Below are 1,153,433 nucleotides of genomic sequence, written 5' to 3' on the forward strand. Positions count from 1 at the left end.
CTCCAAAAAAAATTACCACATAAATAAACAAAATTACAAAAAAAAAATTACAAAAATTACCACAATTCCTCTGGAATTCACCCAGACTTGTCTCTAAGCAAGGATGTTTTCGATCACCTGGCAATCATATAACTCATTTAACCAAAACTCAGTTCAGAAGCATAACATAGAAATGAGATGTTCGGCAAACTTGTAGATAAGTGTTTTCCCTACAATTATCACCAAGGAAGCCATATCCTAAATCTCATATATGCGGCGTGAGAGCACTAGTACCACCTACTCATACTAAACGATCGAAAAATCCGATCGTTTAGTATAAATAGGTAGTACTAACACTTTTACTCCGTAAATATAAGAGTTATAATATGCCGTCCTTGGTAATAATTGTAGGAAAAACAATAATGTACAAGTTTGTCGAACATCACATTTTAATACAGTAGACGTTCGATAAGTGCAACATGTTTACGTTTCACTTACCGAATGAAATTCGCTAACTGCAACGACTGACAGCCGTCAAACAGTTGTCAAATGCTGTTGGACGCAGCCAGAATGCACTCAAAAACATCGCAATGCAGCTGTAGTGCATCCGAAAAACATCGCAACTCTGTTGACGTTTCGTTTTTGACAGATAGCGGTGCGATAACTGCAAAATTGATGCACTTAGCGGACTTGCAGTTAAAAAGCATTGCAGTTAAACCGTTTGCGCCGAGCGAACGTCTACTGTAATAGTAAACTTTTCAACTATTTTGGCAGTACAGCCTGGATTCGCTGGTTGGGTCACGATTGCGCCCCGATTAGCGAACCGTGTTCGTTCGTTGGGTCAACTGACAACTGATCAGAATGCTCAAGACACACGCAAGTGACAGAAAATACGTCACGAAACACTCACATTATTGCACAAACGTTCTGTATATGGGAGCTGCGATGCGACGGCGGTCAGACGTCAAACTCGTTTTGACATCGATTTTGACATTGACAGTGCTTTTTAGTTGGGTTTTGCCCCAACCAGTGAACATTCAACCATCGAGACAACCCATCTAGCGAGCCGCCAACGAACGAATCGGCACTGTACAAATCAAAAGACGATTGTTTTGATCATCGTTCAATGTAAGGAGGGAAACCAAAGAGAGCCTCTCTTCTGCAGATAGGACCTTTAGACATGTTTGGCCTGAAATAGATTTTTCCGTTTCCATAAAAAAATCCGCCAGTCTTCACCGCCCGAGGATCTCAAATTCTGCAAAACCGACGTCTGCTGTCAAAGTTGCTATAAATCCTGTTCAGTCGCAAAACATCAAGGAGAATACATTTTACTAAGGTGGCGCAGATAAACATTGCAAACCACTGGTTGTCTCTTCCATTCTTCTGGTGTTCTTATGGAACTGAAATGGTGACGTCACTATTTTAGTTGCATAAGAACACCAGAAGAGTGGAAGAGACAACCAGTGGTTTGCAATGTTTATCTGCGCCACCTTAGTAAAATGTATTCTCCTTGGCAAAACATCACCGATCGGACAGCCAGCTTGTCTGCGTTTGTCGTCTTTCGCTCTTCACGTCGTGTGTGTCGTACAAGAAAACTGCAGCAGGCAACAGCAGCATTAGCAAAGGTGTTCCTCTTGTTTATTGCGCGAGATCCGTGATCCGTGATTCCGTGACGCGTCGTTCCAAGACTCCGATTCCGATTAGGGCTGGAGCTTCTTCGTACTGACCCCGTAGTAATTCAGCTTCTAGAGCAGTGAAAATTTCCTGATCCAAATTTGGTGCTTCGTGAAAATATTCCACCCTCTCCTATGATCTGGTGAAAAGTGATTTTTGGTGTTGTAGATTATACAGATTTAGATTTCTTGCATTACTTAGATGAAGAATACCTTGTAGATCTAGGTTTCTGTGTGATTTGAGTGCCAAACGAAAAAGAGAAAAGGAAAAACGCTGAAAAGCTATTATTTTGGGATTTTTTCGTGAACATCGCAGTTCAGTAGTGTCCCAGTTTGGGTTTGTTTTTCTTTTGGTGCTTGCGAGCTCCGATCCTCCCATCAATCTCTCCTGTGAAAGCGTAAGGGTTTCCCCATACCCTGAAGAAAAGCACCGAAAATTGCCCGTAAGTGTCCCGAGCCCCCGTCGGATCTAGCACTAGATTCCACCACCACCAGCAACACCCGCAGCAGTAGGCGAAACCTCGAAATCACAGCTGCAATTATGGCGTCTCTGCTGGAGGAGGAGCAAAGCCTACGCGAGTGCGAGGCGTACATCCAGACGCACCGGATCCAGCGGGTGCTCAAGGATTGCATCGTGCAGCTGTGCGTGGCCCGGCCCGACAATCCCATCGCGTTCCTGCGGCAGTACTTCCAGAAGCTGGAAAGGGTAAGTGAGGGAATTTTGATGATTCTGATTCGGATGGGATACATGATACATGGCTAATCTCGTATAGTTTTGGATGACTGAGGGAGATGCAATCGCGCAGTGCTGCCAGATTGATTTGATCAAACTGGAATCTCGATCATCGAAGCATTTCTGAAATAATGTTGGGACCAGAGATGTCAGTGATTTTCTGTATCGTACAATTACTATATCAAAATATAAGAGAAAAAAATAAATCACTTTGGTTAGTGTGACGTCAAGTGAAACTAAAGCATATAGGGTCTATAAACAATATCCACTCTGGGTAGATGACAGTGCTAGATTTCTTGGAATGTTTGATCTCAAGAACTTTTTCTACCTGGAAATACTAAGTGAATTTATTAGTATATGTAGTTAGACTCATTTTTGACCATCTCAGACACTCCCTCGCTCTTCGTAGACTTTTGTTCATACACAATATTCGAGGTTTATGTGAAGCCTAGACTTTGGCCACACATTCAAAAAAATATCCAGAGATTCTTCCAGTGATCCTCCAAATTTCCATCCTAGAATTTATCAAGTGGCTCATTTAAAAATTCTTCTTTAGATTCTTACAGAATTACCTCTACATATCGCTCCAAAAATAACTTCCAGAGATTCCTCCAAGAATTTCTCTTGAGATTTCTCAAAAAAGCTGAGAGGATTGCTCTGAAATCCTTCTATAAATTCTCCAGGGCTGCCTTCAGTAATTTCTGCATAGATTTCACTTTTTTTTTTTGCTCTTCGAATGTCCACGTTTCGTGGAGCAAAGGTCGAGTATGCAGGAGGTATGCGGTAGAGATATCACGCCTGACAACATTGTTGAAAGGATGTGTATGGGGGCGGACAAGTGGGACTCCGTTACTTCCACGGTTTCTCGAATCGTACTTGAACTACAGAGTAAATGGCGAGCCGAACAACAGCTTGTTGAGTTGGCCCCCCTTCCCCATCCAGGAGCTTGAGTTCAACGGGTAGTCTAAGTACTAGCCAGGACCCGAGCCTCCAGGGGAGAGTGAACAATTTAAGGCGGTAGCTGGTGGAACGCTTACTATTAGAGTGTACTCATGTACGGTCCCCCCCTTCTCGAAGTCATCCCTAACGGGCGTACCGCGAAGGTAAGGAAAAGAGAGAATGAATTTTTAGTGGGTCGATCCCCACATCACCCGAGAAACCACCTCTTGGGTATCTGTTGCAGATTTTCTCATTCTATAAAAAAAAGAGATTCAATTAAGAAGTTGTTCAGGAGTTCCTGTAAAGATTTCACCATGAATTCCTGCAGCTTTTCATTTCGAGAAATTCTAGTTTAGATGCTTTTTGCCATACAAAATAAAATTATTTTACTCCTGCTGACAAACATTGAACGCACTCCCTGCGAGTAATCCATTCCTCTAGAAATTCATCCGGACTTGTCTCTAAGAATTGCGCTTCGAGAATTGTTCAAGGTGTTACTCTACATAGATATTCTCCCAGCAATTCTTTTAGATATCTCTTACGGCTTTTTCAAAAACACCTACAGAGTTTTTATTTCCAAGAATCCACTCCAAGATTTATCCGGAAATTGATCTATAAATACATTAAGGAGTTCTTCCCGGAACTCCTCTAGAGATTCCTGCATAATGTGCTCTAAGAGTTTCTCCAACAAGAGATGAACCAGCCTTGCTGCTGGTGTTTATTTTTTAATCAATCCATCATGAGCTCATCTATGAGTTCCTCCAGAGGTTTCTAGAAAAGTTTTATTTCAAAGATTCCTTCAGAGATTAGGAATCTATGGAAATATTCTCAAAGGAATCTATGACTGAAACCCTCAAATCTCTGGATAAATTCCAGAACAAGGTGTTTGCCTAATTTATGAGATAATCTCTACAGTAATTAGTAGATGAATCTCTAGATCAATTCCTGAATGAGTTATTGGAGAAATCTCAGAAGTATTACTGTATGAATCTCTGTAGATGAAATACTGGATAAATCTCGAAAAAAAAATCCTGGAGGTATCCTTGAAGAATTCCTTTAAGAATCGCAGGAGTGTTTCCTTAAAATCTTGAAGAATTTTTGTAAAAAAAAAAACTCCTAATGAATTTCGGAAGGTATCTCTGCATAAATTCTTAACGAAAACTCTGGAGCAATCACATGAGGTTTAATTGGAGGAATTCATAGGGAAACTTTCGAGAAACTTCTGCATAATCTGTAGAAATCTACGGATGAATCCATGTCCTTGGTGAGGGTGATGAGGTAAGGGCTCTTACCACGACTGTAAACATCTATAACCAGGACGAGATCATGAACGCGGAAGAACTTGTCACGACACTGTGGCACCAGTACGAGGTGTAGGTGGCCATCGCAGTCATTCGGCTACGGAAAGGCCCGGTAGGGACACAGATGGCTTTAGTTCAGCTACCTGTGGCTGACGTTAAGTCCGTTATAGTAGGAAATCTTAAGGTGTCCGTTGGGGTCACCCTCTCAAAAACATGTCATTTTTTAGGCTCATATTTCCGCCTATTTGCGTCCGATTTCAAAATCCTAGGTCTCATTCGAAAGATAATAAGTCAAAGTACCTTTGAACATGATTTAAGTGAAAATTTTTCAAAAATATTTGTATGTAAACTTAACCCAAAGTTGCCAAATTTTCTAAAAAAATGAATAGGGTATTGGTTCCCTTATTAAAGCATTCCCGTTTTTATCCTATGATAAAGCAAAGGATTGAAGCGTTGTTTGTTTTGTTTCATATTTTTGTATTTTTTGTTAGAAATGAGCACGCACGAAAACAAAAAGAACGGAATCAATCGGTGCCGTAATCGCTTGTTTTCGAATAGGATGAATATGGGAGCGTGAGATTACTGATGGCACACATACCCTATAAGCTTACGGCAGTATCGCTGGAAATTGGGTCGACCAAATTTTAAGATGAGAGCGGCAATATAACCTTTTTTCTATTAGCTTTCAACTGATTTTTATCGAACCTGGCTAAAAAATTTAGGAAAAAAGTTATTAAGTAAATTAACTCTTGATGTCATCGACCAAAAGTTTGGGGTCACTGTCGTAAAACATGTAAAACTGATTTGATGATATCTTCATCATCTATGGTCCACTGCACGAATTTACGCTGGCATGCTTACTCTTACAGAAAATTTGGCTTTTGAGAAGTGCCGACACCGCTCAAACGTCAAATTTCGTGTGAGAGTAAGCAGGCCAGTATAAATTCGTGCAATAATCCATAGTTCAATTTTAATTCTTTTTCGCACATTTAAAAGATAATTAACTAAATTTACGTTAGATGTCTTAAATTTAACGTATTCAACGATTTTAATGAATAAAAATGTTATGTAAAGTTAACACATTTCAACGCATTTAAAAAAATGAGGCACTTTTACGTTAAGTTTTATTATGTAAATTTTAACAAATATGTGTGGTTCAATGTCTATGCAGTAAGTACCATTCATTATGTTTCAAATAAGCCAAAAAGCAGTAAAATTTGAAGAAAGATGAACAAGATATCAACAAATCACTTATCCATGTTTTACGTTAGTGACCCCAAACTTTTGGTCGATGACATCAAGGATAAAGTTATTTAATAACTTTTTTTCTAGATTTTTTGGCCAAGTTCGGTAAAAAGGAGTTGAAAGCCAATAGAAAATAGGTTATATTACCGCTCTCACCTTAAAATTTGGTCGACTCAATTTCCAGCGACACTCCCGTAAGTTTATATTCATATTTTAGAAAATTTGGCAACTTTGGGTTAAGTTTACATACAAATGTTTTTGAAAAACTTTCACTTAAATAAATCATGTTCAAAGTTACTTTGACTTATTATCTTTCGAATGAGACCTAGGATTTTGAAATCGGACGCAAATTGGCGGAGATATGGGCCTAAAAAAATGAAAAATGTTTTTGAGGGAGTGACCCCAAACTTTTGATCGAGAGTGTACATGTCAATAGTTAGTTTTCTAAAAGAAAGCTGTCGGTAAACAGCTCAGGTCCTGGAATTCCTTTTTTGATTCTTGACCAAGTTTCTTCTTAGATTCTTTTAGGTGATTTCATAGAATCTTTATTTATCTATCTATATAAAAATGTGGTTACATACGTTGAACCGCGCATAACTTGCTACCGGAAGTTCCGGTTTGGGTTATCTTAGTTTTTTTCTGTTAGTTTTCGGTTTATGAGGCAAAAACATGGGAAAATGAGAATTTTTGAAAATTTATTTTTCTAACATTTTTAACCGAGACTTAGACTTGGCTAGGGACTTAAACGTCAAAAACGCAGTAGGCAGGACAAAGTTTGCCGGGGACAGCTAGTTCTTTTATATAATCTCTAATATTCCCTCAGAAAATCTTTGGATTTCTCCAAAGGCCTTTTTTATTCCAATAGAATAAACTACTCGAAAGAGTTTTTTTTTTCTGGTATTCGTCTAAGAATTTCTCCTGAAGTTTCTTCTGGGGTGTCATCTGGGAATTATACATACGCTACCTGCCAAAAACATGGAATTGTTGCCAGTGGCGATTCCCTAATTTCAATTCTACCTGTTCAACGAATGTGAATTTTCTCAACAAATTGGCTTGTAATTTGTGGAAAATGACGAGAATAGCCGTTTCCGTCCCTTTGCAGTTTGGATCTGATCCTGAATCCTACGTAATTGCAAGTTTTAGGGTCGTTGAACAGGTAAAAAGTGAGGTTACGAGACGCCACTGATCGTTGCAATACTCAGTATTGCAGCACCCAAAAAGTTTTGCATCATCCAAAATAAGGAGGAAAAATGTAGTAAATCTAGAACTAATTAAGTTGTGGATACGAGTTGCATTTTCAAAGAGAATTAGGGGTGTCATAAGTGAGTTGTGTCTCAAGGACCTGAAATAATCACATTTTAGGATGCTGCAATCTTCAGTATGAATGTTGCAATATGCGATTCCATATTTATGGCGGGTAGTGTGTGCCATCAATAATCTCACGCTCCTATATTCATCCTATGCGAAAACAATCGGTTACGGCACCGATTGATTCCGTTCTTTTTGTTTGCATGGGTGCTCACTTCTAAATAAAAATACAAAAATAAGAAACAAAACAAACAGCGCTTCAATCCTTTGTTTTTTCGTAGGATGAACATGGGAGCCACATGCTTAGTAAGGGAACCAATACCCTACCGTATGCGTGATAATGTTTGCACCATCGTTAAATAAAATTCCAGTTTTACTTGTGAAGACAATGTATTGGTTTTATTTGCAGGCATTTAAGCTATAACTCATATCATAGTAGGCTGTGAATAAAAAGTGTTGATTTTCTTAGTTTAACACTTGCATAATGACTAAGTGGCAATCTAGCTCGTGATTTGTCCACGTGCAAATGTCGAAAAGTATCCGTGGTAGTGTCAAAGTCAAGATTAACAATTTTTGAATTTATTTTTTTATTTTGACATTGCCTCATGGTGTAGACATTGACACACAAACAAAAGTTATAATAACTATTGATTCTGGAATTTGGTACGGATCGATAGTTTTTCGGAAATCGAAAAAATCGGAGGTTGCGTTCGGGCAAATTCAAGACTTTCTTATATGGCGCTACTCGTAGCTCCTGGATGCCATTGGTAATAATGTAACAGGGTGGCCACCGAACCGGGAAAAACGGGAAAACCGGGAAAAAGACGGGAATTCGGAACGACCGGGAAAAAAGCGGGAAAAAGCCGGGAATTTGGAATGATTACCGGGAAAAATGTTGCTAAGAGTAACTTGATGTGCATATTTGAATGTTTACACTTCATCGAAAATCTGCAAAATCAAAGCCAAACCAAAATACTCCTGGGATACTTCTACGAAATCCCAAGGAATTCGCCTGTGCAATCACTTGGAATTTCCTTAAAACAGAACTTGGGATTCTTCAAGAAGTTTCTTCTAGAATTCCTTTAGGTTTTTGCACCGCTTGATTATCTCTTGGAATTCGATGAGATTTTTTCGAGGAAAGAGTTTCTTACATCTGAGATTTTTTCAAAAGTTTCTTTTTGGATTAACCCGTGTCCTTTCTTAAATTTATTCTAGTTTTTTTTTTGTCAGGGAATCTTTCCGAAATTTCATCAGAAATCTTAATAGATTAGAAAATCATAACCACTAAACTGGGTTTTAATCAAGACAACCTATTGCAATTTATTCAAGAGTTCCTTTTAAGATTCATCAAGATTTTCCTTCCGCAATTGTAACAGGAGTTGCTCCAATCTTCAAAATTTCCTACGGGAGTTCTTCCCAGATTATTTTTTTGAAATCCCTCCAGAAATTTTTTTCTTTTCTTCCTGGAGCTTCCTCTGGTGATTCCCTAGAATTTTCTTCTGGAATTCCTCCAAAAGCTTTTTTTAGAAATCAATCGGGAGTTCTTTCTGGGATTCTTTACAGAGTTTCTTCTGGCATTTCTCCAGGATATCATTCTGTTACTCATCCATCTCCACGAGTTCCTTGCACGATTTCTGCAGGAGTGCCTTCTGAAACTTGGATTTTGAAAACTTCCAAGAGATTTTGCTGAATTTCATCTTTATTTTATATTTGCTTTTGGAATTTCTCCGGTGTTTCTTACTGCGTTTCCTTCAAGAGTTCTTCTTGGGCACCCTCCAGGAGTTTGTTCAAAGAAACCTCCAGGAGTTGCTTATGAAAGTTGCTTTTGGAGTTGCTCCAGGAGTTGCTTTTGGGCATCCTTCAGAAGCTCCCTCTGCAAATCACCCAGGAGTTCCTTCTGGATGATCTCCCAAAATTTCTTACTAAAACTTTACGATAGCTATTTCTGGAAATACTCCAGAATCCTAAAAATCAAACTACTGCGGGAGTTTTCTAATCGAGAACTCTTCCAAGAGTTCCTTGGGAAACCTTCAAGACATGTGGGAGATTCTTTTAGAAATCCTTCAGGAGTTCCAGGAGAAATCCCTAGATCGAATTCATGATCTCAGACCAAAAGTTCTATTCCCTAATTGCCAACAGACTGACTAAAATCCTAAATCCCCTAAAGGAACCTCTTCCAGAATAAATCCATTAACCCTCGATCGATCGCGCTGTTGTGTTTTGTACAACACGTTGAAAAAATCTCGCTTTTTGTGTTCAGTATTAGCGTGGTGCTGGCGGTGGTGGCCAACCGCGCAAGTTATGGACGGTTAAGGAATCTAGAGGAATCCACAAAAGATATACAAGGTGGAATCGCTAACAGAAGTTACTGAAGAAATCCAAGATAGTATTTTTGGAGTAATCGAAAGATGAAATCTCGGAAAAAACTTTGTAAGAATCTCCAGATGTAAGTTTTTGGGGGAATATTCAGTTGGACACTTGGTTGGACATCCTGGAGGAATCCCCGGAAACAACACCAATGAAGTTGCGTTAGGGCACCTACGCTAATGATTAAATTAAAAAAAAAATGATTCGATTATCCTCCATGTCCCGGATAATCGAGTGCGACCTTTGCTGATTTTATATGCACATCTTACCTATTATAGATCTGTCATAGTTAGCTACCACTTCTACACTTGTTTTTTTTTTAAGTACAAGAAAATAAGTAAAATAATGAGTGAGGGAAAGCTTGAATTATGCACTATGTGGAGCTGAATGAAAATATGTTGTAAGTAATTGTGTAACGCCTTTTATGTCATCATTGGTAGTTACTTCCATTCTTTCCATAGATGCATTACGTCAAAAATAATATTAAACTATAAATATCTAGTACATAGTATTCACAGGATTGCAAGTGCATTTTTACATGGTACTTATCATCCATATGATACGAAAATTGGACGTTACCTACTAAAAAGATGTGCATTTTAAAAACCGGGAAAATTTCAGAAATCGTACCGGGAAAACCGGGAAAAAGACGGGAATTTCAAAACTGATATTTAGTGGCCACCCTGATGTAAGTTTTTTTTCTATGGTCGAAGGATCATAAAAGCCACCGTAATTTTCCTTTTCGATATGCCATGCCGTTAAGTCGCTGATTTCGCGTTTCTACGCCATTTTTCTCATTGAGCGCATATAATTCACCCAAATCTTATTTTTGGTGGCAGCGATAGCTTTCTTAATCCATGTTAACCTTGAACGACCAGTGGACACCTTCGGGAATAGTTGCCTTTGCTTTTTTTCGGTCTAAGACTGTTTTACGGTTCTCATGAACACTCCTGAAATGTCTTTTTCAACATTTGCGCGTGGACAAGTTCCGACTACCGCTGCTATCCCTTCATGGTGCAAATTTTAAACTTAAGAAATCGGATTTTTTACCCGCAGCCTACTGTGAGATGAGTTAGAGCTTACGTGCATGCAATAAAAACCAAGACATTGTGTGTACAGGTGATATGGGTACCTTATTTGTACGATGGTGCAAACATTATCACGCATACGGTACTTAGGCACAATGTAAAAACTAGTGGTAAATTGGGCAACATAGGCTATTCTGTCTAAACATTGGTCTTTGTAGAGATGAAATTTGAATAAAGGGTTCAGCCTTGACAAACAAGCTGTCACGCAGCTCCAACTGAAAACCCATAAATTTTTATTACTAGGATTCCTGCTAAAACTTCTTTTGGAAATCTGCAGAGTTTCTTCAGGGAATCAGTTTCAGTTTTCCCTAAGAGAAAAAAACTGCAGAAAACCTCGAAGTTTCTAAGGGAATCCCCAAATGTATTTACTGAAAGAATTCACTACAGAAATTTCTGAAGATCTCCAGATTAACCTACAGATGAAGTTCCTGAAGCAATCTCCAGATGAAATTTCAGGAAAAATCCCACAAGGAGTTTCTGGACGCATCTCCAGGAGGAATTCTTTGAAAAATGTTCTTAAACATGGACATTCTGCTGGAATCCCAGAAGGATTTCCTCCATTGAATTGCTGAAGTAATTCACAAATGGAATGGTGAAGGAATCCTTAACAAGATCCTTAACCTTTCAGGACGTGCGCTTGTTTGATGGTAAAACTGCACCGCGCTAGCGCTGTAGACGACGAGCGAGGTTTTTTTTTGCGGTGTTGTACTTCTTAAAATGGCGCGTTAAATAGATTTTCTACAAAAAATCCTTTCTGGAGGAACCTCCACAAGGATTACCAAGAAACCCTGGCAGGAATTCCCGAAGGCTTACCCACATGGAATTTCTGGAAAAATCCTCTAGAAGAACGTAAGGTACACGGTTGATACGGCTCCCGAGACAAAATTTCAAATATTACTTCATCTGCCGTTATTACACAGGGTGAATACAAGAACCACCGCTAATCTGTTAAACCCAAAAAAAAGTTCAATAGAAGAAAACTAACCTACCAACCTAACCTAACAACTATGTAGGGTTGTTGTCCAACACTCTTGCTACATGTCCTGCCCACCGTATCCTTCCGGCTTTGGCCACCTTCTGGATGTTGAATTCGTCGTAGAATACGGCGAGCTCGTAGTTCATCCTTACACCGTTCTCCTGCACACCTCCGTAGATCGTTCTTAGCACGTGTCGCTCGAAAACTCCGAGTGTTTGCAGGTCCTCCTCGAGCATGGTCCATGTCTAATCTTTTTAGACCGGAGCTTCTTCTGGAGCCTATTATAGGCCTTACTTCCACTGATGCTACGGCTTCGGATTTCGAGACTCTCATTGATGTGAGCCGTCAATAAGGATCCGAGACAAATTCCTCCACCACCTCGAAGGTATCCCTGTTTATCGTGACACTACTTCCTGGACGGATCTGGTCGTGTTCGGCTCCGCCTACTTGCATGTACTTTGTTTTTGATGCATCCACCACCAGTCCGGCCTTTGCTGCTTCGCGTTTCAGGCGGGTGTACAGCTCTGCCACCGTTCCAAATATTCTGGCGATGATGTCAATGTTGTCTGCGAAGCACACAAATTGATCGGATTTTGTGAAAATGTTGAAGAGTAGGCATGATAGTTCGTCATCTTGTCGAAATCTGCAGCATGATTTGAATGAGCTGGATAGTTCATCCGAATCTCTTACTGCCCATCTTTGCTTTGAGTAGTTTGGTCCCAGGAAGTCCATGATTTTCCATAGCTCTGTGTGATCGTACTGTCATTATGTCGCCTTTAAGTCGATAAACAAGTGATGTGTTGCGACCTGGTATTCACGGCATTTTTGAAGGATTTGCCGTACGGAGAAGATTTGGTTCGTTATCGACCGGCCGTCAATGCAGCCGACTTGATAAATTCCCAAGAGCTCATTTGGTCTAGGTGACAGATGATGGAAAAGGATCTGGGATAGCACTTTGTAGGCACAGGTAGCAGTCAAAATGGCGGACGCTCGGAAGTTCTCACATTACAAAAGTTTGCAAACCCATGCTCTAGAGCAGTGATCCTCAGGCGCATTTTTCAACTGCTTGTATTGCAACGTCTGGATCGGTCTGTGAATCATTCAACACGTTATTCTTGATTATTTCGGGAGCAGAACAACTTTCGTAAGAAACATTGATAGGAATTCTGCGGCAACGTAGAGAACTGGACATCATGTGCGGCCCGCGGGCCGCACTTTGGTGACCACGGCTCTAGAGCAACCATGGGAAGAGATGGGTTAATTTATCGGACAGGCATAATCTTTCTTATTTATTTCAAGTAAAAGTTCATTTAGCAATCGAATACTATTGCGAAGCAATCTCCGTCGCAGTGAGGTTAGAGATAGTTACATTACTAGCCATATACCACTCAATATAAAATAGGTACAAGTAATGACCAACCTGAATACGACATGCGACCTTGATGTCCCAGTCCCTAACACCAAATCAATTCCTCATTCGTCATCCACTATCAATCAACTGAAATCACGACGCCACCGGAGGACGGTGCGAAGCAAAAAGGTGAACCAGAGTGTGGTGATTCTCACGTTTGTTTTATGAATAGCCCTCTTAGCATGATTTAGGTATCAATCTCCTTTTCTTCGCAGTAGATTCCTAGTCCCATATTCGCACCAGGTAAACATCTCACACCCATATTGGATGTAGCCGTCTGTGAAACACGTGAAATACGCCAATTCGTATCTGTGTTCTGTGTAATATAAATACAACGCACCTTCAAGTAAGAGGCATCACCAAACGCAGAAATCTCCTCTCAAGGTTGCGTACCAATTGGTGTAACACATTCTAACTGGGCTGTACTACGCGAATGGAAGTACCATCCAATATCAACATACCTATCGTCAATTAACACCCAGCAGCACCGAATGAAGTCAAATAATATTTATAGTTTCAATTAACTTTTGATCCGGGCGCGCAACGCAACCATTATTCGCCATATCAGTCAATCGGCTGGGCGATGATGTATTTTCCTCTCACTCTTGTTCTCTAGCTGCTGCTGCTAGATTGATGAAGAAATTGTACCGCCTTCGACATTGATGACTTGTTGCTGGAACGACTGTTTTTTTTTAATTTCTTTGCACGAACGTGCCCGCGTGGGCTTTGAAGTCTTCGACGATGGGTGGTGGTGCATTCTTCATTCGTCGCTGCGCTATCTATTCAGGTACGACGACGGGCGGGCGCGGTTGTTTCATGGTTGTTCCGCGGACCATGAAAGCAGAGACTGATAACGATTTCAGGTCGATGTCGGCGATGGATGGTGCTTTACTTGTTGTCAGCACCACCGGTACGGATGCAGCGCAGCACCCTCCAGGCACGGGGATCTAGAACCATATGCTGGTGGTAGACTGGTCCAAATTAGGGAAGTGCTTGTCATTTCACACAAATTCGTGCTTGACAGAAACTCGAGAACCAATAACAGTTTATTTTTAGCATTTTAAAAACATATAGGAAGTCATAATAGGGATTTCTCCAGAAGTTTCGCAAAGAGTTGTGTATGACTTTCTGCGGGAATTCCTTCAGTGAAAATCCTCCAAAGATTTACCCTATTTTTTCGGGACTTTTCTAGATATTTTTTTCCGATAAATCCTCCGGAAATTCCTATAAGCATTCTCTCAAACTATCTTTCAAAGATTTATTACAAAACTTTCTCTGGGATTTGCTTCAGATATTGCTCCAAGATTATTTTTTTTGAAAATCTTAAGTTTCTGTCAGAAAATTTTTCTGAGACATCGTTAACAATTCCTCCTGGGACTCCCTCAAAAAAATGTGAGATCCCTTCGGAAATTTTCTGCAAGAACTCCTACAGAAACTGTGTTGGAGGTTCTTCCACAATTTTTTCGAGGGATTTCTTGAGAAAATCTCCCATGGCTTTTATTATAATCTGGACTAATAATTTCTTAAGAAATATCTTCAATTTTTTCTCCAAAGATTTTTTGTTTTACAAATTTCTTTAAGAATTTCTTTAAAAAAACTTCCACAGATTTTTCAATAATTCTTTCATGGCCCCTCACTGAAATCTATCCTAGGATTCAAAAATCTTTAACGAGTTCCTGAAAAATCTCCGAGGGACTCCTATAGAAATTCTTTCAGGGACTCCTTTGGAAACTCCTCGTAGATTTACTTTAAAAATCATCCAGAAAATCCTAAAGGAATTCAGTCTGAAATTCTTTCACAAAATCTTCTAGAGATTCCTTTAGATTTTAGAATGTCCTCCAGACATTTCTACAAAACTACTTGAGAAAGTCTTGTACGGATAGCTTCAAAAATTGTTGCATGGATTCCTTTAGTAAATACTGCAAGAATTCCTTTCAAAAAATCTTGCGTAGATTATTCCACATCCTTCCTAAAAAAGTTTTTCAAAACATTCGTCTTAAAAACCTACCATAAACTTTCTCAAAAATATTGCATAGTTTTTTTTTCTAGAACATGATTCACGGATACATTGAGAATTAGAAATTCAGAATTCCTTAAAAAAATCCCAGAAGCTTTCTAAAGAATTTTCGCCAAGGATTGTTTTAGAAATTCTACAAAAGATTATTAAGGAAATTCCCAATATTTCTTCACATTCCATCAAGACATTTCTTTTCCAGAAATTGCATCAAGGGTTTCTTAAGAAAATTTTAGAAAATTCTCAAAGAAAATTCTACACTTTTCTTCAGAGATTCTTATCGGGATTCCCAGGAAAAGACCGATCTCGGAGTAATATTAGACCCGGAACTGACGTTTAAATCCCACTATGCTTCTGTAATCGCCAAGGCCAATCGACAATTGAAATTCATTTCGAAAATTGCTAGAGATTTCACTGATCCCCACTGTTGGAAGTATTTGTACTGCGCACTAGTTTGCCCTATTCTTAAGACTGCTGCTATTGTTTGGACGCCCAATGATGTTTCCTGGACACTGAAGATAGAAAGAATACAACGGAGGTTCATTCATCTAGCTCTTCACCATTTACCGTGGCGTGATCCGCAAAATCTTCCAGCATATGCTGCTCGTTGCCAATTGTTTAGAATATATACTCTACAGAAAAGACGTCAAGTTCAACAAGCGATGTTTGTGGCTAAACTGCTAAGGAATGAAGTAGACTGTCCTGTTCTTCTCTCGATGCTGAGCATGTCGAAGATGATAAGAACATTCACGTTGGTTGAGTATCTGTTTGAATTTGAAGAATCGTCGAAAAGCATAGCATAGCATAGCATAGCATAAATACTTGCACAAATCTTGGATGGAGTTGCAAAGTTGAATATTTCCATTGACATTGCTGATGTCGCTACTATCTACAATGTCATAGATTCACTCAGCTCCACACACCTGGCCAAGTCCTTGCAAGCATTTATAAATCCCTTCATCAACTTAGAAAGAGCCCAGAACTGAAGCATCTTCCAATAGATGAAAGGATGTTGAAAATAGCGAATTTTCAACTTATATGCAGTTATAAAGTAAATATACTGAAGTAGAATTATTTATCAATAAATAATATTGGAAAGATCTCACTAATTGTTGTGGGGTTTTTGTGGTTCAATGCCGATCATCTAGTTGTCTTGATTAATGTTCTTCTCTGTAAAGAACAACACAATACTCAGCAAATAACAACACAATACTGAACACTAAACACCCGCGCATCTATTGTTTTGATTTTCACTCGAGACAATAGCGAACGCGATCGATTATGCTGCCATACTCACCCCTACAAGAGCGATGCATGCACAGCAAAGAACAACACAATACTGAACACTAAAACACCAGCGCATCTATTGTTTTAATTTTTATTCGAGACAATAGCGAACGCGATCGATTATGCTGCCATACTCACCCCTACAGGAGCGATGCATGCACAGCAAAGAACAACACAATACTCCTGTTTGAATTTGAAGAATCGTCGAAAAGCTTTAAAAATAAGATTAATCTTTCGTCGTTATTGTAAATGTTATTGTCTTGAGTTAGGTTTTTTATTTGAGATTTTCAAGTCAGATGGATTATATGTAAATAAATAAATAGATAAATCAGAAATTCCGCCGGGTATTCCTCTATGTAGTTTCTCAGAAGTTACTCCAGGATTTCCTCCAAGCGTATCTCTAGTAGGAATTTCTCTATAGATTCCTGCAGATATTTATTAAAAAAATTGTCTAGGATTTTTATTAGGGGATTTCTCCAGGATTTTTTTTTTCAAAAATATCTTAAAAGGTATTGTTAGTTATTCCACCAGGAGTTTCCATGTGTTTTTTTTCAAGTTTTCCTTCTAGAAATTCTTCAGAAAATCCATCTATGGATTCTTAAAATATGCCTGTTTTTCAGGAATTCATTTCGAATTTTCTTTAGTTTTCTTTTAAATTCCTACTGAGAATTCTTCAGCGATACTTTCGGAAATATCTTTGGAGACTTCTTCAATATTCCTAGACATACTTCAGAAATTTCAGCAGATATTTGCTCTGTTTTTACCATGACAGCGCTGGAAATGATTTATCACACATCTTCTCAGTAATCTGCCGAAGCATTACAATGATCTTTTTTATGGAATTTGCTACAAATTTTGGAACTCAATCAGTTGAGTACTCGCCAAGATAGTACAGGGTGCGGCAGGAAAAAATGCGAAAAGTTCAAGGCACTATTACACGCTAAATATGGGATATATATGACTATTTTTTCATGACAGTGTATCAGTCAATGTCTATATTCTAGCACTGAAAAATAAAAATGAACACATTTTATGTTTAACATGTGATAATGTAGGCCTAATTAGCGGATATCAATAAACTGCGCGCCCAATGGTCATTAAACAAAATGACTATAACAGTAACAAAGTTAGCTCAAATTCGATGAACAATCAGACCACACTGATCCAGAGCCATGTAGTTTCACATAGCAGATGAAATAAGTACATATATTTGATGATATTGTAGAGAAAATCAAAAATTTTGTTTTATCAGATGCGAAATTTAGCGACCTGTGCGATTTTCTGCGGTTTGAAAATTCTGGTTGTCTTCATCTTCAGGCGCCGCCCTGTAAAGGTTAGTGACCAAAATGGGAAATTTTTTAATTAACTTTTCAGAAAACTAGCCTATTATAGATCATGGAACGTTGAAACATAGATTGGTTAATGTCAAATGGACGAAAATGAGGTTTGAAGTTGAAAAACACTTTCGCATTTTTTCCTGCCGCATACTGTATAAGGCATCCACCAAAAATATATTACAATTCTCGGTAAGGAAGTCATAAGAAAAGCTGAAAGAAGATTGTTAGAAAGCTTTGAGGAAAAATCTGGCGAATGGGCAGTTTGCATGCATCTCCCAAAAATGCTGTCATGGCTAAGGGATTAGCATTAGCATTAGCATTAAGCGAGTCGCACAAATTCGTAGGTGGTACAGTCCTAGACCGCTGTTATGAGGGTTGCCTCCTCCCCGTCCGAACCAAAGCACAAAGATTTGGGACTAATCTCTGACTCTTAGACAAGACTGACGCAAACCTCCAATGGTCGAGCACTGTCCTGGCCACGTCCTTGCGACTGCTGAGGGATGGGAAAGGATGGTTAGTTTTGGACACCTATGAAAAATGTAGACAGCTCTACCATCTCTCAGGCCTAGGTGTCACGGGAACTTGGGTATTGTTAGTGGAAGGGTAAACTCCAAAGGATACGCTTGTTAAACGTTCAGGCATACCATTGTTAGACTGCTTCGAATTAGTTGTTTGCCCAATTCATCCTGGTTTCCTCGTCATCTTGATGGCATTTGCTTTGATTTTTCGGTTGTTATTCTGAAAAATAAAACAATATTTACATCGTACGTCAAATAAGCAACATATTAGTGATACGCTCGCCACAGTTACATATTTTTACAATTTTATTTATATCATACGATAAATTTACCTGAATCCTGCTGAAATAAAATGTTAATTAGCAGTACATTGAAACAAAAATGCTACAAAACAAAAAAAAAACTGCATCAAACTTTGATCTTGAAATATTTATAAATTCGGTAAATATCAAGATCAAAATTTGATTTGGTAGATCTTACACCGCAACGAACCATTCTAAGGTGATCTACCCACGTTACGGAGAGAAATGCTGTCATGGCTAAGGGATCTGTAAAAAAATATCTCCATTTACTCCGCTTATCGTGAGATATTTATAAAAAACTAGCTGTCCCGGCAAACGTCGTACTGCCTGCCTACTGTGTTTTTGACATACACTCCATATGGACGTCCCCCGTGAAGTCACCTGTATGGGAGCCCCCCGTTCCAAAGACCGAAGAGGTCTCACACCAAGCTAAGAACCTTCCCCGGCCCCAACAGCACCCACATACAAAATTTCACACCGATCGGTCCAGTAGTTTCCAAACCCATAGCGGTCAGACAGACAGACAGACAGACAGACAGAAAATCATTTTTATATATATAGATAGAAGATGAAATCAGAAAGGGAAGTATGAGATTATGGTGAATATATAAAACTAAGTATGTCATGAGGTATGCTTATTGGCGCTATTATGGGTGCTCCACAAAACATTTTTTTTATATGAAGTCCTCCGCGTGTCAAAAGGCTGAAAACCCTAGCATTATATAAGTCATCATAATACAAACTGTACAAAACTAACGCAACAGTGTCAGGTAGTCGTCGGCCAAACCATAAGTAGGAAAACCGATATTATTGAGTTGTCCCAATAGCGTATCTGCTACGAGATTCCACAAAAGCGGTGACAAGACTCCCTCTCGGGGGCATCCACAAACACTCCACAATCGCTGCCTGATGCAATGTCGAGAAGAGATGTTGGTGACCATTTGGCGAATCCAACTGGAAATCATTGGAGATATACCATAACTCCGTGCGGCTTCCAATATGTCATCGAAAGGCACGTTGTCAAAGGCACCCTCGATTTCTAACAAAACACGCCATCAGGATTGCTTTTGAGCGAATGCCTTCTTGATATCGTAAACAACCTTGTGTAAAAGAGTCACATGGGACCTTGGTAAGCATGTTGGTTCACATGAAGAGGCATGTTGGCCAGATGAACATCACGGGTGTGATGATCCACAATGCGTTCTACTAAGCATTTCAGAAGAAAAGAGGTCAAACTGATAGGTCTGAAACTCTTTGCGTCTTCATACGACGCACGACCTAGTTTCGGAATGAACTTCACAGTAATGTCCCGTCAAGATTTGGGAATATACACTGTAGCAAAACGGCAAACAAGAAGTTTTTTCAAACCATGTTTGAAATAATCAAATCCCTTCTGAAGCAAAATAGGATAACTCCCATCGGCCCCAGGAGATTTGAAATGGGTAAAGCTTTTAAGTGCCCACTCAATCGATTCTATAGCTACAATACTCCGAGCCGAAGCCAGGGAATCATAACACTACAAGAAAATACATCAGGTTCATCTGACGATGTAATATCTTCACATCCAGGGAAGTGTGTGCTGAATAAGCATTCCAGAACTTCCTCATCAGAGAAGTCATATCGCCATTTGGCAAACAAAGTTCGTTCACTCGGAAATCCTTAGATTTCGCAAGGATTTTGTTTAACCGACTGACTTCATTCAAGCTGGAAACATTTGTACAAAGGTTTTTCCAGCCGGATTATTCAGTAGACCGGAGAACTTTCCTGTAGGCCTTGCGAGCCAACCTGAAAGCCTCCGAATCAGCCGAACGGCGTCAGTTTCAACTTTTTCTACATTGTTTCCTGAGTTTTGCCAGATCAGAGTTCCACCAAGAGGTTCCTCTTGTGATCTTCACAGACCGTAGGGGGTATGCTTCTTCAAAAGCTTCCATGATGAAGGTCGTTGTAGTATCAACGGCATCATCTAAATCACTTGGAGTGTCAATGGATGGTGAGTATCCATGAAATTTAGCCGCAACCAAATCTGTAAGAAGATCTCAGTTTGTTCACCGGGTATTCCTGAAACGCAATGTTTGCGAAGTAACATTAAAATGTTCAAAAAAGATGTAGCAATAGTCAGATAAAGATTCTTCATCTAACACGTGCCAATCGGTAAGCTCGTGACTAATTCTACTAGAGCAAAGCGCTATGTCTAACAGTTCCTCTCTAGCAGATACCATGAAGGTTGGGCGGTTGCCTATGTTAAGTAATGCAAGATCTGTACTACTTAAGTACTCCATCAAACTGGAGCCTCTCAAGTTAATGTCTGAGCTGCCCCAGATGATATGGTGATCATTAGCATCACTGCCAACAATTAGGCCTTTTGAAGTGCAATATGCGATGACTTGTTTGAAAGCATCTGTAGGGGATGGTTCATCATGCGGTAAATACACCGAACAATAGACGTATTTCCTTGTGAAGTTTCCAACAGATACATCGATTGTGATAGCACATACATCTCTGGTGGTTAGTTCAGAGATGAGTGTAGCAACTATTGCGTTGTTGACAAGCACACATGCTCGAGGCATGAGACGCGTGTTTGCCATTTCATGTTTACTGTACCTGTACTGTACTGGGCTGTACCATTCTGCATAAGTCTGCAAAGATTGCTGTTCTTTTAGCCTGAAGATTGATCTGAGCTATCCTAACTTTTCGCAATACCAGCACAACAAAGAACAACAGCAATAAAACCAGATCGGTATCGATTGGAAAACGCCAAAGGTGAGGATATACATAATGCACTGTGTAAATCGCATAATGCGAAACCATATTTAGCCTCAAGTTTGAAATATAAGAAGGGCAGCTGATTGTTTCGGAGAGACACGAGGAACACTGCACCAATGTTCCGGTTAACGCAGTAAGGGCAAAATACTGTGGAGGGCGCCCTGGTACTCCACAGGCTCCGTTAGCGGTAAGGTTTCTATTAGACCCCCAAACCTTTCATTCCTAGGCACGGTAAGCATAAAGCCGCATCACACCATGAATCAGAGGTCACCTGCTTAGTGAACTTGTGTATTAAAAAAAATGGATAAATACATCTGAGGTAAGAAATAGAATAAACTAATTTTCTTTCCACTGAAGGTTTCTTACAAAAATATTGGAAGGACATCTACTTTAAACATTGCTTTGCGATAACTTCCAATATATTTCTTCCTCCTATTTTTATGTTATGGCCCAATGTGCAGTGTTTTCAAGTGAGAAAACACACACGAAAAAATGCTGGAGATAAATTTCGAGTTTGAACTGATAAAACGTCTTCATTTCAGAGGCTACACGTGCCGTTGTTTGTTCAACAAAACGTGTTGTACCGGAAGAATTTCGAAACAAACAAGCCACAATCATATGCATTTGCTGGTGGGTTTGTTTATAAACCATTTATAAGTCCTACATTGGACTCAAAGTAGGAACATCTTTCGACGCGATGCAAGTAAAAAAACTAGTTACCTTCAGTTTACTCCTGATCAGTGCACTGTTCCTAATAGAAAATGTGGCTACCACAAATCGCCATTCATCGATATTCAAAAGCATAGATTCAACAGACGGCGAATGCCATCGGTATTTGATTGGACGAGATGGAAACTGTAGCGTTCGTTGCCGCGGTTTGCTGCACCGGTTTTGGACCGAACAGAGTAAGCTCAGTTACTCTGCGATCAAGCAATTCTACCAACCTGATCCAGAGGATAAATGTTACCTGGATCGAACCATAGAGTGCCTTAAAAGAGTTTCAGTGCTCGAAAACAATTGTGGACTTGTCGATCAGTACGTTCGCTGTTACAAGGACCAATATGGAGAAGAGGATACTACAGCCGCTCGATTCATTCCGTTCACCAGAGTGCAGCAAACTCGAATCCTGATGGAGTGTGCAGCAATCCTGGGAATACCGGAGGATTCCTTGATACAAGCAGCTATGAACACTAGTGAAATGCCACATGAAGCATGTCTCCTCAGGTGCTTCCTTATTCGACAAGGGCTGTATAGCGACGCTGGTGGTTTCGATTTGGAACGGCTCGAGGTACAATGTGGGGGCTACGGAAATGACTGGGACCCCGTCGCAGTGCGGAAATGTTTTGCCAATGTGACGAATGATGACCAGTGCTCAAAAGTGCAACGAATGACCAAAACCTGTCTCCCAGTATATTTAAAAGTGATGCCAAATCCAAACATTCGTACCAACAAGTTTATACCGGCTATAGTTGAATTTATGGGAATAGAAGTAGACACTAGAGTAGGCTCACTTGAAGCCCGTTTCGTGAACCAGGTTATTTCATCAAATGCACCAATATCTGTCGTAGGACATGTTCTTGGTGCTCATGCTAAAAGTAGATTGAAGACTAGTATTGCTATTGACCCTGAAAGAAGTTATATACCACAAATAACGGTTGTAGAGGACATTTTCCAACAAAATGAACAGGATAGTATTTTACTTTTACTGCAATAAGCGTATTTCCGTATGTGTTAATGATTGACTTCTATGTAATAACATAATTCAATATACTTCTGCTGATCTTGGGCATTAAAATCAATAAAATCGCTTTAAAATGACAACAATATCGAATATGTTGCAAAAATATGGTCCTTTGTAAAACTAAGCCTATCGTAATTTAAAACATTTAATTCGTGAATTATTGCATGTTTTAAACCATATTCCAAAGATGTATTTCTAAAAGAAAATATTTCAGAGAAAAAAAATTGGTTTCGGTTTAAATTACATTTTTGGCAGATTCTAAAAAGTATCAATCCCGCCAAAAGTGTGATGTTTCATCGTGCCTTAAAATGGCATTTCAAAAAGGCCTCATTTTCAAGCTATTTTCGATGATTTATCAAAAATTAACTAATTGCTCTAGAAACCTACTTTTTTTTAACACAAACTGCTGGCAACCACGAGGATGACACCATAAAATTTCTGATTCGATATTCGTAATATTTGGTGAGATGTTTCAGATATTTTTTTTACCCAATCTCTGACCCGTTGTCACTTCAACGACGGTACAGCCATTCCGTAGAAAATCGATATAGTGAAACTCCGAATGTTGTGTTATTTCGTGGATTTGTAGTTCCTCCAGATTCCTCCAGATGTTTGTTCTGAGTTTCCTTCAAAAGCTCCCTCTGAGGTAACATTTCTCCAGGATTCCCATCTGGTAATCCCGTTAAAAGTACTTCTGAAGACATTCCAAAAGGAATCCCATTTCCCGAAGGAACCTTTATAGAAATCTCAGAAAGAACTCCTGGAGGTATCACAATAATAATTTCTGGAGGATTGCTAGTACTCCTGGATGCATGCCAGATAGAACTTCTTTAGGAACTTCAAAAGAAAAAAAAAATCCTGGAAGAATCACAAAGAGAACTTCCGAAGGAATCCTGGCTATACTCCTGGGAAAATATCAATTGATTCACTCATATAAAATCATGTTGGAGTTTTCCAGAGGTCTTCTTTATTTAAGAGACTTTCAGCCCTTGACTGGTTCGTCTTTTTCCAGAGCAATTTCCCCGGAATCTCAAGAAACTCCTTGAAACTCCTAGAAGGTTTGTTTTTTTTTGTGAAAGAGATTTTCAGCCCAAGGCTGGTTCATCTTCGAGGATCCTAGAAGGCTCTTTACCCTCCCAAGATGTTAGGTTCCGTACAGTATAAAAAGAAGGAGTTTATTCCGGAAGAAACTTCAGTCGAAATACCGGAAGACACTACGGTTGAAATACCCAGACAGAGGAATCGTTGAAGGAACTCTTGTACGCAGTGGCTTAATTTCCCCAACAGGGGAGGAAAAAAAAAACTCTTGTATAAATTCCAGAAGCAACTTCTGGTCAATCTTGGAAAATCTTGGAGAAATCCCAGAAGGAACTCAACGAGGTATTCGTAAAGGAACTCCTGAGGAAATCCTCGAAGGAGCTTCTGGAGGAATGCAAGATAGACTATAAGAAACTCCTTGAGGAATCTCAGAAAGAACTTCTTGAAAAATCACAGAAAAAAACTTTTGAAGCAGCATCAGAAAGAACTGCTGGAGAAATTCTTCAATAAGGAAAGCCTAAGGAACTTCTTGACGAATCCAAGAAGAAATTTCTTACGAATTCCCAGATTTAATTTCTGGAGGAACACCAGAAGAAACTGCTAGAGTAATTTCAGCAGGAACTCCTGGAGGACCCTCGAAGGAACCTCTGGAGAGATCTTAGAAAGAACTTTTAGATCAATCTCTGAAGACTCTCCTGGAGGAATTCCAATGTTCAATGAATGTCTGAAGCAATTCATTAAGGATTACCTGGGCAACAGGCGAATTCGCTGGTATTTTTTACTAACTGGACTTCATCCAGTAGTCCATGGCTGTCTGTCTGCCTGTCTGACTACTGAACCGATCGGCGTGAAATTTGATATGTGGGTACTTTAGAGGCCGGGGATGGTTCTTAGCTCGATCTGAAACCCCTCCTATTTCTGGAAAGAGGGGCTACCATACACATGTATTTGCAGGGGACGTCCCTATGGAGCTGTGGCATTACGACGTTTGCCGGGATAGCTAGTACATATATAAATAAAAACAATAGTAAAATTAACGGCATTGTCATTCCATACGTATATAACGGTGTGTCTAAAACCGTTATTAACAAAATAAAATACCCATCTAAGCGGTACCCACCATTCGAAAGATATAGTATCCCTAGTATCCAGGTATCATCTCTAAAAATTTGGAAATGTTTCATCGAGGGAATTGATAGTTAGAGCGTTTTGAAATTTTAGGGCGATTTTCAATGAAATTCTCTTTGAACTATGAATATTCAATCGTGGTTGTATCACGATCGTGGCCATCAACCTGTTCCTCATAAATTCGGAATTCAACATTCGAAACGTATGGTATTCGAGTATTCTTACTGAAAATTTGAGAACATTTTAGCTACGAAATCAAAAGTTATCGTGAATTGAATTTATAATCCAAATCCATGGGTTGTTACAGTATTTATGGCAAATAAACAGTTACTATTTACTACAAATAACCGAAACCAATTCAAATGCCCGCTATTGTAGTCAATCACAGCATTCAACAGTTGGTTGAAATAGGATTCAGATGTCTGGAGCGTACGATATCTCTCCCATGTTTCTGAAAAAAAAATGGTGGGAACGCTCTCAGTAGCTTGCTCTCTGAACACACCAAGAGATTTTCCAGTATGTATCATCTCAGACCAGCAACTGGAACTGCAAAATATGAAACTTTGAGAAATTCGGCAAATTAAGGGTCTCCCATATCGTTCCAAGCCTAGCCTTCAACAAACTACTCTTTTGTGGTTTTGTTTTCTATTGGGTATTTTCATGATGTAAAATTTATAGTTTTACACTGTGTCTACTACCTGGAAAACCCTGGAAAACCGGGAATCCTCAGGGAATTTTATTTCACAGGGAAAACCTGAAATACTCAGAGAATATCTTGAGTACTTAGGAAAATTTTACTCTATGAAAAAAACATTGGGCCGTATGAATAAAAATCTGGTAGTAAAATCCATACAGAAATTTCGCTACAAGGATTTTTTTCCAGAAATTCCGTCAGGGTTTCTTTCTGGAACTTCTTTAGAAATACCTCTTGGAATGTCTCCCAGGATGTCTTATAAAATTCCTACCGCGTTTTTGACGGTATTTTTTATTTTCTTCCGTATTTCTTCCAGGATTCCTGAATTCCAATCTGGAATTCAGGAGTTTTTCACGGTGATGCTATTTCTTCCCGGAGTTCCTCTAGTGTTTTGCTCAAAGAAATCTTCGTAGGATTTCTACCAGAATTTATCCCGAATACTCTATGAGAATTTCTGTCGGGATAAATCGTGGAATTTATTTCGGCATTCTTCATGGAAATTTTACGCGATTCCTTCCGGAGTTCCTCTTGGGACTTCCTCAGAAGATCATCACATAATTTCTTTCAGAATTGCTAAGGGAGTTATTCCTATGGTTTCTACTAAAGTTCCTCCAAGGGTTTCTGAAGGAGTTTTCACGTATTTACTGCAAGAGTTCCTCAAGAGATTTCTTGCATTTTTTTCCTGTGATATCTTCAAACAACTGCTTTGGGCTTTCTTCGATATGTTCTTCCTGGTCTCCTACAGGAAGATCTTAAAAGTTTTCGCGAGGTTTGTTTTGAAGTTTTACCTGAGATTTCTCTCGGAGTATCTCGTGGAACTTCTCTCCGAAGATTACTTCCGATGTTGGTCTTGAAATGTCTTTCAGAATTTTTCTTAAATTACCCTGAACTGCTTCCTAAGATTTTTTTTCCAGAGTGCCGGATTTCTTGTGATCCACCTGATATTTTTTATATGTATTATCTGCATTATTTCCAAAATTCTTCCCGAAATCTTTACCAGAAATTGTCTCGAGATTCTGGATACTCCTTTAGGAGTTTCTCCCAAAGTTATTGCAGGGATTCTTCTACGGGTTTTCCTCAGAATGTCTCCTGAGATAACATACGAAATACTTTATAGAAAATTCCTGGAGAAATATTCGAGGGAATTCAAATAAAATCTTGCAAGAAACTCCGCAAAGTATTATGGAAGAAATCTCGACAGGAACTTCAGGAAAAACCGAGAAGAAATATTAAGGACATCCAAGGAGGAATTCTGAAAACCTCATGGAATCCTGAAAGCAACTACAGACGAAGTTCGACGAGAAAAACGGAGGAATGTCAGAAAACTATCGGTAAAAATCCCGACATAAACTATTGGCTATCCCGGAAAACCACTAAAAAGACACGGACACTGGCTTCAGCCGGCGGTTGTACCGATTGAACGAAACTTAACACAGAGTGGCTATGGATCAACCAATGACATTCTTGAAGAAACTTTGTATAGTTTTTGATGGATCTTCAGGAGGAATCCAACGAGAATCTCTGGAAGTACATCGGAGAACCTTTGCAAGAAATATCGGGACGTACTCAAACTACTACTACTATCTTGTGAAAGAATCCTGCGGAAAGCCAGGAAGAAACTTTGGATAAATTCCAGGAATTACGCTCAGAAATCTTGAAAGAATTTTTGAAGAGTAGGGGAACTTACGTATTTTTGGCAGTTTTGTTCTCTTCGTCATGGGGGGTTTTTGAAACCTGTTGAACTCAGAATTTGGCATCAAATCATTCCCAACCAAGCTGAATATGATCAAGTTACAGACAATTTAGGCGACATAAATCCCTCATGACGAAGAGAACAAACCTGCCGATGATACCCCAAGTCACTCTCTAGGGACAAGACAGATACAGCGAGAGTAACTCTGGTATAGAAGTGTTGCTCAGAATTCCTCTGGATAGCTCTGGATCACTCTGGTTTTCCCGATGTGTTGCCTGATACCAGTGAAAAATCGAAGTCTTGCCCGATTTCCCGCTTCGTAGAGACGTTTCTGAATGAATTCGAACAAAAAGAGTTACTCAGAATTGCTCAGAGTTGCTCCGGATTTCACAGTGTCTTGCCCCTAGGTCACCCTTTTTAATTTTTAGAAAATTTGGGTTATTTTTTTAATTATAAACTTTTAAAATTTCATCTGGAAAAACCTGGAAAACTCAGGGAATTTTATTTTGAGTTATGAGTAGACACCCTGTTTTACCCCAAAGAATGCTTGCGTTGTATGAAGAAGGAAAGAGTTCCAGATTTATCAGGTTAACCTCTTCCCTTAAAAAATGCTTAAGGACAAACGTCTTGAAATCCCGCTTCAACAGCGCATCAGAACTTCAAACGCACAAATCTCAAGAAGCAAGTTTCAAACAACATTGCATTTTACTATTCTGTTCTTGCTCACTTGTAAGAAGCTTAAAATAAAAAGATTAGGTGCACTGGTTTTGTTTACGGAGAGATTTGTGCCCTCGAAATCGTGAGTAGGTGCCAAAGTCGGCCATTGTGGCGGCCATTTTGGGATTCTAACAAGTCTGTCCTTAAAACACATTGTCGGTTATCACGATGATGTTCTTCTGGCTAACATGCCTAGTAGCGTGGTTCAAAAAATCGTTTTTGCTCCACACCGCTTATTCGACTCCTAACCAGATTATATGCCTCCTCCCAAAATTTGAGCTCATTTGGTTGAAAATTGAGACTGCACAAGCCCTTCAAAGTTTGTATGGGAATTACTATGGGAAAACGATGTTTTTCATTCAATCGACCGTAGCATTTCCCCAAGTGCCCTAGTGGGTTAGTCGACCCTTGGTAATCCTAGGCTACTCTATCAGCTACAACTTTGCAGAAGACCGCATTCAAATCGGACGCCTCATTAATTAGTTACCGATTTTTATCCAGAATCGAAATCTTTACTCATGATGGTTAAACTAATCGGTGGGCATCACTGCATTTTGCAGTGGAACATAGTAGCCATGATTTCAGTGTGCTATCTTTGGCGCCATATGCAGCAATGTTGCCTGCTGGGAAGCTGGGGGATCACTGTTAAAGTTTGCCCAGTTGGATACAAATCGATAACTAATTAATGAGGCATCCGATTTGAATGCGGCCTTCGGCAAAGTTGTAGCTGATAGAGTAGCCTAGGATTATCAAGGGTCGACTAACCCACTAGGGCACTTGGGGAAATGCTACGGTCGATTGAATGAAAAACATAATTTTCCCATAGTAATTCCCATACAAACTTTGAAGGGCTTGTGCAGTCTCAATTTTCAACCAAATGAGCTCAAATTTTGGGAGGAGGCATATAATCTGGTTAGGAATTGAATAAGCGGTGTGGAGCAAAAACGATTTTTTGAACCACGCTAATGCCTAGAGTAATGCGGGGCAAAAGTTTGCACGGGGCAAAAGTTCGCAGTGGGTCTTTTTCTGAACACGAGTTAAGAACCCAAACAAATTTGTATGGGTTCGACACATAATCAGGCCAGCTACTCGTCAACAAAAATTGGAACGATTTCGTTATGGTGTGGCAGAGTTATGCGAAAAATGTGTTTCTAGGTGTTTTGATAGAATTTTTGGACTTTTTGGAATAAGACAGAGGCGTCTCGTGACCCGTACAAGTGACTCTGGTTGGATTCGAACCCACGACTCCGTATTCGCCAGACCGGTGCTTTATCGAACTAAGCCACAGAACAGGTACTGATTCTGCGGAATAGAAAGCCAAACTGACTCCGAATCCACACCGTGAACACTCCTTTTTCACAAACCCATCCTTCTTTTCGGCTTAGATGCCAATCCACAGCACACTCGCGTTTTTCCGTTAGGTAGATTGAACTAGCACTTTTACGTCGTAAATGTAAGAGTTATGACGTCCTTGGTGATAATTGTAGGAAAAACACTACCCTACAAGCTTGCCGAACATCCCATTGTAGTAACAAACGAGTTATAGATAAAGGAATTTAACAGTTGCCTGGCGTGTGAAAGCATCCTTGGTAAGAATCCAAGGTAGACGAAAATGTCTTTACTAAATATCCTCGCCTATGTTGACGTTATTTCCTAGAAGATCGATTCTGTCTTGTTCGATTCCGCCTATTAGCATGTACTTTGTTTTTGACACATTTACCACCAGTCCAATCTTTGCAGCTTAATTTCGGCCGCAAAGCACTCACATTGACCGGATTTCGTGAAAACTGTACCCCAGTTGTTGAGCCCGGCTCGTCGCATTACACCTTCCAGAGCGACGTAGAAAAGTAGGCATGAGAGTTTGTCATCCTGTCGCAGATCCGGATAGTTCACTCGAATCCTTCGAATATCGCCTCGAAATCGATATTCGAAGTTGAAGCCTTGAAGTCGGAACCTGGTATTTGCAGAGGGTCTTCGCCGTACGGCGAAGATCTGGTTCGTTGTCGATTGACCGTCGATAAAGCTGGCTTGATAATTTTCCACGATAAAACTTTGCTGGCGACATTAAAAATTGTGATCACTTGGAAGCTCTCACATTCTAAATGTTGAGGCGACATCCAGCAGCTTCTCAGTTACTCTTGTTTGTACCGTGGCGATAGCCAGTAACTTTAAAACTTCGAAGCACTCTTCAGAATAATCTTCACATAAGCATAACGTGAATTAGCGTCTTACCATTTTTCTACCGAACAACCAGTCTAACACGCACCACCACCATAAACAAACTTGAATCGAAACAGGAAAAACGACAATCAATCGGTCGTTTGTTGGAGATGACGTTATCTTCCTGTCCGATAGGGGGTGGCCTAGCACCGTGCGGTTATGGGTACTGGGTACTGAGACACCGTTTACATGTACCGGCCGCCGCCGCCAATGGATTGCAACCAGGGAGGAAGATCGAGAAAACTTGCGCTTCTGTTTCATTTTAAAGAGGAAAACTGATTGAAATTCCTTCGATTGTTGACTTGCTGAGCTGCTGTTTGTGCTTGCTGTCAACGGTCGACGCGACGGGGAAGGTTTATGACGACGCACGGTGGGCACGGCGGGAGGAGCGAGATTTGCGCGCACTGCGGAGGCGGTGATATAAAAGTTGTTTTTCCCATATCGGATTCAAAGTTATTGTGGGAGAGGGCGAGGGGTGAGTTTAGTTGGATCAGCACCGGATGAAGCGTGGGCTTGCCACTCGATTTCTTTCCAGCGGGAATCACTAGTTGGATGTTTGTGTTACCTGGTTTCTATTTTCATTTGAAGTGTAGAATCGTATCTTCTGGTCGGTCTAGAGGAATAAGGGGCATACTTCAGAATGACGGCTATATTTAGTGCGATTGGCCGATAGTGCTTGGGATTTGAAGATAATAGAGATACGTTAACGAATGAGTCGCAGAAGGGTTTTGAAGAAGTGGTGATTGTTTAAAATCATTTGTTATTACAAATCAAGAGAGTTCGGTTTGATATCAGTTTTTTTTTATGAAACATTCCTCTTCCATAAAATATTTATACGAAGTCATGAACTCTGAGTCATATCATCGACGAATGACTCCATTCATGGAACCACCGAAAATAAATAAAAAAATCTCTTCGAATGCGCAAGCCCCGAAGTTCGGTTACAAAAAGGAAACAACTGTAAGAATGTAGCCTCGTATGAATCATTCAAGATTGTTGAATGAATGGGAGATAATTATGGGATTTCGTCTTAGGTCCCAGAAAATGAACGTGCATGTCACGCCGAAGGTGTTTGGGATCGATTCCTCAAACGATCCGTGTCTAGCATCTTTTTGTAATGAAATTTTCTTTATGTGTCCCTGAGCAAAGCCCATAAATTGGGTCTTTTTTAAAAGACAAGATGAGTGCGAATATATGGCATAAGAGATTGAGACATTTAGGCAGTGGAAATATGTTGAAACTGATTAAAAATAGCATGGTTGAGGGTATCGATCTTGCTGTGGGAAGTGTTGCCAACTTGAAGGATATTTGCGAAAGTTGCCTTGCGGGGAAGCAAGTAAGCAGCAAATTTAAAAATTTGCAGTTGCCCATATAGCCGAGGCGGTAAACGCATGGGTATTCAGCATGACCATGCTGTGGGTGACGGGTTCGATTCCCGGTTGGTCCAGGATCTTTTCGTAAAGGAAATTTCCTTGACTACCTTGGGCATAGAGTATCTTCGTGCCTGCCACACGATATACACATGCAAAATGGTCATTGGCAGAGGAAGCTCTCAGTTAATAACTGTGGAAGTGCTCATAGAACACTAAGCTGAGAAGCAGGTTTTGTCCCAGTGAGGACGTTACGCCAAGAAAAGGAGAGGAGCAGTTGCCCAGATCTAGTCGACCACTGGAACTTGTGCATTCTGATGTGTGTGGATTTATGGAAGAAGCAACATATGATAGATATCGATATTTCGTATTATTTATCGACGATTATACGCATTTTATCATGGTATATCTGCTAAAGTCGAAGAATGAAGTCTTTGAAAAGTTTAAATAATATGAAGCATTTAGCTCAGTACACTTCGGTCAGAAGTTGTCAAGATTTCGTTCAGATAATGGTGGTGAATATTACAACAATTTACTGTACCATATACACCACAACAAAATGATGTAAGTGAACGATTCAATAGAACGTTGATGGAAAAAGTTCGAGCAATGCTTCATGACAGAGGAATTTCCAAGGAAATGTGGGGCGAAGTCTTGCATGTAGCAAGATATCTTACAAACAGATCACCAACGACAGCAGTATTAGAAAACAAAACGCCTTTTGAGATGTGGTTTGGAAAGCTACCTAACTTGAGTAATCTCCGGATTTGTGGTATTACAGCTTATAAATTAATTCCAACAGAAAAGAGATTTAAGTTAGATTCCAAATATAAAGCGTATGGCATTCGTGGGCTACACGAATAATGGTTACAGAGTTTGGAACAGTCAAACAAAATCTGTTGAAATTGCCAGAAACGTTACTTTCGATGAAACACAGCCAACCAATAATGATTCGTCTCGTGATCCCAATGATAATGAGCTACTGTATCCTTCAATACAAGTACGGAAGAATTTAGGATGGAAAAGAGAGATCAAGACCAACAGGAGGAAGTGGAAACACCGGAGACCGGATAATCGCCTACCATAGAACCTGTTGAGGAAACAACGTACGACGCAGCGGAATCCGATAACGATGTGAATGAAGATGATGAATCTACGGAGCAGCTAGCAGAATTACGCTGGGGTACTTGTAATAGAAAGCCGCCTACGTTATTCCTTTATTCTGCGAATATGCAACAAGTAATCGATGAATGTGTCCCTCAGTCAATTAGTGAATTGAAAAAGCTGGAAGACTGGCAGCACTAGCAAGATGCAATCAATGATGAGCTGAAATCTCTAGATCAAAACAAAACTTGGGAAATGGTCAACTGTCCAAGTAATGTCAAACCAATACAGTCAAAGTGGGTCTTTGCAAAGAAAGACGATGGTCGATACAAAGCTAGACTGGTAGCCAAGGGTCACAAGCTCACAACGTCCTGGGTTTGATTATAATGAAACGTTCTGTGGCAAAGATGGAGAGCGTTCGTTTATTATTGGCTCTTGCAAATGAATATGAATTGCTTGTCCACCAGATGGATGTGAAAACCGCATTTTTGTATGGAGATCTAGATGAAGATATTTTTATGAAACTCCCAACAGATGAAACAGGGGTGTCACAAACAGTGCGTTTAAAGAAAATTCTGTACGGGTTGAAGCAAGCAAGCCGAAATTGGAACAAAAAGTTCGATGATGCAGTAAGGAAGTTTGATTTTTTCCATTGAAAAGTGATTGCTGTGTCTATAAATCGAAATCAAGAGGAATTATTTTATTACTGTATGTGGATGATATCCTGATTTTAGCCAAGAATCAACAGAATTTGGTTTGGATTAAATCGGAGCTCGGAAGGTTATTCTAAATGAAGGATATGAATGTGGTAAAACATTTCCTCGGAATGGAAATTCAATGAACTTTCGAAAATCAAAAATGGGAAATATCGCTATCACGATATGTCGAGAAAATCTTGAGACGTTTCGGCATGTCTCACTGTAAACCAGTGGGACGCCACTTGATCCAAAAGTCAAATGGTCAAAAATAAATCAAGGAGAAACTGGTCATCCCTACAAAGAACTGCTTGGGTGTTTGCAATATCTAACACTAACATCTCGCCCAGATATTAGCGTTGCGGTCAGTAAATATCAGATCAATGCGACAGATGTGCACTGGGTTGACTTGAAACGGATTCTTAGGTATCTAAGAGGAACTGTGGATACGAAGCTAATTTATGAGAAAAGATCCTATACACACACTGTCAAAGGATATGCGGATGCTGATTTTGCCAATGACCCTGATGAGCGAAGGTCGGTTTCGGGATATGCTTTCGAAATTTTTGGTAGTCTTGTTTCGTGGTCAACGAAAAGACAACAAACAGTTAGTTTGTCAACATCGGAAGCGGAATTAATTGCACTTTGTACAGCTGTAGCACAGGGTTTATGGCTCGTAGCCTTCAAGAATTGAATGTGGTCAGCATTACATTTGTAATTGTAATTGAATTTATTAATCATACGTGAACCATCTTGTACATTTATCAGGTCAAGGAAACTTCATTACATTACATTACATTACATTACATTTGTTATTATGGAAGATAACATTCCGTGTATTAGTATTGCCGAGGAGCCTCGCTCACACCAACGTATGAAGCATCTGGACATCACATACAGTAAAGACCCGATTTTGTCAGCCCCATTTTGCGGCAAACATTTTGTTCTCGTTATCTTACGATCAAACTTTAACCAATTTATTTATGTTGATCTTCAAATTACAGCTGCATTGCAGTATATGGAGGGATAAAAAGTTTTAAAAACTGTTAGGGTTTTTGAGGAGAGCAAAAAATGTGTTCCGAAAAGAGGCTGACAAAATCGGGTCACTTATGTACATGTTCATCTGGGATCACATCAAAGAAGGCAAATTGAAACAGCAATTCATCCGTTCTGAGGATCAGCCAGCTGATGCCTTCACCAAAGGTCTGCCAAAGGAAACTCATCACAGATTAAGTGGACGTCTCAACATCCGAATTGTGGGGAAGTGTTGAATCGCGATCGTTGCTGAGCTACTGCGATTACAAACAATGAAAATTTTCGAGTGTTCGTGTAGTTGCCAAATAATGTGCTTGCTATCGGGCCGTTATTGAAATCTAATTTTCTGAGTTTCTCAGCCGCCAAAATTCATAACGTGACTTGATAAACGTTTTTCCCAACTCTTGCTACCGATAACAATCCGAAGATATCGATTCAACCGTCATTGAAGCAATAAAATCTTGCTTAAATTACCCGTGGTTCTGCCGTTCAGCGCCCTAAATCGATAGTGCTTCATTGTCTTTGCCGCTCACCATGAACTGCAAAAAGTGCTCCGAAAACATTGACAAAGGTGCGATGTATACTGTATGTGAAGGCAAATGTGCTAGCCGATTCCACGCAGCGTGTGTCGGTGTTGATGAAGATCAGTGGAACGCACTAGCGAACAACGTTATTTGGCTGTGCGATTGTTGCATGGACGACTTTTGCAAATATCGTGATCGCCAAGAACCGAGTGCACATGATAGCACCGCTAATGCTGTTAGATCTGTGGACGAGGAGATTGCAGAACTGAAAAACAAAGTGAACACGATACTGGAGACTTTAGCGACTATCACCGGACCTACAATACCATCGTTCGAAAGAAGGGAACATTGTCATTCTACTCCCGTGACGTCGCCTTGTCTTCGCGGAGAAACGAATGCTGATGTGTGCGAATCAGATGATCCGCCGTCGCAGCTACACTCGCTTGGGAGCAATACATTTGATTTGTTTTTGACCAATGTTGATCCATTAGTGACCGAACACGAAATTAGTTCATTAGTATGTCGTTGTTTAGGCATAAACTCTACGGATAGCTTTGATGTAGGGTATCGCGCCACTTGGGCGATGGCTTCTATATTCGTCTGTTTTCCACTATAACTTAGTCAATTTTGAACCAATTGACTTGAAATGTTGTACACGGGTAGAAACTATAACAATCTCACCACATTCCAAAAGTTGTGTCAATTGGTTGAAATTTGACTGAGTTATAGTGGAAAACAGACGAATATAGAAGCCACCGCCCAAGTGGCGCGATTCCCTAATTAGGTTGGTTTCCAAACGAAGAGAGTGCTCAAAACTTGATTATATATCTTTTAAGCTAGTTTTAGATGAAAATTGCAGAGCGTTAGCAATGAACGATAAAACGTGGCCTAAAGGGGTCAAGTTCCGTGAATTCGTGAATCGGCATAATGAGACTTGGAAGCCTTAACTTATTGCGAATCTTGTGTTCTTGTTTTGAGAAGTTTTTGAATTCTACTGTTGAATGTTTATTTGGAAGTGCATTGGTTGATGTTGTAGTTAGATATTTTTGTTGTTTTCGTGTATATGTAATGTTCTATAGGTTGATGTCCTTATGATGTAATATGTTATGAATCTAGTTTTAAGTTTTCATTGAGCCCAATAAGGGCAGATGGAGAAATAAATAAATACAAATACAAATACAAATACAAAATTCGGATGGTGATTGATGAATTGACGTTTTACTGGACAAACGTCATCCTGGTTATACCCATTCTGAACTTGCATGCAATTCTTGCATCATGGAGGTGGAATGCTACAATTGTTGTTGCTAACCAACACCGAAGCGTATTGGTGGAAGTGATGCCAGGGTTACTGGGATACTCAAATAATATTATGATTAAATACTAAACATCGATAATGTAATATGACGAATTGTAATGACATGACTAGAGAAACCAATAGACGTTAATTCCCAAAAACCGTAGTAAACTGTGTTTTGAATTCTAACAGATAGCAGTACCAATTCATAGGAATCCTATTGAATTACCCGCCGTCATCTTGGAGCGGCTATTTTCTTTGATTCGTGCGAAGATTTCACTCTGGACGTTTTGAATATAGGTGAAGTGACACGTATTACAACATAATTGCGAAAGGTTAGACGAGTCAATTCATGTTCCTTTTGACCTCACTAGGAATATAGATTGGCAAAAGTATGCAGAAGCGGTAATTTTTGGGGTTTGGGTGATTGCACTCAGTTGTATCTTGAAAAAAAATTGATGCTTTCAAACTTTTCGTGAAATGGTGCCTCAGAGCTTTATTAAGAGTACGCTAAACTCGAAAGACAGCTGAAGAACCTGCTGAAAGCGAAAAAACGTAGTTATTGGCGACATTTCATTGAGGATCTCTCAAGAGAAACTTCAATGACAACGCTTTAAAGAGTGTCTCGCAACATGCGAAATTGCTCATCTTCGAGTGAGAGTGACGAATACTCGAACCGTTGGATATTCAACATCGCAAGGTCTGCCCAGTAGCGTGGGACACAAAAAGACATTTTACTCCTGTACAATTTTCGAGTTCCATTTTGGTCCCATATCAACTGTGCAAAATTTCAGATCGATCGGAGAAACTATATTTTAGCGCCAGCCATTTTAAGTTTTCATACGATTTAGTATGGGAAAAATCACTGTTTCAAAGAAAAATCGCTACAGGTTGCCCCTTAACCCCTAAAAATAAATCGATGAATGATTTCTGTTGGAAATTTTACGAGGAACCCACCCTCCGAAGACCGCAAAGCGATCTGAGGCATGTGGAAAAAGTTATTGACTGAAAACCGAATGGCATGCAAACGCTGGTTAACATGTAAGGAATAACAATAAATAATAAAATCTCGTTATTTTATCGATCGGGTGAGGCCTTATAACTTTTTCCACGAACGTCGCATCGATTTGCTGTCTTGGGAGGTCTGATTCCTAGTAAAGTATTCTACAGAAATCATTCGTCGACTTATTTTTAGGGATCTAGGGGTGACTCCTAGCGATTTTTCTTTGCGGGAGTAAAATTTCCCCATAGTAAATCGTATGAAAAACTAAGAATGGCGGGCGCTAAAATATAGTTTTTCCGATCGATCTGAAATTTTGCACAGTTGATATGGGACCAAAGTGGAACTCAAAAAGTATACAGGAACTTGAGTTTTTCCATTTTTTGTATTTTCCCATGTAAACCGTGTACCAGGCTACTGCCCAGACTTCGTTCCAGCTAGACCGCTCTTTTAGGAACTTTCCTCAAGAGACGGTTCTCTGGACAGACCATCCTCCATGCTGGAGTTCTCTATAGCTCTTCTTTCTTCAAACAATTCTTCTCCGGGACGCGATATGATTAAGTTCAATCTTCTTAAGAATCTCCCGGTAGAGTTCACGGTAGAGTCTGGGTATGCTGCGCAATTCAGATCTCATTGTGATCCACTAGCCTCTGCCCAGCAACTCCTATCCATACCTCTGCGTGGAACAGGCTGGAAACTACGAGCAACCTTAGGGAAGATCGGGTAACCAACCCCGGTGCGAACTTTGGTCGTAGGCTGACAGGGAAGGGAGGGGGCGTTGCTTCTGCAAACCTGAGCGTCTGTTCTCCAGGAGGAGCGGCTCACAACATCGTCTGTTCCCCATGTTAGTGGCGGCTGATCAACGTCCGAGTGCCAGGGAAGAACTATAACCTCAACTGTGCACTACGGTCCTCCGCAAAATAGGGGGTGGTGTCAGGCCCTAAGAACCAGCCGTAAAAAACCATTGTAACGGAAAATCAGCAACAGAATAATACGAACCGAGACCATCGGCAAAGATCCCAGCGAACAAAAAGGACTTGCGATTTGAAACTTGATTCGAGGAACTGCCGATCTCTCAACTTCATTGGGAGCACCCGCACTCCGGAAGCACTGATGATGGCAAGAACGCATTTTACGCGTAGCTCGAACGCGAGTACGGCCGCTGCCCAAGCCAAGAGATCATCATACAGTTGACTCTCTACATCTCGATATTGAAGGGACCATCGAGATAGGGAGAGATCGAATTCAAGATCCAATTTATAATGCACACTAGATTGAAAACCCGTCCGTAACTAGGAAAACCGTCAACAAACAGATGTCACTTTACCTTCCCAGAATGTTTTGCACCTAAGAAACGAGATCTAGTAACCAGTAAAAACGGGCATATCGACATATGGAGAGAAAATCCAGAACAAAAACCAACGAGATCGCATCGAGATAGAGAGATATCGAGATAAGGAGATATCGACATGTAGAAAGGTAAAATGTATGCAGATTGAAGGGACCGACCAAACCATCGAGATTGGGAGAGATATCGAGATGTAGAACATCGACATGTGGAGAGTCGCATTTTACGCGCATCTCGAACGCGAACACGACCGCTGGCGCTGCCCAAGCCACCCACGATGTCAAGATCAGCAAAGGAGATTTAAACGCTCAGGTAGGCCAGGAGGAGGAATTCAGACCGACGATTGGAAAGTTCAGCGCCCAAAAGCAGACGAACAAAAACGGCCTACGACACATTTATTTCGCCGCCTCAAAAAAAAAAAAAAAAAACATGGCCATACTTGGTAACTTTTTCCAACACAGTCTCCCTTATCGTTACACCTGAAGATCACCACAGAAGACGGAATCTCAAATCGACCACGTTCTGATTGACGGACGGCACTTTTCCGACATTATCGACGTCAGGACCTATCGTGGCGCCAACATCGACTCCGACCACTATCTGGTGATGGTTAAACTGCGCCCAAAACTCTCCGTCATCAACAATGTGCGGTACCGGCGACCGCCACGGTACAACCTAGAGCGACTAAAACGACCGGATGTCGCCTTAGCATACGCGCAGAATCTCGAGGCCGCGTTGCCAGACGAGGGCCAGCTTGATGAGGCCCCTCTAGAGGACTGCTGCAGTACAGTGAAAGCAGCCATCAACGACACAGCCGAGAGCACCATCGGGTACGTGGAACGGAATCGACGGAACGAATGGTTCGACGAATAGTGCAGAACGGATTTAGAGGAGACGAACGCAGCGCGGGCGGTAATGCTGCAGGAAGGGACCCGACAGAACGTGGAACGTTAAACAGAAGCGAAAACAGCAGACTCGCCTCTTTCGGTAAAAAAGACGCCTCCTGGAAGAAGCGGAGTGCGAAGAAATGGAAGTTCTACTAGATGCTCAACGCATACCGTAACGGCTTCGTGCCGCGAGTCGAAATGTGCAAAGATAAGGACGGATGCCTCTTGACAGACGGACGTGAGGTGATTGAAAGGTTGCACTTTGAGTATCTGAATGGCGTGGAGGATGTAGGCACGGGAGACCACGACAACAGAGGGAACGACGACGCCAGTGCAGCGGAGGACGGAATGAGCCAATTCTCATGCTGAGGGAAGTTGCCATTCATCAGCTCAAAACCAAAAAAGCAGCTGGTAAGGATGGTATCGCAGCTGAACTCATCTAGATGGGCCCAGAAAAGTTGGCTACCTGTCTGCACCGGTTGATAGTCAGGATCTGGGGAACCGAACAGCTACCGGAGTAGTGGAAGAAAGGGGTAATCTGCCCCATCCACAAGAAAGGCGACCATTTGGAATGGGAGAACTTCAGAGCGATCACTATTTTGAATGCTACCTACAATGTGCTATCCCAGATCATCTTCCGTCGTCTGTCACCTAAAACGAATGAGTTCGTGGGAGGTTATCAAGTTGACTTCATCGAAGGCCGGTCGACAACGGACCGGATCTTCACCGTATGGCAAATCTTCCAGAAATGCCGTGAATACCAAGTCCCAACGCATCACGTGTTCTACGACTTCAAAGCGGCATACGACAGTATCGAGCGCACTGAGCTATGGAAAATCATGGACGAAAACTTTCCTGGGAAGCTAACTAGACTGGTTGGATGGACGATGGACGGTGTTCAAAACTGCGTAAGAGTTTCGGGTGAACTATCCAGTTCATTTGAATCTCGACGGGGGCTACGACAAGGTGATGGATTTTCCTGCCTACTATTCAACATCGCCCTGGAAGGTGTTATGCGACGAGCCGGGCTCAACAGCCGGGGTACGATCTTCACGAAATCCGGCCAATTTGTCTGTTTTGCGGATGACATGGATATTATTGCTAGAACATTTGGAACGGTGGCAGAACTGTACACCCGCCTGAAACGTGAAGCAACAAAGGCCAGTCCGGCTAAGACAAAGTACATGCTGGTAAGTGGGACTGAGCGAGACAGGACAAGCCTTGGCAGCAATGTTACGATAGACGGGGATACTTTCGAGGTGGTAGAAGACTTCGTCTACCTCGGTTCCTTGCTAACGGCTGACAATAACGTGAGCCGTGGAATACGAAGGCGCATCATCAGTGGAAGTCGTACCTACTATGGGCTCCAGAAGAAACTGCGGTCAAAAAACATTCACCCCCGCACCAAATGTACCATGTACAAGACGTTAATAAGATCGGTGGTTCTCTACGGACACGAGACATGGACGATGCTCGAGGAGAACCTGCAAGCACTCGGAGTTTTCGAGCGACGGGTTCTAAGGACGATCTTCGGCGGCGTGCAGGAGAACGGTGTGTGGCGGAGAAGGATGAACCACGAGCTCGCTGCACTTTACGGCGAACCCAGCATCCAGAAAGTGGCCAAAGCCGGAAGGATACGATGGGCAGGGCATGTTGCAAGAATGCCGGACAAAAACCCTGTAAAGTTGGTGAAGCGTGACTTGGTGAGCATTGAGCGTTACCGAGGATGGAGAAATGCAGCCATGAACCGTGTATTTTGGAGAAATATTGTTGATTCAGTTTTCCAGAATTTGAATAATAAATAAATAAATGAAATGAAGTTACTCCATTTTACGGTGCTTCCTTTTCAATTAGATTGAACCCATTCTGCCTGCCGTGGTGCACAATTTCTATGAAACAAAATTGCAAGCTAAATCGCCGGCAGCCGTATCCTATCCACACACCGGAACCGTCCCCGATAGGTGAAGCGAGAAAAATGCAGATATTTTTTTCGTGCCTTTCGACATTTCCACCTCGAAGTAAAAATAGAGCAGATAAAACTGGGCGTCCGTCCTGTTGCTCCGGTGTAGCGTCCGCCGCCTACGCTCGACGCACGCCTGCAATGCTCCTGCGACTGCTGTCTTGATACCCACTCCCGGGCAGGCCCACACCACGCATTATCAGTTCATCGATATCGATTGAGATTATGTCCGCCTCTTCGTACTACCCGTTACTCGTCGTCCGTCGTGATCCGAAAGCGAAACCGAGCGAAACTCTTGTTCCATACCGTTCCTGGCGCAAAAAAAAAACGGAATTATCAATTCCAGTTTGACCCGAAATCAACCCACCTACTGAAACAGCCAGTCAGTGCCAGTGCCGGGCCGCCCGACCGGGAAGCTACCCCTTTCGGTGGGAATTGTTTGTTTCAATTTATAGACGGTTTGTTTACGTATTCATCGGCGTTTTTCGTAATCAGGGTCATTTGGTCGCTGCCTGCCTGCCTGCCTAGACATGGCTGATGATTGGAATGGATGGGTGACAAGGTGGAAGCACGTTTTGCACGTGAAGTGGAAGGGGGGGGGGGGGGGGGTGGGATGGAGCTTCGGGGAGTGGTAGGGCAGCTGATTTGAATCCCCTTTCCAGTAGGTTTAATTTGACGGACTAAAGCTTATCATTACAGTTGCTGGTGCAACGTACACTCCCGTTCAAAAGTTTGGGATCACCCCCTCAAAAACATGTCATTTTTTTAGGCCCATATCTCCGCCAATTTGCGTCCGATTTCAAAACCCTAGGTTTCATTCAAAAGATAATAAGTCAAAGAAACTTTGAACATGATTTAAAAGAAACTTTTTCAAAAAATTTTGTATGTAAACTTAACCCAAAGTTGCCAAATTTTCTAAAAAATGAATATAAACTTACGGCAGTGTCGCTGGAAGTTGGGTCGACCAAATTTTAAGATGAGAGCGGTAATATGACCCATTTTCTATTAGCTTTCAACTGCTTTTTACAGAACTTAGCTAAAAAATCTAGAAAAAAAGTTAATAAGTAAATTAATCCTTGATGTCATCGACCAAAAGTTTGGGGTCACTCCTCAAAATGCTGTACCGGCCAAAAGTTTGGGGTCACTATCGTAAAACATGGAAAAGTGATTTGTTGATATCTTTGTCATCTATAGTTCAATTTTAATTCTTCTTGGCTTATTTGAAACAAAATGAATGATACTTACTGCATAGACATTGAACCACACATATTTGTTGAAATTCACATACTAAAACTTAACGTAAAGTTGCCTCATTTTATGAAGCGTGGTAAAATGTGCTAACTTTACATAACATTTTTATGTACAAAAATCGTTGAATACGTTAAGTTGAAGACATCAAACGTAAATTTAGTTAATTATCTTTGAAATGAGCCAAAAATAATTAAAATTGAACTTTAGATGACGAAGATATCATCAAATCACTTTTCCATGTTTTACGAAAGTGACCCCAAACTTTTGGCCGATACATCATATTGAGGGGTGGCCCCAAACTTTTGGTCGATGACATCAAGGATTAATTTACTTAATAACTTTTTTTCTAGATTTTTTAGCTAAGTTCTGTAAAAAGCAGTTGAAAGCTAATAGAAAATGGGTCATATTACCGCTCTCATCTTAAAATTTGGTCGACCAAACTTCCAGCGACACTGCCGTAAGTTTATATTCATTTTTTAGAAAATTTGGCAACTTTGGGTTAAGTTTACAAACAAAATTTTTTGAAAAAGTTTCTTTTAAATCATGTTCAAAGTTTCTTTGACTTATTATCTTTTGAATGAAACCTAGCTGTTTTGAAATCGGACGCAAATTGGCGGAGGTATGGGCCTAAAAAAATGGCATGTTTTTGAGGGGGTGACCCCAAACTTTTGAACGGGAGTGTATAGCGTCTAGCTGTAGGGTTGGTACGATTATGGGGGTTTGCGAATGGGTTTTAATTCCGGTGATTTTAACGCTGCCGGTTGCAGTTTACGTTGATACTGTGCGCGATACATGCAGCAGGAGTGTGATTTTCGTAGGATTGCGAGTTCAAAGGGTAGAGCTAGAATATTGCAAATTCCTGCTGTTGCATTTGACTCAATGGATGGGTCAATGCAGTGTTCAGCGAAATATAATGTGGATCAAATGGGATTTCAGAGTCAGATAAAAAAGGTTTTTTTTTCGTTGAATCTATTGTACAACAAAGCCAAACAAAACATTGTGTCTGGGTGGCTAGAAACCATACTAATAACTATTCGCTAATGAAATGGAAGTGTATCTATCTACGCTACAAAAGAGGATAGTATGTCATTTCCGATCATCCTTGTGACATTGTGCCTATCGACAGATATGCTCCGTTCCGTCCATTACGCAGTCTTGTGGCGCGCACCATTGACAGTTGCATTAAACCTCCACATATCTTTTTCATCCATGCTTTCATGAACATTAGCAATCAGACCCTTATCGTGCTGCCGTTTTCCCGCTCTCTGATAAGTCGGGTTCTGGCCACTAGCATTCGATTCGACGGCATTCTGCTCGTTTGTCACTCGGCACTCTTCGTTATAATACAACCACTGTTTTATGGATACACTCACATAAACTATTGACACCGCCAGATTCGTTGGTCTCTCGTATCCTCTCGTCTAGCTCCTCAGGGGCTGTTCATAAACCACGTAGACCAAAATATGGCCATCTCAGACCCCCCCCCCCTCCCCCCTCGTAGACTTTTGTCCATACAAAAATTTTAAAATTTGTATGAAGCGTAGACTTTGGCCAGACCCCCCTCCCCCCAAAAAGTCTACGTGCTTTATGAACGGCCCCTCATGGTACTGTACAGCAATACCTTCGGATGACACGCGTTGCATATTGGAACGTTGCATAATGCATATTGATTCTGTTCTGTTGTTTATTGAACGGATAATGCTGGATAATGGACCCATTCAATGTTCGGACCACTGTAGGACTTCACATCTTACTTACTCAGTTGTTGATTGTCATTCCTTTGGCAGACAGAATGTCACAAGTCGCAGATCATTATCGTTGGTCACCAAGGCTTTTCGCTTCAATGACAGGTTAAAGAAACTTTTTCTATTGATCTGCGCATTTGCATCTCCGATGACTATTTTAGTATCTTGTTATAAGCAGTCTCCGTAGGTTCTCATAGAACTCATTCATCAAGTCATCTGACTTGTCGTTCGTTGGCGCATAGATGCTGATTAGGCTGTAGTTGAAGAATTTTCTCCACTTTCTCAACAGATTCGGTCCCTTATCGGCTTCCACCGAATAACTCGCTTCATCTACTTACCGATGACTAGGGTATCGGGATGCTTCGTTGGCATAGTCCCCTCATTCGGCCTATCTTAACGTTAACCAAAAACTCAAACAAACACGCATAACTGGAGATCGGAAAAGCTATGCGCCACACAACTGTAACATTTCGTTTCAATTTTAGCATTTTGGAGCATTAAAATTGAATGAAAATGTCACTTTGTTTAGCTTTTGTAGACGCCATGATTCTTCGGCTTAGTGGGTAGTCTATATACATGATCATAAATGGCCTGATTCTGGAACATTTCGAATTGACTTTTCGATAACTGAACATTTTATGCGACGGTCAAAGACGCTATTATGATCTTGTATATTTGTTTTCAAAGAAAAATAACTAGTTTACAAATTAAATGTGGGCCGAATATTGAGGACATTTTTTTCACTATGTACCCAAATCTTGGCCCATCATAAAGTGACGTCAACAACACCGAAAAAGTGACGTCAACCACATTGCTTGCGATTGAACCAGAAAGAACGAACGGGAAGAAAGATTTTGTGTGCGGTGACTGTTAAAATATAACACAAAAATGGAGTTGCATTGTTTTCGTTACTAAATTAAGAAAGAACTTTAGTTTAAGTTATTTCTTTATAGTTATGTGAAAATTTGGCTCCGAAAATGTAATTTGAAAGCAAGATTGGTGAACAAACAGTGATAATACTTCAGCAGAAATATTAAAAAATTATAGAATAAGTGGTTCTAGCGTTTGGAAAGCAATAGGCCAACGTTGTATCCACTGATAGGCCAATTTTTGTACCGTAGACCAACGTTGCATACCATCGCATCGAATCTTTTCAACGTAATTAAGTAAGTTCTTGAATATTTATGCTAGTTTACTTCCAATTGCAGAAACATGCACTGCCTAGAGTGCGTGATAGAGTGAAGACATCATTTATACTGTTATTAATTCACGAGTTATGGTCAAAATTGTCAAGGCGGCTGGCATATTAGGCCAAGGAACGGTACACATACCCTATGATGTCAATTTCAAGTTTTGTCTAGTAGCCGCTTTAGTAGATGTGGAGCTAGAATGAAGTGTTGTCGTTAAGATCCTCCTCCCGGAATTCGCGTTTTTTTCAGTTTTTAACCCAGTGTATCTTCTGGAGAGCTATATTCACGTCGACATTTTGCAGCTCACGAGATAGGAGCCCAATTCGTGCGAGTTTATAAACATGTTAACGCCCAAGGTGTCTCACAAGTTATATCTTAATATACAATTGTTATAAGCAGTCAAGTTTCAATAAAATAAACATGATTTCGAAAAATTGGAAGTATATGATGTAGTTCCAAAAAAAACTTCATGGGTCCTCATCTGATAACTTTTTTAAGGCTTTATTTCAGCACAATTTTTATACTCTCTTTGTATTCTGACCCGTATGAATGTAATGCAATTATGATGAGTGAAACAGAGGATAAGAATAAGAAAATGACTGTCCGATGACATCATGAAACCAGTAGAGATATCTAGGTGAATAAAAAGGCCTATTTCTTTCTGTTTCTATATTTTTCTTTAACTCTCCCACTCTCATTAGCTCTAACTCACGGTCTGTTTTTATACTTTTTCTTCTTTTGTCGGAATTATTCAGAGATTCTTCATAAACTACGTAACACTATTGAAGGAGGAAATGGGTCTACAACGCATCACATAAAATTTATATACAGAATTTTTTATACAGAAGATAAACCAAATCAGTCCTGACAGCAATCCCTGAAGGAACCTACAGGAATTCTGGATTAAATATCTGGAAGAATCATGAGAATAATACCGGCGGAAGGTCGGCAGGAAGCCCTGAAAGAATCACAGAAGAAATCCCGGGGGAAATTAGTGGAAAAATCTTGAAAAGAATCATTGAAAAAATCCCGGGAAGAATCTTCAGGAATTTCAGCGCTTGTCCCTAAAAGAATTCCCATTGAATTCTCTGACAGAAATGTTTAAAAGAATACCAGATGGAATTTCTGAAGGAATGCCGGTCAGAATTCCTGAAAGAATCCGTCCAAGATTTTCCAAAGCGATCCCGGCAGAAATCATTGAAGCTATTCCTGAAGCAATCCTGAAGAGAATACGATCTCTATCTTACGCTCTATCCTAATCTTCAACCCTACCATCCACCCTAACTCTCTTCATACCCTCTATCCTTCTACTCATCGAACTCGATCGATAAATACCCATATTGCATGGTAGCGTAACCCAAACTGCTTCGGAAAGGGGCTAGTGAACATTGCACCCTCGATGTTAGCTGTGTAGCCTGGCAGCAACGCACATCCTTATACGTTATTTTAGAAAGACACCAAGGTAATATGCTGGCGCATTGAAAGCTTCCCGGGTGCCTTTACCACTCCCTTTGTCCCTGAAGGCCTTGCCGACCTGGGTTATCCACCTGCTCCGAACCTCGCTGGGGACCCCTTTTCATCCACGGGCTCGGGTGTAGGCATTAGTGTTGACATCATCTACCTTCCAGTTTAAAGTACATACAATGGGGTCGATGGTCGACTTCGATCTTTTCCATTAAAGATACTTTTAGTATCGACATTGGCCAGATCAACATTTAACATGGCCGCCTCTAGCAGGATCTGCCACCGCTTCGTAAATTGGCTTCCCTATTCCACGGCCTAGGCATTGAAGTTACCCGCTATTACCGCCGGCTTTCGGTTTGTCAGCAGGGCCGTCATACAGTCCAACATTACGTAAACTACTCGACCGACCACCGCGGATGCGCGTAGCAGCTACTGAAGAGGACCCCTTTAACCTTGGCGACCACGAAGCCTTCGTAGGATGGAGACACCAACTCCTAGACTGTTTATTTACCCATTGTCCATATCACCGCCGTGAACAATTGCCGTTCCCGGCGGGTACTCGGTGTGGATCCGCTATGATGGCCTGACAGAGCAGTTGCTGGGTTCCGTTACAGTGCCGTGATTCAGGTTTAGCTGTGTTAACTGCACTGTGACTTGCAGGCTGAGGCTCTCTTGAAGGTCGGGTACCTTGGACCTCCTGTCGGGTGTTTGCTGTTCGCGGATGTCCCGGTCAAATCAAGCACTTGGGAAGGTTTGTGCAGCCTTACGGCCTTCGCATCCACGTCGCCTTCAAAGATTCGCGGCCCTACGACTTGTGTCCCGGTTAGAGACAATTGAGTAAACATCCGGTGGTTCGTGTATGCCCAACCGAAAGCTCGCATTCAGCTTACCTATTTTAACATACTTATCAGCGTCCGCCACATGTTGCTGAACCTTGGCCATCTGCGTATCTATCGGAGCATTGTTGCCGCTGTACCGTGACAAGCCCCATAATCTCGTCCAGGTTTTGGATCTTAGGAGTCGTTTCCGGATTGAAAGCCCTTACCAAGGACCTTTTTCGCCATACATTTGTAGGCAGCGCTCTTGCGGGTTCTATTACTCTGAGATCTACAACCTTGGTATCACTCCACATAGTCTTCAAGACCTCTGAGTACTTAGACTCGTCCGTCTTGATGGCCAGGGCGACACCATTCCCTCGCTTGGCATCTGTCTTCTTACCTCTCCTAGGTTTTTTTTAACCTTCCGTAGCTGGCCTTTTCCATCCCAGTTTCCCGGTACGCCTGATCAGGATTCAACGTGCTGACATTACTGCCGTTACGTTTATGTTAACGAAGTTAACAATCTTTTGACCTTGCTGGATTTGCTTTCAATTTTAATCATGCAGAGGCGCACAAAATGCGTTCCAGGAGGTTTCAGGGGATCCTACGGGCACTCCAGGGGAATTCTGAGGCTTTTCAGGGTTTCATGAGCGTTCCATTCGGTTTCAGGAGGTTTCAGGGGTGTTTCAGGAGGTTTCAAAGGGTACCATGAGGATTCCAGAGCTATTTCAAGGGGTTTCAGGAGCGTTTCAGGGGTCTTCAAGAGGTTTCATGAGCACTCCAGGGAGCTTCATGGGCACAGGTATGGGAACAATCACTTGCTATTTTCAAAGCTCAGAAGCATCCCGAGTAGATGGAAAAATCTAATGAATACAGTGGTAGACATTCGTTTAGCCGAGGCATATTTTTTCTATTTTATTCGCAACTGCAATAATTTTATGTTCTTTTTTTCATTTTTGGAGGATCTTCTAGGTAATTTGCATTAGTCAATGGGATGAAACAATTATTTTTTTATGGCCGTAAAATACAAGAAAAATAGAAAATTTGCCTAGACATTCGGTTATCCGAATTTTACATTTTTTAGAATTCCATAATAAAAACTATTAAAAACTTACGACATTTTATGCAATAATTTAAACATTTCCAACAATAGTTCTGTGCCATATTTTTAAAAACTTCTAGCTTACATTAGAGTGTTTACAGAAATCTGTTTACAAGTGTTTACAAAAATTTATCATCGTTTCTCCTTATCGAGAAATTTTTTTTGTAATATTTATTTGAATTTCACAAACAAATAAACTTGTAAGGTGAATTATCTTGCTAACACGTCATAAACTAAATGCCTCGGGGTATATCCTCGAAATACACTCACGAAATTACAAAAATTCTATTGAAAACCAATTTTTCATTCACCTCGGCTAAACGAATGTCTAGGCAAAAAATGACGTTTGAAGGGTTTTTAACCTCGTTTTTGTTTCAGTGTACATGTATCACCCTTTCATAAAACAGTACTAGATATACTATCACTGCCATAAAAAAGTTTTATCATAAAATTCTTTGTATGAGTTTCCTGGCGCTTTTTTTAAAAGGGGGTGATGCTTACCACTCAACTGTGCCTCACTGTATTGTGAATATAATGGGAATAAGAGCATGGCGTTTTCACAGGTCAGAAAAAGGCACATGGCATTTCACTAACATTGAGCCATCTCTATGAGTGTATGTGTTCCATTTCGTGCAGAAGAGCTAAGTTTGTTCTTATGTAGAAATTTGCAGATATTTCGACAAGAACAAAAACTGATATCATATCACTTTGAGCTATTCGTGCGATATTCATCAAATTTTTGTAGAGCACATCAAAATCACATCGAGCTATGACAACAACACTGTTTTTGATAACATGCTTCTGAGCTGAGAGAAAAGTGAGTGTAACTCTTTGCAAGTGAGTGTTCCTATCCCTGCATAAGGTTTATGGGCTTTCCATGGGGTTTCAGGGGGATATACAGGCGTACCAGGGTTGTTCCAAGGGGTTTCAGGGGGCGCTCCAGGGAGTTCCATAGGTGTTCCAGCGGGTATTATGAGTGTTCCTAATGAAGGACCTAGGAGGTCAGGAGCGCTGCAGAAGTATTTGAGGGATTTCAGGGTCGTTCCATGGTGTTTCGTGAGCGTTTCATGAGGTTTCATGAGGTTTTAAATGCGTTCTAGAAATCTTCCATGGGCCTTCAGGGGTATTCCAGGTTGTTCCTGAGAGTTTTAGGAGATTTCATAGGGCTTTAAAGGCGTTCCATGGGATTTCAGGGATGTTCCAGCGGGTCTAAAAGGTTTTCATGAGAGTTCCAGAGGTTTTCAAGGAGTTTCAGGGCGTTACATGGAGTTTCAGGGGTGTTCCAGGGAATTTCAGAGGTCCCATGGGCGTTCCATGGGGTTTCTGGGACGTTCTAGGGTGTACCAGCCGGTTTCAGGGGGTTTCAGAAGCGTTCTAAGTAGTTTCAAGGGGTTTCATGAGCATTCGAAGGAGTTGCTAGGGTGTTTAATAGAGTTTCAGGGATTCTCAGAGTCGTTCCAGGAAGGCTGTGGCGAGTTCAGGGGAGTCCCACGGAGTTTCAGTGTGTTACAGTGGTTTCAAGCGGGTTCTGGAGCGTTCCAGGGGATTTCAAATGGGTTTCATGGGCGCTCCAGCTTTGGGGTGTTCCAGAATTTCAGAATGAAGCATGTTCCATGGGGTTTCCAAGAAGTTCCAGGGTGTTTCAACGGATTTCAGGAGGTTTCAGGAGCGTTCCACGGGTTACACGGGGATATAACCCTGATATCTCTTGTAACCCTGAAACCCCTCTGAAAACCTGTGAACTTTCCTTAAAAGCCCTCTAAATTCTCCCCTGGAAACTCTTCTGAAACCCTTCTGAAACCTCCTGAAAATCCTTGAAACTTCAGTGAAACATTCCTGAAACTCCCTTAGAAGTTTTAAGGAACTCTCAGGACCTTTCTCCGAAACCCTTTTGAAACTCTCATGAAACTTAAAAATGAAAATGAAATAAATTTGTAACAGATAATTTATAATTTCGACAACCGGAGTGAACCGTTCGAGCCAGCCTAAGGAAGTGTTCAACATTTGGGTTTCAGACATCCGCTGTTAAAGCTCTATTTTTCATTAAAAAATGTAATATAATGACTGGATCTAGACGTATTTTCCTACTACCGTGGATTATGCCCGGAATAACAAAAAAAAAAACAAAACTTGCAGTACTAGCGGTTCAACAATTGGCGAATTACCCTATTATTTGATTTTTCACATTACGGCCATAAGCTTAACTTGGTCATAGATCTAGGGGGGCGTGGCCATTAGTATGGGACACGCTTGTATGGAAAAAATAGATCCTCGCTCCAGTCGACTTTTTAGATCCCATTTAGGTCCCATATGAACTGTACAAAATTTCAGCGCAATCGGTGAAACTATAATTTAGCGCAAGCGGTTCAAAGTTTACATAGAATTTACTATGGGAAAAGTTACACTTTCAAACAAAAAATCCCAGAGGTCGCCCCTTGTCTCCTTAATTCAAATCGATCAACGTTTCTTGTAAAAAAATCATTTATGAAACTTTTCTTCGAAGACCGCAAAACAGTTGGATGCTTGTGGAAAAAGTTATTGATTTATTATCGATTAGTGATCCAACGATCGGCTTTTTGTGTTGTTTTATCAGCAGCACTGCTGCTGCCGTTGCTGCATGGGGTGGCGGGTGGCATCACCACCCCCAGAAACAGCAGCAACTAAGGCAGCAGCTACAGTGCTGCTGATAAAACAAAACAAAAAGCCGTTCGTTGGATCACTAATCGGTAATAAATCAATAACTTTTTCCACAAGCATCCAATTGTTTTGCGGTCTTCGAAGAAAAGTTTCATAAATGATTTTTCTACAAGAAACGTTGATCGATTTGAATTAAGGAGACAAGGGGCGACCTCTGGGATTTTTTGTTTGAAAGTGTAACTTTTCCCATAGTAAATCCTATGTAAACTTTGAACCGCTTGCGCTAAATTATAGTTTCACCGATTGCGCTGAAATTTTGTACAGTTCATATGGGACCTAAATGGGATCGAAAAAGTCAACTGGAGCGAGAATTTGATGTTTGTCCCATACTAGTGGCCATGTCGATTTAGATTTTTTATTCTCCAGAACCAATCCAAAGATAACTATCGTCTGAATCTCGTTATTTTTTTTCAGAATGGAGTATTCTAGAGGGGACCAGGCCCCCCTGACCAAAGTTATTAAAATATGTGGTCAACTAAAAAATTCTCTAACATATCTGGTGTGTTTGAAAGATATTTCAGATTAAATGTATATTTATGTCCTCGTCCGAAGAGTGGTGAGACAAAAAGTGAAATAAGTATTTGTAATTGCCTAACCATAGATTGATAAAAAAAACTCATAAGCCAAACAAATTGCCAAACCCGGTGGTGCTCTTATCCGAAATAAGTTTATCGCAACTTTCTGATAATCAACTTTACATGTGCCGCATGACGCTCTTCGTATCGCAACTGATCGAAAGTGATAAAACCGTCAATTCGTCGGGCGTCATCTGCTTCCTAACCGCAGCACGTTCCAATTACATGATATCGATCCTACTGATAAGATTACTGCATTACTTTTGTTTCGTCTAGATTTAGGTATGTTACTTTTTAAACAGGTAACTGGTTAGCATACTGGTTACGGCATCTACAAATTCCTCTTGACTGGGATTACATTATCATTCAAATTTCAATTGCGTTTGCAGATATTTTCAATTTTAGTCGATATTCTCGAATCCTATAAGTGCCCACCCACCCCTACGATCTATCTTCATAGTCAAACATTGATAACGATAAAACCGCACGTTCCATAAACCACAACGAATCCACAGACAAACTGTCCCCGCTCCGTCAATGTTACTATTGCCAACAAATGAATGCAGCAGTCCCACATCGAACGTTAATCAGTGCTCACGTCAAACTTCATTCGAGTTTTGACGGACTCTAGTGTCCCGCAGCAACGCAGAACGAAGCCCCAATCCATCACCTGCCAATTAAAGAATCATCTTCCCCGCCCGACTGACCGCTAAATGATTCAAGTTTAATTAAGATAAATTGTCGCGTTGGTGGACAACCGGACGGACAGACAGGTGAAGAAGTCCCAGTTTTTTCCCTTCCAAGAGTTAACGGCGACAGTATGGGAAATCAACTGATTGCCCGCTGGAGATGGCGTGGTGAAACGACAAAATTGCATCCGTTGCATCAGGAGGAGCCAGGTACACAGGATACCGTTCCTTCTCCTCCGGAAGAAAACAAGAAGAAATTCACTCGACTGGGATCGATTTTTCGCGCCGCCAGCAGTGCCAGGAAATCGTGGCGAAAGACTCGCAATCAACGCAATCCCACCGGAAGCAATGGGGCTGGTGACGCAGGAGACGAGAGCTTTGGAGCTGCTGCAGCAGCTGCAGAAGAGGATTTGCTTCCGGATGGTGCAGACGATGGCATCTTTCGACGCAAGGTTCACCACTTCGAGAAGGATACCATTAAGGCTAATTGGATGAACGAAGGTGATATTGGATCCGAACCGGAAGGGAATCAGGTGAGACTGGTGCTGGTGGTTCCCACAGTCAGTGCAAGCGCTTGGCTGCCTGGTGGATGCTTCTTTCCTTTGCATGTACCCGTCTAATATGTTAATGCAAGGGAGATTAATCTAATTTGCCTGGGAAGCTTAGTTGGATTTTGTTTGATGGGTTTGAAGATCGATCGAGGGGAGGGTGATATATGTTGAAAAAGGGACGACGGTAAATGTAGGGCGATTCGATACCGATGTTAACTTATTCGGTGATGCCAGCTGAGACCTTTTCGTCGTGGGAAGCCAAATTGATTTTCTACATTAGATCAGGGGTTCTCAAACTTTTTCAGCCTGCGACCCACTTTTTATTTGCATAGAATATAGCGACCCACCAGCACGTAATTCCATAGCAGGTTGCGATTAACCTCCGTTACGTCTTAAAAATTAATGATAAGTTGGCAAGTTTCTAATATAAATTTAAACTTTCCGCTGCAATGTAATACTTCAGAAATCCTGATATTTTAGGGATTCTATCACACATTTCAAAGCAAAAGAAAACCTAAAAATTCATAAAAAAAATGCTGGTTATACCTACTGGCAAGTTTACGATTCTGCTGCATTTTAAGAATATCCTTTGAAAGGAATTTCAATCGTGTTTTACGTACATAAAGTTCGAGATGAATGAATCAGAATGGGCTAAAAATGCCCCCATTAATATTTTTTATTAGTGATTTCTGTAAAGGTTCTGATTTCGGAAGACCAAAGTTCGATAAAAATAAATATACATAGAATTTGGCAGCGAATACCTAAAAAAGTTATGTATTTTTCGCCTGATTTTCGAAAGTATGAATAGAAATTAGAAAAAACCTTATATCTAGAAAAAAAAATCCGAGGATTCTTATTGGTTAATCTGGTTAAAGCGCAACTGAATGAATTTTCTCATATATTGGTTTTTCATTTTCATCAAATGACGGATCGAAATTCTCTAAATAGGTTTTCATTCACATTTAGAGGAAGGTTCAAGGCTGAAATTCTGGGAAATTATTTTCTACCTTTCAAACTTTTCAGAAAATATCCTAAATATGCTATCAGTACCAATCATAATTTCTGAATGCAACAAACGAAAAGGAGTAATTTCATTGGTAGAATTTCTTTATAAATTCTTACAGAAGTTTTTTCCCGGATATCTTTGGAAATGTCTTCCACGAGGTCCTCCAATAAATTTTCCAGGTGTTTGTTCCAGAGCTCCAGAATCATTCAAATGTGCCGCGGAAGTTATTCCAGAGGTTGTATGACATTTGCCAGAAAGTCACTTGCCAGAATGCCACTTGCCAGAATCCGTTTGCCAGAATGGACCGTTTCCCAGAAAACCATTTGCCAGAATGCACCATTCGCCAGAAGACCATTCCCCAGAAAGGACATTCCCCAGAAAAAGTTGTATTTATCAGAATAAATGTTAATTTTATGTTTGGCTAGATTCTAGGCCAGATTGATAGCCTTGACATTGGCCCAACAAAATTCTTTTTGAACAGTATATGATGTTCGTTGATTCCAGGAATAGTTATAGCAATGACTGAAAATTTGAATCATATTCTAGTTAACAATCAGTAGCGATCTCACCTTATTGCGTATTAGCAAAAGTGTCATTTTTTTCATTTTTTTTTTTGATCTCTATGTAAAAGCTACAAAAGTAAACAAAACATCTTAGTTTATATTGTTCAATGAAGATTTGTTTAACATATTGTTGAGGTTGAACTGTTAAAAAACTAATCACGACATTTTCCTTCTTTTAAGCGGGGGCTGTTCTTGAAAGGAGTGCTAAGTATAAGGACCAGTAGTTATCTTTGAGTTACTAATATTTTGGTGTCGCCTAAGAGATGAACCAGCCTCGCGCTGAAAATCTCTCTAATACAGACACCTAAACCATTTTGGTATCAGGCTAAAAGCAAGAAGGTCCTCAGGCTGAGTGAACATATGACAATACGGTGATCAAGCAACATTTGTAACACAGTTTGTATTTTTAAGCTCCTTATATTGTTGATTCCATATGCGATTTTCACTTCTTATGGAAAAGGTTGTTCTTTTCATAACATTGTTGTTTGGTGGTCGAACTGCTAAATATCCCTTCTAACAATTTTTTTCTTTTCATCAAAGGTTGTTCTTTTGGGAATCGCTGTTTTGTGGCGATCAAACTACTAACTCTGTAGTAGATTCACCCTTCTTTTGATAATAGGCTGTTCTTTCAAATTACGCTGTTAAAGATTTGGCAAGCGACAAATATGTTAACATTCCCTTCTTTAAACAATGGGCCATTCTTACTAGTGAAACTGTCATTGGATTTTGAAGTGGCCAAACTGCTATCCTTCTCATACAGTATTGTTCCGATTTTATCACGCCCCTTTTCAAAAATGCTTTTCAATATTCTACAAAATCTATACGCATTTTCAATATTTTTAACGTTGCAAAATGCGTCTTCAACATTTGTCTTGAAGAAAAGGGGAGCCACTTGCTCTCAAATGTAACAGCAAATGAATGAGAAATGAAGGACCTACGCGCGGATGGCGTGATAAAATCGGAACATTACTGTATTTAAGAAATGTATCCTTCTTTTAATCAAAGGTTGTTCTTTCGAGTTGCTGTGGTGCAGTATCATCATCGTCTGCGGCCATAAAGTCTCAGGTCTTTTTGACGAAGCATTCCATGGCATAACGTCCAAACAAAAGGCACAAATTTTTGAACTATATTTTGTATTAAAATATGTCATATGGACCGGGGCAGTATAGTCCCGTACCTTCTAATTTAAATTTAATTAAAAGGTACGAAACTGATTACACTCATTCGAAGAGGGTATTCTGCTTAGAGGGTTCGAAAAGTCGGTACAAGATAGTCCCGGATGTTATGAATAGCCCTTGTGGTGGTCTTACAGCTAACTCCATAGTTTGTTTTCCTTTTTATAATAGGCCAACTAATTATTATTTTTTCTGATTTTTTTTACTTTTTTCTTAAAATTGGCAGATTTTTTGAAGTCTATTATCCGATCGGTCTAACAGGGTCTATCTATTCAGCCCAAAAATAATTCCGGCCTAATTTCTTTCTGCCTAATGACCCAGCATAGATATAACTATATCAAAGTTGATATGACAGAGGAACTTAGTTACATCATTTCCATGACAAATTTTACCTTCCTTTGAAATTTAGGCTGTTCTTCATATTTAATTCAATCTGAAACTTTTCCTTTTTCAATTAAAAGATGTTCTCTTTATAACAGTGCCTATATATCAATTGGCATAATGAATCGTAAAAATTTAACCAATGATTTTAATTTCTATAAAGTTAGGGCCCAGGCATTTGGGTCTCCAGTTAGCCTAGTGGTCAAGGCTATGGATCGCCAATCATGAGACGGCGGGTTCGATTCCCGTTCCAGTCAGTGAAATTTTCTCGACTCTCTGGATATACACTACCCGTCATAAGTACGGAGTCACAAAAAGTATTGCAACAATATTGCATCACCCTGACTCACCTCGATATCTCTAAAACCAGAACACCTACAAAAATGCCGTCTTCAGAAAAGTTGTTGCTTTTGGTCTTCTGAATAACTTTCCTGAAGACAGCATCTTTGTAAGTCCTCAGGTTTTGGAGATATCGAGTTGAGTCAGGGTGATGCAATATTATTGCAATACATTTTGTCAGTCCGTACGTATGACGGGTAGTGTAGTGTATCATTGTACTTGCCTATACATGCCTATACTTATATACAAATTCATGCAATGACAGGCAATGAAAGCCCTTCAATTAATAACTGTGGAAGTGCACAAGGAACACTAAATTGAAGCGAGGCAGGCCACTGTCCCAGTGGGGACGTAGAGCCATAAAGAAGAAGAAGAAGAAGAATAAGAAGAAGAAGAAGAAGAAGTTAGGGCCGTTCTTTCGAAACTGACAGAAAATAGGTATTTTCCTCCATCTTTTCGTAGAATACCAGAAGGATCACATAATGAGAAAACAATTTTATTTATTTTATTTTACTTCCCTTATATTTTATGATTTTATTCCAAAACATAACACATTCAACGGAAACAATTCATACAAATTCTGTTTCTGATAGAACAATAGCCGAGAAATAAGAGAAAATATTTAATTCTGGGGAATGGTCCATTCTGGCAAATGGTCCATTCTGGCGAATGGCTTTCTGGGGAATGGTCTATTCTGGCAAATGGTTTTCTGGCAAAAATCATTCTGGCAAATTGATTCTGGCAAATGGTTTTCTGGCAATTATCATACAATCATTCCAGAAACTCTTCCAGGATTTTTTGGCAAGAATTTCTCCAGCCAATTCTCCGGGAGTTCTTCCAGAAGTTCTTTAGGTTTTTTTTTTTCCAAAAAATCTTCCGAGAATTTCCTTTGGGTCAAAGTTCTCAAAAGTGCTGGTTTCTCGAAGAATTTTTTCCCGTACATTCTTCAATTCCTAAATGTTTCGAGAAGCTTCTAAACATTCTTCCAAAACTTGAATCATGTTTCTTGACACATCGTCAACATATCTGCACCAGATTTCAGGAAGCTGTTTGTTGTTGTCTTAGCGTTTATCAAAATTTGCCATAAACATTTTACTTAAAAATAGGGAAAGGGGATTGCCTATGGGAGGCACCGTTAAGTTGTTTAGAAGTTTCATTTTTGAATGAAGAATAATTTTCTTCCATACAAATTTTGATTAATTTGAAAATAGGCCTATCTGTCCAAAGATAAGTAAAGTAGTGGACAGAATTTGCCTTTTCTAGTTTTTCTTTAAAGTTTTTTTTTTCTTCGAATGAGTGTAATCAGTTTCGTACCTATTAATTCCGCCCTATGTTGCTTATCCTTTGACAGATACGCGTATTTCGACTACCACTTGTAAATTTTCCTCAGTGTCAGTTATCCAAGTGGATAACTGACACTGAGGAAGATTACAAGTGGTAGTCGAAATACGCGTATCTGTCAAAGGATAAGCAACATAGGGCGGAATTAAAAGGTACGAAACTGATTACACTCATTCGAAGAGGGTATTCTGCTTAGAGGGTTCGAAAAGTCGGTATAAGATTATTTTTTTAGTTTTTCTTTTGCAAAAGAGAATAGTGATTTTTTTTTTTAATTTTTACTGGTAATTCAATAATAAATTACTACTAAAACTTCCAAAGTGCTAGTGAAGTGATTCTTAAAAAAAGCTCTTTTATGGTTTTTTTTTTTAAATTCTATCGAGATTTCTTCGTGAGTTCTTTGAAAAGTATATTCTAGAGATTTTTTCAGAAATTTATGAACAAATTCTTGAAAAAGTTTCTCGTCCAGGAATCTCTCTGGGAATCAGACGTTCCACAAGTAGATCTCCCAGAAGTTCCTTGAAGAGTTATTACAGGATGCTGAACTTTCTTGAAGATGCAACCGTGATATGTTGATGTGGGATAATGGCTTCAAGTCTATTGTTATCAAATCGGATGTTTAAGCTTTAATTTATTGTACATAAAAGTGTTTCCGACAATTCTTCCCGCAATTTTGCTAGTAATTTTTCAGAGCGTTGTTCCAGGAATTCTTGCTGGAATTATTATCGAATGTCTTTCAGAAGCTCCTCTGGGAAATGTTCCTAGGTGTTCCAGAAGTTTCTCCAGAATGTCTTCCAGGAAACTTTCTCAGAAGTTCACCAAAATTCTTCCAGCAATATCGTTATGAATTTTACTCGAACTCCTCCTGCAATTTTCACAAAAGTTTCTCGAGTTATTCTTCTGGAAGTTCTTTCAGAAAACCTTAGATCGTAGAAAATGGATTTTAATACTTTCATTTATTCCACAAGCGGTCCTGATAATTTTTCCAGCAATCCTTCTAGTATTCTTTCAGAGCGTTGTTCCGGGAACTCTTGAAGGAATTGTTGTGGAATTTCTTCTAATAGATCCGCTTCCCAGGAATTTTTCCAAAAGTTCTTCCAGTAGTTTCTCCTGAACTTTTTCCGGATGTTCATCCGGCAATTTATATAGTAATTCCTTCGGAATTCCATGAAACTTTCTAAAATGTTCATCAAAATTCTTCTAGAAATATCACCAGGAAATTATACTGGAGCTCCTCCTAGGGTTTCTCTAGGAATTATTACTTTGAGAGTTCTTTCATAAACTCTTGTAGGAGTTCCTCTGAGTAGTTTTGAAAAGTTGCCTAAGGCCTACTCCAGAAATTCCACTCATAAACCTTTTGGGATTTCTTCCAAGCAATCGTTCAGTAAGTAGTAAGTAGTGAATAATCATTCAGTAATTCTTCCAAGTATTTCTCCAGGATATTCTCACAAGATTTCCTCCCATTTTTTATAAATTCTTTAAATTGATTAGGTTCGAACATATATTTTTTCTCAAAATTTCACCAAGGATTATTGCCTTGAACTCCTTGCAAAGTTCCTCCAGCAATTACTCCAAGGAGTTCTTCAGGAGGACCTCTAAGGTTTTCTCCATGGCCTCTTTCATAGATTTCTTTTCGTGATTTTACCCAATCCCTCCTAATATTTCGAAAACGAAATCTAATGATTCTCCGTATTCTTTCAGTAATGCAATTCCTGAAAGCATCCAGTATTTTTCCGATGATTTCTCCAACGGTTCTAAATACTTCAAAATTTCTAAATATTTTTTCAATTATTTTCCAAGGACTGTTCTACGAATTTCTTATGTATTTCTTCCACAAATTTTTCCTATAAGTGCAAGAAATTTGCAGTTGAATTTCTTTAAGTATCCCTTTAGAAATAATCAATTAATTCATTCAAAAATCCTCCCAAGGATTAATCCGAGAATGCTTCAAACATTTTTTTGAGGAATTCCAAAGAAATTTTTCCTACGAATTACAACATAATTTCCTACAGGAATTCCTTCACTTTTTCAAAGAAAATTCCTATTTGGATTCCTTCAGGAATTCTACCAAGCATCCCTAAATTGATTATTACAGAATTTCCTCCAGAAATTCCTCTAGGAATTTGTCCATGGATTCTTCTAGGATGTATTCAAATGACTCCTCTAAGCGTTCCTTCAAGGATTGTCCCACAGGAATTGCTGGGAATTATCCTAAAATACCTCCTAGAATATTATCACGATTTTTTTCCAGGAATTCTTCCAGAATCCCCCTAGAAAATTTTCAAAGTCTCTTTCTAAAATTCTCCAGGAATTTTAGAAAGTGTTTCTCTAAGATTTTTTCTAGGGTTTCTTCAAAAAAAATTCCAGAAAGTCTTTTAAGAATTACTCCAGATTTCCTAAGATTCTTAAAGCAACTCTTTAACAGTTTCTCTAGGAAATCATTTTTTTCCAAATTGGAAACCTTCCTTCAGGAACTCTTTCAAAGATTAGAAAACTTCGCAATTTCTTTATTCGGGAATTCTTACAGTATTCCCCCTGAAATTCTTCCAAAAAATCCTTTATGATTTTTCCAAGAATTCATCAAGGTTTATTCCAGAAATTGCTCCAAACTTCTTGGAGATTTCTCGGAGATTCCATTAGAGAAACACTTGGAAGAATTCTTGAGGGAACACTTAGAGGAAGCATTAAACTCGAAGTGTTCCCTCAACAGTTCTTGCAAGTAACTTCTGCAGAAAACCCTGGGAGAAATCCTTAGAGACTTAAAAAAAATCCAAAACAATCTTTGAACGGGATCCTTGTAAGAATTTCTGGATATAAATCTAGGATAGTATCCAAGAATTTTTTTGCAAGAATTCCTGAATTGCATTCGAAAATAGTGCCTAAAAATCCTTGAATTCCTGGAAAAAATCATAGGAAGAAATTCTAGAGACTTCTTCCATTGGAAGAAATACAATTACTTGAAGAACCCTTGCAAGAAGACCTGAAAGATTTCTGGGAGGAATCTAAAGCTCTTGGAGGAACCATTGGAAAAAAAATATTTAAAAAAATGTTTGGAGAATTTGCATTATACCTTTGAAGAATATTTGGATAAATCTTTTTAATATTTTCTGCAGGAATCCTCACAATAATTCTGGAACGAAACCTTGGAAAATTTCTAAATCTGCGGAGAAAATTTGGACGTAATCATCAAATCAATTTGGAATAATTCTTGAAATATTTGGATGAATTCGTTGAGAAATCGCTGGAAAATTTCAGTTTCTTTTGGAAATGCCTTCAAAAGTCCCTGGAATTATTGGTCTGAAGCAATTCTTAAAATGAATTCCTGGTGGAATCCCTAGACTGATCTCTAATAGGAATCTCTTGAAGATACTCTTGGCACAATCACTAGTTAGAAGCCTGGAGATATCTGCTGAAAGAACTCCTTGAGAAATCTCATGACAGAAATATTGGTGTATTTCCCAGAGGGATCCCAGAAGCAAGTCCTGGAGGGATGCCCAAACCGATCTTTTGAGGGATCCTGGGAGGACACATGTGAAATCACCAAAAATAAAATTCAGAAGAAATTTAAAAACGGAACTCATGACAAAATCTGCAAAGGGAAGAATTAAAAAAAAAACTGTTGGCCTCCAAAGACGAAATTTTTGGCGGAATCTCCAGAGGGAATTACTCCAAAAATCCATAGAGGGAACCACTGAAGTTATTGCTAGAAGGAACTGCTGGAGAAACCCCCAGAAACAACTTTTGTAGGTATCCCTAGATGAAAGGATGGAGGATGGGAACTCTCGGAGCAATCCCTGGAGGAATACCCAGAGAAATCTCATGGGAAAATCCCCAAAGGTAGCTTCTGGAGGAATGCCCAGTGAGAACTCCTGGACAAATCTTTAGAGGGAACTCTTGGAGGAATCCCCAGCGGGAACCCCTGAAGGAATCATCCGAGGAAGCCTTGAAGGAATCTCGAGGGAACTACTGAAGAAATCCTCAGAATGAACCACTAGGAAATCGCTAGAAGGATCTCCCCCAAGAATCTACAGAAAGAAATCCCGAAGAAATCTCTAGAAGTAACTTCTGGAAAACCTCTAGAAGGAACTCCTAGAGGAATTCCAATATGAGGAATTTGGTAGCGTAAGATTATCAATGACACGGTGACCCTTCTTCTTCTTCTTCTTTTTTTTTCTTCTTCTTATTTATGACTCGACGTTTTCGTTGGAACTTGACATGCCTCTCTTCAACTTAGTGTTCTTAGAGCACTTCCGCAGTTATTAAGGACAAACGTCTTGAAATCCCGTTTCAAAAGTGCATCAGAACTTCAAACGCACAAATCTCAAGAAGCAAGCTTCAAACAACAATGCATTTTATTATTTTGTTCTGGCTCACTTGTAATAAGCTTAAAATAAGATCGTAAGATGCGCTGGTGTTCTTTACGAAGAGATTTGTGCTCTCGCAATCGTGAGTAGGTGCCAAAGTCGGCCATTTTGGGATTTTAACAAGTCTGTCCTTAATTAAGGGGCTTTCTTTGCCTGCCATTGCGTGAATTTGTACATTGTGTGCCAAGTACAATGATACATTATGCCCAGAGAGTCGAGAAAATTTTCCCGGCCGGAACGGGAATCGAACCCGCCGTCTCCGGATTGGTGATCCATAGACTTGACCACTAGACTAACACGGTGACCCTATGATCGTTTAAAAAATTTCAAAATTCGGGGTCTCAAGAACATAAATATAAACTGTTACAAACATCGCAACGTTTTTCCACACTAAAGCGAAGTTAAATTCAGGGGGATGACGAAGGGCCAGAAACAGCATCCCAGCATTCGATTCAACATGGCGTCCAATGTTTTTGTTTTTATTGCTTTGTTCATGACAAAAATGCGCTTAAAACATCGAAACTACTTCTCTGCTACAATATAATATCGTGCAAAGTGATAAACAAAGAGAAACAATCATCAAAAGCACCAATTTCGCTTGAAATGTGTAATTTCCGAAATAAGCACTAGCAACACACGAGCCACACACCCGAAAATCAGGAGCAAGTTTGGGTAAACCGACCAGAAAGTGGGTACCAAATTTCAATCATCCTATGCTCCATGTCTTTATCCCTGCACATTTCATTTACACACACCGGATAAATCTGTTTCTTGATCTGCTTCTTCAAGGCGGCATTTGTCCTTCCGCTTTTGTTTGTATCGTTCCTCTTGCTGCCGGGTTCCATGCTGCAGCATGATGGCTTGCGCCGCCTTTGTCCGCTCTGCAATTGGTGTCGGTATACAATACATACAGGGTGTTAGGTTCATGAGTGCAAACTTTTTAAAGGGTGATAGAGGACCATAAATGGTGAAAAAAATCGTTCTACGCATATGGTCAAATCTCAACTGTTACGTAGTTATTGAACTCCCCATGTTTTTGACTCTTATTGCATTAACTGGCTATAACTTTAAAATGGTCAAACTTATCGCAGTTTTTTACCCTTATTTGAAAGATTATTGAATTTTCTATCAAATGGCATCTTTGAATCGACTGGTTCAGTTAAATAACTAAGTTTTCTAGAGCAAGATAGTTAAAAATAGTGTGCTTTAATTAGTTTATGTCAATTATCTTTGAAACATGCGTAATAAATTAAAATTCTTTCTTTGGCAAAGTTGTAGCCCCTGTTCCACTCTACAATTCGTGCTTTGACGCCAAACTTCTAACTCTTATCGTTTTCTTGCAATTTTGATTAAAATGTGCGGTACAGTGCGCAAAAAAGTGCTTACCATGACGATTGCAAATTTATGATCTGAAATGCGACGTTTAAATCGAAATTGCAAGAAAACGGTAAGAGATAGAAGTATGATGTCAAAGAACGAATTGTAGAGTGGAACAGGGGCCACTACTTTGTCAAAGAAAGAATTTTAATTTATTACGCATGTTTCAAAGATAATTGACATAAACAAATTGATTGATTTGTCTTTATTAAAGAGACTTTCAGAGTATAAACAAATTAAAACACACAACTATTAAACTATTTGGTCTAGAAAACTTAGTTATTTAACTAAACCAATCGGTTCAAAGATGCCATTTGATAGAAAATTTAATAATCTTTCGAATAAGGTTAAGAAAACTGCGATAACTTTGACCATTTCAAAGTTATAGCCAGTTAAGGCAATAAGAGTCAAAAACATGGGGAGTTCAATAACTACGTAAAGGATGAGATTTGACCATATGCGTAGAACAATTTTTTCACCATTTATGTTTCTCTATCACCCTTTTAAAAAGTTTGCACTCAGGAACCTAACACCCTGTATATGTATGTATTGCCCTTCTTCTTGTACATACAGAATTTACTTGTATGTTGGAAACATATTGAAAAAGTTGTAAAAAAGGCACCAAGTCTACCGGTAATTTGGCAAATTGAGAGGTTGACATGCGAGTAAAAAACGCTTTCTTGTGGGAATCAAACCCACGACTCCGTATTCGTTAGACCGACATACAAGTTGAAATTCTGCGGAATAGAAAGGCAAACTGACTTCGAGCCTATACCATGAGAACTAATTTTTCCGCATTTCGCTGAACCTGCTTATAAAGCTCAATATCTCAAGCCAACACTGTGATTATCGCACATCACGTTCACAATTGAGGCAATTCACTAGGCGCATAAAAGCCCTTTCATTTCATTCAATTTCATCCGAAGAATTTAATCCTTCATTAAAAGTATTCTCGGATTCATCTTGCTCAATTTATTCATCTCGGAAGTTTGTTTTATTGGTTTTAACTTTCACCGAACTTCTAGACAATTAAATTCACATTTCACCTCACCTCTCCCTTGCCTACTTCACTTCCATAAACGGAGCAATTAATTAAAATCCTACGCACAGGCCCATCTTGCCAGCCACAATCAATCAAAAAGCTTTCCTTCTAGGTTAAGGCAACAAGGCAGGCAGAGTGTTATTATAATTCCACTCAGAGTTTATTTGGGGTTGGAGAGCTAATCCCACTTGTTTTGAGAAAGGTGAAGGCAGAGGGTGATCGCTTCCTGAGTTCGTCATAATTGGATTAAATTATTCAGTGCCATAAATAAAGAATACAAAATACAAATTCTTTGGATTTTTTGTTGGTTATGACTGCCAATAAAAACAAACTTTTTAAATTGAATAGTTTATTTTTATTGAATGAAAAACTGGATTAATTTAGGTCCGTTTCCCTAGACGACAGTGATGAAGCAAATTTCATTAAATTCATATTTCTGATATCCTCATCATATCCCGGGAGGGACCTCGCCATGTGCTCGCTTTTTGCGTTTGGCATTTATTGAGTTCCCATGTTTGTGCAAGGATGAAAAGCAAGAACCCCGAAGGAATCCCCCCCGGTCCACATTTCCGCACTCAATAATTGAGAACATTTCTCGAAATGGAATGAAAATAACTGCCGGTGGGAAACTGAACACGCTGATGAAGACTACTATAACCAAGGTATGACGATGAGTTTACTCGGTCGGCTTGTGTGTTGGAAATCGGCCTAAGATAATTGCAATGGAAAATGCGGGAGCCAACCGGGACAATAACAACAATAGTAGTAACATCTGTTGCCAGAATCAATGCAAAACAACTGCAACAACGCAAAAGTTGCGAATCGAGCCCCAAAAGGTGCTTCTAGTAATTAATAATTAAATTCAGAAGCGCGTGCCCCTACTTTGAATCTACATGGCGCTATGAAAACAAAAAAAAAGGTCGAATACTTTCGATGGGGTTATGTGAATCGTCGACGCACTGCCTTCCAGTGAAATCTGTCCCAGGGCAGTTTTTAACGCGGCAGATACTTGAGCTTTGGGATAACAAAAAACGCGATAGGCAGCATGATGTTTGTCGAGACATCTAAATTTACTATATTTTGCAAAGCTGGTGGTGAGATTTTTTTTTTTTATCAAAATACGGAACTTTAAAAAAAGGATGTCCAAGACCAAGTTTAATTTTCTATCAACACGGGTAAAAATCCGGAACCCAAAACTGGCAAAACGCGTCATGATTGGGCGATAAATATGTGTTTTTATGTTATACAAATACACCATAAAAAATCGGCATGATATCATGACGAGTTTTGCCGTAACATAGCTTCGACGTTACGTTTTTTTATTATTTAGTGCTAATAATTATGAATTTGCGGCATGATATCATGCTGCATGTACTCTAGATCATGACGTAAATTTATGAAATCATAAGCCTTATTCATGGAACTTGTACTTATCGTTTATGATTTCGTTTTCGTTTTTCATCGGCAAAAAAGTCATAATCCATGCCGCATGTACTACAGAACCATGACGAAAATTCATAAAATCATAAGTCTCATTTATGATATTTGTACTTATCATTTATGATTTCGGTCCTATCGGCAAAAATATGGAAACTGCTTTCAATCAAATGGAAACTTGCTACAAATGTTAAACAAAATTTACTTTATAAAACGAATACCGTAACCACTTCTAGTTCCAATCACTTTTTGATACCCTTGTACCGACTTTTCGAACCCTCTAAGCAGAATACCCTCTTCGAATGAGTGTAATCAGTTTCGTACCTTTTAATTAATGACACTGAGGAAGATTACAAGTGGTAGGCGAAATACGCGTATCTGTCAAAGGATAAGCAATTAGGGCTGAATTAAAAGGTACGAAACTGATTACACTCATTCGAAGACTTTTTAATAGTTTTTAACTCCGGTAGCATAGTTTATGTTGAATGATGCGAAAGGAATTTTGATCCACATATCAGTGATTTGAATTAGGCGCCGCCTTCAATTCTGCATGCAAAACAAAAGCCCTTCCTCTCGCTGCAGAAGATCCTCCACGGAGTGCTTACTCCACAGTAATGTTCTGAAAAATTATAAGATAACTACCCTTTTTACTTTATACTTTATCTTACCACGAAACACAGCCAATCGGAATGGGTGTAGAGAAACAAATGACTATACAAGTTTGTGTAAAAAGCACAAATCTCGCACCCGTTTGTTTTGTGGCATTTCTTCATGCCGTTGTTTTATGGATTCATGACTCAGCGGCATAGTTCTATGACACAGCGGTATGGTTCTATGACTCAGCGTCATAATGTTTCATAAAGGTAAATAAGAAAAGGTTTGTCGTAACGTCTTCGGCAACCATGACTTTTTTTATGAAAATTGTAAAACATATTTATAATATTCGTCGTTTTCGTCATGACATTATGACTTGTAGTCATGATATCATGAAGTGGCATATTTTATGATTTTATGACTTTTTCGTCATGTTTTCGAACACGGAAGTTTTTCCTGGAAATTTGAGTTTTATCATTGCACTAGCTGTCCCGGCAAACTTTGTCTTGCCGTCTTGTGTCGGTTTGACAACTGTTGAGCTTAAAATAGCACCGCACTCTAGATTGGTTTTATTTCGATCATATTGATTTCCTTCCCAGCTCATAGAAAATCAGTTCTTATTCAATTTTGTTACTTTTCTAGTTGATTTTCGTAACTTTTTGTACATATAAACACAGCCACCATGAAAACGAATCGAACCGTGCAAGAGCCATCCTAATCGGTTCAGCCGTTTATGAGTTTTGTTGCCTCAAAGGGATTTCAAACTCATTTTTATATATATAGATATGGGTAACTCTCGCTGAGACCGGCCCACTATTTACACCTTGTCTTCAAAAATGTTTAAGGTGCCGATTTTCTGAAAGCCCTCGCTAAAAAAGTAAGGAAAATGCATTTGGTTACTCCAATTGATGGACCCCCCGTTAGTTACAGCCACAACAATTTTTGCAGACCCCTCGATTTTGGTCAAATGGTGCCTCACTTAAACCGTTATAACTCGAAAGTTTCTCCAAAAACCACCTCAAAACGAATTGTTGTTGAAAAGAGGAAAGATAGAGCTACTATTAACAATAATAAAAAGTTGGGTCGGCCATATTGATTTTGGCCGCCATCTTGGATTTTTATACCAAAACATTTTTTTCACCATGAGGGCAACCACCGATTTTCAAAATTTTTGCATCAATTGAAAGCTGAGGCATTTATACATAACATATCAAAAAATTAGAGATGTTTTTTTTTCCTATCAAAAGTTATCTGCAGTTTTGTAAATTTATCCACGTTTTCTCCATACATTTCCATGCGCACCGCCAACGACATGCAACAGCTTCCGAGTTTACGCCTGCATGTATACACTAAGACGCGTGCCGCAAAATTTCGTTTTTGACTGTTTCTCAATGATGCGGGCATTGCGTTTATAACTTTTTTAGTGTTTTGAAAAGCTTAAACCTTCAGCTTTCCATTAGTGGGTTCAGAATTTAAATTCGTGTTCGTAAACACTTTGAAATAACGCTGCATTTATGTAAACGGCCGGCACCGGGCCCAGTGCGCAAAAGTGGCATGATTTACAAAACGGCAGATAACTTTTGAAAGAAGAAAAAGACATATCTAAATTTTTGATATGTTATGTATAAATGCCCCAGCTTTCAATTGATGCAAAAATTTTGAAAATCGGTGGTTGCCCTCATGGTGAAAAAAAATGTTTTGGTATAAAAATCCAAGATGGCGGCCAAAATCAATATGGCCGACGCAACTTTTTATTATTGTTTATAGTAGCTCTATCTTTCCTCTTTTCAAAAACAATTCGTTTTGAGGTGGTTGTTGGAGAAACTTTCGAGTTATAACGGTTTAAATGAGCCACCATTTGACCAAAATCGAGGGGTCTGCAAAAAATATTGTGGCTGTAACTAACGGAGGGTCCATCAATTTGAGTAACCAATTGCATTTTTCTTACGTTTTGGGCGAGGACTTTCAGAAAATCGGTACCTTAAAGATGTTTGAAGACAAGGTGTAAATAGTGGGCCGGTCTCAGCGAGAATTACCCATATGAATTATTGAACATGATGTTTCTTTAAAGTATATAATTTATATTTAGTTTAATCATATTGGCACTGCCCCCACAAAATCTCACTTCACGTATAGAAATTTGAAACAACTTTATTCTTGTTATTAGGTAGTAGGGAGATCATCTCTCAATTAGATTTTTATCTTTAAAGAACATTGAACTGGCAAATGTATGTGATATGTTGTGGTGCTCATTGGAAAGAATGCAGGTATACCAAGTAACCAAATGCAAAGTTTGGATAAGAGTGTACGTTATGAGCTAAGCAGCTTGTTAGTAGTTGCGCTGTAGCTCCATTTTCTAATTATTTTGGAACTTGAAAGTTCACATAAGCAAGTCGGATAGCCCTCTAAGTAGCTTCTCAAAATGAATGGAAAAACATAAATGTACTTTTCAGATTCACCACAACCTCTTTTGCTTGTATTGCGTGAAACATGCCCGAACCTTATTTACATGACACACTCCTTTGAAGATTGGATCCGGGTCCTCCTGCTTGACAACTTGCTGCAATTTGCACTTCAAGTCATTGATTTGGTCTAGGGATTTGAAAGTTTCAATAAAGTTCCGAATAGCATCTCAAGCAGTTTTCATGCTGCTCAAGAGGCTAACATTGAGCCTTGCTGGAACTTATGTGCGAAGTTCCAGCAAGGCTCATTGTTAGCCTCTCAAACAGCTAGAATGTTCCATTCGTAACTTAATTTGACCTTGGTGGAACATGAAAGTGCATTTTGTCATGGGAAGCAGAACTTTTGGTTACTTGGGATGTTCAACTGCTTATAAAACTTATTACCATGTTTTCATTTGAAGAAATCAGTCTTGTGTTGTTGTTGGAGAAAATCTTTTATCTAGGAGGATCACCAAAACTGCGGAGTCAAAAAGTTCCTGCTGTTCGTGTTAATTTATGCCGAAAACTCTCGTAAATGTTTTGAAGAATTTCCACGGAGTTTCAAATAGTATTACAGGACTGTTCTTGTTCTTTCCCTAGTCAAACTTATTGTCAAATTGGTCATAGCTCAGGAACGGAGAAAAACCATATCTTGAAAATTTCACAGAATATAGCTTATGTAATTCCCTTCCAAAAATGTTTTTTATTAGAATTTTCCCGGAGTGCGAAAATAGTTTTTCCGACTTTTCCAACCGATTTTCCTCAACAGTGGAAAATTTTGTGGAAAACAATTTTCATTTTGTATTTTTTTTTCAATAGACCAGATCGGTGAAGTACTAGATTTGTAGTAATGAGCTGAATTTTAGTATGGTGAGAAGGTCAACTCTCCGTTTCTGCAGTGAAATGGTGCAAAACGCGTGGGTATTATGATTCCTTGCCTAATTTGATGCTGTTTGAACAAAACTTTGGAAAACAGTGTTGTTGTTTTCTCCATTTCTTGCAACATAAACAACATAGTTATCCAAAGTTTTGCTCAAACAGCATCAAATTAGGCAAGGAATCATAATACCCACGCTTTTTGCACCATTTCATTGCAGAAACGGAGAATTGACCTTCTCACCATACTAAAATTCAGCTCATTACTACAATTCTAGTACTACACCGAACGTGCCCCATTGCTGAGAAAATTTGCTTATGATTTCACAAAAAAAAAACATTGTGTCTACGATGCTTCGTTCTTGAGTTATGCTTTTTCAAAGTAGGTGGTGTCTGTGGAAAATGTTGGTTGTCCCCTGGAGTTTTCCGGAAAATTAGGCGACCCGGATTTTTTTCAATTTTGTTTTTGTTCAAATATATATGAGCCGTACCTGTGAAAAAAAAATCATTGAATAATTCTGAGAACCTTGGTATCAATTTGTACGATAATAAAAAATAATCCCCCAACTTCAACAACACAGTTACCCAAACTTTTTGTCAAACAGCATCAAATCAGGCAAGAAATCATAATTCCCACGCTGTTTGTACCATTTCATTGCAGAAATGAAGAATAGGACGCAATCAGTGAAGTACTAGATTGAAAGTAGTGAGCTGGATTTTTGTATGGTGAGATGATCAATTCTTCATTTCTGCAATGAAATGGTGCAAACAGCGTGGGTATTATGATTCGTAGCCTAATTTGATGCTGTTTGAGCAAAAGTTTGGGTAACTGTGTTGTTGAAGTTGCAAGAAATAAATCATACAACAACACAGTTCCCCAACTTTTGCTCAAACAGCATCAAATTAGGCGAGAAATCATAATACCCACGCTGTTTGCACCATTTCATTGCAGAAACGGAGAATTGATCATCTCACCATACACAAATCCAGCTCACTACTTTCAATCTAGTACTTCACTGACTGCTTCATATAGGACACGATCGGTGAAGTACTAGATTTGCAGTAATGAGCTGAATGTTTGTATGGTGAGAAGGTAAATTCTCCGTTTCTGCAATGAAATGGTGCAAAATGCGTGTGTATTATGATTTCTTGCCTAGTTTGATGTTGTTTGAGTAAAACTTTGGGAAACAGTGTTGTTGTTTTCTCCATTTCTTGCAATTTAAACAACACAGTTAACCATAGTTTTGCTCAAACAGCATCAAATTTGGCAAGGAATCATAATACCTACGCTTTTGCACCATTTCATTGCAGAAACGGAGAAATCAAACTTCTCACCATACAAAAATTCAGCCCATTACTACAAATCTAGTACTACACCGAACGTATCCCATTCCATACAGGAGCGATTTCGTCAGATTTCACAACGAAAGTTTTTTTCAGTAATTTTCAAGAAATTCAAGCAAAATAATTTCATGATTACCGTTAGTATATCCACCAGCATTTTTACCATTGTTGAAAGAAAAGTGGGATTGTTGTATACTCTTCCAAAATTGTAACTGGAATTATTCGGAATATTGAAACAAAACTTCATGGAATATGAGTGATATTATGCAGGAAAATATTTGGAAAATATTTATATGATTTTTACAACAAATTTTTTGTAACCGTTTCATATGTACTCTATTATTTTTTTCACATTAAAACTAATATAAAAAATATCGGTATTCTCTCTAAAACTACAACATAAACCAACATTTACAAAGAATTATTCCAATAATTATACCAGAAACTATTTTATTACTATTGCCAGAATACCCCTTCAACGGTATTCAAGTATTCTCCACCTATAGATACTTCAAGGAGATTCTCAAAAAATAGCTACAATAACTTTGATAGATGATAATACAGAATTTCAATTAGGAATCATATTTTTTTCCCCTTAAATTCTTTTTCATAAACTTCGTAAAGGTCTTAAGGACAAACGTCTTGAAATCCCACTTCAATAGTGCATCAGAACTTCAGACGCACAAATCTCAAGGAGCAAGCTTTAAACAACGGTTCATTTTATTATTCTGTTCTTGCTCACCTGTAATAAGCTTATAATAAAAAGCTCAGGTGCGCTGGTTTTGCTTTCGAAATCGTGAGTAGATGCCAAAGTCGGCCATTGTAGCGGCCATTTTGGGATTCTAACAAGTCTGTCCTCAAGGACTACTACGAAATTTTTGTATTCGAAAATGGCCAAGTATTTAGTCAGCAATTCTCTGGAAGTGATTTCCATGTCTTTTATAGGACCAATTCCGCAGTATAGCAAACATAAACTTCGATAATTGTGTTTTTTTTTTTCGTTTCTATAATAAGTTTTCAGTCATTTTTTCGCATTTTGTACGTTAGTTTTATTAACCCTCTAATACCCAAATTTTTGATTTTGATCTAAATATCATTTTCGGTCATTTAAAATCGATTTAAACATGTTTTGGAAGGTGATTCTTTGTAATTCTCGATTTTGTGAATTTCGCTTTTTGATTTTTGTAATTTTTATTTTTGAACATCCCCACACTTTTATATTTTTCCTGGAAGTCTTTTTAGGATACGGATTTTTTGAGGTGAAAACATTTTGAGATTTTATGATAATTGTTAAAATATTTCAATTTTAATTTTTTTTCTAGGAAAATTTTATTTTCCGTGTAATTTTAAGGAAATTAATTTTAGAGTGTATTCGACTCCCTCAAACTATTTTACTATGATAGAATAATTTGGGAAAAATTTAAAATATATTAATTGTGGCGATTCAATACAAAATAAACAAACAATGACTTCTGAATGGTGACTAAAACATCAATTTTTCAATGATTTAAAAAAAATGTAAATACGCTTTAAAAGGCACCATAAACCATTTTGAGATATACAGAACAGTCCTAAATATCAGCCAAAAATATAAAAATTTTGATTGTCCACGAAACAAAAATTACAAAATTGCTCAAACTGTACCCCGTCTGATCAATTTCGACCCTGGTTTACGGTACTTATTTGCATAGCTTTGGTAATTCCAAGCATCTTCATTGTTTTTGTTTTATAAATTATTTGAAAGTTGTTTCTGATGATTTGCCTATTTCATGTGTCCGTGGCAATATCATCGTCGCTCACTGTATCAGAAAGCTTCTGGTCACAAATGGAAGCTTCGTAAGTTTGAAATGTTGCAGAAGCCATTTCTCGCCGAAAGCTACCCTAACGAAAGCTATCGTTCTCGCATCTGCGAGTTCGATGTTGTATTTTTATCAATAAAGTACTCTCTACATCGGCACACAGCCGGAGCGTTGAATGCTCTTCATGCTTCTTTGTATTGCGGAAAATACAACAAACCAAACATAAACAAACAACTGCTAAGCTTTCTCTCCCTCTCGTGGGAAATAACACACCGAAACGCTTTCACAGAATCGTGTTGGTGTAGTATGGCAATTTTCCTACTCCCCTCAGGGTCAGTTTGTATAGCTGGGCTTCTCTCTCTTAGGTAGACATACAAATAGAAAAAAAATATCCTTGTGAAGGTCGTCACTCTTCCCGAGCTGTTTACTCTCGGAAAGCGATCTTGGTATTTTGCACAGATGTACGGTACTACATATACGGGGATGGTTAGCACGTGCTTGCCCGTTGCTCTCCGCTCTAATACCACATATATGTTAATATTTATATGGAGCAAGTTTGTGTTTGCAGCAGAATCAAACTGTTTTTACTTTCGTTCAGGACGATGGGAAATTCTAGAATACGGTTTAAAAAGGAACAATTTATTCCTGGTTAGTTCAGTAAATATGAAATTCAATAACATATTACGATAGTATTCCTCAAAGCTAATTTAATCTTTTTTTTACTTTCATTTCAGGTATGTATCTTCGACTGTAGTCCATATTTTCAACCGATCTTTGCATATGTACAGCCCACTATCCTCCATCAGCTCTGAGAGAACACCACTGCATTGTCGTATGTTGAGCTGGGTTAGTGTGTATGAGTGTAAGTAATCTTTACATTCCAAAGGATATCCCTTGCGGTAGGAAAAGGGTGTGCACGACAAAATTGCGTTTTTTTTTCTTACAAAACGGTTCAAGAGTCCATGTATCTCAAGCGATTTCGACATGACCATGAAGTACCAATAGCAGGCAAAAGCTAGATTTGCTGACAAGATGGATTTCTGGCAAGATCTCTGGGGTTGGTGAATTTTTCTAGACAGGTATTTGTCTGGATTTTTTTTTCGAAGTTCTTACCGAATTTCTTGCCAACTAATTGACACATTTTTGGGCGACGGATTTCTCTCAAACATTTTGGTAGCAATTGCTACTGTGTCTATTTTCAAATTCGCGTCTTCATTCTTGGTAGATTTTTACCTTGATATGTTTTTTCGAATTCCTTTTCAACTTCAAATTGGACGTGGCAATTTCCTTCTGATGTTCTTGGCATATTTTCTGCTAATTCATTGTATGATTCCTTTTGAAATCCTAGTTTCGAATAATGCTGCACAGTAGGGCTGGCCGTTTCAATACTTGTAGTGCATCCCCGATGTACTGCAAGCATTAAGGTGAAAGTCACTCGCGGTCACTTTCAAAACAAAGCAATTTGACTCGCATTTTCTGGAGCACTAATCCGAAAGCTTAGCAAACGCATTATTGGTTTGAAAATGCTACTTGGTGTTCACTGCGTGTAAGTAAGCAACGAGTAGCGTTTCCAGGTATTTGCCTAATGAATCTCCAGATTTGTGCTCGAGAAAAAATGAGAAAATAAAAGGCGGCCATCTTTGTACTTCAGCAACTTTGTCCTTAACCTTCCTTAGTCCCTAAAAAAAGTTACAAATAAGACCCTGGGATCATTTTTGACCCCAAACTTTGGACAGCTCGCAAAAATCAGTGGCTTGACCGATTTTGGATCTCTTTGGCTCAAATGAAAGGGACACAAGTCTAGTTTTCAAAACCACCGGAGAAATCCGGATTCGGTCGCTGTGGCCACCGGGAACCTGCTTCAACTGAAAAATGCCGCTTTTGAGACCCTAACTTTGGCAAGCTATAACTTTGCAACCAAACAAGTAATCAGGACCGTCCAAGGGTCGTTGGAAAGGTATTCACGTGGACTTTGATTATAGACATTAATATTGACTAATTATTGAGAACCGGTTCCGGAAATCCGGAACATCCGAAATTTTAGTTTTCATCATGGCTATGTGCTTGTAAATCCACAAATGTATTCCCTTTATGCATTTTATTGCATTACTTCTCTGCACGCTTCACTGAAATGAGACACATATTGTTTAAGATAAGATTTTCATATCTGTTGTTCTTGTGGCACACAAAGAGATCGATAGTTATCTTCTTCTTCTTCTTCTTCTTCGTCTTCTTCACGTACCATCCCTACTGGAAAAAATCCTGCTTCTCAGCATAAGTGTTTTATGTGCAGTTCTACTAGTATATACTGAAAGTTTTCTCTGCCAATCGTTAGTTTACATATGTATATCGTGTGGCAGGCACGAAGATACTATATGCGCATGGGAGTAAGAGTAATTTCCCTTACGAAAAGTTCCTAGGTCAACCGTAAATAGAGCCCGTCACCCTCAGCATGGCCATGCTAAATGCCTTTGGACCAGCTATGGTTATAGGGGCCCCAAATGAATAGTCATATTGGTTCCACATGGTCACCGGAGTGGCCACCGGATAAATCCATATTGTATTGCTCTCCGATTTTTACAACAAATGTAGGCTTCGACAGCTAAATTTAAATCATTTACATTTATAATTTGTAATGTTCTGGTATAAAAAGGAACAAATGATGATCTCAATCTTGTCTTGCGATTTTGACTGTGAAGATTACAAATTGGGTTGCAAACGTTGGAGCCAAGAAAATAAATTCGTAGGCCAATTTATTATGCAAGCCAGACCAAAGTTCGTTCAAAGATCAAAGATGATCTCGATCTTTCCAGGCCATGGTCACCAGAGAAACTGTTTTACAGCATAAGCAGACATTTAGCAGCTGACCTCATATTGTTTTTCACACATGAGGTGCAAAGTGTGAGAAACCAATCTGTCAATTGGTTCTTTGTGATCAAAGAATTGATTATAAAATGATTCCGTACCTTAGGAAATGAAGTTTTCAGTGCTTTAGAAATAGAAGTTATACTGAGAATTACTCCAAAAGCTTCATCAGGAATTTCTCCAGAAGATGCACTGAGATTTTTTGTAGGAGTCACACCGGGTATCTCTTCTTGAGGGATTCGCCGATAAATCATCTAAAATTTCCGCGGATAGTTTATCTAAGAGTTCCCCGGAGAATCTATTGAAGGAATTGTTGGGTCGATCTCCTTCGGAACTCATGGAAAATTTATTGCAAAAATTCCGAAGGAACTCTTGAAGGAATTTTCGGACGACCACCCGAAGAAATATCCTGAGAGACTACTTTACGAAATTCTAGAGATCTACTGAAGAACTTTCTGCTAGAAAGATTTTTAGTAGAAACCCTAGAAGAATTAGGGGTGGAACAATTCCTGTGGAAGTCCTTGAGGAATTCCCAACTAACATTTTTGCTGTACAGTACTTTTTCGATTATATCACGTATGAAAAAAATTTTCGCGTGATATATTGGAGAGTGATATAATTGAAACATCTTTTTTCCGAAGGCGTTTATCAATCAAAATACACTTGCACACGAAAAAATCAAACAAAAACGCACAAAATATCAAACCCGGTAAAGGAAGTCTAATATTCTTGTATGTAATTATTTTTGAATGTCTCTGTAAATAAGATCAAACAATGGAGGTATTATTTGTGCATCTACAGCAAAGTTTTTGAACTTTATGGAACAATGTTTCCATATGTTTCCAATCTTTACACAGCAAAATAAAGATAATTGCTTAAATTTATCGTCGAGTAGGGTCTGGGGCCATTTGGGCAGGAGCACTCATTTTGGGCACTTGCTGCTATAACTCACATTTTCTGAAGTGTTTCCAGAAGGTTTGGAATTTCTGGTTGAAAAATCAAAATTTGACATTTTTGTGATGTTGTCGCGTTACGCTTTGTTGTACAATTGTCACGAAGTTTGAATGTTCTGTCTTTAATTTCTGATCGTTCGATATGCTGGTTGGCATTAATTGAACAACATATCAACTTTTAAAAGCCGATAAATTTACAAAATGTTAGTTATCCCTTCGGAAGTGAAGTGAAACCGTGGGTCCCGACATGAACGAGCCCCGGGTTAAAAAGCACGTAAATAATAATTAAAATACAAAAAAATGGAACCAAAGTAAGATTCTAACGTAAAACGCCTTTTCTTCTTCTACTTCTTCTTTGTGACTCTACGTTCCCAATAAAACTTGGGCTGCCTCTCTTCAACATAGTGTTCTTTGAGTACAACTATAGTTATTAATTGAAGGGCTTTCTTTGCCTGCCATTGTATGAATTTGTATATTGTGGGGCATACACTATATGCATAGGAAAGTCTAGAAAAGTTCCTGACCGGAATTGGAATCGAACCCGCCGTCTCTGAATTGGCGATCCAAAACCTTATTCACAAAGGCTAACTGGAGACCTCTGATGGAAAACGTAATGCGTGGAATTGACGCATACAGACCGGACTCGATGCAGAGCAAAGCATGGGAATATGACTTTAGATAATCGAATCCTGTGTCCGGCCTGTCATCAATGGCACTATAATCGTATACTAATGTGCAAAATATCTTACTTATGACGATTCATGTATCCTATATAGTTTGGAATATGTACTTAGCAATATTTGTATCGATCATCATAGCGTGATATAATCGAAAAAAATAGCGTGCTAAAATCGAGTGTGATAAAATGGAGCGTGATTAAATAGAACCGTGACAAAATCGAAAAACCACTGTATAAGAGCTTAAAGAGCATTCGTCCAAAGGTGTTTGTTCTATAAGCTATAAGCTGCTATGCGGCTACGTTTGTTAGTATGGTTCCTGGTGGAACTGTTTTTGTTAGTTTTTTTTTTCAAATTAAAAAAAAATAATAAAATTATCTTTTGGTAGAATTGCTGGTGTAACGCCTGGTAATTTTTTACAGAATTTCCCGGTAAAGCTCCTTGATGATTTTCGATAGGAAATATTAGAGGGATTCCCGATGAAAATCCCAAAAAAAAAATCGAATAAAAGTCTTTGAAGAATTCCATGCAGAGCATCCATATAAACTTTAAACCAGAAACATTGGGCATTTAGTGGCACTCCTAGAGGATTTCTCGGTGAAACTCCTCTGAGTGTACCTACTATAAATTCTAGAGGAATATCCGGTGTAACTATTGTAAGTTAGAGTGGAATTTCAGGAGGAGCTAGAAGAATTCACGAAGCATCTGTGATGCAAAGCTCCTACAGTTAAGCACAGCACAACTCTTGAAAGCAGATGGATCTCTCAGAAAAATTTCCGGTTAAACTTCTTAACAAATTTACGGTGAAAATCTGAGAAAAATTAGAGCGGAACTCTAGATTTTCACACAAGAAAATGCGTCACGTAGCGGATTACGTAATAAATTTATGCTGCCTAGATTAATTTCCAAAGGAACTCCTAGTAGACTTTCCGCTGAATTTTCTGCGGAAATTTTAAAGCACTATATAGTGAAACTTGCAGAGAAATTCTCGATGGAATTCCTGCAGGAATGTATGGTGTAACTTCTAAAGTAATTACTTAGACTAATTCCTAGTGGAGTTCCTAGAGGATTTTCCAAAAGTATTTTGAAAAGAAATTTCCACAAGTATTCTCGGCGGTACTCCTGTTAGGAAAGTATCTCCTGTGAATTAAACTTTCAAAGGAATTCCTGACAGAATTTCTCTAGGGATTAAAAGTTTATCTAGTTAGCCTAGTGGAAATTTGCGGCCGAACACATAGAGAAGTATTTTGAGGAATTCTTGGGGAAATTCTCTTTGGAACTTTTAGAACATTTTCTGAAGAGAGTTTCGGTGGAACTTTGAGAAAAATTACCAGAAGAATTTCCGATAAAACTCTTGCCAGACTTCCCGATGGAACTTCGAGAAATAATCGATGCAACTCCTAAAGAAATTCTCTTTGGAACCCCTTGACGAATCCCTACGGGTTTCCTGGGATTTCCTAGAGGGATTCTTGCTGTAACTCCTAGTAGAATTTCTGGTCGAAGTCTTAGAGGAGTCCCAGTGAATGTACTGAAGGAATTTACGGTGTATTTGCTGAACGGATTCAAGGTGGATCAACTACTACTAATTCTGGATATTAGCGAAGGAGGTCACACAAGTATTCACAGAGGATTTTCGAGTGAACCTTCCTCTGTAACTGGAAGCACTTCCGTTGAAACTTTGAGCAGAATTGCCAGTGAAACTCTGACAGGAACTCCTAGAGAAATTCCCAGTGGATCTACCAAAGAAATAATTAATGGAAGTAGAAAAAAAAAACAATTAGTGGAACTCTTAGAGAAAGTCTATTTGGAACTCCTAAGAGAATTCGTAACGGAACTCCTAGAGGATTTTCCTGAGAAACTCGTAGAGGCATTTCCGTTGTAACTTCGGAAACAGTTCTTAGTTCAAAAAATTACTACTGGCGAGAGAATTCCCGGGGCGACCTCTAGACGTTATGGAGAAAATCCTTAGTTATATTTTCAATCTTTCGAGATATCCTCGATTGAGTAAAAAAAAATAGCACTCATATTTGCCAAGGTTCGTCAAATTACGAAAAGTTACAAAACTAAGTTTAGTAACCTTGTACTACAAAATAACTTTGATACTAAACTTCAGTTTGAATACAAATTTGCTTGTTATTGAAATGGTTTTCGATAAGTACTAAGCAATTTTATTGATGAAATGCGTATAGTGCTTAGCACCATTGATCTAGAGGAATCCTGCAGGAGCTCCTGCGGGCACTTCTAGACGAATAATAGGTGGAGCTTCGTGAGAGATTATTGTTTGAACTCTGTGAGGGAAATTCTGCCGGAATGCCAATGTGAAACTCCTATAGCAATAATCGTGGGAGCTCCCGAAGGATTTTTTTTATTTTCACCGAAGATGAAAAAGGCCGCTGGAATAGAGCAATTTTCAACAATCCTTCCTCCAACAGGTATGAAACCTCCTCATTTCTTCATCTTTATATTTTATAATTTGCAATAACAATCTTTGAGTTCATTTCCAATGATAGTGCACTCATTGATAGTTAGATTGCTGCATCTACAATAATTGTTGTTGTGAGAACACTAACAAAACATTACAAATCTATACATTTATTGGTAAAGAAACGTGATCATATTTGCAACACCAAAAGTAATTCCTAGTGGAAGTCCTGGTAAAATTCTAGGTGGAACTGCCTCATGAATTTCCGGTATTTTTATTTTGGAATCTCCAGTTTTTATGGAATCTCTCGAATACTATCATACACCCGGAACTAATAATGTTATGCTATGTTGTCGTTATTCTGCAGAATGACGTAAGTGACTATGACAATTTTGACTCCTTTTTAGTTATTCACCTAACAATCTATCGGTCATTGTTTTACTTTTCTTTCGTAGATGCAACCGAATGTGTGATAATGTTAGCACCATCGTACAAATTAGGTTCCCGTATCCCGTATCACACACAATATCTTGGTTTTCTTTGCATGCACGTAAGCTCTAACTCACATCATAGTCAGTGCTGAGATGTAATTTCGACATATCTAAATTCAACCACTTACAGCACATTTTAGAAGATGATCCCTAGAATATCGTATATTCTAACATGTGCGGCTAGACCAGTCCAGTGTGTTTGCAGGTGATACGGGAACCCTATTTGTACGATGGTGCAAACATTATCACGCATCGGTAGATAATGACAAAATCTTGCATCATAATCTGGCAGAAATAATATAGTTTTATTATTTTACGAGACATATACAAGAAAGTCCAAATTTTGAATAGCGCTCACGACAGTATGGTGAGCTTCCGAATGCCTACTTTTGTGACAGTAAATTGAAGTAACACAATTGGGGTTACTCCGGTGGTCGCTCTAGTGGCCTAAAAAGATCGAGATCATCATTTGTTCATTTCTATAACAGAACATTACAGTTACGATAAATAATAAAAATTGAGCCGTCAAAAGCCTACATTTTGTAATAATCTGAGAGTAATACAATATGGATTGCTCCGGTGGCCACTCCGGTGACCACGTGGAACCAATATGACTATTCATTTGGGCCCCTATAGACATAGCTGGCCCCAAAGGCATTTAGCTTGACCATGCTGAGGGTGGCGGGCTCGATTAACGGTTGGCCTAGGAACTTTTCGTAAGGGAAATTACTCTTAATCCCATGCGCATATAGTATCTTCGTGCCTGCCACACGATATACATATGTAAACTAACGATTGGCAGAGAAAACTTTCAGTATATACTAGTAGAACTGCACATAAAACACTTATGCTGAGAAGCAGGATTTTTTCCAGTAGGGATGGTACGCCAAGAAGAAGAAGAAGAAGAAGATGACTATCGATCTCTTTGTGTATCACAAGAACAAAAGATATGAAAATCCACGAAGGTTGCACCATGTGGCGCCGGGTTTTGGAGCGAAAGCTATACGAAGTTCATTGTCGTTACCTAATTGACCACCTTCCTAATTGAGTCCTGTAACCCGTTCCGCATTGACCAGACCTGCCCAGAACCCTTCAAAAATGGTCTTGAACAATATGTGTCTCATTTCAGTGAAGCGTGCAGAGAAGTAATGCAATAAAATGCATAAAAGGAATACATTTGTGGATTTACAAGCACATAGCCATGATGAAAACTAAAATTTCGGATGTTCCGGATTTCCGGAACCGGTTCTCAATAATTAGTCAATATTAATGTCTATAATCAAAGTCCACGTGAATACCTTTCCAACGACCCTTGGACGGTCCTGATTACTTGTTTGGTTGCAAAGTTATAGCTTGCCAAAGTTAGGGTCTCAAAAGCGGCATTTTTCAGTTGAAGCAGGTTCCCGGTGGCCACAGTGACCGAATCCGAATTTCTCCGAAGGTTTTGAAAACTAGACTTGTGCCCCTTTCATTTGAGCCAAAGAGATCCAAAATCGGTCAAGCCACTGATTTTTGCGAGCTGTCCAAAGTTTGGGGTCAAAAATGACCCCAGGGTCTTATTTGTAACCTTTTTTATGGGTGCGCCCCTAGGGGTCATTCAATGCTTTTAATTTTCGAGAATGGTTTATTTCCACGAAAAAATAATTGTCAGAAAATTTCAGATTGCTAGGATTCGTTAAACAAAAGCTACAGAGAATTGAAATTTGAAAAAAGACCCCAAGACCTTACTAAGGTTAATAATGACAAGAAAATAATAGAAGAAGTCGACTCTACTCTATCACTTTCCAGGATTCCTTGAATAGCTGTGTATGTAGGCTAGGATAGACTACATATTCTGAATGTACTTACCTTACTGATCAGGCTAAGGCCGGGGTGGCCTCTGCTGTATATAGTAGCCGTCTCCATTCCACTCGGTCCATGGCTGTTTGTCTCCAGTTCCGCACTCTGCGTAGGGTCCGCATATCGTCCTCTACTTGGTCGACCCATCTAGCTCGCTGCGCACCACGTCTTCTTGTACCGGTCGGATGACCCTCGAGAACCATTTTAGTCAGGTTGCTATCCGACATCCTGATGACGTGACCCGTCCACCGTAGTCTCCCGATTTTCGCGGTATGGACGATGGTTAGTTCTCTCAGCAGCTGATACAGCTCGTGGTTCATTCGCCTTCTCCAAGTCCCGTCTTTCATCTGCACTCCGCCGTAGATGGTACGCAACACCTTCCGTTCGAAAATTCCAAGGGCGCGTTGGTCCTCTGCACGTAGGGTCCATGTTTCGTGCCCATAGAGGACTACCGGTCTAAACAGCGTTTTGTAGATAGTTAACTTTGTGTTACGGCGAACTTTATTCGATCGTAGAGTTCTGCGGAGTCCAAAGTAAGCACGATTTCCTGCCACAATGTGCCTCTGAATTTCACTGCTGGTGTTGTTGTCGGCAGTCACCAGTGAGCCCAAGTACACGAATTCTTCAACCGCCTCGATTTCATCACCGTCGATATAAATTCGGAGTGGCGGGCGCGGTGATTCCTCCCTGGAGCCCATTGCCATCATGTACTTTGTTTTCGACACATTAATGACAAATCCGATTCGCCTGGCTTCACTCTTTATTCGGATGTACGTTTCCGCCATCGTCTCAAATTTACGACCAATAATATCAATATCATCAGCGAAACCAAGTAGCTGAACGGACTTCGTGAAAATCGTTCCACTCGTGTTTATCCCCGCTCTTCTAATTACACCCTCTAAAGCAATGTTGAACAGCAAGCACGAAAGACATCACCTTGCCGTAACCCTCTGCGAGATTCGAAGGGACTCGAGAGTGTCCCTGATACTCGAACTACGCACATTACTCGATCCATCGTCGCCTTGATCAATCGTATCAGTTTATCCGGGAATCCGTATTCGTGCATAATCTGCCATAGCTGTTCCCGATCGATTGTATCATCCGCCGATTTGAAATCGATGAACAAATGATGTGTAGGCACGTTGTATTCGCGGCATTTCTGCAACACCTGGCGGATGGCGAACATCTGGTCCGTTGTAGCGCGTTCACCCATGAATCCAGCCTGAAATTGCCCCACGAACTCTCTTGCAATCGGTGATAGACGGCGGCATAAAATTTGAAAGAGTATTTTATAGGCAGCGCTCAGTAGAGTGATCGCGTGGTAGTTCCCGCAATCCAACTTGTCGCCCTTTTTGTAGATGGGACACACGATACCTTTCATCCATTCCTCCGGTAATACTTCCTCCTCCCAAATCTTGGTAATGACCCAGTGTAGTGCTCTCACCAGTGCTTCTCCACCGTAATTTAGAAGCTCGCTTGGTAGTTGATCTGCTCCAGCGGCTTTGTTGTTTTTCAACCGGCCAGCCTCCTCCTCAATCTCTTGGAGGTCGGGGGCCGGAAGTCTTTCGTCCTGTGCACATACTCCCAGATCTGTTACCACGCCGCCTTCGGTACTTGCAACGTCGCCATTGAAGTGCTCATCGTAATGCTGCCGCCACCTCTCGACCACCTCACGCTCGCTCGTGAGAATATTCCCGTGATTATCTCGGCACATGCCGGCTTGTGGCACAAAGCCTCTGCGCGAGCGGTTCAGCTTCTCATAGAACTTTCGTGTGTCCTTAGCGCGGTACAGCTCTTCCATCGCTTCGCGAACTCTCGTTCTTCCTGCTGGCGCTTCTTCATCCGGAAGATTGAGTTCTGCCTGTTTCGTGCCTGAATGTATTCTAAGGATTTCGCATGTTTTGTGACATCTGACATGACCAGACGGTTGGCGGATTTTTGGGAGGATCCTTAGAAATTTTTGACGAGTTGCTCGAATGTTTCCTCCGAATTTCTTGAAGCATTGAACATGAATTACTCAGAATAAAATAACAGCTATACTTGGATGGTTTTTCGGCTTACAGTCTTATCATCGATCGGTGATTATCAGCGCCGACGTTTCGGTTCGGCTATTGGACCTTCCTTAGGGCTCGATACACAAATCGCCACAAACGAGCCCTGAGGAAGGTCCAATAGCCGGACCGAAACGTCGGCAATGATAATCAATTAATCAGTGCAATTCATAAGACTGTTAGCCATCCAATCCAACCATCCAAACCAAGCTATTATCCAGTCGAAAAAGTCATCATAAGAGATATAAATATGTATTTGAAGGTACTGCCATTTTGTCGTGAACACCCTTTACCATGTGCGTCATACCGTCCGACTGTATTTGTCAGCGTAAAAACTGACCGTGAAATTCACAGCACTCAGTGCCAATGTGGTATGTACACACCTGACTGAAGGCCGACAACTGCCGAATGCCGCATACCGGTGTGTTTATAGGGCGACAATCGATGCGGTAATGAAAGCTGCTTCTTTCAGGTAGATAGACAGTGGTAAATTGCATGGGAAGAACGTGGGTTGATGCGGCGCACATTTCCGGAGGATTCCCACCGAGACTGACACCGGCTGCTGAATGAAATCTGTGAGCAGGCGGCGTTCCGATTCAAGTTTAGCTCGCATTGTCGGGCGGTCCGTGAGTCAGTGTTAGTGTTTCCCAGCTAGGACGATGGGGATCCTGGTGGCGGTTCGACAGTTGGCAAACGCTGTGTAGCAAGGATTATTCTCACTTTCAGTATCAAATTAGAGCTTGCGTTTGTTGGTCGAGTGGTAGTCGCACTTCCCGGTTGGGTTTGCAAGAGGATTTTGAAAGATTTGTGATAAGAGTGTGTAGGGACCACCGTCGAAGAAGAGTGTTACACAATCGGAAGCTTAGGAGCAGCGAGAGTTGTGTTGACTGGCGTTAGTTTGGTGGTGCGTCGCACGGGCTATACATATTAATTCACGAAACAGATTGTTCGCAGTAACGTAAATATCCTGCCAAAGTTGTGTCGATATTGTGATGATGCGGCATACCCGTTTTGTGTCTATTAGACTTTGTGGCGTTTGCTTTCCCCAAAAAGTTATTATCTTTGTGGGGGTTTCCCATACAACATATCATCGGTTGTAGGTCAGGGCACCGGGGAGTAATAAAGACGTTCATTTGTACATAATGTTAACAAGGATCCACTGAACTAGAAGGGATGACCGCCATCGGTCTATACAAAACTTCCAAGCTCATAGATGTTCTCATCTCTTTATAAAGAATAACAAAGAGCATCAACTGTTTTAAATAACAGCAAAACAGAACGCAATTTATAATAAGTAGCATAACTCTATACACTACCCGTCATTAGTGTGAACTCACATAAGATTACTGCAATAATAATTTATCACCACAAAAATGTTAGCAACAGCTGGAATATCTCGAAATTTTAGGCATTATTAAAGCCGCGGTCTTCAGAAAAGTTCATGGTTAATTGAATTGTGAAGATTTTGAGATATTCTAGTAGAAGCTATTCTTGCTGTGATGATTAAGGTGGCACGGGACTCCGTGCATTTAAAACCTTCGGACTTCGGTCTGTTTTGCTCTGTGCACCGCAAACATGTTCTGGTTCATAATCAGCTCATACCTATGATGGGTAGTGTACACAAGCGTGAATCACCGACACGGATGCATTGGGTATCATGATAATCGAGATATAGAGCAATAAGGCAATCATGGTAACAAAAATTACGCTTCCCATTGCAATAATGCGGTTTGGTATTCCGTGTCCATTTTTTTTTTGTTATTGTGGCATCGTTCATGTGTGAATCGGGCAATATAATGTGATGGCAATCGAAAATTGCTCACTGATGTCGAAACGTGTTCGCTTCAGCGATATGTTTTGTTGATATTTAATCCTTGAGCTCATTTAATGAATTGATTATGTTGTCAATTGGAGCGTGAAATCCTTTTTTTTGTGGTTGAGTTTTGCTTTCAAAATATGTTTCATATGGTTGTTATGCACGTGTTCTAGAAGAAACATTCGACTCGCGTCAACGACTGCCCTCAGCGTTTACACGCTTTTGTTGTGTACGTACAACGAGGATGCTTTCTTGATGTGATCCCGAATAGGTGGAAAACTCTAACAACGATTAGCATAGTCCGTTATTACTAATTGAATTACTGAAGAACAAAAACTGATACTGATTTGATTTATCTCAATCAAATCAGTATCAGTTTTTGTTCTTCAGTAATTCAATCAAAAAATTAGAAACAATATCCAAATCAAGTATGGAGAAGTGCTCAATAATAACTAGTTCATATATTACAAGATCGAAACAATAAGGAGTGTATCGTAAAGTAGTTGAAAATGTTCACGACAGGTTTGAAAATGATTTGATTCGACTTTTAAGTAATTTTATCATTGGAGATACTGTATAAATCATTGGAAAAAGAAATGGCAGTGTACCGTAATCATTAAACTGGGACTTTAGAATGGATTACTCAGCACATGTTTTTGAAATTTTGCACAGCTTCTAAAAAAATGTGCGAAGATGTTCGAAAATTTTCGCGCAAATATATTCATCTCCAGAATACTCATGATATAGGCAATTTATTTTTTTCTTCAAGAAAAATTTCGACTGCAATTTACCGCAATAGGACGCAATAAGTGAAGTACTAGATTGAAAGTAGTGAGCTGGATTTTTGTATGGTGAGCTGATAAATTCTCCATTTCTGCAATGAAATGGTGCAAACAGCGTTGGTTATATGATTTCTTGACTAATTTGATGCTGTTTGAGCAAAAGTTTGGATAACTGTATTGTTGATGTTGCATGAAAAAAATAATACAACAACACAGTTACCCAAACTTTTGCTCAAACAGCATCAAATTAGTCAATAAATCATATAACCCACGCTGTTTGCACCATTTCATTGCAGAAATGAAGAATTGATCATCTCACCATACAAAAATCCAGCTCACTACTTTCAATCTGGTACTTCATTGATTGCGTCCTATTCTTAAAAATGAAAAACGGCCGTAAACCATGTTTACGCAAATAAAAAGTACATAAAGTTAAAATTCTAATTTTTTAAATTAGACATGTTTTTTATTTTATTGACGAAAAAGTTATACTAAACAACGAAATCTTATAACCTTTCAAAATATTTAAAACAAAGCGTTAAAGTTTGACAAAAAGTAGAAGTTTTTAGGGTCGACCATTTCGTAAATTTTGAAGATGTGGAGCGGACCTGGTGTGATGGTTAGAACACTTGACTTTCACGCCGAGGACCTGGGATCGAATCCCACTCCCGACAAACTCGCAAAATGTGAGTTCTTCCTTCGGAAGGGAAGTAAAGTGTGGGTCCCGAGGTGAACTAGCCTAAGGCTAAAAATCTCGTTAATACAGATAAAAAAAAATGAAGATTTTTCTTTCGAAAATGAAAATTTTGAAAGTCGGTGTTGATTGATATATTATGTGTACATAACCACTAACAAGAATCATTTTTTTTAGGATTTTTATTCAACATTTTTTCGCTACAAGTAATTGAAACGTTTAAAAATCTTTATAATTTTGCATTTAGTGAAAACTTTTATTTTGTGAGGTGTATTCATTCAACCATACTTCAAATAACCCTAAACATTTCCCAAATGTCTTCAATCTGTTCTAAATTTGACTATATTGTGTAGATTCCATAGAAGAACTGAAATGAAAAGACTAACCCAGCATGAACATTTTCAACTACACTCCTTATCAGGCCCGGATTTAAGGGGGGTGGGCAAAGGGTGCAAGTGCTCCGGGCCCTCCAATTAGGGGGGGCCCGAAAATCTTGAAGTACTATATATTTGTTTTCAACGAAACCCCACGAACGGCACTATAATAGACGTTTATATTTTATACATGTCCTGTGCTAGTTATAATTGGGTTCTTAAGGACAGACTTGTTAGAATCCCAATATGGCCGCCACAATGGCCGACTTTGGCGCCTACTCACGATTTTGAGGGCACAAATCTCTTCGTAAACAAAACCAGCGCACCTGAGCTTCTTATTTTAAGCATATTAAAAGTGAGCAAGAACAGAATAATAAAATGCACTGTTGTTTGAAGCTTGCTTCTTGAGATTTGTGCGTCTGAAGTTTTGATGCATTGTTGAACCGGGATGTCAAGACGTTTGTCCTTAAAGGAAACTCGGATTATAGATTGACAATTATCTAAATTTTCACTTGAGTATAAATCGAAAACCAAAATTTATGATTCATGGTCTAGTATTAGACAACTACACATTTTTCAGTGCAGTAACTTGAAATTACTACACAGAAGCGTTTCTATAGAGTACGAGAAAGATAAAGTTGAATCGAACGAATGTTGGAGTCTCTGAGGAAGGTCCCAAATGTGACTGAAACGTCGGACAAGATTAAACAGCAGCAATTGTATTTTCGGAACCAAAAACCTCCGCAATTTAATCAATAATTTTATAATGACTATACATACGTCTGTCGATGTATATTATATTTTTAAATATTTTTAAACAACTGTTCATCACCCATCTGTTAATTGCTGAGGACAGAGATGCTATTATGGGCAACAGAATATAATTATTCCTGGTGATATTTGGAAATTTGGAGCAGTTTTGGAAACTATGCCCAAAAACATCTCGGAACATTTCATTTTACATATCTTTATGTTGGGTTGTACAGAAGTTTTTGGTATTGCTAGCTACAGTTGCCTCTAAGAGACCTAGCTGTATTCAATCTGAATCATGGAATAGTCGTAAAATTTTGCAATTCCTAATAAAATTGCTTTACGTATTTAGGTTTTCAACTGAACGCTGAGTTCGAAATCTTGTATACATTTGGATAAAAAAAAACAATAATATTAATATTGTTTTTTTTTATCTGTATTAACGAGATTTTTAGCCCTAGGCTAGTTCATCTCGGGACCCACGCTTAACTTCCCTTCCGAAGGAAGAACTCACATTATGCGAGTTTGTCGGGAGTGGGATTCGATCCCAGGTCCTCGGCGTGATGGTCAAGTGTTTAATAATATTGTTTACGTTGTAAATCTGAGGTTTTTTTTTAAATTTTAGTCAAAACATAAAAAACGATTAATTTTTCATCTATTAAAGGAAAAACATATTGAAATCCCGCTTCAACAGTGCATCAGAACTTCAGACGCACAAATCTTAAGAATCTTCACTGCCCATAATCGCATTGTTGACGTAAGCGCCACTATAGTTTTCAACACACTTTTGAAATTTGAACAATGATTAATGAAAACTTTATGATTTTTTTCACGTTGATATCTAGCTAGTGATTAGATCTTGTGCTCTATTGAATAAAACTGGTCACAATTATGCACATTTGATAGATATTAGCTTGTGAGTGCTATCATTGTCAATGGTGGTTACGTCAACTATGCGATTATGGGCAGTTCAAACAACAGTGCATTTTATTATTCTGTTCTTGCTCACTTGTAATAAGCTTAATATAAGAAGATCAGGTGCGCTAGTTTTGTTATCGAAGAGATTTGTGCCCTCGAAATCGCGGGCCAAAGTCGGCCATTGTGGGGGTCATTTTGGGATTCTAACAAGTCTGTCCTTAAATAATTTGTCAAAATTATGAGGGATAGCAGCATTGAGAAAGCTTTTTTTCTTAAATACATCAGAATGATTTAATATTTGGCCTGAATATTTTCAACAACAATAATACAAAAAATAAAATTGAAAACAAATAAAAATTAGGTTATTTTAATGAACAAAACAGTTGCGTAATTGAAAAAATACGGATAATACACAGCATTTAAAAAAATGTAAATGTATTTCTCCAAAATGTTGTTTTTGGGGGCCCACTTTATAGGGTTTGCCCCGGGCCTCCCGAAGTCTAAATCCGGCACTGCTCCTTATCAGACAAGATTTGTCGACCTCTTTCCTTGAAAAATAAAAAAAAATAAATCTGCCAGCATCGAACCGTCGCACGCTGGCACGCTATGTCTGAACCAGCAGCTTGACCAGCAGATTATAAATATTGAATGTACATCGGGTTTCTTTCCACCAAACATCAGTAGTCAAGCTATATTTTCATTTGCAGAAGGTTTCAAAATATTCTATCGGTGGAAATTTCTCCATACTAAAATGAGAGTTACACGCAAATTTGTATGAAAAACAGCTAACAATGTGAAAAAATCAACATTTCCCCGTGAAATATTTTAAAAGTTTCCGCATATGATAATATAGGATTTATTCTGATATTCTGTGGAAAGAAACCCAGAGTACATTAAGTTTTTATAATCTGGCTAGTTCAGACATAGCGTGCGTCGACTTTAGGAATAGGGCACAAGGTATTTCACTAACATTTAGCCATCTCTATAAGTGTATGTGTTCCTTTTCGTTTAATTTTTTATAGAGAAATTTTCAGATATTTTGACAAGAACAAAGGCTTCATATCACTTTGAGTTATTCGTGCGATATTCATCAAATCTTTGAATAACACATCAAAATCACATCGAGATATGGCATCTAAATTGTTCGATTTGACATATGATTTAGATATTCTCGTCTACTCGGGACATGCACTCAGGATTCTATGACATTTCTCGGAAAATCATTTCCCGGAAACCCGTTTTCCGGAATCCCATTTTCCGAAATGGTACATTTCCCGGAATAATACATTTCCCGGAATGAAACATTTTCCGGAAATCTGGTATCGTTGAATTTTTCCCAGATTCAACAAATTTCAACCTTTTCAAGACGATGTACAATAACTGACTCATTTTCGTTTATAATGGCATTCATTGAAGAATTTATTACAGCGTTTTTTTTTTAATCTTCGAAAAAAAATCATTAAAAACGCTGGCAGTTATGATAATGGCAGTTTTACATATCACTACAGCTTGAGCACTACAGCAAGAGCAAACTTATGTGTCTCTGAAGGATTTTGGGCCGCTGAATCCGAATCCGGGCTCAGATTTGCTCTAACACGTCACAATTTTGAGCTATACCTCAATTTATAGGGCAAAATATGCGATTTTGGGCTTTTTTGACTGCAAACCATTAAGCAAGGAAATATTTTTTTTAAGCAATCAAAAGGTTAATTGGTCAATTTACATCTAAATCAACGACTCATGCAAAATATTTCGTTTTACCAAATCGAATTTGATAGTTTTAAGCGATTTATGTTAGGTACGATATTTCCCATACAAGTCACCCTCCAAAAGTTGCATGCAAGTTTTCATACTAACATAAAATGCTTAAATCCATCAAATTTGATTAGGTAAAACGAAATATTTTGCATGAGTCGTTAACTTAGATGTTAATTGACCAATTAACCTTTTGATTGCTTAAAAATAATATTTCCAAGCTTAATGGCTTGCAGTCAAAAAAGCCCAAAATCGCATATTTTGCCCTATAAATTGAGGTATAGCTCAAAATTTTGACGTGTTGGAGCAAATCTGAGCCCGGATTCGGATTCAGCGGCCCAAAATCCTTCGGAGACACATAAGTTTGCTCTTGAGACAAAAAAATGTTGCGCTGTGTTATTTAAGAAAGCAAAAATATCAATGACGATTCTGGCAGCTATAATTCCAAAAAATTCCATTTGTAATAATAGCTTAAACACAAAAGAAAGTAATGATATTCAATAAAAATGGTAGCAATTGTATTTTGCGCACATCTTGTTCCCGGTATAACAATAGGTTAACCGTACTATTTGCAAGCGTTATAGCTGGGTTACAGATTAGTTTTTCGACAACATCTCTGATATTTACAACATCGGTTGCAAATAACAAAGACGAAAGATAAAACGTTGAATTGATAAAAAAAAATCGAGAGACAAAATGTCGAAGTGTAAAAATGAGGCAGGTAAAACTTGAATGGCTCATTCTAAACCTTCAAAGAAGAGGACAACTAAAGCCAATGCAAGCCATAATTCAACTTTTCACCTATCTACTCATTCGATTAAACGATGAATGCATGTGAGATATAAATGCCCCCCAAGGATAACTGATGTTACGGTGTCATGCTGGATCATAAGGCAGAAAAAATATTTAAATCAATTGGGTTGCTAAATGATAAAAGTATTTCAATTTCTGTAGTTCAACCGAAAGAGTACATTTTTCTGAGTATAACACAACTTTATTGCGCTCCAATACTTTTGTTTTAATGGTGAAATAAACAAAACAATTTTAATTTCCGTGGACAGAATGACAGTTCAATCGATAAATTGACAATTCGCCCCGAAACAACAAAAAATCCCTATACAAACTTCGAATGCATTTTAAACATAATTCAATTGCATCAAAAAATGATGAAGTTTTGGATTTCGAATAATTTTTGGGTGGAGATTCAGATTACGCAATAACCTGGACACCATTGATAAAAGAAAACCAATCACAACTACGCCAAATTGTCATTAAAAATAAACCGATCGAAAACAGGCCTCGAAGGAACGCCTTTGGCTGAAAGAATGAAAAATATCAAAGAGTGAAATTGACTGTTTGGTAATTAAGCAACTATGAAACAGTCTTAGTTGAAGGAACAATATATTTTTTAAAGAAGAGAAAATATCAGATAAAGTAAGCAGTTACGCTAATCAAGAAGGGCAAATCTCCCAAAAGCAAAAGCAACTGCCAATAAACCACACGGTATCCAAACATTTTCTATAACAGTATTAGTCGAAACAACAGTCCATTTTCAAAAGAAGGAAAAACACTTGATGGAATTAGTAGATTGGCCGCCAATCAATTCTGTAATGTTACATCGTTAGAAAGCCTATAAATTGAAGGACAATTTTCTTATGCAGTAAGCTGCTAAATTGTCAATAAATTAAATAAATGGACCTAGAAGCACAATATTCGACCCAAAGAAGAAAAAAAATGGAAGAGTCACCAGTCTAAAAATGTCCATTTGGCCCAATTGTGCTAGCTCTACTATGCTAAGTGAGCTAAACCGTATATCAGAGTTTTTTTTTTATTCTTCAACCATTTAACCTAATTTACAGCTCTTTTGTCCACTAGGGCACTGCGTGAGCGATTCCAATTGGAGGCTGCAGTTACAGTTTTTGTACAGCACCTGAATGTAATCTATTCTAATTACACTAATTCTAATTCGAACTGGTAGCCTTTGCGCTGCTGTCACTTTTCTACCCTGTCCATGGTAGAATGATGAGCACGATGTTGCTGTGTGGCTCTTGTTCCACATTTCCAGTCCGATTGGGGGTCCATTATGAGTTGCCGTTAGCCGATATCCAAGTTTCCGGGTCCGTTAGAGCATATGCTCAGAAGAGGGTCAAGGTGCCAGCCGCTCTCGGGGGGAAGAGCAACTGACGAAAATTGCAAGTGCCGGGGCTGGGATCGAACCCATGACCATCCACTTCTGAAGCGAACGTGTAGCCACTACGCTACGGGCCCCGGCATATATATCAGAGTTCCAGTCCTAATTCTATAATCTTGAAAAATATTAAGAATATAGTTTTCAGACTACATCTACTTGAAATAGATCATGATCTGATAAAATCAATCGAAATAAGAAACAAAATATCCGATCATGTTTGAAGGCACAAAAACACCTTCTGATGAGATGTGGAGCGGATCTGGTTGGATGGTTAGAACACTTGACTATCACGCCGAGGACCTGGGATCGAATCCCACTCCCGACAAACTCACAATATGTGAGGTCTTCCTTCGAAAGGGAAGTAAAGCGTAGGTCCCGAGATGAACTAGCCCAGGGTTAAAAATCTCGTTAATACAGATAAAAAGAAAAAACCTTCTGAGATCTCAAGTTTTCCTAGAATTACCTTTCCGGTAAATATGGTATCCGGGAAATGTCTTTCCGGGAAATAGTATAGAACCGCACTCAGCGTTACCGCTTCTGGGGTTAAGCACGATGGAAATTTTGGTCAGGTGTGTTTAAACATGAGCATAGATGACCGCACAATTCGTAGTTGCTATTCCGTGATTGACCGGAATAGTCGAAATTACACAGAGAACCAGAGAACGATGATTGGGACTAGTCAACTACTCTCAATGTGCACAATTCGAGAACTCCAAGCCTAAGTCAGGTCAATAACGGTGCCGACCACGTCCCTACGGTCATCGAGGAAGGGAAGGAATGCTAGTAAAATTCACGTTGTTATGGAGACCGAGAATCTCTGCATCTCCACGATTGTCTCAGGAAGGTTTTTTTGTTAACCCTCTAATACCCAACACCGCCTTTAAACGGGGTATAGTTTGAGCATTTTTGTAATTTTTGTTTCGTGGTCAATCATTTTTTTTTATATTCTTGATTGATATTAAGGATTGTTCTGTATATCTCAAAATGATTTTTGGTGTCTTTTGAAGCGTATCTACATTTTTTTAAATCATTGAAAATATGATGTTTTAGTTACCTTTCAGAAGTCATTGTTTATTTTGTATTGAATCGCCACAATTAACATATTTTTTCCCTAATCATTCTATCCTAGTAAAAAAGTTTGAGGGCGTCGAATTCACTCTTAAATTATTTTTCTTATAATTACACGGAAAATAAAATTTTCCATGAAAAAAAAATAAAAGTAAAAATATTTCAACAATAATCATAAAATCTCAAAATATTTTCGTCTCAAAAAATCCGTATCTCAAATAGGCTTCCAGGAAAAATATAACAGTGTGGGGATGTTCAAAAATAAAAATAAGAAAAATAAAAAACCGAAATACACAAAATCGAGAATTAAAAAGAATCGTCTTTCAAAACATGTTGAAATAGATTTTAGAAGACGAAATATGATATTTAGATCAAAATCAAAAATTTTGGTATTAGAGTTTTTTTTTTGTTAGTAGGGTACGGTACATTGTTGATCTAGGAGTCACTTGTGGTTAGTCGAATAATCGATTTGATCGGACAATGTATCTATCTGCATTAACCTTCGCTCACAATCGATCTCTTGTCTATGCAAAAACGGTCCTAATTTAAAAAAAAATCGTCTCCACCCCACAAGAGGACAACAATCTTTAGCCCATTACACTCAACTACACCTGGTTGCATTTTGCGTGATGCCGTGAGGAATTACTAGACGAATTCCCGAAAAGATCCCAATAATAATTTCTGAAGGAAGCTTCGGAGGAACTCTTGAATGAATCCCTAGTAGAATTCGTAAAGAAACCCCTGCATTAATTCCTGAAGAAATCTCGTCAGTCCCCGCATCAATCACCGGAGAAATTCCGGGGATAATCCCCTAAAAATTCTCGAAGGAACATGCGGAGAAATTTATGGAAGAATTACATGAGGGATATACATATACAGCAATCCCAGGAGGAGTCCCAGCAAGAGTTCCTGGGGGAATTATAGCCGTAAAAATTGGAGGAATCCTAGACGGAAGTTTTTAAGGGCAGAATCCCAGGTGAAATTTTTGGAGGAATCTCCTCAAGAGAAATTCTAGCGAATTCTAGTACCCCCCGGGGGATAGGATAATTCGAACCAGATTTCAAAAGATTATTTTATCTGAATTCAAGGTGTTTGTGCAATATATAAGAAAAGGCATAGAACTTGCTGCGCCATCATTGATAAAGGCAATTTATTTAGGATATCATACTGTTTACCGATCAGAGCTAACTTTAGCTACAAAGGGGTCCACTATTGGCTAATTTACCCTACCTACTGTAGGTGCACATGAGGGTTTTGACACAATTTGAGCTACAATTCGCATTTGATAAACAAGTATTTTGCTAATTTTCTGGCATTTTTTGGTCTATTAGGCACTTAAAATGTCTTTTGCTTCTACTGTCCAACGCACAGTGGTTCCGTCATAGGTCATCATTCAAAAATAAATGACCAGAATGAAATTGTGATATCATTGCGGTAACATAAAGCTTAATGCTTTAAAATAACAAGGTTCAATCATTATTTTCATAAAATTAATGCCGAAACTTTCCCGCAGAGCTCAAGAAAGTATATGTTCTTGAGTAGACATTCCGATTGATTTTTGCCTTTCTCGTACACTAATTGTACCGGAAAGGCTATATGTTCACTCCAAAAATGACTTTTTGATAGAAGGCCCGGAGATTCGAGTCACATATAGCAATCAACTCAGCTCGTCGAGTTGAGGTGATGTCTGTGTGTGTGTATGTATGTATGTATGTGTGTATGTGTACAGACAAACTCACGTCACTTTTTGGCAGGTCATCTCAACCGATTTTAATGACCGATGGTTCATTCGACGGGGAATCTGGTCCCATTGTTTCCTATTGAAAATGGTTCGAATCGGTCCAGCCACACGGTGTCAAAATTTCGATTATTATCAAACATTCACGTACCTCGGATTTTTCTTCGAAAATGGTTAGTATTTGGGCTATATATTCATAATCGGAAAACTAGAAAATATTCCATCGGCGAAAATTTTTCCATACATTTTGTATGGGACGTTTTTTGGGCTAAAATGATAATTATTGATTTTTAGTATAGAAAATAACTAAAAACTCATCTAACTCAAATTTTCCCCGATAGAATATTTTCAAATTTTGCATTTATAAATTATAGCCGAAATTCTAACATTCTATGAAGAAAAATCCGAGGTACATGAAAGTTCGATAATAATCAAAATTTTGACACCGTGAGCCATTTAGGTGTTCCGGACAGGTATTATGACGCCAGCACCAAACCGAATAGCGACGTTTTGACTAGCGACACTTTTCGACTAGCGACACTTTTTTTCAGTACCGGGTGTGCGTTCAAGGATGCACCTTCATATGCATCACTTCCGATGTATGATGTAACAACTCAACATTAGCAAAAATATTTTTGTCAAAAAAAATGTATTTGACTTCCAACCAAATCCATAATACCCCCGGAAGGGGTCAGATATGAAAATGCAACAAACCCATGCATGCGACACACCAAACCAGGGCATTTTCGATAACCTGCTGAACAGTAACAGGGTGTCTACTACCTGGAAAAACCTGGAAAACGTGGAATTATCAGGGAATTTCATTTACCCTGGAAAAAAACCTGGAATTATCAGGGAATTCTGGAGTCAATCAGGGAATTTTTGCTGGAAAGGAATTTTTATTGAATCTAGTTTGAACTAGACCTATATAAATTCTGGTGAAATATGTATATAGAACCATTACTTGCATTTCTTTAATAACATTCTTCATAACTCAGGGAATTGATTTTGATAGATCTTCGAAGGGAGTTGGCGACCGAAGCTGGGAAGAAATTTCTAACAGTTCCTTAATGGCTTTACTTTGGAATAAACCTGAAATGCTTCGAGATATTTTTGGTTACTGCTGGATCTTAGAACATTTCTAGAAGGAAATTCCAAATTATTTAAAGCATTTGTTTAGAAAATTTGTCATGGAATATCTGATTCTTTTTTTCATGAATAAGTGCATTAGGACATTCTCTGAAGTAACTAGAGAAATTCTCCGTATACCTAATAATTGAAATCAGAAGCTAATAAAAAAAATCTGACAAAAATTATAGACAGTACTTCAACATTTCTAAAGGATCAATGGAATTCAGAAGTCCCGGAAATCTTAACATATCTCTACCAGAATATATAAAGAAGCTTTCAACAAACTTTCAAGAAAAACATCTAAAGAATGAGGATTTTGGTCAAAATAAGTCTAGTTTCTGGTGACATTCCCTTAAAATGCCTGACATAATTGTTTGAGTAATTTCTAATAGATTCTTTCGGTACAAACCGTGAGGATTTTTGGAAACTCACCTACATGCAAAAAAATCCGTTCCGATATATGTGAACTCCCAGTCACGGCAACGGGAACAAACGGGAACTATGTATAGCAACGATAACAACAATAAAAAATGTACACCGTGAACTAGATGTCACGGTTTCTAGAACGCCCATAATGACAGCTGGAACTAGTTCCAGTTCACGGTGTATATTTGCTTGTTCTCATATTTGCGTTTGTTTGTTCACGTTTATCAGAACGGTTTTCTGAGCGTGTAGGCAAATTTGTGCAGGACCTTCTGGAAGTGTTTCTAAGGAATCCCTCGAAGAGTATCGTGCAAATCTCTGGTCGTTCTCAAAATATTATTTTAACAAATCGCTTAAAAGGAATGGTTGATAAAACTTCTGGATAATAATGTGGCTGAACCCATGAGGAGCTTCGCAAAATGTTGAATTTTCTAGGAGTAGTTTAAAATAATAGTTTGGATGTTTTTTTTATATTTTAAAAATATAAATTTATGAAATTTAAAACACTAAGCGAATTCTTGAATGACATTTCTGTATAGACTTCGAATAATTTTTGGAATCGGATTTGCTAAAGATTTTTTCAAGAATATCGACAGTAAAAATCCCATGAAGTTTCTAATGAAATACTGCAAAATGTCCATTATTTCATTTTATAATTTTCTGTGAGATTCCCTGATGAGAATTGATTATATAATATGTTTCTACAACACATTATCATGTTATGCCATCATAAATTTATACAAAATATTTGTCGAAATTTCTTGAATAGGCTCACCTACATCTTAATAATAAATAAAAAAATCAAAAATTACCTATTAATAGACAAATGATTTCAACAGACTTTTGCTTTTAATTTAATTTGAAATCCTATAATTTTTATGTTTTCAATTGAAAACCGAATTAGCGACATTTGTTCTTTTATTTCCGCTGCTTTTGCCTTGCGTTAAACACAATGTCGGAAGTGGGGCGCTGTATAGAGTACCAGATTTACAATACAGCGCCCCACTTCTGACATTGTGTTTAACGTAAGGCAAAAGCAGCGGAAGTAAAAGAAAAAATGTCGCTAATGCGGTTTTGATCTGAAAATATAATATAACACATAGGGCAGTGATCGGTATTTTGGGCACTATTCGCTATAACTCAGTCAATTCCAAACCAATTGACTTGAAATTTTGTACACGCCTAGATACTATACAAATCTCATCGCGTTCCAAAATTTGTGTCAATTGGTTCAAAATTGGCTGTTTTAGCGGAAAAGTGCCCAAAATAGGAACCCTGCCGAGATGGTTCCACTTCCCTATCTCAAAAATCCTCCGAAAATTGTTTCTGCTGCCCCATTTCTGCCAGAAGTTCAACCAGAAATAAATCTACTAATGCCGCCACAAACTTCTTCTAACAAAATTCAGAAAATTCTTCACTGCCGTATGTATAGCAAATTTGGTGGTTCGTTCATTTTACTTCTGTTAGTAATTATTTCTGAACCTGGAAAAAAACCTGGAAAAATCAGGGATATTTATTTTCGTAAACGAGTTGACACCCTGAGTAAGCAGAAAAATATTCGCAGACTATATCTGAACCGGTAGTATTCCGGAACCGGTTCCGGGTGTCCCTCCGGAAGTGGCCAAATATAAAAATGAACCAAACCCATGTATGCGACACATCAAACTGCGGCTTTTTCGATATCCTGATGAACTGAAAGCGGTAAAAATAGTCTCTGGACATATCTGAACCGGTAGTGTTCCGGAACCAGTTCCGGGTGTCCCGCCGGAAGTGGCCAAATGTAAAAGTGAACCAAACCCATGTATGTGACACATCCAACTGCGGCTTTTACGATATCCTGATGAACGGAAAGCGGGAAAATTGTTTCAGACCATATCTGAATCGCTTGTGTTCCGAAAATGGTTCCGGGTGTCCCGCCGGAAGTGGCCAAATATAAAAGTAGGCTTTTCCGATAACCTCATGAACGGTAAGAAGGAAAACAGTCTCAGACCATATTTTCATCGGCAGTGTTCCAGAACCGGTTACGGGTGTTCCGCCGGAATTGGTCAAATGTAAAAATGAACCAAACCCATGCATGCGACATATCAAATAGCACCTTTTTGGAAAAGATAATGACCGGTTAGTAAGAATATAGTCTCAGGCCACATTTTGGTCAACTGGTAGTGTTTGGGAACCATCTCCGGGTGTCCCGCCGGAATTAGCCAATTGTACAAAATTTAAACTACCGGCAGTGTTCCAGAATTGGTTCCGGGTGTCCTGCAGAAAGTGGCCAAATTGAAAAATAGACGAAACCCGTGCATGCGTCATATCAAATAGCTGCTTTTTCGATAGCAAAATAAAAAGAAAATAGTCTCAGACCGTATTTGAGACAACCGGCAGTGTTCCGGATCAAGTTCCGGGTGTTCCACCGGAAGTTACCAAATTTAAAAGTAAACCAAACCCATGCGACACATCAAACCAAGGCGTTTTTGATAACCTGATGAACGGTTTGCAAGAAAATAGGCTCAGACCACAATAGTGACTACCGCTAGTGTTGTAGGACCGACGTTGGGTGGTTCGCCGGAAATACGAAAGTGAACAAGACCGGTGCAATAAAAGAGAACAAAATCTTGACAAAACTAATCATCAAAACACACCTTTTCAGATTTCTGAGATTGAACTGTACATACAGTAGGATGGTTCAACGTATTAAAATTCAATCGCAACAACTCCAAACAAAGTTTTTTCAATCCCCTTTTGCGTCTAAAATAACTGCGTAAAATTTTGATGCGACTGTAATGTAGTTGAAATTTGAATGAGATTGAGTATGGGGAATTTCACTTGCTGTGCATAAAAAACTTTGTCCAAGACCGCAAAGTGATCTGCCTCCAGTGATAGCGGAAGTAGTCATGCAGTCAACTAAGAGGTCTCATATTTTTTCAGCTCTGCCTATGCGTTGAACTCGGAATTTGTCAAGAATATGTGCCTTCAATAAGTTTAGCAAATCGATGATGGATTTGAGAAAACAAATCTTGCTTCCAGGAACACTTTGACTTCAGTCGATGAAAAGATCATTAGCATTAGCATTAGCATTAGGCGAGTCGCACAAATTCGTAGGTGGTACAGTCCTAGACCGCTGTTATGAGGGTTGTCTCCTTCCCGTCCGAACCAAAGCACAAAGATTTGGGACTAATCTCTGACTCTTAGACAAGACTGACGCAATCCTCCAATGGTCGAGCACTGTCCTGGCCACGTCCTTGCGACTGCTGAGGAATAGGTTAGTTTTGGACACCTATGAAAAATGTAGACAACTCTACGATCTCTCAGGCCTAGGTGTCACGGGAATTTGGGTGTTGTTAGTGGAAGGGTAAACTCCAAAGAATACGCTTGGTTAACGTTCAGGCACAATATTGTTAGACTGCTTCAAATCAGTTGGTTCCCTCGTCATCTTGTTGGCATTTGGTTGAATTACTAGATTCTTCGGTTGATAATCTGAAATATAAAATAATATTAACATCGTACGTTAAATAAGCTACATATTAGTGATACGCTCGCCACAGTTACATATTTTAAAATATTATTTATATCGTACGATATATTTACCTGAATCCTGCTGAAATAAAATGTTAATTACCAGTACATTGAAACACAAATACTACAAAACACAAGGAAAAGAGCATCAAACTTTGATCTTGGAATATTTAATAATACGGTAAATATCAAGATCAAAATTTGATTTGGTAGATCTTACACCGCAACGCACCATTCTAAGGTGATCTACCCACGTTACGGAGTTTCAGTCGATGAAAAGATCATGAGTACATATTCGACGAGAAAGGCATTACCACCACTAGGTGGATTAATCTGGTTTTCCTAATTTGAGTCGTATGCATTCATCACTGTATTGAAAAGTCTCAACCATTCGGCATGTATTTGGTTGATTGTATTTGATTCTTATATAGTTAAAATCGATGTTTATCACAAATTTAGATGCCATTTGTTATTATTTGATTTGAATAAGTATTACTGACTTAGATACTTTTTCCATAAAGAATAAAAAACAAATGTAAATTTCGAGACCGATGGCGATGGTACAGATAAATAGGCTAGTGGACTTCCGCTGCTATTCGTCATCAAACTTCATCACCCCTCCGTACAATCGCTAGCGTGCAGCGATCGACTTCCACTACTCGGAAGATGGCGGCACGACGATGGTTGTAAGTTTATCGCTTGACGGAAAATTAAACAGAAAACAGTTTCTTCCTGAGAAATTCGACCAGGAACTGAAATCTCTTAGAAGAAACGTTTTTTTTTCAATATGTTTTGATTGGCTGATTGTTTTCGGAATACTTTGTTCTGAACACTTTTCATACAGGAGATAGACAAAATGATCAGGACAGGCAAAATTTTCCCTTCTCAAAAAAATTTCAAATAGCTGTAACTTTTCGAAAAGTGCATCAAATATTCTCAAATTTTTACTGTAAGTTCATCAACTATTTGTGTATCAGTGGACAAAATTTGGAAAAGATCGAACTATTCTGCACGAAGTTATAGAGATTCTAAAAAAAAGGTATGATTATCCGATAGCCAACTTTGAGCTGTTATATCTCCAGATTCAATGATCCGAATGCAATGAAGTTTTGACCATTTATGACTTATATAATGAGCTTTGAAAAACTTTTGACATAACTTAAAATTCTTAACACGGAAGAAAGTTATAACGATTAGATTATTTTTCTAATAAAACACCAAATTTTCTTAAGTTTCAACATCGTTTCAAAGTTCAAGATACTAGTTATAGTTCATTTGAATTCCCTCTGATAGTCTTGAATACAGATATGTTTTGAAAGATAGTAACAACATAGGTGGCAATTCATTGAAAAAGTAATGGGATGCATATTAAAAATAGACCAATTTACTAAAAAATCATAAAATTAATGAAATTGTCATAACTTTTTCTCTTGTTAATAACTTCAAGTTGAGTCAAGCGTTTTTCAGAGCTCATTATATAAGTTATAAATGGACAAAATTTCATTGCATTCGGTTCATTGAATCCGGAGACATAACAGCTCAAAGTTGGCTAACGGATTATTCTACCTTTTTCTAAAATGCTTATAACTTCGTGCAGAATAGCCCGATCTTTTCGAAATTTTATCCACTAATACACAACTAGTTGATCAACTTACAGTGAAAATTTTAGAATATTTAATGCACTTTTCGAAAACTTACAGCTAATTGGACATGTTTTGAAAAATGAAAATTTTGCCTGTCCCGATCATTTTGTCTATCCCCTGTACTTTTATACCCTCCTATAGGGTAAAAACACTAGACTTCGCCCCCTAAAATTTTGCACTAATCTTCGCCACTTCATACATAAAAAATGGGATTTATATGGAGGGGGCGAACACTAGAGTAGTGGCGAAGTCTAGTGCTTTTACCCTATTTCTTATATTGTATGAAAAATTCCATATTTTCAAAATTAATTGAATGATGTAAATAATATCTTTCGAACAAGACAAAAAGATTTGAAATCGGGTTGCACCATTCTGAGAAAAACCACGAATAACTTTTCAAATTGAGTATATAGAACTTTGCTGTCTTTGGAAAAAAAATGCATATTAAATGCACTAAAACTGCTCGGAACAAAGTTAAAAAAAAGAATGTAGGGTACTGGTTCCCTTATTAGGCATGTGGCTCCCATTTTCATCCTACGAAAAACAAAGGATTGAAGCGCTGTTTGTTTTGTTTCTCATTTTTGTATTTTTTTTTAGAAGTGAGCACCCATGAAAACAAAAAGAACGGAATCAATCGGTGCCGTAATCGCTTGTTTTCAAATAGGATGAAAATGGGAGCGTGAGATTACTGATGGCACACGTACCATATAAAAAGTTACCGAAAGAAAACTTTTTTTTTTGGTGTCACCCTAATTTTTTTCTTTAAAAAATAATATCTCTGAAACCATAAGAGATAGCAATATGGTGTCTTGGGCAAAGTTAGTCAGAATTAAGTGTTTTTCAATTTTGTAGAACATTCTGTTTCTCTACATGGTAACAATGAAAAGTTGACATTTTGATCTTGAGAACCATTTGGACCACCCTAATTTTACATTATTGGAAAAAATATAGGGCATATAGCTAAAACTAATAATTTAGGTGTTATTAATTGTTTCCACTTGAATACAGCCCACGGACCATTGTGCACTGCCCTTTGTCTCTCACTTACTCTCAAATTTTTACTCTCCTGTTTTTACTTGGGGCACGTTCTGATGTGTTGGTCAGTTTTTTTTTCAATTCCCGTGAATGGGATTCGATCCCTCGATCCTTTCAATTTAAATTATATTACACTTTACATAGATCCGCGATGAATATAACTCTCAGTGTATTTTTTTCTTAAATTTCTTAACATATCCTCACACATATTCGAATTCCATATTATTTCAATCCAACAAATGGTTTTCAATTTATATCTTTTTTTTCAAGAAAAAAAAATTCTTTTCATACACACTTTTTAAAAGTTAGGATATGAAAAATGATTATTGTTGATGCAAAAGTAAATTATTCACGAAATCCAGTGCATGAACAAAATCTCATTCAACTTGAGAAATATCGAGTTTAAGATGGCATATTTGTTCGTGTTTTTGGCTGGTAAAGCTCAAATTAAAAATGTATATGCTCAGTGTACCAGTTATGGCTATAGTAGGGTATCGCGCCACTTGGGCGGTGGCTTCTATATTCGTCTGTTTTCCACTATAACTCAGTCAATTTTGAATCAATTGACTTAAAATGTTGTACACGGGTAGATACTATACCTATCTCACCACATTCCAAAAGTTGTGTCAATTGGTTCAAATTTAACTGAGTTATAGTGGAAAACAGACGAATATAGAAGCCACCGCCCAAGTGGCGCGATTCCCTACCTCAAATTCACCATAGTTGATTTTCAACCTTTAACGATGCAAATCATCAAGAAAAAATATGTGAACAATAGATCACATTCAAATTTCTCATTTTGCTGAAATTAAGATAGAAATAAATCATTTTCCTTAAAATTTCGGCTTCCTTGCACCCTGTTTCGCCATAGTGTACCAGTTATGGCAAATCCCATAAGGAATGTATGTAAATAGTGCGAAGTGGAACCAAAATTAAAAAGTATGTCCATAACTGGTACAGGGTTCCTATCATTGGCACACGCCGTAATAAATAAATTTTTCCTGTAAAGTATGAAAACAAATCTATCATTTGACATATCAACGACATTCGTCGGTCTTCTTCTTATTTTTGTAGAAGTATTTTTTCTTAGGTAGTGCGATACCTGGTACAGGCACCCTAAATATTCTGCAGGTTAAATTTCAATGAACAAAAGAAACAAATTTGCCTCATTCAAAAACATTGACCGAACTTCGGTGCATTTATCCAACATCAAAAAGAAATGGAAATTCTACGGAAAAGCAAGTGGTGGCTTCTTCAGTGCAAGCTAGAATCACCAAGAAAGAACATTTGCATAATAGAATCAGTCCGGGGGTGTTGCCTGGTTGTTGACGATCGGATGATTTATTCAAATTTCATGCTTTGCCACACTACTCTGTTCGTAGTAAACCCTGATGCGGTTTGTTCCTCGCGTTGCTGGCTGCATTGGCGTATCTATAATTTTTCCCTAGGGGGTGCCTAAGGGGTGCCAGAATCATCCGATTTGCAAAATTGTGGAACCCACCCTTTTAGATGAATGTTAAATGTTTATAATGTCGATTGGACTAATATTGTATTTTCGGTAAGTAAAAACTCAGTAATTCTAGCAAACTACCAAATCTCCACAAAATTAAGGTTAATATAGGATCTTTCCAAACCTCTGTGTTTCATTGCATGCAAACAATCATTTGCATGTATCATATTTCTATTATAACAACTTTCCAGAGCAATAGGAAGCAATCGGTGAAGTACTAGATTGAAAGTAGTGAGCTGGATTTGTGTATGGCGAGATGATCAGTTCTCCATTTCTGCAATGAAATGGTGCAAACAGCGTGGGTTATTTGATTTTTTGGCTAATTGTTTGAGCAAAAGTTTGGGTAACTGTGTTGTTGTATTATTTTTTCCTTGCAATTTCATCGGTAATTCCATTTGGAGTTTCAGTGACTTATTTTTCAATTTCATTGGCAAATCCTTCGGATTTTTTTTGGCGGAAGTTGCTTTGCTAAACGATTTAGTAATTTCTCAAGAGTATTTTTTTTTGTCTTTATTAAAGAGTCTTTCAGCCGGACGCTGGTTCACCTCTCATAGGCGTTTCCCTTTTAATCCTCTAATACACAAAATTTTGATTTTGATCTAAATATCATTTTTCGTCATCTAAAATCGGTTTAAACATGTTTTGAAAGATGATTCTTTTCAATTCTCGATGAATTTCGGTTTCTGATTTTTCTAATTTTTATTTTTGAACATCTCCACACTTTTATATTTTTTCTGGAAGCCTATTTGGGATACGGATTTTTTGAGACGAAAACATTTTGAAATTTTGTGATTAGTTGAAATATTTTTATTTGAATTTTTTTTCATGGAAAATTTTATTTTCCGTGTAATTTTAAGGAAAATAATTTTAGAGTGTACTTGACTCCCTTAATTTTTTTTACTATGATAGAATGATTTGGGAAATTTTTTAAATATGTTTATTGTAGCGATTCAATACAAAATAAACAATGACTTCTGAAAGGTGACTTGTACATCAATTTTTCAACGATTTAACCCTTTGGGGCCGGAGGGGTCATATATGACCCCAGCGATGAAACCGAGCATAACAAACGTGTTCGACACCAGCGAGGTTGCGTCGACAGCGGCGAAACAAATCGGCTCCAAAAGGTTAAAAAAAAGTAAATACGCTTTAAATGACACCAAAAACCGTTATTCAAAACAGTCTTAAATAGGGTATTGGTTCCCTTATTAAGCATGTGGCTCCCATTTTTATCCTACGAAAAACAAAGGATCGAAGCGCTGTTTGTTTTGTTTTGTTTTTTATATTTTTTGTCAGAAGTGAACACCCATGAAACCCATAAGAACGGAATCAATCGGTGCCGCAATCGCTTGTTTTCGAATAGGATGAATATGGGAGCTTGAGATTACTGATTGCCCACATACCCTAGCAACCAAAAATATAAAAAAAATGATTGTCCACGGAACAAAAATTTAAAAAAATGCTCAAAGTGCACCCCGTCTAAAGGCGGGGTTGGGTATTAGAGGGTTAATTATGTGAGCAATTCTTTTGTATTGTATTACTTCAATTTCTCTAGCAACTGATCCGGCAATTCTTTTGGGAATTCTTTCGGTAATATCTTTTGTTATTCATTCGGCAATGACTTTGGGAACTTTCTCGCAAATTTCTTTGGAAATTTCTTCGGTAATTCCTTCTGCATTTTCCCGGATTTTCTGCGGTACTATTTTTTTAATTTCTTTATCTTTGTCATTCAATATTTCGACAAATTCTTTGAGAAATCTCTCAACAATCCCTTTGAAAACTCATTTGGTAATTCTTTCATAATTCCAATACATAGTTCCTTTTGAAACTTATTAGAAAAATTCTTTGAGATTTATTCAGTAATAAGTTAAAAAATTTCTGTAACAGTTTCGAATACCTTTGGCAATTTCCATGTAACTTACTTCGAAAATTGCTTTGAAAATTTCATCAGGCAATTTTTTTTTTGAGAATTTGGTTATTACTTTGGAAATCTTCGGCAATTCTTTCCAGCATTTCTTTAAAAGTTGGTCGAAAATTCCTTCGAATTTATTTTTTTTATATTTTTTATGAATTCCTTAGATGATTTTTCCTGCAATTCATTTGAGAATTTCTCTGGCATGATCTTTAGGAAACAGTTTCTTAGAAAACTCCTCACGCAGTTCTTTGGGGAATTCTTCTCTTTCTGCATGTTCTTTTAAAATTCCTTCGCAAAATCCTTCGTAAATACTTGTAAACATTTCAATGGATAATTGTTCCTGCAACCACTATGCGATATTTTTCGCTAATTTGTTTTGGGATAGGATTCGGCCAATTGCTTTGAAAATCTTTTAATTTTTTCCAGAAATTCCTTTGGTAATTATTACAGATATTTAGAAACACTATTGAAAACTTAGTATTCTTATGAAAACTAAATTAACCTGAGTTTTCCTTTGAGAATCTCTTGGAGAATTCCTTTTCAAATTGATTAGGCAATTACATTAAAAAAAAAACGGATTTTTTTGGAAATCGCATTTTTTTGTAATTTTTTTCAGTCTAATTGAAAATTTTTGAATTTCTAAAGGAATTTTTCGAGAAATTAAAAAAAAAATGCAAAGAATGCTCGGAAAAATTCACCAATAAAGTTCCGTAAGACTTTCCTATGAATGTCCCAAAGCAATTGTGGAAAGAAACCCTAAAGTAGTTGTCTGAGGAATTTAATTTCCAAAGAAATGACCGAAAAAACTTGCTATGAAATTATCGAAGAAGATTTCAAAGATATTATCCAAACAAATTGCCGAAGGAATTCCTAAAGTAAGTGCTGAAAACTGAAGTTATTCACCAATAGATCGGCTTAGAAATTCTCGATGCTAATGGAATTCTCAAAGAAATTTCCGGAAAAAAATATTCTAGAAGAAATACAGACAAAATTTATAAACAAATTTCGGAAGAATAAAAATAAATATGAAGAATGTATAAATAATGATGCAAGGAAACACAATTAAACTGCCAAGGAGAATTGCAAAAGGAAATGCCAAAGGGAATTTCAGAGGAATCGTCGTTGAAATTTCAAAAGAAATTTCCAATGAAATTGCTGATCAATTTTCAACGGATCTACTACAGAAATTATAACTAAAATTAGCAACTAAAAAAAACAAACAGCCCGAAGAAATCCTCAAAGAAATTGTCAAACCAATATTAGAAGAATTAACACAGTAATTCACAAAGAAAACGACGAAGGAATTTCAAAGGAATTCCCGAAAATATTTCTTAATATATATTTGCAAAATTTCCAAAAGGAATTAACGAACAATTTTCAAAAGCACAAATAAATGTTCAAGCAATTTTCACAGGATTAATTGAATCACCTTCCAAATTAATTGCCGACAAAACTTTCAAAAGCATTATTGAAGGAAACAACGAATGAATTCTCATAAAAGTTTACAATGATTGATGTAATGGCCCACCCTATACCAAAAGAAATGCTGAGTTCGATTCGAAAAACAAAATTTTGAACTGAGCGTTCATCACCATCATTGATAATCCATCATATATCATGTTTCGTAAAAAATTAAGCATAAATATTTTTTATTTCATGCAGTAAAACAAGAGTTATATCGTTTTTAATCGAAAAACACACGATAATAACAGCAAGGAGATTATGTAGTTTGAAAATTACTGCTAGTTCTGATTTTTTAGTCAATTAAATGCTGCGATTGTCACGACGACTGTTAGGTTCGATTCAGTAATACCATATTACCGAGAATCGAATAATGTCTATTTCAAACCGATAATACAAAATTTCTGTACTATATATAACTTTGCGATTATTTTTTCAGTTCCTGCGATTCACACTTCTCACAATTGTTCTTGCATTTTTTGTGTTACGCAAATAATAAAACAAACGGATTGTCGCTATCAACGTTGTGTTCGATCGGAAAACACTATTATACGTAGTTTAATGAATTTTTTTTTAGTTTTCAAAGCCCCTTCTTCTTACAAATATTTCGGAATAGTGTTCTTATGGACGGTTGAATATTTTAAGGAATTACAAAATGCGTCCTAATAAAACCAACCAAGCGACTTTTAAGCAAATAGCTAACACCAGCAGATTTTGCACAGAGAAGTCACAAAAAAAAATCATTCGGAATCTACCGTGAATTGAGCCTTAATGCCTTCAGCAAGGCCAAGAATAGCTATGCATGTACCAGCTCAGCAATTTGGGCGAAAACGAGCATTAGTTTTCTGAGAAAAGACAAGTTTGCCTACCTTGATCAATTTTGTGTAACACCCGTAATACATTAGTGTAAATTAACCCGTAATCACTTTTTTTTAACCCGTAATCACTGTACATTGTTTGAAATCAAAATTTTATTGATAATCATACACCACACTTCATTTTTCCAGAAGATAATGTAACACTTATCGTTGCCCTAAACAAAATAAACAGCTAGGATAAATTGGCGCCACTTTGATGCCTAATTTACAAAGTCTGCTTATTGTTCGTACAGTTGAAGTATCAAAATCGTAAATCTGGTAATGGAGTAATCCCGGATGTAGCTTAAGTTTTGTTCAAATGCGTCATTAATAAATGCTTGAATTATCGTGTGAAGTTTTTAATTTTAGGAGACTGCGGAGGTAAAATTCTAGGAGGTGCCAAATTTATTGCAGGGGGTGCCAGGCACCCCTGGAACCCCTCCTAGCTACGCCAATGGCTGGCTGTAAGATTCCCAGTTCCGAAGGAGAGTGAAAGCTTTTCAAATTTGTATTTGAGTTTCCTGGAAAGCACGTTTCAACTTTTAAACATGCTACCGGAGGTTGATGTCTGTCTGATAGCATGGAAATTTGCTTAAGGCGACAATTTCCCCAGAGGTGTAAAAATTTCGTGGAAACTGTCGTTACTGATGTGAAGATTTCTTGGTGAGGAAGACTTGAACCGTATAAATTCGATTTGTGGTGTTTTGGGGAAGTTTTTACGATTTATTCTGATAACAGCATTTGTCTTTATAATACATGTACATATTAAAAAAACTAAAGCAGTTATTCGACTAATGATTAATTCATAATTGTCATCTGAAAAGCTTCCAAACAACTCCAAACAAATCTAATCCAACATTTCAATAGAAATGAAACAAATTAGCTGGAAGGCAATTAAAACTTTGTTCCCGCTTCTACTGAACTTGCAACAAATGAAATCATTTCAAATGCCATCACGCATGGATTCCGACGACTGGTCGATTCCGCATATCCCCATCCTCATGATACATGAGAATTCTCATTGAAAAGTTCCAGCTGGTGACTAGTTGAATGGAAAAAAAAGTTCTAATTGTATCAAAAACCATAGGCACCTGTCACAAGGTCAAACCCTGGCAATCAACCGACCAACCGTATCGCGAAAACATGCATGCCATCCCGCGTGTGGGAGGTGTAAAGAAAACTTGTTCCGAACCGGATGGACGAGTGAACAGAATCCGATACGCCCGATGATGGAGATCCTGACAAAAGGACCAATAGAAATGAACTTCAAGGTTGCTTGCTTGAAAGTTTCCATTATTGCTTTGAATTGCGTTACGGGATGGGTGGAGTTTCAATCCTGTCGTCTGGCAAATTGAAAATAAATTGGCTTATTTCCTTTTTGTATCCCTTGCAGTTGTACTACTATAATGGGAAAAAGTGTTTTGAATGGATTCGTATTGAAGATCCACCTTAACTGAATGGAATGTGGATCGCCATTCTGGGCAATTGCTCGCCATTAAGTTGACATGTTGCCTGATTTCTTTTGCTCCCTATTTTACTTAACTCTGTCTTTTGTCTGTACGATGTGATGCATTTTTTACAACAAAACCAACTCAAACCGCAAACGCAGGGCTGTTTCAACAGTTGCGGATTTCGCGATTTTCGCGGATTTGTCGCGGATTTATGTGTCACGACGCGGGTTCTGCGGATCCTTCAAACTTGGTCGCGATTTTCGCGGATTTGTCTGAATTTAGTCGCGCATTTCGTGAATGGCTATCTGTATGGCAGTCGCGTTTCAGCAAATATACCTAGTTGTAATTTATTTTGAAGCTCTTTTAAATTTCACCCAATCTTATTTCCTTCGCAGCTTCTGTTAAGCGTTTTCTTTTGGAGCCTCTATTTAGTTACTGTTTCAATAAATTTTTGCAAAACTTCAAAATAAATTGAAAATTACAACTTTTCCCATAAATCAAGTTTTTTAAATTGCATGATAGCAGATATCACGAAATTTGAAACGATCTTATGGCTTCGAAGAAAAAACAATATGAAGAGATAAGTGATTTCTCGAGATGGTATTTTCCGGAAATAATTGTCCTAATAAACATGAAAAAAATGGATGAAATTCTCTGCTAAGGCATCGCAGAGTTTTAGTTGTAGATTTTTTGTTCTGTAAGAATAGGCTTATTTGTGGGATATAGTGTAATATCAGGTATCAGGTATCAGGTATCAGTAGGTCGGCTCTAGAGGCACGTTCTCCTCCATTCGGGAAATTTGTGCCATCGCCATGAACACGAGCCTATCCATCATTTACCTGACGGAGAAGGGAAGGAAAAAGGATAGGACATGGGAAAGGACAGGTAAGGGAATAGGATCGTCATACTCGCAAAAGCGTACCACAATGGGTTCACATAGCGTCCTGAAAAGGACACTGTAATAACGCATAAGCGTGCCACAATGGGTTCGAACAGCGCCCTGAGAAGGGCACTGTGATAATGCATAAAGCGTAAAGAGAGCCTATAGCTCTTTACCACAGCGGGTCAAGAACAACAGAACATCCTGAAGATTCAGGTTTCTGAAGTCAGTTTCACTTAATAAGTGTTTCCCGAGTACTCGGAAACGCAACCCGGGTAGAGGTGAAGTACTGACGATCAAAACGTGATATTGGTTTGATTGATATAAGAGATAAAAGATCTCAAAATAATATCTGAAAAATGTTCCTGGAACATCTGAACAATATCAAAATGTGATATTTCAAGATCAAACGAATGGCTTGCTGCTATTGGTTAGATCTTACAAGATCTAAATATGATCTGATGATGATTTTCCAGGAGTAAATTTGTGATATTATTTTTAGATCTTTTATCTCTTATATCAATCAAACCAATATCACATTTTGATCTCAATATCATAATATGATATTATCGAGCTCTTTTCCTCTACCCGGGAATTGCGCAAAAGCTGGACAGTTACATATTAAATGATACGAAGTTCCATAATCGGATTCACAGCTATCACATGCAAATGAATCAGCTTGCTGAATATTCGCCATGTGATAACTGAGTCGGCAGTGGCCAGTCAATGCTTTGACCAGCATGCTGCAATTCTGCTTTGACAGATTTGTTAGATACTTTGCCACCCCTAGAGATGGCTCAGTACAATACAATTTTGTTTGACGACATGACTCCAAACTATTCCAGTATTGTTTGTGCTGAGTGGCAGCCCAGGTGTCAATCTGAAGCTTCACCCAACACTTGGATACCGGAATAGCTGGCTCAGGGCCAATGAAGTCATGTGATGCTCCAGTGCGAGCTAACTCATCAGCCAATTCATTTCCAGCGATGGAAGAATGGCCAGGTACCCATACAAGGTGAACAGCGTTTGCTGAATTCAGCTCCTCAATTTGAGTTCGACAAGCGATAACTATCTTCGACCTGGAGTTGGCCGAAGCAAGTGCTTTAATAGCAGCCTGGCTATCTGAACAGAAGTATATTACTTTGCCCATTACGTGCTGCTGAAGTGCTGATTGCACTCCGCACATAAGAGCAAAGATTTCGGCCTGAAAAACGGTGCAGTGTCTGCCAAGTGAATAAGACTGATACAGCCTTAGCTCACGAGAATAAACACCAGCACCTGCTCGACCTTCGAGAAGGGAGCCATCAGTGTAACATACGATGCCGTCTGAAATACTTCTCTCCAGATAACCAGATGTCCACTCTTCCCGGGAAGGGAATTTCGTGGAAAATGTCCTATATGGAAAATAACAAGCAATTGTAAGATCACTTGGAGCAAGGACAACTTTGTCCCAATGCACCAAAAGTGGAAACAACGAGGTGTGTGTTGAACTGCGGTTCACAGGAGTTTCCTCTAGTAAACCGAGTACCCATAGGCGGTAAGTGCAAGAAAGTGCTTCTTGTTTGAGATGAATGTGTAGTGGGGCAACGTCAAAGAGAACTTCGAGCGCTGCCGTGGGAGTTGAAGAGAACGCTCCAGACATCGCCATTAAGCACATCCTTTGGAGATGGCCTAACTTTGATTGGACCGTTCTCACTTCGCCCTTTTGCCACCACACAAGACATCCATAGGCCAATATTGGCCGAACAACAGTTGTGTAGATCCATTTGATATACTTGGGTTTTAGACCCCAAGTTGTACCAAAGGTTCGCCGGCATTGCCCGAAGGCCATACAAGCTTTCTTGATTCTGAACTCAACATGAGGTGTCCAGGAAAGCTTGGAATCAAGAATGACTCCAACGTACTTTACCTGTTCAGTCACATTGATTTCAGAATCAAAGAGACGTAAAGTTCGAACACCATTACGGTTTCGCTTTTCCGTGAAAAGAACAATAGATGTTTTACTCGGATTTACCGAAAGACCATATTGGCGACACCAACCCTCAACTACCTGAAGAGCGTTTTGCATCAGATCGAAAAGGGTGCTGATGCTTATACCGACTAACAATGTTAGGTAGTCGTCGGCAAAACCATAAGTAGGAAAACCGCTATCATTGAGTTGCCTCAATAGCGTATCTGCTACGAGATTCCATAAAAGTGGTGATAAGACTCCCCCTTGGGGGCATCCACAAACACTCAATTTCCTAATCGCCGCTTGACGCAATGTCGAGAAGAGATGTCGGTTTTTGAGCATTTGGTGAATCCAATTGGAAATCATTGGAGATATACCATGACCCCGTGCGGCTTCCAATATGGCATCGAAAGGCACGTTGTCAAAGGCACCCTCGATATCTAAGAAAACACCCAAGCAGGATTGCTTTTGAGCGAATGCCTTCTCGATATCGTAAACAACTTTGTGTAAAAGAGTCACAGTGGACTTTCCAGATTGGTAAGCATGTTGGTTCACATGAAGAGGCACATTGGCCAGATGAACATCACGGATGTGATGATCGACTATGCGTTCTAAGCATTTCAGAAGAAAAGAGGTCAAACTGATAGGTCTGAAGCTCTTTGCTTCTTCATACGACGCGCGACCCACTTTCGGAATAAACTTCACAGTAATATCTCGCCAGGATTTGGGAATATACCCTGTAGCAAAACTGCAAACAAGTAGTTGTTTCAAAACATGTTTGAAATGATCAAATCCCTTCTGAAGCAAAATAGGATAAATCCCATCTGCCCCAGGAGATTTGAAAGGAGCAAAGCTATTAAGTGCCCATTCAATCGAATCTAAAGTTATGATACTCCGAGCCGAAGCTAAAGAATCATAACTACAAGAAAAGACATCAGGTTCATCCGAAGATGTAATATCCACACATCCGGGGAAGTGTGTACTGAATAAACATTCTAAAACTTCCTCATCAGAGGAAGTGAAATCACCTTTTGGCAAACGAAGTTCGTTCACTTGAAAATCCTTAGATTTTGCAAGGATTTTGTTCAATCGACTGGCTTCACTCAGACTGGAAACATTTGTACAAAGGTTTTTCCAGCCGGATCGTTCAGCAGACCGAAGAGCTTTCTGGTAGGCCTTGCGAGCCGACCTGAAAGCCTCCGATCCAGCCGAACGTCGTCTGTTCCAACTCTTTCTACATTGTTTCCTGAGCTTCGCCAGATCGGAGTTCCACCAAGGGGTTCCTCTTGTGGTCTTCACAGACCGCAGAGGGCAGGCTTCTTCAAAAGCTTCCATGATGAAGGCCGTTGTAGTATCAACGGCATCATCTAAATCACTTGGAGTGTCAATTGATGGTGAGTATCCATGAAATTTGGCTGCAACCAAATCGGTAAAGAGATCCCAGTTGGTTGACCGGGGATTCCTGAAACGCAAAGTTTGCGAAGTAACATTCACATGTTAAACAAGATGTAACGATGGTCAGATAAAGATTCTTCATCTGACACATGCCAATTGGTCAGCTCATGACTTTCTGCTAGAGCAAAGCGTTATGTCTAACAGTTCCTCTCTAGCAGATACCATGAAGGTTGGGCGGTTGCCTATGTTAAGTAATCCAAGATCTGTACTACTCAAGTATTCCATCAAATTGGAGCCTCTCAAATTGATGTCTGAGCTGCCCCAGATTATATGGTGAGCATTAGCATCACTACCAATAATTAGCGGAAGGCCTTTTGAAGTGCAGTATGCAATGACTTGCTTGAAAGCATCCGTAGGGGATGGTTCATCATGCGGTAAATAAACCGAACAATAAACGTATTTCCTGTTGAGGTTTCCAACAGATACATCTATTGTGATAGCACATACATCTCTGGTAGTTAGTTCAGAGATGAGTGTAGCAACGATTGCGTTGTTGACAAGCACACATGCTCGAGGCATGACACGTGAGTTTGCCATTTCATTTTTACTGAAAGTAGCAAACACCGGATTCACAAGGTTTCCTAAATAGAAATTCCCCTTACGAAAGTAAGGTTCTTGGACTAACGCCACTTGGGCTGTACCATTTTGCATAAGTCTACAAAGATTGATCGTTGCTGTTCTTTTGTGCTGAAGATTGATCTGAGCTATCCTAACCGTAGCCACTACCCAAACTAGGCAAGATTAAACTCTTAACAATCACAGCACAAAAAAGAACAGTAACAATAAAGCCAGATCGGTATCGATTTGAGTGCGCCAAAGGCGAGGATGCACAGAATACACTGTGTAAAACGCATAATGCGAAACCATATAGGTGAAAACTTAAACTAATTAATAACATCTTCATAATCCCGCCCTTATTCAGCCTCAAGTATGAGATTGAAGAAGGGCAGCTGATTGTCTCGGAGAAACACAAGGTCCACCGCGCTATTGCTCCGGTTAGCACAGTAAGGGCAAATACTGTGGAGGGTGCCCTGGTACTCCACAGGCTCCGTTTGCGGTTAGGTTTTTATTAGACCCCCCCTAGCCATTCATTCCTAGGCACGGTAAGCGTAAAGCCGCATAACACCATGAATTAGGGGTCACCTGTTTAGTGGATTCCTACCACTGGAACAGGCGGTCCGTAGTGCTATTCTTAGCCAGTTGAACTAACCGCTACCGACACTACACAGCTATCTAGGCTGATCGGGAAAAGAAGTTAATATTGGTGATCAACTTCATACGGGCCCGAAAAGCCGAGTAAAATTTAGTCGCGCATTTCGTGAATGGCTATCTGTATGGCAGTCGCGTTTCAGCAAATATACCTAGTTGTAATTTATTTTGAAGCTCTTTTAAATTTCACCCAATCTTATTTCCTTCGCAGCTTCTGTTAAGCGTTTTCTTTTGGAGCCTCTATTTAGTTACTGTTTCAATAAATTTTTGCAAAACTTCAAAATAAATTGAAAATTACAACTTTTCCCATAAATCAAGTTTTTTTAATTGAATGATAGCAGATATCACGAAATTTGAAACGATCTTATGGCTTCGAAGAAAAAAACAATATGAAGAGATAAGTGATTTCTCGAGATGGTATTTTCCGGAAATAATTGTCCTAATAAACATGAAAAAATGGATGAAATTCTCTGCTAAGGCATCGCAGAGTTTCAGTTGTAGATTTTTTGTTCTGTAAGAATAGGCTTATTTGTGGGATATAGTGTAATATCAGACATTTAGACCCAAACCATTTTAAAAACATGGCTCTAAGACATTTCAATTTAAAATAAAATATGTTATATCGAACAGATCTTTTTGCGAAGTTGAACTCGTGCGATTTCGTTGAACTTCTTCGATTTCGTAAAAACAGAGACGATCTAGCTTTATTTTTCTATCTTCATTATTTAGACTTTTAGCCCGAGGCTGATTCGTCTTCAACTATAGCTTTACTTGTAGATTCTTCATGTCAGTTTATCGAATATTCGGAGAAACTATTGACAAATTTAATATCCAAATTATGTATATGATTTACTTATTTTCGTGTCTTTCTATATTCTATGGGGATTACAAAATATGTGTAAAACCGTTTAGATTTCGGGATTCAGTAATGAATATTTTTTCCCAAAACTTTTTATTTTAAATGCTGAAAGCATCCAAGCAACAGAGTATTTCCAAAAGTCACCTTTCATTTTTATTTCCTAAGAAGTTTATGATTAAAACCCACACTTCAATAAACGTAGTAGTAAGGGCCCCTGCAGCCGCAGCTGTAAAGGCGTGGTTATTCAGCATGATCATGCTAACGGTGACAGTTTCGATTCCCGTCCAGTCCAGGAACTTTTCGTAATGGAAATTTCGTTGATTAAGTTGGTCATAGATTATCTTCGTGCATTCACACGATGTACACCGACATTTGATTCTAACGACTCCTAAGCAAACTTTAGCTTAAGAAACTTAAGAAAGGGTACATCACAATAATTCTAAAATCTGGACGCAGTGATCTTCACCCGACAAACGAGAGAGATGGTTGTTCCTTAATCTTTGGAAATCTCAGTATAATCTCTGTAACATCACAAACAGAAATTGACAAAAAATAGGTCTTATTGAAAAATTGCTGTCGAAACCCAGAGATCTAAATTTTCAGTACATAGTTTGAAATGTCGTATAGGCTTTACACTTTACATTGCTGTCTTTGAGAACTTCAGAGGGTCAACGAAACTATTCTTAAAAACGAATTTCGCGGATGAAATATGGAAATTTTGTAACAGCCCTGCAAACGATGATTTTAAGAAAGGGCAATTCATAGTATTTTTATTGCAGCATTATTTGTGAATGAAATAATAAGAATAATAACAAAGACACGTGTTGTTACTGTTGAAGCGCTCGAAACAGCTGCATGTTGGATGAACATTTTCACGTGCGTAGTGTGCCGAAGCATTTCTTGGGAATTGACAAAATCTACTCGCACATCCATCAGCTAGTAGCGACCGTAGGGCCTTTAATAACGCATGATACCTACGTGAGATGATTACTGTTTTGCTGCCTGTAATCCATCATCAATTACCGTGGAGTTCTCCTGGATGAGAACACAGGGCTCATCACTAATCACAAAAAGTGCCAGAAATAGAACGTGATGAGCGTTTTAGACACACGTTAACTTTCTCTGCTAGCTGAAACAATTTTTCACATATTTGAAATTATCTGTTAAGTTTTTCATGGCAGTATAAAACTGATCATGTTGAAATTGTGTCCAAATAATGATCTCCTGTCAGCTTGCTGTGCAAACCTTTTACAGCAGCAAAAGATGCACAAATGAAGGCAGCAACCATATTGGTTCTGACCGACGACGTACATACAGTATCGGACAATAAAAATGCACCAAAGCCGTTTTCCCATACAAACTAGTCAACTTTGGATTCCCATATCTCAGTTATGTCTCAACCGATTGTTTTCATTTTTCTGTGACGAACTACAAAACATTTCAATTTCTAAAAACTATTGAAAAAGCTCAGTGATAACTATTGATACAAAAGTTACAGATAGGTTGAATTTTGAAAATAAAAATGCACCAAGACAAAAAATTGTGTAGCCTAAAATGCTGAAGTCAGATAGCTATGGTGTCTTCAGCAAATTTATTGGTCATCACACAAGAAACATATTTGCCGAAGACATCATAGTGATTTGACTTCAGCATTTATAATTTTCTTTCGTGTTAAGAATTTTAAGTTAAGTCAACGGTTTTTCATAGATCATTATATAAGTCATAAATGGTCAAAATTTCATTGCATTCGGTTCATTGTATCCGGAGATATAACAGCTCAAAGTTGGCTTTCGGATAATTTTACCTTTTCCAAGAATATTTATAACTTCGTGGAAAATGGCCCGATCTTTCCCAAATGTGAATCACTGATACACAACTAGTTGATGAACTTACAGCAAAAATTTAAGAATATTCGATCTAATCGTTCACTGGATATTTTTCAACTAAAGCGCAATTATGCACGGAAAAACAAATAAAAACAAAAATTTCAGCGGTAACCGTTCAACAATCGAGTGTAGAATTAGCATTTAAGTTAAAATACACGTTAATAAAAACTATAAAAATATAAATAACGTTCAACAATCTTTCCCAAATTTGAACCACTGATACACAACTAATTGATGAACTTACAGTAAAAATTTGAGAATATTTGATGCACTTTTCGAAAAGTTACAGCTAGTTGAACATTTTGTGAAAATTGAAAATTTTGCCTGTCCCGATCATTTTATCTATCCCCTGTATAACCCGACATAAACCTATCATTGACCTGTTTTTATTTTGGCCACCAAACCCAACATAGACTTAACAGTTATCCGATGGGGGTCTATCAGTGGTCCAACATTCGATCAAATTTGACCCGACATCCGATAATTTTTCATTCTGGTAGAATTTTTTTTCCGTGTTTTTCGTGTTTTGTGCCCAGCTAGTCATTTGAGTGACAATTCAATGACAAGCAATCGCTTCTCATTTGAAGAGAACTCTAGTTGACTGAAATCGTTTTAAAGATGACTAGAATCGAAAATGACTGAAAAGATTTGCTAGAAGTAAAAATTACTGAAGAAAAGAACGCCTTTGAAAGCCTCTGGAACACTCTTGGAAACCCCTGGGACCCCCTCAGCCCCCTGTAACACCCCTGGAACGCCCCTTAAACCCCTTGAAACCCCCTGGATCGCTCCTGAACCTCCCTGGAACGCCCTGAAATACTCCTGGGATCCCCTTAACTCTCTGAATCCCTCTGGAACACACCAGGAACGCCCTTGAAACCCCTTGAAAATCCCTGGAACGTTCCTGAAGCCCTCTGGAACACCTCTGGGACATCCATGGAACGCCTCTGAAATGCACGATTAGGTAAAGTGGATTGTGCGATATTTGCCAGAAAACCATTTGCCAGAAAATCATTCGCCAGAGTGACAAACGCCAGAAAACCATTTGCCAGAATACTATTTGCCCGAAAGTACCATTTGCCAGAATGTACCAATCCCCAGAATTCAATTTTAAATATTAAATTCTGGGGATTGGTACATTCTGGCAAATGGTACTTTCGGGCAATTATAAGTTTTCTCCATTTTCTAAGAAATAATTGAGACTAAAGATATGATTGTGAGAATTAGGTGGATATATTTCAGTCCATTAACATAAAAAATGTCGTCAGTTTCAATCTTTTACAATAATTCAATATGTTCACTGCTAGGATGATGTCTTGGTTTGTTTCGATAAAGGACGACTAGGGCTAGAACAACGAAAACCACTGGGAATGATTCACCGGTAGTGATTGAGCAAAGAGAAAATCGATGAAGAGAAATCGATCATTGCAGATACGCCTGTATGATACTAAGCGCGAGACTTCGATGTAACTAGGCTATAAGTGTATAGGTCCACAAACATATGGTATGGTGAAAACACTGCTGACCGAAGTCCATTAGGCCAAATGGTCAATGGGTTAGAATGATGATCAAGAACCGCAATTCAGTGATTATGGAAGAGGAATCGGAACGGTTTCTTAAATTTGTTCGGTTTTCCAATAATTAGCTGATACTTCTACAATATTAATATTACCTTATTGTTTTACCGTAATCATCAATTAATGTCAAAATCTAGTCTTACTAAAGGGCGAACACGATGAAATTGCCACACAGAAAATATTGTATAACTTTTGATTGCGTTCGTCAAAATAGCTAATTTTTTGACCATGAATAGTATATTATGTGTAGCTAATACCTCCTCCAAGGATTTCCTAAGGAATTTTCAACAAATTTTCTTCCTCCCGGAATTTCTTCCGAAGCTCTTCCTGTAATTTCTAGATTGAGTTTAAATAAGGGCGAAAGTAACATGAGAGAGTTCTCTTCATCGACTCTCTTTTCTGAATTTCTTCAAGAAATTTCCGAAATTTCCGTGAGCTTTCTTCTAGAGTTTCTCCCGGGATTTCTAAAGAAGCTTAAGCGGGGATATTTCCTAAAGGTTCTCACGGGATTTCTTTCAATGTTTCTTTTGAGGTTTCTCTTGAAGTTTCTCCCGGTTCTCTCAGAAGATTGCGTCCGGTGTTGGTCCTGGGATGTCTCTAAGAGTTTTTCTAAACTTTCTCCTAAGATTTTTCCGGCTTACTTTTTGGGATTTTTACAGGAGCTATTGCTGATATTTCTCTTGGGGTTCTTTCCGTGGAGTCTTTCAAAGCTTTTTTCCAGGATTTTTCTTTTAGTTGTTTTCAGGATTTCTTGTAATGATTCTCCTGTGATTTATTTTTTTTACAGATTTTCTTGTGATTATTCCCCAGAACTCTTCCCATAAACCTTAACAGAAATTGTCCCGAGATTCGGGATGCTCCTTCTGGTATTTCTTTAATAGTTGCTCCCGGAGTTCTTGCAGGGATTTTTATAGGAGCTTTTTTTTTTGTTCGAAATGTCCCCTGAGATAACTCACGAAATTCCTTGTAAGAAACTCCTGGAGAAATATTGGTAGGAATCGGTGAAATCTTGCGAGAAAATTCGCACGACCTATTGAAGAAATCACGAGAGGAACTTCGGAAGAAATCCTGGGAAAAACTGGAACATCTCTGAAAATGCTCTGGGAGTGAATCCGGGAGAAAGTATTAGAGAAATTGAAGGTGGAACTCTGAAGCCCTCTAAAAGAAATCCCGGGAGGAATTGCAAGTGAAATTCCGCGAGAAAACCCAAGAAAAATATCGGAACCTCTCTGGAAGAAACCCATAAAAGAACTTCTGCAAGAATCTCGCAAAAAAACCCGAGAGAAAGCTGTTGGAAAGCTATCCCGAAAAACCACTAAGGGAATTTCCTGAAGGAATTTTGATAAATCTTCGGAACTCTGGAAGTATATCGGGAAAACCTCTGAAAGAAATCTCGAGAGCAACTCTCAGAAATCTCGAAAGAACACCGACAAAATATCGGAAGGAACTATTTATGGAAGCAAACCTCTGGATGGAAACTTGGGAGCACTGGATAACTCCAGGAAAAAAATCTTTGATTCAAGAGAGAACTCGAATTCTCCCCATTCTGTGAGAAATTCAATTGCGGAAGAATTTAAAGTAGACACTGCGGTCTAACTCCAAGAAGGAATACGGAAAAGAATTCAAGGAAGAATTATGGAGAGAATTGCGAGAGAAATCCTCAAAGGAATTTCGCAACGAATTCTTGATAGATTTGCAATCAAATTTTTCAACAAATTTCTGAAGGAGTTCCTTTTAAGGTTTTAACCCGAACCCCCCCCCCCCCCCCCCCTCCTGCGCACGGCCTGCCACCTGCTTTAATTCAAAATTATTGATATACTGTCGTAATTTCCTGTTTTTCGTAGGATTTTCATTGAAATCTCAACATAACTACACCTCCAGAACAGAGAACAGACATGCGCGGTTTCAAAATTGTGTAAGGAATTAAACGGTCAAATGGTCTGTGGAGCCTGTGGACACCTGAATGTTTTTTTTTTCCCTGATCTTTACTGTGTTTGTATATCATTCCTTTTCAAAAGCAATTTTCGGTGGAAATGTTAAAGCTATTTCTTGCAATTGACCCAAAAGAACTCTGAGAAAAATCTAAAAATATTCCTGATTTTCTTGAAGAAATTTTGCAAAGAATTCTTCCTGCGATGTGGTGGAATTTCTTGGATAATCAATGTTGCGTATTTTCCAATAAAATTTTTACTTAATTTTTGAAGATATTTTTGTATAGTTTGAGAAATAATATATACACTATGGAGTTTGGGCCTACTTTTAAATTATATATAATAAAAAAAAATAATTCATAATTGCAAAACAAGCCCAAATTTAAAAACATCCTCAAAAATTAAGTAAATATTTTATGGGAAAATTAGCATCACTCACTATCAAAACTTAAATCAAAATCAAAATTTATCAAAAAAATGCACCATATCGCCATATTGAAATTGAGTTTAAAGCTTTCACAATTCCCCGCTAAAAAAACCTAGAAACCTCAGGAAACTTCATTTTGTTTTACGAAGAGGAAGGTAATATCAACCTGTGTGGAACACGGCCAGTAAACTATTTAATTTTGCACTTTATGAATACATTTTTTTTTCATTTATTTTTCAGGGGTGCAAAACCACCCTTAAAAGCTCAAAGTGTGTGGAAAAATTATGAAAATCTTGGAATAAAATAAAAAATGATCTTCCTGGAACTACAGAAATTATTACGCTAGAGCTATTTGATCGTAGAAAAAAAAATAATAGTGTTCGCATTTGACAAAGCTTAAACTTGCCCATAGCAAGAGTCTTACCACATTCTTAGAAAATTATTTGTTACGGGTACACTAGACTCTAATTTTCACCAAATCATTCTCGTACTTCTAGCTCTCAACATTTGTTAGTAAAATAATATGTAACTGCAAAGGTTAATTTAGAATTCTTGAATTTTTCATACAATTTATTCAAAGTCGGCCACAAAGTTTATTGTAAAGTCGGCCACTTTGAGGTGCTGGCCACAGTATTTTGTTCCAAAATTATGTTTCAGTACTTAAGAAAGATTCTAGTAAAATACAAAATTATCGGAAAGCCATCTTTAAACTGTTAATATAATAGGCTTCGGAAAACTTTTGACTGAATTTAAAATTGTTAACACCGAAAAAAAATATGGCGATTAGATTATTTTTCAAATTTAACACTAAAGCAAAAACTTCAACATCGTTTCAAAATTCAAGACGGTAATTATAGTTCATTTAAATTTCCTCAAGTTGAGTTGAATATAAATATGTTTTGAAAGGAAGTAACAAAATATCCGACAATAAACTGAAAAAGTTATAGGATGCATGCAAAAAGACCAATTAACTAAAAATTCATAAAATAAATTAAATTGTTGTTACTTTTTTTTCTTGCAAACAATTTAAGTTAAGTCATGATTGCTCAATATTTCACTTCATTCGGTTCCTTGAATTAGGAGATATAACAGCTCAAAGCTCGCTATAGGATCATTATGCCTTTTACTAGAATCTTTCTTACTTTATGTAGAATGGCTCGATCTTTTCCAAATTTGAAGCATTGATAGACAACTAGTTGTTCAACTTACAGTGAAAATTTCTGATTTTTTATGTACTTTTCGAAAAGTTACAGCTAGCTGACCATTTCTTGAAACGTGAAAATTTTGCATGTCTCGATCACTTTTGCTAACATACATTTTTTGTTATTTTTATTTGGGCGTATACAGTAGCAGGATTAACTACAAGTTAAATGGAGTTGATCAATCATGATACTCATTCGCCGTCAATTCTGCAGAAGTATGTAAGGGGCCGTCCATATTACCACGTGGACAGAAAAATCGTGTTTTTTGACCCCCTCCCCCCCTCCCCGTGGACGAGCGTGGACTTTTCACTGACCCCTACCCCCCTCCCCTAATGTCCACGTGGACTTCAGAAAAAATATTTCGATTTTTTTATTTAAAAAAAAACAATGATTTTCAAACTTTTAAAGTTATTTTTCTGAAAATGATACATTACGAATATTTTCGTATTACAAATTATCTACAAAGGCTACAATGGCTCTCTGAATGTTCAACCCTCGATTGTCTCATATTTTTAGGTGACTTTTATGATTTTATATACTATCTATTAACCCTCTAATAACCAGCCCCACCTTTAGACGGGGTATAGTTTGAGCATTTTTGTAATTTTTCTTGCCTGGAAAATCAAAACTTTTATATTTTTGGCTGATGTTTGGGACTGTTCTGTATATCTCACAGTGTTTTTTTGGTGTCTTTTAAAGCATATTACCTATTTTAAAAAATCATCGAAAACTTGATGTTTTGGTCACCTTTCAGATGCCATTGTTACTTTTGTATTCAATCGCCACAATAGGGTCCTAAAATTAAAGACAAAATCTCGCTTTTATTGAATAATACGATCGAGCATGATATTCTAATCGGAATTGTACTTTACTCGAACTTGAAAAACAAAGGAATAATGAGAAAATTCGAAATAAGTAAAATGGTAAATAGTTCTACTTTGACATTTGAGGTCAACCTTGTGTGACTGAGCTCGACATTTTTCGCACTGGGATTTCAAAAATGTTCCTATCTGACATACACGGTGAAAAAAAATCATTCAAAGTATGTGTTATAAGCTAGGGACGAGACAAAAGACTAAAAAAATAAAAATTATATATTTTTAACTACGGTTAATAAAAACGTCAAAAAATGAGTAAATATGTACTCTTGAACCATATATTGTGGTTTAAAACAAGAATCCCGATAGGACTTTAGGAGCCTATTAATGTATTTTAAATTTTTCCTCAATCATTCAATTAAAGTTAAAGAGTTTTAAGGGACTTCAATACAAACTAAAATTATTTTCCTAAAAGTTACACGGAAAATAAAATTTTCAATGAAAAAAAATTAAAATTAAAATATCAATTATCATAAAATCTCAAAATGTTTTCGTCTTAAAAAACGGTAGGGGAGACTGGGGAGACTTGATCCTTGATCCCTTTTTCTTAATTTTCCTGAAACTTTAAGAAAAAACACAAGACTAGATCCAATTTCCATACAAAATGACAGGTAAACAACTATTGCAAGTTAATACACAACAGAAAGCCTTTAAATCATTGTTAAAGTTTTCAAAACTGTGTTTTTATGGAGGCATGTCTTATGATGTATTTTTCAAAAATGGGTGACACTTGATCTCCCTTTGAGTACATAGTTTATTTAAAGGGAAAATAATTCCAGAGTCTTCCTATTCATTTTCTTTTCGAGTTTTCTTGTATTTTCGATGAATATGGAGTGTTTGAAGTTGTAAGATTTCCTTAAATTTTTGAATAGACTAGAATTCCAAGTAAATAGAGGCTTCCGAATAGAATTTTATTTTTCACATGTATAATGTGTGAGTAATCCTCGAGGGATCAAGTCTCTCCATGTCACTGTTGTGTATACTAAGCTGAATTAATTAAAATATGTTAACAACAGCCTTATTTGGATAAATAAGTTTGAAAGTATTTTATTTAAACTATGTGCTGTGAAATTTTGACACGATTTGGTTCAATTTTCACAAAGTTATTGAGATTTTTTGGAATCGCCTAAAAGATTTCTGAAGGATCGGAAACAAACCATCAGCCGTTAAAAAATAATGCAATGTACAATCGAAATAACTTGTAGCCAAAACATAGTCGTTTGTCCAGGAGTAGTTTTGGAAAAATTATGCTAGAAGAAAAATGTTTTTGATTCCGAGCAAATATGGGGGGAACAAGTCTCCCCAGGGATCAAGTCTCCTCAGTCTCCCCTATGTCAAATAGGCTTACAGGAAAATATAAAAGTGTAGCGATGTTCAAAAATAAAAATTAAAAAAAAATCAAAAACCAAAATTCACAAAATCGAGAATTAAAAAGAATCATCTTCCAAAACATGTTTAAATCGATTTAAGATGACGAAAAATGATATTTAGATCAAAATAAAAGAGTGGGTATTAGAGGGTTAAAGATTGTATTTTTTTAGATCATTGCCGAAAAATATTTATTACAGCAACATTTTGAAAGTACATAGTAGAGTTTAAAAGCTCACTCATAGTGATATGATTTTGAACTTAATGTTCTATAAAATATTTTATATCTCCGAGGAAATAACCTGCAAAATTTCTCGATTTAAAGTATATACAGAATTACAGATAGAATTAAAAATGATATAAACCTCTATAGTAATCCTTGCAGAATTTTACCGAAAATTTTAGACACTAGACAGTTTGAAATCCTGATAATTTTTCAAGAATGTTGTCATTATATTTCAAAATCAGTATTGTCCACGTGGACATTTGACAAACCCCCACCCCCCTCTCCGTGGACAAGCGTGGACTTTTCTCAGACCCCCTCCCCCCTCTAAGTTGTCCACGTGGTATATGGACGGCCCCTAACTACACAGATGACTCTGAGTGTTTACATGATATATAACACAAATTTACATGATATATCATGTAAACCATCATAACACAAAGTTGACGTGCACTCTTAGAAAAAATCATGTAAATTTAAGTTCACTTTGATGCACATAAAAGGAGCGGCCCGTTTGACCGAAATTTACGTCTTCTATTACAAATAAAGTCGAGCTAGCAATCGCTAGAGCCGAAGCAAGAGATAAAACATATGTAAGTAAAATAATGAACTGGATTTGAACTCTGGTCCGCTGATTGAGAGGCACGTACCATACCTCTCGGCTGTATAACCGAGTTGTGAGACCAAAGATAAATGTAAAACTGTTTCTTCTGTTTCTGACATCTTGTGCAACCAACTCGAACTTACATGATGGATGTAAAATTGAGTTAAATTTGTCATTCAGTCATGAAATGTTTACGTACGTTGATGGTTTACGTCACGTGTAAATCCCTAATTTTTTATGAGTGTGTAAAGCTCATTATTTTTATCTGTGTAGAAAAGATCGTATTCTAACCTCGATTCTAACATCATTTTTCGCAGTAGCAAAAATAGTGTATGCAACAAATTGCAAAATGATACTTGTTCCGGAAATCAAATTCATATATTGCTTTGTAATCATGATTCTTCCGAAAAGGTTCCAATATCATTTTACCATTTCAATCTTGTTCAATGAAAAAACACTACCTACTTCTATCAGCTGGATATACATGTCAAGTAGAAAGTCTCGACCTCGATCGTTTGTCAACGTTAGAGCATGGACCATTGCACTTGGATATGGTGGCAGATTATGCCATAAATGTGAAAACGCTTTCTTCTTCAAACATGTTATTTACATACAAAGTACCATACATATTATGCTGTTGTTTCCGAGTGAGACAACTGGCACTGTTCATGGAATGCAGGATAGGTGTTCACTACAACAAGATATGAACTCATAAATGTTGCTTGCGGTTTTTTCGTATTCTTGCTCATGCACAGCACTAGGTACAACAACAAAATTTCGTATATTTTGCATCTTATCTTTTTATTTTTGTGAACATAGTAAGTACAGTATGACCCATAAAAAATGCGATAGTTTTCAAAGTCATCGTTCCCCTTTTTCGAACTGATTAACCTTGCATGTATCTACAGGATAGTATAGTAGAGCCACTAATCTGATAATGGCAAAGGACCATAGACTGATTTCATGCACATACCTTTGGAAATATAACGTTAAACATATGGATGTCGAAATCGTCCACGCGCCAGAGGCCGTTTTTTAAGGATATAATTTTCTTTCAATTGCTTTCAATCACATTTAATCAAATTTTATTTTCAAAATAGTACTTTTATGGCTGGATAAGGTCTTCAGGAGTTCGTTGGTTCGTCGGACAAGAACGAAAAAAATATTAACTTATAAATTAAGAGACATTTTCTGAAAATTGAATTATTTGACAAATGATAATTTTTAGAAAATATTATGTTTTAAGCATGAAATTGTTTTTAAGTACTTAGTATTTGTACCTATCATAAAGGTAGGTTTATATGCCTTCATCGACAAAAAATTGTTTTGAAAAATGTTCAAACAGTGTCAAGTTTTTTATTAATTTATCTTAAATACGATTTTTAATATGTAGCACCTTTTTTAGTTTTTGTTTCCTATACATTTGAAATTATTTTTAAAATATTTTTCAAATATGGGTGTATTAAAGAGTACATATTTCTTCATGGTTTCCATGTGTTTAAAAGTTTTTATCTTAGTTCATTTTGCTCTGAAAATTAGAGGAAAACTTGATTTTATTTAGAAATTGTTAACAATTATAAGGTATCCCATATATGTAACCAATGAATATTTTGACAAAAATTTGAGAGATCCTGTATGACAATGACCTCCTTATTGTATCGTCATCCAAAAAAGTTTAATTCATTAGGATTATTTCATTAAAAATCATCAAATACCGCAAATACCATCATCAAAATGGAATGTCGCATTTTTTATGGGTCATACTGTAGCAATGTTACACCAAATGGTTTTATAATCATAGGAAGCAGCATTAGAAAAGTGACACTCGTGTAGTAGTGCGACCAACTTTTGCCGCTCGGATTGCTGTTATTGCTATTGGTCTATGCTGCTGGCTGGCGACATAGTAACTCCCAACTAAGTTGCGATGGTTGCTGCCTTCGAAACACCTACCACGGTTTGGTCTCCGTTTGCAATTTTGCTATGTACAAAAAAAAAGACGAGACAACAGCGTGGGACGTGGTTTTCAACTAAGTTTGTAAGTTTTATTTCCTAGGAAGAAGCTTCTTGTCAAGTCTTCTCGCCCAATAGGAAAGTTCTAGTGCCACGCCCTCTCATCGTCGGATCAAATGTCGCACATAAATCAACTTTGGAGGACAGCTTCTTTCTAGAATGGTATGAAGAGGTGTTTTTCGTATCGTTGGGAATTTGATTCTAGCATTCATCAATCATCATTTAAGACTGATGACTGAAAGGTAGATTACTGTCATAGGGAAACAGACATTATTCTTGTATTTCTTCCGCTTTCGAGAATGATTTTGTTGGAAAATTAACCGAGGAAAGTTTAACCACGTTCACTGCTGTTACTTTGCTTGTTTCACGCCAATGAGCATTTTGACAGCTCTTCATTGGAATCGCTTTTAACAGCCAGACGTAACGTCTAACTTAATGATGTATGTGCGAAAATCTCACATTGAAGTCACATAATCGTGAATTCTATTGAAAATCCGTCATGAAGAGATTGCCAACAACCATCTTTTGGCACTCCATATAATTATATATATAAAATATATATAAAATTATAATTTTTCATTGGCTCCAATTTAGAACTAACACCTATATTTACTATTATAGTAATAGGAGATGTTGAAGAAAATCATTCGACAACTACACTTGGAGTTGAATTCGACTACCAGGCTTCTTGGGTTCGCCGGGGTTACATTCCAAGGTTAAGCCTCCAACATCGGACAATTTTCCAAAGCAGAAAAAGCACTTTTTCCAAAATGATCAACATATCGAAGGAAATAAGAATGTCCTATAGTTCATTTTCTCAATTATGCCAATCAGACGTTGTGGCTATAACGGCCCCATATAAAGCGCGAGTCGATAATTATTGTGCCATTTTCAAACTAACGTAACTTTTTTCCTACTTCACCAAAATCAACCAAATTTTGTACAGTTTCTCCTTAGAGTCTATTGTTCACATAAATTGAAATTGAAATTCAAATAAAATGAATTGTTGCAGTTATCAGTGAGATTCCGCTCGATATAGAATAAATTTAGTTCACAGTTCTAAAAAAGATGTTGTACAATCACATGCTAAAATCTAAAATCATGGTATAGCGCCTTGGAACAATTGATGATTATACATTATCGGATCATCTTAATGTTCGTCAATACGTTTCAGGAACGGTTGTCAGTGAAACATAAGCTTGGAGCTGGGTGAAAACCAGGCACGATGCGCATAAACAAACCAGAGAGCTTTGATTATTTGTTGCAAGTGGAGCCTGAACATGTCCACATGGACATCCTAAATTTGAACCTATACCAAAAAGTTGAAATACATACATATACGAAACTACAGTAAAAATTTGGTTTCATTTCGTTAACTGTAGACAATTTGCGAATAACTTGAAGGTAGGGTGGCACAATAATTAACGACTCACCCTTTAAATAGTCTTATTGGTTCCGCATGCTTACCGGAGTGGCCACTTATTGTATTGCTCTCAGATTTTTAATAGAAAAGAACACTTTCGTCGACTTAATCTTCATCATTTATCTTTACTGTGATGTTTTTGGTATAAACATGAACAAGTGATGATCCCGATCTTTCCACGCCACCAGAGAAACCCGAATTGTGTTACATACTTCTACATTTTTCCTGCAACAGAAGTAGGCTTTCGGCAATTGATGCTTCTTGATTTGTGAAGCCTGTTATGGTTTGCATATAAAAACGAACAAATTATCATTATGCTCCACTGGAGGGATCACTGACCTCTTATGGATTTTCATGATTGTGGTGCAAAGTTTGAGAAATTCATCTATCATTTTGGTTTTTTGTGATCAAAAAAATTACCACTGAATAATTCCGTACTTTAGAAAATTGCAGGATGTGCTCCACAATCTGAAATTATCCTGGAGATCCACCAAGAATTACTCCAGAAGTAATGCTGAGAATTCCTCTAGAAGCTCCACCAGAAATTTCTCCAGAAGTTCCACCTGTAGGAGTCAAACCGGGAATCCCTCTAGGAGCTTCACCGGTAAATCCTCTAAAATTTCCGCAGGAAATTTTTCTAGGACTTTACCGGAGCAACTATTGAAGGTATTCCAGGTCGATCTCCAATAAGAAATCTCGAAACTGCTGGACAATTCATGAAAACAATGTCCCGAGGAACTCTTGAATTAATTTTAGGACGATCGCGTGTAGAAATTTCCTGAGGAACTACCTAACGAAATGCCGGAGAACTACTGAAGGGGTCTCCAGTTAGCCTAGTGATTAAGGCTATGGATCGCCAATCCGGAGACGGCGGGTTCGATTCCCGTTCCAGTCGGGAAAATTTTCTCGACTCCCTGGGCATAGTGTATCATTGTACTTGCCTCACAATATACACATTCATGCAATGGAAGGTAAAGAAAGCCCTTCAATTAACCCATTAACGCCCGAATTATGCCACAATCACAGTAGATGTCTGATTTTTTTCTGGAGGACCTCAACCCCATAAAAGAAAGTTATTGCAGTCATTTAAACGGAAATCTACGGTGAAATTTTCGTTTTAATACACAGTGGGGCATATGCACGTGAAACGTTGAAAAAATATATTTTTTTATTTTTTTTTTTTGCGCAGCTACCTTTTTTATGAGCGATGTAAATCTATTTTAGATGACTGATCATAGTTGATATTCTCCTAATAAAAAATGTTACAGTTTGAAATGTTCCAGAAATGGATTACATTAGTAATAACTAACACAATCTGCTAGTAGCTTATCAATTAATAGTGTTCAACAGTTTTTAGGCATTTCAATATGCATCATTCTAATAATTTCTATATATAAAGGGTTGATATTCGGCATTCTAGTAGTATATCCTGCCCACCTTAGCACTCCATTCGAAAACTCCAAATATTTGCAAGTGTTCTTTGAGCTTGGTTTATGTTTCATTTTAATAAAGGACCACCTTATGAGCGTTCTGCTCATTTCATTCTCCCGCGCAGAGCTATAGAAAATCATGGACTAAAACGGCTTTCCTGGGCGAGATGGTGGAGGAATTCGTCTACCTAGGATCCTTACTAACGGCTGACGTGAGCCGTGAAATTCGGAGGTGCATCATCAGCGGTAGTCGGGCTCCAGAAGAAACTGCGGTCGAAAAAGATTCACCCACGCACCAAATGCACCAAGTACAAAACACTAATACGACCGGTGGTCCTCTACGGACATGAGACATGGACCAAGCTCGAGGAGGACCTGCAAGCACTCAGAGTTTTCGAGCGACGCGTGCTAAGGACGATCTTCGGCGGCGTGCAGGAAAACGATGTGTGGCGGAGAAGGATGAAACAACGAGCTCGCTGCAATTTACGGCGAACCCAGAATTGAGAAGGTGGCCAAAGCCGGATGGATATGATGGGCAGGGCATGTTGCAAGAATGCCGGACAACAAGTCTGCAAAGTTGGTGTTCGCGACAGATCCGATTGGCACAAGAAGGCATGGAGCGCAGAGAGCACGATGGGCGGATCAGGTGGAGCGTGACTTGGCGAGCATCGGGCGTGACCGAGGATGGAGAACGGCAGCCACGAACCGTGTATTATGGAGAAATATTGTTGATTCAGTTTTATCTTGAACTTGTTGTTATACTTACTAAATAAATGAATTAAATGAATCAACATTAGGCTGTCCCAAAAAAAATCGATGTTCGAAAAGTCAAGGTGCTCAACCCTTAAATGAAAGATATGCATATTTGAAGCATTTTTGTAGAACATTTCGATTTTCTAAAAAATCATTTAGAGGTTCCGCTAGGGCGATTTTTGAAAAATGGCCTTTTTTCATGAAATGTCTCAAAAAAAATCCTTTTTTCGTAATATTTTTTCAACTTCTGATTTTTTTCAATATTTTTGTATTTTTCTATGGACCTCTAGGCATTCTTGAAGGGGATAAGTTTTTGAAATATTGTATTTATATTGACGGCAGAACCGTTTTTGTGCTGATAAAAGGACTATTTTTTGAGAATTTTTCATCTAAATTTGAGAAAAAAATACATGCACGATTTTTTATTTGCAATTTTGAAAGTTTTATCTGATAGTACTATTTGTATGCGTCATTTCTCTAAAAAAAGATTTAAAATATTTTGTCTAGAAGCTGAGATATTAGGATTTTAGTAAATGGACAGTAATTCAAATTTTTGCAAAACTTTGTATATTTGGAATATTGTAAGGTCTTTGTGACACTCCAATGTACGTACATATATTAAAAGCAGTTAGGCTTAAAAATACGGCTTTCCTTATTGGATGGTCAAGCTAGTTTAAACATGGATCTTTTATTCTGGGGTGATTGGTAGTAGATTCATGAAGAGCTTTTATCTGAATAATTACAACAATGCCGGGTAGCAACGCATTAATTTCGATATTATGTCGTGGAATTCTCGACAATTACACCCCTTTTCTGAAGTAGCAAAAACTATTCCATGCAGAGATAACATAATAGTGATGAAATCAATAAAAAAAACTAAGTTAAGTCAGGACTGATTTTAAAAAACTTAGAAAATAAGAGACAATAATGGCTTTTGAGGAAATATGCGATCTTATGATTGCTTAACGTTTATTTCTTTGATAAATTGAGCTAATATTTTGACACGAAATTGCAAACATGCTGAATTTTGCATATACGAAATACAAATCGTCTCTGATCACAAGCTTAGGCACGATAGGGCAATCAAAATGTGTCAAAGTGATCGGACAACGGCAGTCTTTTGATTTACACGTGTGTTGCTGTTCGATCAGTTTTGCACTTACGCCCACACATGTGATGTTTTGTATTTCTTATACGCAAAATTCTTCATCGTGTCGGTTTCGTATCAAAATTTGAATTTAATTCATCAAAGGATATATAGTTAAACCATCTCAAAGTTGACAATTTTGTATGACAATCGGCGTTTGTCCGATTAACTATGCACCCCCGTTGCCAAGTTTCATACCAAATTGTCTATTACATTCCAAGTTCAAGTCTTCAGTAAAAATCATGACTTAACTATAGTTTTTTATTGATATTATCAATGTTATATAATCTCTGCATGGAATGGTCGTTCCTATTTCAGAAAAAATGGGCGCAGTAGTCGGAAAATCCCCGACGTAATCTCGAACTAAATGCGTTGCTACCAGTAACCACGATATCCTTTGTAGTTATTCAGATAAAAGCTCTTCATGAATCTACTGCCAACCTGCCCAGAAAAAAAGATCCATGTTTAAACTAACTTGACCATCCAATAAGGAAAGCCGTATTTTTAAGCCCTTCTTCTAATATACGTACATTGGAGTGTCACAAAGACCTTACAATATTCCAAATATACAAAGTTTTGCAAAAATTTGAATTATTGTCCATTTACTAAAATCCTAATATCTCAGCTTCTAGACAAGATATTTTAAATTTTTTTTTAGAGGAATGACGCATACAAATAGTACAATCAGATCAAACTTTCAAAATTGCAAATAAAAAATCGTGCATGTATTTTTTTCTCAAATTTAGATGAAAAATTCTCAAAAAATAGTCCTTTTATCAGCACAATAACGGTTCTGCCGTCAATATAAATACAATATTTCAAAAACCTATCCCCTTCAAGAATGCCTAGAGGTCCATAGAAAAATACAAAAATATTGAAAAAATTCAGAAGTTGAAAAAATATTACGAAAAAATGATTTTTTTGAGACTTTTCATGGAAAAAGGCCATTTTTCAAAAATCGCCCTAGCGGAACCTCTAAATGATTTTTTAGAAAATCGAAATGTTCTACAAAAATGCTTCAAATATGCATATCTTTCATTTAAGGGTTGAGCACCTTGACTTTTTGAACATTGATTTTTTTTTGGGACAGTCTAATCAACATCTCATTCTCATCTATCTCAGCTTCTTCCGAAGCTCACAGTGGAATCGTTTTCCACTGATGATGCATGATCGTATTTTACGGATCACGTAATTTACAGCTGTGGTTATGTGGACCAAAGTCCTTTATGTATTCTCGAGATACACAAGTTCATAATTTCTATGAATCATTGAAGCCACCTAACGGGAAAACACAAACCAACCCATTCATCATCGGATAATAACTCTCCTGAACGAGCACGAAAAAGAGAGGAGAATGGAAGACGGTGCAACATGCTTCATTTTCCACGGTATTGGCAAAACTTACTAATCTGTAAATAGAACATTGTACATTAAAGTCTTCTGGCCTCTAACCAAATTGCTGGGCGCTAGTTGATCAAATTACGATCAATTTATCTATCTACAGCTATTTTGCATGATGCCGACCAATCAGTAGGTCGGCTCCAAAGGCACGTTCAACCCAAACGAATGTCTTTGAGATGAGAGTCACAATGAACATGAGTAAAGATAACAAATTGATAGCACATAGCACGTTATCGAAAATTACGTTATCATTAGTTCAAGTTGATAACTAATTATACTATACTATATTTTGTTCAGTATTATATTTAATGAAATGAGACGGCTGTTTGATACCTAGCTGATAATGTTATTAATCAGTAGCCATGCAGTTCTATTTCATCGTAAAAATTACTTTATCAATATTTGTTCAGAATTTGTATAGCCCATTTGCGCCACCTAGCGGACAAACCTACAATCAACTAGTTCAGTATCGGATAGCTATTGATGTCCTGATCGACCTTGTCGAAGACGAAATTTTGAAATTCTTCTATGTAGTCTGATTCTCGAGATACAGAAGTTCAGAATTTTTAGAGCCCATTTGCGCCACCTAGTAGACAAACCTACAATCAACTAGTTCACTATAGGATAGCTGTTGATGTTCTGATCGAGATTGCCGAAGACAGAATTCTTCTATGTAGTCGGATTCTCGAGATACAGAGGTTTAATTTTTTTGGACTCACTAGCGCCACCTAACGGTTAGGCCCAGAACCAACTAGTTCACTATCGGATAGCTGTTGATGTCCTGATCAACCTTGCCGAAGACAAAATTCTTCTATGTAGTTGGATTCTCTAGATAAAGAGGTTTAAATTTTTAAAGACTCACTAGCGCCACCTAACGGATAAACCTAGAACGACCCAGTTCACTATCGGATAGCTATTGATGTCCTGATCAACCTTGTCGAAAACGAAATTCTTCTATGTAATCGGATTCTCGAGATACAGAGGTTTAAATTTTTAAAGACTCACTAGCGCCACCTAACGGATAAATCTAGAACCAACTAGTTCACTATCGGATAGCTATTGATGTCCTGATCAACCTTGCTGAAGACGAAATTCTTCTATGTAGTCGGATTCTCAAGATACAGAGATTTATTTTTTAAGACTCACTAGCGCCACCTCACGGATAAACCTAGAACCAACTAGTTCACTGTCGGATAGCTCTTGATGTCCTGATCAACTTTGCCGAAGACAAAATATTTCTATGTACTCTGGTTGTTGAGAAACAGAAGTTAAGAATTTCTATGACTCGCTAGCGCCACCTAGTGGATAAACATAGAACCAACTAGTTTAGTATCGGTTAGCTCATGATGTCCTGATCGCCCTGGTCGAAGACGAGATTTTGAAATTCTTCTATGTAGTCTGAATCTCAAGATACAAAAACTCAGAATCTTTTGAGCCCACTTGCGCCACCTAGCGCACAAACCTACAATCAACTAGTTCACTATCGAATAGCTGTTGATGTCCTGATCAACTTTGCCGTAGACGAAATTCTTCTATGTAAGCGGATTCTCGAGATACAGAGGTTTAAATTTTTAGGACTCACTAGCGCCACCTAACAGATAAATCTGGAACCAACAAGTTCACTATCGGATAGCTTTTGATGTCCTGATCAACCTTGCCGAAGACAAAATTCCTCTATGTAATCGGATTCTCGAGATACAGAGGTTTAATTTTTTTAGGACTCACTAGCGCCACCTCACGGATAAACCTAGAACCAACTTGTTTAGTATCGGTTAGCTCATGATGTCCTGATCGACCTTGTCGAAGACGAGACATTGAAATTCTTCTATATAATCTGATTCTCAACATACAAAAACTCAGAATTTTTAGAGCCCACTTGCGCCACCTAGCGGACAAACCTACAATCAACTAGTTCACTATCGAATAGCTGTTGATGTCCTGATCAACTTTGCCGTACACGAAATTTTTCTATGTAGTCGGATTCTCGAGATACAGAGGTTTAATTTTTTTAGAACTCACTAGCGCCACCTAACGGATAAATCTAGAACCAACTAGTTCACTATCGGATAGCTATTGATGTCCTGATCAACCTTGCCGAAGACAAAATACTTCTATGTAATCGGATTCTCGAGATACAGAGGTTCATTTTTTAGGACTCACTAACGCCACCTAGCGGACGAACCTACAATCAACTAGTTCACCATCGGATAGCTATTGATGTCCTGATCAACCATGCCGAAGACAAAATTCTTCTATGTAGTCGGATTCTCGAGACATAGAGGTTTAAACTTTTTAGGACTCACTAGCGCCACCTAACGGATAAATCTAGAACCAACAAGTTCACTACCGGATAGCTATTGATGTTCTGATCAACCTTGCCGAAGACGAAATTCTTCTATGTAATCGGATTCTCAAGATACAGTGGTTTAATTTTTGTAGGATTCACTAACGCCATCTAGCGGACAAACCTACCATCAACTAGTTCACTATCGAATAGCTGTTGATGTCCTGATCAACTTTGCCGAAAACGAAATTCTTCTATGTAGTCTGATTCTCGAGATAAAGAGGTTTATTTTTTTAGAGCTCACTAGCGCCATCTAACGGATAAACCTAGAACCAACTAGTTCACTATCGGATAGCTCTTGATGTCCTGATCAACTTTGCTGAATATAATTTTTTTCTACGTAGTCTGATTCTCAAGATACGTGGGCGACAGTATTGGCAATGGCTGTTGACGAAACACCTGTCAAAGCACAATATTTCGTGATCACTAGTGCCACCTACTGGAGCGAATACGTACTAAATTGCGTACTATCGAAGAGTCCTTGATCTTCTCAACAACTTTGCTGAAGACACCAGTCTTCTAAAATGCTTCATTTCTCCGCAGTTATCGTAAAAGTTACTGATCTATAAATAGATCACTGGGCGTTCGAGACATCTGATCTATAAATAGATCACTGGGCGGAAATGGGTTAATCACTGTGGAAGTGCTCAAAGAACATTAAATTGAAGCGAGGCATGCCAAGTCCCAGTGGGGACGTAGAGCCATAAAGATAAAAGGAGAAGACTGAAGGAATTTCTGCTAGAGAGATTCGTGGTAGGAACCCCAGAAGAATTCACGGTGGAATTCCTAAGAGGATTTCTGTGGAAGTCCTTGAGGAATTCCTGGTGGAACTCCTATAGGAAATTGTGGTAGTGCTCATTTTCGGTGAAACTCCCTGAAGATATTGAAGAGAGAATCTAATGATGGAACTTCTTGAATAATCTCTAGCGGAACTGCTAGAGGATTTCCCGATGAAACTATACCCCGAGAAGTTCTAGAAAAAAAATTCCGCAGAAATTCCCTATAGAAATTCTCCGTCGTAGCCCTGAAGGAATTGTCGAAAGATCCCTTGGAGGAATTCACGAAGCATCTGTGCGGCGCAGCTTCTACAGGTTCACAGGGAAACTCCTAGAAGCCTACGGTGGAATCTACGGTGGAACTCTTAGAGACATTAGAGTATACCTCCTAGAAGGAATTCCCGATTAAACACTTGGAGGAACTTCTGGTGAAACTTTTAGAAAAGTTCCCGGTGGAACTCCTGCAATAATTTGCGGTAGATCTCCCAGAGAAATGCTAGGCACTACTGTGTGAATTTGCGGTGGTACATCTGAAAGAATTCACGGTTGAACTTCTAGAGAAATTGTCGTTGCAACTGTGGAAAATTTTCCGAATAAAATGCTAGGGGAACTTCTGCTGGAACTCTTAGGTTAGAGGAATTCTCGGTAGAACTTTCAGAAGAATTCCTGTTGAAAGTCCTGTAGAAATTTTCTTGAGGAACACTACGAGAAATCATTTGAGGAATTCTTGGAGAAATTCCCTTTGAAACTCCTAGAGGATTTATTGGCGATCTTCGAGAAGAATTTCCGGTGGAATTCCCACCAGAATTCCAACCGAACTTCCCCGTGGAAATTTGACAAATAATTGGTGTAACTCATAGAGAAATTCTCTTTGAAACTCCTAGACGAATCTCTAGTGGAACTCCTAGAGAGAGAGAGGAATTCAGAAATTCCCACGTTACGGTCCATGCGAAAATTTTTGGATTTTCACACATGAATGCATTGTGGAGGGAGGGTCAAAAAATTAAGATTTTAGCGTTACGTAATTAATGGATGTTGCCTAGAGCAATTTCCGGTGGGACTCCTAAAAGCCTTTTTGCTGAATTTCCTGCGGAAATACTAGCATGTGTGCTACAATATGTGCTGCAATGGATGACTTCAACTTGTTTCTTGCAGTTTGTATTTTCATTTTGATTTACCCGAAAAAATTAGTGCCAAGATCTGTAGCAAGAATTTCAGAAAGTTCAGAATATAAAAAATCAGCAAATCCAAACATTTGATTATTTTTACCGTTCTTCTGTTTTTTCGTTTTAGTTTCTTCAGTACAATTTCGCAGAATTAATCTAAACATTCACCGAAATCAGAACAGTTGACTAAGTGATTGCAATAAGACACCATACCATTCAGTCCAAAATGTTTTGAAAATCCGAACTGGTGGGTTACCAAATTCTTTACAATCAAATGTGGGTCGCAAGCTAGAAAAGTTTGAGAACCCCTTTTCTAGAACAATATTTGGTTAAACTTATAGAGGAATTCCCGGTGGAACTCCTGCGGGAATTTAGGGTGGAAATCCCAAAGCAATTACTGGTAAAAACTCTTGCGGAACTCATAAAATATTTTCCAACCGAACTTCAGAGAAACAATCGGTGGAACTGTTAAAGAAATTCTATTTGGAACTTCACATGAAATTTCTGGTAAAACTGCTTAAGGAATTCCGGTCGAACTCCTAAAGGAATTCCCGGGAGCTCCTAGAGTATTTCCCTAAGGAAAACTAGGAGAACTTGTTTCAAGAAATCTTCGAGAAATTCCCTTCGAAAATCCTAGAGGAATTTATGGAGAAATGTTGGGTGGAGAAAAATTCCCGGTTCAATTCCCACATGCATTCCTGCTGAACTTCCCCGTGTAATTTCGAGAAATAATTGGTGAAACTCATAGAATTTTTTTCTTTGGAACTCCTAGACGAATCCCTGGTGGAACTCCCAGAGAGATTCCTGCTGTAATTCCTTCTGTAATCTCCGGTGAAACTCCCTATAGGAATTCTCGGTGAAAGTCTTAGAGGAGTTCCCATCGGATCTTCTGGAGGAATTCACGGTGGAATTGCTAGAGGAATTCAAGATGAATCTCCTACAACAATAGCTGGATATTAGCGGAGGAGAATCAGTGAAACTCTCACAAAAAAATAGCTAGAGGGGAATGCTTCAAGAACAATTACCAGTGGATCTTCCAAAGGAATTGCTGGCGGAAGAATTTCCGGTGGAACTCCGAGAGGACTTTCTGATGATTCTTTTAGAGGAATTTTCGTTAGAATTACTAGAGGCATGCAGAAATTTGAGGTGCAACTCATACTAGAATTTCTGTTGTATGTAACTTCCTCTTTCGATCAGAACTAATATAATTACCGGGAAAATTCGTTGAGAATTTCTCGTTGAATTTCCTGGAGGAACTCCTGCGGGAGTTTTCTTTGGAACTCCTAATTCACGGCGGAACTTCAGCGGGAATTCCCAGTGAAATTTCTAGAGGAATGTCCGGTGGAACTGCTACAAGAATTTCCGGTGGAATATGCGGTAGAGTTCCCGTTGAAACTGTGAGAAGAATTTCCAGTGGAACTCCCATTCCTGGCGGAGCTCCTGTAAGGATTTCCACCGGAAATTTCGGTAAAAATGTCCCTTGTGGTGGTTTACCACAGATTCCTGTTTTAATTTTGGAATCTCCAGTTTTTCTTGAATATCTCGAATACTGTCATACTGTCATACCCGGAACTGGAAACTTTATGGTATGCTGCCGTTATTGTACAAAGTCACATAACTGACATTGACAATTTTGGCACATTTTTGGTTATTAGCCATCTATTCTATATCGGTCATTCTCTAACTTCTCTTTCGTAGAGGCCGGCGATCTTCGACAAAGTTGTTTGGCATATAGTCATCTACAAGAATACCAAAGCTATCGATCATTGAATGGTTTCAGCGCCACCTAGCGGCAAAAATCGAAAACTTAAGATTTCTGTATACATTTTGCCAAGTTTTCTCATACAAACTTCAAACTTCGTTGTGCACCCCCTTGGACTTAACTGATTTCGTTCAAATTTTGAACGCAGCTTTTAGGAGGCCAAAACAACTGATTCAGGAGGTAATACTTGGTATTTTTAGATTTTTTATTTCATATAAGTGTGGGCCACCCTGCTCTTTATATGCACGCTAATAAAACCGTTCCGGATTTCGTCAACCTCCAGTCACGAATTTTGGAACAAGCTGATTTTTCTTTTGCAAATATACACCGTGAATTAAAATCACGGTACCGAGAACTATGTTCAGCAAATCATGCGTAACGCCTGCGTTACGGAACGAAAATCACAAACATGTGGTTTACGTTCCGGTTATCGTGGTTCGGTTCAAAGAAACTAGAACTATGTTCACGGTTATGTTCTGGTTATTGAGATTATTTTCACAAAAGCAGGAACGTAGTTCATGGTCTGTTTTCAGTATGAGACCAGAGCAATTTTGTTTTCTTCATTTTTGCGACAATCAACAATTTAACACATCAACAGCATGTTATTTTGAGGGATAAATTACCTCTTCTATGATTGTTTCAATGCTTTTTAGCCTGCTCCGTCATAGGGAAGAGCCCATACCACAACAATAGTTCCATACAATCTCCAATCCCAACTGCAGCTAATCCAAAGAAGGCTCCAACAGGCACTTATTTGCACAGCTCTATCTTTTCTTTTAAAATTACAGACACAAGAATTGATTAATTATGAGCAAAAATACTTAATTTAAATCACTTCTCTGCACTATATACAGGACGAACCGATTTTGCTTTTTTTTTTACTCTGTTGCACTGCGCACATCGATGATTTTGACAGCGCGCATGATTTGTGTTCTGGATGTCAGGAACAAAATCACGTTTATCGTTGTGCGGGATCTCGCTATCGTGATTTGTGTTCCCAGTTTTTGAAAGCGTTACGAAGTGAGCTGTGGAATAGAGCAGCCGTGAATTGTGTTCTAGGATTTGGGATTATGCTTATGACAACGGGATCAATGTATCGCATTAACATGAACAAAATCACGAATTGGAGCATGTTTGAGGTTCTGCTTTACGTGATATTTTGTTCACGTATATTGGAACGGATTTTTCAGCGTGTGTGTATGAAGTAAGACCGTATAGTATTTTATGGTAATCACCCCAACATGCCAGTTCTGGTTATAATAAAATCATATCCTTTTATCACTTGTACTACTTTCACCTAATCCAGTCCTTGATGAAAATTTGCCACATATGGCCACAGTGTCTCACACGGGTACCCCCATCTGTGGTGGATACCCATTGTCGTAAATTATGTAGGGTACGTTCGGCGCCAGGCTGAAGATGAGGCCGACAGAGAGAGACAGAGAGCGAGGGAAATAAACCCATAACGACCTGTTAAACTTGCTTATTCCGAAGAAAGGTAGCCGGGCGGAAGGTTCACACCGACGTTCGGGCCAGGCCGGGCCGGGCTCGGATATTTGCTTTGCGTGTTCATAGAAGTGCCATTTGAATAATTCTCAGAACAACAACATTTGACTTCGTATTTTTCGTCTGTCCTTACCGCAGTCGTCCACGCGCGCGTCTTTGCGGAGAATACTAGCAGCGAGGTCGTCGTGTGACGTCCGTGCAACTACTTATTTGTTGTGCCAAAAAGGGACGAGACAGCACTACTGTGGTTGTTGGGACGGGTGCTACCCACGTCATACTAAGGTCGATTTTTTATACCTTCAATCTGGTCCCTGTTTCTGTCGCATATTAATCAAACTAATGTGGGTGAGAATGGAGTTCGTAGGTACCGTAAACCGGGGTCACATTGATCTCCGGGTCGAAATTGATCAGACGATTTTCAGTAAGATTGAGTATACTTTTAATAGTTTCTTCACATGTATCGTGCTGTAGGAATCGAGTACTAAACGGTATTTGTTGGTAAACTATTTAAAGTGTGCTTTATCTAACCGAAAAACGTCTGATCAATTTCGACCCGGAGATCAATTTGACCCCGGTTTACGGTACCCCCAGAAAAACCCGGTGAAAAATCAGCTCCTGGACAAGTGCGTTCATGGCGAAAACAGCGTCGTCGTGACTCGTGAGAGCTTTCTATTTCCTTCATGTTTTCGGTGGTGGTGCGTTTTTATTGAGAACGGAAGCACCTGGCGACAGCCACAGCGGACGACGTCAGCGACGGAAACGCCACCGATCGTCTTCAGGATTATGCATATTAGCGGTCACGATAGGAGGAAGCTAGGCATAATGTGGCACGGTGTCGCCGAGAATGAGAATCGCGTGGATAGGTGTGATTATTGCTTCGATTAGTCTATTTTCAACGATGCTAATGTGCTCGTTACCGTGTCGTTGTTGGTTGGTGGGTGGCTGTTTAACAGCTGATGCAAACGATGCAGATAATTCAACAGGGCGGAATTCGGGTGCTACATTTATCACGGTGCCGTCAACACTTTATTGTAACTCTTGATTTCGATCTTCATCATCGACATCCTATTTTATTTGATAAACTGAACTGAATGTATTAGGTACCTACTGAATAATTGTTTGGCGAGTTCGTTCTCAGAACAATGGCGATCTTGATATATTCATCGCAATATTCTTAGAACAATTTCAGAGAGGAAACACTTGGTGAATTTGTTGCTGTAAAATGCCTAACACATTTCAGGACGGTAGATTGTTGAAGAATTTCTTGTTGGAATTCACCTGAGACTTTTCATTCCTGAATACTTGACGATCTCTAGCTTTGATTTGGCGTTTTTGGTACATTCCTGGGGTGACCTTAGCTAATTCTACGGTGTAATAACTTTAAAAAAATATGATCAGACTTAAAGAAAACTTCTAGATTTGAAAGATTCTAGATGAACTTTTGGTTGATTAGAATAGCTATTGTAGCAGTTTTCAGCAGCATTTAAGATCAAAAATCTTGAGCAGTCAGGTTTTGGCGAAATTCCTGGAAGAATCTTATTAGGTTTTCCGAAATTCCACCTGCAGTATTTCTTGATAAAAATTTTAGAAATAATTTTGGACACCAAGAAGTTCCTATAACATCAAAGATGCTGAAATTGGTTGTCAACATGGTTGCTGTAGCAAGACGGTTGGATTAAGATGCTGCAAACGGGTTGTCTTGAATAAACCACGCAACCCCATCGAAAGTGCGTTGTGATGCGCCATACCCGAGCAGAGGTCAAGTACTGACGATCAAAACGTGCTAATGGTTTGATTGATATAAGAGGTAAAAGTACTGAAAATAATAGCAAAAAAATGTTCCTAGGTGTCTGACCAATAGCAAAATTTGCTATTTGAAGATGAATAGCAATTGAAGCAAATAGCTCGCTGCTATTGGTTAGCTCTCAAAAGTGCTTAATTTGTTATGATGATGTTGGTCGAGTAGTAAATTTTAGCTATTATTTCCAATACTTTTATCTCTTATATCAAACAAACCAATATCACTTTTTGATCTCCATATAAAAATATGCTTTTATTGAGTTTTTTTTTCTTCTGCTCGGGCACGCTTGGCATTGTTTCTCGTTGCTGTTCGTTCGTAGTTTGGATCGGAAGCGAATGCATGATTTGTGAACAGCAATAGGGAGCGATAGAAGGTCATGCATATTTTTTAAGTTTCTTGTTGAAATGAAATGCTAAATTTATTTTGAAAACGCATGTACAGTTAATAACGGATCGCATCGCCGGTTCATCGCTTGCGATGCGAATGGTGACGAATTAATAGGGGAAGGTAGGGTAATATCCATAAAGGCCATAAAGTAGGGTAAGTCTGTCCATAAAGTACGTAGACTCTGAGGGGGTGGGAGATATGGTTGGTCTGACCAAAGTCTACAGTCCGTACAAATTTTCAGGCGGATGGTAATTAATAGGTTGATTACATGTTTTATTATTATTATTATTTATTAAAGAGGTTTTAACTTGAGTCATTCGCCTCTGCAAAAACAAACTTAAAGTTAAGCTTAAATTTTATCTAACAACTGACATTTTTTCAAAAAGGTAATTAATTTTTCCTCGTTTGCTTCATCGTTGCTGAGAATGTTGCTGATGTCCGCGTCCAGCTGAGCTTCTATCCTTTCTGTTTCGTACTTACGACAGTTAGTGAGGATATGTATAACGGTTACCTCTTCTCCGCAAGCGTCACATATATTGCTGTCTCGGGAAAAGATGGTGCGATGAGAGATATTGGTATGCCCAATACGCAATCGGGTGATTGCTCGTCGTTCTTTGCTGCATTTCCTGTCCAGCCAGCGAATTGTTGTGCCTTTTACTCTACGCAGGAAGCTCTCGTTAGAATTTCGCCATTCGCCTTCCCAGCTTGATGTATTGCTTGACAATTTTCTTCGCGTCCATCGCCGGAATTGGTGTATTGAGTTCAGCGCCTAGGCGCCCCGTTGCAGCGAGTCGATCCGCTTTCTCGTTTCCTGCAATGCCCACATGTGCAGGTACCCAGCATAATGTGGAGTTTTTATCTCTCGCAAGAATTTCTATTTGCTGTATCCAGGGATGACTAGATGTACCGTGATCAACCGCCATCAAGCAGCTTGCTGAATCAGAATAAACCACTGTTGGACTGTTCTCTGGAACGAACTGTAGTGCCTTAACAATTGCATAGGCTTCCGCCGTGAAGATAGAACAGCCGTTAGGAAGTCTGCCGGAAACTTGCTCGTTATCGGTCGAGATGCCAAATCCTACCTGTTCATCAGCTACCGATCCATCAGTAAAGATTTTCGAGAAATCTTTGTACCTTCCGCAATTGATTTCTAAAAAGAGTTTTTTTGCCTTTTCAGGATATTCGCCGACTTTTATTCGATTTTTTAGCGTCCAGTCGATGTTTGCTCCAGGATCCGACCAAGGTTTGCTACCTGGACGGTGCTTTTTAGCAACAGAAGGAATAGGTAAACCCGCTAGCCAAAGTAAAGCCTTGCTTACTAGAACTTGAGTCCATAAGTAGCGGAACGGTAGTTCTCCACATTCGGCCATCATTGATTGAATGGGACTCGATCGGAAGGCCCCGGATATACTTCGGATTACAGCGTTGTATGCTGGTTCGAGAATTTTTACAACTGGCGCGCCTTCTCTGCTGACCAGGCCTATCCCGTGCGTCAGTTTTGGAATTGTCAGGCTCTTGTGAGATTGTATAACATTTCGCCGAAAACCATTTCGCGGAATTCCTTTTCGCGGTGTAACATTTCGTGGAATGACATTTGGCGGAATGTACCATTTCGCGGAATGCACCGTTTCGCCGAAAACCATTTGGCGGAAAGTACCGTTTCGCGGAAAAACGTTTATGAGAGAGAGTTGAGTGAAAAATGAAATGTTTCATATCAATATTTCAATTTTTGTAACAGTAAGCTTTGAAAGAACAGCCTATTTATGAAAGAAAGGAAATTCACTAACAATATAAATTTGACAGTTTTTATACAAAAAAAAAATATTTATGTAAGGGCAGAATTTTATCAAAAGAAGGAAAATTTGGCTATTAAAAATAACAGCATATGTTTGAAAGATGGAAAAACCTGAGAACCAATCTTATATCTATTATACAAGAATAAGCTAGCTATATATATCAAAACATAGAAGGAATGTTACTTGACTTGAGGGTTAAATTGTCACCCGGTTTACAAATAGCACCATTCTGATATATAATGCTTTCAATCAATAAGGGTGAAAGTGTGGAGGCTATGAATCAGGTTCAGATCCAGAATTATGATGCTGGGTCATTAGGCCGAAGGATATTAGGCTGAATGAACATTAGGTCGAATAATCATTGGGCTGAATAGATGTTAAACCAATTGGATAATATGCCTTGAAAGATCTGTCTATTATTAGACGCAGGAAATATCTTAGAGAAATTAGTTAGTTGCTGGGTCACCAAACAACACTGTAGCACTGCAACTTATAAATAAACAACCTTTTCTTAAAAGAAGGAACAATCTTAGATGTAGATATCAGTTTGTTAACCAGCAAGTGTTATTTGAAAGAACAGCCTATTGAAAGAAAAAGAACAAATCTCCTACAGAGTGAGCAGTGAGATCGCCAATAATTAGCATAACAATGCAACTCTTGAGGGAGCGGACCTGGTGGGATGGTTAGAACACTTGACTATCACGCCGAGGACCTCGGATCGAATCCTACTACCGACAAACTCACAAAATTTGCGTTCTTCCTTCGGAAGGGAAGTAAAGCGTGGGTCCCGAGATGAACTAGCCTAGGGCTAAAAATCTCGTTTATGCAGATAAAAAGAAAACAATGCAACTCGTATGAACATCGTTCGATTTGAAGAAGGATTGTTAGCGACGCATCTCCACGTTTGGCAACCTTGCCAATTAACGATCGTGGTACAATAGAATATAGGAAGAGTTTATGCGATAGCGCACATGCTTTTAGATGATCGATGGTCAGATTGTGAATTTAATACATTTCCTACCTAATATTTCCGATTCCAAAAGTCCATCAATTTGTTACCAATAGTGAGCGTTTTGGAAATACCGTGGTTCGGTGACTGGCTGTAGTGTGATATGCTGATTTTGATGAATTTGATATGATCATGAAATAGGTTAGCTAGATTGAATCGTTTATTGATTTGCAATACCCTAAAGATTATACTATGTCTCCATAGCAATCCCAGATGCTAGTATTGGACCACTAGTCAAGCCGTTAATTGGCAATTATAACAATCGGACTAAGTATGACATTTTTCCTCTTTAATTATACAATGCCTTATTATAATATCATAATCTTAACTTTAGCACGAGAGATCTGAATTACCAACCAATTGATCGAGGATAAATTCAGAATTAGGGTGAACCGAATTTGTAAGCTCGCTATAATATAAGAAATCGAATTGGAAATTGAATTAACGAAATATACTTTCAGCTTAAAGCGTGTTGCTATAAAGAATCGGTCTACTTTTCCTCGAACAAGGATCAAAACAGTAGGGTCAGCAACATAGCTACTAAAAAAAACTCGCTCAGATGAAGTTACCAGATTGATCGTCAGCCAACATTTTCAACAGTGTAACTTGAAAGAATAGCCTATTATCGAAAGAAGGTCAATTAGTTCGCCGCATACTGCGCAACACATGAACAGCTTTTGATAAAAAGAAGGTAAATGATGAAATATTTAGCAATTCGTTCGCCAAACAACAACGTTACTCGATAGAGCAGTCTGTTCTTAAAGATGGAACAATCTCTGAAGTTGCTTGCAATATAAGCGCTTGAAAATTCAATCTATGTGACAACGATGGCTTGTTGGTCAGTACGCCTAATGTGCATTCGCTTTTATTTCCATTCGACTTAATGTCACTCGGCCTAATGTCCTTTGGCCTGACATTCAGAATTCTTAAGAACAGTCAACGAAGCAAAGAAGGCAAACATTTTTTTTTTTCATAAAAGTATCAGATTTAGCAACAATCCATACAATCGTAGAGCTCAGGTGATTATGATTGCTCATTAATCGATGATGGAGCTAGTAAAGTTCAGCTGAGAAAATAATGTGTTGTTCGCTATGCAAAATATTAAATTCCGCGAAATGATATTTCGCGAAACAGTACATTCCGCGAAAAGTCATTCCGCGAAATGGTTTTCGGCGAAATGGTTCGTTCCGCGAAATGTTACACCGCGAAAAAAAATTCGGCGAAATGGTTTTAGGTGAAATGGTATACAACCGATGCCACTTTCTGTCGGGTCTCTCCAGCATGCTGTTTGAATGACAATCTGTTATCGATAGTTACCCCCAATAACTTTGCCGATTTAACTATTTCCAGCGGCTGATTGTGTATTTTTATACAGGGAACTTTACGGTGTTTCCGACGCTTACATATGTGGATTACCTTAGATTTTTCGGCTGACAGATCGAAACCAGTCCGTTTGGACCACTTTTCAACTACCTGGACCGCTTGTTGAAGTTTTTTTCTCACTGTTGTGGGTGCTTTACCGATGGACAGTAGGAGGATATCGTCAGCATATACGAACAAAATGATGCCCCTTGGGACAATGTTGAACACCTCGTGTGTGCTAACCAGGAACAAAGTAACGGATAATACGGAACCCTGAGGGACCCCGTTTGCTTGTGTGCGATAATCAGATGTTATGCCGCCCACGACTACCTTGAAAGATCGATCGGTTAGAAAACTTCTGATAAATCCTACTATGCTACCACGTATGCCCCACAAAATTAGGGTGTTGATTATAGGATACCTCCACGCGGTATCATAGGCCTTAGAAATATCCAACAGTGCTGTGATTACATGTAATTTGCGTGCTATCGCTTACATTTTGTGCGCTTCAAATTAGACAATCTTTTCAAATGTGGAAAGTTTACGTTTTCCACGTTTTTCATTTGAATATTTTAGTCATTCTTGGGCTTGATCGGCAACTATACGTCTTATTTGCTTGCTACTGAAACTTCATCTATATAATGAAATTACGTAACGGCGTTTTGCCTCGGGGGTGCGTACCCTTTCACAGTGTGGCTTCCACCGTTTGCCAGGGTTGCTATTGTCGCTGACAAGCAGGCACACGAAAAAAGCGACATCCTTTCACTGATAAGTGTGCATGCCACACAATTGACATAAAGTGTCATCCATTAAGTACGTCACGGTCGTAGGGGGGAGGGGGGTTTGTGAAAGTGTGACAAGCATTGTATTAAGTATAAGAAAAACCCGTACAAAGGGGGGAAGGGGGGTCGAATATTCCCAATTTAAGCGTGACGTACTTAATGGATGCTCCCTAAGCACAAGTCCAAATGTTACAGGACTTGTCAAGGGGCTTGTCCAAGGAATCAAGTTTCGTATAAATTTCGAAAACTTTTTCAAATAGTTGTATCAACATAGGAAATACATGTATTATAGCCTATTTGTTACATATTACTACCCAGGTAACCAATAAGCATATAAATAAGCCGTATATCAGTTTTATAACTGCACTCTACCTGCTTACTGTCATATGATAGCAGTTTGACTGCTAAACTGCCCTAAATTAGCAATTGAAATGCTGCTAAAAATCTGACAGCTGTTGCGTAGCATATCAAATGCATTTTAAGTTTTGGTTAACAAGCACCACAACTGCTACTTTTTTGCCATAGAACTGCTACGAGATGTTGAAAGCACAACACATTTCAATTTTCTAATTTATCTATCCCGACAGTAACAGCCGCTATCATTCGGATGTCCTTTCCTTTATTAGCAATGAAGTAAATCAATTCATAAGCAATTAAGTAAATCAATGGAAGAACAGATTTTCTAGACAAATTTGCCCTGGTTCGTTTCCTATAATTGATTTTAATTTCCAGCATGCGAGAACCCCAAAACGAAATGAAATAATTCCTGGTGTGAGGTTCAAGCCTAGGTTCAAGCCTTAAATAGACCTAAAATCAGCGCACATTACCTGATCGTCAATAGCTTATCCTGTAGCGCAGTTCAGCACCATCATCAACCCGTGGATCGAGGGAGTAAATCCCAATTTCGAAGAAATTAGCAAAAAATAAACAACTGTACATCCAGAATGTGCACAAGCTTCAAAAGTTGAACTAGGAGAGAGAGAAAAAATGAAAAGAGCAAGGGAAACACTGAATTGGGGGAAATGAGCAAGGGAAATATTTTTGTTTTTTGATAATTTGGGGGATAGGAGATACAAGCATTTATTCAGCCGTATATCGGGCCAAACCCTGCATTTAAGTAGCACTTGTGGCGCATATACGTCAGAACAGCATTTAATGACCTGCTGTAAAGGCGTATATAGTGCTAAATAAATGCCATTTTACTGCTTATTGGTTACCTGGGTAATAGTAAACTATCTTTTCTTCATTTTGATATTCGACGAGTACTTATCACTGAGCAGAAGTGTCGTTACAGCAATGATTTTTGTTTTGTCATAAAAGGACGATATATGGGTGGTGGTGATTGTATTTATAGACTAATAAAAATATCAAAGGCTACTTAATGAATTAGTTGATTAGGCCATTGGGTGAGTAGGCCAGTGACCTAATTTCTGGTTGGAATGAACTGCGCCTCAATTTCGAAATCTTCAATGTGTTCCCGCACCGAATCGATATGGTTGTGTAGTTTTTGATTCCTGGGATCCTTGGATATTTAGATACAACACTCGTTGTCCCTGGAGATGACTACAGACAAACCCAGCACCACTCCAAATTCCGTAGCAAAATCACCGCAATCCTGCTTCATATGCTACTTGACTCAGAGACACGTTCAGGATAGCAATACTTTTTTTTAAATTTATGTATCTGTAGACTTTTAGCCTGCTAGTTCATCTCGGGATCTACATTTTACATCCCTTTCGAAGGAAAAGCTCACATTTTGAACTCGACTCACACAATGAGTTTAGAGGTACTTGCTGGAGTACAGCCTCTGACAGACGGCTTTGCGGAGTTGTCGTTCCGGTTTCTCATGCGATGCGAGGTTGTAAATCCGTTGATCATAGAAAACTTCGAAAAGTTGCTCGAACAGAATCCTCAAACTCGTTTTATGAGTGTGTACTAAACTACTACTAACACATGACGCTGGAGGTAAGCCCATCTTCGGTTAACACCAATCGTGACAACTTCTCAGACTCTGTGGATTTTGATCTGTCCATGAAGGATGGAGTCTCCGGAATACCAGAATCTTTTCGTTCCGTGTGTATTCCTCAAATTTTTGCAAGTAAGTTCGGGCATGTTGGCGGGGACAGACAGTTCTTCACAGACGGTTCGAAAACCGATGATTCGACTGGTTTCGGTGTCTACAACGAATTTCATAGCGCCACCTACACGATTCAAAAGGCATGTTCGGTAAACATTGCTGAGCTAGCGGCTATATACTACACCTTAGAGTACATTCGTACTCTTCCACCTGAGCACTACTTCATTTTTACCGACAGTCTAAGCTCTCTGGAGGCTGTTCGGTCAATGAACGCTTAGAACGCTTCCTGAATGGAATACGCCAGGTCTTGAGTGCTTTGTCCAAATGCTCATACACCCTCATCATAGCTTGGGTCCCTTCACATTGCTCGATTCCGGGTAATAAGAAAGCGGACTCACTGGCTAAGGTGGGCGCTAGTGACGGCGATATTTACGAGCGTCAAATCGCCTTCGACAAATTCTTTGCATTGGCGTCAGGAGACCTTGATCAGCTGGCAATACATGTGGAGAGATGGATAGATGGTTGTACTCTATCATCCCACAGGTATCGAAGAAGCCATGGTTCAAAGATTTGGATTAGTACCGCAATTTCCTTCGGGTGATGTGTCAGCTGATGTCCAACCACTATTTGTTAAACGAGCATACCTTCCGTATTGGGCTCTCAGAAAGCAATCTCTGTATCTGTAGCGTGGCTTACCAGGATATTGATCGTGTCGTGAGGGGATGCGATGAGTATCGTGAGGTCAGATCTGAGCTGCATGAAATTCTCTAGGTCCAAAGAAAACAACAGAAATCCGTTAGAGAAGTGTTGGCAGACCCTGATTTGAAATACATGAATCTGATTTATTAATTTTGGAAACGTGTTGATGCTAGAGTTTGATGTAGTACGTCCCTTGTTTTCGTTGTCTGCCATTTGGTTTTGTTGTTCGCCCCTGTTTGTCGTCGTCCCCCCCCCCCCGCCTTCCGATTGTCCTTTTCTTGTCGTTGTCTACCGATTAAGTGCTTTCTTTTTCGTTCCGTTACAGTTCTGGACAATTTGTCCCATCAATGATTGTAGTATAAGTTAGCAAAAAATTTAAAAACCCATTAATTCCCCCATCCCATTTTTTTTTCTTTAGTCCTTAACCCTCTAATACCCAAATTTTAGATTTTGATCTAAATTTCATTTTTCGTGATTTTTTTTTAATTCTCGATTTCGACAATGATTTTTCATAAGGTCCTAACTGACTTAATCGATTTCTCTTCGTCGACTCTCTCTTTCGCTTATAACTTGACCAAATCAAACAAAATCATTATTCTTTTTGTTTCTATAGCATCATGTAGTCGTCTTCTTCGCATTTCAACCAAAATAACTTTGGAAAACTCAAAACACATTCTGTGATAACACAAAGAGAGGATCGATGAAGAGAACTCGAAAATGTCAGTTAGGCCCAAATGAAACATCAGTGTCGATTTCGTGAATTTCAGTTCTTGATTTTTCTAATTTTTATTTTTGAACATCCTTACAGTTTTATATTTTTCCTGGAAGCATATTTGAGGTACGGATTTTTTGAGATGAAAACATTTTGAGATTTTATGATTATTGTTGAAATATTTTTATTTTTTTTCGTAGAAAATTTTATTTTCCGTGTAATTTTAAGGAAAATAATTTAAGAGTGTATACGATTCCCCTAAACTATAAAACTAGGATAGAATGATTTGGGAAAAAATTAAAATATGTTAATTGTAGCGATTTAATACAAAATAAACAATGACTTCTAGAAGGTGACTAAAACATCAATTTTTCAATGATTAAAAAAAAATGTAAATACGCTTTGATATACACCAAAAACTATTTTGAGATATACAAAACAGTTCTAAGTATCAGCCAAAAATATAATAATTTTGATTTTCCAAGAAAAACAAATATTACAAAAATGCTCAAACTATACCCCGTCTAAAGGCGGGGTTGGGTATTAGAGGGTTAAGGACAGACTTGTTAGAATCCCAATATGGCCGCCACAATGGCCGACTTTGGGACCTACTCACGATTTAGAGGGCACAAATCTCTTTGTAAACAAAACCAGCGCAGCTGATCTTCTTTTTTTTAAGCTTATTATAAGTGAGCAAGAACTGAATAATAAAATGCACTATTGTTTGAAGCTTGCTTCTTGAGATTTGTGCGTCTAAAGTTCTGATGCACTGTTGAAGCGGGATTTCAAGACGTTTGTCCTTAACCTCGAAACAGCCGCGAAAACTTCGGCTTCTCAAACTAACATAGTATTAAGGCAATAATAAATTGTATAATGTAAAATCAATGTAAAAACAAATGATTTCGACTCAGTTATGCCCATGTGGCGCCCGAGCCTTCCAAATAAACGAATGAGTAAAAAAAAGTGTATTTGAGTAGATCATATAGATATGTTGGTGTGAGTGTAAGTGTTTTAGTATATTTAAACACCAACGTTGGGAGTGACGTAGCTAAGAGATTTTGTCACTCCATGGGTCTTTTGCCTCAGGGATGGGGCACAGGCATTAACTCTGTGTCCTGGCTAACAAGCCTAGGCTTAAGCGCCATTGCTCGCTCTCTGAAACGATAAGAAACATGTTATGTAGATGGGAAGGGATGATATCTATTTATCGAGATGACAGCGACTCACCAACGCCCTCGTAAATAGGAAGGAGATGGGATTTTTGTACGGGAATGGTCTGGAATTCAGTATGATTTGATTAAGTTATACGACTGGATTATTACGTTAACTTTTTCCTCATTAATAGTAAAACAAAACCGATTTATCAAATTTGATCGAATAGCCGAAAAAGGGCTTCTGCAAAAGTAACAGCCCACGTTTGAAATGACCAATACGTGTAAAAAAAATAAACCAACATGCTCTTTGCAGTAACCTCGGCGACATCATTACAATCATTACGGGATGATGTTAACATAGTAAAAGGAAGATGGGGTGATAATTGCATGAGCAATGTGTTGAAATAATATAGTTAAAATGCAATGATATATAAAACATGGAACATGCTCACCCCATTTTGTCACGATCTTCTTGCTTATTCGCTAGAAAATGATAAAAAAGGATTAAAACCACTTTGGTTGGGTTAAATTGATGGACCCCTTGCTTGTCAAGGGGCTGACAAGGTGGCAAAGGTGACGATTTCCCATCAAATTGCACCTAATTGATCGCGTCATATCTCGAAAATTCATGTTGTAACATGTACAAAACAAAACTTCACATTTTTATGAAGAGAAAGTATACACATATAATTTGAAGTAGGAAAAGTTTTGGATCTTGGATTTGGCCGCCATTTTGAATTTTATCATTAAATTGCGATTTTCGCTGTGTTCGCAACCACCGATTTTAAATCTGAACTTATGATTAGGAAGCTGAGAGTCTAAGCTGTTAAAAACATTCAAATATTTAAGTGTACATTGACCGCAACAATGAAATATCGATGAAAATGTGATCGAACCTCCCATTTCCCATTTGTTGGAATTCATTATAAGCGAGGGAGGCGGCGAGATTGAGATTATGTAAGTGTAATTAAGTAGATCATTTATTGGTGTGAGGGTGAGTGTTTTAGTAGGGTGGGGCGGGGCAAGATGGGTCAGTGCCATTTTCGGGCGCTCATGTTTAGATTATGTCAATAATTTTGTTAGATGACCAGCATGAATATACAAAAGTTTGGGGCATTGATCGAAAAATTATTCATTCTCATTGGAAATAAAAAATAAAATGGTTTTTAGCTAGGTTTTTAGTCATTTTTCTTATGCGATACATTCCATATAATCTCCATATAAACGGTCGCCGGGCAAAATGGGTCACCTACAATTTTGAACGTATTTTTGGAGCATTCAAAAATTATTTATTTTTTATTACAAGACTATCTCATAAATGACTTCAAGTCATTTCAAGCGGAATGAGCGCTCAAAATTATAACATAAAATTGTGATAATTTTTTAGTAAAAACAACGATTTTCAAGTCGCCTTAGGACCACTCAAATTGTAAAGTTTTTTTATATTCCAAATAAATTTATGAAATGTTTACTAGTAGCTCTTGTTTACTCAGTATGGATATGGAGCATATAATGCGGAACAAATCTCATATTTAAAAGGTGACCCACCTTGCCCGCACTTTTTTCACGGCGTAAAATCGATCACTTTTTAAAACTGCTTGTTTAACATCATATTTTGTATTTATTGAACTTTTTATCGACTTTATGCATAGCTAACTAGTGTATTAAAGAGTAGCGGACGAATACAAACCAATACGATTTGTATTTACAAAGTTATGGTGATCCATCCTTAGGTGACCCATCTTGCCCCGTCCCACCCTATATTCGAACACCAACGATGGGAGTGACGTAGCTAAGAAATTTTATGTCACTCTATGGGCCTTTTTACTTTAGGTATGGGGCACAGTTATTTTCACTGTGTCCTGGGCTAACAAAAAACTTCAATTGTGTCCATCTCTTCTACCCGTATAGTCGTGAATATACACATAGCATACAACAAGCGACGCAGTAAAGTGCCTTTTTTCAACGACCCACAATGCAGTGAACATTCACTGCAAACCATCAGTGACCGAATTCTGAATATGTCCGCTCCTCCATTTTGTCCGGCGGCTGGGTTTCGAAGAGGGTTCTATTCCATAGACACTAATGTTATCCTAATCAGTCTACTGATACCTATAGGTTTTATTCTGTTTTTTCGTGTTCTCCAATTCATCACGGTATTTCTCCAGAACACAAATAATTGGTAAACAATTCACGTTATTTCGATTGTCAAACCAAAACAATGCTAAGCATTACATTACAAACACATATTCCTTAGCTACCGAATGTACAAAGAATCTGAAAGGATCCACAGTTTTCATTAGCACCAATTAGCCGCAATTTTTCCGGGATAAGTCTTCCTTCCGGGAAACCATTAATAGACACTGTTCTGTTTCCGTTGCCACCACGACAACGCCAGCGCCAGCGGGGCGGGGTGGCTATAAATGTCACACCTTTTCATGGAGAGTCCACAACACACGCCAAATCTCTCTCTCTCTCTTCTTGGCGTAACGTCCTCATTGGGACAAAGCCTGCTTCTCAGCTTAGTGTTCTATGAGCACTTCCACAGTTATTAACTGAGAGCTTCCTCTGCCAATGACCATTTTGCATGCGTATATCGTGTGGCAGGCACGAAGATACTCTATGCCCAAGGAAGTCAAGGAAATTTCCTTTACGAAAAGATCCTGGACTGACCGGGAATCGAACCCGTCACCCTCCGCATGGTCATGCTGAATACCCGTGCGTTTACCGCCTCGGCTATATGGGCCCTAACACACGCCAAATATCCTCACCATAATTGGAGAAAGCGGTACTTTTCCGCTCCATCTATAATTATCCCTCTTCAACACGTGTCCGTACCTATAGTTTACTTGAAGCACCTTCGACTAGGAAACAGTTATGTACCTGGCATTAGCCTCTGTTTTTTATTGTATTGCTCCAAACGGTGTTTGCGACATCGATGGAATTTTCAATGGAAAGTTTCAATCACGTCCCGGAAATTGTATATCAATCAGGTGCCGGTGGGCAACGGCAGCTCCTTCACGCCGTAGAGCTTACTTTACGAGGAAATCAATGCTCCGTAAAACAGTAACGGATGTGAAAGATGAAAACGAACGGAACTTTTTGAATTGCGTTCCCGTCGCCTTATGGCTGTTTGCCGTGGACAAATCGCTCAATGACGAGATTCGTTTCATTAGAATGGGCTGAGAAAATTGAATTCATTCACTCTTTTGTACGTCGTAAACGAAAGCTACATGTTGCATCATCACTCTTTGGGCCGCTCCGCGGCGCGGCGGTTCTCTTCCCCGAAGGTTCCGTTCTGTATCGTACTTTCCATTTCCCAGAATGACAATTACGCCCGACTCCATCTGAAATGCTAATGAAGTTAGCCGGAAGCTACCACAGCGTCGAGATTTAGTGAGCTGAACTTCCGAAAATTAATTTTCACACAAAAGAGACTTCCTGAATAAAAAGTAAATCACCATTTCGGAGCAAAAAATAAAGGACACCATGCTGACGCTTCCGCTGGTAAGTGATATCTTTGCCCTTTCTGTCAGTTCCCCACCATTCCAGCAGCGCGTAGATCAAACTAAGTCCACTCTTCAAATTTACTTTCCTTTCAGTGCTGAAATCGATGCGATCTAATCTCCTAATTGTTTCTATATTCCTTGGAAAGTTAAAGCGGATTCGTTTTACTGGAAAATCCATTAACCTTTTTCCCACGTTGCTCCCACTAGTGAATACGTTAATTAATGAGTCATCTTTGTTTGCTTTTTCTCTTTCTAGGTAAGTTTATCTGCCATGGACTGACTGTGTATTAAGTTCCCGTCGTGGGTTTTACTTCAAGCAAAAAGTAAGTACGGGGGAAATCCGACAGGATGATGAACTCTTTGAGCAAGTTAGTGCTTCCTGTTGACTCGGACGTTAAAGTGTCTTAAATGACTTGTTTTAAATGTGTTTAAGATATCCTTCTAAGTGCTACAGTTTTTACTAAAGCCAGAATGTCAAATGTTAACTTAAATGTCCATGGGAGATCGAAGTTGAAAACACATAAGCATTCTTTGAGAAATAAATCACAAATATTCTCAAACACTGTTAGCGCATTATTGGCAGATTATTTCAGCTCCACGGGGACTGTTTTGGCGCCTTGCGTAGGTTTCCTTAGAATTTAAATTTAACACACCGCAAAAGCTTAGCACCCATCCAGTCAGACACCGAAAAGATGTGATTCCACCTTATTATTCAGCACCCACGGGGCGCTCGAGGCGGAAACCGAAGAAGGCAATATCATCTGCGGGTCTGCGGGATGATATATTTCAAATTTGATTTTGGAGGAAAATTCTTATTTACGCAGGGGTGGAAAATTGGAAAAATGATATCCACTGGCTGCTTGATGCGTTGCGTTGTATACCGCCCGCATCTTTTGCGTCATTATCAACTAAGCGCCAGAACAAGGGGATACTCTTGTGTAGACTGCTGCTATTTCCTAAATTTGCCACAGGGGAAATGTTGTCATATACTCAAGTATTGTTGCTCAATTTCATTTTTGATTTTTTTTCGAATGACTGGAAAATAAATAACTGATGTACAAATGAACGATTAATAAATTCTACCATTATTTCATCAGTCTACCATTATTGTATTATTGTCTATCATTATTTCATCGGCCATATCGATTTGAAAAACGAACGGGATTTTTTTCAGGAATTTGTATTGAGTTTCCCTTTAGGTAATGTCTCACGAATTCCATCAGAAACTTTTCCATGAATCTCTTTAGAAATGCTTCCTTCTAGAGGAACTTCCAGTAATATCACCAAGATTTTTTTTGGAAAACCTTTCCATACTTCAGAAATTTTGCCACAAATTATTTCAAAAAAATCTCCGGGGTTCAGACAACCATCCACGGATTCCAGACACTCCAGAAAGCGATTTTTTTTTAGAAAAAAAGGATTTTAGAATTCTCACATAAATTTCTCCATGAATTTCTTCTTTCTCAGCGGTTCTTTAAGAAATATCTTCCAACTTCCCTTTAGAAATTCTTCCAGAGATTTTTTTAAAAATTTCGCCAGAGATCTTCGTCTACCAATCTTCCTAAGGATTTATTTTGAGAGTCTTCTATGGATTCCTTTTAAAATGTCCCTATCGATAATAAGTTTTTTTTATAAATCTATATTTTAACTTAAAGCTTATTCTACACCGAAATGTCGAGCTTGGTGGTCTAGTGGCTACCGCTTCTGATTCGTATGCAGAAGGTCATGGGTTCAATCCCTGGCCCGTCCCTTTCATCCTACTTTGTATCTTTCTATCCACTTTCTCTCTCTCTCTTCTCTACATATACAACTCATGTATATTCATATGTTCATAGCCATCGCTAGAACCAGAAACGAATTGGAAAAAAAGTCGTTTCCCTCCCTTCCAATTTCCACTCACAGCACAGTGTACATAACGCCTACAAGTTATGCAACTAAAGCGTACTGTGCCGCTTGACCTTATTCACCTTATTCACCACACAATCTATCACCTTACGAACACTATAAATAACCCCCAATCCATGGATCGCATCACCGACCCAACGGTGACTCCCAGATCTCCCATCCTTTCCGTCTAACAAATACGCCAGTCCGTGCTGGTTGTGGGAATGCAGAGGTGCTCTCGGTCTTTAGTAGCAACAACCAGCATACTCTAACATTCCTTTCCCTTCCCAAATGACTATAAGGACGTGGCCGGCGCCGTTATTAATCAAAAATGTATGAGCTACTTAAATTGCACTTTGTGAATAAGTGGAGTGTCCCAGCCCTTATTCATTCGGATCTCAGTGCAATGATCAACTCAGATCAATCACGGAGGAGCAACCAAGGGCGTAGCCAAGAGGGGGCAGGGGGGGGCCGTGGCCCCCCCCTGACCGAGCAACTATATTCTAACTTAACCGAAAAACTTAGATGATCAGAGCTGTTTTTAACTAGTAAAAATAAAATTCTCCTGCATCCTCGTATTTTTTTTAATGTATGCAGGAATTCCTTCGGAAATTCTTGGAGGAATATTTTCGAAAATTCCTGAGGGTAATCCTTCGGAAATACCTGGAGGAATTCCATTGGAAATTCCTGAAGGAATTCCATCCAAAATTCCTGGCGGAATCCCTTCGCAAACTCCTGGAAGAATTCCATCGGAAATTCCTGAAGGAATCCCTTCGGAAATTTCTGGAAAAATTCCTTCGGAAAGTCCTGAAGGATTCATTCGGAAGTTCCTGGAGCAATTCCTTCGGAAATTCCTGGAGGAATTCCTTCGGAAAGTCCTGGAGGAATTCCTTCGGAAAGTCCTGGAGGAATTCCTTCAGAAAGTCGTGGAGGAATATTTTCGGAAATACTTTTTGTATTTTTTTGGAAATTCTTGCAGGAATTCCTTCGGAAATTCCTAGCGGCATTCCTGGAGGAATTCCTCCGAAAATTCCAGGAGGAATTCCTTCGGAAATTCCTGGAGGAATTCTTTCAGAAATTTCGGGAGGAATTCTTTCGGAAATTGCTGGACGAATTCCTTTGGAATTCCAGGAGGAATTCCATTAGGAATTTCCGGAGGAATTCTTTCGGAAATTCCGGGAGAAATTCTTTCGGAAATTGCTGGACGAATTTCATTAGAAATTCCAGGAGGAATTCCTTCCGAAATTCCTGCAATAATTTCTTCGGCAATTACTGAAGGAATTCCTTCGGAAATTGCTAGACGAATTCTTTTGGAAATTCCTGGAGGAATTCCTTCGAAAATTCCAGGAGGCATTCCTTCAGAAATTCCTGGAAAAATTTTTTGGGAAATTCTTTTTAGATTTTTTTTTTGGAAAATCCTGAAGGAATTCTTTCGGAAATTCCGAGAGGAATTGCTTCGGAAATTCCATTAGGAATTCCTTCAAAAAATGCCTGGAGGAATTCTTTCAGAAATTTCGGGAGGAATTCCTTCGGAAATTGCTGGACGAATGTCATTGGAAATTCTAGGAGGAATTCCTTCGGCAATTACTGGAGGAATTCTTCCGGAAATTGCTGGACGAATTCTTTTGGAAATTCCTGGAGGAATTCACTCGGAAATTCCAGAAGAAATTCCTTTAGGAATTCCTGGAGAAATTCTTTCAGAAATTCCTTTAGGAATTCCTGGAGAAATTCTTTCAGAAATTCCTGAAGGAATTCCATCGGAAATTGCTGGACGAATTCCATTGGAAATTCCTGGAGGAATTCCTTCCAAAATTCTTGGAGGAATCCTTTCGCAAAATCCTGGAAGAATTCCTTCGGAAATTTCTGGGGAAATTCCATCGGAAATTCCTGAAGGACTTCGTTCGGAAATTACTGGAGGAATTCCATCGAAAATTCCTTGGCGAGGTCCTTCGAAAAATCTTGGATGAATACTTTCGGAAATTTCTGGAGGAATTCTTTCAGAAATTCCGTGAGGAATTCCTTCGGAAATTTCTGGATGAATTCCTTTGGAGATTCCTGGAGGGATTCATTCGGAAATTCCTGGAGGAATTCATTCGGAAATTCCTGGAGGAATTCATTCGGAAATTCCAGAAGGAATTTCTTTAGGATTTCCTGGAGGAATTCTTTCGGAAATTCCGGGAGGAATTGCTTCGGAAATTCCTGAAGCAATTCCTTCAAAAAATCCTGGAGGAATTCCTTAAAAAATTCCAGAAGGAATTCCTTCCAAAATTCTTGGAGGAATCCCTTCGCAAATTCCTGGAAGAATTCCTTCGGAAATTCCTGAAGGAATTCCTTCGGAAATTCCTGAAGAAATTCGTTAAGAAATTCCTGAAGGAATTCCTTCGGAAATTTCTGGAGGAATTTCCTCGGAAATTCCTTGGGGAGTTCCTTCGAAAAATCTTGGATGAATACCTCCGGAAATTTCTGGAGGAATTCTTTCAGAAATCTATAGAGAAATTCCTGAGAAAATCCTTGGATGAATTCCTTAGGACATACCTGGAAAAAATCATTCTAAATTTCGTAGAGGAATGCTTTTCATGATTTCTGGAGGAATTCCTTCGGAAATTACTGGACGAATTACTTTGGAAATTCCAGGAGGAATTCCTTCGGAAATTGCTGGAATATTCTTTCGGAAATTCCTGGAGGAATTCCTTCAGAAATTCCTGGAGGTATTCCCTCGGAAATTCCTAGAGAATTTTTTTCGGAAAGTCTTTTTGGATTTTATTTTTGGAAATTCCAAGAGGAATTCCCCCGAAAACTCATGGAGGAGTTCCTTTACAAATTCCGTTAGGAATTCCTTCAAACATTCCTGGAGGATTTTTTTCGGAAATTCCGGGAGGAATTCCTTCGGAAATTGCTGGACGAATTCGTTTGAAGATTCATGGAGGAATTACTTTGGAAATTCCTGCAGGTATTCTTTCGAAAATTCTTAGGGGAATTTCTTCGGAAATTCCTGGAGAAATCCCTCCGGAATCTCTTGGATGCATTCCTTCTGAAATTAGTGGAGCAATTATTTCGGAAATTTCTGGAGGAATTCCTTCGGAAATTCTTGGAGGAATTTCTTTAAAAATTCTCGGAGGAATTCCATTGGAAAATCCTGGAGAAATTCCTTCGGAAATTCCTGGAGAAACTCTTTTGGAAATTCCTGAAGGATTTTTTTTTTGGAAATTTTCAGGAAGAATTCCTTCAGAAATTCCAGGAGAAATTCTGTCGGAAATTCCTGGAGAAATTCCTTTGGAAATTCCCAAAGGAATTTCTCCATGAATTTCCGATGTAATTCCACCAGGAATTTTGCGAAGGAATTCTTCAGGATTTTCCGAATGAAATCCTCCATGTATTTCCGAGAGAATTCCTCCAGGAATTTCCGTGGCAATTCCTCCAGGAATTTCCGAGGGAAATCCTCCAGGAACATCCGGAGAAATTCCTCCAGGAAATTTCGGAAAAATTCCTCCACAAATTTCTGGAGGAATTACTCTAGGAATTTCCGGAGGAATTCCTCCAGGAATGTCCGAAGAAATTCTTCCAGGAATTTTCAAAAGATTTCCTCCTGGAAGTTCTGAAGGAATTCCTTCATGAATGTCCGAAGAAATCCCTCCATGAATTTTCGAAGGAATTCCTCCATGAATTGCCGAACAAATTCCTCCAGGAATTTTGCCAAGGAATTTCTAAAGGATTTTCCGAAGGGATGCCTCCATGAATTTCCGAAGGAATTCCTCTAGAAATTTTAAAGGATGTCCTTCTGAAATTTCCGAAGGAATTTCTCCATGAATGTCCGAAGGAGTTCCTCCATGAATTTCCGAATGAATTCCTCCAAGAATTTTGCGAAGGAATTTCTAAAGAATTTTCCGAAGGAATTCCTACCTTCTGGAATTTTGCAAAGAAAATCCTAAAGCATTTTCCGAAGGAGTTCCTCCATGATTTTCCGAAGGAATTGCTCCAGAAATTTTCCGAAAGAATTCATTCCGAAGGAATTCCCACCTTCAGGAATTTTGCAAAGGGAATCCTAAAGCATTTTCCGAAGGAATTCCTCCATGAATTTCCGAAGGAATTGCTCCAGAAATTTTCCGAAAGAATTCATTCACGAATTTCTGAAGAAATTCCTCCACGAATTTTCAAAGGAATTCCTCCAGGAATTTCCGAAGGAATTCCTTCATAAATTTCCGAAGGAATTCCTTCAGCAATTTTCGAAGGAAATCTTCCAGCAATTTCCGAAGGAATTTCTCCTGGTATTTGCGAGGAAATTCCTGCAGTAATTTCCGGTGGAATTCCTCCAGGGATTTTCAAAGGAATTTCACATGGAATTTCCGAAGGAATTCCTTCATGAATGTCCGAAGGAATTCCAGCAGGAATTTTCGAAAGAATTTCTCCAGGAATTCCTTCACGAATTTCCGAAGGAATTCCTCCAGAAATTTCAGGAAGGAATTTCTCCAGGTATTTCCGAAGGAATTACTCCAGGAATTTTCGAAGAAATTTCTTCAGGAATTCCCGAAGGAAATATTCCACGAGTTCTCGAAGGAATTCCTTCAAGAATTTCCGAGGCAATTCCTCCAGGATTTTCCCGAAGAATTCCTCCATGAGTTTCCGGAGGAGTTTGTCCAGGAATTACCGTAAAGAATTCCTCCAGGAAATTTCAAAGGAATTTCTCCTGGAATTTTCAAAGGATTTTCTCCTGAATTTCCGAAGGAATTCCTCTACGAATTTCCAAAGAAATCCCTCCCGGAATTTCCAAAGAAATTTCTTATGGATTTGGCTTGAAATACCTCCAAAAGTTTCCGAATGAATTCCTCCAAAAATTTTTGACGGTTGTCCTCAATAAAATTCCTTAGAATTTTCTCACATAATCCCCAAACGAGTTTCTGAAGGAATGTTTGAAGAAGTTTCTCAAGTTTTCGTAGGAGTTCCGCAATACATTTTTGAAGGAATTTCTTGAGGAATTTCCGAAGAAACTTCTCAAGGATCTTTCGCTGGAATTCTTTGAGGAATTTCGTAAAGATTTATAAAAAAACCCGAAAAAAATCCTCAACGAACATATCAAACAATTTCTCACGAAATTTTCGAAGGTATTCCATAAGACATTTCAGACATATGTCAAAAAAAATCCAAACGAACTCCTTTAACAATTTCCGAATTTTCCTTATAAAGGCATTTTTAAAGGAATTCTTCGAAGAATTTCCGAATGAGTTCCTCTAGGAAATAAAAAATCACAAAAAGCATTTCTTCAGGAATTTCCGAAATATTTTTTCAAGGAAGTTCTGAAAGATTTTTAAAGAAATTCCTTATGGAATTTCAGAAGGGATATCTCATGAGACATTTTTTTCAATATTTTCGAAAGAATTGCTTCAGCAATTTGGGAAGGAATTCTCACAGAAATTTCCGTATGAATTCCTCCAAGAATTTTTGAAGGTATTCCTCAAGGAATTTTCGGAAGAATTCCTCACGAAAACTCCGAAGGAGTTCCTCAAGGAATATTCTAAATCTATTTCAAAGAAATTCCTCAAGGAATTCCCGAAAAATCTTCTAAAGGAAATCGTAGAAGAACTCTCGAAGGAATGTCTTATGGAATTTCTCAAGAAGCTTTAAAAATGAAGGAATTCCTCAAGAAATTTCTGAACAATTTGTCAAGGAATTCCCGGTGGAATTTCTCAAGGATTTTCGAAATAAATTCCTGATTTTTTTTAATTGATTCCTTTAAAAATTTCCGAATGCTTCCTCTAGCAACTTCCAAAGATATTCCTCCAGGAATTTCCAAAGGAATTCCTTTAGAAATTTTAAAAGATTTTTATCCGCTAATTCCGAAGGAATTCATTGAAGGATTTTTCGAAGAAATTTCTCCAAAAATTTCTTAGGGTATTCCTCAAGAAAAGGAATCTTAGTTTGATTGGATTTTTTGAAAGAATTCCCGGAGAAATTCTTAAAGTATTTTCTAGAGCTTCTCAAACGGATTTCTGGTGGAATAAAGTTTTCCGAAGGTAATTTCTGTTGGAATATCTACATTAAAATAATCTGGAAAAATATAAAAGAAATTTCTGGAGAAAATGCTGGATAAATTCAAATTTATGATGGCATTTGTTAAGAAATTCCCGAAGCAATATCTTGAGGAATTCCTCAGGATTATAATCATATATGATTCTTCCATTGAACCATTTCTGTTAATCACCCACATTTCATACTTCACTTTTATTTTTATTTAAATGATGAAGTATTTGAACTCCTTGTTACTGCAAAGTGGTTTTCAGTGTAAGGGTGCTCGCCCCCCCCTGGCCGAAAAGCTGGCTACGCCCTTGGCGAGCAACCATTGACATGTATTGTCAGATTTAATCGTATACCAGTGAAATAGACGTCAAAACTTGAAGTTTTCTTAGACAAAGTACGTTAAATTGACAAATTGAGAGATAATTTGTGAAAAAAATACCACTTGTTTTGGTGGGATTCGAACCATAGACGAATTTCGCCCTTTAACAAGTCATCCCATCATTGATTCCAACCGGGATTTCTCTTGGGATTTCTTGCAGGATTTTTCACGAATCATTGCCGAGATTGCATCAGGGATTCCTCCTGGATTCTTTCTGGGTTTTCTCCTGTTATTCGCCTAGGGTTTCCTTTTGGAATTCCCTTCGGGATTCCTTCCGGGATTCATTTCATCATTCCTGCTAGAATTACTCCCAGATTTCCTTCAGGAATTCTTCCCGGGATGTCATCATTAATTCTCCCTGGGAATTCTTCATTGATTTCTCCCAGATTTCCTTTTCTCTACAAAGATTCTTCCTTCGGGATTCCTCCTGAGATTCCTTTATTGTTTTTACAGGGATTCCATTCGGCATTATTCTAAGACTTTCTCTCGAGATTTATATAGAGATATCTATGGGATTCCCGTCTGTATTTTTTCAGAGGGATTTCTTTTGGAATTCTTTCAGAGATCTCTCTCAGGATTCTTTCACGGATTCCTCCAGGATATTCAAAGGTTTAAGTTCTTTCAGGTATTGTTCCAAGATTCGTTTAAGTATTCTATCAGAGATTTCTTCAGCTTTTCCCTGGGTTATTTCACGGGATTTTTCTAAGGAGTTCTCCCAGGCATCCTTTGTAGATGCCTTCCGCAATTCCTTAGGGCATGGTTTCCCAAAATGTGGGTCGTGACCCCCCAGGGGTTCGCCGGCCTTCAGAAGGAGCACAACAAATTTCTATGGTGGGTTGCGAAAAGTATGTCTGCTGGCCAAAGGAAGTCGGGCACCTGAAAGTTTGGGAACCTATGGGGAATCACTTTCACGATAAATTCGGTGAGTCCTCACTTTATTCTTCAATTGATTCTTCCTGGGTTACCTCTGCGATTCTCCCGGGATTTTTTATGAATTTATCCTGAGATCCCTTTATTGAATACCCCCGACATTATTTTCCTTATTCTTACAGGTATTCCTCCTCAGATTCATTTAGGCATTTTTCAGGGATTTCTGAGGAGAATCCTTCTGAAATTTTTTAAATAATTTCTCCAAGAATCTATGGAATTCATTGATTACTCTCGAAATTTCTTTCTAGATTTCTCCTGGGATTCCATCCCAAATTTCTCCAAAATGTTCTAAGGAACTTTTCTCGAGATTTTTTCAGGGATTACTCCTGGATTTTTCCACGGATTGCTCCTTCTTTAACTGGATCCGTCCAGATTCATCCGTCAATAGTGTGACGAGTCATGTATGAGGCATTGTATAATTTGCTAAGTACATGGGACAGGAGAATGTCACAAATTGAAAAAAAAAATGCAGCTTCAATTATGGATTCTCACTCGAAAAGATTCTGGACCGACCAATAACAAATTTGACTATTACCACGGTCTTACTGTAAAAAAAAAAGTTTGAATTAGATCAAATAAGAGTGGGAGCAGAAGAGAAAAATAAGTGAAATTTTGGAGATAGATAGTAAGTAAGCTGTAAAGAAATCGGACAGCCATTTTTTATTCTTTTTGATTAGATATCATCACTTACACTCATTTTTAGAGCTGTTTTGGATCAGAATGTAATGGTAGTATAAAAGTTTTGTTGAAATAGAACTCAAGAAAATTATCAGATGAGAACCTACCGTCGTGCGAGGCTTCTTTATACACTTTTTAATGGTTTTTAATGGGGCCCATATAGCCGAGGCGGTAAACGCACGGGTATTCAGCATGACCATGCTGAGGGTGACGGGTTCGATTCCCGGTCGGTCCAGGATCTTTTCGTAAAGGAAATTTCCTTGACTTCCTTGGGCATAGAGTATCTTCGTGCCTGCCACACGATATACACATGCAAAATGGTCATTGGCAGAGGAAGCTCTCAGTTAAAAACTGTGGAAGTGCTCTTAGAACACTAAGCTGAGAAGCAGGCTTTGTCCCAGTGAGGACGTTACGCCAAGAAGAGGAGAGGAGAGGAATGGTTTTTCAACTTTATGATATTATAACTCCCAGAGTAGTGAATGTATTTCCACAATTTTTACACATAATAATTGTGAGTATGTATGTAGGATGCATGCAAAATTTGAACTAAATCCATCCATAAACAAAAAAGTTGTCCATACATCAATCGGAGACATATCATATAGAACCAGAGGGGGGCTACTTTGGACATTCATAATTAAAACAAAACTGCAGTTCAAATTCCGGGTTTATTTAGAATACTACTTTGTACCAATACTATTGTATACCATATCATACATGATTTCAATAAATATATGCGTTTTTAGGTGGTTCTGTGCTACCTTTGGTATTATGAGCAGCGTGATATTTTAATATAGACTTAAAGGCTGTCTGGGGGCCATCATTACTTTATTTAGGTGAAACGGTCATTTATATTGTGTATCCATACAAATATTCGATTGTATATGCTACGTCGATACTTCTTGCACGAATTAAGCAACCCTTTGAAATTTATGAACTGCAGAAACAATGCTTACAGAGCAAATGTTCTGATACGTTATGTATATTTTTATGATTCATTCGATGTTTTTTCGCCTCCTGACAAGCAATGAAGAGCTTGTTTGAAAAACAATTTCAACCAAATGAAGGGGAAAATATTGCGTCACAATAGTCCCAAAGACATCAAACAGATTTGAACGATATTTTAAATTCAAAAAATCCATATTCAAAAGTGTCCAAAGTAGCCCCGTAGTTCAAAAGTAGCCCCGCACGACGGTACATCATGTTTTTTTCCGGAACTACACCATAAACTTTCAATTTTTTCGTTAAATCATGTTTATTTTATTTGAACTTGACAGTTGATTACAAATTTATTTGAATATTTAAATTGTGACACACCAAAGCCCAAGTTAACAGGTAAACAGAGCTCATGATAGAACTAACAGTGATCATTACAGTCAACGTTTCCCGCTGTTCCGAGTAATAGAACAAGCTTTAGACAAAATAATCCATTAAGTGTATGTACACAAGCTTTTAATAATATAAGTATTAGCGTCGAGTTTAGTATGTTCAATGAATATTTTAGAAATAAGAAACGTAATTTACTATAGTTCAATATTACAACAGTCTGTACGACTAAGTCGAAGACAAAGTAACATTTAGATGACCGATTAGTCTTCTAGAAGTTTTGAGAACCGTCATAAAATATAATCATTCAAGAAACGCGACGCGAGACAAGACATAACGCTTATGGTTATTACAATCGTCAAAATAATTGAAAAAAATACCTTCGACAGGTTTCGGGCTCTATGCAGCCCATCTACGGGACAATGTTCGACTGATTGCAATGTTATTCGTACACTGATCCGGGTCCGAGGAGAGAGAGTTGTTGCTGCATGTTACTGCAGATGGTTTCTGTTGGTGATATGAGATCGAGATGTTTTTTTTATCTTGCCTCGCATCCCGTTTCTTGAATGTCGTGTTTGTTCTTACGATAGTACTCTAATTACACCAATTGATAATAAAACCTACAAACTTTAATTTTGGCTTTATCATGGTTGTAAGAACCTCTTCTACTATACTTGACTTATTACTTGAGTTGTCACTCATCCAATATATCATCGTATATTATTTTTGTTTAAGCAAAACCTAGAAACCTAAGATTGAATGAATTGTTTAGTACCAGCTAATCAACTCTCTTAAATTATATTACGAGTTTATCGCAAAACCAAAAGATTACGAAATTCATAGAATTAAACCAGGCTCAGAAATAATCCAATTTTGGGTTCGTTTCGCTTCAAAAGTAATTGGGTGTACTCGCTCCCGTACGCACATATTGCACATCATCATCATCATACCTATGTACATACATATACGGGAATTTCGTACGCTCTCGTCTTGCGTTTTGGGTTCGGATCCCATCCACTTGTTTTCATTTACTTTAAAAGGCCGGCTCTGCGAGACGAACTGATTTGCATGAAGGATAAGAACCCGCCTTTTAGAGCAACCCACAATTACCCTCAAATTTAACATAATGGGACACGTTCGGTGTAGTACTAGATTTGTAGTAATGAGCTGAATTTTAGTATGGTGAGAAGGTCAATTCTCCGTTTCTGCAATGAAATGGTGCAAAAAGCGTGGGTATTATGATTCCTTGTCTAATTTGATGCTGTTTGAGCAAAACTTCGGGCAACAGTGTTGTTGTTTTCTCCATTTCTTGCAACATAAACAACATAGTTATCCGAAGTTTTGCTCAAACAGCATCAAATTAGGCAAGGAATCATAATACCCACGCTTTTTGCACCATTTTATTACAGAAACGGAGAATTGACCTTCTCACCATACTAAAATTCAGCTCATTACTACAAATCTAGTACTTCACCGATCTGTCCTATTGTGCACGCTAGGAGTTTTTCATTGAAATCATAAAAAGGCAGTTGATAGATAATAATAACAATTTAAGTATTTTTAACTAAGACTACACTGCATATTAGAGAAGTAATTTTTACCAAAAGTTGTGAGATATTAGCCATGGAAGAACAAAAATGATTAGCGTGACCGTTATTTCCCCCGTATTGTCGCTAGGACGAGATGGAATCTCGCGTTTTTTTTTTGTTCATGCTGATGGGTGATGGAAAGATGAAGGATACCACCACCCCACGAAAGGTTAAGTTTAATCGGCAAATAGAACCTCCGTCATGGTTGGGCTGGCAGCGGTATGTCACGGTGGCAATTTTGGTTATTGTTTCTTTTTGGTTTTGGCATTGATTGGCAGAGAGCGACCGAGGCACGTTTCGCATTGACTTTGCTGCAACGTCCTTTCTATGGGAACAAATTGAGCATAATAATGTTTATCGGAAAGTTTTTGCAAGTAAGCAAGTTGTTCGAACATTTTGCCTAGTAGTTGTGAGTGTGGAAACATAAAAGCATTTTTGTTAAACTCAAATCAAACATTAATTGATTACAGCTGAAGCGGTAAACGTGCCTGTATTCAGCAAGACCATTCTGAAGGCCTGTGTTAACTTTCCGGTCGGTTTGGACTCTTTTCGTAGGTAAATTTGCAAGGCTTGCTCTCAGTTAATAACTGTTCATCGAACACTGAGTATAGGAACAGGATCTACCTCAATTAAAATGCTATTTCAAGAAAAAGAAGACAAAAGAGAATTAATTGTTCACCATTTGCATGAACTTCATCAAATTGGCGGATTAGGTACGAACTAGGAAGTCCAAAAGTACTCTGAAACGCGGAATACATGCTATGCATACTAACCGTGAAGCACCATGCGTCTCCACGCATCCACTCCGTTTGAAATACATAAATTGGCCATTCATTCATCCACAATTTCCAAGATCGGCCAATTCGCACTTGCAACTGTTTTGTCCGACAACAATGACACCATATAGGGCATAAACGTTCTATATCCCACGACTTCTTCCTGGCGGCAGCTCTAACACCAACGCTCCATATCACTCTCATGCTGGTTAGGCAGACCAGAGAGGGTACTTGTGTATCTGTGCTCTGTTTTCTGTTATTATTTTTCCTCCATCAAACTCTTGATGGGGGTACTCTTCGCGTTGAGTGAGGAGCTCCCATGTTTTATATACCTACTTCTGTGCACTACTAGCCAAGATACACGTTCTCAGTCTCACTTATAGCACACGTCACGACGCGAGGTGACGCGACGCACTTGAACCGGGAGTGAGTGGTATATCATGGTATCCACTCCCAGCTAGTGCTGCTTGCTTGCTAGCTTGCTACTACTTCAGTGTTGCGATGTTTTCTTCGTGCTTTTTTTTTGCTGAACGTCATCGTATGATGTAGCTTTTTCGACGATGTAGTCGCTCACAATGTTGACTATAGTCATACATTATGGTTGTATTATATTTTGTAGCAAGCATGGTCTGAGCATAATATTAAAAGGATGTCGTTGGACAAGGCTAAGAATAGGTTTGAGAGTAGGGCGGTTGTACCAAGTATGACCGTAGTAATTTAGTAGTAGTAGTATTCAAATAACTTCTTCTTCTTCTTCTTTATGGATCGACGTTCACATTGGAACTTGGCCTGCCTCTCTTCAACTTAGGGTTCTTTTGAGCACTTCCAAAGTTATTAATTGAAGGGCTCTATTTGGTTGCCATTTCATGAATTTTTACGTTGTGTGGCAAGTACACTGGTAGACTATGTCTAGGGAATTGAGAAAATTTTCCCGGGAACCGAACCCACCGTTTCTGGATTGACGATCAATAGCCCTAACCACTAGACTAACTGGAGACCCCAACTAACTTAACTAACACAGCGCAACATTTTTTTGTCTCAAGAGCGAACTTATGTGTCTCCGAAGGATTTTGGGCCTCCTCTCTCTCCTCTTCTTGGCGTAACGTCCTCACTGGGACAAAGCCTGCTTCTCAGCTTAGTGTTCTATGAGCACTTCCACAGTTATTAACTGAGAGCTTCCTCTGCCAATGACCATTTTGCATGTGTATATCGTGTGGCAGGCACGAAGATACTCTATGCCCAAGGAAGTCAAGGAAATTTCCATTACGAAAAGATCCTGGACCGACCGGGAATCGAACCCGTCACCCTCAGCATGGTCATGCTGAATACCCGTGCGTTTACCGCCTCGGCTATAGGGGCCCTTTCAAACTATCAAATTCGATTTGGTAAAATGAAATATTTTGCATGAGTCGATAATTTAGATGTTAATTGACCGTTTAACCTTTTGATTGCATAAAAAAAATATTTCCTTGCTTAATGGCTTGCAGTCAAAAAAGCCCAAAATAGCATATTTTGCCCTATAAATTGAGGTATAGCTCAAAATTCTGACGTGTTAGAGCAAATCTGAGCCCGGATTCGGATTCAGCGGCGGTTTGCTCTTGAGACAGACGAAAAGTTATTTTTTGTTACGCTGTGTAATTTACTTATATTTAGCTGAGTGTGTCTTGATCAAAATCTCAACCAAATTCCCAGTCTGTCCAGAATCAAATTGTAATAAAAATTTCCTTGGCATCCTTTGGCATAGGGCGTTTTCGAGCCTACCACACGATATTCGATTGGCGAAGAAAGTTCTCTGTTGATGATAATTGTTGGACTTCTCATAATACTGAGAAGCATGTTCTGTGTCATTTGGTACGTTACATCAAGAGGAAGAAGACAGATATAAGAATATGAAGTTATATATACTTACTCCATGACTCGAAAAAGTAAATATTTACCCGATTTGTTTTATTTTCAATTGTTTAGAGATGAGTGTGAACATTCCATTAGATGGCCATCCATAAGGTACGTAGACTGCTAAAACACACCCCAATTTCTGAAAGAATGTCTGTGTGATACACCTACAGGCAGTGCTGAAAATTTCATTTCGTCATATCTAAATTCAACCACCTACAGCTCATTTTAGAAGCTAAACCTGAGAATATGGTATATGAAAAACTTGTGCGGCTAGTTCAGTTCTGCAAGAAAGTCACGGAAAAACGGCTTTCGCTAACGAACGGACTTCGTGAAGATCGTTCCACTCGTGTTTATCCCCGCTCTTCTTATTACACCCTTTTAAGCAATGCCTTGCCGTAACCCTCTGCGAGATTCGAAGGCACTCGAGAAGATACTCGAAGTACGCACATCACTCGATCCATCGTTGTCTTGATCAATCGTATCAGTTCATCTGGGAATCCGTGATCGTACATAATCTGCCATAGCTGTTCTCTATCGATTGTATCATACGCCGATCGATGAACAAGTCAGGCCTAACTTTACCAAACGCCGTATGTAACATATGTAATCAAAAAAGAGATTTTCACATGAGGCGCTGAATTTCGTTAAGGACTACTTGTATCACTTGTATCAACTTTGGGGATGATTTGCGAAAAAATTGACGGATTTTTTACGTTTCTGAAATGCTCATTGTGTGAATTGCTATGGAAACAGCGAACTTCACCTTCGATTTTCTCCGTTCGTGGATTTTGTTAGATACGGTGTTTAATAAAGTTAGGCTTGAAGTGATGTGTAGACACGTTGTATTCGCGGCATTTCTGCAACACTTGGCGGATGGCGAACATCTGGTCCGTTGTAGCGCGTTCACCCATTCCTCCCAAATCTTGGTAATGACCCAGTGTAGTACTCTCACCAGTGCTTCTCCACCGTATTTTAGAAACTAGCTCGGTAGTTGATCTGCCATAGTGGACACCCTGTCAATTTAGCATAAATTCTTTACTTCTGGAAAATGTAATCTTCTTAACAAAACTGAAATAATAAATATGAGCGGTTCAGTAAAAGTAAATGATTTATGTTTTTAGAGTTGGAGCTCTGGACGTTTGTTTCAGTTTCTAAATATTTTCGGAAAATTTTATTAACACATTAGAAAAATTATAAGCATGCAGTATAGTTTAAAACTTTTAAAATTGGCTTTAAGATGAAATTCAAAGATTTATCTAAATAAATAAAACTTTGTATCTTGAGAAGATGCATACGCCATCGTTATTTTTAAAGCTTAGAAATGACTGTGGTTAAGTTGAACTTTGAAGTTTGTGCAGAGCTCATCATAGGGACTGAAACATCATTGCCAACGTTTTGATGCTGTGGTTGGCTCGATGTGAGTCAATTTGTTTAAAATGCGTGATGAACACAGCCGAATATAGATTTGGATTTTGCAACCATAGTAGTTTCACTAAGATTGAAAAATGTGACTATTATTGATACGGTTGGGAACTAAATTTGATCGTACTTGCACCCCGATTGAAATGGTGATTGGATGGTACACTGTTTCTTCAATTTTTACACGATTTGCCCGACTGGAACGGGAATCGAACCGACCGTTTCCGGATTGGCGATCCAAAGCCTTAACCACTAGGCTAACTGGAGACCCCAGATTACAGATCTTATACGGAACAAAAAGTTTTTACATCTGAATCATAAATTATTCATATCCCTTTGGTAATTTGGAACTATAGTTGTCTGTTCCGAGGTACTGTAAAACGAGTTAACTTTCATAGCTTTTTTTTGCACGCAGTGAATATAGCAATCAACTCTTTGGTAGTGTATTTTTTTGGTTTTACTGTACATCAACATATTATTATGTGCTACGCATATTGAGTTCTCTTTTTGAGTTGTATCACAAATATACATTAACAAATTTTGGATACAACAGTTCTAACGACATGAAATTATAAGACATTGCATACATTTAGGCGTTTACTGATTTCCGTCCCTATTTTCAAAATTGATTCCAATTCGTAAAAACATGCTTCGTTTAGAGATTCTACAATAATTGATCTGCCGAGAATACGCCATTAATTGAAAAAAAAAATAGCTTAAACGTTGTTGTGGAGCAGATTGTTTGAAACCGACGTACCCCATGGCTTGCTTATAAATCCAGAACCGGTCATCCAACTTGACCAACCGGTGCATTCTATGAAACGGTAGTAATTTCCGGTGATTCTGTCGAATTTTTATCAAAATCGGCTAAAAATTAAAGAAAATAGAATTGAATGAACATTAGAATTTGAGTACGCGCGTTAGGACGTACAGGTTAATCCCGGTATTCCTTCTCCCTCGCGAAATTTACCTGGGATTTCTTTGATAATATCCCGATACCCGATAATATTCCGATATCCTGTGGAGAGGACCTGGTGTGATGGTTAGAACACTTGACTATCACGCCGAGGACCTGGGATCGAATCCCACTCCCGACAAACTCGCAAAATGTGAGTTCTTCCTTCGGAAGGGAAGTAAAGCGAGGGTCCCGAGATGAACTAGACTAGGGCTAAAAATCTCGTTAATACAGATAAAATAAAAAAAATAAATAAATCCGATATCCTAAACTAGTGCGACCAGCAAACTGGAAGAACCGGGAAAAAGCCAGGAATTCAGACATACTGAAAAAACTGGGAAATATACGAGAATTGAGGTTGCCATCGTGAAAATTTAGCATTTGATGGAATAATTTCGCATGGCTCTATAAATTGTTTATTACAAACTTCCCATGTAACCAGGGATGGGAACACTCACTTGGAAAGAGTTACATTCACTTGGCATTTTCTCAGTTCAGAAACATGCTATCAAAAAACAGTGTATGGAGCACTTTTACCTTGTGGTTTTATCTAAAACTTTGCCGAACACATCAAGGGTCGTACACGCATACCAAAGCCGTGAGAGGGCTAAGAAGACGAGTCTCCACGAGGTGAATGTAAATTACACTCACCTCGTGGAGAGTTGCCTTCAACGCTCTTTCACAACTTTGGTATGCGTGTGCGACCCTTACTTTGTTCGGGAAAGTTTGAGATTGAACCACAAGGTAAAAGTGCTCCATACACTGTTTTTTGATAGCATGCTTCTGAGATGAGAAAATAGCAAGTGAGTGTAACTCTTTCCAAGTGAGTGTTCCCATCCCTGCATGTAACTATTTGATGCTGTGTACAATCGTTTTCTCAGCTATTTTAACGCAGCCTTTATTTGAACAAAAGCTGAGAAAAAGAGGTACAATCCTGTATTCATCTCCTAAACATCTCTTTTTGGTGATTTTATTCAACCTTTAGCTGATTTGAAGTGCATTGACATTCTGATTTAAGGCTTAATATGCGCTGAATCAGTAATCAATAAAATTTATTTATTTTGATTAAAAATTAAAAAAAACACATTCGTACGCATTATTTGCCATTTAGATTTTTAGAAATGCATAAATTAATCTATGGAAAAGCTGGGAATTGAACTCAGACCTCCTGATTTATAGTCACTCGCCGTAGCACCTACACCACACACAATTGGGTTCTTTAGGGGTATCTAGATTATTTCATAATCGGAATCTCCGCCAGAATATTAGTCTAAATCCAAAATTTCATAATTTTTGGTGCCCGGAAACTATTTTTAAAATGCATTTAAAGTTTGTATGCGGAAATTAAAACTGTTTTGTTTATTTGCCCATAAAAAAACAAAGGTATTGAAACGCAATAAAATCACATTATACTCAGAAAAATGAGCTCTTTCTGTTGGGCTATAGAAAGTAGCAATATTTTAATCTAATCTAATCTGATCTAACACATACGCAGCCAGTACAAGAAAGCATCCTGGAAAATAATCGGGTTAGATTACACCCGATCATTTTTCTTGTCAGTATTGATGCTTGCAGCATATCGATGATATGACACAAGCGTCAAAGCGGCCAGGCCTACTGCGTAGCGTTTACCGCAAAGATGATTCTTTGAAATGATTCGATTTACATGAGCTCTTAAATGTTTCAAATCGGATCACTTCTCGAATCTACAGGGGAGGAAGGATGCGTGGACATACCGTACCAAACGCTCCGAGATTTGATAAATTATTTAGTTGTTCAAATGAATGTAATAATGGCACATTAAAAAGAAGTATGAAACGTTCTCACCAAGTTTAGATCGTCCGTGAACCCTTTCATTGAGATATGATATTTCTGACGTCCGTCCGGTGGCTTGATGTTGGCAACAGGGTTCCTTTCGAAGGCGACTTTTGGGTGACGTAGTGCCAAACGGCTCATCCAAGCCGAGTGATGAAAACACTTTTTTACTTCCACTGATAGCTTTTCAACACGAAAATAAAACCAAAACTAACAAAATTGAGCCCGGCACCAGAAGCAATTTTTATTATAAATCGCGCAGCATTTATTTCAATGTAATACATTGATATACGAATATTTCACATAACTCAACTTTTTCTCCTAACCGAGTGCGGCGGGCGGAACACCAACCCAACCATCGACGTCAAAAGAGTTCGCATCGTTAGGAAAATGTGACACGGGACTTTACAGGGATCTACTTTTCACTCGCGGAATAACTGCCCGGGTGGCGTAGTGCCGCACAGATCGCTAAAAGAATCGCGGAAAAACTTTTCACGAAAACACAAAAAATGCTTGACAAGCAAACGAAAACACAACCGTTGCTATAGAAAGTAGCAATATTTTATTCACTAAACAACCCAATTGTATACATATCTTCGAAAACGAGAACATTAGTTGTTGCGTCTGAAATATCAAGTACATAAGTTGAACTAAACCTGTATTGGACACGTTCTACCGTGACGTTACAACGTTTTGACGCCTTTTTTGTCAGATTTTTCACTATAACTCGTAAATTCGACCGTAAACTTTCAAGTATTTTTGCATATGTGCATATTGCCTTGTAAAATTTCCGATAAGTATGATCTGTTGGATAGTTAGTTTTCATTGGAAAAGTATTTAAAAAATGGGAATTTGTAACGTGACGTTACAACGTTGTAACGTCACGCTACTTATTCACATGTTTAACATGAAATTTTGCAAGGAATCCGAATATTTGCCGAATATGCAAAAATATGTGAGGGTTTACGGTCGAATTTACGAGTTATAGTGAAAAATCTGACAAAAAAGGCGTCAAAACATTGTAACGTCACGGTAGAATGTGTCATTGAGGCTGAAGAAGCTACGTGGATTTTACAAAAACATTGTTTTGGTCAGCTCTCAATTTTTTTTTTTTTTTGAATGAAAGTTGAACAACGGATGAATTATTCTGCATGTTGGTGTCTGTTCAAAAGCTGGTTACACAGATGAATAATATTATATTCAATTTGATATTCAGCCATCCATGTATTGCTGACTTAAGAGGTTGAACAAGCTGTACTTTAGACCAATATTCAACTAGCATTGTGTTCAGCCACTGGTTCCATTAACCAGCCAACGTTCAGCTAATACTCGCACTGTTCAGCATTCTTGTTACTTGGGTTATTTCTTTAAAAATCCTTCATGAGAAACCTATTAAGTCACTATTAACTAGGGCTAGATCACGCCCTAAACCGGTCGACGTAAAGGTGATTTTAATCTTTTGTTGACGATTGTAAGAACGATAAGTGTTATGTCTTGTCTCATTTCGCGTCTCGTGTGTGAACCTATTAAGTCCAGTGTGGGAAAAAACGGGAAATCAGAATCTGAAATTGGCTGGCCACCCTGCTAAACATTGCAGGAATCCCTAGATGAATTTTCAAATAAATAAATTTCTTGATACACAATTTCTTTTGACATAGGTAAAAATTTACTTCGTCGCATGCTCTAATATTCGTCTCCTCAAAATGAAAATAACAAATCCTTTCAGATATTCTTACTTACCTCTGCCGATGCCTCATTAGATGGAAGCAAAAAGATGTAGACTATCGATAAACACCTCCTTAAAAATTTCACGTTTCAATTTCACTGCACTTGCGACTTCACAATTTTTCTCGTTTTGCATTAGACGACGGCAGCCGCACCATAGCAGCAGCTAGTCGAGCTGATTTTCATCACCGTTCAATTCTCACTTCCCCAGATGCACTTGTTGAACCAACCTTGAATTCACACCTCACGAAAGCTCTGTAGCACTCCGAAGTTGGATTTTACTGCTGCAGAATGCAGCAAAAGCTGTTCAATTATTAAAAAAAATCACTTTTCCCCATCATCGGTAAAATGTAAACACAAACTTTCATCGTCTAGGGAGGATGCAAACAAAAGTGTGCGTGGATTTTCTGTATACGAAACATCGTATTTTACAATCACAGAGAATGATTTCCGCGTTGCACTGTGTTGGCGTATAATAATCTGGTGGCGGTGGGCAAACATTTTTTTTTTTGTCTATTAACGAAATTTTTAACCCTAGGCTAGCTCATCTCGGGACCCACGTTTTCATTTCCCTTCCGAAGGAAGAACCCACATTTTGTGAGTATGTCGGGAGTGGGATTCGATCCCAGGTCCTCGGCGTGATAGTAAAGTGTTCTAACCACCACACCAGGTCCGCTCCACACAAAAATATTAATTGAAATGTTTTGGTCCTTATTTTCAAGCTATATCTACCTTATTTTGAAAGCTTTCCGTTCAATCACCCTTTGAAAACATTATTTGATTTGCATTGCGAAGAATTAGATCGACCTTTGGAATAAACGCCTACGGTCAAATCATAATTTTAGACCATCCTATGTACCATAGTGTCACGTAGAAAGTGTGCCCGGAAATAAATTCAGGTTTCACCCGAAATAGACGTGGGCAAGACGGATACAGAATACGAGGGACAACTATTCAATTTTATTATTTTAAGGGAATTATAGCTTTTTCACAATATATTTTTTGCAATTTCTCATCGTAATAGGCTGTTTTACCTCACGCAAATCTGACAGGAAAAGGCCTACTTTCCCACATTAAATTAACAGTGCTGTAATGGTTCATTACAGCACTGATTTGCGTTGCGTAATGAACCATTACAGCACTGTTTTCAGTTTTGATCAACTTCTTGATGCTTTCTGGACGCCGTTTTGATTTTTTTTTTCAACTGCACAGTATAACCTGATATGATCATTTTTCTGCTCTCATTTTTGATGTTTTAATCGTTTTACGAATAGCAGCGTACCCTGAATTTTATGAATTGATTATACTTGAGCACCCCTGGGATATAATTCGGCATAGCTAGACGAAAACACAATAGTGCGAATCGAATGAAAATTGTCATTCTATTGTGGAGGTCATACAATTTGCAATGCCACAACATCAAAACTAGTTTTCTATTTGGTATCAGACCGGTCTTGTTGGGTGATAGAGCCAAAAAGAAGAAGGAGCGAAATCGCCTAATTGGCTCGTGGAATGTGAGTGAGTTTTATACAATGGTGCACAAAGATACATATGGCTGTGAAAAGTAGTTCGCCTTTTTGACCTGTGGGTATTTTACGTAACATAAAGCCCAACGGTAAATTTTAGCTGTCAGTGTTAATGATTACTTCATTTTTGAACTAAGTAGCCGTCGATCTTAAACTTCAAAAATCTTGTCGTTGGAACCTAGGTTGGAACAAAATCTGTCAGTGAGTACCTGCCAAAGATTAGTGCCGAGCCCTACTTGTTCAAACCGCACAGCATACAACCATAAACGTCGCCGTCGTCGTCGACCGTCGTAGCAGTAGTGTCGCGTTTCTTCTCCACCTAGCTGACTTGTATCGCTCTGAGACATTTTTCAGTGTCTTTCGCAGTCCGGCGCTACACTTTTCAGTCATTTGGCGCGATTCTTAGCGAGCGGTAATACCTACCTAGTGTGTTTTGTAACCGTCCCGGAGTGCACTCTCGCTCTCGGTCTCGGATGGTGTTTGGTTGGATAAAAAGTAAATCGTCACCCATGCGAAAGTGATTCAAATTTTCCGTGGCACCAACTGTTTGGAGTGTGCTATTTATCTGTATCGAGAAAAAATTGAAGAATCAACTTCGAACGCAATTGCGAGGGAGAACAAATTAGTAAATATTTATCTCTTCCTACCGCCTGGCTGGGGCAGAACTACCTACCACCCACTAATTTAAAAGTACCCCGGGGCTGCTGCCGACCGACCGACCGACCGACGTCGTTAATTTCGAATGGTAAATTGGCGGTGAAATTGGAACGAGCGGGTTTGGGCGGAGAATTATCCGTTTCGTCAAATTTACGCAGGTCCGGTGAAATACGGCGCGAAAAAGTTTTTGGAAGTGTATTACCCGCGGTCGTTGATGGAAGTTTTGCACCGTGATCTTCAAAATAGAAACATCGAGCGCGCGGGTAGCGTAGTGGTCAGTTAGAGCGTTTGGTGTGTGTTGGCATATGCTAGAAAAAGAAAGGAGCTACTTACGCTTCTTCTGTGGTATGTGGAGGAGAGCTACAATAATTGAATTAGTTTGTCAGTGCAGGTTGTTCCGTTGGCGTGCGAACAGCGTCGGTGGGTGAAATATTTCGAGAGCCCTTAAGATTTCCAGATTTCTTTGGATTATACACACTGTGAGAAGAGTGATTTTGTCGTCGTTTGGCGATCAACCGGTACGAGCAAAAGTCATCGTCCACTCCCGAGGGGTTTACCGTGAGTGAACCCTAAAAATAGATCCTCCACTTGAAAATTAAAATAAAGTCTTTATAGAAGTGTGGAACCAAGAAGAGCACCGTTGGCCCCGACGGTGGTCGGTCATTGGACAACGACAAATTCAAGTGCACTGTGAAAGTGACGGGAGTGAGCCAGAGACGGAATATATAAAGTTTGTTGTGAAGTGATTTTCATTTTTGCCAGAAGAAGGAGCACCATAACAATAAGTGGAACACAGCAGTGGTAGGACCGACCGGACGGAGGAACGTGCCTGCTAGAGCTGTAGTGTTGGGATACCGTGTCGGTGCAATGTTATCACCCCATTAAGCATAAATACTTCAGTCATACGGATGTTTGTTATATAGATGGTTGTCGTAAAAGTCAAACCTAGTAATGGTAATCTCGTCCCCGAGATATAAAAAGTATGGGTAATTGAGAGCAGTAAAATGAAAATGTGATAAGTGTCAGATTATTCACATTTGTTAGAAAAAAAACCTTAAAAAGCAATGAGAAATTCTTGAAGAACAATTGGAAAAAAATCTGTTGGAACTTTTCAAAACATTATGTGATTTCCCTCAAAGTATACTATATTACTGTTACTAAAAGATCACATCAAATCTGGAAGACTGTTCGGTACCCAGAAAAAAATTATGTACTACTGGCAAGATTCTTGTTCGGAATTTCTTACAGAGCTTCTCAAAAAAAAAAAAATCTTGCAATATAGGGTAAAAGCTCCCTTAGTGGAGGTAGTACCAATAGTGGTGGTAGTGGCAATTTAGCACTATTTTGGACCAAAAAGCATGCAAATGGCATTTTTAATAGATGCATCATACCTAATTACTATTATTAATTCAGTTTTGTGTTCAGGATTTGGCGAAAACCCTATTTTAAATAATTATTTTTTTTAACTTTTTTGCTCCTTTGCACCTATAGTGGTGTTAGTGTTCCTATAGTGGTGGATCCCATAAGAATTCAATGGGATGCGCCACTATAGGAACCAATGTTAAATTTTACCTCCATAATAGGAACCATGTACCTATAGTTGGTGCAAGTGATTTATTAGCAAAAACTGAAATATACAATGTTTTTTTATTTTTTCTTAGCAAATTTAAGTGAAAAACTATCGATTAACGTTTTCAGACTTTTTATTTTGTGGTATTATCAATTTTATTCAATTATTTTAGTACAAGGAGCTACTAATAGTACCACTATTGGTACATTTACCCTATTTATTTGACACTCCCATCGAATTCCTGATTAGATCCTTTGTAGATTTTGTGGAAAAATCTATGACGAATTGTTTGTTAAATTTTGCTTCAAACACTGTGTTCATCATCGCTAGCAAAAAATTCGTTTGATCGTTGGTAATGATGCTTGTTGGATTCCTAGAGAGTTTTTTATTGTGAAATTTCCATTTTCATCTGTTAATGAGTGCCTTATAAAATGGTGAGTGAAATTTTAAGGTCCTTGAAGTATTGCGCAAATCCTAGAGTGTTTCTTATTTGATTGTTTCTCAAATATCTAGCTTGTTATCAATCGTGGTATTTCATGTGAATTTATAACTAGATCTTAAGAGATTTCCACTTGACAAATTTATGTCCAAAATGGGTGACAAAATCTTAATGATATACTTGAAATCTTCGACAGATGTCTCCTGGAGTCTTGGACCTAGAACTTCTTAAATTTTGGATTTCTGGAGTCTTTCTCAAAGAGTCTGTCTAGAGTACAGTCGAGCGTTACGACAAATTATCCTGAAGTCTTCTCGCATGTTATAATAACTTTGAGCTTCAAATTATGAACGAAATGATAATTGACCTTAGCAAATGTGTAGGGGGATTAGGGGCATAATGGACACCCGGGGCGAAATGGACACCCCTGTTTTTGCCGAAACCATTTACTTTTATGTTAAACTTTTAATGCATAAGTGTAAAGGAACAAGTCATGGTCCTATTTTTCAAAAGTACCATTTATATTGCTCCAAAATAACCAAAATATCATTGAAATTGAAATATGTTTTTCATATGGTGAAATTCTTATAATTTCAAAGCAGCAGCAGATAAGGTATTATGAGTGTTAGAGTGTGTCCACCATAAAACTAGTGATTTGTTACCTTATCTACATGTATACGGAGATTTAGCAATGGATGAAGTATTTTATTTTTGATCAAAATTTACTAAAAATAGCAATTTTAATGTTGTAGTCGATTCGGGGCGAAATGAACACCTGCTATTACGAATGGATGTACGCGCATTGCATACTGTTAGGCGTTTTAGAGAGTTTGAAAAAAATCAATCCGATTATTTTTGCCTAAAATTTATTTAATTAACTATGATGTTATGTTAACTCGTCTAAGATGGAGTATTATATCTGTGGCATTGATCTCCGTAGGCATATTACTTAACTGATCGATGTCATCAAAGAATTAGCATAAAATATGTAGGGGTGTCAATTATGCCCCGATGGGTGTCCATTTGGCCCCGTACCTTTCCTGCCAGCCCTAAAAAACACACGATTTCAAATTCGATATTTCTTCACAATAAAGACATTTTACCTACTGTAAATGATTGAAAGACGTAGGAAACAAGCTAAAGTTTTAAACCAACTGATAACATGTTAAGTTTTTCATCGTTATATAGGCCTAACATACTCATTTTCTTAGAGTGTCCATTATGCCCCTAATCCCCCTACACGATTACGTTGTTCCAATCAAAAGTATTCATTGTTTGACAATCAAAAGTATTCAGTGCAGTGTGTTATACATGAGCTACTGGGAGTGGTGACGATAGTAATGGATAGCATACTCAACAAAACAGCTAGAACAGTCCGTAGAGGAATTCCTGAACCAGGAATACTCTGAACCAGGGGTTTTCAGATCACACACCGCGGAGCATTTGTTGCACTGCGAAATCATGACAAGTGCAACGTGGCACTTGCACTTGATAAAATCTGCTTTCATTTTAAAATTTATTTCCTGCTGAATGAATCTCAATCGAACGATTGAGAACAAGCGAGATCCAAGGCAAAAACATTCGAATCAGATTTAGAAACGTTCTCCTTGATTCCAGTAACGAAGCATCCTACAAGGAATCTACAAATGTTAATGTATCTTCTTTGCTAGCTTGGCTAAAAAATCTCAGAAGCAATACAACTAGAATTTCAGCAGTTTTGTCTAGGACTTTGGAAGGGATCTGCCATACATACATACATACATTTATTTGTTCAACATCATTAAGACAAGACATAATCAACAATAGTACGCCACAATACTCGGTTTGTGGCTGCCGCTCTCCATCCTCGGTCGCGCCCAATGCTCGCCAAGTCACGCTCCACCTGGTCCGCCCATCGTGCTCTCTGCGCTCCACGCCTTCTTGTGCCAACCGGATCCGTTGCAAACACCAGCTTTGCAGGGTTGTTGTCCGGCATTCTTGCAACATGCCCTGCCCAACGTATCCTTCCGGCTTTGGCCACCTTCTGGATGCTGGGTTCGCCGTAAAGTGCAGCGAGCTCGTGGTTCATTCTTCTCCGCCACACACCGTTCTCCTGCACACCGCCGAAGATCGTTCTTAGCACGCGTCGCTCGAAAACTCCGAGTGCTTGCAGGTCCTCCTCGAGCATGGTCCATGTCTCGTACCCGTAGAGGATCACCGGTCTTATCAGCGTTTTGTACATGGTGCATTTGGTGCGTGGGTGAATCTTTTTCGACCGCAGTTTCTTCTGGAGCCCGTAGTAGGCCCGACTGCCGCTGATGATGCGCCTCCGAATTTCTCGGCTCACGTTGTTGTCAGCCGTCAGTAAGGATCCGAGGTAGATGAATTCCTCCACCACCTCGAAAGTATCCCCGTCTATCGTAACATTACTACCCAGACGGATCCGGTCGTGTTCGGTTCCGCCTACCAGCATGTACTTTGTTTTTGAGGCATTCACCGCCAGTCCGACCTTTGCTGCTTCGCGTTTCAGGCGGGTGTACAGTTCTGCCACCGTTCCAAATGTTCTAGCGATAATGTCCATGTCGTCCGCAAAGCACACAAATTGACCGGATTTTGTGAAAATCGTTCCCCGGCTGTTGAGCCCGGCTCGTCGCATCACACCTTCCAGCGCGATGTTGAAGAGTAGACATGAGAGTCCGTCACCTTGTCGCAGTCCCCGGCGAGATACGAATGAACTGGATAGTTCACCCGAAACCCTTACGCAGTTTTGCACACCGTCCATCGTTGCTTTAATCAGTCTAGTCAGCTTCCCAGGAAAGCCGTTTTCGTCCATGATTCTCCATAGCTCTGCGCGGTCGATACTATCGTATGCCGCTTTGAAGTCGATGAACAGGTGGTGCGTTGGGACCTGGTATTCACGGCATTTCTGGAGGATTTGCCGTACGGTAAAGATCTGGTCCGTTGTCGACCGGCCGTCGATGAAGCCGGCTTGATAACTTCCCACGAACTCATTTGTTTTAGATGACAGACGACGGAAGATGATCTGGGATAGCACTTTGTAGGCAGCATTCAAAATAGTGATCGCCCTGAAGTTCTCACATTCCAAATGGTCGCCTTTCTTGTGAATGGGGCAGATTACCCCTTCCTTCCACTCCTCCGGTAGCTGTTCGGTTTCCCAGATCCTGATCTGCCAGGGATCTGCCAATGATCTCGATTTCAGTTTGCCAGAAATTCTATTGAAAATGTGTTTATGATTTTCAAAGGAACCTTCTTCCGATTTTCTAATGAGTTGGCTAGAGACATTGGGAAAAATGACCAAAAATCTTATCAGAAATATACAATATTTCTAAAATTGATGCTTTCAAGGATCTTATTGCCATGGATCTCTCCAAAAAATGAGCAATGGCAATTGGAAAACATACTAGACATCACCAAAGGCTCAACGAAGGATTTTGTAGAGATTCTTGGCAGGACTCCGGCAAAAAATAACATTTGGGGGAAGTTCAAGTACAAATCTGCTCAGGGTTTAACTCAGCATTCCAAAATATCTAGTACAAAAGTTTCTAGAAATATCCTCAGAAAATATTCACAATTGAACAACTATGATCTGAAAAGTGACGAAAAAAGCGACTGAGTGACATGATTATATCAGCGTGGAAAAAATAAACAATGACGAGTATATGCTGCTAGAAATTGGTTTGAAAAATTTGACAGCTTTTTTGACAAATTTAAAATTCGTTTCTTTGACAATCATGAGCAGGTGTACCGCAACGTAACTTATTCCCAAAAAGCGCACCGTGATCCTAAAGGCCTGAAAACCCCTGCTCTGGAGAAATCACTAATGAAATTCTTGGAGAAATCTCTGGAAAAAATAGATATTTAAAAATCACTTGAGGACATAGTACATAGAGAAAATCACCGACTTCGGTAATATTCTACCGAAATTTTAGCCACAAATAATTATTCGGTAACTACTTTCACCAAAACCAATGTAGAAAAAAAGGTAGTAAACTTCATCGAATTTCAAAATAATGCTGTTTGAGTTGTTAAATAGTTTGATGTAGTTTGCTTGTCTTATTTTTTGTAGTTTGTTGTCTTATTTTTTGTAAACAATATTTACTGAATGCTCAGCGATTGAGATTTTGATTAAATATTACTGAAGTCGGTGATTCTTTTTAAGTTTGTAGATAATCTCTTGACGAATACCTTAAATACCGATGGAATTTATGTATAATTATGAGGCATTTCTATAAAAAACCTTGTGGTATACCTTGAGAAATACCTGCACAAAAATCTCTCGCAGAATTCTTGAAGAAATCCTTGTGTAAATCTTTTGGATAATCCTACAGGAATTCCTGGAAAATCCCTGGCAAAATTTCTAGAAATCGCAAAGGAGAATACCTGGGAAAATCCATCGAGGAATTTCAAGATAAATCTCAGAAGGAAAGTTTTGAAAAATCACTGAAGAAATCATTCGAGTAATCCCTAGAAACGACATCCATGAAGAAATCCCTAGAGGATTTCCTGGAAAAAATCCTGGTGAAATATGTGGACTAATCACTAGAGAATTCCTGGAGCATTTCTGGAGGAATCGTAGCAGGCATTCCTGAAGGAATTCTATAAGGAATCAGGAGCCACAGGTGGAGTTCCAGAAGTAAAATCTGTTGAAGTGGAAGAATCTTTGGATAATCCCTGGAAAATTACAGGACAAATCAGGCCAAACATGTCTAAAGGTCCAATCTGCAGAAGAGAGGCTCTCTTTGGTTCCCCTCTCTTTCGTTAATATCTCAGCTGTTTATTTGTATCATCATTGTCTCCTTGCATTGAACGATGGTCAAAACAATCGTCTTTTGATCTGTACTGCAAAAATAGTTGAAAAGTGTACCATTACTTTGCAATAATTGAAAGAGAAAGTGAACAAAGAGAGCCTCTCAAATGCAGATAGAACCTATTGAAATGTTCGGCCTGAAATGTCAGAAATATGACAAATTGTTTTTTTTTTGTAAATGTATGAAGTTTAAAAATCTTTCAAAGTATCTTGCATGAATTACTTTTGAAATTCCTCCATTAAAAAACATCACAAGTGGAAGTAAAGCGTGGGTCCCGAGATGAACTAGCCTAAGGTTAAAAATCTCGTTAATACAGACAAAAAAAACATCCATTATTTTGAGCACAAATTCCTCTAGGGATTCTTTCAAACATTCGTTCAGAGATTCCTTCAGAAATTTCTTTAGGCATCTATTCAGAAATTTCTCCAGAGATTCTCTCAATAAAACTTCCAGCGATAGCTCGGAAACTATTCCACAGTTTTTCAGAAAATATTTCAAAAGTTTCCTCAAAAAATTGTACTGAGGTTTCTTTGGAAATTTTCCCAAGCATTTCCAGGGATTCTTCTAGAAAATATTTCAAAGATTTACCTTATTTTTTCGGGACTTATTTTATTTTCGGAAAAATCCTTCGGAAGTTCCTTTGAGCATTCTCTCAAACGATCTTTCATGAATTTATTCTGAAACTTTCTCCGGGGTTTGCTTTAGAAAATGTTCCAGACATTTTTTTTAAATCTGAATTTCTGTCGATTTTCTGGGACTTCTTTAAAAATTCCTTCAGGGACTCTTTTTAAAAAAATGTGAGATCCATCCGTGAATTTTCTGCAGAGATTCCTATAGAAACTGCCCTAGGGGTTCCTTCATTCTAAATTCGACAAATATTTTTTCACAAATATCTCTCGATTTTCCAGATTTTCTTAAAAATTTCTCCAACTTCCACAGATTGTTCGATAATAATTCTTTCCTGGACCATTGCTAAAATCAATCCTAGGATTAATTCAAAAAAAAATCCTTCACGAATTCCGGAAAAAAACCTCCCAGGTATTCCTAAAGAAATTCTTTTAGAGACTCCTTTGGAAACTCCTCGTAAATTTACCTTGAAAAATCATCCAGGAAATCTTTAAGAAATTCAGTCAGAAATTCTATCACAAAATCTTTTAGGGATTCCTTTAGACTTTAAAATGTCATCCAGAAATTTCTCCAAGAACTTCTTAAGTGAGTCTTGCACGCATAAGATTCAAATATGTTTCATGTATTCCTCTAGAAAATATTTCAAGAATTCTTTTTTTTTTATTCGTGAATTTTAACTTAAGGCTAATTCGTCATAAACCTTTCAATAATTCCTTTAAAAAATCTTGCATTGATTGTTCCAGATATTCATCTACCAGATTCTACCAGAAATTATTCAAAGCATTTATCTAGAAAATTTTCATGTACTTTCTCAAAAAAAAAACTCCATGGATTTTTTTTTTGTAGAAAAAGTTTCACGGATACTGCAGATTCTTTCATAGATTCGTATAAGGATTATCACGGAAAAGTTTGAAGGCATTTATGCAGAGATTTCTGTAGAAATTGACACAGAGATTTCATTAAAAATTCCACCGAGTATTTCTTAAAATCCTGGAGGAACTTGTAAGTAAATACAGAAATTTTGTTAGAGGTTCCCCCAGGCTTTCTTCCAAGCGTAACTCTAGGAATTTCTCTTCGGATTCCAGCAGGAATTCATTAAAAAAATAAGATATTTGTTTGGGGATTTTTCTAGGACTTTTTTCCAGAAATACAGTTTCTTACCGGTTTTGGCAACACCCGTTTTTGTCTACTCCCGATTTTGGCAACACCCGTTTTTGGCAACATTTTCATCCCGATTTTGACAACACCCGTTTTTGGCAACAATTTCTTACCGATTTTGGCAACACCCGATTTTGGCAACAATTTCTTACCGATTTTGGCAACAAAAAATTTTGACCAAACATTTTTACCGAAAAATCGTTTGTATTTGTAAATGTATTTATATTTTAGCCTAACTTTTCTTAAAAAAATCAAAATTCATTAAATTTTCAAAAATCGGCAATTTTACAAATAATGACGTAATTTATGAACGTCACCTACAGGGATCGTTTTATAGCTTGTAAATAGTCTATATTTATAATATAAGCCAAATTGACGCATAAAAATTGAAAATAATCCAAAAAAATTTTTTACCGATTTTGGCAACACCCCAATTTGGCAACATAAAATTCACCTCGTGTTGCCAAAATCGGTAAGAAACTGTATATCAAGAGATGTTGCTAGGTATTCCACCAGGGGTTTCCAGGTGTTTCTTCACGTATTCCTCCTGGAGTTTCTTCAGAAAATTGAAATTTGAATTGAATTTTGAAATATTTCTTGGAACCTTGACTAACGAGCTCTGGTTTTACCATGACAGCACTGCAGATAATGTATCACACATCCTGTCAGTAATCTGTCGAAACATTACAATGACGTTTTTTTTATGGAATTAGCTACAAATTTTGGAATTCAATTAGCTGAGTACTCGCCAAGATACTATAAGCATCTAGCAAAAGTATATTACTATCCTCGGTGAGGAAGTCATAAGAAATGTTGATAATAGTTTGTTGGAAAGCTTTAAGGAAAAATCTGACGAATGGACTGCCAAAAATGTTGTCATTGCTAAAGGATCTGTAGAAAAAATATCGTCAGAGAATGAAGATTTGCTCCAGCACGTCACAATTTCATTTTTGAGCTATACCTTCATTTATAGGGAAAATAATACGATTTTGGGCTTTTTAGACTGCAAGCCATTAAGCATGCATTTTTTTTAAGCAATCAAAAGGTAAATTGATTGATTGATTTGTCTTTATTAAAGAGACTTTCAGCCCTTGGCTGGTTCGTCTCTCCAAAAGGTAAATTGATCAATTAACATCTAAATTAACGACTCATGCACACTCCCTGGTCAAGTTCGCAGGGGTTGACGGTATTAAAGTGAAGGAGTTTCATTTTGATTATTGTAATGTAGTGTTCTTTAGTGAAACATATCACCTTTTTAACACTTTAATGCGCCTCCAACGGTTCATCACGAACCGGCTGCTGCAGATGGAGTGTGGCTGATCATATGCATCAGACATGCTCGATAAACACGGAGGAACCGCCGGGGTTCATTAAAGTCTATTCCCAACGAATAGTTCCAAGTCGGTTGGATTTTAGAAGGTTTTGATAACCGTTACAAATCCTAATGAAAGCATTATAGGATTTGTGACAGGTTTTGGAACCTTTTACAGCCAGCTGACTTCAAAATGTTGTTTGGGCTCTATTTCCCACGTTTCTCGGTTGATTTTGATTAGTAATTTATTGATGTCATATTCGTTTTTTCGAATTTTTACAATGTTAGTTGGTCATATTTTCTTTAAAGCAATTAAAATCGACCGAAGAACTAACCGTGGGAAGGAGATCAGCAGCACTTAATTGTGCTGATAGATTCGAAGCTAACGTGCGAACACTTAAACGCATTGTTGACGTCAATGCGTTCGATGTGACATTTTGGACAAAAACTGACTGCTTTTATTAACTGAACAACGTTACTTGTATATGACTAGGTTGACATTTCTACGCTACAATTGAGAAAATGACATGGTTTATCTAGGTAGGACCGTTAGGACAATTGAATTTGAATATTTTTCATAGTATTTGTAGTGGGATGAATACATAATAGACAAGCAATATTTATTATTTTAAAATTTTATTGCAATCAACTAATCAACTTGGCGTATTTTTGTTTATCTCTTAGATGGTATTATGACACCAACAGAAAAATATCAGAAGTTCAGTTACATGTTTCTGTGGGTTTTGGACCGATGATTATTTAAGGACACAAGAGATGAACACAGAGAAGTAGAAAACGATTAGCAAAATCAAGAAAACAATTTGACCCAGGATTGACTTTATTTTGACATACGGGGTTCGATTGATTCGATGAAAAAAAAAAACAAACATACGGAAACTGACTTAACGAGGATAAATACATAACGAACGGAATCAAACCACAAAATCAAACAAGAAGACAAACACAAATTGTGTGACGTACACTACATAGGCAAATCCTGACTGACTGACCAATTGAAAGCTTTCCAATCTTCTACCGTAACTTTCTGAGGCAGCTTGCAACAGTGTCTTAATGGATATCATTTTCCGCGTACGGCTGGCAAACTGCTTCTGAAAGATTACGTACTCTTTTCTATCTTCGGGTCTAGTGTAGAGGTTTCAACTCTATTCAGAGTGCAGCTAGAAACCTAGCAAAAAAAAAATTAACGACTCATGCACACTATTTCGTTTTAGCTTATCAAATTTGTTAGATTTAAGCATTTTATGTTAGTAACTAAATTTGCATGCAACTTTCGGAGGGTGACTTGTATGGGAAATATCGTACCTTACATAAATCGTTTAAAACTATAAAATTAGATTTTGTAAAACGAAATATTTTGCATGAGTCGTTAATGTACATGTTAGTTGACCAAATTTCATTTTGAATGCATAAAAAATATTCCCATGCTCACTAGCTTGAAATCAAAAAAGCCTAAAATCGCATATTTTGCCCTATAAATTGAGGAATAGCTCAAAATTGTGACGTACAGAAGCAAATCTGAGCCCAGATTTGGAATCAGGGGCCCAAAATCTGACAGAGACACATATGTTTGTTCTTGAGACAAAAAAAAATGTTGCGTAGTGCTATCAAGGAGTATTCCTGGGAAAACCTGTCAAAGGTATCTTGCAGAATTCCTGTCTTTACGGCAATATTAGGCAATAATTCTTCTTAAGAGATGTTTTTTTTGTCAGAGCTAACGAAGGGTTATGACCGAAATATTAATGGTAAAACAAGGTAACTGGTTTTGCGAAATCGCAAGAAATTTGTTCATATCTGAACGTACATCACAATAAACACAAGTTTGTCAATTGAAAATCCGAAAACACATATTAATTCAACTTTTAAGACCAACAAAGAGTTTGTTTTATATGTACCAGGATAAGTTTTTCCAGTCATTTTCATCCGCACTTTCCAAAACGAGTTACCTATACTATAGTTCTAGCATTAAGGGGGCGATATGTTTCTTTGCAAAAAGTTCTTAGGCACTTTTCACATACCCAAATGCCGTTTGACCGAATGTCATCTAGCCCAAAGGGTAATTTTGCGGAAACTCTGGGTAACATTCTAGCTGCCAATTCATATTATTATCAGAAATATTTACTTCTTAATAAGAGGCTATTCTTTCTAGTTTTACCATGATGGGATCAGTTAGCGTTAAAACTGCGAACATTTTTGTCAGAGATTTTTTCTTCTTTGAATCATAGGCTGTTCTTTCTAGTTATATTGATGTAGAGCAAGTGACATGGTCACCTAAATTCATCATTATTTTTTCGGCCAGACGGTGTTCGGCCAAATGATTCTTTCGGCCAATTAGCGTTCGGTGAAATAGCATTCAGCCAAATGACCCGGAATCTGCTATATTTGCATTCCCTAACTAAAATCACCAATTCAACAAACATCCGTAGGTCTCAAATATTTATGCCAACTGTCTGCTTCCCCTAGTGTCAGTAAAAGTGTAAAATTCACGCCGAAGGAAAAGTAAAATCCGAAACAAGATCATAACCATCTGCTGATTTCGTGTCACAACTAGTGCGAGGGACGAACAAACTTTTCAGTGACAAGCCGTTACTAACAGCCAGCGCAGCTGTTTCGGCCCGTTTCAAAAGGGTCTCCTTTCTCCGTCGCCGTCTACAGAAGTCAAAAGGGAACGCAACAACCCGAAAAATGAGCCAGGTTAGTAATGTCGTTCTTGTCTGGTCGCATTCACGCCAACACTAATGTGTACCTTGGATCCGCTCACGACGATGATGATGGAGATGGTGCTAATAATGATGATGACGACGGCCAGCGACGACGACGGTCGTGATGGTGATCTATTTGTTTGTAAATGAGAGTAAATTACTGTGTCTGATTGAGAGTCGGCACTTGACTGCGTGAATGGACCGTCGCCGGCAAACGTTGATTGATTATGATAGAAGGTACGGTACCTAGTAGTTTTCACCGACCGAGGTTTGATTGTGACGACGTGAATAATAGGCAGTTATGAGTGGATGACAGTACTGGACACAGTGGACGAGGTGATCACGCAACCCCCTCGAGTGGAATGTGTCACCAACATAGTTGCAGTTCACCCGGTCTCTCTAGTGCCGGTCTCTAGTGGAATCACATGGTTGTTTATGGTTTTGTTTATAATCAGAGGAAATTCAATGCGGTTCGGGGAGGGGTGGAATTGGTCGAGCTTTTTATAATTTTTAAGAGGAATTTGACAATGATTTCCACAGGTGAAGAGACCATTCTTGATTTTACGTACAGGGGATGGCCAAAATATTTGGGATAGGCAACTTTTTTTCTCTCACAAAAAATTCGGATTCGGATTCGGAGACCAGTGAACCGAATCGAATAAAATTTTGAACGTTTATCCACAATATATTAATGTTTGAAAATCATTTAAAATATGGGTACTTTTTAAACGTTGAAAAAAGTTATGATGAATTGACACTTTTTGGATGTTTTTCGAAAAAAAGCATTTTTTTACATTAATGTCATAGCATTTTGTTTTTGATATCCAAAGATTTTCTACTTCTGTTCATAAGATATCTATAAAAAGATATATAAGAGCCTATTTGGATTAAAGGAAGAACACATTTAGTAATTTTTGTGCAGTATAGTAAATTTTACTCATTTTCCTCTAAATGGGTGAAAATGTCAAACCATCATAACTTTTTTCAATGTTTAAAAAGTATCTATGTTCTGATGAATTTTCAAGCATTATTATATTGTTGATAATCGCTCAAAATATCATTCAATTCGGTTCACTGGTCTCCGAGATATGACAGTTCAAAAATTGATAGTCTTAAAAATAGTGTTTTACCAGATCAGTTATAACTTCGCGAAAGATTAACCAATCGAGCTCAAAATTGTACCACTGATGTACATATAATAGGTTAACAAACAGTCTAAATTTGAGAATATTCAATGCACTCTATGAAAAGTTACACCATGTGTAACTTTTTTGTGAGAGAAAAAATGTTGCCTATCCCAAACATTTTGGCCACCCCCTGTATGCTAAGCAAGCCAAGTAGAAATTATAGTTGCAAACCATAATTACAGCATCTCAGACTTGGCCATTTTGTATGAAAATCGGCCTTTTTCCAATCAATTATGCACCACAGTGTATTTCTGTAGTTTTGGTTCTCTACAGCATAGAAAGTCATCCAAACTGTTCTTGAGGTCAGATCCTAAAATCTACACGTGTAACGGTAACTTCTTTCATTATACAAAGTTACGATTTGTAATCTGTCATGTCAAGTAAATCTTCTGAAAGAGTGTATCAGAACAGTTGAGATATTCTAGAATCTAGATCATCCAAACTGTTCTTGAGTTCAGATCCTGGAGTCTACGGCTTCTTTCATTATGCAAAACTACGATTTGTATTCCATCATGTCCAGTAACTGCGCTGCCATAGTACCACTTCAAAGTGAGAGTGGGAGTGGATTTGCTGCTATTGATATTCTTCTTTGCGGTTTCGCACACGCGCAATCCCACTCTCACGCGTAACTATAACGGTACCCTAAGTTTTCTAGAAGTTCAATAAACAGTTTTAGATCAGTCAGGATATCGTAGGTCATCCAAACTGTTCTTGAGTTTACATCCTAAAGTCTACGCGTGTAACTTCTTTCGTTATACAAAGCTACGATTTGTAATCTATCATGTCCAGTAAGTCTTCTGAAAGTTCAAAAGACAGTATCAGATAAGTCGGGATATCCTAGGTCATCCAAATTGTTCTTGTGTTTAGATCCTAAGGTCTACGGGTGTAACGGTAATTTCTTTCATTATACAAAGCTACGATTTGTAACCTATTATGTCCAGGAAATCCTCTGAATGTTCAATGGACATCATAAGATCGACTGGGGTCATCCAAACTATTATGATGTTAACCGTTATGTGGCCGGCAAACTTTTTGCCTTTTTCTACACCGTGTATTTTAAATGGGTGCTGGGTACCCGGGTTCCCTGCCGGCACATAAGGGTTAAAAATCTAGTATCAACAGCAATTTAAGTTTCTGTTTTGGCTATATAGAGATATGTTTTATAATCTATTATACTTACCAGAGCTCACATAATACTATAAGAAACCATGCCCTAGCTTCGAAATATGAATTACTGAGTATCAGCAACTATTTTTGAACTTGCTGAACCATCCAGCAATTTTGACAGTTGATCAGCAACGTTGTGCTGAAATTCAGCAATTTCTTTCGCAGATTTTTTTTTTAATTGGAAACCTTTCAAAATTTTTGGTGTGTACACACTTTTCAGTAATATGGACAACATGCAATATGGAGTCTACAGCCGTAATATATTTTTTCCTGTTTTGAGTTACACAACATTACCAACCGTAATGATTGTGTCTATTTCATTTATTTAGCGTTAATAACAATTATATTAAAACTGAATCAACAAATCTTCACCACAACACTCGATTCGTGGCTACAGTCCTTATCCTCGGCCGCGTCCCACATTTGCCTTCAGATTTGTTCTCGATATATGGCTTCGTCATATCTTCACCTTACCTGGAAATTCTTGGTTGTAGGGAAGTTTAGTTAACCTGAAATATCTCAAAGGTATTTTGGAATGGCTCTGAGTTTTACAGAAGTTCATGAATCTGGACGGGTTACACTAGGTAATGTAACTGTTTATAGCACAAACGTTTCGAAGGTACAAAACAATGCATACTAGTCTTTGAAGAATATTAGTAAATATGGTTCATTATGTATCATTATTTAGTGTAACAGGCTAGCATTGCAAGTGCAGATATAAAGCCGTATACTTCATGAAAGATAGGATGACCTAAATTATCACATTTTTTTTATGAAGTGGCCCCTGAGAGTTAAGAGGTTCATGGATCCTATTTGGTTATGTAACGCAAATATCTATCTAAAATGAAATCACTCATGTTACAGTACTTATTTTTATAAAACTAAGCTCCATAACAGTACTTTGGTAAATACAGTGTAGAGCTGAAGCTATGGTCTCCGAAGTAGTTTAGTTTATCTGGAATATTTCAAAACTATCTTGGAATGACTCATGAAATGCCAGGGTGATTACAGTGTAATGGTACAGTTCACTGTGAGAATAGCTAATGTTACTGTCAAGAGTTAAACTTCAGGACAGTTTGGACGACCCGTAATGTCCCAACGGTTTATAATAATATATAGTAGACTTCAGGTTGGTCCAGTAACTGCGATTGATTATGCAACATTACTCGGTATATCAGATATGGATACTGTAGACCTGAAGTTCTGAACTCCAATATAGTTTTTCTTACCTGGAATATACCTATAGTATCTCTAAGAGGCATTTGAGATTTCACGAGCTTCACAGAACCTAGCAGATTATGCAATGCTATTATTTATGATGAAAATCATAAAGTTATTCTTTTAGGCTTGAAGGACTTGATTACAGGACAGTTTAGACAACCCTGAATGTCCCAAAGGTTTATAATAACATCAAGTAGACTTCAGATTAGTCCGATTCTCTGGGTTAATGTGCAACGCTAATCAGTTTAGCAGATATGGCTGTTGTTGCGAATGTGTTGACTATTTTCGACTGCTGAATTTTTACTCTCGGAGGATGGCTTGCCAGTCTTGACAAAAATAGAAATACTGCTATTTTATCTTGTCCGACGTTTCGGTCCGTTTGGGACCTTCTTCTGGGACTCGAATTTTACAGATTTTTCGTCCAGTGTGGTTCTGTGGAACGTGTAAATGTCGGTTCAGAGTTTTCCCTCGCCAAAACGGACGGTGTCGGTGTAAGCCTAACCGTGGAAAAGCTCTTGTTTAAGCAATGGTGCTAGATCAAGTGCCGGGTACCAGATTCCAGCTCAGCTTAAACAAGAGCTTTTCCACGGTTAGGTTTACACCGACATCGTCCGTTTTGGCGAGGGAAAACTCTGAACCGACATTTACACGTTCCACAGAACCACACTGGACGAAAAATCTGTAAAATTCGAGTCCCAGCCCAAGTAACAATTCCATCGCTGATTGGTTTTGTTTGATTTTTATTAATGTTTTATTACAGCAATAATTAAAACTCACAGTTTTATGACTGCTTTTATGAAAACCATTAATAAAATGTTTTATAGTAGGTATATTAGAAGATATCCATAGAGACAGATTTTAAGAGTAAACAAAACTTTCCGATATGTAAACCTTCTGGCAATCATTATTACCGCAATAAAACTGTTAAAACTCTCAACAGATGGCAATCCCTTCGATTAGTAACGACATCTTTTGGTGGAAAAGCAGAAACTACGACACTGCTAGGTTTATTGCGGTTATCATAAAAGTAAACTTGCTTTCGTTTTATTTTCGCTGATTATGGTCGTCGCCATATTGAAGAATTAGCTTACGTGAATGAAAAATAGTTAATTTTGCTTAAATTAGCAATGAATTGGTAGTTTGCAACCATTTTCATAACATGCTCACATAAATAAACTCTCCCTGCTGAGTTTTCTTGTGATTCGGGATAGTTTTACTAAATTCACAAATTGATTTATTTCATTCCAAGATGATAATATTCACTATTTTCGAAGCGCATTAATTTTATGATTCTGCAACCCTAATATTCACGGTAAATTCGAATGCGCATAAGCCTACCAGCGCAATAACTACTAAAATACTACTTTGATATAATCGCTTTCTTCTTACGAATGATGTATCCTCCTGAACTTTACGTGCCATCGAAGAAGCTTCTCTGCATCTTGAGCTGTCATAGTTTTTTTTGAAAAAAAAACAACAACAATCGTGAATGGGAAATATTTCAACTAGGTTTTAAAACGGGTTTATTGCTACTCATAATGCGGTTTGCAAAACCTCTCCGAGAGTGGTCCACTTAGCCGGAAGATACTCTTAAAGAGGTTATCAAGGGGTTTTGATGTATGATTCAGTTTTATTGCAAGTTTTATAAAATTGGTCATGAAGATCTCTTGTAGAGCCGAACAAAACTTAAAATGTTACTTGGGAGAAGAAACTACCAAACGGACCGAAACGTCGGACAAGATAAAATAGCAGTATTTTTATTTTTGTCAAGACTGGCAAGCCATCCTCCGAGAGTTACGAATGTAGACCTGTAGTTCTGAATTCCAAGGTAGTTTGGCTGACCTGGATATCTATAGTGTCTCTAAATGACATTTGAAATTTAAAGAGCTTGACAGATCCCAGCAGATTATGTAATGCTTTTAATTAACACATAGTTATTCTTGTAGATTTGAAGGACTTCATTATAGGAAAGTTTAGATAACCCTGAATGTCCCAAAGGTTTATAATAATACCACGTAGACTTCAGATTGGTCGAGTAACCGCAGTTGATTATGCAACGTTACTCAGATTGACAGATATGGCTATTGTTACGAGTGTAGACCTGTAGTTCTGAACTCCAAGGTAGTTTGGATGATCTAGAGTATCCCTATAGCTTCTAAAATGACATTGTAGAATTCAAGAATTTCACGGATTTCAGTAGATTATGTAATGCTGTTAGTTATGGCGAAAACACATAAAATTATTCTTGTAGCTTTGAAGGACTTCACTACATGACAGTTTGGAACACCTAGAACATCCCATAATATAAGACACCTTCTGTTATTCTCGACGAAGGTTAAATGAATACATATGATCGTAACCCAGAAATTATTTTTTTAGACCAACTGGTATGTCAATTAGTTCGTTTCTCCAAACTAGATAGTGTTCATGATGTTCTAGATTGTCAGGGAAGTCTCAAATACAAATATTCCTTCGTTTCCTTAATACTAATCCTCTAACAGGACTCAATTTTGGATTTCATCGTCTATTTTCGGCTTTTAACCCTCATCGAAATTTATAGTTTAACTATCTGTTTCGCTTTGCTATTAGCTTTTCAGCTTTTCAAATTTTTGTTAATTCATCTGTTTGTAATGGCCACTATGATACTCTACATTCACGATGTCGACCGAATTCCTCCTCTGAACGAAACGTGAGGCAGAGGATTCTATAAACGAACTGAATTTTCTTGTTCTGTAGTACCATCACTCATTCAGCTTTTATGGCCATCGTATTTTAATTAAAAGGCTATCAACATTCACGAGCCGCTAAATTAACGACGGAATTCCTTGACTGCCTCGTGCAACCTAAGCAAACATGCCATATCAGCAGGGTATCGTCTTCTCGAAGTTCTCCGCACGCTCCCCGACAAACGTCAGCCTCCAGCACACCACCACCCGCACGTGCCGTGTCCGGTTGTGCGGTGGTCAGTATTCGCCACAATGAAATTGTTGGTCCCGCACATCAATTTGTCAAAACTGTCGCCGACCGCCGCCGCCGTTTATTGATGTCGGTCGGTTGGTTGGCCGTTTTCGTTTCGCTCTTGGATGCGATATTGGCCGTTTCCTTCCAGTAATTCGGCCGTTCAGATCCAAAATTGGTCCGAACTGACCGACCGAAATTGATGGTAGATAAGGGAGCAAATACCACGGCGATAACGAAGAGCCGCATGAATAGATCGTTTCTAGTTGACAAATATAGCAACGCATCATTTGGACCATTTTCGGTACTATCAATATGGGTATACGTAATACCATACTGGTAGTTCGGCTGCTGAACTTGTGCGTTTCAGTGAGTACACCTTCGCGAAACGAAGTCAACAAACGATATATGCTGAACAGAAATCTATTTCTGTTGTACCAAAATTTCCGTTCACCTACCTCGCATAATTCAATGGGCGTAAATGAATTACGGCGAAACTGAAGCGAGGTTCAAATTCGCTGAGAAAAGCAAATCCGGTACACATCAACCAAGCTTATAATGTGCTCATACGTATACCTCATCGAAAGGATAGAGTTTCCATGTTATGCCACAAACCCGGAACACGGCTCCAGATAAAGCCACCTGTCAGTTTAGTGGTGGGTAGCTAATAAGTTGTCAGCGACCACCCACGACGCAGCGCCAGCCAGCAGGAATCATACGCCATAAATTATAACTGGCTTCCATATCGATTTAATCTACCTTAACAAAGAGTACACCGCCGCCGATAAACATCTCGATCGAAGGGAGAAGCTCGTTACGCGGAGCGTGGCGTCAACACAGGTCAATTTGTTTAATTGAATTATAGCAAACGGATCACCTACCGATAGGCGATGAGGCGCGAAGCAATTTACTACTGATGATGATGGTAATCATCATCGTCGTAGGTGTGGATGGTACTACTGCATTGCCAACATACGTCATACTGCCGTGAGCCGCATGTAATCTTATCGAAAATAGACATCTTATCGTTCTTCGAATACACGGTGGACGCGCGTCTGGCGGCAACAAATACGACACGAATTCGGTAGCTTTCTTACACGGGTTTCGGTCGCAAAATGTTACTATGACATTAATTATTGGCACCAAGGTGTAAAACACGAGCTGTGAATGCGTCACAAGAGATAGAGATGTTATCGCGATGCGAAATGTGCATATAATTAGGTAGATTAAAAAGCAAGTCATAATGATGGGATTTTGAAGAACCCACCGGCAATGCTTTTTTTTTGGAAAATGGTTGAAGAGCAGTTGTAGGCTTCTGCCTAGTTTGCGATCCTCTTCTGAAAATACCTGTAAACTGATCCATTTATCGTTCCTCATTAAATCATACAAATATTTCTACCAACCAGCAACACGCAGGGCGTCGATGAGATAATGTGGTTACATTGACGCGAGTGCACACAATACAATACGTAATATAATATCATATTTCTCCAATGATGATCGATGCATGGATTGATGATAAATGCCTACACGGTTCCGAGTAGCTTACGTTGGTATACCTACTTACTTACTTTCAGTCCTGAGCACCCATTGAAAGATCTCCATCCTGGAGTTGACCGTGTTTACATCCAATGATTTGGTCTTGTTGACGTTGATGGTAAGATTAGCCGTCATGGAGCGATCAGCTAGATCATCGAGCTTGCTCTGTATATCAAAGCGCCGCCGTTAAGCTAAGAGAGTAACGTCATCAGCCAGTTCGAAGTCATTAAGATGCTCCATAATAATGAGCTGCCACAGCAACCCACGATGGTTCACGATTAATTGCACCTACCAGGATCTCATCGATTACAATGAGGAACAGTAGTTGTGATAGGGTACATGCTTGCCCCACTCCAGCAAGGACCCGGATGGGATCGGACTAGACATCGTTGTACAGTACTCTGCACGAGAATGCCCTGTACTGTGCTTCGATGAGACCGATGATTTTCTCAAGGACACCCTTGCGCCTGAGAAATTGGGAACTTTTTCCAGTGATTGCGCTACCACAGTGCCGCGTCAACGAAAAAGTAAGAGTGCGCGTCTAAAGGATTTGTCGTTTTTTGCGGCTTCGCACACGCGCACTTGCACTCTCATGCGTAACTTTAACGGCGCCCTGACACGTTTTAATGTGATTTTGGATTGATGTAAATTAGGGTGGACTACCGTCAAGGCGCCATTCACCGTGTGCCTTCGAATATTTTTTCATTATTTCCATATTATGATTGAATGATATGACAATTTCCTTTCAATTTCACCAATACAACATTGTATTGGTGAAATTGAAGGGAAATTGTCATATCATTCAATCATAATATGGAAATAATGAAAAAATATTCGAAGGCACACGGTGAATGGAGCCCCCACGGTGAATGGCACCTTGACGGTAGATATAACCTTGATACTTTGCAAATATCCATCTGACACTTTCGAGACAACAGAAACTTCAACTAGAAACATTGAAAAAGATACAAAATAGACCCAAACCTAATTTTTTTTTTACAAATGAATGCAAAGCTTATTTTCTGAAGCAATATTGTACCAGTCGTATCTCACTCAAAGCTCTACATCTTCAGAGGAATCACATTTGGTAGCCATTTAAAAATTTTGCAGTTCTAAGGAAATTTCGTTGTTAATCAGGGTTGTATCACAGAAACAGAAATAAAACCTAGAACAAATTACAGTAACGTGTCTCTGCACTATAATATATCAGGCGGACAAAAATCGAAAAAGTGACCCTCACCGAATCTTTTTGTTATATTTTTTGTCGAAAGTAAGCATTCTAATTAAGAAAAGCCCAAAGTTTCAAGTCTCTAGCACATTGCGTTTCTGAGATACAGGGGGTGGCCAAAATGTTTGGGATAGACAACTTTTTTTACTCTCTCAAAAATGTTCAACATGCTGTAACTTTTCATAGAGTGCATCAAAAATTTTGATTGTTTGTCAACCTATTATATGTACATCACTGGTACAAATTTGGGCTCGATTGTTTAATCTTTCGCGAAGCTAGAACCGTTCTCGTAAAACATTATTTTTTAGACAACCAATTTTTAAACACTCTATCTCAGAAACCAGTGAACCGAATCGAATGGAATTTTGATCGTTCATCAACAATATATTGATACTTCATGCGACATTATAAAATGTAATATTTTCTCACGACAAATAAAGTTATACCGGTTTGACATTTTCACCCATATACAGGAAAGTAGTCAAATTTACAACACCGTACAAAAATTACTAAATGTGTTCTTCCTTCAATCCAAATAGGCTCTAATATATCTATTAACAGATATCTTGAGAACAGTAGTAAAATTTCTTTGGATATCAACACTAAAATTTAATGACATAGTTGTGACAAAATGACATTTTTTAGAGAAAAATCCAAAAAGTGTCAATCCATGATAACTTTTTTAAATGTTTAAAAAGTACCTATGTTTAAATAACTTGCGAAGCACTAATATATTGTTGACAAACATTCAAAATTTCATTCAATTTTGTGCAATGGTTTCTGAGATATGACAGTTCAAAAATCAGCTGTCTGAAAAATAGTGTTTTACGAATACGGTTCTAGCTTCGCGAAAGATTAACCAATCGGGCTTAAATTTGTACCAATGATGCGCATATAATAGGTTGACAAACAGTCAAAATTTGAGAATTTATTATGCACTCTTTAAAAAGTTGCAGCATGTTGAACTTTTTTGTGAAAGAAAAAAAAAGTTGCCTATCCCAAACATTTTGGCCACCCCCTGTATATGAAATATCAAGATTAGAAATTAACGAAAAATAGAACTTTTTGACGGATAAGCTCGGTTTATCTGAAACCAATTTTTGACCATTTTTTCATGAGAAACCCCTTAGTTTATAATACATTATTGAAAAGGTAACTAAAAAGCTTTAAGAAAAAAAAATAAAACACTAAGTTTCTATACAGAACTAAATTTAATTATAAAAAATCATTAAAAAAGGGGTTAAAACATTGAAACAACGCAAATATGAAATATTTTGATCAGCAACTTATTTTTGCGCTGAATTGCGAAAATACCAGCAGTTCTGAAGCATAATCGGGGTCTATTCTAGCAAGTTACAGTGAAAAAGTTTGCGCATAAGTTGCGCAACTTTGGAAGTTGGCTTTTCAAAAATAAGCCATTTTAGTACAATTTAATATTTTTTTTCAAATATAATAATAGCAATTGTATCGCTTTCATATTTTTTCCATGTAGTTTATGGACAGTCTATATATATCTATATATATAAAAATGAGTTTGAAGTTCCTTTGAGGCAACAAAACTTACGAACGGCTGAACCGATAAGCATGGCTCTTGCACGGTTCGATTCGAATTCATGTTGGCTGTGTTTATATGCCGAAAAAGTTAGGAAAATCAACTAGAAAAGTAAGAAAATTGACTGATTTTTTATGTGTTGGGAAGGAAATCAAGACGATCGAAATTAAATTAATCTAGAGTGCGGTGCAAGAATGACCTCTCAGTTGTCAAACAACCACATGTTGGCAAAACAAAGTTTGCCGGGCCAGCTAGTTCCATATAAAAATAAAAAAAATTAAAAATAATCTTGCGGTGCGCTGCCATTCAGAATGTTTCTGGCCACACTGCACCTTGACGACGCCGAAAACGCTGGCTGACGGCGTGACGAAAATCGTCGTCGTTATTCATTCGTGTTCGACCATCACATCAGTTAACAGCTTTCGTGTTTTCTTGCAATAAAAGATCAGTAAATCTAGTTGCATCGCTTTTATTCTCTTACCTTATTGGTGACCCCGACGATTAGGAACGATATTCTCAAAGAAATGGTAAGAAAAACACACTAATTAATACACTTTGGGCGCAATTGGCTGTGTGTCGGATTTTTATTGTCGTTTCATGACTACCTCTCGACTGCTGCACATCGCAATTTTGCCAAGGCGCCCATCCGGGACAACAAGATGGCGGAACAGAGTCTGAAAGACGAAATCACCCGATTGCAAGGCGAGCTGCAAGCGGCACGCGCGGCTGCTACCAACGTCAACGAGTTTGCAGCAGGCGGTGCTGCCGCTGTAAACACAACTGCCGGTGCTGCCAGCGGTGCGATAAACAAAATCGGAATCAAGATCGGACCTTTTTGGAAACGCGATCCAACGCTTTGGTTCGCACAACTCAAAGCACAGTTTGCGCTTGCGGGGATCTCCCGTGAAGATACGCGATACTATCACGTCTTAGCAGCTATCGATTCGGAAATTCTCGCCTGTTGCTCGGATATTATCCGCGATCCGCCTGCTGCCGGACAGTACACCGCAATCAAGGACCGGATCACCAAAGAATATAGTACGAGCGAACAAAACAGAATGCAGCAGCTGCTACGTGGATGTGAGTTGGGTGACAGCAAACCCTCACAACTTCTTCGAGAAATGCGAGACCTCGCTAGAGACGTCATCACCGACGACAAGATCATCAAGTCCTTGTGGATGCAGCAGCTTCCCGAAACTACGCAAGCCGTGCTCAAAGTGTCGAGCAAGGATTGTTTGGCCTCAAAACATTCCCCTGCAACAGCGACTACGGCGGCTTACTCAGCGAATTTTCTGATGTCACTAGGCCACGTCTACTCAAGCAAGAAGTGCGACACAACGTAAAACACACCATTAACGTTAAAGGTCCTCCATGTCACTCGAAATTCCGTAGGCTCCCCCCGCATAAGCTGGAAGCTTTGAGAAAAGAGCTTAAGTTATTCTTGGAACTCGGGTACATTCAACCTTCCAAAAGTCCGTATTCTAGCCCAGTTCATCTTGCAACAAAAACATTGCAAAACGGAGAAACGAAGTACAGACTCGTAGGTGACTATAAGAGGCTAAATGATACTACTACTGCAGATCGTTATCCCCTTCCACATATATACGACATTTGTCAGGCTATGCACGGTAAGAACATATTTTCCGTGATAGATCTCGAACGCGCGTATTATCAAATTCCCATGCACGAGAACGACATTGAAAAAACCGCCATAATCACGCCTCTGGGGTTGTTTGAGTTTCTCGTTATGCCACCCGGTCTCAAGAACTCGGGTCAAACATTCCAACGGTTTATCAACAATATTTTTTTCGATATGCCGTTCGTAGTGGGATATCTGGACGATTTGCTCATTGCCTCGTCCTCCGAGGAAGAGCATAAGCAGCATCTTCGGTTGGTTTTCGAAAGACTTCGTGAGAATGGACTCCAGATAAACGTCGACAAATGTTAGCTGGGAAGAACAACAGTTCGATTTGTGGGACAGCTTATCACTTCTTCCGGGTGCAGAACAGTTCCAGAAAAAGTCGCTGCTGTTGCTGACTACCCAAAACCGGACACCGTGCAAAAACTTCGACGCTTCCTAGCCCTCGTGAACTACTATCGACGATTTCTTCCACGTGCTGCCGAAATTCAGTTGCCGCTACGTAAGCTGATACCGTCGAACAAGAAAAATGACCGAACACCTATCGAATGGACCGCCGATGCCGATGTGGCCTTCAAGGAATGTAAACGGTGCCTGATGAAAGCCACGGCGCTGGATTACCACAGCCCTGACGCACAACTGTCACTGATGGTTGACGCATCCGATCTTGCTGCTGGAGCTGTGCTTCAGCAATGGTCTGGCAGCGATTGGAAACCACTGGGGTATTTTTCCGTCAAGTTTAGTGACCGCGAACGTCGATATTCCACCTACGACCGTGAATTACTAGCTGTCTACCTCGGTGTGAAACATTTTAAGGAGCTCATCGAAGGGCGCAACACTATTGTTTTTACGGACCACAAGCCTCTGACGTTTGCCTTCAAGCAAGATATGAACAAACCCACTCCACGCCAACAGCGGTTGCTGAGCTTTATTAGCGAGTATTCGACGGATTTGATCCATGTTTCAGGAGCGGATAACATCCCTGCTGACGTCCTATCCAGGGTCGAAGCCATAAGCCTTCCGCCTACAATCGACTATAGCGATTTGTCCCGGAAGCAAGAAAACGACGAACAGTTGCAGAACTGGCATAAAAGCAATCCGAATATTAAAAAGTTGAAATGCTCCCGACACGGTGTCGAACTCCTGTATCAAGTACAAGAAGGAAGAACTCGTCTGTGCATTCCACGATTCTACCAGAAAATTGTTTTCGACCAGATTCACCGTATGGCTCATTCGGGAACAAAAGCAACGCAAGCACAGATCTTGCAGCATTATGTCTGGCCCGGCATAAAAAAGACGTAACGAGCTGGGTGCGTGCTTGTATCGCGTGCCAAATTAACAAAGTTTCCAGATATACGAGATCAAAACCAGACGCAATCGAAATTCCCGATGAAAGATTCCGACACGTCCATATTGACATTGTCGGACCATTGCCGATATCAAATGGTATGCGATATATTCTGACGATGATTGACCGTTTCAGTAGATGGCCGGAAGCAGTTGCAATATCCGACATGACTGCCGAAACAGTAGCCAAGGCCTTCGTAGAAGTATGGGTGGCAAGATTTGGGACCCCAGAGCAACTAACTTCGGATCAAGGCCGTCAATTCGAGTCCCAACTAATGAAAGAGTTGGCTACATTATTAGGACTAGAACGTTTGCGGACAACGCCTTATCACCCACAAGCCAACGGTATGATCGAGTGTTGGCACCGACCACTCAAGGCGGCGCTGGAGTCCTACAAGTCTAGCTGGACGGATGCTCTTCCATTGGTGCTATTGGGACTAAGGACTGCGATACGCGACGGTACATCTGCATCGGAAATGCTGTACGGAACAACCGTTCGAATACCCGGAGCGTTGATTGAAAGACAATCGATTCGAGGATCATCAGACACGTTTGTGACCAATTTGCGTGAAAAGATGAGCACACTAGTACCACGTTCAGCTTCGAACAATGATACACAACGGTTGGTGTTTATTCCTAAAGATCTCAAAGATTGCACACACGTGTTTCTTAAAACCGATAAAGTCAGAGCAGCACTGGAACCTCCTTTCTCGGGTCTTTATGAGGTCATATCGAGAGCCGCGAAAACCTTCACCATCAAGGTTAAAAACAAACCGATAACAGTTTCGATCGACCGAGTGAAGCCGGGTTACTTCATCAAAGAACCTGTTTGTACCTCTGACAGAATTACCAAAAGTGGACATCACGTGCGGTTCCGGATTCAGTATTTTTTTTTTCTGGGAGGGGGAGTGATGCGGTGCGCTGCCATTCAGAATGTTTCTGGCCACACTGCACCTTGACGACGCCGACGACGCTGGCTGACGGCGTGACGAAAATCGTCGTCGTTATTCATTCGTGTTCGACCATCACATCAGTTAACAGCTTTCGTGTTTTCTTCCAATAAAAGATCAGTAAATCTAGTTGCATCGCTTTTATTCTCTTACCTTAATCTTTTGATTTGCATTCAAAGTACGGATCGATTTATTTATTTTTTAATCAATAAGTATATACGTCTTTTACAAAAGCTAGTCTCGAAATATTGAAAAAGCAAATTAACGAAATATTTCGATAGTATAGACCACAGAAAACGAAAATAAATGATACAAATATTTTCGTCCACCTGCTTGTATGGAAATCGCCCATAGTGCTCTGGAACACGGCTCCAGATAAAGTCACCTGTCAGTTTAGTGATGGGTAGCTAATAAGTTGTTACCACCCACGTAGGAATCATACGCCATAAATTGCCGGCCTTCTGATACCCTCGTGTAAAGTGTGCGCATAGTCTCCATTTTAGAATTCTATTCTACATCATATGCGACCGTGAGTTACCTGGGTGTAAGCGCCACGATTGGCCAGTCGACCAACTACCCAATATTTGAATCTATCGTTTAAAATGAGATCAATGGTCAGCTGGAAAAAAATCTCTTGCATATAAAAAGTCATGAATGATCCATGAAAAATTGTCGAAAACGATCCATAGAATAATTCATAAAAATAGGAAACGATTTCTAAAAAATAAAAAATAATCCATAGAAAATATGAAAACGATCTATAAAATATTTGTTAAAATATCACGTACTTATCGTGAGGCAATCGCGACGACCAGCTTACATCAAATCAATAACAATCCGGCATTGACAGATCGATGACGTACAACATGACATTTCCAATAATGCCCAACGTGATCCAATGGGAGCTTGCATATAATGTTGTACGTGAAACCCTACAAATGTTCTGGTGACATATTAGTTACTGCTACATATTTGAATTCAGTGTTGCGAGTAATTCACAGAATCATTATCTTCAAATCAAACCAAAACTGTGTTCAAGTTTAACAATATTAAAAATAATCCATAGAAATTTGAAAGATATTCCCTCAAATAAAGGAAGCGATCCAAACAATTTTGGAAACGGTCCATGCATTTTCTTAAATGATCCATAAAATAAGGAAAATGATCCATAAAAATACGGATCCAACCATGGTACTAAATGCCAGGATCGCAATCTAGCAGGACAAAATTAGTTACTCCGAAACGAAGTATTACCGGCACTTGATGTCTTCGACAAAGTTTTTTGTAATGATCAGGGGCATTAATTGCCAAGAAATTAGTAGTTCACAACTTATCCGCATAGGAGGTGCCACCATCTAACTTTTTAGTTCTACGTCCCAGAGACTTCGCGTCTTCGACAAACTTGTTTATTTTGACAAAATAAACAACTCTTTCTCAGACGTTACAATTCCACAGCTTTGAAGTTATTTTTAAAATAAATTTCAATAGTCAAAAATCATTTTTTGAACTAATTTTGGTGTTTTTACGTGAAACCATGTTCGGTGCATTACTCTTAACTGTAGCTCAAAAACAAAAAGACGTCCGTTTAAGCACTTCATACAATCATGACCAATTTTTATCTGCAAGACAGATGGTTGTTTCCACTACAGTCCAAAGTACTGTAAGGAAAATGATGAAATTTCGTTAGCAGTTATTATGAAACAAATACAGACGCTTTCTTGCAAAATTTCATCAATTTGAAAGCTATCAGTGTTGATGTGGGTGAATATTTTGCATAACTTTCGAATGCCCCTGTCAATTTGTATGGAATTTTCACAGAAGTTAGTTGATTATGTATATTTTGTCTGCAAAATTTCATAATTATTGGTATAGTAGTTTCAACAGTCCAATTAAAACGGTAAGGAGTGCTCATCAATTGCTGTCTAAAGGTCTGAAGTTACGGTTAGAGGCAATACATGTTTTGACTATAAAATTCTTTACAGTGCATCGATTTTTTTTCAAATAATATATGTTGAGAGGTTTGTGTTCAAAATTTCAGTCATTTCTTTTGTTAATTACAAAAATTACTGTACTGATAATCTAAATTAGGTGCTGTACAAAATTCATTTGCACACGCTCCTCAGTTGATTTACTACAATATGATTTTCATGAAATTTTACATGTTAAATGAACTCACATTAGGACGTTCCTATGTCAAATTTAAGCAATTTTATTCATTGCCAAGTGACAGCCGTATTTCTGTGTCCCGATTACTGCGGATACAGAACCAACCAGGAATACCTGAAATGCCGTCAAAATCAATACAGAGACTCAACTTTCTAAATTTTCAATTGTGCAAGCTCAGAAATGCTTCTAAAAAGAAATTACGAGTGGTGAAGCTCTTCAAAATTGAGCAACGTGAATATGCCTAATTTGGATGAATAGTATCGATATTGATACTATTTCATTAGGTTTGAGAGACCTTCGAGTTTGTCAGAAGTTGGAATACGATCCCACACATTTAAAATAAAGTACCGTATTCAGCTGTTATATTTTCGATAAAAGTTCAAATTATTGAATGTCCAGCACAATGTTATCGAAGTTCGGCAAAGTCTATCGAATCATCGGTAATGTTTACCGAACGTTCGGTAAAAATTAATCAAACTTTGGTAAAACTATGCTGAACTTCGGTAATACGAACTTTTACCGAAAATAGAACAGCCGAACAAGCAACCCTAAAATTAGTGTGCAGATAATCGGCGTGATAGTCATGTGCTCTAACTATCCCACCAGGTCCGCTGCACAATAGAATTCTGTAGGTCAAATGTTTGTTCTGAAATTTTTATTTGACAGGAATCATAATACTTCATTTTCCCGACTATAGGGTTTCACTAAATCTTGACCACACAGATAAAAATAATGAGATTTACACGTCATGTAAACTTCAGTTTAGTCATGTAAACTTAGTGTTATGATGGTTTACATGATATATCATGTAAATTTGTGTTATATGCCATGTAAACACACAGAGTCATGCTGAATTACATGACATATAATGGAAGTTTACATGATATTTTATGACTTTTACATGGTATGTCATGTAAACTTCCGTGATATCCCACGCTCCAATCATGTGCATCATATGTCATAGAATTTTACACTCTTTTTTCGATCTGTGAAGTCTCGCTCAATTTGATGTTCGTTTTAGAAGGCAAATGAATATACCTTGTTTTTTCATGATTTTATTTGATTTTATATTTTCATTGATATTTGTTTTTTTTTTCATTTACATTCTTTGTTATAGAAAAAAAGTAATGTCTAATGAATGTAATGAATTGTGTGGCAAGAAATGAGAGAATATATAATACTGACAGTTACAAGATGTGTAATAACCAAAATACCACTCTACTTACAGAAAGTCGGGGAAATTTCACTAAAAATTCAGTTGGGCTGGAAATTGGTTTCAGATTACTAAGCTAAGGAAACATTAAACAAGACCTTAGTTTAATGTTCCCTTAGCTTAGTAATTTGAACTAGACCTTAGCCTTTTCATTGTACAATGGGTCCAGAGACGCATTTACGAAGACGAAAATGTTTGTACCTTCCCGACTAGATAAAAAAATATATTTTTTTTACAGGTTGTGTTATTTTGTTACAATGATTTTTGTAATAACGATTGTTAAAAGATATGTACCGTTAGTAGTAAAAATAACAAAAATTCTAACGAAACTCATTCCAATCAAAACAAAAATGTAACAAGTTGAGATATAATCATAACACAATTATGCCAAATTTTGTTAGATTAAACTTGCGAAATCATAACAAAATAATAACAAGTTCTGTTATATATTTCAGAACGAATTTATTATAAATCTGTGCGGCTCCGTGGTCGTGCAGCTAGTGTCACCAAACTCGCATCGTGCTGAGGAGCGCGAATTCGATTGCCGCCGCAGCTGTCAGGAAAAGCTTTCGGCTGTGCCACTGGGCGTTGTATGATAGTCCGTTGTCTAGTGTCGTGCTTTCTTCAAAGAGCGAAAAAGCTCACTGGAAGCATTGACCGTATCCGTGTCTTAAAAAAAAATCTCTTGGCTCGAATGACCAAAATAACAAAACTTATCAATCTTTATCGCAACAACACAACAACTCTAAAAATTTCTGAAATAATTTTGTTGCAAAAAATATAACAAATATTGCATTAAACGTGTTTCGAAATTATGTTTATATTATGCATAATATAAAAAATTTTGTTCTACATCTCTTTGAATTAATGAAACAAGTTTTGTTATAATTTAATTTTGTTACTGAAATGATAACAAATATTAATATAATTTTGTTATGTATATGCACATGAAAAATCCTTGTAATAAAATTATATCAACTATTGTTATTTCTAACAATATTTGTCATAATTTTGTTATGATTTTGCTATGTGCTTCTGGTCGGGTTAACGTTATGTTTTAGATACATGATGTTTGGGAAAGTTTCATCATATTTTTCGACCTTTTTTCTCATTATTGTGGAATTTGGGTGGTTCCTCTAGTTTGGTTGATCAAAATATCTGTTTTTTAATTGTTTCATATAATTTTATATTGTTTACCAAATATTCTACAAAGTTTCAAAAGAACTTATTTGGAACAAGTTTGCCGAAGAAACCATTATTCTATCTCTCATGGTTCCTAACATATAATTTTTCAAAATAATCATTTTAGAGTGATCCATGAAATTCAGTTTTCTTGCAATAACTTTTAATTCATTCGTTTCTCGTGAAAACTTTGTTCCGAGCACTTTTAGAACTATTAACAACGCATACTTTTTTGAAAAAGCACAATGTTCCATCTCTCATAGTTAAAAATATATTGGTGTTTTGTGTGCGTACCTTTTTTATTTGAAGTTTTTTATTGAATTTCGAAAATACGATTCTTTTTTTTCATGGAAAAGCAATTGTAACTCTGAAAATCGATGAAATACAAATTTGCCGTCTTCGACAAAATTGTGAGTTTTTGCATGCTCCAAAAATTGCCCTCAAAAAAATGTAACGAAAAATCAGCACTTTATAAATACGGCTCTGGCTATATGTACCGATATTTTTTAATCTGTATATGTCCCGGTTAGATACTTTTACTTTATGAGAGCTGCCCTAACAAAGTGAGAACCTTAAAGACAGAAGTTTCAGTCAACAATTCTGGATAGTGCTCCTTGAACTTCAAGCTGAGAGGCAAGCCGTGCCTTTCTTGAGACTTTGCACGAAAGAGAAACTAATGAAGAGTACTGTGCATAGCAAAAAAGAAACAATTAAACAATACACACAAACACAAGCAAAAAAAGCAAGATTCTGTAAGGTCAGACACAAGCACGAACAAACCCTTGTCAATTAGAATGTTGTTAGGGAACCCATCCACCATACCATAGGAGGAAAGCAAAGCCACAAGATTCCAGGAAAATCGTGATGACCTTCCCAGATAAACATCTCAAGTAAAACCCCACTTCTTATAAGGACGCTCCTTTCAGCCTCTGCCGTGCACCGAAAGGGTTACATTGTATCATTCATTTTTGCCAACAACATTCAACCCCGGATGGATTCTGTTTGCGACCATCATCGATACGTTGTTGCTGCATATCTAATGGTTTGGCGCCTGACACTCGCACTGTGGGACACTCCCGCCAGAATAAACCTTACAATACACATCATCTCGCGGGCGGCAGCACATAGTGGGAATCGCTTTCACTTGATTCACCGACTATGGCGAAGTGAGCTCCTCGAGGGGATACGACAAAAAGCCATTAAAAATCCAGCTACTCGTGAATAATTTAGCCCTCGAGAACGGCTAGGTGGTGGCTAGAGCACCGGAATAAGGCCATTTCTTTGTACAATGATGGCTAAACGAAGATGGCGCGGCGAGTGGTGTGGAGCACTGATATTGCGAACTCAATATGTCACCACTCACCAACCATCATCATCGTCTTCGTCCTTCGTTCTAGATTGGTTGACTGTAAGGAGCAAGCCAATATCGCGACTACCACTAGCACCACATAGGTCCGATCCGAAGTGATTCCGGGTGGATTGTTGTGTGTTATCAGGAAGAAGCACCTCACCACCGCAAACCGAAGGAGTTGGAGTTAAGTGGTTTCGTTGCGATTTAGGATTTCTCTTCCGCACAGATGAATGATTGATTATGGTGACAATTGGACTCGAACTGTTTGCTTCCCATACGGATTCACATTTGTCAATGCCCAGTCAAGCATCATATGAGGAGCTTCGATTTTTATAACTATGGGAATGAAATCTAATCCATCAGTGGTTTTTTCAATGGCTCCTAATATGTTTGAGTACAAAAAATATCAGCTGAATGGAATCCTTGAGATTTTTAGTCTTAGACTTTTGTGAGTTGTGAAAATTATCACAGAAAAGATGGTCGCCGATGAAATTTCGTGGTATGTGTTGGCAGTATTCACATAAAATCCATGACATTTAAGTGCACTGCTTATAAACAAAGCCGAAGATTACTTCTTATTTAGTATGTAAAACAGCACGGTGCCTATATGCACTGCACACCCACTCATACTGCAAGCATTCAAGAGCAACATTTCTGCAGTTGATGGCAGAAAAGAAAAAAAAAATCTCCTCATGTTTGTCTGACGTCGTATGCAGCGCCACTCCATTGAAAACGAAATCCTTTTGTGAGCAAACTTTGAAAATATCTTTCTCGCTCTGCCGCCTGGCTGACTGCTCCAGTTTAATTCTACACTTCAGTACACAGTTTGATGCAGTTTAAATTAGCGCAGTGTTTGTGTGGGTACCAATGCATGCAAGCATGCACAATGCGCTGCACATGCTTCCCAAAACGGAAGCTCCCATTCAGTCAATTTAAGCTTCTGGGAACTGTCGAATGCCAAAGTTCAGTGAACACAATTTCCTCTGCCTGTTATGCGTCAGTGGACTGATTTCGATGTGATCGAAGCATTTTCTAATTTTAGATCGAGAAAGTTAGGAGAGGATTACTATTTTGAACTGTAATCAATACGGGATGTCGAGATTTGTTATGAAAAACTTCCATAAACGCATGAATCAATCTTTGTCGGTTTTCCTTGCGCTGCTGTCTGAAACGCACCCAGTCGCTGACAAAAGAGGAAACTCTGTCTCTTTCCGAACAGTTGTGCAAATATTTTTCTTTCAAATTACTTCCACTTCGAATCGAACAAGAGGGTACCACCAGTATGGGTGGTATCAGTTCTAAGTTTTGTTGAGAACACTAACAGTCTGGTTGGATCCCAATGCGGCGATGGTAGCGAACCGAACGTACTTCGTATAATCAACTGTTTGCCCTTGTGCAATATCAGATAAATGTTTGTTTAAGCAGATTACAGACAGTGGCTATCAATTTGTCTTTTGGAAGCACTTGCTTGGGAACCAGCTGCAGAACTGGGGCGTTACTGTCTACTGGAATTAATTACCCGGATAATGATGTCGAACAGAAGGGAGCATGACAGGAGGAGCATTGAAATGTTCGACAAGTACCGTAATCCGGGGTCAAATTGATCACTTTAAAACAACTTTTGCGGATAACATCAGTGCCAATTCAAATATTATTGCCAAAACAATTTCTGTAAAACCTGTACCCTGTAGATCTCCATGGAACCATGTGACAGAATTTTGTTCAACAAATTTAAATTTTAAGTTAAATAACTCCAAATATCAAAAAATTGGAAATGCCACTTTGGGGCGAAATTGATCAACAATTAAGCATCGGTTGGGAAGTAAAATTTCCTTCTCCGCTTAATTTTGCTTTTGTAAAACCGAATAACGCGTTTAAAATCTTACAACTACATAGTGAAATTAATACTTTAAATGCAAATTTGGCAGCACTGGTTTAACAGTTGATAGTGGTCTTTTACCTTTGGCATATTTTCTTAATATTTGCCTTCAAATACTTGCTGTTTGTGAATTTGTTGTAGTGCCGTCTTATTATGAGTTTGTCAGTGATCAAGTTCCGTTGAAGTGCAGTGATTTTTAAGAGTAAAAGCATCTTAAAACCAACAAATTGGTTTGACCCATTTATATCGTTAGATTCCATTGGATAGGTCCTTGCTTGTGAAGTGGCTTTCTGCTTTACCCGGTGAGCTGTGAACGTGGTCTGCTGTTGTTTGCTGTTGTTGTTGCTGCTCTGGTGCGAACGCTACCGTGCGTCATGGTGTGAAGTTTTTAGTACATCTTAGAGTACACACACTGGTGTCTAACATATTGTGGTTCTGTCAATCGCCAGTAGCTCTTTCTGCTGTATACGGCTGCCACCAAGTAATTCGTAGGCATGCGTTAGAAGCTTTGGTGTACCTTTTTTTTTCGATAGATTCAATTGAACACATTCGTATCACACCTCATAGTGTAGTTTCCGACAGTTGCGGATTTGGTCGCTTAAAGATAGAAAAAAGCTCTCGCCGTAGTTGCACAGTGTGGCTAGTAGCACTATCAGAAGCTCCAATGTGTGAATGATTGGTACACCACAGTTCCGTAGAAGCGAACCTAACCGAGCAATGACGTGTTCCATGTAACTTGTTTTTTTTTTTTTGTGGTCAGCAGATGAAATTTACTCTATCACTTTAATACCAAACATTCAGTTTGTTTTATTTTGTTTTATCTGTGTGTCTGTTTATCTGTATCTTGTGTTGTATATTTTTTTTGCATTATTTTCGTTGGAAAGTTCTTTCATAGGTGTTTCAGTTTTTGCCTGCAATGGATAGCAGTATGATTTGCACTGTTTGTAAGAAACAGGAATCTGATTACTCCAAAATCATTTCTTGCAAATATTGTTGTGTATCTGCCCACTTCACTTGTCGAAATATATCAAGAAAAGCGCTGGCCGCTTAAAAACTAATTCCTATTTTTGCTCTGATAGTTGCTCTAGTCATTTCAAACAAATTGCATCTAAGAATAGTATTGATTTATCGATAGTATCATCTGTTACGTCAGAATTGAAATCCGTGGTGTCTGTTGAAATGCTCAGCATGAGAGAAGAGATGAAGTCTTTAACTACAGCTATTGAAATGTCTCAAGAATTTTTGTCTTCAAAATTTGAGGAAATTCTTCGTGATTTTAGTTTACTCAAAAAGTAAAATATAATTCTGAAACAGGAGTTGGAAATGCTAAAACAGTCCCAAGTATCTCTCAAAACTACTTGCATTTCCAAGTCGATAATGCCCACAAAGAAAAAAGCCTTAACAATTTAGTATTTTTGGGTGTCCCACCCTTGCCCAATGAAAATGTCCACGATCTCGCAGTAAAAATTAGTTCAACGATAGGAGTTGAACTGAGTTCGGATGATTTGGTGTCAGCTACTAGAATAGGGTCAATTAAATCTGCCAATTCACTTCCACCAGTCAGAGTTGAATTTAAACGGAACTCAGTGAAAAAAGCATTGCTTGAGAAGAAAAAACAGTTTGGTGTTTTGTTATCAACTCAAGTCAATGAAAACTTAACAATAAACCGACAACCAACCAGAATAACTGTTAGGAATGAACTGACGCCGTATTCATTACAACTTTTGCGCGATGTGCGAGCCCTGCAAAAAGATCTAGGATGGATGTACGTTTGGGTAGGACGAGATGGATCTATATTGGTAAAGCATGAGGAGAGTTCTAAGACTGATACAATCAGATGTCATGACGACTTGAATAACTTTATTCGTCACTGCAGGGAAAAATCTCCAAATGCGAAAAATATGCACCAATGATTTTATTCATGTATTTGATTTCTGTAATTGGAGTTCTATTTTTAGTATTGTTATTTTTCAATGGCTAATTCACTGAATTACGTTCATCACAATATCGATGATTTCAATGACTGGTATACTGAAATTGAGGTTAACATGTTACGTATTTTACAGTGGAATGTTAGGGGTATCAACGATATGGATAAATTTGATAATGTCTTACAAACTTTGGAAATGTGTAAATGTTCTATTGATGTGATAGTTCTTGGTGAAACGTGGATAAATAATAGTAATTGTTCGTTATATAAAATTCCCGGATATGCTAGTTATTTTTTTTGTAGAAATCAGTCAAATGGTGGCCTTGCCATGTTAGTCAAGAATAGTTTGTCTCAAAGGGTAATTAAAAATGTTTGTCAGGAAGGGTTCCATCACATACACGTTGAGTTAGAGATTAGTGGTATGTATTATGATATTCATGGGTTGTACCGCCCGCCATCATATGACTTCGTCGATTTCAATGTTAAACTGGAAAATATAATTGAATCCTCCAATCGTAATCGGTGTTGTTTAATTGTTAGCGATGTTAATGTGCCTGTAAATAATGCTAGCAACAATGTTGTAGTTAGATATAAAACACTCCTAGAATCTTATGGTTTTGTATGTTCGAATACCTTCGTCACAAGACCGGTCAGCAACAATGTACTAGATCACGTGATTTCCAAATTAGACGACATTGGTAGGATAAGAAACGATACAATTGAAAATGACATTAGTGACCACTCAATAGTCATTACCTCTATGAATTTACCGTCAAAAAAACTAAATGTTCTACTAAAAAAAAGTATAATTAGTCGTCGTCTTCTTGAATCCGAATTTCAAAATTTCTTGAACAACATTGGTGATTTTGATGATGTAAACCACTGTTTAGAAGAAATTATCGAGAAATACAACACATTGCTTAATAGTTGCACCAGAACGGTTACCAAACACGCAAATGTTAAGAGTTCTTTCTGTCCCTGGATGTCATTTGATTTGTGGACTCTGATCAAATTGAAGAATAATTACCTCAAACGTGTGAAAAGGAACCCATCCGACAATCATCTGAAGGAAATGTTACAACACGTCTCAAGTAAAGTAGAAACAACAAAAAAGCGTTGTAAACAGCAGTATTACGAGTCACTTCTGAATAATACACCCCACAGCAAGTTTTGGAAAAACCTTAAAACAATTTTAGGAAACGTGTCAAACCAAAGCCAAATAGAACTTTCTTTTCAAGGTAGAATCATTTCTGATAATAGCGATATTTCTAACATTTTTAATAATTATTTCTCATCCGTTGGTCACGACTTGGCATCTAACATTTCTCGTAGCTCTAGCTTTCCTTCTTCGATTAGTCGTCGAGTTTCAGATTCAATATACTTGCGTCCTGCAACAACAAATGAAATTCTTTTGATTATAAGTGATCCAGAGAACAACAAAGCTTGTGGTCCCGACAACATACCAGCTAAAATAATAAAAAACAATGCAGTTACGTTTGCTCAACTTCTACAGAACATGTTCAACAGAATCATTGAAACCGGCATCTACCCCAATTGTCTAAAAGTTGTCAAAGTTATCCCTATATTTAAATCAGGTGACCCCAACGATGTCGGAAACTATCGTCCAATATCAACATTATCAGTGTTCAATAAAATTTTTGAGAAACTATTAGTTACAAGAATTTTGGATTTCTTACATAAGCATAATGTCTTCTACAAGTTCCAATATGGATTCAGGCAGGGTTGCAGTACATTGATTGCTATTACTGAACTAGTCGATAGTATTCTAAGTGAGCTTGATAGCAAAAAGATAGTTGGTGCCCTGTTCTTAGACCTGAAAAAAGCATTTGATACGCTTAACCATCAAATTCTTTTAGATAAGCTTGAAATGTATGGTATTCGTGGGATTGCAAACAGTATCGTTCGAAGTTATTTGGAGAACCGCAAACAATTTGTTTTTGTTAATGGCGTGCAAAGCTCTCAAAAACCCATTAACATAGGCGTCCCACAGGGTAGCTTATATAAACGACCTAGGAAATTTGCCGCTTCACGGAATCCCCAGATTGTTTGCAGACGATTCGGCACTATTTTACCCGGGCAGTAGTAGTGAAACAATCATGCGTCAGATGGAAGAAGATTTGCAAACTTTGTTAGCTTACTTTAATACTAATCTTCTATCGCTAAATCTATCTTAAACCAAACTTATGTTTTTTCATTCTCCTAGAAAGAAAATAGTTTACAGTAGCAATGTGAGAATAGGAACACATATTATCGAACGAGTGGATTACTTCAAATATTTAGGAATTTTATTAGATACTACGTTATCCTGGAAGAACCACATTAATCATGTGGAAAAGAAGGTAGCATCTTTGTGTGGCATTATGCGTCGTATTTCTACTTTTGTAACTAGAAAAGCCCTTTTGTCATTCTATTACGCCTATATTCATTCACAGTTCAACTATTTGGTTTCCGTTTGGGGAAGAGCATGCATTTCAAACTTAAAAAAACTACAGGTTCTGCAAAACAGATGTCTGAAAATAATGTTTAAACGTCCTTTGCTTTATCCTACTCTCATGCTGTATTCAGATCGTTCACACACTATTTTGCCTTTGGCATCTTTATGTGATTTACAAACTCATCAACTAGTTTTCGACGTTCTGCACAGTACTGTAATGCACCACAACATACAATTTCCTCTAGTAGCAAATGTTTATGGAATTAGGCAAGCAAACAACTTGCAAAGAGTGAGAGCAAGTACTAGTTTTGCTCAAAAACGTATAAGATTTATAGGCCCGTTAAACTTTAATCAGCTTCCTGTTGACCTGAAACAGTTAACAAATCGCAACACATTTAGGCTAAAATTGAAAATATATATGAAATGTCAACTTAGCGAAAACCAACTATGATCATGATATCATCTGTTAAACCAGCTTAAGTTAATTTACTAATAATATTATTGTTTGTAAATCCCTTAAAAGGAATATATATTCCACTGGGATATTACATTAGTTAATTCTTACTATCCTATTCATTCGTTGTTTAAAATTATTCCAAGCATACAATTTATTGTTCTACTTTCAATTGTGCTGTCCAGAGAGTATGCTTGGTAGTTGCGTCCACTACCAGGAAGCTCTATAGAGCTTTTTGGTGTGGAGAATAGTGGCGGATACAAAAAAAAAAATAATAATAAAAATAAAAAAAATATTATTATTATTTTTTAACTATCCAAAAAAAATCTAAAGGTCTTCTGAAAGTTTGTTGATAGTTAAAATCCTGGGATTTTTAAGGAATTTAGAAGTTAATCAAGAAAATGTTTGTATTATTTATTTATTTTTTTTTTGAATGAGTGTAATTGGTTTCGTACCTTTTAATTCCGCCCTATGTTGCTTATCCTTTTACAGATACGCGTATTTCGACTACCACTTGTAATCTTCCTCAGTGTCAGTTATCCACTGAAGAAGTCATCGCATTCACCCCGCTTATATACTAAAATAAAAGTACCTAGTATGTAGCTTATTTTGGTACCTACGTATTCCTATCACGTGCACTGCGCTTAGGGCAGAACATGTTTTCCAAGATGAACACCTGTTGACAAAGGATAACATTAGTATCCTGCGAAATGTATCTTCATCTTGGAAACTTGACGTAGCGGAAAGTTTAGAAATCCACAAAGAAAAATTTGTTCAGATAAACTTATATAAACTTATATATACATATATTTTCAGTTTTTATGGTTTTGTGTTTTCGGCAATTATCATGATCTTTTAAGCAAACCGTGCAAAATTTCTGGAATATTTTTTGGAGATCCTCAAGATGAATTTATGGCCAAAGCTTTTGATATCACAGTGCTATCCAACGCCTTTTTGGCTCTATTTTACAATTACGTTGAAACTCCGCGATTTATTTCGCGGCTTTTTGTGGATCTTTAGAACTTTCTGGCAAAATTTCATTGATATTTCTAGATGTTTGGAAAAAGTATCGAAGGACTTCCAGGAGAAGTCCATGAACGGATACGGTCTATGGACACGCTAAAAAAATCTTCACAAGTCTTGTTACGATAACAAATGGAACCTTACAAATGCTCTATTCTATTATTCGCTATTGGCTCCACTTTGGGCGCTAACAACATACAACACAAAACATGAAAGAGTTCAGTTACCCAGATTGATAACAAATGTGCATCAACATTTCAAAAGGCAACGGTTTACGTGTTTTTTTTTTTAATTATTGCCTGAAAAGAAAGTGGGAAATCTATTTGAGCCTTCGTTTCATGCGCATGTTTTACGTCAGAACGCTACAAATGCTCAAATGGCGTTCAGGAACTTATTTACACGAAAACTATAGCTTTTGCCACAAAACACTTTATTACATTGTTTTCTCCTTCAAAACATCAACCCAAATCAAATAAAAAATGTAATAATCTGCAGGTATTATTTTTGATGATTTTTTTTTTCGAAAGTTGGTACCGAATTAGGGTGACGATGGGTATTATCGACAGGTTTGTTCTCTTCGTCATGAAGGGTTTTTATCGATCATATTTCCTGAAACTTGGTCGTACAACAACTCAGCTTGAGTGGTAAGGATTTGGGGACACCGCTGAGTTGAACAGCTTTCAAGAAACCCCCCTTGACAAAGAGAACAAAACTCCCGAAATACACAATTTACCCTTATTTTTCATGTTTCCATGAAGTTATTTTTTATTAATAGTGCGAAACATCCGCAATAAATTCTGGTTCTGCATTTATCTAGGGGCTCTGTCAAAAGTTCTTTCAGGGGCTGCTCATTTTTTCACAGAAGCGTATCCATAAATTCAACTATTAATTCTCTAGTTTTGGTCAGAACAATACTACCTTTTTGACTCTGTATAGTGGTGGACATTCATCTAGTCGAGGCATGTTTTTTTTTCATTTATTTTTCGCAACTGTATTTTTTTTTTTGTTCTTTTGTTGGTGTTTAGATGATTTTCTAGGTAATTAGCTTTAGCTAATATCATAAAACAATGTTATTTATATTTCACAAGAAAAAATGATAACATGCCTAGAATTCGTTTAGCCGAATTGGGTTTTTAAATTAAAAAATGTTCATTATTTTTTTTATTCGCCAGAGCACCTTTTTTCTGAGCCTCAGTGGTTTTCTTTTCAGATTTAATGAAAATTATTTTGATACCTAAATTCAATTTCAATATCACCATTTGATAGCTAAGCAACTACTTGACAGCTCTGCCCAGTACAAAATAAGACGAGGGGCGATTCGTCAAATCGCTCCCATACAAACTTCATATTGATTTTTTAATAGGTTCCCGGGCACCAAAGTTCATGGAAATTTGAATTTTGGCCCAGTTTGGCATGCTGATTCAGAACATGGAATTATCTCAACATCCCTAAAGAAGCCAATTGTACAATTTTTAGAATTACATAAAAAAATATCAAATTTCAATATATTTCCCACACAATTATTTTGATGACCTACATTATAGATCGACTTTAAAATCATAAATTTGATTGTTTTGGAAGTGTTGCCATATTAATTTACATGTATCCAATATAAATACGTCAGGTTTCTAGATTCAAATTTTTGCAGTTGTTTGCATCTGAAGTGTTTTAAAAGATTATTATAAAAGTATCATAACGAGTACGGTATATACAGAAAGCATTTGTTTTGATGAAATACGAAGGTATCATTTGCATAAATCACGGCGCCTACAACTATGACGTCTTTATTACGAAAAAAAATAATGAAACACTACAAATGCATATTAGATATATGACATCTAGAGTGGAGCACTACAAATGCGTAATAAAATAGGACATTACAAGTGGACTATACAACACATAACATAAATTTTGCCCTGTTACCTTAATGAATAACAATTTCCGATCGTAGGATGACGAGGTTTCAAAAATGTTGTTGGTCCATCAGTCAATCCTGCTCTCGAACTCTGTCAGTTCTCACATCGATGAACTGAAAACGATCGCCGCAGTTATTCATTTTCGGCTAAAAATCAGGCACTGACACTGATATTTAGCAGGCCTGACTGCAATACACCAGGAACACAACAAAACTGTACGTAGGTTACAATTTCAAATCGAACAGAACATTCCATCATTGGATTTTCGATTTTGGCTAGTGCCGCCAAAACAAACAAAAAACTCAAAATCGATCAGAAAAGTTCCATCACTAGATTATTGATCTTGGATTAACTAAATAAATTCAATACAAAAGAAATGGAATCTTGCTTCACAACGTAGTTGTGCAGAACAGGCAAGCTTTCCATTACCATCAGCCGTTATGATCGCGGCGCAAAGTTCTCTATAACTAAACAATAACCTAGCCTTATATTACTGCTGTACATATTTACACTATTTACAATGCCCGCGTGGGATTTGCTGTTGGGTGCCATATTAGAATTAGGAATTACGAAAAAATAAATATTGAAACACTACAAATGCACATTAAAATATAACATATTGTAGTAGAACATTACAAATGTGTAATAGAATCGGACATCACACTTGGACGAAAAACAACACAGAACACACATTTTGCCCTAATAAAACTTGTAATATCTTCTAATAGCCCCTTCTAGACTTGATACTGGCTGAAATAAAATACATTGGACGCACATTTTGAGAAGTTCCACCTAAAGTGATCAAATTTCTGACATGGATTACTTGCTTTATAACGGCGCCGACATAGTGCCGCTTCAAAGTGAGAGTGGGAGTGCGCGTACAAAGGATTTTCGTGGATTTGCTGTTGTTGATATTCTTTTTTGCGGCTTCGCACACGCGCACTCTCACTCTCACGCGTAACTATAACGGCACCCTAATTTAGGCGTTCTTTTCAATAAATCATGTTGAAAAAAAATGTGGTTTTTAACCAAGACACATTTATAATATCTTTCTTCAGTTAGGAAGAATCGAAATAGGCCATTTTTACCACTTCATTCATTCTTCTCCCAGGTAACCAATAAGCATTTAAAGAACCCGTATTTCAGTTTTATAACTGCATTCTACCTGCTTACAGTTTAGCTGCATAACTGCCCCAAATCAGCTGGTTGAGTGTTGGATGGATCGATGAGCCCTTCAGTGGAGTGTCACGCAGGAAAGCACTGAAGAAACCGAAGGAAGAGACGAACCAGTCAAGGGCTGAAAGTCTCTATAATAAAGACAAATCAACATATCAATCATGAAACCGAAAGAACGGCATACGAGTACAAGCGATTGAAGAGAAGTGTCATATACGTTGCCAAGGACTTAGAAGGAACCGAACCTTCCCTACACTTGTCCCGAATCAATAAATATTGCTTTTAGTTGTTAGTTCAACCGTTTAACGGATTTTAATGAAAATATATAACGATGTCGGCAAACACTGAACAATCAGAAAATTTACGTTATGTACTCCAAATACCTTGTTGTTGTGAAATATTCGGTGAAACTGGCAACACTGAACAGAGCAAGACGAGGTGAGCCTGTGAATTTGAGCACTAAAATGTAAGTTATTATATGTAAATATTTAAAATTGTAATTATAAATGTGTGTTTGCAGCATTGAAGCTGCTCAACGAAGCTGCTATCAGTAGGTGTTTTTTCCATGGCAAAGAGATGTCCCCAACCCAACACTTGTCATTAAGTAGCACTGCATATACGGCATATTAGCATTTAATGACCTGTTGTAAAGGCGCATGTAGTGCTAAATAAATGCCATTTTAACTGCTTATTGGTTACCTGGGTACTTTAAAATAAGCAGGCAACAGATGTTTTCGATCACTTGGAAATCGTTTGTCTCATTTCGGCACCAACATTTCAAAAGGGCGCAACTGCATTTTGAAACAAACCACTCTTTCACATCTGTGGGTCATATTTTAAGTTTCCCACGAAATTCACAAACATTACTAGACAGAGAAATTGCTCTTCTTTCCTATACTGGCGGTGATTTGCATGGCGGCATTGAAATACGATCCACAGATGTGAAAGAGGGGTTTGTTTCAAAATGCAGTTACGCCCTGTTGAAATGTTGGTGCCGATTTGATCATAATTCAGTTCAGAAGCCCTATATTAGAATGTTGTATTCGGCAAAGTTGTAGATGAGTGTTTTTCTTACAATTATCACCAAGGATGCCATATTCTAACTCTAATATTTACGTCGCAAAAGTGCTAGTACCAGCTACTCATACTAAACGATCGAATTTTTCTATCGTTTAGTATGAGTAGGTGGTACTAGCGCTCCAGCGCCGTATATATAAAAGTTAGAATATGGCGTCCTTGGTGATAATTGTAGGAAAAACACTAATCTACAACTTTGCCGAACATCACATTTCAATATTAGATTTCTAAACTGAGTTGTGGACAAATGATTCATACCTTGATCCATACTCTACATGTGTACGAAAATCGATTTTAGAAAATATTGCTTCGTTATTTAATAAAAAAAATCAAAAACTTAAAAAATGAGGAAATGCTTCCAGTTTCGCCTTAAAACTATTTTTTTTAGTCTTTATGCAATAATTTAACTATTTCCATCACAAATTCTGTGCCATATTTTGAAACCAACTAATCTAGCTTATATTTGAGTGTTAACAATACATATTTTTCTTAAATCAATTCATTTATCATCGTTTCTCCATATATGGACACATTTTTGTAATATTTCTCTAAATTTCACACATAAATAAACTTTTAAGGTCAATTATTTTACTAACATGTCATGATCTAAAAGTCTTGAAGCATATGCTCAAAAAATGCCCATGAAATTGCTGTAATTCTATTGAAAACCAAATTTTCATTTATATTGGCTAAATAATGCTGATGCAAATATTTATTTTGTTTTGTGTTACCCCCCCCCCCCCCCCCCCCAAATATTGAAGGGGCGAAAAAAAAACATGGCGGCCTATGACTCCATTTTCAATTAATAAAATGTTGACAAGCAACTATTTTTCAATAGTTGAAAATAATTTTTCCAAAGGTTGATATTTTTTTCAATAGTTTTTTTGTTGTTTGTTCCTTATTTATTTTTGTCTCCCCCCTCGTATCCGATGAGAGATCTCGGACATAAAAGAAAAATAATATTTGTGTCGGTAAAAAATGACATTTGAAGTAGACGTGGGTAACTCACTCGCGAATCGACTCAAAGAATGGATTCGCGAAACTAAGTGAGTGAACCATGATTCTTTTTAAAAGAGCTACGGTTACGATTCGTTGATATTCAATACGAATCGAATGAGTTGCCGGAAAGAGCTAGCTTGACTGTGCTCACAGTCTTTGCCAATTGATATTTCGTTTATTCTTGTATTGTGTGGCCGGCACCAGTGATTCGATTTTTCGGTGAAATCAACGAAAATCTGTGAACCTTTTATTTTACTATCTCATGCAAAAACGTTTGTCGATGACGGGGTTCGTACCATGCAAGTAGATTTTATCGAAAACTGTGCAAAAATGTACGAAAAAGAGTCGACTCACATAAAAAAAAGAAATGTTTCTTCAAATCGCGGAATCGACTCTTTTTTGAGAGTGAATCGGAAGCTCCCAAAATTGAATCAGTTCTCCCATCTCTAATTTGAAGGGTTTTTACCCTCGTTTTTGCTTCGGTGTATATGCAAGTGTGATGTATCACCTTTTCATAAAACTATAAATATTATATATTTTAGAATTAGTATATTAGATTTACATCACTGCGATAAAATAGTTTTATGATAAAAACTAATAGTATGGGTTTCCTGACACTTTTTTGAAAATTTTTGGGCCTCAGCTAAACGAATGTCTACCGCTGCTGTGCATACACATGTTTGTATTCTCACCATACATAGTGTACAAAATGGTAATTTGAAAGAACCGATCTTTTGTCAATTGGGAAATGTTGCTTAATTATAATTTATACTCGTTATTGCATTTAAACTCAAGCTTATTTTAACCTGTTTATATTCAACCAAGTTTATTTGAACCTGCAATTATTATCAAAAACCTGAAAAATCAGGGTTTTTTGGTGAACAAAACTCTGATTTTTAATCTGACTCTCTACAATATTTCTTGGTGCTATAAGTATAGATAAGTGCACCATGGTGTAAGTTCTGAAAACCCAAGTGTCACAGTATCTCAAACGCATATCTTTCATCCTCAATCTAGTCGAGTCTACCCATTTACACAATAATTCAAACTATCCTGGAACGTGATAGATTCGACTACTTCTACCATTTTTCTTATCATTATTAATGTTTGAAACACATCGGAAGTATATTGGAAGCATTAAAACGGTCTGTGCCTACCACGTAGCGTAATTATTTCTACAATAAAGGTATTGAATGGGAACATTTTGGACCAACCGCTAAGGGTTTTTGAAAGTTGAACACGTGAAAGTCGGAGGGAGTGACGTAGCTAAGAAGGTTAACGTCACTCCTTGGTCTTTTGTCTCCAGGGATGGATCACAGGTATTCTGTTCATTCCGACAATTTTATTAGAGTTGTATGATCCAGGTAAAATTTTGTTAGTGATGCCTTCCATGATTAGGATATTTTATCTCGTAAATGTTAATGCCAGAAACTGTGTCAGTTATGTTAGTTAGTCAGTTAACGTTGTAGTTTCTGACAAGTGACAATAATAAATATTTAAACGTTCCCGTTGGCAAGAAAAGTATAAATTAATTAAGTGATTTGACTGTAATTGCAATATAAATATGATATGTATGCTGACCGAGGGTTGTACAGAAGACAGCTTCGACCAGTATAACGGAGCCATATGCCATAAGGAACGAAAATCTATAATAAAGAATGTTCTATCCAACGACCCAACCCGTGGTCGGCTTCGTTGGACAGGGACATAGATAATGCGCGCAGTGAAGCATATGTTTGTATACATATAAGCGTACGAGGTTAGTCATAAACAACGTGTATCCAATGTTTTCCTCATCCCGAACGGTAATCTTATCTTCCGATGATCGTTGCTGAATTTCGTCCGAAATGTATGGGTCGCAAAATTATGGGCTGTGGGTCGTGATTCTCGAACGACCCTCTATTGCGAAAAAAGGAAACAGCTGTTGGTTTTCTCAGTGGTGCCGTTATGACACCCACCCCCTCGTAACAGAGAAGCAGAAGCTCATGATTATAGTACATATGGACGTACGGCAATATATGCATATGTTGGTTGGTACACCGTTAGTGGGATTATGCATTAAATCATGAGTTCAGTTATTGCAGCAAACTGTAACACGACCACGCAATCCACCATCGGAGGTTGCACTATATAACCGTCCAGTGCAGGGTGGAAAGTATTTTTCTAAAATTTCCATTTAAAATGCAGATTTATTTATTTGGTTCACATTAATTCTACTGAAAATTTGAATAAAGAACAAAACTTTATGTGTAATTTATCTTATATGCTTATTATAACTGTATCTCACTCGAACAGGCGATAACTGAATATGGTCAGATTGACACTCTTGTGAGTTGTGAAAAAGGTGTTCACAGTTATTGATTTCGGTCTGGTTATAGCCGGTTAATGATGGGACAGTATTTTTCCAATTCATTAGACACAAAATTGATTAAACACTGAAAAGGAGGTTTATCTTGTGTCACAACACGTTGATGGCTTCACATATGGATGCGCAATGTTTTATCTGAAAGAAGTTATACATGTGTATAGAAAGCAAGTTATTATGTAAAAACAGATCATCCCTTTGAATCCCAGGAGAGACACGTTTGTGAAATTGAAATTATAAAACTAGCTCACCAATTCATTACTTGGTAAGGAGTTGTCTTTACACCTTTGTTTGTTCTCTATGATGTCATGATAGTTTCTACTCTTCGATTGCATCTGAGTTTCATTTTCCAAGTCAAGAATTTCCTCCCACAAGTTTTTTCTTCACAACAAGCTCCACTTTCACTACACCTAACTGCGTTGTGTTTCTCCCATTGGGGTATTTATCCTTTTCAACTTTCTGTAATAAAAAGCTGCCAACAAGCATAAATGCAGTCATTAATCTTTATTACCGGAATAATAGACTGAATCATTCTCCTCCTCGCTTCATAAGAGCGAAGTTTCTTCTCCAAGACAACATAATATACATGCAAACTAAGGTGGATTCTAAAAATATCTGTTTACAAGTGAAGTACATTCTGTCTCTGGGTATCGCTAGGTATACCTCCAGTAGAAACTTGTAAGCTTGTAACCGTTGTCGTGCTCAATGCATATAATTCAATTTGTCGCTTGTCCTTTACATCGTCTTGTCTACTGTTATATTGAATAGACTGCAACTAACTACACAGCTCTAGGACACCAGCTGACTGATGCACTTCCAATTTTCGAACAGCAGCACCGTTCATTGCATTCAACATTACACTCGAGCCGAATTCAATTACCCCCTCACACCATATTGAATTACATACCAGAAATGTCAACAACTGTTACTGTAACAGTGAAAATCAATCCTTTTGGTTCCGTGATGGACTTGACTCACAAAATGCAGCATTCCGATCGTTGCTCCGTCCGATGACCTAGGACCTAGGAGGACTCCGCTGCTATCTATAAATTTCATCCTTTTGTAACGAAATTTCATCGTCAATATTTACTCATCCAATTTACGCTCGATAATTTGTGGCTTTGCGGCTTCGCTTTCATCCTCTATTGAGCGTTGGTTGGTTGGATGGGTTGGCAATTCTGCGGATAACAGGGCACCGTATGGCACGTGTAACTACTGTGCTGTGTAGGTAGGTGGATTGTGTGAAGTGGATTGTGCAAGTCGCGTGTGCTGCTGTGATCCAGTTCTGACAACCGTCGGACACAAACCAGTCTGAGTCAATAAATTTTGTCCACCAGCTGGCAGGCCGTCTCCCGAGTGAGGGAGTGTAACTTTGGCAGGAGTTCTACTGAAATGGTTGCTTGAAAATCTGCAAATGAAAATGGATTGACCGGTCGTAGATGCTACTTCAGTATCGCCAGACCAGCTACACTCACACAAGGAACCAATGAGATAGTTGCTAGGGACGAACAGGCATCTTCAGAGAGTGAGTATTGATGATTTTCTATTCTTAGGCGAGAATGGCGTCTGTAACGTCAGGTTGCAATGTGAGGATGCGGAAGGGTGGGGTGTGGGTTTGGGGTTAGTGACGATTGCAATCGTTTGTTGCCAACAGACCGCGGAGTTCACTGAATCTGTAAATTTTGAATACTAATAATAAATCGAGTTCCCAAAAAGGCGGAAATCTTTCAATTCAATTTTGACTTATTGAACTGTTTTATTAAGGGCGGTATTCTTTTACCTAATCCTTATCCTACACAATTTTCAACGTTTAAACAATCTTTTATCATCTTTTCGTACCCTATAAGTACTACCACTTGCAGTCATCCTCAGTATCAGTTGTCCGAATTAAAAACAACTGTCAAAGGATAATCATTGAAGAACGGAATTACAAGGTAACGCCTTATAAACTCGCTGAAATCCTCTGATACATCCTGAAATGCCATAAAAAATCCCCTGATACCCCTTCGGACTCATCTAACCCATTTAACACCCTCTGAAACTCCCGAAAACGCCTCTCTGAAACCCACCAAAAATCCTCTGAAGCTTCCTGAAATGCCTTCGAAATCTCCCTTAAACTTCCTCTGATATCATATAACGCAACTGAGACCCTTCGAAACTCCCAAAAATGCTCCTGTGATGATTCCGGAACCGCCTGAAAATCTTCCGATAGTTTCTTAAATACAAACCCTTTGAAACCCAGCATAAATCTCTTAGCTACTCGCCCTTCTTAAACTTCTTCGCAACTTTGCAAATCCATATGAGTAATAAACTGAAGCCCTTTAGGTAAAAAATCTATTTAGGTAGTCCTGACTGATCACCTAAATGGAGGATTGGGTGCGTATATGTCTTGTAGCTCAAGGAATATCTTTTCTCGGTGCGTCTCACAGTGATACTATGGAAATGGCCGATATCACCTGGAGATACAACCTGAAAATCTTTGTTTAGATTTCGGAAAATCTCTCCAAATTCCTCTTTTTGTGGCAGAATATCATCGTGTTTTCCACGTAAACTACAAGGTTGGTATGCTTTATTCCATTTCACCTGACGTACAATCACAGGTCATTCTTCGAAAGTGGGCTTTTCGTCTGTTTCAAAACATGGTCGAACTACTTATCCCAGACATGCTCAGATTGTTTCATGCCGTACAACATCTTGTATAATGTGTATATGTTGTTCCGGATACCATCTCAAGTTCCTCATTGACTGAATAATCGTTAGCAGCAGTCGAAACGTTACTTGATGGGCTACTGGCGCAATAACTTCAAGATAATCTGTACAAAATTTTGGATTAAAGCCCTTTGTTACAAGATGGTCTTTATCTTTACTTTGCTACGTTAAATACCATCGTCTTTCAATGTTTGCACAAAATTCACTGCAGCCTTTCATATTTGATTTCAGATACGGTGGTAGATCCGTCAAACACCACGTACCATTCTCGGGTATCGACTTCATCTTATCGTCCATAGCTGCCTTCCATAGTTTTGCTTCAGGCGTACGTTTTCAGTTCATCTGATGACCTATTTATCATTTTTCGTGACTTTCTCGTAGAACTGGTCTAGTCGCACAAGTTTTCTGCTTCTGAAATGAGCTGTAGATTATTGAATCTAGGTACGTCGAAATGACATTTACAGAAATGGTTGTGAGTATACCAAGGCTGGCCATAATAGAGCTGGCCACCGACCATATTTTGCTCGGCGGTGGCCATCCTAAGGTTTCCCAGGAGCAACCTTGAAGGAACTGCAGGAGAAATCCATGAGAAATAAAACTACTAAAGGAATCCCTGAAGGATCTCCTGGAATAAACTCTGCAGGAACTGCTATATGAAAGTTTGAAGGAATCCCTGATGTTGCAGAACCTCTCTTAGAGAGATTCCAGCAGGACTTTCTGATGAACTTCTGGCAGAATTCCTAAAAGAACTTCAAGAGGAATCCGCGAAGAAACTCCTGAAGGAATCTTAGTAGCTAGTAGAAACTCCTTGACTAATCTCAGAGTGAACTACTGTAGGAATCCCTGAAAAGACTTCTGAAGAATCTCTGCATGCTCCTAGCGGTAACCTTGTATCATCCTGTAAGAATCTCTGAAGAAAGTCCTGGTCACATCCCTAAAGAAACTTCTGGAGAGACCTTTGAAGGAATCCCTGAAGGAATTCCAGGAGAAATGTCTGAAGAATCAACTACACGCATTCCTGAAACTTCTGGAGGAATCTCTGAAGAAACTCCTAGACTAATCCCGGTAGGAACCTCTGTAGGAATTTTTGAGCTACTTCTGAAGGAATCCCCTGAGGAACTCCTAGACTAATCTCCAAAGTACCTCCTGTAGGGATTCCTGAAGGAACTTCTGGAGAAATTCCTGAATCTTTCTGAAAGAATCTCTGAAGGGAACTTCTGTTGGAATAGTTAAAGAATCTTCTGAAGGCATCCTTAATGAAACACCTGGAGGCATCCCTAAATCCTTCTGGAACTACTGGGAAGATCCCTGACAAAGTTTCTGGAGACATCCCTGAAAAACTTCTAGAGCAATCCCTGGACTACTATGCTACAGGAATCCTTGAAGGAACTCCTGTATTAATCCCTGAATGAGCTCCTGTAGGAGTACCTGAAGAGAAATACCTAAAAGAACTCTTGATAGAATCTCTGAAAAATCTTCATGCGGCATCCTTAAGCAATTCCAAAAGAAAACCCCGAAGGAATTTCAGAAGGAATCCAAACAACAAGTTGATGCTTTATTTGCTTTCAAGAGGTTTTGAGAAAAACCGTAAAACCAAGATGTTTTTATTTCAAGCATAGCTTTATCAAACACCGTATCTAACCAAATCCCCGAATGGAGAAAATCAAAGGGAAAGTTCGCTGTTCCCTTAGCAACTCATGCATTGAGTTTATCGGAAACGTGAAAAATCCGGGTATTTTTCACAAATCATCGCCAAAGGTGAGCCATACAAGTAGTCCTTAACGAAATTTGAAAATCTCTTTTTTGTTTACATACGGTGTTTGGTGAAGTTAGGCTTGATTTATGCTTCATGATGGTGTTTATAACCTCTTATAATCTACTTGTCTTGAAAACGATACTTGGACGAAAAAATTTCAGGAGGAATCCCGTAAGGAACTCTAGGAGAGAACTTTCTGAAAGAATTCCTGGAAAAATCCTTTAAGGAACTTCTGCAGAAATTACAGAAAGAACTTCTCAGGTAATTCCTAAAGAAATTCCAAAAGAAATTGCTGAAAGAATTGAAAGGAATTCCTAGAGGGATCCTTGAAGAAATTCTAGGAAAGAAAAACAGAAGGAGCTCCTGTAAGTACGCTTGATGGAACTCTTGGAGAGATCCCTGAAGGATCTCCTGAACCTATCCCTGAAGGAACTCCTAGAGAGATTCCTGACGGAACGCCGGGAGAAAGTTTTGAATGGAATTCAAGAGGAAATCCTGAAGCAACTACTGGAAGAACCTCCAAAGGAACTCCTGGACCAATTCTGGAAAGAACTCCTATAGTAATTCCAGGAGAGATTCCATGAGGAACACGAGGGGAGAGCGATACCATAAGTAACTCGAATTTCTGGAAGTAATCAAATTTCTGAAAAGAAATAATCGCTGAAGGCATTTCTAGAGGGATCCTTGAGAAACCCAGAAAAAAACTCATGTAAATACCCTCGATGAAACTCTTGGAGATATGCCTGAAGGAACACCTAGAGAGATTCCTTACGGAACTCAGGTAGAATTTTCTAATTGGAATTCTAGAGGAATAGCTGAAGCAGGCCTGAAGGAATCTCCAAAGGAATTCCTGGACTAATTCCTGAAAGAACTCCTATAGGAATTCCTTGGGGGAAGAAATTCCAGTAGGGATCCCATAAGAAACTCGATTTCTTTAAAAGATTTCCAGGAAGAATCCTTTAAGTATCCTTTAATGTAATTTCTGAAAAAAATGCTGAAAAAAAAATGAAAGAAAGAGTCCCTGAAGGTATTCCTAGAGGGATCCGTTTGGAAATTCCAGGAGGAAACCCAGAAGGAAAAAACCCTTGATGGAACTCTCGGAGATATTCCTGAAGGAACTCTTGAAGCAATTCCCGAAGAACTTTTGAAGTGAAAAGATTCCAAAAGAAATTGCTAACAAAATTGAAAGAAAGAACCCTTAACGGCATTTCTAGAGGGATCCTTGAGGAAACCCAGAAAACCCTCCTGTAAAAACCCTTGTGGAACTCTTGGATATATGCCTGAAGGAACTCCTAGAGAAATCCCTGAAGGAACTCAGGGATAATTTTCTAATTGGAATACTAGAAGAATAGCTGAAGCAGGCCTGAAGGAATCTTCAAAGTAACTCCTGGACTAATTCCTGAAAGAACTCCTATAGGAATTCCTTGGGAGAAGAAATCCCAGTAGGGATCCCATAAGAAACTCGATTTCTTTAAAAGATTTCCAGGGAGAATCCTTTAAGTATCCTTTAATGTAATTTCTGAAAAAAAATGCTGAAAAAAATGAAAGAAAGAGTCCCTGAAGGTATTCCTAGAGGGATCCGTTTGGAAATTCCAGGAGGAAACCCAGAAGGAAAAACCCTTGATGGAACTCTCGGAGATGTTCTTGAAGGAACTCTTGAAGCTATTCCTGAAGGAACTCTTGAAGTGATTCCTGAAGGAACTCCTAGAGAGATTCCTGAAGGAACTCCTAGAGAGATTCCTGATGGAATTCAGGGAGAATGTTCTGATTGGACTTCTAGAGGAATAGCTGATCCTGGACGAATCTCCGAAGGAACTCCTGACTAATTCCTGAAAGAACTCCTATAGAAATTCCTGAGGGAACTTCAGAAGGAATCCCCGAAGGAACCCGAAAACTTATCTCTGAAGGACTTCTTCTTCTTCTTCTTTATGGCTTGACGTTCGCATTGGAACTTGGCCTGCCTCTTTCAACTTAGTGTTCATTTGAGCACTCCCACAGTTATTAATTGAAGGGCTTTCTTTGCCTGCCATTGCATGAATTTGTACATTGTGTGGCAAGTACAATGATACACTATGCCCAGGGAGTCGAGAAAATTTTCCTGACCGGAACGGGAATCGAACCCGCCGTCTCCGTATTGGCGATCCATAGCCTTAACCACTAGGCTAACTGGAGACCCCTAAGGACCCTCTGAAGGACCTTCTATGGAAATCCCTGAAGGACCTTCTTGTTGAATCACTGATAGATCCTAGAGGCATTAACGAAACTCCCTTAAAGAATATGTGAAGGAAACTCTTGGAGTTATCCCTGAAGATACTCCTATCGGAATTCCTGAAAGATCTTCTAACAAATCGATATTGAAACTCCTAGAGGCATCCCTGAATCCCTGAAGAAAGTACTGGAGGCAGGAGTTTCTGTAGAGATCTCTAAAGGAACTTCTGGTGGAATCCCTGAATTGGAATCTTCGAATCTTGGGAATTTTTGGAGGAATCTTTGATGGAATCATGTAGGAATCTTCAAAGAAACTCCTAGTGTAGAAATTCTTAGGATTTCTTTCGGATTACGATGTGTTTTTGGATAATCTTATGGTGAGGCTCTGCACGAATATGACTAGCATCTAAAATTACAAAAGTATCCGAATATGAATAATCGATTTTTTCTTTCGTTAATGATCATATTAGAGTAGTGGCGGCGCACAGGCCTTCTTTCAAGATGCTAAAGAGGCTAACAATGAGCCAAGTTGGAAATTTAGTGCGAAGCTCCGATAAAGTTCAGTGAGAATTTCGAACTGGAAGCTTAGTTTTAACGTTTGTACACATTGACGTTGCCTAACCAACAAACTTCGAATGTCAAGACAAGTCCATCAACGACAAGGTCTCATGTGGAGTATGTTATTATAGGTTTACAACTATCACTATCCGACTATCTTCCTCCACTCGGGTTTCTTCTTCGGAACTAGCGTGGCAAATTTGATAATTACCATTTCCGCCCTTTGCGCGCGCGTGTCATCGCCATGTCCGTTAATTAATGTGTTTCTTCCATTGTTTTGTCTCTTTTTCTTCCCACACCCACAGGAACAAGCCAAGCTGGATGCCAGCAAACAGGCTGCCAGTCCGGACGATTTGGACGACCTGAGCCCGATGCCACAGACGACGGTTCCGCCGGTGCGACGACGCGGCGGCATCTCGGCGGAACCGGTCAGCGAGGAGGACGCCACCAGCTACGTGAAGAAGGTCGTACCGAAGGACTACAAAACCATGGCGGCGCTGTCGAAGGCCATCGCCAAGAACGTGCTGTTTGCCCACCTGGACGAGAACGAACGGTCGGACATTTTCGATGCAATGTTTCCGTGCACTTTCCTGCCGGGCGAGTCGATTATACAGCAGGGCGACGAGGGCGACAATTTCTATGTGATCGATATCGGCGAAGTAGAGGTGAGTGTTGCGTTGGATACACCTTGGAGGACGTCTTTAACTACATACGTCACGCAAAAATGTACGTTTTTCGCATACCTTTTATGGCAAACTTTTTGTATGAAACCTATGTATGGGTTGTCACGCTTTACTGAACTCTCCTTCCCCTCTAAATGTGTCATAATCTATGGACATTCCCTTATTTGTGTTTCGAATGTTACAAAATATTTTGTTTGTAAGAATCCCTATGTTGTATAGTAACATGCTTTCAAATCAATGCGGTTTTCAAATAACCTCACATTGTACCGTAGTAAACAGAATTCAAAATTGTGCAGATCAAGGGAGAGAATTTATAGGGCCCATTTTAGCCACAGCTATAAAGGCGTGGGTACCCAACATCTCCATACTGGGAGTGACGGGTTCGATTCCTGATCGGTTCAGAAACTTTTCATAAAGGAAATTTCCTTGAGTGCCTTGGGCATAGAGTATCTTTGTGCCTGCCATCCCAAGTAACAATTTAAGTTTTGTTCTGCTCTATAAGAGATCGTCATGACCAATTTTATAAAACTTGCAATAATATAGATGTATTTATACATCAACACCTCTTGATAACGTCTTTAACAACATCTTCCGGCTAAGTGGATCACTCTTGGAGAGGTTTTCCACACTACAATAAGAGTAGCAATAAAACTGTTTTAAAATCTAGATGAAAGACCTAGAGTTATCGAAAATAAAACGAAAGCAAGTTGACGTTTATGATGACCGCAATAAACCTAGCAGTGTCGTAGTTTCTGCTTTTCCACCAACAGGTGTCGTTGCTAATCGACCGGATCGCCATCTGTTGAGAGTTTATACAGTTTTATTGTGGTAATAATGAATGCCAGAAAGTTTACATATCGGAGAGTTTTGTTGACTCTTAAAATCTGGCTTTATGGATATCTTCAAGTATTTTTTTTTTATTCCTGTTCGGGTTTGTCACTGCGACCAGTTTTTAGATCTATTGTGACATTACCCGTATCCTTAGTGTAGTGCATGTCGCATTACTCAATTGCCATTGAGGGGCAATAAAGTATCGATTTTGATACAGTTTTTGTTTGGTTTTCTTAGAAAACAAAACAAGAGTACTGATATTGGCCATGCATCGGAAACCTAGCATCACCCTTGTTTTACTGCTAAATTCTCCCCAGTAGGAAGTTTAGGACCCGGGTTTTAACATTAGCAGCAATATCATTCCAATAATGGAACATGTGTTCAGTAATAAGGATTCTAGTATGTTCCTTGCGTACTAGCACTTTCCAGTCTTCGAAGAGTTAGTACATACATGGATCCCTAACCCAATTTGATTTCCTTTGCATTGAGTTTAGCCTCAGATGGTGAGGTTTTTAACTATATGCAAAGTAAAGTTGGTAAACTCAGTTTTATTCAAAAACTGGAAGTCACCAAAACACCAGTAGTAAGGACTAAATACTATAATTCCTTGAATAACCAGAACACATATTCCAAAATTGAAAAATAGGACGACACTAGATTTCGGTTTGGTAGATCTATCACCGCAACGCAACCCAAAAAGGCGATCTACCCACGCTACGGGCTCCGTTAAAGATCGAGCATCTTTTAAACCCCCTCAACCATTCATCCCTCAGCACGGGTCGCCTGACACCTTGGATTGGGGTTACCTGTTTGGTGGACTTTTACCCCCGGAACAGGTGGTCCGTAGTGCTATTCTAAGCCGGCAGCTACACGGGCAATCTTCAAGTATACTACTTCTCAGCATACCGTTCTATGAACACTTCAACAGTTAATAACTGAGAGCTTCTTCTGCCAATAACCAATGGTCATTGACCATTTTGATTGTGTATATCGTATCCCAAGTAACAATTCCATTGCTGATTGGTTTTGTATGGTTTTTATTAGGGTTTTATTACAACAATAATTAAAACTAATAGTTTTATGACTACTTTTATGAAAAGCATTGATGAAATGTTTTATCTTCAAGTATACTATAAAACATTTCATCAATGCTTTTCATAAAAGTAGTCATAAAACTGTTAGTTTTAATTATTGTTGTAATAAAACCCTAATAAAAACCATACAAAACCAATCAGCAATGGAATTGTTACTTGGGATACGATATACACAATCAAAATGGTCAATGACCATTGGTTATTGACAGAAGAAGCTCTCAGTTATTAACTGTTGAAGTGTTCATAGAACGGTATGCTGAGAAGCAGTATTTGCCCCAGTGAGGATGTTACGCCAATAAGAGGAGAAAGGAGAGTGCTTGAGATTTTGAAAACATAAATATCAATCTTATTAATTTGACTGGAAAACCATGTTCTGAAGTTATTTTGTAGAAGTTCTTCACTCTTCTGTTCTCTTCCATCAAATCTTCAAAGAGCATTACTAAAAAAAAGTACGCTACATAGCTACAACCACTGATAATTTCTTTGCCGAAATATAAGACAACCCGAACATCAACAACTGCATAAATTTTCAGCCCCAAAACAGACGTGTGCCAATTTTCGATGATGTTTCGCAATAGCTCAACTCCGTCCGTCCCGTCAGTCGTTATGACCAGAGAGCGAGAGCAGCAAAGCACGTCATAAACACCCGGTTTATGAGGTGTGTGCATTGGCTTCCTCTGATTTTGGCTGCTCATCATTTGTGTTTATTTACCTCAATCAAATTAGTAAACTGACAGTGGAGGAGAAAAAAAACACACGAGGTGGGCCCTATCCTACTGCGCTGGTTGGCTGGGAAAATGCATGGGGTTTTTCGCACCACTGCTTTCCAGATGCCCTGATGAGATGCATTAATCTTCGGTTTCGCGATTGAGCGTGGAGGGGAATCGAGGTGTGTAAACATGTTGAAGGCCTAATTGATAGGTGCCTCCATTCATTAGATGAGGAATTTTTATTGTTTAGCAGTGAATGGATGGACATTTTTGGCGCAACATTTCTCAAATACAGTCTTTATGGAGGTTTATGATAGTCTTGTTAGAATTCAATCATCTATTCAGTTCGACATCAACATCAAATTCATGGTAACAATAAATCAACAATTTGCCGCCATAACCTTCGGTTTACAGCTGAAGCTCTCCAACGTCGCGTCGATCACGGCCACCACTAGGCGGATCGCGTCCATCCTAGTGCGTTCTTCGTACTCTCACGTCCCATGCCGTGTCTTCTTGTGAATCAATAACGAATATCAAATTTGCAGGGTTGTGTTCCGGAATTCTTGCAACACGCCCTGTCCACCAGACCCGTCCAGCTTAAACCACTTTCAGGATGTAGGCTTCACCGTAGAGTGCAGCGAGATCGTGGTTCACCCATCGCCACCGCACTGTTCCTCTGCACCAAAGATCGTTCTTAGTAGTTGTTACTTGAACACTCCAAGTCCTTGAAAGTCTTCCTCGAGCAAGATCCGTCTCTCGCAAATCGTCCTCCACTTGATCGACCCACCTAGGTCGCTGTGCACCACGTCTTCTTGTACCGGTCTGATGACTCGAGAACCATTTTAGCCGGGTTGCCATCCGACATCCTGATGACGTGATCCGCCCACCGTAGGTAGCCTCCCGGGGTCTCCAGTTAGCCTAGTGGTTAAGGCTATAGATTGCCAATCCGGAGACGGCAGGTTCGATTCCCGTTCCGGTCGGGAAAATTTTCTCGACTCCCTGGGCATAGTGTATCATTGTACTTGCCTCACAATATACAAATTCATGCAATGGCAGGCAAAGAAAGCCCTTCAATTAATAACTGTGGAAGTACTTAAAGAACACTAAGTTGAAGCGAGGCAGGCCAAGTCCCAGTTGGGACGTAGAGCCATAAAGAAGAAGAAGAAGAAGAAGAAGAAGGTAGCCTCCCGATTTTCGGGGTGTGGACGATGGTTGGTTCTCTCAGCAGTTGATGCAGATCGTGGTTCATTCGCCTTCTCCAAGTCCCGTCTTCCATCTGCTCTCCGCCGTAAATGGTACGCAGCACCTTCCGTTCGAAATCTCCAAGGGCGCGTTGGCCCTCTGCACGTAGAGTCCATGCTTCGTGCCCATAGAAGACTACTGGTCTAATCAGCGTATTGTAGATAGTTAACTTTGTGTGACGGCGAACTTTGTTCGACCGTAGAGTTCTGCGGAGTGGAGTCCAAAGTAAGTTCGATTTCCTGCCACAATGCGTCTCTGAATTTCTCTGCTGGTGTCGTTGTCGGCAGTCACCAGTGAGCCCAAATACACAAATTCTTCAACCGCATCGATTTCATCACCGTCGATATAAGTTCGGGGTGGCGGGCGCGGTGATTCCTCCCTGGTGCCCTTTGCCATCATGTACTGTCTTCGACATATTAATAACTGATCCGATTCGTCTGGCTCCACTCTTTAGTGGGATGTACGTTTCTGCCATCGTCTCAAATTTACGAGCTATAATATCAATATTATCAGCGAAACTAAGCAGTTGAACGGACTTCGTGAAAATCGGGGATGGAAACACTCACTTGTACTCAGATACACTCATACACTCATTTGCTATTCTCTCAGCTCAGAAGCCTGCAATAAAAAAACAGTGTATGGAGGAGTTTTACTTTGTAGTTTTATCTAAAACTTTGTCGAACAAAGTAAGGGTCGTACACGTATACCAAAATCGTGGCAGAGCTTTGAATGTGGCTCTCCATGGAATGACCAAAATTTTCATTCATCGTGTGGAGAGTCCCCTTCATTACTCTCTTACGGCTTCAATATGCATTTGCGACCCTTAGTCTATTCGGCGAACTTTTAGATAAAACTGCAAGGTAAAGTTCCTCTTTTTTTTTTACTTATTTTTACTTAAAATCATTCTTTATTTTTAATTTTTGTTTTGTTTGGGTGGGGGAATAGCTCCCGGATAGCCTGTTGATCTGATAGGCGGCAACGGACTTTGAACCGTTCGATAGACTCACTAAATCGGTCATTGAGGAGTTTGACTTCAGCCAGACGGTGGACCTCAGATGTTCGGGTCCGGTTGGGGTATTCATGATCATTCTGAGGAACTTATTTTGGACCCTTTGTAGTTTAAGATGATGGGTTTTTGCACAGCTCTTCCAGACCGGCATGCCATACTAAATTACAGGAAGGATGATTTGCTTATAGACAGCAAGTTTGTTCTTCAGCGACAGAGTCGACTTGCGGTTGATCAATGGGTACAACAGTCTCAGGAGGATGTTGCATTTTGTTACAGTTTTGTCGATCTGCTGCCTGAAGATCATCTTGCTGTCTAGTGTTAAGCCAAGGTAGTCGGTCGAATCGGACCACTCCACCGCTGATCCATTGAGCATGATTTTACAGTCCTCAGCCGGAACATGTCGTGGGGATTTTGGGAAGAGCATGACCTGGGTCTTCGCCGCATTGACACATATCTTCCAGCTAGTTAGGTAGCCTGTTAGAGCATTCAGGCCTCGTTGGAGTTTGGCTGTCAGCGTTCGAGTGACCCTGCCACTGTATATGACGGACGTGTCATCGGCGAACAGCGATAGAGTTCCGCGTTCTGGTAGTGGAGGCATGTCAGATGTGAACAAATTGAACAGCAGTGGGCCCAATATGCTGCCTTGAGGGACACCGGCAGGGATGTTCTGGGCATTAGAGTTGACTCCATTGATTGAAACCTGAAATGCTCTGTTCGACAGGTAATTTTTGATGATTTTGACAAGGAAGCTGGGAAGATTGTACCTTTGCAGCTTGTACACCAGGCCATCGTGCCAGACGTTGTCAAATGCTTTCTCAACGTCTAACAGCGCCATGACAGAAGATTTAGCTAACGACTTGTTCCGTTTGAGGACGTTGGTGACTCGAGACAGCTGGTAAACGGTTGATCGACCACGCCGAAAACCAAACTGTTCTTCGAGCAAGATGTTGTTTTGTTCGGCAGATGTTAGGAGCCGACTGTAAATAGCTTTTTCAAAAAGTTTTGATAACCCTGAGAGAAGGCTGATGGGGCGATAACTTTTTGGCGAGGATGGATCCTTCCCAGGTTTCTGGATGGGGATCACCTTTGCTAGCTTCCAAGATGATGAGAAAGTCATCTAACGGGCGTACCGCGAAGGTAAGGAAGAGAGAGAATGAGTTTTTAGTGGGTCGATCCCCACATCACCCGAGGAACCACCTCTTGGGTATCTGTTGCAGATTTTCTCATTCTATAAAAAAAAAAAAAGATGATGAGAAGTAGCTTAGGCGGAGACACTGATTGAAAATCAGTGCCAGATGTTGGTAGAACTGGAGACTCAAATGTTTGAGCTCCAAGTTCATGATGTTGTCGAAACCTGGGGCCTTCATATTTTTAGATGATTTGATATAGGCCGACAATTCGTCAGCTGTGATCTCCAACACCTCCGAAAAGTCGTTGGGGATCAGATGTAGGTTGTTTGCATGCTCAGTTACAGCTTCTTCTTCTTCTTCTTCTTCTTCTTTATGGCTCGACGTCCCCACTGGGACGTGGCCTGCCTCGCTTCAACTTATTGTTCTTTGAGCACTTCCACAGTTATTAATTGAAGGGCTTTCCTTGCCTGCCATTGCACGAATCTGTACATTGTGTGGCTCAGTTACAGCTGCTATTCATACGGACTAACTATGTCAAGACCAAGGTTGTGGGAACTGACGAAATGCCGACCTATTTCAGCAGCCTTCTCATCAGGGGTTACCAAGCGATCGACTGGACTATTGTTGTCAAGGGGAATCAGCGGTGGGATGGGCCTTGGCTTAGTTTTCAGGATTTTTGTAATTTTCCAGAAAGGTCTGGCACGGTCTGGAAGAGCGCGGATCTTGGAAGTAAAGTCTTTGTTTCTGAGGTCCACCATTCTGGACTGAATTGTCTTGGTCATACGGTTGACCTGGGTTTTTAAATCAGGCAGACCAGTACGCTAGCTCTGCCTGCGAGTGGTGTTACGGAGTCTTATGAGGTCTTTAGTGAGCCTATCTATGGTCAAAGTGTTACTTACCAGTGTCGATTCAGGAACACATCGCTCCCGGGCCTGGGAGATTGCCGCCTCAATAGAGTGCAGCTGTTGGTCCACGTCATCAGGAGTCTCTGGCCGCACCTGGTAGTCGATGCCGTCGTCAACACACCGCTGGAACCGGTCTCAGTTCACTCTGTGAAAGTTAAGCCGGGTCCGATCGTACCGACCAACCTAAGATCCAACTTCGGCCACCACCGGATAGTGGTCCGAGCTGAGCTCCAGCTGTGTGATCGGCTTGGAGATGTTGTCCATAAGCTGATGTAGAGGTCCAGCGTGGCGTGGGCCCCAGACCGGGTCAACCGGACCAAGGATGTTGTAGTGGCCCTCCTCCAGATCTTTGCTCCAGATGTTTCCATTTCGGTTGCTTCTAGTGTTGCCCCAGGCCTGGTGCTTGGCATTGAGGTCTCTTGCGATAATGAACCGCCCCTGCCGCCGAGTTAGCTTGATTATGTCTCTGCGGAGGTTGTTGGCTGCCTCTACCGTGTCGGCTTGAGTTGGGCAGTATGCCACGATGAGGGTGATGTCACCGGCAGAGGTAGTCATCTCCACTCCGACGGCTTCGATGGTCTTCAGTTGAAAGTTCGGCAGCAGGCGGCAATTCATGTTGTTTCGTAGAGCGATGGCTACTCCTCCCCCCCTGGAGCTCGTCCTGCCTAGTCTGATTATTCGGAAACCCGGTATGAACACGCTGACCTCTGGCTTGAGGTGGGTTTCCGTAATGAAAGCTATGTCGATCTCCTTTTCAACGAGGAAATCGTGCAGCTCAATGTTTTGTTCCTCAGTGAACAAGCATTCCAATTGACCAGACCCACTCTAGAAGCCATTTTAAATGACGAAAAGGCCCAGAGTGTAGATCTGGTCGAATCGGGGTTTGCAGCCACGAAGGCGGGCCACAAGGGAGCTGAAGATCGGAGCCAGCTGTTCCGGAGTGTAGAGGGGGGCATTGTCCTCCTGGAGGGGAGGTGCGTTGTTGGGTTGATGGCGTAGTCCTGGAGAAGGGATCTGCCACTGGTTGATGGGGGTAGCTTGGGGCGCCACGGACGCAGCAGCAGCTGCTAGGCGCTTGTGTGGTTGAAGCGGTGGGAGCACCGGGACCACACTGCGAGGTTTGGAAATTGGCGGGAAATTTTTGTTGTCGAGCGCCGGGGGCACTACCGTCTTCACCTTTGGTTGGTTTTTGGTGGAAGCTCGTCGCCGGATTTCCAAAAACTCCGCTCGCTTGGGGCAGTTCTTGGCTGTGGCCCGGTGCTGCTCGCCGGGGTAAAGGTCCTCCATACACTGTTTTTTGTTTGCAGGCTTCTGAGCTAGTGTAGTGTAGTAAGTGAGTGTGTCTGAGTACATGTGAGTGTTTTCATCAATGGTGAAAATCGTCCCACTCGTGTTTATCCCCGCTCTCCTTATTACACCCTCTAACGCAATGTTGAACAGTAAGCACGAAAGACCGTAACCGTAACCCTCTGCGAGATTCGAAGGGACTCGAGAGAGTCCCTGATACTCGAGCTACGCACATCACTTGATCCATCGTCGCTTTGTTTAATCGTATCAGTTTCGGGAATCCGTATTCGTGCATAATCTGCCATAGCTGTTTTCGATCGATTGTATCATACGCCGATTTGGCGAACATCTGGTCCGTTGTAGCGCGTTCACCCATGAATCCAGTCTGATATTACTCCATGAACTCTCTTGCAATCGGTGATAGACGGCGGCATAAAATTTGAGAGAGTACCTTGTAGGCAGCGCTCAGTAGTGTGATTGCGCGATAGTTCCTGCAATCCAACTTGTCGCCCTTTTTGTAGATGCAGGCTTTCCAAATGTACAGCCTTCTCGCAACAGCCCGCGCAAGGCTGAATCGATACTCTCTTATGTGTGCAGACCATCTCTCGTTACCGTGTGCAACACCATCAGTGAGAAATGTATCACCAACAGCACGCACACGCATGAGCGAAAGATGTATTGAAACAGCCGCTGCTTCGGCTGCTTGCCTGACAGTTGCATACTCGAGTCGTATCGAGCCGAGTGGGAAACGTCGTGAGTATTGTTGGCCGCATGGCGATGACAATCTTCGGCCAACCAAGCCGGCTGTCGCATAAAGGGTGTCATAGGCTGTCACGGGAGCATATGGCTTAACGCTAAAAGTTATTCACAAAATATGTGATCAATAAATATTTTTTTACAAACATGATATGCCTTTCACAAGATGCCCCAGGGGCGGAAAGAAATTTGTGCCAGCGTTTTTCAAAATTGTAATCTGGCTAAAATATACGACTTATGTGAGATTGAACTCTCTTTTTTTATTGAAAACATGGCAGTGCATTTCACATGCCAATTAAAAATAATGCTATGCAAAATACTCTACTAGAACAAGACTTACAAGTACATATTTTCTATTTGAAAAAATACATAATACACTAAATGCGTCGAAAATTTTGAGCGTGGGATATACCACGATACTCGACACGTTCAACAGAAGTAAAATGCTCGGGCCGAGCGCAGCGATATTCGTCACTTCGTGTCCAGCCAACGAGAGACGGTTTGGGTGAGAGGCGAGGTTGTCATCGGCGAACGAACGCACAGCGAAAGCAGACGATGTGAGCAGTTCCCGACAGTGATGTTGTTTGTCGCATGAGTTTTATTCTGTGGGCTGTCATGAACCATGCATTCACAAGGCTGTCATGGGAATAAGAGTGTGACAGCCATCAAAATGCTATCATGATGCGGTACTTTTGGGAAGCCTGGACTCACACGATACCTTCCATCCACGCGCCCGGTAATACTTCCTCCACCAAAATCTTATTAATGGCCCAGTGCAGTGCTCTCACCCATGCTTCTCCACCATATTTTAGTAACTCGCTTGGAAGTTGATCTGCTCCAGCGGCTTTGTTGTTTTTCAACCGGCCAACCTCCTCCTCAATCTCCTGGAGGTCAGGGGCCGGAAGTCTTTCGTCCTGTGCACATACTCCTAGATCTGTTACCATGCCACCTTCGGTACTTGCAACGTCGCCATTGAGGTGCTCATCGTAATGCTGCCGCCACCTCTCGACCACCTCACGCTCGCTCGTGAGAATATTCCCGTGATTATCTCGGCACATGTCGGCTTGTGGCACAAAGCCTCTGCGCGAGCAGTTCAGCTTCTCGTAGAGCTTTCGTGTGTCCTTAGCGCGGTACAGCTCTTCCATCGCTTCGCGATCTCGTTCTTCCTGTTGGCGCTTCTTCATCCGGAATACTGAGTTCTGCCTGTTCCGCGCCTGTCTGTAACGTACCTAATCGCAAACGGAGCCTGTGGAGTACCAGGGCACCCTCCACAGTATTTTGCCCTTACTGCACTAACCGGAGCAATAGTGTGGTGGACCTTGTGTTTCTCCGAGACAATCAGCTGCCCTTCTTCAATCTCATACTTGAGGCTGAATAAGGGCGGGATTATGAAGATGTTATTAATTAGTTTAAATTTTCACCTATATGGTTTCGCATTATGCGTTTTACACAGTGTATTCTGTGCATCCTCGCCTTTGGTGCACTCAAATCGATACCGATCTGGCTTTATTGTTGCTTTTCTTTTCTGTGCTGTGATTGTTAAGAGTTTAATCTTGCCTAGTTTGGGTAGTGGCTACGGTTAGGATAGCTCAGATCAATCTTCAGCACAAAAGAACAGCAACGATCAATCTTTGTAGACTTATGCAAAATGGTACAGCCCAAGTTTCGTTAGTCCAAGAACCTTACTTTCGTAAGGGGAATTTCTATTTAGGAAACCTTGTGAATCCGGTGTTTGCTACTTTCAGAAAAATTGAAATGGCAAACTCACGTGTCATGCCTCGAGCATGTGTGCTTGTCAACAACGCAATCGTTGCTACATTCATCTCTGAGCTAACTACTAGAGATGTATGTGCTATCACAATTGATGTATCTGTTGGAAACCTCAACAGGAAATACGTTTATTGTTCGGTTTATTTACCGCATGATGAACCATCCCCTACGGATGCTTTCAAGCAAGTCATTGCATACTGCACTTCAAAAGGCCTTCCGCTAATTGTTGGTAGTGATGCTAATGCTCACCATATAATCTGGGGCAGCTCAGACATCAATTTGAGAGGCTCTAGTTTAATGGAATACTTAAGTAGTACAGATCTTGGATTACTTAACATAGGCAACCGCCCAACCTTCTTGGTATCTGCTAGAGAGGAAGTGTTAGACATAACTCTTTGCTCTAGCAGAATTAGTCACGAGCTGGCCAATTGGCATGTGTCAGATGAAGAATCTTTATCTGACCATCGCTACATCTTGTTTGAACATGTGAATGTTACTTCGCAAATTTTGCGTTTCAGGAACCCCCGGTCAACCAACTGGGATCTCTTCACCGATTTGGTTGCAGCCAAATTTCATGGATACTCACCATTAATTGACACTCCAAGTGATTTAGATGATGCCGTTGATACTATAACGGCCTTCATCATGGGAGCTTTTGAAGAAGCTTGCCCTCTGCGGTCTGTGAAGACCACAAGAGGAACCCCTTGGTGGAACTCTGATCTGGCCAAGCTCAGGAAACAATGTAGAAAGAGTTGGAACAGACGACGTTCGGCTGGATCGGAGGCTTTCAGGTCGGCTCGCAAGGCCTACCAGAAAGCTCTTCGGTCTGCTGAACGATCCGGCTGGAAAAACCTTTGTACAAATGTTTCCAGTCTGAGTGAAGCCAGTCGATTGAACAAAATCCTTGCAAAATCTAAGGATTTTCAAGTGAACGAACTTCGTTTGCCAAATGGTGATTTCACTTCCTCTGATGAGGAAGTTTTGGAATGTTTATTCAGTACACACTTCCCCGGATGTGTGGATATTACATCTTCGGATGAACCTGATGTCTTTTCTTGTAGTTATGATTCTTTAGCTTCGGCTCGGAGTATCATAACTTTAGAATCGATTGAATGTGCACTTAATAGCTTTGCTCCTTTCAAATCTCCCGGGGCAGATGGGATTTATCCTATTTTGCTTCAAAAGGGATTTGATCATTTCAAACATGTTTTGAAACAACTACTTGTTTGCAGTTTTGCTACAGGGTATATTCCCAAATCCTGGCGGGATATTACTGTAAAGTTTATTCCGAAAGTGGGTCGTGCGTCGTATGAAGAAGCAAAGAGTTTCAGACCTATCAGTTTGACCTCTTTTCTTCTGAAATGCCTAGAACGCATTGTCGATCATCACATCCGTGATGTTTATCTGGCCAATGTGCCTCTTCATGTGAACCAACATGCTTACCAATCTGGAAAGTCCACTGTGACTCTTTTACACAAAGTTGTTAACGATATCGAGAAGGCATTCGCTCAAAAGCAATCCTGCTTGGGTGTTTTCTTAGATATCGAGGGTGCCTTTGACAACGTGCCTTTCGATGCCATATTGGAAGCCGCACGGGGTCATGGTATATCTCCAATGATTTCCAATTGGATTCATCAAATGCTCAAAAACCGACATCTCTTCGCGACATTGCGTCAAGCGGCGATTAGGAAATTGAGTGTTTGTGGATGCCCCCAAGGGGGAGTCTCTCACCACTTTTGTGGAATCTCGTAGCAGATACGCTATTGACGCAACTCAATAATAGCGGTTTTCCTACTTATGGTTTTGCCGACGACTACCTAACATTGTTAGTTGGTATGTGCATCAGCACCCTTTTCGACCTGATGCAAAACGCTCTTCAGGTAGTTGAGGGTTGGTGTCGCCAATATGGCCTTTCGGTAAATCCGAGTAAAACATCTATTGTTCTTTTCACGGAAAAGCGAAACCGTAATGGTGTTCGACCTTTACGTCTCTTTGATTCTGATATCAATGTGACTGAACAGGTAAAGTACGTTGGAGTCATTCTTGATTCCAAGCTTTCCTGGACACCTCATGTTGAGTTCAGAATCAAGAAAGCTTGTATGGCCTTCGGGCAATGCCGGCGAACCTTTGGTACAACTTGGGGTCTTAAACCCAAGTACAGGGGATGGCCAAAATGTTTGGGATAGTCAACTTTTTTTCTCCCACAAAAAAATTCAATATGCTGTAACTTTTCATAGAGGGCATAAAAAAATCTCAAATTTTGACTGTTTATCAACCTGTTATATGTGCATCATTGGTACAAATTTGGACTCGATTGAATAGTTTTTCACGAAGTTAGAACCGTTCAAGTAAAACACTATTTTTAGACAACTCATTTTTGAGCTGTCATATCTCGGAAACCAGTGAACCGAATTGAATGAATTTTTTAACGTTTATCAACAATATATTGATACTGAATACAACGTTATAAAATGTAATATTTTTTCACGGCAAATTAAGTTATACCGGGTTGAAATTTTTGTCCATATAGAGGAAAATAAGTCAAATTTACAATACCACACAAAAATTACTAAATGTGTTCTTCCTTTAAGCTAAATTGGCTCTAATATATCTGATTAAAGATAACTTGAGAACAGAAGTGAAAAATCTTTGGATATCAACACTAAAATTTATTGACGTTGACGTAAAAAAATACATTTTCTCTAGAAAAATCCAAAAAGTATCTATCCATGATAACTTTTTTCAACGTTCAAAAAGTATCTATGTTTTAATAGTTTGTGAAGCATTTGTATATTGTTAGTGTACGTTCAAAATTTCATTCAATTCGGTTCACTGGTTTCCGAGATATGACAGCTCAAAAATGAGTTGTCTAAAAAATAGTGTTTTACCCAAACGGTTCTAACTTTGCGAAAGATTAATCAATCAAGCCCAAATTTGTACCAACGATGCACATATAATAGGTTGACAAACAGTCAAAATTTGAGATTTTTTGAAGCACTCTATGAAAAGTTATAGCATGTTGAACTTTTTTGTGGGAGAAAAAAAGTTGCCTATCCCAAACATGTTGGCCATCCCCTGTATATCAAATGGATTTACACAACTGTTGTTCGTCCAATATTGGCGTATGGATATCTTGTGTGGTGGCAAAAGGGCGAAGTGAGAACGGTCCAATCAAAATTAGGCCATCTCCAAAGGATGTGCCTAATGGCGATGTCTGGAGCGTTCTCTTCAACTCCTACGGCAGCGCTCGAAGTTCTCTTTGACGTTGCCCCACTACACATTCATCTCAAGCAAGAAGCACTTTCTTGCACTTACCGTCTATGGGTACTCGGTTTACTAGAGGAAACTCCTGTGAACCGCAGTTCAACACACACCTCGTTGTTTCCACTTTTGGTGAATTGGGACAAAGTTGTCCTTGCTCCAAGTGATCTTACAATTGCTTGTGATTTTCCATATAGAACATTTTCCACGAAATTCCCTTCCCGGGAAGAGTGGACATCTGGTTATCTGGAGAGAAGTATTTCAGACGGCATCGTATGTTACACTGATGGCTCCCTTCTCGAAGGTCGAGCAGGTGCTGGTGTTTATTCTCGTGAGCTAAGGCTGTATCAGTCTTATTCACTTGGTAGACACTGCACCGTTTTTCAGGCCGAAATCTTTGCTCTTATGTGCGGAGTGCAATCAGCACTTCAGCAGCACGTAATGGGCAAAGTAATATACTTCTGTTCAGATAGCCAGGCTGGTATTAAAGCACTTGCTTCGGCCAACTCCAGGTCGAAGATAGTTATCGCTTGTCGAACTCAAATCGAGGAGCTGAATTCAGCAAACGCTGTTCACCTTGTATGGGTACCTGGCCATTCTTCCATCGCTGGAAATGAATTGGCTGATGAGTTTCCTCGCTCTGGAGCATCACATGACTTCATTGGCCCTGAGCCAGCTATTCCGATATCGAAGTGTTGGGTAAAGCTTCAGATTCACACCTGGGCTGCTACTCAACACAGACAATACTGGAATAGTTTGGAGTCATGTCGTCAAACCAAATTGTATTGTACTGAGCCATCTCCAAAGGTGGCGAAGTATCTTACAAATCTGTCAAAGCAGAATTGCAGCATTCTGGTCAAAGCGTTGACTGGCCACTGCCGACTCAGTTATCACATGGCGAATATTCAGCAAGCTGATTCATTTGCCTGTGATAGCTGTGAATCCGATTATGGAACTTCGTATCATTTAATATGTAACTGTCCAGTTTTTGTGCAATTGCGTTTCCGAGTACTCGGTAAACACTTATTAAGTGAAACTAACTTTAGAAACCTGAATCTGCAGGACATTCTGCTGTTCTTGACCCGCTGTGGTAAAGAGCTATAGGCTTTCTTTACGCTTTATGCGATATCACAGTGCCCTTTTCAGGGCGCTGTTTGAACCCATTGTGGTACGCTTATGCGATATTACACTGTCCTTTTCAGGACGCCATGTGAACACATTGTGGTACGTTTATGCGTGTATGAAGACCCTATTCCGTTACCTGTCCTTTTCCCTGTCCCATCCTTTTTTCCTTCCCTTCTCCCTCAGGTAAATGATGAATAGGCTCGTGTTTATGGCGATAGCACAAATTTCCCAAATGGAGGAGAACGTGCCTCTGGAGCCGACCTACTGATACCTCGTTCGCTCTCGTACGGTGTTGCAGCATTCTCGCCCATGCTGCATTCTTCTCGTTTTTCAAGTATTCACATTCGCCGTCGTACCAGTCGTTTCTGTGATTCGGAGTCGCGAAGCCCAGTGCTGTAGCCGAGGTACTACCTATGGCGGATCGGATATCCCTCCAGCCATCTTCAAGTGTAGCTGTGCCAAACTGCTCTTCCGTTGGTAGGGCCACTGCTAACTGCTGCGCGTAGTCTTGAGCCACGCTACGCAGCTGCTCGATATTGAACCGCAGCGTTCGACTTCGACGCGTGGTGATAACTGTCGAAAGTTTTGAGCGCATGCATACAGCGACTAAGTAGTGATCCGAATCTATATTCCCACTGTGGTATGTGCGGACATTGGTTATATCCGAGAAGAATTTACCGTCGATTAAAACGTGGTCGATTTGATTTTCTGTTTGATGGTAGGGTGATATCCAGGTGGCTATGTGGATATCTTTGCTGGGGAAGAAGGTGCTTCGGACTACCATACCACGGGAGGCTGCAAAGCTTACGCATCGCTAGCCGTTATCATACGGCGTGCAGGCTGTTTCGCCCGATTACCGGTCGGTACATTTCCTCCCTTCCTACCTGCGCGTTCATGTCACCAACAACGATTTTCACGTCACGCGGCGAGCAACCATCGTATGTTTGCTCTAACTGCGCGTAGATCGCTTCTTTCTCGTCATCAGGTCTCCCTTCGTGTGGGCAGTGGACGTTGATGATGCTGTAGTTGAAGAAACGGCCCTTAACTCTTAACATGCACATCCTTGCGTTGATCGGCTGCCACAGATCACACGTTGTCGCATCTTGCCCAACACTATAAATCCTGTTCCCAGTTCATTGTTGGTGCCACAGCTTTGGTAGAAGGTAGCCGCTCGATGCCCGCTTTTCCACACTTTCTGTCCAGTTCAACAAAAATCCTGCAACGCCACGATGTCGAAGTTGCGGGGATGTAGTTCGTCGTAAATTATCCTGTCACATCCTGCGAAACCTAGTGACTTGCAATTCCATGTTCCAAGTTTCCAATCGTATCGATTGTATCAAGTCGTATTTTCTCCTATGTTATTCGCAATGGGGATTTTTACGGGTGGCTTATTGGGCCTACGCCAACACTCCTGTTTCGCCGGAGGGCCATCGTGCCAGTTCTGTTTAACGTCCCAACCAACACTAGGACGACCACGCTGATGGGGCTACCACCTTGCATCTAGCTGGGCGTGGTGCAGCGCCTGCTTTGGCCGCTGGATGCCAGAACAGACGTTGTTTGAGCCGCACCTCCTTGGTGAACAGACACTTGGATCGTACCTCCTCAATCTAGCTGAAGTCAACAGGACAACAGTGTCCAGGCTGCACTACCAGCTAAGCACACAACTCTTAGCTGGCGGTCTTTGTCATCGCTTGACCCGTGGAAGCATGAGGTAGGAACTTGTGAGGATCATAGCTATGTTGGGCGCTCACCTTATGGACTCACCGTTTCGAAGCCCTGATCGGTGCTTAAACAGGCGGGAATAAGATTAAAATTCCTATTTGTAAAACGTATCAGGCTACATTTTTTTGTTTTCATATTTTGGCTTTATTTAATTCAAAAACAAAGTCCAATTTATACAGTATCTTTTGCCAAATTACAGATTCCATTACTTTTTGAAGACACCAATGCTTTATTATGTTTTTACTCGGGTTTACTGTGTAATATAATTCTACTCATACAGTGGAAATTTAATGAAAATTATTTATGTACCATGTTTCTGCAATTAAAATTTTCCATTAGAGCTTTTTTTTTATTGTTCCATATTGCGACTACATCCTAATTAAAACTACGTTAAACTTTCAACTGAATCAGTGCAGTGCACTCTCACACAAACAGCTTCAGTAAACTAAAACCTCTAAACCATTTATTATTCCCCTCCACCAATGCGGCCAGGTATTCGTTAACAATGAGTTGGTAACGACAATCAGCGAGGGCGGCAGCTTCGGCGAGCTGGCCCTCATCTATGGAACACCGCGTGCTGCCACGGTCCGTGCCAAAACCGACGTCAAACTGTGGGGTATCGATCGGGACAGCTACCGGCGCATCCTGATGGGCTCCACCATCCGGAAGCGAAAGATGTACGAGGAGTTCCTGTCGCGGGTGTCGATTTTGGGTAAGTTCATCGGGTGTTACCACCCTTCTCTCTGGATTGCAAACAGACGTGGTTCAATGTTTCTGTTTTATTATTATTGTTTCGGTTTCTCCGCAGAGAGCTTAGACAAATGGGAACGGCTCACCGTGGCCGACGCACTGGAACCAGTTTCGTTCGAAGACGGAGAAACGATTGTGAGGCAAGGCGAACCAGGAAACGATTTCTACATCATTGTGGAGGGATGCGCCACAGTCAGGCAAAAGCGAGATGAGGTAAGTTAGTTACGAATGTTGTCGAGCAGAAGGATTTGCTGCCTTCGCTAAATAATGCCTGGGATTTGGGGGATAGAAGAGCAATCATCTTCGGGGGCGGGAGTGTTTTTCGATGTAACAGGAAAGATACGTAACATAAATACGTAGAAATAGCATAGAAAGGGTAGAATATGACGCAGAATATATTTTCTGGATATCCTAAGTCATCCAAACTGTTCTTGAGTTCAAACCCTGAAGTCTACGAATGTAACGGTAACTTCTTTCATTATACAAAGCTACGATTTGTATTTCATGACGTCCAGTAAGTCTTCTGAAAGTTCAATAGACAGTATCAGATCAGTCGGGATATCCTAGGTCATCCAAACTATTCTTGAGCTTATATCCTAAAGCCTACGGGTGTAACGGGAACTTCTTTCATTATTCAAAACTACGATTTATAATCTATCATGTCCAGTGAGTCTTCTGAAAGTTTAATCAACAGTATCAGATCAGTCAGGATATACTAGGTCATCCAAACTGTTCTTGATGTTAGATCCTAAAGTATATGCGTGTAACGGTAACTTCTTTCATTATACAAAGCTAATAATCTATCATATCCAGTAAGTCTTCTGAAAGTTCAAAAGGCAGTATCAGAACAGTTGGTATATCCTAGGTGATCCAAACTGTTCTTGAGTTTAGATCCTAAAGCCTACGGGTGTAACGGTAACTTCTTTCTTTATTCAAAACTACGATTTACAATCCATCATGCCAAGTCTTCTGAAAGTTCAATACAGTTTCTTACCGATTTTGGCAACACGAGGTGAATTTTATGCTGCCAAATTGGGGTGCTGCCAAAATCGGTAAAAAAAAATTGTGGATTATTTTCAACTTTTATGCGTCAATTTGGCTTATATTATAAATATGGACTGTTCACAAGCTATAAAACGATCCCTGTAGGTGACGTTCATAAATTACGGCATGATTGGTAAAATTGTCGATTTTGGAAAATTGAATGAATTTTGATTTTTTAAAGAAAAGTAAGGCTAAAATAACACTACATTTACAAATACAAACGATTTTGCGGTAAAAATTTTTGGTCAAAATTTTTTGTTGTCAAAATCGGTAAAAAATTGTTGCCAAAATCGGTAAGAAATTGTTGCCAAAAACGGGTGTTGCCAAAATCGGGTAGGAAATGTTGCCAAAAACGGGTGTTGCCAAAATCGGGAGTAGACAAAAACGGGTGTTGCCAAAATCGGTAAGAAACTGTATACAGTGAGGATTCGCTCGTTGGGTCACGACTGCGCCCCGATTAGCGAATCGTGTTCGTTCGTTGGGGCAACTGACAACTGATCAAAATGCCCTAGACACACGCAACTGACGAGAAATACGTCACGAAACACTCACATACTTGCGCAAACAGTCTGTATACAGGAGCTGCGATGCGACGACGGTCAGACGTCAAACTCGTTTTGACATCGATTTTGACATTGACAGTGCTTTTTAGTTGGGTTTTGCCCCAGCTAGCGAACATCCAACCATCGAGACAGCCCATCTAACGAGCCGCCAACGAACGAATCGGGACTGTACAGTATCAGGTCAGTCGGAATATCCTAGGTAATCCAAACTGTTCTTGAGTTTAGATCCTAAAGCCTACGGGTATAAAGGTAACTTCTCTCACTAATCAAAACTATGATTTATAATCTATCATGTCCAGTAAGTCTTCTGAAAGTTCAATCGACAGTATCAGATCAGTCGGGATATCCTAGGTCATCCAAACTGTTCTTGAGTTTATATCCTAAAGCCTACGGGTGTAACGGTAACTTCTTTCATTATTCAAAACTACGATTTACAATCCATCATGTCAAGTCTTCTGAAAGTTCAATAGACAGTATCAGATCAAGCGGGATATTCTAGGTCATCCAAACTGTTCTTGAGTTCAGATCCTGAAGTCTCCGAGTGTAACGGTAACATCTTTCATTGTACGAAGCTACGATTTGTATTCCATCATGTCCAATAAGTCTTTTGAAAATTCAATAGACAATCAGATCAGTCGGGATATCCTAAGGCATCCAAATTGTTCTTGAGTTCAGATCCTGAAGTCCACGAGTGTAACGGTAACTTATTTCATTATACAAAGCTACGATTTGTATTCCATCACGTCCAGTAAGAATTTTGAAAGTTCAATAGACAGTATCAGATCAGGCGGGATATCCTAGGTCATCCAAACTGTTCTTGAGCTTAGATCCTAATGTCTACGCGTGTAATGGTAACTTCTTTCACTATACAAAGCTACGATTTGTAATCGATCATGTCCAATAAGTCTTCTGGAAGTTCAAAAAACAGTGTCAGAACAGCTGGGATATCCTAGGTCATCGAAACTGTTCTTGAGTTTGAATCCTAAAGCCTACGGGTGTAATGGAAATTTCTTTCATTATTCAAAACTACGATTTATAATTTAGCATGTCCAGTAAGTCTTCTAAAAATTCAATAGACTGTATCAGATCAGTCGGGATATCCTAGGTCATCCAACCTGTTCTTGAGTTCAGATCCTGAACGACGGGTGCGACGGTAGCTTCTTACATTATACAAAGCTACGATTTGTATTCCATCATGTCCAGTAAGTCTTCTGAAAGTTTAATAGACATTATCAGAACAGTCAGGATATCGCAGGTCATCTAAACTGTGCTTGAGTTTACATCCCAAAATCTACGGGTGCATCGGTCATTTATTTCATCATACAAAGCTAGGATTTGTAATCTATCATGTCCAGTAAATCTTTTGAATGTTCTATGAACATCATTTGATTGGCTGGGGTCATCCAAACTATTAAAATGGTAAAAATCTAGCATCTACAGTTGATCTACAGCAATTGAAGTTTCTGTTTTGGCTATATAGAGATATGTTTTATAATCTATTATACTTGCTGGAGCTCACAGAATACTATCAGAGACTATGACCTAGCTTCGGGATATTCTGATGTTCAGAATCGTACATACTGTCCAGCAATATGGACAACATGCAACATGGAGTCTACAGCCGTAATAATATAATTTCGCTGTTTTGAGTGACATGACCAACCGTAATGTTTGTATCTATTTCATTTATTTAGCGTTAATAACAATTATATTAAAACTGAATCACCAAATCTTCACAGCAACACTTGATTCGTGGCTGCAGTCCTTATCCTCGGCCGCATCCCACATTTGCCTTCAGATTTGTGCTCGAGATATGGCTTCGTCATTTCTTCACCTTACATGGAAGTTCTTGGTTGTAGGGAAGTTTAGTAAACCTGAAATATTTCGGAATGGCTCTGAATTTTATAGAAGTTGATGGATCTGGGTGGGTTAGACTAGGTAACGTATTTTTTTATAGCACAAATGTTTCAAAGGTTTCAAAGGTACAAAACAATGCCTACTAGTCTTTGAAGCATATTAGTAAATATGTATCATTATTTAGTGTAGCTGGCTATCATTGCAAGTGTAGATATAAAGTTGTGTACACCATGAAAGATTGGATGACCTAAATTATCGCAAATATTTGATGAAGTAACCCTTGAGAGTTAAGAGATTCAATGATCCTTTTTGGTTGTGTAACGTTTCTATCTGAAACGAAATCAACATGAAGTGGTTGTTTTTATAAAACTAAGCTCCATAACAGTAAGGATGGCCCATTATATCCCAAAAGTATGTAATAATGCTTATTGTTACTCGAACTACTCTGGTAAATACAGTATGGATGTTACACTGGCAAAAGCTATTAAATATCAAAAGTTCACAATGATCTCCGAAGTAGTTTGGCTGATCTAGAATATTTCAAAACTATCTTGGAGTGGCTCGTGAAATGCCAGGGAGGTTACAGATTACAGTTGGATGTGTAATGGTACAGTTCACTGTGAGAATAACTACTGTTACTTTCAAGAGTTAAACTTCAGGACAGTTTGGACGATCCGTAATGTCCCGAAGGATCATAATAATATATAGTAGACTTTGGCTACTGTTACGAGTGTAGCCCTGAAGTTCTGAATTTCAAGATAGTTTAGCTTACCTGGAATATACTTATGTCTCTTAATAAAGTTATTCTTGTAGAATTGAACGACTTCAGTTAAGACGACCCTGAATATCCCAAAGGTTTATAATAACATCAAGTAGACTTCAGATTCATCCAATTCCCATGGTTAAATATGCAACGTTACTCAGTACAGCAGATAATATGGCTGCTGTTACGTATGAAGACCTGAAGTTTTGAACTCCAAGGTAGTTTGGTTGACCTGGAATACCGTGAGGTCGCCATTCACCGCTGCGCTCGTTTCTCTCTCTCTCTCTCTCTCTCTTCGTGGCGTAGCGTCCTCATTGGGACAAAGCCTGCTTCTCAAGCTTAGGTGTTCTATGAGCACTTCCACAGTTATTAACTGAGAGCTTCCTCTGCCAATGACCATTTTGCATGCGTATATCGTGTGGCAGGCACGAAGATACTCTATGCCCAAGGAAGTCAAGGAAATTTCCTTTACGAAAAGATCCTGGACCGACCGGGAATCGAACCCGTCACCCTCAGCATGGTCATGCTGAATACCCGTGCGTTTACCGCCTCGGCTATATGGGCCCTTGCGCTCGTTTCATACGATTTGAATATAAACCATTTGAAACAAGCGGTGAATGGAGCATGGGCGGTGAATGACGACCTCACGGTATACCTACCCGGGTAGAGGAAAAGGGCTCAATAATAGCATATTTTGATATGGAGATCAAAAAGTGATATTGGTTTGATTGACATAAGAGATAAAAGATCTAAAAATAATATCAAAAATTTACTCCTGTAACATCATCATCATATCATATTTAGATCTTGTAAGATCTAGCCAATAGCAGCGAGCTATTCGTTTGATCTTGAAATATCAATTTTTGATATTGTTCAGATATTCCAGGAACATTTTTTAGATATTATTTTCAGATCTTTTATCTCTTATATCAATCAAACCAATATCATGTTTTGATCGTCAGTATTTCACCTCTACCCGGGTATAATGTCTCTAAATGACACTTGAGATTATCAAGAGCTTGACAGATCCCAGCAAGTTATGCAATTCTATTATTTATGGCGAAAACACATACAATTATTCTCGTAGATTTGAAGGACTTTATAATATCACAGTTTGGACGACTCTGAATGTCCCAAAGGTTAATAATATCATATAGTTGGCTTCAGGTTGGTCCAGTAGCCACAGTTGATTATGCAATGATACTCAGTATAGCAGGTATGACTGCTTTTACGAATGTAGATCTGAAGTTCTGAACTCCAAGGTTGTTTGGTTGACCTGGAATATCCCTATAGTGTTCCTAAATGACATTGTAGATTTCAAGAGCTTCACGGATCCCAGCAGATTATGTAATGCTTTTATTTATGGTGAAAACACATGGCGTTCTTCTTGTAGATTTGAAGGACTTCATCATAGGACAGTTTGGACAACCCTGAATTTCCCACAGGTTTATAATAATACCAAGTAGGCTTCAGATTGGTCTAGTAACTGCGGTAGATTATTCAACATTACTCAGAATATCAGATATGGCTACTGTTACGGGTGTAGACTTGAAGTTCTGAACTCCAAGGTAGTTTGGCTGAACTAGAATATCCCTATAGTGTCTATAAATGACATTGTAGATTTCAAGAGCTTCACGGATCCCAGTAGATTATGTAATGCTATTCTATATGGCGAAAACACATAAAGTAATTCATGTAGATTTGAAGGACTTTACTACAGGACAGTTTGGAACACCTAGAACATCCCAGCATATAAAACACATTCTGATATTCTTAACAAAGCTTAAATCTATACATATGAACGTAACTCATATCCAAATTGAGCTTTTAGAACATCTGGTATGTCAATTAGTTCGTTTCTCCAAACTTTATGGCGTTCAGGATATTCTAGGTTGTCAGTGAAGTCTCAAATACAAATATTACTATTTTCCTTGGGCCTGCCCATAAACTACGTAGATTCGGAGGGGGTGGCTTTTTAAAAAAAAAAACCCTCCGGCTTCAAAGGGTTAAGGGAAGTTCATCAACCACGTAAACTTCTTAGAGATAGAGAGAAGTCTGGCCAATGTGTACGCTTCATACACAAGTCTACGGGAGGAATGAAAGGGGCCTGAGATGACCAAAATTTAACCATTCTCTCCCTCTTCCTCTCCTTCGCAGAACGAAGAACCCGCCGAAGTCGGTCGGCTCGGCCCGAGCGACTACTTTGGAGAGATCGCCCTGCTGCTGGACCGTCCCCGAGCGGCCACCGTCATCGCCCGGGGTCCGCTCAAGTGCGTCAAGCTGGACCGGGCCCGGTTCGAGCGGGTGCTCGGCCTATGCGCGGACATTCTCAAACGAAACATCACCCAGTACAACAGCTTCGTTTCGCTATCGGTCTAAATATGTGGGTGGATAGATGGAGATATGGAGCAGAAGCACAGTGCTGAATGGAAGGGGAAGAACATACACTACACACACATCACCTTACGAATGGCGAAATATGGAGAAGAAGGTAAAATTAATGAAAATTCAAACAAAAAAAAAAAAAACAAACAGAACGGTCAAGCGAACACAAATTATTTTTCAGAACCTATGTTCATTGCGTTTATTAAAACAAGTGTTATTTATAAAAGCATGAGGAGAAGAAAACATATTTTATATTTGAAAGCTGCGATCGAATACATAATCAAAAAGCAAATATCTGGATAACAGCAAAATCAGTTATTTTTCAGTGATATCCCGAAATGAAAACCTTTGAATACAATACAATACAAAATAATAATTGGATAGTCCATTTTATTACTAACAATTAATGAAATGGTAGATAAATGTATGACGTACAGATGGTTGCAGCTAGGGAAGGTTCATTTATTACGTCCATCGTTTTTCGAAATTTCTAGACCCCCCCCCCTACCCCCTCTGTCACGCTATTTTCCTATACCTTATACACGTACTGTCACACTTTCGTAGCCCCCCCCCCCTTCCCCAAATGTTGGACGTAATTTATGAACGTTCCCCTATAGATAGTAAATCCGAGAAGATGAATCCGTTGTATCCAAACGATCTGTCAAAATCTGTATCCAAACATATGAGCATGACGTCACGATCCTCACAACATCAATGGAGCGGATGACGTCATATTCAACCGTCACATTCTTGAAAAATACTATTCACACGCATGAAATATTTCACTCGCCGATGTCCGCGTATCTATGTTTACTTTACTATCTATAGTTGCAGCAATAGGCCTTTTCATATGACAGGTCCGTGCATACATTTGTTTATAAAGGTTGAACAACAGCTACTAACACGGACTTGTCATCTTCATAGAAGAACACTGTCAAAGACCCGAAAAATCAGCTGATTTAAGACGTCAAATGAAAAGGCACATTCAAAATTGTTTTGGTACCAAAAATACTAAATACCGTGACGTATTATAAGACATATGGTGATTGAAAATTTTGCAGTACAATAATATGAAAATCTACTTTTTGCCAATAAACTTTGTGGTACAAATGTACCAATTTTGTTTTTTACTATTCATCCACCATAACATGTATGGTTAGATATAGGTTGCACTATACAATTATTGTTTTATCGATGTTTCGCAATTCATTGTGAAATTTTTGATGGGATATTTGCTTTTGGTAATATATTATTCATCTCATCATGATTTAGGCAAGGGCGGGCCTTGCAATTCTTTCAAATATATAGACACAAAAGTTTACTTAATTTTTGTTTAGTTTCTAGCATTAGCACATTTCGACATTTAATTGCAGATTACGGATTAGTGATTCTCTAATATACCTATAATCTAACGATACAAGTAATATTATTTAGTAACTAATTACAAACACATCATCGACGAGCCGGAACGGAAAGGTGTATGTGTGATTTGGGAGATTTTTTTCTATAGGTATCATTCAAACACACCGAAATACATTGACAAGAAGATGAACAATTCGTTCTACTAAATACTATAGTATATACGAGGAAACGCCGCCGAGTTACTACCAACAAGGTTATTCTATTCTCATCGTGAAACATTCTTAGTGTGTACAATACAATCTGCTTGGAGTGAGAAGAGGAAGAAGCTTCACGCCAATGAAGATAATAAATACAGAAGTTGGAAGACAGAGGTAAACAAAAGTTGAATTTTAATGAAAGGATTACAAGAAAGAGGAAGATGAAAACAAATCAAAGCTGCAGTAAGTAAACAATAGTAACAAGAAATAGAAATACAGGCAAAACAATTAAACATGATAATACCTTTCAGCTAAACGTGACAAAAAAGAAACAATTTACAAAACAAATGGTGCATTGCAAAAATAAAAAAAAACGTAAAGGAAAACAAAGAACAAAACAGATGTAACTATCCCTACAAAAGATGTTTTATGGCCAAGTGTATGCGTGTAAATCAAAGTAAAACCAGAAACAAATCAACAGAAAACACTACAAATACGCGTCGTTAATACAACCACCATCACATTTACTCTCCGATGTACCACAAACACAAACACACACACACACACACACTGTCTACCTAACCTGTTGATGGAAATCTGTAACAAAAACTGATGTCTGGGTGTGATACATATGTGTGTGAAGTCGCGCATGTTTCAGCTCTTACAATTACAAAAAAAAACCTATGCGCAACCGCAAATGAGTTCGTTACAAGCATGTGAGAATGATTATCGGCGATGGCCGACGGCGAAGAAAGTGAGATTGGTCAAGCAGATTGTGCGTGAGATGCGTGCCGAGGTGATAAATGAAACTTGAAGCCAATTTTTTAGTAGATGAAAAACCTGATGAAAAGGAAACTGTTTTAGAAGCACGCTTGCTCGTGGCAAACACGAGCTGTTTTTGAGTGGTAGTAGACGGGATTGCCCTCGAAAGAGCAGAACCCGGTGGGAGGGATTTGTTTGTGAGTAGAAACAGAAACTTATGAGTATTTTTTTTTCAGTTGGTGAGAAGGCGGTGAGATGATGAGAATTGGAATGAGTGAAGTTACGCGAGCAAGAAGGTTTAGTGAGCAGTAGACTCTTTTTTTCGTTTCAAACTAGCTTGAAGTAGGCGTTCTGTAGAACACGGTAGAGTTCGTATACTTTCTCTCCATTTCAGTGTTATGTGTGGTAAAGGAACTTCGTTGGAGTGTTGTAGAACAGTTTATGAGATTGATACATAGTGAGATGAGCGATCATATTAGAGAATCTATACTGAATGAAAGATCGGTATTTAAAATCGAAAGATGTTTACAATACATTTACTGGGGCTTATTCTTACGACGAGTAAAGTGACGTTACTGCCAGTTCATACATCAAAGTGAGACAACTCACTTAAGTTTACTGGCTCACGATGGAGTGTGATTTGGTCTTGTATGATATAATTGAGAAACAAAATACTTGAATGCTCACTTCATCATACAAATAATCACATTATTCGGGTCGAGTTTTCTCACTCAACCTCATCTCACTTCATTCGTTGAATAAGCTTCTACGAGTAAAATGAGTGAGTGAGGAGTTATTCTACGACATAAAATGAGGCGTGACATCTCAAACTGAAGCTACTGAAATTGAAATTCGTGATACGAATTAGGTGAGGCTCATAATAGCGAGAAATCCATTCTTTTATTGCCTCACTAAACATCCGATATCATCTCATTCAAGTGGTTTTTCTCAAGCTCATTTGTATAATTGGGTGAGCTGGAACGTGTCCATTTCGTTTCGGTAGATGTTCAACTCTAATGAACAAATTCTACGAGTAAGACAGTTTGAATCGTACATACATTGATGCGTGAAGTCTCGATTAGTATGAAGTGCCTCGTCGTGTAAATCAAAGCTGTCTCGAAATCTCACCGTGTGAACTTAATTCGGATTCGTCTAATTTGAATCGAGTTTCCGCACTTCTATTAATGAGACGAACTATCTCACCACAGTCCACTCGTATATTGATTTGATTTTGATTTGCGGTCAGGTATCAGTACGTCGGCTTCAGAGGCACGTTCTCCTCGATTTGGGAAATTTGTGCCATAATGGAAGAGATTTGTCATCAACCATTTGATTTATCTCAGTCTCACCTCAACTCGACTCACGGCAGAATAAACCTGAAGGTGATCCAAACTTATTCAAAGCTAGACGTTCCACCTCATTCTTATCGAACATAAGCACAACTTCATTTGATTTTGACTTGCGTACGGTAATGAAACTTAGCTCGAGCCGAGTGACTTACCGTGTAAATCATGCGAATAAAACTTTCTCATTTCCACTCATTATACGAGTCGAGCTGTCTCACCTTACTTCACTCGTAGAATGAGTCTACCATATTTATAATTCGCTTCAGATTATTCGACGTGGGGGGTAGATGAGAAAAGTTAAATAAGATAAAAAAAAATGACATGAGAGAATTGGCGTTGCTTGTCATGACTGCCCGCCCTATTCCAGTCGAGGTGAAGGCTGCTGTACCGATTCTACTCGTAAGGTTAAATATTCAATATAAAATATCTTTCACTTCACTGTGTGAGACGAATCTATTCCAAGTGAGAGAAGTCGACTCGAATGAGGTACTTCTTCCGTTTGATGTACAAACAGGTTTATGTTCGGAGGGCAGTGTAAATTTCGCCAATTTCGCTTCATGGGACGTGAGAGGAAGATTGTCATCTCATTCGACTTATCTCATTTTAACGACTCGCAGCATAATAAACCTATAGGTGGTACATTCCTGATCACTTTACTCAAACTTCAAGTTTTGTCAACTTTTTTTTTAATGAAAGAAGTGAGGTTTAACATCTATTCGTATATCAAAATGCTTGACTCGGACTAATGACCATGTGAGTTGGGTTTTCTCACTTCAATTGTTTAAAATGCTCATTCTACGAGTGGAGTGACATGACGCAGCTCGACTCGTATATCAAGGTGGGAAATTTCGACATGAGTGAGATGACTCTCCATTTGATTTACATGGCGAGTTACCTCATTCGAGTCGAGTTTTCTTACCTCAATATTTGAGTCGAGCTCCACTCGAAGAATAATCACAATTTCATTAGAAATCTGTGGGTTTACTCTATGGAAGGAGTGAAGTGTAAAGGGCTCACTTCGCAAACCGAAGTGAGAAATCTTGACTCGAATCGGGTGACTTGCTATGTAAATCAAATGGTCGATGAGTGACCATGTGAGACATATTTTGTCACTGCTCGAACTGTCTCGTCTCATTTACTCATTATAGCCTAGCGATTTTTCACTGCACTTGTGCTTTTTTGATGAGGGAAGGTTGTTGAGACTACTCGAATGAGGTAACAATTTGTAAAATACAACTATGAGCAGTGATAAGTGAGATTGTCAAAGTCTCTGTGTGAGACAAATCTGTTTCTCATTACTCCGCTCCTGGAAGAAATTAAAATGAGTTCATTCGGAAGAACTAAGCATTTGTGCTCATTCTGCGAATGGAGTGACGTGAGAAAAGTCGGAGTCGTATATCGAGATGAGGAATCCACTCTCGAATGAAGTGACTCGCCATGTAAATCAAATGGAGAGTCACCTCATTCGAGTCGAGATTTCTCACCTCGATATACGACTCCGACTTTTCTCACGTCACTCCATTCGCAGAATGAGCACAATTGTGATTATTGTTCACCTAATCCAAATCGAGATTCCTCCCATCTCGCTACACGATCCAACTCATAGAATAAGCTCCATTGCGAAATGCAGCAATACGAACAATGGTGATTGAGAATCAAACCAAGAGAAAAACAAACAACATTGCACGCATTTTCGCAAAATCTCACAAAAAACGAAGCCCACATTTCCCGAATGCAAACAACCCGTGTGCTCGAATCTTCTTGCTTTAGTTTCAAGAATTTGTTTCCATATACTGTCCATTGAAATACATGCATGCATAGAAAAAGTTGCTACAAGTTCTCGAGAATTAGAACAGCAAATATACGTTGAATCATTTGTAAAGTTATTATATTAGAAAAAAAATCAGTAATCGAAAGTAACTTTATTCACGTTGAGAAGATACACCACCACACACACACACACGCAGAGATCATATAACGAACTGCTGTAATAGTGTTGAAGAGCAAGCTAGGTTATCTTAGCTTAAAAGGCTGGACCTTTTTGTGAAAATTACGTAGAGAAGATTATCTAGGGTTTATTCTATACACATATATATTACGTACTAACTGATGATTAGAGAGTTCACATTTTACTTTTTTATATATTGACTAACTGAATAGGGAAGGCAACTAAAGCAACTGTAGGAAATCCATCATTCATGGATCATCTTCGTTTATGTTTCCCTTCAGTAGCACCACCATTTGCTAACACTATTGTACACGTCTCTTTTTTTCCCTTATAGTAGTGGATAGTAGACCTGAATTGCGCAAATTGAAACACATTTTCGATCATTTCTACCCATATTAAAAAAAAAGATTTTCGAGTAGTAACAACTATAACAGTAGATGCTTTTTTCTATCTTTAGCAGATTCAATCCAGGCCTTGAAATTGGTCATCAAACCTTAACTAGGGATACCACTTCTACAAGTAGCAAGAGTATTAGATCTTTCTCCAATACATTGTAACAGAAATAGGCAAACGAATGAGTAGACTCGCCGGTAGAATCTATATTTCATTTGCTCTTACCACACCCCTTATTATCACATACTAGGCAGAGGCACGGCACTGTCAGATTACCATTTCATTCTCCCTCCAAATAATCATGATCTATAATAGGCGAAACGCGACTATACGAACGAACTATCTATACATTGAAATGTGCATCTTTAAGGCTTCACGTGTGCTTTTTATTCATTATGTTGGCACCTTTAACACTTAGTCTTACTCTTAGTTATGTAATTCCCTTTCAGGTCTAATGAGTTAATACAAACAAAACATAATTTATAAACGAATTAAAAATGTTCTTTTTCGGGTTGTTGGAAATTTCTTCAAATATCTAGTACGGCGGCGCAAAGATAAGAAAATCTTGTAGCAGTAGGCATCAGCAGCAGTAGCTTGTAGAATAATTAGAGCGAGTTCTGCTCGAATAGTTCAGAGAAGGCAAACAAAAAAAAACTGTTCAAGAATGGTTTAAAAATGCACGTTGGATTATTATCATTATAACATTCAGTTACGTATGACTAACAAGTAACAACAGCTAAACAACAGAACGGCAGCAAAAAAAAAAAACTGCAAACAACTGCTAAACAATTCTACATGCATATGTAACCCGGTTCGTTTTACACAAAGCCTAGGTTCTAAGATGAATACGTACAGAAGCTAATAAAGATGAAAGAGAATGTCCAAAGTTTTCGGTTTGATTTTAGTTCTAACTAGAGAAAACCCTTGATTTATCCATAATTTGGTTCATATGTCTCCTCTTGCATTGACACGCGACACCTACTAACAGTCAGTTGGAAATCACTGACCACGGAAGTCCACAAAGTCACTCAGGGGCACTCACAGCTAGCGGGGCAGTATCGGACGCGTAACAACAAAAGGCACACTGGATGGAACACAAAACACGTTTGCTCGTCGCGGCGGTCGGTATATTTGTGCTCATTCTACGAAGGGAGTGACGTGACGCAGCTCGACTCGAATATCGAGGTGAGAAATCTCGACTCGAATGAGATGACTTTTCATTTGATTTGCATTGCGAGTCACTTCATTCTAGTCGACATTTCTCACCTCGATCTCCGAGTCGAGCTGCGTCACGTCGCTCCTTTCACAGAATGGGCACAATTTACATGGCGAGTCACTTCATTCGAGTCGACTTCGACTTGTGGCACGTCACTCCATTGCAGAATGAGCTCCATTTTCTAAACAATCCTTGTACAATAACAATCAACATACATACAGTAAAGCAACATATATTAGACTAGTCCAAAACTACATCAGCATTCAGTTCTGAGCACCGACGGTGGTGCACAACGCCGAATTGAAAGATCTTCATCCTATGGGAATGTCCGCCATCGCCTTGACCTGTGGTCTGGTCAAATTTGTAACTAATGGCGGTTAGACCACAGCTACCGTTGGCTGAGGAGAGGGTCACAGAAGGTGACCCTTCCCAGCGGCTAACGAGACTCTGTATTAGGAGCTCACATCTCAAGGGTCGACACGCTTATCCTTTCTATTTCGCGGATTCAGGGAAACACTTGGATTGCCTTTTTCACACTCCTTTATATTTGGTATTTGTTCACTTTCTCTCTTTCCCTAGCTCTCTACCTTCACTCTACTTCCACCCACTTTCTCAATCTAATCTGACCTTTTTCTTCCTTCTTCGGGGCCCTTTCTCCTGCTGTCCTCATCCACCGATTCTCTCCTTCCTCGTCCTTGTTCTTCCCGTTCGATGCGACCTTTATCGCCCGATCGAATCTGGGTATCTGCGACCACTGGAAAACAGCTCTTACGGTGGTCCTCGGCCTGGTGTAGCGAATGGCCGGATCATCATCTGCCCAAGCCTTCGCCGGATGTAGCCACGGCGGATGGTGACCCATTTTGGGGTCAGGGTTCACCACGGTATAACTACGGGGTTCTGTGTCCTTGGAATCCTACACACACACACTTGATCCTCGCTTTGGCTCAAAGAACAGCGAGCACTTCCAACTACATATGCTGTTGGGGATTACTTGGGCAAATTACCGTTTCTTTGGTAAATTAAGGATTTCCTAGATCCGAATGGCCTCCTCTCGCTACCACCATGTACGGCCATGTTTCAGGTAAGGTAGAGTCATCTGGTGGCTAATGTTGAAGGATGATGGTAGCTGCTTTTTATGGCTGCGTCCTTTTCGGGTGACCATCAAACACACAGAGTGGAAACAAACAACACAAACACTTTCCTGACTTTTATTTAACAAACTGACGAAAACTACACTAGACCGCGACAAAATCTCACAAACCTGCTGAGGGGGTATCAGGTATCAGTAGGTCGGCTCTAGAGGCACGTTCTCCTCCATTCGGGAAATGTGTGCCATCGCCATGAACACGAGCCTATTCATCATTTACCTGACGGAGAAGGGAAGGAAAAAGGATAGGACATGGGAAAGGACAGGTAAGGGAATAGGATCGTCATACTCGCAAAAGCGTACCACAATGGGTTCACATAGCGTCCTGAAAAGGACACTGTAATAACGCATAAGCGTGCCACAATGGGTTCGAACAGCGCCCTGAGAAGGGCACTGTGATAATGCATAAAGCGTAAAGAGAGCCTATAGCTCTTTGCCACAGCGGGTCAAGAAAAACAGAACGTCCTGAAGATTCAGGTTTCTGAAGTCAGTTTCACTTAATAAGTGTTTCCCGAGTACTCGGAAACGCAATTGCGCAAAAATTGGACAGTTACATATTAAATGATACGAAGTTCCATAATCGGATTCACAGCTATCACATGCAAATGAATCAGCTTGCTGAATATTCGCCATGTGATAACTGAGTCGGCAGTGGCCAGTCAATGCTTTGACCAGCATGCTGCAATTCTGCTTTGACAGATTTGTTAGATACTTTGCCACCCCTAGAGATGGCTCAGTTCAATACAATTTTGTTTGACGACATGACTCCAAACTATTCCAGTATTGTTTGTGCTGAGTGGCAGCCCAGATGTCAATCTGAAGCTTCACCCAACACTTGGATACTGGAATAGCTGGCTCAGGGCCAATGAAGTCATGTGATGCTCCAGTGCGAGCTAACTCATCAGCCAATTTATTTCCAGCGATGGAAGAATGGCCAGGTACCCATACAAGGTGAACAGCGTTTGCTGAATTCAGCTCCTCAATTTGAGTTCGACAAGCGATAACTATCTTCGACCTGGAGTTGGCCGAAGCAAGTGCTTTAATAGCAGCCTGGCTATCTGAACAGAAGTATATTACTTTGCCCATTACGTGCTGCTGAAGTGCTGATTGCACTCCGCACATAAGAGCAAAGATTTCGGCCTGAAAAACGGTGCAGTGTCTGCCAAGTGAATAAGACTGATACAGCCTTAGCTCACGAGAATAAACACCAGCACCTGCTCGACCTTCGAGAAGGGAGCCATCAGTGTAACATACGATGCCGTCTGAAATACTTCTCTCCAGATAATCAGATGTCCACTCTTCCCGGGAAGGGAATTTCGTGGAAAATGTCCTATATAGAAAATTACAAGCAATTGTAAGATCACTTGGAGCAAGGACAACTTTGTCCCAATTCACCAAAAGTGGAAACAACAAGGTGTGTGTTGAACTGCGGTTCACAGGAGTTTCCTCTAGTAAACCGAGTACCCATAGGCGGTAAGTGCAAGAAAGTGCTTCTTGTTTGAGATGAATGTGTAATGGGGCAACGTCAAAGAGAACTTCGAGCGCTGCCGTGGGAGTTGAAGAGAACGCTCCAGACATCGCCATTAAGCACATCCTTTGGAGATGGCCTAACTTTGATTGGACCGTTCTCACTTCGCCCTTTTTCCACCACACAAGACATCCATAGGCCAATATTGGCCGAACAACAGTTGTGTAGATCCATTTGATATACTTGGGTTTTAGACCCCAAGTTGTACCAAAGGTTCGCCGGCATTGCCCGAAGGCCATACAAGCTTTCTTGATTCTGAACTCAACATGAGGTGTCCAGGAAAGCTTGGAATCAAGAATGACTCCAACGTACTTTACCTGTTCAGTCACATTGATTTCAGAATCAAAGAGACGTAAAGTTCGAACACCATTACGGTTTCGCTTTCCGTGAAAAGAACAATAGATGTTTTACTCGGATTTACCGAAAGGCCATATTGGCGACACCAACCCTCAACTACCTGAAGAGCGTTTTGCATCAGGTCGAAAAGGGTGCTGATGCACATACCGACTAACAATGTTAGGTAGTCGTCGGCAAAACCATAAGTAGGAAAACCGCTATTATTGAGTTGCCTCAATAGCGTATCTGCTACAAGATTCCATAAAAGTGGTGATAAGACTCCCCCTTGGGGGCATCCACAAACACTCAATTTCCTAATCGCCGCTTGACGCAATGTCGAGAAGAGATGTCGGTTTTTGAGCATTTGGTGAATCCAATTGGAAATCATTGGAGATATACCATGACCCCGTGCGGCTTCCAATATGGCATCGAAAGGCACGTTGTCAAAGGCACCCTCGATATCTAAGAAAACACCCAAGCAGGATTGCTTTTGAGCGAATGCCTTCTCGATATCGTAAACAACTTTGTGTAAAAGAGTCACAGTGGACTTTCCAGATTGGTAAGCATGTTGGTTCATATGAAGAGGCACATTGGCCAGATGAACATCACGGATGTGATGATCGACTATGCGTTCTAAGCATTTCAGAAGAAAAAAGGTCAAACTGATAGGTCTGAAGCTCTTTGCTTCTTCATACGACGCGCGACCCACTTTCGGAATAAACTTCACAGTAATATCCCGCCAGGATTTGGGAATATACCCTGTAGCAAAACTGCAAACAAGTAGTTGTTTCAAAACATGTTTGAAATGATCAAATCCCTTCTGAAGCAAAATAGGATAAATCCCATCTGTCCCAGGAGATTTGAAAGGAGCAAAGCTATTAAGTGCCCATTCAATCGATTCTAAAGTTATGATACTCCGAGCCGAAGCTAAAGAATCATAACTACAAGAAAAGACATCAGGTTCATCCGAAGATGTAATATCCACACATCCGGGGAAGTGTGTACTGAATAAACATTCTAAAACTTCCTCATCAGAGGAAGTGAAATCACCATTTGGCAAACGAAGTTCGTTCACTTGAAAATCCTTAGATTTTGCAAGGATTTTGTTCAATCGACTGGCTTCACTCAGACTGGAAACATTTGTACAAAGGTTTTTCCAGCCGGATCGTTCAGCAGACCGAAGAGCTTTCTGGTAGGCCTTGCGAGCCGACCTGAAAGCCTCCGATCCAGCCGAACGTCGTCTTTTCCAACTCTTTCTACATTGTTTCCTGAGCTTCGCCAGATCGGAGTTCCACCAAGGGGTTCCTCTTGTGGTCTTCACAGACCGTAGGCTTCTTCAAAAGCTTCCATGATGAAGGCCGTTGTAGTATCAACGGCATCATCTAAATCACTTGGAGTGTCAATTGATGGTGAGTATCCATGAAATTTGGCTGCAACCAAATCGGTAAAGAAATCCCAGTTGGTTGACCGGGGATTCCTGAAACGCAAAGTTTGCGAAGTAACATTCACATGTTCAAACAAGATGTAACGATGGTCAGATAAAGATTCTTCATCTGACACATGCCAATTGGTCAGCTCATGACTAATTCTGCTAGAGCAAAGCGTTATGTCAAACACTTCCTCTCTACCAGATACCATGAAGGTTGGGCGGTTGCCTATGTTAAGTAATCCAAGATCTGTACTACTTAAGTATTCCATCAAACTGGAGCCTCTCAAATTGATGTCTGAGCTGCCCCAGATTATATGGTGAGCATTAGCATCACTACCAACAATTAGCGGAAGGCATTTTGAAGTGCAGTATGCAATGACTTGCTTGAAAGCATCCGTAGGGGATGGTTCATCATGCGGTAAATAAACCGAACAATAAACGTATTTCCTGTTAAGGTTTCCAACAGATACATCTATTGTGATAGCACATACATCTCTAGTAGTTAGCTCAGAGATGAATGTAGCAAAAATCATTATTATATTAAAGTTAAAATTTAAAAAATAACACTGAAACAAATGGTGTATTAGGAATGAAAAAACAAAATATAAAAATCAAACAAAACACAAAAAAGTAAACCAAATGTTGATCTTATAATTTTCCTGCATTTAAATTAACCAAGCAGGAGAATTACGAAATCAAAATTTGTTATGGTAGATCTTACACCGTAACGCACCATTATAAGGTAATCTACCCACGTTACGGGGCCTTAACTATATTTTATCGTCTTAACTAAATATCAACTTATAGTACATCACGCAAAAAATATGTTTTAATTTGTTTGTACGTGTGCAGACATTGAGAACTTTTAAGTTCATTACTGTTTCTTGTTTTGCTTACTTTTTTCCACGATATTTTAAACAAAGAAAATATGATGTATACTATAAGTAGGACGTGCACTGATTATTATAATATGATGAATACTAGCCGAGCGACCGAAACTTTGAAAACCCTGGTATTTTCAAGGGTTTTTTTACATCGAAATATCATTTTAATTTTATTTTACTGTGGGTGAATTCTAACGCACATTTTTACAATAAATATTCTTCCATTGCCTACCAGTACGAAAATTACATTTTCTTGGAAGAACAAATACAAAAATTATGCATTCCCGAGACAAATTACGACCACAACTTTCTGAATTCAAACCTTCAAATCAAATGAAACTTTCGAACAATATTCCTACATACATAGGTAATCTTACAAAAATGTTTCATTGCAATCTGTTTAGTATTTCTGTTTCTATGAAACATATGTTTTCATAATTCTTTGTTTGTACAAGATTCCCAAAATCTAATTCTTTCCACTTCTGGAAAACTTTCCCCGAAACGTTTAGAGAGACTGGATTTCTGAATAAAAAAAACTGTTTAGGCTCAGTGTACCAGTTATGGCTATAGTACCTCAAATTCGCCATAGTTGATTTTCAACCTTTAAAGATATAAATCAATAAGAAAAAATTTGTGAACAATAGATCACGATCACAAAAGATGATTGCAATCATTCAAACTTCACAATTTGCTCAAATTATGGTAGAAATAAATCATTTTCCTTGACTTTTCGGCCTCCTTGCACCCTATTTCGCCATAGTGTACCAGTTATGGCAAATCCCATAAGGAATGCATGTAAATAGTGCGAAGTGGAACCCAAATTAACAAATGTGTCCATGACTGGTACAGGGTTCCTATCATTGGCACACGCCGTAATAAATACTAAAAGTAGTTTTGGCTCCGGTTTTATATTTTTCCTGTAAAGTATGGAAACTAATCTATCATTTGACTTATTGTTTACATTCGTCGGTCTTCTTCTTATTTTTGAAGAAATAGTTTTTCTTAGGTGGTGCGATAACTGGTACAGGCACTCTAATCGATTTCTCGCAGTTGAAAAACTGATCTGTTTCATGAAAATAATTATAGAAGTTGAGCAAATATTGCGAAAGAAACTTTGGCAGATTTCTTGTTGAATTTCATCATCGCATATTGGATGACATTTTGGTAAAATTAGATTTCAAGAAAAGCTCCAGAGATGAATGAAAGATTAATGAAAAAAATATTTGAAGGAATATGAGCATTTTCATCAGAAGTAAATTCTTCTTCTTCTTCTTCTTCTTCTTCTTGGCGTAACGTCCTCACTGGGACAAAGCCTGCTTCTCAGCTTAGTGTTCTATGAGCACTTCCACAGTTATTAACTGAGAGCTTCCTCTGCCAATGACCATTTTGCATGTGTATATCGTGTGGCAGGCACGAAGATACTCTATGCCCAAGGAAATCAAGGAAATTTCCTTTACGAAAAGATCCTGGACCGACCGGGAATCGAACCTGTCACCCTCAGCATGGTCATGCTGAATACCCGTGCGTTTACCGCCTCGGCTATATGGGCCCTAGAAGTAAATAAACTTCATTATAAACTTTTCCGGATTTCAGTAAAAAAAATGATGATCAAATGATGTCACTTCACTACTACCTCCAATAGTTTCATCAGAAATTCATCTCGCATTTGTAACAGAAATAGTTCTGCAATCTACTGTAAAAAAACTGGAAAAAGATTCTTTTCTTTACCTACTATAAAAGTTCTTGAGCTATAAATTTCCGATTTATCCAAGATTAGCTGATACAGGGGAATACAATGCACTGCCCAGTCAACACACGATCGCATATGATGTTGAACAGGATGCTAAAGCTGAGTATGTGTTATAGGGTGATATAATTAAACTGAAATTTTAAATGAAAATACCTCAGGAATATTGCAATGTTATTGAGCATGAGCATGAGCATAGATGACCGCACAATTCGTAGTTGCTACTCCGTGATTGACCAGAGCAATCGAAATTGCACAAGGAACCAATGAATAGGGCTTAGGGCTAGCTTACTATTCTCAATGTACACAGGTCGAGAGCTCCCAACTTTAATAGGGTCAATAACGGCGCCGGCCACGTCCTTACGGTCATCGAGGATGGGAGGAAATGTTAGTAAGACAAACGTTGTTATAAAGACCGCGAATCGCTGCATCTCCACGTTTGTCTCAGGAAGGATCTTTTTTTGTTAGTAGGGTAAGGTACATTGTCAGTCCGGGAGTCACCTATGGTTGGTGATATGATTTGACAATGGGTCAATATACACAAACCGCCGTTAACAACCGACCACTTTTCGACGCAAAAACTAGCCAGAAAGAAAATTCTATCGCGCGTCTCCACTCCACTAGGGAGCAGAAACCTTTAGTCTATTCCACACAGAAATACACTGAACGCGACTCACTTGTCGGCGCCCGGATTTTTCTCGACCGGCGATCCCGAACCAACACTTTTCACTCTTTTGTGTAAATGCAAAAAATGAAAGAAAATATGTATTATCAACTTTAAGTGTATTGGGAACTAGCGCCGACGGGAAGCGAAAAATTCGGAACCGACTCGATCCACGACGCGTCCACCGCACACTCCAGCATTTCGACTTTGCCTCCAAAAACACACTAAACTGCCCCGTACGAAGATGAGCATTGTGAAATAGACGAGGACGACGACGCGCTCGCGGCCAAACCAAATGAAAAAGCGGCATTTCGATTTTGCCTCCAAAAACACACTGAACTGCCCGTACGAAGATGAGCACTGTGAAATAGACGACGACGACGACGCGCTCGCGGCCGAACCTTAAGGAATATTGCAATGTTATTATTGAAAAAGTATAATAATTCAGAAATTCATCTATGATCATAGCCACACATTCATTTTTACGAGAAAACTGTAGCTACTGTTCGTATTGACTCTCCTTTAGGTAATTTTCGATCCAAACCGTAAACTACGTCAGCGAGCTGCTCCCAACGTGATGAAGGTTAATAAAGACAACAACAATAATAGTGTAATAAGCAGCGCAGCCGAATTTTTTTTAAGGATACGGTTTCTGAGGAAAATTTGTCCATTAATTTTTACAATAAATGTTTTTCAATGTAGTCAGATTAACGAAAATAGTGGCTTTAGTGACCAATTTACTGAAAAAAGTGACTTTAGTGACTTTTTCATGCAAATAGTGACTTTTTAGTGACCGACTCAAAAATAGTGACCAAATCACTAAAAAGTGACACGCTACCAGGCCTGCGATATAGGGAAGCAATAGTAGCAGAAAAACGAATCCACCGCAAAAAGAAAAGAGACCATGAAGAAAATGTGATTGCTAGGCGCAAGAGAATATATAGAATGTATAGAACGGCATGATATGCAGAGGTTTTACGAAACTGCCAATGGTGTGCGGCGAAAAACAACGCTTTCTCCCGTCATGTGCAACGACCGTGATAGGGACTTGCTGACAGACAAAATAATGGTGGCTGCCTGGTGGAGAGGAATTGTTGAACGGTGGTGGTGTAGACTACTTACTTACTTGACTTTCAGTCCTGGGCACCCACGGTGGTGCAGAGGGCCGAATTGAAAGATCTCCATCCTATGGGAATGTTCGCCATCGCCTTGACCTGTGGCCAGGTCAAATTTCTGTCGACTTGATTTCGTTATTGAGGCTGCGCCGCCATGAGCCTCTGGGTCTGCCTCTGCTGCGATGTCCTGCTGGGTTCCAGTCTAACGCTTGTTTGCAGATTTCGTTTCCGCCCCTGCGTAGAGTGTGACCGACTCAACTCCACTTTCGCTCCCGAATTTCTGTCGCTATCGGCTTTTGATGACATCGACGATGGAGCTCCACGTTGGAGATCCAATTGTGAGGCCACCATGCACGAATTATATACCGCAGGCATCTATTGATGAAGACCTGCAGCCGATGAGTGTTCTCCACTGATACACACCAGGTTTCACTGGCGTATAGCAGCACAGATTTCACGTTCGAGTTAAAAATTCGGATTTTGGTGCGTCGACTGATCTGGTTGTTTTTCCATACATTTCTTAAACTTGCAAAATCAGCCCTCGCCTTCTTGATCCGTGCACCTATGTCGATCTTGGTGCCGCCATCGGCCGCCATTTGGCTACCAAGATATTGGAAGCATTCAACATTCTCCGCACTGATTGCCCAGCTACCGTAAAGCTGGAAAGGTTGACCGTGTTTACATCCAACGATTTGGTCTTGTTGATGGTAAGACCTGCCGCTGAGGAGCGATTGGTAAGATCGTCGAGATTGCTCTGCATATCAGAGCGCCGTTGAGCTAGGAGAGCAACGTCATCAGCCAATTCGAAGTCATTTAGGTGCTCCATGGTAATGGGTTGCCACAGCAATCCATGATTTGGCTCACGGTCAATCGCACCAACCAGGATCTCGTCGATTACGATGAGGAACAGTAGCGGTGATAGTATACATCCTTGCCTCACTCCAGCAACGACCCGGATGGGATCGAACAAAACACCGTTGTGCAGTACTCTGCACGAAAATGCCCTGTACTGTGCTTCAATGAGGCCGATGATTTTTTCAGTGAGACCCTTGCGCCTGAGGACTTCCCACATGTTTCCGTGATTGAGACGGTCGAAATCTTTTTCGTAATCAATGAACACCAGGTAGAGAGACTCTTGTAATTCATTGATTTGCTCCAGGATGATACGGAGCGTGACAATATGGTTCACACAGGATCGTCCGGCACGGAATCCTGCTTGCTGCCGTCGGAGAGTTGCGTCAATCTTCTCCTGTATCCGGTTAAGGATCACATTGCAGAGGACTTTGAGAGCGATACACAGTAACATGATGCCCCGCCAATTATCGCATACAGTCAGGTCACCCTTTTGGGTACCTTTACTAAGACGCCTTGCATCCAGTCGGCGGGAAATGCTGCGGTTTCCCATATGATGCAGAATAATTGATGCAGTAGTTGTGCGGATACTACGGGGTCAGCTTTGAGCATCTCAGCTGATATGCGATCGACCCCTGGGGCTCTGTTCGATTTCATGCTACGGATGGCTGTTTCTGTCTTCTGCACTGATGGAGCTTCGGTGTTGACACGGGTAATGCGTCGAATCCTTGGCGGATCATGCTGAGGTGTTGATGGCGTGACCGACACTTGAAAAAGATTTCCAAAGTGCTCGAACCAGCGTTTCTCCTGGTCAGCCGGGTCAGTCAGTAACTCTCCAGACGTGTCTTTCACGGGCATCGTAGCATTCATCTTGGTCCCACTAAGGCGACGTGAGACATCGTAGAGGAGACGAATGTCGCCTGTGTTTGCGGCTTTCTCGCCTTCATCGGCTAGGGAGTCCGCCTACGCTCTTTTGTCCCGTCTACATGAGCGTTTCACTTCCTTCTCGAGAGCCGAATAGCGCTGACGGGCTACGGCTTTGGCTCCTCGTGTTTTCTCTCGCTCTACCGCGGCTTTGGCGTTCCTTCGCTTCTCTATCTTCCTCCAGGTATCATATGTGATCCACTGCTTTCTTCGGGTGCGTAGCTCACCCAAATTATTCTCGCCGGTGGCGATGAAGGCGTTCTTGATGGCGCTCCATTGATCTTCTACGCTTCCACCTTCTGGAATATTTGCAGCACGGTTCTCTAGCTCCTCGACGAAGGACCTTTGAACCGCAGCGTCTTCCAGTCGGCGTGTGTTGAATCAGCGCCCGATTTTCTCCTCCTGTCGCTGGATCCTGGCAATGCGCAGTCGGATCTCGCCGATTAGAAGATGATGGTCGGACGCAATGTCGGCGCTACGTTTGTCCCGCACATCAAGAAGGCTCTGCCTCCATTTTCGGCTGATGCAGATGTGGTCGCTTTAATTTTCCGTGACGCCATCACGGGAAACCCATGTCACTTTGTGCACTGGTCGATGAGGAAAGAGCGATCCCCCAATCACTATGTCATTGTTGCCACAAAACTCTGCAAACAGCTCTCCGTTTTCGCTCATTTCTCCGAGACCATGGCGTCCCCCCATGACGTGCTCATAGTCCGAGTTGTCGTAACCAACCTTCGCGTTGAAGTCGCCCATGAGGATCTTGATATCACCTTTCGGAATCTTGTCCACGACAGCATTCAGTTGACTGTAAAAATTCGATTGTACGTCGTTTCCCGGAAAACCATTTCCCGGAAACCCGTTTCCCGGAAAGCCATTTCCCGGAATGTACCATTTCCCGGAAAACCATTTCCCGGAATGTACCATTTCCCGGAAAACCATTTCCCGGAAGGACCATTTTCCGGAAAACATATTCAATATAAAAAAAACATCATTTCTATTATTTTCATTATTTTGTAAATATTTCTTTGCATGAAAATAATAAAATTATGTACTACTCTCAATTTGTATAAGTTTTTTTATGACGAGTATTATGAATAATTGAAAGCTCTAAATTACGGTATGCCTCCACAGCTAATCGGAGGGACAAGAACATTGCCATTGTCTCTTTTCCAGTTTTTTTTTGATCTTACGAATATCAAAGACTCCTTGTTGGTAGCCTAAGTATTTGACAAAAGTATTGCGTTCCTCTTCTTTGAAAACTTAAGTTTGTTTCAAATTACTATTATAGCAGTATAACTTTAAAGAACAGCCTATGTTTAAAAGAAGGGAAATAGTTAGCAGTTTGATCTCGATAAACACGAAAGAACGACATATGCGTAAAAGAAGGGAATATATCATATGAAAACATTGCTAGCTTAATGCCAACAACTATTCTAACTGTGTAACTAGAAAAAACAGCCTATGTTTCAAAGAAGGGACATTATTCAATGAAAACATGGACAGGTTAATGCCGACAACTATTTTGAAAGATAACTCGGAAGAACAGCCTAGGTGTGAAAGAAGGGAAAATATCGATTGTGTAACATTTCGCCGAAAATCAATATGCGGAATTCTTATTCGCGGTGGAACATTTCGGAAAATTGTTTTGCGGAAAATCGTTATTATGATACAAAAAATTAACTGATCGAGAGACTAAGATTCAAAAGTCAAAACAACAAATGAAAGTATGGAATGTCTCATATCAACAATTAAATTTTTGTAAGGGTATACTTCGAAAGAACGGCTTATGTATGAAAGAAGGAAAATTCTCCGATAATATTAATTCAGCAGTTGTTATTCTAAAATCAGCATAACGCATAATATTTATCAAAGAACAGCCTTTGTTGAGAAGAAGGGCTGATATCTGATATCTGAATAATAGCATATCTGCAAAAAACAGCGTATGTTTGATAGGTAGGAAATCCTCTGATACAAAAATGAGGTTTGTTTTGATTTCTGTTATAACAGTACAAGGTGGTTGGAACATCAAAAAGAAGAGAAAGCCGATCAAGTTATCCCTAAGGAGTGTTCCTTGACTTAAGGGCTACGCGGTCACGTGGTTTACAAAAAGCAACATGTTAACATATAATGCTTTCAGTCAATAAGGGCGGACGTGTAGAAGCTGAGAAGTAGACTCAGTGCGAAAATGATGATGCTGGGAGATTAGGCTCAATTGACATGAGGCGATTAATCACTGGACTGAATAGATGTTAGATCAATTAGATTGAAAGATCTGCCTTTTATTAAAAGAAAGAAAAATCTCATAAGAATGAGTTAGTTGCTGGTTTACTAAATAATACTGTAGCACTGCAACTTATAAGTTAACAACTTATTCTTTAAAGAAGGAAAAATTTTAAATGTAGATATCAGTTTGGTCACCAGCAAGTGTTATTTGAAAGAAGACCACATTTAAAAAGAAGGACAAACCTCCTACGGAGTTAGCAGTGGACCACCAATAAACAACATAACTGTGCAACTCGAAAAAAAACCTCGATTGAGAGAAGGATATATTTTTGAAGGTAGGGTTAGTGTTACTCTAAAGAACAGCCCATTCTTAATAGAAGTAAAAATGTTCATTTGATTAGCAGTTTGGTCGCTGGCCAAAATTTTCAACAGTGTAACTTGAAAGAACAGCCTATTATCAAAAGAAGGTGAAATCTTCTATAGAGTGCCGGATTTCATCGCCGCAAACTTAACAACACATTTAGCAATTCGGCATTTTGCTGGAAAGAACAGCCTTATTTGAAAGAAGGAAGAATCTCTGATGGAGCTACCAATATAAGCTCTTAAAAGTACAATCTATGTGAAAACGATTGCTTATTGATTATTACGCCTAATGCCCATTCGTCCTGATGACGTTTGGCCTAATGGACTTTGGCCTTACGTTCGAAATTCTTGAGAACAGATTACGAATCAAACAAGGCCAATTTTTATTCAGGAAGGTATTAGATTTACAATCAATTAGTATAATCGGAGAGCTAAGGTTAAGCAGAGTTAAAGTTAAGCAGAGAAAATAATTTGTCATTCTTTTATTGTCAAATGTTAATTTCTTGATTTAGTTTTGGCTGACCAAGTCATGCAGAAATTACACTGTTGATTCTTCTATCGTTTGCAAAATATTAAATTCCGCGAAAAAGTATTCCGCGAAAAGTCATTCTACGAAATGATATTCGAAATTGGTCATTCCGGTAAATGTTACAATGCGAAGAAAAAATCCGCGAAATGGTGTTCGGCGAAATGCTATACATTCAAAATATCCTATGAAATTATTCGCAGCTGGCTTCCAAGCTTAATGTCAACAACTATTTTGGCAATTTAAGTAGAAGGAACAGCCTATGCTTCGGAGAAGGGAAAATATGTGATGAAAACTTAGCAGTTTGATTTCGTCGGTGGTTTGATGCCGACAACTATTTTAACAAAAAACTCCAATGAATAGCCTTTGAAATAAGGAGAAATTTACTATTTGTGAGAATTACAATAATTGTAATAATTACGGTCCCTCATTCTGCAGTAAATGATTTTGTGTCCTTCTTATCGATTACTGTTCTTTGAATATCAATACTGTCAAACATTATACAATTATAATCCACTGCCATTATTTACAGAACACAAACGGAAAATTAATCTTATTTTTTTTCCGGGAAATGGTGCTTTCCGGGAAATGGTACATTCCGGGAAATGGATTTCCGGGAAATGGTCCATTCCGGGAAATGGATTTCCAGGAAACGTTTTTCCGGGAAACGGTTTTCCGGGAAATGGTTTTCCGGGAAATGGGGGACAACCTAAAAATTCTCCTTATCTTGCAATTCGGCAGCATCGGTTGCAGCGTAACATTGGATCATGGTAAGGTTTCGAACCCGTGTTCTGAATCTGGCTACAATTATCCTCTCATTAATAGGTTCACACTTCATGAGCGCAGCGTGGGCGTGATCGCTGAGCAGGAAACCAACTCTACGGTGGCGAAGAGCGTGTTCACCTCGTAGGCCAGAGTATAGCAGAATTTGACCCGACGCCAATCTGTGTTCTCCAAAGTTCGGCCAACGGACTTCGCTCAGTCCTAGGATCTCATGCTTCATACGGCATGCCTCATTGGCTAGTTGTGCCAGTTTACCCTGCTGGGCTAGGGTTTTTTTCCCTCTTTCCATTCCAAGTTCCAATTCTTGTCCATTGTTTCGCGCTAAAAGTCGTTGCCGTTGAATCAGTTCGTAATCCTTCATTTTCGGTTTCAGTAACGGTTTTTTGGGTTTCGGAAACAGTAGGTTGTTGGCCTAAGGTCCCCTATCCACCGTGGTGGGGCTGCCACCTTAGGATACTCCGCCGCTGGATGCCAGAACAGGCGCTGTTTGAGCCGCGCCTCCTTGGTGAACAGACGCTCGAGACAGACCTCCTCAATCTAGCTGAAGTCAGAAGGACAACAGTGCCCAGGCTGCACTACCAGCTAAGCACACAACTCATAGCTGGCGGTCTTTGTCATCGGGTTGCGGGAGAAATTTCGTCATCCCCCCATATGAACAATACTCGGCGGTAAACTGGAGGATGGCATTTGGCGGCGTCGCATGAACTACGAATTGCATTAAGTATCGTGCGAGCACCATATTATAGACAGCTCCATATTCTGAACAGTCGGCTAACGCAAAATAGATTTTATGCAATTCAGTATCATAATTTATATTTTATATAATTCATTTTGGTACCATAATGACCAATTTTTCCGAACTGGCTCATTATGCAACTGAAATGAGTTGCATAATGAAAAATAGTTGTATAATGTTCATAATGCAACTCATTTGAGTTGCATTATGAACATTATGCAACTCAAATGGGTTGCATTATGAAAAAATCATTGCATAAAATTTTGTATGGAACTCGTTGCAAAACTCGATTTTTTCAGCACTCTTCGTATTTATCCAACTCGGCAAGCCTCGTTGGATAAATGTACGACTCGTGCTGAAAAAATCAACTTTTTGCAACTCGTTACATAAATAACTATTCCTTTTATGAAGCATATATTGAATCAAGAGTTGAGGTGTTAATTTTATTAAGCCCCTCTATTATCCAATCGTTACAAAACATATAGTTTTTGACTGAACTGCGAACGTAGAGAATGTGTTTGTACATAGTAAGTAACACTATGTGTTCAGAATTAGGACCACGGCTTCTTATGGTGTCCATAATTAGGAACACGTCGTCCACAAACAAAAATATGTCTAGATCAGAGACTGGAAGTTATTATGAGATTTAATTTATTTTATACATTTAGCTAGACAACAATCACACTTGATGGTAATGTGAAGCATTATCTCTAGCAACAAGATCTTCCATTTATTTTAGTGTTTGTTGTGAGATTCCCTTAACCGTTCAGAATATGGGTACCGCACGGTATATAAAGAGATGGGTATAGTGAAACAAATAAAACGCGGAAGACTGCGGTGGGCTGGGCACGTAGCTCCTATGCTGGAGGAACGACAAGCAAAAATCATATTCAGCAGAGTACTATGAAGGAGTCGTCGGCTTCGTGGAAGGCCGTGCACACGCTGGCTTTATGCAGTTGAGGAGGACCTAAGGAATCTAAACGTTCAGGGCTACTGGAAGTGATTGGCCCAGGACCGAGACCAGTGGAGGCGGATACTTCATTCGGCGTAGATTCACCTACCTTATGGTGTAGATTATCCGTGGTTCCGTTGTTGATTTTATGCAAACCTATTCAAGCCAATCAGTTTGCATTGATTCTCGGAAAGGCGCTGTCCATAAACTACGTAGACTCAATTTTGGCAATCTCAGACCCCCCTCCCCCTCGTAGACTTTCTCCATACAAAATTTTCGAAATTTGTAAGGATCGTAGACTTTGGCCAGACCCCCCGTCCCCCCCTCAGAGTCTACGTAGTTTATGGACAGGCCCAAAGGTCTCAGGACAGGATGTCATCATAGCATAGCATAGCCGACCGTACACATCCTGGGGTGGCTGTCGATAGAGACGTTTAATGCGCCAGAAAAAGTTGCCTGGGATTTGACAAACCTTTCATTTAACGAACTCTCAACACCTGGCCAGGTCCTTACGATCAGCGGGGATGGGGAGGAAATGTTGATTAGATATCTACTCAGAACATGTCCAAGAACTTGGGCCACTTCATAGATATCTGGAGTTGGAAGTTGGGTGGGATTTAATGGGATGCTTTCCTTGGCGAAAAAGCGTATGATGCGTTATTATAAATATTAAATTATGTAATATCATTTACCTTATTACCGCTGAAAGAGTAAATATTAGTGACGAATATAAAGGTTATTTATAGATGATAATATTTTTAAATAACTTAAGTACTCTTGAAATAAATTTGCATTCACTGGAGAAAAAAATGATTGCAGGTTTTGGACAGGCATCAACGGTTATTGTTTTACACAAGAATGCATAAAAAAGATTGATCGTAGATCTTACGTAGTAAGGAATTATTGTGAAACGATCTATCTGCTTTATTGGATATGCCAAGGCATAATAATACAGAAAAATGGCATTGCAAAAAGTCGTCCAAAAAAGATAAATCAGGTCAATCTCACCACAAGCTGCTAACGCTGCATCGTCATCTGAGTGCTACCATAGACTAATTTCAAGACCTCGATGTACGATGTACTTTGCACAGGAACTCTCAACGCACAGGAATAAACACCGAAATTCACATTGGTTCTACTGCTGACAGTCGTATCTTCACATCCAATAACTGAAACTCGATACAAATATGCCAGCGGAACTGATTCTTTTTCACCATATCGAATATTAGTAGGTCAATGAGTTGTAAATCTGCGTCAGCCGCTTATCACCAACATGCCAGCGGAATTCACATTTGAAGTAGCACAATGCAACGGGAGAACTGCATCTTCCTTTGAAATCCCCACACGAAGCACGCGCCTACTCGGTCTCAGGACAGGATGTCATCATACACCAATATTACGAAACTTCACTTTTTTGCAATTTCTTACTTCTTATTGAGAGAATTCGTTCCACAGTCTCGTCTTCACCGTCGCCCGAGGGTCAACTCTACGCTTGCCCTCATGACCTCGCATGATTAATTTCACATTCGTTCCCTTGCACCCGCCACACTAATTCGCACTCATTCGCTTCTTTTCTTTTCGGGGGGTCGCTGCTTGCTTTCATCGCATGTGCCCTTATATGTAGGAAGCGGCAAACTTTCTGTTTTGTTCCTGAAAAAATCGTGCCCCTTCCTTTTAAAATCACACATTTTGCAATCATCAGTTTATGCCACGGGAGTTTGCAAAATTTTTGTCACGATTATTTAACAAAGCGATCGTTTTAACGATGTTTTTTTTTTGCTTGTCGCTAAATCGCATGCACAGCTAATTTTCTTCCGGATGTTTATTTTTGTTTTACATTTTAGATGTCAATTGTAACTAGGGTTTCTTTATTTTCCAGTATTTTCGATGCGATTCTTATTGATTTTTCTTCTCTTTGAGTGAATGTGGGATAGTTTTCAGTATGACTGGATTTTCCATTAATTTGTTTTCGATTTCTTCTTATCTGCGCGCGTAGCTCTTAGGTGTAGCAATTGATCGTTTTGTTAAGGTGCTTACCACATGTTTCACGGCATGGTTGTGGCACGTGCGACTGCTCTAATGATGACGTCGTTCTTGTTTTGCTACTTAGCTACACTACTGGCTAAATGGTTTTTTGTTGCTTCTGCTGATGCTACGGCTACTGCTAGCTTCCTGGGTTGTCAGTCGTTTGGGTTGAGTCCACCCGCTGGTTGCATTATTCGGTGGGGTCGCTGCAAAGGGAAAATTTTTTTTGTCGAAAAATTTCACTTAAAGGTTCTAGTCCCAAAAACGATACTTACCCAGCGAACGACTTCGAATGTTGACCACCGAGTACCTCGTCATCTTGATTACCCATCGATTTTTTGACGTACTGGAAGAAAATAAAATCCCGAATAAATGATTAAGTCAGATTATCTATTTTACTTTCTATCTATTATCTATTTTACTTTCTATCTATTATCTATTTATCTTTCTATCTATTATCTATTTTACTTTCTATTGTGGGTCCGTAGCACTACCAAGAAAGTACGAGAAATCCCAGGAAACAAAAAGGGAATTTATGTTTCAGCATGATAAGTATTGTGGATTTACCGGCTACTTGTATTCCACTGGTTACTTAAGAAGCCGTTCCAAAAGTAGCCGTTTTATAAAAAGAGGGACTTAAAATAGTTGTTTATGTAACGAGTTGCAAAAAGTTGATTTTTTTCAGCACGAGTCGTACATTTATCCAACGAGGCTTGCCGAGTTGGATAAATACGAAGAGTGCTGAAAAAATCGAGTTTTGCAACGAGTTCCATACAAAATTTTATGCAATGTTTTTTTCATTATACAACTCATTTGAGTTGCATAATGTTCATAATGCAACTCAAATGAGTTGCATAATGAACATTATGCTACTATTTTTCATTATGCAACTCATTTCAGTTGCATAATGAACCGGTACGAAAAAGTTGGTCATTATGATACTGAAATGAGTACTATAAAATAGAAATTCCCTGCCCTTCAGTTCAGAGAGGGTTTGGGCAGCGTCCTGCCAACTCGGTCGAGGCAGGATTCTTGGGAGAACAAGTAAGAGGTTGTTGAAAGATTATGTAATGTTATTTATTTTGTGTAATTAAAATCTAATCTTTCCTAAGCATGTTACGTAATATTTGAACAGCTTCATCAACGCTGATATTCTAAAGTGCTAGAATGATGCATTGAGCTTGTAGTGATCCCTTGAAGATGGGATGTAAATCATTATCTCGCGATCGCGTGTTTTCGTACTTTATGGAAAGGGTAAGGTACCCCGGGGCAAGTGAGAATCCGGGGCATGTGAGACCTAAAGCTATAATTTTTTTATCTTTTATTTTTAAGGTAAACATTCTTCATGGAAAACATAAGTATCACACCAACGTATACTTTGAATTCAAAAATTGTTATTGTTCTCACCATAAAAGGACCATATATGTTATAGTTGTTCATATGTAATTTTTAATTCACTTAGTGAGATTAACGTACTCTACTACATTCATCGTTTTAAAATTGAATAACAAATAAAGTAAAACTTTTTCGGTTTTAGGATAATATTTGGAGTGCTTGCAAATTATTTTAAGCGAAAAAGCTGTAATTTATTTTCACTTTTTACCTTTAGATAACTGCTCTCACTTACCCCAGTGCATTTTAGCATCTGGGGCAAGTGAGACCTATGAGAGTAAACTTACACATTTTCATAGTTTGATCTCGCTTTCTTCAGCCTAAGTCGAAATTTACACAAAAGTGATGTAAAAATCGGCACCGTAAGTAATCCATCATTTAATTATACTTAATTTCGTTTATTCTGATGATACAGCTGTTTGAAATGGTAAAGTCTTGGGTAAAACATGGTTTGTTTCGAAACCATCTATTTTTCATATTTCGTCTAAGCAAATTCTATTATTTTTTCGTTTTTCGCTGTATAATGAGTTTTCTGAGTTTTAAGGAACAGTATGAAAAAATTGGAAAACGACTTATTCAAAGTTCACGAATTAAAATTATTTATTTAATGATCGTAAAATTATGCAAGGGAAAACGTAACATCTGTAAATCTTGAAAAATCTTTTGGCAAGATTCATCAACTATGTAATATGAAAAGCAAGTTTGGAAATCTTTCGGCATTTAACTTTATGACGCTTTTTGTTTAAAAAAAATCAATTTGTTTTGCAGGAGCTGCTAGAGTTAAATCATTTATTTTCTCAGTGATTTGTCATTATATGTGTTACGTAATTTATGCACGATACCCAAAACTCTTCCAACATAACTCGCTAAACATAGTTATTCATATAAGATATTTATAATTTATGCTTCCTTACGTATAAGCAGCAACTATATTAAACCATTTGTATAAACATTCCGAATAGGTCCCACTTGCCCCATGATACGGAGTAAATGAAGATCTGCTCCACTTTTCATTATATGCATAATATACAGAATGTAAAAAAAAAAAAAATAATGCCCGTTAATGCGAAGAAATATACCAACAATGTCTTAAAAACCATTGAAATTATAAAATTATTAATGTTTGAAATTTTTTGGCTTGACAAAACTAAACTAGCATTTTTTTAGGTCCCACTTGCCCCGGGGTACCTTACATTACATAAACGAACTATTTTAAAAACACATCCGATATGTTACAAAATTTAATGATTTGCTATCCATGTCCGTGGAACCATTCTGAATAGCCATTGAGTGAATACACTGGATTGTTAGGCTGTGCCCATAGTGGGTAAGGTGAGATGCGATCGGATGCGATAAATTATGAGATAAGAAGAGGGATGTTTGATAGGCCATAGTGCATGAGGTTTTCAATGAGGGTGCGCATGTTGTTTTCACATCCTTTTTCGCCTATTTCATGCGCATCAATGACTCGCGTGATTTGATCGATGAAGTGCTTCTTTGGATGTGGGTAGTGAAATGATCGTTTCATCTATAAGAGCGGAAAGATAAAATGCACCCGCTTTTTGTTTTGAGCGAGCCGTTTTTTTTACTATAGCTTAGTCAGTTTTGATCCTGTTGCAATAGAACAGATCGGTTACACCAGATTTTTTTTTTGAACTGGTCGGTTTTTGCTATGGGGCACGTTCGGTGTAGTACTAGATTTGTAGTAATGAGCTGAATTTTTGTATGGTGAGAAGGTCAATTCTCCATTTCTGCAATGAAATGGTCCGAAAAGCGTGGGTATTATGATTCCTTGCCTAATTTAATGCTGTATGAGCAAAACTTTGGGCAACAGTGTTGTTGTTTTCTGCATTTCTTGCAACATAAACAACATGTTATCCAAAGTTTTGCTCAAACAGCATCAAATTAGGCAAGGAATCATAATACCCACGCTTTTTGGGCCATTTCATTGCAGAAATGGAGAATTGACCTTCTCACCATACTAAAATTCAGCTCATTACTACAAATCTAGTACTACACCGAACGTGCCCCATAGCAAAAACCGACCAGTTCAAAAAAAAAAATCTGGTGTAACTGTACAAAATTGAGATTATTGAATTAATTATTTGAGAAAAGAATGTATAAAATGTAATTATATCCGCGTGAGTGATGTCTTTATGTATACACATATTTTTACTTTCCGGACTAGGCTATCTGAGTGTTGATTTCAATTTAAATCAATATGAGACTTTATACTGATTTTCGGCATTGAAACATTACCTGATTGTGCTGACCTCGGCAAAAAGAAACAAAAATTCGGCAAGTACCGTAACCCGGGGTCAAATTGATCTCCGGGTCGAAATTGATTTTTTATTTTATTTTATTGATGCACAAGGGGGTCATGGGGCCAAGTCTCCAATGCAAGTCCGAGGACTCACATCGTCCATAATACACCGTGAAATTTGGGAGTAGGCATTGCAACCTCTTTAGCCATGCGGCTTTTAAGTTTTGCGTGGCCTTAAGGATGAGGAAAGGTGGGGGATTGATTTTGCGTGTTGAGCTGTGAAAGAATGTGTTGTTAATTAAATGGTCAACGTTATTTACCTTTACGTATTTTCACAAAAATGAACAAGTTTAACGATATGGTGCTTGATTTTCAGTGAACCGTTTATGCTAGTTCTTGTTGTTCTTGTGTCTTCAAAGCTAGGGAGCTTGGTTAATAATGTCAAAAAATAGAAGGACATTTTGTGTATCAACTGCAAATAGAAATCAAATATATCAAAAACAACAAAAAAGGACTGTAACGCTTTTTGATTTGATCACGAAAAGTATCGGTTCTTGTTGGCACCACGAGTGTTCATCTTTCTCTGTAGAGTAAAGATACAGTTAAGCCCCGAGACCTGACAGCAATCAAGCTGATCACAAGGTTGTGACTTTGCCCAGGGAAATTGATCTCCGGGTCGAAATTGATCAGACGTTTTTCCGTTAGATAAAGCACATTTCCAATAGTTTTCTTATAAATATCGTTTAGTATCTGACTCTTACAGCACGATACATGACAGGACAATAACTAAGGTATGTTTAATCTAACTGGAAAACGGCTGATCAATTTCGACCCGGAGATCAATTTGACCCCGGTTTACGGTATGTATTATTTAAGGGTATAGTTTTTTTATTACAAAATTTTCGGCGATATCTACGAGAAAGATGTCTCTAATAAGTACACAATATTCATCATATATTAGGTAAAAGAATATCAATCGAAATCGATGTCACACTCTTTTCGTTAAGGGATCTAGTTTTGCCTGACAAAGAAAGAAGCAAAACCTTTCAATCAGAATCCTTTTTGCAATTAAGTTGAATACCATAAAATCTTAAACTTTCTAACTTGCACATGAATAACATGCACTGAACAAACGACCATATCAAACATTGATTACTTAATTTAAATCCCGAACAAAGAAAATAAAATGTTTTCTTATCACATACAATAACAAAATTATGCTGTAAAAAAACTTAAACGATTTGATGGAATACTATTTTATATGCAACGAAATATGTTATTTTACATGGCGATCGATAGACAGTATGATAAATTTTTATTAAAAAAGTCCCAAAAAAATGACCACGTGGTTTATGGACAGCCCCTATGTACGGTTCATGCGTTCTGCATATAGTTTCCACAGAGTGTGCTTCGACGCTTATCCGATCTCTTATCTCTTTGCATCGCACCTCACCCACTATGTGCTCAACGTTATATATTTTCGTGTTGCGAATCGACCAGCCATATATAAACTGAACCCAGTGTATCACCACAGCCTCTCAAACTACTGTACTGAATAACAACTACTAATCATATCCTTTACTTTCCTTCTTTTCTTTTCCCTTCCTTTTACATGAGCAAAATAACTACTCCGAGTATTTCTATCACCACGCCCGAAGGCAAAACACCATGCATCATAAACAGCGGAATCGAATGAAGAGGAATCGTGAGTAAAAATCATAAAAACACCTAAGGTAAGAACATAACTATTCTGTTTCCAACGTGTGATTAACCATCAAATAGATTCACTGGTCACGTGTAAGACGGATTTTTGACGCCGGAACGTCGCGACTTGACTAAATTCGACAGAAATGGTTCACTACTTGACTAGGTTGACATCGTGACAGGTTCTATACGTTGACGTTTTCAATGTAGTTGGCATTATAAAAATAAGACAAGTTTGCTTACAGTTGAAGCTTTTATGTTAACATTCAAATTACTTGCTATTAGAAGATTATGAAGAAAATCATTATTTTAAAATGAGTTAATTTCTCATTTTTATAGATTCCGTTAGGGATGAGTACACCATAGTTGATGAATGATCTGTATTAGTTTTAATTGCTAATACAATAACCAACTAACCGACCTTGCCTTACGACCTTACTTAGACGATATTATGACAATAAAAGCAAAAGAGCAGGAGTTATGTTGCTTTAAACAATGGTGTGATCAGAATTAAAACTTAATCTTGTTCTTTTGTCAGGATCTAGAAACATGGAAAACTGTAGTAATTTGAATGCAATATAAACTATGTTGTGATACGGTGGACATAAGGATAATTCAGACTTCATAGGGATACAAGAGATGAACACAGAGAAGCAAAAGACGACTAGCGACGACATAAGATACATTAACTGTATATTAACATTTAAGGCGTTCGACTGATAAGTGTTCTGTCCACAACATCGAATGGAAGCTCAAAAAGAGAGTTATTTGAAGATGATTCCAGTGCTGTAGATGACCAACATCGGTTCATCATAACAAAATTGGTATTTAACTTGAAATAACTTTCAGAATGCACAATGTAATTTGGGATATTTTTTGATTATTGTTTGGAGATGATGTCAGAAAAACTAGTTGCCCATACCGGCTAAAAACGCTAGTTCTGATAATTGTCACTGAGTAGTCTTCAAAAGTATCAAAACATTACATTTTTAGAGCTTCCACAAAATACGGGTGGGATGGGAAGCGACACTTATTTTTTGATAACTACTACGACCCAATACTAAACACTGCACACTTTGCTCAAGTTGACGACATCGTCTAGTCCATCGTGAGTATTGGTCATAGTAGGGGGAAAGTAGGGAAAGGGTCCAGGCTTTGCTTTCAGCTGTCCTGCAGCTCCACCTGGCCACTCTTTAAAAAAAAAAAAAAAAAAAAATAAAAAAAAAAAAAAAAAAAAAAAAATGAGTTCTATAAAATAGAAATTATGATACTGAATTGCATAAATGTGTTTTAACATTTTTAATAAATGCACGAGTCCTCGTTGCCACCAGCTATTCAATGACATTCTTGTTTTGACAATCAAATTGACTTTAATATGAAAACGGCGGTTGGGGAGCGGACCTGGTTGGATTGTTAGAACACGTGACTACCCAACTAACATTTATTGTGAATGTAAACGACAACAAAGCGTCCTCAATACGGCTTGATGCTGAGTTACTGTGTTGTACATATGGATGGAAGCTTCTATGCAAGCCCTATACCAATGAATCTGGCGAACTTAATCCACATGTATATGCTGTGCGAGCAGCTATTATGCCAGCAAGTCATAGCTCTTCTATCGGCTCCTATGTAATCACTAAATGAATAACATCTTGAGAAGCCGCTTTTTCAGCCTTTTCACAGTTGTTAGATAAAAGTTATACCATAGACTAATTTCAAGACCTCGATGTACCAAAGAAAACCATTAAATTTTCTGTGTCCAGTCCGGTACCCAATAAATATTCATAACCGTGTATTTTTTTCCGTGTAAATTGCCATTTGTGTAAATTATATTTAGCGTGTTACACCCAGGGTGGCCACTCAGAGCGGCAAATTAAATTCCCGAGTTTTTCCCGGTTTTCCCGATAGCTTTTTGAAATTTTTCCCGATTCTAAAATAGAATGATTTACAGTGAAAATTAAACGTAATTTACTAAGAAAAAAAAATCAGAGAAATAATATTGACTATCCTTGGATTTAACATAGTATTCATATGAACTTGAAAATAAGTTATGTGTTGTTTGTCTCGTATCCAATTATGGGTATTGAAGTTACGACATTTTCATTAAAGATTCCTTAAGTTCATAGATAACCAACTAGTACAAATTATGCAGTTGTTTAAGCAAATATAATGAAAGATAATCCTGGGAGGTCGAAATTCTCACAGAATACACTATGATTATATGATTTACGAACTTATTATTTGTGGATTTCTTAGTAATATTCCAAAAATCTCTTCTAAGAAATTATTGGTAAGTTCGTTTGGGAAACTAATAGGCAATAACAAAATGCCCAGAAAAAAATATTCCGAATGAACTTCTAGTGGAATATCTGGATAGATTACTCGTGAAAGAATTTTGGAAACGATTTCTACGGTAATCTTAAGTGTAGTATTTTTGATGATGATTTGCAAGATATTTTAATAGAAAACCAGTGACGAACTTTATTTTGGTAGCGTAAATGGCTACTGCAGAAACTCAGGCAGATTACTTAGGCTGAAATTGTTAATTCTAGGAGAAATTTGAGAGATCAAAGAAATCTTAGATTTTGTCTGATAATCGTCTAGCGTTCAGTTATTTCATCAGCGATTGCAATATGAAGTTCCCAGAGATTTAATTTTTTTCTAATCACATTTTCAGATATGTCAGGAATTTCTCCAGGAATTCCTGAAAGATTAGTTTTTGAGAAAGTATTTCCCCCAAAATGTAGAGACAGATTCATTATTTGGGAATTATTTATTTCCATAAATCATACAACTATATTCCTCCAGATTCTTTTGAATGCTCACTGGAACTCTCGCGAGAATTTCAATTGGTATTTTAACCAGAAACTACGAATACTTAAAATTCTCGAGAATTTGCTGAACCAGGAGTTTTATCAGGGACTTACGCTAAAGCTTCATCAAAAAGGCATTTTGCCGATAACTCACTCCGGTTTTCTCCTAACATTTTTTTTTACAAGTTCAACAAATGAGTACATCTAAGACCTTCATGAAAAACAACAGAAATCTTTCAAACAAAATATTAGAAATACTTTTATGAACTACAATAGGCATGCTTTGAGGAATTCCATCAGATACTAAAATCCCTTTAAATATTCTCTCAATTGTTTCACTAACAATTTTTAAATTGTAAGATTGTTTTCACCAGGATCACTCATACAGATTTTCATAATTTTTAATTTTAATTTATTCTTGAGGCAATTCATTCATTCATTTAAAATTTTATCAGCATCCTATCCAAATTTCTCAAAGACTTTTCGTAGTATTCTCCTAGAGATTGTACATGAATATTTTTTAGAAAAAAAGTAATAATTTTTGTTATGTTTTAAAAAAACTTTTATAGGATGCTTGATGTTTACTGGAACATGTTACATCCTGAAATGCATAAGTGACATATGAATCTATAAATATTCGAATGTGTCTCAACCAGTCTTTCCACCAGAATATTCTCTAGAATATCTTTGAAATTGTTCAAATTGTGATGTTAGGTAACATCACTATGATTAACTTTAATTGTCATGACTCGACGACAAGATATTAATTTCCAAGAATGGTTTTTACGCCAGTTCATCCACTAAGTTCTATAGTTCAACAGTTGTTGACTGCATTTCCTACAGATTCTCGTACTTATGCTTCTGGAGACTGTACACATTTTGGAATTCTGGAAATTCCCGGTGGCTAGCAACAATTCCCGAGGTTTTCCCGACTTTTTCCCGGTAGTTTCGAATTCCCGAGCTTTTCCCGGTTTTCCCGAAATTCCCGACTGGGTGGCCACCCTGTACACCGATCTGACAGCTCTGACAGTAAGGGACTATACATAAATTACGTAAAGTGGGTACCGAGGATTGTTCACAATCTGCGAACTTGACTGCGGAAAAAATCGCGACCATGACGCCGCTGGTTATACGGCAACCCCAAATTAAACAAATAAAAATAATTAGGTTATAGATACCGTAACGCAATACATGTGGAACTGCCATTTTTGCTTTTAAAATTGAATAATTAAAGTACTTGCCGCTACTTGGAATTGAACTCCCGATTTCCGTATCCACTGGTCCCGATGATGCCCTCGCTACCGCACTGCTATATATAAATAGAACAGAAAATAGCCCGTTTTGTTTTAATCCAGACAAGGCTTCATAATTGTGCCACAAGAAACCTTACCCAACTTCATCTTGCCGCAAAAGCTTGTGAAACGTCAAACGCAATAATGTTTACATTGAACAAGCTGTGTGGTTGCGCCAACAGGTTCTTCGCCACAGCTGCTAGCTGAAAGAGTGTTCTTTAAGCAGCTACGAAGCGCTGCTGTTTTGTGTAGTTGGCAACATTACAAAACGTATTGTATAAAAGCAGCTGTTTTATTGGCAGGGACTCTTATTCGATTTGTACATCTTCCGGATTGGATTAAGGACAGACTTGTTAGAATCCCAAGATGGCCGCCACAATGGGCGACTTTGGCACCTACTCACGATTTCGAGGGCACAAATCTCTTCGTAAACAAAACCAGCGCATTTGATCTTCTTATTTTAAGCTTATTACAAGTGAGCACATAATAATAAAATGAACTGTTGTTTGAAGCTTGCTTTTTGAGATTTGTGCGTTTTAAGCTCTCATGCACTCTTGAAGCGGGATTTCAAGACGTTTGTCCTTAAAGTGCAATAAAAGCAACCCAAATAATTTTACAGCACAGAGATGAATAGCTGTAAAGTATTTGTGTAGTAGCTATATTACCGCTCAAAGTTTGTTTTGACAGTAATGTTTACATCCGACAAGCCGTGTTGGTAAACCAACAGTTTCTTTATTACAGCTTCTAGCCGTAATTAAATCGCATAACTGCCTGTTTCGTCTAGGGTTGAATGGTGGAAGGGGGGGGGGGGGGCTCCAGGCGGCGACGAAGAACAAACTTTTACCGAATTCAAATTATATTTGCCATCGAGACAGACGGCGTGTCTGCTCGATGGGGAACGAGAAAACTTATAGCCTATATACAAATCGCTGTTGCCTTTTATAGGCGACACAAAGTACGGAGATGAACAAAATACAATTAAATCTATTCCCGCGCGCACCGCAGTGCGCTAAATGCTGCATGTACGGAGCCTACCGTGTCGTCGGGCTGACGATTCAAGCACACAATGCGCAGTGTGAATGAATAGAACGCACGCTTGCTTGGATGAGGTAGAGCCTACGTTTGCGCCGCTGCTGCCGGTGCGAGATACAACATCCCGGCGCCTCAAAACGAAATAAATTTTCGTTTTTAATTCAAGTAAGGTTCCTGCGCAGCTCGCTTGGATGCTCTTGATCGGATGGATGATCGGTGTCGTCGATGCTCCTGCAAGCCGATCGGTGGTGCGTCGACGACTGATACTGGATGGAATAGTCGGCCGTTGATTGATGCACCTGTTGTTTGCTGACGTTGTCCGTTTGGAATTGGTTGGTTGATGACGCTGGTCGTTGGGAGGTTCCTGCTGCGTTGAACTGCAGCTTGGCCTGACTACGCCGAGTGGAAGGCCGGAATTCCCGGTTGCCAGTGGATGCTGCCAATGACCGAATCGGAGATGAAGAACTAGCTTCGGAGGATCCACGCGCCGGTGGAAGGAATTACCAGATGATTCGACCAGTGGGATGGATGGATGGGCCGTCGAACTAGATGCCACTAGTCCGAATGTGGACGCGCCGGTCCGGAGGGTGGATGGTTTGGCTTGATGTGGACACGCCGGTCCGGAATTTGATACGGGTGCGGATGGAACTTGCACTGGTCCGTATGGAGGATTCGCCGATCCGTGAAATGGACACGCCGGTCCGTGTGTTGCTTGAGTGAGCTCGCCGGCTCGGGGGGACATGCCTGTCCGGAGGATGGATTGGTCCGGTGCCTTCGTCGTTCTTTCCTGGGTCCCGTCGGAAGATGTTGTCCTCGATCGCTCCCTTGCGATCGGTCCTGGGAATGGTCGGTTCGCGGTCGCTCCCTGGCGGCCAATCCTGGTCACGGCACCATGTTTCGTCTAGGGTTGAATGGTGGAAGGGGGGGGGGGGGCTCCAGGCGGCGACGAAGAACAAACTTTTACCGAATTCAAATTATATTTGCCATCGAGACAGACGGCGTGTCTGCTCGATGGGGAACGAGAAAACTTATAGCCTATATACAAATCGCTGTTGCCTTTTATAGGCGACACAAAGTACGGAGATGAACAAAATACAATTAAATCTATTCCCGCGCGCACCGCAGTGCGCTAAATGCTGCATGTACGGAGCCTACCGTGTCGTCGGGCTGACGATTCAAGCACACAATGCGCAGTGTGAATGAATAGAACGCACGCTTGCTTGGATGAGGTAGAGCCTACGTTTGCGCCGCTGCTGCCGGTGCGAGATACAACACTGCCTTTAAAGCGCTGCTGGTTTGGGGATTTGTCAGTATAATGAATTGTACTGTATAGTAGCAGCTGTTTTGTTAGTGGGGACTCCTATTCGATGTGTTCAAGTTTTCACATCTTCCGGGAAATCTCCCGGAGTTGGAATAGGGTAGAGTAAAGGCAGCCCCAGTGACAAGCAATGGATTTCTGAAAACCGAGTTTGGTAGCTGTATGGTGCTTGTTTTGCAGTCGTGTATTAGCTTATGATTTATATTTGACTAGCTTTCCTTTTATTCAGCGTTGACTGCTTTTACTCGATGGTTACACAACAGAAAGCAAATGACTGAAGCTTATAGCGCTGAAAATGTTTGTTGGGATATCACGCCGAGGGCCTAGGATCGAATCCCACTCCCGACAAACTCACAAATGTGAGTTCTTCCGTCGGAAGGGAAGTAAAGCGTGGGTCCCGAGATAGACTAGCCCAGGGCTAAAAATCTCGTTAATACAGATAAAAAAAATGAAAACGGCTTTTTAAGTAACCGGTGAAATACAAGTAGCCGGTAAATCCACAATATCACATATATTTGTAATAAACAATGGTCAATGAAGTGAATGAATATTGATATCTGCATGGATAACTGACATTAACTCTCAGGCGGCGGTGCTAAAAAAATAGCCTCAGAAGACTGTGCCTACAAAACACCGTTACACTAATTTTTAGAAACATCATATCTGCTTCGTTTTAAACCTAAATGTAAAAATTTTTATATTGCCGAAAACCTTGGGGCCTCAGCTTTCATAATAATTTTTCATACATAGTCGTAGCTAGGAAAAACGATAAAAAGGGGCTCTTCAAAGAGGGGCACCTCCATAAAAACAGCGTTACACTAATTCAAATGCTTATATCTTTGCTGTTAATCCACATAATTACAATTTTCTTCCTTAATTGGAAACCGCCAACACTCACCTTGCTAGAAAAAATATCGAACATAGTCGTAGCAAGGATAAGGGCAAATGGGGGGCACCCCATTCATGTGTTCGCCAAACATATAAAAAATTATATCAGCCCCGTTTTGCAAGCAAATCATGATTTTCTTTCACGGTCAGAATCTTCAGGTGAGGTACTTCCAAGAAAAAATGCAAATCATGGGCGGAGCTAGGAAAAACAGTAATAAGGGGCAATTCTTTCAAAATCTTCCAAAAATTTCAAAAAATCATAACTTGACCATAAAGTAACAAATAATCAATTTTCTTGCGCCAATTAGAAGCTAAGAATCTTGCACTATCGAGAAAAATATCACACATAGGCGTAGCCAGTGATATGGGCTCGCAAGGGGCACAGAAATTGAGTTCCTTAATCAGTACACATAATCAATATTCCATACTAATTTCTCAGTCATCAAATCTAAATTTATTCTTTCTTTTTTTTTACCACTGTAAGCCACCAGAACCCACCTTGAAAGGATTAGGCATAGTCGTAGTAAGGAAATAATAAAGGGGGGGGGGGAGAAAGTGACTTTAAATATTTCTCAAAAGTTGCCGCTTCGCAGGTTAATGTCTTTCTTCCACGATAAGCATCTTGAGACGATGAACTTTATAGGGAAAAACAAAATACAATACATAGGCGGAGCTAGGAATACTTATAAGTTGTAATAGTTATAAGGGAAAGTTTCTAGAAAAAAAAACACACACAATTCTCAATAAATTCTCAATTTTCTTCACAAATAAAAATCTAAGAATTTAGAGGAAAATATCACACGTTGTTAAGGCCACGATACTTAAAAAAATAATGAATTTGTTTTTTTTTTCCTTTCGAGGTTAAGATAATACATAATTGATAATACACAATTGAATGAATTCATTATTAAAATTCATCCTTTGAGAGAATTTCAGAATAAAATTCTAGTGGAATCATCGAAGCATTCCCAAAACTATTCTTGAATGATGTTCTCAGAGAAACTCTCAAAGAAACTATTGTAGGAATAAATTGCTAATGTGTTACGATGCGGATCCCCACCACTGTGTCATTGTGGCCGATGAGGCAATTACTTGTGGTCCATCAGCAAACCACGCCACCGATAGCCGCACACTACGATGCGGCGAATACAATGACCACCAAATGACCAGACGTCAACAAACTAGAAAATAAGAACACAATAGAAATCTAAAAATCTAAAGTGAGATTGTGACATACTTTTCGGTACCTTTTATTTCTAATATTTAAAATAACTATTCTTTAACTGTTAAATTCATTTCTCTTCTTAGTTTAAATAACGCAACATCATTTCATCAGTTAGATCAGTGCGGATCAGTGCTAACTGGTTCAAATCTTCCTAAAATTAAAGTAATTATTTACGTGCACAGGTAAACAAACGAGTGAGAATGAATTGCCTTATAGTAATTGAATTGATCTTAAATCTAGGTTTACGTGCAACTAAAACTACTTTTCTTAATTATACTCTTCGTACAATGAAGACAGACACCAGTAATGAAAATCGACCGTGAGTATGTAAAATTATGATATAAAACCTCAAATCTAACCTTAAGGCTACCCTTTACACGCAGATCAAACCCAACAGTGACGGTCGAAAAAACATTATACTGTACTTTGAATTACATTGCCAAGGTTCACCAAAAATTGTAAGATGTAACGTAGAGAAGTGTGAACAAATTATTAAATATAAATTATTTTCAGCTTAAAGCTTACCAAACGCAAAATAGCTGGTTTGCTTCCGAGATTTTGGAGAAATCATCCGTACAGCTAATGAAATCCGTGGATGAAATCCTGAAGGAATCACTGGAGAAATGACTCAAATAATCTTAAAAGAATTTTCGATAATATGCCAGGAGAAATTCGGTAAGAAGGATCTCTCAAGAACCTCTCGAACAATTTAAGATGGACTTTTTTGAGAAATGTCCCATGACTTGATGGAGAGATTTCTCAAAGACTGCCTGGAAGAATTCCTCATGGTGGTATCCCCCAACGAATACCTCAAGAAATTCACTGAGGTATTCCAGGGGAAATGGCCTATGCAATCCCTACAGAAACATGCAATGAGATAAATAGATATGTAACCAATTCATGCATTTCTGAAGGAATCTCTGAAAAAAAATCCTTTGTACAATTCCTTAGGACGTATGGAGAAATTCATTTAAAAATCTCTGAAGAAATTCACGTTGAAATTACTCGGGGAACTCCCGATAGAAATAATAAAAAAATGATCCTCAAGGAATCTCTGCTGCAATTCTGCAACGAATCCGTTGAGTCTCAGGAGAAATTCTCCTAAGATTCCTCAATTTCCAGGAAAGATTATCTAAAATGCTTCGACAAATCCCTGCAGAACTTCTTGTTGTAGTACTTTGAAAAAAAAAACTACCGATAGAAATTCTGTAAGAATTCATACTGACACCCTTGAGAAATTTTTCTAGGATTTCCTAAAGGTAGTATTCAAAAATACCAAAATAATTTCTAGAAAATGTAATTTTTTTATTTCTTTTTTTTTGTAAATTTCAACTGATGCTTATTCTTCGGAATATGATAGAATCATTGGGTTAATTCCGTAATAAAGTATCTGGATAAATTACCCAAAATATCCCTGTAGAGATTTCTAATGATTTTTTAAATCAGTATACCGAAAAAATGCCTGAATGGCTGCCCAAAAAATATCTTTTGATGTATTCTCCTACGAATTGCTAAAACAACATGTAATTAGTGTAAAACTTCAGCAAAGAATAGTTGAAAAAATCGGTGGAATACCTAGACAAGTTCACAAAAAAAAACTATTGGATGAATTTTTGAACAAATCTTAAGAAGAATTCTGCAAATTACTTAAGAAATTTGTCAGAGAATCTCTAAAACATTACAATGAAATTCCTTAAGAAATCCTCGATGAAATTTCTTGTATAAATTGCTATAAGCTGAGAGTATTAATCGCAGAATTCCTAGAAAAATCATTCTAGGAATTTTTCAACAAATTTCCCAAAGGTAGTTTCTTTAAGAATTCCAGGTGAAATTCTCGTATAAGCACCTGCAGGAATTTGCTAATGGAACCCTCAGATAAGTTTATGAAGAAATCTCTGGAAGGATTCTTGAACGATTCTTTTGAGAAGTTCTTCAAGAAATCTCTGCAGTAGTTTCGCCAAAGAATCCTTATTTTAATCCCTGATGGAGTCCCAATTTTTTTTTACTTGTTCATTTATTTGGGAGGCTTGGGCGCCATACGGGCACACTGAATCAAAATTCAATCATCACTGGCATTTGTTGCGACAATCCATTCAATACGACATAAGTTTATCCCAACTTGAACAGAATAAGATAAAGATTGTGCAGCACGAGTTTAGAGATTTCAAGCCTTGCATTGCGATTTTTCGGGTGGTAACTACGAGTCGATAAACACTGCAACGCTGTTGAAGATCTACCATTAAACAGTTTCGATTTTGGAAGAAATCAAACTTTGAACTAGTCAAAATGTAATCTTAATTTGAACCATTTCGAAATTCATTACAACGACGTACTTTTTAGGCAAATATTGTCAGAAAAAGATGTTAAATAGTTTTCCGTAATATAACCTGATAACATGGACTTTAAAAGCATTGGAAAAAAGCGTTTTTGTCATGGAAAACAGGCAATTGAAAAATCACTGTGATTTCACCCATGGAATAAAGAGTAATCCCCACGCTTTCTTTGTTGCTTGTTTTGTGCATCTTTTGTCTGACAATTCTCTTCACTGTATGGGCACAACAGAGCCGGAATCACTATGGAATCCCACTTGCTTGAGCAACTTGTTGAGAAACTTCCAATGAAATCTCTTTTACTATGATTTTCTGATAGGATTTACAAAATAATGCTTGGAGGAAACTCCCGAAAGATCCTTAGAAGAATTCCCATGAGAATATCTGGAGCTTTTTTTTTTTTTTTAGATTCTCTGCAAAAAATCATCATAAATCCCTAAATAAAGTCTTTGGAGAAATTTCAGTGGGTACCGTGATTTCGGGTGAAATTGGTCACTTTTCACAGTTTTTTGGCTTCTAATTTTTTAATAGTTATCGATATGGTCAAACTTAATGCTTTAAAACAAGTACGGCCATGGATTTCATCAGTCAACGAGGTTGAAATTTTTACTGCAAATCATTTTATTGCAATAAATATCATTTAAAAGGAGCGGACCTGGTGTGATGGTTAGAACACTTGACTATCACGCCGAGGACCTGGGATCGAATCCCACTCCCGACAAACTCACAAAATGTGAGCTCTTCCTTCGGAAGGGAAGTAAAGCGTGGGTCCCGAGATGAACTAGCCTTGGGCTAAAAATCTCGTTAATACAGATAAAAAAAAATCATTTAAAATAAAAAATCAGAAATTTTAGTTTCGGGGTGAAATTGATCAGTCAGTGAAATATCTTTGTAAGTGCTGAAAATATTTTTCCAGCTGAATTAACCACCCCAGAATGCGAAATGCTTTTTAAAACTTATACAAGTTTAGTAAATCCTTAATTATTTATGTTTAAAGTTTAATAAATCTAAAGAAAACGCCTAAAAGTATGCAAGTTTGATACTAAACAAGTTATTACTTTATCAAAAGTACAATTTTATGTATAAATATCAATATTTATAGAACTTTTGATGACGGATTCGGGTTTAGCGAACACGTGGCAGCTATAAGCATTCATTCGAATATTTATTTCATATACGATACAGCTACGGTAACAAAAGTTTGAAAGGGTCTTTAAAATTTTCCGAACACGCAATTTCGGAAAATATTAAATTTAATACAGAAATATGTGACTAATTAGCTGTAAAACATGTAAACTCATCATTCAATAACCCTTGATCCGGATGATGGTCATTTTCTACAAATTGTTTTAAGTTCAAAGCTTTATTTTTGACAAATAAAAATTGCCCTCGCGTCGATCAATTTCACCCCACTGATCAATTTCACCCGAAATCATGGTATTGTGAGAAACCAAGATGAGCTCCTGAAATAGCGTCTGCAAGAATTCTATTATATTCCAAGGATTCCTGAAAGAATTCATCTAGGGATCCCTGAAAGGATTGCTCAGGGCATCATCGATGGATTTCCATTAAACATCCCTGGAAAAATTCTTATGAAATCTCTGAAATGGATTGTCAAATTTTCGTTAGACTTTAACCCTCTAATACCCAACCCCGCCTTTAGACGGGGTATAGTTTGAGCATTTTTGTAATTTTTGTTTCGTGGAAAATCAAAATTTTTATATTTTTGGCTGATATTTAGGACTGTTTTGTATATCTCAAAATGGTTTTTGGTGTATTTTAAAGCGTATTTACATTTTTTGAAAATCATTGAAAATTTGATGTCTTAGTCACCTTCTAGAAGTCATCGTTTATTTTGTATTGAATCGCAACAATTAACATATTTTAAACTTTTCCCAAATTATTCTATCGTAGATTTATAGTTTAAGGGAATCGAATACACTCTAAAATTATTTTCAATAAAATTACACGGAAAATAAAATTTTCTATGAAAAAAATTTAAAATAAAAATATTTCAACAATAATCATAAAATCTCAAAATGTTTTCATCTCGAAAAATCCGTACCCCAAATAGGCTTCCAGGAAAAATATGAAACTGTGGGGATGTTCAAAAATAAAAATTAGAAAAATCATAAACTGAAATTCACGAAATCGAGATTTAAAAAGAATCATCTTCCAAAACATGTTTAAATCGATTTTAGATGATGAAAAATGATATTTAGATCAAAATCAAAAATTTGGGTATTAGAGGGTTAGTAAAAAACCCCTAAGAAGAGTTCAAAAAAACACTCTTTTCGCGATAACTTTTTGTTTTTCAATATTTTTCAACCAAATTTTAACACAAGAAGTGCATATCCTTCAAATTTAGGGATTTGATAGGGATTTTTGGATTGAACACCTGGTTCCGGAGATATTCCGGAATAAAGGGTCATTGGAATTGTCCATATTGGGAAAAGTGAATTTCGATATGAGAAAAGTTTAGTTTTCAGACGTAATTGAATTAGAATGATAGAAAAATGTGTCTGAAATTTAACCCGGTCACTTAAGTGCCTTGGAACCAGTTTTATGGATGTTTCGAGGAACCGCTTCCGGGGTCAATTTTTGAATATAATTCAGTACCTCATACGACACCTCAAATTCATCATATCATTCTGAGCTATTTTTGTGATATTCGAAATAATTTGTCCATTTTGGAATCAATATGCGGATTTCACGGAAATCGGTACCGGTGGTTCCGCGGTCCATTTTTCGAAGATGAATAAACGCATATCAAGCTTCATGATTTTGAAACTTGTAGCATATGAATATATTTGGGTATTTTGGAATCCGTTTACCGATTTTCCGGAATCATGTTTCCAGAGCCAATGATTCAATGTTGTCATGCGACACTTAATACATCGGCTTTCGAAATACACTATACTGGTGTATGGAATTCCCATCCTGGCATAGAATGCTAGGATTCTTGCTGGATTATTTCGAGCAATCTTCCTGCAACTCCTCCAAAAATTCTCCAACGATTCCTTCAGGGACTCTTCCATGGATTTCTCCAGAACACCTACCGATTCCTCCAGTAGGGCAATCCTCTTGGCATATATTCAAGGAACTTCCTTTAGCATTCCTCCAGCCAGTTCGGATGGGATTTCAGAGACTTATTATCTCCGAAATACTTCTACTAGAGATTTCAGAATCCTATAATGATTGCGTTAAATCATCCCAGCAAGAGATTTTTAGGATAAATCCCAGGAGAATCCTTAGAATAATGCCGCGAGGTATTATAGTAAGAGTTTCTGGATGAGTCATGGGAAGAATTGCTGGAAGAATCACAGGAGAAGTTTATGAAAAAATCTCAGGAAGATTTCCCGGGAAAATTCCAGCAAGAATGCCAGGATAAATGCAATAACTAAAATCATTCTTAGTGGTACGGTAGTTAGAATAAATAACTGAAGGAATTCTTGGATAACATCTCTGGACGATTTCCTGGATGAGTCCTTGAAGAAATCCCTGGCAGAACAACCGAAGCAATTTTTAAAAGAATTCCAGGAAGACTGCCCGGAAGGGTCACAGCAAGAAAGCTCTAGAGGAACCCCTTGCAGAATTTCTGAAGAACCACAGTTAGAATTTCTGGAGGAGTATAAGCAAGAATAGTTGGAAGAACCACAGGAATAGTACGTGAGGAAACCATGCTGGAATTTCTGGAGGAAGGCCACGGGGAGCTCCTGGAGAAATCCCATGATAAATAACTGGAGGAATCCCTGGATAAAATCTCTGAAGGAATTTCTAGACAATTCACCGGAGGAACTTCTATAAGAATGTCCGGAATATTGCCATGCTTAATCCTAGAAAAAAAATCCTGAAGAAATCCCACGAGAAAACTGGAGGCATTACAGTAAGAATTTCTGGAGGTGTCCTAGAAGGAATTGCTGGTAGAACCACAGTTGCAATTTCTTGACGAATCACAGCTGAAATTTCTGGATTAAATCTCTGAATATGTTCCTGGAGAAATCACTGGAGGAACTTCTGGAATAATCCATGGAATATTGCATTGAATGATCCCACAAAAAGTTCTTGATGAATTTTCTGGAGGAATTCCTAGAACTTCAGGAGATTTCATAGAAGGTGTTTCTAGAGAAATCCTAGTAGGAATTGCTGGAAGAGTTTTAAAGAGTTTTTTTTTTAATTTTGAACTTTTTTTCATTCTTTATGTCTTCCGTATGAGTAATTGATTTAAGTGGTTGCCCCTTATTACTACACACTTAATTTGGAATACCGTGTTCGGTAAATTTTTGACGAAAATAGAACAGCTGTATACAGCTATACTGCATTGTTTACCTTTTGCACCAGGTTTTGACAGTTGGTATACTGAGCCTCAGTAAAATTGATTACCGAAGCTACCGAAATAGTTCTGCTGTTCTATTTTCGTCAAAAAAGTGCTGAACAGGCAATTCAGGATTAAGTGTGTAGTTTCTCAACTTTGTCTATTTTTTGTGTTATTTTAATGTTTTTTTTTACCAAAAGACTATTTGCAGTTCAGTAGGAATATATGGGCCTATCTTGATGCATAGGAAATTCATTGCCTGTATTTCCTAAGAAACCGTTTTTCTTGCATCGCTGTACGCAGTTGTTAAGAAATGATTCAAATAATATTCTCTGTTGGTAGTTTCTACCAGTATCCATCGAGAAATATCTTGAGCGATTCTTGTTGAACACGAAAATGGGCATAAGGATTTGTGAAAGAAATGAAAAAGGTATGGGGAACACCAAGAACTAGCTTCCCACCCCATTTTTAGAAGATCATTTGGTAATATAAAAATAAATAGTGCATGTTAGTAAACTGATTTTAAAATTAAATGTTCCGTATGAACCCATGTTACTGGCTACGACTATGTGTGATATTTTTTTACAATAAAGAAAGATTCCTAACATTTTATTTGTGAAGGAAAATGAGAATTTGTTGAGCTATTCCTTTCTAAAATTTGTGTATATTTTTCTAGATGCTGCCCCTGATTACTATTTCCCTAGCTGCGCCCATGTATTGTATTTTGTTTTTCTCTATAAAGTTCATCGTCTCAAGATGCTTATCGTGGAAGAAAGACATTAACCCTTTATAAGGCCGAGAAAACTAGAAGAGTTGCCATCGCATACTATTATGCAAATGATTATATACATGATTACATGCACAAAACAATTTTTGTTTGAAAGAAACTCTCAAAAATCTAGGTGGCAATATAGTTGCCACTGCCCGTTTAGGCCACCAGCGCTGGTGGCAATATTCTTGCCACTGCCCGTTTAGGGTACTTTACTTCTTTTGACTTCGACAAAAAGCCGGAAAAGAGATTTTAGAGTGGATTGGGGCTTAACCCATAATATAAACTGTGTAGTTCAGCTCATGTCAACCCAGAATTTGATTATTTCTTAAAATATTTACCAAATCTATAATTTGACAATAAGTTTGAGCTAATTTTCTTCACGCGGTCAAAATTAGCCATTTTTGAGACTACAAATGGCTCCTAAATTGTTGTTAAAGCTTTGTTTAGTACCAAAAAAATACCAGGCGTTGTTAGTAGTCCCAATTTAGCGTAAACCAAAAAAAAAAGTTCGAAATAAATTGTTATAAAACAGAAAAAAATACAAACAGTAGGTGGCAATATAGTTGCCACTGCCTTATAAAGGGTTAAGTGATACCTTCCAAAACCAAAAAACAATAATCCACAAAATGCCAAGCAAGTCATAGAAAGAAAAAGCGCCAGATTGTTTATTTTTCAATTATATCAAACGGAAACTTCTACTTTCTCCGACTCGCTAGTCACCCCTGAAAAATGTCCCTTCAGTTCTGGAAAACTAGGTAAGAACCAGTCATTGTCGTACATATTAATTGCTAGACATGACCCCATGGATAGCATTTGCATAAAGGGCGAACACGATGAAATTGCCACACAGAAAATATTGTATAACTTTTGATTGCGTTCGTCAAAATAGCTAATTTTTTGACCATGAATAGTATATTATGTGTAGCTAATACCATAAAATTTTCATTAAAATCGGTTGAGTATTGGCGCATATATTGTCAATATCATAAAATGAGATTTTAGAAAACTTGTACACCCATTTCAAAAAATTACTTAGGCTATAACTTTTTTGTTACCTCATCAAAACGTTTGAAAATTTCCCTCGATATTCTTAACATAGTATCAATTAAGTGGTAAAAATTTGATCGAAATCGGTTCAGTACTTTTTCTAGTAAATAAACAAAGCTCAAATCGCTTCAAGGTAAATTTTAGGTACTTTTTGACCATTTTTAGTTCCGCGTGCACTATTTTGACTGTAAAACTGGTAACACTGTCCCGATTTTGATAAAACTTTGACAGTGTAAAATTGTTGTGTTAAACTGTTTACAGTGAAAATTTCAGCCATTTTTGTTAAGTACTTTCAAAATAAGAGCAGTTTGAATTTCACTATACCAAAAACCACATCTGCTTATTGTGATATAGTGCGACATATATGGCTATAACTTTTTAACGGTATGATCAAATTGAATGAAATTTTGACAAACTACTTCTACATACATACTTTACGTACAAAAAAATTTTCATTGAAATCGGTTCAGTATTTTTGGCGCCAGCGTTGAAACGGCAAAAAAGTGATATTTTCCAAAATGGTTGTTTGTACAAGATTCTCAAGTGGCAATTTCCTTGTTTCAACGATATCTCCGCCATTACTCAACCGATTTTAATGAAAATTTTATGGTATTAGCTACACATAATATACTATTCATGGTAAAAAAATTAGCTATTTTGGCGAACGCAATCAAAAGTTATACAATATTTTCTGTGTGGCAATTTCATCGTGTTCGCCCTTTATGTAAAAGCTTTGCTGATGTGACTTTCCTATTAGGCAATTCTCTCATCTCATGTTTGTCTTCAAAACCTTGTCAAGCTTAGAAAATTAAAGTTAATAAACAATACATTACAAGGTTCGAATTCCCATAGAAAAAGATTATTCATTCGCACTACAACACCATAGGAGATAATATCACATTGGCTGATTACAGTACAAATGCGAAAAATCTCCCTTTTCCCCTATCCGCATCCCGGGGACGCGCCCTGTTGGATTTCGAAAGCCTCGAAGAATATTACAAACCTTCAATGGCATTCCCATACACTAACCCACATTACCCATTCAGGGGTCTGACTGGGCCTATTACCCTCCCTCAGTTTGTAACATTCTCACCAACTTGGAATTATATTTTCCCGGCACATAAATGACTTCGACAAATGTTCGATATACTATGCAGCAGCATGATCAGTATAACTATATCAGACGACTTGAAGATTTGGTTTTTACGGAATTGTTTGCCATTGATTATACATTCAGCTATTCCAATCATTACTGCAAAGCACATCGGCCATATGCCTGAAATCAAAGCTTCCTGGAAGATATAATCCAAGCCCAAGTGCAGAAACTTCGGCAAATGTTGATTTCGACCCTGTTAATGCTCTGTTAATTTATTCGAGAATTTCTAAAAATAGAATCTGCCACAATTTTTTATAGATTACAAAATTTGTAATTCAATATTTTTGAAGAGCCTCCTTGATGTATCTTCAATAATCCCACAACAAATTCTCAAGAGATATTTCAGATTTTTTTTAATGATCCTTCGAATTCATTCGGCTGTACACTTAACATAAAAAGATGGGTGCATTTCGATTATGATAAATGTTCAGTTCCCGCTGGAAGGAATCTCTTGAAGAATTCTTTGGAAACACTAAAATATTGCTGAAATTCCGGATGGAGTATGTAATGAAATCCAGGAAGATTCTCTGAAGAAATTAACGAAGGAATTTAAAGGAATCTATAGATCTGCGGTGCGCTGCCATTCAGAATGTTTCTGGCCACACTGCACCTTGACGACGCCAACGACGCTGGCTGACGGCGTGACGGAAATCGTCCCTTTTATTCATTCGTGTTCGACTATCACATCGGTTAACAGCTTTGTGTATTCTTCCAATAAAAGATCAGTATATCTAGTTGTATCGCTTTTATTCTCCTACCTTAGATCTATCATTTTCCAGAACTATGCCTGACTGAACGAATTCCGTATCCTACAAAGATCATACAGGTATGCCAACCCTGAAAATTGTTGGAGTGTATTTCTGAAGGAATACGAAACGGATCTTACGGGAACAATTCTTTAAGTAATTTAAGTAATGTACGAATAGCTGTAAGATTTTTTTTTGAAATTATCGTTGAAATAATGTCAATATGAATCGAACAATTTAGGATGTAAGTCCATAACATGAACATCTTTTGAAACTCAAGGAGTATTGATCAGGTGCGTTGGGCCATGAAACTTTAAGTGTTGTTGAAAACGTGAGTAAATGTTCAATAGCCTGGGACACGGTTTATAAAGACGGGCTCAGTGGTCTAGTGGCTACCGCTTCTTGATTTATTGATTTATTTAATTAATTCATCTGACTTAACTCTACATGGATGAATATTTAAACTAAAAACTATAGCAAACTGGAGTTTGACTCTCTTAAAACATCTAGAACTTTCACCAAAAACAAATATCTCATCGAGTAACGAAAAAGTTCGAACGCACGCAGTCAATGGTTCGTAGAAGCCATATGCTGTTCTGTGAAATTCAGAGTAGAGTAATAAATACACTAATCTTTCGCCTTACGCCTGGCATCCACGCACCAAAGCGTGAACCCTCTGCCAACCATATCCCACCAACACTCCGATATCCGCATGAATTTGTGCATACGCAGAGGTATATTCGGACTGCTCGTGGATACAATCGATTGCAATCATCACTTCCTTCCCCATCCCCACATTGACCTGCAATCTGACGTGGCAGGCGCCATAAAAATAGAAGATCACCAACGCTCACACACTGATGAAGGTGCCTGCATAGTCCCCGGTAGATATCTCATTGGTTCCTTGTGTGAATGTAGCTGGCCTGGCGATACTAGAGTACCATCCACGGGCGATTAATTGAGTTAAAAGCTAAGTTAAGCAATTTATGTCTCATACTGCCGTGAGCTGCATTAGTTGTCCCATGTTAATAGGGATTCCCATACAACATGGGACAACTATGCTGCTCACGGTAGCATGTGCGTACGACTTCAAGTAGAGAAACCGATTTTTACGATGTTGAAAAAGTTAGAATTTATGACTTACCACTGGGTTGAGCATGATTTCCTCCTCCATCTTCATGATCTGTTTGTTCAGTTCCATCACGCGACCGATCTCCTGCTGCACCTGGTGGAACATATCCGGACTGTCGTACTTTTCCGGATCGTCCTTGAACACCACCATGCCGTCCTTTTGGTTGATCGAGGCAAATATTTCACCTGATTTGATCTGAAAAGAGAGATTTGAATGATAGATTTTCGGAACTATCTGAATCAGATAGGCAGAAGCGTAGTTATACCATGTTGAGAATGTACTTCTCGGCTTCGGCTGGTCCCGAAAGTTGCACCCGACTGGCGACATCGGCCAGGGATAGCGTGAGGAACGTCTTTGTCAGGCGCTGGATGTTCTTCTTGTACAGCGAAGAGATGACCTGCTTGACAAGGCCCATGTTAGTGTCGCGAATGAACGAATCTCGGTACTTGTTGACCACATTCCGGACCTCGTCGCTGTTGGAACTGTTGTACGCACTGGACAGATCGTGATACGCGTGACTGAGCGGTTTCATAAACCGCGAGATAACCTGGGAGGAGTACTTTGGAATCGGCACGACCTTCCCGTGTAGTATTAGCGAAATGAGGATGTACTTTTTGTACGATTCCAGCATGATGTGGGACATGGCCAGTGCCGGCGTGGAGACGGCCACCTCGAAGAAGTACAGAGCACGTTCGAAGTTTTTGACCGCCGCGTAGATCATTCCACCGTAGTAGTAGAAGAGCAGGAAGTACTTTGTGTCGTGATTACTGTCTTCGGTGGTGGAAATCGAGGCGATATCCACATCCAGGAAACGCAGTGCCGGACTGAATACTTTGGCGCTGAGACACAGTTGGCACAGATCGGCATGGACGGGCGTCAGCTGGTTGTCGCACATTCGGATCTTCTCTACGGCCAACGACAGTACCTGAATGCCCTGGATGGTGTGCTGTTTGTTCTTGACCAGCGCCGACGTAAACTGGTGGCAGAGCTCAAAGTCTACAAGGGACAAAAGCAAACATTAAAGTGTGATTGTAGCTAAGATATTATTAGACTATTTGAACATTATAACCAAACGTACATGGTTGTGTAGCAAATCGGACCTGCTCTCCATTGCATAAAGTTATAAACTCTCGGACAACTCGTAACACGTTCTCGGTATCGTCGTGATTCTGTGAATTGAACAAAAGATTAGCATTTCTCCAAAAACATAATGAAATCCAACTTTTCTTACATTCGGTTCGCTGAACTTGACAACCAACACAAACAGCACCCCCAGCGAATGCTGCTGGATGTCCAACGTTTCCAGCACATTGTCCAAGATGTTCCCATTCTTGGCCAGCAGCTCTGTCGATTCCAGCAAATATTCTACCAACTCACGAAAGTTTCCTGCAAACAAATAGAATTCAGTAATCAAATTCATTCCTATCCCAGCCAAACTCAGATTTACCGGCATTGCTCATCGTCCGGACGTGATTGACGTAATGCTCCAACGGTGATGCCATGATTCCTCACAATATGCGCTACCTACTTCCTACGGTCTACGGCGGAGCGGAACGGTACGTTCCTCGTAACAACAAACAACCTTACTTACGAAACCTAGCAAACCCCAACAACCCGAACACTACCAAACCGACCGACAACCTGACCGCCGAATGTGTCAGCCGAAAAAGCGACGGGAAGCTGCGAGAACCACCAAACTTCGACCGAGGAAAAAAACTATTTTTGCATAACTTTCACGGCACGAAAACACCTCCGTCCGATGCTATTTTTACGCGTGAACACACTGGCGGTGCCAAATTCACCGATCGAATGCAATTTTATCTGCAAATTCCGGATTATTGTTTCGCACAACACACAACACACTCGCTCAAGAAAGGTGCGGAAAAGTGACATTCGAATGCGAAAATTTCCCGTCGTCGTCCGTCGGAGGCGGCCTTTCGTCGCTGATGGTGACACCACTACAAACACGCGCGGATGCGTGATGTTGTCGAAATCCACGCGGTGGTGTGCGTGTTGCATGACCGTTCAAAACACCGAAGTTTGACAGTGCACGCCAGGTTGGCCCTTTTGTATGACGCAAGAAACGGGTGACCAGCACTCACGGTAGGTTGAAAAGAAGGGAATATGCTAGAGGAAAAGGTTCACACCTTGTGTGAACGAGAATAGGGGTCGATTCAAATATGACGTCCATCATTTTTCCGGATTTTCAAACCCCCCCTCCCCCCACTGTCACGCTTTTTTGTATACCTTATACATGGCGTGTCACACTTTCTCAGACCCCCCTCCCCCCTAAATGATGGACGTCATATTTGAGCGACCCCTAGGGTCCTAAAATGAAAAATATTTTCCCGGTTTTGCTGCATAAGGCACCCTACACACTACTCAAAAGGTTTGACCAACATTGACTCCGCCCCCAGGTTGGTGGTTGAGTTGGTGCTGTGTTTGACCGTGTGTGATGCGGTTCGTCAACCGATTTGGCAGTTCGTCGAACCGATTTGACGGTTGACGGTTTGGTCGGCAAAAATCAAACCAGTTTGATTTTACTCAAACCAACGGTGGGCGGAGCCTCGGGCGATTCAGGCCGAGATTCAGGCAAGTAATTTCCCATGCATCAAGATAGGCCGAAAAATTCCTTCTGAACTGCAAACAGCGCTTGATTTGTAGTTCTCCCCGAGGTTCTCACTACCAAACGCTTGACCAAACATCAAATATGTGCGGCATACCGTATTACCCCGCTAATACGACACCGACTGTTGTCGTATAACCGGGGTAAACTTTTAATTCGACAAACTGGTCACCCTACACCACCATGGTCATTGAAATTTGGCAACTCTATTTTTGTTTTTGTTTTGATTTCCGGATTTGTTATGAAACATAAAATAATCAAATATTGCGGTGGCGCGAATGAAAAGCTCGTTCTTTCTACGATTGTTGCCATCCTTTGTCCATTCCGGTTGGTCTCCAGGCGGTTTGGGTGTTGAGTAGCACCAACTCAGAACTTCCGAAATTTGCGGCTGCAAGAGGAGTTGCTGTGGGTGCGAGTATAAGTGCAATATCAAACTGTTTTGCATTTACAGTGTACATCGCTGTGACATTCGAACACTTTTTAATTCGACATGTGTCGTATAAGCGGGGTACGAATTAAAAAGTGTCGTATTAAAACGTGTCGAACCAGAGGGGTAAGACGGTATTGCCAAAATTAACAGTAGGATGATGTTAATGTTTATTTCTCGCTTTTCGTCAATAGGGTCCTAAAATAAAAGACGAAATCTCGCTTATATTGAATAATACGATCAAGCATGGTATTCTAATCGGAATTGTACTTTACTCGAACTTGAAAAACAAAGGAATAATGAGAAAATTCGAAATAAGTAAAATGGTAAATAGTTCTACTTTGACATTTGAGCTCAACCTTGTGTGACTGAGCTCGACATTTTTCGCACTGGGATTTCAAAAATGTTCCTATCTGACATACATGGTGAATAAAAATCACTCAAAGTATGTGTTTAGTGAGGGACGAGACAAAAGGCTAAAAAAATAAAGATTATATATTTTCAGCTATGGCTAATAAAAACGTCAAAAAATGAGTAAATATGTACTCTTGAACCATATATTATGGTTTAAAACAAGAATCCCGATAGGACTTTAGGAGCCTATTGATGGCTGGCTTGTTGAAGTAGAGTAGTGTCAGCCCCCTGGTCGAATGCGTTAGAGAAGAGAGTTGTCACTCCCCTGGTCAGTATAACGAGAGAATGACAGATGCTTATGAAATGACGAACTAGTGTGTGTGAAAGAATCCGACGAAGTATTTATAATTGCTGAAAAACAGATGTTTGTTATTGTATCGTTAGTCCGTACTTATCCGTTTTTGTAAATACACTGAAGATATTTTCCGTATATCTTTTATGTGTGAAACTACATAGATTTTTGCAATAAGCCTTTATTAATAAAAGTTATGTTTGAGAACATAAAAAATAAACGTTTTGGTTCAAATAAAATCTATTATCAAAAGTGAATGAAATTTATTTTTCTGGATAAATAAAATTTATGTGTGAGGTTTATAGCGCTTATAGCTCGTGTTCCAATGATTTTTATTAGCTGTGTTCAAATAAAATTTAAATTGTGTGTTATGATTAGACAATTTCTTAATGGATTACCGGCTTCGACGAAAATTGCAACAGATGGCGCTAGTGAGCAGGAGTTTTTCACCTTTGAAAATGTATGAGGAAAATAATAAAAACTACTTTTATTCAATAATAAAACATATTTGAGAAAAAATATTTGGTACAGGTTATAGGTCATAGTAAAAGCTATCTGTGGTACCAAATATTTTTTGCCAACATTTTGTAATATTTGAAATATTTGAAAAAATGTTCAAATCCTCATACATTTTTTCAACCGAAAACTCCTGCCTCGATTTTGGTTGCTCTTCCCTTTCCCATACATGGCATGGATATACATGGAGTCATGTTTACTTTCCCATCTGTCAAATGAACAGAAAAAAAAACAAAAAAAAGAACGAAAGCAAATTTGGCATCATCAGTGGCAACTAGGAACGGAAAAATCGAGGGGAAGTGATTAACGGCACGATCCGGAACGCCGGGAACATTATCTTCGTCGTCCGCAAGGTAATGGCTCTTGCTGGAGCTCTATCAGGTTTGTATTAACCATGGCTACGCTTTATGTTTTGATGATGCGAATATAGGTTTTCCAATGTTTTTGTCTTTTTCTGTAGATCGACGAAGAAGAATATGTAATCTGGTCTTGCCGGAAGCATTCCTTTGGCCGCTAATATAGGTAAAACATTTAAAGGAAACCAGCCGCCTGTTTCTGACGTACAAATTGATTGGTCCTGACTGGTTTTTACGTTGGAGCCCATTGCGATGATCCATGTACGGTTCGACGATACGGAACAAACTTCCGAGGGCGTTGTGGAGATAAAGATTGCCCAGGTATCGCTCACTTGTGTACTAATGCCAGAAAGCAGCATGTGCTTAAACGCAGCAACAAGGTAGGAATACGTAAAAGGTGGAGGGAGAGGGAAATCAAGATGGGTCAATCAGTAGAAATGAATCACGATTTAAAAGCTCTACCCGATCAAATTATGTGCACTATTTTTTCCACGACTTTCAAACAAATAATTTATTTAATACACGTATCAGCTATGATATTTATATGACGATTGAAGGTCATACAATTTGATACCTGCTCCACCAGGGATTCTTCCAGGAGCTTTATCGGTGTTGCATTTGAGCAAATAATGAACTAAAGGTTGATTTCTTGATCTCTGCCTAACCGGTAAGCCAGGCTAAGCCAGGGTGAACAAATCGGCCCTACAGGCGTTTAATTTTCTGAACAAGAATGAAGCAGACCTTGAGTGTTTGAGCTTTTCGCTGCTCAAGGACACCTCGTTCAGATCCCCTTTGCATTGGTTCTGGAAAATTCAGATTTGCTGCCACATATCCTTCCAGTATACTATATGGGCTCAGGCATTCAGATATTGCATCGAAATCCAGATTGCTCGAAACCCACTCTTCTAAACACTAACCCAACCTCGACCGGTTCACTCTTTCAAAAGAAAATGTTTGTCTGAATGAGTTTTGGATTGCTAAAATTTAAAAAAATAACGGAATATGACCATTTAACCCCTTGTGGACGGATGGGTCACATTAGCCCAGCCGAGAAAACTGACATTTACAAACGTGTTCTAGACCAGCGAGGTTGCATTCAGAAAGACGATAATACCGTCTCTAAAGGGTTAAATTTAGTTTCACGGGTACCAGGATACCATGCTGGCATTCTACGGGTGTAATTTTTACTATTCGTTCAAAATGCGTTTAATTGGAGCTCGCTCGCATTCCAAATTTTGAACTGAACCTGAACGCAAATCCTTCAAAAGCATCACTGCTTCCTGGCATTCCTTCAGAAGATTCTGCAGTGATTTCTTCAGGAGTTTCTTTGAAGATTCTTAGTGCAGTTCCTACACGAATAGGAGTTTCTTCAGGGAACCAAAAATCGCTCTGGACCCTTCGAAGAGTGCTTCAGAGATTGTGTGCAGGATTACACTCTGGATTATATTCAGAAATCACTTCAGAGATTCCTTCCGTTATGGATTTTCCTAGGAATTCCTTCAAGCTTTCATCCACGAGATCATTCTGGCATTTCTACAGGAGTTCCATCCGGGATTCTTCCCGGACTAGCTTCAGAGAATCCTTCTGGGATTCATCCAGGAATGTCTTCAAATATTATAGGCGCACACTTGTGACGTAGTTTGGGGGGTAAACTGCCCATGATCTCATATCAGTCCCATATTTGCTGGATTTCCTATTCATATGGGCTTCTGGAGATCCTTCAGAATGCTTTCAGGGATCCCTTTCGAAGTACTTTCACATATTCTTTCAGGAGTTCTTTCAGAGATTTCTTCTGAAGATTATTCATAGATCGGCTTCGGAAGTTGCTTCAGGGATTCCTTCTGAAATTGCTTTAGGGATTCCCTAAGAATTCCTTCTAAGGTTCCTCCAGGATTTTTTTCAGTGATTTTTTTTTTCGGGAGTTTCATCAGGGATTCCTCCTTATCGTACTTTCGATAATTCTTCTAGGATTCTTTCAAGAGCACCATCAGGGCATTCACGAGTTCATTCAGAGATTTTTTCTGCTCATTCAGGGATTGCTTTAGGAGTTGCTTTTAATTTTTTATGGGATTCCTTTTGGGTTTCTTTCATGGAATTCCCTTAGAATTTCTTTTAAGAATTTTCTTAAGAATTCCTTCAAGACCTCATTCAGGAATTCATTAAGGAATACCATCTAGGATCGTATTTCCAGGTGCTCCTTCCGAGATTGCTTCCTGAGCTCTTTCAGTGATTCCTCCAAAAGTTCCCACAAATATTCCTCTAGGAGTTACTTTAAGAGTTGCTTCACAGAAACCTTCTGGAGTTCAGAAGTTCCTTCAGGGTTTCCTCCAAAAGCTGTTTCATGGATTCCTTCAGAAGTTCTTTCCGAGATTCCTTCTGGAGTTCTTTCATGGATTCATTCTGGAGCTCCTTTGGGAATTCCTTTAGGATTTCTTTCAAGGATTCCGTCAGGAGTTCTTTCAAAGATTCCTTCAGGAGTTCTTTCAGGGATTCCTGCAGCAATTCCTTCTCAAATTATTTCAGAGATTTCTTCAGAGATCTTCTTCTTCTTCTTGGCGTAACGTCCTCACTGGGACAAAGCCTGCTTCTCAGCTTAGTGTTCTATGAGCACTTCCACAGTTATTAACTAATTTTCTAGATGTTTTCCAGTAATTCTTCAAGGAAATCGTTCCTTCAGGGATTCCATCTGGGATTCTTCCAAGAGCTCCAAAAGGAAATTATTTGGTGATTCTCCAGGAGTTCGTTCATTGCTAAGGAAGCTCTTGCATGGATGTTCCAGAAGTTAGGGAAATGAATTGACTACATCGGCTGTTTTCCTACTCTCCGCATCGACCAATGTGGCGCTAGCTTCTATGCGCGAAAAATCGCTAAAAGTAAATCGCAAAAATATTGTATGGCGAATACCATCTAAAGGCAAATTCTTCAAAGTGGAACACATTATTCGAAAAAATATTTGGTAGTGGTTGTGCACAATGGTGACCACTATTAAGCCTACCAAATATTTTTTCGGGAAAAGCTTTGTATTTCAAGTAATTCAAGTTTAGATGCATTTCGCCATACAAAATTAAATTGATTCACTCCTGCTGATCAACTGTGGCTGCGCGCAAAGCGGGTAGTCCATTGTCCAAGAGCTACTTCAGGGATTCCTTTAACTGTTCCTTCAGAAGTTTTCTCAGGAATTTCTTCTGTGGTTCCTGCAGGAGTTCTTTCAGGTTTTTATCCAGCAGTTCTTTTAAGGATTCCTCTAGAATTTTATTCAGAGATTCTTTTCAGCAGTTCTTTCAGGAATTTCTCCAGCAATTCATATAAGGATTCCTCTTGGAGCTCCTTCAGGGATTTTTGGAAGACATCCTTTATAGATTCTTTCAGAGATTTTAGGCAGAGATTCATCCAGAATTTTATTTAGAGTCTCCACCTGGAGTTCCTCCAAGGCTTTTGTTTTTCAGAGCTTCGCTGTGTTTCGCCAAGTACTCACAAGATAATGGTAGCGGTCTTCAAACAGGAGTAAAAACTATGGGAACGATGAACAAAAGAAATCTTAAATTAACCGTTAAAACTGTAAATAATTCAAATTAAATGCAAACTCTATCTGGCTAAAAAACCGTTTGAAAGTTGAGAATTCTCTCACGGTTTAATTATTTTTATTTATTTATTTATTCTTTTTTCTTGCAGTTCCCTCCGGCAATCATGGCTGTTTATCACTCCGGTTACCAATTCCACATGGCAAACAAAATCACAGACATCTTCATCCTGGCTACCTATAACATTGGACGAGTCCGGATATATTCTCAGTTTACTATCATATTTGTTCATAAGTAATAAAAAGAATCTTAGGGGGGTGGGGCACCATAAAAAAATCCGAAAACCTGAGGGTAGGTACACTGTATTCTCCTGAGTTGGAACTGTCAAATAACTCTTACATTTAATATAATTTTAAAAGCTGCGAGGGGACGCCAGAGCTGGTTCACCAAATTTTCCAAAGTAGCGAGGTGACGCATATTCTTTAATCTCAAACTTTGAAGTAGTTCATTAGTGATTCTTGCGTTCAATCACAAAATACAAAAACTGGTTCACCAAGTTTTCCAAAGTTGCGAGGTGACGCATATTCTGTAATCTAACACTTTGAAGTAGTTCATAAGTGATTCTTGCGTACAATCACAAATTACAAAAACTGGTTCACCAAGTTCTCCAAAGTTGCGAGGTGACGCAAATTCTTTAATCTCAAACTTTGAAGTAGTTCATAAGTGATTCTTGCGTTCAATCACAAAATACAAAAACTGGTTCACCAAGTTTTCCAAAGCTGCGAGGTGACGCATATTCTGTAATCTAACACTTTGAAGTAGTTCATAAGTGATTCTTGCGTTCAATCACAAATTACAAAAACTGGTTCACCAAGTTCTCCAAAGTTGCGAGGTGACGCATATGCTGTAATCTAATACTATGAAGTAGTTCATAAGTGATTCTTGCGTTCAATCACAAATTACCAAAACTGGTTCACCAAGTTCTCCAAAGTTGCGAGGTGACGAAAATTCTTTAATCTCAAACTTTGAAGTAGTTCATAAGTGATTCTTGCGTTCAATCACAAAATTCAAAAACTGGTTCTCCAAAGTAGCGAGGTGACGCAAATTCTTTAATCTCAAACTTTGAAGTAGTCCATAAGTGATTCTTGCGTTCAATCACAAAATACAAAAACTGGTTCACCAAGTTTTCCAAAGTTGCGAGGTGACGCATATTCTGTAATCTAACACTTTGAAGTAGTTCATAAGTGATTCTTGCGTTCAATCACAAATTACAAAAACTGGTTCACCAAGTTCTCCAAAGTTGCGAGGTGACGCATATGCTGTAATCTAATACTATGAAGTAGTTCATAAGTGATTCTTGCGTTTAATCACAAAATACAAAAACTGGTTCACCAAGTTCTCCAAAGTAGCGAGGTGACGCAAATTCTTTAATCTCAAACTTTGAAGTAGTCCATAAGTGATTCTTGCGTTCAATCACAAAATACAAAAACTGGTTCACCAAGTTTTCCAAAGTTGCGAGGTGACGCATATTCTGTAATCTAACACTTTGAAGTAGTTCATAAGTGATTCTTGCGTTCAATCACAAATTACAAAAACTGGTTCACCAAGTTCTCAAAAGTTGCGAGGTGACGCATATGCTCTAATCTAATACTATGAAGTAGTTCATAAGTGATTCTTGCGTTTAATCACAAATTACCAAAACTGGTTCACCAAGTTCTCCAAAGTTGCGAGGTGACGCAAATTCTTTAATCTCAAACTTTGAAGTAGTTCATAAGTGATTCTTGCGTTCAATCACAAAATACAAAAACTGGTTCACCAAGTTCTCCAAAGTAGCGAGGTGACGCAAATTCTTTAATCTCAAACTTTGAAGTAGTCCATAAGTGATTCTTGCGTTCAATCACAAAATACAAAAACTGGTTCACCAAGTTTTCCAAAGTTGCGAGGTGACGCATATTCTGTAATCTAACACTTTGAAGTAGTTCATAAGTGATTCTTGCGTTCAATCACAAATTACAAAAACTGGTTCACCAAGTTCTCCAAAGTTGCGAGGTGACGCATATGCTGTAATCTAATACTATGAAGTAGTTCATAAGTGATTCTTGCGTTTAATCACAAAATACAAAAACTGGTTCACCAAGTTCTCCAAAGTAGCGAGGTGACGCAAATTCTTTAATCTCAAACTTTGAAGTAGTCCATAAGTGATTCTTGCGTTCAATCACAAAATACAAAAACTGGTTCACCAAGTTTTCCAAAGTTGCGAGGTGACGCATATTCTGTAATCTAACACTTTGAAGTAGTTCATAAGTGATTCTTGCGTTCAATCACAAATTACAAAAACTGGTTCACCAAGTTCTCAAAAGTTGCGAGGTGACGCATATGCTGTAATCTAATACTATGAAGTAGTTCATAAGTGATTCTTGCGTTTAATCACAAATTACCAAAACTGGTTCACCAAGTTCTCCAAAGTTGCGAGGTGACGCAAATTCTTTAATCTCAAACTTTGAAGTAGTTCATAAGTGATTCTTGCGTTCAATCACAAAATACAAAAACTGGTTCACCAAGTTCTCCAAAGTAGCGAGGTGACGCAAATTCTTTAATCTCAAACTTTGAAGTAGTCCATAAGTGATTCTTGCGTTCAATCACAAAATACAAAAACTGGTTCACCAAGTTTTCCAAAGTTGCGAGGTGACGCATATTCTGTAATCTAACACTTTGAAGTAGTTCATAAGTGATTCTTGCGTTCAATCACAAATTACAAAAACTGGTTCACCAAGTTCTCCAAAGTTGCGAGGTGACGCATATGCTGTAATCTAATACTATGAAGTAGTTCATAAGTGATTCTTGCGTTTAATCACAAAATACAAAAACTGGTTCACCCAGTTCTCCAAAGTAGCGAGGTGACGCAAATTCTTTAATCTCAAACTTTGAAGTAGTCCATAAGTGATTCTTGCGTTCAATCACAAAATACAAAAACTGGTTCACCAAGTTTTCCAAAGTTGCGAGGTGACGCATATTCTGTAATCTAACACTTTGAAGTAGTTCATAAGAGATTCTTGAGTTCAATCACAAATTACCAAAGCTGGTTCACCAAGTTCTCCAAAGTTGCGAGGTGACGCATATGCTGTAATCTAATACTATGAAGTAGTTCATAAGTGATTCTTGCGTTTAATCACAAAATACAAAAACTGGTTCACCAAGTTCTCCAAAGTAGCGAGGTGACGCAAATTCTTTAATCTCAAACTTTGAAGTAGTCCATAAGTGATTCTTGCGTTCAATCACAAAATACAAAAACTGGTTCACCAAGTTTTCCAAAGTTGCGAGGTGACGCATATTCTGTAATCTAACACTTTGAAGTAGTTCATAAGTGATTCTTGCGTTCAATCACAAATTACCAAAACTGGTTCACCAAGTTCTCCAAAGTTGCGAGGTGACGCAAAATCTTTAATCTCAAACTTTGAAGTAGTTCATAAGTGTTTCTTGCGTTCAATCACTGGTTCAAACTGGTTCACCAAGTTCTCCAAAGTTGCGAGGTGACGCAAATTTTTTAATCTCAAACTTTGAAGTAGTTCATAAGTGATTCTTGCGTTCAATCACAAAACACAAAAACTAGTTCACCAAGTTTTCCAAAGTTGCGAGGTGACGCATATTCTGTAATCTAACACTTTGAAGTAGTTCATAAGAGATTCTTGAGTTCAATCACAAATTACAAAAACTGGTTCACCAAGTTCTCCAAAGTTGCGAGGTGACGCAAATTCTTTAATCTCAAACTTTGAAGTAGTTCATAAGTGATTCTTGCGTTCAATCACAAAATACAAAACCTGGTTCACCAAGTTTTCCAAAGTTGCGAGGTGACGCATATTCTGTAATCTAACACTTTGAAGTAGTTCATAAGTGATTCTTGCGTTTAATCACAAAATACCAAAACTGGTTCACCAAGTTCTCCAAAGTAGCGAGGTGACGCAAATTCTTTAATCTCAAACTTTGAAGTAGTCCATAAGTGATTCTTGCGTTCAATCACAAAATACAAAAACTGGTTCACCAAGTTTTCCAAAGTTGCGAGGTGACGCATATTCTGTAATCTAACACTTTGAAGTAGTTCATAAGTGATTCTTGCGTTCAATCACAAATTACCAAAACTGGTTCACCAAGTTCTCCAAAGTTGCGAGGTGACGCATATGCTGTAATCTAATACTATGAAGTAGTTCATAAGTGATTCTTGCGTTCAATCACAAAATACAAAAACTGGTTCACCAAGTTTTCCAAAGTTGCGAGGTGACGCATATTCTGTAATCTAACACTTTGAAGTAGTTCATAAGTGATTCTTGCGTTCAATCACAAATTACCAAAACTGGTTCACCAAGTTCTCCAAAGTTGCGAGGTGACGCATATGCTGTAATCTAATACTATGAAGTAGTTCATAAGTGATTCTTGCGTTCAATCACAAAATACAAAAACTGGTTCACCAAGTTTTCCAAAGTTGCGAGGTGACGCATATTCTGTAATCTAACACTTTGAAGTAGTTCATTAGTGATTGCGAGGTGACGCAAATTCTTTAATCTCAAACTTTGAAGTAGTTCATAAGTGATTCTTGCGTTCAATCACAAAATACAAAAACTGGTTCACCAAGTTTTCCAAAGTTGCGAGGTGACGCATATTCTGTAATCTAACACTTTGAAGTAGTTCATAAGTGATTCTTGCGTTTAATCACAAATTACCAAAACTGGTTCACCAAGTTCTCCAAAGTTGCGAGGTGACGCATATGCTGTAATCTAATACTATGAAGTAGTTCATAAGTGATTCTTGCGTTCAATCACAAAATACAAAAACTGGTTCACCAAGTTCTCCAAAGTTGCGAGGTGACGCAAATTCTTTAATCTCAAACTTTGAAGTAGTTCATAAGTGTTTCTTGCGTTCAATCACTGGTTCACCAAGTTCTCCAAAGTTGCGAGGTGACGCAAATTCTTTAATCTCAAACTTTGAAGTAGTTCATAAGTGATTCTTACGTTCAATCACAAAATACAAAAACTGGTTCACCAAGTTTTCCAAAGTTGCGAGGTGACGCATATTCTGTAATCTAACACTTTGAAGTAATTCATAAGTAATTCTTGCGTTCAATCACAAATTATCAAAGCTGGTTCACCTAGTTCTCCATATTTGCGAAGTCACACATTTGTGCTCATTCTGCGAATGGAGTGACGTGAGAAAAGTCGGAGTCGTATATCGAGGTGAGAAATCTCGACTCGAATGAGGTGACTCTCCATTTGATTTACACGGCGAGTCACTTCATTCGAGAGTGGATTCCTCATCTCGATATACGACTCCGACTTTTCTCACGTCACTCCATTCGCAGAATGAGCACAATTCTCTTTCCCCTACACCTTCGTAGTAGTTCTTAAGGGCCGATTTCTTCACCTCGGCTTAACGGCGGTAATCCAGGCTTACCCATATAAACCTGGTGTAACGCTTAAGCCCGGGTGAAAGAATCCCCCCTAAGTGATCTTGCGTTTAATTACAAGTAACAAACGCTGGTTTACCTATGTAGTTCTGCCAAGTTCCGAGGTGATGCATATTCTTAAACTTTGAAGTAGTTAATGAGTGATTTTTGCGTTTAATAACAAATTGCCAAAGCTGGCTCACCTAATACTCCCAAGTTCGAGGTGACGCATATGCTTTCTCCTAACAATCATATCAAAACTGGTAGTCTTTCGGTAATAAAAAAAATAACATTTGTGTTTTAAACATTTATTTAAAAATACGTCTTCAGTCACTCTTTAACTGTGAAATTTTGGGTTTCCATTTGTATGAGACGATTGTCACGGTTACCGCACCTTCCGGCTTTCGATGCTTCTTCTTGTAATGACTTTCCTTTGCGCCCCAGCAGTTGCTGTCCAATATCCGGGAGTCATTCCGGTCTCTGCTACGTGTTCAAACATGGGCTGATCGACCTGAATAAAGCTGGCGTTTTCAGCATTGGAATGTTCCTCTTGAAAGTGGTTATTTTTTCTGAGTGGTGGGACCATCCTCCCGTCGGGTGCTCGGTCGCTGGCATCAACACATTCCACTTCTCAATCGACAATATCTCCTCAGATCTGTTTCTTCCTGATGCTTTTCCAACGGATTAATCACTTGTCCGTGCTCAGTCGTATGATCCGATGTACTGGGATGCACAAATTCGAATTCCTGCGGGAGCTTTTGGATCGGAGCAGCTGACTGCTAACAAATTGGTTCAACGGGTAACGTTCTATTAAAAGACCTAGTTTTCACACGCGTAACTTACTTTTTCGCACTACTTTTCCGTTCATCTAAACGCACAATCTTCAATATTAAATTAAAAAAAAGAAATTTTCCTTCGTTTCTTTCATATCCATCAACTAAACGGCGAACTTTTGTTTTGTTTTTGTTGTGGCCAAGAGCAGAATGATTCCACCGCTAAAAATCATCTGTCAAAACCATCGGTCAAAACGGTCTTGCCGCAACTTTACCGTAATGCACCAACTTTAGAATAATGTTAAATATTTTTATATATACAGTTATCATAATTTAAAGAAAATATGACATGTCCTTAATTTTATAAAAAAATGCAACGTAAATTTAAAATAATGCGCTAAAACGTGTTTTAAAATTTTCATTCAAAACTTAATCATGAACATAAATTTATGAAATACCGACTTCCCTAATTTGGTGCATTCACCGTAAGCTTGTTTACGCTACAGAGTCACCATCTATTGGATTTTATTTGAACTTTTGATAGTTTTCGTTAGTTTCCGATAGAGTTTAAAACAAATGTGAAGCGCCTCTCGCGGTGGAAAGTGTCGGAAGCCGATGCAGGTAGTTCATTGCTAAATAAAACCAGAGATAAAACTAGGCGACTTGTATTTGCTCGTTGGATCTACTTTTTATTGCAAACAATATCGAACAGTGTTCAACACGGAATGTTCCATTAGCTGAATCTCCAGGCGGAGTTATTAGGAGGTGGCGGATACAGCTGTGAACGGTGTCGTTAAGGCTTCATCCGGAGATTCGTCGGCTTCTTCTGGACCGCTGGAATTAATACTATTGTAAGCGCTGCACTACCGGAGACCAATTGCTGGTCGGTGAGCAAAGAACGACGAAGGCGGCGGTCTCGAAGGTGGATTTTGGTTGGCGATGAAAATCGGGATGATTTTGGTCGGCGGGGTTGCTGGCATCTCCCGTTGGCTGCTGGAAGCCCTTCTATTTCTCCACATTTCCGATTCACTGTAAAATACACAGTTATACGATTGCAAAAATCATCTCTATCGTACTTACTTTTATTCCTGAGCGTCGAGAGCTTCAAATATCTTTATCTTTGCCCGACGTTGTTCCGTTGAAGTTCGAGCAATGAACTATTACGACCGTTACAAATCTGTTCAAATTCGCGATAGAACCAATGATAACATTTATAAGTGAACTTCTATAATTTTTAACTATAACGAGAAAAATTATAATTTTTATGTTTGCACAAACATAAAGGTAAAAAAGCTCGACATGGCGTTTATAATCGCACACATAAAAATAGCGCTCCAACAGTCTTATAAAATATAAGGGCGCCAACTACATAAAGTTTAGCTTTGCAATTTTCTCTATAGGCGTAGTAATAGGCATAGTCCGTTTAATTTATTTTGACGTTGAATAACGCCCTTCGGCAACATATAGGGGTGTAACTTCAGAAAACCGAAAATTTGAGCATGTAACGAAAAGTGGTTAGATTTTGACCGCTAATAACTCTGTCATTTCTTGATGGATTTTTAAAATTTTTGCATGAATTGATCACAAATTTATCTACGCATCGAATCTATCTAAGCTTACTATTGATTTTCAACAACAAACTATTGAAAATTTGAGAAAAGTGAACCCATGTTTTATCCAGCCAATCACGTTCGAGCACAGTTTTGCACTTTTCCGTCGAGCGCCTGGCAGTATAAAAGCTATTTCTTCTTCCCCTCTTCCTTCATTCTTCATCAACACCTCGAGGGGAACGCATCGGCAGAGAGCTGTGCAGTTTGCTCCGTTTGCGTTTTCATAATTTAGTGTTCTTTGGCAAGCCGAGCGCGGTGGTCGGTGCCTCTTCGCGCGCGGCAGCTCGAAGATCAGAGACGGAGGAGCACAGCTCGGTTTGCATTTTCGCTCAGCATTCTTTTCTCACAGCACATTCTAACGCTGTCGACCGCGGTAGACGGACGGACGCGGGACGGGACGCACCGACGACAACCGAGCAGCAGCGGCGGTGGTGGAATAATTTATCATTTCCCCAGTTCGGAAGCGGATGGGCGCCGACGACACGGCAGTAACGCGGTTTGGTTTTGTGAAATCAAAATTCTCAGATCAAAATTAAACAGCCATTATTAGGGCTACAATTTTAAATTCCACGTAAGAGTTGATTCGAATTCCTGCAAACATTTTGAAACCTACTTTGAGAGCACCGCCAGCAACCTAGAAGCAGCCGCGGCGGTGGCTCATTCGCATTTTCCCAGTGCGGTAGCGGATGGGCATGGCAACAACTGGGAATATTTTAACCGCTTGATGTAGAATCTATTCTAAATTCAAGATACGGTAACAAAAGCATACACTTATGCGCACATCATAAATCTGTTTGAAATTCCTACAACTTTGAAAAATAGCAGGTTTACTGGAAATGAAAACTGTTAACCAGCGTTGCCAAATTTCAATAAGAATTTTAGAATTTAAAATATCTGTGATCTTTAGAAATTTTGGTCGAAAATACATGACTTTTGCAAGGGGAATGACATATCCTTTTCTAACAGGAAAATCCGTATTTATCCGTTCCTAACCGTCGCTAACCGCTGCTAGCTTGAGCAGCAGTTAGACGCGGTTAACGACGGTTAGCAACGGATAAATGCGGATTTTTCCGGTTTGCAAAGGAAGTGCCATTCCCCCTGGACTTTTGTACTATATACTGTCATTCCTTACTAAACATTATAATATTGGTTAATCCTAAGCCTACCTACTGATTTGGCAATGGCTAATAATAATCATTTTAGTATATTTTAATACTCCGCTATAATAAATTAATGCAGATAAATTTGTATGGCATCGTTGAATTTTACTCCCCTCACATCTAACCAATCACATTCGAGAGGGGAAGCCAGGCGATTGTGCCGTATAAAAGCAAACTGCTTCTTCTCATCTTCCATCATTCTTTCTTGAATCCTCGTGGGAATCGCATCGAAGGAGAGCTAGCCAGTTTCTCCGTTTGCGTTTTCCATCAGTACGCTTTGGCAAGCCGAGCGCAGTGTCGGCTGTTACGCTCTTCTTCGTATCGTTGTACGCGGCGCCAAAGGAGCAGTCAGCCAGTTCAAACTGGTGCGCGGCAACAACGAGGGCTTTCTTTTGCCCCGAGTTTGCGCAGCATCGCCATCGCAAAACCCCCATCGGAATCAACGCCCCGAATAAAACGGTACAGTAGACGTTCGGTCGGTGCAAGCGATTTAACTGCAATGCTTTTTAACTGCAAGTCCGGTAAGTGCAACAAATTTGCAGTTATCGCACCGCCAAATGTCAAAATGGTGCGCCATGTTAGCCCAAATGAACAGACGGATGAAGTTCACGTTCATTTAACGTCAGTTGATGGTTTGTTGACAATGTCAGGCGTTGCAGTTATCGAATTTTCGTTCGCTAAGTGAAACGTAAACATGTTGCAGTTATCGAACGTCTACTGTATCATACAGCGCTGATACAGGTTATGATTTTCTAATTATACATGTTATCATACAATGGATTGTAAGCCAATGATAGCGTGAATCATATGGATGATAGCAGGTACAATTTTCGAACTTTTTATGATAGACCGAATGGGTTGTTAAGTATCGTTACCATTCAAAAACGCCTTTTTTCTCGAACAAAAAAATTATGATATCATTCATGCAATAATCACTTTATCATTCGCTATATGATACATGGAATCATCAAAACAAAACTGAAATATTTCACAAATTCTGCATTATCGACTAAAAAAATGTCCACCCCTGTGCGCATATGTCGCTGCTGTCAAATTGGGCTACCGTTGAGTTAATCGTTGTGTTACCAATGTTTTTTTTTTCCGGTAGTTGGTGATTGAACTCTGGATCCCGGGGTTGCTCCGTTTCTCGCCGCACGTTGTTACCGATTACGCTATACACAGTAAGTGCTCGCGGGTGTTTCGAAGGTGATAATGTTGTAAAGTTTTTCTAAGGAAGCATTCCGAAGAAAATAATATTAAGGTGAGGTCAAGAGGATGATTACCGGAAGGCCATTTGGACATGGACAAACTTTGTGGCAAGCGAGTCTGGATGTCGAACGGCAATGGAAGTTGCGTGAATGGAAGGAATCACGGCGGAAGCTGATTTGCAAGGAAACATTATTTTCGAAGAAACGACTCTTCCTCGATCCCAGTGATGGTATGTTCCGCTGCCGCACCGCCTGCAACATGAGATATCAACATATTCCCTACAAGAACGTAACAGGAACAAAGCGCTGGGTGTTTGGGAATACATATTTCCATAATTTCTACTGAGTGGTGCCGATCGGGCATGGATCAAAAGGTAGGTACACACATGCTGTCATAATTACGTTTTGATAACGACCTAATGCCAGGTAAAAAGTATCAATATTATGTTTCCAGTTCAAAACCGAATTAGCGACATTTTTTCTTTTACTTCCGCTGCTTTTGCCTTGCGTTAAACACTATGTCGGAAGTGGGGCGCTGTATAGAGCACCAGGTGTGCAATACAGCGCCCCACTTCCGACATTGTGTTTAACGCAAGGCAAAAGCAGCGGAAGTAAAAGAAAATATGTCGCTAATTCGGTTTTGAACTGGAAACATAATAAAATTATGGCCAGGATGGTAATCAAAAACAAATTATTCAAAATTATTCGAAAACCATACCGTGAATCATTATCATTTATACTATGATATTTAAAAAGTGCTGTATGATCTCATTTCATGAACTTCCATCATTCATTCATTAAATTATTATTGAATCTATCATAATTATTCCACGAATGGACATGTTATGATACGAGTGATACCATGAACCATAAATTTCTATGCGGGGCCACCGATGCCGTTCTGGATTTGGTTGGCATAGCTACCGATTTTCACCTCATGCAACAATTGAACGATTATTGTACAACAAATAAAATTAAACAGCCTTTCTAAGGGCTTCAAAAATAGTCCTCACAAGAGTGAATCGAATAATTTTCTTAGACGACGCGTCGGGTCACAAATATGTCAAAACCGACTAAGTCTTAAAACCGTAGCATAAACTTTGCAAGCGGATTGTTGATTGTAGATTGTTGTAGAATCCTTTATATTTCCCAGCCAAATATCAATGTGTGTTGTGTTCCCATTTGCCCATTTTTGCCACACAATCTAGAAGAAAACTGTATGATATCTAGAAATTCTTAGTTATATAAATACATATTGGTAATTTCAGTCCACCAATTAGCAAAAGCTTAATGATTTGCATTTTTGAATGATCTGTAGGATTGCATCTGTTTAAATTCTTATAAAATGAACGGTTACCAAGACAATTCTGTTATAGGTAAAGATTTTTAAATGGTTTTGAAAATTCGTTTATGGAAACATTTTAAAACCAACTACTACGCGGTACAAGTTTTGTCGCGTCCATTCTAAATTTCTATATATAAACCTGCAAAAGCAGAGAAATTGTGCGAGAGGATTTGAAATCTGCATCAATTTTCTTCGCAAAATAATTACCTGTTAGCATCCAAAGAAATTCAAAGGTTTAGCAAACTACAGTTGGCCCGCTGAAATTATTCTGCAAATTGACTCACTGTATTTTGAGAGCAACAACATAGTTTAATGAAAGAGAAACTAGTTACGACTACCAGTACCTGGGCTGCCCATAAATGGTGAACCAAGAAAACCTAGTGCTGGACTAGTACACTAGTTCTGACGTTCGATTTGAATAGGTCGTATCTGTATAGGAATCCCAGCAAATTTACGACCTATTCAAATCGAACGGCAAAGTTCATAAGGAATGGATCGGATCGAAAATAATGATAAATAATAAAATCCACTATCAATTTCCGTCTACAATCAAAGTAAACCAAACCAAAATTTCACATCACAGTCTTTATCAATGTTAATACAGCATTCAATAATCGAAACTAATGCATAAACGGACGTTATTCAACGTCAGACTTGCGGTCGTGTCTAGTATACAACCCCTCCAACTTTTTTTGCTTCGTTCTATCACGCGAATCCCGGGACGGGTGTGTTTTGTCCGGTCGATCGAATAACTGCGCTGGGATTCCAACATGGCTAACCTCGTGGCTGACATCTGTCAGTCATTGCAGTTATTGAATTTCGTTCGCTATTCAGTGAAGCCCAGTTTCGAGTTCAAAAGGAATACAGTAATGTTCCGATTTTATCACGCCCTCCGCGCGTCAGACCTTCATTTTTCATTAATTTGCTGTTACATTTGAGAGCAAACGTTTCCCCTCTTCTTCAAGATGAATGTTGAAGGATCGTTTTCTAACGATAAAAATGTTTAAAATGCGTATAGATGTTGTAGAATATTTAAAATAATTTTTTAAAAGGGGCCTGATAAAATCGGAACAATACTGTAGCTCAAGAAAGTTCTTGACCGATTCCTGGCAGAAACATTTCACAGTGACTGCCATTTGAGTTGTCATTCCTTCGCAACTGCGTACTACGATCGACGAAAAACGGTTTCTTTGGCGATTCAGGCAAGGAATTTCCCATGCATCAAGATAGGCCATAAAATTCCTTCTGAACTGCAAACAGCGCTTGAAACGTGTGTTGCAGTTATCGAATGTCTACTGTATTCTTACCTTTTCTACAATTCTTGGCACTTTGAGCTGGAAGTGAGCCCTTCCACTGAAAATTAAAGTTTGGTGCATGTCTCCCTTTCCTTTGTTGTTGTTTTTGTTGCTTGTGCAGGGTGAGCTCTTTGCCGACGGCAGAAGGAAAAAAAAAATATCGCTAGTACCTAGTTTTATTCCTTATTTTCTGCATACTAATTACCGAAAAATATTGTAGATTAGTGCACGTTTTTAACCTGTTTTATGTGGTTTCATTAAAGTGCTTTTCATCAGAATGATTCTACGCAAACGAAGGAGTATGTTGCCCATCAATGTAAAGTGATAAGTGTTACGTCTTGTTTTGATTTTGGGTGGAGCAATTTTTCCGACGACCGGCGATGGAATCCGGAATTGCAGTAAGTTAATTTTGAAATAAACCTTGTGAAATCACATTCAAATTAGGCTCTTCTATAGGCATTCGATCCAAATGACCTGATAAGCTACTCTCCGGAGGAGTCGGAAGATGAAGGAGAGCCTCCGCCGGAACCGAAAATGTCGCCACCAGAAGCTGTTGCTCCGGTGCCAGAGAAGTCGAGTGAAGCAAGTACGGTTATTGATTTGGCCGCTATTTCGGGAGAGGAAATTCAACTGACAGTGCCATCCGTATCCGTTGGCACTAGTGCTCCTGGTCAGGTGCGGAATCTTCTCGATGGAGCTCGATTCAAGTGCAAGTTTTGCCCGACTTACACTACGACGGCGGAAGATTTCATAAAACATTTCATTATGCACTTTGGTCGAAACCGGATATCCTACAAGCAGATGTCCCAGGAGGAAGCTCGTGCTTTACCGAATGCTTGCGAAAAATTCGTTTGCGGGATTTGCGCTCGGTGCTTCGAGACACGAGATGAAGTGAAAGAGCATATGATCAAGGATCATGGGTTCAAGGAAGCAAAACCGAAGGAACCAGTGGAGGCACCTTCGGCGTCAGCTCCCGTAAATTCTGGAGTGAAACGAAAGCTAGATGATGACTTTGTCGATTCGCAAAAGCTTCAATTGAGTGGAGATTCGTCTGGTTCATCCGGTGAAGAAACTGAGGGGAACAACTTGCCATCGAATAAAAATTCTGTGGCCGTCGTTCCTCAATCTACAGTAGCGGGAACTGCAATAGCGATCCCTGTGACAGCAGCCGTTACCAGTCCGTCTGCTCCGCCGTCAGTAGTCTGTGATAATGAAACGCCAAAACCCTCCTCCGGAAGTCAGCCTCCTTCGGCCGGAGCCCAACCTGTTGTGAGTTCAAGTGCAGTAGTACCAATCTCTACAGTACCTCAGCCTGCGAACCCACCCGAAGGAGATGATGCCGAACTGAACGAGTATCTCCAGCCAATGACGCTAAAGACCCTGAAGCTAAAACTGCTTGCGGGACTGAAGCTGAAATGTCCCCAAAAAGGTTGTGTCTACAAGTTCGAAACCCGAGCCAAACGGGACATCCATCTGAAGTGTCACAACGTGGAACCGGCGCTGATTGGACCGGGTGGTCCTGTGCCTGGCCCAGGAGCGACAGCAACCACCGGTGGAACCGCAAAGGAGGAAAAGAAAGACAACTTCAAGTGCTACCAGTGTGCGTTGGATTTTCCCCGCTGGAGAGAGTGCTGCCAGCATCTATGGAAACAGCATCAGATCGACGTCAATATGCTCAAGTGCCCGGTTTGCGACGTGCGATTCGAGTTTGCAGGTACGATTTGTAGATTGTGTGCTTCGACTTTTTGCAATTCAATATTGTTGCATATTCACTCTTTAAAATTACTTTCAGTGAAAGTTTACCGCCACCTTCAAACGCATCGCCCGGTCAAGGCGTACAGTTGTACGTCTTGTGGAAAATCTTTTGCAACCCAATCGCAGTTGTTGGTGCACGAGTCTCTGCACAAGAAGCAACAGTTGCAACGTGCCAAGCTGAAAACTGCTTCCGCTAAAGAAGCAGGCAAGGATCCCGAAGCTAAAGCAGCTGAAGGCGATAACGACGAGGGTAACGGTGACGATGAAGCCGAGGAGGAACCCCAGGTGGACGGCGAAGGAAAACCGAAACCTAAAGTGGAAAAGTTGCCATGGTATGCCGAGCGGAAGTGCGACATCTGCGGTCACATGTTTGGGACGTCGAAAATTTTATCCAAACACATAAAAACGGTTCACCACAAGATCAAGCCCTTCATCTGCAGCGTTTGCGGGTACAAGTCGGCGCGGAAAGTTACCTTGACGGTGGGTTAAATAAGATGGTGAAAAGAGAGGACGATGATCATTTACAATTTGGATTTTGTAGATTCACATGCGTCAACATTCGGGTGCGAAGCCGCTGGAATGCAAGGAATGTCCTTTTAGGACGGCGGATCCCAGTGCACTAAAACACCACGAGAAGCGTCATACCAAGGTAAACCAAGTGGCATAAAAACGATTGAATCCGTGCATCACTAGTAATTGTGACTTTTCCCCCTTCCTCAGGACAAATGGTACGAGTGCAAATTCTGCGGCCTGCTTACCATTCAAGCCAGCGGTCTCAAGGCTCACATGAGGCTGAACCACCCGAAGGAGTTCGAAACGATGAAGTGCGATCTGTGTAACTTCACCTCGGTCAACCCGGAACTTTTGGCCCGGCACAAAAGTGACCACAAGGCCGGGCTGATCAAGAGTGAGGATTCGCACGATTCGGTTTCGTCCAAGCGGTCCAAGAACGCTCCGGAAAGTTCGTCGGATTGCTTCCTGCCGATCGAGAGCACCGACTCGGTGGTGCACGATGCCGGTGGGTTCACCATTCCGGCTGTGATCAACGCACCGGTTGCACACTCGGAGGAAACGCAGTTTCCCACTTGATAAGGTTAGTGAGTTGGTTGCGGCTTTAGGACATCAAATTCAAACGATTTCGAATGCGAACATGTTTCTCTATAGGTCTACAACACCCAACAATCTATATCTATAAATGCATGTTTAGCTTTTGCCACGGCACTGTTCATAAACTACGTTTCAGAATAGGACAAAATTGTGAAAGTTTGTGATCTTAAGAGATTACTTAGTCTATGAATGGGCCCTGCATAGCAATCGGTCACAAGCACTCGATTATGTACTGACCTGCATATTCATGTTATGCGTGCTTTGTGTAAATCGACTGCTTCTAAAGCGACATCTATGTATCGTGTATTTTATTTAGTTAGATTATTTAAAATTGTGACACAATATTGTATAGCTGTTTAACACTTATAATATCGTCTGAAGCGCTTGCTTAAAGTATGAAACATACAAAATAGTTTTCTTTTATCGAACCTAGCTTGAAGAATACCTTATCTAAGTAGGTATGTGAAACATTTTCTTCGAACACTTTCTTCAGCTGAATATTCCCATTATCATACCATTGCAAACGAGTCATATACATATTTATCGATTTCTTCATTAAATTATGATAACATTAAGTTAACATTTTGCCGCCATAACTCTCTATAGTCTATTTGCAACACTTGAAATGTCGCTGATAACGCTTGCATGCTTTATTTCAAGTGTTTGTCAAACTACTGCTTCCACCTTTCGATCACCCCACGTTTTGGTCCGTCAAGACTCTCCAGTTCTTACTTATCTTACAGATCAGGCTAAGGCCTGGGTGGCCTCTGCTGTACATAGTAGACGTCTCCATTCCACTCGGTCCATGGCTGTTTGTCTCCAGTTCCGCACTCTGCGTAGGGTCCGCAGATCGTCATCCACTTGGTCGACCCACCTAGCTCGCTGCGCACCACGTCTTCTTGTGCCGGTCGGATGACTCACGAGAACTATTTTAGTCGGGTTGGTATCCGACATTCTGATGACGTGATCCGCCCACCGTAGCCTCCCGATTTTCGCGGTATGGATGATGGTTGGTTCTCTCAGCAGCTCATGCACTGCCTATGATCGCATATCAGTCCCATCTTTGCTGGGTTTCCTATTCATATGGAACAATTATGCGATCATGGGCAAGGCAGTTCGTGGTTCATTCGCCTTCTCCAAGCCCCGTCTCCCATCTGCACTCCGCCGTAGATGGTACGCAGCACCTTCCGCTCGAAAACTCCAAGGGCGTGTTGGTCCTCTGCACGTAGAGTCCATGCTTCGTGCCCATAGAGGACGACCGGTCTAATCAGCGTTTTGTAGATAGTTAACTTCGTGTGACGGCGAACTTTGTTCGATTGTAGAGTTCTGCGGAGTCCAAAGTAAGCTCGATTTCCTGCCACAATGCGAGTCTGAATTTCTCTGCTGGTGTCGTTTTTGGCGGTCACCAGTGGGCCCAAGTACACGAATTTTTCAACCACCTCGATTTCAACACCGTCGATAGAAATTCGGGGTGGTGGGCTCGGTGATTCCTCCCTGGAGCCCTTTGCCATCATGTACATTGTCTTCGACACATTAATGACTAATCCGATTCGCCTGGCTTCACTCTTTAGTCGGATGTACGTTTCCGCCATCGTCTCTAATCTACGAGCAATAATATCTATATCATCAGCGAAACCAAGCAGCTGAACGGACTTCGTGAAAATCGTCCCACTCGTGTTTATCCCCGCTCTCCTTAATACACCCTCTAACGCAATGTTGAACAGCAAGCACGAATGATCATCATCTTGCCGTAATCCTCTGCGAGATTCGAAGGGACTCGAGAGTGTCCTTGATACTCGAACTACGCACATCACTCGATCCATCATCGCTTTGATTAATCGTATCAGTTTATCGGGGAATCCGTATTCGTGCACAATCTGCCATAGCTGTTCTCGATCGATTGTATCATACGCCGATTTGAAATCGATGAACATGTAATGTGTGGGCACGTTGTATTCGCAGCATTTCTGCAACACCTGGCGGATGGCGAACATCTGGTCCGTTGTAGCGCGTTCACCCATGAATCCAGCCTGATATTGCCCCACAAACTCTCTTGCAATCGGTGATAGACGGCGGCATAAAATTTGAGAGAGTATCTTGTAGGCAGCGCTCAATAGTGTGATCGCGCGGTAGTTCCCGCAATCCAACTTGTCGCCCTTTTTGTAGATGGGACACACTGTTACAGTTCGGTAACCCGTTCCCTTCTGGGTCGGAGCGATGGACTCCCGGGAGCAACACGATACCTTCCATCCATTCCTCCGGTAATACTTCCTCCTCCCAAATCTTGGTAATGACCCAGTAGTGTAGTGTTCTCACCAGTGCTTCTCCACCGTGTTTTAGAAGCTCGCTTGGTAGTTGATCTGCTTCAGCGGCTTTGTTGTTTTTTAACCAGCTAACATCTTCCTCGATCTCTTGGAGGTTAGGGGCCGGAAGTCTTTTGGCTTGCGCACGTACTGCTAGATCTGTTACCATACCACCTTTGGTGCTTGCAACGTTGCCATTATTGAGGTGCTCATCGTAATGCCGCTGCTACCTCTCGACCACCTCACGCTCGCTCGTGAGAAGATTCTCGTGATTATCTCGCCACATGTCGGCGTGTGGCACAAAGCCTCTGCGCGAGCGGTTCAGCTTCTCGTAGAACTTTCGTGTGTCCTTAGCGCGGTACAGCTGTTCCATCGCTTCGCGATCTCGTTCTTCCTGCTGGCGCTTCTTCATCCGGAAGACTGAGTTCTGCCTGTTCCGTGCCTGTCTGTAACGTGCCTCAATCGCTCTCGTACGGTGTTGCAGCATTCTCGCCCATGCTGCATTCTTCTCGTTTTTCAACTGTTCACATTCACCGTCGTACCAGTCGTTTCTGTGATTCGGAGTCGCGAAGCCTAGTGCTGTAGCCGAGGTACTACCTATGGCGGATCGGATGTTCCTCCAGCCATCTTCTGCTAACTGCTGCGCGTAGTCTTGAGCCACTTCTACGTTACGCAGCTGCTCGATGTTGAGCCGCGGCGTTCGACTTCGACGCGTGGTGATAACTGTCGAAAGTTTTGAGCGCATGCATACAGCGACTAAGTAGTGATCCGAATCTATATTCGCACTGCGGTATGTGCGGACATTGGTTATATCCGAGAAGAATTTACCGTCGATTAGAACGTGGTCGATTTGATTTTCTGTTTGTTGGTCGGGTGATCTCCAGGTGGCTTTGTGGATATCTTTGCGGGGGAAGAAGGTGCTTCGGACTACCATACCACGGGAGGCTGCAAAGTTTACGCATCGCTGGCCGTTATCATTCGATACGGCGTGCAGGCTGTTTCGCCTGATTACCGGTCTGTACATTTCCTCCCTTCCTACCTGCGCGTTCATGTCGCCGACAATGATTTTCACGTCACGCGGCGAGCAACCATTGTATATTTGCTCTAACTGCGCGTAGAACGCTTCTTTCTCGTCATCGGGTCTCCCTTCGTGTGGGCAGTGGACGTTGATGATGCTGTAGTTGAAGAAACGGCCCTTAACTCTCAACATGCACATTAGACTGGGTCAACAAAGTCGATTTTTTGGAAAGAAGCTTTTTCGATTCCTTTTAGCGTCCTAAACAACTGTGCAAAATTTGGGCGCGATTGGTTGCTTCCCCGCATTCCGCATTGCGATTGAAATTTGTATGGAATTTAGTATGGGAAAGCGTGGTTTTTTGCATTTTTGCCATAAATTGAAATTATTCGTCTAAAACGATCTAACTAATGACGTTGAAGTATAGCCTAGGGTATGCTGAAAAACTTTGCTGAAGACCGCAAAGTGATCCGACACTTGTGAAAAAAGTTATAACGAGCAGATTGCCCGGTGGTGCTTAACATGTAACATGTAAAGGAATAACATCAATAATAAAATCTCAATTTTTGGCCCAAGTTACGAGGCGAATAACTTTTTTTCACAAGCGTCGGATCACTTTGCGGTCTTCGGTAAAGTTTTTCGGCATATCCTAGGCTATACTTTAACGTTATTAGTTACATGGTGTTAGATAAAAGAATTGAACTTATGCGAAAAATGCAAAAAAGTACGTTTTCCCATACTAACTTCCATACAAATTTCAAACGCAATGCGGAATACGGGGACGCAACCAATCGCTTTCAAATTTTGCACAGTTAATTTGGACGCTAATATAGATTGAAAAACCTTTGTTGGGTTGATACGATTAAATTTAAAGTTTCTCCATATAACGTTGACCCACTCTAATGCACATCCTTGCGTTGATCGGCTGCCACCAGATCACACGTTGTCGCATCTTGCCCAACCAACACTATAAATCATGTTCCCAGTTCATTGGTGGTGCCACAGCTTTTGGTAGAAGGTAGCCGCTCGATGCCCGCTTTTCCACACTTTCTGTCCAGTCCAACCAAATTTCTGCAACGCCACGATGTCGAAGTTGCGGGAATGTAGTTCGTCGTAAATTATCCTGTCACATCCTGCGAAACCTAGTGACTTGCAATTCCATGTTCCAAGTTTCCAATCGTAGTCCTTATTTCGTCGCGTAGGTTTTTGTCGATTGTATCGAGTCGTATTTTCTCCTATGGTCCGGGTGCCAGTTCGCGCGCGTTTGCTTCAGTGGTTCGATTTTTTCTCTTTCGATTTTGTATTCCGAAGTGAGCATTTCGACGGCGGTGAGTGTGCGGTGGACGCGTCGTGGATCGAGTCGGTTCCGAATTTTTCGCTTCCCGTCGGCGCTAGTTCCCAATACATTTTTAGTTGATAATAAATATTTTCTTTCATTTTTTGCATTTACACAAAAGAGTGAAAAGTGTTAGTTCGGGCTCGCCGGTCGAAAAAAATCCGGGCGCCGACAAGTGAGTCGCGTTCAGTGTATTTCTGTGTGGAATAGACTAAAGGTTTCTGCTCCCTAGTGGAGTGGAGACGCGCGATAGAATTTTCTTTATGGCTAGTTTTTGCGTCGAAAAATGGTCGGTTGTTAACGGCGGTTTGTGTATATTGATCCATTGTCAAATCATATCACCAACCATAGGTGACTCCCGGACTGACAATGTACCTTACCCTACTAACAAAAAATTCCTTCCTGAGACAAACGTGGAGATGCAGCGATTCGCGGTCTTTATAACAACGTTTGTCTTACTAACATTCCCTCCCATCCTCGATGACCGTAAGGACGTGGCCGGCGTCGTTATTGACCCTATTAAAGTTGAGAGCTCTCGAACTGTGTACATTGAGAATAGTAAGCTAGTCCTAAGCCCTATTCATTGGTCCCTTGTGCAATTTCGATTGTCTAGTCAATCACGGAGTAGCAACTACGAATTGTGCGGTCATCTATGCTCATGCTCATGCTCATGTATCGAGTCGTATTTTCTCCTATGTTATTCGCAATGGGGATTTTATTGGGCCTACGCCAACATTCCTGTCTCGCCGGAGGGCCATCGTGCCAGTTCTGTTTAACGTCCCAACCAACACTGGGACGACCACGCTGATGGGGCTACCACCTTGGATCTTGCTGGGCGTAGTGCAGCGTTTCTTATTCAGCCGCTGGATGCCAGAAAAGACGCTGTTTGAGCCGCACCTCCTTGGTGAACAGACGCTCGAGACGTACCTCCTCAATCTAGCTGAAGTCAGAAGGACAACAGTGTCCAGGCTGCACTACCAGCTAAGCACACAAACTCTTAATTGTCTTCAGCTTCAGGCGCAGTATTGTAAACATTTTAAATTATTTTTTTCATATAAAATTAGTCTGTTAGATATCATGGAATGTTGAAACATAGATTGGTTAATGAGGTTTGAAGTTGAAAAAACCCTTTCGCATTTTTTCCTGCCGCATACTGTAATACTTCTAGGATGTTAAGCTAGGCGCACCATAATGCCGTAGTACACTTTCAGCGAGTCTCTGGGGTTACAATATCCTACTAGGGTTGAAACTAATGGCGTTCAAAAATAGACGAATTATTTTTTTCAGCCTTTCCAACGCAACTTTCTGGAGCCGCCCTTTATGCTATCTGATTCTTATTGGGTATCTCATTAATGTTTAGACTACTGTGTTAATTTGAGAATCCTCTGAATCATCATTCCCCAGCGACATTTCACACTAATCAAACTTATTTTGTTTACTTGTTGTGTATCCGACGCTCCTGTGATGAACTCAACCGAACTTGTGTATGCCAGCCGCTGCGAAGTCGTGTGCGAAAATCGGCTGTGATGATAATGAATTTCGGCCGAGTCTAAATGGGTGCAAATGTCGCAATATGCTCCGACCTACACTGAAATAAATTTTGTTGTTGTTTCCACCGAATCCATGGTAAAATTAAGAACTGTACCAACAATTTTCAACCGAATGCAAAATTCTGTTAATTGTACTGAAACATTGTCAATATTACCATGCGTAAAGTACCATTGACTAAAAACATTCTTGATGTTACTATTTTGACATTGTATTTTTGACCATGTTTATCTAAGACGCGCAACATTCAAGTCTACATGGTCGAAATTACAATGCCCAAATAGTAGAACCAAGAATGTTTTTAGTCAACAGTAATACACGCATGGTAATATTGAAAATGTTTCAGTACAATTAACAGAATTTTGCATTCGGTTGAAAATTGTTGGTACAGTTCTTAATTCTACCATGGATTCGGTGGAAACGACAACAAAATTTATTTCAGTGTAGCCTTTTAACGCTCATGTTATCTCGCCATACAGCCATTCCATAGAAAAACAATATAGTGCATCTCCGATTGTCGTGAAACTTGGTTAACTTGTAGTTCTTCGGAAATAATTAGACCCGTGTTTTTTTATTTCGTCATTAGGGTGACCAATTTTCATATAGGGTGGTAAAAAAAATCAAGGTTCTTCAAAACTAAAAATTTTCAAAAAATCGTAGCTTTTGAACCAGTTGACCGATTTTAAACTTCTTTTTTTTTTGTTTGAAAGCTATTGAATTGTTGTTTTCAGGAAAAATACGTTAAAGGGACTAAAATGTAAAGAGTACTATAAAATATGCAAATATATTAGTTTTTTTTGACGTTTTCATGGTCTCGGGACCAAAGAGGTACCCTGGTTTTATATTTTTATCAGAAAATTCATGAAATTTGGCGTAACATATCAAAAAATCAGAAATGTATGTTGTTTTGTTTTTGAGATATTTTTTTTTGAATATAGAGGGTCATATATTTTAGTACTAGCTACTCTAAAATTGCTTGATATTGCAAATTCTCATAAAACTATGCATAGTATTGCTTTTTAAAGTGATTCCTGGTGGTTTTGGTATCCATAATATTATAAGGAATCAAAATATAATCAAATTTAAAAATGTGTCTGCCTCGGGCTGAAAATCTCCCTAATAAAGCTAATAATAATAAAAAAGTGTCTTGTATGGGAAAATTTGACCTTTTATTTTCAAAAAATCATATCTCAAAAACTAAAAAAACATACATCTCTGATTTTTTGATATGTTACTCCAAATTTCCTGAATTTTCTGATAAAAATATAAAACCAGGATACCTCTTTGGTCCCGAGACCATGAAAACGTGAAAAAAACTAATATATTTGCATATCTTATAGTACTCTTTACATTTTAGCCCCTTTAACGTATTTTTCCTGAAAACTACAATTCAATAGCTTTCAAACAAAAAAAAAAGAAGTTTCAAATCGGTCAACTGGTTCAAAAGTTACGATTTTTTGAAAATTTGGTCACCCTATAATGAAAATTGGTCACCCTAATGACGAAATAAAAAAATACTGGTCTAATTATTTCCGAAGAACTACAAGCCCACCACGTTTCACGACAATCGGAGATGCACTATATCGTTTTTCTATGGAATGGCTGCATATATAAAAAATCGTAAAAAAATGCCTACCTAAGTAGAAGACGAGATAGTTAAAATGATTGCATCATAGCGATCAGCACCCATTCCACACCCGCTTTAACAGTTGCAGGGATACAAGAGATAATATGCTCTCCATGAGTACATGACGACCTGACATTTCAGAAAGTATTGCTACAGTTTTTTTAGCAGCATTATAAATGATAAACGAGATTACTGTCTAAACTCTGTAAGAAGAAGGCAAAAATCTCTACAATAGTTATGATGAACAATAATGCCCACGTTTACCCTAATACAACTTAATTACTTGTAGACGCATAAATCAACACCTAATTAACTAGCACACTAGTTGTGATTTTTTTCAACATTTGTGCTGATTCTGATCGGCAACTATCAGCATCGGCCCTACAAGCCCCCCATAGTGATATGCATAGCATATACGCTTGACTACGTGGGAAAATACAGAGATAATCACCCACTCAAAACCGCAAAACTATTAAGCAATCTAACGCCGAGATGGATTCCCCAACTCTATCTGTTTCCAAGTCGCATCAGATAAGATTAGTCATTATTCAGTGACCTTTGAAGATGGAAGCAGCCTCGTCGAACGGTATCCAGTTTCGGCAAGCGATCTCAACCGATAGGGAAGCGTTGCGTGAAGCTTTGGCGAAGTTCTTCTACCCGGAGGAACCTTTAACGGTTGGTTACTATCGGGGTAGTGATGTCACCGATGACGATATGGAGTTCTCGTTGTCCCTCATCGAGGAGGGGTTCGTTTGGTTGGGCGTGGAGGAGAAGAGCGGACGAATCGTTGCACTATCCGGAGGAGCCTTTAGCGAACCTGATGAAGCGCAGCAGCTGATAGATTTTGCTGGGCGAACTGAGAGCAAGAAGTTTGCGGATATTTTACGGTTGTTGGGGCGCTTAGCTCTCGAGGTGGACGTTTTCAATCGCTTTGGGGTGAGCAAAGTGTATCACTTGCATTACTTGGCCGTTGACTCTCGATTGCGAGGACGATCGCTTGGAAGGATACTGATGGGGAAGCAGTTTGAACACGCTAGGGAATGTGGTGCAAAGGTACTTTGCGCGGATGTCACTGGCTTCTATTCAGCGAAGCTGTTTGAGTCCTTGGGATTGCAGTGCGTTAAATCCATAGATTACAAGAAATACTTCGACGAGGATGGCCAGCAGATGTTTTTAGTTGAGGAACCACACGTGTGTATCAAAGGTATGGTGAAGATATTGGAATAATAAGTTTTGAAACAGTGTGGAACTTGCTTTTCAAACTTGAATCTATGCTGATATGAAAGAAACCCGACGATTGTGTTACAAGATACAAGATATCCGAATGCCAGTTCAAATAGCTTATCCCGGTTTTAATCCGAAACGTATGCACAACAATGTGTAAAATATCGTAAGTAAATAAACTAACTAACTTACTCGCTTTATTGCCAAGAAGTTCAACGAAATCGACTGTTTTTAGTCGTTGTAGATTTGTGCGTCCTATCCTTTGATCCGTTAACGCCCAATGTGTCTCATAATTTCAATCTTCATAAAAATTGGTTATCAGACAAGTTCCCAAGTTATAAACATAATTTCACGTCTATGGTGTAGTTCCAAAAAAATCATCAATGTGGGTCCTCCAATATTTTTTTCAAGCTCTAGTTTATCACAACTTTTATACTATCGTTGTATTCTGATCCGTATGCATCTATAATAAGTGAATGTTAGAAGAATTAACAACAAAGCCGCTGGAGCAGATCAACTACCAAGCGAGCTTCTAAAATACGGTGGAGAAGCACTAATGAGAGCACTACACTGGGTCATTACCAAGATTTGGGAGGAGGAAGTATTACCGGAGGAATGGATGGAAGGTATCGTGTATCCCATCTATAAAAAGGGCGACAAGTTGGATTGCGGGAACTACCGCGCGATCACACTACTGAGCGCTGCCTACAAGATACTCTCTCAAACTTTATGCGGCTGTCTATCACCGATTGCAAGAGAGTTCGTGAGGCAATATCAGGCTGGATTTATAGGTGAAAGCGCTTCAACGGCCCAGATGTTCGCCATCCGCTAGGTGTTGCAGAAATGCTGCGAATACAACGTGCCCACACATGACTTGTTCATCGATTTTAAATCGACGTATGATACAATCGATCGAGAACAGCTATGGCAGATTATGCACGAATACGGATTCCCGGATAAACTGATACGATTAATCAAAGCGACGATGGATCGAGTGATGTGCGTAGTTCGAGTATCAGGAACACTCTCGAGTCCCTTCGAATCTCGCAAAGGGTTTCGGCAAGGTGATGGTCTTTCGTGCTTGCTGTTCAACATTGCGTTAGAGGGTGTAATAAGGAGAGCGGGGATAAATACGAGTGGAACGATTTTCACGAAGTCCGTTCAGCTGCTTGGTTTCGCTGATGATATTGATATTATAGCATAGCTCGTAAATTTGAGACGATGGCGGAAACGTACATTCGACTAAAGAGTGAGACCAGGCGAATCTGACTAGTCATTATTGTGTACATGATAGCCAAGGGCTCCATGGAGGAATCACCGCGCCCGCCACCCCGAATTTCTATCGACGGTGATGAAATCGAGGCGGTTGAAGAATTCGTGTACTTGGGCTCACTGGTGACCGCCGACAATGACACCAGCAGAGAAATTCAGAGACGCATTGTGGCGGGAAATCGAGCTTACTTTGGACTCCGCAGAACTCTACGATCGAACAAAGATCGCCGTCACACGAAGTTAACTATCTACAAAACGCTGATTAGACCGGTATGGGCACGAAGCATGGACTCTACGTGCAGAGCAACGCGCCACGCGCCCTTGGAGTTTTCGAACGGAAGGTGCTGCGTACCATCTACGACGGGGCCAAGTGCAGATGGAAGACAGAACTTGGGAAGGCGAATGAACCACGAGCTGCATCAGCTGCTGAGAGAGCCAACCATCGTTCACACCGCGAAAATCGGGAAGCTACGGTGAGTGGGCGGGTCACGTCATCAGGATGTCGGATAGCAACCAGACTAAATTGGTTCTCGAGAGTCATCCAACCGGTACAAGAAGACGTGGTGCGCAGCGAGTTAGGTGGGTCGACCAAGTGGAGGACGATCTGCGGACCCTACGCAGAGTGCGGAACTGGAGACATACAGCCATGGACCGAGTGGAATGGAGACGGCTACTTTGTACAGCAGAGGCAACCCAGCCCTTAGTCTGATCGGTAAGGTAAAGTAGAATAATTAAGAAGTGAATGTTGCTCAAGAATTAGAATAAGAAAATGACTGTCAGATGACATCGTGATTTACCAAAGATATCTAGGTGCATTAAAAGCCTTTCTGTTTATCTATTTTTTTCTTACTCTCATTAGCTTCAACTCGCGCTGGAAAAAGATTCCCTGTAGAAATCCCGGTAGGCTTCCCTGGAAATCACAGAAGAAATTCAGAAATAAATCCCGTACTGAATCTCTGATGGAATCCTTAAAGAAATTACGGAAGGAATCCTGGCGGGAAGCTCGACTCCCTGAAAGAATAATAGAAGAAATTCCGGGAGAAACTTATGTTGTTTTTTTTTTACATATCTTTATTAAGGACAGACTTGTTAGAATCCCAACATGGCCGCCAAAATGGCCGATTTTGGGACCTACTCACGATTTCGAGGGCACAAATTACATCGTAAACAAAACCAGCGCACCTGATCTTCTAATTTTGAGCTTATTTCAAGTGAGCAAGAACAGAGTAATGAAATTCACTGTTGTTTGAGGCTTGCTTCTTGAGATTTGTGCGTCTGAAGTTCTGATGCACTGTTGAAGCGGGATTTCAACACGTTTGTCCTTAACCTTCCGTAACTCGCGCCGTTGGCCACCACCGCCAGCACCACGCTAATGCTGAGTACAAGAAGCGAGTTTTTGGAAACGTGTTGTACAAAATACAACGGCGCGGTCACTCGGGGGTGATAAGATTTTTAATCCTAGGCTAGTTCATCTCGGGCCTCACGGTTCTACTTCCCTTCCGAAGGAAGAACACGCATTTTGACCTTTTTGGGAGTGGGATTCGATTCCAGATCGAATCCAGAAAAAAAATCGGGAAAAATCGTTGGAGGGAAATCTGGCATGAATACCTAAAACTATCCCGCCTAAATTTTCTGAATGAATCTTCAGGGAGAATCTCTGAATAAATCTGAGAAAAACAATCCTTTATCACATCCCGGAAAGAATTCTAATAGTAAAGAATGCCGACTAAAACACTTGAAAGAATTATTTCAAGATTTTCTACAGCAATCCCGGCAGAAATTCCTCTTGAAATCCAGGGAGGATTATCAGAAGGAATAACTGGGAGAATCCGGACAGGAATCTTGGTAGGAAGCAAGGATCGGTATATTCGCCTCACTCCTTTTATATTCACTCCTCTTTGCTGAAGCGAATCGAGAAAGATGCAGCAAATGGATTGTCGTGATAATAGAAATACACTAGAACTCCAATGGCGCTGTAGTCCCTTTTCCTATTTAATCAAATTAATAAGTTCAATTGTAATAATTGATTGTTTTTCAGAGTTTAGCTTGCAGAGGATCATTTGTTTTGGTAAACAAAATTGATTTGACACTTCTAGTACCGCTACTGACGCTGTAAGGGCGTGGCAAACTAGATGTTAGTCACACGAACAGTCGTGACATTGGACTTCTGTGGTTAGTTATTCTAAGGCACCCTACACACTACTCAAACCGTTTGACCAACATTGCCACCGCCCCCAGGTTGGTCGAACCAGTGAATGTTTCTGCAACCGTACAACGAACTGCCAAATCGTGTTGCACCAACATGTCACTTTGGTTGCACCAACATCATCCCCCATTTGAATTCGCACTAAGTTTGTGCAACAACACTACACACGGTACGATCGGTTCGTTAAACATTGGCTCCGCCCACCGTTGGTTTGAGTAAAATCAAACTGGTTTGATTTTTGCCAACCAAACCATCAACCGTCAAATCGGTTTGACGAACTGCCAAATCGGATCGTCAAACAACATCACACACGGTCAAACACAGCACCAACTCAACCATCAACCTGGGGGCGGAGTCAATGTTGGTCAAACCGTTTGAGTAGTGTGTAGGGTGCCTAATGTCGTGATCAAACACGCAACCCCATCATCAGTGAGAAGCGAAGGGCAAGCTAAACAGCTTGCTTGGATATTCGTTGCCGATCGTCGCAGTTTGGATCGCAAACGAATGAATGAATGGCGAATGGTAACGAATGCTGATGAGCGATTGAAGCGGCTATTATCATAACTAGAAAAGAATTTCTGCATGTAATGCATACATTTTTAGTGTATTGTTGTTGAAATGCTTGATTAGCAAAGAAAATAATAAACACTTTTTGAAAACTTCAAAAGTTCGTATGCGCAATATCACTTACGAATCGCATCACCGCTCGATCGCTTGCGATGCGAATGTGGGCGAATGTTTAAATTCCAAGTGTGGCTTCCCACCGTTCGCCGGAGTTTGCTGTCGTCGCTGACAAGCAAAAACACAAACTAAAGCGACAACCGTTCGCTGCTGACTGTATTCGAATGTGGAAGAGGATGAAAAGTGGAAATCAGGAACCCTGGTTGGAAGCTCAGCGGGAATTTCCGATAGAATCGCAGAAAAAATCCCAAGCTGGAGAAATCCCGAGAGGAATCCTTGCAAAATTTCCGTAAAGAATTTTCAAGGATTATCAGCAGGAATCCTGGCACGAATACCTAGAAGATTTCCACTAGGATTCTCTGAAAATATCTCGGCAGAAATCTTCAAAAGAATGCCAAGTGGAATTCATGAAGTAATACTCTCTACTTGTTTTTCAACCGACTAACCTCCTCCTCAATCTCATGGAGGTTATGGGCTGGAAATCTTTCGTCCTACGCACGTACACCTAGATCTGTTATCACGTCTCCTTCGGTGCTTGCAACGTCGCCATTGAGGTGCTCATTGTAATGCTGCCGCCACCTCTCGACCACCCGACGCGCGCTCGTGAGAATATTCCCATAATTATCTCTACACATGTCGGCTTGTGGCACAAAACCACTGCGCGAGCGGTTCAGCTTCTCGTAGAATTTCCGTGTGTTCTTAGCGCAGTACAGCGCCACCTAGTGAACCTGTCACAAATTAAAAAAAAAAAAAACACGGACACCTTCAGCCAGCGAACGTTTAGACTGAACGAAACTCAACACTACCCAAGTAACAATTTGATGCTGAATAATCGTTTTTCCAACCATTTTAAAGCAGCCTTCATTTGAATAAAAGCACAAAATGTACAATCCTTTATTCAGCCCCTAAACATCTAATTTTGGTGATTTTATTTAACCTTAAGCTGGTTTGAGGTTCATTGAAAGGCTGATTTAAGACTTATTATGCGCTTAGTCAGCAATCAATTGATTGAATACGGTTAAAAATAAAAAAAAAACATTTTTTTTTAACTTATTTTAATCATTTGCGGCTTTCCATTTCCAAAAGAGATTCTTCAGAATGTATAAATTAATCTATGGGAAACTGGGAATTGAACTTCTAATTTATAGTCACTCACCTTATCACCTACACCGCACACAAAACTAGAGCAATGCTTGTTGTATTTGAATAATCAAGAACATAAGTTGAACTACATAAAGCTATATTGAGGCTGAAGAAGCTATGTGTACTCTGTGCAAACACTGCTTGGATCAGCTGTCAAAAATTATTTAATCAAAGGTTGAACAACAGGTGATTAGTTCTGAGATGAATAATATTCTATTCAACTAGATATTCAGCTATCCAAGTATTAAAGGTTAATTAGATTGAACAAGTAATACAGACCAATATTCAGCTTTCATTGTATTTAGTCGCTGCCTGCCACCATTAACCAGCTAATGTTAAGCTAATACTCTCACTGTTCAGCATTCATTGTTACTTGGGTAGACAACGGACACACGGAGCCTGCACCAGTGGATACGGAGAAGAAACTATTCTCGCGGCTACGAGGCTCCACCATATTGTCCAATTTGAACAAGGTGTGGATAGAATATACAAATTCCCAGAAGGCAGTATATTAAAATTTAGCCTTATTCTGGACTGTCCTATAAATAGGATAGTGATGAATTCACAATTCACATAAATGAAGGTAGATTTTTAATATCTTGAGAAAAGTTGTAGAAAAAGCCATTATTTATATTTGGGAAGTTTGACAACGCGACTCCTGATAATCCAACTGAGGAAGAAAAACAGTAAACTTGGATGCTTTCGGATTCCATAAAATACCACACTTCCATTTTTGTTCAAATTCAATGATATGGATGATTTCATTCTCTTTTCAATTAATTTTATTACTGGTTTCAATAAGTATTCAATTTGTTTCTTTGTCAATAATTATCATGGCTCTAATAAGTTTCAGTTTTTTTCTTTTGTATTCTTCCATCCCTCGTTCGCCTAGCTCAACTGGTTCTATTTTTTTTTATCTTCAACGAATTCTAAATAAGTCATCATCTCTTCCAATCAACTTTCCTCTCACTATTGTTTCGCTCTCTCGCATAATCCCGTAGTTTGATTAGTTCGCATCTCTGTCTCTGGGTTGGATTTTATTCTATTTTTGTATTGAACTAGTTTCTATCGTATTCCCTCAACAAATTAGACGATTTTGAATGGAAATGATTTGATTTGAATAAACTACTCGTTCGCTGTCATAAGCCATCTTTAAGTTACAGACAAAAACCTAAAACCAAACAGTGTTCAACGTCTAGGAAACAGAAAGATCTATTGTACATGATGCGAAATTCCTTGGTTTTAAATATAAAGGTTTGCGCTTTCTCTCAGATTCAGTATTTTTGTTTTCTATGTCATCTTTGTTCTAGTAATCTTTTATTGTCATAGTCTTTTTCATCATGATTCCTCTTCTCGCTTTGCTATATGTACTCTGTGAAGTGCAGTTTAGCTGCTGATTTACCATCTATGGTAGTAGTTAGTTTGTCGGTTTTTCTTCTGAAAAGTGTGTGCTATTTCTGTTCTCTCTGCTGTTTTGATTGGCTTCGGTTTTGGACTGTTTAATGATAGAAAAAGCTATTCTCTAACCTATCGAGTAAACAAGTAACTACACTGGAATTCAGCTAAAGCTAAACATTGGCGTAAAGTATGAGGAAACGTAACCGCTTTGTGTTTTTTCTTTCTTGAGATTTGTAACGAAACATTTAAAATGCTATACTAATTGGTTTATTTTAATGTGATTAGAATGTTGCCTATGTACAGTTTGTTTCCCATCTGGATGACGATTTGCGATTTTGATTCAGTTCTACATTATTCATTCTTTTTTTAATGCTGTATTTTTTTTCTGTAAGTCTACTAAAGAGAAGGAACGTGATGGTTCCCTAAATTGGAACCATTTTCATTAACAAGTGTCGACTGGGTTACATGCTGTTCTACTTCTCCGTTTTTTCTGATAATTACCGGTATACTTACAAGACTTTTCTGTCGTTCGGGCCCGTAAATCGGTTTGCGCTCAATATTAATTGCGAGTTTCGTCGATATCTTATTTGTTTTCGTTAAAACGCTTTACAACTAAACGGATATTTGATTTTCTTTTTACTAATTTACTGTTTTTGGCAGTTCAAATTACACGGCGATTGGATTTTGTGATGACTAAGAGTGTTTTTTTTCTGTATAGTATCCACCATAACAGGAAAACAAAAAGAAAATGTCAACGATCGTTTCATGCAGTTTCATTTAAGAATTTGATTGTAAAAAGGGCATCAAAATCAGATTACATCATTACGATAACAATCCGGAATCAACACGCAAAATATTCCCTACACGAAAACAGTGGCAGTTTCGATTGGCGATGTGTAGTTCACGAAATCACAATTTACTTGTAATGACTCACAAAAACAAAATCTTAGGATGTTAAGCATTGTTCGATTTAGGATGTCATGTTCTATGTTCAAAATTTGATAAACATATGTATACAGTAGATTTGCCAATTACCGTCTGAGTTATGTCACAATGAAAATGAAAAAAAAGGTTTTTCCAGAGAAAATACCTATTTTCGTTTTTTTTTTTCCAGGAGTACCTTAAAATCAAGTTTTCTTTGTAATACACAGTGGGGCATATACGGATAGAAATGATTTCGCTGTAGAAATTTCATGAATGTATTATCAATTTTGATAAAAATCAAAGTCCGATCGCTGCTCACTTTGGAAGCTACGAACTTATATGCACCTTGACGATAAAGTACTCAAATGTAACTAAAATAATGTCGAAATGTTTTACACCTAAAAACAACAACATTTAAGCGCATATACATTGTTGAGATACTTTTCCTTTAAATTCATAACATTAATGTTCATAATAAACAAAAATGAAACAGTATAGAGTGAAATTTGTGCAAATAATATTTCTATATTCCTTGTTGAACAACATTTTCGTGAAAATTGCCCTTTTTAGATTGATGTGTAAGGCGTCCCGTTGACCTGTTTGTTTACGGTTTGAGGACGTCGTTATGACGACGCTGCCGTCAGTCCATTGTTTTAGCTTTGACATTAGCTTCGCATGAGATAACTTCGCAACTCTCAAGCAAGCCGCGACTTCGATTTGGTGGTGCGAAGATAATAACTTCGTAACGCCCGCCGGCCAAATCAAATGAAGTACATAGAGGTGTAGATTTCCTGCGGAAAAATGTTCCATTTGATTATTCTGCAACGAAAACTAACACTATTCAGTATTAATCAGTTGTTAAAACTTCATCAGAGGTTTTTTCTTGACCACTTTTTTTTTCAGCTATAGGTTAATGGCGTACAGTAAACAACGCCATCCGAATAACGCCCAACACTCAACTGTCATCACGGTGGCCATGACTTTGCCTCTTGCTTTTGTCGGCCTTCGGACATTTCGGATGCATATATTCTGGATCGTAAGTAAACAAATTGTCTGGAAAGTCATTTCATTATTTTAGTTTCGGCTGGTGATGCCGAAGGTGCTCTAGAAAAACAGCATGATAAACGACTCCCCGCAAACCAACGCCTACATAACGGTAACGCTTACGCCATCGACTGACAGCTGCTGACGAGATCATAGCAGGCCACGACTGTTCCTCTTTCTTCGGTCAGTTCTCGACCATGAGACGTACTGCGGTGTATCGGGTCGCTACGCTGTGAAATTCTCATCGAGAACTATCCGCCAGGTTCCTACAATGGCAATTGTGCCAGGCTTTATTGCCGTTTTTGCAATAAAACTCAAACATAGGTGAGAATCGCTCAATCAGGTTTGAGTGAAACCAAAAGTTAAAATGCTAGGAAAGCTCAGTGTTTTTGTGAAGCGATAGATATGAGTTTTTGTTTCGTTCAATGATGTGCAGAGGAGTTCGCCAATTAGATGTTTGGATGAGAAAATATAAAAGACGCGTCCCGAGGACCGTCCGAATGGCCTGATTTTCCTAAAGGCAGAAATAGGAGATGTGTCTCGAAGACCGTCGAACTGGTTATGTTCGATTTTTAGAATCGGAAAACGCGCCTCGAAGGTCGTCGAGAAAAGTAAAAGAGGGACCTCGTCGAGCAAAGGAAAAGATGGACGCATCTCGAGGGCCGTCGAGGGCAGGAAAACAGGAACGCGCCTCGAAGGCCATCGAGAAATTGGAAAGAACGACTTGCCTCGAAGGCCCTCGAGAAATTGAAAAGAAAGATGCGCTTCGAAGGACGTCGAGGAATTGGAAAGAATGACGCGCCTCGAAGGACGTCGAGGAATTGGAAAGTTCGACGCCTCGAAGTCCGTCGTGGAAAGAAAAAGAGGGACGCGCCTCTAAGGCCCTCGAGAAATTGAAAAGTAAGACGCGCCTCGAAGGATGTTGAGGAAAGAAAAAGAGGGACGCGCCTCGAAGGCCGTCGAAAAATCGGAAAAAAGGCACGCCTCGAAGATCATCAAAACATTGAAAAGAAAGACGCGCCTCAAAGGTCGTCGAGGAAAGGAAATGAGGAAATAGTGAGTGAGTCCGATTAATTGAATAAGATGAAGTAAATCGAACATGACATCCCAATCGCATTTACTCTTTTCTGATTGAAATTTCAACTGGCAGTTTAATATCTAATGATGCTTAGCTTCTTTCGTAAACAACATTACAGAAACACATGTTCCTCGCAATGGAAAACAGAACATGGAATTTGAAATAACAAATATCTGTAATTGTATAAATCAGTTCATACAAAAGTGGTACGAAAATAGTTTAAACTCACTCGTATTTCTTTTTTTTTTTGTTTGTTCAGTAGTTCTAACTGTTTTAAGTAACTCATCTAACCACGGTAAAAATTGGCTTCGGTGTCTAGATTAGATCTATGTTTCAGTATGTATTCAAAAATTTATTATTTACATGTCCTTTCTTCAAAGTTCTGCTCTGCTATCGCGCCCTAAACCGCTGTTTTTGGTTTTCTTTTCTTGCGTTCCGTATCTTTTTGTTCTAAATATTGGTCCGTTTATTATAAAACCGATATAACTAACAATTCAACAATCCTGAACTTCCTAAGTTTGGTTTCTTGTCCATGTTCTGTCAAGTTTAATTCAATGCAGAGTTTTAGTAGTTTTTAAAATTCACTAACGGTTTTGCTTGTGTTTGCTGCTTTTGATGAATATACTTTGTCTTGGTTTAAGTAAATACTTTATTTTTTTTAATTGGTTTAAAAAACTTTGCTTAATCAACCTTTTACACATTCATTTTGATTTAGGTAATATTTTAATTTTCTTTTGTATTTTAATATTTAACAAGTTTGTCACTTCACCGTCCGAGTTTGGGGGAGTGTTTAGTGAGATTGTGAGTTCCGGTAATAGGGACCTCGAGAAATGAGGTCAACTTTCAACTGCTTTCGCGCCCGTCCTGCGTCGTCGCTACAATCAGAATATGAATGGTTTCTTTTGGTTATGGTAGACTTGAAAGCTCTTCTTCGCTTGCATGCAACTTTGTATCGGAAAGCTTTTTTTTTGTTCTGCTCTATCATAAAATTTCATTCCCCGAAAACTTCAGTTTCTTCAGTTTTAGCTTGATCCTACTATAGTTGGAGTTTGACTAGGTTAGGTTAGATTTAGGTAATTGGAAAGTCTGAATTATCGTCCAGTTGCGCCTTCTAAAACGCTTCACTAACGCGGTATCGATTCCTAGCTCAAACTTGTCGGCTTTAAGTCTCATTCTAAAGTTTGTTAAGAGTAATACTAAAACGTAGTACAAAAATGACAGTTTAGTCTCATCTGGTTACCTCGCCTTACTAATCCTATTCGCGGTCACTCTCAGAGCTGCCAAGTGGCTGCTCAACAGCTTTTGATTAAAATCTGTGCCTTCGAACGCTCCTTATCGTGTCTGCTGGATTGCAGTTCAACTGCAGAATATCCGCTGTCCGCTGAGACTTACCTCTCAGTTGTTGAGTAGTTTGGAGATGTTGACGGTCATGATGATGATGATGATGCTGGTCATGGTAGTGATGTGGGTGGTAGCATTCTGCTGACCTAATAATACTGGAAGACAATTCTGTACGGTGCGTGGTCAGACCGTGGTTACACGGTCAATCTCCACGTATCGTACAGAATTGTCGCTTTGTCAGCAAATCACTTCTTTTTCGTCGAAAACGGCCGTATCCATCGAGCTGAGCGATTTGAGTCTGGTTTGAAGCACAGACGGTCTTCTACAGCGGCGTTTGATTTTCCTACGGAAAAAATGAAGGTGAATTTTAAACTTTTATTATTCAAATATTATTAAAATGGGCATAACCAGCGGGTTCAAGAAGTAGGGCTGTCTACGGGTCTCCAAGAACTCCCTGTCATACAGGTCATCAGCATAATAGTAATCTCTCACAGCATTATGAATTCTTTGAAATCTTTTTCTTAAATTCTCTGAAACACCATCAATCCCCATAAAATTTTACTAAAATACTTCTGAAGCCCCCTTTAATGTTCCCTTGATCCCCCTGAACCTGAAACCCTTAAAAAGTATCTGAAATCTTTCTGAAAACGGTCTTGAAGCCCCCCTCTGAAATCTACCTGAAATTCACTGAAGAACTTCCTGAAACATCATACCCTTCTGAATGCTCCTGAAGTCCACCTGAAACTCTGAAACTGTGGGACCGTTCATGAACCTAAGACGTGTTGGTGAAGAATTTGTATTTTTTTTATGAACAAAAAACTATAAGTGGGAGTTCGGAATATCCAGAAAACAAGACCACGTTGTTTATGGACATCCCCTGGAATCCTTGTGAAAATCATCTGCAACGCCCTGAAATCCCTTGAACCCCCATGATTTCCCTGAAACACCTCTGAAATTCCTTGAATTTCCTTGAAGTTCCTTAGAGCTCCTTGAGACATTCCCTTGGCGACCCTTGAAAACCTATGAAACTCTCTGAAATTTTGAAACTACCCTGGTGCTCCACTCATTTCAACACCCTAAGCCTTACTGAGTTCCCATGAAGCTTCTCTCAGAAAATCTGTAATTTCCTTGAAATAGTCCCAAACTCTCATCAAACTTTTCTGAAACCTCCTGAGTTCTCGTGAAACTACCTGTTACCCTTTAAAATTCTTCTCTCTCGAATTCCTTGAAATTTCTTGAATCCTGCTGAAACATCTCGGGCGCCCCCGAAACCATATATGAAGTCCGTATGGAACCTCCGGCATTTATCTGGAACTACTCTAACTCCCTCCTGAAACCCCTTGAAACACCTTTTCATACATCTTGAAAATCTTTGAAGCTTTTGAAACCTCTGATACTGCCTCAAACCTCCTAAAGTACTAAAACTACTCACCTTCTGAGCCTCCTGAAACACTCCTGAGGTCATTCAAACACCCAAAGACCTACTGAAACCCCATAAGTTTTCCCGGAAACCCTCAGGAAATCTCTGAAAGTTCTCTAAAACCACCGCCAAGCCCTCATTACATTCCCCTTGAACCCGTTGAAGTCCTCCTTTAACTACCTGAACCTCTCAACCCTCTAGAGACTCCTGTAATTCCCCTAAAACTCTATGAAGTCCCTTGAAACTTCCTGAACCTCCTCAAATACCTGTGAAATCCCCATGAATCCTCCCTGAAGCCCCAATGAAACTATCTGAAACACTCTGAGGCTCCTTGAAACTTTCGGAATCCGCTTGAAACACCAGCAAAGCTCCCTGAAGGCAGCTTTAACTCATGTAACCTCCTGAAGACCTTCTAACAGCCCCTGGAACACTGTGAATTCCCTTTGAAACCACCCCGAAGCCTCAACTCAGTATAACTCCCCTGATTGTCTCTAAGACCCCTCTGAAGTTGCCCTGAAGCCCTACTGAAACCTCTTGCACTTCCTTAGAAACTTCTTGATGTCCTGATCCCTCTGAACCTGTAACTTCTCTGAAACAACCTCAAAGCCCTTTTGAAACCCATTTATGTCCTCATTAAGCCACCTGTTACCCCCTATAATTCTCCTGAAATCCCAAGGAATGCTCCTGAACCCCCTATAAACTCCTGATATTCCCCTCAAATCTCCCCAAAATTCCGCTTCAACATAAAAATCTTGAAAATTACTGAACCCCCTCCTTAGTGCTAGAGATAGTTTCATCCCTTAAGGCTCTAGCGCAGCTTTTTTCTTTTCTCATTCATTTTCATCGATAAACACGAGAAAGAGCGGGATGAAAGAGGGTGCACTCTTGCTTCCTCTGCCATCCTCCTCTTCCTCGTATTTGTTTTGAAGAGTGAATAAGAAAAAAAAAGATGTGCACGCTAGTGTCTGAAATCCCTTCGAATCTTCTTGATTCTGTGATATCGCTTTGAAAACACCGTGAAGCCGAAATAGCCCTAAACTCATTACAACCCTGAGATCCCCTGAAACTCTCTAAGACCCTTCTGAAATTGCCCTGAAGCCTTACTTACTTGGATACTTCCTGATTACCTGATCCCTTTGAATCTGTAACTCCTCTGGAACCTCCATAAAGTCCTCATGAAACTCTCTGAAGCACGTTGATGTCCTGGTGAAACCACCTGTTACCCCCTAAAATCCTCCTGAAACCCCAAGGAATGCTCTTGAGCCCCGTGAAAGCTCCTGATATTTTCCCCGCATCTCCCTGATATTCCGCTTGAACTCTTAAATCCCTTGAAAATTTGCAGAATCTCCCTGAAGCCATCCCTTAACCTTTTGGAGCTGGAGGGTTCAATATGACCCCAGCGATGAAACCGAGCATAACAAACGTAATCGAGGCCAGCGAGGTTGCGGCAGTAGTGGCAAAACTAAATATCCGGCTCCAAAGGGTTAAGCTACTAGCGTTCACAGCTTTTTCTTTTTTCTTAGTCACTTTCGTTGATGAGCACGAGAAAGAGCGGGATAACTGGCACTTGCTTCGTCTGCCATTCTTCTTTTTCTCGTGTTTGTTTTGGAGAGTGAGTAAGAAAAACATGCGCACGCTAGTGTCTGAAGCTCCTATGGAACCTTCCGGATTCTCGAACTACTCTGAATGCCTCCTCAACCCCCTTGAGATACATCTGAAATCTCATAAAATCTTTGAAACCTAACTCTAATTCTCTGAAAACCACTGAAACTGCCTGAAAACTATTGAAACTACCATAAAGCTTCCTGATACCCTCTTGAATCCATTCAAACGTACAGAGTCCACCTGAAACCCTATAAATCTCCCAGAAACCCTCAGGAAATCTATGGAAGTCCTCTCCCTGAAGTTCCAATGAAATCCCTTGAATCCGTTAAAATCTCTCTGAACCTACCTGCAACCATCTAGTGGAACCCCATATAAACTCCCGTAATTCCGCTAAAACTATCAGAAATCCTTTGAAACTTCCTAATCCCTTGAAACACCTCTGAAATCCCTTTATAATTATAACCACTCTGAATCCTTAAGGCTTTACGCGGCATCATCAGAATACTCGAAAATTGCTCTCAAACTTTAAAGATGCAAAGATGCAGTTCTACTGCATCAAATGGGCAAAAATTTGATCACAAACCACTCTGAAATCTTCCTGAAGCCCCAATGCAAACCCCTGGAACACCCTGGATTTCTCTGAAACCACTCTGATGCCTCCTAAAGCCTCACTGAGACTCTTCTGAAACCCGTTGAAATTTCCATGAACCCTAGATTCCTGGAACTGTCTTGTACAGAAACTTTAAGAAACTCCCCAAAAAGCCCCTGAATCTCCATGAAATTCCTAGAAACTTCCTTAATCCGCTTGAAATCCGCTGAAACCCCCTAATGTCTCTTCAATCTCTTCTGAAGCTCATTGGAAACCACTTCCGACTCCTGTAACCTCCTGAAGTACTCCTAAAAGCCCCTGTAACACAACTCCTTTAGAAACCACCCTGAAGCTTCCCTAAAATATCCATCCCTCAACCCATTGAACCTCCTGAGATGCTCTGGAGCTCTATAAGATGCCATCTGAAATCTCTTTGAAATTATTCTTAAGCCCTCTTGCAACTTTCCTGAACCCTTTTGAAATCCCTCAGAAACTTTCTGATGCTTTGGTCCATCCGAAACCCCTGGAATCATCTGAAATATGCCTGGAATGCCCATGAAACTTTCTGGAAAACCCCTTAGAACTCCCCATGGAACTTCCCTGAAACCTCTTGAAACTCTTGAAATTCCCTGAGATTCTCCTGAAATCCTTTGAAGCCCTTCTGAAGGCCTGGAATTGTTGGAACAATTTTATTGGTTTTAGTACTTACCGGTAAACGTAAGCAGCCAGGCCACAGCACAGCAACAGCAGCAGTACGCTGAAGCCGGCCAGAACTTCGGCTGGCAGTCGAAGCAGTGCCGAACAGTGGGTAAACGATTCGTCCTCACCGGAGGGACATTGTTCAATTCCGTCGCAGAAGATGGACCCATTGACGCAAGCATCCAGACCGGGACACGTAAACGGACATTCCTCTCGTGTCATCGCTGAGAAATTTTAAAGATCATTAGGTTGGATGGAATGCGGCACAACGAATTCTACTTACAATAGCTCAGGGAACCCCGCTTGGATATCTCGAGCCAGGTGAACGAATACGTTTGATCGTCCGGGTGCAGGAACTCTATGGAGATCGCCTTCGATGGTTCAATTCCAAAGTGCGGATGTAGGTGCGTCCAGCCGGCGCTGAAGACTTCTACCATGTGGCGGTGGGGTGTATCGTCCGGAAGTGGACACGCCGTCAGTGAAACGCCCTCGCTGTTGGAGATGATTACACGCGACTTGGTGTAACACCGGATGGGAGTTACCGTGCTGAGGCTAGCGTTGTATTTAAACGGCGCCGCTGGATCGTTTTTGCGTAGAAATAGCCCTCGCATACGGAAGTAGATGAACTTATCGTGTGAAGGTTCTATCAACCAGGGACGGGTTCGACACTCCATCTGCGAAGAATACAGTAAACCGTCGATGGAGCATGGGCTAAGATAATCCAAAACTTACCTCTCCGCTAGATAGATTCACAACTCCGGTGACAGCGTTTTTCCTCCGAACGTCTTTGCACATGAGCGGTGCCTTGACGAACTCGAACGACCCCTCGAAGTTCAGTGAGTCCGGATCATCAACGCTGGTCATGTTCCCGGCCCGGAAGTGGATCTCCACTTCACGCCCGGTCGATGTGAACACAATGGGAAGGTACGATCTGTTTGTAGAATTACAGATGCATCCACGCGGGAACACTATCGATTCGTGCCAAGGCCTTTCGAAGATTTCTATCCGCGCGCTGTTATTTCCGAAGCAGTACGAACGCCCAGTGTCCGGATCAACTCGCGAGTCGCATGTGCGATTCCCTGTCATTGCTCTGCTGATTTCCACTCGTATCCGCTCTCCACGCTGTGCCTCGAACCGGTAGACGCAACTAGAAATTGGAGCTTTTGAAAAACAGTCTTTTCAAATCTCTAAGAAACTTACTGCAAATGCTTCGCTCCACCCCTGCCGAACAAGAAGATATTCCGGACACTTCGCACCGGATGTGGTCCCTTCTTCTCTATCTGGCTACTGACGAACCGCCGGTTGCAGTCGTTCTCTCCGCTGATCGGCATACCGTCCTGCATGAAGTCCACGAACTCGTACTTCAGTGCGAACTGTAGTGGCCGTAGAACCGTCGACTCCGTTGTCCTCAATTCCAGCGTCACAAAGTCACTGCTCGACACGAAACTTTCGGCCAGAGTACAGGGTCGCGCATTGGACACATTCAGCATCCCGTGATCGCACGATCGTTGAACCGTTCCGCCGCAGTACCGAGCTATGACGTTGGTACTGTTCTGTCCGAAGCGAATCGTCGGCCGTAGATGGCCGTCCTTGTCCATGGCCAGACTGAAAATCGAAACTCAATTCAGTACAGTCCAAATGAGACGATCCCCCTTCAACCTACCAATCGATGTCCTTACAGATCGGAACCTCCCGCAAAGGTCCGTCCCAGATCCGTAGCATCCCGGTGCAGTCCTGCTTGGTCTGATACTGAATCAGCTGCTCTTCGGTCGCCCCAAACTCCGGTGCCAACTCGAACTTCATGATCGAAATCCACACCTTGAAGCGTGTCGGTGACGTCGACAACGCTCCGGATCTCCTCGGGATGTTGATCGCGTCCAGTGAAAGAGCTTCTGTACCCTGTTGAACCCCCCCAAATAAACAAATAGAAAGGGAAGTATTCCAACGAAAAAAACGTGTGAGTTACAGACCGAACAATCTACGTATTGTGCACAAGCCCCCTTCTTTAGTCAATCAAGTGTAACAATTGGTGAAAATTTATTTTGGTGATTTGGAACGCAATACTAACTTGCAAGTGATAGAGACAGGTGGTGTTCGGGGCTAACGAGTGCTGGGGATTCTGCAGGACCCCGTGACCGGTACCTCGCAGCCAGAATTCGCAGATGCGTTTGCTCTTGGCGTAGGTGGGACTCTGGAGGTCGACGAATTTCACCGAGACCTGCAGACGTCGTTCACAGAAAGAGAGAGAAAAAATAGACAGAAAGAAAGAGAGAGAGATGGAGAGATTTTCGATTCAGTTGCTTCATTCGGTACTTCGATTTGGGGATTGGTGTTGATGGTGCTTGGTTTGATAGTTGATCAATTTTTGAAAAGTTGTGACTTCAAAGTAACGTGGAACTAAAGTCGAAACGTTGGGTCTGAAAATCTAAGTGAGTTACGTAGGACCGGCCTTGAAACTTACCTCCAGTTGAAAACCGTGCAGCGAGTGGGAACTGGTTTTCGGATTGCTGAACGTGCCGAACGGTGAGGTGGTGAACTCTACGAGAAGTTCCGGGCCACTGGATACTGCTGCCGGGATGGATTCGCCACCGCCGCACAGCTTCAGGATGACAGGATCTCGAGTGGTGTAGCCATCGTACACGGTGATGTAGTCCTAGGGGTAGAGAGGGGAATTTCATGAGAGAAAAAATTGGTAATGAAGTAGTTTTAGGTACAGTTAACGAGTAAGATGCGATTCTATTTATCTATGGTTCTCTGATTTCTGTGAATTTCGGAATTTTGTGATTTCAGACCTAACATCTGAGTCTAAGATTCGTACACTACGTTGAATAGTAATGTTGCATGCTCTCTAAAAATAGATAGAATTAGATGTGCAAGGAAGACTGGACATTGGACTGTGGACAAGACTTGGGAAAGTTCATCGAATAATCTCATCAGGCATTGCATGATTTGTGGGGACACTTCTAACATTAACGAATGTCCGGTGAAGGAAGATACGAGAAAATTTACACCTTTGAATGGGCAACAATAAGTCAAACTTTTGGAATTGCCTTATCAGTAAAAAACCTTATTAATCCACCTAGCGGTGATGCCTCCTTTCTCGTGCCTTTGAAAATCCAAATATGGAATATTCCAGGTCAGCCAAACTACCTTGGAGTTCAGGACTTCAAATCTACACCCGTAACAACAGCCATATCTGTTATACAGAGTAACGTGGCACATTTATTCGTGGTTACTAGACCAATCTGAATCTACTTTTTGATTATAAACCTTTCGGACATTCAGGTTCGTCCAAACTGTTCTATAATGAAGTCCTTCAAATCCACAAGAATAATTTTATGTGTTTTCGCCATAAGTAATAGTATTGCACAATCTGCGATCCGCGAAGTTATTGAAATCTTAAATGTCATTTAGAGACACTACAGTGATATTCCAGGTCAACCAAACTACTTCAGGTCCACACTCGTAACAGTATCCATATCTGTTATACTGAATACCGCTGCATAATCAATCATAGTAACTGGAACAATCTGAAGTCTATTTTTTATTATAAACCTTTGGGACCTCCAGACTCGTGCCAACTGTTCTATAATGAAGTCCTTAAAATATACAAGAAAAACTTTATGTGTTTTCATCATAAATAATAACATAATAGCATAACCTGCTGAGATCCGTGATGCTCTTAAAATCTTAAATATCTTTTAGAGACACTATGGGAATGTTCCAGGTCAGCCAAACTATCTTTGAGTTCAGAACTTCAGGTCTACACTCGCTATATCTGACATACTGAGTATCGTTTCATAATCAATCGCGGTGACTGGACCAATCTGATACTATATAATATTATTATGAACCTTTGGGACATTGATGGTCATCCAAACCACCTGAAGTTTAGCTCTTGATAGTAACAGTAGTTATGCTTACAGTACACTTCAAACTGTAATCTGTAATCTCCCTGGCATATCATGAGTAATTTCAAGATAGTTTTGAGATATTCAAGATCAACAACACTTCTCCGGAGACAATACCTGCAGGTATACACTTGTAATAATAGCTTTTGCCACTACGTTAAGTAGTGTTACATAATATTATGAGCTTCCTTACTGTTATGAAGCTTAGTTGCTTAAAACAACCACTGACTTTCAGAAGACTTTTTGGACATGATAGAATACAAATCGTAGCTTTGTATAATGAAAGCAGTTACCATTACACCCGTAGACTTTCGGATCTAAACTCAAGAACAGTTGGGATGACTTAGGATATCCCGACTGATCTGATATGACTACCGTCTACCCCCGTTGGTTTGACCTTATCTAATCTGAACACTTTTTAATTTGACCCCCGCTTATCTGCACATCGTTCAAACTAAAAATGGTTCAAATGTCATTCTTCCCATGGAACGGGGTGAAACGGAACGCAAAATCAAAACAAAACAACAAATCAGGTTACCATCAGTGTGGTTTTCGACGCCCACAGGGTTACTAGAAGTTCAAATTAAAAAATAAACCCCGTTGGTTTGCATGAGGTGTCGTTCAAACTAACGGGGTTAGACGGTATTGAACTTTCCGAAGACTTACTGGACATGTCAAATCGAAGACTTACTAGACATAACAAATCGTTGATTTGTATAATGAAAGAATTAACCGTTACACCCGCAGACTTTAGGATCTAAACTCAAGAACAGTTTGGATGACCTAGGATATCCCGACTGATCTGATAGACAATTAACTTTCAGAAGGCTTACTGGAAATGATAGATTACAAATCATAGCTTTGTATAATGAAAGACGTTACCGTTACATCCAAAGACTTAAGGATCTATAGACTGTTTCAGAAATTATAAATACACTTTGTGTATTAAATTAAATGAACTGTTCTAATGATTTTTACCAACTTCTTTTATAGTATAGAATATTGTACTCCATATTTTTATATTTCCTTTCAGATGTCTTGAAATTTTAAAGAACAGTCGAGTTCTCTAACAAATAATTTAATTTTTCAAATTTGCATTTGCACGAAGGTGTTTTTTCATGATTTCAACATTATTTATCACTAAATACCAAAAATAATCTAAATTTTTATCACATTCGCTTTCTCAACAAGTTGTCTAAGGAATGCCTTGATCAAAATTTGAAAAAAATCGATAAAAGAATTTCCACAACATTTTTTCGGAGATCAAGTTTCTTATTTTTTAAGGTTTTCTACGGAGCATAAGAACTACCACACAGTTTCATAGCTTTCCTGAACGCATTTAATCTAAACATTTTTTTTTCAGCTCATTCGATCCTTCAGATGGCAAAGCTTGCCATACCATAAAAACGAATGCAGTAAGCAGTAATTAAGACATTCGTGTGCTTAACGTTTGTTGCTACTAGTGTTGCTGAGAAATGTGAAACAAAAAGTTTTGCATTGAGAAGGCCCGTAATGGTGGTTTATGATCAAATATTTTGGTAAAAATTACTCTTACCAATCGAGAAATATGTTTTATCAGTGATGCAGCAATTTTTATTGTGTTTGGAAATTAAATATTTTATCTGTGAGATTTTTTTCTTTTCTACTATGCTACCTTTTTTGACCACTTAGTGCAACTTCAAATTTTAATCATCCAGTTTACAGAGCCCTTTTTTTTTTAACTTTTACCAGAAACTTCAACAAAATTGGTATTATTTGCTTCGTTAGCATGTTTACTATGAGAGCTAGAAGAAACTTTTTCGGATATTGTGCTCAAATTGAAATGGCAGTTAATCGTTAGTGTATTTATAATTTCTGAAACAGTCTATAATCTCAAGATTAGTTTGGATGACCTAGGATACCCAGAAAAATATCATATATATTAAATCCCAGCGTTGTCTGTATGTCTGTCCGTAACGCTTTGAAATGTTTCGTTGAAATGTTTCACCATAGTTGTATCAAATTTCTAAAAGGTACGAGAACATTCTGGATGTTTTTTGACTTTCTAGGAATAATAAAATTCAGAAATGTTCTGGAACATCAATATTCTAAAAATTCTAAGAACTTTCTGGAAGTTCCAGAAAATAAATAACGTTCTGGAATGCTCTAAAATATGGAACTTCTTAAATTTTCGAGAATCCCCTTGTAGTTTCTGGACGCTTCAGAAAGAAGAAGAAGAAGACCCTTCTGCAGCATTATGGAACACCTTTTTTTGCGTAACGTCCCAACTGGGACAAACCCTGCTTCTCAGCTTAGTGTCTATGAGCTCAGTTATTAGGGTCAAGTGGGGTAAAATGCCATTTTTCAAACTTTCATCGTTTTCAATGATAATTAGCCTCATTTGTTAGGCTTCCAAAGTGGTAACAGCAACTAGACAATATTTGCTCGATACCTCAGCAAAAATATTCACAAAGTTATTGCATTTTCATCGATTTTCAGCGATTTTAAAAACTGATTCGTAAAACGGAAGTGGTGCAAAACGACCATCTGCCATGGGGTAAGATGCCACTTCATAAAAACATTCAAAAATTACGCCCATCAGTTTTCAGGCATTTCCGACTCATTTTCCCCCCTCTGTCCCGCTTTCTCGTATACTCAATAAATGGAGTGTTACCCCCCTCCCCGCAAAACGATAATCGTAATATTTGAATGACCCCTAACATGGAAAGCTTAGACATCAACAACCATACGTCTCCATGCGTGCCTCAATCTCGTTGGAAACACTTGGCTGGTAATAAAATCACCAGAAAACCTTAATTGCAAGCACGAAAAACCGGAAGTTGCCAATTTTCATAGGGAAATCAAAGGATTTTTCGTGGGTTTGGTGGCCTAGCTTCTAGAAGAATGTTTGATGCAAACATATCTTGACACCATTTACCTATAGCAATGATCAAGTCCCATCCAGGAATGATTTTATGAGTTGGGCCATTTTACCCCATCTTGGCATTTTGGGCTTTGTTCCCCTAACTGAGAATTTCGGCTTCTAATACCACTTCTTAGTTGTTAAACGTTTTAGAAAAGAACCGTCTAGAATGTTCTAGAGCAAGAAACTTTATTATATTAGTAAAAGGTTATGGACGTTAGGGAACGAGCAAGGAACCAAAAAAGAACCTTCTAGAGTATTCTGGAACATGAAAATTCATAAAATTTCCAGAAACCTCCTGAAAGATACTGAACGTTACAAAAATAAAACAATCATCTGAGATATTCTGGATATCACACTTCTTCAAATATCGAAAACTTTCTGTGCGTTACTGAACGTTTCAATCAGAGAAAAGAGAAGAATCTTCTGGAATGTTCTGTACACTTTTCATTCTTAATTTCAAGAACTTTCTGGAAGTTAATGAAAGTCCAAGAAAGAAGTAAAGTGCCTTCTAAAATGTTCTGGAACACCAAAATTCATTAATTTTCGAGACCTTTCTAGAATGTTCCAGAAAGAAGAACAATAATCTACGAAAATGTTCTAGATAATCAAAATTCTTAGAACTTTCGAGAAGTTACTGGACAAAACTATCCTGCAAACTTTTTTAAATTTACGAAAAGTGTCTGAGAGTTTGTGAACGTTCCAGAAAGAATGAAAAATACCCTTTAAGAAGGTTCTGGAACAACCAAATTCTTAAAATGTTTGAGAAATTTCTGGAAGCTACTGAGCATTCCAAATGAAAACAGAAAAAATCTCTAGAATATTCTGGAATATTAAACTTCCCAGGTACTTTCCTGAAGTTACTGAATGTTTCAGAAAGAATAAGAAAGCTAACCTTCTGGAATTTTCTGGAACAAATTTTTTAATGCCGATTATGTTTGGGGAGTTTGTCAACGTTCAAGAAAAAGAAATGTCAAATGGACCTTCTGAAAAGGTCTTGAAAAATCAGAATTCATTAAATTTTAAGAACTTTCTGGAGATTACTAAACGTTCAAAAGAAAAGCATTCTGGAGAGAGATTCTGAAATGTTCTCGAAAACAGTTTCATTGAAGAAGTGTAACTGGAATTTTAAAAACATTTTTTTGTTGCTAACGTGGCTAGCCACGTCGGGTCAGCTAGTTCTTCAAAATATTCTACCGTTTAAGCTACTGACCACCAAAACTACAGAAACACGTAGATAAAACTCCATATTAACGCTTGGAAAAAATCCGGCTTCAAAGGGTTAAGTCCGCATCTTGCAAATGCTGATCATCATTTTTGAAATCCAGACTTCTTCCCCATACCAGATATACCCATATTGAATGGTTTTAGAGCCTAAACAGCCATTAAACAGCCACCATCTTTGATATTGGAGCAGCCATCGTGGATTTTAGGTCGCCATCTTGGATAATCTGGTCACCATTTTTGGACTACGGACATCTTCCTAACACCAAGTATACCCATATTGCATAGTTTTAGGGCTTAAAACTCCATTAAACAGTCGCCATTTTGAATTTCGAGCAGCCATCTTGGATTATATAGACCACCATTTTGGTTACTCTGGTCGCCATTTTTGGACTCCAGACATCTTCCACATACCAAATATGCATGGTTTTAGGGTCTAAAACTCATCGAAACAGCCGTCATCGTTAATTTTGTGCTGCCATCTTGGATTTCGCACTGCCATCTTCAATTTTGGACCGAGTGTTCAGTATATCAGAAGCCATGGAAACCTCATCCAAGAAATATATAAAGAATTTAGAGGTTTTTCAAGGTTTTAAGGGGTTGTTTATACTAAATTTATTATGTATCGCTTATTTCAAAAGATAGAGCAAAAGTGTTTTCGGCAACATTTTTCTGCATGATATTATCTACAACTTTGCCGAAGACACCCTTTAGTTATCATGGCTTATCTAGAAAAGACATTTTTTATCCAACTTTTGAGTAAACTTATCAAAAAACAAAACTTATCAAAAGTTGCTTCTAAAAATATGTAACAATTTTGCAGAGCATCACATTATATTATTTTAACAGTTGCACATCTAAAATGCCCTCGATCGTGTATTTCGCGATTTCAACCACTGTGCAATAAGAAGTGCCTTAAATGTGAGTGAACTTCTATTGCGCACATACATACATACACCGTGTCCAATAGATTCTCATACAACATACAAATTTAGAAAATATCATTTTATTTCACATATGTGATTCATATTTTTAAAATGAATACATGTATCGAAAGGCCACATAATACTGATTAAATAAAGCATACGGATTAGAATAACTTTATTTTCTAATTGTTTTTATAAGCCTAGCATTACGCTTCCGTTTTATGAAATTCGTTTTCTCCGGCACGCAAGAAAAATGTTCGAAAAGTTTTTCATTCTACGGTAGCGAAATCGAGTCCATAAGGATAAATTTTTAATTTGTATCCCAAGCTATATACCAAATGGATATACTAAGGCTAAAAAAACACAGTTTTAATTATGATATGGTAAGAAATTTGCAAGTAAGCACAACTTGGGTTGATTTTCATGAAAATAACCCTTATATCAAAGATAAATATCATAAAACGTAAATTTTGGACAAAATTTACCACAATAGGAATACAAGCATGTTTTATAAGTGAAAATGGTGTGAATCAACCAGATAAGATGCACACCCCGCCTTTAACATAACTAATCTCATTAAAACAGGAAAATGAACATTTTTGTTTAATTCACGATATATTTTGTACAAAATAAAACGGCTTCGTACTTTACGAATACAGGATCTCATATTTTTTCTCTTCGGGTCATAGTTGCTACTAGCAATAGGGAGGACGTGAACCTAATTTGTTTTAACTTAAAATCTCTACTCGTTAAAATACGACGAAATACCAATGAAATGGCGTGCGTGCCAGCTGATTTGGACTTACGACACATAAGCGATCAGCAGAGAAGGATAAAGGACAGTTAGTTCCAAAACATATGCTGTATTTTGTGTGTGTTAGTTGACCTTTCAATAAATAAATTTACTTTGAAAATTCTAATTACAGATGCGAAATAAATTGAATTTGATTTTATATGAGAACTTATTGGACACGGTGTACATACACACATAAAGACATCATCTCTATTCATTGAACTGAGTTGATTGGTATATGTGATTCGACTCTCCGAGCGTTCTATCGAAAATTCGTTTTTCGAGTGAACATATAGCCTTTCAGTACACTTTGGTGTACGAGAAAGACAAAAAGTTGTTGAATCGTGTACCCGACAGATGAATGGAAACGGGAATCGTATCCGTAACTCTGCAGGTAGGATTTACAACAACGTTCGAATTTTTTTCATCAATGCATACGGTTGATTCGTACTCATATCCATCTTCAGGAAATTAACAACCACACATATCTAAAATGCTTCCAATACACATGTCCATGCCCAAGGCTGCTGGCAAGCAGTATTCAAACTCTACCTATCATCAAGATGCTGCCACCTATTGAACTGCGTGCCTTTTAAGTATTTGACAGCAGGCAGAACAGACGTGAGCATAATGCGCTGAGCATAGATATGGTTTTGGCATAAAGCAGTATCTACCCTGCATGAACTCGAATGAAAATGTTTCCGAGACACAAATCAAATTCAAAAGCACAAAAAGCTGTTCTAATTTAAAATACCGCATTTGCTACTATTCATTGCTCCCTTCCTATAAAAACTAAAGCAATTAAATCCAACCCGTGTAACCGTCCATCGACACGTCATTTATCGGAAACTACACAAATTGGATGTTGTCCATAGATAAAAAGCTCATTAAACTGTATCGCACATATAAAATCAACCGGAAAAAGGTTTCCAAACACCAACACAAAACACACTCTAGCGCAGCCCTGGCATGGCAGCAATTAAGGGTTCATTCAAATATTACGTAACGCAAAATTTGACAATTTTAGACCCCCTCCCTCTCCCACGTAACAAGTTTTGTATGAAGAATTTTGAAATTTTGTATGGAGCGTAACACAGAGCTAGACCCCCTCCCTCCCCCCTTAGCGTTACGTAATATTTGAACGAACCCTAACGTGCTTTCTCCTTTTGTTCCTGTGTTTGCGCCTCCCGTTTCGGAGATTAGACTGCGTTGCAGTTATTCCTGATTCCCCGGAACCTGCACGACCAGCTGGGGCTCCGTACCTACCGGGTAGGTATGCGCTAGCAGCTGGCCAGTCAGTGTTATGCCATTATTCCGGTCTCTTATCTCGCCCGCGGCCGGAAAACAATACAGCATATTCCACCGCGAGCGACGGCAAATGACGCGTTGCGACGCATTGACGCACCCCCTCCCACTGACTGTGCTGCGCTGGTGGTGTTGCTCTAAATAGGGCCGCCGTCCGCGCAGAGGTGAGGAAAAACAACCTACAGAGCGCGCGACCTGAATGCGGAAAATTGCTACTCATCATGCTTCCCCGTTTTTAGCCTCGGAGGACCTTATGAGCCATCTATCATCGTACGTACGCACACATGAACAGAACGGCGCGATGCGATGTGGATAAGGCTGCGAGCCTATTAATTTTAGGTATTAGCCCTCTGATACGGATTGGACTGAGATTTCAGCTGAGCATGCATCAGTGGGTTTAGACTGTTTCATCAGTCTCAGTCTCTTTCATCGTCTAAAGTTGAAGTCGATATCAATCACAATCCTTAACATGAATCAGAGAGGACGCGTACAGTATAGTAACACGGAGGTCTCAAAATAGTTTGAAATATGAACGGCGGAAGCCCTCCCAGCTCGCAATTGCCCATATTTTTTTTTCATAGGCAGGCACAGAGCAAGAGTGGTAATGTCAAATGATGTCCTTGTATGTCCTGAGGTCCTGAGATGTGAAAGTGGAGCAATTTGTGTACTTCAAATTTATGCTGGTCGAAGAAAACCATGAAAATGTTCTGCCAAAGTAAATAAAGACAAAAGAAATTTCAAAAATACGAAAGAGATTCGAACTTGGATCATTTGAGTGATACCAAGCGCGTTACCTCTAGGTCATTTTACCTAGCTGAAGGTCAGTCGTTATGTCAGAATCAAGTTCTAAACATCCTTCTCAAGGATGGTTTTCGTGAAAACAGCATTTTTCGATCAGCCAAAGCGAACCAAGTGTTTGTTTTTTTTAACCTTTATTTTTCTTATTATCCTTGTTGTTCAATGACGGCTCCTGTGTTAAAGTATCAGTATAAGGTGTATCGACATAACGCAGGTATTCAAAACCAGTTGATTTTTGAATTGTTGAGAATAAAGGGATTCTAAAATGCAGTGGATTTGGTTCACTCTGGCTGAATGTGATTTCGAAAAACGGCGATCAGGTTCATCGACATATAATTGGATCCTCCAACACCCGTATTTCTAATTACGTGTTCAATTCTCTCACAGATTGTTACTATGATTCGGTTAGAAGTTGGAAATCTGACGGCGACGAGGAAAACTTGAAATGTTCATCATCTAGATCAATACTCAAATATTTCGCTGATTGTATGAAATGGTTTACAGTTCACTCTGGCTGAGTGCAATTTCATTTTTTGTATGTTCTGCCAAACAGAAATTTTGAATTTACTCCATCAAGAGCTCTAAGAATTACTGGATTTTTACACTGAAGGTAGATCATCATATTCTTCATCCAATGGTTAAGAAAACTCATTTTTTCAAAAAATGGTCTTTGGTTCGATTTAGCAGAACCCCGACCATTTAGAAATTTAACTTTTCTTCATTTCAAGTTGTGTTTTTAGTAAAAGTTGATTAAATAAAGTGTGCTCTGAGTGCAGAAGTTTCGTCTGCACGATTTGGAATAATTACTGAATGCCAAACGGCAGCGCCATGCCGAAGAAAATAGTAAAATAGTAAACTCCTGGACGAAATCGAAGGCCTCCGCAACCAAAGCTTCCGGCAGCTCTCAGGATTACCAGGATCTAATGGACAAGCTGCTGTCTTCCGAGGAAGTCCGTATGAACATCACCCCCGCAAAAGCCAGACAATCCATTTTTCAAAAGTCGGGAAACGCAAGCATACCAACAGCATATCAAACACTTGATTTGGTGAGTTCGTTCTGCTTTGATTTTCATGATCATGGAATTTTCTTTGGAACCACGCATCCTAACAATAATAATCTAGTCGCATTGCCTACGTATAGTGAATCCTAGACCATACCCTTAGGGACTGTTCATAAACCACGTAGACCAAAATTTGGCCATCTCAGCCCAATTGAAACTTAAGCATTTGGGAACAGAAATTGACCAGTCTTTAACTTCGAAATAACTTGGGGTCTGGTTTGATTCAAAAGGCACTTGGGGTACCCAAACTAAGCATTTGGTGCAAAAATGTCAACAAAGGATCAATTTTCTACGCACAATTACCGGAACGATCTGTCAATGAAACAAGCTATTCATGGTATTCCAGATTAACTTCGATGTACAGTATGCGGCAGGAAAAATGCGAAAGTGTTTTTCAACTTCAAACCTCATTTTCGTCCATTTGACATTAACCAATCTATGTTTCAACGTTCCATGATCTATAATAGGCTAGTGTTCTGAAAAGTTAATCAAAAAATTTCCCATTTTGGTTACTAACCTTTACAGGGCGGCGCCTGAAGATGAAGACAACCAGAATTTTCAAACCGCAGAAAATCGCACAGGTCGCTAAATTTCGCATCTGATTAAACACAATTTTTGATTTCCTCTACAATATCATCAAATATATGTACTTATTTCATCTGGTATGTGAAACTACATGGCTCTGGATCAGTGTGGTCTGGTTGTTCTTCGAATTTGAGCTAATTTTGTTACTGTTATAGTCATTTTGTTTATTGACCGTTGGGCGCGCAGTTTATTGATATCCGCTTATTAGGCCTACATTATCACATGTTAAACATCAAATATGTTCATTTTTATTTTTCAGTGCTAGAATATAGACATTGACTGATACACTGTCATGAAAAAATAGTAATACATATTCCATATTTAGCGTGTAACAGTGCATTGAACTTTTCGCATTTTTTCCTGCCGCACCCTGTATATCTATTCCTCGCATTTTTAACGAAAAGTACCAACATGTCAATTCCTGTAGTAAGAGATTCTTCACTGATGGGTCTCCCATAAATGGATCCACTGGTTTCGGTGTCTTCAATGAAAATTTCACCGCCTTCCGCAAACTCCAGGAGCCTTGTTCGGTTTATGTTGCTGAGCTGGCAGCAATCAACTTCGCTTTGGGGATGATTTCCAACATGCCCGTAGACCATTTCTTCATCTTCTCGGATAGCCTTAGTTCGATTGAGGCACTCCGGTCGATGAAACCTGTAAAACATCCATCTTACTTTCTTACAAAAATAAGAGAGCAGATGGGTGCACTGGTCGAAAGATCATACAAGATTACCTTTGTATGGGTCCCCTCACATTGCTCAATTTATGGCAATGAGAAGGTGGACACTCTCGCAAAGGTGGGCGCACAGGAAGGTGAGATCTATGATAGAAGAATTTCATATGATGAATTTTTCCATGTTGTTCACCAGAGTTCTCTTCAAAGTTGGTAAAATGATTGGCGAAATGGCCAGCTAGGACGGTGGTTACATTCCATTATTCCTAATGTTTCTTTGCGAGTGTGGTGGTTTGGTTTGGATGTAAGTCGCAATTTCGTTCGCGTGATGTCAAGACTTATGTCCAACCATTACTCGCTAGACGCACATTTACACAGGATAAACCTCGCGTTGAGCAATGTTTGTACTAAGTGCGGTTCCGGTTATGATGACATCGACCACGTAGTTTGGTAATGCCCGGATAATGACGCCTCCAGAGCACTACTTTTGGATACCTTTGAGGCCCGAGGTAGACAGACAACCCTTTGTTCTTGTCAGAGATGTGTTGGGGACCCGCAATGTCACATATATGGGATGTATTTTCGACTTTCTTCGCTCTGTTGGTATAAAAGTTTAATTCGCTTATGTTTTTTTGATCTCCAGTTTTTTTTCTCTGTTTTGTCCTTTTTGTGTTACCAAGCTGCTCCTGGCCATCCGGAAGACCAAGTCCCACAACAAGTTGGTACCAACACCACAAGGCACCGAATACGCTAGCAAGATGCGATTCACCCCCGGATGAGCTGCAGTGAAACCTTTGACCCAATCCTTACCCTGTCCATGCCTCAAAATGTGACCTTCTAACCTCGAGCTGCCACGAGTACCCTGGCTACCACCCATTACTAACAGATATCATAAAAAAGTTATTGCTCTGTATAATGTATACTATTAAGTACAAAAAAAGATTTTCGGCTTCGCAAAGCGTTATACGCGATTGAGCCCCAAATAAATGAAATAGATAAAACAATGGATAGCTGTTCGTTACCAAATATCTATCCATAAGTAATAGGTATAAGCAAGTATAAGTGGTATAACGCATCTACTAGCATGCAACCTACGAATAAACTCCGTTACCACGCAATGCAACTCAAATTGTCGATGCGGCCTTTTCAATTGTTGGGCTTACATAATTATCTGTTGTATTTTAGTTTTCATTGTTTTTGTTGAATCAGTGCAAACAGCAAATTCACGGTTTAGTAACAAAAGGTCATATCACAAAAATTTGAACGGGTAGGAATGTCAAACAGGGAAATTATCCCTTTGATGGGATTTCACCTTTTGGGTCTCCCTTTTCGCACTATCGATTTTGGAGTAAAGATTCACGACAACAAATAGGGTTTAACTGTTATGTGTCCGACAAACTTTTTGCTTTTTTCTACACCGTGTTTTTTAAATTGGCGATGGGTACCCGGGTACCCTGTCGGCCACATAAGGGTTCAATGCTACCATAATGCACTTCATCTGATAAGAAAAAAATATACACATATCGTTTTGTATTCTTCCTTATTTCGTTGGTGTTTAAATCTAAGGAAAGCTTCCTATTTTTTTTAATGAAAACAAAAAAAATATAATGTAAGCTCTCTTGTAGAAGGTCGTCGCTCTTTTCATAATCATGGCATGTTCATAATCATAATAATACATAAAATATATCGTCACCCACCGAACACGCAAAACAATGGCTTCCATTTAACGCCATGCAAGTGAATGCGAATAACTTTCCATGGACGTATTTGTTCACTAGGGTGTGCCGGAAAAGACAGGGGATAGACAAAGTGATCTGGACAAGCGAAACAATCACTTTCCAAAACATGTTCAACTAGCTGGAACAACGAATTTCCAAATAATATCCGAAGTAATTTACAAAGAAATTCTAAAGGAGTTGCTTGAAGAATTGCCAAAAAAAAAATCCGATGAAGTTTCCAACGAAATTGCCTGATAATTTCCTGAAATGGTAGTAGTAGTCGTACGTATGGTAAGCGTAACCAAGCGTATAATTGTACCATTCCATGGGGTGGTATCAGGTATCAGTAGGTCGGCTCCAGAGGCACGTTCTTCTCCATTTGGGAAATTTGTACCATCGTCCTGAACTCGAGCCTATTCATCATTTACCTGACGGAGAAGAGAAGGAAAAAGGATTGGACAGGGGAAAGGACAGGTAAGGGAATAGGATCGTCATACACGCAAAAGCGTACCACAATGGGTTCAAACAACGCCCTGAGAAGGACACAGTGGTAACGCATAAAGCGTAAAGTGAGCCTATAGTTCTTCACCACAGTGGGTCAAGAACAACAGAACGTCCTGAAGATTCAGGTTTCTGAAGTCAGTTACACTTAATAAGTGTTTTCCGAGTATTCGGTAACGCAATTGCGCAAAAACTGGACAGTTGCATATTAAATGATACGAAGTTCCATAATCGAATTCACAGCTATCACATGCAAATGAATCAGCTTGCTGAATATTCGCCATGTGATAGCTGACCAGAATGCTGCAATTCTGCTTTGACAGATTTGCTAGATACTTTGCCATCCCTGCCTAGAAATGGCTCAGTACAATACAATTTTGTTTGACGACATGACTCCAACCTATTCCAGTATTGTTTGTGCTGAGTGGCAGCCCAGGTGTCAATCTGAAGCTTTACCCAACACTTCGATATCGGAATAGCTGGCTCAGAGCCAATGAAGTCATGCGATGCTCCAGTGCGAGCTAACTCATCAGCCAATTCATTTCCAGCGATGGAAGAATGGCCAAGTACCCATACAAGGTGAACAGCGTTTGCTGAATTCAGCTCCTCGATTTGAGTTCGACAAGCGATAACTATCTTCGATCTAGAGTTGGCCGAAGCAAGTGCTTTAATAGCAGCCTGGCTATCTGAACAGAAGTATATTACTTTGCCCATTACGTGCTGCTGAAGTGTCGATTGCACTCCGCACATAAGAGCGAAGATTTCGGCCTGAAAAACGGTGCAGTGTCTACCAAGTGAGTAAGACTGATACAGCCTTAGCTCACGAGAATAAACACCAGCACCTGCTTGACCTTCGAGAAGGGAGCCATCAGTGTTACATACGATGCCGTCTGAAATATTTCTTTCCAGATATCCAGATGTCCACTCCTCTCGGGAAGGGAATTTAGTGGAAAATGTCATATATGGGAAATTACAAGCAATTGTAAGATCACTTGGAGCAAGGACAATTTCGTCCCAATTCACCAAAAGAGGAAACAACGAGGTGTGTGTTGGTGTGCAGTTCACAGAAGTTTCCTCTAGTAGACCGAGTACCCGTAGACGGTAAGTGCAAGAAAGGGCTTCTTGTTCGAAATGAATGTGTCGTGAAGCAACGTCAAAGAGAACTTCGAGCGCTGCCGTAGGAGTTGAAGAGAACGCTCCAGACATCGCCATTAAGCGCATCCTTTGGAGATGGCCTAACTTTGATTGGATCGTTCTCATTTCGCCCTTTTGCCACCACACAAGACAACCATAGGCCAATATTGGTCGATCAACAGTGTGTAAATCCATTTGATATACTTGGGTTTTAGACCAAATGTTTGCCGGCATTGCCCGAAGGCCATACAAGCTTTCTTGATTCTGAACTCAATGTGAGGTATCCAGGATAGCTTGGAATCAAGAATGACTCCAACGTACCTTACCTGTTCAGTCACATTGATTTCAGAATCAAAGAGACGTAAAGGTCGAACACCATTACGATTTCGCTTTTCCGTGAAAAGAACAGTAGATGTTTTACTCGGATTTACCGAAAGGCCATATTGGCGACACCAACCCTCAACTACCTGAAGAGCGTTTTGCATCAGGTCGAATGCTGATGCACATACCGACTAACAATGTTAGGTATTCGTCGGCAAAACCATAAGTAGGAAAACCGCGATTATTGAGTTGCCTCAATAGCGTATCTGCTACGAGATTCCACAAAAGTGGTGATAAGACTCCCCCTTGGGGGTATCCACAAGCATTTAATTTCCTAAGGCATTACGTAACGCTAAAATCGGCGATTTCAGACTCCCCCTTCCCCCTTGTAACGCTTTTTGTATGATCACCAAAAATATTTCGTATGGCTCGTAACGCTAAGCCAGACTCCCCTCCTCCCCCTATAGCGTTACGTAATTTGTGTACGATGCCTAATCGCCGCTTGACGCAATGTCGAGTAGAGATGTCGGTTTTTGAGCATTTGGTGAATCCAATTGGAAATCATTGGAGATATACCATGACCCCGTGCGGCTTCCAATATGGCATCGAAAGGCACGTTGTCACAGGCACCCTCGATATCTAAGAAAACACCCAAGCAGGATTGCTTTTGAGCGAATGCCTTCTCGATATCGTAAACAACTTTGTGTAAAAGAGTCACAGTGGACTTTCCAGATTGGTAAACATGTTGGTTGACATGAAGAGGCACATCGGCCAGATGAACATCACGGATGTGATGATCCACAATGCGTTTCAGAAGAAAAGAGGCCAAACTAATAGGTCTGAAGGTCTTTGCTTCTTCATACGACGCACGACCCACTTTCGGAATAAACTTTACAGTAATATCCCGCCAGGATTTGGGAATATACCCTGTAGCAAAACTGCAAACAAGTAGTTGTTCCAAAACATGTTTTCGAGTTATAATAATGAAAAATACTAAAATAAAACATGTATCGAGGAAATTAGTTGGAAAAAATAAAATATGCATTGATTTTATATAGAATGTTTCCAAAAATCACGCAAAATGTATGTAGGGCGTTCTTGCAGTCGGGCAAGTTCGGGCAAGTTTTTTGATCGGCAATCACCTAAAAAATACAATAGCTTTCATGTAAAAAAAAATCACAGAAATGATTTGTGATGATTTTTTTTAAATAGGGTTCAAAGTTTACTGTTCTAAGCAAATTAGTACAAAATTTGTGCTCATAAATTACTACATTTTAAGATGCCAAGTGAACCATAAAAAGTACATATAGATGCAATCTAGTCACAGGTTTAGTTATTTTCAAGCTTTACACAAATTTTAAAACACAAAATTGTCTGAAACGCCAATTAAAGTAAGCCTTGGTTTTTATCATCTTGCTGTCATCATGATGTAGGAACGTCTGGGAAATTTCTAGAGGAATTTCCAAAAATATTTCGTAGAAACAGTCCTAAAAAATTCTAATGCTGTCGATCTACAGCGCATCTCCTCTGAACTTTTTGAAATTGTTTTCTAGAAGAAAGCTTTCATTCTTCTGAGCATAGACCGTATTCTTACAAGTAAGTGAAAGTTTACATTCTTCTGAGCAACTTTGTCGAAGACAGTATCCCGGGTAGAAGAAATGAGTTCAATAATAGCATAATTTGATATTGAGATCAAAATGTGATATTGGTTTGATTGATATAAGAGATAAAAGATCTAAAAATAATATCTTAAATTTACTCCTGGAACATCATTATCAGATCATATTTAGATCTTGTCTTGTAAGATCTAGACAATAACAACGAGCTATTCGTTTGATCTTGAAATATGTATAAAATTTTGATATTGTTCAGATGTTCCAGGAACACTTTTCAGATCTTTCATCTCTTATATCAATCAAATCAATATCAAGTTTTGCTCTTTATTATTTCACCTCTACCCGGGATCTTTCTAAATGGTCAAGAATTTTTTGAATAACAAATTTCGATAGAATAGGAGTTTACATTGAAACAATTCGTACACTATGTCCCGCCCTATTGCCGGTACTTACTTTATACCACATTTATACCTTCAATTCAAACAGACAAAGGATAAGGATTAGATAAAAGAACGACCATCAAAATGCTGTGCTCCACCATGAAATTTCCCATTTTATGGAACGACTGAGCCGAACATTCGACTCCTCAACAACACAAACCACCGCACCGCCGAGAAAGGGCCCATCTCGTACCGCATTCGCATTCAACTTTGTTTGACGATCGGAGTGAGAGCAAAAGTTGCGCCTCAAAAGTTTTGACACTAATTTTCCGGCTCTACACAAAGACAAAGTTTCGCCTTTTCCGAGGAAACCGAAGAGGCGAAACTAGCTCTCAAGCTCATCGTCGTCATCAGTCTTCAGGTTTGATGTGTGTGTGTGTGGGCGCGCGTGCTAAGTAATTAATGATTATTTTCTTCGGTCGTTCGGGAACATTTCACGACAGCGATCACGAAAGACCGACGACTTTAATCACACTTAAGTTATGACAGAGGGATTATCCGTTTTATGATTAGTTTATGTGGACTCCGCCAGGGCGATGATGATATGGCGACCGTTTTCGGAGTATGGAAGCGGGAAAAATCGAATCATCATCTCGTCGCGTTTGTTGCCGGTTTGCAATAAAAGAACGGGATATCGAATAGACGTTCATTATTTCTCGCTTTTATATCGCACTTGTTTGGTTCGGTTGTCAAAGTAGAAAGAAATTCCTTTCGGAGAAAAAACATTGAACGGAGTGTTCTATCTTTTCCAGCGCTCGGAAATGGATGGGTATCCAGTGGTTTTCAACTGCGTGCTACCCAGAGCACTTAGTTCTCTGTGAGGTTTTGTGATAAATCAGTGTCAAAATATATGAATCGTACACCAAAAGTGTCAAAAGGAATCCCAAATCATTAAGGACAGAAATTGCTACCTATAGTAAAAAAGTGCTCCGCGATAAAAAAGGTCCGAAACCCCCTGTAGTAGAAAAATGTACAGCTTCGAGGACGGCAGGCAAAGGCAATCAATATCGCATCGCTCATATATTTTTTATTGCATTATCGATTTGAAGTAAAAATAAATTTAACGATATTCTTCTTTACCGGGCGGATCACAAACAGATTCATTGAAGTCGTAAGAAAAAAAATCGGGTTAAGCGGCAAATCGTTTGAGAGTTTAAACTGTTTTCAGAAACTTTAGTTTTGCCCGTAGTTCGGATGGGTTGAAAAAGAGCCAGAACATGTGGAATTCTTTCCAGCAGAATATTGAAGCAAATGTTAACATTTTGTTCTACTAAAGTTAGAATCACAAGCTGCTTCCTATACAAGTTGTTTTACATCCCGTCCCCGCCAGAAGTTTGTTCATGGCAAGACGCCGCCGTCACCGCCTTTCTGAATGGGAAGTAATTTCTCTCCAGTAACGATACGTTTCACTATAACCAAGCGACTACTGCTTCCTGTTATTTCTTGAGCTACTTCATGGAACAATTTCCTCTCTTATTTCCATACATACACTCTTCTAGGAAGAACGTCGATGCCACAAATGCCAGACGTCTTTCCAAGGAAGTAGAGAAGGCGACGCGTGATAGCTCGCTTAAATATTGATAGCCATTATGATAACAATAATAGTATCATTCTATGGTGCTACTGCCGGAGGACTTTTGTATTGTCGTGAATGGAATGTGTACATGTGACATTTTTTGTCGTTACATATGTCCTCCTATAAATAAACGTCGAGTGATATGGTTAGCGTTCCAGCCCACGTATACTTTAAAATAATGAAGTTTCCAATTTGAATTTTAAATAATTTTGAGGATAGTCAGTTCTAAATTTAATTTGATTTTACTGGAGTGAAAACTTTTGGGAAACAAACTGATTAGTCCAACCACTTCCGGAGCGCCCTGATTACACTCTGATTTGCCTTACTACTTCACACACCTGCCTGAGCTCAAAAATCCCAACCGAAGCATAAATCCCAAAGAACCCATTTCAAATTATTACTTTAATTAAGTCTCACTCCGAGGTGCAACTTTGGTTGGCCCTCCCCGTGAAATCCTCAATGCATTGAGGCTAGGTCAGACAGGCACTGATCTGGTATCTAAACCTTTATGCCAATTTAAAATAATTAGCAACCTCATTTTCATTTCATTTTTCATTTATTTAGTTCACATCAAATTCATGATAATACTGAATCAACAATTTGCCGCCATAATACTCGATTTGCAGCTGCAGCTCTCCATCCTCGGTCACGCCCAACACTCGCCAGATCACGCTCCACCTGGTCCGCCCATCGTGCTCTCTGCGCTCCACGCCTTCTTGTACCAACCGGATGGTTAGCAAACACCAACTTTGCAGGGTTGTTGTCCGGCATTCTTGCAACATGCCCTGCCCACCGTATCCTTCCAGCTTTGGCCACTTTCTGGATACTGTGTTCGCCGTAAAGTGCAGCGAGCTCGTGGTTCATCCTTCTCCGCCACACATCGTTCTCCTGCACACCGCCGAAGATCGTTCTTGGCACCCGTCGCTCGAAAACTCCGAGTGCTTGCAGGTCCTCCTCGAGCATCGTCCATGTCTCGTGTCCGTAGAGAACCACCGGTCTTATTAACGTCTTGTACATGGTACATTTGGTGCGGGGGTGAATCTTTTTTGACCGCAGTTTCTTCTGGAGCCCATAGTAGGCATGACTTCCACTGATGATGCGCCTTCGTATTTCACGGCTCACGTTATTGTCAGCCGTTAGCAAGGAACCGAGGTAGACGAATTCTTCTACCACCTCGAAAGTATCCCCGTCTATCGTAACATTGCTGCCAAGGCTTGTCCTGTCCCGCTCAGTCCCACCTACCAGCATGTACTTTGTCTTAGCCGCATTCACCACCAGTCCGACCTTTGCTGCTTCACGTTTCAGGCGGGTTACTGTTCTGCCACCGTTCCAAATGTTCTGGCTATAATATCCATGTCATCCGCAAAACAGACAAATTGGCTGGATTTCGTGAAGATCGTACCTCGGCTGTTGAGCCCGGCTCGTCGCATAACACCTTCCAGGGCGATGTTGAATAGTAGGCAGGAAAGTCCATCACCTTGTCGTAGTCCCCGTCGAGATTCAAATGAACTGGATAGCTCACCCGAAATCCTTACGCTGTTCTGCACACCGTCCATCGTTGCTCTTATCAGTCTAGTCAGCTTCCCGGGAAAGCTGTTCTCGTCCATAATTTTCCATAGCTCTGTGCGGTCGATACTGTCGTATGCCGCTTTGAAGTCGATGAACAGGTGATGCGTTGGGACCTGGTATTCACGGCATTTCTGGAGGATTTGCCGTACGGTGAAGATCTGGTCCGTTGTCGACCGGCCGTCGATGAAACCGGCTTGGTAACTTCCCACGAACTCATTTACTTTAGGTGAAAGACGACGGAAGATGATCTGGGATAGCACTTTGTAGGCGGCATTCAAAACGGTGATCGCTCGAAAGTTCTCACACATTAACTTGTCGCCTTTCTTGTGGATGGGACAGATTATCCCTTCCTTCCACTCCTCCGGTAGCTGTTCGGTTTCCCAGATCTTGACTACTAACTGGTGCAGACAGGTGGCCAACTTTTCCGGGCCCATCTTGATGAGTTCTGCTGCGATACCGTCCTTACCAGCCGCTTTGTTGTTTTTGAGCTGGTGGATGGCATCCTTAACTTCCCTCAGCGTGGGAGTTGGTTCGTTCCCGTCCTCTGCTGCACCAACATAGTCATTTCCTCCGCTGCCTTGGTCCTCCGTGCCTACATTCTCTTCGCCATTCAGGTGCTCGTCGAAGTGCTGCTTCCACCTTTCGATTACCTCACGTTTGTCCGTCAGGAGGCTCCCTTCCTTATCCCTGCATATTTCGGCTTGCGGCACGTAGCCTTTGCGGGATGCGTTGAGCTTCTGGTAGAACTTGCGTGTTTCCTGTGAACGGCACAGCAGTTCCATTTCCTCGCACTCCGCTTCTTCCAGGCGGCGCTTTTTCTCCCGGAAGAGACGGGTCTGCTGCTTCCGCTTCTGTCTGTATCGCTCCACATTCTGTCGGGTTCCATGCTGCAGCATTACCGCCCGCGCTGCATCCTTCTCCTCCAGAACCGCTCTGCACTCCTCGTCGAACCAATCGTTTCGTCGACTCCGTTCTACGTACCCGATAGTGCTCTCGGCTGCGTTGTTGATGGCTGCTTTCACTGTACTCCAGCAGTCCTCTAGAGGGGCCACATCGAGCACACCCTCGTCCGGCAACACTGCCTCGAGATTCTGCGCGTATGCGGTGGCGACATCCGGTTGCTTCAGTCGCTCTAGATCGTACCGGGGCGGCCGCCGGTAATGTACGTTGTTTATAACGGAGAGTTTTGGGCGCAGTTTAACCATCACCAGGTAGTGATCGGAGTCGATATTAGCGCCACGATAGGTCCTGACGTCGATAATGTCGGAGAAGTGCCGTCCATCAATCAGAACGTGGTCGATTTGCGATTCCGTTTGTTGTGGTGATCTCCAGGTGTAACGATACGGGAGGCTGTGCTGGAAGAAGGTGCTACGAATGGCCATGTTCTTGGAGGCGGCGAAATCGATGAGGCGTAGGCCATTTTCGTTCGTCAGCTGGTGGGCGCTGAACTTTCCAATCGTCGGTCTGAATTCCTCCTCCTGGCCTACCTGAGCGTTTAGATCCCCTATGATGATCTTGACGTCGTGGTTTGGGCAGCGGTCGTACTCGCGTTCGAGCTGCGCGTAAAATGCGTCTTTGTCATCATCAGTGCTTCCGGAGTGAGGGCTGTGCACGTTTATTATGCTAATGTTGAAGAATCGGCCCTTGATCCTCAACCTGCACATTCTTTCGTCGATCGGCCACCAACCGATCACGCGCCTCTGCATGTCGCCCATCACTATAAAAGCTGTTCCCAGCTCACGTGTGTTGCCGCAACTCTGGTAGATGGTATGATTACCTCTAAACGTTCGCACCATAGATCCTGTCCAACACACCTCCTGCAGCGCTACGGTTCCGAACCCGCGGTCCTTCAGTATATCGGCGAGTATGCGGGTGCTCCCGATGAAGTTGAGAGATCTGCAGTTCCACGTACCGAGCTTCCAATCGCAAGTCCCTTTTCGTCGCTGTGGTCGTCGCCATTGGTATCGGTTCGCATTCTTCTCTTGTTGATTTTCCGGTGCTAGTCTTTTTTACGGCTGGCTCGCAGGGCCTGACACCAACCCACTAACCCAGGGAGCTGGGCTTACCTTCCCGGAAGCTACGGGTTCTGCATTGGCATTTCCTCCAACTACAGTGCTAAATAGCTAGGCTCGAGCGCCAACCTCTTGCAGGCATTTAACGGGACGTTTGCCAGACAGTGCCATTTTATAATGCAACCGAAGCTCGTTTTTAAAGTTGCAGACCGCTACTAATCTAACAAACGAGTTTTAAAATTTTATATTCGTTTGTGGCTATTTAGGCCTTTCTTTTTTGTGGAATGGTATGTTATTAAAACTTTTTATTTAGTGAGATGGGTAGCCACAGCTGTAATGCTCATAGAACGCTGAGAATAGCTGAGAAGCAGGCTTTGTTCCACTTGGGACGTTACACTAATAAGAAGAAGTAGAAGATTAATTGAAACCATGATGAAAGCCTACTCGTAAGGGGAAATTCATAAATGGCTTTGCTTTTTTTTAAGCTATCAAAGAGTCCCATCCTCCCTACAATTGAAGTAATTATCGCGGATTCCCGAAAAAAATATTTGGAGGAATTCAGTCTCATGTAAAAATCTGTATTCCTGGGATGAATATCTGAAGAAATCACGAGCGGAATTCCTGAAAGAATCGCGGGCAAAATTAATGGAGGAATCCCTGAAGAAACCTTGGGAGGAATCCCAGGACCATATCCGGAAGCAATCTCTGAATGCATCCTTGAAAGGATTCAAGAGAAATCTCTGAAAGGACCCTGGGAGCAATCCATGAATCTTTGAGTAATACCTAAAAGAGCCCCAAGAGAAGTCCCTGAAATGATCCTGAAAGAAAAAAAAAACCTAAGAAGGAATGCCGAAAGGATTACCGAAGATATAATCAAAAAAATCTTGGCAGGATTCCCTGGAAGAATACTGGGAGAAATACCTGAAGGAAGCCTGGGGGAAACGCTTATAGGGAATCCGGGAAGAATCAATGAAGGGATCCGTGGGAGAAATCTCTGAAAGAAACCTTGAAAGAATCTGGGAAGAAATACCGGAAAGAATGCCGGAAGGAATCCCAGAAGAGAACCCGGAAAAATTAATGAACGTATCCCGGGAGGACTCAATGATGGAATCCCAGTAGGAATCCATTAAGAAAGCTCGGAACAATCCATGAAGGAAGGAATGTTGGCAGAAATCGCTGAAGGAATCCCCAAAAGAACCTTTGAGTAAACTCTAAAAGAATCTTAAAATAAATCCTTTTAACCCTTTGGAGACGGCGTTTTCACCTCTCTGGATGCAACCTCGCTAGTCTACACGTTTGAACACGTTTGAAATGGTCGATTTTCTCGGCTGGGCACATACGACCCATCCGTCCCCAAAGGGTTATATATCCTGAAAAAATCCCTGATAGAATCCCGAGAGAGCTCTGAAAAAATTCTGATAAAAACCCAAGAAAAATCCCTGATAGTTTCATTGATGTAATCCTTAGCGAAATCCCAAAAGAAAATAGTGTAGGAATTCTGGCAGAACTTTTAAGAAAAGTATTCAAAGGAATGCCGGATGGAATCTCTGATATACTCGTTAAAACATTCTCAGGAGGAATCCTAAAAAAAATTGGGATAAATTCCTATAGAATGAAATGAAGGCATCACAGAAGAAATCCCAAAGTTAGATCTTGGGAGGCATACCCAAAAGAATGGAATCTATGGAGAATTCCTCAAGGAATCCTTGAAAAAAAAACCGGAATGATTCCCGGAAGATATCTTTTAAGGAAATCTGGGAATAATCAATCAACACATCTCGGGAAGAATCAATGAAGGAATCCTGGGAAGAATACATGAAGGGATCCCGGAAGGAGTCCCGAAAAAAATCCTTCAAGGAAGCCCTGGAGAGACTCTTGAAGGAATCCCGGAAGGAAACCTAGGAAGTAGAATATACCCATGAATATACCGTACAAAAATCCCGGGAGAAATATCTGAAGGAATCCCGGCATGAATCAAGGGAAAATATCAGCACGAATTTTCATTTGAATTTAATTAAGATTTATTAGAGTAAATCAAGTAGAAATCATTGAAAAAAAAACCCCTGGAAGGATTTATGAAGAAATCTTAGAAAGATCCTGAGAGAAATCGCTGAAGCAATCCCCGGATAAATAAATGCCGGAAGAAATCCATAGAAAAATATCGAGAGAAATAAGTGAAGAAATCCCGAGAGGAATCTTTGAAGCTATCCTGATGGAATCACTGAAGGAATTCTTGATTGTAATCTAGGAGAAACTATCCGAGAGAAATCTCTAAAGGAATCACGGGAGGGAAAAAATTAGGAACACCGTAAGACATTTCTTACGAATCCCTGGTAATATCGAGAAGGAATTCCCAAAGAAACCCCTAGATAAATCTCAGAAGGCATACCTGAAACCAGTGAAGAGAATTGTCAGACAAAAGAAGCAACAACAAGCGTTGCAGTGTTTACCTACTCGAAGTAACCGTTCGAAAATCGCAATGCAAGGCTGAAAAATCTCTAAACTCAGGGTGTACGATGTTTATCCTATTATTTTCAAGTTGGGACAATCTTATGTCGCATTGGGTGGATTGTCGCAACAAATACAGGTTGCGACATTGTCATTATTGTTGGGCGATGGTTGAATTTTGATTCACAGCCTGAAACAATCCAGATGAGAGTTCAGGTAGAAATCTCTAAAGAAATCTTTGCTTGGGATAATTCCGGGAACAATTCCCAACGGAATTCCTGGGAAAATTCACAGAGGTATCCTAGAGAAATCTCCGAAGTAATCTTAACAGTATTTCGCAAAGGAAACTAGGCCAAGGTCAATTAAGGAATCCCGGAAAAATTCACGAAATGAATCCTGAAAAATCGCCAAAGGAATACTAGGAAACATTCTGAAGTAAATCCCTGAAAAAATCCCGGGAGGAATTAATACAAATCTAAGGAGGATTTTTTGAAGGAATCCTGCGAGGAATCCTTCACGGAAACCCAGAGACTTTTTTAAAAGAAATCCCGGGAAAAGTTACTAAAGGAGTCCCGGGAGAAATCTCTCTGTCGTTAATGGGATTCGGTTCCAGATTCTCCAAAGGTTCCTCCAATTATTTATCCCGAAAACTCTCCAGCGATTCCTGCATGCACTTAGTTTTTTTTGCAGGAATGCTTTCTGAAATTTTTGTTAGAGCTCTTCGAAAGGTTTCTTCCTGAGATTCTCTCAGACATTATTTTCAGAAATTCCTCTACGCTCGTTTGCACCATAAACTTCTCTTCGGATTCATTGAAACCTTTCTAAGGGATTTTTTCAGACATTTTTCCAAGGAACCTTCAAGAACCCCTTTTGAAATTCAGGTGGAAATTTTTAGTTTTGTTTTCCCCTGACACTAATTACTTTGAAAAAACTCAAGAACGAAGCCGCGTAGAAACAAGATTTTTTTTATTGAAAATGAAAGAAAATTTTCTCAGGAGTCCATAAAAAATATGATCTGGAAAAAGTTTTCCACCGTTGAGAAAATTCATAAGAAAAAGCCAGAAAAACTATGCCCGAACTCGTGGAAAATTTTCAAAAAATATTTTTAAGAAGGAAACTGTATAAACTTCAATTTAAGTAACTTTTAGGATGTATTTTTTTTTCCTGAGTTATAGCAAATTTTGTGAAAAATGACCATATAAACCTTTTCTTAGAAAACCCATATGGTCATTTTTCACAAAATTGGTCATAACTCAGGAACGAAAAAACGTGCATTCTAAAAGTTATATGAATTGAAGTTTATAAAGTTCCTTCTCAGAAATATTTTATTAAAAATTTTCCGCGAGTTCGGGTATAGTTTTTCCGGCTTTTCAAAACGAATTTTCTCAGCGGTGAAAAATATTGTGGAAAACTTTTTCCAGTTCATATTTTTTGGATTTCTGAAAAAATTTACTTCCATTTTCATAAAAAAACTTTGTTTCTTCGATGCTCCGTACTTGAGTTATGATTTTTCAAAGCAAGTAATGTCAGGGGAAAACGAAAAATTTCCACCATAGTTTGCCGGGAAAATAGGCGACCCGGATTTTTTTTATATACTATTCATATATCCACGAACCCTGCCTATGGAAAAGTTTCATGAAAATCTGAGACCCTTCGGTCCAAACCCGTACGATAACAAAATCATCGCCAAATGCGAGAACTTTTATGGTGGGTCGCGAAAAGTATATCACCTGGCCAAGGGGGATCCCGCACTTGAAAGTTTGAGAACCTTTGGAGATTCCTTAGAAAAATTTCTTCTAAAACCTAGTTTAGCGATTCCTTTAAAAAATCTTCCACAATTGTTTCAAATTTTTGCTGAGTTTCTTCTGAAAATTCCTACAGCGGTTATTTAAGAAAATGTTTCTGGGATTTTTGTCCACGTATACCTTCAGACATTTTGCAATAAATTCTTCTAAGAACTCCTCCTGAACCAGCAGAACATCCTCCAAAAATCACTTCAACAATTTATATATGGATTTATTCAGTACTCCTTTATTACCTTTGCTTACAATTTCTGCTCGAATTCCTGCAGTTCTGCAAATTCCTCGAGCCATTTTTTCGTGGTTTACTTAAGAAATTCCTCAAGTGTTTTCTTAGAAATCTTTGCCGGGATATTTTTGAAGAAACTCTTCCAGGAGTTTTCTTTAAATTCCTCCAGAAGTTTCTCATAAAATTCTTCTTGGAATTCCTCATGACTTATCTCATGGGATTCCCTCAGAAACTCCTCCAAATATCACTTGTAATCACAAGTAATTCATGACAATTTTTTTTCAAGTGATTCGTAGAGGCAGGGATGGAAAATGTCGTGGAATTTCATGAAAAAAAAAATGTCATGACATTTTTCTATTTACACCACTTTCTGTTCGTATTTCTGTTCGTACGCATCACCAGTCCATAACGCTGATTAGTTTTGGATAATCAATGATGTTGCCGATTAACATTTCCGATTAAGTGCAGTGAAATTAGAAAACAACGATATGACATTTTTATGGCATTTCCCATCCCTGCGTGGAGGAGCCCTTTGAAGAACTTTCGAAAAAAATTGCTAAAGAAATTCTGAAAATGCTTTCGATGAATTTCTGGAAAAATTTCTGTTCAAACCCCTTGCTGGCGTTCATAGAAAAACCCTTAAACTACTGAAGGAGTCTCTGGAAATATTTCTGAAGGAATTCGTGAGGAAGTTTCAGAGAGAATCCTTGCAGGAACTTCTGAAGGATTACTTGAAGGAATTTTTGAATAGAACTTCTATCCAATTTATGTAGAAATCTCTGCAGACATTCCTTAGATAATCCCTGGAAGAATATCTCAAAGAATTATAAGAAAATTCCTGATGAAATCATAAAAGGTGTTGCTGAAGAAATTTCTTGAGTAATATCTGTAAAAACTGCTGCCCTTGGTGAAATTCCATTAGGAGTTTAAAATGATATTTAGAGCAGTTCCTGCAGGAAACCCTTATCAAAATTAATGGATTTTGTAACAATAGAATACCTAGCTCAGGTATGCAAAACCCAATTCCTACATCCTGAATGAGGCATTAAGCAGTCCTGAATATGATGTAAAATATCTGAAATTATAACTGGCGCGTATTCTATGAATGCCACCTCCCAGCCAACACGGAGTCGCATATGATGTAGAATAGGATGCTAAAGTGGAGACCATATGCGTACATGCTTCCATTTACCTGCGTGTGAAGAGTACGCATATCGCCTCCACTTTTGCATCCTATTCAACATCATATGCGATCGTGTGTTGGCTGGGCTGAATTTTGACCTCAGGTATTGCACTACTTAACTTTTATTTGAAGAATTTGCCATGCAAATAGTGATTATTCCATAATTGCATAATACCTCAAGCAGTCTTCAATACCACATCAATAACTCGTTACGGTGTGTTTCGTCGTGTGTCAATACCCACATAATACCTGAATAAGCTATTTTCAATACCAGAATATCCAACCAATACCATGTCTTAGTATGATACCTGACTTTGGTGTGCTGCAGTTATGTGTCAGTTGGTCATAAAGTAGAGTAATGCGGGGCAAAAGTTCGCACCTAACAGACTTCACAAAATAACTAATAAACGAAAAGAAAACAATATCATTTTTCTTCGTCAAACGGGTCCCTATCATGTTGCCTTCAAAACGTAGTACTAGATTTTTTCGCATTCCTTTTGTAGTTTTAGTAATATAATTTTTAATACAAGTACTCTCATGCGAACTTTTGCCCCATAGTGGGGGCAAAAGTTCGCATTATGCGGGGCAAAAGTTCGCACCTTGTACAGGATAGTTTATTGGTGTGATGTTCATTTATTTCATGTTAATTCATGTTCGTCTTTTCACTCTAGCCATGAATTCTGTTTCCTTCTGTTCCTAGCATTACGGCCCAACTGGAATACGACCTGGTGTTCAGCTTTTGTATAGAATGTGTTTTATGAAGACTTCCACAACTATTAGCTAAGAGCTGTCCTTTCCAGCGTTACTGAAGTTGTCAAAATACATTGTGGGGTAATTATAGAGATACATGTTGCACAAAATACATGAAAAAGAAAACAAATATGCACCAAAACTGTTGAACGGGACCGTAATCGAATCTTATCCACGTCAGTATGGTAATGAGTAAGAGCTGTAAATTTACAAACTAAGCTATGAAAGACCCCTGTAAAGTAGATGAACATAAGAACTTCAGAAACATACGAAAAGACACGACAAGGATGACGAAGAAAGTGTTTTAAAATGTTTTTAAGCCATTTTTCATTTCTTGATTTAAATGGGTGAATATAAAGTTTGTCTTACAAAGGAACTTCTCCCAAAACTAAGTTCAAACCCTCTGCCGGAGCGATTTCAGAGTGCATACCACACATATTATACATATATAGTAGTTTCTATACGAAATCATCATTGCTTCAAAGATTCTGTAATTATATTGATGTACTAGATTCAGAAATCTAGTGCGAACTTTTGCCCCACAGCTACTGCGAACTTTTGCCCCACTGTCGAGGTTTTAACAATGTCCCTTTCTGCAAGAAGCACTAGTAGTTTATTGTTTATTCGAGTGCACCTCTTGAACTACTATGGAATAACGATTCTCCGATATCAAGAGGTTATGAGATTCTTCCTCTTCCTGTTACAGTAATGTTCCGATTTTATCACGGTCTCCGCGCGCCAGTCCTTCATTTTTCATTCATTTACTGTTACATTTGAGAGCAAGTGTTTCCCCTCTTCTTCAAAATGAAAGTTGGGGGCGCGTTATGCAATATTAAAAATATTGAAAATGCGTATAGATTTTGTAGAATACTTAAAAGCATTTTTGAAAGTGGGCGTGATAAAATCGGAACAATACTGTACTACAAATTCTTATTCCAAAAGGTCCAAAAATTCTATCAAAACACCTAGAAACACATTTTTTCGCATAACTCTACCAAATCATAACAAAATCATTCCAATTTTTATTGACGAGTAACTGACCTGATTATGTGTCGAACCCATACAGATTTGTTTGGGTTCTTAACTTGTGCTCAGAAAAAGACCCACTGCGAACTTTTGCCCCGTGCGAACTTTTGCCCCGCATTACTCTATAAAAGAAAAATCTCATGAGAAATTTATGTAGTTTAGTTTCAAGGAAACCTTTCTAGCGAAATTCCTAAAAGTGTCTTTGGAAGGCATCGTGGAAGAACTTCTGAGAAAATTACTTTGTTAAAATCCTGAAGGAATCTCTGTATGCATTTCTGCATGAACCTCCGGAAGAAAAGCAAAATTATCAGAGAGGAATCTATGGTGGAAAAGGAGTTCCTGACAAAATCCCGGTATTACCCAGTGCGAGGAATAAGTATAAAGACAGAGCCGTTTTCCATATAAAAAAAAATCATGTTTAGGGAATAAAATATCTTTTTCTAGCGATTCGATTGTTATGGAATTTTGGCTGCAACATTAAAATAACTATAATTTTGGCTAGAAATATAAATCATCATCCAAGAAAACGTTTATATCGACTTTTCAGATTCAAATAAGTATAAAGACACTGTTTTCATACAAAAAGAGTCTTTATACTTATCTGAATATGAAAAGTCGATATAAACGTTTTCATGGATGATGATTTATATTTCTAGCAAAAGTTCTAATTATTTTAAGGTTGCAGCCAAAATTCCATAACATTCGAATCGCTAGAAAAAGAGATTTTGATCCCTAAACATGATTTTTTTGTATGGAAATCGGCTCTGTCTTTATACTTATTTCTCGTAGTGTATGCAATATTAAGTAGGTTTCGGGGATCTAGTTACCCAAAGCCTCAACCATTAGCCTAACGGGAGTTTAACGGAAATCTGTCGAAGAGATTGTAAAATGTTACTAAGAATACAAACGAAAATCCTCCAAGAATGTCATACGTATTGTTTGGGACTAGCAGTGTCCGTCCTAAATACATCACTGCCGTTGCAATCATTACAGCCATCCAATTCGGAATTGTGCTGATCCACACTCGTTTCGGGTCACTACAACAGGTATCGCATATAGAGAAATTATCTTCGTTTATCTACGGCAGCCGACAACGATCATTGACGACGTGGTACGGTGGCTGTATGTTAATTTTATTACGAACTCTAATCAGTATCGTGCCGAACCGCAACCATTGCTGGGTTTGACCCAGCAGTCATTTTAATGTGTAATTGTTCGACTTGTAAATAAATGTATAGTCCATAGAGTAAATATATGTCGGTAGTTTTGGAACCACGATGCGCGTACTTCAATTCCTTTGGAGAGATAAAGGATTGCCGCCAGTTATGTGGATCTCCCCAAGTCAACCTCCAATCAACGACAGGAGCCATCAACAGCCCCCCCCTTTCGCGGCTCCTTTTGCTGGAACATCACGGTTCGTGTTGGGAGCGATCGCCAAATTACAGTCCACTGGTATCGAAGACCCGCAACCCAACACGTATATTGCCATAACAATCTTCCAAAGCTAAGATTTTCGAAGTATTGCAGCAAGAAATGATGATGATGATGATGAAATCATAAAAAAATGCCAAAGATTTATAAAATCAATGAAAATACGACTACAATAAACAAAAATTGTTTAAAATTACCACTATTACCACTATACAGGCCTAAAGTGCTCTAAATCATTGGCGTTTTCTCATCGGCGTGGGAAATTTTGTTCGGTGGCGTGAAAAATATGAAATTCCATTATGAAAAGTTTCTGGACCGACTGGGAATGGAACCCAGCATGGTCTTGCTGAATGTCTATTTTACTCGCGTTCACCACAACGGCGATATGGGGCCGTGTACCGCTCGCAAACATATTTAGGATTTAAAAGTTCAACAAATATTGTGGACGTCCAAAACTCCACATTTGAGATACTGTTAACGTTGAGCATAATCGCACATAAGCGGTTCCACCAACCAGTTAATGCACTCACAAAACGGATCCAATATTTATTTATCGTTTTCAACAAAATTTCCATAATTGGTTTTATGACGATCGACTCCAGTTATCATCGGAGAAGCCTTTATCGAGAGAAAACTTCGGCCACCAGCCCAGTCAGTGTGCATGTTATTTAAACTGATAAATAAATAAATGGATACCAAATCGAATAGCCCACCGCGCGTTCCAACCACAATAAGTAGTAGTGGAACTCGCACGCAGTGGTTATCTGACGGCGGCGTGGTGTGGTGGCGTTGTTGTTGCGGTGATGCCCAGTTAAATCGGGTTAAATCCAAGTTTGGTCGGATTTGCACGCAAAACAAATTAAATTATGTGAACTGTTTCGGGATCGGAGTTTATGATTTCAGTTGGCTCAGGCCAACCCATCCACACCATCCCGAATGCAGTGTGTAAGCCCACATGCCAACGGCAACTTCATGTCATCATCACGTCGTGGTGCGTGGGGTAGCTACATTGAAAGTTATTGTTAATTTAGTTTTAGCGGTTTCGGAAGCTTAACCGGATTTAAGGATGATGCGTGATGGATCTGTACGGAATCCTCTTTGGTGAAAGCGGTTTATGATTGTTTATCTGGTTGATATTAGCGAATTTTGTGGGAGGAACTACATGTTTAAAGCACAGATAAACAGACGAAATACTGGCAAATTTTTCATTGATCGATGCTTTCCAATCTTTTTAGTTGTTACCATTAGCGGAGCCAGCTTTTTCTCTTTTCTTACTCACTCTCCTAAACATACACGAGAAAGAGGGGGCAAGCTGCCTCCTCTTCTATCTTTCTCTCTCTCGTGTATGTTTAGGAGAGTGAGTAAGAAAAAAGAAAATGCTGGCTCCGCCAATGGTTGTTACCTTCCCAACAAAAGAGCATGCATCGGTTTTTCTTCGCCATTGACGTTTTACTTACATTGGCGCAACTGGTATTGTAGCACATTGCCTTGTACATTGTAGGGTTGATTAAAACATGGACAAAAAGTATCTTAGACACGAATGCCACATAAGTGGTAAAGTGTCTTTAATAAATATTAATAATAATAATAAAAAGTATCTTCGAGTCTGTCACACGTGGTTCGAAAAATCTAACATATAGCGACTTTGGCTCCTCATGTTTTCGCTCACTCAATTACGATTTTTGCGTTCTTTCGCTCATCTATCTTTCTTCAAGCAACATCATACACAATTTGGTCATGCTACCACTTAAGTAAAATGACTACAATTTAACGTCGAACATCGAGAGGTACAGTGTATCAAACAATTGTCCGTACAGTATATTTTCGGTCAAAATATTTTTTAATTTAAATGTTTATAACTTTTTTATTTCTACGAGATGAACCAGCCGAGGGCTGAAAATCTCGATAATAAAGAAAAATAATAATAATAATAATAACTTTTTTATTAGTAAAACTTAATAGTTATTTATGCAATGAGTTGCAAAAAGTTGAATTTTTCAGCACGAGTTGATTTTTTCAGCATTATGAACATTATACAACTATTTTTCATTATGCAACTCATTTCAGTTGCATAATGAACCAGTTCGGAAAAAATGGCCATTATGATACCAAAATTATAACTCATTTAAAGTATAAATTATGATACTGAATTGCATAAAAGATTTTAGAACACATTTTTAAAACATTATATCTCAATATGTACTCGATGAAACATTTTCATTTTTTTCTTGTGTTACAGCTTATACCTAAGGCTTTCATATGCAGCTTCGTTTGAGGTTTTATATTCACTACAAAAAAAAGGAAAATTTGTATAGGTATGTTCAGAGTGTCATTTGGAAATTTATCATATTTTGATCAATAAAAGTGTCAAGTGTTTTCAACTTTTTTAAACTCTCTTAATGTAATATTTTTATACAGGACCTACTAAACTACATATGAAGAGTAGGTCCTATGGATTTTTCGTTCAGTTAATGCACTTTTATCGGTGGAAAACGTTTGGCAGATTATGTGTGCAAAATATGGTAAACTTTTAAACATCGTCAACAACATAAGCACAGTTTTTTATATTTTTTGTAGTGAATATAAAACCTCAAACATAGCTGCATATGAAAGCATTAGAAATAAGATGTAACACAAAAAAAATAAAAAATAAATCATCGAGTAGGGTAATTCGCCAATTGTTGAACGGTTAGTACTGGCATTTTGGATATCGTTTGTTTCTCCGTGCATAATTTAACTTTAGTTGAAAAATATCCAGTGAACGTCTAGATCTACTTATTTCTTATACTGCCCATTGAATTTGTATTCCCTTAAATTCCATTTTCTAAGAGAAAATAGAACATTTGTATGGGAGGTTTGTAACCCAAATGTTGAACGCTTCCTTAAGCTAGCTTTGGACGGTTCTCGCTAATTGTTGAACGCTTGAAGTTCGTGTAACCCGACATAAACCTATCATTCACCTGTTTTTATTTTGGGCACCGAACCCAACATAGACCAAACAGTTATCCGATTTGAGTCCAACAGTGGTCCAGCATTTGATAAAATTTGACCCGACTTTGACCCGACATCCGATATTTTTTCACTCTGGCGGAATTTTTTCAGGATTTTTTGTGTTTTGTGCTCAGCTAGTCCCAGTTACTGACAATTCATTTAAATGACAAGGGATCGCTCATTCGAAGAGAGCTCTAGTGGAATGAAATCGTTTTAAACAGGACTAGATGTAAAAATGGCTGAAAAGATTTGATTAGAAGCGAAAGTTACAGAAGAAAAGTACGACTGAAATACTCCTGGAAACCCATGGAATCCACTCAACCCACAAGAACACTCATGAAACGACCCTGAAATCTCTTGAAAACCCGTGAGTTGTTCCTGAACCTCCTGAAACGCCTTGAAATACTCCTGGGACCCCCTTAACACTCTGAATACCTCTGGAACGCCCTTGAAACCCCTTTGAAAACCACTGGAACCTTTCTGAAGCCTGCTGGAATATCCCAGGAGCGCCCTTGAAACCCCATGAATTGCACGGTTAGGAAAAGTGAAAAAAAAATCTGGCAGTCAAGCTAACATCGTAGGTTATGCAAGTGTTCAACAATTGGATCATGGATGCATAATGATAGTGTGATTAGAAAAATATTTTTTTCAAGGTAAATTACAATGCAAATGTGATTTTAAACAATTTTAAACTGTTAAGGACATCCTTCCAGTTCTTGTAACTATGGTGTGCCTTTGATATTTGTGGTCGATTTGCCCGCAAAGCTTATTTCGTAACAGCAATTTCTTAACATTAATCTTAAGAATTGTGCAGTTTTCGTGTCATCGGCGATACAAAATTTTCAATCGATATTTTTAAAGTGAAATATGTAAGTTAGCACCAAACCACGGTCGTCCACCATAAAGGAAACGCGACCCGGACAGCACACCGGTCAGTGCACCGAGTCGCGAACGTTGAGTGCTTAGGTTAGCAGAAACAGTGCGTAGGTCCAAAGGGTAGTTACTAAGTAGAACCGATCGTGTGATCGATATTAATTTTCTGTGGAAATAAAGTTAGTCTTGACTCAACTGTCATGATGTGCAGTCTTTTTTAAAAACCCGAAACCCTCGGAAAGAAAATTGCTGGCGCCCGAAGCCGGGACCTGATCAGTAATCGTATAAGTCAGCGGACGAAGCCAACCCTAGCTGCCTCTTAGGAGAATTTGGATTCCGGTCCCAGAACCATCACTGATCAACTCAGTGACTTGCGAATCCAAAGCGCGAAAGGTTGCACTGATAGGAACCGACAACCCGGATCAATAGGACTTCCCAGGACAGAGGCGCTGTCCCGCAACACTCTAATGTGTTTCCTGACCATTTTATTGTAAGTAATAACCTAACCAGAAAGAAATAGTGCAAGTAATTAACCAAACCATAAACGCGTTCTCGTCTACTAATAACACAGTGGCAAGCCCGGACCATCCGTAAGCGACCCACTATAATATCACAGATAGGCGCGACACTAACCCAAAAACAAAACCAAGTTAAACCCCCACGAGCGGTAGTGCGAGTGCAAGTAATTAATTAAGCAACAGTAAACGCGAATCGCTTACTAACAGCACAGTGGCAAGCCCGGACCATCCGTAAGCGACCCACTAAAATATCACAGATAGGCGCGACACTAACCCAAATCTAAAACCAATCAACCAAACCCAAGTGATCAGTGAAAAGTGTTAGATTAAGCTAGCCTCCCTCAAGTGATAGTGCCAATTTTAAGAAGTGAAGAAAAATTGACCCTCTAGTCGATTTATTCAAAAATTTGACCATGTCGAATCCTATCCTGCCAGCACGGCTCAATCCCATGATGCCCGACCCTCAGGAAAATGCTGTTGAAAATCAGCTGCCGAATCCTGTGCAAAATGTTTTGCCGAATCCAAACCAATCTCGGTTCGCCATAGACCGAACGATCGGATTCGAGGATCGCGGTAAAATTCCGCAAATTGTGAGGGATTTGCCAGACTTCACTGGTAACCCACGCGATTTAAGCCAATGGATACTGGACGTTGAAGACGTGTTAGAACTTTTCGACGATCTGAAAAATAGTTTCCAGTATTATCTTCTAATAAAAACGATCAGAAGGAAAATTAAAGGAGAGGCGAACGACGCCCTCATTACTAGTAATGCTCCCACGCAGTGGGATAGCATAAAGGAAGTGTTAAAATTGTATTACGCTGATAAACGAGACTTGATGACCCTCGATAACCAGCTCAAATCTCTTAGCAGGCATAAAGTTGAATGCTTGGAGAATTACTATAGTAGGGTAAGAGAGCTAATTACACTAATTAGCTCTGCCATCACCATGGACGATCAGTGGCGCGGCCACGAAATGATTTTAATGAGATTGTACAACCAAATCGCATTAGATACATTCATTCGCGGACTCGGAGACCCGCTCTCCCGATTCTGCAAGAATTTCAAACCGCATAGTTTGGCACAAGCTTATAGCTATTGTGTCGATTACTTGAATCTTGATGCTCGTAATGCACCAGTCAACATACCTTCATGGCAACCTATTCCCACAGCAGCACCAAGGCATTTTATGGCACCTAACCCTTCAGGAAAGCCACCTGTTCCGCCGCGTCAGCATACGGCTCAAATTAACCCCCTGCGAATGCCACCAAACCCGCTGCCACGGCGTTTCCCTACTCAAAATTTCACTCAACAAGCTCCAGCGCGACCGAACGTGTTCGCACCAAACAGAACATTCTTTCCACAACAACCACGTCCCGAGCCAATGGATTCAAGTACTATTCGAACCCAACAAGTAAATTACGGAAATAGACCAATTGCCCAGCGTAGAGGACCGAGCGACTCTATGAGAGCTCACGACCCTACAGCTAAACGCGTTGCTCATACTGTGGAGGAATATCTAGATCCTGCAGAGTATGAAAAATGGTACGAGGAGCAGCTCGAGCTGAGTAAAGAATTTTTTAATGATGGAGACGAACTCAACGAACTCGAAAATTTAACCATTGACGAACAAAGTGAAGATAACACCTCGAACACCAAGGAAGAAGCCAATTTTTTAGAGGACACCGAATGGGTCTCGAAATGGTTCGAGTAAAACCCAAAATCAGATCTTTACCGTATATCGAAATTCCAACTTCTAAAGGATCAATTAAAATGCTAATAGACTGTGGAGCAAACGTAAATGTTATTTCAAAAAAATGGGCACATTCGTCAGGCATTCCGATAGAAACTATACGCGCACTGAATATAAGAGGGGTTACAGGCAGTGAAAAAGTGAAACAGGGTATCAAATTAAATCTTTTCCAACCACTCTTGAGTGAAAATTTCATGTTCTTAGTGTTCGATTTTCACCAGAGATGGAAATACTCTCATCGTGAATCAACTCGCGAGTGTAAAACCAACAAACGGTTTACTCACGGTGCCGAGAGTAAGCCGTATGTGAGTTTATTCGCACCCGCTTGCTTCACGAGTATGAAGCAAAACAAAAACAAAAACACTCATGAATTTTTATTCGCGAAGAACAAGTGGAGATGCGGGAATTGCATTTTAGTGCGATTGTAATAGCAAAACAAGTAATTATTTATCAGATAGTAGTGTTTTGTGCTTTATTGTTCCTGAAAAGTAAATCTGTCGGCCGTGAAAATTCATTTTTTCACAAAATTGGAAAATGTTCAGAGCTGCTTCGCGAATCAATCACGAGTGCGACCAGCTTCGTTAGCTCGCGAGTGAAGGAAGTGCGAATATATTCTGGCTTCTGTTGTTTACGAGTAGGATAGCTTTGCGTTTGTGTCTGCTCAGCTGCATTCCTCACTGTTTTCCATCACTGATTTTCACCCATTTTTTGATGGCATATTAGGTACAGAAATTCTTTTTGAAAATAAGTTTAATCTCATTACTGCAGAGAAGATACTACAAGTAAAATGTGATTCTGGAAAGCTTAAAACTATCCCTTTAAAATTTTACACTCCCGTTCCTACTGAAAGGCAGTCAGTCAACAAGGCGAAAGCACCAAACATTTTAGAAAAAATCAGAATTTCACACCTCAATGAGACCGAACGGAACTCGCTGATTCCAATATTAAATAATTTAAAAGAGGTCTTTCATGATCCAGATAACAAACTAACCTGTACAACAAATGTTGAATGCGAGATTAGAACAACAGACGATTTACCGATATATCAAAAAACGTACCCATATCCTATAGCATATAAATCAGAGGTCGAAAAACAAATAGAAAAGCTGCTAAATGACGGTATTATTAGACCATCTAGATCAGCATGGAATTCTCCTGTTTGGATAGTGCCTAAAAAAATGGACGCCTCCGGGGAGAAAAAATTTAGGCTTGTCATAGACTATCGCAAGGTAAATGACAAAACAATTTCTGACAAATATCCTATGCCAGAGATTTCGAACACGATAGATCAATTAGGAGGAAATACATATTTTACAACCCTTGATCTTGCATCAGGGTTTCATCAGATCAAAATGAAGAAACCGGACATCGAAAAAACGGCATTTTCAGTCAATTATGGTAAGTACGTATTTGTTCGTATGCCATTTGGCTTGAAAAATGCACCGGCCATTTTTCAGCGATCTATTGATGATGTTTTGAGGCATCATATTGGAAAACGTTGTTTCGTATATATAGACGACGTCATAATTTTTGGAAGAACACTCGAAGAACATCTTGAAAATTTGAGAATCGTTTTGAAAACTTTACATGAAGCCAACCTTAAAGTCCAACTCGATAAATCGGAGTTTTTACATCACTCGGTTGAATTTCTTGGCTATATCATAACTGCCAAGGGAATTAAGCCAAATGAGAAGAAAATTGAAGCAATCCAAAAGTATCCTGAACCAAAAAATTTGAAGCAACTTAGAGGATTCTTAGGTGTAATGGGTTATTATCGGCGATTTATTAAGGATTTCGCAAAAATAGCTAAACCCCTAACCAAACTCTTAAGAGGGGAGGGAGACTCCAAGAGTGCCAAAATAATAGAGTTTGATAACGATCAAAAAACATGTTTTGAAAACATGAAGCAAATTTTGTCAGGTAATGACATTCTAACATACCCTGATTATTCGAAACCCTTTTGCTTAACCACGGACGCATCTAACTTCGCACTAGGCGCTGTACTAAGTCAAGGAACCTACGGAAATGATAGGCCGATCCATTTCGCATCTAGGACTTTGAATAAGACCGAAGAATCGTATAGCGCTACTGAAAAAGAACTTCTTGCCATTGTTTGGGCATTGAAAGTTTTTAGAAGTTATCTTTACGGGCAAAAAGTTAAAATTTTCACCGATCATCAACCCCTCACTTATAATCTTTCTCCGAAAAATTGCAATCGAAAACTTATGAATTGGCGAAATTTTATTGAAGAACATGATTATGAGATCATATACAGACCCGGCAAGTCAAATGTGGTAGCTGACGCTTTGAGTCGTATTCAAATCAATTCACTAACGCCAACTCAGCATTCTGCTGAGGACGATGACTCTCACTATATCATTTCGACCGAAGTACCATTGAACACCTTTCGTCATCAAATAATCATCGAATGCACAACCACGAACCCAGAAACCTCCATTACAAACCCATTTCCCGGTTATCGAAGAATTTTAATCAGAAGAACAAGATTTGATGAACAAATTTTGACCTCAATTCTAAAAGAGTTTTGTGATCCAAGTAAAACTAATGGCTTGAACACTTCTGAGGAAATTCTTGGACAACTTCAGGAAGTTTTCAAAAAATATTTCAGTCGTTCCGGCCTACTGAAAATCCGATTCACTCAGATAGTATTGCGTGATGTTACAGACGAAGAAGAGCAAGAAAAATTAATTCGTGACACACATGATAGAGCTCATCGCGGTATCCAAGAAAATAAATATCAAATTTTGCGCGAATTTTATTTTCCAAAAATCACGCAACACTTGAAAAAATATATCCGTGTATGTGATACATGTAACACCTCGAAATATGATCGACGGCCACTTGTAGTACCCATCCAAGAAACACCAATCCCTAACTATCCTTACCAAATCCTCCACCTAGATATTTTCCAAATAGAAACCAACTACTTCTTATCGAGTATTGATAAGTTTAGTAAGTATGGACGCATGATCCCTATCAAATCCAGACACGCCTCCCACATTGGGCAAGCAATATGGGAAACCGTTACTTCTTATATCATACCGGATTCTCTAGTGATGGATAACGAGCGAGCGTTCCAGTCGCCCGATATCAAAGGCAAATTACTCGATTTGAATATTAAAGTGTATCTTACACCTAATAGCAAATCTGAGGTAAACGGTGCCGTAGAGAGATTCCACTCTACCATCTTGGAACTTTACAGAATTCAGAAACAAATCACCCCTCACTTGCCATGTCAAAATATTATTCACATTATTGTTGAAAAATACTATAACACCATTCATTCATCCACACTCAAAACTCCAAAGGAAATCTTATTCGGGAAACAGAGGGACCCCGAGAGACAAATTGACCCAGACACACTTGAACAAATACGCAACAAGACATATGACGAGATTATTATCAGACTCAAGGAAGCCCAGTACAAGCAACTTAAAGCCAACAAAGACAGAAAACCAGCCCCTGAACTTCGAACCGGACAAGCTGTATATGTTAAAGACAAAATTATCAAGCCCAAACATAAAGCAATATTTAAAAAGACCTATGTACAAAATAGTAACGAAGTAACCTTTAGAAATGAAAATAATTCCAAGTTGCACAAATCGAATGTAAAAAATTTACTTAACTAATTGTTTGACCTTCAATTTGTTTCCAGAATCCCGGCAGCTCTAGCGAGCCTGCGTATACAGAGTCTAAACCAGGAACACGTAGCAATTGTACATTTATCTCATGCTAAGATCATAGTAGGACAGTCGAAAATTATCAGCAGAATAAACACAACCAAGTTGGAGTGGGCAGTAAATGACATCAAGACGAAACTACTCACACGCAATCACGAAGACCCCGAAATAAACGACTTACTAAGATGGAAAATGGATGAACTTGAAGTAAACCTTCACCAAATTAAACCAAAACATCAACGACAAAAACGATGGGACTCACTAGGTAGAGCTTGGAAGTGGATGTCGGGCTCACCAGACGCTGACGATTTGAACCTCATTAACTCCGGATTTAACAAAATTACTACAAACAACAACAGACAAATATCTATTAATGATGACTTATACGATGGGCTAAACAATATGACGAACACTATTAATAATTTGATTAAAGAACATGATAGGACATTTGAACTTATTCAATCTAGCAATAATCTTTTAAAAATTATCCTCAATCTAGACATCTTGAATCAAGAAATAATTAAGATTCAGAATTCTATTACACTTTCAAAGCTAGGAGTAGTTAACAATAGAATGCTTAGACCTAAAGAAACAGAGCTCATTAATCAGATCCTCAATGATCAGGGCATACCAAATGACCTCTTAAACCAAGCACTCGGTTTCGCAAGCGTCGTCGTAGGGACTGATGGCGAAACAATACTGTACATCATTAGCATTCCAAACCTTAGCAACCCATCATATCAACACCTCAAAATTGTACCAATAATAACGGATTCGCTACGCATAAAACTGGATGGTTCCGAATACTTTCATGGCAACGGTAAACTTTATCTGAAAACTGATGTTTGTCCTAGACTAGGCAATTGGAGCCTCTGCAGCCTCAGCAGTTTGAAAGACGTTACATCAGACAACTGCTTATCGAACATAATCATCGGCCAAGACGGTAGCTGTACTTACGAAACCATTGAACATTTCCAATCGGTAATCGAAATGAGCCCTACGATTATTCTTTTAAACGATGTGAACGATACTCTTTACAATACATACCTGTGGAATTTCTGACAGACAGCTAGTAGGTTCGTTCCTAATAACGTACCAAAATTGCACCGTTTCGATACATAACACGTCATTCACAAATCAAGTCATGGAAACAGTCGAACATCCCATTTTCTCACTATCAACTGGCTTGAATGTCACCAAACAACACATCATACAGCGAACCGATATTCATTCATTGAAGAGATTACACCACAGAAACCTGGAACATCTGGAGAATTTGAAGCTTGTAACAGTCACCCACCGCTGGACAATAGTTGGAGGATTCTCATTTACAACCGCTATGATTTTGTTTTTTGCCATTTACACTCTTTTAAGGCTTAGACCCCGATCTGCTACAGTCCAAATCAACCACGAAGTCAACACCGTTAAACCAGAGGAGTCCATCCAGGGGCATCCCGCCAATCCAGTTTATCAACCACCCTCGCTAAGGGCGTAACCGTCGAACCAGGAGGTTCGACATTCAGAGGGGGAGCAGTTAGCACCAAACCACGGTCGTCCACCATAAAGGAAACGCGACCCGGACAGCACACCGGTCAGTGCACCGAGTCGCGAACGTTGAGTGCTTAGGTTAGCAGAAACAGTGCGTAGGTCCAAAGGGTAGTTACTAAGTAGAACCGATCGTGTGATCGATATTAATTTTCTGTGGAAATAAAGTTAGTCTTGACTCAACTGTCATGATGTGCAGTCTTTTTTAAAAACCCGAAACCCTCGGAAAGAAAATTGCTTGTATATTTTTTAATTTAATTGGAGCAATATCGTGACACACATGTATATGCATCTACATCATACACTCCCGATCAAGAGTTTGGGGTCACCCCCTCAAAAACATGTCATTTTTTTAGCTCCATATCTCCGCCAATTTGCGTTTCAAAACCCTAGGTCTCATTCAAAAGATAATAAGTCAAAGAAACTTTGAACATGATTTAAAAGAAACTTTTTCAAAAAAGATTGCATGTAAACTTAACCAAAAGTTGCCAAATTTTCTAAAAAATGAATAAAAACTTACGGCAGTGTCGCTGGAAATTGGGTCGACCAAATTTAAGATGAGAGCGGTAATATAACCCATTTTCTATTAGCTTTCAACTGCTTTTTACAGAACTCAGCTAAAAAATCTTGAAAAAAAGTCTTCATGTCATCGACCAAAAGTTTGGGGTCACACCTCAATATGATGTATCGGCCAAAAGCTTGGGGTCACTTTCGTAAAACGTGGAAAAGTGAATTGATCTTCGTCATCTATAGTTCAATTTTAATTCTTTTTGGCTTATTTCAAAGATAATTAACTTAATTTACGTTTGATGTCTTTAACTTAACGTATTTAACGATTTTTGTATATAAAAATGTTATGTAAAGTTAACACATTTCACCACACTTAATAAAATGAGGCAACTTTACGTTAAGTTTTAGTATGTAAATTTCAACAAATATGTGTGGTTCAATGTCTATGCAGTAAGTATCATTCATTTTGTTTCAAATAAGCCAAGAAGAATTAAAATTGAATGAAAGATGACAAAGATATCAACAAATCACTTTTCCATGTTTTACGATAGTGACCCCAAACTTTTGGTCGATGACATGAAGAGTTAATTTACTTAATAACTTTTTTTTCTAGAGTTTTTAGCTAAGTTCTGTAAAAAGCAGTTGAAAGCTAATAGAAAATGCGTTATATTACCGCTCTCATCTTAAAATTTGGTCGATCCTATTTCCAGCGACACTGCCGTAAGTTTATATTCATTTTTTAGAAAATTTCTCAACTTTGGGTTAAGTTTACATTCAATTTTTTTTTGAAAAAGTTTCTTCGACTTATTATCTTTTGAATGAGACCTAGGGTTTTGAAATCGGACCAAACTTTTGATCGGGAGTGTACGTTTACGTTGAGCGAAAATTACTTAAGTAAGATTTATAGTAAAATTTTCAGAAACTGTTCAACATTTGGGTAGTGTTCAACAATTGAGATATATTGAGATATATTGAGATGAGATGTGATGTGATGTGATTAAAAATGTGTTCAAAAATCTTATAAGTTTTACTAAAAGTTCTACAACTTTCAGAAAACTTTTTTCGATCTCACTCAAAATTTTACCAATTGAGCTTTAATACTCATGATTGGCTAGAATTTGAGCGTTTTTGATTACCATATAAAAAAGTTATAAACATTTGAATGAAAAATTGTTTTGTCAAAAATTTTGCTGTACGGACAATTGTTTGATACACTGTAACTATACTATAGGTGGTAACTGTATCCAGTCCAGCTCAAGATGTAACGAATTCTCATTTCCATTTTTTGTTGGCCGCGTTCCATTTTGTTACTGCTTCAACGGTAATTACAGTCGTCATTTAGCCGTTCAGTCAGTAGTGAGCCAAATTGGCCTCAATCTGCCAATGCTCATAAAGTAATTATACTCCAATTACGGCTCAGTCAGCCGACCAATTGGCACCTACCTACCTACCTACTTTGTCACGCTGATCAAAAGTGAAACACAGAGACTCGGTTGCTGGAAGTTGGAAGGGACCGAGCAACGGAATGTATAAAAAGGACGAAATTTAATCACAATCAATGAATGTTACATGTAGTAAATGGCGCCCAACTTTTTTTCGCCTCGTTCCAGCAATTAAATTCGTCATTCATCAAACTACATCGAGCATTTTGGGTATGGCAATGGCGAATGGGATAAAAGTCAGAAAAATTATCCATTTACGATAGTGATGTGTGATGTGACGGGACGATATGGTGCTATGATCTGCGTGTTTGATCAGTCATCAATCGGGTGTTGGATTGGGAGAAAAAAAAAAGAACAGGACAGCCTTTCAAATGTAAAAGTATTGCCAATATGCGAATGCTCAGTGATGCATGAATTTAAGCCGGACACAGTGGTTTTTTTTTCCTGCAATGGGGTAGGAAGTTTTGGTTTAGGTGAACAGGAATATTTTTTTATGAACGGATTGTCGAGAACTGAAATGTGCTTACGAATCGGTGTGAACGGATGAACGATGCTCAATGTCGAGTCAGTCATTCCAGGAAAATTGGGTGAAATTGTTATAGGCATTCCTGATTTTTTTTTTTACGAAATCTATTAGACTAACTCCGGAATTCATAAAACCAAACAAATTCTGTAATAAACGTTCTGGAAGGATTCTAAGATTTTTTCAGAGTAACTTTCGGAATTCTTTCAGGAATTCAACTAGGATTTCATGTCATAGCTCAGCGCGGTTGATACTAAGACCTGGTATTCACGGAATTTCTGGAGGATTTGCCGTACGGTGAAGATCTGGTCCGTTGTCGACCGGCCGGCAATGAAGCCGGCTTGATAACTTCCCACGAACTCATTCGTTTTAGGTGATAGACGACGGAAGATGATCTGAGATAGCACTTTGTAGGCAGCATTCAAAATAGTGATCGCTCTGAAGTTCTCACATTCCAAATGGTCGCCTTTCTTGTGAATGGGGCAGATAACCCCTTCTTTCCACTCTCCCGGTAGTTGTTCGGATCCCAGATCCTGATTATCAGCCGGTGCAGACAGGTGGCCAAATTTTCTGGGCCCATCTTGATTAGTTCAGCTGCGATACCATCCTTACCAGCTCCTTTGTTAGTTTCTAACTGATGAATGGCATTCTTAACTTCCCTCAGCGTGGGAGTTGGTTCATTTCCGACCTCCGTTGCACTGGCATCGTCGTTTCTTCCATTGCCATGGTCTCCCGCCACTACGTTCTCCACGCCATTCAAGTGCTGATCGAAGTGCTGCTTCCACCTTTCGATCACCTCACGTGCGTCCGTCAAGGGGCCTCCGTCCTTATCTCTGCACATTTCAGCTCGTGACACGAAGGCGTTGCGGGATGCGTTGAGCTTCTGGTAGAACTTCCGTGTTTCTTGGGAACGGCACAGCAGTTCCATTTCTTCACACTCCGCTTCTTCCAGGCGGCGCTTTTTCTCCCGAAAGAGGCGGGTCTGCTGTTTCCGCTTCTGTTTATAACGTTCCACGTTCTGTCGAGTCCCTTGCTGCAGCATTACCGCCCTCGCTGCGTTCTTCTCCTCCAAATCCGTTCTGCACTCTTCGTCGAACCATTCGTTCCGTCGATTCCGTTCCACGTACCCGATGGTGCACTCGGCTGCGTCGTTGATGGCTGCTTTCACTGTACTCCAGCAGTTCTCTAGAGGGGCCTCATCGAGCTCGCCCTCGTCTGGCAACGCGGCCTCGAGATTCTGCGCGTATGCGAAGGCGACATCCGGTTGTATTAGTCGCTCTAGGTTGTACCGCGGCGGTCGCCGGTACCGTACATTGCTGATGACGGAATGTTTTGGGCGCAGTTTGACCATCATCAGATAGTGGTCGGAGTCGGAGTGCCGTCCGTCAATCAGCGCGTGGTCGATTTGAGATTCCGTTTGCTGTGGTGATATTCAGGTGTAACGATAAGGGAGGCTGTGCTGGAAAAACGTGCTACGTATGGCCCTGTTTTTGAAGGCGACGAAATAAATGAGTCATAGGCCGTTTTCGTTCGTTTGCAGGTGGGCGCTGAAGTTTCCAATCGTCGGTCTGAACTCCCCCTCCTGGCCAACCTGAGCGTTGAAATCTCCTATGATGATCTTGATGTCGTGGCTTGGGCAGCTTCAGCGATCGTACTCGCGTTCGTGCTGCACGTAAAATGTGTCCTTGTCATCATCAGTGCTTCCGGAGTGTGGGCTGTGCACGTTTATTATGCTGAAGTTGAAGAATCGGCCCTTGACTCTCAACCTGAAAATTTTTCGTCGATCGGCCACCAACCGATCACTCGCCTCTGAATATCGCCTATTACGATGAAAGCTGTTCACGTGCTCACGTGTGCTGCCGCAGCTGGTAGTTGGTATGATTATTATTAAACGTTCGTACCATGAATCCTGTCCAACACATCTCCTGCAGCGCTACGATGCCGAACCCGCGGCCCTTCAGTAGATCGGCGAGTATGCGGGTGCTCCCAATGAAGTTGAGAGATCGGCAGTTCCCCTTACCAAGTTTCCAATCGCAAGTTCTTTTTGTTCGCTGGGGTCGTTGCCGTTGGTCTCGGTTCGTATTATTCTGTTGCTGATTTTCCGTTACAATGATTTTTTACGGCTGGCTCGTTGAGCCTGACACCAGCCCCGTACTTTCCGGAGGACCATAGTGCACAGTTGAGCCCCTGGCATGCGGACGTTGATCAGCCGCCCCCAACATGGAGATCAGACGCTGTTATGAGCCGCTCCTCCTGGAGAACAGACGCTCAGGTTTGCAGAAGCAAACTCCCCCATCCTTCCTTGTCAGCCTACGACCAAAGTCCTCACCGGGGTTTGGTTACCCGATCTTCCCTAAGGTTTCCAGTCGGTATTACGCGGAGGTATGGATAGGAGTTGCTGAGCAGAGGCTAGTGGATCACAATGGGATCTGAATTGCGCAGCATACTCAGCCTTTACCGTGCCATGGGCCCCCTTTAGCGTCATTGATTTTTTTCGAAACCTGCTCCCCGCAAAGCCCCTGGAATTCTCCTGAAACCTCCCAAAACCTCGAAACCTTCCCTGAAACTGTCTCTAAACCTGCTGGAACACTGGGAAGCCTTCAAAAACTTATGTAACGCCTTTCAAATCCGATGAATACTACCAAAACGACCTGCAACTTCTCGAAAGTCCCTAAAACCCTCTAGACCGCCCCTGAAACTTCATCAAAATTCTCTGGAATCCTGGGATTTCTAAGGATGCCGAAGGCGAAAATATGACGAAGCCATACCCCAAATCTTCTAGACGGGCTTGGTGGTCTAGTGGCTACCGTTTCTGATTCATATGTCCTGGGTTCAATCCCAGGCCCGGATCTTTTCTTCTGCTTTGTATCTTTCTATGCACTTTATTTATATGTTCATAGCCATCGCTAGAACCAGAAACGGTTGAAAAGCCGTTTCCCTTGCTTCCAACTTTCACAGCACAGTGTTAATCTATCAGATAACGCCTACAAGCTATGCAATCGAGCGAACTGTGCCGCTTTAGTTTCATAGTAATAATCGCACCTATCTACCACCTTCCTGGCATCCACGCACCAATGTGTGAACCCTCTGCCAACCATATCCCACCAACACTCCAACATCCGCATGAGTTTTTGCAGACGCAGAGGTATATTCGGTCTGATGTGGATATAAAAGATTGCAATCATCACTTCCTTCCCCCTCCCCTACGTTGACCTGCAACCTGACGTGGCAGGCGCCATTTTCGCCCAAAAAATAGTAAGATCACCAACGCCCACACACTGAAGATGCCTGCTAGTCCCCGGCAGATAATCTCATTGATTCCTTGTGCGAGAGTAGCTGGTCTGGCGATACTGGAGTAGCATCTACGGGCGGTCAATCAAGCTCAAGCACAAGCTCTAGCTCGAAGCCACACCTCAAATCTTCTAGAGCACAAATCTGAAAAACCAAATGGCGGTTGGCGCTGAAAAGTTTATCGATCGGGTAACCAATTGATCAAATTTTTAGCGCAAACCTTCATTTGGTTCTTCAGATTTGTGCTCTTGAAAGTTTTAGGTATGGGTTTGTCATATCACAGTTTGCCATTCACAGGGGGTTAACAATTTTGATTATAAAGATTGATCTTCTATTCCATTTCAAAAATATGTTCCATTGTATCAATGACATTACCTTAAGCACATCATAAGTCTTGCATCAAACAACTTTTCTTTCAATTTCTAATATCGTACCTAACTTCACAAGGAACGACACTCAACGCGCTGCGTACCTATACACTTTTTGTCCACATTGAAAAGCACTCGGTGAAAATTGTTGTGCAATTTCGGAAATGGAATATTCATTAGAGGCGATAGATTTTACATGTCTAGTAAGAGCAACTACCGAGAAGTACAGAAAAAAAAGTATCGAGCAAAAATGTATACTAAAACGGGCATTTCTATGTGCGTTCGATATGTTCGATGGGGATGCATGTGAGGGATCGAGCTTTAACGAGGGCGGTGGTGAGGTTTATGCAAATTTTGTCGGCTTTTTGTTTCCGCTACGATTCTACACAGCATTCCGGATTTTTTTTTCTAATTTATTTTATGTTATTCCAGGGAAAAATCTATATATCCAGGCAATCTACTGGGTTCGTGTTGCTACGGTATCGATATATAAATTCGATTAAAAAAAGGGTTCGGCTGATGGGTTGGATTTTCCGGGAATATCGGACACGTGTGGGGGAAAGTGCGAGTGATACAGTTAGGCAGAAAGTACGAAACCGAAACGAACTAGAGAGCCAGAATAAAAAAGAGAAACAGATTAAATGTCAGCTAATGAAATTTACCGTGGATTTCCACTTTGGATTGGTACTGTCCTGTTTCGGTCATTTTTGTTAGTTTTTTTTTTGGTTTGTTTCAACGTTTGCAGGAGGGTTTCACGGGTTTCAGTCGGGCGGTTGGGTTTGTTAGTTTTGTTTTTGGAAACGAGGCGAATGAAAGCACAAACAAGAACGATAGGTATGAAACGGTCAGGACGTTTTATTTGAACAAGGGGACACCGGTAGCATTAATTGGGTGTGAGGTTTGTTTTTTTTAATGTACTTGGAATACGGGAAGCATTTCATTCTAGGAGGATTATCTACGTAGGACACTTCTGTGTTTATTTCAGTTTTATGAGAATTTTTGGTGTTTGTGTGAATTTCTTAAAAAAAAAACAATGCATTACAACACGACTTTTAGCGAACTAGGCTATGAGAATTTTGATGCACTCCATCAAAAGCTACAGCATGTTGAACCTTTTTGTGAGAGAAAAATAAGGTTGCCTACCCCAAACTTTTTGGCCACCCCCTGTAGTAATTTCTCAATTTTGTTCAATCTCGACCAACAATCCTCAAAAAGTCTTCTAAGTTCAGACTCAAATATTATGCATAAATTTCTGATCTTAACTATTCATATCTGAATATTCCACCAGGTCGCTTCACACACGTATCTTAACGAATATTCAAAAATATTTTTCAGAAATAAAAAAAACCTAACAGACAACCGTAATCTCAAGAAATCTTTATATTTTCTTATAATGCTAAATATTCATTCTTATTTATAAGAACTCAGTGAAAATGTAAGAAACTTTAGCCTCAATTAAACAACTATCCAAAATTTCACAAAAAAAAAAACATTAGTTTTTTATTGCATAATCTGAAAGTATACTAGCCGTAATCATCGTAACTGAAATTTTTAAAAAACACCATTCCGAGATGATCGCGTTTAAAGTTACTATCCAATAGGGTGGCCCACACTTATATGAAAAACAAAAATTTCGAAAAATGCCAAGTCTTACCTCCTAAATCAGTTGTTTTGGACTCCCAGAAGCTACGTTCAAAATTTGAGCAAAATCGGTTGAGCCTAAGGGGACGCTCAAAACGTTTGAAGTTTGTATGGGAAAACTTGGCCAAATGTATGCAGAAATTTTAAGTTTTCGAATTTTGCCGCTAGGTGGCGCTGTAAGCGTTCAATAATCAATCCCTTTGGTATTATTGTAGGTGACTATATACCAAAGAACTTTGTCGAAGACCGCGAAGTGATCCGACGGCTGTGAAAAAAGTTATACCCTAGGCAAAGTGAGGCAAAGTATTTGAGATTTCATTATCGATATTATTCCTTTACATGTATTAGAAAAATAACAATAAAATTTATCCTCACTTTAACTAGGGTATAACTTTTTTCCCAGACGTTGGATCATTTTGCGGTCTTCGACAAAGTTGTTTGGCATATAGTCACCTACAATAATACCAAAGGGTTTGATTATTGAACGCTTACAGCGCCACCTAGCGGCAAAATTCAAAAACTTAAAATTTCTGCATACATTTGGCCAAGTTTTCCCATACAAACTTCAAACGTTTTGAGCGCCCCCTTAGGCTCAACCGATCAAATTTTGAACGTAGCTTCTGGGAGTCCAAAACAACTGATTTAGGGGGTAAGACTTGGCATTTTTCGAAGTTTTTGTTTTTCATATAAGTGTGGGCCACCTTACTATCCAAACTAACATTTTTGCTGTATAAGGGTTCAAGAGAGCTTTCTTCCAAGAACGTTTGCTCCATAAGCTGTTATACAGTAGGCATGGGCTGTTATTTGTGCTTCGGTCTTTATGTAACTTAGAATGTGTATTGTCTAGCTTGCTAGTACACTTTCAGATAATGCAATAAATAAGTTCGATTTTTTAATCCCCGCAGGGTATGTAAACCCTTAAACATATTTTGAAATTTTATGAAATTGTTGTTCAATGTTCATCAGATATCTCAAGTGTGACCCAGTCATTAAAAGCTATTTTTGAAATCTTCAAAACTCCCAGCTGCTGGCGCGGCCTCGTGGTTGCGCAGATCACACGATCGCTTTATATGCGTATAGTCACGGGTTCAATTCTCAGTCGCGCTACCAACATCTTTTCGTCAACCTGATACAAATCTTTGATTGACATTGACCCTTCTAAAAAACAACATCAGTAACAGAGATAAGAAGCATGTTTCTTGTTCTTCAGTCGACCAAGTAGAAGACAAGCGCATTGTCGCAATGATCAACCAATAGCGTTAGTAAATGTTAAGCTGTTTGTAGAATTAGAATAAATAAATAAACTCCCAGTAGATTCAGGTTTTAATGAATCATATGAGACACGAAATACAGGTCGGACTCGATTATCCGGAGTCAAGTTCTGTAGCTTCCTCCAACACATTTATCTGGGGAGCGGATTGTTGTGTTGTGTGTGTGTATGTGAAGCTGAAATTTTGACATTTTGTCAAGCCAACTTTGATTGAAAATCAGTTGAAATTTCAGCTTTGTACAGCATTCCGTTCCCCAGATATATGTGTGGGAGATTGACTCCCAATAATCGAGTTCGAACTGTATATAAAATACTTTTATATACAATGCGAACTTTTCAGTAGGATCAAATATTCACAGAAGTCTGCGCTCTTCACAAGTGAATGAAAAAAAAAAACAAAAATCCTCCTTCAATCAATCCAAATATCTACAATAAACTTGTGAACATATTCGCTGATGAATTTTCCAACTGGGAATTGTAGATTCTATGTATCAATAACACTAGTTTACAAAATGAAACAAAAGTCGTGAAGTTCTATCAACGACCAACATTTTTGATGCATAATTAACCCTCTCGTTTTGTTGACAATCATTTTTTTTTATATTTTTGGCTGATGTTTAGGATTGTTTTGTATATCTCAAAATGGTTTTTGGTTTCTTTTGAAGCGTTTTTTACACATTCTACCGTGACGTTACAGCGTTTTGACGCTTTTTTGGTCAGATTTTTCACTATAACTCGTAAATTTGACGGTAAACCCTCAAATATTTTTTCATATTTGGATTCCTTGTAAAATTCCCAATAAGTATGATCTGTTGAACAGTTAGTTTTCTTAGTTCTTGTAGTCGCCTTCAAGAAGTCATAGTTTATTTTGTAATGAATCGCTATCGCTAATTATATTTTTTTTTCTCAAATCATTCTATAATGATAAAATAGTTTAAGGAAGTTGAAAACACTCTTAAATTACTTTCCTTAAAATTACACAAATTACCAATTTTCAATCTTTTTTTTTATGAATAGAAAGCTAATTATGAAATGTTTCGATTGTTTGAACACAGTTGTTGCGTCAGATTGGTGGACGTCGAGATATTGGTGAGTATATGGGACTGGGACAATCTCCTTGAATTTTAGCAAAATTTTCTAAAAACTATAAAGATTTGTATTTTTTTTAATAAGGAAAAACAACAACTTATTTTTTTTTTCTCAGCGTACTATTGGAATATAAGATGTAAGTGAGTTACAGTAAAAAATCAGCTCAACAGGTTCATTGATTACGGAGAATGAAATGTATTAAGAGAGCAATTATGCTTAAAAGTTTAATGAAAATCGATTTCGATTTGTCAGTCTTGTATGAAAAGTCGAAAACAAAAAATTCGCTCTACTGTAATTGTTTTTCGTTTACGTTGTAGAACTCAGGGCATGATTCTAGACTAAAAATGATTATCAGCTTACGGAGTTCAAAAAGGCTGTAGACTGGAACATGAGCATGAGCATGAGCAATATGACCGCACAATTTGTAGTTGCTACTCCGTGATTGTCCGGAGCAATCGAAATTGCACAGAGAACCAATGAATGGGTGTACACTAGTGTAACTAGAACAACATAGAAACATCAAACATTTTCGATATTTTAGATACTAATTCAGATATTCCATAGAAAATCGATATAATGCAATTCCGAATCTCGTGATACTTGGTTAATCGAAAAAAAAAAGATCCGTATTTTTTCAATTTTCAGTTAAAAAAGGTGATCAATTTCTAAATACGGTGGTAAAAAAACAAATTTTTGTTTGCTTATTTTTTTAACTGTACCATTTGGGCCGATTTTCAATGTATTATTTTTCAATTATGAAGTAAATTGCACAGTTTCATGAGGACCCACAGTAAAATACAGTTTTGTATTAGCTAATAGGTTAAAATATTTCTATTTTCTATTTGAAGGGTCATCTATATATATATATATATATATATATATATATATATATATATATATATATATAAATGCAGTGGCATACGTGGGACCGCGCATAACTATAACTTACCAACGGAACGTCCGATATTGGTCGTCTTAGTTTTGTTCTGTTAGTTTTCACCCAAGGAAGGTTTATGAGGCAAAAAACATGAAAAAATTGAGTGTTTTTGGAAATCGATTTTTCATACATTTTGAGCGGGGACTCGACGGGGACCTGAACTTGAAACGTCAGAAAACGCAGTAGGTAAGACAAAGTTTGCCGGGGACAGCTAGTATCCCATTAAAAAACCTGATTTAATCCACCTATGGTAAACAGAACCCTTCTTACACTTATTAAAATTATTGTTGTATTATTTGTATTTAACATATTTGTTTTGTGTAATTTACCAAAAGTTCTAGAAAATATTGTGGATTTGGCATCTAGTGGATTGGTTTCCAAAATAGCATCATGGACCATGGACTAAACTACCAGAAATGCCAGACACTTCCTAGAGTCTTGTATTGAATGTTTAAAAAATAGCTTACATATTCTGGAATTTTGTATCTTTTATTAACTGCCAAGAGATCTTGAATCGATTAACAAATGGGTAAGAAAATCAGCGAGATACAATATATCTTAATCAGTCAATTAAATTAGCTCCGAAGTACTTGGTATTCATGGTTATGGTGTAAAAACGACAAAAATGATATATCTACTAAGTTAATCAGTTTTGGCATTAGCTAGTTATTTTGGCTGTCTGGTTCTTCAAAGCTTTCATTTAACATATTGTTAGTTTCCATAAAATTCCTGTGTATTTGTAATTTGTTATTTATAATTTTGTTGAAAACAATAACCTGCTAGTATACACTTTGAATGAGGTCAGCATCATTTATTTAAAAATAGACTGGTCAAAAACAAATGCAAGATAACAAGTGAATACAATAAAAAAAAAAAATTATTGAAATACTCTTCGTAAGATATCTCAGTGATCAAATGCCGAATCGAAATAAAATTGCAGGGCCTTATACAAGCATATTGTAGCTTTCATTTGGGGCTTAGAGAACCCAAAACGGTTGACAGACGGCTGAGATATTTATTATGGTACCCTTGGCCAAAAATCTCTCAAAAAGTTAACCTGTATTACTCCCAAGTACTCTTTGAAAGATATCTCGGTAACCAAACGTCCAATCCTAATGAAATTGTATAGGGCTCTACTAGAATGTTGTAGCTTTTATTTGGTGCCAGGATAACCGAAATCGGTTGACAGACGGCTAAGATATTTATTATGATACTTTTGGTCAAAAATCTCAAAAGGTTTAGTTGTATAAATCCGAAGTACTCTTCGAAAGATATCTCTGTAACCAAATGTGCAATCGAAATAAAATTTCTGGGCGATCTACTAGGGTGATGTAGCTTTCATTTGGTGCCAAGAGAACGCAAATCGATTGACAAACGGTCGAAATATTTATTATGATACACTTGGTCAAAAATCTTAAAAAGTTTAGAAGTATGACTCATAAGTACTCTTCGAGAGATATCTCGGTAACCAAACGTCCAATCGAAAAAAAAATTCAATAGCGTTCTACTAGGATGTAGTAGCTTTCATTTGCTTCCAAGAGAACTCAAATCGGTTGACAGACGGCTGAGAAACGTGCGTGACTTTTTTTTTGTAACGCACATACACACACACACATACACACATACACACACACACATACAGACATTTGCTCAGTTCGTCGAGCTGAGTTCATTGGTATATGAGACTCGGCCCTCCGGGCCTCGGATCGAAAGTCGGTTTTTCGAGCGATATTTATACCCTTCTTATGGGTGTAAGAAGGGTAAAAAGATAATCACAACAGAATCACTGGGTCCGGATCCCAGTTAGTTAGTTAGGGAGAATCTGTTTGACATTTTCAAGCCTTTTGTAGCGTAGTTTAACATACTTGATACATGGTACATGTAATTCAGAAAATATCAGCTATCAACTAAAACTATCAATCCAGTGTCAGTAAAAATTCGAGAAGAAACCTGGGAAGGAATCTCTGGACGACTCTCGGAATAAATACCTGTAGAAATTCATGAAATAATTAAATAGAAATCGCAGAGAGAATCCTGGAGGTTTCCCAGGAGAAACCTAGGAAAAGTTCCCGAGAGGAATTCTTGATGCAATCCTGAAAGGATTTTACAGAAATCATTGAAAGAATTTCAGAAGGATTTCCTGAATTGATGTCAGGAAAAAATCCTGAAAGAATTTTGGGCGAATCCCCGAAGAATTTCCATGAAGAATCAATGAAGAAATCGCAGGAGAAATTTCTGAAAATATCCTTATGTCAATATTGAGAGTTATACCTAAAAGAATGCCTGAAGGAATCCCAGGAGACATATTTAAAGATATCCTGGGAAGAATCCTTAAAAGAATCTCAGGAGTAATCCTTAAAGGAATCCCGAGGAAAAAAAATATCAAGGAAAAGCTGAGATGAAGAAAGAATCCCGAGAGAATTCAATGCTGGAAGCCTGGGAGGATTTTCTGAAGGAATTTCGGATTGAATGCATAAAGGAAGCTCGTTATTATGATCGCGTCCAGAGGCACGCACTCCTTAATTAGAAAAATTGGTGAGATTCTCGTAGAAGATTGATTTGATTTGATTGAGAAGAACCTAGAAATGTTTTTTTAATAACCTGAAGGAATCCCTGAAAGAATCCCGTATCACAGCAAGAACCCTGCAGGTACTCTGAAGGAATCACTGGAGGAAATTCAAGAAAATTTAATGTGGGAATCCCCGGAGAAATCTCTAGAAAATCCCGAAAGGAATTCTTGATGAAATCTTGAGAGGATTTTCAGGAGATATCTTTGAAGGAATCCAGAAAAAGCCTCTAAAAACTCCCAAAAGGAACACCGGATAGAATCCCTGATGAAATTATTAACCCTCTAATACCCAATCCCGCCTTTAGACGGGGTATAGTTTGAGCATTTTTGTAATTGTTGTGTCGTGGAGAATCTTTTTTTTATATTTTAGGCTGATATTTAGGACTGTTCTGTATATCTCAAAATGGTGTTTGGTGTATTTTAAAGTGTATTTACATTTTTTAAAAATCATTGAAAAATTGATGTTGTAGTCACCTTTTAGAAGTCATTGTTTATTTTGTATTGAATCGTTACAATTAACATATTTTAAATTTTTCCTAAATCATTCTATCCTTGTTTAATAGTTTAAGGGAATCGAATACACTCTTAAATTGTTTTCCTTAAAATTACACGGAAAATAAAATTTTCTGTGAAAAAAATTTATTATAATAATATTTCAACAATAATCATAAAATCTCAAAATGTTTTCATCTCAAAAAATCCGTTCCCCAAATTGGCTTCCAGGAAAAATATAAAAGTGTGTGGATGTTCAAAAATAAAAATAAGAAAAATCAAAAACAGAAATTCGCAAAATCGAGAATTAAAAAGAATCATCTTCCAAAACATGTTTAAAACGATTTTAGATGACGAAAAATGATATTTAGATCAAAATCAAAAATTTGGGTATTAGAGGGTTAAAATCATCTGGGGTACTGGGGAAATCGAAAGAGTATTGAAATAAATTGCTAAACGAAGCTCCAAAGGATCCAGGAGAATTCTCTTAGGTCCTCCTAGGACCTTTGGGTTTTTGGAAGAAGTACCTGATAAAATGACGGGAGATATCTCGGAAGAAATTATTGAAGAAATCTTAGAAGGAATGCTGATGAACGAATCAAGTACGACACACTGAAGATGATCTTACAGTTGAGGTCGAAATACGTATCTGTCATAGGATGAAAATACTTAAAGGAATTGAAAAGAAGAGTACTTAACCAGGTGTCAATGACTCTCAGAAGAAATACCAGAAGAAACCTATAAATGAATCCGGGGAAATATTTTTGAAAGAGTCCCTTAAAGTATCTCGGGAAGAATCTCTGCAGGAAACTTGGAAAAAATCGATGAAGGAACCCTGGGAAGAATTACCAACGGAATCCTGGTATGAATCGTTGAAGGGATCCTGGAAGCAAATATTGCCAAAAGATTTTCAGAAATTATTCTTGGCATAATAATCCTGAGATAACCCTTAAAGCAATTTTATGAAAAAATCGTCAAAACTCCGACAACCCCGGAAAGAATCCCATAGGGAATCGCTAAAGGAATCCCGGAAAAGGAATCCATAGAAGATTCTCGAAAAAATAAAGAATCTTCACTTTTTATAGCAGAATAGAGACGTTGTAGAATATTCCCTTCAAGATAAATGTTCAATCGAATCATATCGGGGATAACAATGAACAGCGCCCAAGCATGCTTATTAGCAATCTTGGAATGTCCTGGATTTATATTTCGTTGAGAATAAACCTTCAGTTGTATTGTTCCAAGTACATCCGTGTCAGAGTTTCCCTAAAAATAGTTTTATGTACTCATACTGTACATACTCATCTCAGAGCATAATGCTATAGAAATGTGAATTGACATACATAAGTGACCCGATTTTGTCAGCCCCTTTTACATTTTCTGCTCTCCTAAAAACCCAAACAGTTTTTAAAACTTTTTATCCCTTTGTGTTCTGCATTTCAGCTGTAGTTTGACGATAAACATTAATAAATTAATTGAAATTTGAGTGTAAGATAACTAGAGCAAAAAGTTTGTCGCGGAATGGGGCTGACAAAATCGGGTCCTTACTGTATTCCCGAAAGGATCCTTAAAGGAATTCTTGAAGGTGTTCGCGTAAAAGTCTTGAAACTATTATAATTGAAACCCTCGAGGTATCCCTGTAAGGATTTCAGAAGAGAATCCTTGGAAAAATTCTTACAGATTTTTCTGGAGGTATTTCAAGAAAATTCTAAATAATATAATTCTTGGAAAAAAATCCATAACTGAAGGATTTTCTGGACAAATCAATGGAATATATTCAAAAAGAAATTTCTGGAGGAGTTCAAAAAGGAAGTCCTAGAAAAGATCCTTTTGCATTCGACAGAAAAAAATCCGGAAGGAATTCCTGGGGATTTTCGTAAGAGTCTTCCCTGGAGAAATACCGATATTATCCCTGAAGGAATTATTGTAAGAACTCCTCCTGGAATTGTTGAGTAAACTCATGAAAAACTGCTGTAGGTATTCCTGAAGGGATCTCTTGAAAATTTTTGGGCAATTTCTTGGAGAATTCCCAAAAGAAATTTGTGGAGAAACTCCTATACAAACTTCGGAAAGAAATCCCTGGTGGAATTCCTGAAAGAGTTCTAGGATAAGTTTTAAAACTATCGTGCGTAGGAACCCTAAATGCATTCCTGGGGGAATTTCAGAAGAAATCAATTGATTTTTTTTCGGAAGAATCCCCGAAGGACTTTTTGATGAAACACCATCAAACATCCCTGGAAAAACTTTTAAAGGAATCGCTGGAGAAATTCATGGATAACTTGGAAAAAAATCTCATGATATATTCCTGAAAGAATCGTAGGACTCATTTCTGAAGACATTTCTATGCAGGAGCTGCAGGGGAATTCATGGATGGATTCTTGAAGTCTACGCTTCATACAAACTTTAAAATTTTTATTTGGACAAAAGTCTACGAGGGGGGAGAGGGAGATGGCCAATTTTTGGTCTACGTGGTTTATCAAACAATATACACAATGTGATAGAATTGAGTTATAGTATTTTAAAAACACCGAGGATGTTGAACATCATTATATCACAATGAGTTATACATATCATGGTTTGTAATGATTATGTTATATTTTTGTTACAATTTTCCAATGGGGAAGGTGTTTGAAAATTGTTGGGAAGTAAAACGCCTGGTGTGGCTAATGGATCGCTGAAATCTCCGCTTAGGCTTTGGACTCTTTACAGCAGCAATGGAAGGAGAAAGAGGCGCGTGATTGGATTGTTAGGTTGATCATATAATTGAATCGCAATCTTTTCTTTTTGATCAACCCGTGTGGTTCTCGGGCTTGATCTCCTTAGTTTTAGAATTGTATCTGAGGAACATGTCTTGAATGTAACGAAATAGCATGAATGTATTTTGCTCTCTATTGCATTCTGCCCCCAGTTCCCCTACAGTGAAGCTTTGTCTCTACTGCGAGGAAAACCGGGAAATTGATACCTGATCCGCTTAAGGATGGTTTTTGATCTGGTTCAGCGTGACGAGTGGCAGCAGCCGGATTAACCCTCTAATACCCAAAACATTTTTGATTTTGATCTAAATATCATTTTCCGTCATCTAAAATCGATTTAAACATGTTTTGGAAGATGATTCTTTTTAATTCTCGATTTCGTGAATTTCAGTTTTTGATTTTTCTAATTTTCATTTTTGAACATCCCTACAGTTTTATATTTTTCCTGGAAGCCTATTTGGGGTACGGATTATTTGAGATGAAAACATTTTGAGATTTTATGATTATTGTTGAAATATTTTTATTTTAAATTTTTTTCATAGACAATTTTTTTCCGTGTAATTTGAAGGAAAATAATTTTAGAGTGCATTCGATTCCCTTAAGCTATAAAACTAGGATAGAATGATTCGGGAAAAATTTAAAATATGTTAATTGTAGCGATTCAATACAAAATAAACAATGACTTCTGGAAGGTGACTAAAACATCAATTTTTCAATGATTTTTAAAAAATGTAAATACGCTTTAAAATAAACCAAAAACCATTTTGAGATATACAAAACAGTCCTAAATATCAGCCAAAAATATAAAAATTTTGATTTTCTACGAAACAAAAATTACAAAAATGCTCAAACTATACCCCGTCTAAAGGCGGGATTGGGTATTAGAGGGTTAAAGTGGTGATGCACGTTTCGAAGCATCCTGGAGAAATTCTTGAAGCAATACCTGTAGGAATCTCCGGAGAAATTCTTGGAGGAATCACTGGAGAAATTCTTGAAGGAATCTCTGAAGGAATTCCTTCAAGAATTCCTGGAGGAATGCCTGAAGAAATTTTTAAAGCAATTCTCAGAGGAATCTCTGAAGGTATTCTTGGAGTAATCTCTACAGGAATTTCTGAGGGAATCTTTGGAGGAATTCCGGTAGAAATTCCTGGTTTAATTCCTGGAGAAATCCCTGAATGAATTACTGGAGAAATTCTTGGAGCACTCCCTGAGGAAATTTCTGAAGAAATCCCTTTAAGAATTCCTGTTTGAACCCCTGAAAAAAAAATCCTGTAGGAATATCTGGAAGAATTCTTAGGGGAAGAAAGAAGGAATTCCTGGGGATATTTCTGGAGGAGTTCCTGGGAGAACTCCTTGAAGAATTTCTGGAGCGAGTTTTGGAGGAATTCTTGGTAAAATGCCTGGAGGAAATTTTGGAGGGATACCTGGTAAAATTCCTGGAGAAATTCTTGTAGAAATGCCTGAAAGAATTCTTGGATGAATACCTGGAGGTGTTCATGCATGAATCTCTGGATGAATCTCTAGAGAAACCCCTGGCGTAATTCCTTGAGGAAACTCTGAGGAATGCATGTGAGGAATCCCTGTGGCAATGCCAGAAGTAATTCGTGGAGGAACTCCTGGAAGAACGCCTGGAGGAATTCCTTGAAGATTCACTGGAGTAATTTCAAGAGGAATCCTTGAAGGCATTCCTGGACGAATCCCTGAAGAAATTCTTAGTGGAATAACTGGAGGCTTCCATGTGGTATCCCAAGAGGAACTGCTGGAGGAATTGTTGAAGGAATGCCTGAAAGAATTTCTAAATGTAATCCTGGAGGAAATCTAGGAGGAATCCTTGGAGGAACTCCTTGAAGACTCCCTGGACGAATTCCTGGAGGAATTGCTTGAAGAATCACTGGAGCAATTCCAGGAGGAATCTCTGGAGAAATTCTTGAAGGAAGCCCTGGAGGAATCCCTGAAAGAATCTCTAGAGGAGTTCCTGGAGGATTCGCAAGAGTAACTCCTGGGGGAGTCCCTTGAGATAAGCCTGGAGGAATGTTTGTAAGAATTTCTGGAGGATTTCCTAGAATGAACTCGCAAGGAACTGGAAGAATCGCAAGAAGAATTTCCGGAGAAACCCTCTGGAGAACTCCCGGTGGAATCCCTTCAAGAATTCCATGAGAGATCCTTGTAGGAATTCCTGGAGGAATCCCTCTGGCTATATGTCTAAGGAACTCAAAAAATTTCTATTACGAAAAGTCCCTGGGCCGACTGGGAATCGAACCCTTCACTCTCAGAATAGTCATGCTGAATAACTGTGCGCTCATCGCATCGCCCAATTTTTAGGGCGTTCGGGACATCTAATGTAATATAAACAGAGGATACCGAGCCCACTGGGCGGATATGGCTTAAGTTAGATTCCAGTTCAGAGCATTCGTGACCCAACTCTCTGATTCTGGCCAAAAAGTTAATCTACGTTCTCTTAGAGGCACCAAAAGCCAAAGCGACCATCCCATTTCCAACTTCAAGTACATACTTGAAAAGCCCTGGATGACGATTCCATCACGCTGCTGGCTGTGGGTGCTGTCTGACTCCCACCAGAACTGTCGTCTGACTTGCGGTGGAGCGTGATGGGCTGCTACTGTTGGGCAGGTCCATCCATTGCGCTAATTAATCTTCAACATCGATCAAACCGAGTTCGCTTCGACTGACTGTGTCAGAGCCCCCCGCCAGAGTAGTGACTGAAGCCCATGTGGTCAATTCCTCTCTGGTGGATACTGTAGTTGTTGAATTGAATCCTTCAGCTATGTACATACCTACAGTGAACTGGATGATACTTGAAGCCGAAGAGGAAGCCGGATTGGTTTCCCGAATGAAACGGCGTCGACCGTCCGTCGGTCGCCGGGTGCAGTGACAAATGGACGAGATTATTGGATTTTCTAGGATGCTCTGCTCGGGTGGATGGTTCCAGCGAAGGCATAGTAGGGAAAGGGAATGTGGCGTGGCAGGCAATCATACAACTGCATATAGAAACTCAGGCCGGCTGTAGTCATTAGCCATTGAATTCACAGTGACTTGCCTAACAGCCATTACCATTCTGATAGTTGTTTTGATTATGGATCCATCAGCATCAATGTAATGGGAATTTGTATTTAATGAACATAAAGTGTTGCATAGCATTGGGGAAACATGATGTCCATTTTATCTCATTTCATCTTGATTGGACTAGTTTACTCATTTCAGACTGATGAGGCTAACAAATTGAACCATCAGCAGCTCTGACTGATGTACATGTCCAAGTACAGGAATACTTTGTGACATGTGTAGCTGCGGAAAATTTAAAAAATGAATGAAAAAGTAGAAAATTAAAGTGGAGAAATAGAAAAAAAAATAGAAAAGGAAAAGGGAAGCAAGTAAATGTGCATAAATACAAAAGGAATACGAATCAACGGAAACAAGAACTTATATTAGAACTTGTTTTCATCAATTCCTTGATCCTTTCCATCAGCGGATGTACCACAATTAGTCGATCTCTCCAACGAACGGCCAATGAGATTTATGGTCACCACAAATCAATTGGTAATTCAAACGGCCTGAACATTACTCATCCTGCATTCGAATTCGGTTGCAGAGCAATTTCCCGGTTCAGTTGGGGGTCTACCGCAATTCTTCCCTACTGCCCCATCTGCTTGGGAAACAATATCGCCACCCCGACCGACGACGGCAGAAATGGATATTGCGTTTCTGTTTTGTCATTTCCTTCCGGTCCGATTGATGAATAGCCAAAGGGTCCAAATAATACCGAAATTGGTTCCATTTATTCGGTACTTTGGTATGCGTACAGTGCTGCTGGCTGGTTGCGATGGAGCCTCAATTCCGCTAGATAACATTAAATTCGAAGAAAAATTGGGCTTCTACGAGATCGACCAAGCTTTCGATGAATCATCATCATGAGCATCACAGCATCACCGTCTGTCTCGCCGGCCAATCGGTACATGGAATCCGAAAATTTGCAATTCAAATCTGCGTAAGTAGAGCGCTCTTGTCGCTTGTAGGGGAAACAGGGGCGAAACGCTAAAACTATTAGTCCGCGTGAAATCGAATGTTTTCCAATAAAAATCAATCTAAAAACCGTGTTATCAATTAGGTGTTATAATTTTTTTGGGAAGCAAACCCCTTTTGGGGTGAGGCAAAAGGTTCACTGACATTTCCGCTTAGCCGTATAGTGCAATACCATTGAACTCCTTACAGCAGCAATTGATAGAGAAGGAGACGCGTAGTAGTTAACCTTCTAATACCCAACCCCGCCTTTAGACGGGGTATAGTTTGAGCATTTTTTGTTCTTTCCTAGATAATCAAAGCTTCCGTATTTTCAGCTGATATTTGGGACTCTTCTGTGTATCTCATAATGGTTTTTGGTGTCTTTGAACGTGTATCTACATTTTTAAAATATCACTTTTTAGACGTCGTTTTTTCTTTTGTATTGGACCGCAACAGTTACCGTATTTCAAATTATTTCTCAATCATTCTATTATAGTAAAAGAGTTGAGCTTTAGGGGAGTTGAATACACTAAAAAAATATTTTCTTCAAAATTGCACGGAAAATGAAATTCTTCATGAAAAAAAAATATAATTTAAAAATCTCTAAATGTTTTCGTCCTAAAAAGTTGATATCCCAACTAGGCTTCCAGGAAAAGTATAAAAACGCATGGATGTTCAAAAAAAAACTAAATAAATCAAAAATCAAAATTTACAAAATCGAAATTAAATAGAATATCTTGAATATAATGGAATAGCATGGAAGCGTTTTGCCCCAAGTTCCCCTACATCGAAGCTTTGGCTCTACTGCGGAGAAAATCGGGAAATTGATACCTGATCCGCTTAAGAACGGTTTTTGATCTGGTTCGGCGTGACGAGTGGCAGCTGCCGGATTAAAGTGGTTATGCACATTTTGTGCCATTCCAAACACACGTGCAATCAGTGCTGTCATGGTATAATCAGAGCTGGTTACTCAAGATTTTCAAATATCAGTGCCCCCTATATTGGTAAGCCCCTATAGAAATGACTTCGAATGACTGAAATTTCCACGGTTATTTTCTGTAATTATTACGGGAGGAGCAGGTATTCATTCCATGAGTTCAGCAATAGTTCTTCTAAAGATTCTTCCAAAAAGAATTTTCTCCATTCGCCGTAAATTCCTTTAAAGATTCTTTCAAGATTTATAAAAAAAAACCGGATTTTTTACAAAAAGAAGATTGTAAGATTTCTTAGAATGATTCAAACAAGGTTCATTTACAAATTCTTTCTGAGATTCCTTTAGCGATTATTGAGGAAATTCATTCAAGGATTGGTACGGAAGTTCGTGCATGTGTTTTCCATCAGAGTTCTTCTGGGAATTTCTCAAGGAGTTCCTCCAAAGATTCAAAACATTCTCTAGAGGTTTCCTTTGGAAATGCAAATTTTTTTCTGGAATTCTTTCAAGAATTATTGTTAAAATATTTCCTAAGATCCCTTAGGTCTTATGCCATATATTCAGAGGTTCCTTTAAAAATTTATTTAAAATTTTCACTAGGAAATTCTCAAGAGATTTTGAATGTTTCTCCAAAAGTTCCTTCAGGTATTCCTCCAGGGATTGCTTGGGTTTATTCAGACCTTAAATCAGGTATTCTTTCATTATTTTTCCGGTGATGCTTTAGAAATTTCTTCAAAGATTCTCTCAGCAATTTCTACAGAAATTATTCCCAAATCTACACACTAAGATCAGCTCGGTATTTTTCCCATCTTTTTACTGAGTTCTCAACAGCAGATTTAACTCGGTACGCTCGGTTATTTCTTTTGCGGATATTCCGTTATTGAGTTATCGAGCTCAGCTAATAAACTGTCAAAAGTTACTGATGCACGGTAAATATCGTTACTGGTGAACGGTAAATACGATTACCGAGTGTACCGAGATAAATCTGCTGTTGAAAACTCAGTAAAATGATGAAAAATTACTGAGCTGGAACATCTGAATCTTAGTGTGTATTTCTTAGGAATTAAAAAAATGTTAAGAAATCCCTCTTTGCATACCTGCAGAGGGTTCTCCTGTTCTTCCAAGGACTCTTTTGAAGATTCTTTCGAAAATATCATTTTTTCAAAAATTCATTCAGAAGTTTTCTAATTTTTTCTCCAGAATATTTTCTGTTTCTGTTGGATTTTCTTCATAAATTTCCCCTTCTGAAATTTTTCTTCAGGGATTTTTATGTAATTATCGTATAAAAAATAGTACGATATATTGGATAAATGCAAGCGGAAGTTTTTGAAAGAATCTTTGAATGTTTTTTGAAGAAATCTTTAGTAATATTTCTGTAACAATCTCAGGAAGTACTTTCGAATTAATCTCCAAAGTAATATCTAAAAAAAACCTGAGAATTTTTTGTAGAAATTCCAACATGAAGTTGTAAAGCTTCATAAATAAATAAAATTGGAAAAAAAATACCCGGAAAAGCCTTGGGCGGAATTCATAGAAAGGTTTGTTAAGTAGTCTTTACACAAATTTCTGTAAAAACTTTCGATAAATTCCTTAAGGAGAATGAAGTGTAGAAATTTCCCGAGGAATTTTAAACTTTTGATTTTATGAAGGAATCGCTGAACGCATTTCTGAAAGTATTTTTGAAACAATTTGTGGACATATTTCTAAAGAAATTCTTGTAGGAATGCTTGAAATAACGCCTCAATAAGATGTTCTCAGGAAAACTTTCTGAATAAATTCCTTAAAAAATCCGCAAAGAAAAACTTAGAATTATCCTTTAAAGAATTCCCGGAGAAATTTATGGGGAAAAACTTTGAGAAATATTTGCAGGAAATCCTGAATCTCTTGAGAAATTCCTGCAGTATTTTCTGGATGAATCCCTGGACACATTCGGGCGGAAATTTTCAATGAAATTCTTAGAACTAGCCTTCCAGAAGAAATACCTGATTGAATTTCTGAATAAACTTCTGGAAGATTTTTTCCAAGAAACCACTGGAAAAAAATACGAAGGAATCTTCGAAAGAATGTCCAAAGTAATCCCTGTAGAAATTCCCTAGAAGATTTCCAGACGTTATATCTGGCGAAGTTGCAGGACAAACACTTGGGAATGCATACAAAAGAATTTCTGGATTAACTACTGGAGAAATTCCCAAGGAAATTTCTGAACGAAATCTTATGAAAAAGCTAGAGCTGTATTTTGAAAGATTTCTAGATGACTAAGGATTCCAAAATTAATTAAGGTATCTCATAAAAAATTTCTGAGAAAATCTCAAGCGAAATTTCTTAGGGGATCCCTGAAACCATATCTGAAAAAAAACTATCGTAGAATTTCTGAAAGAGTCTGCGGAAGATTTTCTAGAGAAATCCGTGGAGAAACTTCTTGAGGATTTCGAAACATTTGATTTCTTGAAGGAATTGTTGAAAACATTTTTGAAGAAATCCGAGAATGATTTCTTGACAGAATCGAAATTATGAAAGCATTGACGGAGGAAAGCCATGGAAGATTTTCTAGATGAATCCTTGAATACATTTTTGAGGTAGAGGAAGAGGTAATTTCAAATTGAATTGTAGAGCAATTAACTGAAAAAAAAATCATGGCAGATGTTCTAAAAAAACGTAAAAGGCTTTCTGAAAGGATTTTTTTTAAAGATTTTCTAATGGAATCCATGGAGCAATTCCGGAAAGAATCCAAGTAGAAATCTTAAAAAAAAATTAATAAATTGTCTGAAAGACTTGGGAATATCTGATGGATTTTTACAGTAATCCATCGAGTAATGTCTGAAGATATCTATGAATTGTCCTCCAAAAGAATCCTTTGATAAATTTCTGGAGGAATCTTTCATTTGATTTCTGAAGAAATTTTTGGATGAATATCTAAAACAATCTGTGCAAAAATACCATTTTGAAAAATTTTTGAGAAATAACTAATGAAATATCTGAATTAAACCTTGTAAGAAACTCTAGAAATTCTTTGAGAAAATTTTGGTATGAATCTTTTATAGATTTTATATCATCTCTAGGAGTAATTTCCGGGCAATTTTTCCAGTTGGAATCGCTTAGTGGACACAATTGCTGTAAATAAAACTAAGCGGTTAAGAATAGTAAAAATGAACTCACGGAAGCATTCCAGAAGAAACTGTAGAAACTACAGAAGAGACTATAGGGAGAATTCCGGAAGAAATCCCTGGAGAAATCACAGAAGAAGTTCTTGGAAGTAATCCGCATGAATTTCTTGGAGGAATCTAAAATAAAATCCATCCAGAAGAAAACTCTGAAGCAAATCTCGGAGGAATCTGATAGTATTCCTGAAGGGCACATCACATACGGTTCGCGTCCCGAGGGTCCAAGGCATCCAAGAGAAATCCAAGCGATTCCTGAAAGAATCTCGGGATTAACTCCTGAAATATAATTAATCCACTGTTTTATGATTATATTGGACAACTACCACTCCATGACAGTGCACGATCACACTTCAATCGAATCAGACGCGAGCAGGACCGCTCGGTTGCTTGTTTTGTTGCTTTGTTCTGTCGTGCACGGTATCCGTATTATCGGTCGAAATGTACAGTGAAGCGACGGTAAAGAATACACTGGCTTTTGTGTTCCCAGACAATGCTTCTCAGCCAACTCTGGCTGAAATGGCTGGCTTTATAAACACGCTCTCCGGTGATTTGTCTACGATGGAAACAACGTATAAAATCTCTGATGAGAAATCGGTGTTTATACGTTTCCGCAGTGAAAACGCTATGAAGCTTTGCCTGGAAAACAATCCAGAGACCATTCCTTTCTGTTACACAAGTGGGGAGAAAGTCATGGTCCAGATGTCTATAGCAGGCGGTAATATTCGCTATGTGCGGATCTTCGATTTACCCCCGGAGGTATCTGATCAGCATCTAATCTCAGTGTTGGCGAAATATGGCATGGTAAAGCGCACCGTGCGGGAACGTTTTCCGGTGGAGTTCCAGCTGGACATGTTCACGGGAGTGCGCGGCGTATATATGGATATCGAACAGGACATCCCAGAAGTTCTATATTTTCATCACCGAAAAGGAAAAATTTTCTATGAAGGAAGGAAGCTTAGGTGTTTCGCGTGTAGATCGGAAAACCACTTCAAAAAACTTGTCCGACTGTACAAGTGCGGCGAAATCATCAACAAACAAACCAACAGATATCGACAGAACAGCAAAACCACGAAGAGGAAGAGATTGCGACTGCTGATGAGGACGACAAGGCCAACAATTGGATTGTACAGCTCAACAAAAACAAAAAAATCGAAGAAGAAAAAGAATGTATCAAAGCGACAGTCATCTGCTGTTCCTGAGGACCAAACACCCGAAAAAAGAAACAAAGACAACCCATCTACGAAGGACACTGTTAGTAGCAGAACCACAGTCTCAGATTCTCTTTTGGAGAATAAAAGATTCAGAGTCTCGAGGTACGAGTGGTTCGATGATGTTAACAAACGGCAACAGCTTATTGACGAAGAAAAGGTCAGGATAGCAGCAGCTATTATATTAAGTGTAAATCAAATTGAAATTTATCACGATTAATTGGGACTATTTTGATATATAATTAATTGTATTTTAAAGAATGTTTTACATGTTTGAGCCTTTGAAATAAACGAAATAAAAAAAAAAACTACCGCTCCAATAAATCATATCAACGAAAAAGTTTACAAAATTTGATTTCATTAGAGAAATATTTGCCCTCAACCACTGGAACACAAAAGCATTGCTGTACAGAATGATTCGATGGAATTTTTTTATGTCTTCTGAACCGATTTTACTCTCGGTTTTCCAGCTCTGTTTACTCGTTATGTAAACTTCAGTTTAATCATGTAAACCTAGTGTAGTATCATGTAAATTTGTGTTATATGTCATGTAAACACACAGAGTCATGCTGAATTACATGACATAAGGACTGTATCGGAAATTAATTAAAAACGTTCAGAAGAAAAATCTGTTAAAAATAATCATAGCTTTATTTTTGGAGATACTATATAGATACTATATAGATATTAAATAAAGAATGGCAGTTCTGATTTCCAAAAAATAATCTTTTAACTTGGACTTTTATCTCAAAGATTGCACAAATGTTTTTAAAATTTTGGACACCTCCTAAAAATTTATAATTGCGAAAACTGTGAGAAAATATTCATTTTTTTCTCTCATTATTGCGCAAATATATTCTTCTCCAGAATGCTCATGATATAGGAAAATTATTCTTATCAAGAAAAATTCCCTCCGCCGTTTAGGACAATTCTTAAAAATGAAAAAAGGCCGTTTTTCGAGGAACTCTTTTTTTATGCGTCTTAAAAGAACGATTATGCAAATAACAAAATACATAAAGTTGAAATTTTGCATTTTTTTTGATTGGGTATGTATTTAAATCTATTGAAGAGGTAGTTTTACCAGAGAACGGAATTTTATAACCTCTGAAGATATTTAAAACAGAGCGTCAAAGTTCGACCAAAAAGTAGGTGTTTTTTGGGATAGACCATATTCTTAATGTTGGAGGTTTTTCTATCCAAAATAAGAATTTTAAAAGTCGGTATTGAGTGATATGTTATGTGTACATAGCTGCTAGTAATAATAATGATTTTCCAGATTTTTCCACGTACAAATTTTTTTCGCTACAAATTATTGAAACGTTAAAAAAAATTAAAAAAAATGCAGTTTGTACAGATTGTTATTTTGTGTGGTATACTCATAGAACCATATTTTCAATAATACTAAACATTTTCCAAATTTCTTCAAGCTGTTCTAAACTTAACTATATTGTGAAGATTTCATAGAAGAACCGGAATAAAAAAACCAACCGTGCTTCGAGATAGAGCATTTTGAATGCTTATAGTTAATTTCCGATACAGTCCTTATAATGGAAGTTTACATGATATTTTATGACTTTTACATGATATGTCATGTCGACACCAACATTTCAAAAGGGCGTAACTGCTTTTGGAATCATCACCTTCTTTTAAAGCTGTGGATCATGTGTTATGATTTCCATGTTTTTCACAACAAGTACCAGATGGGAAAAACTCTCCTCTTTCCGACAACGACGGTGGTTTGAGTGTAAGGGAGGCAGTACGACCTACAGCTTTGAAAGAAGGTATTACTTCCAAATGCAGTTACGCCCTTTTGAAATGTTGGTGCCGATGTAAACTTCTGTGATATCCTACGCTCCAATCATGTGCATCATATGTCACAGAATTTTACACTCTTAACAATTTGATGCTGTACAAACTTTTCTCCAACTATTTTAAATCGGCCTTCATTTGAACAAAAGCTGAACACAAGAGGTACAATCCTTTGTTCAGTTCCTAAACATCTAATATTGGTGATTTTATCTACCTTTAGCTCAAATCAGCTGAAGGTAGAATAAAATCACCAATATTAGATGTTCATTGGCAGGCTGATTTAAGGTTGAATATGCGCTTAATCAGTAGTCTATTAAATTTATTAATTGTGTAAAAATAAAATAAAAACACTTTCGTAAGCCTATTTTTACAATTAGCTGCGTCTATTTCCAGAAGAGTTGTTTAGGAATGTATAAATTAATCTGTGGGAGAACTGGAAATTGAACTCCGACATCTTGATTTATAGTCACTCACCATAGCACCTACACCACACACAATTGTTTACACATCCTCAAAAACAAGAGCATTCCCGAGCAGATGAAAAAAGCTCAATAATAGCATATTTTGATATGGAGAACAAAAAGTGATATTTGTTTGTTTGAGATAAGAGGTAAAAGTACTGTTCGGACTAGGTAAGGCCAGAAAAACTTCTCTGTAGCGGTTTAGGGTAATTCGCTCAAAGCTGAAAATATATATGTATTTAGTATTCATATGCATTCTAGGTTACGTATCAAATCATCTCACATTAATTTTTCCCCTTGCAGACTGACTACCCAACGCACGAAGACCAAACGGGTTCTGGTCGCGGATCCAACTAAAGATATCAGTGCATTAGGTTTTGTAAAGACTAAATTTCAATAGAAACTTACATCAGAAAAAGAAAAATAGTTTGGGATTTGGATCACCCTAAGCCTCGCAATGATTTGATCAATGCCTATCCTACAGAGCAAAAAATAGTTATATATAGAAAAGGTTTCCATTTCTACAGTTGCCACTCACTCTATAGTCACTAGAATTCACTTGATTAATACTATAGCTTGATTCCACAACCAATTCAATAAATTTATCGCTAAAATTCAATATTAAAGCAACGATCATATAAGCACATCTGCATCACACATAAACCTCACGTGTTTTTAATCTATAGCATCTCCTATTATCTATAACTGCTATTGTGGTTGACGTCTATCTCTTCACAATCGTCGGATGTGAGCTGACGGGGGATTGACCATTATACAGACGATTCCCATTTATCCGAACACTCCCCAGCCCATAAACCCTGGTCCTACTGTCCACCGGAAGTGCTTCCAGGTTTATCGCCTATCTCCAAAACAGCTAATCTTGAGACTGGTCGTCTCAAGCTTCCACCATTCGTCCTAACTATCGCTTGACGTATACGCCCATCGACCCCAGAGATAACTTCCTGAACTATGCCACGGATTCCTGCAGCACCTTTACCGTCATCCACGACGAAGACCAAGTCGCCTACCTTCACCGACCTGCCATCTACGTTCCACTTGCTTCGTTGATTCAGTGTTGGCAGATATTCTTTACACCATCTTGTCCAGAACTCATTCGCCAGCGCCAATGATCGCTTGTAGCTGCTCCTCAACTCTTCTGCCAAAGATACTGGTGCTTGAAACGGGTAATGCTGTCCCGAAGAAGACCCGAGCAGGAAATGGTTCGGGGTAATCATGTCCAATTCGGCGTCCTCTGTTCCCGAGTAAGTCAACGGGCGTGCGTTGACCAAAAATTCTGCTTCAGCCAAAGTCGTGACCAAGATCTCATCGGTCATCCTCCGTCCATCACTCAAAGCCGTCATCGCTTCCTTGACGGACCGCACCATCCGCTCCCATACTCCGCCCATGTGCGGAGCAGATGGTGGGTTGAAGGTCCACTTCGTATTCGCGCCAGTAAAAGTGTTCGCGCATTCCCGGTCGATCCTCTCCAATTCCTCACGTAACTCTCGGCTGGCCCCCTGAAAATTCGTCCCATTATCCGAGAATATTTCGACTGGGGACCCGCGTCGACTGATGAACCGCCTGATTGCGTGTTTACAGGACTCTGTGCTCAAGCTGTACGCCACTTCACAGTGCACAGCTCGCACGACCAAGCATGTGAAAAGTGCAATGTATCGTTTTTCCTTGCGTCTTCCCACGGTAACTTCGATTGGCCCGAAGTAGTCGAGCCCTACGTAACTGAAAGCTCGCACGAATGGTTGCATCCGCTGAATGGGTAGTGGGGCCATCCTAGGCACAATTGGTTTGGCTTTGCGTAGTCGACACTTCAAGCAGTTTTCGATCACCTTGCTCACTGCTGATCGTAGCTTCGGAATGAAATACCCTTGCCGCACTTCGTTCACCACCGTTTCCTTTGAGCCATGTGCGTACCTGATGTGGAAATCCTCCAATAGCTTCGTTGTAATGATGTGATTTCTCGGCAGTATGACCGGGAATCGCGTACTAATCGCTGCGAATACCGCAGGAGCTGTCCTACCTTCCATCCTGATAACGTCATGCTCGTCCAAAAATGGCGAAGTTTTGTATAGCTTGCTCGACCTTTCAATACACACCCACTGATCAAATGGAAGTTCCCTGTTCCTCTTCAAAATCTTAACTTCGTCCGGGAATGCTTGGGCCTGCGCCATCCGCCACAGCAAACGTTCCGCTTTCGCCAACTCTTCCTGCTGTATTTCCACCAGCACCGCTGGCACAGACGATTTCCTACCCTCAGCGGTTTTCAAAGCTTCGATTGGTAGACCAGCACACCTACGCCTGCAGTTCGAAATAAAGCGGTATACCAAAGCCACCGTCCTCAGAAGAATCTTCCATTTCGAAATGCGGGTCACGTCAATAATGGGCTGCGTGATCGCAATATGATGGAACAAATAACATGCTCTGAGTTCCTCGGTCACCGTCGACTTAGTCTGAGGTTGCTCCGGCCATAAATCCATCGGTTGACGAAGAAATGGCGGTCCGTTGAACCATCTGCCTTCGGGCTCCACTGTAGTTCCCGGCCCCCACTTCGTAATATCGTCGGCTACATTCTGCTTGGAGGGAACGTACCTCCAGGTGTTGATCTCCGTCGTGTGTAGTATTTCTGCAATCCGGTGCGCTACGTACGGTTTGTACTTCCGGTAGTCTGACCGAATCCAAGAAAGAACCGTAGTCGAGTCTACCCACAGAAATTGCTCCTGAATTGGAACAGGCAAGGTTACCAACAGCGTGTTCATCATCCTTGCCCCGATTATCGCGGCTTGCAGTTCCAGTCGAGGCGTCGAAGTCAGCTTTAGAGGGGCAACCTTGGCTTTGGAACCCACCAGAGAGCAGCGAATGTCTTCCGCTACTTGATACCGCAGATATGCGACGCATCCGTAGGCATCGTCTCCGGCGTCGCAGAAGATGTGTAGCTGAACTGAAGATATATTCTTGATGGATTCGTTCCCAAAGAAACAACGTTGAACCTTCACCTTCTCGATATTTGAAAGAACTCTTGTCCAGCACAGCCACCTTTCGAAAATTTCATCCGTCACTGGTTCATCCCATTCCGTCCCGCTTCTCCAGGTCTCCTGGATGATGATCTTCCCATGCACCAGCAAGGGAGAGAGGAATCCCACAGGGTCATAGAAGCTCATGACGCACTGCAGAATGATACGTTTGGTCGGTCGAATTTCGTCCACCAGGTATGGGATCAACTTCTCTTTCAGCCCCATAGTGAAGATGAACACGTCTTCTTTGGGTTCCCAAAGTAATCCTAGCACTCGCTCAGATTCCGTCGATTTGTCGTAACAAAGTACCTTAGTGGACCTACTTTCCTCTCCCAGCGCTGTGAGTACTTTGGGTGAATTACTCACCCAATTACGGATTTCAAACCCTCCGAGCGAATGAACTTCCCTTACTTCCCGTGCTCGCTGAATCGCCTCGTCCTCGCTGTCCGCACTATCAAAATAGTCATCGACATAATGACGCTTGAGGATGGCATCTGCGGCGGCTGGAAATTGATTAGCATACTCACGTGCATTGATGTCCTTCGTGAAGTGAGCGTTGCACGGTGAGCACTTAGCTCCGAATATGACGACGTCCATGATGTACACGTCAGGATTTTGAGAGGTGTCTTGTCGAAAAAGGAATTTCTGGAATTGTGTATCTGGTTGACGCATCCGGATCTGCAGAAACATTTCCTTCACATCGCCTCCAAACCCGATTCTCCGCCCTCTGAAGTAGTTGATGATATCCACAAGGGAGACGAGCATGTCTGGGCCCTTCAACAGCATATCATTAAGCGAAGTTCCACCAGCCTTGGCAGCGGCATCCAGCGTTAGCCGAATCTTCTCTGGTTTCTTCGGGTTGACCACTACGTTCAAGGGCAAATACCACTCTTGTCCCGGTTTGCTGCTACGAAGTTCTCCAGGTAACGCTTTGTGAGCATACCCCTTTTCAACGAATCCTTTGACCGCTTCGGCGACCTTCAGTTGCAGGTCCGGATTCTTCCGGAAACGTTGCTCCAAACTTTGCATTCGGCGGTACGCCATGGAGTAGCTGTCCGGCATCTGAATTTTGTCGGTTCGCCACAAAAGACCGGTTTCGAACCGATTTCCGACACGCTTCGTAGTAGCCTCCAATATTTCTCGCGCCCTGCGGTCTTCCTCGGATTCTACGCGATACGGGCAAGCAATCCCAGCCTCTTCCATGGTGAAGTAGTTCTTCAACGATTGATCCATCGACAGATCGCATTGATGCACGCCGCAGTATCCTTCTGAACCGCTTGAAGTAACAGGTCCACTAACTGTCCATCCAAGTTTGCAGCGCAGACCGACTGGTTCTCCTGTTCTCCCAATTCGCGATTCCATCGGAGCCATCAAGTCGATATTGTCTGAGCCGATCAAGATAGTAGGTTCAGCGTTCACTTGATCCTCGACAAACAGTTCTTGGAGATGTTCGAACTTCGCAATCAAATCAGTGAAGTTCACGCTCTGTTTGGGCAAATTCAATCGTTCTACGGTGTGCACATCTTCCAGCAAATATCGCGTGGGTGATCCTTTCCCTGACACCGTCAGGCGTACGCTCATTGATGCCTTTTCAGTCCTGGTAACGCCCGAAGTCCACTTCAGATCCAGTGGTCTGACCGCTCCTTTCAGTCCCAGCTTCTTCGCCATGCTGCTCTCCAATAGTGTTCTGGACGAACCCTCGTCTAAGAAGGCAAAGGTTGCAACTTCCTTCGACCCGTTTATGAGGGTGACTGGTACGACGCGGAAGACGACAGAGGATTTGTTGATTCGCTGATGCACCATGCAATTCAATTCCTCCGGTTTCTCAGCCTGGTGTAGTAGAGCATGGTGTTTTGCATTACAGCCCGGAACGTTACACAGCATCTTGTTGCGACAACGCATGCTGCCATGACTATACAGACACACGACGCACAGCTGCCGATCTCTTACTAGTCGAAGACGTTCGTTCGGTGGCAGCCTTTTGAACTCCTCACAATTTCGCGCGCGGTGCCCGGCTTTAGAGCATGTTGCGCACAACTTGTCATCGCCCAACTTAACAGCTTCAGTTTTAGTTGTAACATTCGGAACCGCATCACTGTGCGTGTGTACGAACCCTTTCGGCTTCGTTGACGATTTTCTCTCCGGTTTCATCGCGTGTTCAGGCGGCGTATTTAGAAGTGTCACCTCACTAGCTTCGTCTACCAGCTTCTCCATGAAGTCGCCGAAGGTGCGGATAGACACTTGATTTTCATCCTTCTTGAAGCGTACCCACTCCAACTTGAAACTGGCAGGCAACTTCTCCACCATCTCCTCCAACAGCACGGGATTTCGGAGGTGGTCTTGTTGGTTGGCGGCGTCCAAGTGGTCGCACAATTGTTGCACGGCAATCCCGAATTTTATGACAGTATCCAGTCGATCAGATTTCGGCGGATCTATCATTCGCACCTTTGAGATTAGCGAACGTATGAGAACTTCTGGTTTCCCGTAGACACGACGCAAAGTTTCGACAACCTTCGGTACGTTCGCCGGTAGCACCAGCCTGCTGCGGACCATCTCCAGCGCCGGACCCTTCAGGCTCTCCTGCAGTCTAATGAGGTTTTCTACCTCAGAAAACCCGCACGCGGTGTTCGAGCTCTCATACGAACTAATAAAGATGGGCCACTCCTCCGCCGCTCCAGAAAACGCCGGCAGTCGTTTAGGCCACACTTGCCTCGCTGAAAGTTGAGCTGCACTCGGACCACCTGTTGGCCTGACCACCCGGTGGGATTGTCCATCTCTTGGGACTGATTGGTGGTACACCATCGGCGCATGGAAATTAACGTTTCGGATATCGGAATGACCCTGCTGAATCGAACTCGGTGGGATCATTTGCTGCAGAGCAGGAACGATCGATGATGCTCGGCTTGGCGGTTGACTTCGCCCCAGCCCGTGTGGGCTTGACACGGATCCTACAGGATCGGCAAACGACGGTACATAGCAAGGCAGACTTCCTTCGATTGGGACCTCGGCCGCAACAGTATTCTTCCGAGCTGGCAATCTTGATTCTGGGCGTCCGAATGGCGTGACTGTGTAGGACGCTGTGTGACCTACAACGTTGCTAGGACCTTCGTTCGGGATCGAAGGCAAACTATAGGCTTTACCGGGACCAAAATTCCCCTCGGCCTCTCGCTGACTCTTAATCCACTTTCTCGTCCTACTTACGCTGCTGTTCACCAAACTACCGACCTCACTATCGTCCTCTTCGTCGTCCTCAAGACACTTAGCCATCACCTCATACCGTTTCCGCATGTACTCTTGTTGCAATGCGAATTCTTCATCCAGCCGTTTGAGCTCCAGCTCCCGGAATCGACGTCTCGATGACGTGGAACTACCTCCGCTTCGATGCCGTCGCGATCTCACCAGCAGGCATCCCTCACAGCACCAGGGATGGTCTTTTATCGACTCGTCGACGTTAGCGCACATGTAGTGGAACCACTTTCCACATTCGTCGCATGCCACCATACCATGATCAGCGGAGGGTGATTGCTGGCACAACTCGCACAGGCAATAGCTGTCGTTCATCGGCTGCTTATGGGCCATCGTGCGCTTCCGAAATTAATCTTTGAGATTGTTCGGACTAGGTAAGGCCAGAAAAACTTCTCTGTAGCGGTTTAGGGTAATTCGCTCAAAGCTGAAAATATATATGTATTTAGTATTCATATGCATTCTAGGTTACGTATCAAATCATCTCACATTAATTTTTCCCCTTGCAGACTGACTACCCAACGCACGAAGACCAAACGGGTTCTGGTCGCGGATCCAACTAAAGATATCAGTGCATTAGGTTTTGTAAAGACTAAATTTCAATAGAAACTTACATCAGAAAAAGAAAAATAGTTTGGGATTTGGATCACCCTAAGCCTCGCAATGATTTGATCAATGCCTATCCTACAGAGCAAAAAATAGTTATATATAGAAAAGGTTTCCATTTCTACAGTTGCCACTCACTCTATAGTCACTAGAATTCACTTGATTAATACTATAGCTTGATTCCACAACCAATTCAATAAATTTATCGCTAAAATTCAATATTAAAGCAACGATCATATAAGCACATCTGCATCACACATAAACCTCACGTGTTTTTAATCTATAGCATCTCCTATTATCTATAACTGCTATTGTGGTTGACGTCTATCTCTTCACAATCGTCGGATGTGAGCTGACGGGGGATTGACCATTATACAGACGATTCCCATTTATCCGAACAAGTACTGAAAATAATATCTCAATTTTAATCCTGGAACATCATCATCATAGCACATTTAGCTCTTGGTAAGATCTAACCAATAGCAGTTAGCTATTTGATTGATCTTCAAATATCATATTTTGCTATTGGTTAGATGGTTCAAGAACAAATTTTTGTTATTATTTTCAGTACTTTTACCTCTTATCTCAAACAAACCAATATCACATTTTGATCGTCAGTACTTGAACTCTTCCCGGGTTACTTGTTGTGTCTGAATAGCCAAGAACATAAGTTGAAATAAGTCTGTATTGAGGCTGAAAACCGATGTGGACTTCACGAAAACCATGTTTGGGTCAGCTGTCAAAAATTATTTGATTAAAGGTTGAACAACAGATGATTAATTCTGCATGTTGGTGTATGTTTTAAAGCTGGTCACCCAGATGAATGATATTATATTCTATTCCTGATATTCAGCCATTTATGTATTGCTTATTATGGAGGTTGAACAAGCCATACTTCAGACTAATTTTCAGCTGTCATTGTGTTCAGTCATTGACACCATTAACCAGCTATGGACTTGCAGAACTCCTCAGGACTCCTGCAGAAATCCTGAGAATCTCAAAACCCAGGAGGAATCCCTGAAGGAATTTCTTGAGGGTTCCCAGCAGGGACTTCTGAAATTATCCCAGAAGGAGCGCATGAAGTACTCCAGGAAGATAATCTTAGGGGAATTTTCGGAAGAATTCCTAGAGGAAACACGGAAGGAATTTCTGGAAGAATCCCGATATGGCAATGATAAATCGTGCAAAGAATACATACAAACCCCAGAAGAATCTCCTGGGGAAACCCCCTAAGGAATTCCTGAAGGAATCTTGGAATAAAAATCCTGGAGGAAAACTGGGATTCCTGAGGAAAGAAATCGAAATCCATCTCGGCTTTCTCAGAGAGTTTGTTTCAAGATTTTTCCAGACGTACATTCTGACATATCTTTAATAGTTCTCTTTGAGATTCCTTCAGGAGTTCAATCAGTATTTTTTTTGAGTTTCTTCTGGAATTTTTCGAGCAGTTCCTCCGAAGTTTTCTCAAGGAGCTTTTTCTAGGATCCCTTTCTTTAGCGATTCCTCCAGGAGCTCTTTCTGGGATCCCTCCAAATGTTTGTTATGGGATTCCTTCTAGGATTCCTCAATTTTTTTCTGAAGTTGACAAGGAGTTCCATCTGGAATTGCTAAACGAGTTCTTCTCCATATTCCTCTAGAAGTTTCCCCTGCGACATCTCAGGAAGTTCTTCATCCTTCTTTTGAGATTCCTTGAAGAGGTCTTTCTAGGATTTCTCCAGAAGTTTCTCTTTCAACAGTTAGTCACGGGAAGGCAATGTTGGAGGTACTCGAAACACCTGAACGGAACCCATGAAGAAGTCCTGGGAGAATATCATGAAGAATTCTTACAGGGGAAAGCTCAAGTTCACAAAAAGGTTGCATTTTTTTTTGGAATTTGCTTCTACAGTAGAGGTTTGATAACTGTAACATATTTTTAGGATGTCAACAAACTATCAACAGACGGTAAATTAATTTGACTATTCAATTGGGGCGAATTTGGCGCACCGTTTTGAGATTTGGATTTAAAAAGCATTGCAGTTAAGGCTCTATTGAGAATGGCAAATGTTCCAAAATAGTAGTTTTTCCCAAAATGATCCTCAAATCGAAGAAAATAATAATGTCGGATAGTTTATTTAGTAGATTATGACAATAGGACAACTTGATTTTGTTCGCTTTTTCGTCATTTTGGAGAAAAGTGCATTTTCAGTTTTGGATAATATACGATTGCCATATGTGCCCCCTCAAAATGCTTATTCTAGCTAAAAATTTTTGAAGGGGGGAGGGAGACAAAAAGTCAAAATTAAATTTGTATCAACCTTAGGCAAAATCACAAAATTCATCTGATTTGTTAAGAAATCTGAGTCGCTTAAGATTCACAAAGGTTTTCTAAATACCGTCAACACATTATTTTTCCTTCCTTAAAACTAAAACCGGACCAAAATTTTCGAAGGGAGAGTGACATAAGACAAATTCAAAATTTGTGTTAGCCTTATTTCCGCCAGAGTGCTCTAAAAGACCTCTCATGATGTTTGAAAACAAATTTCCAGTATATACTGTAACGGACAATGCCAGCAGGCACTGGTGCTTTCCGTACGATCATTTTTGATGAACAATTAGTGTTGGTTTGAGCCGTACATCGAGCGGTCGCCTTTATATTGTGCACTCATTAACTGAATAAATTCAAATCTTTTTTTATCATTCGCCGATTTTCTCATCACGATACAATACTATTTGCACGTTTGATTGTTACATTGACATTCGTGCACACAACTTAGAAACACGTGTTTGATGAACAAATTGAGATTTGAATTATGAAAAGTAATGCACCTGCTCCGGTGGGAATCGAACCCACGGCTCCCATTTCGCTAGACGGGCGCTTCTTTGCTCCAAGCTACGGAACCACTTGACCATCTCCGTCCTCTGAAGGCACAGAACTGAACTCGATTCAGCTCGAAGGTGGTAGTACCAATGGTAGAGCTAGTAGCAATTCAGCACGATTTAGTTCAAAAAGCTAGCAAACGTTATTTTAATAGAACTAGATTTTCCAAGCCGAAATATTAAAAGAAGCCAAAAAAAGACGCAAAATCCCATAAAAACTTTTGTGATTTTTTTGGTATTTTTTTCTCTTTGACATCTAAGCCGAAAGAGAGATGGATTTCTGAAAAATGAGTGTTCATGGTGTGGCTTCGCAGTCAGTTTGGCTTTCTATTTTGCAGAATCATTACATGTTCTGTGGCTTAATTGGTTAAAGCGCCGGTTTAGCAAATACGGAGTTGTGGGTTCGAATCCCACCAGAACGCGATTCCATCTCTCAATTTGCCAATCAAAGTTTTTTGCAGTACCAGAAAATCTAATAAATGGCAGTAGAGGGAAATATACAGGGAATGGCCAAAATGTTTGGGATAGGCAACTTTTTTTTCTCTCACAAAAAAGTTCAACAAGCTATAACTTTTCATAGAGCGTATCAAAAAATCTCAAATTTTGACTGTTTGTCAACCTATTATGTGTGCATCATTGGTACAAATTTGGGCTCGATTGATTAATTTTTCGCAAAGTTAGAACCGTTCGCGTAAAACACTATTTTTCAGACAACTCATTTTTGAGGTGTCATATCTCGGAAACCAGTGAAACGAATTGAATGAAGTTTTGTACGTACACTAACAATATGTAAATGCTTTACAAACTATTAAAACATAGTTAATTTTTAAACGTTGAAAAATGTTATCATGGATCGACACTTTTTGGATTTTTCTCGAAAAAATGTAATTTTTTCACATCAATGTCAATAAATTTAAGTGTTGATATCCAAAGATTTTCCACTTCTGTTCTCAAATTATCTCTAATCAGATATATTAGAGCCTATTTAGATTGAAGGAAGAACACATTTAGTAATTTTTGTGTGGTATTGTAAATTTGACTTATTTTCCTCTATATGGGTAAAAATTTCAATCCGGTCTAACTTAATTCGCCGTGAGAAAACATTACATTTTATAACGTCGTATTAAGCATCAATATATTGTTGATAAACGTTAAAAAATTCATTCAATTCGGTTCACTGGTTTCCGAGATATGACAGTTCAAAAATTAGTTGTCTAAATAATAGTGTTTTACCCGAACGGTTATAACTTCGCGAAAAAATCAATCAATCGAGCCCAAATTTGTACCAATGATGCACATATAATAGGTTGACAAACAGTCAAAATTTGAGAATTTGTGATGCACTCTATGAAAAGTTACAGCATGTTGAATTTTTTTGTGGGAGAAAAACAGTTGCCTATCCCAAACATTTTGGCCATCCCCTGTATTATTGATTCCGGAAGCACTTTCGCATTTTTCCCTGACGCACTCTGTATGTTACAGAGAACACATTCGATTGTGTTTACCAAGTAATTGTTGTTGTGAGAACGATGTTCTTTTTATCAAAGAAACGTTCTTTAAAACTGTATATGCGTGTTAAACGTTTAAGGGTATGTCAGGCCAACGTCTGAAATCAGGATCATCTGCGGGGAAAGAACTTAAATGTTTACTCGTCACCGTCAGTCGTTGTTTGCTCAAGAAGTATAGCAGCGATAGCAACAACAACGTTGCGTCGTCAACGTCGTCGTTGTCGTCACCGTTTCGGATGTCACCTAAAAGGATATGCGTTTCTGTGCTGCTCCTTCTCCGTATCGAATGAGATTTCCGGGAAAACAGGTGCAGGACCACGCGGTGATGATTTCGTCGTCATCAACGCGATTCGGAGGAGTGGCAATATTTGCACACGTTTTTGCGTTAAATGCTGTCTAATCTTGTTGTTGTGCCATTGGTGCTGTTTGCGACTGTCATCTCCCGGGGTCTGAGTGTGACATTGTGCCTTTGGTGGTGCTGTTTGCAGGCTGTCTACGCAATGGTGGCGTTTTTTTGTATTCCTGCTCGTGGTGATGTGTAACTCTATCAGGTTTTTCGACGGCGTGGGCGTCTGTTATTGTTTGGTTTATGTGACAAAGAATGATACAGGTTTACTATTATCATTCCAACGTTTCCATAGTTTTTTGAACATTGTATGTTGTTGAAGCAACGTTCTTTGATTTTCTTGGGTCAAGTAAGCTATTGGAGACTTAAAACCCATCACCATCATTTAAATTCCTGTTGCAATCTTTTTCGTGGGCTTAAACTTTCAGTAATTCCCCAGAGAAAACAAACCATGAATATCTTTTGCCGCTATACATTTCTCAAACAAATCTTTCAGCTTTCCTCCAGAATTTAAAACTTTCAGAAATTCGAAAATTAACATGTACTTCAACACATTCACAAACAATCTTAAATTCCCAGACACGATAAGATAATTTCCACCTAAAAGAAAACCCAAAAACTCGTAATTCCTTGTGAATTACTGCTCGTACCAGTCGTCTAACCGCCTCTTCTAAATACACACGTATTAACGAGCCTTTTCTTCCGTTTGCACCACGCGCTGTCGTTTTGTCTCGACTCGACTAGGCCACCCATAATCTAAACTAGTACAACGATAAGCACCCTTTGCAACGGAATTTCCGCATTATACTTTTGCCGCCCGCCCGGAAAAAGGCAAAAACGCATAAACTTTCGCAGCAATCACCGCAACGGGTCCTGCACCACCCAGCGCAGCGGTTCTTCTCGTCCCGGCCCACCCACTTCGGCGGTGCCCAAATCTCGGTACGATTCCTAATTCTTGTCCTGGTGACACCAGGAATGCCGGTTCCGCTGCTACGCCGCCGCTGGTTTGGTCTGGCATCGTCGGATTGGCAAGGTAAGTCAGGTTTTATTGCACAATGTGGTTACTATCTTTATTGTGGCCGGGGTGCTCTGCAGTAACAACAGCTGGAAAAGTGTTGGTACTCTTGTTTGTGTTGTACTTTTAGACTTTAGTTTTGAGGATGGAGGATTTGGAACTGAGAGGTTGTGGATAGTGTTGTCACAGACCAAAAGACGTAAAAATCATTTTACATAGTTTGACGGGCTTGGTGGCTACCGTTTCGGTCCGTCTTTTTCATCCTACCTTGAATCTTTATACTTATCTGATTCACCTTCCCGCATAAACGATAACCATAATAAGTGCTTAACCACCCATTCGAGATACAATTCGAACAGTATGTGGTATTGTTGAACCATCTATGTTACGGTCCGCGTATGGTGTTGGTTTATTAGGGTTCTGCTTTACATAATGCAACTTATTTTAATTCACCATCACTAGAACCATAACCAGAACCTTTTCATACAAAATGGCCAAGTTGGACGATGTGATGCTCAGTTTCTAGTGAACCGATTTGGCTGAAATTTTGACAGTCGCCGTGGAGCTACGTGAATTTTGATTTGTATTCAAATGATTGAGTTCTGTTCACTACATCAAAAGTTACAGATATACGAAACGACAAAATAATAAGACCACAATCAGATTGTCACTACCAAAGGATATATCAGAGCATCTGATGAGATGATTTATGATTGATATACTAGTACTAAAATTAAGGATGCTATTTAAACTTGGGGACATTTTTTTTTCGAATTGACCACAAATAACCATCAAATTCTGGTGTTATTGTTTTGTCGCATTGTATATCTATAACTTTGGAAGTTGTGAACAGAACTCGATCAATTTAATACAAATCAAAATTCCCGTACCTAAATCCATGTCGGCTGCCAAAATTTCTGCCAAATCGGTTTACAAGAAACTGGGTACCATATCGTCGAACTTGGCCATGTTGTATGAAATAGGACCGGTGGTTTTATTGTTTTGTACGACACTGTAACCAAGGAATTGGCATCCCTATCGTACCAATGCAATGTTTTCTTAGCCAGCATAACAGCGGCTCAAGCGCAGGGCTAAAGCTGACAACCTATCTTTTAACACAGCAGCATAACTTTAATGCTGGGTAAGAAAACAAGAAGACCATAACAGTCCCCTGACTGTAACATCTACAAGAACTATCTTCGCATTATCTGCAAAGTAATCAACACACAATCTAGAAACGTAAACACTATACCAAAACATCAATATTCCACCAACACACCAACATCTGTATGACTTTGTAAAGATACAGTGGCAAATAAGGCCTGCCGTGTGCAAGCAATTGCAATCATCACTTCCTTCCGCTTCTCCACATTGACCTTCAACCTGACTTAACAGGTGCTATTCTCACCTAAAAATAGAATATCATCAACACTGAAGATCAAGGTGTCGTATATCTCGCCTCTGAACCACTTCAAAAGATACTCTCTTTTAAGTTGCTTAGAAGACTGAGATCATTCACCTAGAAAACAATTCAGTCTGAAATTCAACCTCTACGTGGGTCTAGTGATGTAAGCCTTTCACATTTATTTCATTTCATTCCAAGACTTTCACACTAGTTTAAACATCATATATCCTGTGCTTTGGAGCACTTAAAATAATACTGTCTTCGGTGAAGTTGGTCAAATGAATGAATACTTTCTACTAGAAAAAAAAGTTCGATATTTGTTCACCATTTTGCTGATGTATTGTAATGAGCTACGAGTTTAGTCAATGCGTCGTATACCTCACAATCTGAGCCATTTCAAAAGATACTGGTTTCAGAAAAGTTGGTCAAAAGATTTAAGGCTTTGGAATTTTTATGGGAGATTGATTGAGAGACTTTTTAGGAGTTCCTAAGAACTTAGTTTAAGGTAGTTTTTCAACAATTCCTTTGAAATATGCTTCGGGTTTTTTTTTGGCAATTCAATCAACACTTTGTTTTTTCGCAACACTTTTGCATTTCGTTTAAAAACTTATTAATATTTTTTTTTATTTGCTATTTTATCTTGAACCGACTTTTCGAACCCTCTAAGCAGAATACCCTCTTCGAATGAGTGTAATCAGTTTCGTACCGTAAACCGGGGTCAAATTGATCTCCGGGTCGAAATTGATCACACGTTTTTCTACTAGATAAAGCATATTTAAAATAGATTGCTTAGAAATATCGTTTAGTATCAGATTCGAACAGCACGATACTTGCAAGGAAACCATTTAAAGTATGCTTTATCTAATAGAAAAACGTCTGATCAATTTCGACCCGGAGATCAATTAGACCCCGGTTTACGGTACCTTTTAATTCCGCCCTATTTTGCTTATCCTTTGACAGATACGCATACACTGATAGGCAAAATAAAGTGCCCACCCCATCATTTTTTGAATTTCTCCCATTTATTTGGTTGAAATTAAAGTAAACACACTGCAGTTTTTTTTTTCTAGAACTTCTTTTTAATATTCTTTTCAAGTTTTACTTACAGAACAATGATTAAAAAAGAGTTCTACAAAAAGAAAAAAAAAACAATTAGTATTATAGAAAAAACAGTGATAAAAAAAGTGCCCACTTCATTTTGGCTCCCGGGAAAATAAATCTAAGTAAAAGAAAAGCGTTTCAATAGTTTATGTGTCCTCCTTTGGCCTTCAGGACCAGCCGCAGGCGCTTTGGCATGTTCTCCACCAGGTTCCTTCGGTGCTGTAGATCAAGCTCTTCCCTGGCGTGTTGGACTTGTTGGTAACGCCAATTTTGTCAACCCAGGCATCTAGAATCGTCCACAAATTCTCGATGGGGTTGAGGTCCGGGCTTTTTGGAGGCCATTCCAGCGGTTTGATTCTGCAAGACCGGAAGAAAGACTTGGTCTTCTTGGCAGTATGCTTCTTGTCGTTGTCCTGCTGATATAGAAACTTCTCTTCAAGGTCCGTTTGGATCAGCGAAACCTCCAGATTTTCTCGCAGGATGTCGATGTAGGAATCTGCAATGATTATCCCATCAATTTTTACGAGACTACCCACTCCACTCCAAGAAAAACACCCCCAGACCATCACATTTCCTCCTCCATGCTTCACCGTGCCTTGGATGAAGCGATCCTGAAGCTCATCACCCGATCTGCACCACACACGAACCCGCCGCTTTCGATTGAAAAGCTCGAATTTCGATTCGTCCGTCCTGAGAACTGTTTTCCAGAACTCAAAGGGCTTATCAGCATGCTTAATAGCAAACTTTGAGCCGTTTGGCATTGTTTGCTTTGCTATTGAATGGGCGCTTCCAGGCAACCTTGTTAATGAGCCCCTGTGCTAAAAAACGGCGACGAACAGTTCGACCAGAAACTGATAGCTGAAGGGTTTCCTGGATCTCAAGGACAGTAACTTTCGGGTTTTTCTTTATTTCGCGCATGACCTTGGTGTCCGTTCTTGTATCCGTTATTGTATCCGTTTTGCGTTTCCTGCCTCTACCTGGAAAATCCACCACTGATCCAAATGTTTTTTGTTTCAGAAGAACTTTTCCAATCGCTACCTTGCTAATGCTGTAATTCCTAGCGACAGCCTGGTGCGATTCACCGTTTTGCACATCACGAACCACCAATTTTCGGATAGTAAGGGAAATGCTTTAGAAACAACTACGTTCTCCATTTTGTTTTAACCTAATCAAACGCGATCAACATGTTTAAATCTCAAAACATAAACAATCGAGGGGTCTTTCGATGAAAGCCTATCGGAAACATATTGATTTTCGAAGTGGGCACTTTTTTTGTCACTGTTTTTTTCTTTAATACTAATTGATTTTTTTTTCTTTGAGTCGTACTCTTTTTTTATCATTGTTCTGTAACTAAAACTTGAAAAGAATATCAAAAAGAAGTTCTAGAAAAAAAACTGCAGTGTTCTCACTTTAATTTCAACCAAAAAATGAGAGAAATTCAAAAAATGATTAGGTGGACACTTTATTTTGCCTATCAGTGTATTTCGACTACCACTTGTAATCTTCCTCAGTGTCAGTTATCCACTGGTAGTCGAAATACGCGTATCTGTTAAAGGATAAGCAAAATAGGGCGGAATTAAAAGGTACGAAACTGATTACACTCATTCGAAGATGATATTTTATATTTTACGCTAGTGTTATGAGAAATTATGAAGGATTTTCTTTGGGAACTTCTTCGGAAATTCTTCGGCAATTCTACAGAATTTTTTTTTAGAATTTGTTCGGAAATTCCTTGCTTTTACTTTCGGAATTTCTTTGACCATGTTTCTAGGATTTCAATCAGCAATGCTTCTAGGGATTCCTTGAGCATTTGTTTCTGATATTTTTTTTAACAATTAACTTAAATTTCCTTTCACTTATCGTGATTATTTCTTTTGGAAATTGCTTATTCAATTACGATAATTCTCTCTGCAAATTCTTTGATTTTTTTTTTTGCCATTTCGTTCAATACATAGGATGCCAAAGGGCATTATCGGCAGATTTGTTATCTTCGTCATGAGGGGATTTGTCGGTTAAATTGCCTAAAACTTAGTCGTACGATTCAGCTTGTTTGGGAAAGATTTTAGGCCAATTTTGAGTTTAATAGGTATAAAAAAAACCATGACGAAGAAAACAAAACGTCCGAAAATTTGTAATTTCCCCTATATCCAGTGAGTATTTGTTTAGCAATTAAATTGGAAATTCATTCCAAAATTACTTGAAGAATTTATTTGACAATTACTTCTATTATTCTTCCGGCAATTCATCTTTGATTTCTCTCTGCAATTCCATAGAGCAAATTCATTGTGGAATGCTCTGGCAACTCCTTTGGTAATTTCTTCGATGATTTCTTTAGAAATTACACAGGAAATTCCATTGGAATTGATCGGGAAATTTCTTGAAGGTTTCTCTATGCAATTTATTTTGGATTTTTTTTTGTTTTTTGAAAGTGAGTTCTTTGTGGGAAAGCGAGGGAGACGCGAGTGCTTGATCAGGGATCGAAATCGGAAGATAATCTTCACGCGTTGTTAGTTTTCTTCGAGAGAGAGAAATATTCCGAACATAATGTTCGTGCGTTAGTAGTTTGTAGTAGCGCTGTGATTCTCGAACTATATTGTTTTCTATGTAGAATCTTCTAGTCTTCTGAGCAACTTTGCTATGTGTTCCAGGACGTGAAATATTCCACAGCTAACATATAATGCTACCCCAATGCCCGAAGAAGGTTAAGAGGATCGTCCCATATACTCACAAATATCTGGACTTTCATCAGTCTGTCGTCAATGTTCATGCAAACAGTTTCAAAATTAGCTGGTATCAGGTATCAGTAGGTCGGCTCTAAAGGCACGTTCTCCTCCATTCGGGAAATTTGTGCCATCGCCATGAACACGAGCCTATTCATCATTTACCCGACGGAAAAGGAAAGGAAAAAGGATAGGACATGGGAATAGGATCGTCATACTCACAAAAGCGTACCACAATGGGTTCACATAGCGTCCTGAAAAGGACACTGTTATAACGCATGAACCGTAAAGAGAGCCTATAGCTCTTTACCACAGCGGGTCAAGAACAACAGAACGTCCTGAAGATTTAGGTTTCTGAAGTCAGTTTCACTTAATAAGTGTTTCCGGAGTACTCGGAAACGCAATTGCGCGAAAACTGGACAGTTACATATTAAATGATACGAAGTTCCATAATCGGATTCGCAGCTATCACAGGCAAATGAATCAGCATGCTGAATATTCGCCATGTGATAACTGAGTCGGCAGTGGCCAGTCAATGCTTTGACCAGCATGCTGCAATTCTGCTTTGACAGATTTGTTAGATACTTTGCCACCCCTAGAGATGGCTCAGTACAATACAATTTTGTTTGACGACATGACTCCAAACTATTCTAGTATTGTTTGTGCTGAGTGGCAGCCCAGGTGTCAATCTGAAGCTTCACCCAACACTTGGATACCGGAATAGCTGGCTCAGGGCCAATGAAGTCATGTGATGCTCCAGTGCGATCTAACTCATCAGCCAATTCATTTCCAGCGATGGAAGAATGACCAGGTACCCATACAAGGTGAACAGCGTTTGCTGAATTCAGCTCCTCGATTTGAGTTCGACAAGCGATAACTATCTTCGACCTGGAGTTGGTCGAAGCAAGTGCTTTAATAGCAGCCCGGCTATCTGAACAGAAGTATATTATTTTGCCCATTACGTGCTGCTGAAGTGCTGATTGTACTCCGCTCATACGAGCAAAGTTTTCGGCCTGAAAAACGGTGCAGTGTCTACCAAGTGAATAAGACTGATACAGCCTTAGCTCACGAGAATAAACACCAGCACCTGCTCGACCTTCGAGAAGGGAGCCATCAGTGTAACATACGATGCCGTCTGAAATACTTCTCTCCAGATATCCAGATGTCCACTCGGGAATTTCGGGAAAGGGGGAATTTCGTGGAAAATGTCCTATATGGAAAATTACAAGCAATTGTAAGATCACTTGGAGCAAGGACAACTTTGTCCCAATTTACCAAAAGTGGAAACAACGAGGTGTGTGTTGAACTGCGGTTCACAGGAGTTTCCTCTAGTAAAACGAGTACCCATAGACGGTAAGTCCAAGAAAGTGCTTCTTGTTTGAGATGAATGTGTAGTGGGGCAACGTCAAAGAGCACTTCGAACGCTGCCGTAGGAGTTGAAGAGAACGCTCCAGACATCGCCATTAAGCACATCTTTTGGAGATGGCCTAATTTTGATTGGACAGTTCTCACTTCGCCCTTTTGCCACCACACCAGACATCCATAAGCCAATATTGGACGACCAACAGTTGTGTAAATCCATTTGACGTACTTGGGTTTGAGACCCCAAGTTGTACCAAAGGTTCGCTGGCATTGCCCGAAGGCCATACAAGCTTTCTTGATTCTGAACTCAACATGAGGTGTCCAGGAAAGCTTGGAATCAAGAATGACTCCAACGTACTTTACCTGTTCAGTCACATTGATTTCAGAATCAAAGAGACGTAAAGATCGAACAAATCCACAAAAGTGGTGATAAGACTCCCCCTTGGGGGCATCCACAAACACTCAATTTCCTAATCGCCGCTTGACGCAATGTCGAGAAGAGATGTCGGTTTTTGAGCATTTGGTGAATCCAATTGAAAATCATTGGAGATATACCATGACCCCGTGCGGCTTCCAATATGGCATCGAAAGGCACGTTGTCAAAGGCACCCTCGATATCTGAGAAAACATCCAAGCAGGATTGCTTTTGAGCGAATGCTTTCTCGATATCGTAAACAACTTTGTGTAAAGAGTCACAGTAGACTTTCCAGATTGGTAAGCATGTCGATTCACATGAAGAGGCACGTTGGCCAGATGAACATCACGGATGTGATGATCGACAATGCGTTCTAAGCATTTCAGAAGAAAAAAGGTCAAACTGATAGAAACATTTTCGAAATTAGCTGACTGCATCGCAGGACATTTGAATTTTAGTATGTTCCATATTTTCAAAACTCTGTATTCGTACTGCTCTACTTCAAAATTTTAAGGTACTGTTTATACACGTAGTTACGTATAAACAATTATGGTCATTGGTAGAAATCAGTGTTGCGAATACTCACTAGGGAAAAAATATACTCACTTGCTTCAATCTCAGTCCAGAAGCATGCTATCAAAAAATGATGTTTGAAGGACTTTTAGATTGTAGTTTAATCTAAAAGTTTTCCGAATAAACTAAAGGTCGCAGATGCACACCAAAACCGTCAGAGAGATGTGAGCACAAGGTGAGTATGAATTACACGAATTTTACTCACCTCGTACTCACAGCTTTCTCACAACTTTGGTATGCGTCTGCGATCTTTACTTTATTCGGCAAACTTTTAGATTAAACTACAATCTAAAAGCCCTTCAAACATCATTTTTTGATAGCATGCTTCTGGGCTGAGATAGAAGCAAGTGAGTATCACTCTTGCAAGTGAGTATTCTCAACACTGGTAGAAATTCAAAACTTTCATTTAATTTTGTAAACTTCTGAAAGAGGTCTGGAGGAAATCTAAAAGTTGGCATGGACAAATATCTTTAAGCTATTAAGAATAACACATTTCTCGCAATGACCCATCATCTGGAACGCGATTTTGATAGCTTAACAACAATGGTTTTGTTTCCTTCTTTTCGAAAGAATGATTTTCTTCTGAGATTCCCTTAAAAATTCCTTCTGAGAATACTAGAAAGCGTCGTTCTAGGTAATGTATCTGTCCTCTGTGTTCCACGTTCATCAAATATAGACAAAAGACAAATATTTGCGTTTCTGTTTCTACAAGTTCCCAAATGCACCCGGGAGTCGTAAAACAGATGTGAGTGAGAAAAGGATTAATTGAAGTGAAATTGGCGAAAAAGTTACTCGTCCTCTCGATCAGACTCGACTCATACTCCTACTCACTTGATAGGCGCGTTACCACTACATCACGGGAAGACTCGAAGATTCAATGATTTACCTGAAATAGGAATCAACTCAAAAGTACGTTTTGCAGCCTACTCTTTAGACTGTATTTTTTTACTTTCATAACGATAAACATATAAATTGTAAAAAACTTTTTGATATTTCCCGTAATTTTTTGAAAATTTTTGGGCCTCTTTTATTTAATCCATCGCTTTCTGTATTCTTGCGAAAAGCTTTTAATCGAAATATTGGACGATCTTCTGTAAAAAACTATGAAAAAAAATAAACTCATGAAATTGCCATAGCAAGAACTCACACATTAGTTTTTAAACGAACTTGAGTATGAGTGCCATCAGTAATCTCACGTTCCCATATTCATCCTTTTTGAAAACAAGCGATTACGGAGCCGATTGATTCCGTTCTTTTTGTTTTCATGCGTGGCTCACTTCCAACAAAAAATACAAAAATAAGAAACAAAACAAACAGAGCTTCAATCCTTTGTTTTTCGTAGGATGAAAATGGGAGCCACATGCTTAATAAGGGAATCAATACCCTATCTGAAGTGAAACCAATAGGAATTGTGTATAAAAATCTGGAATGAACATTTTAGTTTTCGTTTGTTACTAATAGCAATAACAGCTCTCTAAACAATACAAGAATATCAAAGAAAATTTATTCAAAAAGTCAAAACATGTTTTACTGATAAGCTTATATAAAAAGTATCTCCAAAATTCCTTACAAAATTGGGCTAATATTATAAAGAATTTTCTAGAGAAAACTTAAGAAAATTATACAGATCCGTTTCATAAGGAATGACATTTTTAATATTTTTTGACCTGTTGATAGATTAAATAGAGTGTAATAGTGAAAAAAAGGTTTTGAATGAGATTCTAGAGCAGTTCTAAAAAACTTTTGGGGTTGCCTCTAAAATATATAGAGAAGTTCGATGAGGGTAATTGATAAAAAAAAAGTCTTTATTGATTTTCTGGTATATTTTCTGAAAGTATCAAAGACAAATCGTATGTCAGAAAGTCATGTTATAATTACTAGAGAGATTTTGTTCAAATACATATAAAATCTAATAACGTTGCTGAAAGAATTTTCCGGAAGGGAAGGTTGAGTTCGGTGCTTTTGGAAGTAGATCAGAAGATGAATTCTGGCGCACTTTTTCTTCGAAGAGAAGAAAATTTTCTTGCTGGTGGGCAATGGAAGAAAATTTCTTCTCTTCGAAGAAACTGTGCACCGGAATTTGGCCTCAGGTCAATGAATATTATTTTGAAAAGTTACTAAAAGAAAAAGAAGCGTATTTTTTTTCGAATTATTTTTGGAGATTTTTTTAAGAGATTCACGATTTTAGTGTTGAAAATAATTGCTAGCGAAACCTCTTTGAAAAATATCGCAAATTGCTGCCGCAGTTTATTTTTTTTAGATTTTACACTTTGAAATGCATTTGTGTCAGAGAATTTTCGTTGTATTGCAGCATTTTTTATGAGATTTACGAAGTTAGTTTCACATAAAATTACTGACTAATTTTGTTAATTTGTTGTGAAATCTATGTAAATTTGTTGAGAAATAGCTTGAATAATTCTTAGTTAATATTTTTTATAGGATTTCCAGGTAACTTTTCTGTAAAATGTTGTGAGTTTATCGAGAAAATTATGAATTAAACTATTCCAACCATTTGTCTGTGACCAGGTTCTGGAGGTAAACGAGCAAATGCTAGAAGATTTGGGCTAACTTTACGTTCGCAGAATACTAAACAGTTTGGGGGGCGATGGAGGCAATCCCTCGATTGAGTACCGTGTAATTTGCTGGATTTGCATCCGGAGAAGAAGGGCTTAAATTGTCGTTGCACACAGTAGGATATTTCAACGCACATGGCTTGTAACCCTACACCAGCTACCTACCGGGTGGTCATCGGTCAGTTTTCTACGGTCGGTCCTTGTTGTAAGTCGTTCAGTGGGTCGGATTTTTGCAACGTCCGTTGCTTGCTCGTTGTAATTCTATACTAGGTCAATTTGTGTTTGCTCGGACGCGGCGTTGGTGATTCGGGAGGATGGTTGGTGGTGGTATACTACTTATAGATGTAGGTGTACAGACAGCTAGCAGTATAACTGACTTGAACATAGGGAGCAAAAAGGATTATACGTAAATTCTTGGGATGCATCACTTACCTGTACGCTGTCGCATTCGCTCCAGGTGTGCAGCCGGGGTCGGTACTTCTTGTCCTTGTCGCTGGTGGCGCTGGCAATGGTCGCAGTGGAGGCTTCCGTCGAGATCCACACCAGGTTGCCCTTGGGTTGGCTGATCACGATGAAGGCGTGCTTGCCCGGTGGGACGTCGTGCTGCGCGGGGGGAAGACGAAGAAAAGGTATGATAAGAGCTTAAAGGGGGTTAAAGTTATTTTTAAATTGAGGATGAGTGGAAATTAGATCCAAGGTTATCCAACTGGAATAACAGAGGCCCAGACCATTTCGTTTCTAAATTCAACCAAATTCCGATGTTTTTTTTGTCTGTATTAACGAGATTTTTAACTCTAGGCTAGTTCATCTCGGGACCCACGTTTAACTTCCCTTCCGAAGGAAGAACCCACATTTTGTGAGTATGTCGGGAGTGGGATTCGATCCCAGGTCCTCGGCGTGATAGTCAAGTGTTCTAACCACCACACCAGGTCCGCTCCTCGATTCCGATGTTTTAAAGGATATTTAAATTAATGTCTTTGCCCACCAGTCATAACACGTCATCATAGTGCAATCAAGAAATCTTAAAAAGATGCAGAAAATCCGTGAATACATTTGTCTGCATCTGTATCGAAGATAACTTGTTTTTTCACAATTTACCGACAGGGAAAAGTTTTTTTTTTTTTTTTATCTGTATTAACTAGATTTTTAGCCCTGGGCTAGTTCATCTCGGGACCCACGCTTTACTTCCCTTCCGAAGGAAGAACTCTCATTTTGCGAGTTTGTCGGGAGTGGGATTCGATCCCAGGTCCTCGGCGTGATAGTCAAGTGTTCTAACCATCACACCAGGTCCGCTCCGCTAGGAAAAAGTTATTTATTTCAATAATAATTGGGCAGCTTTTACTTCATACTGCAGCAGTAAAATCCATCTTTGAGGTGCCACAGAGTTTAAGTAAATCTGGCGAAGTGAAAATTGAACAGTGATGAACAATTCGGCTAATTGCTGGTTTGGTGTGGTTGTCTTCGTCATACGCGAAATGAGAAAAATTGTGAAGTCTAAAGTGGAGTGAAATTGAAACGTTAAATTTTGCGTAATTATTTGATTTATGGTGCTGCAAGGAATGAATACAGTTATGTTCCGATTTTATCACGCCCTCCGCGCGTCATTTTCCATTAATTTACTGTTTCATTTGAAAGCAAGTGTTTCCCCTTTTCTTCAAGATGAATGCTGAAGGTTCGTTTTGAAACTTTAAAAATACTGGAACTGCGAATAGGTTTTGAGGAATATTTAAAAGCATTTTTGAAAAGAGGCGTGAAAAAATCGGAACAATACTGTATTAAGTTTACATATTTTTGCTGCTTTCTTCTAATGGGGTTACGTACAAAAGGCTGAAACACGAAAGGCTGAAATAACAAAAGGCTGAATTACGAAAGGCTGAATCACAAAAGGCTGAAAATGTCAAAAGGTTGAAATAGCATAAGGCTGAAATAATGATTCGACTAGTTTTCAAACAGCAAGCTTAAAGGCAGTCATGCGGGCCTAAAGGCAACACTAACATCATAGACAAACAGACATAACACTCCAATTAATCATAGCGTACACTGACATAATGATCTTTATGAAAATTTGCTAGTTGGCCGACCACTCAGCCCTGACACTTGTATTGGTTTTGCTTGAGTTTGACATTTGACGCACACTACCGCTCATTGATTGATGGTTCATTGGACGAACATGCTTCCGTTACTATGTTTGAAATCGGAAAGCGTTAGGACTGTTTTTCCGCGCTAAAGTATGCATTATTGATCACCTACATAACTATGACAGTATTTCTCCAAGCATATATTTAAAAGAAGGAAAAATCTCTGATCATATTGTTGGCAGCTGTAATGGCAACCAATCTCCATAACAGCATGACTCGAAAGAATAGCTCATGTTCAAAGAAGGAAAAATCTCCGATTGAAATACCATCAGTCATTTTTTGTGTTAGTTGGTATGCATCATTAGGCTCTTCACTAAGCATATTCTATGACGAGGACTCATATATGTAGTCGATCTGGTTAGCGAACGGGTAGTCATGCTGAGGGTGACGGGTTGGATTCTCCCTTGGGCCAGAAACTTTTTGTAATGGAAAATTCCTTAAAGACCGCAGGCATAAAGTATCTTCCTGCCTGTCACACGATATACAAATGCAAAGTGGCCATTGGCAGAGAAGGCTCTCAATTAAAACCTGTTGAAATGCGTATAGAAGCTGAAAGCAGGCTTTGTCTCAGTTGGGACGTTACGTCAGAAAAAAAGAAGAAGTACTATAACTAATTTTCTGCATTTTTGCAATTTCAGCCTTTTGTGCATTCAGCCTTTTGAAATTCAGCCTTATGTTAGCATCCCTTCTAATGAGTCATTGGCCAACTAAGTTGAAATATCTTTAAATATTGGCTATTTTGCATCCAATATGACGGGAAATAGCGCATATGACGAAGTTAATTTCTATTATAATCAACGGACCGAAGATTTATTGCGAAATGATAATTAGTTTATCGTTGCGTTGTAATGATAAAAATTTTAAACTATGCGTTTTTATAAAAGGTTTTTCTAGTAAATGATTCACCATCATAACGAAGAAACTCCACCAATAGTTACCAAATTGGTTCTGAAATGACAGACAACCTACCTGTCAGGTGAACAGAGATGGCATAGATACACTGATAAACAGCTCTGCGTACACATCTTCAATAAATTTTCATTTTTTTCAGGCCATTCAAGAATTCTTCTAAGTTTTTCTTCAGAGATTCCTCCAGCAGCTCCCTCAGAGATTCCTTTAGGGATTCTTTCAGAGATTTTTCCTGAAGTTTTTAGTGGGATTTCTTCTGGATATCTTAAAGTCATAAAGGAACTTCTTCATGGATTTCTCCTGGATCTGGGATTCTTTTAGGTATTCCTTCAGGGATTTTTACAAGAGTTTTTTTCAGAGATTCCTCCAGGATTTTTTTCAGGGATTCATCCAGGAATCTCTCCTTGAAATCCCCATTCCCCAATGGAATCCCCAAGAAATTCCTTCAGGGTTTAATTCATGAGATTCTTCAAGATTTTTCCTGGCGTTTTTCAAGAGACTGGAGGGATTTCTTCTGGGTTTGTTGAAGAGATTGCCTCAAGAGCTCCTTCAGGGAATCTTCCAGGAAATCCATCACGGATTTCTTCAGGAATACCACCAGGAATTTCTCCAGAAACTTCAACATTGATTCCTCAAGGAACTCCATCAGGGTTTCCTCCAGGAAATCCTTCTGGTATTTCTCCTGGAATTCCCTTCAGGAACTTTTGCAGGAAATCCCTCAGGGATTCCTCCAAGACCTCCATCAGGAATTCTTCTATGAACTCCGTCAGGAATTCCTCCAGGAACTCTCTCAGGTATTCCTACAGGGACTCCGTCAGGAATTCCTCCAGGAAATCCTGTAAAGGTTCCTCCAGAAACTCCATTAGCAATTCCTCCAGGATCTCCGTCAGGGATTTCTCCAGGATTCCCGTAATGAATTCCTCAGGGACTCCTTCAGGAAATTCATCAGGAATTCGTCCAGGGACACCGTCAGGAATTTCTCCATGAAATCCTTAGGGGTTCCTCCAGAAACTCTATCAGGAATTCCTCCAGGATCTCCGTCAGGGATTCCTCCAGGATTTCCGTAATGAATTCCTCAGTGATTCCTCCAGTATTTTCGTAATGAATTCCTCATGGATTCCTCCAGGAACTTCATCAGCAATTCGTACAGGAACTCCGTCAGGTATTCCACCAGAAACTCCATCAGGAATTCCTCCTAGGACTCCGTCGGGAATTCCTCCAGGAACTCCATCAGGGATTCCTCCAGAGACTCCGTCAGGAATTCCTCTAGGACCTCCGTCTGCAGAGATTCCTCCAAGATCTCCGTCAGGGAGTTCTCCAGGAATTCCGCCAGGAATTCCTTCAGGAACTTCTTCAGAGATTCTCTCTGGAACTCCTTCAGGAACACCGTAGCAGATTCCTCCAGGAATTCCTCCAGAAATTCCGTTAAGGATTCCTCCTGGAACTCCCTTAGGAATTCCTCAAGGAACTCCGTCAGGAATTCCTCCAGGGACTCCGTCAGAGATTTCTCAAGGAACTTCGTCAGGGATTCCTCCAGGACCTCCAGGACCTCTATCAGGAATTCCGCTAGGAACTCCGTTAGGAATGTCTCCTGAACTCGGCCAGGTATTCCTCCAGAGACTGCGTCAGGAATTCCTCCAGGAAATCCTTAAGGGGTTCTTCCAGAAACTCTATCAGGATTTCCGTCATGAATTCTTCAGGGATTCCTCCAGGAACTTCATCAGGTATTCGTCCAGGAACTCTCTCAGGAATTCCTCCAGGGCCTCCGCTTGGAATTCCTCCTGGAAATCCCTTAGGGGTTTCTCCAGAACTCTCTCAGGAATTCTTTCGGGAACTCTATCAGGGATTCCTCCAAGGAACTCTCTCAGGAATTCCTCCAGGAACTCCCTTAGAATTCCTCTAGAAACTTCATCAGCGTTTCCTCCAGGAACTTCATCAGCAATTCCCCCAGGAACTCCGTAAGGAATTCCTCCAGGAACTCACTCAGGAATTCCTTCAAAATCTCCATTAGAGGTTCCTCCAGAAACTCTGTCAGGAATTCCTTCAGGAACTCCCTTATGGTTTACTCCTGAATCTTCATGAGGAGTTCCCCCAGAAATTCTATCAGGGATTCCTCCAGGAAATCCTTCAAGGATTCCAGGAAGGAATTTCTCCACGAGTTCCTCGTAATATTTCTGAAGGAATTCCTGCTGGGATTCCTCTATGAGTTCCTTCAATGATTCTTCCAGGAGTTTCTCTAGAGTTTGCTCAAGGAGTTCTTCGAGGAATTCTTCATGAAGTTCATTCAGCAATTCTTGCTGGAGTTCCTATTTTGATTTCTCCAAAAGTCTATTCAGAGATTTCTACAGCAGACTTTTCAGGGTTTCTCCTGGAATTCATTCAGGGAGTCCTCTGGGAATTCCTTCTGGGATTCCTCCAGCAGCACACTCAGGGAATCTTCTAGATAAGCCGAGCTTGCCTGTAGCATTCGGCTTTTGAACGAAATATTCGATATTCTCTATCTGCTTCGTAATGTGCAGAAACAAACTTCGACGCATACGCCTTTCGAACTACATAGCCGTATAAACAGAAGTTTCTGCAAAACAAAACCATCGTACAGCTGCACAGCTTTTATTCCTAAGAAAAAGGAGCAAAAAAGGTGTCTGAAACGTCGGTAGAAATCAAAGAATCCGTTTTGATTACCCCGAATCAATATATCATAATCGTGAATCTATTAAAAATAACATGAAACGAGCTCACCAGTTCGTACATGTATGCCTCCGTTTCTTCATTGCCAGTCGAACGACGGATATCCTCTTCTGGACTACGGTAGACTGCTATACACCGAACAGACGCGCAAATAATGAGAAATTCGCACTGACACACTTCCGATCCCATGGCTTTTCCACTAATGCGCACGAATCATAATCATAATGCAATTGATATTTGTTACATTGCGTCGTCTCTAAAATGTCTGAAGTATCGCAATCATGCTTAAAACGGGAATTCCATAGAGCTTGACTGCCGTTTTACGCACAATTGTCCCATGTTATATGGGATTCTCATATAGCATGGGAAAAATATTCGTTGAATGAACGGCAGTTAAAGAGCCGCGACGACTCGAAGGTGAACATGAATGCACGCGTCTGTCACGCGTCTCAAAAGAGTAAACAAAATCTCCATAAATGAATCATTTTGATTAAAAATTATTCATGAATATTCTGGGCGTTCAACCGATCGATGCTGCGGTGGCTGAACAAGAATTTGTCAACCGCCGGCCGCCGCCCTGTTAATTGTCCATAAGAATGAGTCGCGTGACCGTTTGGCAGCAGTTATTCTTCCTCGATCAGGTCTAGCTGGTCTGGCTGGCTGGCCGACTGGATTCAGACGCTCTGAAAAGGTGAGATAAACAAATACCATACGGTCAATAAACGCCGAGAAGACGCGCAATTCAGTCGAGAGATGGTCGCAGTTAGATTCTTGGTTTCGAGCCAGCTGTGCATTGTGGCGTTCTACGTTGCTTATGGTAAGTGAAAGAGTGTAGATTGAAGAGTTTATGCAATACAAAATCTCATTCGATTTTATTTCAGCGCAACGAATAGCTGAACAAAGTAAGTAGGATTCCAAATGAAAATGCAAACTATGATTCTAATTCAGTTCATTATTCATCATTAGAATGTCAAGAGTACCGTAGTCTAACGGTATCCCGGGTAGGGATCATCTCGCTGATCGCCAGACCCAAGGCGATCGTTCACGAAGAGTTCAACTGTACCAACACGGTTGAGGTGATCGCTGGCGGTGAGGAAGCCCAGGAAGGAGAATTTCCGCATCATGCATTGCTCGGTTGGGAATCGATCGATTACATCAGCACGGACTACACTTTTCTGTGTGGAGCTGTTCTGATCAGCGAGTGGTATGTGGTGACTGCTGGTCACTGTATTGTGGACGGCGAACGGGGTACGCCGGTGGTGGTGCGTTTGGGAGAGTACGATTTGCATAACGATTTCGATCATCACGTGGACTTCGATGTGCTGCAGGCCGTTAGACATCCGAACTACAAGTTTAGCAGCGTGTACAATGATATAGCGTTGGTAAAGGTCAAGCAACGGATTCGATTCTCGCCGTACATCCGACCAGCTTGTTTGTGGACATCCGATGCTTTCAATTTCACATCCGTGATTGCTACTGGATTCGGTCAGCTGGGATTCCGTAAGGCTAAATCTGTTCGAAGTCTAGATCAGTTATTGTAAAAACCCATCTTTCAAACATCAGTTACAGAACAAGCAACCAGGTTAAACAAAGTCAAACTGGAACTGTACGATGCCTCCGAGTGTGATCGTGCATTCGAGAGAAACCGGAAGTTCAAACATGGAATCATCGATTCGCAGATCTGTGCCGGAAGTGAAGAGGAAAAGGACACTTGCAAGGGGGACTCCGGAGGACCACTGCAGGTCATGATGGAAGACAAGGGTTGCACTTATTACGTAGTGGGACTCACGTCTCGTGGCCAGGACGCCTGTGGATTGATGAAATCTGTTGCGCTCTACACAAGGATATCATCGTTCGTGAAGTGGATCGAGTATGTCGTTTGGGATGGTGATTTGGATTCTTGGTAAATAAACTTGTAATACTTCTTAGTGGAATTTGTTTTTCTTCTGATTATACCATCGCATAATCATCAAGCGTCATTACATAACTTCATAGTAATGAAAAACTGCATCTAAAAGCTGCCACTAACTTACCTGTCGCACCGCAAAGTAGCAGGTCAGATTCCGTGGATAAACGCCGGGAAAATTGGGCGACTGTAGCCGGCAAGCCTTCTTATCACAGTTGGTGAAAATCCTGGAGCAGTAAGTCCCGGGCATTAGGTCACCTGTGGATGGACATCAAAATAGAAAACACACACATTAATATACCAACACCACATAGAGAAGCCTAGGAATGAGGTTGTAACATCAAAGCCAACCATTGCATTGACGGGGGGTCGAGTGAGACATTGCATCGAATGTGGCCGGGTTCTCGGTAGGAATTTTCAATTAAGTGCAATCCTCTTATCCAACTGGTTGGCAGGTGAAAAGCGTCTCGTTGATTTGTGTTAGGGTGGTTCAAAATTGAGCAGTAGTAATTAAAGTTTCAAAAAGTTGAAGATTTTCGCGTGACTTTTTAGAAGCTTGGATTTTTATAAATCATTTGACTTTTCGGGGATTATTTCAATATAGCGTTGACTTTAATAAAACAAAGTTTTCAACATTTGAATCGGACTGTAATTTTTTTCCACAAAAAATCCCAAATTTACTGACTGGTAGTTGAATAAATCCGGTATAATTATTTCCTTGTCAACAACTTTAAGTCACATCAAAAGTTTTTCAAAGGTCATTATGTGAGTCATGAATATTTTAAATTCAAAAATGTAGCGTCAGCCTAAGTTAAAATACAAGTAAACCAAAATTTAAATCTAAAATTTAAAAAATCTAAATTCAAATGTTCAGTTTAAAAATGGCTATCACATATGTAACATAATGCAATTTACTAACATCTTATTTTATGTGGAATAGCTTAATCTTGCCCAAATGAGGACCATAAAATAGACAACTAGTTGTTAATCAAAAAGTGAAAATTTGAGAATTGTTGATGCCTTTTCCGAATGTTTCAGCTAGTTAAGTTTTTTTTTTGAAAAGAGGGAACTTTGTCTACCCCAATACTTTTATATTTCCTGTGTAAGTGATTTATACTTTGGTTGTTCCATATTTTTTCTCTTATGGCAAAACTGGACCCATTTCCTCATTTTTTTTAAATAAGTTTTTGTATACATTAAGAGGAAGAATCAAAATATCTCCTTGTTTTTTTTTCCTGATGGATAACGTTTTTTATTTTTACGAAAAAAAAAAACAATTTCAAAGAAAATTAAAAAGAAAATTGTTTAAAAAGTAAAAACATCTTCCATCAGAAGACAAAAATCAGGAGATACCTTGATTCTTCTTTTATATGCATACGAAACCCGATTTTGAAAATATTGCTCCTTCTATATATATAAAAATGAGTTTGGAGTTCCTTTGAGGCAAAAAAACTCAAGAACGGATTAACCGATCAGCATGACTCTTGCACGGTTCGGTTCGTATTCGTGGTGGCTGTGTTTATATGTACAAAAAGTTACGAAAATCAACTAGAAAAGTAAGAAAATTGGTAAGTTACTGATTTTTCATGAGCTGGAAAGGAAATCAACACGATCGAAATGAAACCAATCTAGAGTGCGGTGATATTTTGAGCTCAACAGTTGTCAAACCACCACAACCGGGCAAGACAAAGTTTGCCGGGCCAGCTAGTTGTTTAATAAAAAATCTGAAACCAAGGTAAAAACGTAGATGCAAAATGATTGAAATCTCAAACCATAACTTTGAAATATCTGATAAAACAGTATAATGCTAGAACTAAGTCTAAATATCGTTTACACCTCGTCCTCTTTTTACGTCCACGCTTGGCTGAGCGACAAAAAATTCTACCGCTAAGACAATGAACAAATTCAACAGTTTTATATTTTTTAAAACATCTTCGTGATTAGGAGTAGTGTACAAAAATATAAAAATGTGTATTTTGATCATTATTTTGTCGGTAGAAATTTTTTTCGCTAAGCCAATAGTGGACGTAAAATAAGGTTTAGGTGTACTTCAGATAGAAATTTTAAAATTTTCATTCAAAATTTCAAAATTCCTGCAAAACTTTGGGATTACTTGTAGCATGTCTCCAAGTTGCATATTGCTAATAAAAGTAGCCTAACATCAACATTCCCAATATTTTAACAGAATTATTTGCCATCGTCAAGGTCTCGCAACATGGATCAGAACATCCAAGTTCAATTACCTATGTACATTGTGAACTGCCAACGAAGTGCCTTTTTGAAGACCCCTTCAATTTGTTTCTACACTCTCCATGTTTGCATAGCCGATAGTTGTACTGCCATAAAATGCAAATATATCTCTGTATATTTCTTCAATCCAATGATTCTTCACATTAATACGAAGACAATGTACCTATTGTATAAACTACATGGCGACCGTGACAGAACTTTCATACCTAGAATTGCAAAACAAGGAGACATACTTTGTGAGAATCATGAATTCTATGAGTATTTTAATACAGGTATGTTCCGTTTTTGTCGTTATCTGGTTTCGTCAACACTAACGTTTTTGTAAAATGTGTTCCCTCGAATACGAGTTATTTATAGTTTAAGAATAATCTTGAGGCAATGTATCCATGAAATAATTTGAAGCAATCACTAATGAAGATATAGAAGACGTATACGTCACAGTAGCTTTCTACACATTTCAAATTCAGCTGTAAATAACGTTAATTCATGCTTTCTCTCACGCATAATTTTACATCTTATTTGAACATGAGAAAAATTAAACCAATAGCCCAATATAAGTTAGACCGAGCCAATTCAATTAATAAAAATCTGACAGGAAGTGACAAGAGATAACTCGTAAATATCATCACCAACAATTAAGTCGTTTTGTAAAATGGCTCAATCATTTTCCAAGTGTAACATAAGTAGCTAACCATGATAGATCAGTAATAGAAGAGATGTACACATAAAACCATCAAAGGACGGACTCGATTATCCGGCAATAGAAAAAAATCACCCTGGATAATCGATTTTTTTAAATTTCAGTAGCTTATTGTGTTAGAGCACCTTAATTGGTGTCCCTTCCGGGGATTGCTCCAGGATGTCCATATATTCCTCCAAGAATTTCCTTCTGAAGATCCTATTTCTCATCTCTTCTTCTTATTTTTCTTAACGGCTCTACCTACCAACTGGAACTTGGCCTACTTCTTCAAGTGTTATTCGAAAACTTAAACAGTTTAAGACTTTCTTTGCCTGTCATTGCCTGAATTTTTACACTGCAATCTTTTTTACAAGACTTCTTCAAAGTGAATTAAATTTCACGCGATTTTCTGGAAACTACGCGATGTGCTGAATTTTTTCTACTGGTCGCTTTTTCTTTCCGATGGGGCTCAAAATTATACCAGAGATCTCTCTTGTCATCCTTGGTTTTCTCCAGTAATTCTTACTAGCGATTCTTCCTTGTATTCCTCCAAATTCCTTAATTGATTTCTTCTGAGAAATCGTCAGGATATAATTCAGAAGTTCCTTTAGGTGAATTAGGAGTTAAGTCTTTCAGAAATAAGTTTCTCTAGGAAAGAGGAGTCAGGAATAACTCCCGGAGATTTCTCTATAGAACATCACGAGGACTCCCTGAAGAAAATTTTGGGGGATTTGAGGAAAGAATTTCTGGAAGATTACTAGACTAAACTTCTGGGAGATTCCCAAAAAAAAAAACGCAGAAGGAAATGTGGGAGAATTATTATCATTATATTATCTTTATTAACGAGATTTTAAACCCAAGGCTGGTTCATCTAGGAAACATGGGGAAATTAAAAAAAAAGAAAGATAGAATCCTCTTGGAAAATCTCTTGGATGTATTCATAATAACAGTTTCAGTAGGTGTAGGTGTTTCTACTGCGCATAAATACCAATACAAAGTCCTGTAGAAATCCTTCAAAGAAATATTTGGATGGAGGACATTCCAGGGAAAATATCATAAAAAAATTCTTTAAAGAATCCAAGAAAGAACATCTGATAAAATTCTAGAAAAACTATTGAAGAAATCCCAGAAATAAATTCAGGAAGAACCCGAAGTATCAGAAAAAAAATCTGGAGGGATTTCAGAAAGTAATCTTGAAAGAATTTCCGTTGAAAATTCTGAAGAAACAGAGAAACTCCTATACAGGTCGGAATCGATTGTCCGGAATGCCCTAAACAGCTGAAATTTGGACATTTTGTCAAGCCAACATTGCTAATTTATCAGTACAAATTTCAGCTTCTTACAGCATTCCATTTGCGAGGTGTGTTTTTGGGTAGCGCCGGAGCCCGACTCCGTATTGTCGAGTCCGACGTGTATTGTTCCAAAGCAACTCTTGGATGAATTTCAACAGGATGTCTGTCTACGTTTAATCCCAGAATGGTTTTCTTAGCCCACCTTGTGCTTTAGGGCCAGTCTAGACCCAAACCGTACACAACGTCAGCGAGCTGAATGTTAATAAATTCCAATTCCTGGTGGAATATATGAAGGGATCCCCAAAGAAACTTCAGGAGAAATTGAAAAAGAGACATCTAGGTTGATCAGAGAAGAAGTTTCTAAAGAAATCATAAGTGGCAGAACCTCTTTTCTCTAAAAATTCTTATCAAATTCCAAAAGATTAACACGCGGCATGGTACAATGTAACCTAGAAGAATTCTGGAGGAACTTATTGGGGAATCCAATATTCTGGAGAAGTTACAAGTGATTGCTTAGAAAAATTCCTGGAGATTTTCTAAAAGTATCCTAGACGAAACATTTATAAGAATCTGTGAAAATGATATTCGTGACGAAATGCCTTTCGGAAGGAAGTAAACGTATCCTTTTTTGTTAGGATACCAAAATTACGTTCCTGGATATTTGAAAACGTCGATCCGGGTACTGGTGTCATTCTTGCGTTCAACGAAAATAAATTTTCAAAAATGTGGTCACAAATGTGATGAAAACCTATTGTCGGCGTAATAACTCTATACGGAATCGTAGAAGGATCTTCTGAAGAAATCTCAGAAAAAGTACGGAAGAACCCAGAACATTTTTTTTTGTTAAAATCCCAGAAGGATCTTCACACGCTATGTCCACCGGGAAGTATTATGAAAATCGAATGTACCTCAAATGTTATTCTCTAGGACCGTAGCTTTGGCCCTCTAGTTTCAGAATCTGTGCGGTTTAAAATATTTCATCTTGGGTTTTTTGATATTTTGAATTTTTTTCCTATTTTTCCATACAAATATCGAAAAAAGTCATTTCGAGGTCAATTTCGTCCCATATAAAAATGTATGGGAAAAAACCCAAGATGGATTATTTTAAACCACATATTTTCTGAATCTAGAGGTCCAAAAATATGGTTCTAGCGAATAAATTTTGAGGCACATCTACTTTTCATAATACTTCCTTTTGGACATAGCGTGCTCCAGAAGTATTTTCAGAAGGTACTTTAGAAGATATCTAAAGTACCTTCTGAAAATACTTCTGGAGCACGCTATGTCCAAAAGGAAGTATTATGAAAAGTAGATGTGCCTCAAAATTTATTCGCTAGAACCATATTTTTGGACCTCTAGATTCAGAAAAGTAGAAACTCTTCGAAGGAACCTAGAAGAAGTTTGTGGGAAAAAAAATCGCAAAGAAAAAACTGGAAAGAATACCTGAAGCTTGACCAGAAAAATGTACTGGAACAGCATTCGTTTTGGAGCAGTTCAAAATAAAAGAATGTATTTTTATTTAAACAGGTTGTAAATACGATTAAATCTTATTCTTGTTAGAATTGGTATTGTATTTTTTTACCATAGATATAGCACAATTTTTTCCGTTGTAAATTATCATTCGGGCTCACTTCTAAAAAAAAAACACTAAAATAAGAAACAAAACAACGCTCCATTCCTTTGTTTTGAGTAGGATGAAAGTGGGACCATATATGCTAATGGTATGGGAGCAAATTTCCTACGAAAGTTCCCTTATTTTGTTTTTTTTTAACAAGTATAAAAAGCAGAATATTTAATAATATAAAATAAATTTTAGACATAATAATTAGGAATACGTTTTCTTCATTTATTTATTTAAATAGCTTTCTCGTATCTGTAATTACCAACAAAAGCAATTCTTAAAATATGTGAAAACTGTTGAGAATAGTTGTTTATTTAATTATGCAATTATATATTTTTTATTATATATATATATATATATATATATATATATATATATATATATATATATATATATATATATATATATATTTATGGTACGATTGCATCTGGAAAATTACTGTTCAGTTGTTAGATTATTGTCTGCATAAATTTGCGGAGGACAGGAGTTATCATTGAAAAGAGAGCGTATAGTTTTTTTGGAATTGATTTTCGGGTATGTGTAAGGATGCGACTTAACTAGTTGTTTGTTTGTAATACAATAATAATTTATTCAAGACCAATGTCATATTATAAGTCATAGACCTATAACTTATATATTATAGGATCCTACACGTCACAGCCGCCATATAGTTGACGCAACAGGGATTTTGCAGCGAGGCTGTTCAACTTGTTTTTCAGACGGTGTATGATCACGGGATTTTATAAGGAGCAACATGACGAATTTGTTGGTATTTCGGTAGCAGTTTCTAAGGAAATTGTGAAGTTCTTAAAGAAATCTTGAGAATTTCAAATGGTGTGTCTGACACAAAGTCTTGTGGAAGTCGGGAGTTATTTTGGGTTGATCCCAGAAAAATTCTAGTGAGACTTTTGTGATTATTCCAATAATACTTAGAGCAATTGGTTTTAAGGTGTGAGTTCGCATCCGTTGAGAGGCGTGCTAATTTATGACTTACTGGTGGGACTCCAGGAGAGCTCCTCCCAGAATTTCTCCAGGAATTCCTTCAGCAATAGCTTCTGAGATTCCTCCAAAAGCTCTTCCGAATCCTAATTCGGCCAGGAATTTCTTCTCCGGTTTCTCCATATATTTCTCCCAGGAATCCTCCATGAGTTCCTTCTGGGATACCTTAACCCTTTATAAGGATGACAAAACTATACAAGAAAGAAACTCTCAAAAATCTGGGTGGCAATATCCCTTTCGGGACGAACCAGCACAATCGTGCTGTTTTTCGGCATTGGTTTTACACATTCTTTTTCAATTGTTTTTTCCTCAAAATATGTGATGTAAATAATTTTTATGATCGAGTTATTACTCTAACATGTATTTCTAAGCCTCAGCTTTGATTGGAATGGTTTATAAAAAACGCCACAACAAGTTAAGCAAAAAGTAAACAATCATCCTAAAAGTTGAACAAATTTTATCTGTCGTATTTTTATAAATATTTGTTTAATCCAGGTATGCAGAGGTAAAAATCGATAGAAAAAGAGTAGTTCTGCAAAACGGCAAAGAAAAAGTGGTGCTTTGTTGAAAAGCACAAGATTTCTGGGTGGTCAAAGTGGGACCAGCACAATTGTGCTGTTCCGTCCCCAAGGCGGTCCAAGTTCCATCGGAGATTGCCTATTCTTAGGCGTTTTATGGTATAGAAGATTGATATTAGTGAATATTAAATCACTACAAAGTGTTAGTTTGTAAAAACTTAGACGTATAATTTCAACTCAAGGAACACAATATCAGCTAGCTTGTACGAGTTTTTTTTTTAAAGAATTTTGCATACTTGGGTGATTAATATTACTCCATATTATCGAAATCATGAATTAGATTGGATCAGGGATTTGCTGTTCTTATTATCTTCTTCTTATGCACTTCTATGATGTGAATACCCTGTCAAGCTGATCTCGTGTTCGTATATTTAAAATAATACGTCTACATTTCTACAAACTAACACTTTGCAGTGATTTAATAATTACAATAAATCTTCTGCACCATTGAACGCTTAAAAGTAGGCAATTTTCAGCACTTTCTTGGAGAACATCGACCGGCTAGAGGACGGACCAGCACAATTGTGCTGGTCCTAATTTGACCCCAAAAAGTGCAAAGGTGGATGAAATAGCCGAAGTAAAGAAAGTTTTATTCTAGAGGACGTTAAGTTTATAAGAGAAAATTTGAGATACTCATTCTTTTATGGTCCGTCACGAAAGGGATATAGTTCCCACTGCCCGTTTAGCCCAAAAACGCTGGTGGCAATATAGATCCCACTGCATGTTTAGGCCACGGCAGCCAATTAATCGTCCCATAATAAATTAAAAATTTCCCATAAATAATTCGAAAATTGCCAATAAATAAATAGGGGTGGAAGCAATAATAAACTATAAAAGTTCCATAAACAATTCAAAAAGCGCATAAATAAATCAAAACTTCCCATAAATAATTGATTTTCGAGCAATAAAAAATGTCAGAATTTCCACAAATAAATCAACAATTGCAATAAAAAACTATATTTTTTCCAACAAAAAATTTCGAACATACTACATCTTAGAACTATGATAGAAAACCTGAAACTATTGTGCAAATTAACAGACAATCGCTTGCTGTCTGAACTCGCTAACGCTCGTCGGACTTTAAAAAAGGATAACATCTCTGTTCGCATTATACCGGGCAAATTCTTGGATCTGTGGATTGCCTAGAACCGAATCGACGCAGTTACGGCGCATCGGCTTTCGGAAACTTCGGCGGCCTTCTGCCGCCTCTGTTCCTCAATCCTCTATGCGGTTTCGCCGCATGGCTCAACCGGTACTTTTACTTTGCTCATTATTTCGTATTTATTGCTTAATTTTCAATTGCTTTTTTGATGTTTTTCAATTGGGAATTTTAAAATTATTTATGGAAAAATCATATTTATTTATGGAAACTTTAAACTTTTTTGTTGGAAAAAATATAGTTTTTTATTGCAATTGTTGATTTATTTGTGGAAATTCTGACATTTTTTATTGCTCAAAAATCAATTATCTATGGGAAGTTTTGAATTATTTATGCACTTTTTGATTTGTTTATGGAAATTTTATAGTTTATTATTGCTCCCACCCCTACTTTTTTATTGGCAATTTCTGATTTTGTTATGGATAATGATCACTTTTTTATGAGTCGTTTATATTTTAGCCTTAGGCCACCAGCGTTGGTGGCAACATTCTTGCCACTACCAGTTTAGGATGCTTTTCTTCTCTTAACTTCTACAAAAGGTCGGAAAAGACATTTTAGAGTGAATTAGGGCTTAACCCATAATATTCACTGTGTAGTTTTGGACATATCAACCCATATTTTGATTATTTTGAGTTTGAGCTTACTTAATTCACGCCTCAAATTTAGCCATTTTTGAGACTACAAACGGCTCCCATATAGCCGAGGCGGTAAACGCACGGGTATTCAGCATGACCATGCTGAGGGTGACGGGTTCGATTCCCGGTCGGTCCAGGATCTTTTCGTAAAGGAAATTTCCTTGACTTCCTTGGGCATAGAGTATCTTCGTGCCTGCCACACGATATACACATGCAAAATGGTCATTGGCAGAGGAAGCTCTCAGTTAAAAACTGTGGAAGTGCTCATAGAACACTAAGCTGAGAAGCAGGCTTTGTCCCAGTGAGGACGTTACGCCAAGAAGAGAGAGAGAGAGAGGTACCAAAAAATGCCAGGCGTTGTTAGTAATCTCAATTTTGCGTAAACCAAAAAAGAAATTCGGAATAAATTGTTATGGAACAGAAAACAATAAAAACAGTAGGTGACAACGAAGTTGCCACTGCCTTATAAATGGTTAAGGAGATCCTTATGAGACTCTTCTAATATTTTTCAGAATTACTTCTGAAGCTCCCTCTAGCATTTTAACAGGAGTATTTTTTCGCGATTTCTTAAAATATCCAATCTTGGATTACTCCAGGAGCTCTTTTTTCCTGGATTTATCCAAAATTTCTCTCTGGATTTTCTCAATGAGTTCCAAGATTCTTCCAGAAATTCTTTCCAAGTTCCTCCAGGAATTTCTTCTTCGGTTCCCTAAGGATTTTTTTCGGAGATTTTTTCTGGAAATCCTTCTATGTTTTCTCCAGAAATTTATACCGGGCCCCCTTCAGTAGTTCCTTTTGGGATCTGTCATAAACTTGAAGAGTTTTGTTTTGGATACGCGTTTATGAGTTTCCTCACCTAAAAATTTGACTTTCTACTTAGATAAAGTGTAATTTAGCATCAAAAAGAAAATATGCGGAATTGTAGCCTAAAATTACAATTTCAAACTTTCTTCCACGACTCTCCAGATGAAGAGCAGTGGCCCCCATGGGGAATCATGTCCTAGATGATACGCAGTATTTATTCTTATTGGTTACCCAACGTTTCGGCACAAAGAGATGGTGCATCATGAGGGGGAACTTGAATTTAGATCGACCAGTTAAGATTATACACAGTCGATCCTTTGAAGACAATGTTTTTTAGAACTTAGTTACTCACTAATAATATTTTCTCAGTTTTTTGTTCTTTGTTACTTATAACTCAGTAAAAGCAATTACAAATAATTTGCGACCTTAGGAAAAATTACTGAAAATTTTGAACCACCCTACCACGCGCTTGAGACCACCCTGAAACAGGCAAGCCACCCAGCTACAGACATTAGCATCCCCAGTATAAAGCGATTCATTACCTAGATAGTACTTGGGCTCGGTGTAGTTCTCCATTTGGGCACCGCCACCACCACCACCAAAACCACCTCCACCAGGCTGGAATGCCAGTGAAGTAAGGTTCCTAATTGAATACGGTCGTTCTCGGTTTTGGCTCTGAAAGAAGCCACCACTGGTGCCACTGAAGCCACCGGATCCGAACGAGCCCGAATAGGCCCTTCCGGTTGAGTTGTCGAAGGATAGCTCCATAGAACCACTGCTGATGCTGCTGCGTTGCTGGCCACTGAACTGCTTCTCCGAGTGGGCTGTCGAGTTGGTGAAATCGTCAATTATCGGATAATTGGGAATGTAGCTGACGTTGGTCCACGGTGCGATGGGTTCGTTCTTGATGCCTCCGTACCGGACGACGGCACTGTCACGCGAGAGCATTTTGTACTTTATCCGAAAGTCGAAATTGTAGCCACTTTGGTCGCGGGAGAGTCTGTTGAAGTTATGGAGGGGATAGGGATGGTAAGAATGGTTTTAATGTGAATGTGAAATGGTGACATGTCAGTTGACATAAAGATACTGGCATAAGGATTGAAACATGTTCATGTTCGTCCGACCTATGATTGAAATGTTTTAGAAATCATGATTTAGATCTACTTTAATCAATTGCAATCTTGCGAGTTGACGTAAGAATAATTCCAAGTTACGGAACAAGTACGAGATTATTCTCTGATTTTGTATAATATATTATGAACACTGAGAATACTGCGGATCCCTCGTTCAGGCATGGTGTAGTTATACAATTGTACAGTTTTAAAGAAAATTGTTCACTGATACACTCTATTCTCTATTATGCCAACGATCCTTATACCGAACCAATCGTCACCACACCGGAACAATACATTCAATTAAATGAGCAACGCCTACAAACGCCATATCAGTAAGCCTTACTTGAGCAATTTAACGGTCATTACGAGCGACCGGGTTTCACTGAAGAACGTCGCCGGTCCCCAGGTCGTGCCGCACCACATTCCGCCGACGGGCGTCCGGGAAGCTTCCGCCACCTGCAGGTATCCATCGGGGCAACCGTTCTCCGTGTACGATACGAACTTGCCCAGGGTGAAGCTGTCCAGGGTGATCTGTAACAAACGAGAGGAAAGGGGGATTCATTGAACAATACGGACACACACTGGCATACTTGCATTTAATTACAGAGTCTGTAATGAGATTAGCTGGTGAAACCCTAAATTATACATCACAGGTAATTCAATAGTTGCGGTTGGTTCGCAATCAATCAACAGCCCTACTCCGGTGGCCATCCTGGCTAAATTACATTGTTGAGGTGGTGGCAGCCATCAGTATCGAACAAGATGACAGAGCAAACAAATAACTTGCTTGCCGCTACATCTCCCATACCCAATTTCATCCGACTACAGGAGAGCTTTGTCACGTTTTCCCTTCGTAGCACATGAGCTTGGTAGGCTTCCACGTGGATTCCTTTCCTAGGACGGGAGAGATGATACGCATCTTGATTGCTTCATCAAACCACAACATGAAGCCATGGTACAGACATCAAGGTAACGCCCCATCGATTGGTTTGATTTTCACTGTTTGTGTTGTGTGTGGGCTTGTGACACCGTCAGCTTTAACATCGTTTCAATTGAATACGTTGAAATTGAAAAAGTGGCCGTTCATTAATTATAGATTTTTTTTTTCAGGGAAGCGAAAGAAGGGTTTGGTTAATGTCCACTGTCCACACAAACCTCCTAAATTTTGTATGGACCAAAGTCTACGCATTTAGGGGTCGGAGTTGTTCAAAAATTGGTCTACATGACAATCATTAGGAGGTTTGCATAGGACATTTATTTTTTTCAGCCTAAAAGCACTGCTTTGTAGGGGTGAAGTGTATATATTTTCGTTATTTTCATATTTCGTTTTCCCTCAAAATTTCTACAGTGTGGGAACATTCATATACAGGGTGTTAGGTTAATGAGTGCAAACTTTTTAAAGGGTGATAGAGGACCATAAATGGTGAAAAAAATTGTTCTACGCATATGGTCAAATCTCAACCGTTCCGTAGTTATTGAACTTCCTATGTTTTTGACTCTTACTCCCTTAACTGGCTATAACTTGAAAATGGTCAAACTTATCGCAGTTTGTTTACCCTTATTCGAAAGATTATTGAATTTTCTATCAAATGGCATCTTTGAATTGATTGTTTTAGTTAAATAACTAAGTTTTCTAGAGCAAAATAGCTAAAAATAGTGTGTTTTAATTTGCTTTTGTCAATTATCTTTGAAACATGCGTAATAAATTAGAATTCTTTCTTTCGCAAAGTTGTGGCCCCTGTTCCACTGTACAATTCGTTCTTTGACATAAAACTTCTAGCTCTTATCGTTTTCTTGCAATTTTGATTTAAGGACAAGGTATTTGGAGTACATTGCTCAAAATTTCTAGAGCACCGTTTTTTAGAACCGTTGAACGGATTTGGATGAAAATGTATCAAGCTAATTGTTCAGTGGTTGTCAACAGCGTGATGCATTTTAATCCAAATCCGTTCAACGGTTCTAAAAAACGGTGCTCTAGAAATTTTGAGCAATGTACTCCAAATACCTTGTCCTTAAATGTGCGGCACAGTGCGCAAAAAAGTGCTTACCATGACAGTTGCAAATTTATGATCTGAAATGCGATGTTTAAATCGAAATTGCAAGAAAACGATAAGAGATAGAAGTTTGATATCAAAGAACGAACTGTAGAAAGGAATAGGGGCCTCAACTTCGCCAAAAAAAGAATTTTAATTTATTACGCATGTTTCAAAGATAACTACGTATCGGTTAAGATTTGACCATAAATATGCGTAGAACAATTTTTTCACCATTTATGGTCCTCTATCACCCTTAAAAAAGTTTGCACTCAGGAACCTAACAGATTTAAATTCCGAAAAAAAACCACATGCTCCGGTGGAAATCGCATCGACAACTTCCAATTCGCTTGACGGGTGCTTCTTTTCTTCTAGCTACTGAGCCACTTATGGACACTCTGTGTCCCATAAAGGCGTAGAACTCATCTCGATTTCACTATCGCCAGGGGCGTCTCGTGACCTGTAGAGCTGACTGTGCACTTGAAGTGTTTTCTCAATGGACTGTAGTGAGAAAACACCAGGAACCTGCACTCCGCTCGACGAGCGAATCTATCGACGATTTCGTCGATAAAACTGCTTTATTGTTTCAATTGATGAAACAGGGGGTGTTCTACCGCCATCAGTATAAGCCTCTTCAGCCTTTTGTAACCGAAAATAGGTCCTTATTCTTCTAACCAAGATGGAAAAACCCCTTTTAACGACATTGGTTGTCGACGGAAGTCAAGTGTCATAATCAGATGAATAAACAGATACGTTTCTGAGAAGATATCTTCCAATTTATTCTCAGGGTGCTTACTGAGAATCTCTGAAACTTTTTTCAAAAAAAAAAAAAATATCTGCTTTTTGATCAGCTGGGCATTATTTAAATTGAGGAAGCGAGAGTGTAGACATTGCCACCAATTGTTTAGAGATTTTTTTTTCGGAAAAGCTTTTGAACTTCTAAGAATCAACTCAGCAGTGAATAACTGACCCTGAGGAAGAAGTGGAACAACCATTGCACAATTATGGCACGGTGTGTCTAAAACCGTTATTAACAAAATAAAATACCCATCTAAGCGGTACCCACCATTCGAAAGATAAAGTGTCCAGGTATCATCTCTGAAATTTTGGAAATGTTTCATCGAGGGAATTGATAGTTTGAGCCATTTGAAATTTTAGGGCGATTTTCAATGAAATTCTCTTTGAACTATTAATATTCAATCGTGGTTGTATCACGATCGTGGCCATCGACCTGTCCCTCATAAATTTGGAATTCAACATTAGAAACGTATGGTATTCGAATATTCTTACTGAAAATTTGAGAACAGAGAGAGAAATCAAAAGTTATCGCGAATTGAATTTATAATCCAAATCCATAGGTTTTTACAGTATTTATGGCAAATAAACGGTTACCATTTACTACAGATAACCAGAATAAGTTTAAATGCCCGCTATTGTAGTCAATCACAGCATTCAATAGTTCAATGAAATAGGATTTCGATGTCTTGGACGTACAATATCTCCCCCAAGTTTCGGACCAGAAATTGAGAAGGGAAAGCAACATTTTTTGTAATGAGTAGAAGCGAGTCAGCAATTAAAGCAAATTGTTGGGCGATTTTTATTAGCCTCACGGCATGGTGAAGTATCGTTGTCATCATTCTTGCACGCGAAAACATCTAAGTTTGTATGCGAAACTCCATGTTCGTTATATAAATGAGCTCTAGTTAACGGTATGGATCAGGAGTTGATATTCACTGCCGATCCCCAACCTGCTTTGCACATAGCTCTTGGAACGCATTGTACAAAGGCGCCAAAAAGCAAGTCCTGAAAAGGTATAGTTGTGGTCCATCATGGCTGTTGTGAGACATCAGCAACGAACGTATGACTTCACAGGAAAAGCATGTCATAATTAAAGGGACGCTTTGATGGTTCTTCAAGGAGGTCCTAAGCTACACGATCTTTTAAATGTAAGCGTTTAATTAACTACGATGATTTAATAATAATTATATTTCTGGCATCAAAAGTCTACAAAGACATCTACAGAGCGTGTTTCATAGATAAATTGGATCCAGACTATACAACGTTGAAGGCTAGGTTTGGAACAATATGGGAGACCCTTAATTTGCCGAATTTCTCAAAGATTCATATTTTGCAGTTCCAGTTGCTGGTCTGAGATGATATATACTGGAAAATATCTTGGTGTGTTCGGAAAGCAAGCTACTGAGAGCGTTCCCAGGAATTTTTCAGAAACATGGGAGAGATATCGTACGCTCCAGACATCTAAATCCTATTTCAACCAGCTGTTGAATGCTGTGATTGACTACAACAGCGGGCATTTGAATTGGTTTTGGTTATTTATAGAAAAAAGTAACTGTTTAAATGCCATAAATACTGCAAAAACCTATGGATTTGGATTATAAATTCAATTCACGATAACTTTTGATTTCGTAGATAAAATGTTCTCAAATATTCAGTAAGAATACTCGAATACCATACGTTTCGAATGTTGAATTTCAAATTTATGAGGGACAGGTTGTTGGCTACGATCGTGATACAACCACGATTGAATATTAATAGTTCAAAAAAAAATTTCATTGAAAATCGCCCTAAAATATCAAATGGCTCAAACTATTAATTCCCTCGATGAAACATTTCCAAAATTTCAGAGGTGATACCTGGATGCTATATCTTTCGAATGGTGGGTACCGCTTAGATGGGTATTTAATTTTGTTAATAACGGTTTTAGACACACCGTGATGGATCACTCTTAACAATTATTAGTCAGTCAGTTCTCCATGCCATTCAAATGGAATTGATCCGTGTGATTGAGCTATTACTGTAATCGGAATACACGTGTCTGTTCAAGCATTAGAAAGCGGATTTAAAGGTACAAATCTGAAGTACACTCAATCGCAGAGATTATTCTGCTTAAAGTGTTCGAGAAGACGGTATAAGCTTTTCCTCAATTGACCGCCTGGCAAACAAATTGCTGGAATTGTATTTTTCCTCGAATGTTGCAGGAAAATGAAACCGTACGCGACGCGCAACTAGTACTGAATGAAAATTTCACCCATTCATTTCCACGCAAAGGCATGCACGCATGCCGAAAGAGTGACTGGGCGGCTACCGCTTCGCTCTCTCTTTTTCTGCGTGGCTCTTTTGCTAACCCCACGTCTCCACTAGACAGAAATGTCTTGCCATTTTGCTGCCAGAAAGAGAAGACGTAACAGAAATGATCAACACCGCTGCTTTCCATGCAAACAGCGAGAGAACATTTCTGTCATGACACATCTGCCCAGCAAAATGGCAGGACATTTCTGTCTAGTGGAGACGTCGGGTAAAGCACACCGTAGCTCAAATTCGACGTTGCCAAACTTATGTCGAATTCGTTTATTCCCGACGGTGCACTGCACCGGTGTAGCAATTGACACCGGAAAAACGAACAGTTTCGGTGCAATTTGTTGACAGCTTATGATGGTATTAGTAAGAGCGCATGAGAGCGTCAATGAAAACAATAAAGGATATCAAAAATAAACATAATCAATGTTTTCGTGATTTCCGTGATGAACAAATTTATTTTTATTTATCTTTATTTTTAACTTTCTATATACAATTTAACAATTTTAAAAGTTTTCAGAAATCCACTTGTACATGATAAACTTGTAATAATAAATATTACTTGAAAATTGTTATCCAATGTTTTAACACTCCTACATTATTTATCTTCCTCAAATTCTCGTAATATCATATTTTTCAATTAAAAACAACTTTTTAGAATTTATCAATTTCCGTTGCCTAATAAAAAAAAAGGATGCTAGCTTGCAATTGTAAACGATCTACGTGCACAAATTTAACACAAAAAATGTTAAAGGCAGTTCAACACAGAACGTTTAGCTACAACGTAAAAAGAAAAATAAATAAATACTTTTTAGAACATAACGTTATTGAAACGCAACTCATATTAAAAATGCTTTAACCATCCTTTAGCGACATTTGTTTGACTTTCAATGTAATTCAAAAATACAATATTTGTTATAAGAAATAAAAAAAAGAATTTACGGTTTTTGAAACTGTTTGTACCTACAAAATGTTACTTCAGTAATATTTCAGTCCAATTTGAATGAATAGATTTGTATTCTATTCTGGGCTTATCAAAACTTTATTACTGTAGTGTTCTCACATTTTTTTAGCGGCCATGAAGACTCAGCACTATAGGTTCACAGCGGAACAACGTTCGTATTATATTCAGCCTTGATATAATCACTACAAATTGAAAATTTTACAAAACTTACCATATCTGCTACATCATTTCCCATCCACACTGCTGAACAGAATCCCAAAAACTTTCCCTCTCCCAGACACTTCTTTTTTTATTTATTTCCAACAGAGAAAAACACTCACTTTTCACAATGTTCTTACATTCATATAATTTTATTCACCAATGCATTTTTTTTTTCTAACTAACACACTCTTTTAAAATAACTCCGTCGGATTCTTCCACTTCAGTCCATTCGCTCCAAAATTCGTTCATAAACTGACTCGTCCGCAGTGCCAGTCACCTTCGCGTCTTCATCGTCATTCCTCTTCTTCCCGTTCATCCTCGCCTTCTTTGTTCTTTCCACATTGAGATCGAGCAGTCATCGCAGCGCGGATGAGCTTTTCGATTACGCCTTGATAGTGTGCGTAGTATGCACTCCGTCGAAGCCCAAAGCTCGTGCTCGGTAGGGATGTGCAGCTGTTACGGTACACTCAAATAAATAAGAGTTTGCAAATTAAGTGTCTTTGATTCAAATATTTTTAACACCTCTTCCGTATCACTACAATCGCCTCCTTCTCTAATCTAGTTTTGTTTTTATTTTTATTTAAAGTAAAATACAGAGTTTTGTTCGACAATTGACAATAATTAAACAACTTTGATAGTTCTTAAAGCAGCCAAGAATCCAGATGACAAAATTATGAAAATCAATATAATGATATTTCCAACCTATAACCCTACCAAATTCTAATGCGAGGATTTGATCACTAAATACGACTGCTGTAATACATATGAAAGCCTTTCACTTACGGTAGGTGTGGTCTATTTTGATACTTTTTAACAGTTTTTATATGTTTATTTTATGCTACCAGCTGATTAGAAAAGCTTGTCGTGGGGTGCTTCGGTTCATTTTCAAAGGAAACAAATGAGAAATGTTTTCGCTCATGGGGTCAAGGATCAAACTTTGTTCAGACAGTTAAAAATGTCTGTGGACGAAACACATGGAATTGTTCTCGAAAGTCGTCTTGAGTGATACCACATTAATTTGTGAGAAACATACGGAAACTTCCTTTGAAATGTAATGTGTGGTGGTTTCAGGTCATCTCAAGAAACTTCCTTGAAATATATTTTCAAATTAAATACACAATATGAATGCTTGAAATAATATAATTGGTTGTGGGCTTCGTTTGCTGATTAATAATTTCTTCAAATTTTATTCACCTACTCTTATAACATTCTACATCAAACCTCAAATAATTAATTCAAAATAAGTTCTAATAATCATTTGGATACATTCTACTGCTTGTCAATTATTTTTAGTTATCTTCAAGGTATTCTACAGTAATTAAAAAAACAATTCTCGTACTTCCACTTTTCTCAACTTAACTTCAGTGTCCTTTGGGCACAATTAAAAGTTATTACCTAAAACCCTTCTGTGTCAATTGATCATTCTATTCCGGACTAACCAGAGGTCGGCAACCATATACCATTTCAGTTATATCGTTTCTAATCATGTACCATCCTATATTAAATTTTCTTTAATAAGAAACATCCAATAGAGACGAATTCTGGGTAGTCTCTCTAAGCAAAAAAAAATATATTCCCCGAAACCTATCTAGTAATATGTTTATATTTTCCTAATTCTGTATATTTAATCAATTTATTTTAAATCAATTTCTTAAAGAGATAGTACTTCTCATGCAAACAATTATGAATATTTTAATTGGTCGATTCTAGCGTACACACAGAGCTTAAAATATGATTTACTAAATTACTTATTAACATCTCCTTTAAATTAAATTAAAAAAATAAATCAAGCCATATTTTGATATAGACAGGTGGATTACTTCGAAAGTTTTTTTTTTACTACTACCGGAAATAAACTTTCACATACTCAAAGGTATTTTGTCTAAAGAAGAAATATTAAATTTCTTTTTTTTTTACCATAACAGTGTAAATTTGCACTTTTTTTTACGTAGAAAAATGTTATAACCATTTAACAATTATCCGATTTACTGTCCTGGCAAACATCGTCTTGCCTACTTTTAGAAGTTCCATATGGGAATGCCTCAAACTTTGTAATTTCAGATTTTAATTTTTCTAACTTTCTTGGTCTTTTCTTCTAATTTTTTTTTTACGCTTACACGTCGGAGTCCTGAACTAATGTTACAGTGAAAGAATTATATAAATCCATTGACCCGTTTTATTAAAATAGATAGACTAATAAAGCTATATTTTTGCATGGATTTTATAACCTACAATTTAGCAATGGTAGGCTGCTTTTGCCCTTACCAAAATTCTACTCCATAAAATTTTAAATACCTCTAAACTAAACAAAGTTCAAATCAAATTTCAAGTATAACCTGTATTGAACCATTGAATCTCAGCTCATGACAAACATCAAAGCAAATATTAATCAAGATCATGATACTCAAGTCTTACTCATTTCCTCGCCACATATTTCATAATTTGACTCAAAATATAATTCATACACACATACATACATATAACATACATACAGTTACTTTACATTCTCGACATGTGAAATATTATACATATTCTATAACATGTTGTTGTCATGGAAATCTGTTTACCATAATATCTTACACACACCCCTCATTACATATTCCTTATGACCATGATCGCTGTTTATGTTGACTAGTATATATACTAATACTTCGGATGGCAATTACAATTGTACAATTGATTATTCTTGGTATTCTATAAGATTTCAAAACCATTTTTTTTTCATTTGACACAAATCTGACATTACTGCATTTAACTTTATTTGAAGCACTGTACACTTAAGCTTCGAAGGAAAAAAAAAAAGTTAAACACCAACTTACCTAACAATCCGACACAACTTTAACCTGTTCCAGTTACAAATAAGATGAAACTAACCGTTTAACCTAAATACAATCCATATCTAATCTAAGAAAATAATTACTCCCGATATTCCTTTTTGTAATCATTTCATTACAACCTTTAAGTGGTATCTGAAAACTCATTCTCAAAATATCTCATTCAAAATATCACTATTTTCATTCGTTTGTATATCCATTAAGCAAATCCTCATTAATCATTACTAATAATTTTAATGAACGATCCTCGTATGATACCATTAATCGGTATTGATATAATTTCTATTATACATCCGCACTATACTCAGGAGGCTAAAATAGTGATTTCCAATGATGCCTTCATGACTGGAATCACTCTGTATGGATCTGTAAGTGTTCCAACATCATGAAATGACAATGCAATTTCAAGAGAATGTTCTTATCCCTTTCGTGACGGAGCGCAAAAATGTGAAATCTCCATACAAATTGCTCAACTTTGGCTCTCCAGAACTCTTAGATTTCCCAAAAAAGTAATTATTATTTTTCCTCATTTGAAAGAACTACTCTTTATCTTTTGATTTCTAGCGTTGACTACGTAGATAAATCGGAAATAAATAATATGCGACAGATAAAACTTTTTCATGTTTTACCGTTTTTGCCCACTTTTTGTTTACCTTGTTGTGGTAAATTTTACAGGCAACGTAAACAAAAGTTTATTTCACACATACAAGTATAAGTAATGGCTGAATTAGTGGAACAATATGATGTAAATATAAAACAAAGTCTAAACAGATGAAAAAAATATGCAAAACTGTTACCGCTCAACAGCCCAATTGTGTTGGTTCGTCACGAAAGGGTTATGAGAAGAAACTGTTCACCATCCATAAGCCAAATTAAAGAAATCATCAATAAATTCCTCAGATTCACTCAACTAACATTGTCTTACATCTAAAATCATATCAACTGATCATGATTGTTTTCGAAACAAGAGTGTTCTGCACTTCAAAGTTATTTATCAAGAGCCAAAATAACAAAAAAAAAAATCCATTGGAGATAATATTTTGTACAAAAAATAAAAAAAACTTTGCACATATTTGATTTTTATCTGTTTTTCTGCATATTTCTGGCACTATGATTTTACTGTAACTTGGCCTGCCTCTCTTCAACTTAGTGTTCTTCGAGTATTCCCACAGATATTATTTGAAGAGCTTTCTTTGACTGTCATTGCATGAATTAGTATATTCTGTGCAAGTACAATCATACACTAAGCCCAGGAAGTAGAAAAAATTTCCCCGACCGGAATGGGAATTGAACCCGCCATCTCCGGATTGGCGATCCAAAGCCTTATCGACTATCCTTTATCCCTTTATGTGTACTAAGAGTACACAGAAACAAAATCCGAAAACAACGTATATGTAATACCATCAACTTTTTAAAAGTGATAATAACTAAAATATGTTAATGGAAAAAGTTTGAAAGAATTCTATCTGCCAATTGTGAAAATTAAAGAAAACATCCTCACAAGACTCCGTATTTCCTTATTTGCATTTTGCACTACATAAAGTCAGTCCAAAGCTTGTTAGCTCCATATACAACTCTTGCAAAAAAAAGGTCCTTCTATATCTCAATTGATATAAACTTCTCTCAGAATTCTCCAACAGTAAATGGTGAAGCTTATTCGGCTGCCAAAGTTTCTATCAAGCATCACAATAACAAAAAATCTAAATACTTCTACTGCATCCCACAATTTACATCTGCTACCCTTGAGATATCTCTGAAAATACTTCACGAGCCAAAGATATTCATCTTTCATCAAAGAGCAAAACAAAAAAAAAACATTACCTTCTGTTTCTCCTAACTTTCACTTCATTTCTATTAGCTTAGCTATCTATCTATAAACAAAATATGGACATCGTCTAAAAATTCCTTTATCTCTCATCTTACATTTTTTTGCCACCATGCTATAAGAGTGAATACAAATTCCAAAGGTATTCATTAAGTATCAAATATACAAATATATAAACAAATGCCTCAGTTATACAGCTGATGTCAACAGTCATAAGTGAAGCTTATCAGGCTTCATCAAGTACCAATATAAGAAACCCTTCATAAACTACTCTTTAAAACACACTGACTAATCAGTAAAACTTTACGGTTTCCCAGTTTATTGAAATTTCAATATATAAAAAAATCATCAATTGTGCTCTGCTAACCTCTCAATTCACATGCTCTTACCTTTTTTTTTCTTGCATTATAAACAAATCTTTATATGTTTCTCACTTTTCATTCACTTTTAAACATTACAACAACCGATTTTGATCATGCTTCAATTGCTGAAGTTTGCCAGACTTCGCAAATCTGCATCAAGTGTCAAAACCAGAAATTAGAAATAACTTTTTTCGTAGACTATTTTTTGATTTCGTTTCAAATATATATAATGCTAGTTTGATTTTGATAATGCTTGAATTGCCGAAGTTTGCCAGACTTCACAAAGTTGCATTAGGTTTCAAAATCAGAAATTCTTTCGTAGATAATAATTACAATTTGTTTCAAATATATATAATGTTAATATGATTTTGATAATGCTTAAAGTGCCGAAGTTTACCAGACTTCGCAAATCTGCATTAACCCTTAAAAGCGCAATGATGTTTTAAAACAACATACCTAAAAACGCTCCAAAATAATTGAAATTCACTTTTATTATTAATTATTAATTTATTTTCTAAATCAGTTTTTTATTGTCGTGCGCCTTTAAGGGTTAAGCGTTAAAAAGTAGATAAAAATAAAAACAACAGTATCTAAACAGCAATTCGACCAAGTCGCTGACAAACTTTTCATGTATTGATCGTGGTTTATAGAGGATCAGCGATATACTATCGACTCTTTCCATTTAGTTTTCCTTATCTTGTGTGCATCTGTAAGATCTAACTCTCGAGGAGACCGGTACGAGGCTCGCCACACTTTGCTTCTTTTATTTATATATTTATTATTATAATTTTTTTTTTTACTTATGTGGGACCTAACTCATATTAAAACTATACACAACATTGTCGGTGAGAAACCTCCCCTTTCCCCACGATGTTTTTCTTTTCTTTTTTTTTTTTTTTTTTTTTTTTACTCCTGTGAGACCTAGCTCTCATGGAGACGCAGCTCAGAATTATAGTAAAAGCTGTACCCGGCAAACTTTGTCTTGCCTACTGCGTTTTTTTATGTTTCAAGTTTTTAGCCAAGACCAAGTCCCCGGTCAAAACGTATGGAAGATCAATTTTCAAAAACTCTCAATTTTTCCATGTTTTTTTTTAGCCTTATAAACCTTCCTTGGGTGAAAACTAACAGAACAAAACTAAAACGACTAAAATCGGACCTTCCGTTCGCAAGTTATGCGCAGTCCCTCGTATGCCACTGCATTTTTATATTATAGTAAAAGTATCGCTAAACTTTGCTTATTTTTTTTTTTTCTTCTGTGAGACCTAACTCATATAGAGACGCTACACAGAATCACCGGTGAGAAATAGTACTCACTTCCACTGCATTGTTTTTCTTTAGTTTTTACTTCTGTGAGACCTAACTCGTAAGGAGACGCTACACAGATTTGCCGGTTAAAGACCTGCCTTTTTTTGCCATTCTTTTTTCTACTTCTGTGAGACCTAACTCTCAAGGAGACGCAACACAGAATCTTTCTTTTTTTCTTCTTCTTCTACTTCTGTGAGACCTAACTCATATGGAGACGCTACACAGAATCATTGGTGAGAGACCAACTCACTTTCGCCACATTATTTCTTTTTTTTTTACTTCTGTGAGACCTAACTCATAAGGAGACGCTGCACAGAGTTGTCGTGAAAAATCTACTTACTTTTGCCACATTCTTTTCACTTCCGTGAGACCCACCTCTTTAATGACACTACTTTCAATCGTCGATTCTACTCATTCCATTTTGTTATTCTTTTCTTGTTACTTCTGTAAGACATTTCATACAAGTTAAACAGAATCAACGGAAGAATGACTCGTTGCACTTTATTTTGTTCGTTTACATTTATTTCTGTGGCACCTAAGAGTCGCTACACAGAATCACTTGCTCTTCGTCAACTGATGTACGTATTACTTTATTATTTTTTTTTACCACTCTAAATTTAAACTTATATGAAGACACCATAACGACTACCGGCTGAAAATCTACTATATATTTGTTTTGTTTTCTTTTTTTCTTTAATTTCTTTTAACATACAGAAGATTAAACACTTCACAACAGTTTTTTTTAATACTGCAGTTTGATGATAACAACAGTATGATTGTAAAACAACTCCATATTGATTTGAAACTTCGTTGTTTTTGAACCGATTTCCAGTGAGTCCAAATTAAAACACCACAAAAAACAAGCCACTTTCAATGTCATTTAATTCAAAATCACAACAAACCATACTGCAATCTAACAAAACAATATTTTTGTTTTACCAAATCTAACTCAAAACTTATCAGTTCAAAACAACTTCAGATGTCCTCTTAAAAAGGTATTCTGTGGGTTTCAAATAATCAAAATTAATTCTTAATCACCATACCTTCGCAATTCACTGTCATTTTTAATACGTTGCCTGAAATCAATTCGCAAACCGAAATCCGATTTATGCATATTTCAGATAATAAACCTTAACAAACTCAATTTCAATCACGAATGCCCTCGCGAATGCCACGATAATGGTAAAGCGTTGGAAATACTTAGTAGTAAGGAAATAATAACAATCAATTTCAATCTTAAACGTCCAAAATTTAATTCTTGTCCGAATTCAATAATTTCCCCAATCTTTGATAAGCTGAAACTCCATCTGGAACAGTTAAACTTCCATTTAACGAGCCGTTTTTTTTATGTACAAAATTTTGATAGGAGATGACGTCCTAACACGCATGTTTTGTAAAATTACTCATTTTTACATGTAATTCCAATTCAAACCAGATTGCAATAGAACCGCAAGTAAAACTTATCATGCACATTACTTCATATGTTTCATTTTTTCGTGCATCGTAGAAGCCTTCATCTTCGTTATTACACAGTTATATAACATTGGGCAACCGATTGAAATCAAAAACACATTTTACCTGCATTTTTTTTAACGCTATTGCTCAGCATTTTGTAATAACAGGCTACCGTTTTGAAATAAATTCCATTTACAATTTTAGTAGCGCACTACTTCTTATTAGAGTGCGCGGAAGTGGAACAAAGGTCATTTGTCAAATTCATACAAATATCATGTTCCAGCGAACATGCGAATTGTCAAAATCGTAACATGAGGCCACTCGCGCCACTCTCCCTTCCATTCACTCTACTCTACGACATGATAAAAAAAAACGTTGCGAGTTGGGTCGCATCGCGACTAGTTTGTGCGGTGAAGCGACAACAATAATTTCTAAACCACGTATTAAAACAATGAACACTGACAAATCCAATTCTACATTCAACCATCACATCACCTCAATATTTGATATAAACATTTATTACCGTGTATACAATCAAGCTAAACAAATTCGTACCGGCTGCGCCATGTAGTGTTCTCACATTTTTTTAGCGGCCATGAAGACTCAGCACTATAGGTTCACAGCGGAACAACGTTCGTATTATATTCAGCCTTGATATAATCACTACAAATTGAAAATTTTACAAAACTTACCATATCTGCTACATCATTTCCCATCCACACTGCTGAACAGAATCCCAAAAACTTTCCCTCTCCCAGACACTTCTTTTTTTATTTATTTCCAACAGAGAAAAACACTCACTTTTCACAATGTTCTTACATTCATATAATTTTATTCACCAATGCATTTTTTTTTTCTAACTAACACACTCTTTTAAAATAACTCCGTCGGATTCTTCCACTTCAGTCCATTCGCTCCAAAATTCGTTCATAAACTGACTCGTCCGCAGTGCCAGTCACCTTCGCGTCTTCATCGTCATTCCTCTTCTTCCCGTTCATCCTCGCCTTCTTTGTTCTTTCCACATTGAGATCGAGCAGTCATCGCAGCGCGGATGAGCTTTTCGATTACGCCTTGATAGTGTGCGTAGTATGCACTCCGTCGAAGCCCAAAGCTCGTGCTCGGTAGGGATGTGCAGCTGTTACGGTACACTCAAATAAATAAGAGTTTGCAAATTAAGTGTCTTTGATTCAAATATTTTTAACACCTCTTCCGTATCACTACAATTACTTCAATTTTTTCATAATTAATAGATCATCTTGCGACAGAAAATTCTAATGATTAAAATCTTTAAATGTAATCCACATATTTGCGATAATAAAAAAAATGGGAAAAATATACATTGAATCAACTCTTTGAAATTTCATGCTACCGATGAATTTTGAAGATTCTTCAGAAGTTGATTGAAAGACGTGATTTTTAAACGCACAGATTTGCTATTAAATGAATATCCAAGAAAACTGTTTACCTAATGCCGAAGAGAAAATCAACCAAAACAAAACCACGATACAAGTTCAGCGATATGCATGTATTGGTAAAACTTGCTTTGTACCTGCTACACCGCGCTCAAACTGGGTGTAGCATTTTCTTGCACCGGTGCCAATCGGGTGTCAAAACAGAACAGTACCTGCAAATAAACGAACGGTTTCGGTGCAAGTTTGCTACACCCGGTGGCAAAGCGGTGCAGGTGGTGCAAATAAACGAATTCGACATTAGCAGCTGCCTCGCGAGCGCAAGCAAACAATCTTCCCTTTCCTCCACCACCGATGAGGCCCACGTCCATTGGAAGAAGTGAACAAACATTTTACTAATACATTGCCAATGCAGCACAGAACAGTCCCACACAAGTAAACACAGATCTTGTATGCATATACAGTGCTCTCGTGTACTGCTGGAAGTGAACTGAGGCGAGAGATGTTTGGGCGATGCTCTCACATGTGCGTATCGCATGCTCCAGCGTCCTGCACTCATTCAGCGGCTGGGTGGTGGCATAGTGAGATTAGGTTGGAAAATTGACTAGATTCCTATTGGATACGTACTGGTATCTCACAAGTGGTTTGATCACTTGAAGTTGTGAACATCAAAAGGGTCGAATGGAGAGTTTATAAATTAGAATTATTTATTTTATTTTTTGTCAACTGTGTAGTGCACGCAGTGGACCTATGGACGAGACGCCACTGACTATCGCACATGGTTATGCTTTGTTTCACAATCCAAGAATGGGTGACAAAACGTCGAAAGGACACAACGTCGAAAACTGTGTAGGGTAAATGTACCAATAGTGGTGCTATTAGTAGCTCCATGTACTAAAATATTTGAATAAAATTGATAATACCACAAAATAAAAAGTCTGAAAATGTTAATCGATAGTTTTTCACTTGAATTTGCTAAGAAAAATGTAAAAACCATTGTTTATTTCAGTTTTTGCTAATAAATCACTTGCACCAACTATAGGTACAGGTTCCTATTATGGAGGTAAAATTTAACATTGGTTCCTATAGTGGCGCATCCCATTGAATTCTTATGGGACCCACCACTATAGGAACACTATCACCACTATAGGTGCAAAGGAGCAAAAAAGTTAAGGAAAATAATTATTTAAAATAGGTTTTCCGCCAAATCCTGAACACAAAACTGAATTAATGTTATTAATTAGGTATGAAGCATCTATTAAAAATGCCATTTGCAAGCTTTTTGGTTGAAATAGTGCTAAATTGCCGCTACCACCACTATTGGTACTACCTCCACTAAGGGAGCTTTTACCCTAAGTGTTTGTAGTTCAGTGTGGATTTTTTTTAGATTTTGTGTGAGTTTTAATCGATCCTGTTGGTATGTTGCTGAGTAGACCTGTGCGCCGCCGCGCCACGCCGCCGCCGCCGACACTTTTTGTCCCACGCCGACGCCGACCGAGCTATCGGCGGCGCGCCATACGCCGCTGTTAGTCACGCCACCAATTTTCATTTTTCGCGCCGGTGATCAGTGCACGAACAAAATTAAGTTTAAATAAAGTTGAGAAAAAAAAATCTCACGATCACTATCATAAGATTTTGATTACAATAACTGATTTCTCAACTTTTAGAACACACATTCACATCTCTCCAGAATCTTCTAGAAGGATTCAGTGATGCCTCCTGGAGATCCACCTGGGATTTTCAGAGATGCCTCCAGGATCATTTTTTTTCAGGAAATCTCTCAGGATGATATCGACAGGAGATCCATCAGAAGTTCCTGGAATTTGTTCAATAATCCCTCCTGAAGTTCTTTAGGGGATTCCTCTTGAAATTACTTCGGGATGCCTCAAGAAAAAATTGCGGAGATTATTTCAGGAGTTTTTCAAGGATTGCTCCAGAAATTCCTTCGGTGCTCTCCAGGAGTTCGCTCAAGGGTCTCCCTAATAGATCCAAGAGGATTCAGGGATGCCTCCATGTGTTCATTGGGAATTCCTTTAGAAGTTCCCTAAGCTATCCTTCCAGAAGACCTTTTAAATATTCTCTCAGGAGGATTCATAAATACCACCATCCATCAAGTATCCCGCGAGAAGTTTCTTCAGGAATCCCTGCAGGAGGTCTTTAGAAATAAGTCTAGGAGTTCCTGCAGGGATTCCTTCTGAAGTACCATTAGAGATTCCTACAGCAGTTCTTTTCTGCTGAATTTCTTTAGGGATTATTTCAGAAGTTCCTTCAGGAATCATTACAGAAGTTCTTTCAGAGAATCTTATACGAAGATCCAAGGATACCAGGAGAACTCAGGAATTACCTCAGAAGTTTATTCAGCGATTCCTATCTAAGAGTTCCTTCCAAGATTTCTTCAGGATATCTTTAGGGGATTGTTCGAGAAGTTCCTTTAGGAATTCTTCCAGAAGTTCTTCCAGGTATCGCTGCTGGGGTTGTTTCAGATTGTAGATTGAAATTGAGATTATTTCAGGAAGACTCATGGATGTTTTCAGGAGTTAGATCAGAGATTTCTCCAGAAGCTCATTCAGGAATTCCTGCAGGAGTTCTTTCAGGGAATCTTGAAGGAGATCCTACAATAATTCCCTTAGGATTATAATCAGGCATATCTCCAGCATATTCTTGAGGGATCTTTCATGGAGTTTCTACAAGAATTCCTCAAGGATTTCCTTCTCGATTTCTTTAGAGAATACCTCCAGCAAATCCTTCCCCCTACCCGGAAAGATCCGCTGAAAATCCTTCTAGGATTCCGCCTGGAAATCCTGTGACCGGAATTCCTTCAAGCATTCCTCTAGAATCCCTGCAGGGCTTTCTCTTGTAATTTCTTCGGGGATTTCCCCTAGATTTCCTTCGGGGGTTCCCCCGGACTTCCTTCGAGGATTCCTCCAGCCTTTTTCCTGGAATTCTTCCGGGGATTCCTCTTGGAATTCCTCCGGAGATTCTTCCTAGATTTTCTTTTGGGGTTTCCTCGTAGACTGCCTTCTTTCGGGGATTCCTTCTAATATTCCGTCAAATTTCTTTGATGGTTCCTCTTAGAATTCTTTCGGAGATTCCACCTGGATTCCTCATGGGATTCCTCCAGCGATTTCATCTGCACCTCATTTAGGGATTCCTCCTAGATTTCATTCTGGAATGTCTCCTGGAATTATTTTGTGGATTCCTTTTAGAATTCCTTCGGGTATTCCTCCTAGACATCGTTCATGGATTCCTCCTGAAATTCTGTCTCTGTATATTTATATATGATATTTATATATCTTGCTTTCTGGGATTCTTGTCTTCGGGGGTTTCACCAGGAATTCCTTCAGGAATTATTCCAGGAATCCCGTTGGATATTCCTGCTGGACCTCCTTCAGGGATTTCTCCTGGACTTCCTTCGGGGATTCCTCCTGGAATTCCTTCAAGGATTCCTCCTGGAATTAATTCGAAGATTCCTCCTTAAATTCATTCGGGAATTCTTTCAAAAGTTCCTTCGGGGATTTCTCCTGAAATTTCTTTGGGGATTTTTCCTGATATTCCGTCGGGGATTCCTCCTCCTCCTGCAATTCTTTCGGGGTTTCCTCTTGGAATTCCTACAGGAACTCCTCCTAGAATTATTTCAGGGGTTTCTCATGGAATTCCTACGAGAATTCCTCCTGGATATTTTTCGATGGTTCATCCTAGAAATACTTTGAGGATTTCTTTTCGAATTTCTTAAAAAAAATCTGGAATTGCTTTGGAGATTCCTCCCAGACTTCCTTCATCAAATCATCCTGGGATTTTTTCGGGGATTCCTCTTGATATTCCGTCGTGGATTTCTTCTGGAATTCTTTCAGGATTTCCTCATGGAATTCCTCTGGTGATTCCTCTTAGATTTTCTTCGGAGATTATTCCTTTCAATCTTTCATAAAATCCTCATGGATACACTCCTTCTAGAATTCCTTCGGGATTTCCTTCTTGAATTTCTTCGGTCATTTCTTCTAGATTTCCTTTAGGAATTTCTCCTGGTATTCAAAGATTCTTCCTACACGCTAACGCCGCTCAGCACTAAAGTGCATAATTTCCAGACTACACCAAAAATGTGTAACCCTTGCACATTTACAAAATCAGCTCCTGTGTCCGGAAAATCGTTAAATTCGCAAACATTTTTGAACGGCAATCTAGCTAGGTTTACTAGTGACCTTGGAAAACAAAAAAAGAATCAACATTTCGCATCTAGACGAGTGTACGAGCTGTTTTTGTGAATGTGTAACTGTTACACATTTTTGTGTGGTCTGGAAATTATGCACTTATGAGTAGGGCTTACACATTCTAGGTGCTGAGTGGTTTTAGCGTGTAGAGTTCCTTCGAGAATTCCTCCTTATATTTCTTTGGAGATTCCTCCTTCACTTCCTATGGAGATTCGTCTTAGAATTCCTTCGGGGTTTCCTCTTTGAGAAATCTGTCTGTAATTCCTTCGGAGATTCCTCCCGGAATTCCTTCGGAGGTGATTTTTTCTGGACTTCTTCCATGGATTTCTCCTAAAATTCATTTGGGGGTTCCTTTTGATATTTTGTCGCGGATTACTTCTGGAATTCTTTCGGGATTGTCTCAAGGAATTTCTTTGGTGATTTCTCTTCAATTTCTTCGGAGATTCCAGCTGGAATTCCTTCGGGAGTTCTCCTAGAATTCCTGCAGGATTTCTTCCTGGAATTCCATCGGTGATTCTTCCTAGAATTCTTTCGAGAATTTCTCCTGGAATTCTGTCGGGGAGTTCTATTGGAATTCCTTCGGGGATTCCTTCTAGATTAAATTCGGGGATTCCTTTTAGAATTCCTTCGGGGGTTTCTTTTGAGGGGTTCTTCCTTCGAGGATTCTTCCTAAAAATCCTTGGGAGATTTCTCCTGATATTTTGTCGGGGATTCCTTCTGGATTTCCATCGGGATTCCATCTTGAAAATCCTATGATGATTCCTCTCAGAATTTCTTCGGAGATTCCTCCTAGAATTTCTTCGGGGATTCGTCTTAGAATTCCTCCAGGGATGCTTCCTAGAATTCCTTCGGAGTTTCCTGCTGGAATACCTTATGAGATTCCTCTTGAAATTCCTTCGAGGATTCCTCATGGAATTCTTTCGGGTATTCCTCCTAGTATTCTCTTAGGGATTTCTGCTGGAATCCTTCAGAGTTCCGTTTTTCGTTGATACCTCCTTAAAATCCTTTGGAGATTCCTTTTCGAAATTGTTTAGAAATTCCCGCTAGAATTCCGTCGAGGATTCCTCCTGGAATTCCTTTGGAAATTCCTGCTGTAATTCCGTTAGGATTCCTGCTTGAATTCATTTGGGGAATCCTAGAATTTCTTTCGATTCGTCCTGGACATAGGCGAAACTACTGGGGGTGCCGGGGGTGCCAGGCACCCCCTAGAATTCAAATGCATTGCTGTGAGATATGGGGCGATGAATGATGAATGGATAAACTAATGAATATTTGTTTGTGGTGCACCCCCTGGAAAAAATCCGTAGTTTCGCCCATGGTCCTGGAGTTCCTTCTAAAATTCCTCAAAACTTCAATCAGGAACTTCTTCAGAATTTTCTGCAGAGATCTCTGAAAGAGATTCTTGAATAGCCGGAGATTCCTGCATAAGTTTCTTCAGGGTTCCATACAGCAGTTCTTGCAGAGATTAGTCCAGAATTTTCTTTATGAAGTTCTTCAGGACTTTCTTCCGGGCTCCTCCTAGGATCCCTTCTGAGATTCATCCCTGAAATCATTCGGGGATTCCTTAGTGTAAATAGTGAGACTTTATTATTAAGTTTGATAGCTCTGAAGATTCTGAGAAAACAAAACAAAAAACTGTGGCAAAATCAATATTTAATTGCCCTTCATTTGCAATGGAATAATGCAGCATTCATTACACTAAGGATACTGGTAATGTCTCAATATTCCTTTCCAATCGGGTTTCCAATTATAAATATTTGTTATCTCTAACCTCGAAACAGCCGGGAGTACTTCGGCTTCCCAAACTAATATAGTAGTTAAAAATTAGAAAAATGGAAGCAACGTGAAAACAAAAATGTAAATGTACAATTTATTTCTACCATGATTTCTACTCATTTATGCTCATCTCAACAAATATTTTAGCTGTACAGGAGTGGAACAAATTTTTGTTTAAGAAACTGTTATTCAACTAGTTCTGTTTCTTGAGATGGTTTCTTGGGATGTGGCGCCCGAGCCTTCCAATTAAACGAATAAGTAAAAAAATGTCGCAAAAAATCATTCATCCATTTTAACGTAATAGTTTATGTCATCAATGGTCATGAAAAAGCTCAGACTAAAAATTCAAGAGCGTAATGACAACTTCTTTGCTTTGAATGCCAATGTTGAAATTATGATCAAATATTGGTCACGCCGATTCACGCCGCCGCCGCCGCCGCCGAAAGCTACCACCGGCGTCACGCCGATGACGCCGCCGCCGCCGGTCAAAAATGGCCCTCACGCCGCCGCCGAGCAAAATATAATCGGCGCACAGCCTGAGAGGGGGTGCGATACGGTAGATCCACCAAGATGGCACGATAACGAACTGATTAACGGGGGCACACGAACATTGACTCATTAGGCCATATGAATAAAGTTGAGTAAATACAGTCGAGACTCTTATAAGATCACTGGTCGGGGGGCACAATAGGAATCCGCTTAATAGGAGACTAAGAGCTTATGGGTTTTCGGCTTTTTGGGGGTGTGGCCCATTATCTAGGCAATACTTTCTTCGGCAAAGTTTTAGGGCTTGATAAGATCTACCATTTAGAACTTTGGTTCATATGCTTAGTTGGCAACTTGGCCGCTAGAGGGACCGTCAACAGTTCGATGCTAAATTGCACTACAGGAACCATATCAGGTTCTCAAGCAAACGTTACGATATGCGACAGCTACAGACCCTGATAATTTGGAATGATAGTGTCTTCGGGAAAGTTGTTGGGTATGCCAATAACTTACTGACGATGAGTTACAAAGTTCGAAATTCCTCCACTGGACGGCGCTAGTGAGCAATTAAATTTTCAAAACCTCATATCTCAGAATCCCGATAACTTAGAAAGTTGGTGTCTTCGCAAAGTTGATCAGTATGACATAAACTTACATAAAAACAAACACTTGTTTCGCAATTCTGTCACTAGGCGGCGCTAGTGAACATGCAAGTTTTAGAAATCTCATAGCTCAGAATCCTGATAACTTAGAAAATTGGTGTCTTCGGCAAAGTTGATCAGTATGACATAAACATACATAAACATAAACACTTGTTTCGCAATTCTGCCACTAGGTGGCGCTAGTGAGCATGTTAATTTTAATAACTTAGAAAGTTGGTGTCTTAGGCAATGTCGATCAGTATGGCAGACTCTTACATGAAACGGGACATTTGTTTCGGAATTCTGCCACTAGGCGGCGCTAGTAACAATGCAAATTTTAGAAATCTCATAGCTCAGAATCCTGATATCTTAGAAAGTTGGTGTTTCTGAGCTATGAGATTTCTAAAATTTGCATGTTCACTAGCGCTGCCTAGTGGCAGAATTGCGCAACAAGTATTTATTTTTATGTAAGTTTATGTCATACTGATCAACTTTGCCGAAGACACCAACTTTCTAAGTTATCGGGGGGAGCGACTTTGGGAGCGACACTAGTTTTGCCAAGCCGAAAAAAACCCAAAAAAAGTCGAAAAAAGAAGAAAAAAACCCGGTAAACGCCGCCTAGTGGCAGAATTTTGAAACAAGTGTTTATTTTTATGTAAGTTTATGTCATACTGATCAACTTTGCCGAAGACACCAACTTTCTTAGTTATTAGGATTCTGAGCTATGAGATATTGTAGAGTATTTAGTTACATCATATCATAAATCACCTGACTTCTTCACCACATGTTCTGTGATTGTAACTTTCCCACAGTCACAGAAACCGACTTGACAAAAACGTTCAACTTTCATATAATCAGCTAATTGTTGCTTGGTTACAAAACGACAATCAGCACCCTAAAATAATTTATAGCCTATACTCATACTCAAATAACATAGAACGACGACCCACGTCGTTGTCATGTATTCTCAAATGTCACATAGCAGTGACCCATGTCATTGGCACTTCAGAAATCACTTCAAATGCAAAACCCACATGAACCGTAACTCGACTCCTTCAGCATAGCACTCCATTCCCAGGCAATAATACTTGCATATACATAAATGACATAGACTGCTGCCAAGTGCATCACGCAACAAGCGTTGATGCCTTATTCGCTTTTACTCTCTCTCTCTTTCTCTCTTTCTTCTTCATTATTCCATCCTTGTTGCAAACCTCTTATTGATCCCTGATTGGTTTGCCTAAATGAAAAGTAACTCCAAGCACCTCTCACTAGGATAAGCATTGTGTAGAGAACAAATCCATGTATGTAGAATTAAGTGATTTGTAAACTTGTAAGATTGAAATAAAGACAGTTTTTATTCAACAGTAGACTCGAGCAGTTGATATCTAAAATTTGCATATTCACTAGCGCCGCTTAGTGGCAGAATTGCGGAACAAATGTTTATTTTTATGTAAGTTTATGTCATACTGATCAACTTTGCCGAAGACACCAACTTTCTAAGTTATCAGGGTTCTGAGCTATGAGATTTCTAAAATTCGCATGTTCACTAGCGCCGCCTAGTGGCACAATTGCAAAACAAGTATTTATTTTTATGTAAGTTTATGTCATAGGGGTGGTGGGGGTAAAGTGATCAGGCGGGGTAAAGTGGGCAATCATTAATTTAACTATAAATCTAATGAAATATTATATTATTTTCATTGTAACTTTAATGTTGAAGCTTATTAAACGTTTCGAATCATAGTAAGCTAGGAATCTGATTTAGCAGTCATTTGTCAACGAAATCAAAAAGTTTGAATTCAAGCAGCGTTCTGATAGACTTCTGTCGGTGACGAAAATAAGTAATTATTACTGTCTAGAACTGAATTTCCACGTAACCCTCCAGTGATTTTGAAGATCAATCCGTACTGAATATATTCTGGAACAGGTACGTATACTTTATTATTAGTTTGACGATATTATTGGAATATTCAGCAAACATATGTAGTGGGGGTAAATTGGTCAAGTCATGGTGGGGTAAAATGGACAGTTTTAATTACTCGGCATTTCTTTTGTTCTTTGTACTTATAGATGCCGCGTGTTTATAAAAGAAAAATTGATTGGCAAAGCTGGACAGAGGACCGATTGGAAGCTGCTAAAAATGCCATTTTACCTGGAACGTCGATCAATGCCGCCTCTTTGCAATACCGGATTCCCAGGAGCACCATAGGTAGGCGGATGTCTTCTCCAAGAAAGCCGAAAAACATGGGTTCTAAAGATCCGGTTTTTACGAGATAACAAGAGCAGGAGATTTTGAAGCATCTGATGGATATGGAGGTTCGGTTTTACGGGCTCACGATGAAAGATGTTCGAAAGCTTGCCTTTGACCTTGCCGAAAAAAACCATTTGAAGCATTCGTTTAACAAAGAAAAGGGATTAGCCGGCCGCGATTGGCTCAGGGGCTTTCTGAAGCGTAATCCAACCCTGTCTTTTCGAAAACCCGAAGCGACGTCGATTGCTCGAGCCAGGGGCTTCAACCGAACGTCCGTTAATGCCTTTTTCGATATGTTAGACAACACGACCAACAACCAGCATTTCCCTCCATCCAGAATTTTTAACGCTGACGAAACCGGAGTTTCTACGGTAATTTTGGGTTTGTTCGTATGTATCTAAAAACTTGTTATAATACTATATTATTTATATAGGTACCGCCAAAGAAACAGAAAATCGCAGCTATGAAGGGAAAACGACAGGTCGGATCTATTTCATCTGCAGAGAGGGGCGAATCTACGACGGCAACAATGTGTATGTCGGCTACTGGTCAACATTTGCCACCTTTCATTATATTTGCCAGGACACGAATGCATGAAACTCTAAAGAAAGGTGCACCCGATGGAAGAAAGTTCGCGTGTAACCCTTCGGGTTACATGAATAGCGACATTTTCATCGAATGGTTTGATCATTTTATAGAAAATGTGAAGCCAACCGAAAATGATCCCGTGCTCCTTATTATTGACGGTCACAGTTCCCACACGAAGAACTTAACTTTTGCTGATAAAGCAAAAGCAAACCACGTGACAGTTTTGGTCCTTCCACCGCATTGTAGCCATAAAATGCAACCTTTGGATGTGGCCTTCATGAATCCGTTTAAAACGTATTATGCGGCGGCATGCGAATCGTTCATGAAGCTACATCCTGGCCGTGCTATTGGTCAATATGACGTAGCTGAGCTAATTGGAATAGCTTTCACGAAAGCTGCCACAATGAACGTGGCAGTAAACGGATTTAAAACAACAGGAATATGGCCTATGGATCGATTTATATTCAAAGACGAGGATTTTGGACCATCGGAGGTTACAGAAAAACCTACATGTTGAGCGAAACTGAACCGGAAACTTCGACGACATGTGCGAGTCCAACACACGACGTTGCTGAAAATGTATTACGCGAAGAACAACCTTGTGAAGCATCTCCGAACTCATCCTGTACCACCGACTCAGATTGTACCGCTTCCAAAAGCAGCAGAGGTAGTAACCGGCACGAAGCGCAAGCGAAAAGCAGGAAAAGCCGTAGATGCCACAAGCGACAGTTACCGGCAAGACTTGGCTGTTGCCGAAGCAGTCAAGCAAATCAAATCCATCAAATCACGTCGAACCAATACTGCGAGGAAACCTCGAAAAACTAAGAATCTCGGAAATGATTCAGTAGATGTACTGTGTGAGCTATGTGGAAGTAGCTTCTCGGATTCTCTCGATGGTTGGAAAAATGCCTTAAGTGCCTGGGATGGTTCCACATTCAATGTGCTGAAGTTAGTATCAATAACTTGTGCCGCTCTTGTGTGTGATTTTTTAACAGTTTCAACCATTATATCACTTTATAATAAATATTTTAGATTAGATAACATGAATTAAAATAAATATTCAATAAGATACACAATACACACTTTTTTACTGAAAACTACTATATATTGTTATTCTTAAAAAGTATAACATCTCTTAACAATGCCTACAAATTGCTAAACATATCTAGCTTTCAGTGGGTTTGTGTATATATCTAGCCATTTATACCACAACCCAAATGTTCCAGCTAGTTTGAAGAATTATTTATGTATCTCAGGTAGAATTCCGCATGCTAACCATGTCAGATTTTTAGCCTTGAGGATCTTTTCGGGTTGGAAACCTTCTGGAGTATCTTCGTCAATTGCCGGAGAATGCATTTAGTTAGCAGCTCTAAGTGTTCATAGATAAACGATCAAAAAATAGGCCTAGTTCAAGTTAGGATGTAAAGCCAGGGGAAAAAATTTAAAGAACCGTTATGAAATATTGTCTATTAATAGATATGCTACGCGTCATAATAGTAGCTAAACCTAATATTGTTCAAAGTATTACGGTTGTTCCAAGCATTTTTTTGGTTTTCAAAAGTCACAGAACTTCGTTCCGTGGTCCCACGAAGCGCCTGTTTAAAAAATTACATGATGGATTTGTATCCACGCATTCCTTCTTAGAAAAGTATGATTGCAATCTAATGAAATAAAAACTTTTAATGTCTATTGACTATAGTTTTCTATAAATCAATGAATTGTCTCTCAGTGTCCCTCAAGGAACCTGTGTAAAAATGGACAAATCCTTTAAATTTGATGTCGGGACAAAAGCCGCGCTTGTTCTATAGTATCCAGTTGAATATTTTTGTGTTCCGTCAACTGATTTCAGATAGTTAGCTAGAGCAAACCGATTTACCCCCATGGTTGACCACTTTACCCCTTCATTTGACCATTTTACCCCCTCACTTGACCACTTCACCCCGACCAGTAAAAATGCTACCACTTAGCAGATATTATTTAAATCTTCAAAATAGCACACTAAATCTCAAATTTTTGATGAACATTGAATTGGCCCTGAAAGCCAGCAAGTTGAACTACCTTATACAAGTATTTAAGATTTCATTTTCTACTAGGTGACTTACAGAGCATTATTTGATCTTAAGTTGTCCACTTTACCCCCACCACCCCTACTGATCAACTTTGCCGAAGACACCAACTTTCTTAGTTATCAGGATTCTGAGCTATGAGATATCTAAAATTTGCATATTCACTAGCGCCGCCTAGTGGCACAATTGCAAAACAAGTATTTATTTTTATGTAAGTTTATGTCATACTGATCAACTTTGCCGAAGACACCAACTTTCTAAGTTATCGGGGGGAGCGACACTAGTTTTGCCAAGCCAAAAAACCCCAAAAAAAGTCGAAAACAGACGAAAAAACCCGGTAAACGCCGCCAAGTGGCAGAATTTTGAAACAGGTGTTTATTTTTATGTAAGTTTTTGTCATACTGATCAACTTTGTCAAAGACACCAACTTTCTAAGTTATCAGCATTCTGGCCTATGAGATTTCTAAAATTTACATGTTCAATAGCGCCGCCTAGTGGCAGAATTGCGAAACAAGTATTAATTTTTATGTAGGGTTATGTCATACTGGTCAACTTTTCCAAAGACACCAAGATAGTAAGTTATCGGAGGGAGCGACACTAGTTTTGCCAAGCCGAAAAACCCCAAAAAAAGTCGAAAAAAAGACGAAAAACCCGGTAAACGCCACCTAGTGGCAGAATTGCGGAACAAATGTTTATTTTTGTGTAAGTTTATGTCATACTGATCCACTTTGTCGAAGACACCAACTTTTTAAGTTATCGGGGTTCTGAGCTATGAGATTTCTAAAACTTGCATGTTCACTAGCGCCGCCTAGTGACAGAATTGCGAAACAAGTGTTTGTTTTTATGTAAGTTTATGTCATACTGATCAACTTTGCGAAGACACCAACTTTCTAAGTTATCGGGATTCTGAGATATGAGGTTTTGAAAATTTACTTGCTCACTAGCGCCGCCCAGTGGAGGAATTTCGAACTTCGCAACTCATCGTCAGTAAATTATTTTCGTACCCAACAACTTTCCCGAAGACACTATTATCAAATTATCAGTGTCTTGAGCTGTCGCATATCGTAACGTTTGCTTGAGAACCTGATATGGTTCCTGTAGTGCAATTTAGCATCAAACTGTTGATGGTCCCTCTAGCGGCCAAGTTGCCAACTAAGCATATGAACCAAAGTTCTAAATGGTAGATCTTATCAAGCCCCAAAACTTTGCCGAAGAAAGTATTGCGCTCACTTTCAAGGCTTTTTACGGCACCATCAGCATCGGCAGCCATGTTGGATATGTGGCTCGAAATTACAAAGTGATAATTCTCTGCAACCAAAGCGAATATTCGTATGAAAAAGTATCATCCCATATGCTCACCCGTAGTGATTGCGATGATACTTTTTCTGCTGCGTTGCTGTAGAATTGACAGTTTTTTTTATCACTTCAAAAATGCGAGGCAAATAATCATTGATTCGTTTGAAAGCTTAGTGATGCATCATGACACCTTAACACACCCGAGATAATAGGCCGCACCCCCAAAAAGCCGAAATCCTATAAGCTCTCAGTCTCCTATAACGCCCACCCCTGTCTAGTAGGAGTTTGTTTAATAGGAGTCCGTTTAATAGGAATTCGTTTAGTAAGAGACTCGACTGTACTCTTTACTAAATCTATGTAAAGTCGTGGTGCAAATCTATGTGAATCTTTACATAGATCTGAGTAAAGAGTATTTACTCAGCTTTATTCATATGGCCTATTATCTCGGGTCACTGCCCGAGCGCTGAAGTTCAGTGACTCATTTTGCACTCTATGATGCTTCAGACTCGAGTTGAAACCACAAACTGTGTAAAGATATTGTGTGGATACTTAGCATTGTTGTACTACATAGTACTATATTCTGTGAACACCGGATGAATTGCGGAGAAGGACAGCTATTTTAGTCAAAACTCCACTATTTTAGGCAGAACTAGGATCTGAATGAAGAAGGCATTCCCTTCCACCCCACACTGGGGCAGGACTGAAAATACACGGAAAAACCTCTAGCTCGTCGAGATGCCGAGATACTTATTTGGTGTCTTCAGAGAAAATATTTCTATAAACAAGGTCGATATTATGAGCGGTAGGTAGTTTTTCTTACGTAATTCGCATAAAAGTCCTATAAGTCATTTTGGCCAAATTACATTTTAACGATATGGTGTCTTCAGCAAAGTTGTTCGGCTATTTATGCTGAAAAAGTTTGCTGAAGACGTCAAATTTCCAAAGCCTACTATTCTTGAGATATTAACCGACTTATGAAATACCTATCTAAAATCGAAATTTTTCATTCAAATACGCTTTTTAACAATTTTAATGTCCGTTTTCGAATTACAATAATGAAACATATCGAGGAAATTAGTTGGAAAAAATAAAATATGCATTGATTGTATGTAGAAAGTTCCCGAAAATCACGCAGAATATATATAGGACGTTCTTGCAGTCGGGCAAGTTCGGGCAAGTGTTTTCATCGGCAACACCACATTAGCTTTCATTTAAAAAAAATTCACAGACATAATTTCTTTTAAATTTGATAATAACCAAGTCTTACTTTAATTGGCGTTTTGGACATTTTTGTGTTTCACCATTTGTTTGAAGCTTGAAAATAACTAAACCTGTGACTTGATTGCATCTATACTTTTTGTGGTTCACTTGGCATCTTACAACGTAGCAATTTATGAGCACAAATTTTGTACTAATTTACCTAAAACAGTAAACTTTGAACCCTATTTTAAAAAATCATCAAAAATCATGTCCATGAAATTTTTTTACATGAAAGCTAATGTATTTTTTAGGTGATTGCCGATGAAAAAACTTGCCCAAACTTGCCCGACTGCAAGAACGTCCTATATACAGGGGATAGACAAAATGATCGGGACAGGCAAAATTTTCACTTTTCAAAAAATGTTCAATTAGCTGTAACTTTTCGAAAAGTGCATCAAATATTTTCAAATTTTTACTGTAAGTTCCTCAACTAGTTGTGTATCAGTGGACAAAATTTGGAAAAGATCGGACAATTCTTCACGAAGTTATAACGATTTTTGAAAAAGGTAAAATTATCCGATAGCCAACTTTGAGCTGTTATATCTCCGGATTCAATGAACCGAATGCAATGAAATTTTGTCCATTTATGACTTATATAATGAACTATGAAAAACCATTGACTTAACTTAATATTCTTAACGCGGAAGACAGTTATAACGATTAGATTATTTTTCTAAAAAAACACCAAATTATCCAAAACATCAACATCGTTTCAAAATTCAAGATGCAAATTATAGTTCATTTAGTTTCCCTCTAATTGACTTATATATAAATGCGTTTTGAAAGAAAGTAACAACATAGCCGCCAATAAATTGAAAAAGTAATGGGATGCATATTAAAAATGGACCAATTTACTAAAAAATCGTCAAAAAAATAAAATCGCTATAACTTTTTCGCTTGTTAAAAATTTCAAGTTAAGTTAAATGTTTTCCAGAGTTCATTATATAAGTCATGAATGGTCAAAATTTCATTACAATCGGTTCATTGAATCCGGAGATATAACAGCTCAAAGTTGGCTATCGGATAATTTTATCTTTTTCAAAAATCTTTATAACTTCGTGAAGAATTGTCCGATCTTTTCCAAATTTTGTCCACTGATATACAACTAGTTGAAGAACTTACAGTAAAAATTTGAGAATATTTGATGCACTTTTTGAAAAGTTACAGCTAGTTGAACATTTTTTGGAAAGATAAAATTTTGCCTGTCCCGATCATTTTGTCTATCCCCTGTACATGTTGTGTGATTTTCTGGAACTTTCTATATAAAAGCAATGCATATTTTATTTTTTCCAACTAATTTCCTCGATATATGTTTTCTTTTAGTATTTTTCATTATTGTAACTCGAAAACGGACCTTAAATTTGTTTGAAAACGTACATATTTTAATGAAAAATTTCGATTTTAGGTAGGTATTTTATAAATCGGTTATTATCTCAAGAATAGTAGGCTTTGGAAATTTGACGTCTTCAGCAAACTTTTTCAGCATAAATAGCCGAACAACTTTGCCGAAGACACCATATTACTAAAATGTAATTTAGCCAAAATGACTTATAGGACTTTTATGCGAATAACGTAAGAAAAATTACCTACCGCTCAGAATATCGACTATGTCCATAGAAATATTTTCTCTGAAGACACCAAATGAGTATCTCGACATCTCGACGAGCTAGAGGTTTTTTCCATGTATTTTCAGTCCTGCCCTAAGGGGATTCAGGTGGCCAAAAATCGAAAATTGACTTCATTCAATTTGAGATTTACCTTCGGTAATTGAAAGTAGACCACTTGGACCAATAAACCCAAGAATATTAGTTTGATAATCCCAATGCTTATCAAGATATTGGTAGCAGAATGAGACCATTGCCGATTTTTGGTAAAACGATTGTAATGTTCAACTTTACATATCTTTGGCTTGAATGAAAAATGTCATACTTTTAAAGTAGTTTCTAAAAGCCTGCTTATAAACCGAGTGACGTATCACACGTAGAAATGTTAATTGTTAAACTATTAAATATTACCACATTAAAATAATCCATTTTTTTTCCATACAGACCGTTCCATACAAAAAAAGTTTCGCAAGGTTTCGCTTCGGGACTACTTCTACGTCTTTGTTTAGGATCCCTGGGAGACATTGAAATCAAATTTGGCTGCTACTAGCTGCTGTTCTGCAATTCCAATCAAGTTGTCGGCGTTGATTGAGATATTGCTATATAAAATCACCCTATTGGCCATTAAATACCACTGAGGAAACATTTGGTCGTCATGGTCGCTTTTCTCGGTAGATCAATCATAGTGCAGTCTGAATCTGGTCTTGGATCTCTTAGTGAAGCGTGTTTTTACGAATTGGAATACATTTTGTAAATAGGAACAGAAGTCCTTAAACGCCTAAAAGTATGCAATGCCCTTATAATTTCATGCTGTTTGAAACTGTCGTGTTAAAACAATCTGTTCAGCATGATTTTCATATTTTTCAGGCATAAACCCTACGAATAGGAACAATACATTATGAAACTGACACGAAAATATTTTTGGCCACCTGTTTGTATGGAGCCGCCCCATAGTGGTGTGGTGCGGTTTGTTCCGTTCTTGCTGCGCTTTCGTATCATATCGTAGACAACGTTGTGTGAAAGGTGGCTCGTTTCCAATTCAATTTGATTGATTTTTGCACATTGCAGATTACGCTGGTTTTCATAAATATGTGACCAACACGATTCACAAAATGTTACCTTTACAATTATTATACAAGCTTTTGCGTCAGATTATTATAAGCAATTTGTTTAATGCTAGATGTAGGAAATGATTGGAAATAGTGTGTTCTAGTTGTTAGAAATTAATATACTTCACGCGTCGCGTTCATAACAGGTATAACTGTGGGGGTTGCTGGAGCAATCCCTGAAGAAATTTCTGGAGGAATCACAAAAGCAATTCTTGAAAGAATTACTGAATGAATTTCTGAAGGAATCTCTAGAGGAATGCTGGGAGATTTATTTTTCTATTTTTTCTATTTCTGAGCAAATCCGTTGAGAAATTCCTGGAGCAATTTCTAGAGGAATTTCTGAAAGACTTCCAGGAAAAAACCTCGAAAGAATTCCTGAAGGAATCCGTGGTAGAATCCTTGGAGAAATTTGTGGAGAAATCCCCTGAGGAATCCCTAGAGAAATCCCTGAAATATTCCTGAAGGAATCTCCGGCGGAATTTCTGGAGGAATGCCTAGAAAATTCGTGAAGGTATTTCCTGGAAGAATTTATGAAGAGATCCGTAGAGGATTTTCTGGAAGAACCCTTGGAGAAATTTCTGGAGGATTTCTTGGAGGAATTTCTGAAGGATTTCCTGGCGGAATCCCTGGAGAAATTCATGGAGAAATCCCTGGAGGAATCCTGTGAGAAATTCGCGGAGAAATCTCTGTAGGAATCCCTGAAGCAATTCCTGAAGTATTCCTGAAGAATTTCCTGGAAGAATTTCTGAAAAAATCTCTAGAGTATTTCCTGGAGAAATTCCTTGGAGAAATTGATTACATAACTTCTGAAGGATGTCCAAGAGAAAATCGTCGATCAACTCCTGAAGCAACTCATGGAAGGATTCCTGCAGAAATTCCTTGATAAATCCTGGAGGAATGCCTGGAGATATTCCTGCGGGAATAGCAAGAGGAATTCCTGAAGGAATTCCTGCAGGATTTTCTAGAGGAATTCTTGAAACAATTACTGGATGAATTTCTGGAAGAATCTCTAGAGGAGCTCTGAGAGCAATTTCTAAAAAAATCCCTTGAGAAATTCCTGGAGAAATCCTCGAAGGAATTTCTGATGCAATCCCTGAGGGAATCCTTGGAGAAATCCCTGAAAAAATCCTGGTAGAATTCCTGGAAGAATTGCTGGAGAAAAATCTGCAAGAATTTCTGAAGAAATCCTTGGAAAAATTCCAGAAGGTATTCCTAGAGAAAATCCTGGAAGAATTTCAGATGGAATCCCTGAATGAATTGCTGACAGAATTTCTAAAGGTATTCCTAGATTCTCTTCCTAAAGGAATCCCTGAAGAATTTTCTGGGGTAATTTCTGGAGGAATTCCTCGATAAGACCTTCGGGAAATTCCGGGATGAAATCCTGGATGAATACCTGCATGAACTCCTGGAGGAATCTCAGGAAGAATTCCTGAAGCAATTCTAGGAGATATTCCTGGAAGAACTCCTGAGAAATTCCTGAGGGAATTCCTGGAGGAGTACCTGAATCAATTCCTGGAGGAATATTCCTGGTGGAATTCTTGGAGGAATCCCTGAAACAGGAAGTACTGGAGGAAGTACTGAATTATTTGCTGGAGGAGTTCCTAAAAGAATACAAGGAGGAATTCCTGAAAGAACCCTTCTTAGTTCCTGGGATAATTTTTGGAGGAATTTTTAAAATAAGTTGTTCCAGAAAAAATCACAGCAAGAATTCCCGAGTGAAGCTCTGGAGAAATTCTTGAAGGAATCCCTGGAGGATTTCCTGGAAGAATTCCTGGAGGACCTAGAGGAATGCCTGTTGGGAATCCCGGAGGAATCTCTGGAGAAGCTCCTGGAGGAAACTCTAGAAGAAGTCTTGGATGAATTTCTGTAGGAATTTCTAGAGGGTTCTCTAGAGACATTTCTGCATGAATCCCTGGAAGATTTTTTAGAGGAATCCCTGCAGCAATTCCCAGAGGAATCCCTGGAATAATTCTTTGAGGAATCCCTGAAGAAATTTGTGGAGGAATCACTTGAGGAATTCCTGGAGGAATCACAGGAAGAATTCCTGAAGAAATTGTAGATTCTTGGAGAAATCCTTAAGGAATCCTAAGAAAAGTTCGTGGAGGAACTCCTTGAGGAATCCCTGTAGCAATTCTAAAGAAATCCCTGTAGGAGTTCCTAAAGAAACCCCAGTAGGAATCCTGGAAGCAATTCCAAGAGGCATTTCTAACGGAATCCAGTCCCTGGAGGAAGTACTGGATTAATTCCTGGAGGAGTTCTTGAAAGAATTCCAAGAGAAATTCCTGAAGGAATTCTAAAAAGAGTTCCTGGGGGAACCCTTGGAGGAATTTTCAAAATAATCGTCTCACTTTACCCACTTCCCATCGTTTTCTTTTTTAACGGATTATCCAAATATTCTTTTGTTTGCAAATTTCTCCCTCATGGTGCTCGCATCGTTTTTAGTCCTGCTTGACGTTTGCTCACTACCGCCATCTACTCAGTGGGTTTGCGAAACACAGCGTAATTAGCATTGGGCGATTATGCCTTTGTGGCGATGAATCTATTCAAACTTTGTTCCTAGTGATACGTCTGTTTGGCTGTGTTAACAGCTTCCGTATTGCACCATAAACAGATGGATTTTGCCACATTCCCACTGAAAACGACCAAAATGCTTGGGTGGTCCACTTCACTTCCACATCCCCTGTAGTTACGTAGACATTATTTAAAATCTCTTTGAATTTACGTTTGCACGTTTAAACGTTTGAATAACGTAGAAGTGGCTCAAGACTACGCGCAGCAGTCAGCAATGGCCCTACCAACGGAAGAGCAGCTTGGCGCAGCTACACTTGAAGATGGCTGGAGGGACATCCGATCCGCCATAGGTAGTACCTCGGCTACAGCACTAGGCTTCGCGACTCCGAATCACAGAAACGACTGGTACGACGGTGAATGTGAACAGTTGAAAAACGAGAAGAATGCAGCATGGGCGAGAATGCTGCAACACCGTACGAGAGCGAATGAGGCACGTTACAAACAGGCGCGGAACAGGCAGAACTCAGTCTTCCGGATGAAGAAGCGCCAGCAGGAAGATCGAGATCGCGAAGCGATGGAAGAGCTGTACCGCGCTAAGGACACACGAAAGTTCTACGAGAAGCTGAACCGCTCGCGCAGAGGCTTCGTGCCACAAGCTGACATGTGCCGAGATAATCACGGGAATATTCTCGCGAGCGAGCGTGAGATGGTTGAGAGGTAGCGGCAGCATTACAATGAGCACCTCAATAGTGGTAATCACATTCCAATGTATGCGTGCCGTTTTTGTAGATGTAGTTGTGAAACTGTGAGGAAAACATTTGCACTCTTACGCCGGTCGTTAGTTTCATCATTATTTATCCGTTTTACCCAATTCGATTGGGTAATATTTCCATATGCAATCTGAATAGCCTTTGAATAGGCATGCAATTTTGTATGAGGAAAAACTCGCGCTAGTGTTTGTGTGTTGAAATGTCACTTATCTCTATGGCGACGTTGCAAGTACCGAAGGTGGCGTGGTGTTACAGATCTAGGAGTACGTGCGCAGGATGAAAGATTTCGAGCCCCCAACCTCCAAGAGATTGAGGAGGCGGTAAGCCGGTTGAAGAACAACAAAGTCGCTGGCATTGGCGAATCTAGCTTTTTCTTTTTTCTTGCTCATTCTCCTAAACAAACACGAGAAAGAGCGGGATGCAAAGGGGTGCCGCGGCACCCATTTCCATCCTTCTCTTTCTCGTGTTTGTTTAGGAGAGTGAGCAAGAAAAAAGAAAAAGCTAGATTCGCCAATGGTCGCTGGAGCAGATCAACTACCAAGCGAGTTACTAAAATACGGTGGAGCAGCATTGGTGAGAGCACTACACTGGGTCATTACCAAGATTTGGGAGGAGGAAGTATTGCCGGAGGAGTAGATGGAAGGTATCGTGTGTCCCATCTACAAAAAAGGGCGACAAGTTGGATTGCAGGAACTATCGCGCGATCACACTACTGAGCGCTGCCTACAAGATACTCTCTCAAATTTTATGCCGCCGACTATCACCGATTGCAAGAGAGTTCGTGGGACAATATCAGGCTGGATTTATGGGTGAACGCGCTACAACGGACCAGATGTTCGCTATCCGCCAGGTGTTGCAGAAATGCCGCGAATACAGCGTGACCACACATCACTTGTTCATCGATTTCAAATCGGCGTATGATACCAGCGATCGAGACCAGCTATGGCAGATTATGCACGAATACGGATTCTCGGATAAACTGATAGGATTGATCAAGGCGACGATGGATCGAGTGATGTGCGTAATTCGAGTATCATGGACACTCTCGAGTCCCGAATCTCGCAGAGGGTTACGGCAAGGTGATGGTCTTTCGTGCTTGCTGTTCAACATTGAGTTAGAGGGTGTAATTAGGAGAGCGGAGATAAACACGAGTGGAACGATTTTCACGAAGTCCGTTCAGCTGCTTGGTTTTGCTGATGATATTGATATTATAGCTCGTAAATTTGAGACGATGGCGGAAACGTACATCCGACTAAAGAGTGAGGCCAGACGAATCGGATTAGTCATTAGTGTATCGAAGACAAAGTACATGATGGCAAAGGGCTCCAGGGAGGAATCACCGCGCCCGCCACCCCGAATTTCTATCGACGATGATGAAATCGAGGCGGTTGAAGAATTTGTGTATTTGGGCTCACTGGTGAACGCTGACAACGACATCAGCAGAGAAACTCTACGATCGAACAAAGTTCACCGTCACAAGAAGTTAACTATCTACAAAACGCTGATTAGACCGGTAGTCCTCTATGGGCACGAAGCATGGACCCTGCGTGTAGAGGACCAACGCGCCCTTGGAGTTTTCGAATGGAAGGTGTTGCGTACCATCTACGGCGGAGTGCAGATGGAAGACGGGACTTGGAGAAGGTGAATGAACCACGAGCTGCATCAGCTGCTGAGAGAACCAACCATCGTCCACACCGCGAAAATCGGGAGGCTACGGTGATTGCCGGGTCACGTCATCAGGATGTCGGATAGCAACCAGACTAAAATGGTTCTCGAGAGTCATCCGACTGGTACAAGAAGACGTGGTGCGCAGCGAGCTAGGTGCGTCGACCAAGTGGAGGACGAGCTGCGGACCCAACGCAGAGTGCGGAACTGGAGACACACTACCATGGACCGAGTAGAATGGAGACGATGTACAGCAGAGGCCACCCAGGCCTTAGTCTGATCGGTAAGTATGTATGGGGCTGCCATCTTAGGTATAGCTTCCAGTGGAGGAGCATTTCATACTCAGCCGCTGGATGCCACACCTCCCTGACGAACAGACACTCGGGGCGTACCTCCTCAATCTAGCTGAAGTCAGCAGGACAACAGTGCCCAGGCTGCACTACCGGCTAAGCACACAACACTTAGCTGAAGGTTTTTTGTCATCGAATGATCCATGGAGACGGTTTTCTAATTGAAATTTCTGTTTCTATAATTAAAAGTCGAAACAAGGTTCCTCTGTACCAGAGCGGAGGCGAATAACCTACACCCTTTCGGGTGGTGACAATCGCTTAAACCTCAATCAGCCACGCAGCATCCTCGCACAGCGAGTGCAACATTCTCTCTTTAATTAAAACTTGATTAAACTTCAAAAGGCTTTCGGTTCAACCGCGATCGAAAATTGCCACTTTTTCCAACGCGTTGAGTTACCTCCACCTACCGCGTTTTTGTTCGTTTATTCCAACTTGCAAGCGAAAATTCTGCACCCACAAAAAAGAGACGTCTACACCATCGGGCCATCGCACTAGCCAGAGCAAGGCGCGTTGACAGTGATGAAAAAAGTTGATCCTGCTGATGGAGGAACGCAATCCTAGTTGGAGGAAGGGAACTGGTGCATCATCGGGTGAAAACGAGGCTACGAGGAGGCCGCATTGTTGCAACTTTTTCCATTGATTGTCGTCGGCCCGGCACCGGCACCGCACAGCCGGGCAAGTATCCGACCAACCAACAAATAACGTGTCCAATGAGGTGATACTGAGCGAGTGATTAGTTTTCGATGGCAGTTGAAGTGCAGCATTTGCTTGGTGGTTGGTGGTATGGAGTTTTGTGCTGGGAGTTGGAAGGACAAAGTTTTGTTGGAAAATTGGAAACTTTTCAACCAGATTAAATCTGGCCTGGCGTCGGTTAGTGTTGCGATGAGTTTTGGACGTCGAGTCTATTCTGTGGAAGTGTATTTATCAACTGAATATACTGAATTGTATATTTACTGAAATAGGAAAACAAATTATTTGAAACGTTTTCAAACACATTTTTGACTTTTTAGAATTAAATACCTTCAGAATTACTAAACTTTAAGTAATTATTCGGATCACAAATTTATGATAACTCACTTGAACAATGTCACCATTGTTTCCACCAGCGGCCGTAAATGTCAGAATACACACATATGGTATGCGATCCTCCTTGGGCCGGTGCAGCTCCAGATCGTACGTCAGTCCAATATTTCCATAGTAGGTCCGATTGCATCCTGCGAAAGAATGAAAAATAAATTTATTAGCGCGGTATTGTGCTGAAATGGTTTGTTTATCATGAAAGGGAGAACAATAACCCCCCAACAATGACCGGATTTGCACCGATTGCAACCTATGAATTTAATTCCTACTCGTTACGAACAGGTGAGTAAATCACATTTTTTTTCCCCCGTCGCCGTAAATATGAAAAACCCGAATTTGCCCACCAAGCGGTAATGGCGCCTTTCTCGTACTTTTGAAAACACATTTCAACAAAACTCAAGTTGATGAATATCGGACATTCATACCTTAAACAAAAAACCATTTCGTGGCACTAGACATGATGTCGTTGATCTAGCTTTGATGTTTGAGCCTCAAACCGCTATCTTGAATTTTGACCCGCCAATTTGAATTTAATTCCGCCATCTTGGATATTCTGATCGCCATTTTTCGACTGCGGACATCTTCCTCATACCAAACATACCAATATTCAATGGTTTTAGAGCCTTGAACTTCATTAGACAGCTACCATCTTGAATTTGGAGCCGCCATTTTGGATACTCTGGTGACTATTTTTGGAGCCCAGACTTTTTCCTTATACCAAATAAACCCATATTACATGGTTTTAGGGCCTAAACCTCAATTGAACAGCCGCTATCTTGAATTATGAGACGCCATCTTGGATTTTAGATAGCCATCTTGGATATTCTGTTCGTCATTTTTGGACTCCTCATACTAAATATACCCATATTGCATGGTTTTAGGGCCTAAAACTCCATTAAATAGCCGTCATCTTGCATTTGGAGCCACCATCTTGGATTTTATTTAAATCGCCATTTTGGATATTCAGGTCATCATTTTCGTAGTCCAGACTTCTTCCCTATACAAAAAAAAACATATTGCATGGTTTTAGGCCTAAACCTCCATTAAACAGCCGCCATCTCGAATTTTCAGACGCCATCTTGGGTATTTTGGTCGTGATTTTTGAACTCCGGACACCTCCCTACACCAAATATACCCATATTGTATGGTTTTAGAGCCCAAAATACCATTAATCAGCCGCCATCTTGAATTTGTAGCCGCCATCTTGGATTTTATATCGCCATCTTGGATCGTCATTTTTGGACTCCGTACATCTTTCTCATACCAAATATACCCATATTGCATGGTTCTAGGGCCAAAAACTCCATTATACAGCCGCCATCTCGAAATTTGGGCCGCCATCTTGGATTTTAGACCGACATCGTGGAATTTCCGGTCTCCGGCACAAAATTCGTCAACCATGCTAAAGGTTTCAAAAATCGCCGCAGTCTGATGTGTCGCATGATAAGGCTTGGTTCAGTTTTGTATACGGCCAGTTCTACTTCTACCGGTGTTGGTCCGGATCACTAAAATGGCCATAACTCCGGAACGCCTTGACCGATCCGAACCATTTTAAATAGCGGTAAAATTCCGGTTCGATTCGAGCTATAAAAATGAGTGAACTTTTTTTACGCACAGACATACATACATACACACATACATACACACATACATACACACATACAGACATCATCTCAATTCGTCGAACTGAGTTGATTGGGTATATGTGACTTGACCATCCGAGCCTTCTATCGAAATTTCATTTTTGAGTGAACATATAGCCTTTTAGTACACTTTGGTGTACGAGAAAGGCAAAAAATGATACACAGGTATACCTCGATTTAGTGAACCCTCGATTATAGAGACCCTTGATTTTATGTACATTTTACCTCTTTAACCCGTAAACACCCAGGACAATCTTCTTTTGGTAGAAATGCAATATCTTCTTTGATTAAAAATATTGTACCCTGGAGTCTTTTTTATAGTCAAGGGGAATAGTTGTGCTAAGAAATGCATGGTACGTCCCCCCTTTTGCACCCTCACCCTTTGCTGGTAGCCGACAATACGTGGCTTTTTTGTGTTTCTTTCTAAAACACGGTGTGTCTGGTAGAACAAAATTATTTAAAAAAAATCGGTATCGCTAAGACACCCACCAAACGAAAGCTGAAGGTCCCACCTTTCATTTGAGGCTAAAACAAGAAAGTTCTATCGGCGGTCCTAGAACATTTTTTTTTTTTCAAAAATTTATTACTATAAGGACACATTCCACGCACTTCTACACCGCGGTTTTTGAACTTCATTGAACGATATTTCCGGGCTCCTGCTGTCGATTTTGATTCTTTTTGCACCAAAATGAAGATAATTACCTATATTCTTCTAATAGTACCTGAAACTTTGAAAACAGCTTCTAGAAAGTGTGAGATATAAGATGTACTGCATAAAGCTGTGGAAAGGAGATTGATCACAGCAGGCGATATAGCGCATTTGAATGTGATGCGAACTGTCAAGCAGACAATGTTAGCATCCCTGCTTGCGTAGCAACAACTCCAGGCGTCACCCAACCGCGTTCACTCTTGCCACTTGCGAACCGACGTCAGCCTGGGTAAGTTGTGTGTGCTGCACGTGAGGGGTGATTCCTTCCCAGTGAAATACTAAACTCCACATTGGCGAATTCCTGCCAGTTTTTTTTCGTTTAATTGAGGAAATGGAACCTATATTTTTGCTGGGAGGAATCACCCTTCAATGTGCATGCATTAGTGAACAAGTGAGGGAAACACAAAACCCATATGTGAAAAGAGGAAGTTCGGTGTGATATTTTTCGAGGACGTAGCTCCCGCTGGAGCATGCCTGCGGAAAACTGTTTGTGCATGGGTAATTATTGACGGGAAAGAGTGTGAAAGTGCAACAAAAGAACAAATTCCAGCAGCGCTAGAGTGATCGAATTGTTTTGTTTTGTGCTTACAGCGTGTTGTTTGTCGTGGAGGAAGACTCCCGGCAATGTCCGCTTACGAAAAGCTAGGTTAGAAAGATCCCGTTGTTTTGCTACGAGCAAATGTCGGATCGGAAGCTTACAGCGTGTTGTTTGTCGTGGAGGAAGACTCCCGGCAATGCCCGCTTACGAAAAGCTAGGTTAGAAAGATCCCGTTGTTTTGCTTCGCGCAAATGTCAGATCGGAAGCTTACAGCGTGTTGTTTGTCGTGGAGGAAGACTCCCGGCAATGTCCGCTTACGAAAAGCTAGGTTAGAAAGATCCCGTTGTTTTGCTTCGCGCAAATGTCGGATCGGAAGCTTACAGCGTGTTGTTTGTCGCGAAGAGAGAGTTCCAGCAATTTCCGCTGACGAAAAGCTAGATTGGAAAGATCCCGTTGTTTTACTTCGCGCAAATATCGGATTGGAAATTTGCATCGTGTTGTTTGTCATGGCAGATAAACATTGGCAATGTACGCAAAAAAATATTAGAAAAATCACGTAGCTTTGATTCGTGCAAATGTGGTATCGAATGGTTACAATATATTATTTATCAAAGAGTGTCGTCAATGTTGGCTGGCCAGAAGAAGGATTATGTTAATGCAGTTTGTTTTCTGTGACTAGTGTTCCAATGAATGGCAAGGCAATAAACTTTATCTATAATGTATTTTATCAGATATCTCGAATTTAAACGACGTAGCAATGGGATAAATTTGGGTATAAAATTAAATAAAGACTCAAAGAACAAGATTTTTTTGTGGATCACCCAGTACCAAAACGGTAATTTCTTTTAAATACTACAAGTATAGATTAGAGCATTACCAACATAACTAACGAAATGGGATACAATTTGTAAGCATCGCCTTAAAAATTATTTCGCTAGCAAGGACGGCTGTATCGAGCGACCCCGAACGAGAGAAAGAGAGAGAGAGATGATGACGTCACTGTGCAAGCTCCTATTGCTCGTCGGAAAATATCATTCCCACAATTAAGCACTAAAATGTTCGAGCTATTTTGAAAAAATTAGCGGCAGCATAGTCAGAATGGTACCTCACAATGAAACTGTATTCGGTAGCTTCATGGCAGCAATTGCAACGTATGAGATGATGTAATATAACAGTAACTTATTGCCCGTTGTTATGATTTATAGATACCGACGCAAATGATTAGGCTCATTTTCAGCGTAGGTGCGTTATAAATGTTTGCTTACAATGCAAAACTATCACTTAATGTGTACCTAGCAATACAGCGTAAAATATTCACCAGGACGCGGTCTGGTTTTATATCTGTGGGCCCACGCAACTAATTTTCGCGCAGAAGTCTAAACAGGTGGAATCTCCGCAATATGTTAAATCGTTGTAAGTAAACACTCCAAATTGAGATACGGAAATTCATTTTTTTTTTGTTAAAAATGTGTAAAATTTCTTTAGAGTAGAAGGAGGATGTGAGATATAAGATGTACTGCATAAAGCTGTGGAAAGGAGATTGATCACAGCAGGCGATATAGCGCATTTGAATGTGATGCGAACTGTCAAGCAGACAATGTTAGCATCCCTGCTTGCGTAGCAACAACTCCAGGCGTCACCCAACCGCGTTCACTCTTGCCACTTGCGAACCGACGTCAGCCTGGGTAAGTTGTGTGTGCTGCACGTGAGGGGTGATTCCTTCCCAGTGAAATACTAAACTCCACAGAAAGTAGCAATTTTCTTGGCGTTCGGTCAAAATTCGTCATTTTTTTGCGATGGTGTCCCGTTACGCTGTATTTCTTGTTTTCTTTCGAAGTACAAAGGTCCAATTCCCAATTAGAAAGCATAAACTGTATCTTCTATCCAAATCTGATCGTTTGATATGCTGGTTGGTATGTATATGACAACATATCAATTTTTGGAAGCAAAAGATTGATTCTCGCTCAAAACGTAACGCGTGGAATGTGTCTAAGACTTGCATTTTCTTCCTTTCAACCTTGAGTGTAACCTAATGGGCTCATATGAAGTCGCTCATTAGTAACGTATCATATTAATAGAGTAAACGGTAAAAACATATTCAAAATTTTCCATACAAAATGTTGTCTAGACAAGTGTAAAAAAATATATAAGGGAGTTGTAATAGAATTTTACCAATATTTAGATATGTGTTAACCATCTTCTCCTTATTGACATGTAGAAGAAGTTATTTCGACTGCCATTCTCCTCGTTTTTATCGACAGTGCCAAATGTTCGAAAAGTTTTACAGTCGTAGTAGGCCATGACTTGGATGTCAATAAAAATATAACGATCAACAAAGTAGCTCGGATAAAATGACCACGTTCCATTATAGGCCGGTATACGTTCATTTTGTGCCCCTTTCTGGTACTTGTAAAAGTAATTAACATTTTTCGCTAATTTGAAGGATTGCTGTTTAGTATAGCATTAGGTATTGAATCATAAAAAATAAAGGAAATTCAATTTCAACATAAGTTTGCTCCAAACTTTTAGAGAAACAACTATGACATGAAATCATAAAGTCACGATGAAAACCGTACCAAGGTGTGCGTGCTGTGTTCGAAGAAGCTTTTTCTGCAACCATCAATATCATCGAAGGTAGTTGATATTCACAGATTTAGATATTTGTTTTAGATGACTGAGCATACAAATAAAAGACAGAATAAAATAGAAAAGTCCCAATTTGTTTTTATTTGTATTAGCAGGTGATTGAGATTATTAATCAACTTTTTCTGAAATATACCAGATATAGAAGTTGGTATTATCCCACGATAATATATCGCAATTACTCATTTAAAGTTTATTCGTTCAATGATGAGATCATACCCTTTAGAATTACTCTCTTTATGTTTAAATATAATTTGAGTCTTCTACGCAGAGTATTGATATTTGCTGTAATTGCGAAATATGTAGTGCTGCAAGAACTACAGTTTCTTCTTTATTTAAGAGCAAACGCGGCAGACCTAGCACTACTACCGATGATGCAAAAAGATAGTGCTCGTTGCAGTTCTGCTAAAGATGCAAAAGGGAGATTTCATGTTTGCATTGAAAATGTAATCACTGTACTCCATTCTCCTGCAGCAGTACAGTAAATACATTTTTGATACGAAAATATCAGTATTGGACGAGAAAACCACTTTAGATTTTTTCAATAATTGTGTTAATGACGGCCTTGAGAACAAAAAAATCTCGGATAACAATTAGATATTATGAAAAAGTACCTATTTTACCAAAAAACTAAATAAATCAAAGCAATTTTTATTCAAGTTTTGCTCCATTATTTAAGGACCGCCTTTCTCAAATCATGTGTCGTGACCCACCTGCCCCATTAGAAATAGACGCGTTTTAAAGATTTGATTCCAGAAAATATCGAGTTGCGGCCATCTTAGGATTCTAGAAAGAGTATGTCGTCTTGAAATTAATTGTAGTATCTTAGCATCTGACATCGTGGCCTTAAGGATGTTTTTCACTTAAAACAGCTCAGTCAAATAAATTGGCAATGTTTTGTGCCTAGAGATTTGTAGAACTTGTTTATAAAGTAAAAGTATCAATAACATGTTCAGTTTACAGTTTTAGCCTATTCATGGTATTTAGAACACACAGCCATTCCCTTATTTTCACAGACAAGAAGACGTAACTCTTAGAGAAAATTCATTAATTTTTTTTGCTATCTTGTTCATGAACATGCATCCACCTATTGGTAGAACCGCGCGAGACACTGTCGGCCATGATGGGATGCGATTTGACGTTTGCCTAACACGCACACTTTTATACATGTCTCCTGTAAGTTTCGTTTGTATCATTCAGCAACGTGTACACTTGCAAACATCAAAGCGATGAAACATTAGCACCTCTGGTGAAAGAATCGCGGAAATCAAACGAAATTTAAATTCATCGTTAAATGCATGTGCCAAGCCCTATTAAAGAGTGTTACGTCTGTTTGTCTGTGCTTATATCGTGCATTGCTCAATAGAGAAAATAATAAAATTCTTTAAATAATTGAAAGTTTTGTCAAATGCAATCTATAAGGATGAACACGGTGATTTAACAATAATTACGAGTATTAGAGCATGATACGGCACACATGTAAATTGAAATTAGAACTCATCATGTCCACCTGCTTGAAACTATTACATTTTTTAAGCTTTACTGCCCAGAACCACGAAACTGACTACTGTTTACTGTTTTTTATTAACATGGGACTATTATGCTTTTGTGGGAAGTGTAATTAGCATCAAATAAAAAATCTTCCGTCGGAAAGCCATGTTGGCAATGGACAAACTGTTTTTCGTTATTACTTAGTACTTCGGGAAAATACAAAAAATATCACACTATTTCAAAAAAAAAAAAAAATTGTTCTAGACCCGCCGATAGAACTTTCTCATTTAAGTCTCAAATGAAAGGTGGGACCCTTAGCTTTCGTTTGGTGGGTATTTTAGCGATACCGATTTTTTTTAAATAATGTTGTCCACCAGACACACCGTGTAAAACTCTACATGTTTTTGCTCAAATTTTATCGGTTTGAATGATCCTTGACATGACCACCCAAAACAGTCTGTTGAAGGTTCCATCTCAGAGCTATTCTAAGGCCTCCAAAGTACTCCGAAGTTTATGTCAGATATCCAACATTCTAAACCAAATTTTATAAACGATGAATGATTACAGCGCATAGTCTACGGTACTCAAAAAGCCTCAAGCACCCCTAGAAAATTCATGATACAGGAATTGAGTAATCGTGGTCATCCAAAGTACTGTGGAATTCATTTTCTTATGATCTACTGGTCTACCATCATTTGTGTTCATTCTGTTTGAGAAATTTAGTCACGTTGGTGACTTTTAGACCTCGTAATGCCACGAGCAACTCGATATTGTGGTAGTTGGGAATTTCGTGGCCTCCAATACATTTTGAAGTTCGGGTTACAATACCTACATACTGTATCATGCTTTAATTGTAACAAATATTTGTGGAATGTAGTCTATACTGCTGATGGAGCCCCAGTGCACAACTAAAATGCTTTTGGTACATTCACGGGATATCCCAGGCTTTCCAAACTATTCTGGAATTAGGACTTTCAAGGTCTACAGGCTCTACTCTTGTTTCTCTTCACTCTATCAGCATAATTCTTTCACGATTGTGTCCAAAATAATAATCTAGGTCATCCAAGCTATTCTGGAATTAAGTTGTTCAAGGTCAGTAGGCGCGTCTCTTGTTTCTCTTTTCTCTATCAGGAAAATTCTTTCCTAATTCTGTTGTACTCCAAGACTTCTGCCAGGAATTTTATCCAAGATCCCCTCCAGGAATTTATCCAGGAAAACCTTCAAAAATTCCTCAATGAATTCCACCAGCATCCACTGTAAACTCCTCCAGTAATTCCTCCAGAAATTATTTCTGTCATTACTCCAAAAATTCCTCCGGGAATTCTTTGAAAGTCCATCCAGGAATTTCTTTTAAAATTAATCTAGGAATTACACAAAATCTACTTCACAAATTACACCAGGGATTGCTCCAGGAATTACTCCAAGAATTTATCTCAGGATTGTTCCGAGAATTTCTCCAGGGATTTTTTCAGAAATTTATTATATCCCATAAACATTCCTCCAGAAAATCTTTCAAGAATTCGTCAAGAAATTACTTCCAGAATGCCTTCAGGGATTCCTCCAAGAATATTTCCAAAAGTCCCTTGAAAAAATCCTTCAGGAATTTCTCCAAGACGTTTGCCAAAAATTCCTCAAAGAATCCCTCCAGGTATTCCTCTAAGAATTTTTGCCAATAATTCCTCCCAAAAATCCTCCAAGAATTCCTCCAGAAATTTCTCGATAAATACTTCGAAAATTCTTCCAGTTATTCCTCCAAGACTTCTGCCAAGAAATTCTCCAAGCATTTCTTCAGGAATTACTTAAAGAATTCCTCACCTCAAAATTCTCCAGTAATTCTTCCAGAAATTATTTCTGTCATTACTCCAAAAATTCCTCCGGGAAGTCCCACCAGGAATTCCTTTAGAAATTAATCTAGGAATTCCACAAAAACTACTTCAGGAAAAACACCAGAGATATCTCAAGGTATTACTCCAAAAATTTATCTCGAGATTGTTCCGAGAATTTTTCCAGGCATTTTTTCACAAATTTATTATATCCTCCCAAGTATCCTCCAGAAATTGCTCCAGAAATGCCTACAGGAATCCATCCAGGAATTTCTCCAGGAATTCCCTCAGGAATTCCTCCAAGTATTCCTCCAGAAATTCTTTCACGAATTCCTCAAGAATTCCAAAGAATTCTTCCAAATTCTTCCAAAAATTCCTCCAAAAAATCCTTCAGGAATTTCTCCAAGACTTTTGCCAAAAATTCCTCAAAGAATCCCTCCAGGTATTCCTCCAAGAATTCCTGCCACTAATTCCTCCAAGAATTCCTCTAGGAATTTCTTGAGGAATTTCTCGATAATTCTTCCAGTAATTCCTTTAAGAATTCTACCAAAAATTTCTACAAGAATCCCTCCAGGAATTTCTTCAAGAATTTCTGCAGATGTTCCTCTAAAACTTCTGCCAAAAATTTCTCAAAGAATCCCTCTAGGTATTCCTCCTCCACAAGAAATTCTCCAAGCATTCCTCCAGAAACACCTACAAGAATTTCTCCAGGAATTCCATGAATGCCTTCAAGAATCTCTCTTGGAATTTCTCCAGAAATTCCTCGAAGAATTCCTACAGAGGCCTGCTAGAAACCCTACAGAAATTACTGCAGGGTTTCTTCCTGGATTGCTTTCAGCCATTTCTCCAGAAATTTGTCAAGAAATACAGAAATTTCTTTACGAATTCCTCCAGGAACTTCTTCAGAAATTCTTCGAAGAATTCTGCCAGGAATTTCCCCAGAGATTTTCAGAGTTTTTTTTCTAGAACTTCTCCAGAAATTTCTCCATGAATGCTTCAGGATCCATCAGGAAACCTTTGGAAAATACTCCTGGGATTGCTCTAAGAAATCCTTCAGGGATTTACTCAGAAAATCCTCCAAAAGTTTCTTTAAGAATTACGCCAAAAATTCCTCTCTAAATTTCTCCAAAAATTCCTTTAGGAATTTTTTTAAAAGTCCCTCCAGGTATTCCTTTGAAAAAAAATCAAGGAATTCCACATAAACTACACAGGAATTACACCAGGGATTACTCCAAAAATTACTCTAAACATTTATCTCGGGATTGTTTTGAGAGTTTCTCCAGTGATTTTTTCAGAAATTTATTATATCGTCCAGAAATTGCTCCAGAAATGCCTATAGGAATTCCTCCTGAAGTTTCTCCAGGAATTCCCTCAATTCTTTCAGAAATTTTTCCAAGCATTCCTCCAGAAATTCTTTCAAAAACTCCCCAAGGAATAACTTCCAGAATTTCTCCAGGAATTTCTCCAAGAATTCTTCCAAAAGTTCCTCCAAAAAGTCCTTCAGGAGTTTCTCCAAGACTTTCGCCAGAAATTCCTCAAAGAATCCGTTTCGGTATTCGTCCAAGATTTTCTGCCAATAATTCCTCCAAGAATTCCTCCACGAATTTCTAGATAAATTCCTCGAAAACAAGTTCAGTAATTCCTCCAAGAGTTCTACCAAAAATTCCTACAAGAATCGCTCCAGAAATTCCTTCAAGAATTTCTTCAGATATTCCTCTAAAACTTCTGTCAACAATTCCTCAAAAAATCCCTCTAAGCATTCTTCCACATAAAAATCCCCATTAAGTCCTCCAAGACTTCTGCCAAGAAATTCTCCAAGTGTTTCTCCAGGAATTTCTCCAAGAGTTTATCCAGGAATTCCTCAAGGGATGCCTCCAAGAATCCCTCCTGAAATTCCTCGAAGAATTCCTACAGAAGCCTGCAGGAAATCCTACAGAAATTACTGCATGGATTCCTCCGAGATTTATTTCAGACATTTCTCCAGAAATTCCTCCAGGAATTCGTCAAGAAATTTTTCAAGGAATTCCTACAGAAATTATTTCAGGAATTCTTCCAGGAACTTCTCCAGAAATTCTTCGAAGAATTCTGCCAGGAATTTCCCCAGGGATTTTCAAAGATTTTTTTTTAAAGAATTTCTCCAGAAATTCCTCCATAGATACCTCCAGGATCCATCAGGAAACCTTTAGAAAATACCCCTGGGATTGCTCTAAAAATCCTTCAAGGATTTTCTCAGAAAATCCTCCAAAAATTTCTTAAAGAATTACGCCAAAAATTCCTCTCAAAATTTCTCCAGGAACTCCTTTAGGAATTACTACGGGAATTCCCCCTGGAACTCCTTCAAGACTTCCTCCAGGAATTCCTTAATAAATTCTTTTTGGAAGTATACCAGTAAATCCTACAGGTATTCCCGCAGAAATTACTCCGGAAATCCCTTCAGGAGGTCCTCAAGGAATGCCTCTTAAGGATGCCTCCAAGAATACCTCCAGGAATATGTTTTAAGGAATTCCTTCAAGAATTCATCCAAAAAATCCTTCAGAAATTCCTTCATTTCTTCAAGATTCTTCAGGAAACCTCCAGCAATACCTCAAGAAAATACTTCTGGGTCAACTCTAGGGATTCCTCCTGTGGCATACCACTAGTGCACCCTATGCGCGGAGGTGCGGGTCGGCTGCATTCGCGCACCATCCAACATCGCGACCCGACCACGACCCGACCGCGAATCAATACTCGCGCATCATCGGGCATCGCGACTCCGCGACGTCGCGACGCACAACCGCCCCGACCACGACCCGACCGCGAATCAATACTCGCGCATCATCGGGCATCGCGGCTTCGCGACTCCGCGACGTCGCGACGCACAACCGCGAACGCTCGCCAGCGACACGAAGGTTCGAGCGAGCCAACCGGGCTCGACAGACCTCGTGACCGACGACCGTCCTCTTTCGCATCGCAGCTACCGGACGAACAACACGTGTCGCACGCAACCGGCTTCTCGGTGAGTAACAGCAATCGGCGGAAACTTCCAGACAGAAATTCACACCTCCTAGAATTCCTTTGGGGATTTTTGCAAGATCTGCTCCGAGACTTCTTCCAAGAACTCATCCATGAATTTCTCCAGGATTTACTTCAAGATTTCTGTTTAGAATTTCTCTAGAAATCCCGTCTAGAATTTTTCCAAGAATTCCTCCAAAAATTTCTCTAGAAGTTTCTCCAAAAATTTCATAAAAAATTCCTCCAGGATTTTTTCTAAGAATTCCTCCAAATATTCCTCCAAGACTTCTGCTGAGAATTCCGCCAAGAATCCGTCTAGGAATTTCTCCAGAAATTCTTTCAAGTATTCCTATAGGAACTCTAATAAGAATTTCTCTTAGACCTGCTCCAATACTTCTGTCAAAAATTCCTCCAATAATCGCTCCAGGTATTGCCGCAAACATTTGAAGTATGTTTTGGCTATGTACGTGTAATTGACAAATTGAGAGATTAATTTGTGAAAAAATACCACTTGTTTAGGTGGGATTTAAACCCACGACTCCGTTATCGCTAGTCCGGCGCCGTAACCAACTAAGCCTCATAACAAGTTACGATTCTGCGGAATAGAAAGTCAAACTGGATTAGATATAGCACCTTGGCCAGGTCCGTATTACACAACTTTATTTCTCCTTCGGCGCTTCCATGTCAGTCTCCCGCACTCTCGCGGCCTGCGAACAACAAGTGTGAGCGTATTGTTTTTTTTTTTTTAGAATTGAAGCTTAACTGACACAAACTTCGTCACAAACCACCTGATCGGTGCAAGCCAAGTATGTTTTGAGTATGGTTGTATTCCTAGTCGTAGTTTCTATTGGAATTCCTAGGGGAATCACTGGAGAAATTCCTGGAGGAATCCCTGGAGGAGTACCTAAAGTAATTCCTGAAGGAAACTTTAAAGGAATTCAGGGAGGAACCCTTGCAGGAATTCCCGAAGGAATCCTTTGAGGAATTGCGGGAGTAATCCTAGGAGGATCCTGGTGGAATCCCTGTAGAATTTCCTGGCGGATTTCCGGGATGAGTCCCTGCAGGATTTCATATAGAAACCCCTGGGTGAATTCTTGGTTGATTCCTGGAGGAATCTCAGGAGTCATCCCTGGAAAGATTTGAGGTGGCATTCCTTGGACAACTCCTGCAAAAATTCCACAAGGAATCCCTTGAGGAATTTCAGGAGGCATCCCTGTGAGGAATTTCCGGAAAACCCCCTGTAACAATTTCTGGAGGAATTTCGGGATGAATTTGTGGAGGAATTCCTGGAAGAATTTCTGGAGGAATTCCTTGGAACAACTCTTGTTGAAATCCCTGTTGAAATTTCAGAAGAAATTAAGAAAAATCTGAAGAAAATTCTAAATGAATTTCTGAAGAAATTTCTAAAAAAGCTGAAATATTTTAAGAATCCATAGATGGAATTTTTGATAAAAATCCAGGAGGAATAGGGTCTGGGACCATTTGGGCAGGAGCACCTATTTTGGGCACTTGCTGCTATAACTCAGTCAATTTTGAACCGATTGACTTGATTTTTGAGGCACGACCAGATACGCACAGTATCTAGCCATGTGCAAAAAATCAAGTCAATCGGTTTAAAATTGACTGAGTTATAGCATCAAGTGCCCAAAATAGGTGCTCCTGCCCAAATGGTCCCAGACCCTACCTTAAGAAACACCTAACCTAACAAAACCTCATGAAATATTTTTGAAAAAAAAAAACCTGAAGAAATCCCCTAATAAAAATCTTAAACGTCATTTTTAAAGAATTCCTCAAGGAATCCATAGAGAAATTCCTAGAGGTACGCTTGGAGAACATCTTGGAGGTTCCTTGTATGAGTGTAGCTGGCCTGGTCATACTGGAGTAGCAACTATGTACGAGCGGTCAATCAAGCTCAAAACATGAAGTTTCCAATACTTTTCAATACACAGGGTAAAAAAAAGTCCTAGTGGAAAATCGCGAAACAATTGGGATGATTAATTGAACAAAAGGAACAAACGAGAAAAACTGGAAAGTGGAAGGAAACAACCGATACATGGTCCGAAAATGGGTGTATAATTTCTGCCAAACAGCAACAAACAAACGGGTAATAAAATACAACACCCTGCTGCTACTGCAGCTGCTGGCGATGAATGTGTATATAGGTATGTACGTATGCGGGCCGCTGGGCGTCTGATGTTGTTTGGTTTCGGTCGGTTGATCGCTTTTTTCTCGCTTCGGACGGGACACGGTCACAGAAGGACCCTTCCATATCTCCAGGCAGGGATTTTGGGAACTGAGGACCGGCTGCGAGTAGGATGGGTGGTGGTGGTGGGATGTGAGTTTTTGATGTTGGGTGCGGGATTGAAGAATGGAGGCTTTCTTCGCAAAAACGTGTTACTAAATTTGCGAGCGGATTTATGTGCTGCAGGGCTTTAATCGGTGTTGTTGACATCCGGCGCTGAATTTGCCCGGGGATTAAAATGCTGGGATTAAGTTTACGTTAAGGGTTTGAACGCTGATGACAAGGCAGAGAAAATGTAGCTTTAGATAAAAGAGACTCTCTGATGGAGATTCTATAACATTTACCCGAAAACCATTTACCCGAATGCAAAATACCCGAATGTGACAAATACCAGAACGCGACATTTACCCGAATGCAACACTTACCTGAAAGCGACATTTACCCGAATGGTTCTATAGCATTTACCCGAAAACCATTTACCCGAAAGACATTTACCCGAAAACCATTTACCCGAATGCAAAATACCCGAATGCGACATTTACCCGAATGCGACACTTACACGAATGCGACAATTACCCGAAAAGTTTATAACTATGCACAAATTATGATTCTGTGAATCAAGTTCATTTATGTTGTTCAATTCAAAATGTACATGTATTATTTTGTATTGTGGATCAGAAAAGCATTTTGAATATCAAGTTCCTCAAGAACCCATTTTATCAAATTTTCTCTGAAATGATCCGCGATAGGAATTCACAGGACATATGCTTCAATAAAACTAATCACCGCAGCTTATATTGTTTTTGTGTCAACGATGTTAGCATTCACTCTAGATATTTACCCTTCTTTGATTCATAAGCTGTTCTTTCGACAAGCAAAGAACAGTTTATGATTTAAAGAAGGGGAAATCTCTGTTTGTAGGCCAAATAGTCATTAGCTCGAAACGATTAGAAAACAGACCTCGGAAAATCAACATATCATTAGAAAAAAAAAATGACAGAGAAGTTTGCAGATTGTTCACTAAACAGAACATCCTATTATTAAAAGAAGGAAAAAATCTTAGATGTAGACTTGGAATCCATCACTCAATCATGTAAGGGTGTAATTTAAAAGAACATCATATAATCGAAAGAAGGACAAAACTCATATACAAGAAGAAGTTCAAACGTTAATACAATATGCAGCAGTTAAACTCGAAAGAACAGCCTTTGAAGAGAAGAAGAAAAAATCTCCGAAGGATAGGTAATAGTTTAGCCACCAAATAACTAAGGGACACTATTTCTGTAAAAGAAGCTCTACCTAATTACCCCGAATGCCATCGTAACCTCGAAGAGGACATTATCTCAAAAGCTATAACCCCAAATGGGTCATTACCCCGTTAGATAAGTATATAAGTGCTAAGTGTAGAATTAGCTATAAGTTAAAATACACATTAATAAAAAAAAAAAGTATATAAGTTCAGTGGATTCACGGGTTTCCTTTTTATCACTCTCTCATTTTTTTCGCACTTCCAATTAAATTATAACATAAGGAGAGAATTTTAACTTAAATGTGCTTCAGCACAGGGCAGTTCTTCATAATAGGGCCACAGTCAATGTTTACTGATAGACTCAATCAATTCTTGGTGACAATTTAGCATTCATCCTCATGACTTTCGACCTGATTGATTTTTGGCCGAATGGCTCAACGACTTTTTGTTCATTCTCACTCATCAAAACGCCAGCCAGTTGACAAGTTCTGGTGCAAGAATGCCGTAACAATTGAATTATGATGAAAGAACAGTCAGCATTTAAAAAAGGGAACATTTCACAATAAAATTCTTATGGTTTACATAGCAATAACTATAATTTTGAAAGTACAGCTATACCTTGAGAAGGGGAATTCTCTAAGAAAAAAAAAATCAAAAGCTATATTACAACCGCACTTTACAGCTTCAACGAACAGCCAATGATAAAAAGAAGGGAAAATTTATTATTTAAATATGATTTGAGATCGTTGGCAAATGTTCAAGCAAATTTTAAAAGAACACATTAGTTTCAAAAAAGGCCAGTGCGATAAGCATACTGAGCTCTCCCAGGATCCATATTTGAATAGACACGTACATCGTCTTCGGCCCTCGGTTATGAACACTGAATATCAGGCAAATTGTTTGAATCTGAAACCTTTTTTTTAATATTTCGGGTAAGTGTCGCATTCGGGTAAATGTCGCGTTCGGGTAAATGACGTTCGGGTAAATGGTTTTCGGGTAAATGTTAAAGAACCTACCCGAATAGTTTATCACTCTGCACAAACTAGGAATAGATAGTTTTTATATTTAGTTTTTAAATGCTGTTCAATAGTCCACTACTGAAACACTAGTTGAAATTTAGGTTTACCTAATGAGGATATACTCATTTTCTTATAACTTGACTTGAATTTGTGTACATGGAAAGATACTATGCGAATCAAGATGATTTAAAGTAATACTGAAGGCATTTTATATTATTCACGGTGAGTTCGTTCCTGTTTATATTATTGCGCATGTATTTTTTGTAAAAATAGTGAATTCTGTACTTATTCAATGTTTCTATACATTTTAAACTTCAACTTGCAAATGAGGGGGGTAAGGGATACTTTTCTTTTCGTTTCAGAGAGCGAGTTTAGGCGCTTAAGTCTTAAGCATTAGGGCAGGGCACTCGATGTAAACATCACTGTCCCATCCCAGGATATTTCGCTGATATGGAGTGTGCATCAACTTTCTTAGCCACGCCACTGCCACTGATTCAACGTACAAAACTCATTCCCCTGAACATGAAACGGTTGGTACGGTTGTCCCCGTTTCTTCAATTATCAAATTCAAAAACATGCGTCAATCGTGTTATACATAATGTCTTCAAACCCATTAGTCTGCACAGTGGGCCTGGCCGTTTTAATATTTGTGCCCGATATGCTACAAATATGAATGCTGACAAGAAAATATCGGAAGAAATTCTGGTATTTCCAGGATGCTTTTCAACACTGGCTGTGCAAGCACTAGAATAGAATAGAATAGAATAGAATAGATCTCCTGAATGATTCGGGTTGGCGTTTGGGCTAATGTAAAATATTAAAAAATCCTCAGATTAAAAATGCATTTTGACCACCAATTAGCCCTGTACCATAGTACTTGATGATCACTCGGCCTGATGATTATTAGGTCTAACGAAATCCTGCTGAATGACACCGGGCCATTACATATTTATTATTGACAAATCATATTGAACCCCATGTCCACTTTTTTTGCATTTTTCGGGTAAATGTCATTCGGGTAAATGTCTTTCGGGTAACTGGTTCTCGGGTAAATGTTATAGAGCCCTGTTGGATGCCCCAAGAGGGAGTCTTCTCGCCAATTTTGTGGAATCTTGTAGCAGATACGCTATTGAGGCAACTCCATAATAGCGGCACAGACAAACAGACGTATCACTTGGAATCAATGACGAGAAAAACCATCATCCCGGAAACATAATCGCCCAATGCTAATCAAGCTGGTTTATCGCAAATCACTGAGTAGGTGGCTGTAGTGAGCAAATGTCAAACAGAAGCAAACACGATGCGAGTGCTGACTGTAAGCGAACAATTTGCGAACTACCGAATACCGAACTGACCGGTAAAAAGGGTAACCATGAGAAGTGAGTAGAGTAAGACGTCTGTTTGTCTGTGATACAGGTTTTCCTACTTATGGTTTAGCCGGACGGGCTTGGTGTTCTAGTGGCTACTGCTTCTGATTCGTATGCAGAAGGTCCTGGGTTCAACCCCCTGCCACTTCCCTTTCCTCCTACGTTGTATCTTTCTATCTACTTTCTCTTCTCTACATATACAACTCATGTATATTCTTAAGTTCATATCCATCGCTTGAATAGAAACGGGTTGAACAAGCCCTTTCCCATCCTGCCGTTTTTCACAGCACATTGGCAATCTATCGTATAACGCCTACAAGTTATGCAACCATGCCATCTGTGTCGCTTCTCCTACAGAGTACAGTAATCTATACCAGTGCTGCAATTTTTCGACAGGCCTTTATGATAGCGATATTTTGCTTTTTTCATTTTCTTCGTTTTGGTTTTTTTGTCATTGTTGCTTCCCGATAAGCAACACGGGAGCGAAATGAAATAGGTACTCGCACTCGCACGCAGCGTGCTGAAAGCGAGAGCTGACAGGGCTAAAATTCCATTCAATTTTCTGTAGTTGAGTGTTTTCACCCGTGGTAGCGTATACGGCACTCACTCTCACAAGCCAACCCTTGAGACGAATGGCCTGTCAGCATGAGTAGTGCGTGGATGATTGGAAATTGACTTTGTTGGGTCGCTTACGAATGGAGCTCTCGGACTCTGTCAGTTCTCACATCGAGGAACTGAAAACGACCGCCGCAGTCATTTATTTTCGGCTGAAAAACAGGCACTGACTCTGATATTTAGCAGGCCTGATCTATACACAATCTATCATCTAAATATATCCCCTATCCATGGATCACCAATGACCAAAGATGAGTCCCAGATCTTACATCCTACCTTACTAACAAGTACCTCATCCGTGCTGGTCGTGGAGACGCAGAGTTCTCTCGGTCTCTAGTAGCATCAACCATCACACTCTAACATACCCTTCGCAATTGACTGGATTGATTCAAAACGTATGAGCACTTTGAGAATAAGTGGAGTGTCCCAGCCTCTTATTCAGTTGGATCTCAGTGCAACTCATACCAGTTCAAATCAATCATGAAGGAGTAACTATTAACACGTACAGTCAGTCTAAGCTATTGAATATTACTAGTGGTCGATTTGAATACGTCGTAACTACAGAGGAATCACAGCAAACTTACGACCTATTCAAATTGATCGCCAGATTTAAGACCATCGCATAAATAATAAATAAATATCCATGAAGTGCTATGCGACGTTTTTTATATAATTGTTGTAAAATATTGTGATTCAACCCTCATTTCAAATATTTATTTCTTAGTATTCTACAAAAACACCACTCAATAACAAACACAAAAACAGCAATCCAATGACCAACGGCAAGAAAAATCCACACCGATGCCAAATCTTCCAGCTTGAAAGCCTCGTCCTCATTACGAAGAATCACCTGGAAACGTTCCGTTGGGTAGGACCATTGACTGTACACCTTGGCCCAGATTCCGCCCGTTACCAATCGATCGAAACACTCACGAAACCGTTCCAAAAAGGGGCTGAACCGAGCGAACCAATATCTTCGTAGAACTGAATAGGGTCGTTCCTTTAGTATCAGCACCTTGGGACCGTTGGTATCCGAGTTGTGGTTCCGCTTGCTGTCGGCCCAGTACTCGATAATTTTACAGTGAAGCATAATGGCGTGCGTCCATACAAATTGTATCTTCTGCTGTGAGGTTAGAGTTAGGTTCAAATACGGGTACGGTTCCAACAGCTGCATTTCATTGACCTTGGCGGCGAAAGGATATCGCTGTTGGTTCAGATCCGATAGCGTTTTGGGACTTGGTGCAAACTGCATTGTGGATAGATAGGCAATTACTTTGACCAGATAGGATTCCATGAGAACGAATTGAAGCACTAGAAACGATGATTTAAAATATTTTCGAAAGAAGTTCATTTTGTGAAGGATGATAAAGTGTCGAAAATGACTGAACTTCACGATGAACATTCGAAGGACTGCTGAAAGGCAAATGAAAATCCAGACAACACCACTAAATGGACGCGTTAGTTGAAGAAAGAGAATCCTTTGTTGCTTCTTGGGAAAGGTTATGCAGATCTGTTCATGGAATGGTAGAAAGTAACGATCGAACGGAGCTTTCTCCAGTGGTTTCATTTGGAAGAAGCTCAGATCGAACAGTTTCTTAAGATCTTTTAGTTTGTCTCTGTTTCGTAACAATCCCTTCATTTCTACAGTTTTCATTGAGTAGCGCATGCTACCGTTTAGGTGAGATATCACAGTTCTGGTTAACTCAACGTCTATACCGAAGGCGTTTGATGGGCTGTTGTAGTAATGAAACGGTATTAGGCGATCCATGTTGATGACTAGTTGGTAGCCTTTGAGGTCGAGTAGTTTGACCGAGATGAGCTGGTGAGCAGCAGTGTTGGAGTGCACTACGTGAAGTGAGCCCGTCAAATAATCTAGCAAAAATGAGCGGATTTCACCTTCAGTTATCACCAATTGAAGTAGCCTTACGGCTCCATAGTCTCGAAACAACTCCACAGATACTAAACCACCAGAAATGACAATGACTGCAGTTTGTGGAGTCCACAGTTGGTTTTTGACTATTTGCTGCATAAACTGTCTAAGGTCGTTGGAATCTCTGAAACTGGCGACATCCAATAGAAGCAATGACAGTTTACGGGTATTAGAAAGCTTATTTACCTTTTCATTGAGAAGAAGGAATGTTGCATTGCAGCATGGGAGCAATCGTAGTTGGATGTCTCGGAGAATCGATCGATGAATTCGGGTGATTCCTAAATCATGCACGGCTTGCTCGGTATTCGTTAGTTGGTTAATGATATCAGCGATGAGGTAAAGTAGGCAGGGATGGGAACATTCACTTCGAAAGAGTTACACTCACTTGCTATTTTCTCAGCTCAGAAGCATGCAATCAAGAAACGTTGTATGGACGACTTTTGCCTTGTGGTTTTGTCTAAAATTTTGCTGAAGGAAGTAGGGGTCGCACACGAATCCCAAAGTCGTGACAGAGCTGTCAAACCGACTCTCCACGAGGTGAGTGTAATTTACATTCACATCGTGGAGAGTTGCCTTCGCAGCTTCCTCACGACATCGGTATGCGTGTTCGACCCCTATTGTATTCGGCAAACTTTTAGACAAAATCACAAGGAAAAAGTCGTCCATACATCGTGTTTTGATTGCACGCTTCTCAACTGAGAAAACAGCAAGTGAGTGTAACTCTTTCGAAGTGAGTGTTCCCATCCCTGAAAGTAGGTCGCCCTGAATGCTACCCAGGCTTGTTTGGTAGGTGTGCACGATGGTAAAAATGGCGAAAATGATTCGAGAAGCCTTCATAGTGTCAAAGGTAATTGATGAATGGCAAGGGATAAGGATGGGTTGCCTTTGCTTTCGGTACAAACACTGAATAATGCTTTAGCTCGGAACATGTGGCCCTTTTCTCATGGTTTAACGTATCAATGTAGTACCTTTCCTTTCACAATCATTCTTTTAAAGAGGTATTAGGTTCGAATACTAGTTGTTCGAACTAATTGTTTACCAGGTGTACAAAATAACATGTTTTTTAATAACAGAGTTGAATTGGCTCCGTTGGGGCTCGGAATATTCCTAATGCAGTGAGATTGGTAATGAATTTTTTGGTGCCATATTTGAGTTTTCTTCTGGGTATGTGATAAGAATCATGGGGAATTATTCTCCACACCTACAAACAATAATTACAAGATTTGTGACAAGCCTTTCGAAGTCTTATGCGTTTGTTCAAGATTCTCAAAGGGATGAATCGTCCCATTGTAAAACAATATTTGCATACATTGAAGTTTTCTACGCGTCAAGCCACGTTAGATGTGAAAAAAGACTAGAGGTTTCAGGGTGTTCAAGAATTCAGGAGGGATTCAACAGACATTACAAGATTTAACTGAGATAAGCATTTAGGAGGATTTCGGACGCATTTCAGGAAGATTCAGAGGATTTTCGGCGGCTTTTAGAGTCGTTACATAGGCGTTTTAGAGATTTTGGAGGGTTTTAGGAGCGTTACTTGGGGTCCGACGGGATTTCATGGAGTTCTGGACGATTTTCAGTGGGTTTTGTCTTGAGAAGCCTTTAAAAGTCAACCTGAAACAACCGGGAACCCCCTGAAATGCATTGAAATGCCCTGAAACGTATTGCTATGCCTATTAAAGCCCACCGTAAACATCCTGGAACTCCCTGAAACATTGTGGGGTCTAAAACGATTCTGAAACCTCCCTGAAACGTCATTTAACCCCTTAAAACACCACAGAAAAGCCTCATGAAACATCCTGGAACCCTGTGAAACCCCCCCAAAAAGTAACCCTTTGAATCCTCCTTGAAACGCCTCTATAATCCCTCTGAAACATCCTGGAACCCCCTGAAACACCGAGGAACCCCTTAAAACATCTGTGAAACCTCCCATAAGTGTCCTGTAACTCTTTGAAACGCTCCTAAAAGCCTCATGAAACATCCTGACATCCCCTGAAATCCCCACAAATGCCGCTGAAACCTCCCTGAAACGACACTGAAACGCCCTAGGACGCTCTGAAACCTATAATCTTTTTTTAACATCAGGGCAAAACTCATAGCCGAAACGCCGAGAAGAATAAACTCAATCGTTTCAGCATTAAGACTGAGATAGTTGTTTCAACATAAATGAAATTTCTGGAGGAATTACTTTGAAGAGGTCCTTGAGAAACAATAGGACAAAACCTTACAGGAATTCCTGCAGGAATACCGTAAGTAATTTCTTTAGAACCTTCTACAGGAATTCCCGTATAAATTTCTTGAGTATTTTTTCGGATAATACCTATTGCAATCTCCAAATAAATTTCTAGAGTAGTTTAAGGATTAATTCCTATAATGATGGATAGAATAATTCCTATTGAAATCTCTGAAGAAATCTCTAAGAATTTCTGATGAAATTCCTAGCGGAATATCTGGAGCAATTCATGGTGGATTCCCAGCAGAAATAGCTAGGGAAATTCTAGTATAATTTCCAGTAGAATTCTCTCTAAGAGCATCTCTGCAGGAGTTCCGGAAGAAAACATATCAGAAATTCTCTAGGAATACCTTGAGAAAATCCTGGAAAACCCAAAGAGACTTGCATGGAAATCCAGTGAAGAAGCCATACAGGGAATTTTATAAAGCAATCTTTGAGAAATACTCCGATGATTTTTTGGATAAATTTTTGAAGTAAGTTCTAGAGAAATCAATGAATGGATCTGTTCGGAGCTGGTTCTTCGGACTTGTGGGGACACTCGCGGCAAAGTAGTGGTCTTCGGATGTGGTTTTACCACGCAACAAAAACGCGACAAGGTTACGGTTCGAAACACGTGATATGCGCGACTGGCACACGTTGCTTTATTGCAGCTATTGCGACAACGATGTGTACAGCGTGGAGGTGTATACTGTTCTGAATACAATTGATTTTATCTGCTATGGCAATGAGTGGAGAGAGTGTGGTTATTATATAAGTAGTGTGTGGTTATCTCTTCTACTCTTCTCTGCATCAAAGAAAATGAGCATCCTAACTTTTGGTTTTGTTCGGCTTTATAAGAGATCTTCATAACCAATTTTATAAAACTTGCAATAAAACTGATTTATACATCAAAACCTCTTGATAACCTTTTTAAGAGCATCTCCCGGCTAAGTGGACCACTCTCGGAGAGATTTTGCAAACCACATTAAGAGTAGCAATAAACTCGTTTTAAAACCTAGTTGAAAAATGTTCCATTCTCGTTTGTTGTTGTTTTTTTTTTTTTCAACAAAAACTGTGACAGCTCAAGAAGCAGAGAAGCTTCTGCGATGGCACGCAAAGTTCAGGAGGATACATCATTCGTAAGTAGAAAGCGATCATTTCAAAGTAATATTTCAGTAGTTACCCGATCAGAAAGGCATAACAAAAATGTAACAGAATTATATCAGCGGTTGATAGATATATCAACGTTTGTTATATTTAGATATATTTGACAAAAATGATTTGAAAACCTGATTTAATTATAACACGGTCAGTTATAATACAAAAAAAAATATTTTGATCATCTTTATATGAACATTATAACAAACTCAGTTATAGTTTTGAAAATGTAGTTTATGTCAAATGAATATTTTACATGTGGTGTTTGGTACGCAATTACACCGCTGTGTGGCGGTACTGCGCTTGTGAAATGCAGGATTTTTGACAAGTTCGAATCATGATCCAGACCTTTAAGAAAATCCAGGTTATTCATTAAAATTATTTATTGACATACTTGTATTTAGATTCAGGAATATCCCTTATTGGAAGTTCAAAAACGAGTTTTTGATTGTCTAATTGAAATTCAAACCTTAAATAAACAAATGCAGTATTTTTGACATGTTTGAATCATGATCCAAACTTTTAAGAAAGCTCAGATGGATATTTTCGCGCTAATATTCACTGAACTTCACATGATTAATAGAATGCAGTGAATATATTTTCATGGTCGATGTTTTGATTTACAGCGAGAAAACTGCTTTTTATTTTCCGAAAAATGATGACGGATGCTTAAGCCTTAAGATCATCAGTATCTTAGTGATGAGGCCACAATATTTAGTTCCTTAGCGAATGATTCTATATAGCATCGCACAGCAACGTAGTTAAAAAAAATAAGAAATGAGTATCCCAGCAGTTGTCATTGTAGGTGAGCCACACTAGAGTATCTAGTAAAATTTAATGCCCAACGTATGCAATGATTTAACCCTTCTAATATGTTAGGCTTTAGCACCACGAAGGCGTAGCGTACGTTCAGCGTGCTTGTCTGGGTCATATTGACCCCAACTTCCTACTAGGGTTAATGCAACTCTCAAACGATCACATGAAACTATGATAAGTGAGGCAACAAAATGGATATTAAAAGGATGACTTTCATTGAAACTGTTAACACTCATGAAGTAAGTTTTAAGTTTCACAATCCTCTATAGGTTTTGCAGTATGTAGTCCCATTCAAGATTATTTTAATGAATTATTCTGAAATTAGAAGTTTCATCATTGTTATTGAATTAACATGATACAACTGGAACAATTAGTCCTGCATATGAAAATCACCTTAGTTTTTGAAGAATTGATTAAAAACAAAATAATTTGTGGAGCTTTGAAATTTATATCTAATTTGGTCACGCCATGTCGTTAGTCACGTTTCATTGCCATGCAATTAAAGTCCATATCAATTCAGTAGAAATACAGCTTCTTATTATCTGCAAACATGTGGTGTGGATATTACATACTCAAAGATGAAGGAAGGCCGTTGATAAATAAGGCTAACATCAATGGTCCTGAAACCGATCTTTGTGGCACGCCCGATAGAGTACCGATCGGGCTTCAATGATTTCCTTTAACTTCCACAATTTTAAAGCGGTTATTCAAATAAGCTTTACTTAATGAAACAGAATCTCAACTGAAATCAAATAGATGTGATAATCTGTGCAGTAGTTCAAAATGAAAAACACTGTTGAAAGCTTTAAGAAAAAACAATCAATAGCAGAAGGTTATTTCTCTTTTACCGATGTGTTGATGGACATCGTCATGCATCTTGAGCAAATGCCGAAGCAAATGCCGAACAGGTGCTTTCAACTAGTGGGGGAATTTCTTGTTTAAACTATTTTTGCTGAAAATAAAAACATTATATGATATCACGAGGCAAAGCAAACGCCACAGAATTGCTTTAGTTTGTCAATTCTTGTACCATGTAATGTTGAAATTGTGCTTTAAACACTGCAGTTTTTTTTTATTTCATAAGCCATCTAAAACTGACAATCTTCAGAAATCAATACTAACGCCACGATGCGGTGAAATTTTAAACCACCAGACTACTGCATAACTTTGCCATAGGCAGGAACTTCCTTGATGGTGAGGAACATTAGATAATTATTTAATAACACATGTCGAAATGTTCTGATTTAATTGCTCGCTAGCACCAAGAGAAGGTGAAATTGTATACCACTCTTTTTACTGTTTAGCCATTAACTATCTCTACAACTTTGATGAAGACACGACATATATTTCTATCATAAGATAAAGCATGCCAAATCTGAATCATAAGATAAAGCATGCCAAAATGCAGAGCAAATTATTGAGTTACAATTATAACCAAATTATATCCACTTTTGTTATTATCTCCTAAGATGACGTAATTGCGATCAACTGTATCAAGAACACTTTTATGTGACGTCATATTTTCTCTCTCCTGTACGTTGAACAAATGAGTCTATTTATAGACCAGTCGCCAAAACGAAGAACCACTTGATCATATACCGCCTTTCACTTCAAGTGCTGCAATGGTCTCATTGATAAAGGCGCCGGATTGCAATTAAAGGCTGGCGTCCTTGGTTCGATTCCCGTCTGGGTGAGGGTTTTTTATATACTACGTAGGGCAAGTTTTTTATACAAAAAACTTTTCGCTAAAAATAAATAACACTCTTAATAAAAATTACTTAAAAAATGAGTTAAAATTTATCCAACTCAATTTTTACCCAATATATTTATATCTAATTTATAACAACATGTGTTATAACTTTTTGATCATTCCAATATTTATTATATCTCACGTTGTTATAAATTTGTTAAAATTGTATCAACACCTGTTATAATTATGTTATGGCTAGAGCAATTATAGTTATATTTTTTGTTATTTTAACACCTAACCGGCGAATTTTATAACTCATTCTGTTATGAAAAATCTTTGAAATAAATAACTCAATCAGTTATAATTTTGTTATGCCTTTCTGATCGGGTATTGTGCTGATAGGCTTATGCGCATTCGAATTTACCGTGTATATTGGGGTTGCAGAATCATAAAATTAATGCGCTTCGAAAATAGTGAATATTATCATCTTGGAATGAAATAAATCAATTTGTGAATTTAGTAAAACTATCTCGAATCACAAGAAAACTCAGCAGAGAGAGTTTATTTATGTGAGCATGTTATGAAATTGGTGGCAAACTATCAATTTATTAAAAGAAAATCGCGAAAGTCGAGTCAAGTACAAGACACTGAAGACGACCTTACATTTGAGGTCGAAATACGTATCTGTCAAAGGATGCAAATTCTTAGTGGAATTCAAAGGAACAGTACTTAACGCGATTTTCTTTTTATTTACAGATATTCCCCTAACAAGCCCAGGTTAATCATCATTATCAATTTATTGCTTATTTAAGCAAAATTAACTATTTTCCATTCACGTTAGCTAATTATTCAATATGGCGACGACCATAATCAGTCAAAATAAAACGAAAGCAAGTTTACTTTTATGATGACCGCAATAAACCTAGCAGTGTCGTGGTTTCTGCTTTTCCACCAACAGATGTCGTTACTAATCGAACGGATCGCCATCTGTTGAGAGTTTTAACAGTTTTATTGTGGTAATAATGATTGCAGAAGGTTTACATATCGGAAAGTTTTGTTTACTCCTAAAATATGTCTTTATGAATATCTTCAAGTATACTACAAAACATTTTATCAATGGTTTTCATAAAAGCAGTCATAAAACTGTGAGTTTTAATTATTGCTGTCATAAAACCTTAATAAAAATCAAGTAAAACCAATCTGCAATGGAATTGTTACTTGGGATAAGTCTATACAATTATAGACGATTCCTAACAGGGGTCATGGATTTTTGTATGAAACCATTAAAGGGATTCTCGGAAAAAATACCGGGATGAATCTCCGGTAAAACTTCTGGACGGATCCCAGCAGGAATTCCTGAAGGGAATCCTTAGAGGAAATTCTAAAAGAATTCAGAAGAAAATCCCCAGATAGATTCCTGGATGAATCCACGGTGTAATTCAAGGAGAAATTGTTGAAGAAATCCCTACATAAATTCCTGGATGCATCCCTAGTGGATGTCCTGGGGAAAGTCCTACGGGTATATCAGCAAGTATTTTTGAAGGAATTCCAAAATGAACTCCTGGAGGTACCACAGGCAGTTTTTGCAGTTTTGTTCTCTTGGTTATGCCTTTTTTCAAACCTGTTTAACTCATAGTTGGACTTAAATCCTTCCCAACCAAGCTGAACTAAATGGCCAAGTTTAGGCAATTTGGCATGACGAAGAGAACAAACCTGCCGATAATACCCAAAGTCACCCTATCTGAAGGTATTCTTATAAAAGTTTACGAAAGAATTTCCGAATGCATCCCAGCAGAAATTCCTGGCGAAAGCCTACCACGATTAGGAGAAACCTGCCACCTTCGGGAGGAGGTTTTCCAAATCTCATGAAGAATGTAAGGTCAGGGATCTCTAAAAACCGATGCGGGATACAATACTGGACAGAATAAAGTATGCGTTGGCTGTTTTTAATGCAATGATCCAGTTTGGGGGTTTGAGTCACAGCTTCTAGTGCGCAGATTGATCTTGAATATGGACTGGTCATTAATAATAATTTGGAATTCGATCTGTGTAAAAATACGATATTCCGATGCAAAACTTTTTAAGATATTAAAAAGCTTCCATTTCAGAAAAAACAGCAAAATTTGGATTTTTAAACAATTTGTAAACGAATTGTTGAAACTCGTAGGCTACGGGGCTCAACACGAGATTAAACAATTTACTGAGTGAATTTTAGAAAATTTATAGATATTTGAGGTCCTCCAAAAACCCTCGAATTAAGAATTTCATGATCTCAGTGGTCAGTGTTCATTGTACCCGCCCTCGGTTCTACCCGTAGACTTTCGCAATGCAACGGGCGAAGTGATTTACGACGTATATTGAGATTTGTAAAATCCTCAGAGCATCATGAAGTCGAAGTACACAACGTTTTGAAGCGTCATGTTAAATGGTAATTTCCGTGGCATTTTTTTTAAATTCTTCAGCAATTCCTTTGAAAACATCTTCGGAAACTCTTTTGTAAGTGACTTCGGCAATTATTTTGAGAATTTCTCATTTCATTTTTCAAATTCATTTGGAAATTGTATTGGTATTTGATTTGTTTTTTTTTTTTGGTAATGCGTTTGGAATCTAATTTGGAAATGATTTTTCGAATTTCTTCAGAAACTTTTTGGATTTTTTTGGCAGTTTTACTTTTGGAATTCTTTTGGCACACTGCTGGGAACTTCCTCAGCTAGTTATTTGTGAAAGCTTAATTTCATTGAAATCTTATTTGACAATTCTAAATTCTTCAAACATTTTTTTTAGTTCTCCAGTAATGCTTTGGGAAATTCCTCAGGCATTTTTTATGCGAATATCTTAGGTAAATTCTTTGAATTTTTTTGTTATTATTTTGCGACTGTTTTGCCAATTGCCATGGTTTTTTTTATGCATTTTAAGAAATCATTTTAAAAATTTCAAACTTCGGCAATTTCTTTGGATTTTTTTTCGGCAACTCCTTCCGAAATTCTTTGACAATTTCATTAGGGGATTTTTTTCCGCTTACAAAATTCTTCGGCAATTTTTTGGAATTTATTCAGCATTTTTTTAAATACCCTTGACAATTCTTTCCGCATTTTTGTGTGGTTTCCTTCGACAACCTCTTTATTAGCTTCTTTGGTAATATATATGGATATTTGTATGGGAATTGATTCAGCAGATTTTTTAGGCATTTTAAAAAGCTCCTTTTGCATTTTTTAAAGCCTTTTCTTAAATTTCTTTGTTTTTTTATGGCCACTCCTTTGAGAAATTCTTTAGCAATTCCATGGGGTGCATTTTCCGATTTATGTTTGAAAAATTCTTTGGTAATTTTTTAGAATTCCTTCAGCATTTCTTTCGGAAGTTCCTTTATTGTTTTTCGGCTCTTTTGAAAGCTTCATCGACTTCAACTTCAATCAATCCTTAAGTTTGAGGTGAGCCAGTCTAGGACCGAAAGCCTCATAAATAAAACTAAACTGAGGAGATTTCATCCCTGGGGAGACGTGATAATCTAAAACAGTTTTCTTCCATCATTTTTTTTTGAATATATCTCTTACACGAACGACTATTTTTGAGAATAAAATGATTTAGCTTATCTAGCATTATTTGGAAAATTTCAAATCTGTGTTAAAATGCAGTCAAATCAACTTAAATTTCAATAAGGGCTTGCCCATAAACTACGTAGACTGTTAGGTGGGGGGGAGGGGGGGTTGAGGTGTTCTGGCCAAAGTCTACGCTCCACACAAAATTCGAAAATTTTGTATGAACGAAAGTAAACAATATTGTATTTACCACTATAACAACCAGCACCACGCTAATGCTGAGTACAAAGCGAGATTTTTTCAACGTGTTGAACAAAATAAAATAGCGCGATCGCTCGTTAACCCTTGTTAACTAACAGGCAAAATAATAAAACCATTACATGGGGAGGCTTGTTCTCTCAAGGATTACACGTTTATTATATTATTGTGAAAAAAATAACATTCTTTTCGAAAACTTAAGTCATAAATTTTCAAAAAACGGTGTTTTCCCAAAACTTAAAATAAACCAATCATTTTTAGTAATGATTTTCATTCAAAATACAAAACAAAACAAAAAAATATGCAAGAGCTTCTGAGGTCACCTATCTTTTGATTGAGCCATGTAATCATAGAGGAATCAAGTCTCACTCATCTTTTTTAAATGTGTCATAAGACATGCCGAAGCCGGGCCCGTGGCGTAGTGATAACACGATCACGTGGTTACCACGTGGTCGATCATGGCCTCGATCCCAGCACCGGCACTTGGCAAATTTTCGTCAGTTGCTTTTCTCCCAGAGAGTGGCTGACACCTGAGCATATGCTCTAACGGGCCCGGAAACTTGGATATCGGCTAACGGCAACTCATATCGGAGCTCCAATCGGACTGGGCAAGGAACAAGATCCACACATCAACATGCTCGTGCTCACTACTCTATCATGGCTAGTGTAGGAAAGTGACAGCAGCGCAAAGGCAACAAGTTCGATATTGTAAAATTAGAATAGAATACATTTAGGTGCTGTATAAAAGTGTAAGTTCAGCTGCCAATTGGAATCGCTCACGCAGTGCCCTAGTGGACAAACGAACTGTAAATTAGGTTCAGTGGTTGAAGAATAATATATGACATACCTTCAGAAAACGGACGTAGTTCAAACAGTTCAAAGCCTTTTGAGCACAACGAATCCTGCAATGGCTTCGTGCCGCGAACCGAAATGTGCAGGAATAAGAACGGGAGCATCCAGATGGGCAGACGTGAGGTGATCGAAAGGTGGAAGCAGCATTACGACGAACATCTGAAAGAAATTACTCCGTCAGTACAGCAGGGAGCAGCAACGAGCCAATTCCCACGTTGAGGGAAGTTAGGGATGGTATCCAGCAGCTGATGAACAATAAGTCAGCTGGTAAGGATGGTATCGGAACGGAACTCCTCAAGATGAGCCGGGAAAAGTTGGTCACCTGCTTGCACCGGCTTATAGTCCGGATCTGGAGACCGAACAACTGCCGGAGGAGGGAAAGGAAGGGGACATGGACATTATTGCAAGAACAATTCTACACCCGCCTGAAACGTGAAGCAGCTCACGGTGAACGCGTCGAAAACGAAGTACATACATGCTACACTGCAAGACGGCTTGCAGTAATGACCAGCATTAACAGGTTTTCAAATTTACTATGGCAAAACGTGATCATCGACCAACAAACGCTTCTTGTGTACATTTTGTTTTCTCCCATATCAACCAGTTCGATAGACGAGTGGTAGCGTGCGACCATGGTGATCTCAAAGTCCTTGTTTCGAACCCGGTTGCCAACATAAACTTTTTTTAAATTGTAAATCGGGTCCATGGTAAAATTGAAAACATTAATCTGTTGAATTGAAACCGAAACTGAGTCTGCACAAATTTAGTGGCGTTGTGTATTTAAATTGACCCTCAGAATAGTAATTTCAACCGCAAGTCGTCTTTCAGTGTAGCAAACGGAACCACGAACGTCAGGGCACGCCCACACGGAAAAAACAATCTTGTGATATCACATCATTTTCGCTGCACATCAGCCGTGTTGTAAAAGTGATTTACAAATTACATCCTTTCCACGCAGCAAATCAGCCGCCGCAGCTTGAAAGTGGGTCTAGCAATCGCTAGAACCGGATCGATTGATAAATCATATGTAAGTAAAATATTGGCATGGATTCGTACACTGATCCGTAATTACGTTCGAAAATGGATACATCGCCAGAAATTACGCGCCTGGATATTCCAAAATGATTTGCTGTGTAGGCAGCAGTGTTGGGACAAGTTCGAGGTGGTGGAACATTTCGTCTACCTCGGATCCTTATTAACGGCAGACAACAACGTTAGTCACAAAATATGAAGGCGTATCATCAGTGGAAGTCGGGCCTACTATGGGCTCCGCAAAGAACCTGTGGTCGGAAAAGATCCCCGCACCAAATTCACCATGTACAAGACGCAGATAAGAGGGGTGATTCTCTTCTGGCATGAGACCTGGACAATGCTGGAGGAGGACATGCAAGCACTCGAAGTTTTCGAGCATCGGGTGCTTAGGACCAGCGAAGAATGGACCACGAGTTTGCAGCACTCTACGGCGAACCTAGCAAGGTTCCACCTCCGGAAGGTGGCAAAAGCTGGAAGGATACGATGGGTGGGGCAGGTTGTGAGAATGCCAGACAAAAAATATGTAAAGCTGGTGTTCGCAAGAGATCCGGATGATACAAGACCACCTGAAGGGCAGCGTGCAAGGTGGGTGGACCAGGTGCAGAACGATCTGGCAAATGTGGGGACACGGCTGAAGATAGAGGACTGCAGCCACGAACCGAGTGTTGTGGCGGAGAATAATTGTTGATTCAGTTTTATTATGCTTATAATGTAATGCTAAATAAATGAAAGAACCTTTGGGAACTGATCACTCGTTTTGGAATTGCTTCAGACTATTACTTCGTCAATTTCTGTTTAAACTTTTCGGTTTTTCTATGAAATTCTTTCTGCAACTTCTTAACATTTTTTTCGACAGTTTCTTTGAAAATAAATTCAACAATTCGTTTAGAAATTCTTTAGGTTCTTTCGAAACTTCTTTAGTAAATCTTTTGAAAAATTCTTTCGGTAATTCATTTGAGAATTCCTTTGATTGATTGATTTGGTACTATATTTCGGAATCCTTTTGGAAATTACTTTGCGAATTCCCTCAGCAGTTCCATAGGAAGTCCCTCAATTTGCGTAGAAATTGGCTGAGAAATTTTCAAGAAAATTACCAAAGCAATATGGAGTTTACATTACAAAAAAGTGGCAAAATTTCAAACATCTGCCTATATAGTTCTGTGTAGTAAAATTTCTAGCTTTAACTTATTTTTTCAATAAGCCCTTCAGTTAAATATAACAAAAACCATTCCCGTCCGCACAGAAAAATACAATTCATCTCCACAAAAGTCTAGATCCTACAACAGAGATACTCACTTGTACAAAACCGTGGCTCGTCGCTACCGTCTCCGCAGTCGTTCACGTTGTTGCAGTACTTGTTCAGCGGAACGCACCGTCCATTGTTGCAGGAATGTTCCGACATGGCACATTGACGGCGCGATTGCTTCTGTGCTGCCGCCACCGGGCCATCTCCCATAACGGAGGCGTCCGCGGCAGCTACAGAACTAACGACGATCTGCTGACCCGATTTCGCTGCCACGACCGGCGACAGCAGACAGGACAGTAGCAACAGTGGTCCCACCAACAGCAGGGTGGAAACTGGAACGAAATTCCATCGCCAGCTGCGGCTGGTCCAACTGGTTCGGCTGCAGCTGGCTGGCGCTAAGTGGTGAACGCCGATGGACCACCGACCTCTTCCGGAACGTTTCCCACTGGGACTCTGCGGGTGGCACCGACGGCGACCAGCAACGGTGGCAGTGCTTATCGCGATTGGAATGCGTGGGTGGTTGTGTTGCTTAGTACTAGTTCTAGTCGTCACATCCGCGAGATTGTTCTCCGGTGCGGATGGCAGTGGTGGGCAGTGCTGTAGACGGATTGTAGCGCTCTCCGTGCCACTACTACTGTCGTCGCCGGCGTTGTTCATTGTGTCGGTTTGAGTTACCGTTGTGTCGTCGGCATCGTCGTCGTCGGTGTCCCAGTGCAGCAGCCTTTTATGGCGATGTCGATGGAAGCTGGTTGTACGCCGCGAGCGCTTCCGGAAAGTGGCCGCCGCTAACGTTGTAGTTGTCGCGGTTGTTGCTCGACAGATACTGGTACCGTTTCCGGGCGACATCGTTATGTATGGATCGGGTTCGGATTGGTCTGTGGATGAATCTGAAATGGGAAAAGAACATGGGATGTTCTTTTTAGTATTGATATGAGATACTTGTTGTGATCTGTTTTTAATTTGTTAATACAATTCAACGATCGCTCAAGACCGATACGAAACCATATTTTTATTTGCTCATCCCCTCTATTTTTGGCGTTTTTATAAAAATACGAAAACACTTTTCAGGTCTATATATTTGAACTATTAGGGTATTGTACCATTTGGGCAGGTGTACCTATTTTGGGCACTTGCTGCTATAACTGAGTCAATTTAAAATCGATTGATTTAAATTTTTGTACAGAGTTAGATACTGTACGTGCCTAACACTATACAAAATTTCAAATCAATCGGTTTGAAATTCACGTAGTTATAGCGGCAAGTGCCCAAAATAGGTACACCTGCCCAAATGGTACAAGACCCTATATGGTAATACGTTTCAAATTTCTTTTTGAAAATATTTCGGCACATTCTTTTGAAATTTCCATGGTACTTACTTTGGAAACTTCTTCGGTCATTATTCCTTTAGGATATTTTTCGGTAATTTTCGCTGAACTTCATCAGAAAACCCTCAGAAAAATAGAGTGAAGGCAAAATAGGCTAAATTACCACCTGTAGATTACAGAAGCAATGAAATATAAAGAGTAATCTATGCTCAGAAAAGGGAAACCATCATTTTAAATATCAACAAGTTTTCAGCATGAACAGGTTCAATTCCGGGTCAGTTCACAAACTTTTCGTATTCAAAATTTCCTTTACTTTCTTGGACATGAAGTATTATCGTGCCTGTCACATGTAAAATGGCAGTTACTAACTGTGGAAGTGCTGCATTCGGACTAATGACCTTCGGCTAAATGGCCTGACACCATTTTCCATACACTATCTAAATGTGGAAATATAGCCTTGGATGTGCCGAAAAACTTTGTTAAAGAACGCAAAGCGATCTGACCCTTGTGAAAAAAGTTACAACGTTTAAATCGTCTGACGGTGCTTAACATTTAACATGTAAATGAACAACTTACTTTACTTTCAATCCTGGGTACCCACGGTGGTACAAAGGGCCGAAATGAAAGATTTCCATCCTGGGCGATTGCCAGTCATCGCCTTGACCTGTGGCCAGCTCATATTTCAGTCGACTTGCTTGATTTCGTTGTTGAGGCTGCGCCGCTATGAGCCTCTGGGTCTGCCTATGCTGCGATGTCCTGCTGGGTTCCAATCTAACGCTTGCTTGCAGATTTCGTTTCTGCCACCTGCGTGGAGGTGGGTCAACTTTCGCTTCCGAATTTCTGTCGCTATAGGCTTTTGATGGCATCGACGTTTGAGCTCCACGTTAGAGATCCAATTGTGAGGCCACCATGCACGAATTATATACCGCAGGCATCTATTGATGAAGACCTGCAGCCGTTGCGTGTTCTTCGCTGATACACACCAGGTTTCACTGGCGTATAGCAGCACAGATTTCACATTCTAGTTGAAAATTCGGATTTTGGTGCGTCGACTGATCTGCTTGTTTTTCCATACATTCCTTAAACTCGCAAAAGGAGCCCTTGTCTTCTTGATCCGTGCACCTATGTCGATCTAGGTGCCGCCATCGGCCGCCATTTGGCTACTAAGATATTGGAAGCTTTCAACAATCTCTACTGATTGCCCAGCTTCCGTAAAGCTGGAAGGGTTGACCGTGTTTACATCCAACGATTTGGTCTTGTTGACGTTGATTGGCAAGATCATCGAGCTTGCTCTGCATATCAGAGCGCCGTTGAGCCCATTCGAGATCATTTAGGTGCTCCATGGTAATGGGTTGCCACAGCAATCCACGATTTGGTTCACGGTCAATCGCACCAACCAGGATCTCGTCGATTACGATGAGGAACAGTAGTGGTGATAGTATTCATCCTTGACTCACTCCAGCAATGATCCGGATGGGATCGGACAAAACATCGTTGTGCAGTACTCTGCACGAAAATGCCCTGTACTGTGCTTCAATGAGGCCGATGATTTTCTCAGGGAGCCCTTGCGCCTGAGGGCTTCCTACATGTTTTCGTGATTGAGACGGTCGAAAGCTTTATCGTAATCAATGAACACCAGGTAGAGAGACTCTTGGAATTCATTGATTTGCTCCAAGATGATACGTGATACGTGACAATATGGTCCAGACAGTATCGTCCGGCACGGAATCCTGCTTACTGCCGTTGGAGAGTTGCGTCAATCTTCTCCTGTATCCGGTTAAGGATCACTTTGCAGAGGACTTTGAGAACGATACACAGTAACATGATGCCCCGCCAATTATCGCATACAGTCAGGTCACCCTTCTTGGGTACCTTCACTAAGACGCCTTGCATCCAGTTGGCCGTAAATATCGCGGTTTCCCATATAAGTTATAATTGATGCAGTAGCTGTGCGGATACTACGGTCCCAAGTAACACACTTGTCACCGAAGAGTCATGGCGGCGCAGGTTTTTGTTGCGCAGAAGACACTGTGACTTACTTCTAACAAATAAACACTTACTTGCTAGCAGTAAGTCACAGTGACTTCTGCACAACAAAAACCTGCGCCGCCGTGACTCTTCGGTGACAAGTGTGTTACTTGGGGTGTCAGCTTTCAGCATCTCAACTGATATGCGATCGACCCCTGGGGCCCTGTTCGATTTCATGCTACGGATGGCTGTTTCTATCTCCTGCAATGATGGAGCTTCGGTGTTGACACGGGTAATGCGTCGAACCCTTGGCTGATCATGCTGAGGTGTTGATGGCGTACCAGCGTTTCAACTGGTCAGCCGGGTCGGTCAATAACTGTCCCGACGTGTCTTTCACGGGCATCGTAGCATTCATCTTGGTCCCACTAAGGAATAGAAATACACTAGAACGCCAATGGCGCTGTACTCAGTTTTCCTATTTAATAATTTTAATAACTTTAGTTGTAATAATTGATTATTTTCAAGTGCCTATCTTGTAGAGGACCTTTTGTTTTGGTAAATAAAATTTATTTGACACTTGTAGTACCGCTACTGACGCTGTAAGGGCGAGGCAAACTAGATGTTAGTCACACGAACAGTCGCGACATTGAATTTCTGTGGCTGGTTATTCTAATCACTAAGGCGACGTAAGACATTGTAGATGAGGTGGATATCGTCGGTGTTTCCGGCTTTGTCGCCTTCGTCGGCTAGGGAGTCCGCACACGCTCTTTTGTCCCGTCTACATGAGCGTTTCACTCTCCTTCTCGAGAGCCGGAGTCCAGGTATCATCTGTGATCCACTGCTTTCTCCGGGTGCGTAGCTCACTTAAATTATTCTCGCTGGTGGCGATGAAGGCGTTCTTGATGGCGCTCCATTGATCTTCTACGCTTTCACTTGCTGGAATATCCGCAGCGCGGTTCTCTAGCTCCTCGACGAAGGACCCAAGTAACACAGAAAACATCTTTGAAAAGAGTGTAGAATTAGCATAAGTTAAAATACACAAAAATAAAAAAAAAATATCTTTGAAAATGGAATTGAAAAAAGATGTTGTAGTAAAGTATCATAATGGTTTATTAATACATCTTGTGTTGAAATCAAGTTCTAACTATGTTTGGGAATTACAAGCCACCCAAAAACTTCATCATCCTCACTACAAGTTACAGTAACGTAAATTCAACGTTGATGATACAAGATTTTTGTTTTTTTTTTTTATCTAGTTCATTTATTTGGGGCTCAATCGCGTATAACGCTTTACGGAGCCGAGGATCTTTCTTTGTACTTAATAGTATACATTATACAGAGTAATAACTTTTTATGATATCTGTTAGTAATGGGTGGAAGCCAGGGTACTCGTGGCAGCTCGAGGTTAGAAGGTCACATTTTGAGGGATGGACAGGGTAAGGATTGGGCCAAAGGTTTCACTGCTGCTCATCCGGGGGTGAATCGCATCTTGCTAGCGAATTCGGTGCCTTGTGGTGTTGGTACCAACTTGTTGTGGGACTTGGTCTTCCGGATGGCCAGGAGTAGCTTGGTAACACAAAGAGGACAAAACAGAGAAAAAAAAACTGGAGAAGAAAACACAAGCGAATTAAACTTTTATACCAGCAGAGCGAAGAAAGTCGAAAATACATCCCATATATGTGACATCGCGGGTCCCCAACACATCTCTCACAAGAACAAAGGGTTGTCTACCTCGGGCCTCAAGGGTATCCAATAGTAGCGCTCTGGAGGCGTCATTATCCGGGCATTGCCAAACTACGTGGTCGATGTCATCATAACCGGAACCGCACTTAGTACAAACATTGCTCAACGCGAGGTTAATCCTGTGTAAATGCGCGTCTAGCGAGTAATGGTTGGACATAAGTCTTGACATCACGCGAATGAAATTGCGACTTACATCCAGACCATACCACCACACTCGCAAAGAAACATTAGGAATAATGGAATGTAACCACCGTCCCAGCTGGCCATCTCGCCAATCATTTTGCCAACTTTGAAGAGAACTCTGGCGAACAAAATGGAAAAATTCATCATGTGAAATTCTTCTATCATAGATCTCACCTTCCTGTGCGCCCACCTTTGCGAGAGAGTCCGCCTTCTCATTGCCATAAATTGAGCAATGTGAGGGGACCCATACAAAGGTAATCTTGTATGATCTTTCGACCAGTGCACCCATCTGCTCCCTTATTTTTGTAAGAAAGTAAGATGGATGTTTTACAGGTTTCATCGACCGGAGTGCCTCAATCGAACTAAGGCTATCCGAGAAGATGAAGAAATGGTCTACGGGCATGTTTGAAATCATCCCCAAAGCGAAGTTGATTGCTGCCAGCTCAGCAACATAAACCGAACAAGGTTCCTGAAGTTTGCGGAAGGCGGTGAAATTTTCATTGAAAACACCGAAACCAGTGGATCCATTTATGCGGGACCCATCAGTGAAGAATCTCATACAGGAATTGACATTTAGGTACTTTTCGCTAAAAATGCGAGGAATAGATATACATCGAAGTTGATCTGGTATTCCATGAATAGCTTGTTTCATGGACAGATCGTATTTAACAGAGGTACTGTCATTAGTGAAGTGTACATGGGGAGGATTATAACTTGGTAGGCTTATGTCAGATGACATGTAGAACAGATAAATTCTCATGAATTTTGATTGAGTGTTCAGACTGAGCATTTCTTCGAAGTTTTCAATGACAAGTGTGTTGCTCACTCCACACTTGATAAGTAACCTTAGCGAGAGCTCCCAGAATCGGTTCTGGAGAGGTTTCACCCCTGCCAGGACCTCTAGGCTCGCATTATGCGTTGAGTGCATACAGCCGAGAGCAATACGCAAACAACGGTATTGAATTCGTTCCAACTTTATTAGGTGGCAGTTTGCTGCTGAGTGGAAGCAGAAAGAGCCATACTCAATAACAGAGAGAATAGTCGTTTTGTAAAGTTTTATGAGGTCTTCCGGGTGAGCACCCCACCATGTTCCGGTAATTGTGCGTAGAAAATTGATCCTTTGTTGACATTTTTGCACCAAATACTTGATTTGGGTACCCCAAGTGCCTTTTGAATCAAACCAGACCCCAAGGTATTTCGAAGTCAAAGATTGGTCGATTTCAATTCCCAAAAGATTGAGTTTCAGTTGGGCTGGGTTCCGCTTTTTAGAAAACACAACCAATTGAGTTTTTTGCGGAGCAAACTCGATCCCCAAATCTCTTGCCCAGATTGACAGATTATTTAGAGAATTTTGCAATGGTCTTTGCAACATTTTTGCATGTGGGCCTTTTAGAGAAACCACAGCATCATCTGCAAGTTGTCTTAGCGTGCATTGTCCTTCCAAGCAACTATCAATGTCTTTCACGTAGAAATTATAAAGCAAGGGACTTAAACATGAGCCTTGGGGAAGGCCCATGTAGCTTATTCTGGAAGTTGTCAGTTGTCCGAGATTGAAGCTCATATGTTTTTCTGACAACAAATTATACAAGAAATTATTTAAAATTCCTGGAAGTCCACTATTGTGCAGTTTTTCTGACAATATTCCTATGGAAACTGAATCAAAGGCGCCCTTAATATCCAAGAAAACTGAAGCCAGTTGCTCCTTTTCCGCATAGGCCAGTTGAATATCTGTTGGAAGCAACGCTAGACAATCGTTTGTTCCTTTGCCCTTGCGGAACCCGAATTGTGTATTTGAAAGCAAGTTATTCGATTCGACCCAATGATCGAGTCGTGATAGGATCATTTTTTCCAACAATTTCCTTAAACATGATAACATAGCAATTGGGCGGTATGAATTATGATCAGACGCTGGTTTACCAGGCTTCTGAATAGCTATTACTTTGACCTGTCTCCATTCACGCGGAACGATGTTGTTCTCCATGAATGAGTTGAACAGGTCCAGTAATCGTCTTTTCGCGATATCTGGGAGATTCTTTAGAAGATTGAACTTGATCATATCGCGTCCCGGAGCGGAATTGTTTGATGAAAGAAGAGCCATAGAAAGTTCCAGCATAGTGAAGGGTCTGTCCAGAGAACCGTCTCTTGGGGATGTTTCCCAAGAAATCGGTTGTGCTGGGACTGAGTCTGGGCAGACCTTTTTCGCGAAGCTGAATATCCAACGGTTGAAGTATTCGTCACTCTCATTAGAAGAAGAGCGGTTTCGCATGTTGCGAGCCACTCTCCAAAGCGTTGTCATTGAAGTTTCTCTTGAGAGACCCTCAATGAAGTGTCGCCAATAACTACGCTTCTTCGCTTTCAGCAGGTTTCTCAGCTGTCTTTCGAGCTTTGCGTACTCTTGATAAAGATCTGAGGTACCGTGCCTACGAAAAGTTTTGAAAGCATCAGATTTTTTAAGATACAACTGGGTGCAATCATCGTCCCAGCCTAGTGTGGCTGGTCTTCTTTTGAAGGTTGCACTTGTAACACGTCGTTTTTGTGATTCTAATGCACTCTTATATATCAGTTCAGACAGGAATCGATACTCATCCAAAGGTGGGAGGGGATTGAATGATTCGATGCCAAAAGATACCGCTTCTGCATACTTTTGCCAATCGATATTCCTTGTGAGGTCAAAAGGAACCTGAATTGGCTGGTCTGACCTCTCACTATTATGCTTTATGGTGGTTATAATGGGTAAGTGATCACTACCATGAGGATCCTCGATTACCTTCCACAAGCAATCGAATGATAGTGAACTTGACCCCAGTGATAGGTCGAGACGACTTTCTTTGCCGTCAGATGCAATACGTGTCACTTCACCTGTATTTAAAATGTTCAAATTGAAATCGTCGCACAAATCATAGAAAATGGCCGCTCTATTATCGTCATATGGTTCGCCCCACCCTGTACCATGTGCGTTCATATCACCCAGAATTAAAACTGGATGTGATAGTGCAGAAACTGCATTCCAAAGATGACGGCGGTTAATTGAAATTCTTGGAGGAATGTAAACGGAAGCTACGCAAAGTTCTTTACCCTTTACGTTTATTTGGCAAGCGACGATTTCTACGCCAGGATGAGTCGCGATTGGAATTCTATAAAATGAGTAAGTCTTTTTGATCCCCAAAAGAACTCCCCCATAATGGTCATCTCTATCCTGGCGTATAATGTTAAAATCGTGGAAGTTGAGTTCATCTTCAGAAGAAAGCCATGTTTCACAAAGGGCAAATATATCACAATCAGAGTTGTGATTCAAAAACTTAAACAGGTCTAATTTAGGTTTTAGACTATGACAGTTCCACTGTAGCACAGTGATCATATCTTGTACCTCACTTGATGAATTATCCATCGAAAGATATGATCGCAGCAAGGAGGGGCCATGATTGTGTCAGATTCCGAAGATATTCTTCTACTGTAGGTATAAACATATCAATAATGCCTCTAAATGTTTCTGGAAGGCTGAGGGCATCATATAAGCGATCCACGAGAACCCTAAAAGTAAACAGTCCTCGCTTGGGTCTAGGAGGCTTGTTTGAACTGCGAGGAACTTTGGCAGCTTTTTTCTTGCTACCTTGTCGATTATTTCTCTTTGAAGTGTATTTAACAGGCAGAGACGGGGGTGACAGGTTCTTGCTACAACATGGATCTGAAGCTAGAGGAACCTGATTCTTCGGAGTTTTTAAGTTTACCCCGTCCCCTTTGACATTAGGCAAACTTTTGAGGGAAGACTTCAAAAAGACCTTTCGGCGCAATCCCGGGGAAGATGATGACTTCCTTTTTCCAGGTGCGTGCACCTCCGAAAGAGATCCACCCTCATCAGTTTCGCCATCGTCCTGATCATCGGAAGACAACTCCTGATAGGGATTTTCAACTGGGACAGCTGATTCAGACACGGAATCTGGTGTTTTAAAAGATTTCACCATCTCCGCATAGGTCTGCTTGGAGCGCCTTATAATAGAGCGACTCTCATTTCGAATGCGTCTTTTGTAAGCCGGGCAAACTTGCAAGTCGTGTGGATCTCCGCCACAGTAGCTACATTTTTCCGCTTCCTGTGTGCAAGAGTCCTCCAAATGAGCTTGGTTGCATTTGCCACAACGGGGCTTGTTGTCGCAAAAGCTATCACTGTGACCAAACTGCTTGCATTTGGTACAATTAAAAACCTTCGGCCTAAAAAGATGCACTGGGTAAAAACTACCATCGATTACAACAAATTCCGGGAGGACGGAACCTGGAAAAGTCACTCGAAAAAACGCTGAAGGCGAGTACACCTTTTTATTTCCTTCCATGGAAGCCTTAGATAAGCGTTTACAGTCTAGGATAGCCACATCAGGAATTGACCTATTTTTGAATCGACCAAAGCCGGTCTTGTTGTCCTCACATGTCAGCATTTCGTCGAGGATCTTCCCCTCCACCTCCACTTCTCGTGCTGGCACATAGACCGCGTATTCAACAGTAAACGCTTCGTGTTGAGCAATTTCATTTGCTGCTTTGTAGCTAGGTGCGGTAACACGCAGCTTGGATGCTTTCACTTGGTGAACAACGGTCCCAGGATACTTACGCGTCAGCTCTCGAGAAATCGAAAGCATATTCAATGGTTTGCATTTGCGCCGGAAATAGACAACCCAAGGTCCAGGCGAAGATGGCTGATAAAACCGCGTACGAGCGATGATATCATTGGGAGGCGTTTCGCCTCCAATCGAATCGTCCATGTGGAAACAAATTTATGGAAAATAACTGAAAAGTGCAAAAGAGGAAGAGAAAAACCTTAAAGTATTTACAGTGCACTTTCTTACTTAGGACGACAACTGTTTGGTTTGTAAACCAAACAATGTTAATATATAGAAAAAATAAAATAAAGCAAAAAAAAACTTGTATTAATACTATACGAATTCAATTCTTATATTTATTTTAGCGCACCCTGTAGGATGCAAATAAAAACGGTATTGAGAAAAAAAAGAAAAAATAACTAATAAAAAAAAACAAAAAAAAAATGTTTTGTTATTTATAGTTTGTACACCCTTACCCGTATACAGTAGTTTGGGAACCACTGTTATGGATGTCAAAAAAATCACGTGGTCGAATGTGGACTGGGGATACAATAGACAAAAGCGATCAAAACAAATTGGGCGGACAAAAGAGTGTATCGAAAGAGTGATACTTATCTGACCGAAGCAGGTAGATATTTATCACAGGCAGGTCGATGGTAAAGCTGTCCGTCGCGTCTGCCTTCGCACCCGTCGCCGCCGTCCTCTTCGATGACGGAGGGGCTGATGATGGCGATAAAGATGATTTTCTTGGATGCGATGCTTCTTCTTTGATGTACGATGATGCAAGCACCTCGCTTCCCGGGTTGCGCTGGATACCACCTTGCGACACTACACTTCGCACAAGCAGGAAAACGTACGATATAAAAAACCTTCCGCACTTGCGGGGGAAAAAACTCCACTTATACGAGGTCTATCGCGTGGTGAGATACGGAGCACACGTCCTACTCGTCCAAATGCACAACTGGGAATGACAAGATTTTTGTGTCATCGTTTTCCAACAGTGCATAGTTGTAACTTTTGCGCTCAAGTATGTTATAAATACGTTACTTCTATGTATAGAATACGTTAATGTGCAACAGGTTTATCAGGTCGTTGATTCTTAGAACACTTGATCATTATGAATGAAATATTTCTTTCACTTAAAATTCACAGCAATTTGCACTATGATAGCTTCCAATGCATTTAATTTATGCTTTTTGGTAGCTGATATTCAGACTACAAACTTTCTAGAAACGTCAAGAACAAAGGTAAATGAAGCATTTTGAAGAATAAGCTTGGCGGCTGTGGAAGTATCTTTTGGTCTCTATAGCTCGGAAGAATGAAGCCATCATTCAATTACTTGTCAGACTTCTTATCATCTATTGATCACTTTATGTACTTTTTTTTATCTGTATTAACGAGATTTTTAGCCCTAGGCTAGTTCATCTCGGGACCCATGCTTTACTTCCCTTCCGAAGGAAGAACTCACATTTTGCGAGTTTGTCAGGAGTGGGATTCGATCCCAGGTCCTCAGCGTGATAGTCAAGTGTTCTAACCATCACACCAGATCCGCTCAGCGCGTTTATGTACTTAAGTGGAGACTACATCTCACTTCGAAACACAGATTCAACCCAGTTTTTCATCTCGCGAAATAATCAACAATTTCCACAAACATCACTTCAACTTTGTTATTGTTATAATTATGTTTGAAACAGGCATCCAAAAAACAAACATAATACTGTGTGTTTACGCTGTTTGTAAAAAGATGTTCAAAATACGTCATTTTGATGTTTTTTCAAAGTATTTCAATTGATGGAAGTATTGTCTGATAAATATGTTATTGAGAAGTACAGCATATGTAATTTAAACTTATTTATTATGATGATTTTGTGGCTATATCGGTCTCTTTCTACTCATAAGTATATTATATTTTGATTTGTTCCCTATCAGGGCAGATAAACTACAGTACCCGCTCAAAAATTTCATGCTCAAAATTCAATATACAGTCTTTTTTTGTTTTGATTGCTTTTTTTTCTGAAGAACTGTGTATCTGGAGAAAGTCTAAATATTATTGAAAATATATATTATATCTTTATTGATATCGAATATACTTTTTGTAGTCTAAAACCTACCATGAATACAAAATAATTGAAAATATTATTCCAAAACTTTTTGACAGTACTGTGTCAGAAAGCCACCATGTTGCATGTCTGAAAATCATTGAATTATCTCGCACAAACCATAGAGATAACAATTACTTTATTTCTTGTTTCCAAACGGATGGAAAGCGAATGAATTTACGGAAAATGAATGTGTTAATTTCACCATAAATTTTGAATGGCACATGAAATTTGATCATAGTGGCCAAGCATCGAGATGGGCAATTGCAAATAGAATCTGAGGTTTAAAAATTGTTTTGAGCCATTATTAAATATCATATCACAATTGCCACATTTCTTGGCACAGTGTGCGTTTCATAAATTTCAGCTAGCAAAAAATAAGTATTTTCGACGTTGGCGAAAACATATTCAAAACTTAATCACATGTTATAATAATGTATTGAAAAACATCTAGTAACATCACAGATGTTTTATAAGCCACCATTTTTTGCGCTTTTTCGGTGATATAGGTGTATGAAAATACGTTTCCTATATTTAGAACAAAACATGTACGTTTGTATGGAACATGTATTATTTACATTAATGTAACAAGTTGTGTTACTTGGGGACCTTTTCACCGCAGCGTTTTCCAGTCGACGTGTGTTGAACCGGTGCCCGATTTTCTCCTCCTGCCGATAGATTCTAGCAATGTGCAGTCGGATCTCGGCGATTAGGAGATGATGGTCGGACGAAATGTCGGCGCTACGTTTATTCCGCACATCAAGAAGGCTCCGTCTCCATTTTCGACTGATGCAGATGTGGTCGATTTGATTTTCCGTGACGCCATCACGGGAAACCCATGTCACTTTGTTCACTGGTCGATGAGGAAAGAGCGATCCCCCAATCACCATGTCATTGTTGCCACAAAATTCTACAAACAGCTCTCCGTTTTCGCTTATTTCCCCGAGACCATGGCGTCCCATGACGTGCTCATAGTCCGAGTTGTCGGAACCAACCTTCGCGTTGAAGTCGCCCATGAGGATCTTGATATCACCTTTCGGAATCTTGTCCATGACAGCATTCAGTTGACTGTAAAAGTGCTCTTTATCTTGCAGTTCGGCAGCATCGGTTGGCGCATAACATTGGATCATGGTGAGATTTCGAACCCGTGTTCTGAATCTGGCTACAATTATCCTCTTATTAATAGGTTCCCACTACATGAGGGCAGCGTGGGCTTGAGCGCTGAGCAGGAAACCAACTCCACGGCGGCGAGGAGCGTGATCAGCTCGTAGGCCAGAGTATAGCAGAATTTGACCCGACCTCAATCTGTGTTATCTAAAGTTCAGCCAACGGATTTCGCTCAGTCCTAGGATCTCAAGCTTCATATGGCATGCCTCATTGGCTAGTTGTGCCAGTTTACTCTGCTGGGCTAGGGTTAATACATTCCAAGTTCCAATTATTTTCCGTTGTTTCGCGCTAAAAGTCGTTGCCGTTGAATCAGTTCGTAATCTTTCATTTTCGGTTTCAGTAACGTTTTTTGGGTTTCGGAAACATTAGGTTGTTGGTCTAAGGTCCCCGTGGTGGGGCTGCCACCTTAGGTATAGCTTCCGGTGGAGCAGCATTTCATACTATGCCGCTGGATGCCAGAACAGACGCTGTTTGAGTCGCACCTCCTTGGTGAACAGACGCTCGAGACGGACCTCCTCAGTCCTCAATCTAGGTGAAGTTAGAAGGACAACAGTGCCCAGACTGCACTACCAGCTAAGCACACTACTCTTAGCTGGCGGTCTTCGTCATCGCTTGACCCGTGGTAGCATGAGGTAGGAACTTGTGAGGACCAGAGGTATGTTGGATGCTCTCCTTTTCGACTCACCGTTTTGCAGCTCCACGTCAAACAATCACAAGAAATAAATCAAACGGGTGCACACGGAGCATTTTCAACAATGTAATTTCCACTTGGCTTGGTCAGCCAAAGCAAAATCAAGAAATTGACATGTGTAAGGTGCAACCCTTACCATAATAGGTCGGCCCAAGACTGACCCGTTGGGAGTGCGACGGCACACTGACAAGTCATACCAATTAGTGATTGAGAGACAGTGCCCGAAGTTCATGACAATTTAAAAATAATTTCCTCTCCCGCTTTGACGAACATCAGTGTAATGTGTTAGATGTTCATCTAATCCCATCTGAAAGAGGTTTGGATTATGAAAAGAAGCTAAACCATGTGTGTTCCGGCAGCACTTACCAAACGGGAGATTGTGAACTCACCGTTAGCAGTGAACCGCCGCCTGTCAGTGTCACATCGATAAAGTGTGTAGATAGCGAATGATCCCCTGGCGATCATCAGCAATAACAATTTCGCTGCAGTGAACTTATAATATTTTGTTGAATTGGGTTCTTTAGGGGTATCCAGATTATTGCATAATCGGAATCTCCGTCCAAAAATTAGTCGAAATCCAAAATATCATCATTTTTGGTGCCCGGGAATTATTTTTAAAATGCATTTAAAGTTTGTATGGAGTAAACTTTTTGTTCGGGGCGAGCTGTCACTTTATCGATTGAACTGTCATTCTATCCACGGAAATTAAAACTGTTTTGTTTATTTAACTACCAAAACAAAGAAATTTGAACGCAAAATGAGCTCTTTCGATTAGGCTAAAGAAAATGGCAATATTTAATTCACTAAACAACCCAATAATATAAAAGCTTATTATTTACAATAGATTGTTATTAGAAGATTGGGGACGATTGGGTGAAACTGTAGTCGTTTCTCATTATAGGGTTCGATAAAAGGTAACTTAACCTGAATTCTAAAGGTGACTCGACCAAAATTGTTAATTACACTCTTTCTCTAAAGGATACGAAATCCGTTCGTGAATTGTCCACGAAGAGTGTTCACTAGAAATATTAGGAGAAGACTATCGTAAGTAGCCGAAACTTACTGTGAACTATGAAATTATTAAGAATAAATTCTATTATTTTAGCTTTAAGCTTTGAAGACAAAAAAGCTGTGAAGGTTCTTCTACCATCCGAACAATGTGCGACTGTGAAATCGAGTTCAGTTCTACGCCTACTGGCGACGGAGATAGTCGAGTGACTCCGTAGCTTGAAGGAATAGAAGCGCCCGTCTAGCGAATTGGGAGTCGTGGGTTCGATTCCCACCGGAGTACGTGGATTTCTTTATTCAAATCTTAATTTGTTCATCAAGCACATGTTTCTATTGTGCACAAGCATTTTCAATATTTCTTTTGCCTGACGATTTAGCGGATCACGTAGTCTTGTGTAGGATAATTCGCAAGGATTGTGAGAGTTTGTCTTATTCCCTTCGTGATGCCGAAATTCATCTTCATTTTCGCGTGATTTCCTTGTAATTTTTAGTGGATGTCCGGGAGTCGCAAATGGAAGTTAAAAATTTCGTCTCGAGAGTGCTGGAGCTCGTATAATTTAGTGAGTGTTTTCCTATATATCATTTTGTTGGCTAAACGTTGATCAAACGTATCCTTTGGTCTTAACTCTTTCACTAACAAATCCAAACACCTAGGCCTGAGGGGACGTAGAGGTCTCTACATACCTTTGTCAGGTGTCCAACAAATCTTTCTTTACCATCCCTCAGCAATAACAAGGACGTAACCAGGACAGCTTTCGACCGTTGGAGGTTTACGTCAATCTTGTCTTAGAGTCAGTGATTTGAGCCTGGGCTCTATGCTTTGGTAACGGACGGAATGGAGGTAATTCTCATAACCGCGGTTTGAGACTGTACCGTCTAAGAATTTGTGCGCCTTGCTTAAGGCTAAAGCTAATACTGTGTTTTTTTTTTTCACGGTTTTGAATCAGGGCTTGATTCTACACTAAAAATGATGATCAACTTACCAAGTTCAAAAATGCTGTAAACTATGGTGTAATAAGCATATAGCTTATTGTGACAGTTTTCTTCAATGCGAAATTCACTGTTCGGGGATTTGAGCATTACACAATCCGCTAAACGATAACCATCAAATTATGCGATCGGAAGAAAATTAATTGTAAATCCACTTCGACCCTCAATTATTCGCCTTCGCTATTTTGGGATCGAAATCTCTCCAACTATTTACGATACACAAGCAAACCCCATTATCCACAAAATGAACCACCGCGCACCGGGTCGGACGGAATCGAGGTGCATTTCGCCGGAGCAGATCCGACGATGGTAGCTAGTCCCAAATACCAATCAGATAAAATGGTTCGTTTAATTTGTGTGCCGCGTTGCTGACACTCACACCTCCCACCGTGCAGACCCATCCGTCAGGTTGTCTTCCTCATCTTGGACCTGAACAAGAGTGGTAGGTATATCTGGGAATCCCGAGAGGTAGGTGACTATCTGTGGTGCGGCCAGTCAGTGCGATAAATCTCCAATCCCGTTTAGTCGTTTCATTAACTTGGTCGTTCCAGACGGAGCGAGTGCCGCCGTCATCCGTCGTGGATTTTGGATAGGTGGGTAGTTGGTATTACCAGCACCATGTCTGGACCCCAAAAATGGTGTGTTTGTGTACTGTGTGGTGGATGAACCTGCTGAAACCATAAATTTTGTGTACAATTAAAGTTTGGTATTCCTAGTGCAGCGGAATCAGTGGATGTTACTATGGTTAGCGGTTTTGGATATGTGAATACCAAATAGTGAGTATTTTTTTTAGATTATAGAGTGCGAAATTCTGGAATGACGCAGTTCTCTATTAAAATATACTTCATAGACACGCGAATTTGTTAATAAAAAACTTTTATGGATAACTAATAGTACCACTATTTGAATTAACTGTCCATGGTTTCCCAGTAATATTTCAACTCAGAAAAAAAAAACAACTTGGCCACTAAAAGAGCAACCTAATTTCTCCACGGAGTTGGTAAAAGTCCCATGCTGGCACTATGCAAATAGAACTTAATATCTCGTTGCTTGCAGCTCGAAAAAGCTCAACACTAATGGGAGCCAAAAAAATACCCAACTAACTGCCAGTTCTTTTTCTGTTGGCTTACTTCATCTTCCCTATACGAGAGGACTGGCATGGCCAGAGCCACCATAGGACCCACAACCATGGCCACGTCCGTCCGACCATCCGTCCGGTGAATCATGGCCACGACCATCACCTCGTCCACCACACGTAGGGAGCACGTTCCGCAGTTTAAGCACATTTATTTAATTTCTGCTGGCGCTGGTTCCCAGTTGGAAGCAGCTACTCTTCTTGGTATCTCTGCACGCGCGCCATCCACCGAGAGAAATGTGGCAAAAAAGTGAGCAGAATTTGTTTGCCGTGTAATTTTGCTTGGCATTTGGCAAGTTTTGTCTGGTTGTTGGTTCGTCTTTCGGCTCTAATGATGTCCTGCTGAGGAAGCGATCGTGGAACGTGCGGTCAGCAGACATGATGCTAAAAGCTTGTCGTTTCTCTCACACTGTGTAAATCGTGGTCCATCACCATACGTTTTGGTAACCAGTGCCAACTGGTGTGGCATGGGGCAGATTATATTTGCACAGAGAAAGCGAGACGACCATGCTGGAATAAATTGCTGGACTAAGCTAATTTTGATCCTAGTGGTAATGAATTCCGTTATTGTTGCTCGGATTGTGCATACTTTTCGGAGCATCGTGATTTTGAGGCTGTTCGTGATTTTAGTAACATACATTATTTGTCGCTCACATATTGTAATTTAATGAGAACATGGTACAGGTATGAGTGTCATAGGAAATCTCACACTCTCAAATTCATCCTATTTGAAAACAAGCAATTGATACCGTTCTCAGTGGCGTAGCAAGGGGGGGGGTGCAGTGGGTGCGGTCCGCACCAGAACTCCGATTTCAGGGGGCCTACAAATTAGGCAAGGTTTCCAACACTAGTTTGAATAAAGTTCTAGTAGCGAAAGTTTCCTATAAGTATAAAGTGACCAGATGATCAGAGTTCAAACGCGGGACATATATTTAGAAGACCCCCCCCCCCCCCTCATAAATTTGATCAAATTGCGCCCGGTGTCTTGGAAAGACTTTAAACAACAAATTTCCTTCAGATTTTTCATCTGACTGTGCACATTTAGTGGTAAAAATGGTCTAGCCTTTTATGAATTTTAAACTTGGGACAGTTATTTCGTCTACTATTATTTAATTATACTTTCTTAACAGTAGCTGTCAGCTTGGACTGCTATAGCTTCAAACATTTCCAATAGTTGTGATAATTGAATTTTATTGGCTTTTCTCGGTGAACTTAATACTACTCAAAGAAGGAGGGAGTAACGAAAGTAATGAAAGAAACGGTGGATAGAATCGCAAGTGTGCGACGAGAGAAATTGAATAGAAGTTGAAAATTAACAGAGGGCCATAATTGAACAACACAATCACAACGACGACCCCTTTGCCTAACGTCCTCGTGTTGAACGGCTAGGTACTAGTAGTTTGATGATGACTACTAGCCCTAGACAGGCAAAAAGATCGTGGTTGTGATCTGTTAAATGTTGTTCGGCTTTGCTTTCGGTTCTATCGATCTGTGACACTTGTTCAGAGATTCATATCGAGCGAACGTTACTTATTTGATTTTCGCGCTTTCATTTCGTATGCTCCTATTGTGTCCAAATGATCTTATTCGAACCAAACCATTACTTTCGTTACTCCCTCCTTCTTTGAGTAGTATTAAGTTCACCGAGAAAAGCCAATAAAATTCAATAATCATAAAGTCATGCGGTGATTAAACCTAGAAAGTAAAATCCAGTTGGCAAGAAAGAATGAAACTCGGTTCGAATAAGATCATTTGGACACAATAGGAGCATACGTGATAAAAGCGCGAAAAATCAAATAAGTAACGTTCGCTCGATATGAATCTCTGAACAAGTGTCACAGATCGATAGAACCGAAAGCAAAGCCGAGCAACATTTAACAGATCACAACCACGATCTTTTTGCCTGTCTAGGGCTAGTAGTCATCATCAAACTACTAGTACCTAGCCGTTCAACACGAGGACGTTAGGCAAAGGGGTCGTCGTTGTGGTTGTGTTGTTCAATTATGGCCCTCTGTTAATTTTCAACTTCTATTCAATTTCTCTCGTCGCACACTTGCGATTCTATCCACCGTTTCTTTCATTACTTTCGTTACTCCCTCCTTCTTTGAGTAGTATTAAGTTCACCGAGAAAAGCCAATAAAATTCAATTATCATAAAGTCATGCGGTGATTAAACCTAGAAAGTATTTCCAATAGTCGTTCTGTAACTCGAAAAAATCTTTGAGTTTTTCAACTCTGACGGTGAAAATACGGAAATAGGTGTTGATTTTGCGAGTTTTGACCCCACTGAAGCCCTTCCACAGTTAGTATTGCTCCGGAATCGTGGAGAAAACTGCGATGTTACATCGAATCGTGTCGGAGTCTTTTGCCACACTTATTCAGCATCTTATAATGAATAACTGCCGATGCAAAATCGTGTTTGAGTTTCAGGATTCAGATTAACAATCGAAGAATCTAGTAATTCAACAAAATGCCACCAAGATGACGAGGAAACCAGGACGAATTGGGCAGACAACTGATTCGAAGCAGTCTAACAATGATGTGCCTGAACGTTGATCAAGTGTATCCTTTGGAGTTTACCATTCCACTAACAACACCCAAATTCCCGTGACACCTAGGCCTGAGAGATCGTAGAGCTGTCTACATTTTTCATAGGTGTCCAAAGCTAACCATCCTTTCCCATACCTCAGCAGTCGCAAGAACGTGGCCAGGACAGTGCTCGACCATTGGAGGATTGCGTCAGTCTTGTCTAAGAGTCAGAGATTAGTCCCAAATCTTTGAGCTTTGATTCGGACGGGAAGGAGGCAACCATCATAACAGCGGTCTACGACTGTACCACCTACGAATTTGTGCGACTCGCTCAATGCTAATGCTAATGCTAGAAGACGCCGACGCAAAATCATAGTTTTATTCACGATTCCACACCTATACTAACTGTGAAAAAGGTTCAGTGGAAATGCGTATTGTGGAGATTCCGCAAGGGGGAATACAGTAGACGTTCGATAACTGCAATATGTTCACCTTTCACTTAGCGAATGAAAATTGATAACTGCAACAACTGACAGACGTCAAAGAACTGTCAGGTGCTGTAGAATGCAGTCAATGCAATGTGCATACGGAAAACATCGTGTGACCTCGCGTGTGACTTCAATATTGTGTATGTTTTTTTTGGATTTGTTCAAACGCGGGACATTTTCACGATTTAAGGTGAACGCGGGACATTTCGCAGGACATAATTTGTCTCGGGACATTTGGGTAAAACGCGGGACTGTCCCGCGAACCGCGGGACGTCTGGTCACTTTATATAAGTACAAGTTCGATACTTCTCATATCTGCTGATAGGTTAGTAGGGACACCTTAGTGGTTATCAGAGCGATAATGATTAATCATAAATTTAATCATGATTAATGATTAATGATTAAGATTAATCAAAATCATTAATCATAATCACAAAAAAAATCTCATTTAATCATTAATCAATAATCTTAATCACACTGTTTTTGCAATCTAATCATTAATCAGTAATCATAATCATAAGAAAACATATTAATCAATCATTAATCATTCATCCCCGAATATGATTCACCATATAAAATATATGATCCAACTTAAATTGGTTCAAATGCTGTTCTTAATAATATAATTTATGATTCTTTTTTTAAAAACCTTCCGGACAGAGTTACCTTTTACTTTCGAACTTCAAAAACATGTTAAACAATAAATATAGTTTAATCATTTCTAGTTTTTTTGTGATTGATTAATCATGATTAATCATGATTTTTAATCAATGAGCCATTATTAATCATTAATCATAATCAGTAATCATAGATAAAACCAATTTTAATCATTAATCATAATCTTTAATCATCCTTAAAATCAAATTAATCATTAATCATAATCAATAATCACCAAAATCTGAATTTTAATCATCAATGATTAATCATGATTAAAATTTTTGTTAATCATGAACGCTCTGGTGGTTATCAAGAGTTTTAGGAATGGGGCACACAGATGGCTACTTCAAAGTCTTACAATTGTAAATGTACATACTTTTCTCAATTAGTTGAAATAAGTTTAGAAGTTTGGGTATTCCTTTTGTACCGACAAGGGCCCCAACATTACAATGAAAACGTTCCTGATATTTTAACCGCAGGGCCAAGCTATTGATTTAGCTTAAGGTAGCGGCTGAAATTCAGGAGCCCCATTAAAGAAAACTACTAGAAATTTGAAATACACCTATTCAGATCACAACAATTATTTGTAAGGCCCTTAAATGTGTAGGACTAGAGCTACTTTCACTATTAGTGTTGGTAACATAAAGTTTTCCAAAAGCTATGCTTTTTTACAAATATTGGAAAGAGTGAGAAATGGACAAATTGGAGTGGAATTTGCAAAAAAGTTACTCGGTCTCTCGATGAGTGAACATTGATTTTAAAATATTTGTTGCGATACTATTTCGAAGATGGTCATATCAAAGTGGGAACAAGTATGGAATATTATAGGGATAAACATGGAAACGGAATTGAGACAATTGCGAAGGGAAAGATAAAAAGTATACCGTCTAGAGAAGCGTAGTTCAGTTAGCGAGTGAATAAGTTTAGTTATTATTTCAATAAGCAAGTAAGTACGTGCTAGTAGAATGCCTTGAGAAGTGCACGAAATTCACACATCTTTATTTACTAGAGTAAACACAATTAGATCCGGGACTACAGATGCCAAGTGATGTTTGCCGAATAGACAGTAAGGGAATAGAGAAGATCGTACTGAATAATTGTAAGAAACCCAATCTGAATTCTTATTGGAATTGAACTAATAAACTAATGAATTTCAGCTTTAGCTTATCCACGAAATCAGGACTTTCGATCTGCTGAAAGAAGTTAGTCTCCGATCCTACACCTTACCCTTCGGCAACAATGTTAAAAAGTGACCAAAATATATAAAAAAAACGTTTTTTTTTGAATTGTTGAAAAAAGTACTGTGTTTAAAGGCGGTTCCAGGCGTTTCAGGAGGTTTCAGCGGGCTTTAGGGGGCTTCATATGCTCTCAGGTGAATTTCACGGGAGTTTCAGATGCGTTCCAAAGCGTTTCAAGGCGTTTCAGGAGGTTCAGAGGTATTTTAGGGGGCTTAGAGGCTTTCAGGTGCGTTTAACATGGATTTCATTTGTGTTTCTGAGCTGAGGTATTCCAAGGCGTTTCAGGTACAGTACTGGACAGAATAAAGTGCGCATTGACTTTTTTTTCATACAAAATGCCCATGTTTGGGGGAATGAAACTCAATGTCTAATGCACCGATGGGTCTCAAATTTTGTCTAGACATTCAAAGTAACATGAAAAGTGATCAGTGAAAAAAGGTGGTATTTCTGAGAAAAACGTTTTAAAATACCGTAAAACTCGCATTTCAACAAAATAGCTAAATTGCGATTTTTTAATTATTTTGTAAACAAAAGGTTTTTAGTAATCGGTTTGTTCAGATATGTTGTGTGTTTCGTCAGACTGATAAACTTTGCAGAAATCATATTTGTCCAAATATTGAAATTTCGGAATTATTCCAAAATCAAAATCTTGCATTTGATAGGATAATTTCTTAACATGTTTAATTTCAAGCTATTAAGAGTTTCCAGTTAAATTTTGGAGTCAATTTGTGTACTGGGAACTGATATTCAGAGCTCTAAACTTGAGCATTTTGTGTGAAAATCGACCAATGCGTTCTTTATTCTGTCCAGTACTGTAGTTTCAGAGAGATTTTGTGGGGCTTCAGAAATTCTCAGGTGAGTTTCACGGAGGTTTCATGGGGGTTTCAGAGGCCCTCCAAAGCGTTTCAAGGTGTTTCAATGCTTTTCAGGGCGTTTCAGGGCCTTTCAGGAGGTTTCGGGAGGTATAATGGTGCCTTCAGCGGCTCGCAGGTGAATTTCACAGAGATTTCATGGGGGTTTCAAAGCGTTTCAATGCATTTTAGGGCGTTTCCGAAGGTTTCACAGGGGTTTTAGAGGGCTTCAGAGGCCCTCAGATGAATTATACGAAGATTTTCAAGGCGTTCAAAGCGTTTCGAGGCGTTTCAGGGCTTTTTAATGCATTTCAGGGCGTCCCAGGTGGTTTGAGTAGAGTTTGGCTCGCAGTAGGGGCCCGCACGTGAATTTCACGGAGGTTTTATAGGGATTTGAGAGGCGTTTAAAAGCGTTTCAATGCGTTTCAGGGCGTTTTAATGCGTTGCAGAGTGTTTCAGGGGGTTTACATCAAAAATTCAATTTTTCGTTTTCAAAATTAACTCATATTTGCCTTGGTGGTTGCTATTTCTCATTAGTAATGGCTTCTATTATCATCAATCTCGATGCCCACGGCGCCAGACACCGAATTGGCCAGCTAACAAAAAATCCGGAAGATTGCCCGCCGGAGGCATAGCAAGAGCTCCTCAAATTAATCACATAAACTGTTCGTAGGTACCTACCGAATCTAAGCGCTTCTGAAAGAGAATTATTTTTTTTTTTAAGTGCTCGTTTGTTTCTCCACGATGCGGAATTCGATATGAAAAAGTGTTAAAAGTGCAGTTTACCTATGCTGCGCCATGGCACTTTTTGGCCATGGCACTCTTTTCATAGGTTCCTTTCATTTTCATTCCTGCCACCAGATGCGGAGGGATCGTTAGCTTCAGTTAGATTTGCCTATATCGACATGGCCTTGGCCCCCCTAGAACTATGACCTAGTTACGCTTATGCTTCAGAGGCTTTCAGGTGAATCAAAATTGATAGATCATAGTTACCTAAGGTTGTGTGAGTATTAGCCTTAATCGTAAATCTCCTGAAGACAACCAAATACGTTAGTAGATTCGATGACCTATATTCAAGGAAGTTCTTGGAGATCCTCAAGCTTACAATGAACTCACCTACAAGCTAAAGCTGAGGCTGTATAAGCATAAACTTCATTCAAAATGCTCCAATAGATCACTGATTACACTTGTAGATCAGATGACCAAAACTCCAGGGAGTTCTCGGATATTCCTATTCAACCATAGAACCCACCACTTGATAGAACATAGACGCCTGGGGCTGTGTGAGTATAAATCTCATTCTTAATGCTTTTAGATACAACTAGTAGCCCTCGTAGATTCGATGAACTATACTCAAGGAAGTCCTTGGAAACCCTTAAAGATTCTGCGAACTCAAAACTTGATAGATCATTGTTACCTGAAGTTGTGTGAGTATGAACCTTGATCGTAAATCTCTTAGAGACAACCAAATACGTTATTAGATCCGATGACCTATACTCAAGGAAGTTCTTGGAGATCCTCAAACTGACAATGAACTCACCACTTGATAGCACATAGCTATTGAGCCTGTGTAAGCATAAATTTCATTCATAACGCTCAAATAGATCACTGATTACGCTTATAGATCAGATGGCCTAAACTACAGGGAGATCTCGGATACTTTTAAGCTTTTAACCCTTAAACACTCCGTAAACGTCCCTAAACTCTTAATTCTATTTTTTTTCTCCCGTAAACCAACTTTATCCTCAATCCTGAGTACTCCAACTGCTCTGAACACACTCAAGATCTATTTAGGTAACGTTACCTAAACGGAGGGACCTAACTAAATTTTACCTAATTGGATCCTACCTCAATGGAGGTTTCAGTGTATGTACTAACAAAAGCTAACAGTATTATCGTCCTGATAGCGGTGCGCGATAAAAACACGTTTGTTTGCAAAAATCACCCGAGTTTTTTCACACGTTAGGCTACAAGTACTATGAGGAACAAAGTAAAGGATTTAGGAGGAAATTAGGATTTTTAAAAGAATTTATTATGTGATACCAGGATGTTCTCTTAAAGGCGCCATTGGCGAAAACCCCAAAGAATTCCTCTCGAATTCTTTGCTTCAAATAAAAAAAAACAATTTCCAAAAGAATTCTTACAGTTTTCCTAGGATGAATTTTTGCAGAAGGTTTAGTGTGAATTTCTGTAGAACCCATTGAGGAGATTTGGTAGGAAACCTTTGGAGATAAATGTGTTCATCCTTGTAGGATTATCTGAAGAAAGACTTTGAAAAATCCCTGGAGCAATCTTTGGGAACGTATCTTGAAAAAGATACGAAAAGGATGCTTGAAGAATTTTCTTAAAAAAATGAAGGAATTCCTAAAGGATTCCTTGGGAAAATTGCAGTAGGCAGCATGTGGGTTAGCCGCAAAGGAATCATTTCTGGAAATTTTTAAGAAGGAGTCTCGTGGCTGTGTGGTTGGGGTAACGGAAGGGTTAAAAAACATTGAGGAATGTTTGAAGAAATTCTTAAAGGATTATTCTTTCTCTGGTGGAATTCCGATGTTATTTTTGGGAAGACAATCTGATTCCGAAAAAAAAAACTTTGGAGTATTTTTTTGTAGTAATTCTTACCGGGATTTTTAATTATTTGGATGCACTACTTGATGAATCCTCAAAAATATCATTGATGAAATCCTCGAAATACATGAAATACTTGAAGTACTTATGAAAACATCTACGGAGTTAACACTGTAAGAATTGCTGAAGGAGTGCTAAGAGAAATACTGAATGACATCCTTACATCAACAACTTAAAGATTCTTGAAGACATGTGTTCTTCAAGATATTAATAAATGAATATGAATGAATTGAAAATAATAAAGCAATCTGAATTCCCAAAGGATTGCTTGGTGGAATTACTAAATAAATTGTTAAAAAATCGGCGAAATTCTTAGATAAATCCTACGTTCATTGGAGGATCTTCGGGATGTATCCTTGCGGAAATTCATAAAGCAATACAGAAAATAATCCTTCGGTTAGTCAGTTGGCAACTACTGCCAGCGCCACGCTAATGCTGGGTATAAAAAGCGCAATCCATTAGTAGACAGCATTAGAGAACGGTGCGAGCTGTTCATATCAATCGTACATTCCCGGAAATTACAACCAGTATCATCTCTCCTACGTTGGTCACAGATTCTTTCTCTTTTTCTCTCGATCTCCCGCAGAGGAAATCGACAAAAGCCACAAACCGTCACTGCAAATTGAATCACATTCATGTTACATTACAAACCAGCCCTGTCCACACAAAGCAACATATATCACGACAGTAATGGAATGTACCACATATTCGTCACCAACGGAATTTTCCCGCCCAGGACATCAGAGTCAAATTTAAGAGTAAAAACCCAAAAAAACACAGTTTCGCAATGAACACTCATTTTGACGAACATCCCACGTTCTCCGAACAATTATTTATTCAACTGCCACAAATCGGGACCCGCACCGTACCCACTGAGGACCAGGACCACCACCGTCATACCACCCAGTCTGTCCCATTTGACTGTTTGATGTCCCGCAGAACTTGCAACTGTGTGTGTGGAGCGTACTAACTGAGGACAAAAACCTCAAATTTTGGATTCCCACAAAACGCCCGCCCTCTGCCCGTGCGCTTGGAGTGGAGATTCCACATGGAGTAGTTGCGGGGGTGACCCGCGGGTTGCAGGTTTTAATTAATTTCCAAGCTGGGTGATTTCAATTTAATGTGTCTCCTGCACGCTGTCAAAGTTCGTCGGAAGCGTACGTCGTCTGCTGGTGTGAATGTGTGCCATCCGACCGAGTGCATGTTTGATGTTAATGGGGGATGGATTTTTGGTTTTCGGGAGTCAAGTGCTCATTTGGCAGTGCAAGCACTGCGACAGTCATCCCGAGCAGAGACTGGCATCAGGTATAAAAGTAAACCAAAATAAAAAAAAGGCAGAAAAAAAAATACTTTTGGAATGATTCCTGCAGGACTTTCTATTACAAGTTCAAGGAGAATTTATTGAAGACCCTTAGAGGTAGCATTCCGTAGAAATAAGAAACTCTTTTGCTTCTCCTATAAAACTTATTGAGACTGATTGAGATTAGGTACATTTTCTACTTCATTGAATTCCCCTTGAGTCACCTGTTTAAAATATGTACCGTCGTTGGGGGTGAGAATGGGCCAAAAAAGGATTGTTTGTTAAATAACAAATGCAATTGAAGTCAGATTAACTTTTTATTTGGTATGTATACTCTTCTATGTGGTTATGATAGTTTAGCAAGAAAGTATCACATTAAATTAATTGCTTACTAAACTACAAATGATTGAAAATTGACCCAATCTCACCTCTTAGAGGGGGTGAGAATGGGTCAACGTATTCAAAATCGCTTATCCAAGAATATAAGTTAATTTTATTGATCATATCTAGTAAAGCTACTTAAAATACGATGTAATCATTACGAATTAAGACTTAGGTAATTTTAAAAGATGGTTAATCCACCTAAAAGTGCTAATACATCCGAAAAAAATGGTTGAAATTTTATTAAATAGCGTTTGCATGTTGGATCGCCATTTTTAGCCACCTCCATGAGAGGAGGGGGGATTGCATTGAAGGAGGGGCGCATTGAAAGATTGATTTAAAAAAATAAATTTTTAGTAGGTATACTGCATAAGATATGTTTAACCAAACCCTCCGTTATAAACTCTTATGTACATGATCTTTGGCCTCTATATCGCCAAAGCAAATCACTCCATCTCAAGATAGAGGGTCGATCAAATATTATGTTACACAACATTTAACATTATTAGACCCTCTCCCGCAATAAAATTTAAAAAGATTTTTGAATAAATTTTGTTTGAGTCCTAGCACAACGATAGACTTATTCTTCTTTTCTTAGTATTTTCTATGTATTTTATGAATGATCCTTATATGACACTAATTTCGAAAAAAAGCGTGCTTTTATGAAGATACGGTAACATGGCACCACTCTAACGTCAAATGGGGACTGAAAAACTAGTTGAATTTTTAGTTAAGTTTATGTGCACTCGACCCAAGTTTATGTGCTTGACCCAATCTCACCCCCATTCTTAATATTTAGACATAGGGTCGAAAATATTGAATTTTAAAATAAAAAAAGCAACGACAGTCCGTTTTTTTTTTTTCAAAAACGACTTCCTCCCCTTTATCGGTCTTCCTGCAAAGATAACACCCGGTTTCAAACAGCGCATGTTTTTCTATGTTTTTGACATATGCAGTTTACCGAAACTCAGCAAATTACTTCAACTACCGATTAGTGTTGTAAAATATATTGCCGAGATTCAGTGATTCACGTGAATTGATAACCTCGTTAATTTAAATGTCAAATAATTGATGAACTGTCAATTTTTAACGACATTTCAGCAAAAAATAGCTTTGCCGATTGAGCTCGTTATTTCACATTACCGAGACCAAATTTAAAGATTAAGTGTGTACGTTGAAATGCAGTGATATCGTGCCAATCCTTTTCAGCGGTTCCCAAACATCGTCTCGAAACTCCCTATAGCGTAATCCAGCTGGACAGGTAAACGGCTGAAGAGCAATTTCTTTCAGGCGTACGTCAACACCAACCTTGAACGATACATATGGCATCGAGAGTATATCTTTCCAAGCAGGAACTAGTTTTTTGACTACAGCATCATCGGTTTCTAGCGAATCGGTAACAAATTCCAAAATCTGTTGCTCTTTTACGCAGTTTTTCATCCTTGTGAACAATAGCCAGAACCTATCGTTGGGAGCTATCTGTTTTACAGCTGCTCTGCTATGACGGCCTTAGTGTTTTGTGCTCTGTTGATTATCGGATAGACACAATAGCGACGACTCCGCAAGGGAACGATGCGCATTTAAATCCTCTGTTTTGTTGGCTCAACGCGAGGTGTAATGGAATTCAATGAATGATGAAGAGAAGCCATTTCTTCTTTTAGTTCGGCAATTTCCCCATCAATACAAGAAACGTCGTTTGCCTTAGGAAAAGTTGCATTTTGATCCTGTTGATCAGATATTATTGATTGATTGATTTGTCTTTATTAGAGAGACTTTCAGCCCTTGGCTGGTTCGTCTCTATCAGATATTAGCTAAGGGCGTTCACTACGTTGTTTGCGTATCGTTTTAATACATTGATTGCACTAGGGTGGCCCACACTTATATGAAAAACAAAAATTTCGAAAAATACCAAGTCTTACCTCCTAAATCAGTTGTTTTGGACTCCCAAAAGCTACGTTCAAAAGTTGAGCAAAATCGGTTGAGCCTAAGGGGGCGCTCAAAACGCTTGAAGAACTTTGTCGAAGACCGCGAAGTGATCCGACGGCTGTGAAAAAAGTTATACCCTAGGCAAAGTGAGGCAAAGTATTGAGATTTCATTATTGATATTATTCCTTTACATGTATTGGAAAAATAATAAAAAAGTTTATCCTTACTTTTCCTAGGGTATATCTTTTTTCACAGCCGTCGGATCACTTTGCGGTCTTCGACAAAATTATTTGGCATATAGTCACCTAGAATAATACCAAAGGGTTTGATTATTGAACGCTTACAGCGCCACCTAGCGACAAAATTCGAAAACTTAAAATTTCTGCATACATTTGGCCATATTTTCCCATACAAGCTTCAAGCGTTTTGAGCGCCCCCTTAGGCTCAACCGATTTTGCTCAACTTTTGAACGTAGCTTTTGGGAGTCCAAAACAACTGATTTAGGAGGTAAGACTTGGTATTTTTCGAAATTTTTGTTTTTCATATAAGTGTGGGCCACCTTATTTCCCACCCAACTGGACCCCTTTCTCGGGATCGCGAATAAAACTGCGATTTTGCATTGAGTCGTGTCGGTGTCTTCTGCGCACCTATGCATTACTAAGTGCTGAATAAGTGCGCAGAAGACACCGAAATGATTCGAAGCAAAATCGCAGTTTTATTCACGATCCCGCACTTATACTAACTGCGAAAGGGGTCCAGTTGAGTGGGAACTGCGCAATAAGTTCGAAACTGTGCTGCGGTGCTGCAAGAGGACGTCGTGGCTGATCTATACACAAGCAGCGTGAAAGAGACCGTTGCAAAGACCTTCACATTCGATGTAATCAACACCGACGGCAATCACATCTAGGCATTTTTTTGCATTGTGAACTTTTATGTGTAGAGTATACTTCGATATTCACACACACTGGTAGGCACAAAGATATTCTATGTCTAAGGTATTCCAGGATACCTATATATCGAAAAGTCCCAGGACCGTCCGAGAATCGAACTCGTTATCTTCACCGTGATCTTGCAGAATATCCACGCGCTTATCGCTTCGGCAGCATGGGCCCTGTAGAATTGAAGATCTAAAGAAGCATTATAATGCAAAGGAAGAGATTTGAGTGGATTGGAGGGTTTGAATGGGGACAAAACGGATTCCAGAGTGCTTTCAGAGGGTTTCAAATAAGTTGTAAAGGAGTATGAGTGGGTTTCAGAAGAGTTCCAAGGGCGTGTTAGGAAAGATTCATAGGGGTTCTATGGGTTTGCAGGGGTATTTAATGGATGTTTCAACCCTTTAATCGTTGTGTGGGCAGCAAAAAACACCCATAGAATGCCTGCAGGGTACCCGGGTATCTACAAAATTAAAACGATCGTTATCTTCTTCAAATTCTTACCGTTTTTTTTTAATTCCCTGAAGTAATCTCTAAAAATTTCTGGAAATGTTCCCTGAAAGAATAAAAAAAATGTCTTTCCGAATATCTTTGAGGAATCCCTGAAGGATCCTGAGAGAGATACAAAAAATCCTGAAAGAATTCTCAAATCCTAATAGAAACCCTGGAAAAAAAATCAATAGAGGGGCCCTTGAAGGAATTCCAAGAAAAAATAATGTAGCAATCCCAGGAGAAACCCTGAAGACATCTCGGGAGGAATCCAAGGAGATCCCGGAAGGAATCCTGGAAAGAGTCTCTGAAGAAATCTAGGGAAGAATCCTGAATGGAGACTCTGGAGGAATCGGAAGCACAGAAAACATCTCTTAAAAAAATCCGAAAAAAAATCCCAAAGAAATTGTATGAGAAATCAATAAAGGAACTCCGGAAGAGATATTCCTGAAAATATTCAAATCTCTAAAGAACAGAATCTCCAAATAAATGGGAATCTTATATAAGGCTGAATGCACATAAGGCTGAGCACTAAAGGCTGATACTATAGAATCTTAAAAAGGGGTCGAAATCACAGATGGCTGAATGTTCATAAAAAGCATTAAATGAGTTATAAGGTTGGGTTTAGTAAAAAAGTAAAGATGTATACGGAAATTACTTCTTCTTTTTCTTGGCCTCACGTCCCGACCAGAATCAAGCCCGCTCCTCAGGTTAATGTTCTATGAGCACCTCAAAAGTTATTAACTGAGAGCTTCCTTTATCAATAGCTTCTATTTTGGTGTGGGAACAAAGATACTTTAGGCCCAAGGAAGTCAACACAATTTTTTATGATAAAAAGCTACTCAGCACACTAAATAACACAAAATGTGACTGGTATTATTAATATCGAAAATTTCTGCTGCTTCCAACAAAGGTATTTCTTTCGAGTCATGACAAAATTTAGTGGGATATTATTGGAGGAATTCTGGAAGGAATCCCGGGAGAAAACCCATGAAGAAGCCTGAAGGAAGCACTACAGGAATAACCCGTAGCAGAATCTTTGCAGAAATACCGGAAGGAATAAATGGAGGAGTCAATTTAAAAACTCCAGGAGAAATCCTAGAACGAATACCTGAAGGAGTATCTGAAGAAATCCCAGGAGAAACCGGTACAGCAATCAAGGGAGGAATCCTACAACTGAGAGGAATACTGGTATAAATCAGAAAAGCAAAGTCGGGAAGAATCAGTGAAAGAAAAACAGAAGAAATTTCTGAAGGACTGAAACTGTCCAGGAGGAATCCCTAAATAAATTTTGGGAGGAGTACGTGAATGCTTGAAAAAAAAAATTGAGGAATCGCGGGAGGAATCAACGAAAGTTTCGGGAATAATCCGTGAAAAATTCCTTCTAGGAATCCTGGAAAAACTTACTCAGCGAATCCTGGAATCAGTGAAAGAATCCCTGATGGGGTATCGGGTAATATCCCTTAAAGAATCCCGAAGATTTCCCAGAAGAAATCTCTGTTTGAATCCTCAAAAAAAAAAAAAAAAAAACCGTAAAGAATCGGTAAAACCCGGATAGAATCGCGGATAATATTGCTCGACAGAAAAATGCCGAAAGAAATCCGTAAAAAATCTCAGAAAACCAGGCAGGAAAACCGGATCGACCCAGTCAACCAGTGATCGTATAAGATGTTGCAAAAGATGATAAAGTGGAGGCGATATGCGTACATTTTAAAAGCGCCTAAATTGATGCATGCACGCATATGACCTCCACTTTATCATCTTGTGCAACATCTTATACGATTGCTGGTTGTCTGGGGAATCTCTGGATGATTCTTCAGGATGAAATTCAGGAAAAACTTTTCTCAGAAATCTCGACAGAAATCCTCTAAAAAATTAATAACGAAGAAACCCCGGGAGAAATCCTTGAATGAATCCCTGAAATTATTCAAATGAAGTCCTAAATGAATCTAGAGAGAAATTCCGGAAAAAAAGTGCCAGAAGAAGTCCCTGGAAAATCTCTAAAGGAATCCAGTTAGAAATCAATGAAGTAATGACGAAAAGGAAAAGTATCGCAGCAGAAATCTCTAATGGATTCCCCGGCAGATCTCCGGAATCCGAAAATGAACATTGGTAGAAATCCCTTAAAAACAATGAACTTCAGCGTGGTATAAACGGAAGAAATCTTGAAAAAAACCCCTATGGAAATTCCGTAAGCAATCCTTGGGAATAATTAGTAAAATATCCCGGAAGAATTCAGAAAATGTTTCTCGGGAGGAATCAACGAAGAAATCCTAAAAAAAAAATCCTGAAGGAGTGCCGGAAAATATTGTTGAGGGTATCCTGAGAGGAATCAATGCAGGAGTCCTAGGAGGAATCCATGAAAGTAGCCCGGCAAAAATACCCAAAGGTATGCCGGGGGTAAACCCAGCAATAATTCTGGAGGAATCCCTGATATAGTCTCGAAAATAATCTGAAAGATTTCTGGAACGAATCCGTAAATCCACACCCAAGTAACAATTTTAATTTTATCAAAGTTTTTTAGCGATTCAAAAATCCTAAACATAAAACCATTGATGCCGACTTGAAAATGCTCTCGAGTTCTTGTATGCCTCAATAAGCCCACGTTCTGGCTAGTTGGCCCAGTCTTATTAGGGTCTACAGGACTTCGTATGCAAACCGGCTTAGGATTTCGGGTTGTATCATAGTTTTATCAATCTTCTAAATAAAACCATCTTCTGACTTGTCAAATAAATGTTTTGATTATTTTTCACTCTCAATGTTCGATCGTCAGAATAAATCAATTATGCTTGGTTGTTTATCCAGCCATCAATTGGAAAGATGCAGATATGGAATTCAGATTTGTTTTCCTATTTAATACGTGTCAGGAGACGTGCCACGGAAAATTTGTGGTGAATGTGACTGTGATAATGACAAAAACTAAGTGCGCCACACAAACTATGCATAATTTGGAAGTTAAATGCATTTAATTTACTCGGTGGGATTGGGTGCAAAAAAGGTTTTTTCAATACAGCGGAGTTTAAAAGACATTATGTCATTTTCTGACAAAATAAAATGACGGAAACGTGTTGTATGGTTTAATTTGATCTTAAGCTGTATGTGAAATCATAAAATTGAGTAATAATTTTTTTTATATTTACATCAATTATCCCGGCTAGGCGACATATTTTTCTGATAAAACTCTGTGTTCCTGATGATTCCTCCAATAGGGCTAACCCTCCTGAGGTAGTCATAACTGAGCTCATGATAGAACTAGCGGTTTTATCACAGCATTTTTTTGGTTTATGTTACGGCCACGAAATCTTTTGTTGGTTTTATGCATTGCCTCACAGTTTTGTGTATTTGTTTACAAAAAAAATCTCTCCGACAACAACCGCAAATGCAAGTTTTATTGAAATGGTATATAATAAGGGATAAAACCAATTCATGCCTACTTGCAAGTCTTTAATTGAAGATGTTTATAGCAGAAGTTATATGATAGTTTTATGGAACGCCAAAGGTTCAAAGTAAGAAACTACCACATTAAACTAATTGAGAACAACTAGCTTTTTGACATGCTCGTATAAAACCAGGATAAAACATGAATAAACCTTCAAGGCATGCTGATTGTTACTTGGGCAATCCACTTGATGAGGTTTGGAAATGTGTATTGAAAATTTCTTATGACATTTTTTTACATTCCTATACCGTGTGGTTTACTCTAAGATGACGAAAAAATCCTAGAAATTTCTTTAAAATTTACAGTTAAACCTCGGCTTAGATGAAAATGTTTCAAGATTTACTATCGGAAATAACTTTGCGGCATGGTTAAAAATGTTCGAGCACAGACAAACAGACGTATCGCTTGGAGCTAAGTCCGATTAAAACCATCGTCACAAAAACATAATCGCCCAATGCTAATTACACTGTGTTTTGCAAACTCGCTGAGTAGCTGGGGGTAGTGAGTAATCGTCAAACAGAAGCAAAAACGATGCGAGTGCCATGACGGACAGATTTGCGAACTTCAAAATATTTGAATAACCCGTTAAAAAGAGAAACGATGGGAAGTGTGTAGAGTGAGACGTCTGTTTGTCTGTGGTTCGAGATTACATTCTTTTCTAGTTTTTTTTTACTTATCCGGTCCCAAAAGTTCTGCGAGTGGTTTAGATTTATGTGAGCGATTTTTCATCATCATTCTGTTGAAAATGCGTCAAGTAATTAAATCATTAAAGCATGAGTAGATTATTCTTATGAGATTCCTCCAGAAAAAAACATGGAAAGGTGTATGTAGTGCTTCGGTTATTCAGCCTTCAGCCTAGCATCAGATTTTCTAAAGAGGTCAGCAGAAATAACAACAAGGATTCAAAATATCCCAAATAAATTCTGTAATAGTTCCAGTTGAAAACATTTAACATTTATCGTAAACAAAATCTGCCATTTAAAAAAAAATGCAAGGAATATGGCCATGAATTCAAGGAATGCTACCAGAACAACCCATTAATGGCTTAAAATAAATCCTGAAAATCCACATTCTGATGTTTTACAAAAAAAAAATCAGAATCATTTTTTTTTATCTGTATTAACGAGATTTTTAGCCCTAGGCTAGTTCATCTCGGGACCCACGCTTTACTTCCCTTCCGAAGGAAGAACTCACATTTTGTGAGTTTGTCGGGAGTGGGATTCGATCCCAGGTCCTCGGAGTGATATTCAAAGTTTTTATCAAAAACTTAATTTCCGCAAAAAAAAAAGATGGTCACTGAGCGTATTAGGTAGTGTAGAATCGAATGCAAAAATGAAAACATCGATTTCAAAATTTTAAAAAAATAGTTATATTTGGTAGAACACACTTTTCCTATTCCCGGGAAATCCCGGGAAATTCGGAAAAATATCCCGGGTCTCGGGATTTTTTAGATCCCGGGATTTTTATCCCGGGAAATCCCGGGCAAGACCCTCTAATTGTCAAGAAATCGTATATATACGTATAGCGTATCTGTGCAAAACACTGATATCACCTAATGTGAAAAAGATTTCTGTTTTTGCTATTGAACTATTTTCGGGCCCCTTTCACCGGTAATAATTACCTTACTTCAAAAAAGGTGTGCTTGATGACGCGCTGGGTAATCAATACAATCCCTCGTTGGTTGAATGAGCAATGGCTTTTTCGACAGTCAATGTCATTATAGGTTTGCTATTTTGTTATCTAGTGATTATTGAAATCTCCCAAACTGATGACGGTCACAGTTGGATAATTATGTGCCAGTTTGGTGCCCGATAAATAATTTAGTGATGTCAAGTAGGGTACATTGATTGGATTGTGTGTAGCCGGTATAGTTGGTGCTCATTTGAATTTTATTTGTTTATACGTTGTGCGGTTGTATTCTGTGTATCATGAAATATTGATCAGATTCTGTTGGTTAAAGGATTTCAGATATAGCAGTTCTAAGTAAATCCCCTTTTGAAAGCCCAATTAACCTTCTGTATCTCGTGCGGTTGGCCACCACTGTCAGCACCTCGCTACCCGAGCAGAAGGGAATAGCAGCAGCATAATAAAATGTGTTATTTTGGAAAAATAACTGAGTAACGGAAAGTGTTATTTTCATGTTAGTTACATAACATATCCTATTATAAACTTGTCTGTCATAAGCGGCAAAATAACAAAAATTATAACAAAAAAATGTTCCTGGAAGACCTGTTCAATAACATGTTTTGTTAGTTTCAAAAACAACTTAATAACAGCGAATTTTCAGAATATTTCAATAACAAATTTTGATATGATTAAGTTATTGATAACAATCTGAAAACAAAACTTGCTTTTTTTCTGTTGCGGATAGGAACTCCTCCAAAGTCCCATATGAATTCAATGGGATACGCAACAATATGATCTATTGTTAAATGTTTCATTCATAATTGGGACGCTATTGTTGTCGCAAGCGATTTATTTATCGAAAACAGAGAGAAACAATAGTTTTCGTTTATTTTTCAAACAACTTAAAATGAAAAACTACCGACGTTTTGAAGCCCTTTATTAGGTGGTTCATTGTTCATAAGATTAATTTACATTATTACCTCATTGATTGACACATTTAATCAAATGAATCTTAGTGGGCTCGATGCAATGAAATCAATAAAAATAAAATGTCTTAAAATAATTAATGGAGTTCTTCTTCTTGATGACTTATTTTTTACATTTTTGTCGAAAATGTGTTGTTCGTCCTTGAATTCCACCAGTTGATTCAAAATGTTTCATAAAATGGCTAAATGCTTATAAAACAAAAGGCTGATAAGTTGGCTCTGTCACAGTTAAAACGTAATGCCAGAGGAACTGATGACAAAATAATATTTTCTGTTACAGTTCCTCACGGAATGCTGTGAACAACGGAAATCTCGAATGGTGTAGTTTTGATTGCAAAGCTAGTTATGTTGTAATATTAATGATCAAATATTTGTACAGTCTCAATGACACAATTATAACTGAACTTGTGCTACAACAAAACATGTTATTGAAATGTAATTTAAAGAAAATATACCAAGAGCACGATCATAACAAAATAAGACTGCCCAACAGAACATGTTATGGAACGGTGATGATTCAATAAGTTAAAAATAACAAACCGAGATATAAAAACAGGTTTTGTGATTCCGTTGTTATTATTTTGATATTTTCCTCTGCTCGGGTAATGCCGAGTACAGCGCGATTGCTCGAGGGTTTAAACAAGTAATTATTCAGTTAAAATTAGACAAAATCACAGCAAACATAAAACAAAATACGTATCATTCCCCTAAAGAATTGATTGATTTGTCTTTATTAGAGAGACTTTCATCCCCTAAAGAAGACACCATCCAAAGTGTCGAAACGTCGGGTTAGATAACAACTCGTTTTAATTTAACAAGACTGCGTAGCCGTCGAAATCCGAGTAATTACAAATTCACTTATTGCATGTTTGCAATCCTATTTGACATCTTAAAATATTCTTCGGTTTGTCGACACATTGCATTGTTATTCCCAGTTCAAAATCGTGTATCGTGTAATGTGCCACTGTCAATCACGTTCATTCTATTATCTACTTTGAACCCACTTCTTCACTTTTAAACTTTCTTCTCATGCAAATCATCGATTACCTTATCACAACAAAACCAATTCAGTGACAACGGAACAATGAATCTTGATCACCAACAACGATGTATTTGTCGCTGACTTACATTCGACAACAGTCATCACGTGTCATGTTTGTCCAAATGACAACGGACACCTACACACTACAGTTAACCAACCCCACCACCTCGGCAACATCGTGTCACTAATCAGCGTGAATTACACTTCCGCCTGATGGTGCCTGTGGACAGCATGTTTACACAGACAACCGGTTGCTAATGGGCGGTTCATGATACCTCACCTATCCTCACCGCACGCCACGACTGTTCGTCCAACACATGTTCCTTTGGGTGGACTTGATGGACTGTGGACGTCCACCAGCGACGCGATGTCCATCATGCGAACACGGAGCTAGGCTAGCCGGTAGGTAGGCCTGATTATGTTTACGTTCGTTTTACTCACGCGAAGCAACAGTAAAAAAAACTACAATCCGTCCACCCACAGGTTTTACTAACTACGACGTGACACAGTACATGCACTTACATAGATGCAAGGACGTTATTGCATAAACTATGTCGTGTAAAGTGCAATCCGTTGCGTGGCAGTGACTGCAAAAAATAGAACAGCCAGTCTGACGAAGAGCGATGTTGTCATCGTGCCGTCTCGTCCAACAACCCCATTACTGGGAACAGTGGTTCCTCAGCATATTCTCGTTTTATTGATATTGTCGAAGTTAAACTGTTCGAAACTTGAGCGCCACTATAAACGCTGTTCAAGCCAAGGATTCATCAATATCATCTTAGATTCTGCAGTTTGATTATTCTGAACTACTGTGCAATGTGCATTTGTTTCGAAATAGAACAGCTGCCGACTGGCTATCAGCTTTACCTTCCGGCTTTAATTGGTTGATTGTTGGCGAGCCTGTCACCGTATTCCCCCTTTTAGCCAGGAGTTGTGATTTGGACTACCACCTCCGCTCCGCGGATTAGGTCCCCACCTCTAATGGGATCAAGACATGCATGTCCGTTCAATGTCCATGAGGCAGAGATTGAGGCCAACACCAAAACGCCGAGAGGCAGGGACAAGTAATACCTACGTCCGGTATCCCCTTGGGTTGGTTTTAGTTCACCTTGTTGGTTGCCTAAGCCATTAACACCGGTCCCGCTCGTTTTCGACGGAGCGTGGCATCTTCTGTGACTAGCCGCGCCAATAACAACGCAACGCAACGCAACGGTGGAATACCAAATTGGATAATGAAGCGGAAGGATATGTGCCTGTTTATAAGCGGCACGGTCGTCCACGTCATCGGACAATTCGCGGAATGGTGGTTTTGCGAAGGGAAGCGATAGATGCGACACGTGCAACATGCCCTTCCACCTGGAATAATAGAAAGATTGCAAGGTTTAAGAGTTTGTTCGCTACACGATGGAAGGTGGTGGACGCGTTCGCATTAGACCGTGAATTGTGCACTGCGTAACCTAATCCAAGAAGGTTGATTGCTGGCTGAGTCGTTTGGAATAACATAAACGGAAATCCGTTTAGGTTGAGGAAAAGTTTACAAAAACAAGGTGGATTGCGAAGGATCTTGGCCCACTTTATGTACAGTGCTCGTCAACATTGAGGGATACGAGCTGATACCATGTTAGATAAGTGGGATCAATTTTTGCAACAGATTTGAGCATTAGCATGAGTAGAGCAGAGATGACCGTACAATTAGAAATTGCTGCTTCATGATTGACCAGAATAATTGAAATTGCACAAGGAACCTACACACGGAGCTTGGGAGTAGCTCTCTGTTCTAAGTGTTCACCTTCTAGAAATTCAAGCTCTATTGTTTACTTAACGGCACCGGCCACGTCCTTACGGTCATAGAGGAAGGGAAGGAATGTTAGTATGACGTGCGTTGCTTCTAAAGACCGAGATCACCTCTACTTCTCCTCGACTGTCACAGGAATGAGTTTTTGTTAGTGGGCAGGGGGACAAGTCATATGCTCTGGATTCTCTTTGGTAAGTGATAACCTGAGGGTGAGGCTTATTTTGCCAAATATCTGCAGGATATCATTTTTGCAAGTGGAAAGTGATCTACTGTCCGAAATAATTGCGCTGTACACAAAAGAGCGAATTTTGATTGATATTTAGAGGTGACGCAACGGAGTTTAAGTGGAATTTATGCTAGCGCAAACCGTAAAAAACATTTCCGGTGTTTCTAGAGCCTTTGAAGGTCAAATTTGACTTCAAAATTGCGATAACTCTACCGTCGTGCGGGGCTTCTTTATACACTTTTTAATGGTTTTTCAACTTTATGACATTATAACTCCCAGAGTAGTGAATGTATTTTCACAATTTTTACACATGATAATTGTGAGTATGTATGTAGGATGCACGCAAAATTTGAACTAAATCCATCCATAAACAAAAAAGTTGTCCATACATCAATCGGAGACATATCATATAGAACCAGAGGGGGGCTACTTTGGACATTCATAATTAAAACAAAACTGCAGTTAAAATTCGGGGTTTATTTAGAATACTACTTTGTACCAATACTGTTGTATACTATATCATACATTATTTCAATAAATATATGTGTTTTTAGGTGGTTCTGTGCTACCTTTGGTTTTATGAGCAGCGTGATATTTTAATATAGACTAAAAGGCTGTCTGGGGCCATCATTCCATTATTTAGGTGAAACGGTCATTTATATTGTGTATCCATACAAATATTCGATTGTATATGCTACGTCGATACTTCTTGCACGAATTGAGCAACCCTTTGAAATTTATGAACTGCAGAAACAATGCTTACAGAGCAAATATTCTGATACGTTATGTATATTTTTATGATTCATTCGATGTTTTTTCGCCTCCTGACAAGCAATAAAGAGTTTGTTTGAAAAACAATTTCAACCAAATGAAGGGGAAAATATTGCGTCATAATAGTCCCAAAGACATCAAACAGATTTGAACGATATTTCAAATTCAAAAAATCCATATTCAAAAGTGTCCAAAGTAGCCCCGTATTTCAAAAGTAGCCCCGCACGACGGTACTGGTTTTTGAGATATTTGAATAAATATCCTATTTTAGTATTTTTCTGTTTTGGACACTAAAATAGGTCATATTGTTCAAATATCTCGAAAAACAGTACCCGACAAGATTAGAAAAACAAAATTATCACAGGTTAAGTTATTTTGTCACAATAACATTTGTTACAACGGTTGTTGTAGAACAGGTACCATTAGTAATTAAAATAACAAAAATCTTACAAGACTCGTTCCAATTAAAACAGAAATATAACAAGTTGAGATATAATCATAACAAGATTATATCAAATTTTGTTAAAATAAACTTGCGAAATCATAACAAAATTATAACAAATTCTGTTATATATTTCAGAACAAATATGTTACAAGTTTTGCAGTGTGTGGATTTTTATCGCGAACCACTGAATGGTCCATGCTCAGCAAATGATACATTCGCGAATGTAACATTTCGTGAACCACATGCTCGGGAACGCTCCTCGAAATGATGTTCATTCTCTTGTCCGGTTCGATACGAGAGCGCAATCAAGAGAGAAGATGCTCGATGACGCTAATGAAAGCGATGCATTCGATAAGAATATTTTATTGCCATAATTCTTTTTTTATTGTGACTACACAACCTGCAACGTCATGAATACAGTTAAATTAAATAGTAGTTCACGTTTCAAAAACGAAAACGCATTAAATACTGATAAAAATAACGATTATTCACAGTTGCCCCAAGCCAACGATGAGAGATCATCGGTAAGTGTTACACTTAGCGATGCCCGCTCATCGCCGCAGCTTGTCTATATCGGAGTATCTTCTTTGTATTCCTTCGTGAACCTTGCGACTCGACGAGAGAACATACACCGCTTGGTAATTGAAACAGAACCAACAGAAGGGAAGAAAAACTGCCGAGTGGTTCACTGATCACTTTTTCGTCCAAACACTGAAGTTTTGTTATAAATCTCTTGTCTCAAGTGATTAAAATAACAAAAATTATCAATCTTTTTCACGACAATACAAAAACATCTTTTGAATTCTGAAATAATTTTGTTACAAAAAATATTACAAAGATTGCAATAAACGTGTTTCGAAATTATGTTAGAGGCAATTATATTATAATGCATCTGTTAGAATAAATAAAACAAGTTTTGTTATAGTTTTGTTACTAAAATTATAACAAATGTTAATATAATTTTGTTATGGATTTTCATATTTTTTTTTTATTTATGTTTATTTTAACTTATGCTAATTCTACACTTGGATTTTCATATTTAAAAATCCTTATAACAGAATTATATAAACCGTTGTCATTTCTAACAACACTTGTCGTAATTCTGTTATGATCTTGTTATGTGCATCTGGTCGGGTATAAATATCGCAATTTCAGAGTTACATCCATATGTTGCTGTTGAGTACTCGTATTGATTAAATAGAAATATTGCAATGAAAGATTTGGAAATTCTCAAACTACAAAATCTTTACACAAATACATATAAAATAGGTACAGATTTGTGTATTTGTATATTTGGCTCGAACTGAACATTCATTGTTTTATTGCGTAGAAACATGCATGCGAATTCCTAGGGATATTTTCTAATACAATTGTTATGTTTGAGTAAATACCTATCTAATACTTTGTAGTAAATTCTCTTTGAAAATTTGTTTTTGAATTTTGGCATTTCCTTTGAGAATATTTTTACAATTGTATAATGATTTTTTTCTTAAATTCTTATGAGAATTCTGAGATTCTTTCAGTAATGATTAAAAAAAAAAATACCGCAGCAGTTTTTTCGGAATGCCATCGGAAATTTTTTAGAAACTTCTTCGGTAATTCTTAATTTCTATAATAGGAATCTCCGGCTCATCTCAGATTTTTTTTTTGAGCATTTCATCAAAACTGGATTGGAATTTCCTTCGGCAATTTATTTCGGGACTCTTTTCAAATATTTCTTCAGAAGTACCTTTGATACTCTACACACCTAGAAAATATCATGTAATTTTAAATGTCCTGAACCTGACATATACGAGCATCTCCAAAAACACAAATTTAGAGGTTAAAACATGTAAATTTACGTCTTTCAAGACACCCCAAAATAAAACTTATTTTTTCTTAGCGTCTAGCAATCGCTAAACCCGATTTGACAGATAAAACATAGAAAGGTAAAATAATGCTATGCATGGACTCGAACACCGGATCTCCTGATCGTGAGCCACATCTCTTAGCTCTCGGCTATTTCACCGAGTTAGAAGGTGGCTGATGAACGTGATACTGCTTCTACTTTTCTGGTTCTGGATTTGTTGACATCTAACGCAACCAACCAGCACTTACATGATGCGCGTAAAATTGAGTCCAAATTATGATTCAGTCTTGAAAACATTTACGTTCTTTGGTGATTCTGTTTCGTGCAAATTTCAGAATTTCTAAGTGTGTAGCAATTCCTTTAAGAACTTAGTTTTGCTGGCACGGTCTTTGGAAAATCGTTCAGTAATTCTTTAGAAATCTCCTCAAGCAATTCTATGGTGAATTCTTTCCGAATCTCTTTTAGTACATTTTTTAGTAATTCTTCAAAAATTTCTATGTTAGTATTTGTGTGAATTTCTACTGAAATTTCTACGGAAAATCCTGTGAAAAACTTTACGAGAATTTATTTTAGGATTGCATTAGATGCTCAGTAATGCAGTTCGTATTGGAATTCATTTGGAAACATCGCATCGTAGGCATTTTTTTAAATAAATTTTTTTTTTGCGTTTCCTGCATTCTCATGAAATTTTCCAGAATAATCTTCGGGGTTTGCTTTGATTTCGGCATTTAGAATTTTATTCGGCTATTCTTATGGAAATGGCAGTTCTTTTGTAAATTCTTCCATCTAGTCCTGTGATCACCAAGAATATGCTAAAGCAGCTGTGAAATAAGCTTGTGCTGGATTGATCGACCGCCCGCAGATGCTACTCCAGTATCGCCAGACCAGCTATACTCACACAAGGAACCAATTAGATTATCTGCTGGGGATTAGCAGGCATCTTCGGTGTGTGAGCGTTGATCTTCTATTTTTCAGACTACAATGGCGTTTGCCACGTCAGGTTGCAGGTCAATGTGGGGAAGGGAAAGGAAGTGATGATTGCAATCGTTTGTATCCACATCAGAGCGAATATACCTCTGCGTCTGCACAAACTCATGCGGATGTCGGAGTGTTGGTGGGCTCACACATTGGTGCGTGGATGCCAGGCGTAAGGTGATAGATTAGTGCGATTATTACTTTGAAGCTAAAGCGGCACAGTTCGCTTGATTGCATAACTTGTAGGCGTTATGTTATAGATTGACACTGTGCTATGAAAGTTGGAAGGAAGGGAAACTGGTTCTAGCTATGGCTATGAACATATGAATATACATGATTTGTACAGGTCGGACTCGATTATCCGGGTGACTTCAAAATTATTTCACCCCGGATAATCGAATCACCCGGATAATCGAGCCATGCTTCGTTTCTTTTATTTTTGATGTTCTTAAATCAAAAACTGTTCGTTAAACATAGAAGCTAACATACATGACGTTGTAGTGCCTAAACTCAACGTCAGGCATTATTATAACCATGTTTTTTGAAAATGAAATTTTAGCTAAAAATTGTGAAAAAATAAAAACAATTTTCAAATAGGTTAAATCCAATTTTCAGGTGTTGTATTTGATGTTTATCACATTTTTTGACATATTATAATCTTAAATCTTGTAAACAAATCACAAACAAACTTTTCCCCGGATAATCGAGCCATTTTTGCCGGATAATCGAGCCCCGGATAATCGAGTCTGACCTGTATATATAGAGACGAGAGTATAGAAAAAGTGGATAGAAATATACAAAGTAGAAGGAAAGGGACGGGACAGGGCTTGAACCCATGACCTTCTGCATATCAATCAGAAGCGGTAGCCACTAGACCACCAAGCCCGTCAAAAAGTATTTGGTTTTATAACAGTTCTCAAAAACTCTTACAAGACTAATTGGTCAACAAAATGTCACTTGAGATATAACGCACATCATATTGAATATCTTTAAACTTCACACATATAAACGAATTCGCGTAAAGTTGAAAAAAATCGATTTAGTAAAAACAAACAAGCGACTTTTAAACAAATAGCCAGCAAACTCTACCTTGAGAAGACATACGTGGGTCCCAGGGACCTATACTTGATGAAAATTAGAAAATGGCATTTGGCGGAATATCAAATCCGGCTCTGACCATGGTGCTCAGCTCTTATCACTTTTAGCATTAACAGAATCTTGATAATAGACGAAATTACTCAGTACATACTAGATTTGTTTTTAAATTGAATATCCACGCCATTGTCAGAAGCGTAAGAGCTATCTACACATTTTGCATAGTGTTCCAGAATAAACCCTATTTGTGCAACGACATTTCAAAAACGCGTAACTGCATTTTGCATCGAAGCCATCAGCTATGAAACGCATTTTAATGCTCCCACGAACTCCAACGCCTCTGACGTAAAAAAGGAGCAATTTTTCTGTCTAGTATTGTCTGTGTATTACGTGGGAAATATAAAATACGATAGATTTTCAAAGTTAATTTAGAGTCAAAGGACGTCCAATGAAATGTAACAAATAGGGTTTTAATATGGTTTTATTACAACGAGTTCAAATAAGTTGTGAAGAATTACTGAAGAAAGTTCTGAAACAATTTCTGTGCTTATAGCTACAGAAATTCTTAGAAGTGTTAACGAAGCAACAAATAAAAGATTTTCATAAAAAGATCATGCAATTTCTGAAAGACAGTTTCCGACTTGTAATTAAAAGGCCCGAAATGTTGCTAATAATTTGTCAGATTGTCAGAGATGAAATTTAATTAAAAAAAATCGCGTTTTGGTGGTATTTGAACCCATGACTCCGTATTCGCTAGACCGACAAGTGAGGGGTTTTAGGTTCGCGCGCAAACGGTATTCTGGCTGTTGATGCTACGGTGAAGCATCACCAGTGAAAAGTGATAGTTCGGGCTCGCCGGTCGGGGAAAGAAATCCGGGTGACGCGATTTGTGCTTCGTTCGAAGGAGAGAAACCCAGACAACCAGCGATGGAGGCACATTAACTGGTGAGCTCGTTTCATGCTATAGTTTACTGTGAAGATTAGTTTTTATCTGTTCAATTTTTTTTTTTATATTTGATGCACACTGATTAGTCCGTCACTTCAAGTCACGGAATTTACTCCTCAAGATTTTATGTAAAGTAGATTAAGTTCTGAGAGTGAACATTGAGCGACCATTTGACGCGAGTGGTGGATTGTTTGCTTCATGCGTGGAGCGAATAGTGACGAATCAGTTTGAATAGCCTGTCGAGTAGGTTGTAGTAAATATTAGGCCTTCAGTTGATGATTGTTACTTTCCACGTTAAGTGAAAAATGGCGCGGTGGTAAATGGTATGGCGTTTTACTAAGTCGGAAATTTGTACCACTTGCCGGGGTAAATCTTGGCCCAACGATATCATCCCTACTAACAAGAATTTCTATCTACACTCGATTCAAGCATTTCTGAGTAAGTCTAAGTAAAGTGTCGCGTTCAGTGTATTTCTGTGTGGAATAGACTAAAGGTTTCTGCTCCCTAGTGGAGTGGAGACGCGCGATAGAATTTTCTGTATGGCTAGTTTTTGCGTCGAAAAGTGGTCGGTTGTTAACCGCGGTTTGTGTATATTGATCCATTGTCAAATCATATCACCAACCATAGGTGACTCCCGGACTGACAATGTACCTTACCCTACTAACAAAAATTCCTTCCTGTGAAAAGCGTGGAGATGCAGCGATTCGCGGTCTTAATAACAACGTTTGTCTTACTAACATTCCCTCCCATCCTTGATGACCGTGAGGACGTGGCCGGCGCCGTTATTGACCCTATTAAAGTTGAGAGCTCTCGAGCAGTGTACATTGAGAATAGTAACCTAGTCCCAAGCCCTATTTATTGGTTACTTGTGCAATTTCGATTGCTCTGGTCAATCACGGAGTAGCAACTACGAATTGTGCGGTCATCTATTCTCATGCTCATGTTTGACATATTTTTTTTCTGAAACGCTAATAAGTTTAACTTAGTAAGAACAAATGCCTATCAATGTGGCAAGTCCATTGTTACTCTCGTGCACAAAGCTATTAACGATACCGAGAAAGCAAGTGCTATAATGCTTACGTGTGTTCTTACAACCTATAAAATAACCACTATAGAAGATATTTACCATCATATGAATCCGTAATAATCCATTCAAAAGAATTTCTTAATTTCGACCTCATTCTCGTACAGGAAAATTGAACCATCAAAACATCCTACGTACGCCCCAACAAATAATAGAAAGCCGATATCGCTTACTCCCACCTTTTTCCGTTTCCCTTTCACCAAGGCCACAGCGCATCGAAACTTGAAACCATTTTCTTCCCCCGCGGCTATGCTCATTCATCGAAAGCGAAAGCAAATCATAGAGCGAGAGTGAATGTAATCAAACTGTAGCCCCCAGGAAGGACCACCTAGCTAGAGTACCTAGTTTCCGACAACAGCTGCGCCCACCACCATCACATCGGTGGTGGGGTAGTTTCTAGGAAAACTTGGCTCCCCTATGATGGTGGTAATCGATTCGCACCTTACCCGCGAGGAGTTCATAAAAATTGCGTGTTTTGGAACGTGATTCAGTCTGATCCGGGCGGAGGATATGCGGAGCGGATGAGTGAAGAACTGACGTCCTAGTTCCATGGTATATCGCGATACGTGAGCTAAGCTAGTCCATTTGAGTGGTTGCGCCTCGCGAACTTTCTGCGAAGTGTAATTAGCCGCGCCTTCGTGTTTTCACAACTCATCTCACAACGGAAGAGTGTTGACGATATAAACGGCCTAGGTTGTGAAATCTTGTACATAATAGTGTTTCACTTATCAAAAAATTTCCCTGAATCTGAATGCTTATGAACTTTTCAGACAAATCTCTCTGGAAAATACGTGTATAAATGAACGATCTTGGAATCTCTCTGAATTCCTCTAGGTATGCCTGGCAAGTAATTATGGAAGATTTGACTGCAGTCCAAAACTATTACCGCTACCAAACCAAACTATTGGTCTCCGGTCTCAGAGTCAATAGTTACAGGCGTTTCGCTAAGCCCAGTTTATTTCGTGAGCAGCCCCCACGAGCCAAGAGGTGGTGAATCAAGCACGACTTTTGACGTGATTTCCGCCGGCAACGCCGTCTGGTCGATCAACAACCCCGAAGACGATTAATTATCGCATCGGTCTGAAACGGGGCTGGAACGGTTTGGACCTCCGCAATCTAGCTATAGTTGGTTTGTTTTCCATGCGGGACCAGGACCATCCATGGTGGTATACAACTTGTACGCCGTTGCTGGTTGGGAGCTGTGGAACTGATGATGATGGTGCGGAGCTGGCGAGAACTAATGGCTAGCTGACACGCAATTGGATAATACGTGCCATCAGGTGCGGTGCGGATTAATCGATTTGGGCTGTTTGTTGGCTGGTGTGATGAACGAATGATGATGATGAAAGCTGGTGAGTTTTGAGCGATGTGATTGAGTTATTTGTCATTGAAATGGTCATGATGAAATTTAGGGGGGAAAATCAGAGAATAACACTGAGGCTAATTAGGCTCATACAAAGCGGCTTGAGGGCTTCATAAAATGACTCAGGGTTTTTGAGACCTTAAGAATATCCCCTCAATACACATAGATAATTGTATTGTGGAAAAAACAAACGAAATAAAAACAAAATGGAACGAGCTCACCAGATTAATGGTTTTCCTATCCATCGAGATTCTTTTAGTGAACTTTACATCTAATTATACTTGATTAGTTTAAAAAATACTCACTTTTCCCATTCTTGAATGGATTACCAAACTGGATGATACTAAACTAAGGCTTGAAGTACACATAGTCAAATATTTGACAAGGAAAGAACACTAGAAACAACATCAGTTCGAGCTTGATTTCTTTTAGACAAATATTTGACCCTGTGTACTACCAGCTTAAGCCTCGCTCCAAAACGGTACCACATTTCTGTTTTCCTAAACACCAGTTCGCAACCACTACACAAAGTCCCAAAAAGACGAAGCAAACAACTCGACGTCTTTCGAGTCCTTGTGGCTCCTTTATAGCTAGCTGCATCAACTTCCATCACCACCCGAAACCCGGAGGCCAACTGTTCCAAACCAGAACAATTCAATAAATCTTTCTTGCTGTTTGTGTCGTCCCAGTGGGCCTCAGCTTCAGCGTCAACAGAAAGACAGACGAACAAACACCTCAACATTTCCAGACAAAGAGCCGAGTCAGTTGCTAGAGTGCATCACCCAACTGGAACCGGAGTGATTGAATCCACCTCGAACTGAGTTGATGTGAGTTGGTCTTTTTGTCTGCTGGGAAATCGACCGACAAATGAAAGGATGAAGTTTTGTGGCACCTCAAATGGCCTCCAGATAAAGCGCGCGGTGCACATCAGACGGCGGTCACACGATTGGGACCATGACAGGATATTCCAGGCATGATCGTGTGACAAGCGACACTACAAATAAGAGATTTGGAAATCACATCCCCTTGAGGGATAGTGGTGATGAACGAAACTGAACTGCAAAACTAGTTTCAAAACCACTTGACAGAGAGTTGGTTTTCGGCCTATGTAGCACATCACTGTCGATATTGTAGAAGTATAAACATTTTAGATAGAGCAAATTTCTTTTGCTGGTTGCGCAATCCACAAAACCCTATTTGCGGCTACCCAAGTAACAATGAATGCTGAACAGTGAGAGTATTAGCTAAGCAATAGCTGGTTAATGGTGTCAATGGCTGAACGCAATGACATCTGAATATTGGTCTGAAGTATGGCTTGTTCAATCATTTACTCAGAAATACATAGATGGCTGAATATCAAGTTGAATAGAACATTATTCATCTGGGTAACCAGCTTTAAAACATACACCAAGATGCAGAATTAATCATCTGTTGTTCAACCTTTAATCAATTTAATTTTTGACAGCTGGTCCCAAGCATGTTTTCGTGAAGTTCACATCGCTTCTTCAGTCTCAATACAGACTTAGTTCAACTTATGCTCCTGACTATTCAGACGCAGCAAGTATTGCTCTTGTTTTCGAGGATATGTATACAAGTGTGTGTGGTGTAGATGCTAAGGTGAGTGACTATAAATCAGGAGGTCCGAGTTCAATTCCAGGTTTTCCCACAGATTAATTTATACATTTCAAATTATCTCATTTGGAAATAGATGCATCTGATGGTAAAATTGGACTCACGAAAGTGTTTTATTTTATTTTTACACATTTAATAAACATAATTGACTACTGATAATTGAATTCTATTGGCTTTTCTCGGTGAACGTAATACTACTCAAAGAAGGAGGGAGTAACGAAAGTAATGAAAGAAACGGTGGATAGAATCACAAGTGTGCGACGAGAGAAATTGAATAGAAGTTGAAAATTAACAAAGGGCCATAATTGAACAACACAATCACAACGACGACCCCTTTGCCTAACGTTCTCGTGTTGAACGGCTAGGTACTAGTAGTTTGATGATGACTACTAGCCCTAGACAGGCAAAAAAGATCGTGGTTGTGATCTGTTAAATGTTGTTCGGCTTTGCTTTCGGGTCTATCGATCTGTTCACCGAGAAAAGCCAATAGAATTCAATTATCATAAAGTCATGCGGTGATTAAACCTAGAAAGTAAAATCTAGTTGGCAAGAAAGAATTAAACTCGGTTCGAATAAGATCATTTGGACACAATAGGAGCATACGAGATGAAAGCGCGAAAAATCAAATAAGTAACGTTCGCTCGATATGAATCTCTGAACAAGTGTCACAGATCGATAGAACCGAAAGCAAAGCCGAACAACATTTAACAGATCACAACCACGATTTTTTTGCCTATCTAGGGCTAGTAGTCATCATCAAACTACTAGTACCTAGCCGTTCAACACGAGAACGTTAGGCAAAGGGGTCGTCGTTGTGATTGTGTTGTTCAATTATGGCCCTCTGTTAATTTTCAACTTCTATTCAATTTCTCTCGTCGCACACTTGCGATTCTCTCTCTCTCTTCTTGGCGTAACGTCCTCATTGGGACAAAGCCTGCTTCTCAGCTGTTCTATGAGCACTTCCACAGTTATTAACTGAGAGCTTCCTCTGCCAATGACCATTTTGCATGCGTATATCATGTGGCAGGCACGAAGATATTCTATGCCCAAGGAAGTCAAGGAAATTTCCTTTACGAAAAGATCCTGGACCGACCGGGAATCGAACCCGTCACCCTCAGCATGGTCATGCTGAATACCCGTGCGTTTACCGCCTCGGCTATATGGGCCCTTTTTACACTTGCGATTCTATCCATCGTTTCTTTCATTACTTTCGTTACTCCCTCCTTCTTTGAGTAGTATTACGTTCACCGAGAAAAGCCAATCGAATTCAATTATCATAAAGTCATGCGGTGATTAAACCTAGAAAGTATAATTGACTACTGACTAAGCGCTTATTATGCCTTACATCAGCCTTCCAATGAACCTCCAATCAGCTAAAGGTTGAATAAAATCACCAAAATTAGATGTTTAGGGGCCGAATAAAGGATTGTACCTCTTGTGCACAGCTTTTGTTCAAATGAAGGCTGATTTAAAATAGTTGGAGAAACGTTTGTACAGCATCAAATTGTTACCTGGGTACCATTCGATTTTTACTTTCGTGGTCATTGTCATATGACACCAGTGTTCCAAGAAACACACACACACACAACTTCAAACACAACCACATCAAGTACATCCCCTTTATTAACACCACTAGACCTGTATCTGTCTCTACTTGCAATCATATATCTTGTATTGGTCGAAATTATAGTCAAACCCATCCTCACTGTATCTCTTTGCAGTGGTTCAAAAATTTCTTCTCAAAACTGAGCATAACATTTAAAAATACATCACCCTGCTTCAATCCGTCAGTGCACATTGAGGACGGTAAGCTACTCCCAAGCTCCGTCTGTTGGTTCCTTGTGCAACTTCGATTGTTCTGGTCAATCACGGAGTAGCAACTACGAATAGTACGGTCATCTATGCTCATGCTCATTAATAACTTTTTTTTCTAGATGCTTTAGCTAAGTTCTGTAAAAAGCAGTTGAAAGCTAATAGAAAATGGGTTATATTACCGCTCTCATCTTAAAATTTGGAAGACCCAATTTCCAGCGACACTGCCGTAAGTTTATATTCATTTTTTAGAAAATTTGGCAACTTTGGGTTAAGTTTACGTACAAAGTTGTTTGAAAAAGTTTCTTTTAAATAATGTTCAAAGTTTCTTTGACTTATTATCTTTTGAATGAGACCTAGGGTTTTGAAATCGGACGCAAATTGGCGAAGATATGGGCCTAAAAAAATTACATGTTTTTGAGGGGATGACCCCAAACTTTTGATCGGGAGTGTAGATTCCTCCCGCTTCAAGGCTTTCTTCGCAGTTTTCTTTTGGGATTTATCCCTGGTTTCTTTTATTGATTCAAGCTTGAATGAATCCTGGGATTTCTACAAGGATTCCTTCTGGAATAGCTGCAGAATTCCTCCAGGGATTCCTTCCGAGATTTCTGCATGCATTTTTATCGGAATTCCTTCACTAATTGTCCATAAAAAAATAAAATACAATGCGGGAACTCTTCTAGGACGTTTTTCTGGGGTTGCTTAAGAGATATCTGCAACGATTTCTTTAATGTTTCAAGATTGATTCTTTTAGGAATTTCTCCTGGAATTTCTTAAGATATCGCTCTTCGGATTTCTTCAAAAGTTCTTTCAGGGATTCTTCCAAGAATTCATTTCGGGATTTCTCCCAAGATTTCCCTGTGATCCTTCCTAGATTCTTGCAAGGATGATTCTATCAGTGAATCTTTCAGAATTCTGTCAGGAATTCCTCCTGGGATTCTTTCAGGGATTTTATCAGGAATCCCACTTGAAATACCTGCATGAATCTCTCCCCGGATTCCATCCTGGATTCTTACTGTGATTCCTCTTAGTATTCATCCAGGACCAGGAGTTTCTTCTTCAGGGGTTCATCTCAAGATTTTCCTTATAATGAATTCTTACATACAATCTTCTTAGGAAGGATTACTTCAAGAAGGGATGAGGGGGCGGGGGAGGGATGGAAAGAGGGGTCTTTGATGGTGTAATGAGACATGTATAAAATATGGTGAACTATGCTACAAGAGCAGAGGAATGTCAAAAGTTATGGTGGGAGGGGGGGGGGGGGTTTGAAAGATTTCATGATTTTCCAGATACGTCAAGTGGATGGAGGGGCGGAGAGGGGATGAGGAGAAGAGGTGAGGGGAAGAGAAATTTGTAAAGCCATGTAAAAAGCCATCTGTAAAACCTCTGCGATCCCCTGGAACGCATCTAAAAAAATCCCTGAAAACTCTTTGAATCTCTCTGAGTCCCCTGAAACCCCCTGAGACCTCCTGAATCCCCCCGGACAACCAAAACTACCCTGGAATACTCTTGAAAAATCCCCAAAAAACTCCTTAAATGTACCTGAAACCCCCTGAAACACTCTGGCACACCCGTAAAAACTATCCTGAAACCACGATAAATATTCTTGAAATCCCGGAAATGTCCCTGAATTTCTCTGAAACCCCCTGAAACTCCTTGAAACCCCTGAAACGCCCCCCGAAACTTGGCGGCACTTTAAAAAGTCTACCTAGTTTTTTACATTCATTGCCTGTTTAATGAAAAATCATTCGAATAAATGAAAACAAGGAATCCCTTGCAAAACTATCGTAAGGCGATACTTGGGATCGAGAAGAATATTTCCGTAATTCACGCCAGCGAGGTGCCTTAATTTATAAAGGAATCCAGCAAGAACCCCCTACAGACAAAAAATCAATTGAGCGCAAGCCCGTGCACAAGGGGGGGGGGGGGGTGGTATGGTAAACCCTCCCCATTACCGACATTTTATACACTAGGCGCCCCTCCGCCTTTTGCCAAAATTGGTAAAAACCCCTCCCTTGGCGCCACTTCTGTGCACGGGCCTGATTGAGGGTCTCAGCAAAATTTTGCCGAGCTGAAATTTAGCAAAATTTTGCTGATTTGTTCAGTAAACGCTGCTGATCACCTGAAACGTTTTGCTAAAATTCAGCAAACTTTGCTGAAAGTTCAGCAAAACATTTTTCTGGACCCATCAGATCGGCAAAATTTAGCAAAATATTGCTGAAAGCGTTTGGTGTGCAGGGTGTTCGCGAAAAATGATGGAAACAGTCATTCAAATATCATTCCCTGACATCCTACAAGGAATCTGCAATGCATCTCCACTTTTACTAAAAAGATATCAAAAGCTATTTATGATTCGGAGGTTCTGCATTGGACTGGAGAAGGAATCCGTCACAAGATCTGTCACTGCTCTTCAAATTATTTAACAAATAATTCTACATCCAAATTTTTGGTTATTTTCAAAAGAATCTTTCTCCGAATCCGAATCTTCCGGATTAAAATGAATATTTTCATTTTGCAAAAAAAAATGTCATTGGTTTCTCCAGAAATCCTGTAATGCAGTTTATTCTGGTTCTGGTCCTTAATGGTCTTGGTATTAATTTTACCATAAGCCTGCTCAGGATCACCCAGAGTAATTCGAAAAGTTTTGCCCGGAAATTTCCAGAGATATTCCCAGCAAGAAAATATTCCGATTTGAACTGTTTTCATTATGCCCCGATAAATAAGGAAAATAAAGAATATAAAGGGGGTGGCCAAAATGTTTGGGATAAGCTAATTTTTTTCCTCGTCCAAAAAAGTTCAACATGCTTTCATAGAGTGCATTACAAATTCTCAAATTTTGACTGTTTGCCAACCTATGTGCATCATTGGTACACGTTTGAGCTCGATTGGTAAATCTTTCGCGAAGCTAGAATCGTTCTGGTAAAACATTATGTTTTGAATAACTATTTTTGAATTGTCATATTTCGAATACCAGTGAACCTAATTGAATTAAATTTGGATCGGTTATCGGTTAAGTAGGTCAGCTCCAGAAGCACATCAAGATCAGAAGTAAAGGTTGAGTTCTGCCAAGCACATATGTCCGAGGTATAACACGCAAGTTTTCTATTTTACTTTTACTGAAAGTATAGCAAACACCGGATTTACAAGGTAACCTAGACAGAAGTTTCCATAACGGAATTTCCATAAAAAGTCGTTCACTTCTCAGAAAAAAATCCAATACATTTTCGAACGTTTCGACGACTGCTTGCTTCAAATTGTTTATAAAAGCAAAACGTGTTGAAACTCAGATTGTATTTATAGCCACAGAGCATATCGAATTCCAAATAACAATAAATTTACATCATCAAGTTTAGAATCAACATGTCGTGGTTATTGCCAATAACAGTCACCTTCTGACATCATCCATCAGCTGGAAACCAACAGTTGCATCGAGCCAATATTAGCAGGCCCCGAGGGCTCTCAGGATCCCTATTCCTCATCTCTCACTACTTTTTGACCTTACCCCACAAACTGGAGTCAATAACACTGCAATATGAAAACTATCATGACTATCATCACCATCATCAACATCACGGTTGAAAGCCGCCATCGCAAATGTTTGTTTTCACTCCGTGTACACTAGGCAACTTATTGAAGCAGTTGAAGGCTGCAGCTTACCACTCTGCACCGCACTGATCCATCGGCAACGTTTCCTCCTGGCCTCCTGGATACACGTCGTTGATATGGAGATGTTGTGTATGACTTACAACCGATCCAGCAAAGTTGTTATTACAGATAGGAGACTAGCAGCACACTTTCCTTGCCAGGCACTAGTACCAACATTTTCGATTTACTACACCCGCAGTAGTGGTGGCGCCACCACGTGGATTTCCGCTTGACTAGTAAAGAAACATACCCTACCCGAGAGGTTTGATGCAAAGATTACGTGTTGAAAGCGAATTGTAATTTAGAGAGGCAACCCGTCATCCTCCCTCCACCCACTGAATAGCTACAACTGCTTTCCGACTGCAATTACCAATCCCAGCGAAAGGCACTTTCCCGCCGACCCCGAGTTCCATTTCCGACGGGTGTAATTGTACCCAAAGGTACCCAAGTTTGCTTTTGCTTACCAAGCCTACCAGCCAGCAGTCACCCAACCAACCCAACTCATCGTTAATCAAACCGATTGGCAGAATCGCGTGGAGTTGTTACTGCTCGGGGCGAGCCGGGGAGTGATTTCGAAAGGACCGACGATGACGACGACGACGACAACTATCATTAAGTCCTGTCGGCACGTTCCAACTACGAGACGAGACGTACATGATTTATTGCGAAGCGACGCGTGTCAGCAGGATAAGACCTTGACAACAGCAGCAGCAGCGGTGTGTATCTAACGCTTTCATCAGTAGGCGTATGGCGGTGCGGCGGGGTGAGCATTCTTCGTTTGTAGAGGCAGAAAATTAGCTTTCGAAGCGAGCAGCGAGTAAGCTTGGGAAATTGTTGAGATAGGCAAAACTTTCGTTCTGATAGATTACTCATGCAAGCTAATTTCGTAATTAAATTAGGAAGCATTGCACGAAATTCGTGACTTGTGTTGAATGATGTCAGAGGTTGGTTGTCGTATTTACGGATACTGAATTCCTTTGACGGTAAGAGATGGTAAGTTTCTTACGATCAAACGCAAATGATGAATGATTTAGAAATGCGCCACCTGCTAGTTTTTAAACGTGCAGGTGGCGCATTTCTAAATCATTCATAGATGCACCCTTTACTCAAATACTAATGACATGAAAAGTGAAATTATTGCAGTTTCTGGTAACGTTCCTTACTTACCTTACCGATCAGGCTATGGCCGGGGTGACCTATGCTGTACATAGTAGCCGTCTCCATTCCACTCGGTTCATGGTTGTTTGTCTCCAGTTCCACACTCTGCGTAGGGTCCGCAGATCGTCCTCCACTTGGTCGACCCACCTAGCTCGCAGCGCTCCACGTCTTCTTGTACCGGTCGGATGACTCTCGAGAACCATTTTAGTCGGGTTGCTATCCGACATCCTGATGACGTGACCCGCCCACCGTAGCCTTCCGATTTTCGTGGTTTGGGCGATGGTTGATTCTCTCAGCAGCTGATGCAGCTCGTGGTTCATTCGCCTTCTCCACGTTCCGTTTTCCATCTGCACTCCGCCGTAGATGGTACGCAACACCTTCCGTTCGAAAACTCCAAGGGCGCGTTGGTCCTCTGCACGTAGGGTCCATGTTTCGTGCCCATAGAGGACGACCTAATCAGCGTTTTGTAGATAGTTAACTTCGTATTAAGGCGAACTTTAGTCGATCGTAGAGTTCTGCGGAGTCCAAAGTAGGAACGATTTCCTGCCACAATACGCCTCTGAACTTCTCTGCTGGTGTCGTTGTCGGCGGTCACCAGTGAGCCCAGGTACACGACCTCGATTTCATCACCGTCGATATAAATTCGAGGTGGCGGGCGCGGTGATTCCGCCCTGGAGCCCTTTGCTATCGTGTGCTTTGTCTTCGACACATTAATGACTAATCCGATTCGCCTGGCTTCATTCTTTATTCGGATGTACGCTTCCGCCATCGTCTCAAATTTACGAGCTTTAATATTAATATCATCAGCGAAACCAAGCAACTGAACGGACTTCGTGACAATCGTTCCACTCGTGTTTATCCCCGCTCTCCTAATTACACCCTCTAAAGCAATGTTGAACAGCAAGCACGAAAGACCATCACCTTGCCGTAACCCTCTGCGAGATTCGAAGGGACTCGAGAGTGTCCCTGATACTCGAACTACCGTATGCGTGATAATGTTTGCACCATCGTTAAATAAAATTCCAGTTTTACTTGTGAAGACAATGTATTGGTTTTATTTGCAGGCATTTTAGCTATAACTCATATCATAGTAGGCTGTGAATAAAAAGTGTTGATTTTCTTAGTTTAACCCTCGAGCGATCGCGCTGTTGTATTTTGTACAACACGATGAAAAAATCTCGCTTTTTGTATTCAGCATTAGCGTGGTGCTGACGCAGGTAGTCAACCGCGCGAGTTACGGAAGGTTAACACTTGCATAATGACTAAGTGGCAAACTAGCTCGTGATTTGTCCACGCGCAAATGTCGAAAAGTATTCGTAGTAGTGTCAAAGTCAAGATTAACAATTTTTTAATTTATTTTTTTATTTTGACATTGCCTAATGGTGTAGACATTGACACACAAACAAAAGTTATAATAACTATTGATTCTGGAATTTGGTACGGATCGATAGTTTTTCGGAAATCGAAAAAAACGGAGGTTGCGTTCGGGCAAATTCAAGACTTCCTTATATGGCGCTACTCGTAGCTCCTGGATGCCATTGGTAATAATGTAAGTTATTTTTCTATGGTTGAAGGATCATAAAGGCCACCGTAATTTTCCTTTTCGATATGCCATGCCGTTGAGTCGCTAATTTTGCGTTTCTTTGCCATTTTTCTCATTGAGCGCATATAATTCACCCAAATCTTATTTCTGGTGGCAGCGATAGCCTTGGACGACCAGTGGACACCTTCGGGAATAGTTGCCCTTGCTTTTTTTCGGTCTAAGACTGTTTTACGGTTCTCCTGAACACTCCTGAAATGTCTTTTTTAACATTTGCGCGTGGACAAGTCATACTTAAGAAATCGGATTTTTTTACCCGCAACCTACTGTGATATGAGTTAGAGCTGACGTGCATGCAATAAAAACCAAGACATTGTGTGTACAGCTGATATGGGTACCTTGGTACGATGGTGCAAACATTATCACGCATACGGTACGCACATCACTCGATCCATCGTCGCCTTGATCAACCGTGTCAGTTTATCCGGGAATCCGTATTCGTGCATAATCTGCCATAGCTGTTCTCGTTCGATTGTATCATACGCCGATTTGAAATCGATGAGCAAGTGATGTGTGGGCACGTTGAATTCGCGGCATTTCTGCAACACCTGGCGGATGGCAAACATCTGGACCGTTGTAGCGCGTTCACCCATGAATTCAGCCTGATATTGCCCCACGAACTCTTTTGCAATCGGTGATAGACGGCGGCATAAAATTTGAGAGAGTATCTTGTAGGCAGCGCTCAGTAGTGTGATCGCGCGGTAGTTGCCGCAATCCAACTTGTCGCCCTTTTTGTAGATAGGACACACGATACCTTCCATCCATTCCTCCGGTAATACTTCCTCGACTCCCAAATCTTGGTAATGACCCAGTGTAGTGCTCTCACCAGTGCTTCTCTACCGTATTTTAGAAGTTCGCTTGGTAGTTGATCTGCTCCAGCGGCTTTGTTGTTTTTCAACCGGCCAACCTCCTCCTCAATCTCTTAGAGGTCAGGGGTCGGAAGTCTTTCGTCCTGTGCACATACTCCTAGATCCCGCCACCTTCGGTACTTGCAACGTCGCCATTGAGGTGCTCATCGTAATGCTGCCGCCACCTTTCGACCACCTCACGCTCGCTCGTGAGAATATTCCCGTGATTATCTCGGCACATGTCGGCTTGTGGCACAAAGCCTTTGCGCGAGCGGTTTAGCTTCTCGTAGAACTTTCGTGTGTCCTTAGCGCGATACAGCTCTTCCATCGCTTTGCGATCTCATTCTTCCTGCTGGCGCTTCTTCATCCGGAAGACTGAGTTCTGCTTGTTTCGCGCCTGTTTGTAGCGTGCCTCATTCGCTCTCGTACGGTGTTGCAGCATTCTCGCCTATGCTGCGTTCTTCTCGTTTATCAACTGTTCACATTCGCCGTCGTACCAGTCGTTTCTGTGATTCGGAGTCGCGAAGCCTAGTGCTGTAGCCGAGGTTCTACCTATGGCGGATCGGATGTCCCTCCAGCCATCTTCAAGTGTAGCTGCGCCAATCTGCTCTTCCGTTGGTAGGACCACTGCTAACTGCTGCGCGTAGTCTTGAGCCACTTCTACGTTACGCAGCTGCTCGATGTTGAGCCGCGGCGTTCGACTTCGACGCGTGGTGATAACTGTCGAAAGTTTTGAGCGTATGCATACAGCTACTAAGTAGTGATCCGAATCTATATTCGCACTGCGGTATGTGCGGACATTGATTATATCCGAGAAGAATTTACCGTCGATTAGAACGTGGTCGATTTGGTTTTCTGTTTGATGGTCGGGTGATCTCCAGGTGGCTTTGTGGATACCTTTGCGGGGGAAGAAGTTGCTTCGGAATACCATACCACGGGAGGCTGCAAAGTTTACGCATCGCTGGCCGTTATCATTCGATACGGCGTGCAGGCTGTTTCGCCCGATTACCGGTTTGTACATTTCCTCTTTTTCCACCTGCGCGTTCATGTCGCCGACAACGATTTTCACGTCACGCGGCGAGCAACCATCGTATGTTTGCTCTAGCTGCGCGTAGAACGCTTCTTTCTCGTCATCAGGTCTTCCTTCGTGTGGGCAGTGGACGTTGATGATGCTGTAGTTGAAGAAACGGCCCTCTTAACTCTTAACATGCACATCCTTGCGTTGATCGGCTGCCACCCGATCACACGTTGTCGCATCTTGCCCAACACTATAAATCCTGTTCCCAGTTCATTGGTGGTGCCACAGCTTTGGTAGAAGGTAGCCGCTCGATGCCCGCTTTTCCACACTTTCTGTCCAGTCCAACAAAGTTCCTGCAACGCCACGATGTCGAAGTTGCGGGGATGTAGTGCGTCGTAGATTATCGTGTCACATCCTGCGAAACCTAGTGACTTGCAATTCCATGTTCCAAGAGTCCAATCGTAGTCCTTATTTCGTCGCGTGGGTCTTTGCCGATTGTATCGAGTCGTATTTTCTCCTATGTTATTCGCAATGGGGATTTTTACGGGTTGCTTATTGGGCCTACGCCAACACTCCTGTCTCGCCGGAGGGCCATCGTGCCAGTTCTGTTTAACGTCCCAACCAACACTGGGACGACCACGCTGATGGGGCTACCACCTTGGATCTAGCTGGGCGTGGTGCAGCGTTTCTTACTCAGCCGCTGGATGCCAGAACAGACGCTGTTTGAGCCGCACCTCCTTGGTGAACAGACGCTCGGGTCGTACCTCCTCAATCTAGCTCAGTGGTGCTCAGGGTGGAGGATACCGCGGGACAAATTTCCAATTCGTGATCGACCTGCGGGCCGCATAAAACATCGATGCACAAAAACAACAAAAAGATCAATTCTAAAGCATATTTATTGAAAATCTGAAATGTTCAATTTAGATTCAAAAGTTTAGTTGAGAAAAACGTTTGAGCTTCGAATTGAAATTCAAACAATCAATTTTGAAGTTACCCCTAGAATTGCCTTGAAGCCACTTCAAGAACTTGTAGCAGCTTTTACAAGAATTTCTTTTGAATTGCTCCAAAAAGGTTTGCTGGATTTTCTCCTGAAATTTCTTGTGGAGTTGCTCCAGAAGGGTTTCGAGAAATTTCTTGAAGTTTCTTTTAGTTTTTCCAGAATTTTCTTGGAACACCTCCAAGAACTCCTCTTAGATTTACCTTTGGAACTGACCTGAAGTTACTTCAGGAATTCCTATTTAATCGTTTCCAAGAATTTCTCCTAGAATAACTTCCGAATTTTTCCAAAAAATTTCCCGGAGTTTCTTGAAGATTTTAGTAATTTTTTTCCATAAGTCTTTTCTAAAGTTGATGAAATACTTCATCATTAAATTTCTTCAAAAATTAGATTTTTAACAATTGTTTCCGGAAGTTTCTTCAACATTATCTTCTTAAGTTGCTGCATGAGTTGCTGCAAATTTATTGTTCATATTTTCCTCAGGTGTTCTAGGCATCTTTTGTGTCTTGATGCAGTTGGTCCTGGAATCTTGTTTGTAGTTACTCCTGAAAATTCTCTTTTTGTTGCTCGAGGAATTTATTCTAAAGTTGATTAAGAAATTTGTGTTAGTGTGGCACCAGAACATTTTTCTAGGAGATGCTCCTATAATTTCCATGCAGTATCACCACAACTTTCTCATTAAGTTTCTTCAGGTTTATTTTCTTCAGGATGATTTGAGTTTCTCCGTATATTTCGCTAAGAGTTGTTTAAAATTTTTCTCCAATGATGTTTCCTGGAGTTTCTCCAAAGATGTATCCAAAAGTTTCTCCAAAAGGGAACTGGAGACGCTTTATGAATCTAGCCTGAGATTTTTTTTCTTTAAGTTCGTTCAGGAGTTTCGCTTGGACAATTCAAATTGGATTCGTAAGTTTTGTTTCGAAAAATGTGTGAGTCTTATAATAGAAATTCAAACAGTGGAAACCAACCAAGTTGAAATTTGTTGAGAATTTTGTCAAAAACTTCGTGCATTGCGTTTTTATGCTCTTCGGAAAAGCGAAATGTGAAATATTTGCTCAGCGTTGCATTGACTACGCTTAAAAACTGCAACTACTTTTTAAATGATTCAAGATTACATTTTAAACATTCATTTGATTCGTACCACTTATAAAAAAAACTATAAGCTGGCTTCGTGACTTAGCTGAAATGCCGAAATATTTCGGAGTTGCGATTTCGAATCTTACCAGAACGGATTATTCTTTTTGTTTATTTATCATTTATTTTGTGTTCAACACTGTGAAAATTGATCAGCATTTTTTTTATTTCTTAATAAATTGAACGAGTTATTTCAAATAATCGTTCAAAAATTTCGATTCGCCTTAAAGTACTCCGCGGGCCGCATGTTAAGGCCGCATGCGGCCCGCGGGCCACAGGATGAGCACCACTGATTTAGCTGAAGTTAGAAGGACAACAGTGCCCAGACTGCACTACCAGCTACCCGAGCAGAAGAAAATAACAAGAGAATAACATATCAAGGTATTTATCTTAAATACTACCATACCTTGATATGCTCTTCATTAGGTGGTAATAAGAGGCAAAATAACAAAAACGAATACCAAAATTTTGTATAAATAACACCTGGGTAACTCTCGCTGAGACCGTCCCACTATTTACACCATGTCTTCAAAAATGTATAAGGTGGCGATTTTCTGAAAGTCCTCCCCAAAAAAGTAAGGAAAATGCAATTGGTTAATGAAATTGGTGGACCCCCTGTTAGTTAGAGGCACAAGCATTTTGGCGGACCCCTCGATTTTGGTCAATTGTTGTCTCATTTAAACCGTTATAACTCAAAAGTTTCGCCAGAAACCACTTAAAAACTATAGGTTGTTGGAAAGAGAAAAGATAGAGGTACTCTTTGCAGTTATAAAAAGTTTGGTCGGCCATATTGATTTCGGCCGCCATCTTGAATTTATGTACCAAAACACTTTTTTCACCATGTTGGCAACCACCGATTTTCAAATTTTTTGCGTCAATCGATAGCTGGGACATTTTTACACAACATATTGAAAATTTAGAGATGTATCATTTTTCTATCAAAAGTTATCTGCACTTTTGTAAATCATGACACGTTTTCTCCATACATTTCCATGCGCACCGGCAATGACACGCAACAGCATCAAAGTTGGCGCCTGCTTGTATACCCAAATGCACTTGCAGCAAAGTTAGGGTAAATCGGAGGTTCATTCTCATTTTCAACTGTTTCTCAACGATGCGGGCATTGCTTTTTAAACTTTTTTGGTGTTTTGTAAAGCTGAAACTTTCAACTTTTCATTAGTGAATTCAGATTTAGAATAAATGTTCGTAAACACTGTGAAATAACGCTGCATTCATGTAAACAATCGGCACCTGGCCCAGTGCGCAAAAGTGGCATGATTTACAAAAGTGCAGATAACTTTTGATAGAAAAAAGATACATCTCTAAATTTTTGATATGTTGTGTGAAAATGTCACAGCTTTCGATTGACGCAAGAAATTTGAAAATCGGTGGTTGCCAACATGGTGAAAAAAATGTTTTGGTACATAAATTCAAGATGGCGGCCGAAATCAATATGCCCGACCAAACTTTTTATAACGGCAAAGAGTACCTCTATCTTTTCTCTTTCTAACAACCTATAGTTTTTAAGTGGTTTCTGGCGAAACTTTCGAGTTATAACGGTTTAAATGAGCCAACAATTGACCAAAATCGAGGGGTCCGCCAAAATGCTTGTGCCTGTAACTAACGGGGGGTCCACCAATTTGATTAACCAAATGCATTTTCCTCACTTTTTTGGGAAGGAATTTCAGAAAATCGCCACCTTAAACATTTTTGAAGACATGGTGTAAATAGTGGGACGGTCTCAGCGAGAGTTACCCACCTACAAAATAACAAGTCTTGTTATTTCAATAATGAAAGCATACCTAAAATTTCAAGCGCTGTGTTTGTTATCCCAAAGTTATTGAATAACAAGCTAATAACATGTATTGTTATTAAATGTTTCATTTGTTTGATGACTTTATGATGTAATAGCAAATCTTGTTCTTGGGTTATTTTCACTGCTAAACTAGCAAATATTACACCAATACCAAACTCTGCTCAAATACCTCCAACTGTTATTGTGATGTTCTCATAACATTTCGTAGAATAGCGCAGCAATAACAATTTCAGGTATTAGAGCACATGTTGCTCTTCGCATGGTATTTGTAAGGGTCGCTTGACCCGTGGAAGCATGAGGTAGGAACTTGTGAGGAACAGAGCTATGTTGGATGCTCTCCTTATCGACTCACCGTTTTGCAGCCGTCGGATGACCATAACCACTCTTTAACTCGTTCAATTTTCTGCAATACTGTTTGCTACCAAGCGTGCATCCGTTTTTATCACTTCGAAAAATGCTACCCGATCGCGATCTCCATCGCAACTATGTATTGATACACAGCTAAGTGAGAATGCAAAAGTTCATTTCAAAGTATGCATAAAAATCCTGTAGAAAAGTATCAACCACTTCATCTCTTGAACCAGTCGAGAAAGCGCAAATACAATATTCAATCTTCACTGTTCAACAAGCTTTATTATGGATGGAAAAAGACTGACACCAAGCAGTCAGTTCATCACACTACTGCAGCACTATGTTATTCGAGCGGCGGCGTGCACATCCGGTCTAACATGCAAAGGAATTCCAATTTCATTTAGTTTTTGGTAGCCTTTTGCTGTTCTTTTACTGTTCTTATTCTAGGCGCACCTGACCGCGAACTGAAAGATTGAGAGATCATTGGATAAACATATCGGTCGATATGTAATCACTTAGTCTTGCCACAATATGTGCCGTTTCAAAAATTACCCCAGATTCGTTCGTTACGTAACTTATATATGACGCCAAAAAACATCATCAAAATTAATGTTGATTTTAAAACGGCAATGTTGAGTGAAACAGATTTTGTTTTTTCTTCGTTGAAAAAAAGGCTGACAAATCAGGGCCTAAACAAAATCGGGCCACCACTGTAATAGCACAACTACAGTTGCTACTTCGAGGTTGACTAAGAAGAACAATCGAAATTGCACAGGGAATCTACAGATGGGACCTGACTGGGAGTCTAAGTCTGCCCTTCCGTCCTCAATGTATATTTTAGAGGATACCAATGTTTATGAAGACACTAATGCAGTGATGCATCGGCCCCGTCCGGGCCCATATAGCCGAGGCGGTAAACGCACGGGTGTTCAGCATGACCATGCTGAGGGTGACGGGTTCGATTCCCGGTCGGTCCAGGATCTTTTCGTAAAGGAAATTTCCTTGACTTCCTTGGGCATAGAGTATCTTCGTGCCTGCCACACGATATACACATGCAAAATGGTCTTTGGCAGAGGAAGCTCTCAGTTAAAAACTGTGGAAGTGCTCATAGAACACTAAGCTGAGAAGCAGGCTTTGTCCCAGTGAGGACGTTACGCCAAGAAGAGGAGAGGAGACCGGCCCCGTCCTTACGATATGGTGGGGAAGCAATGTTACTATCACAAGTTCCGTATCACTTTTAGTTGGTTCCATCCCAGTGTTTTACCGTACACTGCACATCTTGCAACTAACGTTGTCGTATCTTGATAACGGATAGGGAATAGTAGCTACATACAACGTACCGGTACCAACAGATGCCGCACTTTTCTCCGACTACATCTGCGTATCCTAACGATCTCTCTTCGCTTAGTTTCGATAGGTGCCAGAGATTACGTTCAACCATTTTTTCTTCTATCCGCACGCTGCTCTATCAAGCGCACGCTGCTCAGCGAGAAAATGATGCTATCGGATAGCTCCGTGTGACGTACCTACCGACGTTCGGTTGGTGCCTGAAACTAAAGAAGTCGGAAGAGTGCGCTGCTCGATGGTCCGTAGTGAAATGTGATGAAGAGTGATTTGTTATTTTCAGTTCTTTTCATGCTTGAGCAGTGCATTCTTGCATTTTTTGCGCCCGTAACCGTGCCGTGTCTCGACGTTGACGGTATGTAGATAACAAAAAGTGTGGAAAGTTGGCCTCCTGTCTGGCTGGATGCGATGCGTGTGGTGGGTGCTTCCAGAAGAACGATAACGTTGTCTATTGGACTCAGTTCCGGGTTTCTTCTGGAGAACCGTGTTAAAGGGAATTCCCACAAACGTTCAAACAGGCTGTGGATCGGTGGCGTGAATAAGGAGGAACTATGGGGATACCTGACCCATCTCGAATAATCCATTGTTCACCCTTAATGGTTCCGGTCGGTCCAGGAACTTTTTGTTAAGAAAACTTCATTAACTTCCTTGGACATATAGAATCTTCATATCTGCTACATGATATACGAATGCAAAATATGTGTGTCAATTGGCAAAGAATTTTGTCAGTTAATTACTGTTGTGAGTGCTAGACACCCCTCAACTCCGTATCTTTTATGCACCTGTGTCGAGGAGAATACTCGATGAATCCAAGGGAAGTCTGCACGACGATGGCCCGAGAAAAATGATATGCATCAGCGTGATGAATGCAGAAAGCATCACGTGTCAGGTGTGTATGTGCGGATGTGTGTTGTCTTCCTGTTAGCACCCCAGCTGCTGGCAGGCGCTTTAGAATTGGTGCTTATTCCGGCCATTCGCATCCCCCATTTGGGGCGGGATCCCAGTTGGGGCACGGCGCCCCCATCGATCGCGTCGTCACACATCATCGGGAGTGTGAAAACAAAACAAATATCCATTCAAACCGGGCGAAAAAAAATGGTGCGAACATGAAACGAAATTGGCAGACATCAGTTCCCACTCAAAACTAGGTAGTGCAGAGTTAGAGCGTAAGGCTGGTTAGACTAGCGGCAGCGTCCGGACTGTCGACAGTTGGCTTTTCACGTTGAAAACTAGAACCAACTGCGCGCAAAGCTTCCGGTTCAGCGGAAAACCCCTTTGGGTTCATGTGCGAGCAACCGACCGCCATCGGAGAGTGACGACCGTTATCATTAGAGTAGTTCATTTTTCAAACACACAATCGAAACGGGTAAAAAAGTGGAACCTTTCGCCATTGTCTTTTTTCCGACCGTACCCGAGATACGTCGAAAAAATCGGAACGTTTCAATGTTCACTACTGTACGGAATGCCACGCAAGCTTATGGAATGTTAAAACTTTTTGACTTTGTGATGGATAGTTTCCCGTCATTGTGGTGACGTTGGAATGTGTTTTGAACTACGGGTGCTAATGAAAAGCTTTGGCGGATTGCAACATGGTTCTTGTACAATGGCCTTACAGTTGCTCAGATCTAGAAAATGAAAAATGATCAATACTTGCTAAAAATGATAAATCGTTGTAAGCTAATTTTTTCTAGGACTGCTGACACGTTGTCTACCTTCCACAGCATGTTGTTTTTTTTTTTTTTTTTTTTTTATCTGTATTAACGAGATTTTTAGCCCTTGGCTAGTTGTTATTTAAAAAGCTCTTTTTTACTTTATTTACGAAAACTTGTAATTCAATGGCAGAGAATGTAGATTAGTTGGCTTATTGAGAGATGAGTTGAAAAAAATCGTATTCTTGTAGGATTTAAGCCACACAGCTTCGTATCTTATTTTTTTCCCAATTTTATTACTCAATTTGTCAATTACCTACAATGTAGTTTCTACATTAGTTTTTTTTTTAATTTTTCATCGCTTAACCCAATTTACAACTCTATGGTCCACTTGGGCATTACGTGAGCGATTACTTGTGACAGCTGCAGTTACACTTTCTACAACGCCTAAATGTATACTATTCTAATTCTACTTTATCGATCTGGTTGCCTATATGCTGCTTTTTACTCTGTCCATGGTAGAAGGGTGAGCACGATGATGTTGATGTTGACGTAGGGCTCTTGTTCCTTTCCAGTCCGATTGAGGGTCCATTATGAGTTGCCGTTCGCCGATATCCAGTTATCCAAGTCCATTAGAGGTATTAGCTTAAAGGAGGATCATTACCAGCCGCTCTCGGGAGGAAGGGCAGCTGACGAAAAATTTAAAGTGCCTGGGCAGGGACTGAGCCCATGATCATCCAATTGATGTGAACGTATGAAAAGTTCCTGGACCGACCGAGAATCGACTCAAGTAAAGGTGGATCGCAAAATGATATCACTTTGATAACAAACTGCGTTATCCGTATTATTAATTTTTCTTTTTGTTATATTTTTTTCAAATTCAAGAAAACCTAGTGATAACTTACGGGGACTGACTGGGTTTTACGGAAACTTTGTGTTTTTTCGGCCTGAAAGCCGAAAAAACACCAAGTTTCCTTGTGATAACATTTCTAGATATCGATAATTTTGCTTTACCACTTTAAGACGCGCGCTGTTGTAAAAAGTACAACATTACCAAAAAAAACCGTTTGTCGTATACAGCGCGAGTGCGGTGCAGTTTCAGGATCAAATAAAGCATTGTCCAGTTAGAATCCGGACGCAGATAATCACTTATATCTCAGAGGTGGAATAACAAACAGAAAAGGTGAAGCCCTCAAAACAAAGATAATTTACTGTAGTTTCATGGAAAAATATCATTAAAATTATTTAATTTAATTTTTAATACATTTTCTCATTTTTTCCGTGATTACTTCCTTAAAAATCTGCACAATGGTAGTAAATTTTAACATCAACCCCTTCGGCGGATTTGTTTAACAATCAGGTCATCTCTGTAGTGTCCTGAGACCCTCTACCAATCTGATAAGGATTCCAAAGAAACTTTGCCAAATATTTCTCTTCTTGCGAAATTAAGGGCTATTCAGTGAATTCCAAAGAAGCGAAATTTGAGTGTTTTTTCGTTAATAAACACTATCCAACAGTGATGACACCACTACACATCTCAGGCTGTCGTGATAGCTCACCATATTAGCTCAAACCTCTACAGATCCCTTGTGTGCAATTTTTGAAAAGCAGCACGCGATTCTTGAGGTTATCATCTTTGTACACATTTGGTGTCAAAATCGTGATGTGAGAAAACGATGTCCAGAGCTCGAACTTCCTGGCAAATCTTGGATTTCCAAGCAGATTTATCCATGAACATAAACTTCAATCTTCCTTGGGCACTTCCTCATGGCATGGTTAACAACATCTGTGCACATCACACATAATGGTTATGGAGACATTATCATTTTTCGCGACTGTCGTACCTGACCACGCTTAATTTTCAGCGTGTTTGTGCAAGATTTTTTTCCTTCACTTGTCTTCAATCTGAAATAACATTTCACTCGTTGCAAGAAAATCGATGAAATTTTCACCATCAATAGAGGACTTGTTTATGATCAGACTGCTGTAAAAAAAATATGATTATGATCATTGAGAGCGTCACAATAAATTATCCTTTGCGTCCGGATTCTAACTAGACAATGCTTTAGGCGCGCGTCCTAAAAGGTTAATCGCGATAACTAAAAAATACTAAATGATAACAAAATAAGTTATCAGTTTCCAAACATTTCAAAGCTTTCCCAAGTATTGAGTTCATGGTGAACCTCGACTCTAATAATAGATCATGCTTCCCACCTTCAATGCGACTGCAGTACGATTGATGTTCCATTGGTGTCAGGGCTATAAAAAAACTCTGAATGACAACCAATTGATGACAACACCTGTTATCAAAAAGCTGTCTTTTCTCATGTTGATAACTGAATGTAATATTGAACAAAATATTGTATAACATGATTAGTTATCAACTTGATCTCAATGATAACGTAGCTTCTTACAATTTTGGTATTCGATGTATGAATTTGAGTTATCATTTTTGTTACGTTGGCTCCGTTGGCTCATAATTCAACCTGAATGATAACAAGCTCAATTCACAGAACATGTTATCATTTTGTTATCCACTTTTACTCGGGAAACCCGTTACCCCCAACATGGTCATTAGAGTGGGTCAACGTTGTATGGAGAAACTTTGAATTTGATTATATCAACCCGGAACAAAGCTTTTTCAATCTATATCAGCGCCCAAAACAACTGTGCAAAACTTGGGAGCGATTGGTTGCGTCCCCGTATTACGCATTGCGATCGAAATTTGTATGGAAGTTAGTATGGGAAAACGTACTTTTTGCATTTTACTCATAAGGGGCTGTCCATAAACCACGTGGTCATTTTTTTGGGACTTCTGAACCACCCCCCCCCCCCCCGCGCGTGGTCATTAGTCCATACAAAATTTTTTATTTGTCCATTCAAAATGGTCATTGGCCAAACACCCCCCCCCCCCCCCCCTCATAACCACGTAGTTTATGGACAGCCCCTAAGTGGAATTCTTTTGTCTAATATCATGTAGCTAATGACGTTAAAGTATAGCCTAGGATATGCCAAAGAACTCTGTCAAAGACCGTAAAGTGTTCCGACGCCTGTGAAAAAAGCCAAAAATTGAGATTTCATTATTGATGTTATTCCTTTACATGTTGAACATTAAGCACCACCGGGCAATATGTACGTTATAATTTTTTTCATAAGTGTCGGATCACTTTGCAGTCTTCGACGAAGTTTTTCGGCATACCCTAAGCTATACTTCAACGTCATTCGTTAGATTGTTTTAGACGAAAAAATTCAATTTATGAGAAAAATGCAAAAAAAAAACATGTTTTTCCATATTAAACTCCATACAAATTTCAATCGCAATGCGGAATACGGAGAAGCAACCATTCGCTCCCAAGTTTTGCACAGCTGTTTTGGACTCTAATAGGAATCGGAAAAGCTTTGTTCCGAAAAATCGAATTTGTTGACCCAGTCTAATGGTCATACAGGATACTCACGCCTTTACAGCTGTGGCCTTAATCATACCTACATTTTTTAAATTCCTAAAGGTCCTAAAGGTTGATAAAATTCGTGTTTTGTGAGATAGAATACTTCCTAAAGGTCCCATTAGACTGTTTGTCATGATGCCAAATATTTGCCATTGAAGTCCGACATTCATCCAAGGATGCTATCTATGATCTACGTGGTCATTTGTTGGGCTTGTTTGACCAAATATTTGCCATGTCAAATGAGACCTTAACTCTTGGTCAAAGCTGCTTGCTGTTAGGCCGATTTTTTTTCACTGTGTGAATATATTTTTCTGAGAATACCTGATACTTTTCGTCTGAAGATTGTGCCCATTGTATGTTCAAATGCAGAAATTGATCTGCTCGATGTATTGGGCAGTATGTACCTGTAATTAGAGAAAAAATAACACATTAAAATATTATTCTTTTTCAAATGAAGAGATTGACATAAGCATATCACGAATTTTTACAAGTAAACACATATAGTTGTGGGGCTCTTAATCCAGTAACGTGAAATTTCTGTATCCTAAAAAATGAAAGTAAGTACATTGTTCCATTATTTCTAAATGAAAGAAAAAACAGCTATGATCATCAGATAAATCAGAAAAAGAACGAGTTGGACGTTGCGTCGGTTGAACGGTAACCAGCGAATGATTCGTATGCAGCGCGCAACAATCATGACAATGTCACAATGTGGTTTTATTGTGACAACCTCACACTGCAACACCACTTGCTGTTCACACTTGAATAAAATATGACAAGGAGGTACTCAAGGGGTAATTTTGAGTTACTGTGACTGGCATAAAAAAGATCCATCATATAATGTTTATAGTTTCTGATAAAAAATACAAGATAAAATGATGGAGTTCACTTTTTAATCCAAGCGATTCATCCTTTCTACATTGTTTTTGTAAAAAAGTGTTGAGAAATGTTAGTTTTTTTGAGAAATATTTTGATTTTTGACAACATTGTGGAAGTTGCACAAAAATTAGCTATGACAAAAAAAATATTCACTTTATTTTCACACGTTTTATTTTATTGGTGCATGCAATTGTGATGCTTTTTGACATAAGAAATTTATTTTGACATAAGTTTTGTTAATGGGTTAATGGAGAGAAATTATTTTATATGATGAGTATCATAGGTCAAATCTTCACTAAACTACTGTAAGCACTATCTACAATGTAACAATAGTTTAGCTTGCTGACATCCAGAGATGCACTTGTAAAGTTGATTAATATTGCTCCTATGTTCAGTTGAACTATTTTCAAAGAGCTTAGTTTTTGTATTAATCATAGTTGATTACACTAGTTTACAGCATTTTTGAACTCGGTAAGCTGATGATCATTTTTGGTGTAGAATCATGCCCTGAGTTCGAAAACGCGAAGGAAAAAAATTACAGTAGAGCGGAAAATTTTTCGACTTTCCATACAAGGTTGATGGTTTGAAATCGATTTTTGTTCTATTTTTAAGCAACGTCGCTCACTTCACACACCTCATTCTCCGTAATCAATGCTCCGATTGAGCTGAATTTTTTACTGTAACTCGCCTACATATGGTATGTCAAATAAACGTCGAGAAAGAATTTTTAAGTTGGTTTTTTCTTATTGAAAAAAATACATTTCTTCAAAAAAATTAGGGAATTTTGCTAAAATTTAAGAAGATCGTCCCTAAAACTCGCCAATATCTTGAATTTCATCAATCTGACGCAAAACCTGTATTCAGATGATCGAATGGTATTGTATTCAGCTTTTAATTTATGGAAAAAGATTTAAAATTGGTTGAACAAAACGCAATATATTTGAATTTTAGTAAATTACATATTTTGAAAAGTTGCAAAACTCGATATTGAGCTAAATCTCAAAAACTGTTCTACTTTAAATTTTTTGAAGGTCGGTTTCGAAATCAGCACTAAATTGTGCTTCAAAAATTTTGGTCGTTGACAGAAGTTCACGACTTTCGTTTTATTTTGTAAACTTGTGTTATTCCATGGCCAAGATCGTGATGGCTGACGGTATTAACCTTCTTAATGGATCACGTTGGAAACAGCTTGCTGACGTTGTGCACGGTTTAGATAAAAAATGACCCTAATGCACAAGGAGGTTTAAAATAAGGGTGTTTCATTTGATTTGTAATGATTTAGTGATGCAATGTAATGTTCTTTAGTGAAACATATCATCTCTAACACTTCAATGTTCCTCCAACGGTTCATCGTGACCCGGCTGCTACATATGGAGTATAGCTGACGTTTTGGCATATTCATAAATGACCTAGAATACGTTTGCAGAACCATGCTTCATGGACTTATAGGATGTTACACTGCATCAGTAATGTAGCAATAACCCATTCATTTCGCTTATAGATCTTGAGGCCGCGGAAGTTCTTCGATGCCATAGAGCATCCTTGGAAATCAAGACTCTACAGAAATATGCTACATGGACCTGTAGGATGTTACACCGGATCAGTAATGTAACAAAAATCCATTTATTACGCCTGTAGATCTTAAATGCTTTACTCGCGGAAGCTCTTGGATGATCTGGAACATCTTTGGAAAGTGGTTTTCAACAGAACCATGTTCCATGGGTCTGTAGGATGTTACACCGCATCAGTAATGTAGCAACTTTCAATTGATTACGCTCGTAGATTTACAGGTCTATACTCGCGGAAGAATATCTCTTCAGAACTATACTCCAATGACCTGTAGGATGGTGCACCGTATTAGTGATGCAACAACAGTTCATTGATTACGTATATAGATCTCAAGGTGCTTACTCGTGAAAGCCCTTCGATAACCCAGAACATCTTTAAATTAGTTCTTTACAGAACCATACTCCAGGAACATCTAGGAAAAACCTACCCCCCACCCCATTAAACCACTCCAAGCCCACCAAGTATTAATACCACTCTCACCACCTCCACACGTCCCTTTTGAACCCTACAGACCTCTTACATTATCATTCGAGCCCATCTCAATCTCCTTGCAACCCTTTCCCACAAATCCCCTTACATCCTTTTAGTAAGAGTTTCCTTACGGACACGAGAAAGTTGAAAAGCTGTGTTAATTCGAGAAACCGTGTAAAAAACATGTAAAAAACCTACTGTACATCAGAAAAGTTCTATAAACACGGAGGGACCGCTGGGGCTTAGACTATGTTCACCAATGAATGAGTAAACCCAAACCTCTCCATAACGTAGAACCCCACCCATCGTTGCCTAATCGGATTGGAAATGACAACCTACCTTCCCGATCAACAGTGGATCAAAACAGCCCAAAACAAGCCTCTTCCGCTGTGGTACTTCTCAAAAAAAAAAAAAATCTGCCAATCTTTCATGAAATCCTTCAAGGATTTCTACAGCAATTTATTCAGGGATTCCTCCCCGAAGTTACATCAGCAGATTGCTCTTGTATTTCTTCTCTTTCAGAGATTGGGAGCATTTTCGGAGGTTCCTCCAGGATTTTCCTTCAGGGTTTCATTTTAAAAGCTCCATCAGGGGTTTCTCCTAGAGTTCATTCAAAAAGTTCCCCAATATTCAGGAAATTTTTCAGTTTTTTTTAGTTTTTATTAATAAGTATTTTAACTTGAATGCTAGTTCTATACTCAAATTTTCAGTGATTCAGGAATTTATTCAAGGTTCCATTCTGAAGTTCCTTAAAATATTCCTCTAGAGATTCCAAGAAACTTCTATCTCCCGGTGTTAATTCAAGGTTTCCTCTAGAAGTTTCTTCCGTAATTTCTCCAGGAAATTTCTCCAAAATTCCTTCAGGAATTCCGTAATTTCTTCAGGGATTCCTCCAAGAATGTCATAAGGGATTCCTTTAAAAAATGATTCCGGGATTCTTCTAGAAATCTCTTTAGAGATTCTTCCAGGAGTTCCTTTCAGGGATTCCTCTAGAAATTTCGAAATTTATCCAGCAGTTCATTCAGGGATTCATCTAGGAGTTTCTCTAGATATTCTTTAGGAGGCTTCTCCTATAATTCGTTGAGGAATTTCTGTTGAAGTTTTTTGAGGGATTTCTCCCGAAATTTCTTGAGCGATTCTTCCGGAAACTGTTTGTGGGATTCCTCAAGGAATTTATTCAAAGATTGTCCCCTTAATTTATTTATTTTTCTGACCTCTCCAGGGACTCTTCCAGGAATTTCTCCATGAATTCTTTGTGGGGATTTTCCTGGATCTTTTTGAAAAATTTCTTTATGTACTTCTTCATGGATTCCTCCAGAAACTCCTTCAGTGATTTCTCCTCGGATTCTTCGGGGATTTCTTCAAGATTTTTTTCTTGAACTCCTCTAGAAATTGCTTCTGGGATTTTTCTGAAAATCTTGAGAAATTTCTCTTGGAATTGCTAGAGAAGTGCCTCCAGGAACTCTTTCGGTAATTTCTTATCAAATTCCATCAGGGATTTGTCGAGGAATTCCTCCAGGGAATTCTCCAAGAACTTAATCATGCATTTCTGAAAAAAAAATCTTCAGGGACTCCTTTCACACCAAATTTTTTGAAACGCTTCCAGCACAAAAAAAAAATCAGCAAAACGAATTGCTGCATTTCAGCCAAATTTTTGCTGAATTTCAGCACAACGTTGCTGATCAACTGTCAAAATTTCTGAATGGTTCAGCTAGTTGAAAAATAATTGCTGATATTCAGTAAATTCGCAGTGCTGAATGAAATCAGCACAAAAAAATCAGGAAAGTATGCTGAATACCAGTAAACAAAATTGTAAACAGTGTTGAATGTTACTCCAGTGATCTCTTTAGTGATTTCTGCTGGAATTTTACCCTTGAATCTTTGTTGGATTATTTCTGGATTCCCTCAAGGATTCATAATAAACTTCTTCGGGGATTTCTCTAGGAACTCTTTCAGTGATTTCTCCAGGGATTCCTCGGGGATTTCACTGGGAATTAGGGATCTTTAGTGTTTTTCCTGGAAACCATTGAGGGATTTTTCATGGAATTGCTGGAGATATTTTTAAAGTAACTTCATCAAGAATTTTTCCATCAACTAATTCAGGAATTTCTTCTAAAATTCCTGCAGGGATTTCTCCTACAAATCCTTCAGGGAGTTCTCCAGGAATTCCTTCAGAGATTTTTCTAGGACCTCCTCCAGAAATTTCTTTGGTAACTCTTCAGCGATTCCACCAGAAATTCATGCAGAGATTTTTTATTCTCTACGAATTCTTAGAAGCATTTCCTTGGGTAGTTCCTTAAGGGATTCTTCCAGGTACTCTTTCAGGGATTTTTCCAAGAGTTTCTTGAAAGATTTATGCAGAAAGTGCTACAAGAATATCTTCTTGAAATCCTTTGGGGATTTTTCCTGGAAGATTTCTCTAGAAACTCCTTTACTAACTTCTCCTTAAACTTTCCGTCATTTGCACGGTTGGCCACCATCATCCGGCTTGCATCACGCAAATGCTATGTAGGGAAAGCGAGATTTTTTCATCATGTTGTACATAATAAAACAGCGCAATCACTCGAGGGTTAATCTCTGTGATTATACCTGGAACTTCTTCAGATAATTTCAGAGAGTCCTCCAAGATTTTTCAGGAATTGAAAAATAAATTTCTTCAGGGATTCACCCATCAAGTTCTTCTGGGGTTTCTTCATGGGTTCATTCGCGAATTCCTTCAAGGATTTTTTAAAAGGTCCGACAGAAGTTTTTCAAATGCTGAAAAGTGAAAAAACAACTTCTTCTGCAAAGTTAATAAGCGCTATTTGTTTTGTCTCCCATTTTTGTTTCTTTTTTGTTAGGAGTGAGCATGCATGATACTAAAAAGAACGGAAACAATTGGTGCTTAAGGACAGACTTGTTAGAATCCTAGAATGGCCGCCACAATGGCCGACCTTGGCACCTACTCACGATTTCGAGAGCACGAATCTCTTCGTAAACAAAACCAGCGCACCTGATCTTCTTATTTTAAGCTTATTACGAGTGAGCAAGAACAGAATAATGAAATGTTCTGTTGTGTGAAGCTTACTTCTTGAGATTTGTGCGTTTGAAGTTCTGATGCACGGTTGAAGCGGGATTTCAAGACGTTTGTCCTTAAATCGCCTGTTTTTGGAATAGGATGAAAAGAGAGGTCATATCCTACTACACGGAACCGCCAAACTACCCAAAATTGAGTTCTTTTGACGCAACCCCATTGTTCGGCCCAATAAGCCAAATTTGAGTAAATCGATTAAACTCACACTAGGTAAATTGCCTTCACCTCCAGCAAAAACATTTACTTAAGAGTAGGTAAATTCAACCCAAGACCCCCCCTCATTCAACCTAAATTTGAGTAAACCTGCATTTACCCAAAATTGGCTTATTGGGCTGAAGGGCCCTCGTTGGGTAGATGCATCTCTGTTTGTTTTTGACAACATCGGTGAGGGAAAGAGGGAAAACAACCTAATTTTTGGTAACTAGTTTATTCGATATACTCAGCTTTGAGTCAAATCGACCCAAAAATTAGGTAGTTTGATTTCTCCGTGTACTATTGCTGATTTTGTGTTAAAACCCACTTGTGTAGCACTCATTCAAAATGGCTGTCTGGTCTGGGTCTGTAAAACAATGCGCACTTTTCTTCTGGAAAAGGGGAAATTAAATCTTAGGCACAGAAAATGAAACCGTGGAAAACCATAACCAGCCAGAAATTATTTCGCGGCATACCACACACCATTCCAACGTGTTTGCAGTTTACGTGCGTTCACCGGAAAATTGCCACGTGCCGCTCTAAAGCAATCTTCTAATGAAAATATTTCCTGAGTTCTTTTATCTTTTTAGCACGCTGCTGATGGGGACGATTCCGTTGCGGGTTTTATTATTCGCTGATCTCCGTTTTCATCGTTGCGGTTGCAGTCAAGCCATACCGACCGCACCGTCAGCTTCGGGTGATGGACCCTTTTCCTGTAAAAAAAGGGGGAGATTCGTTGGAAATCTGTTCTGTAGAAACGGGAGTTCACCTGACTGCCTTCACCCACCCACACCGCCTCCCACTTCGACTCGAACGCACATTTACTGCATTGTTGGATAAAATGCTACACTGTTACACCTGCCAGCTCCACGCGCGCCGCATCGTATCCAAAGCGCTCTGTTGTACCTAGGCACTGTTGACGTACCCATACCGTTTGTGAATGTTCTGCATGTGGCATAAAGCGTGAGAGTAAACGTATCCTTTTAAATCTTTTACCTGCTGCAGGGCTTGGGCTTGGGCTGGGCTGGCAGAAGGACCGAGAACCATTTGAATCGTATTACAATAAAATTCCGGTAGCTAATGCTCCCTGCAACTGATGTCGGCAACGACGGTCCGTTGTCGGCAGTGGTAACAGAAGGTTCAGAGCAACATTAGAAACTGTATTTAAAAAGTGCTCTTAGGGACTTGGTACGGAAAAATCTTTTGTTGTGACGAGTGTGTACTACATAGAGGGAAGGCATTGTTTGCAACAATAAATGGAACAGTTTGAGTACAGAACTCATAGCGGTAATGGAATCATCACTTGATGAGAATTTAGTACGATAAGGAAGTCGGAATTTCAATAAATAGAAAATATTTAAGAATTAGTGAGCGGTTTCATCTGTTTTTGACAGTATGGCGACTGTCCAAGCTACGACGGACGGGTGATCCTAATGATATTGAAAGGTAGAAGCAGTACTACCATGAGCACTTGAATAGCGGCGGAAAGAACGTAAACACATGGAAATTTATCAGTTAGATCGATCCCAACAGACTTCTGATACTGCAATAAAGCTTTCCGACCTTAATTTTCGTCCACTATCAGGATGGGCGTATATCAAATTGGACGTAAACAAAATCAGAACACTTACCCATTTCCATTGAAATACACATACTTGATGCTAGTTTTCCTTCTCCGTGTGTTCGGCTAGTACTGACCAAGGGCTATCATGTGTGGTCATTCACTATTTGGAATTATTACCGCAGATGGCAACACTGATCGATCCACATAAGACCGTCCGCGTCCATTAACTGGGGGTGTTCAGATAGAAATGTGTCTTCTTCGACAAAGTTGTTCATAAGGACAAGAATATTCCGGTGATTCACCAATCAGTTGATGATTTCGCCGCTAGATGGCGATAGTTATCAAGTAAAGCTTTAGACTTCTCTATCTTGGGATCCAAAGCAGATAGAAATGTGTTGTCTTCGACAAAGTTGTTCAGTAGGACCAGAATATTCTGATGATTCATCAATTAGTTGGTGATTTTGCCGCTAGGTGGTGTTATTTTTCAAGTAAAGTTTTAGACTTTTCTATCTTGGTAACGAAAGGAGATAGAAATGTGTCGTTTTCAACAAAGTTGTTCAGAAGGACAAGATCATTCTTGTTACACTGAAATCTGGCATTTACCAGATTTACTGGTATGTCATAAACATACAGAAAAACTTGTAGTTAGAAGGCACAGAATGTTGCTAATTGACAAATTCAGAGATGAGTCTTTGAAACGCAATTTTTTCACGCGATTATTTTTATCAAAAATTCATCTCTCAATTTGTCAATTAGCAACATTCTGTGCCTTCTAACTACAAGTTTTTCTGTATATCATTCTTGTTATTCACCAATAAGTTGATGATTTCGTTGCTAGGAGGCGCTAGTTGCCAAGTAAAAATATCAGGGGATAGACAAAATGATCGGGACACGCAAAATTGTCACTTTTCAAAAAATGTTCAACTAGCTGTAACTTTTCGAAAAGTGCATCAGATATTCTCAAATTTTAGTAATTTTAGTAAGTTTATCAACTACACTATGGCCCATAAAAAAATGCGAAAATCTTTTTTTTTCGTTCTTCGGTATTTTTTTATGTAATATTTCTAATGTATTCAGCTGTTTAAGATTAGGCTGCAATAAGGAGGTGATTGTCATACGGAATACATCAAAAGTGTGTCAAAATATTCATTGGTTAATTATCGTATACCTCAACTTTCAGAAAACGTCCCATAATTTATAGGACAATAAAGTTTCTTACTTGTCTGAATCGTCAACGGATGCCTGAAGACATTGACTAGCTATGAAAGTGTTGTTCTTTAAATAACATTTAATTGTATGTGACTGGGAGCAATTTGCCGAAAATTTCAACCTTAAGAAATAGTCTTTTTCTCGTGGACGTTTATGAGATCCATATGTTCAACGTTATTTTTTTCAAAATGTTTATATGACTTTGTAAGATAAGTGTACCGACTATGATATCCTATAGATAAATGTGAGGTTTAGCAGTTGGAAGCAGGTGAACAATGTCTTTGAAAACTTTAGCATTTTTTATGGGCCATACCCAAGCAACACACATGTTATAATAGAGTTACGACAGCGCAACTTTTGGTTGTATAGAAGTTTATTTTACGTAATTCTAACATTATGTTGAAATAACGTAAAATAAACTTCTAAACAACCAAAACCTGCGCTGTCGTAACTTTTATATAACATGTGTGTTACTTGGGACTGTAGTTGTGCATCAGTGGTCCAATTTTGGTAAAGATCGGGCTATTTTTCACGAAGTTATGAATATTCTTGAAAAAGGTAAAATTATCCGATAACCAACTTTGAGCTGTTATATCTCCGGATTCAATAAACCGATGACAATGAAATTTTGACCATTCATGATCTATATACTGAACTCTGGGAAACATTTGACTTAACTTGAAATTTTTAACAAGAGAAAAGATTATAGCGATTTTATTTTTTTCACGATTTTTAAGTAAATTGGTCTATTTTTAATATGCATTCCATTACTTTTTCAATGTATTAGCGGCTATATTGTTACCTTCCATTAAAACACATTTATATTTAAGTCAATCAGAGAGAAATGAAATGAACTATAATTTGCATATTGAATTTTAAAACGATGTTCATGTTTTGGATAATTTGGTGTTTTATTAGATAAATAATCTCATCGTTATATTTTTCTACCGTGTTAAGAATTTTAAGTTAAGTCAACGGTTTTTCATAGCTCATTATATAAGTCATAAATGGTCAAAATTTCATTGCATTCGCTTCATTGAATCCAGAGATATAACAGCTCAAAGTTGGCTATCGGATAATTTTACCTTTTTCAAAAATCTTCATAACTTTGTGAAGCCCAATCTTTTCTAAATTTGAACCACTGATACACAACTAGTTGATGAACTTACAGTAAAAATTTGAGAATATTTGATGCACTTTTCGAAAAGTTACAGCCAGTTGAACATATTTTGAAAAGTTAAAATTTTGCCAGTCTCAATTATTTTGTCTATCCCCTGTAGACTTCTTTATCTCGTGATCCAAAGCATGCCCAAAATAAAAGAGTCTTTTGGACGCTTTTAAACAACAATTAATTGCACAGGGAACAGAGCGTCTGCCCCGGCGACAACAAACAAAACTTAAAACTGGCAGAAGGTCGCCGAAGCTCGCTTCTGTTCTCCAGCCGACTCAACTATAAAGTCATGGAATCAAGCCGATTTCTCTAGTCAAGTAAATTTCCTGCTATTGATGCAGCCGTCTATTTAATCTACAAACTATTATATACAAGTGCGCCAAATTCAAATCGCACATGGCCGTAAAAACTATCGATACCGTAAGCCATCGATAAAGTCCTTATAAGATACGTTACATGAATCGTCATTAGCTTAGCCTAGACACAAACCATATATCAAACGATACTAAATGAAACGCTTCAAACTGAAAGACAAATTCAACGAATCCAATTCAAATAAGGTTTTACTTAAAAAGATAAAAAACGTCAAAACGTTACAACTTATATGAACGCACCCATTATTTTTTCGTAATTTAGGAACATACTCCATAATATTGTTTATTCTGCAGAGGCTCCTCCAGGGATTTCACTCAGAATTTCTGAGTGATTTCTCCATGGATTTCCGAGATTCTTCAGGATGTTGTTTTTCTTCTGCTTGGCGTAACATACCAATTTGTACAAATCCTGCTCTTCGCTTAGTGTTTTATGAGCACTTCAACAGTACTGAGAGGATTTGTCCAGGATACCGCAATTTTTTCATTATTTTTCCATATTTTCTAAATTTTATCCACGTTTTCACTTCAGATTTTTTAAATATTAAATTCATCCATAATTCTTTTAGTGGTCTTTTTCTAAGAACCGTTAGATGACATTTTAACAAATAGGTGTCTTTGGAAGATGTGCTCAGAAAAATCTTCTCTATTTTTGTACACATTCACTGTATGGTAAAGTTGTAAGGTAAACCCGAGCAAAATAAATATTTTTTCAAAATAAATTTTTAGAGGGTAGACGTCTTCAGCAGAATTGTAGAACATGTAATTTAGAGTAACTTTGTTGAAGACACCTTCGTTTTTGTAGAGAAAATATGAAAATAGTTTTAAAAAACAATCTCAAAATCAGTTTTTTAAAGTTTTCCATAATTATATCGTAAACTTTCAACTTGATAAGTTCTACAAGCTTGTAGGTACTACTGAAATACATTATTTTGCCAAAGACAGTAACTCTGTAAAATTGAATGTTGCTACAGTAAACCACATTTTTTTCATTATTTTTACTATTGAATGTTTTTTGAATAGGCATTTTTTGGCAGCCGTGCTATCAAAATACCAATACTTCATGATGTTCAGAATAGACCTCAAGTGTTTTAACAATCGGGTCTGATGAAGAACTTTGATTTTTGATGCTTTTTTGATAGTCATTAAAAAAACATTCATAAATCTCATACAAATCATTCAATATAAAAATGAAAACTCACGAAAACTTTTCAATATTATTGTTAGTTCATCTGGATAGTGATTTTGAAAAAAAAATACAAGTAAAATAAATGCAGGCTATTTCACTACATTTGTTTTACTCGTTTTACTTTATTTTGATTCTTAAATACAAAACTTTTAGAGGTGTACAGATGTGTTCGCCTTTTGGGTTCTTTAACCGAAATCAGAATGTTAACATAGCTAATAAAAAATGTGTGAGTTTTTATATTTGTATCGTATGATTTGTTATATTCCTTTTTTAATGACTATCAAAATAGCATCAGATATCGAAATGCCTTATCAGAACCAATTGTTAAGTCACTTATGGTTTCTTCTGGACATGATGAAGCATTGGAATTTTGGATATCACGGCTGCCAAAAAGTGCCTATTCACAAAATATTCAATAGTGAAAATAGTGAAAAATTTTCAGAAAATGTGGTTTACTGTAGCAACATTCAATTTTACAGATTTAGTGTCTTTGGCAAAGTAGTGTATTTCAGTAGTACCTACAAGCTTGTAGAGCACATCAAGTTTAAATTTTACCATATAAACATAGACAACTTAAAAAAATTGACTTTGAGGTTGTTTTTTAAACTTTCATATTTTGTCCACAAAAAGGAATTCCAAGCTTTACGGTGTATTTAGCAAAGTTACTCAAAACAACATGTTCTACAACTTTGCTAAAGACATCTACCCTATTAAAAATTATTTTGAAAAAATATTTTTTTAACTTACAATTTTACCATACAGTGAATATGCACAAAAATAGAGAAGATTTTTTTGAACATATCTTCCAAAGACACCTATAATTTAAAATGTCATTTAACGGGTCTTAGAGGTTTTTATCGTCTTTTTTTTTCAGAATGGTCTCACTGGGTGGCGTTCCTTCAGGGGCTTTCAGGCGTATTTTCGGGATGACACTTGATTTTTTTTCTGGGGAATCTGGGATTTCCTCCAGATGTGTTCTAATAATATCTGCCAGCAATAACATACAGGGGATGGCCAAAATGTTTGGGATAGGCAACTTTTTTTCTCCCACAAAAAAATTCAACATGCTGTAACTTTTAATAGAGTGCATCAAAAAATCTCAAATTTTGACTGTTTGTCAACCTATTATGTGTGCATCATTGGTACAAATTTGGGCTCGATTGATTATTTTTTCGCGAAGTTAGAACCGTTCGGCTAAAACACTATTATTTAGACAACTCATTTTTGAACTGTCATATCTCGGAAACCAGTGAACCGAATTGAATGAATTTTTTAACGATTATCAACAATATATTGATACTTAATACGACGTCATAAAATGTAATATTTTCTCACGGCGAGTTAAGTTATACCGGATTGAAATTTTTACCCATATAGAGTAAAATAAGTCAAATTTACAATACCACACAAAAATTACTGAATGTGTTCTTCCTTCAATCTAAATAGGCTCTAATATATCTGATTAGAGATAACTTGAGAACAGAAGTGGAAAATCTTTGGATATCAACACTAAAATTTATTGACATTGATGTAAAAAAAATACATTTTTTCGAGAAAAATCGAAAAAGTGTCAATCCATGATAACTTTTTTCAACGTTTAAAAAAGTACCCATGTTTTAATTGTTTGTGAAGCAGTTACATATTGTTAGTGTTCGATCAAAATTTCATTCAATTCGGTTCACTGGTTTCCGAGATATGACACCTCAAAAATGAGTTGTCTGAAAAATAGTGTTTTACGCGAACGGTTCTAACTTTGCGAAATATTAATCAATCGAGCCCAAATTTGTACCAATGATGCACACATAATAGGTTGACAAACAGTCAAAATTTGAGATTTTTTTATGCACTCTATTTAAAATTATAGCTTGTTGAACTTTTTTGTGAGAGAAAAAAAAGTTGCCTATCCCAAACATTTTGGCCATCCCCTGTAATTGTTGTGTCACAATGTGGAACAATGTACTATAACTTTGTCGTTCATTCGATTTGCCTATCTCATACCGGATCAGAGATACAGGTCGGACTTGATTATCCGGGAGCTTGATTATCCGTGATTCAATTATTGATCTTTATTGAAATTTGCATGATCAGTATTGCCAGTATGAATTGCCTATCTAACACCATATCAGAGATATTGAGCTATATTTGAATCTGTATGTCCAGTGTTGCCGGCTACTACAGAAATTATGTGTTATAAAATGAAAATTTCTGAATTTTAAAATGAACTTGTATCGACTTTTCGATCCCTCTAAGCAGAATAAAATTTTAGCTACAGGTACGTTTTAAGGTAACAAAAGTAGCGATAGAATTTTAGCATATAAGCGTTTGAATGCGATGATTTCTCCAGTTGATAACTGACACTGAGGAAGATTACAACTGGTACTCGAAATACGCGTATCTGTCAAGGGATAAGTAAACGAGGGCGGATTAAAATGGTACAATGACTGATTTGATTACACTCTTTAAAGATGCCACTTAACTTCTACTAACCAATCGAATTCGGAATGTTATCTCAAAATCGTGTTGATCGATGTTTAACATTATGCAGTGTTGCCAGTTGCAGAGATAATTTTGAAGAATCAAATTTCACAAATACAAGTACCCAAGGTAAATCTCGACGACTTGCTGATATTGTGTTACGTAACTTCAAACTACAATGAACCTGGACACCATCGCAATTGTAGTGAATTATATATTCCCATTTTTATATACAGTACAGCAGTGCTGCCAGCTTTAAAAAACTTCGTTTTATTCTCCGCAATATGAAACAGCGTTTGTCAGCTACTAAAGTAATGCTGAATGGTTTTGTTTAATTTTTATTGGGGTTTCATTACAGCAATCATTAAAACTTATGGTTCCATGACTATTTTTATGAAAACCATTGATGAAATGTTTTCATAGTATACTTGAAGATATCCATAAAGCCAGATTTTAAGAGTAAACAAAACTCTCCGATATGTAAACCTTCTGGCATTAATTATTACCACAATAAAACTGTTCAAACTCTTAACAGATGGCGATTCGTTCGATTAGTACACGCAAAACAAGAAAAGCTACCAAAAATTGAGATATGCCTTTTCTACCAATTTATGTATCAGAAACGTACAGAAAATGTGATAAATCATAATCCATTCGTTGTATTAAGATGCGCTACACGGTTCCATAGCTTCCATACCACTACACACAAACACCTCCATTCAAACCCGAGAAGTTGAACCGGGTTGCGTCTAAAAATAACTTTCGCTTCGCTGCTGAGCTTCGCGTCCTATTGTTATCATGGAATTTTCCACTTGCAAACAGCAACCTGCTGGATGCGGGCTTTTCAGTGCACAATGGGTCTAGAGTCATATTTACGAAGACAAAAATGTTTCTGCCAAGTTCTGTCATTTCTTTTTTTTTCATTATTGTTAAATGATTACGGTCAATCAAGTGTGGCTTATCCATAAATCTGCTGATTAATTATTCTCTATACAAAGTTATAGCAGAGCTTATGTATTTTTTTAGGAGATCGCCGATGAAAAAACTTGCCCGAACTTGCCCGACTGCAAGAACGTCCTATATACATTTTGCGTGATTTTCAGGAACTTTCTATGAAAAATCAATGCATATTTTGTTTTTTTTTTCAACTAGTTTATTTTACATATGTTTTATTTTAGTATTTTTCATTATTATAACTCGAAAACGGACATTAAATTTGTTTACAAACGTAATTTAATGAAAAAACTCGATTTTAGGTAGGTATTTTATAAAACGACTAATATCTCATGAACAGTAAGCTTTGGAAATTTGACGTCTTCGGCAAACTTTTTTAGCATAAATAGCCGAACAACTTTGTCGAAGACACCATACCGCTAAAATGAAAGATGGCCAAAATGGCTAATAGGACTTTTATGCGAATAACGTAAGAAAAATATGCTACCGTTCAGAATATCGACCTTGTTCGTAGAAATATTTTCTCTGAAGACACCAAGTGCGTATCTCGACATCTCGACGAGCTAGAGGTTTTTTCCGTGTATTTCCAATCCTGCCCCAGTGTGGGTCGCGTCGTGTACTGAGTACACGCACCATAAAAAATGCACGCATGTGGTACACAGCGTGAGCGCAGCGTCGCTGCAGGTAGTCAAAGACGCGACTGCCCGAGGGTTAAATTGATTTATTTCATTTTAAGTAAAATTGAATGCGCATAAACCTATCAATACATTAACTACTAAAATATTACTTTGAAATGATCGCTTTCTACTTACGAATGATGTATCTTCCTGAACTTTACGTGCCAGCGAAGAAGCTTCTCTGAAACTTGAGCTGTCATTGTTTTTGATGAAACAAAAACAACAACAATCATCATAACTTCTTTTCAAGAATAGCAAATTTTTCAACTTTGTTGAAAACCGTTTTATTGGTACTTTTAATGTGGTTAGCAGGTTGTAGGTTGGTCTCCGAGAGTGTTAGCCGAAAGATCCTCTTAAAGAGATTATCAAGAGGTTTTGATGAATGAATCAGTTTTATTGCAAGTTTTATAAAAATGGTAATGAAGATCTCTTATAGAACCGAACAAAACTTAAAATGTTACTTGGGTAATGTTTTATTGTGGTAATAATGAATGCCAGAAGGTTTACATAGCGGAGAGTTTTGTTTACTATTAAAATCAGGCTTTATGAATATCTTCAAGTATACTGTAAAAACATTTCATCAATGGTTTTCATAAAAGTAGTCATAAAACCGTCATAAAGCTGTGAGCCGTGAGCAATGATTCAAGCTGTAATAAAACCCTAATAAAAATCAAACAAAACCAACCAAAAATGGAATTGTTACTTAGGTACATTTGTACATTTTACATATTTAGAAACTATTAAAGCTTTAGAGCAATGATTGAAATGGACGCTCATCTATGTCTTGGAGGTAAAAAAGTGGATTTAAATGAATGCGGCGTAAAATAAACGGACGTAAAATAATGCCGGATTGTCTATTGTTTGATCGTTCTGAACCTCCAAGATTTAAATGTTTATGAATCCCGCAGTAGCTCGATCCATTGAAAAGCCCGTGAATTTTCTGTGGACAACTAGAATTCCCCATAATATTTCCTTCAACCTCGCAAACGCAAATGAGCAACTCGTGCGTCCGAGCAGCGACGAAAAATTCGAGGAATTGCACCACAGCAAATCAGTTCTAATGTTTCCACTTTCGCATTCCTCGTGGATCGCACACTTCAACCATTTGAACGGTCAAAAGCGTGCACTGGCATTGTTCAGGAAGAAGACTGTGCAGTGCATCCTGCTGCACACGTTTGACCGTCGACGTCGTCGTCGTTGTCGACCGACGTCGTCCTAGTTCCTAGATACTCCACATGCCAGACAGCCAGCTGCCCCGGAGGGATTCATGTTTATTTATTTGCCATTTCCTATTCATTTCCCAGCAGGTTCGGTAGGTATGTGCTGCAGCAACAACGGGCCGAGGAATCGGGGATAGGAAAGCTCACTGCCATGGACGAACGGCTTTCTCTTGGGGTTGGGAATTTATTCATTCTCATCGACTACTTGCGGCGCTGGTTGGTTGGTAGCAGATGAAACTAGAATAAACGTGGCCGTGCGCTAGTCTGCTTGCTGTAGGCAGCCAACTATTTCAATGTCGGAGATTTTGTGCTTTTTTTGCAGCTGAACATAACCTAGAAAAAATGCTTTCAAATTAAAACAAACAACTGTACAAGGATACAAGTATAGCTATGGTCCTCTCTGCTGCAGTGGCATACATTGGAGTTTGACCTTGTTGCATGGGGGATGTGAGTGAGCAAAACAAATTCAAGGGAAATGCCTTGGATAGCTGAAAGGGCGGAAAGTGAAAACTAACAAAAAGCAACTGTATAAGTGTGTACACGTGTGCTTTCTTCGCGATGCGAGCTCTGGCCTCTGTATGTGACATGATTCTTTTGCGAGACACGCTGTCGCAGTGTCAATTTATGTATGCGAAAAGGGAGAGCTTTTTAAAATTTATGCCGTATATTTATGTTGGTCACTTGGAGATTACTTAGTAATGAGTGCTAAGTTGTATGCTGCATAGTGCAATGATTCATATCGTGATCGTGAAAACCTTCTGAGTACTCGTCGCTCGAATGCTACAAGTGCTTGCAGGTGCAGGTCTCAAACATTTTGTTCTGGGGAGAAATCTCATTGCAAAACTACTTCCTACTTATAGAAACTCTATAATAAGAAGACACAGTATGTAGTTTAATTTTAAAATTGAGAGATAACATTTGACAAATTGCGTTCTTCTAGAACTAGAACTCATGACTCCGTCCCGCTAGACCGCCTTTAACTTGAACCAACTAAGCCACTGAACTAGTAACGATTCTTCGGAATAGAATGCCAAACCGACTGTGAGTCCACACCATGATCACTACTTTTTTAGATGTCAACTTTTCATCACGCTCGCGGTTGTGCCTTCACGACGCATACTAAATATAGACATCGTCAACGCATACAGTTCGGCGCCTAAGTTGGCGGAATGCGAGTATAAGTCTCGATACCAGTGCTGAAATTGGGCTGCGAAACGGTGAGTCGATAAGGAGAGCGTCCAACATACCTCTGGTCCTCACAAGTTCCTACACCATGCTACCGGTCAAGCTATGTCAAAGACCGGCAGCTAAGAGTTGTGTGCTTAGCTGGTAGTGCTGGTAGTGGCCACAAAGCCACCCGACCATCAAACAGAAAACCATATCGATCAAGTTCTAGTCGATGGTAAATTCGTCTCAGATATAACCAATATCCGCACATACCGCAGTGCGACTATAGATTCGGAACACTTTCTAGTCAGTCGCTGTATGCATGCGCTCAGAACTTTCGACGGTTATTACCACGCGTCGAAGTCGAACGCCGCGGCTCAACATCGAGCATCTGCGCAGCAATTAGTAGTGGCCCTACCAACGGAGAAGCAGCTTGGAGCAACTACACCTGAAGATGGCTGGAGAGACATCCGATACGCCATAGAAAGTACCTCGGCTGCAGCACTAAGCTTCGCGACTCCGAATTACAGAAACGACTGGTACGACGGCAAATGTGAACAGTTGAAAAACGAGAAGAATGCAGCATGGGCCAGAATGTTGCAACACCGTACAAGAGCGAATGAGGCACGTTACAGACAGGCGCAGAACAGGCAGAACTCAGTCTTCCGGATGAAGAAGCGCCAGCAGAGAGAACGAGATCGCGAAGCGATGGAAGAGCTGTGTCGCTCTAAGGACACACGCAAGATCTACGAGATGCTGGGCCGCTCGTGCAGAGGCTTTGTGCCACAAGTCGACATGTGCCGAGATGAGCACGGGAATATTCTCACCAGCAAGCGTAAGGTGGTGGAGAGGTGGCAGCAGCATTACGATGAGTACTTCAATGGCGACGTTGCAAGTACCGAAGGTGACGTGGTAACAGATCTAGGAGTACGTGTACAGGACGAAAGATCTCCAGCCCCAAACCTCCAAGAGATTGAAGAGGAGGTTAACCGGTTGAAAAACGACAAAGCCGGTGGAACAGATCAACTACCAAGCGAGTTACTAAAATACGGAGGAGAAGAACTGGTGAGAACACTACACAGGAGGAAGTATTACCGGAAGAATGTATGAGGAGGTATCATTTGTCTCATATACAAAAAGGGTGAAAAGTTGGATTGCGGAAACTATCGCGCTATCACACTACTGAGCGCTGCCTACAGGATACTCTCTCAATTTTTTTGCCGCCGACTATCACCGATTGCAAGAGAGTTCGTGGGGCAATATCAGGCTGGATTTATGGGTGAACGCGCTACAACGGACCAGATGTTCGCCATCCGCCAGGTGTTGCAGAAATGCCGCGAATACAACGTGCCCACATATCACTTGTTCATCGATTTCCAATCGGTTGATCAAGGCGACAATGGATCGAGTGATGTGCGTAGCTCGAGTATCAGGGACACTCTCGAGTCGCTTCGAATCTCGCAGAGGGTTACGGCAAGGTGATGGTCTTTCGTGATTGCTGTTCAACATTGCTTTAGAGGGTGTAATAAGGAGAGTGCGGATAAACACGAGTTGGACGATTTTCACGAAGTCCGTTCAGCTGCTTGGTTTCGCTGATGATATTGATATTATTGCTCGTAAATTTGAGACGATGGCGGAAACGTACATCTGACTAAAGAGTGAAGCCAGGCGAATCGGATTAGTCATTAATGTGTCGAAGACAAAGTACATGATGGCAAAGAGCTCCAGGGATGAATCAGCGCGCCCGCCACCCCGAATGTATATCAACGGTGATGAAATCGAGGCGGTTGAAGAATTCGTGTACTTGGGCTCACTGGTGACCGACGACAACGACACCAGCAGAGAAATTCAGAGGCGCATTGTGGCAGGAAATCGTGCCTACTTTGGACTCCGCAGAACTCTACGATCGAATAAAGTTCGCCGTAACACGAAGTTAACCATCTACAAAACGTTGATTAGACCGGTCGTCCTCTATGGGCACGAAACATGGACCCTACGTGCAGAGGACCAACGCGCCCTTGAAGTTTTCGAACGGAAGGTGTTGCGTACCATCTACGGCGGAGTGCAGATGGAAGACGGGACTTGGAGAAGGCGAATGAACCACGAGCTGCATCAGCTGCTGAGAGAACCAACCATCGTCCATACCGCGAAAATCAGGAGGCTACGGTGGGCGGGTCACGTCATCAGGATGTCGGATAGCAACCCGACTAAAATGGTTCTCGAGAGTCATCCGACCGGTACAAGAAGACGTGGAGCGCTGCGAGCTAGGTGGGTCGACCAAGTGGAGGACGATCTGCGGACCCTACGCAGAGTGCGGAACTGGAGACAAACAGCCATGGACCGAGTGGAATGGAGGCGGCTACTATGTACAGCAGAGGCCACCTCGGCCTTAGTCTGACCGGTAAGGTGAGGAGGCGTTTTCGCCAGCTTTGGAGGGTATCAGGTACGTTACATGCAGTCCGAAGGAGTCTTAGGGGTGGGTTTCGGAGGTGTTACGCAAGCGTTTTTGGGGGTTTGAGAGGGTCTCGAATGCGTTACATGGGATCCGAGGGGGTTTAGGAGGATTTCGAAGTAATTTCAGGTAATTTTAGAGCATTTTCATCAGGTTTGAAAGGCATTACAGAGGCGTTTTCGGTGGATTTCAAGTGTGCCAGGAGCGTTACATGGGATTCATGTGGGTTTTAGGGGGATATCAAAAGTATCTCAGGAAGTTTCACAGGATTTTCAGAAATCCCATCACAATACCATTTGAAACGTCCCTGAAATGCCTTTTGATTAAAGGGTGTTGTTGAAACCCCCTTATACAACCCTGATCTGAAATGCCTCGAAACGTATCTGAAAATCCTTCGTTATCCCATTGAAGTGCCATTTAGATCGTCATTATCAATTTGAAATGCCTCTGAAACCCCTTTGAACGCCTTTAATAGGCTCCAGAAATCCCCTGAAAGCTCCTGAAAACCCCTTGAAACGCATCTGAAATACTATCAAACGCCGCTAAAACCTCTTGGAATGACCTGCTCTGTGTCAGCGAGCTGTTCCCGTCGTGATACATTGGTAAGGTTAAAAAGTTTCTGAGACTCCCTGAAAATCTCTACAACGACTCTGTAATGCCTTGAAACGCCCCTAAACCCCTTGTTACACCCTTAAAAGGCTTCTGAAATCTCCTGAATTGCCCTTAAACCCCCTTAATACTGATGAAATGCCCCTGAATTCCCTGTAAGCCATTAAAGTGTGAGTGAGCGCATAGAGTTGATCGGGCACCCGCCAGTGGTGTTCTTCGCCTGTCGTTAAGACTTGCGGTTGTTTACCACCAGCACATCTATTTTGTGGTGCGCGAGTGCCAACTGTCTCGACCTCATCTAATCCTTCACTGAACCAATTTCGTGTGTTGTTATCAGTTCCACTTCCTCTATCGACTTGCCGTATACCACGAGGGTAATGTCATCGGCAAAGTCAACCAGGTTTACACCCGATGGAAGTGAACCTTCATACGCCATCGTACCGGGCCCAGAATGGAGCCCTGAGGTACCCCCGCGGTGATGTTGTAGATCCACTCGCCTTCCTCGGTGTCATAGATTAGCACCTTTTCCAGGAAGTAGCCCTCCAGTATCCGGCATAAGCTAACCGGGATTCTTAGCTGGTGTAAGGCGAGTTTGATGGCGGCCCAGCTGATGCTGTTGTACGCATTCTTCACGTCCAGCGTTGCCACCGCACAATAGCGGGTTCCTGTCCGCTTCATTTAGAGCGCTATCTCGGCTGTTTTGGTTACAGCCCTAATAGCATCCACCGTCGATGGACTCTTCCGAATGCCGAACTTGTTATCCGAGAGGCCAAAGTCATCGGAATTGATGGTATAGACCACAAGGTCGCAAGATAGCTTCCCGTGTTTGGGCAATAGAACTAGCTTTTCCCACCTATCTGGAAACTTGCCTCTGTCTAGGTACACCTGCATAGCAATTCTGAACATGTCAGGGCTAGCCTCGATGGCCGTCTTGATGGCTACTGTCGGAAGCCTTGTCCAACATATGCAACTTCGTTATTGCGATGAGCTCATCGTTCGTACCGACCTTGCTTTGAAAAGTTCGGCCATAGAGGACGGATTCTCATGGGCATATATCGTGGCGCGGGAACAACGTTTCTTCGATCTTCTGCAGCGTCTCGGAGGATCGTTCTGGGGGTGTTGACGCGCCCTTCGTTCTGACCATGACTACTCTGTATTCATCGCCCCAAGTGGTCATGTTGGCTACCTGGCCAGAGATTTTCGAAGCACGCCCGATTACGCGCCTTCCCGAGCAGATGGCAATATCAAACTAATAACTATCAAATCACATAATCTGTTTTTATATCTTGTTTTGTTATTATTAACTTATCAAGGCATTAGTTTTGTTTGAAATCTTATTTTGTTATGATCAAGTTATTGATTTACACTCATAAAATAATATTGTAATCATATGTTTTGTTATGGAACAAATTTAGTTATTATCATAGTATTGATAGTGTACAAATATTTAATAAACAATAGCACAACAATAACAAGTTTTGAAATTGAAACTACATCATTCGAGATTTTGTTTACAGCATACCGTGTTTATGATCTAATTAGTTCCTCTAATTGGGACTGAACGACCTTTTCAGTTTATTATTTTATAAACATTTCGATAATTATGACCTGTTTTATGCTCCTTTTTCAAAAAATTAGTTACGTATATTCGTAACTATTGCTTAGAAATTCAATATAGTAAGTTTGTAGTTCATCACAAATAATTAAACTCTTTTTTATTTTCTATTTCGTTTAACCACTCAATTAACTTTTATTATTTTGTAATTGTAGGGCATATCGCCATGTACACCTTAAAAACTTGCCAATTTTATTTCACACTCTATGCTTTTGTTATGAGGTGTGCAGCAATTGGTGAGATTTTAAAGTGTGCAACAGTTGGCGATTTATTATATTTGCAATTGTCATTTTATTACAATGGTAGCCTGCTAGCACAAACAGACGTAATACTAATAATTCTAATCGTACATCAATTTATCCCTCAGAGCCCCAGGACACACTTTTTATTTTTATTCGGCTGATACTCAGGATCTGTATAACATAAAAATAAGTGGTCTTCACTATGATCGATGGGAAGAGTTGTACTTCATGCAAGGGTAGTTGTCCAACCGGAAGTCCATACTTGAACCTGATTTTGCATCGCAAATAAGTGTTCTCTGGTGATATGTTTGGCGATATGTTCTACAGCTGCCTTTTGACTATTTTTTTCAATAATTAGCTGTTAATTCTCGGTAGATCAATCAAAGTAGGATCTAAATCTGGTCTTTAAATTCTTAGCGAAGCGTGCTTTTACAAATTGGAATCAATTTTGTAACTTGGGTCAGAAACCGATAAACGCCTAAAAGTATGCAATGATCTAGTAATAACTCGTTGGCTAAAAGTATGACCCGTGTTTGAATTTTAGGTGGATTAATCACATGAGTGAAACTTTTAGAAGAAGGGCTCAAATATACGAAACAAATTCTTCATAGACACCAAACTTGTAAAATCATCTTTTCAGGTACAAAATGATTATGATCACGAAATTGGTTCGTAGGGAGTCCTACCGGAAGTACACTCCTGGGACCAAGTTTCAGACGCAACTCATGCCAGAAAGCAGCCTCAGCATTGTGTTCTTGCGTTGGCCTACCATTTTAAGTTGTTAAAGATGTCAGAGTTATAATAAAACACCAGAATCATAGACGACTCGCCAAAACATTGCACCAGGGAACACTTATTTCCGGTGCAAAAACAGGTTCAAACATGGACTTCCGGTTTGACAACTACTCTTATATGAAGTACAACTCTTCCCATCGATCATAGTGAAAACCGCTAATTTTTATATTTTGCAGATCCTGAGTATCAAACGATTAAAAATAAGAAGTTTGTCCTGGGGCTTTGAGGGTTAACGGTCTATTTAGAAATTTGTTAGTTAACCAACTGCCTCACCCACGGCACTCGTATCGTTTTTGTGGATTAGGCACAGTGAGCAAGGCATGCTTTGTACATCTTGTATTATCAGATATTTTTTCATCTTGTATTTTTCGTTGCGTAATTTTCAATTGATGTTATATCATCTCTAGCAATGATTTTTAATGTGATCTAAACGCTTGTTTTGTTATTCATATAAGGCCTTGTACCATTTGGGCAGGTGTACTTATTTTGGGCACTTGATGCTATAACTAAGTCAATTTCAAACCAATTGATTTGAATTTTTGTATTACTGTAGGTTAGATACTGTACGTAACTCATCATGTGGCAATTAGGTATAAAATTGATTTAGTTACAGCGGCAAGTGCTAAAAATAGGTACACTTGCTCAAATGGTACAAGACCCTAGCATTATTATTTACTTTGTTATTAGTTTATTATCATAACTAATTTTGCTTTTGGATTGTTATCAATATCAACATTTGTTATTGAAATATTTCCCAAATTCATTGTTATTATGTTGTTTTTGAACTCTCAAAACATGTTGTCAAATTGGTCTTCCAGAACCATTTTTTTGTTATTATTTGTGTTATTTTGCCACTTATGATAGCCAAGTTTATAACATAATTTGTTATGTTAATAACATGAAAGTAACTTATTTCATTACTCAGTTATTTTGTCAAAATAACACATTTTCTTATGCTGTTGTTATTCCCTTCTGCTCGGGTTAATCTCTTTGTTCAGGGCCAGTTTAGTCACCCCCCAGGTACCGATTTGCATCCATTTCTGGGTAGGGATCGACTTGGCTTTGCGGCGTTACATGCACGGCTTAGGGTCCCTACTAGATCATCGCTGGATAGATCTTCCATAAGCAATTGCCCCACAAATGTTGACTTAGGTCAGTTATTCCCGAACCCAACCTCCTACTTCCAGAAGAGCCATAGTGTACAGTTGAGCTTAGAGTGTCTCCCTGACAGTCGCACGTCGTTCAGCCGCCCCATGACATGGGGATCAGATGCTATTGTGAGCCACTTCACCTGAAGGCTAGACGCCAAGTATGTAGCCAGCTTTTCAGTAGGGGGAGCACTTTTAGCATATTTATACCTACTAAAAAACTAAATGCAACATGATGAAATGAAATATAATAGCATTCTATTCAAAAAAGCAGTATTTAACTCTTCAGCAGTCATGCTGTTTTATTTTGTACAATACGTTGAAAAAAAGTTCGTTTATTCTACATGCTGGTAGGATTGACCAATTTCTGGAAGAATTAAGATTTTTCTTTACTCGTGCATTATTTCTTCTCAGCTCATTTTTTTTTTCGAAATCTACAAAATTTCTGAAAGAAATCATAGCTTAACTCTTTTAAAAATTGCGAATTCTTTTTTGAACACACAGAACATAGTAAAAACCCGTACGAAGATTTTTTGAAAACGTCTACTTAATGTCTTCCCGTCTTCCATGACTAAGAATTCCTAGTGGAATTTCCAGAGAGATTCCTAGTGGAATCTACAAAGAGATTCCTAGTGGAATCTCCAGAGATTCCAGAGAGATTCCTAGTGGAATCTCCAGAGAGATTCCTAGTGGAATCTCCAGAGAAATTTCTAGTGGAATCTCCAGAGATTTTCCTAGTAGAATCTCCAGAGAGATTCCTAGTAGAATCTCCAGTGAGATTCCTAGTGAAATCTCCAGAGAGATTCCTAGTGGAATCTCCAGAGAGATTCCTAGTGGAATCTCCAGAGAGATTCCTAGTGGAATCTCCAGAGAGATTCCTAGTGGAATCTCCAGAGAGATTCCTGGTGGAATCTCCAGAGAGATTCCTGGTGGAATCTCCAGAGAGATTCCTGGTGGAATCTCTAGAGAGATTCGTGGTGGAATCTCTAGAGAGATTGCTGGTGGAATCTCCAGATAGATTCCTAGTGGAATCTCCAGAGAGATTCCTGGTGGAATCTCCAGACAGATTCTTAGCGGAATCTCCAGAGAAATTCCTAGTGGAATCTCCAGAGAGATTCCTAGTGGAATCTCTAGAGAGATTCCTAGTGGAATCTCCAGAGAGATTCCTAGTGGAATCTCCAGAGAGATTCCTAGTGGAATCTCCAGAGAGATTCCTAGTGGAATCTCCAGAGAGATTCCTAGTGGAATCTCCAGAGAGATTCCTAGTGAAATCTCCAGAGAAGTTCCTGAATAAATCCGTGGATGAACTCCGAGATGATTTTTTGGAGATTATTCCTGGTTCCTGTATGCATTTCCCTAAAACTATCTTAAGGAATTCCAATATCAATCGCTGAAAGAGTTCCTCGAAATCTTCAACTAATCCTGGAGAAATTCTTGGGTGCATCCCTGGAAAAGATTCCCAAAAATTTCTGAAGGAAGCCCTGAATAAATTTTTAAAGAGATCCCAAGAGGAATATCTGAAGAAATCACCAGAGGAATTCCTGGAGCAATTCATGGAAGAATTGTCGATGCAATTTTTGGAGAAATCCTAGGAGGGATTACTGGATGAATCCCTGGAGGAATTCCTGAAGGAATCATTGAAGAAATTTCTGCAAGAATGCCTGGAGGAAGTTAAGGAGGGGACCGTGGAAGACGAATTCTTGGAGAAATTCCTAGAGGAATTCTTGAAGAAATCCCTGGAGAAATTTTTGAAGAACTAACTGTAGGACTTCCTGGAGGAACCCCTGGATAAATTCCTGCAGTATACTCTAGATGAAATCTGGGAGGAATGCCTAAGGAAATTTCTGGGGGAATTCCTAGAGGAATTTCTGGATGAATTCCTAAAGAAATCCTTGGAAGCATTTCTGAAATAATACCTGGAGGAATCCCCGTAGGAATTTCTGGATGAATCCGTGAAGCAATTTCTGGAGGAATCTCTTAAAGAATCATTGAAGGAATTTCAGGAGAAATTCCCCGGGGAACTTCTGGAGGAATCCCTGAAACAATACCCGGAGGAATTCTTGGAAATCCTTGAAAATATTCCAGGAAGAATTCCTGGTGGAATCCTAGGATGAATTCCTAGATAAATTCTTGGAAGATTCCCTAGAGAAATTCCGGGAGAATTCTCTGAAGAAATTTTTGAATAAATCTTTCGATGAATTCCTAGAGAAATTTCTGGAAGAAGCCTTTAAGGAATTTCTAGCTAGATGGTTACCTAAAGGGATCCCTGGAGGAATTCTTTGAAAAAAAAAATCCCTGGAGGAATTCCTGAGGCAGTTCCTGGTGGAATCTCTATAGCAAATAGTGTGAAGAATTAGAATTAAGTTAAAATTCACAAATACAAAGAAATAAAAAAAAATCTATAGGAAATCCTAGAGAATTTTTTGGAAAAATTCCTGGCGGAATTCCTTGAGTAATTTGAAGAGGGGGAATTGCTGGAGCAATCCCTGGATAAATTCCTAGATAAATTTTTGGAGGAGTTCCAGGCGGTATTCCTGAAGGAATTCTTGGAGAATTCCGGGAAGAATCCTTGGAGGGAAGAACCCTGCCCGGAGTAATTCTCAAGGGAATTCCTGGAATAATCCCTGAAAATTTTTCTGGATGGATTTCCTGAAGAAATTACTGTACGAATTTCTGAGCGAATTCCTGGAGGAATTCCTTAAATAATTCCTGAAGATATCCCTGAAGAAATTCCTAGGGTAACTCCTGGAAGAGTTCTGGGAGGAAATCCTGGAGGAGTCCCTGGAAAAAGTCCAGGATGAAATCCTGGAGGAATGCCTGTAGAAATCCTTTGAGGAATTCCTGGGGGAACTCCTACAGGAACTCTTGGTGGAACTTCTGGAGGAATGCCTGTAGGAATACCTAGAGGAGTGTCTGGATGAAATTCAGGAGAAATCCCTGGAGGAATCTCTGGAGGAGTTCTTGGAGATCCAGATTCCTGAAGGAATTCTTGAGAGGGCTTCTGGTTAAATTCCGGGAGGAATTCCTGGGGAAATTCCTCGAATAATTCTTGGAGAAATTCCTGGAAGATGTCCTGGTGGAATGCTTGGAGGTAACCCTATAGAAATCCCTGGATGAATCCATATAGAAATTTCAAAAAAAATCTTTGGAGGGATGCCTGAAAACCGGTCGACTTAAAAGGTAAATTTAAATCCTTTTAATTTGTTGTAAGAACTATAAGTGTTCTGTCCAGTCTCGCGTCGCGTTCAATGTGTATTGCCTGGAGGAATTTCTGGAGAAATCCTTAGCGCAATCCTTAAAGGTTTTCCAAGAGGAATTCCTCGAAGAATGTCTGTAGGAATTCCTGGAGGAATCTGTAGACAAATTCTTAGAGGAACCCTTAGAGTAATTCTGGAGGAATGCCTCCAAGGGTTTTTTAGATTTTTTAGTGATAAGGAAACCTTTGTGATCATTGCGTTACCAATATGCTTCTGTAATCAGTTACCAACCAACTACACGTCTTCAAGATAAAATACCCGTCTCTCGCATAAAATGCATAATTGATATTCCTCGAATGTCAAGCAAATCCATCCCAATTTCCCCCTGGGGCATCAAAAACCTTCCTGGAAAGCAAATGTAAATTCCGTTCCTCCATCTCTGATTGATGGTTATGATGATGCATTTTCGCACGCTTTCGGCCGTACCCGCGTTGAAAGTTGTGAAGATTCCCATTTCTCGGCAACCTCAATAACTTTATTCCGCTTTCCCAGCCGCTTGCCAGGATCTCGCTTATTACTTCCTTACTTCGTCCGACTCGCGTTCCTCCCCTTCGCGAACCTCTGCTCTAAGCCAGGAGGATACTACAGTGTTGTTCGTGTTCACTTTTCTCATTAGAATTCCGTCATGTAGCTAGTACCTCTGCTGCACACCTACCGGAGAAGACGCATCCGTCGTCGTCGTCGTCATCGTTGGCGAGACCTTGATACCAAGCACTTCCTACCCTCAGAACTCCATGACCACCATCGAAGAAGTGAAAGAGCGAAGAACGTTGCATGGTTGGTGGTTGATGGTTGCATGACTGGCGCCGGAAAATGCCTCAAGGCGGCAAGAGCGTAGCAAATTATTCATCCTCTGGTTAGACGCGAAAGACGTGACGTTCTTCTTCGGCGTTGTGCGGTTTCTGCCGGTGGTGGTGTGGGACGGAATGAGTGATGCAACGACTCCTTTCCTTATTCTTGATTCCTGGTGGTGGATGTGAGAGGTGAGGTGTATCCTGAGAACCGGCGAAGGAAGTGTTTGGGTCGTTCTTTCGATTTATGCAGCGTATGCGAGACTTGACAACGACGTCGGTAAATGGAGCTTATGATTATTTTGCCTGCTCGGCGAAACGAGTAACGGCGTGGATGATATGAATTACTCTGTACAGAAAAATGTATTGCATTAGGGTTCTATAAGAAGTAATGGCTTGATCTGAGTATTACCGAGGCGCTGGTGAAATATTATTCATATGATTGTGACTATTTGTTTGGTTTAGCACCTATTTTCTTTTTTATCTTTTATTTTTTTTATTGTTCTTATCTTACTTGTTTTTCCCTCCATTTTATATTTTTTAAACTTTTCTTTTCCGTTTTTATTGCTTTGTTATTTTTTTTTCTTTTTTTAGTAAAACTTTGTACATGTTACTCAGTTTTTCTCATTTCAGTATATTGAAGGCGTTTATAAGGATATCCACTGAGAATATACATACAAATGGCATTTTCTAAGAAATTAAGCTTAGGAATATTATGCTTAGAGTTGTAAACCTTGGGGCAGCAAAATCCAAAGCGAAAAGTTCCACAACCATACCGAACCTTCTCAAATATGTAAGCACAAATTTCAGGCAAATTCATACAATCATCAAATTACTTCAACGTTATATGAACTCAAGAGGCAGCTATCTCCAATAACGAAAGTTCACCGAAGATTCACCCCAGAAAACAAAGCGATAATTGAACTTTCGATCAACAGTCTCCCTCCAGGACCCCAGATCCCAATCAACTCGGTACTGTGATTAATGAGGCGAGATAAATAAACGAAATTTGACAATTACACCTTTTGCCGAAACTTCTCCCCGGACGGAGTGCCTACGGAACGAGACAGACCAACCAGTCCAGTAGCTAGTCGAACACCATCATCGTCCATGGCACAACTGTTTCTGTTCCAATCCAATCGCCCCCCATTCCCATCAGCAGCAGGGGGAAAACAAAAAGCCGGGAAATTGCGCAATGCCTCTTCGTTTGGCCTCTTCTACGGCCGGCTCGGTTGGCCTCTCTCGTCTGGCTAAACGAACGGCCAGGCCACCGACAGAAGCCAGCAAGGGAATCGGAATCCAATATCCATTATGCGCTTCGCCAGACGTTGTTGTTGTCGTCGTACTCGAAGTTGAGTGAGGGATCAGGGGGGGATACACTCCAATTGGCTGTGCAAAATTTTGTATGTTTTTGTTGGTTCAGAATCACCAACACCAACTTCTAGAAAGATTCCTGGTGGAATCTCCAGAGATACCTGGTGCAATCCCCAGCAAAATTCATTGTACAAACTCCTGAATGATTCTTGGTGGAATATACAGATCGATTTCTAGTGAAATCTCCTGAGAGATTCCTGGTGGAAACTTCAGAGAGATCCTAGCGGAATCTTCAGAGAGATTCCTGGTGGAATCTCTAGAAGGCCTTCCATTGACTACGTCACTGTCCTAGGAGGGAGGGGAACTTTGTGAAAGTCTCAATGTACTAAGCATAGGAAAATCCCGTACGAAGGGGGGAGGGGGTTCAATATTCCTAATTTAAGCGTGACGTACTTAATGGTTGATCCCTAGAGTGATTCCTAGTGGAATCTCCAGAGAGATTCCTAGTGAAATCTTCAGAGAGATTCCTAGTGAAGCCTACAGAGAGATTCCTAGTGGAATCTCAAGAGACTCCTGGTGGAATCTCAAGAGATTCCTGGTGGAATCTCAAGAGATTCCTGGTGGAATCTCAACAGATTCCTGGTGGAAATCCTAGGGAAATCAGAGAGATTCCTAGTGGAATCTCCAAGAGAGATCCCTAGTGGAATCTCCGAGAGAGATTCCTAGTGGAATCTCCAGAGAGATTCCTAGTGAATCTCCAGAGAGATTCCAAGTGGAATCTCTAGAGAGATTCCTAGTGGAATCTCTAGGGAGATTCCAAGTTGAATCTACAGTGGGATTCCAGGTGGAATCTCCAGCGAGATTTCTGGTGAAATTCCTGGAGGAATCTCCAGTGAGAATCCTAGTGGAATCTCCTGAGAGATTCCTGGTAGAAACTCCAATATCTCCAGGAAGATTCCTAGTGGAATCTTCAGGGAGATTCCTAGTGAAATCACCAAAGAGATTCCTAGTGAAAGCACTAGAGGGATTCCTAGTGAAATCTCCAGAGAGATTTCTAGTGGAATCAAAAGAGAGATTCTTAGTGGAATCTTCAGAGTTTCATGGTGGATCCTCCAGAGAGATTCCGAGCGGAATATCCAGAGAGATTCCTGGTAGAATTTCCAGAGAGATTCCTAGTGGAATCTCCAGAGAGATTCAAAGTGAAATCTCCAAAGAGATTTCTAGTGGAATCAACAGAGAGATTCTTAGTGGAATCTACAGAGTTTCCTGGTGGAACCTCCAGAGATATTCCTAGCGGAATAGCCAGAGAGATTCCTGGTAGAATTTACAGAGAGATTCCTAGTGGAATCTTCAGAGAGATTCCTGGTGGAATTTTCTGAGAGATTCCTGGTGGAAATCCTAGTGGAATCTCCAGAGAAATTCCTAGTGGAATCTCCAGAAAGATTCCTAGTGGAATCTACAGAGAGATTCCTGGTGGAATTTTCAGAGAGATTCATGGTGGATTCCTCGTAGAGATTCCTGGTGGAATTTTCAGAGAGATTCCTGGTGGAATTCCTAGTGAAATTTGCAGAGAGATTCCTAGTTGAATCCCCGAGAGAGATTCCTAAAGGAATCTCCAGAAAGATTCCTAGTGGAATCTCCAGAAAAGTTCCTAGTGGAATCTCCAGAAAGATTCCTAGTGGAATCTCCAGAGAGATTCCAAGTGAAGCCTCCAGAGGGATTCCTGGTGGAATCTCCAGAGAGATTCCTGGTGGAATCTCCAGAAAGATTCCTGGTGGAATCTCCAGAGAGATTCTTAGCGGAATCTGCAGAGAGATTCCTGGTGGAATCTCCAGCGAGATTTCTGGTGAAATTCCTGGAGGAATCTCCAGTGAGAATCCTAGTGGAATCTTCAGAGAGATTCCTGGTGAAATCTCTAGAGATTCCTGGTGGAACCTCTAGGGGTCCTTCCATTGACTACGTCACTGTCCTAGGAGGGAGGGGAACTTTGTGAAAGTATCAATGTACTAAATATAGGAAAATCCCGTACGAAGGGGGGAGGGGGAGTTCAATATTCCTAATTTAAGCGTGACGTACTTAATAGTTGATCCCTAGAGTGATTCCTAGTGGAATCTCCAGAGAGATTCCTAGTGGAATCTCTAGAGAAATTCCTGGTGGAATCTCCAGAGAGATTCCTGGTGTAATCTCCAGAAAGATTCCTGGTGTAATCTCCAGAGAGATTCCTGGTGGAAACTCCAGAGAGATTTCTAGTGAAGCCTCCAGAGAGATTCCTAGTGGAATCTCCAGAGATTCCTGGTGGAATCTTCAGAGAGATTCCTGGTGGAATTTTCAGAGAGATTCCTGGTGGAAATCCTAGGGGAATCTGCAGAGAGATTCCTAGTGGGATCTACAAGAGAGATTCCTAGTGGAATTTACAAGAGAGATTCCTAGTGGAATCTCCAGAGAGATTCCCAGTGGAATCTCCAGAGAGATTCAAAGTGGAATCTCTAGAGAGATTCCTAGTTGAATCTCCAGTGAGATTCCTGGTGGAATCTCCAGAGAGATTCTTGGCGGAATCTGCAGAGAGATTCCTGGTGGAATCTCCAGCGAGATTTCTGGTGAAATTCCTGGAGGAATCTCCAGTGAAAATCCTAGTGGAATCTCCAGAGAGATTTCTAATGGATTTTTCAGAGAGATTCCTAGTGGAATCTCCAGCGAGATTCCTGGTAGAAACTCCAAAATCTCCGGAAAGATTCCTAGTGGAATCTTCAGGGAGATTCCTAGTGAAATCACCAAAGAGATTCCTAGTGGAATCACTAGAGGGATACCTAGTGGAACCTCCAGAGAGATTTCTAGTGGAATCAAAATAGAGATTCTTAGTGGAATCTACGGGGTTTCCTGGTGAATCCTCTAGAGAGATTCCGAGCGGAATTGCCAGAGAGATTCCTGGTAGAATTTCCAGAGAGACTCCTAGTGGAATCTCCAGAGAGATTCCTAGTGGAATTTCCAGAGAGATTCATAGTGAAATCTCCTGAGAGATTTCTAGTGGAATCTCCAGAGAGATATCTTGTGGAATCTCCAGAGAGATTCCAAGTGGAATCTTCAGAGAGATTCCAAGTGGAATCTTCAGAGAGATTGCTGGTGGAATCATCAGAGAGATTCCTAGTGGAAACATAACAGAACTTCCTGGTGGAATCTCCAGAGAGATTCCTAATGGAATCTCCAGAAAGATTCCTAATGGAATCTCTAGAAAGATTCCTAGTGGAATCTCCAAAGAGATTTCTAGTGGAATCAACAGAGAGATTCTTAGTAAAATGTACAGAGTTTCCTGGTGGAACCTCCAGAGAGTTTCCTAGCGGAATTGCCAGAGAGATTCCTGGTAGAATTTACAGAGAGATTCCTTGTGGAATCTGCAGAGAGATTCCTCGTGGAATTTCCAAAGAAATTCCTAGCGGAATCTCCAGAAAGATTCCTAGTGGAATCTCCAGAGAGATTCTAGTGGAATCTCCAGAGAGATTCCTAGTCTAATCTCCAGAGAGATTCCTAGTGGAATCTCCAAAAAAAATTCCTGGTGGAATCTCCAGAAAGATTCCTAGTGGAATATCCCGAAAGATTCCTAGTGGAATCTCCAGAAAGGTTTTTAGTGGGATCTCTAGAGAGATTCCTAGTGGAATCTACAGAGAGATTCTTGGTGGAATATACAGAGATATTTATGGCGGTATATACAGAGAGATTTCTGGTGGAATTCCTGGAGGAATCTCCAGTGGGAATCTTAGTGGAATCTCCAGAGAGATTCCCAATTGAAATCTTCAGAGAGATTCCTAGTGAAATCTCCAGAGAGATTCCTTGTAGAAACGCCAGAATCTCCAGAAAGATACCTTGTGGAATCTCCAGAGAGATTTCTAGTGGAATCTTAAGAGAGATTCCTAGTGGAATCTTCAGAGAGATTCCTAGTTGAATCTCCAGAGAGATTCCTAGCGGAATCTTCAGAGAAATTCCTAGTGGAATCTTTAGAGAGATTCCTAGTTGAATTTCCAGAGAGATTCCCAGTGGATTACACTGAAATCTACAGAGAGCTTCCTGATGGAACCTCCAGAGAGATTTCTGGTCGAATCTTCACAGAGATTCCTGGTGGAACCTCCAGAGAGATTCCTAGCGGAATAGCCAGAGAGATTCCTAGAGGAATCTCCAGAGAGATTCTCAGTGCAATTTCCAGTGGGATTCCTGGTGGAATCTCCAAAGAGATTCCTTGTGGAATTTTCAGCGAGATTTATGGTGAAATTCCTGGAGGAATCTCCAGTGAGAATCCTAGTGGAATCTCCAGAGAGATTCCTAATGGAATCTTCAGAGAGATTCCTAGTGGAATCTCCAGAGATATTCTTGGTAGAAACTTTAGAATCTCCAGAAAGATTCCTAGTGGAATCTCCAGGGAGATTTCTATTGAAATCACCAGAGAGATTTCTATTGGAATCTCCAGAGAGATTGCTGGTGGAATCATCAGAGAGATTCCTGGTGGAATCATCAGAGAGATTCCTAGCGGAATCGACAGAGAGATTCCAAGTGGAATCTCTAGAGAGATTCCTACTGGAACCTCCAGAGAGATTCCTAGTTGCATCTCTAGAGAGATTCCTAGTGGAATCTCCAGAGAGATTCCTAGTTGAAGCTCCAGAGAGATTCCTAGTGGAATCTTCAGAGAGATTCCTAGTGGAATCTCCAGAGAGATCCCTAGTGGAATCTCCAGAGAGATTCTTGTTAGAATATCCAGCGAAATTCCTGGTTATGTCTCCAGAGAGATTCCTGGTAGAATTTCTAGAGAGATTCCTAGTGGAATCTTCAGAGAGATTTCTAGTGGAATCTCGAGAGAGATTCCTTGTGGAATCTCCAGAGAGATTCCTGATGGAATCTTCAGAGAGATTCCTGGAAGAATTTTCAGAGAGATTCCTGGTGGAATCTTCAGAGAGATTCCTGGTGGAATTATCAGAGAGATTCCTGGTGGAATTCCTAGTGGAATCTGCAAAGATATTCCTAGTGGAATCTCCAGAGAGATTCCTAGTGGAATCGCCAGTGGGATTCCTGGTGGAATCTCCAGAGAGATTCTTGGCGGAATCTCTAGATTGATTCCTGGTGGAATCTTCAGCGAGATTTCTGGTGGGATTCTTGGAGGAATCTCCAGTGAGAATCCTAGTGGAATCTCCAGAGAGATTCTTGGTAGAAACTTCAGAATCTCTAGAAGGATTCCTAGTGAAATCACCAGAGAGATTCCTAGTGGAATTATTTGATGGATTCCTAGTGGAGTCTCCAGAGAGATTCCTAGCGGAATCTCCAGAAAGATTCCTAATGGAATTTCCAGCAAGATTCTTATGGGAATCTCCAGAAAGATTCCTATAGGAATCTCCAGAGAGATTTCTAGTGGAATCTACAGAGAGATTCTTAGTGGAATCTCCAGAGAGATTCCTAGTGAAATCTCCAGAGAGGTTCTGATTAGATACAGAAAGAAAGCAATCAATAATATCATTAAAGTTTTTGGCTCAATGGAACTTAAACAGTACTAAAAATAGTAAGGCTCATCTTAAACTTTCAGCAATTGTAGATTGATGTTGGTTCATCATGCTATTTTAGATAACCAAGCAGGGGCTTAGCACTACTGACGTAATAATCCCATTTCAACCAGTACTGCAACCTATTAGCTGTCATCCCACGCACCGTCTGGGTGTACAAACGACAGCTCCTGGTACCCCCTGTCCGAAGGAACCAATAATTGCCACCACTGACTGCACTGCACTGCTCGGTTCTATTATCCCCATCAGCCATTCTTTGCGCTCAAGTGGGTGGGTCATCCACCCCACCTCCACCCAGCAGAGTGAGCGAGCAGCTATTCATTTTCCTTTGCCAGCTTTAATGTCAGTAGGTTGTGATACAACTTTTCGCTTCAAGGGTTGCAGCAACAGCAGCAGAAAACCAATAGAGCACTGGAGCGGAGAAGACTACAAAGTCCAAGTTCGAATTCGCCAGAATGTGACCAACGACGATGGTGAGAAGGGAAATCCGGCAGGAGGGAGAAAACGGCAGGAAAGGCTTTTATAAAGTCAGCCACCGTAAAAGTGTTGCAGGATATTAAATTTGCATTTTTATCGCTTGGACGTTGGCGATGGCGATTTCCACGAAGCATTTTTCATTTTTCTGTGCGCCCGAGAATCAGATAATCGTCCGGTCACTGCAGCAGCAACAGCAGGAGCAACAACCAGTAGGAGTTGTTGTAGATGTTGGGTCTGGGCGAGTGTTGGAAGCTTGGAGTTTTCCTAGCGAAACTAACAGATAGGGATAATATGATGAATATGCTGGATGATTGTATTGTTGTAGAACGGATTTAATGTGCTTTGATAGGGGAAAATTGAATTGTTAAGCTGGATGTTTTGAAGCTTGGGAAAATTCAGCAACTTTCAATTAGTTTATTCTTGTAGTAGCATTTTATCACTGATGTTTTTCGCTACTTCCGAAACATGATTGTTATTCAACACTATGCTCCACTTGCTAATTATTATTTTATAAGTTATATTACCATAGGCAAAAGAGAAAAGGAAATGCTCCGTATAGCAACCTAGAAAAACTTGCTACTCAATAAAATTCCTTAACTATCTCGTCCTTCATTGCTCTGGCTCTTACAAGTTCTTAACTCATGCTTCCACGAGTCAAGCGATGACAAAGACCGCCAGCTAAGAGTTGTGTGCTTAGCTAGTAGTGCAGCCTGGGCACTGTTGTCCTTCTGACTTCAGCTAGATTGAGGAGGTACGATCCGAGCGTCTGTTCACCAAGGAGGTGCGGCTCAAACAGCGTCTGTTCTGGCATCCAGCGGCTGAGTAAGAAACGCTGCACCCCGCCCAGCTAGATCCAAGGTGGTAGCCCCATCAGCGTGGTCGTCCCAGTGTTGGTTGGGACGTTAAACAGAACTGGCACGATGGCCCTCCGGCGAGACAGGAGTGTTGGCGTAGGCCCAATAAGCCGTAAAATTCCCCATTGCGAATAACATAGGAGAAAATACGACTCGATACAATCGGCAAAGACCCATGCGACGAAATAAGCACTACGATTGGAAACTTGGAACATGGAATTGCAAGTCACTAGGTTTTGCAGGATGTGACAGGATAATCTACGAAGAACTACATTCCCGCAACTTCGACATCGTGGCGTTGCAGGAACTTTGTTGAACTGGACAGAAAGTGTGGAAAAGTGGGAATTGAGCGACTACCTTCTACCAAAGCTGTGGCACCACCAATGAACTGGGAACAGGATTTATATTGTTGGGCACGATGCGACAACGTGTGATCGGGTGGCAGCCGATCAACGCAAGGATGTGCATGTTGAAATTTAAGGGCCGTTTCTTCAACTACAGCATCATCAACGTCCACTGCGCACACGAAGAAAGACGAGAAAGAAGCATTCTACGCGCAGCTAGAGCAAACATACGATGCTTGCTCGCTGCGTGACGTGAAAATCATTGTCGGCGCCATGAACGCGCAGGTAGGAGGGGTACCGGTAATCGGGTGAAACAGCCTGCACGCCGTATCGAATGATAACGGCCAGCGATGCGTAAACTTTGCAGCCTCCCGTGGTATGGTAGTCCGAAGCACCTTCTTCCCCCGCAAAGCTATCCACAAAGCCACCTGGAGATCACCCGACCGACAAACAGAAAATCAAATCGACCACGTTCTAATCGAAGGTAAGTTCTTCTCGGATAACCAATGTCCGCACATACCGCAGTGCGAATATAGATTCGGATCACTACTTAGTAGCTGTATGCATGCGCTCAAAACTTTCGACAGTTATCACCACGCGTCGAAGACGAACGCCGCGGCTCAACATCGAGCAACTTCGTAACGTAGAAGTGGCTCAAGACTACGCGCAGCAGTTAGCAGTGGCCCTACCAACGGAAGAGCAGCTTGGCGCAGCTACACTTGAAGATGGCTGGAGGGACATCCGATCCGCCATAGGTAGTATCTCGGCTACAGCACTAGGCTTCGCGACTCCGAATCACAGAAACGACTGGTACGACGGCGAATGTGAACAGTTCAGTTAATGCTCAGCTTCTGAGTCGCGCGGACGTGTTTTTCAACTACGCGCTTGGAAAGTCAAGCTTTTAGTTTCGGTGGTTCTACCTTCTTTTTCGCCGTGCCGCGTCGCGCGCTGAAGTGTTTCGCGATGAGGCGAGAAAACACCTTTCGTATAGACTACTCGTGCTTCCCGGTGAAGCCATCTTTCGAAAAGGTGCACGGCTTCTGCCGTTCAGTGCTCGGGCTGAAGAAAGAAGACGTCGAAAGACTACAGTGTCACAAGGGTGAACAATGTGCGTTCGTCAAGGTCAGTAACCTGGCGATCGCACAAAAAATTGTGGACGAACACGACGGCTGTCATGAAGTAGACATAAATGGGAAGAAGCACAAGCTTCGTATTACCATGGAAGATGGAAGTGTGGAAGTGAAAGTGTACGACCTGCCCGAAAACGTGTCCGAAGAGAGGATCGTCGAGTTTCTGTGCGGGTTCGGTGATGTGATCTCGATTCGTGAGTTGACATGGGGAGAAGGCTACGACTTCGCCGGCGTACCACTCGGAATATGGTCGGCTCGTATGCTGATCCGACGTAACATCGACTCGTGGGTCACCATCGACGGACAGCAGGCTTTTGTTGTTTACAAAGGCCAGTTGCAGTCATGTAAACACTGCAAAGAGCAGGCACATACTGGCATTTCTTGTGTCCAAAACAAGAAACTGCTAGTTCAGAAAAGCTACGCAAATGTAGCGAAGCAAGGTGGAACAACACACCATCAACCGCAAAAATCATCCGCTGAGAAGCCACCGAGCAAGAAACCGGTCGCACAGTAAAACCGCTCAGCACTAAAATGTGTAAGCCCTACTCATAAGTGCATAATTTCCAGACCACACAAAAATGTGTTACAGTTACACATTCTCGAAAACAGCTCGTACACTCGTGTAGATGCGAAATGTCGATATTTTTTTTGTTTTCCAAGGTCACTAGTAAGCCTAGTTAGATTGCTGTACAAAATTTTTTGCAAATTTAACGATTTTGCGGACACAGGAGCTGATTTTGTAAATGTGCAAGGGTTACACATTTTTGGTGTAGTCTGGAAATTATGCATTTTAGTGTTGAGCGGCGTTAGCGTGCGGGAAAAAAACTCCGCTCCGCCACCAGCTTCCTTGCACGAGTTTCCCGAGCTTGCGAAGCCGTCGAGCCAGACCGAGCCGTCTGTTTCGACCTCCGAAAATCAACCGGCAAGAGTTGATCTCACGACGTCCCCCCACTCACAAACTCAACGAGCGCATGCTTCGTCGTCGTCGCTGCGACCACCACAAAACGACGAGTCCGCCACAGCCACCGTTCTCCTGGTGGACTGTTTCAAAAAGCCGAGTATCGCAACACGATCGCAGAGCAAGAGCGGCAATGGCAATGAAACCGACGATTCATCTACATCCACGAGTAGCAAACGAAGAATGCGAGGTCGACCTCCAGGCAAAAAACCCCGCCGGGAAGATAACGACGACGATCAGGGTGAGGACTACCGCTTATAAATGGCTCTCATGTCCTACAATATCGCGTCGATCAACATCGGCACAATCACCAGCCCCACAAAACTGAATGCGCTTCGTAATTTTATCAACAGTCAGAGCCTCGACATCGTGTGTCTGCAAGAAGTGGAAAACGATCAGCTCTCCTTGCCTGGCTTCGTCGTATACACTAATGTAGACCACACGAGACGAGGTACAGCCACTGCAGTGAAGGAGTACATACAAGTCTCTCACGTCGAGAAGAGCCTGGATAGCCGTCTACTTGCGCTGAGAGTGAACGACACGACAATTTGCAACGTTTACGCTCCCTCCGGTACCGCACAGCGAGCCACTCGTGAGGAGTTTTTCAACGGAACTCTCGCGTACTACCTACGTCACCGTACCGCACACGTCATTCTCGTTGGCGACTTCAACTGCGTGCTGCGCGCATGCGATTCCTCCAGCCCAAACACAAGTCCTGCTCTTAAGGACAAACGTCTTGAAATCCCAGTTCAACAGTGCATCAAAACTTCAGACGCACAAATCTCAAGACGCAAGCTTCAAACAAAAATGCATTTTATTATTCTGTTTTTGCTCACTTCTAATAAGCTTAGAATAAGAAGTTCAGGTGCGCTGGTTTTGTTTACGAAGAGATTTGTGCTCTCAAAATCGTGAGTAGGTGCCAAAGTCAGCCATTGTGGCGGCCATATTGGGATTCTAACAAGTCTGTCCTTAAAACGGCTGTGCAGCAGCTGCAATTGCATGATGCATGGGAAAAGCTGTGTCCCCGAGATGCCAGTTACACGTACGTTTGCCGGAATGCACGGTCGCGTCTCGACCGTATGTACGTCAGCGGTGGTTTGCGAGAAAATTTGCGTACTGCACACACTCACGTCTGCTCGTTCACGGACCACAAAGCATTGACCGTTCGGCTCTGTCTCCCCAAGCTGGGACATGAGCCCGGGCGTGGTTTTTGGTCACTGCGGCCTCATCTTCTGACCATCGAGAACATTGCGGAGTTCCAGTATAAGTGGCAATATTGGACCCGCCAGCGCAGACACTACAACTCATGGATCGAATGGTGGATCTCATACGTTAAGCCGAAGATCAAAAGTTTCTTCAAGTGGAAGTCTCGAGCCGTTTTCGACGAGTTTCACCACCAACACCAGCGTCTTTATGCTGAACTATGGCTGGCGTATGATGATTACTACCAACATCCAGAGTTGTTACCTACAATAAACCGCCTAAAAGGGGAAATGCTGGCGCTACAGAGAAATTTTTCCCAAATGTTCATACGCGCCAATGAAACACATGTAGCGGGCGAACCCATGTCCATTTTTCACCTTGGGGAAAGACGGCGGAAGAAAACCATCATCACGCAGCTACGGACAGGGGAGAACGAAACCATCGACGAGCCACAAGCGGTCGAGACAAGCTTGCTAAACTTTTTCTCGAGCCTCTATTCGGAAGAGGGTGCACAAAATAATGAGAACGATTTTGCCTGCGATCGCGTCATCCCGCCGAACGATCCGTTGAATGAAAGCTGTATGGACGAGATCACCACGGCAGAAATTTTGTCTGCTATCAGAGCAAGCGCACCGAAGAGATCCCCAGGCTGCGATGGCATACCACGTGAGTTTTATCTTCGCGTGTTCGACGTCATCCACCGGGAGTTAAGGGGCTGTCCATAAACCACGTGGTCATTAGGGGAGGGGGGGGGGTGGGTTTCGGCCAATGACCATTTTTTATGGACAAATAAAAAATTTTGTATGGACTAATGACCACGCGAGGGGGGGGGGTTGAAAAGTCCCAAAAAAATGACCACGTGGTTTATGGACAGCCCCTAAATCTGATTCTCAACGAAGCACTCACCGGCAATCTTCCCCCTGCGTTTGTGGAAGGCATCATCGTTCTGGTGAGGAAGAAAGGGGTCGACAACACACCACGGTCGTTTAGGCCCATCTCGCTGCTAAATTCGCCTTGACGGAACTCTTTGAGAGAATTGCGCTGTGCGTGAAAACATTTTTTTTTAACATGGGAAAGGATAGAAGCTGCATTTTCAAATGCTTCTAAAATATTTTAGGGACTTCAGATTGAAGAAAGAGTTAATGTTTTGCAATATACTTTCAATTAGCTACACTATAACTGGTTTTAGACAAAAAGTTTTTAAATCACAATGTTATGTCTATAATATAGCCTATCAAAATCTCATTCAATAACATTAAGATCGTCTTGCTTAAAAAAATTTCTATAAAGAATTAGAAGCATTTGAAAATGCAGCTCCTATCCTTTCCCATGTTAAAAAAAAAATGTTTTCACGCACAGCGCAATTCTCTCAGAGAGCCTCCGTCAAGGCGAATAGCGACTACAAGTTGCTCTCCCGCATTCTGAAAAACAGGCTGGAGGGTGTGATGAGAGCCCACGGTGTTTTGAGCGACGGACAGAAATGTTCGAACTCAGAGCGCAACATCTTCCAAGCCACTCTAGCTCTCAAAGATCGGATTGCCAGCCTTCGTCGCCACCGGCGTGCGGGTAAACTCATTAGCTTCGATTTGGAAAATGCCTTCAATCGGGTTCGGCATTCTTTTCTCTTCAAGACCATGCGTTCGCTCGGGTTTAAGCAGGATCTCATTGCTCTGCTTTCTCGAATCGCCAGCCGATCAACCTCGCGACTGTTAATCAATGGGCATCTTTCTCGCTCGTTGGAAATATAACGCTCGGTCCGGCAGGGTGACCCGTTGTCTATGCACCTCTTTGTGCTATACCTCCATCCGCTGGTGCGCAGGCTTGAGCAGACGTGCGGAGAGGACCTCTTGGTTGCGTAGCGTATGCTGATGACATCAGCGTGATTTTTTCCCTCATCTGTAGAGCCTTTTAACCACTGCGTCCATTATTTAGGAATATTGTGGTATGACCCATATTTAATTTGGTGCTAGTCAAGTATCCTGTCACAATTGAGCTGTGATGGACAATGGTTGATGTAACACCTGATCCCAACTAGGCACAACTCGTTTTATAAAGTTTATTACCCTGTTGGGATTACTTCTCCAAATTTCCAAGGGCTCTAGAAACCCTTTACCAAATATCGCCAATCTGTGATGGTACAGCACTCCGCAGTTGCAGAGTAAATGCTCGGCAGTTTCGTTTTCCGTTTGACAGAAACGACACTCGGAGGATTGGATTTTTCCAATCTTACTTAGATGATATTTACTCGGGCAGTGGCCAGTCATCAGACCAGTAATTACCCTGAGATCTCTTTTGTTTAGATTCAGTATGGACCTGGCTTTTTCTGCACTGGGTTTTATGAACCTTTTTGCTTGCTTGGATGTATCCGTGGCATTCCAATTAGATTCTACCGTGGACATTTCCCAAGTTTTTAGTTTCATCCGAAGAGCACACTCAGGAACTCCACAGAAAGGTTCAGGGCCTACAAAGCTTGATGCCGCACCCTGTCTAGCTAAATTGTCGGCGTTTTCATTTCCCAGAATTCCACAATGACCGGGCACCCAGTATAAAGTTACCTCGTTCCTACTGGCCAATTGCTTCAGAGAAATAATGCATTCCCACACTAGCTTTGATTGACACGTGAAAGCTTTTAGCGCATTTAGAGCCGCCTGACTGTCCGAAAAAATACAGATCTTGGCAAACCTATAATTTCTTTTCAGACAAATGTTGGCACACTCTAGAATGGCTTGAACTTCCGCTTGAAATACAGTGGGACTGCATCCCATTGGTATAGCCTTACTGATACCGGGGCCAAAAACACCAGCTCCAGTATTTTCTCCCATCTTGGACCCATCAGTATAAAATACAAAAGAACCTGGACGTAAACTTGGCCCACCAGCATCCCAAACATAGCGACATGGTTTCACCACTTTGAAGGGAACATCATAGTTGGTCTTCGTTATCATCCAATCTTCTACTGTTTTTATGTCCATGTTTAATTTGAAGTCTTTGATGATCCTAAAATGTCCAGCAAGATCCCCGTCTAGGACTTTATTGTAACGTATAAACTGCAGGGCACTTTTTTCCGCTTGTAGTTTAACAAATTGATGCAATGGCAGTAAATTAAGAAGGGCATCCAAAGCAACTGATGGAGTGCTTTTCATTGCTCCTGTCATAGATATACATGCAAGTATTTGTAACTTACTTAGCTTCTTTTGACAGGTTACCTCATTTGTTTTGGGCCACCAAACAAGTGAAGCATAAGTAATCTTAGGCCGGACTATTGCAGCATAGATCCAGTGAATCATGTTAGGTCTAAAACCCCAGGTTTTTCCTAAGGCTTTGCTGCAAACCCAAAGGGCATTGGTACCCTTGGTTAAAACATTGTTTAAATGAGAATTCCAATTCAGTCTTTTGTCCAAAGTTACCCCAAGATGTTTAACTTCTTCTGAGAACTGAATTTGAACTCCATCTAAAGAAGGTTCAGTAAGATTTATTTTTAACCTTCTAGTAAAAGGTACAATTACAGTTTTTGAAGGGTTTACGTTTAATCCCTTCTCTCGGCACCATTCGATGGTAACATTCAACGCAGATTGTAGCCGGCTAGATATCGTGTCGTCATATTTTCCACGTATCAGAATAGCTACATCATCTGCGTATCCAATAACCTCAAAGCCTTGATTGATGAGTTTTTTAAGGAGTTCGTCCACTACCAAAGACCACAATAAGGGCGATAGTACTCCTCCTTGAGGACAGCCCTTCACAGATCTTACTGATAGTTGCGCACCTCCAAGAACGGAAGAGATCTCTCGATCTCTAAGCATCGATATTATCCATTCAATAATGCATTTATCCAAGCCCCTTGCTTCCATTGCAGAACGCATTGAGCTGTAGGATGCGTTATCGAATGCTCCTTCAATGTCGAGAAAAGCAACCACGGCTATTTCCTTGGCTTGAAACGATTTCTCAATTTCAGCGTGATAGTGACGTCAACGGCGCAAATCGAGGCGATGCAGGAAATATTTACTCGCTTTGGAACTGCCTCCGGAGCGAAATTAAATCTGCAAAAGACGGTTTCGACAAACGTTGGCTTTTACGAGGGCAACGTGATCGATGCCCCCTGGCTACGAATAGCCAATACCGTCAAAATCTTGGGTGTTGTCTTCGCAAATTCAGTACGGTTGATGACGACGCTCAACTGGAATGCGATGATAGGAAAGTTCACGCAACAGTTGTGGCTGCAGTCTTTGCGTACGCTGACGTTGCAGCAAAAAGTTGTCATGCTGAACACATTCGGCACGTCAAAATTGTGGTATCTGTCGTCTGTTCTGCCACCCCTTGGAGTACACACGGCGAAAATTACTTCGACGATGGGGGCTTTTCTGTGGCGAGGTATAGTTGCACGCATCCCGATAATGCAGCTTGCTCGTCGCAAAGAGTATGGGGGTCTAAATCTGCATCTACCAGCTTTGAAAGGGAAGTCCCTCGCCATCAACCGTTTCATTCGAGAGATCGATTCCACTCCTTTTTATAGTTCCTTTCTTCACCACGTTAATCCTCGCCCAGCAATTCCAATAGATCATCCTGACATCAAAATTATCCTCTCAAATTATTCCCAAATCCAAGAAAACCCCTCCGCCGATCAAATCCATCAGCACTTCGTTCAGCAAACGGAGCCGCCAAAAGTGGAACGGAATAACCCAGCTGTAAACTGGAAACGTGTCTGGCGAAACATAGGTGATAAACGACTAACATCTACGCAACGCACCCAGCTGTATCTGCTAGTAAACGGCAAAACCGAACATCGCAAGCTGCTCTTCGTGATGCAGAGAGTGGAGGATGAGTACTGCACACACTGTGGGAACCAGACGATAGAAACACTCTAACACAAATTCTCTACCTGTGCTCGTGTCGCGCCGGCCTGGACGATCCTACAGCAGAAGCTTGCAGTGATATTGAATGGATGGAGACGACTCTCTTACGAAGATCTCGTGAGACCTGCCCTGGAAGGAATAGGGCGAACTAGGAGAGTGCAAATTTTGCGAATTTTCATAAATTACATCTGCTTTGTTAACTCGTGTAACGCTAGAATTCAGTAACAAATTTTGAAAACGACGTATAATCAATGCTACACCATTGATTATACGTCGTTTTCAAAATTTGTTACTGAATTGATGTAGATGCTTTGAATTTTCATCTAAACGTAGAATTTTAATTTGTAACTAAGGAATTGACCAAAATAAACCAATTTTTAAAACCAAAAAAAAAAACAGTTGAAAATCGAGACGAATGCAGCATGGGCGAGAATGCTGTAACACCGTACGAGAGCGAATGAGGCACGTTACAAACAGGCGCGGAACAGGCAGAACTCAGTCTTCCGGGTGAAGAAGCGCCATTAGGAAGAACGAGATCGCGAAGCGGTGGAAGAGCTGTACCGCGCTAAGGACACACGGAAGTTCTACGAGAAGCTGTAGAGGCTTCGTGCCACAAGCCGACATGTGCCGATATAATTACGGGAATATTCTCACGAACGAGCGTGGGGTGGTCGACAGGTGTAATGAGCACCTCAATGGCGACGTTGCAAGTACCGAAGGTGGCGTGGTAACAGATCTAGGAGTATGTGCACAGGACGAAAGACTTCCAGCCCCTGATCACCAGAGATTGAGGAGGAGGTTAGCCGGTTGAAAAACAACAAAGCCGCTGGAGCAGATCAACTACCAAGCGAGCTTCTAAAATACGGTGGAGAAGCACTGGTGAGAGTACTACACTGGATCATTACCAAGATTTGGAAGGAGCAAGTATTTCCGGAGGAGTGGATGGAAGGTATCGTGTGTCCCATTTTCAAAAAGTTGGATTGCGGGAACTACCGCGCGATCACACTACTGAGCGCTGCCTACAAGATGCTCTCTCAAATTTTATGCCGCCGTCTATCACCGATTGCAACAGAGTTCGTGGGGCAATATCAGGCTGGATTCATGAGTGAACGCACTACAACGGACCAGATGTTCGCCATCCGCCAGGTGTTGTAGAAATGACGCGAATACAACGTGCCCACACATCACTTGTTCATCGATTTTAAATCGGCGTAGACTAGCTAATGGCAGATTATGCATGAATACGGATTCCTGGATAAACTGATACGATTGATTATGGTGACGATGGATCAAGTGATGTGCGTAGTTCGAGTATGAGGGACACTCTCTAGTCCTTTCGAATCTCGTGTTTGCTGTTTAACATCTGTACAAGAAAACGTGGTGCGCACCGAGGTGGGTAGATCAAGTGAATGACGATTTGCGGACCCTTCGCAGAGTGCGGAACTGGAAGCACACAGCCATGAACCTTCGTAGTTGAAGAAATCACTCAAAGGGACTTTTCCCTCTTTCAAATTTTTTAGTTAAAAATAAATAACATTAACAATAACAGCCATGAACCGAGAAAAATGGAGACGACTCCTACGTACAGCAGAAGATACTCAGGCCGAAGTCTGACCGGTAAAGTAGAGATGATGGAGAGTGTCGAATGCGGTTTGAAGAAAGTCACTTTTTTTTATTATTTTCTATATTACGTTTAATTTTGCACCATGCGGAATAGAGTAGCTGACTCGCACTACTCCGGCTTAGGCATAAAATCCATATTGAGTGCCAAGCACGCACCGGCGCTAACCTCTCTGATGAACGTGGCCAACGTGCCCTCAATATAATTGCAAACCGAATGGGAAAACCAGAAAACCGCCGCCATGGCAGGGCTCGGACCAAATCCTGGCACGCAGCGACATCTGCGGGAAATTGTTTTCCCTCCTTGCGCAAAAATCCACACGGAAAATTATGTTCCTCGGCTCGGAATGCCTCGAGCCCTCATCACACATCCTCAGTATGGCGGGGAATGGCGTTTCTCTGCAATTAATTACTATCATTATGAGTTGTTTTCGTTCCGATGCCAAATTCGGGCGGTATACGCACTGCTACTGCTGCTGCTGCTGCCGCTGACATGAGTTTCGCCACAAGACCATTTATCCGACAAGGACGACGACGAGGACGACAACGCAAAAGTTCGAATTAGAGGTCTCGCCAGAGGGTCCTGCCTCAGAGCAGCTGAACATAATGAAAGAGACGTGATGATGCTATCAAAACTAAATTCGATACAATCAATTCGGTCGCTTAATTATCACCCCTGATGGCGCGTTGCACAATGGGAATATTTGGAGCAAAGTTATGGCTAAAAAGTTAAGTTTCTTTAAAAAATAAACATGTTTGTATACATATCAGAGCATGCACAATCAATGAAATCAATTTGTATTCGTATAGTTTGAAACCTAAGTTAAACTAGTCTAAAAGTGTGTATGCACTTCAGTTCCTGTTTCTGTTTTTGATCGATTTCAATCTTTACATCACGCCTCTGGAGTGGAGTGCTGTAATGGGGCTGTCACGAGCTTCAAGTGACTATCATGCCGAGGACCTAGGATCGAATCCCACTCCCGACATACTCACAAAATGTGAGTTCGTCCTTCGGAAGGGAAGTATAGCCGTAGGTCCCGAAATGAACTAGCTTTGGGCTAAAAATATCGGTTATAAATAATGATAAAAAATGCCAAACCGCCTGCATCTACTGCAATGGCAGCCCACAGATCACAGCGAACCAGTGTCACATCATCATCAATTCCACCCTCATTTTTACACTCAATGTAGTTGTGCTAAATACAAACTATGGACAAATTGGAAGCCACTACTTATAGTCTTAAACTGTTAGCCTACCCAAAGTTGTGCGAAAGTTGTGTAAAAAAAGTGATGAAAAAATTTTGTGTTTTAACTCATATTTTGACCGCAATATTTGCAAAGTTCAATGCTGCACGCATCGTCTGTGCCGATTGTCGACTGTGCAGATATTTCCCTTGATAACACACACGAAAATTTGCCATTTCCGTTTATACCTATGTACCTACATGTTCCAATACGGTGAGAGCGTTGTTTTCTCTTTCGTTTTTTCCTGTCTTGTCTGGTCTGGTCCGATATGTTCATTAACGAGTTTGTTTTGGATAGTTTCCGTTTTGTTCCGGTCGGTGAACTCCCGGGCACGCTCTGTTGAGTGGGAATTATCGCACAATTGTGTGATACAAATAAATCATCCCTCTCTGTGTATTGTTGACAAAGAGGACCTTTCATAAACAGATCGGCCAGCGTCAGCATGTTTGGGAGGTAAATTAATTTCCCTCTGCGTTGTTGATGACGTGAGCTTTGACGAGTCATGTCGGCTGCTTCGGTGCGTGATTATGTGGGATCAAATATAGTGGATTTCAAAGAGATATGACCTTTTACAAAACTAGACGCTTGAAGTTTGAAATACGCTAGTAGCTAGTTCATCTCGAAACCCAACCCGCAAACCCGCTACGTTCCGGAGCACTTCGAGGCCCAGTTGAGCTTAGAGTCCTTGCCTGGGAACTCAGACGTGGATCAGCTACCTAATATTATAATAATATGGGGAACAGATGCTGTAAGCCGCTTCTCCTGGAGATCAGACCCTCAGCTTTACAGAAACAATCCATTTGTTTTCAATGATTTTTTCCTGGAATCCTAGCCCTCTTTTCAGGAATAACTTCAAGGATTCATCTAGGAATTTCTCCAAAGATTTCTCTAGTAATTTTTTTAGAGTTCCTTGATTTTTCCAATAGTTCTTTCAATAATTGCTCAAATAAATTTTCGTGCAATTCCTCCAGGAATTCCTGTGGGGAATCCTTCAAGATTTTTTTTCCTCCTGGCTCCTAATTATGGATGTTTTCAGGAATTGTTCCGAGGGTTTGTTTCTGAATTCTTTAGGATTTTTTTCAACAGTTCTTTCAGGATCCTTTCCGGACTCTTTTCAAGCATTACAAAAAGGATTCTTATTGCAATTTCTCTGAAGAATCGTCTAGAAATTCAGCAATCTTTACAGACAGCTTATCCAGGAATTGTTATGAATATTTCTCAGAGGATTACTTCAGAATTTCAGGGATTTTTCCTGAATTTATTTTCATTGACAGGGTATCTACTACCTGGAAAAACCTGGAAAACCGGGAATCCTCAGGGAATTTTATTTAACAGGGAAAAACCTGGAATATTCAGGGAAAATCTTGGATACTCAGGGAATTTTTACATCAATAAAAATAAAACATTGGTTACTAAGTATGAATAACAAGTAGTAAATTTTACTACTTGTAGATCTACATAGAAGTAGGGTCCACAGTAGGGTGGTCCACACTTATATGAAGAACAAAAATTTCGAAAAACTTCAAGTCTTACCTCCTAAATCAGTTGTTTTGAACTCCCAGAAGCTACGTTCAAAATTTGAGCAAAATCAATTAAGCCTAAGGGGGCGCTCAAAACGCTCAAAGTTTGTATGGAAAAACTTGGCCAAATGTATGCAGAAATTTTATGTTTTCAAATTTTGCCGCTAGGTGGCGCTGTAAGCGTTCAATAATCAAACCCTTTGATATTATTGTTGGTGACTATATGCCAAAGAACTTTGTCGAAGACCGCGAAGTGATCTGACAGCTGTGAAAAAAGTTATACCCAGCAAAAATTTGGCTATTTTAGCGGTTTTTTTTCAGGATATTTAAGCTTTGTAAAACTAGTATCACCCCCTGAATTTTCTCTAAGTTTTTCCCAAAGATTTTTTTGCGAGATTTCTTCCTTGATTAATTCCGACTCCGAGATCTCCACAGGGATATGTCGTAGGTAATTTCACAGAATTTCTCCTAAAGTTTCTCTCGAGATTCCTCTTGAAGATTTTCTGAGGTTTCTTCCAGTGTTTGTCATGAGAATTCTCCAGAACATCTACCTGAGATTTGTGCTAGAGTTGCTGCAGAAGTTATTGCTGGGATTTCTACAAATTTTCTGTAGGAGTTTGTCCAGCGTTTTCTTTCGAAGTTTCTCCTGCAATTTCTTGAGCTTACTGGTCAAGAATTTCTGCGGGAGTTATGACTGGAATATTATTATTATTATTATTAGCTTTATTAAGGAGATTTTCAGCCCGCAGCTGGTTCATCTCCAGACTGGAATATTTTCTAAAGGTGCTTGCAGGATTTTTATAAAGTTTCATCTGAGATGTCACTCGGAGTTTCTCCCGGTACTTCTCTCAGAAGATTCTCTCCAGCCTTGGCCCTGGGATGTATCACAGAGTTTTTCAGAACTTATCCTGGTCTTTTTTTTATAATTCTTTTAGTGTCCTTTGAGATTTCTGTAGGAGATTTTCAGGCTTTTCCTCGTATTTATTTACCGCATTTATAGCAGTGACACACATGAGATTATTTTTTTAGGTTTTATAGGAATTATCCCCAGAGATTTTCTCGAAATCTTCAATTTTTGAAATCCAATCTCGAAGCTTCTTCAATCGGAAATCGTTCCAAAATGTGGATGCTCAATTTTTCTTTCATAGTTACTCCAGGAGTTCTTGCAGGGATTTTTCCAGGAGTTTTTCCTCGGAATGTTTAATAAGATAAATTCTTTGAAGGATATTATCTGTGAAATATCGGAAAGAATCCAGGTAAGAAACCCATCAAAGATCTATTGAAAAAAACTTGAGAGGTAGTTTGGGAGAAACCCTGAGAAAGTAGCACATTTCGGAAAACAAATTCTGAGAGTAATCTCGGCAGGAAATATTGAGGAAATTTAAGCAGGAATCCCAAAAACATCTAAAAGAAATCTTAACATCGGAAAGCTCTCTAGAAGAAATTCCTTGAAGAACTACTACACTGCCCATAACTGCATATTTGTAACATTCGCAGTTTTTGTCAATATTGAGTTAATACCGGGGATTATCTCCACATCATCAGTACTTTCATCCACCCAAATGAACTTAACAAGTTTGTTCTACAAAATGTGAAATAAATACCAAGTCGTTTTGTCTCATTACCAAATATTTACGAATGTAACCGCATAACAGTCACACTGGGAATACAAACTGGCCTCATAGCAAACCGTCGATCATATTTTGATCTAATTAATTTTTCAACTATTCGCCCAGCATAGAAGAAGACCCATAGAAGATTTCATTGCAAAAGGATTTATTTTGAATTTCTGCCAATTTTTTTAAATTTTGATCCTTTTCCATACTAACGCAAATTAGAAAATTTGAGCTCCATTTTCTCCAATGCCTACTTTTGTCGAATGTGACTGTTATGCAGTTATGGACAGTACAAGAACCTCACAATAATCCCCAGAGAAACTGTTGAAAAGCTACCCAAAAAACCAGTAATTTCTAAAGTAACTTTGCATATGTTTCTGAACGTTCTTCGGGAACAATCCAGCGAAAAACTTGCGAAAACCTCTGAAAAAATCCCAGTAGAGACTGTGATAGTATCTGTATAATTTTTGAAAAGTATACAAATTTAACTAGAATTTGGGGTTATTATTTTTAATTATAAATTTTCAAAATTGCCCCTGGAAAAACCTGGAAAACTCAGAGAATTTTATTTTGCATTATGAGTAGACACCCTGATTGAACTATTTTGAGGAATTATTTTAAGAAATCCTCTAGTAATTTATGCAAAGATTCCACTTTGAATTGTTTCAGAGAGACAGAAATTGCTCCAGATGTTTCACCAGGAATTTCTTAAAGGATTCTTAAAGGAATGCCTTCTAGGATTTCTTCAGGAATTATCTACTTGACTTCTCCAAGTATTGCTTGCAGAATGTATATAAACGATTTTCCAGGAATTCCTACGGGGATTCCACCAGAAATATCTCCATTGATCTGCCATGTGCAGTATCATTAACCTCATGTACAGTTTGTAAAACTAATAGACTAACGTACCCAGTAATCAAAAAAATACAAAGAAAATCGGGTTAAGTACGGTTCCTTTGAATTCCACTAAGAATTTGCATCCTTTGACAGATACGTATTTCGACCTCAACTGTAAGGTCGTCTTCAGTGTCTTGTACTTGACTCGACTGAAGAGATCCATCGCATTCTACACGTCTCATACATCATAGGTAAAAATAATAGGTAGCTTGATCTAGGTAGTTTTTTTTTTTTTTTTTTTTTTTTTTCTCCCGAGCATGCAAAAACTTATATCTATATTAACCTCCACCATAGAATAGGTAAAATTTCCCTCCACCACCGAATAGGTACATTTCCCTCCAGCACAGGATAGGTAAACAAAGTTCATGTATCACAGGTACATTATGAGACGCACGCCATACGAGAGTGCTTAGGGGGTAATAATTTGAAAAGCCACGAACTTCCATTGCCTTGATCCTTATTCAACAGCGTGTTAGGTACCTGTTTGTATATCTCTAGACTCTATACAAACAGGTACCTAACACGCTGTTGAATAAGGATCAAGGCAATGGAAGTTCGTGGGTTTTCAAATTATTACCCCCTAAGCACTCTCGTATGGCGTGCGTCTCATAATGTACCTGTGATACATGAACTTTGTTTACCTATCCTGTGCTGGAGGGAAATGTACCTATTCGGTGGTGGAGGGAAATTTTACCTATTCTATGGTGGAGGTTAATATAGATATAAGTTTTTGCATGCTCGGGAGAAAAAAAAAAAAACTACCTAGATTAAGCTACCTATTACTTTTACCTATGATGTATGAGACGTGTAGAATGCGATGGATCTCTTCAGTCGAGTCAAGTACAAGACACTGAAGACGACCTTACAGTTGAGGTCGAAATACGTATCTGTCAAAGGATGCAAATTCTTAGTGGAATTCAAAGGAACCGTACTTAACCCGATTCTCTTTTATTTACAGATATTCCCCTAACAAGCCCAGGTTAATCATCATCAAAAAAATACAAATTACAAATAGTTGTCCCATGTCAATAGAGACTCCCGTAGAACATTGGACAACCAGATTTGCTGGTATGCCATAAACATACAGAAAGTCTTGTAACAGCAAATCTGATAAATGCCAGAAAAGGGCAGTATATCAGTATACTCTAGCTTGCGTCGTCGCAAAAACAATTCGCTCTCACTTGTAGTTATTAGGCATTTAAGCCGTGTTACTCGGGAACTCCTGAACGAATTCCTGATGAACTCCTGGTGGAATTCCTGATGAACTCTTGAACGAATTCCCGAGGAACTCAAGAACTTCTGGAGGAATTCCCGAGGAACTCCTGGAGCAATTCCTGAGGAACTCCTGGAGCAATTCCTGAGGAACTCCTGGAGGGATTCCCGAGGAACTAATGGAGGAATTCCTGAGAAGCTAGTACAGGAATTCCACAGGAACTCGTGGAGAAATTCCCGAGGAACTACTGTAGGAATTCTCGAGGAACTTCAGGATGAATTCCAGAGGAACTCCTTGAGATTCAGAAAAAAATAAAAATAATTGAAGAAATCCCTTAAATTCCGAATAAGAAACCGGAGATATTTTTGGAGAAATCTCTGAAAGAGTTTCTAAAGGAATCCGAGCAGGAATTTCGGAAAAATCCCTGAAATAATTTAGAATCGCTGTAGAAATCGTAGGATGCAGTCTTGAATGAATCTCTAGAGGAGTATTTAAAAAAAACCAGAGGGAAGTTCTTGAAGAAATCCGAGGAAGAATTTCTGAAGAACTTCCTGGGGAAATACTGAAACTATTCAGTAAACCATTGGTGAAGTTTCTAGAAAAGTTTATTGAGGAATTTTTAAGAAAATTTCTTGGAGGATTTTTTCCTAGTATGCCTGGAGCGTATTTCGATTGTAATTTCTGTATGCCTAGATATACCTAGATAAGCTTCTGTAAAGACACTGTAAAGGAAAAGAAAAAAAACTCTAAAGTAATTTAGGAGAATTGTGGGAGTTATGTTTTGGTGAAATTACTGGGAAAAGATTTGAAGGAAAATATGAGGAAACATCCTGAAAGAATTCCTGCATGAATTCCTGTGGGAATCTTACAGGATTTACTGGATGAATCTCCAAAGGAATTCTTGGATACGGTCCTGTGGGAGTTTTCAAAAGAACCCCTATAGCGATTCCTAAACAAACCACAAGTGGACAGCCCGTATAAATTTCTGAAGACATACCTCGACGATTTTCGGAAGAAATTACTGGAAGAAATTATGAGAGAATTTTTGAAAGTATTTCTAAAAGAATCCATGAAGAATTTTCAGAAAGATTTTCCAAACGAATACTTAGATGAATCTCAAGTAGTTCCTAGCAGAGTATCAGAAGAAACACACAATTCTTCCTCAAAAATTTCTGGAGAAATTTTTGAGGGAATACCTTAAGAAAGCTCTGCAAAAATTTTCTATGGAATTCTTGAAAGGATTTCTGAAGAAACCTCATGAGCTGTTTTCCTGCAGCATTTTTTTTCATAAATTTCTCCAGTTGGTTCTGCAGGAAGTTTTGTGTACTAATCCCTTCAGAAATTGTATAAGAAATTCTAGTAAAAATTCCTTTAGTGGAGAGAGAAGAACCAGCCAAGGGCTGAAAGTATCCATAATAAAGACAAATCAATCAATTGGAAGAACTTTCGAAAAAATCTCTGGAGGAATATCTGAAACAGTTCCTGCTGGAATCTCTAAAGGAATCCCAGCAGATATTTCTGACGGAATCGTACGAGCAGTTTCTAAAAAAACCCTTGCAAGAATTTCTGAAGAAATTCCTGAAGAAGTTTCTCTTAAAAAACTCTTGGAGGAACCCTTTCCGAAGCAATACCCGAAGTATTTTTAGATACATTATAAAAAGAATTACTGAAAAACTCCATGAACGAACTTCAAAAAAAAAAAAAATAAATGCTGAATTTCCTGAAGAAATTTCTTAAATTCTGAAGAAGTCTCTGAAAATTGTTTTGAAGGAACTTCAGAAGGAATCCAAGCAGCAATATCTGAAATAATCCCTTTAAAAAATTCTGAAGAAATTTCTGGCAGAATCTCTGTAAAAATCTTAGGAAGCAGTCTAGAATTTATCTCTAGATGAATGCTTAAAGAAACGCGAGGTAAATTCTTTGAAGGATTTCTTGAACTTCCTGATGAAACTCGTCAGAAAACCCTTGATAAAGTTTCTTGAAAAGATTATTGTGCAATTCGTAGAAAAATGGAAGTATTTCCGAAGAAATCCCTGCAGAAATAGATCTAGTGTCAGGAATCTAGTTGAATAAGCGCCTAGATAAGCTTCTGTAAAGACCCATAGGAACAAAAATTTTTGAAATATTTCTTCAATAATTCTTGTAGGAATTCCTAGGAAATATTTCTGAATAAATTAATGAATTTATTCCGAGAAGAAATTCTTGGAGTTATGCTTAGAGGAAATGCCAGAGAAACTTCTGGGAAAATACATCTGAAGAAAATTCTGAAGAAAACCCGCCTGAATCAGCGAAGTAATAATGCAAGAATCTCTAGAGGAATTTCCGTGAGATTTTCTGAGTGAATCCCTGAAGAAACTCTCGGAAGCGTTCCTGTGGGAGTTTTCAGTTTTTTTTTTTCAAAAAAATTCCTGAACAGACGACTTTCTGTACAAATTTCTAAAAGAATCTCGAGAAGATTATCTTCAGAGCCCACTGGAAGAACTTGCAATTAGAAGGCACGAAATGTTGCTAATTGACAAATTGAGAGATGAAATTTGTGAAAAAAAACGCGTTCTGGTGGGATCTGTGGCTTAGTTGAGCGAATACGGAGTCGTGGATTCGTATCCCACCAACCCGCGATTTTTTTTCACAAATTTCATCTCTCAATTTGTCAATTAGCAACATTTCGGGCCTTCTAATTACAAGTTTTCCAGTATGTTTAAGACATACCAGCAAATCTGGTAAAATGCCAGTAAAATGGGCAATATGTATCATTGTGCCCACTGGAAGAATTTATGATATCTTTGAAAGAATTTCTGAAGGAAGTTCTGTTTGAAAATTCTGCAGAAATCCCTGAAGGAATTTCCGTAGCATTTTCTAAGCGAATGCCTAGTAGAATTCCTAATGTAATCCCTGGCGTTGGTTTAGAAGAAATCCATGAAATTTTTCCTTAAAGAATTGTTGAAGAATTTCTTGAGAGAGTATCTAAAGGAAGCCCTGGAGAAATTTTCTGCAGAACTCCTGGAAGAATTTCTGAAGAAGTCGTAAGAAATTTTTGGAGGAATCCATAAATAGGTTTTACAAGCTATCATTAAACATGGAGGAATCTCAGAAAGAATTTCTGAGACTCCTTGAGGAAAATTTCTAAAAAAAACTTCCTGGAGAATTTCTGAAGGAAACATTTAAATAATTTTTGAAAGAATCTGAGGAAGATTTTTTATAGACACCCTTGGAGGATTTATGAACTTTTAATTTCCTGAAAAAAAAATTCTGAAATTTGTTTTGAAGGGATCTATGGATAATTTCCTAGAAGATTTTTTGTACGTATACAAGGAAACGCCGTTCGACTGTATTCCGGGAAAGTAAGGTCTCATACCGTTTCAAAGCAGAAAAAGAAAGCAGTTATCAAATTGCCACCGTTCCAATCTGGAAGTTTCTCCCACAAAACAATAAGTCTTCTGACACCAAGAAATCTCACCCGGCCCGGAGGCCATCGATTCGAGGACCCAACCGGGAGTGACAGAAACATTGTTGCAAAACAAAGAAAAGAGAGCGAGGTCACCCATTTCTTCTCATTTCCCATTTGTGATCTACTAGTAGTGAAAACTTTTCCCTTTTCGTTCGCACAGAATGTACCTACTACAGTTACAGTAGTTCTTCCAGAGTTGCACCAGCTGCACATTACAACCAGGGTTGCGCTTCGCTTCGGCAAACGAACGAAAATGTGTGCAATGCAAGTTGATTCGCCTTCCGCAAGGAGTGTTTCTTCCGCTCGAACGCTGCGAGGAAGCCAAATCGAATGGAAACCGGTCCTTCAGGTTCAGGTCCGTAGGTCCGAGAATGGGGGGGGGTGTGGTCCATTGTGGAAAGTTTTCCAGTACAGTTGGTAGCTAGCTAGTACTCTAGCTACGCCGGAGTTCGTGTACAGAAATTAAAAGATACATCATCCCAGTTTGGTGGTTTTGTTTTAAAGCTACCGTCAGTTGAGAACGGTTTGGTACCTGTTAAGTTCCGTTTCAATGTTTTGTCGTCTGTACAAAAAGAGGCGTAACTGGGAGAGGCATCGAACCCGTCGATGTTGATGAATATCGCACTTTCATACGTTTAACAAAAAAACATTTCATGGCACCAGAAATCATATCGTTTATTTGGCTTTTGAAGTTTGGGCCTTGAACTCTTAAAAAACGCGATCTTCAATTTTGAGCCGCCTTTTTTTATTTAAATCTGCTTTGGGGAAATTCTGCTGTCTATTTTTGGACTCCAGACTTCTCCCCCATTCCAGATATACCCATATGGCATGGTTTTAGGTCCTAAAATTCCATTAAACAGTCGCTATTTCGAATTTTGAGCCACCATTTTGGATTTTAGACCGCCATCATTGATGGATATTCTGGTAGCCATTTTCAGCTTCCGGACATCTACCCCATATCAAATATACCCATATTGAATGGTTTTGGAACCTTAACTTCAGTAAACAGCCGTTATCTTGGATTTGGAATTGCTATCTGAGATTTTATATCGCTATCTTGGATATTCTGGTCACTATTTTTAGCCCCCGGATATCTTCCTCATACCAAATATACCCACATTGAATGTATTTAAAGCCTAAAACACAATTAAATAGCCGCCATCATGAATTTGAAGCCGCCATCTTGGATTTTAGATCGCTTTCTGTGATATCCTGGTCATTACTTTTGGACTCCAGTCATCTTCCCCATACAAAATAACTCATATTGCATGCTTTTTGAGCCTGAAACACCATTAAACAGCCGCCATCTCTAGTTTTGAGCTGCCATTTTGGATTTTAGACCGCCGTCTTGGATATTCTGGTTACCATTTTTGGAAACTGGACCTCTTCCCCTTACAAAATATACCCGATAATACATGGTTACAGAGCCTAAACCACCAATTAACAGTCACCATTTTGAATTTGGAGCCGCCATCTTGATAATTAGGCTGCCATTTTAAATTTTGGGCCGACATCGGGGAATTTATGATCTCCAGTGTGTTTTCTGCACAAAATTTGTCAACCATGCTAAAGGTTACAAAAATCGCCGCAGATTGAAATGTCGCATGATGGGCTTGGTTCAGTTTTATACATATACCTACGGCCAGTTCTACCGGTGCACAGTTGGAAAAATCGACCCAAAAAACGGATCTTTTAACGCCGCTGGTTTCGGTACGAGAAGTTGACCATTTCTGACGTAAAAATTACGAGAAATCGATTAGTGCTAATTTCATTCACCGCACGGCACGGGAAGTGATCCATTTTGCCCTTTTTTCATACAAAGAGAGAATCAAAATGTACTTCCAAACAACTAACACGGCTGTAGATCATTGAATATAGCTGCAGGTGTGATTGGAAGTTAAAAGGAATCATAAGAATACATGAAACATCCTTTTAAATGCTTATTTTGCCCCATATGCCCCAACAACTGTCGGATATTCTCTATTTTTCCTAATTATGAATGGATTTTACTGACTTGAAGTTGATTTGTTTGGCATAAACAAAAAGCGCTAGATCTTTTATCATTAGAATCATCTTCGGGAGTTGTTCAATTTGCCCCATTTTGCCCTATTTTCATAAACAAAATGGGATTTAAAATGTATTTATGAAAAAAATACTGCTATGGAACGTTGGAATTAGAGTTAGGTGCAATTGGAAGCTAACAGTTATGATGTGCATATATGAAAGATATTTTCCCTTTTTTACCCTACATGCCCCTACAACTGCTGGATTATAACATATTTTGTATGGTTTTGTAATATCGTTGGATACAAAACATGAAGCCCTGGATCATTTTTGATATATACAAAAATGGACGGGACTTCACATTAAGGTTTTTAAAAAACTACTTGTTTCAACAATTAACATTAATTCCATCATTTTTATTTTATTACCGTTTATTATTTTACATTTCACACTTCTTAACACTTATTCTGGGCCAGAAGGGCTTTCTAATGATTATTAACACTTCGTTTCTGTTGGACCTATCGATTCAAAAGTTCACTTACAACTGACTGATCGAGCCAGACCAGACCGAGGGCACACCTGTGTCCTCCAATTGAGTTCGTTGCTTTCCTGATGTCAGCAAAAGTTTGTCGGATACCATCTGGCCTGATTGTTCTGGCTGCGCTGGATGGTCGGTGTTACTATGCGCCAGCATCGATTTATCGTGTCATCAATAAGCTCGGCGTCCAAAGGGTATCGTTGTTGTGGAGGTTATGTTCAGTGTCTCCAAGGGTGACACTGCTTTTTCAGCATCTAGTCCACGATAGGCGGATACCTGAACATCGTTGGTAGAGCCCAGGGATGTCCATAACTATACAAATGCGGTTTATCGATTAATACTAGATCATTCTCGGAATGGTATAAATAGCTGTCCATTTCACCCCAATTTGCCCTTATTTTTGTCATGTAATGAATTAATTAATTTCCCTTATTAGCATTGGTACTGAAACCAATGTTTTCAAAAAGACATATATATGACTATTTCTATAATTTCATCTTTTGATGGGGAATTAGGGGCATAATAAACATTTTATAAAATATGTCAAATATGCGCTAAACTGATTGAATAGGGCGTCTCAAAGCACCAAATTATATATGTTTAACCCTAAAAGGGATACCTGGGGTCCATTGGACCCCAGGCGCCTTTCAGAGCTCGTCTTTGATGGAACACACTCAGCGAGATGACAAAACTGAGGCCATGAAGGTATCCCTTTTAGGGTTAAGATGCCTCATTTAATCAGTGATGTGCATATTTGCCACAAATTAATATTAAGGTTAATGCTTATTATACCCTGTATTCCCCACCAAAGTCATATGTTTTAACTGCCCTTTCGAATTCATTGGTTTCAGTACGAACAGTCCATCAATTCGGACATAAGCAAATGGGGGAAATCAATTCATTTATGAGGCGACAACAAATCAGGGCGAATTGGGCTAAAATGCACAGCTCTTTGTACCTTCCCGTAAATGATTCTAAACCGTATCGATAAACCGTATTTGTATATATGAAAACCCTAATTAATCCACCTTGCGGTGATGGTGCCTTTCTCGTGCCTTAGAAAACACATTTCTATATCGCACTTTCATTCGTTTAACAGAAATCCATTTCACGGCATCAGAGATCATATCATTTATCTGGTTTTTTTTATTTTTGAGTCTTGAACTCTTTAAAAAACAGCCGGTTGTCTTTTCCATACCAAATATAGCCATATTGAACGGTTTTAGAGCGTAAACCTCCATTAAACAGCTGCCATCTTGAAGTTTATGCCGCCATCATGAATTTTAAGACGCCATATATCCATATAGTGAACATATAGCCTTTCAGTACACTTCGGTGTACGAGAAAGGCAAAACAATATTTTCGAGCTTAAATGCTGTAGAAAACTAAGATATTTAACTAAACCAACAGATTGAAAGATCTGATTTTGATACACACTAAAAAATTCTGAAATTTGCACGAGACAGAAACATCAATGAACGTAAACATTTTTAAGACTGAATCACAAATTGGACTCAATTGTACGCGCATCATGTAAGTCCTGGTTGGTTGCGTTAGATGTCAACAAATCCACTTTACCAGAAACGTAGAATTATTATTACATTCATCTGCCACCTTCCAACTCGGTGAAATAGCCGAGAGATAAGAGATGTGGCTCACAATCAGCAGATCCTGAGTTCGAATCCAGACATGTTAATATTATACTTTTATATGTTTTATTTATCAGATCGGTTCTAGCGATTGCTAGACGTTTAGAAAATATAAGTCCAAGGAGACGTAAATTTACATGTTATAATCTCTAAATTTGTGTCTTTGAAGACGCTTGTATATGTCAGGTTCAGGACATCTAAAATTACATGATTTTTTTTCTAGGTGTGTAGAAAATTCAATAAACTTTCGAATGAGGGTTAAAAAGCTGCAATAAGTTTGACCATTCTCAAGTTATAGCCAGTTTGAGGCAAGCAAAGTCAAAAACATGTAAAGTTCAATTACTATGTAACGGTCGATATGCGTACACATTGTTTTCACTATTGGTGATCCTCTATCACTTCTTGAAAAGTTTGCATTCACCCATCGGGACCCCCCGGAACCGGTTCCGGAACACTACCGGTTCAGATATGGTCCGATACTGTTTTCCTGCTAACCGTTCTTCAGGTTATCGAAAATGCCGCCGTTTGTTGTGTCGCATGAATGAGTTATGTTCAATTTTATATATGGTCACTTCCGGCGGAACACCCAGAACCGGTTTTGGAACACTACCAGTTCATATATGATCTGATACTGTTTCCCTGCTAATCGTTCACCACGTTATCGAAAATGCCGCTGTTTGATGTGTCGCATGCATGGGTTTGATTCTCTTTTATATTTGGCCACTTCTGGCGGGACATCCGGAACCGGTTCTGTAACACTACCGGTTCTGATATGGTCTGAGACTATTTTCCTGCTTACCGTTCATCAGATTATCGAAAATGCTGTGGTTTGATATGTCGCATGCTGGGTATGGTTCTCTTTAGTGTATGACCACTTCCGGCGGGACATCTGGAACCGGTTCCGGAACACGAACGGTTCAGATATGGTCTGAGACTATTTTCCTGCTTACCGTTCATCAGGTTATCAAATATGCCACGGTTTGATGTGCCGCATGCATGGGTTTGGTTCTCTTTTATATTTGGCCACTTCCGGCGGGACATCCGGAACCGGTTCCGGAACGCTAACGGTTCAGATATGATCTGATACTATTTTCGTGCTAACTGTTTATCAGGTTACCGAAAATGCTGCTGTTTGATGTGTCGCATGAATGATTTATGTTCAATTTTATATTTGGCCACTTCCGGCGCGATACCCAGAACCGGTTCCGGAACACTACCAGTTCAGATATGGTATTATACTGTTTTCCTGTAAACCGTTCATCAGGTTATCGAAAATGCCGCTGTTTGATGTGTCACATGCATGGGTTTGATTCTCTTTTATATTTGGCAACTTCCGGTGAGACATCCGGAACCGGTTTCGGAACACTACCGGTTCTGATATGGTCTGAGACTATTTTCTTGCTTACCGTTCATCAGATTATCGAAAATGCCGTGGTTTGATGTGTCGCATGCATGGGTTTGGTTCTCTTTTATATTTGGCCACTTCCGGCGGGACATCCGGAACCGGTTCCGGAACACTTTCGGTTCAGATATGGTCTGAGACTATTTTCCTGCTTTCCATTTATCAGATGATCAAAAATGCCGTGGTTTGATATGTCGCATGCATGGGTTTGTTGCATTTTCATGTCTGGCTCCTCCCAGAGGTACCTATCCGGAACACCTAAATGGCCATAACTCCGGAACGGCTGAACCGATCCGAACCATTTTCAATAGGAAACAATGGGACCAGATTCCGCGTCGGATGAACCGTCGGTCATTAAAATCGGTTGAGGTTTACTGCCAAAAAGTGATGTGAGTTTATTTTGTACACACACATACTCACACACACACATACACACACACACACACATACATACACACACACAGACATCACCTCAATTCGTCGAGCTGAGTTGATTGGTATATGTGACTCGACCCTCCGGGCCTTCTATCAGAAAGTCATTTTTGGAGTGAACATATAGCCTTTCCAGTACACTTAGTGTACGAGAAAGGCAAAAAATGATCTAGAACTTCATGTATTGCAACCAGTGACAATACAAAACAATAGAAAAAATGTTATCATCCAGCAGTTTTAGGGGCATGCAGGGTAAAATAGGGAAAATATCTTTCATTTATGCGCATAAAAGCTGTTAGCTTCGAATTGCAACTAGAACTAACTTCAACGTTCCATTACAGTATCTTTATCTTATAAATACATTTTAAATCTTATTTTTCTATAATATTAGGGCAAAATGGGGCGTCCAACTACTGAAGATGATTCTGGTGATAACAGATCTAGCGCTTTTTGTTTATGCCAAAACACAAGAAATTCAAATCAGTAACATTAAAAATCCATTCATAATCATGTAAAATTCCCAATTTCCAGCATTTGTTGGGGCATATGGGGCAATATAAGTTTTTAACAGGATCTTCCGTACATGTTTATGATTTCTATTAACCTCTAATTACACCTGCAGCTATTTTCAATGATCTACAGTCGTGTTAGTTGTTTGAAAGTACATTTTGATTCTGTGTTTGAATGAAAAAAGGGCAAAATGGGGCAAAATGGATATGACTTCAGTATTTTTTGCTATGCAACTTTTTATCTTGGTGCATTTTTATTGTCAAAATTCAACCTATCTGTAACTTTTGAATCAATAGTTGTCACCAAACTTTTTCAATAGTTTTTGAGAATTGAAATGTTTTGTAGTTCACCACAGAAAAATTAAAATAATCGGTTAAGAGATACCTGAAATATGGCAATCTAAAGTTGACTATTTTGTATGGAAAAACGGCTTTGGTGCATTTTTATTGTCCGATACTGTACATACACACACATACATACACACATACAGACATCACCTCAATTCGTCGAACTGAATTGATTGGTATATGTGACTTGACCCTTCGAGCTTTCTATCGAAAATTCGTATATTTAGTGAAAATATAGCCTTTCAGTACACTTTGGTATACGAGAAAGCCAAAACCTGAAAAACATTACAAAAAGACTCAGTTGATCAGTTTCACGCAGAACAACAGTAACCTTTCTTTCCTGCCACCAAACCGGCAAACACACCCAAAGTTGGTCGAATGTTATTCTCGAGATGAATGCACTTTTCTTCCACTTTGACTCCTTTCAATATTTCTCGAGAAGTAGGGTAGGGAAAATGCGAGAGTCACAGCTGGTGCCAGTTAGACGATGTTTTCAGAAGTTGTTAAATCTTGGTCAGCTCGAGCATGTTTGAGTAAATGCTGAAGATGCTATAACACTGCGATACGATGACTCCAAGCTGAATGTTGAGATTTCTCAAGAATTTAAGAAGATGCTTCTTTCATCAGAAGCCACGTGCTTCAACCGACCTGATTAAATTTCTCAAGCTAATCGTTAGCAGTTGAACGAAGGAACAACCACATTCTATTTAATGCTGAAAGGGCACACAACCGCGTCTGAACAATCCGACGTAGGTGTTACCTCTCTGCGCGTGGTTCTTGTTTTTCTCAGTGGGCGAAAGAAAATTGAAAACACGAAACTTCGCTCTCAATCTCAATTTAGCTTGGGTTACAACCAACACCGCCGATTGACTGCTAGCTGTGGGTTTCCACATTTCCACAATCATGAAGGTGGGCGAATCCAACCTACACTTGGCTGTGTTTATGCATGGAATTTTGTAAGATTTTCTTGTTTCTTGTCCTTCGAGTGCTTTAATGGCTTGGAACGATTTCCAAGTTTGATAAATTATCAACTTTAAAGAGTAAAAAGTGTTTTTTTGTATTAATGACTCTCACAATACAGCTCTAACTGAAGCTCTCCTCCTGGGTGACCTCCAGCTTCTAACCAACCACCAACTCTGCTAAAAGAAAAATTACTTCTCAAATAACTAAGAGTGCATAATCCCCACTACCTCTGAAAAAGCAACCCCGTCATTGAAAAACTTTTCCCTTCCAAGCTGACTGCTAACGAGACCGACGGATGCCGTCTAATTAAAAGATGACTTAATCAAAACTGAAGATCTCTTCCAGCCATCCATTCATTTTGAATTTTCCCACGCGGCGAGCCGCTGCTGGCTGGCTGACTGCTGTGTTTGGCGCACTATCTGACTGGGTATTTCAATTCATCAGCCCACCAAGTTGGGCTAGAACATTAGGGGTGTGTACCGTTGGTGGCACTTCCTCCAGCAGCAATCCAGCAATGTTGACCCAGTAGTCCTGATGAATATTTGATGCAACGCAAATTAGCAGATTTATTTCACTTCTTGCCTTCAATCTCTCTCGCTCTCCGTCTCTAAGGCAATGCATTCTGTGGTATTCTTGTGAATTTAATTGGACCAAAGTTCCGTTCGTGTTTCTGCCTCATGCTTGCTCTGAATAGGTAATTGCTTTGGGGCGTTGGAGTGGGTTCCTTCAAAATTACTTATTCTACCACCGCCACACACACGGGTGGAAACTTTTGCTCCTAATCAGATTAAATGGCGATTCTCCTCGACGTTTTCTGCAAGTCTTGTTCTGCTGTGAACTGGTAGATTAAGAAGGGATAGAATTCTTAATGTAGGTTTATTTGCGAAACAATTCTGGAAGGGTATGTTTTCTTTGTTTCTTTACTTCTTCTTTTCTGAGGATTTGAGTTTGTTTTTTGTTTTGTTAAATTTGGTCCAAGTTTTTGTATATTAACCCTCGAGCAGTCGCGTCTTCGACCACTCTCGGCGACATTATGCACACGCTGTGTACCACAAGCGAGTTTTTTTCATGGTGCGTGTACCCAGTACACGACGCGACCGCTTCCGGGTTAAAAATGTTGATGCAAAGCATCACCCAAACTATAATAAATCTTGAACGATTGAAGTTTAAACCACTGCACAATGGGTCCAGAGCCATATTTACGAAGACAAAAATGGTTAGTGTTAGACACATGGTATCCTTGGGGAAGTTTCTTCTTATGTCTGGATCATTTTTCTCTTTATTATGAAATTAGTGTACTCCCTCTAGTTCAGCTGATTCCAACAACTGCGTTTTATTAATTTCAAATACGGTTGAAACTGCCCAAGAAACAATGATAGCTGAACAGTGAGATTCATAGCTGAGCAATGGTTGGTTAATGGTGTCAATAACTGAATAAGATGGAAGCTGAATATCAAGTTGAATAGTAGTTTGATGAGTGTATAACGTATCTCTTGTACAGCCAATCATCGTATGTTGATTATGATACTCAATAGAAGATTATCCACCTACTCTACATTTCTTTATCCAGCATATCTTCAATATTGCATGTTTAGCACTAGGGCTATTTTATTCAACCTTTAATGGCAATAACAAACCATCAGCGAAAAAGTTCTGCGGATCATAAAAAAATCCTAAAAATAGAATGTAGATATAAAAAAAAAAATACAACAGTAATAGTACTATTTACCGCCAATTAAAAAAATACGTGAGGAACGTGAGTTGAGTAGGTGTTGAAGGCCATACTCCGTCATATATAATGGATTTTTTGTGCAATCTTAGAATTACGTGGCAGATGACTGTTGATGAAAAAGAACAATAACATTTAGATTCGAACTCAGATCTCTGGGATGTGAGTAGCACGCCTGAGTGCTCACGGCTCTCTCAGCTTGATGAAATCTTGACAGTCAAGGTAAACAGCTTCTACCATAAATAAACGACCATCATCGGCCGTGTGTTAGCTGTTGTAGTGAGTACAAAGAGAGAAAACTGGCATGAATAACACTAGTTTACAGCATTTTTGAACTCGGTTAACTGATGATCGTTTTTGGTGCAGAATCATGCCCTGATTTTGAAAACGCGAAGGAAAAAAAAATTACAGTAGAGCGGAAATTTTTTCGACTTTCCATACAAGGTTGATGATTTGAAATCGATTTTTGTTCTATTTTTAAGCAAAGTCGCTCACTTCACACATCTCATTCTCCGTAATCAATGCACCGATTGAGCTGAATTTTTTACTGTAACTCGCCTACATATGGTATGTCAAATAAACGCTGAGAAAGAAATTTTAAGTTATATTTTTCCTATAAAAATTTTTGGAAAATTTGCTTACATTTAAGGAGATCGTCCTCAAAACTCGCCAATATCTTGAATTTTATCAATCTGACGCAAAACGTGCATTCAGATGATTGAATGGTATTATATTCAGCTTTTAATTTATGGAAAAGATTTAAAATTGGTTGAACAAAAAGGAAGATATTTGAATTTTATTAAATTCCATTTTTTAAAAAGTTGTAAAACTCGATATTGAGCTAACACTTAAAAACTGTTCTACTTTAAATGTTTTGAAGCACGGTTTCAAAATCAGCGCTAAAATATGCTTCAAAAATTTTGGTCGTTGACAGAAGTTCACGATTTTCGTTTTATTTTGTAAACTAGTGTAATAGCAGATGCATGTAGATTTAAAGCGAATATGCCTTAAAATTTGTAACAAGCCGCCTGCCTAATTGGTTAATATCTGAGCGGGTTGCTATGCTGACACCAAATGCACATTGTTTACAGAATTTAGGTCTTAATTTTCAGTTGATCTTCAATTCACGTGCTGCTAAATTTTCTTATTTTTTTGCTGTGTGGCAATAGTTTAAAAAAAATACTTGTTTTCTGCGCCTTGGTAGTATTTTATGGATAATTACCTGTATTTTTTATTCATTTTGTGTGGTTTCGCCAGAGATCACGATCATCAAAATCGGGAAGCACTGAACTGTAAACAAAACAATTGTTTTGACTGCTAATTCGCTTATTCAACCTCAGTACAGCCTTTGTTCAAAGCCGTTCAACCTTTAATCAGACATGGCGGTAGATAACTTGTACTCCCGCAAATCACTAAGGGCGTACCATTCCAGGTGGAGCAGATGTTAAGGTAAGTGACTATGAATCAATGCACCGAAGTTCAATTCTCAATTATAAATATTATTTATATATTTCTCTTTCAGCCACTATGAACTGTATCCTACATCTACGCCTACAAGAGCCTAAAACTCTGTGGGACACATTTTTTTTTAATTTTTGGTTAGTGCTGCATAAGTGATGATTAATTGCTGAATTAAAGATGATTAAGTGACTGCGAAGCTATGTGATTGTTATGTGTTATATAAATGGAATCATACATTTTTTCCCCATCTGGATTAAGCTCTTGTACAACCTTAATTCAGCCGCATGGAGAGCATAAATCCACTAATGGCCGAATTAAATCACAGAAATTGGATGTTTAAGAGCTGGACAAACGATTGCTGTTCTTTTGCTTTTGTTCAAATGAAGGCTGATTTTTACAAGCTGGAGAAGCGCTTAATCAACATCAAATTGATACCTGGATGGGGTCTCCAATTAGGCTAGTGGCTAATTAAGGCTGTGGATCGCCAATCCGGAGACGGCAGCTCAGTGGTTCCGCCATAGGTCATAAATACAAAAATTTGATCACATTGAAACGGTGCTATAATTTCGGTAACATCATTAAGGGAGACTGGGGAGACTTCATCTCTTTGTCTTAATTTGCCTGTCACTTTAGAGAAAACACAAAACTAGATCCGATTTTCGTATAGAAAGGCAGGTAAAAATCTATTGCAAGTTCATAAACAACAGAAGTACTTAAAATTATTGTAAAAGTTATCAAAACTGTGTTTTTATGAAGGTATGTCTTATGATGTTTTTTTTTTAATGGGTGACACTTTATCTCCTTTTCAGCACATGGTTCATTTAAAGGGAAAATAACTCCAAAGGCTTCCTATTCATTTTTTTTTCATTTTTTCTTGTATTTTTGATGAATATGATGTATTTCAAAATGTAAGATTTCCTTAACTTTTTAAGGATAAGCCGTATTTTAAAAATGGGGAGACTGGATCCCCCTTTTAATGGTTTGTACTAAAATAATAATTTTCTGACACATTTTATCATTGAATATACTATAATTCAAAATAAATAGGTGCTTCCGAATACAATTTTATTTTTCTCATATATAATGTGTGTGTTAAGTCTCCGCAGAGACATCTTCAAAATTTTGGCTTTTTCTTCAGGAATTTCATAAAGGGCTTTCTTGAAAAGATCTTCAATGGTGTTTTTCAGAAATTCTTTTGAAAATTTCTTTATGAATCCTACAGAGATTCCTTCGGAAAAATTTTCCAAGGGTTCATTCAAGAGTTCTCTAAAAATTCCTTCAGGGATTCCTGCGGTAATTCTTACAGAAACCTTCAACCTCCTGCAATTTCGTCGGAAGTATTTCTGGAATTTCATCAGAGATTCGTCTAGCGATTTTTTTTTCGAAAGTTCTTCGAGGAATTGCACAAACAATAATTGAAGAGTTCTTGAATGAATCCCTGCAGGAATTTCCAAAGAATGCAGGAAAAAATCTCTAAAAACTCCTGGTGATAATTTGAAGATTCCTAGAAGAAATGTCTGATGAAACCTAGAATAATTTCTGAAAGAATCTCGTGAAAATGTCTGTAGAAATTGTAGACAAAGGTGCTGGTGGAATTATTGGAGAAATTGCTCAATATATTTTTGATGGATCTCTGGACGATTCCCTGCAGAAATTCTTTAAAGAATTCCTAAGGACTCTCAAGACGGTTTTATACGATTTCGGAAGGGATTAGTACAATAAATTCCCAAACTATTACCTGGAGTAGTTTATAAAGAAAATCCTATAGAAACAACTCAAAATCCTTGACAATTTTTTTTATCTGTATTGACGAGATTTTTAGCCCTAGGCTAGTTCATCTCGGGACCCACGCTTTACTTCCCTTCCGAAGGAAGAACTCACATTGCGAGTTTGTCGGGAGTGGGATTCGATCCCAGGTCCTCGGCGTGGTGGAGCGTGAGAAATTTTCTAGAAAACCACTAAAGTGATTTCTGGAGAAATGTTTTTTTAATAATCTCTCAAAGAATATATGGGAGAATTCTCTGCACGTATGTGTAGGTGAATTTCTTGAAAAATGTCATGGAAATGATTCTTGAGTAGTTTCTGCAGACAATGCTGAGAGAATCATTTGAAAACTTCATGAAACATCACTAGCAAAATTTCTGAAATAATGCCTGAAGAAAAGTCTGACTAAATCCTAAGAAACCCCAGGAAGAAATTCAAGAGGATTTTCTAGGTAAATTCCTAAGAGAATCCTTAATATATGAAGGAACCTTTGGAGAAACTCCAAAACATATTTCTGAAAAGTTCCTGGAAATTTCTGAATTTTGAAAGGAAAACCTCAAAGGAATTTTTGGAATATCTGAGTCTTTTAGAATAAGATCTTAAGGTATTGCATCTTCTGGAGAAATCTTTGTAAGAATTCCTGGGGAAATCTTTGGAAAAATTGCTTCAAGAATTTCTTAAGGAATTTCTGAAAGAATTCCTGAAAAGTTCCCAAATCAAAACACATGGAGAAAATTCTGTCAACGTCCCTGAACGAATTCCTTTAGAAATATTTGAGAAAAATATGAAGCATTCCTGGAAGGAATTTCTTGAAGAATCCCTGAAGAAATCCCAGGAAAATTCGTTGACCAGTTTCAAGATGAATCTTTTGAGAAATTAAATGAGAAACTCCTGGACCCAAGGAAAGTTCCTAGAGAAATTCCTGTAAGAATATCTATATGGAGATTTTCGCTGGAGAAATTGACAAAAAAAACGTGAACAGAACATCCTTCTATAATTCTGGAGGAACTATAGCTGAAATCATTTCAGGGAATCTTGCAAGAAATTACTTCTTTCAAAAATTCCGGAAAAAAATGACATTTCCCAAAGGAACCCCTCAAGCAATTTCTGTCAGTGTCCCAGAAGGTCATCGTGAAAATACATGGGTAGGATTACATTCCTTAAGAATACTCGGATGCATGTCTAGAAGAATTGCCTCTTTCGCGATAATTTCAGAAAAAAAATCATGAAAAGTTGAAAAAATACTGTAATAATAAACTCGCAGTAATATTTGAAAAGAACATTTTTAATGTGGCGCCAGAGTCAGAATATTCTACGGATCTATGATGACCGGGTAGCACCGTCGCTATCACACTACTAACCGTAAAAGAAGAGCAAAAAGTAAAACAAAGAACGTAAGGACACTTTATCTCTGCAGCAGGTGTGTTTGCTTTCGACCCCTTCAGAAAAGTTTAAATTGGTCATAAAATTTTATCGTTCAAGTTTCTTTTTTCTAACTACTCGTTTCCCATCAGCGTGCAACAGTTGGTATGGTGAGTGAAATCAAAAACAAATTATGCTGTGCAGTGACTTGTTAGATTTTTCAATGCATAGTATTGTTAGCATCTGCTCTAGAACTGAGTTTGAAGTCTGAGCACCGAGTGACTTTAATGTTTGATCTCACATAATTCCTCCCATTTCCTTCACAGTGGCTAACAACAGAACCATAATGCACTCCTTCTAATGAGAATCCAGCATGAAATTGCACTTCCCTTCGTCCGGATAAGCACGCACACGTGGTCTGTTCCCCGGATGATACCGAGACCAACTTATGTTTCCTGCCTCACGTAGGAATACGCCGCCGAGTCTCAGAACTACACCCCGTTAATTGAATTAATTACCCAAGCCACTTGGAACATGATGTTCTTCCTCTTTCCCGCCCGCTCCCCCACACAACTGCCATTTGCATCCTCTTCCTGGAAAAGCACATGCAACACGAGAACGACACAAATTACCCCGCGGGATTTCTCGGTACCTCTACCTACCTAGAGAAGCCCGAGTCAACTTGCTACTATCCATTATCCGTCAGCACCACCCCATCCCAGCGCCACCAACCAACCAAGTCAGGCAAAAATGCGCGAGGTACCCGAGCAAAGTCTGACAGCAAATCGAAAACAAATTTTGATGTTGTGATATTGCAAATTCTGATTACTCAGGTTGATGTTGTTTTGGTCGTTTTAACGGTTAAAACATCAAAAATGAGAGCAGAAAAATGTTCCTGTGAGAGCAACTTGAAAACAATTCCTGCTATCAGTGATGGCAAATTGATTACTATTTTTGCTATCAATGCAAAAAATTGAAAACATCATATAGAGTTTTTTTTTTGAATAATATGGAAACCTAAATGCAATACGTTAATTTCACTGATGGTATATTATTAGATGCTTTATACAAGGTCGCCAAGAAGTTTTGAAATGACTTAAATACTTAAATATTTGTAATAATTTTAAATGACAGCAAAACGATATCAAAATTTGAAATCGAAATTAATCAAGACAATCTGATATCAAAATATGATATCAATTTGCTGCTGATTACAAATCGTGTTTTCGATTTGCTATCATTTTGTTGTTAGACTTTGCTCGGGTACCTACAGTGAAATAAGCAGTGTTGTTGGTTTCTGTACAGCTACCGCTACTGCTGGCAACAGTCATTGTAATCCCCGCCAACAGTTGAACGTTGCACAAGCGAGTTTACAGTGAGATGTGACTCTTCTCAGTACAATCCACCTCGTGTCATCGAAATATGGATCTCTTCATGTATTACTTTGAAAATTTTTCCAGGGATTCTTTTATGAATTACTCCATTAACTTTTCTTAGGTCTTCTTCAGGTTTTTTTTTTCAAGAAAATTCTAAATTCGTCCACGCGCTTCTTCAGAAATTCCTCCTGGAATTCCTTCAGGGAATCTTGAGGAAATTCCTTCAAGGATTGTTACAAAAGTTTGTGCTTCCATTTCTTTATCACATATTTCTGACGGGATTTCTTCAGAAATATTATCACAATTTCCTCCGTATTTTTTTTTGTATTTCTCCATGAATTCTTCTAAAAAAATTTCGCAAGAACTCTTCTAGGTGTTCTCCCAGGGTTTCTCCAGAATTCAACTGAAGATTTCTTGAAAAGATGTAAATCCAGGAGATTTTTGTTTTACAGATATTCGGATATTACTTCAGTAATCAGATCAGAGATTCCGCTAGAGGTTATTCCTTTGGATATTAAGAAGTTTTTCAGGAACTCTTACAAATGTTATTGTTGAAATTTCTTCAGAGGTTCCTTCAGGTATTGCTGCATTTAATCAGGGACTTTTTGTGGCATGCATTTATAAATTCCTCTAAAGATTCTACTGTTAGTTCTTCTGAGGGTTTCTCCAGAAGTACCTCCAGGTATTGCTTAGTTTTTCCGGTGATGCATCAGGAAGCTTTCCAAAGATTCTCTCAGCAATTTCTGCTTTTTTTGAAGAATTTTTCAAGAAATTTTTTTTTCCAGGTATTCTTTCAAATCTTCTTCTTCTTTATGGTTCTACGTCCCCACTGGGACTTTGTCTGTCTCGGTTCAACTTAGTATTCTTTTAGCACTTCCACAGCTATTAATTGAAAGGCTTTTTTTGCCTGCCATTGCACGGATATGTATATTAAGTGGCAAGTACAATGGTATACTATGCCCAGGGAGTCGAGAAAATTTTCCCGATCGGAACGGTTATCGAACCCGCCGTCTCCGGATTGGCGATCAATAGCTTTAATTACTAGGCTAGCTGGAGACACCAGCTTTCAAATAGTTGAAACTTTAGTTGTAAAACCTTGAATTCACATTCTTAAAAGAATTCGTCTGGATTTTTCTTCAGAAATTCCTCCGGATAGTACTTTAGGGAATTTAGTGTACTTAACATTTCAGATAATGTATAACAAATTCTTTTTAGAATTCCTCCAGATGTCTCTATGGATGCTTCCAAAAAATCCTTCAGAAAATCCTCCAGAGATCCCATAGACATTTATTGGATGGTTTCTTCAAGAAATCCACCATTACCTTCGCCTGCAGCTTCTTCAATGATTTCTGCAGACAAGAGATTCTTTCAGAATGTTTTGTAGGATTTCTTCAGAAATTTCTTTTGGAAATCAACAGTAGGTTTTTGGGGATTCCTTTAGACAGTCCTGCAGTGATTTTCATGGAAATTCCTTTTGGGGGGTTCTTTCAAGATTTCTGCTAGAAATCTTTTTTGCAATTTCTGGAAGAGCTTTTGCAAAAGTCCCTATCTGAATATCGGAATATCTGAAATAATTCCTGCTGGAATGTGTAAAGGAATCCCAGGAGCAATTTCTAAAAAAATCTTATAGGAATTTCAGCAGGAATCCCAGCATTTCTCCAAGGGTCTCTCCAGCAATTCCTCCAAAAGATGTTATTCTTGTAGATTTTTTTTTTACCAGTGATTCGGATATTCTTTCAAAGATTCTATCAGAAATTCCTCCGAAGATTTTCTTCAAATTTTACAAATTTTCCAGAAACTCTTTCATTAATTATTGTTGCAATTTCTCCAGCAATCCCTTCAGGTACTACACCATTATATTCAGGAGTTCTCTCAGGCATTTCTCTAGAGATTCTTCTACAAGCTTTTATTGGGGAATCTTCAGAAGTTCGTCCAGTGGTTGCTTAGGATTCATTCACACCTTTCTCCAGGGATTCGTTAAGGAATATTTCCGGTGATGCTTCAGAAAGTTTTCCAAAGACTCTCTCAGCATTTCTGCAAAAATTGCTCCCGAATCTATTCCTTGGATTTTTTTAGTTTCTGCTAGATTTATTTCGGAAATGTCTCCAGGCTGTACTTCAGCGATTTGAGTATGCTTATCTTTTCAGATATTGTTGAAGAATTTTTTCTAAGAATTCCTCTAGAGGTATTTTCATGAGTTCTTTCAAGAATTCCGTCAGAAAACCCTCCAGAGATCCCTCAGAAATTTATTCAATGATTTCTTCAAGAATTCCACCATTACCTTTGTCTGCATATTCTGAAAGGATTTCTGCAGACAAAAGACTTTTACATCGTCTTCGGCAAGAGGCCGCTTAGACTGAACATTACTAACATTAGACAACGAACAACACAGAGAACACCAAGTGGCCCAATGGAGAATTTTCCATTTGACGAAAAGTTATTCCCGATTGGAGCGGGAATCGAACCCACACTCCGAGGCTTACGAGACATCTAAATGACTGACGCCACTAACCGCTTGGAAACGAAGAAAACACTTTTCCTAAAGAACCCCTTCAAAAAATCATATTTTTTCTAGAAATTCTTTCAAAAATTTTGGTTAGAATTCCTTTTATGATTCCAGCAGGGATAACTTTAAGAATTCCTTCAGAAATTATTCTGGAGTTTCCAATTTTAGATATTTCTATAGAAAATTCTTAACAGGTTCTTGTAGAAGTTCTTCTAGAAGTTCTCGAAGGATTGCATCATAAATTTACATAAAATCACAATTTCAGAAATTGTTTCGGTGATTCTTCAATAATATCTCCTGAGGTTCTCTGAAGAATACCTTCAAAAATTACTCCAGGATATATTTTTTGGCAGCCATGTCATTTTTCATAGAATTCCTGCTGTGGGTTCTCTATTCAGATTTTTCTCCAAAGATAAAAAAAAATAATTGCTTTACGGCTGGTTCCAAAATTCTATCAGGTATTACTTCAGAAATTGCCGGGGCCCGTGGCGCAATTGGTCACATGTATGCTTCATAAGCAGATGGTCATGGGTTCGATCCCAGCCCCGGCACTTTCGTCTGATGAAAACGCTGAAGATATGTATCTTGAATCTCTGAATGAATTTCAGAAGGAATCCGAGCAAGAATTTCTTAAATAATACCTGAAAAAATGTGAAGAAATCTCCCGTAGAATCTCTGTTGAAATCTTAGTAAGAAGTCTTGAATCAATGTCTAGAAGACTATTCGAAAAAATCCTTGGAAACTTTTTGAAGGAATCCTTGACAGAATTTCTGAAAAAATCTTGAAGAAATACCTAGTACAGCTTTTCGGGAGGATTTTTCACGAGTATTCCTTGGGTAATCTGTGGACATATTGCTGATGAAACTACTGCAAATTCCTGGAGACATGCTCAGATAAGCTTCTTTAAATACTTTTAGAAATAAAACTTCAAAGAAGTACCCTTACAAATTCCTATGAAATTTCTGAATGATTCCTTAAAGAATCTGTGGCAAAATTCTTGGAGTTATGCTGGGAGAAAATTACATGGAATACATGGAAAAACTTCTGGAGAAAATCCTGATGGAATCTCTGCATGAATTTTTGTGGGAATCTTTGGAGAAATTCCTGTTTGAATCACTGCCTGAGGACTGGAGAAATTCCTGCAGGATTTTTGGAGGAATCCCTGAGGAAACTCCTGGATGCGTTCCTGTGAGAATTTTCAGCGGAATCCCCAAAGTGATTCCTAAACAAATCTCTGGTGATACGAATTCCAGAAGAAATCTCTGGATGAATTTCTGATGAAACAACTGGAAGAGTTTCTGGAAGAACTTCTGAAAAAACCGTATGAACAGTTTCTGAAAGAAACATTGGTACATTACAAGACCGAATTTGTGGAGTAATTTTCAGAAGAATTCATGGAAAATTTCTCTAAAAAATGCTTGGACAAATATGTGGAGGAATCTCATAGAAAATTTTTGAACAAATCTCCAGTGAAATTTTTAGAGTTATCTCTAGAAAAATTTCTGAAGAAAACTTTTCTAGAATTTCTGAGCCTGCGGAAGATTTTCTAAATAAAGCCTTGTAGAAATTCCTAAAGAAATTTTGAATGTTTGTTTTTCAAATAACATTTTATTAACATTTTATCTGAAGAAACCCGTGGATGATTTTCTTTAAGAATTCTCGTACGGATTAAGGAAATTATGAATTAAAATTTCTGACGATACACATGGCAGCATTTCTAGAAGAAATCAAGGAGAAATTTGTGGAAGATTCTCTAGAGGAAACTCTGAAGGAAATTCTACAGGAATTTTGAAGCCCTCCATACAAGCTGTTAGGCTGTTTTTGTCTAGAGGTGTCAAATTTCTAGGAATTATATTGGATAGCCAGCTCTGTTTGGAACAAACACATTGAACAACAGATAGAAAAAGCAAGAAATGCTTTCTGGGGCTGCAAAAGAACTTTTGGCAAGAAATGGGGTGTAAAACAACAGATGATACTATGGATTCATACTGCCATTGTAAAACCTATTATTACCAATTCATCTATTGTTTGGTGAAAAAAAAAACCAAACAAGCTTTCACGCAAATGTAGTTAATCAAGCTACAAAGGTTTGCTACTGCATCAGTAACAGGGGCAATGTATAGTACCCCATCTAAAGCCTTAGATGCTATGTTAAATCTTTACACGATTTCATACAAATGAACGCTGTTTAGGTTGGATTCGTCATTGACTTAATAACCATCATTGAAAATACGAAAGCAGTTTTCTCGCTCGAAAAAGTATTCACTGTACTCCTCTTTGCACCCGCAATACAGTGAATACATTTTCAGTGCGGAAATTTCAGCTTTGAACAAGAAAACTGCTTCCAAACATTCAATGATGACGATTATGTCAATGACCCTTCAACCTTAAAAGTGCTCTGAATAAAAAAGGTCCTCAATGGTGACTGCAGGTGACCTAAGAGGACATATGAGCATTTTAAAATCTTTCAGAGTAAGTCCAACATTCTCAATAAACAGAGAACCGGATTTTCGATCTGGCTCAATAGTTTTTTTCACTGATGGTTCGAAACAAGATAACAATGTAGGGAATCACGCCACTTGGGCGGTGGCTTCTATTTTCGTCTGTTTTCCACTATAACTCAGTCAAATTTGAACCAATTGACACAATTTTTGGAATGCAGTGAGATAGGTATAGTATCTACCCGTGTACAACATTTCAAGTCAATTGGTTCAAAATTGACTGAGTTATAGTGGAAAACAGACGAATATAGAAGCCACCGCCCAAGTAGCGCGATACCCTAGGGGCTGGAATATTCGGCCCAGGATAGGAGTTAACGTTTCATTACCATTAGCTAGCTGGCCGACAGTTTTTCAGGCTGAAATTTATGCCATTTTAAAATGTGCTGACATTTGTCTCAAAAGGCACTACAAATACGCTAATATATGTATTTTTTTTATCTGTATTAACGAGATTTTTAGCCCTTGGCATTTCCCTTCCGAAGGAAGAACTCACAATTTGCGAGTTTGTCGGGAGTGGGATTCGATCCCAGGTCCTCAGCGTGATAGTCAAGTGTTTTAACCATCACACCAGGTCCGCTCCACATATATGTATTTGCTCGGATAGCAAAGCAGCACTGAATGCTTTGAAGTCCAAGGTGTACACATCTAGACTTGTCTGGGAATGTACCGCGCTACTGCAGCAATTGTCAGTGATTCTAACAAATTTTTGCAGAAGGATAAATATTCAAATTATATTGAATTCTTGTTCAAAACTTCGCGTTTCATCTTGGCCCACCCGTTTCAACTTGCCCTGGTGTACCTTATTGGTTTCCTGGTCATTGCGGAATAGAAGGAAATGAAAAAGCTGATAAGTTAGCAAAAATGTGTGCCCCAAAATGAAACTAAAAAATTAAAAAAAGCAAAAATAAAATTTATCTGGTTGAACACTACAGATTGCCATCAATTTAAACGATTCATTGAACCAGATGCATCTACAACACTAAGGTTAATGAACCTGAACAAACATGATTTAAGCTTTTACACTGGACTAGGCCACTGCCCTTGCAAATATTACCTAAATATAATTGGGAAATTGCAAGATAACAATGTCGTTTCTGTAAATTTGAGAGCGGAAGCTCTGTTTGAGTGTGCTGCAATTTATCAAAAGCTCCGCGGTTACCTTGATAAGGGCTTGATAAAGCCTTGGGGAATCTGGGCGTCTCTTCCCAAACAGGTTTTTCATACGAAATGCAGTACCTGATTGGGAAACACGCCCATAGCTGTGAGGGTGATTATTTCTCCATTAGTGATGAGTCTTTTCAATACGGCAAAAATAAAGAGCATGACACTACAATAAATCAAATTAATAGTCGCAGTGGTACTATGTCCACAACAGGAAAAACGGCTTGCAATCAAAATAGCCCAAATCACATATTTCGCCCCAAAAATTAAATAAGTAATATGACTTTCAAGAATGAATATATAGCTCATAATTGTGACGTGATGGAGTAAATCTGAGCCCGAATTCGGATTTAGCGGTCCAAAATCCGCCGGAGACACATAAGTTTGCTTTTGAGACAGACCAATAGTAAATTTTTGTTTCGCTGTGTAATGGATTTAGAAATACTTGAATACATCCAAAAAGTTAACGTCGATATTTTTAACAAATCTATCTCTAGTATCCTCGTTCCTTGTTACACCAACAGATAAGACCAAAATGAGTTCTGCTAACCATCTCATGAACAAATACCACGAGATAATCAACATGATTAACAGATAAATTTTTGCCTTACATAAGGAAGTTGGACGTTATAAAGATGAAGCCATTGAATAAAAATAATTGAAATAATTGAACACCACAAACAAAAAACAACCGATAGAAGTGATGACAAGGGCTGAACAATATCAACTTTTCACCATTTTACTATGTACTATGGAGAGCCGAAAAAAAATCAAGAGAACATAGAGTATTGTATCATTTGGGCAGGTGTACCTGTTTTGGGCACTTGCCGCTATAACTAAGTCAATTTCAAATCGACTGATTTGAATTTTTGTACAGAGTCAAATACTGTACGTGTCTAACTCTATACAAAATTTCAAATCAATCGATTTGAAATTGACTTAGTTATAGCGGCAAGTGTCCAAAATAGGTACACCTGCCCAAATGGTACAAGACCCTATAATACAATTTCATATACAGCAACGGAAGCAAAACGTTATTCATTAGCAAGCATAATTAAACAAAAAATACCGGCTATATTGTTCAGATTAAGTGTAAGATTAAAATGAACATCAAAAAACTCTTATAAACATTCAATCTTCACAGCACTTTACTTCTGACATTAGCGTGTCCTTCAAGTGGAAACAATTTCCGTTTAAACGTCTGCGGCTTTCCCCAGCATCCGACGCACCAAACTGTGAATACTTTCCCCGAATCAAACAGCCCCAATTATATTTTAATTGGATACCATGCGGGGAGCGGGGCTCTATATAAATTCCTTCGGAAGCACCATGCCACCACCAGTCACCAACCAGCAGCCGTGCCAACTTTCAGTCCTTGAGCCTCCGTGTGTCACGACGTCTACTCCAATAATGTTGGCATTCACCCCAAACGTGCGCTCACAAAGAAGCCCAAATCGGCTTCGAGACGTGGCAGAAGAAGACTTTCAGCAAAAGAAGATTCCCACAAGGAAAATTGAGCTTCTTGTTGTTGTTCACGTAGCTCTTTCTTTCGCGGAAAGAAACTTGGCGAGTGTGGCTGCGCCATGTGGGTATGATCCTTCCCGATCATAATGGAGTAACAGAGTGATAGCCGAAACTACATATTATCTGAACAACATTTCAAGTTTTGATCTTCAATTATAATTATAGGGTAAATGTACCAATAGTGGTGTTATTAGTAGCTCCTTGTACTAAAATAATTTAATAAAATTGATAATACCGCAAAATAAAAAGTCTGAAAACGTTAATCGATAGTTTTTCACTTAAATTTGCTAAGAAAAATGTAAAAACCATTGTTTATTTCAGTTTTTGCTAATAAATCACTTGCACCAACTATAGGTACATGGTTCCTATTATGGAGGTAAAATTTAACATTGGTTCCTATAGTGGCGCATCCCATTGAATTCTTATGGGACCCACCACTATAGGAACACTACCACCACTATAGGTGCAAAGGAGCAAAAAAGTTAAGGAAAATAATTATTCAATATAGGTTTTCCGCCAAATCCTGAACACAAAAGTGAATTAATGTTATTAATTAGGTATGATGCATCTATTAAAAATGCCATTTGCAAGCTTTTTGGTCAAAATAGTGCTGAATTGCCACTACCACCACTATTGGTACTACCTCCACTAAGGGAGCTTTTATCCTAATTATGAATTATGGCAGTCATGAAGATACTCTATGTCAAAAGGAGTCAAGGAGATTTCCTTTACGAGAAATTCTTGTACCAGGAATCGATTTCGCCATCTTGGGTATGGTCATGATGAATACCCGTATGCTTACAACATTGCCTGCATTGCTGAAAATGTCATTTCGGCATATCTAGATGCAACGATCTACAGCTTATTTCAGAAGCTGAACTTGATAATATGGTATAAGAACAACTTGTGCAACTAAACCAGTTCTACAAGAAAGTCACGGAAAAACCGCTCTCATTTTTACATTTAAGATCAATGCCATCAGCTATATTCGAAAAATGCCATTTGATATTCATGATGAATATCAATCGACATTTTCCGAAGGGAGTCGATGGCATTTACCTTAAATAATGGAGATTGAGCGAGTTTTTCCGTAACTTTCTTGTGAAACTCGCACAAGTTTTTCATATACCATATTTTCAGATTCAGCTTCTGAAATCTTCTGATGGTTTTTCAAGCTAGATAGTGTCGAAATCACTTTTCAGCACTGCCTATATAAGCCCACAAACATCTACAATTAACTGTCTCACATTTTTGTTACACCTTTCTGATCGGGTCAATACAGGCAATCAGCTGGCTGTTCCCCAAATTGTCGAACACCCGATTCGTACACTTTGTTGTCCTTTCAGGCGAAGAAAACAAACCGAACCTAGCCGGAACCCTGCTCCGCTAGGGGATGACATCGCTTGTCTAGCGTTCTTATTTCCACGCTGCAGGAAGCCAGATTACACCCAAGAGGATTCTGTCTCCTCAACGCTACATACCTACATAGTTATGAGCATAGTAGTAACGAATGACACACATTTACTGTTTCTGACGTCGACAGCTCACTCTTTTATTCGTCGTAAAAACGAGGTTCGGTGCAACAGCATCAGCAGCAGCAGAGTAGGATTGTCATATACTATGATGTCGTCCTTCAGCATCATTTCTATAGGCACAATTCGTCGTCGGATTGGGTTGACCCAGTTGGCATCGTGCCTGGCCTCAAAGAGCCCGACTGGAAGGGCAGAATATATTTTACCCTTTTTCCATCTACCAACATACTACGCCTCACTAGGGTTTCAATGTTTGACTTTCTTTTGGCCTTGCTTAATTCGCACCAATGTCATACAAATGGTCCCGGGAAGAAGACCGGTTCAAAAGAAGGTTTGTGTGACAAACTTAAAGACCGTCCATTATTTTGCAAAAAAAAAAATGGAAACGTTAAAAGTTCTTCTTTGGAAAATGATCATTCTAGCTAAAAAAGTATCTTGAAGAACGAGTAACCAAAAGTTCAGATAAGAGTGTACTTTATAAGCAAAGCAGCTTGTTCGAGGTTGCTTTTTAGCCTTTGAAGCAGCTTCGTTTCTAAGTAATCTTGATAAGATACGATTTCTTCTTCAAATACGACTTTTTGAAAAAAAAAACCAAAAAGATTTTTTAGAAGACTTTTTACATGTGAGAGATAAAGCATTGAGCTCTTTGGAAAAAATATCCCTCGTTGATGGTTCTAAAAGTGCTGAAAATAAAATATTCACGAGAAATGAATGAATATAAAGATATTGTAAGAAAATTCACTTTCTAGGATCACCCTAAAATTTTTTTCAATAAATTTTAAGTTGGGAACCATAACAGAAAGAATAATGGTTGCTTCGTCAAACTTGCTCCAAATAGGTTCTGCAACGACTGTGTAGAATATTTAGAAAACTAAAAAAAAAATATTAAAATGCAGATGTTTGAATCAGCTAAACTAGAGAGCCCACCCTAATTTCCCCATGATGAGGAATAAGACCCGAAAATAAAAAGAAAAATTCCCAAAGTCACCTAGATACATGGTTACAAACTAATGGTTTAAGTTGTATTATTCCAAATCCCTTGAAGTAGTTCCTGAAAGAATTCTCGAAATAATTTTCACTTTTCAACTCTTTCCGTGTTAGATTCATGAGCAAAATGTTGTTGATGAATCCTCTTGTTCCTTTTTCCAGTCCGATTGTGCATGAATGAACGATAAAAAAAAACAGAGAAATTTTGCGGTCGTAATTAACTAGGGTCTGTGGAGCGGACCTGGTGTGATGGTTAGAATACTTGACTATCACGCCGAGAACCTGGGATCGAATCCCACTCCCGACAAACTCACAAAAATGTGAGTTCTTTCTTTGGAAGGGAAGTGTAGCATGGGTCCCGAGATGAACTAGCCTAGGGCTAAAAATCTCGTTAATACAGATGAAAAAAAAAAATAGTTAACTGCTGTTCATTTTTTTTATTATCGTACAAATTGGGCCGAAAGGTCTCAGATTTTCATGAAACTTTTTCCACAGGCAGGAAAACACAAGTGGATTTTTTTGTTTTCCTCTGACACTACTTACTTTGAAAAATCATAACTCAAGAACGAAGCATCGTAGAAACAAAGTTTGTTTTAGGAAATTAAAGCAAATTATCTCAAAAAAAAAATGAAGTGAAAAAATGATAAAAAAGGATGACTAAAATTCAAAATGGCTGCCAAATCCAAGATTTGTCAGCCCCTTGGCAAGCAAGGGGTCTATGAATTAAACCCAATCGAAGTAGTTTCCACAACTTTTTTTATCATTTTCTAGCAAATAAGCAAGAAAATATAGAAAAAACAACTTTATGTAAATGGCGGCCTTGTTTCAGCGAAAATTGCCCAGCTATGAATGGGCGTACATATATCCCATAAGAAGAATAAAAAAAATAAACTTATCCACTTCAACACTGATTGCTCTTAAACCAGGTAAATTAAACTGATGAAATTTATCACGTCATAGTTTTTGTAAGTATGAGTCTCTAAAATGATAAATATCTCGGGATTCAGGATGTCTATTGTTACAACTCTCCGACACAAAAAAAAAAACAAATTTTTTTCAAAAACTAAAGGAATCTAAAGTATATCGGAGATAAACCAGCCATCGGCTGAAAATCTCGATAAGAAATATATATTCTCTCATTCATATTTTTGCCACACCGCAGAAATTACCAAATTGATTTCTAAAAGATTTACCAAAGGAATTCGCAAACAAATTTTCAAAGAAAATGCCAATAAACTGCTTGAGCAATTTTAAAACAAATTTCAGAAGTAACTTCCAAACAAGAAGTCAAAAGAATTCCAAAAAAAAAGGACATACGCTTATTTAGAGCAATTGGTCAAATAAATTTCTAAAATAAGTTTTCAAAGAAATTTAACAAAATCTAAAGGAACTAACCCAAGTAGCACACATTTCACTAAGGAGTTTCGACAGCGCAAGTTTTTGGTTGGATACGAGTTATTTTCAAGTTATTCTGCCTTTAAGTTAGTATTACATGAATGTAACTCCTGTAAAACCAAAAACCTGCGCTGTCCATATTACTTTGTTACTTGTGTGCTGCTTAAAAAACATGCCGGAGATGTTACCGAAAGAGTTTTTAGAAATTACGAAGACATTTACCAAATCAACCAAATCAAGAATGCCCAAAACAATGACTTGAGAAATTTCCAAGAAAAACTTAGAAGAATTTTTCCAAAGCAAATAATTGAGCAGGTAAAGCAATTCTGAAAAAAATATTCAATAAAATTCAGAAACAAAACAAAAATATTTAAATTATTATTCTTCCACAGGTTCTCTTAATTGTTCTCTCCAAGAATAGAAATATTCCATCGATTCCATCAGCGATTGTTTTTCAGGAACATCTACCTGTATAATTTTTTACAGAGATTTTTTTGCAAAATCCTTCAATTATTATCTCAAAAATGTTTCAGGGGTTTTTCAGAAAATCCTCCAAAAACTTCCATTGCAAATTTGCCTAAGGATTTTTTTCAAGAATTACTTCATGGATTCTTCAAAAATCATCCAAGGATTCATTCGAACATTTTTTTCTTGCATTGCTTTAAGAATTCACTTAAGAATTCTTCCAGGGATTCCTCTAGAAATTTAACTAAGATTTTTTTTAACAAATTTTGCATGGGTCGCTTAGGAAATTTCTGTTTGAAATGGAATTCGTATAGGGAGTCTTTAAGTAATTTCTTTAGGTAATTTCGGAAATTTCTTCAGGGATTACGTGAGAAAATTCTTCAGGGATTTCTCATACAATTCTTCATATCAAGTGAGTAGTTATGATCATAGAAACAACATAATTGTACAAATAAAAGATCCCAACCACAGGATCGAAACGCTTGCAATGATCTAAAATAATCAACGCTTTTCTATGACTGAAAGCCGAAAAATACCTAGTTCTTTATAAAATCTTCCAAAGTGCCATCAGGTGTTTCTTTGGATATTTCCTCAAGCATTCCTCCTGAAAGTCTCTTAGGATCTCTATCACGGATTCTTTTAAACAGTTTTGAAAAAAAAATATTTGGAAAAAGAAAATTTGCTTTAGAAACGGAGGAAATTATGTATTTTCGTCAGTTTTGAAGAGCTGTTTTTTTAAACCTGATGAACTCAGAGCTGGTCTCGAATCGTTCCCAACCAACGTTGAATCATATTTCTAAGTTTTAAGTAATTTGACTGACATAAAACCCCTCCCATAATGCAGAGAATAAACCTGTCCATGATACCCTGTCATTTTACCTTCTGGAATTAATTAAGTAATTTCGCCAGAAAATCCTTCAAAATTCCTCCAAGGATTCTTTCAGAATTAGTCAGCGGATTCCCTCAAAAAAAAAAACTACATAATTATGAAGAAATTTTTTCCAAGAATTCCTTCATAGAAGGCTTCAGAAATCCTTCCGGAGGTGGTACAAAAAATCTCAAATCAGGGAATTTCCTCAGAATTTTTTGAAGAATTTCTTAAAAAATAGCTAAGAGACTATTTTTGAAAATTTTTCATAGATTGCTTCAGAATTCATTTAAAAACTTCCTCAAATTTTTTTCCACAGTTATCTTTAAAAAAACTTTTATAGATTTTTTCAGGTATCCCTTCATGGATTGCTTTAAAAAATCCTTCAGGGATTCCGGATATTCTACAGAAAATTCTCTTCAGACTTCACCACAAATTTCTCCAAAAAAACCTTCCATGAAGTTCCTCAGAAATTCCGTCCAGGATTTTTTCACAATACACCTCCAGAGAATTATTTCGTTCAATTTTCCACGGATTCTATCAAAAATTTCTCTATCAATTCTTTTCGAAATTTAGCATTCCTTCAGAAATTTCTCCAAAGTATGCTTCGGAAGTTCTTTCGGGGATTCCATAAGAAATTCCCCCAAGGTTTGCTTCAAAAGTTCATCTACAAAAAACCTTTCTAGGAATTCTTTCCAAACTAGCTTTATATATCACTTTAGAAAATCTATCTGGATTTCTCCCAGAAAATCTTTTTTTTAAGGATTTCACCAGGGATCTGCTGAGGTTTTCCCTAAGAATTCACAAGGACCTGGAATGGAGTTAAAAAAAAAAACAGCAGAAAAGTAAAGGTCGAAGAAATACAGTCATAGTCATGAGCGACGAAAGAGAAGTTTGTTAACGGAATTTCTGAAAGAATTTCCATAAGAATACCTGGGAAAGCCCTAGGGGAATTCCAGGAAAAATCTTTGGTTGAATTCCCAGAGAAATCTATGGCAAAAAGTTCATGATATTCCATGGACAAATCACTAGGGTAAATCGCTGGTGGAAGATTCTTTTTGCAAAATTTTAATATTGATAGATTGATTTGTCTTTATTTAAGAGACTTTCAGCAAATTTTAATAGAAATTCCAGGAAAACCCTCAGGAAAAACCCCTAAAGCACACCTGAGATTACATATTAAGGAAATGCTAGAATCCCTAGAGAATTTCATAGAGAGATATAACAAACCCTGGATAGTGGACATCCTGGCCAAATTTATGAAGAACTCTTTGAAAAAATCCTGAATAAAACCTTATAAGTTGGAGCCCCTATTCAAATCTCTTGGGGAGTGGATTCTAAGTTATAGGATTTTGAATATCTTTGACACTGGTGCCGCATAGCGAACGAATCTCGAACCAAGGTTACCGTTGCCAAATAGTAATAAGCTAAAACAAACGGCAGACTTATAGATCATCTTATTTGAGGAACACTTTTGGAGTATTCCTCAAGAATATCTTTAGACATTTCAAAGATTTAGTTCTTGCTTTTAATTCAGCATAACTGTTAGAAAAGTTTCGATGGCTGATTTTTTTTTTGTTAAAACACGCATTCTACCGTGAAAAGGATTGTAAAATTCAAAATATATATTTAATTTTAGGATTTCTTGTAAAATTTTCGACAAACAGGGGATACTTAAAATAACCGGGACAGGTAAAATTTTCACTTTTCAAAAAATGTTCATCTCGCTGGAACTTTTCGAAAAGGGCATCAAATATTCTCATATATTTTACTGTACGTTTATCAACTAGTTGTGTATCAGTGGTCAAAATTTGAAAAAGATCGGGCTATTCTACACGAAGTTATAAAGGTTCTAGAAAAAGGTATAATTATACAATAGCCAACTTTGAGCTGTTAAATCTCCGGATTCAATGAACCGAATGCAATGAAATTTTGATCATTTATGACTTATATAATAAGCTATTAAAAACTTTTGACTAAGCTTGAAATTCTTTACACGAAAGAAAATTATGACGATTAGGTTATTTTTCTAATATTACACCAATTTATCCAAAACTTCATCATCGTTTCAAAATTCGAGATAGTAATTATAGTTCATTCAAATTCCCTCAAATTGACTTGATTATATTAATGTTTCAAAGGAAAGGTACCAAATAGTCGGCACAAAATTGAGAAAGTAATGGGATACATATGAAAAATAGATAAATTTACTAAAAAATCATAAAATAAATGAAATCGCTATAACTTTTTTATCTTATTAATAATTTCAAATTAGGTCAACTGTTTTTCAAACTTCATTATCTTAGTCATAAATGATCAAAATTTCATTGCATTCGGTTCGTTGAATCCGGAAATATAACAGCTCCAAGTTGGCTATCGGATAATTATATCTTTTTCTAGAATCCTTATAACTTCGTGACCCGATCTTTTCCAAATTTTAACTACTGATACACCACTAGTTGATGAACGTACAGTAAAAATTTGAGAATCTTTGATGCCATTTTCGAAAAGTTACAGCGAGTTGAACATTTTTTGAAAAGTGAAAATTTTACCTTTCCCAGTTATTTTGAGTATCCTCTGTATTTGACCTATTGAACATTTAGTTTTCATTAGAAAAGTTGTTTGAAGTGCGTATTTGTAGCGTGACATTATTACGCGCTAGAATTCGACCGATAATTCCTGGAGTATTCTAATATGAGTTTGGGTATAAAAGGTTGAACATTTCTTAAGGCAGCTACTTAGAATGTCTTGGCATCAGTTCGGTTTAAGGACAAGGTATTTGGAGTACATTGCTCAAAATTTCTAGAGCACCGTTTTTTAGAACCGTTGAACAGATTTGGATGAAAATGCATCACGCTGTTGACAACCACTGAACAATTAGCGTGATGCATTTTCATCCAAATCCGTTCAACGGTTCTAAAAAACGGTGCTCTAGAAATTTTGAGCTATGTACTCCAAATACCTTGTCCTTAAAGAAAGTGTTCGCTATCGAGTTCTCGGTCGATTCTACGAGCAGTTAGGGCAGTCAACATAACCAGCCATCATGCCATCTTCAAAATAATAGTTGAACAACTTCTCTTAGAGCAGTGTAGTGCATTTCGTTAAACAATAGTTAGGATTCTTTTTTGTATTATTGACTGTACAAATGTTTAAACTGTTTGTCGTATCAATCATGTCCCGAAAAATCAATACGTCTAGATTTGAACACAAAGCGCTAATAGATAAGGACTGGAAACTAACCTAAATTTACTAATCAGCACTTAACCAGTCTAAGACAGTGCTGTTGACACAAAAATCCCCTTTTTAAAAATGAACCTGGCAATCACTTTCCAAGAGTGTAAACAGGTCAGTAATTTCTGTTTTTGGCCTTATATCTCTCTCTTTGCTTTGAGACTGCCTCGTTTCCTATGTCCCCATCCCTCGTCTCGAAAATGGACACTCTTTTCATCCAACCGTAAATTTCCAGGGGCACTGTTGAGAGTTCTGCTGAGGTAATCACATCTTGTGCTTCCCAATCAAAACTTTGGAAGGGGTAGTGGCATCATTACCCGAAGAATTTGTGCATCCCTCCGGGGGGATGGTTGTGTGTGACAATTGAGTTTGTGACAATCGGTTCTCAGATTCAAGGAAGAGGATGTCGCCCAATGACATCCATTCAAAGCTGGATTTCAAACTTGTGAAATCCCACTGAGATATGATATCGGAGCCCGTCTGTGCTAGTATGTACCTGTCGGGAGCAAACAAAGTTCGTTCGTTCGTTCGGCAGAAGACAAATACCAGACCACCTCCATGTGTCCGGAGTGTCTGGGCCCATTTTGATTGCACCGCATCCATATGAGATGATGATTCGGAGTCGGAGTCGGAGTGGATGTGGTTTTCATTCTTTTGGGTGCGGTAAACTGTATGCTTCTCCGTATGGTCCGACAACAGTTGCCGGGTCTGATTGTGTGAAAAGTGAGACGGGTTGTGTAACAAAACGATTAGAAAGTTTTGCAGAAATTATGTATGTTTGCCGGGTCCCTGCGGTGGGATTTATCCATGTTAGTGAACTTGTAGCTAGATGTAGAATCTGGGGGAGGGATTTCATGCGGAGGGTCTACAAGCGTAATTGAGAAGGTCATTAGGAGATTTGAAATGGACGCGTTGGTGGAAGCAATCTACTGGAATGATTGTTTGGAATAAATTTAATCTAGCTTCCAATTGCTGAAACCGTTGTTGGAGCAGGGAGACTTTCTTCAGAATTGATGATTCAATCCCGACCCAAATTGGTTCCAATTTGAAAGACAGACGCTCCCTCCTATAAACTTGTGTGCATCGGAACGCCGAACCCCAAATCGATTCCGGAACGTGACTAAACTCAATCAGACGCTGGCTGTTTTACGCTTTTCGGTGCTGCCACCAACAAGGTAGACACACGCATCCGCCTTTCGGTATCCTTGGTCTGCAGGGCAATGTGTCCTGCTGTTGTTACTCTGCGTGTCTTTCAAGAGCAGACTTTGGTGCTCCGCAAAGTGCCATCGAGAAGTAGCAATTCGTGACAGAAGCTTGTCTCCCGCGTTTATGACTGCTTCCGCTTTTGTGGAGCACCGGCAGCAGCTGTGTCGTTTTTGGGCTCTGCAGTGCTGGGTCGTCCTCATTGGCGTAGCTGAGAGCGATACGATTTTTTAGGAACCGCCTTAAATTACCCAGAATTGACAAATACAGGGATGACCCGAATTGTCAGCCCCTGGTAGCATTGAAGGCCGACGAAATCGGAACATTTTTTAAAATAAATATTAATGGTTCTGAGTATGCCTAACAAAAAATAGCAGTAGAAGTACAGGGGTACTGGAGATTGTATAGGGCCAAGAAAATTAGATGATTTTAAAATTAAATAGTGCTTTATTGTAAGAGATGTTCTTATGTTTTTTTTTCAGCACGGTGCCTATGGTTGAAAAATATTATTCAAACGAAAATATTGTATCGCTTAGACTCCCACCAAATGAAAGATAACAGTCTCCTTTCGAACTAATTTCTGGTAGAAACATTGGAGAATTTACAATTTCAACTCAGATTAATATAATAAGATTTACACGTCATGTAAACTTCAGTTTGGTCATGAAATGAAATGATGGTTTACATGATATATCATGTAAATTTGTGTTATATGTCATGTATTACATGCTGAATTACATGACATATAATGGAAGTTTACATATTTTATGACTTTTACATGATATGTCATGTAAACTTCTGTGATATCTCACGCTCCAATCATGTGCATCAAATGTCACAGAATTTAACACTCTCTTTTACGATCTACACTCAGCGAAGTAAACTACCGAAATTCATCAAAATACCTTATGCAACTTAGCCATAACTGTAAAGTATGGATGCCATAAGAATACCTTATGAAAATTGAACATGCTTATTATGACCTAATTACATAAGATAAACTTATAAAAAGAGCAGCAAAATCACAAAATGATGCAGACTGGAATCGATCCATGAACGTCGACATCACTGAGCTCGTGCCCAACCCATGCAGCTATCGACGCTTGAGAATATCGTGTTGCTAAATGTGTATAGAAGCCAAACTGTGAGTCGATTCTGCGTCATAGACCGACCTTATGAAAATCGTTCTAGCCGTTATGAATTGTTTAAAGGCCATTTCATAAGTTAGACCTTATGATAATCTTAGGTTTATTTGCCTGAGTGTATGAATCTCTGGATTAGTCTCTAGTAGATTTCCTGGGGAAATCTCCGAAGCAATCAAGAGGAAATTTTTTTTCTGGAAAATCCTAAAGAATATACTATGTATTACACAGATCGAAAAAAGAGTCTAAAATTCTGTGACATTCAATGTATATGATTGGACCGTGGGATATAACAGAAGTTTACATGACATATCATGTAAAAGTCATAAAATATCATGTGAATTTCCATTATATGTCAAGTAATTCAGCATGACTCTGAGTATTTCCATGATATACAACACAAATTCACACGATATATCATGTAAACCATCAAAACACTAAGTTTACATGACTGAAATTAAGTTTACATGACTTGCAAATATCATTTTTTTATCTGTGTAGTAGATTTGTGCACATTTAAAGCTATGTTTAATATTAATATATGAAAAAAACTAGTAAAAAAAATATATATTATTGACACAAACAAAACATCGAATATTAATTTTATACACACAGATAAAAAAATGAGATTTACACATAATGTAAACTTCATTTTAGTCATGTAAACTTACTGTTATGATGGTTTACATGATATATCTAGTGAATTTGTGTTATATGTCATGTAACTGAGTGTTTATGCTGAATTACATGACATATAATGGAAGTTTACATGATATATCATGTTAACTTCTGTGATATCCCACGCTCCAATTATGTGCATCAAATTTCACAGAATTTTGCATTCTTTTTTCGATCTGTGTGGTAACGCGTCTGACCAATTCAAAATAATACAAAAATGGAAAAACAATGCCTAAAACCTTGTTTTATTTTTTATGTGTAACATTCATACACAGATCGAAAAAAGAATGTAAAATTGTGTGACATATGATGCACATGATTGGAGCGTGGGATATCACAGAAGTTTACATGACATATCATTTAAATGTCATAAAATATCATGTAAACTTCCATTATATGTCATGTAATTCAGCATGACTCTGAGTGTTTACATGACATATAACGCAAATTTGCATGATATATCATGTAAATCATCATAACAGTAAGTTTACATGACTAAAATGAAGTTTACATGACGTGTAAATCTCATTATTTTTATCTGTGTATAATGGAAATTGAATAACTTTGATCCATTTCAAATGATGGTCTAGATGATATTTTTTATTATTTATGTTTAAATACCAATAAATCAGCCCCGTTATTGTATTTTGAAGGGGTTCTGGGACTATAACTGCATAAGTTTCCATAAATTCGCATGAAAATGAACAAATGAAAATTTTGTTGATAGGTAAACCTTTTTTTCTAAAAAGTGCCCATCTTGCGATATATGGCGAACTTTTAGACAATTATATTGTCTTTCTTCAGAAAAAAAAATCATAAATTTAAAAATGGGCGTACTCTGCAAAGCAATTTTAAATTTTGTAATGCTTTTTCTTAGTGCGTAGGAATTGATTTTTAATCTATATAAATAAAAATGGAATGGTGTTTGTATGTCACGAATAGGCTCGGGAACGGGGCAACGGATGTACTTCATTCTTTCACTGTTGCATTCCGACAGGGCTCCGACGTGTTCGTACGAGAAAATAATTGGAAAAAGTGTACGGGAAGGTAAGATATACATATTTCCATGAAATGAACCTAATTTGTTGCTAGTAGTAATCACGATACCCGTCATTGTAGCAGTTATTCACATAAATGCTCTTCACGAATCTACTTCTAACCACGCCTGGGGCTGTCCATAAATGACGTGGTCATGAGGGGGGGGGGGGGGGTTCGGCCGATGACCATTTTGTATGGACGAATAAAATTTTTTGTATGGACAAATGACCACGCGGGGGGGGGAGGGGGTGGGGTTGAGAAGTCCCAAAAAAATGACCACGTTGTTTATGGACAGCCCCTAATAAAACCGTAATAAAAAATTAAACATACCCAATCAGCAATGACATGTACTGACCAACACCTTATACTGATCGTAACAGAACAGTCATCCCTTAAGACAAAGAACAACCAAGCTGAACCTGGTGTCGAAACATCAGACCCAATTAAATAGTTTGTTCCACTAAAATAAGACTGATCTCCAATCACAGTCGAACCAGCATAACACGTTAAATAATATTATTTGCTGGATCGACTGAGTGAAAGAGCAAAAATATAGTAACGCGAAGCATGAGACCAAAACGAAAAATTTGATATACCCGATGAAGACACAAACTTGGTGTGGAAACGTCGGACAAATAAAAAACTTCGTTTTTCCACATGAAAGTCTCCCGAAGCTATCTAAATTCCAAAGTAAAATCAAAATGAAGCTTTTCAGATCCTCTAAGACAAGTCTTAAATACGCCATTGTTCATCGTTACCGAGAGGTGGCGACTGCGTACAAAGATGTGACGTGGCGATAAAACAAAAACTGTTGGACAGGGGGGATGTAGGGATGAGAAGGTTATCATTCGGACCGATAACGTGCTGCGGAATAAATTTGCATCAGATATATTAATCCCTGGGGAAGAATGAGAAAGATAAAGAGAGAGAGAGGGGCGTGATCTTGGGGACAACATGGATGAGTATTTTGCATGGATAAGGTCGGCAGGCGTCTAGCCAGCTGGTTCTAATTAATTCAAAGAGGTATCATGTAAGAGAATTTGTTTTAACGATATGTAAATTGTTTTGCTACGAAGTATTTAATAAACTTTGTTTTGTATTTGGATGGTTGTTCCTGAACCGGTCTGTCGTATGAGTTATCCAAATATAGACTGATAGAAATACTAGAAAAACCCTCAACTTCACAGCAGATATCTGAACAATTCACTACAATTTCATCTTAGAATCACGATTCTGCAATTTCATCACCAACCTTTGTGACGCTAAAAAATAGCTTCAAATCCAATACTCAGATACAAAGGTTGGAATAAGTAATCCAAAAACCTGCACACTCGAAGCTGCATATGAAGCTCTACGAGTTCATCAGATATTGTTCTGTGCTAGCAAATTTTTAAACAATGAAATGCGAAACTTTTCACACACTCGTATCAACAACCAGAAGCACTTGTTCACTGGGCACCGGTAAAATAGTTTCCCGGAAGAGGAGAAAAAAAAGCATCAAAACACGAGAACCGAATGCTGCACATCGTCCAACCTCAAATGTGGGAAACTTTTCTACCCACCCGAAAACTATTATAATAAAACTTCGTCGTTAGACTGAATTTCCTCCGGTCTGACGGGAGAGAGTCAATCACACAACCCGCCCTCTGGGCGAAAAATGGGTGATTCATGTACCTGGCCGAAGCTCGCTTGGAGTAGTTGGTGGTGATGGCGGTGCTATAATCCATCTCACTTTTTTTTGTTGAACCGCACTGGGGATGAGCCCCAGAAGCTGAACGATTTCCGGATAATCCAGCTCGGAACGAAACGAACGGATCCGTGGCAGGAATGGATTGATGGAAAGTTTCTGATTTGATTCTGGCCACTTCAGAAGTACAGTGGATCCTCCTAGCGCCGCCATGAACCTCTGGGCCTGTCGCCTCTGCTGAGATGTTCTGCTGGGTTCCAATCTAACGCTTTCTTGCAGATTTCGTCACTGGCCTTGCGTAGAGTGTGGCCGACCCACCTCTATTTCCACTCCCGAGTTTCTGTCGCTATCGCCTTTTGATGACATCGACGATGGAGCTTCATCTTCGATCAGATCAAGATATCAGAAGCTTTCAATATTCTCGATTGCTTACTCAACTTTCGTAAAGCTGGAAGGGTTGGCCGTGTTTACATCAAACGATTTGGTCTCATTGACGTTGATGGTAAGACCTGCCGCCGAGGATCGATCGGCAAGATCATTAAACTTACTCTGCACATCACAGTGCCGTTGAGCTAGGAAAGCAACGGTATGAGCCAATTCGAAGTCATTTAGCTGCTCCATTGTAATGAGCTGCCACAGCAACTAATGATTTGGTTCACGACCAATCGCACCTACCAGTTATCCCTTCGATTACGACGAGGAACAGTAGCGCTGATAGTATACATTCTTGCCTCACTCCAGCAACGACTCGGATGGGATCGAACGAGTCACCGTAGTGCTTAGAGGCTTTTTGTAAGCAAACATGTTTCGGTCGCTGTAGGACTCATCTTGATCCACCCACGGACAACAACACACTTAACATATAGACCAAGATTACTCTTTCCGATAAGCGTGTTGATATGCGTGGGTGGATCAAGATGAGCCCTACAGCGACCGAAATATGTTTGTTTACAAAAAGCCTTTAGGCCCTTTTCACATGTTACGCTAGATTTGCATTAAATTCAAAAGAGGCGAATGAACCTGGGTTAAAACCTCTATAATAAAAATAAAAAAAAAAAAAAATTCAAAAAGCTCAGATTTTTTTTTCAGGGATTCATTTGAAAATGTCTACGAGAATTTACCGTGTAATTCCTTTACGAATTGGTTCGGAAATTCCTCAGGACACCTTCTATAAATTCTTAAGAAGTTTCTTCGGAATTTACAGATTCGTAACAAGCATTTGATAGAGCATGGTCACTGTTTGCTCGGTATTTGCTGAACGATCTTTCTGTGCAAGTACTGTAGGTTTGCACCGCTATCTGCTCGGTCGCCTTTTGTTACAATTCTGCGGTGTTAAATAAATGTTAGTGAACCCAGAAATTTCACCTTAACTTAGATGGCCTCCAAAGAAACTTCACTAATAAAATCATCATGCTACTGTTTGTTACTGAATAACTTTCATGTGTTCCTCCAGAAGTGTCACAAGGAATTATTCAACGAAACCTGACATGCATTGCTTCACCAATTCCTCCATGATTTTTCACAAACCATTTCAGAGTTTGTTTGAAGAAGTTGCCCAGAGATAACTTACTTCAGAAATTTCTTTTTAAAAAATTCTTTTGAAAATTTGTTTGAGTATTTGGCCAAAATTTTCTTCGCAGATTTTTTCAAAAAATCTTCCATGGATTCACTCGGAAATTTTCTGGAACGCTTTCTTTAGAAACAGTCTGATTTATCAACCGTATTCTATAAATATCATTTAATCATTAATCATTTTATGGCTTTATCGGTCTTTTTCTACTCAGAGAGTAAGGGAGTAGGGATCAAAGTGGATAATGAAATGAAAAATATGATACCGTAAACCGGGGTCAAATTGATCTCCGGGTCGAAATTGATCAGACGATTTTCTGTAAGATAAAACATACTTCAAATAGTTTCCAAGCAAATATCGTTTAGTATCGGTTCCCAACTGCACGATAGTTGATAGGAAATTACTTTAAATATGCTAAACCTAACCGAAAAACGTGTGATCAATTTCGACCCAAAGGTCAATTTGACCCCGGTTTACGGTAGTATTCGCTGTTTTCTTCAGAAATTCCTCCTATTCTACAAATTTCACAAAGACTAAGTACCTTGCATGATGTACTCTACTGAAATTCATCCAATTTTGTTTTCCTAAAACTATCCATGAATTTGAGCAGAAATTCCTCCAGCGATTCTTTTAAAAATTCGTTCATAAATTCCTTCAGAAATTTTTTTGGACATTTATTCAGAACTTTCACTAATTCATTCAGACAGTTCTTGATATAATTTTAGGATTTTTTTTGGCTTTTCAGTCCGATTGTGAGATCAAAAACATAAGGTTGTTTTTGAGAACATAATAAAACTAAAAAGCAAAAAAAAAAAATCCTAAAAATTCAGAAATTTCTCCAAATAAAACTTTTAACGATGCCTTCTGAAACTATTTCTGAGTTTTTCAGAAAACGTTCCAAAAGTTCCTTCAAAAACATGTACTTATTTTGGAAATTCTTCTAAAGAACTACACCACAAATACCCGCTGCATCAGAGATGACAGATATACAGATTTTTCTGTATTATACAGATCTTTGACCTTCTTTAAAGACAAGATACAGAATACAGAAAAAACAGATTTTTAAAATATGATACAGATTTCTCCAGAAAGCATAAAATTTGAACTTATTTGCAATGAATTGTATGAAAGCTTTATAATTTGTTGCTTCAACTTTGAAGTTTTTTTTTTGAGAATTTGAACACTTTCACACACCCCAACTAACAATCGCAAGCCACAAACAAGCATGCATGCTGAATTGTTGCTTTATAATAGTAATGATAGCTGAACTAAAATTATGCTGTACACATTACTGTACAAATGATTTTTTAATTGAAAATGTAGTCAATGTTCAACCTTTCGTATCGATATTAACAATGATAATTTAAAACATTTTTCAAGCGTTTGATAAGATTTTTATTCGACTTGCAGTAATTCCTTTAAAAAATAGTTTTACAAGCCCTTTTTCTGCTTCTTGTTAAGTTCATGTAAAAATTAGCACAAGTATTTGTACAATGTGTTTTTAACAAGTCAAATAAGCGCTTTCGTTTCGTCATACTTCGACTCAGTGTATAGGATAAAAACACGTGTTTTTACTGAACAGCAGCTGAATTAATGTGTTGTTCAGTTGTTAACCATAAACAGAATATTATTCACCACTGTTGAATAGGAGTCGGAGTGTAATCATTATTAAACAACGGGAGGTTTATGTTTTGATTGAGCGCTTCAATTCATCATCTCTAGGATGGCGCAGATAAGAAGGCATGCAGCTGGCAATCGACGGGTCTCGAGTTCGAATCTTGATGTAGGTAAATGTATGTATGTGTAGTTATTATTTCATAATAGATGTTCACAGCATAAGTACCAATCATAAACTCTCGTGGAAACTGAATTTTTTTGCATTTTATTTATTTTTAATCATTTGTCTAAGTTGAAAAACAGCTTTACTATACAGCTGTAAAACGATTTATCAACAAACTGTTAAGTTAGTACACAACACTATGCTTTATAGTTTCTCCAAATTTGTGTGAACAAAACCCGACCAAAGGTTGTGCCTGAAAATTATTAAAATGTTATTCAGCATCATGCTGAATTAATTCATTGTAAAGGTGCTTGTAAAATGAGTGATTGTTAGTTAGAATGTTAAACAAAAATAAATACCAGTAAAAATTTAAACCATCAAAAAGCAGTTTCTTTTGAAATCTGGGGTTCTCAGTGCCTGCTTAACCCTCAAATACGGCGATGCAGAAATATCTGTATTGATACAGATTTTTGATAAAATAATCTGCCTGAAACTTTCAATTTCTCCAGAAATTTTACCAGTGATTCCTCCACGAGTTCCACAAAGAGTTGTGTAAGGAGTGTATCGGAAAGTAGTTGAAAATGTTCAGAATACTCTATCTCGAAGCTGAGTTGGTCTTTTTATTTCGGTTCTTCTATGAAATCTTCACAATATAGTTAACTTTGGAATACTTGGAAAAAATTTGGAAAATGTTTAGTATTATTGAAAATATGGTTAAATGAATACACCTCACAAAATAAAAATCTGCAATAAATGCAATTCTGTTAAGATTTTTCAACATTTCAAAAATCTGTAGCGAGTAAAATTTGTACGATAAAAAATCTGGACAATATTGATGCTTGTTAACAGTTATGTACACATAACATATCATTCAACACCGACTTTCAAAATTCATATTTTTGATAGAAAAATCTCCTATATCTACAAAACGGTCCACTCCTAAAAACGTCTAATTTTTTGGTCAAACTTTGAAGTTCTGCTTTTAATATCTTTTAATATCTTCTAATTCTACTTACTCGTCCATAAATTAAAAAACATACCCTATTTAAAAAAATGCGAGTTTTTCATTTTATGTATTTTTTATTTGCGTAAACATGATTTGGAGGAGCATAGGAAAAAGGGGTTCCTCAAAAATGGCTTTTTGTTGGGGTGGGAGTTATCGGAACTCTTTTGAGCAAGGAACCACACAAGAGGTAGAATCCAGAACGCTAAAAGCTATGTGTATTCAAGGATAAGTATTCATCATAACAAAAAATAACAACATTACTCACACTGGTTTGATCCTACTCCCCAATTGTTTCCCAATAAGTGTTCTTGCGCGTATCAAATCCCGTGTGAATCCAACTGTAAATAATTTCTAAGTTATTTCAAATTCAGTAATTTGTACCTGCCTAATTACATATCAGGTGCTAATCACTTCAATATTAGCCCGCAACTTATGAAATGCTAAATTCTCACTGCTTGACCAACCGATAGATCATGACAATTCATACTCGACTCTCGACTGGTTATAAAGAAAGAAATCATAATACATCTATACGTACGACAAACAATTCTACACGTCAGTGCCTTTTTTACCGCCCATGGGATTCGGCACAAGTTACCGCAACACTTTTTTTTCATTTTTAAGAATTGCGCTTAACTGCAGTGGAGATTTTTCTTAAAAAAATAATTTGCCTATATTATGAGGATTGTGGAGCTTATTATAGTTGCACAAAAAAGTTAACAATTTTCGAACATTATTGAACTTTTCTCGCAATTTCAATTTTTTAGAAGGTGTGCAAAAATTTAAAAACATGCGTTCAGTAATCTAGGTTAAAAACCCAGTTAAAAGAACATTTTTAGAAAATCATAAAAGCCATTTCTTTTTTCAAGGATTAATACAGTATCTCCAAAAATAAAATTACCCTAAAGTTGTATTTAGCTATTTTTGAGGCTATTTTAAGCATTTTCAACTACTTTACGATACACTCCTTACGAAAGCTGTGTATGAGTTTCTGCAGAAATTTCACCAGGAATTTCTTTCGAAAATCCTTCAGAGATTTACCATATTTTTCGGGGCTTTTCAAGGTTTTTTTTTTTCGAAAAATCCTTCGAAATTCCTTCAAGCATTCTCCCAAACGATCTCGCAAGGATTTATTCCAAAACTTTCTCCTGGGTTTGCTTCAGAAATTGCTCCATGGATTTTTTGCATGAAAATCTGAATTTCTGTCAGAAAATCTTCCTGAGACCAGGGACTCTTTTAACAAAAGGATTGTGAGAACCATTCGGGAATTTTCTGCAGGGATTTCTATAAAAACTGCCCTAAGCATTCCTTCACAAATTTATCGATGGATTGTTTCGGAAATCTCCCTTGGCTTTTAGTTCTACAAAAACTCATTCAGAGATTTCTTCACAAATTTTACCAAAGATAACTTTGCAAAAAAAGTCCACCGATTTTTCAATAATTCTTTAATAAATCCTTGCTAAATCCATGCCAGGATTCATTAAAAAAATCTTTCACGAACACCTGAAAATATCTCTCAGGGATTCTTTAAGAAATTCTTCCAAGAACTTTTTTGAACACTCCTTGTAGTTTTACTTATAAAATCATCCAAGTAATCATAAAGCAATATAGTCAGAAACTCTTTGACAAAATTTCTAGGGATTTCTTTAGACTTAAAAATGCCCTACTACTCCTTAAGTCTTACACGAATGACTAGCCTTTAAAAATGGTGCATGGATTTTTTTAGGAAATACTTCAAGAACTCCTTTCAAAAATCTTGCATAAATTGTTTCACAAATCCTTTTAAGAATTTCTTCAGATTTTTTTTTCATAGAGATCCCTTCAGAAATGTTTCAAAGCATTCATTTAGGAATCCTTCCATAAAATTTCTCAAAAAGATTTTGTTTTTTTTTTAGAAAATGATTCACGGATACAGATACAAATACAGAAATTCAGAAGTCCTTCAGAATATTCTCAAAATGTTTTTAAAGAATGTTCTCCAAGGAGTGCTTTAGAAATTCTACAAGAGATTATTAAGGAAATTCCCAAGATTTCTTCACATTCCTTTAGATATTCCTTAGAGACATTTCTTTTCCAGAAATTAATTCAAGGTTTTCTTAAGAAAGTCTAAGAAAATTTTGCCAGCATTCTTTCAAAAATACAGATTCTTTCAGAGCTTCTTATAAGGGTTCTTATGGAAAATCTGGAAGTCATGCTTGCAGAGATTTCTGCTGAAATTCACAAAGAGATTTCATCCAAAATTCCGCCGGGTATCACTCCAGGATTTCATTAAAAAATGTTTTGGATTTTTATTGGGGGAAAACTTCGGGGTTTTTTTTTTCAAAAAATATCTCAAGGTTTTGTTAGGTATTCCACCAGGGGTTTTCCAGTTGTTTTTTACGTATTCTTTCTGCATTTTTCAGAAAATCGATCTATGGATTCTTGAAATATCACTGTTTTTTTTTTTCATAAATTCATTCAGGTATTCATTTAGTATTTTCTTCAGATTTTTTTTAATTAATTCTCAAATTTCTTCAGCGATACTTTTTGAAATATCTTTAGAAACTTCTTCAATACTCCTAGAGTTACTTCAGAAATTTCAGCAGGGATTTCTTCAAAATTTGTTCCATGAATTTTTTAGAAGTTATTCCAGCAGTTCCTCCACGAATTGCTCAGGCGGTTCCTTCAGAGATTCCTCTATAGAACCAGTGAAGGGGCGCTGAAATCAAGAAACTTTGACTAACTTGGTCTGATATTACCATGACAGCACTGGAAGTAATTTATCACTCATCTTGTCAGTAATCTGCCTAAGCATTTGAGATTTCGCTACAAATGTTGGAATTCAGTCAGTTAAATACACGCGAAGATAATATAAGGTATCTACCAGAAATGTCAGGAATATATTGCAATTCTCGGTTAGGAAGTCATAAGTAATGTTGAAAGAAATTTGTTAGAAAGCTTTGAGGAAAAGTCTAGCGAATGGGTAGTTTGCATGCTTTTGCCAAAATGTTGTCATTGCCAGAGAATCACCCCATATACCCCGCTCATCATGATCATCGACAAAGCGAGCGATTTTTCTGAAAAAATGAAGTCAGAAACGGAAGCAAAGAGATTAAGGTAAATATATAAAACTAAGTATGTCGTGGGATATGCTTTGGCGTTATTATGGGAGCTCCACAATAAAATTTATAGATATAAAGTGCTCCGCGTGTGAAAAGGCTGAAAACCTGCATTATAGGCCATCAAAATACAAATTGCAAGTTTAAAACTGATTGGATATTCAATACCATTAAAAAATGTACACAACAATTAAGTTCATAAAATCGGGGGTCCATCAAACCTGTACAAGTGCAAACAATTTTTGTAAAATAACACCAAAACGCAACCGATATGAAGCTCAAGTTATAATCAACATCCAATCCAGAATGCATCCTACCAAAGCATCTGACTCCCCTCTGACTCAAAAACACACAAATTTCTCCGACCGCATCCATTACCAATAAATATTCATATCTAGCGATTATCTCGCCTGCCAGAGTGCATCTCATCTCCTTAGTCGGACAAACCACCGAACTAGACCGGACTGACCCGGACCCGTGTCGGTCCGTCCAAGAGCGCAGTAATCCAATATTCACGAAACGCCTTTCCATATCCACCTGAAACTCTGGAAGCATGACCGACGACCATCGGGTACCAAGCGCATAACTTGCATTCACCGAGCCAGACAGCTACAGCAGCGATGGCTGAAAAATTATGAAAGCAAACACTTTCGCATTCCACCCCATATCATCGCCGCTGTCACAGTAGTGGAAGAAACCCCACACAAGATGTGCCCCGTTCTACAGTGCTAGAGTTCACGTGAAAGCAAAGAAACCCCTAAAATTTTCATCTCTAACGTACAGAGGATTATCACTTTCGTTCTCCGTGTTCCCAGTCGGGACCAGACGATGCTGCAGCAAACCGGGGCACCGAATTGATCTATATCGCACCCAACTCGTAGAGAGACGTCCGGGGAAAACCGCAATTGCTGAGGCTTTCTTCAGCTTTTTATCTATTGGTTGCTCTTGCCATGTTCGTCCGTTCCTATATCATATACCATACTTCTAAGTGTGGCCCAGTTCGAAGTCACCACAAACAAGTGTACTAGGTACGTACCTATACCAACAGCGGAGACCGCTTTTTCTCTGCTGGGATGATGATACTCACACGTACAATGTTCTAATTTCCGTCGGATGGTCTGCCGGAATGCACCCTGGCAGGGCAGAATAGGGCACGATTTGGCGGGGAGAGGGGAGGGAAAACAAGGTTTCTGTGCCACAGGGCCACACAAAGTGGATGCTGTTCGCAGCATTTCTGCTCTTCTTGGAAACCAAGGTGCATCGAAAGGGCGATGTATCACTTCAAAAATGTATCAAAAATAAAACTTATAAATGACTCAGCTCAACTGCGTTACTCTGGGCCATAAGTTAAATAAATGATATTTTAACGGATTATTGTAGGTAAACAGAACAATGCTATATAACCTTCTTCCTTACAGAGACTTGTTGAGATTGCACCAGGAATTTATTATGAGGTTATGCTGTAGATTTCCAGCTTGATTTTTTTTAAATACTTTTTATATTTTTTACTAGATTAGATTCTTACTTGGACTACTGCGGGAATTTCTCTAGGGATTTTTACAAAAAACCAGGGATTTTTTTTTAATCAAAGATTCCTCCATGGATTCCTCTTGAAATACCTTCAAGAATTTCCATTGGAAACCCAGCAGCAGTTCGTGATAGGATTTTTCGAATTCTTTCTGCTTCAATTCAACAGGGAACTTTTGTTGGTGTTCCTCTGGGACTTCCTCTAGGAGATTTATATGAAAATCTCTTCAATAACTGCCCTACGAATTTCTCAGGCATTCTGAGTCCCTACAGAAGTTTTTCGTAGAATTTCTCTAGAAACTCCTGCTGGGATTCTTTCAGATATTCTTGCTGGTGTTCCTGTAGAACTTTATTTCATTTTCTTTTTTTGCAGGAACTTCTACAGGGATGAATCCAGAGAATCATGAAGGTATTTCCCTATTTTTGTCATGAAAGGAATAGTTTCAGAAATTTTAAATTCATGGATTTCTGCGAGGATCTCTCTAGAGAGTTTTAGTTGAATTCTATATGGATGCCTGCGGCTATTTCTTCCAGAATTGCTTGTTTAACTCATGAAATTCTTCCGGGAATTTATTCAAAAATCCTCTATAAGCCCTATAAGGCTTTCTTTTTTGATTTTCCGGGAGTTTCTCTTGGATTAATTCAGTATTACCTGGTTGTCTCTTACAGGAATATCTCTTGACATTGCCTCTCTCTGGTGAATTCCATCAGGTATTTTTCTATTGATTTGTTGGAAATTTTCCAGAAACTCATGCTAAAATTTCTCAAACCACTTCTGAAGGGATTCCTCCGGGTATCGCCTTATGTTACGCTTTATTGATTTCTGCCTTTCGTATTCAGTCTTTTGAAATTCAGCCTTATGTAACAATCCCCATCTATGATGAATCAAGAAGTTAATGAAAATAGAGGCAATGTAGAGAAGAAAAACAACAAAGAACAAACTCACCGGATTGTAGCACACCAGAAACACACTCAGGCTATTACGCATGTTCGCTCGTTCAAGCCACTCGCTTGATCTTCCGTTTTCTAGCTACCAACTACCAACTTGACAACGCGCGATACGAACGTCACAAACTTAATACCAAAATACAAAAAAAAATCCCCCAATTATCCCAACGACCACGCGTGACCCGAACTAGATGCCGACTCGTGACTGGCTTGGAATGTGGAAGAAGATGCAAAGTGGAAATCAGGAACCCTGGTACAAACTAATCCGAAGCACTCCAGGTCCGGATTAACGATAGTGGGGGCACGGGGCCCGAGCGGATGCGGAGGCCCCTTGGCGATGGGCATAAAATTTTTTTTTGTTTTCAAACAGTATTTGAGCAATATGAAACATAAAGTTGATGTGTCATAACCAAAAAAGGTCTTCGTGGGGGCCCTTTACCGAAGACTGCAAGCCTGCAAGATATTACCACTGAAGAGTTACGTCGAAGGAAAAAAAAAAAACTGATCTAGATCAGTTACAGCCAGTGAAGAGAATTGTCAGACAAAAGAGACACAAAACAAGCAACAAAGAAGGCGCGACGATTACTCTTTATCCCACGATTTTGAAATTTTTTGTTGCAGACAAAACGGAAGCTGAATTTGTTGCGTACTTTTCAACTCGTGAATAATCAATTACACAGCGCAACATTTTTTTGTCTCAAGAGCAAACTTATGTGTCTCTGACAAATTTTGGGCCGCTGAATCCGAATCAGGGCTCAGATTTGCTCCAAAACGTCACAATTTTGAGCTATACCTCAATTTATAGGGCAAAATATGCGATTTTGGGCTTTTTTGACTGCAAGCTATTAAGCATGGAAATATTTTTTTTAGGCAATCAAAAGGTAAATTGGTCAATTAACATCTAAATTAACGGCTCATGCAAAATATTTCGTTTTACCTTATCAAATTTGATAGATTCGGATTCGGATTCAGCGGCCCAAAATCTGTCAGAGACACATAAGTTTGCTCTTGAGACAGATCAAAAGTTATTTTCTGTTACGCTGTGTTATTATACTAACCCAAAGTCGAAACTGTTTGATAATAGATCTTCAGCAGAGTTGCAGTGTTTACCGACTCGAAGTTACCGTTCGAAAATCGCAATGCAAGACTTTGAAATCTCTTAACTCGTGGTGTACGATGTTTATCACGGAGACAAATTTCGTTCGTTTGAAACAAAAATATTCATGTTTATTCGGTAAACTGATAAAATATTTGAAACTAAAATATTAATTTTTAAAACAAACTCAATTACATATTGATTTCTACAATACCCATTGAAGAGCCCCCCGTTCCGTCGAAATCCCATTGATTTCGGTAGCGTATGTTTTCTACATGATGTTGGCATTGAAAGTGCCACGCGCGAAGTGGTTTTTCCTAGAGAAGGAAATGGTTTTGTAAATTTAATTGGAAAACAAATATGTCCGTAGGGCCGACTCGCCACAAAAAAAAAACAAAAATTTTTACATTTGTTTCTAACATAACCTGTCAGAAGATACATGTTTGTTTCAAAAAATGGATTGAATTTGCTTCAAATGTGACGTTCGATTTGCTCCAAACAGTTTTATTGTTGTAGATTGACAATTGACAATTGAGTTTACCTGAAATATTTTTGGTTTTACCATGCTTTTCTCTACGTGATCCTATTATTTTCAAGTTGGGAGAAACTCATGTCGCATTGGGTGGATTGTCGCAACAAATACAGGTTGCTACATTGTCATTATTGTTGCGCGATGGTTGAATTTTGATTCACTGGTTACAGCAGATCTATACCAAAACCGATGACGTTACCATGCATTAATTGTCCTCCTAAAGCACTTTGTCGAAGACTGCATCTCTCGAGGACACATATCCAGAACAATAGACAGACATTCAAAAAGTAAAAAATAGCCTAGAGCAGCTACAGCCAATCTAGATTAATATCGAAGGCTTGTAAATGTGGTACCAATAAATCCATGACCTATCCGTCTAGGATGGGTATCGAGAGTGTTATATTGAAAGATAAAACTTATCTAGATTAGTTTCAGCAGATCTAGATCGAAACCAAAGGCATTAAGTGCAGTATAGACTGTTTCTGAAATTGTAAATACACTAACAATTGACTGCCATTTCAATTTCAGTTGTACAAAGTGGTCAAAAATGGAGTATAGTAGAAAAGAAAAAAAATACACAAATAAAATATTGAATTTCCAGACACAATGAAAGTTACTGTATCGATAAGAAAAGATATTTCTCGATTGGTAAAAGTAACTTTCACTGGAATATTTGATCAAGAACCATCATTACGTCTCTTCTCAGTGCAAACATTTGTGTTTTAAATTTCTCGACAACGCCAGTAGCAACAAACGTTAAGCAATCGAATGTCTTAATTACTGCTTGTTGCATTCGTTTTTATTGTATGACAAGCTTTGCCGTCTGAAGGATCAAGTGAGCTGAGAAAATTAAAAAGTTTGAATTTAATGTGTTCAGACCCAAGAAACAGAGATAGCTGAATAACAGTTTCATAAGCTATAGTTGGCTTAATAATTGTTTGTTCAACTTTTATAACGCTAAAATGTTTGTTGGGGAAAAACTAAGAAACTCTGTGGTAGTTCTTATCCCAAGTAAAAATGATAGCTAAATAGCTTATTCAGCTAAACATTTTAAAATAAAGCTTAAGAGTGATTTGTTCATCCATTGTACAGCAATAATGTTTGTTGGGATGTTCCGTAGAAAACCATAGAAAATAGGAAACTTGATCTCAGAAAACATGGTGTGGAAATGGCTTTATCGATTTCTCCCAGGTTTCTTAGACAACTTTTTAAGAAAGTGAATATGATAAAAAGTTAAATAATGTTTGGTATTTAGTGATAAATAATGTTGAAATCGACGAAAAACACCATTGTGCAAATGCAAATTTGGAGAATAAAGTTGATTGTTACAGAACTCGACTGTTCATCAACATATCATGACAATTGACAGGAGATACAAAAATGTGGAGCACAATATGCTTTATTCTGAAAGAATTTGCTAGAAATCATCGGAATAGTTAATTTTATTTAATAAACAAAGTGCTTTTTTAATTTCTGAAACAGTCTAGAAAGTGTCGGTAAGAAGTAAACAAACAAACAAAAACATCTGAGTTGCACAGCGTACATTTTACAGTTTCTTAACTGACGCCAACAAGGGATTTATGCCACATTTTTGTGACTCTATATTGGCGACTTTTGTTTTGGGAATTGAAAAAAAAAAACTTAAAATCATACATCTGTCTTTTGTCGTTTACATAATAGCCCAGGTAACCAATAAGCATTTGAATAAGCCGTATTTCTGTTTTATATCTGCATTTGACCTGCTTACTGCCGTATGATAGCAGTTCGACGGCTAAACTGTCCTATATTAGCAATTGAAATGCTACTTAAAATCTGACAGCAGTTATGTAGCATTGCAGATGCACGGTATGTTTTGGTCAACAAGCAGCATAACTGCTACATTACTGCCATAAAACTGCTAAGTGGGAGCAGTGATGCTGAACCCACAACACATTTCCACTTTTTAATTTACGTGCCCCGGCTGTACATGCCATTATCATTCGCTTGTCCTGTCATTTATAGAGTAGCAACTAAAAAAACATGCTTTGGCAAATAAATTCCATGGTTTTGGCTACTTTCCAATGCTCGATTTAATTATCAGCACATGCTGGGCACATAGCATATCTGACGAAGCTACTGCCGGTGTAATATTCAAGCTTAAAATTGATCAAAAAAACAACGCACATTATCTAATCATCTATAGCTTACATCGTAGCGAGGTTCAGCACCATCGTCAACCCGAGGATCGAGGGATCAAATCCCAATTTCGCCGAAATCAGCAAAAAAAAAACAAGAACAGAATTTCAAAACGTGCCCCCAAGCCTCAAAAGTTGCACAGGAGAGTGAAGATAAAAGTAGAACAGAAAGAGAGGCCGTAAAATGGGCAGGGGAAATTTTTCGTTTTTATTTTTGACAATCTGGGGGGTAGGAAATTTAAGCATTAAATCAGCCGTATATTGGGCCAAAACCTGCATTTAAGTAGCACTTATGGCGCATATGGGACAAATTAGCATTTAATGACCTGCCGTAAAGGCGCATATAGTGCCGAATTAATGCCATTTTAACTGCTTATTGGTTACCTGGATTCTTTCATAAATTCATCTAGTGGATTCTCCATAGATTTTCCCAGATATTTCTTCAGGATTTCCTCCAGATATTCCTTTATGTATTTCCCCACAATACGGAATCTTTAGGAAATTTATTCAAAAGTATTTAATAGGAATCTCTACGGGAGTTCATTAAGTAATCTAAAAAGACACAAGAGTTTTATCCAGGGTCCTTTGCAGACACTTACCTTTGCGTTTACCCAAGTATTCCTAAAGGTTTATTTCATCATAAATTTGTCCACTGATTGATCCTCTAATTATACTATAGAAATTCTACAATAATTTTTGTTAAAGAATTTCTTCAGAAATTTTCTTACAAATTTTCTAAAAATATTTTTCTAAGAATTCCATCAAAGGTTTCCAAGTATTTCTCCAGGAATTCCTGGCCCCTGAGATTTCTTCAAGAATTCCCTTGGGGCTTCGGAGATTTATTCAAACGTACCTACTAACCAAGATTTCTTAAAGATTTCTACTGAAGATTTTAACAGGAATTCTTTCACGGGTTCAGAAATTCACGCAATGGGATTCCTTCTGGAATTCCTCCTCAAAGAAATTCCAAAGACTTCTTCAGAGCTTTAGAAAGGGATTTCTTCGGAAATCCTTTTATAAAATGTTTCAGAAATTTCTGGACGAAAATTCTTTGAACAATTTCTGAAGTTATTTCTGGTGCAATTTTTGGATGAATGCCTAGGATACTATTTACCTAGAAGAATACATGCAGAAAAACCTCAAGATTACCATTTAATTCTCAGAAAAAAAAATTGGAAGGCTGCTGCAGGAGCTCCGCAAATAATTCCATGAAAAAAAAACTGATGATCAATTGCTTGAGGGATTCTAGAAAACTCCGTAGAGGAATTTATAGAAGAATCTCTTAAAATGTGTCTGCAGAAATTGCAGACAAGAAATACTGGTGGAATTATTGAAAAAGAAAATCCCTCATTAAATGTTTGGGAAATCTGTGGAGGATTTTCTAAAGAAATCTTTGAAAGAACTTGTGAAGATAACTTTGAAAAATTCTTAACAAAAAGATCTTATACAATTTCTAAGAAGATTTGTACACGAAAGTCCCTGCCTAGAGGAATTACCGAACGAATATCTGCAGTAATAGAAAAACTCCTCAGGAAATTTTTTAGATAATCACAAAAGGAATAAAGGAAAAATGAATTGTTTAAAGAATCTTTGAAATAAAACCTGGAAGGACTTGTGAACCCTCTTCAGATATTCATAGGTATTTTTTTTGAAAAATTTCTTGAATAATACCAAGGAATACATTCAGAAGTGATTTCTACATGAATTGGTGAGAGAATGCAGAAGAAACTCTTAAGAATTTTCTAAAGGAATTTCCAAATAGAAGCCCAAGCTAATCCCTTAATAAAAGGTGTAACATCTGAAGGAACCCACGGAAAAAATCAAGCAATAATTTCTGAACAAGTTTCTGTAAAATTCATATTTTTTATAGGAAAATGGAATGTGAATTTTATAAAATAATATCCGAATCTTTGTAAAAAATATTTCCTGGAATTGCATCTTTTGAAGTAACTCTTAGAGAAATTCCTGGAGAAACTAGCAGATTTTTTTTGAGAAATTTCTAGAACAAATTACGGAGAACAAAGAAAAATGTATGCGAAAAGTTCTGACAATACTCCTAGAGGAATTCCTATAGGTTGAATTTGGGTATGTACCAATATTGCTACTTCCCATAAAACTTCTTAAGGAATCCCAGGAGAAATTCCGGAATAAATTTCTGAAGAAACTCGTGGGCCAGCTTCAAGATGAACAATTCTAGAAATTTCTTGAGAAACTCTTGACTTCCAAAGAAAATTCCTGGGGGACTTGCTGAAAGAGTCTCTGGATGTATCCCTGAAGAAATTTTCAAAGAAATGCACTCTAAAGGGATACGTATTTGGCTATCTCAGATCTACCCTCCTCCTCTTATATTTTATATGAAGCGTAAACTTTGGAAAGACACAGTTTATTTAGGAATTTCTTCCTAAGTTCCTCTAGGGTTCTTCCAAGAATTTCGCCTGTGATTCGCCGGGATTTCTCTAGAAGCTCCTTTGAGGATTCCACCACCCAAGCAGCACACATGTAACAGAGGAGTGTCAACAGTGCAGGTTTTTAAAGTTATTTTAACTCAAAAGAAAACTGACTTGATAATGACTTGTGTTCAACAAAAAATCTGCGCTGTTGACACTTCTTTGTGGCATGTGTGCTGCTTGGGCAGGAATTCCTTCCAGCAATCATCCAGAAATTCCTTCTAAGATTCATTAAAGAATTCCTTCTCAGATTCGTTCAGGGATTCGTTCTGAGAAACTCTTAAACGGTTTGCATTAGGAACATTTACGAGGTTTCCAGAGTGATCTGCAGAAGTTACAGCAGGAGCTCCAAAATTAATCCCGGAAGAAGTTCCTGGAGGAATCCCAGAAGGAGCTCATGGAGGTATCCTAATGATCTCCTAGAGGAATGACTCTCAGAAAGAACTCAGAAAGAAAATCCTGGAAGAACCTCAAAATTCCTGGAAGAATCCCAGAACTACCAACTAATACAAAACTTGTTATGAGCTCGTGCTTCATATGATGCTAGGTGATTTAGTTTGTTATTTTTTTTTTGTTCACATCACACAACCCAGCTTCTGCTGGCCGACCATTTCGGTGATTGCACTGCCTCTGTTCAGGGTTGGCCGTACTACTTCCCACCATGCTTGACGCAACACACTATCTGGATAGACCTCCTAGGGAGTCCACCCCTGGATGACCCAACTGCTGGCTGCAACCGTGCCTGCACTCTGGCGCTTCGGTATTCTCGGGAGGTATTCATAGAATTCAGCTTCCCATAGAGACGACACTGCCGTCGCCGCTGCCACCGCGCCTCCAGGGTGAAAAATCTGGTACCAAGTGCAAAGCGAACGTACCAAGTACAACACTATGAATAGCGGAGGAATCGGAGAGGCTGGAGGGGAAAAATACCGCTCGTTTACAATAAAGTGCAAGAGGCATCCGAAGAACGGATATGATAAATGTACAGTTTTATTCCTGGAAACAGGACGCAGCGAATTCGTTCGTTTGCACCCGTTCCTCCGGTGGCTGTGGTAGTTTCGGAAAGACACGTAGGGAAGCGAATAAGGATACGAAGAAATATGGAAATTGGGATTGGTGGCAAGGAATCGCTTCCTCTTGATTATATATACTTATGACTATTCTTGGAGATGCCTTTTCGGTTCGGGGTATTGGATGTGCCTGCGGTAAGGTTTTTTTTGTGTAAAAAACGAAGGATGCTCCAGTTTTTCCAGAGTTGGGAAAAATATGACTTCCAGGCAGTCGCCAGCAAAATTTGCCTTCCGTCGGTGGAATATTGAGATTGGGATTTTTTCTTCTTTGTGTTGAAGGGTTTATTACACTGCATGTACTCACATAAGATCTCCTGGAGGCGGGAACTTTGTTACATTTGTATTTGATTTATCATATACGCTCGTTAGTTCGGTACCTGTAAGAAAAGAAACGTAAAGAATGTTATTAAAATAAACCAATAATATGAACAGTGTGTTTCGCAAGGTGCAACAAGTCTGGCTTACAGCTTGTCTGATGGCACTGTTTTTGCGAATTAATATAGGGTTGTGGAGCCATTGGGCTGCATTATGGTGAGTTGATAAGGAGAGCGTCAAACAAAGCTCTGGTCCTCACAAGGGGCTGTTCATAAACCACGTTGACCAAAATTTGGCCATTTCAGACCCACCCACCTCGTACACTTTTGTCCATACAAAAAATTCGAAATTTGTATGGAGCGTAGACTTTGGTCAGACCCCCCCTCCCCCCAAAAAGTCTACGTGGTTTATGAGCGGCCCCCAAGTCCCTAACTCATGCTTCCACGGATCGAGCGAGGACAAAACCGCCAGCTAAGAGATGTGTGCTTAGCTGGTAGCCTGGTAGTGCAGCCTGGGCACTGTTGTCTTTTAGACTTTAGCTAGATTGAGGAGGTCCATTCCGAGCGTTTCTTCATCAGGGAGGTGCGGCTCAAACAATATTATCAAACTGCACCATGTAAAATATGATTTACTACATAAAAAAAATAAAAATTCTTCATAATTTTAAACATCTGCACCACTAAAGTAGTCTAATGTAAAGAAACTCAGTACTGCCGAATTTGAATTATGACAATATGCTATCAACGGAATATATGGAGAGTCATATATTTTAATACTAGCTGCTCTAAAAGATCGTGATATTGTAAACTCTCATAAAACTATGCCTTGTATAGCTTTTTTGAGTGGTGGTGTTTTTGGTATCTCATATATCTCTGATTTTTTTATATGTTACGCCAAATTTTCTGAACATCCTGATCAAAATGTAAAACCAGGGAACCCCTTTGGTCCCACGTTCTTGAAAACGTAAAAAAACATTTGAAAATGCTAATTTTTTCACCCAAAATACAATTTGTCCTTAAAAATGAAATCCAATAGCTTTTAAACAGAAAAAAAGAAGTTAAAAATCGGTCAACTGGTTCAAAAGTTATAATATTTTGAAAAACTTTAGTTTTAAAACCTTGATTTTTAGGACCACCCTATGTAAAAATTGCTCACCCTAATGATGAAATAAAAAAAAATACGGGTCTTGTTAGGGCGGAACAAATCTCATTTTCTTCTTTTGTCACTTTGCTCGTTGACTCGTTAAAGGGGGGATGTTAAATAATAAATGTATTTGATGAAAAATTACTCAAACAATTTAGCAAAATCGTCAAACTCATCGGATTTGTTAATAAATTTTCTTGTCAACTCTAATTTCACTTTAAATTTTTGAAATTTCCTAAATAATTTATTTGTATCCCCCCTCAAAATGAGGGGGGGGGGGGTTGACATAAGAGAAAATCGAAATTTGTGTCAGCCTTATTTTCGAACAACTACGATCCCACCAAGTTTCACGGCAATCGGAGTTGCAGTACATCGTTTTTCTATGGAATGGCTGACCAGTTATGGATAATCCCACATAAGGCATAGGTTCCCAAACTTTTAGGTCTGCGACCCCTTTTGGCTAACAGACGTACTTTTCGCGACCCACCATAGAAATTCATTCATTTGTTGTCTGTTACAGTAAAATATTCGACTGCCCCTCGCGACTCCCTGGATAAAGGCTGGCGACCTCCCTGGGGGGTCGCGACCCACAGTTTGGGAAACCATGCCATAATGAATTCATGTAAATAGTGCGAAGTGGAACCCAAATTAACAAATGTGTTTATAACTGGTACAGGGTTCCTATCATTGCCACACGCCGTAATAAGTACTTAAAGAAACTTTGGCCCCGTTTCTATATTTTTCCTCTAAAGTATGAAAACTAAACAATCATTTGACAAATCGATGACATTCGTCGGTCTTCTTCTTATTTTTGTAGAAACAGTTTTCCTTAGGTAGTGCGATAACCGGTACAGACCCCCTAAGCCGTAAACTGTCTATTTAAGTATAATCAAACTCAAGAATTTCAAAAATACTTCTAAATTTCGAAGAAAAATCCGTTAATACTTCCAAGAACTCTGTTGGAACATTCTTCAAAATATTTTCAAAAATTTTGGACAGAAAAAAAAACAAACAAATGCAACAGCAGGTTTTTGACCCTTCAATTTATGGAGTTTTGTAGTTCCCCTTGAAATCAATCGAAGGTTTTCTGCATGATCTCCGGCAAGTTATCTTGGGGAATTGCATAAATAAAAATAAATAATAATAGGTTTAATAGGAAACAAAAAAAATCATACTTAGCTAGACAATTAATTGCAGTCTTTCTCAAAAGAGTTGCAACATGTCACATACTTCTTGCAAGTAGACAGTTATATGAAGTTCTTATAACAAAAATCAAACCGAGAGATGCTATTTCTTTTCTTGCTTCACATTTTTTTCGTGAAATAGAATTTTATGGGGACCCCTGTAATGTGGGGAGCCGGGGCCCTACCCTCCCTCCTTAATCTGGCACTGGGAAATCCCCTAGGGGGTTTTCAGCGATTTCTCCAAGAATATCTTTAGCGATTAGTATTTCATCAGGGATTCAAACAAAATTTTCCAAGGAAATACTCCTTCCATTCTTTCCACAATTTCTCTTGAAGTTCTTTTTCCAGATATTCCTCCAGTTACTGCTTCTGCGATTCGTACAGGAATTTCTTCAAGGATTTCTAGTTGAAATCCTTCATAGGTTTCTTCTGGAATTCCTTGAGGACTTTTCCAGGAACTTCTTCAGGGATTCCTGCAGATTCCTACAATTCTTTGTGACATTTTTGCCAAAGTTGCTTGAGGAATTTCTTCATAAATTCCTTCTAGGAATCGTCCAGAAACTACTTCAGTGGTTTCTCTAGGAAATTCCTTCAAAAAATACTTCGAAGAATTTTCCTGAACACCTTTGAAAAATTTCTCTTTGAATTATTGGAGAGATTTCTCATAAAACTCATCATAACTCCTTTATGGATTTTTCCAGGATCCTCTTCATGGATATCTTAAGGAACTCCTTCAGGGAGTCCTCCAGCAACTCTTTCAGAGATTTGTCCAGAGATTCCCCAGAAACTCTTCCGGGATTCCTGCAAAAAATCTCCTAAATTTCTTTGTAAGATTTTTCTTGTAACTTCTTGAGCGTTTTCTTCATATACTGCTTCAGTGATTTCTCCGAAGAATTAGCTCAAGGTTGAAATTCACTAAATAAAAAAAGATTTATAAATTTTTGAAACCCTCCAGAATTTGTTCAAGGATTTTCCTTGAAATCTTTTGAGGGATTTCTCCTAGAATTTCTGGAGATATTACTTCAGGAACTCTAACAAGGATTTCTCCGTGAACTCCATATTCTCAAATTTCTTCAGGGATTTCTTCAAGAATACCTACAGGGAATTCGCCAGGAACTCCTGCATATATTTTTCCAGGAACTTTTCAGTTATTCCTTCCTTGAAAGATTTCTCCGTTAACTCCTCCAGGGATTTCTCCACGAACTATTCGGAACTTTTTCCAGGAGTTTCTTTAACCCTTTGAAGTCGGAATTTTTCCAAGCGTTATTATGGAACTTTTTCTACGTTTTTCTGTTGTTTTGATGCTTAATAGTATAAGAAGGGTAGAATATCATGCAGAATATTTTTTTTTGATATCCTATTCTTGAGTTAAGATCCCAAAGTCTACGGGTGTAACGATAACTTCTTTCATTATACAAAGCTACGATTTGTAATCTATCATTTCCAGTGAGTCTTCTTAAAGTTCAATAGACAGTATCAGATCAGTTGGGATATCCTAGGTCATCCAAACCGTTCTTGAGATTACACTCGGAAATCTACGAGTGTAACGGTAGCTTCCTTCATTATACAAAGCTACGGTTTGCAATCTATCATGTCCAGTAAATCTTCTAAATGTTCAATGGACATCATAAGATCAGCTGGGACCATCCAAACTATTATGATGTTTAACATCTAGCCTCTACAGCAATTGAAGTTTCCGTGTTGGTTATATAGAGTTATGGTGAACAATCTGTTATACTTATTGGAGCTCACAGTATAAAATCGGAAACTCATTTATCAAAAAGTATTGTGTAACAGGGCCTGTCCGTAAACTACGTAGGGGGAGGGGGAGGGGGGGTGGCGGTTGGTTTGCGGGGGGTCTGACCAAAGTCTACGCTCCATACAAATTTCGAAAATTTTGTATGGACAAAAGTCTGAGATGGCCAAAAATGAGTCTACGTAGTTTATGGACAGTGTCACATTACTATCTGAAACGAAATCGCCTCATGTCGCAATGGTTGTTTTTTTTTTTTCAACTAAGCTTCATAACAGTAAGAAGCCCATAAGGGGCATATATATGACGAGGCCACACCTCGAATTTTCAAAAGCACAAATCTAAAGAACCGAATGTTAATTTGAGATGAAAAGTTGATCGATTGGTAACCCGCTGGTGGTAACCAATCGATCAACTTTTCAGCTCGAACCGACATTCGGTTCTTTAGATTTGTGCTTTTGAAAATACGAGGTGTGGCTTCGTTATATATTCACCATAATATCCCAAAAATTTATAACAACGCTTATTGTTCCTAGTAAGAACAGTGGATTATGTAACCACTCCCGAAGGTATGGTCTGCGGAGTGGTGTTATTGATCTGGAATATCTCGAAAACTATCGTGAAATTACTCATGATATATCAGGGGAATTACAGATTACAGTTTAAAATTTATTGTGAGAATAACTACTGTTACTATCAGGAGCTGAACTCCAGGATAGTTTGTCCCAAAGGTTCATAATTATACATAGTAGACTTCAGGTTGGTCCAGTCACCACGATTGATTATGAAATGTTACTCATTATGTCAGATATAACTGATGTTACGAGTGATCTGAATTCCAAGGTAGTTTGGCTGACCTGGAGTATCCCTATAGTATAGTGTCTTTAAATAACATTGTTGGTATCAAGAGCTTCACGGATCCCAGTATAGGATATGCAATGCTATTATTTGTGGCGAAAATACATAAAATTGTTCTTGTAGATTTGAAAAACTTCACTATAGGAAAGTTTGAAACACCTAGAACATCCCAGAATATAAAACACCTTTCTATATTCTTGACAAAGGTTAAATGGATACATATAAACGTACCCCACTTACAAGTCCAGCTTTTAGATCAACTGGTATGTCAATTATTTCGTTTTTCCAAATTTCATTGTGTTCAGGATGTACTAGGTTGTCAATGAAGCCCCAAATACAAATATGTCCATTTTTTTCTAATAGCGGACTCCATTTGCAGTAAGTTTGATGAAGACAGTATTCTGTTTTATCGAATGGATGAATTTATACAGTCGTTTATGTGTTGGGGTCATACATGACCTCTCCGGCTCCAAAGGGTTAAGGATTTCACCATTACCTATATCTTATAGGATTTTTCTTCAAATTTCTTCAAAAACTCTTTCAGAGACTTATCTAGGAACTCCTTCAAAGATTTATCCAAAAATTATTTCAGAGATTCTTCGGAGATTACTCTAGGAATATCTTCTTGAACTCCTCTAGGAATTTCTTCAGGACTTTTTCCTGAAATTCTTTGAGGGATTTCTCCTTCAAGGATTGCTCCAAGAGCTCCTTCAGTGATTTGTTTTCAAATTCACTCAGGCGTTCATCCAGGAACTCCTTGATAGACACCTCCTAGAACTCCTTCAGGGATCCTTCCAGCAACTTCTTGAAGGATTTATCGCGCAATTCCTTCAGGAATTTATCTTGGAATTCGTAGAGGTATATTGCCTGGAGTTCCCTTCGGTGATTTCTTCTGAAGTTTCTTCAAAGATTCAGGTTTCAAGAATTTTCCTGGAATTTACAAGAAATATCTCTTGAAATTTGTGAAAAAATATTTCCAGTAATTGCTGAAAAAAATCAGTAACTCCTTTGGGGATTCCCCGAAACTGCACAACGGTGTTTTGATCGATCCCATCCGAGTCGTTGCTGGAGTGAGGCAAGGATGTCTATTATCACCGCTACTGTTCCTTATCGTAATCGCCAACACTTCATTCAAGTACCACGGTGGCAGCCGATAAGCGACCGAATCTGTGTGTTGAGAATGAGGGGCAAATTCTACGACAACAGCCTGATCAACATCTATGCGTCAACGAACCATAAACCCGATGATATGAAGGATGAGTTCTATAAGAGTCTTCATAAAGGGCTATTTAAAAACCACGTTGTATTTTTTCCAAAACTTTAGACCCCCCCTCCCCACCATGATCCTGCGTGGTTTCAGGCTGTAGAGTAAACACTAGGAGGGGGGGGGGGGGGGGGGGGTAAGACGAACACGTTTAGGAAACACTATATTTTGACAGTGTAAACACAGACAAACAGACGTAACACCTTGAACGATTTTCATGGAAACCCATCGCCCAGTTCACACTACCATCACCTGGTGGAAAAGTTGCACGCATCACTGTGTTGTGCAATATCGCCAACAGAAGGCACTAGTGTGAAACGTCAAACGCATAGAAAAACGAAATGCGCACCTCTGGTTGTGAAAGCCACAACTATGCAAATTTAAAATCATCGTTAAAAGCGTGGTCGATGGAAATTTCGCAAGTGTTACGACTGTTTGTCTGTGGTGTAAACAATGTGATAATTTGAATTTTATCTCCATACTATTTACTTCAACTAATGTACTTTACAGTCTGCAAGCCGAATTGGCAATAAAAATTTGATTTTCCATGACTTTTGAGGTAATTAAAAAGTGATCTCCAAATGTATGATTTTCAACAATGTGGGTAAGACAGACACGCAGGCTTGTCCGCACTGAGTGCGTGAAAATTCTGCTCTTTGAATTTACACCATCAAGCACATCATTAATTATAAATCTTTTCATTTTATCAGATAAAAGGATGTTGAAATATTGTAAATGTCATTTCAAACTGTCAAAAAAACCGCACTGCAGAACCGCACGGGCCGTTCAAAGTGAAATTCACTAGAGTGTTTTCATCCGGGTGAAAATCTCTTTGCGCGCTCTGCGCGGCTCTGCGGTGCGGTTTTTTGACAGTTCGAAATGACATTTACAATATTTCAACATCCTTCTATCAGATAAGCTGAAAAGATTTCTAATATATGATGTGCTTGCTGGTGTAAACCCAAAGAGCAGAATTTTCATGCGCTCAGTGCAGACAAGCCTGCAGACACGTTTGGAAAATTAGCTAATAAGCCATTAATTGTGTTAAATTATGTTTATGGCCGTTTATATTCGGTAGATCAATCATTGTAGAATCTAAATTTGGCTTTGAATCTCTTAGCGAAACGTGTTTTTGCAAATTAAAATCTATTTTGTAAATTGGAAACCTCCATACACTTTTAAACGCCTAACAGTATGCAATGCTCGAATAATTATACGAAGTTCAAACAATGTGTGGGTTTTAATGTGTTTCTCATGGCAATATCAAAGTAACCCCAACACTGTCCGTCTTACCCACCCTCAATTCGGACCGTCTTACCCCCACACAACGCAAAATATTAATTCCACCACCGTTATCCATAGTCCATAAAATTTACCTGAATTTCATTGTGTATAGCACGGAACAGTTCAAAACAAAATTAAATGCGAAAACTTAGCAATTTAATGTTAAAAAAGCTTATTTATTGTCGCTTAAATATTAGATCCCTCTACAAAAGCGTGTAGCCAGGTAGACGATTGTTTATTTTTTACACTTTTGACATATGTATTCTCTCATAGAGTGGTTCAATAATCATCAACTGAGAAGAAGATAGAGTTAATCGTAAAAGACAGCCAAATTTCAGGTCTTAAGTGACAGAACTAGTCACCCGGTCCGTCTTACCCCCATCCCCAATTTCTAAAGTCAACTCTGGCTTCATGACTCGCTGACGTCATGAATTTCCACCGAAACAAGACACACACTGCCATGATCACGTCACGTCATCAATCATAATCGAATAGGACGGTAATCCATCCATCCTTTCTTTTCACAATCATTCTTTAAACTAAAGTCGCACTTCCATTTTCGTGTGTGATGATAACGGCGGATAGACACCGCACCGGTCGGGCTCATCCCATCCAATTGACTTCAACTGATTCACAATTTGTTTACACAAGTCACCCGGCTTCTCACAACAAGCATCAAACAACACCCTAAAATGAAACAACACAGGCTTGTGTACAATGTACACAGGCTTGTGTACAATGTACACAGATTTGTGTACTACTAGATCAGCCTCCACCCCTGTGTCAAATGTACACAGTCACTTTTCTGGCTCTAGCGCTGGTATGGGAGCCAAGTTCATAACTAATTTTCTCTGAACGACGACATGCATTATCAGGAATCGATCAGTGCAAAAATATTTGTTATTTTGTTTTCATGCCAGCGCTGGAGCTGGAAAAGTATCTGTGTACATTTGACACAGCGGTGAGGCTGATCTAGTAGTACACAAATCTGTGTAACTTCTGTAACCGTGAAAACAGATCTCACGCGCCCTCTCAATCATCTTCAATCAAGCTCATCTTCTCGAGAGTTTTTGGTCAATGAACAACTAACGGTGAGTAAAGTCGTGCGATCTCCCATTCTTCCAGAGTCAAACTCTCACCGTCCACCAGTGGAATCTCACTGATCGCTGGATTCGAGTCCGCGCCTGCGTTTTGTTCGATAAGATTCTTTTCGTGGAATCCAACGCCGCCGTTTCCAAAAATTCCCAGCTCGTTATCAGTCGCACGCCAGCAGCGTCAGTCATAATGTTCACCGCGTACGCAGCAGTTCTCGTCCCGATCGCCGGGGTGCTTCTACTGACGATCGGGAGGTCATTCGCCGATCCCGCTAGCTGCGATCTACTTTTTTCGCCGGTTCGATGCGGCGTTCCGAAGCTGCAAATATCCAGTGGGTTGCCGTCCCGGCTTGCGGAAGCCATTCGTGGGGAGTTCCCGTGGCAAGCGGCCATTTATCATGAGGATGCAGGGAACTTCAGCTATTGCTGTGGTGGATCGTTGATTTCCGAGAGGTTTGTGCTGACGGCCGCGCACTGTGTAATGAATCCAAACAATGGATTTAAGTTGACGATCGGGAGATTGAAGGTCAAACTGGGGGTGCACGAGCTGGGTGTGGCGAATGAGTGCGTTCAGGATGCTCAAGTGAGGAAGATCCATGTGTATCCGGAGTATCACATGGAGGGCTTCAAGCACGACCTGGCGTTGTTGGAGTTGCATAAACGTGTTGTGTTTACGAATCGTGTCTTGCCTATATGCGTTGATATGAGTGATCACGAGGATCCTGGCTTCTACCGACAACATGGAAAGGTTTCCGGATGGGGGTATACGGAAGTAGACGCGCTTTCGAACTGGCTAAGGATGACGGAGCTCCCGTTCGTGAACTACACCAGTTGTCTTGGAAGTAATCCGGAGGTGTTTGCAAACACGATCTACGAAGGGATGTTCTGCGCAGGGTATGCTAATGGATCGAGTGTTTGCAACGGTGACTCAGGTGGCGGCTTGGTTACGTATCATCGTGATCACTGGGTCTTGACGGGGATCGTGTCCTTCACTGCGTTGAGAGATGGACCCCGGACGTTGTGCGACAGTGAAGAATACACCGGATTTATCAAAGTCCGCTACTATCGGGATTGGCTGAGGAACATAACTGCACAGGTATCACCATACAAAGAGGAAGACTTCACGGAAGGACCAACAGTAGTGACAAGTGATGAATCGGAAGCGGACGAACAGCCAGAACCTTGCGGGGAACGGAAGATCAACAAGCAATGGTTGATAGTCAACGGAGTACGCAGCTACGCAGGAGAGTGGCCGTGGCACGTAGCCGTGTATGAGGTGAACGGACGCCAGAAGAGGTACATCTGTGGCGGTACGTTGATTAGCGATCAGTTCGTCATGACAGCGGCGCATTGCATGTTGGATGATACACTGAAGCAGAGAAGTGGGACGATCGTTGTGCAACTCGGGCAGAACGATCTGTACGAGAGTTCAGTGCATATGCGTGAGGTTCGTGTGGGGAAGATCACTCCACATGAGGCGTTTGATCCGGTCAGTAAGGTGAATGATATAGCTCTGCTGGAGTTGGCATCGTCGGTACAGTTCAACGACTACATTCAACCGGCATGTTTGCCGAGAAAGGATGATGTGGATAAGTGGGACCTCAAGGGGACGTCCGGATCGATCGTCGGCTGGGGATACGAGCAGCCTTGGTCGTTTATGATATCCAACTTGCTGTTGGGAACGAAGCTGCCTATTGTTGACGTTAAGAATTGTGCCACGGGAAAGAACTTTGGGGTGGAGACGAAAGGCGTGATCTGTATGGGATCTGCTAATGGTAATTGCTATGGTTCACATTCAATTTAGAAACTTTAGAGACATTTATATGCATTTTGTAGATACAAACGCCTGCACTGGAGACTCTGGTGGTGGAATGTTCTTTGAACGAAACGGTCTGTGGACCGTGAGAGGTATCATCTCCGCTTTGGATACAGTGGACGGGTTCTGCAACCCGAAAGGGTATCTTAAGGTAGCGGACACGGGATATTTCCTGAAGTGGATAAAAAAAGTGGTGAGTATTTGGGATGTTTCAACGAACTGGTAGGGTAAATCGCTAATTGTTGCACACCTTAAGAAATAATTGTTGCATATTTAAAAAACACCTAATAAGAAAAGCATGGAGTGTGCAACAATTGGCGAGTTTTTAAGGTGTGCAATATTTGGCGATTTACCCTAAATGAAAACTGGGATTTTTTTTTAGATACGACGCGCTATAAACAAGCTTACCGGTAGCAGTGACCGTGTGATGTCTTTCCTTCAGACTGGTTCAGATTATGCTACGTCACCAGGTAAGTTCCAAAGAAAATATAATTTATTTCGCCAAGGAGGTATCATAAGGCCTCAAAAGCATAAAACTCACCAAAGCGACCGTAGAATGATTAGATAGGAAAGGAAAGTTTAGCACGATCTTACATGATTTTTTTACATAAATTTTCAATTTAAAAAAATTGTAGTGTTTTCCAACAGAAACTGTGAAGGGATTCTTCTTCTTCTTCTCTTCTTAATGTCTCTACGTACCACTGGGACTTGGCCTGCCACACTTCAACTCATTGTTCTTTGAGCACTTCTACAGTTATTAATTGAAGGGCTTTCTTTGCCTGCCATTGCATGAATTTGTATAGGCAGCATCCATATATTACGTAACGCTAAAATCGTCAATTTTGGACCCCCCTCCCCCCTCTGTAACGCTTTTTTGTATGAAAATACTAAAATTTTTGTATGGGCCGTAACGCTAAGCTGTACTCCCCCCTCCCCCTAGAGCGTTACGTAATTTGTGGACGGCGCCATATTGTGAGGCAATCGCAATGATAGTCTATGCCCGAAAAAAATTTCCCGACTGGAACGGGAATCGAGCCCGCCGTGTCCGGATTGGCGATCCATAGACTTAACCACTAGGCTAAATTGAGACCCCAAAGAGGATTACAATACAATAATTACATATTCTGAAAGAATACTTCACTCAATCCTGAATTGCCTGTTCGGTACTGTTTGGTAGGCTCAATACAACAACTGTCAACAAAAATCGGTACAAAAGGTTAAAAATCCTGAATTGCTGTATTTAAACTGTATTTTAGCTGTTCAACCCGGTATTCTAAATTAACTGTATGGTTAGACAATGCACATTCCGAGTTTCAAAAAGATTGTAGCGTCAGAATATATGTGGCACGACTTTGAAATAAGAAGATACAAAATAAAAATGAATTAGCAAATTGAGAGATAGCAAAAATATTGTAGGGTGAATAGCATCTAAAAAGATTTGGTGGCGGTTCCCAAGTAACACATTTGCCACAGAAAAGTCACGGCAGTGCAGGTTTTTGTTGCGCAGATGTCACTGTAACTTACACCTAAACCTCATTTTACGTCCACTATTGGCTTAGCGAAATAAATTTCTACTGCCAAAATAATAATTAAAATAGACATTTTTATATTTTTGTACACTTCTTCTAACCACGGAGATGTTTTAAAAAATATAAAAATGTTGAGTTGGCTCATTTTCTTGGCGGCAGAATTTTTTGTCGCTAAGTCATGCATGGACGCAAAAAAAGGACAAGGTGTACTTCTAATTAATAAATACTTACTTGATAGAAGTAAGTCATATTTACTTTTGGCGCTACAAAAACCTGCGCCACTGTGACTCTTCTGTGACAAGTGTGTTACTTGGGTTGTGCACAATGATGACCACTCAATGCCTACCGAATATTTTTTTTGGGAAATGCTTGTTATTTCGAGAAATTCGAGACTAGATGCTTTTTGCCATACCAAATAAAATGATTTTACTTCAGCTGACAACTGTGAATGTGCAATCCATTTGTGATGTGAATGTGAATGTAAAACAGATAATCCAAGATTTCAAGTAGCTTTTCTCTTTGAACTAAGGTTAAATTATATTGTCATTCTTCTCACATTTTCCATAACACCATAAGTTGTTCAGCGGCAACAACCAGAAATCCCATCAACTCATTGTAAGGTGGATTATGCTGAGTTGTTGAGCTATGAAGGAGAGCAAAAGATAGAATGCACAAATTTGACATCGGACAGGTGCTGGTCTAAGCAAAAATGCGAGATTCCTCAAAAGAGTTTTCTAGAAGAGCAGATTGCTCAATATAAATTACTAGAGGATTTCCTGGAAGGAATCAGTGGAGGCAAAACTGTTTGCATGCTCTTGTAAAGAGCTGCTGTAGGATTGTTAGAGCATTCCTAAAGATTGCCGGGTACCCCAATCAGAAACACTGGAGGATTCCCTGGAATGGAAGGTTGAAGGATTCTCCGAAGAAATTGTTGGACGATCTTTTTGGAGGTTTTGGTGATGGAAAAATTATCAGAGAAATCTGCCAGAGAAATGTCGGTTTTTGCGTGACATAATTTGTGTATCATTCCTAGAGTTTTCTCCAGGGGTTCCACCCATCTAGTGATACTTCTAGAAATTCCTTCTAGGGATTTTCCAGGAGTTCTCTTCTGTGTATTCCTCCAAGAGTTTTCTTTGAAGATTACTCCATGAGCTCTCTCTTTTCCTCCAGAAGTGTCTTTTGAGGATTCTTTCAGAAGTTATCTCTGGGGATTTCTTCTGAAGTTCCATGTGGGGATTCTTCCAAGAGTTCATTCTAGAGTCACCTACACTAGTTATTCCAGGAGATCTTCCTAGAGATTCTTCCAGGAGTTTCTCCAGAAGTTTCATCTAGGAAAGCTTCCAGGAGTTCTGAAGGAATTATCTTGGCATATTTTTCCACAAGTTCTTTTAGAGGGTTCCCGGGAGTTTCGCTTGGGAAGTTTCTTCTGGAGCTATTGGTGGTAAACTGCCGAAGAAATCTCGGTTTGACCTGCAGGAGAATTTCCCGGATGAAATTGCGGGAAGTTTTTCCACAGGTAATTTCTGGAGGATTCCTAAGAAGGAAATTGCTAACTCAAAATCCACTTTTTTAGCTTAACATATCATACACCATGTATAGCATATGCTCCAATTATTAAAAAAAATGTGTTTGTTCTAAAACATGTGAGTATATTGAAAAGAACGTTTTGACGTAACCACCATGTGGTCGCAATACTGACGTCTGTGTACAAGAAAACTAAAATCTCCCCATAAAACGTGATTGAATATAATTTATTGAGATAATTTATTGACATAAACATAATTTATATTTGAAATAGCTAATTATTTGATTTCAGATGCCTGAAAATCATTTTCAATATCAACAACTTTCATAGTGAATATTATCGATTATGTTTAATGCTTATTATGCATGCAATGCAGATACTGAAAAAAACATTTATGATGCTTTGACAAGAACATGCGAATAATTTAACAAATTGATACTTGATAGCCTACAACTCGTAATGGTGAGTCTACGCCGATTAAAGTAATCGTTTCCACTGGTCTTAGTCCTGGATCAATCGCTTCCAGTCGCCCTGAGATTTTGGAGCCCCTTAGGGCCGCAAAATGCAGTTGAGGAAGACCTAAAAGGTCAACGTGCGCGCCCTACCACGAAGCCAACGGCTCCTTCCTGGTTCTCTGCTAATATGGTATAAGTTTGTCATTTCTCTGGCATACGAGCTACGTACCCAGCCCAACGCAGCCTGCAGTGTTTTATCCGCTTCATTATACATCAGTTAACTGATTTTGTCATCCTGTTTCGGGGACATATTTTCTGTTCTCCTTAAATATCTAAATAGATTTTCAACCAGTAGCTTAGTGATGAACATGATTGAATTGACCCTAAGTTAATGAGAGCAAACAGTTTGTGGGGCTGACAAAATTGGGTTCATACTGTATCGATTTATTTACATACTTGGTACAATTCGTAGTTCATGCAACGCCGCCATATGCCGTGATTCTGGTTAGCAGCGAGTATTGTTCGCAGTTAACGTGCTTACCTTAAATTGCTCTAAAATGGTGTTTGGCAAATCTCCTAAGTATAGAATCCAAACACATCATGTATGAGCAGTTATATTTTTTGTATGGATGGTTATAGTAGATCTCTATCGCTTCCTCTGAATTACGACGTTAACTCTTCAAACCCCCTTTCAGCTACTTACTAAGTGCTTGAAGCAAACTCATTGAAACCCGAAACGTGAGTTTTTGTGGCACCTCATAGATTAATGAAATAGTAAACTCATTGTTAACCACGAGTAAAATCATTCCACAGCAAAACTATTATAAGTTTTACGTTTTGTTTCAAAACCATCATTGAAACAATACTACTCAACTGTTGTGGCTTTTCAGTCTAACAAAAGTAAAACGGTCAGGAGTTTGGCATCCCGGGTAGAGCTTAATGGCAAAAGAATGGCAAATTTTACCATTAAAACAGAATGTTTGAATGGCAAAATGTGTTATTTGTTTGTTTGAAATAAGAGTTAAAATAACAAAAATAATAACAAAATTTTGGTAGCAGAAAAACTTAAAAATAACTTATTTTGCCATTGTAATAACAAAGTAATGGTAAAGCATGCGGATTAAATTGAAGAACAAAATAAGTTATTATTGAGATATTGATAACAAAATAAGACCCAAATTAACTGTTATCGGTGAATAACAAAATATGACATTCTTAAGTTATTGATAACAGAATAAGAACAAACTTAGCTGTTTATGTGGCGATCAAAATAATGGTAGGTTTAGTTGTTCAAATTCAATTTTAAAATAATGCTATATTGACGACGACTGTTTTGAAGACTTTCGAATAGTTTTGGCGTTTCAGTTATTATTTCAGTTTTGGTAGATCCAGTTATTATTTTAAAGTAGCAGAAGGAAGGTAAAATGAGCTATTTCTTTTTTTTTCTTCAATAAAATTTAAGTTCATCAATCAATGTAAAAATAGTTTTATTTTGTGGAAATTAAAAACTCAAAACGAAACGAACTTAAAAATCAAATTCACTTTGACGAACGTAGCCACCGTTGCGTCGAAAAAGATAGATACGTCGTTTTACAAATTATACTCTTTAATTGTTTGAGTTCTAAATTAACATAAATTGATGTGCATCAAATAGAATCCATTGCGAATCAAACACAAAGCTGAGAATCCGGATTTGTTTACTTTTGCGAGATACGTCGAATTGAAAAGTTATGCTTGAAATATACAATATAATAGTTAATGGTATATTAAGAGTAAAATATGTTATGGTGCCTAATGTTTATAAATAGTTTCTCACAATATCAAAATAATGGCAAATTTAGCTAGGAATGTAAATTATGTTATTCTTTCGAATTTATACAATTCATTATAAAAGGTGCTAAATTGCAAGTTTTACCATGATAGTAGTTTTTGTTATTGATGTGTTATTTAGCATTATTCATGAATAACATATCAATGACAAGATTTGCTATGATTGTATATTTTGCTCTTGATTTGCCATTTTAAGTTTTTCATAATAACAGAAGAATGGCAAAACGAGATATGATGGCAAAACCAGTTATTATTATGTCCTTTGTTTGCCATTAGCCTCTACCCGGGATAGCCGTTTTAATCCTGTTAGACTGAGAAAGCCACAAAAGTTCAACATTTCTTCCCAGTCGTAAATATCCTCCAAAACTTAGATAAAAAATGACCACGAAATGAAAAGTCCCAAAATTGACCACGTGGTTTCCCGGGTAGAGCTTAATGGCAAAAGGATGGCAAATTTTACCATTAAAACAGAATGTTTGAATGGCAAAATGTGTTATTTGTTTGTTTGAAATAAGAGTTAAAATAACAAAAATAATAACAAAATTTTCGTAGCAGAAAAACATAAAAATAACTTATTTTGCCATTGTAATAACAAAGTAATGGTAAAGCATGCGGATTAAATTGAAGAACAAAATAAGTTATTATTGAGATATTGATAACAAAATAAGACCCAAATTAACTGTTATCGGTGAATAACAAAATATGACATTCTTGAGTTATTGATAACAGAATAAGATCAAATTTAGCTGATTATGTGGCGATCAAAATAATTGTAGGTTTAGTTGTTCAAATTCAATTTTAAAATAATGGTAGATTCAGTTATTATTTCGAAGTAGCAGAAGAAAGGTAAAATGAGCTATTTCTTTTTTTTTCTTCATTAAAATTTAAGTTCATCAATCAATGTAAAAACAGTTTTATTTTGTGGAAATGAAAAACTCAAAACGAAACGAACTTAAAAATCAAATTCACTTTGATGAACGTAGCCACCGTTATGCTTGAAATATACAATATAATAGTTCATGGTATATTAAGAGTAAAATTTGTTATGTTGCCTAATGTTTATAAATAATTTCTCACAATATCAAAATAATGGTAAATTTAGCTAGGAATGTAAATTATGTTATTGTTTTGATATTTTATACAATTCATTATAAAAGGTGCTAAATTGCAAGTTTTACCATGATAGTAATTTTTGTTATTGATGTGTTATTTAGCATTATTCATGAATAACATATCAATGACAATATTTGCTATGATTGTATATTTTGCTATTGATTAGCCATTTTAAGTTTTTCATAATAACAGAAGAATGGCAAAACAAGATATGATGGCAAAACCAGTTATTATTTTGTCCTTTGTTTGCCATTAGCCTCTACCCGGGTTATGGACAGCCCCTAAGGTATTTCTTAATAAATAGTTACGTACAACACCATATTTTGGATAAGGCATAAAATAACCTTTTCAACATAGACTGCCTTAATTGCAAGGTGCGCATTAGATTCCCACGCTTTATGGTACGATCGACCGCACTATCAGATAGTTCACATTTTCAGAATGTGACGTGTTAGCTTTTTTTTTTCTGAAACCACGGTTAGTACATCTTCTTTCGAGTCGGGACTGCTGCTTATCAACAAAGAATGTATTTAACGCACGAATACGGACATTCAGCCGGAGACCCGGGTTCGATTCCCGTTCCGGTCGGGAATTTTTTTTCGACTCCCTGGGCATGGTGTATCATTGCACTTGCCTCACAATATACAAATGCATGCAATGGCAGGCAAAGGAAGCCCTTCAATTAAGAACTGTGGAAGTGCTCAAAGAACACTAAGTTGAAGCGAGGCAGGCCAAGTCTCAGTGGGGACGTAGAGCCATATAGAAGAAGAAGAAGACAGACATTCGGAAAAAAAAATCTAACACATGTTCAGAAAACGGGTACCGTAATAGCTAACATAACGGTCATAGCAATCTGGTTGTTACGTCAACTTATCCGTGTAATCATTCATCAAAACGACTGAGTGGTCGCATAAACTGACGTACACGTTTTAAATATGGAAAAATTACATAAAACATCTTAAAATCATTGCGGCTCACTTTTTGTAGCTGTAATCCACGAAACTGACAGATTATTTCATTCAAATAGTCGGTGCATATGTAAATCCGGAAAAAATCTATAAAATCGTGTTTTCCCATCAGAGCAGACGTTGGTGGTTACATCGACTATGCGAATATGGGCAGTGACATGGGGAAATTATTTCAGGAGTTCTTCTGGGAAATTCTTCAGGAGTTTCTTCTGGAAATCTCTCTTTGGATTGGTCCAGGAGTTCTTTCTGGAGATACCACTATACATCCCTTCAAGAAATTCCTTCTGGAGTTCTTATAGAAGTATTTCTAGGGAATTCCTTCTGGACTTTCTTCTCGAGATTTCTGCGAGGAGTTTCTTCTGGAGATAACTCGTGAAATTACCTATAGAGATCCCACCAGGAATTTAATCTGGATTTTCCACTAGCAACTCCGAATTCTTCCGAAATTTCCGTCTGGGAATTCCGCCAAGAATTTCATATTCCATTTCATCTTCGAAATCGTCTTCATATTTCACTAGGAATCCTCTTTTGAGCTTTCACCAAGAATTTCCTTTGGAAATACCTTCAGGAGTTCCTTTTGGGGGTTTCCGTTCAAGGAGATCCATTCAGGACTTGTTTTTTTTTCTGAGAATATCTCTAGGTGTAACTTTAGGGATTTTTTTTCCACGATAATTCTTCAAAAGTTCCATCCTAGGACTCCTCCAGGAGTTCATTTCAGAGATTCCTCTTGAAGCTCATTCTGGGGCTTTCTTCAGGAGTTCCTTTTACGGATTGCTGGAAAAGTTCATCATGGGAATTTCTACAAAAGTTTATTCTAGGGATTTCTGCTGAAGTTCTTGATTCTTCCCAGAGCGAACTCCTGGTGAAAAAAAAAAAAACCTGGAGAAATGGTCATATTAAACATTTAGAGATATCTCAAGAAGGACCTTCAAGAAGATTTTTCTGAAGTAACTCCAGGAGGAAACCCTCAACGAATCTCCTATGAAATCCTCAGAACGATCTTCCGTAGGAATCTCTACAGGGATCTAACATGTCCTCATAGGGAGCTCCTGGGGAATTCTCGAAAGGGACATAGGAAGGAATCCCCAAGGAGAATTTCAGGTAGAATCTGCTGGAAATTACTAGAGGAATCTCAAGAGGAAATGCCCGTTAGAATCTCCAGAGTGAACTCCTGACAGAATCCTCAAAAAGGATTCCTGGCAGAATTCCTGGAGGAAGTTCTTAGTGAAATCCCCAGTCGACGTTGATTTGGAACAAGCAAAATCTTGCCTCGCGAAACTTCAGTAGAAAGCTTAAGGTAAATGGATTTTCGTTTTGCTCCACTCAGTAGTTTTTGACATCAAAACTGTTTGGTGATGATCGATAGTCGAGATTTGCGAGAACTCAGTATTTCTTTACAGAGCCAGATAATTATGCTTAGATGCAGCTCTGTCGATAACTGTTGCATCCGAAAAAAACCTCCAAATTTATGATATTGATATATTCATATTTTTCAGTATATCCAGAAATTGGTAATTTTCATTTACCATGCAGTATTCATGCACCAAAGCATCCAACATGAATAAACCATACGCTTAAAAAACTTACAGCGCAACTCATCAAAATCACTCATTAAAAGCTTTGGGTGAATTTACCAACACAGTAGTATATATAACGAAGCCAAACCGCAAAGTTTCACGTGCACATATCTGGACAACTGAATGGCGGCACACTGAAAACTGACCGATTCGTCAACAAACTTTTAGTAAATGGAAAATTATTTACAATTCCGAAAAATGGGATTTTATTTGGGGTTTGCCGAGAATCGCTCTCATCACGTAATAATGAACATTTTGTATAATGTAATATTTTTTTCAACTAACTCATTCATTTAATTTATTTCGTTAACATCAAATTCATGATAATACTGAATCAACAATTTGCCGCCATAATACTCAATTTGCAGCTGCAGCTCTCCAACGTCGGTCACGCCCAACACTCGCCAGATCACGCTCCACCTGGTCCGCCCATCGTGCTCTCTGCGCTCCACGCCTTCTTGTACCAACCGGATGGTTAGCAAACACCAACTTTGCAGGGTTGTTGTCCGGCATTCTTGCAACATGCCCTGCCCACCGTATCCTTCCAGCTTTGGCCACTTTGTGGATGCTGAGTTCGCCGTAAAGTGCAGTGAGCTCGTGGTTCATCCTTCTCCGCCACACACTGTTCTCCTGCACACCGCCGAAGATCGTCCTTAGCACCCGTCGCTCGAAAACTCCGAGTGCTTGCAGGTCCTCCTCGAGCATCGTCCATGTCTCGTGTCCATAGAGAACCACCGGTCTTATTAACGTCTTGTACATGGTACATTTGGTGCGGGGGTGAATGTTTTTTTTTTGACCGCAGTTTCTTCTGGAGCCCATAGTAGGCACGACTTCCACTGATGATGCGCCTTCGTATTTCACGGCTCACGTTATTGTCATTGGGTATTCAGCATGACCATGCTGAGGGTGACGGGTTCGATTCCCGGTCGGTCCAGGATCTTTTCGTAAAGGAAATTTCCTTGACTTCCTTGGGCATAGAGTATCTTCGTGCCTGCCACACGATATACACATGCAAAATGGTCATTGGCAGCGGAAGCTCTCAGTTAATAACTGTGGAAGTGCTCATAGAACACTAAGCTGAGAAGCAGGCTTTGTCCCAGTGAGGACGTTACGCCAAGAAGAGGAGAGAGAGGAGAGGAGGTTATTGTCAGTCGTTACCAAGGAACCGAGGTGGACGAATTCTTCTACCACCTCGAAAGTATCCCCGTCTATCGTAACATTGCTGCCAAGGCTTATCCTGTCTTGCTCAGTCCCACCTACCAGCATGTACCTTGTCGTAGCCGCATTCACCACCAGTCCGACCTTTGCTGCTTCACGTTTCAGGCGGGTGTACTGGTCTGCCACCGCTCCAAATGTTCTAGCAATAATATCCATGTCATCCGCAAAACAGACAAATTGGCCGGATTTCGTGAAGATCGTACCCCGGCTGTTGAGCCCGGCTCGTCGCATAACACCTTCCAGAGCGATGTTGAATAGTAGGCAGGAAAGTCCATCACCTTGTCGTAGTCCCCGTCGAGATTCAAATGAACTGGATAGTTCACCCGAAATCCTTACGCTGTTCTGCACACTGTCCATCGTTGCTCTTATCAGTCTGGTAAGCTTCAACTAACTATTCAAGACAAATTATTGAAAGCTGTGTCAAAAACTGATTATGATTTTAATTGAAAATAACAAAGATAAAGTGCTAACAAGATATCTAGTTTTATAATTATAACAGTCCTTATATGCACAGAAACAAATATTCATGTTAAATTCAGAGAGAAGTCATTTACATAAAGGAGATATTAGTTTTAGTGCACATTTCTGATAATTATCGCGTAATCCATCATGGACTCCAACCGGTTCACGGGAATTAGCGGAAATTTAAACGATTATAATGTTAATTTGCATGGTATGTTATGTAAAGGTGTACCATATTTAGCATCCGATGAATTTCACGCCATCTCATCCAGTGGATGGCAGCACCCTTTCTTAATCCAATGAAACTTTGCGGGTATGAAATCTTTGTATTTTAAAGCAAATTTACACGCTTTGTTTTGTCAAAGTTTATCTAGACTAACATTTGATAAGGCCCAAAGTTTTTGAATAAGCGCAACTCAAAAATGGCAAGATCTTCAAAAAAGTGATGTGTGAGTGACTTTTAGAAAGTTGTCTGTGCTAGGTACATAGGACATGTTTGTGATAAAATATATCTAGACCATCATTTGGAAAGGGTCAAAGTAATACAATTTCCATTGTATACATCTAATGCAAAAAAATGAACTTTAGAGTACAACAGCTCTTTAGCTTCGTTGTTTCATTTTTATGTTTAATGAGTAATTATTAAATTGAATGTATGTTATATGCCATATTATATTAACCATATCACTTTCTTTTCTATTCCACTCGCAGCCCCTCCCCCAGGAGCGTCCCACTCCAGCTACACCGAAATCCATCACCACCACCATCACTACTACCCTCAACAGCCAACGACGGCCGGCGTTCCGACAGATCACCATCATCGCCATGATTGCAAACATCGAAACGGCGACTCCTCCTCCTCCTCCGAAGAAAGTGGTGGCCTCAAGGCACCCATCAAAAGGATATTCAAGGCAAAGAAGTGTCTTATCAAGGATTTAAAAGACACTCTGCTGTCCAAATTGTTCTAGTAGTTGTAGTGTGGGTTTGGGGCGGGCGTATAAGTGCTCTTCTCTCCGAGATTGACTACAATGTTAGTGGGTACATAGTTAGTTATTAGAAAAGCAGCTTGATAGGATGTGAATACATGACCCAATTTCGTAATTACTAACTCTTGGCTTGTGCTTATGTAGCTATTGTATGGCGCATACACGCGCGGACTTCACAATAGCCCAACGAACGACACTTGACAAGTTGACATGGGGAAATGGTGTCATAATGTTTCCAATGAATGTTAGCAAGAGGATGGCGAGAAAGTGGTGACCATCCGCCAACATTGTGTAATGTAGCGTTATCCTTCGGGTTTCGCAAGTTGTGTGGACTAGATGAGGTAGCAGCATAAAGAGCATCCTTTGTATTGCTTCCGTTCAGGGAAAAATGGAAAAATAGTCACTGAATGGAGTGTTCTCAATATGCTTACAATTAACGGAAATCTCTGCAGTAATAGTAATCAACCGGCATTTGCATGTGACATTTCGATAATCCTTAAATTTCCGGGTTCACCCTAATAGTGACCTCTCACTTTGAACCCTTCTATCCCTACATATCGCTTTACAAAAACACCCAGCTTCATGCACCCGACCGACCGGAGTATGTTTTCCTTCGAAATCCTTCCCATTCACAGAATTAATGACAACTTGTAGAGGCACGGAGATGCCTGAGCCCACCATTATCACAGCACTCCAGACACACGCGATGCCCAGTAACTTTCCAGCCCGGACTAGCCGGGGTCGTCGGTTGGTCGGTTGATGATGATAGTGCCAAGCCAAGTGGGGTAACAGGACTTCTGCTGCCACTAATTCAAGGACCATAAATTCATGCGACCCAAAGAAAAACAAAGATAGAAACTTTGTACGGCGACCGACGACGTCGACGACCAGCACACAAAGAGTCAAATTGAACGACGGGAAAGTTTCCTGTGCCCGGTCCGGTCCGGGAAGAACGGTGTCGCCAGGCCAAACGAGATCGTTAGACTATCAGAGCAGTGAGAGTGTTGTTATTCGTCGGCTAAGATCGCTAAGATGAAAAGAGGATGTGGCTCAAGGCGAACGGTCAAAATAGTGGTAGAAACATGAACTTCGGGCATTACGGCAGCGGAAACTTGACTTCGCCTTTTAATTGAAATTTGGTCACTTGGGGTTCCACCTAAAACGGTTCAAATAGCTTTCTGATTGATAAAGTAATTTACAACTACACTCAAATCTCCATTTAGGTGTAAGTTGGAACTGCCTAAATATTTTTTTAGCTGATTATATCATTACCAAAATGGATTTCAAGGTTGCAGGACGTTTTAGGAGTTCCCAGAGGAATTAAGGGGGCTTCAGAGGCTATCATATGAACTTCACGGATATTTGCGCTTCAGGGTGTTTCATAAGGTTTCCGACGGGCTTTAAGGGGGCTTCGGATGCTCATAGGTGTATTTCACGGAGGTATTATGGTGGTTTCAGATGCTCGCAGGTGAATGTCAATACATTAGATGATCTTGGAGATCCTTAACCAGACAATGAACTCATTATTTAATAGCACATAGTTCCATGAGGCAAATTTAATTTATACTGCTTTAATATATCACTGAGCTAATATATAACTGACAAATTCTTACATGAGGCTGTGTAAGCATCAATCTTATTCATATGAGTCCACTAGATCACTGATTAGTGATTACACTTGTAGATCAGATAGCCTAAACTCCAGGAAGTTCTCGGATATAACTACACAATAGTTGAACTTTAGACTTGATAGTACACTAAAATCCCAATTTACGCTCACTTTGTTTGCGCCAAACTCAATTTGCCCCCTAAATTTACGCACTAATTCCCAAATAGCGCTCCCCCCATATACGCTCCTTAGGATGAGATGAGAGATGAGATGAGAGATGAGATGAGAGATGAGATGAGAGATGAGATGAGAGATGAGATGAGAGATGAGATGAGAGATGAGATGAGAGATGAGATGAGAGATGAGATGAGAGATGAGATGAGAGATGAGATGAGAGATGAGATGAGAGATGAGATGAGAGATGAGATGAGAGATGAGATGAGAGATGAGATGAGAGATGAGATGAGAGATGAGATGAGAGATGAGATGAGAGATGAGATGAGAGATGAGATGAGAGATGAGATGAGAGATGAGATGAGACATGAGATGAGAGATGAGATGAGAGATGAGATGAGAGATGAGATGAGAGATGAGATGAGAGATGAGATGAGAGATGAGATGAGAGATGAGATGAGAGATGAGATGAAAGATGAGATGAGAGATGAGATGAGAGATGAGATGAGAGATGAGATGAGAGATGAGATGAGAGATGAGATGAGAGATGAGATGAGAGATGAGATGAGAGATGAGATAAGAGATGAGATGAGAGATGAGATGAGAGATGAGATGAGAGATGAGATGAGAGATGAGATGAGAGATGAGATGAGAGATGAGATGAGAGATGAGATGAGAGATGAGATGAGAGATGAGATGAGAGATGAGATGAGAAATGAGATGAGAGATGAGATGAGAGATGAGATGAGAGATGAGATGAGAGATGAGATGAGAGATGAGATGAGAGATGAGATGAGAGATGAGATGAGAGATGAGATGAGAGATGAGATGAGAGATGAGATGAGAGATGAGACGGTTGTTATGAAACATCTAACGTTAGTAGTTAAAATAACAAACAATGTAACAAACTTCGTTCCAATTAAAACACACATACATATAACAAGTTGAGATATAATCATAACAAGATTATATCAAATTTTGTTGAATTAAATTCGTGAAACCACAACAAAAAATAACAAGTTCTGTTATATATTTCAAAACATTTTTTTGCAAATTTTGTTATAAATCTCTTGGCTCGAGTGACTAAAATAACAAAAATTATCTGGATTTTTCGCGACAATACAAAAAACTGAAGTAATTTTAATACAGAAAATATAACAAAGATTGCAATGAACGTGTTACGAAATTGTGCATGTGGGCAATTATTTTATGTTGTGAATATAGAACCTTGAACGTAGCTGCATATGAAAGCCTTAGGTATAAACTGTAACACAAAAAAGATTGAAAAAGTTTCATCGAGTACATATTGAGATATAATGTTTAAGAAATGTGTTCAAAAATATTATGAGTTTTACTAAAAGTTCTATAACTTTTAGAAAACTTATTCGATTTCGCTCAATGTTTTACCAATAGAACTTCAACATATGATTTATGATTGGTCAAAACTTCAGCGTTTTTGATTGACGTATAAAAAGTTATAAACATTTGAATGAAAAATTATTTAGATCAAAAAATTGCTGTCAATTGTTTGATACACTGTATATTACAATGCATTATGTAACAAATGTGGTTCCACATCTGTTTTGAATAAACAAAACAAGTTTTGTTATAATGTTGTGTTACTAAAATTACAATAAAAGTTAATATAATTTACATGATCAAATTCTTACAACAGTATTAAATCAACTTCTGCTATTTCTAACAAGAGTTGTTTTAATTTTGTTATGATCTTGTTATGTGCTTCTGATCGGCTCAGCTCTGCTCTCACTTGCGTCACGAATTGAGGATCTGATTCTTTTGACAGCCTTGTGTTTCATTGCGAGAAACTTTGTACAAAAAAGTGTACTAAAATAGAAACTCATTATTTTTTTTTCCTTTCTTTTTTCTCATTTACTGTGAAAGGGAACCCCAATCCTTTGGCTTTCCTTCATACATGGTTGGTTGAGTGGCATATGTATGCTCCTGCACTTGACGTGGGTTCTGAGAAGCATAGTTAAATTCAGTATGCCTCGTTGCTCATCTTGACAGAACAAAAACCAATTTCTGAGAATGTGGAGAACGAATTTTGAGCACTGTAACGGAATCACGCTACGGATTTGAGTATTTCGAACTGATTTCCCACGGCTGAAAGCCGCAATAGATCTCTGTTTCGTGTTATTTCAGTATCATTTATCTTGACAAACTGAGAGCCTTGGTACTTGGTCTCGCATGGATGAATTCAAACCGTGTGTCAATCGTGTTGGGTGAAGTAGGTGGAATGCCATCGTGCCGGGCGGACTTCATCCCTTCAGCTAATCTTCCCCGACAAAGAGCCTGACAAAAGTCGTTCGTATTTGAATTTAATGTATGTAAATCCCTGTCTCGGGGAATCGTTGCTTCATCCGTTTTGCGGTGAAGTGTATCCTTTCATTCCACGAATGCCGGCTGGATGGCTGGCTGACAAAGCGCAGCACAATAATGGAGCTGTTGAAACATTCTGTATATTTGCTTTGCACCATTATGCCAGCCACCATCATCGCCGTCATCTTCGCTTTCAACCAACAGTAGCAGCGCAGTCACTCTTCAGCTGGGCCGTTTGTGGGTATAGCGGAATTAGTTCGTGCCACCATCAGCTTGCATCGGAGCTCCCCGGTTTAGGCCGGAGCGCACCTCTCGGAAATGAAGTTTGTAATAACAGACTGCTACTCTGCTAGGTAGGTACCGGCTGCAAGGAAGTAGTCGTTCGACTCAAACCACATGTAGCTGAATTGAGCGGATTATATCCTATGGACGGAGATGAAACGAAGGAAGTGCTATTGTTTCTAGCTAAATATCAAGATGGGTGTATTTCTGACTCATTGCTATGAATGTAAAAATATCTTTGTAACGTTTTGTAGGCGCTTGTTTTACAATTAGCCAAATACAATTAAAATTTTCTTTATCTTTTTCAATCACGAAAATATGTGGGGAGCCCTCAGAAACAAGGGAGAAAATCAATGGCCTTATTGAAGCACAGTACAAAGTATCTTCGTGCAGAGTACTGCACAACGGTGCATTGTCCGATCCCATGCACATCACCGTTGGAGTGAGACAAGGATGTATCCCAAGTAACATTGAAAGCTGAATAACAGCTTATTCAGCCAAAATTTTCAAAATTTCGCTTAAGAGCGCCTTTTTATCTGTTGTACAGCAATAATGTTTGTTGGGATATTACCACCGCTCTGCTCCTCATCGTAATCCACCAAGATCGTGGTAGGTACGACCGATTGTAAACCAAATCATGGATTTCTGTGGCAGCCTTTTATCATGGTCAAAGCGATTTCGAGTAATGGCCTATGTCCGACTCAAAAAAAAAACGAAACTGAGAAAAAAACTACTCTTTGGGGCGAAATTTATCAGCATTCAAGTGAACATCAGTAAGAACAGGAAATTGTTCGAAAGGGAAATTTACGAATAGTGCATTGGGGTCAGGCCCGTGCACAGAAAGGGCGACAAGGGAGGGGTTTTTCTTAATTTTGGCAAAGGGCGGAGGGGCGCTTAGTGTATGTCACATCGGCAACGGGAGGGGTTTAACACCCAAAACACGGGCTTGATTATGACCCAGAAATTCAAACTCTTATAGAAATATGATTTTTTTTTACTTACTCAAATAACCCATCTCTTATTGGAAAGAAAAAATCGTCAAGAAGTCTGTAAAACACTGGCCAGTGGGAATCTCCTACACGGAGCACCTTGTCGAACATTTTGGATATTATTACAGTTTCCCAGTAGTTGTGGAATATTTCGCGTTTTGGATCATGTCACTAGTGTTGCTCGGAGCTTCCAATTTTGTCCAAACGTCGTATACCTCACGTTCTATACCACCTATAAGTATTAGCCTGGTACACGGTCTATATGCGAAAATATAAAAAATGGAAAAACTTCAACTCCTGTATACTTTTTGAGTTCCATTTTGGTCCCATATCAACTGTGCAAAATTCCAGATCGATCGAAGAAACTATATTTTAGCGCCCGTTATTCTTAGTTTTTCATACGATTTACTTCTTCAAAGAAAAATCGCTTGAGGTCACCCATTGATCCCTAAAAATAAGTCGTTGAATGATTTCTGTAGATTACTTCACGAGAAATCAGACCTCCGAAGACCGCAAAGCGATGCGACTTTCGTGGAAAAAGTTATTAAGCCTTACCCGATCGATAAAATGACGAGATTTTATTATTTATTGTTATTCCTTACATGTTAAACAGCGTCGGCATGCCATTCGGTTTCCAATCAATAACTTTTTCCACATGCCTTAGATCGCTTTGCGGTCTTCAGAGGGTTTATTCCTCGTAAAATTTCCAACAGAAATCATTCATCGATTTATTTTAGGGGTTAAGGGGCAACCTGTGGCGATTTTTCTTTGAAACAGTGATTTTCCCTATAGTAAATCGTATAAAAACTTCAAACGGCTGGCGCTAAAATATAGTTGCTCCGATCGGGCTGAAATTTTACACAATTGATATGGGGCCAAAATGGAACTCAAAAAGTGTACAGAAGTAAAATGTCTTTTTGTGTCCCACGCTAATAAGTACATATACTGTCTTTCTCAAAGTTGCTCATGAGACTGAAAACTTTCACATAAAGAAACAGTCTAGTATCATAGCTTCCCAACCTTCGTTTCGCGACCCCCCAACCGCTTGCAGGCACGCTTCGATTGTTTCACGAAAAGCGCAGTGACGACAGACTGGGGGGTCTCGAGAGCCATGGTTGGGAACCGTCTAGTTCGAGCATCACTCACTCCTGGCACCAGTGTTGTTAGCAGCTTTAGCCTAAACGTCGTGAATCTAACGTGTTTACAATGCCATATATTGTCTATTTTACTGGCTAGGTATGCGGAGTGCGAGAGTAAGCCTCGGCTTCATAAAAAAAAAACAATTCACACTCACTTGTAGTTAGTGGGCACAAACGGGAGTGTGTTGCGGATTGGCATCTAAGCCAAAAGAGAGATGAATTTGTGAAATAGTAGTGTTCTTGGTGTGGCTGCGGAGTCAGTTTGGCTTTCTATTCCGCAGAATCATTACTTGTTCTGTGGTTTAGTTGGTTAAAGCGTCGGTCTAGCGAATACGGAGTCGTGGGTTCAAATCCCACCAGAACGCGATTTTTTTTTCACAAATTTCATCTCTAAATTTGTCAATTAGCAACATTTCGTGCCTTCTAATTACAAGTTTTTCCAGTATGGTTCTAACATGTTTTTTTTTCGAAATTTGTGTTAGAGGATCTTTAAGAAATTTTTCCAAAAAAAATCTGTAAAGAAGCTTTTATGAGTTCCCTAATATTTTTGGGAATCTGTACGAGAGTTCTTTCAGGGAATGTCCATGGGTTCCTTCAGAACAGACTTAGACTTCCACAGACTTCTTTAGAATTTTAGAATTCAAAACAAACATTCAAAAACTCTGCTAGAGATTCTTTTAGAAATTTTCCTGGCGATTCCTTCAAAAATTCTTAATCAGACTCCTTCATAAATTAGTACAAGGTTTCAAAGGAAATCTTCTATGGATTTCTTCCAAAATTAATTCATGTATAAAATTTAGTAGCATACGTGGGACCTGTTATAACTCCCTCACGGGGTTCCGGATCATTTGGCTGAATGCCGTTTGGCCGAAAATGAATGATGAACTTAAGTGACCATGCAACCTTTCCCAGCCTCACTTTAACTTGAAAGAACAGCCTATGAGTCAAAGAAGGATAAATTTTTGATAAAATATAGGCAGTTTCAACTAATTCCTGATTATTAAAACTAGAAAGAATAGCCTATGGTTGAAAGAAGGAAATATTTCTGATGATCATATAGGCAGTTAGAATGTCAAAAACTTCTTCTGAATTGTTTTGATCATGATTCGGCCAAACGGCATTCGGCCAAACGACATTCGGCCAAACGACATTCGGGCAAATGGTCGGACACCCCTCATGGAACGTCTGGTTTGGGTCGCTTGTTCTGTTTTGTTGTTTTTTTTTTTCAAGGAAGGTTTATGAGAGAAAACACAATGCAAAATTACAAGCTTTTAGAAATCGAGTTCCGAACGTTGAACAGGGCTTTAAATGTCAAAGTTTGCTGGGACAGCTAGTTAACCCATAGATTCCTTCAGTAACTATACTCAAAATTCGATCTTAAAGTCTATCAGGAATTACTTTAAATATTCTTATGGAGATCCATTAGAAAAAATAATTTGAAATTCAGAATTTTCCTTTAGAAATTCCTTTAACCTTCCAGGACGCGCGCCATTAAGCAACCGAAACTGCACCGCACTCGCGCTGTATACTAAAAGCGAGGTTTTTTGGTAGTGTTGTACTTTTTACAACAGCGCGCGCGCTGAAGGATTAAAGATTCTAGGAAAACACCTAGAGAAACACCTTGAGATGCCCCTTGAATCTCAGAAAGAAAAAGAAATCATAAGACTTCTGAAGTAAATCTGCAAGTCATTAAAAGGAAAAATGCTTAAGAAATTTCTGAAGGGATTGCTGAAAAAAACCGTAGAGTGATTTATGAAGGAATCTCTTAACAAATGTCTGCATAAATCGCAGGCAAAGGTACTGGTGTAATTTTTGAAAAAAAAACCTTAATAATTTTCGACGGAATCCCTGGGTGATCTTCTGAAGGAATCCTTGATGAACTCATGACGATATCTCTAAAAAAAATCTCAGAAAAACTTTTTGTATGGTTTCTGAAAATTTTTGTACACAAAAAAAAACCCTATAAAAAAACGCACCCTAGTACCACAAAATAACTTAAATAAATGAATGTTTGAAGGAATCTTTGAAATAATACCTGGAAGAACTGGTGAGCCATTTGCAGGTTTTCATAAGAGAATTTCTTTAAAATGCCATAACATAGATTATGGAGTAGTTTCTGCAGGAATTGTTAAGAGGATCTTTGAAAAAGTCTGAAAGAATCCCTAAAGGAAGGTCCGAATAAAACCAAAACAATGCCTGGACGAATACCTGAAGGAACTATTGGAGAAACCCGTGGAGAAAATTAGAAAAGATTCTCTTGAGAAATTGCGAGAGAAAAAATGCCTGAGAAAATGCAGGTTTAAATGGAGTTAAACCTGAAGCAACCTCTAGAGAAATTCTAGCAATTATTTACTGAATAATTTTCTGAAAAAATATCTAAGTTTGGAAGAAAATCCATTAAGGAATTTTATAAAGAAATCTTCGTGAAAAGATTGCTTTGGGAATTGGCGTTTCACATGAATTTCTGAATGAAGCCCTGGAGATATTCCTAGAGAAATTTCTAGAAGAGTTTCGGTGAAATCCGAAAGAAAAGGTCTTACAAAAAAATCTGTCAATATTTATGGTGAAATTCTTTCAGCAATGTACAGGGGATAGACAAAATGATCGGGACAGGCAAAATTTTCACTTTTCAAAAAATGTTCAACTAGCTGTAACTTTTCGTAAAGTGCATAAAATATTCTCAAATTTTTACTGTAGAGTAAGGTGGGGCAAAAGTTCGACCCTAGTTGAAAATTCAATTTTTTTGAAAAAATCGAAGCAAATAAAAATAAATGAATACCGTGTGGTGATTCTACTATCCATGAGCTAAAAATTACGCCAAATGTCTTTTCAATTTTGAATTACAACACCTTTTGTATGTGTGCGTCTTTTTCGAACTCTTGCCTCACCACTGGGGCAAAAGTTCGAATCTGGTGTTTATGGGATTTCGCTAACCGTAGCACACTATTTTGACACTTTGGTAATAGAAGTAATTGAAACCAATTAATATTTGATGTTGGAACTGGAATACACTTTAAAGTTCGATCTGGATTTTACCCAAATCAGGGTTAAATTTACTACACCAAAAATTAGTAGTTTTCCGCCAAATTTAGATGAAACAACATTTTTTTCAACTTTGATCGCATTTTCTCACTAATTCCATCATTTATAGAAATTATTTTACACAATTTTAGGTTTTTACCTGAAGTTGCCATTGCCACATGACTCGAACTTTTGCCCCACAATTCGAACTTTTGCCCCACTATGGGTAAAATATGATTTCCAAATCCTTTTTGCAAAAAGTTATACATGCTAAAGCATCTTCAAAATATACCTAGTTATGCCCCAAAATAAAAGACCGAGTTCGATTTCATTACAATTCCAATCCATGCGTTGGAAGGACCATCGCAAATTACATTTTTTTGATAAAAAATCAACATTTTGTCATAACTTTTCGAAATATTGAGCAATTTTCAAAATTTTTGGAGAGAAAGACTCTTTTTCAAAAAGGTTTCGAACAACCTTGACACCCGAAAGAAATAATTTGAATTACGCTCAAAAACGTCAAAAGAAACTTTTGCCCCACTTTACTCTAAGTTCATCAACTAGTTGTGTATCAGTGGGAAAGATCGGGCCATTTTCCACGAAGTTATAAAGATTCTTGAAAAAGGTAAAATTATTCGATAGTCAACTTTGAGCTATTATATCTCCGGATATAATAAACCGATTGCAATGAAATTTTGACCATACATGACTTATATAATGAACTCAAGAAAACTTTTGACTAAACTTGAAATTTTCAACAAGAGAAAAAAATATAGCGATTTTATTTTTTTCACGATTTTTTAGCAAATTGGTCTATTTTTAATATGTATTCCATTACTTTTTCAAATTGTTGGCGGCTATGTTGTTACTTTCCTTCAAAACACGTTTATATATAAGTCAATTGGAGGGAAATTAAATGAACTATAACTTGCATCTTGAATTTTGAAACGATGTTGAAGTTTTTGATAATTTGGTGTTTTATTAGAAAAAATAATTTTATCGTTATAATTTTCTTCCGTGTTAAGAATTTCAAGTTAAGTCAACGGTTTTTCATAGCTCATTATATAAGTCATAAATGGTCAAAATTTCATTGCATTCGGTTCATTGAATCCGGAGATATAACAGCTCAAATTTGGCTATCGGATAATTTTACCTTTTCCAAGAATTGTTATAACTTCGTGGAGAATGGCCCGATCTTTCCCAAATTTTGACCACTGATACACAACTAGTTGATGAACTTACAGTAAAAATTTGAGAATATTTGATGCACTTTACGAAAAGTTACAGCTAGTTTTGCCTGTCCGATCATTTTGTCTATCCCATGTATGAGGAAAACATGAAGGACTTTTGTAGAAATTCTTGAAGGAAATTGAACCCCTTTAGGAATTCTAAAAAGAATTTCGATAGGAATTTCTGAGGAAACCTGTGGACCAGTTTCAAGATTTTTTTCCTAAATTCATTGAGAAACTCCTGAAGAAGTTCCTAGAGAATTAAAAAATGCATGGACGGTGATGCATTTTGAAGGGATACTGAGCACAGTGTTCGAAATCGATGATTTTGCGATCAAAATCAAATAACTTTTTTTAAGGTTGGTTCTAGAGGTTTGGCGTGTTCTACAAAGTTTTTCTGCATGTTAAAAGGCGTCTTTTGATAAAATGTAATTAATGATTAATTCCCCCTAGAAGTGAGATAAAAAAGTTGTTTTTTTTTTAATAAATTAGAAGTTTGATGTCTTTGGCAAAGTGGTAGCCCATAAAAAGAGAAAAAAAATCGTAGATTATGCCAAAGCTCCACCTCTTATGGTTTTCGAGATATGGAGCGTTTTGTGCGAAGTACCCCCAAAACTATTTTTTTTTTCAGTGTAGCTTCAACAGATAAAATTCTACAGTTTCGTGACCTTCTACAAAGTTTTTCCGTCAAAATACACATATCTTCCGAAGATTTTAAGTCATTATAACTTAAAACAAAAAGTTATAGGCAAATTTATCATATTCGAGGTGTACTTACCTTAAGTAACTATTTTCAGCGCAAAATGGCGCAGATGGCGCAGTCGGTAGTTGAAAGATCAAACATTTTACTATTACTTGGGGGTGGAAACCCTCGTGGGCAATAGTGGGAAAGGTGGTTTAAATACAAGGCAAAGTCTTATTATTTTACTTGTAATACAAGAAAAAAAATAATAATTAAGAAGGCCAGAAGGCAGAATTCTTGCCAAACTTATAGAAGGAATTTTAGCAAGAATGTCCTTTGCACGATAATTAGAAGAAAATATGTGAAATAATAATGCATGCTTATAGACGCAATAGGGAAATCAATTCCTTGGGAGCATTATAATGTAAGTGGTGCTGAATCCTTGAGTAACCAGCTCAGATTTTACCTTGACAGCACTGACTTGGAGGCCCGCTGTGAACCGCAGCCTCCACACCCCCTAACTATACCACAGCGACATACTTTCTTTACTTTTCACTTATTGCTATCCGCTTAGAACAACGTTCTCACGGGAAGGAATAGATTTATTGACGCTCATGTCACTGTTCTTTTTTCATAAACAGCATGATAAAATGTGATGTTGGCAATATTTGTTGTTATTTGTTTCCTTTTTTCTTTGTGTATACCGTCGTGCGGGGCTTCTTTATACACTTTTTAATGGTTTTTCAACTTTATGACATTATAAATCCCAGAGTAGTGAATGTATTTCCACAATATTTACACATAATAATTGTGAGTATGTATGTAGGATGCATGCAAAATTTGAACTAAATCCATCAATAAACAAAAAAGTTTCCAATACACCAATCGGAGACATCTCATATAGAACCAAAGGGGGCTACTTTGGACATTTATAATTAAAACAAAGCTGCAGTTAAAATTCCGGTTTTATTTAAAATACTACTTTGTACCAGTACTGTTGTATACTATATCATACATGATTTCAATAAATATATGCGTTTTTAGGTGGTTCTGTGCTACCTTTGGTATTATGAGCAGCGCGATATTTTAATATAGACTTAAAGGCTGTCTGGGGGCCATCAATCCTTTATTTAGATTAAACGGTCATTTATACAAATATTCGATTGTATATGCTACGTCGATACTTTTTGCACGAATTGAGCAACCCTCTGAAATTTATGAACTGTAGAAACAATGCTTACAGAGCGAATGTTCTGATACGTTATGTATATTTTTATGATTCATTCGATGTTTTTTCGCCTCCTGACAAGCAATAAAGGGTTTGTTTGAAAAACAATTTCAACCAAATGAAGGGGAAAATATTGCGTCATAATAGTCTCAAAGACATCAAACAGATTTGAACCATGCTTCAAATTCAAAAAATCCATATTCAAAAGTGTCCAAAGTAGCCCCGTGTTTCAAAAGTAGCCCCGCACGACGGTACCTTGAATACCCCTACACGTTTATCTTCCTAGCTAAACACAAATTGCATGGCATCAAAGCCTTCAATATGTAGTTTCAGAGTTCTCAGAAACACAATCTTCCCTACAAGATCCTCCGCAAAAAGGTTATAAAACAGCACAGCCAGTAACTCGAGCAGGAATGAATAACTGACACATAACTGGAGCATACCGAAGTCAGGTATCATACCAAGACAAGGTATTGGTAGGTTATCCAGGTATTGAAAATAACTTATTTTGGTATTTTGTAAGTATTGATACAATACCTCAACGAGTTATTGGTTTGGTGTTGAGGACTGCTTGAGGTATTATTCAATTATGGAAAAATCGCTATTTGTATGGAAAAACCGCCAATTATTATTTAGGATGGCAATACCTGATGTCATTATTCATGCGTTATGCACAGAATACACACCAGTTATTATTTTAGGTATTTTACCTCTTATGCAGGGCTACTTAATACCTCATTCAGATTTTAGGTATTCGGTTTTCCATACCTGAGTTTGGTATTTTTTAGCAATTTTCTCCTGCTCGGGAAGTGTAGGAAGTCCCCAAAGAGCTTGTGCATAAGTCGGTACCCAACCGACCCACACGCGTGTCTCAAGTACCACCCACGACCATCTGGAGGATTTGGTCCTAATGATGTCTTTTATGTACGCGACTCATAAGTAGTCAAACTCAAATCACCCCAGCCAAACGCTGCTGGAGGCAAACATGTTATGAACCAAAAAAAAAAAAATAACTTATGTACGTAACCCAAAATGTGAATGAAGCCAGTCCGCGTGAGTGTTTTACGACGAAAAGCAGCGTCGTTGATGTGACGATAATGAGATACCGTGATAATGGGTCGACCAGACGACGATGACGACGACGGAACCCCAGCAATGAATCACGACTTCTTTCGACGATGCAAAATGATGCTTTCGGGAGGCTTTTCGAGAGCAAGATTAATGTGGAAAATTGCCAGAAATTAATTGTCGTAGATTTGGGGCTTTATCAAAGGGATCTGGGGTGCTTCTTTGATTGCGTTTGCGGAAGTGAAAATAACTTCTCTTTTTCCGTCTTTACTCTTTCTTTTTGTTTTTTCTTCTAACTGAGGCAGGAACTGCTTCTAAGCTCTTGTGATCCAGGAGTACATTTACTGTTCATAATTTACAGTTTTTTTTGCCATTTTATGTCCAAGGAAATACATGGAAAATAAACGGTGTGGTAAAAGTAAACCCCGTCGCACCCATGTATATCAACAGCTTTTTCACAATTTTTTTACCCGTAGTCCCCGCCTGCCCGAACAAAGCAGCACATTATTCCAACATAATTCAATTTTGATGAGTTTTCGTTTCCAGGGCAGACGTTCGTAAAACTTCGGAATGACTTGGTGAAAAACTTTTAAGTATCGCATTGCTTTGGCTCCCTTCGTTCACCATGAAAAGGTCTTACCCGTCCCATCTTTAAATTTTGTTTTTTTTTTTCTTTAAACATTCTAAAAAGCAGTATGCCGAATTAATTCCATTTATAACAGATCATTCGAAGTAATAAATAAACCAGGAAACATAATTAACACTAATGAAAGCGAATGCTTAACTTCATACGAACAATCATTATTCACTAAAAGCCGAAGAACACACGATTCTTTTTTTGCACGGGTCTGGTTTTTGCTATAACTCAGTTAGTTTTGAACCGATTCTCATGAAATTTTGTACACTGATAGTACTAATCGTGCCTACATGTGTATAAAGTTTCATGAGAATCGGTTGAAAACTGATTAAGTTATAGCAAAAACTAGATCCGTGCAAAAAAAGAATCGGGTGTACAAACGTAACTTGCGCCATAAAACATTCTTGAAGTAACATGTATATATTCTTTATTATCTCTGAAACAATCTTCAAAAATGCCAAACGAACATAATACATTCTCGAAGTGAATTCTACACTAGAATCTGCCGCCTTTCAGTACAATCAATGGAAAGCAAGAAAGACAAAACAGTCGACTTTTCATAATTTTTACTTTACTTGGATCGGCTCTCATCCTCCTCGGGGCTTGATTCATTGGATTCCTTCAGCAGAGGTTGAAAAAGAAGATACCAGAAGGGGAAGCCAGGATGAGCAGCCAGGGTCTGAAACTTATATTGACCAATATTTTTCCTGTAAAATTTCGCTCCGAGGGAAAGCGACGTGCTCTGGAATTAAAGCATTTGCTACGGTTTGCTTTGCTTGCTGGAAAGTCGAGTAAAAGAAAAATCCTAAATTAAGTGTGTGTATAAGTGCAGAAGTTTTCCCAAGTCGCTCCGACCGGGATAAAAGTTTCGGGAGAAATTTATGAAAGTCAGAATGGTGGGAGGGGCAAAGAGATTGTTACTTAGAGTTAGCAAGCAAACCTGGAATGGCATCTTCTAGTGGCATTACATATTCATATTTTTCTTGTGGCAGGTCGTTTTGGTCAGTGTAAAGAACATATTAGGCTGAAATTTGATTTAAAATGCTCATTGAATATTGTTTGAGTAAAATAATGAAACATGATGAAGACACAATCTCAATCGAACATTCAGAGCCCTATGAAAGCCTACGACAGCCCTGCCGATGACGTTCATCATCATCGATGAAGCGACTGTGCTGTGTCATCGGTGATGCCACTCTGTTTCGTACTAACACGCTCACACACCCCCGTTCAGTATTGAATTAGGCTGACACAAATTTGATTTTCTCTTTTGTCACCCTCTCCCTTTTATTTTTTTCCGAACTCGTAATTTTGAGAGGGGGACAAACATAATTTTTTCAAGAATTTCGAAAGTTTCAGTGTGATATCAGTAAATTAAATTAATCATTGGTATTACTACAAGGTAAAATTGCTTCAAACTTTAGTTTTTGATAGCATGCTTCTGAGCTGAGATAATAGAAAGTGAATGTAACACTTTGCAAGTGAGTGTTTTCATCCATGTCCATGTATTGTCCATTTTCGGAGACATTTCTTGTTAAAGCTGACCCTGTTCATGTCAAGCCTACCCGAGTAGAGGAAAAAATCTCATTGATAGCATATTTTGATAAGGAGAGCATAAAGCAATATAGGTATGAGAGATAAAAGTACTTAAAATAATATCTTAAAATTACTTCTGAAATATCATATTTAGCTCTTATAAGATCTAACCAATAATAGCGAGCTATACGTTTGATTTTCAAATAACAAATTTTGATATTGGTCAGATGTTCCAGGAATATTTGTTTGATATTTATTTAAGATCTTTCTTCTCGTATATCAATCAAACAAATATCACGCTCAGTATCCGGGTGATGCAATTGACACCAGGTACGAGACGAGTAGAAGAAAAAGTAATAACAGTTATGATACCTGTAACAAAGTTATCTTAAGCACTCCGGCTGCAATTCATGGTGGCTCCCAAAGAGGAGTATCCCACTGACCTTCAGTGGAAGTTTATGACTATGTTTTGCACCAAAACTAACTCAGCTTGAGCAGAATTTGTCATAAGTTAACTGATTGGCTTGTGTTAGATGAATAGTCTCCATTTGAACTTCTTTACCCGTTTGAGTGTTCCTTCGCAAATTTTGTGAATTCAGGCATCCCCGCTCAACAAATTGGGGATCCTTTACTAAATTGGTTACGAGCACATTTCACGAATAGCTCGTGTCCATTGGCACTCCAAAAGATGATGATGAACCAGGGATTGTTAGTGGAATACCTGTAAGTAAAAAGAAAATCGGGTTAAGTACTGTTCCTTTTAATTCCACTAAGAATTTGCATCCTTTGACAGATACGTATTTCGACCTCAACTGTAAGGTCATCTTCAGTGTCTTGTACGTCGAGTCAAGTACCAGGCACTGAAAACAACCTTACAGTTGAGATCGAAATACGTATCTGTCAAAGGATGCAAATTCTTAGTGGAATTAGAAAGAAGAGTACTTAACACGATTTTCTTTTAAGTTCTTATTTCAAAAGAATTTCATGGTGGTTTTGTTACTACAACGCCCTCCGTTGTGGTATACCATAACAGACCATAACCATTGATTAAAAATAAAGATTAGGCTCTTTTTACGCTTATACATTTCACTGTGCCCTTTTAAGGGCACTGATTAAGCCCATTATGGTATGGGCTATGAGCACTTAGTTAAGCTTATGCGTTAATTGCCTTTTCTAGGGTACCCCTTCCTTTTTCATCGCCTTTCTCCTTCCTTATCTCCATGGTGGCTCCCAAAGAGGACTCTCCGATAGTACGTAATTTAGTGCATATTTGCTCCAGTAGATGGAGCTAGTGACCATAAAACATTTGGCATTCACAGGTGTGGCGTTAACTGTCATTGCCAGTACCATTGCGCTCGTGTTGTGAACACCAAGCGTGGTTTTGTAATGTATAGTGTGCCAAGCATAATTTGAAATTATTTTTGGATAATGTGCGGGGTCTTCGGAAAAGTTGGTCAGAATATCAAGTGCTATTCGATGATGAACCAGTTGGTTCTAAGTTTATCCGCTAGATGGTGCTTATGAGTCTTACAAATGTTAAACTTCTGCATCTCGAAAATCAGATTACTTTCAAGGAATTTCATCTTTAGCAAAGTTTATCACCACTATCCGACAGCTCGAACGAGGACAGCTGTCCGAAAATGAATTATGTGATTCTAAGTTTAAATTCTAGGAAACACTAGTCAGCCTCAGAAATACTAACCTTCTGTATCTAAGGAATCAGATCACAAAAAAAAGAATTTCGACTTGGGCAAATTTGATCAGAGCATCCAGAACTATCTGATGATGAATTCAAGCCTAACTTTACGAAACTCAACCATAAACCCGCCATAAGACTAAAGCGGCCCATCCTAAGATGCTCTTGAAGAGTTAAGTTTCTTTTGAAACTTGTTGTACTCCCCAAGACATCCTCTAGGCGAACTACTCTCTTCCTGTAGAACTCTTCAAGTGCACGATAAAACGACAATTTGTCAGTGTTGTTGCTGATGCAGCTTTTATGTCGACAGAAAAGTTTGGTGAATCAAATTGAAAAAAAAAAAACACAATGAAAATGACACATTATTGTACTTGGGATTAATTTATTACACAAATTGGAAATATTTCCATGGTGTAACAAGGATAATAAATGCCAAGCAAAATTCATCGTATATATGTTGTAAGATACTTCCAAAACTTGCAACTAGCTCCGATTATAATGAACGAATAAAATATTGAAAAATATTATTCCTGGCCATGAAAACATTGTTTATGAGTTTTCTCAACATGGCTTCCATTGGAATCCTGGTCGGTGGTCGGTCCATTATCGGTTGTTTTAATCAGCATCACCATAAGATCGTCTTAAATTTCTTTCAACTCATGCCCGATTTAGGGGCATAACTCAAGAATACTAGGATTTATCGCGTTCTCAAAGCAGCCAGGTTGGCCTCCATCAAGAACGTCTTAAATTTATTCCAACTTAAACAAGGGTAAGGAGTATTAATCAAGAGTACTCAGGTTTATAACGTTCTTGATGTAGGTTTACGCAAACTCCGCCGAGAACGTCCTCGAGTAGCACACATGTTCTACAATAGTAAATGCAACTCCTGTATGACTGTAGCTGGTCATATAAGAATTGCATATGCTTTTCTACAACATTTCTGCTAATAGGGTCATAAATCGAGTATGCCAAATTGTAAACAAACACTAAATTATCACACCGTGGTGGATTTTGTGAACCGTCCGTTCAATTTTATTATCCCAGGTACCGTTTCCAATCAGGCAGACATTTTCCGAGAACCGGCTTCGAGGCAGTGCAGCGTCTCATTCCTCTGGTCAGCATTCCCAACAGGTAAGTAGGGTATATGGATCATTCCTTGGCCTAATTTGCAAACCGCCTTGACAATTTTGACCATAACTCATGAATTAATAGCACTAGAAATAATATGTTGACCCTATTACGCACTCTAGGCAATGCATGTTTCACCAATTGGAAGTAAACTAACGTAAATATTCAAGAATTTACTTAACTAAGTTGAAAAGATTCGATGTGATGGTATGCAACGTTGGTCTATGGTACAAAAATTGGCATATTAGTGGATACAACGTTGGCCTATTGCTTTCCATGCACTAGAACCACTTATTATCTCATTTTTTTCAATATTTCTGCTGAGGTATTATCTCTGTTTGTTCACCAATCATACTTTCAAATTACATTTTCGTTGCCAAATTTTCAAAAAACTATAAATAAATCACTTAAACTAATGTTCTTTCTTTTTTAGTAAAGAAAACAATGCAACCCGATTATTGTGTTATATTTTTACAGTCACCGCACACAAAATATATTTTTCTGTTCGTTCTTTCTGGTTCTTACGCAAGCAATGTTGTTGGCGTGACTTTATCGGTGTTTTTGACGTCACTTTACTGATGGGCCAAGATTTGGGTACATTGTGAAATAAATGTCCTCAATATTCGGCCCACATGTAATTTGTAAAATAGTTATTATTCGTTGAAAAAAAAAACATACAAATTGAAACTAGCATCTTTGACCGTCGCATCAAATGTTCAGTTATTGAAAAGGCAATTCGAAATATTCCAGAATGATGCCATTTACGATCATATGTATAGACTACCCACTAAGCCGAAGAATCATGGCGTCTACAAAAGCTAAACAAAGTGACATTTTCATACAATTTCAATACTCCAAAGTGCTAAAATTGAAACGAAATGTTACAGTTGTTTGGCGCAAAGCTTTTCCGATATCCAGTTCGGCATGTTTGTTTGAGTTTTTAGTTAACGTTAAGATAGGCCGAACGAGGGGACTATGCCAACGAAGCATCCCGATACCCTAGTTTGTTGATTTAGCAGGTCGATAATTTGACCCCCGATTGCACGGGAATCGACGTCCTGGATGACCAAACAACCTCATTTCGGATGCTGCAACCGGAGAAATTTGGCACGCCAAGAAATCAGCTACTTTCTCGAAGTTTTAAGTACCGTAAGCCGGGGTGAAATTGATCATTTGGGTACTAATTGTAATAGCATACCAGAAACTTCTAAGCGTTGTAATAATCTCAAACTTCTTACCTTATCTTGTCTAGAGCTGAGTTTAGACTTTTATTTGTTTAGAAAAAAGTTAGTTTTGCCTTATTTTTTTTAGAAATTTGAAATGTATTTCTCACTTAGCTGAAATCGTTGCTTCTAAACAATCGATTGCCACTTGAACTTCCCGTAATTTTTTTGTTTTAACATTTTTGTGGAGACTTGGTTGGAAAGTTATGAAACTATTCTGAATATGAAGAAGTTGAAAAAAATCTTTTTTTGACGAAACAGTCATTTATTGTAACAGAAATCACTTTTTGCCTACCTTTAGGCGTTAATAGGGAAATTTCCAAATTTAATTTTGCATTTTAATTGTCAAATTCACTAGTTGCAAGAGTTTTGATGCGTTATTCGGGTTTAGAAGAGAAAAATTAAGTGGATAAGGTAATATTTCTTTTTAACCGATGCTTAATTGTATACTGATCAATTTCGCCCAAAAGTGACATCTTAAATTTTTTGATTTTTGAAGTAATTTAACTAAAAGTTTAAATTTGTTGAACAAAGTTCTGTCACATGGTTTCATGGAGATCCACTGGGTTCTGATTTTACAGAAACTCTTTTGGAAATATTTGAATTGTCACTAATGTTATCCTTAAAAGTTGTTTTAAAGTGATCAATTTGACCCCGGATTACGGTACTATTCGAATAATATAAGTAATAATCTTCATTCTGGTGTAAAAAGAAATCTGATTATGAACTAATTAGATCTAGGTTTATCCGATAGGTCCTATTACTGAGTATTAGAAATTTCTGCAGAATTGAATCAAATAGAAAAATTTCAGTTATATATTAAGCAGTTACGAAGAATATAGAAATACTAGTTTTTTTAAACGTTTCATGTGCGTATTCCCCACTAAGTATTTGAACAAAAATGTTAACGTAGGTTCCCGTATAAATGATAACGATGATTTCTTTTTAAGATAAGATAGCACACTAAAAATAAGACGTGTTTAATGATTGTGACATTCGGGCTTTAATGGGTTAATAGTTCTCTCAAATAAGTGCCGAAATAAGTGTCGTTTTCAGTGGCATTTTTGAAGGCCAAAGTTTTGTCATGTCTATAAAGATACTCATTTTTTTGTGGCCCGTCACGAAAAGATTGTAGAGTATTTGATGGAATGTATGATATTTTTTTATGGAAATGCCTAAATAGCACCTTTTCGAGAAAAGCGTTGAAAACTGTCACCGTGGGTGGCTCCCAAAGAGAAACACCTTATAGTAGGGAGGAGCTAATTTTAAAAAATCTCTCCGGGATATGATTTCCCAAGTGGAAAGTGATCTACTGATCGAATTAAGTGAGCTGTACAAAAACGAGCGATGACGGTTGATGATTAGGGTGGCGCGAAGGGCTTAGTGATTTTTTTGCTAGAACAAACCTTCAAAAAACATTTAAAATTTAATTTTCAAACATAACATTTCTAGATTTATCGGTGATTCTAGAAACCAATTGGACCAAATTTGTGCTCAAAATTTCGACATCTCCACTGGTTTTCGAGACATTTGGGAAAAATGACATATTTTGGTATTCAATCCAAAAAATACCGAAATACGACATATGAAATATGGCAATTTTATTGATCAAAATATGATAAATTCCCAAAACACACTTCGAACATATATAGATTTTTCATGCATTTTTTGTAGTGAATACAAAACCTCAAGCAAAGCTGCATATGAAAGCCTCAGATATAAGCTGTAACACAAAAGAAAATAAAAATGTTTCATCATGTACATATTGAGATGTAATATTTTAAAAAAATGTTCTGAAATCTTATAAGCTCCTGTCCATGAACTACGTAGACGTAGGGCGGGGGGTAAGGGTCTGGTCAAAGTCTACGTTCCACACAAATTTCGAAAATTTTGTATGGACAAAAGTCTACGAGACGGGAGGGGGGTTCTGAGATGGCCAAAACCGAGTCTGCGTAGTTTATGGACAGCGCCTAGGTTTTACTAAAGGTTTTATAACTTTTTGAACTTTCATTTGATATTACTCAAAATTTCAACAAATAATTTTCAACATATAGGTAACTTAGAGTTTGATTCTTAGCGGATTTGATTCACCTTTGAAAAAATTGTAATCATTTGAATAAATAAAAAATGTGACTAAAATTTTCCTCTACGGACAATTGTTTGATACACTGTGTGTAAAAATATGTGCTAAGAAAAATTCAGAAATAGTGATAATGAGTGTTGCTGAAAACACAAACTGTACTGGTCTACAGTAAAACAAAAATACTTCGACACAAATTAACACTTAGACGCATACACATTTCACTAGTTTCCAATACCTTATCTGATCCGTTCATCGCTCTAGCACCTCTCACTCATACGTAAAACGAATAAATCTGCGTAGTGAATTGCAGTATATCCTGCTGATCCATGCTCGAATAAAAACAAGTAAGTTTTCCAAAACAAAAATGGAAAACTTACATGAAAAGCTTAAATTTCTAAAATTGGGAACTTTCAATTTTTTTAAATTTTTTTTTTTTTGGTTTCCTCTAGTATTCACTCTTTTATTGAGGTTTGTGAGCATAAAGCAAACCAGCCCAAACTTTGACAGTTCGGTGCGGAAAGCCAAAATTAATTAGGTGGCATGGTACTGGAAGGCAAGTAATTAGAACTGTTGGTTGAGTAAAAAAAAACTTTCACTATAGCAAGCCAGCAAACGGACATAAACCACGTCAACATCGACTCCACCAACCCAAAACTGACTTAACGCTGTAACAAAACTTTTTGAACCTCCCTCGCTAAACGTACCGTACGATCATTTTGCTTGACGATGGGCCAGTGTAGGCCTGAACCGTCGCTTGTCCAGTAGCCTTTCGTATTCGCACTCTTTCCAACCGGGATCCCGGTTGAGCCACGACGTTGTAACGAAAAGAGTGATTTGTAGCAGATTTATTTCTCAATAAAGGTACAATTGTAATTTATGGAAAGAGTGCGTATACGAAAGGCATCCGGAAAAGCGAAGGTTCAGGCCTACACTGGCCCATCGTCAAGCAAAATGATCGTACGGTACGTTTAGCGGGGGAGGTTCAAAAAGCTTTGTTAAATTGCACACAACTTAAAAGTTTGTAGCATTGAACTATTTTGGGTGCTTCTGTTTCTCTGTGTATAGACGTTTCTTTTCGATTTTTTATGAGTAAAGCATCAACGATTCCTTAACGTTGATTTTTTTAGTATATCTATTGCTATTCCTATAATTTTTGATCATCTATATATATAAAAATGGATTTCCGTCTGTCTGTCTGTCTGTCTGTCTGTCTGTCTGACCGCTATGGATTCGAAAACTACTGAACCGATCGGCGTGAAATTTTGTGTGTTGGTATTTTTAGGACCGGGGAAGGTTCTTAGCTTGGTGTGAGATCTCTCCGGTCTCTGGAACGGGGGGCTCCCACACAAATGACCTTACGGGGCACTTCGCTATGGAACTGGATGTCAAAAAACACAGTAGGCAGGCAGTACGACGTTTGACGAGACAGCTATGTACAATCAAAATTCCAAAAGTGTGTAAGCAAGATTATCTAATTAGGCCTATTTACTCACTGCTGCTGCAGACTACCGCCTCATTGCTTTGGCCCACACGGCGGCTCCTGCACTACCGTGTGGCCGGAATTTCGCCGCCGGGGCAGCTCGGGAATGGAATGGCGGGTTGTTGCAGGATGGATTCGGGCATCAGGCGTCTTGCTTCTTTGTCGTAATTGGCACGGCCCACTACGAGACCGAAACGACCGTGACGAGAAGGGTCCCTCCTTTACGGTTAAGGCCAATGGCCTGAAGCAATCGTCTTGTAGTGGACGATGGCGGGTCTTTTGCTATTAGACTCGGGAGCCATCTCGACTCCCGAGCCGCCGTGTGTGACCGTTTTATTACGGATACGAGGTCCTAAAGTGGATAACACTTTTCCGTCAGGTGGGCCAATGGAATTGAAGTTGTTGCAGATTTACCTGAACGGAGGTAGTCCGGATATTCAATCCCTATCCCTTCCTTAACAAAAGGGGGGAGGGAGCTTAACACAATTGTTTAAGTTTAAACTCTACGGATCTACAATACACTCGGTCTGACTCACACGGACGCCTGGTTATATTTGGCTCCCTTACGTTTAGGGCCGGAAACTACTTATCCGATCGGTGTGAAATTTTGTAGGTAGATATTTTGGGCCGGGGAAGGTTCTTAGCTTGGTCTGAGACCTCTGCGGTTTCTGGAACGGAAGGCTCCCATACAGATGAATTTCAAGTCACACTGTTCCATTTTCTTTATGTATCAACTGCTAAAATTTACAACATACCTAAATGTTTCCTTCTTTTTATCGAAGGTTTTTCTTTCGATTGGCTCTGTTGTGTAGTTTATGGCAGTTGAACTGTGAATTCTATGGTCAAGGTGTCCGTTTAAGTTACATTGATAAAAAGTTGGTTAGTAACCAAACTACCAAACAGCATTCTTTATCTGAGACAAATGTACCAAATGGAAGATAACGTGCCTTCGGAGCCGGGCTTTCGATGTTTATACAAATGAGTTCACATACTCTTTGGAGCCATACAACTAATTATTTAATGAAATGATCAACAAGATTTTTGAACGGTTCAATTTGTCCTCATGGTGGGTAGCTATGCTCATATGTAAAAAAAGTTAAGAAAATTAACAAAAACATTAGAAAAACTGTGAAAGAGCAACAATTAAAATGGGCAATACAAGGTATGCCGGGTCAATAATTTGTAGTTTAGTAAGCAATTCATATAACGTGATATTTTCTTGCTAAACTATCATTACCACATAGGAGAGTATGTATACCAAATAAAAAGTTATTCCGACTTCAATTGCATTTGTTATTTAACAAACAATTTTTGAGTATCCTTTTTTGACCCATTCTCACCCCCAACGAAGGTATATAAAAATGAGTTTGAAGTTCCTTGGCAACAAAACTCAAGAGCGGATGGACCGATGAGCATGAGTCTTGCATGGTTGGATTCGTATTCGTGGTGGCTGTGTTTATATGTACAAAAAGTTACGAAAATCCACTAGAAAAGTAAAAAAAAATGATAAAGTACTGATTTTTTATGAGCCGGGAACAAATTCGGCGTGATCAAAATTTAATCAATCTAGAGTGCGTTGCTGCAATGACCTCAACAGTTGTCAAACAACCACAGCTTGGCAAGTCAAAGTTTGCCGGGACAGCTAGTCAATATATAATGCAATCTTTTGAAGGATTCACGGTTGCACGTGCTACAACGGATTGGACGTACGCCATCCGCCAGGTGTTGCAGAAATGCCGCGAATACAACGTGCCCACACATCACTTGTTCATCGATTTTAAATCGGCGTATGATACAATCGATAGAGACCAGCTATGGCAGATCATGCACGAATACGGATTCCCGGATAAACTGATACGATTGATCAAGGCGACGATAGATCGAGTGATGTGCGTAGTTCGAGTATCAGGGACACTCTCGAGTCCCTTCGAATCTCGCAGAGGGTTACGGGAAAGTGATGGTCTTTTGTGCTTGCTGTTCAACATTGCGTTAGAGAGTGTAATTAGGAGAGCGGGGATAAACACGAGTGGAACGATTTTCACTAAGTCCGTTCAGCTGCTTGGTTTCGCTGATGATATTGATATTGGAAGAGTGAAGCCAGGCGAATCGGATTAGTCATTAAAGTGTCGAAGACAAAGTGCATGATCGCAAAGGGCTCCAGGGAGGAATCACCGCGCCCGCCACCCCGAATTTATATCGACGATGATTAAATCGAGGCGGTTGAAGAATTCGTGTACTTGGGCTCACTGGTGACCGCCGACAACGACACCAGCAGAGAAATTCAGAGGCGCATTGTGGCAGGAAATCGTTCTTACTTTGGACTCCGCAGAGCTCTACGATCGAGTAAAGTTCGCCGTAATACGAAGTTAACTATCCACAAAACGCTCATTTGACCGATAGTCCTCTATGGGCACGAATCATGGACCCTACGTGCCAAGGACCAACGCATCTTTGGAGTTTTCGAACGCAAGGTGTTGCGTACCATCTACGGCGGAGTGCAGATGGAAGACGGGACTTGGAGAAGGCGAATGAACCACGAGCTGCATCAGCTGCTGAGAGAACCAACCATCGTCCACACCGCGGAAACAGTTTTATCTTGAATTCGTTATAAATTGAAATAAATTATATGAATCTGATGTCTCATTTGGCTCCCACAAAGGAATTCTTCTTCTCGAAAGCTACTAGGGCGTCACCAGGTATATGCTCAACAGTACTCTATTTCAGTCTTATACTACTCTGTAATATGAAAACTCAGTTTGGCTTTCAATCCAAACATCTGCAACTGGCACATTCAGGTTTCACTCTGAATAACAACCAAATCCGCAACGGAAAAATTCAATTCGTTTAAAAAACCGCATTCTTCCAGAACTCATTCCCATGCATTCCCAAAACTCGAGCAAGCCGCCTCCCAATACTGGAAATAAAATCCGCATTGCTTCAAAGTACCCATACTGTAGCAGCCCTTCGGGCTCAAATCGTTTAAGGGTTGAGGGTGGACTGCCGCTTTGGCTTGCGCATTACTTCAATCACGTGCTGCGCTTTCATCATTCATCACCAGCGGACCAGAGGCAGAGCGCGCGTTCCCTACGAATACATCAAACGCCGACTACCAACTGCTCCCGCGTCACCCCACAGGTCCGTGTCCAACAACTTATTTACCATCCAACGCCCAGTCACTAAGGATTGCTGGTGCTGTCCCGCGCACAATATGCCGGTTTACCGGATTGCCGGCCTGCCATTGACAGACGTCGGTTCGGTTTGGTTGGTTGTTTGGTGGCAAATTTCACAAATAGTGCAGTTTGCGCGGCCGTTCTTTGACCTGAGGAGAGTGGCCGCTGGCTGACTGGCGGAATGCAGAGGTGGTTTTTCGTCATATCGACGCACGGTAGACCGAGACTGTAAAACTAGGAGTTCATAACCAAAGCGGTAAATGAGTGGGTATTCTGCAGGCTTATACTTGAGATGTTTACGTAAATATTCTCAGTTACTTATTGTGGAAATGATTATATGTACATATCTTTCTTATTTATTAACTTTTTTATTGCATTTTTTATTTATTTTTTTTTTTGTTTTTAAATTCCATTTAATTTATTTTTTGTTTCTTTATTTTTTTTATTTTACATTTTTATTGACATTTCAAATATAATGAATAGTAGGTACTTCATCACTTCATCACTTAACAATGTCATTTAGGTGTTTCTATCAAATTTGGCTTAGTTAGCCTACAAGCATTGGAGGTTTTTAAGTGGCTATATTGCAGGTAGGCTCAAAGCGCTCATCTGGCGAATTGAGATTCGCTGGTTAAATTCTACCTGAAGCAGTAGTTTATTTTTTTATTTTTTTTTTTTCCTTTTGACAGATGTTGTCTTGGGCGTGCTGGCAACGATTGTATGAATATTTAAAAATCCCCATAATCAAATGCTTGTTCGTCCTCATTTTTCCACTTTGACACACTGTGTGCTGTCAATCGGTGTTGTGAGTGATGGTGGGCGAACGAGCCAGCGATACCAAAGAAGGACTGCAACAACCCCCAACCTACTCGATTTGATGGGAACAAACGAGCAAACGTTCGGCTCGCTGTTTTTTTTTTCGTCCTTTTTGATTGCAGTATTTTTGAGAGCTCCAAATGAAAATCCCACCGCTATCGAATCATGATCATCATCATCATTGTTATATAATAGGCAACTGTTGGAAGTGGTTGGTGTTTCGTGTAGTGGCGTGCATCAGCCCGAATGCCACCGTAATGAAAACAGTAATAACTGCACGATGGGTCTGGGTCTCGGTCGGTCAAAGAGTTGAATGATTTCGCTTTTGGCTGTTCAGATTTTCCCCGGGCGTGGGTGGTGGATTGGCCTGATGATTCCGATTGCGCGGCAATCAAATGGAGCACTTTTTTTTTACTTCGGGTCAACGACTGCCCCGTTGCCGTGCTGTTGGTAAATTGAATTTGATCCGAAGGAAAATGTTGCGAAATGGTCAGCCGTGGCGAAACTCATCAATAAGGCATCAAGGGTGCTAGGTACTCCGTATGATAAATTCGACGCTACTCTTCCAAGGCAAACCCATGACATTTTTCTTGTTTTATTTATTAAATCATGCATGCAAACATTCTTGAAAGAATGTCTAGAGCATTCCTCGAAGAAAACTTCCGAAAAGGATATATGTTTTGAAAACATAGGGTTGCAAAGGGAATTATCGGCAGGTTATTTCTCCTCGCCATGAGGGGTTTTTGTCGGCAGAATTACTTGAAACTAGGTCGTATAATTTAATTTGTTTGGAGAAAGATTGGAGGCCAATGTTTAGTTCAAAAGGTTTCAAAAATAAACCCATAACGAAGAGAACAAAATGGTCGAAAATACGTATGTTCCTCTTTATTGGCAACATATTGAAGAAATTTCTGATATTTTCCATGAAAAAGATTACCAACTGAAGGAATTTCTGAAACCATTCTGACCAGAGGTTCCGATAAATTATTCTTTTCGAAGTATCGTCCAAACTGGCACAAAACCTAATTCTCAGCTTTCTTTTCCTTTAGAGCAAATCTCACAACAGTATTATAAAACCCGAGCAGAAGAGAATATCAACAGCTTAAAAAATATGTTGTTTTGAGACATTATATATGAATATTCAGCATATTTTAAGTTTGCTGTCAAATTTTCAGCTCAATTGCTCATACTCTGAAAGACGGCTTGTGGTAATGACCAACATAAAAATGTTTTCAAATTTACCATGACAAAACATAATCATCGACCAGCACACGCTTCTTGTATGCGTTTTGTTTTCTCCCATTCCAGTCGGTTCGCTAGCAGAGTGGTAGCGTGCGAGCTTGGTGATCTCAAGGTCTTGGTTCAAATCCGGTTGCCAACAGAACCTTTTTTAATTGTAAGTCGGGTCCTAACTAACTAACTAAAGTCTGCACAGATTTAGTAGCGTTGTGCATTTAAGGACAAACCTCTGGAAAACCCACTTCAACAGTGCATCAGAACTTCACAATAGTGCATTTTATAATTCTGTTCTTGCTCACTTGTAATAAGCTTAAAATAAGAAGCTCAGGTGTGTTGTTGGTGTTTACGAAGAGATTTGTGCCCTTAAAATCGTGAGTAGGTGCCATCCCAAGTAACACACTTGTCACAGAAGAGTCACGGCGGCGCAGGTTTTTGTTGCGCAGAAGTCGCTGTGACTTACTTCGAGCAAGTAAGTGTTTATTTGTTAGAGTTAACTCACAGTGACTTCTGCGCAACAAAAACCTGCGCCGCCGTGACGTTTCTGTGACAAGTGTGCTACTTGGGATTGTGGCGGCCATTTTGGGATTCTAACAAGTCTGTCCTTAAATTGACCCTCAGAATAGTAATTTCAACCGCAAGCCGTCTTTTAGTGTAGAAGAACAAAATTACATGTCAAAGTTGGCGTTTTTATATGAAAAGGGATTTCTCTGCATTTTCAGGAACGTTTATTGAGGGGCCCAGAATCAAAGGGGTGTAAGTGACCATTTAGCCGATTTTGAGCTGAGCACACCAAACAATTTTAAGGTTTCAAGCTTTCAGGAACATTTTTAAGATTAGAGAAATTACAATAAATCGTAGAAAATTGGGTCGATTTTGAAACTCTAAACATTTTGTATGGAATGGAAAATTGATTCAAAACATTATTATGCACAAAGTTTTAATACCTTTTAACATTGTCATATTATCGTTTATTTCTGTTTATAAATTATGATCACATAATAAACTAAAAAACTTATGTCGAGTCACTATAGAAAAGCGACTATTTGACCAACAATGAGATAGTTATTATAAGCTTGCTTTCTTGAATTTTTTTGATATTATCAAACACTGACTATTGTTTTTTTTTTGTAAATTGTAATAAGTCTGAGGAGTTAGTCCTTGAGTTGCTTATGCGTTAATGTAGCTGACAGGTTTACGTAGAATAATAAGTTACAATCACAATGACAATTGATAAATTGGTGAATAGAAAGCCGAATTGTATGACACTAAAATCTTCTAACAATCATTACTCAATTACAGTTATCAATAACCACAAACGAAGACTGTCCCTCGCAACCCCCCTGTTTCAGGCTGGTAACCCCCTGGGAAGTCATGAACAATGAACTAGAAGATACAGAATGTTTACTAATTAAAAAAAATGGCGTGTATCAATCAAACTAGTTTTTACGTTTTATTCGTGTATTTCAAAAATGGTTACAAAACAATGGCGTCTTTTGTGGCCGCGATCGCGTATACTTCTGTCCAAAGCTGACGGAATTCAGGATTGCCAACTTGTGTTGTTTCTTCTCTCCTATGGATGCACCGTTCCTCAGGCCATTTAACACCCAAGTAACAAAATTAATTTTATAATGCTTTTGAAGTATTCTTCAACACCTGTGCTTTAAAACCATGCATAATCCAAATTGCTCTGCAAAACAACATCAACTCAACCATAAACCCGCCATAGGACCAAAGAGGATCATCCTAAGATGCTCTTGGAGAGTTGTTTTTAAATTTCTCTTAAAACTTGTTGTACTTCCCAAGTTGTCCTCAAGGCGAATTGCTCTCGCCTTGTAGAATTCTTCAAGTGCACGATAAAACGATAATAAATTTGTCAGTGTTGTTGCTGATGCACTTCTTATGTCGACAGAAAAGTTTGATGAAATAAATTGAAAAAAAAGCACAATGAAAAAAACACATTATTGTAATTGGGATTAATTTATTACACAAATTGGAAATATTTTCGTGGTGTAACAAGGATGCCAAATGCCAAGCAAAATTCATCGTATATATGTTGCAAGATACTTAAAAAATTGCAACGCGCTTCCATTATAATTCACTAATGAAATATTTAAACATATTATTGCTGGTCATGAGAACATTGTTCATGAGTTTTTTCAACATGGCTTCCATTGAAATCTAGGCCGGTGGTCGGTCCATTATCGATGGTTTTAATCAACATCATCATAAGATCATCTTAAACTTCTTTCAACTCATGCCAGAGCTAAAAGCATAACTCAAGAATACTAGGGTTTATAACGTTCTCAATGCAGCCAGGTTGGCCTCCATCAAGAACGTCTTAAATTTATTTCATCTTAAGCAAGGGTGAGAAGTATTTCTCAAGAGTACTCAGGTTTATAACGTTCTTGATGTAGGTTTATGCAAACTTCGCCGAGATCGTAATAAATCATATTGGCGTACATGACAACAAACAATAACAAACAATAAATTATCGCACCGCGGTGGATTTTGTGAATCTCGTCCGATCAATTTTATCATCAGCCCGGTACCATTGCCAACCAGGCAGACCTTTTTCGATAACCGGCCTTTATGTGGTACAGTGCCTCATTCCTCCGGTCAGCATTTCCAATAGGTAAGTAGTTGTTGATTTTCAAGATCGATGATAGGAACCCCCATTGCACGGGAATCGACGTCCTGGATGACCAATCCCACCTCATTTCGGATGCTGCAACCGGAGGAACTTGGCACTGCACCGCACCGCGTCGCGGCTGGGTCTCCGGGTAGGTGTTCTTGATTGGCAGCAATAAGGGAACGATGAGAATCAAAATCTGATGCTTGAGTTTTTATTGCATTTTTCATGTACCAAACTGTTCTTATGCGAGAACAGTTGCTCTTGATCAAGAACGGATGATTGAAGTTTACTACAAGAGCCTTATCAAATTGAAAATAAGTTCAACAGTTCTTGTTGTGTTTATGGTTTTATGAACTGATCCTCAAGTATTCTTGGAGGTGTTTTTAAAACTACATATTGACGAAGAATAGTTGTGCTCAGCTGAAACTCAGATAAGATCAACAAGAATATGCAATGTTCCGATAAAACTATCATAAAAACCAATAAAACCAAATAGAATCAAGATTGTTACTTGGGCAAGCTTATAGCAGTGGGCGATTACGTTCCCTTACATGGCGTTTTGGTGGGATTCAAACCCACGACTCCGTATTCGCTAGACTTTCACTTTAACCAACTAAGCCACAGAACAGCCCAGATAACCAATAAGCAATTAAAATGGCATAAATTCGGCACTATATGCGCATTTACAGCAGGTCATTAAATGCTAATTTGCCGTATATGCGCCATAAGTGCTAATTAAATGCAGGTTTTGGACCAATATACGGCTGATTTAATGCTTAAATTTCCTATCCCCCAGATTATCAAAAACAAAAATATTTTCCCCTGCCCATTTTACGGTTTCACTCTGTTCTATTTTTATCCTCTCTCTCCTGTGCACCTTTTGAGGCTTGGGGCACGTTTTGAAATGTTGTTGTTTTTTTGCTGATTTCGGCGAAATTGGGATTTGATCCCTCGATCCTTGGGTTGACGATGGTGCAGAACCGCGCTACAGGGTAAGCTAAAGATGATTGGATAATGTGCATTGGTTTTTTGATCTATTTGAGGCTTGAATATTACACCGGCAGTTGCTTCGTTAGATATGCTATAGATGCTATAGGCCCGGCATGTGATGATAATTAACTTTCTTAAGTGGTTAGGTTTATCGCAATCGCACCTCGATAACGTAGTGCACGATCAGCGTGCCCGTCTGGGTCATGTTGACCCGAACATCCTACTAGGAAACTAATCATGGAATTTATTTGTGTTGTTTTCCATTGTTTTATTTTTTGGCTACCTATAAATCACGGGTTCCCAACCGGTGGTCCGCGGCCCCCTGGGGGGCCATGAAGTCAGTCCAGGGGGGCCGCGATGTTACCAAAAAACCGCTAGAGCCACAATTTGAGGAACACATTTTCTGTATAAAACGCTCTCAGAAGAAAAAAAATTTTCGGTCGCGACGCTATTTTTTAAACCACGACTTAAATTAAATGTACATGTTGTTGTTTTGTTTATTATTTACCATTCGAATTGGCAAATTAGAAAAAAAGTATCATTGATCGTCGAAAATCCCTCCCATAGTCAATTTCTGGCTACGCCACTGTACCCAAATAACTCGGCTTCGTTTATTTAATTCATTTTTTTTTCTAAAATTTTTCATTGGGCCCCAGATGCTTTGACAATTATTAAAGGGGGTCGCCACCTCAAAAAAGTTGGGAACCCCTGCACCAGAACCTCTGTTTATGCAAATTTGGGTTGGTGGGTGTGCATAAATTTAAAACATACATAAATTAAAAAAGGCATAAAAAAGGGAAATTTGAGATGGGGTTAAGGGGTTTCCAGAAAGTTCCCAGAGAGCCAAAAAAAGGGGCGTTTGGGACGTTTCAGGGATTTGTTTCAGGGGTTTTCAGGAGCTATTTAAGGGAATTTTGTCAGGTTTTGCTGGTGCTTTAATGGAATTATGGGGAATTCATTAGCATTTCAACAGTATTTAGGAGGTTTCAGGGACGATTCAAGGGGCTGTAATGGCAACTCTGGTGATCTCAGGAGCCTTCATAAAGCGTTAAAGGACTTTTGAAAGGCATTCTAAGGCATTTCGGAGTCATTTCCGAGACTTTCAGAGGGTTTCAGGAACATTTTAAGCGTGTACTAGGGGTTTGAGGGGCGCATTTCGAGGGCGTTTTTATGGGATTACGGAGGTTATGGCCTCCGAAATCCCCATAAATCCCTCATTAACCCCATGTAACGCACATGAGACCCTCCGAATCTTCGAAAATTCCTACGCAACGCCTCTGAAACCAACCTAAAAATAAACGTTCAAAAGTTCATTAAGGAATTATATATGTTGAGGTCGAGCACAAAATCGATTTTTTCAAATTCTTTTTATCTTAAAGTATGGGTGGCACGGTAAAGGCTGGGTATGCTGCGCAATTCAGATCCCATTGTGATCCACTAGCCTCTGCCCAGCAACTCCTATCCCTACCTACTCGTGGTATCGGTCGGAAACTATGAGCAACCTTAGGGAAGATCGGGTAACCAACCCCGGTGGGAACTTTGGTCGTAGGCTGACAGGGAAGGGGGGGGGGGTTTGCTTCGGCAAACCTGAGCGTCTGTTCTCCAGGAAGAGCGGCTCACAACAGCGTCTGATCCCCATGTTAGGGGCGGCTGATCTACGTCCGAGTGCCAGGGAAGGACTCCAAGCTCAACTGTGCACTATGGTCCTCCGGAAAGTAGGGGGTTGGTGTCAGGCCCTACGAGTCAGCCGAAAAAAACCATTGTAACGGAAAATCAGCAACAGAATAATACGAACCGAGACCAACGGCAACGACTCCAGCGAACAAAAAGGGGCTGTCCATAAACCACGTGGTCATAAGGGGGGGGGGGGGTGTTCGGCCAATAACCATTTTGTATGGACGAATACAAAAATTTGTATGAACTAATGACCACGCGGGGGGGGGGGGGGGGGGTAGAGAAGCCCCAAAAAAATGACCACGTGGTTTATGGACAGCCCCAAAGGACTTGCGATTGAAAACACAATACGTGGAGCTGCCGATCTCTCAACTTCATTGGGAGCACCCGCATTCTCGCCGATTTACTGAAGGACCGCGAGTTCGGCATCGTAGCGCTGCAGGAGGTGTGTTGGACAGGATCCATGGTGCGAACGTTTAGAGGTAATCATACCATCTACCAGAGCTACGGCAACACACGCGAGCTGGGAACAGCTTTCATCGTGATGAGTGATATGCAGAGGCGCGTGATCGGTTGGTGGCCGATCGACGAAAGAATGTGCAGGTAGAGGATCAAAGGCCGATTCTTCAACTTCAGCATAATAAACGTGCACAGCCCACACTCCGGAAGTACTGATGATGACAAGGACGCATTTTACGCGCAGCTCGAACGCGAATACGATCGCTGCCCAAGCCACGACGTCAAGATCATCATAGGAGAATTAAACGCTCAGGTAGGACAGGAGGAGGAATTCATACCGACGATTGGAAAGTTGACGAACGAAAACGGCCTACGACTCATTGATTTCGCCGCCTCCAAAAATATGGCCATACGTAGCACCTTTTTCCAACACAGCCTCCCTAATCGTTACACCTCGAGATCACCACAGCAGACAGAATCTAAAATCGACCACGTTCTGATTGACGGACGGCACTTCTCCGACATTATCCACGTCAGGACCTATCGTGGCGCCAACATCGACTCCGACCACTTTCTGGTGATGGTCAAACTGCGCCCAAAACTCTCCGTCATCAACAATGTACGGTACCCGCGACCGCCACGGTACAACCTAGAGCGACTGAAGCAACCGGATGTCGCCTCAGCATACGCGCAGAATCTCGAAGCCGCGTTGCCAGACGAGGGCGAGCTCGATGAGGCCCCTCTAGAGGACTGCTGGAGTACAGTGAAAGCAGCCATCAACGACGCAGCCGAGAGCACCATCGGGTACGTGGAACGGAATCGACGGAACGAATGGTTCGACGAAGAGTGCAGAACGGTTCTGGAGGAGAAGAACGCAGCGAGGGCGGTAATGCTGCAGCAAGGGACTCGACAGAATGTGGAACGTTACAAACAGAAGCGGAAACAGCAGACCCGCCTCTTTCAGGAGAAAAAGCGCCGCCTGGAAGAAGCGGAGTGTGAAGAAATGGAACTGCTGTGCCGTTCCCAAGAAACACGGAAGTTCTATCAGAAGCTCAACGCGTCCCGCAACGGCTTCGTGCCGCGAACCAAAATATGCAGGGATAAAGACGGAGACCTCTTGACGGACGGACGTGAGGTGATCGAAAGGTGGAAACAGCACTTCGATCAGCACCTGAACGGCGTGGAGAACGTAGGCACGGGAGCCCACGGCAACGGAAGGAACGATGACGCCAGTGCAGCGGAGGACGGAAATGAACCAACTCCCACGCTGAGGGAAGTTAAGGATGCCATTCACCAGCTCAAAACCAACAAAGCAGCTGGTAAGGATGGTATCGCAGCTGAACTCATCAAGATGGGCCCAGAAAAGTTGGCCACCTGTCTGCATCGGCTAATAGTCAGGATCTGGGAAACCGAACAGGTACCGGAGGAGTGGAAGGAAGGGGTAATCTGCCCCATTCACAAGAAAGGCGACCACTTGGAATGTGAGAACTTCAGGGCGATCACTATTTTGAATGCTGCCTACAAAGTGCTATCCCAGATCATCTTCCGCCGTCTGTCACCTAAAACTAATGAGTTCGTGGGAAGTTATCAAGCCGGCTTCATCGACGGCCGGTCGACAACGGACCAGATCTTTACCGTACGGCAAATCCTCCAGAAATGCCGTGAATACCAGGTCCCAACGCACCACCTGTTCATCGACTTCAAAGCGGCATACGATAGTTTCGACCGCGCAGAGCTATGGAGAATCATGGACGAAAACGGCTTTCCTGGGAAGCTGACTAGACTGATTAAAGCAACGATGGACGGTGTGCAAAACTGCGTAAGGGTTTCGGGTGAACTATCCAGTTCATTCGTATCTCGCCGGGGACTGCGATAAGGTGACGGACTCTCATGTCTACTCTTCAACATCGCGCTGGAAGGTGTGATGCGACGAGCCGGGCTCAACAGCCGGGGAACGATTTTCACAAAATCCGGTCAATTTGTGTGCTTTGCGGACGACATGGACATTATCGCTAGAACATTTGGAACGGTGGCAGAACTGTACACCCGCCTGAAACGCGAAGCAGCAAAGGTCGGACTGGTGGTGAATGCTTCAAAAACAAAGTACATGCTGGTAAGCGGAACCGAACACGACCGGATCCGTCTGGGTAGTAATGTTACGATAGACGGGGATACTTTCGAGGTGGTGGAGGAATTCGTCTACCTCGGATCCTTACTGACGGCTGACAACAACGTGAGCCGTGAAATTCGGAGGCGCATCATCAGCGGAAGTCGGGCCTACTACGGGCTCCAGAAGAAACTGTGGTCGAAAAAGATTCACCCACGCACCAAATGCACCATGTACAAAACGCTAATAAGACCGGTGATCCTCTACGGGCACGAGCCATGGACCATGCTCGAGGAGGACCTACAAGCACTCGGAGTTTTCGAGCGACGCGTGCTAAGAACGATCTTCGGCGGTGTGCAGGAGAACGGTGTGTGGCGGAGAAGGATGAACCACGAGCTCGCTGCACTTTACGGCGAACCCAGCATCCAGAAGGTGGCCAAAGCCGGAAGGATACGGTGGGCAGGGCATGTTGCAAGAATGCCGGACAACAACCCTGCAAAGCTGGTGTTTGCAACGGATCCGGTTGGCACAAGAAGGCGTGGAGCGCAGAGAGCACGATGGGCGGACCAGGTGGAGCGTGACTTGGCGAGCATTGGGCGCGACCGAGGATGGAGAGCGGCAGCCACAAACCGAGTATTGTGGCGTACTATTGTTGATTATGTCTTGTCTTAATGATGTTGAACAAATAAATATATATATATATATAAAGGCTGTCGTTTCACACCAATCTTATAAACATTGTTGGTCCGCCGTTAATTGCCTTCATTATTGGTTAAAATTAAAGTAATAACCACAAAAGTAGAATTATTTTTACAAAAATTGGTATTATCGTACATTTAGTACAGAATAGGAAGGTCGCCTGATTCCGTAGTAGGTCACCATTCACCGTGTATCAGAAAATTATTTCTCTTTTGTTTGAAATTGATCAAAACCACATAGAAAAATTATTTTTCTTCGTTTATATTCATTTACAGTAATAACTTGTAAGATTTATTCAGAAAAACGAATGTTCAAATTTTAATTTCTTTCTACTTATATGGGGCAACATGGGACGCGGTGAATGGAGACCATCGATTTTTAGGGTACCCATTTACCATGATCTTTTGTTTAAGTGGAATCAATTATGTATATTGCTTTATCTTGTAGATGGCCAACAAATTTAGTTGGTCTATTCGCTAATTGCAGTAGGAAATTCGGTTAAAACTAATGATCTTTAAACTAATCCATATTGTATTTGAAATTAGGTGAGTTTACGATTTGTATCCAATAAGTAAATTGTAGGGGTATCGAGTATTGAGTTGAGGTGAAAAGTATTGTAAGTTGTAACATTTTCATGGATGTGACTCTTTATTATAATAGTTATATGATTTTGCAGCATATAATTCACCACAATACGATTTGTCTGCTTGTTGCGGTAACATGTAAACTAGGGAGATTACATAAGTTTAAGTGTTTAAGTGCTGAATTATCTTCCTATACATAATTGAATATACATAGCTTACAATCCCTCCTGAATTAAAACAATAAACCGGTGTTACGGCTCGTGAGAAACCCGAAAGTTTTACCCAACAACAGTTTAATCTGTACGATTTCATATCAATAACTACAAATGAAGACTGTTCCTCACAACCCCCCTGTTTCAGGCTGGCAACCACCTGGAGGGGGGGTGTCGTGACCCATGGTTTGGGAAACAAGAATAAGATTACACAGAATGTTTGCTAATTGACAAACTGAGAGATGAATTTGTGAAAAAATAGCGTTCTGGTGGGATTCGAACCCACGACATGCGCTAGACGGAGTTGTAACATAAGGCTGAATTTCGAAAGGCTGAATGCACAAAAGGCTGAATACGAAAGGCTGAAATCAAGAAAGTGTTTCATAAGGCTGAAATTAAAAAAAGGCTGAAATTAAAAAAAGGCTGACAATTCGAAAATGCATATATATATAAGTTATAGCCCGTCTTACTTTCCTTGAAGAAACGACCGAACTGAGATCGAGCCTGCTTCTCAGCTTTGGCATATCGAGTAAGGCATCGTACACAAATTACGTAACGCTATAGGGGGAGGGGGGGAGTTCAGCGTAGCGTTACGACCCATACAAAATTTTTCAAGGTTCCATACAAAAAGCGTTACGAAGGGGGAGGAGGGGGTCTGAAATGGCCAATTTTAGCGTTACGTAATTTGTGCACCATGCCTAACAGGCACGAAGATACTCAATGCCAGAGGAAGTCAAGATAATTTTCATAATGAAAAGTTCTTGTTCCGAATACGAATCGTACGCGTAGCCCTCAGCAACAGAGATGCCAGATATACCGATTTTTCTGTATTATACAGATTTTTGACCTTCCATAACAGACAAGATACAGAGTACAGAAAAATACAGATTTTTGAAATGTGATACAGATTTCTACAGAAAGCATAAAATTTGAAGTAATTTTCAATGAATTCAATGAAAACTTTGTAAATTGATGCTTAAACTTTGAAGAATTTATGAAAATTTATACATTTTCACGCATGTTTTGGAAAAATAAATACCAGTCAAAATTTAAAATCGTCAAAAAGTAGTACATTTTTGTAGTTTCTATTGAAATCCAGGACTCCCGGTATCGGCTATACCCTCAAACACGGTGATACAGAAAAATCTGTATTGATACAGATTTTTGATGAAAATAATCTGGCATCTCTGCTCAGCAAGAGCCCTAGTTTCAAAACTGAGCTTATAGTGAAAAGGCTAATGGTGCATACCAACGAACACAGAAAAGAACTGATAATATTCATATCGTTAATTTATCCTTCTTTAAACATGAGCTATAATTTTGAATCATGTTGTTTTGGAGATGGTCATTACGGTTACTGAAACAATATCATCAGAGATTTTCCCTTCTTTAAAATATATAGAAAAGCATATTTTATGGAAAAAACTGTCTAAGTAATGTAGGCGTTCAATAATCCATAGCATTATGGCCAGTCGTAAAATTTTCCGATTCAGAACATAGTAACTAAAGCATGTACCCTACAAATGGCTTTGTTTGGCCAACCATGAACTAGGGACGGTAGGACAGTCAATCGTCAAGCAAAACCAATGCAAGTGAACTGGGTAATCAACAAACAATCAAATTTTCAAATAGAATATATAAATAATAGAAATACACTAGAACTCCAATGTAGTCACTTTTCTTATTTAATAACTTTAATTGCAATAGTTTACTATTTTAAAGTGTTCATCTTATAGAGGATCTTTTGTTATGGTCAACAAAATTAATTTGACACTTCTAGTACCGTTGCTGACGCTGTAAGGGCGTGGCAAACTAGTTGTTAGTCACACGAACAGTCGCGACATTGGACTTCTGTGGCTAGTTATTCTACTATATAAATCGATGAATGTATGTAATTATTCCCAATTGGGTTGTTTAGTAAATGAAATATTGCTATTTTCTATAGCCTAATCGAAAGAACTCATTTTTCTGAGTATAACGTGATTTTATTGGATTTCAATACCTTTGTTTTGATGGTTAAATTAACATAACAGTTTTCATTTGCGTGGATAGAATGACAGTTCAATCGATAAAGTGACAGTTCGACCCAAACAAAAAAAAATCCCCATACAAACTTTAAATGCTTTTTAAAAATAGTTCCGGTACTCCGAAAATTATGAAATTTTGGATTTCGACTAATTGTTGGGCGGAGAATCCGATTATAAAATAGCCTGGATACCCCTAAAGAACTCAATTGGCGTGATCTGTTTGCCTGAGTTGCTAGTGTTGAGGTTTGCTTTTAGGCTGATGCGTTTGAAAACTAGTCGAATCACTGTTTCAGCCTTATGTTATTTTAGCCTTTTGATGCATTCAGATTTCTGTAATTTCAGCCTTTCGTGTTTCAGCTTCTTGTTATTTCAGCCTTTCGTAATTCAGCCTTTTGTACGGAACCCCGCTAGACTGACGCTTTAACCAACTAAGCCACAGAACAGGTACTGATTCTGCGGAATAGAAAGCCAAACTAAACCCGAGCCCACACCATTAAGATTCCTTTTATCACCAACTATCTCTATTTCCAGCTCGGGTACTGACAGATAGATTAGATTAGTTCTTCCAGTGAGCTTTTCTCTCTATGAAGGAAGTACGACACTTGGACCTCTTTTTATGCATATGGCTGGGGGGTGCATAAATTAAGAGTGAACATAATTCAAAAAGGCATAAAAAGAGGGAAATTTGGGCATTGATGAGGGAGCCTAGAACAGGTCATGCTCCGGGGCATTTGAGATGGGGCAAAGGGGTTTCCATAAAGTTCCCAGATAGCCCAAAAAAGCGGTTCCAAGGGGCTTTAGGGACGATTTAGGGGGTTGTTTCAGGAGTTTTCAGGAGCCTTTTAAGGGCATTCTGTCAAGTTTTCTTGGCGTTATGATTGGATTACGGGGAATTCAGGAGCATTTCAACAGTATTAAGAGCAGGCCCGGATTTAAGGGGGGCAAAGGGGGCAAGTGCCCCGGGCCCTTCAATTAGGGGGGCCCCCAAGAATCTGGAAGCACTATATATTTTCTTCAACAAAACCATTTAAAATCCTAGAGAAAATATAATTGGGATCTTTAAGAGTCTTGAAAATCCAAGTTTCATTATGGGGATTCACTTAACAGCGTAAACCGCTTATTGAAGTTTATTTTGATTAAACGTCTCGATTCCCAAGGCAATCTTTGATTATTTTATTCGCAATTTCATGAAACATTTCAAATAATCAGATATTCATGGCTTACGTGGTTATTTACGCTGTTCAGTGAGTCCCCTTATTATTTTTGATAATTTTACTTCAAAATGCTATGTTTCATAATTTTTGGTGCAAACATATTTTTCTCTTTCGATTCAGTTAAACAAAAGCATATTTTAATTCCGATACAATCCAACCGTAGAACTGGAGTGTGTTTTCCAGAATGAATATTTTTAGGGATCGATACGCGAGTTTCTATGAAACCCCTTGGAAGTTTTTCTTTACTTCAGTGGAAAAACTTTTTAGGAAAAAAAGCGTCTCTATCAAACAACTGCTTAATACCCATGTGCATCAATTCGCTTAGGACAAATGTTATCATGGGAAAAAGAAGATAAAGATTCCTAGAGATGTTCGGGAAATTCGGGATGGTTTTGGAAACCTCCCAACAAACAATGTCAGCTACCAACTTATACAACTAAAATGTTTGAAATCAAGATCAACAGTGGTTTGTTAGGCTAGTATAGTGTTATTGTTACAGTTGCCCCCTAGAGCCCTAACTTTGTTCACTCGTAGAATATTGTCATCCGAACTGATTGTCAAGTTGTAAAATTTACATAAATCTTATAAATTCGGATGAAAATTTAGAAAAATATTGAAATAAATGTAAATTTTTTCACTTATTTGAAATTTTGAAGAATTGCATTGGGAAAGTATACTTTTTGAAAAGTAGTATTAGGCCTGAAGGTTTCTAATACTTTATCATAAAAAATTGAAAATAAATGAAAAATGTATCATTCGAATGAACAAAACAGTTGTGTAACATAGTTTCTTCCTAACCACAGAAATCAGCACACAAAAAAACGAAGAATACACAGCATTGTAAAAATGTCAATGTATTGTTTATATGCCTAAATCCGGGGGCCCATATTATAGGGTTTGCCCCGGGCCTCCAAAAGCCTAAATCCGGCACTGATTAAGGGGGCTTCAGAGACGTTTCAAGGAGCTTTAAGGGTGACTCAGGGGATCTCAGGAGCCTTCAAAGGGCGTTAGAAGAGTTTTGAGGGGCATTTCAAGATATGTATTTCGGAGTCGTTTCAGAGTGTTTCAGAGGGTTTGAGGAACATTTTTAGGGTGTTTCTAGAGGTTTTAGGGGTGTTAGATAGCAATCCAGGAGCGTTTCAAGAGGTTTTGAGGGGGTGTTTGGAGCCTATTAAACATAGAGGCAATTCAAATTTATTTTGATGATTTCAAGGGCATTTTTATGGGATTACGGAGGTTTCAAGGACATTTCGAGGCATTTGACATCACAAAGATATTGTGATGAGGTCTTTGAAAATCCTATGGAACTCTCTGAAATCCCCCTAAAATCCACATGAACCCCATGTAACGCACCTGAGTAGCTTTCTCTGGAAAGGTTTCAATATGGTTAACCTGTATTGGGTTCCTGATCATTGGGAAATAGAAGGAAACGAAAAAGCTGATCAGTTAGCAAAAGTAGGATCATCTACTCAATTTAACGGGTCTGAGCCATTTTTTGGAATAGCTCCTTGTGCCCTCAAACTGGAACTTAAGAATTTAGAAAAAGTAAGTATCTGGTCGAACACTACAGATTGTCGTCAATCTAAGCGATTCATTGAACCAGATGCATCTAAAACACTAAGGTTAATGAACCTGAACAAACATGATATAAGCAATTTTCTTTTTATTTACAGATATTCCCCTAACAAGCCCAGGTTAATCATAATCATCATCATGATTTAAGCATTTACACTGGACTAGTAACAAGCCACTGCCCTTGCAAATCTATATATATATAAAAATGCAGTGACATACGTGGGACCGCGCATAACTTGCGAACGGAAGGTCCGATTTTGATCGTCTTAGTTTTGTTTTATTAGTTTTCACCCAAGGAAGGTTTATGAGGCAAAAACATGGAAAAATTGAGAGTTTTTGAAAATCGATCTTACATACGTTTTGTGACCGGGGACTTGGTCTAGGATGGAAACTTGAAACGTCAAAAAACGCAGTAGGCAAGACAAAGTTTGCCGGGTACAGCTAGTATTACCTAAATATAATTGGGAAATTACAAGATAACACATGTTGTTTCTGTAAATTTGATGGCGAAAGCTCTAATCTATCTAATCTAATCTAATCTAACACAAACGCAGCCAGTACGAGAAAGCATCCTGGAAAATAATTAGGTTAGATTACGCCCAATTATTTTTCTTGTCAGTATTGAAACTTGCAGCATATCAGAGATATGATACAAGTATCAAAGCGGCCAGGCCTACTGCGTTGTGTTTGCCGCAAAGATGATTCTTTGAATTGTCTCGAATTGAAGTATACTACTGCTTGGTAATATTTAAATCGAAACAATTCTTGAATCTACAGGGGAGGATGGATGCGTGGACATACCGTATCAAACTAAATTTAATGGCGAAAGCTCTTTTTATTTCTTTTATTTCTGCCACTTTTATTTCTTTATTTCGTCAATCCAACGTAGACTAGTACATAGACATAGACATATACATAAATTTTGTTTTCTATTTCTAATTAATGCATTTTAATATTTTTTCATAGGGGTCTAAAAAGTAGTTCGTTCAAACTATGCGTGTCTATTTCTGTTGTTATTGAAATATTGTTTCAGATTATGCCGAAACATTAAAGTCAATCATTTCGCAATGTTCATTATAGATTGACATCATTTGATTAATTGGTCCAAATTTAGTGTAATCCGTCCGATTATAATAAGTTTTAAAAGGTGTTCGACTACGAAGACGCCGTGTAGGCGCATAGAAATTGAATTTAGATAAAATTTCAGATGAGTAAATTCGTTGCGAAATAATATCATTTACAAATGAGATCATGGCGATCTCACGACGCTCTTTTAATGTCTGAATGTTTATAAGCATGCAGCGTGCTTCATATGATGGAAGAGGAAATACTGTCCATTCTAGTTTCCGAAGAGCATATAATAGAAATTGTTTTTGTACTGATTCTAAGGAGTGTATCGTAAAGTAGTTGAAAATGTTTAAAATAGCCTCAAAAATAGTTTAATACAACTTTTAAGTAATTTTATTTTTGGAGATACTGTATAAATCCTTGAAAAAAGAAATGACTTTTATGATTTTCTAAAAATGTTCTTTTAACTGGGTTTTAAACCTAGATTACTGAACGCATGTTTTTAAATTTTTGCACACCTTCTAAAAAATTGAAATTGCGAAAAAAGTTCGATAATGTTCGAAAATTGTTAACTTTTTTGTGCAAATATAATAAGCTAAAGAATCCTCATGATATAGGCAAATTATTTTTTACAAGAAAAATCTCCACTGCATTTAAGCGCAATTCTTAAAAATGAAAAAAGGCCATTTTTGAGGAACCCCCTTTTTCTATGCTCCTCAAAATCATGTTTACGCAAATAAAAAATACATAAAATGAAATATTCGCATTTTTTTAAACAGGGTGTGTTTTTTAATTTATGGACGAGTAAGTTAGGGCAAAAAAAATAATTTCATAACCTTTTAAGATATTAAAAGCAGAACTTCAAAGTTTGACCAAAAAATAGACGTTTTTTGGAGTGGACCATTTTGTAGATATAGGAGATTTTTCTTTCGAAAATATGAACTTTGAAAGTCGGTGTTGAATGATATGTTATGTGTACATAACTGTTAACAAGCATCAATATTTTCCAGATTTTTTATCGTACAAATTTTACTCGCTACAGATTTTTGAAATGTTGAAAAATCTTAACAAAATTGCATTTTGTGCAGATTTTTATTTTGTGAGGTGTATTCATTTAACCATATTTTCAATAATACTAAACATTTTCCAAATATTTCCAAGGTATTCTAAACTTAACTATATTGTGAAGATTTCATAGAAGAACCGAAATGAAAAGACCAACCCAGCTTCGAGATAGAGCATTCTGAACATTTTCAACTACTTTCCGATACACTCCTTATCCTTCTATCCTGTCGATGTGCGTTATTCTGAAAGGGGACCAGACAACGCTGCAATATTCCAGAATTGACCTCACATAAGAAATGTACAGAGTTTTTATTGTATACGGGTCTTCAAAATTGTAGCTGAAGCGTTTTATAAACCCAAGCATATTATTTGCTCAATGGATTATCGTGATGTAATGGTCTGTGAAAGTTAGTTTAGAATCCAAAATAACTCCTAGATCCCTTACTCTTTCACATGTTTCTACTTCTTGGTTTCCTAGAGTAATTGCGTAAAATGCTCTGAACACTTATTGTGTGAGTGTGCTGCACTTTATCAAAAGCGCCGCGGTAACCTTGATAAGGGCTTGATGGAGCCTTGGGAAATCTGGGCCTCTCATCCCAAACAGTATTGGATTTCATACGAAATGCAGTACCTGATTGGGAAGCACGCCAATAGCTGTGAGGCTGATCATTTCTCCATAGTGATGAGTCTTCTTAGTACGGCAAAAGTAAAGAGGATGACACCACAATAGATAAAATTAATGGTCGCAGTGGTACAATGCCGCCAACAGGAAAAAAAACGTCTCGGAAACCACCACAAAACGTTTTTTGTAACAAAAAGCCCAACACTCTAAACCCTCTGAAGCTCCACAAAACCCCCTGAAACGCATCTGAATTCTCCCTGAACGTCCAGTAACTTCTTGAAACGCCTTGAAAGGCTTTAAAATGTCCCTAAAAGCTCACCAGAAACATCATGGAACCGCCTTAAACCTACAATCTGATCATTTCCTTTCCATTCCATTCGACTGAACCTAGCTGAAAGATTATAAACCCCATCAAAATTTAACTACAATCCAAACATCTCCCGAATTCCAAACATTCATCCAACAAAACTCCACAATAAAATTTTCATCCCTTACGACCAAACCTAAACTCACAAAAAGCCGCCCTCCACCGAGCGCTGATCTGATGCACAGCCCCACACGAGCCGCACTGCGCTGCAGCATACCAATTCCCAAAAAGGACCATTTCGTTAAAAGTTACAATTAAATTATATCATCACTTGACACAGAGCGCCCATCAACCAGCAGTCGTCGTCGGTCGTCGGTTTGTTGAGAGGCACGTGAGAGGTGACCAGCGGCAGCCGGTCGGTTGGTGACACATTCCACAGAGACACAGGATTATGGCGGCGGCGGCGGTGACCACGGTCCCATCCTCGTCAGAGATTCTCCGAACATCCTCAGCCAGCATCCGGTGCGCAGATAGTAGAGGACTCAAACGGTGCGCTGGTCGTCCGTCCATTCGCGCTGATGGGGCTGATGGTCCCACCAGTAGTAATATATGAACTTGAATGAATTATGGTCTAAGCTGCAGGACCGAGCCCGAGTGAGCGCATTTGGTGGATGGCATCAGTAACCGTTCTTCGTTTTCTTGTTTCGCTGGGTGTGAAATTTTGGATGATAAAAGAGCGACCGTTTTGTGTGTGGGTGGTCTAATGGTTGATGCTGGAGGTTTCATTTTTTGTTCCTCTCGTGTGGAATGGTGGGTGTAATTGGCGATTTGGGGATTTCAGGAGGATCGTTACAGAACGATAGTGTTTGCCCGGCTGAACGTTTGGTTGATAGCAGATAGAAGTGCTGGCAGTGATGGGCCAACCGGATGACACTTTGCGACTGGTACGTGACGTTCCGTTTTCGGTTGGTCAGCGTAGGGTAGCGGTTGGTGGAGCGGTTGGAGAAGCGTTTTGAATGGACGATAGTCGTAAAGAGAAAACAGCTGAAGCAGCGATGATAAGATATTAGAGGGTTTGCTCTTGAATAGCTGGAATATTTCATAATTGAAACAATATTCGTTTTCCTACAGCTTTTGTCACAAATCCAGATTCAAAACTATTAATATAACTATGCTTCAATTCTTTGAAAGTTTCTAGCATAAACTCAATTCTTCTCTAAAGAATAACATAATCCAAACACGTACTTGAACTTTGTATAACTGGACAAGTAGTCCAATGGATAACATCTTCAGTTACAACTGCTCACTATTTCCTTGTGGACAATACTTTCACCGTAGAGTAGAGCGCGCATGGAATTTATCATTTGTAACCGCTCCAAGTTTTGCTGAATACTGCCAAAGATCTTCATCGCTCGAGTACTACAAGTATCTGCAGGTACTTTTTAACCATGGTTCAGATTTCATGAACCCAGCACCACCGGTTTAACAAGCATTTAATGATTGAATTATGAAAATAAATTTTAAAAGCTGTGATATGTCTTTTGTTATTGCATATTCAGGGCTGGGTTGGTATCAAAAACTGATGGTTTCAACAGTTGTATTAGTGGCCAAGTTCACGAAAATAGTGACACAATAGCACCACTCAGTAATATTATTAATAAGAACCACTTTGAAGAAACATAGAAGAGTAATTCTCGCTGAAACCAGGCTGCCATTTACATAAAGTCTGGGATTTCAAATTTTTCTTGCTAATTCGCCAGAATATGATAAAAAGCATGAAAACCACTTTGGTTGGGTTAAATTGATGGACCGCTCGCTTGGCAAGGGACTGGCAAGGTGACAAAAATGACGATTTTTCATCAAATTGCACCTAATTTATCGCATAATATCTCCAAATTTAATGTTGTAACATATACAAAATTTCACTTTTCTATGAAGGGAAAGTATAGACCTTTCATTTGAAGTTGAAAAAATGTTGGCTGCCATCTTGGATTTGGTCGCTATTTTGAATTTTATCATTAAATTGCGATTTTCGCTGTGTTCGCAACCACCGATTTCAAATCCAAACTCATCATTAGAAACCTGAGAGTGTAACCTTTCCAAAACATTCAAAAATTTAGGTGTGCATTGACCGCAACAATGATATATCGATCAAAACGTTAGGCGACCTCCTATTCTCCCATACATTTTGCTGCAGACGCCACGCGCATGCATGCGATTCCACCGATCCCATTATTGCACGATTAGATGCGTGCGTGAGAACGAAAAGTGCTGCGAACAATACTCGGCGGTAAACAGGAGGACGGCATCTGGCGGCGTCGCATGAACTACGAATTGTACCAGGTATATAAAGAGATGGATATTGTGAAGCGAATACAAAACGGCAGGCTGCGGTGGGCCGGACACGTAGCTCGTATGCCGGAGGAACGACAAGCTTAAATTATATTCAGCAGAGAACCAGGAAGAGGTCTTCGGCTTCGTGGAAGGCCGCGCACACGTTGGATTTTTGCAGTTGAGGAGGACCTAAGGACTCTAAACGTTCAGGGCGACTGGAAGCGATTGGCCCAGGACCGAGACCAGTGGAGGCGGATACTTCATTCGGCGTAGACTCACCGCTACGAGTTGTAGCCCATCAAGTATCAAGTAAGTATCGAACTTCATGATTCTCGGTTTTTTCTTCGAAAATAACTAACAAATTTTTTTTGCTAGGATAATTCGCCAACTGTTTATCAGTTTGTACTAGAATATCCGTTATCATTTTTTTTCTCACGCCTCCCAATGAATTTATATTCCTCTAAATTTCATTTTCTAAGAGAAATTTAAACATTTGTACCAGAAATTAGAAACTCAAATTTTGACCAAACTCTTAACCCTCGAACGATCGCGCTGTTGTATTTTGTACAACACGTTGAAAAAATCTCGCTTTTTGTACTCAGCATTAGCGTGGTGCTGACGCAGGTAGTCAACCGCGCGAGTTACGGAAGGTTAAGCAAGCTAATCCTAATATTGACTAATTCTTGCTTAGTATTGGATAATTCAACATGGTAGTAAAATTTTTATTTAATCTGTTACAAATATTTCAGATTTACATGGGAGTTTCAGAAGGGTTCCAGGGGTGCTCCCTGTAGTTCCTGGGTGCTTCTAAGGGGGATTTCAGGCATGTTCCAGAGGAGTATCTATGATTTTCAGGGATTTTTTTTCCAAAGAATTGCCGTTGGATTGAGAGAATTCCCCATGAAATCCCTGGAAATCCCGTGGAACGCCCCTGCAACCTCCTCAGACCCCTAGAACAGCCCTGGAAAGTTCCTGGAACCTCCTGCAACCTCCTGAAAAACTCCTGGAATTTTCTTAAAGTGAAGAACGTTGACCCTTCTGAAGATTTCTGAGATCCATTGGAACATTCCTGGAACGCTCTGAAACTCTGAATACCCCTGAAATCTCAAAAAACCTGAAACCTCTGGAACGCCACTGAAACTCATTGAAATTCTCTGAAACACTCTTGGAACCCTCTAGAATACCCCTGAAACTCCTGGAACGCAACAAAACCTTAAAAAAAAACTCCTGCAACGCTTCTGAAATCCTTGCAACACCGCATGCAACCCCTCGAAATTGGGTTGTTTAGCGAATTAAGTATTGTTATTTTCTTTAGCCTAATCGAAAGAGCTCATTTTTCTGAGTTTAAGGTTATTTTATTGTGTTCAAATTCCGTTGTTTTGATGGTTAAATAAACAAAACAGTTTTAATTTCCATGGATAGAATGACAGTTCAATCGATAAAGTGACAGTTCGACCCGAACAGAAAATTTTCGCCATACAAATGCATTTTAAAAATAGTTCCCGGGCACCATAAATGATGAAATTTTGGGTTTCGGCTAGTGTTCGGACGGAGATTCCGATTATGCAATGATCTGGATACCCCTAAGGAACCCAATTCTCTTGAATGTGCCTGAAACCACCTGGATTGCCCCTGCAACTCCTGGAACGCCGTTGAAATTCTCTGGAATGCTGCTGAAACACTATCAGAAATTGAAACGTGCCTGAAATCTCCGGGAACACTTCTGAAATCCTTTGAACGCCTCTGTAACCCCCTGTAAGCACATGAAACGTCCCAGAACACCCCTGAAACCTTTTAAAGTTTCCTCAGGTGCCTCTGAAAACCCCTGTACGCTCTGGAAACTTTGGATTACTTAAACCTCTTGGAAATCGGAAAAAATATCTATCAGTCTAAACATGCAAACAGTGATATAGCCCGAGCAGAGGAGAATATCAAATTGATAACTACGAAATCGCATAGCCTGTTATTATATCTTGTTGTGTTATTATTGAGTTAGCAAGGTATTACTTTGCAATAACATGTTTTGTTGGGAAATCTTATTTTGTTATGATAAAACTATTGATATACATCCATTAAATGACAATTCAATAATATGTTTTGTTATAAAACAAGTTTGGTTATAATTGTGCTATTGTGTACATACAATTCATCATAAATAGCACAACAATAACAAGTTTTGAAATAAAGACTAAGGACTGTATCAAAAAGTAATAAGAAAAATTCATAACAGCATTGAAAATTATTGATTCTCCATGTTAGTATTTTTTATTGGAAATACTGCGTAAATCCTTTTATCAGTTTGATGTCATAACTATTTTTGCTTTCAGTAAAACTTTTGAATATCAAAATTTGTTATTGAAATATTCTAGAAATTCACTGTTATTAAATTGTTATTGGAACTAACTCTCTCTCTCTCTTCTTGGCGTAACGTCCTCATTGGGACAAAGCCTGCTTCTCAGCTTAGTGTTCTATGAGCACTTCCACAGTTATTAACTGAGAGCTTCCTCTGCCAATGACCATTTTGCATGCGTATATCGTGTGGCAGGCACGAAGATACTCTATGCCCAAGGAAGTCAAGGAAATTTCCTTTACGAAAAGATCCTGGACCGACCGGGAATCGAACCCGTCACCCTCAGCATGGTCATGCTGAATACCCGTGCGTTTACCGCCTCGGCTATATGGGCCCTGCTAACTAACAAAACATGTTATTAAATTGAGATACCAGGAACATTTTTTTGGTATGAAATTTGTTATTTTGCCGCTTATGACAGACAAGTTTATAACATAATATGTTATGCTAATAACGTTAAAATAACTAATTCTATTACTCAGTTATTTTGCCAAAAAAACATATTTTATTATGCTGTTGTTATTCTCTTCTGCTCGGGAGAAACTTTTTTCCAGGGACCTCTTTGAAAAATCATCAAGATAAACCTTTCCCAAGATTGCTTTGCAGAACCCTACTGAGATTTTGTTTGGAATTCCTCGAAATCATCTTAGTATAATGTATGGTATATGTAGTATCCCATGTCTGCCTATGTTCTCGTTCATCCTATTTCAATAACAGGTGATTTAAGCATCGATTGTTAATGCATGCTCATTCTTAACAAAAAATACAACAATAAAAAGCAAAATAAATAGCGCTTATTAGCTTTGCTTTCGAAAAGGTGAAAATGGAAGCATTCTGCTTAAGGTTAAACTGGAAGCATTTCCTCACTTTTTGGTTTTTGATTTTTTATTAAATAACGAAGAGATATTTTCAAAATCGGTTTTCGTACACATGTAGAGGATGGATCAAGGTATTTTCTGAATTTTTCCGTAGTGGAAAATGTTTTTCGTTTTTGCAGAAACCATTTTTGAACGAAATTTCACAAAAAAAATCGTTTCAGAAGATACATTGGTCCATACTCTACATGTGTACGAAAACCGTTTTTGAAAATATTGCTTCGTTATTCAAAAAAAAAAAACAAAAACTGAAAAAATGAGGAAATGCTTCCAGTTTCGCCTTAAGGCATTATTTCGAAAATTTCTCCAGGAATTTCTACAAGAATCTGACCACATACTTCTACTGGATTCCTTCTGGAATTTATCTAGAAATTTGTTCAGAAACTTCTTTTGGGAAATTCTTGCGCAGTTTTGCATACCGTCCATCGTAGTTTTGATCAGTAGAATCAGCTTCCCACTAAAGATTTTTTTGTCCATGGTTTTGTTGCAGTCCGAGTTGTCGATAACTTTCTTTAAGTCGATGAACAAACTGATGCATGTCATTTCTGGAAGAGTTACCGGAGAACTAATTCGCATTAGGTGGCATACGATAGGAGATGATCTAGGATTCTACTTTGTACGCGGCATTTATAAAGCTTCCAATTCCTTACATTCAAAATGGTCAACTTACACCAATCATCGGAACATGCTTGAAAAATTTCGAAAATCGTTAACCGTCAAGGGTGTAACATTCCGTGAGTTCAACACCTCAAGTGGTCGGCTCTTTCAAAACGTCATGACGTTACACTGATATTCCGACAAATTGACGGGAATGTTCTTGAAAAAAAAATACGTGAGGGTTCAGTATTCAGTAAATTGTTCCGGTCTACTGAACAACAGTACATAGTCTCTAAAGGCTATTCCAAACAGAGCTTTTACGACCATTTCTCTCTCAGCGGTCGCATAATTTGCTGAACTGGTCAGTGATTGGAGTGATTATTTTTCCAGTAGTGATTTTTGACGCCACACTTGCTGATAAAAACAGAGAACCGCTGGCACATTTTTGGGAGAACCATTAACAAGAACTATGACCTAGGGTCGTCGGAGCTGGTGATGATAACAAATGGCCGTCATTAGGGGAGACCATGCTACATTTATGGGCGGTTCGGAACAAATCGAATCATTGCGCTCTAATGGTTTGAACAATCGAGACATAATTCAACTAGAATGGTTTCGTGCCACTTCAGGCGTAATGATTAACGGTCACTTTTATGAATTAGTAGCTAGGAAGAAAAAAAACTTGTTCCAGTTTACTTGTATACAAGCATTTCCAAGGTTAAAGAAAGAGATTTTTTGGCGAAGAAGTTTCGCATCTGAAGATATTTGTCCTATGCCTTCGTGGTTTATTTGGTACTTTCCCTTCAAATTCCTTATTCCCGTTTAACTTTTTATTGTCAACTAAAAAGAAAAATGCAGAAAGGCAAAAATATGACCAGCACCCATCATCTGACACAACATTCCATTTCCTGTAGCGCTAAATTGGAAACCGTACTTCTTCGTACAGATATGGCCAGCAAAAAAAAATGTGTCCATTGAAGTGGCTCTCCAAACTTTTCTTTCCTACACCCACCACCGCACCGCCACCAGCAATTGTTCCTCCTTCAGCAAATCATCACTTTTCCATCGTTTTGCTCGTCTTTCTTCGCTGATTTTTTCCCCATCGAGCCAAGTTCTCGCTCCTTATGGGCCTAAACCCCCAGCAGAAAAGAATCACATTTTTCTGCCTGTTCATCTCCTTCACCTACCGTTGGTTGTTGCGTTGCCCGGCTCCCACCCCCTCCTAAAAGCGAAAGAAGAATCTTCCGTTCCGATACTTTCATTTCCGCCGTCTCATTTACAAAAAGCCTGCCTTCCTGGGGAAGTTTTTGCTGCTTGCTACCGTTCGTTGTCGCCTGCGCTACCCTTGCTAGCTGCCGCGCACTTGTACCTACTGCTCCGTTGACTACTGCCTGCCTCTTGAGATTCGTTTTTTTTTTTTTTTTCTGAACACGCTTTTACTTGATCGCACCTTGACGGAGTGCAGAAAGGGTATGAATTTGTGAGTAAAAGCGAGATGACAATTCTTCTTGGTGTAACGCCCCAACTAGATAGTACTGTCATAGTACAATCAGAGCTGGTTCATAAAGGTTTTTAGATTTCAGTGCACCCTTTACTAGTACGCCGCCATGGGAATGACTTCAATAAGGCGCTTTATCATGAATAATTCCGAGAAAACCCTCCATAAATTTTCCCACGATTTGTTTCTGTAATTACCGTTAATGAAAACTCTTGCAGCACTTTCTTTTATAAGTTTATCAATAAATTCTTCTAAAGATTCATCCGAGAATTCTTTTAGAATGTATTCCATCTCATGTACTTTTTTTTTAGAATTTTATTCACGATGACCTCCAGAGAAACCATCGGAAATTCTTATAAGGTTTGTATCATGATTTATCAATGTTTTTCCGAAGTTTTTATAAATAGAAATAAGATTATTGAAAGATTTCCTAGAATAATTGCAACAAGAATTCCCCCAAAGATTCATCCATGTATTTCTTTGGAAATTTCTACGAGATTCCATCAGAGATTTCTCAAAAGAATCATATTGAAAGTATCCACGAGGAGTTTCTGGTAAATCTGAGATTCCTTCAGATATTCTTTAGGAAATTCCTACAAGGATTGCTGCACAAGTTCGTGCATTTATTCCTCCTTGTTTTTCTTCAAATATTTCTGAAGGAGTTGCACCAGCAGTTTTCTTTTGAATTCTTCCAGAAAATTCTCAAGAAATTCGTCAGTAGACTCCTTTAGAAAATCCTCCAGGGTTTTCCTTCAGAAATTCAAAACATTTTTTCGGGAGGCCTTTCAGAAATTATTTTTTTCCTTCAGGAATTCCAAAAATAATTTCTTAGAATTTATAAAGACCTTTTTTTTAGTTTTTTTTTCAGATTTCTTCTGGTTATGCTTCATGCACTTCTTCAATGGTTCTTTCAGCAGTTCCTGCAATAGTTAGCCTGTTTCTTGTAATTTTTAAAGATTTTTTTCAAGAAATTCTTCTATTAATACCTGCAAACACTTGTCCAGTTCTTCCCAGTATTCTTACAGAGCTTCATTGAAAACTAACATTTTCTGGTGGTTCTCTAAAAAAATGTGCAGACTGTTTTCGGCAAGATTCCCTCCGAAAATTGTGTTCTTTTACAAATTTCTCCTGAGATATCTCCTGGAGTTCTTCTCAGAGTTCCTTCCAAATTACTCCAGGGATCCCACAGAAATTTGTTGAGGGATTTCTTCAAGAACTCCATCAGTACTATTGTCTGAAATTTCGGCTCTACCCTATTTGGCATAAAGGCCATTTGGCATAACGGCCATTTTTCATAACGGCCATTTGGCATAATGCCGTTTGGCATAATACGAAGAACAGCCTTCTTGGTAAGAATGCGCATAATCCTTGTTATGCCAAATGGCTTTTCTGCCAAATGGCATTATGCCAAACGGCATTATGTCAAATGGGGTAGAGCCGAAATTTCTGCAGTCATTTTTTCAGAGTTTGCTTCTGAATTCTATTAACCTTCCTTTTGCATCACGTTGACAGCAGCTCGCTGACGTAGTGTACGATTTGAGTCAAAAATGACCCTAATGCCAAAGGAGGTTTAAAGATTTATTCAGGAATCTGTTCAGAAATTTCCAAATAAATGTTTCCGATTCCTTTTTTCTAGGAATTGAGAAAGTATCTGAAGGTGTTTGTAATGTATTCTCCCAGGCATTCATTCAGGAATAACTTCAGAAATTAGTTGAATTGCAGGAATTTTGTCCAGGAATTCCCCCAGAAAATGTTACAGAATTTCTTTTGGGAATTTCCAAAGGTATCATCAGAAGCTTTTCAAGGTAGTCCTTCAAACAATCCACCAGGGATTTTTTTTTAGAAATTCCTTCTGATATTCTTTCAAGACTGCTTCCAGTTATTTTAATGCAATTTCTGGTAGGATTCCTGAAAAAAATCCTGGTTTCATATCTGAAAAAAATTCTGCCGAAATCTCTGAAGGAATTCTTGAAGATACCATTTGAAGAATTACCGAAGGAATCTCTTCTCTTATATTGGAGAAGTTTTAAGAGGAGTTTCTGAAAAACTTAATGGATTTTTATTTGAAGAAATCTTTAGATGATATTCTTGAAAAAAAAAACCCCAAAATTCTAGAGAAGCATCTGGAGATATTAAAAAGGAATTCCTAAATAAATACACAGTAGAATCACTGTGAAATCTCAGGAAGTACTCTTGCGTGAATTTCTAGAGAAAGATCTTGAAGGATTCCCATGAGGAATTATCATGAAAAATAAAGATGACACTACACCCCGTCTTCAGCCAGAGGCTGTACAGACTGAACAAAACTAGCACTAGACAACGGACAACGTTTACGACACCCAGTGGTCCAATGATGAATTGTTCGTTTTTACCAACTGGACTGGGAATCGAACCCACAATCCGTGGCTTACACTACGCCTAAACGGCTGGCGCCGCTAAACGCACGGCCACGAAGCCCAAAGATCTTCTTGAATAAATAGTTGGATTAACTCTTCGGGAAACCCTTTGTAGAATTCTAAAAAAAAAGTGGATTTGATGAAATTGATGAATTTTTTAAAGTATTTTCTAGAAGTATTCTGTAGCAATCTGTGGACGTACAGGGGGTGGCCAAAATGATTGGGATAAGCAACTTTTTTTCTCTCACAAAAAAGTTCAACAATCTGTAACTTTTCATAGAGTGCAACAAAACTTCTCAAATTTTGACTGCTTGTCAACCTATTATATGTGCATCTTTGGTACAGATTTGGGCTCTATTAGTTAATCTTTTGCGAAGTTAGAGCCGTTCTAGTAAAACACTACTTTTTAGAGAACTTACTTTTGAACTGTCATATCTCGGAAACCAGTGAACCGAATTGAATGAAATTTTTTACGTTTATCAACAGTTAAAATTTGAGAATTTTTGATGCACTTTATGAAAAGTTACAGCATGTTGAACATTTTGTGAGAGTTAAAAAAGTTGCCTATCCCAAACATTTTGGCCACTCCTGTATTTCCGAAGAAATAATAAATAACTTTTTTTTTGTGTATTTTAACTAGTTGCTAATTCTACACTCGGGAATAAATAACTTTATAAAGAGATATCCTGAGATATTTCTGATTGAATTCCTGTAGAAATTTCTTGAAGAATACGTGAAAAATTCTTAGAATTATCCTCAGAAGAAATGTCAGATTGATTCTTGCCTAAATACATAGAACAATATCAGAGATGAATCAGCCGCTGGCTAAAAATCTCTGTAATAAAGATAAATAATAAATAATAATAGAGCAATATCTAGTGGAAACGGTATGAACTCCTATAGATATCTCAATAGGAATTCTTGCCCGAACCACTGAAAGTGGTTATTCAAGAATCTCTGGAGGGATTCATAGAGGATTTTCTGGATGAATCACCCCAGACAACCAGGAATCGCATAATGATGCACGCTGTACATCGTATAAAGTACTATTTTAAGTCACTATCGCATATATGTACGGCTGACGGACAATTCTCATCGCATATGATGTTATTTTTTGAACTTACTGTGATGTAGCTGGTAAAATCATATAAGAGTGCAAATTAACTTTTATAATGTATGACTATATCGTAGTAGACGATATTCCGATGTTTTCTTGCGACGAACTTTGCTTATTCGCAAAAGCGTTCGAGTGAACTCGCAAAGTGTCAATTGAATTCGCATAATTGCGTACTGCGATGATTATACGACTTCGCTTGGTACTTTTCTAATTATGTCAGTTCAACCCACATTGGTGTACAAACTAAATCGCATAAAAGTAAAAATAATCTCGTTCAAATATACATACAAACTCGCATAAGCTAGAATCGTTAAAGTTGCAAATTGCGATGTGATATGTGATAACAATGAACGAGGTGCTGTTGGAGTGCCAAAAAGCTACAAGAAAGTGTAAAGTCATCATTATGGTTACAAAACAAGTTTCAAAGTCACCATTTTTGTTTTGTTGACCTGATGATTAACAATAGGTGGTGCTAGCAAGAGAAGAATAGTGGTAACTGTGCGAGAAATCCTGCTACATCATTTTGATCTCCAGATAGCTTTTACTGCATCTTATGCGATGTAACTTTACCGCATAAAAGTACGTATAACCTGAACATAAACTTCATTACACGTGCAAATTGGTTGTTTGGGACTGATATTCTTGACACAGTCCTGTGGAAATTTTCAATGGAATCCGTAGAGCTAATATCCAATGGACTTCTTGATGAAAATTCTGAAGGAATGCCTAACAAATTTCTGAAGGATTATCTAAACGAACCCTTGAAACATTTCTTAAATAATCCCTGACAGAGCTTCAGAATAAAAAAAAACATGGAGAGCTATCTAAAAGGATTCTGGAAGAAATTTCCGTAGAAATTCTATTCTAAGGAAGCCCTGGAGAAATTTCTCCAAGAATCCCTTGAAGAATTACTGAAAGACCACTGGACAAGTTAATAAAAAAAAACTTTCGTAGCTTTTCAGATCGAATTCCTGGTGCAATTTGATGCATGATGCAATTCTGGGAGGAATCCATAGAAGATTTCTTAAAAGAATCCTTGGACAAATTTATGGAGAGATCTCAAAAAGAATTTTTGAAGGAATCTCTAGGAGAATCTATGAAAGAAATTCTTGGAAGAGTTTCTGGACGAAATTTTGACGGATTTCGGACAAGTATAGAAGATTTTCTAAATAAATCCTTGGATATACTTGTGGAGGTATTTTAAATGTTTAATGTTCACGAAAGAATAGCTGAACGTATTTCTTAAATAATCCTTGGACAATTTCCGGAAAAAGGCTCGTTCTGTTTATTGGAAAATCAAAATGTATGGAGTAATTTCTGAGTCAGCCCGTTGTTTTTCTTGGTAACTTATTTACAATCACCTCGGTAGATTCTCGGCTAAGCTTCAGTTAACTCAATGGTTGAGGCCAGGCCCGTGCACAGAAAAGGGCAAAGGGCGGAGGGGCGCCTAGTGCATGGAACATCAGCAAGGGGAGGGGTTTAACCCACAAAACCCCTCGCTTGTGTACAGGCTTGGTTGAGGCTCTAAATCACATATCTGATGACGATTCTCAACTCTTTCAACAATTCTTCTGGAGATTCCTTTCCGATTTTTTTCGATGAATTCTTTCAAAAATTTTGCAATAATTCCTTCAGAAACTTCTTCAGAATATCCTTCATAAACTCCACAAAAGAACCTCCAGAAATTTTAATAAGAATTCTCGTATAAAACCTTACATGCTCAAGAAATTTCTCCATAGGTTATTTCAGAAATTTGTTTAGGATTAAAAAAAATCTTACGAATATTCCTTCAGAAATATTTTTTCCTCCATAAATTTTCCAAAGAATTTCCATAGAGAATTGGCCTAGATAGTCTAAAACTTGTGTATGGGTTGTCACACTTTGCTGGAACCCCATCCTTCGTCAAAGCGTGAAGTAATTTGTGAAAGTTCCCCCTTCATAAATAATTCCAGGAGTTTGTTTTACAAACAAAAATTCAAGGATTCTTTTAGGAATTTCTCCATCGATTCCTTCAATAGTTCTTCCAGAGATTTCTCAATAAATTTATTTATGGAATTTTACTCATGATGTTTCTATGATTCCAGCAGCTATTTCTTAAAGAATTTCGCAGATATTCAGGTGCTCCTCTGAACATTCCTCCATGTGTTTTATCAGAAATCCCTCCTGGATCTCTTTGAACGAAACTCTTAGAATTTTTTATTTCGGATTCTTTATAAACTTCTGAAAGTTCTTCACAAATAATTCCTCGAAGTTTATAAAGAAATTCTTAAGATTTAGTGCTTCTTCAGACGTTCTTCCAGGGATTCCTTTAAAAATACGATCACGAATTCCTCCAGAAAATCTTTAAGAAAATCCTTCATGAGTTGTGGTAACGGATTTCTCTAGGAATATTTCTAAATGTTTATTTATAATTTTTTTTAGGTATTCCACCAAGAGTTCCTCAAGAAGTGCTTCCAGAAATTCATCAGTGAATTTATTCAGATAATCCATCTATTATTTCTATTATTCCTTCAAAAATTTCCCTAAGATTCTTTCAGATATTCCTCAAGGGATTTCTACAGGGATTTCTATTTCTGTCTATTAGACAGGAGATTTGAAAAAAAAAAATCCTCTAAGGATTCGTTGAGAAGTTCCTCCATGGATTTCTAACGAAACTTCTTCATAAATTTCTTCAGAGATATCTCCAGAGACTTCTTCAATGGTTCAAGGTTTCTTAAAAAAAGGTTTCTTAAAGTTCTTAAAGTTCAAGGTTTCTTAAAGTTCTTAAAAGTTTGTTTTTACAATTTCTCCTGCGATTCCTTCAGAAATGTCTTCTGGGATTCTTTGAGAGATTCATCCTGGATTTTTTTTTTCAGATACGGATGTTTACACAAGTATTTTAATGAATCGCACATAAAAATCTGAAGTAATTTTTCAAGGGTTACCTGAAGAAATTTCTAAAGGAATCCCTGGAAATACATCTGGGGATTGCAAGAAGAAAATTTTTGAAAATTTCTTGAAGAGATTTCTGAACAAATTTCTCTGAAGTAAATGCTGGAGAAGTTCCTGGATAAATCGCTGTGGAACACCTGGAGGAAAACCTGGAGGGACACCTGGAGGAACTCCTTAGGATTCCTTAAATAAGTTTATGAATTCCTGGAGGAGTTTCTGAGAAAATTCTTGAAAGTATTTCCAAAGGTACTGGAGCATTTTTTGAATAAATTTCAAAGCTTAAAATAAAAAAAAAAAAAATGTAGTATGAGCTACTGAAATTACAAAACAGCATATAGGTTTCTTGCTATAGCGATCAATTCAGATCAGAACAGATTCAGAACAATTTCCTCAAGAGTGATTAAAGTAATAAAGTTTACATTAAAGTGAAGTGTCCAGTCGTTATTTGTTACGAATCTCTCGTTATTTATTATGAAACTCTCACTGTTCAGCATTCATTGTTACTTTGGCAATGCCTAAAACAAGTGGAAGAATTAGTAACGAGAAAGTTGAAATTAGTCACGAATCACTAATTAACCACATTGGTTTACAGAATAGTTAACTCGACCCCGACAGTTCTATGCAGAAAATTTGACGAAGAACGATAATAGCGATTAACCCCTGAAGAAGAACAAAAAACTGGTTGAAATGTTGGGGTTAAAATTAATTGGTTTCGTTTGATTTCCTCGAGACTGCTTAGCCGTTTCCGTAGCATAACATTCAGCCGAACCCTCCCAATCCATTCACTTCTAAGCAGCTTCTAACGGAGTTTTCTTAAAGTGAATGCCTTTTCATGTAGATTTAAATAGGATTTGACTGCGTGATTAGCTGACCAATAGTGGGTTTATTATGTCAATGGCTGAACACAATGATAGCTGAATATTGGTCTGAAGTATGGCTTGTTCAACCTCTTTAATCAGCAATACATAGATGGTTGAATATCAATATTATGCATCTGGGTAACCAGCTTCAAAACATACACCAACATACATAAATAAAATAAATCACCTGCTGTTCACATTTATTCAAATAATTTTTGACAGCTGACCCAAGCATGTATTCGTGAAGTCCACATCGCTTCTTCAGCCTCAATACAGATTAAGTTCAACTTATGTTCTTGACTATTCAGAGACAACAAGTAATGCACTTGTTTTCGAGGATATGTATACGAATGTGTGTGGTGTTGGTGCTAAAGTGACTATAAATCAGGAGGTCCGAGCTCATTCCCAGTTTTCCCACAGATATAACTTATACATTCCTAAACATCTATCTGGAAATAGACGCAGCTAATAGTAAAAATAGGCTCACGAAAGTGTTTTTATTTTAATTTTTCACAATTCATAAATTTATTTGATTACTGATGAAGTGCATATAAGGCCTTAAATCAGCCTTCCAATGAACCTCAAATCAGCTAAAGGTTGAATAAAATTACCAAAATTAGATGTTAAGGATCTGAATAAAGGATTGTATCTCTTGTGCTCAGCTTTTGTTCAAATGAAGGCTGATTTAAAATAGATGGAGGAACGTTTGTACATCATCAAATTGTTACCTGGGTTTTTACTTTTTTGTTGCCAAAATGTACCACGCCAGAATGTCGTTTGAGAACCACTGGCAGTCTACTCCTAAATAACTCCCTAATAAACTTCTCTACCACATGGACTGTTGAGCTGTTTCCGTTTTGTTAAGCCAATGGCTTAAGCGCCACCTCTAATGAGGACCAATCGCCAAGGTATGATTGCCCGGCATGAGACTTAACCTACAGTTGGTAAAAGTCGTTCCTTGGGAAGGATAGGAAACGGTACAGCAGTCCCTAAATTCATCCACACTAGACCATGGGGATTCTTGGATGTTTTCATGTATATTGCGAATCTTTTCTGTAATTAGCAAACTGGCGAACAACTTATGCGCCGATTGCCCATGCGCCGAGTTGTGCGCCATATAAAATGAAAGTAAACACATCATACCAATTCTTGAAAAGTTCAATGTTTATCGAAAAGGGTCCATCCATACACTACGGAGACTCTTACGTGGGGAGCGTGAGGGGAGGGGAGTCTGGCCAATTTACCTGAAATAAAACAGATATAAATTATTTAGCTAGAGGTCTTCTTCATTGGTTTATATATAAAAATGCAGTGGCATACGTGGGACCGCGCATAACTTGCGAACGGAAGGTCCGATTTGGTCGTCTTAGTTTTGTTCTGTTAGTTTTCACCCAAGGAAGGTTTATGAGGCAAAAAAAAAATGGAAAAATTGAGAGTTTTTGAAATCGGTCTTCCACACATTTTAACCGGGAACTAGGTCTTCGCTAGAAACTTGAAACGTCAAAAAACGCAGTAGGCAAGACAAAGTTTGCCGGGTACAGCTAGTTGGTTTATAAAATTTTAACAGAAATGCCTTTGAAAATTACTCTGTTACTTCATTTGGAAAATTCTTTGGTCATTCCTTAGGAAAATCTGTGGATTATTAGATTTTTGAAATCCCTTACTGATTTTTCTGATAAAAAAAATGATTTATTTGACATATGAGTAATTCTGGCTGAAACCAGGCCGCCATTTACATAAAGTCTGGGATTTTAATTTTTCTTGCTAATTCGCTAGAATATGATAAAAAAGGATCAAAACCACTTTGGTTGGGTTCAATTGATGGACCCCTCGCTTGGCAAGGTGCTGAAAAGGTGACAAAAATGACGATTTTTCATCAAATTGCACCTAATTTATCGCATAATATCTCAAAACTTATAGGAGGTCGCCTAACGTTTTCATCGATATATCATTGTTACGGTCAATGCACACCTAAATTTTTGAATGTTTTGGAAAGTTTAGACTCTCAGGTTTCTAATGATGAGTTCGGATTTGGAATCGGTGGTTGCGAACACATCGAAAATCGCAATTATCTAACAAAATTCAAAATGGCGACCAAATCCAAGATGGCTGCCAAAAATGTTTCAACTTCAAATGAAAGGTTTATACTTTCCCTTCATAGAAAAGTGAAGTTTTGTATATGTTACAACATTAAATTTTGAGACAGGGGAACTTACGTATTTTCGGCAGTTTTGTTCTCTTCGTCATGGGGGCTTTTTTGGAACCTGTAGGTCTCAGAGTTGGCCTCAAATCCTTCCCAACCAAGCTGAGTTATATGCCCAAATTTCAGGAAATTTGGCCCACAAAAACCCCCCATGACGAAGAGAACAAACCTGCCGATAATACCCTTCGTCACCCTATTATGCGATAAATTAGGTGCAATTTGATGAAAAATCGTCATTTATGTCACCTTGTCAGCCCCTTGCCAAGCGAGGGTCCATCAATTTAACCCAACCAAAGTGGTTTTGTATTTGTATTTATTTGATAATATCCAACTGACCTACAATGGTCTTATTGAACTCCTTAAAACTATTGTGCAATAAAACACGAAACGAAATTACATTACATCAGTAAGCAACATTAAACAGTACTTTTCACATTTCAGTGATCATTTTTCTACACATAAACAATTAAGGTTCTTATCATATCAAACAACATATAAAACAATATCGATAGTCGGAATTCATTCAACAATAAAACAGACATATTTCAAACATTTATCTTCACGACTACGACTTTACGTTTTCATTCTTTTTTATCATTTTCTAGCGAACAAGCAAGAAAAAAAATTGAAATCCCAGACTTTATGTAAATGGCAGCCTGGTTTCAGCGAGAATTACTCATATATCTTTGACATTTTTTACTAGAAATTCTTTTAAGAATACGCGTGTCCATCAAAAACTGCTTTGGACATTTTTTTTCTCGGGTTTTTAACCCTCTACATGAAACCTTAAATGATGGTCCATTTCGGAAACCTGGGGTCCATTTGGACCCCAAATTTGATCTTCTGTATCTTATGATCCTGACTTATTAGAAGATCGGTGTCTTCAGCAAAGTTTTTGGGCTGGTCAAGGACTTACAGATGCTGGACTGTTTAATTCGGAATTTCATATATAGGTGGCGCTAGTGAGCATGTAAGTTTTAAGTATTTGAGCACATATATATAAAGATCCTGACCACATAGAAATTTGGTGTCTTCTGCAAAATTGTTTATTAGGTAAAGTGTTAACTAATGATGGACCATTTGTTTGAAAATTTCACACATGGATGGCGCTTCTGAGCGTGCAAATTTTATATTAATATATCTCAGGATCCTGATCACCTAGAATGATGGTATCTTCGGCAAAGTTGTTGAGTTGCTCAAGCACTGGCAGATGCGGGTCCGTTTGATTCAGAACTTTACACATAGGCGGCGCTAGTGAGCATGTACGTATTAAGTATATAATCACATTTATATCAAGATCCTGATCACATAGAAATTTGGTGTCTTTGGCAAAGTTGATTATTGGGCCAAGTGTTTACTAATGATGGACCGTTTGTTTGAAAATTTCACATAGATGGAGCAACTAATCGTGTATGAATGAATGAATCGTGAAACTAATGAATATTTCATGTATTTCTGGAACTTAGAGAGCACCTAGAGAGATGATTTCTCCTGCAAAGTTGTTGGGTAGGTCTTCTGAACAACTTTGCCGAAGACACCATATTTATAAATAATCAGGATCCTGAGATATGTAAAATTTAAAATTTGTTTTCAGTCTGGCGCCGCCTAGCGGTAGAATTTCGAATCATACTGTTCATCATCCAAAAGTTCTTGAGCAGTTGAATAACTTTGTCGAAGACACCAACTCTCTCAATAAATGGGAGAGAAATGTTGTCAGTGTTACGTCTGCTTGTCTTTGACATCACATAAATCTCAGACAAACATATGTAACTGTAACGAAATTTCAATCCCATATAGCTCAGGACCCTAATTACATGGAGCTTTGGTGTCTTCGGCAAAGTTGTTTGGTTGGTAAAGGACTTATAGATGATGGTACGTATGATTCGAAATTCCACCGCCAGATGGCGCTAGAGTGCAAACAAATTTCAAATTTTACATATCTCAGGATCTTGATTGTTTGGAAATAATCAATTTTTGAATTAGTTCTTAAAATAATTACCAAACATATTTTCAGCTAAATGGTCCAAGGAAATTTCAAATATGTTGTAAAAGAAATTCAAGCAGAAACTGCCGTTTCATTGCACAAAGAAGTTACTGAAGGAGCACGGAAAAAGTTTCTGTAATTTGTAAAACTGCCAAAGGGGTTTTCAAAGAATTTAATCGATAAAAGGGTTTTCTGTAATACATACATGAAATTCTGCAGCGGTTTTACAGTACATGTAATGGTCTTTGATCAAAAGTAGTGCTTTAATCTTGATTAAAAACTTCTCCAATAGGGCTCTCTGGAGGTCCAAACCTCGGATGCATTCCAAAGCGCAAACTTTTTTGGGAATTTGCCGAGTAGTATTCTTGATTTGTTTTCAGAGTTTGTTAGGGAACATCCGATTCTGAGTATCTTAATTCCCCATAGGAGCATCATTCCAAAGGTTTGTTGCAAGCTAAACTAATCTGCCCAGAAGATGATTTCATCGCGATGTTTTTTTCCTACAGCAACAAATAAGAGCATGATTGTAGAGAGGTTGTTATCAGTGCTAAAAACCACCAGCCAACGCCTTTACCGACCATCAGCGCGCCCAGGTTTTCCCAGCAGCCGCACAAAACAACAACAACAGTCGAGAAAAAGATGACGTGGCTGTCTGCACGCGTTTGTCTGCATTAAAGCTTTTTCTTCCACACCACAACTCCACGCTTCTACTTTGTGGTGGTTGGATAGGTACGCGTGTTCTCGACGCGGCGACGGCGGTCTTTTCTTCTCGGTCAAAGATCCCCGCCGTTCTGTCTTGGGCGTCGCGTTGCTGCCACCGTCGTCATCATCTCATCGACTACCTTGTCTAATACCTACCTACACGAGAAAGGCAGGCAGCGACTGAAACTGAAGAGGCGGCGCCACGGTAGGGTGGAGTTTCCGACGAATCGACTTGTTTTTCCAATGCGATATGAATAGGTAGGATGTGGAGCGGAAATGCTGCACATCATGGTTCGTCGTAAATGAAGCGAATTCCGAAAACAAAATGTGAATGAATTCTAACATGTTTGGAGAACAAAAGCGTAATCATTGGGGTAACGAAAGTTTATTTGGGCGATGTAAAACAGTCGTGGAAGATTAAATTCCACATTTTTATTGGATTGGATAATTCGAACAAAAACAGTCTTAAATATGAATCTCCAAAGCCTTTTTATGAATTACCTCTAATTTGCAGAAGCTTTCTAAAGCTTTCCAGAAGCTTTGTAGAAGCTTTGTAAAAGCTTCTCAAGAGCTTTACTAAAGCTTAACTAAAGCTTTACCAAAGCTTTACTAAAGCTTCCCAAAAGTTTTACCAAGTCTTCCCGGAAGCTTTATTGAAGCTTCCCGGAAGGTTTAATAAAGCTTGACGGATGCATGACTAAAGCTTCCTAGGAGCTTCACACAAGCTTCTTAGATGCTTGGAAGATGCTCTGCAAAACCTTTGCAAAAGTATTAGAAAAGCTTCTCGAAAGCTTTGCCAAAGAGCTTTGAAAGCTTCAATCCAGCTTTCTAAAAGCATTGCAGAATGTTTGCAGAAGCTCATAGAAGGCTTATTGAAAGCTTTGCAGAATTCTCAAAAGCATCACAAAACTTTTCAGGTGCTTTGCAGAAGCTTTCCCGAAGATGTCTAGAAACTTAGCAGAAGCTTCCAAGATACTCTGAGTTAATATCGAGAAGCTTTGTTGATGTTCCACATTTGTACTTAAAGATAACAGTTCTGGACTTCGTGTACCCAAGCAACACACATGTTATAATAAAGTTACGACAGCGCAAGTTTTGGTTGTATAGAAGTTTATTTTACGTAATTCTAGCATAGTGTTGAAATAACGTAAAATAAACTTCTATACAACCAAAACTTGCGCTGTCGTAACTTTTATATAACATGTGTGTTACTTGGGTAGGTACTCACCTCATCGAGTTGCTACATCCATCTACAAATCATCTGAAGAAATAAATGAAGTTGCAAAAAAAACTTTTAATGAATATCGGCTCTAGGAAATTCTAATTATCGTGGTTCTCTGCTATTCTGCTTCTGACAATCATTAGTGAATCTTCATTCACAGCTCCTATTCCGTGCCACCACCAACCGATAAAATGACCCAACGCGAATCGAGCTGAAGCATAATAGTAACAAATTTAAAGCTCCATGAGCAAACAACCATTCCACACTGCTCTTCAACACCTCCCGGACAAAAAGACGACGTGGGGACTCTCGGAAGTGTGCCAGATCGGCGGAGATAATGCTAGGAAAAATGAGCAGATTTACCAAACTGGGGTCACTTGTTCGCATGGTGCTAGAGCAGTACCCCAGCGGGTGGTAAGGAAATTGCGGAAAAGAAAGTACCGTCGGTCCGTTCGTCCGCGCGTCGAACACCGACCGACATTTCCCATTTTCCTTGTACATAGCTGCCGAGGGCCAGTCAGTGGTTTTTGCCGGAGCTTTAAAAAGGACATAAACTACAAGAACGGAGGAAATGAATCCGAGAGCCACTTACACACACACTTTGACCACCAGTACTTAGAGTGCTGCTGATGCTGCTGCCGATTGCAAGAATACTTACAATCTTGATAGTGGTCCGACTGCGACACGACTCGGTCGGTGGTCTTATGCGGTTTGTCTTCAGGGTTTGAGAACGTGCCTAGAGCGGGGTAAAGATTTTGTCCTGCTGTTTCTGGCTTAGACTGAAAATTTATCAGGCTTTGTTGGGTTTTAGTTACTGAATCATTGCGATTTGTTTTAATCGATCTTACATGAAAATTAAGTATAATAATTTCACGTGCAGACTGGAAAGCTCTTGGAAATTTTCTACAAAACATATGTGAAATTTCTGCAAATATTCCATAAAAATTCAGTTCCACAGAGCTTTTGGGAAGCGTTTCCAAAGTTTCTGGGAAGCTTTTGCAAAGCTTATTGAAAGCTTCTGCAAAACTTCTGAGAAGCCTCTGCAAAGCTCATGAGAAGCTTCTGCAAAGCTTCAAGGAAATTGTTGGACTGCTTCTGCAAAGCTTCTGGGAAGCTCCAATTAAGTTTCAGAAACATCTGAAGAGCTTCTGCAAAGCTTTTGGGAAGCATCTGCAGAGCTTCTGGAATGCTTCTGCAAAGCTTCTGGAAAACTTTTATAAAGCTACTGTGGAGCTTATGCAAGCTTCTAAAAGGTTTCAGTAAAGTTTCCGGGAAGAGCTACTGCACTGCTTCTGGAAATTCCAATGGACTACCAGGTGTTTTGTATGTTATCCGTTGTCTAACGGAATAAATTGTTTTTATTTCTTCAAAGACGCTTTCTTACTGAAACTTAAGAATTACCATTAATTAGCATATAAAATTTCTCCGGCAATTTATTATATCCTATTCCTTCGAAAATTTTACGTTAAAAATTTTCAGGAATTCTCACGAAAATTCCTTCAGGAACAGCACTTTTCAGAAATTCTCAGAATAATTTCCTCTGGTTACTTTTTCAAGATTTTCCCCCCAGACATTCTTCATGAAGCAGTTTCTTTTGGAATATTCCGATAATTCTTTAAGAAGTTCTTCGACAGCTTCTTCAGGAATTTTACCGACAGTTTTTTTTTGGAATTCCTTCGGTAATCTGTTCAAGTATGCATCCGACATTTTTTTCTGGAACTCACTTATACCGTCAAGGCGCCATTCACCGTGGGGGCTCCATTCACCGTGTGCCTTCGAATCTTTTTTCATTATATCCATATTATGATTGAATGATATGACAATTTCCCTTCAATTTCACCAATACAACACTAATGTATTGTTGCCATGTCAAAACGCTCATTAGAAACATTTAAAAGTATCATTTTGACACTAAAGTGTGTTTACATGAAGCGGGTTTCTGCTCGTTCACTGCGTTCATAGTGAAAAATCGAAAACTGTGCTAAGGTGATTTAAGCGATAAACTAAATGTAGTAACGTTTTTATTCCACCAAGAAGCAATTAAATTCACATATCAGGTATGTATTTTGCATTACCGAAGTAAGTTTAACAAGAAAGTACGATTACTCGTACTTTTTAATTGATACAAAAAGGCACGGTAAATGGGTACCCTAAAAATCAATGGTCTCCATTCACCGTGCCCCATATTGTCCCATATATCTAGAAAAAATCAAAAATTTGAACTTTCGTTTTTCTAATAAAATCTTGCAAGTTATTACTTGAAATGAATTTAAATGAAGAAAATTCCCTTGGCTGGGTTGTTTTGATCATTTTTTAACAAAGTAGAATGAAATTTCTCATACACGGTGAATGGGTCCCTACTACCACGGTGAATGGTGACCTACCACGGAATTAGGTGACCATACTACCCTTTACTAATTGTACTATATCACCAAATTTTGTGAAAAATTTTCTACTACTGTGGATATTGCTTTAACTTTAATTTTAATTTGAAGGCAATTAAAAACGGCACCAACAATGTTTTTAAGACTGGTGTCAAATGACAGCTCTTATTTGCCCCGGATCCTCTTAGATCCACGGTGAATGGTGCCTTGACGGTAATCATATAATTTTTTTTCAAAATATTCTTTTGTTTTTTATTTAAATTATTATGGGTTTTTAGAAATTTCCTTGAAAATGCCCCGGTAATTTTTCATAGTTTATTTCAGCTACTACTTCAGAAATTTCTTAGAAACTGACTTCAGAAATTCCCCTTTTATTAAAAAAAAATATCCAGGAAAACCCTTTAGAAATTTCTGGACGATATATTTAGAAATTCCAGAATTTCTGCTACAAAATTTTTGAAGAATGCCTCTGTCAAATTCAACAAAAAAAAGCTCTCCGTGCATTGATTTTGGAATTCTTGTGACAATATCTTTAAGCATTTTTCATGCAATTCTTTTAAGAATACATTGTGAAACAAAAACTTGAAAGCTTTCCCGGAATTCCAAACAACAATTACTTTCAAAATTGATTCGGGAATTCCTTCATAAATTTCTTCGAAAATTTTGTTGCGAATGTCTCCGACAATTTCTTAAGGAACTGATCCAAAATGTTCAGCCGCAATGCTCTCGGTAATTGCCCATCGAACTTCTCCGGCAATATCTTGAAGATTTCAAAATGGAATTTACGGAGAAGTTTTTTGGAAAAAAATATTGGAGAAATTTCTAATTAAATTGTCAGATTACTATTTTCCTGAAAAATGTGGAAGGCCTTTGCAAAGGGATTCTTTGTAAAATTTCCGTGAAAATTTCTTGACAAATTGGCAACTACACTCTTGATGAAATGACAAGGGACATTTCTCGACGAATTGAAGGAAGAACTTCTGACCAAACATCCGAAATTAACTGAAATAGCTGCCGGGGAACTTCAAATGCAAATTCAGGATTAGAAGAATTTCTAGAATGAATTTTGATGAAATGCTGGAAGAATTTCTAAATGAATTGTTGAAAGAATTTCTAAATTAATTTTACTAAGGCAGTCTCTAACAAAATTTCTATAAGAACTACCGAAAAAATTTCTTATGAAACTGCTGGAAGAGAAAACAAATTGACTGAGGAATGTCTAGAGTTTTTGTCGAAAGAATTCCTGAGGAAATTATTATAGGATTTTCTCAATAAACGACTAAAGGGGTTTCCAATTCTTAAGTGTAGCTTCCAATTGAAATACACATTACCTAATAAAAAAAACAATTTTTCAGAAAAAATATCTTATTAATTGCCGAAGGAATTCCTAACTAAATTACCGGGTGCACTCCTGAAGGTATTAACAGAGAAGTTTGTGAGGAACAAGAAACATAATTTCTAAAGTATTGTCGGAATCCGAAAAAATGGATAAGTACATTTTAGGAACTTCTACGGCAACATTTACCCACAAGAATTCCGTCAGGAACAACCTTTTCAGGAATTCTTCAAGCAATTTCTCTGGTTACTTTTTTCAGGGTAATTCCGGAAATTCCTCCAGCAGCATTTTCGTTCAGAATTCTCCGATAATTGAGGTACTCAACAACAGCTTTTTCCAGGAATTTTACTGAAAGTTTCTTTAGGAGTTCCTTTGGTAATCTCTTTGGGGTTTCATCCGATAATTTCTTCTAAAACTCGAGAGAGACGAACCAGCCAAGGGCTGAAAGTCTCTTTAATTTAGACAAATCAATCAAATCAATTCTGGAACTCGCTTAATTTCTTAAGATTTTTTTTCCTAAACTATCAAAGAAGGAATTTTAAGAAATTACTCCAGAAACTTTCTTGAAAGTTCCCCGGCATTTTCATGGTTTGTTCCGATATTTTTTTAAAATTGCTTGTAAATTGTGTATAGGAATCCCGTTTGAATTAAGAATAACCCTATTGGAAATTAATTAATATACATACACGAATTTTTTCTACATTTTTTTTTGAGAAATAGGGTAAGTGTTCCAATTATTATTATTATTATTATTATTATTATTATTATTATTATTATTATTATTATTATTATTATTATTATTATTATTATTATTATTATTATTATTATTATTACTATTATTATTAGCTTTATTAAGGAGATTTTCAGCCCGCGGCTGGTTCATCTCCAAAAATGTTCCAATTATGGCTATAGTACCAATTGTATGCCATAGCTGATTTTCACCCTTCAACGATGTAAATCAATGAGAAAACATATTTGAACAACAGACCACGTTCACAAAAGATGGTTGCACTCATTTAAACTTCACATTTTGCTCAAATTATGGTAGATATAAATCATTTTCCTTAAAATTTCGGCTTCTTTGCACCTTTTTTCGCCATAGTGTACCAATTATGGCTAATCCCATAGGGATTCCATGAAAATAGTGCGAAAAGGAACTGAAGTTAACAAATGTATCCATAACTGGTACAAGGGTCCTATCTTTGGCACACGCTGCAATAAATACTAAATGTAGTTTTGACTCTGTTTCTATATTTTTCCTGTAAAGTACGGAAACTAAGCTATCTTTTAATATATTGATGATATTCGTTGGCCTTCTCGTCATTTGTGTAGAAATATTTTTCCTTAGGTAGTGCCATAATTGGTACATCCACCCTACCCTTGATAAATTGAATACAAATGCATCCGAAAATGTCTTTTGTGATTCCTCCGAGAACATCTTTAGGCATTTCTCAGACAGTTCTTCGGAAAAAAATCTTAGAAACTCGATCTGAATTTCCAACAGCAAATACTTCCAAAATGGTTTCGGGAATTCATGTATTCATTTCTTCGAAATGCCTACGACTTTTTCTTCGTGAATTACCTAATCCAGAATTTCCATTTGAAATTCTTCCACCCATTCGTGACGGAAATTCTCTTACGGCAATATCTGTTAGACTCTTTGAAATTATTTACTGAGTAATTCTTGGAAAAATAGCAGGAGGAAATCCTAAATAAATGATCAGATTAAAAATTTCATTAAAAAGTCGGAGGACTTAGTGGAGGAATGTCCAGTACATTTTCCGGAAAAATCTTGAAGAAATAATTGTAGATATTCCAAGGAACACTTCTCAAGAAATTGCAGGACGAATTTCTGTAAAAACGGTCGAAAAAGAAAACTACTGAAATAGTTGCCGGGGAACTTTAAAAGCAATCGCCAAAAAAATCCTATCAGTTTCCGGCTAAACTTTTGAAGAAATTTGTAAATTCCTTATGGATATAAAAAAACATGTTGGATGAATTTCTTGTAGATATGTTTCTAAAGAAATATTAGAGCAATTAGAAATTGCCTTGAAAATTTACAAAGAAATATAAAAAAATATTGAAGTTGCGTCCAACAAGTTGACGGGAGATTTTCTGAAGCAATTGTCGGAGAAAATTGTTGTAAGGTCTCCAACATAAAAGACCAAAGGAGTGCCGAATTTCTCAAAAATATGTCGAAGTAATTTCAAAATAAATTGCGAAAGGAATATCTTAAAAAAATACCGGATGCATTCTTGAAACTATCAACAAAGACATCTGTGAATTTTTGAAAGGAAATCCTGGAAAAGAAAGGAAAAGGAAAGGAAAGGAAAAGGAAAAGAATGACCAAGAGAATTTCCATTGGAATATGTTGAGAATTTACCAGAGAAATTTTAGAAGAAGTTGCTGAAAAAGTTTAAAACGTTATCTCAGAAGATTTCTTAAATAAAAAAGTAAAGCAATTCGCGAAACAAAACCCCGACTAAATAAAAAGCCGCAAGAATTTCTCAGGAATTTATAAGAGCAATTTTTGATGAAGTTACAAGACCCTGGAGAAATTGCAGAAGAAGTACCTCAAGAAATTTGGGGAATCCCTAAAAAAATCAAAGGGAATTCTGTAAAGTAAAAGCCAGGTATTTTTAAATTGTAATTGCAAAATAAATTCTCGAGAAAAATGCCAGAAAAATCTAATTTAATTGCCAGAAGAATAATAAAAAAAAAATGCCTCAACTACTCCTGGAGAAATTTGTATAATAATTGCTGAAGTAAAACCGAACGAAATCGCCCGATACAAATAACCGGAAATAATTACCGGGGATTTAGAAAAAAATCTGCAGGAATATCAATCCACTGTTATGTTTTTTTAATGAAATTGCCACGAAAATTTTGCACGAATTTATCGAAGGAATTCCTTGCAAACTGTCTCAGATGAATTGCCCGAGTAATTCTTAAAGAAAGAATTCCGAAGTAAATTCTAAAAGAATAGCTGGAGGAATTGCTTAGTAAAGCACACGAAGCATGTCCGAAGAACTTGCAAGTGGATTTCCCTATGAAATTGTCATAGAAATTTCTTCAAATTACTGGAAGAATTCTTAAAGAATTGTCGGAGATCTTCTCGAAGAAATTGCCGGAAAACCTTGAAAAACTTGAGGGGCCTTCAGAAATCCTTCAGATTTCAAGTTTTTGGAACACTTTTGAGATTATTTTACGATGATTAGAAAAATTACAATAAATCAATATTAGGTCGATTTTTATCTCGAGGATTCGCCAGAAATTTTTCCAAAAATTTCTCTAGAAAAGCTGCCATGATATTCCTCTGATATTTCTCAAAATATTATTTCAGAAATCTGTACAAGAATACTTCTAGGAAACCATTCACGGATTACTCCAGAAATACTTTCAGCAATTTCTTCTACAAATCAAAAGATCAGGATTTCTCCATAAATTTCTCCAATGAGGTTTAGAAAATCTGCCACGTACTCTTCAGAAATTCATCCCAAGATTTAATCATAAATGTCTCTAGGTACTGTGTTAGAAATATCACTAGAGATTCCTTCAAAAATTTCTCCAAGCACCATTTTTAGTGGAATTTCATGGGCTCCGTCTGAAACTTCGATGGTACTTCCTATCGGAGTTTCAGAAGGAACCCATGAAAATCCATATACAAATTTTTCTATGGATTCGTTAATTTTTTTTTTGAATTTTTTTTCTCCTTTTTTATTTAGGGATTTTCTGCCGTAGGCAGGTTCATCCCCGCGTACTTTTTTTTAAATGTCTTCAGGGCTTTATTCAGATTTATCTGCAGGAATTTCTTCACACGTTCTTCTGCAAAGTGACGCAAGTGATAATCACAATTTTGGTATTGTTGGTAAATATTCATCAAGCTCTTGATCGTTCGTTACGTTTTCTTCCATAGATGCTAGATTACCACTAGATCTTGCATCCAACTATCATCAGATCAGACTTAAGGACGTCGAAATTTGGAATGCCGCTTACGCTACGGTTCTACGCTCGATTGTCCCATGTTATATGGGAATCCCATATAACATGGGACAACTATGCGTAGAACGGCAGTACCTACGCCACTTTTCAGAATTACGGTAGTTCCAGTTGGTTTCATATTTATTGTTCGAAATATCCAAGAGTTTTTTTTTCTAGGGATCTTTACATAAGCTCATTTACGCGTTTCTCTAGGTATTCGTATAGGAATTTCTTGAGAAATACGTTTACAGATTACTCTCGGAATACTTTCAGAAAATCTTCATAGTCTTTCATCGAGAATTTCTGAGCAATTTTCCTGAAAAGTCTTCAATATACTTTCTAGGAATTCCACCAAGGCTTTCCTGAAGAATTTCTCCAGATATTTCTCCAGAAAATTCTTCAAAAAATCCTCCTGAGAATTTCTTTTGGTATTTCTCTAGAGATTCATTCAAGAGTTGTTCCGGAGATTTCTACAATGATTTTTGGGAAGGTTCTTTAGGGATTCTTTCAGAAATTACTGGCCGGATTGATTCTGTAGTTCCTCCAAGAATTCCTTCAAAAAAATTCCAGAGCAGAGACTTTTTTAAAATTGTAGAGATTTTTTCAGGAATATCAGGGGTTTCTTCAAAGTTCTTCCATCGAATGTTTCAAAAATTCCTCTAAATCATTCGATTGAATTCCTACAGCAATTCCTTCGATTCTTCCAAGTGTCCCATAAGAAATTTCTTAAGGATTTATATTTAAAAATTGCTCCTGCGGAATCGTCGAAAACCTAAAGAATTCTTGAATGAACCAATAAAAAAATTTCCAAAGATATACCTGGAGAATTGTCTGAATGAGTTCCTTAAAAAAGAAAAAAAAACTACTGATGATGCCTTTGAAGCTTCCAATTGCTTCGGAATATTGGCTTTGCAGTCATTTTAGGGAATCGAAAACACTAGTTTATGATTTCTTCCGACGTTTCGGTCCGCATGGGATTTTTGTTTTTCTTTAGGAATTCCAGTGAGAATCGTCCAAAAATTCTTAAAGAAGTATTTATCTTATACGAGTTTAACTTTGAACACATTTTGCATTTCAAGAATCTCACTAAGACATTAGTCAGAAAGAACATTTTAGATTCCTAGATCCATAAATTTCTTCATGATATATTTCAGTATTTTTTATTTATTTTTTTATATTCTGGATTTCTGTTCAATTAAATTGTGTTTTAAAAACATTAAATTGAGTTTCAGGGGTTTTCAGGAAAATGATCAATTCAAATCAAATTCAAATCAAATCGAATTATCTTTTTTACCAATTTTCGGCGATTTGTTCAATTGGTTTAACCAAAATTATACAATCACTTTTCCAAAGGTTTCATTAGAAGTTTTATCAAAATATTTCCCAGAATATTTTTAGTAATCATTTGACAAACCGTGAACGTGGATAAATACCAGGAGAAATTCCTGAAGAATTTCCTATATGTGTTTTTGCTGGAATCTCTGGAAGAATCCTTGCTGGAATAACTGAATGAAACTATGCTAGAATATCCGATTTAAATGAAAATTCGGGAGATACTTCGGAAATAATTTCCACTGGAATTCATCTAGTAATTCTTGCAGAAATTCCTGGAGTAGTTCATGAAAAAATGCCTGAAGGAATACTTGGATAATGACAGATTTTCCAACGAAATACCTGGAGAAATTTCTGAAGGAATTACAAATTTATGATTTTCTGGAGAAATTTATGAAGAAATTCATGGAAGGTGTTCTTGGGGAATTTATGAGGCAATCTCTAGTGAATATGGAATATGGTCAAAATGCTCAAGAAATCTATAGAAGATTTTCTGAAAAATATATCTGGAAGAATTTCTGGTGGAATTTTCAGCGACATTTCAGAAGGAATCCCTGGAGGAATCTTTGTAGGATTTTCTAGAGGAATCCATGGAGGAATCACTGCGAAAATCTATTGAATGGTTTCGAAGTAATCCTTAAAAATATTTTTTCCCAGGAAACCCAAAAAAATGTGAGAAATAAGTATTGAGAAATAAAAGCATGAAGAATTTTCGAAGGAATCTGTGGAGGATTTTTTTAAGGGAATCACTGAAGAAAGTTTACAAATTTGTCGCTGAAAGATTTTTTGAAAGAATATCTGTCGAAATTCCTTGATGAAACTATAAGAGATTATCTTACAAACTCCTTGAAGCAATATCAGGAGAAATCCTTTCACTAATTTTTGAATGAAGTGCTAGATAAGTTCTTGATTTTCTAAAGGAATAAAATAAATATTTCAATATTTCAAATAACCTCAAGACATTCTCCAGTGAGAATGTTTCGTATTTTTTGGATAGAAACTTTCACGAGAAATATGAAATCATATTATTTTTGCTTTGCTGATTTGAAAAAAATAGTTTCTCTAAAAAAGTAGATAAAACATTAAGGAGCAGCATCCTGTTTTCTTCTAGCCTTAGGTCTTTTCGGCATCCCTCTAAGGCTGGCGCTCTTGGCGGAGGCCAACCTGGCGAACCACACGCTACGGCTCTGAATGGAATACTTAAAAGAAAATAATTCAGCAGCAACTCTGGAAGTAATTCCAAGAAAAAAAATGCTGGTGAAATTTTTAGAGAGATTCTTGGAGAAATCCGTAGGGGAATTAAGGAAATGTCTGCAGACATCCCAGAAGATATTGCATAGAAAGGGTTATCCCTCTATGGTTGGCTTTTCGGTCCGGATAAATTATAAGCGGGGTGATACTATTTCATCCGACGTTTCGACCCTTGGTTTGGGTCTTCTTCAGGGAGGTTACCCAAACCAAGGGTCGAAACGTCGGATGAAATAGTATCACCCCGCTTATAATTTATCCGGACCGAAAAGCCAACCATAGAGGGATAACCCTGCCAATCCGTCGGTCGTTTCCACAATTGCATAGAAAGGTAAAGAAGGATTTTTTAAAGAAATACCACAATAAATTGCTGTGGGTTCCCTGGAGTAGTATACCAATAATCCTGAATGAAGAAATTGCTGGAGGAAATCCTGCCGAAACAAAAAGAAATCTGGAGGATTTCCTTAGAGGATCATTGAAGAAATTTCTTAAAGAAATGATTTTTTTTAAATAATCATTGAAAACATACCTGGAAGAACTAAAGAACCATTTTTTTTGCCAAATTCTTCGATTGAAATGCCAAATAATAGACTTTTAGGAGAAGTTACTGAAGCATCCCGGTAAAAATTCTGAAAGAATCCCAGAAGAAAGTTTTATGTAAATTTCAAACAATTCCTCCAGAAATCCTTTCTATTAAAGGAATTTCTGAAAAAAAAAACCCAACAAGAACCTTTTGAGAGTTTTCAAGAGGATTTTGAATAAATGAATACCTGGAAGAACCTTTAAATATATGGGATATTACATAAATGAATCAAAAAAGAGGAACGCCACCAAAAATTTCGGAAAATTTTTCTGAAAATGTACATGAAGTTCCAAAGAAAAAACCCAAGAGGAAGATCTGACAAGTTCTCTGAATCTGTTTAAAAAATGTTACACCTTCTGAAGAAATCTTTGGAATAGTTCATGGGAAAAAATCTTAAAGCATTTCTTAAAAACTTTTGGGAATAATTCTTCAAGAAAACCCCAAGAAAAACTTCTGGAGGAAATTCCGATAATATTCCTGAAGTAATAAATTTCCCGCACGGGGTGCATTTACAGGAGACCTTGAGTAATCACCTCTGATTTTACCATGACAGTATTAATTATAACTTATAAGCACATCCAAAACTCGCTTCACCTTCACATTGTTCCATTATTACCACCAGCAGCATAAAAATTCATCATGAATAAGTTCACGATCGCTTTTCTATTTGCTCAAGAGCAGACTATTGCAAATATTTGGCAATGCTTATAAGCAATGCTACCCCTTCGTCCCGACACACTCTCTCCTGCTGCAAAACTAGAGCACTGAAAGCTGCCATGAAACATATTTTCTGAAGCAGTTCCCCAACATACCAGAATTCCACCTTCATTCGTCCGTCCCTTTTGTCTTATTGAGGGACCCGGTCCAAAGAAAATGTTCAAATGTTGAGTGGAACATATGTCGGTTTCGGAATGTGTATGCAGCCCCATGACTTTTCCTAGGTATTCTTCCAGCTGTGTTTCTTGAGAAGTGGCTGCTCTCAAGAGTAAAGCATCCCGAGTGCTCTTGAAAACCGAAGCCAAGTTCACCACCATCAACTGGAAGAGGGCGCGCAGTGCAGTGGGTGAGTGAATGAGTGAGCAGCATTTGTCAGTTGTTCCGCCGAGACGAGGATGATTGCCAACTCCAAGGATATGGGATAGACAGAAGGAGAGACAGACAGACAGACAAACGGACCAAAGTATCAATGTCATCAGTTGAGAAAGATGGAGCAATTTCTTTGCATTCGATGGGAGCTCGGGACGGAGCTCGGGATGATGGGGAAGCTGTGGGAACCTAATGTAATCGTTATCATCATTACCATAATCGAGGGTGATTTTCATTTAAATGGGGCTATTTGGATTGGGTCATGATTTGTTTTCGGGCTGCCACGGGCCTTCCACGGATATTGTGAAATTGTTAATTCGTTTCTAGCAATCAAATTCTTCTGAGTGTCTTTTTAATCCGCATTTTTTTTTTATTTATATTCAATTTATTATATTATTAACGGATACTGGTGAGCTCCTTGCTCCTTTCATATTATTTGAAAATAAATAATCTCAAATAATATGAAAAGGGCTCACCAATATTCGTTTAAGTGTCCATCAGAGAACATCGTGAGAAACTGTCATTGGAAACCCATCATAAACTGTTTTTAAAACTCGGCGCAGACTTTCTGTGAAACTTCGACGTAAAATAAAAAAAAAATGTTGAGACATGTCAGATAAGCCACATTTGTAATTTTTAAATGTATATTAGTAAATCTCGCTTTTAATATACCAGTATTCGAAGAGCTTTAAGTTTATGACTGTTTTTACGATTATGCAGTCAACTGAAAAGTGAAACGTTCTGTTTGAATGAATTAGGTAACAGTACGGCTTACTCAACCGCAACCGATTTCTTCTCGGAAGGAAACTGGAACATTGCCAAGCGTCATTACGAGCAACGTTCCACGTTATCCTATTTGTATCAACTTCCTTCCACTTCCACCACCGCGAGCGCATCCTGTCTGTAAGGTAATCAACTTCTCCCCCTTCCCCCTCACACCCCACTCATGAAGCACCAGGTGTAATCACATTTCGCCATCATCAAGGTTATGACAACCCCGACCATCAGGACCTTTCTTCTTCTTCCACTTCGGCCGGTCGGGACACAAAAGCCATCAAATCGAACGAAAGTCACACAGCTCTTTGAGCCCCTCGTAAGGCGACAAGCCATCGCCGTCGGTCGTCATCGTTACCATCATCATCGTGTGCTCTTCACTAGATAGCTAGCTGGCTGGGTCGTTGTGCCCGCTGCTGATTGAGTTGACGTCCTCCTCGCTCGTCGTGGAGAAGACGATAATTATATTTTTCGGTGTTCGACTCCTTCGTCCTGGTCTGGAGTTCCCCCCGACTCACACCTTCGCTTCTCACTCCTGAAGGCGCACAGATTGGGAACTGTCTAGGGTTGATGGTGTCCTTGCAACTCGGATACAATAATAATGACTCGGGTTGATTGTGATATAATGGAAAATGGTGCCCGGGTTGGAGGTGACGATGGATAGAGCCGAGTTCCAACTGCCGAGCGATGGTGGCTTTTTATAAAATCATTTCTCAGAATGTCCTACTCCTAAACCAGGCTGGGGGCTGACTCAAGTGGCGATTGCTTCGCTTTCTTTTCTTCTAGAGATTGCAAGGGATAATGACATTACAGCTCAGAGTAACGATAATCACCGAGATTTGCAGTTTATAAATTGGTCGATGGCTCTCAGCCGGAAAACGTGCAGCTCTTCAGCAAGACCTAGTTGTGCTATTCGATTACTTGTCAATCGATGATCTGTAACAGCTTCACTGAAGCATTACAGAAGCTTTATGGAAGTTTCACAACAGTTTGCAGAAGCTAACCTGAATATTTGTAGAAGGTGTACCGAATTTATGCAAAAGTTCACATAAGCTTTACAGATGTTTTGTAGATGCTTCACAAAATCTCTAGAGGAATTTTACAAAAGCTTCACAGAAGCTATTCAGAAGCTTCCCAGAAGCTTTGCAGAAGCTTCCCAGAAGCTTTGCAGAAGCTTCCCAGAAGCTTTGCAGAAGCTTCCCAGAAGCTTTGCAGAAGCTTCCCAGAAGCTTTGCAGAAGCTTCCCAGAAGCTTTGCAGAAGCTTCCCAGAAGCTTTGCAGAAGCTTCCCAGAAGCTTTGCAGAAGCTTCCCAGAAGCTTTGCAGAAGCTTCCCAGAAGCTTTGCAGAAGCTTCCCAGAAGCTTTGCAGAAGCTTCCCAGAAGCTTTGCAGAAGCTTCCCAGAAGCTTTGCAGAAGCTTCCCAGAAGCTTTGCAGAAGCTTCCCAGAAGCTTTGCAGAAGCTTCCCAGAAGCTTTGCAGAAGCTTCCCAGAAGCTTTGCAGAAGCTTCCCAGAAGCTTTGCAGAAGCTTCCCAGAAGCTTTGCAGAAGCTTCCCAGAAGCTTTGCAGAAGCTTCCCAGAAGCTTTGCAGAAGCTTCCCAGAAGCTTTGCAGAAGCTTCCCAGAAGCTTTGCAGAAGCTTCCCAGAAGCTTTGCAGAAGCTTTGCAGAAGCTTCCCAGAAGCTTTGCAGAAGCTTCCCAGAAGGTTTCCTAAGAAGTTTTCAGATATTGTTCAAAATTTATTAGATCTAATAAAAATTTGCTAGAAGCTTTCCTGAAGAAATTTACAGGGGAAAATCTGAAAAGAAAATCCAGGTAGCTCCCAATGATATTGCAAAAGAAATTACTGCATAAAAATCCGGAAGAAAATCTTAAGGAATTGCAAAAAAAAAATATTGCCCAGATTGGAATTGTCGTAGATGTCCTTAAAAAACCTGCAAGAGGAATATCGTGAGACATCCCTGGAATTCTTAAATAATTTGCCTGTAAAATTCCTAAAGAAATTTCTAGAGAAGTTACTTAGGAGATTTCAGAAGGAATAACTGGAGAAATTTCGAATAATATTAAGAAATTAATTTGCTATAAGACTTACCAACTGAAATGTCAAATCATTTCATAGAAACATTACAGCAGAATTTCCAAAACATTTGTCCGAAGTGATCTCTTGAAAAAAAAAATCTGCAGTAAAAAGACAGAGAAATTTCCAAAAACATTGCTGAGTGATTTCCTTAAATTATTCACGGAAGAAATCTTTGAGGAATTTTCGATGGAATTCCTCTCCAAAAGCTTTACAGAAGATTCCTAGATGCTTTCCATAATTTCTGCAAAAGCCGCTCAGGAGCTTTGCAAAAACTACCCAGAAGCTTCCCGCAAGCTTTGTAGAAGCTTCCCCAAGGTTTGTAGAAGCTTCTGAGAATCTTTGCAGAACCTTCCAAGAAGCTATGCAGAAGTTTTCCAAAAGCTTTGCAAATATTCCTAGAAAGTTTGCAGAAGCTTCACAGGAGCTTTGCAGATGCTTCGCAGTATCTTCGCAGAAGCTTTTACTTAGAAACTCAACAGAATCTTCCCTGAATCTTTGCAGAAATCTGGCAGCAACTGCGGAGCGGACGTGTTATGATGTTTAAATTATGTGACTAGAACACCAGAATCCTCGGATCGAATCTCACTCCCGACAAACTCACAAAAAGTGTGGGTTCTTTCTTCTTTAGTGAAGTTAAAAGTGGGCCCGAGATGAATTACAGGGGGTGGCCAAAATGTTTGGGATAGGCAACTTTTTTTCTCCCACAAAAAAGTTCAACATGCTGTAACTTTTCATAGAGTGCATCAAAAAATCTCAAATTTTGACTGTTCATCAACCTGTTATATGTGCATCATTGGTAAAAATTTGGGCTCGATTGAATAATTTTCCGCGAAGTTAGAACCGTTCAGGTAAAACACTATTTTTTAGAGAACTCATATTTGAGCTGTCATGTCTCGGAAACCAGTGAACCGAATTGAATGAATTTTTTAAAGTTTATCATCAATATATTGATACTTAATACAACGATATAAAATGTAACATTTTCTCACGGCGAATTAAGTTATACCGGGTTGAAATTTTTACTCATACAGAGGAAAATAAGTCAAATTTACAAAACCGCACAAAAATTACTAAATGTGTTCTTCCTTTATTCTAAATAGGCTCCACTATATCTGATTAAAGATAACTTGAAAACAAAAGTGGAAAATCTTTGGACATCAACACTATAATTTATTGACATTGACTTAAAAAAAATACATTTTTTTGAAAAAAAAATCCAAAAAGTGTCAATCCATGATAACTTTTTTCAACGTTTAAAAAGTATTTATGTTTTAATATTTTGTGAAGCATTTGTATATTGTTAGTGTACGTTCAAAATTTCATTCAATTCGGTTAACTGGTTTCCGAGATATGACAGCTCAAAAATGAGTTGTCTAAAAAATAGTGTTTTACTCGAAAGGTTCTAACTTTGCGAAAGATTAATCAATCGAGTCCAAATTTGTATCAATGATGCACATATAATAGGTTGACAAACGGTCAAAATTTGGGATTTTTTGATGCGCTCTATGAAAAGTTATAGCATGTTGAACTTTTTTGTGAGAGAAAAACAGTTGCCTATCCCAAACATTTTGGCCATCCCCCGTAGCTTCGGGATTAAAATTAATTGCGTAATTATTCGTCTGGATGATTTCTCAATTTTAACTGGCTCTCGCAGTCTAGGAGATAAAAACGGATAGTTTTGTTCTGCCGGATGTTTCGGTACTTTGAATTTGGCCTTTTTCAAGGGTGGAACTGTCTACCGTTTTTCGTTTATAGTTCTTGCCGTTTTGTACAGATGGGGTAATAGCTAATAGGTAACTGCTATTTTGAAGATGGCGTAATAGTAATCACTAGCAATCAGAAGCCTACCAGGAGTTTTGTAAAAAATTGCCAGAAGACTTAAAAAAAGCTTCCCGGGAGCTTTCCAGAAACTGCACAGAGACTTTGCAGAAGCTTCTCAGAACTTCCCAGAAGCTTTCCAGAGCCTTTGCAGAAGCTTGCCAGAAGCTTTGAAGAAGCTTCCCAGAAGCTTTGAAGAAGCTTTCCAGAAGCTTTAAAGAGGCTTCCAAGAAGCTTTGAAGAGGCTTCCAAGAAGCTTTGAAGAAGCTTCCCAAAAGCTATGAAGAAGCTGCAAACAGAAGCTTTGAAGAAGCTTCCCAGAAGCTATGAAGAAGCTTCCAAAATGCATTTAAGAAGCTTTCCTGAAGCCTTGCAGAAGCTTTGAAGAAGCTTCCCAGAAGAGCATTTAAGAAGCTTTCCTGAAGCCTTGCAAACAGAAGCTTTGAAGAAGCTTCCCAAATGCATTTAAGAAGCTTCCCTGAAGCCTTGCAGACAGACGCTTACCAGAAGCTTCCCAGTGGCTTTGTAGAAGCTTCCCAGATGATTTGTAAACACTTTGTAGAAGCTTCCCAAATACTTTGTAGAAGCATTTCAGAAACTTTCCAAAATCTTTGCAGAAGATGCTTTTAAGAAGCTAGGCAGGAGCTTCGAGAAGCTTTCCAAAAGCTTCCCAAAAACTGTGAATAATCTTCCCAAAAGCTTTGCTGAAATAATTGGAGATTACACGGAAAAAATGTCATAAGATTTTTCATTTTCCACAGTTTTTGGTGCAAATTTCCGTCCGTCAGCATTGCTAGTGTTTATTAGTACTGGATAGAAATAATTCCGCCGTTGAACACTTTTTAATAAAGAGTTAAACAATAATAGAGTGACGTTTTCGTGACATTTCCCATTCCTAGACGAGACCTTCACTTCAAAATGACCAGCAACGATAGGTCGCGGGTTGTTGATCTTCTTGAGTGACAATTGTTATTTTGTCGCTCTGTTATCATATCAAAGCAACAGAAAAGATTCGTCTGGAACTCTAGAGGGCCATTTCAATCGATTGTTTCTTCCACCCCCTTCGGAGATAAAAGTAAAATTTCACCCAAACCATTCGTCCCAACTAAAAGGGCTGCATATCTTCGCAGAGTGTCTCTTCTAAAATTTACAAACGACAACGACGACGCTTCACATGCCTTTGAACCCATTCAACAAGCCGTGGATTTTTTTTTTGTCTCCTTCCAAGAATTGTTGAATCGGATTGAATCGAGCAGCAGCGATGCTATTCGGAATCGCGCGTCGTCGAGTGCTTATTTATCCAATGCCCTCGAAGTCGTTATAGATGGAATCCACTCATGAACAAAAAGGAAAGAAAAAAAAGACTGAGACTGAGCTGTTTTCCGATCGTGTTTTACAGATGGCACCCACCCGCACCAGATATATCGACAGCCAATGCGGGACAGCGTTCGGTGGATTGACGTCCTCGGTGGATACTTGGAAGGAGCTTATTGAAAAACCATTCATGCACGAGCAAGTGTTGAATGGACTCGTGAGAATCGCATTTGCTGGAGAGAGATAATATTAGTTGGGCAAGAGAAAAATTAAACTATGACTTGAAGAGGCTTCTGTTTATAGTTCAATGTATCAATAATAAGCCGATTAATAACTGTGACTATCAATAAATTCGCAGAACCAATCGATTTTGTAACCGATAACACTACAGGCTGGTGTCAATTCATCGAATTGAATTTAATTGCTTTTTTCATTGCTTCAATACCAAACTGCCTTTTAACAGTTTATTTTACAGATCAGTACACCTGGCAAACGAGAAAAATGAAAATTCGTTCTCATTCGTACTTGTAGTTTATTCATACATTCGTGTCATCGACCATATCGCTCTAATCCTCTTTTCATGAAAATCCATCATCAAACGCTACTTTCATCTGAATGCATGTTACACCGACCGTCGCACGTCACACACGGGGAAAAGCGTGTCACCACATTCCATTCGTCCATTTATCAACAACTGAGAAAAGTTCGCAAGAAAAAATGAAATAAAAGTTGGTTTTACTTATTTTCCTCGTTCGGATACCGGCCACCACCCACCCGTAACCCACCCGTGAGTCCTCTTGTAAAAATATGTCACATTCAGAAACTCTCTGAATCCGAGTGACTGGCACCACCGACCGTCACCGCTCTCACCTTGGGCGCATCATCGTCGTTCTAGCTAGTCGTCCGCCCCGTGCGGTGCGACAGTCAACTTGGGGGGATGCATGCATGTGTCGTTGAAACGATTTTCTAGACTTTATGAAATGTCACCGTCATCGCGTAGCGAAATTCCACGTATTTCGTTCTGCGGGACAACGGCAAATTTGAAAGGTCGTCGATCCACCAGCACGCGGGACTTTATCGACGTGAACGACCGAACGGAGCAACGATTCGCAGGAAACACTCGCCCTGTATGCATGTATACATAGGTTCACAGTGGACGTATTTTATACAAAGGTTGGTTAAAAGTATGTGAACAAAGATCGGAACAAGGTGAACAAAGCAAAAGAGAAACGATCCACCACACCTTGAAGTGGCAGCATGTAAGTCAAATCAAATTTTGATGATCGATCACAACGGTGCTGTACTAAGGGGTCTCTAGATAGCCTTGTGGATAAGGCTTTGGATTTTCAATCCGATAACTGTGAATTCAATCTCGTTAAAGTCCGAAAATTTCCTCGACTTCCCTTGACAATAGTACAGGGGATGGCCAAAATGTTTGGGATAGGCTACTTTTTTTCTCCCACAAAAAAATTCAACATGCTGTAACTTTTCATAGAGTGCATCAAAAATTCTCAAACTGTGACTGTTTATCAATCTATTATATGTGCATCATTGGTACAAATTTGGGCTCGATTGATTAATTTTTCGCGAAGTTAGAACCGTTTGGGTAAAACACTATTATTTAGACAACTAATTTTTGAACTGTCATATCTCGGAAACCAGTGAACCGAATTGAATGAATTTTCTAACGTTTATCAACAATATATTAGTACTTAAAACGACGTTATAAAGTGTAATATTTTCTCACGGCGAATTAAGTTATACCGGATTGGAATTTTTACCCATATGGTGGAAAATAAGTCAAATTTACAATACAACACAAAAATTACCAAATGTGTTCTTCCTTTAATCTGAATAGGCTCTAATATATCTGATTAGAGATAACTTGAGAACAAAAGTGGAAAATCTTTGGATATCAACACAAAAATTTATTGACATTGATGTAAAAAAATTAATTTTTTTCGAAAAAAATCCAAAAAGTGTCGATCCATGATAACTTTTTTCAACGTTTAAAAAGTACCTATGTTTTAATAGTTTGTGAAGCATTGTCATATTGTTAGTGTACGTTCAAAATTTCATTCAATTCGTTTCACTGGTTTCCGAGATATGACACCTCAAAAATGAGTTGTCTGAAAAATAGTGTTTTACCCGAACGGTTCTAACTTTACGAAATATCAATCAATCGAGCCCAAATTTGTACCAATGATGCACATATAATAGGTTGACAAACAGTCAAAATTTGAGATTTTCTTATGCACTCTATGAAAAGTTATAGCTTGTTGAACTTTTTTGTGAGAGAAAAAAAAGTTGCCCATCCCAAACATTTTGGCCATCCCCTGTATATCATTGTGCTTGCCACCCAATATTATGTACTTACCCTTAATGTGGGATTGTTTCAAAGCAATACGAAACGAGACGATATGTGAGATTTTTGATATGATGAGGTACGAAACGAAAAGGAATTCAAAAATGTTTCGTGAGATCAATACAACATTCGCATTTACTCGATATTGTTTGGGAAATTAAACAAATCTACTATTTTTTTCTTCGAAATCTTGTAAGTGTATGGTTTTTGTGTCATTTGGTACAATAGAAGTAATAATCCGACCAGAAGCACCTAACAAGGTTATAATAAAATTATACCAACCGTTGCTAGAAATAACATAATTTGATATAATTTTGTTGTAATGATTCTTATATATAAATGACCATAACAAATCTGTAACGAAATTTGTTATTATTTTAGAAACAAAACTTGTTTCATTTATTCAAACAGGTGAGTAACAACATTTGTTACATTATGCATATTAAAATAATTGCCCATAACATAATTTCGTAACAGGTTCATTATAATACTTGCTATGATTTTTGTAACAAAATAATTTTAAAATTTGTTGGATTTTTTATATTGACTCGAAAAGTTTTATCATTTTTGTAATATGGACCACTCGAGCAAAGAATAAAAAAAGAAAAAAAATGACACCTCTTGTCTCTTTTTATGTAAACGTCAAGCGGCAAGACAAAAGGCGCTCTCTAAGCGTATCAAGGTGGAAGCTCTCTATAACAGTGCTCGTGATTTGTGGTGAACAGTGTTTGTGAAACTGGTGTGCGTATGTTTTAGTATCCGCATATAATCAGTAACGCACCCTACCGCATGAAGATTGGACTTTCGTCCGCAGATAGCGCTGCGGTAGTGTCCCCGAGCATCTGCAGAGTCCAGAGTGGGCATTATTGATATTCTGATTCTTTGACTCGAGCCAAAAGAAAAAAAAAAGTATAACACAGGTAACATTCATTTATAACGCAACGCTAAAATCGTCATGTGCTTTGAAGCTGTCGTTATGCGATATCATTACAGCTAGAAGCTGTAGTAAAAAAACTGTTGGGATATCAACATGGTTTGCTGGATGTAAACATTATTATCAAAGCAAACTGTAAGCTGGATATATGGCTGCAAATCAAATGCTTCACAGGTATTTGTTTTCTATTTTTTTAATTCTTTTATTGCACTCTAATCCAAATCCAGAATAGTTGCTGGATAATGTGCCAATCGAATAAGAATCCACACTACCAAAACAACTGCATTTATTCAGTTCATTTTGTAACGTTACAGCGCTTTGTAGCGTTCTTTAGTAGAAATTGGAGGGCATACGAAAAAAGGCTAACTTGAAAGAAAAATCTTATCTACGCGTAACTTCGAAACTGTGGAAAAGCCGCGTAGAGAAAGTCGTGTCAAAGTGAATCCAGTATAGAGCAAATCTGCGCAAAATCGGTAAACAACAAGACTTTAACATCTCTGTTTCGGGCGAAACTATGCTTAAGTATTCATCATAACAGTTTATGTGTTTTGACGTGAGAAAAGATTGTTAGGTTTCGAGAGTAACTTTTGAAAAGAACGTATATGTTTTTGATATGGATGTTCTTGTCTGAAAAGAAATGGTAAGAAAACAAATGGACACTAAAAATCATGTTTTACTTATAAAAAATCATATTTTAACACAAAAATTCAAACTCCAAAAAATACGTTACAGTGTATAATTTTGAAGGAAACCGGGTGTTTTGGTGACAAAAGAAACATGGGGCAAACATTATTGAAAAAAAGCTTTTCTAATAGCAACTTTGAGGAGTTTTTTGCCTTTCTCTTACACCAAGGTGTACCGAAAGGCTATATGTTCACTCCAAAAACGAAAATTTTATAGAGGCCTCGGAGGGGGCAAGTCTTATATACCAACCGACTCAGCTCGACGAGTTGAGATGATGTCTGTCTGTGTGTATGTGTGTGTGTATGTATGTATGTGTGTGCGTATGTGCGTGTGTGTGTGTGTGTGTGTGTGTGTGTGTGTGTGTGTGTGTGTGTGTGTGTGTGTGTGTGTGTGTGTGTGTGTGTGTGTGTGTGTGTGTGTGTGTGTGTGTGTGTGTGTGTGTGTGTGTGTGTGTGTGTGTGTGTGTGTGTGTGCAAAAAGGTCACCTCATTTTTAGATAATAAATATCAACCGATTTCAACGACCGATGGTTCATTCGACGCGGCATATAGTCCCATTGTTTCCTATTAAAAATGGTTCAGATCGGTCCAGCCGTTTCGGAGCTATGGCCATTTAGGTGTTCCGGATCGGTACCCCAGGAAGGGGCCAGATATAAAAACGCTACAAACCCATGCAAGCGACACATCAAACCACGGCATTTTTAATAACCTGATGAACGGTAAGCAGGATAATAGTCTCAGACCATATCTGAACCGGTAGTGTTTCGGAACCGGTTCCGGGAGTTCCGCCGGAAGTGGCCAAATATGAAAGTGAATTGAACACATGCATGCGACACATCAAACAGTGGCTTTTTCGATAACCTGATGAACAGTAGGCAAGAAAACATTCTCAGACCATATTTGAATCGGTAGTGTTACAGAACCCGTTCCAGATGTCCTGCCGGAAGAAACCGAGTATAAAAGTTAAACAAACCCTCGCATGCGACGCATCAAATCGCGGCTCTTTAGGCAACCTAATAAACCTTTAGCAAGAAAATAGTTTCAGACCATATTTGGATCAACCGATAGTGTTCCGGAACCGGTTCCAGGTGTCCCGCCGGATGTGGTCAAATGTGGAAGAGAACCAAACTCATGCCTGCGGCACATTAAACAGCGGATATTTAAATTATTTGATGAACGATTAGCAAGAAAATAAGCTCAGACCACAACTAAGATCTCTTTAAAGACTACCGATAGTGTTTCTGATCCGATCTAGGGTGTCCCGCTGGAAGTAGCCAAATGCCAAAAGGCACCAAACCCATGCATGAGACACATCAGATAGCGGCTTTTCAGATAACTTGATGAACGGTTAGCAAGAAAATAGGCTCAGACCACATTAGACAATATCGGTAGTGCTCCAGAACCGTTTCAGTTGTTACGCCAGAAGTGGTCAAATGCACAAATGAACCATACCCATCCATTAGACCCATCAATTCATGGCTTTTTAGGAAGCCTGATGAACAGTTAGCAAGAAACTAGTATTGTCCCGGAATCGGTTCCGGGTGTCCCGCTGGAAGTGGTCAAATGAAAGAGTGATCCTAACCCATGCATGCTATACAACAAATCGTGACTTTTTGGATAACCAGATAAACGGTTAGCAAGAAAATTGGCTCAGACCGCATTCAAAACTACCGGTAGTGTTCAGGATTGGGTTTCTCGGGTATCGTACCGAATGTGGCCAAATACAAAAGTGAACCAAACCCATGCATGCGACACATCAAACCGCGTTTTATTAATAAGGGAACGTCCATAAATTACGTCACACAAATTTTGACAATTTTCAACCCCCCTCCCCCTATGTCACACTTTTTGTATGAGGCCTCTAAAATTTTAGTATGGGTCGTCACACTTTGCCGAACACCCCCTCCCTCCTCAAAGCGTGACATAATTTATAGACGTTCCCTAACCTGAGGAACGATTAGAATTAGACCATTCGGTCTAATGACCATTCGGCCTAATGACCTTCGGCCTAATGACCTTCGGCCTAATGACCCATTATCATTTATTTCATGCAAATTCATGTTCACCATTTCACTCTATGCACGAAATGTGTTTCTTTCAATTCATGACATTAAATGCCAATTGGAATACGGCCTTGTACTCAGCTTTACAGTGTATTTTATGAACACTTCCGAAACTTATAACAAAGAGCGTTACTGAAGTTGTCAAAATATATTGTTAAGTAGTTACAGTTGTAAGTGTTACACAAAATACTTGAAAAAAAATACAAATATGCTGCCCCAAAAAAGTAGAACAACATAATATTCCCAAAAACTTTCAAAGGTTGACATGAATATGGCGAAAAAATGTTCCAAAATGTTTTTTAACCATTTTTCATTTTTAAAAGGCGAACACACTGATAGCCTTATAATCGATTCTCTTTCAAATAAGTTCAAATCCTTTTTCAGAACGATTTAAGGATGCATACTACACATAGATATAATACATAATATTAGTTTCTATACGAAATCGTCATTGCTTCAAATGTTTTGTAACTATATTCTAGATTCAGAAATATAGTGTGAACTTTTGCCCCACAGCTACTGCGGACTTTTGCCTCACTATCGATGCTTTAACAATGTTCCTTCCTACAAGAAACACTAGAATCTTTTTGTTTATACGAGTGCACCTCTCGAATTACTATGGAATAGAGATTTTTTTTTAATCTTCTTCTGTTTGTCTGTACTAAAGCAATCTCAACAAATCACACCATTTCAGATTCCTGAGGTGTAAAAATAAACAGTAGGATGGATCAACGTAATATGAGAAAATGAAAATTATCGCATCAACCTCGGACAAAGTTTCTTCAATCCTCTTTTGCATCTAAAACTATTGGGATTTTTTTTATGGTTTAATTGCTTGCATTTTTTGTCAAATATTACATGAATCTTGTAACCTATGATAATAAAATATAGCCTAAAGTGTGAAGAAAAAACTTTGTCGAAGACCGTAAAGTCATCTGTGATTGTGAAAAAAGTTATATCCTAGCTTGTAATTATCGTCTTGATGTTGATCGGCCTTCAGTGATAGTGAAAGTGCTCATGCAGTCAACTGAAAATTCTGATATTTTCAGCTCTGTCTATTCGTTTAACATAACGTCGGAATATGTTCCATTAATAAGTTTCCCAATTTTATTAAAATTATTGCTTTACTAAATAAAGTATTCTCAGGATTTAGGAACAGTTTGGATTACGTCGGCGGAAAGATCATGCTTCGGAATGATGGCCCATGCACAGAAATTTTCTAAACAAAGCAATAGTGGAAGATTCCAAAAACAGGGACCGAATTGTAGACCACCCGATAGGTAGTAGATGGTCCGCATCACGACGGTTTCAAACCGAACAGACTCAATATGTACCAAAACTTGCGTATGACATTCTTGAGTTTAGCAAAGCCACCTTGACAAGGAAACCTTGACCGATTGAACCCCTGAAAAAGCCCCATACGGACCGAAATGTTGAAAAAAAAACATAAACTAGTGTTTTCGATTTCTCCAAAAGACTGCAAAGCCAACATTCTGAAGCAAAACTATCCCAGTCGTATCCCGACCAAGAAAAGATCATCAGTACATGTTCGACTAGAAAGGCACTATCACCACTAGGTGGATTAATCTGGGTTTTTTAAATCGCTTTCGGTTGATAAAAAAATATGTTTCAATGACAGAATATGGTTCCACCAAAAACTTGGAATCGCAATGCCGTCAATAATAATCTTCCTAACAGTAATCGTTCCAGAGATATTTCAAAGTAAATTTCAAGATTCTCTCAATATGTAAACAATGGACAATTTCCATAAGTTATTTGTTACGCTCTATCAATAGCACTATGTTAATTCCTCTCTCACTCTTCTTGGCGTAACGTCCTCATTGGGACAAAGTCTGCTTCTCAGCTTAGTGTTCTATGAGCACTTCCACAGTTATTAACTGAGAGCTTCCTTTGCCATTTTGCATGCGTATATCGTGTGGCAGGCACGAAGATACTCTATACCCAAAGAAGTCAAGGAAATTTCCTTTACGAAAAGATCCTGGACCGACCGGGAATCGAACCCGTCACCCTCAGCATGGTCATGCTGAATACCCGTGCGTTTACCGCCTCGGCTATATGGGCCCTCCATGTTAATTCCAATACATTTGTATATGCCACCAACATTCTTTTTGACACTCACTTGATTGGACGAACAGATTGCAAATTATAAAAAGATTGTGAACTTCATCTTGTAAAAAAAATGAAGTTTCTAACGTTGTTATAAGAACAAAGAAATATAGCATTGGAATAAGTGAATTCTCAGTTTGAAAATCAAGCATACGTTTCATTGTTTTAGCCGTTATGTGTCCGACATTTTTTTTGCTTTTTTCTACACCGTGCATTTTAAATAAGCTCTGGGTACCCGGGTACCCTGTCGGCCACATAAGGGTTAAACAAGCGTCATTTTTTTTCTGCGTGAGCAAGTTTTAGGCAATGTGGCCGACCAACGCACAGTGGCTTATTTCAAACGAAAAAACGGACGCATTTCAGAAACGCGTTTTCAGTTTATGGAAAATAGTGTATCTTATGTAAAAATTTGCGGGGAATCCAATGGTGCCAACCCCTTTTCCGAAAAATGACAGGATGTATCCCATTTTGCCCTTTTTCCCCTATAAATTAGACATATTTTGATATATTAGGCCATATGGAAGCTTGGCCAGGATAAAAACATGCAACAAATATGCTACTTTACGTAAAAAAGTCCAAGGAATCGAATGCCGTTACCCCCTTTCTTGTCAAACATCAATAAGTGGCCCAATTCACCCCTATTCCCCTATCAGCTCGTCTTTTTCGAAATATTATTTCAAAATAATGCACAACTTTGATAAAGGCATTCAAAAATGATGGTATTTTATGTAGAAATGTCCAAGGAATCGAATGCCGTTATACCCTTTATTGTCCAACATCGATAAGTGCCCCAATTCGCCCCTATTCCCCTATAAGTTGATCTCTTTACTAATATTGATTAAAGTAAGGTAGAATCTTGATTATTGTAATCAAAAATGATAGCACCTTATGTAGAAAAGACCAAAAAACTGAATGCCGGCATCCCCTTTATTGGCAAACATCGATAAGTGGTCCAATTCACCCCTATTCCCCTAAAAGTTATTTTTTTTAAATATCGTTGTAAAACAATGCACAACTTTGATAAAGACATTCAAAAATGATGCTACCTTATGCAAAAATGTCCATGGAATTGAATGCCGGTATCCCCTTTATTGTCAAACATCGATAAGTGACCCAATTCACCCCTACTCCCCTATAAGTAGAATTACTTGAAAATATTTATCAATTACATTGCACAATTTCGATAAAGACATTCAAAAATGATGGATCTTTATGAAAAAAAGTACAAGGAATAAAATGCCAGTCTCCCCTTTATTGTCCAACATCGACACGTGGCCCAATTCGCCCCTATTCCCCTTATAAGTTGATCTCTTTACAAATATCGAATACAAAAGGTACAACTTTGACTATTGCAATCAAAAATGATGGCACCTTATGTATAAAAAACTAAGAAATAGAATGCTGGCATCTCCTTTTTTGGCAAACATTGATAAGTGGTCTAATTCATCCCTATTCCCCTATAAGTTCATCTTTTTCAAAATATCGATGCAAAACAATGCACAACTTTGATAAAGACGTTCAAAAATGATGCTACCTTATATAAAAATGTACAAGAAATCAAATGCCGGTATCTTCTTTATTGTCGAACATCGATAAGTGGCCCAATTCACCCCTACTCCCCTACAAGTTGAATAACTTGTAAATATCGATCTACTATCATGCACAACTTCGATAAAGACGTCCACAAATGATGCTTCATTATGTAAAAACGTCCAAGGAATAAAATACCGGTATCCCCTTTGTTGTCCGACTAAGAAAAGTGACCCAATTTGCCCCTATTCCCCTATAAGTAAATCTCTTTATAAATGTCTATTAAAAAAATGTACAACTTTGTTTAATGCCATCATTTTGATGATATCTTACGTAAAAAAGTCCAAGGAATCGAATGCTGGCATCCCCTTAATTGTCAAACATCGAAAAATGGCAAAATTCACCCCTATTCCCCTATAAGTTGATCTTTATAAAAATATCGGTTAAAACAAGCACAACTTTGATAGATATTCAAAAAATCATCACTTTTCAAATCTCTTTTAAAATAACTTAGATAAAGACATTCAAAAATGATGGATCCTTATGTAAAAAGTCTAAGAAATCGAGTGTCTGTATGTATGTTCCATGTTGTAAAATATCGTTAATCGTTATTGTAATTGATCGATATTTTCAAGTAATTCAACTTATAGGAGAATAGGGGTAAACTGGGCCAATTACCGATGTTTGGCAATATAGGGGATGCCAGCATTCGATTTCTTAGTCTCTTCTACATAATATAACATCATTTTTGATTGCATTAATCAAAGTTGTATGTTTGTAAAGAGATGAACTTAAAGAGGAATAGGAGCGAATTAAGCCACTTATTGATGTTGGACAATAAAGAGGATGAGGCATTTTACTGCTTAGATTTTTTTTTCATAAGGTAGCATCATTTTTAAAAAATCTTTATCGTAGTTGTGCATTGTAATAGATCGACGTTTTCAAATAATTCTACTTAATGGGGAATATGGGTGAAGTGGTTCACTTATCGATGTTTGACAATAAAGGAGACAGCGGCATTCGCTTCCTTGGACGGTTTTACATAATGAAGCATCATTTTTGGACGTCTTTATCGAAGTTGTGCATTATTTTGAAACAATATTATGAAAAAGATCATCTTTTAGGGGAATAGGGGCAAATTGGGCCACTCATCGATGTTCGACAATAAAGAAAATATCGGCATTTGATTTCTTGAACATTTTTATATAAGGTAGCATCATTTTTGGACGTCTTTATCAAAGTTGTGCATTGTTTTGCATCAATATTTTGAAAACTTGAACTTGTAGGGGAATAGGGGTGAATTGGACCACTTATCAATGTTTGCCAAAAAAGGAGATGCCAGCATTCTATTTCTTAGTTTTTTATACATAAGGTGCCATCATTTTTGTTTGCAATAATCAAAGTTGTACCTTTTTTATTCGATATTTGTAAAGAGATCAGCTTATAAGGGGAATAGGGGCGAATTGGGCCACGTGTCGATGTTGGACAATAAAGGGGATACTGGCATTTTATTCCTTGTACTTTTTTTCATAAAGATCCATCATTTTTGAATGTCTTCATCGAAATTGTGCATTATAATTGATAAATTTTTTCAAGTAATTCTACTTATAGGGGAGTAGGGGTGAATTGGGCCACTTATCAATGTTTGGCAATAAAGGGGATACCGGCATTCAATTCCATGGACATTTTTACATAAGGTAGCATCATTTTTGAATGTCTTTATCAAAGTTGTGCATTGTTTTACATCGATATTTTGAAAAAAAAGAACTTTTAGGGGAATAGGGGTGAATTGGACCACTTATCGATGTTTGCCAATAAAGGGGATGCCGGCATTCAGTTTCTTGGTCTTTTCTACATAAGGTGCTATCATTTTTGATTACAATAATCAAGATTCTACCTTACTTTAATCAATATTAGTAAAGAGATCAACTTATAGGGGAATTGGGGCGAATTGGGGCACTTATCGATGTTGGACAATAAAGGGTATAACGGCATTCGATTCCTTGGACATTTCTACATAAAATACCATCATTTTTGAATGCCTTTATCAAAGTTGTGCATTATTTTGAAATAATATTTCGAAAAAGACGAGCTGATAGGGGAATAGGAGTGAATTGGGCCACTTATTGATGTTTGACAAGAAAGGGGATAACGGCATTCGATTCCTTGGACTTTTTTACGTAAAGTAGCATATTTGTTGCATGTTTTTATCCTGGCCAAGCTTCCATATGGACTAATATGTCAAAATATGTCTAATTTATAGGGGAAAAAGGGCAAAATGGGATATTTCCTGTCATTTTTCGGAAAAGGGGTTGGCACCATTGGATTCCCCGCAATTTTTTACATAAGATACACTATTTTCCATAAACTGAAAACGCGTTTCTGAAATGCGTCCGTTTTTTCGTTTGAAATAAGCCACTGTGCAACGGCGGCCACGGCGTGTTTATGGTGGCGAGCAAAGGGAGGTTGTATGGGGTACCAAAAGGGGTACCTGAAGATTGCAGGGGTACTAGGAGATCTCAGGAGCGTTTCAGGATTATCTCAGGAGGCTTCAGCGATTCTAGGAAGGGTTCTTCAGGGGGTCGCAGGGGCGTTTCAGATAGTCTCAGGGAGATTCCAGGAGGCTATTCTAAGAGGTCTTAAATGTGTTTCAGAGGATCCAAAGGCGCAAGCGTTTCAGCGGCTTCCAGGGTGTTCCAGGCAAAAGAAAATGACAGTTTCGCAATGTAGGCCTGGAGTTTCAAAACTGCTCCGAAAACCGTGAAACAGTCAGGTCGAGAACCGGAACTGTGAGAGTGTGGAGTTATTGATTTTTGGAACACGTTTCATGGGCATTTTGGAGGGCATTTCAGGAAGCTTCAGAGGATCTTCGGTGGGTTTCAGAGGTGTTTTTGGAGGTTTCGGAGGGTCTCAGGTGCATTACATGGGGTCCGAGAAGGTTTTAGGGGGATTTCAAAGGCAATGCAGGAAATTCTAGAGAACTTTCGGCGCGTTACGTAGGCGTGTTCGGGGTCTTTGAAGGGGCGCGTTTTAAAGGGCGCGTTTTCGTTGCTTTTGGAAGGTTTCAGGTGCATTTCATGGGGTCCGAGGGGGTTTTGGTGGAATTCAGAGGCGTTTCGAGAATTGTTAGAGAATTCTCAGAGACCTCTTCTCGAACACCCTCGGAACGCCCAAAATGCCTTGAAAAGCCTGTTACCGACAGGTAACATCTTGCGAAATAATGGGTGCGAGACGGTAGGGAAAATTATTGTGAATTAGTTCAACTGCAACGGCGCATTCAAACCGGCCTGCGGGCAGCTGAAATAATTAAAACGCACGGACGCTGATGAGCGACATCGACGAGCGCAAGAAGCAATGGGAGTTACCTGGAGCACGTAGGAAATGGGAAAACGCAAATTTCCCTGGGTGACCGATTGCGAGTGGGTGACGGTGAAGGCTAGTGGGAGGACGACTGAACGGCAGTTAGTAGGCAGCACTCGAACCGAGCCGATCGTCCCTCGAGTCGAAGAGATTTTTCTTGGAGTTAGTTTTCCTGGGCAGAACGAATTGCTCGGCGGCCATCCTGAGACCCTGATTTTTCCGACCGACCACAAGGCGTGGGAAATTATCCGTCTACGCCCAAAGGATTTTCGTCCGACCGCCGGCCGTCGGCTGCCAAGAGTCCCGCAGAAGGCATCACCAGGCCTGTTCCAGGGCTTATAGTTACAAGCCATCGTTACTCCTTGTGAAACCTCGTGGCCTCAGAAAGAGTGTTGTGGCCAGAATAGCCGTTTTCCGCCGTGGCCACTCCTGTTGTTTTCGTGGCAGCCGTCGCTGATCCTCGTAGTGGCCTACGGCACGTTGCTACGCACTTTGCGACGGCCGAGACCAATCCTAGCAGCGGCCACCGCTATTCACCGCGGACGACGTCGATTTGTGCCGCCCATCGCCGCCGCGGCCACCCTTTGAGCCAAGCCAACATTGTTCCTCGTCGCGGCCACCACTACTGGTCACCGCGGCCTGCGCTTCTTTGCGCCTCCCTTCGCCGTGGCCAACACCGCTCTACAAACGACGCCGCGGCCCTTCGCCGCAGCCAACGCCGCCTTTCACGGCGGTCCCTGCCGTCCCGCGCTGCACATCACCAAGGTCTACGCCATACCTCGCCACGAACAGCGTCGCTCTTCGCCGTGACCAGTGTATCATCCAAACTACATGCATGTAAGTCGCCATAATAAATCCCCATTTGCCCCGTTCATTCAATCTTTTCAGGACTCTCGCACTCCGAAGATTCCCCACGCCTAACGCCCTGAGACCCGGGACCAAAAGAGGTCTTGACTGCCCACTCCAATCGCCTGCCGCGGCTAAGACCAGCAGGCGGGAGCTTGTGTCCGTTCCCTTCAGGAACGGAGTGGTCCCGGGGCCAAAATAATTGAGTCTTATAAGCCCTTGAAAACTCCATAATCTCATCGAAAAGACCTTGAAATCCCCGTAATCCATTAGAAATGACTTTTAAACCCAAAAATGTTCCAGAATCCCGAAGTCGATGGTTCAAACACAATAACACACGAAACAATCACTTTTAGCCATTTTGGGAACCCTTCGACCTCATCACAATCCGGAATATTGCCTGAATGGTTTCGGATATTGCATGGCCGCTTGAGTAAAATAAATTAGCACCAATTTATGATCGATTAAGGGCGACTTAAAAAAAATCGGATGAAAACTGACGAAATGCCAGCATTTTGAAAATGAGTTGTCGGGGGTCGGGTACGTGAAGGTTAATCATAATCATTAGTCATCCTAAAAATCAAATTTATTATTAATCTTAATCATTAATCACATAAATTGGAATTTTAATTATCAATGATTAATCATGATTAAATTTTTTGTTAATCATGAACACTCTCGTTCGGTTCGGAGTCGGCTACATGGGTCATACCCAACAAACATTACTGGTTACATGATTTAGAACAAAAAAATCACCTTAATTCGCCAAATTGAATTAATTTTCATATGGGACTCTCCAAGCCTTCAACCGCGCATGCTGTATAAAAGGATTGGAGATGTTGTGCACTGATTGTTCAGCAAAACAAAAATAAATCCAGTAGGAACTTTATATTCCAGACTTTTGGACCACTGTGCGGCTGTGGAGGCAAATAAATAAAGCAAACCGAGTCGGGGGTTCCACAAAGGTGAGTGACTGACTGCTGCAAGAGCAATGTAACAACGGAATTTCGGTACGCGGATTCGTTCTCTGAGAATAGCTTTGATATTGTTAAAACAATAAAATATGATGCTGCGCGAGAAATAAGGATGGAATTCATCAACGAAACCGCAAGTTGAACATTTCTGGAATTGAGTTGTTTCTGCTGCTTTGAGTTGTAACAAACTGGTTCTATTTTTCACTTCGCTTATCAGTAAGATAAAATTATTCCAACTAGGTAGATCACATCTTCGCTCACCGGCCGTACACCTCCACCGTAAAGTTGAAACCCAGATTGGGACGTGAGCTGAGCTTTACCGAGGCGTGCGTTTGATTGATGCCACCGGAAATCAGTGCCGCGTAACCGCCCAAACCGTTGCGGACATTATCACGGGCCAGAATGTAGGTCACGTTCGGTGCACGTGCCGATCCCAGCTGAAATTCACCAAAAAAACATAAACACCAAAGTTAATAACGTTCCACTACTGCTGTGCTGGGAAGTTATATCAGTTGAGGTACGAGAAGCGAACTTACCGGAGGCAAATACTGGAAAACGGCCGTTTTGATCGGCACCGGAAGCGAGTTGTTCACGATGGTGGATGCGTTGAGTAGTCTATCGCCGACCACTCGACGGCCCCATTGATTGCTATCGGCGTAGATAAGAGCAGTTGCGGTGAGCAGGATGACGAAAGTGGTTAAAATGACTCTCATTTTGTAAATGGGAATGAAAGTCTAGTGATCTAGAGATGCTATAGTATTTAGGTGTGTTTCGATAGGAGAACTGACTGATGCACACTTTTAGGCGAGAGTTTTATTGCCGATTCAGTTGTTGTGTGGGTGATAAGAATCAAGTGCTTTCCACTGATATCATATGCGAATACGAAGAATACTAAACGGTAGATACAGAAGCCGGGGTTCAGTGTGGTGGTGTTTCAGTACGTAAAATAATCGAATAATTGAAGAAAATAATCATTCTAGCATATTTGTAACAAGCTGAACGACAGTCGTTTGTGAATTAAACTGGGTTTTCAAGGAAAATTTGAACATATTTTCCAAAGTGTCGAATTACTAAGGAAAAATGTGTAAATTCATTGTAGCTGCATGTTATTCCTGACTGAATTGATTGATGTATAGTGTTTTGTTTTAATTCATAGATCTAATTGGGAGTATTTTCCCAGATATTACTGAACGACTTTATATCCATTAAGGAGAAACTTCAGAGAATACAAATATGGCTGCCACAATGGCCGACTTGAACCCCTTCTCACGTTTTCAAGAGCACCAATCTTAAAAATGTGATAACTAATGCGCTCGATTTGGGAAAGCTGCCTCTTTTTGCAAGTGAGCCAAGCCGGGATAAACGAGTGCGATTTGGTTCGATGCTTCGTTCGTCAGATTTGTGCCTCTAAAGTTTGTATGCAAAATTGGAATGGGACTTGTTGATGTTTCACCTTAAAATAACTGAGTAAGATAAGAAGGTAAATTGACATATTTGTTTTGTATATTAAACGCAATAATAGTGAAGTAAGCGTTGATTTGTCTTAATGATTGGTGAATATTTTGTGCCCTGATAATAATGACTCATGTCTATTCATATTATTTTTATATCTCGGTACAAATAGAAATGAGTAATTTAATATGGTAATATTACACAGGTGCCGGATGCTTTCACCAACTTTCTCTGTTCCGTGTTGTTTTGAATAAGATAAGACGTAAGCGTCAGAGATTAGTCCCAAATGTTTGTGTTTTGGTAACAGATGCGATGGAAGTAACTCTCATTAAAAAAAAAAACACGGACACGTTTAACCCTTTGGAGGTTGCGCCGACAGCGGCGAAAAAAATCGGCTCCAAAAGGTTAATGCCTTCAGTGAGCTCTTTGCTCTTTGAAGGAAGTATGACACTAGACAACGGACTAGCATACAACGCCCAGTGGCACAGCCGAAAAGTTTTTCCAGATTGGTACGGCGGGAATCGAACCCATGTTTCTCAGCACGATGCGACTAAATGCTAGGTGACACTAGCCGCACGACTAGGAAGCCACATCTATCGGTGTATATTGCAAGTCCTTTTACATTTCCAAGGATTACAATGTGCTATGCAACAGTTCATAATCCACGTATTTTATAAAATCTGTTGCATTTGGATTACTATCTGTCTCCGGTAAAATTTATCCGGCCTACTGCGCTTTTTAACATTTCAATTTTTTATTCAAGTTCCCGTTGAAAATGTATGAAACTAAAAGTCTCTTTATAAACCACTGCAAGCATTTCTAAAAAAAATGGAAAATTATCATAATGGAATTCCTTAAGAAATTACTGAAAGAATTCTCGAAAGATTTTATGATAATACCCAAGAAACGGAAGTTGCTGAACAATAGTCTGCTAAGCTGAAATTTGCTTAGGAGTGGTTTATTTCACTCTTGTACAGTATTTTTTTTTCTGGGAAACCATCAGGGAATTCCCAAATGAATGTGTAATGTCTTTTTTTTTCAAAGCCCTTATAGTCACAGCTGTAAAGATATAGGTATTCAGCATTAACCATGCTCAGGGTGACGGGTGTAATTCCCGGTCGGTCTAATTTTTTTTTCGTAAAGGAAATTTCCTTGATTTCCTTGGGCATATCCACATGCAAAATAGTCATTAGAAGAGGCAGCACTCATAACTGTGGAAGTGTTCATAGAGCACTAAGGGTCTGTTCCAATTGGAGAATTTCAATTAGTTTTCACTTAAACTTGACAGTTCGATAATTATTTCCTTAGGAGGATTGTCGAGTTTATGTGTCAAACTATCAAATTTAGGTAAAAAATAATTTTAATTCGCCAATTGGAACAGACCCTGAACCTCAGTGAGGACGATTTGCCAAGAAGAAGAAGAAGACCAACATCTAAGCATCATTCGCCAAGAACTCATTTCAGACATTTTGTCAAGGTTACCTCTAGAAAACCTTTCATGGATTTTAACAAAAATTTCTTCATGGTTTTTGGGAATTTATTCTTTGAAAGTTTCAAAAAATCTTCCAAGGATTGCTTCAGGAAATACCCTATGTATTTACTTTATAGATTTTCTCATGGATTCTTTTGAAAATTCTTCTCGTGTTGCATTCAGTGCAAAGGAGAGAATTGTCGGACAAAAAAGTCACAATACAAGCAACAAAAAAGGGCCGACGATTACTTTTTATCCCAACGTTAACAGATAGATGATTCCTACATAATGACATAATCCCGATTTTTTTCGTTGGTGACAAAACAAAAGCTGAATTTGTTGTGTACTTTTTAACTCGTGAATAATAAATTTATTACTAAAGCAAACTAGAACCTCATTCAAGATCTTCAACAACGTTGCAATGTTCACCAACTTGAAGTTACACCTACACCTCGAAAATCGCAATGTAAGCCTTTTTTTAAATCCGTGTAAGGCTTACAAATCCCTAAACTCGTAGAGTACGATCTTTATCCCATTCTTTTCAAGTTTGGACAAACCTGTGTCGCAATGGGTGGATTGCCGCAACAAATGCAGCTTGCGACATCGACATTATTGTTGTGCGATAGTTGAAATTCGATTCTTGAAGAAATTGTTCCATAGAATATTTAAGACATTCGTCTAAGAATTTCTTTGAAAACTTCTCCTCAAAATCGTTCTGAGAAAGCTTTCTATGGTTACCTTCAAAAATTTCTCCAGGAAATTGTCAAGGAATTCCTTTAGAAAACAAGCAGAGAATCTTTCAACACTATTTTCTTTAAAAAAATTTCTCAGATTTCTCTTGATTTTTTTCAAAGAACTCTAGAATTTTATTTCATAGATTCTTCAGGAATCCCTCCATAAAATTACTTATTCCTCCCTCCAAGGACTGAATTGGAAAATCTTCCATAGGCTCCTTAAGAATACTCTTCTGGGTACAATGATACCTATTGCCATTTACTGACATTGTACCAGATTTGTGGTATATCTGAAACATACTGGAAAAACTTGCAATTTGAAGGCACGAAATGTAGCTAATTGACAAATTGAGAGATGAAATTTGTAAAAAAAAACCGCGTTCTGGTGCGATTTGAACAAGGATTCGAACCCACGACTTCGTATTCGCTAGACCGTCGCTGTAACCAACTAAGCCACAGAACAGGTAATGGTTCACTGCACGAATATATTCTGGCCTGCTTACTCTCACCGAAAATTTGACGTTTGAGCGGTGCCGGCACCTCTCAAACGTCAAATTTTCCGTGAGAGTGAGCAGGCCAGAATATATTCGTGCAGTGGACCATGATTCTGCGGAATAGAAAGCCAAACTGACTCTGAAGCCACATTGTGAACCAGTGGCGTAGCCAAAATAGCGGCGCAGCAGAAATATTTTTTCGTTAGAAGGCGTTTTATACTGAAATTTGTTACACAAATTTTGGCTCTGGGGGACATAATCCCACCGTGGCTACGCCACTGCCGTGAATACTCTTTTTCTCGGTCTCGGCTTCATAAAAACAATTCTCTCTCATTTATAGTTAGTGGGCACAAACGCGAGTGTGTTGTGGAGTGGTATTTATGCCGAAAGAGAGATGGGTTTGGGAAAAATGAGTGTTCACGGTGTGGCTTCGGAAGCAGTTTGGCTTTCTATTCCACAGATTCATTACCTGTTCTGTGGCCGGTCTAGTGAATACAGAGTCGTGGTTTCGAATCGCTCCAGAACGCGATTTTTACACAAATTTCATCTCTCAATTTGTGAATTAACAAAATTTCGTTTCTTCTAATTAGGTACAGGTTTTTCCAGTACTCTCCTGGGCTTCTTTCGAAAATTCTTCCGACGAGAGATTTCTCTAGAGGTTTCTTCAGAAACTTCTATTATGAATTTTCTCGATGATTGATGAAGTTCGACTGGGGGCTCATTTGAATATTTCTTCAAGGATTCCTTTGAAAAATCTATTAATCCATAGATTCCCGCAGTATTGACTCCATGGATTTTTCAAGAAAATTCCACAGGAGACCCTCAAGAAATCATTCCAGGGATAGTATTGAAAAGTCTTCCAGCAATTATTTATACAATTCCTGAATAGATTTTTTTTTTCCAAAAAAAACCTGGGCATTTCCTTCTAGTAAGAAGGGGAAGTTCTTCCAGGATTTGCTTTAGAGAATGTTTTCAGAATTCCGTCAGAAACTCTTCCAAGGATTACTTTACGAAAGTTTCCATAGTTTTTCAAAGATTTCTCCTTGAATTTTTCCAATAATTCTTAAAAAAACTTTCGGAATAATTTGGAAAGTTTCTTCCGGAATATTACAGTTGTTCCTTCTGGAGTTTCTTGGAAGATTCCTCTAAAAATCGTCAATTTTCTACGGATTTTTCACTTTCTCCGGATTTCAATTTCCTTAATGAAAATCTTAGAAAAATATATATAAGAGTTTCCTCAGATTTTTTTAAGATTCCAATAAAATTCCTAAGAAATTCCTCTAGTGATGGATTCATTCATTGAAGATCCATTGATCTTCTACTTTTCGAAAACTCTTCTAAAATCAGATATTGCTCAAATGATTTCTTCAAATTCACTTGGTTTAAAAATTCTTGCAAAGTTTTTTTTTTAAATTCCTGAAGATTCTTCACAAATCTTCAAGGGATTCCTTTAGAAATTCCTCTAGAGTTTTTTCAGAGATTTCTATACAAATCTTCCATAGCTTCTTTTCCAAATTGCTCTATGTGTTCTTGTAGGGTTTCTTGCATAAAATGATTCGAAAACGTCTACAGTAATTTGTTCAGGAATTCCATCAGAAAATTATTTCAGAAACAGTTTCAGACACAAGTAACACACTTATCACAGAAGAGTCACGGCGGCGCAGGTTTTTGTTGAGTAGTAGTCACTGTGCCTTACTTCTAATAAATAAATACTCACTTGCTAGAAGTAAGTCACAGTGGCTTCTGCGCAACAAAAACCTGCGCCGCCGTGACTTTTATGTGACAAGTGTGTTACTTGGGGAGAAACTCTTTCACGGATTCTATAGGAAACTCCTCCAGGGAGTCCTTCAAAATATCTTCTAGGGATTCTTTTCAGAAATCCACCAAAGAAATCTTTTAAAAAAAACTTCAGCGATTCATTCTGTGGTTTTATTTTCACTCCAGTGGTTACTTCAGAAACTCTTCAGGGATATCAATTCAAGTCGTTCATGCCGCTATAGTTTCTTCCAGAGATTCCATTGGACTTAACGACTTAACGATAAAGTCTTCGGTATACCAATCCGTGTGGTCAATTAATGATATTTAATGAAACTCAACATATATATATATAAATGAAAAAGATGGATAAATTATTAGTGAAATTCCGAAAAAATCCATAGCTCAGGTGAGATTTGAACTCACGACGACCCTTATTCGCTAGACAAGTGCTTTTTCAACTAAGCTTACGAGCCAATTAATGACACGGCATTTTAGTTGTCATAAGGTAATTCAAATCTCATTGATCATGTTTCATTCTTCCCTTAACTTGCACCGCAAATATATCCATCTCTTATGATCATATGTATATGAAGAGCGAGAGCAATTTATTTAGTATTGAAAATGTTGCCTATCTTACAGGCGTCTCTTCTCCTTCCACTTGACGAGGAAGAACAAATGAAACCTAGAAGGCCATCAGAATTGTCGTTTGCATTTGTCTTACGAATAAGGGTCGTGAGTTCAAATCTCACATGAGCTGTGGATTTTTGCGGAATTTCACTAGAAATTTATCCATCTTTTTTATGTATGTTGAGTTTCTTAAAATATCATTGATTCCATTGGAGTTTTTCGCATAAATGTATGCAGGATATTGTTAGGAGTTTCTCCAAGAAAAAAAAATCTTCATTATTTCTTGCATAAGATTCATTTCAAATGGTTTTAAAAATACTCGAAAGGCTCCTTTCATAAATCTCAATCTCAGTACCCCCGGATTCACCTTCGAAGATTATTCGAAAATCAGAAAAAATCAGAATTTCCCCAGAATTTTCTAGAATGATTCCTTGACAAAACCTCGGTTTGAAAATTCATTTTCTTTTTCTAAAATTCCTCAAAAAGATTTTCCAAAGTTTTCTCTACAAAATATCCAAAGGATTCCTCTAGAAATTCCTTCAAGATTCCTAAAAAATATCCTTCCTTCTATCTTATTAGAAATTCCTCGATTATTTTTTTCATGAAATCGTTCGGTAATTTCTTCAGTAATTTCTTTAGCAATCCCTTCATAAAATTTTCTGAAACTTATTTCAGAAATATTTTGTGAAGTTCCTTCAGAAACTCTTCTAGGGATTCTTCAAGATGTTTCTTCAGGGAGTCCTGCTCTAGAACATCTTCCAAGGATTGTTTTCAGAAATCTACCAAAGAATTCTTATAAACAACTTTGAAGGGTTTGTTCAGAAATTATGCCGTGGTTTCTTTTTTTTCTCCAATGATTTTAGCATTAGCATTAGCATTAAGCGAGTCGCACAACTTCGTAGGTGGTACAGTCCTTGACCGCTGTTATGAGGGTTGCCTCCTTCCCGTCCGAACCAAAGCTCAAAGATTTGGGACTAATCTCTGACTCTTAGGCAAGACTGACGCAGTCCTCCAATGGTCGAGCACTGTCCTGGCCACGTCCTTGCGACTGCTGGGGAATGGGAAAGGATGATTAGTTTTGGACACCTATGAAAAATGTAGACAACTCTACGATCTCTCAGGCCTAGGTGTCACGGGAATTTGGGTGTGGTTAGTGAAAGGGTAAGCTCCAAAGGATACGCTTGGTCAACGTTTAGGCACACCATTGTTAGACTGCTTCGAATCAGTTGTCCTGGTTTCCTCGTCATCTTGTTGGCATTTGGTTGAATTACTAGATTCTTCGGTTGATAATCTGAAATATAAAATAATATTAACATCGTACGTCAAATAAGCTTCATATTAGTGATACGCTCGCCACAGTTACATGTTTTTTTAAATATTATTTATATCGTACGATACATTTACCTGAATCCTGCTGAAATAAAATGTTAATTAGCAGTACATTGAAACACAAATACTACAAAAGACAAGGAAAAGAGCATCAAACTTTGATCTTGGGATATTTAAAAATACGGTAAATATCAAGATCAAAATTTGATTTGGTAGATCTTACACCGCAACGCACCATTCTAAGGTGATCTACCCACGTTACGGGGTTATTAAACACTACTTTATTTATAGTACTAAAATCAAATAAATCACACACTTTATTAAACAACCTACCTAAATGTATGTAACAACATGTGTAGTGGTTTCCGCTTGAATTTTATGAATTTTTGATTTTTTTGCATATATTTCTTTTACTCCAAGATGTATTCCAGAAAAGTCTGGAAGCCCTCCAAGAACGCATAGAAATCCCGCCAGAAATTTTCTCGGATTTAAAGGTACAAGTTTAAAATTGCTTAGCAATTCTATCGGCATATCACTCGCACGGTGCTTCATTTACCGTTATTATCAAAAAAAATATACCATCAAAACCTGAAACGCCATTCTCTTTCTTCATCATTCCTACACCTCTGGACATATTTTTAAAATAATCGTTAGACGAAATTTTGAGTTACGCCCTTTTAAAGGGCCTAACCCCTTAAAAATCAGGGTTTCTATAGAAAAACATCATATTTTATAACAGAAGCATGTCTCTGCCATCAAAATTTGAAACGCCATTCTCTTTCTTTATGATTTCTACACCTCTGGACAAATTTTGAAAATAATCGTTAGACGAATTTTTGAGTTACGCCCTTTTAAAGGGCCTAACCCCTAAAAAATGAGGCCATGCTCCTTCTTTATCTTTCCTACACTTCTGAACAAATTTTTAAAATAATCGTTAGACGAAATTCTGAGTTACGCCCTTTTGAAGGGCCAAGCCCCTAAAAAATCAGGGTTTCTATAGAAAATTATCATATTTCATAACAAAAGCATGCCTTGAAGTCCCAAATAATAAAACGTATTATTAATAATGCTACAATTTGATACTATGCGCTAATATTGGCTATTTGTATTGATGTTTGTATACAAATTGGCCATTACGCTAATATAAGGGAAGTATTTTCAAACATGTAGGAAGCAATCATGTTTGTATCAATTGCCATTCATAGCGTGGGACGTAAGTTTTTTGTATTGCTTTTTTAAAGACAAAACAAGCGATGGCATGTGCCTATCTCATTCGTTAGATTTTTTGGTGAATGCTGTTTTCAATTAATAAACATACTGTTTTGGATTGAGTGAAGAGAATCGCTACACGTCTTAATAGCAGCAACTGCAGCTTCAAAGCTGTAATTATATTGATGTTTAGTTCGGAATCAACAAATATACATCTATGCACTCACATTTTCGTGTACACTCAAACCTCCATTTAGGTAGGATCCATTTAGGTAAAATCTATTTAGGTCCCTCCATTTAGGTAACGTTACCTAAATAGAATTTGGTTGTGTTCAGAGCAGTTTTAGTACTTAAGATTGATGACGTCATACCCGACATTAACCTATCATTCACCTGTTTTTATTTTGGCCACCAAACCCGACATAGACCCAACAGTTGTTCGATGTTGGTCCAACAGTGGCCCAACATACGATAAAAATTTATCCGACATTGACCCGACATTCAACAATTTTTCAGTCTGGCGGAATTTTTCAGTGTTTTTTGTGTTCCGTGCCCAGCTAGTCATTTGCATGACAATTCTCACCTGAGACCCTCCAAAAGCCCCGAAAATGCCCCTGAAGCCCCTCTCCTCCAGAAACTCCCTTGAAAGTTCTCTGAAACTCCGCATGACCATCTTTAAATTTCCTATTCGAGTCACTCTCCCTAGTTAAACTTCTTTGCAACCTTGTATTCCATTTAGGTAATGAACTGAATCCATTTAGGTAATGAATCCATTTAGGTAAAAATTCTATTTAGGCAGTCCCGACTCATTACCTAAATGGAGGTTTTGGTGTACTAATTTCCTCAACCGAAACCCTTCAGCTATTGCCCATAGGCTCGATAATGCATGAAATCGCCTAGTATTAAGATTCAATTCAATAATTACTCTTAACAAATTCAATATGATTGCATGACTTACAATTACTATTTAAGGTTTTATCCAACTTCGATAAGGCACTCGTAACGATACTGTACTCTTAGGATTATGATAGTTAAGCTATAACGTAAAAGAATAGGTAGTTTTGAATTATTAGATAGAATAACAAATTTACCCGATCACTAACAATCTGGAATTCATACAATTGAAATCAGCTAATACTTCTCACAAATCCTAGCTCTTTCTAGATTCCTAGCATTACATTGCACTTTTACCGTCTTCTCTTTCGAATGTCAAACATTTCGCCTTTACGCTTTGTGCCGTCAGCCGTCAATCGGACATACGAGGGTGATACGGAACTCACATTGACGTTACTCAAAACTGCTGCCCTGTGGTTCTTTTACATTCCCCCTCCCGTGAAGTTCCGGGGAACCCTCATCTACCAACTGCTTCCGGTCTACACCAACGTCTAACAATGCAATTTTGACAGCTGGCCGAGTTAGCATTCCGTCCTTGGTTTGTAGGACTGCTTTTCTGGTCTGTCCATCCTTGCCTTTTAATACCTCCTTGATTCGGCCTCGCGTCCACCCATTTCGCTTGTTTTCATCAACTACATACACGACATCTCCGGGTTCCATTGGTTTTGCCGGCTTGAACCACTTCGTTCGTCTAGTCAACGTTGGCAGGTATTCCAGAACCCAACGTCGCCAGAATTGATCCGCTAGATACTGAGAAAGCTTCCAGCTGTCCCGTAACATATTTCCTTCTATCATAAACGCCGATCTTGGTTGAACAACTCCCGTGCATCCGTAAAGCAGGAAGTGGTTTGGTGTAAGAGCTTCTTGGTCTGCGTCATCGAGCGGAATGAAAGTCAGCGGCCGTGAGTTGATGATTGCTTCAGCCTCGAGTATTACTGTCTCCAGTACTTCGTCGCTTGGGTGCCGGGGATATTCTGCGATAGACGACATTGCAGTCTTGACAGAGCGAACCATGCGCTCCCAACATCCGCCCATGTGGGGTGCAGATGGCGGGTTAAAGTGCCATGTGGTCCTGGCATTCGTGAAGGTTACCGCGCAGTTCTCCTGGATGGTCTGGATCTGCTCACACAGTAAACTGTTAGCACCCTTGAAACAGGTCCCGTTATCAGAGTAGAACGCCGCCGGGGCTCCTCTGCGACTGACGAATCGACGAATGGCCATTACGCAGGACTGCGTAGACAAACTGTGTACGATTTCCAAATGCACTGCACGTATAGTGAGACACGTGAACAGTGCCACCCAGCGTTTCACCAAGCTGCGACCCTGTTTTACCAATAGAGGGCCGAAGTAGTCCACGCCAGTATAACTGAACGCCCGAATGTTCGGAGTTAATCGTACTGCTGGAAGTGGTGCCATCATAGGTGGTCTGGGCGCGGCTCTCTTGATTTTACAGTGCTGGCATTCCTTGGAAATCCGTTTGATGATAGAGCGTAGTTGGGGAATTCTGAAGTGCTGTCGAATTTCGTTGAGGACTGTATTGTTGTTACTATGTAGGAAACGCCGGTGATAGCTGTCAACCAAGAGACGAGTAGTAGGATGATCCTTCGGCAATATTACTGGATATTTCGTTTCAAATGCAGCGTTGGGTGCTGCCGAAATCCTACTGTTCATCCTAATCACATCCGCGTCATCGATAAATGGCGATTCAGTATATAGTTTGCTGCATCTTGCCAGACTTAAGGGTTCCTCAGTTGGATGCTTCGAGTTATATTCCAGCGCACTATACTCGTCCGGATAGGCTTGCAACTGCGTCTGACGCCACAAAAGATTTTCTCCCTGTAGCAGCTCGTCGCTAGTTAAGGTACCGCTGATTTCCTCATTCCGAAACTTTTTTATCGCCCTACACACATATGCCACCGTCCGCAGCAAGCGATTCCAATTGGAGAACCTACTCACATCGATGAGTGGTTGTGGTAGCTCCCGATGGAGATGGTAGACGGCGCGTACTTCCTCTTCTGTATGCCACTGCTGCTTCTGAATCTGCTTCGGCCATTCCGACATGGATTGGTAAAGAAAGTGTTCACCGATGAACCAGCGATTGTCCGGTTGGAAGTCTGGCCCACTTCCCCACTTTGTGGCCATATCTGCAACGTTTTGTTTCGATGGAACGTGATGCCATTCGTCAATGTTGGAACTGTTGAGAATTTCGCCTACTCGGAACGCCACATAGGGATGATATCGTCGGCTATCGGATTTAATCCAAGCGAGGGCTGTTGTGGAGTCCGTCCAAAAGTGGCGCTCCTCGATGTGGAGATTCAACGCTGCTTTGACTGTTTCCATTAGACGACACCCAATAATGCAAGCTTGGAGCTCCAGCCGAGGAATCGATAGTGGCTTAAGAGGGGCTACTTTCGTTTTAGCCGCAACGAGAACACAGTGGACTGCTCCAGCTTGAACTATGCGCAAATAGGCTGCGCAAGCATAAGCAAGCTCGCTTGCGTCGACAAATACGTGCAGCTGTATGTTAGCAGGTACTTGGCTGCCAGTCGTACCAAAGAAACAGCGTGGTACTTCAACTTCCTGTAATCGTTCCAATAGGCGAATCCACTCCCTCCACATTTGGTACAGTTCCGGTGCGATCGCTTCATCCCATTCTGTACCCGTTCTCCAAATGTGCTGCATTAGAATTTTGCCGTGAACGACAAAGTGAGCGATGAACCCATACGGATCGAACAGCGACATCACCAGCCGCAACACTTGCCGTTTCGTGGGAATGACTGACTGCGCTAGAAACTGCTGCAAATTCTCCTTCAGTACTACGTCGAAAGTGAACACGTCTTCCACGGGCTTCCACACCATCCCGAGTACACGCTCGATATTACCTGAGCCATCTAGATCGAGCGACTTCTTTCGTAAGCTCCCTGATTCTCCCAACTGCCGTAGAACTTCTGGTGAGTTTGACACGAAGGTTCGAATTTCAAACCCACCTTGCGCGTGTACGTGTTTTACATCCTTTATCAGCTGGACTGCTTTCTCTACGGAGTCTACGCTGTCGAGGAAATCGTCAACGTAGTGCGCGTTGATGATCGCTTCAGCTGCTTCTGGGAAGTCCGACTCAAACTCTTTTGCGTTTTTGTTCTTGACGAACTGAGACGAGCAGGGGGAACACGTTGCACCGAATGTTGACACGTCCATCACGTAGATTTGAGGTTCTTCATCCGGGTGCTCACGAAATACGAACCGTTGATACTGCTTGTCCTGAGCTATGATCCGAATTTGATGGAACATTTCGCGGATGTCTCCACACACCGCGATCGATCTCTGTCTGAACCTCAGCAGAACAGCAAACAACGACGTCAGCATGTCCGGTCCTTTCAGCAGCATGTCGTTGAGCGAGAGCCCGTGTACCCGTGCAGCAGCGTCCCAGATAAGACGAACTTTCTCTGGCTTCTTCGGGTTCTTCACTACCCCTAGTGGAAGGAACCATGTTTGACTCGAATCGGTTGATTCTATCTCCTCTTGGGTAATTTTGTGCGCGTAGCCTTTAGTTTCATAGTCGCGAACAAATGCGATAACTTTGTCCCTCAGCTCTGGATCCTTATTGAGTCGCTTTTCTAGACACTGTAGTCTGCGTAGTGCTGACGGATAGCTATCGGGAAACACCGGGTTGTCATATCTCCAGAGCAATCCGGTCTCGAATCCTCCGTGAGTTCTGCGTGTTGTTTGCTCTAGAATCCGGCGTGCTCGACTGTCATCCACAGACTCGATCGGAGTGGCTACTGCAGCTTCCTCAACAGCGAAGTACTGCTTTATCAAGTCATGCAGCTCTCGGTTACCAATCTGTTGCTCCTCGGTATGTAGATGTAGTCGCTCGACGGCTAAGCTCTCTCCAGCTGCCTGTTTGCCGTAAACACACCAGCCTAGTCGAGTCTTAACGGCTACTGGGTCATTTGATCTGCCCTCTCGCACCTTCAATGCCGTTAACAGTTGTGCATGTTCAATGCCGATAATGAGCCTTGGCACTGCGTCGACGTAACTGTGCAGCGGAAGGCCACGTAAATGTGGGTATGACTTCTTCATCTCCTCGTACTGAAGCGTCTGTCCTTGCAGTTGGAGCCTCTGAACTGTTCGTACGTTGTTCAATTTGTATTGGCTGCTCATACCGCTCCCGGAAATATTCACCGTAACTCGCTGCGATCCTTTTTCCTCTCGTGTAATGTTACCCGTCCATCCAAGCCAGAGCGATTCACCTGGCCCAGCAATGTTTAGGTCAGCTGCCAGTCCTGCTTCCATGAGGGTTGTTTGACAGCCATCGTCCAAAAAGGCGAAGGTTTCAACCTGTTTCCCGTTCATTTCTAGTGTCACCGGTAGGTAACGAAACAGGCAGTAGCTCCGCGTCGAATGATGATTCTGTTGAGTAACTCTCGCTTCGTTCGATGATATCCTACTCTCGGGCGAGTTAACAATGGCATCAGTTCGCGAGTGCAATAGTGCATGGTGGCGTAATCGGCAACCGTCGATTTCACACTCCTTTCCTGAACGACATGGCCATCTTCTATGCGGAATCAAACAGGTTCTGCAAAGACCTTTGGATCGGATTGCCTTCCACCTTCCATCTATGCTCAGAGCCTTGAACTGTGGGCAATCAGCTACAACATGCTCCTCAGCGGAACAGTAGTGGCAGGATTTATTGCTTCTGTCCTGCCATGATGATGATCTTGACCTGCCTTCTGTAGTCACCGCTTGTTCTTCTCCTGACTCTACGTGCACGTAAAACTTCTGCTTATCCCTTCCATCTTGGCCTGCTCTTGAGTGCTGAGCTTGGGTGTCAACTGGAAAAGTGACTTCTGAAGCTGTGTTGACTAGTTCATCCATAAACTCCCCGAATGTCGCCAGGTTGACATCTGTTTGAGAGCGTTTATACCACGACCACTGCATTTTCATCGATGATGGAAGTTTCTCCACCAACTCGTGTAGCAGCATAGGGTTACGGAGATGATCCAGTAGCTGTGCCACGAACATATGGTCGACCAGGTTTCTCACAGCCATTCCGAAAGTGATGACCGATTGCAGATTCTCCGATCTCGGTGGCGGAACGCTTCGTAGTCTTCGCAGGAGTGTGTGGATGAGTACTTCCGGCCTCCCATACAATTTGCGCAACGTTTCCATTACATGCGGCACTGATTCTGGCATCAACAAACGGCTCTTCACCGAATCCAGTGCATGTCCTCTCAGACACCGTTGAAGTCTAGCTAGGTTCTCCGCATCGGTGAACCCACACGCTACCGTTGAATTGTAGAAGGAGCTGGAGAACAACGGCCAGTCTTGTGGATCCCCGGAAAAGTCCGGTAACTCACGTGGCATCACCTGTCTCGCCGCCAATTGTGCACTACTGGGCGTAGGTTGGTGTGGTGTTCCCGTTTGCGACGCTCCAAAGTGATGCACACCGGACTCCAAACCGGCGGACCCAATCGTCAGGTTAGCTGACGCTGCACGCTGATTTGCTTGCGGATATTGAATAGCTGCTGATGTCGTTGGGCCTGTTACACTCGCGTAGGGTACGGTAACACTTGGAGGAACTGCTGCCGCTTCTGTTGACAAACCGACGACCGAACTAATCATCGAATTTCGCGGCGCGGGCATACGACCAGCAAACGATTGACTTTGACATTTGGGAGGAACTACTTCTCCAAACTGGCCCGAAAAGGTCACTTTTGTATCAGCAATTGACTTGGAAACGCTATTTCCGAATATGTTGCTTACATGGGGAATTGGAGCAGAGGCATCGAGAGGAAATGACTGCCTAACTTTGTACATTGTCGATAAACAAGGTTGTACTGGGGACCTAGTCTCGAGATTGTCTCGCCTAATACTAGAGGAATTTGGTTCTACCTGTTGTAATAAGCTAGTCTGAGGAATTTCTACTCCTATCGCTTTACCTGACTGTGGTGTTGATGACGAGGTGGGAACTCCAGCAGCAGGTCCCGCCGGCCCCATGGCGTGACCGGTTGATGACGATGCAAGCTGCTGCGGTACAGGTAGTTGAGGGTTGGCTCCACCGTGCGACGACTCGATGGCTACTCGATTACCTGGACTATTGCTGAGCCAATCGATCACTTTCTTCCGGCTTGCTCGACTACTCAGTCTGCTACTTCTGCTTTCGTCGTCTTCCTCCAGGATAAGGTTCAACTTTTGCTGAAGAAAGGCCTCATCCTCCTCAGCCCGTTTCTTACGGATTTCATCCTCTTCCGCCCGCTGCTTCAGCTTCAGCGCACGCTGCTCCTCTAGTTGCAGCAGTAGTAGTTCCCTCCGTGCTCTACTACTCACGGAGCTTCTCGCCGTCTTACTCGTATGACGGCTAGCAACTTCCCCGGCATCCTCCTTGGAACAATGGCTACACCTCCACGTCCTATCTGGGTTGAGACTTGTCTCCGTTTCGCCGACGCAACCGGCGTGGAACCAGACGTCGCACATATCGCATCCGACCATCTGTCCGACTAGACCGCCGGAGGAGCATTTCCCGCATTCCTTTTCCGGCTGAATCATTCCTGAACTGGTTATGCTGCTTACTACACAGCTAATCCGGGAAAATCTTTGAAGAAATGTTTCGGATTGAGTGAAGAGAATCGCTACACGTCTTAATAGCAGCAACTGCAGCTTCAAAGCTGTAATTATATTGATGTTTAGTTCGGAATCAACAAATATACATCTATGTACTCACATTTTCGTGTACTAATTTCCTCAACCAAAACCCTTCAGCTATTGCCCATAGGCTCGATAATGCATGAAATCGCCTAGTATTAAGATTCAATTCAATAATTACTCTTAACAAATTCAATATGATTGCATGACTTACAATTACTATTTAAGGTTTTATCCAACTTCGATAAGGCACTCGTAACGATACTGTACTCTTAGGATTATGATAGTTAAGCTATAACGTAAAAGAATAGGTAGTTTTGAATTATTAGATAGAATAACAAATTTACCCGATCACTAGCAATCTGGAATTCATACAATTGAAATCAGCTAATACTTCTCACAAATCCTAGCTCTTTCTAGATTCCTAGCATTACATTGCACTTTTACCGTCTTCTCTTTCGAATGTCAAACATTTCGCCTTTACGCTTTGTGCCGTCAGCCGTCAATCGGACATACGAGGGTGATACGGAACTCACATTGACGTTACTCAAAACTGCTGCCCTGTGGTTCTTTTACACATACAAAACTAAGGATTGAGATGATCAATTGTAATGATAGTTCTATATTTATCTGCTAAACTACGTTACCGAAGAATAAACGTGATTAAATGAAACTAAGTTTTATAATAATTCTACTATAAGTACTTATGACCTTCAAATGGGCGTAACTGGAGAATTTAACCAACATTATTTTTGAAATTCAGTTAATGGGTGTGCATTAACTATATAAATAAAAAAGTAAATGAACTGTCGTTTATGTTTTTCATTGTACATTGTTCTGGCTATAATAGTAAATGAAGCCAACAACGTCCGTATCCTACAGGTTAAAGAATACTTCCCTTATACTGGCGTTATGGCTAATTTTGATACACAATGCATTCAATATTAGTACATAGTATCAAATTGTAGCATTATTAATGATACTGTTCGTTATTTTGGACTTTGGAGCATACTTCTGTGATGAAATATGATGGTATTCTATAGAAACCCCTATTGTTTTAGGGGTAAGGCCCTTTAAAAGGGCGTAACTCAAAATTTCGTCCAACGATTACTTTCAAAATTTATCCAGAGGTGTAGGAATGATAAAGCTTTTTTTTTTCTCCAATGATTTCGTCAGAAATTGAACTGGGTGATCAACTCTAGTCAGTATTTCGAAGAATTAATCCACTATGACCTCCAGATTCTTGCTTGATATTCCTCCGAGATGCTCTCGTAAAATACTCGAAGGATTCCTTTCAGAAATATTTCACGGATTCCTCAATTCCTCCGGATTACAATTTCCTCTACGAATATCTTCGAAAATTATTTCAAAGCTTCCTTAGGAAATTTTGTCTAGGTTAACAACACAAAGTTTTGTCTAGAGATTCTAACAGATTTGCTTAGAAATTCCCTCAGCGATGCTTACAGATATTCGTTCGGAAAATCTTATACAGATTTCTTCCGAAAATTAGATATTTAGAATTTCCTTTAGAATTTCCTCAAATTCTTTGAGAAACATCGGTATGAAATTTCTTTCAATTTGTTTTCGGAAATAACTCCAGAAGTTTTTTTCAAGGATGCCTTGAAAAAATCTTTCTGTCCAATTTTTTCTACAGATTATTTCAGAAATTCCTTGAAGGTTTTCATGAAATCGTTCGAGAATTCCTTCAGTGATTTCTTCAGCAATTCCTTCAAACAAATTTCCAAAGCTTATTTCAGGAATGGTTCCAGAGGTTCCTTCAGAAACTCTTCTTGGGATTCTTCAAGAAACTCTATCAGGGAGTCCTTCAGAACACATACTAGGGATTTTTAGCACTTTACGGTGCTGGCTACACAAATGTGTTTCCCCCTGAAGAATACATTTACCCCGTGTCGAAACGTTGGGCAAGTAATAAACATCGTTCGCTAATTTCAATACTGCGTAGCCGTTCTCAATGGCAATGATTAGTTAGGTTATCCATGTTCTGTAAAGACGGATTCGGACAACCTATCGAGATATCCAAGAACTATAAAGACTGCTAAAACAGCAACATGTATTCAGAGGATGGCTGTCATGACGGCTAAGGTCAGAAAGCGAACTCCCAGACAACCAGAAATCGCATAAGGATGTACGCTGTACATCGTATAAAGTACTATTTTCACTCACTATCGCATATATATACTGCTGCATGACAATTTAAATCGTATATGATGTTATTTTTGAACTTATTGCGATGTATCTGGTATAAGAGTGCAAATTAACTTTTATAATGTATAACTACATCGTAGTAGACGACATTCAGATGTTTTATTGCGACGAACTTTACTTATTCGCAAAAGAGTTCGAGCGGACTCGCAAAGTGTCAATTGAATTCGCATAATTGCGCACTGCGATGATTATACGACTTCGCTTGGTACTTTTTATTATTATGTCAGAAAAACTTGCATTGGTGAACAAGCTAAATCGCATAAAAGTAAACATAAACTCGATAAAATGTGCATACAAACTCACATAAGCTAGAATCGTTAACGTTGGTATATTGCGATGTGATATGTGATAACAATGAAAGAGGTGCTGTAGGAGTGCCAAAAAGCTACAAGAAAGCTAACAGTCATAATTATGATTACAAAATAAGTTATAAAGTCATCATTTTTGTTTTAATGACCTGATAATTTATAATGGGTGGTGTTAGCTAGAAAGAGGTAGTGATAACTGTGCAGGAAATCACGTTTCGTCATTTTGAGCTCTAGATAGCGCACGGAAACCAAGTGCATTCCAACACTGAGGTGAGTTAGAAGCAGGGAATGAAATTATCAGCCAATTGAGACGAAAAACGGCGTTTTTCGAGCAACCGATTTTTTCTGTTTTTACTTTTCCTGTGAGAAATGTTTATCGGTCGTTGCTGTTTGTCCCCGATCAGACTAAAATCGGACAAACTCCATGAGGCGGCGTGTTTTTTCCCTTCGCTCAAGAGTTTATCGAATTTCGGCTAATGGCAGTGTAAAATTTATCAAAAAGAAAATTTTAGTGAAGAAATAGTGCGAATTCTAAACGGTTTGCGCAATTACGGTTGCCGAAAGTACCATTCGTTTTTTTTTGCTTTTTTCATAAGCTGGTGATAGTGTTTTCGAAGTGGGAGTTATTTCACCGTAGCAGAAAGTGAAATCTACGGGTTGTTGTGGAAAGGACTGCCCATTCGAATGTGAACAAGGAGCTACACGACGAAGCCAAACGGTGTTTCTCCAGTCGAAAATTTCCAGTTTGTCGACAATAACCGTCAACGGAGGTAAAACCTGGATGATATCGAGCGCCTCCGACATTGGGTCTCCCAGCAGCTGCAGTCGTCCGAGGAAGTCTATAGGAACACCACCACCGGAAGCCAGACCATAATTTTTCAGACATCCTCGAGTAGCATCTGTGCGGCCCGAACGAGTGCGCTGCGTAATACACCGCAGCATGCCGCCCCCAAGCGCAAGCGTACCAAGCTAGAGGAATCGGACTAGCGCAGTGTATCGCACTTCTCAGTCAATTCGTCCGCCAAGGGAGACATCATATCAAACAAGAAATTTGGTGAGTTCGTTCTGGTTTGATCCAATTCTTTGGAACCACCAAACCCAACAATAATAGTCGCATTACTTAAGTATAGTGAATCCTTGACCATTCCCTTACCAAAAATCCAACTCCCTGCTATTTACGAGGGCGTCGGTGAGTCGCTGGCCTCTCGTTAAATAGATGTCCTTCCATCCTAACTAATCCTTCCCACTGTCAGGCATCAATTGTGTTTCTTTTCGTTTCAGAGAGCGATCAATGGCGCTTAAGCCTAGGCTTGTTATAGCCAGGACACAGTGAAAATGCCTGTGCCCCATCCCCGGAAGCAAAAAGGCCCATGTAGTGACAAAATCTTTTAGCTACGTCACTCCCAACGTTGGTGTTATACTTAAACACTTACCCTCACACTCACACATCTACATGATCTACTCAAATACACTAACACAATCTGAATGTTGTCGCTTCACTCGCTTATAGTGAATCCCAAATTAACCCATTCCAAATATCCAACTCCTTGACACCTATGGGGGCGTCGGTGAGTCGCTGATCTCACCTTAAGTAGGTGTCATATCATCACATCCTTTCCTATCCTCGTAACGGAGAAGATGGGCGTGGCCGGCAATGGAAGTTTTCATGTATTTTTTACTTCAACCTCTGATTGGATAGCTGTTCCTTCCCAAATAGCATTTCATAAGCAATTAGAATAGAAGTATCAAAGTTTGAACATGACAACTTTCAGTATGCAATCTACGAATTACTCCGTTACCACGCAACGCAACGCAACGCAACGCAACGTTGCTGTTTGTCCCCGATCAAAGATAGCCGAAAACTAGAAATCGCTCTTTTCATTTTCGCTATCCAACTTTATCGCCTGCAAAGTTATCGTGATAATTATCAGAAGGCAAATAACAAAAATTTGCCGCTAACGGGATTCGAACCTAGACCCTCCACAAAAATGTGTATGAGCGCGCACCATAACCACTCGACCACACAAGCTGCTCGAGAGAGGTAAGAAATTTTATACATAAAAGCTACAGCCGGTGACGGCGGGACTACGGAAAGGCGAACAAAGAGCAGAAAGCATACCAGTCAACTTTTCATTGCTGATGATAATCGATTTTCGGCGCTGTGGAACGAGCGAAAACACATTCTCGGGAAAACCCCGGGCCTGAATTTATCGCACGTCTTTTTTTGCCGATAATGCGTGTGGGAGAGTTTTCTGCTATCGCGATCGTGATCGATAATTTCATTCCCTGGTTAAAAGGTCATGACATTTAATCAGTGTAATTAAGAAGTAGTTTCTCGACTCCCTGGGCATAGTGTATCATTGTACTTGCCTCACAATATACAAATTCATGCAATGGCAGGCAAAGAAAGGCCTTAAATTAATAACTGTGGAAGTACTCAAGGAACACTAAGTTAAAGCGAGGCAGGCCCAGTCCCAGTGGGGACGTAGAGCCATAATGAAGATGAAGAAGAATAAGTAGTGTTTGGTGTTCAGTGTGAAGTGTGGCTCGAAAATCCATAGGTTCTTGGTTCGATACTGAGGTGACAAGAATTGTTTTTTTTTCGATTATTATTAAGTCACATAATGATGATATATAACGTCACAATAGTGCACACCGTGCATCGCATAAGATATCGCCTGAAGTCATACAGCGTTATTATTTTTCCGTCAATGCACGTATAGCGCCTCCACTTTTGTACGCATAAGGCACTTTTACTGCATCTTATGCGATGTAACTTTACCGCATAAAAGTACGCATAACATGAACATAAACTTCATTATACGTGTAAATTGGTTGTCTGGGCTATATCTTGTGTTTCAAATCATTTAAAAGTAACACACGTTAACGTCGACTTCGTTAGCTAAGAAGTGTTGAATATCCCAGGAACTCAAAGAAAGCATCTTGAAAATTAAAGACTCGAACCAATAGCAACTCCAATAATCATTTAGAAACTAGCATACTTCCATTGAAATATCTAGTTGATGGGAGAGGCTTGATAGGTAAGAGAGGCTTGAGAGTGCAAATCGTACGTGGTCATTATTTGACCCGACCTAACCCAGTGACCCACCGGCCTTATTCTGTCCAACAGTTCAAGAAAGTTGTGATCCCATATATTAAAAAAAACTAGGAGGTTATGGGACGTGGGATTCAAAACTGGGATTAAACAGGTCAATCGCATCAAAACAAAAATGCAAAATAGGATTGATTTATGCAGCAATATAAACAATTTGATCTGCTTGTTTCAAGAAAGTGCTTGCAATGTATAGTGAATTCCGTTGGGACGATGGAAATTTGTTATCAGTAGCTTTCACAAACAAACGAAAGCAGGCCAATCAAAATGTAAATTGAAATCACATAACTCACTGCTTCTTCTAAATTTCGGCCTGATGAGTTCATCTTCGCTGCACATCACAATCAGATTGGATTCCATTGAGTTGGGGAAATACGATTTGCTTCTGTCATGTGTATGGAACCAACACTGATGAAAATACAGGCACTGTTTCGATCTTCAGCTAGATTTTACGTACCTGAAAATAGATCAAAACAATAACAATACAATAGAATTTCACTGGAAATAGATTATTTATCGATAGAAGAAAAAAAAATCAAATCCCAGACAACACCACAACACTGGGACACGGTTTCCCTTTCAGCCGCGTTTGCAGTTAACCTCAAAACAATAAATCTTGACCCCAACCCATTCGGAAAAAATCGAGCAGCAGAGAGCGAGAAACGATCGAGAAATCCATCCCCGGGGGAAAGTAATGCCTCATCCGGACAATGGCCAATAAATCACTCAACCACCCCTCCGATGCCACCACCACCGAGGTGGAAAACTTCTTCATCACATCTAGAGGGCAGAACACGCCAAAAGAGGTCTGTCTGAGGCATTATCGATAGTCTTCCATACTTAGGTACGGTTTTCCCGAAATGTTTTTCGGTCCTGCGGGTAGCAATTTCTCTCCGCGGCTAGAGGCCGTGGAGAGAACAGAAACAAACAGTATCGCGCCTAAAAGTATTCCCTTTTTTTATTCTTTCGCAACTGAGTCGCCATTTTTCATGCTCAGCCCATCGGAACAAAAACTAATCTGTGGCGCTTTTTTTTCTCCGTTGTCGCTCGGTCTTCGTTAGTGAGTTTTTCTGCTACCACAAATGGAATTCAAAATATTTCAGAACGGTTAAAATGGAATCTGGGGGCCATAGCGCTGTAGTGAGCAAATGCGTGGAAAAATGGACCATGAACAAACAGAATGAAATTGATAACTTTTCAAGGAAAGTGATGAAACACACTTCTGCGAAGATTCATTGGCAGAGCGTGTGAGTAATTTATTTTTTTTTCTGTACCAAACATATCTGTTACAAAAGGCTCTCGCGTGTAAACTAATGTTTCTCTAAAATGAGCAGCATGGTCTCGAGGCTTATTTCTTTGGAAAAAAAAATCTTCAACTACGATTGAAACACTCGGTACCACCCCAGAAATTGTAGATTGTGAGAAATGAAGTCTCAGTGAGGACGTTACGCCAAGAAGGGTTTTTTTTCTTGGGAAGACTCTTACAAAAACATAGAGCAGCTTCTCTAGGGGAGTTCTAGAATGTCTCAAAGGATTTTTTTAGAGGGTGAGTTTCAGAGAGTTTCAGGAAGTGCTTGGGGGCTTTAGGGGTGTTTGAAAGGGGTCCTTGAGGATTACCAGGTGTACTAAGAGATCTTAGGGATGTTTCAGAGGTCTCGCAAGTGTTCCGGAGGCGTCACTGGTCCCAGGCTTTAAAGGGATTTCAGGAAGTTCCAGGAGCGTTCCAGGGAGTCTTAGGGAAGTTTTAGGAGATCTCATGGGCATTTCAGGGGGCCCAGAGGATTTAAGAGAGGTTGTTGGAGGTCTCAGGGCCGCTTCAGGGGATCTCAGAAATTTGGGGAATTCCAGATGGTCTCAGGGTGTCCCAAGAGGTCTTCAAGCATTTCTAGGGGCCTCAGTGGCGCTTTAAGGGGTCTCATGGTGCCCCAGGGGAGTTCCAGAGAGTCTCAGGGGCGTTCCAAAAGGTCTCAGGGACGTTTCATGGCGTCCCAAGGGATGCCAGGAAGGTTCCAGAAGATTTCTGGGAAGATTTGAAGGGGTCTCATGAGCATTTCAAGGGCTCTTATAAGGGTTCCAAGGGGTCCTAGGGGCGGTCCATGTGGTCCCGTAAGGATTTTAGAGGATTTCAGGGGAATTTTAGACGGTGGGGCCTTAACCCTTTGAAACCGGATTTTTTCCAAGCGTTATTATGGAGCTTTTTCAACGTTTTTCTGTAGTTTTGGTAATTAATAGCACAAAAACGGTAGAACATTATAAAGAATTTTTTTTTCTGGATATCCTTGGTCATTCAAACTATTCTTGAGTTTAGATCCTTAAGTCGATGGGTGCAACGGCAACTAATTTCTTTATACAAAGCTACGATTTGTAATCTATGATGTCCAGTATGTCTTCTGAAAGATCAACAGACAGTATCAGATCAGTCGGGATATCCTAGGTTATCCAAACTGTTCTTGAGTTTAGATCCTAAAGTCTAAGGGTTTAACGGTAACTTCCTTCGTTATACAAAGCTACGATTTGTAATCTATCATGTCCGGTAAGTCTTCTGAAAGTTTAATAGACAATTCAGATCAGTCGGGATATCCTGGGTTATCCAAACTGTTCTTGAGTTTAGATTCTAAAGTCTATAAGTGTAATGGTAACATCTTTCATTTAAAGCTACGATTTGTAATCTATCAGGTTCAGTAAGTATTCTGAAAGTTACAGTGATTGTTTTTTTTTTCAACTAGGCTTCATAATAGTTATGAAGCTCATAATTTCCCCAAAATATATATATTGTTCCTCTCACTACTTTAGTAAGTACAGTGGATTATGTAACACTACTAAACGTAGTGGCCAAAGCTATTGTCACAAGAGTAGACCTGAAGCTATGGTCTTCGGATTGGTATTGTTGATCTGGATTATCTCCAAACTACCTTGAAATAACTCATGAAATGCCAGGAGGATTACAGATTAAGGTATGCACACAGCAAAATCTAGCCACCGCATTTTGGATAGAAATTTTACAGTTTTCAACGAATTGTGGCAACCTATGGCGCAAATGAAAGCTTATTGTGTAAGGAATCGAAAAATATTCACTTCGGGAGATATTTTGACATTTTGTTTAAAATAGAAACAAGGGAACAAGAAGTCCTCGAAAAGTTTTTGCACAAACGTGCTGAAAATCTGACAATGTACATTAAAACGATCGTCCCCGCAGACTTGAGTTAGCTTTCAAGTATTCGATTCTATACATCATTACAACGTGGAAAAGTTGCAGATTAACTTAAGAACAAGAAATAATCGAAATTAAGCAAGAAGTACATAGCTTGGTAAACAATATGCATTTGTGGTTTGAAAAATCGAACTTTAGAAAATACATGTACAACAAATCATCCTTTTCACTACGGGAAATGTCGGGAAAAATAGCTGGCACCCCTTATTCAAAAGCTTAGATATTGTGTATGGATTTGGATTGATTTTTGTGCCCTGATTATGGTGGAGAATCCTTGAGTTTGCATGTAGAAAACTATGTAAAAATTGTACCGCATTTTTTCCAAAAAACCTAAAATCTCATACACCTCAAAACTCAACCCAATTGTAAATTATTGAGTAAGCGTTAATTGGAACCTTCTAAAAATGTCAAGAAAGGCAGCTTTCATCAAAAAATAAGATTGATTTTGACACAAAGGTGGTAAAAATTTCTTGGAAAGCGATCGAAGGTACTGTGCAAAACTTTACGGAAGGACTCAAGCGCAAAGCTCGATATGACGGATATAATAAGTCAAATCAACAATGTTTTGATGTTGATTTAAAGTAAATTAATGCTTTTTTACGATGCATTGCTTTTGGGTTGGGAATAAGTTAGAATGCATTATTACTGCTTAATTTTCATTGGCTAGATTTTGCTGTGCGCATACCTTACAGTTGAAAGTTTGATGTGAGAATAACTATTGGTACTATCAAGAGCTAAACTTCAGGATAGTTTGGACGACCCTCAATGTCCCAAAGGCTTATATATAGTAGGCTCATATATAGTAGACTTCAGATTATCCAGTAACCGCGATTGATTATGAAACGTTACTCAGTATGTCAGATATAGCTGACGATACGAGTGTAGACCAGAAGTTCTGAACTCAAAGATAGTTTGGCTGCCCTGTAACACTCCCATAGTGTCTCTAAATGACATTTGAGATTTCAAGAGCTTCACGGATCTCAACAGATTATGCTATGCTATTATATAAGGTGAAAACACATAAAGTTTTTTCTGATAGATTTGAAGGCCTTCATTACATAACAGTTTGGACAAACCTCAATGTCCCAAACGTTTATTATAAAAAAGTATATTTCAGATTGGTCCAGGTAGTTGATATCAAGAGCTTCGCGGATCCCAGCAGATTATGCAATACTTTTATTTATGGCGAAAACACCTAATAGTTTTTGTTGGTAGATTTGAAGGACTTCATTATAGAACAGTTTGGATGACCTTCAATGTTCCAAAGGTTTATAATAAGCTAGAAGACTTCAGATTGTTCCAGTAACTGCGGTTCATTATGCAGCGTTCCTCAGTATAACAGATAAGGATACTGTTACGAGTGTAGACCTGAAGTCCTGAACGCCAAGGTAGTTTGGCTGACCTTGAATACCCCTGTAGTGTCTATAAATCACTTTGTAGATGCCAAGAGCTTCACGGATATCAGAAGGTCATGTAATGCTATTATTTGTGGTGAAAATACATAAAATTATTCTTGTAGATTTGAAGGACTTCACTATAGGACAGTTTGGAACACCAAGAACATCCCAGAATATAAAACACCTTTTAATATTCTTGACGAAGGCTGAATGAATACATATAAACGTAACCAACATCCAAGTTCAGCTTTTAGAACAACTGGTATGCCAATTATTTCGTTTTTCCAAATTTCATGGTGTTCAGGATGTTCTAGATCCACGGTTCCCAACCTTGGCTCTCGCGACCCCCCAGTCTGTCGTCACTGCGCTTTTCGTAAAACAATCGAAGCGTGCCTGCAAGCGGCTGGGGGGTCGCGAAACGAAGGTTGGGAAGCTATGTTCTAGATTATCAATGAAGTCCCAAATACAAATATTCCCAATTTTTCCTATGGCTCAATTTGCAAAAACTTTGGCGAAGACAGTATTCTGTTTTATCAACTGGGTGAATTTAAACAGCCGTTTCTATGTTGGGGTCATATATGACCCCTCTGGCTCCAAAGGGTTAAGGGATCTCATGGGTGTTTTAGGGCGACTCATTGGAGTTCCAGGGAGCCTCAAGGACGCTTCAAGGGATCTCAAAGCAGTTCCAGAGGGTCTCATGGGCGTTTCAAGGTTTCGCAGATGGTTTCATGGAGCCTCATTGTTGTTTCAGGAGGTCTCAGGAGGGGTTTAGGAGGTCTCAGGGGCATGTCAGGGGACCCAGGAGATTTTAAGGAAATACCTGAAAGTCTAAGCGCCGCTTCAAGGGATGTCAGGTATTTCCTGGGATGTTCCAGATGTGCCGTTTCAGGGGGATTCAAAGGAGTACCAGCAGGTCTCAGGGGTAATTTAAGGAGATCTCAGGAGATACCAGGAGGTCTTAAGACATTTCTAGGGGCCTTATCGGCGCTTCAAGCAAGGGGTTTCATGGGGTCTCGTGGTCGTTTCAGAAGGTCTCACGGGTGCTTCCGGGGTTCTCAGGAGTGTTTCAGAGAGTGCAAGGGTGGTTTTAGGAGATTTAAAGGGCGTTTTATGGGGCTCCAGAGAGTTTCAGAGAGTCCCAGATTGTATCAAGGGGGTACCAGGTGGTCTGGGGGCATTTTAGGTGGTCTTGGGAGGTCTCAAGGGGATTCCAAGGGGTCTCAGGGGCGCTTTAAAAGGTTTCATGGTATTTCAAAGGATTCAAAAGGGTCTCATGGGATTCCAAAGGATTCAAAAGGGTCTCAAGTCTTCTTCTAGTCTTCTCCTAGTCTTCTTCTAGTCTTCTTCTAGTCTTCTTCTAGTCTTCTTCTAGTCTTCTTCTAGTCTTCTTCTAGTCTTTTTCTAGTCTTCTTCTAGTCTTCTTCTAGTCTTCTTCTAGTCTTCTTCTAGTCTTCTTCTAGTCTTCTTCTAGTCTTCTTCTAGTCTTCTTCTAGTCTTCTTCTAGTCTTCTTCTAGTCTTCTTCTAGTCTTCTTCTAGTCTTCTTCTAGTCTTCTTCTAGTCTTCTTCTAGTCTTCTTCTAGTCTTCTTCTAGTCTTCTTCTAGTCTTCTTCTAGTCTTCTTCTAGTCTTCTTCTAGTCTTCTTCTAGTCTTCTTCTAGTCTTCTTCTAGTCTTCTTCTAGTCTTCTTCTAGTCTTCTTCTAGTCTTCTTCTAGTCTTCTTCTAGTCTTCTTCTAGTCTTCTTCTAGTCTTCTTCTAGTCTTCTTCTAGTCTTCTTCTAGTCTTCTTCTAGTCTTCTTCTAGTCTTCTTCTAGTCTTCTTCTAGTCTTCTTCTAGTCTTCTTCTAGTCTTCTTCTAGTCTTCTTCTAGTCTTCTTCTAGTCTTCTTCTAGTCTTCTTCTAGTCTTCTTCTAGTCTTCTTCTAGTCTTTTTCTAGTCTTTTTCTAGTCTTCTTCTAGTCTTCTTCTAGTCTTCTTCTAGTCTTCTTCTAGTCTTCTTCTAGTCTTCTTCTAGTCTTCTTCTAGTCTTCTTCTAGTCTTCTTCTAGTCTTCTTCTAGTCTTCTTCTAGTCTTCTTCTAGTCTTCTTCTAGTCTTCTTCTAGTCTTCTTCTAGTCTTCTTCTAGTCTTCTTCTAGTCTTCTTCTAGTCTTCTTCTAGTCTTCTTCTAGTCTTCTTCTAGTCTTCTTCTAGTCTTCTTCTAGTCTTCTTCTAGTCTTCTTCTAGTCTTCTTCTAGTCTTCTTCTAGTCTTCTTCTAGTCTTCTTCTAGTCTTCTTCTAGTCTTCTTCTAGTCTTCTTCTAGTCTTCTTCTAGTCTTCTTCTAGTCTTCTTCTAGTCTTCTTCTAGTCTTCTTCTAGTCTTCTTCTAGTCTTCTTCTAGTCTTCTTCTAGTCTTCTTCTAGTCTTCTTCTAGTCTTCTTCTAGTCTTCTTCTAGTCTTCTTCTAGTCTTCTTCTAGTCTTCTTCTAGTCTTCTTCTAGTCTTCTTCTAGTCTTCTTCTAGTCTTCTTCTAGTCTTCTTCTAGTCTTCTTCTAGTCTTCTTCTAGTCTTCTTCTAGTCTTCTTCTAGTCTTCTTCTAGTCTTCTTCTAGTCTTCTTCTAGTCTTCTTCTAGTCTTCTTCTAGTCTTCTTCTAGTCTTCTTCTAGTCTTCTTCTAGTCTTCTTCTAGTCTTCTTCTAGTCTTCTTCTAGTCTTCTTCTAGTCTTCTTCTAGTCTTCTTCAAGTCTTCTTCTAGTCTTCTTCTAGTCTTCTTCTAGTCTTCTTCTAGTCTTCTTCTAGTCTTCTTCTAGTCTTCTTCTAGTCTTCTTCTAGTTTTCTTCTAGTCTTCTTCTAGTCTTCTTCTAGTCTTCTTCTAGTTTTCTTCTAGTCTTCTTCTAGTCTTCTTCTAGTCTTCTTCTAGTCTTCTTCTAGTCTTCTTCTAGTCTTCTTCTAGTCTTCTTCTAGTCTTCTTCTAGTCTTCTTCTAGTCTTCTTCTAGTCTTCTTCTAGTCTTCTTCTAGTCTTCTTCTAGTCTTCTTCTAGTCTTCTTCTAGTCTTCTTCTAGTCTTCTTCTAGTCTTCTTCTAGTCTTCTTCTAGTCTTCTTCTAGCGTCTTCTAGTCTTCTTCTAGTCTTCATCTAGTCTTCTTCTAGTCTTCTTCTCATCTTCTTCTAGTCTTCTTCTAGTCTTCTTTTAGTCTTCTTCTAGTCTTCTTCTAGTCTTCTTCTAGCGTCTTCTAGTCTTCTTCTAGTCTTCATCTAGTCTTCTTCTAGTCTTCTTCTCATCTTCTTCTAGTCTTCTTCTCATCTTCTTCTAGTCTTCTTCTCATCTTCTTCTAGTCTTCTTCTAGTCTTCTTCTAGTCTTCTTCTAGTCTTCTTCTAGTCTTCTTCTAGTCTTCTTCTAGTTTTCTTCTAGTCTTCTTCTAGTCTTCTTCTAGTCTTCTTCTAGTCTTCTTCTAGTCTTCTTCTAGTCTTCTTCTAGTCTTCTTCTAGTCTTCTTCTAGTCTTCTTCTAGTCTTCTTCCAGTTAGTCTTCTTCTAGTCTTCTTCTAGTCTTCTTCTAGTCTTCTTCTAGTCTTCTTCTAGTCTTCTTCTAGTCTTCTTCTAGTCTTCTTCTAGTCTTCTTCTAGTCTTCTTCTAGTCTTCTTCTAGTCTTCTTCTAGTCTTCTTCTAGTCTTCTTCTAGTCTTCTTCTAGTCTTCTTCTAGTCTTCTTCTAGTCTTCTTCTAGTCTTCTTCTAGTCTTCTTCTAGTCTTCTTCTAGTCTTCTTCTAGTCTTCTTCTAGTCTTCTTCTAGTCTTCTTCTAGTCTTCTTCTAGTCTTCTTCTAGTCTTCTTCTAGTCTTCTTCTAGTCTTCTTCTAGTCTTCTTCTAGTCTTCTTCTATCGTCTTCTAGCCTTCTTCTAGTCTTCATCTAGTCTTCTTCTAGTCTTCTTCTCATCTTCTTCTAGTCTTCTTCTCATCTTCTTCTAGTCTTCTTCTTGTTTTCTTCTAGTCTTCTTCTAGTTGTGTTCTAGTCTGCTTCTATTATTTTGCTAATCTTCATTAGATGGATCAATTTCATAGAACAAGGATCAGATATAAAAATTATTTTACATAATTCTTGCACCTTGAGCACATTAAAATTATCACTTGAACGTTAATACCTTCAGAAGACCATCTCTATCAAACCCGACCAAAAAAATCCAATCAAATTCTCCAAATTCCAAGTCTGAATGACACATAAAATTCTACCCTTTGTTCCTTGGAAATTTCCAGCAATTTCATTCAAGATTCTGTGATAAAGTGGAAATTTATTCAACTGTCTCATGCTCCCTGCCAACAAACCCAAACGGACGTCTCCCAACCAAATTGCACCACCAACCGCCACCTAAGCTAGAAGACTAGACGAAAAACTAATAAATTTATACGAGCTTATGAGTTGCTCCCACGAGAGTCAACCACCGGGCCGGGATGGTAGTGTCTGAGCTGAGTGGGCCCCGGCTAATATATTCCCACATATTACATCATAACCGGATCGGATCGGATCGGATTGGGCCACATGGAGCGGGGTGGGGAGGGGCTTTATTTTTCTGACTCAGCACGGCTGAGCCTTTGGAGACTGGTTCGACGCTCGGTCGTCGTCGTCGTCGTCGTCGTCGGTTGTTGCTCTTGCACTTCCTCTCAGGAGAACCTAGGAGAGGTAGTGTGTGAATCCCAGGGAGCTGGAAAATGTTTATTGCATTTCTGTCGTTTTTCCAGGGTACACACATATAAGCCCCTCCTATGCTACCCGAAACCGAAATGGGAAAACTTAGGAAAGGCAACACGGACGGCGGCGGACGGCAGTCGGCGACGGTGATAGTGTGGCTTGAAATCCATTTTTTGGTATTTTCTCAATCTCATCGTCGTCGTTGTTGCCGTCGTTGGGTTTTTTGGAAGAGCATTGGCGTCGATAGATGGGGCTCTGAATTAAGAGAGTTTTAATTTTTATTTTCCTTAAATAAGTTACAATTAGATTCGTAAGGAAGCTTTTTTCCCACTTATTCTCCTTGATAAACAAGAGAAATAGCAGGATGAAAGAGGGTTGCAAGTGCTGCCTCTTCCATTCTTCTCTTTTCTCGTTTTTGTACAGGAGAAAAAGTAAGGAAAAACAAAAAGCTGCCTACGCCATTGGTCATACCCCTATTGGCTTTCCGAAATACGCCTCCGCAACTGTGCAACCAACTCAAGCAACAGCAAGGGTGGTATCACTAGCAAGCTTCCTCCTCTTTGACTGTGGTATCATCGGCCTTGGTCAGCAGAATTTTCATTTAATGTCATACACAGGCGAGTAGAGTCTCGCCTGCACACCGCACACCACCAACCACAGTGACTGGCTGCTGCTGTTGCTCCCTTATTGCTCCTGCTGAGGCTGATACTTGGGGTGACCTCGATTCGTTCTCAGATCCAACCAACCAAACAACCAGCCAACCAGCAGCAAGCAAGGAGCCCAGCCAGGCGAATAGAATATTATCTGTTGTTTTTCATTGCCGCAGCTTTCCGAGGTTTCGGTTGGTATAGTCAGCAAAGTCATATGAACGGGGAGATTTGGTCGGTGAAAAATAATGACCAAAAAGGGGAGCATCTGACACAACCAGTAATGATCCGTACTGAAGGAGGTCGTACAGAGCACCGTTAAAAGCGATGAAAGTGATATTCATTGAAGAATTTGTAAATATATTTGTAAATAAGTATTTCTAAATTACGTCTAATTTGAACTTAAGCATAGAAAATAGTTGACAAATATTTATTTCAAAACCCCTAACTATTTCACCCAGCGGTGATGATGCCTTTCTCGTGCCTTTGAAGAACTATTTCAAAAAAAAACTCATGTGATATGTTGATGAATATCGCACTTTCATACGTTCCATTTCATGGCACCAGTCATATCGTTTATCTGGCTGTTGATGTTTAAGCCTCAAACTCCAAAGAAAGAGCCGCTATCTTGAATTTCGAGCAACTATTTCCCATACCAGATTTACCCATATTGCATGATTTCGGAGCCTTAAACTCTATTAATCAACCGCTTTTTTTTTTTTAATTTAGAGCCGCCATCTTGAAGTTTGAGACGCCATCTTGAATATTCTGGTTCCTCAGTAGATCGGCCCCAGAGGCACGTTCTCCTTCATTTGGAAAATTTGGACTCCAGATACCTTACCCATGTCAAATATACCCATATTGTATGGTTTTGGGGCCTAAAACACCATTTAACAGCCGCCATCTTGAATTTGGAGCCGCCATCTTGGACTTTAGGGCGCCATCTTGGATATTCCGGTTGCAATTTTTGCACTTCGGACATCTTCCCCGTACCGAATTTATCCATATTGCATGGTGTTAGAGCCAAAAACTGTATTAAACTGTATTAAGGAAAAGGATTTGGAGTACATAGTTCGAATTTTCTCGAGCACAAATCTAATGAACCTTCAATCGTATCTGGATGAAAATGTAACTTGGTGCTTGCTTCCGCACAGTAAACATTTAGTAACATTTTCAGCCAGATCCGTTTGACGGTTCGCTAGATTTGTACTCGAGAAAATTGAGATGTGTACTCCAAATACTTTGTCCTTAAACTTATCTTGAACTTGGAGCAGCGATATTGGATTTAAGGCCACCATCGCAGATGTTCTAGTCACCATTCCCCATTTAAATTAGACCCATTTGCATGGTTTTAGAGCCTAAAACTGTATTAAATTGCCACCATCTTGAATATTAGGCTGCCATCTTGAATTTTGGGCCGACATCGTGGAATTTATGGTCTCCACTGTAGATTTTCGCACAAAATTCGTCAACAATGCTAAAGATTACATTAATCGCCGCAGTTTGATGTGTCAAATGATTGGGCTTGATACAGTTTTATAACGGCCAGTTATACCGGTGCTGGTCCGGATCACTGAAATGGCCATAACTCCGGAATGCCTTGACCGATCCGGACCATTTTTAATAGTAAACAATGCGGTAAAACTCTAGTTCGATTCAAGCTATAATCCGAAAACTCGGTCAATGGGAAGTGCCTTAAAAGTGAGTGACCTTTTTTGCGCACACACACACACACACACACACACACACACACACACACACACACACACACACACACACACACACACACACACACACACACACACACACACACACACACACACACACACACACACACACACACACACACACACACACACACACACACACACACACACACACACACACACACACACCCACACACACACACACACACACACACACACACACACACACACACACACACACACACACACACACACACACACACACACACACACACACACGAAGTGGGAAGTCAACGATAGATGCTATCCAGGCGGTTGTTGCTACAGCCGACAAAGCAAGGACGAAAAAACGACGGGGTAACCGCTTCTGTGCCGTCGTCACGATCGATGTGAAGAATGCATTTAACAGCGCAAGCTGGGAAGCCATCGCTACAGCGCTGCACGAGATGAAGGTTCCGGACTACCTCTGCAGGATTCTCAGTAGCTACTTCGAAAACCGGACTCTGTGCTACCATACTAGTGCAGGGCAAAAGAACGTCACGATAAGTGCAGGCGTCCCACAGGGGTCTATCCTAGGTCCGACGTTGTGGAACGCAATGTACAACGGGGTGCTGACACTGCAGCTACCGACAGGCGTCAAAATCGTCGGATTCGCGGACGATATCACGTTGGTGGTAGTTGGCGAGTCCCTAGAAGCAGTAGAGATACTTGCTACGGAGGCGGTAGATGCTGTTGAGAACTGGATGCAGAGGAAGAAACTATCCATAGCCCACCAGAAAACGGAGCTGGTGCTGATCAGCAACTGCAAGGTGGTGCAGAAGGCTGCAATCATAGTCGGGGAACATGCCATAGACTCCAAGCGGGAATTGAAGCATCTCGGCGTTATGATCGACGACCGGTTAAATTTCAATAGCCACGTCGATTATGCCTGCGGAAAAGCAGCAAAGGCGATCACAGCATTGTCGAGGATCATGCCGAACAACTCGGCAATCAGCAGTAGCAAGAGGCGGTTACTAGCTAGCGTGTCCACATCGATCCTAAGGTACGCTGGTCCGGCTTGGGCGACCGCAACAAAAACTAGGAGGAATCGCGTTCAGCTCTGCAGCACGCACAGACTGATGGCCATGAGAGTGGCGAGCGCCTATCGCACGATATCATCGGATGCGGTGTGCGTGATCGCCGGAATGGTCCCTATCGTCTTCGTTCTGGAAGAGGACAAAGAGTGCTACGAGGCCAGGGGCGCTAGAGGAGCTCGGAAGGCAGCGCGAGTCGTCACGATGGCGAAGTGGCAACACGAGTGGAATACCACAGCGAAGGGAAGGTGGACCCACCGGCTTATTCCAAATCTGACGAAATGGGTGAACAGAGCTCACGGAGAAGTCAATTTCCATTTGACGCAGTTCTTGTCAGGTCATGGCTGCTTCAAGAAATATCTGCACCGGTTCGGACACGCAGGGTCGCCGTTCTGCCCTGAGTGCGGAGATGTCGAGGAATCGCCGGAACACGTTGTCTTCGAGTGTCCACGTTTCACTGTGGAACGCAGCGAGATGACAGCAATCTGCGGTGCTGGTATAAGGGCCGACAACATTGTGACTAGAATGTGCCGTGACGAAGCCTGCTGGAACGCGGTGAATGCTGCGGTGATAAAGATAATGTCGTTTCTCCAGCGGAAATGGCGAGAGCAGCAAATGAATGATCGTAGAGACAATCCGGGGCAAGCGTAGTAGTTCCGTCCGCGTGTGGTAGATCCGCCGTCGGGGACTACCGGTGTCGTGCGCGATTAAGGTGTGGAGCTTACTGGCTCTCGGTCGGTATTCGGGAGAACTTCCTACGTCGGGGAACTCTGTCGGAGTAGGATAGATCCACTGCCGGGGAGTATCCGAGTAGTGCGCGTGAAGTCATTGTGCTCAATGGCACACGGGCGGTAACGGGAGAACGTCTTTCGTCGGGGACTTCTCTGTCGGAGTAATACAGATCCACCGCCGGGGACTGTCAGAGTAGAGCGATCGGGAAGAAGCACCGGAGCATGGTCGTCAGGGCACCTGTGAACCGGAAGCCGTCTCCAACCGGAATCGCAGGACCGACCTTGGCATCTGCCCGGGAAGTCGGTTGCGGGAGAAGTTTCAGTGTCGGGAAACTCTTCGTCGGGTAGGATATATCCACCGTCGGGGACTATCCGAGTCGTGCGCGGAAACCTCGAGTGCTGATTGGCACTCGGGCAGCACCGGGAGGGCAACGTTCTCGGAGCAAATTAGTAGCAGCCGATGAACTCAGCATGGCTTTAGAATAACAAATTTGATGAAAGTGGTACTAACATAGAGTTTACCGCTCAATGGCGGCACATTAAGCAAATAACAAGCTAACCGGAGCCGAAAGGCTAAGAACGATTAGAATAACAAATTTGAAAAATAGCATGTATGTCGCTTAGTGGCGATACTGGAATATTAACAGCAACTAACGAAGCGGTGCGCATAGCATGAAGAAGACTAGGATAACAAATTGGTGATGGTGCACAAGGCACATAACGCCTCCCCTCCGAAGAAATACTGCATGGTGGTACCGGAGGGGAATTTAAGGTGGAGGTAAACTAGGAGAGTGTTTTTAGTGGGTAGGCGCACATTCGAATCCCACACAGCGTCTTTAGAAGATTTTTGGACTCCTAGAATAAAAAAAAAAAAAAAAAAAAAAAAAAAAAAAAAAAAAAAAAAAAAAAAAAAAAAAAAAAAAAAAAAAAACACACACGAAGTAGTAAGAGGCGTCTTCTGGCGAGCGTAGCAGGCTCAATACTCAGGTATGGTGCCCCAGCATCCCGGATAGACGTGAATATCATAATCATATCTTAAAACGATCAAATTTTGATGTCATATCTTAATATGATATTGATGAGATATTCAAAAAGTTGCCAAATATCTGCTCAATATCTCATCGTGATATGATTTCAAAATTAGTACTTAATTTGATTTTTGGAAAGCCTAGTACAACCCGCTGTATAAATGTCGAAATTTCCCAACATTGCGCATAAAAACTTTTAAGTTTTCAACTTTCATTATGCGCCGTCCCCAAACAACGTAACGCTTCAGGAGATAGGGGTTCAATAAATTCCGTAACGCTCCAGGGGAATAGGGAATACAGCCTAGCGTTACGACCCATACAAAAAAGTTGGAGTTATCATACAAAACCATATTATGGATTCCGCCAGATCCTAATGAACCAACCAATCGAATCCAATAAATGAATCACCCGACAATTTGGGAACATTATCGGCCCGCTAAGCAAAATACGTCCATTTCGAAAAACGGACTGTTTGATTCTAGATTCAACAAAACATACCGCTGCAGACGACAAGCTTTTTGAGTTTCAATCAACGAATTGCGTAGCGATTCTGCATGGGGTATACGAACAGACGACATTCGTGACGACAACGATCTTCTAAATGTTTCCAAAGCTTTTCTGGTCGACAGTTCACAATAGAGCACGTTCAGTGAAGAACATACTAGATTTACCTTCTCACCACACAAAAATTCAGCTCATTACTACAATCTAGTACTTCACTGATCACGTCCTATTGGCGGAAATTCGTCCTGTTTTAGGCGCAAAATAAACCAAACATGTTTCTACGCATGTCGTTTTTAAAGTTTGGATCACTATCTTTGTTAACAATTCAGAGAAAGAGCATGAAATGTGAAATCATCTAGAGAAAAGTGCTCTCTTAGTTTAGGAAAATATGCAAAATAGCCTTAATTCAATTTTATTTTCCATACCATCACGTCAGTTTACAAATTTTGGGTGGAAACTGTATTAATATTCTGCAATAGAACATTTATCATTGAGAAATCTGAAAAATACTGCTCAAGATCAAAATTAGCTCTTCACATTTCCATCTGCAACATCCAGAATTCGAAAGATCTGAAAATTACTACTCAAGATCAAAATCAGCTCTTTGACACATTCATCTGTAACATCCGAAAATTCTAAGATCTGAAAACTACTATTCAAGATCATAATTAGTTCTTTCACACACTCATCTGCAACATGGCGGGACCAAACCAACACAACTAGCATGACTCGCAAACACCTTGGAAAACGTAGAACTTGATGCTCTTGTTACCATCTATTTTCAGATATGAGTCGTAGTGCAGTGGTAATGTCACTGCTCATAAATCACAAGGTCATAAGTTCGATTGTGGTCGCAGCCATTTTTCTTTTTTTTACTCTAATCCATCTGTCAGATCATTTTATGATATTGGTTAGATGTGGTACAGTCCAGATCTCCCCAGATATTAGTCTGATCTTATAACATCAAAATGAGATATTATTATGTTCTTCCCCATAATAATTTTTGATCTTATTTTTGATCTTTTATCTCTTATGTCAAACAAACCAATAGCTAATTATGATCTTGAGTACTTCACTGAAGAATATCAAATGATGATATTGTTCTGATTTTTACTTCTACTCGGGATGGGCTAAAGCACTGAGTACGAAGCGGAATCGAAGAGCGCTAGACAGCGCATTCCGACTCATGCCCACTCGGGTCGCCAGCGCGTACAGAACCATTTCGAAGGAGGCAGTATGTGTTATCGCGGGAATGATGCCCATTTGCATCACCATCGCCGAAGACGTGGAATGCTACCAACGCAGAAGTACCAGGAGCGTAAGAGATATCGTCAGAGCAAACTCGTTGGCTAAGTGGCAGCAAGAGTGGGACAATTCGGCGAATGGCAGGTGGACTCACCGACTTATCCCTAGCGTGTCAGCGTGGGTGAATAGGAAGCATGGGGAGGTGAACTTCCATCTGACGCAGTTCCTGTCCGGCCATGGCTGCTTCAGGAAGTACCTGCACCGGTTTGGGCACGCTCTTTCGCCCTTTTGCCCGGAGTGTGTTAACGTGGAGGAGACACCGGAACATGTCGTTTTCGAATGCCCCAGGTTCGAAGAAATTCGCGTCTTGCTGCGCGGAGTGACAGTCGAGAACATTGTCGAAGAGATGTGCCGCGATGAAAACACGTGGAACGCTGTCGACAGAGCAGTAACGAGGATGCTGTCCGCGCTGCAGAGGAAGTGGCGCGAAGACCAGAGAGCGGCGGTACGCGATCCGGGTAGGCATGATCCACCGCCGGGGACATGACTGAGTCGTCCGTAACGTGGCACCGGTTTTTGGTCGTCGGAGCGCCGGTGAACCGGAAGTCCACCACCAACCGGAATCGCCGGACCGACTTCGGCACCTTACTGGTCGGGATAGAAACATCGGTATCGGGAGAACTTCCACCGCCGCGGTTTTTCTCCGTCGGAGTAGGCTAGGTCCACCGCCGGGGACTGGACCGAGTCTATCGCGAAGAAGCACCGGAATTTGGTCGTCGGGGCGCCTGTGAACCGGAAGCCAGTCTCCAACCGGAATCGCAGGAGAGACCTCGGCACCTGTCTGGGAAGAAACGGTTTCGGAAGATGTTCCACTGCCGGGGAACTCTTTGTCGGCGTAGGGTAGATCCACCGTCGGGGACTACACGAGTCGTGCGCGAAAAGCTGGAGTGCTAAATGGCACAACGGCGGCACGGGGAGGACACCGTTCGGAGCAAGTTAGTAGGATCCGAATGCCTTGCGTGGTATTAGAATAACAAATTGTGTGTATGTTGTACCTATGTGTCGCTGAATGGCGATATGTTAGGTACTAACATTAGAACGTGTAGAATAACAAATTTGAAACTAAGCATGTTGTCCGCTTAATGGCGAGCCAACACCAACCGGAGTAAGCAAAATACGAGACGTGTATGAGTACAGATTAGGAGCGACAAAAAGTGCATGAGCACAGTAGCAGAAGAGCGCATGAGCGCATTGCCCCCCCTGAAGCAGTCGCATATCAGTGGTACCAGGGGGATCGAGGCATCAAGGTGTAGCAGAGTTTTTCCAATCGGTTTTCTCTGCTGGGGAGGTTGGGAGGAAAAAAAAACACACATCATCTCAATTCGTCGAACTGATTTAATTGGTATGTGTGACTTGATCCTCCGAGCCTTCTATCGAAAATCCGTTTTGTTTGAGTGAACGCATAGCCTTTCAGTACACTTTGGTGTATGAGAAAGCCAAAAATCGTTTGAACCTACATTGCTCCTTTCTACGGTAATCCTTTTTCCATCGCGATCTACCGTTGTAAAATCAATGTGCTGGTACCTAAACCGCTGGGGACAGCTTTTTTCTTCGGTAACAAATGACGTTCGGTAGTTCCGCACCGGTTAATCTGCACTGTTGTTGATGGTATTCCATCCCATCTACTGCCGAGTTTATTGGTCGTCGTCAAGTTTACACAGTGCCCATAGGCAAGCATGCAGAACCTCCACACAGAACGGCTTATGGAAATTCAAATTATGGCGGATTCCATACTCCGTCGTCTTCTCACTTGGGGATGATGACGAAGATGAGTGGAATTTTTCGATTCGACACCTTTAAGTAGGGTGTAGGACTATTTTGACAGAAGTTTTCCGATATAACTCACTCAAATTCATAGAAATTGACTTTAGTTGAAGTCAACTGAAATTAAATTAACCGAGGTGTAGCGGAAAGTGTCCAAAATAAGACCCTCTGCCCAAAATGGTCCCCCAGCTCTACTTCATTGGAATGCGGACAGATAGAAACCGTTGGTGTAAAACCCATCGCGAGATATGAATTCACGATTAGCGACGTGTGTGGAGCCATTTCCATGGAATATTGTACCCTTCTCAAGGGACGAATTTTTGATCGTTCTTCTTCGTTCGACACATACACACTGACAGCCTTTTAGGAGTACACATTTTTGACTTGCGTTACTGTTGGGCGACTGTGAAAAACCATGAATTCAATTGCCATGTTTAAATTCATAACAATGGAAAGTTTGTTTAATAGTTCTTTGAAAAATACTTTTACCCCGAATTCTTTTAATAACATCCCCTAAACCATTGGCAAAACTTGTTCCATCCCGAATAATCACATGAACTTCTCTAACTTTCTTGTTTCAAACCTCCTGCTAACCTTTTCTGAAAAGCAATAAAAAAACAATCTCGGTTTCCAAGCCAAATTATTTTTATCTTTATGTCTCAATGGTAAAATAATTTGGAAGTAACGCGCCATGCTGCAGCATGAGACTCGGCAGAACGTGAAAAGCTGACCCAATTCTTCCAGGAGAAAAACACGGAAATTCTACCAGAACCTCAACGCATCCCGTAAAGGATTCGTTCTGCGAGTCTCACCCGTCTCACCACTAGAAAAAGGGGATCCCATACAAATGAAGTTGTTGAATGTCAATTGACGTATTCCCGGAAGGATCCTCGGAATAGTTTTTGAAGGTATTCTTGTAAAAGCCTTGAAACTATCATTCGAGTTGTCCCTGTAAGAATTTCTGAAGGGAATCTCTGGAGAAATTCTTGGGGGTATTTCCAGAGAACTCTCAAATGATGAACTTCTTGGAAAAATCCAAGATTTCACCTTCAGGAATTCCTAAACGAATAGCTGAAGTGTATTTGAAAAGAAATGCTTGGATGAATTTAAGGAAGAATTCCTAGATGAATTCATGGTTCCTTTTCTAGAATTCTGGGAGAATTCCGAAAGAAGCTTCTCTGGGTTTGGGTCAAATTATCCTCAATATCCTACAGAGGTCAAGGTTAGTTACAGAGACTGTGAAAGAATCACAGAATATATATTTAAAATAAACGGAGGACAAGTTACTGAAGAAACTTCTTCACAGGAGTTTCAGGATTTCATGGATAGATTCCTGTAAAACATGTGGATGATCTGTTAAAAGATTTCTCGGAGATAATTGCGAAATAATTCCTGGATGACTTGGAGACTTGGATATCTTGGAGAATTTCCTGACTAACTTGAAAAACTTATAATTAGAAGGCACGAAATGTTGCTAATTGGCAAATTGAGAGATGAAATTTGTGAAAAAAATCGCGTTCTGGTGGGATTCGAACCCAGGACTCCGAATTCGCTAGACCGGCGCTTTAATCAACTAAGCCACAGAACAATTAATGATTTTGCGGAACAGAAAGCCAAACTGACTCCGAGAAATGGTGTTTTAAATGACCTCGTGAGTGAAATGATTCGCGTGAGAAACGACGTGGGACTGGCATGCGAAGAGGATCAGTACAGGACTTCCTGGAGCAATCCCCAACGGGAATGACACTTCCTTTGCTAACCGGAAAAATCCGCATTTATCTGATGCTAACCGTAATAAACCACGTCTAACTGCTGCTCAGTTAGCAGCGACTAGAGACGGTTAGGAACAGATAAATGCGGATGTTTCGGATAGAAAAGGATATGTCATTCCCCTTTTCAATCCCTGAAAAAACTCCTGGAGGAATATCTGTATGAATTCCTGGAGGAATCCCTAGAGGAATTCTTGCAGGTATATATGGAGTAAACCTGTAGGAATCTCTGGAGGAATACCTGGATGAATTCCTGGAGGAACCATTAGAGCAATTATAGGCTGAATCCCTGGAGAAATTTCTGAAGAAATCGTTTGAAGAATCCCGGCATGAATTCCTAGATAAATTTCTGGAGGAATTTTTGGATGAATTCCGGGAGGAATCCCTAGAAGAATCCTGGAAGAAGTGCCTGGAAGAATTCCTGGAAAAATCCCTGATGCATCCTAGGAATCCTAGAGGAATCTCTAGAGGAACTCCTGGAGAAACTTCTGGACTAATTCCTGGAAGAATCCGTGGAGAAATTTATGGAGAAATTTCTGAAAGTATACCTGGAGAAATTCCTGGAAAAATCGCTAGAGGAATTCTTGGAGAAATCCCTAGAGAAATTTCTGAAGGAATAAATGGAGGATTTCCTGGAGGTATCCCTGGATAAATATCTGGACAAATGCCTGGAACAATCCCTGGATTGGTTCCTAGATGAATTCCTGGTGGAATTTCTAGAGGAAGGGACTTTTCGAAGAATTAAGGAGCAATCCCTAGATAAAGTCCTACAGAAATCCCTGGATGAATCCGTGGAGGAATTCCAGGAGAAATCCTGTAGAAATCCCTGGATGAACTCCAGGCGGATTCCCTAGAGAAATTCTGAGAGGAATCCCTGGAGAAATTTTTGAAGAAACCTCTTCAAAAATTCCTGAAGAAATCTTTAGAGGAATTTCTGGAAAAATTCTTAGAAGAATCACTAGGAGCATTCTAGAATCCCTAGAGAAATCCCCGTATAAATTTCTGTTGGATTATTATGAGGAATTCCTGGAAACATCCCTTACGGAATTCTTGGGGTAATTCCAAGGAACTATCTCTGGAAGAATTCATGAAGAAATCCCTGGATGAATGCCTACAGGAATTTTAAGAAAAACCCCTCGAGAATTCCCAGAGGAATTTCTGGAGAAATTCCAGAAGGCATTTCTATAGGAATTCCAGGAGAAATTCTTGGAGGAATTCTTGTAGGAATCATCGATGGAATTCCTGGAGGAAACTCTGGAAGAATCTTCAGAGGAATCCCTTAAGGAATTCCTGGTAAATTCCTGGAGGAGTTACTAGTGGAATCTCCAAAAGAATCCCTGGAAAAGAAATTTCAGAAGAAAATTCTAGATAGAAGAAATTATTGAATGAATTTCTGAAAGAATCCCTGGAGGGTTTCTGAAGAAATTTCTGGAGGATTTTTCAAAGGAATTCCTAGAGGAGTTCCTACAGGAATCTCAGGAGCGATTCCTGCAGGAATCCCTGGAGGAATACTTGGAATAGGAAATTCCTGAAGAAATTCCTAGAGAAATTGCTGAAGGATTTCTCGGAAGAATTTCTGAAGTAATTTCCTTGGATCATTCCTGGTAGAATTCTTAAAGGGATTCCTGGAGAGGTTCCTGACTGAATTAAATCCTGGAGGAATCCCTATTGAAATCCTTGAAGGAATGCCTGAAGGTATTCTTAAAAGAGTTCCTGGAGGAATTCTTAGAGCAATCCCTAGGGGATTCCCTACAGGAATTGCTGAAGGAATGCCTGAAGGAATCCCTGGAAAAATCCTGGAGACATGCCTGTAAGATTTTCTGGAGGAATATCTAGAGAAATTTCTTGAGAAATCTCCAGAGGAACTCCTGAAGAAATTTATGCATGGATTCCTTCAAGAGTTCCTCTGGAGATTTCTCATTCCATGAGGAATCCCTGGAAAAATCCTTTTCATGAAGAGTCAGTGGAAGACTTTCAGGAAGAATCGCTGGTGGAATCTCTAGGATTGTAGGATTTTTTAGACGAATCCCTGAAGAAATTCACATGGGAATACTGGAACAGATTCTGAGGTAAATTCTGAAGGAATTACTTGAGGAACTCTTGGAGGAATTCCTGACGGAATTCCTGAGGGAACCCCAGGAAAAAACCAAGAATCAATTTCAGAGAGAATTCCAGGAGAAATTTCTGTAGAAATCCCAGGTGAAAATACTGTAGAAATCGCTGAAATTCTTAAGGAAATTCTGAAGGAATTATAAAAAGAGTACGTAGAGGATCTTTTGGAGGACTCCCTGGAGAATTCCTGAAGAAAATCCAGGAAGAATCTTGGAAGCATACCCAAATGGAATACCTAAAGGAATCTCTAACTAGTTCCTGGAGGAGTTCTGACAGAATTCCAGGAGGAATTCCTGAAGAAATCCCAAATAGAGTGCTTGGTTGCATATTAAAAATAATCCCCGAAGTTGTTCCTAAAATAATCACACAAGGAATTCCCGGATGAATTCCTGGAGGAATTTCTGAAGAGCCCATGAGAAATCACGGAAGCAATCCCATGTGGAATTGCTAAAGGGAATCGCAGGAGAGTTCTTAGCAAATTTCTGGAAGAGTTTCTGTAGGAAGCTCTGCATAAAAAATCTGAAGAAATCCTTGCCTGCAGTAATTTCTAGACGAATTATTGAGGGAAAAATTGGATAAGCTCTTCCAAACTGTGACAAATTTGGGCATATAAATCGCATGACGGTTCCTCATAATAAATTTACAAAACCATGTTTACAACATTTACAAAATTTACAAAATTTACAAAATTTACAAAATTTACAAAATTTACAAAATTTACAAAATTTACAAAATTTACAAAATTTACAAAATTTACAAAATTTACAAAATTTACAAAATTTACAAAATTTACAAAATTTACAAAATTTACAAAATTTACAAAATTTACAAAATTTACAAAATTTACAAAATTTACAAAATTTACAAAATTTACAAAATTTACAAAATTTACAAAATTTACAAAATTTACAAAATTTACAAAATTTACAAAATTTACAAAATTTACAAAATTTACAAAATTTACAAAATTTACAAAATTTACAAAATTTACAAAATTTACAAAATTTACAAAATTTACAAAATTTACAAAATTTACAAAATTTACAAAATTTACAAAATTTACAAAATTTACAAAATTTACAAAATTTACAAAATTTACAAAATTTACAAAATTTACAAAATTTACAAAATTTACAAAATTTACAAAATTTACAAAATTTACAAAATTTACAAAATTTACAAAATTTACAAAATTTACAAAATTTACAAAATTTACAAAATTTACAAAATTTACAAAATTTACAAAATTTACAAAATTTACAAAATTTACAAAATTTACAAAATTTACAAAATTTACAAAATTTACAAAATTTACAAAATTTACAAAATTTACAAAATTTACAAAATTTACAAAATTTACAAAATTTACAAAATTTACAAAATTTACAAAATTTACAAAATTTACAAAATTTACAAAATTTACAAAATTTACAAAATTTACAAAATTTACAAAATTTACAAAATTTACAAAATTTACAAAATTTACAAAATTTACAAAATTTACAAAATTTACAAAATTTACAAAATTTACAAAATTTACAAAATTTACAAAATTTACAAAATTTACAAAATTTACAAAATTTACAAAATTTACAAAATTTACAAAATTTACAAAATTTACAAAATTTACAAAATTTACAAAATTTACAAAATTTACAAAATTTACAAAATTTACAAAATTTACAAAATTTACAAAATTTACAAAATTTACAAAATTTACAAAATTTACAAAATTTACAAAATTTACAAAATTTACAAAATTTACAAAATTTACAAAATTTACAAAATTTACAAAATTTACAAAATTTACAAAATTTACAAAATTTACAAAATTTACAAAATTTACAAAATTTACAAAATTTACAAAATTTACAAAATTTACAAAATTTACAAAATTTACAAAATTTACAAAATTTACAAAATTTACAAAATTTACAAAATTTACAAAATTTACAAAATTTACAAAATTTACAAAATTTACAAAATTTACAAAATTTACAAAATTTACAAAATTTACAAAATTTACAAAATTTACAAAATTTACAAAATTTACAAAATTTACAAAATTTACAAAATTTACAAAATTTACAAAATTTACAAAATTTACAAAATTTACAAAATTTACAAAATTTACAAAATTTACAAAATTTACAAAATTTACAAAATTTACAAAATTTACAAAATTTACAAAATTTACAAAATTTACAAAATTTACAAAATTTACAAAATTTACAAAATTTACAAAATTTACAAAATTTACAAAATTTACAAAATTTACAAAATTTACAAAATTTACAAAATTTACAAAATTTACAAAATTTACAAAATTTACAAAATTTACAAAATTTACAAAATTTACAAAATTTACAAAATTTACAAAATTTACAAAATTTACAAAATTTACAAAATTTACAAAATTTACAAAATTTACAAAATTTACAAAATTTACAAAATTTACAAAATTTACAAAATTTACAAAATTTACAAAATTTACAAAATTTACAAAATTTACAAAATTTACAAAATTTACAAAATTTACAAAATTTACAAAATTTACAAAAATTACAAAATTTACAAAATTTACAAAATTTACAAAATTTACAAAATTTACAAAATTTACAAAATTTACAAAATTTACAAAATTTACAAAATTTACAAAATTTACAAAATTTACAAAATTTACAAAATTTACAAAATTTACAAAATTTACAAAATTTACAAAATTTACAAAATTTACAAAATTTACAAAATTTACAAAATTTACAAAATTTACAAAATTTACAAAATTCACAAAATTTACAAAATTTACAAAATTTACAAAATTTACAAAATTTACAAAATTTACAAAATTTACAAAATTTACAAAATTTACAAAATTTACAAAATTTACAAAATTTACAAAATTTACAAAATTTACAAAATTTACAAAATTTACAAAATTTACAAAATGTATGTTATGACAACAATGTTAAAAAAATGTGTGATTTTTGCTAAGACTACTACAAAGGAAGTCATCTTATCGCCACCATGGGATTTATGTAACCGTTTTCCCTTTCTTTACTGAAACCGTTTCCAAAACACCGATCGTAACACTGTAGTTCCCAATTCACCAGAACCGCCATCCCATGCGTTGCGTTGGAGAATGGGAATCGTTTTGAATTGGAAATCAAGAGCTGTTATTGTATGGATGGCTAATGTGGAACCGGAAAGGATGTATTTCTGAAAAAGGAGGAGGGGAAAAAGGGGAAGAAAGTGATTCCAGGGAAATCCGATTCCAAGATTAGGGATCGATGGAGTGTTTATTCACGATAAAACCAGACGAGTGACCCATTCTGAATGAGATCTGGAGATGGGGGTTGTTTTTCATTCTTAAATCAGCCATTTTGAGTACCGTAGGGTAGATTTTATTGAGTTTCTCAAATTTCCAAAGTTTCTAAGTTTCGAAGTTTTTATCAGAATAAGTTTTAGTAGATTCAAAACATTCCATAGTTTTTCACGGCTATGAAGGTTTAAAAATGCTTTATGTTTTCAAGTTGATTGTGTTTTCTAGATTTTTTAGCTTTTAAACATTTAAAGTTTTCGAATTTCAAAATTTTTTGAAGTTTTTCTTCTCTTACAAGTTTAAAATTTATTTCTTATATTTTGATGTTTAAAAAAGTTTCAATTATTTTTTTCTTAATGTTTCAGTTTTTGTTTTTTTTTTTTTTTTATTTAAGGGTTATTATTTTATTTTCAATGCTTTTCAAAGCTTATGAGGGTTGAATATGATTCGAAGGTTTTGTATTATCTCCTGACAAGTGTGCATCAGATTGCCCAAACAAAATTCAGTTTGCTTCACAAATCCCTCCAATTAGCAAACCAGTATCATCAACACACCCAATTTGACCATCTGCCCGCCGGACCAGAACATTCGCGTCGCAAAATTAGGTACGTCTCGAATCCGTTCAAACGTTCGCCATCAGAGCGTATGATTGATTGCCATCAAGCACTGCTGCTACTGCTGCTGCCGTTCGCCCAGATTCTTCGAAAGTCGGTAACATCATTATCCGGTGGCCGGCCGTTCCAGATTGTCGGGGCCGAGCTCATCTAACTTCAGTCAGTTTCCCACAGTCGATGGAATAAGATTGATTTGATTGAGTCTCCCAACCACAGGCTACTCTATTCCCGGCCTATTCTTTCGAAACTGCCAGATGGAAAATGATATATTAACTCGGATTAGTTGCTCGGTTGGAACGTACCTTGCTTAACTGGATGTTGATTATCGCTCATCGTTTATGCTGATTTGATGCGCTCCAAAATCCACGTAAAATGACTCTCCGGCTCCTGTTTCCGGCTGCTGCTTCCTTGATGAATGAACACTCTTCTAAGTTGATTGAAAATTTTCTTCCCCTACTTAAAATTTCACGATCGTCGTCGAATCATGGGCAGTGAATTTAACGAGATTGTTGTAACAATTCTACTATTCTAAACACGGGGGTGGGCGATCTAATCGAAACTCGAGAAACAACTACGGTATCAACGAGGGACGCTACCTGCTATCAAAGATCTCAAAGAGATTGGGAGATAAACTATTTTATGCTTCGATTAACACTGAACGCGCGGCGACGGATGCGGTAGCTACCTTGACTTGAACACTATGTTAAACTTTTTTTATATCATCTAAAAATTTGCAATGGAGAACACGTTTTGCTTTCAATGATTTGGATCTGGCTTTATCGGAATTTTACTGCGAAAAACTTCCTTCGTCTGGAATGGTGGTGCGACGGATCTGGAAAGATGGAAGAAGGGAAGAAAGAAAAACATCATTAGCGTTTGAGAGAGACGACGGCGAAAGAAGGATCCTTCATCAGACACAACAACGGGCCGCCATTAAAGCGAGTAATAAATTTGGGGAATCCAGTCGTTTATCTAACTTTTCACACCGAATCGAGCCGAGGGTGCCTTGCCTTGCCGAAAAGATAAAACGAACATTTTGCTATCGGAAGCGTGACTGGAGTTTGTCGCATTACATCGTTTACGCTGAGATAAATTTTTCAATGTTTTGAAAGGTTTCCAATTCAATTTAGGCCGCAATTTCGATGAAAATTGTTGCGAAACGAGATTTTCCATTTTGGTTACAAGTCTTTTAAGAACAAAAGGATGTTAAAGTAGATTTGAGAGCGGTAAGTTGGTTCTACGGTTTTCTATGCAAGCACCACGCCCCACAATGCAAAAGTTCCAAGAAAAGTTGTTCTTGGATATTTCACAAGACACTCTACTAAATTTCAATGACTCTTCTCCGCGAACTTGCAAAAAAAAATATCCTAAATAATAACAGTTTTTTAAAAGATTAAAAAAAAATCAAAACACTCGTCCCTTTGTTTTCTCCTCTTCATTAATCCTTTAATTTTGAATCATGATCTAAATATTGCTGTTTTTTTTTGAGATTTTACCCTAGAGGACATTTATCTCAGGAAGTATTGCTATTTGGGTTGTTTTCCAACTAGCATTGGGCGAATCTAGCTGAGACATCGATTTGAATCGGATCAGCAAAATCGATTCATCGATTTAATAAAATGCTTTGAATCGATGTATTCTCATCGATTCGATATTATAAAATATTACAAAATTATGAGAGAAACTCCCCTAGAATACTTAAAGAGACCCCTTCAGAATTCTGAAAGAAGTTCCTTTAGAATTATGAGAGATTTTTTTAAGAATGCTGAAAATGATCACATCAGAACATTACCTTAAAAAGAAAGCAAGACTCTTCCGGTATCTTGGTAGGAATCCTAAAGGAAGCTCTTCCTTGGGATTCTCCCAAAATGTTCCAGAATCCTCAGAGGGGTTATCCCAGAATCCTAAGATGAATACTCTAAGAATCCTGAGAGGAATTCCAAGAGCGATTCTTCCTCATTATTGAGATAAATTCATGTAGAATACTGAGAGAAATTCTAACAAAAAAATCGGAATTCTAAGATAATTTCCCCAAGAAACTTAAAACAATAGACCCAGAATCCTGAAAATGGTAGCTTAGAATTCTAAGAAGGATTTCTCCAGATTCCTGAGGAAGGTTCCCTTACAATACCTGGCAGGACTGCCACAGACACCTGAGATATACTCTCATATAGTTCTGGAAGATAGGATTCCCCCAGAACCCTGAGAATGATTCCTCCATAATCCTTTGAGTATTCTCCCAGAATTCCCCTAAAATCATGGGTGGTATCTATTAGAATGCTGAGAATAATTCTGACAGAATCCAGAAAGGTATTCCACAGAATTCTACGAGTGATTCCCTCAGAATCATGAGAGGGATCATAAGAGGGTTCTTTCAGATTCTTGAGAGAAATAATACATATATCTGTTAACCTAAGCGGAGTTTTTCCGAAAATCTGATAAGAATTCTCCCTGGAAGAGATTACGAAAATTTCTTGAATGGACTTTCCCAGCATCCTGAGAAGGTATTCCCACATAAAACAGAAAAAATAGCGCAGATTCCTGAAAGGTATTCCCCCAGAATCTTTGAAAGGACTCCCATGAACTCCTGAAAGGGGTTGTTCTAGAACTCTGAAAGTGATTCCTCTAGAATACTTTAAATAATAACACCAGAATCTCAAGAGAAACTTCCCATAATCTTGTCAGGGATTTTCACTGATTACTGAGAGGGATTCTCCCAGAATCATGAAAGGGATTTCTGCGAGAAACTGCTCCAAAATACAGAAAACAGAATTCTACTGGGATTCTCATAGAATGCTCAGAAGGATTTCTTCCGAACCCTAAGAGGAATCACAAAATCTAGGCGAGGGATTCTTCAAAATCCAAATTTCTCTAGGAAATTCTGCCCACAAACTCGTGAGAGATTCTTCAATTAATAATTCTGAAAGAAAGGGCCCTAGAATGTTGAATAATATATCCCCAGAATCCTTAGGATTTCTCCAGAATCCTGACGGGAATTTCCCAAGAAAGCCGAATTTTCAAAGAATTTTGGGAAGGGTCTTTCGCAGAATCCTGTGTGGAATTCCCCCAGAATCCTAAGAAATATTCCCCCAGAATTTCAAGAGAAATTTCGCCACAATTCTGAGAATGCTGAGTATGGTTCTCCAAGAAGTCTGAGAAGAGTTCTTGAGAATGCTGAGAAAGATTTCCTCAGAATTCTGAGTGGGATCCTAAGTGTGGGTTTTCCAGAATCCTTAAAAGAACCAACAAAGATTATCCAGCAATTTCTTAGAATCCTGAAAGGGATTTCACACTTGGTATGGAACCTTGATAGGGAATACTCCAAAATCCTGAAATGAATTTTCTTAGAATCCAGAGATTCCGTAGAATTCTGATAAGTACTCCTTTATAATATTGCTGAGAAAAATTCCTTCAGGATATTTAAAGGGCCTCTTTCTTAATTCTGAGGTTTCCTTTAAAATTCTGTGAGAGATTCCTTCAAAATGCTGAAAATTATCACACCATCATCCTGATAGACCTTATCTCAGAAAAGAGAGAAAAACTGTTCCAGTAGGAATTCTCCCTGAATTCTATTAAGGATTTCCCTAGAATCCCGGGAGCGATTAATTTAGTTTTCGGAGATGAATTCTCTCAGAATTTTTAGAGGAAATGCCAAACGCTATTTCCAACACAAATATCTGGATTTCTTTTCCAGAAATTTTACTAATATTTCAGGATTCTCTAGGGATTTTAAGTATTCTTTCCACGATCTATTTATTTTCAAGTTAAATATATGTATTCAATCATTTTCAGCATGTTCTAACCACAATTGATGATATTTTACCAAAATTTTTGCCAATGCTGATATGTTTTATTGTTAAAGCAAAAGGAATTTCACATGATGATTTTCAGATAATCATTACACCAAATGTTGCAACAAATTTTGATAGTTATCTAAAAATTATTGAGAAACTCAGATATAACATTTTCGACAAACATTGTTCTTACAAAGATATGATGAGGTATAAATCGATGGAAGTTTGGAACAAACTATCAGAAACAGAGGTCAAAATTGAGTACATTTTTCATAACCTTAAAAATGTTACATAGTACGTTATAATTTCTTTAAACAATTTCATATTAGTCATTCATACACATTTTTGGATAGAAAAAGAGATTTTTGCAATCATTTCCGTTTACGAAATAAAGCTTTTTTTCTATACTGATCGTTCAAAAACCTCTTGTATCGGTTTTTGTTTTGAGTTTGTGTTTACAGTTGAGCCATTATTGCTTTGGATGTATTTAGACCTTTCTTCATATTTTTTTCAGAAAATTCTCTTAATACATAATTCCTGGTAAAGTAACACCAGAGTCTATTTCAAAGTATTTCTCAAGGAATTTTCAAGAAATCTTTCTATTTATACCTGCTATGAATTATCCATTTCTTCCAGATATTATTTCAAATATTTCTTCAAACATTTTTTTTTGGTTTTTTGGTGGTTTTCTGTAGAATCCTGAAAAATTTCATCTAGGAGTTTCCAAAGGTTTGTCCATGTGAATTTTAAAGGCATTTCTTGAGACAATCGTCCAGGGATTTCTTATGATTCTTTCAAGAATTCCTTAAAGAATTCTTCAGTATTTTTTGTGAATTTCTGGAAAAACTTCTGAAAAATTCCATGTAGTCATATGTGACATTCCTTAAGATATTTCTGATGGAACCGCATGAGCAATTAAAAAATTCCCGAAAAATCTTAGAGAAACAAAAGAAACAATTTCTGAAGAATTAGTAAAGAAATTTTCAAAAAAATTTCTGAAAAATTCCATGGAAGAAATTTTTAGAAAATCCCTTGCTGAAATTCCTGAAGCTTTCTCCAAAATTCTGAGGAAGTCTCTGGAGATAAACAATATTTTCTCAAAGGAGTTTTGGAAGGAATTCCAGCAGGAATTTCTGAGAGAAAGCCTGAAGCAATTTAGGAGAAGTCTCCAGTCGAATTGCTAAAGAAATTTAAAGATGCAGGGGATTTTTTTTTTATTATCGAACACTTTGGGCCGAAGGGTCTCCGATTTCAATGAAAATTTCACCAGAGCTAGAGGTCGTGGATATATGACCATATATGGAATTCAAAAAAATCATAGTCGACTATTTTTCCGGGAATCACTAGATGAAATTTCACGATTTTTCAAAATTTTGTAAAACATCCTTCAAAAAATCGTATCTCAAAAACTATGCATCGTAGAACAAACTTTTTTTAGTAAAATCGACGCCAAATTACCTCAGCAATACGATAAAAATACATTGAGAAAAAAGTTTCTCAGAAAATTTTTCACCATAGAGAAGAAACGTCTAGAAATGCTGATAAAAGTACCGTCTGTATCATAGATTATTTTGAACAAAATTTTTCCTGGCGCAAAAATTAATGTTCTTCATTTTGTTCTTTGACGCCAAAATGGAATCTCTTGCCGTTTTAGAGATATAGCCAAAAAACCAACGGCCAGTCGCTATATTTTCATAGGAAGCCATCTACAACAGCGGCCGTTCACCTGTTGCAACATGTTTGCTTTGCAACGAGCAAATGACATACGCTAATTTTAACGTAACTTTGACACTAACGTGCATCGGAGGGCACTGACAGCACATACAGGGGATGGCCAAAATATTTGGGATAGGCAACTTTTTTTCTTCCACAATAAAATTCAACATGCTGTAACTTTTCATAGAGTGCATAAAAAAATCTCAAATTTTGACTGCTTGTCAACCTATTATATGTGCATCATTGGTACAAATTTGGGCTCGATTGATTAATATTTCGCGAAGTTAGAACCGTTCGGGTAAAACACTATTTTTTAGACAACTAATTTTTGAACTGTCATATCTCGGAAACCAGTGAACCGAATTGAATGAATTTTTAAACGTTTATCAACAATATATTGATACTTAATACGACGTTATAAAATGTAACATTTTCTTACGGCGAATTAAGTTATACCGGGTGTAAGTTTTTACCCATATAGAGGAAAATAAGTCAAATTTACAATACCCCACAAAAATTATTAAATGTGTCCTTCCTTCAATCTAAATCGGCTCTTATATATCTGATTAGAGATAATTTGAGAACAGAAGTTGAAAATCTTTAGATATCAACACTAAAATTTATTGGCATTGATGTGAAAAAATTACATTTTTTCGAGAAAAATTCAAAAAGTGTCAATCCATGATAACTTTTTTCAACGTTTAGAAAGTACCTATGTTTTAATAGTTTGTAAAGCATTCACATATTCTTAGTCTACGTTTAAAATTTGACTCAATTCGGTTCACTGGTTTCCGAGATATGACAGCTCAAAAATGAGTTGTCTAAAAAATAGTGTTTTACCCGAACGGTTCTAACTTTGCGAAACATTAATCAATCGAGCCCAAATTTGTACCAATGATGCACATATAATAGGTTGACAAACAGTCAAAATTTAAGATTTTTTGATGCACTCTATGAAAAGTTACAGCATGTTGAACTTTTTTGCGAGAGAAAAAAAAGTTGCCTATCCCAAACATTTTGGCCATCCCCTGTATATAGCACTTGAGTGCCTTTTGAATGCATTAAATAGTCATGTTTTGCAATGATCGGGTTTCTAACTAAAATGTGTTTCAAATAACAAGTTAACAACGAGCCAATGCCACCGGTGAGCGTAAAATTACTTATAGCACTCATGCCCTATATGTTTTCCATTTCAATTTAAGAAAACAATGAAAACAAAGAAAACTATTAACGGAGAATGGTTACTACTCAGCAAAATATTTGAAATTATACCTAACGAAAAAAAATTGCATACGAATTTCTATCTTATTTAACTTGTATGGAATGTTGAACGCAAGCTTCATACTGAGAGCAAGCTGTAAATTTATAAACTAATGTAAAAATGTGTGCGATGCGACGAGGTCCTTTTGTTACAGGTTAAATGATATAACATTTTTAACTGTGTAGTGTAAGTAACAAAAATGCATAGCTGTGTAGTATTTTTTGATTATAATTCTTTTGCTTCGTTCAGAAATAACGAAAGCATTCTAGAAATTTTCAAAGCATATAGATAGTTAAGGATCCAATATTGACCCATGAAGCTTCGTAAATACACAGGCTGTGAATGAAAATGAGGACGTTAGAGGATTTCTTGAAATTAAACATTTACTTGACATCTTAGAGCATTAAACAATTTTAGACAATATTTTAATCATTCGAACCGTGCACCGACTTATTGGTTGATTCGAATATATAATGGGTAGTAGTATGGGTTTGTCATGCTCGTTCTGAAAACTGATTAAGTCTTTTTGACAACAAATTGTTAGTTAGAAAAAAGTGATGAATTGATTGATCTTACATTTCAGTGTTTTTTCTATTAATTAATGTCAAAACTTACTTTAACGGTAATGATCGATCCTCCAGCGTATCGTGCTGTCTCAACTGTTGTCAACTCAGTAGCTCTATACAGAGCTCGGTATTAATCTTTGCTAACCATTGCTGAATATTATTATCATCACTGTTGGAATTATGTCGCTTCTTAGAACAGGAAAAGCTTGGTTTGAAGCAACAATGTTTTATTAGCGCGTTAAGAAGTTGTATGCATGGTAAAATTTAATTTGCTGCCCGTACTAATTAGCACATGTTTATTTTATTATCTGTATTAACGAGATTTTTAGCCATAGGCTAGTTCATCTCGGGACCCACACTTTACTTCCCTTCGTATGTCGGGAGTGGGATTCGATCCCAGGTCCTCGGCGTGACACGAGCTGTAACCATCACACCAGATCCGCTCCAGAGAGTACATGTTTGTTCCTCTCATCCATGGTATATATCTTTTAAAGTTCCGTTAAGTTTTAAATTAGTGTTTTTTTCTAAAACACATTATACAAACACATTATGCACAGACCATGCTATTTATTAAATATTGTGTGGAAAATGTCTCTTTATGGTGTATAGAAGAATCCACATACCAATGATCATTTAAGCAACAAAAACTCTTTAAAAACCAAACAAAGCTTTACATGTGTAAAGCGACGTTATAGTTACCTGATATCCACTCATCTCTAACGGCATATGATCACTTCGATTGAAAAAAAAATACGTTGAAATATGCGTTTGCTCGTTGTAAACTTGTTATTTGCAACGCTTTCTAGTAACAAATCCATTAATTTCAAAATTTGATAAGTTGTTGCATTTAAAAGGCACTAAAGTACCATATATGTGCTGTAAGTGCACTCCGATTCACGCTAGTGTCAAAATTACGTTACAATAAGCGTATGTCATTTGCTCGCCGCAAAGCAAATATGTTGCAACAAGTGAACGGCCGCTTTTGTTGATGGCTTCCTATGAAAATATAGCGACTGGCCGTTGGTTTTTTGGCTATATCTCTAAAACGGTAAGAGATTCCATTTTGGCGTCGAGGAACGAAATGAAGAACATTAATTTTTGCGCTAGGAAAAATTTTGTTCAAAATAATCTATGATACAGACGGTACTTTTATCAGCATTTTTAGACGTTTTTTCTCTATGGTGAAAAATTTTCTGAGAAACTTTTTTCTCAGTGTATTTTTATCGGATTGCTGAGGTAATTTGGCGTCGATTTCACTAAAAAAGTTTGTTCTACGATGCATAGTTTTTGAGATATGATTTTTTGAAGTTGGGGTATTTTGAAAAATTTGGGAAAATTGTGAAATTTGATCTAGCGTTTTTCGGGAAAATAGTCCACTATGATTTTTTTGAATTCCAAATTTGATCATATATCCACGACCTCTAGCTCTGGTGAAATTTTCATTGAAATCGGAGACCCTTCGGCCCAAACCTGTTCGGTAATAAAAAAAATCCCCTGCACTTTTCAATGAATCTCCGTTAGAATATCCGGAGAATCTCAGCGATACTCTTGAATTATTCGCAGGAGGAATTCATTAGGAATTTCCTGAAGAAATACCTGTACACCAAAATCTCCATTTAGGTAAGGAGTCGGAACTAGAGTTCGGGAAATAGAGTTTTTGGATTTGAAGATTGCAAAGAAGTTTAAGAAGGTCGAGTGACCTGGAGATTTAAAAAGAAATTTCAGAGGGATTTCACGGGAGTTTCAGGAAGGTAGGGGGGTTCATAGGCGTTACGAATGGGGGGGGGGTTAGCTTCTGTGGTATTTTCGGGGAGTTTCAAAGGGTCTCAGTTGCGTTACATGGAATCCGATGGGGTTTTCGATTGCATTTCAGAAAGCTTCAGATGATTTTTGGCGAGTTTTGGAGGTGTTACTCAGGCGTTTTCGGGGGTTTCTAAGGCTCTCAGTTGCGTTATATGGAGTCCGAGGGGGTTTTAGAGGGATTTCGAAGGCATTTCGGACAGGTTCTGATGGTTTTTGGCGAGTTTCAGAGGAGTTACTCAGGCATTTTCGGGGGTTTCTGAGGGTCTCAGGGGTGTTTCAGAGGGTTGTGAGGGGGGTTAAGGGGGCCTACAGTTTCTGAAAATACATTTTGGATCACAGCTCTTAAAAAAGCTTTAGGGAGATTTAAGAATACAAGTTATGCATGTAGATTCGATGACTTATGCTCAAGAAAGTCCTTAGGAAACCTTAAACAGTCCCAAACTATCCCCATTTCCCCCCCTCCCATTGCTCCCCCTGAGCATGCCCTAAACTACCCTTAACTCCACTTGCAACTTAATTCCCTTAAACCAACCTTATCCCTAATCTAAAACACTCCACTGCTCTGAACACAATCAGAATCGATTTAGGTAACGTTACTTTAATATAGGGACCTAAATAGATTTTACCTAAGTAGATTCGACCTAAATGGAGGTTTGAGTGTAGAAACTTCTCGGGAAACTCTTCGTGGAACTTCCGAAAAAATATCATGAAATTTGTAGGAAATTTTTTGATAAATCCTTTCAAAAAATTCTTTGACGATATTTTAAATGTATTTCCGAAGAAATCTGTGCTTTTTTTCTGGAAAAAAATGATGAAAACCTAAAGAAATTAACCCGGGAGCGGTCGCGTCGTGTACTGAGTACACGCACCATGAAAAATGCACGCATGTGGTACACAGCGTGAGCGCGGCGTCGCTGCAGGTAGTCAAAGACGCGACTGCTCGAGGGTTAATAAACAAGTGCCTGCAAAGATCCCTAGAAAAAACTCTTGGGATCGCTTTAAAAGAATCTTCGTAGAATTTCCTCGGAAAAATTTTCTAAAAGAATCCGTGAAGAGATTTTTGGAGTTATCCCAAGAATTATCCTGAGAAGAAATGCGGATAACTATCTGGGATAAAACATGGAGGAATATCTGGGAGAAAGAACTCCTTCACACGATCATCTCCGAGATTCTCTGGAGAAATTTCTGCAGGATTTACTGCAGAAATTTCTGGACACATTCATGTGGGAATTTTTAATGGCATCCCTAGACCAATTCCTGAATAAATTCCTGGTGGATTTATTGAATAAATCCTTGAACGAATTTCTGGAAGAATATCTGGAACATTTCCTGAAGAAACTACCGGAAGAATTTATTTAAAAATCTGTGAAAGAATTTTGTATGGATATCCCTGTTGAATATTCTGAAGGAATCCCTGGAGAAATATCCGGTGATTTCTTTAATCGAATCCCTAGAAGAATTTCTAAAATAACTCTTGGTGGTGTCATGGAACCCATATATATATATATATATATATATATATATATATATATACTGAAAATATTTTTGTAGAAATTCATAAGGGAATACCTGATGAACGCCTATTAGAAGTTTCTAAAAGAATTTCGGGAGAATTTCTGAAAAAAAAACCGCTGGAAGTGTTTGTGTAAGAAACCTTGGTAAGTTTAAAACCGGATTCCTGGAGCAATTTCTGAAGGAATACATAGAAGAAGGAGAAATCGCATAGGGAGCTCTGTAATGTTTATGGAAATTTCTAAACAAAATCCATGAAAGAATTTCTAAAAGAACTTTTGTAAGATATTCTGAACAAGTCTGTAGAAGATTTTCGATAGTTTCTACAGGAACTTTTGATTTTCTTCAATAACCGCTGTAAGCATTTCTGAAGGTATCCGTCGACGATTTCCGGAAAGAATTCTTGAACGGATTCCTGAAAAAAAATCTATGGGTGATATTTAAGGATACCCATCAATTTTTTTCTAGAGGAATTTTTGGAAATTTTTCTGGAGAAGTCTCTAACTAAAATTCCGAAGGAAATTTTTGAGGAAAGTCTAAAGCGAACCATGAAAAATGTTCTCATGAACTTTCAAATGAAAACAATTGAATCCGTATTTTTTATTTCGTCATTAGGGTGATCCAGGGATGCCAGATGATTTTTTGAAAAATCTGTATCGCTATTTCCAAAAACCTATACCCCATACAAAATTTGGGTGAAAAATCTGTATCCCATACAAAAATAAAAAAGCTCCTCTAGCTCAAAAATCTGTATTTCATATAAAACGAAATCTGTACGGATGCTCAAAAATCTGTATAATACAGATAAATCTGTATAAATGGCATCCCTGGGGTGATCATCAATTTTCAGATAGGCTGGTTGGAAGAGCAACTGGAACTGGAAAGATCTCCTAGACTAATCCCAGAAAGAACTCTTGGAGACATCTAAGAAGGAACTTCTCGAGAAGAAATCCCAGAAGGAACTCCTTGAGGATACCAGAAAAATCCTAGAAGAATCCCGGAAGGAATTTCTGGAAGAACCTCAGAAGAAACTCCTTGAAAATCCCGAAAGACTCTTAAAGAAATCTTAAAGACTCTTAAAGAAAGAAATTAAAGGAAGGAGTGAATACCGGAAGAAATCACGGCTGAAATTCTCAGAAGGAAAATCTCGGAGGGATCCCAGAAGGAACTTCAGGAGGTCTTCGTAAAGGAACTCTGAGGGAATCCTCAGAAGCTTCTGGAAGAATCCAAGACTGACTCTAATAAACTCCATGGGGAATATCAGAAAGAGCTCCTTAAAAAATCACAAAGGAAGCTTCAATTACCAGAAGGAATTGCTGGAGGAAATCCTAAGGAGCTTCTTGACAAATCCAAGAAGAAACTTTTTGTGGACTCCCAGATTAATTTCCTGGAAGAACACCAGAAGAAGCAGGAACTCCTGGAGGACCCTCGAAGGAACCTCTGGAGAAATCTCAGAAAGAATTCTTACATTAATCTTTGAAGGCACTCTTGGAGGAGTTCCAAATGGAGCTCCTGACTGAATCTAGGATAGAACTCTATATAGGAGAAATCTGAGAAGAAACTTCCGTAGGAAAATCTGAAGAAATTTATGGAAGAATTCAGAAGGAACTTCTGAAGGAATGCCTGAAGCAATTCTTGGAGGATTATCACTCTGCAGCAGGTAAATTCGCTGGTATTTTTTTTACCTACTGAAGCTTACCAAGTAGCCCATGGCTGTATACAGTCATCCACAACTATGGGTCAACTACATTTAAAAAACATGGTGAACTGACTGACTAATAACTGTGACCGAGTGGCCCATAACACTAGTTTACAAAATAAAACGAAAGTCATGAACTTCTGTCAACGACCAAAATTTTTGAAGTACAATTTAGCACTGATTTCGAAACCGTGCTTCAAAAAATTTTAAGTAGAGCAGTTTTTGAGTTTAAGCTCAATAACGATTTTTACAACTTCTAAAAATATGGAATTTACTAAAATTCGAATATCTTGCGTTTTGTTTAACCAATTTCAAATCTTTTTCCATAAATTAAAAGCTGAATACAATACCATTCGATCATCTGAATGCAGGTTTTGCTTCAGATTGATGAAATTTAAGATATTGGCGAGTTTTAGGGACGATCTCCTTAAATTTTAGCCAAATTTCCAAAAATATATGAAGAAATGTATATTTTCCAATAAGAAAAAAACAATCTAAAAATTCTTCCTCAACGTTTATTTGACATATTATATGTATGCGAGTTACAGTAAAAAATTCAGCTCAATCGGAGCATTGATTACGAAGAATGAGATGTGTGATGTGAGCGACGTTGCTTTAAAATAGAACAAAAATCGATTTCAAATCATCAGCCTTGTATAGAAAGTCGAAAAAATTTCCGCTCTACTGTAATTTTTTTCCTTCGCGTTTTCGAACTCAGGGCATGATTCTACACCAAAAATGATCATCAGCTTACCGAGCTCAAAAATGCTGTAAACTAGTGTAATTGTGCAATTATTGTATAAAAAATCAAAAAATATTATAAAATAAACAGCATTTATAAGCGATGGAGACGCATGGTCATTCCATACGTATATGGGCGCAAAACATGAAATTTTCTAAAAAAAAAATGCAGCATTAAAACGACTTGAAGAACATTTTTATATTTTGATATATTATGTAAAAATAGTTAAGCTTTCGTTAAGGACGAACGGGACGATCGAGAAAATATCCGCCATTACTCTGTTGCTCTTAGATGGTAATCTCGGATTCTACTTCATATTTTGCAACAAAAACATATCATTGTGTATGCTCACTTGCAGTGCATATGCTGATTGTTTTTCAGCAGCTTCAGTGTGATAGAAATCGAGATTAACATCTTCAAAATCGCGAGGCAAATTGATAGAAAGAGAGGGAAAATAGGAAAAATAACACGGCATCCCATATCACATTAAAAAATATAAAAAGTATAGTCATTATGGTCCAACATTGTGAAAATAATAAAAAACTGATATTTTGACCATTTTTGCAAGTTAATTTATTTTGTTTTGCGATATTTTTTTTTCAAAATATCAAACAAAATTTTATCAAACACTGATACATTTTGCGAGTAATTCTTACTTTTTTTTTTAATTTTCATCAATTGATTTAGAATAATTAATTAAGTTTTTTGTTAAATATTCTATTTGAAAAAGGCAGACAATTAAATGTTCCATAATAAATACAAAATTTCCCATAAATAATTCGAAAAGTCCCAGTGAAGAAACAGGGGTGTAAGCAGTCATAAATAACAAAAATTCCATAAAAAAATAAAAAATGCATAAATAAATCAAAAGTTTCCATAAATAATTGATTTTTGAGCAATTAGAAACGTCAAAAATGCAATGAATAAATCAACTGTTGCAATAAAAAAAAGCCATTTTTCCCACCAAATAACTTCGAATTTTCCATATAAAAATCAGATTTTTTCCATAATAAATTAGAAAATTCACAATAAAAAAATATCGAAAAAGCAATAAAAAATTCGAAAAATGCAATAAAAAATGACGAAATTACCCATGAAAAACAAATGAAGGAAAGTATGAGACAGTGAAATGCTGAATCGCACTTATATGACTGAAACAACTGAAAAGTCTGCGTAACTATGATTGCAATTTACCGAGTAATTGCTTGCTGTCCGAACTCGCTATCGCTTGTCGGACCTAAACAAGGGATAACATCTATGTTTGCATTAAGGTACACCGGGGCAAGTTGAAACAGCGGGTTAACACGATGTTATCCAATGATGGTGAACTGCTTGAATGTCATAATACATAGTTTTTGATTCAAACAATCTTTTGGTGAAAGAAAAATTTTCAATTTATATTGAAATCTATTTCAAAACTTCGTGTTTCATCTTGCCCCACCCGTTTCAACTTGCCCCGGTGTACCTTACACCGGGTAAATTCTTGAATCAGTGGTTTGCCTAGAACTGAATCGATGCAGTTGCGGTGCATCGGATATCGGCTTCGCCGCATGGTCTACGTAATTTTTAGCTCAAAATGCATTTACGTTCATTGCTCGTTTTTTGACATTATTGATATTTTTTTTTGTTTATTGCACTTTTTGAATTATTTATTGCTTTTTCGATATTTTTTTATTGTGTATTTTCTAATTTATTATGGAAAAATCAAATTTGTTTATGGAAAATTCGATGTTTTTTGGTGGGAAAATTGGCTTTTTTTATTGCAACAGTTGAATTATTCATTGCATTTTTGACGTTTTTAATTGCTCAAAAATCAATTATTTATGGAAACTTTTGATTACTGCTACACCCCTGTTTGTTCACTGGGACTTTTGGAATTATTTATGAAGAATGATCACTTTCTTATGAGTCGTTTATATTTTAGCCATTTGAAATAATGTCATCTCCTAAAACTTGATCTCCATTTATTCAGCCTTTTCCTAGTTTATACCAAGTTGAATTCTCGGAAGTCTTGCAAACCCCTCTTGAGCTGGCGTCCGGAGTGCGTGTGCCGTCAAATCAGCTTCAATTGCCCTGGCGCCTTTCCCAGAAATCAATGTTCCCAGCATGACCTCCGTCAATCAATTGCCGTCTTACATAATGAAATTCCATCTCATTATTTCCGTCCGACACTTCTGTCGGTCGTCATCGGTGCGTTGTTCGTTCGTTTGTCACGCTTTTTCCCACCCAGATCAAATCCGCAACGCCTATGACATCGCATTACAACCTCCTAGGACCGTTGGTGGCGTTTCGTAGCATCATAGTCCCATCATAATGCAACGAACCGAAAACCGAACCGAACAGACAAATACACTTTTGTTTTCCGGCCGTTTTGTTCGGTGGTCAGTTCGTCAGTACCAGGGGGGCGCCAGCCAGCGTTGCTGGGGTTTACACAAATTGATTGCGACATCCACTCTCGGGAGTACTTGAACCGCACCGAGCTGTGTTTTGGTCTGGGGCGAACCTGATTCGTCAGTCGGTGATTTTGGATGGGGTATTTGCTTTTGGTACACATATTTTTCCTGAAAAAATGATAGGGTCATTGTCATAGAATGGATGTTTGGGAATTACACTTGAAACTATGCAGATGCATCCTCAACCATTTGATGCCTGCCTACTTTAATGCTGGTATGAGGAGAATGTCATAACTGAGGCGCATATAGTATGGATTAAAGTGATATGCGCAAATTTTACGAAACTGACAAAAGCAGGCGCAGAATGTTGTAACAGATAATGGTGGAGAAGGCATCCTAAACATTTTGGTGAGCGTAGAGCGACTCGACTGTATTTTAAGATACCCTTTATGACCGTCTTACCTGGCAAATTGAACCACTGTGCGTATTTCCTAAGAAATAATCATAATTACAATTTTTTCTTTCCCTCCCCAAAGGGCGTTATGTTTATAAGCTTAAGGCGTTCAGGTGGAACGGTTCTCGCAGAGAAGCCGCTGGTAAGTAGCCCCAGGTTGCAACTAGAAGTGACATTTTGTTCGTGTTCGTTAAATTGGTGGATCATTAAGGATAATGGTAATGCAATTTGTTCCACCCACGACCGGACCGGAGAACACACAAGTGTCACACTTAATCCATTTCGAACCCCCCAGCACAGACGCGGCTCTCGGATCCGGAGCGAACGAACGAGCGAAGGCTAATCCTTTGAGGCAAATATGCTTCAGGTGATCCGAATCTCGTTCATCTTGGTTTCGCTTTTATTGGAAGATGACGACGGTCGCATCGTCGTCGGTGGCAGGGACAAGACAAGCGGTTTGATCCTGCTCGAGAGCGAACCATGTCTCCTGCAACTGGAAGGATGGAATTTCTTTGGAACAGTTTTTTTTTTCCTCTCTCGTATTATCCCATAAGACCAAGACCAAGAGCTTAAGATGAACAGCACCAGCCAGCGGCGGCAGCATCTGCTGAAGAGTAATCCTTTTCCGTCCTTGCACGGAATGTTTCACAACGCCCTATCGTATATCAAGAGGACTCAATTCCGCGCACCATGGAAGCTGTGGAAAATGACACACCCAAAAGAGGCGCCTTCATCAATCATAATCAAACATGTGGTACTGATTTTGAATAAGAGAGATTTATATCCCCCATCCTCCCCATCCATAGGATACAGTATACAGTAGGTAGACTTGTGATAGAATCTGTCGCGACATTTCACGATCCTACTCGACCGAGTTGTGGATGACGGCGATGCCCCGATGGGAAATGACGGTTTTTCTTGAGGATAAGAGGTTTCCAAGTATCAAAACATCACCGCCACCACCGGTCGTTGGTGAATGGGAAGCCAAATTGCAGACAGCGTCGATTCATGCCACGGAACGGTTGGTTTCGGTGTCGAAGGCGCTGACAACCGATGAGGGGTATTACCGGATGACGATGCCTTTATGTAGGTCGGTTGGACGGTGGATGTTTTTCGGGAGAGAATCCATTTTTTTTAATTCAATGAAATTGAATACCCATGTGCCAAAATACCCCTTTTCAGCATTGAAAAGTATCCTGTATCAAAATGTAACATACTCAAAATTCCACGACCGACTCTACCATGGGAGAGCAATAAGTTCTCTGTTAGAGGATGTTTAACATTTTTAAACTTCAAATGACTTCAAAATACTTTTAGTGGAGGCGCTTGAGGCATCCTAAAACTATATCATTTTTTTTTTTTTGCAACTCCGCCTCGGAACTAAGATATTGAGCTGTATTTGATTCTATATTGTCAGTATTGCCAGCTGCTAAACTAATAAATTTTAAACCAATGCCAAATAATAGATTACACTTGCAGGACACTTTGCCAACCATTTGACATTCCCGGATGGCCTCATCACCTTTAATCCTTGGAAGGCGGGACAGGGTCGATACCACTTCTGCTTTCAACTCTGCACAGGAGTGATGCCGCGTACAGCGCGATTTGACCTCTTGAAGGTGCCTGCCACGGACCTTGCCGGACATTTTTCATCCATGGGATCTGCTTCAATCTAGTGGACCAATGCCTTGACAGCGACGATACCTGGATGTTCTCCACGCAGTCATTTATTCCGTAGAAGGGTCGAGTTCGACCGTAGGGTACCGGTATGATCTGCGCAGATAACTTCAAACATTTAGACCAGGGATTTTCATACCTTTTGTCTTGTGGTACACTTTTTGCTGGGTGCACTGCGCGGTGCATTTGTTCAAAACTTTCAAAAGATGAAACCTGAACTTGTTAAAAAGTATTAGCGTATTTTTCAACGCAAGTTTTGGTATTTTTCGCCCACCGATGCGATTATGATACTGATTTGTATTTTTTTTTTTGTTTCTATTTATGTGTTTTTTTTTACATATGCAAATTCTACACTACTTTTAATTCTTATTATAATTTTTATTATATTTTTAGGAAAAGGAGATGGCTTTCCCAGTCTTTGAATCAAGAACGATTTTTGTTTACATTCCCGACGTTTCGGCCTAGGGCCTTTTTCAAGGGTCGCTGAAAACATATTTTAAAATTTAACATTAATCATTTATATATTGACATTGATAAAAAAGACTCACTAGTGTCTACCGTCTATCGTTTTTGGGGCATTTGCATATGGAATGCTCTTTTGGGTTGCTGTGTAGTAGAAAATGTGGGATGCAATTTGATTGTTTTATGGGAATTTTACCTAAATTACTACGTGTTGTTATTTAAGATTTTTAATTTTTGTATAATACACTGCGCACTGGTAACGACTGTTTTAAAAGAATGATGGGATTTTTTCTTTAGGGGAGGTATTGGTCATTTTAGGGTGCGTTCTTAGTTTTGTGGAAGATGATTTTGAACCGTTTGTTCTGTTGACATTTGTTCTATGGTAGTGGTGGTGTGTCGTTGCCGACTATTGGACTTTCTAATAGAGTGTAGAAGTCCGGCATACGTCGTGCTTAGACCATCGACATCGGTACGGTGGGTAACTGTGTTGGACCTACTGGCAATACGACACATTTCTAGTATGGATAATTTTGCAGTTCTGTTTGTTCTATCTAGGATTTTTGGTTGTGTTGTGTTGAACATATGATTATTTTCGATACTATGTTTCATCATTGCTGTTTTTTTCTCCTAATCTGATCATCTCTTCATCTGTTTGTGTCTTGTTGTTCTGGATATGTTTTGTGTATTCGCGTATATTGCTTCTGTGTCCCAGGCTGGTTTATCTCTTTCTCTTTTGTAACTCTCAAAAAAGTTGGACATTCTTTGCAAATTTTCAAGTCAGAATCTGGTTGGTGAAAAAAACGCTTCGTGGTTTTCTGGCGAGGTCCTCAATGGAGCCACCAAAATTTCTAAACAGGTTTTTAGACAGATAAATTTTGAATTGTCGGACGTTTTTCAGAAATATTTCAATATATTCACATCCCATCGGAGGAGTCTCATACTATGCTAAGAACTTTGCCCGGCCCGAAGTACCCACATACAAAGTTTTACGCCGATCGGTTCAGTAGTTTCCGAATCCATAAGGGTCAGACAGACAGACAGAAATTCATTTATATACATATAGATTTCTCCGGCAGTTTTACCATAAATTTCCCAAAAACTTTTTTCCAGGATTACTGCTAAGAGCTTCCCGGAAGTTCTTAAGAAATTCCTTTTGGCATTCGATCAAGAATTTCCCTAGGATTTCTTGGGATATCCCTCCAGAATCCGAAATTCATTCAAAAAATGCTTCCTTAGATTCTACACTGAATTCTATTGAATATTTCTTCAGAAATTCTTTCAGGGTTTTTTTCAGAAATGGGAAATGCTGGGACTACTTCTGAAATTTTTTGGGAGACATTTTCATCTCCAGAAACTTATCCAGATGTTCAGAGATTGCTTCAGGAATTTCAGCAAGTTATTTCTTAAACAGTTCTTCCATGGAAGTTTATTATAAATTCTTCTAAAATATCTTTACAAATCCAGAGATTGCTTCGGAAATTCTTCTCAAGATTCTCTAAGTATTCTTTGAAAAATTTCTTCAGTGGTTCCTGCAGACAACCCTGAAAGGATATTTTTAAGAGATTGCTCTTGCGGTTCCTACAAAAATATCTCCTTGTATGTTTTTAGAGATCCCTACCGATTTTTCAAAAGTTTTTTTTTTTCAGAAACTCCACTAAAACCACTGAAGAACTCTTCAAGAAATCCTTGAAGGAATTTCTAAGAAAGTCCTGGAGGATTGCCTGAAGAAAAAAAATCCTAGAGGTTCCTTTGCAAACTCTTAGAAGAAATTATTAAAAAAAACTGGAGCATTTTTTTGAAAAATTAATCCTGATGAAAAATTCCTGGATGCGTCGGAGAATCTGTGAATTCTCAGAGAAACTGACACAAATTTTAAATTTCTATAATGTCACCTCGAAAATTTTGGGGCGAATTAACGATTTTAAGGTGGGACAACAATAACTTATTAACGGAATTTTGAAAAATTAGGGTAAAATCTAAGTCTCCCAAAAAAATTCCTATCGAATCCGAGGAGTTTTTTCCAATTTGCTTAATTGTTCGGGTATTTTTTCACTGAATTCATCCATTATTTATTGATGGGCGATAGACGGACCGGGGTAGATTTGATAACTTTATTCCAAACAGGGTAGGAAAACGGTTTCAAATTTCCTGTGGATTAATTGTTATAATTATTGCAACTACTCAAATTATTTCTAATCTTTACAGTAACTCACTTTTGGTGATTCGTTATCGCAAGTTGGTGTAAAAGTTCGGGTCAAAATACAACAAATTACTCTGGATGAGTGCCTACACAATATACCTATTCAAGAACTCATTTTTTAATAGTTTTAAGTGCTAATAGTCTCACTACAGGTATTTTTAGAGATGGCAGATGGATAGTTTGCCCTGTCGCAAGATTCGAGCAGACACCTACTAAATTTAATGTTTGTTAAGTCCAGTTAGCATAAATATTTAACCGATCTCACCTTAGCATAAGTAGAGATTAAGAAAAACTATTTTAGTTCAAAACCTTTTTGTACTAAAGACCACAGGACTTCACTGCAAGGTAGTATAATGTGGGTAAAACTTTACGTCCTATTGTGCATGTAATATTGTAGCGCAATCGTCAATTCAATAATATTAATGTGTCTGTCTTGGACAATATGTAAATCAAGATTAGGCATAGGCAATACGCTCAATAAGAGGATAATTTAAAGCTCAAATTCGTAATTTAGCTACGGGCTACTGTCTGCCAATTAAACGTCCCAAAATAAATTAAAAAGTTTCCATAAATAATTCGAAAATTGCCAAAATAAATAGGGCTGGCAGCAATAATAAACTATGAAAAATCCATAAACAATTCAAAAAGCGCATAAATAAATCAAAACTTCCCATAAATAATTGGCTTTCGAGCAATAAAAAATGTCAGAATTTCCACAAATAAATCATCAATTGCATTAAAAAACTACATTTTTCCAACAAAAAATATAGTAAGTGAGTAAGAAATGCTGCATCACGCCCAGTTAGATCCAAGGTGGTAGCCCCATCATCGTGGTCCTCCGGCGAGACAGGAGTGTTGGCGTAGGCCCAATAAGCCACCCGTAAAAATCCTCATTGCAAATAACATAGGAGAAAAAAACAACTCGATACAATCGGCAAAGACCCATGCGACGAAATAAGGACTACGATTGGAAACTTGGAACATGGAATTGCAAGTCACTAGGTTTCGCAGGATGTGACAGGATAATCTACGACGAACTACATCCCCGCAACTTCGACATCGTGGCGTTGCAGGAACTTTGTTGGACTGGACAGAAAGTGTGGAAAAGCGGGCATCGAGCGGCTACCTTCTACCAAAGCTGTGGCACCACCAGTGAACTGGGAACAGGATTTATAGTGTTGGGTAAGATGCGACAACGTGTGATCGGGTGGCAGCCGATCAACGCAAGGATGTGCATGTTAAGAGTTAGGTAAGGGCCGTTTCTTCAACTACAGCATCATCAACGTCCACTGCCCACACGAAGGGAGACCTGATGACGAGAAAGAAGCGTTCTACGCACAGTTAGAGCAAACATACGATGGTTGCTCGCAGCGTGACGTGAAAATCGTTGTCGGCGACATGAACGCGCAGGTAGGAAGGCCAGCGATGCGTAAAGTTTGCAGCCTCCCGTGGTATGGTAGTCCGAAGCACCTTCTTCCCCCGCAAAGATATCCACAAAGCCACCTGGAGATCACTCGACCATCAAACAGAAAACCAAATCGACCACGTTCTAATCGACGGTAAATTCTTCTCGGATATAACCAATATCCGCACATACTGGCTGGAGGGACATCCGATCCGCCATAGGTAGTACCTCGGCTACAGCACTAGGCTTCGCGACTCCGAATCACAGAAACGACTGGTACGACGGCGAATGTGAACAGTTGAAAACGAGAAGAATGCAGCATGGGAGAGAATGCTGCAACACCGTACGAGAGCGTAAAATACGGTGGAGATACACTGGTGAGTGGTGAGAGCACTACACTGGGTCATTACCAAGATTTGGGAGGAGGAAATATTACCGGAGGAGTGGATGGAAGGTATCGTGTGTCCCATCTACAAAAAGGGCGACAACTTGGATTGCGGGAACTATCGCGCAGTCACACTACTGAGCGCTGCATACAAGATACTCTCCCAAATTTTATACCGCCGTCTATCACCGATTGCAAGAGAGTTCGTGGGGCAATATCAGGCTGGATTCATGGGTGAACGCGCTACAACGGGCCAGACGTTCGCCATCCGCCAGGTGTTGCAGAAATGCCGCGAATACAACGTGCCCACACATCACTTGTTCATCGATTTCAAATCGGCGTATGATACTATCGATCGTGAACAGCTATGGCAGATTATGCACGAATACGGGTTCCCGGATAAACTGACACGATTGATCAAGGCGACGATGGATCGAGTGATGTGCGTAGTTTGAGTATCAGGGACAATCTCGAGTCTCTTCGAATCTCGCAGAGGGTTACGGCAAGGTGATGGTCTTTCGTGCTTGCTGTTCAACATTGCTTTAGAGGGTGTAATTAGGAGAGCGGGGCAAAGAGCTCCAGGGAGGAATCACAGCGCCCGCCATCCCCAATTTATATCGACGGTGATGAAATCGAGGCGGTTGAAGAATTCGTGTACTTGGGCTCATTGGTGACTGCCGACAACGACACCAGCAAAGAAATTCAGAGGCGCATTGTGGCAGGAAATCGTGCTTACTTTGGACTCCGCAGAACTCTACGACCGAATAAAGTTCGCCGTAACACGAAGTTAACTATCTACATAACGCTGATTAGACCGGTCGTCCTCGATGGGCACGAAACATGGACCCTACGTGCAGAGAACCAACGCGCCCTTGGAGTTTTTGAACGGAAAGTGCAGATGGAAGACGGGACTTGGAGAAGGCGAATGAACCACGAGCTGCATCAGCTGCTGAGAGAACTAACCATCGTCCATACCGCGAAAATCGGGAGGCTACGGTGGGCGGGTCACGTCATCAGGATGTCGGATAGCAACCCGACTAAAATGGTTCTCGAGAGTCATCTGACCGGTACAAGAAGACGTGGAGCGCCGCGGGCTAGGTGGGTCGACCATGTGGAGGACGATCTGCGGACCCTACGCAGAGTGCGGAATTGGAGACAAACAGTCATGGACCGAGTGGAATGGAGACAGCTACTATGTACAGCAGAGGCCACCCCTGCGTTAGCCTGATCGGTAAGTACGGCTACGCCTATGTGTGATATTTTTCTCGATAACGCAAGATCCTTAGCATTCAATTTGCGAAAGAAAATTGATTTTTTGTTACTTCATGGTCAAGTTACGATGTTTTGAATTTTTTGGAAATTTTTCGAAAAATTGCCCCTTATTACTGTTTTTCCTTGCTCCGTCCATGATTTGCATTTTTTCTTGGAAGTACCTCAACTGAAGATTCTAACCGTGGAAGAAAATTACGATTTGCTTGCAAAGCGGCGCTGATATAAATTTTTATATGTTTGGCGAACACATAAATGGAGTGCCCCCCATTTGCTTTTTTCCTTGCTACGACTATGTTCGATATTTTTTCTAGCAAGGTGAGTGTTGGCGGTTTCCAATGGAGGAAGAAAATTGTAATTATATGGATTAACAGTAGAGATATAAGCATTTAAATATGGAGCGGACCTGGTGTGATGGTTAGAACAGTTGACTATCACGCCGAGGACCTGGGATCGAATCCCACTCCCGACAAACTCGCAAAATGTGAGTTCTTCCTTCGGAAGGGAAGTAAAGCGTGGGTCCCGAGATGAACTAGCCTAGGGCTAAAAATCTCGTTAATACAGATAAAAAAAAAGCATTTAAATTAGTGTAACGCTGATTTTAAGGAGGTGCCCCTTTTTGCAGAGCCCCTTTTTTATCGTTTTCCCTCGCTACTGTTATGTCCTCTAGGGACGTGTTCTGAAATAAAATAACTAAGATGAATTAGTCTGTTGAATTTACTTATAATTATCTATTTTAATATCAGTGTGTTACCTTCTGTCATTTGATGCGCTATCAATGTAGTGCATCTGTCCGTATATGTATATGTAAAGAAGATGAATAAATACCGAACGCGATGAGCTGAGCTCAGTCGTATTCTGAACAGCAACTACGCTAGTTATACTTTTATACTAAAGCTAAACCGAAAGCTATCCTCCCGGATTTTGTGGGATTTAACAGCTACGACTATGTAGGGCCCATATAGCCGAGGCGGTAAACGCACGGGTATTCAGCATGACCATGCTGAGGGTGACGGGTTCGATTCCCGGTCGGTCCAGGATCTTTTCGTAAAGGAAATTTCCTTGACTTCCTTGGGCATAGAGTATCTTCGTGCCTGCCACACGATATACACATGCAAAATGGTCGTTGGCAGAGGAAGCTCTCAGTTAAAAACTGTGGAAGTGCTCATTGAACACTAAGCTGAGAAGCAGGCTTTGTCCCAGTGAGGACGTTACGCCAAGAAGAGGAGAGAGAGAGAGATGTATTCATTCAGGGATTTCTCCATATATATGTATATAAACAGCCATTCCATAGAAAAACGATAGAGTTTGAAAAAATATTATGAAAGCTGAAGCCCCAATGTTTTCAGCAATATAAAAAAAAACATTTGGGTTTAAAACAAAAAAGATATGATTTTTCTAAAAATAGTGTAACGGTGTTTTGTATGCACCGTCTTCTGAGGCTACTTTTACAGCACCGCCGCCTGAGAGTTATTATGTAGGGCACTCTGGCACTCCACAGGCTTTATTAGACCCCCCCCCCCCCTAACCATTCATTCCAAGGCACAGTAAACTTAAAGCTGCATAACACCATGAATTGGGAATCATCTGACTAGCGGACCTACCACTGCACTGGAACAAACGGTTTGTAGTGCTACTCTTAGTGCGAGTGGAACTAACCGCTACCGACAACCACATAACTCTAACTTTAAATGTGAAAACGAAAAAAAATGGTTTCAGAGTTTTCTTCAAATTTTAAAATATATAGGGTAAAAACACTAGACTTCACCCCCTAAAATTCTGCTCTAATCTTCGCCACTTCATTCATAAAAAATGGAATTTGTATGGAGGGGGGAAGACTAGAGCATGAGCAGTGGCGAAGTCTAGCGCTTTTACCCTACTGTTTTAATCGTTACGGTACCACTGTGCAACGGTGCAGACGCACAACGTCCCGTTTCTAATGCCAAAATAATCTCAGCGAAAAAAAAAGAGAATTAATAATGACACACAGAAGGCAAATGAATTCTGGTGTCGGTTCTCCTCCTACGCGCTTTACTGGCCGGAACAGCGCACACGGAGAATGAAAATTAATACCATTGAATAAACACACCCCGAACGGAACGTTGCGCCATCATCGAGGGGGAAACCTCCCAATTGCAGCTCTTCGTCCGTGCCTTCACGAAAAAAGCCCCAACCGATGTTTGTCCCCAAGTCTACGGTTGACTCCTGTCGTCAGCAGTAGGTAGTATGTACCTACAAAGCAAACTTGGTTGGCTGCCTAATACCAATAATTCTGCATAATTTATGATAATTTGGAACGCATTAACACCCGTGGGAGAATCGACGGAGACAAAGCGGTGATAGCAATGGGAAGCAAGGATTTTAGCAAAGGTTGTTGATGGTAAATAAAGAGACAAATATATGAGGTCTTTTCAAGGGTCTTTTAAAGTAAACTTGATTACGCCGTTCTAAAATGCTTTACAGGCTTTTTATCATTCGGCAAAAAAAACTTGGTAGTGTTTCGATAATCCATAATCCACACTTCGACATAACTAAACCCTTTCTGCCTTCCTTTCTAAATCGAATTGCCAGTCTAAATATAGCACACAAAAGTTCACATTTTCCCTACCGGATGAGCCGAGTTTCCCACATATGGCTTCTCCACAAAACACCCGTCCGTCCAAATGCACACATTCGATCCCATTCGATTTGTTTCGCAATATTCCAAACACGTCTCTCCTCGTCATGAATGTCATGATTGTCACGTGAAATGAGGAGTGTTTGCTCGATGCTCGCTCATCGTCCTCCCGCCGAAGTCCTTCTCCCATCCCATCCCATTGCTGGCACTAAACAACCAACATTCGTTCCATTCTAATTACCCCGACCCCCCTCGAAGTCAGTGAAAATTTATCCGCATTTGGTTGGCTGACTGCACACACTGCGGAAAAGTTTCCGGCACCCGATTCTCTATCCTCGACCGACGACGACAACGGGTGCAAACAGCGCAGCAGGAGGAAAAACAGAACACCAAGAACGAACGAGTTGAGGATTGAATTTTTAATTTTCTTCAGCCTCACTGCTGCCGCGCCGTGTTGTTGCCCGTTTCGCTGTGTTGGCCTATTCCCATGCATGTCTACCTAGGAAGCTAGGCCGGGCAGTCAGTCAGTCAGTGTGTGAAGGTTGGTAGGTTTTGCCGGAATATACACCGCGGTAGGTTCGGCACTTTTCAAAACCAGTTCAAGGACAAACCGTGCCACCAACAGTGGCACAAATACATCGAACGGCCTGCTGACTCCCGCTGAGGGGGAATAAATAAGAGGGACTCACTCACACAGAACCAGGGAAGCAACATCCGTAGAGGAGGGATACGGGATAAAAGCATCCACTGCAAGTGTACGTTATAATGTGCTGAGAACATACATTCATTTATTTGCACAACATCACAATAAGAATCAAGCCCGTGCACAAGGGGGGGGGGGGGGGGGTTTGGGTGTTAAACCCCCCCTATTACCAACGCTTCAGACACTAGGCGCCCCTCCGCCTTTTCCCGAAATTGGGAAAAACCCCTCCCTTGGCGCCACTTCTGTGCACGGGCATGATAAGAATAACACATAATCAACAATAGTACCCCACAATACACGGGCAAAAGGTTATTGCAACCATAACAAATTTCAAATGCTCCATAGAAACTCAAAAAGCACTCCATAAAGAATGAAAATATGTTCCATGAAAATGTGCAATGTTACCCATAAATAATTGAAAATGTTCCATGCTTTATAAATAATGTACCGGTAAAACATAAAATTTTCTCATTAAAAGTGAAATTTTGCACCAATAAATAATACTGAATTTCTCCATAATAAAAGACAAATGCTTTATAGCAAAATGCAAACGCTCCATGAAAAATTAAAATTGTACCTATAGAAAATTGAATATTGCTCCATAGAAAAATTAAATTGCACCATAAAAAATTGAAATTGCACCATATAAAATAGTCAAATGCTCCATAAGTATTATCAAACTGCACCACATAAAATACAATTTGCTCCATAAAAAATTGAAAGTTCTCCATAACTTTTAATGCACAAAACATAACTAAAGCAATGCAATGTAAAGCACTTCAGCCCTGTCGAATTTAATTATGAGTATATGATATCTATGGAGGATTTCCAATTTTTCATGGAGCAATTCATATGTTCTATGGTGCAGTTTGATAATACTTATGGAGAATTCGTCTATTTTCTATGGTGCAATTTAAATTTTTTATGGTGCAATTTAATTTTTCTATGGAGCAATATTCAATTTTCTATGGGTACAATTTTAATTGTTTATGGAGCATTTGCATTTTTCTATGGAGTTTTTGTATTTTATTATGGAGCATTTCAGTATTATTTATTGGTGCAAAATATCACTTCTAATGAGAAAATTTTATGTTTTACCGGTACATTTTTTATAAAGTATGGAACGTTTTCAATTATTTATGGATTGCATTGCACATTTTCATGGAACATATGTTCATTCTTTATGGAGCGCTTTTTGATTTTCTATGGAGCGTTTCTATTTGTTTATGGGCGCAATAAATAGGCTGCCCAATACACGTCTAATGGCTTCCGTCCCCCCCATTCTCAATCACGACCCTTTCGCTTCACGATCCACCTGGTCCGCCCATCGTGCTTACTGCACTCCACACCTTCTTATGCCAACCGGATCAGTAGTAAACACCAACTTTGCAGGGTTGTTATCCGGATGCTGCGATCAAATGAACCGAAAGAACTGTACAAAACAAATTCTGACCGAAATTCATGTTTTGTGAATCATCACGTGTTTTGGAAGGAATACAACTGATAGGTTTAATATTTGGTTTCAACCAGTGAAATATCTCCTGGAATTCTCTGGAAGATTCCAACTGGAACTCTTCCAGAAGTGACTCCAGGAATCACTCCAAGAATTCATCCTGGAATTCTTCCAAAGAAACCTCCTGGATTTTTTTTCAGAATTTTTTTTTGATAAATTTCAATAATTCCTCCCGGATTTCAAGGGGTTTCCGGATATTTTTTTTTGGAATTTAAATAAAAATTCATCCAGATATTTCTTCCCAAATTCTTGCAGGGATTCCAATCAAAATTCTTAATGGAATTCTTAACGGAATTATTTCAGGTGTATCTTCCAGAATATTTCTAATGATTTCTCCAAGAATACTTCCAAGGGATTCGCCTCGGAATTATTCCAGATTCCTTCAAAAGATGTCTTCTAAAATTATTTCGGAGAACCCTCCCAGAATGTTTGCAGGGATTCCAGGGACTCTTCCAGGATTTTCTCCAAGCATTCTTCTGGTAGTTTTTCAATAATTTCTCCCGGAGTTCCTTAACCCAAGTAACAATGAATGATGAAAAATGAGAGTAAAAGCTGAAGATTAGCTGGTTGACGGTGTCAGTGGCTGAACACAATGACAGCTGAGTATTGGTCTAAAGTACGAATTATTCAACCTCTTTAATCAACAATACATAGTGGATGCCTGAATACCAAGTTAAATAGAATATTATACATCGGTGCAACCAGCTTTAAAACATATACCAACATGCAGAAATAATCACTTGTTGATCAACCTTCAATCGAACGATTTTTGACAACTGCAGTGTTTCCGTAGATTCCACATAGCCTCTTCAACCTCAATACAGGATTAGTTCAGTTTATGTTCTTGATTATTCAAACAAAACAAGTAATGTTCTCGTTTTCAAGGACATGTATACAATTTATTGTGGTGTATATGCTAAAGTGAGTGACTATAAATTAGGAGGTTCAAATTCATTTCCCATTTTTTTCATAGATTTATTTATGCATTCCTATACATCTCTTCTGGGAACAGAAAGCAGCAAATGGTAAAAATAAGCTTAAAAAGTTTTTTTTTATATTTTTAGTCACATAAATAAATTTGATTGATTACTGATTAAGCGCTCATTAAGCCTTAAATCAGCCTTTGAATAAACCTCAAATCAACTCATGGCTGAATAAAATCACTAAAGTTAGATGTTTTAGAATAAAGAAATATATCTCTAGTGTCCAGCTTTTGTCCAAGTGGAGACTGCTTTAATATACTTGGAATAACGATTCTACAGCATCAAATTGTTATTTGGGAAGTGATTTTTATGAATTTATTTCATGGAATTTTCCCAGAACTCCTCAAATTTTCCTCCCATAACTATCTTAATCAGGAATCTGGCTACTTTATTGGCGCTGCAGTCTTGGGAATCAAAACGACTGTTTTAGATTAGTCGTTTTGATTCCCAAGACTGCAGCGCCGAGATAAAGTAGCTAGATCCCACATATCAGTCAAACTCTCTTAAGTACCGTTAATCAGGAATTGTTCCAGGGCCCCAAGTAACATTTTGATGCTGTACAAACATTTTTCCAACTACTCCGTGGTATGAAATTGATGCTGTATTATATTATAAATATTTTTATAAATTGTTATATATATTATAAATCAGCCTTAATTTAAAGAAAAGCTGAGCACAAGAGGTACAATCCTTGGTCCAGCTCCTAAACATCTAATTTTGGTGATTTTATACAACCATTACCTGAGGTTCATTGGAAGGCTGTTTTAAGGCTTAATATGCGCTTAATCAGCATTCAATTAAATTTATTATTTATTTAAAAATTAAAATAAAAACACTTTTGTGAGCCTGTTTTTACCATTAGCTGCTGCTATTTCCTGAAGAGATGTTTAGGAATGTATAAATGAATCTGTGCGAAAACTGGGATTTTAACTCGGACCTCCTGATTTATAGTCACTCACCTTAGCACCTACACCACTCACAATTGTATACATATCCTCGAAAACAAGAGCATTACTTGTTGTGTCTGAATAGTCAAGAACATAAGTTGAACTAAGCCTATAATGAGGCTGAAGAAGCGATGATGACTTCGTGAAAACATACTTGGGTCAGCTCTCAAAAAATATTTGATCAAAAGTTGAACAACAGATGATTAATTCTGCATGTTGGTATATGTTTCAAAGCTGGTTGCGCCATCTATGTATTACTGATTAAAGAGGTTGAATAAGTCATACTTCAAACCAATATTCAGCTATCATTGTGTTCAGCCACTGACACCATTAATCAGCCATTGTTCAGCTAATACTCTCACTGTCCAGCATTCATTTGGGGCAAAACTGGACACAAGAGGTACATTTCTGTATTCAGTACCTATTCATCGAATTTTGGTGATTTTATTCAACCTTGAGCTGAATAATTAACCTCAAATTAGCTAAGGCTAATTAAGGACTGAATTGGCACTTATTAATTTTTTTATCTGTATTCGTTCTCAGCAGCAACATCACACATCATTGTATACATATAATCGAAAACGAAGGACATAAGTTGAACTAAGCCTGAATTGAGGCTGAAGAAGCGTTATGAACTCTGCGAAAACTTGACTGGGCCAGCTGCCAAACATTATTTGATAAAAGGTTGAGCAACAGTTGATTTATTCTGCACGTTGGTGTATGTTTTGAAGCTGATTACATAGATGAATAATGTTTTATACAACTATATATTCAGCTATCTATGTATTGTTGATTAAAGAGGTTGAACAAGCCATACCTCAGACCAATATTCAGCTGCCATTATGTTCAGCCACTGACACCATTAACCAGCCAATGTTTAGACATTACTTTTACTGCTCAGCATTCATTGTTACTTCGGATTATTCCATGAACTGTTCCTGGAACTCTTTCAGGTCGTCCTTTCAAAATTCCAATACAATGAAAATCTAAAAATCTCATACAAAGAGAATCCCAATCAGCAAACATTGGGTTAGAATTTAATAATTGAAGCTCCTGTGCAACCAAAAACCTGCGCTGCCGTGACTCTCCTGTAACATTTGTGCTGCTTGGGAATATTCATCGAAAATGCTTCTATGCTTGGCCCGGCACGTCTTAATCAATCCCTTTCGCGAGATCTTTTTTTATTAACCTTCCAGGACGCGCGCCATCAAGCAACCGAAACTGCACCGCGCTCGCGCTGTATACGAAAAGCGAGGTTTTTTGGTAGTGTTGTACTTTTTACAACAGCGCGCGCGCTGAAGAGTTAAAAATTATAGAATGAAATCCTAAATACTCTGTTTATTTCATGCGACTCTCTCGAGAGCTCATAAGGTCAGGAAAACATAGGATAGATGTTAGAGATAGCTATCAAATGAGCAAATCTATTTTGCATTATTTAATTTCACTTGGTCAATAATTCATACAAATTTGTATGATTTATAAAGCTATAACTGATATTATTGCATTGTTTTACATGAGGGGTTCAAAAGCTACACCCCAAAATGACCAAACCCCACTTTAGAGTAAATGAGGTTCAAATTTTTATACTAATTTTTCATGCCATACAAAATGTATGGAGTTTCAAAATCGACCCAATTTTCAAAAGTTTATTGTAATTTTTCCAAACATTGTAAAAAATTTCTTTAAAAAATTCTCTAAAAGCTTGAAATCTGAAGAATTTTATGATATACTCAGCTCAAAATCGACAAAATGGTCACTAAGGCCTCTTGGTATCTGGGCCCCCATATATCATTTAAATTAATAAACAAAATTTTAGATTCTTTTAAAAAGATAAACTGTTGGCAGTTGGCCCACATAGAAACATTAAAAATCATAACCTATTTTACTCTGATAGGTCGCGTAAATAAACCTGGTGGTACAGGATTTTTCTCCAGTAAATTTAGGGAACCTATGCCCCAACTAACAGCTCAAATGTCAAGAAATCAAAATGCAGAATTTCCACTTTTTTGCGCTCCGTCCCGAAAGGGATAAACAATAATAATATTATGTGAATTGTTTGGAAAAATTGCTCCCTGCTTTCGCTTTAACAAGCTTTCTAGTTTCAATATCTTAAAATCAGTGGAATGTTTTGGTAGAGATTCTACAATAAAATACAATTCGCGTAGGAATTTCTAGATTTTGCACAAACTGCTTTTTTAATTTAGAGAAATTTTCAAATCTACGATGGTGACCAATAATAGTTAAGAACAAAAAAAAATTGATCAAATTTTTGAAAACATGCTCGAAGTTTTGTTAATCCCGATTGAATATGAACCAGAATCTATGCCAAACTTTCCGCTTAAAGTCCATGTACTTTTTGGAACAATTTGCGATCAAAATTTCATTTGGAACCAGTGTGTCAACCCAACAAACATTTTTGCTGTACAAGAGTAGAGCAAACCACTCTCAAGCAAACTTGTTCAGCTAGTTCTGTTTCTTGCGAATCCCAAGCTGCACGAAATAATAAATGCTTTGTGGATTTCACCCTATGTTACCAACAAACGCCTCTTGCAACAAGCGATGATTACATGATGATCGCAACAAAACAAATATCAGCACCCAAGCATGTAGTAACATTTTGGTTTGATTTTTCGACTGCTGTCGAAAGTTACTTTCCGATAAAATAAGAATTTGCAATTTGCAAATCGAAATTTCAGTTGAAAACAACAACAAAAAATGCGAAATAAAAAATAATATAAGGGGCTGTCCATTAATTACGTAAGGGAAATTTTACGATTTTTCGACACCCCCACCCCCCCTTGTAAGATTTTTTGTATGAGAACCCAAATATTTTTGTATGGCGCGTAAGATTTCTCAAACCCCCCCTCCCTCCATAAACCCTTACGTAATTAATGGACAGCCCCTAACGAGTATTGCTATGGATTTTGTTGCTAACGAAAGAAACGTGATCTCGCCACCGCTGTAACAAAGCTTTGTTGCAAAACACACCAGCACACTAGCGATTAACTATTACCAAACACTCTACCGATTCTACGATTAATGGTTTCTTATACCTTAGTTCACTTGTATTTTTCAATATCTTAAGCAGTTTCACAATTTGATTTTTTGTAATGTTAGTTAAAACATATATTAACTGGTTGACTTTTAATAAGTGAATAATATGATAGTTAACATTTAGAGGATTCTCGACTACTAATATAGTCCTTGGTAGTGCAATACATTTCTCTCAGTGCCAGTACTTCGACGTATTCCCAACTAACAATCACTCATTTTACATGCACTTTTACGACAAATTGATTCAGCATGATGCTGAATAACATTTGGATAATTTTCAGGCACAACCTTTGTTCGGTTTTTGTTCACACAAATTTGGAGAAACTATAGAGCATAGTGTTGTGTACCAACTGAACTGTTTGTTGTGAAATCGCTTTATAACTATATAGTACAGCTGTTATTCAGCTTTAGCAAAAATGATTAAAAATAAATAAAATGCAAAATTTTTCAATTTCCACGAGAATTTATGATTGGAACTTAATGCTGTGAACAAATATTGTGAAATAATAACTACACATAAATTTACCTAAATCCAGATTCGAACTCGAGACCCATCGATTGCCAGCCGCATGCCTTCCTATCTGCGCCATCCTAGAGGTGATGAATTGCAGCGCTCAAATCAAAACATAAACTGCCGTGGTTTAATAATGATCAGACTTCGACTCCTGTTCAGCAGTGGTGAATTATCTCAGACATTATGGTTATCGACTGAACAACAGATTTATTCAGCTGTTGTTCAGTAAAAAACACGTGTTTTTTATAATGTACTCTAAGTCGAAGTATGATGAAACAAAAGCGCTTGTTTGACTTGTGAAAAACACATTATACAGATACATGTGCTAATTTTTACATGAACCTAACAAGAAGCAGAAAAAAGTGTTGTTAAACTATGTTGTAGAGGAATTACTGCGAGTCGAATAACAATATTATCAAACGCTTGAAAAGTGTTTTAAATTATTATTGTTAATACCAATACGAAATGTTGAACATTGGCTACCTTTTCAATTGAAATAGCATTTGTACAGTAATGTGTACAGCATAATTTTAGTTCAGCTATAATTACTATTATAAAGCAACAATTCAGCATGCATGCTTGTTTGCGGCTGGCGATTGTTAGTTGGGTTGTTTCCTCGATGTTCCCTAATTTATTGATTATGTGTATAGAATGCTTCACATTTCGCACATATCTGACAGCTTTTATCCCGACAAGTTGAAAGTCATTCACATAGCAGATACTTCTAGTGGAATAATGTTTAAGCCTTCCACCCCGTTCTTCATTTTTCACATCACCAAATGATGATATATTTCAAAGTTCCTTTCCTTCAGAACTGCATTTAACCCCTCTCCCCTCTACGTCATCACCGACCATCGTCATCGTTCGTTTCAAGAACGAATTACCATGCATGCATTGAGACAGAAACTACATACACACAAGAGGACGGAGGAGGAGGTTGTTTTCACGGTTCCACCGTCACGCGAGTTCATGAAAATTTTAAGCTCTTTCTTTAAGCTCTCTACACTTTTTGGCAACCTTAGGCAGGGGGATTCCGATCAATAGACGAACACAAAATACAACAAACCTTCGACAATCGGCTTCGCAGTTTATGTTCTCTGGAGTCGCACTGATTTACTGTCGATGTTCTAACACTTCCATTGCTTCCGACACTATACAACTTCTCCGTTTTGTTTAGGAAAAGCAGCTGGCGTATATTTATCTACTTCACAACACTCGCGTGTATCCAATACGGTTCACCAAATTATCCTTCACTGAACAATATTTCACTGCAGAACCTGTACCCAGCTTCAGAAAACTGCTCACGTGCTTGGCTTCGTGCGAAACACCGAAACACCAGGTCGAAATTCAGATTTTCCTTGTTCACTTTCATCCAATTATTCTCGGGGAATCACATCCACAGCATCCTTTTGACGACTGGACCATCATCACACGCCAAATTCCAGAAAATCACGTCACGATCCTTTACTACTCTACTCCAGGATAGATGCGCTCGTTCTCTCTCTTGCACAACCAACCGAAGTGCACTATACTCGCTCCCGTGTGTCCAGCTCTCTCCTGATGCTAACTCATCAATCCGAACAGCGGTAGAAGGGGATTTTTCCCAACATTAGTAGGCCAGCAGCTCCAGTTTCCTAGTAACCGAGTTTATCTCGCATTCCTGAGCTGTCGGAGCTCTCAATCCATCATGCGTCTCCATCGTTTATGCAACCAGCCACCAGGCGGCGATTTCTTCATTTCATCACTCCTCACGTATCCCTCTTCAACCGGAAAACCACCCGGGATCACACACAGTCAGGGCAATTCCCAAAAAACCCCGGGCAAACGGGAGCCCAAACGAACCGCCGAAGACGATGACGTCCAACCGTTAAACGTACCACACCGAACCGAACACGGCCAAATCTGCATCTCGACTGACGAACGAACGACGAACCGTGCGAGCTCTAACCTCCGCCGTGTGTCGTCATCTCCAGTTCCCTGGAAAGAGACGCACCAGTTCGTCTCTCTCTCGCGGGAAAATTCTGGCTTTTACTACCGATTCACGTGATGTTTTTCCACCCAACTAACCACCCGAATAAATGAGATGGCTGTATGGGTTTCATCCGATGAACATTCCAGTACAATCACTCACTCATGCGACAACAAAAACAAACAATGCCGGACCGAAAACTGAATGGAATTCAGTCGGGTTCACCGCACTTCACCACTACATTCGCGGGCTCTGTTTTGATGACGACAACAGATTTCCCGCTCTCACGTGTTCGCGCAGTAATTTTCTCTCTGGGAGGGAAAACTGCTATGCCTCAGCTGGTTGGGGTTGTTTGTGTGGTGGTGGGAAAATGCTTTCCATCGTCATTAAAGGAGCAGCAGTGGATGTCGACGACGAAGGATGATGTCAGGGCAAACAAAAACAATCCCCTGCTCCTTGTTGATTGCTGCGAGAGTCCGGGAAAAGCATGCGTTGTGAGAGTGGTTCGACGTTGGCGCTCACTCTACGGTCCACGGGCTCTCTGCTGTTGGCCGCGGGAAAACTTTTGGAAATAAGGGATGTTGGGTGCGCAATTTGTAGATGAAGTCCTAGTCACATACATGTCATTGAAAAGCTCTCAGGCTATTTAGGCTTGAGAATTCCCGAAGGTTTTCTAGGAAGAATTCCCAACGGAATTCCAGGAAACATCCCTGAAGAAATTTCATAAGAAACCTTGACGAAACTTCTGCAGGATTCCCAGGTGGACCAACAATCTCTCTTAGGAAGATCCCTGTGAAACTTCCGGTGAAATATCTAATTGCAATTTTGCGGAATTTCATAAGGATCCAGGAAAGATCCCCGACGGATTTCCGGGAGAAATCTAAGAAGAATATCCCGGAGGAATTTAACGAGAATCCCCGAAGCAATACCAGGAAAAAATCCCGAAAAATCCAGGAAACAAAAATCCATCCTTGAAAGAATTCCAGGAGAAATCCCCAAAGAAATTCTAGCAAGAACCTCCACAGGATGCTTGAGGAATCATCGAAGCATACCCAGAAAAATCCCCGAAGGATTTTTAAAAGGATTCGCCGAAGGATTTACAAGAATTCCAGGAGGAGTCCCTAAATAATTTCCAGGAAGAATCTTTGAAGGAGTTTCAGAAAGAATTCCTGCACATATCTCAAAAGGAATGTCAGCAGAAATCCCCAAAGGAATTTAAAGAGGAATCCTGAAAAATAATTTCAGGAGGAATCCTCGAAGGATTTCCGGGAAGAATACATGAAAGAATCTCCGGGAGAATTCCAGTAGGAATCCAGTAGGAACTCCAAAGAAATTCCAGCAGTAATCACAAAAAAAATCCGAAGAGGCATCCGCGAAAGATGTCCAGGAGGAATCCCCAAAGAAATTTCTAGAGGAATCATTGAAGGATATACAGGAGGAATTCCGAAAGAAATCCAAAAAGATTTCCAGAAGGAATCCTCGAAGGATATCCAGGGGCGATCCCCGAAAGAATTTCATTAAAAATCTCCGAAAAAATGTCAGCAGGATTTCCTAAAGGAATTCCACCAAATATCTCCAACGGAATTCGAGGAGGAATCCCCAAATGCTCTCCACAAGAAATCCCCAAAGGAATTCAGATAGAAATCCCTAAAGGAATCATCGAAGGGTTTCCAGAAGCGATCCCTGAAAGACTTTTCCGAGGAATTCGCGATGGATTTGCAAGATGGAATACCCGAAGGAATTCCAGGAAAAAACCCAGAAAAATAATTTCCCGGAGGAATCTCCAAAGGGATTCCAGGAGGAATCCCCGAAAGAATTCCTGGAGGAAATCCAAAAGGATCTTGGAGGATTCCCTGAAAGAAATCCTGAAACTCCCCGAGAGAGCCTTCAAGGATATCTCGGTGATATGCCTGAATATAGTTCTAAAGAAATCTTGGAAGAATGAACTTCTAAAGAAATCTCTGATGAAACTCCTGAAGGCATCCCTGAGTCCTCGTTGAAAAATCTCCGAAATCTCTGAAGGAATCCCTACATGAACATCTGGATGAATACTAGAAGAAACAACTTGAAGAAACTTCTGTTAAAATCCTCGAAGAAACATATGGGGGAATCCCTTAATTCTCCTGGAGAGATCTGTGAAGGAAACTCTGGGGAATATCTGAAGGATTTCCAGAGCACTCCCCAAAGGAATTCCAGGATTGTTCTCCTAAGAATTTAAAGGAAGAATATTCGAAGAAATTCTAAACGAAATCCCCAAAGGAATTCCTAGAAGATTACCCAAAAGATTTCCAGAAGTAATCCCCAAAATAATTACAGTAGGAATTCCCAAAGCAATTCCAGCAGATATTTCCAATTGAATTCCAGTAGAAATCCCCGAAGGAATTCCAGGAGGTGTCGTCGAAGAATATCCTGCAGGAATCCCCGAAGGGTTTGCAGGAAGGATCCCTGAAAGATTTTTCAGAGGAATCTCCAAAGGATTTGCAAGAGGAATACCCGAAGAAATGTCAGGATAAATCCAAGAAGAATTTACAAAAAGAATCTCTGAAGGAATTCCAGGAGGAATCCCCGAAAGAATTCCTGGAGGAATTCCTATAGGAAATACTGGAGGGTTCCATGACAAAAAAATCCTGGAGGTATTCGAATAGAAACTCCATGAGAGATCATTCAAAGAAATCCTAGAGATGTGCCTGATGATAATAGTCCTATCCAGCTTTTTACGCTATGATGAGGGGTGATTCAACTATGACAATTCTTGCCGACAGCCCTTGCAGCATCAAAGCTCATCATAGTAGCCGACAAATTTCAGTTCAACTCCAGCAAAATGTCAAAAGTTTTCATCTTGGATGTTTACAAAGGTTTACAAGAGTTTATGTATGGAAAAATAGAGATTTTCCTTTAATTTTAGGTTTGTGATGGCCACCAGCATTGTTAAAACAGCAACACATGGAATAAAACTTGCAGTGAAGGGAAATAACTACCTGACGTCGAAATACCAAATCATTTTTGGCCGCAACTTCATGAACCCACTTGAAACACCACATAAACTTTTCCTACATTAAAAAAAAGTGTTGCAGCTATTTCAACTATTAAGTCTTTGTCTATTCAACCTTTCAGAAGGCGCGCTTTTACAACGGTGCGTTTCCTGAAGGGTTGAAAAACTTGGACTGCCAAACTCGACCTAGTTGGTTTTTTAATGCCTGAGATTCTCATTCGAAAGAATTTGCAATTTACATACATTGAATTGACCAATTCCCTTTTGAGTTAGTGGATGGAGTGATTAGGAAAACGTTACACAAAAAGCTAAATAATGCTTATATCATTTTTGGAATTTGGAAATTTTATCAAAAATTCGTCATATGATGGAGTGGTTATGATACAGAATGATCACATTTTGTGACATATTTTCCGGCAATTAGACCTACAAAAACTACAAATAACGACAACAAGGAACTTGTATTGAATGGGATTTGCATGAATAGCAAGAACGACCCAAGGAATTAAACTCGGCCAAGGATTCGGCTAGTTTGGTACTGAGTGAGCGTAACGAGTGTAGGGATATTTTTGATCGCCAAGTGGGTTGGGTTGGTAGTGGATTGATGCACTTGCAGCTGTTAAAACAACATCATTTGTTGCTCCGCCATCAATAAGTGAATTATTTTATCGGCATTTTCAATTCGATTTGTGGTAGTGGCCATCGCAAACCCAAAATTATAGAAAAAGCTTTTATTTAATTCAAACACAGACACTTGAGAAACACAAAGTGAAAATTTTTGACATTTTGCATCAGTTGAACTGAAATTTTTGGCTACTCTGATGAGATCTGATGCTGCAAGGGCTGTCGGCAAGAATTGTCAAAATCGAATCACCCCTCATCATAGCGTAAAAAGCAGGATAGAAATAAATGGAGAAACTCCTGGAAGAATCCCCGAAGGAACTCCTGTAGGAAATCTTGAATGAACTTCTGAAGAAATCCCTGATGAAACTACTGCAGGTATCCCTGAATTTTCGTTGAAAAATCTCCGAAAAAAAAGCTCCTGGGGAATCCCTGCATGAATATCTGGAGGAATCTTTGGAGGAACTACTGGAGGAATCTTAAAATGATATCCTGGACTAATCCCTGGAAAATGTTTTGTAGGAATCCTCTTCTGGGAGCATCTTTGAATTCTCCTGGAGGTATACTTAGATCTTCATGTAAAAATCTCTGAAGGAAATCCTGGAGAGATCCCTGGAGAAACTCCTGGAGCGATCTGCGAAGGAACTTCTGGAGAATATCTGAAGGAATTGCATGTCCAATCTCCGAAGAAACACCTGCACGAATCCCTAAAACTCCTGCAGCAATCTCCGATTGAACTCCTAAACTAATTCCTGCAAGAACTCCTCAATGATCTTCTGAAGAAATCGCTGGAGGAACTCCCAGATTAAGGAATTCAATCTCTATTGTAAGTTCTTAGGTAACTCTTGTTGGAATATCTAAGGCAATATCCGAAGGAATCTCTGATGTAACTGCTGGAAGCATCGCTGAAACATCTTGGAGCTACTGAGGAGATCCCTGCAGGAACTCCTAGAGCAATCTCAGAAAGAACTACTATAGTACTGGACGAAATAAAGTGCGCATTGCCTTTTTTCATACAAAATGCTCATGTTTAGGGGGTCGAATCTCAGCAGCACCGATTGATCCCAAATTTTGTCTGAACATTCGTTATAAATTGAAATTTGATCTGTGAAAAAAGAAAATATTTCTGAGCAAAACTTTTCAATATATCGCAAAATTACCATTTCAAGAAAAATTGAGAAATTTGATTTTGGAATAATTCTGAAATTTCATTTTTAAGGTAAATATATTCTTTTGCAAAGTTGATAAGTCTAACGAAACACACAACTTTTCTGAACAAACCATTTACTTCAAGTAATCCGTTTTCAAAATAATAAAAAAAAACTCAATTTAGCTATTTTTCTTGAAATGGGAATTTGACGATGTTTTAAAAAGTTTTGCTCAGAAATATTTTCTTTTTTTACAGATCAAATTTCAAGTTATTACGAATGTGCAAACAAAATTTGGGATCAATCGGTGCATTCAGAGATGCCAGATTATTTTATCAAAAATCAGTATCAATACAGGTGTTTCTGTATCGCCGTATTTGAGGGTATAACAGACACCGAGAGTCCTAGATTTCGATAGAAAATAATAAAAAGGTACTACTTCTTCATGGTTTTAAATTTTTACTGGTATTTATTTTTTTAAAACATGAGTGAAAATTTACAAATTTTCGTAAATTATTTAAAGTTTAAGCAACAATTTATAAAGTTGACATAAAATTTATTAAAAATAACTTAAAATTTCATGTTTTCTGGAGAAGTCTGTATCACATTTTAAAATCTGTATTTTTCTGTACTCTGTATCTTGTCTGTATAGAAGGTCAACAATCTGTATAATACATAAAAATTTGTATATCTGGCATCTCTGGGTGCATGAGAAGCTGAGATTCGACCCCCTAAACATGAGCAGAGCATTTTGTATGAAAAACAGCCAATGCGCACTTTATTTCGTCCAGTACTGTATATACTACAGAAATCATCGAAAAATGCTCTGGATTAATCCCTGGCGGAACTTCTGTATAAATATCCGAAGGAACTGTTTCAGAAATTCCTTAAAAACTAAAGAAAAAAAAACTCTGAACTCTGAAAATTGTTCATGAAGCATTTCGAACAAATTTCCAAGTAACTTCAGTAGGAATTCCAGAAGGAATTCCATGAAACATTTCTGACAGAATTACTAGACGGATCCTAGAATGCATTTCTGCAGAAATTCTGAAGGAATTCCTTGATGAAATTTCAAGAGGGATCCAAAAAGAAATCCTTGATGGAACTCCTGGAGAAATTCCTGAATTTTCATGCATCTCTGGAGAGATCCTTTAATGAACGCCTGAAAAAAAATCCTTGACAGAGTCATTTCTGAGGGAACGTCTGGAGAAATTTCTGAAGGAACTTTAGAAGGAATCCCTCAAGGAACTCCTAGACTAATCTCTGAAGGGCCTTCTATAGGAGTCCCTGAAGCAACTTCTGCATGAATCCCTGATGGATCTCCTGGAGGCATCCCTGATTCCTTCTGAAAGAATCTCTGAAGGAACTCCTGTTGTAATGTAATAACGAAACCCTGACAAAAACTTCTAGAGACATCTTTGAGTCCTTCTGGATGAATCTTTGAAGGATCTAGTGGAGACATCTTTGTAGGAACTCCTAAAGAGATATCCAAAGAAACTTCTGCAAAATCCTGATTGGAATTTCAAAAGAATCCTACAATATTTCACGAGAAATCTATAAAAAAAAGCTCCTGTAGGAATCTCTGAAGCATTTTGTGATGAATCTCCAGAAAGTATCACTGAATCCTTTTGGAGTAATCTCTGAAGAAACTTCTTGAGAGATGTAAATGATGAATGATGCAAACAAAAGTTTCGTATTCGAATGGAAACCCTGAAATTCTACTAAAATTTCTTCAAAAGTTCTTGATACGAGTCTTCTGCATAGTTTACCTAAAATGATAGATCGAAAAAAATAGACAGACCAAAGTTCCTATGACCAGGCTAAAAATTGTAAGAACGTACTGTTTTCAGTTTTAATTATTATAAGGGCATTATTTTAGTAGTGGATTTCTTTTCTTTTTGTTGATTTTCTCATTTTCTCCGTAATTGTTTCATGTTGTTCCGCTAGAGAACGGGTTGTTTAGCGTCTGGAACTGCAAAAGTATCAGAATATTAATCATAGATTTTCTATTTCATTATTGATGATTTTTTTTATGTCTTTATTTATGAGATTTACAGCCCGAGGCTGGTTCATCTGAGTTATTATTGATGATATTATATTATGACGAAACAAATAATACATACATACATACATTTATTTGTTCCACATCATTAGGACAAGACATAATCAACAATAGTACGCCACAATACTCGGTTTGTGGCTGCCGCTCTCCATCCTCGGTCACGCCCAATGCTCGCCAAGTCACGCTCCACCTGGTCCGCCCATCGTGCTCTCTGCGCTCCACCCCTTTTTGTGCCAACCGGATCCGTTGCAAACACCAGCTTTGCAGGGTTGTTGTCCGGCATTCTTGCAACATGCCCTGCCCACCGTATCCTTCCGGCTTTGGCCACCTTCTGGATGCTGAGTTCGCCGTAAAGTGCAGCGAGCTCGTGGTTCATCCTTCTCCGCCACACACCGTTCTCCTGCACACCGCCGAAGATCGTTCTTAGCACGCGTCGCTCGAAAACTCCGAGTGCTTGTAGGTCCTCCTCGAGCATGGTCCATGTCTCGTGCCCGTAGAGGATTACCGGTCTTATTAACGTTTTGTACATGGTGCATTTGGTGCGTGGGTGAATCTTTTTCGACCGCAGTTTCTTCTGGAGCCCGTAGTAGGCCCGACTTCCGCTGATGATGCGCCTCCGAATTTCACGGCTCACGTTGTTGTCAGCCATCAGTAAGGATCCGAGGTAGACGAATTCCTCCACCACCTCGAAAGTATCCCCGTCTATCGTAACATTACTACCCAGACGGATCCGGTCGTGTTCGGTTCCGCCTACCAGCATGTACTTTGTTTTTGAGGCATTCACCACCAGTACGACCTTTGCTGCTTCGCGTTTCAGGCGGGTGTACAGTTCTGCCACCGTTCCAAATGTTCTAGCGATCAGGGAATGAAATTATCAGCAAATTGAGACGAAAAACGGTGTTTTTCGAGCAACCGATTTTTTCTGTTTTTACTTTTCCTGTGAGAAATGCTTATCGGTCGTTGCTGTTTGTCCCCGATCAAAGATAACCGAAAACTGGAAATCGCTCTTTTCATTTTCGCAATCCAACTTAATCGCCTGCAAAGTTATCGTAATAATTATCAGAAGGCAAATAACAAAAATTTGCCGCTAACGGGATTCGAACCTAGACCCTCCACAAAAATGTGAATGAGCGCGCACCATAACCACACGACCACACAAGCTGCTCGAGAGGGGATTGAAATTTTATACATAAAAGCTACAGTCGTTGACGACGGTACTACGGAGAGGCAAACAAAGAGCAGAAAGCAAACCAGTCAACTTTTCATTGCGGATGATAATCGATTTTCGGCGCTGTGGAACGAGCGAAAACACATTCTCGAGAGAAGCCCGGGTCTGAATTTATCGCACGTCTGTTTTCGCCGATAATGCGTGTGAGAGAGTTTTCTACAATCGCGATCGTGATCGATAATTTCATTCCCTGCTAGCGATAATGTCCATGTCGTCCGCAAAGCACACAAATTGACCGGATTTTGTGAAAATCGTTCCCCGGCTGTTGAGCCCGGCTCGTCGCATCACACCTTCCAGCGCGATGTTGAAGAGTAGACATGAGAGTCCGTCACCTTGTCGCAGTCCCCGGCGAGATACGAATGAACTGGATAGTTCACCCGAAACCCTTACGCAGTTTTGCACACCGTCCATCGTTGCTTTAATCAGTCTAGTCAGCTTCCCAGGAAAGCCGTTTTCGTCCATGATTCTCCATAGCTCTGCGCGGTCGATACTATCGTATGCCGCTTTGAAGTCGATGAACAGGTGGTGCGTTGGGACCTGGTATTCACGGTATTTCTGGAGGATTTGCCGTACGGTAAAAATCTGGTCCGTTGTCGACCGGCCGTCGATGAAGCCGGCTTGACAACTTCCCACGAACTCATTCGTTTTAGGTGACAGACGACGGAAGATGATCTGGGTTAGCACTTTGTAGGCAGCATTCAAAATAGTGATCGCCCTGAAGTTCTCACATTCCAAATGGTCGCCTTTCTTGTGAATGGGGCAGATTACCCCTTCCTTCCACTCCTCCGGTAGCTGTTCGGTTTCCCAGATCCTGACTATCAGCCGATGCAGACAGGTGGCCAATTTTTCTGGGCCCATCTTGATGAGTTCAGCTGCGATACCATCCTTACCAGCTGCTTTGTTGGTTTTGAGCTGGTGAATGGCATCCCCAACTTCCCTCAGCGTGGGAGTTGGTTCATTTCCGTCCTCCGTTGCACTGGCGTCGTCGTTCCTTCCGTTGCCGTGGGCTCCCGTGCCTATGTTCTCCACGCCGTTCAGGTGCTGATCGAAGTGCTGCTTCCACCTTTCGATCACCTCACGTCCGTCCGTCAAGAGGCCTCCGTCTTTATCCCTGCATATTTCGGCTCGCGGCACGAAGCCGTTGCGGGATGCGTTGAGTTTCTGATAGAACTTCCGTGTTTCTTGGGAACGGCACAGCAGTTCCATTTCTTCACACTCCGCTTCTTCCAGGCGGCGCTTTTTCTCCCGAAAGAGGCGGGTCTGCTGTTTCCGCTTCTGTTTGTAACGTTCCACGTTCTGTCGAGTCCCTTGCTGCAGCATTACCGCCCTCGCTGCGTTCTTCTCCTCCAAAACCGTTCTGCACTCTTCGTCGAACCATTCGTTCCGTCGACTCCGTTCCACGTACCCGATGGTGCTCTCTGCTGCGTCGTTGATGGCTGCTTTCACTGTACTCCAGCAGTCCTCTAGAGGGGCCTCATCGAGCTCGCCCTCGTCTGGCAACGCGGCTTCGAGATTCTGCGCGTATGCTGAGGCGACATCCGGTTGCTTCAGTCGCTCTAGGTTGTACCGTGGCGGTCGCCGGTACCGTACATTGTTGATGACGGAGAGTTTTGGGCGCAGTTTGACCATCACCAGATAGTGGTCGGAGTCGATATTGGCGCCACGATAGGTCCTGACGTCGATAATGTCGGAGAAGTGCCGTCCGTCAATCAGAACGTGGTCGATTTGAGATTCCGTCTGCTGTGGTGATCTCCAGGTGTAACGATAAGGGAGGCTGTGTTGGAAAAAGGTGCTACGTATGGCCATATTTTTGGAGGCGGCGAAATCAATGAGTCGTAGGCCGTTTTCGTTCGTTTGCTGGTGGGCGCTAAACTTACCAATCGTCGGTCTGAATTCCTCCTCCTGGCCTACCTTAGCGTTCAAATCTCCTATGATGATCTTGACGTCGTGGCTTGGGCAGCGGTCGTACTCGCGTTCGAGCTGCGCGTAAAATGTGTCCTTGTCATCATCAGTACTTCCGGAGTGTGGGCTGTGCACGTTTATTATGCTGAAGTTGAAGAATCGGCCCTTGATCCTCAACCTGCACATTCTTTCGTCGATCGGCCACCAACCGATCACGCGCCTCTGCATATCACCCATCACGATGAAAGCTGTTCCCAGCTCGCGTGTGTTGCCGCAGCTCTGGTAGATGGTATGATTTCCTCTAAACGTTCGCACCATGGATCCTGTCCAACACACCTCCTGCAGCGCTACGATGCCGAACCCGCGGTCCTTCAGTAGATCGGCGAGTATGCGGGTGCTCCCAATGAAGTTGAGAGATCGGCAGTTCCACGTACCGAGTTTCCAATCGCAAGTCCTTTTTGTTCGCTGGGGTCGTTGCCGTTGGTCTCGGTTCGTATTATTCTGTTGCTGATTTTCCGTTACAATGGTTTTTTACGGCTGGCTCGTAGGGCCTGAAACAAATAATAATGGTTTTCAAAAAACTCATAAGCAGTTTTCTCGCTCAAAATTCAACCGATTTCATTAAAAAACTCTGTACTCCACGAAACAGATTTACGAGGAAAGATGCATTCAGCGTCTTCAAATGATTTTTTAGACAAATATGGTCTTCTACAAAGTTGTTCCTAAAAATAAGGCTCTCTTTTCAATGTACACGAAAATTAGGATGGTCCATATTTTCAAAGAAATTGGTAACCAAACTTTTTTATTTGCAATAATAACTATATACATTCTTCAGGAAGTTTGCTGAAAACATTTTTTATGTAGCTTTAAAATTGACCGATCTTGAGATATTTTTTTGAATAAGCTTAGGGTGGTTCAAGAAAACCCGGTTTTCAGGCTTTAACTGTTTCAGTTTTGATTTTTCAACAAAGTCGCCCAAAAAAACATTTGTAGAGCATTTGAAGACGCGTCGTTTCGTGTGCTGGAATGGCCTTTTGGTTCAATAATCACAGGTGTTTTTCCTAAAAAGTAATATTTTTTTTTGAAAAGGTAATATGACCGATTGGGGCAGAAATAAAAAATATCTTTTGTCCGCATTCGAAAGAAGAAATGTTGCTATAAAACATCAAAAAATTGGAGGGTTGTTATTTTTTGTAACTCAAGTAAAAAATACTTAAAAAGTGCCTATTTTTTCAAAAAAAAATGATCAATATCTTTTGAACAGAATGACGTAGCAACATTCTCAGCGCACGAAAATGTGCGTTTTATAGCTTTAAAAATGGTTCTTAGACAACTTTGATGAGAAATTTGAAACAATTATTCATGCAAATAAAAAAGTTTGGCTTCCAATTTCTTTGAAAATGTGGACCACCCTAATTTTCATGCACATAGGACAATTAGGCCAGAAGACCATATTTGCCTAAACACTCATTTTAAGGCGTTGAATGCGTTTTTCCTAGTAAATCTGGTTGAAGTGTGGGTTGAAACTCGAGTTCCCATAAATTTTGGTTGAACATTTTCACGCACGATTCTTGACTCGCCATGCTGTTTTGCAGGAAAATCTCGCGTCTTCAAAAATAATTTAGACTAGCACATGAGTTTGCTCACGCAAAAGTGGTTCATTATTGAGATGTGAGTTTGCGAATACCAACACTGTCGGAAGGCGTTTGTGAAGGAATATCAAAAGAAAACTTCTGGAGGAATTTGAGAAGGAGCTCCCGAAAATGAAATTCTCAAAATGATGTATCCTTGAAAAAAAAACGCATTGAGGAAAATCACAAGAAACTTTTTGAGGTATCTGAGAAAGAACTATTGGAGAAATATCAGAAGGAATTTAACTTTGGGAATCTAGAAAAAAAAATTTTTTAGGGATCACGCAATAAAGTGCTAAAAGAATTAAAGAAAATACTGGAGAAATTCTGGAAGAATTCCGGATAAAATTAATGGCGGAATACCACTTTTCAGCAGGCGATCTCGCTAGTATGTATTATTTTACTCACTGCATTCCAACCGATACAATATCAAAGTTTCTCTTTGAACATCATCAGCACTTCCGCTGAATTCATTTCTTCGGGTTTTCAGTGGTATTCCATCACAATCCAAAACGTCTTTCATATACCCACCAGCAAGTCACAAATCATTTCTTCCAGAAATTCTTCCAGGAATTCCTTCCGGGATTCAGGAATATCTTCCAAGATGGCTACAGGAATTCATTCCTCAGATTTTTTTGGAAATTATTTTTGGGGTTCCTCCAGGAATTCTTTACGAGGATCAGTAGGTCGGCTCCAGAGGTACGACGATACTTTTAAAAGATCCATTTGTGGATTTCGCATAAAATTCCTTCCGGAAATTCCTCTAAAAATGCTTATGAAGGCATCTACAGGAACTCCCGCAAAGGATTCGTCTAGGTTCTCCTACCGGCGATTTAACCACGAATCTCTTCAAGAGCTTCCAATTAGGATATCCCCAAGAATTCTATCTGAAGATTTCTGGCCAAGGAATTCCTTCCGATGATTCCCCTACGAGTTTCTTCCGGAGACTACTTCAGGACATGCTGCAGTGGATTCCATCACGAGTATCTTCTGTGCTTCTTCCAAAAGTTCCTTCTGAGATTTGAGAAGGTTTCAGTTTGTTTTTCAGAAAATGCTCGGAGGGTTCCTTGAGCCAGTAGTAAATTCGTCTCTTAGTTACTTCTGTCAATTTTATTAGGATTTTCCAGGTGAACCAACTATTTGGTTGAAACACTCTTTAATAAAGACAAATAATAATAAATAATTTTACTAGGATTCCCTTCCGGTTATTTCTCCAAGAGCTCTTTCCGGAGATTCCTCCAGGAGTTCTAGCGGTACATTTCTCCAGAAGTTCCTACATGGGATCCCTACCGGAGTTCCTCTTCTCTCATGAGTTTTTATGGGGCCTACGGCCTACGACTCATTGATTTCGCCGCTTCCAAAAATATGGCCATACGTAGCACCTTTTTCCAACACAGCCTCCCTTATCGTTACACCTGGAGATCACCACAGCAGACGGAATCTCAAATCGACCACGTTCTGATTGACGGACGGCACTTCTCCGACATTATCGACGTCAGGACCTATCGTGCCGCCAAAATGGACTCCAACCACTATCTGGTGATGGTCAAACTGCCCCCAAAACTCTCCGTCATCAATAATATACGGTACCGGCGACCGCCACGGTACAACCTAGAGCGACTGAAACAACCGGATGTCGCCTCAGCATACGTGCAGAATCTCGACGCCGGGCAATACAAAACTAGTCGTTTTGAATTTCCCCAGACTGAGAAAGCCAGTTAAAATATTCAACAAATTTCCAGTCGAAACTCACGTCACCATATTTATATGTATTGTATTGATTTTGGAGCTTCCATACAGAATTTGTTTTAAAAACTAATTACAGATTTTTGAGCTAGAAGGGCCTTTCAAACTTTCTAAGGGATACTTACAGGTTTTTCTCTCAAATTTTGTATGGGAAACAGATTTTTGAAAAGAGTGATAAATATTTTTCAAAAAATCATCTCGCATCCCAGCCTCAAGAAGATCCTTCCAAGGGTTTTTTTCTGAAGTTTCTTCTGGAATTAACTCCAAAAAATCTATCTGGAGATTCCATTTAGGAAATCTTTCCAAGCATTCTCCCCGAGAAATTCTACTGGAGTTCTTTCCGCAGAAACCTCCAAGACTTTTTTCTGAGAATGCCTTGGGATTCCTTTAGGAAATTTGTCAGAGGAGCCTCCCATGATCCATGAGTAATGAAGGAATTATTTACTAGGACGTCCTTTCGGGAATTTCATCAGGAATTTCTGATAAGGACTCCTGTAGATGTTCTATATAGAAATTCCTGCAAGATTTTTTGCAGGCGATTTTATAAGGACTTCCTTCCAAAAATTACCATAAAATCGTTCTGGGGAATTCTTTAGGATTTTCTTCTCGGGATTCATTCAGTAAATCATTTTGGGATCCGATGGAACTTGTGGATGAATTCTTGAATGAAATCTTGAATAAATTTCCAAAGGAACACCTGGAATCGTTTCAAAAGGGACTCCTTGAGAAATTTCCGAGAGAACTCCTGGAGAAATTGCCGAAAAAGTTTTGGTAGGTGGAATTCTCCAAGGTACACGTGGAAGAATCTCCCAATAATCTGCTGTAGTTATTCCCTAATAAACTCTCAAACAATTTTACGAAATAAACCCTAAGGGATCTTCTGGAAGCGTCTTTCTTTCAGGATTGCTCCAGATGATCCTTAGACAATTTTCCCAAATGGTCCATCAGGATTTCTTACTGGTTTTTCTCCACCGGAATTCTTCCAGGAGTTTCCCCAGGAGTTATTCGGGAATTCAGCCGAGAAGTTTTTTTCCGAAAATAGTCCAGGAATTTCTTCAGAGATTCCTCCAGGAATTTCTTCCTTGAGTTCCTTCGGAAATTAGTGCAGAAGTTCCTCCGACAATTTTGCCAGCTAATTCTTCCAGAAGTTCCTTTAGCATTTCCTCTCGGGATTTTGCCAGGAATTTCTTCGGGAAGTCCCACACGAATTTATCCAGGAATTCTTTCTCGAGATTCGTCCAGAAATTTTTTTTTTGAATTTTCTAGAAATGTCTTCTTATTCCTTCTCGGGGTAATTCTCGCTGAAACAAGGCCACTGTTTACGTTAACTCTTCTAGCTTATTGGCCACAGTAGCAACGGATGCTGAGTGGTAAAAAGTTCGAATAACAGTATACTTTATGAGCTTAGCAGGGGCATCAATTATTGGTCATGTTCAGGTCCGGTCTTTCTAAATTTAAAATTTAAAGAATCCTCAGACGTTTGCCGGTTTTCGTGTTAGGATTGCAATAGTCACATAAACAGATCTCGACACAAAAATCAAAAATCACATTTGAAATCGCTAGCACTTCCACCTTTTAGGCCCAAATCATCATCTATCCTCCACTCAAACACCCAATAAACATCCATTTATGATGATAGAAAAAAAAAGAAAAGCCAAGCTATCTCCAGCGATGAACCAAATCGAAACGAACGATGTCTCCTCGTGGGGACCGGAAGTGATCCATATTTTCCTTTAGCTGTTAACTTCTCCTTTCGGATGGATTTTATGAGAGCCTACATCAACACCAAAACGAGAAGTAGAACACATCTCCGCTCGTCCTGGCATCCCAACCGAGCCACTTCCACCGCCACACGGCATGGCCTTGTTATTGATTGTTTTGGGATCGAAAATCATAACCATTATCATCAGGGGCGCTTTGGTTTGGATCAGCTTCCGACGACGACGGCAACGACGATGACAACTATGGATAATGGCGAACACCCTAAAACGAACACCTCCCCCATCAACCAGCGTCAGCGTCCTCACTGGGGTGGAGGAGAGCTATTGTTGAAAGGAATCGACCCCGAAGCGGATGCCTGCAAACAACAGCGGATTTTTCTATGTCCTTACGTATGCGAGATGCGGTATGCGAGAACGGGAATCTATTCTAGCGCATGTATGTATGGAAAGCATACCTTCTGTCCTCAGAATGTTGGTTCCGTCTTCGGTTCGGGAAGTTTTCTGAGATGAGGTTAACCCCCTTCAACCATACGGGTAATGAGATGGAAAGAATGTTTGCACAGTAAAGTAGGGAAAATCGATAAACACCTAAATGTCGACGTTTGTTCGCTTTTCCCATGGTCCTAGTTCCCATCGGATGCTGAATACAAGCAAATTCATGGATTCAACGGAAGGAGGTTTTGATGGGATACACCAGTCAGTCAGTGATCCTGAACCATTTCCAGTCACCCGTTTGTTCCGACATCCTGGATCAGACCAAATTAGGTGAACCATAAATTTGAGTGAGATGTCATTCATGAATTTGCTGGACAGCTTTCAAAATCATGCATGGGTGAGTGGAACTAGAAAGTCCTTGAGTATTACGAAATTGCCGACGTACGTGTAACAAGGTTTCTTGATAAGGCAGCGGACCTGGTGTGATGGTTAGAGGGCATGCCTTTCACGCCGAGGACCACAGCTCTAATCCCACATCAGACAAATTTATATGATGTAGGAAGTAAAGCATGGGGCCCGTGATGAACTAGTCTATACTGCATTTTTTTGTTTGCTGGTATTCAACGAACTTTTCTGTTTTTTTTGTGCTGATTCCGTTCAGCAATACGAATTGCTGAGAATCAGAAATTAATTTTCATCTTGCTGAATCATTCAGAAATTTTGACAGTTGATCAGCAACGTTGTGCTGAAACTCTGCAATTCATTTTGCTAATTTTTTGTGCTGGAAGCGTTTAAAAAAATTGGGTGTGTAGGGCTAAAAACTCGTTAATGCATATAAAAAAGGTTTATTGATGAAAGATTACTGAAACATCAAGAACAGTTACCTATGACTTGTAGATAGTTATTACTTGAAGCGAGTGTTGTAACAAGTACCATTAGGCACTAACCATCCTGAAATTGCACTACACTGTGTCTAGCTTCGTATGCTACCTTATTTGCTGGACGTATTGTTTAGTTATTTTTTTCAACTCGTGACCATGCTTGGAATGAGTCCACGCGAGTTGGCACACGGTTTTTAAAGAAGTGCCTTTCTCAATTTCATCAGATCGGTAGACGACGACAAAAAGAGTCTAGTAATATTCGCTGATTTCTGGATCATTAAAACTGCGTGATATAATTATGAACAAGCCGATACTAGGACATAGATGGATTTTGTTATGAGTGGACATGAATATGTTCACTGATCTGTAAAATACAATGAATAGCCTGAAAATTGTTAGAACAAATTAAAATTTTCATTTCAAAACAATATGGAGTTTCCGTCATGACGGGTGTACTCTTTATCCCAACTGGTAACAGATAATAACATGATCTCGTCAATTTTTGTTGCAGACAAAACGGAAGATTGTGATATTGTTGCGCGATGATTGAAATTTGATTCAGTGGGGGCTGTTCATAAAACACGTAGCTAGATCAAATTTTGACCATCTTTGAATCAACCTCTTCCCCCTCGTAGACATAATTTTTTTTTTAATTTGTGTGGAGACGTAGACTTTCAGTTTCTCTAAAAAGATCGTGGAGGGAATTCTGGAAGTATTTCAAGAGGAATTCCCAGAGAAATTTGTGGAGGAATCACTGTATTTATGATCATAAAAATCTCTTGAAGAATTTATAGCAATATTCTCGATGACATTCCCCAAAGCTTGTGTTCCGTACAATCCGTACGGAATGAGCGGAAACTTAAACAATCCACGAAGCATCTGTAAATAGTTCCTATTTAAGCACCGAACGTAGCCACCGCGAACCACGAAGGCGAAACACTTACCGATTTGCCGCCCCCAACACGATCCACCCTTGCTACGCCTTTGATTACGTGAGTTCCGACAGCCACTGGGAGTACCAGCAGTGAGCGCAAGTGAGTGGTCCCGTCATCGTCGCCGTCTCCGAAGTGTGGTGACTAAGGCACCCTACACACTACTCAAACGGTTTGACCAACATTGACTCCGCCCCCAGGTTGGTGGTTGAGTTGGTGCTGTGTTTGACCGTGTGTGATGCTGCTTGACGAACCGATTTGACAGTTCGTCAAACCGATTTGACGGTTGACGGTTTGGTCGGCAAAAATCAAACCAGTTTGATTTTACTCAAACCAACGGTGGGCGGAGCCAATGTTTGACAAACCAATCGTACCGTGTGAAGTGTTGTTGCACAAACACAGTGCGATTTCAAATGGGGGATGATGTTGGTGCAACCAAAATGACATGTTGGTGCAACACGATTTGGCAGTTCGTCATACGGTTGCAGAAACATTCGCTGGTTCGTTGAGTTGGTTGAGTTGGTGCTGTGTTTGACCGTGTGTGATGCTGTTTGACGAACCGATTTGGCATTTCGTCGAACCGATTTGACGGTTGACGGTTTGGTCGGCAAAAATAGTCCTGTTCAACGACGCAGGTTGAACTTGCTCGAAGTTGCTGCATCTTGCTCTTACCCATTTGTCATCAAATGGGTAAGAGCGGGATGCAGTAACTTCGAGCAAGTTCAACCTACGTCGTTGAACAGGACTAATCAAACCAGTTTGATTTTACTCAAACCAACGGTGAGCGGAGCCAATGTTTGACGAACCTAAACGTAAAACTCACCACAGCAGCACCCCGAGAGTGACAGCCATCGAGAGAGTTCCACCCGCATCTGGAACCAACGTCACGATATTGCGCGAATATTCCTGATTGCGGGTGCGCACGTATAAATATGCGAATAGTTCGCCGCAGAGGTTCAGTTATGTTTTTACCGCCGTGAAATACACTTAGACCAGTGAAAGTGCAAAGTGATCTAAGTGCTAAGTAATTAAGTAGTGTTAAGTAAATTAGCGAGTAAGTGCAGAGTATTAATTAAAGATAGTGAATTATTGTGAACAGTGGAGTTGCGTCTTTCATTCCGAAAACCCGACCCGGAAATTACAGTCCACCCCGACCCGCCGGAGTTGGCCCCGGATACGCGGTAACAGCTTGCATTGTCTTTGGAGAACTTCCTAGAGAAATGATCTGAAGAAATCTTTGGATGGATTCGTGGAGAAGTTTTTAATAAAACTTTCTAAACTAACCTTGGAGAGATTCAGAACAAGTAATTGCTTGAGGCTACAATTGATCAAGAACAGATATGGCAGATTATGCACAAATACGGATTCCCGGATAAACTGATTAATCAAGGCGACGATGGATCGAGTGATGTGCGTAGTTCGAGTATCAGGGATGCTCTTGAGTCCCTTTGAATCCCGCAGAGGGTTACGGCAAGGTGATGGTCTTTCGTGCTTGCTGTTCAACATTGCGTTAGAGGGTGTAATAAGGAGAGCGGGGAGTAACGATTTTCACGAAGTCCGTTCAGCTGCTTGGTTTCGTTGATGATATTGATATTATTGCTCGTAAATTTGAGACGATGGCGGAAACGTACATCCCACTAAAGAGTGAAGCCAGGCGAATCGGATTAGTCATTAATGTGTCGAAGACGAAGTACATGGCTCCAGGGAGAAATCACCGCGCCCGCCACCTCGAATTTATATCGACGGTGATAAAATCGAGGCGGTTGAAGAATTCGTGTACTTGGGCTCACTGGTGACCACCGACAACGACATCAGCAGAGAAATTCAGAGGCGCATTGTGGCAGGAAATCGTTCTTACTTTGGGCTCCGCAGAACTCTGCGATCGAATAAAGTTCGCCGTAACACGAAGTTAACTATCTAAAAAACGCTGATTAGACCGGTCGTCCTCTATGGGCACGAATCATGAAGTGCAGAGGACCAACGCACCTTTGGAGTTTTCGAACGGAAGGTGTTGCGTACCATCTACGGCGGAGTGCAGATGGAAGACGGGACTTGTAGAAAACGAGCTGCATCAGCTGCTGAGAAGCTACGGTGGGCGGGTCACGTCATCAGGATGTCGGATAGCAACCCGACTAAAATGGTTCTCGAGAGTCATCCGACCGGTACAAGAAGACGTGGAGCGCAGCGAGTTAGGTGGGTCGACCAAGTGGAGGACGATCTGCGGACCCTACGCAGAGTGCGGAACTGGAGACACACAGCCATGGACCGAGCAGAATGGAGGCGACTCCTATGTACAGCAAAGGACACTCGGGCCTTAGTCTGACCGGTAAGGTAAGGTAAGAATAAAAGTTGTTCTTTTTTGAATGATCATGTTATCAGGAAAAAGAATGAAAAATAAAACACTGAACATTTTATAGGTTCCGATGGCAAAGACGTCTAAAGTCTACGTATATTTTTCGTTGAGTTTTGCATCCATTGTTCTCTCTAATCCCAATTCAAACCAAACATGTAACGAACTAATCGATTTCCAACACTTTCTAAGCTTCCCCATTCATACGAAAGTGCGAAACACTCCCAACAGACTTTAATTACTTTTTATTCAATCAAACCCAATCCCCTTTGAGGCAGATTTTAATCCACTACACTTCATCACTAGCACCCCCTCAACGCCATCAACCCTTCCAATCAATGTTAGACCCATAATCCAACAACACCCATCGAGTTCATTCATTCCGATGCCGGGGCAGCAGCCTTTCACCGAGAGAGAAAACACAGTCGAGTCGAACATCGCATCGTCTGTTGATCTCCGGTTGAAAGCAAAAACATACATTTCACCCCCCGAAGGCCCTCTGGATTCATTCAGTCTGAGAGCTCCTTCATCTAATCTTTCAGCTATTTATTACTGCCACCAGTCAGTGTGCCACCCACGTCTCGGAATGGGGCTCCGTTCAACAGTTCTACAGTGTTCTCAACTTGACTCTGACTGAAGCGCCCATGTTCGTTCGTTTTGGGCTCGTCATTTTCAGCCAACTCAGGCAACCCAGAGACGGAGACGGAGATTGAAGATCAGAACTCTGACTGACTGAATGCTTCTTCCTGTCTGCCAGTCTGGCAGTTGGCACTCGTTTCCTTCCGCGTTTGGTATGGAATTTCCCGCTTCGTTTCTATCGAATAGAAACCAGTGGTTTTCAAACTTTGTTTGAGTTCAATATTATATCTCGAAATTCAGCGTATTATATCAAGAATCATCATTCCTATAGGAAGCAGCAGTAATCGTAACAGCCTATTTTCTTCTTTCGAAACCAAAAATCCCGTAATTCTACCGAATGTGATCCTAATTCATCAAGAGTTATGCACTATGTTTCATAACAATAGATCCAAACAATATTTTGTGATATTCGGAAATGTAGAAAGAATTCGATCGATATTGTTTTCTTGCTTCATTCGATATCTGGAGTAGACATCTGTAAAGTAATAATTTCTGTATTACATGTGCTCTCAGAATCAGAATAATCAATGAACATAAACTCCCTTGTTGCATGACAATAGATCCAAGCAAAAATTTATTCTTGGCTATTGAAGTTACACAAAAAATTTAACATAATTATAATGAGTATTGCCTCCTTTAACCCGAATAGGCTCACACAGCCTTTTTGACATACCTTAAATCTACTTTTGCTAGGTAGATGTTTGAATTTCATTCCATTTTGGAACAACTTCACATTTTAGATCTGGAATGCCTCCGTACAGCTGTATATCTGCATATATTGCTTTTATGATGAACACCCACATAATTCACGATTGGGTCCTGGTCAGAAGAAGAATCTGGCCATTCCTTAACCTGAGCTCGGTGTATTTCTGGCTGTCTGTCTATACAAGTTAACGGAAACACCATCGACAATAATGTATCTTGATAGAACGTTGCTCGTACCATCAACCCACTCCGTAAATTCCTTGAGGAGAAATAAAGTGGTTCTTTAAGTAAATCTCTTCAGTGCGAAAAAAAAACCTTCCGATCGATCCAAGCTGATTTTTTTTTCTATATCTCATCCATTAGTCCGAAAAGATCATCTAGAAAGTCAAATAAGCATTAAAAAGTTATTAAATCATCGACAAACTACAGTTAACGTATGGATATTAAAGGAGCCGTCGAGATAGGGAGAGCTCGAAATTAAGAACTTATTTGAAAACCTCCATAGCTAGGAAAACATATGTCACTTCATTTTCCCAGAGTATATTGTGCTCCTAGGAAACCCGGTCTAGTAATTTTTGAGAATGAGTATACCAACCGACATATCAAGTAAACGTCTAGAACAAAAAACGATAGTATCGAGAAAGATGTCGAGATGAAATGATTTCGACCTGTCGATCATCAAAACTGTAGTTCAAACTTAGCTAGATGTATATGATCCTAATAATTCTACCGTTTGTGCGAACGGTCAACTTCTTCCTTTGTCCTCCTGTTAACTAACTGAAGCATTGTATTAGATCTTTAAAACATATTACGACATTATGAAACATGTTAGAAAACGAGAAATTTTAATAACTCTAATTACTCTCTCGATACGCCAAAATGTTTCTTTTTTCAACTTCAGATAAATATTTTCTATACGGCGTAGTACATTACACGTCATAACACGTCAATTGCCGAAAGAAAACTTAGCCCTGAACCGACAACAGCACGTTGATTAGACACAATTAATGATTCACACATTTTGGATCTATGGTCATGAAACAAGGGAATTTTAGAATTTTACAGTTTTCTTTGTGATCATCAAGTGCATAAATAAAATTTTACGGCAGTATGTGTGAGGCGCCTGGATAATTATTATGGTGTATTCCATAAAATTATAAGTTGCACTTTGAATAAATAGCAAATAAACTTTGGTTGGATCTATAGTTATGGAACAGAGTGTATGTCATAAGAACACTCAGATCAGAGTCATGCTGAATTACATGACACGTAATGGAAGTCTCGGTCTTCTTACCTATCTAGAGATTGTAGTTTTAATCTAACTACTATAACTTATCCTTTCAACACCAGGACTTTAGGCAAGAAGATCGTCGTTGTGATTGTGTTGTTTAACAATAGTTATTTATGTAACGAGTTGCAAAAAGTTGATTTTTTCAGCACGAGTCGTACATTTATCCGACGAGGCTTGCCGAGTTGGATAAATACGAAGAGTGCTGAAAAATCGAGTTTTGCAACGAGTTCCATACAACATTTTAAGCAATGACTTTTTTCATAATGCAACTCATTTGAGTTGCATAATGTTCATAATGCAACTCAAATGAGTAGCATTATGAACATTATCAAACTGTTTTTCATTATGCAACTCGTTTCAGTTGCATAATGGACCAGTTCGGAAAAATTGGCCATTATGATACCAAAATAAGTTATATAAAATGTAAATTATGATACTGAATTGCATAAAATTCTTTTCAATAAAAAAAACGATCAATCAAAAACGATCAAATCGGACTATACATGTCAATGGTTGCTCCTCCGTGATTGATCTGAGCTCGTAGTAATTGCACTGAGATCCAAATGAATAAGGGTTGGGACACTCCACTTATTCTCAAAGTGCAATTTAAGCAGCTCATACATTCTTGATCGATAACGGCGCCGGCCACGTTCTTATAGTCAGTTGGGAAGGGAAAGGAATGTTAGAGTGTGCTGGTTGTTGCTATTAAAGACCGAGATCACCTCTGCATCCCCACAGCCAGCACGGACTGGGGTATTTGTTAGGCGGAAAGGATGGGAGATCTGGGAGTCACCGTTGGGTCGGTGATGTGATCCATGGATAGGGGTTATTTATAGTGTTCGTGATAGATTTTGTGGTGAATAAGGTGAATAAGGTCAAGCGGCACAGCACGCTTTTGGTTGCATAACTTGTAGGCGTTATATATACACTGTGCTGTGACTGGAAGTTGGAAGAGAGGGAAACGACTTTTTTCAAATTCGTTTCTGGTTCTAGCGATGGCTATGAACATATGAATATACATGAGTTGTATATGTAGAGAAGAGAGAGAGCTAGAGGTAGTGGATAGAAAGATGCAAAGTAGAACGAAAGGGACGGGCCAGGGATTGAACCCATGACCTTCTGCATACGAATCAGAAGCGGTAGCCACTAGACCACCAAGCCCGTTCCGCAATTGCATAAAATTCTTTTCAATATCTCTTATAACACGCTTGCATATCTATCCACCGTATTTTTTCATTACTATCCTTTCTCCCCTTACTTCGACTAGTATTCATATCACCAAAAACGCCAATTAAAATTAATTATGTCTTGATACTTAAGTTAGACAGTTGCAGCTCACACAACGTTTGTCGTTCATTAATTCGTTTATTTCGTTCAACATCAAATTCATGATAACACTGAATCAACAATTTGCCGCCATGATACTCGATTTGCAGCTGCAGCTCTCCAACGTCGGTCACGCCCAACGCTCGCCAGATCACGCTCCACCTTATCCGCCCATCGTGCTCTCTGCGCTCCACGCCTTCTTGTTCCAACCGAATGGTTAGCAAACACCAACTATGCAGGATTATTGTCCGGCATTCTTGCAACATGCCCTGCCCACCGTATCCGTCCAGCTTAACCCTTTGGAGCCGGAGGGGTCATATATGACCCCGGCGATGAAACCGAGCATAACAAACGTGTTCGACACCAGCGAGGTTGCGTCGACAGCGGCGAAAAAATCGGCTCCAAAGGGTTAAGCCATTTTCAGGATGTTGGGTTCACCGTAGATTGCAACGAGCTCGTGGTTCATCATTCTCCGCCACACACGCCGCCGAAGATCGTCCTTAGCACTTATTGGCGTCTTGTACATGGTACATTTGGTGGGGGGGGGGTGAATCTTTTTTGACAGCAGTTTCTTCTGGAGCCCGTAGTAGGCACGGCTTCCACTGATGATGTGCCTTCGTATTTCACGGCTCACGTTATTGTCAGCCGTTAGTAAGGAACCAAGGTAGACGAATTCTTCTACCACCTCGAAAGTATCCCCGTCTATCGTAACATTGCTGCCAAGACTTGACCTGTCTCGCTCAGTCCCACCTATCAGTATGTACGTTGTCTTAGCCGCATTTGCCACCAGTCCGACCTTTGCTGCTTCACGTTTCAGGCGGATACAGTACAGTTCTGCCACCGTTCCAAATTTTCTAGCAATAATATCCATGTCATCCGCAAAACAGACAAACCCTGGCTGTTGAGCCCGGCTCGTCGCATAACACCTTCCAGGGCGATGTTGAAGAGTAGGCAGGAAAGTCCATTAGCTTGTCGTAGCCCCGGTCGAGATTCGAATGAACTGGATAGTTCACCCGAAATCCTTATGCTGTTCTGCACACCGTCCATCGTTGCTCTTATCAGTCTGGTAAGCTTCCCGGGAAAGCTGTTCTTGTCCATGATTTTCCATAGCTTTGTGCGGTCGATACTGTCGTATGCCGCTTTGAAGTCGATGAACAGGTGGTGCGTTGGGACCTGGTATTCACGGCATTTCTGGAGGATTTGCCGTACGGTGAAGATCTGATCCGTTGTCGACCGGCCGTCGATGAAACCGGCTTGGCAACCTCCCACGAACTCATTTACTTTAGGTGAAAGACTACGGAAGATGATCTGGGATAGCACTTTGTAGGCGGCATTCAAAATGGTGATCGCTCGAAAGTTCTCACACATTAACTTGTCGCCTTGCTTGTGGAAGGGACAAATTATCCCTTCCCTCCACTCCTGGTAGCTGTTCGATTTTCCAGATCTTGACTAATACAGGTATACCTCTATTTAGTGGACCCTCGATTTTATGTGCTTCGATTTTATGTACATTTTTTTAATGATAAAATTTGTAATATTCAATCAGTATAATACTTCCAGTTTGTATCATGATGACTTATAATGCAGGGGTTTTCAGCCCTTTTGACACGCGGAGCACTTCATATCAATAAATTGTTTTGTGGAGCACCCATATCAAACCCATATGACAAGATGTGTAATAAATTATTTCTAGTTCTGTCATGGTAGATTCAGAGCTAGTTAGTCAAGGTTCCCTGATTCCAGCGTCCTTTCACGTGTACATTTCCAAGGATGAATTTCTGGAGGAATCTTTGAAGGAACCGCTTGAGCAATTCCTGAAGGAACTGCTGAAACAACTTCTGAAAGAATCCATGGAACAACTTTTGAAGAATTCTAATAATATTTGAGAAGTCTCTAGAGTATCGCTGAAGAAATTTCAGAAGAAATTAAAAAAAAATATCTAAACAAATTTCTGAATGAATTTCTGGAAAAGAAAACTTTTTAGATTCCATAGATGGATTTTCTTCAAAAGTTCCGGAACGAATAACTGAAAACTCCTGGTGGAATATCTAACAAAATCCTGGAGAAATCACCAAACAAAAATCCTAAACATTTTCATGCTAGGAGGAAATCCTGAAGGAATTTTTGAGAAAATACATAGAGGAACCCGGCGGAATTTCCGATGCAATCTTTGTGTCAATTTCTGCAGGAATCTCTGCAAGAATGTCTTCCAGCCTATTCATAACAATCCTCGGTAGAAGTCTGCAAAATTTGTAGAAAATTTTCTGAAGTAATCTTGTAGGATTTCTGAAGACGTTCTTAAAAAATAACCTTGGAGCAATTTTTGGAAGAGAAATGTCTTGAAGGAATACCTAAAGGAATATGAACAAATTTTGGGAATTTCTTGAAAAATGTCTTGTAGAATTCCTAAAGCAATCCTTGGAGACAGCTCTTAGGAAAGCTTCTGAGAAAATTTTGAAAGACCTTTGAGCTTCTGATTCTCAATGTATCTGTGAATCATATTCTAAAAAAAGTTCATGGAATATTTTTAAGAATCTTCATGGATAGTTTTTTAGATGAATGCTTTGAAAAAAGTTCTGGAAGAATCTCTATTAAAGAAATTCGAAGACATTCGTAGATAAATTTCTGGATCAATATATGCAAAAAAAATTTGAACCCATTTTTGGAAGCTATCCGTGCAAGACTTTCTTAAGCTGTTCTGGGTGAAATTTCTAAATGACATTCTAAAGTCGAGAGGAATCTCTAGAAGATTTTGTGAAAAAAATTCTGACTTTTTCTGATTTCGTTAGGATTTACTGGATCATTTTTTGAAGTAAATCTACGAGCAGTTTCCAAAGGAGTCCCTGAAAGAATTTTTTTTTATGGAATCTCTAGAAGATTTTGTCAGGAACTCGTGAAAGATTTTTAAACGAATCCTAGTATTGGTTTCTGCAAGGGCCAATGAAAGAATTACCGAAAAATCTGTAGAAGTTTGTTCAAAGTCATCCTTGGAGGAAAATCTGGAGATATTTTTGAAGAAATCTTTAGTCGAATTTATTATAAAAGCCATGGGAGATTATCTGAAAGAACCCCTTGAAAAATTTGTGAAGGAACCCCCAGAGTAGTTTTTATAGGAATCTATGGAGAAAGTTCCAGAAAAGTTCTAACATTTTTTAAAGAAACCCTGGAGGAATTTCTAGAGAAATCCCAAGAAGTTTTTTTGACTGAAATTTAGATTTAAAAAATCCTTGGAGCAATTTTTAAAGCAAGCCCTGGAGAAAGTCTTAAAATAAATCCTTAGGGGATCGATTGAGAGAATGCCTAAAGGAATTTTCGAAGGATTTTTCGGAAAAAAATCTAAAAAAGTCTCAAAAAAAGGTAAAGGGGGAATTTCTAAAAAAAAATCATACACAACTCTTTCTGAAACTTCTGGAGAAATCCTTAGAAATTTGAAGTTGCTGTTGGATTTTTTGGTAAAAGTACCCCAGTTCAAATTTATGAAGTAACTTTTTAAACATTTTCTGCAAAATAGTTTCTGAAGGCATCGCTGAAAGTTTTATTAAAAGAATATCTAGAGAAATTTCTGAATAAATGTCCTAAGATATTTCTGAAGAAATCTCTGAACGCATTTTTGTAAGAATCCCTAGAGGAATTTCTACTCATATACATGGATAATTTTCATGCAAGATGTTTTGAATGAATTCTTTGTGAAATTTATAGAATAGATGGAATTTTTAAACAAATCTATGAAGAAAATTTCCGAATGTATTTATGGAAGATTTTTTGAAAGAATCCGTGAAGGATTTTTTGGCCGAATACTCGGCCAAGTTTAGAATAGAATACTCGGCCAAAAATAGAATAAAAGAATTTCTGAAGAAATTTTGTACAGATTTTCTAAAGAAATCTCCAAATGATACTCGAACGAATGCCTAGAGAAATTAATGAATAAATAACTAGAGGAATTCCTGTGCGAAAAATCAAGGAGGATTTGGTGAAGCAAATCTTGCCAAATTTAGTTAAATATTTTTTGTGACTCTTCTAGAAGAACACATGGAAGATTTTCTGAAATATTCTGTAACATGATGATTTGATGTGGAAAGTGATGTCGTAATAAATTTGAAAAATCTGGGATCATTTAATTTAATTTAACACCCCAGAATTGCAACAAAAAGCGACCAAGCAGATAGCGGCACAAACCTTCACCACTCGTACAGAAAGATCGTTCAGCAAATACATCACAACCAGTACCACACTCTACCAAGTGCTTGTCACGAATCTCTAATTTTCCGAAGGAACTCATTGATGAAATTCAGATGGGATCCCTGGATGAATTAATGAACTTTTTAAATTTTTTGGGACATTTATGCAAATAACGTTATTGTGCATGTCCATTGCTTAAAATATTGGCTTTTGAATAACCATACATAGATTTGGAAAGAAAAGATTCCAATCGTAACAAAAAAGCGAGATCGTGGTTTATTCATTTTTTAGCGAAAATTACTAATATATGCTAAGAACTCCGCGCCTTTTATCTAAAACTCCATTTTCATGCAGTTTTTATATGTTTTGGTACATTTTGGTATAAAATTTACATAAAAATAAAATAAAAAATTGCTTCGATTTCATGTAAAATTCGATTCTATAGACCTTTCAAAAATTGAAATGTCCACTAAATCGAGGTATGTATACCTGTAACTGGTGCAGACAGGTGGCCAACTTTTCCGAGCCCATCTTGATGAGTTCTGCTACAAAACCGTCCTTATCAATCGCTTTGTTGTTTTTGAGCTGGTGGATGGCATCCTTGACTTCCCTCAGCGTGGGAGTTGGTTCGTTCCCGTCCTCTGCTGCACCAACATAGTCATTTCCTCCGCTGTCTTGGTCCTCCGTGCCTACATTCTCTTCGCCATTCAGGTGCTAGTCGAAGTGTTGCTTCCACCTTTCGATCATCCACGTTTGTCCATCAGGAGGCTCCTGTCCTTATCCCTACAGATTTCGGCTTGCGGCACGTAGCCCTTGCGGAATGCGTTGAGCTTCTGGAAGAACTTACGTGTTTCTTGTGAACGTCACAGCAGTTCCATTTCCTCGCACCCCGCTTCTTCCAGGTGGCACTTTTTCTCCCAAAAGAGATGGGTCCACTGCTTTCACTTCTGTCGGGTTCCATGCTGCAGCATTACCGCCCGCGCTGCGTCCTTTTCCTCCAGAACCGCGCTGCACTCCTCGTCGAACCAATCGTGACGTTTGTCGTATTAGTACTGTTAACGATGGGTACGCGAATACTTCCCAATGATAAGCAGAGTGTTGGTACCGAGACACCCTCGTGTTCTTTGTAGACGATAACAAACGGCTTGAGAGGCTGCATTATTAGTGCAAAGCTGCAAACTATGGAGGCAATTATAATCAAGCCGTCCGTTAAACTAGCTATCTATGCTCACGTGAAACAGAAACAGAAAGATGGTGGCTCCATAGAGGCAAATTTTCCTGAACAAGCACAAGTCAGCCACACTCAGTTACGCTAATTCTACACTTTTCATGGTTATATAAATCATATTCATGAAAAATCATGGCTGAGTTGAATTTTCTCTCGTTGTGTAATTGACTTATTCGGAGCACAACATTGGATTGTTTTTGATGCTTCAAGTAGACACTAGTGTAAACCGTTTTTAGATCATCCGATTTTCTACTTGGGAACCACTCTACCAAAGCGATGAACAGCTTCAGGAAAGCTGAACAAACAAACTCATATCTCTCTGCGATGCACCCTCCAAGCGGCTAAGCTTTTCCCCTTTTCCATGCGTAGGTAGGTATAGGATATGCCATCAGCATCATTCAACAAAAACAAAAATTTGAGCTGTTGCTCATTCTCACCGTTTGCCTCCTGGAGAAGCTCATTCAAGTGCTTGCGTCTCCAAGTTCAGAGAAAACTTTGTGCTCCGATGGGAAACGAAGTTCCACCGCCCATTATCTTCACCGTCTGCATCCCACGCGGCAGCGCAGTCTTGTGCCGTTGTCCTTTGGGGACGCAAGCACGGTCATGGGTGGTCGGTTCTACGAAGTTTTCCGCACGAATTGAAGGCGACGGTGACCGTCTTTGACGGGGGACACCGGAGGTTCAAGGTCATTTGGATCACGAGGAGTTTTTTTTCTGAAATTTGCGCTCTCGTTTGTTCTCCTCTGTTTCTTATTGCTTGTGTTTCTCTCAGATATACTGTTCTCCTATCAGTTCTAAATAAGAATTGTACAATATTCATTAGGTTATGCGATTGCCAATGAATGAATTCTAACCGAAATACAAACCAAAATTTTCCACACAAAGAATTCCAGTGTGGGCGGATAGAGTTCAAAGTCATTATTTTCAATTCTTCTCCCTCTGAAATATTCCAAAAACACCTGTGAAGTTCGTTGGTTCTTGTCGTCGTTAGTCTGAGTCGAAAACAAGTGATTGCTCTGTGCTTTTAGTGGTATGAACTCTGGCATGAATGAAACAACACGGTGCACGTACAAGGCTCCCTCTCTCTGTCTCTGAAAGAAAGTGCCATTCAATCAAAGCCTTTGAATTTTCCTGCTAGTAGGAATGAAAACAACCGGAAAGGAGCGGGCACATCTGAAAGGATTTAGAAGCGATGCTCGTGCAGCTGGTATTTTTTCTTTATTTTCTCTGGAGATCGAGAAAATTCAATCGACTGTAGATAATAGGATTGGCCGCCACCGGATGGTGGAGAAAGACAGAAAAGAATTGTAGCTTATTTGGAAGGAATTGCTTTTTGAAGACTTTTGGGAGAATTCTTTTAGTGGGAAATAGCATGGCTCGACTTTCAAGGCGTCGAGAGAATCAGCTGGCTTCTGACCTCACTATGATCACTGTATAGCATAATAGTCTAAAAATCATAGAAGAAAACAGCTTTTATTTTATGTTGTAGAATATGGATTAGCTGCTAGCTAGACGATTATGGCACCGATGAATTCCGTTATTTTTGTTAAGCGATATATTTTCGACAAAACGCATTTTAAGCATTTATAAAAATCATCAGTAGTGTCATCGAGGTTACTCCAAGTTACTGAATTAGTAACCAGCTCCGAGATCAAACAAAATTGATTTCTTACCCTCTGTCAAATGAAGGCGATTAAAGATTTTTGACGTCATGACAAATTTTAAAAGTTCCGAATTTCTCCAGTTATTTCTCTAAAGATCTTCTCAGGAAATCTTCCACAGATTCCTCCAGAAATATACCCAAAGTTTCATTTAGAAATTCTTCCAGGGATTTTGAGAAAATTTTTCCAACGCTTCCTTCAAATATTCCGTCAAGAACTTCGAAATCCACAATTTCGTGCAGAAGTTCATACTGAGATTTCCTCAGGATTTCCTCCATGTTTTACTCCAGAAATTTCTCTGGCACTTCCAATATGGATAAATCTAGGAATTTCTCCAAAGATTCTTCGAAAAATTCAGAATCATTTGCTGAATTCCTTTACAAAAAAATTTAAGATTTTTTTTTCAAAAACTTAACACTTCTTCCAGGTATTTGCACAGAATTTATTTCAGATATACGTTAATAGAATGCTCCAGGAATTTTCCAGAAATATTGGTTTTCCAGCAATTTTTACTAGAAAATTCTCAATAAACTTTTCAAGGAATTCCGCCAAACAAGGGTTTCCGACGAGTTTCTCGAGGTATTTCTCTAGGTAGTACTTCCAAAATTCCTCCTGGGATACCTTCAATAATTTTCCTGGTGCTTCTTCAGATATGATTCTACAGAATATTCCAACAGTACTTCCTGAAACTTCTAGAGGAATTCTTTAGATTCTCCTACTGGACATTTCTTCAGACATTTCCTCAACAGTCCCTTCAAAAATGTCTCCAGAGATTTCTTCTGAGTTCTATTTAGGAATTTCAGCAAGCTTATTCATTAAATGTTCTTCTATCGAGTTTTCAAGAAGTTTCTCGGAAAATATCTTTAAAAATCCTACAGATATCCCTTCAAAACTTCTTACGAAAGTTTCTCCAAGATTTTCGTGAGAGATTCTGTGAGAGATTCTCGCAGAAATTCCTACAAAGATTGTTTTTTTTTTATAAATTGATTCTGTTGTTCCGTATTTTCTGGGATTCTTTTGGAGGTTCCTGCCGGAAATGTTTTAGAAATTCTTCAAGTGTTTTAGTAGCTTTTCCAGAATTGTACAAAATAATACTGGAAGAATTCTTGAAAGAATCTCTGAAGAAATTTCAAAGAAAGTTCATGGTGATTGCATGAAGAAATTCCTCAAGATCATACTTTTGGAGATTCCAAGAAAAACTTTCGACACAAACATTCCTAAAGCAATTTCCGAGTTTTCTCTCAGTGGCGTAGCCAGAAATTTGCTCTGGGAGGGGTTTTCGATGTTCAATATTGCCTTTTTTGATTCTACACTCACTTTTCGTAAAAATATACACTGAATTTGAGCCATAGGTTCAAAATAGCGGCGCAGCCGAAAAAATTTTTCATCACAAAGCGTTTTATACTGGAAATTTGTTCCAGAAATTTTGGCTCTGGGGGGGGTTTTAACCCTAAAACCCCCCCCGTGGCTACGCCAGTGGGAGGAATAACTGGATAAATGCCTGGGAGAATACTTTAATAAATTCTTCGAGATACCTTCTTATTTGCTAGAAAAAATATTGAAAACTTCTGTAGAAACTCTGAAATTAACTCCAAGAAAAGAGGATTCCTGGAGAAATCTACAGATGCACTTTTGAAGCAACCTCTTAAAAATTGCTGCAGGATCTGCAGGCAAAGGTGCTAGTGGATTTCTTGAAGAAACTCATCAGAAAATTTCTTAGGGATCCCTGGAGAGTTTTCTGAAGCAATCCTTGGTATAAATTCACCCAGCCAACACAAAGCCGTATATGATGTAGAACGGGATGCTAATGTGGAGGCCATAGACGTACATGCATACATTTAAACGCGTGTAGAGTGTTCGTGTATCGCCTCCACATTAGCATCCGATAATGTGTTGGCTGGGCAGGAGATACCGGTGATCATGAAATAGCTGTGAAAGCCTATGTTTATACAAAATTGTAAACATGCTGTATAGCAGTTATAATTTTTTTTTTGTACAGCCAATTATTTTTCTTATTTTTACCTTACATTCTAGTTTGTATCCTCGACGGATTTTGTTCGAATAGTGTGCAAAATTACTTTGTTACTCTGTTTCATTGCTATTATTTTGAATAATTGGCTTCTTTAGCGGTGTTGAGATAATTCCATATTCTGAATCTGCATGCCAAACTGAGCCGAAATCCAAATTTTCATGAATTTTGGTGCCCGGGAACCTATTTTAAAATCAGTTCAAAGTTTGTATGGAAGCGATTTGTCGAATCACTCCTCGTCGCATTTTAAGTACCAAAATAAAGTTCTAAAAATCTGAAAAAAATCATAGTGGCTCATTAAAGGTGCTCTTTAACTTTAACTTAACTTTTTTGCAAAACTCCGATTCTTTTTTCTATAAGAAACTAGCTGTACCCGGCAAACTTTGTTTTTTGGCGTTTCAAGTTTCTATCGAAGACCAAGTCCCCGGTCAAAAAAAAGTATGGAAGATCGATTTTCAAAAACTCATTTTTCCATGTTTTTTGCCTCATAAACCTTCCTTGGGTGAATACTAACAGAACAAAACTAAGACTATCAAATTCGGACCTTCCGTTCGCAAGTTATGCGCGGTCCCCAGAGCTGCGAGATATCAGTCATGTCAGTTGACTACTGATTTTGCACCACCGTCACTATCACTGTAGGCTGATCAATATCAAAATGATAGTGACCGACAACGGCTTGATACTGACTCGCACTCCAGAGCACTATCATAGCAACTGAACTGATATTTTAGCGATTGTAGCCAAAACTCAAAATGTTTAATGACCAACATACAAACCTTGTTATTCTGTACCACATATTCAAATTTCATCACTTCAGGTGTTTATTCTGATTTTTAAACGTATTTTAAAGATGACCTATCAGTGATACCTGCCCGCCATCGCATCAGTTCAGTTGTGATGGGAAAAGAAAAGTGACGGTGACCCGGTAACTCAACAGAGCACACGCTGACTTGGATCGCAGTCAGCCTATCAAAATCGGCGGTTTGCCTACCATTGATAGTGACAGAGAGCAACTCTGGCGGTCCCACGTATGCCACTGCATTTATATATATACATATATATAGATATCGTCCAATTATCAGCTCAGTCGGTCATAGCAGAACAAAGTTACAGCATGTCAATGTTGGTTAATTTGTATGGGAATCGGTTTTCGGAAATATAAAAAATCCTGGAGTAATTCTTTGCAGAACTAAAAAAAACTTTACTGAAGAAATTTCTGAAAAAAGCAATTTTTGACGGAATTAAAAAAATACCCTGCCTGAATGAAGATCCCTTTACAGGTATACAAAAAAAATCTCTTGAAGAATTTCTTTAAAAAATCCAAGGAATAGATTCTGGAGAAATATGTGCAATATGTGCTGAGAGTATCTTTAGGAAGGCGTTTCCAGGTGTTTCAGGGTGCTGCAGGAGGTTTCAGCGAGCTTTTAGGAGAGCTTTATAGGCTCTCAGATGAGCATCACGGAGATTTCAGAGACGTTTCAAAACGTTTTAAAGCGTTTAAAAGCGTTTGAACGTATTTCAGGAGGATTCGCAGGGATTGTATGGGCCTTTAGAGGATCTCAAGTGAGCTTCACGATTATTTCAGGGGAGTTTCAGGGCGTTCGAGAGGTGGTTTTAGAGGCTAGGGAGTTTCAAGCCAGTTCCAAGGAATACCAAAAGCGTTCCAAAGCGTTTCAAGGCGTTTTAATGCATATTAGAGAAGCTTCAGGAGGTTTCAGAGAGGTTTGAGGAGGCTTCAGAGGCTTTCGGTGGGTTTCATGAAAGTTTCATGGGGGATTCCAAAGGCGTTCAAAGCGTTTCAAGCCGTTTCGAGAGCGTTTCAGGAGGTTTCAGAGGGGTTTTAGCGGTTTTCAAAGACTCACAGGTGATTTTCACGGAGGTTTCATGGGGGTCTTAGAAGCTTTTTAAAGCGTTCGAAAGCATTTCATGGAATTTCAAGAACTTCCAATGCGTTTCAGGGCACTTCAGGGCGTGTTAGGAGGTTTCAGGGAGCTTCAGAATTGAATTTCACGAAGGTTTCATGGTGATTTCAAAGGCATTTCAAAGCATTTCAAGGCGTTCCAGGGCGTTTCTGGAGGTATCAACGAGGTTAAAGGGGGGTTCGGAGGTTCACAGCTGAATTGCCCGGCGGTCTCATGGGGGTTTCAGTGACGTATAATAGTGGTTCAAAACGATTCAAAGCATTTCAAGGCATTTAAATGCGTTTCAGGAGGTTTCCGATGAGATTCAAGGGATTTAAGAGACTCTCAGGTAAATTTCACGGAGGTTTCATGGTGGTTTTAGATGCTTTTCAAAGTGTTCGAAAGCAGGCGTTTCAAGGCGTTCCAATGCGTTTCAAGGCAGTTCAGGAGATTTCTTGGAGATAATGAGCTCTCCACTAGACAGCACATGCTTGCATGGTTGCATGAAGCTATGCAAGCATAAACTTCATTCATAACACTCCAATAGATCAATGATTATGCTTGTAGGTAAGATGGGCAGGAAGTTCTTGGATACTCCTACAAAATCATAGAGCCCATCACTTGAAAGACCATTGTTTCCTGCGGTTGTGTGAGTATGAATATAAGTCATGAAGCTCTTAGATACAACCAAATACTATAGATGATCGGATGACCTCTATACTCAATGGAGTTCTTGGAGATCCTCAAACTCTGTGTAAGCATAAATTTCAAACATAATGCTTCAATAGATCACTGATTACGCTTATAGATTCGATGGCCTACATACCAGAAAGTTCTCGGATTCTCCTATACAATCATAGAGCTTAAGACTTGACAGCGGCTGTTAAGGTACCGAATATGAATCTTATTCATAATCCTAATAGATACAACCAGTAGCTCTCGCGGATTCAATGATCTTCATTCAAGGGAGACTCTTAAAGTATCATTGAGCCATAGCTACCTAGGGCTGTATGAGTATGAACCTTGGTCATAAGGCTCTTAGACACTGCCGAAGCTGCTACTTTCGAAAGTTCATAGTGATTTCGGGCGCTAATTGTCGAGATAATTTTGTGTGTTATACGGTTTGTTAAACCATCCACGCGTTGTTATTGAGTTCTGTGTTTGTTTCGCTAATCGTATCCACTCGTGATCGTTTGATTCGCCGCGGCGTAGTGAAAATATCTCCAAATCAGTTTTTGGGTTTTAGAAGTGTTTTTGTTGTTTTGCTGAGTAATTCTTCTACCCCTACCTACCCCCCTCGCCGATTTTTCGATCGCAGCGACATCTGGCGGATTCCAAAGCAACCTTTATACGAGCTTTACCACACGCGTAACGCAGTCGCAAGCATACAGCAAAAAAGTTCATTTACTGTCCCTCTACCGGTCAGTAGCGAAAATGGATTCAAATTGCAATCAATGCTCCGGAGCGATCAAAACGATTGAGCTTGTGCAATGTGGATATTGCCATCAATCAGCGCATTTGAAATGTGTTGGTTTGAAAAGACCGAGCATGGAAGTAGTGAATGAGAACAGAAACATTCTATGGTTCTGCGACCAATGCATGATCAGAATCGAGTACTTAAGCAATAATCCAATTCAATCGACGCAAGATGTTGTGGAAGCTGTTTCTAATGCTTTTCGTGACACATTCGATGAATTGAAGGTTGAGGTCAAGAAAACCAAAGAACTTGCAAAATCTCTGGCTGAAAGACAAACTTCCAATGATCCGTCCGGCACTGAGCGAGGTCGTACTGCTTGGCCTAGTATTAAACGATCCCGAGACATCCCTGAAAAGAGCACTCCAAAATCACGACCCGACTCGAAGCTGATTGGAGGTACAAAAGAAATCGAGAATGGGCACCTTACTGTGGAGACTGTTGCAAAGCCACCAGAAAAGTTCTGGTTGTATTTATCAAGGATTGCTCGTCATGTTACCGAGGACGATGTGTCCGAGCTCGTAAAAAAATGCCTTCAAACCCAGCAGCCTATTGATGTGCGGAAGCTTGTGCGTAAGGACGCCGATTTGAAGCAGTTTGCTTTCATCTCTTTCAAGGTGGGTGTCGAAAAGAGCCTTAAGGATAAAGCGCTCGACCCATCAGTCTGGCCAAAAGGGATTTTCTTCAGGGAGTTTGAGAACCTTCAAACTGATCGGGATTTTTGGGGACCAACGAAAATACCTCGAATGGACACTGGGACACCATCGATGATTACTCCTTCTCCAATCGTCGATTTAACCCCAATGCAATAAGCAACCACCACCGATATTTACTGTTTGACCAATGGATTGCTAATCATCATGATTTTGGACCTGACCACCAATCGAGACGCACCGTAGAAAGCTTTTTGGAAGCCCCTGATCTCCTCAACTCAGTCCTGCCTATTGCTGCCAGCGATCATCACAGTCGTCTCGGTCCTGCAGTTGAGGAATGTGACGGGGTCTTCCAAAAAGCTTGCATAGGCAAGTATAATGTTGAGTTAAATGTTGGAGAACGTACTCTGTGTGATGTTTCCTCACATCTCTATAGACCATCAGCTAAACGCCGACAATCCGTTGGTAATCGCTCGGAATTCTGTAACCATCATTCACCACCGGAACGCACAAATTCGACAAGCATTATGGAAGCCCCTAGTCCCTCCATCACGGTCGCGCACTCGCCGCCAGCGTTCAACAGTCGTTCCGGACCTGTGTGTGGAAAGGACGATGGGGTCTTCCAAACACCGATTGAAGGCAAGTACGATTTGATGTGGACTTCGACCCTGCCTGAAAATGCTTTGATTTCCGCAGTCATCACTGGCCCATTAGCCGAAGAGAGCAGTTTGTTCAACGACAGTAGCCAGTACGTATCCATCTCTAGAACAGCTCAGTGGAACCATGAGCATCACCCGAGACGCACCGTGGAAAGCTTTTTGGAAGCCCCTGATCTCCTCAACGCAGTCCTGCCAAATGCTGCCAGCGATCATCACAGTCGTCTCGGTCCTGCAGTTGAGGAACGTGACGGGGTCTTCCAAGAAGCTTGCGTAGGCAAGTATAATGTGGACTCGATTGTCGAAGAACGTACTCTGTGTGAGGTTTCCTCCCCCATCTACAGATCAGCAACTAGTCAGCATCCATCACCGGAACGCACAATTTCAACCAGCATTGTGGAAGCCCCTAGTCTCCCCATCACAGTCGAGCTGTCGCAGCCAGCGCACAACAGTCGTTCCGGCCCTGTGTATGGCGTAGATGACGGGGTCTTCCAAACACCGATTGAAGGCAAGTACGATCAGCTTTGGACATCAAACCTGCCTGAAATAAGTTCGCTTTCTAGTTTCGATGCAATCTCGTCCGACCGACTACTACCGAGCTTGGTCGACAACGTTGAACCGACACAACGGGTTGATGGGACACACATTCCTGAGCCTCAAGCCTACGTCATCGAGTCTACAATCAACTGTCGCAGCGCAGATGCTTGTGTCCCACCGCTATCATCGCTCGGCCCCGACTCATCTGGAGAATTTTCCCTACCAGCTCCTTTTGTCAGTAACACGTCCCCTACGCACTGCTCGCCAGCTGGTCTCCGAGTTTTTTACCAAAATGTACGGGGTTTAAGGACGAAAATCGACGATTTCTTCGTAGCTGTTGCAGATACTGACTACGACGTGGTAGTACTTACCGAAACGTGGCTAGATGACCGGATCTTCTCAGCTCAATTGTTTGGTAGCCGGTTTACTGTATTCCGGAATGACCGCAACCCGTCAAATAGCAATAAACTACGAGGCGGTGGAGTGTTGATTGCGGTTTGTAAGCGCTTTAGCTGTTTCCTTGACTCAGCTCTAGTAAGCGCCTCGGTTGAGCAACTATGGGTTAAAATCAAGCTATCTGGTCGAAGTGTAAGCATTGGTGCCCTGTATTTACCGCCAGATCGTAAAACTGACATGGTATACGTTGACAACCACATCAACTCCATTGGTGCTGTGTTGTCTAGACTGGACAACAATGACTTGGCTCTTCTCTGTGGCGATTACAACCAATCTGGCTTAGTGTGGATCGTGCAGGAAAACGAAGTACCATGCATCGACGTACTCCGTTCTAGTATGCCAGTATCAACATGCACCCTTTTGGATGGTTTAGACTTCCACGGCTTGGTCCAGATCAACACAGTTTTGAATCGCAACTCGCGGATGCTTGACTTGCTGCTGGTGAATGATGTTGCTCTCTCTGACTGCTCTGTATCCGAAGCGCTGGTGCCCTTGGTCAATCTTGATGCTGATCATCCCGCTTTAGAAATAGCGATCAATATCTCTGTTCCCATTCTCTACGAAAATATTGAAGATGCGCTGGCTCTGGACTTCTCCAGAGCGGATTTTGATTCCATAACGCAAGCACTCACGCAAGTTGACTGGAATTTTCTCGACACGTGTTCTTGTGTTAATGAGGCTGTTGACGAATTTACTCATACAATGAGTCAGATAATTGCAGTTCATGTTCCTCAAAGACGTCCAGCTCCCAAGCCAGTATGGGGTAATGGACATTTGCGAAAGTTGAAACGGTTAAGGTCCAAAGCACTTCGGAAATATAGTGTAAATAAGAATGCATTCACCAAACGCGCCTTTGCCCTGGCAAGCAATGATTATCGCAGCTACAATCGTTATCTCTACAAACGCTACACAAGACGCATGCAGTATAGGCTCCATCGCAATCCTAAGGCATTCTGGTCGTTCGTGAAAACCAAGAAAAATGAGGAAGGTCTTCCTGCCGAAATTTTCCTGGGTGAGAGACGTGCTCATTCTGCACTCGACAAGAGTAACTTGCTGGCAGACCGCTTTAAGCAAGTATTCAACGACACCACCGCCACTACTGATCAAGTTGATCTGGCACTCAGCAATACAGTAGACGTTCGGTCGGTGCAAACGGTTTAACTGCAATGCTTTTTAACTGCAAGTCCGGTAAGTGCAACAATTTTGCAGTTATCGCACCGCTATCCGTCAAAACTGTGCGCCAAGTTAGCCCAAATGAACAGTCGAATGAATTTTACGTTCATTTGACGTCATTTGATGGGTAGTTGACGCCAATTTGACGTTGCAGTTATCGAATTTTGTTCGCTAAGTGAAACGTAAACATGTTGCAGTTATCGAACGTCTACTGTACACCTAGCAATGTCTTCGCGTTCAACGTCTTCACTATTACTCCAGAGATGGTTGATTTGGCTATCAACAAGTTGAAGCATTCTAATGTTGGAGGACCAGATAATATCCCACCATGTATCCTGAAGAAGTGCACTGCTGAGCTCATCTTGCCATTAGTAAAACTGTATAATCTATCCTTGCTTCAGCGCACATTTCCGGACCGGTGGAAATCTTCTTTCATGTTTCCAGTTTTCAAGAAAGGTGACAAGCAAAACGCAGAGAATTACCGAGGGATTACATCGCTCTGTGCTTGTTCCAAAGTACTGGAGATAATCGTCTACGATGCTTTCTTTGGTCACTGCAAAAACTACATATCACCGGACCAGCACGGCTTCTACCCGAAAAGGTCGATCTCGACGAACCTTGCTCCTTTCATCTCTCTTTGTCTACGCAATATTGAATCGGGAGCGCAAGTGGACACCATCTACACCAACCTGAAGGCTGCATTTGATCGTGTGGATCACTCCATATTACTAGGAAAGCTTGAAAAACTTGGGGTTTCATCGAGCTTGGTGCAGTGGTTTAAATCATACTTGACAAATCGCAAACTCTGTGTCAGATTAGGATCAGCTCACTCCGACTGCTTTAATAACAGCTCGGGTATTCCTCAAGGTAGTAACTTGGGACCACTTCTCTTCTCCATTTTCCTGAACGATGTAGGATTCGTGTTTCCAAGTGGATGCCGCACATTCTTCGCAGACGACGTTAAGATTTTCGTAGTAGTACGATGCCTACTAGATTGTTTGCAACTGCAGGAATTTATTAATGATTTCAGTGAATGGTGCAGTAGAAACTTCGTCACACTCAGCGTGCACAAATGCAACTCCATCAGTTTCCATCGTAGGCAAAAACCAATATTGTTTGATTATACGATCAACAATGTGCCACTTCAGCACGTGGAAGTTACTCGGGATCTCGGAATATTATTGGACTCCGCTCTATCCTTTAGGCCCCATTACTGTGACATAGTTACGCGAGCGAGCAGGCAACTAGGTTTCATATTCAAGATTGCCGACGAATTTCGTGACCCACTTTGCCTAAAAGCACTGTACTGCTCTCTGGTTCGCTCTATGTTAGAGTTTGGATCGATCATCTGGTGCCCGTACCAAAGAGTTTGGATATCTCGATTGGAGTCGATCCAGAAGAAATTTGTACGGTATGCCCTGCGCCATCTGCCTTGGAACGATCCCAACAACCTCCCGCCTTATGAGCACCGTTGTCAGCTGCTGGGTATAGACACGCTGGAACACAGGAGGTCGATCGCTCAAGCAGTATTTGTAGCTAAAGTTCTGGTTGGTGAAATTGATTCTCCTGGAATTCTTGCCGACCTACAATTATATGCTCCAGAGAGACCCCTTCGTACTAGGAACATTCTGTTTCTCCCAGCTCGCGCAACGAATTATGCACTACATGACCCTGTACGGTATATGTCGTCACGCTTTAATGAGTACTACGTAGTGTTCGATTTTAACTGCTCTACTCTAAGCTTCCGACATCGGATTGAACGGCTGCTGCATCAGGAGAATAGACGTCAGCGTTGATTATGATAGTTCGTAAGATATTCTTAGTATTTTAATTATTTGATTATTGTTATTGTGCTTGTGTATTGTGATTACTTATGGTAGGATTTTGTTCCTGTTAATGTCAATGTTAGGAGTTTTTTTTTTATTATTTTTATTTTTATTACTTTATCATTAAGACATATTGTCAGATGAAACATATAAATAAACATAAACATAAACATAAACATAGAGACAACCAACTACATTGGTAGATCCCATGACCTATTCTCAAGGAAATTCTGGCATCCTCAAACTGATAATGAACTCACCCAGAGTTTCCCATTGCTCATGTGTACATAAATGTGACAGCGAGCCTCCCACCAAATTGTCTCCTAGCTCTTCAAAATCGCAGTGTGCTGCGCTGCTAGGAGGCTCACGAAAATCTTGTGGGTGCGAGCTAAGCGCATAGCTCCCGGGGAGCTCGTCTCATGTGCTGCATGAGCTGTTGGTATCTAAGGTGAAAAATAACTTCTTGGTAACGAAGAACATCGATAACTTTTTTCCGTACACAACTCAAGTGCCTGGTTGGTCTATGCGATACGACTAGGGACTCTCAATGCAAAGGTTAAGGTTTCAATTCTCGTACGTTTAGGAAGTTTTTGTCGTGAAATTTTCTAATTTAATCAGTGCATGAGACGAAGCTCATGAGACACATCTTGAAAAAAATGAGGCACACAACTTTCAGTTTCAAAATGTACAGAGCTCCTAGGAGCTCGCTTGCAATGTGGCTCCCGTACATGGGACTCAAGGAGAATACATTTTACTAAGGTAGCGCAGATAAACATTGCAAACCACTGGTTGTCTCTTCCATTGTTCTGGTGTTCTTATGGAACTGAAATAGTGACGTCACTATTTTAGTTGCATAAGAACACCAGAAGAGTGGAAGAGACAACCAGTGGTTTGCAATGTTTATCTGCGCCACCTTAGTAAAATGTATTCTCCTTGCATGGGACTACAGCACGTGTACATCAACTCTGCTCACCACTTGACAGTACATAGTTACATGAGAGGTACAATAGATCACTGAATGCACTTGTAGATTGTATAAGGGACTTTTTAGGAAGTTTCAAGGCGATTTTTAGGAATATTTCAGTGAGATTTAAGTATTTTCAAAAGGTTTCAGGTACACTCAGAAAGGTTCAGGGTGTTAATATAATCAAGAGAATTTCAAGAGAGCTCCGGAGGTTTCAGGCGTGAAAACCGCCCCTGAAACCTCCGAAGCTCATTTTGGGGATCCAAGTCTGATACTCCCAGAACCCTTAAAACGCCTCTGAAACCCTTGAAACTCTCTAAAATCCCCTTGAAGCCCTCCTGACACCCTTTTCTGACATCCCTCTGAAACCCCTTATCCCTGGAAAACTTTTGAAACGGCTCTGATACCGCCAGGAAACCCATGTAACCCTCAGAAAAATCCTCCTGATACATCCAGAAGCTCCTAGAAACGCCCTCTGAAACAAAAATGCCTATAAAAATCTTTCTGAGACCCACAGATATGCTCCTTAACCGTTATGTGTCCGACAAACTTTTTGCTTTTTTCTATACCGTGCATTTAAAATGGGCGCTGGGTACCCTGTCGGCCACATAAGGGTTAAAAGCACCTGGAGTACAATGGGAAGAAACGTTAAATGATGTACCTATAAATAGCGGTCTGATTTTCTGCATCAACTAGAATCGTCGATTCCATTAAAATGAACGCACTTAGCCGTTTTCCATGAAAATTTACAACGTCAGCCTTCATTCATATTTTGGTGAGTACAAGTGAGTATAAGTGAGTGAGTGAGTTAGTGTAAGTTTTCGCAATAGTAAGTGAGCTACTGAGTGAGCCTAAGTAAGAGAGTTGATGTTTTGGTATGAGTGAGACTTACTTACCCGTGAATGTGAGTGAATTAATCAGTGAGATAATTAGTGAACTGGTGAGCAAGCATATTAGTTAGTGAGCACCATCATTTCGGGCGAAATTGAAGTTGGTCAGTTAAATTAGTAAATTAAGTGAGTTGTTGAGCGAGATATTCAGAGAGTGGGTTGATGAGTTAGTGAGTTATTGTGTGAATAAGTGTAAGAATTCATAAATGGGTGAGTAAGTGAGTGAGCTGGCAAGTGAGTTAGTGCGTAAGTTGGTGAGATAGTCAGTTTGAGACAGAATATGTTAATAAGTCAGTCAATTAGTCAATTGGTCTATTTTCTTCAATTTTTACCCGATTTTGATGAAATTTTAACAAAACAACCGCAAATGACTACCATTTCATAGAATGGACCGGTTGGTGAAGTTGGATGACCAGCTCCGGATGTATACGGAAACCCAGTGGGGTACGTCGGTTGGCCAAATGAGACTTTTTCGTTGTTTTTTACTGATCTGATATGGATCAATAAGTTTTCACATCTGAATCATAAAGTATTCATATTTTCGGATACTTTAAGGTCATTTGGAACTATAGTGGTCTGTTGCGGATTCCGAGGTACCGTGAAACGGGGTAACTTTGATAGTTTTTCTGCACGCAGTGAATTTAGCAATCAAATCATAATCAGCGTATTTTTAACTGTACATCAGCTTTTTTTATGTGTTACGCATATTGATTTCTCTTTTTAAGTTGTATTATAAATCTATATTAACAAATTTTGGACACAGGACTTCATGAAATTACAAGATATTGCATACATTTGGTCGTTTACCGATTTCCGTCCCAATTTTCAAAATTGATTCCAATTCGTGAAAATATGCTTTGTTAAGAGATTCACGACCTCATTTATATTCTACAATGATTGTTCTACCGAGAATAATCCACAGATTGTAAAAATAGACAAAACGTTGTTATAGAGCAAATTGTTTGCAGGCGGTCTCCTTTGGTCAACCGACGTACCCCACTGGGTTTCCGTATCCCGAGCAGAAGGATATAACAACGCCATAATAAAATGCGTTATTTTGGCAAAAAAAAAACTGAGCAATGGAATCAGTTATTTTCATGTTATTCACATTATATATTAGGTTATAAACTTGTCTGTCATAAGCGGCTAAATATCAAAAATCATAACAAAAAAATGTTCCTTGAACACCAATTTGATAACATGTTTAGTTGGTTTCAATAAGGCAGGAACAAATCTCATTTTCTTCTTTTGTCACAGCGCTCGTTGACTCGTTAAGGGGGAGGATGATAAATAATAAATGTATTCGATGGAAAAATATCCAAACAATTAGGCAACATAGATAAACTCATCGGATTTATTAAGAAAGTTTCTGTGGAACTCGAATTACACCTTAAATTTGTTGATTTTCTTGAACATTTTATTTGTGCCCCCTCAAAATGTTGAATTCCGACCAAAATTTTCCGAGGGGGCGGTGACATAAGAGAAAATCGAAATTTGTATTAGCCTAACATCTTAATAATAATGTATATCCCTTTCGTGACGAACCAACACAATTGTGCTGTTGAGCGGTAACAGTTTTGTATATTTTTTTCATCTGTTTTGACTTTGTTTTATATGATGTAAATTGTTCCACTAATTCAGCCATTACTTATACTTGCATGTGTGAAATAAACTTTTGTTTACGTTGCCTGTAAAATTTACCACAACAAGGTAAACAAAAAGTGGGCAAAAACGGTAAAACATGAAAAAGTTTTAGCTGTCGCATATTATTTATTTCCGATTTATCTACGTAGCCAACGCTAGAAATCAAAAGATAAAGAGTAGTTCTTTCAAATGAGTAAAAATAATAATTACTTTTTTGGGAAATCTAAGAGTTCTGGAGAGCCAAAGTTGAGCAATTTGTATGGAGATTTCACTTTTTTGCGCTCCGTCACGAAAGGGATATACAAATATTTCAATAACAAATTTTGAACTTTCGATGTTATTGATAATAATTTAAAAACAAAATTAGTTATGATTATAATATACAGGGGATACTCAAAATAACTGGGACAGGTAAACTTTTCACTTTTCAAAAAAGGTTCAACTCGCTGTAACTTTTCGAAAAGGGTATCAAATATTCTCAAATTTTTACTGTAAGCTCATCAACTAGTTGTGTATCAGTGGTTCAAATGTGAAAAAGATCGGGCCATTCTACACGATGTTATAAAGATTCTAGAAAAGGGTATACTTATCCGATAGGCAATTTTGATCTGTTATATCTCCGGATTCAATGATCCGAATGCAATGAAATTTTGATCATTTATGATTAATATAATGAACTTAAAAAAACAGACTTAATTTGTAATTATTAATAAGAAAAAAAAACTTATGGCGATTTCATTTATTTCATGTTTTTCAGTAAATTTATCTATTTTACAGTGATTTGAACATTTTTTGGAAAGTGAAAATTTTACCTGTCCCAGTTATTTTGAGTATTCCCTGTACCTGAAATATAATAGTGTACCTTATGTTTAATATAACGTATGGTAAATGCCACGAGGGAGATAGAGTGTCCCTTTCTCCACCATAGTCAACCCAATTTTTTTTAATTTCCCCAGTAGACTAGTCTGCAGTATATGGTATTCATTTTTCTAATAAACCTTCCAATGAGCTCTTTCTGGAATTTTACCAACTGATCGAAAACATCTTGTAAAATAGCTCGTTGGTGTTGTTGGAATCGTTCAATCATGTTCTTTAGGATACAGAAGCTGGTATGCTAGTTAGGATGTAAGGGCAGAGAGAAGAGGAAGGTGAGCAGATAAGAGATTATGCATAAGCTCCCCATCTCGGAATGCTGAAAACAACGTAAATCTAATGATGTAGTTTCGATTTCAAACTGGTTATCGTTGTGGTATTGATGATTAAATATTTATATGCACACTCTATAGTTCAATAATAACTAAATTTGTTTTACTTCAAAACATATTATTCAAATAAATAAATAAAAAGAAAATCGGGTTAAGTACGGTTCCTTTGAATTCCAAATTATTTAATGAATGTACACTATCCGTCATAAGTACGGATTCGCAAAAAGTATTGCAACAATATTGCATCACCCTGACTCACCTGGATATCTCTAAAACCAGAACACCTACCGTGACCGCGCCTAATTCCAATCAGCTCCTTATTCCGTTCACTTGAATCAAAACGACGAGTATTAGCCGAAATTGTCGCAAATCTTTTGCAAATTGTTTTTAAAATTTTCAATAATTATGTACACGCTAGACTATAATTAAAATTTTCATGATTGTTTACGTATTATTGTGAAAATACATTAAATGTTATTTATCATCCAATTGGCAGCCATACTACTTTTTTTTCTTTTCGGTACCTGGGAATTGCATCAATTCATATATTAATTGTATTTTCATTGAAATACTAACAAAATCAATCAAACAAGTATCAAAGCAAAACAGTAAAGGACATATTTTTATAAATTCAACATCAAAAAAATTTTTCGTCGACGACTCATGATGCTGGAAATGAAAAAAGCACATGACCGGAATTAGGATACTAGAGGTTGTACTTGTTCCTAATTCCAATCGACATATGGATGCGTAGGAATTCTAAAAAAAATGCAGTACAATCGGAACAACCAACTCCAGCAGCATCAGTCAAGGCACTATGACGATAGATGACCGGTACATATCATTCATTGCTAATTCCAGCAGCAAGCATAAATTGTTTAAATATTTATTTGCATATGTTCAAAGATTGATTCGTCAGAGATGATGTCATACCCGACATGAACCTATCATTGACCTGTTTTTATTTTGGCCTGCAAACCCAATATAGACGCAACAGTTTTGCGATGTTGGCCCAATAGTGGTCCAACATTTGGTAAAAATTGACCCGACTTTGACGCGACATTCGATTTTTTTCAGTCTGGCGGAATTTTACAATGTTTTGCGTGTTTCGTGCTGTGCTAATCATTTGAGTGACAATTTATTCAAATGAAAAGGAATTGATTTTCAATTAGTGTGTGCTCTGATTGAAATCATGTAGTAAGAAGCAAAAATGACGGAAAAGATTTTTTGAATGAATGAGATCATTGAAAATTGATAAAACTCTAAGAATCCAGAAAAATTCTAAAATGTGCAACAACAGTGAAAAAATCTAATATTATTACTTCAAATTATTATGAAACTAACACATTTTAATGCGGAAATAAATGTATTTTACATAAAAAAATATAACTATCACTATAACAAACAATAACAATATGATTATTTGGTCAACTTGATAATTACTTTGAGTGACCGGAATTAGGAACACAAGTGAACGGAGTTAGGAGCATACTGATTGGAATTACGAACAACAACTTGTTAAAATTGGCGGCCATTTTCAAAATAAGTGGAGTACTTGCAACCTTGATTATATTTTTCTAGCAATGTAGAGACATAATGAAACAGCGTTGCACAATTACAGCCATTAAATGCAGAAGTTGTGTTTTCTACAGCTGTTAGACTTAGTGCATCGCCTTAAGTGAACGGAATTAGGTACGGTCACGGTACTAAAATGCCGCCTTCAGAAAAGTTGTTGCTTTTGGGCTTCTGAATAACTTTTCTGAAGACAGCATCATTGTAAGTCCTCAGGATTTGGAGATACCGAGGTGAGTCAGGGTGATGCAATATTGTTGCAATACTTTTTGTGAGTCCGTACTTATGACGGGTAGTGTATACCAATAGCGTGCTCATGACAAAATAAAATTGCCCAACAAAAGATGTTATGGAGAAGTAATGCCTTGATAAGATAATGATAACAAACTAAGATATAAAAACAGATTTTGTTATTTCGTAGTTATTAATATGATATTCTTCTCTGCTCGGGATAAATCCGGAACCGGTGATCCAACTTTACCACTTGCATTCTATCAAACGGTAGTACATCCAAATGTTCAGTCAATTTTTCATCTAAATCGGGTAAAAATTGAAGAAAATGGAGCTAACTGTGGCTTCGTGGTCGTGCGGTTAGTGTCTGTCACTAAGCATTTAGTCGCATCGTGCTAGGAGCGCGGGTTCGATTCCCGCCGCAGCTGTCACGAAAAGTTTGCGGCTGTGCCACTGGGCGTTGCATGCTATAGTCCGTTGTCTAGTGTCGTGCTTCCTTCAAAAAGCGAATATCTCACTGGAAGTACGAAACGTGTCCGTGTCTTTTTTTTTAATTTGAGTGCACAAAATACGTTACATTCCATATATTATGCATATATATAATAAAAAGTGTAGCAGATCTTCATTTACTGCGTTTCACTGGGCAAGTGGGAACTCTTTAGAGTTTTTTTTTTTCAAATTGCTTAGTACTTGAAACATTTGGAATTTTATGTTAACATTATGACTGAGCACCCGTGTGTACCACTTACAATACATTGAAATTTATTTTCACCTACAATACATTGAATATATTTTCAAACATGTTCCTACGGCAAAAAAATATTTCACTTAAGGACAGACTTGTTCGAATCCCAAAATGGCCGCCACAATGGCCGACTTTGGGACCTACTCACGATTTCGAGGGCACAAATCTCTTTATAAACAAAACCAGCGCACCTGATCATCTTATTTTAAGCTTATTACAAGTGAGCAAGAACAGAATAATGAAACTCACTGTTGTTTGATGCTTGCTTCTTGAGATTTGTGCGTCTGAAGTTCTGATGCACTGTTGAAGCGGGATTTCAAGACGTTTGTCCTTAACGCACAATGAAGCTTAGCCATTGCTTTTACTTATGCTTCAATTAAATTGTAATTTTACACATTGTAGTACATATCAATTTTCCGACTTGTTTCGACTATTGAAAAAAAAAAACAAGGTTTCACAAGGTTAAACAAAGTTTCTCAAAAATAGTGCAATTTGTGCAAAACGGTTTTAAGGTATCACTGAGGAATGTTTAACCACTTATGTAAAAATCAAGAGTCAAGTGTAACTTTTGATTACCGGTATTTAATGATAATATATAAGTCGTTGGTGTGTTCGACTGTTTTACGAAACTGTTTCGTGGTGGCTTGTCAGTCTTGACAAAAATAAAAACACATAAACAGTAAAGAGCAGAATAAGTGTGAAATTAAAATTTGTTCTTGCATGCATTTCTAGATGGCAGAACTGCAAAGTTGTACTTATATAGAAGCGAGAGAATAATGGTTAAGTTTGTTTTGACAAGTTATTAACGAAAGAGAGAATCGACGATGAGAAATCGATCAAACCAGTTACACCTAAATGAAAAATCAGTGGCGAAATGTCGAATGAACTAAACAATATGAGCAGTTCCCGAAAATTCAATGGGGTTCAACGGCAGTTATGAGGCCATTAAATAAAAAATAATAGCGAACAATGTTTATGAATCCTGTCTCCCGGCATTTGATCATTCACACTCTGCATCATAAAATTTTAATACAAAACATAATGACCCGCCCTCTTCAACTGCTTACCAGGGTCGCACATTCATTCCACCATAGACTTATTCCACCATAGTTCCGAGATCTATGTATCATCCCCAAGAAACATTCCCAGCGTTCAAAAAAGTTTAACGACCCCAGTAACATTTCATCTTCGCCTGGAAAAGCGCACATCAGGGGAAAGAACCGCACCTGCATGGAAGTGGCCTCCGGGGGGCAAAGGGTGGCAAAATCTATTTCCACTTTGGCTGGTGCGGAACCAAAAATCGAAGTTTTTTGGGATTTTTTTTTTCTCGCATCCGCAACTGGTACTACCATCATCACCACCACGACCACGAGATGAACCATAAAACTGATTTATAGATATTTTATGTTACCGTCGTAAAGTGTAATTTATCATCTATCGCAAGTACACGCCACCGGATGGTTTGTGGTGTGCGGTGATGATGGCACTGCGAAAGCTACCCAAGCCGCCGCAGCCAATTGGGAAATATATGTACGAATGAATGAAAAGCTCTGATGAATGATGCACCCTTACCTTGAGTATAAGTTTTATAACAGGCGTCGGATCACTTTGCAGTCTTCGACAAAGTTGTTTGGCGTAGTCAACTACGCGTATACCAAAAGTTTTGATTATTGAACGATTACAGCGCCACCTAGTGGTAAAATCGAAAATTAAAGAATTCTGCATATATTTGACCAAGTTTTCCCATACAAACTTCAAGCTCGTAGAGCCCCCCCTTAGACTTAATTTTGAACGTAGCTTTGGGAGGCCAAAAACAACAGATTCATCTTTGGCATTTTTCGAATTTCATGTAAGATTAATTTTATGCCAAATTGAAAACAAAAAAAAACTGACAGAAAATGACCAACATAGACCACCTTCTCAACTAGTCACATGTCATACATTCCAATGTTCCTTCGGGGTAATGGCTTTCAGTCTTCAACATGTTGTACAAAATACAACAGCGCGATCGCTCGAGGGTTAAAAGCCTTTTAATGTTGACGAAGCCATAATTCAATCAACGATACAGAAGCAGTCGTCTCATTAAAAAATAGCAAGGCGCCGTTGAAAATGATTTCACAATTACGCATGTTGTAAGTGTGCTTAACTGATAAATTTCTATTACAATGGATTATTACAATTTTTAACGAAACAACAATTTCACTGTTACAAACAGATGATGTTTGTTTTATTTTGAGAGTTAAACTGCTCCAACACCATTTCAAAGCTCTGCATGCAGTAAGCTAGTTCAAAGGCTCAACATCTAGCGTTACTAGGCTCAGTGTACCAGTTATGGCTATAGTACCTCAAATTCGCCATAGTTGATTTTCAGCCTTTAACGATGCAAATCAACAAGAAAAACTTTGCGAACAAAAAATCAAGTTAACAAAAGATGGTTGTACTCATTCAAACTTCACAATTTGCCCAAATTATGATTTCCCATGTCGGCTTCCTTGCACCCTATTTCGCCATAGTGTACCAGGTATGGCTACTCCCATAAGAAATGCATGTAAATAGTGCAAAGTGGAACCGAAATAAGAAAATTTGTCCATAACTGGTACAGGGTTCCTATCATTGGCACACGCCGTAATAAATACTTAATAAGTGGGATTGGCTGTGAATCTATATTTTACCTGTAAAGTATGAAAACAACTCCATCATTTGACATTTCGATGACATTCGTCGGTCTCCTTCTTATTTTTGTAGAAATAGTTTTCCTTAGGTAGTGTGTTAACTGGTACAGGCACCCTATATGACAGCGAAATACGTTTTCTCAGTGATTTACACATGTTCTTTTGAGTGTGGAGCGAACCTGGTGTGATGATTAAAGCCCGTGACTGTCACGCTGAGGATCTGGGATCGAATCCCACTTCCGATAAACGCACAAAATGTGAATTCTTGCTTCGGAAGGGGTCGCGAGATGAACTAGCCTAGACCTAAAAATCTCTTTAATGCGGATAAAAAATATTTTTTGAGTGTTTACTTTATTATTCAAGAGTAGAAAGTCTTTCAAATATCGGTAATTTGTGCATTTTGTGGAGTACATTGTACTATTTATACATATTACTTATATTATACACCGCACGGGAGCTGTCTGTTCGCTCGCTACCTTCTTGTACGGCAACAACTTGAGGAACGTTAACCAATCCATCAAATGAACAAAAACGAAACGGTATCAACCAAACGCACGTGCGCTAGATTGGATGCTTATTCTAGTCACTGCAAGGGGTCGCGTCAGTTCCACGAGAGGTTTCAATGACGGGGATTTCTGTCTCTCACTATGCTTGTATGCGCATGTGCTGATTTTACGATAGAACTGCAGAGAGAAACACCAATGTTACATGTGCAGTATGTAGTCGTCGTTTAAAATATTGAGAGTACGTGAAGAGGGTATAAACCGTTTGTAACTAAAAGCCTATAGGACAAGTACGCTGTGTTGATCGAAGTTACGGTTGTAGCTATTAATTTGCATTTTATATAGCTAGCGGACTCTTTACCACAAAAATAGAGTTGAACACTGATTGATTACAGACAAAAGAGTTGTATAACATTATCAATGTATTTGGAATACAGAGTACAGGAAACCAGGAAGTTGCTATCCTGTCTAAAAAACCACAAAGGCTACCAGTTTTGGCCAGTCTAAAGGAGATTAATAAAAAGATTAATAAAAAAACCCAAATTAATCCACCTAGAGGTGATAGTGCCTTTCTCGTCGTATATGTTCTCATGTCCTGTTATTTTTTAAGAAAAGTAAGCATTTTATCAAAGCCATCATTGAATTGACTAAAAACATTTTGATGGCACATAGGGTATCGCGCCACTTGGGTGGTGGCTTCTATATTCGTCTGTTTTCCACTATAACTCAGTCAATTTTGAGCCAATTTACTTGAAATGTTTTACACGGGTAGATACTATACCTATCTCACAGCATTCCAAAAATTGAGTCAATTGGTTCAAATTTGACTAAGTTATAGCGCAAAACAGACGAAAATAGAAGCCACCACCGCCCAAGTGGCGCGATTCCCTATTCCGACGTTGTGTTCAGCGTATAAGCAGAGCTGAATAATATCAGATTTCTAAGTTGACTGCTTGAGTACCTTCACTAACATTGGGAGCTGATCAATATCAAGACAATACTAACAAGCAAAGATATAACTTTTGACACAATCACAGATCACTTTGCGGTCTTCGATAAAGTTTTTTTTTTCTGAACATTCTAGGTTATATTTCAATGAACAACAAAAACAAGAACGCAGTGAGTATAGTGAGACGTCTTTTTGTATGTGAGTTTAATATGTCAAGATTTTGTTCTCTTACACATATTTATCGCTTGTATTGATTTTATTTACTTTCGTAGTTCCGGCGAAGCATCAAACGCTGGTTGTGCAACCCTAGCGGTAGTCTCTAATGTGGTATGAGCCTATTTTCTAGTTAACCGTTCCTCAGGTTATTAAAAAGCCGTGATGTGGTGTGTCGCATGGTACATTTGGTTACTTTCCGGAACAGGTTCCGGAGCACCACTGGGTCTACCAAATATAGTCTGAGGCAATATCACTGCTAACGTACATAAGGTTACCTAAAAAAACGATTTGATTTATCTTATGCATGGGAACAGATCACTTTTACATTTGACCACTTCCAGTGGGACACCCAGAGCTAGTTTCGGGACACTACCGGTTGTCTAAAATATGGTCTGAGGCTATGTTCTTACGAATCGATCGTCGTGTTATCAAAAAAGGGTCTCCAGTTGGCCTAGTGGTTAAGGCTATGAATCGCCAATCTGGAAACGGCGGGTTTGATTTCCGTTCCGGTCGGGAACATTTTCTCGACTTCCTGGGCATAGTGTATCATTGTACTTGCCTCACAATATACAGATTCATGTAATGGCAGGCAAAGAAAACCCTTCAATTAATAACTGTAAGTGTAAGTAAGTGCACAAAGAACACTAAGTTGAAGAGAGACAGACCACGTTCCAATACGAAAGTCGAGCCATAAAGAAGCAGCAGTTATCAAAAAAGCTGCTATATGATGTACTGTCATACCCCGCGTATTCATCACTCTTTAATACGACATTTTTTAACCCTCGAACGATCGCTGTTATATTTTGCACAACACGTTGAAAAAATCTCGCTTTTTATACTCACCATTAGCGTGGTGCTGACGCAGGTAGTCAACCGTGCAAGTTACGGAAGGTTAATTTGTAGCTTATTCGAAATTTGTTGAATTAAAAAATGATCAAATGTCACAGTGTAGTTCACTGTAAATTCGAATGATACGATATTGTGATGCTACTCACACCCGAAGCTGCTACTTCCGAAAGCTCTAATTTGGTGCTTTCCGACTTGGTGATCAACCGCAGTGAACCAAAGTGGGTTTGGTTCTCCTTTACATTTGACCACTTCCGAATCCGATGGGGCAACCGTAATCGGTTGCGGAACACTACCGGTTGTCCCCAATATGGCCGGAAACTATTTTTGCCTAATCAAGAGGCCAAAAAATCCGCGAATTGATGTGTCGCTTGCACGTGTTTGGTTCCCTTTTATAGTTGGCCATTTCCAGTGGGACACCCGAAACCGGTTCCGAATCACAACCGATTCAGATATGTTCTGAAAATATTTTCCTGCTTACTGTTCATCAGGATATCAAAAAAGCCACTATTTGATATGTCGCTTGCATGGGTTTAATTAACTTTTATACTTTTCCATCGGAACATCTGGAACCGGTTCCGATATGGTCTGAGAATGCTTTGCTGCTTACTGTTCATCAGGTTATCGAAAAGCTGCGGTTTGATATGTCGCATGAATGGTTTTAGTTCAATTTTATATTTGGCCACTTCCGATGGGACACCCGGAACCGGTTCCAGGACACAACCGGTTCAGATATGGTCTGAGAATATTATCCTGCTTACTGTTCATCAGGATATCGAAAAAGCCAGTATTTGATGTGTCGCATGCATTGTTTTAGTTAACTTTTATACTTGGCCACTTCCGGCGGGACATTTGCAACCGGTTCCGGAACACTACCGATTCCGATATGGTCTGAGAATGTTTTCCTGCTTACTGTTCATCATGTTATCGAAAAAGCCGCGATTTGATATGTCGCATGCATTGGTTTGATTCACTTTTATGTTTGGTCACTTCCGGCGGGACACCCGGAACCGGTTCCGGGACACTACCGGTTCAGATATGGTCTGAGACAATTTTTCTGTTTACCATTCATCAAGTTATCGAAAATGCCATAGTTTGATGTGCCGCATGGATGGGTTTGTAACGTTTTCATATCTGGCCCCTTCCTGGGGTACCGGTCCGGAACACCTAAATGGCCATAACTCCGGAACGGCTGGACCGATCTGAACCATTTCCAATAGGAAACAATGGGACCAGATTCCGCGTCGAATGAACCGTCGGTCATTAAAATCGGTTGAGTTTTACTGCCAAAAAGTGATGTGAGTTTTTTTTTTGTACACACACACACACACACACACACACACACACACAGTGTCAAATTACCTGGATAAACTTTTAATCCGATAAACTAGGAAGTGGCGCGAAGACCAGAGAGCGGCGGAACGCGATCCGGGTAGGCATGATCCACCGCCGGGGACATGACTGAGTCGTCCGTAACGTGGCACCGGTTTTTGGTCGTCGGAGCGCCGGTGAACCGGAAGTCCACCACCAACCGGAATCGCCGGACCGACTTCGGCACCTTACTGGTCGGGATAGAAACATCGGTATCGGGAGAACTTCCACCGCCGGGGTTTTTCTCCGTCGGAGTAGGCTAGGGCCACCGCCGGGGACTAGACCGAGTCTATCGCGAAGAAGCACCGGAATTTGGTCGTCGGGGCGCCTGTGAACCGGAAGCCAGTCTCCAACCGGAATCGCAGGAGAGACCTCGGCCCCTGTCTGGGAAGAAACGGTTTCGGAAGATGTTCCACTGCCGGGGAACTCTTTGTCGGCGTAGGGTAGATCCACCGTCGGGGACTACACGAGTCGTGCGCGGAAAGCTGGAGTGCTTAATGGCGCAACGGCGGCACGGGGAGGACACCGTTCGGAGCAAGCTAGTAGGATCCGAATGCCTTGCGTGGTATTAGAATAACAAATTGTGTGTATGTTGTACCTATGTGTCGCTGAATGGCGATGTTAGGTACTAACATTAGAACGTGTAGAATAACAAATTTGAAACTAAGCATGTTGTCCGCTTAATGGCGAGCCAACACCAACCGGAGTAAGCAAAATACGAGACGTGTATGAGTATAGATTAGGAGCGACAAAAAGTGCATGAGCACAGTAGCAGAAGAGCGCATGAGCGCATTGCCCCCCCTGAAGCAGTCGCATATCAGTGGTACCAGGGGGATCGAGGCATCAAGGTGTAGCAGAGTTTTTCCAATCGGTTTTCTCTGCTGGGGAGGTTGGGAGGAAAAAAAAAAACACACACACACACACACACACACACACACACACACACACACACACACACACAGACATCACCTCAATTCGTCGAGCTGAGTCGATTGGTATATAAAACTTGACCCCTCCGGAGGCTCTATCAAATTTTCGTTTTTGGAGTGAACATATAGCCTTTCGGTACACCTTGGTGCACGAGAAAGGCAAAACAATACCAATAAACCTCTGAAAACTACCAATATGTTTAATGAAAGATTTTAATATATATTTTGTAGGAAAAATGCAAATATCAAGCCCATACTTGATTTTTGTATTGAACGTGGCACTGGCCAAAATAAAAGCACAGCGGTCATGTTGACCATATTCTTAGCTTTGATTTCTGTTCTGGCCAAACACGTATATAGCTATTTTGGGTACATGGCTTTGGAATTTTATTATTTTTCCCGCACAACTTGTACTGGTCAATGACGCAATACAGTGGTACAAATTCGTTTAAACGCACATACTTCTTAAAATATTCTCTTTATGTTGCTGCATATTAAAATGTATGATTATAACACTTGAAATATCACTAGAAGCAGTACTTGTGGATATGCATATTGATATCAAAATTTGTGAAATAAATTTCCAATAACAGTTATGGAAAAAACGAAAAAGTGCGTTTAAACTAATTTTCCTCCAAAAATTAGATAGTTATTTCCTGATAAAAATAAAACGAATTTAAAGAAATTCTTCGTTTCTCGTACATATAGTGTCTTACGTGAGTGTCTATCAAAATATATACCAATAAAAAACAGATGACCTTCGAGTAAAGTTTACCATTTAAAAATCAAGTGCGTTTAAACGAATTTGTGCCACTGTATTTCTATCATCGTTAGATCAATTAATGACTGGGTAGTCAAACATTGTTAAGGAAAATTATGTTTTACTACCATTTTTTAATCATATTCTTTGGTATTCACAACGTATTTTTCATATTTTCCTGAATTTTCGAAAATTGTTGGTGTTAGCCATATTAATGTTCAAGACATTTTGCTAGGTCTTAAGGATTTAGACGGCAATAAAGCACCAGATGGAATTTCACCAGTATTTATGAAAAATTTGGCAATCGAGCTCACAACTCCTTTATTTTGGTTATTTAATATGTCACTCGATTCTGGTGTTTTTCCTAGGGAATGGAAAAAATCCTTCCTAATACCAATTTATAAGTCAGGCAAAAAAGCAGATGTCCGCAACTATCGCGGCATTGTCAATATTTCAAGTAGGGTGGATGTACCAATTATGGCACTACCTAAGGAAAACTATTTCTACAAAAATGACGAGAAGGCCAACGAACATCATCAATGTGTTAAAAGATTGCTTAGCTTCCATACTTTACAGGAAAAATATAGAAACGGAGCCAAAACGACATTTAGTATTTATTACAGCGTGTGCCAATGATAGGAACCCTGTACCAGTTATGGATACATTTGTTAACTTCGGTTCCTTTTTGCACTATTTGCATGCATTCCTTATGGGATTAGCCATAATTGGTACACTATGGCGAAAAAAGGTGCAAGGAAGCCAAAATTTCAAGGAAAATGATTTATTTCTACCATAATTTGAGCAAAATGTGAAGTTTAAATGAGTGCAATCATCTTTTGTGAACGTGGCCTGTTGTTCACATATTTTTTCTTGTTGATCTACATCGTTGAAGAGTGAAAATCAGCTATGGCGAATAATTGGTACTATAGCAATAATTGGAACACTTACCCTATTCCAACACTTTTCGAGACAATCATTAATAAAACTATGTGTGGTCAAATAAAAAAATTGGACACTTATATAACCGAAAAAGCGCAGAAAATGGTGGCTTATAAAACATCTTCGATGTTGCAAAAAATGTTTTTCAATACATTATTATAACATAAGAATATGTATTGATAATGTTCTCAAAAACATTCCAAATAATAATTTAATGCTAGCAGGAAAAAGTAATTTAAAAAAACGCAAACCGTGCAAATTGCAGTGACAGCTATTATGTGGTATTTGGTAATGGCTCAAAATAATTTTCGAACCTTACAATCCATTTGTAATTTACCATCTCGATGTTTGGTCACTATGACATAATTTCATATGCCATTAAAAATTTATGGTGAAATTAACACATTCACTCTTCATTCATTTATTGACTATCCATCCGATTGAAAATAGGAAAGGAAGATTTTCAATCTCTCGGGTTTGTGTGAGATTTTCGAACAAATTTTCGGACATGTAACATGGGGGCTTCATGACACAGTACGGTCTGGAAGTTTTAGAATACTGTTTGTAATAATGATCTGCTTTCAGACCGTAGAATTTACGTTCGTTACGTTCGGGGGGAAGCTCAGGTAAAATATTATCTCCTGGGCGCCCATTAAAAACACCACCCCCGGCGAAGACTGGCGCTTGAGCCTAGCTATTTTGCACTGTAGTAGGAGGAAATGCCAATGCAGAACCCGTAGCTTCCGGGAAGGTAAGCCCAGCTCTCTGGGTTAGTGGGTTGGTGTCAGGCCCTGCGAGCCAGCCGTAAAAAAGACTAGCACCGGAAAATCAACAAGAGCACGCTTAAAATAGATTACTCATCGCTTGTGTCAAAATGACACAAATCATCGAAAAGCTAGCAAAAACGCTTCAATGCGTTGAAACGGTTTGCAAAAATGACACAGAAATTGTGCAAACCTAAAGTTACACATTTTTGTGTGCGCTATTTCGACGAGAGCGAGCATGCTAAACGTTTCGAATTGCTTCGTTTTTCACTTCTGTTTACAAACAATCGCGAAGATAGGAGCAATATAGTAGTTCTTGTAAGTTTTGCAATTTTGGATGTAATTCGTTTAGCCAAAATGGGAAAAAGTTGAACTCGTAGTCAGGCTCTTAAGCTTCCAAAGTATATATCTGGCAAACAGAATGCTGTATTAAGTAGAAATTTTGCTAAGCCAACTTTGATTGCGTAGTAATCAGATGAAATTTCAGCTTCGTACAGCATTACATTTGCTAGATATATTTTGGAAAGTTTCAGATTCCGACTCCGGAAAATCGAGTCCGACCGCGGTGCTTCAAAGAAGTTAACATTGACACAAGAAACCTTCAACAAAAACTAATAATAAGTATTGATTTCTGTTTCATTTTATTGCAAATTAATTGATATAAAACTTAAAAATGCATGAATATCCCAAACATTTCCGTAATCGAAGCGTTCGTTTCCAAGCGTTTTTCAAGCATTCGTTTCATGCGCTTTTTGGCTGTGTCATTTTCACACTCGGTGAATCGACAACGTGGATCAACACAAATTTGTGTAAAGTCACCTTTGCACAAATTTAGTGCTGATCCGGTCGACCGCAAATTTGGCTCAAAGATACACAGATTTGTGTCAATTTTGTGACCGTGAGAAGAATGCGAACCGATACCAATGTCGACGACCACAGCGACGAAAATGGACTTGCGATTGGAAACTTGGTACGTGGAACTCCAGATCTCTCAACTTCATTGGGAGCACCCGCATACTCGCCGATCTACTGAAGGTCCGCGGGTTCGGCGTCGTAGCGCTGCAGGAGGTGTGTTGGATAGAATCCATGGTGCGAACGTTTAGAGGTAACCAAAGCATCTACTAGAGTTGCGGCAACACATACGAGCTGGAAACCGCTTTTATCGTGATGGGCGACATGCAGAGGTGCGTGATCGGTTGGTGGCCGAAGCACGAAAGAATGTGCAGGTTGAAGATCAAGGGCCGATTCTTCAACTTCAGCATAATAAACATGCACAGCTCTCACTCCTAAAGCACTGATGATGACAAGGACGCATTTTAGGCGCAGCTCGAACGCCAGTGCGACCGCTGCCCAAGCCACGACGTCGAGTCATCATAGGAGATCTAAACGTTCAGGTAGGCCAGGAGGAGGAATTCAGACCGACGACGATTGGAAAAATCAACGCCCACCAGCTGACAAAAGAAAACGGCCTATGGCTTATTGATGTCGTCGCCTCCATAAACATGGTCAATGACTGGGTCAACAAAGTCGATTTTTTGGAACAAAGCTTTTTCGATTCATTTTAGCGTACAAAGTAACTGTGCAAAATTTGGGAGCGATTGGTTGCTTCCCCGTATTCCGCATTGCGATTGAAATTTGTATGGAATTATAGTATGGGAAAACGTGATTTTTTGCATTTTTCTCATAAATTGATTTTTTTCTTCTAAAACAATCTAACCAATGACGGTAAAGTATAGCTTAGGGTATGCCGAAAAACTTTGCCGACCGCAAAGTGATCCGACACTTGTGAAAAAAGTTATAACGTACAGATTGCCCGGTGGTGCTTAACATTTAACATGTAAAGGAATAACATCAATAATAAAATCTCAATTTTTGGCCTAAGTTACCAGGCGAATAACTTTTTTCACAAGCGTCGGATCACTTTGCGGTCTTCGGCAAAGTTTCTCGGCATATCCTAGGCTATACTTTAACGTCATTAGTTACATGGTATTGAACAAAAGAATTCAACTTATGAGTAAAATGCAAAAAAGTACGTTTTCCCATACTAACTTCCATACAAATTTCAATCGCAATGCGGAATATGGGGACGCAACCAATCGCTCCCAAATTTTGCACAGTTGTTTTGGGCGCCAATATAGATTGAAAAAGCTTTGTTCCGGGTTGATACTATCAAATTTAAAGTTTCTCCATACAACGTTGACCCACTCTTGGTCATACGTAGCACCTATTTCCAATGCAGCATCCCTCATCGTTACACCTGGAGATCACCACAGCCGACGTAATCGTAAATCGACCACGTTCTGATTGACGGACGGCACTTCTCCGACATTATCGACTTCAGGACCTATCGTGGCGCAAACATCGACTCCGAACACTATTTGTTGATGGTCAAATTGAGCCCAAAACTTTCCAAATTCACAATGTACGGTACCGGCGATTGCCACGGTACAACCTAGAGCGACTGAAGCAACCGGATGTCACCTCAGCATACGCGCAGAATCTCGAGACCGCGTTGCCAAACGAGGGCGACCTCGATGCCGCTCCTCTAGAGGACTGCTGGAGTTCAGTGAAGGCTGCCACCAACGACACAGCCGAGAGCACCATCGGGTACGTGGAACGGAATCGACGAAACTAATGGTTCTACGAGAAGTGCAGAGCGGTTTTGGAGGAGAAGAACGCAGCACGGATGAAAATGCTGCAGCAAGGAACCGGGCAGAACGAGGAACGTTACAAACAGAAGCGAAAACAGCAGACCCGCCTCTTTCGGGAGAAAAAGCGCCGCCTAGAAGAAGCAGAGTGCGAAGAAATGGAGCAACTGTGCCGTTTCCATGAAATACAGAAGTTCTACGAGAACCTCAACGCATCCGGCCACGGTATCATGCCGCGAGCCAAAATATGCAGGGATAAGGACGGAGGCCTCTTTACGGACGGACGTGAGGTGATCGAATGGTGAAAGCAGCACTTCGACGAGTACCTGAATGACGTGGACATCGTAAGCACGGGAGACTACGGTAATGAAAGAAACGACTACGCCAGTGCAGTAGAGCATGGGAATGAAATGAATCAAATCCTACGCTGAAGGAAGTTATAGATTGTTACGTTTGTAAATTGTTTTGAACCTTTCGTCAGTTTATTTTGTATGTTATACTAAGGTTTGTACATCTGTCCCTGAATTTAAATGTGCATTTGTAGAGCTCCAAACATTTCAGGAGCGATCCAGTACAAAACACGCAAGCCGTTCCCTAACACGGACATCAAATTGTAGACGGTCTTTTGTTGTAGCCCAAATCTAGATGTCCCTTAGGATTAGAAATTCCTAGACCAAACACAAGCTATGGAAACATCTATCGTTGCGAACTAAAAGCTAGCAGCCAGAAAAAATACGATCACAGGATTGACCAAGAACAAAAAACCTTGCGAATGCTAATTTTGTTTCCCAAACGGGGGGCCCGATATGGAATATAAAATTAGCATTCGTAAGGTTCCAATTTATTCGTTACAAGATGCCATTCACCAGCTCAATCCAGAAAGGTTGGCCACCTGTCTGCACCAGTTGATAGTCAGGATGTGTGAAACCGAACAGCTACCGGCGGAGTGAATGGAAGAGGTAGTCTGCCCCATCCTCAAGAAAAGCGACCATTTGAAATGGGAGAACTTCAGAGCGATCACTAATTTCAATGTCACGTATACAGTCCTATCCCCGATCATCTTCCGTCGTTTATCACCTAAAACGAATGAGTTCGTGGGAAGTTATCAAGCCGGCTTCATCGACGATCGATCGACAACGGACCAGATCTTCACTGTACGGCAAATCCTCCAGAAATTCCCATGCAAACCAGCTCCCAACGCATCACCTGTTCGTCGACTTCAAAGTGGCATAGGACAGATCGACCGCAGAGCTATGGTGAAACATGGATGAAAACGGGTTTCCTAGGAAGCTGACTAGACTGATGAAAGGAACGATGAACGTGCAAAATTTCATTTCATTCATTCGAATCTCGCCGAGGACTTGAAAGGTGACTATCATTCCTACATCGCTTCAGCATCGCTCCGAGAGGTATAATGAGACGAGCTGGACTTACCAATGAGGGTACGATTTTCACCAAAACCGGTCAATTTGTGTGCTTTGTGGACGGCATGGACATTATCGTAAGAACATTTGGAATGGTGGCATTTGAAACACGATTGTGAAACTCAACGCGTGATTATTCATGACTTTCGTTTTATTTTGTAAAATAGTGTTATTGAAATGTTTTGCGTGTTAATTATCGAAATTTCACACGCACACTTATATCTAAGTTCGTTTAAATCTTGCAAACCCAACTAAATCCTGCAATTACGTCTCAGCATATGAAGTGATTAATAGCCCAAAGACTTTGCATTGCAGACGTGCTTAACTGTAACCGACATTGCTCAGTCAGCATAACAACGAAATGATGGCTCAATATTAGAGAACTATTGCATCAGATGCTTTGTTTCAACGCATAATCCGACAGTCATCAAACGCTTGTCATGTATGTCAGACTGAATAAGGCATAACCAACTGGTATTTACCTCTGAGCCAAATACCTAGTTTGATTACCCGGAAAAATTCCAAGCGCCGTAGTGGATCAGCAGGTATTTTACAATAGATAAAGTTAGTTATTCTTTTCAGGACTATCACCGCGTTGCCTTTCAAGTAACATTTGCATAGGAATTTCACACCATTAACTGTGAATATTACACTCTCATAAGCCATCGATTATTTAACGACTTCTGTAAAAGCGTTTTGCTAAATCCGCTTTGCCCCCTCCAGTTGCATTTTAAGCCCTCATGCCTGGTTGTATACCTGCTACTTTGGAGTGGAACGAAGAACAGTTGTCAACTTTATGTGATGGAGCTGCTGTAGCATTTCCGCGAAGAATTTTGTTTATTGTGTTTTTATCGGTAGCAGATGACATAACATGCCATACAACATTCAAAAATCGAATTTTGTTTGAATTTTCCAATAATTTATAATAATTATTTATTATAATAATTTTAATAATATTTTATTACCTACCTTGATACCTTGTTGGCTACAAAGTAACTTTACTCCAATGCCGAGCGTATAGTAGAGCTCCATCTTCGTCGGTCTTGGGCGATGTTCCTCCAGTTTCCCCGAACGTGTAGGGATCGTAGATCTTCTTCAACCGCGTGCAGCCAGCGAGTTCGCGGCCGCCCACGAAGTCGCCTACCTCTACCGGGTTCTCTGCTGAATATTGTTTTCGCTATTCTTTCTTCCGACATTCGCACTACGTGTCCAGCCCACTGAAGTCTGCCGTATTTTATACGTTTCACAATATTCGCATCTTCGTACACTTGGTACAACTCGTGATTCATGCGTCTGCGCCACACTCCATTTTCTTGTTTCCCACCGAGGATTGTCCGCAGCACTTTGCGCTCAAAAACTCCAAAAGCTTTTCGGTCTACCTCCTTTAACGTCCACGCTTCGTGACCGTAGAGGGCAACCGGAAGAATCAGCGTCTTATACAGAGCGAATTTTGTTTGCGTTTGCAAGTTACGGGACCTAAGCTGGCTACGCAATCCGTAAAAGGCCCTATTTGCAGCTGCAATACGCCTTTTCACTTCACGGGAAACGTCATTGTCACATGTCACAAGTGTTCCAAGATAAACAAATTCTTCAACAACTTCAAACACTTCCCCATCAATCACTACCTCAGCACTAACACCACTAGGCCTGCTTCTTTCTCTACCCGCTATCATGTACTTCGTCTTGGTAGAATTAATCGTCAAGACTATCCTCGCTGTCTCTCTCTTCAGAGGAGCATAAGCTTCCTCCACTGCCCTACGATCGATGCCGATGAGATCAATATCGTCCGCAAAACCGAGGAGCATGTGCGACCGTGTGATGATAGAGCCATTCCTCTGCACGCCTGACCTCCTAATCGCTCCTTCGAGTGCAATGTTGAACAATAAATTTGAAAGAGCATCCCCCTGCTTCAATCCATCCAAGGTCACAAACGACGTAGACACTTCGTCCGCGATCCGAATACTTGATTTTGATCCATCCAGCGTTGCGCGTATCAGCCTAATTAGTTTCGCCGGAAAACCATGTTCTGACATTATCTGCCAAAGCTCATTTCTTTTCACTGAATCGTACGCTGCTTTAAAATCAATGAACAGATGGTGAGTCTGCAAGTTATATTCCCGAAATTTATCTAGGATCATTCGCAGGGTAAACATTTGATCCGTCGTTGATCGGCCCTCACGAAAACCAGCCTGGTATTCGCCGACGAAGGACTCCTCAAGAGGTCGCAGTCTGTTGAACAGGACACGCGACAGTATCATATACGCCGAATTTAAAAGGGTAATCCCTCTGTAATTGGCGCACTCCAGTCTGTGCCCTTTCTTGTAGATTGGGCATATGAGGCCATCCAACCAACTGGTGGGCAATTCTTCATCCTCCCAAATCTTTATAATAATCTGGTGGATTGATTGATGTAGCTGCTCGCTTCCGTGCTTAAGAAGTTCGACCGGGATCTCGTCCTTCCCAGCAGCCTTGCTGTTCTTCAGCTCCTTAAGGGCCTTTTTAACCTCATCCAGTGTTGGTGGTTCCACTGCTTGACTGTCATCCGTTATGTTAATCCTGTTCCTGGGTGCTCCTTCGCTGCTACCATTCAACAAATCTTCGAAGTGCTCCTTCCACCTGGCTGCCACCATTGTTTTGTCTGTCAGCAAATTTCCTTCCCGGTCATTGCACATGGCGGGCACTGGCGCAGTCTTGGGCCGCGCGCCATTGACAGTTGCATAAAATCTCCGCATATCGTTCCTGTCCATACTTCCCTGCGCTTCAGCAATAACACTCTCTTCGTGTTGCCGTTTTTTCCTGCGGTGGATTCGTTTCTCTTCTGCTCTTGCAACCCTGTACCGCTCTCTGTTCTGCCGGGTACCGGCCACTAGCATTCGACTTCTGGCGGCATTCTTTTCGTTCGTCGCTCGTTGGCAGTCCTCGTCAAACCAACCATTACGTTGGCGTCGCTGAGCGGTACCAATCACCTCTTGCGCAATTGTTGTCACTGCTTCGTGGATACTTCCCCACAAGCTGTTGACATCTCCAGATCCGTTGGTCTCTCCTATCCTCTCGTCTAGCTTCTGATGGTACTGTGCAGCAACCCCTTCGGCTGACAAGCGCTGGATATTGAAACGCATCGTCCTGTTGTTTCTTGAACTCGTGACGCTGGATAATCGCGCCCGAATTTTAGCGGCTACAAGATAATGATCCGAGTCGATGTTCGGGCCTCTGTAGGACCTCACATCTATGACGTCCGAGAAATGTCGCCCGTCGACCAGCACGTGGTCTATCTGGGAGCAAGTGTCACCACTCGGGTGTCGCCAGGTGTGTTTTCGGATATTCTTACGTGCGAAGTAGGTACTGCTGATTGCCATCCCTGTAGCAGCAGCGAATGTCACAAGGCGCAGACCATTATCGTTGGTAACAGAATGAAGGCTTTCCGTTCCAATGACAGGCCGAAAGAAACTTTCTCTGCCGATCTGCGCATTTGCATCTCCGATGACTATTTTGACATTCTGTTTTGGGCACTCTCCGTAAGCCTTATCAAGGCTCTCATAGAACTCATCCTTCATGACTCATGACTCATCGATGACGTGGAAGCATGAGGTAGGAACTTGTGAGGACCAGAGCTATGTTGGACGCTCTCCTTATCGACTCACCGTTTTGCAGCCCATAATATTATAATAATATTTTATTATAATGATTTATAAATAAAATTAGCATTTAAGTTATTTGAAGAACTGACATCCGAAAAGTGAATGTGTATGCATAAGTCGTGAAAAAGTTAAAGAGAATCGTACATGATAGCGACCTCTGTAGAATAAAAAGAGGAAAAAATATGAATAGATATTCGACATACTTAACCACAAAATTTTCGTATATTTAGGAAAATTTCTGTGACCTTAAGATATCTCATTTACAGTTCAAGATTGATAAATCGTATACTTCGATTTGTAATTCATGCAAACCGTGGCTCCAACGTTTGGTACTAGGTCAACGGATCAAAGTGCTCAGATGATCGACAGCACAACCCATCGATGGATTGAACGCAATCATGCACCAGCCAGTCGGTAGTGCGGTAGATTTAGCCTAATTATATGGCCGTTGATGCGTCCTTGGCAAGGCTTGGCGTTGGTTGGTTTATTAGTCGTACCCTTAAGCTGCGTCAGTTAGTCTACAATCGCCGGCATCGCAAAAATCACCGCAGACTAAATAGGTAACCCTCCAGTGAGTTCGTGGCGGTATTCAGCGTTTCCTGATTCTAATCTAATTGATGCACTTTACTGACGTGTTTCGAAGCCGAATGATCTGCAGCTAAATGTTTGTTGTTAATCTATCATAAAAGTAGTTATAAGTAGTTCATACCGCAAATGTGGCGGCAGTTGTGCGTCATGCCCTATTTATACCTACTAGAGTGGGTCAACGTTGTATGGAGAAACTTTAAATTTGATCGTATCAACCCGGAACAAAGCTTCTTCAATCTATATTAACGCCCAAAACAACTGTGCAAAATTTGGGAGCGATTGGTTGAGTCCCCGTATTCCGCATTGCGATTGAAATTTGTATGGAAGTTAGTATGGGAAAACGTCATTTTTTGCATTTTACTCATAACTTGAATTATTTTGTCTAATACCATGTAACTAATGACTTTAAAGTATAGCCTAGGATATGCCGAAAAACTTTGCCGAAGACCGCAAAGTGATACGACGCTTGTGAAAAAAGTTATTCGCCTGGTAACTTAGGCCAAAAATTGAGATTTTATTATTGATGTTATTCCTTTACATGTTAAATGTTAAGCACCACTGGGCAATGTGTACGTTATAACTTTTTTCACAAGTGCCGGATCACTTTGTGGTCTTCGGCAAAGTTTTTCGGCATATCCTAGGCTATACTTTACCGTCATTGATTAGACTGTTTTAGGCGAAAAATTTCAATTTATGAGAAAAATGCAAAAAAGCACGTTTTCCCATACTAAATTCTATACAAATTTGAATCGCAATGCGGAATACGGGGAAGCGACCAATCGCTCCCAAATTTTGCACAGATGCTTTGAATGCTAAAACGAATCGAAAAAGCGTTGTTCCAAAAAATCGATTTTGTTGACCCAGTCTAATACCTACCTAAATGGAGCGTTAGCATTGGAAGTGACACTGCGAAAATCTTGAGAATGGGAAGGTGAAAGATAATAGAGAGAACTTTTAACTGCTGGCTACTACTTGATTACCAGTGTCTCCTCGACGGCAGCTAGATTGCGGAAAAAAGTGAATGTGTAGCTATGATTTCCGGCAGGCTAGTTGTTTGCCACTGGGAATGTTAAACTACATGGAGTACAGAATGTTCGAGATTTAGAATCTAATGAAAGGGAAGTCTTGAAGCCACAACCGTTGATACAGTTAAATTGAAATATTTTCGAATTAATTTTTGAATTCCTATAAAAGCTTCAACACACACAATTATAATTGTGGAATAATGTTTGGGACAATGGCGAGACCTAGGCAATTTAAAACTAAATTAGGAGTAAGTCGTATGGAATGAAAGAGATCTTGTTAAACTTCTCGAGAAGGAAGACTGTTGAACCAATATACAATGTTACGTGCTTTTGATATCATGGAATCGAAAATTTTAGAAATAAATTCTTGGAAATCTTGAAAAAAAATAAACAATAATTTTAAAAATAATGTGGAACGAACTCACCATTTGCATCCACTGAAGAAAATGTAGCCACATCGTCCCTTACGGCAACAGTCATCATGATGAAAATTGAAACAGAACTAAATTGGAGCACGTACCGGCTATGCCGCGGAACTCCATGCGAAATGACGAAGTGTCTGACATCATAGAGAATTTTCGACATTTATGCGGAGCGATTCATTTGGGGTGACTCAGTTCGGACTCGGTGAAAATCTTGATGAAATTTATTGGCAATAAAAAATATTGGCAATAATGCTGTTTGTTGTTTGGGCCCGCTTAACCTTCTTCGGGCATTAGAAAATAGTGTAGTTTGAAATCTGTTACCATATAACGCTATACTGTTCTTGAGAGCCAAGAACTTGATATAATCGTTGTATATCTCGCGTTATGGCCCGTTTCGGTGAATACTGTCTCTTCGGAATAGTTAAGAAAAAAAAACATTCACACAAGAAGAACAATTTAATTAGAAATGCGCTTACACGTTCCGCTGTGTTCTTTTGAGCTATCGGTTGCCCAAGTAACACAGAAAACATCTTTGAGAATAAACTTTAAAAGAGATGTTGTAGTATAGTACTATAATCGTATTTGTACACATATAATGTAGAAATCATGTTTTTACTGTGTTTGGCAATAACAAGTTACTGAAAAATGTTATCATCTTCACTACAAGTTAAAATAACGTAAATTTAACGTTGGTTACACAAGATATTTGTGTCATCGTTTTGCTTCAATTGAAGATGATATGTATAACATCAGTAGCACATAGTTATAACCTTTGAGCTCAAACATGTTATTAAAACGTTGTTTTCACGTACTAAATACGTTAATGTACAACGTTATCAGTTTGATATCTCTTCTCACTGACTTGATCACTATTTAAGAAACATTTCTTTCACTTAAAAACTCAAGGCAATCCAAATACGATAGCAACTTTAATTTTATGCTTTGCGGTTTGATCCCGCTAGAAGTATGCTAAACGCAACAAATGGGTATGTTAATAGCCTCTAGAAAACTTGGCGCAGACCACCAAGCAGACCACAGTCACCATGGCTCGAAAGATGGGCGCCACCATTCAAATTTATTTGCATGGCAGGCCTCCCGTCACCTAAAAACCACTGGGGGTACTTACGTGGCGGCTAAATCTCACTTACCAGCACAGTTTTTACACTATTTTTGATCCCGCGAAACATACTAAAACAATTAATTGGTATTCGTTCTAGGAAACGCACTCAAACTTTGTTATTGTTATACCTATGTTCAAAACAGGTCATCCAAAACCAAAAATGACATCGTCGTATGCTATTGAGAAGTAGATGTTCAAAATACGTTGCTATGATGTTTTTTCAATGTATTTCATTCGATTCTAGTGGTATTCGAAAAACATGTTATTGAGATGTATAATAGTCGTAGTTTGAACGTATTTCTAGAACTTTGAGTTTTTCCGTATATCAGGCTAGACCAATTACAGTGCCTACTAAAAAGTTTCACACTACCATTTTTATATATAGCCGTTTGTTCATCCACTGATATTTCCGCCAATAATTATCCATCCGGAACATTTTAAATATGTAATGAAATAATATAATTTCCTTATTCATAACGAAGACAAATTCTACAGTCTAAAAGAACATAATTTATACATACATCATAAATGAAAATAACATCCCAAAACATTCTGACGGTACTTTGTCAAGAAGCCACCATGTTGCATGTCTGAAAATTTGTTTGAAAATTTCTTACAAACCACAGAGATGTCAAAAAACTTCCTTCTTATTTCCAATCCGATGGAAAGCGAAAGAATTTATGACGAGTAAAAGTGCTTATTTCACCATAAATTTTGAACGGCACATGAAATTAAGTCATAGTTCCCAAACATCGAGATGGTAAATTACAAACGAAATGTAAGGCCTGAAAATTATTTTGAGCCATCACTAAATACTGCATTTATAATAGATGCCATATTGATTTGCTGTGCATGGCTAATCAATATTAATTTCGTGCCAGCAATAAGTAAGTTGTTATGATGTTGCTGAGAACATATTCGATACATAATTTTATGTTATAAGAATGTATTGAAAAACATCTTCAGTAACATCAAAGATGATTTATAAGCCGCCATTTTTTGCGCTTTTTCGGTTATATAAGTGTATGAAAATACGTTTCCCATATTGGAAACAAAACATGGGCGTTTGTATGAAACATGTATTATATACAGAATTATAACAAATTGTGTTACTTGGGTGATCTTAACATCTTCTATCTTCTCTGTAGTTCCTTCGGTAATTTCTTTCAGATTTTTTGGAAATTACTTCTGCAGTAATTGCTGTGGGATATTTTCAAAAAAAATATCTCGGAATCCTTTCGGCGATTGTTTAACAATTCCTCCAGCAATTCCGGAAGTCATTCTACATTACTTTTTAGAAACTTCATTAGCAATCTTTGTAAAAAAATAGTCTCAGCTCTTGTCAAGAAAAATTATTTTGCACTTATTTTGGTAATATTTTCTGACATTTATTTTAAGAATTCCCTGGAATTCTTTTGGGAAACTTTTAGGCAATTTGTTTCGAAATTCTATTACTCCATTTTTGGAAAATGTTTCGACATTGGTTTTGGAAACTTCTTTTCTATTCCATTTTTTGGACAACAGCAATCCTTTTACAATTTCTTTCTGATTTCCTTTGGCAAATCCTATGGAATCCCATTTCAACAAAACTTAAGTGACAAGTTTTATAAATATCGCACTTTCACACGTTTAACAAGAAACTATTTTGTGGCATTAAAAATCATATCGTTTAACTGGATTTGGATGTTTGAGCCTCAAAATCTTGTAAAAAAGCCGCTATATTGAATTCTGGATTTAAGTTCGCTATCTTGGATATACTGGTCGTTATTTTTAGACTCCGGGCCGGACATCTTCTACATATCGAATATACCCATATTTCATGATTTTAGAGCCTAAACCGCCATTGAACAGCTGACATCTTGGAGTTGGAGCCGCCATCTTGGATTTTAGACCGAGGTATTGTGCGCAATTTATGGACTCCGGACATCTTCCCCATACCAAATAAACCCAAAAGGTATGGTTTAGGGCCTTAAATTACATTAAACAGCCACCATCTTGAATTTGGAGCTGCAATCTTTGATATTCTGGTCGCCATTTTTAGAGTCCAAGCTTCTTCCCACCAAATATATATACACATATTGCAGGGATTAAGAGCCTAAAACTTTATTAAATAGACACTATTTTGAATTTGGAGCCACCATCTTGGATTTTGGGAAGCCTGGACATTTTCCCCATACCAATTATACCCATAGTGCATGGTTTTTGGGCCTAAAACTCCATTAAACAGAAGCCATCTTGAATTTGAAGCCGCCATCTTGGATTTTAGACCGCCATCTTAGCCATTTTTGGAGTTCAGGCTTCTTCCTCATTTCAAATATACCCGTGCAATATGGGCTTTAGATCCTAAAACTATATTAAACAGCCACCATATTGAATTTGGAACCGCATTCTTGAATATTAGGCTGCCACCTTGAATTTTGGGTTGACATCATGGAATTTCTGGTCTCGTGTTGATTTCCGCACAAAATTCATCAACCATGCTAAAGGTTACAAAAATCGCCGCAGTTTGATGTGTCGCATGATGGGGCTTGGTTCAGTTTTCTATACGGCCAAGTCTAACAGTGCAGGTCCGGATCAATGAAATGGCCATAACTCCGGAACGCCTTGACCGATTCGGACCATTTTAGTAGCAACAAATGCTGTAAATTCCGGTTCGATTCGAGCTATAATGCGAAAAATCGACCAATGGAAAGTGCCTTAAAAGTGAGTGAACTTTTTTTGCGCACAGACATACATACATACACACATACAGACATACTATCGGGTCCCAGTTAGCCTAGTGGTTAAGGCTACGGATCGCTAATCCGGAGACGGCGGGTTCGATTCCCGTTCCAGTCGAGAAAATTCTCTCGATTCCCTGGGCATAGTGTATCATTGTCCTTGCCTCACGAAATACAAATTCATGCAATGGCAGGCAAAGAAAGCCCTTCAATTAAAAACTGTGGAAATGCTCAAAGAACACAAAGTTGAAGTGAGGCAGGCCAAGTCCCAGTGCGAACGTAGAGCCATAAAGAAGAAGAAGAAGAGCCTTCTATCGAAAATCCTTTTTTTGAGTGAACATATAGCCTTTCAATACACTTTGGTGTACGAGAAAGGCAAAATTTTTGGTAATTACTTTGGGAAAGTTTTCGACAAACTTCTAAAAACTTTTTCGTCAATCCCTCCGGGAATTGATTGGGCAAATCTTTCAGTATTTCTTTTAGAAATGAATTCATAAAATTCGCTGTGCATTTTCTAGTGATGTCTTTAGAATAACCTTTGACGGGATTTCTTTTGCAATGCTTTTGGGTCAGTTTTTTATGGATTATGATCGAACAATACCTTTTGGATTTTAAGGGGTTTTCTTGGGTATTGTTTTTTGTTAACTTCTCTGATAATTCTTTTGTAATTTCGTTCTGCACCTGTTTTGGAAACAAGTTTTAATCTTCTTCGGCAATTTTAGGCAAGTTTGGGATTCTGTTTTTTTTTTTTGAAAATACCTGCTGCATTTGCTTTGGAAGTTCTATAGATTTGGACATTTATCAAGTAATGAGTATCGACGGAAATCTTCAAGGCATTTTATTTTTTGTATTTTTTGTAAGTAATTCCTTTCAAAATTCCTTCGGCTGTAACTTTGAAATTTTCCTCATCAATTCTTTCGTAAATCCATAATTTTGACATTTTTTGAAACATTTCCGGTGATTCCTCTAGAAATTCCCAAGCAATTTCTTCCGGAATTCTACCTGTTATTTTTTTTCTTACGCGTGCATGTTTTTAATGCTTACAGTGAGCTATTCATCCTTTGAAGGAATCACGACGACACTAGACAACGGACTAGCATGCAACGCCCAGTGGTACAGACGAAAACTTTTCCTGAGAGCTGCGGCGGGAATCGAACCCGCGCTCTTCAGCACGTTGCGACTAGTTGCTTGGTGACACTAGCCGCACGGCCACGAAGCCACACACTTTGGAAATTCATTAGAAAATCCTTTTGGCAATTACTTTGACATTCCTTCAACAATTCTTTTTAGAATTCCTTAAGACAATTATTTCAAAATTCTTTCAGCATTGGTTTCTGGCAATTTATTTGGCAATCTCTTTGAAAAAAATATCAGCTATTGTCTTGAAAATTGATTTTGTAACTCATTTGGTATTAGTTTTTTTAAGGTTTGTTTTAGAAACGCCCTAAGAAATTTCTTTGAAAATTTTGATCGACAATTCTTTTGAGAATTTGTTAAGCAATTGCTTTGGAAATTCCTTTCAAAAAAATCCTGTAGAAAATGCTTCGGCATTTGTCTGGAAATTTCTATGAAAATTTCTACTTTGATTTATTTGGTTATTTTTTAAACGATTCCTTCCGCAATTTCTTTTTTATTTCCTTTGACGATTTATTTGCAAAATATTCTTGTAATAATTTTAGGGACTTCTTCGACGCACTTCTTAAAAATTCTTTCTCAATTCATACGGGATGTTTTGGGCAATTTTTGAGAATTGAATTCAGCCAATTCTTTGTAAATGTTTCTAGTAATGACTTTAAAATTACCTTTGCGGGATTTCTTTTGCAATTCCTTTGGAAATTTGTTTCAACAGGGTTTCGATCCAACAATATTGCTGCGTGCGTTTAAAAAGCGAATACCAAATGCAGATTTTTGGATGTATCTTAAGCATTGCTTACGGTGGTTTTCTGGGGCATTTTTTAATTTTCTATTTGAAAACTACTCGGGCTCTTACTTTGAAATTTTATTGGGAAATGTTTTGAAAACTTTTTTGGCAATTGTTTTGGGAATTTATTTGGACTACTATTGTTTGAAAATACCTACCGCTTCTCTACCTCTTGAAGTTCTTTATAGATAGTTGCTTCGGATATTCATCAGGCATTTAGATTCACCGAAAGTCCCTCTGGTTATTTATTTGATAAATACTTTGGTATTTTTTTCGGTGTTGTTCTTAAAATTTTGAAAATTCCTTCGCCATTTCATTCTTAAAAATTTTTGATTAATTCGTTTCAGATTTCTGTCTGTTATTGCTTTGGGAATTCATTTAGATATCGTGATTTTCGTGAATTTACCATGCATTGCAATGGAATGGCTGAAAGTAGTTACCAAAAAATTTCCCAAAAAAATGTGAAAAAATCATTAAGAATTTCCAAAAAAAAAAGTTCTCATAGAAATACCTAAAGGCATGTTCAAACAATTTCCGAATGAATTGCCGAATGTTCAAAAGCACTAGAGAAAAAAAACTGACGAAGAAAATTGTAAAGTAATTGTAAGGAAAATATTAACCGTCCATCAGTCGCATCAAAAAAAGTTACACGAGCGGTCGCGTCGTGTACTCAGTACACGGCAAACGCTTTCAATTATGGTTTATATGCTTTACTAGATACAATGTTGGTGTCTTCGGCAAAAATGTTCAACTAATGCGCGTCTGATAGTGGACATGTGGAACCGGTCAACACGATCTGGTCCTGTCCCGGGTGTCGGAATGGCCCTCGCGGGAACCTGTTACGTGGACATTTCAGTTACGGCACCAAAACTAGGCATGCGACGGCTCTATCTCCATGATTTTTCATGTACATCACCTTAGTAACCATGAAAATGACCAGTGACCTTCCTGGCTAACCCGTGGCCACCGGAATGTGCCCTGGAGGAACATGTTACGAGGACATTGTGACCATGACACCAAAACTAGGCTTGCGACGGTTCTATCTTCGTGATTTTTTCCCAAATCAATTTTTTTTAGTTACAATGAAAATGACCAGTGACCTGCCTCGCCAACCCGTGGCCACCGGAATGTGCCCTGGAGGAACCTGTTACTAGGACATTGTTACCATGACACCAAAACTAGGCTTGCGACGGCTCTATCTTCATGATTTTCATATCAATTATTTTAGTACCCATGAAAATGACCAGTGACCTCCCTGACCAACCCGTGGCCACCGGAATGTGCCCTGGAGGAACCTGTTTCGAGGACATTTTGACCATGACACCAAAACTAGGCATGCGATGGTTCTATCTTCATAATTTTTCATATCCATCATCTTAGTAATCATGAAAATGATCAGTGACCTCCCTGGCCAAACCGTGGCAACCGGAATGTGCCCTGAAGGGACCAGTTTCGTGGACATTTTGGCTTTGACGCCAAAACCATCCATATCCATCATTTTAGTAACCATGAAAAGGACCAGTGACCTCCCTGGCCATCCCGTGGCCACTGAACTTTGCCTTGAAGGAACCTGTTTTGAGAACAATTTTGCACATCAACACATTTTGCACAATGTTGCATATCTCATAAGCAGAGCATAGAGTCTGCAACAATTAGCAAGTTTTCAAGGTGTGCAATAATTGACGATTCACCCTAAGTAACCGTGAAAAAGACCAGCGCTCACGGTTCCTACTCTATATGAGGGTGGTCATGCATATAATTTTCTCTTATAGCATGGTGAATCCGTTAACTTGATACCTATTTCCCACCCAATAGCGTTTATTGTATTGTATAAAAATATGTTCAATCTTGTTTTGTAATTTTCGAATAGAAAGAAATAAAAAATATTTTTTTTGCTTCACGGAGCCGAAATTTTTTGTTTTGTGGTTTTGGTTACCAACTAATTTTTATACAGTCATACCTCGGTATAACGTAGCCTCGATATAACGTCACTTTTTTATGGTTCCAATGTTTTGCTCTTTGAATAATAAGCGTGATTCCCGGAATAGACTTTATGATGTTACGCTCCTCCTGGAACCAAGTCTGCTAGCCAGTTTAGCGTTATACGAACAATTTCGCAGTTATATGATAGTTTTCGGTGTCAGCAATTTCGTTTAGCTGCTAACTGCAACATGTTTACGTTTCACTTAACGAATGAAGTTGAGTAACTGCAACGCCTGACATCAATTGACTTAAAATGAACGTGAACTTCATGTGACTGTTCATAGGCCAGAGAAACTTATTCACCTAGCGTGAATGAGGATAAAGCATCAGTTACTTTTGCATTTTGTTATATGAAGATCCTGCTTTTTTTCGTCGTTTAATTCATCCACATTCATTCAATTCCTCCAGCCTATTAGGGCAAACATGGCACATTATTTTGACGTTTGGCGGTGCGATAACTCCAAATTTGTTGAACTTACCGGATTTACAGGTAAGAAGCATTGCAGTCAAACCGTTTGCACCGACCGAACGTCTACTGTACTTATTCTTGACATATCATTCCTACTGAAACATAGCCTTCAAATTCCAAAAGACATGACAGTAGACAGCAGTGGAAGCAAATTCGGTTTCATGCGATACTGCGAGTTATAACGCTGGGGCAAGTCCGCCTTGTCTTAGAAGAACCCTGCAGAAAATCGCTTAAGAAATTCTTTGATAAATCCCTAGAGAAATTTCGGGATAAATTTCTGGCGAAATCCCCCGGATGAATTTCCACCGAAATATGCAAAGGTATTCCTGGTATGGTTCCTAAAGGAATTCATGGAATAATCACATGAAGAATTTATGTAGAAAACCAGCGGGAATTTCTGGAGGGATTCAAAGCAAACTTCTAGAGGAATCACAGCGAGAATCTATGGAAAAGGCGAAATTCATTAAAAGAAGTGCTTTAAAAGAAAATGAGGCATCCCTGGAGTAATTTAGCAGGGTTTCCTAGAACCCTAGAATTCCTAGAAGAAATTCCTGGTGGTTTTTGCCGAAATCCTAGCATGAGTTTTCGGAAGAATTTCCGGTGAAATCCTTGGAAAAAAATTACTTATGAGATGTGCAACAATTGGCGAGTTTTCAAGGTGTGTATCAATTGGCGATTTACCCTAGATGATGGATATATAACATCAAAAAGATAGAGCAGTTGCATGCCTAGTTTTGGCGCCTTGGTCAAAATTGTTCTCAAAACAGGTTCCTTCAAGGCAAAGTCCAGTAGCCACAGGATGGCCAGGGAGGTCACTGGTCCTTTTCATGATTACTAAGATGATGGATATGGAAAATCAGGAAGACAGAGCCGTCGCAAGCCTAGTTTTGGCGTCAAAGCCAAAATGTCCACGAAACTGGTTCCTCCAGGGCACATTCCGGTGGCCACGGTTTGGCCAGGGAGGTCACTGGTCATTTTCAAGGTTACTAAGATGATGGATATGAAAAATTATGAAGATAGAGCCGTCGCAAGCTTAGTTTTTGTGTCATGGTCAAAATGTCCTCGTAACAGGTTCCTCCAGGGCACATTCCGTTGGCCACGGGTTAACCAGGGAGGTCATTGGTCATTTTCATACTGACTAAGATGATGTACATGAAAAATCATGAAGATAGAGCCGTCGCATGCCTAGTTTTTGTGTCATAATTGAAATGTCCACGAAACAGGTTCCCGCGAGGGCCATTCCGACACCCGGGACAGGACCAGATCGTGTTGACCGGTTCCACATGTCCACTATCAGACGCGCATTATCCAGTTGGACATTTTTGCCGAAGACACCAACATTGTATCTAGTAAAGCGTATAAACCATAATTGAAAACGTTTGCCGTGTACTGAGTACACATTTAAAATGTGAAGTTAGAATTACGTATTTTTCGAGTACTTTCCGTGTATTTTTTCATATTTTTTCTGCCTTACTAACAAGAAGAAGAGTGGATCTTGGAATAGGACCAACACCCGGATCAATTTGGTGCGAATTTCGATTATTTTTTTGCATTTTTCTGAGACGCGTGTACTCAGTACACGCAAGCGACTGATGGTGGGTTAAACAACTTTATGCAGGAATAACCATAACAGTTGCAGAACGATTATTCAAAGTTGAAAAAAAAAAATGAAAAAATATCATATATAAACAAAGAACTACTAGAAAAATCGAGGGATATGGCAAGAAATTTTCAAAGAAATTGGTGAAGGAATCCATAAAGGCATTGTTGAAGAAATTTCAGCAGAAAATGCGGAAGGATATAAATAATGTCGAAGGAACGTCCTGATATATTCTCAAAGGAATTGCCGATGAAGGAGCTACAGAAGAAGTTCAAAAAAATACCGAGGAAATTCTAAAGAAATTTCCGAAGGAATTGAAAAAAATCTCAAGGAATCTCCAAAAGCATTGCTGAATGAATTTCCTAGGAAATTACCGATTAAGAAAACAATATCCGAAAAAAATATTAAAAATTGTTCGAAAAATTGTCAAAAAAAATCAAATAAGTGACCAGAGAAACAGCCTTATAATTTCTCAAAATTATTGCTTAAGCAATTCAAAAAGAAATTACTGAAGATATCCTCAAGAAAAAAATCTTAAGAACAATCTAAAAAAAATACTAAAAAAAACTTCAATAAGTTTTCAAAGACACTGCTAATTTTTTTTTTTGCAAATGTACAAGTGATCAATTTTGTTACAACATGATATAATTTAATATCCTATGATGACACGAATACAAACCGTATGGGAGAATTAATCCTCGTTACCAGTTGCTGAGAGTTAACGTATACTTTTTTTCTCAGGAAATGCATTTCATATGTACCGACAAATGCAAGCAATCAACCGACTGTTAGTAGGAAATACCCGCCAAACATACGAACACAGACGTAAGTACATCGCAAATAGATGCATTAAACATTGCTCTTGTTCTAGCAACTCACAGCTGCTATTGCCGTACCAAGTCGATCGTAAATCAAATTGCCAGCTGATTCTATAATGTAGACTGACAAACCGCATCGGACACACCGGCGATCAAACCTCGGCCCGCCACCACCAGCAACACCGGATCAACCAACAAACCGACAGAGACACCATCCTCGTCGTCGCCGTTCGTCATTAATCGGCTTGGCCTTGGAATCAGCCTTTCAATCGCACGAGATATCACCTGGCCGGTCAATACCTAGTTCATGACTAGTAGAGTGGAGATATACGTAACAACGTATGTGTACGTTCACGAGCGCACCGCAAACTTCGCGCCATATTGGGCGGTGGCGGTGGCGGCAGGGGGTCCAGAAGTCGGTAAAAAATTTGCAAGTGCAATTCTGTCGTCGTCGTCGCGGTGCGCACTTGATCTCATGCGAAACGGACTGATTTTTTTCTTTCATTCGTTCTGTGATTGCTCGAGCCGGACGGAAAGCGGCGATCGGTCGGATTTAATGGTCCCACCGGCCTTGAACCTGATCGAATTATTTCAAGGATCCGCCGATATCGGCGTTTGACGTGCGACGACGGGCAGGAGCGTAAAAGTGGTGGCCCGTTCCGGTTTAATGAGTGTCGGTTGGTTAGTTGGTTGGTGGGTCGATCGGTCGGTGACATGATTCCGTTTTTTTTTTGTGGCTCTCTGTATTTGCTGTTTGTCGCGTTTTAGGTTGTACGGGAAGGATCGGCAGCGGACGTTGAAAATGTTGCTTTTTTGCGATAGGAACTAAAGTGTTCAAGCGAATCGATAAATAGTGAGAGGCACGTTGAGGACAAACCTCTGCTTTAAGCTGATTGGTCAAGGACAGTTTGGTGTAGTTCAATAACCGGCATTAGTTCGCAATGTATTGGCTTTTGAACGCGTGCCTCAGTATAGAGACTTGTTTTCTTTTTAAGTGGGGTTCGTCGCTTACTATATGGGGATTCAGAACTGTCTGCAAAGGGATATAGGGTAAACAGGTATAATATTCACCCCCCCCCCCCCTACCCCCCCCCCCTTCTAAGCAGAAATGGCAATATATCTGAAACTGGTGCCTTATTCCATCTATTGTTCACTGCAAATCGTTGTACTAAAGTTATTGAGGTGTTGCATGCGAACTTTGCCTAAATTTGTCTTTACAAAACAAACGGGGTAATACGCCCTGTTAAATGCCAATTTAATGAAAATGAATTTGTCGGGGTGTATTCAAATTTAAGCCTAGCTTTAGCTGCACATAACGGTATATTGTCTCTCTCTGGAAAGAGAAAGCCACTTTGGCCTTCAATCCATAAACCCATAATATTATGCCTTATGCAATAGAATATAACCCTCGTTTAACTCCGCTAGCAATGATGGTTCTCCGTAGTTGCATGTCCGAAAGATCGTGAAACTATTGAGAACTTGAGCTACAGGTCCTAAGCCCTGGTAAAGGAGGAAGGTTGCGATGGCTGTTATTCATGGCCATCGTGTAAAGAAAAAATGGATAAACCCCAATGCCAAGGTGTCATGCGACCCGTGCCGAGGGCTGAATGGTTGAGGGGGTTCTAAACATGCTCAACCGCGAACGGAGCCTGGGGTGCACCAGGGCGAACACTCCAGTAAGCAGCCCTTACTGCACTACGGCGGGGCGCACTGGTGCAGCGGACATTTATTTCCCTAGCTACTCGTGGGACCAAAAATGAGTACAAATTTTACAAACAACCTTCAAGGTGACGACTGCCTCTCTCAGTCGTGTGAGAGCGAAGTGGAGAATACTCTGAGTCAGCTTGGCCTTACCGAAGACCAGCTACTCAGTAGTTCGCAGGAGAAGATGGAAATATCCTGCCCCTCAACGCCTACCTCCCGGAGCAGCACATGTTTCGACAAAGCTGATCCAGATCTACAACACCCCTCATCGACCGACTCCAACCTGCTGGACATGGAAGATAACGAAGATGATGGTATACGGATCGTCATCAACCCCCAAGAATCTTCAGCAAGTAGCAAAGGATCCGAAGATAACAAGGGTTCTACGGAAGCCAAGGGGGCTCCGAGTAAGAAATTCCCCACACTCACACGTTCGCAGAGGAAGCAGCTTAGAACTCTCCGGGAGAAGGGAAAAGACCGGAATGAGGCCTTGTCCATAATCCTGAATAAGGAGAGCGAGCCCACTTCCTCAAAACGCTCGAGAAACGACCTAGACAAATCCGCCACAGAGGACCCCAAACAAAAAAGGGTGAAGCACCATCTGGATCCGAGAGAGCGCGCCCAACAGTCCACAAACAGCGCGCCTCAGAAAAACGTGTCTGGACAACAAAACCCACCCATGAGGAAAACAGCTGGTATCAGCTACAGTGATATGGCCAAAAGCGTGAAGGTCGGGATAATACCCAAAGACTTTCCCACCGTCCAACTCACTACAGCCCAGCTAGACCTTCTACAAGAAGCACTCCTGCTCAGAGTAGTTCAACAACGAAACGAGCCAATAAAACCTAAATTCAACAACCTCATCTACAAGTCCGGTTACATGGTTCTAATCTGTAAGGATCAAGAGACTGCTGAGTGGTTAAAGAGAATATCCCCATCCATGAAACCCTGGGAAGGTGCAGAGCTGATGGCAATGGACGAAGTGGCGATTCCACGTCCAGAGATGATCCGAGCATTCTTCCCACAAAGCTCCAGCTATGACGACGACCGAATAAAGGCTCTCATAGAAAGCCAATATGACATCACAACAACTAATTGGCGTATTGTGAAACGATCCATTCTGAAAGACATTCATGTCGAATGGATCTTCACAGTAGAGGGTGCGTCGATGGAAAAGTTGAAGAAGTCCAAATACACCCTCAACTACCGATTTGGTGAAATCCAACTAAGGAAGATTACAGATCAACCGACTGCCGATACCGCCAATCCGACTGGAAGGCCGACCCAAGAGCAATCGGAGGAGGCCTCCTGTTCGGGCAAGGTTCGGCTAACTGGAAGGCCGACCCAAGAGAAATCTGAGGAAGCCTCCGGTTCGGGCGAGGTTAGTAAATCTCACCCCAAAAGCACCATAAAGGCTAGTCAGTCCGCCTCTAAAGGAAAAGCTCGAAGCTTACATGCGACTCCCTGCTCTAGTGGTACCAAACCAAAGTTATCTAAACAGGGCAAAGGGAGTGCAAAAAGCGACAGTTTGACCACAGAGGCGAAACTGGCGGGCCAGGTCGCTACAGGGAAGAGAAACAACTCAAACTGTAACACCAAACGACACCCTGATGATCCGCAACATCCAAAGCCGGATAGTCGTCGTCCGGAAAAAAGCGGTAACCCCGGAAATGGCGACTAAAGTTCTGCAAGTGAACCTCCACCATGCTGAGAGCGCCACGGGTGTGCTCTGTCGGAGGTTCACCAAAGAGAATCTAACCGTGGCCCTCATTCAAGAGCCATGGGTCAATAAATCCAGAATACAAGGTATTCCACAACACTCATGTATGTTGGTATATGATGACAGCCAGCTTTCTCCTAGAGCGGCTATTTTATTACATAACAACTGTAAATACTTTCCAATTTCAGAATTCATAAAAAGGGACATCGTAGCTGTCAGAATGGAGGTACCTTCCGCTAGAGGGAGTAGAGAGATCTTGATGGTCTCGGCATACTTCCCAGGTGACGTGGACGAAATCCCTCCTCCAGAAATAGCTGCGCTCGTAGCCTACAGCCACCGATACAACATCCCCTTCGTCATAGGGTGTGACGCAAATGCACATCACACCGTATGGGGAAGTACAAATATAAACACCAGAGGTGAGTACCTGTTACAGTTTCTCTCTTCCAAGAACATTGACATTTGTAATGTTGATGACAAGCCCACGTTTGAAAACCTCATTCGTCAGGAAGTTTTGGACTTGACTCTATGTAGTCGGTCTATCTCTGATAAAATAAAAAACTGGCATGTTTCTGAAGAAATATCAATGTCAGACCACAAACACATCATCTTCGAATGGGAAGGGGGTCTAACGATAGAAAAAACGTTTAAAGATCCTAAGAAAACTGATTGGGAATCCTACTCAGCTATCCTACAATCTGAAGAGTACATCATAGAAAGTCACATCAAGTCCATTACACAATTGGAAGATGCGTCCAAATCCATTAAAAACAAAATCCTTAATGCCTACCAAGAGAGCTGTCCAACTAAATCAATTAGTTCGAGCAGAGACGTTCCATGGTGGAATAAAACTCTTGAGAAGCTTAGGAAAACTGCGCGTAGGGAATTCAATCGTGCCAAGCGAACCGGCGATTGGAGCCTATACAGAAAGGCCCTGACGAACTACAACAAAGAAATAAGGTCAGCCAAACGGAAATCGTGGATTCTAATGTGTGAAAGCATAAAGAATACACCCGTAGTGGCCAGACTCCAAAAAACTCTTTCAAAAGACCACTCCAATAATGGTGTGGGTAGCCTCCGAAAGACGGATGGTTCGCTCACTGTAGAGCCTAGCGATACACTGAGCGAATTGTTAAAGATCCACTTCCCTGATTCAATCCCTGAGTCGAGCATCGGCGACCAAGACACTGGAATTGCTGTCTCAGATCCACAAGAGATCCAATCATGGGTTTCTGGATCTAAAAAAGACGCAATAAAGGTTGCAAAGGAAGCTTTCACTCGGGCCAGGGTTGAGAGGGCTGTGAGATCTTTCGAGCCATTTAAGTCTCCTGGCATGGATGGAATATTCCCAGCGTTGATCCAAAAAGAGAAGAAAACACTGGTTCCACCCTTGGTTGAGATTTTTAGGGCGAGTCTGATTTTGGGGCACATACCCAACGATTGGCGTCAAATCCGGGCTGTTTTCATTCCGAAGGCAGAAAAGAGGGATAAAACCAACCCCAAAGCATTCAGGCCGATAAGTTTATCCTCTGTAATGCTCCAAATTATGGAAAAGGTACTATGCGAGTACATATATCACAAATTTATGAAAGCAATGCCTTTGTCAAAAAACCAATTCGCTTATCAAAGTGGAAAATCTACGATCTCGGCACTACATACGGTAGTTAAAAAGATCGAAAAAACACTCAATGCAAAAGAAATTGCTCTTGTAGCATTTCTTGATATTGAGGGCGCATTCGATAACGCTTCTTATTCGTCTATAGGGTCAGCAATGTTGAGGAGAAAATTCGACCCATGCATTGTTACCTGGGTACATGCTATGCTAGCTAATCGAAAAATCTCCTCTGAGCTTAGCGGTTCATACATTACTGTTAAAGCAACAAGGGGATGTCCGCAAGGCGGAGTGCTTTCTCCTTTGTTGTGGTCACTGGTGGTGGATGAGCTTCTAGACAGCTTAGAGAGAAGAGGCTTCGAAGTGGTTGGATATGCTGATGACGTTGTCATTATTGTACGAGGCAAATTCGAAAGTGTTATCGTGGAAAGAATGCAATCTGCCCTAAATCACACTTTTTCCTGGTGTCATAAGGAACAACTAGGCATAAATCCTACAAAAACTTCCATTATCCCTTTCACCAAACGGAGGAAGGTCCAACTGAAACCCCTTTTCTTGAATCATACACAACTAGTTCATTCAAGCGAAGTAAAATATCTAGGTGTCATACTCGACGCAAAACTGAATTGGAACTCTCATCTCCAATCAGTTGTGCAGAAAGGTCTCAATACACTTTGGGTTTGTTCAAAAACCCTGGGTAAAAGATGGGGCCTAAAACCAAGTATGATCATGTGGATATATAAAACCATTGTTCGTCCCAGGACTACTTACGCTTCCCTTGTCTGGTGGCCTAAAACTAATGAGGCTGCTGCAAGGGCGAAGCTCAACAAAATCCAACGCACCGCTTGCATAGCGATCACTGGTGCAGTTCGTAGTACACCCACTTTGACCCTAGACGCAATGCTTCACCTGCCCCGGTTAGATCAATTCATAAAGCTGGAAGCGGAAAAAAGTGCTCTAAGGTTAAAGAGAACAAAAACGCTGCTGTCGGGAGACCTTACGGGTCACCTCAGCATATTAAATGAATTTGCCATAAATCCCGCAATAGGAATTTGTAGTGACTGGATGGAAACGGTAGTCAATTATGACTTACCTTACGATGTGCTCATTCCTTCCCGCCAGGAGTGGGAAGGAGGTGGACCCAGCGTTCCAACAGGCTCTATAAATTTCTTCACAGATGGTTCGAAAATGAATAATCTGACAGGCTCTGGAATCTATGGCCCTAGAACAAAAATCTCTGTCCACTTAGGACAGTGGCCCACAGTATTTCAGGCGGAAATATATGCAATAATAGAATGCGTGTTATTATGCCTGAGGAGAAAGTATAGGTTTGCAAAAATATGTATTTTCTCTGACAGCCAAGCGGCACTTAAGTCGCTTAATAACTACACTTGTAACTCAAAGCTAGTGTGGGAATGCATTCTGGCTTTGAAAAACTTATCCATACGCAATCGAGTCTACCTATATTGGATCCCAGGACATACGGGTCTAGAGGGAAACGAGATTGCTGATGAGCTAGCCAGAAATGGATCTAATGAAAGGTTCATTGGCCCTGAGCCCTTCTGCGGGATCTCAGACTGCTCTGTAAAAATGGAACTGAACAAATATATGGTCAGTCAAATCACATCAAACTGGAATGCACTTCCCCATACGAGCCAATCTAAAAGGCTCGTAACGATAAACCCCAAGAAAACCCAACAACTATTAGGTCTCAACAAAAGGGATCTCAACATCTACACCGGTCTAATAACTGGACACTGCCCCTGCAGATACCATCTACAAAAGATCGGAGCAATCCAAACCTCAAATTGCCGCTTCTGTGACGAGGAGAGGGAAACATCAGAACACATCCTCTGCTATTGCAGTGCACTCACTCAACGTAGGTTCAAAGTTCTCAGCAAGCCCTTTTTAGGGCCTGCTGACATATGGATCTTATCTCCCAAGGACGTGGTTGGCTTCATAAAGCTAGTCTCGCCAGAACGGGGGAGTCACATACTGTAACTCAGGATCTCCTATTCATCAATAATAGATGGTCTTGAGTTCAGTCGATACCTAGGTATCTCAGTGACAAATATGTTACTGAGATAACTTGCGTACCTCCGTGATTGTGTTTCACTTTTAGCTTCAGAAGTTCAACTTGCATTTAATCAAAAACAAGATGTAGTTTCTACTTTTCTAGATGTCTCTGGAGCTTATGATTCTGTTCTGATTGATTTGTTGTTCAAAAAAATGAACAGTTTGAAAATTCCATGTATAATTTCAAATTTTTTATATAATTTATTTTCATTTAAAATTATGCATTTTTTTCATAATAATTCTTCCAAAACAATAAGATATAGTTTCTTTGGCCTTCCACAGGGATCATGTTTAAGTCCGTTTTTATACAATTTATTCACTAGTGACACGGCATCCATTATTCCTAATGGTTGCTATTTGCTTCAATTTGCTGATGATAATGTTCTTTCCATACGTGGAAAAAGTAGAGATGTTATTGAACATTTTATGCAATGTGCCTTGGATAATTTGGATATGTGGGCTCATGAAAATGGATTTACATTTTCAGTTCAAAAAACAAAATTTATTTTATTTTCTAGAAAACATTCGCCCATAAGCATTAATTTATTTCTCAATGGACTTGAAATAGAACAAATTGATGAGTATAAATATCTTGGTATTTGGTTGGATTCTAAATTAAATTGGAACACTCATATTAAATACATACAAAAAATGTGTTCAAGAAGAATTAATTTTCTTCGTACAATTACTGGTACATGGTGGGGTGCAAATCCTTCTGATTTGATAACACTATATAAAACCACTATTCGTTCAGTAATGTAATATGGTTGCTTTACTTTTGGAAGTACTGCGCAAATTCATTTTTCCAAACTTGAAAAAATACAATACCGTTGTTTGAGAATTTGTTTAAAACTAATGAATTCCACTCATACTCAATCTGTTGAAGTTCCTTCTGGTATTATCCCACTGAAAATTCGTTTTCAGGAGCTAAATTGCAAATTTTTGATATAAATTGTTTTGCAAATAATCATCAAATCATAAGCACTTTGGAGTCGTTATACCAAATTAATCCTACTTATAGAATATTGGATTCCTTTATTCATTGTTCAAATCAAGATCTTTTACATGTGCATTCGAATGGGTTTTATGATTTTAAATTAAACATACATAACATACATATGAACCATTAATTGACTTGTCCTTATTTTATGAATTGCGACAAATACCAAAGCTTGAACATTCGAAATTTGCAAATTTACTATTTAAACGTAAATTTGATGGATTCAACCCTACACAAATGTATTTTACAGATGGCTCTCTAATTGATGGCACCGCAGGTTTTGGAATATATAACTTATTTTCAGCTCATTTTTATAAATTACAATCTCCGTGTTCTGTTTTCATAGCAGAACTCATTGCTTTGTATTTTACTTGTAACATGATCAAAGATTGTCCGCCTAAGTTTTATATAATATGCTCTGACAGTTTCAGTTGTCTGAGTGCTTTGAATACTATCAAATTCAATTTCAAATCACATCATATCTTGTTGATGTTGAAAAAAATATTGTTTGATTTGCATTATGAAGGATATGTTATTAAATTTGTTTGGGTTCCTGCTCATTGTAATATTTATGGCAATGAACAGGCGGATTTATTGGCAAAATTTGGGGTTATGCGTGGACAAATTTATCATCGTGATATATTTCTTTCTGAATATTTTCCCAATCTGAGAAATTATTCTCTAAATGCTTGGCAAATCAATTGGAATTCTAGTGATAAAGGGCGATGGTGTCATTCAATATGTCCCAAGGTGAATCATTTTCCTTGGTTTAAAAATGTATCTGGGAGTAGAAATTTCATTTGTGCTTTTTCGAGATTGATATCCAATCATTATATTTGTAATAGTCATTTGTATCGTATCAACATTGTAGATTCAAACTTATGCGAATGTGGCTTATCGTATGAAGACATTGATCATATTATAATTAATTGTTCTCGGTTTATTGCACCGAGGAAGATATTATTTGATAGCCTAATTGCAGCAGGTTTTTCAATTCCTGTATCTATACGGGATGTTTTGGGCTTAAAAAATGAACATATATTGAAGCTTTTGTTCAAATTTCTAAATGAGATTGCCTATTTTGTTTGATACTGTTCCCCTTTTTTTGGTATTCTTTATTTTCAGCCTTGAAGATTCGTTTCTGATGACCCCCTGACCCCTCCCCCTCCCCCATTAGGATTTCTGGATTTCCGGAGACTCGTTTTACGATTTGGCATGCTGTCCTCTTTCAAGATAGCGGCTCCGTTATGATTCATTGCCGTGTGAGCCTTTAGTTTTAAGTTATTTTTGTAATGTTATTTGAAAAGAAAAAGAGGTTTTGTGCCTCTTTGAGAAAGATTTCGTTTTTGAAATGCCGAAATCACTCAAAGGGGTTTTTCCCTCTTTCCAAATTTCAAGTTAAAATAAACAATAATAATAATAATAACTTGCGTACCTCACAGCAAAAGGGTATATCACAATAGTTCTAAAATCTGGACGTAGTGATCTTCACCCGACAAACGAGAGAACCCTCGTTTATAATAGATATGCGTACTAACACCAATTCATGCTGCCCTATAAATATGATACCCCATCTCGAAATAAAGTCAGTCTTGCTAAAACTACCACCCGATTACGACGAAAGTCTAGTGTGCATCCGAAAAACCTCAAGTGAACGCGTGTGAACCCCCTCAGTATCTGCTGCCGTTGTTCCATTCCACATTGACCATCGAAGGCCGGTCCGCGAATCTCCGCCGAGTGAATTCGGGGCCGGTAAAAAGTTACTGTGCGTGCGTTTAACACGCCCCATCAAAAGAAAAACGCCCCGTGATAAAACTGTCCCAGGGGATAATTCCACCACATGCTTATCCTAGGAGGGTCTTTCAACAAGTGTTTAACTGCATGAAAGTTGCAAAATAACACAACCGAACAGAACTAGCTTCGTTTACAATGAAGTCAGCTTACAAGAGGTAAAATGTTACGCCAAAAGCCTCGATTTCAGACTTTTTGATATTTTCATTGCTTTTCTGTACCAATCCGCTAACGGACCAGCTTGATGGCAATTATTTTTCAATATTTGAGATTTCTAATCGATCACGCATGCAAAAAGCGCTTGAATCGATAGAAAATGAAGGGGGCGTTTTGGCCCGGTGGGGCGCATTATACCCTTTTACCCTACATTCGACTAAATTGTCCGTTCTCCTATAGCCCGGCTTCTCCAGTAGACTGATATGTCTTGCCATTTTTCCGGACAAATGTGTCAAGACAGAAATGCACTCTCCTCATTTTTAAGGAAATCATCGCTGATGAACATTTTCGTAGGGTGAAGGCTAAAGAAGCCTTCTTCCTCAAAACAATTTCCAAGCGCTAGAGGAACAGTATGGTTGCGCAACGTTAAGCATAAAGGCGATATGCATAGTGGACAACTGGCATAATGGACTACTTACTTACTTTCTGGCCAGAGCACCCGTGATGGTAAAGGGGGGTGAATTGAAAGATCTTCATCCTGGGCGATTGTCCGCCATCGCCTTGACCTGTGATCAGGTCAAATTTCTGTCGACACCCTTTATTTCCCTGTTGAGGCTGCGCCACCAAAAGCCCCTGAATCTGCCTCTGCTGCGATGTCCTGCTGGGTTCCAATCTAACGTTTGCTTGCAGATTACATTTCCACCCCTGGGTAGAGTGTGGCCGATCCACCTCCACTTTCGCTCCCGAATTTCTGTCGCTATCGGCTTTTGATGACATCGACGATGGAGCTCCACGTTGAAGATACATATGTGTGGCCCACGGGGGTGCTATAATGATCTGATTTTGTTGCTGCTTATCATGCGCAACCAGAGCTCACTAATACCAACATTCACTCAATACAGCAGCGGGAGAAAACAAGGAAAAATGCACTTTGGCGAACAAAGTTTGCGAAAAAAGGTGATGCGTGTCTTTTCACAAACATCACCCACTCTCTGTAGGATCTTTACCTAAACATTGACACTTGGTGAATATTTTGGCTGGAGCATACATTTATGCTCCATGTAAGGAGGCATAATCCAACCTGTCAAACTCCATAATGAAAACAAATGTTGCCGTCCCCTTGGTGTGGCCACCATGCACGAATTACATACCACAGACATCTATTTATGAAGACCTGCAGCCGTTGAGTGTTCTCCACTGATACACGCCAGGTTTCACTGGCGTATAGCAGCACAGATTTCACGTTCGAGTTGAAAATTCAGATTTTGGTGCGTCGACTGATCTGGTTGTTTTTCCATACATTTCTTAAATTCGAAAAAGCAGCCCTCGCCTTCTTGATCCGTGCACCTAGTCGATCTTGGTGCCGCCATCGGCCGCCATTTGGCTACCAAAATAATGGAAGCTTTCAACATTCTCCACTGATTGCCCAGCTATTATAAAGCTGGAAGGGTTGACCGTGTTTACATCCAACGATTTGGTCTTGTTGACGTTGACGGTAAGACCTGCCGCTTAGGAGCGATTGGCAAGATCTTCGAGCTTGTTCTGCATATCAGAGCGCCGTTGAGCTAGGAGAGCAACGTCATCAGCCAGTTCGAAGTCATTTAGGTGCTCCATGGTAATGGGTTGCCATAGCAATCCACGATCAACGGATCTGGAGATATTAACAGCTTGTGGGGAAGTATCCACGAAGCAGTGACAACAACAGCGCAAGAGGTGATTGGCACCGCTCAGCAACGCCAACGTAATGGTTGGTTTGACGAGGACTGCCAACGAGCGACGAACGAAAAGAATGCCGCCAGAAGTCGAATGCTAGGGGCCGGTACCCGGCAGAACAGAGAGCGGTACAGGGTTGCAAGAGCAGAAGAGAAACGAATCCACCGCAGGAAAAAACGGCAACACGAAGAGAGTGTTATTGCTGAAGCGCAGGAAAGTATGGACAGGAACGATATGCGGAGATTTTATGCAACTGTCAATGGCGCGCGGCACAAGACTGCGCCAGTGCCCGCCATGTGCAATGACCGGGAAGGAAATTTGCTGACAGACAAAACAATGGTGGCAGCCAGGTGGAAGGAGCACTTCGAAGATTTGTTGAATGGTAGCAGCGAAGGAGCACCCAGGAACAGGATTAACATAATGGATGACAGTCAAGCAGTGGAACCACCAACACTGGATGAGGTTAAAAAGGCCCTTAAGGAGCTGAAAAACAGCAAGGCTGCTGGGAAGGACGAGATCCCGGTCGAACTTCTTAAGCACGGAAGCGAGCAGCTACATCAATCAATCCATCAGATTATTATAAAGATTTGGGAGGATGAAGAATTGCCCACTAGCTGGTTGGATGGCCTCATATGCCCAATCTACAAGAAAGGGCACAGACTGGAGTGTGCCAATTACAGAGGGATTACCCTTTTAAATTCGGCGTATAAGATACTGTCGCGTGTCCTGTTCAACAGACTGCGACCTCTTGAGGAGTCCTTCGTCGGCGAATACCAGGCTGGTTTTCGTGAGGGCCGATCAACGACGGATCAAATGTTTACCCTGCGGATAATCCTAGATAAATTTCGGGAATATAACTTGCAGACTCACCATCTGTTCATTGATTTTAAAGCAGCGTACGATTCAGTGAAAAGAAATGAGCTTTGGCAGATAATGTCAGAACATGGTTTTCCGGCGAAACTAATTAGGCTGATACGCGCAACGCTGGATGGATCAAAATCAAGTATTCGGATCGCGGACGAAGTGTCTACGTCGTTTGTGACCTTGGATGGATTGAAGCAGGGGGATGCTCTTTCAAATTTATTGTTCAACATTGCACTCGAAGGAGCGATTAGGAGGTCAGGCGTGCAGAGGAATGGCTCTATCATCACACGGTCGCACATGCTCCTCGGTTTTGCGGACGATATTGATCTCATCGGCATCGATCGTAGGGCAGTGGAGGAAGCTTATGCTCCTCTGAAGAGAGAGACAGCGAGGATAGGCTTGACGATTAACTCTACCAAGACGAAGTACATGATAGCGGGTAGAGACAGAAGCAGGCCTAGTGGTGTTAGTGCTGAGGTAGTGATTGATGGGGAAGTGTTTGAAGTTGTTGAAGAATTTGTTTATCTTGGAACACTTGTGACATGTGACAATGACGTTTCCCGTGAAGTGTAAAGGCGTATTGCAGCTGCGAATAGGGCCTTTTACGGATTGCGTAGCCAGCTTAGGTCCCGTAACTTGCAAACGCAAACAAAATTCGCTCTGTATAAGACGCTGATTCTTCCGGTTGCCCTCTACGGTCACGAAGCGTGGACGTTAAAGGAGGTAGACCGAAAAGCTTTTGGAGTTTTTGAGCGCAAAGTGCTGCGGACAATTCTCGGTGGGAAACAAGAAAATGGAGTGTGGCACAGACGCATGAATCACGAGTTGTACCAAGTGTACGAAGATGCGAATATTGTGAAATGTATAAAATACGGCAGACTTCAGTGGGCTGGACACGTAGTGCGAATGTCGGAAGAAAGAATAGCGAAAACAATATTCAGCAGAGAACCCGGTAGAGGTAGGCGACTTCGTGGGCGGCCGTGAACTCGCTGGCTGCACGCGGTTGAAGAAGATCTACGATCCCTACACGTTCGGGGAAACTGGAGGAACATCGCCCAAGACCGACGAAGATGGTGCTCTACTATACGCTCGGCATTGGAGTAAAGTTACTTTGTAGCCAACAAGGTATCAAGGTAGGTAGCTGTGTGGTACCCCTAAGATGATCGAGTGCAAATGATAACGAACACCCCTATAGGAGCTGTCACTTGAATGAACTGCATAACCAAGAATGTTCATTCACCTGCTTGTCGCACACATACCTGTTGGCGCCGTTGGCGCGAACGCATCTCGGTGCTCTCAGTTCTCGGTCGATAATGGAGCAGGAACAGTTGCAGTGCCACTGCGCTCTGGGTGATTCTTGTTTGGAGAAGATCTGGATTCACACATTGGCGAATCCTGCCAGGTATTCTTGGGATTTAAATCAAATAAAAACAATTCCCGGCAAGAATCACTCAGCGCGCGTTGAAACAGAGTGAGATTAGTTGTGTTTTCATCATCCGGAAGTTTACGCGAGTCGTGTAGGAAGTTTGGAGGTGGCTTACAGAGTGGAAACAGCGGAATGAAGTGAAGTGCAAAAAAGGTTACCTGTTTTTTTTTCTTCTGATTGACAGCGTTATTTTGACTGAACCTAGTGACTGAAGAAGGTTCGGTTTGAGTGGAAAGAACTGGTAAGTTGTGCATTCATTGATTTTTGCTGTATGAGCTTGTCGAAGTTTGTTACGATTTATTGTGTTATTTCGGTACTTATGAAAACTTCAAGTATGTGCGTTACACGGTTACACAGTGGCTGAAATGGATGGATTAGGAGGCGTCACATCAAATATTTTGTACCTAGCGTGATATTTTCCTGTGAAGGATTCCGGCAACAGAGTTGTGTGGAAAACTTATGGCTATTTTTTTCGAATTTTATCATGCGTGCACTGTTTTAATTTTGTCTGGGTCGATGAGCTGCTAATCAGATTTGTGTACCTAAACTTTGCGTATAAATTTGAAATGGGTTTTAATGATTTTATTTTTGTTTTGCTTGAATACTATTCATAAATTTAAAAAAAAAAAAGTTGAATAAAGTGGATGATGATTGAAACTTATTATGTACTGGGCGGAGGAACTATCGAGGTTGGCACGAGTGGTTGCGCTCGTGCGGTTAACAGCTTCAGTGCTGCCAGAAACGCTGCTCGGGTATAACAAAGCTCAAGATGATAATGGAATAATTTGCAAAGGTGCATAATTTGGCAAAGAAATTTTACCACTTTTGGCGGATGTTCTTATGAGATATTGCTTTGACGATGTTACAGTAGCAATATATTTTTTCCCAAAAAAAAATGTTTTTTTTATTTGGGAAAGTACGAAATATTTTTTGTTGATATTCGAAAAAGACACGATACATAAAACTGTTCATTATTATTTCAGCATTGGTTGAATATTTCGACTATAAATGGTTTTGAGCAAAGACTGGTATTGAAGCGTGAAATAGTGAAGCGTAAATACTGAATGAAGAGGCAACGAAGAAAAAATAAGATTATTGTGTTTTTTTTTCGATACCTCTTGGATTGATTACTTGATTTGCTGGGTTAGCTAGTCAAGATCGTAAGACATGCGCGTATGTTAAGCAAAAAGTTAACGCCAATATCTATTTTATAATGGTGTTTTTAGTTGGACTGCTTTGGCTATGACAATTAACATAAAGGCGTTATTGCGTTGCTTGACAGTGAGATTGCTCTCAAAATCATTCGGATGAGTAGAATGTTGCGATTGCAATGAAAATATTGAAAGTTTTTTTGTCAGAAATGATGAAGTTTCGTGAAAAAGTATTCAAACTTGAATGCGAGGTGGGACACCCGCTTATAACGATTTGTGAATTGAATATTTGAGCTTCTACGTTGGTGGGACGCCCGTAGAACATGATTAACGTTAGGCGCTGGTGGAACTCCCGCAGATAAACTGTGTACATTTGGATAACCATCTAGCGTGGTGGGACGCCCGCGATTCTGGATTGAACGACAGTTCTTTTTACCTGTGCGTTGGTGGGACGCCCGTAAGGCTGATTGTGCACTACATCGATAAGAGCGTGGTGGGACACCCGCATGCATTGTGAATATAGAGGTTTGAGCTTCTGCGTTGGTGGGACACCCGTAGAACATGATTTACGTTCGAATAACGTTTTGCGCTGGTGGGACGCCCGCAGATAAACTGTGTACATTTGGAAGACCATTTGGCATGGTGGGACCCCTACAATTGTAGATTGATCGTTTGTTTTTATTTGTGCGTTGGTGGGACGCCCGCAAGGCTGATTGTGCACGACATCGATAAGAGCGTGGTGGGACACCCGCATGCATTGTGAATTTAGGGGTTTGAGCTTCTGCGTTGGTGGGACGCCCGTAGAACATGATCTACGTTAAAAAAAAACGTTTTGCGTTGGTGGGACGCCCGCAGAAGCATTGTGTACATTTGGATCTAGCGTGGTGGTACAACCGCATGAGAGACACTTGTAGATTAATCGTTAGTTTTTCTTAACTGTGCGTTGTGGGATGCCCGCAAGGCTGATTGTACACGATTTGATCTGACAGCGAGGTGGGACACCCGCATACATTGTAATTGTCGACAGGGTGGGACGCCCGCAGTAACACAATCTAATGATCACATAGCGTGGTGGGCCGCCAGCCTTTAATTCAACTGACCATTGATTGATGGAGTTCTATTACTATGTGCGTTCGTAGGATGATCGTATGGAACAGGGCACTGCTTACATATAAACACCAATGAAGTAGGCAATAAAGGAATAAAGCTGAATATTTCGCAGTTCTCGTGAGTATGTAAGTACACCAAAATGTTACCAAAAGTGTAATTTATAAAATAATGGAATCTTCTGCAACTCAACTTAGGTCGGAGTTGAATCAGAGTGAACTAGGCGATATTGTTGACAATCTTCCTTCTCGTCATGACTACATGAAAAAAAAAACAACTTCACCCGAATGACAACGTTGACGACTAGCGTCAATCATAAATAGTTGAACTCCAATATTTTCGTCATCATTTTTGTGCTTTGAAAACGAGCGACGACGGGTCAAGTGAACGCCAACAGGAAATAGCTTTTATTGGTGTTGCAGCGAGTTTAATGCTGTGACACCGCAATAGCTCTGTTGGTAAGAGTGAAAGACTGACAATGTAGAAGTCCGTCGTTTGATTCCGGAAGGAAACATTTTTTTTTTTTATTAAAATCTTTTTTTATGTGTTGCTGATGTGGCAACATGGGCTTTTGTCGTCGGCGATCAGACGTAAAACTCGTTTTGACATCGATTATGACTTTGATAGTGATTTTTAGTTGGGTTTTGCCTCAACCAGTGAACATCCAACCATCGACATAGCCCATCTAACGGGCCACCAATACACATGTAAATATGATAAAGGTTTTCAAGAGTACGGATGAATTAGTGATGAATTCTATTAATAACTAAATATTGTCTATAACGCTGTCGTGTGGGACCCGCTTAAAGGTTTTATCACCATGAAGCATTATTTCGATGCATTTTTTTTTAGAGAAGAAGGGAGATGTGTGGTACCCCTAAGATGATCGAGTGCAAATGATAACGAACACCCCTATAGGAGCTGTCACTTGAATGAACTGCATAACCAAGAATGTTCATTCACCTGCTTGTCGCACACATACCTGTTGGCGCCGTTGGCGCGAACGCATCTCGGTGCTCTCAGTTCTCGGTCGATAATGGAGCAGGAACAGTTGCAGTGCCACTGCGCTCTGGGTGAGTCTTGTTTGGAGAAGATCTGGATTCACACAGTAGCAATCCACGATTTGGTTCACGGTCAATCGCACCAACCAGGATCTCGTCGATTACGATGAGGAACAGTAGCGGTGACAGTATACATCCTTGCCTCACTCCAGCAACGACACAGATGGGATCGGACAAAACACCGTTGTGCAGTACCTACTCTGGGGCTGTCCATAAACCACGTAGTCATGAAGGGGGGGGGGGGGGGGGTTCGGCCTATGAGCATTTTGTATGGACGAATAAAAAATTTTGTATGGACAAATGACCACGCGGGGGGGGGTTGAGAAGTCCCAAAAAAAAATGACCACGTGGTTTATGGACAGCCCCTCTGCACGAAAATGACCTGTACTGTGCTTCAATGAGGGCAGCAGTCAGCAGACAGCATTCAGTTTACTGTAAAAGTTCTATTTGTCTTGCAATTCGGCTGCATCGGTTGGCGCGCAACATTGTATCTTGGTGAGGTTTCGAACCCGTGTTCTGAATCTGGTTGCAATTATCCTCTCATTCCCACTTTATGAGTACAGCGTGAGCGTGAGCGCTTAGAAGGAAACCAACTCCACGGTGACGAGAAGCGTGTTCACTAGCGTGGGTCATCGGAACCGTTTTCTCAGATCAAAGCTTTTTTGGTTCCGTTTCGGGTCCTGAGTATCTGTGCAAAATTTGAGCACGATCGGTTGCGTTTAAACTTTGCGCATTGCAATTGAAATTTGTATGGGATTTTGTATGGGAAAACATACTTTTTTGCATTTTTGGCATAAGTTGAAAAAGTTTGTCTAAAACTTTTTAACCGATACTGTAAAATGATAGCTTAGGATGTTCTGAAAAACTTTGTGAAGACCGCAAAGCGATCCGATGCTTGTAAAAATAGTTATAACCAACGAACCGCATGCATGTGTTTATGTTTTAACATGTAAAGGAATAACAATAGCAGCAAAATCATGCTGTTTCGCCAAGCAATGCCAACGCTATAACTTTTTTCATAAGCATCAGATCTCTTCGCGGTCTTCGACAAAGTTTTTCAGGACACCCTAGGCTGTGTTGTCACTTTATCGGTTACATGGTTTTAGAAAAATTCGAGCTTGTTATGAGAGAAATGCAAAAAGTGTGTTTTCCCATGTAAAACCCCATACAAACTTCAAACGCAATGCGCAAAACGTAGACATAACCGATCCTGCCCAAATTTTGCACACTTATTTGGGTCCTGAAATTGGATCAAAAAAGCTTTGATCTGATGGGATACCAATGAATTTTTCATTTTTCCATATAAACGATGACCCACTCTAGTGTTCACCACGTAGGCCAGAGTATAGCAGAATTTGACCCGACGCCAATTTGTGTTTTCCAAAGTTCGCCCAACGGACTTCGCTCAGTCCTAGAATCTCAAGCTTCATAAGAAACTCCTCATTGGCTACATATGCCAGTTTACCCTGCAGGTCTAGGATTAATACATTCCAAGTTCCAATTCTGGTCTAACAGTCTAACAGGTTTAGCAGTCGTTGCCGTTGGGTCAGTCCGTAATCTTTCATTATTTTAATGGTTTTTGGGTTTTGAGATCAGTAGGTTGTTGGCCTAAAGTCCCCTATCGACCGTGGTGAGGCTGCCACCTTAGGTATAGCTTCTGATAGAGGAGTATTTCATACTCAGCTACTGGATGCCAGAACAAACGCTGTTTGAGCCGCAGCTTCTTGGTGAACAGACGCTCGGGATTCAGAAGGAACTTGCCATTCATGGAAGTGTACTTTTTTTAATAAATAATTATGGAGCCTTGTGGTTGTGCGGTTGGCGTCACCAAGCGTATAAACGTACCATTTCCGCTCCGAGTGATGAAATTTTTCGCGAGATATGTTTCTTCCTCGTATCCACTGGTCGACGAAGGTGCACCTACTGAAGGTACTAGGTGACACAGCGGTTTCGTATGAGGATATGACGACCCTCCTAGCCCAGGTGGAGTGTTGTTTGAACTCAAGGCCCTTAACACCCCTTTCTGATGACCCGGAGGACTTGGAGGCCTTGACCCCAGGGCAGTTTATGGTCACCACATCACTGCAAGCATTACCGGAAGAGAATATGACCAATATATCACCAGGGAGACTACAACACCGAGAGCTGATTCAACAGTGTCTGCAGTTTTATTGGAAGGGTTGGCGGTCCGAGTTTTTGACCCAACTGCAGGCACGGACCAAATGGTGGCAACCGCCACAGGAAATCAAGACCGGGAGTCTGGTGGTAGTCCGAGATGATAATCAGCCACCAACACGCTGGAGAATGGCCCGTATTTATGCTGTACATCAGGGGGACGACAACGTTGTGAGAGTTGTCACACTCAAAACGGCCGATGACTTCATCAAGAGACCTGTCACCAAAATTTGTATCCTGCCGGTGGCCAATCCAGCGGAAACAGAAGCAGCAGATCCGAAGGAAAGTTCTGAAACTCCGGTTGTTTCAGGGGAGGTGAGGATGTTGGAGACACCCTAACATGTTTCCCATAGTTGGTGCTTACGGTCCTGGCTACCAACTGGAATCTGCGTTCACGAATATTCTAAAACTATTGTATAAGAATTCTTTTGTAAAGCCTAATAATCGCGAAGAAGTTGGCCTTTTGTCATAAGAACGTTACTCTGTAACTAGCGAGCCATGTGAACGGTTGTGAATTTTTAAGTTAGACTAAATAAATGTAGTTTGTAGTTTTGTGTGATTTAAATAAAGTCTTTTGGAGTATGTGATTGTTGTGAATAAAACCAGTGCATTTTGTGCCACTCCGAACGACCCGAGTCAGCAGTGAATCATATCCAACGGAATTCCAATCCCAAGGCGGCCCAAGTTTTGGATCCTAGGCATTCCAGATATTGTAATTTATGTACCAATGTACCAAATATATAAGCCGGAATTTGTCCTGGTTGGTCGATCATGGGGTGCCTAGGATCCGCTTCTTATGCCTTGGGAATTGGGTTTCGGTTGGGGTCCATTCACTGCCTCTACCAGTCGGTTTAGTTTGGCACAAAAATACTATTTTATTCACCACATACTCCGGAATTGACTTTATTCATATCGACTCACTAACTTAACATTAATTTATTTAGATTAAGCTTAAAATTCTTTCTCGACGCGTCTCTTCACGTGGCTATCAACTTACAGATCACCGATACTGCCAATGTTTCGGCTAGGATGTCTAGCCCCACGTTGTGTTTGATTTAATTACCCCGGGCGGCGAAGAAGAAGTGATACTTGACTTCGATTTGACTATAATTTATTCCCACCACTGAGAGGCACCGGGAGACTTTTTCGGCTTTCAGTCTTCAGAGCGGTCAGAACTAAAGCATGTTTTCTACGCCCGACGTTTCGATTGTATATTCAATCTTCTTCAAGGGTTAGAAAAGTTTAGTTCTTTGTCTGACCCTTGAAGAAGATTGAATATACAATTGAAACGTCGGGCGTAGAAAACATGCTTTAGTTCTGACCGCTCTGAAGACTGAAAGCCGAAAAAGTCCCCCGGTACGAACTCCCAGCAGTCGAAAGCATCCAAGTTAATCAATGAGAGGCAGTGCTCCTACCCAGTGGTGATATGACGATATACAACTGATCGATTGCTTGGGAATCAGTACCGGAAATTGTCCTGGTTGGTCGATCCTGGAATGCCTGGGATCCAATTCTTGGGCTGCCTTGAGATTGGGATTCCGTTGGTAATGATTCACTGCTGACTCGGGTCGTTCGGAGTGGCACAAAATACACTGGTTTTATTCACAACAATCACACACTTCAAAAGACTGTATTTAAAATACACAAAACTACAAACTGCATTTATTTAGTCTAACTTAAAAATTCACAACCTTTCACATGGCTCGCTAGATACAGAGTAACGTTCTTATGGCAGAAGGCCAACTTCTTCGCGAATATTAGGTTTCTTTTAAAAGACACGGACACCGTTTTCAGCCAGAGGCTGTACAGACTAAACGAAACCTTACATTAGACAACATTAGGACACACGGAGCATGCACCAGTGGATAAGGAGAAGAAACTATTTTCACGAAAAGTTTCATCGCCCGGAGCGGGAATCGAACCCTCGCCCCACAACATGGTGCGATTAGAAGCTTGGTGACCCTAACCACACGGCTACGAGGCTCCACAAATTAGGTTACAAAAGAATTCTTATACAATAGTTTTAGAATATTCGTGAACGCAGATTCCAGTTGGTAGCGAGGACCGTAAGCATGTCCGTAATGTATGTCGTGCCCGTTGTCTAGTGTTAAGTTTCGTTCAGTCTGCACAGCCTCTGGCTGAAGACGGTGTCCGTGTCTTTTTTTTAATATGAGTGATTTTCTCTAAGGCTATTCCCATTGCATGTCTAACAAGCGATACAAAGACAACACAGAGTTCTTTTATTCTGTTACAAAATCCCATGTCCACTTTCAATGAAAAATCCCCTAGCGATATCATCGGAATGATTCACACATATTGACCGAACCGCAGAGTCATATCCTTTCAAAAGCTATCCAACCAAAACAGCCAGTCCGCGCGTCGCGTCGTCAGTAATACCAAAGTAAATAAATTCGCACCACTTCTAAGCTTGCAACCGCTCGCTCATGGTTCACCTTAAGCATGCGTTTGCTTCGAGGAAACGAGCGTGAAACAATTTGCGAACTGAAAAGCCTTCACTTTGCTGAACCACATTAAGACAAAGATGATCTAGTCTACAACTCTAAGTAATGAACAAAAAAATCCCCAACAAGTATATGATAGTGCACAACAAATAATATTGCTCATTAGTTACCAGGTGCATTATCAATACGCTCATAGAACACAACGCACACCGCGCCGCGCCGGTCTGATGCTGATGTCTGGCGATTTACGCGATTGACGGACGATTGGCGTAGGTCATCCAAGCGAGCACCTGTGTGTGAAACAAACCTTCTGTTGCGGCGGCGTCGCGGCTACCGATCGACAATCAATCATCACGCGCGCTCCGCCGCACGCCTCTCGCTGATCGCGTCGATCGCGACGAATTCGCACGACGCCGTCCGTCGGGAGATCCTGCTGCTGGTGCGGGACTTTAGCTAGTCGCGAACCCCAGCCAGTGAACTTCAGTTCAAGCCGTGCGTTTGTCCGAGCAGGTCGTCTTCTCTGTCTCTCTCTCTCTCCCCGCGCGTGTGCGTCAGTTTGCGCAATCTTCACCGCCACGATTCGATCAAGCCCCAAGCCAAGTGGAAGTGCGCGAGTGCGTCGTTGTTTCGGTTGACCCTCGAGAACCGATAATCGAAGTACTTTGCGCGGTTTCTTGGTACCACTAGGTCCAGTGATTGAGTGAACTGTAATTTTTGGTTTGTTTGTCGGTGCACGATTGGGAAAGAATTCCTGTAGAGTGTGTGAAGTTTCGTTTTTGAAAGTGCGTGAGTGGAAGATTACGCGCAAAGTCTGGAGGAGGACGAGACGGAAAATATTGACGCGAAGAAAGTGAGATTAAGGTTTGAATTTTTGATTGTCAACAGTCTAAGTGGCCAAGAGTGAAAAAGGCAAACCTGCTCGGAGCAGCTCTGTGTTAAGTACCCCCTACTCAGAGAAGGTGTCAAGTGTGAATAGCTGGAAGTGATTTTTCTTTCATTCGATAACACAAAGAAACCCCCCTGTAATCATGCCGAATGCCAGTGCCATGCAAGAGCTGCACCTGAACGGAAGCGGCCCTACCACCAACGGGGTGAGCAATGGAGTTAGTAACGGAAATGGATACTCGTCGAATGGCGTCAATGGGCACACGAATCACATGAACGGAAATGGAACGCTAGTGCCGATGAAATGCACCTGCAAGAATGGAACGAATGGAACGGTCGCAAACAGCGACAGCAATAACAATAAGGGTAAGTCATTGGGTTTGGTTTAGTGAATTACAGTAGGTGCAATCAATCAAATCTAACCATGATGATGTGGTGTTGGGAAATTGTAACGAACTGCATTCCATAGCTTTACAGTACACGTTACATATTGCTTCCAAAGATATTCTAATTATTTCTATAGTACCAGTTAGGAACTTTTGGGGAAGACAAAGTCTACGTGAACAGCTCTAATGGCAACAAATTTAGACAGATTTCATAAAATGTTGTTTTCCCTGGTATTACTTCCCTAACCATTGTACCTACGCGATGAGTTACCATCGTTGGAGGTGGGAATGGGTCAAAAATGCATACTTCCACAATAACTTTTGCTACTTTGCATGCACAAATGATGTGAAAATATTTGGAGTTCGTCAATTTTCCTTAAAAATACAAGTGTATGGAAATTGACCCACTCTAACCCCTTCGAGGGGGTGAGAATGGCCCACTGCACGAATTTATGCTGGCCTGCTCACTCTCACACGAAATTTCGCGTGAGAGTAAGCAGGCCAGAATAAATTTGTGCAGTGGACCATGGGTCAAAGCAACTGAATTTGTTCCGCATTGACAACAAAAGTTTTGGTCAAGGTTGATACTACACATATAAAAATAATGAGTTTTACACATCATGTAAACTTCATTTTAGTCATGTAAACTTCAACCCATGATGGTTTACATGATATATCATGTAAATTTGTGTTATATATCATGTAAACACTTTGAGTCATGCTGAATTACATGACATATAATGGAAGTTAACATGACATTTTATGACATTTACATGATATGTCAAGTAAACTTCACGCTCCAATTATGTGCATTATATGTCCCAGAATTTTACACTCTTTTTTCGATCTGTGTACCATCCAATAATATATAATAAGATGGATATGAAGTTGAGATTCTAGTATCAATCATTTTGAAAAGGCCTTATTTTCAAGCTTTTTTCGATGATTTATCAAAAATTAACTAATTACTCTAGAAACCTATTTTTTAGACAGAAACTGCTGGCAACTACTAGGATGACACCATACAATTTTTGCTTCGGTATTCGCAATGTTTGATGAGATATTTCAAAAATTGTTTTGGCCCAATCTCGACCCTCTGACCCATTGTCATTCCTAATGACGGTGCAGTAGAGCAGAAATAATGCTTCAATGTTACTGAAATTTTAACAGCAACTCGCAAAGATCTTAGTTTAAATACTGCAACGCAAAATTTTAAAAACTTAGTACATTTATTTTTAATAAATGATGCAAAACTCTGCCCTGTAGCCATATCAAAACATTGAAGCCTGTATCCACAATAATCGGTAAACATAAAAACGGTTTCCACCCTGCAATGGATACATTAAAATTGCTGAAATCAATTAGCGTTCCTGCTTTCTAGTCCTTGTACAACTGATGATAAGTGATGCTTTTTGCTTCTTCTAGTAGTTATTTGAATTTAAACTTTCGATTAGGATATTCCTCAATGTGTGTGCAAATTTCTTCTTCTATTTATAGAATGATTGAGGAATGATATCCTCCAGCAGTTGCAGTAGAGATTCTTTCTGATGTTTCATCTTAGAATTCATAAGTTGCGTACGAAGTTCCTTTAGGAATTATAGTTTACAGTGTAGGAAATTCGGTACAGTTTCTAGTGTAGGAAATTCGGCTTATCAGTTTTTGTCAGCAGGTCACTCCAGAGCAGCTACAACGGGTTACGTACAAAAGGCTGAATTACGAAAGGCTGAATCACAAAAGGCTGAAAATGTCAAAAGGCTGAAATAACATAAGGCTGAAATAATGATTCGACTAGTTTTCAAACGGCGAGCCTAAAGGCAACACTTACATCACTGACAAACAGACATTACACTCTAATTATTCATATCGTACACTGATATAATGATCTTTATGAAAATGTGCTAGTTGGCCGACCACTCAGCCCTGACACTTGCATTGGTTTTGCTTAAGTTTGACATTTGACGCACACTACCGCTCATTGGTTGATAGTGCATTGGACGAACATGCTTCCGTTACTATGTTCGAAATCGGAAAGCGTTACGACTGTTTTTCCGCGCTTAAGTATGTATTATTGATAGCCTACATAACTATGACAGTATTTCTCCAAAGAATGGCACATATTTAAAAGAAGGAAAAATCTCTAATCACATTGTTGGCAGCTGTAATGGCAACCAATCTCCATAACAGCATGACTCGAAAGAATAGCTCATGCCCAAGGAAGAAAAAATCTCCAATTGAAATACCATCAGTCATTTTTTGTGTTAGTTGGTATGCATCACTAGCCTCTTCACTAAGCACATTCTATGACTAGGACTCATATATGGAGCCGATCTGCTTAGCGAACGGGTAGTCATGCTGAGGGTGCCGGGTTCGATTCTCCCTCGGGCCAGAAACTTTTTGTTATGGAAAATTCCTTGACAACCGCGGGCATAAAGTGTCTTCCTGCCTGTCGCGCGATATACAAAGCAAAGTGGTAATTGGCAGAGAAGGCTTTCAATTAATATCTGTTGAAATGCGTATAGAAGCTGAGAGCAGGTTTTGTTTCAGTTGGGATGTTACGCCAGAAAAAAAGAAGAAGAAGAAGAAGTACTTTAACTCATTTACTGCATTTTTGCAATTTCAGCCTTTTGTGCATTCAGCCTTTTGAAATTCAGCCTTATGTTACTTTCAACCTTTCGTGTTCAGCCTTTTGTGCATTCAGCCTTTTGAAATTCAGCCTTATGTTAGCATCCCGCTACAACGTAATGAGTTCGTTGGAGTTCAGTGCGGTAATTAACGCGATGAACATCACAGATAATCATATAATGATCTCTCTCGATGTAGTGTCCCTTTTCACCAATGTCCCTCGACACTAGGTGATCAAAAACATCATCGAACGGTGGAACGATATACAGATAGAAATCAGCCTGGACATGGTTTAAGAAATCGTCAGGTTTGTATGCAAGCAAGCAAGAAATTCTATCAACAAACCTATGGAACGACGAAGGGCAGTACCCTACCACCGATACTGGCGGACAAAGTCCTGGAAGGAGTTATCAACACAGTCATCCAGGAACTACAATTTCACATAACAATGTTAAGAAAGTATGTCGACTATCTCTTCTTGTTAATCCCCTAAGGAACAGAGGACCACGTTCAACTAGCAAGAAGAAAGGATCCAATTTTCCCTGGGTTTCCGACAAATTCGCATTCTTGGACACTCTAGTTACCAGAAATGGAAACAAGCTTTCAACGGAGTGGTAAAGCAAAACAAATGCTTCCGGTAGAATTCTGAACTACAATTCATACCACTCCTGCAAACAGAAAAGTCAAAAGTCTGCCATTCTCAACACAAAGCTAGCAAGACGCACAGAAAAAATATGTAATTAAAATTCAGCGAGAAATCATGCACATAACGGGAATGCTAGAATTAATGCACTTTTACATGAGATATAATGTAAAACTACATTACCATTGTGTAAATTTCCGCCAACCATCGCGTAAACTATCATGAACTCCAACTGGTTACGCAACTATTAACGGAAATTTACACGAACGTAACATACTTTTACATGATATCTCATGTAAATATGCACTAACTCTAGCATTCCCTTTATGTGCATGATTTTTCGCTGGATTTTACATGAATATTGTTTTCTGTGTATGTAAAAGATAAGCAGGGCATAAAACACACATCAAAAAGTTAGAACACTGCCTACAAAATATGGAGAACAACAACATGCAAATAACAGAGTTAGAAGGCAGAACAGCTTACATTCAACCTAGACCAAACGAAAACAGTAGATAGAAGAAACAACAGAAACACACTAGCTTTCCAAGAAAAGTGCCATATTTACAATTCAGAACACTCAGTGAATAGAAGAGTAGATGTGTATGGAATCAACACAGCATACTCTGCAATTCTACACACTATCGAACGTACCAATAATTAGACCGTTTGTTGGGTCCTGATCTAAAAGAGCGGAGACACGAACCACACCAACAAAAATCCATAAAAGCATCAGTACAGTTCAAACAAAAATAGTTCAAAAACAGTCCAATAATAATAGCACTTTCATTAAACATATAATTTTAACGAAAAATCAGCAATCAAATAGTAAGTTAACATTTCCAATTCAAAAACATAAGAAACTAAATCGATATATTACACCCAGCGCATGTACAGCTACCAAAACACCACAGACAAATGCTTAGCAAAGCCACTAAATATCCTTTATTCACTGATTGTAAGTAAAACCAAAAAAAATGTTAAAAAACTAATGTACAAATAAACCATCCCCACCTAGTTCTTCTGAGGATGGCAACAACCGTTGCCGAAAAGTAAGGACGACTCATAAACGTTTTCGTTCTATCAGTCAAGGACTGATAAGCCGAATTTCCTAACCTCTCAAACTCTTCAAACTCTCGCACATCCCGTATATAGTATAGTTATAGATCTCCAGAAATTCCAAAGGTAATTTCTCCTGAACCTCCACTGGGTATTCCTCGAAACTTTCACTGGAAATTCTCCTAGAAAGTTTCTTTGGGATTTCCTCTAAGAGTTCATATGGACATACTGCTAGGAGTTCCTCCGCGAATTTCTGTAGAAGTTCCACTGGAAATTCTTCATGAAATTCCTGCAGAAATTTTCTTCGAAAGCTCTTCCAGATATTCTCCAGAAGTTCCTATGGGAACTTTTGTAGAAGTTCGTTTGTGATCTCTTCCAGAAGCTCCTTCGGAAATTCTACCAGCACTTCTTTCGGAAGCTCCTTTGAGTGTTCTTTCGGAAATTCCTTCTGAACTTTCTCGAAGAATTTGTTCGATTGTTACTCCAAGAATTCTTTCGACAGTTCTACCGTGAGTTTTTCAGAAGTTTCTTAAGGAATTATACCTGATGTTGCTCCGTGAATTTTCTAAAGGTTCTTGTTTGGATACTTCATAAAATCCTCCGCGAGTTCTTCCAGAAGTCCTTCTGGAGATTCTTCCAGCAGTTCCTCCGGGAATTTTACCCGAAGTTTCTCTGGAACTCTTCATGAAAATTTCGCCAAGAACTTTTTTTCGTGAATGTTTCCGTAAGCTTCTCCGGGAATTCAAACTGAAAACTGATCCACGAAAAATTTCATGAACATTCTGATTTATCGACTGTATTCTATTTATAACTTAATCATTTTATGGCTTTATCGGTCTTTTTCTACTCAGAGTATATGGGAGTAGAGATCAAAGTGGATAATGAAATGATAGATATGATAGTATTCGCTAGGTTGCGAACATGTGTGAAAATTTATAGAAGGTGAAATTACTTTTACCAGTCTTGGTAAGGTGGTCATAAAGGCAGAAGTTTCACGCATTCGATGTATTCGTTCAATACATGGCCTACTTGCCTATTTTCACCTTCTATAAATTTTCACACTTGTTCGCAACCTAGCGAATACTATCATATCTATCATTTCATTGTCCACTTTGATCTATACTCCCTTACACTCTGAGTAGAAAAAGCCCGATAAAGCCATAAAATGGATAAGTGAAAAATTTCATGTTGTCGTTGTTTTAGGTGTAAAAAGTTTAAACAATGTCATCTTTGCATTTATTTATGAACAGTTAACCTTCAGTACATCGAGATTTGGAATACGAAAGATTGAAAGCAAAGGTTTGCAAATACTTTTTAGGATATCGTGAGGGCATATAATCGTAGTGCTTGCCTTTGAGAGCTCATCATCGCTCAATCAAAAAGAAGAAGATGTCGTGATCAACTTAACGGCACTTTTAAAAAAACACAAATTCGATATTATCGCGTTAAAACTATCGCACTTTGCCTTGTCCCTATGGGGAGAACTCATAATCTCCGAAAATCACCATGACTTCATGAAGACAGGCTTGATGGTCTAGTGGCTACCGCTTCTGATTCGTATGAAGAAGACTCTGGGTTCAATTCCTGGTCCGTCGCTTTCTCTCTTCCTGTCTACACACAACGCAAGTATATTTAGATGTTTAGCCATCATATTGGAATGGTTTTCGGCATTTGCAGTCGGAAGACCAGCTAAAACGTTATATTTTACTCTGATCCGACGTTTTGGGCCTTTATTGGTCCTTTTTCTGAGGATTCTGAAAGTGTAATGCGTTATTTTTGTTGCTTTTGATTTGTGATGTAACTTACAGAATAGGTTAACGTCGGCTAGCCATCGCTACAATCCTTACTTCCAACGTTCACAGTACAGTATCAATATCACAGATAACGCCTACGAGTTATGCAATCAAGCGAACTATGCCGCATTATCTTCAGAAGAATAAACACACAATTCTATCACATTACGCCTGGTCTCCACGCACGGCCTTAGGACATTACTCCGAATTCCATTACCCCGAATGATCCATTACTCAGAATGACCCAATATCCATATTATTTATCCACAAGCCTACCTCGAGACCCGGCGTGGGTAGTTAACGGTACACTAAGTGTTTCACCACATTTACAACAAAAAATTTCCTTCTTTGAACATATGATGTTCTTTCTGACCTTACTATCAAAAAAACTTTCATTCAAGGACATTCTACTATGCGATCATCACTTATGTATCCTTCTTTCAAACATAGGCTATTCTTTCTAATAATTAATTTAGTCAATTTGTTGGCGTCGCAAATGTTTTTTTTTATCAGAGATTTTTCCTTCCTTTAATCATAGGCTGTTCTTTCAAGTTATAATGCTATATCCTTCTTCTTCTTCTTCTTCTTCTTCTTTGTGGCTCTACGTTCCAACTGGGACTTGGCCTGCCTCGCTTCAACTTAGTGTTCTTTGAGCACTTCCACAGTTATTAATTGAAGGGCTTTCTTTGCCTGCCATTGCATGAATTATATATTGTGAGGCAAGTACAATGATACTCTATGCCCAGGGAGTCGAGAAAATTTTCCCGACTGGAACGGGAATCGAACCCGCCGTCTCCGGATTGGCGATCCATAGCCCTAACCACTAGGCTAACTGGAGACCCAATGCTATATCCATATGATCCGAAACCAATTGTTGAGTAGAGATTTTTTCCTTCTTTTGGTTATTGCCTGTTCTTTGAATTATACTGGTCAGAAATCTGTTCAAAGGGTCCCAGGAGCTTCATATGCTTAGGTACCCGGGTAGTGGTGAAATACTGACGATCAAAACGTGATATTGGTTTGATTGATATAAGAGATAAAAAATCTGAAAATAATATCTGAAAAATGTTCCTGGAATATCTGAACAATATCAAAATTTGATATTTCAAGATCAAACGAATAGCTCACGGTGTGTCTGGTAGAACAAATTTATTACAAAAAAATGGGCATCGCTAATTTTTACGCTACGTGAAAGTTGACGCTACCAGCTTTCATTCAAGCCCAACATCGAAATATTCCATCGGGGGAACTTTTTCATACAAAAATTGGGTATGTTTGTTAAGTAGAAATAGGGATTTATTTGGAACCGTGCATTTTGTATGGGGAAAAACAGTATTCTGAAAAAGTTGTTCGGGATCCCTCGGTGGATTTTTTTGGGGAACACGTTAAATGAAAGCTAGAAGTCCATATTTTCGAAAAACGGCGGATTTGGCGATGCCTAATTTTTTGTGATAAACCTTCATCATATGCACGCCGTGAGCTCGCTGCTATTGGTTAGATCTTACAAAATCTAAATATGATATTAGGATGATGTTCCAGGAATAAATTTTTGAACTTAATTTAAGATCTTTTATCTCTTATCCCAAGTAACACACTTGTCACCGAAGAGTCACGGCGGCGCAGGTTTATGTTGCGTAAAAGTCACTGTGACTTACTTCTAGCAAGTAAGTGTTTATTTGTTAGAAGTAAGTCACAGTGACTTCTGCGCAACAAAAACCTGCGCCGCCGTGACTCTTCGGTGACAAGTGTGTTACTTGGGATGTCAATCAAACCCATATCACTTTTTGATCTCCATATCAAAATATGCTATTATTGAGCTCTAGAAGATCATCAACACTGAAGATGGCTGCTAGTCCTCGTCAGACACCTCATTGGATTCTTGTGTAAGTGTTGCTGGTTTGGCGATACTGGAGTAGCATCTAGCTCAAGTAAGCTTTCTTCACTTTTTCGCTTCGCGTTTCGCCTTTCTTTTCCAGCGCCAAACGATTCGTTAGCGAAAAACAAGCTTTCCTGACATACAGTATGTGATCCACCTATTCTGGCTAAACTAGTTAAACAATCTCATCCATATCCTATCGGTAGGGGATGTGGTATGTAGAACACAAATGATTGTTAAGTTCCACCCAGTTTGAAGTATCAAAATAGTGTGTGCAGCGCCTCTGTACCGAAAATGTTGTATGATTTTAACCTTTTCCTCCAAAGCCATACGCATTACGCAAGCATCCTATTCAATCTCAGCATCCATTCAATCAGACCTCCCTGAATGGAATTTCTCGCAAATATGTAGGAGCGCTCAAAGTGAGAAGTTCTCTCCTCTACTCCCACACACCAAGGAGCTTACCAAGCAATAATGGATACCATTCAGCACCACCACCCCTGTGTTCACGTCACGTGTTGGTGGAGGTCACGTACAGTTCCAATCAAGTCCAGAACGAACGATAAGACACCGGCGCGGTGATTACCGCTGCGTGTCATGAATGAAGAGCATTTTCTACAAATGTGGCTCGTGTGTTGACGATTCTTGGCATTGGTGTCACCACATCACCCTGTAGCTCGTCATCATCTCGTGAGATTGCCGCTATCAAACCGTTAAAAGTGGAAATTTTCGAGGTTGGTGGGTGGACAAATGGGGTGGACCTGCACTATGTCGGATGGCTACCGATGACTAAGGATCGTGGGCGGTCATTTAAGTTGACGACTATCGTCGCTTTTTAATGCTGGCGGAAATGAGTGTCCATTTTCATCCTATTGTGGCGTTAGATTGAGAATTTTTCAGAGAAAATGATGCACCTGAACTACACCCTAGAACGAAATGATGCTATAACCAATCGGAAGTTTTCATAGTATAGATGTCATAAGAGTTCTAAAGACACAGTTCATAATAAGTCAAATTTGATAAAAACCTTCAGGAACGATGCCAGAATTGAGAAGAGCTAGAAAACACAATTACATCATGACTAAAAATTTATCCATCACGTTGGTCAACACTCGGTGCATGTTGACTGAGAGCAAGGATGTGTAACCATTGACCAACCGACTCAACTGTCGTTGCTCGTATCGCTACTTTTTGCAGTGCCATGGTTCAGTTGAAGAATCCAAGAAGGGAACGTTCTCTTTTGTGCTGCCCACTCATTCGGCACAAAGGAGGAAAACGGATGGAGGGAAGCTTAAAAGCTTTCAAAATCACTTGTCGGAAGCCTTTGATCCAACCGGACGGACAGTATGTAAAGAATCAACTGTTGCTATACAGTAGTAGTGGATGAACTGAAAAGATGTAATTATACTAACAGGTTTTCATTTGTGAATCATCAGATGATTCTGGTTTAAACATTACGAAACTTGTCATCCGATGCGAATCTGGTAAATTCCCAATCATACAGTTGTCAATTAATCAACGCAAAAAATCACCGTCCCAGTGCAGTGATTTGCACTTTCAGTCGAAAAGCGGGTCAAATTACTACCTTCTCCACCAAGAGGGCTACCGAGTATACCTACAGGGGTAATGGCTGCGTGGGAAAGCAACCGCTTTGGTTGGGAGAAATGATACCAGGGGGTGATGATGACATAAATCACAGCAGACGGGGGAGCAAGAATCACACGAACGATACACATTGCGAAGAGCGAGAGAGCATTTCGTGTGCGATCCAATGCGATGCGTGAACAAAATTGTAGGAGAGCGAAATGCGAAATGAATAAGTCCCACATCAGCTGGTGATGGGAAGTTACCAAGCCTCCATGAATCATGACTGCACGCTGATATCTGTTCCTGGTCAAAATTTAATAAGAAGATTCCCGAGCAAAGTCCAATAACAAAATTACAGCAAATCGAAAACATGATTTGTATTCAGCAACAAATTGATATCACATTTTGATATCATTTTATCTTTTCTTAATTTGATTTCAAATTTTGCCTTCGGTTTCCGGTCATTTGAAATTAATGTAAATATTAAGTGTTACAACAGTTTTTAAATCTTTTAGTAAACTATTTAAAGTAATTCTAGGGATATATCATTAGTGCAATTGTATTATTGCATTTATGATTTGATATCAACCGAAAAACTCTACCTTTAACGATTTTTCAATTTTCTTGCGCTGATAACAAAAACAGTTATCAATTTGCTATCATCGATAGCAGGAATTGTTTTAAATTTGATGTCACAGGAACATTTTTCTGCTCTCATTTTTGATGTTTTAACCGTTAAAACGACCAAAACGACAACAACCTGAGTTATCAAAATTTGCAATATCACAACATCAAAATTAGTTTTCAATTTGCTATCAGGCTTTGCTCGGGTTTTCACTCTACTGATATTTGTCACAAATTTGGTATTTGAGTTTTCAAAAACTCTGAATATTTTTTGCGGATACAGATCTACGTGATGAATTTCTTTTGTAACTCTTTTGAAAGTGTCTTTGGAAAATAAAGGGTGGTACGGTCACAGTTTGGTCAAACAATTTTTTTCATAACTTTGGACTGAGTTCACCAAAATAGCTGATTTTTGGCCCAGTAATGGTGCATTATATGTAGCTAATGCCATAAAAAATTTTATCAAAATTGGTTTAGTTTTTGCGGAGATATTGTTGAACCCTGAGATCTACAATTTTAAATTTTGTACAAAGAGGCTTCAAAAATAAGAACACATTTTTACTGTTTTATTTTTTTTCTGCATATATACAGGGTACGTGCGCTAATTTTGTACCAACCTTCAAACAGGAATATTTCATCAAAGGGTTGCAATAAAAATATAAATCCCACATCATCAAATGCACCATATTTCTAGTGAACTGTGAAAAATATAAAACCATTAATAATCAAAAACGTGGTGGTATGAGAAAATATTTTCAGATCCTATGTTTTACACTAGCGCGCCCAATAACATTTCGAGTTCTACTATTTGATGTGTAAATAAGACGAAATCAGTAAAATGTATTGTGTAAAAGCCCGATAATAATACACAAGATGTAATGATACAGATGTGCTTCAAAAATTATAATCTAAAATAATTTTGACGTGGTGATTTTAACACATTATCGAATAGCATCAATAAAAACTGGTTGTTTTTTCGATACACTAAGTCTAGGGTACAACTTTTTTTTAGCAAGCATCGGATCACTTATCGGTCTTCAACAAAGAAGTTCCGCATAGAATTCCCTATAATAATACTAAAAATAAGGGTTATTGAACGCTTCTAGTGCCATCTAGTGGTAGAAACTAAAACTATGCCATTCCTGCACATATTTGTACCAGTTTTACCATATAAACTTCAGACTAGTCGAGCGATACCTAAGACATTATCAATTCAGCTCAAATTTGTGCTGCAGCTTATAGGAGTCTAAAACAGCAAATTGAGGTGGTCAGACTTAGGATATTTTAGTTTTAAATTTTCTCATAAATGTTTGAGCAGCCCTAGTAGAATACCATTGCTCAAATTAGAATTTCCGACTTCTTCCAGTTATTTCTCCGCTATCTTCCATTCCAGCGATGTAGTTTTTTGTAGGTAACAAACCTATGGAATCCCCCAACTACACTGAAAAAATCAGCTTCATAGCGTTCTTGACAGCTGAGAAAATGCAGATAGTATGCAGCTGCTCCATGTATTTATACTCGAGTTGTTCGCATTTTCGTCTTCTAGAAACCTCTTTTTCAAAACTATGGGATATTTTTTGAACGGCACACATAACGGTGACACCATTGGAGCTCCTCGTACAAAAAATATTCTAGTTTTACCTAAAATAACACAATTGTTGACCAAAATACAGAGAACAACACTAAAACGGACTTTCAGCGGTTCTCAGGATCGTTCAAAAAAGGTTATCGATATAAGGACCACTTTTTTCTTCCTAAATCGTTGAAATACTCACAATTGTTAACGAAAAAATCATTTAGTATAGATCTATGCGGCTGTCCATAAACCACGTGGTCATGAGGGGCGGGGGGGGGGGGGGTTACGGCCAATGACCATTTTGTATGGACAAATAAAAAAATGTGTATGGACTAATGACCACGCGGGGGGGGGGGGGGGGGGTTTGAAAAGTCCCAAAAAAATGACCACGTGGTTTATGGACAGCCCCTATTGTCGAATTATTTTTAAAACGTGTTTTATGATTACGATTTGATTTAGTGCAAAAATATTGCACGCGCCCCGTCCTCGGAGGAATCAGGTTTACGGAACACCTCTGAAAGTGAGGTGAAGTACAAATGCGTTTAACACTCTGAATACCGTGATAAACGTTACGCGGAATACCGTGATCAGAAAAAAGTGGGAACTAAACGTTTGATCAGCTCGTTCTCAGCCCTCAGTGAACCGATTTTCAATTTTCTCTCAGGGATCTTTAACCCAACTATTCTACTTTTATTTTATACAGAATTCATGTTTTAAGGGATGCTTATTTTTCCTCCAGAATAGCGTGAGTAAGGAACGTTTTTGAAATATCTGATATTTTTGGTTGCATGAAAAATTTAAGCCTGACCAAGGTCGTGACAACTTAAAATGACTGCAAAACGTGATTTCTGCTAATCAGGCATATTGTAGAGGTAATACAAAATGTTCGCAACTATCTTGAACATCCCTAGCTACGATCAATTGCGGCTCTCGACGGCTCTTGCCAAGCATCCTAGAGGGTTAGAGTCTTCAGCAAAGTCATCTAGATCGATTGGTGCAACATTACTATGTTTTTGTTTTCCATCTAGATCTGCTGAAACTGATCTAGATCAGTTTTATCTTCCAATACGACGCTCTAGTGATCTCAGTATGCATCCTAGAGGGTTGGAGTCTTCGACAAAGTGTTTGGAATTGGCTGGAACTACATTTTAACGTCTTTGGTTTCGATCTAGATTTGCTGAAACTGATCTAGATAAGTTTTATCTTTCGATACGACGCTTTAGTGTTCTCGATATGCATCCTAGAGGGTTGGAATCTTCGACAAAGTCCTTTGGATTGGTTGGTACTACATTCTTACGTCATCGGTTCTGATCTAGATCTGCTGAAACTGATCTAGATAAGTTTTGTCATTCAATATGACGCTCCAGTGTTCTTGGTATCAATCCTAGAGGGTTGAAGTCTTCGACAAAGTGCTTTGGATTGGTTGGTGCTAGATGCTTATGTCTTCGGTTTTGATCTAGATCTGCTGAAGCTGATCTAGATAAGATTTATCTTTCCATACGACGTTCTTGTGTTCTCGATATGTATTCTACAGAGGGCTTTAGGTCAGAAGGTCGAAGGACAAAAAGTCGAAGGGAAAAAGGGCGAAGGACAAAAGGTCGAAAGGACAAAAGCTCGAAGGGACAGAAGGTCGAATGGACAAAAAGTCGAATGGACAAAAGGTCGAATGAACAAAAATTTTAGTAGACCAAGTTACCAGCTGATGTGTATCACTTATAAGAAAAAATATTTCATGAGTCTTTGTTGTTTCTCATTGAGAGAAACATTATAGTACTGTTATAGAAAGCATATGCAAGTCAGACACTAACATTTGTATACAAATTTTTCCCTCCTTTTATTTATGGGCTGTGCTTTCAAGTGGCATTAAAGTAGTATTCATTTGTTGAAATATTTTGGTATCACTGATATTTTTATTGGAATTTTAATTGTCGGTTTTCTAACAAATTCTGGTCACTTTTTCTTGTCTTCCAATTTGTCTTTTGTCTATGTCGTTTTGTCCCTTTGACCTTTTGCCCATTCGACCTTTTATCCTTCGACTTTTTGTCCTTCCACCTTATGTCTTCACCCTTTTGTCATAGATTCCTACAGGGTTGGAGTCCTCGGCAAAAAGTTTTGGATTTATTGTTACTACATTCTTATGTGTTCGGTTTTGATCCAGTTCTGCTGAAACTGATCTAGATAAGTTTTATCTTTCAATACTACGCTCTAGTGTTCTCGGTATACATTTTACAGGATGGGAGTCTTCAGCAAAGTGTTTTGAATTGATTGGTACTACATTCTTATATCTTCGGTTTTGATCTAAATCTGCTAAAACTGATCTAGATAAGTTTTATCTTCCAAAAAAATGCTCTAGTATGTATGCTAGAGGATTGGAATCTTTGACAAAGTATTTTGAATTGGTTGATATTATATTTTATTACCTTTAGTTTTGATCTAGATCTGCTAAAATTAATCAAGATAAGTCCTTTCTTTTAATATGTACGATGGTCTAGTGTTCTTGGTATGCATCCTTGAGGGTTGGAGACTGGAGGGAGGGTCTAAAATCCTGAAAAATGATGTACGTCATATTTGAATTGGCCCTTTCCTGAAACTTGACTTATTTTGTAATAGTCACCTAAAATACACTTTTTTGCTGGAGAGGTTTTTTTTTTGAACGTCAAAAATAGGTAAACAAAAGCTCAACCCTTTTAAAAGACAGTCCAGATACATTTTAAAGAAACTATACAGTTGTTCGTGTTCGATATTTTTTATCAAAATCACAACTACTGAGCGCTCGGTAATGGATTTTTAACGAAATTTTGTAAAACTTTACCAAATTTCGGTAAAATGTTATTGTTTATCTATCAAACTCTTACGAAGCTTGATAAAAGTTGCCAACTTTACCGAATTTTACCGGTAAAAAAACTCAACGGTTGAGATTTCGGTAATATATTACCGAAGTCGATGTTTTTTTGTTAGTGTGTAAGTATGCAACGCGGCTTATCTAGTCAAGGTCTACACACTCAAAAGTTTTATTGAAATCTGAGAGGGTGCTGTCAACATATGTTCGAGTTGGCACGAAAACCATCAAAAATTTCGTGTGGAAACCAAGGACGCCAAAAAATAGTATGAATTTCGCAAGATATTCGTAGGAACATACCATAAAGTTTTGATACCAATAAAAAGAACTAGATTTAAGACAGAGATCTACTTTGAATGTTCAGAGAAATGAGCACATAATTTCAAATAAAAAACCACTTGAAAAAATTGTCAAAGAATTTCATTTTTCGGAAAGTTTCCAAAACATTTCTTAAAGAAATATGTCTAGAATTATGTCCTAAACCTCAGATAGAGAAACGGTCACTGAAATTTACGAATGAAGTGCTAGTAATGTACATTTTTTTCGTGGTTACATAGCCTTGTTAGGTATTCATTACAAATTATCCCTACAACCTTCCTTGCTACAGCAGAACACTGGATTCATGCAGCTATAATGGTTTGTTTACCTTTTCCATACATTTTTGTCAATTGCACTGAACCTCAGTACAATTTATTACTGAAACTTACCGAAATAGTAGTGCTGTTCTATTTTCATGGAAAAAAGTATCAAACATGCACATGAGTTTCCAGGGGCTTTTAAAGCATTCCAAGACCTAATTAATTTCAGGCATCTCAAAGGGTAGGGTGGGGCGGGGCAAGATGGGTCGCGGGGCAAGATGGGTCAGTGCCATTTTCGGGCCCCTTACTAATGTTTTGATTATGTTTATAATTTTGTTAGATGACCAGCATGAATATACAAAAGTTTGGGGCATTGATTGAAAAATTATTCACTCTCATTGGAAATAAAAAAATAAAATGCTTTTTAGCCATTTTTCTTATGCGATACATTCCATATAAACTCCATATGAACGGCCGCGGGGCAAGATGGGTCACCTTCAATTTTGAACGTATTTTTGGAGCATTCAAAAGTTATTTATTTTTTATTACAAGACTATCTCATAAATGATTTTAATCAAGCGGAATGAACGCTCAAAATTATAACATAAAATTATGATAATTTTTTGTGAAAACAACAATTTTCAAGGTGCCTTAGGGCCACTCAAATCGTAAAGTTTTTTTATATTCCAAATAAATTTATAAAATGTTTACTAGTAGTTCTTGTTTACTCAGTATGGATATGAATCATATATGAATGCGGAACAAATCTTATATTTTGACGTTTTTCGTTGAGAAAATGTGAATTACTTAAAAGGTGACCCATCTTGCCCCGCACTTTTTTCACGGCGCAAAATCGATCACTTTTTAAAACTGCTTGTTTAATATCATATTTTATATTTAATGAACTTTTTATCGACTATTAGTATAGCTAACTAGTGTATTAAAGAGTAGCGGATGAATACAAACCAATACGATTTGTATTTACAAAGTTATGGTGATCCATCCTTAGGTGACCCATCTTGCCCCGCCCCACCCTATTAGATATTTCAGAGAGTTTTCAAAGCGTTTGAGTGGAGCTAAGGAGATTTCAAAGAGTATAATGAAGGTGTCAGGAATTCCTCAAAATCCTCTGAAACGTTCGCGAAATGCTTTAAAATGCTTCACAAACCCACTGCAAGCCCGTTCCTATTCCCCTGAACACTCGTGAAACCCCATTGAGCCCAGTGGAATTTTCCTTAGCCCTCTGAAATGGCTTTAAAATTCCATCAAACGCTCCAGAAGCTCCAACAAAAATTGTAAATCTCCATGAAACACCTTAAATCCATAAACGTATCTGAATCCCTCGGAAACCTCCTGGAACCCCTTATAGACCCTATGAATTTCATCTAAAATTCTAAAACCAACATGAAACTCGTGAGTGGCATCCCTGCTCACATTCCTTTGAATCCCCTTTGGTGGACCGCCGCGAATCGCACCTAAAACCCTAGGAGCAACTGTGAAAACCACTTGAAATCACATGAAACATCCCTGAAACGACCTAAAATCATTCCGAAACTCCACTAAAACACCCTCTAATCCCATGTAGACTCTGAACGCCTCTGAAACCTTCTGAAAGATCTCTGAAGCGCATTGGAAACCCTTTGAAGCTGTTCAGAAACATCCTGAAACGTTCTTGAAATTCCACGAAATTTCTGAGGTCTCCTAGAATCCTCTTGGAAGGTGTTGATATCCCTCAAAATCACCCCTTTTTACGTGAATGTTGTTGCACGTGAAAATGATACATGTTTGAACAAACAATCGCATAATTATTGCTCAAGTATCTTATTTGTATGGGCGCCCCCGTTTTCAGAAATGGGAGGGACCTCACACTATGCTTAGAAACCCCCATGACCCCAAAAACACCCCCTTACAAAATTTCACGCCGTTTGGTTCAGTTTCCGAATGCATAAGAGTCAGACAGACAGACGGACAGACAGAAAATCATTTTTAAATAGATAGACATCTTATAACTATGGGGCCTTAGTGGTAATAAATAGTTTTGCCCATGGTTCCCTCCATTTAGGATGCAATGTGCGATGCGAAATTGGAAGGCTCTGATTTTGATGATAAGAGTGCTGTGATTTTTCAAAACCAGTGCTGCCAAGCATTAAAAAATATCAACTCTTGGTGGTTTGCTCACGTATAACATTGTTTGTTTTAGTATCTGGTGGAATGGAAACCATTGGTGCATTGAGAAGGATGTAGCTCCTTCTAAATCCATGACTGTAACTACGGCTAATGGCATCACTGTTCCACCTTTCTCCAGGCCCACCCACTTTCGGCAAAAGATAATGCATCCAAGACTCAAGAGACCCCACTTCACGGCTGCCGATATCTGATTTTGCTTTTTGTGTTCCATTGACCATACCCGGTAGGTATAGCTGGACTTCTCTCGAATCTCGATTCGTCCCAAGCGCCATCATCATCCACAAGCATGGTGGTGCTCTTAGAACCTCACGCGCCGTGATTCCTGCCCTGCTTCAAGCGTATGGCTGTTGCGTTGAAGCTCCTCATCATCCGGTGGCGGCGACAGACGCACAGACACATACACACCCTATAAATGCTGGTGCCCCAAGCAGTGACTTTTCAGTTGGACTTCGGCTTGAGCTCGGGCTTGGATGTGTGTGCTCTTCTTCTCGGTGAAATTCGCGTAGCAGCTCCCGTCCGTATCTGAGGAGCAACCGTCGTCGTTTTGGATCGATAGCACACGCGTTTGGTTCCGTAGGTTCGCGAAAGAAAAGAAAAATCTGTTGACGGGGACACGGTGGTTGTGCCTAAGTGATTGAGTGTGTAAGTTCGTGACGACTTTTCGAATCGACGAGTGCGAAGCCAAAAGGATACTTTTAGATGGGGCAGTGGTTGAGTTTTGTTTTCGAACAGGCTTGTGTTTTGGAATCAAGTAGTTTCACAATTCACATAGAATATAATAAATCTCGTAATCATCATAATGCTAATCTCCTTATTTAAATTTGTTTAAAAATAGAAATTCCATTTCTTTTCGGTCTCAAATGTCAAATGCCAAAGTGTATCTTGAACACTTTGAAGATATCCTTATTGATAGCTACATTACCACCAAATCATTAAACCTACCTCTGTCTCTACCCGCGACCGTATACTTTGTCTTGGTAGAATTGACCTTTACTTGCTTTGCACGTGTCAGCCTAATCAGTTTCGTCGAAAAACCATGTTACTTTTCCCTTTGAAACCGGTTTATTTAGCCGATGCTGTTGCAACCTCGCTAGCCTCGAACGCATTTGTTATGATCGGTTTCATCGCCGGGTTAAAACTTCCCTGTCCGAAAATGGATTAGTATCACTGTTCGTAGTTCAAGCAATTAATTCGATAGTGTTTTGATTATTCGAAATCTCGAAAAGGGAAAACTCGTTCGATCCAGGAAGAATTGGTTTACTGTTCACTGGATAAATACATGAATGATTGGGTGGCAAAGGGCCACCAAAAGGCGTAGAGTCCTTGAAATTTGTTTGGCAAGAGCAGTGACCCTTACATCGATGACTCGAGACCGGATTATAAATTGCGACTCGAAATCGATGGCCAACCGGAATCAACAGGTGGCACCGTAACGAGTTACTCTGTGTCGTGTCGGATGTGTCGGAACAGTAGCAACAGTTGGTTGGTTATTCGATGGAGTGGTATCTCCCTCACTTTGCACATCAGTTTGTATCCGATGGTAGCGAGAAAATCCCCGTTCGGTTGGCGTGAGTAGTGAGGGTGGTGTGAGTGGCAGTCAGTGAGGAAAACCTGTTGCATTTGAAATTCTGATGATGTGTCATTGCTGATGGATTAGCGGGTGAGGAGGTGGTGCGGATCAAGAGAGGGAGACGATGTTGTTTGCTATTGAAGAATCGATTTAGCTTAATTGCTGCTAATGTAGGGGGTGAGAATATGTGATTTTTTTCTGAGCTCATGGTCGAGAAGTACTTTGAGAATAAATACAATGTTGCTAATGGTTAGATCGAACAAAGTGTATGATAGTAAACAAACAATGCAGATCACTTAATATGGAAGAATGATATGACTGTGTTCATGATGTCATCCAAAAAGTGTTTAAACCAAAACCCCGTTTGCTTCACTAATTTTATTGTGCTTCACCAACCATAGCAGCCAAATTCAGCACAATATTTACATAACCCAATTCAACAACAAATAGAACAGCAGCGGAAATCGACAGAATCATGTCATTCAATATGCAATTCAAAATACATAGCAAGAATTGGCCAAAGCTTTCATGGTTTTCAGCTTTTATTAAAACCTGATTCACGGGAAAAAAATCCGCTGCTTGAAACCTGCTAAATGAGTCATAATTTCGCGTAAAATGTGTGTTTTCATGTTATAAATATACACCACAAAAAAAGGTCATAATTTCATGACTCATGTTGCCGTAACGTCACCTTGGCGTTACGTTTTTCATATTTATTGACAAAAAGTTGTAAGTTTAGTCATGATATCATGCCCATGAATACCAGAACTATTAACTAGATTCATAAAACCAGAAGCGGTATTCATAGAACTAGTAGTTGTCATTTACAGGTTCCAGTTTTATTAGCGAAATTTGGTAAGTCGGTTCATATTATCATGAAGTACGTACTCAAACTATGAACTAAATTTATGAAAGCTTGAGCATTACTCATGGTGCAAGTATTTGTCATTTATGGTACTGGATCGATTTGCGAAAAATGGTAGTACTGGTCATGTTATCATAAAACATGTTCTGAATTTATTACCTAATGTTATAAAAACATAAGCAGTATGCATGATTCTAGTATTTGTAATTTATACTATCGGATTAATTGGTGCAAAGTGGCATTTAAGGTCATGTTATCGTGAAGCACGCACTCTGAAATCATGAACAAGGTTCCTGAATATTGAAGTAATTTTTATGATTCTGGTATTTGTCAATAATACCGTATTTTTTCTTCAGCTGGTGAAGCTGGCCAAAATTTTGTGCCGGAATTGTGCGTGAGCTTGATTGTTCTGCTGCTGATGCAGCTGGCCGGAGTTTTGTGCCGGAATATGCAGTTTTTTCACTTTCAATTTCTGGAATGTAGTTCAATAATTATATAGTTTACTACTATTTAAGTAAGAACAATTCACTACAATTTTTTGAAAACCAAAAAAAAATCTCACCGGAAAACACTGCCGCTCTTATAGAATTGTACATTTGTAATTTAAAATTATAAATATGTTCAAATGATTCCGGCTCCGTTATGCCCATGTGGCGCCCGAGCCTTGTAAATAAACGAATAAGCAAAAAAAAAAACACTGCCGCTCACAAAAGGCGCCTTGACAGAAGTGACAAAAATGGCGTAAGTGATTCTGCACGAGGGTTTGCGTAACGCTTACAGTGCCCAAATTCGTTTGTTGTGATTCATGGTTTTATGACTCTGCGTTATGATCATACGACTCAGCTTCTGGTTGAGATGACTCAGCGTCATAGTTGTATGACTCAGAGTCATGCTACCATGACTCAGCTATATGGTATTCAATTTATGAAAACGAGCTTAATTTTTTCATAACGCTTTTGACGGCCATGGCTTTTGTTGATGGAATCAGTTATTATTATTCATGATAATCGTTGTTAACGTCACGATATCATGACTTGTAGTTACAATATCATGAAGCGACAAGTTTTATGATTTCATAACATTTTATTCATGGATCCGGCAACGAATTTTTCCCGTGTTCGATAACGAATGTAGCGTAGAATACCATTTGTCATTGCAAAGCATATAACTTAAAATGGGTAGCATCAACCACGAAGCGAGGCATCAACAACCAAGCGTCTCCATTTGTTTCCCAAAAAAAACATGAAAAAAAAATCAGGGTCGCCTATTTTCCCGGAAAACTTGTTGCCCCTGACACTACTTTGTTTGAAAAATCATAACTCAAGAACGAAGCATTGCAGAAACATTTGTGTTAGAAAATGAAAGCAAATTTTCTCAGAAATCCAAAAACATGTAAACTGGAAAAAGTTTTCCTCAAAATTTTCCACAGTTGAGAAAATTCGTAAAGAAAAGCCGGAAAACTATTTTTAATGTTTTCTTTATAAGCTTTAATCGCTGATATTTTTGGAATGCACTTTTTTTTTTGTTTTTTGAGTTATGGCCAATTTTGTTGAAAAATGTCCAAATGTGCCTTTTTTGAAAAACAATAACTCAAGAACGAAGCATCATAAAAACAAAGTTTTTTAATAAAAATGAAAGCAATTCAAAAAAAAATATGAAGTGGAGGACCTCTGAGGCATTCGTCTCTGAATCTTAAGGAACTCATCTAGGGAAGACTCTTTCAGAATTCTCCCAGGGTTTCCTCCGGGAATTTCTGCAGAAAATGCAACATGAATTTCTCTTGGAATACCTTCTTCAATTCCTCCAGACTTTCCTTTAGAATACATTCCAGCGATTTTGTTCAGGAATTCCTTCAGGCGAATTCCAGGAGTTCTCCAAGAATTCCATTATTTGAGAATTCTGCTGAAATACCTCCAGAATTTTATTCAAAATTTCTCCAGGGAGCCTTATTGGGATTATTCGAGTGTTTCCTCCAGTGATAGTTTCTAGGCTTTCACAAGAATACCTGCAAGAATTTTACCAAGAAACCTTACGGTTATACATCAATTGACTTATTACAGGATCTCTGAGATGAGTAAATGCAGTATATGAGTATATAAACTGTCTTTAGGGAAATCCCAGCAAACAAGATGATTAATTACTGAAAGAACTTCAGTTAGTCATAAAAGACGTTATGTAGACATTTTCACCACACTGATTTATTCTGAACAAGTGGACTTTTTGTCCAAAATTAAACAGCATGACTGCTGAAGGGGTAAATAATGCTTTAAGAATATAGTGTTAATATATTCAACATTCTCATGTTGCGTTTAGTCTGTAAAAGATCTAGTAGGTATAAATATGCTAAGGGTGCTCGCCCCACCCCCCCCCCCCCCTGACCGAAAAGCTGACTACGCCCTTGGCCATCGTGGCTTTAACTAGTGTAGTGAGCTTCCCGGAGAAATTGTTCTCGTACATGATTTTCCATGGCTCTGTGTAGTCGATACTGTCGTACGCTGCCTTGAAGTTGATGAACAAGTGATGCCCTGATATTCGCGGCATTTTTGAGGATTTATCACACGGTGAGGATCTGGTCCCTTGGCGATCGGCCATCGACGAAGCCGGCTTGATAACTTTCCCACAAACCTATTCAGTTTAGGTGAAAGACAACGAAAGATGATCTAGGATAGTACTTTGTAGGCAGCATTCAGAATTGTGATCGCTCGGAAGTTTGCACAGTACAATTGGTCATCTTTCTTGTAGATGGGGCATATGGCCACTTCCTTTCCTTCCTCCGGTAGCTGTTCGGTTTTCCAGATCTGAACTATTACCCGGTGCAGACAGGTGGCCTACTTTTCCGGATTCATCATGATGAGTTCCGCTGCGGTACCATCCTTACTAACTACCTTATTGTTCTTGAGCTGCTGGATGGAATCCTCAGCTTCCCTCAACGTAGGAGTTGGCTCGTTGTTGCTCCCTGCTGTACTGACGTAGTCATTTCTCCCGATGTCTTAGTCCTCCATGCAGTGGCGTAGCAAGGGGGGGGTGCGGAGGTGCGGTCCGCACCGGGCCCCCGAATTCAAGGGGCCTCCAAATCAGTGAAGGTTTCTTACACTAGTTTGAATAAAGTTTTTTAAATAGCGAAAGTTTGCTACAATTATAAGTTCAATACTTGCAGATCTGCTGAAGGGTTTGTAGGGGCCCCTTCGTGAGATTTTGAAATGGGCACACAGATGACTTATTTGAAGTCCTTTTTTTTCGATGATTGCTCTTTGTATCTACAGGGGTCCCGAAATACAAGAAAGATGTGCTAGAAATCAAAATATAATTTTACGAAATTCAGTACCGTAAACCGGGGTCAAATTGATCTTCGGGTCGAAATTGATCAACCGTTTTTCCGTTAGAAAAAGCATAGTATCATACTGTTGGAATCTGATGCTAAACGATATTTGTAAGGAAACTATTCAAAAAATGCTTTATCTACATGAAAAACGACTGATCAATTTCAACCCGAAGATCAATTTGACCCCGGTGACGGTACCGATATGGAAGTAAAATTTATGAGCATAATGAAAATGTCCCTGATACTTATCCCAACCACAGGACCAAACATAGCTGTTTACTTAGCTTAGGATAGCAGTTGAAATTCAGAGGTCTCATTTATTAAAGTTAAGATCTAAACACATGTCACGTCAAAACTGTAATAACAAAAGTTTGTGGATAAGTTTTACTCTCGTATAAAAAATGCAATCAACTTATTCCAACTATTTCATCAAGTATTTCTTTCTACATGTTCCTTGAAGGTTTTCTGCGGGAATTCCGTCAGTTAAGGTACTTGTCTCTGGGGATATCTTTTACGATTTATCAGGAGTTACATCAGGAGTTCTACAAAAATTCCTTTAAGATTAACTTCAGAACTTTTTTCAGGGATTACTTCAGAAATTCCTCTAAGCATTGATTTAGGAAAGCTTACAATGATGCATTCCTTCAGGAACTTCTCCAAGTATTTCTACAGGAACTTCTCAAGAAATCCTTCAGGAATTCCTACAAGGTTTTTTTCAGGAATTTCTTCAAACATTCGATCAGGAATACCTCTTCGAATTCCTTCATAAAATCCTACATGGATTACGTCATGAAGTCCTTTAAGGAATCCCTCAGATGAGCCTTAAGAAATAATCTTGTAGGAGTTCCTCATGGAAAATATTTTTCATGAATTTCGGAGATCACGCTTGGAGCCATACCTGAATGGATCCTTGGAAGATTTTCTAAAGAAATTGTGGAGGTATTCCCGAAGGAATTCTTGTAGAAATGTTTGCAAGAATTTTTGGAGGAATTTCTAATAGAATGTTTGTCTTGATGAATTCCGAGACGTATTCGGAAAGAATCATTGGGTTGATTTTGCAGGTATCTTTGATGACATTCTTGAAGGGTTACTATAGTACAAGGAGTAGCTTGAGGATTTAGGTAAAGAATTCCTGAAGAAATTTTGAAGGCAAAGAGATTTTTGGAAGAACTAATGATGACATGCCTATTATTTCTCAAAGAAATCAATGGCGGAAACCTCAATGAATTCCTCTCAAATTCTTTGGAGCAAATCGAAAAATAAAAGAGATCCTGTATATTTGGAGGAATTTATGCCTCCTGGGGAAAATTCTGTATAAATCCTTTGGGGGTGAATGTGTTCATATTTGTAGGATTATCTGAAGGAAATCCATGAACGAATATTTGTATTGTAGCTTGAAAAAAAAATCCTTGGAGAAAAAGATTAAATCTTCACTGAACTTCCATAAAGATTATTGAACGAATTGTGAAAAAGGACTTGAAAAATTCGCATAAGGAATCTTTGGTCGATTTTCTACAGCAATTATTGGAGGAATTGTGACGAAATCCCTGCAGGTAGTACTAAAGAAATGCTTGAACAAATTCTTAAGATATCATTTGAAGGACTTCAAGAAAAACCATTTGAGGTATTGCAAAAAGAAATTCTTGGAGAAATTTCTTTAAAAAAAAGAATTCCTAAAGGATTCTTCTCCAAAATTGCTGAAGTGATTATGTGAGGTAGCCCCAAAAGAATTATTTGTGGAAATCTTAAGAAACGTTTTATAAAATTCATGGGAATACATATAATTGAAGAAATTGCTTCAGAAACGCATGGAGGAGTTTGTAGCAACTTTCGAAGGAAATCTTAGAGAAATTTGTAAAGAAGTCCTTGAAGTAATTCCTAGATAAATCGTAAAATATATTCAAGAAAAAGTTCTTGGAGTTCCTCACTTGGAACAAATGCATCATGCAATCGTAAGAATCATTTTTAAAAGTTTCGTGAAGGGAATCTGGACGAAACTGGTGTTCCTGAAAGAAACCTTGTAAGAATACCTGAAGGATTCATTGAAAGAATCACAGTAGAATTTTCTGGAGGAGTTTCTGTGAGAATTCTGGAAGGAAATAAGTTTTTTTTATTAGAATTTCTGATGCATTTCTTCGAAAATTTCTTTTGGGTTTTTTTTTCACCAATTACTTTGAAAATCCGTGCAGCAATTCGTTAAGGAATATCTTAATCTCTTCAGCAAATACTCTAAAAATTTTCTTCGAAAATTCCTTTGGGAATTCTCCAAGGATTTTTTTTCTGATTTCATTCTGCATTATTTCTAGAAAATTTCTGTGGCTATTATTTTGGAAACTGTTTCAGCTATTGTGTCGAAAATTGAGTGCGCTATCCCTTTGGTAAAAATTCTCAAGCTTTTTTTAGGATCTCTGTTAAAAGTATCATTGAAAATTTCTGCGGCAGATCTATTGAGAAATTGTTAGGCAATTCCTTTGAAAACTTCTTTAATGAAGCAATGACTTTACGAACTTCAGATTCTTATTTCTACGGAAATTTCTTTAAAAGTTTTGTCTGCAATCTTTTGCTGTTTTTTTACTATTCATTTGAAAAATCATCTGATAATTACTTTGGGAATAACTTTAACACTTTTTTGGAAACTTCTTCGCCAGTTCATATGGAAATTAATTAATTAATTCATTTGGCATTTTTTTCGGCAATTTCTTTGGAATTTCTTTTGGTAGCTCTTTTGATAATTTTTCGACAATAATATTCGAAATTGATTTTAGTTATTATTTTTGAAGTTTCGATATTCTGTGGGCAATTGCTTTGGAAATTCATCAAGAAACTCCTTTCATTGAAAGATTCACCGGCAGTCCCTTTGCTAATATGCCTGAAATTTACGTTTGTTTTTATTTCAATAGTTCCTTTAGAAATGCATTCGACAGGTACTTTGAAAATTCCTTAGTCAATTCGTTTGACTGACTCCGGTAATTCATCAGAAAATTTCTTTGGTAATTCCTCTGGATTTTGTTTTTCATAATTCTTTACAGAATTACGTCTGTTATGCAGCTGGTTTTTGCCTGGTTTTGCAGTTCTATGAGATACACTCTAGGGAATTAAAAAAAAACAAGAATTTAAAACGGCCGAAGAAAATCGCAAAGGAATTACCTAAGGAATTTCCAAAAAAAAAAAAAAAAGAGAAGTTTACAAACAATTTCCTAAGAAAATCACAAAGCAATTTCTAATAATGTTTTATTTTCAATTTATTTCCTGAAAAATAATCTTATATTTTTTAAATTTCTAATGAGGAGTTCTTGAATCCTTGAATAAATTATTGGAGGAATTTCTTAAAAATCTTCGAAAAAATCTTGCTGAAGTAATTATAAAAATACATGAAGAAATCCTTGCATGAAAGAATGCCCGAAAGATTTGTTGTAAAAAAAAAAATTATGAAATACTTGGGGACATCAGTTTAACCCTTCAGGACGCGCGTCGTTGTAAAAAGTACAACAATGCCAAAAAAAACCTCGCTCGTCGTATACAGCGCAAGCACAGTGTATTTTTAGACTCGAACAGGCGCGCGTCCTGAAAGTTTAAGTAAGAATGAATGAAATCAATTGAGGAAATTCTAAGAGAATACTTTATAAAATTTTGAACGAATCTTTGGAGAAATCGTAAGAGCATGTATTGGATGAACTACTAAAGACATCTTTAGAAAAATTCCCGAGGAAAGTTTGGGAGGGATTTCTAAAGGCCTCTTTGCAGGAATTTCATTAAAATTTTGAATTAAACCTTGGAAGAATTCCTAAAGCGAGTCCTGGAAAAGTCCCAAAAGTAATCCTCGGTAGAATTATTGGAGAAATTGTTAAATAAATTAAACAAGGAAAGCTTTATCCGATTGATGAAACCCTTGCAGTAGTTTCTAACAAGATCCTTAAAGGAATTCTGAAAGAATTTTTTTGATAATTTTCGAAAGTTTTGTTTTGGAGAAATATTTAAGAAATTTTTGGAAAAATTCCCGTAGGATTTCTAAAAGCGATTCCTGAAGAATTCCCTATGGATATCCTCTATGAAATCTTAATCTTGCATTAATCACTTAAAAGATGTTTCTGGGCATTCTTAAAGAATTCCTGAAGAAAGTAGCAAAACAGTCTTAGGAGGAATCCTTGGAGTAATATGAGATTTTTTTTATTGATAAGATAGGGCATCTGTTCCTTTACTATTTAGGGGCGATTTCTTCACCCTGGCTGAAGCGTTAAGCCTGGTTTAACAATATGGGTAAGCCGGGCTTATCGGTTAAGCCTAGGTGAAGAAATCGGCCCTTAAGCATATACGCTCCAATTTTCATCCGTCTCAAATCAAAGGAATGAAGCGCTTTTTGTCTTGTTTCTTTTTTTGTATTTTTGTTAGAAGTGAGCACGAATGATAACAAAAATTACGTAATCATCGGTTCCGTAATCGCTTTGTTTTCAAATAGAATTCATTTGCGATTGTAGGATTATTAAGGGCATGTTGACCGGACCCTACCAGGAATTCTCAGAGATTTTTTAAACGATTTTTGGATTTCGACTATTTTTTGGACGGAGATTCCGATTATGAAATAATCGGGATACCCCTACAGAACCCGATTCTGATTTTATTTTTTCGGAAGATTATGTGGTTCCAAAAAATCTTTGGAGAATTTTTTGTAGCATTTTTTTCTGGAATCTTCAAGATGCATCTTAAGAGATATTATTGATAGAAACCCTGTGGACTTCCTGAACAAAAGTTTCGAGAAATACTTGATGAAGCCTTTGCAAGAATCTTTTGAAGTACTTTGAAGTATTTTTGAAAACATCTTCGGAGACAACACTGTAAGAACTCCTGAAGGAGTGCTTATAGAAATACTGAATGACATCCTTGCATTAACGGCTTGAAAGATTCTTGAAGACAAGTTGTTCTTCAAGAAAGATTTTTTTTAAAGAAAACGGTAAAGCAATTTTGAAGGAATTCCTTAAAGATTACTTGGTACAATTCCCAAATAATTTGTTAAAAAAAAAATCGACATAATTCTCAGAAAAAATCTTACGTTCATTGATGGATTTCATTGTTTTTTTTTTCATCGTTTTGTACAAAATACAACAGTGCGATCAGTAATTTTCATGGGGGCCCACGAATTTTGTTCCGCACCGGGCCCCCAAATTCCTAGCTACGCCACTGCCTCCATGTCTGCGCTTCCCGCACCATTCAGGTGTTCGTCGAAGTGCTGCTTCCACTTTTCGATTCCCTCACGCCCGTCCGTCAAGTTGCTCCCGTCCTTCTCTCAACAAATTTCAGCTCGCAGCACGAAGCCTTTGCGGGATGCGTTCAGCTTCTCCCGAGCAGAGGAAAAAAGCTCAATAATATCATATTTTGATATGGAGAACAAAAAGTGATATTTGTTTGAGATAAGAGGTAAAAGTACTGAAAATAATATCTCAATTTTATTCTTGGAACATCATCATCATCATAGCACATTGAGCTCTTAGTAAGATCTAGCCAATACCAGTGAGCTATTTGATTGATCTTCAAATATCTTATTTTGCTATTGGTTAGAATGTCGTTTGACTGAACGCCACTTGGCCGAATGCCATCTGGCCGAAAGGGACATTTGGCCGAATGCCGTTTGGCCGAATCATGATCAAAATAATTCAGAGAAAGCTTCTGACATTCTAACTGCCAAACTGATAATCAGAAGTATTCCCTTCTTTCAATCATAGGCTATTCTTTCTAGTTGAATATTAAATGGATTAGTTAGCGTTAAAACTGCCGATATTTTATCAGCAATTTTTCCTTCTTTGAATATACTGTTCTTTTAAGATATTCTGAGACGGGAAACAATGCAATGGTCACTTAAGTTCATCATTAATTTTTCGGCCAAATGACGTTCGGCCAAATGACCCGGAACCCAGCAGTACCATTTGTTCGCACTCCGTTTCTTCCAGGCAGCGCTTTTTCTCCTGGAAGAGGCAGATCTGCTGTTTTAACGTTCTTTTATATTGTTCCATGTTCTGCTACGTCTCATGCTGCAGCATGACTGCCCTCACTCTTCTCTTCCAAAAACCCACCCAAGTGTATATGCATTCACATATATATTCTTTCTAGATCCTCCAGAAATTTCTTTAATGATTTTTCCAGAGATTTATCGTGGAATTTGTTCAGAGTTTCGTTCATGAATACCTCCAGGAATTTCTCCAGGAATTCTTCCTGGATTTTTTCCAGGGTGCCTCCAGGACTTCTTCCAGAGATTCTTCTAGAAATTCTTCCAAGGATTTCACCAGAAATTCATCCAGAAATGCCTCCAGGGTTTCCTCCAAGATTTCTTCCAGTCATTCCTCCAGGAGTTTTCCAAAAAAGCACTGAAACATTTCTCCAAAAAATCCTCAAACGATTCCTCCAGAAATTCCTCCATGTATTTTTTCAGCAATTCCTCCAGAAATTTCTTCAAGAATTCCTCTAGGGTTGCCTTCAGGAATTTCTCCACGAATTTCTCAAAGATATCCTCCGGGAATCCCTCCAGGGAATTCCATAAATTTCTCCAGAAAATCCTCAAGGAATTGCTCCCGGGATTCCTCCAGGATTCCTCTGGAATTCCTAAAGCAATTTCTCCGTGGATTCCTCCAGGAATTCCTTTAGGAATATCTCAAGCAATTTCCTCAGGAACATTTCTAGGTATTCATCCATGAAATTCTTCAAGAATTTGTTCAGAAATTCCTCAAAGTATTCCTTCAGGCATCGCACCAGAGATCCTTCCACCAGACATTCCTCCAGGAATTCTTCCAGTAAGGCTTCAAAGATTCCTCCAGAAATACTTCCATGAAATCATCCAGAAATTCTTCAAGCAATTCCTCCAGGTATACTTTCAGGAATTCCTATAGGGATTTCTCCAGGGATTCCTCCATGAATTTCTCCAGAAGTTCCTTCAACAATTCCTCCAGGAGTTCCCTCAAGAATTACTCTAGAAATTCCTCCAGGGATTCTTCAAAAAACTCCCCCAAGGAATTCCTTCAGAAAGGCTTCTGTGACGGCGAACAGCTCTAATATTCAAATAGCTACGCGCCTGTTTTTTGCACCGGACGGGCTGAGCTGACAAAGGTGCTTGACAAAGAAGGACAATGTAGGTCACAAATCAATAACAAAGTTGGCAAGTGGTTGGATGAAAATCTGCAAACCTTAAGAAACCTAAATATTCATATTTCTCCAAGTAATATTATTTGAATTGGACACCGGTTTGGTGAAACTGTTTGTTATTCCCAAGAACTCAATCGTGAGTTTCTCACATGTGCAGAAATAGTTAGTTACTTAATCTAGCTGTACAAAAATACAGCAAAATATTAATTTTCTTTCACAATTGAACAAATAGTTTAAAACCTAACCTAGAAGCTACCAGCTAAGAGAGGGATTTAGATGGTGTAAAGAACTGAAGATTTGTAAGTTAACCAATATTCATGCCTTAATTGTAAACCTAATGGAAAATATATTTCAGTTAAAGTTGCCCTGAACCTACAGCGTTTGTGGTTCCGCTTCTAGAGAACTCAGTGAGAACAGCTTCCAAGGATTCCTTGAGAAACGCTTCCACGGATTCCTACTGGAATTTCTTCTCGGATTTCTGCAAGAATTGCTCCAAGGGTATCACCAGGAATTTGCCAGAGCTTCCTTCAGGCAACCTTGCTATTTTGTGAAAACACAAGCGAGTAGCCTTCAGCCATTGTCAACAGCGAGCGAAAATTTTCTATCCACCACAGCACCGCCCGTATTAACAGCACACGATTGGGTTCGACACCGTTCAGTGCTGTCAGCTATTATCCTTCGCCGTTGATCGGACGCCTTGCAGTCAAGCCGTCCTTTTCATCGCTGAAAATGCTCATCACGAGACATAGCTGGCTTGGTATGTGTGCTGTGCACGTTTGTGTCGGTATATTATATAAAGAATTATTAAAGGAATCCCAGCAGGACATCCTTAAAGATTCCCTGAAGGAAATCCTGGAGGAATTTTTGTAGGAACTCCATGAGAGATCTTTCAAGAGAATCCTAGATATATCCTGTTTATAGTCCTAAAGAAATTCGTAAAGGGTCTCATGTAAGAATTTCTAAGGAATATCTTAAGAAATCCCCGAAGTAACTCCTGGAGGCATCCCTGAGATCTCCGAGAAAAATCGCCGAAAACACTACTGGAGGAGGCCGCAAATGAACTTCTGGAGGAATCCCTGAAAGGACTCCTGGACTAATTTTTGAAAGAACTTCAGAAGGAATCCTTATCTATAAAGGATCGTTTATGGAATTCCTGAGGGAACTTCTAGAGCCACACTGTATAAAACTTCTGGAGGCATCCCTAAATCCTCCTGGAGCTACTGAGATTCATGAAGGAACTTCTGGAGCAATGCCCGCTAGAACTACTATACTGCAGGAATCCTTGAAGGAACTTCTGGATTAATTTCTAGCGAAACCTCTGTAGGAGTTTCAAGAGGAATTACAGAAAGAATTCCAAGAGAAATTAATGAAGTAATCCTTGAAAAGGATACCTGTTGAAATTACTGAACGAACTCCGGCGGTAATCTTTGAATAAATTCCAAAGATGGATCCCAGAAGGAACTCCTACAGCAACCCTTAAACCCTGAAGAAACTCCCAGAGAAATCCCTGACGGAATGCCAGGAGAAATCCCTGATTGGAATTCTAGATGAATGCTGAAAGGAATTCATGAGGAATCTCTAAAGGAGCTCCTTTTAGACTATTTGATGAAAGACTTCTTACAAAAATCCCTGAAGATACTTCAGAATGAATCCCAATAAGCCAAAATTGAAGTAAATCGATTAAACTCACGCTAGGTAAAAGACCCACCTTATTCAACCCAAATTTTAGTAAAGCTACATTTATCCAAAATTGGCTTACTGGGCTCAAGGATCCCCTTTTGGATAGACGCATCTCTGTTCATTTTCGACAACATCGGTGGGGGAGGGAGGGAAAGCAACCTAATTTTGGGTAACTAATTTATTCGATATACAGGTCAGACTCGAGTATCCGGAATCAGATTCTGAAGCTTCCCAAACATATACCTGGTAAACGAAATGATGTACAAAATTGATTTTTTTTTACTGGCTTCTTTTAAAAGTTAGCATGACAAAATGTCAGCTCCATGCAACATTTCGTTCTCCTCATATATGTTTTCGAAGTTTCAGAACCCAACTCCGGATAATCGAGTAAAATCGACCCAAAATTAGGTAGTTAGAATTTTTAGCGGAACCTGAACCTATATGATATATGAAAAACTTGCTGGTAGAATGGGACACGTTCGGTGTAGTACTAGATTTGAAGTAATGAGCTGAATTTTTGTATGGTGAGAAGGTCAATACTCCGTTTCTGCAATGAAATGGTGCAAAAAGCGTGGGTATTATGATTCCTTGCCTAATTTAATGCTGTTTGAGCAAAACTTTGGATAACTATGTTGTTTATGTTGCAAGAAATGGAGAAAACAACAACACTGTTGGCCAAAGTTTTTCTCAAACAGCATCAAATTAGGCAAGAAATCAGAATACCCACGCTTTTTGCACCATTTCATTGCAGAAACGGAGAATCAACCTTCTCATCATACTAAAATTCAGCACTTTACCACAAATCTAGTACTTCAGCGATCTGTCGTATTATCTACAAGAAAGTAACGGAAAAATCTCCAATAATTAAGGTAAATATCACCGATTATCTTCAGAAAATGTCACTTGATATTCATGATGATGCAAGATAGTCGATGACATTGACATTAAATATTAAAGTGAGAGCGGGTTTCCGTGACTTTCTTGTAGAATTAGTCTAGCAGTACAAGTTCTCCATAAACCATATTTTGAGATTCAGCTTCTGAAATGAGCTGTAGGTGATTGAATCTAGATATGTCGAAATGACATTTGTAGCACTAACCGCAACATTTGCGTGACATTCTTTTCTAGAATTATATAAGTTGTAAAAAATATACCTGGTTGGACAACCTGGTCAATCATATATGGCCCAATTGACCTTGATTGAGGCACTACACGTGTCGATCCGTTTCAGTTCAATCACTCCAATCCCATTCCTTTCAGACGACAGTACAAGTGGTACAAAACAACATCCTGAAATATTGTTTGTCCGTATGATACGGAACGCAACAATCTCCACGCGATCATAATCAAAACAACCAATCGCTATAAAACCATCAACAAAAAAATGTTCCACTGACGGCTGCTGCTCCACTCCACTAAACCCAAACTCATGACTTTTAATCACTATCCTCGTTGACCACTCACTTTAGCACCGCGCCGATCGAACATCGGTTGAACGAGCAAGCGTCGCGAATGATCGCGACGACGCGAGTTTGTCCGATCGGATCACCATCGCGTCGACCTCAACCTCCAAGTCGCGGCACAGCATGCATGCATAGCTCACTTGGGTAGCCTTTTAGTACACTCGCAACCGCACTCCGATTCGATTCGATTTTACATTATCACCCGTCGTCGTCGTCGTCTTCGTCTTCGCCGTCACAGGTCGTCACCATCTATCCTAGCAACAGCGACCTTTTCTCAACGTCTATTGTTCTATCTGTGTGTTGTTCAGTGCTTCGAATATAACCGTCTTTCCAAGAAGTGTGTGAAAACGTGCCCTCGTCCCTCACAATGAACCAATCCAGCCGGTTCGAAATTTCCGACGACGCGGATGAGCTCAACCAGGAGATCGACGACACCAACTTCCCGCGGAGCAACTCGATCTCCAACGGGAACGGGCTGCTGCCGGAGTTGAACGGTCATGGCAATAATAACGTGAGCGCTTCCACGGCAACGTCCGGTGTGAGCGCTTCGGTTGGTACAACTTCGTTTTCTCGGCGACGATCGAGCAGCGTCCGGAAGGAGGAATCTACCGAGGATCCGGACTACTCGGTGGCAAGCATTGGATCGGGAGTGAATCGGGCCAATCCGGTCCCGCTGAGGACTTCGAGCTTTTCAGGTGAGGTATTCGACGGCGGGACGGTTCCGAGTACACCGCGCACCATACTGACACCAGGTATTTTCTTGGGGGCTTTCTGTTGGGAGTTATGTGTTGTTCGTAGATCGCTTTGATTATTAGAGCTTTACGTACCAAGCATGATGACGCACTAGAAGACATTCGTTATCACCCAAGAAGGGATACCGATGGACGAAAATTGAGTCGCTTTCACTATATCACCTCCATGTTTTGTTTCCAATAAATCCGATTTCATATAGGATGTGTGTCATAAAGAAAAAACACGCGCTCCGATGGATGATTATCAGCAATGTTTTGTTTGTTTCATGCTTGGTGGCTTCTTGTTTCACGTTTTCATCCATCGGTCGTAGACTTGATCACTGCTGAGTGTTGATTCAACTGTCTGACGATTTGTAGCATGTAAAAGGTTATCGAATCAATTATTTGGTTAATGGTTGAGTACACTTCGGAACCAGTGGCTTACCGAAGAAGAATAATAAGTAGGGTCTGCTATTTGATGCAGCCACCAACTCTACGCTCACCGGAATACAGTCATTTACCGATTTTGGCAACACCTTCTTCTTCTTCTTATTGTATCGTCCCAACTGGGACATTGCTTGCTTATCAGCTCAGTGTTTTATGAGTACTTCCATAGTTATTAACCTGTTTGACCCCAGGTAAAAAATAAAAGTTCAAAAAATCGCCAAAAGCCCATTTCTCAACAGAATTTATCCAAATTTTGAACACAAACTCGCACAACACTATAGTTTTGGAAATATACGAGATCAACATATTATTGGACTTCTGAACGGAGTAAGGCCGGTGGGTCACTGGGTCAAGTCGTGTAAAAATAAGGCCAAGTACGATTTGCACCCCCATAAATTTCTTCTTAACCCTTCAGCGCGCGCGCCGTTGTAAAAAGTACAACACTACCAAAAAATCTCGCTCGTCATATACAGCGCGAGCGCGGTGCAGTTCCAGCTGCTTGATGGCGCGCGTCCTGGAAGGTTAACGAAGTTTTTCAATGGTATTTTGCACATTCCGTTGCCTAATGATAGTTGATGTTGCTACAGGTTCGAATTTGAGATTTTCCGATAGGTTTCTCTTGAGTTCTTGAGATATTCGACATTTCTGAACCATATAAGTCTTCATTTGCGTTTGCTGTTTTCAAATGCAACTAAACACGAGTTATTATTCCCTTATTGACCCCATAGCACCGACGAACCGACGTGACAGCTAGAACAAATAAATTCAAATTTGTTGTCCCCGACGCCATGATGAAAAATAGCCGAACACTACCGCCTCCTCGATAACGGTTCGCGTTGTTTTGATAGCTTGACTCCAAACCCCTGTGTATTTATATAGGAAAAGGCTCGCGTCTGCGCTGATTTGACAGAAGCATTCGCTCGCTTCGCTGGTCGACCGTTAAATTTAGGGGGGACAGTTTTGAAACACCACTGTCACGTCGGTTCGTCGGTGCCCATAGGACATCGGAAGCATCTTTAAAACATGTGTTGCTCTTGTAGTACAATTAATATTTCCTGAATATCTCGATGTGTTGTCCGAATCCGTCCTTACAAAACATGAACACTCGAAATAATCACCAAGGATTATTTTCAATTATTTTTTATCATAGGAAAATTTGATGACCTAAGCGAAATCATGTCTTGACTTCAGAAAACCGTAGATGGACAACAAGATTTTTTTGCACGCAGAAAACAACGGTTGGCTCCATAAGCCAATATTTCATGGAACTGGAGTTAGTGAATTCCTCGACTACATTCCTGAGTATTTAGGATATCTTCATTGAAGTTTGGCCTTGAGTTGTTGATGAAATGTAATCACATGTTTTACCTGTGTGAAACCTCTTTGGACTACCTAAACTCATAATCCATCATGTGTCAATGAGCAAGTCTCTCAAAACTACTTCTAGTGAAATTTGATAAACTAAGCGAATTCATGACTTGACTACAGAGAACCGTAGATTGACTACAATTAGACCTATTTGCATGCGGAAAACAATAATTGTCTCCAGAAACGAATACTACATCGAACAGGAGTAGGAGAAGTCAAGGCATGAGCGAATGAGTTTATCAAATTTCCCTAGAAATAGTTTTGAGAGACCTACTCATTGACACATGATAGAATATGAGTTTATGTAGTGCACAGAGGTTACACATAGGTAAAACATGTGATTGCCCGAGCAGAAGGGAATAACAACAGCATAATAGAATGTGTTATTTTGGAAAAATAACTGAGTAACGTAAAGAGTTATTTTCATGTTATTTACATAACCTATCCTGTTATAAACTTGTCTGTCATAAGCGGCAAAATAACAAAAAATATAACAAAAAAATGTTCCTGGAAGACCTGTTTAATAACATCTTTTGTTAGTTCCAATAACAACTTAATAACAGCGAATTTTAAAAATATTTCAATAACAAATTTTGATATGAATAAGTTATTGATAACAATCTGAAAACAAAATTTGCTTTTTTTTCTATTGCGGATAGGAACTTCTCCAAAGTCCCATATAAATTCAATGGGATACGCAACAATAGGATCTATTGTTAAATGTTTCATTCATAATTGGGACGCAATTGTTGTCGCAAGCGATTTATTATCGAATACAGATAGAAACATCAGTAGGTCAGCTCCAGAGGCACGTTGATCCATAATGTTTCATAAAATGGCTAACAGTTTATTACACTCTGTATATTCGTATTCATACCTAAATGAAACTGAGACGAAAAAAAAAACAGGTATACTTTTCAAAGTGCTTATAAAAAAAAGGCTGATAAGTTGGCTTTGTCACAGTTAAAACGTAATATCAGAAAGAAGAGGAACTGATTACAAAATAATATTTTCTCTTACAATTCCTCACGGAATGATGTGAACAACGAAAATCTCGAATGGCGTAGTTCTGATTGCAAAGCTAGTTATGTAATATTAATTATCAAATATTTTTACAGTCTCAATGACACAATAATAACTGAACTTGTGCTACAACAAAACATGTTATTGAAATGTAATTTAAAGAAAATATACCAAGAGCACGATCATAACAAAATAAGATTGCCCAACAGAACATGTTATGGAACGGTGATGACTTAATAAGTTAATAATAACAAACCGAGATATCAAAACATGTTTTGTGATTCCGTTGTTATTATTTTGATATTTTCCTCTGCTCGGGTGCAGTTTAACTACAGCTCAATGAACTCAAGGCCTGACTTCAGCCAGGCCATCCCGGGTACTCAGGAATCTAGCCGAAGCTTTTACTTACTCCTGTTTGATGTAGTATTGGTTTCTGGAGACCATCATTGTTTTCCGCATGCAAATATGTAGGTCTAATTGGAGTCCATCTACAGTTCTCTGTAGTCAAGGCATGACTTCGCTTAGTTTATCAAATTTCCCTAGGAATAGTTGTAAGAGATCTTTTCCCTGACACATGATGGAATGTGAGTTTATGTAGTCAATAGAGATTCTACACTGGCAAAACATGTGATTATAGTTCATCAACAGCTCATAAAACTCAAGGCCTGACTTCAATCAAGATGTCCTGTGTATTCAGGAATCTAGTTGAGGAATTTACTTACTCCTGTTCGATATAGTATTGGTTTCTGGAGCTAACCATTGTTTTCCGCGTGCAAAAAACACTCATTGTTGTCTGTCTATGGTTATCTGAAGTCGAGGCATGACTTCGCTAAGGTCATCAAATTTTACTAGGAATAGTTCTGCGAGACTTTTTTTGACACATGATAGAATATGATTGTATGTAGTGCACCGAGGTTCCACACAAGTAAAACATGTGATTACAGCTTATCTAAATTTATTCAAGGCTTGACTTCAGCCAGGCCATCCCAGGTACTCAGGAATCTAGTCGAGGAATTCACTTACTCCAGTTCGATGTAGTATTGGTTTCTGGAGCTAACCATTGCTTTCCGCGTGCATAATACTCTCATTGTTATCCATCTATGGTTCTCTGTAGTCAAGGCATGACTTCGCTTAGGTCATCAAATTTTCCTAGGAATAGTTATGAGAGACCTTTTCCCTGACACATGATGGAATGTGAGTTTATGTAGTCAATAGAGATTCTACAAGGCAAAACATGTGATTACAGTTCATCAACAGCTCATAGAACAGCTTATGACTTCAATCAAGATGTCCTGTGTATTCAGGAATCTAGTCGAGGAATTTACTTACTCCTGTTCGATATAGTATTGGTTTCTGGAGCTAACCATTGTTTTCCGCGTACAAAAAACACTCATCGTTGTCTGTCTATGGTTATCTGAAGTCGAGGCATGACTTCGCTTAGGTCATCAAATTTTACTAGGAATAGTTCTTCGAGACCTTTTTTGACACATGATAGAATATGAGTTTATGTGGTGCACAGAGGTCCCACATAGATAAAACATGTGATTACAGTTTAGCTACAGCTCAATGAACTCAAGGCCTGACTTCTGCCATGCCATCCCGGTGCTCAGGAATGTAGTCTAGGCTTTTACTTGCTCTTGTTCGATGTAGTATTGGTTTCTGGAGCTAACCGTTGTTTTCCGCATGCAAATAGGTCTAATTGTAGCCCATCTACGGTTCTCTGTAGTCAAGGCATGACTTCAATCAGATCGTCCAAAATTTCTACTGCTCGTTGATATAACAAACATTATACAGATGTTCATGTATTGGTGCAAATAAAAGCGATAAAAAATAATTGAAAATAAACCTTGATGATTATTTCGAGTGTTCATGTTTTGTAAGGACGGTTTCGGACAACCCATCCAGATATTCAGGAAATATTATTAGTACTACAAGAGCAACACATGTTCTAAACATGTCTTCGCTGAACTATGGGGTCAATAAGGGATTAATATCTCGTGTTTAATTTCATTTGAAAACAGCAAACGCAAATGAAGACTTGGATGGTTCAGAAATGTTGAATATCTCAAGAACTCGAGAGAAACCTATCGAAAAATCTCAAATTCGAACCTGTAGCAACATCAACTATCATAAGGCAACGGAATGTGCAAAATACTATTAAAAAACTTCGTTAAGAAGAAAGCTATGGGGGTGCAAATCGTACTTGGCCTTATTTTTGCACGACTTGACCCAGTGACCCACCGACCTTACTCCGTCCAGAAGCCCAATAAAATGTTGATCCCGTATATTTCTAAAACTATAGTGTTGTGCGAGTTTGTGTTTAAAATTTGGTTAAATTCTGTTGAGAAATGGGCTTTTGGCGATTTTTTGAACTTTTATTTTTTACCTGGGGTCAAACGGGTTAACTGAAAGCTTACTCTGCCAATCAGGCCCGTGCACAGAAAAGGCGACAAGGGAGGGGTTTTTGCTAATTTTGGTAATTAGCGGAGAGGCGCCTAATGTATAGAACTTCGACCAAGGGAGGGGTTTAACCCCCAAAACCCCTCCCTCGTGCACGGGCTTGCTGCCAATGACCTTTTTGCATATGGAAGGCACGATCATATTCTATGTGCAATAAAGTTAAGGAAATTTCCTTTACGAAAAGTTCTTGGATCTACCAGGAATCGCAACCGTCACCTCCAGCATGGTCATGGTGGATACCCACGTATTTAAGGCTGCAGCAATAGAGGCCCTGTTTTTGTCAAAAAAAAAAAATACCGATAAATCGTATCCGATTAAGGACAAACGTCTTGAAATCCCGCTTCAACAATGCATCAGCACTTCAGACGCACATATCTCGAGAAGCAAGCTTTAAACAACAGTGAATTTTGTTATTCTGTTCTTGCTCACTTGTAATAAGTTTAAAATAAAAAGCTTGAGTGCGCCAATTTTGTTTACGAAGAGATTTGAACTCTCGAAATCGTGAGGAGGTGCCAAAGTCTGCCATTATGGCGGCCAAAACAAAATTCATTGAATTTGTCATGTTTTTTTTACCGAATTTCGCAAACTCTATTTTGGCAACATAAATAGATAAGAAACTGTATTTCAGATGTCTTTAGTTAGACAAATTTAGTTTATTTTTTATATGTGACACGCCCCCTAATAACAATTCCAGATATGTATTCATGTTTGTCTCAGAAATACCGATGGCGACAGTGTTTTCAGAGAAGTGTCTTGTAAGAGATTTTACTTACATCTGGTTAAGCGATATTTAATTTATTTATTCTAAATTTTGTTGGCAATCAGGTTGGCAATCCTTCAGGAAACTCTTTGAGAATTTTATTTTGATTTATTTGATTGCTTCGTCAATTGCTTCGATAGTTCTCTTCGCAAATTGTTCGTTCTTATTTTTGCATTTGTTTTTCAATACATATTTCCTTAGAATATTTGTTCTGCAATCATAATGGAAATTCATTATAAAATTCCTTTGAGAGTTCATTTGATAAATACTTTTAAAATTTCTTCCTGCAATTTCTTATTGACTTATTTCTGCAGTTCCGTTGGCCAATTGATTGTGATATTATCTAGCAATTCCTTTGGTAATGTCTTCTTCAATTTCAATAGAAATCACACAGGAAATTCCTTTTGAAATAATCGGGAAAATTCTTCATGTTTTTCTAGGAAACTTCTTTTGGAATGCTTTCGGAAGTGCCTTCGCCAACTTATTCGGTATTCTTTTTGGATATTTCTTCTGCAACGGAATTTACTTCAGAATTCCCTTCTATAATTTTAGTAGCAATTCCTTTGGAAAGTCCTTCGGTTATTCTTTAAGGGTGCCTTCAGCTATTTCAACAATCAAACGTATTCGGAAATTGATTTTTGAAATATTTCGGCAAATTTTTTGAGAACTTCTTTGGCAAACACCTTGATTTTTGGAAATTCTTTGGGTTATTCCATTGAGATTTTTTCCGGCCATATCATTGTATTTTTTTTATTCGTAAGAGAGTATCTAATTGAATTTCCAAAGAAATAACTAACAAAATTCTTTAAGGGTTTTCCCAAGGAGTTTCCAGAGGAATACTGAAGAATTTTTCAAAAATTAAATGTTGCAAGGAGCCATCGAAAGAATTACAAAAGTGATTGTCAGCTTAATTTACAAAGGGATTGCAGGTGAAACTTCCAAATTGATGAAGAAAATCCCGTAAAAGTTGCCTGATAAATTTTCACATCGTCTTCAGCCAGAGACCACAGACTGAATATAACTTACACTAGACAACGGATAACATGTAAGACTTTAAGACTTCCAGTGGTCCAATGAAGAATTTTCCGTTTGACGAAATTTTTCTTCCATCTGAAATGGGAATCGAATCCTCAATCCGTGACTGAGAACTTTCCAAAACAGTGCAGAAAGGTTTTCAAAGAATTTGCCGAAGAAATTCCGCCAAAAGAAAATTCGAAACGTTTTCACAGGGCAACTTTTAGAAAATTCGCCAAATCGATTTGCAAAGGAAATGTCCAATTAAATGTCCATTCGAGTTTAGTAAGAATTGGCAAAAATGTTTCCAGAAAAATGATGAAAAAATTTCCAAAGTAATAATCATAGGATTTTCCAAACGAATTGTAAAAAAAAAAACGAAAAGAAATTTTAGACGGAATTCCCAGAGAAATTTCCGTAGTAGCAATTTCTAAAGAAATTTAGAATAATTGTTTGCCATTGAATTTTTTAAAGATATTTCTAACGAAGTTCCTAAAAAAAATTTCTGACAAGTTTCGCCGAATAAATTGCGAGTTCAATTGTCGACACAATAGCTAATACAGTTTCCAAAAGAATTGCCAAAGAAATTCCCGAAGGGACTTTCAGAGTAATGATGATGAACCTGGGCTTGTTAGCGAAATACCTGAAACTAAATAGAAAATCGGGTCAAGTACTAGCCTGGGGCACGGTTTATATGGGAAAATATAAAAAGTGCAAAAACTTCAGCTCCTGTATACTTTGAAAGCTCCATTTTGGTCCCATATCAACTGTGCAAAACTCGGATTAAACAACTGCCATCTTGAACTTGGATCCGCCATCTTGGATTTTAGACCTCCATCTTGGATATTCTGGTCGCCATCTTTGGAATCTAGACTCCTTCTCTTTACCAAATATACCCATATTGTATGGTTCTAGGGTCTATAACACCATTAAACAGTCGTCATCTGGGATTTAAGGCCACAATGTTAAAAAGACAATAAAAAGACTACACCGTTTTCAGCCAGAGGCTGCGCAGACTGAACATTACTAACACGAGTCAACGGACAACACACATAACACCCACAGTGGCCCAATGGAGAATATTCCGTTTGATGAAAAGTTTTCCCCGACTGGAGCGGGAATCGAACCTGCACTCCGAGGCTTACGAAACGCCTAGACGACTGACGCCGCTAACCGCACGGCCATGAAACCCACGTTGGATTGTGGGCCACCATCTTGAAAATTTGGTTCGCCATTTTTGGACTCCGAACATCTTTCCTATGCAAAATATACCCATAAAAAGCCGCCATCTTGAATTTGGAGCAGCCAATCAAGTTTAGTAAGAATTGTCAAAGATGTTTCCAGAAAAATGATGAAAAAATTTACAAAGTAATAATCATACGATTTTTCAAACGAATTGTAAAAATCAAAAAGAAATTTCAGACGGAATTCCCAGAGAATTTTTCGTAGTAGCAATTTCTAAAGAAATTTGGAATATTTTTTTGCCATAGAATTCTTTTAAGATATTTCTAACGAAGTTCCTAAAAAAAATTCTGACAAGTTTCGCCGAATAAATTGCGAGTTCAATTGTCGACACAAAAGCTAATACAGTTTGCAAAAGAATTGCCAAATAAATTCCCGAAGGGACTTTCAGAGTAATGATGATGCACCTGGGTCATTTTTGGGCGCCGGACATCCTTCCATACCAAATATATCGATATTGCATGGTTGTAGAGTAGGCTGCGGCTTATTTTTCAAAAGTTGGTGAAACCTGGAATTCGTAAGCTCTTTTGGATTCACATGACACAAAAAAAAACCTCTGAGTTTAAGCCAAAAATATTGAGATTTAGAGGTCGCGCTATCGCTTCAAAGTCGAATTTTCGAGTAATAAAAAGGTGTTTTCACTTCAAGTGCCATAACTTTCTCAATTTTCAACCGATTTTCAATCTTTTTTATGAATTTCTCACAAATTAAATTTCGAATAAACTCGTAGAACATTTTTTTTTCCAAAGTCACGGAAAATATGAGTTTTTGAAGATTTAATTCATTTTTTTTCTTTTTTTTTCAAAAAAAAATTACTTTAGAGTCCTATAACTTTTTAACCGTTTGACCAATTTTAAATTTTTTAGCTTGCTTTTGTAGATATTTTCGTTGCCTATCTTTGTCCTAAACAAACTTTTCATCAAAGTAGTCATTTTTATGATACTTTTCACCAAAAACTGCCAAAATATGCCTTAAAACTTGATTTTTTCATGCAAAATTGGAGTTTTTGACGATTTTTCGCAATTTTTTTACTCCAAACCAGATACTTAGCCTCATATTTAGGGATATGGAACACATTGAAGGATTTTTTTTTTTCAAATTTTTTTCTCTCATTTCGAACATGAAAATATTTTTTGATTCAGAACATTCCAAAAACTGAAGTTAAAGGATTCCATATGATCATTGAGGATATTCTTTTCACTTTGAGCCCGAGACTAAGCATGAAAACTATTAAAATTTAGCCAAAAGTCTGATTTTTCCAATAAAATACGTGTTTCTGAACGGTTTTTGGTATTTATCTATTTTGAAACGTTTAAACTCAGAGGTTTCTCTTTTTGTGTCATTTGAATCCAAAAGAGCTTACGAATTCCAGGTTTCAACAACTTTTGAAAAATAAGCCGCAGCCTATTGTAGAGTCTACAACACCATTAAACAGCCGCCATCTTGAATTTCGAGCCGCCAGCTTGAATATTAGGCTGCAATCTTTAATCACCGCAATTTGATGTGTGGGGCTTGGTTAAGTTTTATATATGGCCAGTTATACCGGTACTGGTCCGGATCAGTGAAATGGTCATAACTCCGGAACGCCTTGACCGATATGGACCATTTGTAATAGTAAACAATGCGGTAAAATTCCAGTTTGATTCAAGCTATAATCCGAAATGGGAAATGGGCCAATGGGAAGAGCCTTAAAAGTGAGTGCACTTATTTTGCGCACAGACATGCATACATACACACATACAGACATCATCTCAAATCATCGAACTGAGTCACGACTTAATCCTCCGAGCCTGTTTTTGAAAAATCATCACGAAAGCTCTTAGCCTTCTGAGTAACTTTGCCAAAGACAGTATCTCTTTAAGTGGTCCAGAACATTGCCTTCATAATAACAAAGTTCAGAATTTGTAATCATTTTTAAACGTAAGAACCAACAAAAAATATAATTTCGCTTTACATCATCACTATCCTGTTCACCTCGATAGTTATACACAAAGGTTTCGCCTTCTATGCTATTGTTTCTCCTAAATGTCATTCGAATTATTCCCCTTATCACTTTCAGACGTGCCGTGAAACAACTGTGACTACACAGATCGAAAAAAGAGTGTAAATTTCTGTGCCATATGATGCACATAATTGGAGCGTGGGATATCACGGAAGTTTACATGACATATCATGTAAATCTCATGAAATGTCATGTAAACTTCCATTATATGTCATGTAATCCAGCATGACTCAAAGTATTTACATGACATATAACACAAATTTACATGAAATATCATGTAAACCGTCATAGCATGAAGTTTACATGACTAAAATGAAGTTTACATGACGTGTAAACCTCATTATTTTTATCTGTGCACATATAAGTGTACAAGCAGTGCTGCCAGAGGCAACAACGAGATATAAGACGTTCAAACTGAACTGGAAGCTCATAAGAACACTAGCGCCACGCAGTGAATGATTCGCGAACTAAATTGTTTTCTATGTGAAAGATCTTAGTCTTCTGAGCAAGTTTGCCGAAGAAAGTATCCTTCTAAGTGGTCTAGAACGCGAGATATACGACGTTCAGACTGAACTGGAAGCTCCCAAGGACACTAGCGCCACCAGTGAGTAATTCTCGAACTAAATTGTTCTATGTGGAATCTCTTTGTCGTCTGAGTAACTTTGTCGAAGACAGTATGCTTCTAAATCAGAACGTGAGATATTCCACAACTACTGGCAAAATGTTGTGCTATCCCACATGTCCGAATTGGTGTCGTAGGACACAGCTGTGCAGCAGATTCCCGATGGCCAATGTTTCCGGAACCACTGTTTCAACATATCAACATACTTGACGAAATTATCTATCAAATAAGACATTGGTCATTTGATTTGGTGAAAAAATCATCATCTGGGTCTGTTGGATCTCGCTCCAACGTCGTCGGCCGGCGTCATCGTAGGCTCTTCTACCGCACAACGCAGTGTGCAGAAACAGCCCATTCAACAGCCAACTCATTGTCACCGCGGCAGCCTGATATTGCGTCGGGCTCCATGCATACAGCAAAGGGGCTGTCCATAAACCACGTGGTCATGTGGGGGGGGGGGGGGGGGGGGGGTTTCGGCCAATGACCATTTTGTATGGACGAAAAAATTTTTTTGTATGGACTAATGACCACGCGGGGGGGGGGGGGGGGGGGGTTGAGAAGTCTCAAAAAAATGACCACGTGGTTTATGGACAGCCCCAAAGCAGCGCACAGCTACTATTCATTCTTTGTATTTTGTACCTATCTCTGTAACGTTTGTATGTTCCATCCGTACTAGCAGTCGCCTATAAAAGACGACTGCACAATCTGTACCTATAGTGTGTATCGTCATATCACCACTGAGCAGGAGCACTGCCTCTCAGTGGTGGGAATAAAATAATAGTCAAATCCAGTACGCGTATCATTTCTTCTCCGCCGCCCGGGGCAATTAAAATTACACAACGTGGGGCTAGACATCCTGGCCGAAACAGGGTCACAATGACCCCAATGCATTAATCGTAACCTTTTTTGTGGCGCCATTTTGGTTTCACCTTAAGCAAAAATATTTTTTTAAATGCTTCGGTTCTGCAAAATATTATAAGTCAAGAAGTTTCATTACGATAAGTTAATTAACAAGTGAGATATTAACTTTCACTTTTCAAGGGCCCATATAGCCGAGGCGGTAAACGCACGGGTATTCAGCATGACCATGCTGAGGGTGACGGGTTCAATTCCCGGTCGGTCCAGGATCTTTTCGTAAAGGAAATTTCCTTGACTTCCTTGGGCATAGAGTATCTTCGTGCCTGCCACACGATATACACATGCAAAATGGTCATTGGCAGAGGAAGCTCTCAGTTAATAACTGTGGAAGTGCTCATAGAACACTAAGCTGAGAAGCAGGCTTTGTCCCGGTGAGGACGTTCGCCAAGAAGAAGAAGAAGAAGACGATAAGTTAATTAACAAAAGAGATGTTAACTTTCACGTCCCAACCCCCGACAATTCATTTTCAAAATGCTGGCATTTTGTCAATTCTCATCCGATTTTTTTTAAGTCGCCCTCAATCGATCATAAATTGGTGCTAGTTTTATATACTCAAGTGGCCATTCGATATCCGGAACCATTTCGGGGATATTCCGGATTGTGCTGGGGTCAGGGTGGTTGCCAAAATGACAAAAAGTGATTATTTCATGTTTTATTGTGTATGATCCATCGATTTTCAGCGAAATTTTTGTTGCGAACAGTGAAACACAACTGCGATAACCAGATTTGAAAAAGTTAACCCATCCGGATAACCGTGACAGGTTCCGCGGGGCCTCATTGGTTTTCAACCTAAAAATGCTGTGCGACATATCAATCTTCATTTTTTTTTATTTACGACACTTTACACCAAGGGGTGCATCGGTGTCGGTAATCCCATTTAAATTACACTCTTTACATTTCACGGTATTTTTTACATTAATCAATTATTTATTTTTTCTCGATCTGGTGTTGTAAATTCTCCATTCTGAATCGGGGCTGCAGGTACGCTTTGATTCGTTTTCGGCTCTTTCTCCATCTGTTTCTTTTGACAACCGCCGCTTCCCGTGTTCGAGCTCGTTATGATGATCATCGTCGTTGTCGTCGGTGTTATTGTTTTTCTCATGTACGCTGTCCGATTCCGATTCATGATTTCGAATGACTGAGTCAGGAACAATAGACTGAAGTCTGTATCAACGAATATGGCCACCCCGGAACGTCTAGCACAGGTTCAACGGGGGTGTCATCGGGGACATTTCTGGTTTGCAAGTAAAACATACCGTGCGACGTATCAATCTTCATGATTTCGAGAGAATATTGCAGAAAATAATGACTGATGTATGGTTCAACTGCTGTGGCCGCTCCGGAACACCTGGAACAAGTTCCGCAGAGGCCTCTCAAACACAATACCACACGAAATAATTACTTTTAAACACCTCCTGACCCCAGTACAATCCGGAATATCTCCGGAATGCTTCCGGATATTACATGGCCACTTAAGTAAAATAAACTTGCACCAATTTATGATCGATTAAGTGCGACTTCAAAAAAATCGGATGAGAATTGACGAAATGCCAGCATTTTGAAAATGGGTGTCGGGGGTCGGGTACGTGAAGGTTAAAGCTTCAAGTCCCGTCTTTCATCTGCATTCCGCCGTAGATGGTGCGCAGCACCTTCCGCTCAAAAACTCCGTATTTCGTCTTCGACACGTCAATGACTAATCCAATTCGCCTGGCTTCATTTTTTAGTCGAATGTACGTTTCCGACATCTTCTCAAATTTGCATTCTCAGGATGGCATAAGCAGCAAATAAGCTCTGAATTCAAGGAAGTTTTTGCACTCATAATGATACTTGCCACAACTGGCCGTACCCAAAAAACAACCCAGACTCATTTACAAAGTCATCAAGCTAATTGGATTATTCGCACTGCGTTGAGCGATGTTCCCCCTATCGAACAGAAGCACACACTCGTCGTGGTGCCACACGCGCGCGTGGGAGTGTAATGGTGGGCACTGACTGATTAAGCACAATTTTATGCTCCAAGCCGCCGCCGCTCGTGGGATTAAATATTCATTTACCGGTCAACCGGAGCTGGAGCGTTCCCTCGACCGGCCAGAGGGAGGATAAAAGTGGTCAAATTGCCCGGTTGACAGGGTAACATGTTGACCTACTCGTGCATCGCAACGAAGCGCAGATTTGTGGTCATTTGGTATAATTCGTTGTGGCGGCATGGACGGACACCTGACCACCACTAGTATGGTACAGGTGCGAGGCTGCTGCCGATTACCTACATACTTGATTGTTATGCATGAATATTTTGTTGTTAGTTAGTCAGCCAGTCAGTGGCGACCGGCGGCGAGCAACATGCAAGTCATTTCCCCTTCAGGGGACAATGCGCGATTGTTGTTGAATGCCGTTTTGGACAGGATCCGCCAACAACGCAATTCACAGTGGGGCTTGCTGATGGCCAAAATGGTATATCGTACACCACAGTTTCTTCTGGATCTCGTAGTAGGCATGACTTCCACTGATGATGTGCCTTAGAATAGCGCGACTGACATTCCTGTTGTCATCAGTTAGTATCCGAGTTGGACGAACTAGTCACTACCTCGAAGGTATCCCCGTCTATCGTACTATTACTTCCTCGATTAATCCTGTCGTTTTCGGTTCCGCCTACCAGCATGTTCCTTATTTTTGACACGTACAGCACCAATTCGACTTTTGCTGTTTCGCGATTCTGGTGGGTGTCAAACTCTGGCACCGTTCTGAATGTTCTTGAGATAATGTCATGTCATCCACAAATCACACAAATTGACTGGATTTGAGCCCGGCTGTTGAGCTCGGTTCATAGCTTTACAGCTTCTACAGCGATGTTAAAGAGTAGGAATGAGAGTCGCCTTGTCGCAGTTTCACGGACATTCCATCGTTACTTTGATTAGTCTGGTTAGCTTAATAGGAAGCTAAATTTTCAAAGAACTTTCCGAAAATTTCTTAAAAAATTATCAGAAATTCTTCTGGGAAATTTTCTAAAATTTTTCAGAAATTTCTGCATCATTTTCTTCAGTGGAGTGATGGAATTACAAAAATTCAGAAATTCACCTTGATTTTTTAAGTTCTCCAAAGATTTCTTTAGAAAATTCTCCAGACATAGCTTGGGACCCCTCCTTCCGGGGTTTGGTTTGTAAAAATCTTCAAAATTCCTTCTACAGTTCACCCAGGAACTACACCGTTAATTCCCTTACGGATACTTTCAAAAAATCTTACGAGGATTCATTCGCAGATTTTCTTCAGGGATCCTTCCAATAATTTCACAAGGGATTTAATGAACTATCAAAGAAAAAAGCTTTCTGAGATTCCTTCCAGAAATTCTTTAGAGTGATTTTCAGAAAACCTTCCGAAAATTTATCCAGGAATTCTTCAAGGTATTCTTTCGAAAACAACCTTTACCAAGAATTCCTCCAGAAATTTTTCTGAGGAATTCTCAGAACATTCTTCTTAATTTTTTCCTCCCCGGTTTTGTTTTTCGTAAATTTCCCCAACGTTTACTCCAGAAATTATCCCCGGAATTCCTCAACGGGTTCTTTGAAAAGTCATTTAAGAGATTTTCTTCAAATATTGGTATATTAATTGCTTCCGAAATTATACTCGGGGATTCTGTGACCTAATTCGTTCTGATTTTTCAACATAATTCTTTGATTTTCTTTTTTCGAAAGAATTGTGTCAGAAAATCTGGCGTGGATTGCTCCAGCTATTTCTTTATTAATTTCTTCACTAAATTTTTCAGGAATTATTTTGGAAATTTATACACAAATTACTTCAGATGCTCTTCTAGTCATTTGTTCAGGAATTTTTAAAAGGTTTCCATCAGAAATTCTTTCTGGAGCTTTCCAGAAAATCTTTCAATTTTTCTTGAAAGATTTCTCCAGGGTTTCCTTCAAAAATTTTTTTCAAGCATATCTGCTGAAATTTTCTCAGGAATTCCTTAAACGTTTGTTTAAAAAAATCCTTCAAAGATTAGTTTTATTTTTTATTCAAGGATTGCTTTAAAATTTCATTTTGAGTTCTCTTCAAAATTTTCATAAGAGATCAGAAATTTTTTTGAAAATATTCTCTTAGAAAATTCTTCAAGAATTACTTGAGGAATTCAACATAAAATTTCGGTAGAAATTGCACTGGGTATTTCATCAAAAATTTATCCAGAGCTTTCTTCGGATGTTTCTTTGGGAGATTTCATAAGAAAACCGACCATGGGTTTCTTTGCAAATTCCTCCATGGGCTCTTCTAGAAAGTGATAAAGAGATTTCTTCAGAAATTCCGACAGGAAAACTCTCAGAAAGTTTTCCAGGGTTTTTTTTTTTCCAAAATATAGTTAAACCTCCAGAAATTTCTCAAAGTATTCCATCAGATCGGATTGTTTTTATCTGAGATGCATTAGAAATTTTCTCTAGGGATTTCGTCAGAAATTCCTGTAGGGGTTTCATCTAGAGATTCTTTTTATTCCTTCAGGAATAAATTTTTTCAGATATCCAAGATTTGTTTTAGAGTTCCTTTAGATTGTTTTACAAAGGTTCGAATAACGATTTCTTCAGAGTTTTTTTTCAGGCTTTAACTCGGAAATTCTTTCAGAAATTTCAGGAGTTGATTCCGTACGATTCCTCTAACGATTCTCCAAAGAATTCCTTCAGAGATTTCTTCGGAAGTTGGAATAGGAATTATTTCAGAAATACTTTCAGAAATTCTTTCAGGAATTCACAACAATTCCTTTTAAAATACCTCCAGGAATTCTTTCGTATTCAAGAACTTCTTAAGTATTCCAAGAAATACTTAAGGAATGTCAGCAGGGATTTGAAAAGTCCTCCAGATATGCTGACAAAAATTCTTTCAAAAGATTATTTAGAAGCATCCTTTATCCCAGTTGAGACGTTAGTCCAAGAAGAAGAAGAAGAAAATATTCTTTTAAAAATGTCTCCATGTATTCCTTCAGACTCAAGATGCTTCCACAAAATTTTTCTAAGAATTCTTTTGGAAAAGGATTTTTTTTTTAATCTCAAGAGATTCTGTTCTGGAATACACGAGGGATTCCTTAAGAATTTCTTTTGGTACTTCTCGTAGAATTTCTTTAGAAAATCCTCCTTTGATTTCTTCAGGAATCGATTCCTTCAGATACTCCTCCAAAAACTCTTCAAAGATTTCTTCTAGGAATTTCTATAAAAATTCGAATAGCGTTTTCTTAAAACATCTTTCAGAAACGCCTTCGGAAATTCGGATACTGATTCCTTCAGATCTTCCTTCAAAACATTTTCAAAGAATTCATCTAGAAGTTTCTACAGAAGTTTGCCCAGGAAATCATTGAAAAATACCTTCATAAATTTATTTAGAAATTCCTCCATTCTGAAATTTATCTATGAGATTCTTTTAAAAATATCTTAAAACAATTCTTCAGTATTCATAGAAATACTTCAGAGTTTTTTCAAGAAAATTCCAAATTCATCCTAGAACTGTTTAAGAAATTCCTCCAGGAATTTCTGAAGAGATTAATCTACAGATTTCTCCGAACATTTCTTGGAGAATTTCATAAGAAAAGCTTCCATGGTTTTCTTTTCTGAAATTCCATCATTTTTTTAGAAAATTCTACAGAAATACCCCAAAGAAGTTTTCAGGAAGATTTCCAGGATTTTTTGTATGAAAATTCCGCTAGAAATTCCATCAGATTGGATTATTTTGAAAATCTTTCTGGTGCTTTGGAAATGCATCCAGAAATTTGACCACAGATCGTTTAAGAAAATCCTCCATAGATTTTTTTAATGGATTACTTCTGCAATTCATTTGGCAGATCTTCAGAAAATCTTCCAGGTATTCTTTAAGAAACTCTTACTGGATTCATTTAGAAATTTCTTACAGAATTTTGTCTCAATTTTTTCCCGAAAATTCTTTTAAAATATCCATAGAATTCTGAAAAAAAAATCATCTAGAGATTCTTTTATAAAACATTCTAGATACTTCCCCAGATTTTTTTTCCTGAGAATTCTTTTGGAAAGGGATTTTTTAAGTTTTTTTTATTATATTTCAAGAGATTCTACTCTGGAAAACACTAGGGGTTTCCTAAACTGTTTCTTTAGGACTCCTCGGGCAATTTCTTCATACAATCGTCTTTTGATTTCTTTCTTAAAATACTCCTTCAAAACTTCTTTAAAAAGTTTTCTAGAGATTTTGGTAAAATTCGAAAAGGTGTTTCTTCAGCATTTTTTCCAGAAATTGCAGGACATGATTCCCTCTGATATTTCTCTAAAAAATCTTTAAAGAACTCCTCTATAAATTTCTAAAAAAAATTGAAATAGGGATTTTTTTAGAAATTCGTTAAGAAATCCATTCAGAAATCCCTTCTAAAATTTATTTAAAACTTCCTCCAGCGATTGCTTTTGATTTTTTCCACAGATTCTTTCAGAAATATTTTCAACCACTTCTTCAGTATTCCAAGAAGTACTTCAAGACTTTCAGCAGGAAATTTTTCTATTTTTTTTTCTATTGATTTTGTTAAGAAATTTTTGTAGGGTTTTCTATAAAAAGCTCTAAAGATATTTCTTTGATATTTCTACAGACATTGCTTCCTGCAGACTCTGGATGGTTCCTCAAGTTTTAAACTAATTTTTTTTAGAGAGGGTTTTTTTTTCATATATTTCTAGATATTCTGTTCTGAAATACACCAGATTAATAGAATTTCATCAGAAAATCTATTCTACTAAATATTTCTTCAGATATGCCTTCAAATATTCTATGAAGAGTTCTTCTAGAGATTTCTACAAAAGTTCGATTAGAGTTTTGATAAACTGATTCCTTCCAGTAATCCTCCAAAAAAATCTTTAAAGAATTTCTCTAGAAATTTCTACTGAAATTTATTTAGAAATTCTTCAAGAAATTGCGTTTGAAATTTATCCAGAAATTCTTCCGGAAATATCTCCAAGAGCTTCTTCGAATTTTCAAGAAATGAATCAGAAATTTCAGCAGGGTTTTCTTCAAAAGAAATCTATGGGATTTATTTTGAATTTCATCTAGGGCTTGCTATTCAAAGTTCTCCAGATATTGCCACATACATTGCTTCAACAAGTTATTCAGAAATATCTACCAGGATTCTTCCAAGAATTGCTCCAGCGGTTCCTTCAGAGATTTTCCCAGTAGTTTCTCAGGGGCTTCCGAGTGGTTTTTTAAGTTTATTTTGTGCAATTTTATGATGAGCACCATTTCGGTGCATTTTTATTTACAAAAGAACTATCGTTCAGATTAATTTAATATTTTTCAAAAAATAAAAGCAGAAATTTCACGTCAGTCAACTCGTTCAAAAGTTATGATTTTTTGGAAACTTTGTTGTACTACAATAACTTCGAAGGTTTATGTAACGAGTAGAAAGCTTGCATCCATTTGTTTTAATATGTTCATGATTTTACGACGCTGCCTAACGGTTTTATGACTCAACGGCATGATCCCATGACTCAGAATCATGATGTTTGAGAAATAAAAAAAATGGGTTTCTCGTAACGCCGCAGGCAACCGGTCTGTTTTATATGAAAAAGGTAAGAAATGTTTATGATAACCGTTACTAACGTCATGATATCATGACTCGAAGTCATATTATCATGAAATGGCACATTTTATGACTTCATGACCTTTTCATCGTGAATTCGGAACAGGTTTTCCCCGTGATATTGAGCCGAAGTATTTGAAATTAACAAGTGATTATGCATGTTTTTTATGTTTATGAAAGTTCGTTTCGTTTAATATTGAAACACCATGATAGGAATCGTGTTAATCAATTTGTGATCCCCTATCCAAACAAACAGAACCACTATGCCACCCGACCAGCCGGCCCGGGTCGGATGGAAACAGGTCGTACAGGATTAACGCGTTAAGTACTGTTACAAAACAATCCCACGAGTCATGACCAAATCGCGAGACCTACCACTCAACTAACCTGCCCCTGAATAAGTGTGGAGTGGAGTGGTTTTGATTTGGTCTGCATTAAATTTGACTGGAAGTGGGGGATTTCATGTTTGTTGTTGTTGTTGTGTTACGACGATAGTTTGCACACGAGAGGGCACTTCTGGGTCCGGTAATTATACGGTGATTATCATCGGCTTATAATATTGCTGCTGGCTCTAGAATGGAACTGGACGAACACCGGTGTGACAGGTGTGCGGTTCTCGGAATGTTTGTCCGGGCAGCTGGTCGGGAACTGATTTGAAATTTAATTAGTTCGAATTAATATTGACGAGTGAACTGTTTGACATTCAGAGGGATATATTTAATTCCCGGATAATGAATGCCACAGCACATTCCACCAAGACTCTTGTTGATCGGTTGTTGAGGTAGCTCTTAATTTATTTGTATTTTGGATTTCATCACAGGGTAATCAAAACGAATTTTCATATGTAACCGATCGCTTATTTAGCAAACCATGTCAGTACTACCGTATTGCAATAGAGATCAGAAAATGCCTGTAATATCAACAGCTGTCCCAAGTAACATGTTGATTGTCAATGAGCCTTAAAGTGGTTTTCAAAACCGTCATAAAACCTAATACCTTCTATTTTGGTTTTATGATTCTAAGAATCTCTTCTAGACTATTTGACTAAAAAATGGTACTTGAGGTACGTACGAATGCAAGAAAAGTTTCCAGAATAGTTCAGCAATTAATATACAACAAAAGAGTGAGAAACTATGCATGCAGGAGATTTTAGGGTGATATGATATTATTCCAATAAGACCACAAAACAATTGAATAGAGTTTCTTGGTTATGTTTTGTCAGGATTATTTTTTTAAACATCGGAAATACAGTTTAAAAATTTCAAAAATAAATCAATTTTTTTTTGAGTAAACGTTCAAGATTTCTGCATAAATGAAAAAAAAACCTGGTTACGCTAGAACAAACCCAGAAACCACAAATAAACCCATTTTCCAGCTACCACTTTCAAAATAATCATTATTAATTCATACAAACCACACACATCATCCGGTTTGATTTGAATTCCCCCACTCACTCGTAGTCAATGTTACATATGTAGGCAGCAAATGCTACTGCATGATTCAACACAAAATCCACCAAATCGAGCGTCTCCCATTAATTTAAGTTTCATTTTCGTTCCCACACACACACAGGACACGAAAAATGCACATTCCACCACGACCTGGAGCTGGACCACAAGCCATCGACCCGGGAGGATCTGCTGCCGTACATGTCCAAATCGTACCGGATGCTGCTGAGCAGCTTGGGAGAGGACCCCGAACGACAGGTGAGACCCATACATTCTAATCGTTGAACTTTGTTACAAAATTGTAGCGAATGTAAAACGTATAGTGATGCAACATGAAGTCAAATTAAAGATTTGGAAAATTTAGAACAATTTTTTTATAGTTCACAAAAAAAACTTAGCTAACAGATGTTGCAATAAAATATTACCTACCTTATCCTACAATCAACAGGGACTGCTCAAAACGCCAGAGCGAGCTGCCAAAGCGATGCTGTTCTTCACCAAAGGATACGACCAAAGCTTGGAAGGTAAGTGGAAATGGAATCCCAGTTTTCTCTGTCTCAATTCGAGTAAGCACGTTCACACGTCTTCCGGTTCCGGCCGACACAAATCGATTGTAAAATTTTCTTTGTCCCGTTGCTGTTGGAATGGAATGGGGGAGAGGAAGTAGCTTGTCCCCAAATCCCTTAGCATAGCACAAGGTTTGCTTCTGCAATATCTATGAGCTCTGTGGCTTCGTTGCTATGCATTTCGGGAGATGCATTATGAATCGAGGGGAAAGACCACGAGGGGAGGAATCGCTCTGCGAAATAGTCATAACGACACAAAGACACATTCTCTGGAGCGCTTCCTCGACTTTCTAATGGACACAATGGTAAAAAGGAAATCGTATTCCTTCGCTTGCAAAGCTACTAAGCTGAAGGAAAAAGTTAGCACTGCCCCCGAGGGATCGATGAATCGGAGATTTGCCATGGTGACAACATTGTTTTCGTCTGTGCAAAAAAGATGTTGTATGATTGGCATCACTTCTTAACAGGGACATCTACTTTGAGAAGCCACTGGGGCTGGTTTAGAGTTATATAATACAGGTTGGGCTTGATTATCTGGGTAGCATTTGTTTATGCTGTTTTGTTTTTTTTTGTATAATTAATTAACGTATTACTATTAAATAACGTCAGCCTAAATGATTGCTTCTTCCGTTTTTTTTTTCAAAAATATGACTACACGTTTTCGCAGAAAACACGAAAAACTTATAAAATCATAATATATGGCACTGCATGATATCATGACTACGAGTCATGATATCATGACGCCAACGATGAGGATCATCAATATTTCTCACTCTTTTTATAAAAAAAATAGTCCTGGTTACGACAATTCCACTTTCATTTATCTGACATCATGACTCTGAGTCATGGAATCGTGCCGGTGGATCACCCAAGCAGCACCTGCAACATCATCTAAAATGTGGCTTTCAAGGCATTGCTCTAAATGAGTTGCACTGAAAGCACACGTAACTTCCACCTTGTCAATTGAGGTGCATTTAAACTCCGAATTTCGTGAAGTTTTGGTTTTTTTTTCATATAAATCACCAAATACCTCGTGTTTCACATCGATTCGTTGAGGCGGAGCTTACATATTCCTCACAAGTGATGAAACAGTCAGCTTGCATTAAATGTGCTATGTTACAGTCATGTAACATTTAACCCTGGTTTGTTTGTTCAGATTATGTTCCAAAAGTGTTGTGAAAAACTTGCGCGTCTTTTTCATTTTAACAGTTCCCTTACTTGTGAGAAATAAGGTGCAATGAAGAAACAAGTAACTTCAGTAGTTTTTATGGTGTGTTGAGCAGCAATTCCCTCACAGAGCGTTTGATGTAGTATGTAAGATGAGTAGTTAATACTCCTGGTGTCCATGGTTCGCGTCTTATGGCACAAATTTCCCAAATGATGGAGAACGTGTCTCTGGAGCCGACCTACTGATGGTTCGCGTCTGGCCAAAATCTTTTTTCCATATTTTCATTATTCCTTCTCATTCAAGTTGCAAAACTATTCAGAATTTTCCTTTTAAAAATGAGGCTCATGATTTCATAAATTGGCGTCATGATTCTAGAGTGCATGCGGCATGATATTATGACTCAGTTTCCCACTTTTTGTCGATGAAATCAAAACCATAAATGACAAATACTAGTTTCATGAATAAGGTATATGCTTTCTAATATGTTAGTCATGATTCATATAATATGCGGCATGATTTAATGCCACATTTTGTCCTTTTCCTGTTCAAATATGGAAAACCTAATGTCGAGGTTATGTTTCGACAAAATGAGTCATGTTATCATGCCGTTTTTATGGAGTATATTCATAACATTAAAACACATATTTATCGCTAAATCAGGATTTGTATTGTCAGATTCTGGTTGCGGATTTTTACTGCTATAGTATGCTTCTTATCGATCTTTCACAGTTATTGATTGAAGGGTTGTTTTTGTCAACCATGTAATGAATTAGTACATTGTGTGGCACAAACAATGATGCAGGATAAAATTCCCCCTTCCGCATTGATTAAACCACATATTGTTCATTCCTTACAGCTTCTGGTTGAAGACGGTATTTTTTAACTCGCCGTACCCGGATTGGTGATCAAAATCCTTATCCATTGGACAGTGAAGAGGCTTCATCCAAAATAGCCTGAACGTTGGCAAAGATTTGGAATCCGTTGTCCGGTTTTATCCGGAATTAACAGTAATTCTTTCAGGAATTCCTGCTGGAGTTTCTTCTGAAAATCAACCATTACTTCCGGATCATACGCTGAATTTTCTCCGGGATTTTCTATTTGGATTCCTCCAATATATCTTCCTGGGCATCCTCCAGGAGTTGAGAATCGTCTAGTCGTTTTTTTCTGGGTATTTTGAGAATTCTTTCTAGAAATACTCTAGGTATCAATAGATTGGCTCCAGAGGCTCGTTCTACTCTAAATCCTCCGAAGTGTAAATCCTCAAGAAGTTTCTACTGGAAATCATCCATAAAATCCTTGGTGGAGCCAAGGGCGTAGCCAGCTTTTCGGTCAGGGGGGGCAAGCACCCTAAGCAAAATTGTTTCTACTAGATTTTATATTTAAACGCAATACGATGAAATTGATTATGATAACATTATATTCTAAAAGCATTATTTAACTCTTCAGCAGTCACTCTGTTATGTTTTGTACAATACGTTAAAAAAGCTCGCCTGATCTTCAAAAATCAACGTGGTTCTGGTAACGGTTACCAATTTCTGGAAGATTGGGGTTTTTTTACTCGTGCATTATTTTGCTCTGATTTTTGTTGTTGTTAATGTCTACATAACATTCGTGAGAAATTATAGCTCAACTCTTTTGGGAATTACAAACTTTTTTGAGAACTAACCTAGAATTTCCTGACTCCTGTATGAGTCATTTTTTAATTATCTTCCAATACAATTTGCTGGAGGAATTCTTCTTGAAATAATAAAAAATAAAATCATCAGGTAATCCTGGAGAAGTTCTTGGGTACATCCCTGAGAAGATGATAGAAGGATTTCGGAAATTTCCAAAGGAATCCTGAATGATTTAAAAAAAAACTCGAAAGGAATTTCTGAAGAAATCATTTGAGGAATTCCCGGAGCAATCCCTGGAAGACTTCCTGGATAAATCCCTGAAGAAACATCTGGATGAATCCCTGTTGCAATTTCTACAGGAATGCCTGGAGGATGCCCTGTGTAATCCCTGGAGGAATTCCCGGAGGAATCTCAGGTAGAATTTCTAAAAGTATTCCTGGAGGAATCCCTGTACAAATTATGAGACGAATGTCTAGAGAAATATCTGAAGAGATATCCAAGCTTGCTATTTGATGAAAACATTCGCGAAATGATGCGATTTGCTTTCGACAACGAATACGTTTTCTCCCATCCTCGCTTTATTCAATCAACCTCCCATACGAGTAGCACACGAACGGACTCAACACTGATCAGCATAGTTGACTCTTCCTTTTCGCCATTGAGCCGTTGCGTTCTAGCCAAGCATCTCTTTTCATCGCTTTCGATGCTTTTCGACAGCTTATCGCGAAGCATCGTTGGCTGGAAGCTTTATTAGTATGGTATCGGTACATGCGAATGTAGCTTCTGTGTGCGTGTCGAGCGTTCGTGCCGTAGCTTCGCAAACCAACCTATTCGGTATGGTTCGGCTGTTCGGGCGAGCGTGTGGCGGCACAGTCAGATGTGTGCAAAATCGTTTGTGATTTACATCATGTTCGTTTTGCCACCTCTTTGCTGCTGGTCATCGTTGATCAGTGCACAGTTCAATCGCACGCGATAAATATACAGTTGATGAGTTGTGATGAGCACTAGTGAGGTGATAATTTGCATCATTGTCCTTATCCATTGTTGAATCCTGGAGGAGAATGTATCCAAAATAGCCTGCTCGTCAGAAGAGGCTTGGGATTCGTTATCCGGGTTTGTCCGGAATCCTAGGACTTCCATAATCACAGTAATTTCTCCCAGAGATTCTTCTCGGAGCTTCCAGGGAATTCTTCCAGGAGTTTTTTTTTTTGGGTAATTTCTTCTGGGCTACCTTTCAGATCTCTTCATAGAATTCTTCTCGAAAATATTCGCCTTTTTGAGAAAGACTTCGACAGAAAAGTAACTCAATGGGGTTTTTCTCTTTTCCAAATTTTCAGTTAAAAAATAAATAAATTTTCAAAAGGCTACGAATGCTCTATGAAATTTCTGGTATCCCCAGGAAACGTTTTGTTTTAACATACACCGTTCCAATAAGTTCTCATACAAAATCAAATTGATTTCATTACACATATATAATTAGGATTATCAAAGTAAATATATTTATTAAAAGGCAAACTAACACTGATCAAATGCAGCATATGTTTTGGAATTTACTGTCCTTTATCCTTCTCTGTTGATCGCTTATGTGTCGTAAGTCCATTTCAGCTGGCACGCACGCCATTGCTTTGGTACATCGTCACGTTTTAACGAGTAATGGTTTAAAGTTGAAACAAATTGGGTTCCTGTCCTCACCATTGCTAGTAATAACTATGGCCAGAAGAGAAAAAATATGAGACTCTGTATTGGTGGAGAACGAAGCCATTTTATTTTGTACAAAATCAAACGTGAATCAAACAAAAATGTCCATTTACCTGTTTTAATGAGATATGTTGTGTTAAAGCAGCTTGGCTAAATCATATCTTGTTGATTCACAACATTCTCACTTTTAAAACGTACTTGTATTCCTATTGTGGTAAATTTTGTTCAAAATTTACGTTTTATGATGTTTATCTTTAATATAACGAACATTTTAAAGGAAATCAGCTCAAGTGAAGCTTACTAGCAAATTTCTTATCATATCATCACCAAAATTGTATTGTTTCAGCTTTAGTATATCCATTTGGTACAATGCTTGGGATATAAACTCAAAATTTAACCTTATGGACTCTATTTAGCTACCGTAGAATGAACAACTTTTCGGACATTTTTCTTACGTGCCGGAGCAAACGGGTTTCAGAAAACGGAAGTGTACTGCTAGGCTTGTAAAAACAAATAGAAAATTATGTTATTCTAAACCGTATGCTTTATTTAATCAGTATTATGTGGCCCTTCAATACATGCATTCATTTTGAAACACAGATGTGAAATAAAATTATATTGCCCAAATTTGTATTTTGTATGAGAACTTATTGGACACGGTGTATTTTTAAATTTACAGATTTTTGAATATGTTCGTGAGGCTTCTGACATATTGTTTGAATTTATTTTTTTATCCAGCTTCATTTCATTAGTTTCTAGGAATTCCAGTTGCTATAGCGATTATTTACCTAGGATTGCAAGATTGGATTCTTTCAATTGCATCTTCTGATTATTATTATTATTAATATTTATTAAAGACACTTTACCACTTATGTGGCATTGGTGTCTGTGCATCTTCTGAATATCTTTGGTTTTTCTCTGGGATTTCCCAAATACTTGGATTCCCCTAAGAATTCCTTTGAATCCTTCAAGAGTCCCTTCTGAAAATCCTCTAGGGATATTTTTAGGGATTCTTTATAGAAATCCTTCAGCAGTTCGTTTGCAAACCCTCAAGTAGTTTCTTCTGAGAATCATCCAGAAAATCCTTCTTGGAGCCCTCTTCTGCAACCTCACTGGTGTTCCTCGTTGGGGGGGAACTTTCCCAGATTTTTGTCTTGAAGTCTTCCATGAGTTTTTCCTGAAAATCCTGTAAGAGTTCCTTCTGGGAATGTTTTGAAAGTTTCATTTGCGAATCCTCCAAAAGTCCCCCCTGTAAATCGTCCAGTACCTGTTGGTAATCCATCACAAGTTTCTTGTTGGAACTCTTCAGAATTACTTTCTATGAATCTTTAAGGAGATTCTTTTTATAATCCTTTTGGAGTTTCTTTTTGAAATCTTATATGAGTTTCTTTTGGATATGCTGTAGAAGCTTCTGAAGAAATCTATTGAACAAATACATGAATCTGAAAAAAAACCAAACCAATTGTGTAACGACACTCAATTAAACTTAAACTGATCCTCTTTCATAACAGTAAAAATATCAAATAAAGGTTGTGATTGTCTCTTCCTGTTGAAACGTGTCAGGAATGGAAAATGTCACGGTAGTTCATGAAAAAAATGTCATGACATTTTTCTATTTACACCACATTCGGTGTAAATTTCTACTTGTAAGCATCACCAATTCATAATGTTGATTAGACATGGATAATCAGTGACGTCGCCGCTACTAGGTGCAGTGATATTAGAAAATAACGAAATGACATTTTTGTGACATTTTCCATCCCTGGTTGTGACTGCTTCTTCATTTCAAACTAAACCACCAATATCCTGCATGTAGCTGGAAATACAAACTCGATGTAAATCGAGTCACCACTAAGTTCCGGATTCCGTTGATGCAAAATGACAACTTTTTTTTTCAACTCTTCATCTGCTTTTTTTTCTAGGAAATTCTGCAGTGATTTCTCTTCCAATACCTTTCGGGTTTCCTCTAAGGAATTTGTCTGAGAATTACTCCAGGCGTTCCTTGATTTCTTCAGTAATTTTGTCAGGAATTACTCCAAGCACAATTCCAAGGACTGAAATTGCTCAAGAAGCTTTTACACTCTCAGAGTTCTTCCACGGATCCTTCTAGGAATGCATCCTATTCGCGGTAGGAAAATGGGGACGCGAACATTAAATGCGGAATCAGAAGTGCGCGATAACTTTCGTGGGAAAGTCGGTTTTCACGGTTAAGTAAACAATCAATGCGATGACGCGTTTACTCTATCGCGACCAAACTAATCATAATCGGAATGATGTGGAGTCGTGTATTTTCATATAACTAGTGGTAGTGGATCATATCACCTACCAAAGGTGGCTCCGAGATCCACGCCTCACCCTTCCCTACTAACAACTACTCCTTCCCGAGACAACTGTGAACGGTTATCTTTGCTTTGCTTTGGATCCTTCTAGGAATGCATCCCAGAGTTCTGCTAGGAATACCTTCAGGAATACTTTTAGGAATTCTCACAGGGATTCCATTTGTACTTCCTCCAGGGATTCCTCTAGGAGCCCTTCCAAAGATATCTCTAGGATTTTTCCTAGGGATCCCTCTTGGAATTCCTTTACGTCATCTTCTAAAAAACCTTGAAGTAAATTTCTAAAGAGAAGCATCTTTGAATTAGGTAATCTAATAATATATCAAAAGTTTTCCAAATGATTCTTCTTGCGACATTTTCAGAGATTATTCAAGATGTATCCTTAGGGATACATACATTTAGGAATTCCTAAAGAAGTTCATCTGGGATTCTTCTAAGAACTCCTACAATAGTTTCTTCAGGAATTCCTTTAAGGGTGCAGCTAGGAATTCCTCTAGGGATTCCCCGAGAGATACTTTTAGAATTTCTTCCAGTGATTCCTCTAGGAATTCCTTGGAGGCAGCTTTCGACTGAGGTATCTGGACACCTGGGATGATTTTCGGCGTGGCATTCGCAATTGCAATCAAACGATCAGATATTCTCCTTCATCCGACGTTTCGATGTGTACTACATCTTCTTCAGGGAATTAGAAGTGTTAATCGCTTTCGTTTTGAAAGGCTTTGTGAAAGCATAATCCGTTTGAAAAAACTATTTTAGAAAACGTTGGAATCGACTTCTTGAGCACTAGTTATGTTTTTGCCGAATTCGATTCCAACGTTTTTAAAATTATTTTTAGAACGGATTATGTTTCCACAAAGCCTTTTAAAACGAAAGCGATTAACGCTTCTTAGTCCCTGAAGAAGATGTAATGCACATCGAAACGTCGGATGAAGGAGATTATCTGATCGTTTGATTGCAATTGCGACTGCCACGCCGAAAATCATCCCAAGTGTCTAGGGATTCCTCAAGAGGTTTTCCTTGGAATTTCTGAAAAGATGCCTAAAGATGCTGCTCAAGGGATTCCTCTTCGTATTCATCCAGAGGTTTCGCTAGGCATTCCTCCAAAATTTCCCTTATGAAATTCTTGTGAGGGTTCTAACTCCTCCAGGGATTTTTTTTAGAAATTCCTCCAGGAGTTCCACCAGGGATTCCTCTAGGAATTCTTCTTGAGATTCTAATCGATATTTCTCTACAGATTCCTCAAGAACTTCAAAGGAGGTTTTTCGCTAAATTTCTTCTGGATCTCATTTAACTTGATATTTCACTAGATATTTCTCCAAGAATTCCTCCTATGATTCTTCCAGGAATCATAGGAGGAATTCTTGGAGAAATTCCTCCTATGATTCTTGAAGTTTAACTATAAATTCAGTGACCCCACAATTTATGAATCGGCAAAAATGACCACAGTTTATGGATCACTCATTTGATCAACATGGTGATTCATAAATAGTGTACAAAATTAAGGTGATTCATCGGTGTGGGGTCACTGTTGTTCTAAGGATTCCTTTCAGAACAATTAGTCTAGTTGTAGTCAAACACTGAACTGAGGCACCCATTATTAAACAGAAATTTAAAGCAATAAAACAACTTGTAAAGATTTCACAGATTATATTAGTTCTCGAACTAGATTCATCGAAATAGTATGCACCGCATTTCGCATTCTGATTGCTATTCTCGTTCTTCTGGTGGCGAAAAATATGGATTGCTTTTGTTTTGGAAGTTCGAGAGGATTTGGAGTGTGGAACGCAATTTTATTCATGAGGCAGAACTGAGCACTGAGCGAGCAACCTTCGAGTGGCTTGCACTCCTCCCATGGTAGTGGGTTATTAACATTCACTCAAGAGGGCAACTTTTTCCATCATTTAGTTGAAAGAGTACGAACGAAGCAAAAAAAAGAGGTTCAATTCTCACCTCTGTGCAGTGAGGAACAATCCAAACTTCCCCAAGGGAAAACTTTCCTCATTCTCTTTCTTGAAATGGAAAACTGGTGGCGCACAAGTCGTTTCCCATACCCCAGCAAAGTTGTTTCACAGAGCTTCAATTGGATTCGGGTACCCCTCTAAATTGATTTCGTTACCGAGGAATTGGTGTTTCTAGACGGAGACAAGCTCTACCTAGGATGTTAAAGTTTTACCACCGACAACGGCAACGTAGTTGCCGTCGGTTGGCGCCACCACCACCATCGAGAACGAAGCGGAAATCGATCGTCTGACTAACTAACTATCCCCTCATTGTCACATCCGCCACGTCCCCGGGCGGCAAAAGGACAAAGTGTAAATGTGCTGCTGATGGGGCTTCCGCTGGATGCCTTCGTCGTCGCTGTCGTAGTTGTCGTCGAACTTGTCTTGTATCATGAATATTGAGTCAGTCAATGGTGACATGGTTGATTGGAGATGGAGGTTCGAAAGCTCTTCAGGTGAATCGGGGATGCTCAACAGGTGCTGGTGAGTCGTTCACTCGACGATAGACTCGGAGGGGCGGCTAACTTGATTTCCGGTGAGAGGTTGCTAGGTTTTTCATTCTATTTTTAACGGTATAGCTTGATGAAATAGCAACGGAATCATGGGAGGAAAAAAGACCTGTCTGATAGGAAAAAATAACTAGAAATAGAAAGAACGGCGCCTGTGCTGTTATTTCTATGAATTAGTAATTCACACTTAGTAACGACTGTGCGTTATTTGACAGAACCACAATAGTCAGAAAACTGTTTACCACAAAGAGGTGTCGGAAAAATCTGAAAATCCCCTTACGTTCATGGACAGCCCCTACATGGATCCTGTCGTGTTCTGTTCCCCCTACTAGCCTTTCTTCGTTTTCGACTCATTCACCATCAGTCCGACCTTTACTGCTTCTCGTTTAAGGCGGGTGTACAGCTTTTCCACCGTTCCATATGTTCTAGCGATGATATCCATAACGTTCGCAAAACACACAAATTAACCGGATTTCGTGAAAATCGTACTCCGGCTGTTGAGTCCGGATCGTTGCCTTACACACCTGCGTGAGTGATGTTGTAGAGTAGGCGAGATTGTTGATTTGATCAGTCTGTTCAGCTTTCCAGGAAAGCTGTTTTCGTACATGATTTTCCAAAGCTCTGTGCGATCGATACTGTTGTGCACCGCCTTAAAGTTAATGATCAGGCGATGCGTTGGGACTTGGTATTCACGTCATTTCTGGAGGATTTACCGTACAGTGTAGATCTGCTCTGTTGTCTACCGGCCGTTAATTAAGGCGAAACTGGATTCATTTCCTCACTTTTTGGTTTTTGATTTTTTATTAAATAACGGAGCGATATTTTCAAAATCGGTTTTCGTGCACATGTAGAGTATGGATCAGGGTATCTTCTGATTTTTTTACGCGAGAGAAAATGTTTTTGTTTTTGCAGAAACCATTTTTGAACAAAATTTCACTAAAAAATGGTTTCTGCAAAAACGAAAAATATTTTCTACAGCGTAAAAAATTCAGAAGATACCCTGATCCATACCCTACATGTGCACGAAAACCGATTTTAAAAATATTGCTTCGTTATTTAATAAAAAATCAAAAACCAAAAAAATGAGAAAATGCTTCCAGTTTCGCCTTAAGCCGGTTTGATGAATTCCCACGAATTCTGTTACGGCCTGGGACACCTTCGGGATTTTCGGGACACCTTTTTAGCAAACTTTGTTTATGGTTGGAGAATGCTGGGAATTCAAGTGCTGTGACAGGCGCTTCAGGTGACAGACGTCGGCAGATGATCAAGGATAGGACTTTGTAGGTGGCATTCAGAATGATGATCTTAAGTTCTCACCTTCCAAATGGTCTTATTTCTTGTATATGGGGCGGATGACCCCTTCTTTTCACTTTTCCGGTAGCTGATCGGTTTCCAAAATATTTACTGTCATCCCAAGTAACATTTTAAGTTTTGTTCGCCTCTACAAGAGATCTTCATGACTAATTTTATAAAACTTGCAATAAAACTGAATCATACATCAAAACCTCTTGACAACCTCTTTAAGAGTATCTTCCGGCTAAGTGGACCACTCTCGGAGAGGTTTTGCAAACCGCATTAAGAGTAGCAATAAACCCGTTTTAAAACCTAGTTGAAATATTTCCCCTTCTCGATTGTTGTTGTTTTTTTTTTTTCAACGAAAACTATGACAGCTCAAGATGCAGAGAAGCTTCTTCGATGGCACGTAAAGTTCAGGAGGATACATCATTCGCAAGTAGAAAGCGATTATTTCAAAGTAGTATTTTAGTAGTTATTGTGCTGGTAGGCTTATGCGCATTCGAATTTACCGCGAATATTGGGGTTGCAGAATCATAAAATTAATGCGCTTCGAAAATAGTGAATATTATCATCATGGAATGAAATAAATCAATGTGTGAATTTAGTAAAACTATCCCGAATCACAAGAAAACTCAGCAGAGACAGTTTATTTATGTGAGCATGTAATGAAAATGGTTGCAAGCTACCAATTCATTGCTAATTTAAGCAAAATTAACTATTTTTCATTCACGTAAGCTAATTCTTCAATATGGCGACGACCATAATCAGCGAAAATAAAACGAAAGCAAGTTTACTTTTATGATGACCGCAATAAACCTAGCAGTGTCGTAGTTTCTGCTTTTCCACCAACAGATGTCGTTACTAATCGAACGGATCGCCATCTGCTGAGAGTTTTAACAGTTTTTTTGCGGTAATAATGATTACCAGAAGGTTTACAAATCGGAAAGTTTTGTTTACTCTTAAAATCTGTCTTTATAGATATCTTCAAGTATACTATAAAACATTTTATAAATGGGTTTCATAAAAGCAGTCATAAAACTGTGAGTTTTAATTATTGCTGTAATAAAACATTAATAAAAATCAAACAAAACCAATCAGCGATGGAATTGTTACTTGGGATCCGTCCTCTTCTTCAGGAATAGCACTGCACACATAATGGGTACAGTGCAGCACATGTTTATATTCTCATTCTTACTTATACAATGATAAGCATACCATCCATGCTGTGCCACACTGACGTAAACATAGTCGTTTCTCCCGGTAGTTGCCTTGGTCTCCAGTGTCTACATTTTAAACTCAATTCAGTTAGCAAATTATCGAAATGCTGCTTCAACCATTCAATCAGCTCTCGTCCGTGCGTCAATTCCATGCTGCATATTATCGTCAACGATGCATTCTTCTCCTCCAAAAACTCACTCATCGTGGAACCAATCGTTCCACGGACTATGTGCCACGTAGCCAATGGTGCTCTCGGTTGCGTCCTTGTTGTCCTCTCGAGGGGCCACATTGCACAGTGGTTGAAATCGCGACAAACACGATCGTGGGCATTTTGAGTGTGATAATGTGAAAATAATATAATGTGATGTTCTGCAAAGTTGTTACATATTTTAAGGAGCAACTTTTGATAACTTTTGATTTTGGATAAAATTACCCAAAAGTTAGATGAAAAATCTATTTTCTACAAAAGCAAAGAAAACTAAATGGTGTCTTCGGCAAAGTTATAGATAATATCATGCAGAAAAATATTGCCGAAGAAACTTTTGCTCTATCGTTTGAAATGAGCGATATATAATAAATTTAGTATAAAAACCCCTTAAAACCTTGAAAAGCCACTAAATGCTTTATATCTCTTTTGGATTAGATTTTCGAGGCTTCCGATGTTCTGATGACTTTTTCATTATGTTATTGTGCATCTTTTTTCTTAAGACAGTGTTGCCATATTTTCATTGTTTCTATGTGATTTTTTAATTTTCCTATAAAAAATGACTGTTTTTAATAATGAGATATCTCGAAAAGTTGCAAAAAGTTGCAAAAAATTCAAAGCGTGATGAAAAGTTGAATAAAATTGCTATCTTATACAGGTCAACTGATGAGTTGCTCTCTGTCTCTTCGATGCTTAAAATCTGTTTGAAAATTGTCACTTTCACACTTTTAAATGTTGAAATAAATACTTTTTCCATGTGATAATCTAAAAATTGTGCTATACAATGTTCAGCAAAGTTGTTGCATATTTTTAGAGCAAGCTTTTGACAAAATTACTTTTTCAAAAAAATTGCCTTAAAGTTAGATATAGCGGTTCCACAGTCGTTTTAAGGTGTTTCAGGGTATTTCAGAGGGATTTTAAGATGTTTCGGGATGTGTTAGCATAAATTTCGATCAAAATGCTCAAATAGATCAATGGTTTTAATATAGGTCGGACTCGATTATCCGGAATCACGTTCTGAAGTTTCCCAAACGTAAAGCTGATGATCGAATTGCTGTATGCTTTTATTTTGACATTTAGACAAACCATCTTTGATTAGTAATCAGTCAAAATTTCAGCTTTGTACAACATTTTGTTTGTTAGATATTTCTCCGGAAAGTTCCAAAACTCCGGATAATCAATTCCCACCTGTACAGCGACAGGTAATAACTTATGCATGTAGATGCGATGACTAATGCTCAAGAATGTTTTTGAAGACCCTTGAATAGCTAATTGGTTCCGACTGTTATTGGTGCATTTTTCGAATTTGCTCAGCTATTCAGTCCGATTATGAGATTTAAAGTAACCTTTTGTTCCCCTAATCCAACGTTTCGATCCGTATCGGATCCATTTCAAGGATTCGAGTTATCGGTTGCTTCTTTGTCATTTGAATTTTCCAATCTCTCAACCGTCATTTGATTTTTGTAGAACTCCGTTTTTAACTCGCAAAACCACAATTTTGAATTAAGTTATCGGGATTCAGATCGCTTTCACTACTATCTGTCTACAGATTTGACGCTGATCGAAACGTCGGAGTAAGAGAACATAAGGTTGTTTTTAATTTAACAAAAAGCCAGACTGAAAATCCAGGAAAATCCTAAAAAGCCCCTAAATAGCCAGAAACCCCCACTCCTGCATCCATCACACTTGAATACGCCCAAAACTGCCCTTATGTGGTGTCACGTTTTCCGGAATACAATTTCCCAGAATGTACCTTTTTAGGGAATGGTGCTGGATCATTATGCCGTCCATATCATTAAGGTCTTTCGCTTTAATGGCCGAACCCCCTCATAACCTGATACTACATTCCGCGAAACCGAACTTTCTGGAAAGTGGCATTCCGGGAAATATGATACCACCACCTCTTAACTCTCAACCCTCTCAACGTTCTTTTCGTAAACAAACTTTATCCGTAATCCTAAGTTCCCCAAAAGTGCTTAATACAATCAAGTTCCATTTATCTTTATGAAGATTTAGATAGAGATTGATTTTACCTAAATTGATCCTACTTCGAGTTGTACCTAACAGTGTCAGAAGTGGGCCAGTCAATTCGTCCACGGTCTCTGCTCCACGGTTCGAAGACCAATTCCCGATAACAGCGAAATAATCATAGAAAATCTAGCTTTAATCCATCTACAGTTACGGACGTTAGAGGACGTTGAAATCTCATCCGTCACCCGAACAATCATAATATCATATTGATCCAAGAAGCGTTGCAAGAATCAGCCTAATTAGCTTCATCGAAAATACAGTCAAGGACTAGGTCAAGGACCTGTCCATAAACTACGTAGACTTTAAAGGGACAGGATCTTGCCTACCCTTTGAGGGATTATTTTCTTCGAAATTATTCCAGAACTTCTCAGAATTTTGGTTGTGATTCTGGCACAACGACAGATATAATTTTTCAGGATTATATCCAGGATACAGAAGAAGAGACAGAAGAGATTGTTAGGATTCTACCAGATGTTTCTTCTAAGGTTCTTAAAGAGATTCCTTCAGGGATTTATCCTGGAATTTCTTCTAAGAATCTCCCTGCAATACATTCTGAGATACCTGTACGAATTCCCAGTGAGCTTTCTCCAGGAGCTCCTTATGAGATTACTCTAACAGTTCCTCCAGGGATCTTCATAGGGTTTTTCTAAGATTGCCTATTTTGAAATGTCTTCAGATGTGTTTTTTTCTGATATTCCTAGCTTTATTCCGATAAAGAATTCCTAGATAGATCTGTTGGCACAACTTCGACTATTGGAGGAAACTCAGAAAGCCTTAAGAAGTTTTATAAGAAAGTCAGAATAATTCCATTCGAAACTTCATTCCATAAAAACATATGATGATAACATCTGAGAATGAAGAATTTCAAAATAATCTGCAGAAATTGAAGAAAGAATTCCTAGAGGAATCCCAAGAGGAGTTCCTAAAAGAATTCCGAAAGGAGCTCCTGGAGGAAACCCTTGAAGAAGTATTGGAAAACGTTCTCGAAGGAATCCCGCGACAAAAATCCTGAAGAAACCCTGCAAGAGCTTTTTGGAGGAATCCTGGATGAATCGTAGAAGAAATTACTGGATACCTCCCAGAAGGAGGAATCTAACAAGGAGCTCCGGGTTGAGTTTTAGAATGAACTGCTGTCCGAATCACTGAAGGAATTTTGGATGGAATTTCTGGAAGTATCCCGGAAGAGCCCTAAATTCCTAAATTCCTTAGGGAATTCCAGAAGGACAAATTAAAAAAAATCTAATAAGAGAAAAAAATGATTCTTACAATTAACACTTGCAGAAATCCAGGAGGAATTTTCAAAATGTGGAATTCTAATGATAACTCCTTGAGTAATCCCAAGAAGTTTTCTTTTGAGGAATTTTCAATGTATTCGAGATTTCTTCATGCATTTCTTCCAGGATTTTCCGAGATATTTGATGCAAAATTTCTCCAGGAATATTATTCTCCAGGAATTCTTTGTAAGATTCATCCAGGAAATCTTTCTGGAATTCTTTCAGGAGTTTCTTCAATGAATCATCCAGGAGTTCTTCTAAGATTTTTCCCAAAAATTTGTTCATGGATTCTTTTAGGTATTCCTTTTGGGGACATTCCAGGAGTCCTTCTGAGATTCCTTCTTGGGAGATTTCTTTCTGAGATAATTTACTTATATGATTACCCAGGAGTTCCTTGTGGAATTCTGGAATTCCACGAGGAGTTCCTTTTGGGAAACCTCCAAACCTTTCTTTATGATTCTTCTAAGAATTTCTTCTGGAACTCCTCAAGGAGTTCCTTCTACTATTCTCTTTTTGATGATTCCTTATTCTTAGTTTTCTCCAGAAGCTCTTTCTGAAATTCCTGCAAAAGTACCTTTGCCGGTTTATCCCGAAATTCTTTCTGGGATTCATCCAAGTTTTTCTTCTGATATTAACCCGGAGTTGCCTCTGGGATTTCTCCAGAAAATCCTTCCTTATGTGATTCTTCTAGGAGTTCTTTCCGGAATTCCTCCTGGAGCTTCTTCCGAAACTTCTCCTTTGACTTCTTTCAGGAATTCTCCAAGACCTCTTTCTCAGATTCGTCAAAGTGTTTCTTCACGGATTTCTTCCATAGTTCCTTCTAGTATTCCTCCAGAATTTTCTTCTGAGATAACCCAAGAATTCTTTTTGAGCAGTTTTTTTCCTACAATGCTTCATTCGGGAGGTCCTGGATTCAATCCCTGATCCTTCCCTTTCCTCCTACTTTGTATTTTTGTATCTGCTTCCTCTTTTTTTTTCTCTACATATCCAACTCATGTATTTTTATAAGTTCATGGACATCGCTAGAACAGTAACGAGTTGAAAAAGCCGTTTCCCTTCCTTCCAATATCGCCTACCAGTTATGCACCCTAGCGAACTGTACTACCTCTTCTTTAGAGTGATCAATCGATCTTGATCAAGATTGTGTTATGACCTACACATACCCCCTATTCTCGTGGATCGCATCATCGATCAAAGGTGACTCTGGAAAGATTCATCCCAAGCCACCCTGAATTCTTTGATTGATTGTTTGAGGACTCCCTCGAAAAACTTCCAACTAGAGTAACCTTTGGAGGAATTAAAAGAGATTTTCCTTTAACAACTCCTGGATGAATTTATTAGAGACGTCCCTAGAGGAATTCCTGGAAGCAGTATTAGAAAACTCCTGCTGGAATTACTTTAAAAAAATGCCTGAACGAGTGTTTAGAGGAACGCCTAGAACTGGGGTCTCCAGTTAGCCTAGTGGTTAAGGCTATGGATCGCCAATCCGGAGACGGCGGGTTCGATTCCCGTTCCGGTCGGGAAAATTTTCTCGACTCCCTGGGCATAGTGTATCGTTGTACTTGCCTCACAATATACAAAATCATGCAATGGCAGGCAAAGAAAGCCCTTCAATTGATAACTGTGGAAGTGCTCAAAGAACACTGAGTTGAAGCGAGGCAGGCCAAGTCCCAGTGGGTACGTAGAGCCATAAAGAAGAAGAAGAAGGAACGCCTAGAAAAATTGCTAATGGAAATTTAAGAAGAGTTCCTATAGAAATCCCTCGAGGATTTTCAAAAGGAATTCCGTGAGGCAGCTCTACTCAGTGAGACAGCTTCGGAAGAATTCCGTTTGAAATTTATATCGTAATAGATTGATGGAGAAGCTTTGTGAGCGATCAATTTGGAAATTCTGTGAAAAAAACTTGTAAGATGTTCCTGGAGTTCAATCGGTTCAGTATTCAACGTTAAAGGTATTCTGCATCTGCAGCTTCAATTTATTTTTGTAAAGAGGACACGTGAGGCCCCCCAATTCGTCGTTTCCAATAGGCTTATACTATATTCAAACTGGAATCTTAAAAACATGCTATTTAAATTATTACCAGAGATGTTATTAGCTTGATGAGGTTTTTCTTTTCGTAATAAACTGAATAACTTGTTATTCAAATTGCAGTGTGGACATAACATTACTAGTCTTCAGTTGTTCAAATGCCTGTTTAACCCTAGCTAGCGTTGAGGGTTACACAGTCTGTCAAACATCACTGTTTCTACTAACCAACCAGGCAGCTACCATTGTTTTATCAGTCTGTAAGTTTCCTTCTCGGTTTTCGCACATGAAGAAAGCGGCGCAGTTTGTCTCTGCATGCCATTGACAGTTTTGTTAATTTTGCGCTGATGATTTTGTTCCATACTGTTGTTGCCACAGTAATGGCTATTTTCCTTATGTACCTTATGTACTGCATTCTCTTTATGCAGATAATTGCGCCTTCTGAAATCTTTGTTTTGATTCGTCACCTTCTTTTACTTCTTTGAGTAGTACCTATCACTTACGACGCTGCTGTCCTAATTGTTTCGTGGATTGTGTCACATAGATCATCGAAGTTGTTGCCTATGTTGATTCCTCTTATTGGGCCATCAAGCTTGTTCATCTGTCACACTTTCTGCTGAGAAGTGCTCGATATGAAATTGCAACGGTCGCTGACCTCCTGAGTTCAAATTTTATACTGAGAACAAAAAAATGATCAGAGCTTTCTGCAGATTCTTACATCAATGGAATTCCTGTAGTGGACATCCCAGATTGGAGCGTCCCGATTGTCTGAACTTCCAAAGTAACAACCACATCTCAGAAAATCATTTTCACCTTTTTATTGAATTTATTTGCGTACTCTGTTGGTTAACATGCACTATCTCAAAGAAGAACAGACTGGATGCATAACTCACTTCAAACAATTACCTACTCCCTAAGTGCGGTAAAGATGGCAATAACTATGATGATGATGAAGTAAGTACGAAGACTCGTCATTGCTCACATTGCCACCTCCTGTGTCGAAACCAAACTTTGTCTCTGCTGCTGGCTCGATAGAACGTTCGACATTATTGTTGAACTTCCTGTTCTCGACGTTCGGAACTCACTCCATAAACCGTCCAGTTCAAACACATTTGCCTTCTTTTGTTTAAGGACAGACTTGTTAGAATCCCAAAATGGCCGCCACAATGGCCGACTTTGGTACCTACTCACGATTTCGAGGGCACAAATCTCTTCGTAAACAAAACCAGCGCACCTGATCTTCTTATTTTAGGCTTATTACGAGTGAGCAAGAACAGAATAATGAAATGCACTGCTGTGTGAAGCTTGCTTCTTGAGATTTGTGCGTTTGAAGTTCTGATGCACTGTTGAAGCGGGATTTCAAGACGTTTGTCCTTAATCTGCACTCCTGCCTCATATTCTTCCAACACGTAACTCCAGACAGAATATGCAGATAATCTAATCAGTGTCGGTCCATTGTCCAGCACCAGCCTCAATCCACCCGAATGGTCCATCTTGGACTCGACTCTACACTTGAAAGCAAACAACCTACCTTCTGTATCTGATTGATGGTACCGTACCTACCTAGCAGTAAACAAATCTCTCTCTTTACTTTTCTCCCCACAGAGGCCCTCAACGGAGCCGTCTTCGATGAGGACCACGACGAGATGGTGGTGGTGAAGGACATCGAAATGTTCTCTATGTGCGAGCATCATCTGGTTCCGTTCTACGGCAAGGTGTCGATCGGTTACCTACCTTGCAAGAAGATTCTCGGACTCAGCAAACTGGCCAGGTGAGTGCTGTTAACTTTGATGTTGATGCTTCTTCAATCATATGATTTTTTTTTGATGAGGTCATGCGCCTTTTTAAAACTTTTTATCACTTACTACATTTTTCTTATTTTTCTTGTTGTTACGTTTTTCGATTCGCATTCTAAACTACATAACTGTGTTTTTGAATTTTACTGTTAATTTGTTTACAATTCACTTCCCTAACGTTGATCAACTCAATTAAGAACCCTAAAGTCTAATCCAAATAACTTTCCTTTTCCCTTACTAACCCAAACCTTCACTGCCGCTCTGGTGCAGTGATGGAAATAATCACGTCCTTACTAGGTACAACCATACGTCCAGAAAACTAACCTAAAACTTACCATTGCTTACTTGTTTTGCTTTTATTGCCTTTCCCCAGAATCGTGGAAATCTTCTCCCGCCGTCTGCAGGTCCAGGAACGCCTCACCAAACAGATCGCCGTGGCCGTTACGCAAGCCGTTCAACCCGCCGGTGTGGCCGTCATAATTGAGGGAGTGTAAGTTTCACTCGAACATGTGGTCCCAAATCAATCCTAATTCTAACATTCTTTTTAATTCTAGGCACATGTGCATGGTGATGCGAGGCGTGCAGAAGATCAACAGTAAAACCGTCACCTCGACGATGTTGGGCGTCTTCCGGGACGACCCGAAGACCCGCGAGGAATTTCTTACGCTGTGTAACAACAAGTAAGGAAGTGGGCGTGAGTTCCGTTATCGAATCCCGCTGGACGAGGCGAGGGTAGCGATAGCGCTCTAGGGAAGCTTTTATCCGTTTAACTCTACTATTTAGTGTATAATATGTGTAACCCAGCTCATAGGTGTCTAAGTCGAACGAAAATTGGAAACTTTACTCATCGGAAGTCCAAATGCGTGTGCGTGTGTAAAAATGTTATTTCCTGGAAAATATTAATTGTTGATGTTGTCAAAAGTGAATAAAATCATAATCAAATGTAATAGCAAGTGAGATAAAAAGAGAGATTGGGAACGAGTGAGTTAATAAAACAAAAAATAAACTATATACAAAAAATGAAACACATGATAGAACAAAGTTTTCCGAAGGGGCCAAGCTCTTGCGAAGTAGCGATCGCGGAATCAATCATACTCTCAACGAAAATTGCCAATAATTTTAAAATTTACTTCTTAATCTTAGGCATCAAGAAACATCATCATACAAACAAGGGACATTTTAAAAGCTAGGCGAACGAAATACGATTTTAGCGCAACGCAGCAATATAATAGCATGACGTATTTTAGAGGAAGTATTTTACACACTAGATCACTGTTGTTGTACTTGTTGTTACTCACACGGAAGATTAAGCGAAAACAAAATTATAACATTTTAAAGTATATATTGTTAAGGTTGATATTGTTGATCCGGAGATACGTTTTGCACAATAAAATTACGTTTTGTTACATTCTGATTTTATCATTTTTTAAACATGTCATATTATGACAAAATTTGTTTTGTTATCTTTTCGGTTATGAACCCGTTTGGACAGTTTTTCATCCTAAATTGTTAAGTTCACTTTAGTTTTTAAGCGCCTATGTGCACATGATATCGTAAATAAATGTTAAGCATAACAGCAAATGCATACATGAAGGCGTTTCTTTTGTCTGTATCACAGTCCAACTTTGCAGTGGAACGAAGAATGATGATAATGAACGATCATATGGGTTGTCGTTATTATAACATCATATTAGGACGTCTGGAACTGAACGTTCGGAACGAACAGCTATAGGGTACTGCACGATCGACTTTGAATTTTTGAAATGTTTTTTTTTAGTGTTGGGCTCAATTTGGATTTTTTTCTATAAACTTGACAAAAAACTTGACTAAATTTTAAACACCCATACAACATATTCTTGTAGAAGTAGTCATTTTAATTAAAAACCCGATTTAATCCACCTATGGTGAACAGAACCCTTCTTAACCCTCTAATACCCAAATTTTTGATTTTGATCTAAATATCATTTTTCGTCATCTAAAATCGAATTAAACATGTTTTGGAAGATGATTCTTTTTAATTCTCGATTTCGTGAATTTCAGTTTTTGATTTTTCTAATTTTTATTTTTGAACATCCTCACACTTTTATATTTTTCCTGGAAGCCAATTTGGAGAACGGATTTTTTGAGATGAAAACATTTTGAGATTTTATGATAATTGTTGAAATATTATTAATTTATTTTTTTTTACAGAAAATTTTATTTTCCGTGTAATTTTAAGGTAAATAATTTTAGAGTGTATTCGATTCCCTTAAACTATTAAACAAGGATAGAAGGAATAGGAAGAATATCTCTGTAACTAAATGTCCAATCCTAATAAAAATTTTGAGCAATCTACTAGGATGTGTAGCTTTCATTTGGTGCCAAGAAAACCCAAATCGTTTGACACACGGCTGAGATATTCAGTATGATACACTTTGTTAAAAATCTCAAAAAGTTTAGTTGTATAACTCCTAAGTACTCTTCGAAAGATATCTCAGTAACCAAATGCGCAATCGAAATAAAATTTCAGAGCGTTCTACTAAGGATGTTGTAGCTTTCATTTGCTGCCAAGAGAACTCAAATCGGTTGACAAACGGCTGAGATATTCATCAATATGCTAAATGTCAAAAATCTTTCAAAAACCTAACCTATATTACTTCAAAGTACTCTTCGAAAGATATCTCGGTAACCAAATGTCCGATCGTAATAAAATTCAATAGGGTTCTACTAGAATGTTGTAGCTTTCATTTGCAACTAAGAGAATCCTAATCGGATATCAGACGGCTGAGAAACGTGCATGACTTTTTTTTGCAACATACACACACACACACACACACACACACACACACACACACACACACACACACACACACACACACACACACACACACACACACACACACACACACACACACACACACACACACACAGACATTTGCTCAGTTCGTCGAGCTGAGTTGATTGGTATATAAGAATCGGCCCTGCGGGCCTCGGACCGAAAGTCGGTTTTCCGAGCGGTATTTATACCCTTCTTATGGGTGTAAGAAGGGTAAAAAGGCAAGAAGTTAAGCTTTTTTTAAAAGCCAGTCTGGATCTAGGTCTAGATATATTTTGAAGAAATTAAGCATGCAAAGTTGCTTGTATAGTCAAGGTTCATTGTAGTCTGAGAGGCTGCTGCTAACTCCGAAAACAATTTGAGGCGAAATTCGTCGAGTTCGGCCTTACAGTTGATAATAACACTGTTCAACACTAAATTTTATTATGGGATGAGACAAACAAAGAACAGATATTTGGGACCCTTGAAGTGTCATAGTGAAAGAATTTTTGAAAAATATTGGACCAGACCTTCACAGTTTAAGACCGAAGTTGGTATGGAGAACTTGGGGTGTTCAATCGATATGTGCATTAGACCGCGCTGTACGTTAGGCATTAACTAAACAAACCTAAATACCGAAAATGCCTTAATATATGAACGACACATTTTAATGCGCATATCAATTGAACACCCCAAGTTCTCCATACAAACTTCGGTCTTAAACTGTTAAGGTCTGGTCCAATATTTTTCAAAAAATCGTTCACTATGACACTTCTAGGCTCCCAAACCCCTGTTCTTCTCATCCCATAACACCAAATTTAGTAAAATTTTGTCGAGCAGTGTAATGAATTTAGGCCGTGTCTAAACGGGTACAATTGGATTTTTAAATTATGAAATTGTTTTGATTATTTTATTTTATACAAAAGTGCACTTTTTTTCAAGCCATGTTTTTTTCAGATTTTAAGAACTTAATTTTGATAAAATCGGTTTCAAAGAGAATTTTGAAATCACCTTTTGACAGCTGTGCAATTGCTTGACAGCTCAGCAAAATGCGACGAGAGGTAATTTGACAAATCGCTCCCATACAAACTTCAAATTGATTTTCAAATAGGTTTCCGCGCATCAAAATTCATGAAAAATTGGATTTTCACTCAGTTTGGCATGCAGATTTAGAACGTTAAAGAAGCCAATTGTCTTGAAGAAAAGTTTATGATGTTTGTGTGAATTGCTGATGGTTCTAACGTTGAACAAGCGATGTACGATCATTCGGTAAACATTTATTTCATCGTGCTTATAGAGCGGTTGATGTTGAATAGATTCTCATTTTTGGGTGAACAAGAGTAACAGTTTTATTTCAAAATTATTCAAATATAATACGACTTCCAGTTTAACAACGTTGCTTTGAGAAACATTTCTTAAAGCAAACATTGTTTCTTGGCATGTTTTTTTTTCCTTCCCTGTTGGGGAAATTAAGCCACTGCGTCCAATAGGCTGAACTATTGTGGCATGTCCCGTTATGATATTCGCATCTAGCCAGCTAATTACCATGTGTCAAGTAATCAGCTACTGCCACGACGCGTCGTCTCCCAGTCAGGTGCAATGGAATGGATCACTAAAATAACTAAAACGGCCGCTATGAAATGAACAGATAGCGCCACCGTAGTCTTGTGTGTTTGACGTAACTCGACTGCTGTCACTGTGTTACAGTTCATATACGGTGGCTCTTTTGTTTTGATGCGGTGAGTAGCGGAAAAGTTGGCTTCAATGATCCATTGATAAACTCCAAGACCTTCCCAGGTTTTGCAGACCAGATCTCACTGGGTTGCAAGCAACCACTATTTAGAAATCTTTGCCTGCGCGTGTATAAAGCACCACAACTGCAAAGCAGATGTTCCGAGGTTTCACGTTCCGTATTACAGAAACGACAGATATCACTCTGAATATGGCCAATATTTTTCAAGTTATACCTGCTCGGACAGTGTCCAGTTATTAGGCCAGTGTATGTACATAGAGCTCTCTTGTTGAGCTCTAAGAGCTTTTTGGTTTTATAAGCATTTGGTGTTATAAATCGTTTTGACTGATTGCAATTTTTGACGTCCATCCAATTGGATATCACCCTCTGCTCAGCCCAGCGTTTCAGGTCCATTTTAATTGTACAGTTTGATATACCACAGAATGGTTCTGGGCCAGCAAACTGTAAATTGGAACCAATTTTAGCAAGCTCGTCTGCCATTTCATTTCCTTCAATGCCACAGTGACCTGGAACCCAGTATAAGTTTACTGAATTCCCTTGGCACAGCCTGCGCAGTGAAAGAATGCATTCCCAGACAAGCTTTAAAGTACATTTGTAAGCGCATAATGCTTTTAGTGCAGCTTGACTATCTGAGAAAATACAAATATTTGCATATCTGTATTTTCTCTCAAGGCAGATATTTGCGCATTTTAAAATAGCAAGAATCTCTGCTTGAAACACCGTAGGATAGTGTCCCATCGCCACTGACATTTGTATTCCAGGGCCGTAGATTCCTGCTCCCGTTTTTATTCCAACTTTTGAGCCATCTGTAAAGAATTTGATTGACCCTTGACGAACAGTGGAACCTCCGACTTCCCAATCTGCACGAGTTGTTTCGTGCAACTTGTAAGGAACATCATGGTTCTCCACAGGTTTCATCCAGTCTTTAATGATTTTCATTACTGGCCTATTTTGGAAGTATTGTGAAATGCTCAGGTGACCTGCAATGGACGCAAGACGTTGAATCTTCGCAAGCTTCGATTGTGTGGTAGCCTCTTTTGTTTTTGGCCACCAGACAAACGAAGCATACGTCACTTTTGGGCGGATTATGGCAGTATAAATCCACATTATCATTTTTGGTTTCAAGCCCCACTTCCTGCCAATAGTTTTGGAGCATAACCAGAACGCACTTGTTGCCTTACCGATCACGGACTCAATTTGAGCATTCCAGTTCAGTTTAGCATCCAGTATCAAACCTAAGTATTTGACTCGATCACTAGGATGAATTTGTATCCCTCCAAGCCGAAAAGCTTTAAGGTTGATCTTCCTTCTCCTAGTGAAAGGGACAATTACGACTTTTGACGGGTTGATGCTAAGGCCCTCCTTAATACACCATGAATGTGTATAGTTTAGGGCCCTTTGCATTCTCTTCGAAACAGTTTCGTCATACTTTCCTCTCACTATTATGACTATATCGTCTGCAAAGCCCACAACTTCGAAACCTTTTTCCTTCAAGCTTCTTAGAAGATCGTCTACAACTAAGGACCACATTAGTGGTGAGAGGACTCCTCCTTGAGGGCAACCTTTCGTTGCCCTTACTGTTATAGAAGAACTTCCCAGCTCAGAGGTGATTTCTCTTTTTGCAAGCACAGTATCAACCCAATGTATGATACATTGGTCGAAGTTTTTGTTCTCCATGGCACGCTTCATAGATGAATAGGAGGCATTATCAAATGCTCCTTCTACAGGGGATGGCCAAAATGTTTGGGATAGGCAACTTTTTTTTCTCTCACAAAAAAGTTTAACATGCTATAACTTTTCATAGAATGCATCAAAAAATCTCAAATTTTGACTGTTTGTCAACCTATTATATGTGCATCATTGGTATAAATTTGGGCTCGATTGATTAATGTTGCGCAAAGTAAGAACCGTTCGAGTAAAACACTATTTTTTAGACAACTCATTTTTGAGCTGTAATATCTCGGAAACCAGTGAACCGAATCGAATGAAATTTTGAACGTACACTAACAATATGCAAATGCTTCTCAAACTATTTTAACATACGTACTTTTTGAATGTTGAAAAAAGTTATCATGGATTGACAATTTTTGGATTTTTCTCGAAAAAATGTAATTTTTTTATATCATTGTCAATAAATTCTATTGTTGATATACAAAGATTTTCCACTTCTGTTCTTAAGTTATCTCTAATCAGATATATTGGAGCCTATTAAGATTGAAGGAAGAACACATTTAGTATTTTTTGTGTGGTATTGTAAATTTGACTTATTTTCCTCTATATGGGTAAAAATTCCAACCCGGTATAACTTAATTCGCCGTGAGAAAATATTACATTTTATAACGTCGTATTAAGTATCAATATATTGCTGATAAACGTTAAAAAATTCATTCAATTCGGTTTACTGGTCTTCGAGATATGACAGCTCAAAAATGAGTTGTTTAAAAAATAGTGTTTTACCCGAACGATTCTAACTTTGCGAAACATTAATTAATCGAGCCCAAATTTGTGCCAACGATGCACATATAATAGGTTGATAAACAGTCAAAATTTGAGATTTTTTGATGCACTCTATGAAAAGTTACAGCATGTTGAATTTTTTTGTGGGAGAAAAAAAGTTGCCTATCCCAAACATTTTGGCCATCCCCTGTATGTCTAAAAAGGCGCATAGAGCTATTTCTTTTGCTGAAAACGTTTTTTCCACCTTTGTTACTAGCGAATGAAGTGCCGTAACCGTTGACTTACCAGATTGATAAGCAAACTGGAAGTCAGATAGGGGATGCTCTTTTATGTAAGAAGAATTAATAAAATCCTTCAAAACCTTTTCCATAGTCTTCAACAAAACTGAAGAAAGACTAATTGGCCTGTATGCTTTGGGATGCGTCTTGTCTCGCTTCCCCTTTTTACCCTTCTTAAGCCTAGAACACATAGCGTCCGTTCCGTCGAGGTTTGCGTTTTTTTGACAGTTTTCCCATAGGAAATGTGTCAAACTACTGTCACGCACACGCAAACGTATGCATTGTGTGGGCCACTTTACACCCATAAGAAGGGTATAAATATCGCTCGAAAAACCGACTTTCGATCCGAGGCCCGGAGGGCCGAGTCTCATATACCAATGAACTCAGCTCGACGAACTGAGCAAATGTCTGTATGTGTGTGTGTGTGTGTGTGTGTGTGTGTGTGTATGTGTGTATGTGTGTATGTGTGTGTGTGTGTGTGTATGTGCGTTACAAAAAAAAGTCACGCACGTTTCTCAGCCATCTTTCAACCGATTTGAGTTCTCTTAGAAGCAAATGAAAGCTACTACATCCTAGTAGAACGCTATTGAATTTTTTTTCGATTGGACGTTCGGTTACCGAGATATCTCTTGAAGAGTACTTATGAGTCATACATCTAAACTTTTTAAGATTTTTGACCAAGTGTATCATAATAAATATTTTGGCCGTTTGTCAATCGATTTGGGTTCTCTCGGCACCAAATGAAAGCTACAGCATCCTAGTAGATCGCCCAGAAATTTTATTTCGATTGGACATTTGGTTACAGAGATATCTTTCGAAGAGTACTTAGGATTTATACAACTAAACCTTTTGAAATTTTTGACCAAGTGTATCATAATAAATATCTTAGCCGTCTGTCCACCGATTTCGGTTCTAGTGGCACCAAATGAAACCTACAACATTCTAGTAGAACCCTATACAATTTCATTAGGATTAGATATTTGGTTACCGAGATACCTTTCAAAGAGTTCTTGGGAGTAATACAGGTTAACTTCTTGAGAGATTTTTGACCAAGGGTACCATAATAAATATCTCAACCGTCTGTCAACCGATTTGAGTTCTCTAAGCACCAAATGAAAGCTAAAATATCCTAGTAAAAGGCTCTGAAATTTCATTTCGATTCGACATTTGATTACTGAGATATCTTACGAAGAGTATTTCAATAAATTCTTTTTTTATTATTATATGCACTTGTTATCTCGCATTAGTTTTTGACCAGTCTATGGGAAATTATTTTTTAATAAATAATGCTGACCTCATACAAAGTGTATACTAGCAGGTTACTGTTTTCAACAAAATTATAAATAACAAATAATAAATACACAGGAATTCTATGAAAACTAACAATAAGTTAAATGAAAGCTTTGAATTCATATATTGTGGGAAAAATGCAAGAACCGGACAGAAATATTTTTAATGAACCTTACAGATTTAAATTACAATAGCTAAAATAACTAGCCAATGCTAAAACTGATGAACATAGTAGATATATCACTTTTGCCCTTTTTACACCATAACCATGAATACCAAGTACTTCGTAGTTAATTTATTCGACTGATTAAGAGATATTAGACAAAGTGTTTCTCGATGATTTTCTTACCCATTTGTTAATCGATTCAAGATATTTTGGCAGTTAACAAAATATACAATATTCCAGAATATGTAAGCTATTTTTTAAACATTCCATTCAAGATTCTAGGAGGTGTCTGGCATTTCTGGTCCATAATGCTATTTTGGAAACCAATCCACTAGATGCCAAATCCACAATATTTTCTAGAACTTTTGATCAATTACACAAAATAAATATGTTAAATACAAATAATACAACCTCGAATACAACAATAACACTAGTTTACAGCATTTTTGAACTCGGTAAGCTGATGATCATTTTTGTTGTGGAATCATGCCCTGAGTTCGAAAACGCGAAAAATTACAGTAGAGCGGAAATTTTTTCGACTTTCCATACAATGTTGATGATTTGAAATCGATTTTTGTTCTATTTTTAAGCAAAGTCGCTCAATTCAAACATCTCATTCTCCGTAATCAATGCTCCGATTAACTCACCAATGTAACTCACCAACATATGATATGTCAAATAAACGTTGAACAAGAATTTTTAAATTGTTTTTTTTTTCTAATTGAAAAAAATATATTTCTTCATATATTTTTAGAAATGTTGCTAAAATTTAAGGAGATCGTCCCTAAAACTTGCCAATATCTTGAATTTTATTAATCTCACGTAAAACCTGCATTCAGATGATCGAATGGTATTATATTCAGCTTTTAATTTACCGTCATGCGGGGCTTCTTTATACACTTTTTCATAGTTCTTCAACTTTATGACATTATAACTCCCAGACTAGTGAATGAATTTTCTTAATTTTTATACACAATTATTGTGAGTATGTATGTAGGATGTATTCAAACTTTTAGCTTAATCCATCAATAAACCAAAAAAGTTGTTCATACACCAATCGGACACATCTCATATAGAACCGGATGGGGGCTACTTTGGACATTTTTATCTTTAACAAAACTGCATTTCAAATTCCAGGGTTATTTAGAAAACTACGTTGTACCAATACTGTAGCATACTGTATCATACATAATTTCAATAAAAATATGCGTTTTAAGATGGTTCTGTGCTACCTTTGGTATTATGAGCAGCGTGATATTGCTATATAGATAGCCTGAAAAAAGGGACCATCGATTCTTTATTTGGGTCAAATGGTCATTTATAACATATAACGATACAAATATTCGATTGTATATGCTACGTTGATACATTTTGAATGAATTGAGCTACCCTTGGAAATTTATGAACTGTAGAAACAATGCTTACACACCAAATGTTCTGATACGTTATATATATTATTTTGGTTTATTCGATGTTTTTTCGCGTCATGACAAGCAATAAACGGTCTGTTTGGAAAATAATTTCAACCAAATGAAGGGAAAACTATTGCTTCATAATAGTCCCTAAGACATCAAACAGATTTGAACAATCTTTTGAATACAAAAAATCCATGTTCAAAAGTGTCCAAAGTAGCCCCGCATTTCAAAAGTAGCCCCGCACGACGGTATGGAAAGAGATTTAAAATTGGTTGATCAAAATGCAAGATATTTGAATTAAAGAAAATTCTATATTTCAAAAAGTTGTTAAACTCGATATTAAGCTAAAACTCTAAAACTGTTCTACATAAAATTTTTTGAAGGTCGGTTTCGAAATCAGCGCTAAATTGTGATCCAAAAATTTTGGTCGTTGACAGAAGTTCACGACTTTCATTTTATTTTGTAAACTAGTGTAATTTTAATAAGTGTAAGAAGGGTTCTGTTCACCATAGGTGGATTAAATCGGGTTTTCGGTATAAAGATAACTTTTACAAGTCTCCATTTTGATGGAACGTAATTAAATCTTAAACTAGCCTTGAACATCTCAATTAGTAATGGAACCAACACCGCTTCTCCATTTTGAATCAGTGCTGGAAATATTCCATCAACTCCTGCAGATTTAAAAGGCTGAAAAGATCTAATTGCATTTTCCACTCTGGCCTTCGTGAAGATTTCATCAGCTAAATCTGAGGCGGTGTTTATTGTACTAGTTGACTCCGAAGAGTTTAAACTAGGACATCCTTCACCTTCCAGAGATATAGTATCATTAGAATCCACACTTAGAACCGAACCCGGAAAATGGGTTTCCATCATTAAATCCAAAGTTTCACGAGGAGTTTTGGTAAAAGCTCCGTCGTCGCGCTTCAGGTTTCCCAATTCATTTGAATGATCTTTTGCAAGCGTTTTCTGTAGTCTTGCAACTACAGGAGTGCTGTTTATGTTTTCACATGTCAGCATCCAAGACTTTCTTTTAGATTTTCGTATTTCGTTGTTGTACTCAGTCAGGGCTTTCCTGTACTGAGTCCAATCTCCCGTTTGTTTCGCTCTATTGAACATTTTACGAGAAAATTTTCTAAGGCGATCCAGTTTAAAGTTCCACCATGGCACGTCTCTAGTAGAAGACGATTGTATGGTGGGACAACTTCTGTTAAAGGAATTGAAGATACTTTCATTTACCCTTTGAGAAAATGATTCCAACTTTTGGGTTGAATCAATAGTTTCTCCCATTGTAAATAAACAATTCTACATATTGATCCCAGTTTGTCCTCCTGGGATTTCTAAATGCGGTTCTAGAATAATCTCCACCACTCCAATTGAAGATTATGTGTTTATGATCAGATAGAGAAATCTCATCTGACACGTGCCAGTTTGTGATCTTGTCAAAGATTGCAGCATTGCACAGTGTTAGATTCAAGACCTCTTGTCTTATTACATTTGAGAAAGTAGGTTTATCACCATTATTGCAAATGTCTATATTGTTGGAAAACAGATATTCTAATAGTGACTCACCTCGACTGTTAATATCCGTACTACCCCAAACCGTGTAATGCGCATTGGCGTCACAGCCAATGATGAACGATTTGTTGTTTTCTTTACAGAATTGAACAAATGATGCGATCTCAGGAGGAGGTACCTCAGGAACATCACCAGGAAAGTAAGCTGAAGCCACAGCGATCTCAGTTTTACCCCTAGTGGTTGGTACCTCTACCATGACCGCAACAATGTCCTTTCTGATAAACTCCGTAATAGGATAGCATTTTAACGTTTTGCATACTAAGACAGCGGTTCTGGGCGAATCTTGTTGCTCATTATAAAATAGTTTACTATTTTGTGTCAGAACTCCAAGAATACTTGGGATGTTACTTTCGCCCTTATTTAAACTCAATCTAGAATTCATTGAATAATACCTCAAGCAGTCCTCAACGCCAAACCAATTAAAAGTCCAATTACACATGACAAATATTTGGCCAAACAAGCCCGACAAAAGGCCAACACAACGTGAATCATGGCAACCTTGGATGAATGTCGGACTACAATGACAAATATTTGTCATTACGACAAACAGTCTAATGACACTTTAACTCGTTCAGATATTTTATCAATACCTACAAAATACAACCTTCCGGTTCGGTCGCCTACTTCGCACTCCTCGTCGAACAAATCAGATTTAACTCCTAGGCCGCTACCTATATCCCTTTCGTGACGGAGCGCAAAAAAGTGAAATCTCCATACAAATGGCTCAACTTTGGCTCTCCAGAACTCTAAGATTTCCCAACAAAACAACAATTATTCTACCTCATTTGAAAGAACCTCTCTTTATCTTTTGATTTTCAGCTTTGACTACCTAGATAAATCGGAAATAAAAAAATATGCGACAGATAAAACTTTTTCATGTTTTACGATTTTTGTCCACTTTTTGTTTACCTTGTTGTGGTAAATCTCACAGGCAACGTAAACAAAAGTTTGTTTACACACAAACAAGTATAAGTAATGCACATTGGTCCGGCTCCATACAAAGGGGCGGCCAAAACTCTCAAAAAACAAAATTGATATTTTTAAACTTCATTTCACCTTATAACAAAGTTAATGTATCGTACTTTTATGATTCCTAATTAAAAGCATACCAGCTTTTGTATTTCAATGACATTTTCACTGTCAAAGTGGCCTAAGTCATAAAATTGGAAAATGAATTATTCGAAAAAAGTAAAATAATAATATTTTGAGAATGGAATATATGTTTTAAGTTATCCAGCATATGAAAGCTTGTTATTGGACTGTTTGAATGCACGTATGGTGCAAAATTAATATGTCACAAAACTTTTCAAATTTTCATATATTGTACCTTAGAAATTTTGGTAATTTTTAAGTTAAAAAACGGTTCGTGTCGTCACGTGTCGCCGCAATTTCGAATAGTACATCTTAAACATCATGCTTAAAGCTGCCTAAAAACGTTTAAATATTTTGCAGAAATTTGCAGTTTTTCAAATTAGAGCTATTTAAAAAAGTCATGTTTTTTCATATATTTTACGTTATTTTTCCATTTTATACTGATATAAAATTTATCTTTCCACATTTTTCACACGTTTTGAACAAACTTGATTGGATTTGATCGAAAGATGATCATTTATTTAAATTCGAATTGATTTTCTAACAAAAAAACGCAAAAAACATGCGGTTTACTGATTTTCACCGTTTTTGAAATTATTGAAATTACGTAATTTTTGAATACCCCTTTTTAAACACTAAAAATAGTATATAACATATCTAGGCAACCTATAACTTCGATTAAACACATAAAAAAAGTTTTGACCGAACTTTATCTTTTTCCGACCATTGTGTAATGGCTAAATCATAGAAACAGTTTACATCAATGAAACAAAGTCTAAACAGATGAAAAAAATATGCAAAACTGTTACCGCTAAACAGCACAATGAATTAACTACATCGGCTGTTTTCCTACTCTCCGCATCGACCAATGTGGCGCTAGCTTCTATGCGCGAAAAATCGCTAAAAGTAAATCGCAAAAATATTGCATGGCGAATACCATCTAAAGGCAAATTCTTCAAAGTGGAACACATTTTTCGAAAAAAAATATTTGGTAGTGGTTGTGCACAATGGTGACCACTATTAAGCCTACCAAATATTTTTTCGGGAAAAGCTTTGTATTTCAAGTAATTCAAGTTTAGATGCATTTCGCCATACAAAATTAAATTGATTTACTCCTGCTGATCAACTGTGGCTGCGCGCAAAGCGGGTAGTCCATTGTGCTGGTTCGTCACGAAAGGGATATAGCTTCTCCAGTCGTACACATTGTGATGGCTTCGTACGTATATCTGCCAGCATTTCCTCTGTTGGACAATATTGCAAGTTGATTATATGCTTCGCTTGTAAAGATGAAGATGTATTATTTTTTTGTGGTTCATGATCCCTCAGTAAGGGCGACGAACTTCGCTTCCGTAGAGCTCATCGAAACCCAGATCAGCTTTCTTGAGCCACCCAGGATCATTGTTCTCTATTACACTGGGTTGGTTAATCATAGAAAGTGGTGTTTGGGATAAGATAATATTTAAGTAGTCGTGCCATGCCAACTTCGACAAGCTGAAGGCGCACGAAATTTCCGACGTCATGTTTACAAAGGTGCGAACAAATTTTCTGGCAGACATGACGTCGGTTTGTTCATCAGCTAATCGGTTTGTTGACATGTTTTTGGCGACAAATAGGGTAACCAATATAATTTGGACCCCCATATATTTTGGACCCCCTGTGTCCTATTATCACAACTTGCATAGGTTTAATGATGAGATGACGGAAATTTTTAGAATCATTCGCTAAATAAGATCGCTCTGCACGGACAGCAATCATTTCCTCACTGAAAATATCCTTATTTGCCTTGAAATTATTTTTTCTCAATCTCGTCATCCGTGCGAGTCTCGCATCATGTTTACAAAAAGAGATTGCGGTGCTGAGGTAACTTGCAAATGTAAACAAAAACGTTTATCATTGTAGCGCATTAAATTCGCAAAGTTCGTCTAATCAGCCTTTGACAATCAAGTAATTAGGATGTGATCAGCATGTTCAAGCGGCAAATTCTTCCAAAATAGCTTCAAACGAGTGTAAACACCGGGTGTCCAATATATATACTGAAAAGGTTCCAAAATATATTGGGGTGTCCAAGACAGTGAAAACTGATGCTTCAAAAATCAGTTATTTTTATCAAATTTTCAGCCAGAAATGGCCTTGTGGATATTTTTAACGGACAGTGGAGGCTTTTACGAACATACTAACATCATCATTATGTGTAAATACCTTCTGAATCTGTTTGATTTTGAATTAAATTCAAACCAATGTCCTCTAGGGGTCCAAAATTCAACCGTTATCCTACTGGCAAACATATACGATGAGTCGAACCTCTAAAATAGACCATATTGCTATCTCCTATCGAGCAAGGGACTTCTCCAATCAGTAACAATTCGTGATTTTGATTCAAATACCACCCCGTGGCAATGGACTACCAGCTTGGCGTGCGCCCACAGTTGATTAGCAGGAGTAAATTCATTTTATTTTGTATGGCGAAAAGCATCTAAACTCGAATTTCTTGGAATGGAAAGCTTTTACCGAAAAAATATTTGGTAGGCACCAAACCGGTCATCATTGTGCACAACCGCTACCAACTATTTTTTCGAATAATGTCTTCCACTTCGAGAAATACGCCTTTAGATGCTATTCGCCATACATTATTTTTGCGATTTACTTTTAGCGATTTTTCGCGCATAGAAGCTAGCGCCACATTGGTCAATGCGGAGAGTAGGAAAACAGTCGATGTAGTTAATTCATTCCAAGAAACAGAACTAGCTGAACAACAGTTTCTTAAGCTGAAGTTAGCTTAAGAGTTGTTTGTTCCACTCTTGTACAGCAAAAATGTTTCTTAGGGCTCGAAACACTTTTAAATCTTATTTTTGTAACAATCAAATTTATGGGCCACTGTGACCCCACAAACGATCTCTCTTATTGATTTCATTTGTAACGTCTGATTCAGCCGATCGTATTGATTACATCAGTTTCGCTATTATCCACCAGGTGGCCATAACATACATGATCATCATACTCTCTTCCCACCCAAGTAACCGTGACGCTATATTTGCGACTACGAAGTTGTCGAATGTGCGTGAAGGTTTACGTGAGAAAAAACGAGAGGGAAATATTTTTTGCTTTTTTTTTCACGCACATTCTGACAGTTTCTTACGAGGTTTTTCATTAGAGCGACAAAGAGTTGGAATCTCTTTTACCCTAGTAGTCGCGAATAAAGTCGACATTAGTTTACATGTACAATCAAAGTTGATTTAAAGGTAAAATAATAAGATATAATAAAACCAAATCAAGATTACACTGGTATAATCTCAGTGCAGCTGCATAATTGCCCATTTCCACATGAAATCAGCTTAAATGTTTGATATAAAGTAATGTTAGCTTTATATACACCGTATATCTGCATGCAATACGGCTCCGGCGCCGTGAGGCAGGTGGCCAATAATCGAAAAAGTTATTTACACTGATTTATTAATAATTTATTTATAATGTATCAAGTTCATGATTATTTGTCAGCTAACAATCATGGTTAGACATTGTCTTCAAACCATGAGTGCAATATTAAAAACCATAGATCAAATTGAACGAATTGAGGTACATACCCTACTAAGGCCCCCAATACACGGGATCAAATATTTGACAAGGAACGAAGTCAAGAGTAAACTTGTGGATAAATTATTTGTGATAATACGAAAAAATCCACATGTCAGGTGAGATTCGAACTCACAATCCTTATATGCTAGACAAGTGCTTTACCAACTAAGCTACCGAGCCAATGAATTAGGGTAAATCGTCAATTATTGCACACCTTAAAAACTCGCCAATACATTAACTACATCGGCTGTTTTCCTGCTCTCCGCATCGACCAATGTGGCGCTAGCTTCTATGCGCGAAAAACCGCTAAAAGTAAATCGCAAAAATATTGTATGGCGAATAGCATCTAAAGGCAATTTTATCGAAGTGGAATACATTATTCGAAAAAATATTTGGTAGTGGTTGTGCACAATGGTGACTACTATTAAGCCTACCAAATATTTTTTCATTAAAAGGTTTCTATTTCAAGTAATTCAAGTTTAGATGCTTTTCACCATACAAAATAATATGGATCTTCTCCTGCTGATCAACTGTGGGTGTCCGCCAAGCGGGTAGTCCATTGTTGCACACTCCATGCTTTTCTTATGAGGCGTGTAACAATGCACTACCCGCTTGGCGCGCAGCCACAGGTAAATCAATTTAATTGTGTATGGCGAAATGCATCTAAGCTTGAATTACTTGAAATACAAAGTTTTTCCCGAAAAAATATTAGATAGGTTTAATAGTAGTCACCATTGTGCACAACCACTACCAAATATTTTTTCGAATAATGTATTCCACTTCGATAAATTTGCCTTTAGATGCTATTCGCCATACAATATTTTTGCGATTTACTTTTAGCGATTTTTCGCGCATAGAAGCTAGCGCCACATTGGTCGATGCGGAGAGTAGGAAAACAGCCGATGTAGTTAGTTAATTCACGTTAATTCATTAGCGAGTTTTTAAGGTGTGCAATAATTGTCGATTTACTCTATATAGCATTGAAGTTAATATAAAGAGATTCAAATCTCATCGATCATGATTCATCTTTCCGCAATGATTAACTTACCTCAAGGGTCGGACTAAGGCCTAAGTGTCCTATGCCGTATGTAGCAGTCGTCTCCATTCGACTCGGTCCATGACTCTACGTCTCCGGTTCCGCACCCTGGAAGGATCCACCGATCGTCCTCCACTAGATCGATACATCTCTCTGATTTTTGTCAACACGACCCGCAGTTAAAGCTTCACATCTTGATGTTCGTTGGCGAGTGACGTCATTGTGGACAAGTTCAAGAAATGTTACGAACAAATTTTTTGTGAAAAAAATCTATGCATAAAACGGAAAACTACAATAATAATCCCAATTCACAAACAAATCTTGATTCCGATGTCCCCCTGCGGCAGGACAAGATTCTTGACACGAGCTGATTGCGGCTGCGCAGAAATTATATGCGATCACCGACCCTTGCTCCTCGCCACCGATCGATGTAGGTATGTAATGTGCAAATGATCAAGCTTGTTTGCAATAGCCCTCCAGTCCAGAGGAGGACCCAACCGAGAGACCTTTCTTCACCGAGCCAGACAACAACGCCGAGCGCGAAATGTGAATAATGACAGACAGCGGCAATGATTTTGCCCTCGTGCCAAACTGGCTGGATCGTTGTCCCCTCATCCCCTGCTTCTCGCTATGAACTGTCTCAAACGCGAAGGTTCTGATGGCGGAATTCTGGGGGACACCCGGATCGCAAATTGGGCCTAATTGTAGTCTTTATCGACCAACAGCAGCAGCAGCAACCAACAGCAGAAACAACAAGCAAACGCCCTGTGTCCCTGATCGTTTTGCTCCGATGGCTGTGCTGGCCTGGCGGAGACCATTACATGAGCACATATCAAGTTCAATGACATTGTCCCTCGGGGAAAGGACATCTGTTAGGCATTTTCATTCAAAGTGATTAAAAAGTGGGGCTGGAACGTAACACCAAAATGTTTAACAGATGTGCTCAGTTGTATCGGCTCCGGCTCGAACGATGAAGGAAAGTAATGGAGATAGCTATCGAAAAGTGTTGAAAGTCATAAGGCTATATGTAGAAGCAAAACACGTGGCATAAAATAGAATTTTGTGACAAAGAATTGGCGCGAGATAATCTCTAAACTTTCTTACTGGGGAGATTTTTTTTTGTTTTACTAGGGTGATGCTAGGTTTCCGATGCATGACTCTGTTTTGTTTTATATAAGAAAGGATCAAATTTCTAAGAAAACAAAACAAAAACTGTATCAAAATCGATACTTTATTGCCCTTTAATGGCAATTGAGTAATACCCCAGACAGACACGTGATACGAGTGTGATTCCTGTACAACGGTACGCAGTGTCAAGAAAATTCTAACAAGACTGACTTGATCTGAGAGAATTTTCAGTATGGCACTCATTTCAAGTGCATTTGTACAGTGATTCTTGTATCACATGTGTGTCATAAGTATAATGTGACATGCACTACACTAAGGGGTGATACACAAATTATGTCACGCAAAAATCGACCTTTTTCAACCCCCCCCCCCCCCTCCCCCCTATGTCACACTTTTTGTATGGGGCCTCAATATATTTTGTAAGGGTCGTCACGCTCTGCAAAACCCCCCTCCCCCCCTAAAAGCGTGACGTAATTTGTGTACGGCCCCTAAGGATACGGGGAATGTTACAATAGATCTAGGTAAAAACTGATCGCAGTGACAGACCCGAACAGGAAAAAAAATTACGTCTGTGTACACATGTTCAATGGGCTCGATTCAAATGTTAAACAATATAAACATCTACTTGTTCGTGGAGAAATGGCGTAAGTTGAAATCCACGACAGAACGTTTAGAGGTAATCATAATCATATCATACGGCAACACACGTAAGCTGGGAACAGCTTTTATCGTGATGAGCGACATGCAGAGGGGCGTGATCGGTTGGTGGCCAATCAACAAAAGAATGTGTAAGTTGATCATCAAGAGCCGATTCTACAACTTCAGCATAATAAAAGTGCACAGCCTTCACTCTGGAAGCACTGGTGACAAAGACGCATTTTATGCGCAGCTCAAACGCGAGTACGATCGCTGTGGGACCACTGTGCGCACCTGGGACCCTACATATCGAATCCATCAACACATGGGCCGGAACCTACCGCCTTACTTCCTATCCGAGGGAAGACGGATTATATGTCTCAGAAAATCCCGTCGGCGTCAAAGGTAATCGAACCCCGACCAACAGGGGTGAGAGGCAACCACGCTCACCACTACACCACCGACGCCGACATTGATTTCGCCACTTCCAAAAACATGGTCATACGTAGCACCTTTTTCCAACACAGCGTCCCTTATCGGTGCACCGCACCTGAAGATCACCACAGCAGACGGAATCTCAAATTTATCACATTCTGATTGACGGACGGCACTTCTCCGACATTATCGACGTCTGAACCTATCGTGGCGCCTACATCGACTCCGACCACTATCTGGTGATGGTCAAATTGTGCCCAAAACTTTTCGTCGTCAATAATGTACGGTACCGGCGACCGCCACGGCCAGCCTTGAGCGACTGAAGCAACCGCCTCAGCATACGCGCAGAATCTCGAGGCAGCATTGCCGGCGAGGGCGAGCTCGATGTGGCCCCTATAGAGGATTGCTGGAGAACAGTAAAAGCAGCCATCAACAATGCAGCAGAGAGCACCATCGGGTATGTGGAAAAGAGTCGACGAAACGAATGGTTTGACGAGAAGTGTAGTGCGATTTTGGTGGAAAAGAGCGCTGCACGGGCGGTAATGCTGCAGCAAGGAACTCGGCAGAACAGCAGAAACACAAGCGGAAGCAGCACATCCGCCTCTTTCGGAGGAATAGCGCCGCCTGGAAGAAGCGGAGTGCGAGCAAATGGAACTGCTGTGCCGTTCCCATTAAACACGGAAGTTCTACCAGAAGCTCAACGCAACCCTCAACGGTTTTGTGTCGCGAGCCGAAATATGCAGGGATAAGGACGGAGGTCTCTTGACGGACTGCCGCGAGGTGATCGAAAGGTGGAAAAGCAGTTCGATGAGCACCTGAATGACGTGGAGATCACGGGAGACCATGACAACGGAGGGAGCGACTACGCCAATGCAGTAGAGGACGGAAATGAGCCTTCCCTCCCACACTGAGGGAAGTTAAGGATACCATTCATCAGCTCTAAATCAACAAAGCAGCTGGTAAGGATGGTATCGCAGCTGAACTCATCAATATGGACCCAGCAAAGTTGGCCACCTGTCTGCATCGGCTGATAGTCAGGATCTGGGAAACCGAACAGCTACCGGAGGAGTGGAAGGAAGGGGTAATCTGCTCCATTCACAAGAAAGTCAACCTTATGGAATGTGAGAGCTTCAGAGCGAACACCATTTTGAATGCTGCCTACAAAGTGCTATCCCAGATCATTTTCCATCGTCTGTCACCTCAAACGAATGAGTTCGTGGGAAATTATCAAGCCGGCTTCATCGACGGCCAGTCGACAACGTACCAGATCTTCACGGTACGGCAAATCTTCCAGAAATGTCGTGAATACCAGGTCTCAACTCATCACCTGTTTATCAACTTCGAAGCGGCATACGACAGTATCGAAAGCGCAGAGCTATGGAGAATCATAGACGAAAACGGCTTTCCTGGGAAGCTGACAAGACTGATTAAAATTAAAGCAACGATGGACGGTGTGTAAAACTTTCAAGAGTTTCGAATGAACTATCCAGTTCCTTTGAATCTCGCCGGAGGCTGCAACAAGGTGACGGACTGTCATATCCACTCTTCTATAGCACTCGGGAAGCTGTCAGTGGAACGAGTCTAATTCAACAGCCGGGGTATGATTTTTACAAAATCCAGCCAATGTTTGTGCTTTGCGGACATTATCGCCAGAACATTTGGAATGGCGTCAGAGCTTCCTGAAACGCAAAGCGGCAAAGGTTGGAGTAGTGGAGAATGCGTTAAAAACAAAGCTCATGCTAGTAGACGGAAAAGAACACGACAGGATTCGTGAAGGAAGTAATGTCACGAATTCACTACAGACAGGGATATCTTCGAAGCAATGGACGAATTTGTTTATCTTGGATTCTTACTGACGACTTTAATTTATGTACGAAAATACCCCCGCACAGTGCATACAACCCAAGTAACCAAAAGTTCAGATAAAAGGGTACTTTATAAGCTAACCCGAGCAGAAGAAAATATCAAATTCATAACAGCAGAATCATATAGCCTGTTTTTATATCATAATTTGTTATTATTAACTTATCAAAGGACTACTTTTTTATAACATGTTTTGTTGGGCTATCTTATTTTGTTATGATCAAGTTTCAATAATATACTTTGCTGTACATCAAGTCTTGTTATTATTCTGCTATTGGAAATGAACAAATATCCCGAGCAGAGGGGAATATCAAATTAATAACTACGAAATCACAAAACCTGTTTTTATATCTTGTTTTGTTATTATTGAATTATCAAGGTATTACGTTTCCATAACATGCTTTGTTGGACAATCTTATTTTGTTATGACCAAGCAATTGGTATGCAGCCCTTATATAACATTTCAATATTACATTCTGTTGTGGAACAAGTTTGGTTATTATTGTATTATTGAGAGTGCACAAATACTTTATGGTATTGCTATCTGAACTAAAACAAATTTTGAAACAAAACCTACGTCATTCTACAACGTTATTTACAGCATTTGAGGGAAAGCAACTGCATATTCACTCATCAATTTGTCTTCCTCTTCCATTTATCATTACATCCAAACTGAGACAAAGTGCATGCCCCATATCACTAGCTAGTATTCCGTGGGAAAAAGTTTGCATAATGCACCAGAAAAACTGTTTAACGATTTTTTGAAAAGTGCGCAAAGTTAGGCCCTAGGTGCGCAAAGTATGGTACGCTTACGGTATCACATTTGATAAGAGGCGTGGTATATTACGTGACATGGAGGTGCTGTAATGTGTACAAAACAAAGTCCCTGCTGGGCGGCGCGAGGTTTTGCTAAATTTCTGAAATTGACTGAGTTGTAGCTGAAAAGTACCCAAAATACCAGCCACTGCCCAAGTGGCGCAGTACCCTGCATACATCATTATATTGTATTGTAGTTGTCATAAGGTTCAATTCTAATCTCATCGATCTATATCATCTTCCCCTAAACCGCAAATATAACCATCTCTGTTGTACATATGTACGAAGAGCGAAAGCGATTTGTTTATTGTTTGAAACTGTTTGCCTATCGTACAGGCAACGCTTCCTCAACCACTTGTTGCTAAGTTTCCGGGTCATTAATTGGCTCGGTAGCTTAGTTGGTAAAGCACTTGTCTAGCGAATAAGGGTCGTGAGTTCAAATCTTACTTGAGCTGTGGTTTTTTTCCCAATTTAACCAATAATTTACCCATCTGTATTTGACCACACGGATTGGTATTACCGAAAATTTTCACTTCAAGTGAGACCACTAAAGAAGCCAATTGGCTTCTTTAGCGGTGTTGAGATAATGCCATATTCGGAATCTGCATGAAAAACTGAGCCGAAATCCAAATTTTCATGAATTTTAGTGCCCGGGAACCTATTTAAAAATCAATTTGAAGTTTGTATGGGAGCGATTTCTCGGATCACCCCTCGTCGCATTTTGTACTGGGCGGAGCTGTAAAGCAGTTGCTCAGCTGTCAAAAGGTGATTTCCAAAAATCTCTTTGAAATTGTTTTTAGGCACCAAAATAAAGTTCTAAAAATCTGAAAAAAATCATAGTGGCACAGAAAAAGATGCTCTTTTGTATGAAATCGAAAAAACAATACATTTTTCTAAATTTAAAAACGCAATTGCAGCTGGTCTATGGAAAATTCCACGTGTATGGCAATTCGGGTTTTTTCTTAACTCACGATGACCAGATCGGTTCAGTCGGATTTGTTTTTGATGGAAAAAATAAATCTGGATCAAATGAGATCAATATTGTCAAAATCAGAGAAAATTTATCGCAGATATAACCATTACATAATTTACCTTCTTTATTTTATTGTCTGCTGTTTCATATTATGAAGTAAAAAATAAAGGCATTGCTACTTCTAGAAATTTCATCAGACTCATCCGTATTTTTTATTTTATTCATTGCTATAATTTGAGTTTTGGGTAAATATAGCATCATAGCTATTGATATGTTTATCTTTGTATTAATTTCCTTCCTTCAATATCCCAGTCCCGTTACGGTGCCAAATTCCTATCACTTTTCTACGATTCCCAATTCTTATAGGCTAAGTAAAATTTTAGCTTCAAAAAGTGATACATCTGCAAATGAGTTTTTTTTATCTCAAAATTGAGTAAACTTAGTTGAATTTATATGTCATTTTAACAGTACTGCTATTCTAACCTCTAATTATAACGTCAAAAAGTACCGAACAGACTATGTATTACGAAGTAATGAATGTTAGTGAGAGTGGAGATAGCAAATATGGTACCCACTAAATAATTCTAATCAATAAAAATGTCAACTATACAGACAATTCTGCTCAATTGATGATTGCATTTGTCTATTATAACTTTTTTCTTTTGATCTATTATTATTCGATCATATATTGTTTGGCATTATGCCATAAATATCTTTTTTCATTACTAAAAATAATCTAGAATAGAATAAAACTAAATAGCATCTGCAGAAGTAATCATATCGGCATATAATATAATTACCTTTTACCTTCGCTCACGTAAGTACGTGTATAATCGCCGTTCTCACAACGCGAACAAAACAAAAAATAAAATAAAAAATCATCTCCGTCTGGAAAGAATCTTTGTCGCCGCCAAAATGCACCTCATGACGAAGCTTAATCATAAACAGTCGACTAGCAACTTTTTCGTCGTTCTCTTTGTTCCGAAACAGCCGACGACGGGCCTTGCGAACGCCACCACTGTTATTAGTGTTACAGTGCACATGTCTGCGCACCGCGATAGCGCTGTTGGTAAGAGAGAGAGGTTCGTTGTTTGATCTTGCATTCAAATCTCTGTCTATTTTTGTCCTGCGACTGGCAAACATGAAATTGGGGAATAGGGAAACTGGCAATACGTAGAACCAGTAAAGCTTCTATCGTCCCTCACTGCAAGTGCTGTGATAGCCTCATTGGTAAAGGCGACTGAAAATTTACGATAGCAGGATTGGAGGTTCAATTCCCGTCCATGTTTGTAAGTTTTATAATGTATTCGAATTTTTTTATGTGACCTATTATTTTCTAAAAATAGAATAACACACTTAAAATAATTACCCAAAAATGAGTAAAAAAAGTTAGTTTTTACCCTAATTTTGCTTTCGGAATGTTATCAATAACTCTTTAATATCAAAATTTGTTATTGAAATATTTCCCATATTCACTGTTATTAAGTTGTTATTGCCACTAATAAAACATGTTATTAAATTGATTTTTCAGGAACAAATTTTTGTTATGTGACTTGTTATTTTGCCGCTTATGACAGGCAAGTTTATAACTCAATATGTTATGTTAATAACATGAAAATTACTAATTCCATTATGCAGTTATTTTGCCAAAATAACGCATTTTGTTATGCTGTTGTTATTTTCTTCCGCTCGGGAAGCAGCTTGTTCGAGGTGGCTTATTAGCTTTCTAAACAGCTTCATTTTTAAGTAATTTTGGAACTTGAAAGTTCACATAAGCACGCTGGATAGCCTTCTAAGCACACAGCAAATAAATTTGTAATTTCTAGGCGCGTAATTTCTGGCGATGTATCCATTTTAGAACGTAATCAAACTCGGATACATCGTTTTCCAACAATTATCACACTCACCATGTGCACCGTAGTTGGCACCGGAAAGTGTCAACAAACCCATTCCGGCAGATACCTAGAAACAGTATAATATTTATCACCCACATTCTAACTCGGTGAAATAGCCGAGGGGTAAGGGATATGCCTCACAATCAACGGATTAGTGTACGAATCCATGCCAATATTTTACTTATATATGATTCATCAATCGATCCGGTTCTAGCGATTGCTAGCCTCACTTTCAAGCTACGGCGGCTAGTTTGCTGTGTGGAAAGGATGTAATTCGTACATCACTTTTACGACGCGACTGATGTGCATCGAAAGTGATGTGATATCACAAGATTTTTTTTGCTGTGCAGCTTCTAACAGAACTTTGACAAAATTCAGGCAGAAACAAAAATGTGTTTTTCAGAATCACAGCCCTGTTGGTAGGTTCGTGATTCATGTCTGGAAATTGCTTCTGATTGCTTCTGATAATTATATTTTCACACATGTCGCTGCTATGTATATTTGAACTGGATCCTCCTGCGTGATAGCCTGCCGACTTACCGCTGCGCTGCTGTATACACTTGACAAAGTCAAGCTAACTTCACTACTGTACAAATGTGCAAAACTAGCTGCCGACAGAAAATCGATTCAAGTCAGACTTTACCTGCTGTCCACTCAATCGCAGCGCAGTAGTACTGTGGTAGAGCGTAAGATTCTCACGCAGCGACTATCGGTTCGAATCCGATAGGGGGCAATTTTTTTTTAGGCTCAAGCCTTGTTTTTATTGATTTGATAAATTCATATTTGTCTTTTATTCGTGTAAGCATACAGTTGTTTTCTATAAAAGATATAAATATAATCTTCATTGAAACACAATGCTACTGAACTGAACTTTTATTAACTTGAAAGTTCCGACAAAGTTCCGAGTAGCATCTTAAGCAGCTTTAAAGTTCCGCGAAGTTCAGATAAAGTTCCGAATGGAACTTTCTGGCTGCATAAGAGGCTAAACATGAGCCTTGCCGGAACTTGTGACCGAAGTTCCAACAAGGCTCATCGTTAGCCTCTGTTAGGGACGCTACTTTCTCGGGAAATCAAGAAACCTCTCTTTAGCAGCTAACTGTTGCAGCAGCTTCGAGACTGAAACGAAAATGTTTATTTTAGGAATATTTGTATATAATAAAGATTATAACTTACATTATAGTCTCATGGTTGAATTTCTCGAGTCGCGATCCTCCTAACAACTGAGCAACTGCTTACAAGCTAAAGGCTTATACGAGCTATGGGAAGCTCGGAACTCACCATACACTGAAGGAAATTACGTATTCTAGAATTTCCAACAGCCTCTTAAGCAGCCAGAAAGTTCCATTTGGAACTTTATCTGAACTTCGCGGAACTTGAAAGTGCATATTGTCATGGGAAGCGGAACTTTTGGTTACTTGGGAAGTGGATCCAGTGTAATTGTCTCCAAAGAACAATGAGCAATAATGATCAATCTAAAATATTTAAAACATGTACAGTTATGCACTATTTACACGAAAGTTATCCAAAAACAAACGTTTATGTTGTTCCGATATCCACTGCTCATACCAACCGATTTCAGCAAAAATCCAGCAAATAGGAAATGCTCTCATTCTTCACGAGTACCGCTAATCTGACCACTTCTTCCCTGGCAGCAAGTCATTCGACTACCTTCGATTCCACCTCCGCAAATCAAGCTATTTTTCATATCCACAGCTCTCCGGAGAGGGGCTATAGCCACAGTCATCATTGGATCTCGCACTTCACCTCACCACCCATCCATCCTCCCTAGATGGTCGTTTTATTCTCCGTAACGTACCAACACCACACCACATCACACACCCCGCGACCTTCGATCTCCCTGCCATGAATGGCCGCAAGGAACGAACCCAGCCCGACTCAGCAACCAACGATGCAAAAAAAAAAACGTAAAATATAAGCACAATAAAGCAGCAGCACGCGCCCGAGAGTTCAATCGGAAACGATCAAGTCGGTTTAATCCACCGACCAACCGACCAACTAACCAACCGGATCATTCTGCACCATCGCTGGCTGTTGCACCATTGATTGCTGGGAGTGGGTGGAAGGCGAGCGAACGGGCGAGCGGTTGGACTCGAAATGCCTCCAAGTGTTGAAATCTGGCTCGACCTCTCTTCGATTCCTTTCTGTGGTGGGGCTCTGTGGTGGCTGACTGTTCTGTTGGCTATTATCGATCGAAAGTGCGCGTCTCGGTAATCCACCATCCTCCTCCCCTCCCAACAACGCCCTTGTCGTTTTGTTTCATGAGCTAAGTACTGCAAGTTGATCCCAAGACGCTTCCCTCTCAGTGCAGCTCACCAAACCAACACAGGACGACGTGTGCCATAAGCATGCACACGACACGAGGAGCAGCAACGGTGAACCAGAGCGCCGCGCCGAGCACATGGTCTTATGGGGGCCCACGGAGAAGTGAGTCAATAATAGTAATGAAATTAGACTTGGATAACTAGCCCCTGGCTGGACAAGCTGCCCCGTTCGTCGTTGCGGCGCGGCGGCGTCCCCGGATCAAATCAGGATCTGCGAGCGGCTGGGTGAACGGAATTGAGCAAATCTTTCACTTTGTATTTCATACGTGTCTTCTATGGCGGGTAAGTGGCGGCGTTGAGCTGAACTAGATTGTACGAGATGGCGATTTGTTAGTTAGATATGACTTTTGGACCAATCCTTTCGTTAGTTTTGATTTGTTTGCAGCTGGAAATAATTCGACTTGATTGATTACACTACCCAGACAACCAGGAGTCGCATAAGGATGCACGCTGTACATCGTATAAAGTACTATTTTGAGTCACTATCGCATATATGTACGGCTGAGGGACAATTTTCATCGCATATGATGTTATTTTTTGAACTTACTGCGATGTATCTGGTAATATCATATAAGAGTGCAAATTAACTTTTATAATGCATGACTACATCGTAGTAGACGTTATTCCGATGTTTTGTTGCGACGAACTTTGCTTATTCGCAAAAGCGTTCGAATAAACTCGCAAAATGTCAATTGAATTCGCATAATTGCGTACTGCGATGATTATACGACTTCGCTTGGTGCTTTTCTAATTATGTCAGTTTAACTCGCATTGGTGTACAAACTAAATCGTATAAAAATGAAAACAAACTCGTTCAAATGTACATACAAACTCGCATAAGCTAGAATCGTTAACGTTGGCATATTGCGATGTGATATGTGATAACAATGAAAGAGGTGCTGTTGGAGTGCCAAAAAGCTAAAAGAAAGTGAAAAGTCATCATTATGGTTACAAAACAAGTTACAAAGTCATCATTTCTGTTTTGTTGACCTTATAATTAACAATGGGTGGTGCTAGCAAGAGAGGAGTAGTGGTAACTGTGCAGGAAATCATGCTACATCATTTTGATTTCCAAAGAGCCTGCCGAACACGTACAGCGCATGGAAACCAAGTGCATTCCAACAAGCACTGAGGTGAGTTATAATGTAATACATTTAATCAGTGTGTTTCATAAGTAGTGTTCGGTGCTCAGTGTGAAGTGCGGCTCGATAATCCAAAGGTTATTAGTTCAATACTTAGGTAATAAGATTTTTTTATTTCAAATATTTTAAGTCGCATAAGGTGCTATATTACGTCGCAATAGTGCATACCGTGCATCGCATAAGATATCGCTTCAAGTCATAAAGCGTCATTATTTTCCCATCAATGCACGTATAGCGCCTCCACTTTTGTACGCATAAGGCACTTTTACTGCATCTCATGCGATGTAACTTTACCGCATAAAAGTACGTATAACATGAACATAAACTTCATTATACGTGCAAATTGGTTGTCTGGGTACATACATACATAAGTTTGCTCAACATCACATTTAAGATAATCGTCGGTCACTCCCAATGCTCGTCATGTCACTTTCCACCTGATTCACCCATCGTATTCTCTGTGGTCTACGCCTACTTGTGCCAACCGGATCAGTAGCGAACACCAACTTTGCATGGTTTCTTATCCGGCAATCTTGCAACATGCCCTGCCTACTACATCGTTCCGCTTTTGGCCATCTTCTGAATGCTGTGTTCGTCTTAAAGGGCAGCGAGCTCGTGGTTCATCCTTCTCCGTCACACACACTGCACACCGCCGAAGATTGTCCCTAGCACGCGTCGCTCGAAAACTTCAAGTGCTCGTAGTTCCTCCTCGAGCATGGTCCATGTCTCGTGCCCATAGAGGACCACCGGTCTTATTAGCGCTCTATATATGGTGCATTTGGAGCAGCTTCTTCTGGAGCCCGTAGTACAGTCGAGACTCCTATCCGGATCACTGGTCGGGGGGCGCAATAGGAACCCGCTTAATAGGAGACTAACAGCTTATGGGATTTCGGCTTTTTGGGGGTGTGGCGTATTATCTCGGGTATGTTAAGAGATAGCGCAATACTTTCTTCGGCAAAGTTTTAGGGCTTGAAAAGATCTGCCATTTAGAACTTTGGTTCATATGATTAGTTGGCAACTTGGCCACTAGAGGCATCATCAACAGTTTGATGCTAAATTGCACAACATGAACCATATCTGGTTGTCAAGCAAACTTTACGATATGCGACAGCTTAAGACCCTGATAATTTGGAAGGATAGTGTCTTCAGGAAAGTGGTTGGGTACGCCACTAACTTACTGATGATGAGTTGCGAAGTTCGAAATTCCTCCACTGGGCAACGCTAGTGAGCATATAAATTTTCAAAACCTCATATCTCAGAATCCCGATAACTTAGGAAGTTGGTGTCTTCGGAAAAGTTGATCAGTATGACGTAGACTCAAGCTTGCTGTTTGATGAAAACATTCGCGAAATGATGCGATTTGCTTTCGACAACGAATACGTTTTCACCCATCCTCGCTTTATTCAATCAACCTCCCATACGAGTAGCACACGAACGGACTCAACATTGATCAGCATAGTTGACTCTTCCTTTTCACCGTTGAGCCGTTGCGTTCTAGCCAAGCATCTCTTTTCATCGCTTTCGATGCTTTTCGACAGCTTATCGCGAAGCATCGTTGGCTGGAAGCTTTATTAGTATGGTATCGGTACATGCGAATGTTGCTTCTGTGTGCGTGTCGAGCGTTCGTGCCGTAGCTTCGCAAACCAACCTATTCGGTATGGTTCGGCTGTTCGGGCGAGCGTGTGACGGCCCAGTCAGATGTGTGCAAAATCGTTTGTGATTAACATCATGTTCGTTTTGCCACCTTTTTGCTGCTGGTCATCGCTGATCAGTGCACAGTTCAATCGCACGCGATAAATATACAGTTGATGAGTTGTGATGAGCACTAGTGAGGTGATCATTTGCATCATTGCGTAGACTTACATAAAACTGAACACTTTATTCGCAATTCTGCCACTAGGAGGCGCTAGTGAACATGCAAATCTAAGAAATCTCGTAGCTCAGAATCTCGATAACTTAGAAAGTTGGTGTCTTCGGCAAAGTTGATCAGTATGACCTTGACTTACATAAAAATGAACACTTGTTTCGCAATTCTGCCACTAGGTGGCGCTATACACATTTTAGAAATTTCATTTTATGTAAGTCTATGCCATACTCATCAACTTTGCCGAAGACACCAACTTTCTAAGTTATCGGAATTCTGAGCTATGAGATTTCTAAAATGTGCAAGTTCATTAGCGCCGCCTAGTGGCAGAATTGCGAAACAAGTGTTCATTTTTATGTAAGTCTAGGTCATACTGATCAACTTTGCCGAAGACACAAACTTTCTAAGTTATCAGGATTCTGAGCTATGAAATTTCTAAAATTTGCATGTTCATTAGCGCCGCCTAGTGACAGAATTGCGAAACAAATGTTCATTTTTATGTATGATAAACTTTTCCGAAGACATCAACTTTCTAAGTTATCGGGATTCTGAGATATGAGGTTTTGAAAATTTACATGCTCACTAGCGCCGCCCAGTGAAGGAATGTCGAACTCATTATCAGTAAGTTATTGGCGTACCCAACCACTTTCCCGAAGACACTATCCTTCCAAATTATCGGGGTCTTGAGCTGTCGCATACCGTAACGTTTGCTTGACAACCTGATATAGTTCCTGTAGTGCAATTTAGCATCAAACTGTTGATGGTCCCTCTAGCGACCAAGTTGCCAACTAATCATATGAACCAATATTCTAAATGGTAAATCTTTTCAAGCCCTAAAACTTTGCCGAAAAAAGTATTGCGCTATCTCTTAACACACCCGAGATAATGGGTCACACCTCCAAAAAGCCAAATCCCATAAGCTCTTAGTCTCCTATAACGCTCACCCCTGTCTAGAAGGAGTCCGTTTAGTAGGAGTCCGACTGTAGATAAGACTTCCACTGATGATCCGCTTTCAAATTTCACGATTGACTTTGTTGTCAGTAAGGATTCGAGGTAGACGAAATTTGACGAATTCACCAACAGTCCGACCTTTGCTGATTTACTTTTCATGCGGGTGTACAGTTCTGCCACCGTTCCAAATGTTCTGGCAATAATGTCCATGTCGTCCACAAAGCACACAATTTGACCGGATTTTGTGAAATTCCACTGCTGTTGAGCCCGGCTCGTCACATCACACCTTCCAGAGCGATGTTGAAGACTAGACATGAGAATCCATCACCTTGTCGCAGTCCCTGGCGAGATTCGAATGAACTGGATAGTTCACCCGAAACCCTTATTCAGTTTTGCACACCATCCATCGTTGCTTTAATCGGTCTAGTCAGCTTGCTAGGAAAGCCGTTTTCGTTCATGATTCTCCATAGCTTTGCGCCGTCGATACTGTCGTATGAACTGTCGATAAACAGGTGATGCGTTGGGACCTGGTATTCACGGCATATCTGGAGGATTTGCCGTACGATGATGATCTGGTAAGTTGTCGACCGGCCGTCGATGAAGCCAGCTTGATAACTTCCCACGAATTCATTCGTTGTAGGTGACAGATGTTGCAAGATGATTTAAGATAGCACTTTATAGACAGCATTCAAAATAGTGATCACTCTGAAGTTCTCACATTCCAATTGATCGCCTTTCTTGTGAATGGGACAGATCACCCAGATCACAGGAGTGGAAGCTGTTCGGTTACCTAGCTGTTCGGTTTCCCAGATCCTGACTATCAGCCGGTGCAGACAGGTGGTCAACTTTTCTGGGCCCATCTTGGTGAGTTCAGCTGCGATACCATCCTTACCAGCCGCTTTGTTAGTTTTGAGCTGATGAATGGTATCCTTAAATTCCCTCAGCGTAGGAGTTGGTTTATTTCCGTCCTCCGCTGCACTGGTGGCGCCGTTTCCTCCGTTCCCGTGGTCTTCCATGCCTATGTTCTCTACGTCATTCGGGTGCTCATTGAAGTGCTGCTTCCACCTCACGTCCGTCCGTCAAGAGGCCTCCGTCTTTATCCCTGCATATTTCGGCTCGTGGCACGAAGCCGTTGCGGGATGCGTTGAGCTTCTGATAGAACTTCCGTGTTTCTTGGGAACGGCACAGCAGCTCCATTTCTGCACACCCCGCTTCTTCCAGGCGGCGCTTTTTCTCCCGAGAGAGGCGGGTCTGCTGTTTCCGCTTCTGTTTATAACGTTCCACATTCTGTCGAGTCCCTTGCTGCAGCATTTCCGCCCTCGCTGCGTTCTTCTCCTCCAAAACCGTTCTGCACTTTTCGTCGAACCATTCGTTTCGTCGATTCCGTTCCACGTACCCGATGGTGCTCTCGGCTGCTTCGTTGGATTCTATGACATTTCCCGGAAAATCATTTTCCGGAAAACATTTCCCGGAATGACCCATTTCCCGGAAACCCATTTTCCGGAATGTCCCGTTTCCCGGAAACCCATTTTCCGGAATGTCCCATTTCCCGGAAACCCATTTTCCGGAATGGAACATTTCCCGGAAAACTGTTATCACTATTCCTAGACTCATTTAATTGCAACGTTTGTATGAAAGCATAATAATTGACTCCTTTTGCTTGGTGTTCGTTGAAGAATTTAAGCAGAGCTTTCAGCGTTATTTCCAAATCTTCGAAAAAAAAAATTAAATAATAATATCAGTTATGAAGCTAACAGTTTTATCACTACAGCTTGAATGAACAGCCATTGTTTAATGTAGGAAAATTTTCACCCTATTATACCTTCTTATTGTTTCTCTCATATGTTCTTTGCCTTTTTGATACTAAACCTTTAAACTGTAAATAACAAGAGGTTTACTTCAACTTTTTGCCTAATGACATGGTGTGCCTTATAAGACCGAAAATACATTTGGCCACATTATTACTAATCCAAATTGTCATTTGGCTAGATTGAAACGAAAGCGATCGAAAGAACAGCCTATTGCTTGAAGAAGGGAAAATCTCTAAAGGTGCAATTGACAGTTTGGCAATTAAACAACTCTGTAACAGGCTAACTTGAAAAAAAACAACACATTTTTAAGAGAAGGAAGAATATAGGAAAGGATAGATTTTTTTTTATCTGTATTAACGAGATTTTTAGCCCTAGGCTAGTTCATCTCGGGACCCACGCTTTACTTCCCTTCCGAAGGAAGAACTCACATTTTGCGAGTTTGTCGGGAGTGGGATTCGATCCCAGGTCCTCGGCGTCATAGTCAAATGTTCTAACCATCACACCAGGTCCGCTCCACATCAGATTGAATTAATAGTTAGGCCGCGAATCAAATACGCAACTTTGTAACTAGAAAGAACAGCCTACTAAATGAAGAAGGACAAAACTCCTATATAGAATGCACCAAGTGCCAATAAAACACATGTTGGTTACCATGTGTTCTATTGGCATTTGCTGCTTTCTTTATAGAAAATTTGCCCTTCTTTATTTAATAGGCTGTTCTTTCTAGATACAACGTTGCGTATTTGATTGGCGGCCAACGTTATCTGATATTTTTCCTTTTCTTAAAATATGTTGTTCTTTCAGGTCGAAAGAACAACTCATTTTTAAAGAAGGGAAAACACCAGATGGAATTAATAAATTGGGCGCGAATCAATTCTGTAACGTTACGTCGTTAGAAAGAACTGCCTGTAAATTGAAGAAAGGCAAATCTCCTATGCAGTTAGCAGCTCAACTATATAAATGCACCTAGAACAGCCTTTGACGAAAAGGAAGAACAATTTGTTATTGAAAAGCCAGTAAAAATATATCCATTTGGCTCAACGACGCTGGCTCTACTTTGTTAAGTGAACTGAAACGAGAATTTGAGTTCCATCCGTTTATTAAGTACTGTTATTTTAAAAAAAAATGTAAAAAAGTTGAAGTCTCAATTTTCTGGAAATTGACCATCAACTGATAAAATTAGTCGTAATAAGAAACAAAAATCAAGATCATGGTTAAAGATTCTAAAATATCTTCTGAGGTCTCAGGTTTTGCTAGACCTGCCTTTCCGGGAAATTGGGCATTTCGGGAAATGTGTTATTCCGGAAAATGGTTTTCCGGGAAATGTGTTATTCCGGAAAATGGTTTTCCGGGAAATGTGTTATTCCGGAAAATGTCTTTCCGGGAAATGGAGTATCCGGGAAATAGTATAGAACCGCTTCGTTGATGGCTTCTTTCTCTGTACTCCAGCAGTCCTCTAGAGGGGCCTCATCGAGCTCGAGCAACGCGGCCTCGAGATTCTGCGCTTTGGCTGAGGTGACATCTGGTTGTTTCGGTCACTCTAGGTTGTACCGTGGCGGTCGCCGGTACCGTACATTGTTGATGACGGAGAGTTTTGGGCGCAGTTTGACCATCAACAGGTAGTGGTCGGAGTCGATGTTGGCGCCACGATAGGTCCTGACGTCGATAATGTCGGAGAAGTGCCATCCGTCAATCAGAGCATGGTCGATTTGAGATTCCTTCTGCTGTGGTGATTTCCAGGTGTAACGGTAAGGGAGGCTGTGTTGGAAAAAGGTGCTACGTATGGCCATATTTTTGGAGGCGGTGAAATCAATGAGTCATAGGCCGTTTTTGTTCGTTTGCTGGTGGGCGCTGAACTTACCTACGCGTTTAAATCTCCTATGATGATCTTGACGTCGTGGTTTGGCCAGCGATCGTACTCGCGTTCGAGCTGCGCGTAAAATGCGTCCTTGTCATCATCAGTACCTCCGGAGTGTGGGCTGTGCACGTTTATTATGCTGAAGTTGAAGAACCGACCCTTGATCCTCAACCTGCACATTCTTTCGTCGATCGGCCACCAACCAATCACGCGCCTCTGCATATCACCCATCACGATAAAAGCTGTTCCCAGCTCGCGTGTGTTGCCGCAGCTCTGGTAGATGGTATGATTACCTTTAAACGTTCGCACCATGGATCCTGTCCAACACACCTCCTGCAGCGCTACGATGCCGAACCCGCGGTCCTTCAGTAGACCGGTGAGCATGTGGGTGCTCCCAATGAAGTTGAGAGATCGGCAGTTCCACGTACCGAGTCTTCAATCGCAAGTCCTTTTTGTTCGCTGAGGTCGTTGCCGTTGGTCTCGGTTCGTATTCTGTTGCTGATTTTCCGTCACAATGGTGTTTTAAGGCTGGCTCGTAGGGCTTGACACCAACCCGCTACTTTCCGGAGGACCATAGTGCATAGTTGAGCTTGGAGTCCTTGCCTGACACACGGGCGTTGATCAGCCACCCCTTACATGGGGATTAGACGCTGTTGTAAGTTGCTTCTCCTGGAGAACAGACGCTCAGATTGGCAGAAGCAAACCCATCTTCCCTGTCAGCCTACGACCAAAGCTCCCACTGGGGTTGGTTACGCGATCTTCCATAACGTTGCTCATAGCCCGGCCGGGGCCACACGGCGATAGGGATAGAAGTTGCTGGGCGCGAATTACCCAGCCTTTACCGTGCCTCTTGCACACGATATGTATGTCCAAATTGGTCGTTGGCAGAGGAAGCTTTCAGTTACTAATTGTGGATGTTCCCAACACTTAGCTGAGAAGCCGGCTTTGTTCAACTAGATAAGATAAGAATAGGAAGAATCGGAAGAAGAAGAGAAGAAGAAGGAGAAGACGGAGGTGTCAGGGTGTTTTTATGTTTCAGAGATTTATCGGTGGTTCCGAGAGACAGAGAGAGTTCCCTAATAGGGAACTTGAAGATTTGCGTGGGTTCATTGAGCCTCAGGGAGAGCTTCATGGGACTTCCTGAGCAGAGGTCAAGTACTGACGATCAAAATATGATATTGGTTTGTTTGAGATAAGAGGCAAAAGTACTGAAAATAATAGCAAAAATTTGTTCTTGAACCATCTAACCAATAGCAAAATTTGATACTTGAAGATAAATCAAATAGCTTGCTGCTATTGGTTAGATCTTACCAAGAGCTAAATGTGCAATGATGATGATGTTCCAGGAGTAAAATTGAGATATTATTTTGAGAACTTTTACCCCTTATCTCAAACAAACAAATATCACTTTTTGATCTTCGTATCAAAATATGCTATTATTGAGCTATTTTACTCTGCTCGGGTTTCGAAGAAGTTTCAAGACGTTTCAAGAAGCTTAGTTCCCAGGGATTTCAAAAGAGGGTTTTCAAGGTTATAGAGAAATAACTAAGGGTCTCAGGGACAGGAGTTTCAAGCAGATTCAAGGTGTTTTAGGAGATTTCGGGGGTCTTCAGAGCAGTTCCCGGGGTTTCAAGGGGAACTCCCGATTGTTTCCGGATGTCTCAGGAGAGGTTTGGAGGGATTACAAGTCATTTCAATGGATTCGTTTAAGTTTCTGGGTATTTCAGGGGGCTTCGAAGAAATTAGATAAGTCTACGGAGGGGTTTCGGAGGGATATCTATGCGTTTCATGGCATTGGATAGCTTTTAGAATGCCTCAGGGGATCTTAGAGATTTCAGAAGACAATCGGGGATTTAGGAGAAGATCCTGGTTTAAAGATTCAGGTTTATTTGCACTGATTTGATTCCCTTTTACTATCACCTTAACAGCTCTCTACGCAACTATGTCGGGTGCACCCCAAACGATTACTATTTTTACCTATATGAACCAGCCCTGGGCTGAAAATATCGTTAATAAAGATAATAAAATAAAGAAGATCCTGGGAGTTTCAGGGCATTTCTAAGGGTTACAGGATCGGTGTAGTGTATGGGAGAATTGGAGGGATATCAGGCGGTTTTTAGAGGCATTTCAGTTGATCCCAGGTGCTCCAAGGGCTTTCGGGGTTCCAGGAGGAGGTTCTCGGGGCTTAAAAGTAGTTCTTTGGAGATTCCAGAGGGTTTTACAGCGGTTACGTAGCGTTGGGATTGAGCGAACTACAGGAGAGTTCAAGAGAAGTTCCGGAGTGGCGTAAGAGG

General features: G+C 39.2%; 11 protein-coding genes and 1 long non-coding RNA gene across 26 annotated transcripts; 8 read left to right on the top strand and 4 right to left on the bottom strand.

Annotated features, from left to right (window-relative positions):
* Positions 1-1,498: 1,498 nt before the first annotated feature.
* On the top strand, positions 1,499-270,807 carry LOC109623121 (cAMP-dependent protein kinase type I regulatory subunit). 12 transcript variants are annotated; one of them, XM_029870634.2, is made up of 6 exons: positions 85,771-86,106; positions 159,438-159,621; positions 239,332-239,691; positions 257,044-257,263; positions 257,360-257,514; positions 263,686-270,807. In XM_029870634.2, the coding sequence occupies exons 2-6, from the start codon at positions 159,604-159,606 to the stop codon at positions 263,905-263,907; spliced, it is 975 nt and encodes a 324-aa protein (XP_029726494.1). In that variant the 5' UTR covers positions 85,771-86,106; positions 159,438-159,603; the 3' UTR covers positions 263,908-270,807. The 12 variants fall into 12 exon arrangements, with proteins under 12 accessions (XP_029726493.1, XP_029726494.1, XP_062710158.1 ...); XM_062854174.1 differs by having other exon boundaries at positions 85,771-86,052; XM_062854183.1 differs by lacking the exons at positions 85,771-86,106; positions 159,438-159,621 and adding exons at positions 182,813-182,945; positions 195,583-195,813.
* LOC134288664 (general odorant-binding protein 45-like) lies at positions 19,433-28,441 on the top strand. Its single transcript, XM_062854184.1, has one exon. It carries the CDS (start codon positions 21,939-21,941, stop codon positions 22,953-22,955), a length of 1,017 nt encoding a protein of 338 aa, XP_062710168.1. The 5' UTR covers positions 19,433-21,938; the 3' UTR covers positions 22,956-28,441.
* LOC134288935 (uncharacterized) lies at positions 207,274-207,905 on the top strand (the record flags this gene model as incomplete). Its single annotated transcript, XM_062854866.1, has 1 exon — positions 207,274-207,905. A coding segment is annotated over exon 1 (573 nt), but the record flags the coding sequence as incomplete, so codon positions are not given.
* On the bottom strand, positions 240,796-284,303 carry LOC134288665 (uncharacterized). Its single transcript, XR_009998088.1, has 2 exons — positions 283,170-284,303; positions 240,796-241,419 (listed from the first exon to the last, which is right to left on the bottom strand). It is a non-coding gene; the product is annotated as an uncharacterized LOC134288665 (long non-coding RNA).
* Positions 284,304-289,193: 4,890 nt separating this feature from the next.
* Positions 289,194-316,739, bottom strand: LOC109623122 (COP9 signalosome complex subunit 3). Its single transcript, XM_020077605.3, has 7 exons — positions 316,244-316,739; positions 316,028-316,182; positions 315,875-315,965; positions 315,062-315,792; positions 314,809-314,991; positions 289,647-289,717; positions 289,194-289,577 (listed from the first exon to the last, which is right to left on the bottom strand). The coding sequence occupies exons 1-7, from the start codon at positions 316,296-316,298 to the stop codon at positions 289,562-289,564; spliced, it is 1,302 nt and encodes a 433-aa protein (XP_019933164.1). The 5' UTR covers positions 316,299-316,739; the 3' UTR covers positions 289,194-289,561.
* Positions 316,740-335,881: 19,142 nt separating this feature from the next.
* On the top strand, positions 335,882-339,045 carry LOC109623123 (zinc finger protein 568). Its single transcript, XM_020077606.3, has 5 exons — positions 335,882-336,171; positions 336,230-337,487; positions 337,566-338,008; positions 338,070-338,177; positions 338,249-339,045. The coding sequence occupies exons 1-5, from the start codon at positions 336,154-336,156 to the stop codon at positions 338,615-338,617; spliced, it is 2,196 nt and encodes a 731-aa protein (XP_019933165.3). The 5' UTR covers positions 335,882-336,153; the 3' UTR covers positions 338,618-339,045.
* A 7,688-nt stretch (positions 339,046-346,733) lies between these two features.
* LOC115265775 (uncharacterized) lies at positions 346,734-347,830 on the top strand. The gene has a single exon (XM_029871722.2). The coding sequence runs from the start codon at positions 347,029-347,031 to the stop codon at positions 347,689-347,691; it is 663 nt and encodes a 220-aa protein (XP_029727582.2). The 5' UTR covers positions 346,734-347,028; the 3' UTR covers positions 347,692-347,830.
* Positions 347,831-356,988: 9,158 nt separating this feature from the next.
* LOC109623124 (uncharacterized) lies at positions 356,989-939,245 on the bottom strand. 2 transcript variants are annotated; one of them, XM_029870625.2, is made up of 17 exons: positions 938,103-939,245; positions 903,670-904,199; positions 550,639-551,475; positions 517,529-517,665; positions 478,733-478,920; positions 477,817-478,274; positions 467,385-467,515; positions 460,049-460,219; positions 415,195-415,224; positions 365,550-365,741; positions 365,157-365,306; positions 364,752-364,987; positions 364,289-364,693; positions 363,821-364,235; positions 363,372-363,762; positions 363,099-363,312; positions 356,989-359,118 (listed from the first exon to the last, which is right to left on the bottom strand). In XM_029870625.2, the coding sequence occupies exons 2-17, from the start codon at positions 903,698-903,700 to the stop codon at positions 359,013-359,015; spliced, it is 4,092 nt and encodes a 1,363-aa protein (XP_029726485.2). In that variant the 5' UTR covers positions 903,701-904,199; positions 938,103-939,245; the 3' UTR covers positions 356,989-359,012. The 2 variants fall into 2 exon arrangements, with proteins under 2 accessions (XP_029726485.2, XP_029726486.2); XM_029870626.2 differs by lacking the exon at positions 415,195-415,224.
* LOC115265451 (serine protease snake) lies at positions 466,102-467,328 on the top strand. Its single transcript, XM_029870629.2, has 4 exons — positions 466,102-466,168; positions 466,233-466,253; positions 466,318-466,851; positions 466,915-467,328. The coding sequence occupies exons 1-4, from the start codon at positions 466,105-466,107 to the stop codon at positions 467,256-467,258; spliced, it is 963 nt and encodes a 320-aa protein (XP_029726489.2). The 5' UTR covers positions 466,102-466,104; the 3' UTR covers positions 467,259-467,328.
* Positions 741,974-755,735, top strand: LOC115260956 (transmembrane protease serine 9-like). The gene is made up of 4 exons (XM_062849318.1): positions 741,974-743,679; positions 743,741-743,913; positions 744,103-744,190; positions 755,109-755,735. Exons 1-4 carry the CDS (start codon positions 742,095-742,097, stop codon positions 755,363-755,365), a joined length of 2,103 nt encoding a protein of 700 aa, XP_062705302.1. The 5' UTR covers positions 741,974-742,094; the 3' UTR covers positions 755,366-755,735.
* LOC115263511 (probable salivary secreted peptide) lies at positions 855,447-856,062 on the bottom strand. The gene is made up of 2 exons (XM_029866753.2): positions 855,811-856,062; positions 855,447-855,711 (listed from the first exon to the last, which is right to left on the bottom strand). Exons 1-2 carry the CDS (start codon positions 855,985-855,987, stop codon positions 855,532-855,534), a joined length of 357 nt encoding a protein of 118 aa, XP_029722613.2. The 5' UTR covers positions 855,988-856,062; the 3' UTR covers positions 855,447-855,531.
* Positions 939,246-1,040,350: 101,105 nt separating the features above from the next.
* On the top strand, positions 1,040,351-1,117,570 carry LOC115263514 (GTP cyclohydrolase 1). 3 transcript variants are annotated; one of them, XM_062854186.1, is made up of 7 exons: positions 1,059,135-1,059,282; positions 1,074,907-1,075,420; positions 1,096,383-1,096,516; positions 1,096,707-1,096,782; positions 1,115,806-1,115,971; positions 1,116,370-1,116,486; positions 1,116,551-1,117,570. In XM_062854186.1, exons 2-7 carry the CDS (start codon positions 1,075,036-1,075,038, stop codon positions 1,116,678-1,116,680), a joined length of 1,008 nt encoding a protein of 335 aa, XP_062710170.1. In that variant the 5' UTR covers positions 1,059,135-1,059,282; positions 1,074,907-1,075,035; the 3' UTR covers positions 1,116,681-1,117,570. The 3 variants fall into 3 exon arrangements, with proteins under 3 accessions (XP_029722616.2, XP_062710170.1, XP_062710171.1); XM_062854187.1 differs by having other exon boundaries at positions 1,074,907-1,075,363; XM_029866756.2 differs by lacking the exons at positions 1,059,135-1,059,282; positions 1,074,907-1,075,420 and adding an exon at positions 1,040,351-1,041,236.
* Positions 1,117,571-1,153,433: the final 35,863 nt, after the last annotated feature.

This window comes from Aedes albopictus, chromosome 2 (genome assembly GCF_035046485.1).
Source record: "Aedes albopictus strain Foshan chromosome 2, AalbF5, whole genome shotgun sequence".
Classification (NCBI taxonomy): Eukaryota; Metazoa; Arthropoda; class Insecta; order Diptera; family Culicidae; genus Aedes; species Aedes albopictus.

What these genes read in the sequence shown, in the direction of transcription:
- LOC109623121 (XM_029870633.2), top strand. Translation starts at nt 2,194, where the DNA reads ATGGCGTCTCTGCTGGAGGAGGAGCAAAGCCTACGCGAGTGCGAGGCG. An exon ending in TCGATATCGGCGAAGTAGAG is followed by an intron (nt 239,692 to 257,043) that starts GTGAGTGTTGCG and finishes CAATGCGGCCAG; the next exon opens with GTATTCGTTAACAATGAGTT. An exon ending in TCAGGCAAAAGCGAGATGAG is followed by an intron (nt 257,515 to 263,685) that starts GTAAGTTAGTTA and finishes TCTCCTTCGCAG; the next exon opens with AACGAAGAACCCGCCGAAGT.
- LOC134288664 (XM_062854184.1), top strand. Translation starts at nt 21,939, where the DNA reads ATGCAAGTAAAAAAACTAGTTACCTTCAGTTTACTCCTGATCAGTGCA.
- LOC109623122 (XM_020077605.3), bottom strand. Translation starts at nt 316,298, where the DNA reads ATGGCATCACCGTTGGAGCATTACGTCAATCACGTCCGGACGATGAGC. An exon ending in TCAAGTTCAGCGAACCGAAT is followed by an intron (nt 315,966 to 316,027) that starts GTAAGAAAAGTT and finishes TTCAATTCACAG; the next exon opens with AATCACGACGATACCGAGAA. An exon ending in AAATCATGCTCAACCCAGTG is followed by an intron (nt 289,718 to 314,808) that starts GTAAGTCATAAA and finishes ATTTTCTTCCAG; the next exon opens with TACGTCAAAAAATCGATGGG.
- LOC109623123 (XM_020077606.3), top strand. An exon ending in CGCGGAAAGTTACCTTGACG is followed by an intron (nt 338,009 to 338,069) that starts GTGGGTTAAATA and finishes TGGATTTTGTAG; the next exon opens with ATTCACATGCGTCAACATTC. An exon ending in ACGAGAAGCGTCATACCAAG is followed by an intron (nt 338,178 to 338,248) that starts GTAAACCAAGTG and finishes CCCCTTCCTCAG; the next exon opens with GACAAATGGTACGAGTGCAA.
- LOC115265775 (XM_029871722.2), top strand. Translation starts at nt 347,029, where the DNA reads ATGGAAGCAGCCTCGTCGAACGGTATCCAGTTTCGGCAAGCGATCTCA.
- LOC115265451 (XM_029870629.2), top strand. Translation starts at nt 466,105, where the DNA reads ATGGTCGCAGTTAGATTCTTGGTTTCGAGCCAGCTGTGCATTGTGGCG. An exon ending in GGCGTTCTACGTTGCTTATG is followed by an intron (nt 466,169 to 466,232) that starts GTAAGTGAAAGA and finishes ATTTTATTTCAG; the next exon opens with CGCAACGAATAGCTGAACAA. An exon ending in GCAACGAATAGCTGAACAAA is followed by an intron (nt 466,254 to 466,317) that starts GTAAGTAGGATT and finishes ATTCATCATTAG; the next exon opens with AATGTCAAGAGTACCGTAGT.
- LOC115260956 (XM_062849318.1), top strand. Translation starts at nt 742,095, where the DNA reads ATGTTCACCGCGTACGCAGCAGTTCTCGTCCCGATCGCCGGGGTGCTT. An exon ending in TGAAGTGGATAAAAAAAGTG is followed by an intron (nt 743,914 to 744,102) that starts GTGAGTATTTGG and finishes ATTTTTTTTTAG; the next exon opens with ATACGACGCGCTATAAACAA. An exon ending in AGATTATGCTACGTCACCAG is followed by an intron (nt 744,191 to 755,108) that starts GTAAGTTCCAAA and finishes TTCCACTCGCAG; the next exon opens with CCCCTCCCCCAGGAGCGTCC.
- LOC115263511 (XM_029866753.2), bottom strand. Translation starts at nt 855,987, where the DNA reads ATGAGAGTCATTTTAACCACTTTCGTCATCCTGCTCACCGCAACTGCT. An exon ending in TTTTCCAGTATTTGCCTCCG is followed by an intron (nt 855,712 to 855,810) that starts GTAAGTTCGCTT and finishes GGTGAATTTCAG; the next exon opens with CTGGGATCGGCACGTGCACC.
- LOC109623124 (XM_029870625.2), bottom strand. Translation starts at nt 903,700, where the DNA reads ATGAGCGATAATCAACATCCAGTTAAGCAAG. An exon ending in ACAATGGTGACATTGTTCAA is followed by an intron (nt 478,921 to 517,528) that starts GTGAGTTATCAT and finishes CGTTTGTTACAG; the next exon opens with ATCACCCTGGACAGCTTCAC. An exon ending in CTGGCTGCTTACGTTTACCG is followed by an intron (nt 359,119 to 363,098) that starts GTAAGTACTAAA and finishes TTTTTTCCGTAG; the next exon opens with GAAAATCAAACGCCGCTGTA.
- LOC115263514 (XM_062854186.1), top strand. Translation starts at nt 1,075,036, where the DNA reads ATGAACCAATCCAGCCGGTTCGAAATTTCCGACGACGCGGATGAGCTC. An exon ending in GAGAGGACCCCGAACGACAG is followed by an intron (nt 1,096,517 to 1,096,706) that starts GTGAGACCCATA and finishes TACAATCAACAG; the next exon opens with GGACTGCTCAAAACGCCAGA. An exon ending in ATACGACCAAAGCTTGGAAG is followed by an intron (nt 1,096,783 to 1,115,805) that starts GTAAGTGGAAAT and finishes TTCTCCCCACAG; the next exon opens with AGGCCCTCAACGGAGCCGTC.